The sequence below is a fragment of the Neofelis nebulosa genome, chromosome 13, assembly GCF_028018385.1.
Source record: "Neofelis nebulosa isolate mNeoNeb1 chromosome 13, mNeoNeb1.pri, whole genome shotgun sequence".
In the NCBI taxonomy this organism is placed as follows: Eukaryota; Metazoa; Chordata; class Mammalia; order Carnivora; family Felidae; genus Neofelis; species Neofelis nebulosa.
Window position 1 is genome coordinate 38,150,593 of NC_080794.1, and position 1,073,689 is coordinate 39,224,281.

The 1,073,689-nt window shown below is 39.8% G+C and overlaps 23 protein-coding genes, 4 long non-coding RNA genes, 1 other non-coding gene and 3 pseudogenes across 129 annotated transcripts in view; 14 read left to right on the plus strand and 17 right to left on the minus strand.

Moving 5' to 3' along the window:
• Window positions 1-47,381: 47,381 nt before the first annotated feature.
• P4HA1 (prolyl 4-hydroxylase subunit alpha 1) lies at window positions 47,382-136,613 on the minus strand. Of its 2 annotated transcripts, none has more exons than XM_058696662.1 (15): window positions 136,425-136,613; window positions 119,792-119,899; window positions 117,944-118,040; window positions 115,971-116,122; window positions 112,931-113,068; window positions 92,890-93,129; window positions 90,017-90,213; window positions 87,291-87,467; window positions 84,175-84,245; window positions 69,058-69,161; window positions 56,982-57,031; window positions 53,953-54,018; window positions 50,064-50,132; window positions 49,458-49,554; window positions 47,382-47,807 (listed from the first exon to the last, which is right to left on the minus strand). In XM_058696662.1, the coding sequence occupies exons 2-15, from the start codon at window positions 119,865-119,867 to the stop codon at window positions 47,737-47,739; spliced, it is 1,605 nt and encodes a 534-aa protein (XP_058552645.1). In that variant the 5' UTR covers window positions 119,868-119,899; window positions 136,425-136,613; the 3' UTR covers window positions 47,382-47,736. The 2 variants fall into 2 exon arrangements, with proteins under 2 accessions (XP_058552645.1, XP_058552646.1); XM_058696663.1 differs by lacking the exon at window positions 84,175-84,245 and adding an exon at window positions 85,274-85,344.
• Window positions 72,410-77,671, minus strand: LOC131492836 (enolase-phosphatase E1-like; annotated as a pseudogene).
• Window positions 136,614-145,875: 9,262 nt separating the features above from the next.
• On the minus strand, window positions 145,876-152,381 carry LOC131492848 (uncharacterized). Its single transcript, XR_009252311.1, has 3 exons — window positions 149,648-152,381; window positions 148,765-148,828; window positions 145,876-148,070 (listed from the first exon to the last, which is right to left on the minus strand). It is a non-coding gene; the product is annotated as an uncharacterized LOC131492848 (long non-coding RNA).
• Window positions 152,382-152,392: 11 nt separating this feature from the next.
• On the plus strand, window positions 152,393-169,676 carry NUDT13 (nudix hydrolase 13). Of its 5 annotated transcripts, none has more exons than XM_058696698.1 (9): window positions 152,393-152,504; window positions 157,719-157,810; window positions 161,074-161,213; window positions 162,963-163,097; window positions 163,915-164,021; window positions 166,029-166,154; window positions 166,319-166,430; window positions 167,496-167,650; window positions 168,617-169,676. In XM_058696698.1, exons 2-9 carry the CDS (start codon window positions 157,728-157,730, stop codon window positions 168,809-168,811), a joined length of 1,053 nt encoding a protein of 350 aa, XP_058552681.1. In that variant the 5' UTR covers window positions 152,393-152,504; window positions 157,719-157,727; the 3' UTR covers window positions 168,812-169,676. The 5 variants fall into 5 exon arrangements, with proteins under 5 accessions (XP_058552681.1, XP_058552685.1, XP_058552683.1 ...); XM_058696700.1 differs by lacking the exon at window positions 152,393-152,504 and adding an exon at window positions 155,494-155,609; XM_058696701.1 differs by lacking the exon at window positions 152,393-152,504 and adding an exon at window positions 155,520-155,614.
• Window positions 157,109-201,256, minus strand: ECD (ecdysoneless cell cycle regulator). Of its 6 annotated transcripts, none has more exons than XM_058696688.1 (15): window positions 201,073-201,256; window positions 199,708-199,922; window positions 196,567-196,684; window positions 194,135-194,222; window positions 193,852-194,030; window positions 192,715-192,907; window positions 191,802-191,930; window positions 189,581-189,709; window positions 187,348-187,433; window positions 177,611-177,717; window positions 177,293-177,476; window positions 175,406-175,473; window positions 173,700-173,914; window positions 171,018-171,228; window positions 164,605-164,873 (listed from the first exon to the last, which is right to left on the minus strand). In XM_058696688.1, the coding sequence occupies exons 2-15, from the start codon at window positions 199,910-199,912 to the stop codon at window positions 164,749-164,751; spliced, it is 2,037 nt and encodes a 678-aa protein (XP_058552671.1). In that variant the 5' UTR covers window positions 199,913-199,922; window positions 201,073-201,256; the 3' UTR covers window positions 164,605-164,748. The 6 variants fall into 6 exon arrangements, with proteins under 6 accessions (XP_058552669.1, XP_058552671.1, XP_058552670.1 ...); XM_058696687.1 differs by having other exon boundaries at window positions 201,012-201,211; XM_058696689.1 differs by lacking the exon at window positions 201,073-201,256 and adding an exon at window positions 200,595-200,612.
• A 14-nt stretch (window positions 201,257-201,270) lies between these two features.
• FAM149B1 (family with sequence similarity 149 member B1) lies at window positions 201,271-288,139 on the plus strand. 8 transcript variants are annotated; one of them, XM_058696691.1, is made up of 15 exons: window positions 201,274-201,489; window positions 207,657-207,761; window positions 209,687-209,816; window positions 235,963-236,105; window positions 237,172-237,288; window positions 239,891-240,055; window positions 243,009-243,196; window positions 276,423-276,547; window positions 278,137-278,243; window positions 281,700-281,924; window positions 282,677-282,739; window positions 283,229-283,352; window positions 283,599-283,724; window positions 286,271-286,346; window positions 287,447-288,139. In XM_058696691.1, exons 1-15 carry the CDS (start codon window positions 201,443-201,445, stop codon window positions 287,518-287,520), a joined length of 1,815 nt encoding a protein of 604 aa, XP_058552674.1. In that variant the 5' UTR covers window positions 201,274-201,442; the 3' UTR covers window positions 287,521-288,139. The 8 variants fall into 8 exon arrangements, with proteins under 8 accessions (XP_058552676.1, XP_058552673.1, XP_058552679.1 ...); XM_058696693.1 differs by lacking the exon at window positions 287,447-288,139 and having other exon boundaries at window positions 201,271-201,489; window positions 207,626-207,761; window positions 209,687-209,814; window positions 286,271-287,360; XM_058696690.1 differs by lacking the exon at window positions 287,447-288,139 and having other exon boundaries at window positions 201,273-201,489; window positions 276,423-276,523; window positions 286,271-287,359.
• A 124-nt stretch (window positions 288,140-288,263) lies between these two features.
• Window positions 288,264-288,991, plus strand: LOC131492846 (uncharacterized). Its single transcript, XR_009252310.1, has 2 exons — window positions 288,264-288,714; window positions 288,956-288,991. It is a non-coding gene; the product is annotated as an uncharacterized LOC131492846 (long non-coding RNA).
• Window positions 288,992-289,512: 521 nt separating this feature from the next.
• Window positions 289,513-296,215, minus strand: DNAJC9 (DnaJ heat shock protein family (Hsp40) member C9). 3 transcript variants are annotated; one of them, XM_058696705.1, is made up of 6 exons: window positions 294,935-296,215; window positions 293,734-293,790; window positions 293,421-293,561; window positions 292,639-292,893; window positions 290,646-290,732; window positions 289,513-290,274 (listed from the first exon to the last, which is right to left on the minus strand). In XM_058696705.1, the coding sequence occupies exons 1-6, from the start codon at window positions 295,010-295,012 to the stop codon at window positions 290,155-290,157; spliced, it is 738 nt and encodes a 245-aa protein (XP_058552688.1). In that variant the 5' UTR covers window positions 295,013-296,215; the 3' UTR covers window positions 289,513-290,154. The 3 variants fall into 3 exon arrangements, with proteins under 3 accessions (XP_058552688.1, XP_058552689.1, XP_058552687.1); XM_058696706.1 differs by having other exon boundaries at window positions 292,639-292,800; window positions 293,734-296,215; XM_058696704.1 differs by having other exon boundaries at window positions 293,734-296,215.
• Window positions 296,216-296,357: 142 nt separating this feature from the next.
• On the minus strand, window positions 296,358-297,697 carry MRPS16 (mitochondrial ribosomal protein S16). Its single transcript, XM_058696707.1, has 3 exons — window positions 297,547-297,697; window positions 296,808-297,068; window positions 296,358-296,607 (listed from the first exon to the last, which is right to left on the minus strand). The coding sequence occupies exons 1-3, from the start codon at window positions 297,557-297,559 to the stop codon at window positions 296,474-296,476; spliced, it is 408 nt and encodes a 135-aa protein (XP_058552690.1). The 5' UTR covers window positions 297,560-297,697; the 3' UTR covers window positions 296,358-296,473.
• A 1,165-nt stretch (window positions 297,698-298,862) lies between these two features.
• Window positions 298,863-404,299, minus strand: CFAP70 (cilia and flagella associated protein 70). Of its 7 annotated transcripts, none has more exons than XM_058696677.1 (28): window positions 403,535-404,299; window positions 401,815-401,917; window positions 400,641-400,827; window positions 381,315-381,413; window positions 381,075-381,154; window positions 377,109-377,288; window positions 373,969-374,151; window positions 370,896-370,990; window positions 366,724-366,823; window positions 363,808-363,942; window positions 354,823-354,993; window positions 354,562-354,642; window positions 352,890-352,981; window positions 347,746-347,810; window positions 347,239-347,429; window positions 345,622-345,753; window positions 340,008-340,133; window positions 333,996-334,129; window positions 333,761-333,876; window positions 333,335-333,562; window positions 325,601-325,759; window positions 324,735-324,856; window positions 318,788-318,940; window positions 318,101-318,262; window positions 316,353-316,442; window positions 312,253-312,354; window positions 300,879-300,926; window positions 298,863-299,175 (listed from the first exon to the last, which is right to left on the minus strand). In XM_058696677.1, exons 2-28 carry the CDS (start codon window positions 401,875-401,877, stop codon window positions 299,095-299,097), a joined length of 3,375 nt encoding a protein of 1,124 aa, XP_058552660.1. In that variant the 5' UTR covers window positions 401,878-401,917; window positions 403,535-404,299; the 3' UTR covers window positions 298,863-299,094. The 7 variants fall into 7 exon arrangements, with proteins under 7 accessions (XP_058552660.1, XP_058552661.1, XP_058552662.1 ...); XM_058696678.1 differs by lacking the exon at window positions 403,535-404,299 and adding an exon at window positions 403,380-403,492; XM_058696679.1 differs by lacking the exon at window positions 403,535-404,299 and having other exon boundaries at window positions 377,109-377,285; window positions 401,815-403,501.
• On the plus strand, window positions 378,128-378,229 carry LOC131493745 (U6 spliceosomal RNA). The gene has a single exon (XR_009252837.1). It is a non-coding gene; the product is annotated as a U6 spliceosomal RNA (small nuclear RNA).
• Window positions 404,300-410,338: 6,039 nt separating the features above from the next.
• On the minus strand, window positions 410,339-448,882 carry ANXA7 (annexin A7). 4 transcript variants are annotated; one of them, XM_058696740.1, is made up of 15 exons: window positions 441,717-441,778; window positions 436,397-436,425; window positions 430,848-430,902; window positions 428,891-429,095; window positions 428,125-428,238; window positions 426,822-426,886; window positions 426,345-426,410; window positions 420,727-420,829; window positions 420,173-420,267; window positions 416,432-416,545; window positions 416,031-416,201; window positions 413,761-413,931; window positions 413,606-413,681; window positions 412,457-412,569; window positions 410,339-410,768 (listed from the first exon to the last, which is right to left on the minus strand). In XM_058696740.1, the coding sequence occupies exons 3-15, from the start codon at window positions 430,899-430,901 to the stop codon at window positions 410,646-410,648; spliced, it is 1,470 nt and encodes a 489-aa protein (XP_058552723.1). In that variant the 5' UTR covers window position 430,902; window positions 436,397-436,425; window positions 441,717-441,778; the 3' UTR covers window positions 410,339-410,645. The 4 variants fall into 4 exon arrangements, with proteins under 4 accessions (XP_058552723.1, XP_058552724.1, XP_058552726.1 ...); XM_058696741.1 differs by lacking the exons at window positions 436,397-436,425; window positions 441,717-441,778 and adding an exon at window positions 448,788-448,882; XM_058696743.1 differs by lacking the exon at window positions 436,397-436,425 and having other exon boundaries at window positions 441,717-441,842.
• A 14-nt stretch (window positions 448,883-448,896) lies between these two features.
• MSS51 (MSS51 mitochondrial translational activator) lies at window positions 448,897-457,129 on the minus strand. Its single transcript, XM_058696744.1, has 7 exons — window positions 456,988-457,129; window positions 452,485-452,731; window positions 452,053-452,208; window positions 450,905-451,029; window positions 450,160-450,726; window positions 449,727-449,820; window positions 448,897-449,133 (listed from the first exon to the last, which is right to left on the minus strand). The coding sequence occupies exons 2-7, from the start codon at window positions 452,706-452,708 to the stop codon at window positions 448,914-448,916; spliced, it is 1,386 nt and encodes a 461-aa protein (XP_058552727.1). The 5' UTR covers window positions 452,709-452,731; window positions 456,988-457,129; the 3' UTR covers window positions 448,897-448,913.
• A 3,206-nt stretch (window positions 457,130-460,335) lies between these two features.
• PPP3CB (protein phosphatase 3 catalytic subunit beta) lies at window positions 460,336-518,820 on the minus strand. Of its 7 annotated transcripts, none has more exons than XM_058696733.1 (15): window positions 518,634-518,817; window positions 504,189-504,389; window positions 503,376-503,500; window positions 500,579-500,690; window positions 498,535-498,680; window positions 498,128-498,267; window positions 497,947-498,024; window positions 497,746-497,840; window positions 494,842-494,967; window positions 476,633-476,710; window positions 471,627-471,653; window positions 469,467-469,548; window positions 468,128-468,225; window positions 463,432-463,461; window positions 460,336-461,955 (listed from the first exon to the last, which is right to left on the minus strand). In XM_058696733.1, exons 1-15 carry the CDS (start codon window positions 518,716-518,718, stop codon window positions 461,777-461,779), a joined length of 1,602 nt encoding a protein of 533 aa, XP_058552716.1. In that variant the 5' UTR covers window positions 518,719-518,817; the 3' UTR covers window positions 460,336-461,776. The 7 variants fall into 7 exon arrangements, with proteins under 7 accessions (XP_058552716.1, XP_058552715.1, XP_058552720.1 ...); XM_058696732.1 differs by having other exon boundaries at window positions 469,467-469,551; XM_058696737.1 differs by lacking the exon at window positions 463,432-463,461 and having other exon boundaries at window positions 469,467-469,551; window positions 518,634-518,820.
• A 1,737-nt stretch (window positions 518,821-520,557) lies between these two features.
• Window positions 520,558-653,006, minus strand: USP54 (ubiquitin specific peptidase 54). 26 transcript variants are annotated; one of them, XM_058696716.1, is made up of 25 exons: window positions 608,048-608,130; window positions 607,420-607,457; window positions 591,421-591,495; window positions 584,359-584,931; window positions 580,674-580,766; window positions 561,619-561,753; window positions 559,912-560,025; window positions 559,694-559,776; window positions 559,147-559,252; window positions 558,889-559,035; window positions 557,420-557,569; window positions 555,435-555,603; window positions 553,909-554,079; window positions 550,208-550,339; window positions 549,655-550,035; window positions 549,196-549,427; window positions 546,876-547,009; window positions 543,876-544,043; window positions 541,304-541,438; window positions 540,185-540,383; window positions 536,766-538,159; window positions 527,436-527,554; window positions 526,978-527,118; window positions 523,514-523,700; window positions 520,558-521,884 (listed from the first exon to the last, which is right to left on the minus strand). In XM_058696716.1, exons 4-25 carry the CDS (start codon window positions 584,503-584,505, stop codon window positions 521,325-521,327), a joined length of 5,097 nt encoding a protein of 1,698 aa, XP_058552699.1. In that variant the 5' UTR covers window positions 584,506-584,931; window positions 591,421-591,495; window positions 607,420-607,457; window positions 608,048-608,130; the 3' UTR covers window positions 520,558-521,324. The 26 variants fall into 26 exon arrangements, 24 of the variants coding, with proteins under 24 accessions (XP_058552699.1, XP_058552698.1, XP_058552697.1 ...); XM_058696715.1 differs by lacking the exons at window positions 591,421-591,495; window positions 608,048-608,130 and adding an exon at window positions 652,619-653,006; XM_058696714.1 differs by lacking the exons at window positions 591,421-591,495; window positions 608,048-608,130 and adding an exon at window positions 652,302-652,444.
• On the plus strand, window positions 589,176-589,259 carry LOC131494203 (U5 spliceosomal RNA; annotated as a pseudogene).
• Window positions 621,252-621,525, plus strand: LOC131492423 (small ribosomal subunit protein eS27-like; annotated as a pseudogene).
• Window positions 653,007-656,673: 3,667 nt separating the features above from the next.
• On the minus strand, window positions 656,674-663,026 carry MYOZ1 (myozenin 1). The gene is made up of 6 exons (XM_058696747.1): window positions 662,920-663,026; window positions 661,540-661,630; window positions 660,439-660,617; window positions 658,599-658,842; window positions 658,075-658,240; window positions 656,674-657,169 (listed from the first exon to the last, which is right to left on the minus strand). The coding sequence occupies exons 2-6, from the start codon at window positions 661,610-661,612 to the stop codon at window positions 656,938-656,940; spliced, it is 894 nt and encodes a 297-aa protein (XP_058552730.1). The 5' UTR covers window positions 661,613-661,630; window positions 662,920-663,026; the 3' UTR covers window positions 656,674-656,937.
• Window positions 663,027-665,203: 2,177 nt separating this feature from the next.
• SYNPO2L (synaptopodin 2 like) lies at window positions 665,204-674,798 on the minus strand. 2 transcript variants are annotated; one of them, XM_058696745.1, is made up of 4 exons: window positions 674,552-674,798; window positions 673,206-673,357; window positions 672,224-672,738; window positions 665,204-668,981 (listed from the first exon to the last, which is right to left on the minus strand). In XM_058696745.1, the coding sequence occupies exons 1-4, from the start codon at window positions 674,654-674,656 to the stop codon at window positions 666,832-666,834; spliced, it is 2,922 nt and encodes a 973-aa protein (XP_058552728.1). In that variant the 5' UTR covers window positions 674,657-674,798; the 3' UTR covers window positions 665,204-666,831. The 2 variants fall into 2 exon arrangements, with proteins under 2 accessions (XP_058552728.1, XP_058552729.1); XM_058696746.1 differs by lacking the exons at window positions 672,224-672,738; window positions 673,206-673,357; window positions 674,552-674,798 and adding an exon at window positions 670,946-671,141.
• A 6,563-nt stretch (window positions 674,799-681,361) lies between these two features.
• On the plus strand, window positions 681,362-706,481 carry SEC24C (SEC24 homolog C, COPII coat complex component). Of its 6 annotated transcripts, XM_058696749.1 has the most exons (25): window positions 681,384-681,501; window positions 681,692-681,944; window positions 683,249-683,448; window positions 685,528-685,663; window positions 694,137-694,312; window positions 694,744-695,115; window positions 695,400-695,536; window positions 696,772-696,840; window positions 698,152-698,263; window positions 698,484-698,611; window positions 699,768-699,906; window positions 700,122-700,237; window positions 700,410-700,534; window positions 700,654-700,845; window positions 701,044-701,137; window positions 701,340-701,456; window positions 702,235-702,405; window positions 703,083-703,179; window positions 703,282-703,427; window positions 703,653-703,791; window positions 703,940-704,058; window positions 704,154-704,333; window positions 704,581-704,772; window positions 705,006-705,095; window positions 705,241-706,481. In XM_058696749.1, exons 3-25 carry the CDS (start codon window positions 683,277-683,279, stop codon window positions 705,379-705,381), a joined length of 3,360 nt encoding a protein of 1,119 aa, XP_058552732.1. In that variant the 5' UTR covers window positions 681,384-681,501; window positions 681,692-681,944; window positions 683,249-683,276; the 3' UTR covers window positions 705,382-706,481. The 6 variants fall into 6 exon arrangements, with proteins under 6 accessions (XP_058552731.1, XP_058552736.1, XP_058552735.1 ...); XM_058696748.1 differs by lacking the exon at window positions 681,692-681,944 and having other exon boundaries at window positions 681,362-681,501; XM_058696753.1 differs by lacking the exon at window positions 681,692-681,944 and having other exon boundaries at window positions 681,362-681,501; window positions 695,023-695,115.
• A 61-nt stretch (window positions 706,482-706,542) lies between these two features.
• Window positions 706,543-710,997, plus strand: FUT11 (fucosyltransferase 11). The gene is made up of 3 exons (XM_058696754.1): window positions 706,543-707,388; window positions 707,508-708,133; window positions 709,738-710,997. The coding sequence occupies exons 1-3, from the start codon at window positions 706,681-706,683 to the stop codon at window positions 709,883-709,885; spliced, it is 1,482 nt and encodes a 493-aa protein (XP_058552737.1). The 5' UTR covers window positions 706,543-706,680; the 3' UTR covers window positions 709,886-710,997.
• Window positions 710,998-714,937: 3,940 nt separating this feature from the next.
• CHCHD1 (coiled-coil-helix-coiled-coil-helix domain containing 1) lies at window positions 714,938-716,210 on the plus strand. Its single transcript, XM_058698397.1, has 3 exons — window positions 714,938-715,102; window positions 715,226-715,344; window positions 715,909-716,210. The coding sequence occupies exons 1-3, from the start codon at window positions 714,979-714,981 to the stop codon at window positions 716,020-716,022; spliced, it is 357 nt and encodes a 118-aa protein (XP_058554380.1). The 5' UTR covers window positions 714,938-714,978; the 3' UTR covers window positions 716,023-716,210.
• Window positions 716,211-718,342: 2,132 nt separating this feature from the next.
• On the plus strand, window positions 718,343-732,198 carry ZSWIM8 (zinc finger SWIM-type containing 8). Of its 5 annotated transcripts, none has more exons than XM_058698354.1 (26): window positions 718,343-718,566; window positions 720,908-721,061; window positions 721,298-721,392; window positions 721,569-721,741; window positions 721,917-722,024; window positions 722,140-722,221; window positions 722,358-722,478; window positions 722,718-722,919; window positions 723,066-723,241; window positions 723,614-724,607; window positions 725,369-725,500; window positions 725,637-725,816; window positions 725,917-726,100; window positions 726,310-726,408; window positions 726,965-727,089; window positions 727,516-727,756; window positions 727,856-728,014; window positions 728,112-728,340; window positions 728,510-728,799; window positions 728,949-729,172; window positions 729,695-730,183; window positions 730,414-730,597; window positions 730,702-730,878; window positions 731,047-731,166; window positions 731,490-731,600; window positions 731,721-732,198. In XM_058698354.1, exons 1-26 carry the CDS (start codon window positions 718,359-718,361, stop codon window positions 732,179-732,181), a joined length of 5,718 nt encoding a protein of 1,905 aa, XP_058554337.1. In that variant the 5' UTR covers window positions 718,343-718,358; the 3' UTR covers window positions 732,182-732,198. The 5 variants fall into 5 exon arrangements, with proteins under 5 accessions (XP_058554337.1, XP_058554338.1, XP_058554339.1 ...); XM_058698355.1 differs by having other exon boundaries at window positions 730,414-730,573; XM_058698356.1 differs by having other exon boundaries at window positions 731,422-731,600; window positions 731,721-731,925.
• A 122-nt stretch (window positions 732,199-732,320) lies between these two features.
• On the minus strand, window positions 732,321-740,706 carry NDST2 (N-deacetylase and N-sulfotransferase 2). 2 transcript variants are annotated; one of them, XM_058698361.1, is made up of 16 exons: window positions 740,354-740,703; window positions 739,438-739,683; window positions 738,139-738,182; window positions 736,714-738,054; window positions 736,435-736,522; window positions 735,965-736,119; window positions 735,594-735,779; window positions 735,202-735,330; window positions 734,888-735,070; window positions 734,699-734,795; window positions 734,217-734,340; window positions 733,904-734,078; window positions 733,543-733,713; window positions 733,326-733,435; window positions 733,053-733,155; window positions 732,321-732,955 (listed from the first exon to the last, which is right to left on the minus strand). In XM_058698361.1, the coding sequence occupies exons 4-16, from the start codon at window positions 737,716-737,718 to the stop codon at window positions 732,830-732,832; spliced, it is 2,652 nt and encodes an 883-aa protein (XP_058554344.1). In that variant the 5' UTR covers window positions 737,719-738,054; window positions 738,139-738,182; window positions 739,438-739,683; window positions 740,354-740,703; the 3' UTR covers window positions 732,321-732,829. The 2 variants fall into 2 exon arrangements, with proteins under 2 accessions (XP_058554344.1, XP_058554345.1); XM_058698362.1 differs by having other exon boundaries at window positions 733,363-733,435; window positions 736,714-739,683; window positions 740,354-740,706.
• Window positions 740,707-741,090: 384 nt separating this feature from the next.
• CAMK2G (calcium/calmodulin dependent protein kinase II gamma) lies at window positions 741,091-828,328 on the minus strand. 22 transcript variants are annotated; one of them, XM_058698375.1, is made up of 24 exons: window positions 828,217-828,328; window positions 796,797-796,928; window positions 795,368-795,462; window positions 783,859-783,918; window positions 776,680-776,734; window positions 775,738-775,803; window positions 772,681-772,753; window positions 772,435-772,537; window positions 771,920-772,003; window positions 771,379-771,473; window positions 770,651-770,773; window positions 766,977-767,060; window positions 766,686-766,728; window positions 764,078-764,140; window positions 762,027-762,070; window positions 754,609-754,641; window positions 752,328-752,396; window positions 751,143-751,187; window positions 749,249-749,297; window positions 747,919-748,032; window positions 745,807-745,882; window positions 745,341-745,435; window positions 743,567-743,811; window positions 741,091-743,115 (listed from the first exon to the last, which is right to left on the minus strand). In XM_058698375.1, exons 1-23 carry the CDS (start codon window positions 828,240-828,242, stop codon window positions 743,579-743,581), a joined length of 1,860 nt encoding a protein of 619 aa, XP_058554358.1. In that variant the 5' UTR covers window positions 828,243-828,328; the 3' UTR covers window positions 741,091-743,115; window positions 743,567-743,578. The 22 variants fall into 22 exon arrangements, with proteins under 22 accessions (XP_058554358.1, XP_058554347.1, XP_058554346.1 ...); XM_058698364.1 differs by lacking the exons at window positions 764,078-764,140; window positions 828,217-828,328 and having other exon boundaries at window positions 796,797-796,994; XM_058698363.1 differs by lacking the exons at window positions 754,609-754,641; window positions 828,217-828,328 and having other exon boundaries at window positions 796,797-796,994.
• PLAU (plasminogen activator, urokinase) lies at window positions 826,585-831,618 on the plus strand. 2 transcript variants are annotated; one of them, XM_058698385.1, is made up of 11 exons: window positions 826,585-826,713; window positions 827,026-827,112; window positions 827,565-827,598; window positions 827,751-827,858; window positions 828,176-828,350; window positions 828,539-828,630; window positions 828,814-829,081; window positions 829,298-829,446; window positions 830,037-830,177; window positions 830,527-830,675; window positions 831,350-831,618. In XM_058698385.1, the coding sequence occupies exons 2-11, from the start codon at window positions 827,056-827,058 to the stop codon at window positions 831,524-831,526; spliced, it is 1,350 nt and encodes a 449-aa protein (XP_058554368.1). In that variant the 5' UTR covers window positions 826,585-826,713; window positions 827,026-827,055; the 3' UTR covers window positions 831,527-831,618. The 2 variants fall into 2 exon arrangements, with proteins under 2 accessions (XP_058554368.1, XP_058554369.1); XM_058698386.1 differs by having other exon boundaries at window positions 828,838-829,081.
• A 44,584-nt stretch (window positions 831,619-876,202) lies between these two features.
• Window positions 876,203-941,702, minus strand: LOC131493716 (uncharacterized). Of its 2 annotated transcripts, XR_009252810.1 has the most exons (4): window positions 941,393-941,702; window positions 914,777-914,890; window positions 897,470-897,525; window positions 876,203-878,060 (listed from the first exon to the last, which is right to left on the minus strand). It is a non-coding gene; the product is annotated as an uncharacterized LOC131493716 (long non-coding RNA). The 2 variants fall into 2 exon arrangements; XR_009252809.1 differs by lacking the exon at window positions 876,203-878,060 and having other exon boundaries at window positions 890,103-897,525.
• Window positions 898,974-1,009,353, plus strand: VCL (vinculin). Of its 2 annotated transcripts, XM_058698359.1 has the most exons (22): window positions 898,974-899,250; window positions 934,747-934,817; window positions 962,372-962,522; window positions 962,706-962,814; window positions 964,842-964,964; window positions 966,565-966,725; window positions 974,822-974,912; window positions 976,199-976,346; window positions 980,165-980,318; window positions 981,749-981,924; window positions 985,400-985,590; window positions 987,470-987,669; window positions 989,029-989,157; window positions 992,807-992,956; window positions 994,690-994,798; window positions 995,923-996,225; window positions 997,452-997,576; window positions 998,885-999,070; window positions 1,002,095-1,002,298; window positions 1,004,324-1,004,527; window positions 1,004,907-1,005,011; window positions 1,007,246-1,009,353. In XM_058698359.1, the coding sequence occupies exons 1-22, from the start codon at window positions 899,083-899,085 to the stop codon at window positions 1,007,390-1,007,392; spliced, it is 3,405 nt and encodes a 1,134-aa protein (XP_058554342.1). In that variant the 5' UTR covers window positions 898,974-899,082; the 3' UTR covers window positions 1,007,393-1,009,353. The 2 variants fall into 2 exon arrangements, with proteins under 2 accessions (XP_058554342.1, XP_058554343.1); XM_058698360.1 differs by lacking the exon at window positions 1,002,095-1,002,298 and having other exon boundaries at window positions 898,975-899,250.
• Window positions 917,511-925,432, plus strand: LOC131493718 (uncharacterized). Its single transcript, XR_009252812.1, has 2 exons — window positions 917,511-921,969; window positions 922,191-925,432. It is a non-coding gene; the product is annotated as an uncharacterized LOC131493718 (long non-coding RNA).
• Window positions 1,009,354-1,009,440: 87 nt separating the features above from the next.
• AP3M1 (adaptor related protein complex 3 subunit mu 1) lies at window positions 1,009,441-1,033,305 on the minus strand. Of its 4 annotated transcripts, none has more exons than XM_058698387.1 (9): window positions 1,033,185-1,033,305; window positions 1,022,291-1,022,566; window positions 1,021,408-1,021,579; window positions 1,018,343-1,018,480; window positions 1,016,855-1,016,940; window positions 1,016,108-1,016,241; window positions 1,015,042-1,015,249; window positions 1,013,211-1,013,355; window positions 1,009,441-1,012,771 (listed from the first exon to the last, which is right to left on the minus strand). In XM_058698387.1, the coding sequence occupies exons 2-9, from the start codon at window positions 1,022,561-1,022,563 to the stop codon at window positions 1,012,671-1,012,673; spliced, it is 1,257 nt and encodes a 418-aa protein (XP_058554370.1). In that variant the 5' UTR covers window positions 1,022,564-1,022,566; window positions 1,033,185-1,033,305; the 3' UTR covers window positions 1,009,441-1,012,670. The 4 variants fall into 4 exon arrangements, with proteins under 4 accessions (XP_058554370.1, XP_058554371.1, XP_058554373.1 ...); XM_058698388.1 differs by lacking the exon at window positions 1,033,185-1,033,305 and adding an exon at window positions 1,032,909-1,033,156; XM_058698390.1 differs by lacking the exon at window positions 1,033,185-1,033,305 and adding an exon at window positions 1,032,747-1,032,864.
• Window positions 1,033,306-1,033,613: 308 nt separating this feature from the next.
• ADK (adenosine kinase) overlaps window positions 1,033,614-1,073,689 on the plus strand; it is a 521,335-nt gene continuing 481,259 nt past the window's right edge. For 2 of the 5 annotated variants that reach the window (XM_058698392.1, XM_058698395.1), the window contains exon 1: window positions 1,056,269-1,056,421. In XM_058698392.1, coding sequence (XP_058554375.1) covers window positions 1,056,408-1,056,421 — 14 coding nt within the window. In that variant the 5' untranslated portion in view covers window positions 1,056,269-1,056,407. Of the gene's footprint in view, window positions 1,033,721-1,056,268; window positions 1,056,422-1,073,689 lie in introns of those variants that run through there. The other 3 variants (XM_058698391.1, XM_058698396.1, XM_058698394.1) reach the window with 3 other exon arrangements.

Below are 1,073,689 nucleotides of genomic sequence, written 5' to 3' on the forward strand. Positions count from 1 at the left end.
GCTTTTATTTCCCTTGCCTCAGGAGACCTATTTAGAAAACTGTTGTTATGATCAATGTCGGAGAAATTATTGCCTGTGCTCTCTTCTAGGATTTTTGTGGTTTCAGGTCTCACATTTAGATCTATAATCCATTTTGAATTTATTTTTGTGTATGATGTAGAAAGTTGTTCAGTTATATTCTTTTGCATGTAGCTGTCCAGTTTCCTCAACACCATTTGTTGAAGAAACTTTTTCCCATTGCATATTCTATCCTGTTTTGTTGTAGATTAATTGACCATATAATGGTGGGTTTATCTCTGGGCTTTCTATTCTGTTCCATTGATCTATATGTCTATTTTTGTGCCAGAACCATGCAGTTTTGATTATTACAGCTTTATAATAAAATTTGAAATCTGGAACTGGGATGACTCCAACTTTGCTTTTTCAAGATTTCTTTGGCTATTCAGGGTCTTTTATGTTTCCATAGAAATTTAAGGATTGTTCTAGTTCTGCGAAAAATATTGTTGGTATTTTGATAGGGATTGCATTAAATCTGTAGATTGCTTTTGATAGTATGGACATTTTAATAATATTTGTTCTTTCAGTCCATAAGCATGGACTATCTTTCTATTTGTATAATCTTCAATTTCTCTCATCAATGTTTTATAGTTTTCTGAGTACAGGTATTTCACCTCCTTGGTTAAATTTATTTTTGGGTACTTTATTATTTTTGGTGCAATTTTAAATGGGGTTGTTTTCTTAATTTCTCTTCTTGCTGCTTCATTAAGGTGTATAGAAATGCACATGATTTCTTCACATTGATTTTTGTATCCTGTGACATTACTGAATTCATTAATCAGTTATACTAGTTATTTTTGGTGGAATGTTTAGAGTTTTCTATATATAGTATCATGTCATCTACAAATAATGAAAGTTTTACTTCTTACTAATAAAGGTCTTCTATTTCTTTTTTCTTGTCTGATTGCTGTGGCTAGGACTTCCAGTACCATGTTGAATAAAAGGGTGAGAGTAGATACTTTTGTTCCTGATGTTGGGGAACAGCTCTTGCCCCATTGATATGATGGTAGCTGTGGGCTTTTCATATGTAGCCTTTATTATGTTGAGATGTATTCCCTCTAAACCTACTCTGTGTTTATTTTAAGTAAGCTCTAAGCCCAATGTGGGGTTCAAACTCTTGACCCTGAGATCAAGAGTCACATGTTCCACCAACTGAGCCAGCCAGGTGCCCTGTTGATGGATTTTATCATGAATGTTGTTGTACTTTGTGAAATGCTTTTTCTGAATCCACTGAAATAATCATATAGTTTTTATCCTTTTTCTTATTGATGTGATGTATCATGTTGATTGATTTGCAAATATTGAACCACTCTTGCATCTGGAATAAATTGCACTTGCTTGTGATGAATGATTCTCTTAATGTATTGTTGGCTTCAGTTTGTTAGCATTTTGTTGAGGATTTCGCATCTATGTTCATTAGCAATATTGACCGGTAGTTCTCTCTCTCACTCTCTCTTTGTATTTTAGAGAGAGTGTAAAAGAGAAGGGGAAGAGGCAAAGAAAGAGAGAGAGAGAATCTTAGGCAGGCTGCATGCTCAGCACAGAGCCCAATGTGGGGTTCAGTCCCATGACCCTGGGATCATGACCTCAGCCAAAATCAAGAGTTGGATGTTCAACCAACTAAGCCACACAGCACCCCTGGCTGTCTTTTTTGGATAGTGTCTTTATCTGATTTTAGTATCAGGGTAATGCTAGCATCATAGAATGAGTTTGGTATACAACATCTTCTGCATGTAGTAGTCTATATTAAGCTGATGGTTGCTTAAGTTTGAGTCCATTTTTCACTCCTCTCCCCCACCCACATGTTGGTGTCATATTTTATGTCCTTTTATTTTGTGATATATGGTATCATGTTTTACATCCTTTCATTTTGTGAGTTGCTTGACTGATTTTTACAGATATACTTATTTTTACTGCTTTTATGCTCCCTAATTTACTTATTCTTACTTATGATCTTTCCTTTCCACTCAAAGAGTCCCCTTTAGCATTTCTTGTAGGGCTGCTTTAGTGGTGGTCATGAATTCATTTAACTTTTGTTTGTCTGGAAACTCTTTATTTGTTCTTCTGTTCTGAATGACAGAGTTGCTGGATAGAGTATTCTTGGCTGCAGATTTTTTCAATTCAGCACTTTGAGTATGTCGTGCCCCTTCTGACCTGCAAAAATTTCTGCTAAAAAAACCATCTGATAAACTTATGGAATTACCCTTGTATATAACTGTTTTCTTTTATCTTGCTGCTTTTAAAATTACTATCACTACTTTTTACAATTTTAATTACTATTTGTCTTAGTTCTTTCTCCTTTGGTTAATTTTGTTGGGGGATCCCTGCCTCCTGGATCTGAATTTCTGTTTTATTCCCCAGATTTGGGTAGTTTTCTGGTCCCTTTTTACTCTCTTCTCTTCCTGGGATCTGTATAATGCAAATGTTATTATGCTTGAGAGAGTCAGTGAGTTCCCTAAATCTATTCTATTTTGCATAATTTTTTGTTGTTGTTCACCTTGATTACTTTCCATTACTCTGTCCTCCAGGTTGCTGATCTGTTCTTCTGCTTCCTCTAGTCTACTATTTATTCCATCTAATTTCATTTATTGTGTTCTTCATCTCTGATTGATTCTTTTTCATCTCTTTGTTAAGGGTCTCACTGATGCCCTCCACTCTTTTTCAAGTCCTATGAGTATGATTATTACTTTTATTTATTTATTTTTTCCAATATATGAAATTGTCAAATTGGTTTCCATACAACACCCAGTGCTCATCCCAAAAGGTGCCCTCCTCAATACCCATCACCCACCCTCCCCTCCCTCCCACCCCCCATCAACCCTCAGTTTGTTCTCAGTTTTTAATAGTCTCTTATGCTTTGGCTCTCTCCCACTCTAACCTCTTTTTTTTTTTCCTTCCCCTCCCCCATGGGTTTCTGTTAAGTTTCTCAGGATCCACATAAGAGTGAAACCATATGGTATCTGTCTTTCTCTGTATGGCTTATTTCACTTAGCATCACACTCTCCAGTTCCATCCACGTTGCTACAAAGGGCCATATTTCATTCTTTCTCATTGCCACGTAGTACTCCATTGTGTATATAAACCACAATTTCTTTATCCATTCATCAGTTGATGGACATTTAGGCTCTTTCCATAATTTGGCTATTGTTGAGAGTGCTGCTATAAACATTGGGGTACAAGTGCCCCTATGCATCAGTACTCCTGTATCCCTTGGGTAAATTCCTAGCAGTGCTATTGCTGGGTCATAGGGTAGGTCTATTTTTAATTTTCTGAGGAACCTCCAGACTGCTTTCCAGAGCGGCTGCACCAATTTGCATTCCCACCAACAGTGCAAGAGGCTTCCCGTTTCTCCACATCCTCTCCAGCATCTATAGTCTCCTGATTTGTTCATTTTGGCCACTCTGACTGGCGTGAGGTGATATCTGAGTGTGGTTTTGATTTGTATTTCCCTGATAAGGAGCGAACATCTTTTCATGTGCCTGTTGGCCATCCGGATGTCTTCTTTAGAGAAGTGTCTATTCATGTTTTCTGCCCATTTCTTCACTGGGTTATTTGTTTTTTGGGTGTGGAGTTTGGTGAGCTCTTTATAGATTTTGGATACTAGCCCTTTGTCTGATATGTCATTTGCAAATATCTTTTCCCATTCCGTTGGTTGCCTTTTAGTTTTGTTGGTTGTTTCCTTTGCTGTGCAGAAGCTTTTTATCTTCATAAGGTCCCAGTAATTCCTTTTTGCTTTTAACTCCCTTGCCTTTGGGGATGTGTCGAGTAAGAGATTGCTATGGCTGAGGTCAGAGAGGTCTTTTCCTGCTTTCTCCTCTAGGGTTTTGATGGTTTCCTGTCTCACATTCAGGTCCTTTATCCATGTTGAGTTTATTTTTGTGAATGGTGTGAGAAAGTGGTCTAGTTTCAACCTTCTGCATGTTGCTGTCCAGTTCTCCCAACACCATGTGTTAAAGAGACTGTCCTTTTTCCATTGGATGTTCTTTCCTGCTTTGTCAAAGATGAGTTCGCCATACGTTTGTGGGTCTAGTTCTGGGGTTTCTATTCTATTCCATTGGTCTATGTGTCTGTTTTTGTGCCAATACCATGCTGTCTTGATGATGACAGCTTTGTAGTAGAGGCTAAAGTCTGGGATTGTGATGCCTCCTGCTTTGGTCTTCTTCAAAATTACTTTGGCTATTTGGGGCCTTTTGTGGTTCCATATGAATTTTAGGATTGCTTGTTCTAGTTTTGAGAAGAATGCTGGTGCAATTTTGATTGGGATTGCATTGAATGTGTAGATAGCTTTGGGTAGTATTGACATTTTGACAATATTTATTCTTCCAATCCATGAGCAGGGAATGTCTTTCCATTTCTTTATATCTTCTTCAATTACCTTCATAAGCTTTCTATAGTTTTCAGCATACAGATCTTGTACATCTTTGGTTAGATTTAATCCTAGGTATTTTATGCTTCTTGGTGCAATTGTGAATGGGATCAGTTTCTTTATTTGTCTTTCTGTTGCTTCATTGTTAGTGTATAAGAATGCAACTGATTTCTGTACATTGATTTTGTATCCTGCAACTTTGCTGAATTCATGTATCCGTTCTAGCAGACTTTTGGTGGAGTCTATCGGATTTTCCACGTATAATATCATGTCATCTGCAAAAAGCGAAAGCTTGACTTCATCTTTGCCAATTTTGATGCCTTTGATTTCCTTTTGTTGTCTGATTGCTGATGCTAGAACTTCCAACACTATGGTAAACAACAGCAGTGAGAGTGGACATCCCTGTCGTGTTCCTGATCTCAGGGGGAAAGCTCTCAGTTTTTCCCCATTGAGGGTGATATTAGCTGTGGGCTCTTCATAAATGGCTTTTATGATACTTAAGTATGTTCCTTCTATCCCGACTTTCTTGAGGGTTTTTATTCAGAAAGGATGCTGAATTTTGTCAAATGCTTTTTCTGCATCGATTGACAGGATCATATGGTTCCTATCTTTTCTTTTATTAATGTGATGTATCACGTTGATTGATTTGCGAATGTTGAACCAGCCCTGCATCCCAGGAATGAATCCCACTTGATCATGGTGAATAATTCTTTTTATAAGCTGTTGAATTCGATTTGCTAGTATCTTATTGAGAATTTTTGCATCCATATTCATCAGGGATATTGGCCTGTAGTTCTCTTTTTTTACTGGGTCTCTGTCTGGTTTAGGAATCAAAGTAATACTGGCTTCATAGAATGAGTCTGGAAGTTTTCCTTCCCTTTCTATTTCTTGGAATAGGTCGAGAAGGATAGGTATTATCTCTGCTTTAAACGTCTGGTAGAACTCCCCTGGGAAGCCATCTGGTGCTGGACTCTTATTTGTTGGGAGATTTTTGATAACCAAGTCAATTTCTTCGCTGGTTATGGGTCTGTTCAAGCTTTCTATTTCCTCCTGATTGAGTTTTGGAAGAGTGTGGGTGTTTAGGAATTTGTCCATTTCTTCCAAGTTGTCCAATTTGTTGGCATATAATTTTTGATAGTATTCCCTGATAATTGTTTGTATCTCTGAGGGATTGGTTGTAATAATTCCATTTTCATTCATGATTTTATCTATTTGGGTCATCTCCCTTTTCTTTTTGAGAAGCCTGGCTAGAGGTTTGTCAATTTTGTTTATTTTTTCAAAAAACCAACTCTTGGTTTCGTTGATCTGCTCTACAGTTTTTTTAGATTCTATATTGTTTATTTCTGCTCTGATCTTTTATTATTTCTCTTCTTCTGCTGGGTTTAGGCTGCCTTTGCTGTTCTGCTTCTATTTCCTTTAGGTGTGCTGTTAGATTTTGTATTTGGAATTTTTCTTGTTTCTTGAGATAGGCCTGGATTGCAATGTATTTTCCTCTCAGGACTGCCTTCACTGCGTCCCAAAGCGTTTGGATTGTTGTATTTTCATTTTCGTTTGTTTCCATATATTTTTTAATTTCTTCTCTAATTGCCTGGTTGACCCACTCATTCTTCAGTAGGGTGTTCTTTAACCTCCACGTTTTTGGAGGTTTTCCAGACTTTTTCCTGTGGTTGATTTCAAGTTTCATAGCATTGTGGTCTGAAAGTATGCATGGTATAATTTCAATTCTTGTAAACTTATGAAGGGCTGTTTTGTGACCCAGTATGTGATCTATCTTGGAGAATGTTCCATGTGCACTCAAGAAGAAAGTATATTCTGTTGCTTTGGGATGCAGAGTTCTAAATATATCTGTCAAGTCCATCTGATCCAATGTATCATTCAGGGCCCTTGTTTCTTTATTGACCGTGTGTCTAGATGATCTATCCATTTCTGTAAGTGGGGTGTTAAAGTCCCCTGCAATGACCACATTCTTATCAATAAGGTTGCTTATGTTTATGAGTAATTGTTTTATATATTTGGGGGCTCCCGTATTCGGCGCATAGACATTTATAATTGTTAGCTCTTCCTGATGGATAGACCCTGTAATTATTATATAATGCCCTTGTTCATCTCTTGTTACAGCCTTTAATTTAAGTCTAGTTTGTCTGATATAAGTATGGCTACTCCAGCTTTCTTTTGGCTTCCAGTAGCATAATAAATAGTTCTCCATCCCCTCACTCTCAATCTAAAGGTGTCCTCAGGTCTAAAATGAGTCTCTTGTAGACAGCAAATAGATGGGTCTTGTTTTTTTTTATCCATTCTGATACCCTATGTCTTTTGGTTGGCGCATTTAATACATTTACATCCAGTGTTATTATAGAAAGATACGGGTTTAGAGTCATTGTGATGTCTGTATGTTTTATGCTTGTAGTGATGTCTCTGGTACTTTGTCTCACAGGATCCCCCTTAGGATCTCTTGTAGGGCTGGTTTCGTGGTGACAAATTCCTTCAGTTTTTGTTTGTTTGGGAAGACCTTTATCTCTCCTTCTATTCTAAATGACAGACTTGCTGGATAAAGGATTCTCGGCTGCGTATTTTTTCTGTTTAGCACACTGAAGATATCGTGCCAGTCCTTTCTGGCCTGCCAAGTTTCAAAAGAGAGATCAGTCACGAGTCTTACAGGTCTCCCTTTATATGTGAGGGCACGTTTATCCCTTGCTGCTTTCAGAATTTTCTCTTTATCCTTGTATTTTGCCAGTTTCACTATGATATGTCGTGCAGAAGATCGATTCAAGTTACGTCTGAAGGGAGTTCTCTGTGCCTCTTGGATTTCAATGCCTTTTTCTTTCCCCAGTTCAGGGAAGTTCTCAGCTATAATTTCAAGTACCCCTTCAGCACCTTTCCCTCTCTCTTCCTCCTCTGGGATACCAATTATGCATATATTATTTCTTTTTAGTGTATCACTTAGTTCTCTAATTTTCCCCTCATACTCCTGGATTTTTTTTATCTCTCTTTTTCTCAGCTTCTTCATTTTCCATAACTTTATCTTCTAGTTCACCTATTCTCTCCTCTGCCTCTTCAAGCCGAGCCGTCGTGGTTTCCATTTTGTTTTGCATTTTGTTTAAAGCGTTTTTCAGCTCCTCGTGACTGTTCCTTAGTCCCTTGATCTCTGTAGGAAGAGATTCTCTGCTGTCCTCTATACTGTTTTCAAGCCCAGTGATTAATTTTATGACTATTATTCTAAATTCACTTTGTTATATTATTTAAATCCTTTTTGATCAGTTCATTAGCTGTTGTTATTTCCTGGAGATTCTTCTGAGGGGAATTCTTCCGTTTTGGTCATTTTGGATAGTCCCTGGAGTGGTGAGGACCCGCAGGGCACTTCCCCTGTGCTGTGGTATATAACTGGAGTTGGTGGGCGGGCCGCAGTCAGTCCTGATGTCTGCTCCCAGCCCACCGCTGGGGCCACAGTCAGACTGGCATGTGCCTTCTCTTCCCCTCTCCTAGGGGCGGGATTCACTGTGGGGTGGCGTGGCCCGTCTGGGCTACTTGCACACTGCCAGGCTTGTGGTGCTGGGGATCTGGTGTATTAGCTGGGGTGGGTAGGCAAGGTGCACGGGGGCAGGAGGGGCAGGCTTAGCTCACTTCTCCTTAGGTGATCCACTTCAGGAGGGGCCCTGTGGCAGCGGGAGGGAGTCAGATCCGCTGGCTGCCGGAGGTTTGGCTCCGCAGAAGTACAGAGTTGGGTGTTTGCGCGAAGCGAGCAAGTTCCCTGGCAGGAACTGGTTCTCTTTGGGATTTTGGCTGGGGGATGGGCGGGGGAGATGGCGCTGGCGAGCGCCTTTGTTCCCAGCCAAGCTGAGCTCTGCTGTCCGGGGGCTCAGCAGCTCTCCCTCCCTTTGTCCTCCAGCCTTCCCGCCTTCTGAGCAGAGCTGTTAACTTATGACCTCCCAGACGCTAAGTCGCGCTTGCTGTCGGACGCTAAGTCGCGCTTGCTGTCGGAACACAGTCCGTCCGGCCCCTCCGCTTTTGCCAGCCAGACTCGGGGCTCTGCTTGGCTGGCAGGCTGCCCCTCCACCCCGGCTCCCTCCCGCCAGTCCGTGGAGCGCGCACCGCCTCGCTGCCCTTCCTACCCTCTTCCGTGGGCCTCTCGTCTGCGCTTGACTCCGGAGACTCCATTCTGCTAATCCTCTGGTGGTTTTCTGGGTTATTTAGGCAGGTGTAGGTGGAATCTAAGTGATCAGCAGGAAGCGCGGTGAGCCTAGCGTCCTCCTATGCTGCCATCTTCCTATATCAGCTATGATTATTACTTTTAATTATCTGTCATGTATATTACTTATCTCTGTGTCAATTAAGTCTCTTGCTGTGGTTTTGTCCTGTTCTTTCATTTGGGATATATATTCCTCTCCTTATTTTATCTACCTCTCTGTTTCTGTATGTTACGTAAGTCACATATGTCTCCTGTTCTTGAAAGGTGTGGCCTTATAAGGAAGAGATCCTGTAGTGCTCTGCAGTACAGTGTTCCCTGTTTACCAGAACTGACATTTTAGAGGTGTCTCCTATGTGTTGTGTGGTGTCTAAATGGGTGTCTCTTGATTGGATAGGATCCCCCAAATGTGGGGTGATGATCAGGTGGAAGCCAGTGGTGTGGGAGGTAAAAGAATTCACCTGAGACAGAATAAAAGAGATAGAAGTTTACTGGATGCACCACAGTGTATTCACTGTGGGCAGGAGAGCAGAGGAGAAGGCTGTCTGTCAAGAGGCAGTGAGAGTGGAATGCACCTCAAGGAAGTGGCAGGCGGAACAGCAAAGAAGAGGCTATCTGCAACTAGGTAGTGGGAAGGGGCTGTTTTTAACGAGGGAAAAGTGAGGAGGTACGGAGACATATGGAATTTTCCTTTTTTTGGTAACTGTGCATACCTATTAGTCACAGTAGCCTATTGGTTAGTTAGGGCCTTATGGATATTTTGAGGTAGGTCACCTGATGGGCCTGTCTGTATTCAGCCAGGTGGTTGTTGTGGACCCTTTCTACATTCCATTGCTCAAGTCTGTTTGGCTAAAATCACCCTGTACATGTTGGGTGCACCCTGCTATTGTGACCAACCTGCTTTTTCCTTCAGTCATCTGCAGTGGCTCTCTTTGCCTGTTGTGGGCAGTGTTTGGTCCCTGTGGTGTTGGTGGATCAGTCTGTGGCTGTTTTGGGCTTGAGTTGAGTCAGACCAGGCATTTGCCAGAGATGCAATATCACCAAACTGTAGTTCTTTCCCTGTGTTGTGCCCTGAGAAGCTTTTGTTGGTGGGTGGGGCCTGCAGTCAGACCAGCTAGCTGTCTGCCCCCAGACTATTGCTGGGGCCACAGTTGATCTGGTGTGTATGGATATCTTTCCCTCTCTCCAGGGCAAGAGTCACTTTGAGTGGTAATTGTCCTGTCAGGGCTGCTTGCACACTGCTAGGCTTGTGGCCCTGATTTGAATGGGCTCTGGCCAAGAGTGTATTAGAAGGGGCAGATCCACAAAGTACATGGGGATGGAGCTTGCAGTTTTAGCAAGTTTGCTTACAGGTCCTCTGGGAAAAGGAACTTTGCTGCCACTGGGACTAAGGCCCCACAAAGCACATGAGTTGGGAGAGGTGGTTGAAGAGGTGGGTCTGCCAAAGCACAGGGGAGTTGGGGAGGCAGGGCATGGTATAAGCAAGTTAGGTAGTATATGTTTCCACAGGTGGCTGTGTGTTTATGCTTGGGAGCAGAGGGAGGGAAGTAGTGCCTGCCAGCTTCTTTGTTCCTGGAGGAGTTTCCCAACAATCTCTGTCCCTCCAGGCACACTCTAAGATGAGTAAATAACCCTCCCATATGCCCCAGGTGTTTTTCAAACTGCTGCATCTGTGCTGTATCTCTGCAGGCTCTTGTGTTCTCTCTAAGCAGACGGGGGGGGGGGGCTCAGTTTCCTCTTGTCCTCCCAGCTCTCCAAGAGCCAAGCTTGCTGATTTTTAATTCCAGATTTTAAGTTCTGTTGGTTGTAAGAACTTTTGAAATTCTGCCTCTCTGGTTTTCAAAGCCAAATGTTATGGGGATTCTTCTTCCTTGTGCAGGCTCCCTGGTGTGATAGTCTGTTTCTCTCCTTTCTTAGTGTCTCTGGGTCCCTCCTTCCCACACAGTCCTGAGATCTGTTCAATCCTCACCAGGTCGCTGCCCTTCCTATCCTCTTTGATGTGGCCTCTCCTCTACATTTAGTTGTGGAGTTTGTTCCACCAGTCTTCAGGTCATTTTCTGGGTTATTTACACTGATGTGAGTGTTACCTAGCTATTATCCATGGGACAAAGTAAGCTTAGGGTTCTCCTATTCTGCTATTTTCCCAGCAATACCTTGGGAACCATTTTGAATGGAAGAAGTGCTAGCAAGCATTTTGACCTTACTGATTGGTCAATTACAATTGTTCAGTTACAACCTATGACTATTTCAAGGTGGGTCACTTAATGAGTCTGTTTGTGTCAGCTGAACAGTCACTATGGACTCCTTTGCCTTGCTCAAGTTTCCATTGCTCAAGCCTGTTGCCTAAAAGCAGCTTTTACATTAACTTCTGGCATTAACTGGAATGCTTTAAAACTGCTTTCACAATCAAATGTGATATTTCCTGGAAGTTGGTAGTAGATACCCGTAATGAAATTAAGGAAGTTTCCCTCTACTTCCAGTGTTCAAAATTTTGATTGTTTTAAATCAGGAATGTATGTCAAACACGTTTCCCCAATGATTAATACTATATTTTTAAGACTGGATCTTATTAACACATGTTTAAAATATTGATCCTTGCATTCTTGGTATAGGTGATATTTGGTTAGGATGTATTATTTTTAATGTTTGTTTATTTTTGAGAGAGAGAGAGAGAGAGACAGAGCATGAGCAGGGGAGGGGCAGAGAGAGAGGGAGACACAGAATCTGAAGCAGGCTCCAGGCTCTGAGCTATCAGCACAGGGCCCGATGCGGGCCTCAAACTCATGAACTGTTAGATAATGACGTGAGCTGAAGTCAGACACTCAACCGACTAAGCCACCCAGGCACCCATGGGTGCCTTATTTATACTTTGCAGTGCCAAGTTATTTGATAATTTTTGAAAACCTATACTGTACTAAGGGATTGCTTACATAGAATAAAATGCACATCTTTTATTTAATTAAATTAATTAATTAATTAATTTTTGAGAAAGAGTGCAAATAGAGGAGGGGCAGAGAGAGAGAGAGAGACACAGAATCCTAAGGAGTCTCCGGGCTCTGAGCTGTCTCCAGGGTCTGAGCTGTCAGCACATAGCCTGATGCAGGACTCGAACTCATGAACCATGAGATCATAACCTGAGCCAAAGTCAGCGTTTAACTAACTGAGCCACCCAGGTGTCCCTAAAATGCCCATTTTAAACACACTGTATAAGAGTTTTGATAAAGGAATACACCTGAGTAAGCACCACCATGATAGAGAACAATTTCACCCTAAAATGTCCTTTGTGCCCTTCCTGGTCAATCCCTGCCCTGTATCACATATATCACTGATTTTTATTGCTGAGAAATATTCACTTAAATGGATATCCCACACTTTGTTTATCCGTTCTCCCGTGGGCATAAACTTTCCAGTTTTTAACTATCATGAATAATGCTATGAACATTCATATACAAGGAAGTTTTTACAGTCTTTTCAGTTCTCTTGGGTAAATACCAAGGAATGAAATTGATGAGTTATTTGGTAAGCATATGTTTACATTTATAGAAAACTATGAAACTTTTTTCCAAAGTATATGTACTATCTTGCATTTCCACCAGCAGTATATGAAAGTTCTAGTGGCTGTACATATTTACCAACACGTAGCATTGTCAGTTTTTAAAGTTTTCCTATGTTAGTAAGTATGTAATGGTATCTTATTGTGGCTTCAATTTGCATTTCTCTGATGACTAACGATCTTAAGTATCTTTTAATATGCTTTTTGGGCATTCATGCATCTTTGGCGAAGTTTCAAAGTGAAACTTTGCCCTTTTAAAAACTGGGCTATCTTCTTATCTTCTCATCACTGTAGATAGAAGCCCTTTTTCAGGTATATCTTGTGAATATTTACTTCCAGTCTGTAGCTTAACTTTTCATTTTCTTTTTTTTTTAAATTTTTTTTTTTCAACGTTTTTTATTTATTTTTGGGACAGAGAGAGACAGAGCATGAACGGGGGAGGGGCAGAGAGAGAGGGAGACACAGAATCGGAAACAGGCTCCAGGCTCCGAGCCATCAGCCCAGAGCCTGACGCGGGGCTCGAACTCACGGACCGCGAGATCGTGACCTGGTTGAAGTCGGACGCTTAACCGACTGCGCCACCCAGGCGCCCCTTAACTTTTCATTTTCTTAAGTATATTTCAAAGAACAGAAATTTTAAATATTGGTTAAGTCAAATTATTTTTTTTTTCCTGCGGTTAGTGTTTTTTGTGTTCTAAGAAAATTTTGCCAACATGAAGGCCACAAAGATTTTCTCCCGTGTTTTTTCTAAATTCTTACCATATTACCATTCACATTCAAGTATATTATCTATTTCAAGTTTTTCTGTGTGTATAGTGTGAAGTAAAGGTTGAGGCTTGATAAGTACATAGGTGGTAGGTAGATAGGTAAATAGGTGATAGGTAGGTAGATGGATAGATATCCAATTAGTCCAATAACATTTGTTGAAAAGGTTATCCATTTCCCTTTGAATTACTGACAAAAGGTTGCCAGGAATTAATTGATTAGGAGCCCCTGGGTGGCTCAGTCGGTTAAGCATCTGACTTTGGCTCAGGTCATGATCTAAGGGTCCATGAGTTCGAGCCCCACGTTGGGCTCTGTGCGACAGCTCAGAACCTGGAGCTTGCTTCAGATTCTGTGTCTCCCTCTCTCTGCCCACCCCCCAACTCGCACTCTGTCTCTCTATTTATTTTTGAGAGAGAGAGAGATAAACATTTAAAGAAAATTGACTATATTTGTATGTGTTTGTCTACTTCTGGACTTTGCATTCTGTTCCATATATATATATATATATATATATATATATATATATGTCTATTCTTATAACAATATATACTATCTCTACTACGGTTGCTTTTTAAAAAGTCTTTAAATCAGGTCATGTAAAATTTCCAACTTTGTTCATTTTTTTCCAATTTGTTTTCTTCTGCATTCTTTGTATTTCCACATAAAGTTTAGAATGAGCTTGTCAATTAGGGGAAAAAAATTGCCTGGATCTTGACTAGGATTATGTTGAATCTGTAGATTAATTTGGGGATAATAATATTGATTCATCTAATCCGTAAATATGATCTATATCTTCATTTATTTAGGGTCATTTAAAATATTGTTCAGTGATTTTTAAAAATATTTTTCAGTACAGAGTTAACACACATATTTTGTTAGATATAATTCTAAGTTTAACATTTTTTATCTTATATACACATTTTTAAAAATTCAATTTCAGGGGTGCCTGGGTGGCTCAGTTGGTTGGGCGTCCGACTTCGGCTCAGGTCATGATCTCATGGTCTGTGAGTTCAAGCCCCGCATCAGGCTCTGGGCTGACAGCTCAGAGCCTGGAGCCTGTTTCGGATTCTGTGCCTCCCTCTCTCTCTGACCCTCCCCTGCTCATGCTCTGTCTCTGTCTCAAAAATAAATAAATGTTAAAAAAAAAATTTTATTTAAAAATTCAATTTCAAATTGATTTTTGTATATAGATTTTGCATTGTTAATCTGTACCTTTTTTGTTATATATAAATATATATTTTAGTTATATATTATAAAATATAATATTTGTTAGTTTTATATATAATATAGTTTATTATATATTTTTACTTTATTATATATATAAATTAGTTTATTATATATGTATATAAATTAGTTTATTTTATATATATATATATATGGGAGGGGCAAAGAGAGGGGGAGACACAGAATCTGAAGCAGGCTCCAGGCTCTGAGCTAGCAGCGCAGAGCCCGATATGGGGCTCAAACTCACAAAGTGTGAGATCATAACCTAAGCCAAAGCCGGACGCTTAACCAACTGAGCCACCCAGGTGCCCCAGGTAATACTTATTTCTTAAATGAGTAAGAAAGTTTCATCCTCCTCTATTTTCTAAAAAAAAAAAAAAAAAAAAAAAAAAAAAAATTGTATAGGATTGGTATTCTCCTGTACATGTTTGATAGAACTTAGTACTGAATAAATCTAGACCTCAACTTTGCTTTATGGTAATATTTTTAATTATTAGTTCAATTTCTTACTTGATATGAGTCTATTCAGACTATTTCTTCTTAATTTGTCCTGTTAAAGAAATGTGTCCAATTCATATAAGCTGTCTAATTATTGATACAGATATTCATCATATTCTATTATACTTTTAATGCTTATAGAAACTATAGTAATGTCTCTTTTAAAGTTCCTAATGTTCGTAATTTGTTCCTTTTCTGTTTTTTATCAGTCTGGCTGGAGGTTTGTCAATTTTATCAATCTATTCAAAAAATTGGCTTTTGGTTTCATTGAATTTGTCTATAGTTGGTCTACTTTCTATCTCATTTATTCCTGCTCTTTAGTGTTAAGTTCCCTTCTGCTTACTTTTAATTTAATTTGTTCTTTTTCTAGTCTTAATAAAATATTTTTATTGAAATATAATTCACATACCATACAAGTCAACAACTTAAAACGTGCAATTTGATATCTTTTAGTATATTCATAGAATTGTGTATTCATCATCACAGTCAATTTTAGAACATTTTCATTACCCCCAAAAGAAATTCTATATACCTTAGCCCTCACTTCCTAATTACTCCATCCCCTAATTACCCCACCTGCTTTTGTTCTTTATAGAGTTCCCTATTCTGGACTTTTCATATATATGGACTCATATAATATGTTGTCCTTGGTGAGTGATTTTTCACTTACTATGTTTACAGAGTTCATCCATCTTGTAGCATGTATCAGTACTTTATTCCCTTTCATTGCTGAGTAATACTTCATTGTATGACTTTTCTAGCTTAAGGTAGAAACTTAGTTTATTAATTTTTGACCTTTTTTTCTAATATGGACACGAAGTGCTGTAAACTTTCATTTAAGCACTAATTATTTGCATCATACTAAGGGTTTTACTTATTCTTTCTCTAATTAAATATATTTATTTTGGTTTTGTTTTTGTTTTTATAATGCCCCTTAATATTTCAAGAAAAAAGTAATAGGATGAGGAACATGATATCTGATGTATATATCTATCAGGCTCAACTGCAATACTCCTTGAAGATTTTAAATGCAATTTCAAGAAAATACTGTACTTGATCACAATCAATACATTTCTATCAGCTGTTCTTGATCAAATTGCTGAGATCAAGGTTTCTCAACTTTGGCATAGTTGATATTTGGGCCTGATCATTCATTTCTATTCGTTTCTATTCGTTTCTATTCTCTTCTTTTTTCTCTTTTTTCTCTCTTCTCTTCTCTTTTTTTCTCTTTTTTCTCTTCTCCTTTCCTTCTTCTTTTAAAAAATGTTTATTTATTTATTTTGAGAGAGAGAGAGAGTGTGTGTGTGGGGGGGGGCGGGTAGAGGCAGAGAGAAAGAGAGAGAGAGAGAGAGGAAGAGAGAGAATTCCAAGCAGGTTCACATCAGCACAGAGCCTGATGCAGGGTTCAAGCGCACAAACCAGGAAATCATGACCTAAGCCAAAACCAAGAGTCAGACACTCAACCAACTGAGCCACCCAGGTGCCTTTTTCTTTCCTTTCCTTTCCTTTCTTTCCTTTCTTTCTGTTTCTGATATAACTGACATATAATATTATATTAGTTTCAGATGTATAATATAATGATTCAATATTTGTATATATTGTGAAATAATCACCAAATCATTAACATCCATCATCACACATAGTTACAATTTTTTCTTATGATGAGAACTTTTAAGATTTACTGTCTTAGCAACTTTCAAATACACAATACAGTATTATTAACTATAGTTATGATGCTACACATTATATCCCTAGGATTTATTTATTTTATAACTGGAAATTTGTACCTTTTGACTACTGTTCCCATTTCACCCACCCTTACCTCTGGCAACCATCAATCTGTTTTCTGAGTTCAGGGGCTTTTTTTGTTGTTTTGTTTTTGTAGAGTCCACTTATAAGCAATATCATACTATTTATCTTTGCATTATTTCTCTTAGTATAATGTTGCCAAAGTACATCCATGTTGTCACAAGTGGCAAAATTTTCTTTTTTTATAGGCTGAATAATATTCCATTGTACACACACACACACACACACGCGCGCGCACACACACACCACATTTTCTTTATCCATTCATCCATTGATGGACACCTAGGTTGTTTCCATGTCTTGCAGATTGTAAATAATTCTGCAGTGCTCATGGGGGTGCTTACATCTTTTCCAGTTAGTGCATTTGTTTCTTATAGATAAATACCCAGAAGTGAAATTACTACATCATATGGTAGTTCTAGTTTTAATTTTTTGAGGTATTTCCATACTGTTTTCCATAGTAGGTGCACTGTAAATACGTTAATTTTAAATCTGTTTTGGTATTTTACTATAAACATTAAAGGTTAATTTTCCTGTAAATGCTGCCGTATCCCATAGCTTTCATTGTCTTTCATATCTGACTATTTCATAACTTCCCTTCTGGTATCTGAAGCTCATTTTCCAGATTCCTTGGGAAGGGATCATAGGAACAAAGAAGTTCCTGCATGTTCATAGATTTGTCTGTGCCCTTCATACTTGAAGGTTAGTCATGCCAGATACAAAATTCTTTGTTCATGCTTTCTTTCCTTGACTATCTCAAACGTATTAATCAATGTTCTTCTGGGATAAAGTGTTGCTGTCAACATCTGATCATGATCTAATTATCTTTCCCTTATAAGTCATGTGGACTTTTGCCAAAATGCTCAAAGGAGTTTTCTCCCTCTCTAAAATCTGGTGGTTTTACAAATGTATTGGTGTTGGTCATTTTGGCTCATTGTTCACAGATACACAATGTTCTTTTTCAATATATAGTTTTAAATATTTTGAAGAAAGTGTTGTGTCAGTTTCAACCTATTGATAGTGATGCTGTCACCTAGGAATGCCTGGACCCCTTGCCTGGGTCCATATTACTTGTGACAAACCCCAATGGACATTTCCTAGACTGGAGCTGATGTTGGTGCTGGATGAGCCTTTGTCATTCTTATTATGATTGTAGGGCACACCTCAGCAAAACCATCAGAGACTTTGAAGAACAAAATTTATTACTCACAGATTCTGGAGGGTACAGGGCATGCCTGAGGGTTACATGGCAAGATCACAGGTAGAGAGAATGGGATGGGGGGAAGCACAGACCTGGGGCTCTGTCTTTATTAGGGTCAGAGGGTAGTGTGCCTAAGGTTCTATGGTTCATTCTTTATTGGCAAATTTCAAGCATAAGAGTTAGAAATTAGTGCATGGGAAGGGAAAGGCAGAGACACTCAAGTGGCCAGTTATCTAGGTTACCCAGGTATCTCTAAAAGAGGAACTTCATGGGTGGGGGCAGCCTGGTTCCTTATCCAGTTGTTTTGCTTATAGCTGCATCATAGAGTTGACAATACTTTTGTTGGTGATGGATGTCTTTGAAATGGATGCCTTGGCATCAAAGGCTTAATGTCAGGCAATAATATTACAGTCAAAAATTAAATGTCAGATACTTACAGTACCGAAAGTTTTCTTGAAAAAAAATTTTTAAGCATCATTCACTTCACTTTGTTATTTATTTTGGAATTCCTATTATCTCTCTGTTAGATCTTCTTTCCTTATTTTCAATGTCATTTTCTTTTTAATTCTTTTATTTCTTCTTCATTTAAAAATTGTCCTTTTGGGGCGCCTGGGTGGCGCAGTCGGTTAAGCGTCCGACTTCAGCCAGGTCATGATCATGCGGTCCGGTCCGTGAGTTCGAGCCCCGCGTCGGGCTCTGGGCTGATGGCTCGGAGCCTGAAGCCTGTTTCTGATTCTGTGTCTCCCTCTCTCTCTGTCCCTCCCCCGTTCATGCTCTGTCTCTCTCTGTCCCAAAAATAGATAAAAAACGTTGAAAAAAAATTAAAAATTGTCCTTTTTATTTTTATTTTTTTACCTTATTTATCCAGTCATCTGTCGATGCACTTGGATTACTTTCACCCTTTGGTTATTGTGAATAATACTGCTATGAACTTGGGTATACACATCTCTCTTTGATTCCCTGCTTTTGATTCTTTTTTTTTTTTTAATTTTTTTTTTTTAACATTTATTTATTTTTGAGACAGAGAGAGACAGAGCATGAACAGGGGAGGGTCAGAGAGAGAGGGAGTCACAGAATCTGAAACAGGCTCCAGGCTCTGAGCGGTCAGCACAGAGCCCGATGTGGGGCTCGAACTCACGGACTGTGAGATCGTGACCTGAGCTGAAGTTGGCCGCTTAACTGACTGAGCCACCCAGGCGCCCCTCCCTGCTTTTGATTCTTTTGGGTATATACCCAAAAAAGGAATTGCTGGATCATAGGGTAATTCCATTTTAGTTTATTTCAAACTTATTTTATTGTAATAAAATTTACAATTTTAACCATTTTAAGTGGGCATTAAGTACATTCATGTTGTTATGCAACCATCACCACCATCTGTCTCCAAAACTTTTTCATCTTCCCCAGTTGTAATTATATCCATTAAATAGTAACTCCCCATCAACCCCTGCAGCCCCTGGCAACCACTATTCTACTTCCTATATCTATGAATGATTATTCTAGATATGTTGTATAAGTGCAGTCATATGATATTTGTCATTTTGTGTCTGGCTTATTTCACTGAACATGTTTACCAGGTTCATCCATGTTGTAGCGTGGGTCGGAATATCCTTCCTTTTTAAGGCAAATAATATTCTATTATAGGTATATACCACATTTTGTTAATCCATTCCTCCATTGGTGGACACTTGGGTTGCCTCTATCTTTTGGTTGTGAACACTGCTGCTTTTATTACAATGAGTACAAATATCTCTTTGAGTCCCTGATTTCATTATTTCTGGATATGTACCCAGAAATAGAATTGCTAGATCATATGATAATGATTTAATTTTTTGAGAAATGACGATCTACCACTTGCTAGTGCCTCCTACCAGCAAAGCACAAGGATTCCAATTTCTGCATAGCTTCGCCAACACTTATTATTTTCTATTTTTTTTGTGATAATAATCACTTTAAAGGATGTGAGGTAGTATCTCATTGTGATTTTGAGTTGCATTTCCCTAGTGATTACTAATGTTGAACACCTTTTCATGTGTTTACTGACCATTTGCATATCTTTGAATAAATGTCAAGTCCTGAACTTGTCAAGTCCATTTAAAAAAGTCCTGTCAAGTCCATTAAAAAATTTTTTGTTGTTGTTGTTGAATTATGAGGATTTATTTCTGTGCTATCAATTCCATTCCAATGGTTTATATATCTGTTTGTATGCCAATACCACACTATTTTGATTTCTGTTGCTTTATAGTAAGCTTTGAAATCAAGAAGTCTGAGACCTCTATTGTTATTCAAGATCATTTTGGCTATTTAGGGTCCTTGAAATTCCATGTTAATTTTAGGATGGCTTTTTCTATTGCTGTAAAAAAAATCATTGGGATTGATAGGGAATATATATTTTTCCATCCTCTTACTTTCAACCTGTGCATGACTTTAGATGTAAAGTGAACCTCTTTTAGACAGCATATATTAGAGTCATGTATTTTATCCATTATGTCAATTTATGTCTTTTGATAGGGGAATTTAGTGCATTTACATTTAAAGGAATTACTGACAGGGATGGACTTACTCTTGCCATTTTGTTTTCTTTATGTCTTACAGCTTTTTGTCCCTCATTTCCTCTATTACTACCTTCCATTGTGTCTTGCTGGTTTTTTGTAATGATGTATTTTGATTCCTTTTCATTTCCTATTGTGTATGTTCTATAGTTTCTTTGTAGTTACTATGGAGATTACATATAATATCCTAAATTTATAACAATCTAATTTGAAATGATACCGACTTCAGTCACAAAATTCTACTCCTTTAAAAAAAAAAACAACTCCATTCCCCTTTGTTAGTGAAGTCACAAATTACATATTTATATGTTGTGTACCCATTAATACAGATTTATTTTTTAGGTATTTGTCTTTTAAATACTACAAAAAAAGTGGAGTTACAAATTAAAACTACAATATTGATTTGTCTATTGTCCATATGTTTATCTTTATTATAGATATTTATATTTTCATATGGCCTCAAGTCAACATCTGGTGTCCTTTCAACTTGAACCATCTCTTGTAGGACAGGTCTAGTAGTAATAAACTCCCTTAGTTTTTGTTTATCAGGGGATGTCTTAATTTTTTCCTATGTTTTTATAGGACAGATTTGCTAAATATAGAATTCTTGATTGACATTTTTTCTTTCATCACTTTTACATGTATTTTTCCACTGCCTTTTGGCCTCTTAGGTTTCTGCTGAAAAATCCACTGATAATCTTATTCACGTTTCCTTGTGTGGGGAATAAGCTTAGGAATCCCCTGGGCTTACACCAATGGGTTAACAAAGCATAAAGAAATACAAAGCCATAAATGCTCACACCCACGTTTGGGTAAACCAGATTGGCACCCCAAGAATATGGAGATACAAAGGAAACCCAGAATAAAGAGGGGGTGCAGAGCCCCCAGAATAGAGAGGGAGGGGCAAAGGCCCAAAAATAGGGGCACAAAGGTGCCCAATACATAGATATATGAAATAAGCAAGATTAGATATTCAGGGTGGAAGCACCCCCAATTTAGTACTATAGCAGAAAGCTGCTTTCACAGGAAGAAAAGACCAAGTTAGGTAAATAGGTAAATTGGGCTACAGACCCGCTGCGCTGCAGGTAAAGCAGCCCAGAGAGGAGAAGATTTACAAAAGAAAAGGTGCCTTGTTAACCCTGAGATTATTCCCCCATCTGTCTCATCCCCTAGGCTAGCTAAGTTAAACAGACACAGCACCTCCTGTCTGCCACTAACAACCATCTTCCCAGTGCCAGGATTTGGTTTTACACTGACCCAAACCCCAAACACCGTATATCTTCAAAACATCCCCAAGTTAATGTTTCCAGTTTCCTTTGTCTCTTTGTACATGCCCGTCACGTCTGTAAGCTTTCTGATCCAAATAAATACAGAGCAAGGACCCTCATTCGGGATCCTGACTTTTCCCGGATATTAGCCATCTCTTGCTTTTCATCATGTGTCCTGCTCTTTTGCTGGCCAAAAGAGAACTTTAGACTTAGAGCCTACAACATCCTTGTATATGACAAGTCAATTTTCTCTTGCTGCTTTCAATATTCTCACTTTGTCTTTGTCTTTCAAGAGTTTGTTTAAATGTCTCAGTGTCATTCTCTTTGAGTTTATCCTACTTGGAATTCTTAAATTTCTAGGATTTTTACACACATGACATCAAATTTGAAAATTATTGACAATTACTTTTTCAAAAGATCTCTCAGCAACTTTCTTCCAGGGACACATAATGTGTATACAGGTCTGCTTGATGTTGTCCTATGGTCCCTTTGGTTTTGTACAATTTTCTTCATTCTTTTCATTTTTGCTTCTCAGACTTGATCAATTCAAATGACCTATCTTCAATTTTGCTGATTTGTTCTTCTACCTATTCAAGTCTACAGTTGAACCCCTCTAGTGAATGTTTTCCATTCAGTTATTGCATTTTTCAGCTCCGGAATTTTTGCTTTGTTCTTTTTATAATTTTGAACCTTTTGTTCTCATTTTGCTTATATATTATTTTCCTAACATCCTTTAGTTCTTGGTCCCTGTTTTCCTTTAACTCTGAGCATATTTAAGACAGGTATTTTAAAGTCTTCATTTAATATATCAAGTATCTGTGTTTCTTCAGGAATGGTTTCTTCCATTTTATTTTTTCCCTTTGAATGGACCATGGTTTTCTGTTTTTTATATGTTTTGTGGTAATTTTTTTTACTGAAAATTAGATATTTGAAAAAACAGCCACCTCTCCCAGATTTATAGACTTTATCCATGCTGAGAAAGACCCTCAATAATTAGCAGGGCATGTTCTGATCCCTGGGATCAGTCTGGAGTGGTGACTTAAGGTCTTTGTTGGTCTTTCTTAAGGTGTTTCTTAAGGTCTTCCTGACTTGCCCTGACTGTGTGTGCTTTTTTTGTTCTCCCCTATACATGGCTGCTTTTAAATATCTTAATTTCCATAAAACTCTCATCCCAGCCTGCTTTAGGAAACTTCTATTGTGCTACATGTAGTCTCTTGCCTTAGGTATCTGCAGGTCTGTAGTCCCCATACAGCTGTAACAAACTGTCTGATGCTTCCCAGGGCTTTTTATAGTTATAAGCTTTTCTGTATAAGAGCTCTGAGTTAGGCGAAATAAATGAGTCCTTCAGGCAGCTTCCAAGCAGGTTAGAATGTTAATGTTTGGGGGCACCTGGGTGGCTCAGTCTGTTGAGCGTCCGACTTTGGCTCAGTCCATGATCTCACAGTTGGTGCATTCAAGCCCCATGTCAGGTTCTGTGCTGACACCTTCCCCTCTTGTGCTCTCTCTGTCTCTCGAAAAATAAATAAACATACCTCTGGGATGCAGCAAAGGTGGTCATAAGAGGAAAGTATATAGCAATCCAGGCCTTCCTAAAGAAGGAAGAAAGATCTCAGATAACAACCTAACCTTACACCTTAAGGAGCTGGAAAAAGAAGAGCAAATAAAACCCAAAACCAGCAGAAGACAGGAAATAATAAAGATTATAACAGAAATTAATGCTATCAAAACCAAAAACAAAAAACAGTAGAAAGAATCAATGAAACCAGAAGCTGGTTCTTTGAAAGAATTAACAAAATTGATACACCACTAGCCAGTTTGATCAAAAAGGAAAAGGAAAGGGCCCAAATAAATAAAATCAAGAATGAAAGAGAAGAGATCGCAACCAACACAACAGAAATAAAAACAATTAAAAGAGAATTTTTGAGCAATTATATGCCAATAAAATGGGTAATCTGGAAGAAATAGACAAATTCCTAGAAACATATATACTACCAAAACTGAAATAGGAAAAAATATAAAACTTGAACAGACCCATAACCAGTAAGGAAATCAAATTAGTAATCAAAAATCTGCCAAAAAACAAGAGTCCAGGACCAGATGGCTTTCCAGGAGAATTCTACCAAACATTTAAGGAAGAGTTAACACCTATTCTCTTGAAACTTTTCCAAAAAATAGAAATAGAAGGAAAACTTCCAAACTCTTTCTATGAAGCGAGCATTGCCTTGATTCCAAAACCAGACAGAGACCACACGAAAAAGGAGAACTACAGACCAATTTCCCTCATGAACATGGATGCAAAAATCCTCAACAAGATATTAACCAACCAGATCCAACAATACATTAAAAAAATTATTCACCACGACCAAGTGGGATTTATACCTGGGATGCAGGGCTGGTTCAATATCTGCAAAACGATTAATGTGATTCATCACATCAATAAAAAAAAAGGACAAGAACCATAGGATCCTCTCAATAGATGCAGAGAAAGCATTTGACAAAATACAGCATCCTTTCTTGATAAAAACCCTCAAGAAAGTAGGGATAGAAGGAGCATACCTTGAAATCATAAAAGCCATATATGAATGACCCAACGCTAATATCATCCTCAATGGGGAAAAACTGAGAGCTTTCCCCCTAAGGTCAGGAACAAGACAGGGATGTCCACTCTCGCCACTGTTATCCAACATGGTATTGGAAGTCTTAGCTTCTGCAGTCAGACAACACAAAGAAATAAAAGGCATCCGAATCGTCCAGAAGGAGGTCAAACTTTTACTCTTCGCAGATGACATGATACTCTATATGAAAAGCCCAAAAGATTCCACCAAAAAACGCTAGAATTGATTCATGAATTCAGCAAAGTTGCAGGATATAAAATTAACGCACAGATATCAGTTGCATTTCTATACATCAACAATGAAGCAACAGAGAAATCAAGGAATCGATCCCATTTACAGTTGCACAAAAAAACATAAAATACCTACAAATAAATCTAACCAAAGAAGTGAAAAATCCATACACTGAAAACTATAGAAAGCTTATGAAAGAAATTGAAGAAGACACAAAAAAATGGAAAAATTCCATACTCTTGGATAGGAAGAACAAATATTGTTAAGAGGTCTATACTATCCAAAACAATCTACATATTCAACGCAATCCCTATCAAAGTAACACCAGCATTCTTCACAGAGCTAGAACAAATAGTCTTAAAATTTGTACAGAATCAGAAAACACCCCGAATAGCCAAAGCAATCTTGAAAAAGAAAACCAAAGCAGGAGGCAGCATAATCCTGGACTTTAAGCTGTATTACAAAGCTGTAATCATCAAGACAGTATGGTACTGGCACAAGAACAGACACTCAGCTCAATGGAACAGAATAGAGAACTCAGAAATGGACCCAAAAACATGGCCAACTAATCTTTGACAAAGCAGGAAAGAATATTCAGTGGAATAAAGACAGTCTCTCCAGCAAGTGGTGCTGGGAAAACTGGACAGCGACATGCAGAAGAATGAACCTGGACCACTTTCTTACACCATACACAAAAATAAACTCAAACTGGATGAAAGACCTAAATGTAAGACAGGAAGCCATCAAAATCCCTGAGGAGAAAGCAGGAAAAAACCTCTTTGATCTTGGCTGCAGCAACTTCTTACTCAATATGTCTCTGGAGGCAAGGGAAACAAAAGCAAAAATTAACTACTGGGACTTCATCAACATAAAAAGCTTCTGCACAGCAAAGGAAACAGTCAGCAAAACTAAAAGGCAACCACAGAATGGGAGAGATATTTACAAATGATGTATCAGATAAAGTGTTGGTATCCAAAATCTATAAAGAACTTATCAAACTCAACACCCAAAAAACAAATAATCCAGTGAAGAAATGGGCAAAAGACATGAATAGACACTTCTCCAAAGAAGACATCCAGATGGCCAACTGACACATAAAAAAAATGTTCAACATCACTCATCATATACAAATCAAAACCACAATGAGATACCACCTTACACCTGTCAGAATGGCTAACATTAACAACTCATGCAGCAACAGATGTTGGCGAGGATGCGGAGAAAGAGGATCTCTTTTGCATTGTTGGTGGGAATGCAAGCTGGTGCAGCCACTCTGGAAAACAGTATGGAGGTTCCTCAAAAAAACTAAAACTAGAACTACCCTACGACCCAGCAATTGCACTACTAGGCATTTATCCACGGGATACAGGTGTGCTGTTTCGAAGGGACACATGCACCCCCATGTTTATAGCAGTACTATCAACAATAGCCAAAGTATGGAAAGAGCCCAAATATCCACTGATGGATGAATGGATAAAGATGATGTGGTATCTATATACAATGGAGTATTACTCAGCAATCAAAAAGAATGAAATCTTGCCATTTGCAACTATGTGGATGGAACTGGAGGGTATTATGCTAAGTGGAATTAGAGAAAGACAAAAATCATATGACTTCACTCATATGAGGACTTTAAGAGACAAAACAGATGAACATAAGGGAAGGGAAACAAAAATAATATAAAAACAGGGAGGGGGACAAAACAGAAGACACTCATAAATATGGAGAACAAACTGAGGGTTACTGGAGGGGTTATGGGAGGGGGGATGGGATAAATGGGCAAGGGGCACTAAGGAATCTACTCCTGAAATCATGTTGCACTATATGCTAACTAATTTGGATGTAAATTTAAAAAAATAAAAAATAAAATTTAAAATAAACATTAAAAAAAGTTTTTAAAAAAGATGTTAATGTTTATTTTTGAGAGAGAGACAGACAGAGTGTGAGCCGGGGAGGGGCAGAGAGAGAGGGAGACACAGAATCCGAAGCAGGCTCTAGGCTCTGAACCATCAGCACAGAGCCAAATGCGGGGCTTGATCTCATGAACCATGAGACCTTGACCTGAGCTGAAGTCAGATGCTTAACTGACTAAGCCACCCAGGCACCCTTCAAACAGGTTAGAATGTTAAAAACTAGGTTCAAGAGAGGAAACTGAAAATTGGGCAACTACTTCTTACCACCTACCCAGTACCAGTTTTAGGGTAGGGGAAGAGTAAGTAAACACACCACAAAATTTTTTGCCATTTTGAATATGGCTTTTTCTTGACTGAGCATTCAGTTGGTTACTGTAAACTTTTGACTGTTTTTCAAACTTCTATAAGGTTATTTTATCCAGATTCTAGCTGTTTATTTCATGTTTCTCAGGGAGAACAAGGGCTTAGAGCATCCTAGTCAGCTATCTTCCTCTAGAAGATACATTGATCTTGATACTCTTGATTCCTTGATACATTATTTGCAAAGCCAAATAATTATTCCAAAGTATTTTCCCATTATGCTAAGACATGCGGAATTTGCTTCCCCTATTGCAGCCAAGATGCAAACCACACATATTAAACTCTTAGTACTCTTAAAAATGCAGAATCAAACAATTTCCACTGCTTTAGAGCAATGTTGTTTAAAGCTAGTTCTCCCTGCGGTAACAAGCCTGTAACGTATGTAAATAACACTGCTTTCTTCATCTTGAAAATCTTGCTATGAAAAAAGTCAACTGTCAACTAATCTTTGACAAAACAGGAAACACTATCCAATGGAAAAAAGATAGTCTCTTCAAAAAATGGTGTTGGGAAAACTGGATCACTTTCTTACATCATACATGGAAATAAATTCAAAATGAATGAAACGCCTACATGTGAGACAGGAAGCCATCAAAATCCTAGAGAAGAACACAGGCAGTAATCTCTTTGTCCTTGGCCATAGCAACTTCTTACTAAACACATCTCCTGAGGCAAGGGAAACAAAAGTGAAAATGAGCTATTGGGATTTGATCAAGATAAAAAGCTTCTGCACAACAAAGGAAACAACGAAACTAAAATCAGCTTTCAGAGTGGGAGAAGATATTTGCAAAAGATATATTGGATAAAGGGTTATTATCCAAAATGTATAAAGAACTTATCAAACTCAACACCCCAAGAACAATCCAATTAAGAAATGAGCAGAAGACATGAATAGACATTTTTCCAAAGAAGACATCCAGATTCCTAAGAGACACATGAAAAGATGCTCAACATCACTCATCATTAGAGAAATACAAATAAAAATCATGATGAGATACCATCTCACACCTGCCCAAACAGCTAAAATTAACACAGGAAACAACAGATGTTGGGGAAGATATGGAGAAAGGGGAACCTTCTTATACTGTTGGTGGGGATGCAAACTGGTACAGCCACTCTGGAAAAAAAAAAAGGGGGAGGTCCCACAAAAAATTAAAAATAGAACTACCCTATGACCCAGCAATTGCACTATTAGATATTTACCCAAAGGATACAAAAATATTGATTGAAAGTGGTACATGCACCCCAATTTTTATAGCAACATTATCAACAATAGCAAAAGTATGGAAAGAGCCCAAGTGTCTGTTGATTGATGAATGGGTAAAGACGATGTGATAAATATACACAATGGAATATTACTCAGCCATCAAAAAGAATGAAATCTAGCCATTTGCAAAGATATAGATGGAACAAGAGTGTATTATGCTAATAAAATGTCAAAGACAAATACCATATGATTTTACTCACACATATAATTTAAGAAGCAAAACAGATAAACATGAGAAGGCAAAAAAAAAAAAAAAAAAAATGAGGGAAGCAAACCATAAGAGACTCTTAACGAATCACTGGGTTCTACTCCTGAAGCCAAGACTACACTGTTATGTTAACTAACTTGAGAATAAAAAATAAATTAAAATAAAACTGTCATCTTTATCACCAATTTATATAATGGGACTAAGCATTGTTAATATATAACTCTAGTTATTAAATTTGCATATCTAAGATTTTAATTGAATAATGCTGATATAATAAACCTACTATTTTCTAATGGTTCTGTTAACAATCTTTTCAACTCATAATAAAGGTCTGATGTGATATATTTTAAAATTCTACTAGAATTTATAGGTTATATTTAGCAGATAAATATTTATAGTTATAGGTTATATTTAGCAGATAAAGCTCCAAAAAAGTAAAAAAGGTGGGGGGAGCAAACCATAAGCAACTCTTAACTATAGAGAACAAACTGAGGGTTGCCCAAGGGAGGTGGGCAGGGATGGGCTAAATGGATGATGGGTAATAAGAAGGGCAGTTGTTATGATGAGCTCTGAGTGTTATATGTAAGTGATGAATCACTAAATTCTACTCCTGAAGCCAATATTATACTATATATTAACTAACTAGAATTGAGATAAAAATTTGAAAGAAAAAAGTCAGCTGAACAAAACCATATACTTATTGATGTAGTTTATTTACATTTTGATGTAATTTCCTTATCTTGTTGTGGACCAGTAACAAATACCATGCCAACTCTTCTGCAAACCACACTCTAAGTAGCACTGTTTCAGAGCATTTTTAATTATTACCTTAGTTTATCTTTCTATAGACTATTTTCCCATGGTTGCAGAAGTAAAAAGGGAATGTGGGACAGTTAACACTGATTATTTTTAATAAGGGCCACTTTTTCCTATCTCACAATAAAAGTCTGAAAAAATATTTCATGTCACAGAGCCTTAACTTTGTTCCTTTTTAAATGTAAAGTAAAAACTAGAACATACATAATTGAGCTATTATGCAAGTTATTTTATCTTCTAAGAGTTAACAACTATAATAAGTTTTCATACAGGTATCAAAGGATAAGATTAATATGTTATTAGAAGTTAACCATTATGTATGTATTTTACATAATATAATTTAGATCCTGATATATCAAACCCATATAAAGCCTACATTGCAGTGGAGTTTACATTTATGCCTTTAAAATAGATATTATAATAATAATTCTGGTTCTTTGTTGTACTTAAAATTAGTGAATGCATTTTCTAGAAACGATTGACTCAAGATACAATTCATCTCTATAAAATGCCCTGAAATATAAAAGTGCACATCACTCTGTGTTCCATGTGAAATATTCTTTTCTGAATTCTTTAAAGTGGTTAGCCTAAAACAGATTTGTGTTAGAAATAAGCCTACTGGGATATTGGAACACCCAAATAACAAAAATCTAAGGATTTTATATTTTTGGATTTTAAAGCCTATTTTATCTGTCATTATCTTTGTACAACTAATTTTAACAGAATAGTGCTGTAATGGAATTTCAACAATACTTCAAAAAGTGGAATAAGGACTTCCACTCCTTTTGGCTGTTCCTTTTATTAAAAATTTGCTTTTACATTTGATAAGACTGCCTTATTCCCAATGTTCTTTTTGTAGCTCATCAGTCTCACTGCATCAAAACATATATTTAATTGAATGCTACATTCACACAGAAAGTAAACTTAAAATCGTCAGATAAAAGTTAATAAAGCAGGCAGCTAAGAACATTACAGGTCTACTACTGTTAATTTTGCAAAACTCATCAGTATTGTGGGGTAATATCCAAAGACATTAGGAGAATAGGAATGTGAAATCTATTTTATTCTGATAAATCTGACAGTTTGACAAAGGGTACTCTCTAGTGTTGATAATTCATTCCTTTTTCTCAAAATTCCCAACATTGTGCCTTCTAAAACACCATCTTATACCGTAGTGAAATAAGTGTTGTCAAAAGAAATGATTGCTTTTTGTGTTACTGACTATTCAGATGAAGATGTCATTTCTCATACTGTTTTCTCCTAGCAATTTCTATTTTGTAATTCTGTTTGTTACTTCTCAAGTGATTTATAGCTATTTCACAATTGGATAATTGTTGTGTTTTGGTATTACTCTGTAAATTTCTTAATGTTAGCAATCTGGTCTTCAGTTGGTTAAGTGCATGGGTCCCTGCGCATATGTTGTTCATTTCTCAGCTCTCTGGACTTAGTGGCTATCTGATATGGAATTTACATATAACCAGTCAACACTTGGTTATGTAAAGATATTTAGATTCTTCTCAGCAACATCATACTTGTGTGTATGCATATGTGTTGGTTTACATATTTATGTGTGTGTATGTGTTTACTGCTTACAACAACTCTTGTCAATCCTTTCATACTGTAATAACCATTTTATCATATTTTCACCAAAGTAGATGGTTGATTGCTTTTTTAGTGTGTTTGTTTAGTTTTTATTTAAATTCCACTTAACAACAGTGTGATATTGGTTTCAGGTGTACAATTTAATCATTCAACACTTACATACAACACCCAGTACTTATCACAAGCACACCCCTTAATCCCCATCACCTGTTTAACCCATCTCCCCTCTGGTAACCATCGATTCTCTATAGTTAAGAGTCTGTTTCTTAGTTTTCCTCTCTTTTTCTCCCCCATGATCATTTGTTTTGCTTCTTAAATTCTACATATGAGTGGAATCATATGGAATTTGTCTTTCTGTGACTAACTTATTTTCCTTAGCTTAATACACTCTAGCTCCATCCATGTCATTGAAAATGGCAAGATTTCATTCTTTTCAATGGCTAATGTTCCACTGTATATTTTTAAATATAATTTATTGTCAAATTGGCTTACATACAACACCCAGTGCTCATTCCAACAAGTGCCCTCCTCGGTGCCCATCACCCACTTTCCCCTCTCCCCCCTCCCCCACCCCCATCAACCCTCAGTTTGTTCTCTGTATTTAAATCAAGAGTCTCTTATGGTTTGCTTCCCTTCCTCACTGTTTGTAACTATTTTTTTCCCCTTCCCTTCCCCCATGGTCTTCTGTTAAGTTTCTCAAGATCCACATATGAGTGAAAACATATGATATCTGTCTTTCTCTAACTTACTTCGCTTACCATAATACCCTCTGATTCCATCCACGTTGCTGCAAATGGCATCATTTTATTCTTTCTCATTGCCAAGTAGTATTCCATTGTATATATAAACCACATCTTCTTTATCCATTCATCAGATGATGGACATTTAGGCTCTTTCCATAATTTGGCTCTTGTTGAAAGTGCTGCTATAAACATAGGAGTACATGTATGCATGTACCTATGCATCAGCACTCCTGTATCCCTTGGGTAAATTCCTAGCAGTGCTATTGCTGGCTCACAGGGAAGATTTATTTTTAATTTTTTGAGGAACTTCCACATTGTTTTCCAGAGCAGCTGGACCAGTTTGTATTCCTACCAACAGTGCAAGAGGGTTCCCGTTTCTCCACATCCTCGCCAGCATCTATAGTTTCCTGATTTGTTCTTTTTAGCCACTCTGACCGGTGTGAGGTGGTATCTCAGTGTGGCTTTGATTGATTTGTATTTCCCTGATGATGAGTGATATTGAGCATCGTTTCATGTGTCTTTTGGCCATCTGGATGTCTTCCTTGGAAAAGTGTCTATTCATGTCTTCTGCCCATTTCTTCCCTGGATTATTTGTTTTTTGGGTGTGGAGTTTGGTGAGTTCTTCATAGATTTTGGATACTAGCACTTTATCTGATATATCGTTTGCAAATATCTTTTCCCATTCTATCGGTTGCCTTTTAGTTTCATTGATTGTTTCCTTTGCAGTGCAGAAGCTTTTTATCCTGATGAGGTCCCAATAGTTCATTTTTGCTTTTTAATTCCCATGTCTTTGGAAATGTGTCGAGTAATAAATTGCTGCAGCTGAGGTCAAAGCTGCAGCTTTCTCCTCGAGCATTTTGATGATTTCCTAACTCACATTTAGGTCTTTCATACATTTTGAGTTTATTTTTGTGTATGGTGTAAGAAAAAGTGATCTAGTCATTCTTCTACATGTTGCTGTCCAGTTCTCCCAGCACTATTTGCTAATGAAACTGTCTTTTTTCCGTTGGATACTTTTTCCTGCTTTATGAAAGATTAGTTGGCCATACATTTGTGGGTCCAATTCTGGGTTGTCTATTCTATTCCATTGGTCTATGTGTCTGTTTTTGTGCCAATGCCATACTGTTTTGATGAGTATGGCTTTGTAGTAGAGGCTAAAGTCTGGGATTGTGATGCCTCCCAGTTTGGTTTTCTTCTTCAGTATTACCTTGGTTATTTGGGGTCTTTTCTGGTTCTATACAAATTTTAGGATTGTTTGTTCTAGCTTTGAGAAGAATGCCAGTGCAGTTTTGATTGGGATTGCATTGAATGTGTAGATTGCTTTGGGTAGTATTAACATTTTAACAATATTTATTCTTCCAATCCATGAGCATAGAATGTTTTTCCATTTCTCTGTGTCGTCTTCAATTTCCTTCATAAGCTTTCTATAGTTTTCAGCATACAGATCTATTACATCTTTGGTTAGGCTTATTTCTAGGGATTTTATGGTTCTTGGTGCAATTGTAAATGGGATCAGTTTCTTTATTTCTCTTTCTGTTGCTTCATTATTGGTGTATAAAAATGCAACCTATTTCTGTACATTGATTTTATATCCTACAACTTTGCTGAATTCACCTATCAGTTCTAGCAGTCTTTTGGTGGAGTCTTTCAGGTTTTCCATCAGAGTATCATGTCATATATGAAAAGTGAAATTTTGACTTCTTTGCCAATTTGGGTGGCTTGTGTTTCATTTTGTTGTCTGATTACTGATGCTAGGACTTCCAACACTATGTTAAACAACAGTGGTGAGAGTGGACATCCCTGTCGAATTCCTGATCTCAGGGGGAAAGCTCTCAGTTTTTCCCCATTGAGGATATTAGCTGTGGGCTTTTCATATATGGCTTTTATGATGTTTAACTATGTTCCTTCTATCCTGACTTTCTTGAGGGTTTTTATTAAGAAAGGATGCTGATTTTTGTCAAATGCTTTTTCTGCATCTATTGACAGGATCATATGGTTCTTATCCTTTCTTTTTTTAATGCAATGTATCACATCGATTGATTTGTGAATATTGAACCAGCTCTGCAGACCAGGAATGAATCCCCCTTGATCATGGTGAATAATTCTTTTTATAAGTCATTGAATTCAATTTGCTAGTATCTTGTTGAGAATTTTTGCATTCATGTTCATCAGAGATATTGGCCTGTAGTTCTCCTTTTTTGAGGGGTCTCTGTCTGGTTTGGAAATCAAAGTAATGCTGGCTTCATAGAATGAGTCCAGAAGTTTTCTGTCCATTTCTATTTTTTTGGAACAGCTTGAGAAGGCTAGGTATTAACTCTGCTTTAAATGTCTGGTAGAATTCCCCAGGGAAGCCATCTGGTCCAGGACTATTATTTGTTGGGAGATTTTTGATAACTGATTCAATTTCTTTACTAGTTATGGGTCTGTTGAAATTTTCTATTTCTTTCTGTTTGAGTTTTGGTAGTGTGTGGGTGTTTAAGAATTTGTCCATTTCTTCCAGGTTGTCCAGTTTGTTGGCATATAATTTTTCATAGTATTCCCTGATAATTACTTGTATTTCTGAGGTATTGGCTGTAATAAATCCATTTTAATTCATGATTTTATCTACTTGGGTCCTCTCTCTTTTCTTTTTGAGAAGCCTGGCTAGAGATTTATCAATTTTCTTTATTTTTTCAAAAAACCAACTCTTAGTTTCATTGATCTGTTCTACTGGTTTTTTTGGATTCTATATTGTTTATTTCTGCTCTGATCTTTATTCTCTTCTGCTGGGTTTGGGGTTTCTTTGCTGTTCTGCTTCTAGTTCCTTTAGGTGTGCTGTTAGATTTTGTATTGGGGATTTTTCTTGTTTCCTGAGACAGGCCTGGATTGTATTGTATTTTCCTCTTAGGACTGCCTTTGCTGCATCCCAAAGGATTTGAATTGTTGTATTTTCATTTTTCTTTGTTTCCATATATTTCTTAATTTCTTCTTTAATTGCCTGGCTGACCAATTTGTTCATTAGTGGGATGTTCTTTAAGCTCCATGTATTTGGAGGTTTTCCAAAGTTTTTCCTGTGGTTGATTTCAAGTTTCTTAGCATTGTTATCTGAAAGTGTGCATGGTACGTTCTCAATTCTTTTATATTTATTGAGGGTTGTTTTGTGACCCAGTGCATGATCTATCTTGGAGAATGTTCCATGTGCACTCAAGAAGAATGTATATTCTGCTGCTTTAGGATGAGAAGTTCTAAATATATCTGTCAAGTCCAGCTGGTCCAGTGTATCATTCAGGGCCATTGTTTCTTTACTGATTTTCTGTCCAATAAGTGGAGTATTGTGTAAGTGGAGTATTAAAGTCTCCTGCAGGGGCACCTGGGTGGCTCAGTCGGTTGAGCATCCGACTTCAGCTCAGGTCATGATCTCACGGTCTGTGAGTTTGAGCCCTGCGTCGGGCTCTGTGCTGACAGCTCAGAGCCTGGAGCCTGCTTCAGATTCTTTGTCTCCCAATCTCTCTCTCTGTCCCTCCCCCACTCACTTTCTGTCTCTCTCTCTGTCAAAAATAAACATTAAAAAAAAAAAAGTCTCCTGCAATTACTACATTCTTATCAATAAGGTTGCTTATGTTTGTGATTGTTTTATATATTTGGGTGCTCCTGAATTCAGTGCATAGACATTTATAATTGTTAGCTCTTCTTGATGGATAGAGCCTGTAATTATTATATAATTCCCTTCTTCATCTCTTATTACAGCCCTTAGTTTAAAATCTAGTTTGTCTGATATAAATATAGCTACTCCAGCTTTCTTTTGACTTCCAGTAGCATGATAGATGGTTCTCCATCCCCTCACTTTCAATCTGAAGGTATCCTCAAGTCTAAAATTGGTCTCTTGTAGACAGTAAATATTGGGTCTTGTTTTTTATCCATGCTGATACCCTATGTCTTTTGATTGGATCATTTAGTCCATTTACATTCAGTGTTATTGTTGAAAGATAGGAGTTTAGAGTCATTGTGTTATCTGTAGGTTTCATGCTAATAGTGATGCCTCTTGTCCTTTGTGATCCTTGCAACATTTCATTCACAGAGTCCCCCTTAGGATCTCTTGTAGGGTAGGGCTGATTTATTGGTGATGAATTCCTTCAGTTTTTGTTTGTTCGGGAAAACCTTTATCTCTCCTTCTCTTCTGAATAACAGGCTTGCTGGATAAAGGATTCTTGACTGCATATTTTTCCTGTTCATCACATTGAAAATTTCCTGCCACTCCTTTCTGGCCTGCCAAGTTTCAGTAGACAGGTCTGCTACTACCCTTATGTGTCTACCCTTGTATGTTAAGGCCTGTTTATCCCTAGCTGCTTTCATAATTCTCTCTTTATCTTTGTATTTTCATTATGTTTCACTATGATATGTTGTGCAGATCGATTCCAGTTACATCGGAAGGCAATTCTCTGTGCCTCCTGGATTTCAATGTCTGTTTCTTTTCCCAGATTGGGAAAGTTCCCAGCTATAATTTGTTCAAGTACATCTTCAGCCTCTCTCTCTTCTTGTTCTGAAACTCCTATGATACAGATATTGTTCTGTTTAACTGAATCACTTAGCTAATTCTCCCTTCATGATCCAGAATTTTTTTCTCAGCTTCCTCTTTTTCCATAATTTTATCTTCTGATTCACCTATTTATCCCTCTGCCTCTTCAATCCTCACTGTGACCACCTCTATTTTATTTTGTACCTCAGTTTTTAATTCATCATTACTATTTTTTAGTTCCTTGATCTCTGTGGCAATAGATTCTCTGCTGTCTTCTATGCTTTTTTCAAGCCCAGCGATTAATTTTATGACTATTATACTAAATTCTTGCTCAGTTATATTGTTTATATCTGTTTTGATCAATTCTTTAGCTGTAATTTCTTCCTGTAATTTCTTTTGAGGAGAATTCTTCCATTTCATCATTTTGGCTAGTTTTCTGTCCCTTATGTGTTTTAAAAACTTGTTATGTGCCCTGTACCTGCAAGCACTATTATATTAAAGAGGGGTCATACAGGTCGTGGCCCTTCAGATGTTTTTTGGAGAGTGTTACTTGCTCTCTGTTGTTGTAACTTTGGTTGTTTTCTCTCCCTACTCATAGTGATGTTTTGGTGTGCTTTGATTTGTTCACTGGGTGTGCTTTGATTTGTTCATTGAAGTAGCCCTGGAAAGGAAAACAGACAGACAAACAAAAAACCAGAAAACAAAAACACACGAACACACACACAAACAAAAAACAAAACACCAGACATACCAGCTACAAGTAAACAACAGGGTGGAGATGGGTACTGATGAAAGAGGCCTTATTCCATACAAAGAGAGAAATGACAGGGGCAGTGAAAAAGAAAGAATAAAAATTGACCAGAGAAACTATACAGCTTAATAGAGAGAGAGAGAAAGGAAAATAAAGAAGGAGGCAGGGAAAAAGAAAAAGAAAATAAAGTTATCCAGACAGAGAAACTATACAGCTTAATCCAGAGAGAGAGAATGGAGAATAAAGAAGGTGTGGAACATGTATCAAGAGAATGGATTAAATGTGTCTGCTTAAACAAACTAACAACCAGAGTAACCAGACTAGAGGAGGGAAGAGAGAAGGAGAAAAGGAAGGAAGAATGTGTCTACAGGAGAGTTAAACCAGCCAATGCAGCAGCACAGGTCTGGAGGAGGGGCCATCTGCTCCCTCAGCTTCTATCTTGCTCCAGTAGATATGCAGTTACCCGGCTAGGAAGGGCGTGGTTTGGTGTAGGCGTCCAGCTGTTGGTCCCTGAGGTCCCACCGTGGTGGTTGTGAGGAGAAAAATGGTAACACCCCACCCACCACCCTCCCCCCACCCCCCCTGCCCCAGTCTCCTCCACAGACCTGGTGTTCCAAACTACTCTGCTCAAGCCATCCTCACTTTTGCCGTAGGTGCAAAACAAGGCAGTTTGTCTCGCTTCCCAGACTCTTGTGTCTGGCACTTGGCTGGGATTCAAACTCTCACTCCACACACCAGGGAACTGGGGAATCACCTCTCCATGCCACCCCATATGTGGTCCCTGGCTGGCGGGCACAGGCAGGCTTTGTCCTGTCCCACAGCCCTCCAGGGAGGGGATCGTTTTCTCCTACTGTGGACTGTGCCCCTGACCTAGCCACCAAGCCTGGGGCTGGCTCCTCTCCTCCCCAGGTGCGTGATCCCGGCAGCGGGCCCCAGTCCAGAGCAAGCCCCACAGTTACAGATTGGATCGTTCTCTGTCCCGGTCCGAGGTTTTTCTCTTGTCTGGATATAGTCCTATGCTTCCCCAGCTGCTCTTTCTCTTCCCTTTGTCACTCTGCAGAAGCAGATCCCTCCCTCCATTCGTTTTATCTCTCACAGTTTGCAATCACGCACCTATGGCCCATCAGGTTGTCTCAGTGGATCCCTGGAAGCACGACTGTCTCTTTTCCTCCCAGACTCTTGGGATTCAAAGTCCTTTGGCTTCAACACTTTTTTGTTTGGGAGAAGAGGGAAGTTCGGAAGATCTCCCTACTTCGCCATGTTGGCTCCCCCTCCCCACAATCTACCACATTTTCTTTATCCATTCATCAGTAGATAGACATTTGGGCTCTTTCTATAGTTTGGCTATTGTTTGGCTATATATAACATCCATCTATCTGACTACCTACCTATCTATCTATCTAACATCTTTATCCATTCATCTATTGATGGTTACTTGGGTTGCTTCCATATCTTGGTTATTATAAGTAATTCTGCAATACATATAGAGGTGCAATTATTTTTTTTTTGAATCGGATCATACGGTATTTCTATTTTTTCTTTTTTTTCATTTATTTATTTTTGAGAGACAGAGCACAAGTGGGTAGGGGCAGAGAGAAGGAGACAGAATCCAAAGCAGGCTCCAGACTCTGAGCTGTCAGCACAGAACCCGACACAGGGCTCAAACCCACAAACCATGAGATCATGACCTGAGCAGAAGTCGGACGCTTAACCGACTGATCCATCCAGGCGTCCGGGGTATTTCTATTTTTAACTTTTTGAGGAATCTCCATACTGTTTCCACAGTGGCTGTACCAGTTTGCATTCCCACCAATGGTGCATGATGGTTCTTTTTTCTCTACAACCTCAACAACACTTGTTATTTCTTGTGTTTTTGATTCTAGCCATTCTGACAGGTGTGAGTGATATATCATTGTGGGGTTTTTTAATTATTTAAAAAAATTTTTTTTAAGGTTTATTCATTTTTCAGAGACAGAGAGACAGAGCATGAGCTGGGGAGGGGCAATGAGAGAGGAAGACACAGAATCCAAAACAGGCTCCAGGCTCTGAGCTGTCAGCACAGAGCCCAACGCAGGGCCTGAACTCACGGATGGTGAGATCATGACCTGAGCTGAAGTCGGATGTTCAACCAACTGAGCCCCCAGGCACCCCTAAAATTTTTTTAATGTTTTCTTTCTGAGAGAGACAGGTCGTGAGTGGGGATGGGGCAGAGAGAGGGACACAGAATTCGAAGCAGGCTCCAGGCTCTAAGCTGGCAGTGCAGAGCCCAACATGGGGCTTAAACTCACAAACCATGAGATCATGACCTGAGCTGAAGTCGGATGCTTAACTGACTGAGCCAGCCAGGAGCCCCTATCATTGTGGTTTTAATTCATATTTCTCTGATGATGAGTGATGTTGAGCATCTCTTCATGTGTCTGTTGGCCATCTGTCTTCTTTGGAAACTTTTTTTTTTTTTTTTTTGGAAAACTGTCCCATTTTTAAATCACATCGTATTTTTGTTGTTGAGTTGTGTAAGTTCTTTATGTATTTTGAATGTTAACCCCTTAGCAGATATATCATTTACAAATATATTCTCCCATTCAGTAGGTTGCTTTTTCATTTTGATGATTTCCCTCACTGTACCTAAGCCTTTTTATTTTGGTATAGTTCCAGTAGTTTATATTTGCTTTTGTTTCCCTGGCCTGAAGAGACATAGCTAGAAAAACGTTGCTAAAGTCGATGTTTCTTATTAACTAAGTAATTACTGCCTATGTTTCTTTTAGGAGTTTTATACTTTTGTATTTCACATCTAAGTCTTTAATCCATTTTGAGTTCATTTCACATGTGTGTGTGATGTAAGAAAGTGGTCCAATTTCATTCTTTTGCATAAAGCTGTCCAGTTTTCCCAGCACCATTTATTGAAGAGACTTTCTTTTCCACATTATATATTCTTGCCATCTTTGCTGTTGATAAACCATATAAATACAGGTATATTTCTGGCCTCTCTATGCTGTTCCATTGATTTATGTTTCTGTTTTGTGCCAATACCATACTGTTTTGATGACTGTAGCTTTGTAGTATATCTTGAAATCTGAAATTGTGATGCCTCTAGTTTTATTCTTTCTTAAAATGGCTTCGACTATTGGGGGTATTTTGTGGTTCCATATAAGTTTTAGATTTATTCTCGTTCTGTTTAAAAATGCTATTGGTATTTTGATAGGGAGTGTATTCAATGTGTAGATTTCTTTGGGTAATATGGGCATTTTAACAATATTAATTCTTCCAATTCATGAACATGGAATATCTTTCTATTTGTTTCATTAATTTCTTTCATCAATGTTTTATAGCTTTCAGAGTAGAAGTCTTTTACCTCATTGGTTAGGTTTATTTTGTTTTTGTTTTTTTTTTTTTCAATATATGAAATTTATTGTCAAATTGGTTTCCATACAGGTTAAGTTTATTTTGAGGTATTTTATTCTTTTGGTGCAATTGTAAATAGAATTGTTTTCTTAATTTATCTCTGTAACTTCACTATTAGTGTATAGAAACACAACCAATTTCTATGTATAAATTCTGTATCCGTAAATTTACTGAATTTACTTATTCTAATAGTTTTTGGGTGGAGTCTTTAGGGTTTTCTATGTATAGTATCATGTTACCTACAAAGAGTGAGTTTACCTTCTTCCTTACCAACTAGAATGCCTGTTATTTTTCCTGTCTGATTGCTGTGGCTAGGACTCCCAATACTATGTTGAACAAAACCGGTAAGAATGGACATCCATGCCTTGTGTCTAATCTTACAGGAAAAGCTTTGATTTTCACCATTGAGTATGCTATTACCTGTGCATTTTTCATGTATGGCCTTTATAATGCTGGGGTACATTCACTCTAAACCCACTTTGTTGAGATTTTTGATCATGAATGGATGTTAGATTTTGTCAATGTTTTTCTGCATCTATTCAGATGACCATGATTTTTATTCTTTGCTTTGTTACTGTGGTGTGTCACATTGATTGATTTGCAAATAGTGAACTATCCTTTTATCCCTGGAATAAATCCCATTTGATCATGGTGAATGATCCTTTTAATGTATTGTTTACAATTGTGGTTTGCTAATATTTTGTTGAGGATGTTTGCATCTATGTTCATCAGGGATCTTGGCCTCTAGTTCTCTTTTTTCTTTCTTTTTTATTTTGTAGTGTCTTTGGTTTTGTTATCAGGGTAATGCTGGCCTTGTAGGATGTATTTGAAAGCTTTCCTTCCTCTATTTTTTTGGACTAGTTTGAGAATAGAGGTCAACTCTTCATTAATTTTTGGTAGAATTCACTTGCCAACCCATGTGGCCCTGGACTTTTGGTTGTTGAGAGCTTTTTTTTATTACTAATTCAATTTTCTTACTTGTAATTGGTCTGTTCAGAGTTTCTTTTTCTTCCTACTTCATTTTAGGAAAGTTATGTTTCTAGAAATTTATCCATTAAAAAAAATTTTTTTTTTAATATTTATTTTTGAGAGAGAGACAGAGCACAAGCAGGGGCGGGCCAGAGAGAGAGGGAGACACAGAATAGGAAGCAGGCTCCAGGCTCTGAGCTGTCAGCATAGAGCCCAATGACACGAACCACGAACCGTGAGAATATGACCTGAGCCAAAGTCAGATGCTTAACTGACTGAGCCACCCAGGCACCTCTAAATTTATCCATTTCTTTGACATTGTCCAATTTGTTGGCATATTTTTTGTAGTAGTCTCAAAATCATTTTTCCCCCCAGTGGCGTTGGTTGTTACTTCTCCTCTTTCATTTCTGATTTTATTTGTGTCATCTCTCTTTTTTTCTTGAGTCTGGCTAAAGTTTAATCGATTTTGTTTGTTTCAAAGAACCAGCTCTTGATTTCTTTGATCTTTTCCATTTTTTTTAGTCTCTATCTCATTTTTCCACTCTGATCTTTATTATTTCCTTCCTTCTACTAACTTTGGGCTTTGTTCTTTTTCTAGCCCCTTTAGGTGTAAGGTTAGATTGCATAGTTGAGATTTTTGTTTCTTGAGGTATGCCTGCATTGCTATACATTTCCTTTGTAGAAATGTTTTCACTGTGTCTCAAAGAATTTGGACCACTGTACTTTCATTTTCATTTGTCTCCATGTATTTTTTTTTATTTCCTCTTTGATTTCTTGGTTGATCATTCATTGTTGAGTAGCATGTTATTTAACCTTCATATACCTGTGTTTTCTAGATTTTTCTTATAATTGATTTCTAGTTTAATACCATTGTGGTCTGAAAAGATGCATATTTCATTCTTCTTAAATTTATTAAGATTTGTGACCCAACATGTGGTCTATCCTGGAAAATACTACATGTGCACTTGAAAAGAATGTGTATTCTGTTGTTTTTGGATGGAATGTTCTGTATATATGGGTAAACTCCATTTGGCCTAATGTGTCATTTGATGACACTTGTTTATTGTTGTCTGCCTGGATGATCTATCCATTGATATAAATGGGGTGTTAGGGGCGCCTGGGTGGCGCAGTCGGTTAAGCGTCCGACTTCAGCCAGGTCACGATCTCGCGGTCCGTGAGTTCGAGCCCCGCGTCGGGCTCTGGGCCGATGGCTCGGAGCCTGGAGCCTGTTTCCGATTCTGTGTCTCCCTCTCTCTGCACCTCCCCTGTTCATGCTCTGTCTCTCTCTGTCCCAAAAATAAAAAAAAAAAAAAAAAAAAAAAAAAACGTTGAAAAAAAAAAAAAATGGGGTGTTAAAGTCCCCTACTATTATCTTATTACTGTCAATTTTTCCCTTTATGTCTGTTAATATGTACTTGGGTGCTCCAATATTGGGTGCATAGATATTTACAATTGTTATATTCTCTTGTTAGATTCTCTTTATCATTATTAATGGTCTTGTCTTTTGTTATAGTCTTTGTTTCAAAGTCTATTTTGTCTGATAAAAGTATTGCTACCCTGGCTTTTTTCCCCCTTCTATTTGCATGCAGTACCTTTTTCTATCCTTTCGCTTTTAGTCTGTGTCTTTAGTCTTAAGCGTGGCTCTTGCAGGCAACATACAGATAGATCTTGGGTTTTTTTGTTTTGTTTCTTTGTTTTTTTTTTTTTAATCCATTCCACCACCCTATATGTTTTGATTAGACCATTTACATTTAAAGTGATTTTTGATAAGTATGTACTTATTGCCATTTTGTGAACTGTTTCCTGGTTGGTTTTATAGTTCTTGTTCCTTTCTTCTCTTGCTTTGTGATTGATGCCTTTCTTCGGTGTTGTTTGGCTTGCTTTCTCTGTATTTTTTGTGTATCTGTCACAGATTTGGGGTTTGTGGTTACCATGAGGTTCATATATAATATCGTAAGCATATGTATGGAGTTGATGGCTAAGTTTGAATACATTCTAAAAGAACTCTTTTTAATTATTTATTGCTTGTTTGTTTCTTTATTTACTTGTGAGGGGAGGGGCAGAGAGAGAGAGAGAGAGAGCAAATCCCAAGCAAGCCTCACTCTGTCAGCATGGAGCCCAATGTGGAGATCTCTGAACTGTGAGATCATGATCTGAGCCGAAACTAGAAGTTGGACACTTAACTGACTGGGCCACCCATGTGCCCCCTAAAAGAACTTTTTTATTCTTCCCATCATGTTTTCTGTGTGTGTTGTCATAGTTTACATCTTTTTATTCAGAAGCTTCTTCTAATTATGGCCTTTTCTTTCACATGTAAAGAAGTCCCTTCAACATTTCTTGTAAGGCCAGTTTAGCAGTGATAAACTTTTTAAAAAATTTTTTGACATTTTTTAATGTTTATTTTTGAGAGAGAGAGAGAGACAGCGTGAGTGGGGGAAGGCAGACAGAGAGGGAGATGGAATCCGAAGCAGGCTCCAGACTCTAAACTGTCAGCATAGAGCCCAATGTGGGGCTCAAACTCACAAGCGGTGAGATCATGACCTGAGCCCAAGTCAGATGCTTAACCAACTGAGCCACTCAGACGCCCCCCAAATTTATTTATTTTTGGGAGAGCATGACTGCAAGTTGGAGAGGGGCAGAGAGAGAGGGAGAGAATCCCAAGCAGACTCTGTGTTTAATCCCATGAACCATGAGATCATGATCTGATCCAAAACCAAGAGTCAGATGCTTAACTGAATTACCCAGGGCACCCCAGTAGTGATAAACCTTAAATTTTGTCTGGGAAACTTTTCTCCAATTCTGAATGATAGTCTAGTCTTGGTTGCAGGTTTTTTCCTTTCAGCACTCCCTTCTAGCCTACAAAGTTTCTGCTGAACTCTGCTTCCTGACCCTAGATGTGTTTCCTTCCTCAGGTTAGGGAAGTTTTCTGCACCTTATTCTCTCTTTTCTCCTGCTGGGATCCCTATAATGTATTTGCTTGATGTTGTCCAAGAGATCCCTTAACCTATCCTCATTTTTAAAAATTGTTTTCTCTTGGGGTGCCTGGATGGCTCACTTAAGTGTCCAAATCTTGATTTCGGCTCAGGTCATGATCTCACAATTTGAGAGTTCAAGCCCCACATCAGGCTCTGTGCTGACAGCGTGGAGCCTGCTTGGAATTTCTCTCTCTATTCCTCCCCCCGCTTTGCTCTCTCAAATAAACCTCAACATTTTTTCTTTCCTTTGCTCTTCACCTTGGTTGCTTTCCATTACCCTTTAAGATCACTGATCCAGGGGCACCTGGGTGGCTCAGTCGGTTGGGCATCCGACTTTGGCTTAGGTCATAATCTCAGTTTGTGAGTTTGAGCCCCATGTTGGGCTCTTTGCTGATAGCTCGGAGCCTGGTGCCTGCCTCAGATTTCTGTCTCCATCTCTCTGCCCCTTCCCTGCTCACGCTCTGCTGTCTCTCTCAAAAATAAGGCATAAAAAATAAAAAAGAGATCACTGATCCATTTTTCTGCATCTGCTAATCTGTTGATTCTTTTTAGTGTATTTTTTTCAGTTATTGTATTCAACTGATTGGTTCTTTTTATATTTTTCCTTGTTCACGTTCACACAGAGCTCTTCTGTTCTCTCTAGTGTAGTGAGCATCTTTATTATCATTAAACTGTTTATCAGGCATATTGGTTATCTCCATTTCATTTAGTTCTCTGAAGTTTTGTTCTTTTATTTGAAACACATTTCTCAGTCTCCCTATTTTGCTCAACTTACTGTGTATATTTCTATGAATTAGGTGGAATAGCTACTTCTCCTAAACTCAAATAATGGTCTTGTGTATGGTCATCCCATGTAGACTATGTGTACCTGGTGACTTTGGTTTTCTGGCTGAAGCAATGGCTGTCATAAGCTGGGGGTGCTAGGTCTGTCCTTATTGGATGGCCAGAGCTGAAATGGGCATAGTCTGGGGTGGTGCCTGGGGTCTCTGGGGAAAGGGTACATTGATGGGGCACAAATTGGGGAGTCTGTTGTGCTCTGTGCAGAGGGCACCCTGGTGGGGTAGCTAGAGCCAAGGTTGGGTGTGGGCTGGGGGTCCTGGGGGCACTCCACAGAGGGTGTGCCCTGGCAGGTGAGCTGTAGCTGAAGTGGGCATGGGCTGGCATGGTCCTGGGGCTCTTGGTGCAGAGGACACCCTGGCAGGACAGCTGAAACTGAGGTGGGTTCAGGCTGGGGTGCCCTGAGGTGCTCAGTACAGGGGGGTACCCTAGAGAGGCAGTTGTTGCTGAGGCAGGGTGTGGGCCTGGGGGTTCCAGGGCATTCCACATAAGGGTACCTTGAAGTGTTGGGGCCAAGGTGGGCACAGGCCAGGGGGTCCTGGAGTGCTGTGCCATGGGTGCCCTAGCAAGTCATCTGGAGCCAAAGTGGGCAGACTTGGAGTATTCGGGGGTTCTCTGGGCCTGTGTCACCTTGCTAAGATGGCTGGAGCTATAGTGAGCACTCACTAGGGGTTTCTTCGTGTGTGCCCAATCTTGGCTCCACCTGGGGCTGCCTTGGTGGGATATCTGGGGCTGGTGTGGGCTAGAGGCCTAGGTCTCACTAAGGTAGTAGGCCTGCTAGGGTGCCCAGACCCCACTCCCATCCATGCTATCAAAGTAGAGGGAGAACATAAACCATGGCACTTGCCAGTCCCTCTAATCCAGAGACCGTTCCAGCAGCTCTCCTACCCTTTGGCAGGGTCCTTTATATTCTAGTTGCTCTTTTAAATAATTACTTAGAGGAAGAGCATGTGTGGAAGCAGGGGAAGGGCAGAGAGAGAGAATCCCAAGCAGGCTCTGTGCTGTCAGTGCAGAGTCCGACATGGGGCTCAATCTCATGTACTGCGAGATTGTGACCTAAGCCACTCAAGTGCCCCTTTAGTTGCTTTTTTAAACCATGCCTTTTTTTTTTTTTTCGGTGTCCCAGGGCATCCAGGGTTGGTATGTAGCCCTCATTTATTTTAATGTTCACCATAAGAAAAAAAATTGCAATGACCACTGGACTCAAAGCTTTTTACTGGATTTTTTTTCCTCCTTTCCATTTGGAAAGAAAAATGGTAATGTTGGAAATGTGGGAGGGTTCTGTAAGATCTAATACTGAAAAGAGTTTACTGGTCCCCATAGAGAGTCTAGATTGAATGAGGAAATTTGTAAGAGTATGTCATTGCTTCTGAAATATATATTACTTTTATTCTATTTGCTAAAACACATAAGGTAAGAAAGGTTAGTTTCCATTCATTGAACCCCCATTTTATTTCTATCCTTTTGCATTTACATTGCTTCTAACAGGATTTTTTAAAATCATGTATAAAAAAATCTAAGTAAAGTACTAAAGGTCATTTCCAATATTTCTTACTAAAATAGCTGTGGTGAAACAAAGTATTTGGGAGAAAGGAATTTCACAGTTGATTTAATACCTTCTTACCCAAACAACCAAACTCTTCCTTAAATATTTAGTGCATAAAGGATAAAGAGCCCTTGTATGAATTAAGATTCACCATAAGAAATGTAAAAGGTTAGTTTTAAGGGTCAACTGATATACTTCTTTGGGTTCATGGCTTTATATTATACCACACTTTTGGATAAGAGAAAGTCTTAAGTACCATTATTATAGTAACCTTATAACCACAAGTTGTAGAGCTTCTTTTGAAGGAAACATATTCTGATTGATTGAATGGCTGAAAGTTCAGAGTTCTACCACAACAGTGTGACATGAAAGTGAATGAAAACCAAAGGGATAGATCTAAGTCCTCTGTATTAAAAAAAACAAAAACAAAAATAAAACACACACACACACACACAGAAATCACCTGTTGTCACTAGAGTATGCATTCACATTCAAATAAGAAAAATACCACACAGAAAACAGAAACATTTTTAAAAAAAGATTTAAGATCATAAATAGGTCATTGTTGTCACAACACATTTCAGAAGTGAAAAAAAACAGACATTTTGGCTTTTTTAGAAAAAAGATTCTTCTTTTTTTTTTTTATCAATTCCCTCATCATTAAAAGGACTTGTACATTTTAAAATTTCCAGTCTCCTAAGGCACAATATTTATTTTATCAGAACGCCAATATCATCACCCTGCTATAGCAGGAATAAGAGGCAAGGTACACCAGCAAATTTTATGGACAAAATCATTAGTCATTTAAGGGAGAAATAAACAGACTAATGATCATTTTAGTTAAGAAGGCCCACTGTTGTTATATAGGGCTTTGCAATAAAAAACATTTTTAATCAAATTATTTTAACTCAAGCAGATTTGATTCACCACAGAGGAGCTGTGAGAGAAGAATGGGATTGGTAAAATACAGTATACTTTCTTTAAATGAGAGGAAAAAAATCAACTTAGAATAGCATATGGAGGGGTAAACATCAAATGGAACCCAGATTAGAGGTCTAGTTTACTCCTAGTCTTTAGGCAGATCCAGAAAATAAGACTAGGTAAATGTAATACCTAGGTCCAAACTATAAGGCTTATAATCACATGGCCCATTCTAGCCTACCCCCTACCAACTGAGATGTAGTGAAATACTATAATCAGATGCATAAAGTGTTTTTTTTAAATCCAACCAAGAAGTTCTTTAAGATATAAATGTAAAAATTCCTTATTTTTTAACTCTACCTTGCTTTATCCTCTGTGATACCAACTGAACTTTAAAGGTTTATATGTACAATATGGTGATTTAGTGTTACTTTTAAAAGGAAAAAAACCCCACAAAGTTAGTGATTGTCCACAGATGAAACATGGGATGAGGTTCATGACTGAAACCAATCATGGAGTGTTAGTCAATTGTAAACTCTTGAAAGTTAAGACTGGGAAATGTGCATATCAGACACATTAGAGTATAGCAGGAGAGGAAGGGAAGCCTATTTGTCATTCCAATTCTGATAAGGTGCATGGTCTTCGAAATTCTTGTCCACGTTCATGGAGCCATTTATTAGATACTGTGAGAGAAAAAAATACATTAATATTCTCCACTATCTAAAGTTTAATTCACTTGTAAGAACTAGGCCTATAACAAAGTTTCTACATGAGCTAAAAGTTCAAGACCAAAATAAGATTAAGGCAGATGGTACCTAGGCACTCTATTTAAAAAAAAAACAAAAACACACACACACAAAACTCCGCTAAATGTTGGAAGCACATGAGAGTCTACGTATGTGCATTTCCTAACGTTTCTGATATTTAATGTAAATCTTGAAATGAAATGCAATTGGAATGAAGATGTAGGTAGAGACAGAACATTGTTTTACCTGTTTGCAAAAATACTATCTCTAATACAGGGACATTTTAGAGATGAACACAAAGCCTCCACCGTACAGGAACAATTCTACAATTAATCACTACTATTATGTGCTCATTAAATTTCCTTGATTCCAAGATACTGCTTTTTTTTTTTTTAATTTATTTTTGGGACAGAGAGAGACAGAGCATGAACGGGGGAGGGGCAGAGAGAGAGGGAGACACAGAATCGGAAACAGGCTCCAGGCTCCGAGCCATCAGCCCAGAGCCTGACGCGGGGCTCGAACTCACGGACCGCGAGATCGTGACCTGGCTGAAGTCGGACGCTTAACCGACTGCGCCACCCAGGCGCCCCAAGATACTGCTTTTTAATGTAACTCAAACAGAATTTTCTACTCCTTCTTTATCATAGAACCCAATCAATGGCTTCAACATGTACAAAGTAAACTAGGACCCATAATTACTCTTATCTTTCTCAACTCCTATATCCCATCTATCATTCATCAAAGCCTGCCACTTTTCCTTATATAGCTCTTCAGTCTCTTTACTCTCTAATCCTTTTGCTACTACCATAGTCCAGGTTTTCATCATCACCCACTTAGACAATGTAAAAGAGCCTTCTAAACTGATCTCTCCTCCACTAGCCTCATTCTAGTCCAGTGATTCTCAAACATTATAATCATCAAAGAAGATTTTTAAAATCCTAACAATCAGGTGTCACTCCTTAGTCCTGCTATGCCTGAGACAGTAGCCACTAGACACATGTGGCTACTAAGTACCTGAAATGTGGCTAGTGACACATATTGAAAAGGATTTATGGGGTTAAATAATATGTATAAAAATAAATTCACCTGCTTCTATTTCTTTAGGACTGGCCACATAAAAAACTAGCATGACCCTGACTGACCCTGAGTGCCTCTCTAGCCTCACACTAGTCCTGACCCTGGTCCCTGACATGCCTGGAAAACATACTGCTCTCTCTTCAAGACCAAATTTTAAAATTAAGCTTTGAAGAAGCCTCCCAACTATAAGGAGTCATCATCTTCTGTATACATCTCCGTATTAGTGTGTACTACACTATATTCTGATTTATCCATTAGTGTGTCTCAGACAACTGTACACTCCTTGAGGGAAAGACACTGTCTTATTCAACTTTGAGTCAAGAAGCGGGACTACTGTTAAAATCTGTCATCAGAATTCTGATCTATTGAAAGTAAATTTATATTAAAATCAGAAACTTGGTTGGTTGAATCCCTTTCAATGTTAGGAGTTTTGTTTTCTTTTTAAGATATAGACTACCCTAATTTCAAAATATGAGACAAAAGTCAAAAGAGAATATAGGAAATATTTACCCCATTTGTTTCCAACTAGCACTGGACAGGCCGCATGCCGTGTACTGTAATCTCCTTCTCCACTGGCAAACAGATTATACCAGAAAACAGCAGTTCCCTGTGGAGAATAATACAAAATTATCTCCAAATAAGATATAGGTTATCACTTTTTGTAGTAATTAAATTTTCCTCTGTTCCTGTGGAATTACTCCTCCATGGCAGCATTATATCTTCTCTAATAAAATTCTGAAAATATGACTAAATCATTTACAAAATTTTGGTGATCACATGAAAATGTCAATACCACAAAGCTGCCTGACAAAGGGGATTTGCCAAAACAAAGCTAACAAATCTTACAGTAGTAAGATGGAGGTTCCATCATATGGAACCCATTTCAGAAATGCAAACTTTTGAGTACTAATCCTTGGTTGTTCATTATTTCTAGGTAATCATTGTAAAGTGTACCATAAACATATTTAAAATTTTACCTAATATACTTAAGGACTACATTATCTCTATCTTTAAAAATGTTATTCATTAATTAGACCGTGAAACAAAGGTGCATCTCTTCCTCAGGGAAAAAAAAACAGACCCACAAAATTAAAATAACAAATGAACCAAGTTTACCTTTTTGGGCCAAACACTAGCTCCTACTTCAGGAAAAACAGTGGCTCCTCCTGCTGACACATCACTCATCTATAAGAATTGCAGACAGTATTATCAGAAGCACTGGTATAATAAAGTTAAATATGCCATTGTGAGGAAGGCATGATACAGCAGAGGATATGAGAACATCTGGACTTCTATTGAGACAATGTGAGTGAGGGAGCGGCAGAGAGAGAGAATCCCAAGCAGGCTCCATCCACACTGTCAGTGCTCAGCCCAATACAGTGCTCAAACCCACGAAACTGTGAGGTCATGACCTGAGTCGAAACCAAGAGTTGGACGCTCAACCAACTGAGCCACCCAGGTGCCCCCATGCTACTCAGTTTTTAAACAAACAAAGATGCTGTTCTATTCTAGGTTTATATACTTATATTTAAAAAAAATAAAAGTAAAAGAAATGATAAAGTCAGGAAGGGAGATAGGGATGTCTTTTATAGCTACTTCTTTTATAGCCAGAGGTAAAAAAAAAAAAAAAAAAAAAAAGAGGATTTAAAATCAAATCAAGTAATACAAGGGTATAATTATGTATTTATTGTACTAGAATATAATCTCCATGGGGGCAGGAATTTTCATCTATTTTGTTCATTGCTCAGCTTTAATGTCTACAGTATTTATAGCAGGTGCTCCTACTGGGTATTTACCCAAAGAAAATGAAAACACTAATTCAAAAGGATGTAGGCACCCTTATGTTTATCACAGCATTATTTATAACAGCCAAATTATGGAAACAGCTCAAGTGTCCACTGATGAAAGGATAAGGAAGATGTGGTCTATATATACAACGGAATATTATTCAGCCATACAAAATGAAAGCTTGCCATTTGCAACAACATGGATGGATCTAGAGAGTATTATGTTAAGCAAAATACGTCTGCCAGAGAAAGACAAATACTGTATGATTTCACTCATATGTGGAATTTAAGAAACGAAACAAAGGAACAAAAGAGACAAACCATGAAACAGACTTCTAACTGTAGAGAACAAACCGATGATTTACCCATCCATCCCCCTTCCACTCTTTAGTAAACAGGTAAAGGGGATTTGGGAGTGCACTTGTGATAAGCACCAGGTGTTGTATGTAAGTGTTGAATCACTAAATTGTAGAGCTGAAATTAATATCACACTGTACGTTAATTATACCAGAATTAAAATCTGGAATTTTTAAATGTAAAACACAAATCTTCCAAATTAAGGGATCACATGGACAAAATGAGACAGGAAACCAATCATGCAGTGAAGATTTTTTCACAAGCAACGTAAGTAGAACGTATATACAAAGACTGTATCACAAAGCAAAACCCAACTGTGCTATATCCAAGAGTCACATCTAAAACCAGAAGCCTTGAAACAAAAAGATTGCCAGGCAAATGCTATACCAAAGAAAATAGAATTTGATCTTAATATCGGACACAGTTTAAATAAAAATAAAAGCACTGAGATAAAGAAGGATATTGTACTATGATGAATACATCCACTGGAGCAAAGAGCTAACTTTGAAGAAATGAAAAAGTTGTGCTAAATGGACCATGCAGGACAATACTTAAACAATGGCAGGGGGTGGGGGGCAAAATTACTGATCTAATCAAAATGCTATATAATTAAGATAGAATATAATAATCAAACATAGAATCTAATGGTCAAATAATCTAATATTTATGGATATTGGACCAAATAATGTATAGCATCAATATTCATAAAAGCAAAAAAAAAATGTTTAATGTCTCAAACATCAGAAGAGATGACCAACCTCTCTAATAATACAAACTAAAACCACAATAACTGCCAATATAATAAGTGAAAGATGTACAGACCAAAAGGTTAACAAACATATCACACTTAAAGGCAGGATATAAATTGGTGCAATTATGGAGAATTCACTTCTAAAAAGTATACAAGATTTCACAGCATGAATTTTGTATAATGTATCATTGTCTCTCCTGGTTTTCCCTTTGTAATAATTCTCTCTCATCTTTAACATTATAGGTCTCAAATTCTTTTTTAATCCTAAATCCTTTTTATTACAGTGCTTAAATCCTTTTTTTATGGTATCTTAAATCTTTTTAGAAACAGATAAGGTTGTAAGAGGGAAGGAGGGTGATGAGGTAGGAAGGTGAAAAGGTGGGTTGCAAAGAGGGAAGGAGAGAGAGAAGAATGGAAGAAAAAAGTAAAAGACAAATAGGGAAGGTAGCAGGAAGCAATGAAGAAGGAAAATGAGACTGAGCAGAGATACACAAATTTTGGTAGGGAGTGAGATAAACAGCAAAAAGAGATGCCATTTTCATATCATTCAAATGGGTTAGGGGGTGGACAAAACAATGAAATAAGCAAAATTTATGTCTAGACTTAAAATTCATCTTTTGAAGTTAACAAAGGTTACAACATTGTAGAAGGTTATATTTTCCAAATATACTATTTCCCAGTATTCCCTGTCCTACATGTTCTGTTTACGTGACACAGACATTCTTATTGAGTGGTAGGGTCCATGTCTCCTCCCCTTGAAACTTGGCAGATCTTTGTAATTGCCTTGATTAATAAAAGCCAGGAGAAGTGACATTATTTGACTTCTGAAGGTAGGTAATAGAAATGCCATGCACTTCAGCCTTGCTTTTTGCAGAGGTACTTGCTCTTGCAATCTAGTCACCATGCTGGGAGGAAGCCCAGACCACATGCAGGTACTCTGGCCAAAGCCAGCCTCAACCTCAGCCTTCAAGATGACCCCAGTGCCAGTCATCAACTGACTACAGATGCATGAATGATCCACAGCAAGAACCAGGAGTGAAGCCCACCTTACAACCATGAGACATAAAAATAGTTATTTTAATCTATTCAGTTTTGGGGTGATTTGTTATGCAACAAAAGATAACTGGGGCAAATATTATGACCAAAGTTTAATTTTTTTTATATGTTTATTTCTTTTGGGAAAGAGAGAGCGTGCAGGTGCACGAGCAGGGGGCAGGCAGAGATTCCCAAGCAGGGAACTCACAATGAGGGACTTGAACTCACCAACTGTGAGCCCATGACCTGAGCAGAAATCAAGAGTCAGACTCTTAACCAACTGAGCCACCAGGTGCCCCGGTATATAAACAATTTTAAAAATAATGATCATACTGTTTTGAAATTTTACTAAACAATGTGAAAATGGTTACCCTTAATGGGGCTTCCAGGATGCTATAACGTGCTCTCTAGATTTAGCTGCTTACACCAGATGTATTCACTTTGTGAAAATTTCAGGTTATAGTACTTAGGATTTGTATACTTTTCTTATATGTATCAATAAAAAATTCAAAAGGAAAGTTTATTAAATGTGTGTGAATATATACAGAGATGCCTATATACACATATGAACAGTCCATACACCAAAATATCCACAATGATTGTCTCCAAATAGACTGTTAGTAATATTTATTTTTTTATATTTTTAAGTTTATTTATTTATTTATTTAAAGAGAGAGAGAAGAGCACAAATGGGGGAGAAACAGAGAGAGAGGGAGAGAGAATCCCAAGCAGGCTCTGCACTGTCAGCGCAGAGCCCAATATGGGGCTCAAACTCACAAAGCGTGAAATCATGACCTGAGCCAAAATCAAGAGTCAGATGCTCAACAGACTGAGCCACCCAGGTGCCCTGAGACTGTTAGTAATATTAAAACCTGAATAAAAAAGTTAAAATTACTATCTGAAAAAGTTACAAATGCAAAAAACCCTCCACTTACTCAGTTGTAAAAACTTTAAATTAGGATGTTAAATAAGAGCTAAGGAAAACAGACATCTGAACATCAAAATAAACATCATGTGATAAAAATCCCAACTTAAAAATTTTAGCAAAAAAAAATTTTTTTTAGCTATAACTTACATAAAACAGCCATGTAGCAATTCTATTTCCTGTCCCCAGCTCTTTGAAAGCATCTGGTTCATCTTTCTGTGAATAAAACACAACAAATTCAATGGTATAAAATTCAGGAATGCAAATTATCCAGTGGCACTAAATACCAGTAATATGCTTAAGGGTATGCCAAAAAAACCCAAAAGGTTCGTTTATAATGTCTAGTGCATGATATACAGCAAGCACTCAGATACTTGTTGGTTGTTGATTCAGATTGTACAGTGAATACTTTTGATAAGACCACTGGGGGTAGGGGGGACCTATATTTATTAGCCTAAATAACGAAAATCAGTATCTACTATCCACAGATTATTAATTAATGCCTATAGTTTTAGCTTCCAAAGGGGCAGGGGGGAAAGCCTCTTAGCTACATTCATGAACTCTATTCTCTGCAGGTAAAGAATTTACCTTGAGATTTAAATTGAACTCATGGTCCATTCAAATGTTTACTGCTACTATGCTTGTCATTCTTTTGGACAGTCAGCACTTTAATCTGGCTGGACGATTCACATCTAGCTATTTAAATCTAAATTAAAATACAATACAGTCTCTTGGCAGTTATCCCAGAAAAATGAAAATGTATTTTTCACACAGAAATTTATACACATCTTTATTGGTAACAGCCCCAAACTGGAAACCTTACTGTCCTTCAAAGGATGAACAATTAACCAACTGTGGTGTGTCTATACTGTGAACTCCTACTGAGCAATAAAAAAGAACACACTACTGACACATTCTTTAAGAACTCCACTAACCTCAGAGGAATTATGCTGCTGAGTGAAAAGAGATACATACTGCATATAACATCTATATAACATTTCTGAAATGATAATTACAAAGAACAGATTAGCAGCTACCAGCAGTTAAGGGATGGGAAGCAGAAGGGTATGTGCAGCTATAAGAGCAGGACTGTAAGGGAGTCTTGCAGTCATGGTGCAGTTATGCATCCTGATTGTGTGGTACTTTCACAAAGTTACACATGTAATAAAACTGCATAGATACACAATTAGTGCAGATAGAACTGGTGAAATATGAAATAGCTCCGTGTCTTGTGCCAATGCTTATTTCTTGGTTTTGATAGTCAACTACAGTAATGCAAGATGTTAACATGGGGGGAGGCTGAGGGAAGGGTTCATAGGACCTCCCTGTACATTTCCTTGCAACTTCCTAGGAATCTGTAATTATTTCAAAATAAAAAACTAAGAAAAAAATTTAGTTGCACTAATGTCAGAGCTTGAACTGTACTCTTTCACATCATTCAAGACTGTCAGACATTTTTCAATAATTGAAAAAAGAAGGGAAAGACTAAAAATATATTCCTTGCTGGCCTACATAGAAAAAGAGTACAATTCTGGGATTTAAGCTAGTCAAGGGCCATGACACAATATAGGCTGTTTTCCTTCAAAAAAATGTACTCTTATTTTTAAAATGACAGTAGATCAAGAAGTTTATTAAAATGCCCGAGACAGTTCTTAGAATTCATGTATTTATGATAAAGCTTAATGAGGACTTGTATACTTGTATAATGTATAATTTATAGCTTAATGTGAAAAAAGTAAGGTTAATATTTATTAATCTTAAGCAAGAGTAGTACTTGGTAAAGGACAGCTTTTTAGCAAACTGCTTTCATATTATATATTCTCCAGTGTCTCTCTACATCTGTTTTGTATTTTTTATCTTGTCTCTTAATGATTCTTATAATTTCTTCAGATTTACCAATTCATTCACTAATGCACTTCAACTGTCTCTGTTTTTTAAGTTTATTTATTTGAGAGAGAAAGCATGAGTGGGGGAGGGACACAGAGAGAGAGAGAGAAGGAGAGAGAGAGAGAGAGAGAGAGAGGAGAGACAGGATCCCAAGCAGGCTCTGCACTATCAGCACAGAGCCCAATGTGGGGCTTGAACCCAGGACCCATGAATTCATGACCTGAGCCGAAGTCGGATGCTCAACCAACTGAGCCACCCAGGCACCCCTCTCTAATCTGTTTTAATTTATCCATCAAACTTTAAATTTTCAACAATTACTTTTTTCTACCTAGAGCTTCTATTTGTTTTTCAAATATGTTAAATCATTTTGAAAGTTTATTAATTTTTATCCTTTTATTTTTAAAACTACTATACAGTTATTTTATATTCTCTGATTATTCAAGTACCTAACATCCTGGGGCTTCTAAATCTGTTGGTCGCTTTAGTCTCACCAATGGTGTCTTATTACCAGTTTTTTTTTTTTTAATGAGTTTGTATTTGGCTGACCTTAATCTTTAAAACTCTTGAGGTACTAGAATAAAGATGCCTGTCTTCAGGGAGGACATGAGTTTGTCTCTGCCAGGTACCAAGAAGCACTACCTAAATGAACAACTTTAATTTCTCCTCTTTCAGGGTAGTGAAATTCAAAATAAAAGGTTCACATGAGAGCAGGCCTAGGCTTTCAAACTCCCAGAAGAGGCTCTCATACACATTCCATGCCCACCTGGATGATGAGAGGCAACTCTCCTTAAGGCTCCTGACTCCAAGCAGATTCTTTTCAAGGCTATTCTTTCTTTCTCTGAGGGTATAATCCTTTTGGAGATTCAGGTTTTATGCATTGGTCTCAAGTTCAGTAGCCTGCACAGTGGCAGGTCCTCTCACACAGCCATTAATCCTCAAAGCTCTAGATTCCTGGAGACAAATGCTTTCAGCTTCAGCTTTTTTGGCCCAGCCCCCCTTTAACTCTAATTTTAGTTTCTAGGTTTTCTTTGTTCATTTTGGGAATTGGGAATTTCCTTTACTTTCTTCCAGTCTCAGCAATGCATTTAAAAGTATCCTAAATTTTTTTTAACATCTAGGGGTTTTGTTTTGTTTTGTTACTGCTAATAAGATTTTATAGAATGTCTATTCCACCATGCTTCCACAAATTGCAAACAGGCTATGAATTTTTACTACTAAAAGAACAGAATTAACATGTCATGCCTAAGCTTCAGTTAGAACTCCTACATTCTCTTTTTTTTTTTTAAACTTACCCGTGCAAAATCAAAATGGGGTTCATATTGTCCTCCAACTCCATAATTTGCTACCTGAAGAAGAGGAAGAAAGCATGCATTAAAAAAAAAAATCAAGATTACTATTCAAAAAATCTGTAAGTCCTATTTTTGCCTCTTACATGATATGGTTAGGTACTTCTAGAGAAATTAGAAGCAAAGCAGTTGAAATCAATGACAGTTCCTAAGGAACCAAGGATAAAAAACTAAGGATAGCTACTATATATTTAAGAACCTTAGTTAATATGCCTTCTTTTAGCAAATTCTGAGGTACATGTTTTCCTCTAATATATAACTTAAACTAAAATTTGAATCAGAATTTTTAAATGTTTAGAATTAAAATATTATAGAATTAGAGTTTTGAGATTTCTATTATTAATTTTTACTAAACACTTTTCTTTGGAATTTAAATCAAGACTCATGTTTTCCAAAGCCCCAAATTCTGGGAAACTCCCAATCAATTTTAATGAAATATCTTCCTACAATTTTAATCGGTAATGACAATGTCCCAGTGGGAAGCAGCAAAAGAGAGTAAAAAAGTGTCTGGTCTGAGTTTAAATTCTAGCTTTCTTAGTTACAATATATGTAATTCTGAATACAATCTCAGTTTTCTTATTTATAAATTAAGGAGAATGATGCCTTCCCTTAGCTCCCTCCTTGTATCCCAATATGACACAATAAAAGGAGAATGTAATTTAAAGAGCACTACCAATGAAATGAAAGAAAAACATAATTAAAAGAGTGTTGCCCACAACAAAGTCCAAGTCCTATGTGAATTATTATTACTCTGGATATTTTACTCCTTATATTGTAGACACATTGGGTTGAATCAACCTATTAAGTAAAACTGTATCACATAGCCTGAAAGATCCTGTGAGGGTTAGGCAGATGAGAATAAACACAGATCAGGAAAGAAAAAGCTACATACAAGACCTTTTAGTAATATAATGAATACCAAGGAAATTGTAGATTACCATGGAATAAATGGCAACTTAATTAAGCAATTTAAATATAGGCAATCCTGCTTTTGCACAGTTCCAAAAGGCACACATCTAATGGTTTAGCTACTCATTAACACCAGAGTTCCAACAACATAAATTTCAGTCACCAAAACATATTGACTATGAGTAATTGCATAAAGTACAAATGTTGCTGCTAGCACTTTAGTCCACAAATTACGATGTAAGTAACAATTGCACATCATGATGAATGACCAATCATATCACTTCTTTCAAAGTCTATCAGTGATTGGTCACTGCACATCTGTTAATTCATGCACAGACACCAAAGTATGTAGTTGTGTTGCCTCCTTATCTCCCAGTGAAAACTCATGTGATATTTTACAAAAATGAATAGCTGGAAGAGGCAAATGGCTAACAAAGACAATGTACAGCAGAAAAAGGGAAAGTAATAATGCTCTAAGTAAAATTCAAATCAAACTTAAATGGCGATATAGAAAAAAAAATGACAAGGGGAATGCTTCCACTTGTGCAGGTCAAGAAACTCTAGCTATGCAGCCAGAGGAATGTGGTGAGGCAAACTTACCGACATAAGGAAAGTGATTGTGATGGAAAGGATAAAGATGTCTTGGAGGAAGGAAGAAATGATATTGGAAAAAAAATCTTTCAACCCACTGCACTACCCAGGTGCCCCAAATTTCACAATAAGAAGGAATGTTTAAACTATCCTTGATAAGTGTTTACAAAGATATAAAGCACCTTAATTCTCAATATTCACAATAAAGATTACCCAGACAATTCAATAGGGAAGAGTAGTTTTTTTTGTTTTTGTTTTTTTTTTTTTTTAATTTTTTTTTCAACGTTTTTTATTTATTTTTGGGACAGAGAGAGACAGAGCATGAACGGGGGAGGGGCAGAGAGAGAGGGAGACACAGAATCGGAAACAGGCTCCAGGCTCCGAGCCATCAGCCCAGAGCCTGACGCGGGGCTCGAACTCACGGACTGCGAGATCGTGACCTGGCTGAAGTCGGACGCTTAACCGACTGCGCCACCCAGGCGCCCCGGGAAGAGTAGTTTTTAAACACATGATGCTGGTGGGGTGCCTGGGTGGCTCAGTCGGTTAAGCATCTGACTTCAGCTCAGGTCATGATCTCGCTGTCCTTGAGTTCGACCCCCGCGTCGGGCTCTGTGCTGACAGCTCAGAGCCTGGAGCCTGTTTCAGATTCTGTGTCTCCCTCTCTCTCTGACCCTCCCCCATTCATGCTCTGTCTCTCTCTGTCTCAAAAATAAATAAACGTTTAAATAATTTTTTCAAAAATAAATAAACGTTAAAAAAAAAAATTAAATACATGATGCTGGGACAACTGAATATCCACATGAAAAGAATGAAGTTGGACCTCTACCTCATATACAAAATTGACTCAAAATGGATCAAAGACCTGAACATAACAGATAAAACTATAAAACTGTTAGGAAAAAACACATGTATAAATCTTTGTGACCTTGCATTAGGCAATAGTTTCTTAGATAGCTAAAGCACAAGCAACCAGGGACTTCTGAGGAAGATGGCAGAATATGAGGATCCTAGGCTCACCTTGTCCCACGGGCACACCTAGATAATATCAAAATCAGTGTAAATAACCCAGAAAATGACCCAAGGACTTGCAGAACAGACTCTCCACTGCTAAATGTAGAGAAGGGGACACATGGAAGAGGGTAGGAAGGGCTGAGATGTGGTAGGGAGCCAAAAAGACTGTGAGACTGCCTGTGGGAGGGAGGGAAGCAGTGGAGTGGAGAGGGGAGAGGAGCAGACCTCCACACCAGGCACACCATGCATACGGGGCCTGTATGGGTGAGATGAATCCCTATAAACATCTGTCTTTGAAAACCAAAGGGGCATGGATTCTCATATTCTTATAATCAGTGGGCTTACCACCTGGAACTTTAAAAATCGGCAAGCTCAACTCTGGGAGAGTCTGAGGGCAGAAGGAAACTGAATCTCCGCCCTTAAAGAGACAGTGCACTGAAGAGCCCAGCTGACACACAGCATAGAAGAGGCAGTTTGAAAAATGCCACCTGAAAAAAAAAAAGAAAAAAAGAAAAAAAAGAATGCCACCTGGGGTGGGTGGCGTCTGGGTGGCTCAGTCAGTTACTTCGGCTCAGTTACTTCAGCTCAGGATCTGACAGTTTGTGGGTTCAAGCCCCGTGTCAGGCTCTGTGCTGACAGCTCAGAGCCTAGAGCCTACTTTGGATTCTGTGTCTCCCCCTCTCTCTGCCTATTCCCTGCTCATGCTCTTTCTCTCAAAACTAAATAAAAGTGTTTTAAAATTTTTAAAAAATGCCTGGGTATACAGGAAGGAGATTTTTTTTACTAATCTCAGTACATGAGCTGGAGGGGCAGGGATTTGAGGGGGACTTCTCTAAGAGCCATTTCCTTCCCCTGCCCCCTTCCCCAGCCTGGATTCACAGATACCTATGGGAACCAGGGCAGCAGAACACTCTCCTGCTAACAGTGAGAGCTCGGCCAGACATTCTTCTGCAGACATACCCCCTCCATCCCAAGCAGCCTCAGGTCCCCTCTCACAGCACACCTGCATGGACCTTATTAACAGTGCCCTCCGAACCCTCCCCCTGCTCACTGAGCTATTATATGGACCCACCCTTCCATTCCAGTCTGGGCAGTTTTCTCATGGTCTTCAAGCTCTCTCCCACAGCAAACCAGTGTAGATCTTGCAGGCACCATGAATCTCAGCCTGCTTTTTCTTGCGGACCTGCCCTTCCAATAGACCCTTGGCCAGAGTCCATCCAAAGCAGTGCCACAAGCCTGGAAGTGTGCAAGTAGCCCTGATGGGGGCCTCTACCACTACAAAGTGACTCCTGCCCCAGGGAGAGATGAAGATAAATACATGTACCAGTCCAACTATGGCCCAGCAGTGGGCTGGGGGCAGACATCGGTCTGACTACAGGCCCTACCCACCAGCAAAAGCTTCTCAGGGCACAACAGAGGGAAAGCACCCTGCAGTTCAGTGCTACTCCATCTCTGGCAAATGTCTGGTCTGACTCAACTCAAGCCCAAGGTGGCCCTAGACTAGGCCACTAACAACACAGAGACCAAAACCTGCCCACAAGAGGCAGAGAGTGCCATTGCAGACAACTGGACTAAAAGCAGTGTGGCTCAGCCACAACAGTAGGGCACATGCAACACACATAGAAAACATCCCTAAAGCACTGGGTTCTGATGAACAGGGGACAGTGCACTGCAGGGTGCTATAGGACCTCTTTTTCACAAAGCCACTGTTTTCCAGAGTGGGAGACATAGCTGACTTACCTAACACAAAGAAACAGACAGAGTTAGACAAAATAAGGAGACAGAGGAGTGTGTCCCAAATGAAAGAACAGGACAAAATCACAAGAGACCTATGCAAAACAGAGATAAATAATATCCCTGATAAAGAATTTAAAGTAATAGTCATAGGAGCACCTGGGTGGTTCGGTCGGTTAAGTGTCTGACTTTGGCTCAGGTCATGATTTCACAGTTCATGGGTGTCAGCCCTGCATCAGGCTCTCCACTGACAATGACAGCCTGCTTGGAATTCCCTCTCCCTCTCTCTCTGCCCTTCCCCACTTGCACGCTCTTTCTCAAAATAAATAAAGAAAAAAGGAATAATATTTAAAAATAAGTAAGTAAAGTAATAGTCATAAAGATACTCACTAGACTTGAGAACAAAGTGAAGGATCTTAGTGAGACCCTCAACAAAGAGATACAAAACATAAAAAAAAAAAAAAAGAACGAATCAGAGATGAACAACTCAATAAGTAAGGTTAAAAATATACTAGAGGGAAATAAATAGTAGACTAGGGGAAGCAGAACAGATCAGCAACTTGGAAGACACAGTAATGGAAAGCAACCAAGTTGAACAGGAAAAAGAAAAAAAAAATAAAAACAGACTAAGGGAACTCAGTAACACCATCAAACGTAGTAACATTTGCACTATATGAATTCCAGAAGGAAAAGAGAGAGAGAAGGAAGCAGAATATTTATTTGAAAAAATAATAGCTGAAAATTTCCCAGTTCTCAGGAAGGAAACAGAAATCCAGATCCAGGAAGCATAGAGAGCCCCCAACAAAATGAACAAGGAGGTCCACACTAAGACACGTAGTACTTAAAATGGAAAGCAGTAATAAACACAATTTTAAAAGCAGCAAGAGAAAACAGTTACATAAAAGGGAAATCTCTTAAGGCTATAAGCAGATTTTTCAGCAGAAACTTTGCAGGCAGGAGGGAATGGCAGGATGTATTCAAAGAGCTGGGAAAAACAAACAAACAAACAAACAAACAAACAAACAAACAAACAACCTGCAGCCAAGAATATACTATCCAGCAAGGCTATCATTCAGAATAGAAGAAGAGATAGTTTCCAGACAACAGAAGTTAAAGGAATTCATGATCACTAAAACAGCTCTATAAGAAATGTTAAAGGAGACTGTGGAAATGAAAGACCATAAGGAGAAGTATGAAGAGTAGGAAGCATAAAAGCAATAAAATTAAGCTTATCTATAAATATCAGTCAAGGGGCACCTGGGTGGCTCAGTCCGTTAAGTGTCCTACTTTGGCTCAGGTCATGATCTCATGGCTCGTGGGTTTGAGCCCCGCATCGGGCTCTGTGCTGACAGCTCCGAGCCTGGAGCCTGCTTCTGATTCTGTGTCTCCTTCTCTCTCTCTGCCCCTCCCCCACTCACCCTCTGTCTCTCTCTCAAAAATAAACATTAGAAGAAAAAATTTTTAAAAAATTAGTCGAGTTTCACAAAAGGATGTACAGTATCACACCATATATCTAAAATGTGGCAGGGGAGAGGAGTAAAAATTTAAAGCTTTTAGAATGTATTCAAACTTGGGGCACCCAGGTGGCTCAGTCCATTGAACATCCAACTCTTCATTTCAGCTCAAGTCATGGTCTCGTGGTTCGTGGGTTCGAGCCCCACATCAGGCTCTGCACTGACAGCATGAAGCCTGCTTCAGATTCTCTCTCCCTCTTTCTTTGCCCCTCCCCCACTCGCCCCCCCTTTTAAAAATAAATAAAAATTTAAAATTTTTTAAAAAATGTGTTTTAAAAAGAATGGATTCAAACTTCATAAACTTAAGTGGCCATCTACTTAATACAGACTGCTGTATGCATATGATGTTATATACAAACCTCATCGTAGCACAAATCAAAAACTGGTAATAGATACATGCAAAAAATAAAGAGAAAGGAATCCAAGTATATCACTGATGAAAGCCAGCTAACCGTGAGAGAAGAGAACAAGAAAGAAAGAACTACAATGGCAACCATAAAACAAGTAACAAAGTGCAATAAATACATACCTATCAATTATTTTGAATGTAAGTGGCCTTAACACTCCAATTAAAAAAAACACAAAAAACAGAGGATGACAGAATGGCTAAAAAAATCAAGACACATCTATATGCTGCCTATAAGAGACTCATTTCACACCTAAGAGACATGCAGATTGAAAGTGAAGGGGTAGAAAAGCATTTACAGTGCAAATGGAAGTGAAAAAAAGCTTAAGTAGCAATACTTACATTGGATAAGACAGATTTTAAAACAAAGACTGTAAGAAGAGACAAAGAGGGATACTATATGACCATAAAGGGGACAATCCAACAAGATATAGAAATTGTAAACATTTACGCACCCAACATAGAAGGACCCAAATACATAAAGCAGCTAACAAACATAAAGGAAATAATTGCTAATAATACAATACTAGGAGACTTTACACTCACTTATATCAATGGATAGATCATTTAAACAGAAAATCAACATAACAGTTGGTTTGGATGATACACTGGACCACACAGCTCTAACAGATCTATTCAGAACATTCCACCCTAAAATAGTAGAATATACATTCAAGGGCACATGGAACATTCTCCAGAATAGATCACTTATTAGGCCACAAAACAAGTCTCAACAAATTAAAAAGTTATACCAAACATCTTTTTTGACCACAACACTATGAAACTAGAAACTAATTACAAGGAAAACTCAGGAAAGAACAAATACACACAGGTTAAATAACATGCTACTAAACAATGAATGGGTTAACCAAGAAATCAGTAAAAAAAAAAAAAAAAAAAGTGGAAACAAATGAAAACAAAAACTGAGATGCAGCAAAAGCTGTCCTGAGAGGGAAATTTATATCAATAGAAACCTACTTCAAAAGCAAGAAAAATCTCAGATACACAACCTAACCTTACATCTAAAGGGGACTAGAAAAAGAAAAACCAACAAAACCCCAAACCAGCAGAAAGAAGAAAATAATAAAGATTAGAGCAGAAAGAAATGAAACAGAAATTACAAAAACAATGTAACAGATCAATGAAACCAGGAACTGACTCTTTGAAAAGTTCAACAAAATTGATAAACCTCTAGCCAGACTCATAAAAAAAAGAACTCAAATAAACAAAAACAGAAACGAAAGAGGAGAAATAACAATCAACACCACAGAAATACAAAGAACTGCAAAAGAATATTATGAAAAATTACATGTCAACAAATTGGACAACCTAGAAGAAATGGATAAATTTCAAGAAACATATTAACCTCCTAAAACTGAATCAGGAAGAAACAGAAAATTTAAACAGACTGAATCAGTAATCAAAAAACTCACAACTGACCTCAGTGGCTTGGTCAGTTAAGTGTCCGTCCACCTCTTGATTTTGGCTCAGGTTGTGATCTCATGGTTCATGAATTTGAGTCCTGCATTGAGCTTTGCACTGACAGCATGGAGCCTGCTTTGGATTCTCTCTCTCCCTCTCTCTCTGCCCCTCCCCGGCTCACTCACTCTCTCTCTCTCTCTCTAAATAAACAAATATAGGGGCGCCTGGGTGGCTTAGTCGGTTAGGCGTCCGACTTCAGCTCAGATCATGATATCACAGTCCGTGAGTTCTAGCCCCACATCTGAGCTGTCAGCTCAGAGCCTGCTTCAGATTCTGTGTCTCCCTCTCTGCCCCTCCCCTGCTCATGCTCTGTCTCAAAAATAAATAAAAACATTAAAAATAATAATAATGAATAAATAAATAAATAAATAAATAAATAAATATAAATAAACGTATAAAAAAAAAAAAACCTCCCAACAAACAAAAGTCCAGGACCAGATAGCTTCACAAGTGAATTCTATCAAATATTTCAAGAAGCGTTAATAACTATTCTTCTCAAAGTATTCTAAAAGTAGAAGAGGGAGAAAAGCTTCTATGAGGCCAACATTACCCTGACACCAAAACCAGATAAAGACACTATACAAAAAGAAAACTACAGGCCAACATCTCTGATGAACATCCAGAAAATATTAGCAAGCCAAATTCAACAGTACATTAAAAAACTCACTGACCAGGATCAAGCGGGATTTATTCCTGGTATGCAAGGGTGGTTCAATATTTGCAAAACAATCACTGTGATACATCACATCAGCAAGAGAAAGCATAATAACCACTTAATAATTTCAACAGATGCAGAAGAAACATTTCACAAAGTACAACATCCATTCATGATATAAACCCTCAACAAAGTAGGTTTAGAGGGAACATACCTCAACATAATGAAGGCTATATATGATAATCCCACAGCTATGATCACACTCAATGGTGAAAAACTGAAAGCTTTCTCCCTAACATCAGGAACAAGACAAAGATGTCCACTCTTACTACTTCTATTCAACATAGTACTGGGAGTCCTAGCCACAGCAATCAGACAAGAAAAAGAAATAGAAGGCATTCATATTGGTAAGGAAAAATGAAAACTTTCATTATTTACAGATGACATGATACTATACATAAAAAACCCTAAAGACTCCACCAAAAAACTACTTGACGTGATAAATGAATTCAATAAGGTCACAGGATACAAAATCAATATACACAAATCCACTGCATTTCTATACACTCATAATGAAGTAGCAGAAAGAAATGAAGAAAACAGTCCCATTTACTATTTAACCAAAAATAATAAAATACCTAGGAATAAACCCAACTAAGGAAGTGAAAGACCTGTACACAGAAAACTATAGAACACTGATGAAAGAAACTGAAGAGGACTATAAAACACTGATGAAAAAAACTGAAATGGAAAAATATTCCATGCTCATGAATTGGAAGAACAAATATTGTTGAAATATCCATACTACCAAAGCAATCTACAGATTTAATGCAATCCCTATCAAAATGCCAGCAGCATTATTTTACAGAACTAGAATAATACTAAAATTCGTATGGAACCACAAAAGACCTCCAATAGCCAAAGCAATCTTGAAAAAGAACAAAACTGGAGGTATCACAATCTCAGCTATCAAGATGTACTACAAAGCTATAATAATCAAAACGGTCTGGTATTGGTCAAAAAACATACACATAAATTAATAGAACAGAATAGAAAACACAGAAATAAACCCACAATTATGTGGTCAATTAATCTTCAACAAAGGAGGCAAGAATATGCAATAGGAAAGAGACGGTCTCTTCAATAAATGGTGCTGGGAAAACTAGACAGCTACATGCAAAAGAATCAAACTGAACCACTTTCTTGCAACATTCACAGACATAAACTGGAAATGGATTAAAGACCTAATGTGAAACCATGAAAATCCTAGCAGAGAGCACAGGCAATAATTTCTCTGACATCAGTTGCAGCAAAATTTTTCTAAACATGTCACCTGTGCAAGGGGAACAAAAGCAAAAATAAACTGTTGGGACTACATCAAAATAAAAAGCTTCTGCACAGCAAAGGGAACAATCAACAAAACTAAACAATAAGCTTCTGAATGGGAGAAAATATTTGCAAATGTCATATCTGACAAAGGGTTGTTAATATCCAAAATATAAAAGAATTTATGTAACTCAACACTCAAAACACAAATAATCCAATTAAAAAATGGGCATAAGACATGGACAGACATTTCTCCAAAGAAGACATACAGATGGCCAACAGACACATGAAAAGATGCTCAACATCACTCATCATCAGGGAAATGTAAATCAAAACCACAATGAGATATCACTTCACACCTGTCAGAATGGCTAAAATTAACAACTCAGGCAACAACAGATGTTGGCAAGGATGGGGAAAAAGAGAATCTCTTTTGCACTGCTGGTGGGAATGCAAACTGGTGTAGCCACTCTGGAAAACAGTATGGAGGTTACTCAAAAAATTAAAAATACAACTCCCCTATGACCCAGCAATTGCACTACTAGGTATTTACCCAAGAGATACAGGTATGCTGTTTCAAAGAGGCACATGCACCCCAATGTTTATAGCAGCACTATTAACAATAGCCAAAGCATGAAAAGAGCCCAAATGTCTGTCATCTGATGAATGGATAAAGAAGATGTGGTATATATATACAATGGAGTATTACTCGGCAATCAAAAAGAATGAAATCTTGCCATTTGCAACAATGTGGATGGAACTACAGTGTATAATGCTAAGCGAAATAAGTCAGTCAGACAAAGACAAGTATCATATGACTTCACTGATATGTGGGAGTTAAGATACAAAACAGATGAACATAAGGGAAGGGAAGCAAAAATAATATAAAAACAGGGAGGGGGGACAAAACATAAGAGACTCTTAAATACACAGAACAATCTGAGGGTTGCTGGAGTGGCTGTGGGGGGATGGGCTAAATGGGTAAGGGACATTAAGGAAGACACTTGTTGGGATGAGCACTTGGGTGTTATACAAAGGGGATGAATCACTGGAATCTACTCCTGAAATCATTATTGCACTTTATGCTAACTAACTTGGATGTAATTTAAAAACAAACAAAAAATGGACAAGAACAAATTATTTACAAGGATGTGAGGAAATTATAACTCTCATACATTGCAAATGGAATTGTAAAATGCATGGTCACTTTGGAAAACAGTTTGGCAATTCCTCAAATGTTAAACTAAAGTTATCACATGACTTAGTAATTCTATATGTAGAATATACCCAAGAGAAATTTAAATGTTGGTATAAAAACTTGTATACAAATGCTCATAGCAGCATTAGTCATTATAGCCAAAAAATACAAACAACCAAATATCCTTCAGCTGATAAATATATGAAGTGTGGTTATATCCAAACAATGGAATATTATTCGGGCATGAAAAAGAATAAAGTGCTGATACACTGAAAACATTATGTTAAGTCAAACAAGCCAGATACAAAAGGCCACATATTGTATTATCCAATTTATATAAAATATCTAGATATGAAATATCTAGGCAAATTCACACACAGAAAGTAGATTAGTGGTTGCCAGGGGCATTAGGGAAAGGGAATGAGGAGTGAATACTAAAACTTTTTGAAGTGATGAAAATGTTCTTGCAATTAGATAGTGGTGATGGTTGCATAACCATGTGCATATAATAAAACTAGGGTAAATTTTATGGTATGTGAATTATATCTCAATAGAAAAGAGAAAAAATACATTAAATAAAAAAAGAGGGGCGCCTGGGTGGCTCAGTCAGTTGAGTGTCTGACTTCAGCTCAGGTCCTGATCTCACCACTCGTGGGTTTGAGCCCCCATCAGGCTCTGTGCTGACAGCACAGAGCCTGGAGCCTGCTTTGGATTCTGTGTCTCCCTCTCTCTGCCCCTCCCCTGCTCGTGCTCTGTCTCTCAGAAATAAATCAATGTTAAAAAAATTTTTTTAAAAAGCCTGGTCACCTGACAGGCTTAGGAATGAAAAAAAACTTGTAGTGTGCTTAATAAATATTGTTACATATTGTTCATTCCCCTATAAAATTATACTTAACAATAAGAGTTTTTAATTTATTGTTGTTATACTTAATTTTATTGTTAAGTTATACTTAACAATAAGAGTTTTTAATTTAATTTTGTAAACAATTTTGGAAATCACAGATATTCATAATTTTTGCCATTGATTAAGACCACTTTGCATGATCTCAGCTTGCATATTCACTTTTTTGGTCCCAAATTATCCTGCAATACCTGTAGAGTGCCTGCACAGTGTTAGGAAATCTCATCTAAAGCATCGTTTGAAAAAGTGTAAAGAAATAATGTGATAGCATATACTTTAAGGATAATGTGATTACCTACCTGTAACTCCTCTGCTGTGGAAACATCTAGTCCTGTTAGATCTTGTATTCTCATATTAATCCGAGACACCACAGGGTTTTCATAGCCAGAGAGCCAGGCACTAACAAGAAGAAAATATTAGTTTTACTTATAATGTTTCAATAAGTAAAGACTAAGAGCCATCATTTTAAAAGCCATAATATATGGGATAATAAGCCTTTACCTATAGGCATTTAGTTGGCTTGTTTGATGTGATTTTTACTAAAGAATGTTGTAATTTTTTTTTTTTTAATCCTACATGTTAGGGGTGCCTGGGTGGCTCAGTCAGTGAAGCATCCGACTCTTGGTTTTGGCTCAGGTCATGGTCTCATGTTTGTGGGATCAAGCCCCATGTTGGGCTCTGCACTGACAGCACGGAGCCTGCTTGGGATTCTCTCTCTCCCACTCTCTTCCCCTCCCCCTGCCTCAAAATAAATAAATAAACCTTTAAAAATGCTATATTTCACAGTTAAAGGTTGGAAAAAAAAAACTAATCTCATTTATTATAGAGTTTTCTTTGAAAACAGTTGGATTAATGTAAGAAAACAGTTGGATTAATGTAATGTAAGCTGTCTACATTCAGAATTTTTAAAAATTCTGAAAAAATACATACCAAACTGAAAACAGTTTTTCTTCCCAGATAAGGTATAGGAACTGACTGAGGTGGAGGTCATAGGGTTTTTAGCCTGATATATATAATGTAAATGTTTTATGAGAAAAAAATTCATTTTTTTTAAAGTTTATTTTTGAGAGAGAGACACAGAGTTAGTAGGGGTGAGGCAGAGAGAGAGAGAGAGAAAGAGAGAGAGAGAGAAAGAGAGAGAGAGAGAGAGAGAGAGAGAGAGAGAGAGAGAGAGAGAGAGGATTGCAAGCAGGCTCCACATTGTCAGTGCAGAGCCCTACAAAGGGCTCAAACTCACGAACCAGGAGATCATGACCTGAGCTGAAATCAAGAGTCGGCCACTTAACTGATTGAGCCACCCAGGCGTCCCTCATTTTTTTAATTCATTATATTACTTCTTTATATTACTTGCATAAATAACAGTAAGTTTTGGGGTGCCTGGGTGGCTCAGTCAGTTAAGCCTCTGACTTCAGCTCAGGTCACAATCTCACAGCTCGTGGCTCAAGCCCCGCATTGGGCTCTGTGCTGACAGCTCAGAGCCTGGAGCCTGCTCTGGATTCTGTGCCTCCCTCTCTTTCTGCCCCTCCCTTGCTCACACTGTCTCTCTGAAAAATAAACATTAAAAAAATTAAAAATAAATAATAAGTTTTTTAAAGGTATCCAAACACACCCAGTAAGATGACTATAATAAAAACAGATAGATGGACAATAACAAGTGATGGTGAGAATGTAAAGAAATCAGAACCCTCATACATTGCTGGTAGGAATGTAAAATGGTACAACCACTTTGGAAAACAGTTTGGCAGTTCCTCAAATTGTTAAACATACAGTTACCACATGACCCAGCAATTCCACTCCCAGGTACATATCCAAGAGAAATTAAAACATATGTTCATACAAAAACTTGTACATGAAGATTCATAGCAGCATTATTAATAATGACCAAAATGGAAATAATCCAAATATTCATCAACTGATGAGTGGATACATAAATGTGATCTATCCATATGCTCAATTATTGTGCCATGAAAAGGAATGAAGGACTGGTAACATGCCACAACATGGTTGAACCTTGAAAACAGTATGTTAAGCAAGATACACAAGGCCACATATTATGATTCCATTTATATGAAATATCCGAATGAGCAAATCAACAGATACAGAAAGTAGATTAGTGGTTTTCCAGGGGAGGGAGGATGTTCCCATTCAGAGTGACTGTTAGTAAGTACAGGCTTTCTTTCTGAGGTGATGGAAATGTTTGGAAATTAGATAATGGTGATGGTTGCACAACTAAAAAGACTAAAAACCACTGAATTACACACTTATTTAAAGGAGTGAATTTTATGGTATGGGAACTATAGCTAAATAAAAAAAGGTACTCCCAAATTAAACTATCTCCTTTATATATAATTTTTCCTGGTCTATCAGCCTTTTTCCTTTACTTCTCTCATCAATCTCTCACTCCACATTTCATCAACATTGTTGCTAAATCCCTAAATTAAATTGGCAAAAATACTATCCTTAATGAAATTTTTTCTCTGAGCTTACGCCTGTGTCACCAAACCCTACTAAATAAAGTCATGAAATAGGGCAAATATGTATTCCCTGAACATTCATGAACACCAACTTCAAATGGGCCCTTACTCTTCCTCCTTTTTTCTACTCTGAATCCCAACCCACCCAATTTCCCCCTTCTCTCAGTACATATCTCCTACCTAAGAGAAAAAAGAAACCATACAATCTACATACATTTGCATCTATCTGTTCCTTTTAGTTCATCTAGTTCGTCCCTTCCAGTTCCAAAGAGATTTCTCTCCATTATAAGGTTAATTCCCTGTCTTAAATTCTATTATTTTCTGACATTTTAGGAAGCATAATTCATTGATTAGACCTTTTCTCTCTTAAATGATCAACTTTTTCTTCTCAATTCCTCCCACAGCTTTTAACTGGGCTTATGTCTTTTCCATAAATAAATAAAGTTCCTTCCTTTAACTCTCTGTCTTGCTCCAGCTACCAATCTCTTTCTCCTCCCTCTTTAAGTCCCCTTTTTCCACAGACTTTTTTTTTTTTTTTTTTTAAGATTCTACTTCGAAGTAATCTCTACACCCAATATGGGGGCTCAAGCTCACAACCCTTAGATAAAGAGCTGCATGCTCTACCACTGAGCCAGCCAAGCACCCAACTCTTCATTTCTTAATCCATTCCAACCTTGCCTCAGTCCCTATCACTCCACCAAAACTGCTCTGGCTAATATCACCCATAACTACTGTGCTACTAAATCTAACAAAATGTTTCCAATTTTCATCCTATTTGCCATTCTAGTAACAGCTGTATGTTCATCCTTGAAACTCTTCCTCACTCACTCATTCTTCAGGATTCCTTCAGTCTCTCTGGTTGCTCGGTCTTAGTCTCCCTTAGAACTTCTACTACTATATTCGGTCTCTCTTCAGGTACCCCAGCATCACTTCTTCAAGAACATGTTCCAGCAAGCCCCAAGGCTAGTGCACATGCTCTTCTCTCTGCCACAAATATTTTTCTTTTTCATTTTGTAAAGATAAGGCTTTGGATTATCAATTTAGTCATCTCTTCTTCAGAGAAGCTTTCCTTCACTCCTTCCTGTCAAACTGCTTATTTTTTATTTTAGTAAGAGGAATAGGACAAAAAAGGACAAAGAAGTTTTGTTTTGTTTTGTTTTTTTTACTAATCACAACATTAAATTGACATGACATGCTATACGAACTGAACCAGGATAAATAATACTGTTATAAAATTTACATTTCTCATACCCATTTCAAAAGAAAATATATAGAATTCTTCTTGATCTGACAGATTGATTTCAGTAAGTTCATTTTAAAGATAGTAAATAATAATAATATACTTTCTCAAACTGTGCTAAGATACTGTCAGAAAGGCAGCTATAAAATCTAGAATGATCACAATTGACAGGATTAGAACTGTTTTTTGAAACATTAAGAACCACATCTCTTTTTTAGCTATTACATTAATGCACCTTTTTCATTGATAATCATGAAATGAAATCCCACAATGGGATCCCCACAATGATTAGCTGTGGATCACTGTGGATCCCACAATGATTAGCAAGTTTCTTCTTAAGTAACATACACTCTCTTGTTTAAGACTAAAGTGAGTTTTCTAATTTTGCCCTCTAGTGGAGCACAGGCAACTATCTTTGTCTTTTGTATATAGGTAAGCACATATTGAGAAATGTAGCTGTTGTAATCTTCTAAATTTTATTCTCTCACAATTAAACACAGGCAAATTTTTATTTTTAAAAATAAGACTTTGAGGGTCCCCTGGGTGGCTCAGTTGGCTGAGCGTCCAACTTTGGCTCAGGTCATGATCTAGTGGTTCATGAGTTTGAGCCCCATGCCTGGCTCTGTGCTGACAGTTCAGAGCCTGGAGGCTGCTTTGGATTCTGTGTCTCCCTCTCTCTGCCCCTCTCTCGCTCACACTGTCTCTCTCTCTCTCTCTCTCTCTCTCTCTCAAAACTACATAAACATTAAAAAAAATTTTTTTTAAATATATGACTTTAAAACACTTTCAGATTTTAAAATAGCAAAGCTTCTAAAACATTGCTCAAAACTGGCTCTCCATTTTGGTATATGACCTGATACATGACACATTTGATCTGTTAGTTTTTTCTATTGACTATACTTTATCCTCAGTAGTGGTTAGTGTTAGAGTTTCAAGCAATTTTTACATATAATAGATTTTAAAACGTTTCATTTCACTGAATGGAGAGTTTTATCACTCATGTAACTGTAGAAGGTAATTTGAGCACATACATATTTGCACATGTGTATACATGTATTTTTAAAGTAAGCTACTTTTACCATTAAAATAAAATGAGACTACAGGGACAAACTATGAGAAACAGTTTGTCTTCCTTAGAAATCTTTTCCTAGATTGAAGAAGACAAACAATTTGCTGAATGATTTGATGAGGCTATAGGCTTTTCATCATTTCTTAACCCCACTTAGCCATGTCTCACCCCCACAGCTACATGCAAGTCTACTTCCTGAGCAGCACTAGCCTCCACAGTAATGTGTCAAAAACAGGTTGTTGTTGACTGAGCATTCAATGCTACTTGCAGTCTTTCAATAACTCTCACTCTCCACTTTCTGCCCAACCTTGGCATCAAAGTAACTATCAACAGGCTCAAGAATATCTTCCTCTGTAAAATGTACTAGTCATAATTTCTAGGTCTCTATGCTCTCTGAAGAATATACACCTTCATTCCAGCTTCTCTCCATTTCCTAACTGCTGGAACTACATCTTCAAAGAATGCTGCTTTCATTCAACCAGCTATAAAATGCTGCCTTCTACATGAAGACGTGCACTTGTCAGTACCATGGTCTTTCCATGCAGAGACGTCTGCCAGCACTCATTATCTGCCACAGCCTGGGTCATCTACTGCAGATCATCCACCCTATTCCCAGATGTTGCAGAGGTCAAAAACACCTCATCCTGATGGGAATCCTCTTCAGCCTGTTACCTCAAAAGACTGAGGTCCTCTGGCACTCTTCTTCTTTCCAAGAATGAATAAGTATTTTTGTCTGGAGGTAACTTAACATTTTCTTTGATGTAAGGAAATAATAAAATGCTCTTCACAAAAGCAATCAAGGTTGTGGTACTTTTGATATATAACAGGACCACACTGATTTTGGTGGGCACCTGCCAGATGCTACTATGGGAATCACCCTTGGTTGGGAGGGTGGAGGGTGGTGGCAGCTGTACCCCCCAAAATCATTAATCTCGGAGCTAGCAACTGCCTGCAGCTAAAGTACATCAGGGGGAGGCTACTTCCATGCACCTGGAAGTGGAGAAGGCAGCTGCTCCTAATGTTTTTATAGTACCATATATTCTTACTTTGTATAATTTATCATAGTAATTATATATTAATTTGTTGTTTAAGATGTCTTCTTTCAACTACTAGTCCTAAATACATATAAAGTCTGCCTGGTTTTGCTCCCTACTATATCTGCAGAACCTATTACAGTGTCTGGCACATAGCAGATCTCAATTTATTTCTGCTGAATGAATAAATGAATCCTGGAGACTTCTTAGAACTAATCCAAGACTGGCGCCTGGGTGGCTCAGTCGGTTGAGCGTCCAACTTCAGCTCAGGTCATGATCTCACAGTCCGTGAGTTCAAGCCCTGCATCAGGCTCTGTGCTAACAGTTCAGAGCCTGGAGCCTGCTTCAGATTCTGTGTCTCCCTCTCTCTCTGCCCCTCCCCTGCTCATGCTCTGTCTCTGTCTCAAAAATAAATAAAAACATTAAAAAAAAAAAAAAGAACTAATCCAAGATTTATTCAATTTTACCATAATTATTTGTCTCATGATCTCTTACAAATTTATAGGGACTGGCTGAGTAGAATTCCTCAGCAGAGCAGGAAAAGGAAGGATCCAAGAATTTTATTATTATAAAGGGTATAGCTGATACATATATTAAGAACTTATTTCTCCCAATTCTGATTGAATTGCTAGGAGAACCAGGAACTAATCTGGTATGTTGGTGTAGCTATCGTTTTGGCTGGCAACAATTTGACAGATTTTTGAACTTTATAAGCAACAAACTACTGACTTGATTTTTATAGCTAACTGCAACACAAGATTGGTAAATATTCTCTTAAAATTTTAAACTAGATGCATCCTGATAATTGTTCCTGTCCCATCCTATCACCCACAGAGAACCTGTCTCCTACTTCTATTACCTTCAACTTCCGTCCCTGCAACTACAAGCATCTATTCTTACCTTTTCTCTTATATTCTGGTAGAAGTATTGTCCTTCAGCCTTACAGAGGCTGGATCTTTTATCTATGTTTTTGAACCTACCCTTTCTAACTCCATAGGCCTCATTCTATCAATCACTGCCTCTTTATCGTCAATCTTTTCTTTGACAATGCTTACTCTTCAGCCTGAAGTCTCCTGCTACCAAGAACGCCTTCACTCTTGCTATTCTAGCAAATTACCATTCCAAACTTTCACTTTACACTTTTAAAATTATAAAAGCAAGAAATGGTTGTTATATTCAACAAATAGTCCAAGGACACTGGATAACCACATGTGAAAGAAAGAAATTGGACTCCCTACTTCCCTATGGGGTGTGTGTGTGTGTGTGTGTGTGTTTGTGTGTATTTAACTCCTCAAAAGGGATTAAAGACCTAAATGTAGAAGTAAAATTATAAAACTCTTAGAAAAAAAAATACAAGTGTAAATCTTTGTGACCTTGTATTAGACACTGGTTTAGCTATGACATCAGAAGAACAAGTAATAATAGGGGAGCCTGGGTGGCTCAATCAGTTAAGCATCCGACTCTTGATTTCAGCTCAGGTCATGATCTCACAGTCGTGAGATCAAGCCCCACACACTCTGTGCTGAATGTGGGGCCTCCCTGGGATTTTCTCTCTCCCTCTCTCTCAAAAAAGAACTATAAGCAACAACAAAACAATAGGTAAACTGGATAGCATCAAAATAAAAAAAATTTTTGTGCTTCATTGGACACCATCAATAAGGTGAAAAGACAACTCACAGAATGGAAGAAAATTTCTGCAAATCAAAAGTCTGATAAGGACTTGAGTCTATAATCTATAAAGAACTATTACCACTAAATAAAAGACAAATAACTCAATACCAAAATGTGCAATGGATCTGAATGGACAGTCTCCAAAGAAAATGTACAAATGGCCAATAAGCAGCCAATAAAGAGATGCTCAACATCATCAGCCACTGGGAAATCCAAATCAAAACCACAATGAGATAGCATATCACACCCACTAGGAGGGCCATAACCATCAAAAAGATAATAGCAAGCGTTGGTGAGGATGTGAAGAAACTGGAATGCCCCATACATTGCTGGTTGGATTGTAAAATGGTGCTGCCACTTTGGAAAAGTTTGGCAGTTCCTCAAATGGTTAAATATAGAGATACCATATGACCTAGCAATTTTACTCCTAAGTCTATACCCAAGAGAAATTTAAACTTACATTCACATAAAAACTTGTACATGAATTTTCAGAGCAGCAATATCCATATTAGCCAAAAAGTAGAAACAATGCCACTATCAATAGATGAATAAAATAGATAAAATGTGGTATATCCATACAATGGGATATTGCTCAGCCATGAAAAGGAATGAAATGCAGATACATACATCAACATGAATGAACCTTACAAACATGGTAAGTGAAAGAAGCCAGATACAAAAGGCCCCATATTATGATTTTATTCCAGAACAGGCAAATCCATAAAAACAGAAAGTAGATTAGTGGTCACCTAGGACTAGGCTTAGAGGGGGGTGAATTGATGATTGAGTAGTTACTGTTAAGGAGTACAGAATTTCTCTTTCAGGTAATGAAAATGTTCTAAAATTGATTATGGCAATGGAGGCACAACTCTCTGAATATACTAAAAGCCACTAAATTGTACACTTTCAATGGATGAACTGTATGGTATGTATATATCTCAATAAAGCTACTTAAAAAAAGAAATACTTGGGGCGCCTGGGTGGCTCAGTCAGTTGAATGTCCGACTTTGGTTCAGGACATGATCTCATGGCTTGTGAGTTCGAGCCCTGCGTCGGGCTCTATGCTGACAGCTCAGAACCTGGAGCCTGCTTCAGATTCTGTCTCCATCTCTCTCTCTCTGCCCCTCTCCTGTTCATGCACTGTCTGTCTGTCTCTCTCAAATATAAACAAACATAAAAAAAAAATACTTATAAAAATTTCAAACAATACAAAAGTATATGAAGTTCCTTTCCTAGTCCCATTCCTCACAGGTAAACACTACTAATAAATAGCTATATATCCTCAACATTTCCCCCTGTATATAAACAAATGTACAGAGAGAATTTTTTAAAAACTAGGAATCTACCAACCCTCCCATCTCCCGTATCAATATACGCATATACTTCCCCCTGCCACCGAAAATACTTCTGACATCTTTCCAAGTCAGTACATATAGCACAACCTCAGTTAAAAAAAAAAAAAAAAAAAAAAAAAAAAAAAAAATATATATATATATATATATATATATATATATATATATATATGGTGGTTTAAAAAATACATAAGATTTACCATTTTACCCATTTTTAAGTGTGTAATTCAGTGGTGTTAAATACATTCACAAAGTTGTGCAACCATCATCACTATTTCCAGAACTTTCTCATCATCCCAACTGAAACTCTGTACCCATTAAACAATAATTTGCCATTTCCCTCTCCTCCCAGGCCCTGGTAACCTCTAATCCACTTTCTGTCTGTATGAATTTTTCTATTCTAGGTACTTACTGTAAGTAAAATCACATAATATTTGTCCTTTTGTGTGTTATTTCACTTACTTGTTTTCATTTATTCATTCTCAAGATTCATCCATGTTGTTGCATGTATTGGAATTTCATTCTTTTTAAATAATATTCTATCATATGAATATATAACATTTATCTATTCATCCATGAATGAACACCTGGGTTGCTTACAACTTTTGGCTACTGTGAATAATGCTGTTATGAACACGGGTGTACAAGTATATGTTTGAGTCCCTCCTTTCAATTCTTTTGGGTATATACCTAGCAGTGGAATTTCTGGTTCATATAGTAATCCTATGTTTAACTTTTTGAGGAAATACCAGACTCTTCCATAGTAACTATATCATTTTACATTCCCATTCCACAGTGCTTTTAACTACTGCCTTTCTTTTTAAAATAAACCATCTTTACTTCCAAAATGACCATGAAGGTCTGTCAATAAAGCACTGGTTAAATAAGATTATTTCTACTTTTTCTCTATTACAAACAATACTATAATGAAAATTTTTGTATATCTTTGCATACTTGTGGGAATATCTCCGTAGTTTAAACTCCTAGATGTGGAACTGCTAGACGACTTTCACATTTTGATAAATGATGTCATATTGTTCTCCAAAAAAGTGATTTATACTCCTAACGTATGCTACGAGTGCCCATTTCAGAAAATCCTTGCCAGAATCAATCTTTTTAATTTTTGCTAATCCTAGAAGGAAAATATTTTAATTGTTTAGATTTTTAAAAAAATTTAAATTGCACTTGTTATACTATAAATGATATGAACAGAAGGTCTGAGGCTTAGCAGTTAAAGTCATTAAAGACTGATTACAGGTTAAAAAAAATAAACTGTTGGGGCACTTGGGTGGCTTGGTTGGTTATGTGTGCAACCTTTGCTTTCAGCTCAGGTCATGATCTCACAGTTCTTGAGTTTGAGCCCAGCGTCAGGCTCTGTGCTGGCAGTGTGGAGCCTACTTGGGATTCTTGCTCTCTCCCTCTCTCTCTGTCCCTCCTGCATGCTCTCTCAGATAAACATAAAAAAAATAAACTGTTATCTTAGTTGTGGTTCTCTTATAGTCACTAGAGTGGAAAATAAATTCTACTTATGCATGTTATTTCACTTAATTTGACTTTCATATGAAAACCTCTCCAAAATATAATAGGATTTTCTTTAGCTGGAGAACTCTATACATTTAAAACATCTTATTCATCTGGACCCCAACTGCTAATCTGTCTTCAGCAACATTATCATAGACCTATCATCTACTCTAAGAAATTAGCCCTGAATTTAGATTGTTGTAACACCGCCAAAAAATTCAGTGAAGACGATGATACTATATTATATATTAACTGTCTATTCCTTAGAATCTGGAAGTCATTCCTGGACTAAATGAGATCAAAAGAAATCAAGGCTCTCTCTTCTAAGTACTCCGTGTTTTTCAACAGAGTTAGAACATAAAGTTACAGTATTTGCTGTAACAGGATAAATCATTTGAAGAACATTTCTTTATTGTTTGTACAACTGTAATTGAAATTGTTGGGTGGCTCAGTCTGTTAAGTGTCCAACTCCAGCTCAGGTCATGATCTCCCCATTCATGGGTTCAAGCCTCACATTGAGCTCTCAGATCCACTGTCTCCCTCTCTCTCTGCCCTTCCCCTGCTTACATGCTCTCTCTCTCTCTCAAAAATAAACAAACATTAAAAAAAGAAGAAAAGAAAATTTCAACTAAGTTATACAGTGTTTTTTCCGTACAACACAATTTAGTGCCATGAGAAAACCCTATTTCTTTCTCCAGATAATTTTATATGTGTTTCTTTTTTCTGTTACTAATTAGATAACACAAACTATATTCCTTTTGGTCTTAATCACAGGAACCCAAGAGCTAAGGTGTATATTCAGAGTAATGTTTCAACATTTTTCCTTTCTAATGAATTTTTTTTATTAAGAAGTGTTTGTTATTCTTCTAATATATGCTATTTTACAATGTCACTGGAATGCTCTATTTGATTAAGGAACAACATTCTCATATGCATTACTATATTTCTAATACATTAATAAGGACCTCATGTTCAGTAAATAGAAAAATTCAGTTTGGAGGTTTTGGAGAATGTTACAAAGTTCCAAAGGAAAATGTGAGTGGTATAATTTGAATAGTATCATTACCTTCTTCTAACTCAACACATGTGAAAATTTACATTTTACAAATACCTAATATAAAACCACTATGTGATTTTTTTTGCAAAAACAAGAATTATTAAAAGTTTTGCTCGGGGCGCCTGGGTGGCGCAGTCGGTTAAGCGTCCGACTTCAGCCAGGTCACGATCTCGAGGTCCGTGAGTTCGAGCCCCGCGTCAGGCTCTGGGCCGATGGCTCGGAGCCTGGAGCCTGTTTCCGATTCTGTGTCTCCCTCTCTCTCTGCCCCTCCCCCGTTCATGCTCTGTCTCTCTCTGTCCCAAAAATAAATAAAAAACGTTGAAAAAAAAAAAAAAAAAAAAGTTTTGCTCTTGGGGCACCTGGGTGGCTTTGTCAGTTAAGCAGCTGACTTTGGCTCAGGTCATGATCCCCCAGGTCGTGAGTTCCACCCCTGGTTCAGATCCTCTCTCCCCCTCTTGCTGGCCCCTCCCCCACTGGCTGTCTCTCAAAAATAAACACTAAAAAAAAAAAAAATACTTGTCTTTAAAAAAAAAAAAAAGTTTTGCTCTCTGTAAGCGCTTGATGGTTAACAAAGAAATGCTGATCACCTAGAATGGAAATTTATCCCAGCCCTTTGGTTTTTAGTGGGACAATTATGAAATAACACCATAGATCTGTGCATTTCAGTTATTTTAATCTGAGCTGAGAACCACTGTTCAACCCAAAAGAGAGTAATGTCATTGTTAAAAGGGACTCTGGGGCGCCTGGGTGGCTCAGTGGGTTAAATGTCTGACTTCAGCTTAGGTCATGATCTCGCGGTCCGTGAGTTCGAGCCCCGCGTCCGGCTCTGGGCTGATGGCTCAAAGCCTGGAGCCTGCTTCGGATTCTGTTGTCTCCCTCTCTCTCTGCCCCTCCCCCATTCATGCTCTGTCTCTCTCTGTCTCAAAAATAAATAAACGTTAAAAAAAAAAAATTAAAAAAAAAAAGGGACTCCAATTTTAAAAATATCTGAAATTATTCAAATATATTTGTATTTGCTTCTATAGTATATTAATATGCTTTTATATTGTATTTGTTCCTTATTTACATTAAATCTCAAGCATAAGAAAATGTCATTATTGTAGGAAATCTGTACTTGAGAGTAAGAAAATGAAAACCACTTCCAAAAATAACCCACCAGAATCAAAGAAGCTTTTTCTACTACACTAAGTGGATTGTTTATTTGCAAATCTCTTTATATTATTTTAACTGGACTTAATGAACTCACATAACTAAACTGCCTTTTCAGTAACTCAATGTTTACCTTTTCAAAACTAAAATTCCATTTCTCTGATTCAGCCAAAATTATTAGCATTTCCATTAATAAGCTGTAGTAAATTTTTAGTTTGGGATTTTTTTTTTTTAAATATCGGAAAGGCTTATATAGGAAAGGACAGAGATGCCTTACCCAAAGTTCAGAAAGTCAATAAAATAAATAAACAGTAATGGATTTCCACAGATACTTTACCCAAATAAAATTCTATTTGCTAGGATGCTGGAACAGATTTTCCTTCCTCAGAAGATGATGTAATCACTGAGAAATTTCTCAAAATACAGATATTTGAAATTCCTTTCTGACCCATTCAAAATACAGATGTTCCCACAGCAAAAGGAACCACATTAACTGACATCAGTACACATAAATACTTCTTTGCATTTGAGATGCCTTTTTCAGAGGTATAATGTATGAAGGAAACATAAAACATTTATTTCACTTGTAGGCATCTTCAAAATTCAGATTTTTACATTGATGGGTAGAAAACGTCTCAGCATAGCTAATGAATTCCTAAAATAACAAAAACTTTTTATTTGTTAAATATGAAATGTATAGGATACTTTATGGAGCCAATTCTTTAACAGTTACAGCCTCTCTCAACATATATATTTTATTTTTAAAAGATTTGCTGAACAATTTTCCTTGGGTAAATATAAATATCACTATGCTGTGGAATTCTATTGTTACTAGGTAATTTTGAACACAAACACACTCTCTGCACACTTTGTTGCGATTAGGTGAATTTATTCTGGTACTAGTCTTCTAAAACTTCTAATGCTGCTGGCTAAATGACTTCTATTGCCTTATATAATATAAAGTATGGTTGTGTCTTTCTAAAAAAAATCCAATAAAATTCTTCTCAGAGCTATAAAATTAAAATACTAAAAAAATAAGCTCAAAATGTTTAGAAATATTTAGTTCTTAAGGAAAAAAAAGTTTCCAAGAATAATTTATTTTGCCTTATTGGTAAGGGTCCAATGACTCTGTGGGCTGGCTATTTCTTCAAAAGGTCCATTGTATATATAAAAAATTTCCAAAAAGGACTTCCAAAGAACTAAGTTCACGAAAATTTATTTTATGTGCTTCCTAAAAGCATCCAAATCTGGAGAAGTTAGATACAAGCCTTATGACAGTAAAAATGCCTAAAACCATATAAAAAAATAATCTTTGATAAAATATTATTTTTAATGGGTTAATTTTTTTCGTTTACCCCCACAAATAAAGGGTTTATTTTTCAACACATGCATAATATTCTGTAATAGAATGGAAAAATAGCTGAAGTTTAACTTGAAATTTAGAGTTAATTACAATGCACAGAAGCATTATAAATCATGTATCAAAACATTATCCAAATTAGTTTCTGCAAATCCTTACCATTTATTCATCTCCCTGACATATCACAGAGATTAAATTTTCTCCATGACTTCTACCTGGGGCAGGGGGGGCAGGTAGTATAGGGCAGACAGTTAGGAAACCAGGAAATGTGTGTGAGGATGTTGAAGGTTATTACCATATAAAAGACATAGAGCTTTGCCCAAAAAAGAGTAGGAAAGCAATGCATTCTGACAGCCTTCATAGTACTTTTGCTATGACTTACAGCAATAATATTCAAAAATTTTTTTTCCTCTTGAACTGCATTTTCATTCCATTTTTGAATAGTGGCTTTCAACATGTGTGGAGAGGTGAAGTCTTTGGGGTGGGAGATGGATTTTGCCTACCAAGGGATATTTGGCAATGTCTGGAGACATTTTTGACTGTCACAACTGGGATGAAGGGTGTTACTGGCATCTAGTGGATGCCAGAGATGTAGCTAAGCTTGTACAAAGCTTAGGGCAACCACCACCAACAAAGAATTATCTGATCTGAAACATCAATAATGCTGAGGTTGAGAAGCCTTGTCCTAGAGATATACATTTCTATTCCTAGAAGTCTTTTATTACATTATACTTCTCTACAACAAAAATACTTTTATAAATTGATACAATGAGATGGAAGGAGCTTATTTCGTTATTTTCAATTAGGTATTGTAACCGTGGATAAATATTACTTATTTCTAGAATGAGACCAAACTTAATATATTTCTATTTTCATTTTCATGAGAGCTGAGAAAACTCCTTTGTAATAAGTAGATGGAAAAGGAATTCTGTTGGAATAATGTCACTTATTCTGCAGATTCCTTCTAAGTTATATACATTAGTTACACAGTAATCTATTCTTAAAATTATTTCAGTGGTCTATCAGCTAATAACTTAAGTAAATTCTCTTTAAACATTGGTAAAAGCAAAGAATTTGAAACCAACTGACTTAAAAAGATTTGTTATGGAATCCTTCAAGGCATGCCCTTTCTTAATACCTATAGCTATTCTGGTGACTTAGAGATTTTTAAACTTTTGCTTTTACTGCAGAAGCCAAATTAGGCCTTGTTTCTATGATGGTTCTTTGGGAACTTCTCTTACTCAATTTCAGGGGGAGTTTGGGGAGTCTCAGCAGGCATTTTGAAATCTAGTAAGTTAGTTCTAGAAAATCTCTGTTAACTGTCCCATAACCATGTCTGTTTATTAGTCTATCATGAAAATCCAGGCATAGTTGTCATGCTTAAAGCCTAGGTCTTAGAAACCATATCATGAGTTTTATTAAAATAGATTCTCAAGAAAGAAAATAGTCCAAATAAGACTAAAATTCTCTCCATTACTCCCTTACCTCTTAGATACTCTGTACTGTGCTGTGGTCAATTTTCCAGTCTCAGGGTCATGTACTGTAGCTCGGCTCAGCTACAAAAAAAGAGAAAGGACAAGGACTTACTAACGTAGCAGGCAATTTGGGGCTTTTGTTTGTTTTGTTTTGCCAAGCCACAGGTGATTGGAAGAGTTCAGATTGGTCTGGATGGTAGGTAATGGTTTCAAATCAGCAAAAACATTTAGAAAGGTGGCAATAAATGAAAAGCCACTTCCAAATCAAGAGAAAATGGGTTGACATATTTTTGTTGTAGATTTATTGTCCTTTCACTTTTTTTTTTTAAAAAATCATTTGAAGCTGTATGTAAATGATTTATAGCACTGGGTTTCACAGGAGCTTTCTCAGATCTAGAAGTTTAATGTCCTTTAAGTATTGTGACAAAAGAATAGTTAATAGTCTCTTTAAACTTATTTTTTAAAACTCTCACTGAGATAAAACTGTAGTTAAGTCTCTCTGGAGAAGTAAAAGGCAACTAAGTTCATGAATAATAGTAGTTGGAAGACTGAGATCAGAAGCATAACTCTGTTCTTTCCATTGCCAACTTTCAAGTCAGCAAGTTTTTTAAAATAACTCCAACAGGAGGAATACAGATTACTTCAAAATGACAATGGTATTTCACAAGATGAATGAACAAATGCCAGTACAATCACCATGAAGGATGATGTGAATTCACTGTAGCATTTATGAATGTGAGAGAACTATACAAACAAAGGCTACTCCCAGATTAATCCAGGCTGCTTCTTTTTCTTTTTTTCCCCTTTGGCAAGAAAAAGGAAACAGAAAACAAGTATCAAGCCATTTCCTGGAGGTTGGATTCCTGACCTGAAGAGAAATGCAAAGCATATTAATTCCCTAAAAATAACACACCAATTAGAGATTAAAGAGAACTTCTAGTTAAAGGGAAAGACCTGTGAAACACAAAGCATTTTACCCATGCGTATATAAATAGGCAGTGACTTGAGCTGGAGACTGAAAATGACCTACTTCTCTTAAATGAATAACTCCTGTAGGATGTACAAAACACTCGTTAGAGGGCAAAATATGCAACATACACATCTCTTACCTTTTGCTAATTCTGTAATGTACCGTCTCCAAGTCTCCTGTTATTGGGTTTGAAATGGTGGCTCGCCTCAGCTGTGAAGCCAACCATCAAAATAGTCGCATTACAAAACAAAAAAAAAAGGAATCACATTTATCCAACCGGTCAGAATTCTGGGATTTTTACAAAGGAAAATGAAAAGAGAAAATAACTCCATAGACTTCCAGTCATCTTGTGTTAAGCCTTGAGACTTGGAAGTTTTTTAGTTTTTGGATTTTTTTTTGTTATTTTAAAAATTTTGTTTTTGCTTTGCATGAATGGAGGATACACAAAAGAGATTAGAAATTAAATTTCTTTCAATGGTTGGATGATGGGACTGTGAGGAAAGAAAAATTTCTAAAATGTGAAGTCTAATTTATAGTTACAAGAATGGCTATTTGCAGTTAATGATCCATTTCAAACCTCTTATTTTAATTTTTTTAGTGATGCAACTGTCTGCAAAGGTTAATGTTGTTCAAAATTTGTTTCAAAATCTATCTTTCCTTCCTTCAATATATATGTTCATATATTTCACATATACAGTGAAATAATCTTGGGACCTAACAGAAAGGTAGATGAAAAGAACTCATAAATGTACAAAAACAGTAAGAAATTGATGACAGCCAAGATAATGATTTTAAACTTTAAAAAAAAATGGAGGGTGATTTGGAGGTTAACAAAAGAGAATAAAATTTTTATTGCCTTTGAATTTTTTTTATTAAAACAATCCAACTGAGGCATCCCCTTTGAAGACTGAGGTCTCCAAACCCAGAGATATATGACTTGATCCCCAAGCTGAAATGCATTCTTAATCAATATTCTACCAAGATGTTTTGGTTTACTTGGTTTATAGACCACAAAGAATGGACGAAAATAGGAATTCAGACAATACTGGCACAATATGATGAAAGAGTGATAAGAATTCCCTTGGATATATATATATATATATATTAGACCAGTCTTTCCCATTAAAATGTAATCTTTGATAAAAAAACAAAAAGTACCAATTTGGAATCATAAAATTTGACAACAAAAATTCTGACTTTAGGTTTATTTTGCAGTACAGAAATCCAGATAATTAAATCTTTTAATATAACAAGGATCTGCAAACTATGGACTGCCACCTGCTTTTGGAAACAAAGTTTTATTGAAATATAGCCACACTCATTTATATATTTTCTATGGCTGCTTTCACACTACAGTGGCAAACTTGAGTAGTTGTGACAGATGGTATGGCCAGCAAAGCCTAAAATATATTTATTATCTGCACGTTTATAGAAAAAATTTGCCAACTCCTGTGTAACAGTCTCTTTATAAAAGTGAGGGCAGTTTGTATTTTACTATCAATGATATAAAATGGAGATCTTGTTCAATGAGAACAAGCTGGTGGGGAAAAAGGCAAGACCATAAAGGGTAGTGTTTCTCCCATTCTCGTAAAAGAAGAATTTCTATGCTAAACAATAAGTTTATGGGACTGTATTTACATTAAATTGTTTTTCTTAAGATAAATTATGTGAGTTAAATTCAGAAAACTATGATGTCCTTATTTCAAATTAGCATGATGACTGTGCCCAATTATATCTTTCTAGTAATAATGTGCCAGAAGGGAAATAAAAATACTTCAAGTATTCTTTCAGATAAAAATATAGAAGATAGGAGAAAGTTGGTCTTTGATTAGTCTATGAGACTAAAGTTCCGAAAATACATACAAAACTTTTTCAGGAAGATACTGAAACACAAATTTAAGTGTCAATAAAAATCTCATCTATGATTTTCATAATTAAGTGCTTAAAACCCAGATGCAGGGTTTGCTACTTGTGTTAATAACTAAGGAAAAATTGGCATAGAGCTTAGTTAACAACTCCATTATGTTATGACAACAATATCTAAAACCATCTGTGGGATTATTGCCATATCAATTATCATATTTGTAACTTGCAAAGGCAAAACTGATACATGGGTAAAGTAAACTGAGAAGGAGAAAAGATAAAAAATTACTTACCCTTGGTTTTGCTAGATCTTTGACAATTTCAATTTCTGCATCAGAGATAATATCATGGAAGCGAATAATACGAGGCTTGTCCCACTCATCCTCCTGTTTAGCTGGGGCCAGAATGAATTTAGGATTCCGGTTTCCATCATGATAACGGCAAAAGAGTTTTTTCTGTCTCCGAGGAGTCTAAACATAAAGTTACAAAAATGATAAATATATTAGAGTGATAATATTTTTAATGCTTGCTCCTATGCAGGAAAGAAACAATAATCATGCTTGTGTATAAATAGAGCATTTATGGTAGACTATACAAAAGAAACAGTACTCTGCAAGTATTTTGCTTCAAATGGGACAGTCAGGACTTTACAAGGTTTATTAATGATTATTTTCTGGGAGAGGTGTTAGGCCCTATATAAGAAAAAAGGTAGGGTTTCTCTTCCAACCCTTGTCTCATTAAAATAAAGTTGAGATATTTAAATATGAAAGAAATAATGACATATTTATGAAAATATGAAATGAATGACCAGCATTGCTCCAAACTTCACAAACTAACTGGGAAGCACCCAGAAAAAAAATTTCTAAAAGGAGAAATAAAACAAAACAAAACCTCATCAGGTTTATCTAAATACCTCCCAGTTAAATGCTTGTAGCATAAATAAATAGATTTAGTTAGGTAGTTTTAAAAAGCAAAGATGAAAATGAGTAACTCTGAAAAAGAAAAAATAAGTTATTAAAGAAGGCAGGTGCTTTTATTGATAGATATTAAAAATTGAGTGATCGACAAAACAAATGTTCCTTTCAACCTATATTAACTAAATAAGTGATTCCATTGCTGAATCTTCTCTTGATTGAATAAGTGTATCATATATGAAGTAGGAATAATATTAGTTTTTGTTTTAAATATTAGGTTAACCTACTAAGACAAGTAAATAATGATTCATGTTTATTCTCCATGTACTTTATTTACCTAGAGTCAAATCTAAAGATTTATTGGGCAACTGAGTGACTCAGTCAGTTAAGCATCCCACTCTTGGTTTTGGCTCAGGTCATGATCTCACAGTTTATGAGTTTGAGCCCCACATCAGGCCCTGCACTGACAGCTCGGAGCCTGCTTGGGATTCTCTCTCTCTCTCTCTCTCTCTCTCTCTCTCTCTCTCTCTCTGCCCCTCCCCCACTCGTGCATGCAGTTTCTCTCTCAAAACAAATAAACTTAAAAAAAAATCTAAATATGTATTTATATAAGTCTTTGATATAACCATGAGGTGAATTTAACTATTCTGAGGATAAAGACGATCCTTTGATTTTGGGCAGAGTTACTGTGTGTGTGTCATATCAACAAACTGGCAAATTAAGCAGACTTCTATTTTATACCTATGTCTTTATTTTGATTTGTTCTTTAAGAGTTATTAAGGGCAATAAAAAATATTTGCTTACTATTGGAAATTTGAACACTCACTAGATGTTTCATGATATTATGGAAATATTATGAATTTTTTTAGGTATGATAATGGTTTTTTGATCTTTATCTTCAATAGATACATAATAAAATATTTAGATGTGAAATTAAAAAAATGTTTCATGAGTCTATCAGAGTGTTATTACCCTTATATTTACTCCTTAGCACCAAAGCAAAAGTAAGCATATTCTTCCAGGTCTCCATGAACTTAGCTATCAAAAGTGTCAACATAGATATGATCTACACATTTGCTGTTAGAGATTAGGCTGTCAATGATAAGTCCTCAAATGTCAAAAAGTCATCAATATCAAAATGTAAAGTCCAGCTTGAGTTTATCAATAGCAGAGAAAACCTTACAACGCTATTCAAATGTTTACAACTTAAAAGTACTTACTTCAAAAATTCACTAACTCCTTCTACATATGCCCACATTCAGCTGAACACTAGTACCCCATGATATTCCTAAAAAAAGGGTTCCATGATCTATTAATGTTGGGAAACAATGTATAGCATATCCGTGATGTACATTATCATAAAAGGACTCTGAAAAGTCCTGAGGCTGAACAAAAACCTATGTTCTCCAGACTTAAACTTGTTTGTGGTCTTTTATCTATTAACACCCTGAAGCACTGGTACTCTGAGTTATAAATACATAAATATAGATATACAATAAAGGAAGGGATATTTATAGGCACATTTGAGTCTTTAAAAAAAATAAATGTTAAAGCTAAAATCTTTTGAAATCCTTTCTGCGTTTTAAATATTTCTTAAATAGACTAACATGTTTCACTAAGCAATCTTGTCAAGGTCAGCTAGGAGCAAAACCACAAAAGATTATTGTATAGATGAATTCTTTGTTTTATACAATGGGTTAGGATGATATATTATTTCTATTAAGATTGCAGAAATCTCTTTTGCATTAAGATATAAGATAAAGCTTAAATGATCTTATCCCTTAAATTATCTCATCCCTCATCTTATAAAAATAAGCCTCTTTTGGCCTATGCAAAGAGTTATATTACCAAAAATAAACAAAATGCAATAATGATTCTTTATTCTAAAGCTTTATTCTAAAACTATTTTACTAACAGCTGGAGCATATTAAGTGTGACACCCACAATAAGGTGATGTGGTATACTGTAATACTTTAAGCAGTTAATTCTAATATTTATCACATAGGCTTAAATATAAAAGAACTCTGATTCTCTCTAGAACTATGTACAAACACACACACACACACACACATTCATACACACACACAATTGCTTTTCCACTTTACCATTTTGATACCCTCCCCACGGCACAGCATTTCGTACTTCTGTCTCTCTGGCAGGTAATCCACAGCAACCCCTTTTTTCTTCAGTGTGGTTTTCCGATCAGATTGGTCATCTGAAGCAGACTTATTAGCATCTTTTTCTTTAGCCATTATATATTCAAAATATTTTAAGTTACCATTAGCTCTCTGGTGTTCAGGATCTATTGGAGAGAAAGGAAGCATGTCCATGACTAAGTTTATAGTTGTTCAAGCATCAGAATATAGGAATATAAAAATGCAGGATCATTTAATTTACCTTTCAAACCGGGACACTTATGAGAGTAAAAGGAGGCACTAATAAAAATCATTACACCAAAACAACAGGTATAAACCAGTACTGGCTGAAGTAAATCACCTACTGTCACCCTATATACAAAGAGTTCCGGAGAAGGAATCAGCCATTTATGTCAAAGAAGTAAATATTCTACTTTGAGAACTTACTGAAAAGTTCTCAAAGAAAAGTCTCAGTGAAATAATTATGATCAGTTTGATGTCAAATGAATTCTAAAATATCACTCATTCTACTTATTTTAAGCAATAGAAAAGATTTTTCTGAGACTGAATGTAATCATCATGAGAAAGACAGTGTATATACAGTTCAAAAGCAACATTCACCACAGATACATTATAAATGCAGAACACAGCCTACTTCTGAGTGAATTTCAGTCCCCAAATTCTAAGTGAGATGGAAAAAGAGAAACTAAAGATATAATTTTCAAATAAAGCAGAATCCACTAACTGCCTCTGAATTGCTAGTCATCATTTTTAGCTATCTTTTAGTAGGGGAAATGAGGACTAGACTACTCCACCCTTCCTAGAGGAAAAAAAAAATCCAAACCACCACACATACACACAAAAATAAAAAAGAACAATACACAGAAACCTCATTTGTGATATTTTTTTTTTTAATTTTTTTTTTTTTCAACGTTTATTTATTTTTTTGGGACAGAGAGAGACAGAGCATGAACGGGGGAGGGACAGAGAGAGAGGGAGACACAGAATCAGAAACAGGCTCCAGGCTCTGAGCCATCAGCCCAGAGCCTGACGCGGGGCTCAAACTTCACAGACCGTGAGATCGTGACCTGGCTGAAGTCGGAAGCTTAACCGACTGCGCCACCCAGGCGCCCCTCATTTGTGATATTAAATGAAGTGTTTAGGAAATCTAGCCTTACATTTGTAAGATTTTGTCTTTGAGAAACTGCTCACAATATATGTTGTGATATACAATATAATCTTAATTTTGTAAAAGAATGGGATAAGTATGTATGTGCAGGAAAGAGGGTATATACTATAATGAAACAAAAAAATTTGTGATTGTGAAAACCTTTCAGTGATAGACTTATGGATGACTCTTCCATATCTTCTTATTTTTAAAAATTTTCTATAAGGAGTAAAATATTCTTTAAGTGAGGAGAAAAAAATCATGAAAAAATACTGAAAAAAAGGTACTTGAACTAATATCTCAATTTATTAACTCACTCAACCAAGAAATAACCTAATTATCAGAAGTTCATTTTCAGATGGCCAATTCTTTTAAACTGTTTGACTTTTCTAAAATACACATATTAACCTATTCATAAAAATAATTAATTTTTGAAAAGTTTTAAAGCTTCATTATATACCAGAGGTCACCTGAATTTATTAGCATACAATTCAATGTCCACAGATTCTGATTTAGTAACTCTGGGGTGGAAATCAAGAAATTTTTCATTTCTAATATGTATCCAAGTAATTCCAAAGCACATGGTCCCTGGATCATACTTAGAGAAACAAGTTCAAAACACTAGTGATAAAATCCTCAAAGGATATCACATTATCTAATATTTGAATATGACAAATTACATTTTCAGTCTATTTATTTTAAATCACAAGATCATTTTTAAACATGAAATGTAAGAACACAAAACATTTCAAAGGAAAGTGGGTAATATTTAATATAACAACATGTTAAATAAACATTTTTTACTGAGTTAGCTAGGTTAAGTCCACTTTTGAAATTCCTGAAGAGTATACAGCAGAGTAGCACAGCCACTGTTGTAATACCATTAACTGAGGAAAATCAGTTGCCGCTTATTTAGTGTATAAACAGGGAGAGGATAAAATTTGTCTAACAGATAGATTCTTGACTTATAACAAATAAAAAGTACCAAATGGAATAAATATTACTCAGCCATAGAAAAGAATGAAATTTTGCCATTTGCAACGACATGTATGGAACTAGAGAGTACAATCTTCAGCAAAATATGTCAGAGAAAGGCAAATACCGTATGATTTCGCTCATATGTGGAATTTAAGAAGCAAAACAAATGAACATGGAGGGGGGTGTTGGAAAGGCAAACCAAGATATAGACTCTTAACTATAGAGAACAAACTGAGTATTGATGAAGGGGAGGTAGGTGGGGGTATAGGTTAGATAGGTGATGGGAATTAAGGAGGGCATTTGTTGTACTGAACACAGGTGTTGTATATAGGTTATGAATCACTAAATTCTACCCGAGACTAATACTGCACTGTATGCTAACTAGAATTTAAATAAAAACCTGAAAAAAGAAAAAAAAATGTACCAAAGCTATATAACAAATTACACTTATCAGAATTACACATATATCAGAATTATATATATTTATCATTATATACATATATATGTAAGACAAGATATGTAGTCATATATCAGAATTATACATATACATTTATGTTGTCATATAGGTTGGCACTTTTTATATACAATAATTATATATAATTTATATATACACATATATGTATGTGTGTGTGTGTGTGTGTGTGTGCACGCGCATGTGTGTATATATATAATCTTAAATTAGGCCAATTTAACATACCTAGTTCAAGAAGCTTCTTTGTGAGCAAAAGTGCCTTATCCAGGTCTCCCTGCTGGTATACCGCATAGCTCAAATAATCTAGAACAGAGACTTTATCAATGGTAGAAACCTCGCCTTCATCCAGCTGCCTTAGTGCTTGTTCCATCCACAGTTCTGTATGGTAATAATCTGCTTCTGTGTAGGCCACTTTGCCCAACTCAAAACAGTCCTCAACTGTTAGAAAAGATTTGTGTTTTACTCCTATGGAAAGAAAATACAGAGAACTTTAGAAATCTTAATACTACTCTCTATTTATTTAGGACTATACAGCTTTCAAAGTGCTATCTCACTTTCATTTGAACTTAACAACCTCCTGAGGTAGGAAAAACAAGAATTATCCTAAGTTTATGAACAAAGGAACAATCTACAAGGTAATGAAACATGCTGAGAATCACACTAATAAGGGTCATGGACCTAGAAAACCCAAGACTTCAATTATCAGCCATCATCCTAAAATAAAACATCAATTAAGTTGAAGCATGCAATTTTCTAGCACAACAGGAATTACCATATGACATACATCTTACTCCTAACCAACAATCTGTGCAAGAAATGAATGGACAGGAAGAGAGGCAAACCTGTAAATTGGTTCCTTTCCTTTTTCCTTCCCCTTTATTCCAACAGCATTAATGACATGTAATTTACATTCCATAAGGTTCATCCATTTAAAGAATACAATAGTTTTTAGTATATTCAGAGTTGTGCAACCAACACCAAATCTAATTTTAGAACATTTTCACCACCCCAAAAAGAAACCCTGTAACCATTAGCAGTCACTACCCATTATCTCCCCTTCCCTGCCCCAGCCCTATTTAACCACTCATCTACTTTCTGAATCTACAGATTTGTCTATTCTGCTTATTTCATATAAGTGGAATTACACAACACAGGGTCTTTTGTAACTGGTTTCTTTCACCTCAGCATAAAGTTTTCAAGGTTCATTCATGTTGTGGCATCCTTTTTATTGCCAAGCAATAGTCCATTGTATGAAAAGACTACATTTTGTTTATCAATTTATGGACATTTGAGTTGTTTCCAGTTTTTTGGCTTTTATGAACAATGCTACTACATACATGCATGCACAAGTTTCTGTGTGGACATTTATTATCATTACCCTTATATGCAGCAGTGGAACTGCTGGGTCCCACAGCAACTCTATGCTTCACATTTTCAGGAACTGCCAAACTGTTCTCCAAAGTGCCTACACCATTTTACAATCCCACCAGCAATGTATGAAGGTTCCAATTTCTCCACATTCTCACTAATACTTGTTGTTGTCCATTTGTTTTTATTATAGACATTTAGCTGGGTATAAAGTAGTATTTCATTATGTTGATTTGTATTTCCCTTAATGATGATACGAAGTATCTTTTCATATGCTTATTGTCCATTTGTATATCATCTTTGGGAAAATATCTATTCAAATCCTTTGTCTGTTTAAAAATTTGAATCTTTTCACTATTTTTAGAGTTCTTTATATATTCTGGATACAAGTCCCTGATCATAAATACGATTTTCACATATTCTTTCCCATTGTATGGGTTGTCTTTTCACTTTCTTGATGGTGTACTTTGAAGTATAGAAGTTTTAATTTTGGTGAAGTCTAACATCAATCTTTAATCAGTTGTGCTTTTGGTGTTGGTATGTCAACTGGTTTGTGAAGTAAAACTTCTATCTTAAGAAAAGAAGATGGGGCACCTGACTGGCTCAGTCAGTAGATCATAAAACTCTTGATCTCGGGGTTGTGAGTTCAAGCCCCACATTCGGTGTGGAACCTACTTAAAAAACAAACAAAACAACAACAACAAAAAACCTAGTTTGAAAAAAGGATATTTGAGGCGCCTGGGTGGCTCAGTCAGTTAAGTGTCTGACTTTGGCTCAGGTCATGATTTCACAGTTCGTGGGTTCAAGCCCCATGTCGGGCTCTGTGCTAACAGCTCAGAGCCTGGAGCCTGCTTTGGATTCTGTGTCTCCCTCTCTCTCTGCCCCTCACCCACTTGTGCTCTATCTCACTTTGTCTCTCAAAAATAAATACATGTAAAAAAAAATTTTTTTTAGAAGGATATTTGACAGTTCACATGAAATAAAATGTAAATAGGAAACCACAATGCTTGAAGAAAAAAATCTCACTAATCATTAAAGAAATATGAGATTAAATTTTTTAAATTTTCTTATGTTTATTTATTTCTGAGACAGAGAGAGACAGACCATGAGTGGGGGAGGGGCAGAGAGAGAGGGAGACATGAATCAGAAGCAGGCTCCAGGCTCTGAGCTGTCAGCACAGAGCCCGACGCGGGGCTTGAACTCACAAACCGTGAGATCATGACCTGAGCCAAAGTCAGTCGCTCAACTGACTGAGCCACCCAGGTGCCCCAAGATATATGAAATTAAAACAATGCTGAAGAAAAAAAAATTTTTAACTTTATTATTATTATTTTTATTTTACAGAGAGAGGGAGAGAGGGAGAGAGAGTACAAGCAGGGGAGGGGGCAGAGGGGCAGAGAGAGAGAGAATTGCGAGCAAGTTCCACACTGAGCATAGAGCCCGATGTGGGACTTGATCCCATGACCCTGGAATCATATGACCTGAGCCAAAATCAAGAGTTGGCCACTCAACTGACTGAACTACTACCCAGGTGCCCCAGAAAAATATTTTTAAACAACAGCCTACATACATTTACTGAGATCTTACTATGTGCCAGGCATTTGTCACTCATTTAATTCTCAAAGCAATCCAGATAAGGAACTACAGTAGAAAGAGTTTAAATATTATGCTCAAGGTCACACAGCAAAGAGCCAGAATTGGAATCTGTACACTATGACTCCAGAAGTTTGTGTGAAATTATACCATAAAATGGCAAAATTTACTAGGGGAGGGAGTAGTAAAGTGGTAACTTTACTGTTAAGACATTTGGCAATATGAAACAAGAGTAGTAATTTTATGCCTATGAATTGATACTACTTTTCAATTATTTTCTTGAGTTTAATACTAAGGGTTGAGGAAAAAACACCTTCTTATATAAATAATTTTTTTATAGCTGAACCAAATATTATAGCTAAAAACTGTAATAAACTAAGAGCAAGACAGATATGTCAATATAATGGAACAGTATTTTTCATTCAGAAAGATAATTTCAAATGCTATATAGGAAAGCCAGAAAAATCGAGACAGAAATATATCAAAATGCTAAACTGATACCCTGGGGGATGGATTACAAGTTGTTTCCTAAATCTTTATACCTCTCTACCTTTTCAAATACTGTACAATTACCATTACTTCCTAAGAACCAAAAAAAAAAAAAGAAGCTATAGAAAGAAATAAATGGGGGTGCCTAGGAGGCTCAGTCAGTTAAGCATCCAACTTCAGCTCAGGTCATGATCTCACAGTTAGTGGGTTCGGGCCCCACGATGAGCTCTGCATTGACAGCTCAGAGCCTAGAGCCTGCATTGGATTGTGTCTCTTTTTGTCTCTCTGGCCCTCCGCTACTTGTGCACTCTTTCTCTCTCTCGCTCTCTCTTAAAAATAAATTAATAGGGGTGCCTGGGTGGCACAGTTGGTTAAATGTTGGACTCTTGATCTCGGGTGAGGTCATGATCTCATAGTTCATGAGTTCGAGCCCCACATTGGGCTGTGCACTGATGGAGCAGCACCTGCTTGAGATTCCGTCTCTCTTTCTCTCTGCCCCTCCCCCACTTGTGCTCTCACATGTGCACATACATGCACTCTCTCAAAATAAACTTTCAAATAAATATTTAAAAATAAAAAATAATAAAGAAATAAAAAGTATAACTCTGAATGATATGAATAGAATCTTCATATAACATTCCATCTTTAAACAGTGAATCAGATGAGATACTTGGAGATTTTAATTGGAATTAACAACATGAACTCACATATTTCCTATATCTGTCGATTGAAAAGATCTAGAATGAATGACAAACTCAATAGCAATTGACATCCTTAAAACCTAGCTATATTCCACTTCCTAAATGTCATTCCCCATTAAAAAAAATCAAGGCCTGGGGTGACAAGGTGGCTCTGTCAGTTAAGTGCCTGACTCTAGATTTCAGCTCAGGTCATGATCTTGATCTCATGAACCAATGACTGGGATACTCTCTCTCCCTCTCTCTCTGCCCCTCTCCCACTCATGTGATTATACTCTCTCTCAAAAGAAACACTTAAAAAAAAAGAATCAAGGCCTGATTCTTCCTGCTTTGGGGTAGAAATGTGTAAGTTTGGAAAAAACTGTGCAAAAAATGAAATTTCCTTGCTAGCAAAGAAAAATAGGGTCATTTCAAAAAGACAAATTACCCAATCTAAAGATGATCCCACTGGTCTCAAATAGGATATCTGGACATCAAATGAATAATTAATATAATGGATTGAAATATAAAAATACATAAAAATCCATGAGTTTATAATGATACTTCAGATTAAAAAAATCAGTGATCACTACTAGAAGTTATTATGACATCAACTCATTACTCTGAATGTTGTTGATACAAGAAAAACAATCAGGGATTTATCTTGCCCTTCATATATAAACTCTAGTTCAGGGTAACCAAATGGTTCCAGAAAGTTCTTACTGATAGAATTCTGGCTAATAAAAGTAGAAAGAATGATGGGATAAAAAATTCAAAATTTGGGGCGCCTGGGTGGTTCAGTCGGTTGGATGTCTGACTTTGGCTCAGGTCATGATCTCGTGGTCCATGGGTTGGTGCCCCGCATCAGGCTCTGTGCTGACAGCTCAGAGCCTGGAGCCTGCTTCTGATTCTGTCTCTCTCTCTGCCCCTCCCCTTCTCGTGCTCTGTCTCTATCTCTCAAGAATAAATAAACATTAATTAAAAAAAAAAATCAGGTGGGGCGCCTGGGTGGCTCAGTCGGTTAAGTGTCCGATTTCAGCTCAGGTCATGATATCACGGTCCGTGAGTTCGAGCCCCGCATCAGGCTCTGTGCTGACCGCTCAGAGCCTGGAGCTTGTTTCGGATTCTGTGTCTCCCTCTCTCTCTGACCCTCTGCCGTTCATGCTCTGTCTCTCTCTGTCTCAAAAATAAATAAACGTTTAAAAAAAAATTTTTTTTTAATCAAAATTTTAGAACCCCTAATGAAATAGTTCTAGGCAATTATCATCCAAGGCTGCCAAAACAATTAGATGAAACTCATGGAAAACTTCATTTGGACGTATCAGTCTTCCACCAGTGACGCTACCCATCAATCACTAGCACAAAAGGTATGATGAGATGTTAAGCGTCTGGTCATAAAATTCAATAGGAAGTTCAGAGCACCACCTATGGAGTTAATTTTAAAACTTAACTGGAATCTAATGGAGTCTCAAGCTCTAACCAGTTTGTAGGAAACACAGGAGTTAGAGGAACAAATTCACACAAAGGAAGAAATCAGGCAACTCCAAAATGTACATTCCACAAGACCTATAACCAGGTTTTTCCAAATATTCAGTGGAATGGGAGGGAAAGAAGGAGGGGAAAAGAGAAGAACAAAATAGCTTTAAGAGGTAAAACCAAAATGTGCAACTGTAAAAAGATACCTTTGAGATCAACAGAGAAACTAAGTATTGACTGGGTATTAAGTTATACAAAGGAAATACTGCCACTTTATTAGGTTGGATAACAGTGATTATGTCATTTAAAAAGGAAAAGACCTGACTGATCAGTTAGATATGCATATTTAATTATTTATGAATAAAATGACATTATGTCTAGGATTTGCATATTTTAAATGCAAATAGTCCAGTAAGGGGTGCCTGGGTGGCTCAGTTGGTTAAACATCTGGCTCTTGATTTCAGCTCTGGTCATGATCCCAGGGTCGTGGGATCAAGCCCCACACTGGGCTCTGTGCTGAGCATGGAGCCTGCTTAAGGTTTTCTCTCTCTCTCTCTCTCTCTCTCTCTCTCTCTCTCTCTCAACAAAAGCAGATCCACACCAAGACATGTTGTAATTAAAGTGGCAAAATATAGGAGTGCCTGAGTGGCTCAGGGGGTTAAGTGTCCAACTTTAGCTCAGGTCACGATCTCATTCATGGTTTGTGAGTTCAAGCCCCACATCAGGCTTGCTGTTGTCAGCTCAACAGCCAGTTCCTCTGGCCCCTCTCTCTCTTCCCCTCTCCCCAACTCAAACATTTTCTCTCTCTCTCTCTAATAAATAAATAAATAAATAAATAAATAAATAAAAATTTAATGGCAAAATACAGCGATAAAGAAAAAATATTAAAAGCAGCAAGACAAAAGAAAACAGTTACATACAAAGGAAACCCCACAAGGCTATGAGCAGATTTTTCAGCAGGAATTTTCCAAGCCAGAAAGGAGTGGCACGGTTTATTCAAAGCGCTGAATGGGAAAAACCTGCAGCCAAGAATACTCAATTCAGCAAGGCTGTCATTCAGGATAGAAGGGGAGATAAAAAACAAAAAATAAAGGAGTTCATGACCACTAAACCAGCCCTGAAGAAATATTAAAGGGGACTCTTTGATTGGAAAGGAGACACTAAAAGCAACTATATAAAGGCAGGAAACACATAAGCAATAACAATGAATTTTTCTGTAAAAAGTCAGCCAAGAAATTCACAAAATAAAAGGATGTAAAATATGACACCATATTCTAAAACATAGGGAAGAAAGGAGTAAAGAGGTTCAAACTTAAATGACCATCAGCGTAATATAGACTGCTATATGCATAAGAGGTTATATGCAAACCTAAAACCACTAATAAACATGCAAAGAATAAAGAGAAAGAAATCCAGATATATCACTAAAGGAAACCAACAAACCATGAAAGAGAGAAAGACAAGAAAGGATCAGGGAAAATCTTCAGAAACAATCATAAAACAAGTAATAAAATGGCCATAAATACATATCTATTAATAATTACTTTGAATGTAAATGGACTAAATATTCCAATCGAAAAACACAAGGTGACAGAATAGATTTAGAAGACAGGACCCATCTATATGCTGTCTACAAGAAACTCATGTTATTTATTTTTATTTTATTAAGAGAGTCAATTTAGATCTGATACCTCCAGATTGAAATTAAGGTGATGGAGAAATATTTATTGTGCAAACGGATGTCAAAATAAAGCCAAGGTAGCAATACTGATATCAAACAAACTAGACTTTAAAACAAGGACTTTAAATAAAGGGGACAATCCAACAAGATCTAAAATTATAAATATTTATGTGTCCAACATGGAAGCACTCAAATACATAAAACAGTTAACAATAAACATAAAGGAACTATTCAATAATAATACAATAACAGGGGACTTTAACACTCCATTTACATTGATGGACAGATCATCTAAACAGAAAAATCAACAAAGAAACAATGGCTTTGAATGACACACTGGACTAGCTGGATTTAACAGATGTAATCAGAACATTCCACCGTAAAACAGCAGAATACACATTCTTTTCAAGTACACATGGAATGTTCTCCAGAATAGATCACATATTAGGCTACAAAACAAGCCTCAACAAATTCAAAAAGATAAAAGTCACAGCATACATAATTTTTTACCACAACACCATGAAACTAGAAGTTAACCACAAAAAAGAAAAGAAAAGAAAAGAAAAGAAAAGAAAAGAGAAAGAAAGAAAGAAAGAAAGAAAGAAAAGAAAAGAAAAGAAAAGAAAAGAAAAGAAAAGAAAAGAAAAGAAAAGAAAAGAAAAGAAAGAAAAAGAAATCTGGAAAGACCACAAATACATGAAGGTTAAATAACATGCTACTAATGGAATAAAGACAGTCTCTTCAGCAAATGGTGTTGCGAAAACTGAACAGCAACATGCAGAAAAATGAACCTGGACTAATTTCTTACACCATACACAAAAATAAACTCAAAATGGATGAAAGACCTAAACATGAGACAGGAAGCCATCAAAATCCTCAAGGAGAAAGCAGGCAAAAACCTCTTTGACCTCAGCCACAGCAACTTCTCAACACGTCTCTGGAGTCAAGGGAAACAAAAGCAAAAATGAACTACTGGGACCTCATCAAGATAAAATGCTTCTGCACAGTAAAGGAAACAATGAACAAAACTAAAAGGCAACTGATGGAATGGGATAAGATATTTGCAAATGACCTATCAGATAAAGGGTTAGTATCATAAATCTATAAAGAACTTATCAAACTCAACACCCAAAAAACAAATAATCCAGTGAAGAAATGGGCAAGAGACATGAATAGACACTTTTCCCAAGACATCCAAATGACTAACAGACACATGAAAAAATCCTCAACATCACTCATCATCAGGGAAATACAAATCAAAACCACAATGAGATACCACCTCACACCTGTCAGAATGGCTAAAATTAACAATTCAGGCAACAACACATGTTGGTGAGAACACAGAGAAAGAGGATCTCTTTTGCACTGCTGGTGGGAATGCAAACTGGTGCAGCCACTCTGGAAAACAGTATGGAGATTCCTCAGAAAATTAAAAATAGTAACTACCCTATGGCCCAGCAATTGCCCTACTGGGTATATATCCAAGGGACATGGGTGTGCTGTTTCAAAGGGGCACATGCACCCCAACATTTATAGCACTGTTACTGACAACAGCCAAAGTATGGAAGGAACACAAATGTCCATCATCTAATGAATGGATAAAGAAGATGTGGTATATATAAACAATGGAGTATTACTCAGCAATAAAAAAGAATGAAATTTGCAACAATGTGGATAGAACTAGAGTGTATTATGCTAAGCGAAATAAGTCAGTCAGACAAAGACAAATATCATATGACTTCACCCATATGTGGAATTTAAGATACAAAAGAGATGAACATAGAGGAAGGGAAGCAAAAATATATAAAAATAGGAAGTGGGACAAAACATAAAAGACTCTTCAATATAGAGAACAAACTGAGGGTTGCTGGAGGGGCTGCGGGTGAGGGGATGGGCTAAATGGGTAAGGGGCATTAAGGAAGACACTTGTTGATGAGCACCGGGTGTTACACATAGGGGATGAATCACTGGAATCTATTCCTGAAAATATTATTGCACTATATGCTAACTTGGATATAAATTTTAAAAAACAAATAAATAAATAACATGCTACTAAACTATGAATGGGTCAACCAGGAAATAAAAAAAAGAAATAAAAAAGTAAAAGGAAACAAATGAAATGAAAACACAATGGTTCAAACCTTTGGAACACCACAAAAGTGGTTCTAGGAGGGAAGTTTATAGTAATACAGGTCTACCTCAAAAGGCAAAAATATCCAAATAGGGGCACCTGGCTAGGGTCAGTCAGTTAAGTGTCTGACTCTGGCTCAGGTCATGATCTCACGGTTTGTGGATTCAAGCCCCACATCAGGCTCTGTGCTAAAAATCATTAAAAAAAAAAAAAAAAGGAAAAAAAAATCTCAAAGAAACAACCTGGCGTTAGGTCCTAAAGAACCTAGAAAAAGAACAAACATATTATCAGGAGAAGGAAGGAAATAAAGATTAGAGCAGAAATAAATGATATAGAAACTAAATACACAATAGAAGAGATCAATGAAAGTGGAGCTGGTTCTTTGAAAAAAAAAATCAATAAAACTGATACCTCTAGCCAGACTTCTGAACATATAGGTCTCATAATAAATAAATATTGTATAAAAGCCATACTTCCAGAATAGTAAAGTTTTTAAAATAAACTATTGGTCAAAAGCAGACTAACCTAGTATTTCTTCAATAAAACAGATATAATCTTACACATTTAAGTGTCTGATAATAGTGCAAAAGAAACTGGTAGAAAAAGGAACACAATGGTGTTTTCCCTAGTAAATGACTAAATGAATACACTTCAAGGAGTCACTCAATTGGCTAGAATCAGACTTAGTTATACCTATCCAATGATGTCAACATGTTTATTTTTTTTTTAATGTTTATTTATTTTTGACAGAGAGAGAAAGACAGAGCATGAGCGGGGGAGGGGCAGAGAGAGAGAGAGAGAGAGGGAGACACAGAATCCGAAGCAGGCTCCAGGCTCTGAGCTGTCAGCACAGAGCCCGATGCGGGGCTCGAACCCACAGACTGCGAGAGAGATCATGACCTGAGCCGATGTCGGACGCTCAACCGACTGAGTCACCCAGGCGCCCGTTTGTTTTTAAATGCTAGCTAGCAGAAAAGGAGTTTGTGAGAAATAAACTAAGAGAACGTAAAGGCATGGGCATGTTTTACTAGTGCAGGGGAAAGACATGAGATTCCACTACCAAGCAGAAGGCTAGCATGGAGGTGTTATGTACTACTGGAGGATTACACAGACCAATACAACCTAATATTTGATACATACAACTACCTCCATTCATTTTTTTTCCTATTAGTCACTTACGGATAGTGACTGATTATCTGTGTACTCCTAAAATGAAGATGAAGATACATATTTGACACTTGTCCCTTAACTACCTATTATTCCACCCTAGGAAAGGATACCAAGAAACTAACTTATTAATAGCTTAACATGATGCAATTCCTGAAATCAAAAAAACATTTAAACTTTGATTTTCAGGGCACCCAGGCAGCTCAGTCGGTTAAGTGTCCGACTTTGGCTCAGGTCATGATCTTGAGGTCCGTGAGTTTGAGCTCCACGTTGGGCTCTGTGCTGACAGCTCGGAACCTGAAGTCGGCTTCAGATTCTGTGTCTCCCTCTCTCTCTGCCCCTCCCCATTCATGCTCTGTCTCTGTCTCTCAAAAATAAATAAAACATTAAAACTTTTAAAAAAGAATTGTTTTATTCCCCTACTATTTTTCAGTTATGAAAACTGGTGTACAGATTTAAGCTTATAATGAAGCAATTAAGAGTAGTTTTCTCATGACATGCAAAAGACAAAATGACAGTCCACCATTACTACATGTAGGTAGCCCCAGTGATATTTTTTATATGACCTGATATTCTGGCAATGCTACTTGAAAGTCTGATAAAACAGTAGAAGATCTTTAGCTCTTCTGTTTTGGTAGTTAAAGAGGCTCCGCTTATTTTACCTATTGACCCATTCACAATTATTAGAGGCAGAATACCTGGGAATCACATTCTTAAAAGAAGAAAATGAAAAAGAAATGATGCAGCAATTGAAAGGGAAGGCTGTTTCCAAAATAGAGAACCTGAGAAAAAGTAAATGGGCAAAAAATTGGCAAAGAAAATGAAATTTAAAAAGTGATGTTGTCAGAAAAAGATGGCAGAAAGCTTTCATATAAAGGGCAAATGGTTAAAATTTGATGAGGAGAAAAGAATGTTGTGAATTAGTTAAGAGTCCTTTTATTTCTTATCACAATATAAACTAGAATACTATATGACAGTAGAGGAAAACTTCGCTTAAAAACACAATTTTGTGGCTCATCCATAACCTGGGTCATTTACTTTAAACAGCATGAACATTCAACTTCTACCTGTATAAAATTTTATACATTAGACATTCTCCATACCAGAAAAAAAAAAAAAATCACAGCTTAAAAAAAAGCATGTATCTTTGGAAGATATGGATCTATTCAACAAATCAGGGTTAGGAACAACCTGAAGCCAAAGGACTAGTCTATGAACTATAAAGACACCAGCTGCCAAAATGCATAGAACTTATTAGATTTTATATTAAAAATATCAACAAAGTGGGTTATCTGGGTGGCTCAGTTGGTCAAGCATCTGATTCGTGATTTCAGCTTAGGTCATGATTTCATGGTTCATGGGACTGAGTCCCACATCGGGCTGTGCACTAACAAAACACAGCCTGTTTGGGATTCTCTGTCTCCCCCATCTCTCTCTGCCCCTCCCCCACTCACACTCTGTCTCTCTCTCAAAATAAATAAACATTTAAAGACTGTATTGGGGCGCCTGGGTGGCTGAGTTGGTTAAGCATCTAATACAGCTCAGGTCATGATCTTGCAGTTTGTGAGTTTGAGTCCCACATCAGGCTCTGTACGGGACGCTCAGAGCCTGGCCTGCCTCAGGTTATGTGTCTCCTCTCTCTGTCCCTCCCCGCTTGTGCTCTGTCTCTCTCTCTCAAAAATGAATAAACATTAAAAAAAATTAAAAATAGATCAACAAAGCATTTCAAAAGACAGACCCAAAAAAGGGGAAGGAGACAAAAAAAAAATATCATGGAGTAACTTGGCATCAGTAATCATCCACTGAAATAAGCATTTCTCTGATTTTTTTGTTTTGAGACAATTGAAAACACAAATATCCTTCCTCTACTCTCACCCTGATTGTTTCACAACTAAACTGTTACAATTTTAAGTCTGACAAAACCAAGGATTGGCAAGTATATGAAGAAATGGGAACTCTTACATGCTGCTACTGATAGTACAAACTGGTGCATCTGCTCTGGAGAACAATCTGGCCATATTTGGTAAAGCTGAAAAAGCATATACCCTGACTTCTTTAAAGAAACATTTGCAGGTGTGCAAAAGGATACATACACAAGAATGTTTACTGAAACCTTGTTTGACATAGTAAAACATTGGAAATAACCAAAATGTCCATCCATGCACAGGAGAATGAATAAATAAATTCTGTCATATACTACCATATAGCAGTTAGAGGAGTTTATTTATTTTTTCAATATACGAAATGTATTGTCAAATTGGTTTCCATACAACACCCAGTGCTCATCCCAACAGGTGCCCTCCTCAATACCCATCACCTACCCTCCCCTCCCTCCCACCCCCCATCAACCCTCAGTTTGTTCTCAGTTTTTAACAGTCTCTTATGCTTTGGCTCTCTCCCACTCTAACCTCTTTTTTTTTTTTTTCCTTCCCCTCCCCATGGGTTTCTGTTAAGTTTCTCAGGATCCACATAAGAGTGAAAACATATGGTATCTGTCTTTCTCTGTATGACTTATTTCACTTAGCATCACACTCTCCAGTTCCATCCACGTTGCTACAAAGGGCCATATTTCATTCTTTCTCATTGCCACGTAGTAGTCCATTGTGTATATAAACCACAATGTCTTTATCCATTCATCAGTTGATGGACATTTAGGCTCTTTCCGTAATTTGGCTATTGTTGAGAGTGCTGCTATAAACATTGGGGTACAAGTGCCCCTATGCATCAGTACTCCTGTATCCCTTGGGTAAATTCCTAACAGTGCTATTGCTGGGTCATAGGGTAGGTCTATGAGGACCTACCGTCCATTTTTTGAGGAACCTCCACACTGTTTTTGGAGGAGTTTAATCAATGTGGATGAATTTACTAAAAAAATTGAGTGAAAAAGGTTACAGAAAGATAAACAGAATATATCATTTACATTTTTAAAACACAACAATATATGCAGTAAAGTATAAGAAAATGGACAAACACCACCAAGTTCAGAATAGACAGTACCTTGAGAAAAGAAGGAAAAGTGCAGAAGGGGTCTTCAAACACATTTGTGATCTTTTAATGTGATCTTTGCGAACAAGAAAAGCCTAAAAACTGTTTATTATTTCACTCTAGTGTTATTTTTACCACTTATAGGACATATTATGCTTAGAAAATTTCAGGGACTCTACTTATAAGGAATTTGCATGAGAGAAAAATTCAATAAAAACTGAACCCAAAACAGTGAGTTGAAGAAGAAGAAATGTCAATAAAGAGATACAAAATACACAAGAAAGGATAAATATTGTTCCAATGAAAAATAACTGCGCATATTCTCAGGGTGTCTTATTTTCCCATATAGTTGTTCAAGCCAAAAACCCATATCAAGTCCACCATCAAATTTCACCATTACACTTCCTAAACAGCTTGATAACTTGTCCTCTTCTCTCCATACCTACTAGCTACCACTATCATCTCTTAAATTTTTACAACAGCCTCCTCCCTGAATTCTTTGTACCTACCCCCATGTCCCAATCCAATCTCCATTCTGCAGTCACAATGATACTCCTAAAATGAAAATGACATTAACTTCTCTAAAACTTTTCAGTGGTTCCTCATTGCACTCAGAGAATTTCAAACATCTCCACGTGGCTTACAAAGCCCTTCAAGAGATAGCTTCTGCTTAACTTATCTAGCCTCTCTCTCACTACTCTCATAAAACCAAACTCCCATCCCTACACTGCATACACTCACCTCTTGAACAAACTACTTGTTAATATAACTGATATAATACACTCTCTCCTCTCTGGCCTTTATACACATTCTCCCTGTTTGGAATACTTTTCTCATGCCTACACTTTTCCTCAATTTCCTGGTTAATCCCTTGTCTATTATATCCTAATTTTTAATGTGTCTTCCAGGAAGCCTTCCTTCATGCCTCTTCTCAAGTGCAGAATTAGGTTTCCTTCTATGTGCTCCCATGGTATCCTAAATTATCCTCACTCAGGCATTCATCATACTATATCATAAGAATGTAAATATCCTAAGGGCAAGGAGCTGTATTGGTCTTATTCATTATTGTATCCCTAGAACCGAACAGAATGGTTGGTACATACTATATAGTTAATATCTATTAAACAAATTGATATCTTATACCAAAAGCCAATGTTTGTTGTTGTTTTTTTTTTTTAATATTTATTTTTGGTAGACAGACAGAGTGCAAGCAGGGGAGGGGCAGAGAGAGAGGGAAGGAGACACAGGATCCGAAGCAGGCTTCAGGCTCCAAGCTGTCAGCACAGAGCCCGAAACAGGGCTTGAACCCACAAAGCACGAAATCATGACCTGGGCCAAAGTTGGACACCTAACAGACTGAGCCACCCACATGCCCCAAGCCAATTTTAAAAAATAGTTATGATCTTATCAGAAGTGTTAACAATGTATAATATTGGTAGGAATAGGAAATAATGGAACTATGTTCCAGCTTAATGGAGATTTTATCTAATATTGTTGTACTATATTCCCACTTGATATTCACCCCAAATAAAGAGAGATGAGCAAGAAAACATCTTAACAAGTAACTCTTCCCACTGTATATTCTCACCATGAAAATGAATTTCAATATGAAGACAGAAGTAATTTATTTCTCCAGCTGATAATGACAAGGAGATAGTAATGGTAGTAAGCCATATACTCCTAGAAAAAGTGAGAGACAGCATACATAAAATATTATGTGAAGTTAGGTTTCAGTAACACAAGTAAAACTAGCAAATTTTTTAATTTGTGGAAATGAAACAACACATTCTTAAACAATCAATGGAACAAAAAAGAAATCAGAGAAAATTAGAAACTACTTAAAAACAAATGAAAACAAACACACAACATACCAAAACTTACATGACACAGTGAAAGCAGTGTAAAAGGATGTAATGTAAATGCTTACATTAAAAAGCTAGAAAGATCCCAAATCAATAACCTAACTTTACAACTTAAGATCTCAAATCAATAACCTAACTTGTACAACTTTACAACTAAGAAACGAGAAAAACAAGAAAAAACTAAACCCAAAGCTAGCAGAAGGAAGTATTAGAGGTAAATTAAATAGACTATAAAAAAAAAAAAATAGAGAAAATTAATGAAACCAGGGTGCCTGGGTGGCTCAGTCAATTAAGCATCTGACTTCGGCTCAGGTCATAATATTACAGTTCATGAGTTCAAGCCCTGCATGAGGCTCTCTACTGTCAGTGCAGAGCCCTCTTCAGATCCTGTCTCCCTCTCTCCACCCCTCTCCTGCTCACATGTAGACATGTGCACATTCTCTCTCAAAAATAAACATTAAAGAGAAAGAATGAAATCTAGCCATTTGTAGCAACGTGGATGGAACTGGAGAGTGTTATGCTAAGTGAAATAAGTCATACAGAGAAAGACAGATACCATATGTTTTCACTCTTATGTGGATCCTGAGAAACTTAACAGAAGATCATGGGGGAGGGGAAGAAAAAAAAAAAAAAAGAGAGGGAGGGAGCGAAACCATAAGAGACTCTTAAAAAACTGAGAATAAACTGAGGGTTGATGAGGGGTGGGAGAGAGGGGAGGGCGGGTGGTAAGCACTGAGGAGGGCACCTGTTGGGATGAGCACTGGATGTTGTATGGAAAACAATTTGACATAAATTTCATATAAATAAATAAATAAACATTAAAAAAAAAAAAAAGAAAATTAATGAAACCAAAAGTTGGTCCTTAGAAAAGATCAACAAAACTGATAATCCTTTACCTAAATGAACTAAGAAAAAAAGTGAATATTCAAATTACTAAAATAAAAAATGAGGGATGCCTTGGGGCGCCTGGGAGGCTCAGTTGGTTAAGTGTCTGACTTCAGCTCAGGTCGTGATCTCACAGTCCGTGAGTTTGATCCCCGCGTCAGGCTCCATGCTGACAGCTCAGAGCCTGGAGCCTGCTTCAGATTCTGTGTCTCCCTCTGTCTCTGGCCCTCCCCTGCTCATGCTCTGTCTCTCTCTCTCTCTCTCTGTCTCAAAAATAAATTAAAAAAAAAAAAAAAAAAAAGGAGGGATGCCTGGATGGCTCAGTCGGTTGAGCATCCAAACCTTGATCTCATCTCAGGTCATGATCCCAAGGTCATGGGATTAAGCCCCAAGTCAGGCTTCATGCTGAGTGTGGAGCCTGCTTAATATTCTCTCCCTCCTTCTCTGCCCCTCCTTCCCCCCTGAAAAAATGAAAGAAGGAACACTACTACTGATTCTACAGAAACACAAAGATTATAAGAGAGTAGTATGAAAAATGTATATCAACAAACTGAATAACCTAGATGAAATGGATAAATTCCTAGAAACAAAAAGCCTACCAAGACTAAGAAAGAAATAGAGAATCTAAATAGACTGGTAACTAGTAAGGAGACTAATTCAGTAATCAAAAGTCTCCTGACATAGGAAAGTCCTGGACCTGATGGCTTCAATGGAGAATTCTCCCAAACATTTAAAGAACTAACACTAATCCTTCTCAAACTTTTCCAGAAAATTGAAGGGGAGAGAATGCTTCCCATTTCATTCTATGAGGCCAGCATCACCCTTACACCAAAACCAAAGACTGTACAAGAAAACTACAGACCAATATCCCTTACAAACATTGATGAAAAATCCTCAATGAAGTACTGGCAAACAGAATATTAAAAGGATAACACACCATAACCAGGGGAATTTATTCCTGGAAAGCAAGGATGTCTCAATATATGAAAACAGATCAATGTAAAACACATTACAGAATAAAGGGAAGAAAAACACATGAGCATCTCAACTGATGCAGAAAAAACACTCAACAAACTAGAACTAAAAAGAAACTACCTAAACATAAAAAAGACATACTTGAAAAATCTACAGCAAACATATGCAATGGTGAAGGACTGAGAGCTTTTCCTTTAAAATGAAGAACATAAACAAGGATGCCCATTTTCACTCCTATTCAATTTAGTATGGAAGCTCTAGCCAGATAAATTAGGCAATAAAAAGTGATATAAAGCAGCCAAATTGGAAAAGAAGAAGTAAAATAGTCTCTCTTTGCAGGTGATATTATCTTCTATGCAGAAAACCCTAAAGACTACACACACACACACAAACACACACACACACACACACACACACACAGAGCTAATAAATAAATTCAGCAAAGTAGCAGAATATAAAGTCAACACACAAAACTCAGTTGCATTTTTACATATTAACAATGAATAATCTGAAAAGAAAACCACTAAAATAATTCTAAGAATAAAATAGTTAGGAATTAACCAAAGAGGTGAAAGACATGTACAATGAAAACCACAAAATGTTGCTGAAATAAATTAAACATAAATAAATGGAGATACATCCTATGTTCATGGATGGAAAACTTAATACTATTAAAATGCCAATAGTACCCAAACTGATATACAGATTCAATACCATCTCTACCAACATCCCAATGATATTTTTTGCAGAAATAGAAAAACCCATCCTAAAATTCATATGTAATCTCATGGGATACTCAAAACAATCTTGAAAAAGAATAGTCAAAACAATCTTGAAAAAGAACAAAACTGGAGAACTCAAACTTCCAGATTTTAAAACTCACAACAAAATTACAATCATTGAAACAGTGTGGTATTAATATGGTGTAAAGACAGGCATACAGACCAATGAAATAGAACAGGAAGCCCAGAAATAAACTCTCACATATATGGTCATAAACTTTTTGACAAAGGTGCCAAGACTAATCAGTGGGGAAAGGACAGTCTTTTTAACAAATGGTGCTGGAAAAACTGGATACTCACATGCAAAAAAAAATGAAGTTGGATGCTTACCCTAACACCATTTGTAAAAAATTATCTCAAAATGGATAATGGACCTAAATGTAAGACTAAAACAATAAAACTTAGAAGAAAACATAGGAGAAAAGCTTCATGACATTGGATGAGGCAATAATTTCTTATATATAACCAACCCCAAAGGCATAGGCAACAAAAGAAAAAATAAATTGGACTTCACAAAAATTTAAAAATTTTATGCATCAAAAGACAGTATCAACCAACTAAAAAGGCAACCCACAGAATGGGTGAAAATATTTGTAAATCATAAATCTCATAAGGGATTAACATCTAGAATATATAGACAACTCCTAAAATAACAAAAAAACAATTAAAAATGGCAAAAGGCTTCAATAGACATTTCTCCAATAAAGACATACAGATGGCTACTAAGCACATGAAAACATATTCAACATCACTGATAATGAGGGAATGCAAAACTACAATGAGATATCACCTCACACCCATTAGGATAGCCACTATCAAAAAAGGAGATAATAACAAGTGTTGGAGAGTAGGTAGAGAAATTGGAACCCTTATACATGTTGGTGGAAATATATAATGGTCTATCTACTATGGAAAATAGTATGGCAGTTCCCCAAAACACTAAAACAGAATTTGACCCATAGGATCCAGCAATTATGCTTCTGGGTATATATACCTAAAGAATGAGAGGCAGGGTCTCAAAGAGATATTTGCACACCCATGTTCACAGTAGCATTAGTCACAATAGCTAACACATGGAAGCAACCAAAGTGTCCTACTGATGCATAAAGGATAAGCAAAATGTGATTGTGTGTGTGCGTGTGTGTTTACACGACATACATGTTGCATTATTATTCAGCCTTAAAAAGTAAGGAAATTCTGACATTTGGTACGACATGGATGACCCTTGAGGGCATTATGCTAAGTGAAATAAGCCACTCACGAAAAGACAAATACTGTATGATTCCAATTATATGAGGTACTTAGAATAGTCAAAATCATAGAAACATAAAGTAGAATGATAAGGGGCACCTGGGTGGCTCAGTCAGTTGAGCGTCCAATTCTTGATTTCAGCTCAGGGCACAATCTCACAGTTCCTGGGTTGGGGCCCACAATGGGCTCTGTGCTGACAGCTCGGAGCCTGCTTGGGATTCTCTCTCTGCCCGCTCTTCTATGCCCCTCCCCTGTCTGCTCGCATACTCTCTCTCAACAATAAATAAACTTAAAAAATAGAATGATAGGGCTGGGGAAAATAGGAGATAGGGAGTTATTATTTAATGAGTACAGAGTTTTAGTTTTACCAGATGAAAGAACTATGGAGATGGATGCTGGTGATGGTTGCATAACAGTGTGAATGTACTTAACTCCACTAAACCACACATTTAAAAGTGACTAAGATGATAAATTTGTCATTTAACTTCTGCACAACAAAAATTTTAAAGCAAATTTGAATGAAATCAGCTGTAACCTAAAAAAAAAAAAAAAAAAAAAAAAAGGCTGTGCCAAAAATGGGAAAAAGCAGGATGTTCCATATTACAGAACCCTTTAAAAATCTGTATACACCAAATATGTCTTGGTTTTTAAATTAATGAACATATAAACTTTGACTATCAATTGCCTTATAACCACATATAAACATTGGATGTTCTAAAGAAAAACATGACTACATAAGTTTAGTTCCTGTAACATTAAGCTTTCACAAGCTAGAAACTTACAACTCTTAAGTCCTAGAGAAACAGAGGGTTATTTGGCATAAAAGACTGAAATAAACTAAAGTTAAAAATCTTAAAATACAAAAGATTTTTTAGATTAATGTCCTAATGGACTGAATGGAGCAGCCAGGTGATAAGTGTTTTATAGACTAAAAGAATTCTTACCTGGAAGATTACCCTTTGAGATGGTGTCTGTATCCAAATTGTAGGTGTCCTGGAGACGCAACAGAGCTTTGGCTGCCCCAACCTGATCTTCATCATTAGGGAAGTACTGTCTCTGAATGGTTAGGTTAGAGATAAAGCCTTGAAATTAAAAAAAAAAAAAGAAAAAAAAAAAAAGGAAAACAAAACAAATACAAAAAGAAAAAAAAAATGACTAGAACCTCACAGACTTCCAATCTGCAATATACAGTGTTTATAAGGATTTTTCAAAATTCATTTTATTATAGTTTTCTACCATAACAAGTTCCACATGCTCAACAGGGAAAAAAAACAAAACAAAAACAAATACACTAAGATTTGAAATACCTCTAACTTACTCAATCTTCCCAAACCCTAATGTTGCTTAAGTAATCTGAAGTCATTGCATAAATCCTATCTGTATTAGGTAAAGATCAACATGATAACTGAGTTTTTAGTTACACAACATAGCTGCCACTAAGCTTGAAAAATGGGACTCACAGATTTGAAAATGACATCCACTGGCAACCAATTATACTTTAAAAAAAAATTTTTTTTAATGTTTATTTATTTTAGAGAGAGAGAGAAAGAGCACAAGCGGGTGAGGCACAGAGAGAGAGGAAGACAAAAAATCAGAAGCAAGCTCCAGGCCCGGAGCTGTCAGCACAGAGCCCAACGCAGGGCTTGAACTCACAAATCATGAGATCATGACCCTGAGCTGAAGTCAGATGCTCAACCAACTGAGCCACCCAGGCACCCCAACCAATTATACTTTCAAATAACAGATTGTAAGTAAAATATATGTGCTTAAAGAAAGTTCTATTTTGGGGGCACCTGGGTGGTTCAGTTGGTTAAGTGTCTGACTTTGGCATAGGTCATGATCTCACGGTTTGTGAGTTCGAGCCCCATGCCGGGCTCTGCGCTGACAGCTCAGAGCCTGGAACCTGCTTCCGATTCTGTGTCTCCCTCTCTCTACCCCTCCCCTGTTGATGCTCTCTCTCTAAGAATAAACATCAAAAAAAAAATTTTTTTTAAATAGACTTAAAAAAAAGTTGTATTTTCTTCTTCCATGTGCCACACACTATATAAATATGTAAATATGTAAAGTTTGGTGGAATTCCCTGAGGAAGAAAGAGATTTTTAATAATATATTTAAGATCAAGTGAACTAGTTTATTAAAATATATTCAGATCTGTTAAATTATTGAGTATAGTGATCAACCAAGATTTGCTCTATATAGAATCTGATCTTAATATTAAAAGGTTTTATATAAAATATAACAAAATCAAACTAACAAACTAATTACTGATAACTATATAATGCCTAAGGAGAATGGGTGCTAAATACTCCTTAAGGTTAAACCAAAACCAAAACCAAAACAAAAACAAAAAATTGATTTAAAATTTTAATATGTGTCAGCATTTGCAAATAAAAGTTGGGTATGGGGGCACGTGGGTGGCTCAGTTGGTTAAGTGTCCGACTTCAGCTCAGGTCATGATCTCACAGTTCATGAGTTCAAGCCCCACATCAGGCTCTGTGCTGACAACACAGAGCCTGGAGCCTACTTCGAGTTCTGTGTCTTGCCCTCTCTCTCTGCCCCTCCCCTGCCCCTGTTCATACTCTGTCTCACTCTATCTCTGTCTGTCTCTCAAAAATAAACATTAAAAAAATAAATAAATAAAAGCTAGGTATGAAACTTCCCTTCCCTCTCATTTACTTATAATCAACTATGTGTACTTTGATCAGCAAAAGGCCAAGAATTTGTGCAAATGAACAACTGGCTAGGAGAGGGCTAAAGTTCTCATCAAGCATATTTTTTATTTTTAAAACCAACTCAGTCACAATGTCCACACGGGATTTTACAAATTTTACAATTTTCTATGACCCAAAACAAAATCCAAGAAGTTACTTAAATCCTTTCCAATAAAAAAGAGAAAAAATATACGCATTATAGAATTAAGGGATGACTACTACAGATTAAAATGTCAGTCTCAAGGTCTACCTTATAAAATAACTTAAGTCATAAAGGTCACTACTTGAGAATTTTTTTTAATTAAGCGTGTGTGTGTGTATACACATACGTACATGACTTTAAAAATATTCTCATGGTGCTATGTAAGAGAGCAACTAACCACCAGTATTTCCCTCTTACCATGAAGAAATTTTCACAAGTGCTTGCCTTAACTTTTCTTTCCAAGGTTTTCTGTCCTACGCATAATGGTTTATTGCTCACAAACACTTGTAAGCACCCTTAGAGTATTTTCATTTGCATAGCTAGCTCAGTTTTCATCCTCTTTCTCCCTTTTTTTTCATTCCACCTTTAGTCACTGAACAAATATTTGAGCCCCTACTCTAAGCATATTCCCTCCAGTTCTTAAACTCCAGACTTAGTTTTCTGTGTCTGTTACTAAAATATCTAAAATACCTCAATACTCCAACTACAATTTTATTGTTCAATTAGAAAGACCTTCATTGTTACTGTTCGCAGCCTTCGTTTTTAAATTTACTGTTCAGGTAAAACAATTCTAAACTTCAAAATACTATGTGGAAAATAACTAACACTTTTCCTTATAGTACCACTCCCAATATATTAAAAATTGATTAGAAGATAGAGATTTACCCATAAATTTTTAAAGTCTGAAGCTAAACCTTTTCATTTTAGGAATTATTTCATTTAATTAATTATTATTAATTTAATAATTATTTCATTACCTTCAGTAATGAAGCTATATGCCAAATAATTCATTTTTATAAACTTCAAAGTAAAAAGCACCAATAACACAAATTACTTTTTTTAGCCTGAAGTTTTTTTTTTATTTGTTTTTATTCCCTTTTTTTTTTAAATCAAGGAATTCAGGATCTAGACTAACTTTAATTAAATCAGACACACCCTGCAACACTTCAATGACAACACTGAACACTTGATGTTCTGGGAACTGAATTCATCACTATTGGCATTTCCACAGGTGGCACCAATATTATCTTACTTTTTTTTTTGGCTCATTATTCTTACCATCAGACTTACCATCTGACGTATCCTTAAGGACCAGATTCTCCAACTCACTCCATTCAGTGTTCAGACGTTTCATTAATTTGAATGCATTTACAGGATGCCCAACAAATCCTTCTGGATCTTTTGTCGCTGTGCTAGTTAGTCGATCTAATTTCTCTGCCCATCTGGAAATGTAAGACATATAAATGGAGCATACATACACTTAATAAGGAAGAACACAATTTAGTAAATCACTCAGAAAAAGAAAAAAGATGAGATTAGAGGCTTTTGAGTTAAAACTATATTTAAAAAATTCTTTTTAGGGGCACCTGGGTGGCTCAGTTGGTTGAGCATCAGACTCCTGATTTTGGCTCAGGTCATGATCCCAGGATCTTGGGATCGAGCCCCATGTTGGACTCCATGCAGAGCATGGAGCATGCTTAAGATTCCTTCTCTCTCCCACTCTCTGCCCTTCCTGAACAGTGCACACATGCACTCACGTGCACTCTCCCTTAAAAAAAGAATTATTTTTAAAACAAAATTAAAGGTTTTTTAAAAAGCAAGGCTAGGGGCGCCTGGGTGGCGCAGTCGGTTAAGCATCCGACTTCAGCCAGGTCACGATCTCGCGGTCCGTGAGTTCGAGCCCCGCGTCAGGCTCTGGGCTGATGGCTCGGAGCCTGGGGCCTGTTTCCGATTCTGTGTCTCCCTCTCTCTCTGCCCCTCCCCCGTTCATGCTCTGTCTCTCTCTGTCCCAAAAATAAATTAAAAACTTTGGGAAAAAAAAAAAAAAAAAAAGCAAGGCTGTTATGGATAAAATCTAGCATGGTAGAATCAATATAAGGCCTTTCTTGTAGTTTTGCTTCTCTCAAATGGTTACAGTAAATGGAACTTATCTTTAAGTGACTGGAGGGGCACCTGGGTGGCTCAGTCGGTTGGGCGTCTGACTTTGGCTCAGGTCATGATCCCACAGTTCATGAGTTCGAGCCCCGCGTCGGGCTCTGTGCTGACAGCTCAGAGCCTGGAGCCTGTTTTGGATTCTGTGTCTCCCTCTCTCTCTGTCCTTCCCCCATTCACACTGTCTGTTTCTCAAAAAAGGAATAAATGTCAAAAAAAAATTTTTTTTTTAAGTTACGACTGGATCTCTCTAGCAAGAGTCTAAAAATACGTCTCCCCACAAGTCCTTAAATCCGAATAACTGATTATTATTATTATTATTATTATAAATTCTGTTACATGTTCATTTAAATCAAACTTGTACAAAAATTCTACATTCAGTATCTAAAAACTATATTTTATCTTATTTGTTTAATTTTAAAAGAGAGAGAGAGAGCGCACACACCAAGCACAAGTGGGTTAGAATGACAAAGGAAGATAGAGAATCCCAAGCAGGTTCCACACGCAGTGCGGAGCTACATGCAGGGCTCAATCCGCATGACCCTGGGATCATGACCTGAGCCAAAATCAAGAGTCAGACACACTCAACCAACTGAGCCACCCAGGCACCCCAGTACCTAAAAACTATACTTTAAAACGAACAAAAACTGAATAGTCAGTTACTCACTAAACAAAAGGCAGGAATTCTCAGGATTAACTATAACCTGAGTCAATTAAAAATAAATTAGCATTTAAGGAAAAACCGTATCAATTAATACTAACAATACTTATCACTATAATCTCTAGAATGGAGCCATAGCAATGAAGAATAGAATTGGAAAACTGTTCCAGAAGATGACTTGATTAGGGAGATTAGAGGAAGACAGAAGAAATTAGCAACCATTTTTAGAAATTGTCAGTCAACCCATAGCCATTTATATCCTTATCTCAATCCACGATCCCCTACCTGAACTCTTGTCCCAGGCCTAACTCTTATTTTTTGCACTCCTATGTTAGTCATTTCAGCTGGCTTTTTAAGACAAATGGCTTCCACTTCCACTCAAAGAATGTTTTAGCTCTAGAGGGAAAACATCCAGGTAGAGTCAGAATCGTAAGTAGAACACTTTGCTTACTTTTTTATTTGTTCTAATTTATCCTCTTCTGCCTTAATATAGTCTTTCAGGGAAGTCACCAGATCTTTCTCTGTATGGATCAAATCAGTCATCTGACCTAAAAGGAGGAGAAGGAAAGGTCATCAAATACCTGCATTGATCAGCACAAGTATTTTAGAATAATTTAAAAATGATCAAGAATGCTTCATTCTTTGAGAAGATTCAACTAGCATTAAACACAGATATATTGGAGAAAATATGTTTTTTCCTCTTTTTTTTAACCAGATAAAGACAAAAACTTTCTTTTTTCTTTTTTTTTTTTTTATTAAAAAAAATTTTTTTTTAAGTTTATTTATTTTTGAAACAGACAGAGACAGAGCATGAACGGGGGTGGGTCAGAGAGAGAGGGAGACACAGAATCGGAAGCAGGCTCCAGGCTCTGAGCTGTTAGCACAGAGCCCGACGCGGGGCTCGAACTCATGGACCGTGAGATTGTGACCTGAGCTGAAGTCGGACGCTTAACCGACTGAGCTACCCAGGCGCCCCTCTTTTTTCTTTTTTTAATGTTTATTTTTGAGAGCGAGAAAGAGAGAGGGACAGAGCACAAATGAGGGAGGGGCAGAGAGAGAAAGGGAGACACAGACTCAAAACAGGCTCCAGGCTCTGAGCTGTCAGCACAGAGCCTGACATGGGGTTCGAACCCACGACTGTGAGATCATGACCTGAGTTGAAATTGGACACTTAACTGACTGAGCCACCCAGGTGCTCCAAAGACAAAAACTTTCTAATCATATGTTCCAATTCTAGTTTTCAAGCTACTTCATTTTGCAAATTGGACCATACTGGCAAATTGTTTCTTCGTCTAAAATTTTATTTTTAAATTACAAAATAACACTACTTTTTTCTTCTTCCCTACCTCTGCTCTCACTCTTTGTTCTTGAGAGTAATTAGAATTAATTTTTTATTCAACAAAAAGTATACAGGGGGCGCCTGGGTGGCTCAGTCGGTTAAGCGTCTGACTTCGGCTCAGGTCATGATCTCACAGTTTGTGAGTTTGAGCCCCGCGTCAGGCTCTGTGCTGACAGCTCAGAGCCTAGAGCCTGCTTCGGATTCTGTGTCCCCTCGTCTCTCTGCCCCCTCCCCTGCTCACACTCTGTGTCTCTCTGTCTCTCAATAATAAATAAACGTTAAAAAAAAATTTTTTTTAAGTATGCATAAGTATACTTCACAAACGAAATTCAAATTATCTGTGTTTAGTTATTTATAATGGGATAAGAAGACTCATTATTTTATATCCCGAAATTAGGTGTCATAAATATAACGCTTTTGTTTTAGTTAGCACTACAATCACATAAGTGTAGAACTGGTCAACAGGATGAAAGAAAACATCTCACTAAGGCAGATGAAGTATGCATATAGGAAAACATAAAAGGATACATATTAAACATGAAAAATATTTCTGGGGGAAAGACATGTGGAGTTCATCATACATTCTATGTACTTTTGTCTGTTTCTCCTTTAACCAGTATGTTATTTTTGCAATACTTTTGTAATACTGTGTGTTAAAAAAAAGACTAAGTATGTATATTAAGTTATTTGTTGAGTGGACTCACTAACAAAGAATTTTCTTGGTATTCTTTTCTAAATTTTCATAAGTTTCTAACCTGAAAATATATTGCTTTTGTAATCAGAAAAAAATGTAAAGAAAAAGTTAAATTTTAAAAAAGAGAGACTTGGAAAAGGGAAGGGACTGAGGCATACTTCAGTCTCTAAGAATACACTGTATTTGTTTTTACTGATCTAAAAACACTAAAAAATGGAAAAATTTACATGCAAAAATAATACAAGCCAAAAAATAGTAAGACTTACCAATTGAAGTAAAAAAGCCTGGATGGGCCAAAGATTGGGGAAGTAGAATCCCTACAATTAAAATATACCAGATCATCTTGGAAGACTTAATTTTTCAGGTTCACACACCTACAAGAGAAAATATGGCCATTACAAAAAAAAAAAAAAAAAAAATAGGGTAGGAAAAGTTCTCAATCTATTTTTCCTATGAACAAATTGTAAGTCAGACCCTAAGGTTGCCCTAGATTGTTATTAACTCTTATAAATTGATTTAACAATTTAATAAAAGCAACTATCATTTTTCTTTTTTTTTTTAATTTATTTTTATTTATTTTTGAGAGAGAGATAGCAAGCAGGGGAGGGACAAAGAAAGCAGGAGACAGAATCCCAAGCAGGCTCTGCACTCTCAGCACAGAGCCATATGCGGGCTTGAACTCCCAAACTGTGAGATCATGACCTGAGCCAAAGTCAAGAGTCCGATGCTTATCCAACTGAGCCACCCAGCTGCCCCTATTTTGCATATAACTAGAGTACTAACTTTATATTTCATGTTAAAGAAAAATATAAATGACAATTTATGCTTAAAAATTCAACCCGAGTTTGTTTTCTCCTTAGTTACTACTATAATTAGAGTAATTAGATAATAGCACCTCTTTCAGATAGCCTGAAAAATAAGTGTTCTCTGTGATCTACATCTAAACCATGAATTTCCCATAAAATATACAACTTCATTAAAGTAACTTAATTTAAATATTACTAAAATACTTTCTAAAATGTTAGAATACGTTTTAAAGGGGAAAAGAAGGTTTCAGAGCCACTGATTAATCCTTCAAATTACTAACTTGTTTCATCTTTTTCCCACATGCCTTTAAATTTTAAAATAAATTTAATTAAAAGTTATAGATTTGGGGGCACCTGGGTGGCTCAGTAGAATAGGTGTTAGCTCTTGACTTCGGCTCAGGTCATGATCTCATGGTTTGTGGGTTCGAGCCCCACGTTGGGTTCTGAGCTGGCAGTGCAGAGACTGCTTGGGATTCTTTTTCTCTCGGCCCCTCCCCCATTTGCATGCTCTGTCTCTCTCTCTCTCTCAAAATAAACTTAAAAAAAAAAAAAAAGTCTGGGGCACCTGGGTGGCTCGTCGGTTAAGCGTCCGACTTCGGCTCAGGTCATGATCTCACGGTCCGTGAGTTCGAGCCCCGCATCAGGCTCTGTGCTGACAGCTCAGAGCCTGGAGCCTGTTTCAGATTCTGTGTCTCCCTCTCTCTCTGCTCCTCTCCTGTTCATGCTCTGTCTCTCTCTGTCTCAAAAATAAAAATAAAACGTTAAAAAAATTTAAAAAAAAAAAAAAAAAAAAAAAAAAAGTCAAAAAAAAGTTGTAGATTTTAGGGTGATGAAAACGTTCTAAAATTAACTGGTGATTGATAGTTGAAGAACACTGTAAAAGTACTAAAAACCACTGAATCATGACCATTAAATGGGTGAATTGTATGGTATATGAATTATATCTCAATAAAGCTGTTATTTTTAAAAAGTTGTACAGAATCCAAAAAGAATAAACAGACCTGTAGATTTAAGCTAGTAATTTCTCTCAAAGGACCTTGTGTTGAGGTTTTTCTATCTACTGTGTTCTATGTAAAAATTCTTAGCCTAGTACATAGCTGTGGATTTTTTTTTTTTTTTTAACTTGGCAGCAAACCCTTTCTTTCTTTTTCCTTTGTCACTGGTAGCACTGACTACTAGAATGGATTCTTCATGGCAGGTGCAAGTACCAACTATTCAGCAGAAAGATTTACCCTTCTTTCCCAAATGTCCTGATAGCACTCTTTTCTTGCTCCCCCACCATCACATACATGGACTTTTAAGTCCTCCTTATTACCTTAGAAAAGAATCAGTTACTATAACAGTACTTTTTGCCTCAGTAACAGGCTCACATTTGTTACTCTTCTTGTCACCCTATTCTTCTGAGCAGGCACCTCTGACTCTTTCCAAGTGACTTCACCTAAACCAACAGGTTGAAGTTCACATTGGAAAGCTCCCTATTCAGCCAAAAAAAAAAAAAAAAAAAAAAAGGTAAACGAAAAAACAAACCTACTTTTTCCTTCTTGAAACTCAATAAAAAATAGATCACCACAAAAACTGACATTCTGGAAGTACTCCTAAGTCTCCTCCCTTAAGTTTGCCACAAACTTCCAGAACCACACAGTAGTTGGCTACTTTATAGTAACTCTCTTGGCTCTCTTGGCTACTTTATAGTAACTCTTTGGGAAGGCTTCTAGAATGCAGCAGATGCAGACACTTCCTCCCCTGGGCTCCTGCCAAAGCACAAGGCTTTTTCAAACTACTGGGCTGTCTGATGAGTCTAGAATCTTCTCACTGTTTACACAGATTTCAGCCATAATTTTCTCCGTGAATAAATGTTATTTAGAAAATACAAATGCTTTTGCTGTACTAATAGAAGGCTAATCAGAAATGTTGTCTAAACGTTTAACTCTGATAGGGAAGTTTAGATTTGTCGGGTAAGAGGTTATGATTTTTTCATAGCTAAAATATATTTTGTCACTAAAATTTTTTGTCATCTTTCACTGTCCTTAAACCTCTCAATGAATCAAGAACTATTCGTCTACAGATATCACCAAAGTTTGAAAACTACATTTTAAGAATGATAGAGCTTACATAAAAATTCAAATCATTAATCAAATGAAGAATAAATTATACCTTTACCTTACATCATGCTGCAAATAAATTCTAGATGGATTAAAGAGCTATAATCAACAAAAAACAACAAAAAGAAAAGTTACTGGATCTCTAAAAAGAGAATTTCTGAACTTTAAAAATGATACAAACAACTTATCAAAAGACAGATGGAATTTAAATATGCAAAATAATCTAGGCTCATATACATTTTAAAAACCTATAAACTACAAACTAGGAAAATAAAGAAAATAGAGCTCATACAAATCAATAAGACCACTAAGATATTAATAGAAAAGTGGATTAAGAACACAGAAAGTCACAAAAGAAAAACTAAAAATAGTTAAACAAAAAGTTCACTGAGTAATCAAGGACTTTTTTTTTGTCCTTCAAATGAATAATTAAACAAATTTAACAAATTCACAATTAAAAATATTGATGGTGCTATATATATGTCAAGGAACTTAAAATGAGTATGTCCTTTAACTTGTGAATTTAAATAAAAACACAAATTTTAAAAATTAACAAACTCACAGTCATTGCTGGTGAGAATGCAAAATGGTACAGCCATCTTGGAAGACAGTTTAGCAGTTTCTTAAAAAATCAGACATACTCTTACCACACAAAACCTGCACATGGATATTTACAGATTTCTTCATAACGGCCAAAACTTGGAAGTAACCAAAATGTCCTTTAGTAGGTAAATAGATAAACGTGGTATACCCAGACAATGGAATATTATTCAGTGTTAAAAGGAAATGAGCTATCAAGCCATGAAGAGACATGAAGCAATCTTAAATGCATATTACTAAGTAAAAAAAAGCCAATCTGAAAAAGTTATGTACTGTATTAGTCCAATTATATGACATTCTGGAAAAGGCAAAACTATGAAAACAATAAAAAGATCAGTGATTGGGAGATGGGAGGATGAACAGATACAGCACAGAGGATTTATAGGCAGTGAAAATACTCTGTATGATATCATAATGATAAACACATCATTTATTTTTGGACATACATTGTCCAAACTCACAGAACATATAATACCAAGAGTGAATGGGTAATATAAACTATGTATGGACGTTAGGCTATTATGATATGTCAATGTAGATTCATTAACTATAACAAATGTACCATTCTGGTGGGGGATGTTGAGGCTACACATGTGTGGGGGTAGGGAGTATATGGGAAATTTCTGTACAGGTTCTTTGCTATGAACCTAAATTGCTTTTAAAAAATAAAGACTTAAAATAAATTAACATCATACAACTCTAACCCTGGTGGAATCTGTATTGAATGAGATTAAGTTTCCACTACTCTGACAGAAAATCATAAATAAATACTGATCAAAACAAAGAAAAAACTTACTATAATATGATCATAACTACGCATGAAAATATGCAGAGGAAATTCACCAAAATGTAGTTGTCTCTGGAAAGAACATTAGGTCATTTTTTTTCTATTTCTCTGTATTTTTCAGATGTCCCAGGGTATATTTACTTTCATAGTGACAATATATACAAAATAATAAACCTAAAACATCAACTCCCATACTATGTAGGTCACCCTAAGCTTTTAATGAAGTGGTTAACTACTCTCTAATACAAAAAAGTAGCTAACAAATACTATCCACATTACAGCATGTTCCATATTCTAACTCTATATGCCTCCAGATTTCTCTCTCTGCTACAAAGATAGTAAGCTTATATAAAAGCAACCCAGATATCTAGCCATGAACTACAATGTCAGAGTAGTATACTTTTCTATTATCCTTCCTCCTAACAGACATATGATGCAGGCTAAGTCAGTCGTTGACACTTATTCCCACGAACATAACGTCTCAGAGGTGGACTTGTGAAATGGTAAAAAGCAGCTCCTTCTGGAGTTGCTAAGCTCATAGGATGCAAATTGGGAGCAACACATTATGATCTTTCCCACTTGTCAAAGACACCTAGGAACCCAATCTATAAACAGAACAAAGTCATGCAGAGATAATTCCAAGCTCCATAGCCCTGATTCTTCCAATTATTGCTTTGAATCTGTGAGCTACCCCAATAACGTTCCAATCCAGCAAGGGAGCCTCTAAATTCCCTTTTTAAGGAATTTAAGTTAGTTCAAGTTGAATTTCTGTCACTTACAATGGAAAGTTCAGACCCACACAGCATTACCAAACTACCACGCCAACTTAAACTAGTTAATAAAAAGGAAGATAGCCCTATACAACAGTAGTTCTCAAACTTTAGCTATATCAAAATCACCTAAAGGTCTGAGGTACTTAAATAATTTATACAAGTTCAGGTGATGGTGATATTGATGGTCTGGGGATCACACTTTGAAAACCACCAGATACAAACAAATCACACAAAAGGTGCTCTCCACCTTTAAGACAGTACAATTTTACTTCAACTTATTTTTTGAAAAATATAATTGAATTTCTAATTACTCTAGTGAATAGTCCTCTAATCTCTTTTAATACTATGTCCCATCCCCATTTTTTCAGAAACCTTAAGGGGTGCCTGGATGGCTCAGTTGGTTAAGCATCAGACTTCAGCTCGTCATGATCTCACAGCTCGGGAGTTCAAGCCCCATGTCAGGCTCTGTGTTGACAGCTCAGAGCCTGGACCCTGCTCCAGATTCTGTGTCTATGTCTCTCTGTCCCTCCCCCGCTCATGCCCATGCACCAGCACTCGCTCTCTCTCTCTCAAAAATAAATAAACAATAAAATTTTAAAAAAAAGGAACCTTAAGTGACATGTTAATAAGCAAGCATATCTTTATCAATCACAGGTTTTTAAAACAATGGTTTCCTTACTTCTGATGTCTCATTTCCATTTACTTCCATCTCCATTCAGTTAACAGCTTGCAATGCAAATCATTATAAGCATCTAAGAGTCAAACATCCTAAAAGACATTAGGGTTTTATCAAAAATAGCAAGCTCAGTGGGTAAAACATGTGACTCTTGATCTTGGGGTTGTGAGTTTGAGCCCTATGATGGGTGTAAAGATTACTTTAAAAAAAAATCTTAAGAAAAAAATAGAAAGATACAAAAGTCTCCTGTTCTAAGTCCTAAAACAAGTTTGAAGTAGAATTTAAATGGGTTAAAGAGGATGCAAGGAAGGTAAATCTCAGCTGTCTAAAAAGACTAGACTCAAAAAAAAAAAAAAAAGAAAAGAAAAGAAAAGAGCAGGACCTGGGTGGCTCATTCAGTTAGGTTTCCAACTCTTGATCTTGGCTCAGGTCATAATCTCACAAGGCTCCGCGCTGACAGCACAGACCTGCTTGGGATTCTCAGTCTCCCTCTCTCTGACCCTCCCTGCTCATGCTCACTTTCTCTCTCTCTCAAAATAAATAAATAAACTGAGAGAGAGAGAGAGAGAGAGAGAGAGAGAGAGAGAGAGAGAGAGAGAGAAAGAAAGGAAAAGAAAGGAAAGGAAAAGAAAGGGAGGGGAGAAAGCCAAAGAGGAGTCAAAGATACAAAGATAAGTTTATATGGCCATAAAATTTAGTGCTGAAACACTACAGAAAAATTACAGATAATATTTTGGACTTGGTTAGATGGTAGGTTCATCAGTGTTTATTATCTAATTTGTATAACATACATGTACATAACACATAATGTTTAATATGTACGAATATTGTATTTTAGAAACTATGAGGACAGATTTCTCCCATACTGTTTTCTAAAACAGTTTTCTAAACTGTATGGAAGAAATCTTTCTGGAAAACATATTCTCAGGTAAGCCAGGATAAAAACAAATAGCAAAGTGTAATATTTATCCAAAACTTTCCTACAGTCCTTCTCCCAGGAAAGTCCAATCCCATATAGTCACAGGTCAATCAAACCTGGGAACAGATTTTAAAGCAGTTCTACTACATTGTAAATATTTACAACTTTGAGTTATCAGGATTCATTGAATTGTACGTACAAGTTATTCAATGAGTTACTAGGAACAGGGTACCTGGCAAATAATTCTATTAGCCTTTCATTCTAACATTTTTCTTCCAAGAAAAAAAATTGCAACATTTTAAAAGGTTGGTCTTTCCCAGACAAATCATCAAAAATTAATAAGGCTGACTAAAGAATGCTTGATATTCTAATCTAAACTTTCTCTGACACTAAAAATTTTCCACGGGTCTCCTTGCATCAGTCTCTCCATACCTTCCATAACTACTCCAAATCTTCTTTTAGAGGGCTCCAACTTAAGTTTACTTAACCTCATACAAATCCCACATTCAACTGTTGGTCTTCCTGACATCTGTTAGACTTTAATTTTTTTGACAGTTTTTATAGTCAAAAATTAGGTCTTCTTTTTTTATATAATTTTTTTAATGTTTATTTTTGAGAGAAAGACAGAGACAGAGCATGAGGGGTAGGGAGGACAGGGGGCATGCAGAGACTGGGAGACACAGAATCCAAACCAGGCTTCAGGCTCTGAATTGTCAGCACAGAGCCCAATGTGGGGCTAGAACTCATGAACTGTGGGATCTTGACTGGAGCCGAAGTCAGACCCTCAACCAACTGAGCCACCCAGGTGCCCCCAAATTCAGCCTTCTAATTTAGGCTATTACAATGTGGTATATATCAAGACTTGGCATGTCTCTTCCATATAAGCAAGATGGATTTTCTAAAACAACTAAGAGTACTTAACTAACAGAACTAAGTTACATTTCTGTTCTTCCCTATAATCCCTCTGGCAAATTGCCATTTGTTTTAACTTAACACCATGAATTCCAGTCATACTTCTCCCAAAGAGAGTGAGCTACAGCTCTAGTAAATACAAGCTGACAGACAAGTGCTTTTATGGTTATGACCAACTTTTCTATCAAAAACTCAGAAATCATGTTAGCCTCTTTCCCACAGCTTTCTGTACTTGAGCAGTGAACCCAGTCATTGGCTTAATTCCAAATGAACAGCATTTTGAAATTTGATTGGAAAGAAGCTCTAAGTCAAGATCACCCTTAACTGAAAGTACTACACAGTCTGTCTTTTGGAGGTTCCTGCAAAATTCAAAGTCTTTCCAGTCAGAAAGAACCTGAGTATATCATTTCAAAAACACACACCTATTTTTGTCTGTGTGGTACTTCTACCGCGACTACTTTCTTCTGGAAACTGTCCCTTCTACCTTTTTTTTTACTGCCCAATCTACCTTTAATTCATCTCCATAGTTTTATCAATCATGTTAAACAGCATGATACTTCTCCCTCACCAAGTGGCCAAAGTTCTTTCCTGGAAATTTTGAAAATAAAATTGAGAAAAAAAAGGGCAGGCACTCTTTGAATGCCCGAATTATATAAAGCTCAAAAGTAACAGACCAAGTTTTGACATATGGGCCAAAAAGTAAATGAAATTTATCTAGAAAGAATAAAAAATGAAGCAGATATACAGAGAGAAAGATGGACGAGAGACAGAAGAAAACATTCTGATGTTCCAGATACTCTTGAAGTCTAATCACATTCCTAACCTCAATTGTTAAGACAACTCCCTTTCCTCACAATACTTACATGAATTCTACTGTGTGCTAGTATAAGTTGGGTTTCTGTTCAACCCAGAGTCCTAATTAATAGTTTCTCTCATTAACCCTACAGTTAATATTCTTATAGGCAAAATAAATAATACAGTAATTTTTTTTGGCCTGTTAGAAATCCAATAAGTGCCACTTCTGTATCAGAGATACAGAGTTTAGAATATTACTTTAATCCATTTTTTAAAAAATATTTAAATTGGAATTTGGATTCAAAATTGAATTTAAACTTGCTTTGTTTTCCTTTACCAGTATTCTGCCTCACATTTGTTTCTGTGATGGTTATATTATTACCTAGCAAGCACACCTGTGGTTGTGAAAATAGTACACCAAAAAAGAAAATCCTCAGTTACTAATGTACTAGATTTGCATAGGTCTTTTAAACAGTTCTAGTTTCCACCTTACACAAAATAACTAGGAAACATATAAATTTCAAAAGTGAGGGGCGCCTGGGTGGCGCAGTCGGTTAAGCGTCCGACTTCAGCCAGGTCACGATCTCGCGGTCCGTGAGTTCGAGCCCCGCGTCAGGCTCTGGGCTGATGGCTCGGAGCCTGGAGCCTGTTTCCGATTCTGTGTCTCCCTCTCTCTCTGCCCCTCCCCCATTCATGCTCTGTCTCTCTCTGTCCCAAAAATAAATAAAAAACGTTGAAAAAAAAAATTAAAAAAAAAAAATTTCAAAAGTGAAATATGTATTTCACTTACACACCATGGAATATTACTTGGCGATCAAAAAGAATGAAACCTTGCCATTTCCAATAACGTGGATGGAACTAGAGTGTACTATGCTAAGCGAAGTCAGTCAGAGAAAGACAAATACCATATGATCTCACTCCTATGTGGAATTTAAGAAAGACACAGATGAACACAGGGGAAAGGAAGGAAAAACAAGATAAAAATGGAGAGAGAGGCAACTGTGAGAGACTCTTAAAAACAGAACAAACTGAGGGTTGCTGGAGGGGAGGTGGGTGGGAGGATGGGCTAAATGGGAGGGATGGGCATTAAGGAGGACACTTGTTGGATGAGCACTGGGTATTATATGTAAGTGTTGAATCACTGGGTTCTACTCCTAAAACCAATACTACACTGTATGTTAACTAACCTAAATTTAAATAAATAAATTTAAAATAAAAGTGAATAAAATATATTATCAGTTTAAAAAAACTGAACTTAAACTCAATGTTTAAAGTTTCTGTTGCAACAACAAAAGTCAAGTTCTCCTAAACCAGAAACATTTTACAAATAAATATAGGCCGATGGAGAAAGTTTGAGAAAGAAATCAATCTTATTATTTATTATTAAAATGGTGCTATTCTTCAATGACTTTTAAACTGTATAATATACCCAACTATTTCAAACACTTCAGTTAAAAATGCATAAATTTCCCAATGTAGGAAAAAAGGTCAGGATTCTTGTGTCCAGAATACAGAATATAAAAAATTTACCATATGTGATATTAAAAGCCCCCGAATTAGTAAGATTCATCAATAATGTCCACCTTTATTTGGTGGTCCCCTTAACAGGAAGCCAAATAAGGAGAAAAGGTATCAAAATATGAGGTCAAATTTGACCATCAGCCAGTAATTTAAAAAAACACAAGTAATTTAGATGGAAGGGTCTAAGAGGATACTTGACACATAGAAGACACTTAAGAAATGATACTTTTGGATGTGAGGCAAGAATTTAAGAATAGATGGACTTGTTGCCAAAGATGTCTCAAGGGATGTAGAAAAAGAAAAGACTTGGTGAATGGTGGGAAGCCCAGGAAACCTCAATCCTGGGCTAAGACAGTGAGAAGGAACAAGTAGCCTAGTCTACTAGCAGACAGATGCAGACTTTCATAATTTAAGAATTTGAGTAGGAAAAGTGAACAGAGGCAGTGGAAGGGAAAAAGGAAAAGAAGCAACCATTAAATTATGCATGTTTTATTTGTGGCTTATAAATGCTGGTATTTCCAAATATTAACATAGTCTATATATTCTAACTTTAAGAAAGACCTTGCAGCATCTTCTCTTGGCTATATTAACTGGTTTATATTAATGAAACTGAGTATTTAATAACATAAATGTCAATAAATATTGATTAAATTAAAAAACCAGCAGTAATATAAAAAGCAGCAATCCTTTAGCGATTCAAACTCTTAAAACTAGGTTTGTTTTCTACTTTGAAGATTGGGGAAATATATATGTGGGGAAGTTTTAAAGTCTAATCTCTAAGTTTAAAGATTTTGTATACACACACACACACACACACACACACACACACACAATTAAAACTTCACACAGTAATGGGGCGCCTGGGTGGCTCAGTCAGTTGAGCCTCCGACTGAGGCTCAGGTCATGATCTCACGGCTTGTGGGTTCGAGCCCCGCGTCAGGCTCCATGCTGACAGCTCAGAGCCTGGAGCCTACTTCCAATTCTGGGTCTGCCTCTCTCTCTCTCTCTCTCTCTCTCTCTCTCTCTCTCTCTCTCTCTCTCTGCCTTCTCCCACTCATGCTATCTTTCTCAAAAATAAACATTAAAAAAAAAAAAAAAACCAAAAACTTCACACAGTAATTAACTACAAAAATGTTACCTGAGAAGTGGAATCACAATTATCTTCACTCAACCTCTGCATTTTAATAAACATTTAATAGAACATTTCTATTTCTGTAAGTAAATAAGTGAGCTAAAAAACAAAGTCAAAGTAGCACAAATTCAAATCATGGACAGAGTTAGCAAAATCCAAATATTCAACTCCCCAGCTCTACTAGTTGACACAATACCACTATCAATCCCTTTTGCTCCAAAACAAATTTCATTTATTTTTTATTTACCTAGGAAGTCCTGACAAGACAATGTTAGTGTCTTCACCGCTCTAAGGATATAAGTGAAAAAGTAAAATTTAGATATTTACATTTTAGAATTTTTAAGCTTAAATAAGGAACATGAGGTGATGACAAAATATTCCAAAAGCAGAATTTTCAATGAAATATGTAGATCAGTAGAACAAAATAGAGAATCCAGATACAGAAAATGGATCTGTTTGGGGCGCCTGGGTGGCTCAGTCGGTTAAGCAGCCAACTTCGGCTCAGGTCATGATTTCGCGGTCCGTGGGTTCGAGCCCCGCGTCAGGCTCTGTGCTAACAGCTCAGAGCCTGGAGCCTATTTCAGATTCTGTGTCTCCCTCTCTCTGATCCTCCCCCATTCATGCTCTGTCTCTGTCTCAAAAATACATAAACGTTAAAAAAAATTTTTTTTTAAAAAGAAAATGAATCTGTTTGACAAAGGTATAAAGGCAACTCAATAAAGCAAAAATAGTCTAGAGTAGTAGTTAGATATTCATATGCAAAAAAAATTTTTTGTTTGAGCACCTCGTATTTCCTAATGGACAATGGGTAGCTCCCTGCCCAGGAATTTATATACATTTTAGGACAAATTCCATTTTTCTTTCCCTCTACTCATTCTAGCCTTCAATTCCCTCCTTTTTTTCTAATGCCAGATCCAAAGCTGTCAAGTTCAGAAAAATATATATGGAATAAAATCACATACACTGGAATAGGGAGAGATAAATTCATGATTGCAGAAATGTGAATCTAGATACGAGTTTCCATTCAACACATACTCAGATTTAATATCAACTAAAATGTTGGTACTGTGCTTGTATAAGCATGTAACTTTCCTGTCTTATTTCTCCTACAAAACATTTCTCATCACTCTTTGGATTTTCCCTAGGCTACCAGGCACATTATAAATGCTTTTAAAATTAAGTTGAGTGGGGGCACCTGAGTGGCTCAGTTGGTTAAGCTTCTGACTTCAGCTCAGGTCCTGATCTTGTGGTCCGTGAGTTCAAGCCCTGAGTGGGGCTCTGTGCTGACAGCTCAGAGCCTGGAGCCTGCTTCAGATTCCCTGTCTCCCTCTCTCTCTGCCCCTCCCCTGCTCATGCTGTCTCTCTCTCTCTCTCAAAAATAAATAAACATAAAAACAAATTAAAAAAAATTTTTTTAAATGCTCCCATGGTTAAAAAACTAAATAAATTAAACAAGTTAAATTAAATTCAATTAAGAGGAATGATTAAGTTAGTTACTACTAACCAGGAACCCTACCTTATTTCAACATTTATAATACATTGGTAATACAGTAAATTGATTTTTTACCCATTCTATTTCCTCAAACTCAATCTGATCAATTATCGGGAATGAAATAATGTGAATCAGAAAACAGACAACCTGGGTCCAAGTTCTAGTGCTGACAGTTACTGTATTCTTGGGCAAATTACTTGACTTCTCTAACTCTCAGTTTCCTCATCTGCAAAATGGGGGTGATATAAAACTACCTCACAGAATTATTTTAAGGATCAAATTATATATGAAACAACACTTTAAAAAATATAAAGTACTTTCATTATTATCAAGTAGATTTAAAAAATCTCTTTTTAGAGCCTAGTCCAATGCCCCTAGAAAATTCTTTCAGGGGTAAGAAAAATTACTGATACAAGGTTTCTTGTCAAGTGTTTCTTTTCCTAAGGAAAAAAAAAAATGCAGATAGAAAACTGGTTAAAGTTTATTGTAGCTATACAGGTGTATAAAATAAACCACTAATTTATAGCCTTCTCTTTGCACTACTTATAATGGAGAAACAGTTCAAATGCCCAACAAGAAAGAAAGGATGAGTACATTAATTTAACATATTATAACATTACTATTTAAATGAAAAATAGGTAAACCACCAAAACATGGACATATTTATATGAAACACTAAGCAAGAAGAGGAAGAAGTCTAAGATAGTATGCATTCACAGATGACACTATGTAAGAAGCATGAATCCTGTACTGTATTTTTGCCAATGTCCAACCAAATATACTAATAGTCAAACTTACCATCCAAATCAACATCAGGAAAAGGAATGTTTTTCATTATACCAAGTTCAAAAATTACTGGAGTAATCTTTTTTTTTTTAAGTTTATTTATATATTTTGAGAGAGAGATAGCATGAGTTGGGAAGGGACAGAGAGGGAGAGAGAGAAAGAAAGAGAGAGAGAGAATCCCAAGCAGGCTCCACACTGTCAGCACAGAGCCAAATGCAGGGCTCGAACTTATGAACCGTGAGATCATGACCTGAGCTGAAATCAAGGGCCTGACTGTTAACCAACTCAGCCACCGGGGCACCCCATTGCTAGAGTAATTTTAATGAAGACTTTTGAATTTCTAGTTTTTATTAAGGCACAATATTTGGCCAGAAAAAAACTAATGAGAAGATAGCTTCAATTTATACAAATAAATTTCATTGAGTAGAAACATGAATGAAGTTTTAACTAGTTTCACAAATACACATGCACACTTTATTTGGCTTGTCTCTTACATATTCATATATTGTACACACACCATTATGATTTAATTATAAGATTTAAGTTCTCACTGTAAGAAGAGGACTGGTTTAATGCCAAAGGCCTATGCAATTTATTTTTGTTTACATTCAAGCATTTCCCACTTTCAGAATAGAACCAGAGATATTACAACAGAGATATTACAACAGACAGAAGGGGCAGCCAGAAGGGGGAGCAATGTAATATACGATTGCCTAGGCAATTTAGCAACTTAATAATTCTTTAACTTCTGTTAAAACTCTTTCAGCAAAAGTTTATTGTTGTCATCTATATACTCAAGTCCAATCAGACTTAGAAGCTCAGTTCCATTTTCATAAATATTCAAGAAATACTGCATCAAGATACCTAGATGTACTTAAAGATTAACTTTTTTTATCCTTATAATTTACAGATGTGTGGGGTTGGGGGAGGGGAGTATCTATAAACGGTATATAATATTCCATGCAGATGTTTGCACTTGCATTTTCTTTTTTTTTTTTTTAATTTTTTTTTCAACGTTTTTTATTTATTTTTGGGACAGAGAGAGACAGAGCATGAACGGGGGAGGGGCAGAGAGAGAGGGAGACACAGAATCAGAAACAGGCTCCAGGCTCCGAGCCATCAGCCCAGAGCCCGGCGCGGGGCTCGAACTCACGGACCGCGAGATCGTGACCTGGCTGAAGTCGGACGCTTAACCGACTGCGCCACGCAGGCGCCCCTGCACTTGCATTTTCTGACCCAGGATCCATACCTCTGTCAGATTCTCAATGCATTTCATGACCTTAAAATAAGTTGAGAACTGTTACTATGTATCTCACAGGGCACACTTTTCAAACCTAAGAGCAGTAATTATATCCCAGTTGATAATTAATTGCTAAATAAATTAAGGCATTCCTTCCACAGAAAAGAAGGCTTGCAGCTTTACCACTGGGTCCCCAGAATAACTCTTGCTGCATCCCTGGAATAAAAGCAGGAGTTTGAACTTAATCACCTTATGAAAGACACTGCTTGTCAGTATACAACCCGCTCTGCAGTATTAGAAAAGGTTAACTAACATCTCTTTATCAAAAAGCCAAGATTCACCTGCAACAACCTGGACCACCTAGGTGACAGAAAAGCTTTCTTTTTTCAATAGTCTTTTGCACTGTCTAAATTGTTCTATGGTAATTAAAAGTTATATATATTTATTTTATCTGTTTTACTACCTTAGTTACCAAGACACAAAATGTCAAATGTAATTATCTGCTTACCAAAGTCCTGGCTTTTAGTACTTCAAAATAAAACTCATTTTACGATCTCAAAGGAAACAGCATAATCCATCTAAAAGGAAACAAAGTAGTCCTCTTCCTAGTTAGTCTATGTTAAATCTATAAAAAGCACTTGCCATCAGCTATCTAAAATACTGGCAGGACTTAAGGCATAATGTTTCAAAACCAAAACTGACATGGCTTTTAAAGGTAAGTGATAAAACCTACACTTCCCACAAAAAGGAAAAGGTAAAATTCAAGGTTCTTAAAATTCTGAAATTATACTCACAGGCCAAAAAGCCAGAGTTAAAGAAAAAAAAACACATAATGTCTATTTAAACTTCAAATGGAGGCAAAACATGTTAACGGTTGTTCACTTTCAGCTTATTGAATATTTTCTTAAGGTATGTATCCTTAAGGTATGTATCCATTTGCTCCATAGAAACTCGACCAGAAAATCCTTTCAGAAGGTTTTATAAATTAAATTCCAATGTTCCTGCTATTTCATCTGATTATTTCAGAAGACTAGCCTCATTCATAAGGCTATTCACACATCTAAACCTAAAAGTGGAAACACGTTTCTTCCCAGAAACTTTTTTTTAATGAGCAAAAACTATGAAAGAACACTGCTGCCACGTCTTTTCCCCTCCCCCCCTCACGTAGTGGCTGTTTCATCCCTTTGGAGTGCATTCCAAGGGAAAGTCCGGGAGCCACAGCTCTCGGAGAAACCAGAAACAGTTAAATTGAAATTGGCAAGCCTCTGTGGCCTTTCAGATCAATTCCTAAAAGGAGAGCTAGCTTCTTCATCATCCCTTTCTTAAAGCAAACAGCGCAAAATTCCAAGAGTCTTCACTCCCCGGAACGCATGTTTGTGTCTAAAAACTGAACTGTATTTAATACATTCGATTATTTAGGAGAAATAGTCCCCTAGAAATAGGCGAGATGGTACCATTCATCCTCCCCCTTTAAAACATGCATCTGGAGGGCCATTCGTGCAATCCAACTCAAAATTCTCACACAACCATGGAACTCGTTTTAATGATGTGGACTTTTAGAAGCAGCAAACTCTCTGCTGAGAGAAAGAAAGTGGGGGGGGGGGGGTGCGTAGCTCTTGTGCCTTTAAAAAAAAATCGTGGAGGAAGAGGGAAGGAAGAGCAGCTTTCCCGACGACGGGGTGATCTGACAGCCGCCTTCCTCAACCGAGCAGCCCGAAACTCGGCGCCCCGGGCTGCATCTAACTGCTCCATCAGCACCGCTGCGCGCAACAGATGAGTCGAGCCTGAACTTCTCCAGCTGGGTCCGCTTCCCAGACCCGACGACTTTTCGACAGGGTAGAAACGCCTCGAGTGCTTCAGCTCCTGCTCTAAGCTTTAAAACCCGCTCTTTACCCGGCCACATGCTAACCATCTGCGGCGGTGGAGGCCAGAAACCCACGCCCCGCCCTCGCGTTCCCCCCAGCTTTTGGAGGGAGGACCAGGTATGAGGAGAGCTCGGAAAAATCAACAGGGTGAGCCCTCCCCGGGAAGGAAGGAATATTCAAGAAAGTCCTGGTCCCCAGGGCGGAGACAGAGACTGCCGCAGCCCCAACGGTCGGGGGCGCCGACCAGGCAGGAGACGGGAAGGGGAGCACGGAGAAGGGCAGTAGGGCCTCTGGGGCAGCCAAGGGGCGCGGGGCGCGAGGCCGAGTCTCCAGAAATGAAGGTATTAAGGCCACTGTGGTAAACTGGAGAACCCTCCGCTCCCAAGCCATCCCACCAGAGAAGGGAGGGACCGGACCGCCACAGCCGTCCGAGAAGGGCCACAGCGGTCCTAGGGCCGAAGCTACAGTCCCCAGGGTCGGGGAAGCGTCTCACCTGGGAAGTGGGGCGGGAGGGGCGGCGCGTTCTTCAGTCCCCTGTAGCCTGCTCTTGGGCCCGATACCTGCTCCTTCCCCTCAGCCCGCTGGCGGCGCGACTGGGCAGCAGAGGGAGCCAGTTAGCCCTTTTATAACCTCTAGGCTGCGACGGCAGCGCTAGGGAGGAGGCGACTGCAGCCCTCGCTACGTGAGCTCGATCACACCAGCGCCCCGGAGACTGCGCAGGCGCCCAGACCGCACCTCCCTCCGGTCCGCGCCCGCGGCCCACACCCGTACTCCCACCAGCCCCAGAGTCCTAGGCAGGAGGGGGACAGCGGGCGGGCCTGGGGTTGTGATGCGCCTGCGCAGGCTTCTCGCCACGCCACCGTCACCTACGTTACCTCGGATTTGCTTCGCTGCTGTTCATCAGGTTGTTTAACGCCTTAATTTCTTTTTTTTTTTTTTTTTTTTTTTTTTCTTTTTCAACGTTTTTTTATTTATTTTTGGGACAGAGAGAGACAGAGCATGAACGGGGGAGGGGCAGAGAGAGAGGGAGACACAGAATCGGAAACAGGCTCCAGGCTCCGAGCCATCAGCCCAGAGCCTGACGCGGGGCTCGAACTCACGGACCGCGAGATCGTGACCTGGCTGAAGTCGGACGCTTAACCGACTGCGCCACCCAGGCGCCCCTAACGCCTTAATTTCAAGATCAGCCTAGGCCTGGGCGTCGAAACCACCAGCAATGAGATAACTTAAATATGAGAAGAGGAACATGGGAGCGTAGAAAATGAAGCTAAAAAGAAGCCTCGGGTGGAAAATAATACAATGCATTCCCTGTTAGTTTGTCTGCTATCTTGGCCCTGAGGCTTTTTGCTTTATCCCCTTTTTCACCTCTTATGTCATTTTATACGAATCTCACTCTATCTGCCACCTTTATACTTTATCAGTAGATAATGGACTGTGGGCTCTGGAGACAGATTGTTGGGGTTCAGTTCCCAGCTGAGCTGGGCATGAACCTGTCTTTATCTCAGTTTCCTGGTCTGTAAAACGGGAAAGATGGTAGGTATCCCATAGGATTGCTGTGAGAATTAAATGAGATAATGTATGCAAAGCTCTTCGTGCATTCCTAGCACGCAGAAAGGACTGAGTAAATACTAGATGGTGTCGTTATACCCTATAAGGCATCCAATCTTGTGTCTGGTCTTATTCTAACATTTGCCTTGGCCATTATATTCCTAAAAGAAGAAAGCCTTGCTATCAGGGAGCAGATAATGAAGGAGATACTTTGACCCTTGTCAGTAAAAGAGAAGAATGACTTCTCTAAGATTTGTGATTCATTAAAAATTGTTTCTAAAGTTTTCCATGTATGCCAAAAAGCATAGCAAAAATTAACATTTGACTCTTATCTAGGAGGCAGAGTTGATTAAATAGATACAGAGAGCGGGTACTTTGGAAGCTCTAGGCATCCAGAAAGTACATATGATGATGTCTAACTCAGAGGTTCTCAAAGTGTAGTTGGGGGTCCACATTATTTCAAAATTATTTCATACTAAGACTGGGCTTTTCCAGAGTCTACATGTTAGGTGATATTGCAACAGATTCAATGCAGAAGCAGATATGAGAATTCTATTAAGCTAGATATGGAGATTTGCAGAAATGTAAAATAATGCGACTCTTCTCACTAAATGCTTTTTGTTTTGAAAGAATAGTTATATTTCATTAAAATTTGTTATTTATGCTAACATGTAACAGCTTTATTGTTTTTTATTTTTAAATGAATCAATAAAGATTTTATATGTTTATTTTAACTCCTAATACCATTAATGTTGATAGATACCCTCAAAAAGCTTTTTGGAGTCCTCAGTACTTTTTAGGAGTGAGATGGTCATGAGATCAAAGAGTTTGAAAACTTCTAGTCTAAACAAAAAACAGAGCCCTTTGACACAAGAGGCAAGTCTTACCTCAAATGGAGGTGTAATCAACATATCCACTGACCCTGTCTGAGCTGACTGAAAATTGACAATCCACCCTATAAATAAAATGGCCCCAGACCCTGAGGCAGATTTACTGTGAAGCTAAGAAAACTTTAACTTGGGGGGTGGGGGGGGGGCAGGAACTTCATTGGCATTCACCTTTTACAAGGCTCTGGAAGGGGCCCTAGCAGTATATGCACACAGTTCACAAAAATTTTAACTGCAATCTTTAGACTGCAAACTCTTTCTTCACTGATTTCTCCTCTGTCACACTTCCCCTTGTCCAGTGGTGTAGGAGTGGCTAGCAGGCATTTTTTAAATTTAGCTCCAGGAAGTTGAGTTAGAATACATTTGGTTTGAGTTTAGCGGGATATATTTTTGTAACTCACAGTTACTTCTATGCATAGTTAAAATATTGCCAGCTGTCCCAGTGTAGGAATGGCATCCAAGAATACTACCACCCATTGTGCCAACCCACCCATCATTGTAAAACAAAGGTGCAGGGCCAGACATTTTATAGCTATTTGAATGTATCCTATGTTTTACCATCAAAAAATACGTATAGTGGAGCAGAAACAAAGCTGAAACTTAGGGAGCCTGAAGATAATCTGCGGGAGATTCTTCTAATTACTTGGGTCCATAAAAATGTTTTAAAAGTAGCCTCTACCCCCAATGTGGGGCTCCAAGTCACAACCCCAAGATCAAGAGTCACATGCTCTACCAACTAACCCAGCCGGGTGCTCCTGGATTTGTAAAATATTTCTTTTTTAACATTTTTATTCATTTTTTGAGAGACAGAGAGAAACAGCATGAATGGGAGAGGGGCAGAGAGAGACAGAGACACAGAATCTGGAGCAGGCTCTAAACTGTCAGCACAGAGCCCAACACAGGGCTCAAACACACAAACCATGAGATCATGACCTGAGCCGAAGTCAGATGCTTAACCGACTGAGCCACCCAGGTGCCCCTTGTTTTTGTTTTTGTTTTTGTTTTTGTTTTTGTTTTTGTTTTTGTTTTTGTTTTAGAGAGAAAGAGCATATGAGCAGGGGAGAGGGGCAGAGAGAGAGGAAGAGAGCCTGACACAGGGCCAATTCCACGACCCTGAGATCATAACCCAAGCCAAAATCAAGAATCACTCAACGAACCTAGGTGCTTTGTCAAAGGCAGTTTTAATCAAACTGCATTCACATATAAGAAACAATTAGAAATCATTTGAGAGAGTGGATAAGTTTTGAGTTGTGAGAATTATAAAATACTACATACTTTACTTGAGAGGAGAAATAATAAAGTTGAATTTGATAAAATAGGTAAGTGTGGATAGGTTTTCCAGCAGGGGATTAAGATGATGGAAGCAATATTTTAGAATATTATGCTATGTGAATTAGAAAAGAAAGAACATGGAATCTAGATTAGTCGTCCAAGATTCATTGAATAAATATTTATGGAACGCCTACCAACTGTCTCTAAGACATTGCCTACTGAGCTGTGGAAGATCAAACTTTAATTAGACAGTTTCTTAAAGAGTTTATAAATTTATTGGACAGAGCGATATATGATTCCAGCTGTCATATAACTTGGAGTCCTTTGAAGAAAACTTACAATACAGTAAATAAGTACATATATAGATACATATTAATTATAATAAAAGAAACTAAGGTGCTATGGAAAAAGAATAACAGTAGGGACATAATTTAGATAACTAACACAGGGAAAGTATCGCTGAAGAAGTGACACATAAACTGAGACCTGAGTTGGCCAGATGAAGTGTGTGAACAAGAGCATTCTAAAGAGAGAATAGTAAGTGTGAGGAGCGTGTGACAGGAAAAAACTTGATGCATTTGAGAAGCTGAAAGAAATTCAGTGTGCTTGTGGTTCCATAAGCAAGGGAGAAACGAGGGTGACTGGTATGCAAAGGCTAGATTATGAAGGGCCTATTTAGTACTGAAACAAGTACAATGGAAAGGCACTGAAATATTTTATTTTTTAAATTTTATTTATTTTTTTATTTTGAGAGAGAGGGCATGAGCAGGGAAGGGGCAGAGAGAGAAAGAGGGAGAGAGAGAATCCCAAGCAGGCTTCACACTCAACAGCTACCATGATGTGGGGCTCAATCTCACAACCATGAGATCATGACCTGAGCCAAAATCCAGAGTCAGATGCTTAGCCAACTAAGCCACCCAGACGTCCCTGAGGTATTTTAAATAGTGTGGTAATATTATGTTATTTACTTTCACAAAGGAAAAATGCAATGTAAGAATATGAGTTTTCCATGTCACTGGACATGGGGATGGGCCTTGGGACAAGGAGCAACAAGGACTTTCTGTTTAATCATGAGTAGGAACATGAAAGTCAAGGGATGAATGCAGCTGAAACTGGAAACCATTCCAGTCACTAACATCCTGTCAGTGTGGCATTGAGGAAAGTGGCTGCAACCAGGTAGCTAGACCAACTGTATCCTGTGGCCTCGATAGGTATGCTCACTGTGGCAGGCAGAATAATGGCCCCTCAAAGATGTCCACATCCTACTCCCTTACACCTGTGACTATGTTACTTTACGTGGCAAAAGGACTTTGCAGATGTAATTAAATTAAGAACCTTTATGTGGTGAGAGTAGTCTGTATTATCCATGTGGGCCATATTCAATTAAATGATTCATTAAAGCCGAGAATCTTTCCCAGCTGTGATCAGAGAAAGAGCTGTGAGGATGGAAGCAAAGTGAGATATTTGTTACACTGCTGATTGGAAGATGGAGAGAGGGGGCTATGAATCAAGGACTGTGGGAAGCCTCTAGAAACCAGCAAAGGCAAGAAAACAGATTCTTCCCTATAGCCTCCAGAAGGAACATAGCCCTGCCAATACTTTTGATTTTAACCCAGTGAGACCTATGGAAAACTTCTGACCTACAGAACTGTAAGATAATAAATTTGTATTATTTAAGCTGTTAAGTTGGTGGTAATTTATCACAGGAGCATTAAGAAACTAATACATTCACTTATATGACTATGACTGAAACAATAGCTGAAGACAATGACATTTCTCAAGGGTCTGAGTAAATTTCCTAATGTTCTGGCCTAGAAATGAATGTAGTAAATTAGGACTGACCCCTTACACAGGATAAGCATTCCTGAAATCATGGGAATTATCTGAGGAAGAGGAAGCTAGAGAGAAAAAGTCCTCTCAGTAAGCAAGACAGAAGCATTAAGACCTTCAATCATACTGGTAAAAGGCATATGACTTCATATTGTACCCTCAAGCTGGCACAGCAGGGGATATTAGTTACACAGAAAATGTGCCATGGTCTCTACTTTGGAAAGCTGGCAGAATAATGGTATCAACAACCAAAATAAGGAAGTTGGGAAAGTGACGTGAATTTGCAGAGCAGTTGAAGAGTTTGATTTTGAATCTTGATTGGATTTGAAATGACAGGGGCCATGACAGTAAGTTTCAAACTTACTGTGCCCATTAATACTTTGTCAATATTAAGCAGACTTCCATGTCACAATAAAAACTTAAATAAAAATTAAACTTCTATCTTCTTGCAGTTCTAATTTAAAATTAATCTGTGATTTCTTCAGATTTAATTCTGCTAAACTTGAGTCAACTGCACATTAACTGCACATATCTTTCTACTGTTGGTTGGCAAGGCAAGGCTACCTTCCTATGGTATTCATTAGTACTGTTCACCAAATATTTCTAGGACTTTTACCAGACAGAAAGGTCTGCCCTTCTTCACCTTCTTTAAAGTTATTGGCCAATTTGCTTTGGCCAAAGAAAGTGACATGTTACCATGGAAGTATTGCAGTTACCATGGAAACCCATATCAAGAAGAAGCCTTTATCTGCCCAGGTCTCTGAGTTCCTACAATGAACAAAGCCTCAAACTCTCCACTTGACAATCTCCATTGGATATGTAGCTTGAATGAAAAACAAACTTCTGTTATGTTAACTCACTAAAACTTAGTTATTTATAACTTCAGCATTACTCAGTCTATCTTAACCTATCTACTGCCTAAACAAAGTCAAACTTTTCCTTTACAAAACGTATTACCAGAATGATGTTTATTGATTATATTTGTACCTGAAATGGATACTGTGTGCTGCCTACCTGGAATTCATCCCCTGCTTTGCCAACCTTATTAAGACTTTCCAAATTGCCCAGCATTTCAGTTTAGGTGTGACTTCTACCTAGGATGTAAACAAGTGCAAAGACTTTTGCTCCCACTTTTACAATGACCAAAAAAAAAAAAAAAAAAAGCCAGATAATCTGCAAAATCATACATTTTCTTGGGCATGCCGAACAGCTGAGGTTGCAAGGCAACCAAGTAACTTGAGTTCCAGGGATAAATGGTCCACACAGTTTAGGCCTTTGTCAGGGTAAGAAATAACTCAACAAAAATTTTAACAAATTGTTAAACGTCATGTGTAGGCTAGTATGTAACTTGGGAGCTTCAGACACAAAGGGAGATTGCACTTGCAAGTTTTTCCCACAAGCTTAGTGGTGCTCAGATGAACAATTAGGGTCAGGACAGGAGATCATAGAGAACCCCAAATGTTGCAGACATAAAGGAGGTATTCGGCAGCTGCTAGGAATTGGACATAAAGCCTCTCAGACCCTTTTTCCTCAGACTCTTCTATAATACGAAGCAAAAACCATAAGCCCCTGGATAAGGGGTAGCAAACTCTTTGGCCCCCAGGGCACAAAGATCCTTTGTGGATAAGGGAAGTATAGAAGGAAAGCCCTTTATCTTTGGGGGGGTGGTGGTGGTAGGAAACTCTCTTAGACCCTGGATCCTACACTGTTAACAAGCTGAGGTCCACTATTGCTAAGGAAGGAGCAGGAAACTCTTGCCCAAGACCAACCATAGATAAAAGGCTGCGTTGGCTGCCACAGAGAGGAAACTGAAGAAGTCCCACCCCACGAGGCCCAAGCACACAGAACTTCCCTAAAACTGAGGCTAAACTAGGACACAGGAAAATCTCCATCACGAACCCAGGCTAATGATGAGTGTGGAGAGAGAGAGCCCCTCTGTGGCATAAGAATGCAGGGTCAACTGAAAGCCCAGGGAGAAGCAGAAACGCTGAGAAAAACTCTCTGGCACACCAGCCCCCATGCTAAGCCCAAGGAAACAGCACCTTTGTGTTAAATGAATTTGAAGTCTGTGCTGTATGAAGCCCCAGTCCAGCTCAACTCCTAACTAGACTGACGGAACCCCCTCCATTAACAACCTGACAGAAGAAGAAGTGTGTTTTTTGTCAGGTGTGGACACTACCTACTGGAAAATAATACTGTTCCACACACAATGTCCAGCATTCATTAGAAAAGCATGAGAGACACGAACAAAAATCTCATTGTCAAGAAATAAAGTAGTCAACAGAAAGGGACTCAGAGATGAACCAGGGGTTGGAACTATCAGATAAAGACTTCAAACTAACTAGTGAAAAAAAGTGGACAACATGCATGAACAAATGGGGAATTTCAGAAGATAGATGAAAATTACAAGAGTCAAAGGAAGGTTCTAGGGGGGAAAATCCCATAATATTCAGAGATGAATAATTCTTTTGTTGGACTTATCAGTGTAGTCAACACAGCTGAGAAAAGATCAAGTCATCCAAACCAATACCAGTTTCACCGCCATCTGAAGAAAATACGGCATTTCTATGAAACCTTCCCTAAGCTGAAATGCCATAAAGTGAAGAAGCAATCACTATTAATTTATATGGAAATTTTTTTAGCATTCCCAGACCCCAAAAATAACCTCTTTTAGGCTTTTCTGATATTTGAGGACACATCTTGCTAACAGTTACACAAAATAAACCAAGATAAAGAACAGATGCTCACAGACACAGTGCAAAGGTATGGTGGCTTGATGCTGGATGCTGAGTGTAATTCCTGGGGAAGAAGCTTGGTAGTGCCACTCTCTCTGTTAGAAGTGCATACTGCCTCATAATAGTTCACTGCAAAACAAACATTGAACACTGTTTTTGCTTTTTGTCTTTTTTGGTAAAAGCAAAAATCCTCTTCTGATTTCTTTCAGTTAGCAAAAACGGGTACTGATGTAGGTCTTTCATAAATGCAAAGTGGTGTTACGCAGACTTTTGAAAAGTAGGGGATGCCAGTATACAAAGAGAAAAAAAGTAAAAAACAAGTAGAATAACAAAATTCGCTGTGGGACAGTTTCAAAAATCCTACGTATTTTAGCTGGAGTTCCAGAAGGGGAAGAGAAAGAAAAATGAACCTTTAGAAATATCTGCAAAAATAATGACAAAGTATATTCCAAAAATAATAAAATCAAACTGCATATCCAAGAAACTCATCTACTCCAAAATTAGAGGAGGCCCCTTATCCTGATAAGCCTGACTCACATTAGTAAAGTGACCATCTGTCTTGCCACAGTAATTAGGGATGGGCGCTTAATCCAGGTCCCAAACAGTTCATGACATTCTTTTGATCTCAGGAATTGTCTGGTTAAAGGTTCAGAAAATGGAGATTGTAGCCTAAATTGATCCAAACAGAGTGAAGACCAATACTTTTGTTTCATGGCTGAGGGTAGACATATTTTCTGGATAGTAACAAAAAAGTAAATAGCCCTAAGGTCTTCTGGAAGCCCTTCTCCTACCATGATGAAAGCCAACTTGAGAACAAAGCCAACATATGAAATAGGTCAGAGCTGAGATGGAGTAAAAGTATCTGAGGCCTAAACTACAGTTGGATATGTTAGCTATGCAAATTGATAAATTCCCTTATTGTTTAAGTAAATTAAATTTAAATTTTACCAAATCTCAATCACAAGTAACCAAACACATCTTAACTGATGTAATGCCCTAGCACTAGTATTAAGAGTCATTTTAGAGAAGGCTCCAATTCAACTCTCAGCTGTTTTCTTGTTTTGAACCAAAGTTCTAATTCCCAAAGGAGGTATACTTGTTTTCCAAAAGGAAAACAGTGGTATCAGGGGAATACAGAACAACTTTTGTTTTCACTCTATTCGGATCAATTTGTTCTAGTAAGAAAGTCTGTTTTAGTTACTCACTTATTCATTCATTCATTCACACATATTTATTGAACACTTACTATTCCAGGTATTATACCCAGCATTGTAAATACATTAGTGAATACGGCACACTTATTTATTAATTTTGGTTGTGAACAATTTATGAATAGCATGACAGCTGCATCAGACTCCTCCTTTCCCATTTTCTGATATTTTTTCCTTAGCAATGTTTCACTCTTTGAATATAAATAACTTGAGTCCTAAATATTACATATTTTCAAGTGCTATAGCTTGCAGGGGAATGTCCAACAGCTATTCTGTCAAACAGGAAATGTTTACAAATTAAAAAAATATTTTATTGAAAACAAGATAGATTTCAGAAGAATGCTTCTGTTTAGACACAAAACATCTGACTTAGCTGTCTGAAAGATTTGTAGAGGTTGGCCAGTCCATGCATTCTTCCACCCAAATGAACTTGTCAAGAACTCAAACAAACCAGGCAAGAATGCCAGAAATCTCAACTTTATTTGGTGAGTTTGGAATTCATTCAGTCACAGAATTCTAGTATTTGGTAGGAAGAAAAAAATCTGGTCTAGAAGGAGCACAGGTAATATCAATGAGCTCAGGTTCTAGTCATCATTAACAGTATAGCAGGGTGTCCTAAGTGAATTGTTTTAACTTTTATGCTTCATCCACCAAATGACCATAATAATATTTGCTCCATCAACCACACAAAAACATTATGAGAGTCAATTAAGGTAGTTGTTTGAAAATTCTTGGAAAAGCATGAAATATTGTATTAGCTTGTTAGCAAATGAGAGACACGTGGAGCAGAGCCACCATACCCACATTGTCCTAGCCAAGACCATTTTAGATTATTAGTGTACCACCCCTAAATAGGTAAATGAGCCTAACCAAGATCAGCACAATCACCTAACCAACCACTCCAGGTATGTGAGTAAAAACTTGTAAGCTTCTGTGATTTTATGATTTTTTTTTTTTCAACGTTTATTTATTTTTGGGACAGAGAGAGACAGAGCATGAACGGGGGAGGGACAGAGAGAGAGGGAGACACAGAATCGGAAGCAGGCTCCAGGCTCTGAGCCATCAGCCCAGAGCCTGACGCGGGGCTCGAACTCACAGACCGTGAGATCGTGACCTGGCTGAAGTCGGATGCTTAACCGACTGCGCCACCCAGGCGCCCCTTTATGATTTTTTTTTAATGAAGCATTATTATTATAGCAGATAACTGATAAAACTACCTCCCAAGCTTCCATTGTAATGTAGGAATAAAGAGAGTAAATCAGGGGGAAATCTCTAAATTCTTTTCATCCAACACTGAAAACATAATATGTATCTGGATAATATTTATGTTATAAAATGTTAGAGATTTAGGGATATCTCCAACTGAGGCCTTGAAAAGTAAAATAATCACCAAATTAAGTAACAGAAAAAATTACATTTGCTTTGGTAATATAATCACACACAATATCACTTTGTCTAATACTTAGAACCTCTCTAGATATTGGGGTAAAGATGAAACTACACAAGACACTAGAGAAGTGAAAGTTATCCAATGATAGTTGTAACTCATTACTGAAAGCCTTTTGCTAGATCTTTTACCTGATAATGAAACTGGTAATTTTTTATTAATTTCTGCCAATTTTTTAAAAAATATGATTTATTGTCAAGTTGGCTAACATACAGTGTATACAGTGTGCTCTTGGTTTTGGGGGTAGATTCCCATGATTCATCGTTTATATATAACATCCAGTGCTCATCCCAACAAGTGCCCTCCTCAATGCCCATCCCCCATTTTCCCCTCTCCCCCACAACCCCCCATCAACCCTCAATTTGTTCTCTGTATTTAAGAGTTTCTTATGGTTTGCCTCCTCCCTCTCTGTTTGTAAATATTTTTTCCCCTTCCCTTCCTTCATGGTCTTCTGTTAAGTTTCTCAAGTTCCACATATTAGTGAAAACACATGATATCTGTCTTTCTCTGCCTGACTTATATCACTTAGCATAATACCCTCCAGTTCCACCCACGTTGCTGCAAATGGCATAATTTCATTCTTTCTCATTGCCAAGTAGTATTCCATTGTATACATAAACCCATCTTCTTTATCCATTCATCAGCTGATGGATATTTAGGCTCTTTTCATAATTTGGCTATTGTTGAAAGTGCTGCTATAAACACTGAGGTACATGTGCCCCTATGAATCACCACTCCTGTATCCTTTGGATAAATTCCTAGTAGTGCTATTGCTGGGTCATAGGGTAGTTCTATTTTTAATATTTTGAGGAACCTCCACACTGTTTTCCAGAGTGGCTGCACCAGTTTGCATTCCCACCAAAAGTGCAAGAGGGTTCCCATTTCTCCACATCCTTGCCAGCATCTGTTGTTTCCTGAAAGTTGTTAATTTTAGCCACCCTGACTGGTGTGAGGTGGTTTCTCAGTGTGGTTTTGATTTGTATTTCCTTGATGATGAGTGATGTTGAGCATCTTTTCATGTGTCTGTTGGCCATCTGGACGTCTTCCTTAGAAAAGTGTCTATTCATGTCTTCTGCCCATCTCTTCACTGGATTATTTGTTTTTTGGGTGTGGAGTTTGATAAGTTCTTTATAGATTTTGGATACTAACCCTTTATCCGATATGTCATTTAGTTCTGCCAATTTTCTTTTTGTTGTTGTTGTTGTTTATCTATTATTGAGAGACAGAGAGAGACAAAGCATGAGCATGGGAGGGGCAGATAAAGGAGGAGACACGGAATCTGAAGCAGGCTGCAGGCTCTGAGCTGTCAGCACAGAGCCCGACGCAGAGCTTGAACTCACAAACCGCAAGATCATGACCTGAGTCCAAGTTGGACACTTAACCAAATGAGCCACCCAGGCGCCTCTAGTTCTGCCAATTTTCTGATGGAACTGTTAGTGACTACAGTGAAATGATCCACAGGTAGTCATTTGAAAAGGCAGTTGGAGAGCAAAAGCAAAGAGAGTTAAGAGTTCAATTAACAGGAAATAGAAACCCAGTCAAATGACTGCATTATGCTAACAAAATCATGTATTCAAATTAATTGTTAACTTGGTATGCCCTAATTGTTCTGTTTTATCTTGTCTTCCAGCTGAGTATGGTCTTGGTTCCATTCACTGCTGTGTGTTAAGTATCATTCCATATTTGGGAGATAGAGGAGAAGAAAACCTATTGCATTTTGCTCTTGAAGAGAAGCACAAGGACTTCCCGCTGCTTATGGCACCATGAGCTATGCAGATAGGACTTTTTGAAAGTGGTTTATTATTTAAAGGACCCTGATGTAAACCCCTTTCCCACCCATTTGCTGAGATCTTTTTCTTGTCCCATGTGAAATGATACACTATCCAACCATAAACCTACTTACAGAATGAAGTTGTAATTTCTCTCCCAAGTTTGCTCAGGTACACCTTACATCCCATTGTCCATTCCTATAAGTGGCCAAAGACTGAGTAAATGGGCTGTTGTCTCACATGCTTGCATGCTCACCCACTTTCTCTCTCTCTCTCTCTCTCTCTCTCTCTCTCTCTCTCTCTCTCTCTCACACACACACACACATATACATGAATAATTAATTTTTGATGGCAGAGACAGTATGTTATTCACCACTGTAACCTCAATTCTAGTATGATGCTTAGCATATGACAGGTTTTCCATAAATAACTGTTCAATGAATTAATACTTATCTTTAAATACATTGTTACTTTCATCACCAAAAGCTAGACTGGGATTCAACCACTTGAGGCTCAGTTTTTGCTCTTAAAACAGTATTAATTTATTACATGGTTAAACATTGCCATTGATTTAAACTAAAGCATGTCAGGGGTGTCTGGGTGGGTCAGTTGGTTAAGCATCCAACTTCGGCTCAGGTCATGATCTTACGGTACATGGGTCCGTGGGTTCAAGCCCCACATCTGGCTCTGTGCTGACAGCTGGGAGCCTGGAACCTGCAGCCTGCTTCGGATTCTGTCTCCCTCTCTTTCTGCCCCACCCTTGCTTGTGCTCTCTCTCTCAAAAATGCATATACGTTAAAAAAATTAAAATAAAATAAAATAAACTTAAGCATGTCTGAGGAAAGATAATTTTTACCTTATCATCATGACCTAACAACATTCTAAGGATTATAGTTATTTATAGCATACTTGCTGTATTTACTAACCATGCACTGTGATTGTTTAACACAATTAATGATTTGATTGAATATTTTTAACAGCTTTATTGAGCTATAATTCAAATAACATGTAACTTACTCATTTAAAGTGATCTTTAGGGGTGCCTGGGTAGCTCAGTTGGTTAAGCGTCCGACGTCAGCTCAGGTCATGATCTCACAGTTCATGGGGTTGAGCGCCGCATTGGGCTCTGTGCTGACAGCTCAGAGCCTGGAGCCTGCTTCACATTCTGTATCCCTCTCTCTCTGCCCCTCCACCACTTGTGCACTGTCTCTGTCTCAAAAATAAATAAACTTTTAAAAATTAAAATAAATGAATAAATGAATGAATGAATGAATGAAGTGATCTTTAGTTCTTAGGTTCACAGAATTGTGCAACCATCACCACAATCAATTTTACATTTTTATCACTCCAAAGCAACTCCAAACCTCTGTTCCCACTAGCAGTCACTCTTCATTCTCTTTTTCTGACTTTTTGAATCCTGTTTTATTGTCTGTAATGTGCAAATAATAATAATACATATCTCATAGACTGTGAGGATTAATGATAATATATGAAACACTTTACATGGTACCTGGAACACAGTAAATGCCCAGTTAATCTTGACTATGTGTCTTAGTCCATTTGGTCTGCTACAACAAAATTCCACAGACTGGGTAGCTTATAAACAACAGAAATTTATTTCCCACAATTCTGGAACTTGGAAGTCCAAGATCAGGGTGCCAGCATGGTTGGGCTCTGGTGAAGGCCCTCCTCTAAGTTGCAGACTGCTGACTTCTCACATGGTGGAAGGAGCAAGGGAGTGCTCTTGGGCCTCTTTTATAAGGGCATTAATCCCATTCATGAAAGCTCCACTCTCATGACCCAATCATCATCTCCCAAAGATCTCACCTTGTAATAGTATTACATTGGGTATTATTATTTCAACATGAATTTTGAGGGAACACATTCAGACCATAGCACTATTTTTCTTATGTAGCACTTAACACTTAATTGCTCAAAAATATAGTTATTTTGATTTTTAAAAAATTATTAGAGGGGCTCACTCAGTTAAGCAATGGACTCTTGATTTCAGCTCAGGTCATGATCTCACTTGTTAGATCAAGCCCCCTGTTGGGCTCCTTGCTGACAGCATGGAGCCGGCTTGGGATTCTCTCTCTGCCCCCACCTCTCTCTGCCCCTTCCCATCTCACATGCTCACATACTCACACATGTGCACTCACACTCTCAAAATAAATAAACTTTACAAAATAAAAAATTATTAGATCCCTAAGTTTCCCTAAGCGTGCTTCCCCATCTCTTTGGAACTTATTGACTTTATAATCTTATATCCTTCAAATTTTCTGTGCCTTCCTTAAGGACAATGAATCAGCCTGATAAAAACCTTGCGTTCATGTATTAATGAAAAGGTCCAAAAGAAACGGCTGGTCAACCAGTTACCATTCTTGCTTCCCATGTAACTGAGTTACACATTAACAATGACATTCAGGATTTAATAACTCTTATCCCCTACAGTCTAATCTCCACACACAGAGTAATTCCTTTAAAATGTAAGTCAGATCATCTCACTCAATTGAGATCTTGCTCAAATTTTTCTGTAACATCCCATCCAACCCAGAGTAAAAACTGAAAGCATTACAATGGCTCTACAAAAATTGTTAAGACTTGTGAAGCCCTACGTGATTTGGTACTTGGCTACTCTTTGACCTCATCTCTGACCATCATGCTTTGTCTTGGGCTTTCCTTGGATCTGCCAGTTACACTTCCTCCCCAGGATCTTTGCATCTGCTGATTTTTTCTATCCACAGATCTCTTCTCACAGATTTCCACCTGGCTTCCTTCCTCAACTCCTTCACTATCTTTGCTCAAATGAGGCTCGCCACCGCCATCGCCATCCTATAAAAAATAGCAAAATCCTCCCTCCTCTTATCTTGCTTTATTTTTCTCCTTAGCGCTTATAACCACCTGACACATTGTATATATACTTGTTTGTTTCTTCCTTTAGAATGTAAGTTCCAGGAGGACAGAAGTTTTCATGTCTTTTTCCCCTGCTGTATCTGATCCTAATAATAGTCCTAGGTACATTTGGTATTCATTAAATACATTGTAAATGAAGGGACTTCAAAACTGTCATCTATAAGCAAGGAACTTTAGTAGTAAGTAGAGAAAAGAGCAGAACCAAAGTAGTTCTGCTGGAGGACTGCTTTCGGACAGATGGAATCCTACCTTGGTTGATCAAGGGATGCATTTTAACATAAGCTGCCACACATCTAGACACAGTCAGGTCCTTTTAAATTGCAGAATTTCATGAAATGTTACAGCTAGTTCTAAAGTGGGTAGACAGAGACAGAAATAAAGATACAGAAAGGTTGAAAGTTATCTGATTTCCTGCCTCAACACTCCTTCCCTCCCCCACAACAAATATGCTGTGTATTAGGATGGGTTTGACTATCTTTTTGTTATTCAAAATTGAATCTAATGCTAGTTTATAGTCTCCAAAGACACAGTTTTCCAGATAATGAATTTTGAAGATCTTAGATCATGCTTTTGACAATCATGGTTAACTTTGCAGTTGGAGTGGGTAGCAGGCACAATTGTGGATTAAGCAATTCCCAGAGTGCATCTCTAGGTGGATTCTGAGGAGTGACGCAAAAGCATGCTTACAACTAGTTAGCATGAAGATAGAACTACGTTTCCCAGAGTGCATCTCTAGGTGGATTCTGGGGAGTGAGGCAAAATCATGTTTACAATTACAGCTAGCATGAAAACAGAACTACATTTCCCAGAGTGCATCTCTAGGGGATTCTGGGAAGTGTGGCAGAGGCAGCCATGGTCCCTGTGGGGAAGGGAAGCCCTGCTTCCCAGGAACATTAGAAGTTTCCTGGTTTCTGCTGATTCTTGAGGCCTAGGAAGGTGCCCTCCCCCAACAGAATTCAGAGTGAGTACAGTAGAACAGAAAACTGTTGAGATTCCAAGTGCAGGAGGGATTTTATGGGGAGACATAATCAAAACTTGAAAAAAGCTCTCGGTCACAGCATTTTGTAATTTTAGCTTAGTCTCCCTTACTTCTTGAAGAAACCAGGGAATGACCACAGTTTTACCTGGTAACTGAAGCTAATATTTTTCTGATACTTTCTTGGAGAGTCATTTAAAAATGGAATTTGCTAACTTCTTTGCATTGTGCCTGGATTATATTTGAATTAAGGGAGGAAACAATGTTTAAAAAGCAAACCATAAAGCTACTTAGTGAGACCTTGAAATCTGTATCCTCAGTTTTGCATATTTCCTCATTCCATTGAGGTCCACAGTAATGAATAGACAGACTGTCTGAAAAGGGCTCTCTCAAACACTACCAAACTTCCTTGTAGATGTACCACAGAGATTCGAGATGGGCTTTTTCTTCATGTTGTAGTGCTTTATAAAGTAATCTTTCTTCAGTTAAGATGAACAGGATGAGAAATGTGGGAATTATTTATTACAGGAGGTTGGGAGAAATTGTTAATCTTAACAGTCTTACCTCCTCATTGAATAGTTTTTGGTAAAAAATAATATTCTTTCATCTGTATTAGTCTTTGTACTTTTTAAAAACATGAATGTTAAAAATGAATGTTAAAAAGTGCTTTCCCATGTATTTTGCATCAAAACATGGGTTTCGGAGACATGTAGCCCTGGGTTTGAAATTACCGCTTTCTAAACTGTGATTTCAGATTGGTTAAACCTTTATCTTCCTCACTTGTAAAATAGGATAAATTCATTCATTCATTCATTCATTCACATGTATTGTGTTTTACACTGTGGTAGGACAGTGCTAGATGCTATAGATAGGGAAAGATACAATCCCAACCCTTAAGGATTTTGCAGTCTAACGGACCTGAGAATTAGTATGTGAAAACTTGATGGTTGTAATACACTTTAGATCCATTTTCTCTCCTTCCTTCCATTATGAGAAGTGAGACAGACACCAAGCTTGGACAAGCTAGGTAACAGCCCCAGGTCACAAATTCAGTTAGTTGGGTGCCTGGAATAAAAGTCCAGAGTCTCTTCAGTGCTGACTTCCCTGTTCCTTCCTCAGTCTGGAGATACGCACAGGCACCGTAAACAAAATGAAAGGCAGGCCTCAGTTTATCATCTAAGGCAAAATAACAGTGCTAGTATTTTCTTCCAAAACTCATTTAGTGAATAGTGAGCTTTTATCCCTAGCTTGCCATCAGGAATAAAATATGATAGTAATTGCCAATTCAAAGAAAAACAGCTATTCTCTTTGTAATGTGGCATTTGAGTGGCTGGATGTGAGGATCGTAGCAGGTTTACCAGTTGTTTTCCACCGTGTTTACTAAAGGTGAGCCCTTGAGCCAACACACATTGAATAAAACATCATACCTTAAGATCCCTAAAAGAGTGAACAAATCACAAACCATTTAGAAAAAAAAGCAACAAAGTTTCCCTGCATTAGATTTCTAAATAGTATGGAGCTATGAGAAATTACATTTTCATCCTAAAAGTAATTCATATATCCTCCTTATGGTTAAAAGAACCTCTTTTTTTCTACAGAGGTTCAGTCTTAATGACTGAGCCCACAGAGAAGAGCAGTACATATAGCAGTTGGTTCCTATAGTGTGTTCCTGTGATCACATTATGGAAAATGCTATCAATGTACCATAAATATTCTAAAAACTAGAATGGTTGAAATGCTAGTGTAAAACCACAGTAAATAAATGAGCATGGGACATCAAACAATTTGAAAAGGGAAACCGGAACTATTAAATCTCAAAACACTCCCAAACTCTATAGTTAATCAAAGAGATATAACATGAAAGTCCCCCCACCCTCAGTTTTTTTTTTTTAAAGTAAATACTACTGAATCTTGTAAGTGTGGCAATGTGTAGAAAGAGCCATAGGATTTTAAACTAAATTTTGTCCCAGTAATTCTACTTTGGGAAACTTAAAAGAAGTAACCTGAAGATATGCACGCAAGTATTTAGTGGTATCTTATTTCTGGTAATTTAAAATAAAAAATCAGGGGAATGTTTAGCAAAATAAGGATGAGTCTACCTGAATGTAGTATTATGTAGTTGAAAAATTATATAGCTTATACGAAAACATAGAAAATTCCTTATGACATGTTTTATGAAGGCAAGTAGAAAACATGTCCTCAGATTACAAATATGTAGACATTATATGTGTAAAAAGATTAGAAAATGCATATTAAATTATAAGTTATATTTATGTGGTGATACTATGGATGCTCTCACAATTCTGTTTTCTAGATGTCCTATAATGTAGTTATGTTAACTTTATAATTTATTTATTTATTTATTTTTAATTTTTTTTTCAATGTTTTTTATTTATTTTTGGGACAGAGAGAGACAGAGCATGAATGGGGGAGGGGCAGAGAGAGAGGGAGACACAGAATCGGAAACAGGCTCCAGGCTCCGAGCCATCAGCCCAGAGCCTGACGCGAGGCTCGAACTCACGGACCGCGAGATCGTGACCTGGCTGAAGTCGGACGCTTAACCGACTGCGCCACCCAGGCGCCCCGTTAACTTTATAATTTAAATGAGCTATTTAAAAGAGAAATAGAGCTGATTTTTAAGGAAATCATTTTTTCTTCTTTGACTTTTAAATAATCTCTTACTGCTCTCTATACTGCTTTTATATAAGACATGTATAAAAAATATACAAGGGACCGTTAAGAAAAGGAATTAGACTTAATCTTTATCTATTAGATTTATGGCTTCACCAATGAAGGTACAATTCTCAGTTAAAATAAGTCTGGTTTTCCTCTTGATTGTTAGTATGTTTTCAAACCTACATTAAGAAATTGACTATGTTTTTTACAAGCTCTGTGACCATCATCCCGTGAGTCAGCTGACCACAATAATCTACAACTAGCTAAAGTTAATTTAGTAACAAAAACTAGGCAAAACATCAGGAAGCCAGTGGGCCACACAGATTAGTTGGTATAGCTACAACCAAACAGCTCTTGGCTCTCAGGATTCAAGGAATTCACCAGAGGAAATCCTTTTGGTTCCCAGGGAATGTGGTGAGGTACTCCTAAGAACACTGGCTTGGAACTAGCCTCAGTATGCAGTGAGTCTCAGGAACAACTACTTATTACCTTTATTTTATTGTAAAGGAGTATGTACAAATGGTTAGAATTTTTTTTTTTTTTAAGTACAGCAGTGTATAAGTAAATGTCAAAATTATAAGTACCCTTTTCAGTCCTTCTCTCCATCCCATTCTTCCAAATTAGTCACCTGTTAGCAATAGCGATTTGGTATGTTCACTTCTAGTCACCTTAAGATATGTTTACTGGTATGTATATGTCCTTTTCTTTATAAATTAGATCATGGTACACCAACCAAATATTATCTGCTTTTTTTACTTAATCATATGTTCTGAATATCTTTCCCTGTTACTATATATGTACATTTCCACTGTTATTTTCTATTTATTTTTAAGAGCTGTATATTATTCCCTTTTAGCACACTTTTCAGTTAACATTCCAGTACATATCCTTTCCTTCTTAGGATAAATTTCTAGAAGTAAAAATTGCTAGGTAAAAGGGATGCTTATTTAGCATTTTGATAGATATTCCCAAATTGCCCCCCCCCAAATATTTACATTCTCAGAGTTTGTACATGAGACATACATATATGTATGACATGTACATATATGAGAAATGTAAATACATTTCTTCTAGCATATCACACAAGTCTTTGGGTTATTAAAATAGGGATTATGTTTTTAATACTCTCCCAGAATGCTTTGTAACCCATATATCACATGTTGTTTTCTGGGAAAGCTGTGTTTGTTTTCTCTCTCCTGCTAGAGTCCCTTGACAGCAGGTTTTTCATCTGGTACATTTCTGTGTTCCTTAAAGGATCTTGCCTAAAGTCAGCTTTCAATAAACACTCTTTGTTGAATGTCGTTTGCTAAATATATTTTACCCTTGGCTAGGACATAGATTTAGCCAAAACTGTCCAAGGATTAGTCATCAGTGATTCACAATTATGCAACCAAGAAGTAAGCCTAAACTCAGCGATTTGTTTAGTGTTAAAGCTTGCTTCCCTTGGGCACAGTTAAAAGGGTGGTTGGTTATTTAACTGTACTGATTTTCTCATTTCAGTGGAACTCCTTGACTTTTATTGCCAATGTGAAATGTACTTTTCATGGGGAATAAAATACTTATTGATAAACAATTTAAAAGGAATCACCTTCTGCAGAATGGATTCATAAGATACAGAATTTTTTTTTCTCTCACAGTGAGATTCAAAAAATAGAAAATGTCTTGAATTCATGTAGATTTGCATAGCTGCCTTTTGAAATATTTTCCTAATGGCCATGATTTTATATTTTTCTTATCTATAGGATTCCTCTTACTTCATTCTTGGAGGGACTGGTTTTCATATATCCTGAGAAACTTTAGCTCCATTACTCTGGAGACACTCCCAGGCTTACCTGTGTATTAGAGTAATGCTAGCTGCTGTAACAAACTTCAAAAATTCAGTAGCTTAATATGGTAGAAGTTTATTTCTCCCTCACAAATAGTCCAGAGTGGTGTGGTGGAGGGGGGTTTGTGGTTGGCAGGTGGCTTTTCTCTGTGTTGTGATTCAAGGATACAGCTTCTCCATCTAATGACTGCCATTCTGGAGTCTTCTAAGTAGGAAGAAAGAGGATGGAGAAGGCATACCCACGTCTTAACTGCTTCAGCCTAGAAAAGATATACATCACTTCCACTCACATTCCATGTTAAGACCTACTTTTGGCCCTGCTTAGATACAGGAGAGGAGAGAAACATAGATCTTGGCCTAGCAACTATGTTCTAACAACAAATCCGCAATCTGGAAGGAGGAGCATATATTTTTTTATGGATAGTTAGTGGATTCTCACAATAACCTATTAGGTAGGCAGAACAGGTTTCAATTTTGTGGATTAGAAGAGGTACTGAAAAGTTGAAATCCCACAGCTAGTTAGTGGTAGAAATGCAATTTAGAAAAGCCAGATCATCTGACTCCTATTCAGTTTCTCTTTCCTTAATATTAAAAAGTAATCCTATCCTGGCTTAAAGTGTAACCCTCTTGGTGATTCATTACTTTAAATTGCATACTATGACTTTTTTTTTTTTTTTTTAACTCCTCTTTTCTCTAAGGACCTGACAATGTCCCTGTATTGTGGAATTGCTTGCAGGAGAAAATCTTTTTGGTCCTATAGGCTGCTGTCAACTTATGTCACTAAGAGCCGGTGAGTTGTGACCAACCTGAGCTCTGATTATTCTCTTTGGCCCATTACATTATAAAATATAAATATCTCAAAATCCTATATTGAGAATTAAGGATGCATGATTAAGATTTACATATGGGGTTCCTGGGTGGCTCAGTTGGCTAAGCGTCCCAGTCTTGATTTTGGCTCAGGTCATGATCTCATAGTTGGTAAGATTGAGAGGCTTTGGGCTCTGTGTTGACAGCACAGAGCCTGCTTGGGATTCTCTCTGTCCCTCTCGTGCACACGTGTTCTCTCTCTCTCTCTCTCTCAAAATAAATAAACAAATAAAAAGATTTACATATAAGGATGTTCATTGCAAATTATTTATAATTGGAAACATTCTAAATAAACTAAATTTCCAATAATATCTAAAATATCTGACATACTTAAATATTTAGTTCTATTAAGATAAGAACTTTGTCTTTCCTGCTATGGTACCCCTAGTGCATAAAACAATACCTGGTACAGAGTAGGCACCGAAGGATTGCTGAATGGATGAATGAACAGTAAGGGACAAATTAATTGAATTATGGTATGCCCATATGATAGAATGAAAAACTATACTGAGTGATAGTTCATGAAGTTTCCTGAAAATAAGGTGATAACTCTAATCCCCTCACCCCCTAAGAAAGAACTAAACTACCAGTGAAAGATAGACCAGGAAAAAAAAAAAAAAAAAAAACAACCTATACCAGTATAGGTAGATGGCAAAGGACTTTTTTTGTCACGGCTTGGGCAAATTTGAAATCCATGAATCTGAAATCACTATCCTGCTCTCATAGTTTTGGGGTTTAAATTTGCACCATCTGTGTGGTATGGATCCCAAACCCAACCTAAAAAAAGAATGTAAGTAGTAGTCCTAGACTTATAATACCCCTGGGCACCTTGCAGAAGCAAATATAAAATTCCTCTGAAGAGATACAGTCCTAACCAAGGCTTCCTACATAGAAAGCTCTGTCAGACAGGAATGCCCAGTCCAAAATTTAAAGACCCCTAAGCATACAGTCTGACATAAGCAGGAGAAAACAAAATTGCAGCCCTTATTTTAGATACTGTTGGGCATTTAGGTTATTTGCAGTTCTCAGGCTGAGACTTTGAGAACAATAATTGAATTATTGAACAATTATTGAGTAGTCTAAAAAATGACTGTGCTAAAGTGACTTAAAAATGAGTAAAAAATCCTGAATGAAATTCTTTCAATAAGGAACATGGTGTGAAAAAATGTTAAAGAAAAAAAAGCTACAAATTAGTAGGTATGGTTCTGAATACACCTACATTCATATAGATACATAATAAATAGTTCGAAGAATTCCCAGGTGTAAAGAGCGATCATCTCTGAATGGTGAGATTCTTGATGATTTCCCTTTTTTGAACAAATTGTTAACTATATTTACTGATTTTTACTGATGACTTTTTATTTTTATAAATAGGAAAAAAAAACAGTTTAAGTCTGATAACCTTAGTGTTGTTTCCATGCTATTATAACTAAGGGAGGAAAATGAATTTTTAAAATTAGTGTTCCTGATCAAGAAGAAAAATGTAAGGATCTTTTTGGATCTCAGTTCCAGTTCCAGTGAGGCCTCGAGTTTAAGAACTTAACCTGGGTGTTTTTGTAGGTGTTTTGTTTTATAGGGTCATTAGGGCAAAGCACAGGTTGTACCACTGTTACTGTTCTCTTAGGAAGGCAGCAGTGTTTGTTCTATTGTTTATATTTGGTAACTTCTGAGTGGCACATGTCTCTCCTTTGACATGCATTAAGTCTTTGCCCCAGGAAGCCGCAGTCACTTTCAAAAGGTTTAAAAATACCATGAGGATTAAGATCTCAGGTTTCTTTGGTCTTGTGTTTATAAAGAGCTCATTGTAACTCCCTTTATCATACAGTCAAAAATAGGTTCTGGGGCGCCTAGGTGGCTCAGTGGGTTGAGCATCAGACTTCCACCCAGGTCATGATCCCTTCGTTTCTGAGTTCGAGCCCCACGTTGGGCTCTGTGCTGACAGCTCAGAGCCTGGAGCCTGCATTGGATTCTGTGTGTACTCTCTCTGCCCCTCCCCTGCTCACACTCCCTCTCTCAAAAATAAATAAACATTTTTTAAAAATTAAAAAAAAAAAGTTTCCTAAAGAGACCACTGGGGCACATTTATCATTTTGCTTTGCAGTTCCATGTTGAGCTAACACTATTGATGTTACAAAAGCTCCCAGATCCTACAGAAAATAACCATAAACTGTGTTGCCCACTTAAGTGACAAAATCTGCCATAAGTCTGAGTCTCTTTGGGGGCTTTTAACAGGCAAGAATGGTTATCCCTAAGGCTCTAGAAGGAGAATCCCACATTCAGTACCCCTTGAGTCATGTGGACCCTGACCTGATTTCCAAGGCTCTTGACTTAGGTCATCTTTAATGAAGGTGCTTAGAAAGCCTAGAACTGGATCAAATACTATTTCTTTTAGAGAAACTAATGATAGGATGTTGTCTTTTCTGTATTTGTATTTTGGCTATTGAAAATGTTACACTTATTAAGTTAAGTGTAGGTCAAGCATGGGCATCACTTTCCCATTAGTGGTCTCTTCCATAGAAATAAGGAGCTAATGGTGTCCACGGGGGTGGTGGGGTGGGTGGGGACTAGATGTTTGAAGCTACAATGGATTGAAGATAAAATCTGGTCTTTATCATCCCTAGACTGAATGAGAGTTACTTAAGTTATACTGTTTGCTCTTTGTCTGCAATAATACAGTCTGCTCCCATCTCTAGGTATTCTGTGGTTGATGTTTTATCACCGTACTTGTTTTTCTTTCACTCCACTGCATGTAAATTCTTGCCTCACAGCGTAATATTGGCAAAGTACCTTGAGGTTCAATTCAGTAAATATTTATTACCCTTGAAGTTCAATTCAATAAATATTTATTGAATTGAGCCATTCAATATGCTAATTGCTGGAGATACAGAACTAAGGCTGACCCTGTCCTGAAGGAGATCATAGTTTTTCAGGGGAGACAGACAAATTAACAAATGGTATAACAGAAGTGCAACCACAGAAGTATGGGCAAATGTGTATAGTAGCACAAAGGAAGGAATGAAATGATTGCCTGCAGCCAACTAAAACCCTTTTCAGAGCAATTTAGGATATAATATAAATAAAAGGAAATAACTATGGTAGGAGAGGGATGCAGGGACAGAGTTCTAAAAGGTGAATGTTGTATAAGTAGGTGTGGATTGTAATGCTTTGATTATTTCCAAAATACAGGTATTTATTTGAACTGAAGGAAGATGATGATGCATGTAAAAAAGCCCAGCAGACAGGAGCATTTTACCTCTTTCATAGCCTGGCTCCTTTGCTTCAGAAATCAGAACATCAATACCAGGCCCCCCAGCATAGCCTACTAGGTAAGCCCAAAGAGGACCTGTAGAATAGACCAGCCTGTGGCCATTAAGCAGAATTCCATCCATATCAAATCCCTGAGAAAGGATCTTTTGACCTGAGAGTCCAGATTTTTCAAACTGTTTCTGCCAGTTAGTAGTGTACAAACCTGAGTTGTCCAGATATTATATGGTGATGGTGTGAACCAGTACTGCCTTAAACGAGGGGTTAGCGAGACTGCTGTCCAAATTGGAACCCACCGCTTGTTTTGTAATGTAAATATTTATTGGAACACAGTCACGCTCATTCATTTACATGTTGTCTGTGGCTGTTTTGGCACTACAATGGCAGAGCAGTTGTGACAGGGACCACATGGCTCGCAAAGCCTAAAATATTTTGCCAAACCCTGCCTTAGGCCAGTGATTTCCAGCCTCCATGGAGTTGCACACTGTTCTACTGTTTAAGATCTGCGTCAGGACTTCATTTCTTCTAGAAGGGTCAAAATAAGGGGTGCCTCAGTGGCACAGTCAGTTAACTGTTCAACTCTTGCTTTTGGCTCAGGTCATGATCTCACAGTTCGTGAGTTCAAGCCCCACATTGGGCTCTGTGCTGACAGTGCAGAACCTGCTTAGGATTGTCTGTTTCTCTCTGTTTCTGCCCCTCCTCGACTCTTCTCTGTCAAAATAAATACATTTTATTTTTAAAAAAAGGTTTTTTTTTAACGTTTATTTATTTTTTGGGACACAGAGAGACAGAGCATGAACGGGGGAGGGGCAGAGAGAGAGGGAGACACAGAATCGGAAGCAGGCTCCAGGTTCTGAGCCATCAGCCCAGAGCCTGACGCGGCGCTCGAACTCACAGACTGCGAGATCGTGACCTGAGCTGAAGTCGGAAGCTTAACCGACTGAGCCACCCAGGCGCCCCACAAAATAAATAAATTTTAAAAAATTTTAGAAGGGTCTACGGCCATACCACCCTGAACGTGCCCGATCTCGTCTAAAAAATTTTAGAAGGGTCAAAATGAAAAGTGATTTAAAATTAGTTTGTTTTGAGAACTCTTTTAGGGTATATAACTAGGCATACCTAAGCCATTGGGATTTTGCATTCAAGGTACTCTCAGTTTTACATGATATCACTATATACTAACTTCTAAATACAAACAAAGCCAGTGAATTTCCTCCATGGGTCAGATATTGGAGTATTTGGCTAGTTTCTAGCAGTGCGCAAGAGTATAAGGATGCCATCAGAAGGCAATGTTATGTTGTATTATGAACAAATATAAGTCCTTCATGCAGAGGAGGACAGGTTTTCTCTCTAGGCATCATTTGTCTTATACAGACTGGGATCTCAGATGAATCGTCTACCCTAGTCCATACAAGCAGCATAATCTGGAGACTAAATCATATTTAACTGATTTGTTCTCTTCCATTTTAAGCATGACACATTTTTTTTCCCAGTGTCATACTACATTAACTATTGTGTATTTTTTTAACTAGGGGATATGCTCCTTTCATGATACATTCATGAGAGTCCAGTGTTACACAGTAAGAATTCCTTCTTTAGTCTAAACACTTTAGGTGGCTGATGAGAAGGTGGAGGCCTAGAGAGGTTAAGTGATTAGACCAAGATGACATTGCTAATTAGCTGCAGGGCAGTGACTAGAAGCAGGTATATCTACTTCAAACTGAAGTAGAGGATTTCCTATGAGTCTAATATGGCTGTGGTGATTTAATTAAAACCTTTGTTTTTCTCCCTTCTCCCTTTCTGTTTCTTAGAGTTGGAAAGGCTCCTAGCTAAGTTTGGACAGGACACACAAAGAATAGAAGATTCTGTGCTGATTGGATGCTCTGAACAGCATGAAGCATGGTTTGCTCTGGATCTAGGTCTAAATAGCTCCTCTTCCATAAATGGTATAGAACATTCTTCCTAATGGGCACTTCCCAGTGGTGCTCAGACTTTGGGGTTTCAACATAATAGCAAAATTTCAGAGAAAATTTTGAGAACACCAAAAGGTTATTAACTTTGTATTTTTTTTTAAGTTAGGATATAAAAAATCCTACCATCTACTATCATTATCATTTAAAGAAAGTAAAGAACATTTTAATACCTTCTCAGGTGGTAGGTACACCGATGTTTATTGTATTATTCTCAGTACCTTGATACATTTTATATTTCTTAACTATTTCATAAGCAATGTTTTAAAATTAATGACATTGTTCTTATCTCAAGTGGGAAGAAATATGTTACCACGCAGTAGCTCAGGGTCTTCAGACCTACATTTGGGAACCAGGTTGGTATAGGTTCATGGCTCCTATTAGGCTTTCCTTCTCTCTTTCAGGGTCTAGGTGTAAATGTAATGATGCTGGAATGAGGTGCAGATAGAAGCCTAGACATTCCATTTTACCTCTTTTTCAGGGATAGCATGTGGCTAGTGCAAGTATTTTACTCTGAAGAGGATCTTGAGAAATACTATGCTCTAATTTTTCTCAAATTTGCATGAACATAAGAATCACCTAATGCTGATAAAAAATACAGATTTCTGGCCCTCACTCCCTTGCTGTTCAGAATCTCCAGGTAGAGACTTGAGAACCTATACATTTTTTATTTTCCCTAGTTAAGTCTTATTAGGTGAGTTTGGGAAACACTGTTCTAACAGGTATCCTTGAGAGGGGCCCCAAGGCAAAGTTTGGCATTTGTTTCATTTCATTCTCATTTCTCCTTTTCTAGCTTCCTTACAGAAACCAGAAATGGAGACAGAGCTCAAGGGGTCTTTCATGGAGCTGAGGAAGGCTCTCTTTCAGCTGAATACAAAGGATGCCTCCTTGCTGTCCACGGTAGATTCTGACTTCTCAGTTCTGTAGGAAATTTAGTAAAGCAGTGTTGATGGGTGAATACATGCATGCATATGCAAGGCTAGAATGACATTTGACTTTCTCCTGTGCAGAGAGATCATAGTCCTTCCTACAAACCTTGGCTGGACAATGTGCTGTAGGAAGATTGCTTATCCTTCTTCCTTTTGTTCTTACTTTTGGCGGGACCATTTTCTCCTATAGCAGTCTGATTATCAGCCTCATGATATTTTTAATGACCCACAGCATAATATATACATCATCATGTTACTCCTGTGAGAAATTACTTTGTATTGCTTTAATGACATCCTCACAGCTTTGGATTTCACTTGCTGAAGTACTTTTGGTTTTTCATTTAATTTTTTTTTCTGCAAATATATATTTTTTAATGTTTATTTTTTGAGAGAGAGAGAGAGTGAGCAGGGGGAGGGACAGAGAGAGAAGGGGACAGAGGATCCAAAGCGGGCCCTGCACTGACAGCAGCAAGCCTGTTGCGGGGCTTAAACTCATGAATTGTGAGATCATGACCTGAGCCAAAGTCCAACTTTCAACCAAGTGAGCCACCCAGACACCCCTGCAAATATGTTTAATGCACTTAGATTACACAGAGGAAGAGGAGCAAGAAAGAAACAACATCTAGGTGAGTCACCCAAAAATTCTTACAGATGTCCCAGGCTGGCTGCAGCCCCCAAGAACCAAGTCACTATTGACATTAGAAATTAATATGAAATTTTACGGAAGTCTGCTCATTGCAGCATTCAGGTACTTGTACAAAGGGAGGGCTCTCTCTACAGGGCTTGTAACAGGAACCCAGGTACCTCACCTGGCATGGAGAACCTAGAAGCCAGAGAGAAAAGACAACTGGATTAAAAAAAGAAAAAAAAATACGGTCAAGAGAGTTCTCTACTGGTCTGCTCCATAGAGTACCAACCTTCAGGTTTTTTCTGTGCTCTCAACTCCAAAACTCAGTCCCAAGGCTCTTGTGTTTACTTTTAAAAATGCTCAAGCCCTTTAGTCTCTTCCCCAAGGCTTCCTAGTCCCTTCCCTAAAGCCTTGCCTTTGGAACAGGAAGAGAAGGGCAAGAAATTGTTCATTTAATTTAAAAAGACACCTCTAAACATTTTTATTTGCAAACAAATTCCACTTTTATTGGGAGGAGTACATGTTGAGGTAATGTCTTATTTTAAGTTGGGTCATAAGTGCATGGGGCACTCATTACAATACTTTATATATTATATGTACTTTAAATAATTCATAATACATTTAAAATATACTTTCTTTTATTCATATTAGATGCTAGAGGAATATGTTCAGACAGTTTTCCTTGTTTTTAAAGTTTAAATGGTTGGGTGCCTGGGTGGCACAGTTAAGCATCTGACTTCAGCTCAGTTCATGATCTCATGGTTTGTGAGTTCGAGTCCTGCCTTTAGGTGAGCATGAGCCCCAGTTCCGGCGAGCTCAAGCCCCATATTGGGTGAGCCCCGCTTCTCTCTCCCTCTCTCTCTCTCTGCCCCTCGTGGGATTCTCTTTCTCCCTCTCTTTCTCTTGTTCTTCGCTTGCTTATACCCTCTCTCTCTCTCTCAAAAAAAAAAAAAAAAGAAAAAAAGAAACCAAACAAAAAAAGTAAGTTTAAACAGTTAATAACCATTTAAAGTAGGTGAGCTGGAGGTGCCTGGGTGGCTGAGTCGGTTAAGTGTCTGACTCCTGATTTTGGCTTAGGTCACGATCTCACAATTTGCGATTCGTAAGACTGAGCCCCAAGTGGGGCTCTGTGCTGACAGCGTGGAGCCTGCTTGGGATTCTCTCTCCCTCTCTGCCCTTCCCCTGCTCGCACTCTCTCTCTCTCTCAAAATAAATAAACATTACAAAAATAATAAAGTAGGTGAGCTGGAAATTTTCCCTTTGACTTGCTCTAAATACTAGGCCCAGGACTATTATAGGTGAGCTCCATATTCTCTCCAAATGAAACCAAGCCCATCTTTGTATTCCTAGGCTCAGGCTCTTCTCCGTTGGCATGACGGTCATCAGTTCTGTAGCAGAAGTGGGCAGCCCACCAAGAAGAATATGGCTGGCAGCAAGCGTGTATGCCCTTCCAATAAGATTATCTATTATCCACAGGTAAGCACTACTTTAAAAGGACAGTAATCCAAGAAGGCTATGCACTACTCTGTCCTGGGGACAAAAGCCTGTACAATTCAAAGGCTCTCCTTAGTTATCCAATCCTTCATCCCATTAATAGGCTCCAAAGCCCTAATGTCGAAGTTTCTATCCCCTTTTCCTAGATGGCTCCTGTGGTGATCACTCTGGTGTCAGATGGGACTCGATGCCTGCTTGCCCGCCAGAGTTCCTTTCCCAAGGGAATGTATTCTGCCTTGGCAGGTTTTTGTGATATAGGTAAGGAGTTTAGGGCATATACAGATGATTGGAGGACACAAAAGCTTAATAATAGTAGGTATTTCTTTGCCTTGTTGCCACAGTGCTTGGAGTATTAAGCACCCTCTTCCCTATGATGTCAAGAAAACTGCCTTCTTTGGCACCTGTGTGGTTCAGTTGGCTGAGCATCTGACTCTTGATTTCAGCTCAGGTCATGGTCCTAAGGCCAATGAGATGTCAGGCTCTGTGCTGAGCATGGAGCCTGCTTAAGATTCTTTCTCTCTGGAGTGCCTGGGTGCTCAGTTCAGTGTCTAACTCTCAATTTCGGCTCAGGTCACAATTTCACCGTTTGTGAGTCTGAGCTCTGTGTCGCGCTCTGGATTGACAGTGCAGAGCCTGCTTGGGATTATTTCTCTCCCTCTCTCTCTGTGTCTCCCCTTCTCATGCTCTCTCTCTTCCTCTCTCTCAAAAATAAACAAATATTAAAAAAAAAAAATAACTTCCTTCTGGCGTTATAATTTTTCAGTATTAGGCAAATTTTCAAGTATACAGCATGGCTGAAAGAATTCTACAGTTAACACTTATCCATACATTTACCACCTAAATCCCACAATTTTTTTCTTCATTTACTTTATCACATATCTATCTATTCTATCCATCCATCAATCCGCTTTATTCTTTGATGCATAGTTTGCAGACATTAGTATACTTCTCCCTAAATATTTCAGCATGCATTGTATTAACTAGAATTCAGCATTTACAGGTTGTTTTTTCTCAGTCTGTTGGGGTAAAATTTGCAAATGGTGAAAGGTGGCATTACAATTTTATTAAGGCTGAGGTCAGCAGTAGCTTCTCCCACTGCTACTCTTATTTTGCATTACAACTAACCAAATGACTAGTGTAAGTATTGCAGTTCAGCCTCCAGCCCCAGACTTGATTCCCGCTGTTACAAAGACTCGGGATTTAGGGCTTTCCCAAGAATACTTCATTGAAACTTTGGAGCCAGTTTCCGCTCCTTTCACAAATGGGCATCTGTATCACCCTTCCCGCTGCAGGGCTGTCCTGAATTAATCTGAGTGCTTATAGGTGAAAGCCTGGAAGAGGCTGTCCGGAGAGAAGTTGCAGAAGAGGTGGGATTGGAGGTGGAAAGACTACAGTACTCTGCATCCCAGCACTGGCCCTTTCCTAATAGCTCACTCATGATTGCTTGTCATGCAACTGTGAAATCAGGGCAGACAGAGGTAAGTTCTGATGCTTCCCTTCTGCTGTTTATTCCCTTCTGCTGTTATGATCCTTTGCTTCACTCAAGTTGGTTAGTAGGCATGTGTGTTATCCAGCACTGTCTACATTATACAAAGGATGTGTAACATATGATTTGGTCCCTTGAAGAATTTACAATCTTATAAAGGAAACAATCTCCATGAAAATTCAGAGCACCAACATAATCACCATTTTTCCGTATTTGTATCTCAGTCATGAGACGGTTTTTCATCATCAGGACTTAACAGAGCATCTTGCACAGAGAAGGCACACAGTAAATATATCAATCAAATTGAATGATGGATTTCAGGATGGGTCTTACTGTTCAAGTCTGTTAGGATGTTGGGGACTAATTATATAAAATCCTGGGAACTTCTGGTAGAAAGGGATTTAGATGTTGCCTTACCCGGCCTCATCTTGCTTTTCGGTAGCATCCTTGACAGATGGCATTGTGGGCACAGGTTCCTACCTGTGTGTTTCAGTTTGCATAGAATTCGTAATATCTCATCTGTCTCAGCTTCCTGTGGGGGGGAATTTGCGTTGCAAAGAAGATACTACGCTTGTGATTATCACTATCCTTTATCCCTTATCCTTTAAAGAAGAGTAATTTTATGTTTTTAAATAGAAAGTTATATAATCAATAGGGGCACAAAGAAAAACAAACATTATTTATATACTACACCTCACTGTTAACCACTCTTCAGTATTTCAGTATTTGCGCTTCCACGATTTTTAAGATGAACTTTTTTCTTTTTCACTATTTACAAAAATATATTTAACTCTCACCTTTTAATTATGCCTCTCTTGCTTCTGTGCAATATCTAAAACTCCCAGCCTATAGATCCCAGGTATTGCTCAGTTCTGGAAACATTTTCTCACGTTTGGCTAGAGTATTCTAAATTTTATAGCTCCTAACCTTACATCCTGTTTTTCTTTATGTCTTTTAGATCCAGGTGAACTTGAGAGAACTAGAGGCAGCTGGCTGGTTCAGTCATGATGAGGTGGCCACAGCCCTGAGGAGAAATAATCCATACACTCAGCAACAGAATGGGACATTCTGGTTGCCCCCCAAGTTAGCCATTGCCCACCAACTGATTAAGGAGTGGGTAGAAAAGCCAAACTGTTCTACCCTGCCTGCTTAACTCAGGTTGAGACATCTAGATCCTTTCTCAGTATCTTGGAGGGGCATAAGAGAGATCAGTTGATAAAGGGGAGGTGATAAAAGGCCATCTCCAGGACAACTTCATAATAAGGCAGAGTAGAAGGTAATCCTACAGTGGGCTGCCTCTAACAGCAGTGTTAAGGAAGTTCTTCTTCAAAGGCAATCAAAAATGCCAAACTGATATGATGACGATTGTCAAAATCAGAGGGAAAGTTGAAGCATTAGTTTGGATATAGGCCTTTGTTCAGCAATTTTCACTGAGGCCTTGGAAGCAAACGTCTCTTCAGCAGGTATCTTGTTAATGCTGGATTTATACTAACTGCCAAAATGTGCCTGATAGAATTTTATCTTACTATTGAAAGTATACAGCAAACCTCAACCCACTCCTGACTTTTAATCCTCACAGAATTAAGAAAAATAGCACAACCCGGTATTTAAATAAAAGCCATATTTAAGTCATCTGAAGGGATGAGGAAAGTGGGAGCCAAGGTCTTCCTCAGGGTACTCTGTAATAAATCAGATGCAGTGATGTTTTGCTGAGGTAACTGCACCCCAGTGGGGTTTATGATAGTTAAGTCTTTTGCAGTTAACTTGCTCAACTTGTGACCCAAGGAAAAGATGATCACTTTGCCATGTCTGACTTCCTAAATGCACAACAGTCACTGCCATTTGCATACCCAGTTAAGTGTTGTAACTTCACTTAAGGGATTAGTGAGGATGAACCATTTCTTGAGCTTTATCAGATAAACTAATGTAGGATTTCTCATCATTCATGTGTCATTCTACACCTCATCATAGAAGAGAAGAATTTATCTGGAGGAAATAAAGTAAATTTCCACACCTTTGTTCAGATGCATTTTTCTGTCTTACGAAGTGAGGAAATTGTAGAAAGTGAGAATTTGGGACGGGATAGGGAGGGAGAAAAGCAATCTGTTAGTGTGATAAACATTTAAGTCCAGGTTCCAAATGTGGAAGAAATGAAGCGATGTGCAGAAGAAATGCAGTTAGAGGTCTGTTTGAAAAGAGGAATGGCCGGGAAAGAGTTGTATCTTGGGATGATTTTAGGTACTAATTTATGATAAAAGACACAAGTGCCAGAGACCCTAACATTATTCACACATCAAAGTCTACAGGACTAAGCAAAAGAGATTCTAGAATTAGACAAGATGAAGCACTAAATTTCCCTCTGATCCCAAAAGGTCATTGCTTTCGCCATTGCCCGCAAATCATCAGTGCTTTGGGGAAATCAAAGTGCCTTCATCAGGAAACGTTGAGGGATAGTATGTGATGGGTCTTGATTGTCCTGTTAGGTTGGCAGCTTGCCCTGACCTGAACTGAACCCAGCATGTAGAAGGGAAAAGCACTCTCGAAAGAGAGGTCCTGAGATTTCTTCATATCTTGCAGTTAGAAGAAAACAGTTCAGGGTCCATGTGTATTACCATCTCCCAATGTTTTCGGTCTCTATGTGGGTGTGTTTGTGAGCACATGTGTACACATCCCCCAATCTGAAAATACTGACAGAAAGGGGAGTGTGCAGGATTCCTGGTTATGAGTTTCTCAAACTTACCATGGAGTAACTGTTTGCTTTTGGATTAATGTGTTGTTTTAGAAAAGAAAAGATGTGAGAGGCTAATAGAGGAGCTGCAACGTTGAACTTTGTTTCCTGGCAGTGAGTGGGGAGAGGGCTTTGCTTCTTAGAACTCCAAGGATATCTGAAAAGTGAGGCAAAACAGGGCAGGGTTCGGGAACTAAAAATGGCAGATAAATAAAACGAACTTTGGTACAGGGCCTACCTGGATAGACAATATTCATGTGGCAATGGGCTATGAAGGTGCTAACAATAAAAAGAGCCCACTCAGTTCATGAAGCAGAATAGGAAAAACAGGTAAAACATAAAAACAAATGTATCTGTTACCAGAGTGAGCCTGGTAATTGGAATAAAAAAGCAACTCATTCATTCCTTATTTTTGCCTTTAACCCTTAATAAAGATAAACTTAATGTTCTAAACATGGAGTGTGTAAATCAGGGGCTATCCAGGAACTTGATATTCTCTCTCCTGCTGACCTCAAAACCTTTTATGTTACCTCATAGTCATCCACACTACAAATGAGCACAATCAGACTCAATATTTATTTAAGAAGAAAAAAAAAGGTGAGACGCGCTGGTTAATCTTGCATCGGCTTACTTGTGGGTAAGTGATCGGTGTTATCAGGCAGCTGTACTCCCATGCTTTGTAAAAGGTTGGACGCAGGTCCTGCCAGGCCAGCTTGGGAACTATAGGATTCCAGTATGTTGGAAACCAGGTTCAGGTCTACGTCCACTGGTGTCATAACAGATCCTCCTGCACCAGAATCTTCCTCATCTGAATTATTACTGGTAATCTGGGAGAGAGGTTCCTTATTGATAGAAAAGAAAATCATGAGATAATAGGCCATTAGGTTGGATGGTAGTTACAATAAAAACTAAACAATGTAAAATTGAATTCTAAATTAAAAAGGAAATTTCTTATCCTTAATGACAAAGTAAAAATGAAATCTAATAAACCTTACAATTTAACACACACAATAGAATGTGGTTCTAAAGATTAAAACACACTTCTTTCTAGGAAAAGTTTTTATAAATTGGACTTCTTCCCCATTCTGAAATAGCCCAAGGGAGATAACCAGGGTTAAGGAGACATATTTATAACTTACCTAAGAGTTGTAAAACAAATAAAAATGAACATTTTATATATATATATATAAGAACCTATTTTTTTTTCTGAATGAAAGAAACTAGATTTCTTTTTTTTTCCCTCAATGAAAAAACTTTAAGTAAAAACCTGAAGTTCTGCAGAATTCAACCACAAAGATTCTGAGTTATTACCTGAGCCTCTGGTTTCACAGGATGGGGAAAGGATTTGAAAGACTGTAGCGTGATCTATAGACTACCTTTGCTATTCAAAGTGCAGTTCAAGTGTCAGTAGCACGTGCACTGCTTTGATACTTGTTAGAAATGTAAAATCTCAGGCTTCACCCCAGACCTTACTTAACTAGAATTTTGTTTATTTTCTATGTTTTACTTTTATTTTACTTAGATCTTTAGATGGTTCATATACATATTAAAATCTAAGATACACTACTTTAGATAAATCTAACAATACGGTTTCTTGGTTTTTATGAGGTCTGGGCAATAATGGAAATGATTCTAGTTTAAATGTAGTTTAGATGATGAAAGCAAAGTGAGTAACATTCATTAAGGGCCTTATTGTGGGTTTTACTGTTGTCTCATTTGGTTCTCATGTTAATCCTACAACATAGGTATTATTGGTTAATGGATATATATTCACAGTGGGTGGCTCAACTGGATTTCAAACCCTAATCCAGAAGTTCCACTCTCCTTCATAATGTCTTTGAGGTATAGGTTAGACACTGATGGTATAAAAACTAGGATAAAAAAGACTGTAAGATGAAGTCTTAATATGGTTCTAAATTAAAAAAAAAAAAACAGGGGCGCCTCGGTGGCGCAGTCGGTTAAGCGTCCGACTTCAGCCAGGTCACGATCTCGCGGTCCGTGAGTTCGGGCCCCGCGTCAGGCTCTGGGCTGATGGCTCGGAGCCTGGAGCCTGTTTCCGATTCTGTGTCTCCCTCTCTCTCTGCCCCTCCCCCGTTCATGCTCTGTCTCTCTGTCCCAAAAATAAATAAAAAACGTTGAACAAAAAAAAAAACCAACAGTATTAAGACTTGAAAATTATTTAGATATTTAAGATCCTTTCTCTTTTTTTAAAGTCAGTGTAAGCTGCGAGTAGTAGAATGCAACTGCATAATCTGACCACATCGCATGACTTTTTAAATCCTGATAACAGAAGAACTAATATAATTAAACTTAAGGGGCATCTCAGTGGCTCAGTTGGTTAAGCGTCCAACTTTGACTCAGGTCATGATCTCGCAGTTTGTGAGTTTGAGCCCCCCATCAGGATCTCTGTCAGCCTGGAGCCCGCTTCGGTTCCTCTGTCCCCCTCTATTTGCCCCTCCCCAACTTGTGTTCACGCTCTCTCTCTCAAAAATAAATAAACATTAAAAATTTTTTATTAAAAAAAAAAATTTTTTTTTTAACGTTTATTTATTTTTGAGACAGAGAGAGACAGAGCACGAACGGGGGAGGGTCAGAGAGAGGGAGACACAGAATCTGAAACAGGCTCCAAGCTCTGAGCTGTCAGCACAGAGCCTGACACGGGGCTCAAACTCACGGACCGCGAGATCATGACCTGAGCCGAAGTCGGCCGCTTAAGCGACTGAGCCACCCAGGCGCCCGAACATTAAAAATTTTTTTAAAAACTTAAAAAATAAAGGGGCGCCTGAGTGGCTCAGTTGGTTGAGCAGCTTCGGCTCAGGTCATGATCTCACAGTTTGTGAGTTCGAGCCCCGTGTTGGGCTCTGTGTTGATAGCTCAGAGCCTGGAGCCTGTTTTGGATTCCGTGTCTCCCTCTCTCTCTCTGCTCCTCCCCTGCTTGTGCTCTGTCTCTCTCTCTCTTTCTCAAAAATAAACATTAAAGAAAAAAAAATTCTAATAAAAATTAAAAATTAATTTTAATAATACATTTATAATTTTAATACATTTATAAGTAATAAATATAATACATCAAAAATAAAAAAATAAATTATATTTAGGAGAGTAGAGTTAATAATCTTTCATCCTAATAGTTAGGGAAACATTAGCAATCTTACATTCTTATTTATTTCAAATAAAAAAATCAAATTTATCACCAAAAAATGATCACAAATCAAAAAAAGGAAAGAAAAAGAGAAACTAAGATAAAATATAGTTTTAGCTTTCCTTCATAATATTAAGATATTCAGACATGGGAAAAGGTTAAACACACACGTACCATTTGCTTCTGGGTGGTGAAACTTTTGCCAATGCTGGTATTTGCCAATTCCTGGTCCATCTGGGTCATGTATGACTTGAGATCATTAAGAGTTCCTTTTAAAGATGCTTCTTCCCCAGTCCCCTGTGTTTTAAGATCCAAGTCATCATCACTGTCTAAACATTCAAAGTCTTCATCATCCAGATCATCAGAATCTGATTCATGAGGTCTTGGCCCTACACAGACCCCAACACAGAAAGAGCCACATGGTAATTTCTTCTTGAGTAATTATACCTTTCAAAAGAGTTAAATATTATCTTCATAAAAGGACCAATATACACAAATTAACTTCATAAAAACCCCTTCCAGAAAATGGTACTGCTGGCAGATATTTTCAGAAAAGTACATAGGCTGAACTGAAAAAAAAAAATTTTTTTTAAATGAGAATTCAATTACTAAAATTTTTTTAAAAATTTAAAAACTACATGAATATATTTTGATACAAATATTCAAGCCATACAGAGTTATTACTGTCTCACATCTCACTCTCTTCCCAGAGTTAAACATCTCTTAACAGTTTGGTGGGCATCCAGGCCTTTTTGTAGTCCTACACATATGTATATAAACATAAGGTTCTTTTTTTTTTTTTTCCACATACATACATATTGAACTATGGTTTGCTTTTCCACTTATTTATGTGTCTTGGAAGTCCTTCTTTGTGAAAACATAGATGGACCTTATTCTTTCTTAAGAATGCACAATGTTTGGGGCACCTGGGTGGCTCAGACGGTTAAGCGTCCGACTTTGGCTCAGGTCGTAATCTTGCGGTTCGTAGGTTCAAGCCCCACGTCAGGCTCTGTGCTGACAGCTCAGAGCCTGGAGCCTGTTTTGGGTTCTGTGTCTCCCTCTCTCTCTGACCCTCCCCCGTTCATGCTCTGTCTCTTTCTGTCTCAAAAATAAATGTTAAAAAAAATTTTTTTTAAAATGCACAATGTTTCATAACACAAACGTACTACAATTTTTTTAACCATTTCCTTCTCCATGGACATTTGGGATATTCTAATTTTTTGCTATTAGCAATGTTGCAATCACCATCTTAGCACATTATGTCTTTTTCATAGTGAAAATTCCTGGCAATAAATTACTAAGTCAAAGGTTATAAATTTTCTAGGATACCAAACCACCGTGAGAAAGACAACTTACAGTTCCACATTCACGGTTTGACAGTGCCCATTTCTTCAGCTCTTGAGAAAACTGGGTATTGCCAATCTTTAAAATCTTTGCCAATATGATCGGCAAAAAAATAAGTTCTTATTTTGTATTGTGTATTCACTTACTAGAAACAGTTAAGTCTTTTCAAATATTTGTCTATATTTCTTCTTCAAGGCACTGCCTATTTAAATCCTTTGTTGACTTTTAAATTTGGGCTATTTGTGTTTTTATTATTAGTGTTAAGTACAGTAAGTCTAAAAGAGAATAAACAGTATTAACATGGAAACCATATCTGGCCACATAGCATTCACTCATTCAAATAATGAACGAGCAACAACTATGTCAGGCACTAAGCTAAGCATTCTCTGCAAAATCATTCAACTGGGCAGAAGTTCATGGTTGAAAGCAACTTAAAATCATGAAGAAAAAGCAAATACTTTGACTTCCAATGCTCCAGTGCTCTAGCCACAGCCTTGTAGTTTCAAAATGAAAATAAATATCGCACTGTAACTTACCTAAAATCTTGTCAAAATAATTAAGAAAAGAATCTGCATCAAAAGTGATTGGAGCCTCAGAAGGTTCTCTGCAAGGTTAAAGGAAAAAGACCATTTATCCTAAACATAACTCTTTGGAACTTTTTTTAAAGCAGTGCCATTCTTAGGAACACTACCAGATATAGGATCTCAAGAGGTACACCAAGAAAAACTATAGTTTAAATGGTCTTGAGGGCAAAAGAAATGGGAAAGACTGATGTAAGAAAAGTAAAAATTGCACTTTGTTTATGCACATTTAACTTATGCCAATTTAGGGACCTACCCACCATCCACCTCCCACAAGATATATATAGCATTAGCAGAAGAAATCACTTATCTGAGTTAATTTACATAAAGTCTATTTCTTTAAGAACTAAACCTTTAAAAGTAAATAAGAATATACCTTTCTTTATCTCTGCTTTCTTAGAGAATACTGAACATAAATTTTAATCTTATGAGGCTTAAGAGCATCAACATGAATAAAGATATATTTGCTATACAAGTAACAATTCCATCTATCTTATTTTCTTACATTTATTTGCCAAATGTAACTTCCCATTTCTCCTGTTATTATTTCTTTCTCTGACGAAATCTTTTATTCCCCTCTTTTGAGTGTGAAGCTTACAATCTGCTTGTTGGGTAGCAGATCTGAAGTGTGAGTTTGCTGAGAGCTAGATGTTAAGAGTCCATAAGGTTCTGAGTAAAAGTTTAAAGAGTAAAATGCAGTTTCCTTGCACAGCTCTGGGATGGAAGCTTTTAGATCTGTTGAGCAGTCTCTCTGACTTACTTTAAGAATTGCTGGGAATGCAAGCTGGTGCAGCCACTCTGGAAAACAGTTGGGGGTTCCTCAAAAAAAGCTAAAAATAGAACTACTCTACGACCCAGCAATTGCACTACTAGGTATTTATCCAAGGGATACAGGTGTGCTGTTTCGAAGGGACACATGCACCCCCATGTTTATAGCAGCACTATCAACAACAGCCGAAGTATGGAAAGAGTCCAAATGTCCATCGATGGATGAATGGATAAAGAAGATGTGGTATATATATATAATGGAGTATTACTCGGCAATCAAAAAGAATGAAATCTTGCCATTTGCAACTATGTGGATGGAACTGGAGGGTATTATGCTAAGTGAAATTAGTCAATCAGAGAAAGACAAAAATCGTATGACTTCACTCATATGAGAACTTTAAGAGACAAAACAGATGAACATAAGGAAAGGGAAACAAAAATCATATAAAACCAGGGAGGGGGACAAAACAGAAGAGACTCATAAATATGGAGAACAAACTGAGGGTTACGGGAGGGGCTATGGGAGGGGGATTGGGCTAAATGGGTAAGGGGCACTAAGGAATCTACTCCTATAATCATTGTTGCACTATATGCCAACTAATTTGGCTATAAATTAAAAAAAAATAAAACAAGTTAAAAAAAAAAAAAAAAGAATTGCAAAGGATCAGGCTATTAAAAATATGACTCCAAAAGTCATCAGGGTACTAGGCACCAAAAGAGGGAAACATAGGGGCGCCTGGGTGGCGCAGTCGGTTAAGCGTCCGACTTCAGCCAGGTCACGATCTCGCGGTCCGTGAGTTCGAGCCCCGCGTCAGGCTCTGGGCTGATGGCTCGGAGCCTGGAGCCTGTTTCCGATTCTGTGTCTCCATCTCTCTCTGTCCCTCCCCCGTTCATGCTCTGTCTCTCTCTGTCCCAAAAATAAATAAATAAACGTTGAAAAAAAAAAAAAAAAAAAAAAAAGAGGGAAACATAGCAGTACAAAAAAAAAAAAAAAAGAGTGGAAATGGCAATGACTAGATGACTTTAACATCTGGGTTTTAACTACTTATATATTTATACTTTAACACAAATTACCGAGGCAGCTCTGCTCCTTTGTGGGTTGAGACTTTAGATATGAAAGCTTTCATGCTCTCTGAGACTTGAGTCAAGTCATAGTTCTGTTCCTCCTTCTTGGTAATGGGCTCTGCTTCTCTTTTGCCAGCAGCTTCCTGCAGTAGCTGGTCCAGCTGGTCTGGTGAGAGATCTAACCACTGGTCATCTGAAAAAGAAGAAAACATGATACTGCCATACTATACTCACATGGCAGGTACTCTCAGAGAAGGGGCCTATGAGACCTAGTGGAATATTTTAATTTTTCCTCACCCTTCTGCTCTCTCTTGGCCCATGACTTACCATCTTCTGGGGGAAGATTAGCTTCTTCCTTCTTAAGCTCTTCTATATCAAATGGTGTGGTCTGTAATAAGGTTAAGATTTCTTCACCTGGGCTCAGAGCAAGAGAGCTATAAAAAATAAAAGACATGGGGATTTTTTTATAAGACAGCTCAGAATAATAATCACAAAAAAATATTTTAAAGCTGGAGGCAATTATCTAATCTAATTTGTTTTTAAGCAATTGTTTTAAGTTATAGACCCCTTTTTCTCAAATAAAATCTTACCAGTAACTCTAAAATATAAAAGAGCTCAAAGAAAAAATGCTTTGTACATCAAAGGAAACCATCTACAAACTGAAAAGGCAACCTACTGAATGGAAGAAAATATTTACAAAAACATATATCTGATAAAGGGTTAACATCCAAAATATATAAAGGACTCATGCAACTTGATAGGAAAAAACAAATGTGATTTAAAAACGGGCTGAGGACCTGAATAAACATTTTTCTAAAGAAGGTGTACAAATGGCCAACAGGTACATGAAAAGGCACTCAACATCACTAATCATCAGGAAATGCAAATCAAAATGAAAATGAGATATCACTTCACACCAGTCAGAATGGCTACCACCAAAGAGACAAGAGAGAATAAGCATTGGTAAGGATGTGGAGAGAAGGGAACCCTTGGGCACCGTTGGTGAGAATGTAAATTGGTGTAACCACTATGGAAAAAAGTATGGAGGTTCCTCAAAAAATTAAAAATAGAACTACCATATGATCCAACAATTCTACTTCTGGGTATATATGTAAAGAATATTGAAGAGATACCTGCATTCCCATGTTCACTGCAGCATTACTCACAATAGCTAAGATATAGAAACAACCTAAGTGTCCCACCAATGGATGAATACAGATGTGCTATATCAATGCAATGGAATATTATTCAGAGAAATATATATGAGAAAGAAGGAAATCCTATTATTTGTGAAATGGATTGACCTTGAGGGTATTATGCTAATTGAATAAACCAGACAGAGAAAAACAAATACTGCATGGTATCACATATATGTGGAATCTAAAAAAAAGTAAAGCTCATAGGAACAGAATAGATCAGTAGTTGCCAGGGAGTAGGAGGTGAGAGAAATAAGGAGAGGTTGGTAAAAGGGTATATAGTTTCTGAATACAGTCTGAGGATCTAATGTAAAACATGGTACCCATAGTTGATAACACTGTATTATACAATTGAAATCTGTTAAGAGAGTAGAACTTAAATGTTCTCACTGCTCCCCCAAAAAGATAAATATATGAGGTGATGGAATTGTCAATTAACTAGTTAGTGATAATCCCTTCACATGCACATATCTCAAATCACCATGAAAAAAAAAATCACCATGATATACATTTTAAATATCTTTAGATTTTGTTTCTCAATTATATCTCAATAAAGCTAAAAAAAAAAAAACTGCTTTGATTAAAATGGAGTCTGGAGGCTCAGAGATATATCTACTTCACCTTTGCCTTTCACTCTGCAGCAGGCTGCACGGAACACCATCTTGAAGCTGCTGACTTAGTGCAACTCTTTTAATTTACATATAGCATATATATATATATATATAAGGAAAAGAAAACCCTGAGGAAAATACGAACTAAAATGAATCTTGTATGTATAATATGCTAGGCTAGCACTTCAAATACATTTTCTTATTGGGGCGCCTAAGTGGCTCAGTCGGTTAAGTGTCCAACTTCAGCTCAGGTCATGATCTCACGGTTCATGAGTTCGAGCCCTGAGTTGAGCTCTGTGCTGACAGCTCAGAGGCTCCAGGCTCTTTCTCTCTCTCTCTTCTTTCTCTCTCAAAAATAAACATTCAAAAAATTTTTTACAAAAATCCTCAACAAGATATTAGCCAACCAGATCCAACAATACATTAAAAAAATTATTCACCATGACCAAGTGGGATTTATACCTGGGATGCAGGGCTGGTTCAATATCCACAAAACAATCAATGTGATTCATCACATCAATAAAAGAAAGGACAAGAACCATATGATCCTCTCAATAGATGCAGAGAAAGCGTCTGACAAAATACAACATCTTTTCTTGATAAAAACCCTCAAGAAAGTAGGGATAGAAGGATCATACTTAAACATCATAAAAGCCATATACGAAAGACCCAACACTAATATGATATTCAATGGGGAAACACTGAGAGCTTTCCCCCTAAGGTCAGGAACAAGACAGGGATGTCTACTCTGGCCACTGTTATTCAACACAGTATTAGAAGTCTTAGCCTCAGCAGACAACACAAATCAATAAAAGGCATCCAAATTGGCCAGGAGGTGGTCAAACTTTCACTCTTCACAGATGACATGGTACTCTACATGGAAAACCCAAAAGTTTCCACCAAAAAACTGTTAGAACTGATTCATGAATTCAGCAAAGTTGCAGGATATAAAATCAATGCACAGAAATTGGTTGCATTCCTACGTACTAACAATGAAACAACAGAAAGAGAAATCAAAGAATTGATCCTATTTACAACTGCACCAAAAACCATAAAATACCTAGGAATAAATCTAACCAAAGAGGTGAAAAATCTATACACTGAAAATATAGAAAGCTTATGAAAGAAATTGAAGAAGACACACAAAAAAATGGCAAAATATTCCATGCTCCTGGATAGGAAGAACAAATATTGTTAAAATGTCAATACTACCCAAAGCAATCTACATATGCAATGCAATCCCTATCAAAATAACACCGGCATTCCTCACAGAGCTAAAATAAACAATCCTAAAATTTGTATGGAACCAGAAAAGACCCCGAATAGCCAAAGCAATCTTGAAAAAGAAAACCAAAGCAGGAGGCATCACAATCCCAGACTGCAAGCTGTATTACAAAGCTGTAATCATCAAGACAGTATGGTACCGGCACAAGAACAGACACTCAGATCGATGGAACAGAATAGAGAACTCAGAAATGGACCCAAAAACATGGCCAACTAATCTTTGACAAAGCAGGAAAGAATATTCAGTGGAATAAAGACAGTCTCTCCAGCAAGTGGTGCTGGGAAAACTGGACAGCGACATGCAGAAGAATGAACCTGGACCACTTTCTTACACCATACACAAAAATAAACTCAAACTGGATGAAAGACCTAAACGTAAGACAGGAAGCCATCAAAATCCCCGAGGAGAAAGCAGGTAAAAACCTCTTTGATCTTGGCTGCAGCAACTTCTTACTCAATATGTCTCTGGAGGCAAGGGAAACAAAAGCAAAAATTAACTACTGGGACCTCATCAACATAAAAAGCTTCTGCACAGCAAAGGAAACAGTCAGCAAAACTAAAAGGCAACCAACAGAATGGGAGAGATATTTACAAATGACATATCAGATAAAGTGTTGGTATCCAAAATCTATAAAGAACTTATCAAACTCAACACCCAAAAAACAAATAATCCAGTGAAGAAATGGGCAAAAGACATGAATAGACACTTCTCCAAAGAAGACATCCAGATGGCCAACCGACACATGAAAAAAAATGTTCAACATCACTCATCATCAGGGAAATACAAATCAAAACCACAATGAGATACCACCTCACACCTGTCAGAATGGCTAACATTAACAACTCATGCAGCAACAGATGTTGGCGAGGATGCGGAGAAAGAGGATCTCTTTTGCATTGTTGGTGGGAATGCAAGCTGGTGCAGCCACTCTGGAAAACAGTATGGAGGTTCCTCAAAAAAACTAAAACTAGAACTACCCTACGACCCAGCAATTGCACTACTAGGCATTTATCCACGGGATACAGGTGTGCTGTTTCGAAGGGACACATGCACCCCCATGTTTATAGCAGTACTATCAACAATAGCCAAAGTATGGAAAGAGCCCAAATATCCATTGATGGATGAATGGATAAAGATGATGTGGTATCTATATACAATGGAGTATTACTCAGCAATCAAAAAGAATGAAATCTTGCCATTTGCAACTATGTGGATAGAACTAGAGGGTATTATGCTAAGTGGAATTAGAGAAAGACAAATATCATATGACTTCACTCATATGAGGACTTTAAGACACAGAACACATGAACATAAGGGAAGGGAAACAAAAATCATATAAAAAGAGGGAGGGGGACAAAACATAAGAGACTCTTAAATATGGAGAACAAACAGAGGATTACTGGAGGGGGTGTGGGAGGGGGATGGGCTAAACGGGTAAGGGGAATTAAGGAATCTACTCCTGAAATCATTGTTGCACTATATGCTAACTAACTTGGATGTAAATTAAAAAAAATTTTTTTTAAATACATTTTCTTATTTAGTCCTCTAATTACTATTATAAGTGATAATCCTGTTTTATAGAGGAGAAAACCAGAGCTCTGTGATATTCTATAACTTTTACAAGGTCATTGAGTTGGACAGCAAAAGCTTGAAATCAAGTCTTCTGATACTATTTTATGATCTTCCTACAATAAACTAACGAGGAAATATGCACAGAAATTATCTATATAATGAGCATACTATTTTATGATGGCAATGTAACCTGTTTTTTTTTTTTTTTTAATGTTTACTTATTTTTGAGAGAGAGACAGAGTGTGAGCGGGGGAGGGGCAGAGAGCAAGGGAGACAAAAAATCTGAAGCAGGCTCCAGGCTCTGAGCTGTCAGCTCAGAACACGACGTGGAGCTCTCATGACCTGAGCTGAAGTCAGACGCTTAATGGACTGCGCCACCCAGGCACCCCAATATGACCTATTACATAAATTAATGGAAACCTGAACCCTGTCTGAGCTATTTAAAAAAATTTTTTTAATATTTATTTTTGAGTGAGAAAGAGCACGAGTAGGCAAGGGGCAGAAAAAGAGGAAGACACAGAATCCAAAGCAGGCTCCAGGCTCTGAGCTGTCAGCACAGAGCCCAACACAGGGCTGGAACTCACGAACCACTAGATCATGACCTGAGCCAAAGTCAGAGGCTTAACCAACTAAGTCACCCATGCTTCCCTGACCTATTTAGAATGGAGCAAATCAAGTTATAGAATGGACTTACATTTATTTAATAAAGATCTGCATACCTTGCTAAATCATGTGGTGACAGGAAATTATCCCTACTCCATATTATGAAAATATTATTAGGAGAGAGAAAAGAAATACACAAATAATCATAACAAGTTACAAAATATAAAATCATATAGGAATACCAATGCTATGTAGAGTCACAGGAGATGATTACATTAACTACAAGAAAATCAAAAAGGAAAAGAGATAATGGACATAGTTGAGTTAGGACTTAAAGAATGGGTAAGATTTTGACAAGGAAGATAGGGTAGAGAAACTTCAGGCAAGAGGGGAAATGAACATTTGTATAGAGGCAGAGAACTGAGGAACATGTTCACAAAGCAAATGGTGTTCAGTGTGGCTTAAGTGGGGCAGACAGGGCTGAACAGATGGACTGAAATGAGAGCACAGTGAGCCTGAAATGGCTAAGTTTGGACTCAATGAAATAAGCAGCAGGTGATCACTGACGGCTTCTTTTTTATTTTTAATTTTTGTTTTAAGAGATTTAAATAGTGCAGACAAGTCTAAAAGATGACCAAAAAAAAAAAAAAAAAGATGATATAGCATATCTTTACCCACCTAGAATTATAACATTGTTATACTTCTAATCTAAAGGTATGATTATACTTTGACACTTAACATAAAAATTAAACAAGTAACATATACATTTCCTTAAAAATTATACATAAAGCTAATATTTTTCCTTTGATGACCAACACTATCAGTTCCAATCCATCTTGTTGCTACCCAGAAATGATTGCTCTCACAAATGCCCTTCTGGTCCACTGAGTGTGTATATGTGTGAATGTCTGTGTGTGCGCACACACGCATGTGTACGTATCTATGTTGTAACTGCTGTTTGTTCTCTTTCCCTGGAATTTTATCCCCCCAAATACCTATATGCCTCATTCCCTAACTTCACTTATGTGTCTTCTCAAACTAAACCTCCTTGGAAAGTCTTCCTTGACCAAACTATCTAGAAGAGCAGCCTAGACCTCTCTGTCCCCACACCCTGTTTTTTTTTCTTTAAAGCACTGATCACCATCTAACAGCATATAGTGATTTATTGTCTTTCTCCTACATTAGCACGTAAACTCCATAGGGCAGGGAGACTTTGGATTCGCTTACTGTCTCCCTAGTGCCTGGAAATAATAAATATTGGTTGAATGAATGAATATATACATGTCTATAAGTAATATATAGTATTTTATGTATTAAAATTTTTTTATATGTAATAGCATCCATACTGTACACATTTACAATATCCTTTTTTCATTCAACATCATGTTTTCAAGATGTATTTATTTAGATCAGTGGTTTTTAACTGGGGACAATTTGCCCCCAGAGGACATTTGCAATGTCTGATGATATTTTTGGTTGTCAAAATTGGGGGCAGGGTGGACAGCTATTGGCATTTACTAGGTAGAAGCCAGAGATGCTGCTAAACATCCTTTAATGCACACAACAGTACCCCACAACAAGGAATTATCTTGTACAAAATGTCAACAATGCCAAGGTTTAGAAACCTTGGATTTGGTTTACATATATTTAGCTAATCTCTGGTTAAGTAATGGATAGTAGTCTATCCTACAAACACACTGCAATCCATTTATCTACTATTGATGGATACTTACACTGTTCAATTTTTCACTATTACAATCTCTAATAATTTTTAGGAGAGGGGGTAATATGATTAAAGATATATTTCAAGCATATTCTCTGGCTCTAATGGTTGCATTGGAAGTGGAGAATCACTAGAGGTTGGGAAGCAAGTTTAGGTATCGTTTTAGTTCAAGAAATAAGTGTTAAAATATATATATACATATTAGAGTAGGTAGGCAGCAAAAAAGAAAAATGTAAGACACAAGATAACAATAAAAAGGATTCAGCCTGGGTGGCTCAGTGAGTTAAGCATCTGACTCTTGATTTTGGCTCAGGTCATTATCTCATGTTTCATGCGATGGAGCCCCATGTCAGGCTCTGCATTGACACAGGGCCTGCTTGAGATTCTCTCTCTCCCCCTCTCTCTGCCCCTCCCCTGCTAATGCACATGCACTCTCTTTCCTTCTCTCTCAAAATAAATTAAAAAAAAAAAAAAAAAAAAAAAAAGATCTAGGGACTGGATCAAACGAGAGCCAGGAGGTCTAGGTGATAAGAAGGATGGTAGTCTATTAAAAAAGAGAGTGGGAAACAGTCTCTGACATTAATCTAAGTATTAAAAAAAAAAAAAAAACCCAAAAAACTGGGAATTCAAGAACAGGTCTGGAGGGAGATGTGAGTTTGGTTTTAAATTGTTTAGAAGTTATCCTGGTTTGGGGAACAGGAGTCTCTTCTGCAGCACTATTTACAATGTTGGATATTTAAGCTACTTATAATTCTTTCTCCAATAGTAAAGGTGTGTTGAGTAAGTCATGGTACATCCATTTGCTGAAATTTTGTGCAGCTCTTTAAAATTACACTTATAGAGGCGCCTGGGTGGCTCAATCGGTTAAGCATCTAACTTCACCTCAGGTCACTATCTCATAATTTGTGGGTTCGAGCCCTGTGTCGGACTCTGCACTGACAGCAGGGAGCCTGCTTGGGATTCTCTCTCTCCTCCCTCTCTGCCTATCCCCCACTCATGTTCTCTCCCTCAAAATAAATATGTAAACTTTAAGAAAAAATAAAATAAAATTACACTTATAAATACTTTTTAATGTCATTGGAAAATGTAAGATGGTAATAAGTAAAATTATGGGCAGGATACAAAATTTTTATATAGTACAATTTAAAAAAAATCAACTAGATGGATATGGGGAAAAAAAATCCTGGAATGCAGTAGATCAAAATGATAATAGTAGTTGACTCTCTGATATATATTTTTTCCTTATTATATCTTTATTTGCTATAATGAGTGAATACATTACTTTTGTAACAACAACAAACTTCATTATCTATCTATTTAATATTTATTTATTTTGAAAGAGAAAGAGATAGCACGTGCAAGCAGGGGAGGGGCAGAGACAGAGGGCCAGAGAATCCCAAGCAGTCTCTTCACTGTCAGTGCAGAGCCCGATGCAGGGCTCAAACTCACAAAACTTGAGATCATGACCTGAGCCAAAATCAAGAGCCAGATGCTTAAATGACTGAGCCCCCAGGTGCCCTAACAAACTTCCATTATTTAAAAATAACTACCTAACCACCAATCTATCTTATTTTGTGTGAGGAGCCCTGATTCTCCTACACATGAGTCTAATTTTCTAACATCTCTTTAACCCAAGTCTGTAAGGTGATGTGTCTTCACAGAGTGGCCCACAGAGGTGGATGGGAATCATCTGGGGCAGATTCTCCTAAACATGAGGCCACCTCTTTTCCTCTTCTGACTCTCTTTCTCAAGTTTTCTGAAATGATTCCCTAAGAAGGCATCCTCTTTTTACCATCAATTACTGCCATAAAACTGATGGGAGCAGGACAAAGACACACGCAGACACTTCTGAAAGAGTAAAGACTGCTGTAAAGTCATTATTATCTCACAGACACTGAGGTTAGAGTTCTCTCAGCATCAACTTTGCTTCACCAGTCCTCAAAGAACATTCTATTACACAAATAAGTGATGTTTGAGATGTAAGCAAAATGAATGAAGTTCAAAACCAATTAAGTTTCCTCCAGGGAAAAAAGAAAAAAAAGTCCAACAAATGAAAAACACATACAACTTGGGACGTTTTAACCATGATATATACAAAAGCTATTGCTTTTATATTATTTAATAGCTTTGAGTATCTCAAATTCAATTTTACAAACATAAATTTTTTCCAATACTCAAAATCTGACCTTTGATTCCTGAGCTCAATAAGACCAAAGTTTTCTGCTTGAGCTCTATTTTCCTTGGTGCTGCACTGACTAGGAAGTGACCTCAGGTGACAACTCAGATAATGAGGACCTCATCTATTGTGATTTTCTTCTTTCAAAGGGTTCTATTTCCTTCAATTTTGGCCCAATTTTGTTGTTCTACTGTGTCTTCAAGTAACTGTTTCTTAAATTCCATCCAGAGTTTATAATTACACTTGGCAGGGGGTTAGTTGGATATGTTACTCCACCATTATGAGAACTTGACTTTATAAAATTTTAAAGGGGTGCCATTTCCTGCCAACCCTGTGTTCATTTCTTTCTTTTTCTAGGAAATGTATGGCAGGTTAGAATGAGATGTGATTTGAAAGCTGACTGCCTGCTTTATCCTATGTTTCAGCCTCTCCTAAATGTAGCTAAACACAGTCAAGGGCTCCTACAGGAATTAAGCACATGCTCGATATCAGACTGCCTGAGTTCAAACCCTAGATCTGTCACTAATTAGCTGTGTGACCTTTGGCAAACTACTTAATCTCTCTTGGCCTTAGCTGTAACTAGGGAATGATAATAATCATACTTATTTCACAGGACTATAAGAGAGATCAAACAAATTTTTAAGTACCAATACACTTTGTAAGTACCAATAAACATTAGCCGTTAGGTGATGATGATGATGACGGGTGCCAGATCCAGTGATCTTCTGTAGCAACACCTCCTCTCTCCCAGTTCATCCCCTTCAGCAGTCATGATCCTTGCCGTTAACTCTTTAAATACAGCAATTCCAATTTCTGCAACTATCTCAAGAGTGAGTAACTCCTTAACATCTGGCAGGTTACCACTCTTGCTGCCATGGTTAGGTAGTGATAAACTCACCTTTCTGGCCGGTTTACTGAGAGTTGGAAGTAGTTCTTTGCCATTTCTAGCCTTGCCTGGTACTGAGCAGAACCTTCTATCAGACCCTGAAAGAAAAAAATCATAACATTATTTACATGGTATCACTGAAATTACCCACTCACCAGCAATTTTCAGGGAGGCAGTGTATGATATGTTGTTCAGGAATCACGAGGCCTGAGTCCTAGTCCCTGTTTTGTCATTGATGTACCTGTTTGGGCTCCATTTTCTCCAAACAAGGGGACTAGGCTCTATGTAGTGGTTCCTAATCCTTTTCACCATTAAAGACCTCTTTCCAATTTGGAAGATTTTCTACCATTTTCTAGTACTTTATTGGTTATTAAGAAATAATTGATTTGTAATTAATTTATAAAACAAAGTACAAATAGAACCAAAAAATAGCATAATCTCATTTTCACTGCCATTTCTGCTTTTCACATGCATGTTTATTTTGGCATTTGTACTTAATATTTTACACTCTTTCAAAAATATACTATGATATCATAAGCACTTTTCTATATTGCTACAGTCTTTATATGATATTTAAAAAATTTTTAAATTCCAGTATAATTAACATACAGTATTATATTAGTTTCAGGTATATAACATAATAATTCTATACATTACTCAGTGCTCATCACAAGAATTGTACTCTTAATCCTCTTCACCTACTTCACCCATCCTCCCACCTGCCCTCTGATAACCATAGCTAAGAGTTTGGTTTTTTGTTTGTTTAGTTTGTTTGTTGAATTCCACATGAGTGAAAGCATATGGTATTTGTCTTTCTCTGATTGACTTATTTCACTTGGCATTCTACCCTCTAGAACCATCCATTTTGTTGCAAACGGCAAGATTTCATTCTTTTTACGGCTGAGTAATGTTCCATCGCATATGTGTGCGTGTGCCTGTGTATACACATACCATACCTTCTTTTTTTTTTTTTTAATTTTTTTTTTTTCAACTTTTTTTTTTTTATTTATTTTTGGGACAGAGAGAGACAGAGCATGAACGGGGGAGGGGCAGAGAGAGAGGGAGACACAGAATCAGAAACAGGCTCCAGGCTCCGAGCCATCAGCCCAGAGCCTGACGCGGGGCTCGAACTCACGGACCGCGAGATCGTGACCTGGCTGAAGTCGGACGCTTAACCGACTGCGCCACCCAGGCGCCCCTACCATACCTTCTTTATCTATTTATCTAGTGATGGACACTTGGGTTGCTTCCCTTGGCTATAAATAGTCTTGGCTCTAAATAATGCTGCAAAAAACAGAGCAATACATGTATCCCTTTGAATTCGTGTTTTCATTTTTGGGGGGTAAATACCAGTAGTGAAATTACTGGATCATATGATAATTCTATTTTTAATTTCTTGAGAAACCTCCATACAGTTTTCCACAGTGGCTGTACCAGTTTGCATTCTCATCCATGGTGCGTGAGGGTTCCTTTTCTCCACATCCACACCAACACCTGTGGTTTCTTGTGTTTTAGATTTTAGCCATTCTGATTTAGCCTCACCATCTCTGAGGGTTAGTGATGTTGAGCATCTTTTCATTTATCTGTTGGCCATCTGTATGTCTTTAGAGAAATATCTGTTCATATACCATCATATTCTTAATGGACTTTTCTACTTCTTGGATGTTTCCTTAAAATAGATTATTCAAAGTAAAGGTTCTGAGTTTGAACCTTTCTATAGCTCCTGGAACACACTAGCAAATTACTTTCCAGTTAAAGTTCTATCAATATGCAATGTTACCAGCAATGTATAGGGAGTATTAATTTGTACTTTCAATAGCATTAAGCCTCATTCAGATCCTTTTTCACATATGTGAAAAACTATTATTCTGTTGATACATATATCTTTACTACTTGTGAGAGTAAATATTTTACAAGAAATTTATTAGTTGTCTTTTTGTAATTTTTTTAATCCGTGTCTTTGCTCATTTTCTATTTGGTGTCTTCATATTTGTCTTATGATTTGCATAAATTGCTCTTCAGATACAAATGATAACTATCATAATTTTATATAAACATTATTAACTTTTCTAAAATATTGGAAAAAGTTCATAGTCACTCCCTCATTAACACTGAACTAGAATGGTCCCTTTTAACTCTAGTTTCTCTAATAATGTTATACATTAAATATGGACCATAGATCTCTAATTCACTAGCTTGATTTCCCCTGGACTGTACAGTTTTACAAATGCATTGCAAGTCCTACCTTAAAGTAATCATTCTTTTTCAGACTTTCAAGGAAGCCTGCCCAGAGTGGTGAGGTAGTCATGACGGATTTCTTGGAGTCAGAAAAATGTGGGCTACATTTGGAGCATAAGATTTCAAATCCATGAGCCTAGATAGAATAGACAGAATTTTCATCATTAAGTTATTTTCTCTCCATTTAGTCACACTTAAGAACTAGGTGATTTGACATATGGACATTTGTAACACTTTGAATTTTATGAAAAATGTGATTATTTCTAATTTTCTTTTTTTTCTTTTTTTTTTTTTTAATTTTTTTTTTAACATTTATTTATTTTTGAGACAGAGAGAGACAGAGCATGAACGGGGGAGGGTCAGAGAGAGGGGGAGACACAGAATCAGAAGCAGGCTCCAGGCTCTGAGCTGTCAGCACAGAGCCCGACGCAGGGCTCGAACCCACAGACTGTGAGTTCATGACCTGAGCCGAAGTCAGCCGCTTAACCGACTGAGCCACCCAGGTGCCCCTATAATTTTTCCATTTAAAAAAAAGTTTATTTGTTTATTTATTTACTTAGAGAGAGAGAGAGAGAGAGAGAGATAATGAGCAGGGAGGGGCAGGGAGGGGCAGAGAGGGAGAGAGAGGGAATCCCAAGCAGTGGGGCTCAAACTCATGAACTGTGAGATCATGACTTGAGCCAAAATCAAGAGTCAGATGCATAACTGATTGAGCCACCCAGGTGCCCCTCCAATTTTTCAATTTCTATATAGAGATTACTAAAAATTATAAAGGGAAAGCAAATAATGCAAAACAAAGATTCTTATTCTCTTCAAAGAGATTTCTTGCTGATCACAAAACCAGAAATTTAAACTTATTTGTTGTTTGCTTAAAAAAAGGCTTAGAAAAGGCTTCTCATCTAACAGAAAATATAAATGAATTCACCATGGTCTTAGATATAGTAAAGGGAAGGAATCATATCATTTTAAGGGTACTTTGATTAAAAAATATAATGAATGCACATAAAATAAATTAGATAGGGAGATTTCCTGATCACTCTAGAGGAAACTATAATTACCAATTTCTTGCGTATCTTTTCAGAAGTAATGTATGCACTCAAGCAGATATGTATCTGTGTCTGTATATCCTATTCCATCACTAAATGGCAGCATATACACACCGTTCTAAACCTTGCTTTTTCACTAAGTCATATGCCTTGGAGATCATTTTATATGATCACACAAATTTATCCAATTCACTTCATGGGCAGGTCGTAATTTATCTAACTATTCCCCTACTAATAGATATTTGGTAATTTCCAATCTTTTGCTACCAGAAGTAATACTGTCATGAGTATCATCAGATCTATGTACACATGTAAAATATATGGAGGATAAATGTTTAGAAGTGAAAATGCTGAGCAGAAGAGTTGTGTACTTTATAAATTGATGGATATTGACAAACTGTTCTAAGAGACTGAATCAATTTATATTCCCATCAATGATGTTTGAGAGTATCTCAAATATGTATTTCCACCAATCTAGTATATACTATCAAACTTTTTGATACTTGCCAAATGTAAAAAACACTATTTTGTAGCTTTAAGTTGCAGTTCTTTTATTATGAGCAAGGGCCAACATTTTTATGTTTAAATTAAAAATCATCTGTATTTCCTTTTCTGTGGACTGTCAGTTCATGGTTTCTGAACATTTTAAATTAATTAATTAGTATTTCTTTTCATACCGACTTGTAGGAACTCTCTATATATTATAGAAATTAGCTCTTTTTTAAACTGCAAATATAATGCTTTCTTCAGGTTTACTATCTCTGACATTAGCTATGGGATTTTTCTTTCCAACACACAAATGCTTAATTTTTAATAATTAAAGTTACCAGTCTTTTTTTTTTTTTATAGCTTCTGATTTCAAATCCTGTTTAAAAAGGCCTTTTCTACTCAAATCATCAAAAATTCTTCTGTGTTTTCAGGTATTATGGTTTCAATGTTCTCATTTAAATATTTCATCCACCTGGAATTTATTTTGGTATAGGTGTGAGGGAATGAACTTTAACTTTTTGGACAGCTTCTCAGTTGTTCTATTATCATTTCCTGAATAATACATTTTCCTTCTTGTTTGAGAGCCACATTCTCATGTAAATAAGGTATATTTCTAGACTTTCTATGCTGTGCCATTATTTATTAAGAGCCCTTTTACCTAAAGGAAGAATATAAAATTTTATGGTTCATTACCAACTTCATGCCCAATTCATGGGCTCGGTATTGGGGATGAGATGGAGGAGGCATCTTGTATCCACTCCGCCGGTCTGGCACAAACCTTTGTTGCACCAACTGTGCATACAGACATTTAGTGAAAGTGACCTGGACATTGGGACACAAAACACATTGAGTCTTCCTGAAAGTAAAAATTCAGTATCATTTCACAGTTCTTCTTATGAGCTTCATATTCATATGAAATGCAAAGAAGATCCAACCTATTTACTGCCTACATTTTTTAGTAACAGCTTTATTGGGATACAATAATTCACATACCATAAAATTAACTGCATGATCTATTTTTAGTTATCACTAATGGAATTCTTATCAGTTACATTATATGGCAGTTTAGGTGGGTAGAAGATAAAGAATAATTCTTAATTCTCTGGAAGAAATGAAATGTTTTCTTTTTTTTTTTTTAATTTTTTTTCAATGTTTTTAATTTATTTTTGGGACAGAGAGAGACAGAGCATGAATGGGGGAGGGGCAGAGAGAGAGGGAGACACAGAATCAGAAACAGGCTCCAGGCTCTGAGCCATCAGCCCAGAGCCTGACGCGGGGCTCGAACTCACGGACCGCGAGATCGTGACCTGGCTGAAGTCGGACGCTTAACCGACTGCGCCACCCAGGCGCCCGAAATGTTTTATTCTTAAGAAGAAAACAAAATAGGAAAAATGTGGCCAGAAGATATCTAGGAAACATTTAGATACAAACTAGGGAGTGAAATCTCTTGAAATCTTCCTCCACTAGAATGGGAGAAAAGAAAAAAAAAAGTGTATTAACTTGAGATGAGGAAGCAGAATATTTCCAGTTTTTTCTAGTGCACAATTAAAATGATGTTCAACTCTCTTGCCAGTGAGGAAACAAATAACCGGGAGAGCTATCTTACCGATGCCATTATTCGTGTTTCAGGCAAGAAAGTCTTGAAAATACGACAGGCTCGCAGGTCAATAGGGTCCCGTAGGTAAAATGCTTGGACTCCTGCAGCCACCAATCTGGGGCGCTGCTTTAACACCGCTACAATACCAGCTGGAAGGAAGCAGTGTGCTCGATGAAGGGAGGCTTGAATTTTTTCTGGGTATCTGTGACAGGTAACATAATTATTTTTATTTTATGATATGTAAATATCTAGCGTTCTTATAGCATTTAGTTCCCCTTGTCTTGGTTCATCAAGAGATGTTGAATGACAAGGAAAGTGAAGATAAAGCTACCATATACACTAAAACTGCAGAAAAGAAGAGAGAGAAAGAGAAAAGGTAGGAAGAAATGGAAAATAAAGAAAAGGGACTAATGTAGTTCAATAAAAACAAAATGAAAACTCTACTATTTTTTGGAACAAGAATAAAATCAGAGTTTATTCTTTTAAAACAATGGTACAAAGTATGCTGAAACAAAGTTAAGAGAGATTTTTATATTGTTAAAACTTGAATGGTAGTAAACATTGCCTAGGTACTCAAATGTGAAAGGTTGAACTAATATGTTAGGTAAAGACTGTCTTTTCGGCCTAGAGCCTAAAGTGTTCCACACAGACCAAAGAATACTATACAGAGTCCCACAAAGCACACTATGCTCCCTTAGGTTTTCATTCCTAAAGGTCTCAAAAAATATTGAAGTAGGATCCACGTGCAGTGCAGAGACCAACAAGGGGCTTAAACTCATGACCCTGCGATCAAGACCTGAGTTGAAATCAGAGTTGGATGCTTAACCAACTGGGCCACCCAGGCACCCCAAGGTCTCAAAATTTTTACCTATGGATATAGATAGAACTTAGCCACAATATCTAAGTAAATAAATGCAAAAATATTGGGACTGCAATATAACATCTATGATTGGGAATTAAAAGATACATCTGTTCCTTAATTTTAAAACATGTAAATTTAATCTGTTGTTAGTCACTTTCATGAAGGATGATGACAGAATGAAAATGAGCATTAATCTAGGTGAAAGAAATTCTACATTCAGTGGAAGACTTGAACCGCATTAAATCAAAAGGCTCTTTGACTAGCACTGAAAATATTTTTCTTACCCTCTAATGCGCCTATTCACAGCAGCTTGTATAGAATCTGAAGCCAAAATTTTTTCTGGGTGTGTTGAGATTATATTCAAAGCTTGTGGGATTGTAGGGGGTGTGGAGGGTAACCAGGATACTGCTCCAGGTTTCCTTGGTGCAGGAATAATGCACAGCTCTCCCTGGTGGAAAAATACCTGCAAAATGATACATTTTAATTTTCATTCTGGGCACTGACAAACTCTAGGTACTAGTAACATGATTTCATCTCTGTAAATTTTCCAAACTTGGATACACTTACTCTATTGGCACTATTATCAGGATCCAACCATTTAGGGAGAAAGTCAGCAGCTTCTATTAACAAGAATTCACCATCATTGTCTTCAATCCTTTTGCAAAAGAAATTCCAATTATGCATTCAAAAAGCACATATATGCTACGAATCAAAACACATTTATTCTAATATGTTCTCTTTCATTTTAGTTAATGTATGAGTACATGCTATGTACAGATCGTTATAATAAAGCAAAATATTTCAGACACCATGAATCTCTCAGGGAGATTGTAAGATTGAAAGAGGAGTTGGAGGGAGATGATAAGGAGAACAAATTAAGTACATAAGTAAATAATAACAGACACAAATATGAAAAACATACAATTAGGTGTCAAAAGAAGAAAAAAACCCACATAGAGCCAAGATAAGGAAAGCCTTTATGGAAGAGTTACTTGGACCCTGAAAGATAATTTTGTTTTGCCTTATTTGTATTATTTTTTAAATTTAAAATTTTGAATAGGTAAGACAGTCACATGGCTAAACTTTTAAAAAGTACATAAAAAGTTCTGCAATGGAACAGTTTCCTTCCTACTTTTGTCCCTATATGCCCCATTCCTACCCTCCAACCATTGTTATTTTTTGTTTATCCTTCTAGGTTCACTTAAGCATAATCTAGTTAATAGGAATATAAACTCTTATTTTCTCCTCTTGTCACACAAAAGGTAGATTTTTTCTAGATTCTAGATTTTTTCACTTTTTATGGGTGGAGATATACGGAGAAAAGTTGAGATGTTCTTGGGAGAGGGATTAGCAATGACAAAATCATGGAGGTGTCTATTTAAGGTAGATATTTGGAGAATGGCACTAGTAAAGAACAAGACTAGAAAAGCACAGTTATATCATTTTGGGAAGAGCTTTAAATGTCGGCAGAGTCAATGAGAATGAGCTTGGTTTTATTCTATTCTATTTTTTTTTTTTTTTTTTTTTTTTAAGGAATGAATGGTTTTAAAGCAGTGTAGAAAAATGGTTAGGGCTCTACCTTAGGAAGATTAATCTGGCAGAGACATAGAGGAAGTTCTTTCTTTTTCTAATTAAAAACAAGGGGCACCTGAGTGGTTTAGTTGGTTGAGTGTCCGACTTTAGCTCAGGTCATGATCTCAGTTGGTGAGCTTGAGCCCTGTGTCGGGCTCTGTGCTGACAGCTCAGAGCCTGGAGCCTGCTTCAGATTCTGTGTCTCCCTCTCTCTCTGTGACTCCCCTGCTCACACTCTCTTTCTTTATCTCAAAAATAAACAAACTTAAAAAAAAATTTAAAAACCAAATCCCCAACAAGACAGTAGATGCCTATTAGTCAAAGAGCTTTATAGGCCTGGTGTGTAGGTATGCGCCATCATTATATAAAGATCAGAATCCATACACAAAAGGCATTGTCCTCCCCTATTACCATTGTAAAGATAGAAACATCTATCTTGGAGTTTGTTCATATAAAATTCTATCATTTATGAAGAAATTACTGACAATTATTTTTAGGTGTGATAACAGTAGCGTCTAAAATAAGAATTCTTATCTATTCTATTTACATCTTAAAAGTATTTAAAGATAAAATGGCATAGTATTGGAGATCTGCTTTAAAATAATCTTGCTATGTAAAAGGAGTAGGGGAAAGGAGGAGGGGAAAGCTATGGGTAAAGGAACATGAATTGGTAATTATTGGAGCTGAGTGAGGAGTACACGTGGGTTCATTCTCTCTACTTTCATGTTTGAAATTTTGAAATAATAATACATTTTCAGAGTTGTTTTTCTTTTTGTTCAGCTGGGGAAGAGGTTGGGGGAATGGATTAGAATTTGGGGGCTAACAGGAAAACTAGAATAACATGCGGCAAATGGGTGAAACGCCCTCTGCTGACACAACTTGGTAATTACAGAGAACTATCAGTTTCCATTTTAAACAGTGTTACCTACTTTGCTTTCAATACTGTTCACTAATTTTTCTTTAAATTTTTCTGTATGTGATTTCTCAACATATATGCGGGGGGGGTATGCGCTATGGTAAAATAGAGGAAGACATAGTAAAGAAATCTGTAATGTATATGTATATGTATACATGAATGGAATTTTTTCTATGATTTTGTTTTTAAAGAGCAGTACACCCTTTGGTATTGTTTGAACTTTGTTTACCATCTGTATTTGGTCTTTCACAATGAGAATAATTTTTAAAAAGCTAAAATAGGCAGATTTCGTTTAAAAATTTAGAAGTTAAATTCTCCAATGTACTTTAATTTTTCCTCAAAGAAAAGGAAGTCACAAGAAAAAAGGAAGAAAACACACAAGTCACTTTCAAAATCTATGTCTCAAATTTGTTCAATCTCTACCAGACTACCAAAAAATTTTTACTAAGTGGATAAAAATGTGGTCAGTCTCAACAAGAGAATTCCTTTAGATTATTAAAATAACTAATACCTTGCTACTAACTCTGGAAATTCCTTTGTAATTTGCTTTACTACATAAACAATAAACCATTCATCCTCAATGTTATCCCCAAACTTTGTCATGCCAAACATATGAGCAGGAACATCTCCTAAAAACAAGAGAAAAGCAATCATATAACCAAATAAACTTGTCTGTACACATAAACATACAAGTAATCATTCAATTAAACGAACATTCATTGACTGACTATACTGTAGGTATCACAGCTGGGAGCTGGGGTTGCAACTCTGAACAGGATATAAAAAGCCCACCCTTGAGGACCCATAGACAACCGGAGACAAGACAACCACACCATCTCAAAACAAGATAATGAAACAACAACAACAACAACAAGATAATGAATGGACATATGCACTGAGGGCTCTGTGACCATAAAGAATATCTGAGCTATGTTCATGTGGAAGAATGACCAGAAGTAGGCTTTCCAGAAAAAGAGAATAGCATGTGCAAAGGCACATAAGCATGACAGACAATAAAGTGTTCTAGGAATATCAGGAAGCTAGATTTAGATGGAGCAGGAATTTTTTAAACAAGTGCATTATTCAAAAATATGTAGAACTTAATACACTTTTAAACAGGTCAATAGGTCAAAGAAGAAATCACAAAGGAAGTTAGAAAATACAAGGAGACAAATGAAAACAAAGATGTAACATACTAAAAGCAGTGCTAAGAGGAAGTTTATAGTTATAAAAGATCTCAGATCAACAACCTAACTTTACACCTTAAGGAACTAGAAAAAGAAAAAGCTAACCTAAAGCTAGCAGAAAGAAGAACATAATGAAGATTAGAACAGAGATAAAAGAAATAGAGAACAGAAAAAAATGAACTAAGGTGAGCTGGTTTGTTGAAAGATCACAAAATTTACAAAATCTTAAATTAGTAAGAAAAAAAAGGAGACACAAGTAACTAAAATCAGAAATGAAACAGGCAATATAACAACTTATACTACAGAAATAAAAAGGACTATAAGGAAACATATGATATGAACAATTGTACACCAACCAATTGGATAACCTAGAAGAAATAAGTTCATTCTTAGAAACACACAACATATCAAGACTGGATCACTAGAAGGAGACTGAATTACTTCTGGTTACTAGAAAGAGACTGAATCAGTAATCAAAAAACTTCCCAACAGAGAAAGGCTCACTGGAGAATTTTAGCAACATTTTTTTTAAACTTTTTTTTTAATGTTTATTTATTTTTGAGAGAGAGACAGAGTATGAGCAAGGGAGGGGCAGAGAAAGAGTGAGACACAGAATCTGAAGAAGGCTCCAGGCTCTGGGCTGTCAGCACAGAGCCCGACACAGAGCTTGAACCCAGGGACTGTAAGATCATGACCTGAGCTGAAGTCGGATGCTTAACTGACAGCCACCCAAGCACCCCAGAATTTTACCAACATTTAAAGAAGAATTAACATCAATCCTCCTCAAACTCTTACAAACAACTGAAGAGGAGGGAACACTGCCAAACTCATTTTATGAGGCCAGCATTACCCTCATAATAAAGCCAAACAAAGACAATATAGGAAAACCATGACCAATTTCCGTGGAACACTAATGCAGAAATCCTCAAGAAAATACTAGCAAACTAAATTCAACACATGAAAAGGATTGTACACCATGACCAAGTAGAATATATTCCTGGAATGGAATGGAATGTGTATGAAAATCAAGAAATGTAATCTACCACATTAACAGACTAAGGGTCAAACAAGCACATTATAGAGTGTTTTTAGAGCTGCCATGGCAAAAAAAAACAAAAAAAAAAAAAAACAAAAACAAAAAAAAAAAACAGGTGGGAAGAACATCCCAACTAACTCTTCACCTCACCCCAGGTCTCTCAAATTTCTTCAACTAGAGAAGCTCCAATTAAAGTGTCTATTTTTATCTACCTTATATATTAAACTTCAATTTTAACTTCATCCAGAAGCAATGGGGAACTGGTGAAGGATGTTAGGCAGAAGAGTAACATGATCAAATTTGTGTTTTACAAGGGTAGCTGGCAACAATGTGAAGAACTGGAGATATGGGAACCAGAGAGGTTACTTAGGTGGTTACTGTAGTCTTCCAGATGAAGAGATTAAGAGGGTCTAGATTGTAGCCAAGGAAATGTAGAGAAAGGGTCATATTTTAGGAGTAACCACAGTAGGATTTAGTGCTGTGAAGTGAATATGCTGCAGTGAAGAGCTGAATACAATTCTGAATTACTAACAAGCTTGAATAACTAGGTGGATAGCAAAGCCATTAAGGAAAACAAGAAAACATTGGGTAAAAATGATTTTCTAGGAAACAGATAAGGAGTTGGTCTTGGATGTGCTGTGCCACTGTGAGAGTGTTCTTGCCAATAAATATTACATGTGTTTCAGTGAACAGGGGTTCTATAAAATGAACACAAGGGAAGACATGTGGCAACTGCTAACCAAAAGATAACAGATAAACACGAAATCAAGACCTAGACTGACAGTATCAAAAGATGCTAGACTCCTGAAATAAGACCCTGGAGCAGAGCCTTGGTCACCTATTCAGGAGTCATTTTACTAAAGCTATATGAAATGATAAGAAAAAGTGCCATACTTGGCCAGAGGTCAGATCTTAAGCACCAACAACACAAGGAAGCATGAAAGAACCTCAAAATACTTCTTAGAGGCAAATAATGGTCATTAAGCCCAATGATTGCTCTTTATAAGTCAGGTAGAGCCAACTGTGTGAAAAAAGGCAGCCTACGAAACCCATGATCAAGAGTGAGGAATACAGAGTAACCACTAAAGGAAGCTATGGTTAAGGAAGCAGATGCCTGACCTGTTTAGTACAGGTACCCAGATACATTCTAGCATAGAAAAGTAAAGTTCCAAAGAATAGCCACGGTTCAGTCATTTTGAGTATGTATTAGGTTCCTAAGGTAATTACTATTAGAAAGCTTTCATCAAATGAATTAAAAAAAATTTTTTTTGGTTAGTTTAAGGGCTTAACCAAATATAAGCAAGCATCACTAATCTAAAAAGTTCAGGTTATAAATCTCCTGACAACACTGAATGAACTATGGACTATTACACATCACTGTTGTCAGAATTAAAATTCACATGTATCAAATCAAGTAAAAGAGCCATACCTTTTCCAGGTTTGTATTTGAGATTGAAAGGCTGATTCTGCCAGATATAGGGGACCAGCATAGGTGCAAAGTGGGTCATTATCCTCTCAATATACTTTTGAAGAATCTCTTTGTGTTTTTCTGGGTCTCTTGGTTCACCTGGTATCAGGAATAGGTGATACTCCACAGTGTCTTCCACTGTAGCAAGCTTCATATTTTCTTCCATTCTTTGAAAACTACATTTAAAGTTTCAATAACATAAACCACATAGAATAATGCAGAATATCCAAATTCTCAAACTATTCTAGATGATTCCATTGTTTTCCAAAATTCAGTTCCCCACATACTATCATTGAAATTTTTTGACTTTATCAAGCATTAATAGTAACACCTATTTAATATACTTTTAATGAGGTTTTTATGCTGAAAATTATGTTCTTCACACTTGAAATTATATTAAAAGAACTTTTGATATAATACAGTAAATGGGAATCCAGTGTCACATTCCCAAATTAATAGGCGTGTAAGAATTAAAAAAAAAAATGTTTGCCCTTGTACTAGCAGCAGTGTGTGTAGCACACTTTGAGAAACATTACAATAACATTTTATGTTTCAATACTATCAAAAGTCCCAGGTCCGCCACTAATTAGTTGTCACTTTCGGCACTTCACTTTCTCTTTCTGGGGCCTTTTCCTCTTCTTATGAATATTGTATGGCATAGGGGAATACAAAACATTCATGTCCTATCATCTCACCCCAAAATAATTTGCCCACGGTTCTTGATCCTACAGCTGTCCTAAAACTGCTCCCTTTTCAGGTCTCAGGGGGTACAGCTCCAGTATATTAAGAGCAGGTAGATAGATATCTATTTTCTAAGGGTTTTCCTTAAAACAAAAGTGCTAGCTCACTATTGCTGCCAGATGAGGCTTGGTAAAGGCAGGCACTGTACTGGATGGTCCACTGTAAGGCACAATTCGATTTTTATCCTTACTCGGTTTTCTAATGGGCTAATAAAACGAAGTCGAGAGGAACCTGCATCCAGTCACCGCAGTCTGTCCAAATCATTTGGCTTCTCAAGCCAGAGCGACAGATAATTCTGTCGACCCGCCCCATAATGCCAAGCACACATTTTTATGAAGAATTTAGTGTCAGAACTGGAAGGAGCTTCGAGACCACTCAGCCTAATTCCTTGCTGTACAGGTGAGAAAACCAGAGCACAGAAAGAGAAGAGACCAAGCTGTAGAGGGCTGAGCTGGAGTCTAGCGCTCTTGACTCAGACTACGCTTTCTCCCTCCATCCGACAAACTGAAGCCAATTCCGCTTACGATCCTCGGGCCTGCCCCACGCGTCTCGGCTGCGGCACCTTTCCTCGACCGCCCCTCCTACCGCGTCAGTAGCAGTCCAAGTCCGGCCCAAGGTCAGGCCAGACGCTTCTCGGGCGCTTGAGGTTAGCCGACACCCCTGAAACACCCGCTCGCCCCGGAACTCCCAGCAACGTCACTGCTGCGCGTCCGCGGGAACATTAGGTGGGTGCTCAGGTGCGTTCGTCACTTCCGCTCCCGCGGGGAAGCAGGCAGGGCGGAGGGCTAGAGGGGTAGGGACCCTGGAGAGGTGGCGGTCCGGAGTCTAGGCGACGGGGCGTGACGGGGCCGGAAGGTGGCGGGAGGGGGCCGGGCCGGAGCCGGCGGGAGGGCCAGGTCCCGAGGCCCCGACCCTGGCGTGCCCGCCCCCTCCGCGGCAGAGGAGGAAGAGGAGGATGATCTCCAGATACACCCGGAAGGCGGTGCCACAGAGCTTGGAGTTGTAAGTGGACTGCTCAGCCATCCTAACCGGGGCCGTGGGAGGCTGAGGCTGGCAGCGGGCGCTCTGGGGACCCCTTCCAAGCAGCGCTTCCCACCTTTCCTTTCTCAGGGCAGGGGAAGGAACTGTTTCCTCCCAGCCTTGTTGGACGCTCTCCTTCCACCTCCAGCTAAGGGCATGTCTCCTGTGCTGTCCTAGGGCTTGGCCCTCTTGGGCTGCACTTCCTGAACTCAGGGACTGGGTCTTTGGCATTTGTAGCTTACTCAGTGTTTCATGCCTCACTGACAATGGCCATTGACGAATCGAGAAGTTACTAATAGCTGAGTGCTACAAAAAAGTTGAATACATCTAGTGCCAGGCACCGTGCAAAGCTGCTTACATGCATTAGCTCACTTAATCCTATTAGGAAGGATACCAGAATAGAGAATATTATTTTGCACATTCTACAGATAACGATCCCAGATTTTTATTTTTATTTTTAAATTTTTTTTCAACGTTTTTAATTTATTTTTGGGACAGAGAGAGACAGAGCATGAACGGGGGAGGGGCAGAGAGAGAGGGAGACACAGAATCGGAAACAGGCTCCAGGCTCCGAGCCATCAGCCCAGAGCCTGACGCGGGGCTTGAACTCACAGACCGCGAGATCGTGACCTGGCTGAAGTCGGACGCTTAACCGACTGCGCCACCCAGGCGCCCCTCAGATTTTTAAAGATTGTAGCAAGCCAAAGATTACACAGCCAGGAAGTGGTGGACCAGCACACAAACCTGGTGTCAATCTGATCCTGAAGCCTTGGTCATAATCATTATACATTCTGTTTCCCCATTTTTGTAATTAAACATCAGAATCCTTAAGGATAAGTTTTGCTTTAGAGAGCATATATTGCAGCTGAAATACACCCCTCCCACCCTTGGTGAGGTGTTGTAATTTAGCAAGTAATGATAATGTCCTGCATTTATTAATGCTTTACACTTTCAAAAAGACTTTCACATTTTGATCCCTTGCAACAATTCTGTAAGATGGGTATGATTAGCTTTCAGTTTTTCAGAAGCTGAAACATCAGAAAGTTTACACATCCTAAGATTATAAAACCAATAGGTTTTGAGCTTGGCCTTTTAATCCTCAAATCCCAACTTTTTTCTCCATTGAGCTATGTAATTTTAGCAATTATACATTTATTAATTAAGTATTAAGTATAGGGGCGCCTGGGTGGCTCAGTTGGTTAGGTATCTGACTTCAGCTCTGGTCATAGTATTGTGCTTTTTAAGTTCGAGGGTCGCATCAGGCTCTGTGCTGAGGGCTCAGAGCCTGCCTGCTTCAGACTCTGTCTCCCCCTCCCTGTGCCCCTCCCCCACTCACACTCTGTGTGTGTGTGTGTGTGTGTGTGTGTGTGTGTGTGTGTGTTTCTCAAAAATAAACATTAAAAAATTAAAAAAATATGCTAAGTATATATGATAATAACAAGCGTGGAATTTTCAGTCACTCTGGGTTGCTGGCTAAGCTCTTCTCTAGCCATGTGTCTTTTAAACAAATTACTAAATATTTGAGCATTCATTTCTGTACTATAGGACTAACACCTTATCTAAAAGCATATCTAAAATGATGGCACAAGGGCGCCTAGGTGGCTCAGTCAGTTAAGCATCTGACTTCGTCTTAGGTCATGATCTCACGGTTCATGGGTTGCTGACAGCTCAGAGCCTGGAGCCAGCTTCGGATTCTGTGTCTCCCTCTCTCTTTTTGCCCCACCCCTGCTGGAGCTCTGTCTCTTTCTCCCTCTCAAAAATGAAAGCATTAAGAAATAATAAAATAAAATAAAATAAAATAAAATAAAATAAAATAAAATAAAATAAAATAAAATAAAAAAGATGAAATAAAATAATGGCACAGGGTAGATCCTTAGTATTTGGCAATTTTCTTGCCCCTTCCCATCTTTACTTGCTACAATAGCCATACAAAGAAAATCTGTGATCTCTTCTTGCCTTACAGAAGCTTATTATCTACTAAGTAATAGGATATCTACACAGTAGCAATTCAGATAATAAGCTTTTTAGGAAGTAGGAAGAAGAAAGTCATTTTCCAAACAAAGGGAACAGGTCTTAGGTAAAAGTCTGCTTTTATAATTAGTTCTGACCATTCTGAAAGTAGCAAAAAAAAATCTTTTGTGAAAAAAATTGCTGGTAGGCACTTAGTGGGCCAGAATTACTGATCCAGTATAGTTCTGTTACTTGTTCTCTATTGTTGACTTGATACTCCTTAAAGACCACTCTCTCCAAAGGTGATTCTCTAGGAGAATATGATGTGAATAATGAAGATAATGAAGATTATATGTATCTAAATGATAGTAAAATAAAAGCAATTTTTATTTTTGGCATTATGATAATTTGCTTTGAAGAAGTAACTTTCCTTTTCTCCCTAATAGTTCCAAATTATAGATATTGAAAAGAGCTTGAAATAAAAAGTTTTCAACATACAGCTTTAATACTTAAAAAGTGATGTTTCACTCATATGAAGACTTTAAGAAACAAAACAGATGAAAATAAGGGAAGGGAAACAAAAATAATATAAAAACAGGGAGGGGGACAAAACAGAAGAGACTCAAGAACAACTGGAGAACAAACTGAGGGTTGCTGGAGGGGTTATGGGAGGGGGGGATGGGCTAAATGGGTAAGGGGCATTAAGGAATCTACTCCTAAAATCATTGTTTCACTTTATGCTAATTTGGATGTAAATTTTAAAAAATAAAAATAAAATTTTAAAAAGTGATGTTTCAAATATAAATGTATAGTGAATAATATATTGAACCACCTATCCCCCAAATTCAGTAACAATCAAAAATTGATATATTTGCTTCATCTATATTCTTTATCTCTTTTCAGCCTCTCTGTCCATCATCTGTAAATAAGGAAGCAAAACCCCAGACACTATCATTTCACCCCTGTATACTGCAGTATGCATCTCTAAATATGCATTTTCTTATGTAAAAACAATGCTATTACATTTAATATTTCTTTGGTATTATCTGTTATTTAAAAAAATTTTTAATGCTTGTTTATTTTTGACAGGAAGAGAGAGAGAGAGAGACAGAGCATGAGTAGGGGAGGGGCAGAGAGAGAGGGAGACACAGAATCTGAAGCAGGCTCCAGGCTCTGAGCTGTCAGCACAGAAGCGGACGCGGGGCTCGAACTAACAAACCTCGAGATCATGACCTGAGCCGAAGTTGGATACTTAACCGACTGAGCCACCCAGGCGCCCCTAACAGTCATTTTATAGAGATTTCTTTGACAGACTAAAAAATGTCTTAAATTTCTGTCTTGTAGCTGGAATCCACATTTCTGTTTACTGCCACTGTCTCAAAGACAACTTTTGGTTGGAGGATTGTTGAATAAGAGGAGTAAAAAATAGCTCTCCACAAATCCATCCCTACCATTTTTTTTTAAGTAAATTTATTTAAATTCAAGTTAGTTAACATACCGTGTAGTATTGGTTTCAGGAGTAGAACCCAGTGATTCATCACTTACATGTAATACCCAGCTCTCATCCCAACAAATGCCCTCCTTAATGCCCATCACCCATTTAGTCCATCTCCCCACCCAACACCCCTCCAGCAACCCTCAGTTTGTTCTCTGTATATGAGTCTTATGGTTTGCTTTCCTCTCTCTTTTTATCTTATTTTTCCTTCCCTTCTCCTATGTTCATCTGTTTTGTTTCTTAAATTCCACGAGTGAAATCATATGGTATTTGTCTTTCTCTGACTTATTTCACTTAGCGTAATACACTCTAGTTCCATCCACATTGTTGCAAATGGTGATTTCATTCTTTTTTGATCGCTGAGTAGTATTCCATTGTGTATATATATCACATTTTCTTTATCCATTCAACAGATGATGGACATTTAAGCTTTTTCCATAATTTGGCTGTTGTTGATAGTGCTGCTATAAACATTGCATTTTTGTATCTTTTGGATAAATACTTAGTAGTGCAATTGCTGGGTTGTAGGGTAGCTCTATTTTTAATTTTTTGAGGAACCTCCATACTGTTTTCCAGAGTAGCTGTACCAGTTTGCATTCCAACCAACAGTGCAAAATTGTTCCCCTATCTCCTCATCCTTGCCAACATCTGTTGTTGCGTAAGTTCTTAATTTTAGCCATTCTGACAGGTGTGAGGTGGTATCTCATTGTGGTTTTGGTTTGTATTTCTCTGATGATGAGTGATGTTGAGCATCTTTTCATCTGTCTCTTAATCATCTGTCCATCCCTATCATTTGAGAAATAATTTAAAGTAAAAGCTCTGCTGCTGGGTCCCTTAGCTTTATCTTTATATATGAAAGATATAGCTTTCTATTAGTGAAAATAGTGAAATAGAAATAGATATAGCTTTCTATTTCTTTAGTGAATTAAACTCTCAAATTATTCATTTGCTCTGAGAAGCCTCAGAGCCAGAGTACTTGGATTTGAATCCTGGCTCCATCACTTCCTAGACATATGACCTTAAGCAGGTTACTTAGTCTCTCTGTGCTTCACTTTCCTTTCTGTGAAATAAGAATATTAGAGATTTATAATATACATTGGCATATTAAAGACCCTGAGAAGACCTTTTATAAAGAAGCCTGTGTACTTTGTTTAGACTATCATGTTTCCTAAACTTAATTTATTACAGAATTTTGTGGGGGAGGAAAGCCTACTATGGATGATTAAGACTTGAACATAAAATAATTAACCCCTTAGTTTATTCTAATGTACATGTTGAATTCCCTAGAGCAGCACTGTCCAATAGAAATATAATATAAGCCACATATATAATTTTTAATTTTCAGGTAGTCACATTAAAAGAATAGAAAGTGATAAAATTAATTTTTTGCCTTTTTATTTTCAACTAATTATAGACTCACTGTTAGTTACAAAAATAGTACATAGAGTCCCATGAACCCTTCACCCAGTTTCCCCCAAAGATGACAACTTATGTAGCTAGTATAGTGTCAAAGCCAAGAAACTGATATTGGTACAATACTGTTAAATCAGTTTTTATATCAGTTTTTATATCCACTGTTTTGTGTATGTGTATATAGACTTCTGTGCAGTTTGGTCTCATTTATAGAACTGTGTAACCACCAGTACAATCAAGATGGCTTTTTTATCACCACCAAGGAATGTCCTTGTGTACCCCTTTATAGTCACTTCCACTCCCTTCTCCATCCTCTGGTAACCACTAATATTTTCTCTACCTCTATAGTTTTGTCATTTGTAAACATTATATCAATAGAATCATATAGTATGTAACCTTTTGAGATTGCTTTTTTCACCTTGAAATCCATCCAAGTTGTTCCATGTATCAATAGTTCACTCCTTTTTATTGCTCAATCTTATTCATCATGTGGATATATCAGAGTTTAACCATTCACCCATCAAAGGACATTTCAGTTTCCATTTTTTTTCAATTATAAATAAAACTGCTGCAAACATTTGTGTACAGATTTTTGTGTGAACGTAAGTTTTCATTTCTCTGAGATCAGTTCTCAAGAGTGAATGGCTAGGTCTTATGGTAAATGCATGTGTTTAGTTTTATTAGAAGCTGTGAGACTATTCCAGAGTGGCTGTACCAATTTATATTTCCACCAGGAGAGCATGAGATATCTGGTTTCACATCCTCGCCTGCATTTGGTGTTACTACCATATTTTGTTTTAGCTATTCTAATAGGTATCTGATTATAACTTATTATATTTTAAATTTGAAGTGAAATTAATTTTAAGAATATATTTTTTTAATCTAGTATATCCAAAATATTATCATTTTAATATGTAATCAAGATAAAATTATCAATGATCCATTACACGTTTTTGTCATACTAAGCCTTCAAAATCCTGTGTGTTATAAACTTAAAGCACATCCCATTTTTGACTAACCAAATTTTAAAGTTTTTGTGTGAATTCCAGTTAACATACAGTCTGATACTAGTTTCAGGTGCCCAGTATAGTGACTCAGTACTTCCATACAACATCCAATGATGCTCATCACACCAATTAACCACACTTTAACTGCTAATTGCTAGTGGCTTCTGTATTGGACAGAACAGTCCCAGAGCAGCAGGAAGTAGGTGATTAGCTTGTAGGTTAAGCTGCTGAAAGTATGTTTTTTTCTTTACAGGAAATATAACTTTTTAAAAAATCTTTCACAGGAAAGGAATAACAAAACATGCTATTAATCATCATCCCCTTCCAGAGCAGCTGGATGAAATTTCTTCTACCAATGACAGCCATGAAAAAGATACGAGTTCCCAAAGGTAACAACACAAATTGTACTTGTTTGCTTATTACACTGCATAATGGCACAAGTGTTTTGTGTGTGTGTGTGTGTGTGTGTGTGTGTGTGTGTGTGTGTGTGTGTTTTGGCTTGGGCTTGATATCTAATCTTGAACTAATGAAACAAAACAAGGACTTTTATCGCATTTTCAGTACCATTCAACTTTTATTCTGGAACAGCTAATGAAAACATCATACTTATAACCCTTAAAGTAGTATTATTACATAGTTAAAAGACAAGACTCAGGAGGAGTCTAACAGATCTGATTTTTAATCCTGGTTCTGCCACTTACTAGCTGAGTAACACTAGGCAACTTACCAGATAATAGTATCTCTTAAAGAGTGTTGTAAATATAAATGAGATAAAATATGTAAAACTTGGCACAATAATTGGCATATGGTGAGTATTAGCTGCAGTTATCATTCTGTAACTTCAAAGAGGGTTCTGAGAAGCAATGTGGTATCATAGAAAAATTATAATCATAAAAACTAATTTCAAAACCTAGAACTCAATAGATTGTCTTTAAAATGGGGTTGACTTCTACATCACCAAGTTGTTGGGAGGAATAAATGGGATTATATCTATAAAAGTGCTTGGTAAACTGTAAAAGTGCCACACAAGTCCAGATATTACTTTCATACTTCTGAAATGTTTTTAGTTTTCAAAGGTAGATGTTATAAGTAGAATGTTAAAGTATTTGTTGTAATCAAAGCCACACTGAGATACCACCTCACACTGGTCAGAGTGGCTAAAATGAACAAATCAGGAAACTACAGATGCTGGCAAGGATGTGGAGAAATGGGAACCCTCTTGCACTGTTGGTGGGAATGCAAACTGGCGCAGCCACTCTGGAAAACAGTGTGGAGGTTCCTCAAGAAATTAAAAATAGAACTACCCTACGACCCAGCAATAGCACTGCTAGGAATTTACTCAAGGGATACAGGAGTGCTGATGCATAGGGGCACATGTCCCCTATGTTTATAGCAATGCTTTCAACAATAGCCAAATTATGGAAAGAGCCTAAATGTCCATCAATTGATGAATGTATAAAGAATATGTGGTTTGGGGTGCCTGGGTGGCTCAGTCAGTTGAGCGTCTGACTTTGGCTCAGGTCATGATCTCGCGGTCTGTGAGTCCGAGCCCCCCGTCGGGCTCTGTGCTGACAGCTCAGAGCCTGGAGCCTGCTTCGGATTCTGTGTCTCCCTCTCTCTCTGCCCCTCCCCTACTCATGCTCTGTCTCTCTGTCAAAAATAAATAAAACATTAAAAAAAATCTTTTAATAAAAAAAGGAATATGTGGTTTATATATGCAATAGAATACTACTTGGAAGTGAGAAAGAATAAAATCATGCCATTTGCAGCAACGTGGATGGAACTGGAGGATGTTATGCTGAGTGAAATAAGTCTGTCAGAGAAAGACAGATACCATGTTTTCACTCATATGTAGATCTTGAGAAACTTAACAGAAGACCATAGGGGAAGGGAAGGGGAAAAAAATAGTTACGAACAGAGAGGGAGGGAGGCAAACTATAAGAGACTCTTAAATATAGAGAACAAACTGAGGGTTGATGGGAGTGGGGAAAGAGGGGAAAGAGGAGGGCACCTGTTGGGATGAGCACTGGGTGTTGTATATAAGCCAATTTGACAATAGATTATATTAAAAAATATTTATTGTAAACCACCACTAGAATTATTTAGAATCACTGTCATCAATTCTGCAGGAATTAGGTAGGATTTTTCCATGATGCTTAATTGATAAGTTCTTCATTTATTTTTCTCCTGTGGATAGATATATTTGTGTATATGCTTGTCATCTAGTAAATTGCTGAATAGTTAATGCTACAGAAACTTGAGGAAATATAAGAATTTCTCTTTTTTCTCTCTTCCTTCCAAATTGGGCATTTAGTGAGTCTGACATCACACAAGAATCACCTTTTACATCAGCTGACACTGGGAATTCAAGATCTGCTTTTCCAAGTTATACAGGCACAGGGATCTCCACTGAAGGCAGCTCGGACTTCTCCTGGGGATATGGTGTGAGTTGTTGGTTATTGGTCTGATGGAGTTCTTGGCAGACTATTCTGGGAGTTAGGATTTATCAGTTTTGTCAGTATATTTCATTCCTTTACTTTCCTTCATCGTTTCTTTATATTTTAATATTTCTCATCAGTTTTTACCCTCTTTCAGTATTTGCTTTGCTTTTATGGATATAGTAGTTAATCCTTTTAGGTACTTAGTGTTTGACTTAAACAGTTGCATATTAATATGGATCTGGGCCCTGGATCTACTCCTTTTGCTGTGTGCAGTACACTAATGTGTCTCTCCACCACTAATGTTACCTTGTTGTTTAAATTGTTCTTAGAGGTTGATTATTAAGCTATTATAGACTGGGAAAATGATTATGATATATTGTTAAATGAAAAAAGCAGATTAAAAATAGTATGTATAGTGTGGTTCTAATTTGAGTTTACATATATTTTTGTTTATACATATATTAGAAAAAAGGACTAAAGATATCTACCCAAAGTGTTATTCAGTCATTATTTAATGGGTGTTGAGATGAGATTGACTTATTTCTAATCCATAATATCTGGTAGGGAATTCTTACGGCATTGTTCACAATTCTCTTGGCCAATCCTTTACATATATGTTAGAATCTGTTTGTTAAATTGCATGGGTCAGCTTGGGGAGGATTGCTATCTTAATGATATTGAGTTCTTCTATTCATGAATTTGATATATAAATCTTTGCATTTTTTAAAGCTTATTTATTTAAGTAATCTCTACACCCAACACAGGGCTTGAACTCACAACCCCCAAATCAAGAGTCTTATACTCTAATGACTGAGTCAGCCAGGTACCCCATAAATCTTTTCATTTAATATTAATTTTTAAAATATATCTTAATAAATTATTATAATTGTATCCATAAAGTTCCACTTGTTGAATATTTATTTCTAGGTACCTTGTATGGTATAATATAAAAGTTACATTAAAAAATTTTTTTTAACATTTATTTATCTTAGAGACAGCACAAGCAGGGGAGAGAAGAGAGAGGGAGACACAGAATCTGAAGCAGGCTCCAGGCTCTGAGCTGTCAGCACAGGGCCTGATGTGGGGCTCGAACCCACAAACTGTGAGATCATGACTTCACCCAAAGTTGGATGCTTAAACGACTGAGCCACCCAGGCGCCCCTAAAAATTACATTTTTAATCTATTTATTGCTGGTGTGTAAAGGTACAGTCCCTGTTTTTTAAGGGAACTGAGTTGTAGGATAATGTTGGCTTCTGGCAAAAATTTATATTCTTTGTCATGTTTTTAAAACTTCTAACATGTTATTATATGTTTTAATAGATTTCTCATTTATTTAATACTAGGTTAAACTTTCACTGGATTTGTTATTTTTAACTGTGATATTCACATAACATAGAATTCACTTTTTTTAAAAAAATATTTTATTTATTTTTAAGGCAGAGAGAGACAGAGCATGAGTGGGGATGGTGCAGAGAGAGAGAGGGAGACACAGAATTGGAAGCAGGCTCCAGGCTCTGAGCTGTGAGCACAGAGCCCAACGCGGGGCTCGAACTCACAAACTGTGAGATCATGACCTGAGCCGAAGTCAGACGCTCAACCAACTGAGCCACCCAGGCACCCCAGAATTCACTTTTTTAAAGTGAACAGTTAAGTGGTTTTAGTATATTCACAAAGTTGTGCAACCATCACTATGTCTAATTTCGGGACATTTTTATCACCCCCAAAAGATGTCCCATATGCATTAGCTGTCCCTTTCCAACCCTCCAGTCCCCCAACCCGCTGTGGACCACCAATCTGCTTTCTGTCTGTATGGATTGCCTATTCTGACATTTCATATAAATGAATCATACAGTATGTGACCTTTTGTGTCTGGCTTATTTCACTTCATATATTTTCAAGATTTATCCATGTTTTAGCATGTGTCAGTACTTCTTTTTTGTTGATGAATATTATTCCAAAAAATTCCAAAATTTTGTTCATCTGTTCATCAGTTGATGGACATTTAGGTTATTTTGGTTTTTTGGCTATTTTGAATAATGCTACTATGAATATTTGTGTGAACGTTTTTCTGTAGACATATGTTTTTGAATATTCTTAGGTATATACCTAGGAGTTGAATTAAAACCATTTTAATTTTTTGAAGAATACATTTATCATTGACATTTATTGTTATGATCATGCTTTTTCAAGGTTTCTAGTTAGGATATAAATAATGTTGATATTTTCCTTATATTACACAAACATTTCATTGCAGGTATCACATGTATGTCAGAGTAGGTAATTTACTTGATAAATCCTCCTGAATGTAACCAGTTTCCTATTAATTTTACTGCCTCCTAACCTCTGCAAATACCCTTCTTACTTCACAGATGTTTCAACAACCTATACTGGGTCACTACCCCCTGCATCCTTTTACCCATTTGGTGCTCTTTTCACCCTGCTCAGAGTCAGACACCCAGTGTAGTCCTGACTTCTATACAGACACCTTCTTCATCCTGCTTGGACTGTCACCCTGTGTGAGGCTGCCTGCTCCCAACATAGTAGCTTTCTTCTCTCCATTCTGGTTCCAACATTACAAGCTCGCTACTCCCCACATGGACATCCTCTTCATCTTACTTGTGCTCCAACACCCAGAAACAACCTGCTCCCCCGCCTGAAAACACCCACTGTGGCACTGTAGTTTCAAAAGAAATGCCAGTATATATCCCATCTCACATGATGCTCTTCTTACAAGATATTGATACTCCTCCATTGAGAGATAGGATATATGTTCTTTCCTCTTGAATCTGAATGGATCATTTGCCTCAGTCATTAGCATGCAGTGAATGTGATGCTGTATGATTTTCTAGGTTAGAAAGTAACACAGCTTCTGCCTGCCTCTTTTTCTCTCTCTCTGGATACTTGACCTTGGATTGCAGCCACTGTGTTGTGATGAAGTTCAGACCACATGGAAAAACCCATGTGGAAATGAACTGAAGCCCCCAGCTGAAAGCCAGCATCAACTCTCAGAGATTTGAGTGAATGACCATTCAAATGAATTCAGGTCCAAGCCTTCATGTTTTTCAAGATGTTTTTAAGAGCTTTATCTCAGATGTTGTGGAGAAGAGATAAGCTATTCCTGCTGTGATTAAAAATTCCTAACCTATATAAACCGGGAGAGATAATACATGATTGTTGCTGTTTTAAGTCAGTAAGTTTGGGAGTACTTGTTATACTGCCAAAATAACTAGAAAACCCTATTGCACTGCCCAGGGTCAGGAATATTGCTTAGATGTTCTCTTCACCCCTCTTGGTCTCCTTCCATACAACAGACCATCTTCCTACACAGACGCCCTCATTACTCTGCGTGGGTTCCAATTTCATATACCAGGCTGCTCTCCCAGGTTGATGCTTTCCTTATTCTGTTCTGACTTTGAAACTCCATGCTGGGTGTCTCTAAGGCACTGAATAACAGGCAATATATATTTACAGTCCCTGAGAAAGGAAACTCATAAGGTGAGCCCCTGTTTACCCTGGTTCTTGACTGGGGATAACTTTCTGACTGTGGATTTGTGAGCCAGAGTCCAAACGAGGCATGGTGGTCCTATTGTGCTGAGGAACAGAGATCAGAGTTCATGGAAGATGAAGTAGCTGGAATATGCAGGTCAGGGGGAGATAAAGAGCACCAGAAATTATAAATAAGCGGGTAAATACAAAAGTCTGTATTTTTTGGTGATTTCTTCTTTATGCAAGATTGAGTTTATACCTATAGAAGTGAAAGATGAGACAAATACAATTCAAAGGATGGGTGGTTGTAAATGGAATTATTCTGTTATAAGGCTGTTATATTTGTGAAGTGTCAGGTATCAAGAGAGAAATGGGAAGTGTGAAGAAGAAGGTATGAAGTGGTAAAATACTGACTCTAACTAGACTTCAATATGTTATGAATGCATGATATTAGCTCTAGAGCAGGCATTAAAAAATTATAAGAATAAGTTATGCCAATTGGGAAATAAAATGGAAAACTAAGAAATACTTGATTTGTTGATCAAATAAGTCAGGGAAAAAAAAAAAAAAGAAAGGAACAAGAGAGGACCAAAAAACAGAAGGGACAAATGGAAAAGAAGTAGCAAGATGGTACATTTAACCCAGTTTTGTCAACAATTAAAACAAATGTAAATGGATTAAACACTCCAATTAAAATGCAGAGATTGTCAGAATGGATAAAAAGCAAAACTCAACTGTATACTATATGGAAGAAATGCACTGTAAATATAAAGGCACATTAGGTTGAAATTTAAAGAACAGAGAAGGATATACCATGAACACAGTAGGCTGACATGGTTATAATATGAGACAAACTAAACTTGAAAACACTGAGTTTGCCCTATGAAAGAGGACTATTCCCTAGCAATAAAAGAGGCAGTTTGTCTTAGCCCAGGCTGCCATAACAAGACACCACAGACTATGTGGCTTAAGCGACAGATATTTATTTTCTCACAGTTCTGGAGGCTGGAAGTCTAAAAGCAAGGTGCCGTCTGAGTTGGTTTCTGGCGAGGCTTCTCTTTCTAGCATCCTGTGTCCTCATATGGCCTTTCTTCTGGGCATGCTCACAGATGGAGAGACCTCTGGCATGTCTTCTTACAAGAACATCAGTCCTGGGGCACCTGGGTGGCTCAGTCAGTTGAGCATCTGACTTTGGCTCAGGTCATGATCTCACAGTCCATGAGTTCGAGCCCCGCATTGGGCTCTGTGCTGACAGCTCAGAGCCTGGACCCTGCTTCAGATTTTGTGTCTCCCTGTCTCTCTCTGCCCCTTCCCTGCTCACACTCTGTCTCTCTCTCTCTCAAAAACAAACATTAAAAAAAATTTTTTTAGGGGGGCCTGGGTGGCTCAGTCAGTTGAGCATCCAACTTTGGCTGAAGTCATGATCTCACTGCTCATGACTTCAAGCCCCGTGTTGGTCTCAGAGCCTGGAGCCTGCTTCAGATTCTGTGTCTCCCTCTCTCTGCCCTTCTTTCACTCATGCTCGCTCTTGCTCTCTCTAAGATAAAATAATAAAAGACATTAAAAAATTTAAAATTTCCTATTTTAGAAAAGAATACAGCTTTGAAATGAATAATTGAAGTTTCTAGCTTAAAATGGTAGGAAAGAAGAATGAAAGAAATAATGAAGAGCAAAAATCAGTGAAAAGGAAAACAGATAAATAAAAGAGAAAATGAACAAGTCCAAGAGTTGATCCTTTGAAAAGGATCCTTTGAAAAGATTAATAATAAGCCCTCTGGTGATACTAGTCAAGAAAAAGCAAGGAAACACAGATTACAAATATCATGAATGAAAGAGTAAACATCAACCCTACAGATGTTAAAAGAATAGGAACAGCTTTATGCCAATAAATTCTGCAACTTATATAAAATGGACAAATTCCTCAAAACTGAATACTTGTAAAATTCTTAAAGAAACTGAATCAAACAACTCTCTTAGAGAAAGCTTTACGCCTACATGGTTTCACTACTGAATCTATCATACATTTTTTTGTGGAAGAAATAAAAGTCACACAGCTTTTTCCAAAAAACAGGAGCATTTTTAATGCACTTTATGAAGCCATCATAATATATTGATGCCCAAACCTGAGAAAAACATATCATAAAAGAAAATTATGAGTTGGGACTTCTAGTATTGCAGAGTGAATACCTTGACAAGTCTTTTTCCCCAAAAGCAACAATAAAAAGTCACAAGCAACCATTTCAGAGCCCTGAAATTGACCAAATTCTCTGTTAATTGAACTTAACAGAGAAGCAGTTATTCATGAAAATCATTAGAACCATGAGTTAAGAACAGTGAGAATGTGTTCTACTACAAAGAGGCAAGCTGTGACAACTAGCAGCTTCACCACCAGAGGGCTCAGTAGTTTGGAGTGGAACCTGGACACAAACTGATACCCCAATGGCATCATCAGTAACAGTAGCAAACTCAGTGGCATACAAACAAGGCAAATAGTGGCTCAGATAGTCTGTGGATTTAGTACTGGTTAGGGCAAAAAAGTAGATTATCCAGAAATTTATCAAGGAAACCCGGGAAATAAGATACTCATAGGCACTGATAAACTCTCCACATATCCATGCAGCATGCAAATGCAGAGGAAATAATGAAAGGGCACAGAAATTAAAAGTCAAGGCAGACAGGGGCGCCTGGGTGGCTCAGTCGGTTAAGCATCCGACTTCAGCTCAGGTCACGACCTTGCGGTCCATGAGTTCGAGCCCCGCGTCGGGCTCTGGGCTGATGGTTCAGAGCCTGGAGCCTGCTTCCGATTCTGTGTCTCCCACTCTCTCTGCCCCTCCCCCATTCATGTTCTGTCTCTCTCTGTCTCAAAAATAAATAAACGTTAAAAAAAACTAAAAAAAAAAGTCAAGGCAGACAAAATAAAGACAATACTACTAGAAACAAAGAGACATTTCATAATGATAAAAGACCAATTCGAGGCACCTGGCTCAGTCAGTTAAGCATCTGACTCTTGATTTCAGCTCAGGTCATGATCTCTTGGTTCATGAGATCTGCCCTCCCCCTGCTCTTCCCCTGCTTATACTCACTCTGTCTCAAATAAACATTAAAAAAAAAAAAAAAAAGCCAGGGGCACCTGGGTGGCTCAGTTAGTTGAGTGTCTGACTTCGGCTCAGGTCATGATCTCACTGTTTGTGAGTTCGAGCTCCGCATTGGGCTCTGTGCTAACAGCTCAGAGCCTGGAGCCTATTTCGGATTCTGTGTATCCCTCTATCTCTACGCCTCCCCACTCATGCTCTGTCTCTCTCGAAAATAAAAACAAACATTAAAAAAAAAAAAAAAAGCTTGTACAAATATATACACATCTAAGTACAAGCCTTTAAAGCACCTTAAAGTACATGAAGTAAAATTTGACAGAAGTGAAGGAGAAACAGACAACACAAAAATTATACCCAGAGACTTCAATACCCCACTCCCAATACTTGATAGAACAACTAGACAAAGGGGTGCCTGAGTGGCTCAGTCGGTTAAGCGTCCAGCTTTGGCTCAGGTCATGATCTCATGGTTCGTGAGTTCAAGCCCCACGTTGGGCTCTGTGCTGACAGCTCAGAGCATGGAGCCTGCTCTGGATTCTGTGTGTCCCTCACTCTCTGCCCCTCCCCCACTCATGCTCTGTCTCTCTCTCTCAAAAATAAACATGAAAAAAAATTAAAAAGAGAACAAGTGGACAGGAAATCAGCAAACCTATTGAAGAGTTGAATAACACTATTAACCAACTTGACCTAACATTCCACACGACAGCAGAATATATATTCTTTTTTATCTAAAACAAGGACTAATACAAGGACTGAAACTATACAAGGTTTGTTCTCCAACCACGCTGGAATTAAGTAGAAATTTGGGATATCCCCAAAGATTTGGAAATTAAACAGTTTTCTTTTAATTAACTGATGGGTCGAAGAAGAAATCTACAAGGGAAATTAGGAAATATTTTGAATTGAATGAAAAGGGAAAAGCAAAATATCAAAATTTGTAGAACATAGCTCAAGTGGTGTTTAGAGGAAAATTAATAGCTTTAAATACTGTAGGGGAAAAAATCAAACTCAGACACAGAGAACAGATTGGTGGTTGCCAGAGGTGGGAGTTGGGGGGTAGGTAAAGTGGGTAAAGGGAGTCAAAAATTCAAAACTTCCAGTTATGTACATGTAATGTACAGCATGGTGACTATAGTTAATAATACTGTGTTGCATATTTGAAACTTGCTAAGAGAGGAGATCTTAAAAGTTCAAGAAAAAAAATTCTGTAACTATGTATGGTGACATATATTAACTAGACTTACTGCAATCATTTCACATATATACATTTCACAATATATCATTTCACAATATAAATATTGAATCATTACACCTGAAACTAATATAATGCATAATATAATTTTAAAAATAGAAAAAGTCTACAGAAAAAAAAAGAGGGTCTCAAATCCATAACATAAGCTTCTACCTTTAGAAATTAAAAAAGAGTAAATTAAATCAAAAGCAAGCAGAAGGAAAGAAATAATACAGATGAGAGTAGAAATTAATGAAATAGAAAACAAAAACAATAGAGACAAATAAATAAAGTCAAAGGTTGGTTCTTTAAAAAAATTCAACAAAATTGACAAGTCTTTAGTCTTCCCAAGAAAAAAGACACAATTAACAAGATTAGAAATGAATGAGGGGGTCATAATTATTGATCCTTCAGAAACTAAAAGGTTAAGGGAATGTAATAAGCAACTTCATGCCAAGAAGTTAGATAATTTAGATATAATTGACAAATTTCTAAAAAGACACAATTGCCAAATGGATTTTTTAAAAAATCACGTAGATCTATGATAATTAAATTAGTAAAATATCTTCCTACAAAGAAAAAAAAACAGGCAAAAATGGCTTCATTGGCAAATTCTACCAAATATTTAGAAGAATAAATAACTATCATAAACTCTTTAGAAAACAGAGGAACACTTCCTAACTCATCCCATGAAGCCATTTTTACCCTGCTACCAAAGCCAAAGTTATCATAAGAAAAGAATTTTGTATGCAAAAAATTCTATAGAATCTGCAAAACAAACAAACAAAAACCCTATTAGAACTAATACAGTTTAGGGGCACCTGGGTGGCTTAATCAGTTGAGCATCTGACTCTTGATTTCGGTTCAGGTCATGATCCTAGGGCCATGGGATCGAGCCCCACATTAGGCTCCACATTGAGCATGGAGCCTGCTTAAGATTCTCTCTCTCTCTCTCTCTCTCTCTCCCTCTCTCTCTCTCTCTCTCTCTCTCTCTCTCTCTCTCTCTCTCCTTCTCCCTCTCCCTCTCCCTCTCCCTCTCCCTCTCCCTCTCCCTCTCCCTCTCTGTCTGTCTGTCTGTCTGTCTCTTTGCCCCTCTCCCCTGCTGTGCCCTCTCTCTGTTTCTCTAAAATAAACAACAAAAAAAATTAATAGAGTTTAACAAGGCCACAAGATATAAGATCAATATAAAAAATCAGTTGTATTTCTATATACACTTAAATATTTAAAGAAGAAATAATACCAATCTTTCAGAAAAGAGAGAACAGTTCCTAATTCATTCTATGAGGCCATTATTACCCTGATACTAAAATCAGACAAAGACATCACAAGAAGAGAAAACTACAAATTAATATCCTTCTTAAAATTAGACACAAGAACTTTAAATAATTAGCAAACCAACTCTAGCACCATAAAGGGATTATTTGCCCTAAGTGGGATTTATTCCAGGAATGCACAGTTTGTTAAACATTAGAAAATTAATACATCATAGTAATGGAATAAAGGACAGAAATGACATTATATCAGTAGGCACAGAAATAGCATTTGACAAAATCCAAAATCCATTCATGATAAAAGCTCCCAACAAACTAGAAATGAAAAGGAACTTCATCAACCTGACAAAGGGCATCTAAAAAAAACTTAACAGCTGACATTGTATGTTTTGGGAAAAGACTGAATATTTTCCTCTTAAGATTAGGAACAAGGTAAGGACATTCATATACCACTTTTTAACTTAATTTTTATTTTAATTTCAGTATAGTTAACATACAGTGTTATATTAGTTTCAGGTGTAAATATAGTGATTCAACAATTCTGTACATTATTCAGTGCTCATCATAAGTGCACTCTTTTTATTTATTTATTTTTGATGTTTGTTTATTTTTGAGAGAGAGAGTGTGTGAGTGCAAGTGGGGGAAGGGCAGAGAGGGAGACACAGAATCTGAAGCAGATTTCAGGCTCGGAGATGTCAGCACAGAGCCCAGCGTGGGGCTTGAACTCACAGACTGCGAGATCATGACCGGAGCTGAAGTCGGACACTCAACCAACTGAGCCACCCAGGTGCCACAACATAAGTGTACTCTTAATCTCCTTCACCTATTTCATCCACCTTCCTGCCCACCTCCCCTCTGGAAACCATCAGTTTGTTTAAGAGTCTGTTTCTTGGTTTGTCTCTTTTTTTCCTTGTTCATTTGTTTAAATTCCACATATGAGTGAAATCATGGTATTTGTCTTTCTCTGACTTATTTCACTTAGCATTATACTCTCTAGATCCATCCATATTCTTGAAAATGGCAAGATTTCATTCTCTTTTATGGCTAAGTAATATTTCATTGTGTATGTGTTGGATATATATATGTGTGTGTACATATATATATACATATGTACATGTATATGTATATGTACACACACAAACATCTTTATCCATTCATCTATCAGTGGCCACACGGATTGCTTTGATGTCTTGGCTATTGTAATTAATGCTGCAGTAAACATAAGGGTGCATATTATCTTTTTGAATTAGTGTTTTCATATTCTTTGGGTAATACTCAGTTCCACTTGCCACTTTTATTCAGCATTGTCTGGAAGTTTATCAGTGCAGTAAGACAATACAAAGAAATGAAAGGCATCCATATCGGAAAGGACTAAATAAAACTATCTCCATTCGCAGATGACATGTAGAAAATCCTAGAGTTCACACTCCCTCTGGCCCCCCTCCCAAGTCTGCTAGAACAAAGAAATAAGTTCAGAAAGGTCACAGTATATGAGGTCAGTTTATAAAAATCAATTATAAATGTGGTATATTTCCGTAATAGAATATTATCCAGCCATAGAAAGGAAAGAAGTACTAATACATGCTACACTGTGGATGAACCTTAAAAACAGGCTCAGTGAAAGAAGCCAGACACAAAAGGCTACATATTATATGATTCCACTTATATGAAAGGTCCAGAAGATCAAATCCAGAGACAGAGAAAGTAGGTTAGTTGTGGCCATGGACTGGGTGGAGAGAGAAATGGAGAGTGATTGCTAATGGAGGCAGGATTTGTTTTTGGGTTAATGAAATGTTCTAAGATAAGGTTGCACAACTGTGGATATACCACAGACCATTGGAAGTATACCCCAAACTACTGACTTGCACACTTTGAAAGGCTGAATTCAATTGTGTATGAATTGTATCTAAATTTAAAAATCTGTATTTCTACACATTTGCACATGGACAATCTGAAAATGAAGGTAAAAAATGAATTCAATTCACATTAGAGCAAAAAGGATAAACTTAACAAAAGAAACACAAAACTTGTACACTGAAAATTGCAAAACGTTGCTGAGAAAATGACACATACATACATACATACATACATAAAATTCAGGTACATGGATTGGAACACTGAATATTAAGACCACATTCTCTCCAAATTGACATATATGATGTATACATACAGTGCATTCCCTATCAAAATCCCTATGAGTTTTTGTAGAAACTGATTAAACTGGTACTAAGATTGACATGGAATTGTAAAGGAGCCAGATTAGTCTAAACAATTTTGAAACAGAAGAAGGAAGTTAGAGGACTTACACTGTCATATTTCAAAACTTAATAAAATGGTGCTATAATCAAAGTAGTGTGGTACTGACATAAGGATAGGCATAATGATCAGTAGGACAGAACTGATAATCCAGAAATAAACCCTTACATGTAGAGTCCATTGATTTTTGACAAAGGTGCCACAGCAATTTAATAGGAAAAGAGTATTTTTTCCCTATAAAAGTTGCTGAGACAATTGGCTATCCATATGCAAAAAAGATGAAGTTAAACTCAATTCACATCATATAGAAATTTTACTCAAAATTAACTATAAATTTAAATGTAAGAGCAAAAACTGTCAATTTTTTAGGAAAAAATGTGAGAAAACCTGCAAGATAATACGCAGATATGACATACCAGAAGCATAAACCTAAAAAAATGGATAAATTTGATTCCATTAAACTTAAAAATCTTTTGAACTTCCAAATATACCATCAAGAAAATGAAAGGACAATCACAGACAGGGAGAAAATATTTGCACCACTACATATATCTGACAAAGGACTTGTATCCGAAACTTAAAATTACATATTAAGAAGACAAACCAGTTTTTAAAAATGGGCAAAAGACTTGAACACTCCATGAAAGAAGATATATGTCCAAGTAGCATATAGAAAGATGTTTAATACTAATCATCAGAGAAATTCCAATTTAAACTGTCATGATACACCATGTCACACTCACTAAAACTGCTAAAACTAAAACTAAATACCTAGTTTTAGCCAGGACGTGGAGCGAAATTTAATGCTCACACATTTTCGGTGGCAGTGCTAAATTGTATGTATGTATGTATATGTATGTGCATATATATGTATGTGTGTGTATGTTGTGTGTATACATACACACATACACTCTGCAAAATAGCTTAACATTAAACGTTATACTCCTTTTAAGATCCAGCAATTCTACTGCAATGTATTTATCTGAAAGAAATAAAAATATATGTCCAGAAAAAGACATACATAAATGTTCATATCAGATTTACTCATAATAAATAATGCAAATGTTCCTCAAAAGGAGAATGGATAAATTGCAGCATATTCTTACAATGAAATTCTTCTCAGCAATATAATGTAATGAACACTAACACATACAACAACATAGATGAACCTCAAAAAAATTCTGCTGAGTGAAGGAAGCTAAACGCAGAAAAGTACACCCTGCATGATCCTATTTATACAAAGTTCTAGGGGCACCACGGTGGCTCAGTTGATTAAGCATCTGACTCTTGGTTTCAGCTCAGGTCATGATCTCATGGTATGTGAGTTGAAGCCCTGTGTTGGGCTCTGTGCTGCCAGTGCAGAGCCTGCTTGGAATTCTCTCTCCCTCCCTCTCTCTCTCTGCCCCTCCCCCACTCACACTGCCTCTGTCTCTCTCAAAATAAATAAATAAACTTTAATTTAAAAAAACCTAATTTGTAGTGATAGAAATCAGATCAGTGGTGTCCTGGCATGGGGAACGGGAGACTCCCAACTGTAAAGTGGAATGAGGGTATATTGTGACAGAGTGACAGAAATGTTATAAATCTGGAAGGGAATGGTGGTTAGTATGATTAATACATTTCTCAGATCTCCTTGTGCTGTATATACTTGAAATGTTATCGTACATACTCCTCAATAAGCTTATTAAGCTTATTAAATACTCAAAGAATTAAGTGATAAGATAGCATCCATTAAAATTATTGGGTTTTAAATCAAGGCAGGTACAGATTTTAAGAACAGACAGATATGAAGATCCAGTTTAAAATCTTGGAAATGAATAGCACTTGAAATATGTCAATAGATACAGTAAACTGCACACAGAGTGAAACAGAACTGTAGTGAACAGAATGATAGAGCTAAGAAAATCACCTCAAATTAGAGAGATAAATTTAGGCATTGAAAATTTGAAGAGTAGTTACGAACACGAAAGCTGGATTAAGATGCTACAGTATATGTCTAATGGAAGTTTTAGAAAGAGAATGGAAAGAGGTAGTATTGAAAGTAATTACTGAATTTTTTTAAGAATTGAAGAAAGATAACAGTCTGCATGTTGAAAAGTATATCAACTGAGGGACAAAACAAAAACAAAAAACCTCTTCAGAGAAACTGCTGATAATCAAAGATAAAAAGAGAAACATTAAAAACTATTAGGAAAGACATTCCACATGTTATGGAGTAAAAATCAGACTTACAACAGATAGTTCACAATTAACGAATGCTAGATGATAATGATATTATATCTTTAAAGTACTACGGAAAACAAGAGATATATTCAGTGCATGTCAAGTATATATACATGAACGATATATCTCTTCTAGATGATAAATAAGAAGATATACAAATATATGAAATAAATATATGAAGGCAAAATTGGGGTGTCTGGGTGGCTCAGTCAGTTAAGCGTCCAACTTCGGCTCAGGTTATGATCCCACCGTTCATGAGTTCTAGCCCCACATCGGGCTCTTTGCTGACTGCTTCAAGCCTGGAGCCTGCTTCGGATTCTGTGTCTCCCCCTCTCTCAGCCCCTCTCCTGCTCGCACTCTGCCTCTCTCTCTCTCAAAAATAAATAAACATTAAAAAATTTTTTTAAATAGTGAAGGCAAAATAAAGACATTTTAAACATCTATAGAATAAGAGTTTCCCATCCATATATACACACTGAGGGAACCGTTAAAGGATAGATTATACCAAGAAGAAAAAGCCAGAAGAAAGGAATGCAATACATGAAGCAACAGAAAGCAAAGTAATTGGCAAAGCATACTGGCAAAATAAAACAAATGACAACATTTTATGTGTTAAAAATAACACAATACTAAAATTCAAAATAAAAACATGAAAAATACTTAGAGGGAAGTTAAATCATATCAAAGTCCTTTTTAGAAAAATGTGTTTTACATAATTGGATTGTCATTCATTGTCAAAGTGATGAAAGATGCCTGAAGCCCCTATGTCCCTTTCTGTTCCAGTTAATACTCTAATCCTATAAACTGGAGTAGGGACAGTTTACACTAGAAAGATGGCTTACTGGGCCCTGTCTAGATAGGTGGCATCAAACTTAAAATTGCAACTCACACTAAGACACGTAGTTAACATTATGACTCATGGTGTGTACATAAAACAGAAGACAAAGTTCTATAAAGTAATAACCTGTATATGAGTGATACTATGATATTTTACATTCTATCTACTTTATTCTATTTTAGTTTTTTGGGTATTATTTAATAACATTTTATATTGATTTCATGATCCACATGGTCCTAAAGCTTGAGAAAGCACTGGTAAGAATGTTTCCTGAGAAGTCCTAAGTGTTTACCTTTCCTACTTTAAAGATATCTGACACTAAGTCTGAAATTAGGTCAAAATAAAAAGTTAAACCAAAAACGATATGGTACAGATTCATTACTTAGTATAAAGACTATTGATATCTTCTCAGTTAAGGATATCTTATTTGATGAATGTTCACTATTATCACTAGTATCATCCTTTCTATCACCCAGAATAGAGGCTTAGATTCATCTTCATTAACCATCTCTCTCATCAAATCCATCATCAAATTCCGTGGATTCTATCCTCACACAACATGTCTCCTATCTTTGTTCCCCTATTTAAAAAAAATTTTTTTTAAAGTTTATTTATTTTTGAGAGAGAGAGAGAGAGGGAGCTCATGCACAAGTGGGGGAGGGGCAGAGAGAGAGGGAAACACAGAAACCAAAGCAGGTTCCAGGCTCTGAGCTGTCAGCACAGAGCCCGATGCAGGGCTCGAACCCACGAACTGTGAGATCATGACCTGAGCCTAAGTCTGGCGCTTAACTGACTGAGCCACTCAGGCATCCCTTTGTTCCCCTATTTTTAAAAATGGACACATAACTTATTAGTTTTAGCTATATAGTATAATGATTTGATATATGTATATATATGGCAAAATGATCAAAGTTCTTGCTTTGTTTCAGTGGAGGCCAGAAATGCTAAAAACAAACTAACTAACTTTCTAACTTTGTTAGAAAAATAAAGGACTATGGGGCAGAGTTAAGATGGAAGAGGTGCTGGGGTGCCTGGGTGGCTCAGTTGGTTGAGCAACCGACTACGGCTCAGGTTGTGATCTCGCGGTACATGGGTTTGAGCCCTGTATCAGGCTCTGTGCTGACAGCTCAGAGCCTGGAACCTGATTCGGATTCTGTGTTCCCTCTCTCTCTGCCCCTCCCCCACTCATGCTCTGTCTCTCTCTGTCTCAGAAATAAATAAACATTAAAAAAAATTTTTTTTAAAGATGGAAGAGGTGTAGGGGGACTGGGATTTTCCCTGTCCCTCAAACACAGCTGTATTGAGGTCAGATCACTTGGAACACCCAGGAAATCAATCTGTGGAGTGGCAGAAGGGTCCCTACAGTTGGAGGGAGACAGCTTGGCAGGATTGAGGTACATGTATATGATTAGGGGGAGATAAAATGGCAAAGGCACGGAGGGGAGGGAACCCTTTCAGTGCAGAGACAAAAAGAGACAGGTCTTCAAAAAGTATCAAGTTAGCACATGAGAAAAACCTCTCCAGACCATGGACTCTCGACCATGGACGAGAAATGGGGAGATTGCCAGTTTGTATTTTGCAAACAGCCTTAGGAGCTGAAATGTGAAGGTTTCAAATGTGCGTGACTTTCTCCAGAGGAAAGCCACGGTGCATGCTACTGGGGAGAAGGCAGTCGGGCCCCAGCACTGTAGCAATCTCAGGGGTGCACTGGGAGAGAACAGTCCCCTTCCTGGAGTACTTTGGGAAGAGGGTTTATTGTCTCCCCAAAGACAAAAGACCCTGCAGGTGCCAGCCAGAGGCCTTTTATCCGCAGGGTGGAGTGGCACTACTCCAGAACAGGATCCACAGGATGCGAGGTCCTTTAAGACATTGGGTTTTGAATCTAGCCGAGCAGCTAGAAGCCTTGAGAGAACTGTGGAGCAGGGCAAGCTGACCACCTGTGCTATTGGATGAGGGCTGCCTGACAGAAAACTCTGTTCAGGGAGGGAAAGGAGGAGAGATTGGGTGTTGCCATTTTTTCTCCCCAACACCACATGGCAGGACTTCAGAGAGCAGCACAGCTGCCCCCATTGGAGGTGGGACCCATTTACACCAAACTGCTCCCCTCTGTGCCTGGCAACTGCTTATCTACTGGAGCAAGGCTGACTCTGAGCCAATGCAGGCGGCCTCTCCTCTAGACCAGTACAGCCACCAGTCCCAGGCACCAACAGATGACTGTTTTTTTAACTCATTTCCTCCCTTCCTCTCCCCTCCTTTCCTTTCCTTTCCTTTCCTTTTCTTTCCTTTCCTTTCCTTTCCTTTCCTTTCCTTTCCTTTCCTTTCCTTTCCTTTCCTTTCCTTTCCTCTTTCTACCCTCTTCTTTTGGAATCAGGCTCATAGTTTCTGATTTGTCTTTGGTCATTTATATATATACATATATTTTTTCAATTAGGCATTTTTATTCTATTCATTTTACACCTTTTCTATTTCTCTTCTTCTTTATTTTCCTTTCTCTTTCTCTGAATTTAGCCTGATAGTTTTTTGATTCCCTGTTTGGTCTTCATTTCTCACTTTCATTTTTTTTCTTTTTATGGGATCAGGCTTCCTCCCCACTCCTTTCCCTTTTTCCCAGGGTTACTTCAACAAACAAATCAAAGCACACCTTGGCTGAAGGTCCAAACACTCCACCACTAAAAGTAAGGAGGAGCTTTGCAGAGGACTGACCAGTGGGATAGAGCAGCTAAAACACAACAGAGTGCATATAATGTATACCAAAAACAATTCCTAAAGTGCCAACCCTGGACAGTGTATGACCCCTTTTTAATATAGAAGTACTCACAGATGCAGTAATAACAAGCTATTAAAACCCACAAAAAGCAGAAACTAGCCAAAATGAGAAAACAGAGGAATTCTCCCAAAAAAGAAAACTCAGGAAGAAATCACAGCCAGAGAATTGCTCAAAACAGTTATAAACAATATATCTGAACAAGAATTTAGAATAACAGTCATAAGACTAATAACTGGGCTTGAAAAAAGCATAGAAGACACTAGAGAATCTCTTTGTACAGAGATCACAGGCCTAGGAACTCGTCCTGATGAATTAAAAAATGCTACAACTGAGATGCAAAATAAACTAGATACAGTGACAGTGAGGATGGAAGAAGCAGAGGAGAGAATAGGTGAAATAGAAGATAAAATGGGAAAATAATGAAGCTGAAAAAAAGAAGGAAAGGAAATTACCAGATCATGAGGGGAGAATTAGAGAACTAAGTGATTCCATGAAACAAAACAATATCCACATCATAGGAGTTCCAGAAGAAGAAGAGAGAGAAAGGGGAAGAAGTTTTATCTGAATAAATTATAGCTGAGAACTTCTCTAATCTGGGGAAGGAAACAGGCATCCAAGTCTGAGAGGCACAGAGAACTCCTTCAAAATCAATAAAAACAGGTCAACACCATGACATATCATAGTGAAACTGGCAAAACACAAACATAAAGAGAATTCTGAAAGCAGCTAGGGACAAATTGGCCTTAAGTTACGGGCATAGGCACATAAGGTTAGTAGCAGACCTATCCACTGAAACTTGGCAGGCCAGAAGCGAGTGGCAGGAAATATTCAATGTGATGAACAGGAAAACTATGCAGCCAAGAATCTTTTATCCAGCAAGGCTGTCTTCAGAATAGGAGAGATAAAGACTTTCCCAGACAAACAAAAACCAAAAGAGTTCATGACCATTAAACCAGCCCTGCAAGAGATTATAGGGGTACTCTGTGAGTGGAAAGCAGCAAAGACTACAAAGGACCAAAGACATCACAACAAACATGAAATCTACAGATAATACCATGGCATTAAATTCATACCTTTCAATAATCACTCTGAATGTAAATGGACTAAATGCCCCAATCAAAAGACACAGAGTATCAGAAGGGATAAATAATAAGATCCATCTATATTCTGCCTACAAGAGACTCATTTTAAACCAGAAGACACCTTCACATTGTAAGTGAGGGGATGGAGAACCATCTATCATGCTAACGATGTCAAAAGAAAGCTGGAGTAGCCATACTTACATCAGACAAACTACATTTTAAGACAAAGACTGTACCAAGAGATGAAGAAGGGCATTATATCATAATTAAGGGGTCTATCCATCAAGAAGAGCTAACAATTGTAAATATTTATGCCTCCAACGTGGAAGAACTCAAATATATAAATCAATTAATCACAAATATAAGCAAACTTTTGGATAATAATGCCATAATTATAGGGGACTTTAATACTCCACTTACAACAATGGACAGATAACCTAGGCAGAAAATCAATCAAGGAAACAATGGCTCTGAATGACACATTGGACCAGATAGACTGAACACATATATTCAGAACGTTTCATCCTACAGCAGCAGAATACATAGTCTTCTTGAGCGCACATGGAACATTATCCAAAATAGATCACATACTGGTCACAAAATAGCCCTCAACACGTACAAAAAGATTGAGATCATACCATGCATATTTTCAGATCACAATGCTATGAAACTTGAAATCAACCACAAGTAAAAATTTGGAAAACCCCAAATACATTGAGGGTAAACAGTATCCCACCAAAGAACCAATGGGTCAACCAGGAAATTAAATAAGAAATTTAAAAATATATGGAAGCAAATGAAAATGAAACATGATCGTCCAATCATTTGGGATGCAGCAAAGGCAGTCCTAAGAGGAAGATACATTGCAATTCGGGCCTATCTCAAGAAGTAAGAAAGGCCCCAAATATACAACCTAACCTTACACCTAAAGGAGCTAGAAAAGGAGCAGCAAATGTAGCCCAAAGCCAGCAGAAGAAGGGAAATAAAAGATTAGAGCAGAAATAAATGATACAGAACAGTAGAACAGATCAGTGAAACTAAGAGCTGATTTTTTGAAAGAATAAACAAAACTGATAAGCCCCTAGCCAGACTACTCAAAAAGAAAAGAGAGGACCCAAATAGATAAAGTCACAAATGAAAGAGGAGAGATCACAACCAATACCAGAGACATACAAACAATTCTAAGAGAATACTATGAAAAATTATATGCCAACATACTAGGCAATCTGAAAGAAATGGACAAATTCCTAGACACTCACACACTACCAAAACTCAAATGGGAAGAAATAGAAAATTTGAATAAACCTATAACCAGCAAAGAAATCTCAGTTATCAAAAGTCTCCCAACAAATAAGAGCCCTGGAATTCTACCAAAAATTTAAAGCAGAGTTAATACCTGTTCTTCTCAAAATGTTCCAAAAAATAGAAATGGAAGGAAAGCTTCCAAACTCATTCTATGAAGCCAGCATTACCTTGATTCCAAAACCAGACAAAGACTTCACTAAAAAGGAGAATTACAGGCCAATATACCTGATGAACCTAGATGCAAAAATCCTCAATAAGATACTAGCAAATCGAAGTCAACAATACATTAAAAGCATTATTCACCATGATCAAGTGGGATTCATTCCTGGGCTGCAGGGCTGTTTCAGTATCAATGTGTTACACCACAAATCAATCAATGTGATACACCACATTAATAGAGGAAAGGATAAGAACCATATGATACTGTCAATAGATGCAAAAAAGCATTGGACAAAGTACAGCATCCTTTCTTGATAAAAACCCTCAAGAAAGTCGGAATGGAAGAAACATATCTTAACATCATAAAAGCCATATATGAAAGGCCCATAGGTAATATAATCTACAATGGGGTAAAACTGAGAGCTTTCCCCCTAAGATCAGGAACATGACAGAGATGTCCATTCTCACCACTGTTGTTCAACATAGTGTTGGAAGCCCTAGCCTCAGCAATCAGACAACAAAACAAAATTAAATGCATCCAAATTGGCAAAGAAGAAGTCAAACTTTCACTCTTTGCAGATGACATGATATTCTACATGGAAGACCCAAAAGACTCCACCAAAAAACTGCTAGAGCTGATACATGAATTCAGTAAAGCCACAGGATATAAAATCAATGTACAGAAATTGGTTGCATTTCTATACACCAATAATGAAGCAACAGAAAGAGATATCAAGGAATTGGTCCCATTTACACCAAAAACCATAAGATACTTAGGAATAAACCTAACCAAAGAGGTAAGATATCTGTACACTGAAAACTATAGAAAGCTTATGAAACAAATTGAAAAAGACACAAACAAATGGAAAAACATTCCATGCTCATGGATTGGAAGAACAAATATTGTTAAAATATTGATACTACTGAAAGCAATCTACACATTCAATGCAAACCTTATCAAAATAACACAGCATTCTTCACAGAGCTAGAACAAACAATTCTAAAATTTGTATGGTACCACAAAAGAACCTGAATAGCCAAAGTAATGTTGAAAAAGAAAACCAAAGCTGGAGGTATCACAATCCTGGACTTTAACCTGTATTACAAACTTGTAATCATCAAGACAGTATGGTACTGACACAAAAACAGACACATAGATCAAAGGAACAGAATAGAGAACATAGAAATGGACCCACAAATATATGGCCAACTAATCTTTGACAAAGCAGTAAAGAGTATCCAATGGGAAAAGACAGTCTCTTTAGCAAATGGTGATGGGAGAACTGGATAGCAACATGCAGAAGAATGAACCTGGACCACTTTCTTACACCATACACAAAAATAAACTCAAAATGGGTAAAAGACCTAAATTTGAGACAGAAAACCATCAAAATCCTACAGGAGAAAACAGGCAGCAACCTCTCTGACCTAGGCCACAACAACTTCATACTTGACATGTCTCCAGAGGCAAGGGAAATAAAAGCAAAAATGAATTATTTGGACCTCCTTAAGATAAAAAGCTTCTACACAGCAAGGGAGACAATTAACAAAACTAAAAGGCAACCAATATAATGGGAGAATATATTTGCAAATGACATATCAGATAAAGGGTTAGTATCCCAAATATATAAAGAACTTATTGGGGCGCCTGGGTGGCGCAGTCGGTTAAGCGTCCGACTTCAGCCAGGTCACGATCTCACGGTCCGTGAGTTCGAGCCCCGCGTCAGGCTCTGGGCTGATGGCTCAGAGCCTGGAGCCTGTTTCCGATTCTGTGTCTCCCTCTCTCTCTGTCCCTCCCCCGTTCATGCTCTGTCTCTCTCTGTCCCAAAAATAAATAAACGTTGAAAAAAAAAAAAAAAGAAACTTATCAAACTCAACACCCCAAAACCAAATAATCCAGTGAAGAAATGGGCAGAAGACATGAATAGACATTTCTCCAAAGAAGATATCCAGACGGCAAACAGACACATGAAAAGATGTTCAACATCACTCGTCATCAGGGAATTACAAATCAAAACCACAACGAGATACCACCTCACACCTGTCAGAATGGCTAAAATTAACAACTCAGGCAACAACAGACGTTGGCAAGGTAGTGGAGAAAGAGGAACTCTTTTGCTCTGCTGGTGGGAATGCAAAGTGGTGTAGGCACTCTGGAAAACAGTATGGGGGCTCCTCAAAAAATTAAAAATAGAATTACCTAATGACCCAGCAATTGCACTACTAGGAATTTAACCAAAGGATACAAAAATGCTGAATCGAAGGGGCACATGCACCCCAGTGTTTATAGCAGTGCTATCAACAATGGCCAAAGTATGGAAAGAGCCCAAATGTCCATTGATGGATGAATGGATAAAGAAGATATAGTATGTGTACACAATGGAATAATGCTGGGCAATGAAAAAGAATGAAATCTTGCCATTTGCAACAATGTGGGTGAAACTGGAGGATATTATGCTAAACGAAATAAGTCAGTCAGAGAAAGATATCATATGATTTCACTCATATATGGAATTTGAGAAACTCAACAGATGAACATAGGGGAAAGGAAAGAAAAATAAGATAAAAACAGAGAGGAAGGCAAAGCATAGAGAGTCTTGAATACAGAGGACAAACTGAGGGTTGCTGGAGAGGGGTTGGAGGGTTGGGTTAAATGGGTGATGGGCATTAAGGAGGGCACTTTTCAGGATGAGCAATGGGTGTCATATGTAAGAGATGAATCACTGGGTTCTACTTCTGAAGCCAAGAATATACTGTATGTTAAATAACTTGAAAATAAATTAATAAAAATTTAAAAAAATAAAAAAATGAAGTATGGATGCTAAAATTTTAACTACTAGTAGAATATAAACATAATGAATAACTTCCAAATTAATAGAGGAAACAAGAAAAAATGTAACAGAAGAAAAAGAAAATAAAAAACACAAGAAAAAGGTTAAATACAAACACAAAACAAATGGTAGCTATAAGTCTAAATATTGCACATTATAATAATTATAAGTGGATACAATTTACCTATTAAGAAAAGACAGAGACTCTGAAATTGGATTTTAAAATTCTAGCTACATGCTATTTAAATAAACATTTCAAAAACAGAATGACACCCAGATATTAAGGGATGGGAAAAGTTATAATAGGCAAATACTAACAACAAGAAGAGTTGACATAATAGCATTTAAGCAGATAAATATTTAATAGAAAAAAATTTGCCAAGAAATAGCCTCTTTTAAAAAACTGTTTATTTTTGAGAGAGAGCACACGTGAGCATGTGAGTGGGGGAGGGGCAGAGAGAGAGGGAGACAGAGAATCTGTCAGTGCAGAGCCCGACGTGGGGCTCAAACTCATGAACTATGAGATCATGACCTGAGCTGAAGTTGGAGGCTTAACCAAGTGAGCTACCCAGGTGCCCCAAGAAACAGGCTCTTAACTATTGAGAACAAACTGATGGTTACCAGAGGGGATGTGGGTGGGGGGTAGGTGAAATCGGTAATGTAATACAGATCAAGGACTGCACTTGTCATAATGAGCACAGTGATGTATGGTGATGTTTGGAATTGTTGAATCACTGTATTGTACACCTAAAACTAATATAGTACTGTATGTTTTTTTTTAATATATGAAATTTATTGTCAAATTGGTTTCCATACAACACCCAGTGCTCATCCCAAAAGGTGCCCTCCTCAATACCCATCACCCACCCTCCCCTCCCTCCCACCCCCCATCAACCCTCAATAGTACTGTATGTTAACTATACTGGAATTAAATTTTAAAAAAATGCTTGCAATGCAAAAACAAAACAAAACAAAACAAAAGACAGCCAGCTTGCTAGGAGATTGTGCTAGTCACTTCTTTCTCAACATTATCCCATTCTCATCTCTAATAAAGAACTTTGATGCTTCATGAAAAAAATAAATAAGAAATTTCACTAAGACTAGAAAAGTCCCACCTCAGCCCCCAGAAGCTTGAAAACAGTAAAAGAATTTTTAGAAATATTACTTATGTTGACTCTTGTGAAAATAAATAAAAGAAATATCATTAAACCTGGAGTTGGGAAGCCCTAAAGAGCAATCTCTCACACACTACCATCCCTCCATAAGAAACCATAGCTTGCATTCCCCAACAGAAAGAAACTTACTTTATATACCCCAGCAGGAGGAAGAATTTCTTCCTGCCCATCCACAGCCCAACCAGTGAGAAACCACCACACTCATCCAATGAGAAGCCATAACAGCCCCTTCTAGCTTCCTCCTTTTGCCTATAAAAGCAAGCCTCTCCTCTGTTCTGGACTTGCCTATGCTTTGCCATAAGTTTGCTTGTCCCCATTTGCAATTCTCTGCTATTCCTGAAGCTATATTTTGCTTTTAAAAAGCTGACACTTTTTTTTTTTGTATTTTTTTTAAGGTCAACAGTCTTTAAAATTAGCCTTCATATCTATCTAGCAAGTCTTTTTTAATTGGGTAGAAACTGATTTTCATTCGTGGAGTGAAAATACAGATTTATTATCTTATACTTTTTCTTCCACCAGAATAAAAAAGGGTGCATAAATATAAAGTAGAAAAGCAAGGAAGCAAATAACATGATCAGATTTATATTTTATAGCCATCTCTATTGCTGCTACTAAAGGATTACAGAGGGCAGGGAGATAACCTAAACTCTCAGTTGAAAAATACAGACTACAGGGGCACCTGGGTGGCTCAATTGGCTGAGTGTCCGACTTCAGCTCAGGTCATGGTCTCACAGTTCATGAGTTCAAGCCCCTTGTCGGCTCTGTGCTGACAGCTCAGAGCCTGGAGCCTGCTTTGGATTCTATGTCTCCCGCTCTCTCTGAACCAACCCCACTTGTGCTCTCTCTCTCTAAAATAAATAATACACATTAAAAAGAATTAAAAGTAAAATAAAAATACAGACTACAAAATGATACATATGCAGTTAGCCCTTCACCAACACAAGTTTGAACTGTGTGGGTCCACTTATATGTGGACTTTTTTTCAAAACAGTACAGGACTGTAAATGTATTTTCTCTTATGATTGTCTGTTTTTTTAATGTTTATTTATTTATTTTTGAGAGAGAGAGGAGAGGTGGAGAGAGAGGCAGAGAGAGAATCCCAAACAGGCTCCACACCATCAGTGTAGAGGTGGACGTGGGGTTTGAACTCATGAACAGTGAGATAAAAACCCTGAGCCAAAATCAAGAGTCAGACGTTTAACTGACTGAGCCACCCAGGCTCCCCTCTTAGGATTTTTTTTTTAATTTTAATGTTTATTTATTTTTTAGAGAGAGAGAGAAAGAGAGAAGCCGATGTGGAGTTTGAACTCAGGAACTGAGAGATCATGACCTGAGCCAAAGTCGGACCCTTAGCCGACTGAGCCACCCAGGCACCCCTATTTTGTTTTTTAAGTTTATTTATTTATTTTGAGAGAGACAGAGCACGAGTGGAAAAGGGGCAGACAGGGAGAGAGAGAATCCCAATCAGGCTCCAGGCTGCCAGCGAAGAGCCTGATGTGGGGCTTGAGCTCACGAAACTGCGAGATCATGACTTGAGCCAAAACCAGGAGTCAGACGCTTAACTGACTGAGCCACCCAGGCACACCATGATTTTCTTTTCTTTTTTTAAAAAAAAGAAAATTTTTTTTAAATGTTTATTTATTTTTTGGGAGAGACAGAGACATAATGCGAGTGGGTTAGGGGTAGAGAGAGAGGGAGACACAGAATCCGAAGCAGGTTCCAGGCTCTGAACTGTCAGCACAGAGCCGACGTGGGGGTCAAACTCACGAGCTGTGAGATCATGACCTGAGCCGAAGTCAGACGCTCAACTGACAGCCACCCAGGCACCCCCACCATGATTTTCTTAATAACCTTTTCTTTAGCTTTATTGTAAGAATACAGTATGCAATACATATATAAAATATGGGTTATTGTTAAAGCTTCCAGTCAGTTGTAAGCTATTAGTACTTAGGTTTTTGGAGAGCCAAATGTTATATATGGATTTTTGACTGTGTGTGGCGGGGGGGAAAGGGGGCACATGGGGGCGGAGGGTCAGCATCCCTAAGGCCGCATGTATAGGATTAACTGTCTATCTTCAGGTCTAAAAAAATACTGGAACCAAGCAACTATACTAAAATTAGCAATCATTATATTAGGTAGAATTACCGGTAATTTTAATTTATTCTTCATGTTTTTCTGGATCTTTCAAAATGATTACAATAAACATAGTATTTTTATAATGAAGAAAATGTTACTTTAAAAAAGTAGGTATTTCTATAAATTTTCTTTACATAGGAATAGGAAGGAAATCTGAATATTATAAGATGAAAATTCACTAAATTTTTTAATGGAAATTCAACAGTATTTCAAATGGACTAAATTTTAAATTTGATTGCTTTCAACCTTTAGGACTTTAAAAGCTCACCTAAATATTTAGGGGTGATATTTTCTTCCAGGAGCTTGATCAAAATGCCACTGAAAAGGTCCAGGCAATGTTCACAGCCATTGACGAGCTCTTGTATGAGCAGAAGTTGAGTGTGCATACTAAGAGTCTACAGGAAGAGTGCCAACAATGGACATGCAGCTTTCCTCACCTCAGGTATTAAAGCCCTAGATCTGGCTTGTATTCATGACTAATACTAAAATTTGAAAAGCAAATATCTAGGGGCGCCTGGATTGCTCAGTTGGCTGTGTCCGATTCTTGATTTCGGCTCAGATCATGATCTCAGGTTGGGGGATCGAGCTCCACGTCAGGCTCCACACTGAGCATAGAGTCTCCTTAAGATTTTCTCCCTCTGCCCCTCTTCCTCACTGTCTTCTCTGTCTCTCTAAAATAAAAAAAAAATTAAAAAATAATTTTAAAAAAGCAGATATCCAAAAAAAGCTTGTATTCTGAAATCTTTATGGACTTGGTTTTAATGAATGTAAATAAGGCCATATGGTATAAAGACTGCACTGAGAGAAAACTGAAGCTGATGGAAGTTTCTTAGAGTGTTCATAACTACCACCATGTTGTCCTAATTGAGAAAAACAGTCCCTTTACCTGCAGCTGAGATCTATGCATCGTGGCTGTCCAAAGAGCTCTTCTTTGGAGCAAGAGGGTCAGAAAATGTATTTGTTTACACTGTTGTCTACAAGAAAATTCTTACACAAATTTAAAAGCAGACATAAGCTGTTAGGAAGCTTCCCTCACTTACTTCCCTTACTTCCCTTACTTATATAGTAAGTATAGTAACTATAGTAAGTTACTATACTTACTACTTAAAATTTATACCTAAAATTTATATAGCATCATGTTCTTAAGAATATAATTTATAGTTTTCACTAATTTGGCCTGGCTTTCATCCATTTTAGCAGATTTAATGAAGATTATTGTAGAGGATGGAGGGAAAATTACAAATTTTTGCTCAGTTTCCTTGGATTTTTTCAGCAGTGTGAGGCTATAGCTTTATCTTTTCCATCTCTATTCTGTGGAAGAAAGCTATAACCTGTAATAAGATTCTGGATTCACATTTTTCTCTTAAGAATCATTCTTAATCAGTAGCGTACTAAGTATGCACTGGACTTTTATAGAGAGCCATCATATTTGTTCCAAGAATATCTACATTTTGTATGTATGCCAGGTGAACGTGCTTGATTATCTCTTTACGTTGTTCATTTTGAAGGATCCTGGGTAGGCAGATAATCACTCCAAGCGAAGGATATGGACTGTATCCTAGATCCCCTTCTGTTGTTTCAGTTTCACATGAGACAACACTTTCTCAAGAAAGAGATTCTACTATGTAAGTATTTCTAATATGTAAGTATTTATGTATCCAAAGTGTTATATTCTGCCAGTTATAGTAGGGGATTAAAAAACTTATGTTTTACTTGATGGTATTTAATAAAGCACAGAAAATGCTGTTAAGATTGACCACAGTTTTTATGCATAGAGAATTTTATTATATAATTTTTTTGTTCAAAAAGTAAGTCATTCCCTAGGGTTTAAGGATACTTTTGTTATTCAGATATATCTCTATCTCTATCTCTATCTCTATCTCTGTCTATGTCTCTATCTCTATGTCTCTATCTCTATCTCTATATATTTATAGATACAGGCATTTCCTTCTTGAAATAAAGTGTAGATAGACTGGTTTCAGGAGATTTAGGAGTTTGAGAAACACACTTTAAAGATTTTTTGAAAAAATACTGAAAAAGTAATTTTTCTTAAACATATAATATTAATTACAACTTAATTTCTTTACAGAAGTTAAACTGCTATTAGTTTATTAACTTAAAATGGGTAATTAGTATATTTAAAATAGCTAAATTCTTTTGAACACCTCAAACTCTTTAAACAACAGCAAAACAAACCAAAATAGGATTGTTCCACTCTCTTACATCATACACAAAAATACATTCAAAATGGATGAAAGACCTGTGAGACTTGAAACCATAAAAATCCTAGAGAACACAGGCAGTAACCTCTTTGACATTGGCTGTAGCAACTTCTTTCTAGATACATCTCCTGAGGCAAAGAAAACAAAAGCAAAAATAAACTATTTTATCTTTATTTTTTTTATTTATTTATTTTTGGGACAGAGAGAGACAGAGCATGAACGGGGGAGGGGCAGAGAGAGAGGGAGACACAGAATCGGAAACAGGCTCCAGGCTCCGAGCCATCAGCCCAGAGCCTGACGCGGGGCTCGAACTCACGGACCGCGAGATCGTGACCTGGCTGAAGTCGGACGCTTAACCGACTGCGCCACCCAGGCGCCCCAAAAATAAACTATTTTATTTCATCAAAATAGAAAGTTTCCGCACAGTGAAGGAAACAAATCAACAAAACTAAAAGGCAACCTATGGAATGGGAGAAATTTGGAAATATTTCCAAATATTTTAAATATTCTTCTTAAATATTTGCACATATTTCCAAAATGTGTTCAAGTCAGATTTTCCCACTAGCCTTGCTGAAAAGTGCCACAGGTGTATTCTTTTTTTTTTTTTTCATTAAAAAATACTTAAGGTACAAAAGTATAAAGAATATCACAAAATATACATTGGTTATATTTAATATTTCGTTAAACAGAGCCATTTAAAAAAACTGTACTGCTCAGATTTGACTGGTTTTCTCCAAAGTAAAGATTCTGAACTGAATGAGTCATCATATATTCATTGAATACCTGGGTAGGAAGAGAAATTTAAATATAAATAAGAGAAGATCCCTGCCCTTAAGGCATATGCATTTTGAACTATGATGGAGTTACTGAAATAAGCATATTATCTCCTGAGGTACATGAAAGTTGTAATTATTAATATTCTTAATTTTTTCATCAATTTTTTTATTGAAAGAGACTTAAATATAAAATACTGGTATCAGGTGTACATCATAGTGATTCAGCAATTATATAAATTACAAAATGCTTACCACAATAAGTATAGTTACTATCTGCCACCAAAGTTATTACAATATTATTGATTATATTTCCTATGCCATACTTCTCATACCTGTGACTTATTTATTTTATAACTGGCAGTCTGTACCTCTTAATACCCTTCACCTATTTTGCCAACCCTCCAATCCCTATTCCCTTTAGCAATCACCAGTTTGTCCTCTGTATTTATGAATCTATTTGTTTTGTTTTGTTTATTCCTTTTTCTTGGTTTTTAGATTCCATGTTTAAGGTAAATCATATGGTATTTGTCTTTTCCTGTCTTATTTCACTTAGCGTTATATGCCCTATGTCCATCCATGTTGTAGCAAATGTCAAGTTCCAACCTTTTTCATGGCTGAGTAATACTCCATTGTATATACATACCACATCTTCTTTATCCATGAAATCTATCTGTGGACACTTAAGTTGCTTTCATATCTTAGCTACTGTAAATAATGCTGCAATAAACATAGGAGTGCATGTATCTTTTCAAATTAATGTTTTTATTTTCTTCAGGTGGAATTCAGTGGTGGAATTACTGGGTCATATAGTATTTCTATTTTTAATTTTTGAGGAACCTTAGTGGCTGCACCAATTTACATTCCCACCAATAGTGCATGAGGGTTCCCTTTTCTCCATATCCTTGCCCATACTTGTTATTTCTTGTCTTTTTGATACTAGCCATTCTGACTGGTTATTCTTAAATATTTTTAAACTTATCTCATAGCCTTAGCTGTTGCATCTGAAAAGACAGCAAATAGTATTTGATACTGCACAGTACACCTAGGCAGAGTAGGTCTATGGCTAGTGTTTATTCTTTCTGTTCTGAGAAACAATAGGTATTAAGACTATGAATAGTCTGGGGAGATGTCAGCAGGGCAAGGGATTTTGAGCTGAAACTCGTATGACTGAATTGCTGTAGGAACTGTTTATGTTATATACAATTAATAATTGCTTTTTCCTCTCCCAGATTTGGTATTAGGGGAAAGAAGTTACATTTTTCATCTTCTTATGCTCACAAAGCATCTCCCATTGCCAAATCCCCTAGTGTGTATTCTATGGAAAGAGAGGAGGAAGACTGTATAATCTCTGAAGGAATAATAGAGGAATACCTAGCATTCGACCACACTGATATGTGAGTGTTAAGTATTTTAAGCTTTTTACTCCCCTCCTATTTTGTGTATTAATATCTGTTTTTTTCTAATGTTTATTTTTGAGAGAGCATGAATGGGGGAGGGTCAGAGAGAGAGGGAGACAGAGAATCGGAAGCAGGCTCCAGGCTCTGAGCTGTCAGCACAGAGCCTGACAAAGGTCTCAAACTCACAAGCTGTGAGGTCATGACCTGAGCCAAAGTCGGATGCTTAACTGACTGAGCCACCCAGGCACCCCTCTATTTTTTCTAAAGTATACTACTCAGGGACACCTTGTGACTCAGTCCATTGAGTGTCTGACTCTTGATTTTGGCTCAGGTCATGATCCCAGGGTTGTGGGATTGAGCCCTGCATTGGGTTCTGTGTTGAGTGTGGAGCCTGCTTGAGGTTCTCTTTCTCTTTCTCTCTTTCTCTCTCTCTCTCTCTCTCCCTCCCTCTGCTCCTCCTCTCCCCCACTCATGCTTGCTCTCTCGCTAAAAATGGATTGAAAAAATAATAAAATCTACTACTCAGAACCGCCCCCCCGCAAAGACAGAAAAAAAACACAACCAAACAAAATATAAAGTACACAACCAATATTACATATAATTAGATTGATGTCACTTGGTTATTTATTTCCTATTACTTCTGAGGTACCTAGAGTTCATGTGCTTAGTTGATATAAATTCCTATTGCTTCCACATACCAGACTCGCTTGTGTATTTTCTTCCTGAATGTGTTATTTGCCTCTTCCTGAGATTAAACGTTTTTAAATGAGTTAATTTCTTTCTTCACATAATTTGATTTTACCTTTTGTAAATCATCACCAGTTAATTCATGGAAATCTGAAACTTTTCAAAGGAGCAGTTGAAGAGGTGTGAACTTTGTTTACGTAAATCCTTTTTGAAAAGGTATACACAGTTTATATAAAACCTTATACTTAGCACAGACTTTACAATTAATAATGCTTGTTTATATCCATTCTTATTGTATTCTGACAATAGTCCTGTGACACAGATATTATTTACCATCTCTATAGGATAGGTGAGAATCAGAGTGGTTAAATGATTTGTCTGAGGTAAAGCTAAGACCTAAAACCTTATTCATCTTACTCTAAATCCAGTGCTCTCTTCACTATCCTATGCTACCCTTCTGAAACATTAACCTCTTAAGCTATTCCTCCAAGCCTTTAAAAGTTCCAGAGCGCAACAAGTGGGAGAGAGGCAAAGAAGGAGGGAGAGAGAGAGAAATCCCAAGCAGGTTCCACACTGTCCACTCAAAGTCTGATGTGGGGCTCAAATTCATGAACCGTGAGATCATGACCTGAGACCAAGTCGGACACTTAACCAACTGAGCCACCCAGACGCCCCAAAAGAAAATGGATTTTAAATAAAGGAAATAAAATTCAATCTCATTCACAATTAGCAGTGCAAATTAAAACTATAACAAGGTACTATTTTATCTGTCAGACTGGCAGAGAAAACAAAGAAGTTTGATAATTCCTTGAATGGAAAAAAGGCACATTTTTTCAACACTGAAGATTATCTCTCTTTAGAGGAAAGTGGGCAATATCTTTCCATTTTAAATGTATATACCATTTCACTCCATAATTCTATTTATAGGAATTTATCCTACAGATATAATACCCATGTAGCCAAAGAACTACATACAAGAATATTAAGTGTCCTACTGACTATAAGAACAAAAGCCTGGTTGATCAATAACTGGATAGTTAGATATACTATGGTACGTCCAGTAGAATTCTCTGCAGCTATTTTTTCAGAGGCGTATTCATATGTATTAATAGAGATGGAGGGCCAGATACATTTTTAAATAAAAGGCCACAATGCAGTGCAGTGTATAACGTAACTATTTCCCTGGACCAATGTATGATGTTTGCTTCTGGGAATGGTGCCTGGGAGACAGAAATGTAAACTTATTTTTCACTACATAAATACATTTCCTTCTGTAGAATGTGAATTTTTTTTCATCATATGAAAGTGTTATCTCCTATAAAAAGAAATATAAATTTAAATACAATTAATACTAAATCAGCCTTCTCCCCAACTTAATGCCATGCCAGCTCTTCCTTGGGAAAGAAGTAAAGAGTCTTTAGCTGCCCTGCATAAACCTCTTAGCATCCTTCTTTCCTAGTTAGAGTTTCTTATTTAATTCTTGACACCTCTGCTACCCCAGGGATAATTTTCCCGGGAGAGGCCGTAAGATATTTCTTCATAGCCCAAGTGTTTCAGAATTTGCTTTGTGTTAATTTATAATACATCTATCATAGGTAAGCATATCTGTCAGCTAGATCTTTGCCCCCCAAATACTGGGGCTATTGGTACCCCCTTCCAGAGAAGAGACAGACTTGGCTGAGTTTCTGGACTACAGATAGCTACATGGTCTCCAAAAAGGCCTCACAGTAGCTTCTTGTGCTGGTGGGCTCCCCTCCTTTCCCTTTCCAGCCAAATGCCAATTGTTTGTTTGGATTAATAAAAGTACACTATTTCTCTAATGAATCACTGCCTCAAATAACTATGTGACACAGTCACATGCCCATCATTAAATGGTACATGAATAGTAATCTAAATGTTATCCAGTCACAACAAAAAGATTATTTCTGTATGCTTGTCATAGCTTATTGCTCAACTGACAATGTTCACTGTTCAAAGCTAAAAAATACACAATGAGACCTCAGTCTTCTTTTTCTTATTCTTTTTTTTTTTTTTTTTTTTGGCAGAGTAGTGGGGTGGGGTGGGAGTAAAAAGGGAAATTCAGTCTGTTTGAGAACTCCCTTAGGTCACAAGACAGTTTAACACATATGCTACATACATATACTGAGCTACATACATATACATGTGGGGAGGGGACACAAATCACGCTCCTGGAGAAGCACAAAACACAGTGGTGAACACTCAGTAAAGAATAACTAGGAAGTCTTATTTGCTTCTGTTACAGGGAAGAGGGGTTTCAAGGAAAGAAATTACACGCATCTCCAGAGAAACAGAAATTAGGGTACCCTCCCATTGCTCCATTTTACTGCATGAAAGAGGACGTCCTTGCTTATGTGTTTGACGACGTGTGGAGCAAAGTTCTGAGCTGTATGGAGCAGCTGACACGTAGTCATTGGGAGGGATTTGCTTCTGGTAAGGATCTTTGTGAAAACAACATAAAAAAATAATTATTTATGATTTCCAAACCCTGACTAGTCTTTCAGATTATATGTTTCATTACTGCAAAAGACTCACATTTGTATTTTCCACAGACATTAACAGATATTTAGACAATATTTGAAAATGAGTGGATGAGTAACAAGGCTATTCTATGATGACTATACTGTGTTTTATTTGAATATAATTATTTGTGAGAAAAAAGATGTGCAAGTGGCAAATACATTTTTTAAACTGCTCTACTTAAGAATAAGCGATTATACAATAAACCATTCATATTTAAAGTGTAAATTGGTCAATTGACCTATGTATACATGAAACCACAAAACAGTCAATATAATATATATAATACCTTTGTAATCCCTTCTGCCCCTGCCTGACCCCCAATCGCCACGTGCTTTTTCACTATAGTTTAGTTTTTATTTTGTAGAGTTTCATATAAATGGAATCAGGGTATTTCCTTTTTGTAAGCTTCCTTCATTCAGCATGATCATTTTGAAATTCATCTATGTAAATGTGTGCGTCAGCAGTTTATTCCCAAGAAGTGTTCCACTGTTGCACAATTTGTTTATCCATTTACCTGTTCATGGACATTTGGGTTCTTTCCAATTCGGGACTATAATATGCAAAGCTATTATGCACATTACTATGCAAGAATTTTTTGCACATACATTTCCTTTTCTCTTAGGTAAATTTCTAGGAGTGGAATGGTTTGATTATATGGTTAAATGTATATTTAGCTTTTTAAGAATTATTTTGTTTTTCTGTATTGCACAAAAAACTATCACAAACTTATCAGTTTCAAACAACATACATTTTTTATCTCACAGATTTGTGGGTCAGAAGACCAGGAATGGCTTAGCTAGTTCTCTACTTAGGATCTCACAAAGCTGTGATCAAGGTGTTGGCCACAGCTAGGCTCTCATGTAGAGGCTCACTTAGGAACAGAAACACTTCCCCTTTTGTGTGTTCTTAGAAGTATCGAGTTTCTTGTAACTGTAGGAGTCACAGCAGCTTTCTTCTTCAAAGCCAGCAAGAAAGGCTGAGAGCTAGTCAGCAAAACAGAAGCTTATATAATGTAACATATTCATGGAAGTGACATCTCATCACTTTTACCATCTTCTGTTGGTCTGGAGTAAGTCACACTCAAAGGGAGATTCTACAAAGATGTGAACACCGGGGTGCCTGGGTGGTTCAGTAGGTTAAGCTTCTGACTTTGGCTCAGGTCATGATCTTGCGGTCTGTGGGTTCGAGCCCCACATCAGGCTCTATGCTGACAGCTCAGAGCTTGGAGCCTGCTTCGGTTTCTGTGTCTCCCTCTCTCTCTCTGCCCCTCCCCCTCTCATGTTCTGACTCTCTCTGTCTCAAAAATACATAAAAACTAAAAAAAAAAAAAAAAAAAAAAAAATGTGAACACCAAGAGGTAAGAGTTTGTCCATTACAAAGAGTTTGTCCATTACAATTCTCCCACTTGCTCCTAATGATTCCTGTGCTCCCACATGCAAAATACACTAAATTCCCAAGAGACTTATTATAGCATAGCTCAGAAGTTCAAAATACTATCATCTAAATTAGGTCTTGGTATGAATAAACTTCCCATGAATGGATATAATACATTAAGTAAAGTTACTGGGGCCCAATTCTCTTCCATCTATATATCTGTGAAACTAAAGACTATATACATAGGAATATAAACATCTAACTATATAATCCAACCAACAATTCCTGTCATAGAGAAAAGTCGCCTTACCCCAACACACCCATCATACAATAGTGGGCCAGGGAAAGGATAACAGACATTCTAGATAAGGGAGGGGGGTGGGCAGAAATGAAAGGTTAAGTGGCACCTGGGTGGCTCAATCACTTAAGTGTCTGACTCTTGATTTCGGCTCAGGTCATGATCTCATGGTTCATGAGATCGAGCCCAATGTCGAGCTCTGTGCTGACAGTGCAGATCCTGCTTGGGATTCTCCCTCTCTCTCCCTCTGCTCCCTACCCTACTCACAGTCTCTCTCTCTCTCAAAATAAATAAACACTAAAAAAAAAGAATGGAAGGTTAAAAAAAAAAAAAGGTTTATAGTAATTCTGAAGTCCAGTTGGGAAAATACTGGGAGTTCTAGTCCTAGAAATAGCTCTCTGTTCCAACCTCTGGGCTCTTGGTTTTGCCCTCTGAATCATCCTTCCTTTTTCACATGTGTGAAAGCTAAGTAGTTTTATTAGACTGCTCCCTGGTAGTAGAATTTTGAGGGTCTGACAGCCTTCTTTCATTTAAACTCTTTCACCGTCTAGAGATACAAACTTTTCAAAGTTATAAAGTCCTGGTTTCTTTACATTTAATATTTTTTTCCATCAGTTTCTCTTTCTCATCTCATGTTTTATTGTATAAGTAGCAGGAAAAAAATCAGGCCTCACTTTCAATAACTTTGATTGGAACTCTTCTTAGCTATACATCCAGAACCATCACTTTAAGTCCTGCCTTCCACATGACCACAGGAGACCATTACACTAAACATTCTTCCACTAAATAACAAGCACCTCCTTCTTCCAGTTTTTAATAACATGTTCCTCATTTCCTTCTGAACCCTCCAATAGAGCATCCTCCAAATCCAATTTCTACTAAGTCTGTTCAAGGCAATTTATGTTTTCTCTATCATGTTTCTCAAAATTCTTCTATCAATGAACAATCAAAAATGAAATTAAGAAAACAGTTCATTTATAATAGCATCAAAGAGAATAAAATACTTAGAAATAAACTTAACCAAGAAAGTGTGAGACTTTTACACTGAAAACTACAAAACATTATTGTAAGAAAATAGGGAAGACCTAAAGAATTGGAAAGTCTGCCTGTGTTTTTTATGGATTAGAAGACTTAATATTGTTAAGTGGCAATACTCCCCAAACAGATTTGAATGAATGTCCAAAATAATATTAAAAAAGAACAAAGTATGAGGCTTCACATTTCCTGATTTTAAAACTTAGTACAAAGGTACATTAACCAAAACAGTGTGGTACTGACATAAGAATCGACATATAGATCAACAGAATAGCATCAAGAGTCTAGAAATAAACCCTCACATATACAGCCAATTGATTTTCAACAAGGGTGCCAAGACCATTCAATGGGAGAATAGTCTCTTCAACAAATGGTGCTAAAACTGGATAACCACATGAAAAAGAATGAATTTGGACCCTTCTTTCACACTACATACAAAGTATCAACTCAAAATGGATCACAAGCATACATTTAAGAACTAAAACTATAAAACTCTTAGAAGAAAACATAAGAGTAAATCTTAATGAGGTTGGATTTAGCAATGGATTCTCAGATATGACACCAAGACCACAAGCAACAAAAAAATCAATAGACTGGATTTTATCCTAAAAAAAAAAAAATCTATGTATCAAAGGATATTATCAAGAAAGTGAAAAGACAACCTACAGAATGGAAGAATATATATGCAAATCATACACCTGATAAGATTCTAGCATCCACAATATGTAAAGTACAATTCAACAACAAAGGGACAAACAACTCAACTTAAAAACGGGCAAACAACTTGAATAGGTATTTATCCAAAGAAGATACACACATGGCCAGTAAGCATATGAAAAGATGTTCAACATCCTTATTCATTAGGGAAATACAAACCAACACCAAAATCACAATGAAATGCTACTTCTACCCACTATGATGGCTACATTAAAAAAAAAAAGAAGAAGAAGACAATAACAAGTATTGGTGAGTATGTGGAGAAACTGAAACACTCATACATTGCTGTGGTAAGGTAGAAGGGTGTGGCTACCATGTAAACAGTTTGGTAGTTCCTCAAAAACTTAAACATAAGATTGCCGTATGACCAGCAATTCCACTCAAAGTATATAACCAAGAGAACTGAAACCTTATCTGCAAAAAAGCCTGTGTATGATTGTTCATAGCAGCATTTTCATAATAGTCAAAAAGTTAGAATTGACGCAAATGTTCATCAGCTATGAATGGAGAAACAAAATTTGGTATATACATATGTTATGGACTGAATTGTGTCCTCCTCAAAATTTATATGTTGAAGACCTAATCCCCAGTGTGAATGTTTGGAGGTGGGGCTTTTAGGAAGGTAATTAAGGTTAAATGAAGTCATAAGCATGGGGACCTAATCCTATAGAGTTGGTATCCTTATAAGAAGAGGAAGAGACCAAAGCCCCCTTTCTGTGCATGCACGGAAAAGTGGTAATGCAAGGACACAGCTGCCTACAAGCCAGACAGCACCTTGATCTTGAACTTCTGACCTCCAGAACTTTAAGAAAATAAATTTCTGTGATTTAAGCCATTCAGTCTGTGGTATATTGTTATAGCAGGATAAGTAACTAATGTACTATGCAATGTAATATTATTAGTTCATAAACTAAAATTAAGTAATCATGCATGTTACAACATGGATAAACCTTGAAAATATTATGCTAAGGGTAAGAAGCCAAACACAAAAGGCCACATATTGTATGATTTTATTCAGTTGAAATGTCCAGAACAGGCATATGCATAGAGACACAAAGTAGTTTAGTGGTTGCCAAGGGATATAGGGAGAAAGGAATTGGGAGGTATGTGGTATCTCTTTGCAGTGATAGATATTTTCTGAAATTAGATAGTGGTGCTGACTGCACAACATTGTGAATATACTAAAAACCAATTGTGTACTGTAAAATGGTTAAAAATGGTGAATTTTATGTTATATGAATTTTATTTCATTAAACATTTTAAAATATTTTAAACCTGTATGTAAATGTGAGTCTGTTGGTGATTCATTCTTTTATAGATATGAAAAAAATTTTTTAATTTATTCATTCTAAAAACAAAAGCAAAAAGTGTTCATCCATTTGTCCAACTCCCTATGCCCTGCCTCTAGCAACTACCAATCTCTTCTCTATATCTATGAGCTTGGTTTTATTTATTTATTTATTTATTTATTTATTTATTTATTTTTAGATTCCATCTATAAGAAAGATCATATGTTATTTGTCTTTCTCTAACTTCATTTAGCATACTGCCCTCGAGGTCCGTTCATGTTGTCACATAAAGAAAGATTTCATTCTTTTTTAGGGCTGAAGTGTATTTCCTTGTATATATACACCGCAGTTGCTTTTTTTTTAATCCTTTCATCTACTGATGGACACTTCGGTTGTTTCCATATCTTGGCTACTGTAAATAATGCTGCAATGAACATGGAGGTACATCTATCTTTTTAAGTTGGTATTTTCCTTTTCTTTGGATAAATACCCAGAAGTGGAATAGCTGGATCATATGGTAGCTCTACTTTTAATTTTTGTGAGGAAAATCCATACTGGTTCCTATAGTGGGTATACCAATTTACATTCCCACAAGCAGTGCACAAGGGTTACCTTTTTACAGCTCCTTGCCAACCCTTGTTATTTCTAGACTTTTTGATAATAGCCATTCTGACTAGTGAAACTGCATTTTAATTTTCATCTGCATTTTCCTGATGATGAGTAATGTAGAGCATCTTTTCATGTACCTTTTGGCCATCTGTATTTCTTCTTTGGAAAAATGTCTATTCAGATCTTCTGTCCATTTTTAAATTGGATTTTTTTGGCTATGTATATATTTTCATAAATTCTGGAAATTAGCCCCTTATCAGATAGATGATTTGCAAGTATTTTCTCCCATTCAATAGACTGCTTTTCCATTTTGTTGACTTTTCCTTTTGCTGTGCAGAAGCTTTTTAATTTGATGGTGTTTTTTGTTTTGTTTTTTTGGGTTTTTTTGCTTTCCTTGGTTTTGCTTTTGGCATCAGATTCAAAAAATCATGGCCAAGACCCATGTCAAGAAGCTTACCTCATGTTTTTTTCTAGGAGTTTTGTGGCTTCAGGTCTTATCTTCAAGTCTTTATTTTAAACTGACTTTTGTACATGGTGTAAGATACTGGTCCTACTTTCCAAAAAACATTTATTGAAGAGACTGTCTTTTACTCCTTTTATATTCTTATCTCCTTTGTTGTAAATTACTTGACCATATATGTGTGGGTTTATTTCTGAGTTTTCTATTCTATTGTATTGATCTATGTGTCTGTTTTTATGCCAGCACCTTACTGTTTTAATTGCTATAGCTATGTAATATAGCTTGAAAACAGGGAGCAAGATGCTTCCAGCTTTGTTCTTTCTCAAGATTGCTTTGGCTATTTGGGGTCTTTATGGTTCCATACACATTTTAGGATTATTTGGTTCTATTTCTGTGAAAAAAGCTATTCAAATTTTGATAGGAATCACATTGAATCTGTGCATTTTGCGGGGGGGGGGTGTTTTGGACATTTTAAAAATGTTAATTTTTCTAATCTGTGAGCACAGAATATCTTTCCATTTATTTGTGCCTTCTTCAGTTTCTTTCATTAATGTTTTGTAGTTCTCGGTATACAGGTCTTTTACCTCCTTGGTTAAATATATTCGTAGGTATTTTATTCTTTTTGATGCAAGTGGGATTGTTTTCTTAATTTTGTCTTTATCATAGTCTATTATTAGTGTATAGAAATGCAGTACGTTCTTGTGTATTGATTTTGTATCCTACAACTTCACTGAATTCATTTATTAGTTCTAACAGTTTCTGATAGAATTTCTAGGGCTTTCTATATAATATATCATCTGCAAATAGTGAGAGATTTATTTCTTCCTTCCCAATTTGAATAGCTTTTGTTTCTTTTTCTTGCCTAACTGCTCTGGCTAGGACTTCCAATACTATGTTGAATAAAAGTGGTGAGAGTGCATATCCTTGTCTTATTTCTGATCTTAGAAGAAACTTTCAGCTTTTCACTGTTGAGTATAATGTTAGCTGTGGGTTTGTCATATATGTCCTTTATTATGTTGAAGTACATTCCCTTTGTACTCACTTTGTTGAGAGTTTTTGAATTTTGTTAAATGTTTTTTCTGCATCTATTGAGATTATCACATATGATATTAATTTTTATTAATGTAGTGTATCACATTGACTGATTTGCAGATGTTGAACCATCCTTGCATCCCTGGATTAATCTCACTTAATCACGATATATTATCCTTTCAATGTATTGTGGAATTTGGTGTGATAATTTTTTCTTGAGGGTTTCTGCATCTATGTTCATCAGGGATATTGGCCTGTACTCTCTTGTGGCATCCTTGGTTTTGGTACTAAGTAATGCCAATCTTGTTTAAAAAAAAAGGTTAGAAGAGTTCTTTCCTCTTCTGTTCTTTGGAAGAGTATAAGAAAGATTGGTATTAATTCTTCTTTGAATGTTTGTTGGAATTCACCAGTGAAGCCATATGGTCCCAAATTTTTGTTTGTTGCCAAGTTTTTTCTTGCTCATTCAATCTCCTTACTAGTAACTGGTGTGTTCACATTTTCCATTTCATCATGATTCAGTCTTGATAGGTTGTATGTTCTTAGAAAATTATCCATTTATTTTAGGTTGTCCAATTTGTTGGTATAGAAATGTTCATAATCCCTTATGATCCTTTATTTCTTTGGAATCAGTTATTACATTTCCTTTTTCATTTCTGATTTCACTTGAATCCTCTTTTTTATGGATTGTATGGATATTTTAACAATATTTGTTATTTTGTTGAGGATTTTTGCATCTGTGTTCATCAGAGATATTGGCCTATGCTTCTCTTTTTTTTATGGTGTCTTTATCTGGTTTTGGTGAGTAATACTGGCCTCATAAAATGAATTTGGAAGTTTTCCTTCCATTTCCACTTTTTGAAATAGTTTGAGAATGGATATTAACTATTCTTTATTTTTTTTCAATATATGAAATTTATTGTCAAATTGGTTTCCATACAACACCCAGTGCTCATCCCAAAAGGTGCCCTCCTCAATACCCATCACCCACCCTCCCCTCCCTCCCACCCCCCATCAACCCTCAGTTTGTTCTCAGTTTTTAAGAGTCTCTTATGCTTTGGCTCTCTCCCACTCTAACCTCTAAACTATTCTTTGAAAGTTTGGTAGAATTTGTCTGTGAAGCCATCTGGTCCTAGACTTTTGTTCGTCTGGGAGTTGTTTTTTTGTTTTTTTTTTTTTTTGTTTTTTGTTGTTTTTTTTTTTTACTGATTCCATTTGTTTGCTGCTTAAAGGTTTAAGTTTTCTATTTCTTTCTGTTTCAGTTTTTGGTAATCTATGTTTTTAGGAATTATCCATTTCTTTCAGGTTGTCCAATTTGTTGGCATACTTATAATATTCTAATTGTTTGTATTTCTATGGTGTAGGTTGTTATTTCTCCTTTCTCATTTGTGATTTTATTTGGGTCCTTTCTCTTTTCTTTTGGATAAGTCTGGCTATAGTTTATCAAATTTATTAATTTTTGCAAAGAACCAGCTCCGGTTTCATTGTTCTATTCTATTGGTTTTTTTTTAATTCAGGTTATTTAAAATAGATATAGTATTGGTTTCAGTAGTAGAATTTAATGATTCATCACTTCATATAACACCCAGTGCTCATCCCAACAAGTGCCCTCCTTAATGGCTATCACCCATTTAGACCACCTCCTCTCCAGCAACCCTCAGTTTGTTCGCTGTTATTTAAAGTCTCTTATGGTTTGCCTCTCTCTCTCTTTTCTTATTTTTCTTCCCCTTTCCCAGTGTCCATCTGTTTTTTTCTTAATTCCACATATGAGTGAAATCATAATATTTGTCTTTCTCTGACTTATTTCACTTAGCATAATATGCTCTAGTTCCATCCACATTGTTGCAAATGGCAAGGTTTTGCTCTTTTATTAAGTTTTTTTCTTTATGTTTATTTTTGAGAGACAGAGAGAGAAAGAGAGAGAGAGAGAGAGAGTGTGTGTGTGTGTGTGTGTGTGCGAGCAGGGGAGGGGCAGAGGATCTGGAGCAGGCTCTGTGCTGACAGCAAAGAGCCCAATGTGGGGCTCAAACTCACAAACTGTGACCTGAGCCGAGGTCGGATGCCTAACTGACTGAGCCACCAAGGTGCCCCGGTTTCATTCTTTTTGACTACCAAGTAATATTCCATTGTATGTAAAGCCTTGGATTGTGAGTAACTCGTTCTGCAAATGTTCCACAAGACAAACATTTCTAATAAATTTTAACTTGATAAACGAGCAATGTTTTGCAACGTAAGTAGTATGTCACACCAAATGCCACATGATCACAACTGAGCCAATGTTTTTTCCCCCTCCCCCTCTCTCTCTCTCTTGCTGTGGGACTGTGGGTGAAGTTATCTTGATGAGGTCCCAATAGTTCCTTTTTGTTTTTGTTTCCCTTGGCTCAGAAGACATGTCCAGTAAGAAGTTGCTGTGGCCAAGGTCAAAGAGGTTGCTGCCTATTTTCTCCTGTAGGATTTTGATGGCTTCCTGTCTTGCATTTTGGACTCTCATCCATTTTGAATTTATTTTTGTGTATGAGTTAAGAAAGTGATACAGTTTCATTCTTCTGCATGTCGCTGTCCAGTTCTCCCAGCACTATTTCCCGAAGAGACAGTCTTTTCCCCCCGCATTGGATATTCTTTCCTGCTTTGTTGAAGATTAGTTGGCCATACGTTAGTGGGTCTGTTTCTGAATTCTCTGTTCTGTTCCACTGATCTGTTTTTTACCAGTACCATACTGTCTTGATTACAGCTTTGTAATATAGCTTGAAGTCTGAAATTGTGATGCCTCCAACTTTGGTATTCTTTTTCAACATTACTTTGGCTATTCAGGGTCTTTTGTGGTTCCATACAAATTTTAAAATTGTTTGTTCTAGTTCATGAAGAATGCTGTATTATTTTGATAGGGATTGCATTGAATATGTAGATTGCTTTCGGTAGTGTCAACATTTTAATAATACTTGTTCTTCCAATCCATGAACATGAAATGTTTGTCCATTTCTCTGTGTCTTCTTCAATTTCTCTCATAAGCTTTCTATAGTTTTCAGTGTACAGATTTTTTACCTTTTTGGTTAGGTTTATTCTGAGGTATCTTATGGTTTTTGTTGCACCAAAAATTGTAAATGAGATCAATTCCCAGATTTCTCTTTCTGCTGCTTCATTATTGGTTATAGATATGCAGCCAATTTCTGTACATCGATTTTATATCCTGTGACTTTGCCAAATTCATGTATCAGTTCTAGCAGTCTTTTGGTGGAGTCTTTCAGGTTGTCCACTTAGAGTATCATGTCATCTTTGAAGAGTTAAAGTTCGACTTCTTCCTTGCCAATTTGTATGCCTTTTATTTCTTTTTGTTGTCTGATTACTGAGGCTAGGACTTCCAGTATTATGTTAAACAACAGTGTTGAGAGTGGACATTCTGTTGTGTTCCTGACCTTAGGGGGAAAGCTCTGTTTTTCTCCATTGGGGATGATATTGGCTGTGGGTCTTTCATATATGCCCTTTATGACACCAAGGTATGTTCCTTCTATCCCTACTTTCTTAAGGGTTTTTATAAAGAAAGGATTCTGCATTTTGTAAAATTATTTTTCTGCATCTATTGAGAGGATCATATGGGTCTTTTTTTGTTTTTACTGTTTGTTTATTTATTTTTGAGAGAGGGAGGGACACAGCATGAGTGGGGGAGGGACAGAAAGAAAGGGAGACACAGTATCTGAAGAAGGCTCCAGGCTCCGAGCTGTCAGCACAGCTGACGAAGCGCGAGATCATGACCTGACCTGAAGTCAGGCACTTAACCAACTGAGCCACCCAGGTGCCCCGAGGACCATACAGTTCTTATCCTTTTCTTTTATTAATGTGGTGTATCATGTTGATTGATTCACAAATATTGAACCAGCTGTGCAGCCCAGGGATAAATCTCACTTGGTCATAGTGAATAATTTTTTTAATGTACTGTTCAATTTGATTTGCTAGTATCTGGTTGAGAATTTTTGCATCCAGACTCATCTGGGATATTGGCCAGTAATTCTCCTTTTTGGTGGGATTTTTGTCTGGTTTTGGAATCAAGGTAATGCTGGCTTCATGGAATGAGTTTGGAAGCTTTCTTTTTATTTCTGTTTTTTTGAAACAGTTTGAGAAGAATAGGTATTAACTCTTCTTTAAATATCTAGTAGAATTCCCTCGGGAAGCCGTCTGTCCCAAAACTCTTGTTTATTGAAAGATTTTTGATTACTGATTAAATTTCTTTGCTCCTTATGGGTCTGTTCAAATTTTCTCTTTCTTTTCAATTTTGGTAGTGTGTATGTTTCTAGGAATTTGTCCATTTCTTCCAGATTGCCTAGTTTGTTGGCATATAATTTGTTACAGTATTATAATTGTTTGTGTTTCTGTGGTGTTGGTTGTGATCTCTCCTCTGTTATTCATGATTTTATCAACTTAGGTCCTTTTGTTGTTGTTTTGTTGTTGTTGGTGGTGGTGGTGGTGAGCCTGGCTAGGGACTTATCAATTTTGTTAATTCTTTCAAAGAAGCAGCTCTTAGTTTTGTTGATATGTTGTACTGTTTTGTTGTTGTTGTCATTTCTATATCAGTTATTTCTGCTCTAATATTTATTATTTCTCTTCTTCTGCTGACTTTAGGCTTTATTTGCTATTCCTGTTCAAGATCCCTTAGGTGTAAGGTTAGATTGAGTATTTGGGACCTTTCTTGCTTCTTGAGATAGGCCTTTCCTCTTAGGACTGCCTTTGCTGCATCCCAAAGAGTTTGGACTGTCATGTTTTATTTTCATTTGCTTCCATATTTTTTTACATTTATTCTTTCATTTTCTAGTTAAACCATTCATTCTTTAGTAGGATGTTCTTTAACCTCAATGTATTTTAAGGCTTTCCAATTTTTTTCTTGTGGCTGACCAAGTTTCATAGCATTGTGATCTGAAAATATGCATGATATGATCATAATCTTTTTGTACCTGTTGAGGACTGATTTGTGACCCAGTATGTGATTTATTCTGGAGAATGTTCCATGTGCACTTGAGAAGAATGTATATTCTGCTGTTTTAAGGTGAGATGTTCTGAATATATGTTAGGTCCATCCGGTTCAGTGTGTCAGTCAAAGCCATTGTTTCCTTGTTGATTTTCTTCTTAGATGATCTGTCAATTGTTGTAAGTGAGGTATTAAAGGCCCCTACATTACTGTATTATTATCAATGAGTTTTTTCATGTTTGTGATTAATTCATTTATATACTTGGGTGCTTCCATGTTGTGGGCATATTTACAATTGTTAGATATTCTTGATGGATAGATCCTTTAATTATTATGTAATGCCCTTCTTCATCTCTTGTTATAGTCTTTGCTTTAAAGTCTAGTTTGTCTGATATAAATATGGCTACTTTGGCTTTCTTTGACCTCATAGCCTAATAGCATAATAGATCGTTCTCCATCCCCTCACTTTCAATCTGCAAGTGTCTTTACATCTAAAATGAGTCTCTTGTAGGCAACATATTAGATGGATCTTGTTTTTTTAATCCATTCTGACACACTGTGTCTTTTTATTTGAGCATTTAGTCCATTTACATTCAGAGTGATTACTGAAAGATATGAATTTAGTGCTATTGTGTTACTTGTAGAGTTGGTATGATTAGTGATGTTCTCTGATCCACTGTAGTTTTTGTTGCTTTGGTCTTTTTTTTTGTCTCCACTTACACAGTCCACCTTAAAATTTCTTGCAAGGTCAGTTTAGTGGCCTTTAGTTTTCGTTTGTCTGGGAAACTCCTTTAGTTTTCGTTTGTCTGGGAAACTCTTTATCTCTCCCACTACTGTGAGTGACAACGTTGCTGGATGCAAAATCTTTGGCTACATATTTTTCGAATTCAGCACATTGAATAGTTCCTGCCACTCCCTTTGGGCCTGCCAAATTTCAGTGGATAGGTCTGCTACTAACCTTATGTGTCTACCCTTATAGATTAATGACCTTTTGTTCCTAGCTGCTTTCAGAATTCTCTCTATATTTTGCAAGTTTCACTGTGATATGTTGTGGTGTTGACCAGTTTTTATTGACTTTGAGGGGAGTTCTCTGTGCCTCTTGGACATGAATGCCTGTTTCCTTCCCCAAATTAGGGAAGTTCTCATCTATAATTTGTTCAAATAAGCCTTCTGCCCCTTTTCCCTGCTCTTCTTCTGAGACTCCTATGATACGGATATTGTTTCATTTTACGGAATCACTAAGTTCTCTAAGTCTCCTCTCAATATCTAAGATTTTCCTTTTCCTCTTCTTTTCAGCTTTATTAGTTTCCATAATTTTATCTTTCATATCACCTATTCTCTCCTCTCTTCCCTTCACTCCTCACTATGACTGTATCCAATTGGTTTTGTATCTCAGTTATAGCGTTTTTTATTTCAGCCTGACTAGTTTTTAGGTCTTTGATCTCTGCAGCAAGTATTTCTCTGGTGTCCCCTATGCTTTTTTCAAGCTGAGCTATTAGCCTTATGCGTGGTATTTTAAATTATTGTTCAGATATATTGCTTAAATCTGTTTTAAGCAATTCCTTAGCTGTGATTTCTTCCTGAATTTTGTTTTGGGGAGAAGTTTTCCATCTTGTCATTTTGGCTAAGATTCTCTTTGTGTGTTTTAAAAGCTTGGTACATTTCCTGCACCTGAGAGTAATGCTACATTAAAAAGGGGTCATACACTGTCCAGGGCCTGGCATTTCCAGAAGCATTTCCGGTGTGCACTGTGTGCACTCTGCTGTTGTGTTTTGGCTGCTCTTTCCCACTGGTCAGTCCTCTGCAGAGCTCCTCCTTGCTTGTGGTGGGGAGTGTCTAGACCTTTAACTAGGTGTGCTTTGATTTGTTTGTTAAAATAAGCCTAAGGAGGAGGAAAAAAAAAAAAAAACAACTGATCTCAAAAAAAGAGAAAAGGAAAGGGAACCAAAAAAACCCCCAACAGTGAATCAAAAAAACAAGGGTAATTCCAAGGGAAAATTAAGGAAAAAGAAAGAAAAGCAAAAAAGAAGCCTGAGGGGTACGGGGAGGAAATGAGAACTATGAGTCTGATTCCAAAAGAAAAGTAAGCCTGGTCCTATTTCTACCAGAATTGCTGTTGTCATTTTGAAGCGCTTGTTTTTCAGTACACTTGGCACACACAGGGTACTGGCTGTGCTGGTCTTCTGGAGGAGAGTCCTGCTGCATTGTCTCAGTCAGTCTTGCCCCAGTAAATAAGCAGTTGCCAGGCATAGGGGAGAGGGGTTTGGTGTAAGTGGCTCTTGCCTCCACTGGGGGCCATTATGTTGCTCTCTCAAGTCCCACTGTTTTGGTGTATGTCGGGGGGCAGGAAATGGCACCTCCTCAATCTCTCCTCCCTGAACAGGGGATCTCACAACCCCTGCTGTTCAGGCAGCCCTCACAGAATAGCGAGGGAAGTCAGTTTACAGTGTGCCACAAGTTTACTGCATTTTTTCTTTGGCACACGGCTGTGATTCAAAACTCAAAGTCTTGAAGGACCTAGCATTGTGTGGACCCACCCCATCCTCCAGATTAGAGCTTTCTACACTGTGTCTGAAGTCATTTCACCCTGAAAAACAGTCCCACATCTGAGCTGTGTGTGGAATATATGGTATAGCACCACTAAAAGCAGCAAAGGTTATGTTCCCTCTGAATGCACCTCTGTCCCCTGCTGATGAAAGTGTTTTGCTGGCATTTGCAGAATCTTTTGCTCTTGGGGAGGCAATATACCCTCTTTCAAAAGTACTCCAGTTAGGGGAATAATCTCTTTCAATGTGCCCTGGAGATCTCTACACCATGCTATGCACTCCAAAGTCAGCTCCCTGTTCACCAGGGGTGTACTCCACGGCTCTGCTCCAGAGAAAGTTGCACACTTCCAAAACTTGAGTTTGAGCTCCAAACTCTGCTTGGAAAAAACAAGCAAGCAAGCAAACAAACAAACAAACAAAACCTGCAACACTCAGTACTTCCCGGTCCCCAGTCCATGGTCCAGAGAGGTTTTCCTCTTGTGCAAAACCAACGCTGCACTCTCTGAACCCCTTTTTCTTTCTCTCCCTTTTGTCTCTCCATAGAAAGGTCCCTTCCCCTCCATGGCACTGCCATTCTCTCCCCAAATTCACTTCCATGCACCTCACACCTGCCACACTGTCTCCCTCTAACTGCAGAGATCCTTCTGCCAGTCCACAGGTCGATTTCCTGGGTGTTCCAAGTGATCTGACCTCAATACAGCTGTTTGAGGGACTAGGAAAGCCCAAGGTCCCCCTACTTCTCTGCCATCTAACTCCTCCTCTCTATTGTTCTGTTTTTTAGTTTTTATGTGACTTATCACTGCTCTCATCTTCATTATTTCCTTCCTTCTGTTGGCTTTACACTTTGTTTATTGTTCTTTTTCTATCTCCTTTAGGTGTAAGATTAGATAGTTTATTTGAGATTTTTCTTGCTTCTTAAGGTAGGCCTGTATTGGTATATACTTCCCCCTTAGGACAGCTTTTGCTGCATCCCAAAGGTTTTAGACTATTATATTTTCATTTGTTTCCATGTATTTTTTAAAATTTCTTATTTTATTTCCTATTTGACTCACTCATTGTTTAGTAGCATGGTATTTAACCTCCATGTATTTGTGGTCTTTCCAGATTTTTTTTTTGTGTGTGTCGTTGACTTCTGGTTTCATAATGTTGTTATCAGAAAAGGTACATTGTGGGGCGCCTGGGTGGCTCAGTCGGTTAAGCGTCCGACTTCGGCTCAGGTCATGATCTCACGGTCTGTGAGTTCGAGCCCCACATCAGGCTCTGTGCTGATGGCTCAGAGCCTGGAGCCTGTTTCAGATTCTGTGTCTCCCTCTCTCTCTGACCCTCCCCCGTTCATGCTCTGTCTCTCTCTGTCTCAAAAATAAATAAACGTTAAAAAAAAAATTAAAAAAGAAAAAAAAGAAAAGGTACATTGTATGATTTCAATACTGTATTTGTTGAGGCTTATTTGTGGCCTAAATATGTGATCTACTCTAGAGAATGTTCGGTGTGCATTTGAAAAGAATGTGTATTCTGCTGTTTTAGGATGGAATGTTCTGAATATATCTATTAGGTCCATCCAGTCCAGTGTGTCATTCAAAGCCATTATTTCCTTGTTAATTTTCTGCTTAGATGATATGTTCACCAATGTAAGTGGGATGTTAAAGTCTCCTGTTATTGTATTATTATCAGTTCCTTTATGTTTGTTACTGTTTTATGTATTTGGGTGCTTCCATGTTAGATGCATAAATATTTACAGTTGTTAGATCTTCTTGGATTGTTCCCTTTATTATTAATATAGCACCACTTTTTTTCTTGTTACCAAGTTTTTGTTTTAAAGTCTAGTTTGATACAAGTATTGCTATTCTGCCTTTATTTTGACATCCAGTTGTGTGATAAATGTTTCTCCATCCTCTCACTTTCAATATGTAGGTATCTTTATGGTCTAAAATGAGTCTCTTGTAGGCAGGATATATAGATGGGTGCTGTTTTTTAATCTATTCTGACACATTATGTCTTTTGATTGGAGTATTTAGTTTGTTTACATTCAAAGTAATTATTAATTTTTATGTATTTATTGCCATTTAATTACTTGTGATTATTCCTGGAATTTTCTGATCCCTTCTTGTCTTCTCTTTTTTGTGTTTTGATATTTTCTTTAGTGACATATTTGGATTTCCTTCTTTTACTATTTGCATGCTAGTAGTTTTTTTATATATGGTTACCATCAGGTTTGTATATAACCTCTTCTGCATATAGCAGTCTATATTAAGTTGATGGTTGTTTAAGTTTGAACCCATTCTTTTTTTCCTTGCCTCCCCACAGTTTAGGTATATATTATATTTTATATTCTTGTTTGTGAGTTTCTTGACTAATTTTTTTTTTACAGAAATGCTCATTTTTACTGATTTTGTTTTTCCTGCCTTTATACTGTCCACTTTTAGTCAATTCTTTCCACTCAGAGAATCCCCTTTAGTATTTCTTGCAGGGGTGTTTTAGTGGTCACAAACTCCATTAGTTTTTGTTTGTCTGAGAAACTATTTATCTCCTTCTATTATTTTTTTAATGTTTATTTATTTTTGAGAGAGAGCATGAGCAGGGGAGAGACAGAGAGAGAGGGAGACAGAGGATCCAAAGTGGGCTCTGCACTGAGAGCAGCAAGCCCGATGCGGGGCTTGAACTCATGAACCATGAGATCATGGCCTAAACTGAAGTTGGACGCTCAACCAACTGAGCCATGCAGGCTTCCCACTCTCCTTCTATTTTGAATGATAGCCTTGCTGAAAGAGTATTCCTGGCTGCAGATTTTTCCTATTCAGCACTCTGAATATTTCATGCCACTCCCTACTGGCTTACCAAGTTTCTGTTAACAAATCTCCTGCTAGCCTTATGGGTTTTTCTTCGTAAGTTAGTGACTTCTTTTGTCTTGCTGCTTTTAAGATTTTTTCTTTATCACTGTATTTTGCAAATTTAATTACAATATGTCTTGGTATGGTCTGCTTTTGTTGACTTTGTTTGGAATTCTCCATGCCTCTTGGATCTGGATATGTTTCCTTCCTCAGATTAGGGAAGTTTTCAGCTATTATTTCTTCAAATAAATTTTATGCCCCCTTTACTCTCTCTTCTTCTGGGACTCCTATAATACAAACATAATGTTTGATACAGTCAATGAGATCTTTAAGTCTATGTTCAATTTGCGGTATTCTTTCCCTTTTGTTCAACCTCATTGCTTTCTATTATTTTGTCTTCTAGGTCATGAATTTGTTCTTCTGATTCTTTCAACCTGCTATTCTTTGCATCATGCGTTTCTAATCCCGTTTATTGTACTTTTCATTTTTTGGTTCTTTTTTAACTCTTTTATCTCTGTGGTAAGGGTCTCACTGGTGTCTTCCATTCTTTTCTCAAGTGTAGTGAGTACCCTCATGATTGTTTATATCTGTTTCACTTACATCTCTGGCAGTGACTTTATTTTGGTTTTTCATTTAGGATAAATTTCTCTGTCTTCTCATTTTGTCTAAGCCTCTGACTGCTTCTCTATTCTAGAGAAGCCAGTTGTATCCCTTATTCCTGAGAGTAATGGCTTTATGAGGAAGAGGTCATATAGTGGCCAGGGCCTGGCACTTCATGCCATGTGTGTGCTGCATATGCTCTGCTGTTGTGTTCTGGATGCTCTGTCCTTCAGGTCAGTCATCTGCAGAGGCTTGCCTTGCCTGCAGTGGGCAAGTGTGTGGTCCCAAACCTCAATGTGGTGAGTTAAAACTAGGTATGCTCTTGTGTGCTTGTGAAATGAGACCTGTCACACCTCCACTGGAACTGAAGCCCTGTAAAACTCTCTGGTTGAGAGATGTGGTATAGGCAGGGTTTGTGCTGGTCTTCTGGGGGAGGTCCTGCCACACTGGGACAAAGTTAGCATGACTGAGGAGGGCAATTCATTGGAGTGCAGGGTGTGGGGCTTAGTGTAGGCAGCTGGTGTGTGCACTGTACTGATTCCCACAGGTGGCTGTGTTTATGCTGAGGGGTGGGGGAGGAAAATGGCACTAGCCAGCTCTTTTGTTCTTGGAGTGGTGTCTCTTGTGAATGCTCTCAGGAACACTTGGCTCTATCCTAGCCAAGCCTGCTGACTTTTACAATTCCAGGCTTTAAGCCCCGCTGGTTGCAAGAACTCATGAAATTCTGCCCTTCTCACTTTCTAAGCCAGTGACTATGGGGAAACGTTCTCCTTGTGTATTCCCCTGTATGCTCCTCTCGCTCTCACCCTTCTCTGCATTCATTGCTCCCACCCCTCCACATCAGCCAAGATCCATTTCCGCCCTAAACCACATCTCTGCACTTCCTACCTTCTTCGATATGGCCTCTTCTCTCTTTAGTTGTGGAGTTGTTCTGTCAGTCTTCAGGTTGATTTCTCAGATATTTGATACTTATCTAGTTGTATTCGTGGGACAAAGAGAGTCTAGGTACCTTCCATCATCTTCCTGGCTATTTCTTGACTAATTTTAGGACATATGCCAGAGAAAAAGTGATGTGTGGCAACTTTCTCTAGGAAGAGAAGTACTTGCAGACACCATTATCCTTTCCCTAACTCAGAAAAGACACTTGTGGGAGCCAGTTCTGACACCTCCATCTATCTTGTTGGCATTACTTGCTCTGCTCCAGCATTTCCCTGTGATCTCACCCCACCCAACCCAACCAACTTGGCAGTTGCCTCCAAAAGTGGCTCCCACCCTGCCACACCTGGCAGTCAGCCTTGGCCAAGAGCAGCTCATCTACAAAGTGATGCCTGCCCTGGGAAGTGGGGAAGCTAACCTAACATACCAGCATGTCAATAGTAAGTGCTGCTGAGTCTCTCAGCTAGCCACACCAGGGGCAAGACCTGCCAAATACTGCACCTGCAGCAGTCACAGTGGGTCACTGCAACGGCTAGGCTGAGGACTAGTCCTGCTCACCACTGAGCCTACAGCAGCTTCAGCCAGGCTTCTCAGTGAGGTGCTCAAGAGGCAAACACTCCCACAAGAGCTCCCACAGTAGTCTTGGGTCAAGAACAACAGAGGGTGCAGGTAGCCCACACAGGGGATAGCCCTGGTTCTGGTGACCAGGGTGGAATGCACTATAACACACCACAGGATACCTTCTACATAAGGCAACCACTTTCAGAATCAGGCCTAATACACAGAAGCAAAGAATCAGAAAAAATCAGGAGACCAAGGAATAGGTTGAAATGAAAGAACAAGACAGAACAATAGAAAAACATCTAAATGCAATAGAGATAAGCAATCTACCTACTGAAGAGTTCAAAGATACTCACTGGACTTGAGAGAACAGTAGAAGATAGAAAGGTATAGAAAATATGAAAGAAACAGATTGAAAAATGCAGTAACTGAAGTGAAAAATACACCAGAGGGAATCAACAGCAGATTAGAGGATGCAGGAGAATGGTTCAGTGATCTGGAAGACAGGGTAATGGAAAGTAACCAAACTGAACAGAAAAAGAAAAAAGAATTTTAAAAAGAGACTAGGTTAAGAAACCTCCATGATAATACTAAGTGTAATGACATTCACATTGCAGGGGTCACAGAAGGAGAGAGAGAGATAGAGAGAGAACAAGAGAGAGAAGACAGTAGAAAACTTATTTGAAGAAATAATAGCCAAAACGTCCCTAATCTTGGGAAGGAAACAGAGATCCAGGCCCAGGAATTGCAGAAAAACTCAAATATGATGAACTTAAGGAAGTCCACACCAAGACACATAATTAAAATGGCAAAAATTAAAGACAAAGAATCTTAAAAGCAGCAAGAGGAAAGGTAACAGTTACATACAAGAGAAACCTCATAAGGCTATCAGCTGATTTTTGAGTAGGAACTCTGCAAACCAGAAGGGTGTGGCATAATATATTCAAAGTGCTGAAATGAATAACCTACAATCAAGAATATACTACCTGGCAGGGTTATCATTCAGAAAGAGTTTCCCAGACAAACAAAAGTTAGAGTTCATCACTACTAAACCAGCCTTACAAAGAATGTTAAAGGCACTTTAAGTGGAAATGAAAAGGCCATAAGTAGAAGAAAATTTCGAAAGGAAAAATATTTTACTGTTAAAAGCAAACATATAGTAATGGTAGTAATCAATCACTTATAAAGCTAGTATAAGTAGTAACTTGTATTATACCTATAAAAGTTGGTCAAGATACACCAAATAAAAAGATCTAAAATATGATATCATATACATAAAACATGAAGGAATAAAAATCTACTGCTTTTAGAATGTATTCAAAGTTAAGGAACCATCAACTTAATATAGACTACTATATATAAATAGGATGTTACAGATGTCACACTGACAACCTATGACAGATACACACACGCAAAACAGAAAGGAATCCAAAAATAACAATAATGGAAGTCATCAAACCACAAGGGAAGAGAGCAAAAAAAGAAGAAAAGAACAGGGAAGAATGCAAAAATAACAAGAATACAATTAACAAAATGGCCATAAGTATATACCTACCAATAATTACTTTAAGTAAATGGACTAAATGCTCCAATCAAAAGAAATTTGGTGACTAGGGGTGCCTAGTGGCTCAGTTGGTTGAGCATCCAACTTCAGCTCAGGTCATGATCTCACAGTTCATGAGTTTGAGCCTGGCATCAGGCTCACTGCTGTCAGCACAGCACCCGTTTGGGATCCTCTATCCCCCTGTCTCTCTGCCCCTCCCCCACTCAGGCTCTCTCTCAAAAATAAAATTTGGTAACTGGATAAAAAAAACAAGACGCATATGTATGCTGCCTAAAAGAAACTCATTTTAGATTTAAGGACACACAGAGATTAAAAATGAAGGGATAGACAAAGATATTTCATGCAAATGGAAACCACAAGAAACTTGGAGTAGCTATACTTACATCAGACAAAAGAGACTTTAAAACAAAGAATATAGGGGCGCCTGGGTGGCTCAGTCTGTTGGGCGACAGAGTTTGGCTGAGGTCACGATCTCACAGTTTCTGGTTTTGAGCCCTGCATCAGGGTCTGTGCTGACAGCTCAGAGCCTGGAGACTGCTTTGGATCTGTGTCTCCCTCTCTCTCTGTCCCTCCCCCGCTCACAGTCTCTGTTTCTCAAAAAGTGAATAAAAACGTTAAAAAAAATTTAAAACAAAGAGGAGCATTACATAATAATGAAGGGATCAATCCAACAAGAGAATATAACAATTGTAAATATCTACACATCCAATATAGGAGTACCTAAATATATGAAGCAAATATTAACAAACACAAAGGTAGAAATGTACAGTATAATACAATAATATGAGGGGACTTCAACATCCCATATCTATTTATGTATATATCATTTAGATAGCAGATCAATAAGGAAACAGTGGCTTTGGATGATACATCACACATGGTAGAGTTAACAGATATATACAGAAGATTCCATCCTAAAACAGAATACACATGAAACAAGTATACATGGAACATTCTCAAGGATAGATCATGTTAGTCCACAAAATCAGTCTCAATAAATTTAACATTTAAATAATATCAAGTATCTTTTCCAATCACAATGGTATGAAATGAGAAATCAATTACAAGAAAAAAACAGGAAGAAATACAAACACGTGGAGGCTAAACAACATATTACTAAATAGCCCAAATGGGTCAATGAAAAAAATTGAAGAGGAAATAAAAAAATACCTGGATACAAATGAAAATGGAAACATGATGGTTCAAAATCTTTGGGACACAGCAAAAGCGCTTCCAAGAGGGAAGGTTATAGCAATACAGGGCTATCTGAAAAACCAAGAAAAGTCTCAAACTTTCAAATTTTACACATAAAGGAACTAGAAAAAGTAGAACAAAGCCCAGAGTTAGCAGAAGGAAGAAAATAATCATGCTCAAAGTAGAAACAAATGAATTAGAGACTACAAATCATTAGAAAAGATCACTGAAACTAAGGGCTGTTTCTTTGAAAATTAAAATTGATAAACCTTTAGTACCACACTCACCAATAAAAAAAGAGGGCTCAAATAAATCAGAAATGAAAGAGAAGGTACAAACTAATCCATAGAAATGCAAGGATAATAAGATACTACATCAAAAATCATATACCAACAAATTAGATAATCTAGAAGAAATGGATAAATTAATGGAAACATACAATTCTCTAAGACTAAATGAGAAAGAACCAGAAAATCTGAACAGATCAATTATTAGTAACAGAATTTTGAATTTGTAATAAAAAAATTTCTAAGAAAAGTCTGGGACATGATGCTTTACAGGTGAATTCTAGCAAACATTTTAAGACAAATTAATAACTACCCCTCTCAAACTATTCCAAAAAACAGAAGAGGAAGGAATGCTTCCAAGTTCATTCTATAAGATCAGAATTATCCTGATACAAAAGAAGACAAATACAAAAACATAAAATTACAGACCAATATCCCTGATGAACACACATACAAAAATCTTCAACAAAATATTAGCAAACTGTATTTTAAAATACGTTAAAAGAGGATTTCGGGAAGATGGTGGGGTAGGAGGACACTGGGCTCACCGTGTCCTGCTGATCGATTAGATTCCACCCACCTCTGCCTAAATAACCCAGAAAACCACCAGAAGACTAGCAGAATGGACTCTCCGGAGCCAAGCATAGACAAGAGGTGCATGGAAGAGGGTAGGAAGGGTGGAGAGGTGGTGCGTGCTACACGGACTGGCGGGAGGGAGCCAGGGCAGTGGAGGGGCAGCCACCCAGCAAGGCAGAGCCCCCAAGTCTGGCTTGCAAAAGCGGAGGGGCCAGACTGCATGAGTTCTGACAGCCAGCAGGACTTACATCTGGAATATTAAAAGTCAATAGCTCTGTTCTCAGAGAGCAGGGAGGGCGAGAGGACACCAGGAGGGAGAGTTGCTGAACCCTAGAAGACAGCGCTCAGCTTGGCGGGGAACAAAGGCGCTGGCCAGCGCCATCTCCCTCTCCCATCCCCCAGCCGAATTTCCAAAAGGAACCAGTTCCCATCACCAAACTTGCTTGCACCACACAAACACCCAACTGTGTGCTTCTGTGGATCCATCCCTCCACCGGGTCTGCCTCCCTCCTGGTGCTGATAGGCCCCTCCTGCACCACCAAAGGCAAAGTGAGCTGAGCTTGCTCCTCCTGCCCCTTGGCACCTTGCGGATCCACCCCAGCTAATACTCCAGATCCCATAGAAGCAGCACCACAATCCTGGCAGTGTGCAAGTAGCCCAGACGGGAGTCACACTACTCCACAGTGAGTCCTTCCCCTGGGAGAGGAGAAGATAAGGTACACACCAGTCTGATTGTGGCCCCAGCAGTGGGCTCGGAGCAGACATTGGGTCTGACTGAGGCCCTGCCCACTGTACTCTGGACAGTACAGGGGAAGTGCCCTGCAGTTTGGAGCTACCCCAGGGACTACCCAAAGTGATGAAACGGAAGAATTCTCCTCAAAAGAAACTCCAGGAAGTAGCGACAGCTAACAAATTCATCAAAAACGATTTAAGCAATATAATGGAACAAGAATTTAGAATAATAGTCATAAAATTAAATGCTGGGCTTGAAAAAAGTATAGAGGACAGCAGAGAATCTATTGCTACAGAGATCAAGGACTAAGAAATAGTCATGAGGAGCTAAAAAAAATAGTATAAATGATGTGCAAAATAAAATGGAGGCGACCACAGCTTGGATTGAGGAGGCAGAGGAGAGATTGGTGACTTAGAAGATAAAATTATGGAAAAAGAGGAAGCTGAGAAAAAGAGAGATAAAAAAAAATCCAGGAGTATGAGAGGAGAATTAGAGAACTAAGTGATGCAATCAAACGGAACAATATCTGGATAATAGGAATTCCAGAAGAGGAAGAGAGAGAGAAAGGGGCTGAAAGTGTACCTGAACAAATCATAGCTGAGACTTCCCTGATGTGGGGAAGGAAAAAGGCATTGAAATCCAAAAGGCACAGAGAACTCCCTTCAGACATAACTTGAATCGATCTTCTGCATGACATATCATAGTGAAACTGGCAAAACACAAGGATAAAGAGAAAATTCTGAAAGCAGCTAGGGATAAACAGGCTCTAACCTACAAAGGGAGACCCATAAGACTAGTGGCAGACCTATCTACTGAAACTTGGCAGGCCAGAAAGGAATGGCAGGAAATCTTCAAGGCAATGAACAGAAAAAAAATATGCAGCCGAGAATCCTCTACCCAGCAAATCTGTCATTTAGAATAGAAGGAGAGATAAAGGTCTTCCCAAACAAACAAAAACTGAAGGAATTCATCACCACTAAACCAGCCCTACAAGAGATCCTAAGGGGGATTCTGTGAGTGAAATGTTACAAGGACCACAAAATACCAGAGACATCACTACAAGCATGAAATCTACAGACATCACAATGACTCTAAACCCATATCTTTCAATAATAACACTGAATGTAAGTGGACTAAACGCTCCAACCAAAAGACATACGGTATCAGTATGGATAAAAAAAACAAGACCCATCTATTTGCTGTCTATAAGAGACTCATTTTAGACCTGAGGACACCTTCAGATTGAAAGTGAGGGGGTGGAGAACTATCTATCATGCTACTGGAAGTCAAAAGAAAGCTGGAGTAGCCATACCTATATCTGATAAACTAGACTTTAAATTAAAGGCTGTAACAAGAGATGAAGAAGGGCATTATATAATAAGTACAGGGACTATCCATCAGGAAGAGCTAACAATTATAAATGTCTATGCACCAAATACGGGAGCCCCCAAATATATAAAACAATCACAAACAGAAGCAACCTTATTGATAAGAATGTGGTAATATCAGGGGGCTTTAATACTCCACTTAAAACAATGGATAGATCATCTTGACACAGGATCAATAAAGAAACAAGAGCCCTGACTGATACATTGGATCAGATGGACTTGACAGATATATTTAGAACTCTGCATCCCAAAGCAACAGAATATACTTTCTTCTTGAGTGCACATGGAACATTCTCCAAGATAGATCACATACTGGGTCACAAAACAGCCCTTCATAAGTATACAAGAATTGAGATCATACCATGCATACTTTCGGACCACAATGCTATGAAACTTGAAATCAACCACAGGAAAAAGTTTGGAAAACCTCCAAAAGCATGGAGGTTAAAGAACACCCTACTAAAGAATGAATGGGTCAACCAGGCAATTAGAGAAGAAATTAAAAAATGGAAACAAACGAAAATGAAAATACAACAATCCAAACGCTTTGGGATGCAGTGAAGGCAGTCCTGAGAGGAAAATACATTGCAATCCAGGCCTATCTCAAGAAACAAGAAAAATTCCAAATACAAAATCTAACAGCACACCTAAAGGAAACAGAAGCAGAGCAGCAAAGGCACCCCAAACCCAGCAGAAGAAGAGAAATAATAAAGATCAGAGCAGAAATAAACAATATAGAATCTAAAAAACCTGTAGAGCATATCAATGAAACCAAGAGTTGGTTTTTTGAAAAAATAAACAAAATTGATAAACCTCTAGCCAGCCTTCTCAAAAAGAAAAGGGAGATGACCCAAATAGATAAAATCATGAATGAAAATGGAATTATTACAACCAATCCCTCAGAAATACAAGCAATTATCAGGGAATACTATAAAAAATTATATGCCAACAAACTGGACAACCTGGAAGAAATGGACAAATTCCTAAGCACCCACACATTTCCAAAACTCAAACAGGAGGAAATGGAAAGCTTGAACAGACCCATAACCAGCGAAGAAATTGAATCAGTTATCAAAAATCTCCCAACAAATGAGAGTCCAGGACCAGATGGCTTCCCTGGGGAATTCTACCAGACATTTAAAGCAGAGATAATACCTATCCTTCTCAAGCTGTTCCAAAAAATAGAAAGGGAAGGAAAACTTCCAGACTCATTCTATGAAGCCAGTATTACTTTGATTCCTAAACCAGACAGAGACCCAGTAACAAAAGAGAACTATAGGCCAATATCCCTGATGAATATGGATGCAAAAATTCTCAATAAGATACTAGCAAATCGAATTCAACAGCTTATAAAAAGAATTATTCACCATGATCAAGTGGGATTCATTCCTGGGATGCAGGGCTGGTTCAACATTCGCAAATCAATCAACGTGATACATCACATTAATAAAAGAAAAGATAAGAACCATATGATCCTGTCAATTGATGCAGAAAAAGCATTTGACAAAATTCAGCATCCTTTCTGAATAAAAACCCTCAAGAAAGTCGGGATAGAAGGAACATACTTAAGTATCATAAAAGCCATTTATGAAGAGCCCACAGCTAATATCACCCTCAATGGGGAAAAACTGAGAGCTTTCCCCCTGAGATCAGGAACACGACAGGGATGTCCACTCTCACTGCTGTTGTTTACCATAGTGTTGGAAGCGCTAGCATCAGCAATCAGACAACAAAAGGAAATCAAAGGCATCAAAACTGGCAAAGATGAAGTCAAGCTTTCACTTTTTGCAGATGACATGATATTATACGTGGAAAACCAGATAGACTCCACCAAAAGTCTACTAGAATGGATACATGAATTCAGCAAAGTTGCAGGATACAAAATCAGTGTACAGAAATCAGTTGCATTCTTATACACTAATAATGAAGCAACAGAAAGACAAATAAAGAAACTGATCCCATTCACAATTGCACCAAGAAGCATAAAATACCTAGGAATAAATCTAACCAAAGATGTACAAGATCTGTATGCTGAAAACTATAGAAAGCTTATGAAGGAAACTGAAGAAGATATAAAGAAATGGAAAAATATTCCGTGCTCATGGGTTGGAAGAATAAATATTGTTAAAATGTTAATACTACCCAAAGCTATCTACACATTCAATGCAATCCCAATCAAAATTGCACCAGCATTCTTCTCGAAACTAGAACAAGCAATCCTAAAATTCATATGGAACCACAAAAGGCCCCGGGTAGCCAAAGTAATTTTGAAGAAGAAGACCAAAGCAGGAGGCATCACAATCCCAGACTTTAGCCTCTACTACAAAGCTGTCATCATCAAGACAGCATGGTATTGGCACAAAAACAGACACATAGACCAATGGAATAGAATAGGAACCCCAGAACTAGACCCACAAAAGTATGGCCAACTAATCTTTGACAAAGCAGGAAAGAATATCCAATGGAAAAAAGACAGTCTCTTTAACAAATGGTGCTGGAAGAACTGGACAGCAACATGCAGAAGGTTGAAACTAGACCACTTTCTCACACCATTCACAAAAATAAACTCAAAATGGATAAAGGACCTGAATGTGAGACAGGAAACCATCAAAACCCTAGAGGAGAAAGCAGGAAAAGACCTCTCTGACCTCAGCCGTAGCAATTTCTTACTCGACACATCCCCAAAGGCAAGGGAATTAAAAGCAAAAATGAACTATTGGGACCTCATGAAGATAAAAAGCTTCTGCACAGCAAAGGAAACAATCAACAAAACTAAAAGGCAATCAACGGAATGGGAAAAGATATTTGCAAATGACATATCGGACAAAGGGCCAGTATCCAGAATCTATAAAGAGCTCACCAAACGCCACACCCAAAAAACAAATAATCCAGTGAAGAAATGGGCAGAAAACATGAATAGACACTTCTCTAAAGAAGACATCTGGATGGCCAACAGGCACATGAAAAGATGCTCAACGTCGCTCCTTATCAGGGAAATACAAATCAAAACCACACTCAGATATCACCTCACACCAGTTAGAGTGGCTAAAACGAACAAACCAGGAGACTATAGATGCTGGAGAGGATGTGGAGAAACGAGAGTCTTCCTGCACTGTTGGTGGGAATGCAAACGGGTGCTGCCACTCTGGAAAACAGTGTGGAGGTTCCTCAAAAAATTAAAAACAGACCTACCCTATGACCCAGCAATAGCACTGCTAGGAATTTACCCAAGGGATACAGGAGTACTGATGCATAGGGGCACTTGTACCCCAATGTTTATAGCAGCACTCTCAACAATAGCCAAATTGTGGAAAGAGCCTAAATGTCCATCAACTGATGAATGGATAAAGAAATTGTGGTTTATATACACAATGAAGTACTATGTGGCAATGAGAAAGAATGAAATATGGCCCTTTGTAGCATCGTGGATCAAACTGGAGAGTGTGATGCTAAGTGAAATAAGCCATACAGAGAAAGACAGATACCATATGTTTCACTCTTACGTGGATCCTGAGAAACTTAACAGGAACCCATGGGGGAGGGGAAGAAAAAAAAAAAAAAGGTTAGAGTGGGAGAGAGCCAAAGCATAAGAGACTCTTAAAAACTGAGAACAAACTGAGGGCTGATGGGGGGTGGGAGAGAGGGGAGGGTGGGTGATGGGTATTGAGGAGGGCACCTTTTGGGATGAGCATTGGGTGTTCTATGGAAACCAATTTGAAAATAAACTTCATATATTGAAAAAAAATAAAAATAAAAAAAATAAATAACCATTGAAAAAAAAGAAAGAAATCTTGCCATTCCCAACAACATGGATGGTCCTAAAAAGTATTATGCTAAGTTAAATAAGATAGAAAAACACAAATACCATGATTTAACTTCTAAGTGTAATGTAAAAAACGAAATAGGGGTGCCCGTGTGGCTCAGTCAGTTAAGTGTCTGACACTTGATTTCAGCTTAGGTCATAATATCACGGTTTGTGAGTTCAAGCCCTGTGTCAGGCTCTGCACTGATAGCGCAGAGCCTGCTTGGGATTATCTCTCTCCGCCTCTTTCTCTGCTCTTACCCCACTCTTGCTCTTTCTCTCTCAAAATAAATATTAAAAAAAATAAGTGGGAAAGGGAAACAAAAGGGGAAAAGTAAGGGAAATAAAAACAGACTCACAGAGAACAAACTAGTGGTTGCCAGAGGGAAGGGTGGTGGGGGGATAAATGAAATAGGTGAGGAAGATTAAGAGGTACAAACTGCCAGTTATACAATAAGTCACTGGGATAAAGTACAGTATAGGGAATATATTCAAAATATAGTAACAATTTTGGTAAGAGATGGTAACTATGCATCAGTAGCAAGAATTCTGAAGTGTACATAATTGTCAAATCATTGTGTTGTACACCTGAAACTCATGTGTCAACTATACTTCAAGTAAAAAAAAAAAAATGAATCCACATATATGACCAGTGCCCAGACCAAGAATAAAATGTTACCAACACTTCACAAACCCCTCTCGTGCTTTCTCTCAGTCACTTACTAAACTTCTACATCCCAAAGAGTAACCCTATCCTATTAGGATTAATTTTGTCTGTTTTATAACTTTATAAGAATGGATTGCTATAGTATATACTATTCTGCATCTGTCTTTTTAAACTCAACATTGCTAAATTCAACTGTTTTTGCTTGTAGTAATATTTTCATTGGTTTTTTTTAAACATTTTTTTAATCTTTATTTTTTTAATTTTGGCGGTAATTTTTATTTTTTTATTTTTCTATTTTATTTTTTTGATGGAGAAATAGTTTTATTTATTTTTTTGTTTTTCCTCTTTTTTCCTTTTTTTTTAATATGAAATTTATTGTCAAATTGGCTTCCATACAACACCCAGTGCTCATCCCAACAGGTGCCCTCCTCAATACCCATCATCCCACTCTCTCCTCCCTCCTACCTGCCAGAGAGAGAGAGACAGAGCATGAGCAGGGGAGGTACAGAGAGGGAGGGACACACAGAATCCGAAGCAGGCTCCAGGCTCTGACCTGTTAACACAGAGCCTGACATGGGGCTTGAACCCATGAACCATGAGATCATGACCTGAGCCAAAGTCAGATGCTCAATCAACTGAGCCACCCAGGTGCCCCAATATTTTCATTGTTATATTCTATTGTATGACTGTATCACATTTTACTGTTGATGGGCATTTGAGTAGTTTGCAGTTTACCAGCATATAGTGTTGGCAGGAATGTTTTTGTATGTGTCTTTTATGCATGTAATACATGACTAAAAGTAGCACAAACGGGTCATAAAACATGCTATTCCAACTTCAGTGGCTACTGTCAAAAAATTTTCCAAAGTGGTTGCATCTATTTACACTCTTCAGTACTGTATGAGAGTTCCAGTTGCTCCATGTTTGCTATATTTGATACTGTGTGGGTTCTTTTTTAAGCCACTCTGTTGTATGCTTGTCAAGTTCTCTTTTAAAGCTAGTATTAGAGTTTAGAACCAACACCCTTTAAAAACTAACTAGTTAAGGGGAACCTCGTGGCTCAGTTGGTTAAGCATCCGACTCTTGATATTTGGCTCAGGGCATAATCTCAGGGTGGTGAGATTGAGCCCCATGTTGGGCTCCGTGCTGGGTATGGAGCTGCTTGAGACTCTCTCTCCCTCTCTCTGCACTTCCCCCACTGTCTCTAAAAACAAAACAAAACAAAATAAAAAAACTAACTGGTTTATGAGTTTAAGGTTTTGATAATATGAGATAAATTATAAAGTCCACAGTCATATCCAAACTGCAATAATAATAAATACTTTTTTTCTTAAATTTTAAGTAGGCTTCATGACCAATGTGGGGCTTGACCTCACGATCTGAGATCAAGAGTGGCATGCTGTACTGACTGAACCAGCCAGGCAACTCAATAATAAACACTGGCGATAAATAAAGAGACTCTTTCAATTTTTCAGTATCAAGCACTGAGATATCAGAAAAAACTTTCATTTCACCTTTCACAATTTACCAAGGTTGGGCTGTTGCAATTACTCAGCTCTGCCCTTGAATGCAGCCATAAACCATATGTAAATGTGTGGATGTGGCTATGTATACTTCTACAGACTCTGTATATATGTGATTAAATTTCTTTATATTAGTATGATACTAATTCTCATAGGGTTCTGTAAGGAATAAATGAGTTACATTAGAGGATATAAAATAGTTACTGGAATATGTAAGAGTGTAATAAACGTTAGATATTATCATTACTTTTTAAAAGTAACATCTTGAAGTATGGAAATAACTCTTGCATTTTTGGATTTGGTGTGGACCAGTTGGTTAGTTGATATCAGAGCCAATCTACAGGTGCTGGTACAAACCTATCCCTACTACTAAAGCAACTTTTTCTACCCCTCCATGAGGAACAAAGCCAAACTGCATAGGACCATTTGACAACTTGTGGTATTTTAAGGTTTGTCAACTGTAACCCAAAAGTATGTAAAACCTTGAGGAAATGTAAACATTTATTTTTATAACTTGTTGTTTTCACAGTCATTTAAACTTCTTTTTAAGTTTGCTTATTTTGAGAGGGGGGAGGGACAGGGAGAGAGAGAGAGAATCCCAAGCAGACTCCACACTGTCTGTGCAGAGCCCAACACAAGACTCAAACTCACAAACCAGGAGATTGTAACATGAGTCGAAATCAAGAGTCAGATGCTTAACGGACTGAGTTAAGGTGCCCCTAGCCACTCTAGTCATTTAACTTTTAATCAGGCCATTTTAAAAATCCAAATTATGAAAGAATATTTTATTTTTTTAATATTTATTTATTTATTTTGAGAGGGGGTTAGGGGAAGGGAGAGAGAGAATGAGAATGAATCCCAAGGAGGCTCCACATGGTCAGCACAGAGCCTGATGTGGGGCTTGATCCCATGAAACACAAGATCATGATCTGAGCTGAAATCAAGAGTCAGATGCTTAACCAACTGAACCAACCAGGCACCCCCCTTTTTTTGAAAGAGTATTTTAAAACCAAACCTAATAATTAAAATGAATAATTATTGTTACTATTAACCCTAATTTGCTAATGCAGAAACAAGCTTCGCTGGACATTTTTGCCAAGAAAAGATATACTTTCTCTGAATTAAACCAGAGCAGGAAACCAAATGATGATAATGGAAGTGATTTAGAAACAATGAAGACCCAAAGTGCATGTCAATTCTACTCAGAAACATGATTCCTCATCTTGAATTGAGCTTTGGAGCTATAACTGATGATGAGAAGTGCTAAAATCCCCAAACCCAGTGTTTTGAAATTATGATCAATGATGCTATAAACAATCTTGAACACTTCTCCTAGTACACATGTGTAAGATTTCCTCTAGGGTATATACCAAGGAATACAGTTTTCTGGGTCATAGAGAATATGCATCATCAATTTACTAGATAACATCAAATTATCCAAAGTGATTGTACCAGTTCTGTATGCCCATTAACAAGTACACAAGTTCCTGTGTGCAGTCTCATCAGTACTTACTAATCAATGTTTAATTTTTTGACAACACTTAAAAGGAAGTTTCATTGTAGTTTTCTTTATCCATTTTAAAAATTAAGTTATAATTTACATACAGTAAAATTATCTTTTTAGTGTGTAGTTCATATTTTTCATTTTTCCTCTGTGCTTAATTCAGAATTATTTCTTCACATTTTTCTTCTAGTTCACTAATTCTGTCTTCAGCAGGATCTAATCTATTAATTCTGTTTTTAATTTTAGCATTTCTAGTTCTCTTCTGTAGTTTTTTTCTTTTCCAAATCTACTTGGTTATAACACTAGCCAGATTTAAGGGCTTTAGAGCCACATGTGGCTGGAGGCCATTATATTGGACAGTGCATATGTAGAGTATTTCCATCAACTCCAAATATTCTATTGGACAGCTTTGCTCTAGAGTTGTTTTTCCTTCTGCCAGGTACAAGTAGGTATCACCAGCCTTGGAAACCACTTAACTTAATTTGAGGGTTGTTTTTTGTTTTTGTTTTGTTTTTTGAACCATGCAGGTGGTATTAAGTTGGGCTGCAAAAATGCATGAAGCTTATCTTGAGATTATGAATTCTCAGGGAAGATTATTTTTCGGTTTTGTTGTGGGTCTGAAGATATCCATGGGTAACAGATTCTATTCCTTTGTTCAGATGATGAGAGTAATGTTGCAAACACCAGACCAGTTTCAGAAAGCCCCTGTGTGCTGAGTGAACCACAACCCTTGGTTTTACCTCGAGTGCCACAGTCGAAGGTGCTGTCCATCACCTCAAATACAGTAAGCCCCACACGGGAATGTACTGGAGAACCTATGACTGTTCTTGCCAGAAGTTTGCTCAGAGTTATTTGCCTTAATTTTATTATTTATGACTTAACTTTTTTTCAGTAATGTGTTTATCACAATAATCCAGTGACTCTGCACTTATAAGTTTAATTTCAGTTTAAAAAATTAATAGCTAATTAGGGTTAATAGCTTTTTTAAAAAGTCACCCATAAGTTACACAACGTAGAATCAGCTATATGGTTAGCCTAAGTCTGTTTGGGAGAAGAATAAAGGATATGACGAAAAGGGTAACATCATATGCTTTGAATTTCTCCATTTTGACTCCTTTTTCTCTTCTCTCAGCCTACCTGATTTTTATTTTTGACATTTGAATCTGTTGACTTTTTTGCCTTTTGGATGTTTAGTACTCATTAATAACTGAGGCATAAAAAGCAAACCAAAGTAAGGAAAAAGTAGTCCCAATTAAATCTGTGGACAGACATAAGGACAGCCATTTCTTGCAGAAGGCTGATGAACCTGGTCTCACATCGCCTCATCTAGTCCCAATTCCTACATGGTAGTTTCAGTGTTAACTTGTGGCCAACAAAAAAGGGGTGGGGGGATTCTAATCCTTGAGCCATGCTCATCAACCCTGAGTTTTACAACCAGATCTAGTATTTGCTTTGTTGGCATACTGGCTGATATTGTCCTGCTGGATTTACATATGTGTTACATAAAAATAAAATCAGGAAGGCCCATCCATATCTTATCACATTGGTGGCTTAACCAGGTAAACTAATGTTCTTGGTGGTAATAAAATACTTCTAACATGCTTAAGTAAGTGGTCTGACTATGGGTTAGGTACCCTAAGTTATGAATAGTTAACTTAAATGTTTCTGGCTGCTAGTGACCAAAGGAAAGAGAAGCGTTAGTTCAAAGATTCCTGAGAGAAAGTAGGAGGAAAATGCATGCTACAGCAGAAAAGGAGATAGCCAGAAAGGGCACTGAACTGATGATCTGACAGAGAAAATCAACAGCACTTCAAGGTGGCAATGTCAGTCCAAGGAAGATTAAACCCTGGTAACACTAGAACAAGTAAGATTAACTCTTTCTAATAAAAGTCTTCAGATTTTAGGTAATGACAGTAGCTGACTGCTCCAGGGTAGTGAAAGAGAAAGTATGTTTGTGCAGAGTAGAAGATTGTTTGATGGTGAAAGAGATTACATCAGAGTTTACTTTTTTTTTTTCTATTTTTGTTTCATATTTTGTTTTCTTTTTGGTTTTCTTTTCTAATGTAAATAATGATAGTAATGAAGTTCTCTATCCCTTATCAGAGTGGCTGTCAACAGCTTTCATCTCAGTTGATCAGGCTTCCCTTGCCTGCTGTCATTTAAAAATGAAGAGAAAAGGACTCTGACTTGTGATTTTAACAGTGGACTTGGGGACCCAGCTAGGCTACTGGAGAAAGATATTACAAAAGTTAAGGCATAGGAGAAAAATGTACAGATCTCCTAATTTGTAAATATTGTCTTTCGGCAAAGTTGGGAAACCAAGCAAGTATCTTCACCAACCAATAACAAGTAACATTTTCTCTTGACATGTAGATGAATCTCTGTCAAGCAGCAAGTGGTCATCAGCCAAATGTGAATGGTCTCTTGGTCCATGGGATGCCTCTACAACCAAGAAATCTCTCCCTAATGGACAAGCTACTGTAAGAAGTATAAAATTTTAATAGACTCTAGAATTTAGATAGATCACTGAGAAATAAAAGGAAAGCTAAATCAGTTGATCAATATGCATATTGAGTACCTACCAAGCAACCAGAGAAATTTGTGAAGTAAAAACATCTAAGGAAATGGTTTCCATCCTAAAGGAGCAGATAATGTAACTGGAAAGAGAAGACACACATGGGTAAAAAGAGACCCATATAGGGCATCTTTGTGACTGAATGTCAAGTGTGTGGTACCCAGAATGAATGCATGGTGATCCCAAAGAAGGAAGGCATTTTGGTGGGTAACTGTAGGTTTGAACTTTTCCTTCAAAGATGGGAGTTTGGATAAGCAGAGAAGAGCAACAATGCTATTGTAGGTAGGAGGAATGGTGTGGGGAAAGGTTTGGAAACAAGAAAATAAGAACTGTTTAGAAGAGAAAGCAGACCAGTTTTGCTATAATGAGAAAAGGAAGAGGTAGGTCACAATTTTAATGCTTCTGACCTAAGACCACTGACAATCTTTCAGAGTTAAAACAGATATATCATGGTGTAATTAGTGGTTAAAAAGGCTATGAAATTGATGAAGGCTGGGACCAGACTGGGGGTTTTGAATGCCATGTTTTTGAGATCCATTTATGTTGTTGCACATGATCTTCTCTTTTATTGCCAAGTAAGATTCTACTGTAAGAATACATCACAATTCATTTTCCATTCTCCTGTTAGTGAACACCTGGGGTGTTTCCAGATCGGGGCTGTTATGCTTAAAGGCACTATAAACATTCTTGCACAGGTCTTTTTTTTGTAGACCTATGGCCTCATTTTTCTTGGGTCAGTATGTAGACAGTGTCATAGGACAAGTATATGTTTAATTTTATAAGAAACTGCCATAGTTTGCCAAAGCTAATTACACCATTTGACACTTCTGCCAGCAATGTATGATTCAGTTGGGAGCACATATATTTAAATCAGGAATCTGAAAGATAGATTTCACAGCAGAACACAGATTGAAGCAGGAGGAACTGAAGGTAAAGAGTCTAATTAACATAGGGATTCAAGAGGCACCTGAGTAGCTCAGTGAGAAGAGCATGCAACTCTTTATCTTGGGATTGTGAGTTCGAGCCCCATGCTGGGGTGGAGAGATTACTTAAAAAAAGGGGGGGGGAGGCGTCTGGGTGGTTCAGTCGGTTAAGCGTCCAACTTTGGCTCAGGTCATGATCTCACATCTTGTGGATTCGAGCCCCACATTGGGCTCTGTGCTGACGGCTCAGAGCCTGGAGCCTGCTTCAGATTCTGTGTCTCCCTCTCTCTCTGCCCCTCTCCTACTTGCACTCTATCGCTCTCAAAAATAATAAAAAACATTAAAAAACTAAAAGAAAGGGGCGCCTGGGTGGCTCAGTCGGTTAAGCGTCCAACTTCAGCTCAGGTCACAATCTTGCGGTCTGTGAGTTCGAGCCCGGCGTCAGGCTCTGGGCTGATGGCTCAGAGCCTGGAGCCTGCTTCGGGTTCTTTGTCTCCCTCTCTCTATGCCCCTCCCCTGTTCATGCTCTGTCTCTCTCTGTCTCAAAAATAAATAAACGTTAAAAAAAAAAAAAGCTAAAAAAAATAAGAATTATATATGTGTGTGTCTATATATATATGTGTGTGTGTGTGCATGTATGTGTATGTGTATGTGTGTGTGTGTGTGTGTGTGTGTGTGTTCAAGCATGAGCTACTAAAAGTCTGTACTCAAGTTGTAGCAAAAGATAAGAAAGGAATGGAATATTTTAGGAGCTACTGTAAAAGAAATCAGATTCTATAAAAATAGAAGAACCAAAGTCAACTCTGAGAAGGGAAACTTGTTTCAAGGGAAACTTGTTGTGGGATAAAGATGAATTTGGTTTGGGGTGTGTTGAGTTTATAATGCCAGGCCATCTCACTGGCAACATCAAAGAGGTCACCTTTGGAAGGTGATCTAGAAGTCACTTGGCTAGAGGTGATACTGAATCCAGAATTATAAAATAAAGATAAGCATAGAGCACTTAAGGCCTAAAGCTTCTGTAATGGAAAGGAGTTTGGGTGTGGAAAGGCTAATAAGTGAATGGTTAGGGAGGCAGGAAGACCAGCAAGATCTCTTGTGAGTAATGCTCAAGGTTTAGTCCATTCCTTGATAGGTATTTCCCCTTCACAGTCCTCCAAACACTGAGGTATAGTTTGCACAACAAGACATCAAAGGGCCTGAAAGTTTGAGAAACTTGTTGAAAGCCAAAAGAGCATGTGGTAGAGCTTAATTCTTTCACTTTCCCTCCATTTCCTTGTCCAAATGCTCTCCTAGGTGTCTTATAGCACAAATGTCTCTCCTATGTTTTAAAAAAACAAAATAAAAACCCCCAAGTCTGTAGGGCAAAGTTTAAACTACTGAACTGTTTCGGCATGATATTTTACTTATCCGAGTACCTACAGAAAAGTGTTATTTCAGTTGCTTATGCAAATAGAGATCTTCTGTAGTCCTAGTGCCCTGGGCAGCAGGAGGCTCTGGACCTTTTACCTGCTTCCAGCTTTCCAAGGAACCCAAACCCCTACCCCCGCAGGCTCCAACAAGCGTGGCATTTTTTTTTTTTTAATTTTTAAATTTATTTTGAGAGAGCAGAAGTGGGAGAGGAAGAGAGAGGGAGACACAGAATCCAAAGCAAGCTCCAGGCTCTGAGCTGTCAGCACAGAGCCCGATGCAGGGCTCGAACCACGAACTGAGAGATTATGACCTGAGCCAAAGTAGGACATTTAACGGCCTGAGCCACCTAGGCGCCCCACGAGCTCAGCATTTTAATCTTTGAGTGGGAGCCACACCGGTGCCACGTTGCTTCCAAGCAGCAATATTTGCCTTTCAACTCTTTCCTTTGGCACAAAGAATGCCTCAAATATGGTGGGGATCTCATTCCCTGAGGTAAACTTTCGGGAAGCACTCTAGTGTAGGTACTCCTCAGGTTGGCCTTCACTGTAACTGAAGAAGTCATGGTCTTGGCAGGTGAATAATGGATTTGCTTTCCCAAATCTCCATTCTATTAAATTACTTGTATGACTAAAATGATGTCCTTTTAAGAACACATTCTCAGAGTGCCTGGGTGGCTCAGTAGGTTAAGCATCCGACTCTTGGTTTTGGCTCAGGTCATGATCTCACGGTTCGTGAGTTCAAGCCCCACATCAGGCTCCGCACTGACAATGTAGAGCCAGCGTGGGATTCTCCCTTTCCTCCCCTCTGTCTACTCCTCCCCTGCTTGCTCTCTCTCAAAATAAATAAACTTAAAAAAAAAAACAAAACAGAACACATTCTTATGCCTGAACTAGATTATGTAGTTTGTATAAACTAGATTCCTTTGCCTTTTTCTCCCTTGAATGTATTTTACACTCTAAGCTTTTGAGTCCTGTTTCTCTATACATAGCAATTCTGATTTCATTGTGGGTTTCTGATTTGGCCACTAGAGATCTTGATGACAAGCTACTTATGAGACCTGGATCCAGTACCATCCTTTCAACCCGAAATTGGCCGAATCGAGCCCTGGAGCTTAGTACATCAGCTCTGTCATACACAGTGCAGTCCGCCAGGAGACGCAATCCCCCACCACGTACGCTTCATCCCATCAGCACAAGCCATTCACGCGCTGGAACGCCAAGGCCCGTGGAAGAAATCCTCAGAGGATCCCGAGTGTAGGTTTCAAAGCAGAATTTTTGGAAACTGTGATAAAACTAATGAAGACTTTTATGAACAGAATGAATTTAAATGTAGCATTTAAATATATGCTTAGAAATTAATCATTACATATTCTCATGATTGTTTAAATTCAATATAGAAAAGATGTGGTTACATTTGAATATAATACGGTTATTGGATCTTTCTGTTAGTCTAGCTTAAGATTTATATTTCTACAAATGAATGGCTAGAATACTTCAGTGACACTTATCTAAGGAATAAAACATATGTATCTTATTAAACATCTTCCTTAGTGGGTATATGTTCAGTGAAATTCATCCCAAAATAATAGATCCTCTGAATATTTTTCTGTACCATTGGGATCTGCTTATTCTACTGACAATGATAACATTTTAACCTCAGATAAGTACTTGCCTACATACCAGGAAAAATAAACCTTAGCACTTCTTAGGAAATAACACTAAACATATTCTCTTCCCTTTTCCTACCCTTACTTCACTTTGAGCCTCATAATGCAAAAAATATTTAGAAGCCAATTTTTTAAATAAAATTCTCTCATTAGTTGTTGATTCATAAAACATATTAGGATGTTTGATTCTAAGACTATGATCAAGGGTATGAGGTAATATGGCTATAACTGTGTTTTGAATTCAGCTTCTAAATTAAGCGTATGTCACTATGCTTCTCTCCCAACATGTCATTTGTGGACTTTGATTTTTCAATTTCTTGTTTTAATTTGTCCCCATAGATTCAGTAAGAGATGTCTATACCGACCACAAATCTTTCATGACACCAGGGTTCTTCTCACCTGGTGAGAACTATTTTATTATGTTGATGTTGATACTGATACAGCTATAGATTAAATTTATTGAGGATGAGTGTGGATAAGGGAGGACTACTGTTATTAGTGAAAAGGACAATCAAAAGGCCCAGAACTGTGGAGAATTCCATCAGATACGAAATTACAAATCCATAACAGGTTAACACCATGCAGTGTTAACACCAGACAGGGAAAAGTTCACAAAGAGCTCAACTTATGCTGTGTGCCCAGGATAAAGTTTCAACAAAAATCAGAAAATACTATGAAAAATACTATGAAAATACTATGAAAAAAAAAAAACCAAACTCTGATTTTCCAAAATCCTTTCACTGAGATTTCTTTACATAAAAACATAAACAGCTTAAAGCATCTGTGCATGACATTAACTCATCTCCTTCATTTCTTTGGTTCTAATTAGTTCTCTTGTATTGTTGTAACTTTATGCTTTCCTATCTTGGTGTTTGCTGGTGGGATCTGCAGTCCAGGAGCGGCGGACTCACTCTCCTCTCCCTCACCAATGCCCCTGAGTCGAAACAATCTCCTGCCACCTATTGGCACAGCTGAAGTGGAACACTTAAGCACTGTGGGGTCACAAAGGCAAACGGTAGGTCTTTCTCCTATTGCCTTTTCCATGTGCTTATGAGACCTCAGGGCCAGCAACTGTGCAGGATCCATGTTCTGGTCTTGATTTATACTGCATTTTGTCAAAAGTACAAACTGAATCCTAATTTATGACAATGGAATTGGAGCTGCTTGGCCTGCAGTTATCATACCTACCTGGGGTGATGTAGGCCATGTACAGCTCTCACTACAAATTAACTGTTTCTTGTAATTTTTGTCTCCTCTGCAGAAAACCCATGGTGACTCCAATCGAGCTCGAAGCGCAGTGGTGGATGAGCCTAACCATCAGCAGCCCCAGGAGAGGCTCCTTTTACCTGACTTTTTCTCCAGGCCCAACACTACTCAGTCATTTTTGGTAAAGCGACATACTTCTATGGTCCTGACAGTTGGGGAAAGAAAATTAAAAAAACTAGTCTGGCAGACTTAAGATTTAATGTAGTAGCTTAATCAACTCCAAGAATAAAAGCTGAGGTTCTTAATAATAAAAATAGCATTAGTAGTACATTTTTTTGAAATTCTAACTGGTCTCTGCCACTTATTCAACTCATAAAAAGAATAAGTTAAAATGCCTTATACATGAGTCACAAATTCTAAACAATTTAAATTGTTAAATATTAAATATTTCTGAGAATAAACCAACAAAAAAAATGTTAAACTCCAGTGCATATCAGATCAGCATAACTCATTCTCTAACACTGCCCTTACTGAGTTACACCAGAACTGGTATCAGATTATGATGTGGACTGATGGATAGGTAACTCACCTAAAAAAAATAGAAGTCAACTCTTTGATGTTTGAGATGCTTACATTACCATTTAATGGGCATTTACTAGCCTTTTAAGCAAATAATAGGAAAACTGAGTTGGGAGTGGAGGCCATGCACTGACCTTGCCCAACTGTAGGCCAGGAGCTCAGCCCCACCTGATCTTTGTGGCAAGAGGGCTTGAAGAGCCTCGGGAAGTGAATGGGGCCACACTCAGTGCCCAGGAGCCAGGGGCCTCACATCTTATACCAGTTTTCAGGACGGTGCTATTTGAAGCCCACTTATTCTAACTCATAAGCTTTGAACTATATCAGCCTAAAGCAATATACAATCCTCCACTGAAAGAGTGGTGAGAACAATAAGTTACTGGGATGTTGTATTAGTTTCCTAGGGCTACCGTAACAAATTACCATAGACTGGGTGGCTTAAAACAACAGAAATTTATTCTATCAGTTCCAGAGCCTAGAAGTTCAAAATCAAGGTGTCAGCAGAACAATGCTCCCACTACAGGATCTATGGATGAGGATCTTCTCATCTCTTCTTGGCTTCTGGTGGACTCTAGCAGTCCCTGGCTGTCCTTGCCTTGCAGCTGCATCACTCCAGTTTTCACCTATGCCTTCACACAGCCTTCCTCCCTGTGTCTTTGTCCAGATTTCCGTCTTATGAAGATACCAATCGTTGAATTTATGGCTGACCCTAGTCCAATATGACCTCACCTAATCTTGATGACATCTGCAGAAATTCTATCTCCAAATAGTCATATCCACAGGTTCCAGGTGGACATAAATTTTGGCAGCAGCTGCAGGAAGGGACACTTGAACTCAACAGACCTTAGGAGACTTTATTTAGGGGGAGATTCACCAAAACATGACCTAAAGGGAAATGTGAGCATTTCGGATTCTTACTCAATGTGAACTCTAGAAAAGTTTGAGAACCTCTATTAAATCTGTCCTCTCATAATTTGATTCAGGGCACTTGTTAAAGCAGTGTTCCATGATTATATTCTACAGCTAGATTCTCTATAAAACATTTATATACAATTTTCAGTTTCTTCTTTTTCTGATGTTTATAACAATAAAAGTAAGAATTTCTTACCTTAGCTGTGTCTTTCCCAGTTTGCTGTCATGCAAAGGGAGATCAGCTAGTTGCTCGATGTAACTGAGAGCATTATAACTGAGTCCCTGGCTTGGCACTTCCAGACTAGCACTCTGCTCCTACAGGTGAACAAACTATTTTTATGGACCACTTAGCTCACCACAAAAGTTAGTCTGCTTTTTAAATAAAGTTATTACAGGAGAGCTACCATACTCATTCACTCATGTACCGTCTACGACTGCTTTCCCACTCTAACAGCAGAGTTGAGCAGTTTCTAGCAGTACGTACCACAAAGCCTAAAATATCTACTTTCCGGCCCTCTGAAGAAAGGAAGTTTGGTGACCCCAGTAAAAAAAAAAAATGGGGCTTCACCAAAAAAAGGTTCCTGAAATGTCTTGATTCCAGTGCTCTGACAGGGAACTGAGAGGGATGTTTTTTATTCCAGAAGCCCCAGCAGGATGGCATTGATAGGTTTTTTTTGTTGTTTTTTGGTTTTTTTTTTTTGATATTTACATTTCAGGGTTTTAATCATATCTTAAAATTTTTAAATTATCAGAGGTGATTTTGAAATGTTTCAACTTCATACTGAGAGTCACATTTCAAGTATGGAGGTAGTCATGGGTGTTTTAATGTTGCTGAAAAGGCTCTGTTCTGTTGTTTTAAACTTTAGTCAGCAGGCAGTCTAAATTAGATAAAATTCCCTTGACAGCCATTATAAATACTGAGAAATATTAAACCATATGGATTACTTATAAGTACTAAAATTATCTTAAAGGTATATTAATAAAATTTTAGAACTTAAGAAATTTTTAAAAGAAGAACTTAAAAATTCTTACAAGTTAACAAAATGGCTTTGTAGGTCCCCGGCTTGGGATTCTTTACTTGAAATACAAGAGTGCACTCAACCAACTTGTCCCTCAGCTGGCAGACAATGCCATTTACATTGCTGTCTGATTTCAAAGTATTCCTTTGTAAACCTACTAACATACATCCTTTGGGGGAAGTCCCATTGTAAGAAGTGTCTCATCTTTTCTGTTTTGCAGCCAGATACACAATATCATTCGTGTGTTGCTGAGTATCCTCATCAGGCCCCACCTGGTAGGGGATCTGCAGTGACAGGTGGGACCATTGCTCTTATTTTACTATGTGGCTATGTTAAGACCCTGTCTTTGTCTGTTTTCTATGTTTATTTTCCCTTCCTCCAGATTTTATTATATTTTGTTTTCCTACATCTGTAAATCATCTCAAATTCCTTTGGAAATGGCATATAATAAAGATCAAGGAGACCTCTATTGCCCAGAGCCAAGTTCCAGATTCGTTTTCTCATATGTAAATTAACTTCTCACCACTCTGGCAAAATAGATAGTACTTTCTTTTCTTCAATCTAAAAAACTTAAGTGAAATAAGTCATTTTTATAACATTCAAACACTGCATGGGTTTTATTATGTAGATCCATATTTCTGTAGAATAAACTTGCTATGGTCAGTTAACCTGCTAGGCCAAGGTAAGAAAAGAAATTTAAAAATGACAAGACATGCAGAGTCTTAGTCTATCCCATTAACTTTTATTTCTAAGTCATATTCTATAGACTGTACTTTCATAGGAAAGGAGAAATTTTAAGGATATCTTAACTTAAAAGTTATCTTCCTATAATGGTCTTCTCACCACATCAGGGTCATTCTCATTATGCTGTAGGTGAAATACGGAAGTACTAAGCAGTTGAAATGTTTCCTGTTAATAAGATTAAAAAATAATCTGCCTCAAATTATCTCTGTCATCCAAGTAAATTCTCTTGTTCAGTTCCTATTTGCATTTTTTGGCAGTCTCTGAATGCTTTCAGTGGATTCTTTTCTTGGGTTAGTAGTTCTCAAAGAGACACAGTGCTGCCTCTGAGCTATAGTTACTCCATTTAGCCATGTTGATGGCCAGTTATAACATTTAGATAAGTGAAACAGACATATTAGTCTGTTTTACTTGGTGGGTTCTTCTCTAGAACTAGGTTTCATATCTTAATACAGACTTGTAGGTTTTACACGATAAAATAATGTAAATGTGGTTCTTACTGCCTTGGTAAATATATACTTTATTACTTAGTACCAGTCTCCAAATTTCAGTCCAACTGATAATTGGAGCAAAAAAGCCCTTAGATATAAATTTGAGATTACCAAATCTAAAATGTCTACTAATGTTACTTTATGATGTCATCTTTGTCTGACAGGTCCTCAGTTACATGGGTCTACAAAATCCCAAAACAGAGGTGGACCAGTCTCTAGAACCAAGCAGGGACCATAGGGCAAATAGAAGAACCTGCTTCAGGCTGCAGGGAACACGTGAGAGAATTTCATGAATCAGTGTCCAGTCATCTTGTGATGCGAAGCTTGTATACAAAAGAACTTAAAACCATCTTCATGAAGTGTTAATCTGGTGTAACTGACTGAGGAAAAAAAAAAGAATATCCACCAAAGATTACATGGGTACTGTTTTTCCAGTTACCATCTTCTTTCAGCATTAAGTTAACCTACTCCACTGGACAGAATTTGTATCCAAAAATGTAACAAATGAATAATTATCCCCAAATCACTGCTCATGTTGTCTGTTAATGATGATCAGTTCAATTATAGGATTCTGTAAGAGTCTATGAAGACTATACATACACAAAAAGCAGCAAATGATTGTTTGATAACATGAAGCTCTATCACTGGCTTCAGAACACTTCCACTTGTATGAATTTCTGGAGAGTTGTACTCATTTTTAAGGCATTTTTAGGAGACAGTTCTGTCAAAACTCTGAGCTACTCATCAAACAGATGTTATTCCTAAAGCTTTCTCTTTAGATGTCCAATCTTCTAGGCAAAGAGGTATGGAAGGGGTGAGTAATAAAGACATAAATGTTGAACACTGGTTTAAAGTAACTTATTTAATAAGTCATAATGTATATATATTTTCAGACAGGACAGCTCAACCTCACAATGCCTGCTTGATATCAGATTATGCTTCTTTTCTTCTTAAAGGACTCTAGTGGTTATATATATTTTTTTAAACTATTAAATTCACCTTATCAGATTTTCTTCTTAAGTTCTAAGTCAACTTGAAAATTTATAGAATCTGCTGGTAAGCCAGCAATGCCTTAAAATTTCAGAAACTCTGGTAATTGGTCTAGTATAAACATATCCTAAGAGCAGAAGTAGAGAACTTCAACATTCTTCTGATTTCACCATGGACTTTTTTTTGGAGGACATTCATAAATGCAGCATAATGCAGGTTTTAACTATGGCTTAAATTTATTTTATTTAAATTTCATTGAACTTTAATTTTGATGACCCTATAAGTTTTAAATCTTATTGTTAATCTTCAGAGTGGATAAATTCAAGTGACCATAAATAGGGGTATTTTTTTTATTATATCAAGGTGTACTAATGCTATCATATAAAGAAGACAGATGCTTTGAACAACCTGCCTTAAATTATATTTCCAACACAATTAAAGAGTATTTTTTTTTTTTTAATTTTTTTTTTTTCACCGTTTTTTATTTATTTTTGGGACAGAGAGAGACAGAGCATGAATGGGGGAGGGGCAGAGAGAGAGGGAGACACAGAATGGGAAACAGGCTCCAGGCTCCGAGCCATCAGCCCAGGGCCTGACGCGGGGCTCGAACTCACAGACCGCGAGATCGTGACCTGGCTGAAGTCGGACGCTCAACCGACTGCGCCACCCAGGCGCCCCTAAAGAGTATTTTTTTACCTGTGTGTAATCACAAACTGAAAGTGTTTCATGTGCTTACCTCAGTTATCATACATAAAGCTCAGTAACAGAAGGGCTGTGTTATGCATATGGTATTGGATACGTAAGTCTACAAATCAGAGATATTAAGTTTAACAATTGCTAAAAAAATTTCCATATATTCCAATGACTATATACCGGTCTGACTAAATTAGTAAAAACCTGTACTTTTCTCACAAATCAATACCATGAGTGCATAGTAACAAACCACGGGATCAAGATGGTCTGCCTTTCAAATGTAGAGAGTCAGAAGACACCTCTGAAGAAGTCACTTAGCCCAATTCCCTCACCCTTTTATAGATGAGGAAACAAACAACCTAAGAACACTCAACAGTTACAGGTAGGACAACTTCTGTTTATGATACTTAAACCAGACTACCTACTATAAATAAGCTGACTAGGATTATTTTTCTTCCCTCTTCTCTACGCACCTTCCATAGTTTCTCTAGATCACAGATTTTTAAATGATCACATAGATCATTTAAAAGGCCCCACAACTTAATAGTCCTTTTTAACCTGTTTATTTCATCAGGTATTAAGTCTTACAAAGATGCCTGAGGTAATCTGAACATGTTTCTCCTACACTTCAAGCAGAGTACAAAAGCTGGCTGAGTAAAAAAAAAGGAAAGGGGATCTATTCAAGAATATTAAGCCCGAAAGTAAACTCGCAAATATGTGAAAGACAGATGTCCAGCAAGTGTTTTGAAGGCTTTCTAGCCAGGTAGAGTTACTGTTCTAATAAACACACACATCACTTCGAATACTCTGCAGCTGTGTGCACACTCTTGTGTGCCAAAATGACAACTGCTAAAGGCTATATGGGACAGACCCACATTCCAGATAAGAGTTTCTTGCACAGAAGACCCATAGAAGCAAGTGCTGTCAGGAATACACCACTCACCCCCATTCCCTCAAAAATCACCACTAAACTCCTTCATACAGGACCTCAAAGAATGTCAGGGGATTTCTAGGGTTCCTAAAATCAGGTTGAGAGATTCTGTGTGGTTTACAGAATTGATCTGAATAATCTAGGCTGGAAGGACAATTTTTCTCAAGGGCAGGGTTGACTTTTGTCTTCAAATCTTGACTGTACCTTGCCTGTAAGGGCACCAATTAACACTTAAAGACTTTTGAAGAGAAAATTCCATTATTTCTTTTCTTTCTTGAGAGGCGTTTTTTTCCCTCCTCGTTTAGAAGGTTTGCAGTACTTTGCTTCCATCTGAGCCAGAAAAGTGTCCATTTCCTTTTGCCGATCCTTTTGTCTGCTCTGTTTAAGAAGTTAAAACACAAGCTTTCAAAACACAAGGCTATCCAGAGACAAAAGTACTCAGTGGTTGCCAAGGGCTGGTGGAAGGGAGAATGGGTGAATGACTGCTAATGAGCAAGGGATTTCTTTTTAAGGCGATGAGAATGTTCTGGAATTAGTGCTGACAGTTATACAACTTGATGAATATACTAAAAGCCACTGCATTGTGCACTTTAAAAAAATGAAAACATGGTATGCATGGTATGCAAATTATGTCTTAAAAGAAAACAAAATATCCACAACATCATATATACACTATAATGAAAATATTAGCAGAAGGAATCAGAACACGAAAGTGGTGACAACCTTTAAAGACAACCTGTCAAGTTTACCTGAATGACTGCTTTCAAATTATCTACTCCTTCATCAAGGCCCAACTCCTTCCTGCTCATTTCTGCTTCTTTAGCCTCTTCCTGAGCCTAAAACAGAAACTCACATGAGACTCCATGGAAACTTAGCATATACTAAAAACATACCCTCTTTCCCAACACCAAATCTATTAATAACCTTTCAATTTGAGGATTATACAGGTTAAAGGGACACAATTACATAAATATGTCATTCATTAAAAGACAAAACAGCTGACAGCATGCAGTAGATCCTCTGATTCCAATAAGCATTTCTGAGTTTCCCTCATTTCTACTAGCTAGGGGTAGCAAGTAGTTTGGTATTCATAAGCCACAAGGTGGTAAGAATGAAAACAAAACACTAGAACTAGGAAAGGTCATTTAACCAAGAATGCCCTCAAAAATGTTGTCAAGATACAGGCATCTCAGATTCCTCTCCTCTGGAAACCCACTTTTTACATGTGACTTGTGGCAGCCTTGAGAGTAACCCTGGCTTAAAATTCCCAAGTAGTCAGAACAAATACTAACAAACTCAGTTTTAACCTTTCTTTACCTGATTTCAAAGCCACCTTCTGCCAAATTTTCCTAGGGCACTGATTCCAAAATACAACAAGAATATCTTGAGAAAGGTTAATGAGTTTGTTCTTTATTTCAGGGCAACAACTAACACTATAATAGGTCCCAAACCCCGGCAAATTTTCTAAATAACAATGAACACCATTAATACTGGGAATGATGATACATTAGGATTTTGTTATTCCAATAAAAAGAGTTTCCATGCTCTACTTTCAGTCCTTGTATTCTATTTCTGTCTTTTAATACTGTGTACCCACTCCCCAGGTTTGGTGGAGTCTCTCTCAAAACTATACCATCCCCCATCCCCCAATTCTAGGGAAGTTTCTCAAGCCAATATCCTATTACTGGATACAGCTGTGCTCAATTTCACCAGAGAAAATTATTACCAACTTAAACGGTCAACTTGAGCCTAAACAGATATAGCCTATGAGCCCAAATGATTAATACTATTACTTTTTAAAGTAGGCTCCATGCCAAACATGAGGCTTAAACTCATGACCCTGAGATTAAGAGTAGCATGCTCTACTGACTAAGCAAGGCAGGCACCCCCAAAATGATAACCTTGATACACATTCCACCTTGCTCAACAAATATGTACACACACACACACACACACACACACACACACGAGCTCACCCCTGGTATGTATCTTGTATCAAAGCTGCAGACCTACTTCCACCTCCAAATCTTACACTGTCTACTTTCCACAGAGCTCCCATTAGGAAATCCAGGTTGAGGCAATGGTTACTACCCCAGAAGACCAGACACACAGATGTTTGCTACCTTGAATCCACTCCCTTCCAGAATCTCAGCTGTTCCTAAATTACTTTCCCCTGCCATCAACCCTCCCTTTACCAATGCCACAGTATAGTAAGGTACAGAGGCCACAATCCTGGGTTCCCCACAATAGTGTTTCTCTCAAAGTGTGTTTGGGAATACAGTTGCATCAAAATAAACTGAATCGTTTGTATAGAAATATATATTCTAGGCCTAACTCAAGAATCAGTCTGGGCAAGGGCAAAAGAAAATCTGTATTAACAAGACACAGTGCTCCTCCCCAAAAGTTTCTGTCATCCTCTCCCCATCCCTTAACTGAGTGAGAACCACCATCTAACCTATGTATCTGGACTCCATTAATTTATCTCTTGAGGAATAAAGAATATTTGTGTTAAGATGATATTAGTTTAAAAGAAAAGATATTAGTTAAACCATACACATAGTAAAATCCTGTTGACCACAACATACTAGGGAAAAAAAGTTTCTCTTGATGAGCTGGCATGCTCATTAATAAGTTAACCCTGACTCGCATTTCAGTAATCTATATATTTGTTATTGTAAATACTCTCATATTCTCTTCGGAAGCAATCAGGATATAAATAATAAATTGCGTTCAAAACCTTACCCTCCTTTTTCTTGCATTCATCTTTTGCTTCGATTCTTTGACAAAGGCATTATAGGATGGGATCTCGCCAGCATCAATGGCTTGCTGAATAATGTTCCTTATCCTGGGTTCCTCTGTGTACTGCACACACAGCACAGACTCCATGATCTGATCCATGTCACCCTTGAAATCCAAATAGGCCTGTTTAATATCTGCCAGCTCTTCTTCAGAACCTTTGTATGTCTTTTCAAAAGCTTGAATGTCTTCTAGAGATATCTGAACAGAGACATATACTTTAGCTTTAACTGACAATTTTATTTTAAATAAATAAAAAGCATACTAGTAAAACTAGATTTAGGTGTTGAAATATTTCCCCCCAAGTACAACAGTTGCTTGAGTTGAAATTGTTGCAAGGAACCACGTTTTCTATGCCAAAGCTTTTCCAGAGTTCTCCCTGCTCCAACCTTCACAACTACTAAATTACAGACCAGGAAATTTTAAGTGAAGTCTCCCGGGAAAACTCGAGATTTACATGTGGATATGTACAATGAAGCACTATCTCGTAAATATTAAACTACCTTTTTCACTACAATCGCTCCACATCAACAGTAAAGGCTCATTTAAATAGATTTATTCTTTGTATCTCCTGAGGAATGCTTGCTTGTATGTGTGTATATATCTGTATTTTGAGATGAGACAAATTCCTCATTCCTATACAACACAAAATGCAATGCCTTAAAGGCATTCAATAAACGTTTGTCGAATGAATGAACAGTCACAGAGAAATCTCCAGAGTCCTCTACCTTTTTAAAAAGTAATCTCCAATACGTCTCCCAGTCCCGATCTTGGTTGAGCACATCAGAATCTTCGTCCACTGTTCCCTGCTCATTGTACAGTGCTCTCTGCTCTTTGTCGCTCAGAACAGAATAGACTTTCCCGAGGATCTGTGGGGAAAGAGCATCCAAAAGTCACCCTCTGCATTCCTCACTGAAACCGCGCTTGAGAACTAAAGATTAGAAAAAGCCAGACCCGGCTGGGCGCACTCCGCTGGGGCGGGGCCAGAGGCCAAAAGACCAAGAGAAACCCAGGAGGCCAGTGGAGCGGGGACTCACGTACCTGGAAACGGTGGGTGGCGTCTTCTTTGTCGTCCTCGCCGACCCGGTCCGGGTGCACCTGCAGAGACACCTTGTGGTAGCCGCGCCGGACCTCGCTGTCCGAGGCCTCGCGCCGCACGCCCAGCACTCGATAAAGGTCGGCAGTACCGAACACTTCCTCGCACAGCTCCAGCAGCCCCATGGCCAGTAAGGGCAGGGAGCGAGCTGCAAACTCCGCAAAAACTGCCGGTTCCGGCCACACTGCCTAGCGCTCCGAACTGCCTCCTTTTCCCGCGCAAAAATACCCAGGGCGACTGCGTCACAAGAAGCGCCGGAGAGGTGTGGCCAGGACGCCGCACTTTACGGCGGCTGCAACACGAGGGCGTGGCCAGTCTAGAGGGAGCTGCTGTGGGAACCCCCTTCCGCGTGGTTAGCCTTTATCGCCCAGTGCCAGGATGCCCTCCTCCCCTTACTCAGGAAATCTGGCGCCTATCTTCTCCCCAGTGTCCCAACGCATAAGCTTATTTAATATATGGCAGGTCCATACTACTCGAATCTATATATTGCTGTTTTGTTTGCCTTTTTAATGTAAAAAACTGCATTAGCATTGACATTTGGCAATTTGACATGGTTCAACGATCCAGACAGGAGTACACAGAACGCGCAGACCCAATAATTTTGCAACCTACAGGCTGGGACTGCTGGGTAAGGGCTTTCCCTCGGTTCCTGCAAGAAAAAAAACCCTAAACCAAAAGCACAAAATACCGGTCTTTTAACTCTAACGTTTATTACAGAATCATTCCCATTTACCTTTCACTTTGGTGAAGGTAACGTGACCCAAACCCTCATCTTAGTAAAAATAAAGATGCTGAAGAAAAAGCTTTTTTTTTTTTTTTTTTTAATGCTTTCTAAAGTGCAAAGCTGGGTTTGAGCATGTTGAATTTGATGCAATCAACTAGAAGATGGTAAGAAACTGTGTCAGGAGATCCAAAACAAGGCTAGAGCTTGAGATAACCTTGGAAATCAGGGACAGGATGAGCTCACACAGGAAGTGTGTGTATACAGATCTTAGGCAAAGGATAAACCAAAGCACAAAGTGAATACTTGAGTTGGCAGAAACTCAGTAGCTCAAAATAATACCTTAGCTTAACTCATTTCCCAGCAGTTCCCCTTGCTGGTCAATACTTTTCAGAATCACTCTCTGATCTACAATTACAGTTTACCCAAAGATCTTGAACTCTCCAAAGTGGATTATTATCTTTAACTTCCAGAGTTCCCATGGTTTTCATAGCATTTCTCATTCCCAGATTCCAGATCAAATCCAGGTAGTCAGTTCTTCTTGGCCTTCTCTGCCTTCAAAGTTCCCTCAAAGCAAGGGAGGCCAACCAGTGACACCCCTGGGACAGACTTGATGATGCCATAATGAGATGGCTGGTAACTGTTCTCAGAATACAAAACCCAGAGAATAAAATAAATTGGTACATTGATAGCCCTTTAGTATCTCCTCTATAAATCTCCCCACCCTGGTCTCATGCCAGAATTTGAAATCTGTACTATCCAGGGTGTGCGCTAAAATTCTCCAATCCATGTCCATGGTTGTCCTGCAAAATGGTGGACCAGATAATGTGACATCTTGGGTTTTGGGCACAGCCCATCATTTATATTGCCAAATTCATGATACCTAAACCTCATCCTATCACTGGCTTTTTCAGTGGACTTTTGAAAAGCCCCTCATCTTTGCTCATCTCACACCCACCCTGCTCCAGACACTCTAATATGCTGTAAAGGGCTCTCCAGGTATGCATAGTGGGCTCTGAATCCTAGCTCTGCCCAAATGAAAATAGGTGGCCTTGGTCAAGTTTCCACCTCTGAACCTTAGCCTCCCATCAATAAAACAGAGACAATCCTACTCACTTTCATGATACCTAATAATCCTCACAAATAACCCTACTTGTAAAGAGCTGAGAATGTACGTAGGTACTTTTCAATATTACCTTTCTTCCATTTTCTTATTCTTAAAATAGGCTCTTACAGCCTAAAAGCTCATTAAAAACTCTACCTTTGTAGGGCGGCTGGGTGGCTCAGTCGGTTAAATGTCCGACTTCAGCTCAGGTCATGATCTCATAGTTCTTGAGTTCGAGCCCCGCGTCAGGCTGTGTGCTGAGAGTTCGGAGCCTGGAGCCTGCTTCGGATTCTGTGTCTTCCTCTCTCTCTGCCCCTCCCCAACTCATGCTCTATCTCTCTCAACAATAAATAAACACTACAAAATTAAAAAAAAATCTGCCTTTGTAAATTTGAGATTATGTGCCAAACAAGACAATATAAATTTATAATTACAAAAAAATAATAATAAGCAAAGTAATTGTGTCTTTGAGCTAGTGGGATGACCATAAGTGATTAAGGAAGGAATTGCTCTGATGGACCATGGACAGGCTGGCTGGGGGCTGTCAAACAGGGGTCTTGGAAGGCAACAGATTGTAAAGTTGCCCAAGAGATCCAGGGCCCAACCCAAGTCCAACACACCCCATAGTCACGGTCTTTCTCCCAGATGAAGGCTGAAAAATCGAATTAGTACCTAGACCCAGCTTTATGTCAGAAAGAACAAATCTCTCCCTGAGCCCTGCTCAGGCCAGGCCAGAACATGGGTGACTTAGAAAACTCCATTTATTGACCTCCAAATCTAATAAAACTAAGTGCTCTGCACAGGTGTTTTAAGAGAACTTTGACCTTATTCCCAATGCTCTGCTCAAGCTCAGCTGAAGTCAGCTCGTTTGTGTTTCTGTAGCTTCTGTGTCTGTTTTCTGAGATGCTAAGAGGACTTCACGTGCCCGTTTCCTTCGCAGCCTCTCAGCATTTGTGATCATCATGGGATGCAGAGGGAAGAAGCCAGAGAGACCTACAAGCAACAGGATTTTCACTCATTATAACATAGAAAAAGGAGTCTCCACATTCAAAATGACAATTAGAACACAACTTCAGCTCTCACTCCAGTCCTGATCCGCCTGAGGTAATGAAAGTCATTCTTGAACTACTATCATCCTGAAACTGACTTCAATTTAAAATCCCCTCAATGAAGTAAGTCTAGAGCTAAGTTACCCAGAAGCTTCTCCACAGGCTTAGAGAGATGAGCCCCACAGCCGATCCAATGCCGGATCCGGTCCAGGTTGAGAGCAACGATTTTCTCTCCATGACTGTTGGGCAATGGATCATAGGAGCCCAGCTGCTCCACGAAACGGCCATCCCTAGGGCACTTGTTGTGAGCAGCCACAATGCGGTAGAAAGGCCGGTTGGTACAGCCACTCAAGGCAAGGCGGATGGTTAAGTGGCCTCCATGGTAGGCCTTGCAGAGGACAGTAGCTATAGAGAAATAAACGGTTAAGACACAAGAACTGAGTACACAAAATGGACAAAATGAGTTAGATAAACAAGCCCCTTCTTCAACTGTGGTATCTTTACATCCAATCAGTTATTGTCAATCTGGTTTAAATATTATATTCTTTGTGAAACTCCTCTCGTGCTCTTCAACGAGAAGTGACTACCTCCTCATCCCTCAATCCACTCAACACCAGCCTGCCATTTAATAGCTCTGCAACCACAACGGAGCCTCAGCTACCTCATCTATAAACAGAATGCCATTTGTCTCATAGGTTTTCAGCAAAGATTAAGGAAGAAAAAACTGAGGAGAGAGCTAAACGTAAGGCTGTTTCAGGTTGGGGTGGCCTCCAACTCGCCCTGGAGAAAGCTGTTTCATTCATCTGGTCCCATACGCCACCCCCCCCCCCCCCCCCCCCCGCCTCCCCATACGCCGACGAGCTCCGCCCGGAAGCTCACTCACTGAGCTGGACCATGGTGCAGCCGCCGTGCGCCGCGACTTAGGGCGCCAGGTGCCGCGCCTCGCAGCGCCCCGCTGTGCGCACTGATCAACGCTACGGCTTTGGAGGGGCGAAGGACGAACACCGAAGTCCACACTGCCGAACCTGGGGCGTGACCTGTCCGTGACCCAAGCCCTAGCGCCCTGGTGGCGGAAGCAGAGTCCACTCGCCCCGCCTCTTCCGCTTTTCGCTCCTACCCTTCCCATAAGGCAACGTTGCGAACCCTAACGTACCTTAAACTGCTGCAAAAAAGGCGCGTTGCAATTGCGTGTAGCGCGGGTGGTAGTGCGAGCCGAGCTGAGTGGGCGCTCTCGGTCTTCATTGGACAGTGGGTTCCTGCTAGAGTGAGGAATATTGGGAGAATCCAGGGGAGCGGCCAGGAGAATTGCTAAAGTGCTCTTAAATCCATCCTTCCAGGGAACGTGTTTTGGGCACCTTTTTAGAGCCTAAGCCACTGCTGAGAAGGCCTAGCTGAAAGGGCGCTGTCCCTGCCCCTAGGAAGCTCATAGTCACGTGGGGGAGACGTTGAACCCCACACCAGAGTTGCTAAAGGTGGTCAGTATACAGTCCTGGGGCAGCGGAGAAGGCAAACCCGATACTTCCTTGGTGCCTCAGGAAGACTTCATAAAGGAAGTAGCGTTAGAGTCGAGGCTGTAGAAGAACAATAAATGAATGTGGAGTTTATTTTATCCTTCTATGTTTATTAATATGCCTTTCACTTTCCCTCCTATTCCTCCACCTCCCTCCTCTGCACCTTCTTTAAAAAAAATAAGAAAAAGGAGTCTTTATTTCTGGTTTTGCTATGCAGTGATCTAGAAGAAAAGGAGTGAAGGATGGTTCCTTTGTCATCTCTAGCCCTAGAATAATGTCCTCAGTTGTGAGTTTTCCATCCATTATAGAGTAATGGACTCTCCTTGGAGCCCTTGTGATTTAGATCCATGAAGATACCCGGGATTAGAGGCAATGAGCAAAGACCTCTCTGTTCAGTTCTGTTCACCATTGAATCCAAAGGGTCTGGTCACAACTAATGTGTTTGTCCTAATACAGTGACCTAGCATAGCATTCTTACTTTAGGCCCACTTTAGAAATTGATACCTTAATTCTCAAGTTCCAGGAAGTGAACCAGGCCAGAGACTTTAGCAGTTGACGTCCTAAAGGAGTGATCTGATAAGCTTTTACCAGAAACCTTAATAACGAACCCACTATACCTTAATTATAGAAATAATTATGTTCTTACATATACTTCAGTATACCGTAATTAACTCCAGAACCACACTGATGAATTTTTAATCTCTTCCATTTTTTATTGTCATCTAGTTTACAGTAGTCATTTGTAAAACATCCCAGGAAGGGCTATCCAGTAAGATAGCCCATGGAAATAAATGAACGAGTTTCTGTTCATGGTGTTGTCCATTCCCAGGCCTCATGTGATGAAATATCCAGGGTTTAATTTCTCTGGCAAGGAAAGAAGTTCAGAGTCCCATACAGAATAGTCTTCAGATGGAAGGATGTCAGAAAGATGGATTTCCAAAGCCAACTGCCTCCTGTACCATGTGGACCTCTGCAAGTAGAGTCTCATCTTTCAATTTCAGCTGCATAAGAAGATGGAAGGGGAGGAGACATGTCATACCTGATATATCTTTGTGGAAACCCCTCATTTACAGGGCCACAGTTAAAGAATATAGTTCCTTGGCATGAAATTGGCTCTTCCCATATTCCCTATTTCATGGTAGCTCCATTAAAAGACCTCAGAACATTGTGCTTACATGGACACATTCACTTTATGAAAATTCAAGTAGTATAAACATTTGCAATTTGTGTATTTTTTTGTAAAATAACTTTAATAAAGTTTACTTTTAAAAGAGTTCACATCATCACCCAATCTATCTTGACTATAATATTCCAATTTGGCAAGTGACAGGAATCAAAGATACTAGATTTAATTTTAGACTCTAGATGTGTAGTAGAGATGTTCTAGTGGCCACTAAATACCCACTCTCCTTTCTTACTAACAAAATCTTCACTTATTTTCAGGGCAAGAATGCAGCTAGCTAAAAATCTCCATTCCCTTCTTCCCTTAGATCTAGGGGTAGTCTTACGACGAATTGTGGTTAATGAAATGTCAGCTAAAGTCACTGCTGCTTTTTCCCCCCCAAAAGTAGATACTTTTCTCTGGAAATGATTTTCTTTACCATCAAATTCTATGTACTTGTGAAACATCTTTATTTTTTTTAATCTGAGTGTAGTTGACATACAATGTTACATTAGTTTCAGGTGTAGAACACAGTGATTCTACAAGTCTATACATTACACTAATAAGTATAGCTAATAAGTATAGCTACCATCTGTCCCACACACTATTACAATACCATTGACCATATTCCCTATGCTATATCTTTTATCCCCATAAAGTCATTGCTTCATAATGGAGGTGAAATAGCTAGCATGTTTTCTTTGTTCTTTCCTCCCTTTTGTTCTTTATTGTGCCTGAAACATGTATGTGGTGGCCTGAGCTACAGTGGCTGCCTTGCAACAATGAAGGATGGGAACTGCATGCTGTGACTGAAGCAAAGAGATAGAGTTTCGGTCTTTGATGACATTGTGGAGCTGGGATCCCAGCCCTGGGCTTTTCATTAGATAAGAAAAATAAAACTCCCAATTTTTTTAAGCCACTATCTTTCAAGTCAAATTATCTGTAATTCATAATTAATAGAATACAATGGAGGTTGGCAAACTACTGTTCATGAGCCAAATCCGGCTGGCTGCCTGTTTTTGTAAGTAAAACTTTTATCTGAAACACAACCATGCTCATTTGTTAATGTATTGTCTATGGCTCCTTTTGCGCTACAAGGGAAGAGTAGTAGATGCAATAGAGACAGTTTGGCCCACAAAGCCTAAAATATAAATAATCTTGCCCTTTACAGAAAGTGTGCTGATCTGTGGATTAGACCAACACCTTCAGTCTACACACGAGGAAAATGAGGCCCAGAGAGGTTAACACAGTAAAGTTAGTGGCAAAACTAGGACCATAACTCAGGTCTCCTGACTTCCAGGCCATCTGTCTTTCCATTAAACCAAATTCTATAAAGAGGTAGAAAAAAGGTCCCCCAGAGTAATATATGGGTTATTCCAATATATGGGTTATTCCAAACCCAGCAGCAAATGGCAAAGATAGTAAGAAGAGCCTCTAGAAAAATATTCACATCATGAAATGTTGTAAAGTCTTGAATTAAGGCAGCATCTTCCTCCCAGTTTTCCAACCTCAGTACAAGCAGCAGAGGCACCTGCATCATACCTTCATTGTGTACTTGTAGGCCTGCTCAGCTTCCAGTTCCCGTCCAGCCTGAAAAAGAGAGCAGCAGCTGGTGATGATGACATATCATAAACATTACGGTAAGAAAGTACAGTGCCACAAACATTTCTACCAAAACAGGATTACCCTCTGGATTCAAAGGGGGAACAAAAATGAAAGGTGATATCAAAAAGCAGATATCCTTGTGTATATATGTGTTGCAAATGTATACACACATGCACGCACGCGCACACACACACACACACACACAAGAGATATATGAATATTCTTTCTTCATTTTAAAAATCTTTTTTTTTTTTTAATTTTTTTTTTCAACGTTTTTTATTTATTTTTGGGACAGAGAGAGACAGAGCATGAACGGGGGAGGGGCAGAGAAAGAGGGAGACACAGAATCAGAAACAGGCTCCAGGCTCCGAGCCATCAGCCCAGAGCCTGACGCGGGGCTCGAACTCACGGACCGCGAGATCGTGACCTGGCTGAAGTCGGACGCTTAACCGACTGCGCCACCCAGGCGCCCCCATTTTAAAAATCTTAAAGATAACTTGGCCTCTCATTTTTTTCCCCCTGAAAACACCATGAGTCATTTGTTTCTCTCAGGATTGAAGCCATTCTGTTAACAATAGCTAAAACTTACATAATGCTTACTTTGTGATTTATACTGTTTTAATTGTCTATATTGTTTTAAGTGCTTTACACACTTTCATTCCTAGTCCTCAAAGTAATTCTAGGAAAAAAACTGCTATTATTTATAATTCCATGTTCACAGATAGAAATACCTAGGCATAGAGAGGATAAATAAATGCCCAGGGTTACAAAGCTAGTAAGTGGAGGATCCAGGTTTTAAAACAATGCAGTTTGGCTCCAGAGTCCCAAGGTTTTAACTATTGCACTTTATCCTGTCTCTATGCATTAGAAAAAAGCAAATACTGGAATTGCTTCCATGCATATCTGCATATGAGATGAGGACACCTAACTATTCCTCCCAGTTATTTTTTGCATGAAGCACATCTAGGTATTAAATGAGAATAATATGAATTCACTATTATACTTAACAAGTTTGTGCATAACAAATTAGAGTATACAATGTCACTTGGGAAATACATAAATATGAAATACATGCATAATACCTAATATTAAATAAATATGAAAACTACAGAATGTTCAGGCTAGAAGGAAACTTAGAAAATATCTAGTCCAAATTCCTGATCAGTGCCAGTTCATGATAAATTTTTACTAGTTCACAAAACTTTCACTATTTAAGAGACTTTCCTAGGGGTGTCTGGGTGGCTTGGTCGGTTGAACACCTGACTTCAGCTCAGGTCATGATCTCATGGTTCGTGGGTTCAAGCCCCACCTCAGGCTCTGTGCTGACAGCTCAGAGCCTGGAGCCTGCTTCAGATTTGGTGTCTCACTCTTTCTCTGCCCCTCCCCTACTCATGCTCTGTCTCTCTCTGTCTCTCAAAAATACATAAACGGGGGCGCCTGGGTGGCTCAGTCGGTTAAGCGTCCGACTTCGGCTCAGGTCATGATCTCACGGTTCGTGGGTTCGAGCCCCGCGTCGGGCTTTGTGCTGACAGCTCAGAGCCTGGAGCCTGTTTCGGATTCTGTGTCTCCTTCTCTCTGTGACCCTCCCCCGTTCATACTCTGTCTCTCTCTGTCTCAAAAATAAACGTTAAAAAATTTTAAAAAAATACATAAACGTTAAAATTTTTTTAATTATTAAAAAAATAAAAATAAAGGACTTTCCTATAATATATACACTTCAAAGATATCCCCACCTGAAGTTCACTGAATTCCAGGGGAATTTTCTAGCACATCTTCCTTTCCTGTCACTACTACCTTTGTTTCATTTCTGCTGGGGTCCAAATGATGTGAGGATCTAGAACAGCCAAAACAATTTTGAAAAGAGTGACATTTTTTGTTTGTTTGCTATTATGGAAAATGCTGTAATAAACATCCTTGTACATGTCTTCTGGTATTTTTCTTAGGAATATCTAGATATAAAATTGCTAAGTTATAGGTAAGAATTTGGGTAAATAATGCCATATTGCACTTCAAAATAGTTATCAATTTATATCAACAATTCTGAAAATCCTTATCAATGTTGATATCAGACTAATTTTCCCCTGTTTAATGGGTGTGAATTTCTGTCACAATGTCATTTTAAATTGCATTTTCATGATTACAAGTGAGGCAAACTTCTTATCATAAATTTATTGACTTTTACAATTTCCACTTCAGCAAATTGTATATTCCTATCCTGTGACCATTTTTCAATCAGATTATTTGTATGTTTTTTTCTTATTGTAGGGCATATTATATATTTATATAATAGCTATATTATATAATTACATAAACTGTAATAAGTTATAAATTCTGCAAGTATTAAAGTCCTTAAGCTTTATTTTTGTGTCTTTTGTTATGCATGAGTTTCTATTTTAAAATTGTTAATTTAGGGGTGCCGGGGGAGCTCAGTCGGTTAAGGACTGACTCTTGGTTTCAGCTCAGGACATGATCTCCCCGTTTCATGAGTTCATGGTTGCAATTGTGCAACCATCACCACCACAATCCAGTTTTAGATGATTTCTATCACTCCCAAAAAGCTTACTAACCTGAGTCCAATATTTGTATAGAGGGTTTTTTTTTCCTTTTTAGTCTGAGAGTATATATTTCAAATAATTTTTCAAAAGTATCTTTAAAAATTTTTTTTAAATATTTTAATTTATTTTTGTGAGATAGAGAGACAGAGCATGAGCAGGGGACGGGTAGAGAGAGAGGGAGACACCAAATCTGAAGCAGGTTCCAGGCTCTGAGCTGTCAGCACTGAGCCCGACGTGGGGCTCGAACCCATGAACTGTGAGATCATGACCTGAGCCAACGTCAGACACTTAACTGACTGGGCCATCCAGGTGTCCCCCAAAGTATCTTGAGTTAGTTTTCTTTTTCCCACCTTCAGTGCTGTTATTCATGGGAAGTAGTTTTGTTGTTATTGTTATGATATGAATTATACAATCTCCCTGTTTCTTGTTGAATTTCTTAAAAAAAAAAAAATGAAACGCTAACATGGTTCCAAAAGTCAGATATGTACAAAAAGTATAATCAGAGTGTCACCCACTCATTGCCTCCCTTCTACTCTATGTCTGCCCATGTCCTAAAGGACCCACTCTCATTAATCTGGTTTTTCCTTCCTGAGCTTTTTTTGCACAAATGAGCCAACCTGTGAATGAATTCTTCTTTTTCCCTCCTTTTTATACAAAAGATGGTATAAAATCTTGCACTTTAGTTTTTTCACTAAACAATATATCATGGAAATCACTCCACATCAGTTCATAGACATCTTCTCCATTATTTTTTTCAGTAGCTTAGTACTCCATTATGTGGATATACCATAGTTTATTCAAATATTCTCCTATGTATGTTGTTTCCAATATTTTGCAATTGCAATAATACTGTAATAAACATCTTGTGCTTGTGTAGTTTTTAGTTGTTGGAGGAAGAGTTTCAGGGAAAATTCCTAGGAAACCCCATTATTTTTAAAAACCATCTAATTAAAACCTAAGTTTCCACATATATGTGGGTCTACTTCTGTCTAGCAGTTATGTTCCACTTACCTATTCCTACCCTAATATCACTCAGTTTTAATTATCAGAGCTTCACAATAAGTCTTAATATTTGGCACAAAAGTCTTCACCTCTTATTATCCTGTCCATATTGTCACTATGATTTTTTTGGCCTTTATTGGGCAAGTGAATTTTAGGGTTACTTGATCAAGTTCTTAAAAAAAACACCTGTTATTATTTTTATTGGAATTGCATTAAAATTAGACATGTGGGAATATTTTCAACTTTGTGTTCTTGAAACCTCCTGTCCATGAACATAGATAGTATCCTTATTATATCTTCTGTTATGTCCTTCAGTAAAGTTTTACACTTTCATCCATAAGATCTTGAGTGAGATTTTTAAAGTTAGACTTTCAAATTGATTGTTGCTAATGATCTTTGATTTTGATGATATTGATTTTTATATTAATATTTTTTCCAGCAACTTTGCAAATCTACTTCTTTGTGTTAATCTTTATTGAACAGATAATACATATACATAAGTAAAAATCAAAAGGATATGATAAGATATATAGTAAAAGGTCTTGCTTCCACCCTGACCCTATCCACTCTGTTCCCAACTCCTTCCCCCAGCAATAACCACCATTCTTTGTTTTTTGTCTACTCTTTCAGTAGTGAAACTTTTTATTCATCTTTCAGTTTGTAGATTCCCTTTTAATCCTTTTCCCCCAATGTCTTTTATGAGTATGTGTGTTGTTGGCATGGTGGAACTTCCAGTACACAAAGATATCTCAGAGATATCGCAGGTTTTGTTCCAGACAAGTGCAATAAAGTGAATACCACAATAAAACGATGTCCCCTAGTACATATACAAGTTATGCTTACACTATACTGTAGTCTATTAAGTGAGAAATAATAGCATCATGTTTTTAAAAACAATGTACATACCTTAATTAAAAAATATTTTATGGCTGGGGTGCCTGGGTGGCTCAGTCAGTTAAGCCGTCTGACCCTTAATTTTGGCTCAGGCCAAATCTCACAGTTCATGAGCTTGAGCCCTGCATCAGGCTGTATGCTGACAGTGCTGAGCCTGCTTGGGATTCTTTTTCTCTTCCTCTCTCTCTGTCCCTCCCCTGTGCACTCTTTTTGTCTCAAAAACAAAAGATAAACATATAAAAAATGCTTTATTGCTAAAAAATGTTAACCATCATCTGAGCTTTCAGTGAGTCGTAATCTTTTTGCTGGTAGGGGTCTTGCCTTGATATTGAAGGGTTCTAATGGATCAAGGTGAAGGTTAATGAAGGTAGGGGTAGCTGTGGCAATTTCTTTAAGACAACGATGAAGTTTGCCACATCAATTGACTCTTCTTTCCATGAATGATTTCTCTGTAGTATGCAATTCTGTTTGACAGCATTTTACCCACAGTACAACTTCTTCCAACATTGGAATCAATCCTCTCAAACCCTGCCACTGCTTTATCAGCTAACTTTATGTAATATTCTAAACCTCTGTCAACCACTTTCACAACATCTACACCAGGAAGTTTCCATCTTAAGAAATCATTTCCTTTGCTCATTTATAAGAAGCAACTCCTCATCTGTGAAAGTTTTTTTCACGAGATTACAACAATGCAATCGCATCTTCAGGTGCCACTTCTAATTCTAGTTCTCTTGCTATTTCTACCATATCTGCATTTACTTCCTCCAAAGTAGACTTGAACCCCTCAAAATCATCCATGAGGCCCGTGGTCAACTTCCAAATTCCTGTAAATGTTGATATTTTGGCTTCTTCACATGAATCACTAATGTTCTTAATGAAATCTAGAATGATGAATCCTGGATTCCAGATGGTTTTCAATTTACTTTGCCCAGATCCATCAGAGGATCTGATTCTTATCTGGAGTCTATTTCCAAACACATACAGGTTACTGGCAGAATTCAGTTCTTTGTACTTGTAGGATGGAGGTCCCCATTTCCTTGCTGGCTGTGAGCAGTTGGCATTTTAGCTTCTAGAGGCCATCCACATTCCTTGATATGTGGTCCCTCTCTATTTTCAAGCCAGCAATTGTGCATTGAATCTTTCTTGTGCTTTGAATTCCTCTGACTTCCCTATTTGTCCCCAGCCAGAAAATAACTCCCTGCTTTTAAAAGATTCACCTGAATGGTACAGGTCCACCTGGATAATCTCTATACATATCTGCAAAATCCCTTGGGGGTTGGTAGTAGCTTTCCTGCTGGTTTTGTCCTGAATTTCTCTTCTAGCACTTTCCTTTGCCCCAAATCTCCAGTCAGGCCTCATCTTGAGTCTCTTCAACTAGAACTTCACTAAGGAGACCTTTAAACCTGACAAACCATTGTTTCAATGAACAAATCAAAGCACACCTGGTAGAAGGTCCAAACACTCCACCACTAAAATCAAGGAGGAGCTTTGCAGAGGACTGACGAGTGGGATAGAGCAACCAAAATGCAACAACAGAGTGCACACAACACACTCCAAAAACACTTCCTAAAATTCCAGTCCCTGGACAGTGTTTGAGCCCTTTTTAATACAGTAGTACTTGCACATGCAGAACACATAAGAAGCTACTAAAACATGTAGAAGACAAAAGCCTACCAAAATGATGAAACAGAAGAATTCTCCTCAAAAGAAAATCCAGAAAGAAATGACAGCCAGGGAATTGCTCAAAACAGATATAAACAATATATCTGAACAAGAATTTAGAATAACAGTCATAAGACTAATATCTGGGCTTGAAAAAAGTATAGAAGACAGCAATCTAGTGCTGTAGAGATCAAAGACCTAAGAAATAGTCACAATGAATTAAGAAATGCTATAAATCAGATGCAATATAAGCTAGACACAGTGACGGCAAGGATGGAAGAAGCAGAGGAGAAAATAGGTGAAATAGAAGATAAAATTATGGAAAATGATGAAGCTGAAAATAAGAGGGAAAGGAAATTACTAGATCATGAGGGGAGAATTAGAGAGCTAAGTGATTCCATGAAATGAAATAATATCCGTATCATAGGAGTTCCATAAGAAGAGGAGCAAGAGGAAAGGGAAGAAGGTTTATGTGCACAAATTATAGCTGAGAAGTTCCCCAAGAAACAGGCATCCAACTCCAAAAGGCACAGAGAACTCCCTTCAAAATCAACAAAAATAGGTCAACACCATGACATATCATAGTGAAACTGGCAAAATACAAAGATACGGAGAGAATTCTGAAAGCAGCTAGGGACAAATGGGCCTTAACCTACAAGGGTAGACTCATAAGGGTAGTAGCAGGCCTGTCCACTGAAACTTGGCAGGCCAGAAGCGAGTGGCAGGAAATGTTCAATGTGCTGAATAGGTATACTATGCAGCCAAGAATCCTTTTCCAGCAAGGCTGTCTTCAGAATAGAAGAGATAAAGACTTTCCCAGACAAAAAAAACTAAACGAGCTCATGACCATAAGCCAGCCCTGCAAGAGATTCTAAGGGGTACTCTGAGTGGAAAGTAGCAAAGACTACAAAGGACCAGAGACATCACCACAAACATGAAACCTACAGATAACACAATGGCACTAAATCCATATCTTTCATTAATCCCTCTGAATGTACATGGACTAAGTGCCCCAATCAAAAGACATAGGTGTGGGGAATAAGTTTAAGAATTCTCTGAGCTTTCACCAAGGAGTTATCAAGGCTTAGGATGAAAAGCCGCCTCAGGGTGAAAATGCTCAGTGTAGAACAAAGCATCAAGCAGAAAGTTGCTTCCACAGGATGAAAGTGAGAACAGGTAGAGGCTGAAAGCCCCTGAAGCAGGGTGACCCAGAGCTAATTAGCAAGAAAAATGCCTTGTTAACCCTGAGGTAGCATGCTCTATCTGTCTTAGCCCCTAGAAAAGTTAAGATACATAGACACGGAGCTTGTTGCCTGCAGTAAACGGCCATCTGCTCGGCGCCAGGATTTTGATTTGTCTTGATCCTAACCCTTAACACCGCATACCTTCTAACCCCCTTTCTCTCACACACGAGTTAATGATCACTGTTTTATTGTCTCTTTCTGCATGTCCATCACGTATGTAAGCCTTCTGATCCTAGTAAATATGGAGAAAGGACCCTTATTCAGGGCTCTCGTTTCCTCCTGGACATTAGCCTCTCTTGTATAAAATTCTACATCCATCCTCTTGCTGGACAAGAGAGAACACCAGACTCAAAGTCTGCAACAATAGGATATCAGACTGGATAAAAAAACCTAGATCCATCTATATGCTGTCTACAAGAGACTCATTTTAGAGCTGAGGACACCTGCACATTGAAAGTGAGGGGATGGAGAACCATCTATCATGCTAATGGATGTCAAAAGAAAGGCAGAGTAGCCATACTTATATCAGACAAACTAGATTTTAAAATAAAGACTGTAACAAGAGATGAAGAAGGGAATTATGTAATAATTAAGGCTCTACCCATCAAGAAGAGCTAACAATTGTAAATGTTCATGTCCCCAATGTGAAAGTATCCAAATATGTAAATCAATTAATCACAAGCATAAACAAATGTATAGATAATAATACCATAATTGTAGGGGACTTTAATACTCAGAGCAATGGACAGATAATTTAGGCAGAAAATCAATAAGGAAAGAAAGGCTCTGACTGACACACTGGACCAGGTGGACTTAACAGATATATTCAGAACATTTTATTCAAAAGCAGCAGCATACACATTCTTCTCAAGTGCACATGGAACATTCTCCAAAATAGATCACATACTGGATCACAAAAGAGCCCTCAACAAGTATAAAAGATTGAGATCATACCATGAATATTTTCAGATCACAACACTATGAAACTTGTAATCAACCACAAGAAAAAATCTGGAAAGCCCCCAAATACATGGAGGTTAAAGAACATCATACTAAAGAACAAATGCGTCAACCAGGAAATTAAAGAAGAAATTAAAAAATATATGGAAACAAATGAAAATGAAAACACAGCAGTCCAAACCCTTTGGGACACAGCAAAAGCAGTCTTAAGAGGAAAATACGTCGCAATTCAGGACTATTTCAAGAAGCAAGAAAGGTCCCAAATATACAACCTAACCTTCCACCTAAAGGAGCTAGAAAGGCAGCAGCAAAGAAAGCACATCTGCAAAATCCCTTGACAGCAGTACCTATATTAGTATTTGATGGAATAATCTTGTGGGAAGGGTCATCTTTAGAACTCTACCCACCACAAGAAATTGTCATGTGATTTTCTCTTTGACCTATGAATTAATTACATGTATGAATTTAAGTTTAAATGTATCTATGTCTTCTGGCATAAGTTTTAATTGTTTACATATAATTTCACTAGTAGTGTGATCTATATGCATTTGTTGAATCTCCCTTTGTGGTCTAGCATATGGTCAACTTTTAAGAAACAACTCATCTGTACTTGCAAAGAATATGTATTCTCTAACTATTAAGCACAGAGTTCTATATTGGTGTTTGAGGTCAACCTTTTTTTTTTTTAAATTCAAATCTTACATATCCTCAATTTTTTTCCTATTTGACCTAGCAGTTTCTACAAGATGTGTATTGAAATTTTCCATTTTGGCCCTTTTAGTTTAAAGATAAAGAAATTGAGGTCCAGCAACTTTTTTAAAATTTAAATTTGTTTAATGTTTATTTATTTTTTGAGAGAGAGAGAGAGAGAGAGAGACAGAGCACAAGCAGTGTAGGGGAAGAGAGAGAAGGAGATACAGAATCCCAAGCAGGCTCCAAGCTCTGAGCTGTCAGCACAGAGCCTGACATGGGGCTTGAACTCATGAGCTGCAAGATCATGACCTGAGCCGAAGTTGGTCACTTAACTGACTGAGCCACCCAGGTGCCCCGAAGTCCAGCAACTTTAAGTGACTTGCCCAGGTTCCCATGGTTAGTTGTGGCAGAGTTGGGGAAGAACTCAGGTATCTCCCATATTGACATTCAAGACATTTATTCCAAAAAGAAAAACCAGTAATTTTAATTTTGTTTATTTCTCTTATAATCACAATACTCCCTGTCAGTTTGAGGTCATACTGGCCATTGGAAACAAAGAGCCATTGTTACTATTCCCCATTTGATCTTAGACTGCTGAGCAAATTATTTAATTATAGGAGAGTTATTTTCTATAGGTAAAGTAGCTATCACAACTCCCATAATATGCCCTTCCTAATCTCCCATATATGTCAAGGATAAGCACCTTCAGCCAGAAGTTTAACAGGAAGGCATGTTTTAGAAAGTCTAGTAGAGCATCTCCTTCACTGGCCTTTGGCCTTGTTTACATTCTGATACAAGAGCACTCCCATTTTAAAAATGTGTTTATTTATTTTTAAAAAAATTTTTAATGTTTACTTTTTAGAGAGAGAGAGAGAGAGACAGAGTGCAAGCAGGGAAGAAGAGAGAGAGGGAGACACAGAATCTGAAGCAGGCTCCAGGCTCTGAGCTGTCAGCACAGAGCCCAATGTGGGGCTTGAAGTCACGAACCACAAGATCGTGACCTGAGCCAAAATTGGCCACTTAACTGATTGAGCCACCCAGGCACCCCTAAATGTATTTATTCTTTTGAAAAGCAAACTACTTTGATGAAAAGCAAACTCAAGAGTGAAGTCGTTAAATATAACTAAACACCTTTTAAATATAAATAACATATATTTACTGATTAGTATCAGGTAAATGTCTAGACTATCCCAAATTCTTATCTCAGAGAAAAAAAAATCAGAGACAACTGCAAAGAAGACGCTTTGTAGTTACCAGACAATGGACTCTCTGGGAAAAATTGCTCTAGTGTGTCAGAGATTTCTGTTGAATAATCTATTTATGTTTTTTGGTAATGCATTTGTGTTTGCACATTTATCATCAGCCTTTATTTTTTTTAATGTTTATTTATTTATTTATTTTGAGAGAGAGAGTGAGCAGGGTATGGGCAGAGAGAGAGGGAGAGAGAGAATCCTAAGCAGGCTCTTTGCTGTCAGTGCAGAGCCCAACATGGGGCTCCGTCTCACAAACCATGAGATCATGACCTGAGCAGAAATCAAGAGGTGGACACTTAACCAACTAAGCCACCCGGGCATCCTCATCAGCCTTTGTTTTTATCAGTAGATTCTTATATAGCTTTTCTGGGTCATACACAACTAACAAAGGGGGAGATGAGAGAGGATATGGAGGAATTTTTTTATAGATTCATAGTTTGAATGACTATACAAGGAATGCATACCAATGTCCCAGGCTTGAGAGCTCAGGCAGGCCAAGAGGCATCCAGGAGGGCAGCAGGAGAATGGCTACCACCCCCTAGTATCATCTGCCATCCCACTGTACCATCAGTCACTGCCCTCAAACAGCTCCCCATTCAGCATTCCTAATCCCAACCCTAGGCCAGACTCTGATCACTATATCCTTCATCTTGAGGAAAGGGATGCACAGAGCTGGGCTGGTTAGCACACCCTGCCCAGGGACTGCAGAGAAGCTTAAAAGTAACACAGAGAGACCACCCAACCCAGAACACTGGATGACAATCAGTCCTGGCCCACCCCACTCCTGCTCACCTATGACCAACAAGCCCAAGTGACTTGCTCTCAGTTTCCATACAAACACACCTGAGTATATGATTTTTAAGCACATTCCAAGTAGCAGCTTCTCAGACTTGGCCTCTCCTTTCTCATAAGTATAATAACCAAATCAGAAACTCACTAAATCTCAACTATCATGCATTAATGGCCACCTACCTATCTCTTGCTTTACTTACTTCCTCACCTCATTGCCCTAAAAGGGCACTGTGTAAGGCTAAAAAACACTCACTTTTAGGCTGACCAGAGCCAAATATGCCCATACTTCAGCATTGTGGTTGTTCAATGCATTGGCCTCAGAGAGAGCATCTTCAGCTTCCGTGAGCTCCTCCAGCTTGACAGAAAAAAGAAAAGTATGAGTTAAGTCAAAGAAGTTTTCCCTTAAGCCAGCTGGAGTTAGTATAGTTGAAAACATTATGTTCAAATAACATTGGTGTGTGTGACCTATACAAACAGTTTTCAATTTTTTAATTTTTAGCAGAACTCTTTCTTCAAACAAAATCTTATGTGGTAGCCCAACCTGTTAAAAGCAGAACTGCTCTGATTAAAAATCCAGGTAGAGCAAACTGGAGTCCTGCCTGCTAGGCTCTCAACTTACACCCCTCTCTTCCTCCTTTCCTCTACAGCAGTCCCATCAGGGCCTCCATGAACCATGGAGCTTCAGGTGCCAAGATTGGAAAACCAGAAGTATTCACTATTGTGTGTGCATCATTCAGTGATTTTCCAATACACAGTAGGCTGTCAGATACATTTGTGGTTTCTTCCTTTACATCATGCACCCCTTTCTTAAGGTTAAAGTCCCATTAGCCTGCCAAAATACTATTGCTCAGACAGCTTCCTTTCCCCTAATATTAGTTATTGACAGCACAATCTTGAGGAATCAATACAATATACAGACTCTAAAATTCTCCCTGAGCTCTGGACACATGGATATCATTGCTGCTTCCTAAAAGTAAATTTGCTTTGTAAAATCTTCCAAAAGGTCACCTAAGGAAGAAATAAGTCACTCTTCTCCCCAGTAAAATAGCTCTTCTTTTTTTCTGTTTTAGAAAAGAAAAGTATGGATTTCCAGGCCCAAGACAATATGAAGAATGACTTTTTTAAAAATTTTTTTTAACGTTTTATTTATTTTTGAGACAGGGAGAGACAGAGCATGAACAGGGGAGGGTCAGAGAGAGGGAGACACAGAATCTGAAACAGGCTACAGGCTCCGAGCTGTCAGCACAGAGCCCGACGCGGGGCTCGAACTCAAAGACCGCAAGATCATGACCTGAGCCGAAGTCGGCCGCTTAACCAACTGAGCCACCCAGGTGCCCCATATGAAGAATGACTTTTAAGCAATGCCCAGACTTTGGTCCACACCTTAAATGTCTCTAAAATATTGAATCAATATTCAATCAATGTATTGATTCATTATTCGACCAACATTATTCAATCAATTATACTTGCTAATGATTTATTCAGTATACCAGGTACTGTGAATAAAAAGATAACATACAACCTTTACCCTCAAAGGGTTCACTGACAGATATGTAAAGAAATAAATAAAACAAAATGAAAACCCAAACACATAAATAGTTCCAATACAGAATAAACATTTCTGTAATAAAAGCATATATATGATCTAGTGGAGGGAAATAGGAAAATGGGAATATTTCTGCACTGAAATTAAAGGGCAGCTCTAAAGTGAATCTTGAAGAATAAAAAGGAGTTTGTTAGCTGTACAAGGTGAAGAAAGGCATTCCAGGTGAAAGCAATATCATATGCAAAGGCATGGAGGCACAAGAGAGTGTGGTGTGGTCAGGAAACTCTTAAGTATTCTTGTGTGTCTGGAGAAAAGAGAGAGATTAGGGAAAAGACAGTAAGCAGATGAAACTAAAGTGTTAGGTGAGACCAGATCATATGTATTCATTCAAAGGAATGTAAATTTTATTCTGAAATAAGGATAGCCATTGAATGGTTTAAGTAGGGGAGTAACATAGTATTTCCAGATTTTAAAGACCACTTTGATAACAATGTGGGAGATGAATTGAAGGAAGACAGATTACCCTAGAAGATGAGGGATGAGGCTTGAATTAGAGCTGTAAAAATAGGGATGAGAGGAGACAACAGACTTAAGAGACATTTAGGAGATAAAATCAATAGGATATTTGGTGCCTAGTTAAAAGTAATAGGAGAAGTAGACTAGGACAGCTTTTAAGTTTCTGGCTTGGTTGATTGGGTTCATTACAGTCCCATTCATGAAGACATGGAATACAGGAGAAGGGGTAGGCTTTCAGAATATGAGAATCCTTCAGAGGTAGGTTATATTTCAGTTATGCACATTTTGAGGTGTATGTTACACTGTTTAAGGGTCAGAACTTGAAAAGTGTTATGCATTAAAGGTTTATAATTCATTGGGGCACAAGTGGTAGTTAAGGCCACTGGGATAGATGTTATTTCTTAGGGTGAATAAATATGGTGACAGGAAAAGAGGGCTGACTATAGAACTCCGAGTGGGGGTGGGGGGACCCAACAATTATGGTGGCTAAAAAAACTAGGAGCTGGCAAAAAAAAAAAAAAAAAAAAAAAAAAAAAAAAAAAAAAAGGCTGAGAAAGAGATACCAGAGAGGAAGGCATGGAACTGGAAGGATGTAAATGAAGTATTATGGAAACCTAGGGAGGAGAGGGCTTCAGGAAGAAGGCACTCAATGGAGTTAAGCTTCAGAGAGACTTAACCTAAGTGTCTGTGGCATCTGGCAATTAGGATGTTATCAGGAACTTCTGTCAGAAGGGTCAGTAAGTTGGTAAAGGTAAAGTGGTAAAGTGGTAAGCCTAATTGCAATGAAGTGAAATGTAAATGGGACCTGGGATATGAACAGATAATTCACAAGTAAAACAAATACACACATCACATGATTTCAACCTCATTCATGATGCAAATGCAAATGAAGATATCTATCAAATTGGCAAATGATATTACCCACTTTCAATGAGGTAACAGTGAAATGTACTCTCATACCTTCTGGCAGAGTATAAATCAGTACATACCCTTTCTAGGGGCACATTGATACTGTAATTTAAAGACTTTTAAAATCTTCTACATTCTTTAAGGATGGATCTTAAGGAAATAATCAGAATTAAGCATAGAGATTTATGCCCAAGAACGTTTATCTCAGCTTCATTTATAATAGTATAATTGTAGAAACTAACATGTCCAATAATGAGTGATCAGATAAATTACAGTATGTCCACACATAGGTATAGTATGACGAAAACGCTGGTAGGGAGTAGGGATTACTTAAACATCTTAGTGGCATGGCTTAATCCAATGTGTTTTCTTTAGTTTCTGGTCAGTAAGACAAATTACATGGTCACTTCATTTATGCATCCAAACAAGGGTACACCAAGAAGTCATCAGAAATCGTGTTATAGACTCTTTGGTGATGTGAGAAGATATCAATGCTATATTGTTTAAGTAGAAAAAAAGATTACAAAGCAGTAAATATATTATTTACAATTTTATACATTAAAATTACTTTCATATATGTATAAAAAAGACTGCAGTAAAATGCATTCAAATGTTGACAGTGCTTATCACTGAATAGTTGGATTACGGATGCTTTTATGTTTTCTTCACATTTTGTATCTTCTAAATGTTCCATAATGAATATATATTACCTTCATGCTTAAAAAAACAGCAATAAGGAAGAGGAGACAGGAAACACAGACAATTCATTTAGTTGTTATCACTGTGGTTAAATAAGAAGGGGGAAAGTATGGGGAAAGAGTTGAGAAGGGAAGGATAAAATAAAAAGAAAAAATAAGAGAGTAAGTTATTAGGAGAAAATGAGAGGGTTAGAATCAAGAATACATTGAAGAAATTAGACATGAATAGCAGGATGCATGCCTCTTTCAAAGATTGTAAGAAAAAAAAAGGAAAGGGTGACTGGAGAGTTTTTAGGGGTCGTGGAGTAAAAAATCTACCAGAAGCTGTAGCATCTCCTCCTGAATACAGAAGGGCCATAGAGCTTAATAAGAATCAATCAATTTCTTTAATTTAATTGAGTAGATTCTTCATTTATCATATCACTTTCCCCTTACAGATAACATCATAAAATTAAGAGTTTCTGTACCAAATAACATGAAATTTTTTATTATATAACTTCCTCGTTCCGGTTTTTGTGCGAGTTTTTAAAGAATTTTTTTCTTATAGTACAGATTGACTGTTTAGTTTACTGAACACCTTTGAAAAGTAAATCTTCCCACCATCATTACAAACATCCAGGGTGCTTAGAAGACCAAGGAATCAAGGTCAGCTGTATTCACAGTCTTGAGTCTTCACCCTCTTACCCGATAACAGGTGATTCCCAGTCCTAGCCAGGTAAGGCACGAAGGTGATCTCTTACAGGCTTGCAGGTAGGTTTTCTTTGCCTTTTCATACTGTAAAAAGAAAGCGCCCCTAAGCTATTGTTCTGGAAGTTTCAAATGTTGTATTGCTAAGTTAGTCATGGGGCATCTGTAGTTGTATCAAAGACCAATCTAAGTTAAAGGAACCCTTAAATTGTTTTTGTTTGTTTGTTTGTTTGTTTGTTTAGAGCAGTTTTAGGTTCACAGCAAAATTGAGAGGAAGGTACAGAGATTTCTCATATACATCCTGCTGCTGCATATGCATAGCCTCTCCCATTATCAACATGCCCCATCAGAGTGGTACCTTTGTTACAACTGATGAAACTATGCTAATACATCTTCATCACCTAAAGTCCATGGTTTACCTTAAGGTTTGCATTTGATGTTACACATTCCATAGGTTTGGACAAATGTATAATGACATGTATCCATTATTAGAGTATTTTCACTGTCCTAAAAATCCTCTGTGCTCCATCTATTCATCACTTCCCTTCCCCAACCCAACCACTGATTTCTTTACTATCTCCATAGTTTTGTCTTTTCCAGAATGTCATACAGTTGGAATCATACAATATGTACCCTTCTCAGATTGGCTTCTTTCACTTAGTAATATCTATTTAAGCTTCCTTTATGTTTCTTCATGGTTTGCTAGCTTATCTCTTTTTAGCACTGAGTGATACAGGAAACATTAAGAAAAACTAAAAAAAATTTTTTTCAAAAGAAGTAGATTACTTCTTGTCTTGTATCTCCAATGTGAGAGATGCAACTATAGGTAAGCCTTAGCAAATAGCCTAAGAATTGCTTGCCTAGGGAAATTGCTTGCCTTGACTACACAAGTCAGAAGCTCTATTCAGATGCAGCTTGCAATGATGTCAGAAAGGAAACTTTCAGGGAAGTACACTGCAATGGGATAGTGATTTTTCTCTCTCAAGCCTATGTGAGCCATCATACTTACATTATAATGCTTTGTAATTTCTTGTTGCTCTTGTTTTATTTTATATAGAAAGAAAATTGGGTGTTCTGGAGGGAGAAATGGAATGAAGTCAAAACAAAAACAGAATCAAAAGGACTTTGGCAAAATATTGATAATTGTTAACATGGGATGATTAGCCCATGTTGGTTCATTCTACTATTCTATTTTATATGTATTTGAAATTTTCCATAACAGAAAGTTTCTTTTAGAAGGTCTTGGGGTGGTTCCTAAAATATGGACAGTAATTACTAAAGAGTCAGGTCAGAGTGTCCTATGAAATGGGGCTAGCTACCCTCAGCCAAATAAACTATAAACCTCTGTGCTGAGGAAGAAGTTTGGAGAATGTCTTTTGATATTTTCCATTAATAAAGTCAAGCTAAGAATGTTTTTACTACTGCTAATAAAAGGAAGTTTGCTTAAATAGTAACTACAATAACATTTATTGTATAAATGTATACACTTATGATACAGCTTTTTAGTATCATAGTGGTTAAAACCACAAACTGTAGTATTAGACTGCCTGGGTTTGAATCCTGATTCTATTAATTACTAGTTTATCTAATGTTGGTCAAGTCACTTTACTTTTGGATGTAAAAGTATCATTATTATATGAGTATGTGTAGTCCACACAGATGAATGCTAATGCTTGAACTGTAGTCAGGTCTCAGACCGTAACCTGATTTATTTACATGGTTACTCCCCATCCTGTATTCCTCACCTCTTTCTCTTCCAGATAGATGTGTCCCAGTCGCAGGAAGATGAAGTGCATCTCAGAAGCATCCACTACAAAACTAATGGTTCGCTCATAGCATGCCTTGGCCTCAGCATGATTTCCACTTAGAAAATAGAGATGGCCCTTCATGCCCCAGACATTAGGGTTCTGAGAAAGTAAAGAACAAGTGGTACCTGGGATGAGGTGGTATTTATAAATACATTAATGATCTTTGTTTAACATTTAAAATTAGATTAAGTCCTTTTTTCCTTTTCCTAATAGCATTCAATTAGAAAGAGGGCCATTCAGTTGCACTGGGAGATATTTTTCTAGGTCTGCCCTCTCATTTCTTTCTTGCATTCTTCAAAACCATTTTGTCTTTGGGGTAAATATTAAGAAAAACATTGAAATATAACCAAGACAATGTTCACAATGAGAAAACAGAAGAAGTCCAGAAGACTTGAAATAGATCAACTATCTGCTAAAGAGCTATCCTTACCCTTTTCTCTGCTTTTTGCAAAACTCATAACTGCTTGAGAAAAACAATGGAAGGAAATACATGAGTTTACTGACAGTTGATGACCTCTAACTCTGGTAACTAAATCTACCCATGACTTGGCATCACCACCTCTAAGAAAGGCTGCTTGCCCCTCTTCTAAACTAAACTCAAGAGATTCTAGCAAAAGCTATTACCAGGTAGTCCATCTGGGCTGCTTGTTGAAGGTATTCCTCTGCCTTGGCAAAGTCCTTCTTGAGAAGGTGTGTCCGGGCCAGCACCAAGTAATACTCACAGCTGGGGCCTCCTTGAGGGCATAACAGCTCATGTGCAAGCACTCTGTGCACATACTACAAGGAAAAATCAGATTGTAAGGAATATGTAAATGGCTGCATTGTTCAGTTCCATAGCTCTTGCAGTTGAATATTATGTCCCTGAAAACAACTAATAAGAAACATATTATAGAATGAAATGATTATCAACTTCAAAAATTAGAGGTGAATTATAAAGATTCAGCACATCATGGTTCCATTACCAGCTACTCACATAGTCACAAAATATTGACATTCTGGTCTTGCTGGTCATTGAACTATATAAGTTTTAGCCTGTATTTGTTATCTTGCAGACAAAAGCACTTCATCAATCACTTCATTTATACATGAGGTAACATTTTCAGGCAGCTGTAATTACTAAGGAAACTTATGGTAAAGCAAAACCCCTCTTCTAAAGTTCTAGACTTGGGATCTTGGAAAAGTAAATGTCTGTTTCTGACAAACTCTCATTTATGTTTGCCAGTTTTATACTTTGGGCTTTTCTTCGTTTTTAATACTATACGAAGCTTGCAAATTTGACAAAGTCAGATGTACCTGCTCAGCAGAGGGGAAGCCCTTCTTTTCTTCTCCCTCTGTTCTCATCTTAGCCTATAATATAGAAACTTCCACTAACACTTATACCTTCTTAGGAAAATAGTGGGAGGAGGCTCTGTAGCTGTTCCCTCTACCTGCATTTCTGGCTCTTTGCCATGGGGTGATAGTGACTTATTTAATCCGAGAGACAGAAAGTCTGTTTCTCTACTAGGAAAGGTTAATGTGTTAAAAGTTCTTGTTTGACGTGGCCCACTCCAAGCCAGGTCATAATTCTTTCCCTTTCTTGAGCTTGCTCATCCTCAAGTGGAACATGCACTCTGCAGGATCAGAGCCACTCTCCTGGCTCCCGGATCTTTCTCTCTGACTCCTTGCTTCAAGGATATATTTCTTGTTTCCCATGTGGTAAGAAGACCTCACAGAATGTTCTTCTCTGGGAGAAGGGGGTAATTCTCCAGTAATTCTACCTGTCAGGTAAGTCAAATCTGAGACCAGTCACATCTCCAGCCCATTTTTTTTCAATATATGAAATTTATTGTCAAAATGGTTTCCATACAACACCCAGTACTCATCCCAAAAGGTGCCCTCCCCAATACCCATCACCCACCCTCCCCTCCCTCCCACCCCCCATCAACCCTCAGTTTGTTCTCAGTTTTTAAGAGTCTCTCATGCTTTGGCTCTCTCCCACTCTAACCTCTTTTTTTTTTTTCCTTCCCCTCCTCCATGGGTTTCTGTTACGTTTCTCAGGATCCACATAAGAGTGAAAGCATATGGTATCTGTCTTTCTCTGTATGGCTTATTTCACTTAGCATCACACTCTCCAGTTCCATCCACGTTGCTGCAAAGGGCCATATTTCGTTCTTTCTCATTGCCCTGTAGTACTCCATTGTGTATATAAACCACAATTTCTTTATCCATTCATCAGTTGAAGGACATTTAGGCTCTTTCCATAATTTGGCTATTGTTGACAGTGCTGCTATAAACATTGGGGTATAAATGCCCCTATGCATCAGTACTCCTGTATCCCTTGGGTAAATTCCTAGCAGTGCTATTTTTGGGTCATAGGGTAGGTTTGTTTTTAATTTTCTGAGGAACCTCCACACTGTTTTCCAGAGTGGCTGCACCAATTTGCATTCCCACCAACAGTGCAAGAGGGTTTCCTTTTCTCCACATCCTCTCCAGCATCTATAGTCTCCTGATTTGTTCATTTTGGCCACTCTGACTGGTGTGAGGTGATATCTGAGTGTGGTTTTGATTTGTATTTCCCTGATAAGGAGCGACGTTGAGCATCTTTTCATGTGCCTGTTGGCCATCCAGATGTCTTCTTTAGAGAAGTGTCTATTCATATTTTCTGCCCATTTCTTCACTTGGTTGTTTTTCGGGTGTGGAGTTTGGTGAGCTCTTTATAGATTTTGGATACTAGCCCTTTGTCCGATATGTCATTTGCAAATATCTTTTCCCATTCCGTTGGTTGCCTTTTAGTTTTGTTGGTTGTTTCCTTTGCTGTGCAAAAGATTTTTATCTTCATAAGGTCCCAGTAATTCATTTTTGCTTTTAATTCCCTTGCCTTTGGGAATGTGTCGATTAAGAGATTGCTACGGCTGAGGTCAGAGAGGTCTTTTCCTGCTTTCTCCTCTAGGGTTTTGATGGTTTCCTGTCTCACATTCAGGTCCTTTATCCATTTTGAGTTTATTTTTGTGAATGGTGTGAGAAAGTGGTCTAGTTTCAACCTTCTGCATGTTGCTGTCCAGTTCTCCCAGCACCATTTGTTAAAGAGACTGTCTTTTTTCCATTGGATGTTCTTTCCTGCTTTATCAAAGATTAGTTGGCCATACGTTTGTGGGTCTAGTTCTGGGGTTTCTATTCTATTCCATTGGTCTATGTGTCTGTTTTTGTGCCAATACCATGCTGTCTTGATGATGACAGCTTTGTAGTAGAGGCTAAAGTCTGGGATTGTGATGCCTCCTGCTTTGGTCTTCTTCTTCAAAAATACTTTGGCTACCCGGGGCCTTTTGTGGTTCCATATGAATTTTAGGATTGCTTGTTCTAGTTTCGAGAAGAATGCTGGTGCAATTTTGATTGGGATTGCATTGAATGTGTAGATAGCTTTGGGTAGTATTAACATTTTAACAATATTTATTCTTCCAATCCATGAGCAGGGAATGTCTTTCCATTTCTTTATATCTTCTTCAATTACCTTCATAAGCTTTCTATAGTTTTCAGCATACAGATCTTGTACATCTTTGGTTAGATTTATTCCTAGGTATTTTATGCTTCTTGGTGCAATTGTGAATGGGATCAGTTTCTTTATTTGTCTTTCTGTTGCTTCATTATTAGTGTATAAGAATGCAACTGATTTCTGTACATTGATTTTGTATCCTGCAACTTTGCTGAATTCATGTATCCGTTCTAGCAGACTTTTGGTGGAGTCTATCGGATTTTCCATGTATAGTATCATGTCATCTGCAAAAAGTGAAAGCTTGACTTCATCTTTGCCAATTCTGATGCCTTTGATTTCCTTTTGTTGTCTGATTGCTGATGCTAGCACTTCCAACACTATGGTAAACAACAGCAGTGAGAGTGGACATCCCTGTCGTGTTCCTGATCTCAGGGGGAAAGCTCTCAGTTTTTCCCCATTGAGGGTGATATTAGCTGTGGGCTCTTCATAAATGGCTTTTATGATGCTTAAGTATGTTCCTTCTATCCCGACTTTCTTGAGGGTTTTTATTCAGAAAGGATGCTGAATTTTGTCAAATGCTTTTTCTGCATCGATTGACAGGATCATATGGTTCTTATCTTTTCTTTTATTAATGTGATGTATCACGTTGATTGATTTGCGAATATTGAACCAGCCCTGCATCCCAGGAATGAATGCCACTTGATCATGGTGAATGATTCTTTTTATAAGCTGTTGAATTCAATTTGCTAGTATCTTATTGAAAATTTTTGCATCCATATTCATCAGGGATATTGGCCTATAGTTCTCTTTTGTTACTGGTTTAGGAATCAAAGTAATACTGGCTTCATAGAATGAGTCTGGAAGTTTTCCTTCCCTTTGTATTTCTTGGAATAGCTTGAGAAGGATAGGTATTATCTCTGCTTTAAATGTCTGGTAGAATTTCCCATGGAAGCCATCTGGTCCTGGACTCTTATTTGTTGGGAGATTTTTGATAACTGATTCAATTTCTTCATTGGTTATGGGTCTGTTCAAGCTTTCCATTTCCTGCTGTTTGAGTTTTGGAAAAGTGTGGGTGCTTAGGAATTTATCCATTTCTCCCAGGTTGTCCAGTTTGTTGGCATATAATTTTTTATAGTATTCCCTGATAATTGCTGGTATTTCTGAGGGATTGGTTGTAATAATTCCATTTTCATTCATGATTTTATCTATTTGGGTCATCTCCCTTTTCTTTTTGAGAAGCCTGGCTAGAGGTTTATCAATTTTGTTTATTTTTTCAAAAAACCAACTCTTGGTTTCATTGATGTGCTCTACAGGTTTTTTAGATTCTATATTGTTTATTTCTGCTCTGATCTTTATTATTTCTCTTCTTCTGCTGGGTTTGGGGTGTCTTTGCTGCTCTGCTTCTATTTCCTTTAGGTGTGCTGTTAGATTTTGTATTTGGAATTTTTCTTGTTTCTGCAGATAGGCCTGGATTGCAATGTATTTTCCTCTCAGGACTGCCTTCGCTGCATCCCGAAGTGTTTGGATTGTTGTATTTTCATTTTCATTTGTTTCCATATATTTTTAAATTTCTTCTCCAATTGCCTGGTTGACCAATTCATTCTTTAGTAGGGCGTTCTTTAACCTCCATGCTTTTGGAGGTTTTCCAAACTTTTTCCTGTGGTTGATTTCAAATTTCATAGCATTGTGGTCCGAAAGTATGCATGGTACGATCTCAATTCTTGTATACTTATGAAGGGCTGTTTTGTGACCCAGTATGTGATCCATCTTGGAGAATGTTCCATGTGCAGTCGAGAAGAAAGTATATTCTGTTGCTTTAGGATGCAGAGTTCTAAATATATCTGTCAAGTCCATCTGATCCAATGTATCATTCAGGGCCCTTGTTTCTTTATGGACCATGTGTCTAGATGATCTATCCATTGTTGTAAGTGGGGTATTAAAGTCCCCTGCAATTACCACATTCTTGTCAATAAGGTTGCTTATGTTTGTGAGTAATTGTTTTATATATTTGGGGGCTCCCGTATTCGGCGCATAGACATTTATAATTGTTAGTTCTTCCTGATGGATAGACCCTGTACTTATTGTATAATGCCCCTCATCTCTTGTTACAGCCTTTAATTTAAAGTCTAGTTTATCTGATATAAGTATGGCTACTCCAGCTTTTTTGACTTCCAGTAGCATAATAAATAGTTCTCCATTCCCTCACTTTCAATCTGAACGTGTCCTCAGGTCTAAAATGCGTCTTTTGTAGACAGCAAATAGATGGGTCTTGTTTTTTTATCCATTCTGATACCCTATGTCTTTTGGTTGGCGCATTTAGTTATGGGTTTAGAGTCATTGTGATGTCTGTAGGTTTCATGCTTGTAGCTATGTCTCTGGTACTTTGTCTCACAGGATCCCCCTTAGGATCTCTTGTAGGGCTTCTCCAGCCCATTTTTTAAAAAGATTTTATTTATTTATTTTGAGAGAGAGAAACTGTATTCACACGTGGGGCAAGGGCAGAGGGAGCGGGAGAGAGAGCATCTTAAGCAGGCTCCATGCTCAGCATGGAGCCCAACGTGGAGATCCATCCCATGATTGTGAGATCATGACCTGAGCCGAAATCAAGAGTCAAGGCGCCCCTGCAGCCCAGTTTTACAAGTAATAACTAATATTTTTATTCCCCACATAGCACTGTGTATCTGCTTCCAATTGTTTACAACCTAGAGAGGAATGAGGGTATAATTAGCCTTCTGTCAACCCCCAACACTCATATAATATGAATTCCGATAATAAAGTGATATTAGGCTACATATGCCTTTAGAGCCTGATTTTGGTCTGCTAGTATTCTTCAGGGAGCAGATATATAGTGAGGTACATTTCACTGCTACTTCACTGAAAGTGGGTAATATTATTTGCCAATTTGATACTATCTCAATTTGCATTTTCATCATGAATGATGAGAGTGGTTCACATTTGGATATTCACACCATTGGGCCTACAGTGTGCCCTCAAAAGCATATTTGATTTTTGTATCATAATATTAAAGCTTGGAAAGATACCACTGAATAATCATTTCGCTAAAATCTTTCTATCTACTTGCCCTTTTCCAAATATTCTGACCTGCACAGCATTGACCTTCATCAAGAAGCGTATGGTCTCCATGAAGATGGTGGCAGGAGTTTGGGAAACACCATAAGGGCTGGGATGCAAAAAGGTTGATGAATCTTGACATTTTGATGTTTCTGAAATTATTATATTAAAAGAATAGATGATTAGACGTAAAGGAAAAGAATATTGGAAGCTCAGACATACAAATGTAGCAAGGAGACTATTCTAATCTATGAGACAGGTTATAACCTGAAAAGCAATAAATTCCTCTATAGCAATGGTCCCTAAAGATCTCAAAAGTTCTCAAGGTTAGTCTACTGGTGGTTCCAAATGCAAGTCACAACAAATGAAATGGTTTTTTAACGTATGCAGATCATCCTGAATGTGATGTAGATATTCTAAAATGATCATTGTTTGAAAATCTTAAGTTTGGGGGCACCTGGGTGGCTCAGTTGGTTAAGAATCTGACTCTTGATTTCAGTTTATGTCATGATTTCATGGTTTGTGGGTTTGAGCTCCACAGAGTGACATGTCCACACTTTCAGTGCGGAGCCTATTTGGAATTCCTTCTCTACCTCTCTCTCTGCTTCTCTCTCTCTTTTTCTCTCTCTCTCAAAATGAATAAACTTGAAGAAAAAAGAAAATCATAAGCCTGTAGTTAGCTACTTCTCTGAGATAATATAAAACCTTGCTTATGGAAAGAGCTACACTACTGAATTTGGATTATCAGAGTTTAGCCTCATATGAAGGAACTTAGGTGATATGACTAATCAACTTCACACAAGTTAAGATCACCATTTTGGTAATCATAAGTGTTTTCATCATTGTCTAGTTTGTTTACGCCCTTCTTTCAAGTGGAAATCTTTATTCCTAAGTACCTTTCTTTGCTGGTATGTCTTTGACAAGTATATTGGATGGTTTTTGGCTGATAGTTGGATCTTGATATTGTAGGGACAAAATGTTTTCTCGTGAATCAGACTGCAGTTTGGAGGATTCTTCAAGAAAATCATCTAGAATGTATGATGGATCTCTTGGTCCTAAATAGATTAAACTTTAATGAGAAAAAAACCCCACCTTCCTACATTGGATATTAAAAGGTTATTACAGGAGATAAAATATAATTATTTTCAAAGCATAAGAAACATATTACCTAAATATTGCAAGGACAGACTTCTTTTGCAGCCTTTAATATTTCTTTTTTTAAAAAAAGATTTTATTTTTAAGTAATCTCTAGATCCAACAAGGCTCGAGCTTACAACCTTGAGATCTAGTGTCCCATGTTCCACTGACTAAGCCAGCCAGGTGCCCCAAACTTTTTATATTTCTGAATAATTTGAAGAGTACAAGCTAAACTGATAGCACAGCTTTCTATAACTAGGACCCCTAGTCCAACCCTGCTGCTAGCCTAAGTCATGAAAATGTCAAACAAATACCTATCATAAAAGTTATTTGCTAAACCCAGCATGTCAAGAAAGTTAATATATTTTTAGATTAAATTAAAACTCTTGAAGGACAGGAATTCTACTCATTTTATCTCAGTGTTCAAAAATCACCATCATCATCATCATCATAAGTAGCTATATTTGAGCATGACTGTATGCCAGGAATTGTACTAAAAACGTTATTGTATAATCTAATTTATTTTTCACAACATTCATTATGCTCCTTTGAAGAAAGTGAATCACAGAGAAGTTAAATAACTGGCTGAAGCTCCAGAACATGTCTTGCTGCCTCTCAAATAAATAAATGTTCGACAAATTTTTAAAAAAGCAGTGCCAGGCAGGAAATGATCAGTACCAACTGACTCCCAATTAGAAGAAGTCACCCTTCTTCTAAAAGATATGTCTTTGAAAAACAGGTAGAAGTTGGATAGGTAGAGGGGGAGGGGTATTTAAGGCTGAGAGCATGCCATTGGCAAAAGCATGGAAGTAGTGAACTAGTTTTTAATGTTTATTTTTGAGAGAGGAGGAGAGAGAAACAGAGCATGAGTGGGAGAGGGGCAGAGAAGGAAGGAGACACAGAATCCAAAGTAGGCTCCAGGCTCTGAGCTGTCAGCACAGAGCCCAACACGGGGCTCAACCCACAAATCTCGAGATCATGACCTGAGCTGAACTCGCTTGCTCAGCTGACTGAGCCACCAAGGAGCCCCAAAAACTAATTTTTTAAGTTTATTTATTTATTTATTTTGAGAGGGGAGGAAGAGGGGCAGAGAGAGAGTCCCAAGCAGGCTCCGCTCAGCAAGGAGCCCAATGAAGGGCTCGAACTCACGAACCATGAGATGACCTGAGCTGAAATCAAGAGTCAGATGCATTAGTGAGCTAATTATTTTAAAGAGTATTGAGGATTACATAAATAAAATGAAGGGGAAGACAGGTTGGAGCTAGACTGTACTGATATTTTAATGCTAGGATTTTTCTTCTGTAGACAAAAGGAGAACACAATGAAAAGTTTTGAACAGAAAAATTATTAGATGAAAGCAGTATTTTATGAAGATTACTCTAGCAGTGCTACATAGCAAGAAGAAAAAAATGCAGACAGAGACAAAGAGGTTTGTAATAAGGCTGTTACAACAATCTTGGTATTTGGTAATAAGGAGTCATGTAAATTTAAAGGGAAGATGCAAGGAGCATTTTGAAAGAGAACCAGCTGGTCTTGAGAATTAATCTGATAGAAGGATGCCATGAGTTCAATACAGAAAGTAAGAGGATGCAGGGATGACTCAGATCATGAACTTGAGTGCCTAATATAGTGAATGATGTAGAGTCAATTTGAGAGATGAAGAGTTAAGTTTACTAGCAGAGAAATCCAGCTCCTAGGTTCTGGAGGGATGTCAGGGCTAAATACAGAAATTTGAGAGTCATCAGTAGTAAAAGGAAAACTGTGAGTGCAGGTGAGCTCTTAGAAAGTATGACTATATTATTGGGAAATGAGTACATCTAATGAGTGTAATAATAAAGAGAAGCTTACAAAGGAAACCCAAACTGTTGGGAGATGTAGAAGGCAATCGAACATGTATTTCAGGAAGGAGAGAGTAGTTAAATACCTCAGACTAATGATTGAGGAGTAAGCTATGATCTTAGTGAAAAATATTAATATCCAACTTTTCTGAGGTATAATTTACATATAATAAAGTGCTCCCTTTTGAGTATATACTTCAGTGCATTTTAACAAATGTATACACTTATGTACTCACTGTCACAATCAGGATAAAAAGATTTCTACCCCAGAAAGCTCCCTTGTGTTCTTTGAAGGTCATCCTCAACTCCCATCCAAAGGCAACCATTAATCTGCCTTTTTGTCAATACAGATTAGTTTCGCCTTTTCTAGAATTTCATTTAAATGGAATATATAGTATCTATTCTTTTGCATCTGGCTTATTCACTTAGCATAATGTTTCTGAGATTCATCCATGTGTGTGTATCAGTAATTTGTTTCTTTTTATTGTTGAGTGGTTTTTGATTGTGCACATAAGAAAAAATTTATTATCCATTCATCTACTGATAAGCAGTTGGATTGTTTCCAGTTTTTGCCTGTTATAAATATATCTGTTATGAACATTTGTGTACAAATTGCAATGTTTCCATTTCTCTTGGGTAAATACCTAGGAGTGAAATTGCTGGCACATGTATAACTATTTTTAAACTGCCAGTTTTTCCAAGTGGCTATTAGCATTTGGCATTCCCACCAAAAGTTTGAGAGTTCCAGCTATTCTACATCCTTGCCATAGCTTAGTATTATCATTTTTAAAAATTTTAACTATTCTAGTGGTAAATTGCATCAATTTTCAAATGTAAGACCAAACTTACTTTGATTGGATATATTACCTTTTATATATATTGCTGAAATTCATGGACTAATATTTGTTAAGAATTTTTGTGTCTAGGTTCATGAAGGCTATTGGTGTGTACATTTCTTGGGATGGGTTTGTCTAACTTTGAATATCACAGTAATAACTATGGTTAAACTGTGGGAAGTATTCCCTCTTCTATTTTCTGAGTCTATGGAAGGAATGGGGTAGCCTGAAGTTTTGTCTTTTCTTTTCTTTTTTTTTTTAAGTTTATTTATTTATTTTAAGAAAGAGAAAGAGAGAGGGAGGAGAGAGAGAAAATCCCAAGTGCAGAGCCCGATGTGGGGCTCAAACTCATAAACTGTGAGATCATGACCTGAGCCAAAATCAAGAGTCGGACACTCAACCAACTAAGCCACTCAGGTTCCCCTGTCTTTTCTTTTTCTTTTTTAAAATTTTTTTAATGTTTATTTACTTTTGAGAGAGAGAGAGAGAGAGCAGGGAGGGGCAGAGAGAGGGGGAGACACAGAATCTGAAGCAGGTTCCAGGCTCTGACCTGTCAGCACAGAGCCCGATGCAGGGCTCAAACCCATGAAACAGGAGATCACAACCTGTGCTGAAGTCCGCTTAACCGACTGAGCCACCAAGGCACACCTCTTATTTTTTTAATAGAAGTATTTAAAGCTATAAATTTCCCTCTGGGAACTAACTTAGTTCATCTTACCAATTTTGGTTTGTTGTGTGATTCATTACATTCAGTTCGAACTATTTTGTGATTTCTTCTTTGACATATGGGTTATTTAGAAATGTATTGTTTAGGGGCACCTGGGTGGCCCAGTCGGTTGAGCGTCCAACTTCAGCTTAGGTCATGATCTCACAGTTTGTGAGTTGGAGCCCCGCATGGGACTCTGCTGATAGCTCGGAGCCTGGAGTCTGCTTCAGATTCTGTGTCTCCCTCTCTCTCTGTCCCTCCTCCGCTTGTTCTCTGTCTCTCGAAAATGAATAAATGTAAAAAAAAAAAAAAAAAATTTAGAAGTGTATTGTTTAAATTACAAATACTTGAAATTTTCCTATATATCGAGTCATGAGCTGGTAAATGTTCAACAATTGGCTTTTGGCTATGTGAGAAGGCTGATTTGTAGTGTTTACTGATTTCTATGATATAAATTCCCCAGTCATGGCTGATTTCAAGAAACCAATGTTACATCACTGAATGAAGAGTTAGGAAGAAATGCACAATAGCATACCATTATATAATATTTCTACATATGAATACAATTAGATATAAATAACTTCAACAGTGTAGATGATAGTAAAATAATGAAGAAGTAATAAGTTTTGAATATTAGCTTTTTTGGGTAGTTTTTGTTGTTGTCTTCATTTTACATGGAGCTTTATATTTTAAGACTTCACGTAAGTGCTCACAATTGCTACTTGTAAGGATTTTTTAACTCTTCATTTTGAAATAATTATAGATGCAAAGGAAGTTGCAAATACAGAGCATGTAGTTCCAATGTACCCTTACCAGCCTCTCTTCAATGGTGACATCTTATACAACTATAGTATGGTATAATATCAAAACCAGGAAATTGATACTAGTACAAAACTCTTTAGTGCACTAAAGACCTCATCTATTTTTGCCAGTTTTCATATACATTTGTGTGTGTATGTGTGTGTCTATGTGTGTGTATATGTGTATGTAGTTCTAAGCATTTTTATCCCATTTTATAGATTCTTTTAACCACTACCATAATCAAGATACACACTGTTAGGCAACAAAAGTAAAAATCAACAACTGGAGCTCTATGAAACTAAAAAGCTTCTGTACAACAAATGAAAACTTGTAAAAAAATGAAAAGGCAACCTACTGAATGGGAGAAAATATTTGCAAATCATACATCTGATAAAGCGTTAATGTTTAAATGTTTATTTATTTTTGAGACAGAGAGAGACAGAGCATGAACGGGGGAGGGTCAGAGAGAGAGAGAGACACAGAATCTGAAACAGGCTCCAGGCTCTGAGCAGTCAGCACAGAGCCTGATGCGGGGCTCGAACTCACATACCGCGAGATCGTGACCTGAGCCGAAGTCAGACGTTTAACCGACTGAGCCACCCAGGCGCCCCAAGCGTTAATGTTTAAAAAATATAAAGAACTCCTACAACTCAATAGCAAAGAAAACAACAATTTTATTTTTAAAATGAGCAGAGGATCTGAATAGACATTTTTCCAAAGAAGACGTATTAGCTGGTCAACAGACACATGATAAGATGCTCAACATCACTAATCATCAGGGAAATGCCAATCATAACCACAATGAGATATCACCTCACATGTGCTAGAATGGCTATTATCAAAAAGACAAGAAATAATGAGTGTTGGTGAGGATATGAAGATAAGGGAACCCTTGTGCACGGTGGTTTGGAATGTAAATTGATGCAGCCACTATGGAAAACAGTATGGAGTTTCCTCAAAAAATTAAAACTAGAAATACCCATATGATCCAACAATTCCACTTCTGGCTTATCCATAGGAATGAAAATAAGAACTTGAAGGGATATATATACCTTCTCATGTTCATTGAAGAATTATTTATAGTAGTCAAGACATGAAAGCCACCTAAGTATCCATCAATGGATGAATGGACAAAGAAAATGTGGTATACAATGGAATATTATTCAGCCATCAAAAAGAATGAACTATTGCCATTTGTAACAACACGGATGCATCATGAGGATATTATTATATAATATTAGCATAATGTTGTTATGCTATAATATCCTATATTATATATAGGTATGATATGATATAGAGAAAGACAAACCCAATATGATCTCAATTACATGTAGAATATTAAATAAAAAAAAACAAGAACACAAAAAAGAGCCTTGAAATCATAAAGAATAGATTAGTGGTTGCTAGATACAGGGTATAAGAGGTAGGTGAATTGGGTGAAGGTAGTCAAAGGGTACAAACTTCCAATTAGAAAATAAACAAGTCAGGTAATGTACAGCATGGTGACTATAGTTAATAATACTCTATTGTATATTTGAAAGTTGCTGAGAGAGTAGATCTTAAAAGTTCTTATCACAAGAAAAAAATATTGTAACTGTGTGTGATGATGGATGCTGAGTAAACTTACTGTAGTGATCCTTTTGCAATACATACAAATATTGAATCATTCTGTTGTATACCTGAAACTAAATAATGTTATATATCAATTCTACTTTAAATTAAAAATACACAAAGAACTCTTAAAACTCAACAATAAGAAAACAAAGCCTGATTTAAAACTGGCCAAAGGGGTGCCTAGGTGGCTCAGTAGGTTGAGTGTCCGACTCTTGATTTCCGCTCAGGTCACGATTCCAGGATCGTGGGATCAAGTCCCGCATCAGGCTCCATGCTGAATGTGGAGCCTGCTTAAGATCCTCTCTCTTGTGCTCTCTCTCTGCCCCTCTCCCCTGATCTCATTCTCTCTCTCTAAAATCAAAAAGTAAAAACAAAAAAAATGGCCAAAGACCTTAATATGCACCTCACCAAAGAAGATATACAAATGGCACATAAGCATATGATAAGATACTCCTCCATCAAATGTCATTAAGAATGTTAATAAAAAGAGAGACTACACATGGGTAGGGGAAAGGAGTATATGAAAAATCTCTAACCCTTCCTTTCAACTTTGTTATGAACCTAAAACTCCTCTAAAAAATAAGTCTATTAAAAAATAATTGATTAATATAAAAAAATTAAATAAAATTTAAAAACCTAGATGAATTCCTAGAAAGTATAAAATACCATGAATAACACAATAAGAAATACAGAACACAAATACATTAAATATTAAGAAAATGAAATGGTAGACACCTCCTGCAAAAAACAAACAAAAAAAACCACCCAGGCTCTTGTTGTTTTATGGTTGAGTTCTGTCAAACTTTCAAGTCAAAATCAATTCCAATCATGTATAAGTTGATAAATAATATATATGTTGGTAAAGAATAAATCAGAAAATTCTAGAAATTTCCTAGAATTCTAAAATTTTAGACATGCAAAGTCACTGATGGTGACAGAGAGATGCTTGGTGGTTGTTTGGAAATGGGTGCAAGAGAAAGAGATTCAAATGGGCACAAGGAGAGTTTTGGAGATTTGGGATATGTTCATTACGTTGATTGTGGTGATGTTTTCATGGGTGTGTTCATATGTCAAACATATCAAATTGTATGTGTTAAATATGTGCAGTTTATGAATGTCCATTACATCTCAGACAAACTGTTAAAAATACATGCACACAAAATAATAATACGCAACAACATATAAACAAAATACCATATGCAAGAAACACATAAACAAAACCCCACATATTAAGTTAAACACATTAGAATGATTGATTCTCTAAAATGGAGGAAAGGAGAATGGCAATGAAGGACAGGGAAAAAAGGGTGTGTGTGTGTGTGTGTGTGTGTGTGTGTAAATAAATAAATAAACTTAAGAACCACAAGAGAGGGATTGAGAGTGTTGGAAAAGAAAGTGATGGGATAATGAAAGAAATTTACTCTGCTACAATGATACCTTTTTTATGCATACACAGAGACAGTAAATTCTCTAAGATTCAAAAACCTGAATAGCAACAGTGAAAACTTCACACTTGCAAACATATGAATGAGGAAATATTTAGAAGGAGTCTTTCTTGGTGTACCTGGGACAACTCAAAACTCCATCTACTAACTCATTTAACAAATATTTGCCAAGTACCTACAATTTGCCAGCTCCTATTCATAAGGCCACTAATTTTCCTAATAGCCACTCATCGTCTCCGTTTCCTGGTCCTACCTGCTGCCGCTTCCGCTTCCACCGTCATTGCTGTTGCAGAACCATTAGTGATTCCCCAAGGGCCTAAACTGGATTCTACTTTCCCTCCTTCTTCAATGTACTCTACAGTACCAGTGCCCCTCTGCTTCGTTACTTGTGCCTGAAGCATTCGTGCCTGAAGTTGTTTGAAGGCTTCATGAAATGCCATTTCCATTCGAATATCATTGTTTTGAATTTCATAGTACAAACCTGAAGAAAGAAAAATGCTAAAATAAATGTGACTGGTTTTCTACCACCATATACTAAAGAATTGCAACATTTCACTTGCCTTTCCAAATTTTTTACCAAAGTTTAAGAACTACATGATGAGTTATTAGAGAATGAAAAGAGAAAGGGAGAATCTTATAATGGAAAAAAACACATTCATATCACAGGAAAATACCATACCAAGTAAAGTCCAGGCTACAACATTAGTTGGTTCCAAGCAAGTAGCATCCTCAAAGAAAATTTCTGCCTGCTCATAGTTCTCCATCAAGACAGCCAGGACACCACACAGCAACAGGCTGAGAAGAGACCAGCAATGTGATTAACAACATGGTCCCATGTCAGTCATGGAACCAAGAAAATTTCATACAGAAGCTTATCTGCTCCTACTCATTCTTCACGTATCTTCCACCCATACCTGTGGATATGATTCTGGTTGAGGGAAAGGGCTCTCCGAAAACACTCCTGTGCTTTGATGTTGTCCTCAGTTAGGAGGCAGAAGGCACCGTAGTCCAGCCAGTGTTCCAAGTTCTGGGGCTCACGGACCAACCTCTATCACATGAAGCATTAGGAGGACCAAGATTATTGCACAGTATGTCATATTTTTATGCACATAAAACCACAAATACCATAAGTTTTATGAAAGCAGAAACTATGTCATTTTTTGTTTACCACTGATTTCTGAATGTCTAGCACAGTCACCATTCTGGCTTATAATATGTGGTGAATAAATATTGGAATGATTTAAAAATTAAATTTTCAACTCATTCCTTCCTAGTGTCAATGTTCTGGTTACCATAAGCTTATCCAATTACTTGGAAACCTAGATTCATTTTACAGTTCATTTTAAAGATTCATCTATAATCATTTTTGTCATAGTCTTGAGATGGCAAATATAAATTTAAGTACACATATGAAAAAGAAACATCTCATAATAAGTGAAAACTACAAAATACTGTTGAAACAATTAAAGGTGACATAAATAAATAGAAACACATCCAATATCCATAGATTGAAAGACTTAATATTATTAAGATGTCAATACTGTCCAAAGAAATTTACAGATTCAATATAATCTCCATCAAAATCCCAATGATATTTTTTGCAGTAATGGAAAAACCCATCCTAAAATTTACATGGAATCTCTAGGAACCCTGAATAATTAAAACAAACTTGAAAAAGAACAAAACTGGAGGACTCATACTTCCTAATTTCAAAACTTACAAAACTATATAATCTGTGTGGTACTGGTATCAAGACAAATATATAGAACAATGGGATAGAATAGAGAACTCAGAAATAAATCCTCACATTTATGGTTAAATGATTTTTGACAAAGGGGCCGAGACCATCCAATAGGTAAGGACAGGCTTTTTTTAAAAATATAATTTATTGACAAATTGGTTTCCATACAACACCCAGTGCTCATCTCAACAAGTGCCCTCCTCAATGCCCATCACCCACTTTCCCCTCTCCCCCACCCCCAACAACCCTCAGTTTGTTCTTAGTATCCGAGAGTCTCCTATGGTTTGCCTCCCTCCCTCTCTGTAACTTTTTCCCCCCATCTCCCTCCCCCATTGACTTCTATTAAGTTTCTCAGGATCACCTATGAGTGAAAACATATGGAATCTTTCTCTGACTAACTTATTTCACTTAGCATAATACCTTGCAGTTCCATCCATGTTGCTGAAAATAGCCAGATTTCATTCTTTCTCATTGCCATGTAGTATTCCGTTGTATATATAAACCACATCTTCTTTATCCATTCATCAGTTGATGGACATTTAGGCTCTTTCCATAATTTGGCTATTGTTGAAAGTGCTACTATAAACATTGGGGTACATGTGCCCCTATGCATCAGCACTCCTGTATCCCTTGGATAAATTCCTAGCAGTGCTATTGCTGGGTCATAGGGTAGTTCTTTTTTTAATTTTTGAGGAACCTCCACACTGTTTTCCAGAGCAGCTGCAAGGGACAGACTTTTCAACAAACAGTGCTAGGAAAACTGGATATCTGCATCTCCATGCAAAAGAATGAACTTGGACCCTTACTTAACACCATATATAAAAATTAATTCAAAATGGATCAAAGACCTAAATATTAATGCCTAAAACTATAACAACTATAACACTTTGAGAAGAAAATATGTCACAATAGTTTCATGATTCTGGACTTGGCAATGATTTCTTAGATATGACACCAAAGGCACAGGAAACAAAAGAAAAAACAGACAAATTGAACTTCATCAAAAACTTTTAAAAAACTTTTGTACATCAGGGCACCTGGGTGGCTCAGTCAGTTAAGCATCTGAATTGGGCTCAGATCATGATCTCATGGTTTGTGGGTTCAAGCTCCCCATTGGGCTCTGTGCTAAAAGCTCAGAGCCTGGATCCTATTTCAGCTTCTGTCTGTCTCTCTCTCTCTCTCTCTCTCTCTCTCTCTCTCTCTCTCTCTCTGCCCCTCCCTGCTCATGCTCTGTCTTCTCTCTCAAAAATAAACATTAAAATTTTTTTTAATTAAAAAAAACCTTTTGTACATCAAAAGAAACTATCAACAGAGTAAAGAAGTAACTCATAGCATGGAAGAAAATATTTGCAAATCATATATCTGGTAAGGGGTTAATATTCAGGATATATAAAGAACTACTAAAACTCAACACCAAAAAGTTAAACAACCTGACTCAATAATTAGCAAAGGACTTGAATAGACATTTCTCTGAAGATCTACATATGGCCAAAATACATAGAAGATGCTCAACATTACTAATCATTAGGGAATCAAACCACAATGAAATGCCACCTCATACCCATTAAGAGAGCCAGGGTCAAGAAAACAGAAAATAACAATTGTTGAGGATGCAGAGAAATTAGAACTCTTGTAAACAGCGGGAATGTAAAAATGGTGCAGCCACTTTGTAAGACAGATGGTTGTTCCTCAAAAAATTAAAAATAGAATTACCATGTGATACAGCAATCCCACTTCTGTATATATACCCACAAGAATTGAAAGCAGAGTTTCAAAGAGATATTTGTACATCCATGTTCAAAGCAGCAATATTCATAATAGCTAAAAAGTATAAGCAACCCAAGTGCCCACTGACAGATGAATGGATAAGCAAACTATGGTATATACATACAATGGAATATTAGCTAGCTTTAAAAAGGAAGAAAATGCTGACAGATGTTACAACATGGATGAACTTTGAGAACATATGCAAAGTGAAATAAGGACATAAAGACATAACATATGATTTATATAGATTGATGTTTTGAAGTTGTTATAGTCTGAATATTCCTCTGTCAATTAATTTAGAACATTAATTCCAAAAAAATCTGGAACATATTTTCCTACTAAAAAATTATAAATGTGAAAAGATGTTCAAAATAACTTGATATTTGAGAAATGCAAAATAAAACCACAATGAAATACCACTTCACACCCATTAGAATGGCTATCATTGTTTAAAAGATGTATAATAATAAGAATTAGTGAGAATATGAAAAAAATGGAACCCTCATCTATTGCTAGTGGGAATATAAAAGAGTACAACCTTTTGGAAAACAGTTTGGCATTTCCTCAAAAAGTTAAGCATAGAGTTACCATATGACCTAGCAATTCCACTCCTAGGTATACACCCAAGAGAACTAAAAACATATGTCCATATTAAACTTAAACAATAAATGAATGTTTATAGCAGCATTATCCATAATAGTCAAAAAGTGGATATTAGTCAAATACCCATCACCTAATGGACAAATAAACAAAATGTGCTCTATCTATACAATGGAATGTTACTGAGCCATAAAAAGGAATAAAATACTAATACATACTATGACATGAATGACCTTTAAAGACATGCTATTTTATAACTGGCAGTTTGTACCTATTGATCCCCTTCACCTGTTTTGCCCATCCCCCCACCCCCACACAACTGAACACCAAAAAAACAAATAATATGATTAAAAATGGACAGAGGACCTAAATAGACATCTTTTGAAAGAAGATGTACAGATGTCCAGCAGATGCTTGAAAAGATGCTCAACATCACTCATCTTCGGGGAAATGAAAATAGAATAGCTAGCGTCAAAAAGACAAAAAATAACAAGTATTGGCAAGGATGTAGAGAAAAAGGAACCCTTGTGCACTGTTAATGGGAATGTAGATTGGCGTAGCCACTATGGAAAACAGCAGGGAGTTCCTCAGAAGATTAAAAATAAAAATATCATAGAACCCAGTAATTACACTTCTGGGTATTCACCCAAAGAAAACCAAAACACTAATTCGAAAACATATGCACCCCTATGTTTATTGCAACATTATTTACAATACCCAAGATATGGAAGCAACCTAAGTGTCTATCAATAGCTGAATGGATAAAGAAAATGTGGTGTGTGTGTGTGTGTGTGTGTGCGTGTGTGTGTGTGTGTGTGTGTGTGTGTGTGATGGAATATTATTCAGCCATAAAAAAGAATGAAATCTTGTCATTTGCAACAACATGGATGGGCCTAGAAGGCACTACGCTAAGACAAATAAATCAGACAGAAAAAGACAAATTCCATATGATTTCATTTATATGTAGAATCTAAAAACAAAGCAAAACAAACAGCAACAAAAAACCAGAAACAGATTCATAAATATAGAAAATTGGTAGTTGTCAGAGGAGGAGTGGGAGGATGGGTGAAATAGGTGAAGGGGATTAAGACATACAGACTGCAGGTCTGTGCTCTATGCTTAACTTTTTGAGGAAAGTTAAGCATAGAGTTAACTCTATGCTTAACTTTTTGAGGAAATGCCAAACTGTTTTCCAAAAGGTTGTACTCTTTTATATTCCCACTAAGTCATGGGAATGAGAAGTACAGCACAGGGAATGTAGGCAATAATGTCATAATAACTTGTATGGTGACCAATGGTAGCTATGCTTATTGTGGTAAGCATCTTGTAATATATATAATTGTCAAATCGCTATATTGTACACCTGAAAGTGTTGAATACAAAATTGTATTCAACTATACTTCAATTTTAAAAAAGAATATCATATAAATGACACCATACAGTATGTAACCTTTTGACAGTGTCTTCTTTCACTCAGTATAATGCCTTTGAAATTCATGTAAGTTGTTGTATTAGTAATACATTTCTTTTATTGCTGAATAGATTATATGGATAAGCCATAGTTTATTTAGTCACACTTTAAAGAACATTTGGGTTGCTTCTGTTTGAGCAATTATGAATAAAGTTTCTGTAAGCATTCATGTACATAAGATTTTACTTCTTTAAGGTAAATATCCAGGAGTAGGTCATATGGTGAATGTATAAGACACTGCCAAACTATTTTCCAGAATGACGTTATCATTGTGCATTTCCTCTGACAAAGTATGATGGTTCCAGTTGCTTTGTATCCTCATTAGCACCTTGTATTGTCAGCATTTTCTTTTTTTTTTTTAAATTTTTTTTTCAACGTTTTTTATTTATTTTTGGGACAGAGAGAGACAGAGCATGAACGGGGGAGGGGCAGAGAGAGAGGGAGACACAGAATCGGAAACAGGCTCCAGGCTCCGAGCCATCAGCCCAGAGCCTGACGCGGGGCTCGAACTCACGGACCGCGAGATCGTGACCTGGCTGAAGTCGGACGCTTAACCGACTGCGCCACCCAGGCGCCCCGTATTGTCAGCATTTTCATTGTAGTTACTCTAATAAGTTGTAGTGGCATCTTATTGTGGTTTTAATTTGCATTCCACAATAGCTAATTATGTTGAATATCTTTTCATGTTCTTATTTATCATATTTAGTGAAATATCTGTTCAAATCTCTTGCCCATTTTTATTTAGTTGTTTTTCTATTGTTGAATTTTAAGATTTCTTAATATTCTGGATACAAATAAATCCTTTGTCAGATATATGTCTTGCAGATATTTTCTCCTTTTCTTTCTCTTAATAGTGTCTTTTACAGACCACACATTTTTAATTTTGATGAAGTTCCATTTATCATATTTTTCTTTTATGTATCATGCTTTGGTGTCATGTCCAAGAACTCTTTACCTAACTCCAGATCATGAAGACCTTCTCCTTTGTTTTCTTCTAAAATATTTATCGTTTTATGGTTTAGATTCAGATGTGTGGTCCATTTTAAGTTGATTTTTTACAATGTTTGAGGTTTAAGTCAAAGTTCATTTTATGCATATGGATAACCAATGATTCTAAAGCCATTTCTTTGAAAAGATTGTCATTTCTCCATTGAATTTCTTTTACATCTATGTCAAAAATGTAGTGGCCTTATTTGTGTGGACATATTTATAGACTCTATTTTATTGATTTATGTGTCTGTCCTCTCATCATTCCTGATGGGTTTTAAATAATTAAAAACTACTATTTGCTATACCCATATTACACAAATAATAGTAATAACAACTACTGGAAAGACCTTTAATTACCTCTTCATAATACACTGCTGCCATTTCAAAGTTCTCATTGACTTCTGCTTCAAATGCAAAGAGTCGAAGCTGTTCATTGCTTGTATAAATGGTTGAAACAGCGTGTTGGACATCATCTGGCATGGTCTGTCAACATCAAGATGTTAGTTAGACAGGGGCGCCTGGGTGGCTCAGTCGGTTAAGCGTCCGGCTTCAGCTCAGGTCACGATCTCACGGTCCGTGAGTTCGAGCCCCGCGTCAGGCTCTGGGCTGATGGCTCAGAGCCTGGAGCCTGCTTCCAATTCTGTGTCTCCCTCTCTCTCTGTCCCTCCCCCGTTCATGCTCTGTCTCTCTCGGTCTCAAAAATAAATAAACGTTAAAAAAAAAAATTAAAAAAAAAGGATGTTAGTTAGACAAAACAAAGCAATTACAAGTAGAGAGTCTTATAAGAATAAACTAGATGGGAGACCTCAGTCACGAGGTTGAAAATGACATTGGAGTTTCTTATAGTTCAATATAGTAAGAGAGTAAGAGTGAACCAAGAGAGACATATCAAGGATGAAAGAGAAAGTCAGGTATATGAATACCAACAATCTAAGCTCATGGAAGTGAGTAAAAATTAATTAGAACAGAACTCTCCTCCTCAACACTTAGGGCGGTCAAAATCCTTAAGTAAGCCTCCTTTGACCTCAAACAGCTTCCTTAATTTTCTCTTGTGTATGGGATGAATATTATCATTTTTAGGTGCCATGACATGAAAAAGGTTGGTAAGCACTAGCTAGAATCTTCAAACATCAAAAAAATAGGAGACTAAGGATAAAGCTTTGGAAGTTACCTTTGTACCTTCAGTGGGATATATAAATATATCCCCAAAAGGAAACATTTTAGAAATAGTCAGAAAGGTAGGGAAAAACCCAGAAAAATATTATGTCCTATATGCCATCCAGGAAAGCAGTTATAGTATAATAAGTAATCTCCAGGATCAGAAGCTACTGACAAGGAAGACCTCCAATTCTTTAGAATTTAGAAGTAAAAAAATTATCAGTGACATTAACAAGTAGAGTTGCTAAGGGACGTAGAGAGTAAAGCTTAATTTGAGATGGGCCAAAGAAAGCTCCTGGTTAGAGATTATGTCTCTGTTCTTTGTTCTTTTTGATTTTGATGATCTTGACCTCCAAATTCCTCCAGCAACATACTACAGTGCCTAAACCAGAAATACTCTACCTCTAATATCCTGTTCCAAGAACCTATGTTATAAGCCTTCAATCTTTTTGTGACTTAATCCCCTTAAAACTACTCTCTGACTTTATTTCCCTCATTTCTAATATACCTGTCTTTTCCCAACTGTGTAATACCCGACCTCATGGTCATCCACTCATACTACTCTCACCAGCAAACTCAGGTCCCAGGCACCTTGTCCTTTGCCTGCGCTTGGCCTGAAAATTCCCAAATTAAAACAGTCCTACAGGAGCTGCTAATTGGTCCAGAAGAAGACTGCATACACACAGAAATATCTGAGCTGCCACAGATTCTTTGGCATTCAGTCTTAGCTAAAGGCCTTTCATACTCAGTAATCTATGTATTTGTCCTTGTTTAGTAACACATTCCATAATACTATGATGCAGTGTCTAAATTTTCTTTCTTCAAGCTTTTCATTCAACCCTTACTCCCTTCATTGTCCAGTAAACACATTACTTCGCAGAGGAAATGGAAATCATCGGGCCAGGGATACCTCAGCTTTTGAACACCATACTGATATAGTTTATTTCTGTATCCACTGTATCTCTTTACTTTCAGTCTGAAGAAGCATCATCCTTCTCTGTTGCAAGACTAATCTTTCCATCTAACTTCTTGATTCTTTCCCATTTGTATATACCCTGGGTTTGCCATCAATTATTCTCTCTTTCCTTCTATTTTTAATTTCTCCCAGTCTGCTGACTCCTTCTCCCAAACCGATGGACACGCTAAAGGCATTTCTAGCTTAAAATGAAAACCTTGATAATTTCTGGCTACTATTTTCCTACTTCTTCCTTTTATCTTCCAACTTCTTTTTCCAGTTTATTTATTTATTTTCAGAGAGAGAGAGAGAGAGAGAGAGAGAGAGAGAGTGCACAATCAGGAGAGGGGAAGAAAATAGAAGGAGAGAGAGAGAGAATCTTAAGCAGAGAGAGATCTGACATGGGGCTTGATCTCAGGAACCTTGAGATCATGACCTGAGCTGAAATCAGGAGTCGGACACTCACCCAAGTGAGCCACCCAGGCGTCCCCCAGCTTCCTGAATTTATATTTATCTGTTTCCTAAGCACTCATTTACTCCACAATTCATTATAATTTGAATCCTCTCCATTAGTCCAATGATACTGCTATGTAAAAGTTAATAACCTCCTTATTTTCAGATCCAATGAAAACTTTTCAAATTTTGTTTTTCTTTTTCTCCAGTTTTATTCAGATATAACTGTTGTGCATCACTGTGTAAGTTTAAGGCACATAGCTTAATGGTATGACTGACATATATTGTAAAATAATTACCATAGTAAGTTTAGTTAGCATCTATCATCTCACATGGACACAATAAAAAGAAAAAAATTTCTTGTGGTAAGAACTCTTAGGATTTACTCTCCTAACAAGTTACAAATATATCAAACAACAGTGTTAGCTATAGTCCTCATGCTGTACATCATATCCCTGGTGCTTGTTTATCTTGTAACTTGAAGTTTGTATCTTTTGACCGCCTTGTTCCAATTTCCCCTTCCCCTTCCCATTCCCCAGCTTTTGTTTTTCATAACTCCTAGGAATATTTGACAATGTTGACTACTTTTTCTTCTTAAAATTCTCTTCCCTTAGCTTTTGTGACACCACTGTCTTCTGGTTCTTTTGCTCTTTTAACAATTCACTTATCTCCTTAATTAATTCTTTTATTCATCCATCCCTTAAATGTTGGTATTTCTATAGTGTTCTACCACCAGCTTGCTTCTCTCTCTACTTATGTTTTCCTCAGCAGCTCCATCTATAACCATAGTTTAACTAGCATCTACAAGTATATCTTGTTTTATTGAGCTTCAAAGATATTGCTTTTTTTATTTTTATTTTTTTTACAAATTGAAGGTTCATGGCAACTCTGTGTCAAACAGGTCTGTTGGTACCATTTTCCAATAGCATTTGCTTACTTGTCTCTGTGTCACATTTTGGTACTTCTCACAATATTTTAAGCTTTTTTATTGTTAATTATATTTGTTACGGTGATCTGTAATCAGTGACTAGGACTCAGTGAAAGCTCAGATGATGGTTAGCATTTTTTAGCAATAAAGTTTTTAGGTTTTGTTTTTGTTTTTGTTTCTGTTTTAGAGAGAGAGTGTGTGTGAGCTGGGGAGAGGGCCAGAAGGAGAGAGAGAATCTTAAGCAGGCTCCACACTCAGTGTAGAGTCTGACACAGGGCTCAATCCCATGACCCTGGGATCATGACCTGAGCAGAAATCAAGAGTTGGACACTCAACTGATTGAGCCACCCAAACACCCAGCAATAAACTTTTTTTTTAATTTTTTTAATGTTTATTTATTTTTGAGAGAGAGTGAGACAGAGTGTGAGTGGGGGAGGGCCAGAGAGAGGGAGACACAAAATCAGAAGCAGGCTCCAGGCCCTGAGCTGTCAGCACAGAGCCCGACGTGGGGCTCGAACTCATGGACTGCGAGATCATGACCTGGGCTGAAGTTGGACGCCCAACCGACTGAGCCACCCAGGCGCCCCTAAACTATTTTTTAATTAAGGTATGTACATTGTTTTTCTAGACATAATGCTATTATTGCACATGTAATAGAGTATAGTGTAAATGTAACTTGTATATGCACTAAGAAACCACAAAATTAATTTGACTCACTTTATTTTGATATTTGCTTTATTACGGTGGTCTAGAATCAAATCTTCAGTATCTCCAAGGTATGCCTATATGCACTTATGGCTCCCCAAATCTCATCTCCAGCTCACATCTCACTCTTGAGAAAAATCCCACAAGAGCTAACATTCAAAAGTAATTTCAATATCACCTACCTCCCAGTAAATCTGCTTGTGTTGTATTTCTTGTCCCACTTCCTGGTACTACCTGCTACCCAGTCATTGAGCCTTAAACTTAATCTTTGCCCCCTTTTCCTACTTACTATGTAATAACCAGTTAACATCACCAGTTTCACTGCATCTAACCCAACTGACACACTGTTATCAGTGTTTTTCATAAAATGTAGATTTGATCATACTATTCCCCAGTGTAAAATAATTAAATTTATTGCTTCCAAAATGCTAATAATAGAAAAGGCAAAACTTCTTTCTGTGGCATACAAGGTCTCCATCCATATTCCCAACTCCCCTACTAGGAACTTACTGATCCCTGGCTTCACCTCCTGCTTCTCTGTTCCTTAACCAGTTTAGCATCCGTTCCTGAACTATATGCAGTTTCTGTGTATCCCATATGCTTCCAAGCTTCCAAGCTTTTGTGATGTTACCTATGACTCAAATACTCTGAATCCTCCACTTTGAGAATTTTTTAGCCTTCAAGCTCAAGCCACAGCTATTCTGTGAATCCTTTCCTGACAGGTCTCAGGGCAAAGTTGATTACTTTTTATTTAGGCATCTCCTAACCTGCTTTACCATGGACACACCCCTTCACAGCATTGACCTCACTCTGCTACATTTATTTGTATTTTATGTCTCTCTCGTCTACTAGACAGGGATTCCTTGGAGGCATAAGGCAACAGTAATTACCACCTAATGTTCAATTTTCAAAGCAATTCATCCAAGTCATCTGTGCCCAAGGCAGGATTGTTCTCTTAATGCTAGCTAGGATACTGGACATTCCTCACCCTCCTCTTCCAGAAAGGCTAGACAAGTTGAAAGAAAAAATGATGGTGACAGAGAAGATAATCAAGTGAAGGAAAGAACAAATAGAATAGAGGGTTTGAGGAAGCATACCTGCTTAGCGACTACCAATAGGACAAAAAGACTTTGGTTTTTGTCATAGTTTTCAAATAAACCACAACTGTATACATTTAAAAATGAGCAAATGAAGGCAATATGCAAGCTGTGCAAATACAGATATAAACAGATAAATGGGAGGAGGGGGGCACCTGGGTGGCTCAGTCAGTTAAACGGTCAACTCTTGATTTTGGTTCAGGTCATGATTGCACGGTTGTGGGATCAAGTCCTGTGTTGGACTCCCCGCTGAGCGTGAAGCCTGCTTGGAATTCTCTCTCTCCCTCTCTCTGCCCATCCTCCCCACAAAATAAATAGATAAACTTAAAAAAAAAAAAAAACAGACAAATGGGAGAAGAACAGGCTACCCGGCCAATGAAAAGGCATGTGTGAAGCATCATTGTCATATAGGTCCAATATCTGAAATCTCATAATGTTTCTTGGTTTTGATTGCCAATATCAGAGAACAAACTGAGAATTACACACATTCACAGAATAAATAAAATGATGATTTTTGTTTTACAATTTACATTAGCTGATTTTATTTATTGTTTTAATCGATCACATTTCTGTTTGCTGAATTAAGGAAGAAAGGAATCAAGGAAGGAGGGAATCGTTCAGAGACTTTGATGCCTTAAAGAGAAAAGGAAGGGCTCTCAGTTATTGATCACCTACCTGGTTTAAGGCCACATGCATCTGATCCACCAAGAACACATAGAGCTCACTAATAAATGTCTGAAGTTCCTCCTGGCTTTCAAATGATGTTGTCTTCAAATACTTCTCTCTCACAATCTTTACTACAGCATGCTGTAAGAGGTATAGATCACCTATTTGATAACAGAGTCCAGTACCATGCTGACAACACAGGCCTCCCTTGAGCATCTGGTCTAAGGCTCATCAGAACTTCAGAAGATGATTGGTTTCTCCCTTGGTGACTGATAAGAGTGTCAGCTCTCTGATTTTCCTCTGATTTTCGACATACTCTGCATGACTTCTTTTCTTAACGTCATCACTAATATAGTCAATGCAGAACTCATATCATGTGAAGAGAGTTATAAAGCTAAAGAAGACCTCAGCATTAGGTTTATGTATTACATCTCTCATCATGGCCACATGATACAAGAGAAAAAGGCCTGATTTGACAGTCTAGAGAATGGAATTCTGGTTCTAATCCTGCCACTGTACAACCTTAAAAATTACAGTTAGTACCTCATTTTCCTCATTTGTTATATGGATGTGCGTTTCTGGTATTATTATCTTACTTCAGAAGATGATTGAGAAGCCAAAGAAAGATAACAGGTAGGTGGTGAAGCTTAAAATGCTGTACAAATAACATATTGCTATAGCCATGACAGCGTTTATTCCCCTTAAGTTAATGTTATTGTCAGGTTTTGTACTAAGCAGTTTCCATGCATTATATTATTTAATTCTCATAATGAACCCATGTGATAATATTAGTATTATCCCTTATTGTTAGGCAAAGAAATTGAAGCTCAAAGAGATAAAGTCACCATCCAGCTAGTAATGGCAGAACCAGGAATTAAACTAAGTTGTAATCACGCCATCTACTGAGAAGAGTGTTTTGCCTCCATCAGCATCAGTGTTTTTCACTTTATTACTTCCATGTGCTTTCTTTTTATCTGTTTAGTACAGGACAGGACACACAGTAAATGTGCTCAGAGAGGCAATCCAGTGTAGCAGTTAAGAATATGAGTTCTGGAGCAAGATTGCCTAAATTTAAGCCCCATCTTTAACCTTTACTATCTCTGTGATCTTAAGGAAATTACTTAACCAATTAATATTGCATTTCTCCATCTGTAAAATGAGGAATATCTACCTCATAGGGTTGTTGTGAGGATTAAATTAGTAAAATTTGAAGCATTTAAAAATTTGTCTGGTGTAAGCAAACACTCAATAAATGTTAGCCATTATTATTTGGGAAATTATTATTAAGTAAATATTTCTCAAATCTTAGTGATTGTGTGGACTATGGAAAGGTTGGCAATGGGAGACAGAGTAGTCATGGAATCAGTAACATGTACAGAGTTTCATCCCTGCAACATGAAACCTGTCTCAAAACTTGGCCCCCTCAAGTAAAGACTTAGTTTCTTAAAAGCTCACACTTGGAATGGATACTGAACCATTCCAAGGCTTTGCACAAGTAGAGTTTGTGGCATTCTATCATAAGGCACATTACCAGCAAGAATGTGGAAGCATAGCTGGACAACTATAATTAAGAATGTAGGGAAGATGCTTCATAAAAATCCATGGAATAACTAAATGAATATTTACCTTGAGTTGTTCTTTGAAAGCAAAGTATTTTCCCGAGCAGTTAAGTTCATAGTTGAGCTGGCACTTCTGTTCCTCTAGAGTTTCACTATCCATATCACTCCCTAGTTTGGCCACCTGTTTTCCAAACATCCGGTGATACTCATCCAGAATGGCTCTAGAAATATTTTTGATCTGCATGTGGTAGTCACTCACTGCCTAGGAAAATACAAAATGTCTGGAAAGAGGCCTCAGAGAGATCAAGATGTGTAATGGAAGTCCGAAACTGGATTGGGTTTTACATTCAATACTGCTTTAGGTACAAATTGCCCTTTTCAGCTCAGAGACCAGCCAAAGACTAAACACTATACACTATTCACTGTCTGCCACTGGTCACAAACAAAACCAGGAAGGGAAATATATGCAGCTAAAATTTCTCACGCCTTCTGGAAAACGTACTGAAGAGTCCATGCCTTATTTTCAAATGGGTATACTCAACATGTTATTATAGTTTCACCTTAGCTTTGGCACTTGCCTTTTGAGCTCCTCCTGTCCGACGGGTAAGAGGCGGCCTTGGCGGAATCATATCCTTGACCCTGTACCAGGAAAAAAAACCAACAAAAAATAAACAATTATCCGCAGATTTATGTTCTCTTATTCATACCTCCAAAGAGCCTATACGAGGGAGATCTAAGGTCTGTTCCCACATCACACTTGAGCACTGTGCATTTCTCTCATATAAAAGCCTAGATATGAACCATAGAACAGTATATGGCTGTGAACTAGATAGGGAAGAAGCCAGGAAGCAGCTACTCAGAAACTAACTAAGTTGTACTTTTTTTGGCTAATTTGAGCCCTGGCTTTACTCTCACACATTTTTTAAAACTGCTATTGCACTCAAGAGACTGTTCGACTCAGGAGTTGGAAAGATATGGGTGTTATGATTTTAGGTGCACTCAGAAGAGTCTCTGATAGCATGAAGTTTTGGAAATCCAAATGGTACAAGGCAAGTGAAAACTTTTCTTTCCTGTCCATCGAGGATAAAAAGTGTACTCTTGGTCATAATTTATGCCTGCATTCAATTACAATAATGATACCAGACTTTGTGGTGAGTAAGAAAGTATATTTTGTCACTGTCAACCTACTTATGCTAAACTTTCTACCTTCCATTTTCAGGAGACCTTACAAAAACTAGAGGAAATTAAGTTCTAGTTCTTCCTCCTTGTAGCTTCAGATTCCTGCTGAAGTATATCGTACTGCCTTAAAGTTTATAATCAAATTCACAAATTCAATTTTTCTTTAATAGGTCATATGTAATTGTATATCTCTGCTCTTGATTTCTAATTTTAATTTTATTTATTTTAATAGGTAATACATTCATGATTCAGAACTTAAGAGGCATGAAACAACATATACTAAATTGTCTCCTTGTTATTAGCCTTGTTGACAACCTTGTCTTCCAGCCATCCAATTTCCTCTCCAGAGACAACGTTATCTATTCACTCATTCAAAATATATACTGACTGCCTATTATCCATCAGTCATTTTTCTAGATGCTGGGGATAGAGCATAAAACAAAGTAGATAAAAATTCTTGCCCTCATGAAGCTTGAATTCTAGCAGGGAAAGAAAGACAATAATTAAGATAAATATGTTAGTGATATGTGCTGTGAAGAAAAACAATGCAGGAAGGCAAATAGACTACGTTGGGAGCTAGGGTGGTGAAGTAGGGAAGCACATTTCATCAAGACACTTTACTGAGATGCTAATATTTGAGGAAAGACCTCAGGGAAGTGAGGAAGCAAGTTGTGTAGATATCTGGGATAAGAAAAGTACAGGCAAAGAGAACAGAAAGTGTAAAGGCTTTGCTGCAACAATGTGCTTGGCATGTGTGAGGAATAGCAGGAAGCAAGTATGGCTGGACTGAAAAAGTGAGAGCAAAGTACAGACAGAATATGTAAGCAGTTGTAGGCCATTGCAAGGACTTTGACTTTTACTCAGAGTGTGCCAGGGAGTCACTGGTGGTTTCTGAGCAGAGGAGTTACATCAGTTGACCTCCATTTTAACACAATCATTATCGAATGTTGTATTAAGAATTGTCCAAAAGTCCATCGACTAAAGAATGGGAAAAAATGTGGTACATCCATATAGTGAAATCTAATTTAATAACAAAGAAATGAAGTACTGATACATGTTACAGTATGGATGAACCTTGACAGCATTACGTTAAACATGAAAGTTGCACACATCCTAGGATAGGATACATGCTCAGAAAAGACCAGAGAAGACCCCAAGCTTCCACCACTGACTGACCTATAGGCCCAGTGCAAGCAGGAAGTGAAGGTTGAGGCAGAAATGTAAACAGCCTTGTTAAGTGTTAAAAGAATGCTCCAGCATGGAATCATTTGCAGACAAAACAAATATTTTTTGTTTTATTTTTATTTGTTTGATTATCTTAAGATCTTGGCATTTAAGGAAATCTCAGTCAAAACATTGGCTGACAAAACAAACAAACAAAATAAACCAACCCACACTGGCTAAACACAATCTACAACTTCAACAATTAAGAACAGCAAACCCTGGGGAAGGGGAAAATCGGATTTCCAAAGTTTGTATAATATCCAAATGTCCAATTTTCAACAACAAAAAATCACAAAATATACAAAAAACATTAAAGTGTGCCTCTTTCAAAGGAAAAAAAAAATCTATAGAAACTGTTCCTGAAGAAGTCCACACATCAGACTTGCTACAAAAAGATGTGAAATAAAGCAATTTACTCATGCTCAAGAGCTAAAGGAAACCACAAACAAGGAAAGAGAAATCAGGAAAATGATGTATAAACAGAAAGAAAATAGAATATCAGTAAAGAGACAGAAATTTTTAAAAGAACCAAACAGAAAGTCTGTAGTTGAAAAGTACAATAACAAAAGGGATAAATTTACTAGAAGGTTCAACAGATTTGGTCAGGCAGAAGAAAGAATGAGCAAATTTGAAGAGAGGATAATTGGAATTACACAATCTGAGGAACAGAAAGAAAAACAAATAAAAAAAAGTAAAGAGAGCCTAAAATCTGTGGTACACCATCAACATACACAATGTGTGTGACCAACATATACCCTATGAGAATCCCAGAAGGAGAAGAGAGAGAGAAAGGGGCAGAAAGAATTATGAAGAAATAATGGCCCCAAACTCCCAAAATATGGAGAAAGACATGAATCTATATATCCAAGAAGCATAACAACTTCCAAGCAGAATAATCTTGAAGAGATCTACATTAAGATAAATTGTAGTCAAATTGTCAGAAGCCAGAGACAAGAGAAAAACTCAAAAAGCAATGAGAGGAGTGACTTGTCACAAAAGATAAACAGATAATTTCAATAATGTCAAAAAGAATAACACAAGCCATGGAGGCCAGAGGTACTAGAGTAACATATTTAAAGTTTTGAAAGAAAAAAGAATGCCTGCCAAAAATTCTATATACAGCAAATCATCCTTCAAGCATGAAGAAGAAATTAACAAAATAAACAAAAACTAAGAGTCTATCTTAAATACAGAGAACAAACTGAGGGTGGATGGAGGGGTGGGGAGAGGGGAAAATGGGTGATGGGCATTGAGGAGGGCACTTGTTGGGATGAGCACAGGGTGTTGTATGTAAGCCAATTTGACAATAAATTATATTTAAAAAAACTAAGAGTCTATTAGTAAGACCTAATTTATAAGAAATGCTAAAGGGAGGGGTGCCTCAGTGACTCAGTCAGTTGAGCATTCGACTTCGGCTCAGGTCATGATCTCAAAGCATGAGTTCAAGCCCTGCATCGGGCTCAGTGCTATCAGCATGGGGCCCACTTCAGTTCCTCTGTCCCCCTCTCTCTCTTTCTTAAAAATAAATACACTTAAAAAAAAAAAAAAGAATGCTACAGGGAGCCCTTCAGGCTGAAACGAAAGAACAACTAGTCAGTAACTGTAAGGTAACTGAAGAAATAAGGAACACTGGTAAAGGTAAACATGAAAGCCAGTATTATTGTACTTCTGGTTTTAAACTCCTCTTTACTTGTTTGGGGAGCGTGGGTGGTTCAGGTCATGATCTCACGGTTCGTGGGTTCGAGCCCCATATCGGGCTCTGTACTGACAGCTTGGAGACTGGAACCTGCTTCAGATTCTGTGTCTCCTTCTTTCTGTATCCCTCTCCTGCTCACCCTCTGTTTCTCTCTCTCAAAAATAAACAAACAGTAAAAAAATTTTTTAAATAAAAATAACCCCCTCTTTACTTGTTTGTAGAAGGCAAATGCATAAATTGTAATTAGAAATATTTGCTAATAGGCACACAATGTATAAAAATATCTGTGACAATAATAATATAAAAAGGGAAAGATGGAGATATAGAGGAGCAGGGTGAATAGTATTGAAGCTTAGTTGGTATTATTCCAATTAGATTGTTAAAGGTTTAAGATGGTCATTATAGGGGCACCTAGGTGGCTTAGCCAACTAAGCATCCAACTCTGGGTTTCTCCTCAAGTCATGATGTCATGAGTTCAAGCCCTGCATAGGTCTCTGCACTGTTAGTGCTTGGGATTCTCTCTCTCCCTCTCTCACTGCCCCTACACTGCTCTTTCTCTCAAATAAATAAACAAACTTAAAAAAAAAAAAAGATGGTCATTATTATTTCCAAGGTAACCACTAAGAAAAAAGAATGAAGATTCAAATTACTAAAATCAGAAATAAATATGGGGACAGTACTCCCCATTTTTATACAGGTAAAAAGAGTTATAAGAGAATACCATGAACAGTTGTACATCAACAAACTGGACAACCTAGATGAAATGGACAACTTCCTAGAAACACAATCAAAGCACTATGGTACAATATAAAAAAAGTTTTTTAAAAATTGCACTTATTTATATGTGACATGGGTGTGTATGTGTGTATTTTAGGAATTTTAACTCCAGAAGGATAAATACCAATTTTTTAAAAGTGGTTATCACTGGGCACCTGGATGGCTCAGTTGGTTAAGCATCTGACTCTTGATTTTGGCTCAGGTCATGATCTCATGGCTTATGGGATCGAGCCCTGCATCAGGCTTTGAGCTGACAATGCAGAGCCTGCTTGGGATTCTCTCTCTCTCTCTCTCTCTCTCTCTCTCTCTCTCTCAAAATAAATAAATAAACATTTTAAAAAGCTTTTTTAAGTGGTTATCACTGGGTGAGTAGAAATCTGAGTATTTTTATATGCTTGCTGATCTCAATTTTCTCAAAATCTTGACTTTTTTTAAGTTGATGTATTTATTTTTGAGAGAGAGTTGGGGAGGGGCAGAGAAAGAGGGGAAGAGAGAATCCCAAGCAGGCTCCACACTGTCAGCACAGAGCCTGATTTGGGGCTTGAACTCACGAACCATGAGATCATGACCTAAGCCAAAATTAAGAATCGGGTGTTTAACCAGCTGAACCACCCAGGTATCCCTTGATTTTTTTTTTTTTTTTTATGCTGAGCATATACTGCTTTTGTAATAAGAAGACAACTATAACAAAAGAAACTTAATCTGGGCTAAAAAACCAGAAAACTGTCTGCTGCTTAGTCTAGGGAAATTATATTTACGGAGACAATATGAATTCCTTTTATTTATATCTAAAATGTTTTTGCAAAAATATATATATAAATATAAGAACCATTGCTACACACCTTCTGGCTAGCTCCTCTGGCATTCGCTTTGGAACCAAGGCTTTGTCCAGCTGAATCTCCATCACAATGTATGTGCCTGCTTCTACATATTGCTGTAAAGATATTTTTCTCTCATTTATTCTTTCCATTAAAAACAGATATTTATGAACAAATTTTAGTAACATAGGATAACATATACAATATAAGAAAATTGCATATACAACTATACGTATATAGTATGATCTTGACTGTCAAAATATTCTTAATATAGAAAAAAAACTGGAAAGAAAAATAGTTACAGTGGTTATCTCTTGCATAAAAGGATTTTCAATTTTATTATTGGAAACTTCTACCTCAGCTGAAGCACTGTTTAACTTGTTCAATACTTTTCTTGTAACTGTTTTAAGTGAATGCTATTCTTTCTGCCACCAAATCTTCCAAGTCCAGTATTTCCAATCAGAAATATTCTGACATTCCCATTCACAGAATCCACATCACCATCTACCAACTGCAGTTTGATGGACATTTCTATCCAAATTTTTTTCCAGCACCCTAAATACAGCATGTCCAAAATTTATCATTTCCCTTACTTATATTGATCTCTCTTTGACTTACGATTTTGTAATCCTTCTCGAAAGTGAGGCTTGAAACCTGCGTTATCTTTAGCTTTTCTTCCTCAGCACCCTTAAAGCTCCCCAATTCCAAATCTTGCCTCTTCAAGTTTCTGATTTTCCTTACTACAATCTCTTCCCTAAATCAAACTATCATCACACACTCACCTGTACAATTAGAAAAACCTATAAACCAATATTTGAAGCCCCTACCCCAACTTCATTTTCTCGGTTTCACTTCCTTGCAAGAGTTCTACCCTGAAATACATAGGAGGTCTTATTTCTACATGACTTAAAAACCATTAATAGGAGTCTCCAAGATGAAGCTCAAGAGTTCCTTATCAGCTACATAATGAAGTCCAAACTTGTTAGCAAATCTTTCAGTCTTTCTACAACTCAACACGGCCTCTCTCTCCTTTTTCACCTCTATCTAGAAATTCTCCTTTCTTTTCATCTGTATTCCATACACTAAATTAACTGATACTCTCTAAATTCTGCTACCTTCTTTGTGTCCTGACTTGGGCTGTTCCCTTGCCCTGAAATGCCTACCCTCTCATCTTCATCCGGCAAACTATTCTCTTCATCTTTCACTACTTAGCTCAAATGCCAGCTCTTCCATGAAGCCTTCTGAGACTGCTTTATCCTAGGAACGATTCATCTGTATTATGTGAGCCCAAACAGCACTTTCATTTGTACCTCCATTATAATATTCATCAAAATTCTGTGTTATGGTTAGTTATGTACCAATCTGTTTCACCCACCAGACTGTTGAGTGTCTTGAGGGCAGAGGAGTAAATGCTACAGATGATGCATCTCTGCATGATTTCTAATATATAATACAGTAGAATTACAAAAACACATAATTTTTTAATGTTAGAAAGGACCTAAGGTTAATTTGGTACTACCTGCTCATTTAGAGAGTCTCAACAAGACAAAGAAATTTACCCAAAGTTATAAACTAGTCATGGCAAATATGGGATGGTAATTGAGATAATGAGAACTTTTCACAATACCATACTATCTTGCTCAGTAAAAAACTGATGAATTTAAACTTAATTTTCCAACTCTTTATGCATAGTTACCTGTCCTTCTGGATTGTGGCTTAGAGAGGGTTCAACTTCCAAAGGAGTATCTGAGCTCTGAGATTTTATACTAGGTGCTTGCTGAAAGAAAATGAACATGCCTCAAAAACGGAATTCTTACATGGTCTTCCCAATGGCAGGAACAATGATCATTAAGTTGCAACAAAAGGCAAACTAAATTGATGCAATTCACCCTATAATCAGTACAAGCCTGTGAAATGTAACAAAACTAGCAAAATCATCACCTTCTCAACAACCTACCATATCCCCAGGCCTAGGCCTTCCTTCTATATCCTTTTCTTTGACTGCTTTATCTTCTTTCAGGTTCTTTGAAACAACTAGTTTAGACAATGGAGAATTAATTCCTCCTATTTTATTATTCTGAATCAAATGATGGCCAGTATCCCGGAACAAGCTAAATAAACATTTGGTCTGAAAAGAAACAAAAAAAAAAAAAAAAAAATGCAGTGAATCACAGGCGAATGAGACAAATTTGAAAGAAACTCACATTATTCTTTAACAACATTTAGTTTTCTAGATAATTTCAACATTGTAGAATCAGAGGGAAATAGGGGAAAGAAAAACTTCACTGAATCGCCATACTTGTTGAACAGGTAAAGCCCTCAGAGAAAATTAGCTATCTATCCTATTATTTAAATTATTACAATGAGATTGTTCAACATCGCTTGGTTTTGGTGTTTCTTAACTCTTGTTCCTAGAAAACTTTTAATTTTTGATACATAATTTCAGATTAACTTTAAATGGTAGATATGGGAAATAGGTTCAAGAATTCCTCACATTTACACAAATGGGTTAAAAAGGCTTAGGGCCCAGAGCTGCTGCAGGGTGAAAGCCCCCAAGGTTAGCTAGCTAGACTAGCTAACTAGTAACTTGTTATCTTTAAAATTGCATGCTCCATCAATCTGAAACTTTAAAGAAGACAGCTAATTCGCTGTATCACCTACAGGAAACTACTTACCATCTGGCACCAATATATTACTGTGCTTTGACCACAACTTTAAATGCTACTTTCCTCCCAGACCCTTTGCTTCTTACACATATGAGTTAATGATTCCTATCTGTTTCCTTCTGCACACTCACCACGTATGTAAAATCTTGAGAGCTCAATAAATATGGAGACGAAATCCCTGTTTAGGGCTCTTGTCTCCTCCCAGACATTAGCCTCTCTCATTTTCATTTCTGTGTCAGTGTCTGCTCTCTTGCAGGACAAGAGAGAATTTAGGATTCCTGATCTGTAACAGGTAGAATTTATTTCTGCATAAGAAATATCTAATTACTACTTGCTTATCAGCTATAATTGGAAAAATAGGGCAAGTTTAAAATTCAAACTAAAAATTTTGTATGGGAAAATCAAACTATAGATAAATGAAGAAGAATCATAACATTTTTTTAAATAATTTTTTTATAGTTATTTATTTTTGAGAGAGAGAGAGAGAGAGGGAGACAGAGCGTGAGCGGGGGAGGGGCAGAGAGAGACAGTGGGACACACAGATTTTGAAGCAAGCTCTAGGCTCTGAGTTCTCAGCACAGAACCCCACGCAGAGCTCAAACTCACGAACCATGAGATCATGACCTGAGCTGAAGTCAGATGCTTAACCGACTGAGCCACCCAGGTCCCCCAGAATCATAACATTTTTTAAATTAAACAACATGGTTGAAGTCTAAATAGAATTTATGCTGAGTGGAAGAAGCCAGACTAAAAAACAAAGAGGGGAAGACTGGTCAGAGGTATGAGAGGATAAGAACAGACACAAGAAAGTTTGGGGGGGCAGGAAATGGATATTTGCCTTATCTTGATTGTGGTGATAGTTTCACTGATGTGCTATAAATATTCATATACATGTCTTTGTGTAAATGCAGGTTTTCAGTTCTCTTGAGTAGTTCTTAAAAATGATCTTGTTGGGGCGCCTGGGTGGCGCAGTCGGTTAAGCGTCCGACTTCAGCCAGGTCACGATCTCGCGGTCTGTGAGTTCGAGCCCCGCGTCGGGCTCTGGGCTGATGGCTCGGAGCCTGGAGCCTGTTTCCGATTCTGTGTCTCCCTCTCTCTCTGCCCCTCCCCCGTTCATGCTCTGTCTCTCTCTGTCCCAAAAATAAATTTAAAAAGTTGAAAAAAAAAAATGATCTTGTTGAGGGGAGCACTTGGGTGGCTCAGTCTGTTGAGTGTACAACTTCGGCTTAGGTGCTGATCTCATGGTTCATTAGTTCAAGCCCCGTATTGGGCTTGCTGCTGTCAGCACAGAGCCCACTTCAGATCCCCTGTTCCCCTCTCCCTCTGTCCCTCCCTCGCTTGTGAGAGCCTCTCTCTCTCTCTCTCTCTCTCTCAAAAATAAGTAAACATTTTAAACAATGATTTTGTGGGTTGTACGCTGTTAATGTTTAATATAGATTTTCTATGTAGTTTTTCTACCAAGTATTAAGATTGAAATATTGAAATTTCTAAATGTCAGATTATCTCTCTTTCAATTCTGTTAGTTTTTGCTTTAAGTATTATGAGTTTCTATTGTTAGGTGTGTATACATTTATAATTTATATATTTATTTTACACAATACTTTGTAAATTCTTTCTGATTAATTGACCCTTTAATCATTATGACATGCCACTCTATGTTGTTAGTAATACTTCCTGTATTGAAGTCTATTTTGTCTGATATAAATATAGCCACTCAGCTCTGTTATGTTTTCTATTTGCATAGCATATCTTTTCCAACCATTTGCTACAATCTCCATGTATCTGAATCTAAGTGTGTCTGTTTTTAAATAGCATATTATTGAATCTTGATTAAAAAAAATTTTTTTTAATTCATTCATTATTCATTTTTGAGAGAGAGAGACACAGAGTGTGAGTGGGGGAGGGGCAGAGAGAGAGGGAGACACAGAATCCGAAGCAGGTTCCAGCCTCCAAGCTGTCAGCACACAGCCCGATGTGGGGCTCAAACCCATGAACCACAAGATCATGACATGAGCCAAAGTTGGATGCTCAACCAACTGAGCCACCCAGGCCCCCTGAATCTTGATTTTTTTTTTTAAATGTGGTCTTATAATCTCTGTCCTTTCATTGGGGTATTTAACACTACTTACATATAAAGGTATCGTTGAAATATTTACATTTATGTCTGCCATTTTACTATTTGTTTTCTATATATCTTCTGTCTTTTTTGTTCCTCTGTTCCTCCTTTAAATGCCTTCTATTATGTTAAATATGTATATGTACACACACACACACACATACACACACACACACACACACAAATTCTGTTAGCCTTCCTAACTAATCACAATGTATATCACACTGATATTAACTTAATTCTGGTATAATGTAGAAATTTTAGTACACTGTAGTTCCATTCTATCCTCCCTCCTTTATGTTACTATTATCATACAAATTAAATCTATACATGTTACAACCCAAAAATATAATTAATGCTTTATATAATGTCTTTCAAAGAAATTAAGAGTAAAAATTAAAAAAATACATACTGTATTTCTGAAATCTTTTATATTAACTTAAATTTAGCCATTTCTAGTGCTCCTTGTTTCTTCCTGTGGATTCAAGTCAGCAATCAATGCCATATCCTTTCAAGCAGAAGAACTTCCTTTAGTGTTTCTTACAAGACAAATTTGTTAGCAACAAATTCTTTCAATATTTGTTTATCTTTGGATGTCTTTATTTTACCTTCCTTTTTGATTGCTAGCTTTTTCATTGAGCACTTTGAATATGTTATTCTACTGCCTTCTGGATCCATTGTTTCAGAAGAAAAATCAGCTGTTAAATACATTGCAACCATAAGCAATGAGTTGTTTTTCTCCTGTTGAATTCGTGATTTTCTCTTTGTCTTTCAGCAGTAAACTCTAATGTCTATGTTGTAGATGCTTGTATACTTATCCAACCTGAGATTCTCTGAACTTCTTGGATATGTAGATTAATGTTTTCATCAAACATGAGACATTTCTAGACATTATTTTGCCGTGTATCTTTTCTGCCCCTTACTCTCTTTCCTGGGACTCTCATTTCAGTTATGTTGGTTGCTCTCCACAAATTTCAACCAACAGCATTGCTGGGCATAGGTCTTTCATCCACTGCTCCAAATTGTGTGAGTCTTTTTCTATGGCAGCAAAGTTGCTGGTCCTCACAGCCTATCCTGCCCTAGGATAATCACTGCACTGGTTAAGCTAAAGAAGTGGAGTAGGGAACAACTTAGGGAAGTTTTAGAAGCAGCCCTAACCAAGAAAGCCTCAAACTCCATAGTTTTTCATGCATTAATGCTTCTCAGTTTGTTGATGCCTTTGGTCAATTTCCAGAGTGCTGAATGGTTTTTTTGTCAATCTGTCCAATTACAGCTGCTTTTGGTGGTGGTGGGGAGAATATTTGACAACCTTTTCACTCAGACATAGCCAGAAAGATTTCATCTCCAATATTATATGTATATATATACATATATACATATATATATATTTAATTATGATTATATATTTTTTAAAAGTTGTGGTCATATTGAATGTAGTTTTATATCCTGATTTTTCATTTAAAAGATTATCACATGTATCCTTTCATGTTTTAAAATTTTTCATAAGGTAATTTTTAATGTATATACAATAGTCTCCAATCACCCCTACTACACCCCTAGTACTACACTCCTAGTACCTTACATATTTTATCTCATTTAATATGTAAAACAATTCTAGGAAAAAAGCACTGTCTTCATTTATAATAAATTTATTTATAATAAATCAATTAATTAATTAAAGTTGAGAGAAACTTAGTCACTTGCCTGAAGTTACCCAGCTGGTTAATTCCGGAATTGAAACTAGAGGCTGAACAGGCACATGAAAAGATGTTCAACGTCGCTCCTTATCAGGGAAATACAAATCAAAACCACACTCAGATACCACCTCACGCCAGTCAGAGTGGCCAAAATGAAGAAATCAGGAGACTATAGATGCTGGAGAGGATGTGGAGAAACAGGAACCCTCTTGCACTGTTGGTGGGAATGCAAATTGGTGCAGCCACTCTGGAAAGCAGTGTGGAGGTTCCTCAGAAAATTAAAAATAGACCTACCCTATGACCCAGCAATAGCACTGCTAGGAATTTACCCAAGGGATACAGGAGTACTGATGCATAGGGGCACTTGTACCCCAATGTTTATAGCAGCACTCTCAACAATAGCCAAATTATGGAAAGAGCCTAAATGTCCATCAATTGATGAATGGATAAAGAAATTGTGCTTTATATACACAATGGAATACTACGTGGCAATGAGAAAGAATGAAATATGGCCTTTTGTAGCAACGTGGATGGAACTGGAGAGTGTGATGCTAAGTGAAATAAGCCATACAGAGAAAGACAGATACCATATGGTTTCACTCTTATGTGGATCCTGAGAAACATAACAGAAACCCATGGGGGAGGGGAAGGAAAAAAAAAAAAAAAAAAAAGAGGTTAGAGTGGGAGAGAGCCAAAGCATAAGAGACTGTTAAAAACTGAGAACAAACTGAGGGTTGATGGGGGGTGGGAGGGAGGGCAGGGTGGGTGATGGGTATTGAGGAGGGCACCTTTTGGGATGAGCACTGGGTGTTGTATGGAAACCAATTTGACAGTAAATTTCATATATTAAAAAAATTAAAAATTAAAAAAAAAAAAGAAAAAAAAAGAAACTAGAGGCTGACTGACATCAAGGCCTATAACCTTTCAATTATAATATACTACTTCCCTCAGATATATCTTCATTTAGTAAAATTTGGATACAATTCTACTTATTCCTTTAAAATAGATTCCTGGAAGTAGGAATGCTACAGGAAAAAATATAAGTATTCTAAGCTTCTTAATACTTACTGACAAAAATTTTTTCATGGTTTGTACTAATTTACACTTCTAGCAGTGAATGAGAGTTGCTTTATCACACCTTTCCCAACAATGGGCATTACCATGTTTTAAAGAATTGACTAATTCTACAGGTAAAATGGTATTTTATTATTATTTTAATTTGCAGTTCTTTGATTCTAAATAAGGCCAAATGTTTCTTCTTCTTTTATTTATTGACCATTGGCATTTCTTTTTTTGTCTAGTACTGTTTCATGTACTTTGCCCTTTAAAACAAAATTAGTGTGTTTTTCTTATCAATTTGATAAAGTGCTTTATATTTTAGGAATAGTAACCGTGTTTCCTACATATATTCAAATATTCTCCCGTTTTTCAGTTACATTGTAATTTTGTTTATGATGGTTTCTCCTATACATAAAAGCTATTCATTTTTTGTTAATCTAAATCTTTTATATCTTTCATTGCTCTCAAGCCTAGGAAAGTCTTTCCTGAATTCATATTTTTTAATTAATAGCCACTTCTACTTTTATATTTTTCACATTTAACAATGTTAATAAACTCATTTGCAACTTATTTTCATCTATGCTATATGTAACATTTTGGCATTCTTTTTTTCCATTTAACTATTTACACAGCATTAACAATTATCTTTCTTAATAGATGCATATTGAATCATTTTATTTACAATCATTTGCTAAGCTTTTCTCTATTATAGACATTTTAAACTCATTTTTTAATTTTTTTTAATGTTTATTCATTTTTGAGAGACAGAGAGAGAGCATGAGCAGGGGAGGAGCAGAGAGAGAGGGAGACACAGAATCCGAAGCAGGCTCCAGGTTCTGAACTGTCCGTCCCCCCCCCCCCCCCCCATGGGGGACTCAAACCCATGGACCACGAGATCATGACCTGAGCTGAAGTCAGAGGCTCAACCGACTGATCAACCCAGGCGCCCCTTAAACTTATTTTTAGGGGTGCCTGGGTGGCTCAATTGGTTGAGTGTCCGACTTCAGCTCGGGTCAAAATCTCAGGGTTGGTGGGTTCGAGCCCCACGTGGGGCTCTGTCCTGGCAGCTCAGAGCCCCGAGTCTGCTTCGGATTCTGTGTCTCTCTGTGTCTCTGCCTCTCTGCTGCTTGCACTCCATCTCTCTCTGTCTCTCAAAAATAAATAAATGTTAAAAAATTTTTTAAAAAACACAAAAATTATTTTTAATTTTTGCTATCCTAGATCCCAAAAAGTTTTTCTGAATACGGAGTTGGGTTTTTTTTATGTCATTAGGAATTTTAATTTACACACTGCAACATTCATCACTGCTAGCTCTTTTTCTAATTTCATTTGCTTTTCCACTCTGCCAAACCTAACCCAGATACTTTTGCATACGCCATGTTTTCAAAGAAAAACAAATAGTGTAAGTAAAACAGATGGACATTTCTGTCACTAACAGTTAAGATTTATAGTATTTGTAGACAGATGACAAACTGAAATCTTATGATGTTTCCCCTCTTTGTATTCTACAAAACATTTTTAACACTCTTTACAGTAATTGCAATAATTGGAAACACTACATATAGATTTTTATTTGTACTCATAGTCCATGCACATCTTTTTCTTTGTAATGCCTCACACACTTTCAGAAAGGAAGGCAAACCATTCATATTGCCAAATCTATTCTAATGCTAAAAATTGTATTACAGAACATGAGAAAGTTCTAGAGACTAAAACTGAAGGGTGAACATGGAGTTTTTGATTCTATTAAATTATTTCCTTCAGATACATCCCTATAAGTGTGATTTCGGAGTCAAAGGATTTCTGGGGCGCCTGGTGGCTCAGTCGGTTAAGCGTCCGACTTCGGCTCAGGTCATAATCTCACGGTTTGTGGGTTCAAGCCCACGGTTTGTGGGGTCAAGCTCTGTGCTGACAGCTCAGAGCCTGGAGACTGCTTCGGATTCTGTGTCTCCCTGTCTCTCTGCCCCTCCCCCCTCATGCTCTGACTCTCTCTCTCTCTTTCTCTCTCTCTCTCAAAAATAAGTAATATATAGAAAGAGTTTACTACTCATTTGGTTTGCAAATAGATGATAGGTCTTTCATGACTCCATTATTGAAAAATAGCTGTCCTAATAATAATGAAATAGTAATACATTTTTGTTATTATTTTTGTTGTGTTTTACGAAGACTCAATTTCTCCTAAGAAAAAATATGGTAAAACTGATTTTTTGTTTGGGGAAAAATACACATATATATATATTCTATATTTATATGTAGACATATAGATAGATAAAAAGATAGATGATTTTAACACCTAAAAATCACTAATCAGCTCATGGATTTAAGTTTTGTATACTTAACACAATAGACTTCTTTCATTATTTTAAAGATTATGTATCTGACTGTATTGAGTAAAATTGAAATATGACAAACTACATATTTCAAGTACACAATTTGATTAATTTTGACATGACATATGTATACACATGTGAAACTATCACCACAATCAAGATAACCAGCATTTCCATCATCCCTAACACTTTCTTCACATTCTTTTGTAATCCATCCTTCTCTCTATTCCTGTTCCTAAGCAACCACTGGTCAGCTTTAGGTCACCACAGACTATTTTCTTAGAATTCTATTTAGATGGGGGCGCCTGGGTGGCGCAGTCGGTTAAGCGTCCGACTTCAGCCAGGTCACGATCTCACGGTCCGTGAGTTCGAGCCCCGCGTCAGGCTCTGGGCTGATGGCTCAGAGCCTGGAGCCTGTTTCCAATTCTGTGTCTCCCTCTCTCTCTGTCCCTCCCCCGTTCATGCTCTGTCTCTCTCTGTCCCAAAAAATAAAATAAACGTTGAAAAAAAAAAAATTAAAAAAAAAAAAAAAAAAAAAAAAAAAAAAGAATTCTATTTAGATGAAATCATACACTATGTACTTTCTTTTATCAGGCTTCTTTCATTTAACATAATGCATTTGAGATTCATCCATGCTGCACATATCAATAGTTCATTCCTTTTTATCACTGAGTAGGCTTTCACTACATAAATATACCACAAAATTTGTTTTTCTGTTCACCTGTTCATGGAGGTTTAGGTTGTTTCCAGTTTTTGGCTTTTCATTATCCTAAATTTTTTTAATGTTTTTTTTATTTTTGAGAGAGAAAATGATGTGGGGCTCAAACCCACAAATTTTGAGACCATGACCTAAGCCGAAATTGGATGCCCAACCGACTGAGCCACCGGGGTGCTCCTCATTATCCTAAAGTTTTTAAGGTTCAATGACAGAATGACTGCAAGGTGCTATATTTACCATCCCAGTATACCAACGGTTCCAAACTTCAAGTGCAAAGATATGTATGCTAAAGATGTAAGTAAACACATACATAAAGGATAAGTTAGGATAATACCTTCTGTACAATTTTTTCTTACCTTTTCATAGACTGTACTGTCTAGGTAAGGGTAAACATGAAAAGCTCCCCGAATCCTCTTCACACCTGGATACAGCAATGGGACCATATTCACATAAGCCACACCATGAAATGAAAGCTGACTTTCATCATCAGTCTAAAGGAATAAAACCGGAGAGCTGTTGGTGCTGTAGAGCAATGTCGCAGAAGGTATGGAGCTCTGACTTAGTTTTTCAAAGACCTGGCTTTAGGAACTAGCTATGCTCCTTAACTATTTGACTTGGCCAGTTACATAGATATTTTGGATCTACATTTCTTTATCTTCAAAATGGGTTTAATAATACCACAATCACTGAAATAATGCATATCAACGGTGTTAATGAATAGTAAAGGCAGTAGTCGGATAACACATGCTCAAATTAATTGATTATATATATATTCAACTAAAAAAGTCAATTTAACAATATTGCTTCTTAGGAAAAAATGAAGCTTTGTAAAATAATTACAACAACGAAAAGAAATCAGAAGATGTGGCTTTTAGCTTTAGTTCACAGATTTTTATGAATGAAAGGGATCTTACAAATCATCATATTAAATAGACTTTAATATGCCTAAATTCTAAACAATCGGTGGAGTTGTTTCAGAGTACTGTATTGAGAAAGATTCTATACCCTTATCTGGGCTCAGAAAGAAACAATGTTTTGATTAATCAGTAATATCTGCCATGGATGAAGGAGGATGAATGATAGTCTGCCACTCTGTATTTGCCATCGCTAACTTTACCTAATTTTTTTTTTAATGTTTATTTTTTTTTTTTTCAACGTTTTTTTTTTTTTTTTTTTTTTTTTTTTTTTTAATTTATTTTTGGGACAGAGAGAGACAGAGCATGAACGGGGGAGGGGCAGAGAGAGAGGGAGACACAGAATCTGAAACAGGCTCCAGGCTCCGAGCCATCGGCCCAGAGCCTGATGCGGGGCTCGAACTCACAGACCGCGAGATCGTGACCTGGCTGAAGTCGGACGCTTAACCGACTGCGCCACCCAGGCGCCCCTGTTTATTTATTTTTGAGACAGAGAGAGACAGAGCATGAGCAGGGCAGGGGCAGAGAGAGAGGGAGACAGAATCTGAAGCAGGCTCCAGGCTCTGAGCTGTCAGCACAGAGCCCCATGCAGGGCTCAAACTTGTCAACTACGAGATCATGACCTGAGCCGAAGTCAGACGCTCAACTGACTGAGCCACCCAGGTGCCCCCCTAATTTTATCTAAACCCCCATCACAAAGATGAATAACATGTTAATAAATATAACAACATAATTTTTAATGGTTTGCCATAGAAAACTTTCATAGGGAAAAAATTTACTGAAAGAAAACACATTTAATTCCCACAAGATTAAAAGTAATCTCTTTGATTTCACATATTACAATAAGTAGAATTTAGATTTGGGGCGCCTGGGTGGCTCAGTCGGTTTAGCATCCGACTTTGGCTCAAGTCATGATTTTGCAGTTTGCAGTTCATGAGTTTGAGCCCCATGTGGGACTCTGTGCTGACAGCTCAGAGCCAGGAGCCTGCTTCAGATTTTGTGTCTCCCTCTGTCTCTGCCCCACCCCGGCTCAGGCTTTTCTCTCTCTCAAAAATAAATAAACATTAAAAAAGAAAAATTAAAAAAAAAAAAAAGTAGATTTAAAAGTCTTACATATATATAATAACATTGTGTTGCTAAGGAAAGTTAGCAATGTATATTTTATATTACAAAGGGAGACGTGGTTACTGGCAGTAGTATTTTTATTATGTAAAAATGTCTATTTTAAAAATCAAAAGGGGGCGCCTGGGTGGCTGTCGGTTAAGCTTCCGACTTCGGCTCAGGTCATGATCTCTAGGTTTATGAGTCCGAGCCCTGCGTCGGACTCTGTGCTGACAGCTCAGAGCCTGGAGCCTGCTTCAGATTCTGTGTCTCCCCATCTCTCAGCCACTTCCATGCTCATGCTCTGCCTCTCTCTGTCTCTCAATAATAAATAAACATTAGAAAAAAATTTGTTTAAGATAAAAAAAATAAAAATCAAAAGAATTTAGGTACTTGTTAATTGTCTGCTGTATACCATGAATCATGCTAGGTACTATAGAGGATACAAAGTAGTCTATGACTACCCTAAGGGAGTTTATGTACAAACAGAAAAGACCAGACATACACAAATAAAACAACAGAGAACATGTTCTAGGCTCACAAAGCTAGATCTTTTCAGAATAATGTACATCGATGAACCCTATTACTCTAATTAGTAGGCTAAAACATTTTAAGTAGGTATGTCGAAAAGAAATTCAGGAAGATGTATTAGGTTGAGCCATATTCCCAATATTTAACTACTTTGACCTATAAAAATGGCTATTTTGTGTGGTTTTACCTATAGTAAAACCATTTTAAAGAGCTAAAGGGAAATAGGATGTCTAGGAATAAAGCCTAAACAGTTTTTAGTGGACAAGAGGGAGCTAGGGTGACCAGTCATCCTGATTTGCCAGGGACAGGAGATCTTCCCGGGACATGTGATTTTCAGCACTAAAACCAGGAAACTACTTGACAAATCAGGTTAAGTTAGTCACCCTAGAGAGCACCCACATCAGTTCACACGTTCCTTCTGTATCAGAACTAGAAGCAGAATAACAAGCACCTGGGTGGCTCAGTTGGTTAAATATCTGACTTGGGCTCAGGTCATCATCCTGCAGTTCGTGGATTCAAGCCCCGTGTTGGGCTCTATGCTGACAGCTCAGAGCCTGGAGCCTGCTTTAGATTCTGCGTCTCCCTCCTCCTCCCCTGCCTGTGCTCAGTTTCTCTCTCTCAAAAATAAATAACCATTTAAAAAATTTAAAAAATAAAGAAGCAGAATAGTAGGTTGGGTCTGACCAGGCATTTCTTATATAGCTATCATTAAGGGAACAAATTTACCTTATCAAATTTTGCAGCTTTCCCTTTGGGTACAGTAGTCAGAGGAACTCTTGTGATCTCTACAGGCCAAAAGCGGCAATCAACAATTCGCTTCTGAAAACTGCAAATTAAAAATCAGCCCATTAGAATTGTATGAAAAAATCAAGTTAGTATAATTTAAAGGGAAGACTCTTTTTAAAAGTAATGGAATACACAAACATATATAAACATTTTTATTAGGTAGGTGGGTTGTTTTAAGCTTCCTAAATTTATAAAATTCCAAAAATAATTCTACTGTACTGCTAGCAGAAGCAAACTATACATTGTTGAGAGCAATCTGTAAATGTGAATCAAAAGCCTTAAAATGGTCATAATCTTTGAGCCAGAAATTTCACTTCTAGTAATTTATTCTAAAGAAATAATCAGACAAGTATGCAAATCATATAAAATATGTTTATACTGTGAAAATAGAGTAGCACTTACAGTGTCAGCTCTGACATGTAAGGAGCTTAGAAGTTGTTGCTCCTGTCCTCATAACAACACTAAGAAGCAGGTCAAGCTGAAAAATCAATGACCTTTCTTAGATCCATCTAAGAATTAAGTTCATGGGGCAAATCACCACCATAAAATTTGGAGGAGAGGCAAGTACAGAGAATCACAGCTGACGTCAGTGTACAGGTCGGAGAAAGCAATGGAGTCAATAAGTTGTGGAAACACTTTAATGGTAATTTTGACAAATTGCTGGAGGCTGGATTAGCCAGAGTTATAGACGCCACACTTTTTTGGCTTTAAAACAAGGAGTCACTTCAGATATTCATGGTGAAGATATGAGAAAAATCCTCTTAAGTAGGAAGAAGGGAACAGTAAGCATTTTGAAATATGCCTGGAGTGTTACCCATAACAAATGCTTACCCTTTAGGGGAAACTATTTTACCAGAGTCTTATCTGATGCAGGAGAAGGGCAATTAGACAATTCTAGTTCTGTCTAGCCTTCCTGTTTCACATAAGAAGTAAAAAATACTATTAAACACTTCTGATTGCCACAGGCCAGGAAGTCAAACCCATTAAAATACTAAGTTTAATTACAGTATTTTAAAATACTTCCCCTTCCAAACACCTTATCACCACACCAACAGGGTTTTGGTATATGAACAGTGGATTTGAGAGGCTGCAAAACACAGACCCTCTTTTAGGCAAACTCAAAGACAACAGGGGAGGAACAAAAAAGGAAACTGAAGCCTCTAGCACATACAGTTACAGCAAACATTAAACACAGCCCAGCTCCAAGCCACATTAACAGAAAACTTCACACTAAAAACCCTAATTACCTCATTTCTTATCACCCAATATATAATGTCCAGGTTCCAATAAAAAATTACAAAGAATACTAAAAGGCAAGAAAAAATACTGAAGAGACACAACATAAGAACTAGACTCAGATATGACACAAAATTTTGAATGATTATATAGGGAATATTTTAATGTTTTTTAAATTTATTTTTGAAAGAGAGAGTGAGAGAGCGAGTGAGCACGAGTGGGGGAGGGACAGAAAGAGAGGGGGACAGAGGATCCGAAGCGGATCTGCACTGACAGCAGTGAGCCAGATGCAGGACTCAAACTCACGAACCTCGAGATCATGACCTGAGCTGAAGTCCAATGTTCAACTGCCTGAGCCACCCAGATGCCCCAATCATGTAGGGAATTTAAAATAACTATAATTAATATGTTAAGAGCACTAATGGAAAAAATAGACAAACTACAAATAATGTAATAGGGAGATGGAAATGTAAGCAGAGAGACGGAAACCCAAGAAAGAATAAAAAAGAAGTGCTAGAAACAAGAAACACTGAAACAAAAATGAAGAATTCATTTGATGGACTTAGTAGATTGAACAATGCTGAGGAAATCATCAGTGAATTTGAAGATATGTCAATAAAAAATGCCCAAACTAAAATGGAAAGGAGAAAAAAATGAAAAAAAAAAATTAGAATATCCAAGAACTGTGGAACAATTATAGAAGATATAACAGGAATACCAGAGGAAAAAACAGAAAAAAGAACCAAAGAAATATGTGAAATCATAATGACTGAGAATTTTACTAAATTAATGACAGATACCAAACCACAGATACTGAAAGCTCAGAGAAGAGTAAGCATCATAAATACCAAAACAAAACAGAAAACAAACAAAAAACCCCTATGTCCAGGTATATCATATTCAAACTGCAGAAAACCACAGAAAAAGAGAAAATCTTTAAAGAAGACAGAGGGGAGAGAAACCACAAACACCTTACCTATAGAGGAACAAGAATGAGAGTTACATTGGATTTCTCTTCAGAAACCATGCAAGCAATAAGAGATGGAGTGAAATATTCAAAGTTTCTGGAAAAAAACACACCACCAACTTGGATTTCTGTATCCAGAGAATTATCCTTCAGAAGTGAAGGAGAGGGTGCCTGAGTGGCTCAACTGGTTAAGCGTCTGCTCTTGATTTCTGCTAAGGTCATGATTTCACGGTTTGTGAGATCAAGTCCTGTGTTGGACTCTGTGCTGATGGTGCAGAGCCTGCTTGGGATTCTCTCTCCCTCTTTCTATGCCCCTCCCCAGCTTGTGCCCTCTCTCTCACACTCTCAAAATAAATAAACTAAAAAAAAAAAAAAAAAAATCATAAAAAAAAGGAAGGAGAAATAAAGACTTTCTCAACAAAAATGGAGAGAATTTGTGGCCAGTAGGCCTGCCTTGCAAGAAATGCTAAAAGTTTTCAGAGAAAAGGAAAATGATATGGGTCAGAAACTTGGATCTACATTAAGAAAAGAAGAGAATCAGAGGACAAAATTAAGGTAAAATAAATTTTCAAATTTTTCTTATTTTTAATTGATCAAATAGGTAACTACTCAAAGTAATAAAAGCAACAATGTATCCTTAACAGAATATAAGCAAGTCAACCCCAACAATGTACATTTATATTTTTAATGTTTATTTATTTTTGAGAGAGAGAGCAAGAGAGAGCAAGGTAGGGGCAGAGAGAAGGAGACAGAGGATCCAAAGCAAGCTCTGCACTGACAGCAGAGAGCCCAATGCGGGGCTCAAAGCATGAACCATAATATCATGACCTGAGCTGAAGTCAGACACTTAACCGACTGAGCCACCCAGGCACCCCAACAATGTATATTTATACTATACACCACAGTCAAGTGGAGAACCAGAGGTATATAGGAATTCTGGGAAATGTCTGCTCAATTTTTCAGCAATTCTAACACTCTTCTTAAAAACAGCCTATGAATTGAAAAAGAAAACCAGAGTTGCTCATTCTAATTATACGTATTTTGATAGTCCCTTATTTATCATCTCTCCCTAACTGCCAGGTAACTGTGACAGAGACTGGTAGTTACCCACACAATATCAAGTGTCCTGTTCTTCTTTAGTATCTAACTCGTGATTTATATATTTTTTAATGTTTATTTACTTTTGAGAGACAGAAACAGAGACAGAGCATGAGTAGGGGAGGGGCAGAGAGAGAGGGAGACACAGAATCCAAAGCAGGCTCCAGTCTCTGAGCTGTCAGCACAGAGCTCGACATGGGGCTTGAACCCATGAACCACAAGATCATGACCTGATCCCAAAACAGATGCTCAACCAACTGAGCTATGCAAGCATACCTCTAACCCCTGATTTAGTCTGAATGACAATGTGTATAACAAAAACATAATTCCTAGCCTCTTTTGCATCTAGAGATGGCCATTGAGATATAAAACTGAAATTGTAAGTTTCTAGAAAGGCTCTATAAGAGGGTCTAAGATACCCAGCATGTATCCTTTTTTATCCATAAACACTCGTCCTTTCCAGCTTTCTGTGAGGAATGTGAATATGCAGGATAGAGCTCCAATGGCCATTTTGGACCATGAAACAACCTTGTGGATGGAAAGCACATGTTAAAGAAGGTAGAGCAAAAATAAAGATGGAGCCTGTATACCTGATGGAGCTACACTGTGGAGCTACCATACATATCAGCTCTGGACTTGTTTTATATGAAAAAGGAATCAGAACCACGATCACTAAAAGCCTCTGTTATTAGCAGATTTGGTGGAAGGGATTCTCAGATCACCTTAACTCAAATATAGATAAAGTTAACAAAAGTAACATTTCTTCCCACCTCTAGCTGTTGCTTAGACATAATCCCCTTCCTCTTCCTACCTGACTACTGCAGGAGGATCAAGGTAGCAGCGACTTTCCAGGTCCCAAGTAATCCTTTTCTTTATGCACTCTGCTTGGTTCCTAAATTCCCTGTCCTGTAAAATAATGAGACTTTTGTTCTCTCAGTGTGCCAAGGTTTCATCCTGCTAAATCTGTAAGTCATTCTTTTAAGGGATTTGATCACAACACTATTACTATTACTATTACTATTACTATTACTATTACTATTACTACTATTACTATTACTATTACTAGTATAACTACAACTACTACTGTAACTACTACCACATCTTAAATTTTAGGGTACTTTACTATTACTAAAGTACATAAGATAATTTGTATTACCTTCACATTAATTTAGTACTAAGTACCAAAAATTCACTCATATAATCTCAATCACTGATTCTCAACCTTGAGTGCATATTAGAATTATCTGGGAGCTTTTAAAAAAATCAACACCTGGGCAGTGGTAATATGTTTTTTTAATATTTATTTATTTTTGAGAGAGAGAGAGAGAGAGAGAGAGAGAGAGAGAGAGTGAAAGTGGGGGAGGGGCAGAGAGAGACAGAGGCACAGAATCTGAAGCAGGTTCCAGGCTCTAAGCTGTCAGCACAGAGCCCACAAGGGGCTCAAACCCACCAGACATGAGGTCATGACCTGAGCCAATATCAGTCACTTAACCAACTGAGCCACCCAGGAACCCCAGTGTAATATTTTGAAAGTAAATTCTTATGTAATTGATCTCAGTTAGGGCTTGGCCATTGCTATTGTTTTTTTTTTAATTTGTTTTTTTAAATGTTTATTTCTTTTTGAGAGACAGAGTGTGAGTGGGGGAGGGGAAGAGAGGGAGGGAGGCATGGAATCTGAAGCAGGCTCCAGGCTCTGAGCTGTCAGCACAGAGCCTGACGTGGGGCTCGGACTCACAAACCACAATATCATGACCAAGTTGGATGTAAAACAGACTGAGACATCCAGGTGCCCCATTGCTATTGTCTTAAAAGCTTTCCAGATGATTCAAGCGAGCAACCAGGCTTGAGAGCTAATGATCTAAAGTAATATATATAGTAAATATATATATATATATATATATATATATATAATTATATATATATATATATAATTATATATATATATATATAATGGGTTATTACTCAGCCAGCAAAACAAATGAAATTTTCCATTTCATGGAGATAAACTGTATTTTGCTAAGTGAAATAAGTCAGTCAGAGAAAGACAAATACCATATGATTTCACTTATATGTGGAATTTAAGAAACAAAACAGAAGAACATAGGGGAAGGAAGGAAAAAAAGAAAGAGGGAGGAAAACCATAAGAAACTATTAACTGTAGAAACAAGCTAAGGGTTGCTGGAGGGGAGGTAGGTGAGGGAAGGGTTAAATGGGTGATGGGTAGTAAGGAGGGCACTGGTGATGAGCACTAGGTGTTACATGTAAGTGACGAATCACTAAATTCTACTCCTGAAACCAATATTACACTATACGTTAACTGGAATTTAAATAAAAACTTGAAACAAACAAAATTTAAAAATAAACTAAAATATAAGATCTAAATACGTAAAATAAAGTATCTGATCTAAATGAAAGTATAAATCTAGAAACAGTATGAATATTCACTAATCACAATGATGAGAGAAGATACTGCACAATGTTTTTCAAATATTGCCAGATTTATTTCAACTATTTAAAATATTTAGTCAGATACTTAAAATAATTCAACCATCCTCATTTTACAAATAATTTTATTGAATTTTTCCACTAATGATTATTAGCTCATTCAAGAAACATTTGCCAGTATGTTTGCAGCATTTTCTATGCTCTTGACAAGTAAAAGTTGCAGTAAAATAGAAAGAAACAGGGAAACAAAGAAAGAAAATAAAAAGAGAAAGAAGGAGGGAAAGAGAAGGATGGAAGGAGGAAAGGAAGGAGGAATAAAAAGAAAAGAATAATTTCAACAACCTAAATGCTCACCAATAGCAGACTGGTTAAGTGAATTTAAGTGTGTCTATATAATGTCATGTCATACAGCAAGTACAAATAAAGAAAGAAAAAGAATGATGGGCCGCCTGGGTCATTCAGTCAGTTAAGCGGCCAACTCTTAATTTCAGCTCAGATCATGATCTCATGGTGGTGAGATGGAACCCCACATTGGGCTCTGAGCTGGGCATGGAGCCTGCATGAGATTCTCCCTCTCTTCCTCTGCCCTTTACCCACTTGCACTCTAGCTCTCTCTCAAAAAAAAAAAAAAAAAAAAAAAAAAAAAGGAAAAAAGAAAAAGATAAAAGAAAAAGAATGAGAATGCTCTTTAAGTAGTGATGTGGAACTCACCAAGATCTACTAAAAAGCAAGTTGCAAAACAGTATGAGTATGCCACCAATAAGGAAAGAATACATGTATGTACTGTATGTACATATGTGTGTATATAAATCAAAACTGACATTTTCCCTGCTTTTAATATGATTAAGCACTCTATATACTCAGTTAAAAATAAACCTTTAAGAAAAATATAAATAAATAAATAAATAAATAAATAAGTTAATTAGTTTATACCCTCAGAGAAAATAAAAATAGCAGTGTCTTCCTGACAGGTTCTAGTTCTGAAAATAACAATATTTTGAATACTTTCTATAAATCTGGACTTCCTAAAGAAAAACAATTTTATCCCTGACTTTTACTATGCTGATGTCTGAGTCGGTCTTTCTGAAATCTATTCCTTTTTGCATTCTTTGCAAGGAAACTTTGCTCTTCTAAATATTTTTGTTTGTGAGTCTTTCTTTCTTCCTTTGAGTATATATATTTGCTTTTATATGCAGGACTATGATTATATTATTGCGTTCGCAAAAGTTCATAAATTCAAAATAAAATAAAGAGTAAATTTGAATTTAATAAACTATTTTGTTTGTTGAACTTAAGTTAGGAGACATTTTCATCAGAATTAGACAATTGTTTTATTTTAACAAGTAACAGATTTATATAAATTAGAGTGATTCAAAAAATGTCTTACCATCTGTCTATGCACTTAGTTTGTCTCAAAAAAAAGTACATAATTCTCTCACCTCAGGGTGATTGAGTTCTCCTTCTTCTTCCTCATAGGGCCCACCAATAATGAAAGCATTAGGAATGTCATTAGCTCCTGGAGCCAGAATGTTGGCAATTGGCCATTTTTTAGGCCGGGGAACAGGTTCTCTTTCCCCTCCAATCTTCAGAGTTCCATTCTTGAACAAAATGGGATAGTCTTTCTACAGAATAAATTATCATACATCAGGAAGTTTTGTAAAAGAGTTCAAAATGAACAAAAAAGTTTATTGAAGTATATTTTCAGTGTAAGGTTGGGTATTATCTAACAGACCCTTCCTTTTGTGATTATCTGATTCTGGATTTGTGCTGTTTTATAATTCTTTAATTTATAAAAAAAAAAAATAGTAACAATGCAAGTTATTCTTGTCCATAGATATGCAAACATATTTTGTCCAGTGGAGATATAATCAATTATTGACCTGTGGCTGATGATGAGTTTAGAATTATTAGGAAATTCATCTCAACATTCCTGATTGCTTATATATGGGTGTTTTTTTCTCCAATTCTCCTTTGAACTGGTTTAAAACCCTTTTGTCATTTTATATTTATATGAGAGTTATGATATACCTTTTTAAAAATTACCTTTTTAAAAACAAACAAATCTGACAAGGGTTAACAATATAGGCACTTTCCTATCTATAATTTATCTAATATATACTTGTAAAAGAAAATTAACAAAGATGTAAATAGGCAATTTGTAGAAAGGGAAATTAGAAAATCCAATGTTTATATAAAAACATGCTAGATAATCTTAATAATTGAGATGCACATTAAAACTATGAGATATCATTTTAAAACACAGATTGGTTGGGGCGCCTGGGTGGTGCAGTCGGTTAAGCGTCCGACTTCAGCCAGGTCACGATCTCGCGGTCCTGAGTTCGAGCCCCGCGTCAGGCTCTGGGCTGACGGCTCAGAGCCTGGAGCCTGTTTCCGATTCTGTGTCTCCCTCTCTCTCTGCCCCTCCCCCGTTCATGCTCTGTCTCTCTCTGTCCCAAAAATAAATTAAAAAAAAAAAAAAAAAAAAAAACGTTGAAAAAAAAAGAAAAAAAAACCCACACAGATTGGCAAAATCAGTCTGAAAATATCAAGCACTGGCAATATTGTAAAGGGTATGGTATTCTTATACATAGTTGATGGAAGTATAAATTGGTATAACTGTGAAAAGCAATATTGCAGGCTCCAGTAAATTTAAAATTGTCATACCCTATAACTCAACAATTCTAGTTCTTTGGGAAGAACTTTTGTGACAGAAAGGCATTTCTGGAATGGCAGAGTAAGGACCTCTGAAAATTTGCTCCTCCACAGAAATGAGAATGCTGGCAAAAACTTCAAAATTAACGGGGCGCCTGGGTGGCTCAGTCGGTTAAGCGTCCGACTTCAGCTCAGGTCACGATCTCACAATCCGGGAGTTCGAGCCCCGCGTCGGGCTCTGGACTGATGGGTCAGAGCCTGGAGCCTGCTTCCGATTCTGTGTCTCCCTCTCTCTCTGCCCCTCCCCCATTCATGCTCTGTCTCTCCCTGTCTCAAAAATAAATAAACGTTAAAAAAAAAAATTTTTTTTAAAAAAAACAAAACTTCAAAATTAAGCATACCATGACCATTCAATGGAGAAAAGACAGTCTTTTCAATAAATGGTGCTGAAAAACTTCAAAATTAAGCATACCATGACCATTCAATGGAGAAAGGACAGTCTTTTCAATAAATGGTGCTGAGAAAACTAATTATCCACATGCAAAAATATCAAGTTATATCCTTACCTTAAACCACATACAAAAATTAACTCATAATGGTTCAAAGGCCTAAATCTAAGAGCTAAAACTATAAAACGTTTAGAAGAAAACACAGGGGGGAAAACCTCTTGACATTGGATTAAGCAATGATTTCTTGGTTATGGCACCAAAGGCAGAGAAAATAAAAGAAAAAAATAGATAAATTGGACTTCATCAAAATTAGGAATTTTGTGCAGCAAAATATACTAACAACAAAGTAAAGAATGGGAGAAAATATTTACAAGTCACATACCTGATAAGGGATTAATAGGTAGGATATATAAAGTACTTTTAAAACTCAACAACAAAAAACAACCAGATTCAAAAATGGGCAGAACACTTGAATAAACATTTTCCCCCAAAAAGATATACAAATGGCAATGTAAGGAGGGGAAAAGATGCTCAACATCATCAGTCCTTAGGGAAATGCAAATCTAAAACACAAGGAAATGCCACTTCATATCTGTAAGGATAAGTATTATCAAAAAAACAAACAACGACAACAAAAAAACCCCCAGAAAATACTAGATATTGATGAGGATATGGAGAAATTGGAACCCTTTACACTGCTGCTGGGAATGTGAATAGTGAAGAGGAATTGGAGGGTTCTATGCTGAAATGTAAATTGCAATAGAACATCTGAGAGTATTAACTAATTATACCTTTTAGCAAGCAACTTTGAAATATCTATCAAGAGCCTCAAAAAATCCATATATAATTACTCTATAGAAATTTGGACTAAGAAAATAACCTGAAATTAAGAGAAAGTTTTATATAAGTAAGTACATTGTATAAAATCCACAAAATATATGCATAAAAGTAATGTGTAGCAATATATTAAAATTATCAATTTTAAAATGTTTTACATATTTTCCACCATAAATATGTATTTATTTTTTATTAAAATTTTTTTTTTTCAACGTTTTTTTTATTTTTATTTTTGGGACAGAGAGAGAGACAGAGCATGAACGGGGGAGGGGCAGAGAGAGAGGGAGACACAGAATCGGAAACAGGCTCCAGGCTCCGAGCCATCAGCCCAGAGCCTGACGTGGGGCTCGAACTCACGGACCGCGAGATCGTGACCTGGCTGAAGTCGGACGCTTAACCGACTGCGCCACCCAGGCGCCCCTAAATATGTATTTATTGATACAAATTATATGCAATGTATATTACATATAACATGTAAACTATAGATATCTATATATAAAACATTAGAAAACTATTTTTTTAAGCCTAAAATAAATTTCCTCAATTAATAGAGCTTGCTTTGAATGAAATCTTAGCAGGTAAGGAAGAGATGACCATATGAGTGTTTAAATCTATCTAAATATCTGGCTGTAGGGCTTTACCTCTCCAACTGATGGAACTTGCAGACCAACCATGTAGTTCTGCAGAGGCCCTACTGGAATGAAAGATTCAGGCACAGAGTAGGCAGCCTCCAATGTGACCTTCAGTAGATTGCCTCCTAAAATCTGTGCTGTGGTCAATAAGGGCTCTGCCACAAATACTTTAACTTCAAGACTGCACTGCTGGAAAAGAATAAAATTATGCAGCATTTTGCAAATGCAAGAGGCCTCCCCACTCTTTTTTTTCATTATCTCATTTGAATCCCATATCACTATTCAAGGTAAGAAGGTCAAGTTTAATTATTTCCATATAGAGGCTTCAAATAACTTTCTCTAGGTCCCATAAGTTAGAACTATAGCCTAGATGAGAATCTTATTCCTAAGCTAGAGGCCTTTCCCCTCTACCATACTCTGGTCACACATGTATACAAATACACATAGAAGAGGAATCAGAAGGCTCTATAATGAAATGTTAATAGTAGTTTCACATGAGTGAGATTGAGCTGCTTTTTTTTGCTAGTTTATATTCTGTGACTATTTTTGTAACTTAAATGTAGTACTTTTTTAAAATTTTAGGTTTTTTACTAAGTATTTGAAAATCATATTCTTTACTATATTTCTATTTTTCACAGATGAGAAAGTATTTCTTGGTCCCATGAACGAGCTCAAAAATGAATTTTTCAGAAGAGCTGCCAAGGATTTGATGTTAGTGATATATCCAAACAGGGCTGTCATGACTTTTTCAACTAGAGAGGAGAAAGATAACTTGTTCATTTTTTTAATTTTATTTCTTAGGAATCAACATTAATAAGAATAATTGATATTATTGTTAAAGAATTTTGTATTCCACTAATGAGAAATTTCCAAGTTATATCTCCAGTATAAATTCTGATTTGGCAACGTGCTTTTTAACAAGAAAACTGTTTTTTCAAATATATATGTATATACCCATGTAGATAGATAGATATAGATACAGATATAGATACATATGTATATATCTGACATTTTCACACAGGATACCATAAAAAGTAGCTTTAAAATGTGTATTGGCTGGAACAATACAGAGATTAGCATGTCCCCTCCACAAGGATGACATGCAAATTCATGAAGCATTCCATATAAAAATAAAATAAAGTAAAATAAAATAAAATGTGTATTGGTTGCTAATTATATGCCAGGCACTTTACCACAGCATTAGGAATATAAAGATGGGGCACCTGTGAGGCTCAGTCATTCAGCGTTCAAGTCTAGATTTCGGCTCAAGTCATGATCTCATGGTTCGTGGGATCAAACCCCACGTGGGTTCTGTGCTGACAACATGGAGCCTGCTTGGGATTCTTCCTTTCCTTCTCTCTCTGCCCCTCCTCACACACACACGTGCATGTTCTCTCTCTCTCAAATAAGTAAATAAACTTAAAAAAAAAAGGAATATAAAGATAAAGGAGATGTGGCTCTTTTTATTATGGGATTCATATTATAATTCCATGATTTATGGTAAATGCTATAAAAGAGACCTGTATAAAATGCCCTAGTCCCTAGTCAAGGAGCACCAAGGAGGAAGTGAATAATTAATTATTGGGGTGGGGAGAAGTGAGAAATGGTGACGTCTGAAGTGACTTACAAAATGAGTAAGAGTTTGCAATTTAGATAAGCAGGAAAAGGAAAGAAAATAATTCTGAACAAAAAGAAGAGTTTATGTAAAAGAGGATTGAAATAGCATGGTATATTCAGTTCAGATGTAAGTAGTTCAGGATTTTATAATATAAAACATAATGAGGGGAGTCTGAGAGATGTGACTGAACAAGTGTCAGACTCCTATTATAAAAGCTGTTGCATGACTGCTAGGGAATCTAGACCTTAACATGTAAGCAGTGGGGGAATCCATGAACTACATAGTACTGAGCAGGGGATGAGATGTGACCATATTCCCTTGTAAGCCACCCTGCAAACACCCTTCCACCCATGGGAAGGCAAAACTGGGGGAGGCAAGGGTAGTTACAAGGCTACTTGTAATGTCCCAATGAGAGATTATAAGGCAATAAAGAGTGGGGATAAAGCTAAGGAGAGTCCAGAGGACTTAGAAGATATAAAAGGCTAGATTTGCTAAAAGGCAGATTTGGGGATTGGTTGTATTTAGGGTCCAAGGGAATTTTTTTTAAGTTTATTTATTTACCTTTTGAGAGAAAGAGAGCACATGTCCGAGAGAGAGAGAGAGAGAGAGAGAGAGAGAGAGAGAGAGAGAAGAAGAAGAAGAAGAAGAAGAAGAAGAAGAAGAAGAAGAAGAAGAAGAAGAAGAAGGGAGAGGGAGAGGGAGAGGGAGAGGGAGAGGGAGAGGGAGAGGGAGAGGGAGAGGGAGAGGGAGAGGGAGAGAGAGAATCCCAAGCAGGCTCCATACTGTCAGTGCAGAGCCCAACAAGGGGCTTGATTTCACGAACGGCAAGATCATGACCTAAAGCAAGAGTCAGCCACTTAACCAGCTGAGCCACCTAGGCACCCCAAAGGAAAACAGATTTTAAGAAAGAGAGGCATTGAAGAATGTCATATCTCTGATCAATCAATATGTCTCTGGAAGGATAAGTAAAATGTCCCTAAGCTTTCTAATTTGTATCACTCAATCAATCAAGACAAGGAATACTTGAAGATGAATTGGAACTTCTTTTCCAAGAACAGGTTTATATCATTTTACTCTTTGAGTCTTGAGAATAATCAGTGTAATGCTTAAATATAAAATTAGTGTGAATTCTGGGGGCGCCTGGCTGGCTCAGTCAGAAGAGTATGCAACTCTTGATCTCAGGGTCATGAGTTTGAACCCCAAGTTCAGTATACAGATTACTTAAATAAATAAAACTTAATAAATAAAATAAAATGAGAATTCTCAAACAAATAGAAATTGTCATATTTTTTCACTGAGTGTGTAAAACAAGTGAGCACAGGAATACTATGAGCAAATATCCTAAGGACTAATAATCCATTTGACTAACTTTTCTTCTAAAGATATGTAAGGAAAATCAACAGTACATAGGCAGGGACATGGAACCAAGAAAGGCAGACTGAGCTCAAATATATACCTCTTTCTAGCATAAATCACATGAAATGACAGAAAAATACTAAATTATATCTTTAGAGCCAGTAAAAGGATAATGCTATAATATCCTTGGAAAATAAGAAATCCCATCACTAGACTACATAGTTTTAGTAATCTTAGAAAGACAGAGAGCAAATTAAATCAGATATTAAACAAAACCAAAAACAAACAAACAAAAACTGAGAAGAAACCAACCACAGCCTAAATAAGAGGGAAAGAACCACAGGAGATGCAGGAGTGGATTATGGCAGCTCCAAGGTCAGAATCAACAAGAAGCAGGGAGGACCTACAGTAATGGTTAATTAGGGAACTGCATTTGAAATAGTTGGGTCATTTGAGCCTTCCTCTCTCTTTTACTTGTGCAAAACAGAAGGCACCTGGGTATTTGCTGAAAGTGAGTGCACTTGCACCAGAGTGGCAAAAGTAATGCCCCAAGAAGCTACCAATCCCCAGGAAGAATGGAAAACAAAGCCCAAAAGACACCAGTGACACACACTACCAATTCAGGCTCACTATGCCAGAAAGTGTTTTAGGTGCATTCATATATTATTCAATTTAATCCATCAGGACATAGCTCAAGAGGCATTTCCATGGTTAAGCCTTCCTTACATGTACCCCTGGGCAAAATAACCAATAACTATTCTGTGCCCACATGCCCCATTCCACCATCTAATCACACTGATTATAATCCATGGTGTGTAGATTATGGACTCCTAAAGTAGGACTCTGCCTTATTTATCTTTGTTTCCCAGAACTTAACGCTATGTGTGCCTGTGAAAAGAAGACACCTGATGAACTGGACTCAAATAAATTGAACCTTTATAGCAAATAGACTTGGTAGACTAAACGGCTAGCTGAAAGTTGAGATTTAAAACTCTGATTACCTTAGCACCTGATCGAAGAGATTCTAAAGGCGAGCCTGGCACAGGGTGCAAGGGGATTATTGTTTCAAATGAACTTTCTCCTGCAAGAAGAAGGCAAAGTCAAGTCATAGAAGGAAAGGTTAGGCAGAGATAAATGTGCTCATCTTTTTATTAAGTCCCTCAAATTCACTGAGGGACTTCACTGGAGCTAAATTTTATGAGCTTTGCTATATCTGCTATTGAGCAAATCACACATCTGACCTTCCAGTAAAGGAAGAAGGTCCACCACAGCTTGACCAAGAATTAAGGTCTTCTCATCTTTCTGTTTCTTTTCCTTTGGTAAAACTTCAGTCATAGTTACTAGAAAAATCAAAACAAAGAAAATGAGAACACGTCTGGGTGATCCATCAGATAACCCTGGTGCAGCTAACAAAGCATTGTCAAAGAAATTTAAGAGAAATTAACTTGAAACTTGAGAAGGCACCATTATTAGTGACTTCTGGTGGAAAATATTGAACCACCCGAGCGACCTATTAAACTTTTTGCATACAAGTTATAGTAAACAATGGACTTTACATCATAATCAGTACACAGATATAAAAGTAACTGATACATACGATTAAAACAAAGTTCCATGTAATATTCATCCTTTTTTTAAATTCTTTTTTCAACGTTTTTTATTTATTTTTGGGACAGAGAGAGACAGAGCATGAACGGGGGAGGGGCAGAGAGAGAGGGAGACACAGAATCGGAAACAGGCTCCAGGCTCCGAGCCATCAGCCCAGAGCCTGACGCGGGGCTCGAACTCACAGACCGCGAGATCGTGACCTGGCTGAAGTCGGACGCTTAACCGACTGTGCCACCCAGGCGCCCCGATATTCATCCTTAATAACTGAAAACCCTTAGATATTTTCTATTCTATTTCATGTGTAAGAAATTACTGGTCATGGGGCGTCTGAGTGGCTATGTCATTTAAGGGTCCAACTCTTGGTTTTGGTTCAGGCCATGATCTCACAGTTTGTGTGTGCGAGGCCTGCATCGGGCTCCATGCTGACAGTGTGGAGCCTGCTTGGGATTCTCCCTCTCTCTCTGCCCCTCCCCTGCTCACGTGCTCTGTCTCTCTCTCTCTCAAAATAAATAAACTTAAAAAAAATACTGGTCACAATCCCCTTCAATTGATTTTAGGAATGACTACACAGTCGCAATCTGCAATTTGAACAATACTGTTCTAGATCTTTTGCCTAGCATATGGCTTAGCAGACCTTAGAGTGATTGATAGAGCCCCAAGGTATGTACCAGGTTTTTCACTGCAGCATTACTCTGTGTATGTGCTTAATATTTGCTATGAAAAATTTGAAATACATAAAAAGTTATGGAGATTAGTATACTGAATGAATACTACATAGTCATCACCTATATTTAACAATAGTTAAATATTGTCATATTTGTTTCATCTATTCTCGTTTGCTGAAATACTTTCAAGTAAATTACAAACATCATGATATTTTACCCCTAAAGTATACAAATTCAAAACATGGCATTTTCCTACATAATCACAATAACTTTATCAATCTAGCAAGTGTATAATAAATTAAATGTAATCCCTTAATTCATCTAATGTCCAGTCTACATTTAATATTTCTCAATTATTCCAAAATTTATTTTGTAGCTGTTTTGTTCAAACTAGGATCCAATCAAAGACCACATGTTGCATTTGGTTCTCATGTTTCTTATATTTCTTTTCATTTAGAACAGTTTTCCTCCCACATACTTTTTTTCTATGACACTGATTTGTTGAAGACTTCAGGCCAATTATTTTATAGAATGTCTCATTTTCTGGATTTGTCTCCCCTTTTCCATGGTGTTTAATTCGTTTCTCAGTTCTTGTTTCATGTAGACTTAGGTTCATCTTCAGTATTTTTGGCAATTTTTGGCAAAGATAATACAATTTGATAACATACATGCCTATGTAGTATGTTATCAAACTCTGTGATCTTTGTTTTCAAAAGATGAAAATATTTCAAATGGCAAAATATTCTTTTTTTAATGTCTGTATTTTATTGTGGTAACAACACATTACATAAAATTTACCATCTACCCATAGGTGTACAGTCAATGGCATTATACACACTCACACTTGATTATTGTTATTTATAATCTTAATGTGTTTTTTAATGTTTATTTATTTTTGAGAGAGAGAACATTAGTAGGGGAGGGGCAGAGAGCTTGGGAGACAGAGGATCCCAAGCGAACTCCACTCTGACAGCAGACAGACTGATGTGGGGCTCGAACTCACAAAATATGAGATCATGACCTGAGCTGAAGTCGAGTGCTCAACTGACTGAGCCACCCAGGTACCTCTATTACTATTTGTTTTCAGTGTTTATATATCTTGAGAGAGAGAGGGTGTGTGCACATGCACAGAGAAGTGGCAGAGAGAGAGAGAGAGAGAGAGAGAGAGAGGGAGAATCCTAAGCAGGCTCCATGCTGTCAGCACAGAGTCCCACTTGGGGATCGATCCCACAAACCACAAGATCATAACCTGAGCTGAAATCAAGAACTGGACGCTCAACTGACTGAACCCCCCAAGTGCCCCAAACACATTTACACTTTTGTGCAACCATCACCACTCTCCATCTCCATAACTCTTCTCATCTTCTAAAATTGGAACTCTATATCTATTAATTATTCCCATTCTCCCCCTCCTACTGGACAGAGGATCCTTCCTATCCCTATGTATTTGATTACTCTAGGTACCTCATACAGCATTGGTCTTTTTGTGACTGGCTTCTTTCAGTTAGCAAAATGTCCTCAAATTTCATCCATGTTGTAGCATATGTCAGACTTTCTTCCCTTTTTAAGGCTGAATAATATTCAGTTGTATACATGTCACATTTTGCTTATCCATTCTGTCAATAGACATGTAGATTACTTACACATTTTACCTTTTGTGAATAATGCTGCTATGAACATCAGTGTACAAATATTTCTTTGAGACCCTGCTTTCAAATCTTTTGGATATATTCTCAGAGGTAAAATTGCTGGATCATATGATAATTATATTTTTAATTTTTGAGGAACTAGCAGTTTCCACAGTGACTGTTCTATTTTACATTCCCACCAAATACAGATTCCAATTTGTCCACATCCTTGTCAACACTTGTTTTCTGTTTGTTTGTTTTTTTATAGAAACCATCCTAATATGTAAGAGGTGATATCTCATTGTAGTTTCGGTTTGCATTTCTATAATGATTAGTGATGTTGCACATTTTTCATGTGGTCATTACCCATTTGTAGATCTTTGGAGAAAGTTCTATTCAAGTCCTTTGTCCATTTTTGAATCAGGTTGGTTTTTGTTGTTATATTCTGAATATTAATTTCTTATCAGATACATGATTTGTAAATATTTTTCTCCCATTCTGTGGGCTGCCTTTTTACTCTGTAGGTAGTGTCTTTTAAGGCACAAGATATTTAAATTTTCGTAAAGTCCAATTTCTTCCTTCCTTCCTTCCTTCTTTTCTTTTGTTCTTTCTTTCTTTCGTTCTTTCTTTCTTTCTTTCTTTCTTTCTTTCTTTCTTTCTTTCTTTCTTTCTTTCTTCCATCTGTCTTTCTGTCTTTCTGTCTTTCTCTTTTTTTCTTTTGTTACCTGTGCCTTTAGTATCCTATCCAATAAATCATTACCAAATCTAACATCATGAAGCTTTGTCCTTTATATTCTTCGAAGCGTTTTGTTGTTTCAAGTCTTGCATTTAGGTTCTTTATCCATCCTGAATTAATTTTACACATAGTGTTAGGTCCAACTTCTTTCTTCTGTATGTGGATATCTAGTTTTCCTAGCACCTGTTGTTGAAAAGACTGCCTTTTCCTTATTAAATGGTCTTGGCACCCTTGTCAAAAATCATTTGACCATATGTGTGAGGGTTTATTTCTGGGCTCTCTATTCTATTCCATTGTTCTATATGTCTCTCTTTCTGCCAACATACTTTTTTGATTACTCTAGTTTCGTAGTAAGTTTTGAAAACAGTAAATAAGAGACCTCAAACTTTGCTCTTTTTCAAGATTTTTTGGCTATTTGGGGTGTCTTGGATTACATATGAATTCTAGGATGGGTTTTTCTATTTCTGCAAAAACAAAAATTGGTATTTTGATAGTGATAGAATTGAATCTGTAGATCACTTTGGGTAGTATTGGCATTTTAACAATATTAACTTTTCCAATTTATGAATATGGGATGTGTTTCAATTCATTTGTGTCATCTTTAATTTCTTTCAGCAATGTTTTGTAGTTTTCATTATACAAGTCTTTCATCTTCTTGGTTAAGTTTTTTTTTTTCTTTTTTCTTTTCAAAAAAAAAATTTTAATGTTTATGTATTTCTGAGACAGAGAGAGACAGAGCATGAGCAGGGAAGGGACAGAGAGAGAGGGAGACACAGAATCAGAAGCAGGCTCCAGGCTCCGAGCTGTCAGCACAGATCCTGACGCAGGGCTGGAACTCACAAACCATGAGATCATGACCTGAGCTGAAGTCGGTCACTCAACCAACTGAGCCACCCAGGCACCACACTTCTTGGTAAAGTTAATTCTTAGATATTTTACTCCTTTTGATGGAATTCATTTATAACTCACTTTTCATGTTGCTCATTGTTAGCATATAGAAATGCAACTGCTATTTGTATGCTGAATTTGTATCCTGGTGCTTTACCAAAGTCATTTATTCCAACAATTGTGTGTGTATGTGTGTGTGTGTGATCTTTGTTTTCTACATATATGATCATATAATCTGCAACAGAGATCATTTTACTTGTTCCTTTCCAATTAGGATGCCTTTTATTTCTTTTTTCTTGCCTAACTGCTCTGGCTAGAACTTTTATTATTATTTTGAAAAGAAGTGGTGAAAGCAGGAATCTTTGCTTTGTACTTGATCTTAGAGGAAATGCTTTCAGTCTTTCACCATTAAGTATAATGTTCACTGAGAAATTTTTATATATGGCTTTTATCATTTTGAGGTAGTTTCGCTCTATTTCTACTTTGCTAAGTGTTTATTTCATGAAAGTTCTTGAATTTTGTCAAATGCTTTTTCTGTATCAAGTGAGATGATTATGTGGGTTTTTTCTTCATTCTGTTGATTTGATTTATTATATTGACAGAGTTGTATGTTGAGCCATCTTGCATTCCAAGAAAAAGTACCACTTGGTCATAGTGTATAATCCTTTTAATATGCTGCACAATTTGGTTTGCTAGTATTTTGTTGAGCATTTGTGCATCAATATTCATAAGAGACATTGGTTTGTAGTTTTCTTATAGCAACCTTGTCTGGCTTTAGTGTCAGGATTATGCTGGCCTCACTGAATGAGTTAGGACATGTTCTCTCCTCTTCAATTTTTTTGGGAAGTTTCAGTAGTATTGGTATTAGTTCTTAAAGTATTTGGTAGAATTCACCAGTGAAGCCATCAGGCCCAGAACTTTCCTTTGTTGGGAGGTTTTTTTTTTTTTATCACTGATTTACTCTCTCCTCATTAGTTAAAGTTCTATTGAGATTTTCTTTCTTTGCGATTTAGTCTGGTAGTTTTGAATCCCTGTGAATTTTTTCATTTCATTTAGATTGTCTAATTTGTTGGTGAACAATTTTTCATAGTACCCTCTTATATTTCTAATTTGTTATAATTGGTAGTAATAGCCCCATTTTAATTTCTAACTTTAGTTATATGCATCTTCTCTCTTTTTTCTTAGTCCATCTAGCTAAAAGTTTGTGAATTTCATTGATTTTTTTAAAAACGACTTTTGGTTTCACTGATTTTCATTGTTTTCTTATTCTGTATTTTGCTTACCTCTCCTTTTGTTTTTATTATTTCCTTTCTTCTGTGAGTTTTGGAATTTTGTTCTTCTTTTTCTAGTTCCTTAAGTTGTATAGCTATATTGTTGATTTGAGATGTTCCTTGTTTTTTAAATTTATTTACTTACTTTTAATTCCAGTACAATTAATGTACAGTGTTATATTAGTGTCAGATGTACAATATAGTGGTACAGCCACCTAGGTGGCTCAGTCAATTAAGCATCTGCCTCCTGATTTCGGCTCCAGTCATGATTTCAGGGTCATGAGATTGAGCCCTGCTGTGAACACAGAGCCTGCTTGGGATTCTCTCTCTCCCTCTCTCTCTGTCTCACTCTCCCCACCCCAAATGAACAAATATTTAACAAAACAAAACAAAACAAAACAAAACACCAGTATAGTGGTACAAGAATTCTATATATTACTCAGTGCTCATCATAAGTGTACTCTTAATCCCCTTCACCTATTTCACCCATCACCCCACCCACCTCCCTCTGGTAACCACTAGTTTGTTTGGGTTAAAAGTCTGTTTTTTGGTTTGTCTCTTTTTTTGTTTCTTTGTTTTGTTTCTTAAATTCCACATGAGTGAGGTCATATAGTACTTGTATTTCTCTGACTTATTTCACTTAGCATTATATCCTCTAGATCCATCTATGTTGTTGCAAATGGCAAAATTCCATTCTTTTTTATGGCTGAGTAATATTCCATTGTATATATTTATCACATCTTCTTTATCCGTTCATCTATCAATGGACACTTGGGTTACTTCCATATTTTGGCTATTATAAATAATGCTGCAATAAACATAGGGGTGCATATACCTTTTCAAATTAGTGTTTTCATATTCTTTGAGTAAATGCCCAATAGTGGAATTACGGGATCGTGTACTAATTCTATTTTTAATTTTTTTTTTTTTTTAATTTTTTTTTTTCAACATTTTTTATTTTTATTTTTGGGACAGAGAGAGACAGAGCATGTACGGGGGAGGGGCAGAGAGAGAGGGAGACACAGAATCAGAAACAGGCTCCAGGCTCCGAGCCATCAGCCCAGAGCCTGACGCGGGGCTCGAACTCACGGACCGCGAGATCGTGACCTGGCTGAAGTCGGACGCTTAACCGACTGTGCCACCCAGGCGCCCCTATTTTTAATTTTTTGAGGAATCTCCATACTGTTTTCCACAGTGGCTGCACCAATATGTATTCCCACTAACAGTGCATGCGAGTTTCTTCTACACATCTTCACCAACCCTGTTGTTTCTTGTGATTTTTTTTTCATTTAAATGGGCTATACTTTCATGTTTCTTTATACACCTTATTTTGTTGTTGTTGTTGTTGTTGTTGAACATTGATATCTGAATCTAATAATGGGATAACTCTGGAAATTAGATTCTCCCCTTCCCAGGGTATACTGTTTTTTTTTGTTATTGTTTTTGTTTATTTTTGTCATTGTTGTAGGCTGTCTCTGTGCTGAAGGTCAGGCTGAGGTGTAAAATTAAGGTCTTTTCAGGTCTTTTCTGAGCCTTTCCCTGGACATGCATGGTCACATTCAACTTTATCCCTTATTTACAGTTGTTTTTAAGTGCCCTAGGAAAGAGGGGAAAATAATACTGCCCTTTAAATCTCCGGTAGTTTCTTCAACCAGAGAGGAAGGGCCTTACAACAGTGTAATGGAGAGAGGAGGCTCTTTATCTGCACCTCTGTGATCAGAAGCAACAATCGGCAAACAGAGCACAGATCCACTATATTTGAAGGACATGGTCCTTTTAGCTCACCCTGGCTCCAGCAAGCTACTAGAGGAACACATACATGACTCCCTGACACAAGCCTAGAGGGATGGGGGATGAGCAGCTGCTACTGTGTTAAGATCTGAAATTAACCAAACTTAATCTTAATTTGCAATCCAAATCTTCTCCTGGAAGTTGCAAGCCTTCCATAGACTCCAGAGTTTCAAAGCAGTTATATCAGATAAAATGTGGCAGTGCAAGTGTTGTCCTGAGGAGGAGACAGATTCCTGGTGCTTCTTACTCTCCTGTCTTCCCAGAATCTTCAAAAGTATTCTTTGTATAATTTTCAAAAATATACTCTATCTGTAGTAAAGCCCCATTTTCTTCCTAACACTGTATTCTTGGGTTTGTTTTGTTTTGGCTCACTTGTGCCAGAAGTTTGTCTAGTTTGTTAGTCTTTTAAATAAGCAGGCAGATTTTTTTTTTTGTAGCTCTTTTCTAATGCTTATTTTTCAATTTATTAATTTTCGTTCTTAATTCTGTCTTTTTATAGTCTTTGGGGTTCTCTGTTGTTTAAGTAGCTTCTTAAGTATTTAATTCATTTACTTTAATCTTTTTTATGTTCATTAAGAGAACCATTTTATTAAAGATAGACCTTAACACATACCATAATTAAACAATTTTTTACCCTTTGGGCATGTGTGCATTTTTTAATACACTCAAAGCTTCAAAAATGAAATGGTCAAAGCCCTCTTTCATCTTCTTAGGAGACTTATACACTGTTAACAAACTCCCACTAGCAAGAGGAAACTTTCTTTTATACAGCTTAACTCTAGATGAATTGGATAGAAGAGGTTCTCTGCATGAAGTAATCTCAAGAAGAATCAGGGGAAGATGACAGACACTATACTGCAAAGGGTACTCATGGTCTCCAGAAAGAATTTTTTTTTCTGTTTTCACAGCTACCTTCACAGTTTCAGTCTAATTTGTGGGCTCTGTGCAGAGGACTCATTAATTGGTGTCCTTTCTTTCACTCTTGAGCAGACAGTAATGCTTTATCCAGTGGTGTTGAGTTTCATGACTCTTCTTACTACCAAAGATGCTTATTCCCCTTTAAGAATAGAATATATCAAATTAAACTTTTTATTCTGAGATAATTTCAGATTCACATGTAATTGTGCAAAATAATAAAGAAAGCTATCTTGTACTCATTTTTTCCCAGTGGTAACATCTTGCATAATTACAGTAAAATATCACAACCAGGAAATTGACATTGATACTGTCAAGATACAGATCATTTCATCACCAGAAGGATCATGGTTATTCTTTTAACCCATGTTACCCTTTTAGAGTCACCTCCACCATCCTCCTTCTTAACACCAGACAACCACTAATCTGTTCTCCATTTCTATGGTCATTTCAAAAGTCTTCTATAAATGTAATTGTGCAGTATATACCTTTTAAGATTGGCCTCATCATTCAGCACAGTTCTCTGGAGAACCACTGAGATTGTTTCGTGTACCAGTAGTTTGTACGTAGTATTTCATGGTTTGGCTGTACATTTATTTAACCCATGGAAGGACATCTGGGTTGTTTCCAGTTTTTGTCTATAAAGGTGTATAAACTATATAGTGGTTTTTGAGTGAATATAGTCTTCATTTTTCTGGGATAAAGGCCCAGGAGTGCAATTTCTGGATCACATGGTGCTTTGCATGTTTTATTTTTAAAGAGATTGCCACACTGCTTTCTAGACTGACATCTGACATTCTCACCAGAAGTTCTAACATTTGACATTTCCAGAAGGAATGTATCAACGATCCAGGTTTTTTGCAACCTTGTTGGAATTTGGTGTTTTCACTATTTTTAATTTAGCCATTCTGATATGTGGGTAATGATAGGTGTGTGGTGATATCTCATTGTGGTTTTGATTTGCACTTCTCTAAAGGCCAATGATGTTGAACACTTTTCCATATCTTTATATGCCATCTGTGTATTTTCTTTGGTAAAATGTCTCTTCATGTCTTTTGCCTATTTTCTAACTGTATTGTTTGAAGTATTTTTTACGGTTAAGTTTTGAAAGTTTTTTATATATTTTAGATACTATTGCTTTGTCAGATTGTGATTTGCAAATATTTTCTCTCACTATGTAGCTGGTCTTTTCATCCTCTTAACAGGGTTTTTCATAGAGCAAGAGTTTTTAATTTTGATTATGTCCAATTCGTCAAGTTTATTTTCTTTTATGGCTTATGCTTTTTGTGTTCAAAGCTCTTTACCCAACTTTAGATTCCTGAAGATTTTCTCATTTTTTCCTTAATGTTTTGTAGTTTCACATTTTACATTTAAATCTGTGATCCATTTTGAGTTAATTTTTGTATAAGTTATGAGATTATTATGTATAAGATATGACTAAATTTTTGTATAAGATATGTATAAAGTTCTCTTTTTTTGCCTGCAGATATTCAATTGCTCTAACATCATTTGTTGAAAAGGCTACCTCTCCCACCATAAACTTATTTTTTACTTTTATAAAAAGTCATTAGGCAGTGGTGCCTGACTGGTTTTGTCTGTGGAGCGTGAAACTCTTGATCTCAGGGTTGTATGAGCCCCACATTGGATATTAAGAATGTAAAGTTCTTATTGGATGTAAAGATTACTTAAAAACAAAATCTTATAAAAAATCATTAGGCACATTTGGATGGGTCTATTCCATTCCATTGATCTATGTGTCTATCCTTCCACCAACACCACACAATTTTAACTAATGTAGCTATATAATAAATCTTGAAATTAACCATATTGATTCTTCCCATTTTATTCCTTCCCAAAATTGTTTTAGCTTTTCTAGTTCATTTGCATTTCTATATACATTTTAGAATAGTCTTGGGGCACCTGGGTGGCTCAGTTGGTTAAGTGTCTAATTCTTGGCTTTGGCTCAGGTCATGATCTCACAGTTTGTGAGTTTGAGCCCTGCACTGTCAGTGAAGAGGCTGCTTGGGCTTCTCTCTCTCTCTCTCTCTCTCTCTCTCTCTCTCTCTCTCTTTGCCCCAAGATAAATAAATAAATAATCTTAAAAAAATAGAATAGTCTTGTCCATATGTACAAAAAAATCTTTCTGGGGCGCCTGGGTGGCGCAGTCGGTTAAGCGTCCGACTTCAGCCAGGTCACGATCTCACGGTCTGTGAGTTCGAGCCCCGCGTCAGGCTCTGGGCTGATGGCTCAGAGCCTGGAGCCTGTTTCCGATTCTGTGTCTCCCTCTCTCTCTGTCCCTCCCCCGTTCATGCTCTGTCTCTCTCTGTCCCAAAAAATAAAATAAACGTTGAAAAAAAAAAAAGAAAAAAAAAATCTTTCTGGGATTTTGATAAGAATTACATTCAATCTTTGTATCAATCTGGGGAGAAATGATATCTTAACTATGTTGAATCTCCCAGTCCATGAATACAGAATGTCTCTCCATGTACAAAGACTTAAAACTTTCATTCAACAGTGTATAGTTTTCAGCACATAAGTGATAAAAAAAAGTTTTGTTAAATATACACTATTTCATTTAAAAAATCACTTGTAAATGATGTATTGTATTTTTAGTATCAATGTCCATGTATCTATCACTAGTATATAGAAGTATAATTGATTTTGTCGATTACCTTTCATCCTATGATCTCACTTTTTCTTTCTATAAGTTTTGCATATTCCTTGATATTTTCTACAATCGTGTCATCTGCAAATAGGGGCAGATTTATTTCTTCTGTTCAGATCTATATGCCTTTTATTTCCTTTTCTTACTTTATTGCACTTTCTAGAACTTCCAGCTCTATGTTTATAAGAGTGGCGAGAGAACACCTCATTCATTTGTTCTCAACCTTAGGGGTACAGCATTCCATCTTTCACCGTTAAGTATGTTAGCCTTTATCAGGGTGCAGTTCCCTCTATTTGTATTTTTCTGAGTTTCTATCATGAATTGGTGTTAAATTTTGTCAAATACTTTTGTTGTTTTGTTGTCATGCTTTTTCTTCTTTTGACTATGAACGTAGTAGAATACATTGATTAATTTTCAAATACTGGAATCAATCCCATTTCATGATGTTGTATAATTCTTTTTATGTATTACTGAATTCTATTTGCTAGTATTTTGTTAGGACTTTTGTGTCTATATTCATGACAAACATTGGCCTTAAGTTTTCTATTTTTGTACTGTCTTTGACTGGTTTAGGTATCAGTGTAACACTAGCGCCATAAGATGAATTGAAGTATTTCCTCCTCTTCCATTTTCTGGAAGATTGTGTAGAATTAGCGTTAGTTATTATTTTAACTTTTGGTAGAATTCTTCAATGAAACTATCTGGAGATAGTTTCAACTGTCTTTGAAATCCTGGAGATTTCAAATTATGAATTCAATTTCCTTGATAGTTACAGGGCAACGTTATTTATAGGATGAATTGTGGTTTGTGTCTTTCAAAAAACTGGTCCATTTTGTTGTCAATTTTATGTATGTAGAGTTGCTCATAATATCTATTATTCTTTTAATATCTGTACCATCTGTGATGTTATCCCATTTCATTTCTAATATTGATAATATGCGGTGCCTCTTCTCTTCCCCCACCACCGGCCTCTGGTCAGTCTTACTAGAGGTTTGTTGGTTTTCCAAATAACCAGCTATGTTACTTGTTTCACTGATTGTTTTCCCTTTTGTTTCTGTTTTTCATTTCATTACTTTATACTTTTATCTTTATTATTTTCTTCCTTCTGTTTGATTTGGGTTATTTTTGCTCTTCTTTTCCTAAATCCTTAAAGTGGCATTTAGGATTACTGATTTGAGACTTTTCCTCTTTTTTAATGTATGCATTTAGTGTGATAAATTTTCTTGGCAGTGCTTTAGCTACGTCCCACAAACTTTGTTACCTTGTGTTTTTATTTCCATTCAGTTCAATGTATTATTTTGTATGTCCCTTGAGACTTCCTCTTTGACCCATGGATTATTTTGAAGTGTGTCTTGGGGTGCCTGGGTGGCTCAGTCGGTTAAGCGTCTGACTTTGGCTCAGGTCATGATCTCATAGTTCGTGGGTTCGAGCCCCACATTGGGCTCTGGACAGCTCAGAGCCTGGAGCCGGCTTTAGATTCTGTGTCTCCCTCTCTCTCTGCCCCACCCCTGCTCACACTCTTTCCCTCTCAAAAATAAATAAAACATTAAAGAAAAAAAATGTGTGTCTTTTTGTTTTCAAGTGTTTGGAGTGTTTCCTGTTCTGTATTATTGATTTCTAGCTTGATACTATTATTGTCACAGAACACATTATTTTAGTTCATTTAAATTTGTTGAGGTTAAGTTTATGACCCAGAATATGATTTTAGTATGTGGTCTGTGGGTTTTTGAAAATAATGTATATTCTGCTATTGTTGGGTGTTCAATAAATATTGATTAGATCTTGTAGGCAGATGGTGCTGTTGAGTTTTCCTATATACCTGTTGATTTTCTTCCTTTTTTTTTTTTAATATTTATTTATTTTTGAAGGAGAAAGAGACAGACTGCAAGTGGGAGAGGGGCAAAGAGAAAGAGAGAGAGACACAGAATCTGAACAGGCTCCAGGCTCTGAGCTGTCAGCACAGAGCCCAACACGGGTCTCAAACCCATGAACCGTGAGATCATGACCTAAGCCAAAGTCAGATGCTTAACCAACTGGGCCACCATACCAGGTGCCCCATACCTGTTGATTTTCTATCTTACCTGTTATTCTATAAATTGAGAGACAGGAATTTATGTCCCCAACTATAATTGAGTGAACATGTCTACTCCCCCTTTCAGTTTTATCAGTTTTTGCGTCACATATTTTGCAGCTCTGCTGTTTGGTGCATACATATTTAGGATTGCTAGGTCTTCTTGGTGGGTTGACTCTTTTATCATCATATACTGAACTTCTCTGTCTCTGGTTATTTACTTTGTTAAGTCCACTTTATATGATGCTAATATAATCACTTCCACTTTTTGATGAATATGTGCATAATACATCTTTCTCTATCCTTTTACATCTTACCTGACTATATAGTTATATTTTGAGTTTCCTGTAGACAGTATATAGTTAGGTCATGTTTTTTTAAATCCACTCTGCAATCTGTCTCTTGATATGTTTAATGTAATTATTAATATATTAGGGCTTAAGTCTCCTAGGGGTTGCCTGTCCTCTCTTTTTCATTTGTTTTCTTTTTTCTGCTTTCCTATAGATTGCATGAACATTCTTTAGAATTCCATTTTATGTATAATACATTTAAGTGTATCTATTTGTATAGATTTTTTTAGTGATTGCTCTAGGCAATACATTATACATACATTACTTCTTACTGATATCATCATTATATTTGTTTGAGTGAAGTATAGAAATCTTATCTCCCTTTCTGTCCCTTTGCCTTCCCTGTTTAAAACTGCCTAAAATATTTTCTCAATATACCTTTAGAACTGCATCAGTGTTACACTTTGTTTCAAGTGTCAAACACAATTTAGAAAACTCAAAGAGAAGGAAAGCTTACTTTATTTATCCAAATTTTTGCTTACCATATTATTTCTTCCTTCCTGGTGTTCCTAGGTTCTTTCTTTTATCACTTTCAGTTCTCTTTAGAGAACTTCCTTCAGTCATCTTTCAACTGAGGTCTTGATTTCCCCTTCATATCTTTTCTCTGGGTATTGGATTCTGGGTGACAATTCTTTTATCACTTTAAAAATATTATGCCATTCCTTTGGGGCCTCCATGGTTTCTGATGATAAATTGATGTCACTCTAATTGTTTTCCCCTGGTTTCAGATTTTGTTCTGTGTCTTTAGTTTTCAGAAGTTTAATTATGTTTCTTAATATGGATTTCTTTGGTTTTATCCTACTGGGAGTTTGATTAGCTTCTTGAATGTGTAGGTTTATGTCTCTCACAAATTTGGGGAACTTTCGAGCTTTACTTCTTTGAATACTTTTTCAGCCCCATCCTCTTTCTCTCCTTCTGAGACTCTGATGACACTGTTAGATCTTTGTCATAGTCCAACAAGCTTCTGAGGCTCTGTTCATATCTTTTTTTTTTTTTTTAATGTTTATTTATTTTTGAGAGATAGAGACAGAGCACAAGTCGGGGAGGGGCAGAGAGACAGAGAGGGCGACACAGAATCTCCAACAGGCTCCAGGCTCTGAGCTGTCAGCACACAGCTGACACAGGGCTCAAACTCGGGAACGCCAAGATCATGAAGGCTGAAGTCAGAGGCTTAACCGACTGAGCCACCCAGGCGCCCCTCTGTTCCTATCTTTTTAGTCTAGTTCCTCTATATTAGTTTGGATATTTCTATTGTTCTATCTTCCAATTCATTGATTCTTTCCTCTGTCTCCTCCATTCTGCTGTTGAGCCCATTCATTGAGCTTTTCATAACACTCGTTGTATTTTTCTGATCTAAAATTTGTTTTTAAAGTATATTTATTTTGAGAGAGAAAGCGCATGTGCATGAGTGGAGGAGGGTCAGAGAGAGAGGAGGAGAGAATCCCAAGCTGGTTTTGTGCTGTCAGCACAGAACCCAACATGGAGCTTGATCTCACAAACCATGAGATCATGACCTGAACTGAAGAGTTGGACACTGAACAAAATGAGCCACCCGGGCACCTCTGATCTAAAATTTCTATTAGGTTCTTCTTTATAACTTCTATTTCTTTCTAAGACCTTCTATTTCTCTGCTGAGTCCTTCTATTTTTTCATTGTTTGCAATCGCTCACTAAAACCATTTTTCTCATGGCTTTAAAAAATTTTTTTTAATGTTTATTTATTTTTGAGAGACAGAGACAGAGCATGAGCAGAAGAGGAACAGAGAGAGGGAGACACAGAATCAGAAGCAGGCTCCAGGCTCTGAGCTGTCAGCACAGGGCCCAACACGGGGCTCAAACTCATGAGCTGTGAGATCCCGACCTGAGATTAAGTTGGACAATTAACCAACTGAGCCACCCAGGCACCCCAATCTCATGGCTTTTTTAAATCTTAGTCTAATAATTCTAATATATCTGTCATTCTGTCATCTTGGTGTTAGCATCTACTGATTTGCTTTTTTAATTCGGTTTCCTTAGGTTCTTGGTATGATGGGTGATTTTCATGCAGTCTTGGACTTTTTGTATGTTATGAAACTCTGAACCTTAAATCATCTGTTTTAGCTGTTGTTGTTGTTGTTTACACTGCTACAATAGAGGAAGGGGAGGGGCATTGCCCCATTATTGCCAAGTGGAGATAGAAGCATATCTCCACTCAGCCTCTATTGATACTTCAGGGGGACAGCTCCTCATTACTCTTGAGAAGGGGTGGGAGTTCTGGTTCCTTACTTCTTTTCCACTGATACCACAGTGGGTGTAGTCTCATTACGAAGACGAGATGGTGAGTCTCGACCCTACACTAGGCCTCATACTACCACAGTGGGAAGTAAAATGGTTATCTTGATACTTGTTAGATTGGGGCAGAAGTCTAGGCTCCCTGTGTGGTCTCCATTAAAAACCACATGGTGAGAGAGAGGTCATGGCTAGATAGCACAAAGGTCCTGGTTTCCTATTTCGTATGCTCTAAAACCACCAGCTGGGGCACCTAATTTCAGCTTTGTGAGAATCCAACTCTACATCCCCTACCCAGCTTGGGTGTGAGTGGGTCCACATTTTTTTGTGTGTAGTTAGTGTTTGGCTGGAGCAGAGAAGTTACTGTCTAAAAGTTTTGTGTCTTGCTAGGCTGCGCTTTTCCCGGTCTTTTGATTAGAGAAAGCAGACTTCTGTTTTTTATTTGGTCTGCACTCATTCATTCATGTTTCTAGGCTGCTGGCTTCTTCAGCATGAAGTCTGGAATATATAAGGCAAAAAGAAAACCCAAGGAACTCACCACTGCGTCATACCTTATGTCTCAGGTTTCCTTCTTCTTTAAAAAAAATTTTTTTTTAACATTTATTTATTTTTGAGAGAACAAGAGCAGGAGAGGGGCAGAGAGAGAGGGAGACACAGAATCCAAAGCAGGATCCAGGCTCTGAGCTGTCAGCACAGAGCCCAATGCAAGGCTCGAACCCACTAACCATGAGATCATGACCTGAGCTGAAGTCAGATGCTTAACTGACTGAACCACCTAGACGCCCCTCAAGTTTCCTTCTTCTCTCTTCATTGCAGAGTCTCTTATGTTTGTTTTTACATATGAAGTCCAGGGTTTGCACCTGTCCTTGGTGAGAGGAATAGGGGAAAGTATATATACTCCACAGGTTCTGTTTTAAATCCTTACTTATTGCTAATGACTGCACTTGAAAGCATAAATTTATCTTAAGTATTACTTTAGCTATATCCCACAAGTTTTTGATATTTGGTGTTTTACTGTTGATTGACTCTAAATGCTTTACAATTTTTCTTATGATTTCTCCTTTGTCCCATGAATTATACTTAACTACGTCTTAAAATTTCCAAATGGATTCTTTTTTTCTGTTTTTGTTATAGATTTCTAATTTTGTTGACTGTTGTATTTTACTCAGAAAACTTAGTCTGTATGCCATTGATTCTTTGGTATATGGTAGGATTTGCTTTATTGCCCACTGTTTGGCCACTTTTTTATTGTATAAATGTTCCTTGTGTGTTTTAAGAAAACATGTTATTTAATGATTGGCATAATCCTATGATTACTACTTATTAGGAAAGACTTTTTTCATCTATCCAATGGCTAGACACATATGATGGGGAATGGACTTTTTTTTCTTTTTCAGAGTCTAGGCTGTGGTAAAGGGGGTAGTCTCAGTCTCAACTCCCAACTACCGCAGCCCAAGGTCTTTGTTTGTCTAAGAGCATTAAAACCTAAGCCCCTAGGGGCGCCTGGGTGGCGCAGTCGGTTAAGCGTCCGACTTCAGCCAGGTCACGATCTCGCGGTCCGTGAGTTCGAGCCCCGCGTCAGGCTCTGGGCCGATGGCTCGGAGCCTGGAGCCTGTTTCCGATTCTGTGTCTCCCTCTCTCTCTCTGCCCCTCCCCCGTTCATGCTCTGTCTCTCTCTGTCCCAAAAAAATAAAAATAAATTTAAAAAACCTATTAAAAAAACCTAAGCCCCTAGGGGCGCCTGGGTGGCTTAGTCAGTTAAGCGTCCGACTTTGGCTCAGGTCATGATCTCAGGTCTGTGAGTTCGAGCCCCGTGTCGGGCTCTGTGCTGACAGCTCGGAGCCTGGAGCCTGCTTCGGATTCTGTGTCTCCCTCTCTCTCTGACCCTCCCCCGTTCATGCTCTGTCTCTCTCTGTCTCAAAAAATAAATAAACATTAAAAATAAATAAATAAATAAAACCTAAGCCCCTAGATTTTGCAGTACTACCCTCTCCCCCAACACCACCACACACCAATAGCAGCTGTTCAAGAGTTCCAGGTTCAGTTCCTGCTTTGCTTCTAGAACAAAGGGCTTGCCCTTTCTTTCTCATGAGTTCAGTGACACATTTAAAACAATGTTCCAGTTCTACTTTTCCCATTTAACATGACAAGGAGGGAGGCAATTAGGAGACTTGACACTCTCTTATTTGAGGTTGGGATTAACAGAGAAGCACAGAGCAAAGAAGAAAGAAGTAGAAAAAAGTGGTCAGAGAGCGTGGATCAGATGGATGCCTCCATGGGTAACTGATTTCCAGTTAGGCAAGAGCTAGGAATCACTTTTCTGGAGCAATGCTTCCCAGGAGTCACCTGAGACTTTTGTTCCTACATGCAGCTTCCTAGGCTCCTCTCCTGGCAATCATGAATTTAGTGTTCTAGGGTGGGACTTTGAAAACTATTTTCTCCCAGAGCCTCAGGTGACTCTTATGGAAAAAAAAAAAAGGTTTAGAAAGTAACGTTCTAGAGTATTGTATGATTCCCAGGTCTTCCTTCCCTAGGTCTGAGATCTTGGAATCTGTGGTTTGGGCAGGAACCATAGGAGATGTTGCCACTAAAAAAATAACTAAACAAAAATTAAGAGTACAGGTAAAAAAAAAAAAAAAAAGCCAAGGGGCACCTGGGTGGCTCAGTCGGTTAAGTGACCGACTTCGGCTCAGGTCATGATCTCACAGTTCATGGGTTCAAGCCCCACGTCAGGCTCTGTGCTGACAGCTCAGAGCCTGGAGCCTGCTTTGGATCCTGTGTCTGCCTCTCTCTCTGCCCCTCCCCTGCTCGTGCTCTGTTTCTCTCTGTCTCTCAAAAAATAAATAAATGTTAAAAAAAAAAATTAAAAAAAAAAAGCCATAAGACTAGTACACAGACATAAGAACAAAGCAGTCAGAGATAATACTGTGTACTCAGAACCTGTAAAAATGTGGATACAGAAATCATATATTCATTAATTCATTCAACAAACACTTTTTGAGCCCACTTATGTCCTTTTATGTCTAGGAGCTAGAAATTCTGAAATAAATAAGATACAAACCTGAATTTCAAAAAAAGTGTACAGAAGTACTGTATACAGAAGTACAGACAAGATTGCCAGGTAAAATACAAAACCCCAATTATTTTTTTTTAAGTTTATTTATTTATTTTGAGAGAGAGCTCATGCACAAGTGGGGGAGGGACAGAGAGAGAGGGAGAATCCCAATTAGGCTTCTTGCTGTCAGCATGAAGCCCAACATGGGGCGCAATATCATGAACCATGAGATCATGGCCTGTGCTGAAATCAAGAGTTGGACGCTTAACCCATTGAGCTGTCCAGGTGCCCCACAAGCTGCCCAATTAAATTTGAATTTCAGATAACCAATGGATAACTTTTTAATATAAGTATGTCCCAAATTTTGTTTTTCAGGGTTTTTTTTTTTTTTCCTAAATCTGTCAACCCTAAATATAGGAATATTTAGGAAAAGCTCTCAACCCAACTCCGGAGGCAAGGGCTGCAAAGTTCAGCCAATTAGAATTAGCAGGCCATGGAGATTGCTGCCAAAAGCAGCTAGGTTTCAAAGTATACCACATTATTCCTAGGTTAAGAAGGTAAGGTGTGTTCATTTTCCCCCCAAACAACTACTAAATACCTCAGAGTCTCCTTATAACATAATCACATAATTAACATTTTTAGTACCACAGGACTTACAGAACACAGGTTTGTGGGCGAGGTCATCCAAAGTAATTCCTCCTTCAGGATTGAACTCAAAGCTGCTAGTGAAGTTGTATTTTGCAGTTCCTTCTGGAGAAACCGTAACTTTTGCAGAGTCTCCCAGAACCACTTGACTGAATTCTGCACGAATAAAAGTAACTGGAGTATCTCCTTTAAAACCTTTCTGTTGACAGAAGGATACACTTTACAATTTTACTCAAATAGAGAATTTTCCTATACATCTGGAAACTCATTTTGACTTGACCTAAATAGCATTTTCCGTGTTTTCCTAACAAACTATACCACATATACAAAAAGGTTAGGTAGGTAGAAAGTCATTTAAAAAGTCTAGTTGTAACTAACTGCAACATTCTATTTAAATGCCATTATGTTGGAGTTTTAAAAATAACTTTTCTTGTGTTTACATGATTATAAAAGTATATTGTGAAACATTTGAAAAAGTGAGAAAAGCACATGGAAAACAAATCACCTGTAATTTCACTCTAATATGTAAACACTATTAACATTTTAGAATATATTTTTTAGTGCTTTCCAGTGAATATATATGCATGTATATGTAAATATATATACAAATATGTACACACATTTATACACACCTTTTATACACCTTTTAAAACAAAGCAAAATATCATTCATTACATCCTGTTTTGCAATGAGCTTTTGACTTCATAATAGTGAATGAATATCTGCCATTTCATTATTTTGTAATTTTTATAGTTAACTCATATTGTAGTTTTTATTTAAATTCATCAAATGAAATTAATCACAAGAGAAACTCTGGAAGAATTCAGATATTTTTCAGGAGAAAAGACCTGCGGTCTATGAAAACAAAAATCACTTCTTGTTTCACCAGTAAAATTTAGTATTCAAGTTGCCAGGTATTTTACACACATAGTGATTTGACCCGCTGATTATATAGTCGAACAAAAAGGAAAACTGAGAAAGTAGTACCCAGGGCAATGTTAAGTAAGACCAGCAGGTCAGGTGTTATAGGAGGGTGCAAAACCATTTCTCCTGCTGCTGTTTCCAATACATCTTCCCCCAACCTGCAGGTAGATGTTTGACAGGGAAACCTGAACTCAAAGACAAATGTACTTTCAAGAAGAATGAATAAACTAAGGCCTTCTCAGATTTCCAAAGATAACATTACCAAGTCATATCCATCTGTCACAGTGATCTGCACAGGTCTGCCTGTTGATGACACCTGCTCCATATCAGCACTTGGGCAAAGTCCCTCTGGTCTTCTCTGGTCTCTGTAAATATAATGAATCCACCTTTCCCCTCCAGTGCCATAGCTGTAGAAGTACCCATATTATATCATAACCAATACTAGGGGATAACCTAGGAAAATGCCATAGTCCCATCAATGTTTTGTGCCCTTTTCAACCTTTGCAGCTAGACAGGCAGTATTTTACAGAGTTGTTCACAAGGAGGATTACATCAGTTAGTACTAAAATGATCCTTATATGTGTAACTAACCCATAAGCACAATCATCACAAGACATAGAGGGTAGGAGTGCCATCTCCCTTACTCCCTGCTGCCCCCCACATCTTCCATAGTGTTCTTTGGTAGACTTTTTTTTTTTTTTTTTTTGATGTGCAAAGTTCCCCTCAATGGTTCCTTAATCTCTCACTTTTACAAAACTATACTTTGAGCACAGGAAGGAAACAGCCATACGGAATAATGGCTAGTCCATTGGCAAAAGTCCTGACATACGTCTTATTTAGTCAATGATATTTTTAAATTATTTTACAACATTAAGGACACAATTTCAAAAATTAACTGGATATGTTTAAGAAAGATTTTCTGACTCAATTCAAAGTGGAACTTAAGGCAATTCAAATGTTTACTGAGGGCATACTATGCTGTGTCTAGGAGTGGTGGTACAAAAAAGGAGCTATCTAGTGTCCCCAGGCTATATAATTATTCTGCCTCTTCTCAGCTACTCCCTCAACCTTTAGTCATCTAAAACAGGTCACTTGTTTAACACCATGTCTTCAGGCTCAATCACAGCCTAAGTGACCCTGACAATTTTCTTATCAAGTTCACATTTGAAAATGACCTTTTACATCAGTTTTCTTCTTTCCTTTTCAATAGTATCACGGGAATTAGACCTTCACTAGCCTGATCTTGGACAAAAGCCTAATTTCTCTGAGCCTCAGTTTCACCTTCTGTAAAATATATAATTTAACTTCTGATGTTTCACATTTGTTGTGAATATCCACTAAAACTGCTTAACCTATGAAGCACCGCACAAGTGGTATTATTAATACGCACTGCTTTTCCTGAATGCTCAAATACTCCCTTACATACAAGGAATCTCTCTCGTATTTACAGTCTCTGAGTGTCCGGCACTTTGCCTTGTCTTAGCGGTGTATTTACTGAATAATGAATGCAAGAAATCTGGCTAGTTACAAGTGATGGTCAGGGCAGTCAGTGGGGGTCGGGGAGGGGCGCTCCTGTTGCCCCCAGCAGACCTGCACTTCTTGTCATATCGCTCCTAAGAAAATGTAAGGTAACAGTCAAATCAGAAAAGGTTTGATGAAGGAAACCATGTGAAGGGGTGTGGTCTGGGGACACAGGCTTAGCGCCCGCTTACTGCCGGAGACCTCGGCGCAGAGCCAGAAAGTGGTCTAAGTCTGGATTCAGGTGGGAGGTCCGGGGTTAGCGGTAGCTCCTGCGCCTAGCAGGGTCGGTGGCATTTAAGTCCGTACCCGAGTGCACTGCGTTGGGATGCGGTCCCAGCGTTTCACTCTGGCTGTAGCTGAAGAGAAGCTGTTAACGGGGTGTGGTCGCAGGTCCACGAAGGAGAGATTGGGGGGGGGGGGGGGTGTGCAGAGGGTTTTCGGAGGAATTACAGCCGTCTTACCTGAGGCAGCCACAATTGCGTTACCCGCAACTATAGCAACTAACTACCTCTCGCGAGAACTTAGTTCTGGCATTCTTTACAAGTTTATCCCTAAGACTCGCGATAATGGTTTCTGGTGGGGGGAAACAGCTGTCTGCGCCTGCGCTCCAGGAACTAGGCGCTTGAGTGGCAGTTTCTGTTGCCATGTTCGCGGGTGCAACTTTGCTTTAGCTTAACTGCAACGTTTTCTAACTTTGGATTTTGTTTTCTCGACCTTTTCCTTTCAATATCCCTACATAAATAGTTGGAAAACCAAGAGGAAATTTACTTAAAAATAAAATAAAAGCCTTTATTACACGGCTTTGAAAACCGGTCATTTAAATCTTTCTCCATGAAAAATGCAGATGAGTTATTTTAAAAGTGAGCCTCTCACACACTGTTGGTGAGAGTGCAAAACAGTCCTACTTCTGGTGCTCGATACTTATACAATAAATAGACTTGAAGTATATAATACTAATCCAAAGTTTTAATACATTTGAAAACACCAAGAGTTTTGGAATAATAAAATAGCAAAAACGTGGAAACAACCCAAGTGCCCGTCAGTGGATGAGTGGATGACCAAATTGATTATATAGTCACAAAATAGCATATTACAAAGCAGTCTAAATGAATTAACTGCAACTACACGTGGATGGGTCTTAGCAACATACATACTTTCAAATGTTGCAATATTAAGAGCCATTTTGAAGGGGCTCCCACTGGTTAAATTTGGGCGTCAAAATAAACAATGATAGGGGCGCCTGGGTGGCGCAGTCGGTTAAGCGTCCGACTTCAGCCAGGTCACGATCTCGCGGTCCGTGAGTTCGAGCCCCGCGTCAGGCTCTGGGCTGATGGCTCGGAGCCTGGAGCCTGTTTCCGATTCTGTGTCTCCCTCTCTCTCTGCCCCTCCCCCGTTCATGCTGTGTCTCTCTCTGTCCAAAAATAAATAAAAAACGTTGAAAAAAAAAATTAAAAAAAAAAAAAAAAAAAAACAATGATAATAATGATTACAGTCCATTGAGTAAAATAGGGATACACAAGTTCACATGAATATAAATAAATGGAGAGAAAGGAAAAGAAAGCTCCTAACAGAATGCCAACCCAATAAGAAAGAGGAAATGATGGAAACAGAATTACCATTTGGCACACACTATATAAGTGGATGCTAAAGTTGGTGAGAGGAGGTTTGATGAGAAGAGAATATTGGCATGATTTTGGAATACCAATCAATTACAAAGGGGAAATTGTGAAATGAAACCAACAATACCATGTGGTTGAGGTTAACATCACCAGGATTGGGAGGAGTCTACATTGCATGCCTCCTGATGAGACTCACTGGGAAAAAGAAAGCATCATTTTGTGCTATTCCTGCCATCAGAGAGACTCAGGTTTTAGGCCACCCCCTTGAAAGTAAGTGCTGTACTCTTTAAAACTGTCAAAGACATGAAAGACTGGGAACTGTTCCAAAGGAGTCTGAAGATATATGCCAGCTACATGCAATATGTATTCCTGTATAGTATTTTGGACCAGAAAAGAGACATTGTTGTGACAGTGGGCAAAATTTGAATGGGCTTAATGGATTGGATGGTAGTGTACCAAAACTGATTCCCTGATATGGAAGTTTGTTTGCTTTTACATAGGACACTATTTAGAGGAAAATACACAACAGGGTGTTTAGGAGTGTTGGAACATCAAGTCTGTAGTTTGCTTTGTCCACCCTCAAAATGTCCAGAAAAGGACTCATAGTAAGGAATATATGCATATGCACATATACATGTAAATAAAGTGATCAATGAAGCAATAAGGTGTTAACTATATGAGAATCTGGGTGAAAGAGATGTGGAAATTCTTCGCTCTGTTTTGGCAACTTTTCTGTACATTTAAAATTATTTCAAAAATTATTAAACTATACACACACACACACACTACTCCCATTGGAAATGTCGTAGGATACAAAACTACCACAGCCAAATTTTAAAAATAAATTTTATTTCTGTTATAAACATATTAAAATTATAAAAATTAAGAAAAAAAAATCTTTTAAATGTTGCAGTGTTATTAGTAATTAAAACAAATAGACCTATGGAACTACTGAGTAATTTCTCTCTGGATTTTTTCCCCAGGTGAGGGCTCTGAGTGAATTAGTACTGAGAGAGCCATCCTACCTTTCCCACGAAATACTTTTTTTACATAATAAGCAAGGGTTACGGCCAAGTCTTTGTTAGGGAACTGTTCTAGATCACTCATGATGCCAAGGCAAGAAAGGATAAGTAACAGGTGTCACTTCCTTAAACATAATTAACCCTTTATCATTAGATTGTGGAATGCCTGAGGGTAAAACCTTGTGTTATATAGTTCTTTTATTCTCCTGGAATGCATAGCAGTGACCACTCTGAATTTCTTATAATCCTTACAAGGAAAGGCATTCAAATGTTTTTTGACAGATTTAAAACATCAACTTTGCAAGAAAACAAGGAAAAGGCCCTTTTTAGTGCCACAGAAAATACAACAGTACCGAAAATCAGAATTAAGTCATCTACATATACAAACCAATTTGGGGGACAAAAAAAGTTCTATCATCTAATAAAATTCAAACTCTTTAGTTTGGGTTTCAGAAACCTCCACTAAATGACTCACTATCCCAACAAACTCCTTTCACATTACTCCAAAAAAATTGTTTCTAATTAGCTAATCTGTTATTTCCAGTCAATTTATTTCTGACAACATTCATTAATACAATCAAATGTATTGCTCATCCTCAAATTGATTTAGAAAGTCAAAGTAATCACTATCAACATCCCTGATGGATATTTTGCAGAAATGGACAAGCTGATTCTAATATTCATATGAAGGGGTGCCTGGGTGGCTCAGTTGGTTGAGCGTCCGACTTCAGCTCAGGTCATGATCTCACAATTCGTGGGTTCGAGCCCTGCGTCGGGCTATTTGCTGACAGCTCAGAGCCTGAAGCCTGCTTCAGATTCTGTGTCTCCCTCTCTGTCTGCCCCTCCCCTGCTTACACTGTCTCTGTCTCTCAAAAATAAACAAACATTAAAAAAAATTAAAAAATAAAATTCGTATGGAAATGCAAGAGACAGAATAGCAAATGCAATGTTGAAAAAGAACATAGTTGGAAGACTCACACTTCCCAATTTATAACTTATTACAAAACTACATTTATCAAGTATTAAGTGTAGCTTAATCAAGGCATAAGGATAAACATATAGACAAATGGAATACAGTTGAGAGTTCAGAAATAAAGTAAGAGTGCCATGACAATTCAGTGGGAAAAGAATAGTCTTTCCAACAAATGATGGTGGGACAACCATATATCAAAATGCGAAACAAATAAGTTGAACACCTTCACACCATTTATAAAAATGAACTAAGACCTAAATGTAAAAGCTAAAAACATTAGAATATTAGAAGAGAACATAGGGGTAAATCATGTTAACCTTGCATTAGACGATTGTTTCTTAGACATGACACTGAAAGTACAAGCAACCAAAGAATAGAAAAACTGGAATCAGAATTTTAAAGTTTTGTGCTTTAAAATCAAAGAACACCAGCAGAAAAGTAAAAAAGGGGCACCTGGCTGGTTCAGTCCATAGGGCATGCAACTCTTGATGTGGGGTCATGAATTTGAACCCCATGTTGGGTATAGAGATTACTTTAAAAAAAAAAAAAAAACTTAAAAAAAAAAGGAAAAAGGCAGTCCACAGGAGAAAATCTTTGTAAATATATATTGTGTGGGTATATAATTTTTTGTGTATTATATTTTCTATCTTAAAAAACTTTTCTGACTGGGGAGTGACTGCCTTCTCCCTGGTTAGCCCATTCAGAGACAGCAAAGGCCCCCAACTAGGAGCATGCCTTTGATATGCAAACTAACCAATCCAGAGCCTTACCTCTTACGTTTGGCCCTGCACCCGAGGAGGCAATATTTCTCTACTTTAATTATCCTAGAGCCAGGTAAGAGGACACTAGAGACCACCCATATAGCTCAAAAATTACCAAAATTATTCAAACTAGCCAATACTGAATTATTTATCCTATCCAACTTTGCTTCTCCCTCAGAAACCCCAATAAAGGTCATGGCCTAAGCATTCCCCCCTGGCCCTCCTCCTGACCACCCTGGTGTCTTTCCCATATGGCCCTGTGTGTGCAGTGCCTCTGTTCTCTAGAAAGTTTGAATATAATAATGTTCTTGAGCCTCTCTTGTGTCTCCTCTTATGGCTGAACCTAAACTGACTTCATAAAAACACACAGAAGCATACAAAATAAAATAATATCTGATAAGGGTCTACTACACAGAATATATAAATAACCCTTACAACAATAAAGAGACAAATAACCCAATTTTAAAATGGAAAAAGTATTAGAAAACATTTTTCCAAAGAAGATATGCAAATGGCCAATAAGCACAAGAAAGGGAAATACAAATCAAAGCCACAATGAGAGGTCATTTCACATCCACTTGGCTATAATCAAAGAGACAGATGATAGTGTTGGTGAGGATGAAGAGAAATTTAGTAAAAAAAAAAAAAAAAATTTTGGAAACTGGGATCACTGCTGGTAGGATTGTAAAATGGTGCAGCTGTTGGAAAACAGTCTGGCAGATCCTCAGAAAGCTAAATATAAAGATAATATATCATTCGGCAATTCCACTCATAGTTCCATGGCCAAGAGAACCGAAAACACGTGTCCACATAAAAACTTGTACATAAATGTTCACAGCAACATTATTCATAATAGTTAAAAGGTAAAAACAACCCAAATGTCCATCTGTTGATGAATGGACAAAAAAAAAAAAAAATGTGTGTCCTTGTTACAGTGGATTATTTAGCCTTAAAACAGAATGAAGACTGATTCATACCACAACACAGATGGACCTGAAAAAACAGTATGCTAATTGAAAGAAGCCAGACACAAAGGGTCACATATTTAATGATTCCATTCATATGAAAAGTCCAAAATTGGCAAGTCCATAGAAACACAAAGTAGATTAGTGATTGCCACGGGCTAGACAGGAGGAGGGGGAATGAGGAGTGACTACTGATAGGTATAAAGTTTCTTTTTGGGTGATAAGAATGTTCAAAATTGATTATGGTGATGATTGCACAGATTTGTGAATATGCTAAAAACCACCGAGTTGTACACTTTAAAAAGGTGAACGGTATATGAATTATATCTAATTTTCAAAAGGTTTAAAAAATATATTTTATTGATCATATCTTTTCTTTCCTTAATACCTTACCCCCATTTCTCATCTTTACCAAATCCCATCACTGTTACTTTTGTAAAACCTACATCCAAACTAACTTTTTCAGTGATACTTTTAAAATATATGTTTATATATTTTTGAGAGGGAGATAGTGCAAGTAGGGGAGAGGTGGTGAGAATCCCAAGCAGGCTCCTCACTATCAGCGCAGGGCTCCATGTGGGGCTCGATCCCACAAACCGTGAGATCATGGCCTGAGTCGAAATCAAGAGTCGGACGTTTAACCAACTGAGCCACCCAGGCAACCCTCAATGATACTTTTTTTTTTTTTTTTTTAATTTTTTTTTTTCCACGTTTTTATTTATTTTTGGGACAGAGAGAGAGCATGAACGGGGGAGGGACAGAGAGAGAGGGAGACACAGAATCGGAAACAGGCTCCAGGCTCCGAGCCATCAGCCCAGAGCCTGACGCGGGGCTCGAACTCACGGACCGTGAGATCGTGACCTGGTTGAAGTCGGACGCTTAACCGACTGCGCCACCCAGGCGCCCCCACTTTTTTTTAAAAAAGTAATTAACATCCATCTTAACCCATTATCCTTCTACCCATGTATCTTACCTTATGCTACAATTGTACATAGGTCTATCTAAGAGTAAGGTTGTATCTTATGCCAACTTATATGCCCCTTGGTATTTACACAAAACTGTTCATTGAATTATAATTCATATTTACTATTCTTCTCCTCAGTTCTTAGTACAATCATTCATAAAATCTATTAAATTTCTGCTTTGTGCCAGGGAGCTTCACACAAAGAACTATGGTTCTCATCTCAGCAGAATTTATAATCTAACATTTACCACTTTTTTTTGGTGCTTTTTATTTAGAACCCCCAATATATTATAAATTTCCTTCCTTCATATTTCTCCTGGCTACCCACTATAATGCTCAATATACTCAATAAGTAATTGCTCAGTACTGGGGGTAAACCAATGGGTGTTGCAGTCATCCTCCTATACTACTAACTGAACTCCTGAACACTTCTCCAAAGAGCTAGCACTCAATCTTCCCAGTGATGCTTTAAGCTTCGTTCACTCATTAACTGAACACCTCCTACATGTGAAGCTTCACTTTCTTGAATCATGATTAAATTACAACTAATTCTTAAAGTCATAATTTTTTTTTTTTTACACTTGATCTTAGCCAAAAGGCTGAGAAGCTATTTCATAATTTTTTTTTTAAAGCCAAGGGCCAATAAAGATCTTTAGAGAATTTTAGTAGACAAAAAAAAAAGTAGGCTATATATTTTATGCACATAAACATATAATCCCTTTTTAAAAAGTTGTTACAGGCAATACTCATCTATTCACTATGTGGAAAGTTTAGTGTTTATAAATATAAAATACCAATTTATGTAAAATAAGATGCAAATTACTCTTCTATGTCAAAGAGCTGAATTTTTTAAAAATATAGTTTTGATATACTACCAACTATAACTGTCCAATGGACCTATGGGGCTTTGGAAGGCAGAGTTTCAGCAACTTTTTTTTTTATTCATCATTATTACACAGAATTAGAGATTGCTGTGATTTTTATTCAATTTGGGACCCTGATTAGAGTAAGAACAGTGAGAATTATGCCTTACAAATATCGCGTTAATACTACATCATCGTGATATGGCTTCACGTTGATTGTATATAGAGAAAAAAATAACATTGGAATTAAGGCAATAACCACATGTGCAAACCAAGCACAATACCCTGACACAATCCTTAGTAAAAAGCTCTTTTGGTTTGGTGATGGTTGATATTGCTGCATGCAGGTCAGCCACTGCTTTGAAGGATATGCTGTGAAGAGCTTCATTTATTTAAAAATCCCTCCTACTGGCCCACAATGGCCAGCAGAAGCCTTCGGTAATCTCCACTTGTGTCACTTACAATCATTGTGCTCAGGGTCTTCTGATACATCTGTTTGAACATCTGTTTTATTTGTACAAGATCAATCTGCATGCAAGAGATGATATTTTTGATGTTAGAAAAAAGCTGTTAAGAGAAAACTGGTATTATTAGAATTATTCTTTAATAGTGAAAAGAATATAATTATAATCAAAGCAGAGAGGGAAAAAAAACACACCAAGTGACTGACATTTAATAGCTAGCATTTATACCACTGCTAGCATCATCCAGTGAAAGGCTAATTTACTGTTCTGTAAAAATATTGAATAGGGGTGGTACTAGTCTCATCTATTATTCCAAAAAATACTGGTGATTTAAAAACCATTTAAAAAATAATAAAACCATTTGATAGAATGGTTATTATCAAAAACAGAAAATAACAAGTGTTAGCAGGATGTAGAGAAATTGGAACCCTTGTGCACTGCTGGTAGGAATGTAAAACAGTATAGCTGCTGTAGAAGAAGATATGGTGATCCCTCAAAAAAAATAAAATAGAACTACCATACAATACAGCAGTTCCACTTTCAGGTATGTACACAAAAGTGAAAGCAAAGACTCAAGCAAGTATTTGTACACCAGTGTTCATACTAGCCAAAGGTGAAAGCAACCTGTCAATTGACAGATGAATAAAAAGAAGGTATTGTATACATACAATGGAATACTAGTCAGCCTTAAAAAGGAAAGAAATTCTGACACATGCTACAACATGGATGAACCTTGAAAATGTTATGCTAAGAAAGAAGCCAGTCACAAATGGATAAATACTGTATGATTCCACTTATACAAGGTACCTAGGGTAGTCAAATTCATAGGAAGAGAAAATAGAATGGTGGCTGGTGGTTGCCAGGGGCTGGGGAGAAAGGAGAATGGTAAATTATTGTTTAATAGGCATATAGATTTTTAGTTTTGCAAGGTGAAAAAGTTGTGGTGGTATGGTTGTACAACGTGAATGTACGTAATGCTACTGGAATGCATACTTTAAAACGATTAAAATGTTAAGTTTTATGTTGTATATATTTTATTACAATTTAAAGAAAAGATCGTGCTTAGAAAATTTAGGTCTAAGTACAAATACACAACTTTTTAAAAAACATCATATGATGGTTGTCTTTTTAAAAATGATTTACCTTCTCTAGTATAATTTAGTGGCATAGGTTTTCTATTAAGAAAGAACTCTAATAAATATACAAAGTCAAAGAAAGGAAAATATTTGAGGTATATTCAGATAAAGAGATAAAGATAAATTTTTAAAAATTATTTTATAATTAAAAGCTATGCTAAATGTTGAGTATTTTATTATCCAATAGGATTAATCTTTCACAAAATTTTTTACATTAGCAAAATGAAAATGAAAAGATAAATATTTTCCAACTTGATATAACCCAGTATTCTCTGCAGACCTCCTCAAGTAGGAAAAATTCTTGGCACTGGCTACACTGAGACACAGTCGTCTGTTGCACTAACTTAAGCCTCTCTCACAGCATGAGGAGAATGAACACTGTACTTCACACAGCCTCCGCCAGTAGTGACAAAGGAACTCTTACTTACTTATTTATTTAGTACATGAAATTTATTGTCAAACTGGTTTCCATACAACACCCAGTGCACATCCCAACAGGTGCCCTCCCCAATGCCCTTTCTTAACATCATTCCGAGGGACTGACAACCTGCTGAGGAACTTTCAGGAAATTAACATTCAAAATCAAGTAAGATCAGACAAAAAAAGAAAGCCTCACCTCACTTCGAGTGACCACAATCCTGACCAGGGTGGAGTCATCTGTGCCGGCACCTTTCATAGAATAGTAGAGCCTCTCAGCAAAGAAGGCAGGGCGGTTCAGGGCACACTGCACTGCAAGTTAGAGATACTTCACACATGATGCCTTGACAAAGGTATCTATGCTCCAGCTTCATTTATCACTTCTAGCCTGCCTTTGATCATTTTCTATAGAATTATCTGAGAAATTTGAGGTGATGTTCTCCCTCTTGATTTTTTTTCTCAGAATCCATCTTTCTAGCCACATTAGATAGGCTACCCTCAATTCTAGAGGATTCCCTCTAGCTAATAAATCCCATTTTCTTTCCATAGATGCAATAGCTTACACTCTTTACATTTTTTCCCTTCAAGTGAGAAAATCTATAGCAACTGTGGCCAATAATATCTTACTTAAAAAGGAATAATGACTGAAATCTGAATTCTACAAGTCTGAGAGAAGGACAGGAGATACATTCCAGTATGAAAACGAAAACAGATTTGAGCCAAGATTTGAGAATGATAATAAATCTGACACATTTTCTCTTAGGAAAATTAACAGCAAAGTCTTTTCCTGCAAATGGTAGAGGTATACTAACTGTACATTATTACTTTAGTTATAATTACTATAGTAATATTTGTAAGACACTCAATTGCTAATACCACATGTGTTCCTAATACTCTCTTTAGTCATATATTCTCCAGGAGAATTAAATTTCCATTTCATCGGACATCTCAAAGAACACCAGAAACTGGGTTTTTGATTTCAAAAGGGAAAAGGGTCTCTTGGATTGAGTATTTGAAAGATGTTTTTGGGAGCTCAAAATGACACTTTGTGTGATGTCACTTATAGTTCCTTAGGGCTTTCCTATTCACTTTAATGGAACTGCTACATCTACTGTATATTCTTGTTTAATCCTCATGAAGGGCATACAGAATAAAGACCAATTCCAAAACAACACTATTCGATCACACCACCACCATTCATAAGGAATTGTATTTAAAACATGGGATTAGCTCAGCCTCTAAGTAGATTCCCAGAAGGCTATATTAGGCATCATCACTTAATGGGAACAACTAGTCAAAGCCTCATTCATTTACAAACAAAACAAAGCAAAACATAAAAGTATCTTACAGATGGTCTTCAAACCACTTTCAACATTTCCGGAAAATTCACGGGCAACACTACTTAGTAAATCTCGATTAGCCACCTTCAAACAAAAAACACAAGGGTTAAAATATTTTCACAACTTAAAACAGAAGCCAGATCTTCAAAAGAAAAGCTCATACCCTGGAATAAGCCTCCATGGTAGCTTTCAGCTGAGGAAAGCTTCTTGTGGCAAGAATCATGTTAAAGCAAGATTCATCTGTCCCTAGTCTCCCCTCACCAGCTTGATAGAGACGTTGAGCATCTTCCTGAGCCAGCTGGTGGTTAACATTCTGATTCTCATCACGATTTCCCTGCAAAAGAGGAAGGCAAGACTTGGAAGATGTGACATAAGTTCTATTAAAATCCTCCACCAAAAAAAAAAAAAAAAAAGCCAAAAAGAAAAACATCTTTTCTAGGATATATAAACTACCACTCAAATGAAGAAATTATAATTCTCCTTAGCTGGGATTTAAGATCAATATGCATTATACTGAGTTCCACTTTGTATTCATTTATGCAGCTAAAATGTATGGAGCACTTGTTTTGTGTGAGGCTGTATTAGGTTCTCCAGAGAAAGAGTACCTATAGGATGTGCAAGGTGGTAGGGACACAAGAAAGACAAGGTCCCTGCCCTCAAAGAATTTAAGTCAAGGGAGGGAGTCTATAATATGGACTTGTAGGAAGAAGCTACAAATAACTCAAGTTCTGCCAGACTGTGCCAATTTGTATACCAAATTTTCACTGGGATGGGAGGGAAAGAAGGAGAGAGCGAGAGAGAAAGCCCTGGGCCTGAACAAGAGCAAAGCCTAGATGGGCATTTGGTTTCTCTCAAAAACACAAACCCAAATGAAGGAAAAGCTGCCCTCTAAAGTCTTGGTGTCAGTCTGAGGAACACAATAGACAAGTGTTCCTTAAAGGTGAGAAACTGTATTCTGAACACAATGGAGAGGTGTTCCTTACAGGTGAGAAACTATTTTGAAGAGCAGTGGGCACAAGAAATAAGCAGAAGCATATTCTAAATGAGAAACTAAAGATAGCACACAGGAAAAGATGCTCAGGAAAAACTTCCCAGATGATTGCCTTTGGATTCAAACACACAAAAACCAGTCTCATTTTCCTGAGAAGCCATTCTTCTGCTCACTCCCTTTAAGAGGTCTCTTTACTTTGTAAAATAGCTGGGCCTTGAACTCTGCATAAAGAGACTTGGCACATCATGTAGTCTTTTTTTTTTTTTTTTTTTAAAGTAGGCTCCATGCCCAACGTGGGGCTTAAACTCACAACCCTGAGATCAAGAATCACATGCTCTACCAACTAAGCCAGCCAGGTGCCCTTCATGTAAAAAATAATCATTTTTTAGCATTAAATCCCTGTTCCTGTTTTGTCTTCTTGCTGTTGTTTTTCTTCTTGTTTTTCAATGCTAATCTATTCCCCTACTCTGTTATTCCATTGTAGGTAAATTCAATTTCTTCCCACCCATTTGCTTTCTCATTTCCACATTCGCTCACTTTGGCACACTGTGTTTTCTGCAACTATCTTCCTTTTGCTCTGAAGAGCCTGACCTCTGCTTTCCTATCCCTCAAGACTGCCCAGCTTTGTATACTAGCAGGATAGCCAATAACTCCTGACACTGAATCAGTGTGCTTGCCTTTTCAAGTAGACCCTCATCATGTCATTCTAAGTATGCTTATAATATCATTCCAAATATCGTACCTGGATAATTTTCCATCACTTCTCCAGCACATCTGGGGAATCAGAATAAGGAAGGTGCTAATCACATTACTGTGAACTCTGAGAAAAGTTTCTGCATCTCTGGCTCTCCTCACAGTTTTCACCTCTTACAGCACTTCCATGGAAGTCCTGCATATCGTCAGTTGATGGCCCAATTTAACTGGCAGTACAATGCTAAACTTGCAAGTATGAGATTCAGGGACACCTGGGTGGTTCAGTCAGTTAAGTATCTGACTTCGGCTCAGGTCATGATCTCACAGCTCATGAGTTCAAGCCCTACATCAGGCTCTCTGCTCTCAGTGCAGAGCCTGCTTCGGATCCTCTGTTCCCACCCCCCACCCCACCCCCGCTCCGCTGCCATCTCTCTCTGCCTCTCTTTCTCTCAAAAATAAACTTAAAAAAAAAAAAAAAAAGTATGAGATTCATCCTAAGACAAAGAGCCAACCTGATTTCTGATTCCATATAACGTTAAAGAGGTTAATTTCTAATCTCTTACAAACCTAGATCTGTGGAAATAAACTCAATAGTGACTACAAAGAAATTTGAACATTGGATTCTGTGCTACCCCTCTTAAAGATGTCAAGATTCAAAGGGCTAAATATTAAAAGGAATAAAGAATGCTCCCTGATAATACAAAGTGAAGAATGTTCCCTCCATCAATATATATTCATACTATACTCACTTGGCACATGGATACAAGTAAACGTTCAAAATGTCCTGATGTATCTGATCTAACGTCCTTTTCAAGGTCTCGTCCAAATTCTGATTGATAACATCTGACAATTTCTCGGATTTCCTGATTTGTTCTTGTGCACAAAATTTCAATCAATACACGTTCCTGAGTTCCTGCTCCCTATGTGAAATGAAGAAAGTGAGACTTATACAAAAGAAAAACAAAATAACAGAAAATAATTAAATCTTACTAGTTCATCAAATACTTCTTTGGCCTCCAGACCTAAAAAGCTCTATTTATTCAGATGATATGATACAACATACTGATTTAGCTATCACTGTAAACTGCCATAATTGGTGGGGTTTTACATTTAAAATAGGATAAAATATACAAAGTAAATGACACAGTACCTTCATTGCATTCCGTAAACTCCAGGCATCATAATATGTAGGTGGCATGAATAGGGCAAGGATCAGTTCTTCCATATTTCCACTTAACTCTGATTTGAGGTCTTTGATTAAATCCTATTTAATTACAAATACAAACTAATTATGTGTGCTCTCCAAATTTTGCTGCTTAAATTTTTTAAATATGGAAAAGTGGAATTGAACTGCTTTATGAAAACCTAAATTTCAAATTTGAGTAGCATATACTAAGAAACAAGTAAATATATACATTTCAAGCTTGTATTTTAAAGCAGATGTATTTTATTCACTCTACCAATAAACAATAACAAATTCCTACTATAGTTCCACCACTATACCAGGTACAAAGACAGAGATATGAAATAAAAAAATCATTCAAATGAACAAAATGATAAGCAGGTATTTACTTAGTATAAGAAACTGTTCTTGTTCTGTGTGGAAGCAGGAATCATCATTGTGTTCTTCTGTGGAAAGATAAGGTAAACCCCTAAAAAGAGATAGTATAAGGCAGCCTGTACTTAAGTAGCACATAAATAAACAGCAGAAAAAGCTCAAACAAGAGAAGTTAAAGTGGGCTAGAAAGCCCAAAGAAAGCTTCTAGTCCAGATCTTGAAGAGTATGTAAAATTAGCAAGCAAAGAGGAAGGAGAAAGACATTTCAGGCAAGAAGAAGAACACAAATGAGAAACACCAACATGGTTCCCAGGCTTGACCATGCACTCAAATCATCCGTGGAATTATTTGAGAAGAGAAGAGAAGAGAAGAGAAGACAAGAGAAGAGAAGGGAAAAAAGAAAAAAGAGGAAAAAAAAAGAAAAAGGAAAAGAAAAAGAAAAGAAAAGAAAAGAAAAGAAAAGAAAAGAAAAGAAAAGAAAAACACACTGATGTTGAGGACAAATACTCAGAGGTTCTGCAAGTGTTTTTGAGTCTGAAATGAAATTATGATGCTCAGCTAAGGTTGGGAGTCACTAGTATGAAACAAGAACAAGCAAAGCCTTTTTTTTTTTTTTCAACGTTTTTTATTTATTTTTGGGACAGAGAGAGACAGAGCATGAACAGGGGAGGGGCAGAGAGAGAGGGAGACACAGAATCGGAAACAGGCTCCAGGCTCCGAGCCATCAGCCCAGAGCCTGACGCGGGGCTCGAACTCACGGACCGCGAGATCGTGACCTGGCTGAAGTTGGACGCTTAACCGACTGCGCCATCCAGGCGCCCCAAGCAAAGCCTTTTTAATGAACCGGTAAGACAACCAATTTTGTTAGAGGGGAATGTTCTCACAGATTAGTGAGACAGAGTTGTAACCATATGCTTGGGTCATCACCTTGAACACAAGCTAAAGAATGTGCATTGGATTCTTCATGCTGGGAGAAGCCACAGGAAATTTTTATGCAAGAAAATGGCATTGAAATGGCAACCATAGGCAGTATGGACTACGATGACAAAGAGGTTTATAGATAAGAACATTTAGGCTACTAGAACATTTAGGTAAGAATTCATTCAGGCTTGGACTTGAGTAGTGGATTTGAGATAGAAGCACATTTTTAAAAAGACCTTTTACATATTAGATCAACAAGATAGAGTTAATAACCAGATGCTAGGACAAAGCAGTGCCTGGCATATAGTAGGCACTGAATAGGTACCCAAAGACTGATAAAGAAGAATGTGGAATCAAGGACAACTCCACAGCAGGCTCGAAGAATGACTTAAAAAATTTTTTTTAATATTTATTTATTTAAAAAAAAAAAAAAAAAATTTTTTTATTTTTTTATTTAATCTTTATTTTTGAGAGAGTGAGAGACAGAGTGAGAGCAGGGGACGCACAGAGAGAGAGGGAGACACAGAATCCGAAGCAGGCTCCAGGCTCTGAGCCGTCAGCACAGAGCCCGATGTGGGGCTCGAACCCACGAACTGTGAGATCATGACCTGAGCTGAAGTCGGACACTTAACCGACTGAGCCACCCAGGCACCCCTAATATTTATTTTTGAGGGAGGGAGGGAGGGAGGGAGGGAGGGAGGGAGGGAGAGAGAGAGAGAGCGCTCACGTGCGCATGAGCAAGTGGGGGAGGGGCAGAGAGGGAGGGAGACACAGAATCAGATGCAGGCTCTAAGCTCTTAGCCATCAGCACAGACCCCAACGCAGGGCTCGAACCCACAAACTGCAAGATCACGACCTGAGCCAAAGGTGGATGCTTAACCAACTGAGCCACTCAGAGGCCCCTAGAAGAATGATATTTTTATTAATTAATAGGAAGCCAAAGAAAAGATGGCTGGGAATAAAAAAACATATGTTGTGAGTTTAAATTCTAAACTGATATATAAGAAAATTCAGGACAGCTCGGCACAGGCTATATACAAACTAAAGAAATTCATAATATGGAAAATACTTTTGTTAGAGAAGCAAGTATGAGGTTGAACCCTAAGGAAATCTAGAGTTTGTGTTGCTTAATCAGCTTTAAAATTGAAGAAGTGGAGGGGTTCCTAGATGGTTTAGTCACTTAACTGTCTGACTTCGGCTCAGGTCATGATCTCACACTTTGTGAGTTCAAGCCCCGCATCGGGTTCTGGGCTGACAGCTTGGAGCCTGGAGTGTGCTTTGGATTCTGTATCTCCCTCTCTCTCTGCCCCTTACCCACTCACACTCTGTCTCTCTCAAAAAATAAATAAACGTTTAAAAAAAAAAAAAAAAAAAAAAAAAAGACTGAAGAAGTGGACCTGGGCCAAGGAGGGAGGGTAAGGCAGAGTAAAATAGGTCAAGTGGGACCAACTGATGAACCTCTGCCCCCATTCTAAGAAAAGTAAACTAGATCCAGAGAATGTTAGAAAGTTTTAGGATTCCTATCTAAATGGCAAACCAATGGTACCCAGTTTTCCCCTTTATATCTAAGAAGCAGTAGTACTTTTTAGCCATAGAATCTTGCTATATTTTGTTACTGATCATCCATTCAGCAAATATTTATCAAGTGGCTATTTATTATCATTCCTGTACTTGGTGCTAAAAATGCACAAATGAGTAGGACATGGTTAGCCTGAGAGGAGCTCACTGTTTTGGGGAGTGGGCAGTGAGATCAGTTAGAGCAGAAGTTTTACAAAATGCTATCAGACCACAGTGAGAGAAGGAGCTAAATTCTGCCTAGAGCAATGAGAGAAATTTCACAGAGAAGCTGATTTAACCCAAATCCTGAAGTTGTTTGCCATGAAGAAAAAGAAGAAAAGGTCTTCTAGGCCAAGAGTACAACATATACCAAGCATAGAGTTATAAAAGATCATGATGTACACAGGGAATGGCAAGAAGTTCCACATGGGCATAATACAGGATACAATTAGAGGGAGAGAATGGAGTGGAAGATGGTGCCAAACACCAAGAACAAACAGGAGCTATGTGATAAGTCATTGAATCCCACTGTAAAGAGAAGACTGAGAACCAAACTATTATACTGTTTATCTATTTTATATATAAAGTTATCTACTATCAGTTACACTGTTGTAGCCATAATCTGTTTTCTACTGAGCATCTATCAGACATAGTATGAGGTATGGTTATGAGATGAAGGATTACTCCAAAATTAGACTTTTAAGAGAAATACATAGCAAACACACCACTCTGGGGTCTCTGGAGTCTGTCTCTACTTTGTACCACCAGTACTAATAAAAACATAGTATCCAACCTCGCATAAAGGCAGAGTCTACAGGCCATTGTTTGTGGCCAGAAAAGAAAAAAATATAAATACCTTGCCATACATGGTCTTAAAAGCTGCTTTAATTTTTTGCCTCTGATCATTGGAACGGTTGGCCACAATATTCACAATTGCCTGCTCGTCTGTCCCTGGAAGAACCATACATGTTTAAGTAAGGATGAAGTCGGTGCTGGCTACTCCTTGAGGACATCTCTTGGTTGCTTTACAAGGTGACTGGTGCCAGATTAAATTGAGGTATGTGCACAGGTGGACACATAAACTTGATTTATTTTTACTTTAGATTTAGTTTATTTTTACTTTAGATTCAATTATAAGTAAGATAAAAACCTGTTTTCTTTTTTCTATTTAAAAAAAAATTTTTTTTTTAACGTTTATTTATTTTTGAGACAGAGAGAGAGAGAGAGAGCATGAATGGGGGAGGGTCAGAGAGAGAGACACAGAATCTGAAACAGGCTCCAGGCTCTGAGCAGTCAGCACAGAACCCGACGCGGGGCTCGAACTCACGGACCGCGAGATCATGACCTGAGCCAAAGTCAGACGCTTAACCGACTGAGCCACCCAGGCGCCCCAAAAACCTGTTTTCTTACCAAAACCCTTCATCGCTTTCCGAAGAACTTCTGCATCTCTCATGGCATCAAAGTTGGCAGCTGGTCGGATTGTTCCTTGAACTCCCTGAGTCATTGCGGCAGGCTGAAATGAGAAGCAAAAATTCCAAGTCAGTTACTGTGGTAATCCTTCCATAACATAAAAACACATCAAATTATCATGTTGTACACATAAAACTAATACAATGTTATATGTCACTTATATCTCAATAAAACTGGGAGGCAGGGGATGTAAAAATGTTCAACTTCTTTAGTGGAAGAAACAAATTTTTTTAAAAGCCCGGATTCTCTGCTGACAAGAAGACAACTTAAGACTTCCCCAGTTATCACTCTTAGGCAAGGAGGCCATGTTTAACTTTTAGGACAAAGCATATGAGCATTTTATTTTCAGGGCTCATTCTGGAACAGGCAAGAAAGACCTATCCCCTTCCTGCCAAAAGACAGCTAACCTCCAAACTTTCAGGAGACAAAAAAGTCAAGCTTGTGAAATCAGTCACAATCTTCCTATGCCTCGATTTCCTTCTTGGTAGAATGCAAGGGAAAAAAAGAGACTGATTCCTGGATAGTGTTGAGCAGCAGTGTCTAATTTAAAGACAATAATATAGGGGTGCCTGGGTGGCTCAGTCAGTTGGGCATCTGACTTCGGCTCAGGTCATGATCTCACAGTTTGTGAGTTCAAGCCCCGCATCAGGCTCTGTGCTGACAGCTTGGAGCCTGAAGCCTGTTTCAGATTCTGTGTCTCCTTCCCTCTCTCTAACCCTCCCCTGCTTACACTCTGTCTCTCTCTCTCTCTCTCTCAAATAAGTAATAAGCATTAAAAAAAATTTTTTTAAAGAGCTTCTGCACAATAACTATAGCTAACATCACACTTCACAGAGAAAGACTGGATGGCTTCTCTCTGAGATTGGTAACAAGGGAAAAATTCTGTTCTCACCACTCATTCAAAATAGATAGATAGATAGATAGATAGATAGATAGATAGATAGATAGATAAATACAATAAGATAATGAGGGCTTTAGTTAGGCAGACCTTGAATTGCTCAATGAGGTTTCAAATAAGCAATAAAATTTTGGCAATATCTTTCCATTTCCTCTATAGGCCCTCATTATCAAACATGAAATAGAGGCACCTGGATGGCTCAGTCAATTAAGCATCCAACTTCAGCTCAGGTCATGATCTCACAGTTCATGAGTTCAAGCCCCACATAGGGCTCTCTACAGTCAGCAGAGAGCCCTCTTTGGATCCTCTGTCCACCCTCGTCTCTGCCCCTCTCCTGCTCATGGTCTCTCAAAAATAAACATTAAAAAACATGAAATAAAACATTTTGTAGTAAGAAAAGCACAAAATGAAAGCAAGCAATGATTAGAGATTCTGGGAGGTAGAATATTCTTCATAGATTATATAAGAAATAAACCAGAAGGCAAAACAGGGACTATACTTTAAAAATACAAATTGGGGCACCTGGGTGGCCTAGTCAGTTGAGTGTCTGACTCTTGATTTTGGCTCAGGTCACGATCTAATGGTTTCGTGGGTTTGAGCCCTGTGTCGAGCTCTGTACTGATGGCACGGAGACTGCTTAGGATTCTCTCTCTCCCTCTCTCTGCCCCTCCCCTGCTCATGTTCTCTCTCTAAATAAATAAATAAACTTAAAAAAAATTAAATAAAACATAAAAATACAAATCTATGGGGAAACTTAAAAATCACTATGACATATCCCACAGTAATAACTGTTTCCAGAGAGAATCATCAATGGATGCTAAAATTAGTGAGTAAAAGTGAGATGAGAACCAAGATATTTACATAGTTTGCACCTGGCAAACACAAGTGATCAAAATTAATCATTGCCAATAACAGAATAAGTCAACAATAAGTGCCTCCTGATACAATAATGCACTGGAGATCCAAGACCATTTCTGTGGTACTCCTGTCAAAATGGCCAAACCTGAATTTAATCATGAGGAAGTATCAGACAAACCCAAACTAAGGAATTTTCTCAAAATAACTGGTAGTACTCTTCAAAAGTGTCAAGGTCATAAACAAAAAAGACTGAAGAATTGTGTCAAGTTAAAGGAAACTTAAGAGAGGTGCCTGACTGGCTCAGTCGGTAGAGCATGTGATTCTTGATCTCAGGGTTGTGAGTTCGAGCACCACACTGGGCATAGAGATTACTAAAACAAATGAAATGAAATCAAAATTAATATTAAAAAAACAAGTAAACTTAAGAGACATAACAAATGCAATGTTTCATCCTGGATTTGATCCTGAACCAGAAAAGGACATTAAGGGGATAATTGGTAACACCTGAATAAGATCTATAGTTTGGGTAATAGTATTACATCAATGTTATTTCTTGATTTTGATAATTTTATTGTGTTTATATAAGAAGTTAACACTGGAGGATCTGGGTAAAGGATATTCAGGAATTCTATAATTTTTATAACTTTTTTGTAAGTCCAAAATTATTTCAAAATTTAAAAAAAATTTTAAATATACAGCTAGGAAACAATAGTTTTCTTTTTTCTTTTAATGTTTATTTGAGAGAGAGAGAGAGAAGCAGTGTGTGTGTGAGTGTGAGGGAGACAGAGAGAGAGAGAGAGAGAGAGAGAGAGAGAGAGAGAGAGAGAATCCCAAGCAGGTTCTGTGCTGTCAACGCAGAGCCTGATGGGAGACTCAGTATCACAAATCATGACATCATGACCTGAGCCGCAATCAAGAGTCAGACACTTAACCAAATGAGCCACCCAGGTACCCCTTCAATAGTTTTCTTAAACTATTCAAATCAGGGCTTAAGAGAGATGGGATGAAGTGAGATGATATCCCACTACATTCTTTTAACTGAATTTTAATAATATATTTATTTAACCCATTATCTCTAAAATATCATTTAAAGATGCATTCAGGGGCGCCTGGGTGGCTCAGTCGGTTAGGTGTCCGACTTTAGCTCGGGTCATGATCTCACAGTTTGTGGGTTCGGGCCCCGCATCAGGCTCTGTGCTGACAGAGCCTGAAGCCTGCTTTGTATTCTGTGTCTCCCTCTCTCTCTGCTTCTCCCCCACTCGTGCTCTCTCTCTCTCTCAAAAATAAATAAACATTAAAAAAAAACTTTTTTTTTAATAAAAAAATAAAAAAAAATAAAGATGCATTCAACACCACTCCAAAATGTAAAATGATTCAATTGCTTTTTAGGCAACTGAAACTGCATTTAATGTTATTTATACCCATTGAATATAGCAATATGCCAGCAACTGCAGGGCAAAGTAAACGGGGAGAAGAGAACCAGACCATCTTTTAGGCCTAAACATTTTTAGGGTCAATAATTTCTCCCACTTACCAATACTCTCACACCAATGTTTTCTTCTAACAACCATCCTGCACTATGAAGCTTCCTTCTAAGCCAAGAATGTAAGCAGAGAACTAACAAATGACAAATATTTGTATAGTGGTTTAAAAAAAAAAATTCTACTTGTAGCTTTACATGAGCTTTATGGTACCGAGAAACTAAGGTTTCCTTCATTAAAATCCTAAGTAGGGCAAAAGCCTTTGTTTACAATACACTGGACTAGACAGCAAGGGAAACTAATCCTCAAAATCTATGATTTGATGATCCTCATCTTCTGACATCCTCTTCTTTTTTGATTTTTTAAATGTTTATTCATTTTTGAGAGACAGAGAACAGAGAATGAGTTGGGGAAAGGCAGAGAGAGAGAGAGAGAGAGAGAGACAGACAGACAGACAGACAGACAGACAGACAGAATCCAAAGCAGGCTCCAGGCTCTGAGCTGTCAGCACAGAGCCCGATGCCGGGCTCGAACTCACTGACGGTGAGATCATGACCTGAGCTGAAGTTGGACACTCAACCAACTGAGCCACCCAGGCGTCCCATCTCTTCTTTCTTAAAAAACAAACAAAAACTACTCATTTTTCATCTTTAGGAAAAAATGGATTTGTTTCATTCTTTGTTGAAAGTCTAAGTTTGCAATGAATCTTTATCAAAAATACTGTCATCTTCCAGGCACTATATTGAATTAAAAGATATCAGGGTCCATGTTCCAGAGGTCAAAACTCAAACTAGGGAAGATTTCTCAGCACAACAAAGCCCACACTGCAATCAAAAGTTCTACCCTTTGACACCCATTTGATACCAACCTTCCTACTGAAAAACAAAATTGAGTCAATCAGGGAAGTCACCTGTCCCAAATGCCCAACCAAGACAAAAATTTTCATCTTCCTACACACATTATATACTCACACACCACCATCCACCAGAGGACTTTCAGTGATAGGAAGCTTTCTCCTCTCAAGGGAGCCTGTTCCATTTCCATCTAAAAGATCTTCCAAAATTTACCACTCTGTTAAGTTCCACTTATTGGTTTTAGTTCTATCTTAAGGTAGTAATTGTTACACATGAGTTGCATGTGTATGTATATTTCATTTTTAGTGTTTTAGGTTTGAAAATTTTTTAATTTTTTTTTTTTTTTTTTTTTTTTAACTTTACAGCCAAGTTAGTTAGCATACAGTGCAACCATCTCAGGAGTAGATTCCTTAATGCCCTCTACCCATTTAGCCCATTCCCCTCCCACAACTCCTCCAGCAATCCTCTGTTCCCTATATTTAAGTCTCTTGTTTTTGTCCCTCTCCCTGTTATTATATTATTTTTGCTTCCTTTCCTTATGTTCATCTGTTTTGTATCTTAAAGTCCTCATATGAGTGAAGTCATATGATATTTGTCTTTCTCTGACTAATTTCACTTAGCACAATACCCTCTAGTTCCATCCATGTAGTTGCAAATGACATGAAAATCTTTTTTTATACTTAGTCATAAAATCCATGTCTCTCAAACTATGTGCATGCTTAAGCTAAAATAAAATCAAAATTCTCATACATGATTAAAATAACTATAGATATATAATATGATTAACAATCAACTTCAACAATAAAAAAAAAAAAAGATTGAAGGCAATTCCCTATGTGCTTTGGAGGAATATCATTTATAGTACCAGCAAAGCAGCATTATGTAACAGGGAGACCATTGGTCTGGGAGTCAGAAGAACTAGAGCTAGTCTCAGCTTAGTCTTTTACTAGGTGTGTGGTCTTGGACAAATTTCTTAATCTGGAACTCAAATTCCTCAAATCAAGAAAGTAAGCCAGAAAATAGCTAAAGTGTTTCTCTTTCAATATTTTAATCCCTCTCCCAGCTCAGCTTTAAAAAAGCTTGGTAATGCTAGATCTTTATGATTAAAGAGGATGGAAATAAATAAGAAAATCAAGCTAAAGATAAGCATAAAAGCATACTGCTTGTGTTCCTTGTAACTTGCATAAGATATAAAATTAAACTTAATATTAAAATAAGGGGCTATACAGAGATGAGACAAACATTTGATACATAGGAGACCTAGGGCTATTGAGAAATCAATTCAACAAATATTAATTGACTACTATGGTTAAAGCCCTACCAAGCACTACAGAGACATAATGGTAAGACAGATACAGTGGAATCCTTGAGGAAGGTGTGAGAGACCAATACACGAGAAATCAGAAAGTAAAGAAGGTACATACAGGCACATACAGTAATTAGTAAACACTAGAAAACCTTACTCACTTCAGTGTTATAATCCAAAGAAACAGGAGAGAAAACAGGATAGGAAGGAAAAGATTCTGTATTGATCTGAAAAAAGAGTGGAAAGTTATAAACGTAAAAATAGAAAACAAAACCACACTTTATCAAAAACTGCCCAAAACAGCCATTACTTAGTCACTCAAGTTCATATTTGTTAACTACAAGTGAGGGAAGAACTAAAACCAATGCCAAGAACCCAAGTGAATCTCTGTGAAAAAGTTAGGAGTATCATCACCTGTGAGAAGAGACCTATGCTTGTCTTATTAAAGTCATCAGGACACCACTTAAAGCAGATGGACCAAAGACAGCATCAAGTCTACCAGACGCAAAGAGCAGAATCTTAAGTGACTATAACGGACCATATCCTCTGCTTCAGGGAAATGTCAGCAAAGCAGTGGTGCCCTTCTTTGGCGTTATCCAATTAAATTGGACTAAGTTTAAAAACAGGAGTAGAAATACCTGACTTGGGTAAGGACCTTGTCCTCCAGGATATTGAGAAGGCACCTGTCCTCCAGGAAAGCCACCTACATGTTAAAAAAAAAAAAAAAAAAAAAAAGTAAACAGATCTCATAGGATTTAACTTTTCAAAACAGCATTGACTATTACGAATATAGAAACATGAAAACATTCACACCATGTTATTCAGTAGGGTAATTTTTTAAGATTATAATTCACTAAACCTAAAACCAACTTTGGTCACAGGAACCTTTTAAAATATTCCACGTCCTACACAGTTTCCTAACAAATAATACCTTTTTTTTTTTTTTTTAAATACTTGAACCAAACTAAATTTTGATTCTATCTAGAAAGGATGCCAGGGCATAGTTCTGAGGGTTTAGGAGTGGTATAGGTGTGAGCTGGGAAGCTCCTGAAGGTTTTGGTTTTTGCCTTTGGGACAGATTTTTTGTAACTCAAAAAGTGAGTCCTTATTTCCATCTTACTGATTAAACTTTTCCACCAAATTAATGCATTTCATGAAATCATGCATTTCATTTTATTTTTTACCATTTTATTTAATTTAGTTTTTAAATTTACATCCAAGTTAGTTAGCATATAGTGCACAATTTCAGGAGTAAATTCCTTAATTCCCCTTACTCATTTAGCCCAACCCCCCCTCCCACAACCCCTCCAGCAACCCTCTGTTTGTTCTCCATATTTAAGAGTCTCTCATGTTTTGTCCCCCTCCCTGTTTTTATAATATTTTTGCTTCCCTTCCCTTATGTTCATCTGTTTTGTATCTTAAAGTCTTCATATGAGTGAAGTCATATATTTGTCTTTCTCTAATTTGGCTTAGCATAATACCCTCTAGTTTCAGCCACGTAGTTGCAAATGAAACCATGTATTTTAAATTATTTCTCTCTTGGGGCGCCTGGGTGGCGCAGTCGGTTAAGCGTCCGACTTCAGCCAGGTCACGATCTCGCGGTCCGTGAGTTCGAGCCCCGCGTCAGGCTCTGGGCTGATGGCTCGGAGCCTGGAGCCTGTTTCCGATTCTGTGTCTCCCTCTCTCTCTGCCCCTCCCCCGTTCATGCTCTGTCTCTCTCTGTCCCAAAAATAAATAAAAAACGTTGAAAAAAAAAAAAAAATTATTTCTTTCTCTCTCTGCCCCATTCCCCCACTCATGAATGCTAAAATTAAAAAAAAAAAAAAATTATAAAAGTACTTAGTATAAAGTTTACTAAAGACTATCCCAAACATAACTAAGTTCTCTCAGTGGCAACTGAAAATTTTAAGTAGCACACTATTGTTTTTCTCTGGTACCTACCAGGTAGTGGGACCTGTGGTAGACCACTACCGTAAGACTGTGAGGGTGGCTGTGGATAGCTGGAAAAGCCTGCTCCACCTGGTGGGGGGGCTCCAAACCCTTGGCCTGGAGGAACTAGAATAAAAGAATAAATACAGTGACAGTTCTCATGATTGAAGAGTAAACTTTAGGAAAATATCTACTAATATCCACTAAGAAAAGTGGAAAAAATATGCAATTAATGCTATAACAGCAGTCTCTTTTGGTCTAAATTCAACTTATCAACTCTTTTCCGTTATGAAACAAATTAAAAAATTTTTACTTCATTCACCTGCCTAACTAACTTATAGTAACAAAAATGCTAAGCTTTTTGGCCTTCACACAAAGCTGTCCTAAAGGTCACAATTATGCTAAGTGAAATATCATAATCAATTCTTAAGATTACAAATAATCAAATAAACTGCTATATATTGGTCCTTTATTACCATGAGATTTATTCTAATTCTTTTCACAACAGAATTTTTGAGAATGTTTCCAGCTTTCATGCCCCGAAGAACCTTTATCTTGCCAGCTAGGTTTATGGTCTTTGGTAGAGAGTAGGCTAAGAGCATCTCTGACCTCATATAAAACAAGCAAGAATGAAATGGATGAGAGAGAGAGAGAGAGAGAGGTAGAGAGAGAGAGGTAGAGAGAGAGAGGTAGAGAGAGAGAGAGGTAGAGAGAGAGAGAGAAGGAAAAATGATACAGCAATCCCAAATCATCACTAATGCCACAACCCACTACTCACCTCCAGGATAGGATGGAGCTCCCCCTGGTGGTGGGGCACCAGGATAGCCTCCAGCGGTTGGATAGCCTGCAGTGGCAGGGTAGCCTCCAGCTCCTGGGTAGCCACTACTTGGGGCTGGTGGGTAGGCACCTCCTCCCACTGGAGGAAAGCCAGTAGGATAAGGATACTGACCCGGAGGGGGAAAAGTTGACTCCTGACCTGCAGGCTGACAAACCAGAAAACTTTTCATATGAATGTGACCAAAACAAACAAACAAACAAACAAACAAACTGAAATAACTGTTAAGGTCTAAATTTTCTTTTACATAGTAAAAGTCACATTAAAAGTCTTGGTATCTTGTACTAGTTTACCTGTATGCTAGTTTGTCAAAACACTTGCTTTTCAGAACTCAGTTACATTCAATTCTACCTGTGTTGGGCAAGACGGATCTGTTTCTCTATTTGGGAGTAAGAACGAGACTCTTCAGAAACCTCAAGGCTTCAGGAAAAACTATCAAAGCTCATTAGTTCCTTCATTTTCCTAATACCTGGAAATATTAGAAAGACGTATAGCTCTCTGCCCTAAAGAGAATTCCTGGCTCTTTTGTGACACACCTGGACCTGTTACATAGTAGGAACAAAAAAGTGACCTGAGTTACCATGGGGTGTGACATTTGGAGCCCAGTTCAGACTAGAAAATGTCTAAGAGTGGCAGAGATTGTTACACGTTCACTAAACTTTCTCGCCTAGCCACAAAGCTAGACTACCTTTCCCAGACCCCTTTGCAGTTAAAGTAGGACCATATGACTGAATACTGGTGAATGAACAGAGACAGAAGTGATGTACACCACTTCCAATCTGGCCCCTAAAAACCTCCTGCCCAATCCTACACACTCTCTCTTCCTCTTTCCCTTTATCTGCCAGCTGGAAGCAGAGAATCCAGTGGAGGAATCCAAGACACTAGAGGATGATAAAGCCAACATGTGGAAGGAGCCTAGTAACCTGAAAGACTACATGGAATAAAGCCTCCTTGATACCCCACCCCACCACCCACCTGCCACTGACTTCTAGGAGACTAAAGAAAACAAGTTTTTATTGTGTTAAGTCACTTGGATGTTGGGGTTGTCTGTTTCAGAAATTAGTCTATAATAACTGAAATGGTAACCAGAGTCCAGTTGAGTATATAGGGAGCTAGGAACATATTCATAATTCTCTTCTCTCCTATGATAAATTCAGGAGAGCTATATATTCATTTTACGTAAGGATACTTACATTAACATTAATCTGCATAGACCTCTCTTTCTATTCTCCCATTGTTAGAAAGAAGCCCTATACACTTATGAATATAAAACTGAAATGCATAATTCTTACATAAATGCCTCAGCTAGGAGTTTAGTCCTCATAGTATAGACGTCAACAAGGCAGAACTTAGTAGCACATTTAAAAAATGTACTCCAAATACTAAAAGTGTCAGAACTGCAAATACAGGGACCTCTAATCCACTGCAATTTGTTATCTCTGAGTCAAGCCCTTAATTATTTTAAACCTTCTAATACAAAGGTTAAAAACCAGTGACTCACGGAATGGATTTAGCTTACATACATATTTTATTGGCCATACAACATTTAACATTAAAAAAAATTAATTTCCCATTTTAAAAAATTGGGGCAATTTCACATCAAATCCATATTTCTGGCTTTACTTGAAGAAATGGAATATCTAGCAACATTGAGTCTGCATTGCAGCATGGCGACATTGGGCTGAAGCTGAGTAGCTGCTGGCTTTCCATAAATGAGGCAAGTACACTCTCGTTCCCTCCCACCTCCTGCCTTCACACACTTATTCTACTCAGTAGCTCTGGGCAACTGAGTTTATGACCCCTGTTCTAGCATATGTGTAAGATCCGTCATGGGCTAGTCCTATACAACACCTGTTCCAAGTACATGAGCTATTTTACTATTATAAGTGGCAATACTTACAGGATATCCAGGGAAAGGTGGGTAGCCTGTTGGGGGATAGCCTGGGTATGACATTCTGTAACAATAAAAAATGTCCTCTGTAATTTTTTATAAGGGTTAAGTCCTTAGAAGATACATATCATCAAGGGTTTTATACAAAATCTATCTTCTTTCAAGAGTCTGTCAGGCATTCAACATGTGAATATTAGAGGTATAAGCAAAGTTTATAAAATACTTTTTCATCTCCCCATTCATACCAATGGAGTCAGCATAGCATAGTAAATGTTCCAACTTCATCCTCCCCATACAATTTTTGTCATATCTTAATACTAACAGCACTATTATTTATGGAATATTTATGGAATATCTATAAGCCAATTAATTTTTCACTTAAATCTATCTTATATCACTTCCATATGTGGAAAACTTGCAATAGTTTCTGGCCACAAAGAGAAGGTAACATTAAAATGTAAAGATTAAAATAAATGCTTTCCAAATGCCATAGAAATCCCTTTATTTGGTGATATAACATTATGGGAAACAATGGTTAAGAGTTAACATTCATATCCACACACACCTTTTTTATAAACTTTTGATTAAGTTTCAAACTTAAAAGTAAAGAGTATAAGAAACCCCAAAGACTCAACACTCAGCTCTAGTAATTACGAATTCACGGCCAATTTTGTTTTTTCAATACACTCATTCATTCCCCATCACTCCACTGGATTATTTTGAAGCAAATCCCAGACATTCTACCATTTTAGCCTATACATACTTCAGTATATATCTCTAAAAACATTTTTTCTTAACAGGACTATTTTAAAAATATAACCATAATATCAATGTGTCAGTGTTCAAATTTCCAATTATCTTTTAAATATTTATTGCTTTTTATTTTGTACTTGTTTATTATAAAAAACCCAAAAGATTTTAGAGAGAACAGTGTTAGATTGAACTATGTGGCATTAATGAAATTCAACTGTTTTAACATACAAATTTCTTGTGGCTCAACCTAACATAATGTTCACATAACTTCATGTTCAGTTTCAACAACTGTCAAGTCACAGGTAATCCTAGTTCATTTGTACCCCAACCACTATCCTTCCTAGATCATTTAAAGCAAATCCCCAAACATATCCCTTTACTCACAAGTATGTCAATATACTATCTGTAAAGAGAAGGACTCTTTTAAACCATAGTCATTTACCAATATTTTATCTTAAACGTTTAATAATTTTCTAATATCATCAAGTATCCAGTGTTCAAATTTGCCCAAATATCTCAAAATATTTTTTACAATTTGGCTGTTCAAATCAGTATACAACTATGGTCCATATATTCTAGTGACTTGGTGTGTCTCTTAAATGTCTCTAGTCTATAAGCCTCCTCATTTTTTTCAGTGCAGTTTATTTGTTGAAGGAACCAGAGAATTTGTCCTGAAATATCCCTCTATCTGGATTTGCCAACTGATTCTCCATAATAATCTTTAAAAGTTATTTCCTAAAAATTTATAGTCAGATCTAGAAGCTTGATCAGATTCAGATTCCTTTTTTGGCACAAATACTCAAAAATACTGTTTTGTTTCTGTCAGGAAACACCTAACGATCAGATGTCCCTCTTTTTTGTGGCTGATAATCAATGTGTGGATCTAATTCTATCATTTTTTCTTCATTAATTATCTGGAATCCTTAAGAAATTTCCCTTCAGCAACTGTATGGTTTTCCTGAAATAGTTATATAGACTGTACTTTTTCTCTTCATTTACCAGTTTTCAAAATGAATTGGTTCCATAGCATAACAAGATGACTAATAAATTTTGAAGTATCAATATGAATTCAAGAACATAAACATATCTGATATATTTCAATCCATTGCAGTTATTATTCTTATTAATGTTCAATTTCTCCCATCTTTGGCCAAGAAGAGCTTTTTTTTTTTTTTTTTTTCAAGTAGGCACCACACCCAGCACAGATCCCAACATGGGACTTGAACTCATGACCCTGAGATCAAAACCTGAGCTGAGATCAAGAGTCAGATGCTTGGGGCGCCTGGGTGGCGCAGTCGGTTAAGCGTCCGACTTCAGCCAGGTCACGATCTCGCGGTCCGTGAGTTCGAGCCCCGCGTCGGGCTCTGGGCTGACGGCTCGGAGCCTGGAGCCCGTTTCCGATTCTGTGTCTCCCTCTCTCTCTGCTCCTCCCCCGTTCATGCTCTGTCTCTCTCTGTCCCAAAAATAAATAAAAAACGTTGGAAAAAAAAAAAAATTAAAAAAAAAAAAAAAAAAAAGAGTCAGATGCTTAACTGACTGAGGCACCCAAGCCCCTAAGGGAAGCCTTTAATATTGCCTGACACATTGTTTTGACACAATCTCCCAGACATTTTGGGTAACTTCCTTGCCATTTTATATCACATGATATTCCAGGCTCATTTTGTATTTTTCTTGCCTCAGACCTAATCTACTCTCCAAGGAGCCCTGATCAGTTTTCATGGTAAATGACTGATGTTTAGAAATTACAACCGGAGTACTAGCAATGTTTACTGCTAGTAGTTGATCATTGTTTCTCTACGCCTTTTCAGTATGGGACAGGGTAATATTTTAAAAAAACAAAACATTCATATTGATATTTCCAGTTCAATTTTAGAATTATAGGGTTTTTAATTTAACATTTTATATTTATATATATTTTCCCTTACACTGAACTTCTTAGTTCCTAATGACATTAACATACTACCTACTTTATCCTACTGTATAAATTCTATATAAACTCATAAGAGTTTCAGAATAATAATAACTATAGTATGCTGAATAGCTGCTTTCCAATAGATATTCCCGGATTTTGAGTATCACCTTATCTTGCAAAAATGATGTGATTAAATTACAGACCTTGGGGGAGATTATCTAGAGTATCTAGGTGGGCCCTAAATGTAATAATATGTATCCTTGTAAAAAGGAGGTAGAGGGAATTGAGCAGAAGGGAAGGCAATGTGACTATGGAGGCAGATACTAGAAAACACTGGCAGCCATCAGAAACTGGAAGAGGCAAGGAATAGATTCTTCCCTAGAGCCTCCTGGAGAGTGCAACCTTACTAACACCTCGACTTCAGCCCAGAGACACTGATTTAGGACTTTTGGCTTTCAGCAGCCACAGGAAATTAATACAAATACCCATATTGCTACAACATGATTGCTAAAAACAATTAAAAATTCTTTTTTGCAGGGCACCTGGGTGGTACAGTCGGTTAAGTGCCTGACTCCTGATCTCAGGTCAGGTCATGATCTCACAGTTCACTGAGTTCGAGCCCTGCATAGGGCTCTGCACTGATGGCATGGAGCCTGCTTGCGATTCTGTTTCTGCTTCTCTCTGCCCCCCACATCCCCGCTTGTGCACACGTCTTTCTCCCTCTCTCAAAATAAAGTTAAAAAATTTTTTTTTGCAATTTGGGGTGGGGGTGTCTCTGGGTGTCTTAGTCCATATGGGCTGCTATAACAAAACACCTGAAATTTTATTGCTTACGTTCCAGGGGCTGGAAGTCAAAGATCAAACTGCCAACATGATCAAATTCTCTGGTGAGGGCCCTCTTCCTGGTTCATAGCTGGTGCTTTCTCCCTATGTCCTGACGTGGCAGAAGGGGAAGGGATCCTTCTGGAGCCTCATTTATAAGGCATTAATCCCATTCATAAGGGCTCTGCCTTCATTACATTAGCACTTCCCAAAGGCCTCACCTCCAAATACTGTCATCTTTAGGGGAAACACATTCAGAGCATTACACTGGGATACACCCCACTATGAATGCACGGTCAAATTACTGTGTTTTAAAGATAGTTAAAATGATTCCTATAGAGTTAGGCTACCAATGTGATACCTATTTGGTCCACCTGTTTCACTGTGCTTTTAATTTTTAAAGATTACTTTGGGGGCACCTGGCTGGTTCAGTCAGTAGAGCATGCCACTCTTGACCTCAGGGCCGATCATTCAAGCCCCACAGTGGGTATGGAGCCTATCCAAAAAAAAAAAATTTGTTTAAGTTTCATTTTATAATTGCATAAAATATTTTCTTGGTCCCAAGTCAAATCAATAAAACAAGATATATTCAGAAAGATATTAGCTTCTATCCCTGCTCATTCCCTCTTCCTATATGTAATCATTATTTTTATGGCTTATACATCTATTGTGTTTTTTTAAATACATAAGCTGATATGTATATATTTATATCCCCACTCCTTTCTTAGATAAAATTTAGCCAATACATATACTGTTTCTTCACTTGGCTTTTTTCTTTTATTAGAGACCACTCATAGCAGTATATAGATAGTCTTCATTCCTTTTTACAACTACATAGTATTCCACTTTGTGGACTTTCCATAGTTTACTTAATAGCAAACATCTGAGTTGTTTCTAGTCTTTTACAAACAGTGCTACAACGAATAGCCTTGTGTAAGTATCTGTCTACATATTTTGCCAATATTTGCCAATATATTTATTTATCCAATTTTATTAGACTAATTTTATCTTTTAACGGTTTATTTATTTTTGAGAGAGAGAAAGAGACAAGAGTGGGAGAGGGGCAGAGACAGAGGGGGACAGAGAATCTGAAGCTGGCTCTGAGCTGATAGCGGACAGTCCAATGTGGGGCTCAAACTAATAAACCATGAGATCATGACCTGAGTCAAAGTCGGATGCTTAACCAACTGAGCCACCCGGGCACCCAAGACTTAGACTAATTTTAAAATTAGTATACATTCTCTAATTGGGGGAAAAGAAAATAAGGTGGGGTGGCAGAATGCAGCCAATCTGGGATTAAAGAGGCAATCATACATTATGTATTCTCTGATAATATATGGTAATCAAGATTTGATAGTATTCTGATCAGCAAACATGACGGGGGAAATATCTTTTGCAAACTGCAGTCTGCACCAGAGAGTTTGAAAGTTATTTTCTTCAAAAGGAACTCATTTCTATTTGGAAATGCAAACAATAACTTGAACATCTGATGATGTTAAGAAATTATTACATCTTTAGGTCTGATAATGGTATTATGATTTTTGTAAAGCATCTGCTTTTTTTAGAGATATACACTGAATATTTATAGACAAAATATGTCTAGGAATCACTTCAAAATCATATAAAAGGGTTATGCAGGAGTATAGATGAAACTAGATGAGTTGATTATTTATACAAGTATGTGGGTATTCAATACACTCTTCTGTCCAGTTGTGCATTCAAAATTTTTCCATAATAAAGTTTTTGGTTTTTTTTTTAGAAGACCGTTCATGTAGGGGTACCTGGGTGGCTCAGTCAGTTAAGCCTCCAACTTCGGCTCAGGTCATGATCTCATGGTTCGTGAGTTCAAGCCCCACGTCAGGCTATGCTGACAGCTCAGAGCCTGGAGCCTGCTTCAGATTCTGTGTCTCCCTCTCTCTCTGTCCCTCCTCCACTAGCGCGCTCTCTCTCTCTCTCTCAAAAATAAATAAACATTAAAAAAAATTTTTAAAGACCACTCATGTAAAACAAATGCAGCCAACGTGAACCCAAAAACCACAAATATATACGTATATATGTATAGTGTAAGTACCTTTTGCAATTGAAGAAAACACTACCAACCTAAAAGAAATGCAAATAAATAGAGGGAAAAACAAATATTCAAAACAATACCATTTCATAGCCTGATCATATCTAAAACACTGGGGCACATGGGTGACTTAACCATAAGCATCTGACCCTTGCTTTCAGCTCAGGTCATGATCCCACAGTGTGTGGGATTAAACCCCATGTCGGGCTCTGCACTGACAATGAGGAAGGTGCTTGGGATTCTCTGTCTCCCTCTCCCTCTGCCACTCCCCCACTCATGTGCATGCATAAGCTTTCTTTCTCTCTCTAAATAAATAAATAATCTTAAAAAAAAAAGATTCATTCATGTTGTCACAAATAGCAAGATTTCCTTCTTAAAAAAATACCTAGGGGTGCCTGGATGGCTCAGTCAGTTAAGCATCTGACTCTTGGTTTCAGTTCAGGTCATGATCTCAGAGTTCTTGAGCTCGAGCCCCACATCGGGCTCTGTGTTGACAGCTCAAAACCTGCTTGGGATTTTCTGTCTCTCTCTCTCTCTGCCCCTCCCCCACTTGTGCTCCCCCCCCCAAAAAATAAATAAATAAATATTTATTTATATCTAAAAAACTATTGGTCAAATATAATAATATACCTGGCAAATATATTTATATAAAATCATTTAGCATCTACCATAAAACACTGTACTAAGATTGGAGACTAACAGAATTACCAAAGGTTTAAACTAAGTTTTAAATGGTGATGGATAGGGGCACCTGGGTGGCACAGTCGGTTAAGCATCCAACTCTTGCTTTGGGCTAAGGTCATGATCTTATAGTTTGTGAGTTTGAGCCTTGCATCGGGCTCTGCTCTGACAGCATGGAGCCTGCCTGGGATTCTCTCTCTTCCCCTATCTCTGCCCCTCCTTGCTCTCAAAATAAATAAACTTTAAATAAATAAATAAATAAATAAATAAATAAATAAATAAATAAAATGGTGATACATTGGTAGGGAAGCTGAACAGCAATGTCATATGCAAGGCAAAAGATAGTATATAATTTAAGATAGACAATCATCAAAACACAATGAAACATAGACAAAGAGGCCAGTTAAGAGGCCTTCGGTATTGGTCTGGAATTAAATATTCATCATTCTCCACCAGATCAATCCTAATATCCCATACCTAACCAAGAAAATATCTTAACTATAGAGAACAAACTGATGGTTACTGGAGGGGAGTTGAGTGGACGGATGGGTTAAATAGGTGATGGGTATTGCGGAGGGCACTTGTGATGAGCACCAGGTACTGTGATGAATCTCTAAATTCTACACCTGAAACTAATATTGCACTATACGTTGATTAGCTAGAATTTAAATAAAAACTTGGAAAAAGAAAAATAAATAAATAAATAAAAACTTGGGGAAAAAATCCTGTATCTGTCACTAGTACCACTACTTAAATTACCTATTACTAAGTACAGTAAGTAACCCAACACTTTTCTTTTTTTCCTTTGCAATGCTTCTCCTATTCTACCCATCATTTCTATTCTCATGGCCATATCCTTAGACCAGGTTTTCATCATGCCTATTTTAGTAAAATTACTTTTCTATTTATCTTGCATATACTCTCACAGTTATAATTTCCTGGGCACCATCACTAGATGAATTTTCCTAAAATGCTCCTCTTTCAGCATATCACTCTTCAGGTCAAACCTCCTCAAAGACTACTGCTAGAGTATCACACGAAAATGTATAGGCCTGAAATTCAGTTCTCCTTAGTACTGGCTCTAATTTATCTATTCATTTTATCTCTTGACAATACCTAACCTCCAATGAGACATCTCTACCACTTAAACCATTCCCAATGTGCCTTTGGTTAAGCCACTGTTATTAAATGACTTGGCCCTCATGCCTGGGTTCACTCACCTTTCCTGACTTATCCAGCTCAAATCTTCTGTCCCTTTTTTTAATGTGTATTTATTTTTGAGACAGAGTGCAAGTAAGGGAGGGGTACAGAGGGAGACACAGAATCTGAAGGCGGCTCCAGGCGCTGAGCTGCCAGCACACAGCCTGATGTGGGGCTCAAACTCAAGAGCCATGAGATCATGACCTGAGCCAAAGTCAGACACTCAACCAACTGAGCCACCCAGGTGCCTCTAATCTCTCCCTTCTTTGAACAATGTACAAGATAAAGTAGTACTTCTTAAACTTCATTATGTATGTAAATGACCTGAGGATCTTGTTAAAATGCAGACTCTGTTTCAGTAGTTCTGAGATGGGGCATGAGATTCTTTTTTTTTTTTTTTAATTTTTTTTTAACGTTTTTATTTATTTTTGAGACAGAGAGACAGAGTATGAACGGGGGAGGGTCAGAGAGAGAGAGGGAGACACAGAATCTGAAACAGGCTCCAGGCTCTGAGCTGTCAGCACAGAGCCTGACGCGGGGCCTGAACTCACGAACCGCGAGATCATGACCTGAGCCGAAGTCGGACGCTTAACTGACTGAGCCACCCAGGCGCCCCAAGATTCTGCATTTCTAACTAGGCTTTTCAGGTGATACTGATGCTGCTGGTCTCTAAATCATATTTTGGTACCAGAATATTTTGGTATTTCTGGATCTACCAAATAATTTGCACACTTTTCAATGTGTTTTGGCTCTTCTCCCCATTATGGCTGTAAACGATTATCCATTTCTTTTACATCAAGACCCTAAACAAATCCAATTCAACATAATGAAATCCCATTATGTAATAAGTACTGTCCTAGGTGCTGATAGAAAGATGAGGGAGAAAAGTATCCTGCCTTTTGAGTACACAGTATATTGGGGCACCTGAGTGGCTCAGCGGGTTGAGCAGCCGACTTTGGGTCAGGTTATGATCTCACAGTTCATGAGTTCAAGCCCCAAATTGGGCTCACTGCTCTCAGCTCAGAGCCTGCTTCAGATCCTCTTCACTTCCCCCCTCTGCCCCTCCCCTGCTCGTGTGCTCTAAAATGAACAAACATTAAAAATAAAGTGAATACACAGTACAGGAAAATGAGATAATAAATTTAAGTTATTGTAGTGTTCTTTATAACATAAGCACAAGAAGCTAAAAACACCAAATTGAGAATGAATAGGCATATATTGAGTCAAAGTTACAATAATAAAGATAATAAGAAGACTGATCCAGTCAGTTCTAAAATAATCATTTGGAATCCAAAGACCCAGTTGTAAAAACAGGAACAGGAGTATGGTTGGTATAAGGAGTAAAAGAGGGACAACAGCATCTTACAAATAATCAGATGGACCAAGGGCAAAAGAGGTCAGTGTCAAAAGAAAGGGGGAAAAATCTGATAATAGTTTATGAGAAAATTAATAATTTTAAAGGCAACAAGAAGTTACAGTAACAAAGACTACATAAGTAACTTAAATTTCTAAATCTCAAGAACTGTCCCAGTGACAAAATCCCAGTTCTACATTATTTTTCTTTTTTAGTACTTATTTTGCGAGAGCGTGCACGAAAGCAGGGGAAGGGCAGAGAGAGAGAATCCCAAGAGAACCTGACTCGGAGCTCGAACTCACGAACCTTCAGATGAGAACCTGACTCGGAGCTCGAACTCACGAACCTTCAGATGACGGCCTAAGCCGAAATCAAGAGTCAGACAGGAGCACCTGGGTGGCTCAGTTGGTTGGGTGTCTGACTTTAGCTCAGGCCAGGATCTCATGGTTTAGGAGTCTGAGCCCTGTGTCAGGCTCTGTGCTGACAGCTCAGAGCCTGGAGCCTGCTTCAGATTCTGTCTCCTTTTTTCTCTCTCTCTCTCTCTCTCTCTCTCTCTCTCTCTCTCTCTCTCTGCCCCTCCCCCACTCGCACTCTGGGTCTCTCTCTCAAAATAAATACACATTTAAAAAAAAAAAAAGTCAGGCACTTAACTGACTGAGCCACCTAGGCGCCCCATGGAAACTTAATTTTCAACGTATCTTTACCCCTTTTGGAGTCGCGCATGTATCATCTATTCAAAAGCTAGATTTAAAAAGCTTTTGTAAAAACTTAAACCCTATGGTGACTCAACAAATTACTCATTTTGCCCAAGGAATGGTAAACAAGAGTTCTTACTTCCTTTTTATCATTCTCCATCAGCAACTACTTTTAAAAGACTAGAAATCATTCTTGGTTCTCCAGACCATCTCCACCCAGTGAGTCAGCTACTAAAAGGGGTGGGTCTCACTACAGGAGTCTCAAGATGGCATCAAGCCCAGGAACACAAGAGGCAGCTGTTGCAGATTTGTGAAACAAATACAGAACAGGAAGGGCAAATGAAGATGGCCAACAGGAGATACTACAATTTTCCAAAACCTGCCTTTTGGTAGGGAAGGACTAATTAAATCAGTCAGCAAGGGCCACTGGATATAGAACGAACTAGAGTCATGGCCAACCATGACTTCCTGGACAAGGTAGGCAGCCATCACCAGTGAGGAATAAAAAGCAGCTTAAGTTTGAAGTGGCTAAAATTCTCTCTTCTACCGATCTAGTGCTTGAGACTCCTTACCTGCCTGAAAGGTGACTCATTAAGCTCTAATTAGGACAGATTACTTTATCAGATCAGCTCCCCACCTGATAGAAGATACTAGCGAGTTTAAAGGTTGGACGACTTTTCGTTTGTTACTTTATGGTGGACATCAGCCATCTCCCTATGATAGGAAGTGTTGGCTCAGGACGGGCTATTAATCAGCATACTTGATGCTGTTCAGGGAATAGAAATCAAATCTGGAAAGCTATTTCCTAGAATAGTTTCCAAGAATTATAAAGCCGAGCCAATGTACAATTTTAGGCGTAGCCCCTGTCCTACGGTTCACTAAGCACAGTACAAATTTCCCAAGTTTCCCTAAATTTGCTGTGTCACCTCAAAGTCTAGTCACTAGCCAGACAGCTTTCGGTATTTCTCGCTGGCTTTCCTACTCAGCCTTCCTTGAGGTGGCTTCAGCAGGGTCATCCTCTGGCTTCCCTCCCTCCACCTGTAGTCACCTGCCTGCGTGCAGGGTGTCACTAGTCCCTCTAATCTCGGGACAGCCGAGTGGCACAGAGGACGGTGAAAGGTCCTCCCGTCTTCCCGCCAGGCTGGCTGGCTGGCCGCCTAGCCTATCCCACCCCAAAGCGCCTCCGCCCGAACACCCCACCGGGCAGCCCAGGCCCGGAGACACAGACGCCAAGACGCCCGCCACCCGGGAGGCCCACAGGCACCCCCACCGAGCCCTACCGCGGGGATACACGCGGGACCCCGCCACCTCCCGCACGGCAAGCCCCAGAGCGGGCCTGACCGACGTGACCCGGGGGACAGGGGCAGGAAGGGTAGGGGGCGCCATCGCTCACCTGACCCGGGGGAGCAGCGTTACAGCCCAACACTGGTCGCCAGCAAGATGGAGCCGGGGGCGGGGCCAGGAAGGCGGAGCGCAGCGGCCACCGCCCCAGCCCGTTACGGGAGCCGCGGCGGCCGGGAACGCCCCCGGAGCAGGAGGGGCGGTGCCTCGGTTCAGCCTGGCTCGCGCAATCGCTTAGTCCGCGCCTCCCAGCTCCACCTGCGGGAAGAAACGCTCCCTTAAGGTGGACCAGCCGGTTTATCACTTTTCTCGGTCCCAAGGACCATCCCCAATCCCATTGGCGCTTTCTCAAATCACAGCACTTTTGAGGAATCCCGGAGCCTTTTCAGTGACGGGCGGCTGAGAAGGGCCGCGAATGGGAGGCCAGGTGCAGCCTCTCCGCTTCTGATATACCGTCCTCCCTGGGACCTTCTAAGGATAAAGACCGTGTCTTTTATTAGATCCCTATGAAATCAATTAATATTTATTGGGGATTCTGTCTAGATAGAACTCGAGATATATTAATCAAAACAACTCCAGATGGGTTGTTAGGTGATTCTAGACTACCCTCACACTAGAGCCCTAACATCTAACACAAATAACTCGCATTAAACATTTGAGGTGATTTCAAGGGCTCAGACCAATATCTTAAACTCATTAAGAAAGTTTATTCCCGATGCAAAACCAGTCAGTTACCTTTCACAGTGGTTCGCAAAGTATGGTCCCCTACACCAGTAGCAGTAAACTTCTTATAAATGCAGATTTGGGGCTCCACCTTAGATCTACTGAGTCAGACTCTTAAGAGCAGAGCCCAGCAATTTGTTTAACAAGCCCTCCAGGTGGGCACCCTTAAGTTTGAGCACCATCAACTTACTACTCTTCGGGCTTTTCTACCCAAAAGCTTCCTCATAAGGGTGGGATAGGGTGAATTAAATTCTAAGTGGGAACAGCAAAATATACTTAGCCCCAAAACATCAGTGAAGTGAGGTCCTTGAGGAAGGTCACTGCCAAATTTAAACAAAACTGCACAACACTCTGGGTATCCAGCATTCATTCCCCAGTTCCTATCAGTCTCCCTACTTGACAAATAATGGGCCTCTCTGTCCAATCTGCCCACATAGACATCCGGATTTTAAGTGTTCCCTAAGAAGACGGTCCTTGCTTTTTTTTTTTTTTTTCTTAATATTTATTTTGAGAGCGAGAGAGAGCACACAAACAGGGAAGGAGCAGAGAGAGAATCCCAAAGAGACTCTATGTTACCAGTGCAGAGCCTGATACAGGGCTCCAACCCATGAACTGTGAGATCATGACCTGAGCCAAAACTAAGAGTTGGGCACTTATACCGACTGAGCCACCCAGGTGCCCCAGACTGTCTGTACTCTTCTTTGTCCCACACTATTCCCATGATGATTTCATCCCCACCTCTCCTTCTGCCTTAACTATCACCCTAAGAGGATATTTTTCAAATCTACTTCCAGCCCATTTTCCTGAGCTATAAGCCCAAATATCCAATAGCCTGTTCAGACCCTACCACATTTCCCACTTCATCCTTTCAACTTGTCCTTCCTTCCTGACACACAGTACCTCTAGGATCAAAGAGCTCTTCCACATACTTCCTCTGCCTAGAAAGTACTACCTGTCTTTTAACAATTATTAATCTATTAAGATTCAATTCAAAGATCGCATGCCTCCTTCCTGCTTCAAGAAACTTCCTGACCTCATCCTTTTCCTTACTTTCCCTTAGGTAAGCAATTACTCCCTTTTTTGTGCCCAAATAGACCTTATCTAGATGTCCACTGTGGTATACTGAACAGCGGAGTCACAGCATGAGCATGTAATTTACTTGCATTCAACTGCATAAACTTAACAAAAACAAGTGCCCCTATCTGGCTCAGTTGGAAGAGCAAGTGACTCTTGATCTTGGGGTTTAAGTTCAAAACCTGTTGGGTGTAGAGATTACCTAAAAATATAATCTTAAAAAAAAAAAATTAGCAGCAACGAAACAACTCTGAAGGTCATTATAGGGACCAGAGTTCATGTGAAATAGGGGCCAGTATGTTTCCCCTAATGTGAATATTCCACTGTGTAGAGTCTAATATTTAAATAAATTTTTTGTACAGTTAAAGCAGTAATTTTTGTCTCCCAGGAGACATTTGGCAATGTCTGGATACGTTTTTGATTGTCACAACCAGAGGAGGCAAGGTGTTACCAATATCTAATGGGTAGAGATCAGGGATACTACTAAACATTCTACAATGCACTAGGCAGCCCCCTTCAACAAAGGATTATTCCATCCCAAAAGTCAATAGTGCTGAGATTAAGAAACTCTTGAACTAAAATGTTTTTTCTAAAGAATAAATTGGGTCATGTCATTCCCTTGATTATAAAACCCAAACTCTTGGCCATGGTCCGAAACGCCCTATATAGTCTGGCTCCTGCCTACCTCTCTGATCTCATTCGTCTTCAACTTCTTTCTCAATCATTAAACTCTGGTCAAAGTGGCCTTATGTCCAGGAAAACATACCAGGTTTGTGCACAAACACATCAGAGATTCTTACGATCTTCACACTTATTGCTTCTACTAGGAATGTTCTCCACTGCATCATCTCAAATGTCATCCATCTCCTCAGAGAGATGGGTATTGCCTGAACGTTGTGGCATTAGTAGTCACCATTGCCACCAACACCACCATCAGTTACACACTATTATATTTTCTTTGTATCACTTAAAAGAATCTGAAATTTTGTATGTCTATCGTTTGCCCTCCCTACTAGAATGTAAGCTCATTGAGAATAGGAATATCTCTAGAGTCTAGTAATAAATGTTCAATAAGTATTTGACTACAACAGGGCTCTCCAAACCCAAGCCAACATTTGATCTGGTGATCAAATAAGCAGAGATTAATGTCCAATACTAGAGGCAAAAATGGCTCTGATAGACCTGCTGAGATGAGGATGTGGCAGAATCCAATGTATTGCTATTCTAAGGGATTTTCAATACAATTTTAAAAATGCAAATTTGGGAGGCTCCTGGGAGGCTCAGTTGGTTGAGCGTCCAAATTTTTTTTTTTTTCAACGTTTTTTTTATTTATTTTTGGGACAGAGAGAGACAGAGCATGAACGGGGGAGGGGCAGAGAGAGAGGGACACACAGAATTGGAAACAGGCTCCAGGCTCCGAGCCATCAGCCGAGAGTTTGACGCGGGGCTCGAACTCACAGAACGCGAGATTGTGACCTGGCTGAAGTCGGACGCTTAACCGACTGCGCCACCCAGGCGCCCTGAGCGTCCAACTCTTGATTTCAGCTCAGGTCATGCCAGGCTCACTCTGACCAGCATGGAGTCTGCTGAATTCTCTCTCTCTCTAGAATTCTCTCTCTCTCTCCCTTGCTCTCTGTCCCTCCCCTGCTAGCATGCACACTTGCTTGCTCACTTTCTCAAAGTAAATAAACTTTTAAAAATGCAATTTTTTTTCATTTCATTTGCTGAGTTAGAAAATACAACTCTATTATATTGCTCTTGTTTATGTCAGTCTTCTATTAAACTGTAAACACTCTAAGGGCAGAAGCCATTTTAGATTTCTCAGCATTTAGCATGAAGCTAGGCATTTAGACTTTTATGCACTATCACCCCAGCTAGTAAGTTGGAAATTTTTGTCTCATTTATTACTGTGTGGTTTCTGTCTCCTGAGGTGATTCTGATAGATATAACACACTTCATCCATCACCATCAGTAACCAAACCCTATAGATTTTACTTTCATGCTTTATCTATAAAATGTCACTATTTACTTGTTAGAAATTACCTCTTCCTTTCCATGCCTACTATCACCTCAGTGGCACCTGCATTATCTCCTCTCATGATGTATCCAACTGGTTTTTCCTTGTCAAATCAGTACTCATACAGTATTGCTAACTCAATCTGTTTGTTACTGTGTAAAATTAAAGTGGTATGGATTCAACAATGGCTACCATTTATTAAGTATGAACCATGTGCTAGGGCATTGTGTTAAGCACTTAGCAAATTTTTTATATTCTCTAAGATTAAAAAAAATGCTTTTGGTAACAGCTTTATGGAGATATAATTCGCTCATGTAAAGTGTCCAATTCAATGGTTTCTAATATATTCGCAGAGCTGTACCATCACCACAATCAATTTTATAACATTTATATCACCCGCAAAATAAAATCCATACCTTTTAGCCATTACCCCGATACCCTCATCCTGCTCATCTGTATGCTGCCACTAATCTACTTTGTCTCATAGATTTGACTACTCTAGACATTTCTTATAAATGCACTCATATACCATATGGTCTTTGTGACTTTCACTTAACATGAACATCAATGAACATGTTTTCAAGGTTCATCTACATTGTAGCATGAATAAGTACTTCATTCCTTTCTAAGCCCAAACATTTCATTACATGGACACACATTTTATTTACCCATTCATAAATTGATGGACATTTGGATTTTTATCTTTTGGCTATTATGAATAATGCTGCTATGGCAGTTTGTATACATGGTTTCATTTCTCATGGGTACATACCAAGGAGCAGAATTACAGGATCAAATGGTAACTCAAAATTTAACTTCTTGGGAAGTTACTGCCAGACTGTTTTCCAAAATAGCTGCACCATTTTGTATCCCCACCATAAGTGTATAAGGGTTACAATTTCTCTACATCACAACACTTGTTATTTTTCTTTTTTATTACTGCCATTCTAGTGGATGAAGTGCCATTTCATTATGGTTTTGACTTGTATTTCCTGATAACTAAAGATGTTAAGCATATTTTCATGTGTTTACAGATCATTTGTATATATTCTTTGGAGAAATATTTATTTGGATCATTTGTCCATTTTTTTTTTTAAATTTTTGAGGGAGGGGGAGAGAGAGAGAGAGAGAAAGAGAGAGAGGCAGGGGAGGGGCAGAAAGAGAGGGAGACTGAGGACCCAAAGCAGGCTCCACGCTGATAGCAGAGAGCCCAAAGCAGGGCTCAAACTCATGAACGGTGAGATCATGACCTGAGCCAAAGTCAGACACTTAACCCACTGAGCCACCTAGGTGCCCCTGCCCATTTTTTAATTGGGTTATTTGTTCTTTTATTGAGTTGTAACCTTTATATATATTCTGGATATTAGTCCATTATCAGATATATGATTTATGAATATTTTCTCCCATTCTTTACACTTTTTTGATGGTGCCTTTTTCACTAGTTTTTAATTTTAATAAAGTCCAATTTATCTATTTTTATTTTGGTCGGTTATACGTTTGGTGTCATATTTAAGAAACCATTGCCCAATCCAACTTCATTAAGATTTACCCCTATGTTTTTTTCTAAGAATTGTACAGTTTTAGTGATTTATATCTTCGATACAATTTGAGTTAATTTTTTTATGTTGTGTGTGTGTGGAGGGGGCGTCCAACTTCATTCTTCTGCATGTGGAATCCAGTTGTTCCAGCACTGTCTGTTAAAAAGTCTGTTCTTTTCCCATTGGATTGTTTTGTCACTCTTGTCAAAAATCAACTGATCATAAATGTTAAGAATTTCTTGCTTCTCAATTCTATTTCATTGATCCATATATCTATCCTAGGCTAGTACTACACTGTCTTGATTACTATTGCTTTGTAGAATTTTGCAATTGGAATGTGTGAGTCTTCCAATTTTGTAAACATTTTCATTTAACTCTTAATGTAACTTAATACTAGGCATCATCCCAATTTTACAGATGAGGAAATTAAGGAAACTTAGAGAAGTTTAGCTTTCCCACAGACACAAACATATTTGGTAGTTGCTCCAGGATTCGTACTCAGATCTATGTAAATCTAAAACTGACCAGTAAGCTATGCTCCTTCTATAATCTGGTCTCAATATACCTTCCAGACTAAATTTATACTAATCCCCCAATGTACCCTAAAATATCTCCTATTCTTTTCTGCTTAACTCTTATTCCTGTTGTTCCTTCCATCTGAAATGACCTGCCCTCCATTTGTTTAATAAAATTCTACTTCACAAGAGCTTCACTATTCACTTAGTGATCTCTCTTTTCACTCTATTACCTTAGGAGTACAGGCCTCTCTCATGGTTCTTATTCCATATCACATCTTATAATAGAGATTATCTATGTATATGTATTACTTCCCTTCCTAGGTTAAAAATAAGGTCCATCTCTCATTCACCTTTGTAACTCTCCAAAGCTGTAATGCAGTACCTTTCACACGGTAGGTACTAACTTCATACTGTGAATGAATATGTGAATTCTAATATTACCCCTCGCAGAGTGGGCAATAAAAATGTATATGCATGTGTTAGGGCTGGGGGTGGGAGGCTGAGGTCATGGCAAGGTTGTAGGAATGAATATTTAAGGAAAATCCTCATCTTGAGAATGATAAGAGAAGGATGGCATGAGATGGGAAGTGGCAGAGTAGCAGGCCCAGAGAGCTGGTGCTAACAACTCTTTTCGCAAAAGAGAAACCTCAAGTCTTGAGGTATTGTGAGTAGACAAGTAATACTTGCCAGTGAATAGGAAAAAGGATACAACAAGAAGCCCCAAACTGAGTTTATTATGGTATAGACTAGGTAATAACAAATAACTCCAGTACATTCAACTAAAGCCTGATATACCCTGGGATATTTAAATATAACACCAAGCAAAAAGCTACTCTAGGGTGAGAAGAGCCCAATAGAAAAGAAGAAAATAAGATATTTATCTAGAAAAAGCCAGGAAATAGAACAACATACCAATCCTCACAACTTCTCCCACGTTCCCAACCGCTTCTCTGACTTGCCCATTCATGTACCCCTTCAAGTCGTTAACACCTCTCCGTTTTTTAGCCAAGATTTCTGGATAACAAGAAAGTCTTTTCCAAAAGAATAAGGTGCCATTCTTCTCCTTTACACCATCTGATTCAAGGTAAAACTTTCTCACAAAGGAAACTATTAGGAATTCTAGGCTGGAAAGACATACCAGGGCCTCTTGCCATGTATTAAATCTAGAATCCTGTCTCTAGAAGCTATTTATGGCTAACCTCTTAGAAATGAGTCACATCACACAGAACTCCCATTCAGCTGAGAATCTTTACCTGGACAAGTGAATGAGGTTTAGGACATAGTGGATTTCAAAGTCAGCAACAACCTGACATCAGCAGAGTAATTTCATTACAACCTCCCCATTTTCTAGAAATCCAGTCAGGATCTGGGTCAGCTATTTAAACTCCACCATCTACTTTTTCTTCCAGTTGCCTCCTATCCAACTGGCAGGAACTTCCAAGAAAGATGATATAATAGGCATTGCAGTATACTGGCTGCTTGTTGGGGTTGGAATAGGCCTGTTCAGGTTTGAGGGATGCAAAAGGGTTAGCTCCATAGGCGGTGATGTTTGTATCCAAGTCCACCAGAATCTGTAATGAGGCTGCCAATTCCTGATGGCTATGGGAGACAGATAAAAAAAAATAAATAAATAAAATGCTGTGCTAATTATGAGAAACATAGGAGAGAAATTTCTCAGAACTTGATGCTTCTGTACTCATTAATCCCCAAAATTACCTAAGGCTGGTTTAGGCGAGGGGATATCCCTTCCTACCAAATGTCTCACTAATCACCTGATTAACTAGCATAGGACTTGGTTCTAAGGGGATTAGAAAGCCAAGTGTGGAAAGGAAGAAAATCCTCACCAGAAGATAGAAGATGAGCAAAGGGGAGAGAAATGAGCTCATCTTTATAAAGAGAGGTGTTGAGGGGCGCCTGGGTGGCTCAGTCAGTTAAGCATCTGACTTTCGCTCAGGTCATGATCTCACGGTTCGTGAATTCAAGCCCCACATCGGGCTCTGTGCTGACAGCTCAGAGCTCAGAGCCTGGAGCCTGCTTCGGACTCTGTGTCTCCCTCTCTCTCTCCGCCCGCCCCCCCCCCCCACGCTCTGTCTCTCTCTCTGTGTCAAAAATGAATAATAAACATTAACAAAAATTTAAAGAGAGGTGTTGAGTGAGTCAGGGATATATCAAAAATAGGAGGAAGTTGAAACCTGTAAACAGTGATTAATGTAGGGATCTCATAATCACGAAGTAGCAAGAGGGTGGGCAGCCAGGCCTCCATTAAGTCTGGGGAAGCATGGAAACCTATGGAAAAAACAACAAAAATAGAAATGGATATAGAGAGGGGAAAGGCTGAAGTAGGGCCTAAGCAAGAGACTTTTTTTTTTTTTTTTTTTAAATTGTGTTCACCCTTCTCCTCACCTTGCTCACCTCCAATGCTCATTTACCATCATCATCTACCCCAGGTTCTTCAGTGGAAAATTCTGAACCCGGGCATAGCACAAATGGCTAATGATCAACCAAAGTTGTCATCATATTGTGTTTAACCTGACCAAATGAATGGGATTCCAAATATAGAAAATACAAGAGTCAGGATAGAAATTCCCAGAAAAGCCACCCAGTATTCCCCTAAATGATTCTTACCTGGATGGAATGTCACCACCAAATCTGGATGGGCTATCCGCCCAGTCTCTACCTCCTCCTCCCAGAAGTCATGATAGAGGCCTCTATGGCCACTGAGCTGAACTGTGCCAGGTTCCAGGATGGGAGTTGAGGGGTTCTGTGTAAAGCCAGCAGATACGTCTATACCCACCATGATCACACGGAGGCCAAGGTGTCCAGGAAACATGTAGCCAAGCTCATCATAGTCCTCAGGGCGAGTGAGGAATGTCTCCACGTGGGAAGCACCAACCACATGCACTGTGCTTCCCCCAATCTTCCCAACATTTATCCCCAAGGCCCGAAGCCCAAGGCCCAGTGTCAAGGGTCGTGAGAGGGCATCTGTCAGCAGCCGCTTCAAAGAGCCCTGCAAGACATCTGGGTCTGGCCTTGGCCGTCCTACGCTGGCCCACAGGGTGGTCATGGCATGACTACCTAGCACAGCATCCAGTGTAGCATCTAGCTGTAAATGCCGCATAGAAAACCAGGTATCCCAGCTCTGTACAGTTTCAGCCAGGCATGGCCAAGGCCCTGAAGGTAGGACAAAAGCACCTGTAGGAAAGAAGAAATAAGAATGACATAATCCTTTCCTGGCTTCAATATTCTTTCCAAGTGTACTCTCCCAACTTGTGACCAGGAGTGCCCCACTCAGTTTCTCATTTTTTCCTTCTAACAACATGCTTTCATCTCTCTCTCCAAGTACAACCAATTATGACCACTATCACTTCACCTGTGACTAGGAGCCATTCCATGAAACGGTCCACAGCTACAAGACGCAGCTCTTGACAAACCTTCCTGTGTGCTGGCCAGTCTGACCTCTGGCACTCTGGACCACAGTAATAGACATTTCTGCACCTGAAAGAATGAGCCCCAGAAACAGATGTTCCTATACCTCAAAGGTATGTCAGGGGAAGGGAACTGATATTCCTGCACCTAGGAAGAAAGATCACTGGATAAGGAAGGTAAGGAGAGGAGTGACAACTGATGCACTAAATTTGGAGATTATATTTGGGAGGGGAGGCATGAGAGGCTAGGAATGTAATTATTCTCTTGGGTTAGAGTGATACCTCAGTCTATATCTGGAACAACTCACTTTTTACATCACTTACAGAAAAAATAAATAACAGGAGTTTGCAGCTGCCCTATTATCACAGGTATGGCTCAACTCCCCAGAAGAGATAATGATCTTATACCTTGAGTACTGAAGAGGAGGGAGGTAAAGAAGATTATACAGTCGTCCCCCCTTATCCAAAGGGAATATGTTCCAAGATCCCCAATGGATACCGAACTCACGGATGACCTAAACCCTGTATATACTGTTTCCTCCTATACATACATACATACATATGTATCTATGATAAAATTTATAAATTAGGCACAGTAAGAGATTAACAATAAGACAATTATAATATACTATAATGTTATATGAAAGTGGTCTCTCTCTCAAAAGATCTTACTGTATTGTACTCACCCTTCTTCTTGTGATAATGTGAGATGATAAAATGCCTACATGATGAGATGAAGTGAGATGAATGACATAAGCACTGCAACACAGCATTACACTACTATAGACTTTTTGACAATAGTCAGAGGAGGATCATCTGCTCCCAGACCATGGTTGACCATGGATAAGTGAAACCACAGAAAGCAAACTGCAGGTGGGGGGGAGGGGACTATTGTACCATAATCTGTCTGACCTCCCCATAATACCCAAAATAAGAAGGAGCCCAATCCTTTTCTAATCTTTCTGTGGCCTGGATCACACAAAATGAGTGGGCCTTAAGTTATTTTGAAAACTCTTAGACTTTTCCTCCTGCAAGGAAGTCTTAGAATAGGATCATTTCTGGATGACTCCCCATTTAGCCCCCAACGAGTCACCTTTTGCACTGCCGCAAGACCTTGGAGTCTGAAAGACCACTAGGGAGAGCTCTACAGTGAGCACAGAATCGGAATGTGTCCTCCATCTTCTGGAACATTTCTTGAGGGCATCGAAATCCAAAGCCTGATACAGAAGCACCCCCATCTAGCACCAACCTGCAGAAATGGCACGGTGAATAAGTGGCAATAGGAAAAAGAGTTATCTCCAAAACCTTTCATGACCTATACCTTGCCTCCAATATATTTCCATCTACTCCCACTATTTCTCACATAAGCAAATTATATTTCTTCTATAGTAATAAAACTTACAAAAGTCAGGATGAGAGACTCCCTCATTGTAAATGCCCCATATTCTCCAAGCTATACTCCCTCTTTGCCTTCTAAAATCACTTCTACTAGAGATATTATTCTTCCATAGAGCGAGTCACTCACTTGTATTCTTCATAGCTTTTCATGCTTAGCTTTTGAAGGATTAGCTGAGATAGGCCAGGAACATTATTTTCCAAGGAGAAGAAGCCAAGCGCATCAATGCTAGGGTCAGGTTTTGAGAGGGTCAGAGGCACAGGGGTCACAACTGTGGATGGGGTCACAACCATGGGAGCCACTGATGAAGGGGGTTTCTTGTGCCTTCTTCGCTGCCGAGATCTTGGAGCCATGGCTGTCCACTGATACCTGGGGACTATACACAGAATAGATATGGAATGAAACTTTGCAAGTTGGTCACATATGATGTGTTTTCATATGTTTGACCTTTCACTTCTCATTCTAGTCTCTCAGACCTAGGTATCCGTAAGACTTATTTGGTATCTACTGATTATTGATCACCATAGGCGATTATAAAAAAACAGCAGGGAAATAATTATATATGAACATAATTATACATATATGTGTTACATATTAAGTTTTACATAAAATTTAAATACATATGTAAGGAAATGCACAGGAAAAGGTCTGGCAGGTCTCATGTAAAACCAATAACAGTGATTAACACTGAGGACAGAAAGAAGTAATGGGACAGGAACTGGGTTAATCAAAAGGAACTTTAGATCTATCTGTGATATTTGACTCTTGAATAGTTAGAATATATTTATATATTATTCATATAATCCTTTTAAAAAATCAAAAATCCTTTTAAAGTGAGCAATTATATGGCATGTCCTACATTCACATGGTTGTGCAACCACCACCTCTATCTAGTTCCAAAACATTTTCATCATCCCAAAAGAAAACCTCATAACCAGAGGTGCCTGGTGGCTCAGATGGGTAAGTGTCTGACTCTTGATTTCAAAAAGAGAGAAAAAAAAATCAAAAGAGAGAAAAAAGCAAACAAAAGTTTTGGTTGTCCAAAACTACCAGCTAATTGGAGAATTAGTCAATTTCACTTAGTTAGGGAAATAAAACATTCATTTTAGAAAACCTATCATCACAGTTGTAAGCAATAGACCCAGAGGAAGAAATTAAACGCAACACAAAATCAGCATCACAATGCTAAGAGTTATATAGTCAAAGCAAGTTATAAAAAATTATGAAGAAAATTTCCTAAAGAGGCGAGTTTTGAAGTAGAACTGATCCCGCACCCACCCACTACCTAGCAGGAACTCTGTGATATTCTCCTTTCTTGGCTTGTCTTCTCCCATTCCTTCTACAATTGTTGAGTAAACAAAAGGAACTATATTGGGAAAAATAAAAACATGCATTCACTCAACAAATATTTATTGCTAAACATATATAATCACTCATAAAATAATGGAAACAAATATGAAAAATATACTCAACATCTAGATGTCCTGTAGAGGGATCAAATGTAAATCATAACATAAGGCAGTATATAAATACTGTAAGTGAAACTAAAGCACTAGTGGGAAATCAGAAGAGTCTCTTTAGTTGGTTAGCTGTAGGAAGACTTTGTAAAGCAGGTAGCAGTCAAAATAGACCATGAACGATGGTAATTCTTTGAATACATGAGATAAAAAAAGGAATTCTTAGCACAGAGAAGAGCATGAGCATAGAAATGTAGATGGGGGGGTGCCTAGGTGGCTCAGTCGGTTAAGCGTCCGACTTCGGCTCAGGTCACGATCTCGCGGTCCGTGAGTTCGAGCCCCACGTCGGGCTCTGGGCAGATGGCTCAGAGCCTGGAGCCTGTTTCCGATTCTGTGTCTCCCTCTCTCTCTGCCCCTCCCCCGTTCATGCTCTGTCTCTCTCTGTCTCAAAAATAAATAAACGTTAAAAAAAAAAAAATTAAAAAAAAAAAAGAAATGTAGATGGGAACACTCTAGAAATTAATGAAATAGAATGATTTGAGTTTGACTATAACAACATAAACATTACGAACTAAAACTATAAAGTCTTAGAAGAACACAAAGGGAAAAGGTCATAATATGGATTTGGCAATTTCTTAGATATGACACCATAAAAAGAAATGAAGTACTGATAATATGCTACAATGTGGATGAACCTCAAAAGCATTATGCTAACTGAAAGAAGTCAAAAGGTCACGTTATATGATTTCATTTATATGAAATATCGAGGAAAGGTAAACCCACAGACAGAAATCAACTCCTGGTTGCCAGGGACTGGGTGGAAGAGGAATGGGGAGTAACTGCTAAATGGTTATGGGGTTTCCTTTTTTTTTTTTTTTAAGTTTATTTATTTTGAAAAAGAGAGAGAGCATAAGAGAGCATAAGAGAGCATGCACTCAAGTAGGGGAGGGACAGAGAGAGGGAGAGAGAGAATCCCAAGCAGGCTCTGTCAGTGCAGAGCCCAACTTGGGGTTCGAACCCATGGAACTGTAAGGTCACGACCTGAGCCAAAATCAAGAGTCAGACACTTACCCAACTGAGCCACCAGGCACCTCTGGTTATGAGGTTTTCTTTTGGGAAGATGAAAATGTTTTGGAACCAGATAGAGGTGGTGGTTGCACAACCATGTGAATGTAGGACATGCCATTTAATTGCTCACTTTAAAAGGATTAATTTATGTTGTGAATTTCATCTCAATTAAAAAATAAAAAAGAAAGGTACCTGTAGAGGTTGAGAATCTAAATATTAACTTTCCAATTAACTGCCTCCAGGGACAGGGAAATGGCAGAGGATAAAAAGGCTGACAGTGGTTGGTTTTACTATGAATAAGGTAACTTTTAAAGTTCAAATCAGGGATCATGTTTTGTTACAAAAATAGTCTGACATTTAATCCTTCTGGACCAGATTTGTTAGGAAAAAAACTCTAGAATCATCATTCAGATGAAGTGTAGGTGGCAGAACAAACAAAAACCTCCCAGAATCATCCACTAAAATCTATTATCTGTACACCTGAAACTAACATAACATTGTAACTAACTGGAATTAAAATTGAAACTTAAAAAAAAGAAAAGCTATTACCTTATGACATGGCTTTTTGCAAACTGCTGTCCTCAGTTAATGAGGGAACTAATTTGTATTTTCTTTTGTACTTTCTTTCCCCTCCTTTCATTCCACCTGTGTAATCTCTCCCCTCATACCACAGATAAATGGATGTTTTCAGAGTCCAAAGAACAGAGATAGCTAAGCTCATCTGCATTCTACATTCTCACTAATACAGAAGAAATTAGACCTGAAGGTGGTAGATTATTTTAAGATTTAAGGGTCCCTTTACTAAAGGATGCCTTCACACCTGAGTACCCCATTTCCAACAAGTGACCTGAATCTTCCCTCCACTTTTAATCACCACACATTCTCATCACATTTCCAGAATCATTGCAACTTTAGAAGCATTCATCTGCTCTACCTACCCAGCCTCCTCAGGCAAGAAAACACCTTCTTGAACCTTGAAAGAATGGATTCCTCTTTTCTTTACAGGTATGGAGAAAAATTATCTTTGTTCTGATATAAGTCAAGGGTCTTAAATCCCAGGATTAATAAATATATATTCCTGATGTTCAACTAAAAGTCTTCTGCAATGGAAGCCAATTAAGACAAGAAATGTATTGCCTCACTTATCTGCCTTTCCAAAGAGGTCCTTCTTGAAAGGAAGACTAACTCTTGGCTCTCTAGAAGTTGGCTGAACTCACTGGGAAGTGAAGGAATCACAGTTTGAGGAGGAGTGGAGCGATGAAATCCCTGAGAGTTTCCTCTGTCTAGAATGGGCTCATGATACAAACTAACTAAATTTCTGGCAGGAAGGTAAGAAGGTGGGAATGAGAAGCCAGGTCCTTGCATTTGCATCTACATGAAGCTCATGTCTGAGTTTGTGTACCCCAGGCCCAGACACAGCTTCCTTGGTTCTAACTTTTCTGCACAGAGTCCCAGGATCCTCCAAGTTTGAGGGGAGGGACGGGACTGAGAGAAACAAAGGCAAAAAAACATAGAGGACAAGGGAGAAGTTGGAAAGAATTACATATAATGAGCTTTCAGAATTTTCTAGAGATCAGAGTCTATGTCACCTAGCAAGGAATCACCTTTTTTCTAGCTGCCCCCAGTGGCTTGGGCTCTAATTTATTCTCCATATATAAAAGAGAAAACACCAACACCAAGGACTAAAAAGGAGACGTGAACTGGACGGTATAGAAAAACTATTATCCTTCATCTCCAAATTCCCTAAATATTAGCCTATTCCCAGACCAGGTCTCCCATCCTTCTCCCTCACCACCAAAAGCCTCAAGTTTCACCTACCACAGTATCTTCTCGCTATCTCCAGACCAGGAAGACCTATGTAATTTTCTGTAATTCACCAGCAAACACAAAACATCTTTGGGGAGGCAGGGAAAGGGGAGAGTGATGCTAGTCATTGGGGATCCTCAAAAGGAGTTAGGAAAGAGAAAGCGAAAAGGAGGAATCCATTAGGAACACTATTATTAAGCACATTCAGATGCTTAATCAGTGCTAACACTCCTTGGGGTGATAAATGTTTTACTCAACTATAAACTAAGCAAGCAGATGATTTGAAGGGAAAGGAACTTACCCTGCTAAGCCCTAGGCTTCCTTCCTTCTCTCTTTCTTCCAAGTGAAGCGAATGCTTGATCTCCTCAGATCTAAGCTGTGGCTGACTTGCAGCTGTCCCTTCGTATCACTTTCCTTTGCAAACTGCTGAAATGCTGTGTCTCTGTGATTAGGTATACCCCGCCAACCAGACAGACAACACTGAATTCTCCCTAACGAGGCAAGGAGGGACCTGGCCCCCTGCCCATGGACTTCTCTCTTTCTGACCTTCCTTGTCTGCCAAGATGGTTCAGTATTTATTCTGTCAACACACCCAAACTCACCAAAGGCCAGTCAGGCTAAGGAAAGATGAAACCTACTGCTTCTTTAACCTCTCTTACTAAGGCAGCATTTATGCTCTTAGTCCACAGTGGCAGAAAAACAAACAAACAATAACAAACAAAAAACACCTAGGATTAGTTCAGAAGTCATTAGTTGGTTGGAAAGGGAGGCACTAGCTCAGAGCAGTGGGAACTCCTAGAGTTCTGGATGTTAATCCAGACCCAGGAAGAGTTACCCCAAGCCCAAAGTCCCTTTTAGCCTAACAACACTGCTCAAACACAATGATTAATATACTTAATTTGTATATTAAGTACAAATGTAATACCCAAGAAAGAAGAACAGAAATGGTCATTTAATGGTATAGAAGAAAATCAATTGTAGGGGAAACAAAATTAATTTGTAAAATTCACTTTCTCTGAAAGGAAAGCAAGGTACTTTCTGAGTGAATGTCATATCAGGCACACTCCATTTATTTCAAAAGAGTGAATAAGAAGAGGAATAAAATAAGCAAAATCAAAATATTACTAAAAATGCATTCTACTTCTAGGAACAGAAAATATAAAAGAATCAATTCAAACATCTTCTCATTCCTTCCTATAATGAATACTGATCCAAGGGATTTAATTATGCATTCCTAGCTCCTTTTCACTTACCAAGCTCCAGAGTCTATCGTAAGTTATTAGGACAATGGTCCTATATGACTGCAAGACCTAACTTTCTGCTTATATCTGGCCCCAGCTATATGTCACTTACCTGCCTCTGTGATCATCAAACTGGGGAACAGAACAACTTGCAGGGAGGTCCTGGAATGTGGTAAATCAAAAATCTATACACGAACAGATGCAGAGAATGGATTCCTTAAAAAAAAATTTTTTTAAGTTTATTTTTGAGAGACAGACAGCACAAGTAGGGGAAGGGCAGAGACAGACCAGGGAGACAGAATCTGAAGCAGGCTCCAGGCTCTGAACTGTTAGCACAGAGCCCGATGTGGGGCTTGAACCCACGAACCATGAGATCATGACCAGAGCCAAGCTGGACGCTCAACCGACTGAGCCACCCAGACACCCTGAAAATGGATTATTAAGGAACTCAGACTATAGGAAGCAAACTAAAAGCAGGTAAGGTGGAAGAAAAGTGTTAAGGATGCAATTACATGACATTATTCAGAACAGCCGTGGACAAAAGAAAATCAGTTGCAATAGGCAAGAATCCTGAGTAAAATGGGAGTAATTCATTTTAAGCAAATGTTTCAGGTCTATTTCAAATCAACTGGCAGAACATTTAAAGGTTATGAGTTCTGTTAATATTAGCTGAACAACAGAAGGCACGAGAAGTGAGAGGTGGTCTTTTCTTTTAATTTTTTTAATGTTTATTTATTTTTGAGAGAGAGAGAGAGAGAGAGACAGAGAGAGAGACAGAGACAGAGTGTGAGCAGAGAGAGAGGGAGATACAGAATCCGAGGCAGGTTCCAGGCTCTGAGCTGTCAGCAACAGAGTCCCACGTGGGGCTCGAACTCACAAAACATGAGATCATGACCTGAGCCAAAGTTGGACGCTTAACCAAGCCACCCAGGCACCCTGAGAGATGGTCTTTTCTAACTCAGGAGTGTCATCTTTGACTATAAAGGAATATAAAATAAAGAAAAAACTGATATTGAATATTAATTTATATTTTACCATCATAGCTACTAGCTCTGGCAGACATTTAAATTTACAATTTAGAAAGATCTGAACTTTTCAGTTTGCTTTCATCATGAATTACATTTATTTTTTTATTTATTTTTATTTTATGATAGAAAGTGGAGGGAAAGGCAGAGACGGAGGGAAGGAGAGAGAATCACAAGCAGGCTCCACACTGTCAGCACAGAGCCCAATGCGTAGCTCAAATTCACAAACCATGACATCATGATCTGAGCCAAAGTTGGAGGCTTAACTGACTGAGATACCCAGTGCCCCATGAGTTACATTTTTTAAAAAGCCTTAAAAATGCTTTCATGGTTCACTGTGAAACCTTAAAAAATACTTCTATGGTTCATAGTTCTGAAGAAAGACTAGAAAGAGGTTCCTATTCAACAGGTACAAAGTGGTAGGTGAGGCACTGGGTGATTTTTCTACCACTCTTAACATATACCACTTTTTCTGAATTTTGTTCCTTTCTCTTACTTTCTTCCTCTTTTTAATTTTTACTATCAACCCATAATTCTAGTTTGCTAATGATGTTTTACGTTTACCCATGATTCCCCCCAGTGATGAATCTAAGGGCAGAGTTCCTGGTACCTGATATTCTAGTTAAGCTCTTAATTTAGAGATGCACAGTTTTCATAAAAACAGTAACATCAAGAAGAACCTTTAAGGTATGCAGTGCATAGCAACTTTAAGGGTAGCTCATGGACTGGTATGTGTGTTAAGTTGATAATACAGCAACTAGAAGCTGTAATAATCATCAATTTGAGTTTTGTTTGTTACCTGAAATTAGGCAAGTATACACACTTCAATTTAAATTAATGCTTTCTAATGTGTATCATATTTATTGTTGAAAACTGTAATAAGGTTACCATACGATTACATTATAAAATGTTGAGCAATATCCTAATTTCCCTCAATTTGCAAAATTCCATACTATTTTGATTATGGCAAAGAAGGAATATGATGGCAAGAAAATGCAGTATCATGAATATCCTTTTTCTTACTGTTAAAACACCCAATAAGTTCCCAATACAACTGTAACAAAATTCTAGATAATAACATTTTCTTTCAATGAAAAGTCAAGTGAAATAGTGATCTTAAATATTAGATTTAGAAGGCCTATAATAGGCACCCAAAGTCCTCTAGTGCTCAATTACTAATGCTCATGTAAGACAAATGTAACCAAAGTTAAAAAAAAAAAAAAGCAAAATTTATGAAGATAAGAATTTAATTCATCAAATTATCATGAACTATCCACGAGATAATCTTCTCTGAAGGCTATATACCAGTTCTGTTAACAGAATTTTCTGATTTGCACGAGGTCAAATCAGACTACATCTTCCAAATAAAACCCAACACAGAGATAGGAGCAGCGGCCCATGCATGGAATTTATTGTGTGCTACTGTTTATAAAATACTCGAATAGTCCTGCACATGCATAATATTTCCAACTTAGACAGGAGACCATACAGGGTGCACTTTCTGGCAAACAAAACAATAGATGGTTCCGCTGCCTGGAGCTCTGAGTTGTATTCCAGGGCATGAGGGAAGCAGGCCACCAAAGTAAAGGGAAATATCAAACTACAGTGGCAATCAATACAGGTCAATAATTGTGAAAAATTAGCACATGGTTCCATTTAGTTTAACCAAGCAGTTCTGTAACTATCAAAGGAAAATGTTCAACATGCAATCTTGACTTTTATGCTTCCACTAACATCTGAATGATTGAACAGAACCATTGCTTCTATGCTGCATTGCTTAATCAAAAACACTTCCAGAACATTTTTAAAATTTCCTTTGCATCAAAACATAAAAATGATAGAAAGCCAGCAGCAAATCACCCTGGTGGCTATTTAAGCAACTTGAGTACTCACAATAAACTAAAATTTCTCATAACATCTAGGTAACCTATACATGTCGTACCTGTACATCATAGGTCTATATATTAAATATTTGCAAAATGAAAACATGCATACACAAAATACGTCAAGTTTTACAGACATGATTTGAAGTAAAATTTACGTTGACAATGTACAAACTTCTTTTAAAGTACCTTAAATGAGTAATTCTGTAATTCTTCATAATTTTGAAATTTAGAGGTTTTCTTCTTAAATCTCTGGGGTGTAAATTTCAAAAGATCTGGGCAAAAAAGATTCTAAATTAGTTTTTGGATTTGTGTTCAAGTAAGAGAGTCTGCCTAGAAATAGGTTATGCATTCATAATTGAAAAATACCAAGACTATATTACAGAATTAGCCACATTTAAGAACTATAGACCTGAGGTCAGCATTTTGTTTAAATGCCAACTGGGTTTCTCAGCATTTTGCCCATAATTCAAAATACAGCTTAGCAACCTCAGAAATGTATTTTAAGACCATGCTAATTCATCCTTTAAAGACATTTCATGAGAAAAAAAAGTCCACATTAGCTCTTAGGATTGCATTTGAAGTCATGGTTAAAAAACAAAATCTAATTCTACTGAGGGGAAAAAGAAATCTCATTTGTAAACTTAAATGTGTGAACCACAAGCATAAATGGAGGTGTAGTTGCCCTCCACTGGAAATTGCCCCAAGCCCCTTGCTCACTGCTCTCCACCTTGGCAGCGATGACCCAATCTTATCAGATAGTACAGCATGTCCCAGGGCCCTCAAGCCTCCATCCAGGAAGGGGGCTGGGGTCTCAAAAGCACAATGGTTTCTCCAGAGGGACTGTGACATTTACAGTCAGCTTGGCCGACCCCTCCAGATCCTGGGGGTGATCTGTCCATTTGGGGCCCGAGATGTGAGAGTCCCTGGGAAGCCGTGGGTCACTGGGCACTATGGTTGCCAGTCCCGTGGTTCTCAGTGGCATGTGCGGTGTTCAGAGAATTGAAACCATCTTGCTGTACAGCATCTTTCCGGGGTGGCATTCTCTCATTGATCCTATCCAAACCCTTTGCCTCTTCAAAACTGCAGATTCTATGTGGTGGAGAGAATCCTCGTATTGCTTAACAAAATGCAAATTTGATAAGTCAGTAATTGAAAAACATTTCTGAGATTTCAAAAACATAATTAATGATTTTTAAGAAGAAAGAAATTAGCTGTATGTAGCAACATTTAAGTCTTACTTTAACTGAATCTTATCCCCATTCTAGACTTCCCCTTAAAATGTGAAATGTTTAAACCTGAATATTAACATGATCGCTTCATAGTGTTAGCATAGCCTTTATAAAAGAACGCACAAAAGTAACTCTCCTCTGACCCCAAAATTAACAAACAGGCAATGGTCTCAGGGTCTCAGTCTGACTTCTATTATACCAATTATCTCCTACCTCAGACCCTAAAATCACCAGTGACTATCACAGTAAGGCAGCAACAAGAGTAGGGGCAAGTGAGGAGGCTAAACAAGGTTATCCTTGACATACAAATCTGTACCAAGAGCTTGGGAGGAGAAAGAGGTAAGTAAAGTTAAGTTAAAATTTAGCAGATCAGAACTATCTTGGAGGTCAAGGTATCATCACCCCATCACCACCAGAATGAAATGAAAAAGGTGGGAAATGCCTCCAGGAGTTAGGTCTGTGTTTGGCTGATAGCAAAAAGTATTCATAGTTTCAGATTTCAGGAAATGTTTTCCTTAATTCAATAGCCATTCACTGCATGTTCTTTGCAAACCCAAATCAAAATAAATAGCAATCCTCCTCCAATTGTTGTAATTTCTCATTTACTTCATCTGGAATGATGCATTTTCCACTATTAAAATGTGCATACAAAAGATTTCCATACCACTGGTTATAATCTGGTTGTTTTAACATGTGCAATCTTTGGAATTCTGAGTCTGTGCAAGTGAACCAAATAAATGGTTGGGCAGTAAAGCATTAAATAATGTGCAACATCAAACCAACATATGATGTACATGAGTATAATATTATCAGCAAACACTAGGCCAAACAGCAAAAAGTAAACAAACAAATAAATAAATAAATAAATAAATAAATAAAATAAAATAAAATAAAGATCATAGTGACAGCTCCTGCAGTCTCAGGTAAATTACTGAAAATGAGTAAAAACTAACTCAAACCTATACCTAGAGGGGGTTTCACTTAGGAAAAAAATGATCTGAATAGCACAGAATCATGCAAAATGTGGAACAGAGCTTTCTTTGCAACCTCAAATGCTACAATATTATAGCATAACATGCTGCACTCTAAAGAATTCAGGAACAAGTCAATGCTGGTTGCACAATATACTAGAAAAGGGAAAAACCAGATTGTCACTGTGGAAATTGGTCCTTGTGATTTAAAAAAAAACACACACAAAGAAAAGAAAAAAAAAAAAGAGGAATGTGACTATCAAACTCAATGAGTCAGTGAGTCTGATTCACCTTGGGCTGTGCAAACTAGGAGTAAAACACACCCACAGGACATTCTCTGATGCCCACCCACACACCACAGATCTCTGCCCAGCGCAAGGACTCTGATCGTACCTTTTTCAGCCTCAATAGCCTCAACTGTGGCTGTACAGAAGTGAGCAGAGGCATGCAAAATGAATGAGAGAGATGAGAAGGGTCATATTGTACAGCAGAAAAGGCAATGATCACTTAAAATATCACAGTATCCCATACTACATCATCATTTACAATTTAACATAAATAGTATCCACATTAGAGAGCCCATCCAATCCCCCAATTCCTGACACAGCACAGTTTACACACAGCACTATGACAACATCGCTCAGAGCACAGAACACATAGACCTAATGCAAACACAGACACCTCAGCACCCATGCAGATGCACTCCAGTATTAATTACCTATCATGAATTCAGTATTTTGATAGCCTTAGAATTTTTCAACATGTTTATTATATCACATCCATCACAATCACAAGGAAATTCTCTTAAGGTGAAATTATGATGGTAGAATTGTAGCAGAAGAGCAAAGAGAAGATTCCTTTTTTTCATCTAACTGAAATATACTCATTATCTGTTATTCCATAAGATATAAACTAGAAGGGGTCAGTAATGCTTTTCCTGTTGCTTCTAATTCATAAGGCATTGCAAAAGTCAGTATGGATACAATGAAACTTAAGGGAAGTAAACTTGGTGAATTGCTCTTGGTAGACTAGTTCTGTAGCTCTGTTGTTTGTGGGTAACCTAAAAGGACCCCTCTTATCTACTAGGAACTTCCTTTCTATTCTAACATTGATTAGTGTCCCAAACATCCACAGATACTAACGTCTACAGCCTTTACAAAAAAAAAAAAAAAAAAAAAAAAAACTTATGTTCAGTTTGTCATGAACTCAAATTTGCCTTTGGTACTAACAGCACGCATTTGCAAATGAAGATGGAAAGGCCAACAAACATCTTTTCAAGCCCATCTACCAACTAGAGATGACTCAAGATAGAACTGAGGTCTTTCAGGCAGTAAGTCCTGTATGATATGGACATACACATAGGTCATATAAATGAGAAATGCATTCTTAGTATAGCTGGTCTCTAGCCCATTTAGAGAATTTCAATATTATTTAGTCACACATTTTGTAGTCAAACATTCTTTTGGCTCATCTCTGGGTTCAAAGTGTATAGAACATTCACATTGAGGACCAGGATCAAAGACTGCAGAGGACAATACTGACTGACAACATTGCAAATTCTCCACTTCACTCAAAGTGCACACACTCAGAATATTTATAACAATAATACCCCATCCTTTCTATTTTGCTTCTTCTACAACAAGGCCAATTTGATTTAGAAATACTAAACGTTGTCCAAAGCAGTTATTAATGTGAAAGAAAACTGATGAATCTAAGGAATTAAAGTAGACTAAATTAGGAAACTTTGTTGATCTTAACAAGATAGTAAAGTGAACTGGCGGGGGGGGGGGGGACCCAAAAGAAGTAGGTTGCACACTGAATTAAAAAAAAATTTAATTTTCCTTAACTGTTAAACTATATTACAAATCCAAGCAGACAAACTTATTGTATACCAACTATACAAATAACCACTTAAAAAATCTAGCTCTGTACATTTGGTGTATACTCTTGGAATTCTCCCAGACAGAAAACTGGGATAAATGACCCACCTCTATTTGATCAGCCCTGCAACTTCTATTCTTCAAAATATGGACTATTTTCTTTATAATTTAGGCATTGAATGAGAAAAAAATAAAATGCCTATCAGAATATGTGTTATATATGGTAACAAATTAAAAATAAAACCTGATATCACTGTAAGAATTAGTATCTAATTGAGCATATCAGTAGTCCAAAAGTCGATTAATAAATTTTTCAAATTATGAAATGTAACAACATACTTCTGAAATCATTCTATAGGCTTTAATTTTATATATAAAAGCATGTTCTAGGTCAAATTATATTTTCTGCTCTTTCTAGAAGCTCCTAAATGCTCCTAATCCTTTTCAAGATACAAAACATATATCACACTCAAAACTGCTTGAATGTTTAGAACTGAAAAAAAGCCACTTGAAGCTTAATAATCAAGCTGGAAAGAAAGAGATCTGATAATTGCAAAATTCTATCTGAATGGCACAATTTTTCCTCTATTTGTTTTCAGTTTTATAAGGCCTCTTGACATGACCTTAGTAGGTTTGAGGATAGTGCTGTCACAAACTGTGTTCCTCAATACTACACAGGATAAATAATTAAGAGGACTTTGGCATTACTAAAATAGAGATGGTTACATATTTTCCCATATAGGTCGTGGTGAAGACAGCATTATAGGGCTAGCTCCCAATCAAATTTCCATGAAGAAAACAGACATAAAATATACCAATTCCTACTCCAAAAGAGTTGTGTAGTTTGTAAAAACACTCAAATATCATAAAGTTACTGAGAAGGCAATAGGACTTATTCCCTGACAACAGGACTGAGGTATTAGAATTTTAAAACTTTTTGTTTGCAATACTTAACTTTCAGTTATTCATATCAGGGAACATGTCTACTAAAATATCAGGAAAAAATTTTAAATCACACAGATGCAGCTTCTGTATGAGTTTTATTATGTACTTAAAAATGGGTTAATATTATTATAGTAGGGAAATCACCCCACACTATCAAGAGCCATCACTGGTACAGCTGGGGAGCTATCTAGTTTCCCAAATTAGACCCCTTAAACTCAGCATTGTCTTGTAACTCACTCTCCACTGGGAATACAGTCCCTTCGGTAAAGCTGTCTTTCAAACCTTCCCTGAAGTTGGGGTGAGTTCAAAGTTGGAAGACTGAGCTTCAGGCTGCATGCAAATTAAAAATGCATAGAAATGCTGAGCTGCCAACAAAGCAAGTACTAATTGTGAAATCGGAAAGGTTTGCTATAAATACAATGCAAAAGTAATAATATATCCAAGGATAATGGAGAGATGACTGTAGTGTAGATTTATTAAAGTATGAAGCCTTTCAGTTTTCCTTTTATGAACAAAAAGGAGAAAAGGTATACCATTTTTCAAGCCATTAAAGTTTATCCCCTTCTATTAACACTTTTCCTAGTTTTATTGAATGTTTAAGATCTTAGTTTTAGTGAAATTCTTTTTAGCTCATGTTGCTAATGTCTACAATATAGTAAGAGTGGAGTAAGGAATATAAAGAAAATCAAAGCAGTTTTTCTTTTAATAAAAAAGGAAACCTCATTCAGAATGTAAATTTGAAACTATAATTTTAAAACCTAGCTGTACTTCTCACATATACCAGTGGTGGTAGCAGACAACACAATAACATATAAAATAGAACATGTAATAGGCTACAAGTAGGAATTATTTGTCTACAGGAAAATTTATTTATTTGGCACTTATTATGAGACTGAGTGAAATGAAACTGTGAAAAGTCAACCTAACTTAAATTTATTCAAAAATTTGAATTATTTTATTTATTTTGTTTGTTTGTTAAAAAAACTCACTAATTACGACACCAGAAAGAAAGTTATCCGTGACTAAGGAAAACATCAGATCTGTTGCTGCCTGTTTGAATAGAGCAATGTCCCTTGGAGGGCTGTCAAAAGTGGCTACAATAAAACATAAATTAAGACTTTCCATATCACATTTTTTGCCTTCCAACCACAAGGGAAAGAAATCTAGACTTTGAGTTATTGTGTATACGCTAAAACATTCACATCACTCTCTTCTATTTAATATGTAACGGGCTTTCAAAAAGTTAACCCAGTATTTACACAAATATTTACGCCAAAAAAAGTAAGTTTTTTTTAAATATAAAATATTCAATGAGCCAGATTACAGGAATGCTTTACGTATAATTCTTTTTATTTTCATGCAAAATAAAGGCACACTTAATAACACCCTTTCAATTTTGACTTACAGGATTTAAATTCAACCCCTTATAACAATGACTTAATATCTAATGTTACATTCATGTTCAGAATGCACAAAGTACAGCAACAAATGCAGCAAACCTCAAAACAAGGTGCTACAGAGTTGCTTCTACATCAAAAGACAGACAAGCGTCTGATAGAGTAATTTAATTTAACATACTTTTACAGACATACAGCTAACCTAAAGAAAGACAGACAGATTTAGGAAAGCAGCTACATCTGCAGAGGAAGAAAACAGCATGTTACAGACAGTCAATTATACATAGAACATTTGACAAACACCACAGAAAACAAACTTTGGCATTATTCACCAGGGTACAAAACCTTGCACAAATCTTTTGGCAAGTGAAGTGCATAAGTAATGTTCTGGGGCCCAAGCAGACTGTTAATTCTAAAATTAAGTATCTGAAAATATAAGCATAGTCTAATACAATTACATAAATTAAAAAAATAAAAAATAAGAAACTTGGAATTACATTTCCATTTTAGTAATATGGATATCTTTGATTCACATTCAGAAACTGGGGCTCTTAAAAGAGTGCATTAGACAAATAAAAATAAAGATTTTAACCATTATGATATGAGCTGCTCCCATATCATTTCATTAAAAGCTGAGAGACTGACCATTATTTTCAATTGAAAGGAATACCCATTCTATCAATGTTCTGCCTTGGTCAGGTTATTAACCAGACACTACCTATCATATAGTATTCTGCCTGTGTCAGCTGCTGAGACAGGAACTAAAAAGCAGAAGGAATTCCCTGCATGCATTATGTGTATTGTTAGCAAAAGAGTGAGGTGTGCCCCAGTCCATCTGAGGCACAGCAAGTTGCATAACATCATTACCACTTTGCAGGGTCTGTCGTCCTCCAGCCAACACTCCACTAGGCAACATCCCTGTGGGAGTCAGGCCCTTGAGTGTCAGCACGCTTTCACTCTCCTCCCTATTGCAAAGAGATATAACAAACATCAGAGACTTCCAACAAGTACTTAGTTCAGAAGATGAGATGGGGCCCAGAGGTAGGCCATGTATGTAATTTATGACATTCATTGTTGTTACCATATTTTCCTCAATTCCAAGATAAGACATTTTTCTATATTTTAAATGTATGCCTTACAACTGACACATACATTGTTTTTCCTGAAAAGCCTTATTAAATATATAATGAGATTAATCATCAATGAGAATCAAGCAATTGAGAAAATATGGTATTTCATATGCTGTAAAGTTCAAATGTCAGATATAACGAGTTTTGCAAACAAATTTTTAAGGACTGACCCATTATGTGTACCCTTAAACCTGAATTAACCCTAGGAAAACAGCTTGTGGCTCCAGCAAAGGGGACTTCCTGTATGGATAAGCAAGTTCATCAGGAATACTCTAAAAAGTACCCCCTCCTGGGGCACCTGGGTGGCTCAGTTGATTAAGTGTCCAACTTCAGTTCAGGTCATGATCTCGCTGCTCGTGGTTCGAGCCCCGCGTCAAGCTCTGTGCTGACATATCAGAGCCTGGAGCCTGCTTCAGATTCTGTGCCTCTGTCTCTCTCTCTGCCCCTCCTCCGCTTGCGCTGTCTCTCTCTCTCTCTCAAAATAAATAAACATTAAAAAAAAAATTTTTTTTTAATAAAAAGTACCCCCTCCTTCTTATCCTGCTCTAATTTTTAAGGTGTAGAACCAGTACTTTCATCACAGAAGGGCAACACATACCATAAGTGAGCAAAAATAATCACAAGGGTCAAAACCCCTAGTTTCAAAAGGACTTGTGTTCCCTTCTTCACTATGTAAATGTACAACTAACTTCTTTTTTTTTTTTTTTTTTTTTAATTTTTTTTTTTTTAAATTTTTTTTTTTCAACGTTTTTTATTTATTTTTGGGACAGAGAGAGACATAGCATGAACGGGGGAGGGGCAGAGAGAGAGGGAGACACAGAACCGGAAACAGGCTCCAGGCTCCGAGCCATCAGCCCAGAGCCTGACGCGGGGCTCGAACTCACGGACCGCGAGATCGTGACCTGGCTGAAGTCGGACGCTTAACCGACTGCGCCACCCAGGCGCCCCGACAACTAACTTCTTTATAGGAAGAATGTTACTATGTTGCTTTTAGGTGTCAAACAGGACACTGCTTACAGCAAAGTACAATAAAAGGAATTTCTGTAAAACAAATAATCAGGAAAATGTATCATTACCTGAGAACAGAGAAGACCCTTGCCATCTTGCCAATTGCTCGAATTTTGTTTCTTATGATTTCTTTCCGGGCTGCAGCTGAACCTACTTTCAATGGAATAAATAGAAAAAATGACTCAAGTTTAGGGCATCCACACTTGCACCATTCTATCACTACCCTATACCAGGCTCATCTTAACCAACACCAAACCCTCTGCCCACCAGCTCACATGAAGGAGACTTAATGAACTCATGCCAAAAAGCTTCTTACTCCTTCACTGTTTAGCTCAGCACTGGTCTAAGACTGGGGTTTGATACAGATACAAATAAAAAGTAATCCACAAACATTATGACTCTCACACTACTGCTAATCAGTAAAACAGCAATGGGAAAGAAACTAGAACCCAACCTGTATCACAAACCAGAGAACAAAAATAATGCTAACAATCCTATCGTCTTTAATTCTCATGAGAGCCTATGGCATGCAGACTAACAGACATGAGTTGGTAATAACTCTGTATAGTCTTCTACTTAATTATTATAAAAGCCTCTGACATGCAGGCAGGAAATATCCCATCTTACTATGATAAAGTAAGTTCCTTGCTCTAAGTGGTTTAAAAACAATGGTATACAATAACTACTGTGCAGATGGCACTGAACTAAGGTTCATACTAATATTTCAACAATAATGCACATCTTAACCTCATGGACTAGACGTCCTCAAAGTCATGCAAATATATACAAGCTCTTATATCCCTAGGTGAGTATGACACAAGGAGAGTGAACAAGAAAAGATTCCCTAAAAAACATGGCTAAAGGATCACTAATGTTACCTCTATAAAGGGTTGGCTGTACTGCCTATCACTGGTACAGAAGAGAATATACCAAAATAACTTGATCTTTGGCTGAAGAAAAACTCAAAATTGTATCTTCCTTCCCTCGGCCTCCAGAAAGAACAACAATCTCAGTTCTGTTATCTCATATATAGCAACTAGAATCACTCTGGACCCAAGAGTGTGGTTCCTTAGAGCTGTGCTTCAACATGATGAAAACACACATATGGAAGCACCATGGTTGAGGAGAAAGTTAAGGAAAGGCTAAAGAGACTAGACTAAAAGGGGCCATAGGTACACAGAGGTCTGAACAACCATAAGTCTTCTGGGCTAGAGCATCTCATTTAAAATTCAAGCAGCCCACAAATACCATATAATTAAAAACTAAGATGATGACTGGACCCTACCACAAGGAAACAGAAAAGAAATCTAATTTCAAAGACGAAAACAAAAGACATATTTTAAAGAAAACAGGCTCCATGACCATGTTTATGATGCTCTAAAGGGTAATATTATGAGCAATGAAGCTACAGTTTTTACAAATACAAAACTGTGTAGGTACCATGGTATTACACAGTGTTTTTAAGATGCCAAAATACTACTAAAAATCTCAGAATCATAGAACATTAGAATTTCAAGAGACATTAGGGATATATTGCAAAGTTTAATCTCATTTTCTAGACAAAGAAACTAAATTTATTAAATGTCTTGTCCAAGGACATAAGGGAAGTCTGATCTCTTTGAATGAATTAACACAAACATTTTGTTTTAAAATGGACAGAATTTTAAAAACAGCTAGACTGGGGGAGAGGAGTATGAGGATGGGAGAGGATGGCTGCAATGAGGCACATTCATATTTTCAGCCTTAATTTATATACATATAAAACTGAATGATATGTAAACTATACTGATTTCAAATTTTAAAAAGTCACTGGAATATAAAAAAACACTATACAAGTCAGGATTTAAAATCAGTCTACAAACACATCATGCATAATATTAAAGTAAATGTCCACAGTAAAATTACTCTGGGGAATAAGACAGACAATCAAACACCCCTAATCATGCAGGGAAAAGTACAAAACATTACAAATAAGCAAAAGAATGAAATTTTAAAACAAGAGGAATGAAAAAGAGGGAAAAATATTTCCATGCACAGAAAGACAGATATCTTGGAATATGACTTCTAAAAACATCAAATTCTAACTCATATAAAACTTAAACTAAATTTGCAAAAGGCCCAAGAGGACTCTGCATCAATAGTATTCAATGAATGTGCTAACTTACATGGATATGAGGATAACTTATGAAGTCATATTTCAAAACAATGTTACTCTGTCTGGTCTGTACCTTTTTTATTGCCATATATGAGCCGTTCTTCAGATGGAGAGTCCAGAAAAAAGGAAGTGAATGATGGAGAAAAGGTGGTTGAGACAAATAAAAAGATAGAGATTTAACTTGGCAGTGGTACTGAAGAATGAATGTAGAAAGAAAGGGAGAAAAATGAAGGCCCTCATATTCAAAATTTGAAAAATGTAGTATTGTAGGATCTAGTGAATAAAAGAGGGATGCCACTGGCTAGAACTCTAAAGGAAAGATTTCTTAAAAGATATGTGTTCAGAAGAAATTATGGACAGAATGACTATAATATTTGATGAAAGTAGACAAATTAGGGACAGAAAAAAAACACGTGAAAACACATAAGACTGATAAGAGACTGTGCAAACAACAATCGCCCATTTATATTGATACCCCTAAGGAAATGTGTCACCCATGGGAATATGTTAAGTGAAAGGTAATGACACAAATGATATACAAACTCATGTGGTTCTTCAAGGACACCAACATCTGCAAAATCTATAGCATACACAGAGAAATGTGGGTAACTTCATAAACTACCTCAGTGGAAAATCTTACCCACTCCCAATAATGAAAAGGCTAAGCCTCCCACACTCCATAATAACAAGAGCACACAATTTCTTGAATCTGAATTGTAGAACTTTTGCACATACTCAACATCAATAGTATGTGCTTTCTGTTCCCAATCCAATCTGGGAGCTTGCGGGACATCTTTTTGCAGAAATAGCAACAGACTGTTTCAAGCAAGTAATATCTCTAAGAGAAGGCAGTAGAGATGTTTCATTTGAGCTTTCCATATCTTCCATTCTAATGCAGAGATATATGATTCCATTACAGGAAATGCAAAGTTTTAGTTTAGTAAAACTACTACAACACATGTGGGTTACGTATTTCCTTTACCAAACTCAAGACAAAAGATAAATATATGAAAGAAATAGTATGCATTCTAAAAATCACAGACATCAGTGTTCAGAAATTCTTTTTAATGATTAAATAATACCTCTAAAAAGAATGTGCATTTATACATGCAATATGTTTATGCAAATTTTTGCCTTTAAAAATAAATCCACATATACATTAAACAATACAGAATACCAAAGATCATCACTTAAGAGGCTTATTCCTTTACCCAATCTCAGGCTTACATATGCAAAAACTATTCTTTCTTTCCTGTCACTGGGAAATCTCCATTCCTGCTCTCTCCCTTTCCCCACAGAAAAGCTAAACCTTCCTCAGCAATCTGCCCCCGCCGCCCCACCAAGTTTTCTTTCTAAGTCAGATTTCTCCCCATGCCCAGCTCATAGGATGGTTCCACTGCTGAGTAGGAAAAGGGAAAGGAGAGGACAAAAGACATGCTATTATGGTGAAAGGAAAGGAGAACAATGTACAGAATTAAGGGGAAGAAATACAGGAATATGACTAAGAAAAGGAAATAAACCTAGTTCCAGTAGCTCTTTTCGCTATCCCACCCTAGTACCTATCCTAATGTCCTCCCCTTTCCTCCATTCCTCAAGGGTCTCCCCCAAACCATTCTTAGTCCTCCATACAAACTCCTAGATTCATACTCTTAAATTTTTCTTGGAGTCTCTACTCCCAATACTTAGTATGGAAGGGTGAAGAAATGAGTAATTACACCTGCTATGTTGGCAGTGAAGGGAGATCTATTTCTATATTCAAAGCTGGAACTCAACGTATTTTCCCACAGAAACACTGTCATAAATGACAGCTTAGCAATTTAAAATTATTTCCTTTCTATTCCTTCAATCTATGGATGAGAAGATCCTGGGAAGTGAGGTGACTTCTCCAAGATTACACAGCTAGCATAATGGTAGCACCAAGATACCTAAACCATCGATCCTTTTCACTAAACTACACCACCTCTTTAATGATCCAACTTAACTCATCCCTGAAGTGCAAGAATAATATAACAAGCGGATAAATAAGCATAATTTATCTTTGATAGGAAAATGTTGATTAGATACATAAAATCTCATTAGAAGGAATATAATAAAATTTTGTATGTATTCCTGGTTGAATCCCAAAAATGATTCAGTGTCTATCTTCATATAAATCATAAATATCTAAGCCAAGTACTGTAGTAGACTTAACAAAGAATTTTTTTTCCTTTTTTTTATAGGAAGAGGACTAAAGCATTACCTATCACTACTCCTATTTAAAATATTTTTAAAAACCACTATTAATAATATTGATACAAATTTGTTAAAAATAAAAATAAAGGCAAAATGTAGAACATAAGTGCCTTATGTAAATAACAGATTTTTAAAAGGTAAGGAAAACAAAATAAAAATTACCACACGAAATAATATTGCTGATCCAGGTTCTCAAACATAAGATAAACCCACAAATACATAATGTACACCTTATACACAGAAAATACATTAAGAGATACCAGTTGTAATAGTATGAGAATATAAAATGCTAAAATGTTAATTTAACTTGATGATAACAGATTTTTTCAAAGAAAAATTATATAATTTTAAATGGAATAACTGTACGTTAAATACATTAAATGAAATAGTTAAATGAACTATTATATAAAGCAAGAGATCTTGATCTTAGTTTATTTAGAAAACTAAATTATTAAAAAAAAAACCTTCCTAGATGAAGATAGATTTAATGATATACTGATTAAAACTACTACTAGAGATTTCACAGAATTTAACAAATAATAGAAAACTTTACCTGAAAAAACTAGTGAGCTATGAACCAAAAATTATTGCGGTCATTATATCAATACCTGTAAGATTATGAAGTAGGTACTATTACTTTCATTTTGAAGATAAAATAACTGAGGCTCAGAAAGGCTAAGTAATTTGCCTGGGGTCATATAGTCATTATGAGAAACGAGAATCTAAACCCAGACCTAGTCTAACAAGAGAAAAGGGTTAAGGTGACAGAACATGGAGAAAAAATATTTAATTAAAACTATTTAGGGGGCGCCTGGGTGGCTCAGTCTGTAAACCATCCGACTTTAGCTCAGGGCATGATCTGACAATTCATGAGTACAAGGCCCACATTAGGCTCTCTGCTGTCAGCGCAAAGCCTACTTCAGATCCTCTGTTCCCCTTCTCTGTCCCTCTCTCAATCACGTGCTCTCTCTCAAAAATAAACATTAAAAAAAAAAAAGGAAGAAAAAACTACTTAAAATTTTATGGAAAAGACAGATACAAGAAAGTATGTTAGAGCTAAAAACTTCTACACAAACATCAAAAGGAGAATTAAAATAAGAAAAAATAGTACTCATTAAAGTTTATTATCCAAACTAAAAAAATGGATATAAATAATTTATTTCAATTAATGAAACTACAAACCAGAGTAAAAGCACATCTCTGTTTGCCACCAACAGATGGCAATAGCAGACACTTGTATACAGTTACTCTGTACTTTTAACAAATGGGCTTACAACAGTGTGTAAGAATTAAACCTGTTCGTAAGCAGAGAAATTTCTAAATAGTTTTTACTCAGGTTGTACTTTAATAAGTGGTCAATTAAAATATACAGTTTATACAGTTGAAAAAGTAGGCAGTTTTTTTAATTAACAATCATTAGAAAATCAAAGAAATATAAATAAATTACACCAACTATAATTCACTACTAGGTAGCCACCAAGCAAAATAAATAAAAATGACAAAAACCAATGAGGTGGGCCTGTGGAGAAAAGCATGGCAAAAAGCACTTCATATTGCTCCAATTATTCTGCAAAGTAATCTGGCAGTTCATAGCTAAAATAATGAAGCTAAAACACATATTTAATTCTCTAATTCTCTTCAAGAAATTCACTCCAAGAGAAAAAAAATATTGTATAAGCATATTTATTGCATGCTATTCATAATAAGGATAACTGAAAGCAACCCAAATGCCAAACAATATGAGATTAACTGAAAATTATGGTATATTAATAACCTAGAAATATGTAGCTATTAAGTTTTAACAATACATAGACCATGTTTAACACATGGAAACAATTATATACTGATTGCAATTATGAAAAGAATGCTACAACAAAGATGTGAGGGGCATATGGAAGGAAATAAAGAGTTTCAGCTTTAAGTTGTTTACATTTTTGTTTCTCAGTGACTTTAAATTTTAAAAAATATTTATACTTAAAAAGTTTCAAGTAAAAATTTCAAGGGGTGCCTGGGTGGCTCAGTCGGTTGAGCGTCCGACTTTGGCTTAGGTCATGATTTCACGGCTTGTGAGTTTGAGCCCCGCATCGGGCTCTGTGCTGACAGCTCAGAGCCTGGATTCTGCTTCAGATTCTGTGTCTCCCTCTCTCTCTACCCCTCCCCAGCTCATGCTCTGTCTCTGTCTCTCTCTCTCTCTCAAGAATAAATCAAACATTTGAAAAAAATTTTAAATAAAAAAATTTTTTTCAAGACATAAAAATAAAAGGAATTTTGTTTCTATAGTATTAATTTACACTATAAATGCACATCAGTACACATCCTGGTGGGCTTGCTTAAGAACAAACAGCCATGTCTAACCTTCAGAAACCATTTCTGAAAATCAAACTAAACCTAACAAATGGTCTCTTAGAACACAACCACTCATCAGTTGGGAATAGTCTACTTTAGTTTCGGGGGAAAAAAAATGACAACAACATTGGGGGTTCAGGTATGTTTCTGATGCACTAAGAATACTGTACCAATGAAACAAAAAGCATTTTTATATCATCCCTGTAAGTGGTGCCCATATTCATGAAGAACCACATTCTTTAGTACCTTTCAATTTTCCTTTCCTTCTGTTCTTCCAAATTTCCCCTTTCCCAAAATTCATCTTTTTCCCCATACCAACATAAAAAAAGTGGTATTACTAAAATGATTTTAACATCTTAATATCTGAAAAATTGTCTTGATACTTATCAAATGACATAGCCATTTGAGAACAATGACTACATTTTGCAAGACTATGTAGTGAAGCTGGGCAGTTCAAAAATACCATTTCATAATAAAAAATAGTAAAATGAATAATCATACCATCAAATTGGTCTTCACCTTCAGTCATCAGTTCATCATCAGAGCAAATACTCAGAACATTTACCAACATTTCTGTCACTATTCAAAAAAACAAAAAAAAAAAACCAAAAAAAGTTATATGTTAGCTGACCAAATGCAAATGTCTATATGCACACACAGCAATTATTCACATAATAGTCAAATGATTTTTAACCCAATTGAAGAATGAAGAAACTAAAAGAAAATACCAAAGTTTTCAAAATGAAAGAAGTTCAATGGATAACAAGTCTAAGAGCGATTCTGCACAGAGTAAGTTTTCAGGGGTCTCAGAAAAAAAATGAAGCCCCATAGAGATAAATAACATCTAAATGTATACATTTAAATTCTCCATTTATGGATATAGCATGTCCTTACAGAGTAAGAAAAAACTTACAGCACAGTTTCACTGTTTCAAAAAAGTCCCAGGATTCAATTTTTTTAGAAAACGGACTCTAACAAATCCCTTGAAACTTAATTCTTTTTTTTTTTATGTTTATTTATTTATTTAGACAGAGAAGAGCATGAGCAGGGGAAGGGAAGAGAGAAAATCACAAACAAGTTCCATGCCATCAGCACAGAGCCTGCATGACATGGGGCTCAATCCCACAAACCATGTGATCATAACCTGAGCCAAAATCAAGAGTCAGATGCTCAACCAACTGAGCCATCCAGGTGCCCCAAAACTTAATTTTTTTTTTTTTTTTAACGTTTATTTATTTTTGAGACAGAGAGAGACAGAGCATGAACGGGGGAGGGTCTGAGAGAGAGGGAGACACAGAATCGGAAACAGGCTCCAGGCTCCGAGCCATCAGCCCAGAGCCTGACGCGGGGCTCGAACTCACGGACCGCGAGATCGCAACCTGGCTGAAGTCGGACGCTTAACCGACTGCGCCACCCAGGCGCCCCCCCAAAACTTAATTCTTAAGATTACAAATGACTAACAACCTGAACCTATGGTTCTTTCTTAGTCTTACTCCTCCTTTACCATTCTACATATTTTTCTCTTCTCTTTTCCCTTAGTTTCCAAGATTCTACTCCTTTGGTTTTCCTACATTTCAGACTATTTCCCCCCTAAATCTGGTATTTTCAAGACTCTCTCAGCACAATCTCCTGGTGATTTTATATGCTCAATCTCTTGGCAATTCCATCTATAACTACAGAGTTTCAAGTATCACCTTTCTGAAGATTATCCCACAGTCTGTATCACCAGTCTTGACCTCACCTTCAGTCTCGGGATTTCCTTGCTGGTATTATTGCCAACTATCTTAAACAATTTTATATTGTCTGTTTCTCCTACTAGAATGAAAGCTTCATGAGTGGAGGGTGATGTTTTGTTTACCACTGTACCTCAGAGTCTAGTACAATGCCTGGTAGAAGACAGGCATCCAATATTTGACAAATGAGTAATTTAAAAAAGAAAAGTGTAAGCAAGTTTCAATTAATAAATAAAAATGTCTATTGACTATAACCCTCTCAATGTCCTAATGGCACTTAGAAATGAACACATCCAAAACAAAATTCAATACTGCTCCTATTATTCCTCCTATAAATATATTAATAGCACACCACATGCCAGGGACTGTGCTAAAGCTCTGGGAATCAAATATAAAAAGTCCAGTCTCTACTCACCAGAAGCTTCCTAAATACTAAAGAATACATATATAGATATAGATGTATAGACATAGATATATAGATACACACACACACACCCCACAGAAGAGTGATGAGCCCCATGCTTTAAGTATGCAGAGGTATACAAAAGACCTGCAGGGAAAAGGAAGGCTTCTGGTAGAGGAATCATGCAGTAGGAGTTTGTCATGTAGAGAGGGCACATAAGGCATTCTAATCATAAGTTAGAAAAAGTATGAAGTAGTCATATAGATGAATGGAATAGAACAAAGAGTCCAGAAATAAAACCTCACTTTAAAATTAATTTTTTTAAAATTTACATTCAAGTTAGCTAACATATAGTGTAATAATGATTCAGGAGTAGAATTTAGTGATTTATCACTTACATATAACATCTAGTACTCAACCCGACAAGTGTTCCCCTTAATGCCCCTTGCCCATTTATCCCATCCTCCCACCCCAAGCCCCTCCAGCAACCCTCAGTTTGTTCTCTGTATTTAAGAGTCTCTTATGGATTGTCCCCCTCCCTGTTTTTATATTATTTTTGCTTCCCTTCCCTTATGTTTATCTGTTTTGTATCCTAAATTCCCCATATGAGTGAAGTCATATGATATTCGTCTTTCTCTAACGTCGCTTAGCATAATAACGTCTAGTTCCATCTATGTTGTTGCAAATAAAACCTCACATTTAAGGTCAACTGATTTTCAACGAGGGTGCCAAAACAATTCAGTGGGGAAAAGAACAGTCTTTTCAACAAATGGTGCTGGGACAACTGAATGTCCCCATGCAAAAGAATTAAACTGGACCCCCACTACACATCATATATAAAACTTAACTTAAAATGGATCAAAGATTTAAGTATAAGAGCTAAAACTATAACACTTCTAGAAGATATCATAGAGGTAAATCTTCATTAGTTTAGATCAGGCAATAGTTTCTTAAACATGACACCAAAAACAAAAGCAACAAGAGAAAAAATAAATAGAGGACTTCACCAAAATTTAAAACTCTTTGCTTCAAAGGACACCGTCAAGAAAGTGGAAAGACAACCCACAGTACAGGCAAAAATACTTACAAATGATGTATCTCACAAGGAACTTGCAACTAGAATATATAAGGAACTCTTACAACTCAGTAATAAAAAGAAAACCCATTTAAAAATGAACACAATATTTAAATAAATGTTTCTTCAAAGAAGACAAGCAAATGGCCAATATACTACAAGGCTATAGTAATCAAAACAGTATGGTACTGGCACAAAAAAAGACACACACCAATGAAAGAGAATAGAAGTCCAGAAATAAACTCATGCTTATACTGCCAAAGGATCTATAACAAAGGAAACAAGAATATATAACAAAGAAGACTATCTCTTCAATAAATAATGTCTGAAAAACTGGACAGCTACATGCAAAAAAATGAAACTAGACCTCTTTCTTACACCATACACAAAAATAAATTCAAAATGGATTAAGACCTAAAAGTAAAACCTGAAACCATAAAACTCAAAGAAAACAGGCAGCAAACTCTTAGACATTGGCCTTAGCAATATCTTTCTGGATCTCTCCTCAGGCAAGGGAAACAAAAGCAAAAATAAATAATTGGGATGTATCAAACTAAACAGCTTTTACACAGTGAAGGAAACCATCAACAAAATGAAAAGGCACTCTACTGAATGGGAGAAAATATTTACAAATGACATATGCAACAAGGGGTTATTACCCAAATATATAAAGAACTCATAGAACTCAACACCAAAACAACAACAACAACAACAACAAAACACCAAACAATTCCATTAAGAAATGGGCTGAGGACTTTAATAAACATTTTTCCAAAGAAGACATACAGGTGGGCCAACAGACACATGAAAAATGTTCAACATCACTTATCATCAGGGAAATGCAAATCAAAACCACAATGAAATATTACCTTACACTAGTCAGAACGGCTTGTATCAAAAAGATAACAAGTATTGGCAAAAATGTGGAGAAAAGGGAACTCTCAGGCACTGTTGGTAGGAATGCAAACTGGTGCAGCAACTACAGAAAACTGTATGGAGGTTCCTCAAAAAATTAACAACAGAAATACTATATGATCCAGTAATTTTACTTCGAAGCACCTACCTGAAGAAAACAAAAACACTAATTCAAAAAGATATGTACTCCTATGTTTATTGCAGCATTACTTAAAATAGCCAAGATATGGAAGCAACCTAAGTATCCACTGATAGATGAATGGATAAAGAAGATGTGGTATATATACACAGTGAAATATTACTCAGCCATAAAAAAAAGTATGAAATCTTGCCCTGTGCAACAACATGGATACACCTAGGGGGTATTATGCTAAGTGAAGTAAGTCAGACAGAAAAAGACAAATACCATGTTATTTCACTTATATGTAGAATCTAAAAAAACAAAAAACAGAAATAGACTCATAAATACAGAGAACAAACTGGTGGTTGTCAGAGAGAGGGCAGGGGGATGGACAAAATAGGCAAAAGGGATGAGGAGGTACAAAGTGCCAGTTATAAAAGAAAATAAGTCACAAGATTGAAAAGTACGGCATAGGGAATATAATCAATAATATTGTAATAACTTTGTATAGTGAAAGATGGTTAACTATACTTAAGGTAAGCATTTAGTAATGTATATAACTGTCAAATCACTATGTTGTACACCTGAAACTAGTATAATATTGTATGTCAATTACAATTCAATTAAAAAATTTTTTTCGGCTTCGGGGAAGATGATGGCGTAGGAGGATGCTGGGCTCACCGTGTCCTGCGGCATACTTAAATTCCACCCACACCTGCCTAAATAACCCAGAAAACCGCCAGAAGACTAGCAGAACGGATTCTCCGGAGCCAAGCATAGACGAGAGGCCCATGAAAGAGGGTAGGAAGGGCGGAGTGGCGGTGCGCGCTACACGGACTGGCGGGAGGGAGCCAGGGCGGAGGGGCAGCCTGCCCGCAAAGCAGAGCCCCCGAGTCTGGCTTGCAAACGCAGAGGGGCCGGACAGAGTGTGTTCGGACAGCAAGTGGGACTTAATATCCGGAAGGTTATAAGTTAACAGATCTGCTCGGAGAGCGGGAGGGCTAGAGGACAACAGGAGGGAGAGTTGTTGAGCCCCGGACAACAGAGCGCAGCTTGGCGGGGAACAAAGGCGCTCACCAGCACCATCTCCCTCGCCCATCCCCTAGCCAAAATCCCAAAGGGAACCAGTTCCTGTGAGGGAACTTGCTTGTACCACACAAACATCTAACGCTGTGCTTCTGCGGATCCATCCCTCCGGCGGGTCTGACTCCCTCCCCGAGCTGCAGGGCCCCTCCTGAAGCGGATCAACGAAGGATAAGTGAGCTGAGCCTGCCCCTCCCACCCCGGTGCACCTTGCCAAGCCACCCCAGCTAATACGCCAAATCCCCAGCACCACAAGCCTGGCAGTGTGCAAGTAGCCCAGACGGGCCATGCCACTAGGAGAGGGGAAGAGAAGGTACACACCAGTCTGACTGTGGCCCCAGAGGTAGGCTGGGGGCAGATATCAGGTCTGACTGCGGCCCCGCCCACCAACGCAAGTTAATTAAGACAGCACAGGGGAAGTGCCCTGCAGTTCCCCACCACTCCAGGGACTATCCAAAATGACCAAACGGAAGCATTCCTCTCAAAAAAACCTCCAGGAAATAACGACAGCTAACGAACTGATCAAAAACGATTTAAACAATATAACAGAAAGTGAATTTAGAATAATAGTCATAAAATTAATCGCTGGGCTTGAAAACAGTATAAAGGACAGCAGAGAATCCATTGCTACAGAGATCAAGGGACTAAGGAACAGCCAGGAGGAGCTAAAAAATGCTATTAATGAGCTGCAAAATAAAATGGACATGACCACAGCTCGGATTGAAGAGGCAGAGGAGAGAATAGGTGAACTAGAAGATAAAATTATGGAAAATGAAGAAGCTGAGAAAAAGAGAGATAAAAAAATCCAGGAATATGAGGGGAAAATTAGAGAACTAAGTGATGCACTAAAGAGAAATAATCTACACATAATTGGTATTCCAGAGGAGGAAGAGAGAGGGAAAGGTGCTGAAGGTGTACTTGAAGAAATAATAGCTGAGAACTTCCCTGATCTGGGGAAGGAAAAGGCATTGAAATCCAAGAGGCACAGAGAACTCCCTTCAGACGTAACTTGAATTGATGTTCTGCCCGACATATCATAGTGAAACTGGCAAAATACAAGGATAAAGAGAAAATTCTGAAAGCAGCTAGGGATAAACATGCTCTAACATATAAAGGGAGACTGATAAGACTAGTGACAGATCTCTCTACTGAAACTTGGCAGGCCAGAAAGGAATGGCAGGAGATCTTCAATGTGATGAACAGAAAAAATATGCAGCCGAGAATCCTCTATCCAGCAAATCTGTCATTTAGAATAGAAGGAGAGATAAAGGTCTTTCCAAACAAACAAAAACTGAAGGAATTCATTACCACTAAACCAGCCCTACAAGAGATCCTAAGGGGGATCCTGTGAGACAAAGTACCAGAGACATCGCTACAAGCATGAAACCTACAGACATCACAATGACTCTAAACCCGTATCTTTCTATAATAACACTGAATGTAAATGGACTAAATGCGCCAACCAAAAGACATAGGGTATCAGAATGGATAACAAAACAAGACCCATCTATTTGCTGCCTATAAGAGACTCATTTTAGACCTGAGGACACTTTCAGATTGAAAGTGAGGGGATGGAGAACTATTTATCATGCTACTGGAAGTCAAAAGAAAGCTGGAGTAGCCATACTTATATCAGACAAACTAGACTTTAAATTAAAGGCTGTAACAAGAGATAAAAAAGGGCATTATATAATAATTAGGGTCTATCCATCAAGAAGAATTAACAATTATAAATGTCTATGCGCCGAATACGGGAGCCCCCAAATATATAAAACAATTACTCACAAACATAAGCAACCTTATTGACAAGAATGTGGTAACTGCAGGGGACTTTAATACCCCACTTACAACAATGGATAGATCATCTAGACACATGGTCAATAAAGAAACAAGAGCCCTGAATGATACATTGGATCAGATGGACCAGACAGATACATTTAGAACTCTGCATCCTGAAGCAACAGAATATACTTTCTTCTCGAGTGCACATGGAACATTCTCCAAGATAGATCACATACTAGGTCACAAAACAGCCCTTCATAAGTATACAAGAATTGAGATCGTACCATGCATACTTTCAGACCACAATGCTATGAAACTTGAAATCAACCACAGGAAAAAGTTTGGAAAACCTCCAAAAGCATGGAGGTTAAAGAACGCCCTACTAAAGAATGAATTGGTCAACCAGGCAATTGGAGAAGAAATTTAAAAATATATGGAAACAAATGAAAATGAAAATACAACAATCCAAACACTTTGGGATGCAGCGAAGGCAGTCCTGAGAGGAAAATACATTGCAATCCAGGCCTATCTGCAGAAACAAGAAAAATTCCAAATACAAAATCTAACAGCACACCTAAAGGAAATAGAAGCAGAGCAGCAAAGACACCCCAAACCCAGCAGAAGAAGAGAAATAATAAAGATCAGAGCAGAAATAAACAATATAGAATCTAAAAAACCTGTAGAGCACATCAATGAAACCAAGAGTTGGTTTTTTGAAAAAATAAACAAAATTGATAAACCTCTAGCCAGGCTTCTCAAAAAGAAAAGGGAGATGACCCAAATAGATAAAATCATGAATGAAAATGGAATTATTACAACCAATCCCTCAGAAATACCAGCAATTATCAGGGAATACTATAAAAAATTATATGCCAACAAACTGGACAACCTGGGAGAAATGGATAAATTCCTAAGCACCCACACTTTTCCAAAACTCAAACAGCAGGAAATGGAAAGCTTGAACAGACCCATAACCAATGAAGAAATTGAATCAGTTATCAAAAATCTCCCAACAAATAAGAGTCCAGGACCAGATGGCTTCCATGGGAAATTCTACCAGACATTTAAAGCAGAGATAATACCTATCCTTCTCAAGCTATTCCAAGAAATACAAAGGGAAGGAAAACTTCCAGACTCATTCTATGAAGCCAGTATTACTTTGATTCCTAAACCAGTAACAAAAGAGAACTATAGGCCAATATCCCTGATGAATATGGATGCAAAAATTTTCAATAAGATACTAGCAAATTGAATTCAACAGCTTATAAAAAGAATCATTCACCATGATCAAGTGGCATTCATTCCTGGGATGCAGGGCTGGTTCAATATTCGCAAATCAATCAACGTGATACATCACATTAATAAAAGAAAAGATAAGAACCATATGATCCTGTCAATCGATGCAGAAAGAGCATTTGACAAAATTCAGCATCCTTTCTGAATAAAAACCCTCAAGAAAGTCGGGATAGAAGGAACATACTTAAGCATCATAAAAGCCATTTATGAAGAGCCCACAGCTAATATCACCCTCAATGGGGAAAAACTGAGAGCTTTCCCCCTGAGATCAGGAACACGACAGGGATGTCCACTCTCACTGCTGTTGTTTACCATAGTGTTGGAAGTGCTAGCATCAGCAATCAGACAACAAAAGGATATCAAAGGCATCAGAATTGGCAAAGATGAAGTCAAGCTTTCACTTTTTGCAGATGACATGATACTATACATGGAAAATCCGATAGACTCCACCAAAAGTCTGCTAGAACGGATACATGAATTCAGCAAAGTTGCAGGATACAAAATCAATGTACAGAAATGAGTTGCATTCTTATATACTTATAATGAAGCAACAGAAAGACAAATAAAGAAACCGATCCCATTCACGATTGCACCAAGAAGCATAAAATACCTAGGAATAAATCTAACCAAAGATGTACAAGAGCTGTATGCTGAAAACTATAGAAAGCTTATGAAGGAAATTGAAGAAGATATAAAGAAATGGAAAAACATTCCGTGCTCATGGGTTGGAAGAATAAATATTGTTAAAATGTCAATACTACCCAAAGCTATCTATACATTCAATGCAATCCCAATCAAAATTGCACCAGCATTCTTCTCGAAGCTAGAACAAGCAATCCTAAAATTCATATGGAACCACAAAAGGCCTCAGATAGCCAAAGTAATTTTGAAGAAGAAGACCAAAGCAGGAGGCATCACAATCCCAGACTTTAGCCTCTACTACAAAGCTGTCATCATCAAGACAGCATGGTATTGGCACAAAAACAGACACATAGACCAATGGAATAGAATAGGAACCCCAGAACTAGACCCACAAAAGTATGGCCAAGTAATCTTTGACAAAGCAGGAAAGAATATCCAATGGAAAAAAGACAGTCTCTTTAACAAATGGTGCTGGGAGAACTGGACAGCAACATGCAGAAGAATGAAACTAGACCACTTTCTTACACCATTCACAAAAATAAACTCAAAATGGATAAAGGACCTGAATGTGAGACAGGAAACCATCAAAACCCTAGAGGAGAAAGCAGGAAAAGACCTCTCTGACCTCAGCCGCAGCAATTTCTTACTTGACACATCTCCAAAGGCAAGGGAATTAAAAGCAAAAATGAACTATTGGGACCTCATGAAGATAAAAAGCTTCTGCACAGCAAAGGAAACAATCAACAAAACTAAAAGACAACCAACGGAATGGGAAAAGATATTTGTAAATGACATATCGGACAAAGGGCCAGTATCCAAAATCTATAAAGAGCTCACCAAACGCCACACCCAAAAAACAAATAATCCAGTGAAGAAATGGGCAGAAAACATGAATAGACACTTCTCTAAAGAAGACATCTGGATGGCCAACAGGCACATGAAAAGATGTTCAATGTCGCTCCTCATCAGGGAAATACAAATCAAAACCACACTCAGATACCACCTCATGCCAGTCACAGTGGCCAAAATGAACAAATCAGGAGACTACAGATGCTGGAGAGGATGTGGAGAAACGGGAACCCTCTTGCACTGTTGGTGGGAATGCAAACAGGTGCTGCCACTCTGGAAAACAGTGTGGAGGTTCCTCAGAAAATTAAAAATAGACCTACCCTATGACCCAGCAGTAGCACTGCTAGGAATTTACCCAAGGGATACAGGAGTACTGATGCATAGGGGCACTTGTACCCCAATGTTTATAGCAGCACTCTCAACCATAGCCAAATTATGGAAAGAGCCTAAATGTCCATCAACTGATGAATGGATAAAGAAATTGTGGTTTATATACACAATGGAGTACTACGTGGCAATGAGAAAGAATGAAATATGGCCCTTTGTAGCAACGTGGATGGAACTGGAGAGTGTGATGCTAAGTGAAATAAGCCATACAGAGAAAGACAGATACCATATGTTTTCACTCTTATGTGGATCCTGAGAAACTTAACAGAAACCCATGGAGGAGGGGAAGGAAAAAAAAAAAGAGGTTAGAGTGGGAGAGAGCCAAAGCATAAGAGACTTAAAAACTGAGAACAAACTGAGGGTTGATGTGGGGTGGGAGAGAGGGGAGGGTGGGTGATGGGCATTGAGGAGGGCATCTTTTGGGATGAGAACTGGGTGTTGTATGGAAACCAATTTGACAATAAATTTCATATATTAAAAATAAATAAATAAAAATAAGAGACATGAAAGGAAAAAAAACTAAAAATAATAAATAAATAAATAAATAAATAAATAAATAAATAAATATATAAATATATATATATATATCCAGGGAAACTGTATTGGTTAAACTAATGGAAAGTGTACAAACACCTCGTTCTCTGGAAAACTTAGCTTTCCAGGATGATGAGAGATACAACAGAGGAGCACTATATAATCAAGATCCTTATAGTTTTCCCAACCTGATATTAACATTAGCGCAATATTATAATTTTCATGTCTGTATGTCTTATAGATGATCTTTTATGGTTATCTCAGTGGACAATTTGAAGAAAATCCAATTCAGGAAGGATTTTGTCATAGTAATCATGAGAACTGTACACTTATCAGCTGGGGCATGTGTTGTCCTGCCTTTGTGGCAATGAATGTATTGAACCACCATTTGGTAGAGTTTGTACAAACACATAAATATAATTTATGAATTATTGTTAATAAAAGCACATTTTTGTGAGTGATAAAAAAAATTTTTTTTCAGGGTGCCTGGGTGGGTCAGTTGGTTACGCATCCAACTTTTGGTTTCAGCTCAGGTCATGATCTCATGGTTCATGAGTTCAAGCCACACATCAGGCTCTCTCCTGTCAGTGTAGAGCCGACTTCAGATCCTCTGTTCCCTCTCTCTCTCTGTCCCTCCCCCACCCACACAGGCTCTCTGTCTCTCTCTCTCTCAAAAATAAGTAACAACAAAAAAGATCTCTCTCTTTTTCCCTCTGCCCCTCTCCCCCACTTGTGTGCTCTCTCTCTAAAAAAAAAAAAAAAATTCTAATGAACACAGGATTTAAATAAACATATCTCAGGGCACCTGGGTGGCTCAGTCAGTTAAGCGCCTGACTTTGGCTCAGGTCATGATCTCAGGGTTCATGAGTTCAAGCACTGTGTCAGGTTTTGTGCTTAACAGCTCAGAGCCTAGAGCCTGGAGCCTGTTTTGGATTCTGTGTCTCCCTCTCTCTCTGCCCCTCCTCCGCTGCACTTTCTGTGTGTGCGTGTGTGCATGTGTGTGTATGTGTGAGTGTCTCTCTCTCTCTCTCAAAAATAAATAAACATTAAAAAAATTTTTTAAATAAGTATTTCTTCAAAGAAGATAAACAAATGGTCAATAAGTACATGAAAATATACTCAACACCATTATTCACTAGGGAAATGCAAATCAAAACCATAATGAGACACAACTTCATATGATGATGGCTATAATAAGAAATACATAGGGGCACCTGGGTGGCTCAGTCAGTTAAGCCTCTGACTTTGCCTCAGATCATGATCTCACGGTTCATGGGTTCGAGCCCCACGTCAGGCTCTGTGCTGACAGCTCAGAGCCTGGAGCCTGCTGTCTCCCTCTCTCTCTGCCCCTCTCCCATTCATGTGCGCTCTCTCTCTCTCTCTCTCTCAAAAATAAACATTAAAAAAAAAAGAAATACATAATATAAAGTGTTGGCAAGCATATGGAAAAAATGGAACCATTCACTGTCGATGGGACTATACAGCTGCTTTGGAAAGAAGTTTGGCAGATTCTCAAAAGGTTAAACATAAGAGTTACGATATGACCCACTAATTCTACTCCCAGTTCTATACCTAATAAATACATGTCCATACAAAAACCTGTACATGAATGTTCACTGCAGCAGCATTATTAATAGTTAAAAAGTGAAAACAATCAAATGTCTTGCAACTAATGAAGGGATAAACAAAATTTGGTATTCCACATCACTCATCCTCAGGGAAATGTAAATCAAAACTACAATGAGCTATTACCTCACAACTGTCAGAACAGCTAAAACCAAAAATACAAGAAACAGGCGCCTGGGTGGCTCAGTCAGTTGACAGTTCTATTCTTAATTTCAGCTCAGGTCATGATCTCAGGGTTATGGGATCAAGCCCCGCATTGGGCTCCATACTGTGTGTGGAGCCTGCTTAAGATTCTGTCTCTCCCTCTGTCCCTCTCCCCAGTTTGCGTGTTCTATCTCTCTAAAGTAAATAAAAAATTTAAAAAAACAAAAACAAAAAAACAAGAAACAACATGTGTCTGTGAGGCTGTGGAGAAAAAAGAACCCTCTTGCACTGTTGCATTGTTGGTAGGAATGCCAACTGGTGTAGAAACTATGGAAGACAGTATGGAGGTTTCTCAAAAAGTTAAAAATAGAACTACCCTATGATCCAGTAATCATACTACTGAATATTTACCAAAAAAGACAAAAACAACTAATTCAAAGGGATACATGCACCTCTAGGTTCATAGCAACATTATTTACAACAGCTAAATTATGGAAGCAGCCCAAGTGTCCATCAACAGATGAATGGATAAAGAAAAAGTCATATATATATGTAGAGATATATATACACATGCATACACATACAACGGAATATCATTTAGCCATAAAAAAGAATGACATCTTGCCATTGCAACAACATGGATGAATCTATAAACTATAATGGTAAGCAAAATATGCCAATCATAGAAAAACAAATACTATATGATCTCACCCATACATGGAGTTTAAGCAAATGAACAAAGGAACAAAAAAAGAAAAAGAAAAAAAAAACAAAAAACAGATTCTTCAACAAACTAATGATTATCAGATAGGAGATGGCTGGGAGATGGGTAAAACAGATGAAGGGAATTAAGAGTTCACTTATCCTGATGAGCACCGAGTTGGAATTGTTGAATCACTATATTGTACAACTGAAACTAATGTAGCACTACATTATGTTAACTACACTGCAATTAAAATAAACTTCTTTACCCACCCTCCCCAAATAAAATTGTTTTTAATGTTTATTTTTGAGAGAGAGAGAGAGAGAGAGAGAGAGAGAGGGAGGGAGAGAGTGCACAAGCAGAGAGAAAGGAGGACAGAGGATCTGAAGTGGGCTCCTTGCTGACAGCAGAAAGCCTGAGGTGGGGCTTGAACTTGCAAACTACAGGATCATGACCTGAGCCAAAGTCTGACACTTAATTTCCTGAGCCACCCAGGAGACCCCAAAATATTTTTTTTTTTTTAAAGTGGTGTATCCATATAATAGAAGATTACTTGGTCACAAAAAGGAATGAAGTACTGATTCATGCCACAACATGGATAAACCTGAAAACATTAGAGAAAGATACTAGTCACAAAAGATCACAAATTGTATGATTCTATTTATATGAAATGTCCAGAACAGGCAAACCTATGGAGTTAGAAAGTAGCTTAATGCTTGCTGAGAGCCAGCAATGAGAGGCAGGAGGAAATGGGGTGTGACTACTAATGGATACAGGGTTTCTTTGGGAAGATGATTAAAACGTTTCAAAAATGTGGTGATTACTGTACAACTCCACAAATATACTAAAAACCACTGGACTGTAGGATTTAAATAGGTTAATTGTATGGGATGTGAATTATATCTCATTAAAACTGTTATGAAAAAATAAACCAAAATATGAAAACATGAAACCTAATGAGCATCATATGCAGGTAATTGGCAATGCTGTGTTATGGCTAGAACATAGAGAATAAGATGAGAAGGAAAGAAATGAGGCTAAAAAGGTAAAGAGGTCCAAAGACCTTGTGTAACAGATTAAGATTTACCTTGAAAGCTACGAGATATCATTTATGACTAACAAATAGTAGCTTTTAAGTATATAGTACTTTTCATCCAGAAGCTTAACTGTGAAAGAAAGGCATGGTAGTTGCCAAAGAAAGATACCAAATAGGGGAAATGTTATTTAATCTTTAAAATAAAGATCAGATAGATTTCAGCAATTTATAAAAGAACTTAATACAGAGTCTGAAAATACAGAAGATCTAACAGATCTAAGAGATGAAGCAAGTTTCCTGAAAAAATAGAAACATAATGGAATCCTAGAGTCAGGTTAGAAGGGCTAACCCTAGATGGAAAGGGTCACCTCTTCAACAAGGTAATACTTCAACAAGGTAAGACTTCAAAGGTTTATAAGAAGGGAAACAATAAGTAGAGAAAGCTCCCACTAGTGATATATGTTTTCTTTGAGAATGAGGGAAGTGGCTACAAAAAAAAGTGTTTAAGAGAAAAAAAAAATTAAATTGATAATATTTCCTAACGGAAAAGGGAAAGGAAGCAGATTAGTGACACAAAAAATATTTAGGTACTATCGAGAACCCAACCAATACCTAGCAATCAAAGAGTGGTACCACTTCATAAGGCTGTGTAAATATCTCCAGCAGTGTTCCATACCCTGGCTATAAGAATGGAGAAAATGGATGGTTGGATTTACTGGGGCTAAGATTTGCAAGATAAATGAATAGCAAAAAGAGAGAGAAAGGAGTATGAAGGTGCATTAAGAAGGAAGAGAGGCAAGGAGTGATCTAACTTATAAGAAAATGACACAGTCAAAGGCCTAGCAATCCCAATGAAGATCAAGAGTAGCTGTAACTAGAGTGAGGGGTTGCTAAAATAACAGGTTTTCATCACAGAGTGTTAATGGTAATATCATTACCAGATCAAACATCTAAGTCATCTTCAACCATTCCCTCGCCTGCAACATGCAATCTTGTTAAGTCTTAACTCATCGTACTTCTATAATTCTTGCAGTTCTCCCCTGCTCTCTATTCCTAATGCTACCAGGGCTTTATTATAGTTCCACTTGACTCTTGATGGAGCTTCATAAAACAGGTCTCCCAACTTCTAGTCTTCCAGGCCATTTCACCAATTTTTCTAAATGACTATCATGGTCAATACTCTGTTTCAGCTGCTGCCCACCATTTATCAAAGTTCCAAATTCTCTGTGTGGTGATCAAAATCCTCATCATCTAGCCCTAACTTAACTTCTCATTCTTTTTCTACTACTACTGACCTTCATACATCTTAACTGCAAATCAGCCTGAACCCCTCAACATTTGTCAGTGGCCTTATGCTCTCTTGCTTTCTGACTCAGGTAAATTCTGTTACCTAGAATTCTCCTGCCCATATCTACAATTCCAATTCCACCATTCTACAAGCCCTGGTTCAAATGCTACTTTAACCCCTCTAACAAATATAATCTACCCCCTCCTCTTAATTCCTATAAAACTAGACTTCTCTAGGAACACTTACATTTTGTTATCATTATTCATGTATCTTAAATTCTCTGTTTATCTGCAAAGGCCTATGTCTTACTTGTATTTTTGTATCCTTAGTAATGGAAATAAAACAGACTTTCCAAAAAAATCTAGTAAATGAATAAATATTACATGTATGACCTTCTATGGGAGATTGCACTTTATTGGACCCTCTAGAACAGAGGTTCTTAAATTGGGGGCAGTAAACCTGAAAGGAGTTACCAATTTACTTCAGATATAGAAGCATCCTGAAAATGTTATGTTTATGTACAAACGTACATATATTTTTCTGAGGCAAAGTCCATAAATTTCATCAGATTCTCAAAAGGGTTTAAGAAATTAATAAATGTGTTTGTGTAGTTACTTTAATAATAAGCAAGAGTCCTTATCTTTTACAGATTCATTCTAAAATATTTATAGCTATAAAAAAATGGCTGACATATGATCCAAAATAATTAATGTATTGGGTGGGGAGTAGTGGATGGGTATATAAATGATACAACATTGGCCATGGTTTGATAACTGGATCAAATTATTGAAGCTGAGCAATTGGTACATAGCAACTCATCATATTATTCATTTTACCTTTGTATATGTTGGAAACTTTCCAACATAGGATTTTTCTTTTTAAGAAATAAAAAGCCCCAAAAGGTTAAAAACACAGATTTCATCTAACTTTAGGATTCAATCAGCCTCCAAGGAAGCCTCTGGCTTAGGTTAGTTGCTTCTCAGAGATTACATCAGAGTCAAATTGGCTTTTTCAAAGTGGAACAAGTGAGCCACCATTTGCTGTTATTTACAACAAAAGAAAATTTTCATTAGAATCAAATAGGCTATCTAAATAGCTAACATGTATTAAATGGAAAAATAGGGGCGCCTGGGTGGCTCAGTCGGTTAAGCGTCTGACTTCAGCTCAGGTCATGATCTCGCAGTCCGTGAGTTCGAGCCCCACGTTGGGCTCTGGGCTGATGCTCAGAGCCTGGAGCCTGCTTCCGATTCTGTGTCTCCCTCTCCCTGCCCCTCCCCCATTCATGCTCTGTCTCTCTCTGTCTCAAAAATAAATAAACGTTAAAAAAAAAAATTTTTTTTAAAAAAGGAAAAATATGCAAAGAGTTTGAAAAAATCTTACTGTGCTCAACATTAGCTAGGATTCTATTTGCATATAATGTTCAAATCTAAGCTTCACATTTTTAGAAAGATATGAATAATTTGGAGAAGATTCACGGGGGGGGGGGAGAATGGTCAAAAGGTTTGAATACTTCCTTATCTTTATAAGATGATTTAAAGTGGCAAAAAAAGAACAAAAGATTACTTAGTAGCAAACTTCAAATGTAGTAACACTGATAGAAACCTGATTCTCCATTTTTACTTATGACAGATCCCCAGAAACTAGATTAAATTTTCTCATCTCTCAAAAGGAATTAGACTACATGATTATGAAGTTAACTATTAGTTTTAAAATTCTCTGATGCCCTGGTTTTTGATAGGTGCATTAGTTGAGAAAAGCGATTATCCCTATTTCTTTTCTCAAAACACAAATATTTAGACTAGATATAATGAAGTACCGTATTTCCTTATTGCAGAGGCATTAGAGAATCAAATCAGAATCCATGAAATGTCTATTTTCCTCCTACCTTATCCTTCCCTTTCTTTCCAGCCCCCCAACCCCACTCATATTACATTAAAATAGTTGAGTTGAAGTCTAGCCTAAGGGCAGGAGAATGAGCAATATGAATTCTTAAATTCCCTTTAGCCTGATGATGCTATGATTGAACTATTTCTCATCCACCAAAGATAGAAGGTTATAAGTGTAATGCATCCCTTGCACCTAAGCCTTTTACTGGCCCCCTTCTCAAATGCTAAAGTGGGTAATTCTATCTCCATATTAACTTGTTGACCTACTGAGTAACTGATGAAGACTGAAGGCAATCTTCAAAAAGTCTGTTTAACGTACACAGTTTAAGTATTAACTCTGTATTTTAGAACCCAAAATTGCGTTGGCAGAAATATCATATGTCAAACAGAAAGGAACATTTTGTAACATGGAAGAGGTGAGAAAAAATAGACAGGGATATAGAACAAAATGTTTTACAATCATATCTGTACTCTCATACTCTTATTTTCCACTTATGGTAACTGAGGCATTGCCTTGTGGAAAAATTAACACTAAATAGAAAAGAATGTGATAAAGTAAGGAAATCCTAAGAATTCTATACAACTAGGAAAAAAAAAAACAGAAAAAAAAATCTTAAATAGCATTATGTTCTCTTAAAAAGCCTAATAAGCATAAACTAATATATTATTAATGGAAATTATCAGAAAGCATCACGACTAAATTTGTATACATATTTTTATACAGGAAAACAAATATTAGGTTTGAACCTGAATTTCTCTTTATCATTCTTCTCAGGGTATACAGAACTGCTAACATATAACTAACATTGCCCAAAACTAGGGCTCTTAAATTCTCCCATAAAATACTCTGACATCCCCCAAAAGTGGTGTTAAAATATGCAAAAGTGTCCATTCCAAAGCAAAGCTATCCCTCCATTCCTTATAAAAGATTTAAGCTAAAGAAAAGCAGAAAGTAAAACCCAACAGCTGAAGACAACATCAGGCTATTTATAAGTCTTCTCCTAGTCCCCCAGACACCCTCACACGGGGGCTATAAACAGCTAACCAAAATATCTTTGAGGCTCTCATATCCACACCCACTGACACAAGTAGAGCTGAACCCACAGTGAAACTAGACTTCAGTTTCCTTTAGTAAGTATGTGCCTGCAATAGTAAACTGGAGTAAATGTAACAGTAATAAAACATTAAAAAAAAACAAGAATCATACCTTTTTCTCCAACAAATGGTAAAGACCATGTGAAGACATCCATAAAATTGGGCAACCAGTAAGGATGTGGAGAACAGTTAAATTGTCGAATATTCATCACATTATTTTCATACTTTAATACAGCAGCTGAAAGAGAAGTTTGAATGTGAATGTAACAATTTGTCTTTAGCTCCAAAAGTCTAAAACACATAAAAGCAAAAAAATATTGTTTTAAGTGGGTAGGGAATAAAGGGGTGAGTTGAATAAGGACTAGTAGAGGGAGATAGGAACTAATTTTTTAGTAATAACACACTTTTGTTTTTAACACACTTTTATATAAAGCATAGTCAGATCTACAGTTATTTTTAATGAAATTCCCAGATTTCTAGAATGTTTGTTTCACTTTATAATTTAATGAAGAACATGCACTTTAAATCCAAAATTGTGAAAACTCAATTTTTAGAGGAAACACAGAACGGCAATGAGCAATTTTCTAGGTTTAAAAGTTCGTATAAGTTGAAGGAATTTTAAGAGGATCTTTTTAGTTGCAGGCAACCTGAAAAAGATAGCTAAATGGTAATAAAGCAAAAAACAAAACAAAACAAAAGCCAGAAAAAAAGCAGTTTTTATGATTATATAAATGTATTTATTTCATTTATATGGGAAATCAAGTGAAACTACCACAAAGAAATATTTTACTTCATTTAGAAAAAATTCCATTAAAAATATTATAACCAAATAACCCAAAAGTAACATACTCATCTCAATTTAAGGTATCTAATGTTTCAATATGTTAAAAGAAATAATACCTTAAATTAACTACATAGATTTCAGACACTGGTTATATTATTTTATGGAACACTGGGTTATATGGGCTAGATTCTAATCTAAGCTATAGCACATACTATCTTCGTAATGCTTGGTAAATTATTTAACTACCCTATTTCTCATTCATAAAATAGGACTATTATGTCCACCCTGCCTATCTCAGAAGTTGATTTTACGATCAGAGAATGTATTTCACATGAAAGTATATAAAAGTATAAAATGTGTTGTAGATATAATAATTATGTGATTACTTTTTTTCCATTTTAATGAAAAGCATGAAAATGCAAATGTTAAATTCCAAGATGTGGGATTCTGGCTAATACAAAGTCACAAGTAATGTGTTTGTTTCCCTTAGGAAATAAAAGTATTTAAAATTTAGCCTCAGAAATTAGGGGCCGATACCAAGTTTTCAGCTTTAAAACAAAACAAGAGAGTGAGAGAGAAAGAGAGAGCAAGAATCTAGAAAATTGCCTTATAGATGGAATGAAACATTACAAACATACCCATACCATGTAAGCACTCAAATCATTAACACTATGTACAGACTAATCACTACTAAGAGACATCTGATTTTGACAAGACAGATTCAATGGTTTGAGTTTCTTTTCTGAATACTCAGAAAAGTAATCCCTTTACCCCCTAAGTCAAACTGACAGAGGACAACCAATAAGACAGTAATCAACTGAGCACTGAACATTAGGTCTTATAATGCTAATAAGGGGAGGTCACAGTTGAGGTAGCAGAGCGCCGGTACAAAGTTAAACGTAGCACTCTATTCTGTTCTTGAGAACTGAGTCAAAACTCAGATACCATTTTCTTCAAAAGTGAAGCCACACATCATTAGATAACTTCTTCAGAAATTCTGAAGTTTGTAAACTAAACTACAATTTAAAAGGCCATTTTAGCACTGGCATACTCCTTAGAGACTACACAGATACCAACTTCTGAAGATTAGCAACTCAGTCCATGGCATGGTTGTTTTGGTAATTAATATAGTATTAAGTTTTTGTAGCATATTCTGTATCAAACTTATAGCATGCTACCATTTGATCTCAGGCAAATGTTTTAATCTTTTAACCATCATCTCCAATAACAAACAAACAAACAAACAAACAAAAATCCTCTTATTCTAGTCCTCTATGACCCATATTTAGCAATGACCTCATTACGTCTCTAATACTTTCAAAAAAGTCTTTAACCTTCTGTTCTTTCCTCCTGGCACATCTGTTCCAGTGACCCTAGAAACTATGGCATAGTCAACTGAATTCCAGACATATCAAGACAGAATAGAAGCTGGCTTCTTAACTTCCTCTTCTGAAAATGTGAACTACATAAACATACCCAAGCTCATCTTTAACGTCTTTGGCACACACTTAACTAGATTAAGATCCTAAGTATTATCTGTCAATAAGCTATGTTCAAAGTTAAATGAAACCCAATTATTATAGACAGATCAAATATGGACAGAAGGAGAAGGAATGCAAACTAGTAGAACAGAAGATAAAGAAAAAAGACGAAAAAAAGGAAAAAATAGTTAAAAGAAAGGAAGAATATGTCTCTGAAATGGAGGTCAGAACGAATTAATCAAAGAAGGTTCAACTACAAATCTTCATGGGGCAATGATAAGACTGTAGATAGAGGTAAAAGCAGGGAGGAAGAAAGACAAACAGAACCTAGATCAGTGAAATAAAACAAGAAACATGATAAACTAAATTAACTATATAGTGCAAATACATGAAATGGTCAAAGCAGCAGAAGGAGCTTTATGCAAACAAGAAAACATTCTCTTGATTATAAGGGGAAAGATTTAAGAAAGGGGAGTTTGAGAAAATCATGTTTGATTTTTTGACTTAATTCAGAGCATTCTTTGATAAGATAGCTTTTATGACTGACAAGTTGTGGAATGATTACAGATGGTAAGTTTCACATTTTGGATTTTTATTTCTTATTCTCTCCCCTCCCTTATATCTTATACTTTTTTATGATGAGATTTGGATAGTTACAGTTTCAAACAATGCCTCTTTTCCATTATTTTCAAAAAATAAGTCAATAAAAAAGCTAAGTTGCTTAACAATTTTTTTATCAACAACATCTTACCTTTATTATTGTAGACATCTAAGTAATTAGGTGCCGAAAAAATTGTTATTAATGAAGGGAACCCTGTAGTTTGACTTTTTCTGTACATTCTATAGCTGTAAAACAAATAGCTTAATATGCATCGTAAAGCATCAATTATGAGTTACTAAGTTTGATTTGTACATAAGGTGTTAATTTGGGTCAGGGAAACAGAATTCTTACCCTGCATCTTGAGCTTCATGAGCTCTAATAATCGATAACAAATTATTGTTTTGCAAAAATTCACACACTGCTGGATAGCTGTGGGGGAAAAAAGTAAATTAAGTAAAATAATGGTTTTCTATATGAAATATATGCTATTTTAACAACTCAAATGTGTTTAATCTTGGATATTTTTCCTTACTTATAAAAATAAGAACATCCTCGAACTGTATTGTGACTAAAATGTTCCTGTGATTTTTCATTTCCAAAATCTTCAGAAGGATCGGACCATAGTAAGTCACACATTGGTCCAAATGCAGGTGGCTCTTTGAATCTATCTAACTGTGAAAGAAAGAAAAGAAAGAAACAAAGAAAAGAATAACTTGTCAAAAGTGAGAATAGAATGGACACAGTAAAGTGGTACCAACTTTGAATACTGTCCATACTACATCGTTCTGAAATGGTTAGAGAATATTTCCTTAAAATATCAGTATGATAATTTTTACCATTACCTAATCTTGACAGTGAAGAGAAGTTTAAAATTTCTACTCTCTACCCAACAAAGTACTATCAATAGGAACCAACCTTGGAACTACAATATGTACTCACTCTCCTAATATCATCCAGTGTGTGTATTTCTGGTGAAAGTCCACCATGAACACAAAGAAATTGTTGATTTAAAAGTGCAGCAAGAGGCAGGCTATCAAAAGCTTCCATACAAGCTTCATAGACTCTTTCTGAATATTTAATTTTACCTAGAAGAAAAAATAATTGAAAATTACAATACTAGTTGATCATTTTGAAGATTAATCTATCGATCAATCGACCGACCTACCTACCTACCTATCTATAATTGACTATTGAAACCAAGGCAAGAAAATTATAGACACAGATAACAGCTAAGTGGCCACCAGTGAGTAAAGAGGTAACTATAAAAAGACAGCAAAAAGGAATTTATGGGATGATGAAATTTTTCTTTATCATGACTATGGTGGTAGGCAGTTCTATGCAGTTGTCAAAACTCAGAACTAAACACTACAAAGAGTGAATTTTACTGTATACAATTTTTTCTAAAAAGGAAAGCATCTTGCTGTATGAGGATCAATAAAATAAGCAGTGGTATTGGTCTTATGAAGACAAAATATTTGCAGTCTCTAAATTTACTTTGGGTATGCAGATCACCATAAAATATTACTTAAAATAAATAAGTCAAATTTCTAAAAACAGCCCAACCTTTTACCTATTTTATAGGCCAGGTAAAGCTAAATTAGACTTATACTTAAAGCTAAAATAGTTTTAATACTTTATTTTATTGTAAGAGTCAGTGACTACTTTGTTGTTACAGGGAAGATGACTACATCATCACAACAAAACTCAAGGTCCATCCAATTCAAAAAAAAAAAAAAAAAAAGAAAAGATAACTTATTCATATATTGGAGAAACAGAGGGGCTCCTCTAGTCTACAATGGTTAAAATGGGCAGTGAAGCATGAAGCCAAAATAACACAAGAGAAAAAAACTCCACCAAATCCAACTGTTAATTTAGTTTTACAGAGATCCCTTTGCTCCTTTATATATTTAAATTCTTGGATATTTTACATTTTTGCTGGAGTTTCGGTGGGTGGTTTGTTGATTATCTAAAGGAAAAAAAGAACTTAATTCTTTTTTCCATTTTTAACACTGTAACATTCAAATATGAGAAAATTTATATCCAGCAACCATCTAAACTGGTAGGTTGCTAACAGATCTGTTTTCCAGCACTGTGGTTCAATAAAATTTTTAAACTGATTGCTTTTGGTCAATGCACTTTCCAGGTCTCATCTTTATTCATTTATTTATTATTATTTCATTATTTATTTGCATTATTTTATTATTTTTATTATGTTATTATTCATAACCTATTCATTTAGGTTACCTACCTGATCTTTGAAGTTATCTGACTTTGCCCCCTCTGCCATTACTTACCACTATATTTTTCTTCTTTTACTGAAAGTCTCTAGTAATATGATCTTTACTGGATCATGAGTCTCCATAATTCTGAAATTACTTCTACTCTTAGAACTTAACTCTAAGACTTACTATAGTCATGAATATTAACTTAATAAGCACCCAGTTAAGAGATGTGAAAAAAGGTCAAATACTGCCCTATATCATATTGTTACTTCTGGCTATTATAGACTGCTATTGCCACAATAATTTAAGAGAGAAATGGGGTAAACATTGTAGGTTAAGAATTTCAATTCATTAACAGTGTGTTTGAAACAATCTGCAATGATGACAGCATGAATAATTTAAGAAGCTTCATGAGAGAGCTTCAATATTGGGGGACAAAAGTCTCTAATGCAAAAACAATTTTTTTCCTTTTAGTTTTAGTCTTCCTGTTAAAAAAAATCACTTAAACATTAAAACTATGTACAAAACTCAAAACTGTTTCATATATCTATAAAGGCAAACTTAACAGGAAATACTGAAACGAAAATGTCTGAATGAAACACCATTAACCACTAGAGAGCTCCTGACAATCATCCTTAAAGCTTTATGTGTTGGGACACAAAATCTGTTCTTAATGTTGCACTGTAAATTTTCCAAACTCCTACTACCTCACTCCAAAAGATTACTGAGGAAGTGAAAGTATTTCTCATGGCAATACTCACATTCCTGCTTAAAGGTAAAATATTCAGTAAGGTGTCTGCATTCATGATTGCCTCTCAGAAGAAATAATGTGCTTGGGTAAAGAATCTTCAGGACCCATAAATATAAGACACACTGCAAAAGAAAATGTTTTAAGTGAATTTAACTTATCTTTTTGTTTAAGTTGTTTGATCTTTGTTCCTTTTCCTCTAACCCTATTGTCCTTACAATCTCTGTTATTCTTTACTATCTTTTCCTCTTCGTCCTTTACTAAAATACAAGCTCTATGAAATCAGGAACTTTGTCATCTTATTCACACTCATCCTCCACTCCTAGAAAAGTACCTACCAAACAGCAAAAGAATAATAAATATCTGTTGAATGAATGAGTCAATCTAATTACTTTAGATTTATAAACTATTTGTTGTAAAAACAATCAGCAGATTGGTTTCCTTCTTAGGTATATCAATAAATAAAATAATAACAGTGTCAAAAATAACAGCATCTACCATTTATTGAGTACTTACAATGTATCAAGCACAATATATTTAATACCCCTCATTTGTTCCTCAAACAACTCTATGAAGTAAATAATATTATCTCTATTTTATAAATGAGGAGACTGAAGCAAAGAGCTCAAGTAACTTGTCTGAAATTACAAAAACTTTTAAGAGATAGGAATCTGATCTTCTGATCTTAATCATTATGCCATGCTGTCTTACGAAGGCAATACCCATTTTTTATGTTTATTTTGTTGGTTATACTTGTTGCCTTACATAAGGTAGGGGCTTATTATCTAAACTGATTCAAAGAAAGTATAATTTAAAAAAGAAGAATATTAAAATAAGCAGTAAAGCAGATGCTTTTCTCTAAGTAGATTTATTTATTTATTTAGGTTTTATTTTTAAGCAATATCTATACCCAACGTGAGGTCTCTTATCACAACCCTGTGATCAAGAGTCGCATGCTCTACTGACTGAACCAGCCAGGCACCCCTCTAAATATATTTAACACAAGAGACTCACATTTTATTTATTTGGTTAAAAAAAAAAAAAGGAAAGACATTTCATATGGAAATATAATTATACACAAGAAGAAAAACAAACTTTATTTTTAACAAGTTAAGGTATAAAATCTGTAACTATTCACACCTTTTTATTCACAAGGAAAAAACAAATTAAGCCAGGGAAATACTTATTAAACTCTGTCTTTTTTGCTTTCTTTATTATTTTCCTTTTGTAACAGTAAAATATGTTAAAAGAGTCAGCTACAAAACATTCTAATACAAGGACATACACACCAATATGCTTAGTTCCCAATAAGCTTCCTAAAATTGTTCATTTTGTTTTTCCAAAGCCCCCAGTCTTTTTGTTAAGAAGGGCCATTTTCTGATTTCCTTGCAACTGTGGGGGAAGTTTAAGGCGACTGATGAAGAAACTATGAATAAAGGAAGAACAACTCAGGGGGGAGTAACAAAATTCCTTAGGGAATTTGGGTGGCCAGGGCCCTGAACTCCTTCCTCACTATGAATCCTAGCATACCTCAGAAAGGAGGTTAAAAATACTGGAGAAGGGGATATAAACAACAGGAACCAGCATGGAAATGCACTAGGTAAAGCTTTAATTGTCTACTGGGAGAGGTGGTTAAGAAAGAGTACAGGCTTGGAATAAGGCTGGCTGTACTGCTTACTAACAATGTGTCCTTGGGCACGGCCTCAGGTTCCTCATCCATAAAATGGATAAAGTAACACTACTTATTTCATATTGTTGTTGTGAGGATTCAATTAATCAGTGTGTGTTATGTGCTTACAATATGCTTGGAACATAGTAAATGCTCAACATAAGTATATATTAGTAGAGCTTTTATCCAACAATTTTACCTCCAAGAATCTGCCCCACAGAAATAATTTAGCAAGTGTGCAAAGATATATATATATACATATATATAAAACCTGGTTCACTGAGGTATCATTTGTAGTGACAAAAAACTGAGAACACCGTAAGTGTCTAACAATAAGAAATCGATGAAATTAATTGTGGTTTGTTTATTCAACAGAATATAATGCAGCTATTAAAAATATTATAAATTTATATATACTGACCTGGAAAGACATCACAGTATAGAGATATATGAAAAAAGCAAGTTACAGAACAACATTATAATATGGCCACATTTTCAATTAAAAAAGAAGAGAGATGCATATATTAGAAACAGCAGATTGTTCTATATTTACCTTATTTTATTTATATAATTAGAGAAATAAAAGGAGCAAAAAGAACCATGTACTGTTAAGTAATGATCAATAGGTCATTTTAATGCCTCTTAAGTTTTTTAAAAGAAATGAATACTTTCAGAATACACAAAAGACTTGGGTCTTAATAGCTATAGAAGGTGGGATAGAAGCACTATGGTTTAAGCAATAAAAGCATTATAGTATGTTTTATTTAATCAGAGAAAATTCAATTAATCCTTTTTCACATGGGGTAATTAATGCCTTTAGGGGCAAAAGAGATAAATAGCACTAGCTCCTTAGGGCCACTAGACAGATAACAGAACAATAAAGAACCCTCAGTTTGCACATAATTTCCACTGGGAAAAACGGCAATTATAATTTCATAAACATAGTAATACAAAGAAAACAGAATAGTTTGAAAGGTGGAAGAGAATAAATAGTAGTTTCACCTAAAAACTTCAGAATATGCAGAGGTATTAAAAAGAACCCAATATAGGTACTTTAAGGAACTTATTTTACTAGGAATTAATGGAAATCATCTATGGTAACACTTAAAAGCAAATCAAATGACAGTATTATGATTATTACCTCTATACTAAAATAACCTCTGTCCACATAATCACCAAGAAAAAGGTATCGTGTATTAGCAGGTGATCCTCCTACTTCAAAAAGTTTCATCAGATCAAAAAATTGGCCATGGATGTCACCACACACTGAAACAAGAAGATTATTAGATATGAAAAAAAACTCTGAAATAACAAATTTTACTTAAATTCTAATTTCTTTCACATAAGAGATAATGTAAATTCTATCAAGAAATGTCTCAGAAGGAAGTCAGAGTCTATGAAGAGTCCTAATAGGGATGATGTACCCAAGTGTTCATGTGCTCAAGATCTAGAACAAGAGTTAACAAAAATAATGAAATTTGTAGTTAGTGACAAAATTTTCACCTAAATTTATAAAGTTCCTCTTCAGGAAGCCAAGCTTATGTTTTAAGATTACAAAATTATAATGGTGGCAGTTAAAATCTCCAATCTCCATTCTAACGCAACACTTTCTATTAACTGCTATGTTGACACTGAGGTATTTTCCCCTAATAATTGAAAGCAAAGTAAATAAGAATTTGTTGAATCAAATTGGATTATGGCCAACACAACTGATGAAACCTTCACAAAAACATATTAGACCAACTTCTGCACTCAGGTTACTTAGGATCATGCTTATTCACTAAAAACAGGCAAAAATAAAAAAAAATTACAAAAAATAATTTGGAAATTCAAGATAATGTCCATGTAATATTAATTTAGTATACCATACGCTGAAGAATAAGCAGCCCTATATCCAAGCAACCAAATAATGGTATAATCAAAAAAACAATATCCAAAACATAAATAAGTATACCTGTAATTGGAGCCTCTACTTCTATCATGGTTTTCTCTCTCCGAAGGATGGCAGCACCCTCATTGATAATTCTAAGTGCAATTTCTTCATCTACCCGACCTTCTTTTACTAAGTGATTCTTCAGAACATCAACCCTGGGTATCCCATCCATATCAAATACTTCTTCAGATGTCAAGCGATGTGTTGGGGGAAAAGGTACAGCTGCAATTTTTTTTAATTAATAAAAAATAAATCACCATTAATATATTAACATAAATACTAATTAATGGATCTAGATAAACAAAAGTAAAACTTGAAAAGCTAGAGTGTTTATTGGATAGAGGTGTTAATTTTTTAAAAGGTTTTTTAAAAAAGTAATCAAATTATACTTTTTATTAATCTATATATAATAGCATGTTCTTTGTTGAGACTTATTAGAGAAATGAACTGCCTCAAAATTAAAAGTTCTTTCAGGATAACTAAAGTTTTCTTTAAGCCATAACAATTTTTGGCAGGATTCTCAAAACATACACTCTTCACCTTAAGGAAGCACAATAAATGTAACTTAAACCTGAATAGAAAGAAATCCCAAATATAAAGTAACATACCATGTTTATAATAAGGAAGTTAAAAACAATGTTTTCTGCCCAACTTGAAAAGAAACTCTCCAGGGACACCTGGGTGCTCAGTTGGTTGAGCATTCAACTCTTAATTCTGGCTCAGGTCATGATCTCACGGTTCACCCACGTCGGGCTCTGTGCTGGCTGCATGGAGCCTGTCTGGGATTCTCTCTCTTCCCCGCTCTCTCTGCCTCTCTCTCTTTCTCAAAAATAAACATTAAAAAAAAAAAAAAAGAGCTAGGGTCACCTGGGTAGCTCAGTCAGTTAAACATCCAACTCTTGATTTCAGCTCAGGTCTTGATCTCACAGTCGTAAGATTGAACCCCACGACAGGCTCTGCACTGACAGCGAGGAACGTACTTGGGATTCTCTCTCTCCCTCCCTCTGCCCTTCCTCCACTTGCTCTCTTTCTCTCTCTCTCTCAAACATTTAAAAAAAAACAGCTAGTTCCTCTTAAAAAACAAACAAATAAACAAAAAAAAACCAAAAAACCTTAGGGGCGCCTGGGTGGCTTTAGTTGGTTGGGCATCCAACTTCAGCTCAGGTCATGTTCATGAGTTAGAGCCCCACGTCAGGTTCTGTGGTGACAGCTCAGAGCCTGGAGCCTGCTTCAGATTCTGTGGTTCCCTCTTTCTCTGCCCCTCCCCCCCCTTGCACACACTCTCTCTCTCTCTCTGTGTCTCTCAAAAATAAATAAACATTAAAAAAAAATTTCTTAAAGAAACTTTTAGAGATATAGATAAAACAAATATTTATAAAATTTAAATTCATTTAGATGCAAATATAGATTTTTTCCCCTAGTGTTTATTTATTTTTGAGAGGGGGGAGAGGGGCAGAGGAAGAAGGAGAGAAAGAAATCCAAGCAGGTTCTGTGCTGACAGCACCGATGATGCAGGGCTCAATCTCACGAACCATGAGATCATGACCTGAGCCCAAATCAAGAGTTGGACGTTTAACCGACTCAGCCAACCAGGCACGCTGCACACATAGATTTAAAACAGTATTAATAAATGGTAATTTTGAAATACTGCTTTTTCTCCTACCTATGTTTTACAAAACATCTTCATTCAAAATCTTTATGCGCATCTTTGACATCAAATGTATGTAATGCATTCCTTATCACTGGAGGCATTTTTAAGTCATCTAACACTTTTTTCAAAGGCTAATCTTCACTTTCATTTAAGTTGTTTGATATATCACTTATTGAATACACATAAAATGTTATCACTGCAAATTAATCCTAAGCCACAGTTCCCATATATATTACCAACTGTACTCTAAAACTGCTATTGGGAAACAGAATGGGAAACTAAAAGGTCTATTTTCAACAGTATCTAGCACAATTTTGAGGTTCTATACTTTGGAAAAATTACTACATATCTGCTAAATTTATTTGATCCCTTTTCACTGACTCCAACAAGTGGCCTCATTAAACATTCAAAATCAGCTTGAAGTAGTTTTATACTCTTTACCAAATAGTACTTTGTTTCTCAAAACAAAGCAAGAGAATTTATAGTAAGAGTCTGTATATAGTCTCAAATGTAAGGCAGCTCCCTCTTTTCTGAAATAAAAATTGTTTTAGAAAAAACTCACTTTATATTTGGGCATACACCATATAGTATTTTCTTGATGTTTCAGAGTCATCACTGTAATTATCAATTATTATACACAAGCCTGGAAATGTATAGGACCAATTGCTTCTTTACATTTCAACTTAAACAAAAAAAACTAAAAACAGGAGCCTGGGTTAGAATTATATCAATTACCTGAGAAAGAATAATTAGTAACCATGTTCTATCTTACTGGGAAAAAAAAACCAAAACAAAACAGGACTAACTCAATACTCTGGAAGTGAGAAAAGAACTAGGCAGAGGGATGTCAACCAATTCTAAAAGACTTTGAAATCACCAATCCCTCTTGCTTTCTTTGATACTTAGTAAAACAAAATTGGAACTTCTTTACTTGCTCTTCATTAGAACACATTTATTCCCATTACTTTTTACCACATTTAGAACAAAGCATTAAAACACATTTTGTTCCCTCAAATATAGTATGTCCAGAGTCTAATAAAATAAAAATCTCTGTTAAAGTATGTTTTTCTCTAGCCATAGACTAAACAGACCAAACTTGCCCCTAATCAGTAAACTAATTGTTTAAGAACTGCAGGTTTTAATAACTGATTGCTAAATAAATCACAAGGTGCTCTGGGACATTACAAAAAGGAAAAGCTTAAATATCTCAAACACAAATTTCTGAGATCAAGATGGGATCACATTTTTCTCATCAGGCCAAGAAAAATTCTTTATCACTCTATTCAGGAAAACAGTCTTTAAGATGTTGCATTCTAGATTATATATACTTTCTAATAATCAACAACGAAGTTCCACTCCTGGCTGAATTCTATTCAAACTGCAGAACTTCCTAAAAACCCAACTGGAAGACCAGCCCCATCCCCCCAATTCAACCAGTCACCAGTGTTACTATGTATTTTCATGCACACTGTGAATGCTCCACTGCAATTCACACTGAAGTATTACCCCCAAGAGCCAAAGTGCCTTTATTTATCTAAAAAACTGCTCATGGGTAAGTCATCTATAGACCTATGCTCTTCAACTTTTTCAACTCAAGGCATACTTTTACATGTCAAGACGAGCTGGGATACATTCTAAGGAATGTACAGGTTCAAAGATAAAGAAATGCAATCACAGGGGCGCCTGGGTGGCTCAGTCGGTTGAGCGTCCGACTTCGGCTCAGGTCACGATCTCGCGGTCCGTGAGTTCGAGCCCCGCGTCAGGCTCTGGGCTGATGGCTCAGAGCCTGGAGCCTGCTTCCGATTCTGTGTCTCCCTCTCTCTCTGCCCCTCCCCCGTTCATGCTCTGTCTCTCTCTGTCTCAAAAATAAATAAATGTTAAAAAAAAATTTTTTAAAAAGAAACGCCATCACAGATAAAAGCAGATGAAAACTTTAGATCAGTGTTGTTCTAACAACACAATGCTGAAATTAGAAAATGAAGTTTCAAAAGAATATATTTTAATATATCAGTAAATAAGGAAAGGCATGTAGAAAGGCATAAGAGGAAAAAGGCATGTGCTCTTTGTAGAAGGAGAGAGGAGTTGTAGCAGGTGATCTGACCAGGCAAAAGAAAGCCAACCAAATAGAATTTGGCCTAACAGGGGGTTAATTATTGACCCTACTGGTCAAAGAGTTAAAAAAATTTTTTGTCATCAAAAATTAATATTCTTGGGGCTCCTGGGTGGCTCAGTCCGATGAATACCTGACTCTTGATTTCGATGCAGGTCAAGATCCCAGGGTTATGGGATAAAGCCCCACATCAGGTTCTGCCCTGAGCATGGAGCCTGTTTAAGATTCTCTGTCTCTCTGCCCCTCTCCACTTGCACACACCCTCTAATAAAAAATATATATATATTTTTTTTCTCAACTACTTTAATTCCTAAGTCATTTTACAGCATTCCCATCTATTTTCAGGCTTTTAAATTTTTTTCTTTTGGGGAGCCCGGATGGCTCAATTAAGCATCTGACCTGATCTCATCTCAGGTCATGATCTCACCATTCTGTTTGGGAGATTGAGCGCAAGCAAAGTCTGCTCACTTGCTCTCTGCCCCTCCCCCACTCATGCATGTGTACTTCTCTCAAAATAAATAAACAAAAAAAAGTTTTTCTTTTTATTTCTAATTCATCTTTAGCCAATTATTCCTGCTTTTCTAGGATATTCTTCTAATATATTTTTCCTCCTTATTTTCAGACTATTTTTCCTACTCTCCAATATTTATGATAGGAAAAAAGCAGAATATAAATATATGCAAATGTAATGTGAATGGTCAATAACTGAGATGGCTAAAAATGAGGATTAGCTAGAATAAAGAGCTACAAAATAATCTCAAATCACCAAGTTTCCAACACTAGGAAACTTGAATTGGTAATATTCATTTGACCAACTATTCTGTTGAAACATTTCCTTTAACCCAAATTTTGGCATGAGGCACACACATCTATATAGTAATCAATAACATTCACAAGTTATTTTCATTCAGATTTAATGTATGGCAACTAAAAAAATGTATAAAGCAAGTTTTAATTTAGGAAGTTGGAAAAACAAACCAGGAATAGTATTGACCAGGGATAGGGGAAGAACAGATACACTTTTTCTACTACTGGGTAAGGAATCCTAGAAATCAACTAACTCCTATTCCCCAACTCTAAGCAAAGGCTACAAAAGTATTAGCTAGCCCTACAAGGCCGCCAACACTAACTGGGGTACATGCAGCCTATGCCAACTGAACAACTTTACTACAAAGAATCATTCAGAGGCCTGTGCTTCTGATCATTGCCATTATTGGCAACTATCCAAATAAAGTCTCTCCTGTCATCTACATTTCTGACTTTTTCTCAATATTTCTCTTACACCATGCTATCTCTGGCTGTTCTCCTCCTTCTCAATCCTTTTCATTTAAGCCTCCAGAAATCCCATCATTTTAAAAAAATATTTATTTTTGAGAGAGAGAGAGAGAGAATGGGGGAGGGGCAAAAGGAGAGGGGGACAGAAGATCCAAAGCAGGCTCTGGACTGACAGCAGAGACCCTGATGTGGGGCTCAAACCACAAACCACCAGATCATGAACTGGGCCGAAGTTGGTCACTTAACTGACTGAGCCACCCAGGTACCTCATTATTTTTTTAACTCATCCCTCTTCCCCCAACACACACACACACACACACACACACACACACACACACACACACACACACTTTAGATCTTCACAGTAATGCTGTCTTCATCTCTTTATCTTAATTAAATCTTAGTTATCCTGAAGGATAATACTTTTCAAACCCTTTTTTCAAAATAGATGCTGTGCATTTTTCCACACACCACTACTCTTAGCAGAGAAGGCTTTAGTCTTAAGTGTTGCTTTGCATTACCATTTCCAATTTCATCACTCCACTAAAGAAAAAAATACCTTCTCCTTTGAGGCTCATGCCTTCTAGATAGTTTATCCTTGTCCCTGCCATCTTCTAAACTTCTAGTCGTTTCTCACATGCAACTCCAGCTCCTGGCTTGCAGGCCTTCTCCATGCTAAATCTCACCATCAATGTCCATGCAGAATGATCTACCTAAAACATAAGAACTGAGAAGTTTGAGTTCCACTCCACTTCAACTCCTCAGCCTTGACCATAATTACTGCTCCACCTCTGAAATCCTGAACTCCAATCTCTCACTCAATGATTAAAACCTCCTAACCTTTCAGTTCCACTCCCATTACTCCATCTATTCTTCAACTGTATTAAAAACCTAGACAACCCCTCCTTATCAACTCCCTTCCGGATACCTTTGCTTCTTATACTTTTAAAGTATTCCATCATTCACCCACTTTCTAAACAACATTCTAAATTGTTTTGCCCTTTTGTCTTATTCTACCTATAAGGGAAAACTGCAATTCTTGGATGAATTAGCTTCTAAACTTGGGTGCTAAGTATAAAATCATCAAAATGGCTCTGTGCTACTACAAATTCATGGTCCCCAATGTAGTTGGTCATTGGCGCTTCTCAGCAATCTTATTAAACATTCTGTCTCCCATGCTTCTCAGTAGAAATTTCAAATGGTCCCCTTTCTTGAACCGTCACTCACTTTATCTCTTACTCAGTAAATCAACTTTGTGTCCAATTTCAGAGAAAATGGAGGCCTTCAGACCAAACTTCACTTCCCTGCTCCTCTCCATCCACACGTCTACACCAGTATGCATCTTTAAATTTCTCCCCATCTGAGGAAGAGATACTCCTATCCTTTACTAAACACTATTTGTATCCTGAATCCCACTCCCCCAACCTCTTAACTGCAGTCATCCCCTCCACCCCTCCTATGATTCTATTGTTTCCTCTGCCTCTGCTTCTCCACTGGGTCTTTCCTTTGAGCAATTAAACATGCTTAAATCTTTATGATCTTAAAAATTCAGGGGGAACCTGGGTGGCTCAGTCAGTTAAGCATCCAACTTTGGCTCAGGTCATGATCTTGCAGTTCGCGGGTTTGAGCCCTGCGTCAGACTCTGTGCTGAGAGCTCAGAGCCTGGAGCCTGCTTCAGATTCTATGTCTCCCTCCCTCTCTGGCTCTCCCCTGCTTGTGCTCTGTCCCTCAACAATAAATGTTAAAAAATTTTTTAAAAATTCAAACAAGTAACTCTCTTTTACTCCTCATCCCTGTTTCTGCCATATATCCTTTATTTTGAGAACTGAGCTTTTTGAAAGGGTATTAAGATCTGCAATGGGTATCTTCCTTTTCTTTTTGTCTATTTTCCTTAATCCATATTTATCTGGTTTCTGCTCTATTCCTCCACCTTATAACTCTCTCCTCTCTTGGTTTCTTGAAAGCATTCACCTGGTTTTTCTTCTACTTCTCTGGTCACAACTGATTGGTCTATTTCATGGACTTCTAGTCTTTCTCCCGATCCTTAAATGTCAAGTGTGTGTCCTATGATTCTGTCCTTGGCTCTCCTATCATACTGCTCTGAATTAGTGATCTCATTCATAACTACAGTTTCAACTAAAATCTACATTTTGAGGACCCTCAAATAATAGAGTGCTCAGTCGAAAGCCCTCCCCTAAACTCCAGATTCCCAGTAAACTATCAAATATCTCCACTGGGATTTTCCATACATATCTCAAATTGAGTATGTCCAAAATTTAGTGTGTGATTTTCCCCCTTAAACCATTATCCATAGTTCCCATCAAGGAATTGTCCTAGAATTCTCTTTATTTCTCACCCTCCATGGCCAATAGGTCCTAAATAATTACCTGAACTGTTTCTGCTCATTTGGTTCTGAGACACTGAATAAGGGCTTCTATTCTAGAATTACTACAATCTTTCCAATTTTGTCTACTCTACAACACTCAGAATATGCTTTCTAAAATTCAAATCTCAACCTTCTCTTGATTCAAGACTGGCTTTATTATACAAAATCCAAGTTCTTTATCTTCACATGGCATGCGAGATCCCTTGTGATCTGAACCTTGCCTACATTTCCAACCGTCATCTTTTGTCACTACCTCACATTCCAGATACATTCTACACTCCAGATACTTATTTTCATTTTTAAAATTACATCATTTATTTTTAATCTCCATACTTTCAAACACCCTATTGTTTGGGGGTACACTGTTCCCATCTTTTACCTAACCTCTCCTTGTCTTTAAATGTCACTTCAGTGTTCCAATTCTTGAAAATTCTTCATGTTCCCAGACTAGGTTAATGGTGTCCCTTCCTTTGTGGTCCTATAGCATAGCATATAATGAAGACCTATATCATGGCACTTAACAATTACACTGTAAATATGTCTCCCCTACATGCTTATAAACTCTTTGGAAGGGAGGGGGCTATGTCTTTCATAACTACACAGTGATTAGAACACTATTACCATTGAATGTCTACTAAATTAATGATATAGTTTCTAAAATACTTGTATATCTTGACACTATATAGCAATGACAGTATATTTATACTGCTTTGTTTACAAAGTACTTTCACATACATAATCCTACATGATTTTCAGAGGCATCTTGGGGGTTTAGTAGGGCAGGTTTTATCCCTATTTCACAAAAGGGAAAACAGGTTCAGAGAAGTTAAATGGCTCTCTCAAGTGTTTCAACTAGTAAGGGGCAGAATCATGGCTGAAACTGAGGTCAGAATGCTACTCCAGTACAATCTGTCCTATACCAACAAAATGACAATGCTCTTCTGACAAAAAGTCTTCTCATCATGAAAAAGGGCATAACCCACCCAGGTGCTAGAGACAGAAGCATGCACTGGCCACATCCTCTAAGAACAGATTCAATAAAACCTATAGCACAGTCTTCAAAATTTCAAGGTATTCCTTGGATTCCTTTTAGTCTGTGGTGGTGATTTGAATATAGTACCTTTCCCTCAAAATTGGTTATCCTTCCTATCTTACTTTTGTCATGGTTATCATCATTCTCTGTCACTGGGACTTAAAATTTTGGTGTCATTGTTCTCTTTCAGGACTCCAAGTCCTATTGATTCTTCAAATTCTCTTCATTTTCTTGTATCTCCATCGCTGCAATACTAGTTCAATTCTTATCATTTTGTGTACTAAAAAAATCTAACTCAGCTCTACTTTCCCTTCCCCTTGATTAACTTACTGCTAGATTAACTTACTCAAAAATTTTGTGTAGTTTCTTAAGAACTAAAGAATAAAGGGGGGGGGGGGGAATAAGGAGGAATAAAAAGCCTGAAACTTATTTCTAAGATCCTTCTCTACTTGACCTTCCCAGTCTTTTACATGCCATTCCAATCTTTGCCTCCAACTACAATTGTTCAATTTAATCCCTAAAGCAAAATTAGTCTGATCATTGTCTACTTAAAAAGTTTTGCTCTTTTCTTCCCATACCCAATCACTGATCCAATAGGAACTACCTTCTAATATTATTCAAAATTTGTATCATATCTGGTATCTCATTCCCTTAATTTATGCTTTGGTCATTTTGTCCTTGGACTACTTTGCTCCTGAGATGCTGAAGAAAGAGTTTTTATTCCCCTAGAATTGCTACAATCTTCTTTTTTTAAGGTTTTTTTTTTTTTTTTTTTTTTTTAATGTTTATTTGTTTTTGAGAGAGAGAGAAAGCAGAGGAGGGGCAGAGAAAGGGGAACAGAGGATTCAAAGCAGCCTCTGCAGTGAGAGCAGCAAGCCCAATGCAGGGCTGAAACTCACAAACCATGAGATCATGACCTGAGCCAAAGTTGGATGTTTAACCAACTGAGCCACTCAAGTGCACCCTACAATCTTTTCAATTTTGTCCACTCTACAAACTTGGAATACTCTACCTAAAATTCAATAATTAGGAGCACCGAGGTGGCTCAGTCGATTGGGCATCTGACTTCAGGTCAGGTCATGATCTCATGGTTCGTGAGTTTGAGCTCCACGTTGGGGTCTGAGCTGACAGCTCAGAGCCTGGAGACTGCTTCAGATTCTCTCTCTCCCTCTGCCCCTCCCTTGGTTTCTCTCGCTCTCTCTCTCTTGAAAATAAAAACATTAAAATTAAAGAAAATTAAAATTCAATAATTAATCTTCTGATACTCTAAAAAAATTTTTTTAACACTTATTCATTTTTTGAGAGAGAGAGACAGAGCATGAGCAGGGAAGGGACAGAGAAAGAGGGAGACACAGAATCCAAAGCAGGCTCCAGGCTCTGAGCTGTCAGCAAAGAGCCTGATGCCAGGCTCGAACTCACAAACTGTGTTATCAGGATTTGAGCCAAAGTCAGATGCTTTATCAACTGGGCCACCCAGATGCCCCAATCTTCTGATACTCCAAGCATCTTCCCTGCTATTATTTTGTTCTACACAATACTATATTACCTTTCAAAAACCAAGATACTGGATCACTCTTCTATTTTAAAACGTTCAATAATAATAATGGCTACCGTTCGTTGAATATTTATCATGTGCCAGCCCATGTACTTTATTTGGTCCATCTCCAATTAATCCTTCAAAAACCCCATAATAATACTTTATTAACTCTGTTTTACAGATGAGAACATTGAAGCTTGGTGACATTAAGTATCTTGTCTACAGTGGAGAGGTTATTAAGGCTGAACTAGGATTCAAACCCAGGCAATTGGATTCCAGAGCCTGTGTTCTTAATCATCCAGAGACTATACTGATTATTAGCTTAAGTTTCAGCTCCTCAACTTAGTGTACAAAAGACTGTTTCCAACTTCATCTCCTGCCACTCCCAGCCAGGTACTTTACATACTACTGTCACAAATTTTCAAGCTTCCCACCCCCCACCCCTCTCCCAACTCCATGCCTTTCTGCTATTTTCCCTACTCCAGTCCTACCTCCTTTCTGGAAAAATTCTTCTCATCCTTCAAGGCTCACCTCAAAATATAATCCTCTCACTGATGCTTTTTCTCCAAATAAGGGAGTCAACTCCTTCTTTATAGCTCCAATAGCACTTTGTACAAAATTTGTTATATTATTTATTTGCAATGATATCTCCCTCACTGGAGTGCCAGCACTCCAAGAGAATCTATCTTACTTAAATTGTATCTAATCCAAGCCTGTATCCTCAATGCCTAATAATTATGCTTTGGTACTCAATAAATGTTGCACAAATAAGTGGTTCCAATCCTCTGCCTATTTATATCCTACCCTTCCTTCAAGGTCCCTTTCTTCCTATACAAACCCTTGTTAGACCATTCAAGAGAATGGTCAACAAGAAAATGTTAGACTCATTTTCAAGAGTTATCTTTTTACGGGCGCCTGGGTGGCTCAATCAGTTGAACATCTGACTTCAGCTCAGGTCATGATCTCGAGGTTTGTGAGTTAGAGCTCCGCACTGGGCTCTCTGCTGTCAGCACAGAGCCTACTTTGGATCCTCTGTCCCCCTCCCTTTCTGCCCCTCCCCTGCTGGTTCTCTCTTTCACACAAAATAAATAAACGAACTTTAAAAAAAAAAGTTATCTTTTTGGATAGGTAAGTCTGCAAAATAAATTTTGTAAACAAAAATTAAAATTCAAGTTGCTTTAAAATATGATGAAATAGAACTAGCAAGAAACACTGAAGTAGCCATGTGACCCAACATATGTGGGTCATCTAAAAATCTGTAATGAAAATAAGCAATCCTAATAAAACTAAGGTACTAGACAATTCTTGAGCCAAGTGACCTAAGATTTATAAGCAGGACAGCTGGCAATAGAACCTAAATGAATGGTAAGTCTGCCCAACAGAAATGTATCAGCTTAAAAAACAACACACACACATACTTCAGCATTTTGGTTCAATCTGAAAGTCTGATCACCTAAGACATAAGATTAATATAACCTAGGAAATAAGGAAAAAATATTGAATGCAAAAGAAAGTGAGTCACATTGTACATACTAAATGAACATATACACAATATAGACAATGCACTCTAAGTGATAACGGTGAATTTTTTATATCAAGACTAACAGATCTAATAATCTCAAGAGACAATCAAGTTTTACAAATCTGGGACCTCATTTATATGGCAAAAAGCACTTAAAAGAAGTATTTTAAAATATCTGGAAATAAAAGGTAGCATCTGGACAATTCAGGTCAAGTAAATTGGCAGGGGAGGGAGAGGAGGGAGAGCAATATACATAAATTCAGGGTTTTATGCTTCAATTACAATACCAATTTTGCTGATGTGGCAGTAAGGCACTTAGGCAGATACAATTAGCCATTTTTGCTAGTTTGTTTCTATTTTATTTCCAACTTCTTATTTTAGCTGAAGAACAGAAAAATGCTTAACAGAAAATAGCTAAGAGGGCATATTATCTCACCTAAACCATTGGGCTACTGCAACTTTCAAACAGAATTTGACCTGAGCCAGCAGCAGCTGGAGTAGGCTCAGAAATGAATTTGCCTGAACTAACCAGGAAACCTAATCATCCATAATCAGCGATATAATAATTTCACTAAAAGGCTAATTACGTTAATACATGAATCACCTACAGTATTTCCAGATCTCAAACTTCACATGAAAGTGAACTTCAGGCACATGATCTTTAACACAGAAAGATCTATATCCCCTTCAAAACCGGCCTCCTAACTAGAAGTGTAAGAGCATAAAATTTAGAGACAAGAAGGAAAAGTTTCAGAAAGTAAAAGACTACCTGTATTCAATGCCAATGATGGTGTCCATAATATTATTACTATGAGATGGTATAGATCCAAAACTAGCACATACTAGACTTATAAGAAATCTGGATTTTAACAAGTTGAACCAGCACCGTGGTCATGTATTTTCTGGCAAGGGTGTTCTCTCTCATCAAGTAAAACATTATGGTACAATTACTGAAAGAAGGCAAGCAAGAAAGAAGCCTGAAGATGAAATCTAAAAATGGTTTCTGTATGAAAGGTGAATTTCCCAGTATTTCTGAGGAAGCCAGAGCTGAGATGAGCAGGGCAAACTAGTCTGTTTCCACCATTTCTAAACATGTGATCCTTATCAGCCTTTCCAATTGCTAATGAATTCCATAACGAAATCAAAATTGTCCTGGTGAAGAATATACTACCAAGCACATGAGATCTTATATCCATGAGCTCTGTTTATAATTCTATAAATGTATAATTTTCCACACCAACAAGTTCTTTTCCTATTTACCTAAATCAAATGACTTTTATTCCACACCAATAACCTATAAATATGACTGTTGTGGATTCACAACTTACCCCTAAGGAATATACCTTATGTTTGCAATCTTATTTTTACCGTATTAAAGCAGTACAGGGAAAACATTACCATATATATGACAAAAACCAAGAAGACTCACAAGCATAAGGATAGCAAAAACTCATTGTTCGGGAATGTGACTAGTCCTAATAGTAGGGTGAAAAGTGCCCAGAAAAATGAACATACAACTCATATACCTACTCAGAAAAAGAAGAGTCAGCCCATGTCTCTGTTCCCAACCCCCGCAAAACTTAGGATAAATGCCTGAACTACCAATCTTTTTTTCTCTTCTTCTCTTTTTATACAGATTTCTCAGGATTCCATAAACTCTTTAATCAGCTCATTCCAATGACTGGCCCAACTGGATATACCACTAACTTTTAAAAATTGTCTACATAAGCCTGGATACAAATCAGTGTTATCATTAAAGGAGGCTCAAATTGAAAAATTAAAATTAAAAAAACACAAAGGAAAAAGGTTTTCTTGTTCTTAAATATTTTAATGGAAACATTTCTGGTCAAATTGCAAAAAGTGGACTAACAGTGTTTAAACATTGTACCAGTATATTTGAGAAGCTGAATGAAAATGAACAAACGAAAGAAGTATCTACCTTTCCAAAATAAATGTAATACGATAAAGAAAACTTTATTCTAAAATGATGTCAATGTATTGACCAAGCTGCATGGTAAATAAAAATCATTTCAAATTCTGTTTTTCACCTCCACAGCAGTGTATGAAGTTGATGGGCTCTCCTAGAGAGCATGGAAATCTGAAGCAACAGTCAATTTGCCCTCAATTTCTCTATTTAAAATTTTTCTGCTGACCTGTTGTCGGTAAACATACATGTATTCTGCCCACCTGGAAATATTTAATTTTTTTCTATGGGTATGTGTTCACAAGGTGAGGGGTAACCCTTTTTGGCCTTTGACCAGTGTTGACGGTTTTCTAAGTAAATGCTTTTTCCTATCGATCAGGTTTTTTTTTTTTCTTTATGCTGCCTTTTCTCCATCTTCTCTGCACTTAAAGCCAGGACCCCAAATCCTGCCTCGTCTCTTCACCCTTGTCCAATCCCACATGGTTCCCCCAGTTTCCGCGTAGAGTGACACCTGAGGGCCAAGCGCGAACCCCTGCGGCTGGCGCTAACTAGGCGCGAATCGGGCGGACGGCTGTCACTGGGGAGCAGGCGTGGGCCAAAGCCGAGGTGATTTCTGACTGCTCATCGCCCGGCCCCGCGTGGCTGAAGGTCTCCGAGCCCCTCGGTCCGCCCAGGCAAGCCAGGCGTGCAGCTGTCGCGGAGCAGGAAGCTAATCGCGGCCTCTGGGCCGCTTTGACAGGCCCAGGAGGAAAAGAAAGGGGCTCACTGCAGATCGGAGACTCACCCCCACAACTAGAAGACCTCGAGAGCGAAACCCCCGCCTCGGGCCTGAAGGCATGCGGGAGACCGCGGAGCCGCCGCTACCGACTCAGCCCAGCCCAGCAGGGGCCCGCCCAGGGGCCACTCCCCAAGGGAGGCAGCCAGTCACTCGCCCGCCCTTCCGGGCCCGCTCCGGAGGGGACGGTCTCCCGCCCGCCCTTACACACAGCTCCTCAGGCCAGGCCCCCAGGGCTTCGTCCACCTCTCACCTTTGACGACGCGGTCAGCCCCGGGAGGGGGCGGCGGGGGCGGGGGTGGGGGCGGTGCAGCCCGGGCCGGCTCCGGGGCGGCCATGCTGGGCCCGGGGCTCGGCTAGGCGCTGGGCCGGGCGGGGTTGGGGGCGGGGGCGGCGGCTACCAGAGCCAAGCGGCGGCGCCGCCGGGGAACATGGCGGACCCTCTTTCCCTACAGAGGGGCTAAGACCGGCATGCACCGCGCTTGCGGGGGCGGGGGCGGGGCAGACTCTAGGGACCTGGGCAAAATTACTGAGGCTGGAAGAGAAACAGGACGAGGCCAAGGGATCAGGTTAAAATTCTGGGCAGGCAGAAACAATAGACCCTGAAGAGGGAGGGCTATCTATTGCTAGTAGCTGCAGTGAATGAGCGCTAGGAAACATGACATTGGCTCTCATGGAGCTCCTAGTAAGATGATGAGACTTATTCAAACCTCAGAATCTCCTACTAATAGAGAAACAAATGTATAACAATTTGACTACCAAATCCGAGTACTTTGGTTGGTAAGGGACAGGAAAATAGAGGAGGCACTGTAGGTTCTGGAGGGAAGTGACCGTTCAAAATGGAGTTTGAGAATCTATCTGACCCTTATGTTTAGAGCCTGGAATTGTCAAGAGTCTGAAGGCACAGGGTGAGAATATAGATAGAGCAGAATAGGCTCCAAGGGTTAAGAATCAAAATAGGTAAGGGGAAAGGGATGACAACCAAGGGTTGTAAAGTGACAAAGTATACACCTGAAAAGGACACAGCCCCCCTCTTGATCCATTAGGAAAATAGAGATTTGGAAGGCAGAGGGATACATAGAGAAATTAGTTCCTCATAAAAAATATTTCATATGGTACTTCTGTGCACATACAGAATCTGAGCCCTGATGACTTACGGAAACTTTATAGGGATGGACCTTCATGGGGAAGGGAGTAGTGGGACAAGAACTGATTGTTCAATCAATAGTTACTAGAAGGTATGTGTATGACAGTAGGAGATGTACTGAATCACAGGGCAGAGATCAGCATAGCCACTAAGATCTATATATCTTGATGGCATACAATCCAAGTGGCATGAGAAATTCCTGCTATCCTCCTGAACATTAAATTCTCATAATCTGTTCATAATGGATGGTGTTAATTAGGTAAGCAGTGGCCCAAAGGTCTCAAAGAACACCTTTCTACTTCTTCTTTCTGTCAATTTCAGTGATCTTGAGACGTGGGATAAAAGAGGCGGGGAAGTGTCCAAAGGGTATTCTTTGCAAAGGGAGCCCACAAAATATCCTTTAGAGGGAGAATTTGGGAGTGAGGCAGAGGTGAAAATGGCTGTTTCTGTGCAATAATTGTTCCTCTTCACCATCAGTAGCTCTACCTGCTTCAATGATTTGAGGACAACCAGAGGAAGTACAGAAATTCCACAGGGAAGGCAAGGGTAGCGGCAGCCACGGGAAGAGAGCAAGGAAGGGATAGGAGGCACAAACTTGTAGAAGGAGGGCACCAAGAATACATAGATCAGCAGTGGGTTTCTAAGAGGTGTCTGAATCCCCAAAAAATCTCCCTAAGGAGGGAAGGATAAAGCATGTAATGTTGTGTTTTTTAGCAGGAAAGGAATAGGAAATACACTAACAACAGTAATAACAAGGAAAGCCATTCTACTTTAGGGGCCCATTAATTCCTACCTTTAGTATATATCCAACTATTTGGCTCCTCACCTTCACTCAGTCAAAAGACATACACACACACACACACACACACACACACACACACACACACGTTTGTGCCATGGTCCTCTCTTTGGGAGCCCCAGGCCCCTGGGAATTGATATTTCTTGCTTATTCAGGCCTTCCCCTCCATCCCCGACATAAAAGAGCAAGAGCATACAAAAGGCATTAAATAGACAATTAAATCACAAGGAATTAAATACAACTATCTTAAAGATTTATTAATGAAAAATACTTTACAAAAACAGTATGTTTGGCCCTAAAATAGTTTAGCTGACTCTGAGGGTTTACAATGGTGACTGTGCAAGTGGCAGTAATGGCTCTGCTGCTGAGGACAGGAAGGTGTGTTAGTGTGCCTGACTCCATCTGTTCAGAAGGGCAAATGTTACGTTGGCAGCTCTGCATTCTAGGCCTAAGGTGTCGGGGCACAGGGAAGGCTGACCGTTCATAATTACGGGGCAAACAGGCTGCCCTGAATGATGTGGTCAGGACCATGACCACACAGCTACATGTCCCTCTGAGAATGAGATATGGGGAGACAGAAGGTCAGGTAATAAGGATAGGTAAGTAAAACAAAGAATAGAAGTTGGCAGTATACTAGGGAACATAGGATAAAGGCTCAGGTGCAGGTGGGGGCATAAAGGATCCAGGAATAAAATGGTGACCCTAAGATCCTAAGAAATGACTAGTGTCTGGGGTAATATGGATTCATCTGTAAAGTGGCTCAAATAGAGCCCAAACCGCAGTTGCTTCCTTTTGCTAGGTGAAAGGAAATTGGAATTTCAAATATTCCCTCTCAAAGAGCCAGGTCTTGTTAGGGGTTCCTGGTACCCCTAGGACACTGCCAACTCTTACATTGAGATGAGACTAGCACAACCCTAGCAGGGATGCAGGGTGCCAGCTCCTCCACAGTACAGTTTAACAGAGAAGGCTGTGGTTCCAGGAAAGGGAAGGGGTGACCCTTACCACCTATTGTGCTGCAGGGCCCTTGCCCTTATCTGCTCTCTTCCAGGAGCATCTGCTAGAACAAATAGAAACTCCTCTCCCCCTGTTCTCCTGTGCCCAGATTGTGGGGCATAACTGCTTTGCCTCCAGTCATCATCAGGGGGCATATCTACTCTTCGAGGACCAGGGGCTCGAGACCCAGGAGTAGGACCCAAATTCCAAGCTGACCTCAGGGGTTCATGAAGATTGCTTGATGGTGGAGACACAGGGTGAACAATGGGAGGGTGGGAGAATGAATGGAAAAGATCCCCCCAGGACTGAGCATGAGGAACCTGAAGGCCCTGGCGCCTTTCTGGTAGTGTGGCAGTGTGTGGCAGTTGAGGCGTGCACCCTGGAGTACTCAGGAATCTGGCCCCAATATGCTGGTTGGTCTCTGACCATGGTCCCCAAGAGGCATCTATTCTGGAACGATGGGGGAGACTCTGGTAGTTCAGAGTCCTTCCTGTGTGCTTGACCCCCTGGCAAGTTTCACCCCTGTCACACATAGCCAGAAACTGCTGGACACTCCTCGAAGTTCCTGAAAAGAGAAAAAGAAACCCAAATATTAAGCATCTTCAGTAAACCATTCTCCTTCCCAGAGGATCATTCCTGGCTGTACCTCTCAACTCCCCACACCTCCAAGAGCATACACCTCAGGGGAAGAAGACTAGCTTTGCTTTTAATTTCATTTTTAAGAATTCTTAATATACATCAAAATCAAGTCTCTTCCCTCCTACCTGGGTAAATGTTGCCATACTTCCACTTTACTCCACTATAATTCTTCCTCCACTCCCTCCCCAGGAATGGCTCCCTAATATTGCAAATGTATACTCAGTGTAACAACTCTACTCTTAGAGCCACCACTCCAAAACATCACTCTGCTTTTTTAATTTGGTACCTTCACTCTAGTTAATCTGTTTCTGCTTGCATTCTTGCTTAGTCTCTGAGATCTCTGTTTTTGTTCACACACTCCTACCACATATATAGTGTAGAATGTCTTTTCTACACATTAATTCCCCTTTACTTAAAAAAACAAAACAAAACAAAATACATAATTTTTAAAAATCACTTCTAAAAAATACTTTCCATTCTTTATTTTTATAGCCCATCAACATCTGCAATATATTCTTATATGCATGCACATTCTGATTATTTCAGCTTTGAGCTCTTTAAGAACAGAGAGCTACCTTCTTTCTCCCCTATATTCACTATAATATTTAGTGCAGAACAGGCTGCACTAAAATACTGCCTGATGGATCAGATGCCCCTAACAACTGTCAAAGGGGCTGGCTACCTGGCTGTTCCACTGAGTGATAGAAAGTTCATCTACCCAGAAGGCCTGCTTATCCAAACCTCCCTAAAATTTGGACACATATCAGCAATACTACTCTTCTGTTCTAGAACCACAACCACTCCCTGCCCCAAGGCATTTATATCTGTAAGCCAGGGTTTCTCAATCTCAACACTACTGATATTTTGAGCTGATACTATCTGTTGGGGGTTGGGGGTGGGTGTAGGTAAACTGCCCTGTGCTTTGTAGGATGTTTAGCAGCATCCTGGCTTCCACTTAATTGATGCCAGTAGTACCTCCCATTTCCCATTGAGAATCATTGCCTTAAGCTATAGATTCAGCCTCTTCATGTGGAAGAAAAGTAGCAAATCTTACTATAGAGGGTCAAAGAAAGCCAAAAGGATGCTACCCACCTTCCCTAGGATTGTCTGGGTCTGTATATATGGCACAGGTATTCCATACATAGGGTCTGTCCAGGTTTCCCATTCATTCCTTGTCCTCCTGACTATACCTCAGCTGAGATTCAGGGGATAGTAGGAGAGAAACTAGCTATAGATGACACTTTTTGTTTTGGGAGGATCCTAAAGACTGAATATTAACTCCCCTTGGTCACTTATAAGCTTATCATGATAGAGCCAGTTCAGTTTCTAAAGATCTAGACCAGAGCCCCCAAAATCAAAGAACCATGTTGCCCAAGTAATAATTCAATCACAATTCACCTAAACCAATGATTGATCTTAAAGTGCTAATTCATATCCCTTTACCACCCACCTTGGGACTCCCCCACCCCCAGTAGGTATACTGATTTGATCTTTCTAGGTCATCCCTGAAAAGTACCACATTCTGGCACATAATATTAGATTTGGGGAGAGTTACCTGGGGGTCTATGGGGCTCCCCTGTCATGCTGGGCATCAAGACATCTGGGGACAGGAACTGTGGTTGGGATGGGTAGAGTTGGGGACCAAGGAGAAACACAGGAGGGTCATGGATGACAGGGAGGGAAGAGGAGCTGGAACAACGGTGCCCGGTTTCCAAAGGCTTTTTCCTCGCATTTGATGAATCCTTATAGTGAGACAAGACAAAAAAACATAAAGATGAGGATTAACACACAGCAGGATATGGTTGGGTAAACACAGTGAGGCAAGCAGGGGGAGATGGAGGGGATTAGAGTACCAATATGCCTAGCTCTGGAGAGCGACCCAATTGACTCACTCTTCCCATGAGCTCCTCTAGGGACATCCAGACCACTATGAAATGGAGACACAGAACTGCAGATCCTCTTCCTTTAACCTTTCTCATAGCCCTCACTTTCCCATTCTTTAATGCTAACAGTAGAGTCAGACTGAGATAGAAATTTAAAAAGAGAAAAAATAGGAAAGAGAAAAAAAATCAGAAAGACTGCGAGACTGAAAAAGAAAATTCTATACTCTAAATATTGGGAACTAAAAATGTATCTCCTTAAATATACAATCAAGAATTCTGCTACTCCACCTTCTCCCTCGTCACTGCTATAGTGCAGTCTCCTCTTTTGCCAGTCAAGTTTGTAACCACTGATGCTGTGTCAACGACTATACTCCACTAGTCATTCACTTTTGTGGCAAAGTCTCAGAAATAGCCCCTTTAACATTTGAAACACTAATATGTCCAAAATCAAACCAACATCATTCCAAACTCCACCTCCTGGTACCACATTTTCCTAAGTCACCTAGATTCATTCAAATGCTGACATTGCCCTTGATTTCGCACTTCTCATTCACGATTCCTTTAGTTGCCTTTGTCAAGAACACTCATTTCTACCTATAGGTTTTATATTTAAACTCAACTGGACCACTCCCAACAGCCTCCAATCTGATCTTCCTATCCAAGCCTGCTACTTCCTCACTGTGGCCTATTAAGTTCCTATGTGTAGCAATGGTGATGATCTTTCTCACTTTATCTCTACCATTCCTGTGCCTTTTTCACTGTAACTTTCTTAACTTTCCCCAACACACCAACCTCATTCCAACTCAGAGCCTTTTCACTTTCTGTTTCTGTTACCTGGAATAGTCTTCCCATGGCTCACACTATCATATCACTGACGTCACTGATCAAATGTTACTTCCTTAGAGCTGATTTGCCTCACTACTGTATCAAAAGTAGCCCTGAAAATAACCACTATTACCTCTCTATTCCTTATCCCCTTGCTTTGTTCTATTCTTCTTGATCATACATTGTCTGGGGTTTACTTGTTTATTGTCTTTCTCTCCTGGTAGAATACATTTCTTTTTACTCCAGTATTCCCAGCACCCTGAATAGCACCTGGAACAGGCACCTAATAAATAATATATTAAATAAAACAATCTATATACCAGTGTATCTTATTTCCTAACCAAGTTGTAAGCTATTCAAGAGCAAAATTTGTGTTATTTCATCAGTGTATGCTCATAGCAACTACCACAGCATGGAACATAGGAAGCATTTACCATATGGCCTAAGGACCAAGTACCAGTCCTCTCAGCATGTGACATAGCCAACTATTCCTTTATTCTGCACAGAAGAAGTGATGCCACGCTGGTTTCCCTTTTACCTCTCTGGTCCTCACTCCTTTTAGGGTTCTTCAGATAAACCATTTAAATATGATATTCATCAGAGATATATCCTTCTTATAATATTCTTTCCTTCTCCTTACAATATTCTTTCCCTCTTTTCAAAGGTTATGATTCTTGAATCTTGGTTTCAAGCTTTTATGTGTCACATCCAAAGGCCTACCAGATATCTCCACTCAAATATAGTATATCCAAAATTATACATATCTCTTCCCTCAAGTACATCATTGTCAACCAATAATTCCAGGTTATCATCCTTGATTCTCCTCTCCCCATATGAATCAGACACCAAGTCCCAATGATTTTTACTTCCTCTTTGGCTCTCCAACATGTCCACTTCTCTCTATGCTCCCAAACTTCGTACTGTGGTTCATGATATGACTCTTAGTTATATTCTTTCCAGTCTCATTTGTTAATTCTGTCCAACAGAGTCCTCGCCAGACTCTACTCCTGCCATACCAAATAAACTTTTAATTCAATGAATATCTGCTTGAAGTCCCTTTACAGACTATATTCATTTTACTTCCTTCAGGAAGCTTTCCCTGATCCCTCAAGTCTGGTTTAGATGTCCCTTCTATTATGCTTCCATAGCGTTAAATCCTATCATATTATAATTCTTTTATTTATCTGTCTCCCCAGGTAGACTGTAAGGGCCATGACAGCAGGGACTACATCTAGCTCACTCACCACTATATCCCCAGCACCAGGCACAATACCTGGAACATATGCTCAATAAGCATTTGTTTAAAAGAATGAGTCAGTGAATAAATAAATGGTATAGGAATCAGGAGAAAGAAAGCCAGCTCCCTAGAAGAGTAACAATTTGCTATTAAATTCACTAACAGTACATGAGAACAAATGTGAGGCAGAAAAGACCACCTTCCCCAACAAGAATGACAAGATGTTCACAGTTGTTTAGGAACTTATGAACAATAACTTGGAAAAAATGACTGCTGTTTGGGAGGGAAAGTGGATCTGAAGGACTAGTGGAACAGAGACTTGGTTTTCTCTCTGTACCCTTTTGTACCTTTTTATTTTTATATCATGTATCTAAAAAAAATTTTTCTTAAATCTTTATCAAACTGACCTGGTGAACAAGCTTTAATGCACTAGAGCTTTGCATCCTAACCTCCATTGTAATGAAAACTCAATTTGCTTGGGCAAGTATGTGAAATTCTCAAAAGCATAATTTATAAACCCAGCCACTGAAACTATCTGACTGTGTTGATCTCTGTTGACTTGGTTGTCCCTTTCACCTACAGATCACTGCATTAATTCCATATGAAAAGCCTCAAGGAGGAAGATTTTAAATCACTTTCCTTTTCTTGCCAAGCACATGCTTTATTTTAGCATGAAAGCATACTAGATCCCATTCAATCATATACTGGAGTGGGGAGGAAAAGGCAAAAAAAATATCTCATCCCATCTCTTCCCTTCCTTTGATTAGTACAATGGGTTTTGATCCAATCAGCAGCCATTGATTCTCAGACTTCTCTCAAGGCTAGTAGGACTCTTCTCACCCTAGGGAATCCTTTAAAATGCCTTCCAGAACTGCTCTAGGGAAGGGACATCCCTCTGGGCTCTAACAAAATGTATGTCAATAAAGTAATGACTATGTGTCATCATTTTTGCTGAGTGCACATGGCTTTCCCCCAAATTACAGCTTTTAATTTCCCCTGCCCCTTCACATATAGTGTATTTTTACCTAGCAAAAGAAATACAGTGCTCTGAATAGAGACCCTGATTCTACTTACAAAACTGTGGGAAGAGACTGGAGCCTCGTCCCTCTCTGAGACAACTGTGCCACTGAGACTGCGTGAGATGCGGTGAAAGTTCTCTGCACCGTACTGATCATCCTCCCCATACTCCCTGCTGGGGCCTCGGCAAGGTGCAGCCTTCAAACACACAGACATACACAGGCAGACACAAAACACCAGACCTATGGTTTTCCCACAGACCCTGTCCCCAGGGATATGGGAGAAAATAGGGTAAGACTCACTACTAAAGACCTGAATTAATGTATTTGAAAGGTAGTGGCCATATGACAATCTTTTCTCATTCAAAAGAAGCCCCATCATTAACCTTGTTCTCTTCTAACAGCCCCACATTACCATATTCCTGCTTTACCACCAACCCTACCAGTTATATCTTTCCACACTTCCTGTCCCAATGCACCACCCCATGCCAGCACTTTAGGACCTGAGGCTGCTACCTGAGAAGCAGGCACTGTGCTGGCTTCATGGAGACTGTGCTCCATTTCTGCTGTTGGGGTCCTTGAGAGACCAAGGCCAGGGGCTGAGTGCAACCTCCTCCCCACACCATCTGCAGAGCCTGAGGAGGAAAACATAAATACAGGTTGAAGCCATCTCTTCTCCCGAAGCCTAACTTCAGCATGAGAGCAAGAAACTCAGTTCTTTTTTCATGGAATAACAAATAAGCATCCTTAAATCCAGTGAAGGATGTACTCCTGAGATGTAGAAACAGGAGTTTCAGAATACGGATAGTTTCCTATAGGCCACAAGAGTCTCAGAACACAGGCTTTAAAGAACATTGTTATAGAAGGGGCTCTGTGGACAGACAACTGAATGTCCCCATCTTGCCTCGTTTCATTTATGTAAGCACAATCAGCTTTACTTCTCTCAGACTTACGCCCAAGACTTAAAATATATACAGAGGAAATTGTCCGACAAAGTTGTTCTCTAGAGCATCTGTGATGACAAAGGGAACATTATCTTCTGTCCAGTTAGAAATTGAAATGAACATAGTAATCATCTATCAAACCTCCTCATATTATATAACAGGAAAATGAGTTCCAGGGTCTGAAAGGTAGTAAGTAGATTAACCAGAATTAAAATTCAAGTCTCTTGATTTTCACTTCCTATTACTATGAGTAGGAGCTCTTCAACAATATTTTATATGTGTAATGCTCTTTTATTTCCCCATTGGCTTCTCTCAATCACTAAATGCTTAAATTCTGAACCATTACTAAATGCTTATCTCTTCCTCAACATCTTGCTAGATTATTAAGAGCTGCTCCAAACTGGATATGTGACTCCCAAGGGGCTCGCCCCAATACAACTAATTAAGTCTTCCATTCTGAAAATGCACATGCCCTTGACCTACATTTGATGTATATGTCTATCACCAATTCATGTCTTGATTTGATATTTTGATTCTAATATATGTATCTGGCTAAAGGAGGATATTCCTGATACTAATCTAAAAGATCAAGCTAAATATTACTTTTAGTATTTCCTGGTACTTAAATGCAGAGGTTCCAATACCACCTGAGATTCATCTAGGAGCTTTTAAAAATACAGATTCCTGTATCTCTCCACAGCCCTGCTGAATCAGAATCTTTGTGGTGTGGAGTCTGGGAATATTTCTTTTTAAAAGGTTCCCCAAGGGGCACCTGGCTGGCTCAGTCAGTGGAGCATATGACTCTGGATCTCAACATTGTGAGTTGGGAGTAGAGATTACTTAAAAGTAAAATCTTTAAAAATCAATAAATAAAATAAAATAAAACAAAACAAAAGGATTTCCTGAAAAGCATAGGAGAATATCCTCAAACATTGTTGAAGAAAATTTGAAATGTTATAGTCTTCTTAAAAAGCTGTTTAGAAATATCCATTAAAAATGAAAATATATTTACCCTTTTATCCAACAATCCTACTCCTGGGAATAAGAAGCAAAAATACCAGTTTACTGAGGCATTATTTAAAGTGGCCAAAAAACTAGAAATAAAGTAACACCCATTTATAGCAGGATGGCTAAATACACTATGGTATCTTCAATAACAAATATTGCCCAGGGGCACCCGGGTGGCTCAGGTGATTAAGCTTCTGACTTCGCCTCAGGCCATGATCTCACAGTTCCAGAGTTTGGCCCCACACACTTTGGGCTCTGTGCTGACAGCTTAGAGCCTGCTTCAGATTCTGTGTCTCCCTCTCTCTCTGCCCCTCCCCCTCTTGCGCTCTGTCTCTGTCTCTCTCTCAAAAATAAATAAACATTAAAAAAAATTAAAAATATTGCCCAGCCACTAAAAATAATGAGTTGATGGGGCGCCTGGGTGGCTCAGTCGGTTAAGCGTCCGACTACAGCTCAGGTCACGATCTCGCAGTCTGTGAGTTCGAGCCCCACGTCGGACTCTGGGCTGATGGCTCAGAGCCTGGAGCCTGTTTCAAATTCTGTGTCTCCCTCTCTCTCTGCCCCTCCCCTGTTCATGCTCTGTCTCTCTCTGTCCCAAAAATAAATAAACGTTAAAAAAAAAAAAATTAAAAAAAAAAATAAATAAAAATAATGAATTGAGTTAAACTAGATGACTTAGAGGGATTTTCATAAAGTATTGTTAAGTTAAAAGGGAAAAAATTGGGGCGTCTGGGTGGCTCAGTTGGCTAAGCACCTGACTTTTTTTTTTTTTTAATTTTTTTTTCAACGTTTTTTATTTATTTTTGGGACAGAGAGAGACAGAGCATGAACGGGGGAGGGGCAGAGAGAGAGGGAGACACAGAATCGGAAACAGGCTCCAGGCTCCGAGCCATCAGCCCAGAGCCTGATGCGGGGCTCGAACTCACGGAGCGCGAGATCGTAACCTGGCTGAAGTCGGACGCTCAACCGACTGCGCCACCCAGGCGCCCCAAAGCACCTGACTCTTGATTTTGGCTCAGGGCATGATCTTCTGCTCATGAGATCGAACCCTCTGTTGGGCTCTGCACTGTGCACAGCCTCCTTGAGATTCTCTCTCTATCCCTCTCCTGCTCATGTGTGTGCTCTCTCTCTCTCAAAATAAATAAATAAACTTAAAAAAGGTGGGGGAGGAATCTGTAATACTAACCTTAGGCCAAAAAAACAAACAAAACAAAACAAAAAAAACCGTATATTTAGGTCTACATAGGATTATACCAACAGAAAAATACAGAAATATGCACATTAGATTACTACCTGGGAAGGTGGAGGATAAAAGGCAGGGACTCATGCAAGGGGATCAGAGATAAACAGGAAAATGTCTGTAATAAAAACAACATGTGTGCTGTCATCCCATTTATATAAAATTATTTCTGTGTTTTTTAAAAAAACACTCCTCAGCTGACTCTGATGGGCAGCCAGATCTAAAAATTGTAGCTGTAATGGTTAGAATTTGGTGCTCTTCAAGTAAAGTCAAGTGTGATTCCTAGACAAGGTGGTAGCCACTGGAACCTTCTGAAGGGAATAGACTTTTTTTTTTTTTTCATTTTTTAAAGTTTATTTACTTATTTTGAGAGACAGAGACAGCAGAGTTGGGGAGGCGCAGAAAGAGAGGGAGAGAGAATCTCAAGCAGGCTCTGCACTGCCAGCACAGAGCCCAACGTGGGGCTTGAACTCATGAAACCGCGAGATCATGACCTGAGCTGAAACCAAGAGTTGGACATTTAACTGACTGAGGCACCCATGTGCCCCTGGGAATAGACTAATTCTTTTAAAGATATTTCAGCAGAGGTGAAGGTGGCCACCTATAAGGAGCTGAGGGGATTTATGGATTTGACAGAAGGTAGGGTTAAGATGTACTGCTCAATAGTAACAAGAAGAAAGCCTACCAGACATCATGCACTTCCTGATATAGAAATACAAAGTACCATCTCTGAAATCTTATTTAAAAATATTGGTGGGGCGCCTGGGTGGCTCAGTCGGTTGAGTGACGGACTTCGGCTTAGGTCGTGATCTCGCAGTCTGTGAGTTCGAGCCCCACATCAGGCTCTGTGCTGACAGCTCAGAGACTGGAGCCTGCTTCAGATTCTGTGTCTCCCTCTCTCTCTGCCCCTCCCCCACTCATGCTCTGTCTCTCTCTCTCTCTGTCAAAAATAAACATTAAAATAAATAAATAAATAAATAAATAAATAAATAAATAAATAAATATTTTGGGGGTGACTGGCTGGCTCAGCCAGTAGAGCACATGACTCTTGATCTTGGGGTCATGAGTTCAAGCCCCACTTTGGGTGTAAAAATTACTTAAAAAAATACAATCTTTTTTTTTTTTTTTTTTTTTTTAACATTTATTTATTTTTGAGACAGAGAGAGACAGAGCATGAACGGGGGAGGGTCAGAGAGAGGGAGACACAGAATCTGAAACAGGCTCCAGGCTCTGAGCTGTCAGCACAGATCCCGACGCGGGGCTCGAACTCACGAACTGTGAGATCGTGACCTGAGCCGAAGTCGGACGCTTAACCGACTGAGCCACCCAGGCACCCCCCAAAAATAAAATCTTAAAAAAAATTGAACCTGATTTTAATTAAGCCTCTATCCCTAATTACCAGATCACAGAAAAACAGGGGCTAGAAGAACATGTTTAAAAAAAAAAAAAAAACTACCAGAATATAATCAGTAAAATCTAGAATGTGGATTTGACAAATGACCAAATCTTCCATAAATAAATTACCAGACAAAAATTTTATAGTCTAAAAAAAGCCTTGAGACATATCAACCGAATGCAATGTGTAGATCTTGTTTGAATACTAATTTGAAATAAACCAACTGTGAAAAGACATATATGGCACAATTGAGAAAACGTGAATACTGGCTAGTTACTATATTACATTAAGAAATTATTGTTAATTTTTTAGATATAATAAAATTATAGTTTTGCATTTAAAAAGAGTCACTATTGGGGCGCCTGGGTGGCGCAGTCGGTTAAGCGTCCGACTTCAGCCAGGTCACGATCTCGCGGTCCGTGAGTTCGAGCCCCGCGTCGGGCTCTGGGCTGACGGCTCGGAGCCTGGAGCCTGTTTCCGATTCTGTGTCTCCCTCTCTCTCTGCCCCTCCCCCGTTCATGCTGTGTCTCTCTCTGTCCCAAAAATAAATAAAAAACGTTGAAAAAAAAAAAAATTTAAAAAGAGTCACTATTTCTTAGAGATACATTCCATATTATGTATGGATGAAATGATATAATGTCTGGAATTTGCTTTAAAATAATCCAGTAGAGGAGTGCCTGGCTGGCTTAGTCAGTACAGCATGCAATTCTTAATCTCAGGGTCATGAATTCAGGCCCCACACTGGGTGTAGAGATTACTCAAGGAAATAAAAATAAAATAAAATAAAATGTGTAAATAAGTAAATAGATAGATATTAAAATAATCCAGTAGGTAGAAGCTATAGGTAAACCAGAATTGGCCATATGTTGATAACTGGCCAGGATAATCACTATGGAAGCTAGTCATAAGTAGCTAGTCATAAGTACTAGCTTATTGGACAGCTATTGTAACATTTACTCTTACTCATTACTTTTGAATATATTTGAAATTTTCCCTAACAAAAAGTTATTTTTTATTTTTAAGATAATGTCTGCCTAACTTCAAAATTCTATGAAATTTAGAATAGAGGTCAAGGACAATGTTTATATACAACTCTTTAGGAACTATAATCATGTCAAAATTAATCTGGTCACAAAACACCATATACTATACGATTCCATTATATCATATGTCCAAAATAAGCAAATATATAGCCAAAAACTAGATTAGAGGTTGCCTGAGGCTGGAGGAGAGAGGGGTAGGGGGGATAGGGAGTGACTACTAAGGGGTATAGGGCTTCTTTTTGGGGTGATTAAAACACTTTAAAACTGATTGTGGTGGGGCACTTGTGTGGCTCAGTTGGTTAAGCATCTGGCTCTTGATTTTGGTTCAGGTCATGATCTCATGGTTTGTGAAATTGAGCCCTGTGTCGGGCTCTGCATTGACATCGTGGAGCCTGCTTTGGATTCTCTATCTCCCTTTCCCTCTGCCCCTCCCCTGCTCACATTCTCTCTCTCAAAATAAATAAACTTAAAAAAAAAAAAACAACTGATTGTGGTGATAGATGGACATATATATATGTGAATATACTTAAAAAACACTGAATTATACATATTAAGTAGGTGATTTGTATGATATGTAAATTATATATCAATAAGGCTTTTATATTTTTTTAAGTCATAAGTCAGATAGAGAAAAACAAATACTATATGACCTCACTTTGTGGAGTCTAAAAAAAGCTAAATTCATTGAAATATAGAATGGTAGTTAAGGGGCACCTAGGTGGTTTAGTCAGTTGAGCATCCAACTCTTGATCTCAGCTTGGGTCTTGATCTCAGGGTTGTGAGTTTAAGCCCCGTCTGGGGCTCCATGCTGGACTTGAAGCCTACTTAAAAAAACAAAACAAAACAAAAGAATGGTAGTTGACATGGAGTGTGGGGGAAATGGGGAGATGTTGGTCAAAGGATATAATCTAATTAGAAGATGAATACATTCTGGGGATCTAATGTACAGGATCATGACTATAGTTAACAATACTGTATTATTTACCTGAAAGGTGCTAATAGAATAGATCTTAAATGTTCTTACAAAGAAATTGCAATTATGCGTGGAGATGGTTGGGTTAACCAACCTTACTGTCATTATCATTTCACATTATATATATGTCAAACCATCACATTGTACACCTTAACCTTACATGTTATTTGTAAATTATATGAATAAAGCGGGGGCGGGGGGAGAGATGCTTTGTAATTTGCTTTAGTAATTTGATGCTTAAAAAATGCTTCACAATAGGGGAGCCTGGGTCACTCAGTCAGTTGAGCATACGACTCTTGGTTTGGCTCAGATCATGATCTCACCATTTGTGAGATCAAGCCCCAAGTGGGGCTCTATGCTGGCAGCCCAGAGCCTGCTTGGGATTTTCTCCGTACTCTTTCTCTGCCCCTCCCCCCGCCCTGAATAAATAAATATATTTTTAAAAATCTAAAAAAGAAAAAAATGCTTCACAGTAAGATAAAGAAGTACTCCCCTAAAGATATAGTCTATCATATACAGATCCTAATTGGCACTTTACTTCATTACCTACTTCCTGATTTATTCCACCTGATCCCTTCTTTATGTTAATAAAGGCTAGTCTGGTTTGACAAGGATTTTAAGAACTGACTCATCAGATGGATATTTTAAATTAGTTTTTGTTCACTATTAAGCAAAAAAGTACTGTTTGGTACGTACTCTTTGAAATTGTTTACAGAAGTATAATCTTCCTGAAGGCTAATTTACCAGTCCATATCAAGAGATTTTTAAAAGTATTTAACCTTCAACTAGCTATTATCCTTGTAAAAGTTTATTTGGAAGAGCTCATCAGAAATGTGCCCAAATATAAAGATATTCATCATCAGTTTATCTAAAAATTGGAAGAATTCTAAGCAAAGTATATAAAGTATCATAAAATTGTTGAATATATGATACATTCATATGCAGCATATTGTAGTCCTTAAAAGTGTTTCAAAAGAAAAATACTAATGGATATAATGTAAGAATATCATGGGAATAAACTATATACATATATTGTAATAATTTGCTTTTTATAAAAACAAAACAATATAAATATAAATACTAAATATAAATATATAGTATATATGCATAAAAAACAAAGCCAGAAGTAAACTCATGAAATTAATAGTGGGATTATCAATGATTTTTGTTAGTTTATATATTTTCAAAACTATCCACAATGAAAAATGTTCCTATTTTGAGTAACATAAGAATTTTTTTTATTTGTGTTTTTTTGGTAATATAATACTTGACAGTTTAATTTTAATTGAAATATATTCTTTTATATGTGTTTATTATTAAAACACTTGACATTTGTATTTTCTTTCTCCCTTAGACAGGAAGCTAATTGAGGAAGACACCAGCTTTTCCTCATTCTTTAGAATCTTCCCATCCTGCCCTGTCCCGTGTACCTAAGGAGAATTTTAATAAACATTATTGCAAAGTCTACACTGTGATGCATATCCTAAAAAACATATCTTAATATCAAATCTTATATTTATGTGACACCCTCCCTCCCCAATAGCTTCTGGGAATAGCTTCTAGGTACTCAGTAAATACCTGTATGGCTGTATTTAAACATCAACTGGCAGTATAACCTGTACTGTTATGGAAACTGAGCTAAAGATAAAGTTCTCTGAGTTCAATTTCACAGAATCATACATATCATTTCAAGAGTTGGAGGGCATCTTGGGACACCTGGGCGGCTCAGTCAGTTGAGTGTTGGACTTCAGCTCAGGTCATAATCTTGAGGTTTGTGGGATCAAGCCTTGCATCAGGCTCTGTGCTGACAGCTCAGAGCCTGGAGCCTGATTTGGATTCTGTCTCTCTCTCTCTCTCTCTCTCTCTCTCTCTCTCTCTCTGCCCCTCCCCCACTCATGCTCGCTCTCTCTCTCTCTCTCTCAAAAATAAATAAACATTTATTAAAAAAAAAAAAAAAAGAGGGGTGCCTGGGTGGCTCAGTCAGTTAAGCGGCCGACTTCGGCTCAGGTCATGATCTCACGGTCTGTGAGTTCGAGCCCCGCGTCCGGCTCTGTGCTGACAGCTCAGAGCCTGGAGCCTGTTTCAGATTCTGTGTCTCCCTCTCTCTGACCCTCCCCCGTTCATGCTCTGTCTCTCTCTGTCTCAAAAATAAATAAACGTTAAAAAAAAAAAAAAAGAGTTGGAGGGCTTCTTTAAAAAGAAAATCATTGAACCAATTCTCTAATTTTGCAGGTAAAAACTCAGTCATGGAATATCAAGTGACTTGTCCAAATTTATACTGACAGTTAATGATGGAACCAGAATAGTTCAGGCTTTGGAGTTCTTAAGTATATCAATCTAAGTTATAAATATTCTTCATGTCTACAATTTCCAGAACAAGTCTGTGAAGTACATTTAAGGTACAGACTTCATTCTTCACACAATATAATCTAATGGATAGCCAATGAATGGGTACCCTACAAACATACAACCTTGAATATTTTTTTTTTTTTTTTTTTTTTTTTTTTTTTTTTTTTTTTTTTTTTTTTTTTTTTGGGACAGACAGAGAGCATGAACGGGGGAGGGGCAGAGAGAGAGGGAGACACAGAATCGGAAACAGGCTCCAAGCTCCGAGCCATCAGCCCAGAGCCCGACGCGGGGCTCGAACTCACGGACTGCGAGATCGTGACCTGGCTGAAGTCGGACGCTTAACCGACTGCGCCACCCAGGCGCCCCACAACCTTGAATATTTTAAAGCTGGTAGTTGCTGAAGGGATCAGGGAAGCTCTTGATATTTCTGAATCAGTATGATATAGAAATGCCACTTTACAGATCTGGCTCAATATGGACATCCTCATTGCAAGTTGGATCTGGAAGCTAGATCACGGATTAGTTCAGTTCCCTCCTGAGCCATAAAAGGATGACTTTTTTTTCAGCCTCCCCTACTTCAGGCTGAGTCTCTCTCAAAGACCTATGAACCATTCCTTAGCACAGAATGCCCAGAAAGCACAACAGCCCTGGCATATACTCATTGGTTTCTTCCTTTAGAAGGAGGGAATTGGACCATTAATGATTATTCTCTCCCCATTCTCCACTATAGCTAGAAAACGGTCTAGCTCTTGTCCTCAAGTCTTCATAAATAAAGTCAGAAGATCTACCACCTCTTACCTAGGATGTTATTTGGACAGAACACCACCCCTCTTCTGTTCTGCTTTCGGCTTTTATATGTCTCCCACTCCCCCTGCCCATGGTTACATTCTTACCTGTTTGGTTAAATGAATGCCAGGCCACATCTTGCTGCCCCCATCCAGAACAGCCAGCTTGAGAAGCCTGAAGACTGGCTTGGTAGAGAGACTCCAATTCTGAGGTCTCCTGCTCTGTGTCTTGGTTCCAATGTGGATGCAAAAGGATGTGGTTTCTTTCTGGATAGGCTACACAGGTATGGGAATCGTGGGGGGGGGACTTCATTCCTGGCCCAGGGACCCCATGTTTAAGCTGAGAATCACAGAGCCTTGTGACATTCACCCAGGAGTCCAAAGGCAAGGAAGTCCCCAAGTCGACACTGCTGCCCAGTTCCTTAGGCCTAGCATCTCTAACTTGAGATGGCTTTCCTTGATACATGCTTGGATCTGCCAACCTGGGCTGTCTTCCCCTAGAAGTTTCACTATTAAGCAGCCCAGAGTTCATGGCAAGACAAGGATAATCAGCAGGTTCTTCCCAGGAAGGTAGTCTGTCCCTCCCATCCAAAGAAGGCTGTTGTTTTGCCCAAGGCCAATGGCCTTTCCCTCGACCCTGTGGGAAAGGAAGCTTAGAGTCAGAAGGGGAAGAGTTCTTTCTTAGACTGGTTGGCAAACTTCTATCCTGGGAACCTGTGCCATCCCTTGTGGAGGCACCTTGCATCCTCTGGAATTGCTCTGCTAGAGAACGGACAAGCCCCTTTGTGCTTGGAAACTCTGGCCTATAGGGATCCTCGCTGCCAGCATCCACTTTTGAAGTCAACAAAGTTTTGAGGCTTTTGGCTTGGAGGCATTCGTTAGTCTTCTGCACAGTATCAGGAGAGTGAAGCATAGGTGAGGAAGCAGCAGGCATTACAGTGTGGCAGGCCCTATACAGGGGAAGGCTGGACTGAGCTGATGAACTTGAAGGACTACAGCCTAGTCTGTGTGCATCTCCTCTCTCAGAGGTGTCTGTTCCAGTTGAGTGTGACCAAGGCATCACCTGGGATGAGACAACAGGGTCCCTCTTTTCTTGGAATGGCTGTTCTTGATCAATACCTCTTCCTTCTTGTGGGAGGAACCTGGTACAGCTGCTGTTGTCACCCTTGTAGCCTTGCAGCTTACTCTCTGGTACATCCAATGGTTCCCAACCATAATGAGCATTCTTCTCAGTCCTCCCTGGTGTTTTAGGTAAGGCCTCCCTGTGGAGCGTAGAGGGGTCAATGCTATCCTCAACTGAAGTCAGAAGGTTCGAGGCAGACCTACTGGGGGAATTGTGCTGTGGGGCAGACAGGGCAGATGACTCTGGGAAGAGTGATGAGTGTGACTCATGGCAGGAAGCAGGTGAGTGGATGAAAGAACTGGCCCCAAACTCTGTATTCGTGCAGGATTCTAATTGAGCCTCCCGGCTTAACAATACTTGGAGCGGGATAGGCTGTTCACTGAAATAAATGGAGAGAGCCAGTCATAAGCTGCCTTAAATGACAAGATCACTTACAAAAAGACCTGTTCATCTGATTCCCATTTCTAGCCATTCACAGAGGGAATGGTAAAAATAAATAGAAAGACAAGCACAAGTACAGTCAATGGTTCAGAGGTTCAAAAGAGAAGGCAGGCACATGGTCAGCTCACACCCAAGCAATAGGTAATATTAATTCTCTTTATTAAATACCCTCACCAAAGCTGCACACAGTAATATTAAATGAAGTCCTTGTCAATATTCTTCACTACCTGTAAAATCCCATTCCAATCATATTCTTCTTGCAAATTAAAAAAACAAAAATGGCTAGTCCCACATGCAGATGACATGAAGGTGAGCAAAGCCTAGAAGTTACTCATACCTAGGGTCCTGAGAGGCAGACCAGCCCAAAGAACCAAAAGCCACATTTACAGAGTACAAGGTGATTTTGGTTCTTGGGATTACACAGAATTCAACTACTTCAAGTGTGTTTTCATAATCTGGATTTGGTTGTATTATTCACTGAGATATTTTCCCAAAGTAATACACTGTGACTCTCCAAAGATTTGGGAGTGAGACTAGGAATTAACTGCATTTACTCAGTTTCTTACTAATAGTTTTATATTTCTGACCTAAAAAACTCAGTGTTAGAAGCACTTAAATAAAACCTCAATTACTTACATCAAGTGGCATAAGTTTTCTAGAGAGAGTTTAGTTGCCTAAATTGCTTATATTCAAAACATATCTCTAATCAGATTTGCAGATCATCATTCAACTACTAGAGTACACAGTAGGAGAAAAGAAGAAGGAAGATCTCAGCTATTAGCATTAAATTTGAAAGAATACACTCTCAACTTCTGTGGGTAGAACCACCCAGTCACCCTTACAACATTATGAAGACTACGTCCTTCTACTTCCATAGGGGACCTAATGGAGTGAAACAGACCTGGATTTGAAGTCCATCCCTCTACCACTTACTAGCTGAGTAACGATGGGTACCTTATGTATTTTATCCTCCCTGAGCTTGAGTTTCCTTATCTATAAAATATCACTAAATAATAGACTAATAGTCCCTATCTCCTAAGGTTATTGTGAGAATTAAAGTGTTTAGCTTAGTACCTGGACATAGGCAAATGTTCAGAAAATGTTAGCTGCTTTTATAATATTTATATTCTGAAAACTACTCAGGCTTATTAAAAGCCAAAATTAATTTTAACTTAAACCTACATATTGTAAGTAAGAGCCAAATTCAAAGCTAAAGTGTGAAAGCTATACCAGTGGCCCTGGGGAAGTGCTGCCCATAGGAAAGCAAAACAAGGGGAATCTTTGTGTCTCTTCTCTATGGTTCAATTAGAGCAAAGAACACTGCTTTCTCTGCTTCCATGAGGGACAGAAAGCACTGAAATCTCAAAACAAATCACATGGTTTTTACTGCAACATGGAACAGTTCAGATTGCCATGTCTGAGAACATAATATGTACATATTTATTTATTATTTTTTTTTCAACGTTTTTTATTTATTTTTGGGACAGAGAGAGACAGAGCATGAACGGGGGAGGGGCAGAGAGAGAGGGAGACACAGAATCGGAAACAGGCTCCAGGCTCCGAGCCATCAGCCCAGAGCCTGACGCGGGGCTCGAACTCACTGACCGTGAGATCATGACCTGGCTGAAGTCGGACGCTTAACCGACTGCGCCACCCAGGCGCCCAATATGTACATATTTAATAATCACGTTATTACACCAGTCCAAGGACAAAGTCACCCACAGGAAATATGGACAAATGGTCTATTTATTATGCTATACTTTCTGTATCTTTCTAGGAGCTATTAAGAAAACGACTGGCAGTGGGATGAGTTTTCTGTGTGTCTAATCTGAGAAGAAAATATTTTCAGAGGACTCTTCTCTCTCATCTGTAGTCACCAAGACTAGGAGAGTTCTGACTATGGAGCACCCATGGTCATGTCCTCCCTTGGTGTCCATAAACTACAGTGGATCCCAGGCACTACCTTGTTGGCTGAGGGAGGGCCGCCCCCTGTGAAGGGGGGCAGGCTGAGAGCTGCGACGGCTGCGGCGATGATGATTGCTGCTGCTGCATGCGATCCTGCAGGCTCCGTGCTTTTCGAATACTGATTTGCAACTTCTTATCGACTAGGGCTCTGCTGTGCGTGCTAGAGCTGGCACCATGCAGGGCAAGTCTTAGTTTAGCTAAAATGCAAAAGAAAATACAGCAGAAACAGAACACAAAATACAAACAAAAATAAAAATAAAATTGAACCAAAAATGAGCAAAGATATGCAGTAAAACTCAAAATGTGCAGCAGGAATGCAAGGCATGGACCATGCACATACTGTCCAGGGTACAGAGCTGGCTCTGGCTATAAGGAACATTCATGGAAGCCATGGAGGCCAAACAGATTAATCCAAATTTAAAACAAACAAACAAATAAAAAGCTAAACTAAAATGAGTTAAGAAGATAAACTGGTGCTTCCATCTTAGAGACTGCCACTCTCATCCTTTGCAACTGACCTGTCCGACTCTGGTCTCCACACTTTGCTCCCAACTTCCCCTTCCCGACAGTCAACAGCAGAAATAAGATCCAAATCTGCATCTGTCTTTACAGAACACAGCTTCTTGTGGGTCACATTTAAGAACCAGATATAAATGCTAAGCCTTAGTCCTTCACTGTAACCTTATGGTGCAGCATACCAGGAAAGCAAGGGAAGAACATGAATCATATATGCAGTGCAAAGTCACAGGCCTGGGAAATCACAGCCAATATATTCATTTCTTCTTGCCATAAGCTCCACCTAACTAGTCAGTGACTAGAGAAAGAACAGACTAACCTCAAATCTGACGTCTAACTTGGGATAAGAAGGTAGGCATGGCTGGATAGTTCATCTACAGACTCCTGATGAGGTCATTCCAGTAAATATCCATAGGCCACATGACAGCACAGGGCACACTTAAAAATCTGAAGGGCAACGATAGCTAAAGGGTCTCAGTTTGGGAGACTGACAGTGAGGAGACATAAAAGCTGTTTTCATCCCAACTGAGCGATGACACTAATAATACCTATCTCAAAGTTAGTCAAAATTGCCATAGCTGTAGCAGTTAGAGTTACTTACAGATAGCTTCGTTACAGAGAGCCAAAGCTGCAGCACAGTCTCCCTTCTGTTCCAGATGCAGCGACTCTTCAAACACTGAATCTGCCTCTCGCAAGGACCTCTCAAAGCCGTCACTCCTCCCTGAAAGGGCCAGTACTTTTCATTTTCATTACAATTTGTTCCACCTTTTTCTATGTAGTATTGTTTCCTTTAAGGGCACATAGATCCTTGCGGCTGAGCCTTTGATCTACCCTTATTCTAACTCTCCATTGCTATGAAGAAGTCTCTGAAACACGTAGGACATCCATTTTTGCCTTAACCAACACATTGCCAAGGCCATGAAAAAGGAGTATGTCATTGTCCACCACATATTCCAACTCCAAGAGCTCTTAAGGGGGTCCCTCCAGAAAAGAACACAGTATTGTCTACAGCAGAAGGGTGGATTCTTATGCCTGGAACTGACCTGTTTCCACAGTGCAACAAGATACATCTTGCCAACCAGTGTCAGAATGCCCCAGATCTCTACAGAGACCTCTACTGCTGTGTTAAGGCAAAAGTGGCTTCACTACTCTGTGGAAAGCCATCTGTAAAATTTCTTTCCTACATCAATTCACAGTCCTCTCTGTACCACCCTCAACTGGAAAATTAGTACACCTCTTGGGCACAGGTGCTTTACAGTTCCTAACCTCAATATATCCACCAGGGCAGTTGAACAGCCTTTGTTGTTGGTTTGCAACCACATTCCTTTCATCAGCACTCCTAAGTATTTTCTTTTATCATGCTCTTGCTTGCCAAACCTACTGCAAAAGTCACTTTCCCATAGAGGGAGCATGAAATATTCCTTCCTCCCCTGAAAGCAAATGTGTACCAAAGCGGGTGCAAAAGAGTTCAAGTACAGTGCCAGATGAAAAAGCAAGTACTGCAAGGTCAACTTTTGTAAAAGAACGCTCAAGTTTATATGTCCCCTTGGCTCTTACTCACTCATAAACTGGTAGTAAGCTGTATTGTAAATTCACTCACAATGGTGAATTTTGGTGAGTTTTCACATGCTCACAAGAAAAAAAATATCAAAATGTCAGTCATTTCTCCCATAATCTCCCCATCTTCCACTTACCTCCAGCTTGACATGGTAAGAAAGGCTCTTCCATACCCCTAACATTAATTTCCTAATTCACTGTGGCCTTTGGAGAGCAATGGGAGGGCAGTGAAGTAGTAAGTTGGTTCTGAAGAACTTGGCATTCAGGTTCTATCCCACATCAAGAGATCTGATACCTACCCTCCAGGCCTAAGGTCTTCTCATAATATTTGACAATTGGATCTATATAATCTTTATGATGAGAGATGGTAGTGAGAGCCATCAAAACAAAAAAGTTTCTCTATAGATATACAGGCACACTACAATTGATCACTGTACTAGATTTTAATTCTAATCCTCTAGAATCTTAGCACTCCATTCCTTGCTCTTCCAGGAGATTCTGAATCAAAGTGTATGAAGAATTAACAATGAAATGTGGCCAGGATTCCCTCTCAACTTTCATGTACTGCCCAACTAACAAAGGAAGGAAAAAAGGTAAGGGAAGGAGATGAGTATAGAAGCATAATAACCCCAAGACCCCAGTGTAATATAGCTTGAGGACAAAAAGGGAGAGAAGACTATCCAAATGTAGGGACAGCTAAGGAACTAGGAATTTAAAACTAATTTGGAAACAGATACAATGCCTCGGGAAATATAAGGCAACAATTACCTCAAATCAAAAGACAATAGGATTAGAGGAGAAGAATGGCCCCAAATAGACCCCCAAATTAGCCCAGTGGGAAGTGGGAAGTGGTCAACAAGAAAGCAGCCACCCAAAATAGCACAGACTCCTATTCTTTGCACTATTTTAGCATAATGTTACATCTGGGGATTCTGAATAATAAGAATAATAAATTCATTTTATAGAAAGATACAAGTTCCAGGAGCCTATTTAAGGTATAACTCCTACTTTTCCTATTTTAAACTCTTATTTTGAAGACTAATCTCTTTTGGTACAAAAGGACATCCTAAAGCAGTGAAAGGAAAAAAAAGTAACTAGTGTGGGGCAGTTGGAGAAGCATCATAAAGTCCACAAAAATTGTATGAGATTGGGAAATGAATCATCAGAGGATCAAAAGGCAATCAAGCTCTGTGTTATTAGAACCTTTTTGGTAGACCCACTTGAAGCTCCAGGTGGGAAATTTCAAGAGTGTATTTCCGCTGAGCAAGTAGAATTTCCCTTATCAGTGTGGCTTACTCACTGCCCTGTTCTGCTATTCCTGAATTGTGATTAGCTTTATTTACACCTTCTACAGTAGAGATGTTCATGGGAAATATTTTTATGAATAATACTATCTCTCATCTATAGACTTTTAATAGATGAGCCCCAAATCAGTGCCTGTCTTCCAATCAACAGGCTTGTCACCTCCTACTTCAGCTAGTTCTCACTAAAATGAGTGAATTATGATAAAATACAACTTAGCTAAACAGAAGACAGGAATTTATAAGCCTGAATATTTTTTTCTTTCCTCTCTTCTCTGTCCCCATCACCCATAACCTAAAGTTCAGAACAATTACCCTGATTCTGCAGTTCATCCAAGTCCATGAAGCGACTGGGATGAGGGTTAAATCCTTTAGCTGCCTCTAATTCCTTTTCCCGTTTCCTGCGAAGTTCCTGTTCCTGGGCCCTCCTGGCCACTTCCTCCTGCAATTCATCCAGCTCGCTTTTGGAAGAGAGCTCCCCACCTGGAATACAAGCAAGGGAGAAGAGAAATTGCCACATTTCCATAACTAATATGAAGCACCTGCTGCATTTATGGCCACTGCATTGCCTTTCCTTTAGAAGTCTTTATTCATTTTGGAATTCATGTTTTGGATAGTGATTTCCATATCAGATTCAGGGTGAGACCTGGGTTATGAATTATAATGATAATGATGATAATGATAAAATATTTATTGAGTGGCTTTATAACAACAATAACAATATAACATTTGTTGAGCATTTACTATATGATGAGCACAGTTTTAAGCAATTTTACATTCATTATTTAATTATCATGACAACCTATGAAGTAGATACTATTATTGCCTACATTTTAGGAAAGAAGAAACAGACACACAAAGAATAAATAATTTGCCATGACAACGATAATAAATGATGGAGCTGAATAAAGTCAAATAGGTTGGGGCGCCTGGGTGGCTCAGTCGGTTAAGCGTCCGACTTCAGCTCAGGTCATGATCTCGCAGTTTGTGGGTTCGAGCCCCGCATCAGGCTCTGTGATGACAGCTCAGAGCCTGGAGCCTGTTTCATATTCTGTGTCTCCCTCTCTCTCTCTGACCCACCCCTGTTCATGCTCTGTCTCTCTCTGTCTCAAAAATCAATTAAAAAAATAAATAAAATAAATAAATAAATAAAGTCAAATAGGTTAAATTCATAATCCATGCTCTTAACTATTAGAGAGCATTCTCAACCATGTGCTGCCACTGATTCATTGGGAAACTTCAAGCAAGTCAACTTCTCACCCTTAATTTCTACTATCTCTTTTAAAGAGTTTATAAAATATCCAGTATAAATTCAATTTTATAAATGTTCATAGATGGAACCAAATAGATCCCAAAGGACATCCACGATATATTAAGTGAAAATTCAAGTGACAGAATAATATATATGGCTTCATTTTATTTTTTTTAACGGTAGTAATAAACTTATCCACATACTTACATAGGCATACAAAAAATGTAGAAAAACATATACCATGATGGAAACACCGGTTCCTTCAATTTGAAGAGGGAGAGGGTGGGTTACTAAATTGTTGGACTTATTTTTACTTCTGTAACTTTTTAAAAGAGTGATCAAAGTTACCAGGCAAAAATTTTTGTTCTGTGCCAAAATAAAATGATAGGATCATTGTGAGCCACAAGTATTCATGCCTTTGTATACTAAGGGTCTCCTATACAAAGAGGACAGTATGGTGTGTGAGGAATTTGTTGTAACTCCTTGCAAAATATCTTTTACCAGTGGAGGAATAATATTGGTGGATTCTATCCAAAGTAGTCCAGAATTAGGGCTATTAGAGATGTCATGAGACTCGGTCTTTAGTGACCTGAAAAGGTACTGGCTATCTAAAGAAAAGAGAAGGGGGAATAGGCTCATGCATGACCACAAGCTTCTCAAAGCAATGTTAGTCAACGTGAAATAAATTAAAATGTAGTAAGTAAAGCAAATGTATAATTTCATTAAGAAGCATGAATTTCTTCCATGGGTTTCAAATTACAACCTACTCCAGCCCAGGATTTCAGAGATACCTGCTTCTATTGGCATTGTTCTGCTCTGCCAGATGTTAGCAACCTACTGGCACTCACACCTAAAAGAATTCATGCCTTGTCATTACTGCTGCATACTTCCCTTCCAGCCACCTCTAAGAACTTTTGGTGGCTATCAAGAGAATTGGCAGTCATACCATTAAGACTGGTCTTACCTCTACAGGCTGGTACACAGTATTCTACCCACTTCTTCCTGGTAAGCTGACCACAGAACTACATCCAGAAGCTCATTAAATCAGACCATAGTTAAGGTTTCTACCCACATACTCTACTCCCAATTGATCTAACAAACCAAAAAAAGGAGGGGGGGGAGGGGATGAAGGTTGATCTATAAGTTAGACAAGTAGCTCCCAGAACTCCCTAGTTAGACACTCACCACCTTCCCTTAGCCATTGCAAAAAGTCTCTATCTGGGGAGATTGCCTATGTATCACCTCAAATTTCAGCTTTAAGTAAGTAAAGGATTTATTTTAAACCATTTAGACTGGGTCTCTACTTAAGTGGAATATGTACTGTAAGTATATATGTGTATTGTGAGAGGAATGTAAAAGGGAACTAAAACCTCTAACTACCTCAAATCTCTACCCTCAGTGTCTCACACCTGAAATTCCAGTATTCTTTTACTTTAGGCTTTGACTTTAATTTTAAAATGCTAGTTTCTCTTAGAAAAAGCATGCTTTAAACTATTTCCAGTCATTTACATTTAGTATGAAGGAGTCAGATCATCCCTTGAGAGCTCATTTTAAGAAGGAGTATGAGGACGCAAGACACACTCAAGAAGGGAAAATAGGGATACTGGACAGGATACAGAGGCAGGGATAAGGATAGGTTTAGGTTTGCTTATTCCCCAGTTTTGCCTATAGCCTTCACATCCCCCTTTGTCATCTCAACTCATAGAACTAAACACTAAGAAATCCATTCCCATGAGGCTTCCTCTACACCAAAGGCAAAAACTGGCGAACTTATTCCCGTGAGGAATGCAGGTGCTACTGACACAGTTCACCATATTTCTGTTCCTTCTTGTTCCAACAAGGGCTCTTGCCAAGGTCGAAAGAACAATCAGGAAAGCCATGATGGAGAACAAAAAGTAGATAAATCCAAAGATGGGACAGCTCAAATGCCTCCGTATTTACATAGTGATGGAAAACTTAAAGTACAACCATCCTCCAATTTCAAATGTGCTCAGGTAAGGATATTTCCCAAATAGATTTGGCAGTCAAATCCAGTCCTCCAAGTCCAGTGTCTTTCTGCTTACCCGAGAGGTGCTGATTTTTTGCCCAGCTACTCCTGGATGCTGTGGAGTCCGCCTCCAGTATGCTACTGCTGTGAGACTTTGGGATGTGACGCCAGGAAGGTGCCAACCCAGCTGATCTCTTAGCACTTGGATCCCTTCAAAAGACAAACCAGAGTCTAGTGAAAACATCAAAAGGGTGTTAACTTGCAACATTCCTAGGACTAAATTCCCTCAAAAACCAATAAAACATCAAACTAATATAAAATTGAAGTATCTGCTAAACTACCTCTGAAAGTAGTTCCCCCATCTTATCTCATCTCATTCACATTTTGTGCATCTAGCACAGTGTCTGGCAAAAAAAACCATATTCAATGAATCAATAAATATAAGCTCTCACATGGGTTGCCTTCCTCTTTCTTACACCTTTGTGGCCATCTTCTCATGTGTAAAACTCAACAGGGTCCTATGTCAAGGGATGAGCAATGGGAAAATATGAGGGTGTGATTATCACCTTTGTAGAAGACAAAATCACTCTTTTCAAAGCAGCAACACTGTTAGGAAACTTGCCTCTGTGGCAACTTAGTAGAAACAATGTATGAAGATCTAAAATTTATGGGGCTCCTGGGTGTCTCATTCTGTTGAGCATCCAACTCTTGATTTCTGCTCCGGTCACGATCCCAGGGTCATGGGATTGAGTACGCTATCAGGCTTCGTGCTGAGTGTGGAGCCTGCTTAAGATACTCTCTCTTTATCTCTTTCTCTCTCTCTCTCCCTCCCTCCTTCCTCTCTCCCTTTGCCTCTCTCCCCTCCTCGTACTCTGTCTCAAAACATAAAATAAAATAAAATTTACAAAGCAAACTGGGCCCTATGGACAAGGCACAATGAGCACTATTAAACCATCAATGTTATCTTAGAGAATTATGAATATCATTGGCTTCATAAAACACAGAATCCCTGTGACCCTTAAAAAAAATAACCTACCCTAAATGAAAGGCAAGAATAGATAACAATTGTATTTACTCTCTGATGATAGGACTACATGTTTTGATTCACTAATTCTTCCATTTTAAGTTATTTACTAAACTATTTTACATGTAATAAAGTTATCCTTCTCAAATGCCTTTGCTCCTTCTCCCAGCAGAGGGTGCTGTTGCTATAGAAAGTTGACAGAGCACCCCTATGTTTATTGCAGCATTATTTACAACAGCCAAGATAGGAAAGCAATGAATGAATAAAGAAGATGATATATATTCATATATATATATATAATGGAATATTACTCAGCCATAAAAAAGAATAAAATTTTGCCATTTGTGACAACATGGATGGACCCAGAGGGTATTATTATGCTAAGTGAAGTAAGTTAGATAAAAACAAATATAATTTCACTTACATGTGGGATCTAAAATATAAAACAAATGAACAAATAAACAAAAACAGAAACAAAAATCACAAATACAAAGAACAAACTGGTAGTTGCCAGAGGAAAGGGGGCTGGGGGAAGGGTGAAATAACCGAGGGGGGTTAAGAAGTATAAATTCCCAGGGGCGCCTGGGTGGCTCAGTCGGTTAAGCGTCTGACTTCAGCTCAGGTCACGATCTCGCGGTCCGTGAGTTCAAGCCCCGCGTCAGGCTCTGGGCTGATGGCTCAGAGCCTGGAGCCTGCTTCCGATTCTGTGTCTCCCTCTCTCTCTGCCCCTCCCCCGTTCATGCTCTGTCTCTCTCTGTCTCAAAAATAAATAAACGTTAAAAAAAAATTAAAAAAAAAAAGAAGTATAAATTCCCAGTTATAAAATAAATAAGTCACAGAGATAAAAAGTAAAGCATAGAGAATACAGTCAATAATATTGTAATAATATTCTATGGTGACAGATGGTAACTACATTTATTGTGGTGAGCATAGTGTAATATACAGAACTGTCCAATCACTATGTTGTATACCTGAAACTAATATAACATGGTACACCAACTTTATTTCAATTTTGTTTTATTTTTTTTAGGTTTTTAGTGTGGTTGTTTTTTTTAAATTTTGTTTAAATCCAAATTAGTTAATATATAGTGTGATTATGGTTTCAGGAGTAGAATTCAGTGATTCATCACTTACATATAACACCCAGTGCTCATCCCAACAAGTGCCCTTCATTAATTAATGCCCTTCACCCATTTAACCCATCCCCCCCATTTCAATTTAAAAAAAAGAAAGAAAGAAAGTTGATAAAGCACAATACTTTGCCTGCAAGATGGTAATATAGTCCTTTTCTCCATTTATTTGACTTGAAAAGCCTCTTGGTGACTCACATTGCTGCAAGGGACAATGAGGCAATTCAAAGGCCAAACAATACCTGCAGACACTGGAGCTTTCAGGCAGGGCTGCATCCAGGCTGATGGGGCTGCTGCTGTTCCTCTCACTGCTCTCATAGCCAGATTCCATTCGCTGTATTAGGCGAGGGTGCTGTTCTAAAAGGTGAGAGCCTGGCCGTGCTGGGCCCCAGGGCTTGTACTGGGGGCTTGGTCCACCAGTTTTAATGTCGTAAGCAGGTGGCTTGCTTAGTTCATCTGGCATAAATTCTTTAGCTATCCCGATCAAAGGACAAGTATGGAAAAGGAGGTAGATTTAGCATCTGCCTCAAATTAAACATAACCAACCCTCCCTCCAGCTACTCATTCACTGAACTCCTATCTCCAAAAGGCTCAACATCAGCATATAAAAATGCACCTTACTGACTCTACCAGAAAATCCAGGTTTTTTAAATACATAAGTCAACTTTATTCAAAAGCCCAATTCTTCTCTATCTCCTCACCTGAATCCTCAGAAAAGGGGCTAAGCTGGGTATAGCCACAGTGCTTCCTTTTGTCCTTACTGAAGATACTGTCAATATTCAGAGACTCCCGTTTGGGTCTCCACGTTGGACGATACTTGCTAGAAGAACTGGATTTTGACTCACTGCTGGTACTCTCTACTTCCCAGTCACGAGAATGTAAAGGCAGATTTCTAGGAGGCTTTTTGTCAGTCTGGTCTCCTCCCTTCCCCACGCAGGGAGATCCTAGGTTGGTCTGAGAAGCTAGTGATGGTCTGTTGTGAATCATATTGCTGACTGTCTCTTTAAAATCCCTTAGTCTATTGGTGCTGCTAGATGGTTTAGAGGCATTCCTAGGAGCCTGCTTCTCTTTCAGTGTTTCTCCTAAAAACACAAAGAATGAAACAAATATAAATGTTTAAAGTGATCACAGATACCTAGACCACAAAGTGTAAAAGCAAGGAAAGCCCTTTGAGCAGAATAGAAAAGCCAGTATGGACTATGACAAAGGCTGCTAGAGTGAATGAAAAAAGACAAAGAGTGCAGAGCGGCTTGCCTTCACTGTGGTACCCTGAGGCCTGTGGCTCATCGCCTTTCCTCCTAACCCGGCCAGAGTTCCTCTTGCGTTCTATCAGTGACCCTTTCTTAGATGTGAGTTTCTGATTACATTCACTATCAGTCAGGTGTCCTGAAAGAACAAGGAAATGGGGGTAAGCTGGTATCTGAAACTTACCTCCATCCTCTTGAGAACCTAGCTTCCCTTTGGGATTCACAGCAGTGCCACAAATTTGGTATACCCATGAATCAGAAGCTGTAGGGGCTAAGGCTATCTGATTTAAGTGTAGCAGGAATCTCTCAATAGATAAATGCAGAGAAGCTCAAGTATTTAATGGGAGCTTCCAAATTTATAATGTCTCCTGAACAATTACCAGTCTTGATCCTGCCCGTAGTCTCTCCCAGTGACCCAGAAGGACACATTGCTTGCTAATTTTCAAAACGTGACAGTTTTAAAGATTGTATAAAAATGTCATGTACCAATATGTTTTCATTCTCATAAATAGAAGATAGAGCTTTCCTTTTATTTAGCAACACATCAAGTAAAGCCTAATTTTTATTATACCTAGTATTATCCAAGTTGCCCCAGCCTTTGCCCACAAGAGGTCTGATTGTGGGTGGCTCCCTCTCCCCACCTCCCACTCAGTTCTAAACCTTCCTTAAATGTTAATCATTTAAAATTAGGACATTTGAACTCTGCATAATTCTCATTCCCATCCACAGTGAGTGCTTTACCAAACTTGGCTTCACCCAACGTGGCTTCACCCAGATATTACACTTCAAAATTCCTCAGTATTGATTTCTGGGAAGCCTAGAAAATACATAACTTGCCCTGCTTCACGTCCATAGGATGTAAATGTAGGAGTCTGATTTGATAACAGCAAAGGTCAGATTCTAAAGGATATAATCACCTGAACTGCTGGAAGCCAAAAGTGAATTAAGCAATTGAATTAAATTGGAAGGCAGGTTTAGAGACAATCCTCTAGGTTTTCAAATGAACCATGAACTGTTTTCATACATTAGTATATGAAAATTCTTGTACATATTCAGGTATCAGCACTGTAGTGACATGCCCATCTCTTTTCAATCAATCCCCAACGTAATCTTTTATTGCTTTATATCTGATCCTTTGCTACCTCTGGGCCCAAAAAAAAAAAGATTTAAGAAAGGAGAAAATCACTTGGAGCAACTAAATCTGCAAATGTTAAACCAATGCAAGTATGCTCCCCTACCCCAGCCATTCACAAACCTTTAACATAAACCTGACTCTGCTGGAAAATATGCCTTGTTTATCGCGTTATTTGGCTTCTCCCTGACTCACAGTTTCAGAAATATGGTCTTAAAAAAATCATACTTTGCAGTAGTCATCTACACAATAGTCATCAAAAGAAACCCAACATGAGTCTGACCAAAGCTCTAGGTCCAACTGCCAATTTATAAGAAATACAGAGAACAGAGAAACATGCTAAAGTTTAACATAGGAATACAATCAGCAAATTTTAGAACGTGGGGAATCTATAGGACAAAGTACCTAGTTGTTCAACAATAAACTGCAAGGAAAAAATGGAGGAGAAACCTATACTTTAAAAGAAACATAGGGGCGCCTGGGTGGCTCAGTCGGTTAAGCGTCCGACTTCAGCTCACGTCACGATCTCGCGGTCCGTGAGTTCGAGCCCCGCGTCGGGCTCTGGGCTGATGGCTCAGAGCCTGGAGCCTGCTTCCGATTCTGTGTCTCCCTCTCTCTCTGCCCCTCCCCCGTTCATGCTCTGTCTCAAAAATAAATAAACGTTAAAAAAAATTTTTTTTAATTAAAAAAAATAAAAAAAAGAAACATAAAAAACTTATCAATTCATCTCACTGCATAGACCTCACTTGGATCCTGAATCAAGCACACAAACCATTAAAAAATAACAACATTTATATTTGGATATTTGAACACTCAGTGGTTTTTAGGAATTATTGTTAATATTTTTTAAGTGTGATATTGATATGTTTAAAAATGATTTCTCATGTTTCAGATACACTAAATATTTAGACACATTAAAATATTTATGGAAAAAGTGATAATATCTGGAATTTTCTTCAAAATAATCCAGGAGTAGTGAGAGTAGATAGAAATACAGACAAAACTAGACTGGCCATGAGTTACAATTTTTAATTTTTTTTAATTTTATTTTACAGAGACAGTGTGTGTGAGCAGAGAAGAGGGGCAGAGAAGGAGAGAATCTTAAGCAGGCTCCACACTCAGCACTGAGTCCAATGTGGGGCTTGATCCCACAACCCTGGGATCGTACCTGAGCCAAAATCAAGAGTCGGATGCTCAACCGACTGAGCCACCCGGGCACTCCAAGCATGAGTTATAATTACTGATACTAGTCAATGAGTCCATGGAAGGGTAGTATACTATTCTGATACTTTTGAAAATGTTTAAAATTCTCTATTTAAAAAAAAAAAGGTATTTACCCAAAGAATACAAAAGTACTAATTCAAAGGGATACATGTACTCCTGCTGTTTATAGCAGCATTATCTACAATAGCCAAATTATGGAAATGGCCCAAGTGTCCATCAGCTGATGAATGGATAAAGAAGACACAGTATATATATACAATGGAATATTAGTAAGCCATAAAAAAATTGAAATCTGGCCATTTGCAATGACATGGATAGAGTTAGAGAATATTACACTAAGAGAAATAAGTCAGAGAAAGACAAATACCATATGATTTCACTCATATGTGGAATTTAAGAAACAAAACAAATGAACAAAGGGAAAAAAGAGAGAGAGAGAGAGGCAAACTATGAAACAGACTCTTAACTATAGAGAACAAACTGATGGTTACCAGAGGGGAGGTGGACGGAGGGATGGTTAAACAGGTTAATGGGGATTAAGAAGTGCACTTGTGATGGGCACCAGGTATTGTACAACAAGTGCTGAATCACTATATTGTACACCTGGAACTAATAATACACCATATGTTAACAACTGGAATTTAAATAAAAACTTAAAAAGGACCACCAATCTGAAGCCATGAACTCACTAATTCCCAAGTCTCTAGAGTATGGGCACTGTTCTGTGTATTAGGTGATAAATTTTTCATCTCATCAATCAGTCACTCACTGTTCTTTGTATGCCCTGTATTGATTTCTTCCACCAACAACAGGTACACTCTTCAATAGAAGAACAGAAAAATTCGAGAATGTTCTCCACATAGAACTCACAATAACAAACAAGCTAGCTTTCTTTCTTTGGCCTTTCTACCCTTCAGGAAGCAAGGTGATGAGCACACATCCATGCCCATAAATATGCCCCTGCTCTCAAAGCCCTTCACTTAAGATAAAGCCTGGCATGAGAACATGATGAGGTGCAAAACCATAAGGGTTTATTGGGACACTATGAGAAGCACAGGGATCAAGAATACAGCAAGGAAAAAAAAAAAAAAAAAGGCAGATTTTGGAATAAACAATCACATTAATAATCACATTACAATCATCCTTATTGATATGTTACTGTTGATAGGAAAATGTGCAATGGCACATCATCATTCGGTCAGAGTTGTATTGCTTCTTTTCATCCCACCCAATTACCCAAGTTCTCCCTTTGCATGACAAACATTTCTGACTTGCCCCAGTTTCTTTTTCTTGGGAGAATCTCTGTGCAGGAACTGAATCAGGCAAGCAGGGTCCACTGTAATACTCCCTACCTGTGTCCCGACTGCTCTGAGACGTGGAATCATTCTCCACATTATAGATGACTGTCCCCTGAGATTCAGAAGAGAAGTGACTGACCACAGACTCATGGTGGGAGTGTTTGTAGGGATAGCTCTCCGTTGAAGAATCTGTTCGAGTATCACTTGAGATGGAGGGCTCCCTCCCTGAGGGAAGGAGGAGACACATATGCCAAAGTAAGGAAAGAGAGAAGGACAGTGACAGAGAGAAGGCAAACAGCTGGATGGAAACAAAGGTCCATAAGGCAAGAACTTCCTAGAAGGAAGGGTGAGAAGGATATACCAGAGCCATTCTTCCCAACACCCAACTTCCATATTGCCCAGACACACAAAGAATTCCTCCCACTCCTGTCCCTACCTTGCTGAAGCCCTCACTTTGCCTGCCACTGTGAAAAACTGTGGGGCTTTTAGAAAACCTATGGGAAAAGTGGAAGAAAGGAAAAAGTTGTGAAAAGTAAGATCTATTTAGATGGAGAGTCCCAGGCCGACCTGACAATAACTAGTTGTTCCCCATCCCGTAATTTTTTTCCTATACTGCCAGAAATGTCACTTTGATTTTAATTGATATTGTAAACATTTTAATATATCTGAGAAATTATGTGGCTGTTACTTATACTTTAGAGTAAATGAGTTCAATCAGACTACTTTCCTCTGAACAACTCACTGAGATGAGCACAACAGTAGAAATGGGTGTTTGACGAAAGGGAGAAAAAGTAGAGCAGGCCTGAGTTGGGTACGAGGCTGGGAAGAACACCAGGTACCAAGCAGGAAGGAGGTACAAAAGGGAGGGGAAAAATTCCAAAGACAAATGTGTTCTCTTTCAAAATTATACTCAAGGACAATCCTAGATCTAGAAGACAAAAAGAATATTTCTTTTTTCTCCTTTTCAGAAATCAAGCCAAAACCATTAGGGCTATATTTCTAATATATTATAAGCCTCTATGGGCTAGGCTGAGACTTTAGCCATCAAGCTGCAAATTGTTGCTACAGGGGAACAATTTAGGCTGCAACCAACTGAATTAGAAGCAAACTGATTCACAGGCTGAGGAATACTGCTACTACACTTGACATCTTAAAACAAAAATCTCTTATCCCAAATAAAATGATTAGCTTTGTAGTAACTCATATAATTTTTTCTTGGTCTTCACAACTCAGTGAAGTCACTGTTAAGTTGCTAGTAAGAATCAGTCATCTTTACTAATACTGGAAGGTTAAACACTGAGTTTCCCTTACAAACTTATTATTTCAGTCTAAATCAACCTAATTTCCTTCTCACTTTTGAATCAGGGCCAGGTGACTTAGGCAACACATTCTTGAAGGCTGAAAGAAACAAAGCCTGGCACACTTTGGGCTTCAGCACGAGTTGGCACTTCTTTCTATCTCTAATGGATCCCCTTTCTATAAGCTAGTTATGTGCTAGGCTCATGATTAAGTATGAGTTCTAACTGTCCAGTGATCACATTGGAAGGGAGAAGGAAGAGGTAAAGAGCTAGGCTGCTCACCTGAATCTTCACTATCGTAGCAGGTCTTGCTGTATGACTGGAACTCAAGTTGGGGAGGCAGGTCCTGAGTAGACACTGGGGTACCCTGCGGGTCTGCATAAAGCAGTAGCAAAGGCTGATAATGCCCCTTGATGCATTTGGTCACCACATCCTTCCATTTCGGCCCAATCTGAACCAGAAACAATCAGAAAAATATGAGTTATACTTCATATCCACAATTCAAAACATATCTTCCTATTCTGTTTTTCTAAAGAAAATAAAAGAAATAAAAAGACAAGAATTGGGTAAAGAGACCACAAAAGAGACCTTAGACCTAAATTTCATGAGTTTTTTGTTAAGTCTGTTTTTGTTAAATCTTTTTAGAAAGCAATCAAACCTTACAAGAGATAGGAATGATGAATAAAATTACTTTCATTCCTGTGAAACAACAATTCAGTTGTGAAATATAAATAAAAGTTCTCCAAGGTGAACATGCTATGTGAGGGGACTTCAGCTGCCTTGGTGACCAATTTCTTTCACATATTAAAGCCCTGGCTTGAAATTTACAATTCTATAAATTATATAATTTTCTCCTAAATATTAAAATCACTTTTATGAATCTAAAGAGCAGGCAGAAACTCTCTCACAGACTGCTTTAGAATGAATGACATTCCATTTCAGAGTTCACACGTGACAAGACATAAATGTCAAACTGCTTAGAATAGACAGATGAACCTCAGTCTTAGCTTTGAACTGGATTCAGCACTGCCAAAGCAGTGGAAAAGAGTGACAGAAGACCATGGAAACAACAATCCAATCAAATCTCTAAACTCACCCTCTCTTAAACTTGAACCAGTCACATTCTGAGATGGTGTGCTCTGAAGAGTTGAAATAAGCATAGTGCTTATTTCATAATAGATGTTCATTAAATTTTTAACTCAGTTATTATTTTAACTAAAAAAAATATGCTTTTTTAAAAGTTTATTTATTTATTTTAGGAGAGAGAGAGCACAAATGGGGGAGGGCCAGAGAGAGAAGGAGAAAGAGAATCCCAAGCAGACTCCATGCTCAGCACAGAGCCTGACATGAATCTTGATCCCACAAACCATAAGATTATGACCTAGGCCGAAATCAAGAGTTGGATGCTTAACTGACCGAGCCACCCAGGCACCCCAACAAACATGCTTTTTATATACAAATCTTATTTAATTTCTTATAAGGCATGTATTATTTTTCAAATAAAAAGGCTAAAGCTCAAGGAATTCATATAAATCAGCCAAAATTACAACAGCAAAAAGAGATAGAGAATCAGGAAATTTGACAGAGTTTACCATTTGTGAAAGACAGGGCTAAAGGTCCACAGATTGGTGTAAATTATAGTTAGGAGTCTCCTAGCCACCAGCCTTTATCAAGAAGCTTCCTAACTCATGCAGATCCTTTAACGACTTCAGTCACAGATTCTGTGATTTAGATAGTACCAAGTTTCCAGCTTTAAATATCCTCATAGCCCTATTTTTTTCTACATGATCCCCAAAACATGTTAATCTATGATAAGGTACTTCAGGTAAGTACCAATCAGAAAACAATTTATAGCAGCCCTAACACAAAGTATTACAAGGTATTACCTAAGACACAGTATTACCATTGATAATTCAAAGTTTGAAATTCTGAAGTTCATGCTAACCTTCTAACCTAATTTGAAGCATTAAACTGTTGTCACTCAAATCAACCACTTAATAAAAAAAAAAAAAAAAAAAAAAAACCTGTCAACTATAAACATAACTGTGCTGACTGCATGGCGAGAGGATTCAGAGAAAATAACAGGAAATATATCGATCTCTGAGGAACTTGTCATCTACTGGAGAAGACTGATACTCTCATAAATTCAATAGATAGGTAAGTAAACAGACATCAAAATTATGAAAATAAACACCAAATACAAGTAATTATCCTTAGTTTTTTGTTACTGTTATCAAACACTTCAAGAAGGGCTTGAATATTCCTACCTCCTTGACATGAGCATCATCAAAATACATCCATTTGCGGATCTTTGTTTGGAAAAAGAATGTAGAATAATGTTTGCCATAGTAACAGATCATTCCTACTAAGTACAGTTCAGACTGCTTGGCCCGATCATCCGTCACTCTGAAAAACAGCTGTGGGGAAAGAAGAGAATGAAAAAAACAGTCAAATACTCAGCCCTCTCACATCAATCAATCTCTTAGCACACTCCATCATTTCTTATTAACGTACTGACTTGTTTCTCCATGCTTCATTCTAAGATTTTTCCTAGTCCATATTAATCATCAGAAATGAACCTAAAAAGACAAAATGTAGGGAAAAGCAAGACGGATAGTGGCCAGTAAACCGGTAAGGTGGTGATGTTTCTTCATAACTTACAATATTTTATTGCTGGTGCCTATTGTAAGAGGATCCAAGGAAGTAGAAAAACACAAAATAAAACAAAAACAAACACTGACGTTTCAAAAGTTACTTACCAGCTGGCACCACAAATATAAATTTCCTGCTGAGACCCTAAGGGGTAAAGAGTCCCTTAGGAAGAGCAATACCACCATGCTGATTACCAGCATTTCACTGCTGTATGTTCTAACAGATATACAAAAAATTTTTGAAGAAAAGAATGCTGCCTTGAGAAACTTATTTGAATGAGAAAATCATCATAGAAATAAAACAAAACTAGAACAGCACAGAATATGTAGACTACAGGAATTTAGAAAAAAGAGATTTAATTGTGTATAACCTACTCATGTCAGAGATTCCTTGGGCAGGAGACCTAAAATAAGATTCCAGACAGTGCATTCATTCTCAGTTGTAACTTAGTGATATTAAAGAATGACAAGGAATCTCCTTACTCACAGGACTATAAGAGAAAGAAACCAGTGAAAGGAAACCACAGAGTTTCTGGCTCTTCTCTTAAACTGAAGGAAAACCCTGCCTATACTAGGGCACGGAGCTGATAAGGTAAAAGATCCCAGGTCTGAAGTCGTTTTCCCTATTTTCTTGAATAGATGCACAGAAAACTGCTAACCTACTGAATTCTTTTCCAAGCTACTCCATTACCTTTGCAACAGACATTGGTTCCTCACTGTGAATTTTGTATTCTAAAACTCAGGTCACCAACTTTTACCCCTTCACCTCCCATAGCAGCTCTAGTCAAGACTGCTCACTTCTTTGACCTTATTACCACCTGTGGTAGACTACACCTCCCAACTCTACTTTGTATACACAAGCAATGAGTAGAGTACACAATAACTCTATAAATTGCTTGATTTTTATCAGTAGCTAAGCTCTGTCCATCCTGTCTTTCAAGACCAATTTTATCCCATTTTTTCTAAAAAGTCTACACCACCTACACCTATAAGTACATACTTATACTAGGATATAAGTATTCACTGCCCTTAAGCAATACTAAGACACAAGAACTAAGTCAGAGATAAAGGTAATTAATACTCACATCACCCAGCTTCAGGCAGGTACCCAGGCTGTGAATGACATCCTCTGCCAAGTCTGAGTGGTCCGAGTCCCATACCAGCCCAATTGTAATAATCTGTGGAGCATTCATCAACACACGGCGAATCCGAATCCTTTCTCCACAGTTACTCTGAAATACATATATAAGGTTGGTTTGAGATGTTTCCCACTGGCTCTGCCTCAGTTCCCTAATCCGAGGGCTCCCCTCTCCACTCTGAACCCCACCTCTGACTTAACTCACCGGACAGTTCCGCAGATCCCCCATGGTGCTGGCATTTTGCAGCAGCTCACCAAACATGCTTGGTGAGGGTTTTTCACGTCTTTCCAGCATACAAATAGCCTGATTGCTTCAAGGTGGGGGAATGGAAGGGTATGATGGTAGGAATTACACAGAGTTATAACTAAATCAAATAGATTACTCATGCAAACTCCTAACTCACATGTTTGATTTTCTTCCTCTGCCCACTATACCAAAGCCCCTTGTCCTGACCAGTCTCAGTGTCCCAAACACAATGAGCACCTTTGCCCATCCCCAGATCCAAAGCTCATAGAATCCCCATTTCTCCTCCCACCTTGCTGACCAGAGCTGAACCTAAGAAAGGGGGGTGGGGTGGGAGGACTGGGAAGGAAGGAAGAAGAACAAAAATTATTTTAAAATTATTGTTCTGAGTTCCTACAATATAACACCATCTTAACAATAAGGATATAAGCTATTTGGATGCTGTCAGTTGAAACTTATCACTTGAAGGAATACCTAAGGGTACAAATAGAGAACCTTTAAGACTCACCAAAGGGAAGTGGTGGAGATGTAATGTACCATCTGGATGAAAGGCAGCGGATCAGAAGTGGCACCACAGCTGGTACATACACACTGGGACCGGGGTAAAAAAGCAAAACCAAGTAACCACAGTCATTAATTGTTTTGAGACCCATCTGATAACCCACATCCCTGGATGCAGTGTTCTTGAAGAAGAAAAGAAGTGATGAAGATAGAAATAATGTTCACCTGTTCAAACAACGTCATTGCAAATTTCTGGTGGGAGATGCAGTGTTGGGCAGTACATATATCTTCTTTGGTTTCATCAGCAATGTGGAAGTGAATTCTCATCAAGAGATTTTCCTAATAAGGAAAGAATAAAAGCAGCATATCAATGATATTTAATAGAAAAATGCACAAATTTGTAGGCAGTTTACTCAGAGAAACAGTAATCCTCTTGGAAGGTAGGAATACCTCTGATTTTTTTAAAAAAAAACTGTTTAATTTGAAATAATTATAAATTCATAGGAAGTTTCAAAAAAAGTATATAAGAGGTCCATGTACCCTTCACCCAGTTTCCTCCAATGGTAACATCTTGCATAACTATAGTACACTATAAACCAAGAAATGGACATCAACACAGTCTACAGAGTTTATTTAGATTTCACCAGTTTTACATATACTTATTTGTGTGTGTAACTCTATGCAATTTTATCAGATGTATAGTCATATAACAACCACCACAATCAAGAAAGAAAATTGTTCCATCACAAGGTTCCCTTATATTATTCCTTCATAGCCTTTTCCACCCAATTCCAACCCGAACACCTAGCAACCACTAATCTGTTTTTCTATCTCTATAATTTTATTATTTTAAGAATGTTATATAAATGGGAGCATATGGTTTATAACCTTTTGATACTGTGTTTTTTTTTCTCAGCATAGTTCCCTTTAGATCCATTGAAGTTGATGTGTAAATCAGTAATTCCTTTTTATTACTGAATAGTATTCCATGGTATGGAAGTACCAAATCTTGTTTCACTATTTACCATCAAAGGCATTTGGGTTGTTTCCAGTTTGGGGCTATTATAAATAAAGATTCTATGAACATTCATGTACAGGTTTTTTATAAACATAAGTTTTAGTTTCTCTGGGATACATGTCCAAGAACACAACTACTGAACCTTATGATAATTTGCAAGTACAGTTTTTTAAAAAACTGCCAAACTGTTTTCCAGGGTGGCTATATCATTTTACATTTCCACCAGCAATATATAAGTAATCCAGTTTGTCAGGAGTACCTCTGACTTTGGTGACATTTTGCCCTGTAATAGAATATATATCACTCTTGAACTTTTTTTTAACAACAGGCAGAAACAGTCTAAAGACAGAGAGTCTTTTGAAGGTTGACTGAGAGAACCCAGAGTTCAGAAGAGTCCTCTACTAAAAGTCACTGCGAGCAATCTAGCTATCTAAATAGCACATCACGCCTGTGCTAGGGACTCAGTTATTCTGTTTAATTATCTTTAGTAAAGTAGGAGTTCACAAAGTGTGATGGTCTCCAGACCAGCAGCATCTGTATTAGCATCACCTGGAAACTTGTTAGAGCTAGATATTCTTGGGCTCTAATCTAGACCTACTGAATCAGAAATTCAATGGAGTGTGACACAGCAATTTGTATTTTAATGAGTCCTGTCTCCTTTGAAGGTGAGACCAATGTTTTATGCCATGGCAAGCACAAAACTACTGTTAAGCCCAAAGGAGAAAGAATAAACCTATTCTACAATTCCTACTGTATTAGCAGAGTCACCCTAGAGCTTTGAGAAACTAGGGAAATTCCTAGCTCTAATTGAGAGACCAGGGACAGAGTAAATACTACAGTAAAGTATCTAGTCCCTGATGGAGACCATCAACAGTCTCACCCCATATCAGAGAGGGCCAGAGGCCAACACTTACAAAGCACTCTGCAGCATCATCCATAATTCCCAGCTGGAAACGCTGTTCATCCTGGAAGGTCTTTGCCAGAGCACTGCGGAGAGTGTCAGATGGAAGCACTTTTTCACTACTACACTGAAACTGGTTAAAGATTCCCTGTAGGAAAGAGGTTAGACAAGGGAAAAAGCACAATGATGTTATTAAGCTTCTATACATCCCAATCTGTCAAGCTAGCATCTCCATGATTGTAACATTGGAACCAAACGTATTTTCCATGAGTTGATCTGCTTGCAGCTAGTACTAAAAAAGTAAAAAATCAAGTGTCAGAATAAAGGGTATAATCTGTGCTAGTAAGGATCCTTGCTCTTCCATCTGTCATAGACCACTGTCATGAGTTAATGTAATTGGGTACCTCATTTCCTCTGACACAGATAGAGGTAGATGATTCACAGTAAATAAGGGCAAATTATATATAAATGGTTTGGTAAATTATTCTCTGGGGGCTCATCCTATTAAACTTAGCCCCTTCTTTTAATTTAAAATTACTCAAGGGGCGCCTGGGTGGCTCAGTCGGTTAATCATCCGACTTTGGCTCAGGTCATGATCTCATGATTTGTGAGTTCAAGCCTCACATTGGGTTCTTTGCTGACAGCTCAGAGCCTGGAGCTTGCTTCAGATTCTGTGTCTCCCTCTCCTCTGTCTCTGCCCCTCCCCCGCTAGCACTCTATCTCTCTCTCAAAAATAAACATTAAAAAAAATTTTTAATTACTCAAATAAAAATAAAAAAATAAAATTACTGAAAGTACAAAGAATAATATAACAAATATCTACTTGTCCAATATCCAGAAATAAACATTCCATTATGTTTAATCCCAATCTACATATAAAGCTAATGTCCTGGGCACCTGGGTGGCTCAGTCGTTAAGCATTTGACTTAGTCTCAGGTCATGATCTCACGATTCGTGAGTTTGAGTCCCACATCAGGTAAGCTTGAGCCCTGCTTTGGGTGAGCCCCGCTTCTCTCTTTCTATCTCTCTCTCTCTCTCTCCTTCTGCCCTCCTGTGATTCTCTCTCTCTCTCTCTGCCCCTCCCTTACTTGTGTCCCCCGCCCCAAGCTCTCTCTCTTTCAAAAAAAAAAAAAAAAGATAAAGTCCCTTTTAAGACCACCCACTCTCTACCAGCCACTCACTATCATGAGTTTGTTGCACAATTTTCTGTTTTTAATACTTCTGTATACATATGTGTAAGTACATGTGTAAGTGTGTTTATATGTGTGTGTATGTGTCTACATATGTGTGTGTATGTACGTATTCTTATATAATACATAGTGCACTTTTATGTGCATTTTTTGTTTGTATACAAAGTATCACACTGACTTACTTTTTTAAATTCAGCATTATTTTTGAGATCTATCCATAATTTACACACACACACACACACACACACACACACACACACACACACATGGTTCATCCCTTTTTGCTGCTGTATTGTGTTTTACCAGGTCTATACAACGTATATTTATCCATTTCTTTATTGAAATTTAGGCAGTCTCAAATTTTTGCTATTATAAAATTTTTGCTCCACCTTTATGTGGAGCAGTTTTTAAATTTTAATGTGATCAAATTACCCATCTTCAGCATCTTTACCTGATCTGAACCAATGATGAATGTGATGTTCAGAGAACAGAAACACAGAGTGGCAACAAGTGGCACCTGGTTTGATGAGTACTTCTCAAGTGGTATTGGACCTTCCCAACATAAATTAGAATATGCTCCTTTGACATCACATGGCCCAGATCCTCACTAAACCACCCAGATAAGCAACAAATTCAATGGTGAGTTACATATCAACATACCAAAGAATGTCACTCACTTGAAATTCTTACCAGTAATTTCTTCATAAAAAAAAAAAAAAAAAGCCATGGTTATTTTTCAGACTTACTAATGAGACCAGAAATGAGACCATTTTATAAACCTACCTACGTGATCTAAGAATAGGAGGCCCCACCAATTTAGAATGGTCAAATCTTGTTCCTCATCTTACTTGAACTATCAGCAGCTCAGTCATTCACTCTCTCCAAATTTTTATTCAATTACCCTCTCAATATAGTATTTCCTGATCACTCTTTTTAAAATTTCAAGCTCCACCCCCACTTCCCCAAACCTCCTACCCTTACCTGTTTTATTTTTCTCTGTAGCACTTATTATCATCTATAACACCACGTATTTTACTTATTTATTGTCTGACTACACTCTCTAAGTCTGAGTACAAAAAAGTTTTGCCCTTTAATTCTCTACTCTACTACTCACTCTCAACACCTTAGAAGGGTACTGGCATATAGAGGGCAACCAATAACTAGTTTTGAATGGATGGATGAATGGATGAATGAATGATGTAATATGGGTAGATCTTACTAAGGAAAAATATTATCAAGTCCCCTCTTTTTTAAAGCAGATAAAGAACCACCTAGAAAAGTTGAAAAATTTTCCTAAGGAAATATAATTTTCCTAAGGTAATATAACTGGTTAAAACAAAATGGGATTGAACTTCATTCTGCTAATTAAAAGTTGGAACTGTTTTTCCCTCATTCTACTTTCTTTTTTTTTATTTTTAATGTTTATTTATTTTTGAGAGAGGGAGAGAGACAGAGCCTGAACAGAAGAGGGGCAGAGAGAGAGGGAGACACAGAATCTGAAGCAGGCTTCAGGCTCCAAGCTGTCAGCACAGGACCCAATGCAGGGCTAGAACTCACAAAACCACAAGATCATGACATGAGCCAAAGTCGAATGTTCAACCGACTGAGCCATCCAGGTGCCCCTCCTCATTCTACTTTCTTACTAGCATTGTTCCTCCTCTTACACATTGAGCATCTATCCCAACAGCAGCTCAAGAACAATTTGCTACGTAACCTGCTATTATTTCCCTACAAATGATTCCATATGATGTGGAGATGACAGTATTAGTAATACATATTTAGTATTATTTAATAAGCTAGGAGCTGGGGGAAAATCTATTATAATTGCTTCAAATTACTTTGGATTAACCTAGACATTTTTCACAAATCTATTTTAAAATCAAGTAAAGGCAAGACAGGACCTTCCATAATTTGTTACTAGAAATAGAAGAATGTCTATTAGTGACCATTAAACTACACCAAAAGGAAAGGTCTAGGTCCACAGTTAAACATTCTCAGAGGACAACTGATATATCTATACCAAGTGATTTTGAAACAGAGGAAGAGAGAAACAAAGGAAAAGGTAGGAAAAGAAGCAGTGGCCACTATCATATCCCAACCTGCTGCTCTTCTCAATTGTTAATACTAAGATATTACTAAGATATTAGTGCTGACAAAGGCTCTATCTCTAGAGCAAGAGATGGATGAGGTTTGGTCCTTTGTCCAGAGTCCAAAACTGCTTCCAAAACAAACCAGTGGGAAATGACTTCCAGGATAGTTCTGTACAAATGTGATATTTGCAAACTACAGCCCCTTTAGTCTTTCTCAACTGAGTTCCCTCAAGAATTAAGCCCTAATACTCTAAGGCATCAACAATTACTAATGAACTAACTTCTCTCCTATGTATAACAGTTGTTATGTTATCATCCAGAGAGAATTAAAAGAACAGTCACTCAAGGCACTTACTGTGTTCTGTGGTTCAGATGACCCTGCTTGAGAAAGGACAGGGCTCCACTGAGAGATGGCATAGAGTAATAATTAAGAGCATGGACTACGGAACCAAACTATCTGGATCCCAAACCCCAGTCCAAAATTTACCATTTCTATGACCTTAGAAAAGTTACTTAACTTCCCTAGTCTTCAGTTTCCTTTTTTTTTTTTTTAAGATTTTATTTTTAAGTAATCTCTATGCCTAACATGGGGCTCAAACTCATGACCCATAGATCAAGAGTCACATACTCTACTGACAGCTAGCCAGGCACCCCCAGTTTCTTTCTTTCTTTTCTTTCTTTCTTTCTTTCTTTCAATTTATTTTGACAGATAGAGAGTGAGAGTGGGAGGGGCAAAGAGAGAGGGAGAGAGAGAATCCCAAGCAGGCTCCACGCTGTCAGTGCAGAGCCGTATGTGAGGCTCAATCCCATGAACCATGAGATCATGACCTAAGCCAAGATCAAGAGCTGGACACTTAACTGACTGAGCCACCCAGGTACCTCTAAAAGAGGATTACCGAGTGGGGTTGCCTGGGTGGCTCGGTTAACCATCCTACTTTGGCTTAGGTCATGATCTCGCGGTTCATGAGTTTGAGCCCCGTGTCGGGCTCTGTGTGACAGCTCAGAGCCTGGAGCCTACTTAAGATTCTGTGTCACCCTCTCTCTGCCCTCCTCTGCTTGTGCTCGTTCTCTCTCTCTCTCTCTCAAAGAATAAACAAACAAAACAAAACAAAATTTTAAAAGAGGATTAGTGGGTGGGGGTGCCTGGGTGGCTCAGTTGGTTAAGCGTCTGACTCTTGTTTTTGGCTCAGGTTATGATCATGGTTTCATTAGTTCCAGTCACGTGTCGGGCTGTGCACTGACAGTGCAGAGCCTGCTTGGAATTCTCTCTCTCTCTTCCTCTCTCTCTACCCCCTTCCCTGCTCACGCTATCTCTCTCTCAAAATAAATAGAATTTGAACATTTTAAATAATAAATAAATAAATAAATAACGATCAGTAATAGTAGTTATCTCCTAGGGTTATTTACAGATTAAATAAATTATCTTTTTCTCTATCTACCTGTCTATCTATATCTTAGACTAATGCCTGGCTATATAAGTGCTTATCTAAGTATTAGCTGTCATCATCATTATCATTATCATCAACATCATTATCATTATTATTATATTTTAGGTTACTAAGGAGCCTGTCTGCTACTGACCGTGCGTCAGAAATGCCATCTACCTTGAACGACCTCCCTAGTCTCTGAAATCTGGGTAAGAAAGACAAACCACTTCTCCTTCTGTTGCTCTTACTCAAGAGAGGCAGATTTCCCATGATTAGATAAGAAGGGTTTCAACACAGAAAGGAAAAGACATAGTCAGAGCTCTGCTTATATCCACACTCGATATGCAACAACAGATCTGACTCTTGTGTTCAGTGGCATCAACATCTCCAAACTATATTCTTTTCTCATCTCTTAATTACAGGCAACTTTCTCCATACACACTGAGTATCTGAATGTACTCAGAATGCCTGCATCTTCTTTATTTTATTGTAATTATTGTTATCAGTCTTGCTCTGCTATTGTTAGGAAAAAGCAAGTGTATCAGGAATAAAGCAGCCTGAGTGCTCCCAGCATGCATCTGTGGAGCTGTAGCTCTGGAAGAAGCTGTAGTACAAAGCCCCTCTGTTAGGGCAGCACACTAACCCCTGTGTGTCCCTCTCACATGAGCACAGGGCTGGAACGGGCCTCCTCCTGCTCCCTTTTTCACCCTCCTGCCACCTTTCCCAGAGGGAGATCCTGTTCACACCAAAGAAAGCCAAGAACATTTAGTTCAGAAGTAAGAACAGGTGGTAGGACCAATAAGGAACAAAAACTGGTATTCTTCCAATTGCTGAGTTCTGCGGCAGGGAGTGAGAAAGGGCAGGAAGAACCAAAACCCAGGAATCATTTTTCCCTATGGGGTCCTGATGGTTTCATTTCAATTAACAGAGAAAACCCACCTTTGACGTTTCTCTCTGCTCTTCTTCACAGAGTGAAACCAAAGAGGTCTTCCTTTTCATTCTCAGGAAAAGGCAAATTACTTTTTGTCTGTTAACTATTTTTTTGGATGCAGTGCAAAAGCAACAAGACTTTAATGACTAAAAGCAGGTGCTTCCCCACCCATTTCTCTTGGATCATGTAGCAAACAATTCTACCCACAGGAGCTCATAATTATCTGGATTAGTAAAAACCATGTAAATAAGATAAAAGTGCCATAGAGACAGAAACTCTTTGTGCTTTGGCATCTACAAATGCAGCTGTTGCTTCAGTTTTTTTCCCCCCTAAAACACAGACTTTTGTCTTTAGGCAGGAACAGCTGTTTATTTCTCTCTCAGGATTTCTTAGCCTAGCCTTAGTCTTCTAAAAAAAAGTCATGAGTAGAGAAAATGGGAGTCAAGAAGAAGGGCTACAGCTAAATGTGATGCGTTCTGGGCCCTAGGTCTTTGGAAAGTTAGCAGTCCAACTCATTCCTGGAGGGTGTCCAACAATAACTTCTGCAAAGACACAATACATTTTATGCACTGCTACTAACTCAGTTCTTAGGGTTTCTCTTCTTGACCCGGGCTTTCCAAACCTCTCATCATTTTGGCTCTCATAATCACTCCTTTTCTCCACACCTCCTAGAAATCATAGACTTAAATAAATTGTAAGCCTCAATGTGACCAATCAAGCCTGTTTGTAAAAACAACCCTCTGAAAAAAAGATAAAGGAGCTACTACTCCTTGAGTACTACTAGAAAAGAGAATTTTCACTAGTTTTATGTGTTCAAAAGAATCTCAAACATTCTCTTTCAAGAGGGGAAAAGAACATGTAAATGTTTACCATTTTGGCATCCAAACTAGTAACATTGGATTTTTAATGTTTTATTGCAGAAAATCTCAAACATACAAGGGTAGACAAAATAACACAACAAACTCCTATGTACCTATTATCTATCTTTAACAACTGTGGCCAATCTCATTTCATATATACAACCCACCCACTCATCCCATTCCCAGATCATTCTCAATCAAATACTAGACATTATTCATCTATAAATATTTTGGATATGCCTCTAAAACATAAGAAATCTTTGTTTAAAATTTAATCATACTATAATTACCACACTAAAAAAAGGTAATAATAATTCCTTAATATCATCAAATATCCAGTCAGTTTAATAGAAATTCTTGCTCCAACATTGGGGAAGACAGAGAACAGCTGGCTAGTTTCTCCCTTGGGATTCTTTAACCTTATGTCTAAAAATACCTACCTTCTGGATTTCCGGATTATAAAATTATCTGCATATCCTGTATCAGTCCCTTTAAGTAAATCCAATTGTCGATACCATATCTCCCCATGAGTTTTGGATTTTTTTACACTCAATTCATAACCCAATACTTTGGACTTGCAGTGGTGAAGTTAAAGATGATCATAAACTACCTATCACACTCATTTGTGCTACCTCTGCAAAAGAGACACACCCACATACACACAAAGACAGACACAGAAAGAAACACCAAGACTTCAAGACACGAGACAGAGAGCCAAAGAGCAGAGACAGGCCAAATTCACCAGAGGATGGTATTGCTTTTAGTAGGAAATCATAAACTAATGTTGAAATTTTACAAAATATAATAGTCAATTTGCTAATTTTTGTCAAGATCAAAAATGCAGGACCTTAGAGATTATCAACAGTATTTAAATCAAATTTTGACAATCAATACCATAACCACTTACCCCACAGGGGAAATGAAAAGGGGGACCCTTCTGGACATGCACAAAGATTTTGAGATTGTATAAGTTTCAGGCTCTGCCATAAATTCTGGAAAGGAAAGAATCATGATGATCTACTATGTTTTTCCTTGCAGTCATAACCCTCTATTTGAATATCATGTAAAATTCTAAACTCCAAATTTTAAAAAGGATGAAAGACTCAACTTTATACTTTCCAAGTTATATCAATGGTTAAATTAGTTGAGAATATTTAGGTACAGCCTAACAGGCCTTTAAGACTAAGAAAGATTAACCAAAAGACCACACAAATATACTCATACCCCAGAGATAAGCAAAACAAAGAAGTTCAACTCAAGTAAATGATATTTGCATTAGACAGGGATATACCTTCCTCATGAGAGGTCTGTTGATTACTAGCTAAAATCTCCAGATAACCTATTAGAAATCTAATTTTCTGGTTTAAATAGTCCAACATAATGGATTTACTCTTCTCTGATATTGGCCATGACCACAGGACAATGAAGAACCTTCTGTTCCAATAATCTACCAAAAAAAGGACTGGACTGATAATGCACAATGAGTAATTTCTTATACCACTTTACTCCCTGTGCTTATGCTTTCCAGTAGAGGAACAGCTACATGGTACACACAAAATATATTGAGGTATTTATTCTCTGAACTCTCAAATTTCCCTCCAATTAACTGATGGGCTATCAGCAGAACACAGACTTTCCTGCCCCTTTTGAACAGTCTTACTGCTGTACAGATACAAACTTACATTACAGGACACCTTATACACAAAAACCTATTTCCTCCTCACCTACCCCTCACCATCACCACCATTCTCTGGCTTTGATGCCTTGTACTAACATTCTTAAAAGAAAAATCACTAATTGAGGAGATTTGTTGAATTTAATCAATCAATGAAGCATTCTTCTTTGCCTATAACAAAAAACACTCTGTCCTACATCTTGGCACACTGCAAAGCCTCTAGTACAATCCCTGGAAGGAGAACAAAATCATCGTGGCATACTAAGTACAGAGGACGGATTTCCTTCCCTGGACAGAGATAAATAAATAAGCCAACACCAAAGTCATACCCTGGGGGCTGGGGACATAAGGGCAGATTCAATATGAATAATAAATAAGAGTTCTGGGCTATAGGCATGACAACAGTTCAGGTCAGGAAATACCTTTTAGTAACACTAGATGGGAATAAATTTGGAGATTCAGAAGGGACAGAGTAATTAGCCCACAAATCTTTTTGTTAAGTCAGAGTTGAAACGCATTGTGGCTCAAAATAAGAAGAAAGACACACTGACAAATTATTTTTAATGAAAGCGATCATTAATAATTTGCATGCAAAATTTTGAGGCTGAAATTAGGTTAGGAACTTAGTATCAAGTAATGCAGAAAAATAACCCAATATATTTTTACAGGACCAAATGGATTATCCTAAATATTACGTATAAACCTCCAAAAAGCAATTATAAGCTCTAGATACAACATACACTATGGTACCTGGTGAAGGTCACAAGGCACAAGAACATTGACAAACATTCAGAGAGCAGAAGAGAAAGTAAAAACATTAAACAAAAGGTGTTCACATAAGACCAACAGTAAAAGCATTTTAAAGATTGGTGCAAGGTAAAGTAAAAAGTGGAGAAAAAAAAAACAGGGATACACATCTTCCAGCCAGACTTAGAAGGGCAAATCCTTCATCCAAAACATTAGATTAAGGGAAAGTTGGCTAGCTTTTGATTCATCTAGGAACATGTGTGTGTCTCTTTTTTGTTCTTAACATTGAGTTCTAGAGCTAAACAATTATGTTCCAACGTAAAAGAATTCTGACTTTATAGAATGAGCAAGTGCTGATAGAGTACCTCAAATGCAGGAATTTTGGAGTTTTGTGTTTTGAAAAATATCTATGAAATAAGAATTTTACATTTGAAACTTAGCATTAAAGAATGCAAACAGGTCACCAAGTACCAGCAAAAAGGAATTCTTACTTGCTTCACCAAACATTCATCTAATTTTTAAACAGGAGGCAGAGAAAAAATGGGATTTAAATATACTGAATTACACCCACGATGGGACACCACAAAGTTAACATGTAACTTAATTGTAGGATACCAGATAACTGCTCTGCTTGACAGAACTCCAGGCTTTGACTCTTCAGCAGATCTTCCCATCATCAACTCCTCCCAACCCCCACCACACACATACACCTCACCCTTCCTTAACTAAATTTGGCATAAAGCAGCCTATATTAAGTAGACCTACTAAAAAAAGTGTAAACCCAAAAGTCACGATGAAAATCTCAAGTAGAACAAGAGAGCACAAAAGACAAAAAGAAAAAAGTGAAGAAAAAGGCAAGTACACAAAACTCTATAACTAAAATCCAAGGACTACTAAAAGAATATATGAACCCAGAAAAGTTACGTATTTATATTATGGTGCAAGCACTATAAGGAATACCAACGGGGAAGAAAAGCTGAGCCACCTTTCCAAAAACTCATTCAGCCATGCTAAATACTGTTAAGTAAAACAATCATGGTTCTAGATAGAGGTAACATTTTTAAAACTTCATTAAGAAGATATGTTTCTGAAATGGAATTCTGAAAGGACTAGATGTGGTTTTATTTTAAAGGGATGTGTTTTTTGTTTATTGTTATGTTATTGATTTGGGTGCTAAGGGATCCAGGAAAAGTGAATAACATCTGCAATGTAGTCATAGGAAGTACACCATCTGCTGTCATAGCTGAAATGGAGAGTGCCTCAGGAAGGAAAGGAAGGGGTAAAAAAGTATGAAACTAGTTTTTTAAATGCCTATAAGCATACATTTTTAAGTGATTTAAGAAATAATTGGGAGCCACTTCAAGGTTATAAGAAAGGAGTAACTTCAAGATAGCACTCCAGCACATTCTTAGGTTAAAACAAATGAAATAGGATGATACTAGAGATAGAGAGGCAACTTAGGGGTCTGGAAAAAAAATATTCTTTTTACTATATGTGAACAGAAAGACTTATTACTAGAAATATCATTGACCAAAGAGGAGGCATAAAGAGAAATGACAACCTCTGTGATGCAATTTCCAATTTTTCTCTTTACAATTCAATGTGCTTTTCTAAAATGACTGTAGTACTTTCCTATACTTATAATAAAAATCCTCCTTTAGGGGCACCTGGGTGGCTCAGTCGGTTGAGTGCCAACTTCGCTCAGGTCATGATCTCACAGTTCGTGGGTTGGAGCCCCATGTTGGGCTCTGGGCTGACGACAGCTCAGAACCTGGAGCCTGCTTCCGATTCTGTCTCCCTCTCTCTGCCCCTCCCCCGTTCATGCTCTGTGTGTGTGTCTCTCTCTCAAAACTAAATACACATTAAAAAAAAAAAAAATCATCTTTAAATAAAAAACAAGTCGGGATGCCTGGGTGGCTCAATCGGTCCAGCATTGACTTCGGCTCAGGTCATGATCTCATGATTTGTGGGTTCAAGCCCCACGTCAGGTTTGTGCTGAGAGCTCAGAGCCTGGAGCCTGTTTCAGATTCTGTGTCTCATTCTCTCTCCACCCCTCCTCCACTTGTGTTCTCTCTCTGTCTCTCAAAAATAAATAAATGTAAAAAAAAATTTTTTTTAATAAAAAACAAGCATGATGTATATATTTAGCCAAAGAATAAAAAGAAATGCCCATGTGTCCAACAACCAATTTAAGAAATGAAAAACTTAATGAGTGCGAAACTCCCCAGTTGATTATAATCTCCTTCCCTCCAGGGATAACCACTGTCCTGAATTTTATGAAAATCATTCCCTCTTTCTCACATATATGTATCCCTGAACAACATGTTGTTTAGTGCTGCCCATTTTTACTTTGTATATAAATGGAATCATAGTTTATATAATCTTCTGTGACTTGCTTCACTGTAATGTTTTTGTGATTAATCCAAGCTGATATATGTAGCTACAGGTTATTCATGTTCACTACTACAGTGTTTTACTTTAGGAATAAACCATAATTTTTAAACCTATTCTATTATATTCTATTATAGTTGGAATGGGTTGTTTCCATTTTTCTATAATCACAAAAATACTACTTTGGACATTCTCAAATATATCTTCTGATATGTATATACAAGGAAGTTTTCTACAATATTTATCTAGGAGTAGAATTACTGAATGGTAGGGTATATGCTACTTCAATTTTACCTGAAAAATGTAATGACAAAATATTTCCCTAAGTAGTGGTATCAATTTATATTCCAACCAGCAAGTGTATATGTTATTATTTCACCTTTCGGGTAACAATTTTATCCAATTTTAAATTTTCTATTAATCTAAAGGAAAGGGTATTGATTTACTTTAATTCCTTTTTTTCTCTTTTTTTAAAAAGTCATCTATTTATTCTGAGAGAAAGAGAGAGAGAGAGAGAGAACGCATGCACACGTGTGCACACAAGTGGGGGAGGAGCACAAAGAGAGAGAGAGAGAGAGAGAGAGAGAATCTCAAACAGGCTCACACTGTCAGCACTGAGCCCAACAAGGGGCTTGAACCCACAAGCCGTGAGACCATGACCTGAGCTGAAAATCAAGAGACAGATGCTTTACCGACTGAGCCACCAGGCATCCTTGGTTGACATTTCTTAGATTACTTGGGAGGATAAGAATCTTTCATATTCTTAAAGATCTTTTGAGTTTCTTGTACTGAGAAATGCCTGTTTATGTGTTTTTCCCATTTTCCCACTGACTCCATTATCTTTTACTTATTCTTTATAGGAGTTCTCTGGGGAGTTCTATGCTGCATACCAATCCTTTGTGGGATATATAATTTATTGCCGATATTTCCTCCTGGCATGTAGCCTTGGGTCTTACCCTCTACTAGAGTCTTCTGATGAACAGAAGTTCTTGAATTTTCTGTAGTAAAATGTTATCAATTCTTTTTAGTATTTTTTATGTCTTATTTAATAAATCCTGTCTATCCCTGAGGCCATGCTATTCTTTCATATTTTCTTCTAAAACTTAAAGTTTTCCTTCCAGGTGCCTAGGTGGCTTAATTGGTTAAGTGTCCAACTCTTGATTTTGGCTCAGGTCATGATAACGGTTAGTGAGTTCAAGCCCCTCATTGGGCTCTGCGCTGACAGTATGGAGCCTGCTTGGGATTTCTCTCTCTCTCTCTCTCTCTCTCTCTGCAACCCCCCCCCCCCACAATCTCCACAATCTCTCTCTCTAAAAATAAACAAATAAACTTTTAAAAAAGTTTTCTTTCACATTTTAGTTCTTAGCTCAGTTGAAATTCATACTTTTGGTAATAATATGACATAGGGATCTAATTTACTTTTCTTTTTTCTATTCAGATAACCAATTACCTAATCATCATTTGTTAAAAAGTCCACTTTCTCCTTTGATTCACAGGGCAAGTAGCTAGTTTCCAAATATGTATTTCTGAACTTTTGATTTTGTTCCACTGATTTATTAGTCATACTGTGTTGACAGCACATTGTCTTAATTAATATAGTTTTATAAGCCTTGATATCTGATAAAGTAGGGTAGTCATTAGTACTTTTGCCAAATATTTCTGGTTCTTCCCTCTCCCCAGGATTCTGATAGGATCACACTTCCTGGCCCTTTTAGGATTCACTGGAGCCATATGATTAGTTCGAGTCTGTGATCTCTGAGCAGAAGAGATATGCTGAACATTCAACTGCCTGTGCAAAAACCTCCAGAGCTCTTTTTCCCTCTGCCTTGGCCAATAGTCAACTTGTCACCTGCATTCCTGAGTGACTATAATCAGTAGGGTTTCCTACTAAACTGCAGTGGACAAGTAATGGGAATGGAAAATAAATCTTTTGTATATTTATCACTGAGATTTTAGTTTGCTACCAAAACATAACTTAGTCTACTCTGATACACAAGGCAAGTCATTCATTTTGTTATTATCCTTCAAGAATGTTCTGTCTTGGGGGCACCTGGATGGCTCAGCTGGTTCAGCATCCGACTCGGTTTCAGCTCAGGTCATGATCTCAGGATCGTGAGATCAAGCCCCATGTGGGGCTCTGCACTGAGCATGGAGACTGCTTAAGATTCTCTCTCTCTCTCTCTCTCTCTCTCTCTCTCTGTCTCTCAAATTAAAAAAAGAATGTCATATCTATTCTTCCCTGTTTGTCATAAGAATTTCAGAATCAAATTTTCTCAACTTCCAGGACAAACTTGCTGGTCAGAATATACATTAGTATCACCACATTGGAAAACATACGGAAATACTGGAAAACAGTTGGTATTATAAAATTAAAAAAAAATTGAAGATATACATATCCTATGATTCTAGTAATTTCATTCCTGGGCAAATATGCAAGAGAAATATGTATGCATATGTAAATATAAATAAGAATGTTCTTGGCAATATTGTTCATTAAAAATTAAAAACTGTAAATAATCCAAATGACTACCAGCTATAGAATAGATAAACAAACTGGCTTATTTACACAATGAAATACCATATGATAATGAAGATGAACAAAGTCAACCTGCACATAACAATATGATGATCTTATTAACATACTGCTGCACTAAAGAAGACATACACGCACACACACCCACACCCACACAGATTCATTTAGAATGATTCCAATTACAATAAATTTCAAAACAGGTAATTTTTAAATTCAATTGTTTAAGAATAGATACATAGGCAGTAAACTACCAGGTAAAACAAGAAAGTGATTATCACAAACATTAGAAAACTGGCTACCCCTGGGAGAAAGGAGGAGACGTGATTGAGAAAGAAGGGAGGATTCAAATGTCTATAGTACAGGCAGTATTCTATTTTCACCTAAAGAGTTGTTAAAGGATGTTCACTTTGTGATTATTCATTATACTGGGTCTTTGTGAGGATTTTATATAAATGTCATATATTTTTTGTTAGATTTATTCATATCACTTTATATACTGTATTACTATTTAAAAGTTTCTTTTAAATTGCATTTTCTATTAGTTGCTCGTATATTAAAATGCAATTGAATGTCATACCTTGATCTTACAGGCAACAACCTGCTAAATTCTTATTGGTTCTATAGATATCTCAGTAGATGCTTTGGGATTTTTTTTAACAGCCAATCATATCATCTGCAAATAATGATAACTTTGTTTCTTCCTTCCTAATCTTTATCTTTCCTTTTGTCTTATTATGCTGACTAGAACTAGTTCAATGATGAATCAAATTACTTCATATTGTATACAAATATTTTTAAAGTAGCGAACAAAAAAGAGACATTCCAGGTGCTGATGATCCATCCCAGATTTACTCTTCCACTCAGCATCCCTTCTCTTCTCTTGGAAAATAAAGCCCTCTGGCACAAAAACAGACACATAGACCAATGGAATAGAATAGAAACCCCAGAACTAGACCCACAAACGTATGGCCAACTAATCTTTGACAAAGCAGGAAAGAACATCCAATGGAAAAAAGACAGTCTCTTTAACAAATGGTGCTGGGAGAACTGGACAGCAACATGCAGAAGGTTGAAACTAGACCACTTTCTCACACCATTCACAAAAATAAACTCAACATGGATAAAGGACCTGAATGTGAGACAGGAAACCATCCAAACCCTAGAGGAGAAAGCAGGAAAAGACCTCTCTGACCTCAGCCGTAGCAATCTCTTACTCGACACATCCCCAAAGGCAAGGGAATTAAAAGCAAAAATGAATTACTGGGACCTTATGAAGATAAAAAGCTTCTGCATGGCAAAGGAAACAACCAACAAAACTAAAAGGCAACCAACAGAATGGGAAAAGATATTTGCAAATGACATATCGGACAAAGGGCCAGTATCCAAAATCTATAAAGAGCTCACCAAACTTCACACCCAAAAAACAAATAACCCAGTGAAGAAATGGGCAGAAAACATGAATAGACACTTCTCTAAAGAAGACATCCAGATGGCCAACGGCACACGAAAAGATGCTCAACGTCGCTCCTTACCAGGGAAATACAAATCAAAACCACACTCAGATATCACCTCACACCAGTCAGAGTGGCCAAAACGAACAAATCAGGAGACTATAGATGCTGGAGAGGATGTGGAGAAACAGGAACCCTCTTGCACTGTTGGTGGGAATGCAAATTGGTGCAGCCACTCTGGAAAACAGTGTGGAGGTTCCTCAGAAAATTAAAAATAGACCTACCCTATGACCCAGCAATAGCACTGCTAGGAATTTACCCAAGGGATACAGGAGTACTGATGCATAGGGACACTTGTACCCCAATGTTTATAGCAGCACTCTCAACAATAGCCAAGTGATGGAAAGAGCCTAAATGTCCATCAACTGTTGAATGGATAAAGAAATTGTGGTTTATATACACAATGGAGTACTACGTGGCAATGAGAAAGAACAAAATATGGCCCTTTGTAGCAACGTGGATGGAACTGGAGAGTGTGATGCTAAGTGAAATAAGCCATACAGAGAAAGACAGATACTATATGTTTTCACTCTTATGTGGATCCTGAGAAACTGAACAGAAACTCATGGGGGAGGGGAAGGAAAAAAAAGAGGTTAGAGTGGGAGAGAGCCAAAGCATAAGAGGCTGTTAAAAACTGAGAACAGGGGCGCCTGGGTGGCGCAGTCGGTTAAGCGTCCGACTTCAGCCAGGTCACGATCTCGCGGTCCGTGAGTTCGAGCCCCGCGTCAGGCTCTGGGCTGATGGCTCGGAGCCTGGAGCCTGTTTCCGATTCTGTGTCTCCCTCTCTCTCTGCCCCTCCCCCGTTCATGCTCTGTCTCTCTCTGTCCCAAAAATAAATAAAAAAACGTTGAAAAAAAAAAATTTAAAAAAAAACTGAGAACAAACTGAGGGTTGATGGGGGGGTGGGACGGAGGGGAGGGTGGGTGATGGGTATTGAGGAGGGCACCTTTTGGGATGAGAACTGGGTGTTGTATGGAAACCAATTTGACAATAAATTTCATATATTGGAAAAAAAAAACTGAGAACAAACTGAGGGTTGATGTGGGGTAGGAGGGAGGGGAGGGTGGGTGATGGGTATTGAGAAGGACACCTTTTGGGATGAGCACTGGGTGTTGTATGGAAACCAATTTGACAATAAATTTCATATATTGGAAAAAAAAAAAAGAAAAGAAAGCCCTCCAGGCTGGACGAAGAAATATGGTTATTCTAACAATTTAAATTTCTCAGCTATTAGAATGAAGTTCAGCTCATCCATATTGTCAAATTAATCCATCTCACTATAAGTCTATTTATAATAAGTTTCAAATGAAGTGTACAATAATTAAAAGAATGCAAACTAGAGCTTCATTATTTAATACTTATATAGCACTGAGGGAATGAAAAGCACTTTGGGGAAAAACATCAAATTTTTAATATACTCCCAAATATAACAAAAGAAGCAGTGAAGAAAAATAAACCTAATGGATAGATGAGACAATGATGTGACGAGGAAAGTAGTAGAACTCCTTGGAGTTACGAAGATCCAAAATAGAGCCTTTGATTCCCTAAGCCCATTTACCTATCTGCCATAAGCAATTGCTTCTCTGAAAGAGTCCCAAGGTACATTCTCAGCCCTCATAAGTTAAAAAATATCTTCCTTTCTGTACTTGGGTATCCAGAAGGTGTCCCATAAAGTCTCTGGTTTTCTCCATCTTTTTTGGCTTATATAGTGATTCTAATTTATATTATAGTACCAATTTGTGCTTCTGGAAACTGTCACAAGACTGTGACAATCAGTTCATTAGAGCCCCCTCTGGGTCAATGAAGAAGATGGTACAGTTCTAAACAAAGGCATGTGAGGGGGTCTATCATCCCTTCCTGGTACAGATGAGTGTTTCCAGTTTCAGGAGATTCTTCTACCAGGGATTTCTCCAGGATTCAAATTTCTCTAGCAAGTATCTTACTTTGGCTTTTTAGTTTTTAAATGTCATGAACCAGACTTCTCTTCGATTTGCTAGCCAAAGGGCTATATATTTCTGGTTTATTTAAAATTAGAGACTGGGGGGGGCGCCTGGGTGGCTCAGTCAGTTAAGCGTCCAACTCCAGCCCAGGTCATGATCTTGCAGTCTGTGAGTTCGAGCCCCGTGTCAGGCTCTGTGCTGACAGCTCAGAGCCTTGGAGCCTGTTTCAGATTCTGTGTCTCCCTCTCTCTCTGACCCTCCCCCGTTCATGCTCTGTCTCTCTCTGTCTCAAAAATAAATAAACGTTAAAAAAAAAATTTTTTTTTAAATAAAATAAAATAAAATTAGAGACTGGGGCACCTGGGTGGCTCAGTCGGTTAAGCATCCGACTTTTGATGTCGGCTTAGGTCATGATCTCATGGTTGTGAGATCAAGCCCCACGTCAGGCTCTGCACCAGGTGTGGAACCTACTTAAGATTCTCTCTCTCCCTCTGCCCCTCCTCCACCCCTGCTCACACTCTGTCTTAAAAATAAATAAATAAAAATAATAAAAATTTTAAAAATAAAATTAGATACTTAATGTCAGTATACCCTTCAGAAAATCAAGCCAAATTTCCTTGTGGATGGACTTCTGTCTGAATGGGCATAGTCAGAAATGTTACAACTTGTAAAAGATTTGCTTTTATTAAAATTCATATTTAAACTCCCCAATTAATCAATAATACATATTTTGCTAAAAGTTCCAATGCTTCCAAGGGGAAGAGAAAAAAGATGTTTGTGACCCAAGTGGTAAAACGTTCAGAAGACTCAGTCATCTCTTTCTAAAGATATGTGCCCATCATGGACTTAAAATTCCAAAGTGATGCTGCTCAAAAAACGTCTTAAATCAGTTGTTGCAAATAACCAATACAACTGGGAAATTCTCCTGGATATTTTGTTACAGTTCTTACTCCAAGATGTAAAAGCAACTAAAACATATGACCACATCCAAGCATCCCTGTGACAAACCAAGAACTCAGACTTCTTGAAACTGAAAAATGACTCTGGATGTTTATCAGAACTCACACAGACTTACCTAGCCATAAATAATCCATTGTACATACAAACCAAGAAAACACAGAGAAGCTACATATTGGAAAAGCAGATAAAGTATAGAAAATGGACCTTTTATACAACCTAGTTCTTCCTCTATAGTAGCATACCTAAAATCTCTGAGTCAGAAATCTCTCACTTTCTGCTATTTTCTTTGTCTCTAAATGAATCCTCAGGTTTCATTTTATTCAGAAATGAAAAACTTGGGAGTCAGATCATGGGGTCAAGAACAGGTATAAGGAATCTATTAAATGTGGTAATGGGAAACATTTAGGGAACAGGAAAATTTTAGTACTGGCTTTTCTCAATAGGAAGAGTTTGTTGTTAAATTTAGCTTTAACAAACAATAGCTAATTCCACTAAAAACACTTGGTTTTTTATTCTTTCAAAATAAAAATTTAGAATTAGCTCTTCAGGTAAATACTCCAAGTCTAAGCACATCTCAATAGTATCCTATCGCATTAAATAGAGCTGTATGGGCAAGAAAGTTCAGAAAAACAGACTACCTAAGCCAAGTAACAATTCTCTGAAGCAAGCAAAACTGATCACATCATCTTTCGCACTAAGCCACAAGCAAATAATTCAGTAAGAAATTCTTTAGCATCCCCTGATTAAACTACCTCAATATTGATCATCTGGCAGCCTAATGGTAGTGAGAAGAAACAGATTTGAAGAACTTACCTTCAGAGCACAAAAGATGCAGGAATCTCCCATGCACTTGTGAGTTGTAAGCTGCCTAAAGCTACGTCGGAAGATGTCCAAGTGCCATAAAACCTGGCAATAAAAAAGGGGAAATACTTCAGTACTTTGTAAGAAGACTCCATTTGATCTTAAATTCAAGAATTCAAGCAAACATAGGTAATGACTTCTGAATATATCTTTATTCCCAAGAGAAAACTCATTCTAGTATATTAAAACAAATGCCAAAAAGGGTGAGTTAGCTAACACAAGGGACAGAAGACTATATTCTGAAAAATACATTACTTTGAAAATGAAGGTCACACAGACAAAATAATGTATAACATACATCAAATGTGATCTTGAAGGGGAAATTTATGGGCTAAAAGCTGCAGAATAAGGGTTTACTTTAATTGGCCACACAAGAAACAATTTTTTTTTTTTTTTTGGAACAAACTTGTTTTTTGAAGTATAGTTGATACATGTACATTAGTTTCAGGGATACAACATAGTAATTCCACAAGTTTATACGTTATGCTGTGCTCACCAACACAAGTGTAGCTGACATCTGTCATTATATAACACTATCACAATACCACTGACTATATTCCCTATATTGTGCCTTTTATTCCCAAGATCTTTTTTTTTTTTTTAAGATTTTTTAAAAAGGAATCTCCACACCCAAGGTGGGGCTGAAACTTACAATCCCAAGATCAAGAGTCACATGATCTACAGCCAGCCAGCCAGGTGTCCCTCCCCATGACTTTTTCATTCCATAACTAGAAGCCTGTATCTCCCACTCCCCTTCACCCATTTGCCCATCCCCCTCATCACCCTCCCCTCTGACAACCACCAGTTTGTTCTCTATATTTATAGGTCTGATTCTGCTTTTTGTTTGTTTATTCATTTGTTTTGTTTTTTAGATCCCACATATAAGTGAAATCATATGGTATTTGAAACCTTATTTAGAAGCTTGAATTATAGTGTGGAATTTTGTCTTTGTTGGATTTCTCAATTTTTGGACCTTTCTGAGAGATGTGTGTTCCTCATGTCAACAGATTAAAAAAATGGTAATATCAACAGTGATAAATCATGTTCATAGTATGTAACCTAAATATGATATGATGAGAATGGCACTTTATTTTTATGGTCTTCTTCTCAAAAACCTATAACCCCAGTCTCACAATGAGAAAAATATCAAACAAATCCCAATAGTGGGACATCCAACAAAATACTTGATTAGTACTACTCCTCAAAACTATCAAGATCATCAAAAACAAGGAAATTTTGTGAAAGAGAGCCAAGAAAAGCCTAAGGAGACATGACAAGCAAATGTAACTGTGGTATCCTGGATGGGATCCTGGAACAGAAGAAGATGCTAAGCAAAAACTAAGGAAATTTGAATAAACTATGGACTTTAATTAAAAGATAAATGATGTAATATATAGCCTAATGCCTTAGGATGTTCCTCTTGCTTGGGTAACATTTTTTAATTAAGTTTATTTATTTATTTTAGAGAGCATGCACACAAACAGATGAGGAACAGAGAGGAGAGACAGAATCCCAAGCAGGCTCTGCACCATCAGTGCACAGCCCAATGTGGGGCTCGAATACACGAACCATGAGATAATGGATCAGAGCCGAGATCAAGAGTCTGACACTTAACCGACTGCGCCACCCAGGCACCTCTTGCTTGGGAAACATTTAAATGGCATCATATATGAAAAGGCACTATGCCTCCGGAGCCCCATACAAAGCACAGCTCTGGAGCTTCTTCTTACTTATGTGTCTTCAAGGTACATATTCCAAAAGTTCTTGGAAATGCACTATACTCCCAAATAAGTAACACCTTTTTATAATAAACACAGTGGGTTCAACACATCTGTGGCCAACATAGCATTCATATCAAAAGTCAGAATATTAGTTCATAGAAACAATTATTTTCAACTTGTAACGTGATTATAACAGGCACTCCAAAACCATCAATGACACAATCTTTAAGTACATAGAAGTGTGTGTGAGTGTGTGTGTGTGTGTGTGTGTGTGTGCCAGTATGTGTCCATATGGCGCTGGGAATTAGAACAGAAAGCCATAAATATTATTGTTTTAATACAGATAGAACATACAGAAAGAAACAGAATTATAAAAACAGGACTATGGCCAGAAAGGAGGTAAACACACACACACACACACACACACACACACACACACACACCTGTATCAATACCTTTTTTTGCCTGCTTCTAAATTTAAAAAGTATTATTAGTTTATGCACTGTCACTCAAAAACCCATATGCATCATCTGGGGAAAAAAAACCCGAACCAACCCTACCCAACTGCATGAAATTTACAGTAGTAATTAGGGAATATAGTTAAACTCTTTCTCTAGGCTTGACAGCATAGAATTTTTTAATGTTTTCAAATAAAAATTTGAAAACAGAGAGAGAATATGAAACTTTATTACATAAATAAGCTTAGCAAAATTCTTATATTATAAACGAGTAAACTGAAATACTATTACCTGTACAAGGTCACAGAGCTAGTCTACAGACAAACTAAAACTAGAATCCAAGTTTCCTAATTCATAAGTCTAGTACTTTTTATTTTTGTTTTTTTAAGTATTTATTTACTTTTGAGAGAGAGTGTGTGAGTGGAGGGTTGGGGGGGGACAGAGGATCCTAACCAGGCTCTGCACTGACAGCAGCAGGCCCAATGTGTGGCTCGAACTCATGAACTGTGAGATCATGACCTGAGCCAAAGTCAGATGCTCAACTGATTGAGCCACCCAGGCACCCAGTCCAGTACTTTTCATACCAAATACATTGCCTTGGTTTTTCTTCTATCATAGCAAGATATTTTCTCATTATGTCTGAAGCATAAAACTAATATTTTACCAAGTTAATTATCTTGGATGGCAAATTCAATTTACTTTTACTCTGAGCAGCAGAAAAGAAGGGAAAGTAATTACTTGAAAGTTAGGCCAAAAGGAATGAACTTAACATTCTATGGGCCTGACAAGGCAAAGCAGACAGACAGGAAGCTCTGGGATTCTGAGATCACTAATATGGTAAGCAACACCAAAAGGGAAAATCTGCAGTAGATAATCACACCTTAGGGGAATTTACTTTCCACTAGTTCTGTTTAAGCATATCTGTCCATACACCAATCATGAGCTACTACAAAAGAGCTCAGGGGAAGGGGATGAAGAAATGGACAAAGACTGGACTCCATTCAGTGTATGCTAAGAGCCTATATATTATAAGACAAAAGTAATGTACCTGAAAGGTCTTTGACTTGTGGAAAGAACTTTGCTTTCTTTTCTAGAGAAAAGCAAGTACGGTGATAAGACATCTTTGTCTCAAAAGAAAAAAAAAAACAAGAAAAAATCAATAATCACGTATTAAGATCATTTAGTTCACGTACTTTCTTTCTCCTTCAGGCAGGTAAGTAGTAGTAGTTACACTTATTATTTCTATTATCATTATTAATCTCTTTTTCATATAAATGAGGTAATTGAGGTTCAGAGATAAGTGACTTGCCTAAAATCACACAGATAAACTTAGAAATGATCTCAGGCTGTTGACCTCAAACAAAGACCATCAAGGATTATATTTAGAAGAGCTATTGGAAGCACAACATTTGCAACTAAAAAGTCAAAGTTCACCAAAAAGAAAGAAATTACCCTTACCTGCAGGGCACTGTTGAGGAAGCAGCTGTTTTGTCCTGGCTCGTTGCTGAGACCTTTGCTGGGGGCTATGGAGGTTGAGCTTCGAGGTGTAAACATGCCTTGGACACTACCACGGCCCCCTGAAAAATAATTTCTTTTCCAAGACATTATTGTTCACAATTAGCTTGAAAACTTAGAGAAGATTTTGTATTTTGGGGGAAAGAGTTTCTGTCTGCTGAAGTCCTGATTTGTGAAAGATAATCCAGAATTCAATGAATCTGTGTTGAAATATTTGGAGTTTACAACCTTCCAAACATCATCTATGTAGCTCAAGGAACTCAGGTATCCTCTTAGATCCACATGACAGAGCCGTCCCCCATTTGCTCCAAACAATGCCCAAAATTTAACATGGCACAGTACAAACACAAACAGAGAAATCCTTAGGTATTGCGTCCTTCTATTTCTCTTGAATTGCCTCCATAAAATCGTGGTGAAGTGCCTGCAGTCCTCAACTCCAACAGGATCCAGGATCAGGGTAGGATGTATTCTTAGGCTTGTTGATGATGCTTCTTGTGGACCGAAGATTCTTTCCAACTGGAAGGAGAAGCAGACAGATAAGCAAGAATCCAGTGCAACCCTCCTCGCCTTCTATTGCCTTTTCCCATCATTGTCTGAAGTAAAAACTCAAGTTCTAAACAACTGACATAGATTCCACAAAGGTAAGAAATTTTGCTTGAATTATATGGAGTTTTTGTTCTTATTGCTGCTGCTCTTTTTTTAATATGCCCCAAACAGCTTCCATCGTTCCATTCAGAACTTCAGAAAGTCTCTTCTCTTCCTCTGTGACTAGAATAGCCAGCTGTGCCAGAGAGCTTTAACAAAAAGAAAAAAAAAAAAAAAAAAACTAAAAGCTTGCGTCACTTAATGACTCTCCTGGCTTTGTGCTATTCTGCCAAGATCAACGTTGCCTCACCTCTCACTATAAACTTGAAACCTTGGCAAACAATGACAAAAACAAACCAAAAATGAAAAAAAAAAAAAAAAACCTTAACAACAATAAAAAGGAGAAACGCTCAAACCAAAGAGGAAAAAAAAAAAGGTGTGAGTAGTTTTTCTTTCAGAGGAAATTTCTCTGAAATTTTCTAGAAGACAGTTGATCAGGACAAAACGAACACCAAATACAGTTTCCAAAATCAAGCTAACAAAAATATTACCAAGTAAACATACACCAAATTAAGAATTGGAACAGTTTCTGTTAGATATTGTGAGTAAAGAAATTTTTAGAGGTGTTTTACATGTTCATGGCTATGAAAGCCTATTTAAAGATGGGAAGGCCAAGTTATCACTCTGGGCTCTGTTCTGAGGAAATGTCCCATCTCAGAGAAATATTCATGGCAAGTAAACCATATGCCCTTAATATCATGTCCAGGAGAACTAAATCTTCTCCTGCCCTGTTTGTTTGTATGTTTCATTTTTGCCAGAGGATCAGAGAGATAATTTGGGTTACAAATAACTTAATCCTCAGATTATATCTGAGGCACTCACAATCACAGGCAATCCACTGACCAACATTACTTTTCAACTAATTAAAATTCCAGTGAGGCAACAGGGGAGAAATACCAAAGCAAACACCTTTACTAGAAGGAAATCTTCTAATCTCCAGCTTTAAGCTTTCATATAAGGCTGCCATGTCCACATAAGTAAAAAATTAAGAATGTTGAGTGTTAAATTTGGTTTCTAACAGTTCCCCAAGCTTCTCCCTTCCTTACTTCCTATCATCATACGGATCACCTAAAAAAGCAAAAATGCTAAAACATCTTAATCATTCTCTAAGAAATCATCTACCATTATCCACAGTGTGTCCAGTGGAAAAACTGAGGCACAGGAACATTAAATGGTTGCATAAGACTGTTCTTTCCTTTCTCTAAATTCCCAGACTATTTATAATCTACATGTCACAATTAAAGTATTTGACTATACACTGTAGAGTCATATTATCCTCTATTTGTTTTTGTTACTCTCTATTTGTTTTATATGGTATCAGTCATATATCCTGAATGACTGTATGAAATGAAATACTAACTAGTGTCAGACAACTGCTAAACACTACACTTACATTCTTTATTTATTCTTTACCTATTATGTAGGTGTTAATACTTCCCACTTTACAGAAGAGTAGAGTGAGACTTAAAGACATTAACTTGCTCAAATCAAACTGGTAAGTGGCAGAACTAGAATTTTTTGACTATTAAACTGTGACTTAATTATGTATTTTATCATACTATTCCAAAAGTTCCTATCACAGTGCTGGTCATAAGGAGGAACTCAATAAATACTCCCTGATGACTAGCATGGCACCAAGAAGGATTCCATGTCTCCCACACAGACTAAAAGACCCTCAACTCTCTATACACACCCTCATACACACCCCATTCGAAGCTACTAAGCAACTTCCAACAAGACATGCAGCATTCCTTCAGCTCAACTGCTGCAAAGGAATGACATACCAAGCCTCCACTTTGCTCACAGCCAAAAGGACTTGGCAGACAGGTGGGGTTTCCACTATCCGCATTAGACACTTACTGAAACTCAGCCTGCCCTATGATACACACCCTTGAGTTCAGGCAGCAAAGAGGAAAAAAAAAGCAGTCACAGAAAAAAAGATTCTCAGGCTCTGAATGGCAGCATTATGTAGGGTAAGGCAATAAGCCCTCACACTTGCGTTAGGTGTGTCAGAAACTAGAGGTGAGAGCCAGAAAGAATAAGGTCAAAGGAGGCAGTAACAAATGATCCAAAGAAATACTGATGACAAAATATTTCACTTAAATTGTAGGTCCCGCACCAAACCACACACACTTTCTACTATACCATCTACTATAGATATATAAGAAAGTCAATTAAGAGTTATACCCACATCTAACAACCTATTTTTATTTTTTTAATGTTTGTTTATTTATTTTGAGAGACACAGAGACAGCTCACATGCACGAGCGAGGAAAGGACAAAGAAAGAGGGAGAGAGAATCCCAAGCAGGCTCTGCCCTGTCAGTGCAGAGCCCTACGCTGGGCTTGATCTCAGGAACCACAAGGTAATGATCTGAGCCAACCAAAAGCAAGAGCTGGAGGCTTAATGATTGTGACACCCAGGCACCCCAAACAACCTATTTTTAAAAAGAACAGAACTTTAAGGCACCTGGTGGTTCAGTCAGTTAAGCACCCGACTTTAGCTCAGGTCACGATCTTGCAGTTCGTGAGTTTGAGCCCCGCATCAGGCTCTCTGGTATCAGCATGGATCCCACTTCAGATCCTCTGTTCCCCTCTCTCTCTGCCTCTCCTGCACTTACTCTCTCACTCTCTCTCAAAAAATAAAATAAACCTTTAAAAATAAATAAATAAATAAATAAATAAATAAAAGAACATCTTAGGTAATAAATATTCAAGTATTTAGAGGTAAAAGATCATAATATCTGCAACGTACTCTGAAATGGTTCAGAAGGGAAAAATATACGTGTGTGTGTATTTTATATATATATACGTGTGTGTGTATATGTGTATACAAAGAGAAAGGGAAAATGGTACAATAAATATAGCAATAATGTTAACAACCGATAAATGTGACTGAAAGGGATATGGGGATTCTTTGTACCATTTCTTATAACTCCTCTATAAGTTTCAAATCATTTTTTTTAAGTTTTTATTTATTTTTGAGACAGAGAGAGACAGAGCATGAATGGGGGAGGGGCAGAGAGAGAGGAAGACACAGAATCAGAAGCAGGCTCCAGGTTCTGAGCCATCAGCCCAGAGCCCGACGTGGGGCTCGAACTCACAGACCGCGAAATCGTGACCTGAGCTGAAGTCGGACGCTTAACCAACTGAGCCACCCAAGCACCCCTCAAATCATTTTTTTTAAGTTGAAAGAGAATTAATATCAGCAAAAAAAAAAAAGAATTTAAAATTACGTAGAAATTACCTTGTAATGTATGCAGTATTCATGATTCAATGAAAAAATGACTAAAATCATTAAGCTAGTAGATAATAACCATGCCAGGTGATATTAAGCAATCCCAAACTAAAATTTAAAAAAAGAAAAAGGAGAAGAGAAAGATAAATGCAAAAAAGCCTGATATGATGATAAAATAAAAGTATTAGATATGAGGATAAAATAGAATAAAGTTTCAATACTACATCTATGAAAAGGAAAACTCAACATACAGTACAATGCCTAGTTATTATAAGAGCAAGCGATGTAATTATGATATACAAACAGGAGCAGAACCAGACTTGGAGTTAGAGGACATGGGTTCGACTTCCATATTTTTACTATTTTGGGTAATCCTGAACTATTTAAGTGTCCTGAACTTTGTTTTCTGGGTCTGTTAAAATGATGGCAGAATACCTATTTTACACAGTGGTTGAGATTTAATGTAATAGGCATGCCAAAGTACTAACAAGTTTTCAAAACAAAGAATGAATAATGAGTTCCACTAAAATGAGTGAACTGCGATGTCTGAAAGTGTAAGTGTAAATTTTGGTTTGGGGACTTCAGGATACTAGAAAGCTGTAAGCCACCAGGAATAAGTCTTCTAATTGTATAAAAAGAACAATAACCCTCATACAGGACAAATGATATGTTAGCACAATTTAACTATGTGCTTGGAGAAACAGTTGAATTTTACAATTACTTTTAAAATACAAAGTTTAACTTTCTATTTGTAAAAAGCCAAACAGTTGAGCCTATTACAAGGAACAGAGTAACATTTTAGAAGGTCTACAAAGAATGAACATGTCCAACTGATCAATGATTCAAAATGGAAAAACCATGAAGAGTATCTCAGTTTCATACTCTGGTTTCTCTTCAGATCGAATAAATCTTTCGCCTTTTACTAAAGATTTCCGTGGAGAGTATCTCAGTTTCTAATGAAGGAAGAGTAGCCCCATTACAAGTGATTAGTCCAAAAATAACCCAAATATTAGGAAGTCAAACTGCACTACAATGAGATATCCAAAGAGTTAACCAGGAAAGTTGCTCCCATTTCTAGTTTCTATTACTCTATACAGCAGTTTACTTGTAATTTACTTAAGAAAACTATATTTGCACTGATAAATCAACAAGAAATTACCTCAATCCCTCGGTATGCTCCATATGTCTATAATTCTCAACTATATAGTACCTTGCTAGTTATTATAAGAATTAAAACTAGTTAATTCAGGGGCGCCTGCATGACTCAGCCGGTTAAGCATCCAACTTTGGCTCAGGTCATGATCTCATGGTTCATGGGTTTGAGCCCCACACCAGGCTTGCTGCTGTCAGCACTGAGTCTACTTCAGATCCTCTGTCCACCCCCCTCCACCCTTCCTCCCATGAAAAAATAAATAAACATTTTAAAAAAATTAGTTAATTCATGCAAACTGCTAATTCAATGTCCGGCATATAGTAATTACTGTATAAATGATTGTTATTATTACTATTACCTTTCAAACATTTCCTCCTTGTAAGTTCTTTTCCCTTTAAAGATAACCTCATACAGATATCCTATATTCTTTAAAAAGAAAAATAAAAACAGCAACAACAAAATTATTATTATTATTATTATTTTTAAATGTTTATTTTTATTTTTGAGAGAGAGAGAGAGAGAGAGAAGGTGGGGGTGGGCAGCAGAGAGAGGGAGACACAGAATCGGAAACAGGCTCCAGGCTCCGAGCCATCAGCCCAGAGCCTGACGCGGGGCTCGAACTCACGGACCGGACCGCGAGATCGTGACCTGGCTGAAGTCGGACGCTTAACCGACTGCGCCACCCAGGCGCCCCAACAACAAAATTATTAACTCCTATGCCTACTGTCCTAAATTTTTTTGTACCTTCCACTACTAAATGTCTCCACAATTAATAACTTACAACTGCTACCTCTTCATGCTCACTATCAACCTCTTCAGGACACGGTGCTAATCTTGACTCCACCACCACAACTTTCCTTCATGGAACATCGCTATCTAAAGAAGTCTCCTAACTGCAAAACCTACTGGCTTTTTCCACAGGCCTCATTCTTCTTTTTTGCAGCACCTAACACTGGCTGCCTTGAGGCTACATAATCCTGGATTCAGTGGGTGAATTAATAAGAAAATGAGAGAATGAATAAAATGGAATAACAAACCAGAACACTGGTTCCTCCTCCTGACAGTTCACTTTTCCTCTCCTTTGTTACATTCTTAAAAGAATACATTCCTTAAAGTTTAAATCACAAGTTCTTGCTCATCTCTACAATTCCACCCATGGTATTCTCATCCTCCTCTGTCAGAACTTCAACCATCACTTCTGGTCTGACAAATCACAAATCGCATGAACTCTAAAACCAAATCACCAAATACTTGCACATTGTCACACTTTTGTAAGTTCAATATGTCCAAATCAGAAACCACCTCCTGAGGTGCCTGGGTGGTTCAGCTGGCTAAGTGTTCACCTTCGGATCAGGTCATGATATTGTGGTCAGTGGGTTTGAGCCCCGCATCGGGCTCTGTGCTGACAGCTCAGAGTCTGGAGCCTGCTTTGGATTCTGTGTCTTCCTCTCTCTGCTCCTCCCCCACTTGTGCTCTGTCTCTCTTGCTCTCAAAAATAAACATAAAAAAATTTAAAAAAGAAAAAGAAACCACCTCCTTTGCCCCCAAATATAGTGCCTCCTCTCTGATTATCTTTTTTTTTTTTTTTTTAACTAATGGTATTTCCAATTACCCAGGCTGAAAACCTCTGTAGTTTTGGACTCCTTCCTATCCATCCCCTCCTTCCTTACCCATGTCACAAAGTCTTATCAATTCTCCCCTCAAAAATCTCTTTATTGATTCTTCTTTTTCACTTCCACTGTCATCACCCTAGTTTATACCACAATTACTTCCCATTTAGATTATTATAATAGATTACCTCTTGCTGGCCTCCTATCTCTTGCCATTCCAATTCACTTATATAATTACTTTTTTGAAAAATTAATATTTCTCTTTAATATGCCTCATTACTTCTTTTTGTGCATTTTACACAAAAAGGTAAACAGCTTGAATTATGCCTTAGCAGAAGAGCGAGGTAGGATCACTCTCACCTTTTTCAAGTCCCAAGCAAGGCAAAGATGTCTACTCTTACCACTCCTATTCAACATCATACTGGAGGTCACAGCCTATGCAACAAGGCAAGAAAAAGAAATAAAAAATAGAGAGATTGGGATGGAAGAAATAAAACTGTCCTTATTCACAAACAACATGATGTTCTTTTACATTTAAAAGTCCCAAGGAATCTAAAAAAAAAAAAAAAAAACAAAATTCTGAGAACTAATATGTGGGGTAAGTCATAGAACACAAAGTCAGTACAAAAAAACCGCTGATTAACTATACTTCTATATACTAGCAGTAAACAACTAAAATTGAAAATTTTTACAGTGCCATTTATAATAACACCACAAGGGGCGCCTGGGTGGCGCAGTCGGTTAAGCGTCCGACTTCAGCCAGGTCGCGATCTCGCGGTCTGTGAGTTCGAGCCCCGCGTCAGGCTCTGGGCTGATGGCTCGGAGCCTGGAGCCTGTTTCCGATTCTGTGTCTCCCTCTCTCTCTGCCTCTCCCCCGTTCATGCTCTGTCTCTCTCTGTCCCAAAAATAAATAAAAAACGTTGAAAAAAAAAAAATCTAAAAAAGGGGGCGCCTGGGTGGCGCAGTCGGTTAAGCGTCCGACTTCAGCCAGGTCGCGATCTCGCGGTCTGTGAGTTCAAGCCCCGCGTCAGGCTCTGGGCTGATGGCTCGGAGCCTGGAGCCTGTTTCCGATTCTGTGTCTCCCTCTCTCTCTGCCTCTCCCCCGTTCATGCTCTGTCTCTCTCTGTCCCAAAAATAAATAAAAAACGTTGAAAAAAAAAATCTATAATAACACCACAAAATATAAAATAATTAGGCAAAAATATAACAAAACATATGTAAGACCTATGTAGTGAAAACTATGAAACACTGGTGAAAGAAATCAAAGATGATCTAAACGTAGAAAGGTATCCCATGTTCATAAATTGAACAATTTTAAGATGTCAGTTCACTCCAAATTGATCCATAGATTCAATGTAATGTCAAATAAAAATCTTAGCAGGATTTCTTTTTGTAGAAATTGACTAGCTGATTGTAAAAGTTATATGAAAAGGTAAAGGAATTAGAATAGCCAAATTAATTTTGAAACAGAAGAACAAAGTTGTAGAGCTCAATAGTCAACACCATACAATACTGGTGAAAGAATAGACAGATCAATGGAACAGAACAGTGGCCAAAACAGGCCTACATATACGTGGTCAACTAATTTTTAATAAAAGTGGAAAGGCAACTCAATGAAGAAAGGATAGTCTTTTCAACAAATGATACTGGAATAACTGAACAACATGCAAAAAAGTGAACCTTAACCCACACTTTATATCTTACACAAAAATAACTCAAATTGGATCATAGTTCTAAATGGAAAACTTAAAACTATAAAAATTCTAGAAGACAAAATTTTGTGACCTTTGGTTAAGCAAAGATTCCTTAGATATAACAAAAAAGCACAGTCCATTAGAAAAAAAAATTAAAGAATTGAACTTTATCATAATTAAGAACTTTTATTCTTTAAAAGACACTGTTAAGAGAATAAAAAGGCAAGGCAAAGATTGGAAGAAAATATTTTCAAATCACATAATGGATAAGTGACTTGTATCTAAAATATATACAGAATCCTCTAAACTCATTGATAAGAAAAATTACCCAATTTTCTTAAATGGGCAAAAGATTTTAACAGATCCTTCACTAAAGGAGATACACAGATAGCAAACATATAAAAAGATATTAAATATAATTAGTAATTAGGAAATGGAAATTAAAACCACACTATGTGCTTATTAAAATAGCTAAAAACAAAATCATAAATATTTAAACCGTGCTAAAAAATATTTAAAACTGGATGATAACAAGTGCTCATGAGGGAACGCCTGGGTGACCCAGTCGGTTAAGCACTCAACTCTTGGCTTCAGCTCAGGTCATGATCTCACAGTTTCGCGAGTTTGAGCCCTGTGTCGGGTTCTGCACTGGCAGCATGGAGCCCTCTTGGGATTTTCTCTCTCCCTCTCTCTCTGCCCCTGCCACTTGTGCTGTCTCTGTCTCTCTCAAAATAAATAAATAAACTTAAAAAAAAAAAAAAAGTACTAATGAGGAAGAATAGAGCAACTGGAACTCTCCAAAATTGCTGATGAAAATGAAACATGACACAGTTAGCAATTATAAGTAAAGTTAAATATACTTTTACCATATGACCTAGCAATCCCATTCCTAGGTATTTTACCCAAAAGAAATGAAAGCTTATGCTCACATAAAAACCTGCATACAAGTATTTATAGTGGCTTTACACATAATCATGAAAAATTGGAAACAACCCAAAACTTCTTCAACTGGTAAACGGTACATCCATACAATAGACTCAAAAATAAAATGTAAAGAACACTGTCATACACAAAAGCACTGATGAATTTCAAATGTACTATGCTAAGTGAAAGAAGTCAGACTCAAAAGCTATATACTACATGATTTCACTTATATGACATTCTAGAAATGTCAAAATTAAAAGTCAGAATAGATCAGTGGTTGCTAGGAGTTGGGAGTAAGGGTAGAGGTTGATTACAAAGAAGCAGTACCAGGGTGATGAAACTGTTCTGTATCTTGATTGTGGTGGCATCTCTATAATGCATTTAGCAAAATTCAGAACTCTATACCAAAAAGATTTTGGTATTTTTATGTAAATTTTGGTAATTTAATGTAAATTACCAAAGATTTTTAAATTGCTTTTAAAAAGCATATTCTGAAGTGTAAATTAAAAAAAGTTTCCCAAAAAAATCCCTCTTGCAAAATAATATGCAAATTTTTTAGCTTGTTTCCTAATAACACAATCTGACTTTAATTTACCTTTTATATTTATCTCCTTTTATTTCCCTATATGAAACCTTCTTCCCAAAGTGTTCTTCCATTTCTGTGACCTTAACTCTGTTTTACCTACTTGGGATATTAAATATCCTTCTTCCCCTCTTTACGTAGTCCAACCTCTTTGTAAAAACCATAGAAAACCTTCCTTGGCCACCTCAAGCCTGAAGAGATCACCCCCATTTCTTAATTCCTAAATAAGTTTTCTATAATTTTAAGAACAATTAATGTTTCTATTATACCAATGTTTCTAGGGTCCCCTGTTACCCTCCATCTCTAAAGGATGAGCTTTATCCCACCCCATTTGAGAATGGGGAATGGATGGAGGTCAGAAGCCAACTGTGTTATATCTATATATCTGTTATTGTGGGTTACATTATCACAAAATTTTACCAAAGCTTCTTTTACTTGTCATATAATCCATCTTTCTGTTTATAAATTGTGACTCTACCTATACATACAGAAAAAGTATGAACTACATATATATATATAAACTTGCCATATAATTCTTTCATCTTATCAAGCAAGATATTTTTTTAGTGTTTACTTATTTGTTTTGAGAGAGAGAGAGGGAGGGGAGAGAGAGAGAGAGAGAGAGAGAGAGAGAGAGAGAGAGAATCCCAAGCAGATTCCAAAAAGAAAAAAACTTGGTGAGCATGTAATATACATTACAAGTGAGCATGACACTTAAGTGTCAGTCTATTCCAAAGAAGGTGTCCACATACAGTTTCAATAGAGAATCTTGTTTAGTTTTTATGCCATTATATGATGATTAAAAATAGCCACCACCTAGAGTCGATGGGGAGGGCAGGGGCGGGTGGGAAATGGGTGATGGGTATTGAGGAGGGCACTTGTTGGGATGAGCACTGGGTGTTGTATGTAAGTGATGTATCATGGGAATCTACTCCCAAAGCTAAGAGCATACTGTATACTCTGTATGTTAGCTAACTTGACAATAAATTATATTTTAAAAATAAATAAATAAAATAACCACCACCTGGATAATGGCAACTAAGCTGTATGTACAAATTTATTCAAATTTAAATTTAAAATGCTCCCATAGCCTATTACCAAGTACTCCTCTCTGATTGATTTTGCCCCTCACAGTAGCAACCAATGGACTCTCAGCATTCTGCAGAGAACAGTCCTAGACTACAACAAACTGAGAGATAGCAGGCTACCTGGCAGCTATTTATTCCCAAACTCTACAGAAAATATATCATCATCTTTAGCCACATTTACTAGTTTCCAGCCAAGTCTTAAAACTATGAAGTAATCAATCAAAGGTGGAAAGAGGAGAAAGAGCATCTAAGAAATTACTGTATTGCTCTCAACTCTGAATAAGTTATAGTGACCTGTATTATACTATTGCTGAATAGACTCTGAAGAGCCCTAAATAAGTTCTGTTCATAATTTTTTTCCACTTAAGGTATAATTGACAAATAAAATTATAATGTAGTATATAATAGAGTAGAAAATGTGATGATGTGCTATATGTATACACTGTGAAAGGACTCCCATAATCAAGTTAATTTAACACATACTAGAAAGAGAATAGAAAAGATAAAATGAAGAGCTGGATTTTTGAAAAGATAAATAAAACTGACAAATCTTTAGCTACACTAAGAGAGAAGACTCATAAATATACTCAGAAATGAAAGAGGGGCACTTGGGTGGCTCACTAAGCATATGACTCTTGATTTCAGCTCAGGTCATGATCTCAGGGTTCATGGGATTGAGCTCCACCTAGACCTCTGTGCTGACAGGCTGACAGCATGATCCTGCTTGGAATTTTCTCTCTCCCTTTCTGCCCCTCCCCCACTGGCATACATGCACATACTCTCTCTCTCAAATACATAAACTACCAACAAAAAAAAAAGAAGAAGTGAAAGAGGAGCCATTTACAATAACTGAAATCATGAGAATCATAAGAAACTACTGTAAAGACTCTTAATTATAGAGAACTGAGGGTAGGAGGAAAGGTGGGTGGGAATGGGTTAAACAGGTGAGGGGTATTAAGAAGGGCACTTGTGATGAGCACTGGATGTCCCAGGAAACCAATATTACACTGCATGTTAACTAACTGCAATTTAAATAAAACTTCGGAGAAAAAAAACAAAAAAGTTTTTTGTTTTTGTTTTTGTTCTTTTTTGAGAGAGAGAAAAAGGGCAAAAGTGAGTGAGGGGCAGAGGCAGGCAGAGAGAGAGAGAGAGAGAGAGAGAGAGAGAGAGAATCCCAGGAGGGACAAGAGAGAGAAAGAGAGCAGGGCTCACCTGAAGTGAGGCTCATGTATTTTAGTATCCAAAAACTATCAAGAACTGATCGAACTCAACACCCAAAACACAAATAATCCAGTGAAGAAATGGGCAAAAGACATGAATAGATAGATACTTCTCCATAGAAAACATCCAGAGGGCCAACCAACACATGAAAAAATGCTCAACTTCGCTCATCATCAGGGAAACACAAATCAAAACCACAATGAGATACCACCTCACACCTGTCAGAATGGCTAAAATTAAGAACTCAGGCAACAACAGATGTTGGTGAGGATGCGGAGAAAGAAGATCTCTGATGGGGTGCCTGGGTGGCTCAGTTGGTTAAGCGTCTGACTTCAGCTCACATCATGATCTCATAGTTCGTGAGTTCCAGCCCGCATCAGGCTCTGTGCTGACAGCTCAGAGCCTGGAGACTACTTTGGATTCGGTGTCTCCCTCTCTCTCTGCCCTTCCCCTGCTCACACTCTGTCTCTCTCTCTCTCTCAAAAATAATAAACAAACATTAAAAAGAAAGATCTCCTTTGCACTGTCGGTGGGAATCCGAACTGGTACAGCCACTCTGGAAAACTGTAGGGAAGTTCCTCAAAAAATTAAAAATAGAACTACCCTATGACACAGCAATTATACTACTAGGTATTTATCCAAGGGATACAGGTGTGCTGTTTTGAAGGGGCACATGCACCCCAATGTTTATAGCAGCACTATCAACAACAGTCAAATTATGGAAAGAGCCCAAATGTCCATTGACAGACAAATGGATAAAGAAGATGTGGTATATATATATATATACAATGGAGTATTACTCGGCAATCAAAAAGAATGAAATCTTGCCATTTGCAACTACATGGATGGAACTAGAGGGTATTATGCTAAGCGAAATTAGTTAGAGAAAGACAAATATATGACTTCACTCATATGAGGACTTTAAGATACAAAACAGATGAACATAAGGGAAGGGAAGCAAAAATAACATAAAAACAGGGAAGGGGAGAAAACATAAGAGACTCTTAAATACAGAGAACAAACAAGGGTTGCTGGAGAGTTTGTGGCGGGGGGGGGGGGGGTGCTAAATGGGTAAGGGGAATTAAGGAATCTACTCCTGAAATCATTATTCCACTATATGCTAACTTAGATGTAAATTTAAAAATAATTAATTTTTAAAAAGAAAAAAGTAGACCTTACCAAAATTAAAATATTTTGTTAATTGTTGATTTGCTAATAAAACAAAAGTATTTTACTTTAATATTTATTAGAACATTACAACTCAAAAAAATAAAATTTAAAAAAAAAAGCAGGACCCCTGTATTATATGAGCTTCAGGGTCCATAGAATCTGAATCCTATTACAGAAAATGGGCCCCTATAGTATATGTTACTTGAGAAAAAACATAATTCAAAAGCTACTTTAAATTCAGTAATACTGGGGTACCTGGGTGGCTCAGTCAGTTAAGCATCCAACTCTTGATATTGGCTTAGGTCGTGATCTCCCAGTCATGAGATCAAGCTCCATGCTGGGCTCCTTGCTGGTGTGGAGACTGCTTGGGATTCTCTGTCTCTCTCTCTGCCCCTCCCCAAGTTCATGCACACATGCATGTGCTCTTTCTCAAAATAAACATTTAAAAAATAATAAATTCAGTAATACCAATAAATTTGTATTTTACTAATCAAAGCAACATCTAGTATGTTAGTCATTGTATTTAGTTTATTAGCACTAAATAGGTAAATTATACTGTTGATGTACATTTGGATTTTGGATTCTTGAACCTATTGTGATAATTCCACCGAGGATCCACAGCTGACAAAATAAAAATGACAGGGCTTGGGGCACCTGGGTGATTCAGTCAGTCAAGCCTCCAATTTCAGCTCAGGTCATGATCTTGCAGTTTGCGAGTTCGAGCCTTGCATCGGGCTCTGTGCTGACAGCTCAGAGCCTGAAGCCTGCTTCAGATTCTGTGTCTCCCTCTTTCTCTCTTCCCCTGCTCGCTCACACACTCTCTCACTCACTCTCTCTCCCTCTCTCTCTCTCTCAAAAATAAACAAACATTAAAAAAAATTTTTTTAGTGACAGGGCTTATTACATTTTATTTTATCTTTAACTTTTTAAAATGTTTGTTTATTTTTGAGAGACAGAGTGCACACGAGCGGGGGAGAGACAGATAGAGAGGGAGACACACAATCTGAAGCAGGCTCCAGGCTCTGAGCTGTCAGCACAGAGCCGAACGCCAGGCTTGAACTCACCAACCGTGAGATCATGACCTCAGCTGAAGTTGGATATTAACCAACTAAGCCACCCAGGCACCCCAACAGGGCTAATTTAAAAGATCATAGCTCAGGGCACCTGGGTGGCTTAGTTGGTTGAGTGTCAGACTCTTGATTTCAGCTCAGGTCATGAACTTGCAGTTTGTAGGATCAAGCCCAGTGTTGGGCTCTGCGCTGACAGTGCAGAGACTACTTGGAATTCTCTCTCTCCCTCTCTGCCCCTCCCCTGCTCTCTCTCTCTCTCTCTCAAAAACAAAACAAAAAAAAACCCCAAAAAACTTAAAAGATCATAGCTCAAGACTGCCAGCCTTAAAAGTAATGTTCTAGAAGCTAATTTAGGGAAAAAATTTTTATTTCTCTGTATTAATGAAATACAAAGAATAATTACTTCACAAGTATATCCAGTACCTCAAAATGTACTGCCATTTTTCTGAGGCCAAAGTAATAAACCAGACTATAGCAGAAGCTACTCTAATTATCCCCTACTGTATTCCTCATCAACAAAGTCAGCCTCTCTTAGCCGATGTTTCTAAAAAACACAAAAATAGTCATTCAAATGTTTGCTGAAATGAAACTGGCTTGTGCGTAAGAGAGATGAGGCCTAGAGGAGCACTTGGCCAGGAAGAAAGAGCCGGTCACCCTAAGAGATAGTGGGGTAAATGAGGTTCATACATCTACAGGTTATTAGCATTGGAGACTTCATTATAAATGGGACATGAAATTGGCTAAATCAAAGAAGTGTAGAAATTATTTGTTGCTACAAATCCTGGGGACCCTTTGATGAGACCAGGTAAAAGGTGTAGAAAGCTTAGAAGGGATTAGGTCTTTTAAGGAAATTTATTTCATAATAAAAAAAGCTCGTTGAAGTCTCTAAGTAAACATTACTAATTTCACGTGTGGAGAATATGACATTTATATAAAATGACAGCATCAAAGTATCTCCATGAAAATATTTATTAACTGCAAGGTAAAAGATACTATTAACTTTACTGTGGAGCAACCTGGCAGAAACCACCTTAATCAACAATCAAGGTCAACCTCACCTGCAATAATACATACTAACATCATGAATCCTATTGTAATAATACACTGAGAAGGACACAACATTTGCAGTATTCTTGCCTAAATCATATGACCTCAGTCCAATCATGAGAAAACATCAGAAAAGTCCAAATCAAAAAACATTTGATAAAATAACTGATCAATATTCTCCAAAAATGTCAAAGTTACAAAAGACAAAGACTGAGGAATTTTTACAGAATGCAGGAGACTAAAGAAGAAAAGCACCTAAAATGCAATGTGAGAACCTAGATAGGCTCCTGGAACAAAAAGAACACTGGCAGACAAACTTGTGAAATTTGAAAAATGTCTTTAGTTATTAGTAGTATTGTACCAATACTAATTTCCTGGTTTTGATCATTGTACTATGGTTATATAAGATGATAACACTAGAGGAAGCTGGCTGAACTATTTTTGCAACTTTTCTGTAAGTCCAAAATTGGTTCAAAATTTAAACAAAACTTTAAACTGTATAAATAATTCATTGAAGGAGATGGAACCTTGAACCCAACAGGGAACAGAGAGGCATTTGGAAGAATAAGATCTATATGCATAAAGGTAAGTGGACTAAGATTTACAGGAAAAGAGGAGACATTGACATAGTTTGTGATCCTGGTAAACTGGAGTCCAGTGAAGCCTTCATGTGAAATCTCTGGGTTTATTATGTTTAACATCACCGTATAGCAGTTAATGGGTTCTTCTATCAGTTCAGGAACCTGTTTCTCAGAACTTGATTTACCCAGAATGAACTAGTAGAAAACGTTTTAAATCCACAAGAATAAGTAAATGTAAAAAAAAGGGGGGGGGGTATTATGGTGATGGAATTATGGATTTTTTATACCCTTTTCTCTATTTTCTAAATTATCCATAATTCATGGATATATTATCTATAATTCATTATTTTCTTAAGTAAAACTATAATTGGGATTTAAACTCATTTTCCCTAAAAATACAATGAAAGGATGCTGGACCAGAGGTAACCAATCATTGAAGACACCTAATATACTAAGAATATGAAAGCTGTTTAATAACTAGTAACTATTTCTTTTTAGAAACAGGGGGCTAGATTTGGATGTCTATTTCCTTTCATTCTATTCTCATTGTAACTGCTGCTAAGGTTCAGACCCTCACCACCTCTGGATCAAAGCACCACCTTACTGACTCATTGCCAAGCTTCCAATCCTACATGTAACTACAAGAGGACTCCTAAAATACCACATTACTCTCTTTCTCAAAAATCTTTAATGGCTCCCAGAAGGGACATTCTTTTGGCTAGAGAAAAATGGTACTTTTCTAATTCATAAAAGGGAAAATTAATGGATGGATTTTTTTACAAGTTTCTGTCCCATAATTTTTTGTCTTCCTATTCTAGTACTAATAGGGCAAAAACATGAACAAATAGCAAACTTAAAGAAAAAAAAAGCAGTTAACCAGACCTATTTTGACAGCTTTTTTTTTTCTTTTTTTTTTTTTTATATATTTTTTAAACGTTTATTTATTTTTGAGACAGAGAGAGACAGAGCATGAACAGGGGAGGTGCAGAGAGAGAGGGAGACACAGAATCCGAAACAGGCTCCAGGCTCTGAGCTGTCAGCACAGAGCCCGACAAGGGACTCGAACTCACGAACCGTGAGATCATGACCTGAGCTGAAGTTGGATGCTTAACCGACCAAGCCACCCAGGGGCCCCTGACAGCTTTTTTTTCTTATTGACTCATTTTCATGATTGTGATTTTTATACTACATATTTTTATATACACATATTCTTCCAGTAAAATTAACTATTAATTTATAAAATGAATTCAATATGCCTGGCGCCTGCACGAAGTTTGAAAATTATTAGATCTTACCACTATTTCCAGCTACAACTTCTATTCTCTCATTCATTGATCAGAAATTTCACTGAGCACCTATTATGTGCCCCTCACTCATCCTCCACTCTAGGTAAGCTAGACTCTTTCTGTATAATGAATATGCTCTGTACTCTACTCCCTCAGCACCTTGGCTCTAATATTACCTCCACCAGGAGTGCCTTTCCTTTCTATTTCTTCTTGTTAAAAATCATAAGTATCCTGCAATCAAAAGCTGCATCAAAAGCGTTCCCAGGGGCGCCTGAGTGGCTCAGTGAGTTAGATGATCTTAGATGACTCTTGATTTGGGCTCAGGTCATGACATCACCATTTGGGAAACTGAGCTCTCCCACCCTTCCCAGGACAACACAGAGCCTGGTTGGGATTTTCAATTTTTCTCTCTCTCTCTCTCTCTCTCTCTCTCTCTCTCTCTCTCTCTCTCTCTCTCTCCCCCTCCCCTGCTCATGCTATCTCTCTCTCCCTCCCTCTCTCTCTCTCTCAAAATGAATAAACTTTAAAATTTTTCTGGGGGAGCCTGGATGTCTCAGTTGGTTAAGCGTGGGACTTTGGCTCAGGTCATGATTCTCACGGCTTGTGTTCAAGCCCTGCCTTGGGCACTGTGTGGAAAGCTCGGAGACTGGAGCCTGGTCAGATTCTGAGTCTCAGTCTCTCTCTGTCCCTCCCCCGCTAGCTCTCACTCACTCTCTCTCTCAAAAATAAACATCAAAAAAATTTTAATTTCTTAAAAAATAAATAAATAAAAAGCATTCCCAGATTCCTTCTCTCTTTCACCTTTCCATTTTCACTTATTTCATCCTCTTCTGTGGTCTCAGAACATGTGGAACATTCCCTCATGTTACAGTTATTTGTGTACATGGACTATAGCATATATTCCTTAAGGGCATCTTTTTATTCCACACAAAGGTTGAATATATAGGCAGTGAATCGCTGAAAGTTTAATTGAAAGATAACACTTTTTGTTTGAAGGGATAAGTACCTAGAACAACCAATTCCAACACCCTGATAAATTCTGACTTTCCTTAAATAAAAGAGCCCCCCAAATGCCCATATCTAGCTTGCGATACCGTAGGTTTTTTCTAATGGAGACTCTAACAATTGAATCAATATTTGCTTCTGATTCAAGCTTGAAAATAAAGAGATAAGCAACTACAACCATAAAAAAAGGCTAAGCTATTTGTTGATTTATGGGCTAGTTATCTCAAACTCCCCAGTGAATACAGTTACTCAACTCAAACAATTTCCTGAGGGTTGGACTTTGGCAGCTTCAAATTATTACATCATGTACAACAACAAGAACTGTACGCTGATAAAAAATAGAAAGCCTTATTTTTCCTTTTATAAGAACTTAGAAAACTGTCATGTAAACAAATTTTCCAAAACCAATTAGAAAGAAAATACAAAGCCAAGAAGACATGTTTCACTTTGTTGTAACTGACAAACTCAGAAATGGCAGTTGCAGGCTACTTAGCCCATCCTTATAAGGATCCAGAGTTGTAAAGATAATTTACTGACTTCTGAGGGAAGCAGCATGATAGTAGAGAGAACACAGTGGTTAAAAGTGCAGGCTCTGCAGGGCCAACTACATTGCATAACCTCAGGAAACACCATACTCACAGTGGAGATCCAAGGGGTACCATTCCCAGAGAACACAATGTGAATTATACAACTTAGGGTTCAGAGTTAGCAAAGTAGAACAGATCTGGACTCCACCACCTAACAACTAACAATTGTATCATCTTAACCAAGTTACTGAAGTCTCAGGCGCCTCATCAGTAAAATGGGATTAATAAATAACATCTAAATCATGGGATTGTTGTGGAGATTAAATGCAATAATGTATACATGTTTAATTAGCCTAGTACCTGGTATTAGTAAGTGAGGCATAAATGCTTTGATGATGATGATAAAGAATAAGATGAATCTACATTCCAATCCTGCTCTATGACTTTCAGGTCATTTACTACCTATAATATATATGATCTGCTGAGAGTATTCAACAAAATTATATATGCAAAATATTTAGGGCCAGGTACAAAATAGGAGCTCTGATTATGATTCCTAGGGGATTTGGGGGGGCACCTGGCTGGCTCAGTTAGTAGAGCATGCAAACTCTCTAAAAAAAATTTTTTTTAATGTTTTATTTATTTTTGAGAGAGAGAGAGAGAGAGAGAATGAACAGGGGAGAGGCAGAGAGAGAGAGAGAGAGAGAGAGACAGAATCTGAAGCAGGCTCCAGGCTCTGAGCTGACAGCACAGAGCCTGACACGGGGCTTGAACTCATGAACCGCGAGATCATGACCCAAGCATAAATCAGAAGCTTAACCAACTGAGCCACACAGGCACCCCTAGAGCATTCAACTCTTGATCTCAGGGTCGTGAGTTTGAGTCCCACATTGGGCATAGAGTTTCCTTTAAAAAAAAAAAAGTGATTGGGGCGCCTGGGTGGCGCAGTCGGTTAAGCGTCCGACTTCAGCCAGGTCACGATCTCGCGGTCCGTGAGTTCGAGCCCCGCGTCCGGCTCTGGGCTGATGGCTCGGAGCCTGGAGCCTGTTTCCGATTCTGTGTCTCCCTCTCTCTCTGCCCCTCCCCCGTTCATGCTCTGTCTCTCTCTGTCCCAAAAATAAATAAAAAACGTTGAAAAAAAAATTTAAAAAAAAAAAAAAAAAAAAAAAAAAAAGTGATCATGATGATTGGCCATCCCCTATACGTCTCTTCTTCCCTCTCCCTTTCTCTCTTACAGTACAAATACACATACATAAACTTAATGTAAAGTTGTATGACATTAAACTATAATTGTTAGCATAAACCCAAAGCCATATCAAAATGAAGGCAAATGTATTCTAAAAATAATGCATTCTGAATACAATTCACCGAGACTACTATAGTAACTTCCAAACCATTTTTCCCTTTCTAATCCCATCTATAAAATATTGCCAAAAGCAAACTCTAATCAATCACTATTTATGTAGCTTAGAAAACTTCAGTGACAAAATACAGTCAAAACTCCTTAGCCTTAAATGACCTTCTATAATCTTAACCCATGCATGTTTCCAACCTCATTTACCACTAATCCCCTTAAAACATACACACACACAAAAAGTTTTCTGTGTATACTCAATAAGGAATATTACTTCCTTTCCCACTCCCATCTTCTCAGTCCTAATACAAGTAATCCTCTCCACTCAGCAAACCTGTTTGAAGAAGCCATTCTGCTGGCAATTTATAGCAATAGAGATTAATGATAGTCACACCCTATCAGGAAGGAGTAGTCATTTATATTAACTCATTTTCCAAAGGATTGTCTAAATATGGCTCCTTACCAATTGGGACATATTCCCTCCCTCCCTCCCAGGAACTTCATTCATCAGTACTTAACCAATATACCTGTACTTTATTAGAATACAATATAGGAAGTTACACTTCCTTACACCCAACAGATGCTCAATACTTACTAAGTTAAAGAATGAATGAAGAGCTAAGCTTTGTAAAACACATTTTTCAGTTTAGGGATTAATTCACTTGTAAGTATACCAAGTCATCTCTCTGTCTCTTCCCTGAATGTACTGCCTACATCATATCATACCTAAATCACACCTTCTGTTTCCAAAAGGTCTATGGAAGAAAGATACTCTATGGCCAGAAGGACTAACACAATATTCTTTCTCAAACACACTGCTAATAGCACCAAACTAGTTAACAGCAGGGGTTAAAGGGAAGAGAATCCATAGCAATTGTATTAGGCTCCAACATGGCAAAATGATAACTATGAGTTGCATGAAGTTGCCCTATATTATCCTCTGGCTCGACAACTTAGAACTAGAGATTTTTTTCCCCTAATTTTTTAAACCCCTAAAGCTTCTTAATTTAAATGCTTGATTGCAATGATGCTCTATTTATGAATCATTATAAACACACCACTACCCCAATTCTTTCAGCACAAACAATAATAAAAGCATGATGGCTCTATCAACAAGAGGAAAATAGGGATGCCACTGACTATACTGGCTTGACTCATTTCTGCTGGGAGAACACTGGTACTGAATGGCACAAGCAACTCCAGTGACAGAGGCCAAGCACATGACTGGGAAAGTGACAGAGGATAGCAAGAAAAGAAGGGCATCTATAAAGAACCCCTCCTCAGGGTGCCTGGGTGGCTCAGTTGGTTAAGCATTTGACTCTTGATTTTGACTCGGGTCATGATCTCATAGTTCATGAGTTAGAGCCCCACACCAGGCTCTGTGCTGACAGTGCAGAGCCCACTTGGGATTCTCTGTCACCCTCTCTCTCAAAACCTAATAAATAAACTTTAAAAAAAAAAGAAAAAAAGCACCCTCCTCTATGGGAGCAGGAGGTGGAGGAATGGGCAGGGATCCACTGAAATCTACTCCAAAAACCTTCACAATACTCAAAAACATGCTACCAGACTCCAGGTTTTGAGCCAGTTAAAATCCTAGGTCTAACACAACTAAGAGACTTGCAGCAAAATATAGCTATAAAATTAGAATAGCAGTCACCACTTAATGAGCACCAACTCTGAGTTAGGCACCAGACGTCTGATATGCCCTTTAATTCCCGCAACGAATCTGCCAAATAGGGATTATTCTCATTTTGCAGGAAAAAAAAAAAAAAAGAAAACCATGTTCCTTCTACCCATGTATGACTGCTGCTGACCAGAGGGATATTACTATTTACATGGCAGAATTGTACTGGTAATAAGAAGGAAATGCAAAGTACTTAGCATAGGAACTAGCACCTGCCACATTGTAAAAACTCAGGAAATCATTACTGTACAAGTGCAACTATCACTTGAATAAATGACTCAATTGAACAGCAATAACATCCCATGAACAAGTTTTCCCTCACACTGTCTACCATAAATATTACTTTAATTAGCAATACTTTTGGAGAACTAAAGGTGTGCACATGTACAGCTTCTTAGCTGAGGATCAATACAATCCAAAGAAATAAAAAGCCCTTTATGAAAGTGATATCTGACTCAATGTGAACACTAAATATTAAATATTTTACTTTCAAAAGGATTATAGATCTCACACCTCAAGTGAGCAGCAGCTAACGAACAAATCTAACTTTCCAAAAAAATAATTCCCAGAAGCATCTGTTATCCTGAAGTACTCAGCAAACCATTTCCCAGAATTAATAACATATTACTATAATCTATAGTGAATTTTGCCAAAAACATTCTGCTGAGAGGAAAAAAGAATTACTCTGCTTCTGGAAGCAAATACTACTTTCCAGCTTATCCACAAAACAGATCTTTTCTTTGTTATTACTTTTATCAATATATTAATACTGAAAATGTTTTAAAAATCACAAATAACCTTCTATTTGAAGGGAATTTAAAATACTAAACCTGTAACACTTGCTTTAATCTTAATGAGCTCAAGAAAATCTATGAGAATTTTTTTTAACCAGTAATAAACATCAAATTTCCAAAGCTTTAATTGAAACAGAGAGAAGAGTAAAAAAACAAAACAAAACAAAACAAACAAACAATCCAGAAGCCCTTCTAAAAGTAAAGAGAGTTCAACACCCTCAATTTCAAAGTTTAAACCTTTGCTATTCAGAGCAACACTTCACAAAGACTGACCAGACACAAAGACTGTATCCCTCCATCCACTCAGTTTTGCCACAAGCACAATACTCACCAGACAGCACGCTCAACCTCCAGCAATTCCAAGGGCGTCTGTGGGGTAAAGGATGGAGAAATGAGGAAGGTCAAGGAAAGAGCTAGAGGTGTGGGGAGGGAAGGGTATGGGAGGGAGGAGACAACTGCAGCTAGCAACAATGGGAAACTGTGAATCTAAACCACAAAGGCTTCCTGCAGAACAGGATAACAGGGGAAGGGCAATTCTTTTTACCACCTACCAGGAGCTCAGAACTGACAATTCATGATAAAGCTAAAAAGATGGAGCCTCCAATTAAATGTAAACAAGGTAAACTTAAGAAAGTAACCACAAATAACTTGAAAGGACATATCTCAAACTTCATAGAGGCTTAAGAAAAACAATTAGGAGACTGTTTTCTCTAGGGGCATTCCTGACGACAAAGGTCAGCAGTGTAACAATAAGGTTTGCAGGATAGCAGCTGCTTCCAAACGGAGGGCCAGCCCTAAAAAACATTCCTTTGCAGTACAGTCAAAAGGAGCACTAGAAGAAGACACATTTGTATTACCAAAACAATGTTACTGTTTAAATCCTTAATTCAGAATTCCAAGACCTGCAAAACTCCTCCTTAAACAAGACACTCTTAAAGAAAGTTATTGTGTGAACTGACCAGTTAGTTGAATTCCAGAATCAATTTTAAAATCCTTGGGATCTCAAAGGTTCCCAAAACCAAAGGCAAAGACAGTGAAAGATCTCCACCCCTCTCAGGGAAGAGGCCAAGTTATGTCACCAAGAACAAACAGCAGGCAGAGTCCTGCCCCTAAGCATGTGATCAGTCAGCCCAGAACTTACATTTGCAGGCAGGGCACAAAGGCCCCAGAGGACCAACACACACCCTTCTATGTATTACTCCCAGTTATAAAACAGCTTTATTGAAAGTTGTTGTTTTATAAGCATACTGATTAAAAAAAAATTCATCAGCAGAATCCCTGCCATATATGAAGGTCTGCTGTATTTCTTCTATAATTTGCAAGAAAATATATGAGTTGACTTATAAAAAGATTTAAGATTTATTAGTAAAATTAAACATATTCAGGCACTGCCCAAAACTAATTAAGCTCTTACATTTTAACAATACACTAAAGCATTCCTTTCACAGCAGGAAGAGTACCCAAATTTAAAAAAAAAAAAAAAAGATACTGCTGTTCTTTTGCTAACCATTAGTATTCTAACAGGTCTCCTATTGGTAGGTGGGGGTGGAGATGTCATTTCAAAGTGTGAAACATAGGCTTTCTACTAATCAGTGCTAACTGCAAAGAAAGAATGTACAAATAACAATGTCAAGCTCTCTAATCAAGTCATTCAGTGATGGTTATACATTTGTTGTGGGACTAATCAAATAAACTATAGTACTGGGGCAGAGTTAACAAATCTTCAACCCTGGTTACAATTTAACCAGATAAATAACTTTACATATATTAGCCAGGCAAGGGAGGTGATCCACAGGAAAATCTCACCCTAACAGATTACAATCTCTTTTGAAACCACTCAGAAAATAATTCACATAAAACTCTCCTATATAATTATACTCCACCTTGTCTAAGTTATTTTTTGACATTTCTTAATTCCTTTTCAAGACAGCACAAGAGGTTCTGTCTCACATAACAGAGACAACTCTCCACCAACCACTGGGCCTCTCCACCTAAAATAAATTGAGTAACTACAGGTTTCTGCTATTTAAGTGCCAGACTGCCTGTAGGAAAGTTTTTGTGAGCATGATTGCTAGGTCAAGAGGGAGAGTGATATATATGGTTTCAGATGTCATGTTTAAATGTCCAGGGATCCTAAAGCTGGATGATTTTTGCTACAATAGTACTTTGTAAAACTGTACCTCAACAAAACTTGTCATATTGTTCAAGTACTATGTAAGGAGTGTTACACATAATACCCTACCTTTGACCATAATAAGCAAACACCTCAGGAAAAAAACATAAATATCATGAGCAGGGAGGAACTACCTCTAAGATGTGGACAAAGCAATCAAGAGAAATGGGGGGCAGGAGTCAATGGAAGAACACAGGCTAAAAAGTCCCTCTTGGTCTGATCTCACAACTTTTCATAGTCGGTCTCCACTAGCAGGCAGGATAGGGTACAGCAGAATGTTCAATTTAATGAAAGAACATTTTGCTTCTCTTAAAGTCATAAAAGAAACAATTGCTCTAAGAAAAACCAAGGTGACTGCTCCTGAAGTAACCCCAAAGCAAAACCATTTTTGTTGGTTTTTATTCCTGAGATGCTAATGATAATGCTGATGTTGGCAGTAAAGGCAAGAGCTGAGTGGCTCCAGAGAAGCCAAACTGGAAAATAAAAGCCTCTTGATTCTAGCACTCCAGAGGGTAGTGAGGAAGTCTGTGAACTTTTAAATAAACTATGGAGGATTGACATGGGAAGCAGCAGGGTAGAGACTGCTTTATATCAAGTGGAAGCCCATAAAAACAGTAGCATTTGATCCCTGGGCTATATGCTGACAGGAAAAGAAAAAAAAAACAGCTTAATACAAAGCTGTTAAACTGGAGTTATGGAAAATGAAACTAAGAAATGGACTTGATCTTGGTTAACAAGGAACACAAGAAAAAATATTCTAGCTTTTTGACTCTATGTTGTATGGAAGAATATACTGGAAAATCAATGGAAAACAAGAGAATCTATACATTTGATTTGTATCTAGTGGTTTTTTTTTTTTAGTTTATTTATTTATTTTTTATTTATTTTGAGAGAGAGAGCACGTGCATGGGTGCACGAGTGGGGGAGAGGCAGAGACAGAGAGAGAGAGAGAGAGAGAGAGAGAGAGAGAATTCCAAGCAGGCTTGGCACTGTCAGCCCAGTGCCCAACAAAGGGCTCAAACCCATAAACAGTGAAATCATGCCCTGAGCCAAAGTGAAGAGTCGGACACACAACTGACTGAGCCACCCATGTGTCCCTCTAGTTTTATTCTGAGATTTATTCACATCGTTGGTAAGTAGTGTGTATACCTTCAATATCTGGTTATTTCACTCAGGTACACATTATTGAGAAGAGGTATTACTGCAGACAAGAAAGAGATAAAAAAAAAAAACAAAACTAATCCTAAGGACACATTTGAGAGAAACTCTGGCTGTTAAGCATAGTCCTAAGCAGTAAAACCATCCAAGAAAACTTCTGTGTATTTTTAACACAAATGGACTCTAAAAAAAGAGGAAAGTCAGTCAGGGACCCATTATTTGGGTCTCTGTTGTTATAATATCATCATTATTTAAATTCATATATTAGGGCAGGGCGGAAAAAAATAAATTCATATATTAAATTATATCTTGCATCTTTCTAAAAATTACCTCAAATAGCATTGTCATTATGAATATTAGCCAATATATCTCTAGAACAAGGACTTAAATTTTCTCAAAATAGACTGAAAGCTCCTAGAGAGCAGGAAGAATGTGAAATATCTTTCAAGTGCACTATAGGCATCACCTAATTCTAGTCTCACAGCAAACAGTAAAAAATAAGAATCTGTCATTCTCTTTTAAACCTTAAACCTGCAAGTTTAAGGTATAATCAAAAAAGAAGAAAATGATGATGGGGAAGAAAGTTGACTAAATATTGAATGCCAGTAAAAGTTATGTTGGTAGCCTATTCCTGTTCCAGAGAAGATAAATTCAGGTGATCTTATCAGACCACACAGATTTTGAACTTACTACTTCTGCAAATAGAGGAAGCCACTCAGGTCTAGTTATGATGCTTCTATACTAAGACTTGCCCTCCAATTTTCTCAAACCATATCTGATCCCTAATCCTGTATTTTTCTCATGTTCACCTGCTATATTCTTATTCTAAACCTCTTCAAATCCTTAGACAACACAATCACTTCTAGAGCTCTTTCTTCTAGTGTTCTTACTCCAAATCTGTGAAGATTTGGGGCAGACACACAAGAGGAGTAAGGGACAAGTGGTGACAGTGTCAAAAGTCCAGGATGTCACAAACTAAAATGGGGAACTGGGGTGCCTGGGTGGCTCAGTCGGTTGAGTGTCCAATTTTGCCTCAGGTCATGATCTCGTGGTTTGTGGGTTCAAGCCCCGCATTGGGCTCTGTGCTGACAGCTCAGAGCCTGGAGTCTGCTTCAGGCTCTGTGTGTGTACGTGTCTCTCTCTGTCCCTCCTTTGCTCACACTGTCTTCTCTCAAAATAGATAAACAATTAAAAAAAAAACTAAAATGGGGAATAAACTGAAGAGCAATTTGCTCCTGGTTCTGATAACACCTCCCTTTGTCTCTGAAATGACTGTGTGCTGAAATAGAAGGTATCTCCTTAAAAGCCTTTAAGAAACAAATTGAACCATTATTTTCCAATAATTTCACTATTGGGCATTTACCCAAAGAAAACAAAAAGACTAATTTGAAAAGATACATGCAACCCCATGTTTACTGCAGCATTATTTACAATAGCCAAGATATAGAAGCAACCTGTGTCCATCAACAGGTAAATGGATAAGGAAAATGTGGTGTATACACACACACACACACACACACACACACACACACACACACACACACTGGAATATTACATGACCATAAAAAAGATGAGGTTGTGCCATCTGAGACAAAATGGATGGACCTAGAGGGTATTATGCTAAATGAAATACAACTGAGAAAGACAAATACCATATGATTCCACTAATAAGTGGAATCTTTAAAAAAATGAATTAACAAAAAGCAGAACCAGACCTATAAATACAGAGAACAAACTAATGGTTGCTGGGAAGGGAAGCAAAATGTGTGAAGGGAAGAGGGAGACTTTCAGTAATGGAATGAATAAGTCACGGCAATAAAAGGCACAGCATAAGGAATATAGTCAATGATACTGTAATAGCAATGTAATGGGACAAACGGTAGCTACACTTGTGGTGAAAACTTGTTAAATCACTAAGTTATACACCTGAAACTAATGTAACATTATATATCAACTATACTCAAATAAAAGGAAAAGAGAGGCACCTGAGTGGCTCAGTTGGTTGAGCCTCCGACTTGGGCCCAGGTCATGATCTCACAGTTCACTAGTTTGAGCAGCCTGGAACCTGCTTCAGATTCTGTGTCTCCCACTCTCTCTCTCTGCCCCTCCCTGCCCACACTCTGGCTGTGTTTAATAAACATTAAAAATATTGTTTAAAGGAAACAACAACAAAAGAACCAAATTGAGTTTACAGTTATGGTAAACTGTCAGCAGCATAATTTCTATTTTTTGCAATATTGTTTCCTGAATGGTTTTTTGTCTTCCCTAACAGTATTGAAAGCCTCTGAGATTTCCACCATACTTCAGCAAACTTAAACTGATTTGGGGTGGAGTTACAAAAAATGTGTTAGGATGTACATGGTAAAATTTTCCCTATGTCCAACTGAACCTTAAATATCACAAAATTGTGCCAGGACAATTCAATGAGGAAAGAATAGTCTCATTAAAAAATGGCATTGAGGGATGCTTGAGTGGCTGAGTCAGTTGAGCATCCAACTCTCAATTTTGTCTCAAGTCATGATCCCAGGGTCGTGGGATGGAGCCCCACATTAGGCTCCATGTTGAGCACAGAGCCTACTTAAGATTCTTTCTTTCTCTCCCTCTGACCGCCTCTGCTGCTCACTCTCTCTCTATATATAAATTTTTAAATTTTTTTTTAATTTTAAATGTTTATTTATTTTTGAGAGAGAGAACACAGCGGGAGAGGGGCAGAGAGAGGGAAACACAGCATCTGAAGCAGGCTCCAAGCTCTGAGCTGTAAGCATAACACAGCCCAACGTGAGGCTCAAACCCATGAACCATGAGATCATGACCTAAGCCAAAGTCAGATGCTTAACCAACTGAGCCACCCAGGCACCCCAATAAAAAAAATATTTGATGGCCCTGAGGGGCACCTGGGTGGCTTAGTCGGTTAAGCATCTGACTCAATGTCAGCTCAGGTCTTGATCTCAGTCAGGGTCATGAGTTCAAGCCTTGTATTGGGCTCTAAGCTGGCTGTGAAGCCTACTTAAAAAAAAAAAAAAAGGCATTGGGGCACCTGGGTGGCTCAGTCGATTAAGCGTCCGACTTAGGCTCAGGTCATGATCTTACAGTTCGTGGGTTCGAGCCCTGCATCAGGCTCTGTGCTGACAGCTCAGAGCCTGGAGCCTGCTTTGGATTCTATGTCTCCCTCTCTCTGCCCCTTCCCCATTCACACTCTGTCTCTCTCTCAAAAATAAATAAACATTAAAAAAAAAAAAAAAGGCATTGAGGCAACTGGATATCCATATGCAAGAGAATGAACTTGGACTCCTATCACACACCACATGTAAAAATTAACTTAAAATGGGATCAGAGCACCTGGGTGGCTCAGTCAGTTGAGCATCTGACTCCTGATTTTGGCTCAGGTCATGATCCCAGGGTGGTGGGATCAAGTCCAGCACCAGGCTCTGTGCTGACAGAGCAGAGCCTGCTTGGGATTCTCTTTCTCCGATTCTCTCTCTGCCCTTTCCCTGCTTGCGTGTGTGTTCTCTCACTCTCTTTAAAATATTAAAAAAGCAGGGGCACCTGGGTGGCTCAGTCAGTTAAGCGTCTGACTCTTGATCTCAGCTTGGGTCATGATCTCATGTTTCATGAGATTGGGCCCCATGTCAGGCTTTGTGCTGACAGCACAGAGCCTACCTGGGATTCTCTTTCTTTCTCTTTCTCTCTCTCTCTCTCTCTCTCTCTCTCTCTCAAGATAAAATAAAGTTAAAAAAATAAAATACTAAAAAAACAAACATGGCACATTCAAAATGGGGTCAAGTATCTGGGGCACCTGGGTGGTTCAGTCCATTGAGCGTCTGACTCTTGATTTCATTCAGTTCAGGTCATGATCTCACAGTTCATGAGACTGAGCCCACAATGGACTCTGTGCTGACAGCATGGAGCCTGCTTAGGATTCTCTCTCCCTCTCTTTCTCTCTGCCCCTCCCTCTCTCAAAATAAATAAACTTTTTATAAAATGGGGTCGGGGTACCTGGGTGGTTCAGTCAGTTGAGCATCCAACTCTTGATTTCAGTTCAGGTTATGGTCTCACAGTTGGTGAGTTCAAACCCCACATCAGCCCTACTGACAGTGCAGAACCTGCTTGGGATTCTTCCTCTGTCCCTCTCTCTTTGCCCCTCACATGCTCTCTCTCAAAATATATAAAAAAAAGGAAATTCAAAATTCAAAAATGTGGTCAAATATCTAAATGAATGAGCTAAAACTGTAAAACTTTTAGAAGGGGAGCCTGGGTGGCTCAGTCAGTTACGTGTCAACTCTTGATTTTGGCTCAGGTCTCACAGTGGTAGGATTAAGCCCCAAGTCAGGCTCCGCACTGGGCATGGTGTCTGCTTGAGATTCTCTCTCTCCCCCTCCCTCTGCCCCTACCCTGCTCACGCAGGCATGCACTCGCATACACACATGCACATGCTCTCTCTCTCTCTCAAAAAATAAAAAACCCATACACGAATGTTCATAGTAGCATTATTCATAATAGCCAAAAAGTAGAAACAATCCAAATATACACCATCTAATGAATGGATAAATTGTGGTATATTCATACAATGGTACAGTATTCAACCAACCATTATTAGAATGAAGTACTGGACACCTGGGTGGCTCAGTTGGTTAAGCGTCCGATTTCGGCTCAGGTCATGGTCTCACAGTTCTTGAGTTCAAGCCCCACGTCAGGCTCTGTGCTGACAGCTCAGAGCCTGGAGCCTGCTTCAGATTCTGTGTCTTCCTCTCTCTCTGCCCCTCCCCTGCTTGTGTTCTGTCTCTCTCTCTCTCAAGAATAAATAAAACACTAGAAAAAAAATTTTTTAAAGAATGAAGTACTAATATATGCTACAATCATATATGAACATTGAAAGCATGCTAAGTGAAAGAAGCCAATCACAAAAGACCACTTATCTCATGATTCTAATTATATGAAATGTTCAGAATAGGCAAATTATAGAGACAGAAAGCAGCTGCATAGGGCTGAGAGGAGGTGTGAAGGAAATGGAAAGTGACTATAATAAGTATAGCATTTCTTCTAGGGGTGATAAAAATGTTCTAAAATTGATGTGGTGATGGTTGTTCCATGCTGCAAATATATTAAAAACCATTGGGGGCGCCTGGGTGGCTCCATGAGTTAAGTGTCCAACTCGGTTTCAGCTCAAGTCATGATCTCGCAGTTCCTGGGATTGAGCTCTACCTCAGGCTCTGCGCTGAGAGTGCAGAATTTGCTTGGGATCCTCTGTCTCTCCTCTCTCTCTGCCCTACTTCCCCCCAAAATAAATAAATAGACTTAAAAAAAAAAACCACTGAATTGTACACTTTAAATGGGTGACTTGTCTCGTATGTGAATTGTATCTCCGTAAAGATGTTTTTCAAGAAATCGTACTTTCTCTTTTTAAAAACAAGGACACTATTTCATGTCTGTGGTTTAAATTAGGTCCCAACAAACAGCAGCAGCTGCCACCTGGTAAAACAAGATGGCTTCAAATGCTTGGCAAACAATTTCTATGTGTATGAGATTTTGAACAGCTGTTTTTAAAGAATACATAAGCAAAGAAAATCAGTCTGTCGTACATTCTTACATTCTGACATTGTCATTTAATTCAGGACAGAATGCAATTACTATTTTCCCTACATCAAGAAACCAACAGTAATACTATTGATTACACATATGTCCAAAATCGATGGAGACAGATAATTCACTTTGACAAAAATAAGGCTGAAAATGCCATCAAAATGGCAAGCAGCAAAAGTCAGAGTACATATCTTCTATTCATGTGGAAAGACTGAACAGATGAACAAAGCAGGCTGAAGTGATACTTGCTGGGCATACTTATTGCTAAACAATTACAAACATTCCCCCATCTGTCTATAGAAATCCTTCCTGATGCTTCTTGGGCATATTTCCCTAGAGTACTCCCTCAGAAGCTGATTTAAAACCATCTGTTTGATAAACAATTTGACTATTTCTAGGATGCACAGAAAACAGAGAGCTACCTTTGGTGGGTGAAAAAAGGGCAGAAGGAAAAAAAAGAAGGGCAGATATTTACCTTCATTAAAGAGACATAAGTACTACTGGGAATGCCACTCTGGAAAACAGCATGGAGGTTCCTCAAAAAACTAAAAATAGAACTACCCTATGATCCAGCAATTGCACTACTAGGCATTTATCCACGGGATACAGGTGTACTGTTTCGAAGGGACACATGCACCCCCATGTTTATAGCAGCACTATCAACAATAGCCAAAGTATGGAAAGAGCCCAAATGTCCATTGATAGATGACTAGATAAAGAAGATGTGGTATATATACACAATGGAGTATTACTCAGCAATCAAAAAAAAAAATGAAATCTTGCCATTTGCAACTACGTAGATGGAACTGGAGGGTATTATGCTAATTGAAATTAGTCAGAGAAAGACAAAAATCGTATGACTTCACTCATAGGAGGACTTTAAGAGACAAAACAGATGAACATAAGGAAAGGGCGACAAAAATAATATAAAAACAGGGAAGAAGACAAAACAGAAGAGACCCATAAATATGGAGAATAAACTGAGGGTTACTGGAGGGGTTGTGGGAGGAGGGGATAAATGGATAAGAGGCACTAAGGAATCTACTCCTGAAATCATTGTTGCACTATATGCTAACTAATTTGGATGTAAATTTAAAAAAATAATAAAATGATAAAATTTAAAAAAATAAAAGAGAGACATAAGTACTACTCCTGAGTTGGTGATACAAACTGGAAACAGGGGAAAAGGGAGACATGGCAGCACATGATGGTTTGGGAAAGGAAATCACACCTTTGTGACAATTTATTTCCTTTCCTTTTTTTTTTTTTTTTTTTTTTAAGTAGGCTCTATGCCCAACGTGGGGCTCAAACTCATGAACCCAAGACCAAGAGCCAGATGCTCCACTGACTGAGCCAGCCAGGCTTCCCAATTTATTTCCTTTTCTTAAACAAGCAAAGACTTTAAATGTGCAGTTCACAGAAGGAAAAAAAAAGATGACAACAAAGACAGGAAAAATGTCCTATCCAATTTTTAAAATGCAAAACAAAAATGGGCACCTTAGTGGCTCGGTCAGTTAAGCAACTGACTCTTGATTTCAGCTTAGGTCATGATCTCACAGCTCATGGGATTGAGCCCCGTGTCAGGCTCTGCGCTAACAATATGAGGCCTACTCAGGATTCTCTTTCTCTCTTTCTCTGCCCCTCCCCTGCTCATACTGTCTCTGTCTCTTTCTCTCTCTCACTCTCAAAATAAATTTTAAGAAATCATTTTTTAAAAAAGAAAGATACATATCATTTTTCAGATCTCATATTGCCAAATGTTTAAAAGTTGGATAAAATCAGTGTAGGTGAGGATGCAGAGAAGGATACATTTTCATTTAGTCTTGACAGGAATAAAAAAATTTTGGCAGTATTTCTCAATTTTAAATGCTTATATATTTGTTTCAGCAATTCAACTTCTAGAAATTTACCCTGCAGTCAATGGATAACGTAAATGGATAAATGTAAGTGGATATTTATAGTTCTACTGTTTGTAATAAAAACTAAGTATCTTTCAATAGGGACTGGTTAAATTATGGTAAGTCTTATTTGGGAATATTTACAGAGGAAATAATATGTACAGGATTTACTTCAAAATAATCACATGTTGACTAGTAAAGAGGGAGTATAGATAAAATACAATTGACCATGAAGTCAGTAATTTTCATTTCAGAAATTCAATAATTTTCATGAAGTTGGTGATGGATACATGGAGGCTCACTATACTCTCCTTATTTTTGTGTATGTTCAAAATTTTCCATAATAAATCTTATTTTATTTATTTGAGAGAGAGCATGTGCACGAACGAGCATGGGAGGGGCAGAGAGAGAAAGTGAGAGAGAATCCCAAGCAGGTGCTGTGCTGTCAGTGGAGAGCCCCATGTGGGGCCTGATCCTACAAACCATGAGATCATGACCTAGCCAAGATCAAGAGTCAGTCGCTTAGCCAACTGAGCCACCCAGGTACCCCAAAATTTTCCATAATAAAAATATACAAACTAGGGCACCTGGGTGGCTCAGTTGGCTAGGCATATGGTTCTTGGTTTCAGCTTGGGTCATGATCTCATGGTTGGTGGGTTCAAACCCTGCATTGGGCTCTGTGCTGGCACCTCGGAGCCTGCTTGGGATCCTCTCTCTCTCTCCCTCTTTCTGCCCCTCCCCTGCTCACTTGCACATGCTCTCTTTTTCTTTCTCAAAATAAATAAATAAACTTTAAAAAATATATACATAAACCTATGAAACAACCTCACCGAAGATACTGAATAAAGGTACTGATGTAAAAAACTTTGGAAATTACTGGAGTCCGTAAAACTAAAAGCCCACGGAACTGCACATTAGCATCGTACCCTTGCTAATGAAGCTGTTTCCCTCAGGTGTACAGGTTAACAATTCTGAAACCATTACACATGTTTACTGGACCTGAACAATTAGGTAAATGAATGACGGATAGTAGAAGGTTTCTCACTTTTGGAATGGGAAATTACAGATAAGCAGGAAGAAAAGGATAAAATGTTCCATTCGGTAATGAATTAGAGTTAGAATATTAACTTGTGTTTAACTTAATAAAAATACAGATGGTTACACCTACAAATATTTTTATGTATGCATATACACATACATTTACTTACTTTGTCAGCTGAGAGTGCTTAGAATCAGTGACACCCCAGTTGTAAAAACCACACCTGAAGCCAAGAATCTTAGTTTTTAATACCACTCTCCAATAAAACAAACCAAGGTTCTGTGAAGAAATGGCTAATTCCAGGACTGGGACAGGAAATATACAAGATGAGCCTGAGCATCTTATAATGTCAGAAGGTAAGGAAATGCTAAAAACAAAACAAGAATCCTAAAGTGACAGAAGTATATTAAAGGGACACAGGAGACAAACCAAATGAACTACCAAAAGCCAAATCTGATTTTAGCCTAAAGTACAAAATAAATATCTATGAGTCCACACTGATATAAGGAAATGATTAAATAAACAAAAGGAGAACAAATCTCCCTTGCATAAGAATTCCAAATAATTTATATAAATATTCCAACTGCAAGCATGGGGACCATAAATCCCACTCCTTAAGTGTATGGAGATCTCCCTCCAAAAAGTACAGCATGAAAGAAGGGAAGACAGTACCTTTAGTGGAGAAACCTGACAACCTCAGCCAGGTGATTAAGGTCATTATCAACAATGATACATCATGTCAATAATGTATACCCTTGAAATGATGTGATGAGAATATCTCTGTATCTCTGGGATCCTCCACCCGTGAAAATTAATAAAGGGACACCTCAATAAGTGCACTCTGGATGCTAGAAGAGTAGGCTGTAAGGGAGAGTTGCACCACTCAATGTCAATTACAGTAAGAATTGTCCATTACAGACCCAACAAGAGAATCATCATAAGGAAAAAATCCTTAATTATAGTTCCTAACAGAGAAAGATGTACATTGTATCTCCTACAAAAAATCTACTAACTCTGCAATTCAGCCAATGGAAAATCCTCCTAAACTCTAGTTTTCCAATGGACTTTCATTCCAAACCACCTCTCACAACTTCCTCTTTCTCCATAAAATAATGTTCCTCTCCTTTGTTTGTGGGATTTGCCTATGGCTTTACCATAGCTTGCATGGCCTGAATTGCAATTCTCTGTTATTCCAAAATAAATCCATTTTTGCTGGTAAAATAAACTCTTTCATTTTTAAGGTTAACACACTTAAAAACCCATAACCTCAATCTAATTATAAGAACAGCATCAGCCAAATTCCAACAGAGAAGCACCCTAATACTCCTCAAAACTGTCAAGGTCAAGGGGGACCTTGGTGACTCAGTCAGTTAAGTGTCCACTTCTTGATTTTGGCTCAGGTCATGATCTCACAGTTTCTGGGATGAGCCCCACATCGGGCTCAATGCTGACAGTGCAGAGCCTGCTTGGGATTCTTTCTCCCTCTCTTTCTGTCCCTCCCTGACGTGTATGCAATCACACTCTCAAAATAAACATTAAAAAAAAAATGTTATGGTCATCAAAAATAAGGAAAGTGTGAGAAGCTGTGACAGCCAAAAAGAGCCTAAGGAGACATGACTGGTAAATGTAATGTGGTATCCTGGATGGGCCCCTGGGACAAAGAAAAGACATTAGATAAAAGGTGAGGAAATTTTAAATGGTTAGTAATAATGTATCAATATTGTTTCGTTAACTGTAATAAATCTACTCTAAGCTGTTAATAATAATGAATACTGGATGAAGAAGTATATGGAACCCTCTACCATCATTTCAATTTTCTGTAAATCTAAAACTGTTCTAAAAACAGAACCTGTTTTAAAGTTTATGAAAAAGGATAGGAAGTTATTAAAAATCAGTAGTATATTTTTTAAAAATCTCATGCAAATGAAAAATTACATAACAGAAAAAAAATAAATCTCACGCAAATAATTTCTACTGTATACACTACTCCAAAAATGATATATCCCAGTGAAATACTATCTCATGGGAACTAGCCCAGATAAAGATTATAAAGATATTAAGAGTATGTTTTTGGGGGGTGCCTGGGTGGCATCTGACTTCAGCTCAGGTCATGATCTCGCAGTTCATGAGTTCAAGCCCCATGTCAGGCTCTGTGCTGTCAGCTCAGAGCCTGGAGCCTGCTTCAGATTCTGTGTCTCCCTCTCTCTCTGCCCCTCCTCTGCTTGCGCTCTGTCTCTGTCTCTCAAAAATAAATAAATTTAAAAAAAAGGGAATATGTTTTTTGGCTTTCTGGAGGTAATGACCTTCCCATGAGAACATGCCCTTCATGAAGTACATCTTCCACCAGTCCCCAGAAGAGGAGAAGAGGAAACACAAGAAGTGCCTACTGCAGAGCCTCAACTCCCGCTTCATGGATGTGAGGTGCCCACAGTGCTACAACATTACCACCATCTTTAGCCATGCACCAACAGTAGTTTGGGTGTTGGCTGCTCCACTGTCTTCTGCCAGCCTACAGGAAGAAAAGCAAGGCTTACAGAAGGATGCTCCTTCAGACAGAAGCAGCACAAAAAGCACCCTGAATCAAGATGAGTGGGAAACTATCTCAAATAACACATTTTAGATTTTTTAAAAAGAATATTTTGGGGGCGCCTGGGTGGCTCAGTCAGTTAAGCGGCCGACTTCGGCTCAGGTCATGATCTCGCGGTCCGTGAGTTCGAGCTCCGTGTCGGGCTCTGTGCTGACAGCTCAGAGCCTGGAGCCTGTTTCAGATTCTGTGTCTCCCTCTCTCTGACCCTCCCCCGTTCATGCTCTGTCTCTCTCTGTCTCAAAAATAAATAGACGTTAAAAAAAAAAATTTTTTTTTAAAAGAATATTTTTTAATTATAAAACAGAGTCTGGTTTAGGGAATATTATTACATTTTTACTAAGTGCTCTATGCACAGACAGGACAAATTAGAGGACATTAGAATTTATTCCCCCTTATGATTAGAAGGAAACAAAGATTCTCTGATGTTCAGCATGATTATACTTACATTATATGATAATGTAGTCCCCACAAATAATGTAAATGAAAATTTGGTATATTTTAAATGCAATAAAAAAGGTTGCTCTTTAAAGACCGTTGATGAATTATTTTAATGTTTATTTATTTTTGAGAGAGAAACAGAGAGAGAGAAAGCATGCACCTGAGAAAGCAGGGAGGGGCAGAGACAGAGCCGGGAAAGAGGATCTGAAAGCGGGCTCTGTGCTGACAGCAGACAATCCAATGCAGGGCCTGAACTCACAAACCACGAGATCATGACCTCAGCCGAAGTCTGATGCTTAACCAACTGAGCCACCCAGGTGCCCTGATGAATTATTTTAAAAAGCAAAATCTCCTGGGGCGCCTGGGTGGCGCAGTCGGTTAAGCGTCCGACTTCAGCCAGGTCACGATCTCGCGGTCCGTGGGTTCGAGCCCCGCGTCGGGCTCTGGGCTGATGGCTCGGAGCCTGGAGCCTGTTTCCGATTCTGTGTCTTCCTCTCTCTCTGCCCCTCCCACGTTCATGCTCTGTCTCTCTCTGTCCCAAAAATAAAAAATAAAAAATGTTGAAAAAAAAATTAAAAAAAAAAAAAAAGCAAAATCTCCTTTTTATTTCTTTTGTAAATTTGATATCCACATAAAAAAGGTATATAAATATTTAAAGAAGAGCAAATGATGAATAGAATAAGAAGGAATGAAGTAAGGCTATTCATTTCATTTGATCTTTAACAATTCTATACTGAACTTCTCATCTCCTCATAAGCTATATCTTAAATACTTCAGCTCATTACTTACTGAGCCTACTTACTACTGTAAGCCAGATATAGTGCTAATATTAGAGAGGCAAAGATGATGAAAATCAGGGGAACTTCAAAGTGTTCACTGTCTAAATAAGGGAAAAAGAAAAACTATAACAGTGAACATGTCCCTTGGAAAGTCTGTAAAGGCTTTCTAGAGGAAGTTATTAATAGTAGAATTGGGTTTTAACATTATTGTATAATAAAGAATTTGGCTGGTCTTTGTGCCTGGTTCCTGGGAGGTAAGCCTCTAAACCTTTGGGGCCGCCTGGGTGGCTCAGTCCATTAAGCATCTGACTCTTAATTTCGGCTCAGGTCATGATCTGGTGATTTGGTGAGTTCAAGCCACAGAGCCCCACATTGGGCTTCTGCACTGGCAGCGCAGAGCCTGCTTGGGATTCTCTACCTCTCTCTGCCCCTTCCCCATTCGCACACTCTCTGTCTCTCTCAACTAAAATAAAACTTAAAAAATAACATCTATTTATTTTTGAGAGACAGAGCGTGAGCAGGGAAGAGAGAGAGACACACACAGAATCTGAAGCAGGCTCCAGGCTCTGAACTGTCAGCACAGAGCCCAAGATGGGACTCGAAACCATGGACCACAAGATCATGACCTGAGCCAAAACCAAGAGTCAGATGCTTAACCAACTGAGCCACCCAGATGCCCCCCTAATTCTTATTTTAAAATGTTAGAAGTGACTCAATTTTTTCTTCTAACAAAAAATATTTTTATTGTAAAAAAAAAATGGAATATACAAATAAGGAAAAATTAAGAAGTAAATACCCTAGAATATTCCTTCCCAAAGATTATGTTAACTAGATTCACATCATGGTATAATGCCATATAATCTCTCTGACCTTTTAAATCTTTTTAAGTTTTGGGGCACCTGGGTGGCTCAGTTGGTTAAGCATCTGACTTCAGCTCAGGTCATGATCTCATGGTTCATGAGTTCAATCCCCACATCAGGCTCTGTGCTGACAGCTCAGAGCCTGGAGCGCACTTCAGATTCTGTATCTCCCTCTCTCTCTGCCCGCCCCCCCCCCCCCATAAACATTAAAGAAAAATTTCTTTAATTTTTTAAAGTTTATTTATTTTTGAGACAGATTTTACTTTTTTATTTTTTAATTTTCAAGTTAGTTAACATACAGTGTAGTCTTGGCTTCAGACTAGAACCCAGTGATTCATCATTTACATATAACACCCAGTGAGATTTTACTGTTTTTAAGTAATGTCTACGCCCAACGTGGGGCTTGAATTCACAACCCTGAGAGCAAGAGTCACATGTTCTACCAACTGAGCCAGCCAGGCACCCCCATATAGGTAAATTTTTTTTTATTCATGCATTCATTCATTTACTCATTCACTTATTTTTTTTTTTATTTGTTTCTTTATTTATTTTTGAGAGACAGAGAGAGAACAAATAGGGGAGGGGCAGGGAGAGAGAATCCCAAGCAGGCTACACACTGCCAAGGCAGAGTCTGATTCACAGCTGAAACCTAGGAACCATGAGATCATGACCTAAGCTGAAATCAAGAGTTGATGTTTGGGGTGCCTGGGTGGCTTAGTCGGTTGAGCATTCCACTTCAGCTCTTGGTCATGATTTCACGGTTTCCGAGTTTGAGCTCTGCGTTAGGCTCTGTGCTGACAGATTAGAGCCTGGAGCCTGTTTCAAATTCTGTGGCTCCCTCTCTGTCCCTGCCCCTCCCCCACTCATGTTCTGTCTATCTCCTTCTCTCTCTCTCAAAAATAAACATTAAAAAAAAAAGAGCTGACGTTTAACCAATTGAGCCACCCAGGCACCCTTTTAATTATTTAAGATTTTATTTCTACTTTTTATTATATTTATTACTTAAAAATAAATCATCTCTATACCCAACATGGGGCTTGACCCAAGATCAAGAGTTACATGCTGCATGCTCTCCTGACTGAGCCAGCCAGGTGCCCCTATATGTAAAATTTTCAAACACACAGAACACTACTATATATTAGTTGTGGATACATTTTATATGTATACAAATTATAAAAAATGGAAATATGTGAATTAAACCCATTTACCTCTACTCCCTCCTAAATTAAGTCTTCACTATAAATAAGAGTAAAGTAATACAAAAGGTAAAAATCCACAAGGACAAAGAAACTGGGAACGTAAATGACTGAAGGAGTAGAATTTAAACAAAATATTAGAAGCTGGAAAGCAGATAAATGTGTGGTAATTGATTAACATACCAGTGTAAGAACCAGAGGGTAAATGTTGGCAAACAGAAGTATACATACTCCTACTACATAACCCAGGAAATGCTCAGGAATTGGATCTTTGCAGGAGGGAATGTGGGGTGGAACTTAAAAATGGAAAAGCAATTTTAAAATGTGTTTAAGAAGCAGTTAGATGCTTCAAATTCTGTCTTTCAACCCAATACAGCCAGGCAAATGCTCTGAAGACTTTAGGTTTACTTTCTGAAGTATAAACCAGAGAGGGTGTGATTGTGGGACATTAGACACAGCTAACCTGCGTGAGATGCCTTATTAAAACTAGGGAAATTTTTAATTTAATAAAAAGCTAAATCTTTAAAAACACTGAGAAGATTAAGTGAAGTCTATATACTAAATGGAGAGATCCCCAGCCCCCTTCTGCCTCTCAGCACCAAAGCACTGGTAGTCAGACTTCAAACTCCTCAGGCAGGAAACTGGAGGACTTCCATCTGGGAAAACTGACCAGCCCCGAAGAATGCCTATAAATACAAACATCTGATGGTACCTCAAAGCGGGAGGGGGGGGGGGGGGGCGGCATGGGGTAGCTTAAAGGAAGTAGATAATCTAGGGAATACAAGAAAATTTAAAAACCTAAAATGTATTTCTCAGAGAGTTATGATTTTGCATCTCTAAAACAAGAAATATAAAGTTCAATGAAAGATTTGAAAGACAAATTTAAGGAAATCTCCCAAAAAATAAAATACAAATACAGAGAAATAGAAAAGATAATAGAATAAAAATCAGAGAATCAATTCAGGCTTTCTAGAAAAAGAGAAAAATATCCAAGAAAAAGTACAAAAAAATAGCCAGATTTTAAGATAAGTTAAAGCCCCTAGCACAATGAAGTTAAAAATCCACACTAAAGGCACTAAATTGTAAAACACTAGGAATAAAGAGAAAATTCTGTAAGTTTCTCGAGAGTAAGAAAAAAAAAGGTAACATACAAAGGAATGAAATCAGAATGGCATCAGGTTGCACAGCAATGTAAATGTACTTAATGCCACAGAACTATACACTTAAAAATTATTAAAATGAGGGGTGCCTGGGTGGCTCAGTCAGTTAAGTATCTGACTTCGGCTCAGGTCATGATCTCACGGCTTGTGGGTTCCAGCCCTGAGTCTCAGAACCTGGAGCCTGTGCAGATTCTGTGTCTCCCTCTTGCTCTGCCCCTCCCCCTCTCACACTCTGTCTCTCTTTCAAAAAAAAAAAATTTTTTTTTAAACATGGTTAAAATGATAAGCTTTATGCTATGTATATTTAGCAACAACAACAACAAAAAGGTGTTTTTTTTTTTTTTAGGTTTATTTATTTTTGAGAGAGAAAGCATGAGGGGGAGAGGGGCAGACAGAGAGGGAGACAGAGAATCCCAATCAGGCTCTGCACTGTCAGCACAGAGCTGGACGTGGGGTCTGAACACATGAACCGTGAGATCATGACCTGAGCCAAAGCCAAACCTTTAACCAACTGAGCCATACAGGCACCCCCCAAAACGGTTTTCTTTAAAAAGAATGATGGAACACTTCAGTGGTCAGATCCCAATTCCTTGATAAGAATTAGGGCATATAAAAACACTACATTTTGGGGGGCACCTGGGTGGCTCAGTCGGTTGGTTAAGCATCTGACTTCAGCTCAGGTCATGATCTCACTGCTCACGGGTTTGAGTGTCGTGTCAGGCTCTGTGCTGACAGCTCAGAGCTTTGGATTCTGTGTCTCCCTCTCTGTCTCTCCCCTCCCCCACTCACTCTTTCTCTCTCAAAAATAGATATCAAAAAAAATTTTTTAACACATTTTCTATTCTGAAGTAAATGTATTATGTGTTGCAAATGCCCAATCTGTTTTACTAAAAATCATACACTTTTATTTATTTGCTAATAAACTACCATTTATATAAAAATAAAATAAAAAGAATATTAGACTGTTCACAGGCAACAAAGGAATAGCAATACCTTTAAAATAATGAGAAAATGGGGGAGCCTGGATGGCTCAGTCAGTTAAGCGTCCAACTTCGGCTCAGGTCATGATCTCGCATTTCGTGATTTTTAGCCCCCTGTCGGGCTCTGGACTGACAGCTCAGAAGCTGGAGCCTGCTTTGGATTCTGTGTCTCCTTCTGTCTGCCTCTCTCCTGCTCACACTCTCTCTCTCTCAAAAATAAATAAACATTAAAAAAAATTTTAATAATACAATAAAATGAGAAAATAATTTCCTACAGAAAATTCTATTCCCAAATAGAGTATTATTTAATACTGAGGGTAAAATAAAAATATTCTCATATATGCAAGTTTTCAAACAATTTAATTCCTGTGAATGTTAACTCTCAGAAAGCTTCTAGAGGATGTGTTACACCAAAATGAGGGAGTAAACCAAGAAAGAAAATGACATGTAATTCAGGAAACAGAATTCCCAGGATGACTGTGAAAGGAAATCTCAGGGTGAGAATTGTAAAGCAGGCCTACCTAACAACTAACCCATGCTGGAGTGGAATATAGAATATACAGAATATACAAAGTAGGCCTCTAAGAGTTAAAAAAAAAAATTGATAAATTATCTATTGGATTTTAATCAATGGGGCAGAGTTTTATGGTCCTGGCTGAGAATCTGGGAATGATATAGTAATCTGAATTTTAAAAACTGAGCAATTAAAACAAGACAATTATTATGCCTATGGAAAGTCAAAAGTTGTATAAGATGATTATAATCATTGTACATTATATAGCTCAAGTTCAATATTTGTGTAAGATAAAAAATAATTACTTAACCCCCCCCAAATTACATAACCATATTGAGAATATAAGGGAAAAGACATATATGCATTTAAAACAATCAAAACCTCATCTTCTATAGCACTTCACTTCATATATATTAAATATTTTTTAAAATTTTTTTAATGTTTTTATTGATTTTTGAGACAGAGAAAGACAGAGCATGAGCAGGGGAGGAGCAGAGAGAGAGGGAGACACAGAATCTGAAGTAGGATCCAGGCTCTGCGCTGTCAGCACAGAGCCCGATGTGGGGCTCGAACTCACAGACTGTGAGATCATGACCTAAGCTGAAGTCGGACACTTAACCAACTGAGCCACCCAGGCGCCCTATTAAATATTTTTTAAAAGCAAGTGATATAACTTTACTATTAGAAATATTTAAGACAGGGGTGCCTGAGTGGCTCATTTGGTTAAGCTCAGGTCTTGATCTCAGGGTCATGAGTTGAAGCACCGCATTGGGCTCCATGCTGTGTGTGGAGCCTACTTAAAAATATATAGATATATGTTAAGACATAAAAGTATAGTTTCCTCTAGGGGTGGGATAACTGCTTTATTTCCTTCTAAGCATATAATACTATCTGAACTTTTGAAACTATGCACATGTATTACCTTGATAAAAATAAGATAGAGTTCCTTGTAGGGAGGAGAAGGAAAGGAGCTTTGGCTTTATCTGAAATGTTTTTTTTAATTTTTTTTTTTTTTAACGTTTATTTATTTGTGAGACAGAGAGAGACAGAGCATGAACAGGGGAGGGTCAGAGAGGGAGACACAGAATCGGAAATAGGCTCCAGGCTCTGAGCTGTCAGCACAGAGCCCGATGTAGGGCTCGAACTCACAGACTGTGAGATCATGACCTGAGTCGAAGTCAGACGCTTAACCAACTGAGCCACCCAGGCGCCCCTGAAATGTTTTATTTCTAAGAGAGAGGGTTAATAGTGGTTAATTCTGAGTGGTAAGAATATGGGTGTTTTATTATTTTTTGCAGTTTTAAAACTTATCAACACTTCCATCCCCAAGTCCCAACAGTTTCCTATACCATTTATGGTTCTGTCTGCCTTCCTTGGAATACTTTTTGTCAGTGTCTACTTAAATAAATATACAAATAGCAGAAAAATATATTAGAACCAATACTTTTGTGTCCTAGATAAGCTTCTGGTAAAACAGTTGGAGGTGTTTTTAGCAGTGACATTGCATAGTCAGTTCCTGTTATATTATTGATTAACCAAAATTCCCAGATATCTTCCATATTAACTACTACAATCAGCTCTTCCTTATCCTGTTCTTGTGCATTTGAGGTTTTGAATTTAAACATAGGGATTATCTCTGTTAAATTTAACTTCAGTTTGGGCCCATGATTTCATCCTATAGATATAATTTTTAAGGTTTTATTCATCATCTGTCATATTAACCGTAGCTTTGCAATACTTACATATCTGATTAACATGTTTGTTTTTTGTTTGTTTTAATTTTTACTCTATCCAAGGCCCAAAGATAATCCACCAGAGACTTTCCTGGTGAAGCCAAGAATCTAAATGGGTACAGTTATTCAATCTTCTACACATTTAATTAATCAACCAAACCATATTTTACCACATATCAGTATCGAATATATCATGAAAAACTGTGAAACTGTGTGTCAAATGCTTAAGTGACTGAGGTACCCAGGCACTCCCCTTTTTTTTAATAATTTTATTTGAGGGGCACCTGAGTGGCTTAGTCAGTTAAGCGTCCGACTTCAGCTCAGGTCATGATTTCATAGTTCATGAGTTCAAGCCCTGCATCAGGCTCAGAGCCTGGAGCTTGCCTTGGATTCTATGTCTCCTTCTCTCTCTCTCTGCCCCTCCCCAGCTCGTGCTCTGTCTCTCTCTCTCTCTCAAAAATAAATAAACATTGAAAAAAAAATTTTAATAAAAATAAAGTTTATTTTAATTTTGAGAGATTTTTGTTTAATACCCCATATCATCTGTTTAATCATTTATAATTGAATTTTTCCAGGATTTCACATCCATTTTACAGCTTTCCAACTACCTTCCTCTTTTTGGATATCAGAACATAGGTCTCTCTTTGGTTTTTATGATTTCTTAAAATTAACAACAGTGGCTCTGACATCATCAGTCAATTTCAGCACTCTGAAATTCGATTGAGCCAGAAGATTTAAATTCATTTTAAGATGTTCACTCTTGGGGCACCTGGGTGGCCCAGTCTGTTAAGTGCAGTACTTCTTGATTTCAGCTCAGGTCATGATCTCACAGTTCGTGAGTTTGAGCCCCACATGGGGCTCCGTACTAGCCTGTTTGGGATTTTCTCTCTCCCTCCCTCTCTCTGCCCCTCCCCCTGCTCTCTCTCTTTCTCTCTCAAAATAATTTTTTTAATTAAAAAAATAAATAAAATGTTCACTCTCAATATCCTGGGCTTCAGTTTCTAGTTGACAACTTGCTTCATATTTTCTAGTTTGAAAACTATCATCCTCATTACCTATATTAATCTATATAGAACTTATTTTTTGAAAGAACTTTACAATATCTCAAAATCCTATAAATAGGTTAGATAGAAATTAATATGCTATTCTCCTGTTTTATGCATAAGGAAACTGAAGCACAGAGAAATTATTTGCCCAAGGTCAAAGAGCTACTACAATGAACCAAAACCTCCTATCACAGTACAGGGCTCTTTTCATTAAGGCTATGTGGATTTCTAATAAACTACTTAAGATTCACATAAAATTTCTTGCTTAAAAATTGATTTTTTGATTAGGGTTTGACAGGGGTTAAAGAAGGGGTGGTGCAAAAGAAGTGGATGCAGCTATGAAAAGGGCAACATGCTGGATACTGTGGTGATTGTATCAATGTCAATATCCTGGTTGTGATTATTGCACTATAATTTTGCGAGATGTTGCCATTCCAGGAAACTGGCTAAAGAGTATATCAGATCTCTCAATTCCACATGACCTAGAATTATCTCAAAATTAAAAATTTAATAAAAAGTAATAAAAAATGGATCTTTCTTTTTAAAACCAATTTCATTTTAAAGAGACTTAAAGTGAATAGTTTTGATAAATTAAAACAGAATAGAATCATGCATAGGTCTCTGAAAGCCAGCACAATAGATTTCAAAAGTAGGGTAAGTTCCATCAACTAAAGCTTAAAAAAATCTGTAAAGATTCCTGGAAATTAAAAAGGGAGCCCCCAGAAGTCTTAAGTCCCAGAGCAACAAAATCAAACAAGACAGATAAAAAACAAATTATTAAGTCACGTCAAAAAGAATCCTTAAAGTTAGCACCACCAAATCTTTCGGCAACCCACCACACACTTTACTGCAATCCTCAACTTAGAGAAAGACTGAGTGTCCATGTGTGTCACCTTCAACCTGATATTCACAGCCACATGTTTCAGAAGACTCCCAAATCACTTCTATTTTTTTGCTACTCACAAAGTGCCTGAAGCTTCAACCATTTCCTGCTTCTGGCAGCTGCAGGACTTGCAATTAGGAAAACATTCACTCAGCGTCTAGAGCAGGTCTGGTTAGAAGGATGAGCTCATCCCTTGATGCGCACCTGATCCTCAGGAAGCCGCTCCTCCTCCAGCAAACAGGTCTTTGTATGTTTAAAGTGACACCCACAACCTGTGCAACCACTGGGCCAGAGTCAGAACAAGTCCTTCCTTATACACGCCTGGTGCCATGGAAGCATTTCCTGCTCTAGCCACTTCACACAGCCACAAAGTTCAGGCAGCAGTGGCAGCAGCAGCTACTACTTGCTGTTCCTATTATGGCCTCACCAGAGAAGTATTTCATTTTCAGCTACAGTGGAGGTCAGGTCCTTCACTGTTACCCTGTGAGTATTGAGCTGTTTGTTTCAACAGGTCCTTGCCCAGAATCAGACCTTAACAGAATTACCTGGGGGTTGGTTGGTTGGTTGGTTGGTTTTTCAGAATTTACAACTCATTTTCCAGAACCAGGAATTGTAATGCTTCTACACCTCTCTTATTGTTTGTCCTGTCTACAAGTCTCAATTAACCAAAGCAGCTAAATGCACTATATGCAATTAGAGTTAAATGCTGGAAGTCTGCTAGTTTCACTACTTTTAAGAAAACATTTACTCTGCCATAGCTGTCTATTTATTGGTAAAGTGCATAACAATCCTAACCCAAAAGATATGTAGACATCATTTCAAAATAATATGTTGGTACTAAATGTCTTTAGTCAGAAGTGCCTGGGTACCATACAGTCACTCAACAAATTATTTCTGTGCACTTTTATGTACAACTATCTCTAATGGGTGCTGAACTGGGCTTTCAACTTAAAAAAAATCTAAAAAATATCCTTTCCCACCTTAGCCTTCCACAGGACTTCTACAGTATTTTTACTTCTTCCATGATAAGCTTCTAATACTAATAGGCTGACCAACGGGTTTAAACTACTTAGAGAAATATCAAATTAATTAGTGGTTACCTTTGAGAGATGGCAAGGGACTTGCAATCAAGAAGGGGAAAGCCAACGGGCTTAAAATAATTTAGCAATGTTTAATTTGCTGGATGGTGGATACAACGATACTTATTGTATTATTCTTCTAAAATATCTTAAATAGGGGCAGCTGGGTGACTCAGTCAGTTAAGTGTCAGACTCTCGATTTCAGCTCAGGTCATGATCTCACAGGTCATGGGTTCAAGCCCCACGTCAGGCTCTGGAGCCTGCTTGGGATTCTTTCTCCCTCTCTCTCTCTGAACCTCCCCACTGCTATAAATGAATGAATGAATGAATGAATGAATGAATGAATATTTTAAAATAATAAAGAAATAAAAATAAATATATTAAATAAAATTTTAAAACAAAAAGAGGACTTCTACTCATCAAATGACACAATGAACAAAGTGAAAAGGCAAACCACAAATGGGAGAAAGTATTTGCAAATAATTCATCTGATAAGGCATTAATATCCAGAATTAACAAAGAACTCCTACAACTTTACAAAAACGGATTTAAAAGTGAACAAAGGACAGGAACAGAATTTCTCCAAGAAGATATACAAAAGGTCAATAAGCCCTTGAAAAGATGCTCAATGTCAGGGGTCATTAAGGAAATGCAAATCAAAACCACAATGAGATTCTATCTCACACCCATTAGGACGGCAACTATCAAAATACAGAAAGAAAAACAATGATGGTGTGGAGAAATTGGAACTCTTGTGCCCTGCTGGTGGGAATATAAAATGGTGCAATCACTATAGAAAATGGTATGGCAATTCCTCAAAAAAATTAAAAACAGAATTATATGATCCAGCAATTCCATTTCTGGATATATATCCAAAAGAACTGAAAACGGAGTCTCAAAGAGATCATTATACACCCATGTTCATAGCAGCATTATTCATAATAGCCAAAAGATGGAAACAACCCAAGAGAATGGATAAGCAAAATGTAGTATATGCACATACAATGTAATTTATTTACCTTTAAAAAGGAAGGAAACTCTGACACATAGATGAACCTTGAGGACATTATGCTACGTGAAATAAGGCATGCACAAAAGGACAAATACTTCATGATTCCATTTATAGGAGGTAGCTAGAATAGTAAAATTCAGAGACAGAAAGTAGAATGGTGATTGCCAAGGACTGAAGGGAGGGAGAAGTGGGGGGATGGGGAGTTGTTTAATAGGTACAGAGTTTTAATTTTGCAAGATGAAGAGTTCTAGAAATTGGTTGCACAAAAATGAATGTATTTAAAAATAACAAATTGTATAATTAAAAATGGTTAAGGTGGTAGGGGCGCCTGGGTGATTCAAGTGGATTAAGCATTCAACTCTTGATTGCAGCTCAGGTCATGATTCCAGGGTCGGAGGATCAAGCAAGCCTTTATAGGGATTGGGATTCTGCTTGGGGTTCTCTCTCCTGATCACTCTGCCCCTCCCCCACTTGTGCTTGCTCTTTCTCAAAATAAATAAACATTGAAAAAAAAAAGATCTGGGGTGCCTGGGTGGCTCAGTCGGTTAAGTGTCCGACTTCGGCTCAGGTTATGATCTCGCAGTCCGCGGGTTCGAGCCCCGCGTCGGGCTCTGGGCTGACAGCTCGGAGCCCGGAGCCTGCTTCGAATTCTGTGTCTCCCTCTCTCTCTGCTCCTCCCCTGCTCATACTCTGTCTCTCAAAAATAAATAAATGTTAAAAAAAATTAAAAAAAAAAAAAAAAGAAAAAGAAAAAAAAAGATCTTATCCTGAACAATATAAAGTACTGAGTGAGAAAAAATCTAAGTACAAATTCAAACAGTCTGCTGCTTTTCTCCTCTTTGAAAAATTGATTCAAGCTTTTTTAGTGATATTTGTTGAAAAAACTAATGTGCCATAGGCAATAGACAAATTAATTACTCTGGTTTTATATAACTGAAAAACCTAATATATTTGGGGCACTAATATATTCCTAGAGATGGAAGTAGAAAGTAAATATCACTAAGTTTGCTGAAAAAAAGAACACATGGCCTAAAGAACACAGTCTCCAAACACTAAGGATGGTAGCTTAGAAATAAAATAGTTATTATTTGTCATATTCTAGATGTAGTTTGAAATCTGCATTAAATTGTATTAGCTCCATTCCTGGGGCTTATTTACAATGGATGGGGAGAAGAAAACTATAGTTAAAAAACTAAGATATAATTCTTCATAGGAAGAAATGTGCTTTATGGGGTTGTTATCAGGATTAAATGGGTTATAGCATGTAAAGTGTTGAGCATAGTGGTTGGCACATGGTATTGCTCAACCAAAGTTATTCAAACTTTCTCTATTTTCTCATGTCCCTATTTTTTCCCCTTAAACCAACATAATCAAAATTAGTTTGACTGTCTTTAACACAAACATGAACAATATCTGTAATAACTTTTTACAGTTCACAAAGTATTTTTATAATCAGTATCATTAAATACGTAAAACAGTTCAAGGAAGAAAGAAATGAAAATCTGAGTGCCTACAACATGATAGGTACTGTGCTAAGAATCAACATCTATTATCTCAATTTGTTCAGGTAGGTTATTGTTATCCTAATTTCACAGATAAGGAAACTGAAATTTAGAAAAATTTAGCAATTTGCCTCAAATTCCTAGAGTAGTATTAAATAGAAGGGCTGAGATTTGAAATCTTTCTGGCTCCAAAGCTCATACTCCTACCAACTAAAAAGATCTTAAGCCCAATGAGAGGTAATTTATTCTTCTCTTGTTCAATTATTCATTCATTTATTCATTATTCACTCATTATTCCTTTCTTCAATAAAAACAATTCAGTGGTGCCACGCACACTGTACTAAGCTCGGGATATAAAGATGAATAAAACAGCCTATGCCCTCATAGCCTAGAGGGTGTATGTGTCTGAGGACAGGGAAGGATAAATGAAAACAAATCAACCACAATACAAATGACTAAAGATCAATTACAGTAGTATAAGCTGAATGCAATTGAAACATGGAGGGTAAATGCCAGCTTTGGGAATGTGGAAAAGCAATGCAAAAGAAATACCATTTCAATTGAAATTTTTAAAATATGTAGCTACAACCTGATACAACATCTACACAAAAACCTTACAGCTAAGTGGGGCACCTGGGTGGCTCAGTCAGTTGAGTGTCCAACTCTTGATTTCAGCTCAGGTCATGATCGTAGTGTGCTTGGATCAAGCCCCATTGTTGGGTTCTGCACTGAGCATGAAGCCTGTTTGGGATTATCCCTCTCTCTCCTTCTGCCCCTCTCCCCTGCTTGTGCTCTCTCTCTCTCTAAAATAAAACAAAATTAAAAAAAAAAAAAAACCCACCTTATAGCTAACATCACACTTAAAAGTGAAATACTAAATACTTTACCCCTAAGATTGGGAACTAATAAGTAAGGGTGTTTGCTCTCATTACACTTATTTAACACCATATTGGAAATTCTAGGCACTACAATAAGGCAAGAGAAATAAAATACATACAGATTGGAAAGGGAGAAATAAAACTATCTCTATTTGCAAATGACATGACTGTCTATGTGAAAAATCCCAAGGAATCTACAAAAAAATTCCTAAAAGTAATAACAAGGTTGCAGGATATAAGATCAACACACAAAACTCAATCACATTTCTATATATTAACAATAAACACCCAGAAACCAAAATTAAAAACACACTACCAGGGTGCCTGGGTGGCTAAGTCGGTTAAGCATCCAACTTCAGCTCAGGTCATGATCTCATGGTTTGTTAATTCAAGCCCTGCATCCAGCTCTGTGCTGACAGCTCAGAGCCTGGAGCCTGCTTAGGATTCTGTGTCTCCTTCTGTCTCTGCCCTTCCCCCACTTGTGCTCTGTCTCTCTCAGAAATAAATAAATGTAAAAAAAACAAAAACAAAAAAAACCTCACTACCATTTATAATCATGCCAAAGAAAACTAAATACCTAAGTGTACATTTATCAAAACATGTACAGAGTCTATATGCCGAAAATTATAAAATGCTGATGAAAACTATCAAAGAAGACCTAAAACAGAGAGGATTGTTTATGGATTGGAAAACTCAATATCATAAAAATGTCAATTCTCCCCCAATTAATCTGTAAGTTTTTTTTTTTTCAACGTTTTTTATATATTTTTGGGACAGAGAGAGACAGAGCATGAACGGGGGAGGGGCAGAGAGAGAGGGAGACACAGAATCGGAAACAGGCTCCAGGCTCCGAGCCATCAGCCCAGAGCCGAGGCGGGGCTCGAACTCACAGACCGCGAGATCGTGACCTGGCTGAAGTCGGATGCTTAACCGACTGCGCCACCCAGGCGCCCCTTAAATTTCTTTTTTTCAACGTTTTTTATTTATTTTTGGGACAGTATAAGTTTAATGCAGTTCCTATCAAACTCCCAGCAAAGCTTTTTGTAGACATAGACAAGCTTATTCTAAACTTTACATGAAGAGGTGCAGACTCTAGAACTGCTAAAATAATCTTGACAAAGAGTAAGTAGAAGGAATTACTCTACCCAAATATTAAGGCTTACTACATAGCTACAATAATAAAAGCAGTATGATATTGGCATAAGGATAAACACATACATTAATGGAACATATAGAAAACCCAAATCAGATCTACATAAATATTCTTAACTGATTTTTGACAAAACTGCACAAAGCAATGTAATGGAGAAAGGAAACCCTTTTCAACAGTGCTAGAGCAACTGGGTATCCACAGGCAAAGAAATGGACTCAACCTAAACTTCACACATTATATTAAAAAAAATTTTTTTTATTGTTTTTTAAAGTAGGCTCCATGCCCAGTGTGGGGCTTGAACCCATGACTCTGAGATCAAGAGTCACATCAAGAGTCTACCAACTGTGCCAGCCAGGTGCCCCTTTTCTTTTCTTTTTTTTTCTTTTTTTTACCTTGTATAAAAATTAAGCCAAATGATCATGGACTTAAATATAAAATACAAAACTATAAAACTTTTAAGAAAAAAGTACAAAAAAATCTTTGTTATCTAGAGTTAGGCCAAGTTCTTAGGCTTGACACCAAAAGCACGAGTCACAAGGAAAAAAACTGATAAATTAGATCTCACCAAAATTAAAAAGTTTTGTTCTATAAAAGCCTAGGTGAAAGGATGAAAAAACAAGCTACAAACTAGAAGAAAACATTTGCAAACCACGTATTCAACAAACGACTAGTATCTAAGCTATACAAAGGTCTTTCAGAACTCAACAGTAAAATATCAAACAAGCCAGTTAGAAAATGGGCACAAGATACGAAGAGACATTTCGACAAAAAGGATATACAAATAGCAAATAAGCACATGAGAAGATGTTCAATATTATAAGCCATTAGGGAAATGCAAATCAAAACCACAATGCAGTATTATGGCACATTTCTCAGAATGGCTAATATAAAAAGTAGTGACAACACCAAATGCTGGTGAGGGTGCATAGAAAATGGATTACTGATACATCGCTGATGGGAATGTAAAATTTACTTTAGTGCTAGTCTGGAAAACAGTTTGACGGGTTCTTTAAAAACTACATATGCAACTACCATACAATCCAGCAATTATATTCCTGAACATTCCTGAGAAATGAAAATGTATATTCATATAAAATTTGTACACAAACGTTCATAGCAGCTTTATTTGTTTTCGTTGTTGATGATGTTGTTTTCATAGCAGCTTTATTTGTAATAGCCCAAAACTAGAATCAGCCCAGATGTCCTTCAACAGGTGAAAGTTTAAACAAATGATGGTATAAATATCCATATCATGGAATTGTACTCAGCAATAAAAAGGAACAAACTACTGATACATGCAACAACTTGAGTGAATCTCCAGGAAATCATGCTTAGTGAAAAAAAGGAAAAAAAGAAAAAGAAAATCCCAAAAGGTTACATATCGTATGATTCCATTTACATAACATTTTTGAAGTAAGAGAATTTTAGAAAGGAAGAACAGATTAGTGGTTGCCAGGGATGGGGTGGGGTTGCCTATAGAGCAACACTAGAGATCCTTGTGGTTTTAAAACTGTTGAGTATGTTGACTACAGTAATGGATACATGAACCTGCACATCTAAAAAAATTACACAGAATACACACACAAACACACACACACACACACACACACACACACAATGAGTAAAACTGTAAAACTACAGAAATCTGAATTAGATCAGTGGTGCTTATCAATATCAATACCCTGGTTGCAACTTTATACTGTACTTCTGCTAAACTTATGTTCCTATTTGGGGAAACTGAGAAAAATATACAGAGATCTCTCTGTATTATTTCTTGCAACTGCAAGTGAATCTACAATTATCTCAATAAAAAATCAATTAAACAATATGTGGGTGGGGCACTTGGTTGGTTCAGTCAGTAGAGCATGTGGCTCTTGATCTCGGGGTTATGAATTCGAGCCCTAGTTGGGTGTAAAGATTATAAATAAAATAAAGTAAAATTAAAAAAATAAAAAATAAAATAAAATAAAATAAAATAAAATAAAATAAAATAAAATAAAATAAAATAAAATAAAATGTGAGTATAAGTAACTTACCTAGGATCATACAGAAAGTGAGCTGACATTCAAACCTAGTCTTGGGGTGCCTGGGTGGCTCAGTTGGTTAAGCATATGACATGTGATTTGGGCTCAGGTCATGATCTCAGGGTGGTGAAATCAGCTCAGAGCTGCACATGGAGGCTGTTTACGATTCTTTCTCCCTCTTCCTCTGCCCTTCCCCTGCTTGCACGAGCTCACTTGGGTGAGCTCGCGCTCTGTCTCTCGCTCTCTCTCGCTCTCTCTCAAAAAACAACAAACAATAAAAACCTAGTTTTGACACTTAGCTTTGTATCTTCACTCAGGAAAATAGTAACAAATAACTTTAGGTAAATTACTCCCCCCCCCAAAAAAAAAAAATAAACAAAAAAGCAATTACTGGGGCACCTTGATGGCTCAGCTGAGTGTCCAACTCTTGATTTTGGCTCAGGTCATGAACTCATGGTTGTGAGATCAAGCCTCAGGTCAGTACAACCTGCTTGGGATTCTCTCTCCTCCTCCCCCACTCATGCATGCTCGCTCACTCTCAAAATAAATAAACTTAAAAAAAAAGAGCAATTACTATTGCTTAAAATATTCTTACTTTATGTAAGAAAGGAACTGTATTATTATATGGCTTAGCTGTGAACAATATTTATAAAGCCATAATGTAAACAATGAATATTGACGTATTAGTTTTCTATTCTGTGGTAAAAACAACACAAACATTTTATCTTAGACTTCTGTAGATTAAGTCTCATATACTTTCACTGGACTAAAATCACAGTGGTGCTAAGGCTGGGCTCCCTTCTAGAGGTTCTAGGGGAGAATCTTTTTCCTTGTCTTTTCTAGCTTCTAAAGGATGCCTGCATGCCTCTGCTCACGGTTTTCTTTCCTCCATCTGCAAACCAGCAAGAGAGACTGAGTCCTTCTCATATAGCACCTATTCTGTCTTTCTCATCCACTTTTAACAATCCTATTAATTACACTGAGTATCCTTATTTTGTGGGCAAAGTACCACATTCGCCTCAACTATAATAGCCAAAAAGTGGAAACAACCCCAAATGTCTATCAGCTGGTGAACAGATAAATAAAATGTGTTATACTCATACAGTAGAATAAGGAATATTTTTCAGCCACAAAAAGGAATGAAATACTGATACATGCCACAACATGGATAAACCTTGAAAATATGCGGAGTGAAAAAAGCTAGTCACAGAAGATCCCATAATGATAACTTATGATTCCATTTGTATGTAATGTTCAGAATGGGTAAATCTATAGGGACAGAAGTAAATTAGTAAGAGTTGCCAAGGGCTGGGGTTGTAGGTAGAAATGAGGAGTGATTGCTAATGGATATAGTTTCTTTTGGGGATGATAAAAATGTAATAAAACTGATTACACTGACAGTTGTACAACTATAAATATACTAAAAACTTTTAAATTACACGTTAAATGGGTGAATTATATACTTTGTGAATTATATCTCAATAAAACTGTTATTTTATTTTATTTTTTAAAGTTAATTTATTTATTTTGAGAGAGAGAGAGCAAGCGCAAGCAGGGGAGGGGCAAAGAGAGAGGGAGGGAGAGCAAATCCCAAGCAGGCTCTACACTGTCAGCACAGAGCTCAATTCGGGGCTCGAACTCACAAATGATGAGATCATGACCTGAGCCAAAATCAAGAGTCAGACACAACCAACTGAGCCACCCAGGTGCCCCTAAAACTGTTATTTTAAAAACAGGCATTTAGGTAACTATTGAAAGAAGAAATAAAAAAGATGAGAGTCACCATGAAGTAAGAACTTCAAATTGAATTTTAAAAACAAGTTATGTCTTTTCATGAATTTGTAGAATAGGCATAGGAAAGGCAACTGTAAATCAGACTTCTATAGATTGCCCAGTTAAAATAATGGCCAGAATTTCATTGAGATTTCCTACTCAAAATAACTTGTGATGTGGCAATTTGTGGTTTAAACATTGGTTAAAACATGAATAATATAAATGTGTATTTTCAATATCAGTAAATACTCTAAAAGTCAGAGGTGTCTAGAACTTACTTTTGTAATTACAAAGTTTCTTATTTCAATTCTGTGAAATAACTAGAGGTTTCCTTAGACCTGGTAGGCCCCAACTAAAATAACACTTCTTTGGGGTGCCTGAGTGGCTTAGTCGGTTGAGCATCCAACTTCAGCTCCGGTCATGATCTCACAGTCCGTGGGTTCAAGCCCCGCGTCAGGCTCTGTGCTGTCAGTTAGGAGCCTGGAGCCTGCTTCGAATTCTGTGTGTCTCTCTCTCTGCCCCTCCCCCACTCATGCTCTGTTTCTATCAAAAAATTAATAAACGTTGAAAAATGTTTAAATAAATAAACAGACAGACAGACAGACAGACAGACAGACACTGCTTTGGGGCACCTGGGTGGCTCAGTTGGTTAAGTATCCCACTCTTAATTTTGGCTCAGGTCACAATCTCATGGTAGTGAGATCGAACCCCATGTAGGTTCCACACTGAACATGGGACCTGCTTGGAATTCTCTCTCTCCCTCTGTTCTGTCCCTCCTCAGCTTGTTCTCTCTCTCTCTCTCTCTCTCTCTCTCTCTCTGTCTCTCTCTCTCTCTCAAAATAATGAAAGAAGGAAAGAAAGAAAGAAAGAAAGAAAGAAAGAAAGAAAGAAAGAAAGAAAGAAAGAAAGAAAGAAAGAAAGAAAGATAGATAGATAGATTCTGCCTCTCTCTGGGGTTTCCCAACACTGAAAGAACACATGGGAATTTCCAATTGTCCACAAACTCTTTTCTTGTCTTCACTGACCACGAGTAAAGATAAATAAAGGCTGAAAGAAACAGCAAAAAAAGATCAAGAAACTTATTTTCTTCTGGCACCATACAGCTTTGACTGGGGTCAACATTCAGGACAGGATGCACCACCAAAGGAAGTGGATCTGCACAGAAACAACAGCTGAGCCCAGGTCAGAAATGAGACAATGGCACACAAACAAAGAGAAAGTTCTGTTTCTATAGATAATGGATTTTTCTACAAGCCTGACTATGAAACTACTGTACTGTCTAAAAGATATCTATTTAGAAATTTCTTCTCACAAGAAAAAACTTTTTCTTCTGGGAATTTCAAATAAGTCATTGAATTCCTGCTGGCTTTATATTAAAAACCTACCTTTCATGTCACAAGAAAAAATGAACCTACATACCAGGTCAAAATACGACCAACAAAAATATTCCACAAGAGTCCAATATAGTCTTATCCTCAGGTTCTGTTTTCATTTCAAAACCCAAATGCTATTTGAAAAATATGCTTTGTAGAAAATGCTTCTTGCTTTCAACATGGTACAGGAAGGTACTTTGCTAAGAGAAAGTGCTTAAATACTGAAATATGGATTTCAGAAAAGTTCATTCATTGCACACCAACAACAGGGTTATATTTCCTATTTGCAAAAAGCTAAGTAATGAATATAATACCTTTTTTCTCAAAAGCCACTTGCCTATAGAGCACATTTTTACAGCCAAACAGAAAGAAATAAGAAAAACTCTAAAACAGTAACAGAAGATTAAAAACATTGTTGTATATCCTACAATCATATAAATATTGATGTTTGTGTCTGATATAAATGAGAGAGAGAGAGAGAAAAAGTTCACAAATTTAGTATATGGCACTGTCCCCAAAACAAAAATAAAGAATTTGGATAGCCTTTTCTACAGATGTACTCCCTAGAAGAAAAAGGACTAAAAAGTGAACCTCAGAGGTGCTAGGTGCCTCAGTCAGTTAAACATCTGACTCTTGATTTCCACTCAGGTCACGATCTCACAGTTCGTGAGATTGAGTTCTACATGGTGCTCTGTGAGGACAGTGTGGGGCTTGCTTGGGATTCTCTCCCCCCCGCCCCGCCCCTCCCCTGCTCACTCTGTCTCTCTCAAAAAAAAAAACATTTTAAAAAAAGTAAACCTCAAGGTGAATTCTACTTTCCCACTAATTCTCATTAAACATAAAAAATGTGTCCATATTTTTAATATCAATAGACAAACCTATAATTTTAGTGAAGATGTGATCAAGCTGGTGATTGGCTCAACATTAACCTGAACATTAGAATTTATCTTCAATATTATTTCTTCTGGGAACAATATTGTTTTTCTACAAGCTAAATGTTCCTTTTAGCACTTCATGTTATTTTCCCAGCTCCATACCCATACCATTCCTACTCATCCCAATGCTCAGCAATCTCTTCTATGTCTGGAAAATCCCTTAATACTCACAGCTCCCAGAATGTTATCCTTGTCAGCCTCTGCCTTCCCTTGCCTTTTCAATGATGCCTTTCACTTATAGGCACATCCAAACCTCAATAGGACAGTGAATTTATCAGCAGCTATCAACAATGGAAAGGGTCTGGAATGGGGTGGGGAGTTTCATGCGTGACCAGCAGTTCATGGATTCCCTACCTGCTATACTTAGCCATTTTGACATAACCTTTAAGGCAGACACCCTATCTTGGTATTCTTTTCAGTGCTATCCATTGGCATTTTATACACCGATGGAAATGTTCCATATCTGCACTGTCCAATATAATAGCCACATGTGACTATATGGCTCGTACAACTGAAGAGACGAATTTTTACCCTTATTTAATTTTTTAAATATTTTTTAGTGGCACCTGAGTGGCTCAGTCAGTTGAACGTCTGACTTCGGCTCAGGTCATGATTTCACAGCTCATGAGTTGGAGCCCTGCATCGGGCTCTGTGCTGACAGCTCAGAGCCTGGAGCCTGCTTCAGATTCTGTGTCTCCCTCTCTCTCTCTACCCCTCCCCCACTCATGCTCTGTCTCTCTCTCTCTGTCTCTCTCTCTCTCTCTCTCTCTCAAAAATAAATAAACATTCCAAAAAAATTTTTTTTAATATTTTTTAAATGTTTATTTAAAAACACTCAATAATCACTCTGAAAGTAAACGGACAAAATGCTCCAAACAAAAGACATAGGGTAAGGCACCTGGGTGGCTCAGTCATTAAGCATCTGACTATGGCTCAGGTCATGATCTCACAGTTCATGAGTTCAAGTCCCACATCAGGTGAGCTCGAGCTCCACTTCGGGTGAGCACAAGCCCCACTTTGGCTGAGCTCGAGACTTCTTCTGGTGAGCTGAAGCCCTGCTTCAGGTGAACAAAAACCCTGTTTCAGGTGAACAGGAGCCCCACTTTGGGTGAGCCCCCCTTTCTCTTTCTCTCTCTCTACACCTCCTGGGATTCTCCTTTCTCTCTGCCCCTTGCTCACTTGTGCCCTTTCTCTCTCAAAAAAAACACACACACACACACACACACACACACACACACACACACACATAGGGTATGTCAGAATGGATGGAAAAACAAGATCCATCTATACGCTGCCTACCAGAGACTAATTTTAGACCTAAAGACACCTACAGATTAAAAGTGAAAGGATGGAGAACTGTCTATCACACTATGCTAACAGAGGTCAAAAGAAAGCCAAAGTAGCCATACTTGTATCAGACAAACTAGATTTTAAAACAAAGACTGTAAATGAGATGAAGAAGGGCATTATATCATAATTAAGGGATCTACCCATCAAGAAGATCTAACAATTATAGGGGTGCCTGGGTGGCTCAGTTGGCTAAGCATCCAACTTCGCCTCAGGTCATGATCTCACAGTGAAAGACTCACCCTCAATGGGGAAAAACTGAGAGCTTTCCCTCTAAGGTCAGGAACATGACAGGGATGTCCACTCTCACCATTGCTGTTCAACATAGTACTGGAAGTCCCAGCCTCAGCAATCAGACAACAAAACAAAATAAAAGGCATCCAAATTGCCAAAGGAGAAGACAAACTTAAACTCTTCGCAAATGACATAATACTCTACGTCAATAACCTGAAAGACTCCACCAAAAAATTGAACTATCAGCTAGAACTGATACGAGAATTCAGCAGTCACAAAATATAAAATCAATGTACAGAAATCAGTTGCATTTTTAAACACCAATATTGAAGCAGCAGAAAGAGAAATCAAGGAATTTATCCCATTTACAATTGCACCAAAAACCATAAGATACCTAGGAATAAACCTAACTAAAGAGGCAAAAGATCTGTACACTGAAAATGATAGAAAGCTTATGAAAGAAATTGAAGAAGACAGAAAGATATGGAAAAACATTCCATGCTCTTGGATTGGAAGAAGAAATACTGTTAAAATTTTGATACTACCCAAAAGCAATCTCTACATTCAATGCAATCCCTATCAAAATACCAGCATCCTTCACAGAGCTAGAACAAACAATCCTAAAATTTGTATGGAACCAGAAAAAGACCCCAGATAGCCAAAGTCATGTTCAAAAAGAAAATCAAAGCTGGAGGCATCACAATTCAGGACTTCAAGCTGTATTACAAAGCTGTAATCACCAAGACAGTATGGCACTAGGCACTAAAACAGAAACATAGATCAATGGAACAGAATAGAGAAGCCAGAAATGGACCAACAAACGTATGGCCAACTAATCTTTGAAAAAGCAAGAAAGAGTATCTAAGGGAAAAAAGACAATCTCTTCAGCAAATGGTGCTGGGAAAACTGGACCGCAACATGCAGAAGAATGACCCTAGACCACTTTCTTACACCATACACAAAAATAAATTCAAAATGGATGAAAGACCTAAATGTAAGACAGGAACCATCAAAATCCTACAGGAGAAAACAGGCAGCAACCTTTTGACCTTGGCTACAGCAACTTCTTCCTAGTTATGTCTCCAGAGGCAAGGGAAATAAAAACAAAAATGAACAATTGGGACCTCATGAAGATAAAAAGCTTCTGCACAAAAAGGAAATAATCAACAAAACTAAAGGCAACCAATGGAGTAGGAGAAGATATTTGCAAATGACGTATTGGATAAAGGTTAGTATCCAAAATCTATAAAGAACTTCTCAAATTCAACATCCAAAAAACAAATAATCCAGGGAAGAAATGGGCAGAAGACATAAATAGACACTTTTCCAAAGAAGACATCCACATGGCTGACAGACACATGAAAAGATGCTCCCTATCACTCATCATCAGAAAAACACAAATCAAAACTATGATGAAATACCACCTCACACTGTCAGAATGGCTAAAATTAACAACTCAGCGAACAACAGATGTTGGTGAGGATGTGGAGAAACAGGAACCCTTTTGCACTGTTGGTGGGAATGCAAACTGGTGCAGCCACTCTGGAAAATAGTATGGAGGTTGCTCAAAAAATGAAAAATAGAATTACCCTACAACCCACCAATAGCACTATTAGGTATTTATCCAAAGAATACAAAAATGCTGATTCAAAGGGGCACATGTACCCCAATGTTTACAGCAGCGCTATCAACAATAGCCAAATTATGGAAATAGCACAAAGGTCCATTGACTAATAAGTGGATACAGAAGATATGTAGTATGGGGCGCCTGAGTGGCTCAGTCAGGGGCGCCTGGGTGGCTCGGTCATCTGAGCATCTGATTCTCGATTTTGGCTCAGGTCACCATCTCACAATTCAAGTTCCGCATCAGCCTCTACACTGGCAGCACAGAGCCTGCTTGGAATTCTTTCTCTCTCTCCCTCTCTCTCTCTGTCTCTCTCTCTCTCTGTCTGCCTCTCCCCTGCTTGCACTCTCTATAAACAAACAAACACACATTTAAAAAAAAGATGAGATACACACACACACACACACACAACGGAATACTACTTGACTTGGCAATCAAAAAGAATGAAATCTTGCCATTTGCAACAATGTGGATGGAACCAGAGTATATTACGCTAAGAGAAATAAGTCAAAGAAAGACAAATATCGTATGCTTTCATTCATATGTAGAATTTAAGAAAACACAAAAGATGAACATAGGGGAAGAGAAGGAAAAATAAGATAAAAAGAGGGAGGGAGGCAAACCATAAGAGACTTTTAAAGACAGAACAAACTGAGGATTGCTGGAAGGGAGGTGAGTGAGAGGATGAGCTAATGATTGATGGGCATTAAGGAGGGCACTTGTTGGGATGAGCACTGGGTAAGTGATGAATCATTGGGTTTTACTCCTGAAACCAATAGTACACAGTATGTTAACTAACTTGAATTTAAATAAAGAAATATTTTTAAAATTAAAAAAAAATCTTTTTTAAAAAAGAAAAAGACAGATAGCCACCCAAACACCCTGTGAGCATAAAGATTTTAGTATATCAGGGAGCCTGGGTGGCTCAGTCAGTTAAGTATCCAACTCTTGATCTCTGTTGGGGTAATGATCTCACAGTTCATGAGATCAAGTCCTGTGTCAGGCTCTGCGCTGACAGCATGAAGCCTGCTTGGGATTTTCTCTCTATCTCTACCCTTACCCGCCTTTGCACACATGCACACTGTCTCCCTCTCAAAAATAAATAAATAGGGGCACCTGGGTGGCTCAGTCAGTTAAGCCTCCAACTTTAGCTCAGGTTGTGATCTTGCAGTTTGTGAGTTCGAGCCCTGCACTGGGTTCTGTGCTGACAGCTCAGAGCCTGGAGCCTGCTTCAGATTCTGTGTCTCCCTCTCTCTCTGCCCCTCTCCTGCTCACAATTTGTGTGTGTGTGTCTTTCTCTCTCAAAAATAAATAAATGGTAAATAAATAAACAAACATTAAAAAACATTTTATTATATCAATCGATACCATAGACAACGCAACACATTAGAGAAAATATGTGCTCTCTCTATATATAAATGTAAATATAAATGACTTTTTTTAAAAAAGTGTATGCTTCCACATACATATAAAGAGTTCTTGTTAATCAAAAGGTAAAAGAAAAAGTTTTAAAAAAAAGTCAGGGGTGCCTGGGTGGTTCCAGTGGGTTAAGCCTCAGTCAATTTTGGCTCTGTTCATGATCTCACAGTTCATGGGATCATGGCCTGCATCAGGCTCTGCACGGACAGCATGGAGCCTACTTAGGCTTCTCTCTCTCCCTCTCTCTATGCCCCCACCCCACTCACACTCTGTCTCTCAAAATAAATAAATAAACTTAAAAAAAAATAACAAAATTTAAAAAGTCACAGGATAGAATAAACAGTTTCACAGAAAGAAATAGTCAATAAAGAAATTAAAATATGCTCAAACTCACAAGTAACCTGAAAACTGCAAATTTTCTACCCATCATATTAGTAAAAATGTACAAGATTGATAATACCAAGTGTTGGCAAGTATGTAAGGATATAGGCACTTTCATAATCTGCTAGTGGAATGCATAATAGTACACAGACTCTATGAAAGGCAGATTGGCAGTATCTTTGAAAATATACATACCTTTCAAGCAATAATTATAGCCACTACTCTACAGGTATTCTAGAACATCAATCCAAGAGAAAGAATAAGGGATGTTCATTTTGGTTGGTAAATGCAAAAATCTTGGACAACTTAAATGTCCATCAATAAAAAAAAAAAGTTAAGTAAGTTACAAAAAATCAAAGGGAAATACAATCAGCTGTTAAAAAGTGTATATTGACAGAATGAGATCTTATAGGCACATAGCTAAGTTTTAAAAAAGAGAAAGAGCTGCAAGGGTACCTGGGTGGCTCAGTCAGTTAACCATCTGACTTTTGGTTTCAGCTCAAGTCATAATCTCAGAGTTCAGGAAAGTGAGCCTTGTGTCAGGCTCTGTACTGACAGCAAGGACCCTGCTTGGGATTCTCCTCACCCTCTCTGCCCGTCCCTTACTCCCACTCACTCTCTCTCATAATAAACTTTTAAAAAAGTGTTTTTAATTTAAAAATAAATAGGGGCACCTGGGTGGTTCAATCGCTTAAGCGTCCAACTTCGGCTCAGGTCATGATCTCATAGTTTGTGAGTTGGACAAAGTCAGCTCTGTGCTGATAGCTCACAGTCTGAAGCCTGCTTCAGATTCTGTGTCTCTGTCTCTTTCTGCCCCCCCCCCCCCGCCGTCTTTCTCTCTCAAAAATAAACATTTAAAAAAAATTGGGGGTGGGGGAATGCAAGCTGGTGCAGCCACTCTAGAAAACAGTATGGAGGGACTGCTGCAGAAAGTCAACTCAATGAAAAATCTGACCTGACTCACCTTCAAATGTGTATGTATTTCTTAATAATATTAGGTATTACAACATAGTTGTATCCCTCCACTTTTTTCTTAATGTTTATTTATTTTTGAGAGAGAGGGAACATGCAAGCACTAGTTGGGGAGGGGCAGAGAGAGGGAGCCAGAGGATCCAAAGCAGGCTCACTGACAGAGAGCCCAATGCGGTGCTCATCCTCACAAGCCCTGAGATCATGATGTGAGCCAAACTCAGATGCTTAACCAGCTGAGCCACCGAGCCCCCTCCACTTTTTTTTAAGGCATATAAACATTTATTAAAATGGGTCAATAATGCAGCTAGACACAGAAAAATGAAACAGTAATATAATAAACCAAATGTAAGAAGCCTCTGAATGAATTATGCATTTATCCTAAGTATCAGTAGGAAGTGTAAGTACAGTAGAAGGGAAACAAGTCATCAGTTTGTACTCTCATCTATCAATAGCCTCCTGACAACTCTGGTTTCCTGAAATTAGCTGAGAGCATCTATAACTCAATGCATAGTGATTATTAAATATAATTTGGCAACGTGGTACAGTAGAAGAAACACTTAATTAGAAATCAGGACACCTGGGACATTGCAGCCGTGTGACTTTGGAAAGTCACTTAAAAGTTCCTGTTGCCTTGGGGCATCTGGGTGGCTCCATGGGTTGAGCATTTGACTCTTGATTTCAGATTTCAGCTCAAGTCATAATATCGCAATTTGTGAGATCGAGCCCTGTGTCAGGCTTTGCACTGACAGTGTGGATCCTGCTTGGAAATCTCTCTCTCTCCCCCCCTCTCTCTCTGCCCCTTCCCCACTCTGTCGTGTGTGCATGCATGCACTCTCTCAAAATAAATATACTTAAAAAAAAGTCTGAATGCAAATATATAAATACATGTGACATGTATATATTTTTCTTAATACAAAAAAAAAGCAGTATAAAATGTTTAAATCTCTTAAAGTCTGTTGTAATAACATTTGCTCTATACTGCATATGAATATAATCATTTCCATTATTAAAATGATCACTTTCTAGAAGATTGCAAATGTTAACAATTGCTTGTTATGACTATTTTCCCAAGCATAGCTCCCTATACAATTATATACAACATGAATATGGCAATTTACTCAATTCTCTGTTCAACAACATAAACTCATACTTAGCATCATGTTAATATTCAAATTAGTTCCCATATGTAGTGTAAACATTTGAGGGAGAAAAAATATATGAACAAAGACACAGAGGTTGAATTCTGATCTTCTGGCCAATTCTACCTTCAATCTCTGCCCCACCCCAATCTCAAGGTACTCTCTCTGAAAAAGAAAGGAATCTTGCTTAGGTTTTTCCAATCACATATATTTCCAACTCCAATCCCTAATCTGACATTTACTAGCTCTATGATCTTTAGCAACTTCCTTAATTTTTTGTTTAAAATTGAAGCACTAGGACCAGCTGAAGAGCAGAATGTTATGAAGATAAAATGAGATAATGTGCCTGGCACATTAATAATCAGTCAAAAATTTTAGTTATTATGCTTATTATTGACTTAAGAACATACAGTGATATTTAAGAGTACCAAAAAAAGACTTAAATCACAAGCTGACTTGTGAATTTTGTCATTATAACTTTTATCTCTTCTGAGAAACATAATATGTATTCTATTAATGCAGCATAGTTTAGAATTTGTTTAGTATTTTGTAATTTTTAAAATTATTTCTTCCTTTATAATCTTGTCAACCAGGAAAACTCCTGAGGGCCAGAATCTTGTTTCATGAGCTTGTGTGCACATACTGTTTTTTTTGTTTTGTTTTGTTTTGTTTTTTTTGAGAGAGAGAGAGCGCACATATAATTGGGGGGGGGGGGGGCGGCACGCAGGGCAGAGAAAGAGAATGAATCTCATGAATCTCAAGCAGGCTCCAAGCTCAGAGCCTGCCATGGGGTCCATCCCATGATCCTGGGATCATGACTTGAGCCAAATCAAGAGTCAGACACTCAACGACTAAACCACCCACCTGCCCCTATATTGTGCTTATTACATTGTAATTATTTGTTTCTCTGTCACTCTACCTAGGTTCTGAGCATTGCAAGGCAGAGAGCAAAGCTTACCCCTATTTGTATCCTAAAAGCTTAGTAATGATACAAAATAGGTCTCAGTAAATGTTTGTTGAATGGATAAATGAATGACTCTCACCCCTCCCCTCAATGTCTTACACAGTACTCCACACATAATAGGAACTCAGTAAAGCTCTTTAATGGATCCATGCAGAAATCATTTGGACCCAACCACATAAAGCTGTATCTTGCCTCAGAAAGGCTTTAAAGTGTAGCTACTAATATTACAAATTAAAACTTTTAGTCTAACACATATCAAATAAATAGGTTCAATGACTAACCACATCAAGGGTAGTGCCAGAAGGATTTAAAAGCCATTATTCTAATTAATGAATTTGTGAACCTCAAATGGAAAAATCCAGTTACATAATCAAAAGAGGTTATCCCCTACAAATTTATACCTACAAAAGACAGTAAGAAAAATTATCAGATAGTTTGTAATTGTTTTTATGCCTGAATTGAAGCCATTGTTTTCAGTAGAAATAAGAGTTCAGGAGCAAAGTGGTCCAACCTCATCTCCACAAAACAGTTCTGAAACTGAGAAACTAAATATTTTGCCCTCTCCTTGATTTTAACTCCTGGGAGACTCACTTTATTCCCAGATTAGCAGATATTCAAAACTTGTTCTATCTCCTAAAATAAAACTTCATCCATTTCTTAAAAGGCAAATAACCTGAATATGCGCACTTTGGGAACACTAGGTTTTATATTCAAGTTAACTAAAACTATCCCTAGTGTTCAGCCTTCTGCTGCAGCAATAGAAACACTTTCCTTACTTTTTAAATTACATTCGTGGAAGGCTTAAGTGTCGTGCTGCACATTCTTTCACTGTATCAGCTAAACTGGTTTTACACTGCATATATAATTTCAAAAGTACACCGTAAAGGAATTCTATACTTGAATGAATCTGGGAAGAAACGTGATCTCAGCACACACACACCCCTTCTTTCAACTCAATACGCTCCAGAGGAAGTACATCTTAGGGGTTTTTTTCCTAAAGAATTTCTCTCCCGTCCCCACCCCACACTTTATTTTACAGCAGCAATCATTCATTATCCCACTCAACAGTCTCTCCGCAAAGAACCTTTCCAACTAATCCTAGTTCACCAGGACCCTACTTCTACATCTTACAGTCCGTGGGGGATTTCTTTGGAAGGGACAAGTGGTGGTGGAGGTCCGGGACGCCACCATTCCCGCCACGCCATTTAGGACCCAGGTCCTGGCGCGCAGTCCTATTCCAGCTTTCGGCGGACCCCGTGAGCCGCGAAGGGTCCGACACAGTCCCCCAGTCCTCACCAGCGCAAAGCAAACCGGGCCCAACCTCTGTGCTCCCATTCAATATACCCTCCACCTCGCGGTACCCCATTTCTTCCCACTTACTCCTCGATGTAGTCCGGTCCCTTTATCCAGTTCTGAGTCCGCGTAACCCTCTTCCTTCCAACGCACACCCTTCCACACTCCGGCCCCTGCCCCTTGAACCCTACTACACCGCCGTCCCTCCCACTGGACCTCACGGCAGCTCTAGCCCTCCGAGTGCCCTAGTGCAGACCTGCGCCAGGTCCCTTTACCCACTGGACCTGGGTCCTCTCCAACACGTCACACTTGGGCCCGTTATTCCCGACCTACCCCCACCACCAGGGCTACCCCCTGCACCCCCGTTACCTCCGACCCCGCCCCCCTGAGGGTGTCGCACTCACAGTTCCTGCCGCCGCATCCTTAACCGCCGCGGCTGCTATAGCTACGGGGAGCCAAGGCAACCAGCTCTCGCGACACTTTCCTCAGCTAACGGCGAGAACAGCCGAGAAGAACCTCTAGCAAGAAAGTAAACGAGTCGGGCTTGAGAAGGCTAAGTATATCTCGCGATAGTAGTGTGTAAAATGGCGGCCGCCAGGTGTTAGGGGCGGCCTGGAAAAGTCTGGTAGTGGGTGAGGGCAAAGAAGAATGTGTATCGAAGGAGTCGGAAAACTATTGCAGGGGGGAACGGGTTGACCTGGGGGAAGTTAGTATGGCGATTCCCTACTGGAATAGCTTTAGGGATGTGGCCTTGTTTGCTCCAAGTGCCTCAAAGTTAGAGCAGTGACGCCTTTAGTTCCGTTTTCCTGGCATTTTCCTTATGCATGAGGAGTTAGAGATGGAGCGAGCAAGCCAGATGTTGATCTTACCGTCTCCTCGTAACCTTCCTTCAGGAAATTTTCATCCGTTCTTCTCACACTGGTTTGCACACGGTATTTGGTTTCACAGAAATAATTTGTTTATTCACGAGTTCCCCACCCCTATCAGTTCGCCAGACCAAAATAGGAAATGAAAGGTTTTTTGTGTGTTTTGTTTTGTATTTTTAATTGAACATAAGCACAGGTGTTTGGCCTTGGATGCGGAAGGGGACCGCATTGGTGTATGACTTAACTTTGCACTTGTTGCTTGCAGCTCTGTGGACACATCCTTAATTCCTGACTCACAAAACTTAGTTGTAGGGCTTTCTCAAGCTCTCAGACAACTGTAAATGCAGACTGAGAAGCATCTGGAACAGAAGATGGATTTAAAGAACGTAGTGGAGGTTGGTTGGAAAGTAGTGAGTTATTTTAATTGGTTATTCACAGTCAGTTACAGATCGAACTTACTCTCTTTTCCTCCTTCTCACTACTGCACTGGACTTAAAAACAGAACAACAACAACAACAACAAAAGTTGGCGAACAAGGAAGAGTAAAACAGGAAGTAATATTTTGGAATTGTTTCCCCCAACTTTAAGGGTAGGCGCTTAATAATTATTTTATGGTTAACTGAAATCTCTATGTCTCATGAAGGTTGTTATGTGTCTTTGTACAGCTGATGTCTCACACAATACCTGGTATACAGTAGGCACTCAATAAACATTTGTTAAAGGAATATAGTCCTTAACTTTGGTGAAGGACTCACAGAGTTTTAAGCATGAAAATCTGATGGAAATTGTGAACCCATATCCAGATCTTGTCTGTGCTCTACCCATATTTCCTCAGCCCACCCCAGAGCTTACTACAGCCTTGATAGATAGTGCAGGTCCATACCTTCCTACCTCAAACACCTGTGTATTTCTTTGACTGGAAGTGCCAGCAGAGTTAAAATTCCCAGTAGCAATCTGCAACCAAAGAAGGATGGCATTTGGTGGCTAAATACTACAGTTCCTCATCCCCTCAGTGGGGCAATTCTGAGTTCACTGTAGTGTTTCCCAAAACTTCCTAACGTACAAATCATCTGAAGAGATGAGTAAGACACAGATTCTTGAGTTTGCATTTTTAACCAATCTCCCAGGAAACAGTGATGCTGCCAGTCCAAGGACCACACTTTGAATAGCATTTTTCTCAGTAACAAATGGGACTCAACTCCAGTTGCCCAAAACACCTTTATTGGCTTTCTTCTCACTCCCTTACACTGTTTGGATTTCTGGAATCACCTTCCAACCGTCTGGGTCCACATCTTTGTCTCAGGATGTACCTGCATCCACATCTTTGTCTCAGGATCTATTTGGGGGGGAAATCCAACTTATGGCAACACTGTCCTTAGAAGAATACACACAGGGGATGCCTTAGTGGCTCAGTCGGTTAAGCGTCTGACTTTTAATTTTGGCTCAGGTCGTGGTCTCACGATTTGTGAAATCGAGCCCCGCATCAGGCTGCACGCTGACAGCATGGAGCCTACTTGGGATTCTCTCCCTCTCTCTCTCTCTGCCCCTCCCCTGCTCACTTTCTCTCTCTCTCTCTCAAAAATAAATAAAAACATTAATAATAATGATAATAAGTATTTGAAAAAAAATACAAACAGAAAAATCTTTGGAAAATAAAAGGGGGTACCTGGCAGGCTCAGTTGGTGGAGCATACGACTCTTGATCTCAGGGTTGCAAGTTCGAGCCCCACATTGGGTGTAAATATGACTTAAAAATAAAATCTTTAAAAAAAGAAAAAGTAGAATACAGAAATAGAGTTTTGTGTATGAGTTTAAAGGAAGTATGAGTCCTCTGGAATTTGTTTAGGTTGTAAAGGGAAATGATCAAGGTAAATGTTATGTGACCCAAGGTCCGTGAAAATTAGATTAGTCTATGCAAAGTTTAGCAACTTAATAAAATCATTAATGGCTCATGGAGTTGGCTGAATTCAGCCAGCTCTCCTCAGAAGTTATTTTCCCAGATCCTATTAAGCCATCTTCTTATTCTTCCTGGTCCTCATCTCTTATTTTGTGGAACACAGAGGTAACTAAGTCTGGGAATCTAAAGAAACCACATGCTTGAAATAAAAATTAAAAATTTTTAGGGGCGCCTGGGTGGCGCAGTCGGTTAAGCGTCCGACTTCAGCCAGGTCACGATCTCGCGGTCCGTGAGTTCGAGCCCCGCGTCAGGCTCTGGGCTGATGGCTCGGAGCCTGGAGCCTGTTTCCAATTCTGTGTCTCCCTCTCTCTCTGCCCCTCCCCCGTTCATGCTTTGTCTCTCTCTGTCCCAAAATAAATAAAAAATGTTGAAAAAAAAAAATTTAAAAATTTTTAAAAATAGGGGCACCTGGGTGGCTCAGTCGGTTAAGCACCGACTTCAGCTCAGGTCATGATCTCACAGCTCATGAGTTCAAGCCCCGCATTGGGCTCTCACAGCTGAGAGCCTGGAGCCTGCTTTGGATTCTGTGTCTCCCTCTTCCTCTCTGCACCTCCCCCACTCACACTCTGTCTTAAGAGAGTCTCTCAAAAATAAACATTTAAAAAATTTAGGGGGGTGGGGGAGAGGGAAAATGGGCGATGGGCACTGAGGAGGGCACTTGTTGGGATGAACACTGGGTGTTCTATGTAAGGCAATTTGACAATAAATTATATTCATAAAAAATAAAAATTAAAAAAAAATGTTTTAAATAAAATATTGTTGCTCATTCCTATTGGGCTGTCACAGTTTTTTCCCCTAGTTACAGTGCTTTCTGAATACCACTGAAGTGCCCTCGTGAACCTTAGATCTTTTCTGACTATGCTCACACAGAACCAGCCATACTATAACTGCACCTTGTTTCTCCCACTTTCTTCTGGATTCTAACTTGGTATGCCATCCTTTCAGGAATCTGTAACCTTTGATTTATATATTCCTCAGCCCTGGGGCGCCTGGGTGGCGCAGTCGGTTAAGCGTCCGACTTCAGCCAGGTCACGATCTCGCGGTCCGTGAGTTCGAGCCCCGCATCAGGCTCTGGGCTGACGGCTCGGAGCCTGGAGCCTGCTTCCGATTCTGTGTCTCCCTCTCTCTCTGCCCCTCCCCCGTTCATGCTCTGTCTCTCTCTGTCCCAAAAATAAATAAAAAAAAAACGTTGGAGAAAAAAAAAAAAAAATTTATATATTCCTCAGCCCATTCTGGTGTCATCTGGAAACTTTATGGCATGTTCTACTTTTGTGATAATTGGATAATCCTGATCATCCCAATCTCTAATCAGCTACACAAAGAGAACTAACACTAAGGTCACCAACACCTACTTCCTAACCACTGCACACAATAGCTTCTTAGTTTTGCCCACATATGGACCAACACATGTGTTTGTGCATGATTGTCTTATGTACCATTGAATAAGTATGTCTTTGTATACACCTATGAATATGGTATTGTGGGTGTGGACATGGGTGTGGTAGTATGTAAGCAACCAGAGCTCAGGTCTGGTCTTGAAGTCTGAATAATGAACGTTTAGTACTTGACTTTAATTAGTCTCTGTGCATTGTTAGCCTTAGTTTTTATCTGCCCTCAAGTATCAGAGGAAGAATGAGTTCATTTCTTCAAAGTTTATTGACTGTTACCAGTGGCAGAGCAAATTCCATAAAAGAGAAGGTTCCATACAGAGCAAGTTGGAGAGAAAGGATGCTTGGAGTGGGGACTTGGAGTGAAGACTGGAAAGGCAGATCTCTCCCTCCTTTTCCCCCTCCATTCTCACAAGGATACTGGATTTACAGTGAGGGCATCCTGCTTAACATTCTCTCTCCAAATTAGAACCTGAGAAGAGAAATTTAATTCAAAGTAGAGGAGGAAACACCTCACAGCTCCTCTGTTTCTCCATCCAAGGGGATGCCAATATCCACATTGTAGTCTACTGGCTCCCCAGAGCTCAGCCAGGGAATAGGGGTTCGATTAAAAGAAGGCCTGTTGGAGAGATTCTGGTTGTAAAGGACCAGGGGTTCACTCAGTAGGGGCCCCAGGTCAAACTTGGGCATCTGGAAGGTCATGCGTTTGGAGGCCTTCTCATATCCACCATAAGGCATTGCCGTCCTGAAAAGAGAAGACATTATTTGATTAAAAACCAGAACAAAAGGAACAGCTTTATCAGTGAGATGTTACCCTTTTTTGAGGATTGGGAAGTCTGTGAATTTTAATTTAGGTTGCTTCTGCACTCCTTTTTCTCCCTTAGTGCTCCATTCCCCATTCCTGGTTTGCTTTTTCTCCAGAGCTAATGAAGAGAAAAGGAGTCTAGTGGGGTACTAGATAAAGAGGTTCATGGATGTTGTGACTTAGAAACTATAGACCCAAGGGTCTGAGACTACCTTAAAATACAATGTACACCCCCCCCCCCCCACATACACACACACAACTCCTACCCCACCTCCAGTGGATAGCACATGGCTTGGTGAGAGGAATTAACATTGCCTGGAGAATTCAGGCTTCTTAGGACCAAATGCAAAACAATGGTGCTTCCCCATTCTGCTTTCACACAGATCTCCTGTTCACAGTCTAGAGAAGCCCAATTCCAAAAGAATAGATACTTAAGCCTTACTAGAGAATAAGGAAATAGAATCCTCCTACAGGGACAGTAATGAAATCCTAACCTTGAATGAAGGGAACTTCAAGAGTCCTTTAAACATGTAATATATTATTCCCATTTTAGAGCAAGGCAACCAAGGCTCAGAAGTAGGGTGACTGTCCCATGCCCACTCTGCTAATAAGTGGTGAAGTGAACTAAAATTCAAATCTTGCCTCACAGCAAATGTTTCCTCCATCATACTGCACTATTTCTCTGAGTTAGAGTGAAAAAAGCAAAGGCTTTCAATTTGGGTCCCCATATTCCTTCCTTCCCTCCTCAGCCTCCTTCTGAAACATTTGAACCAAAGTCTCCATTCCAACCAAGCACATTGTGCCACACACTGGAATGCATCTGGTTGCTTCCTCATACCCCCTACCTGTTGAAGGACTTATATTTGGGAAGCTCAGCTTTGGCCCCATAGGCCAGCAGGTCGATGCCAAGTTCCACTTTTTGCTGAGGGTCAACCCCCATAGCTCGCTCCCATGGGGAAATATAGGTCTTGAACACAGTGATATGTTTTCCTTCTCCACCTGTCTGGTCTCCTGGCAGCCATGGGAGAGAAAATTGAGTCAATAATAGCAGTTAGCAGCCAGTGGAAGTTAGTCTTACACCTCTGTACTAGGGAAGTTGCTGGGGCCAATCTTGGTAATTGTGCTAGTTTTGTGGAATTCTGACAGCCCAAGGGCAGATCTGTGACTGAAACTGAAAAGCCAGAAAGGTGACAGAAAGATCAAGCTCCTGGGTGAAATAGACACATTTTGGCATTCTCCTGGGGTAAGAGAGTCCATCTAGGTACCTCAGCAGGCCTCCCTTGCTCCCTAAACCCAGTCTAGGCCTCATTCCTGGGGATATCTCTACTCTAAGAACCAGATAACATTACTCTTGCATAAGGATACTTGCCTGTTCCTGTCTCGCCAACCCCTGCTGTTCCAGCAGTTCTTCCTTTGCCATTCTGGCCCCCAGGACCACTTGTACCCCCAGATCCAGACCCAGAGTCCTGATGGTGCTGCTGGTCAGAGCCATACTGTCTGGCAGAGCCACTTCCCCCTGCCTGGCCTCCACTGCTGCCTTTGCTGTAGGAGAATCCCTGACCAGCTGTGCCCAGCTGTCCCCCAACTGTGGGAAGGAACTTTTGGAAGTGATCCTGGAAAGAAAGAACAAAGTAAGGGGAAAGTTATGCAATGGGTATGGGAAATATACAAAGACAAAGGTGGTGTGCATAGCAAGGAGGAGATGATCAGAGAAAATGGCCAACCAGAAGACATTGAACCCTCTGAGATCTCCCCTCCAATAGGTGGATAGTGATAGTGGATAGCCTGACAGACAGGAACTGAACTCTCCTAATGGATAGGACCCCCCCTTGGCTCAGTTCCTCCAGTTACACCTTAAGGTAGGGACAATTCATTCTCCACACTTTCCTTTCCCAACCTTACCAAGGCAAAGAGGACCAAGACTTGCACCCCACTATAATTTGAAAGGATGGGGTTGGGACAGAGAACCCAGGCTTAATTTGAAAAGCTAGAGAGATGTCTGCCTCTTCTTTTTCTTTATCTTGTCTAACAGACAGAACTCTCTTCTTTGTCTTTCTCTTCCTCTCCCTCTCTGCTCTTGGTGCCTGTTGAACCAGGACTTCCTGACCGTGAAACTGTAGCAGGTAGGGGGAAGGGTGACCAAAAGGGCAACCCTGGATTCAGCCCCAAAGCCTAAAAATAACCCCACCAACTCCTTCAGGAGGCTCTCCTAGCCACCCCACCATACACACCCCTATGCTCCAACCAGTGTAACCAGACCCAGCCAGGGAGGAGGGCTTTTGGCCTCCTAAAGTTAGATATGACCGGCTCAGCATTTTTGCTCTGCTCCTACATAAGGGCCAATGACAGAAAGTCCTGCCTCTGGCCCCATGTAGGCATCTATTTCCACTTTCCCCTGGCTGCCCAGTGAAGGTAGAGGGGGAGGAAAGGTAATGGAGAAGATCCCCTCCTTCTCGGCTATAACATCTTGTGCCTGGCACCCTTCCAATCCCTCCTTCTCTTTGGAGAATGATTCTCACCAGAGAATTCTCACTATCTTAGAAGACAGTTTCAATTCCCACATCCAGAGTCCTTAGATCCTATAGACAAAAGAATGGCTCAAGAAGGAGATGTTTATAAAAATTCACTTAACTCATTGTAGGGTTACCAGATTCATCAAATAAAATAGGACATTCAGTTAAATTTGAATCTTAGAGACACAACGAATACTTTTTTACTATAAATACACTTCAAATATTGCATAGGACATATTTACATACAAGAGAGTATTCGTCACATATCTGAAATTAAAATTTAACTGGTATCTTGTATTTTTTAAATTGAACTAAATTAAATTTTTATGTCCCAAATACTTCATGGGACATACTTTACTAAAAAATTATTCATGCATATCTCAACTTTAAAATACAGGACTGGGTGTCCTGTCTTATCTGGCAGCCCTATCTTTAACACTTAGCCATACTGGGAAGGAATTTTACCCCTGAGGGTGTGTACTCTTCACCCCCACCTCCCCTTCACTGGCTCTAAGATAGAGACTGAGTTTCAGAAGTGGGCTGTAACTCACCCTGGATGTTTAATATATCTGGGGACTTAATAAGCTTATAAATTTGCAGAGAGGGGAAGTTGGTGGTATTTTGGAGATTCAGGGCCCACCAAAAAACTGTCAGAAGAGGCACTAGGCTGTGAGAGTTATAAAGTTCCGAACTCACCATTGAGCTGTCAGAGAAGACATCAGGGTGGTTCTCATAAATAAATTTCTCTACCCTCATCTGCCGCAGTTTGAACATCTTGGAGCCCCTATTAGTGAGCAGCGACAGCTCTTCCAACATCACATCCCTTGGGACACTGATCTTCTTGCCCAGGTTCAGGCCTGAGCTCTCCTGTCGACCTTCCAGGGAGGTGGGGAGGAAGAGACAAGGAGAAAAGTAAGGTTTTCTAGGTTCAGAATACAGATGCCAACCACAACTAAGTGTGTGTGTCTCCTGCAGAGATCCCAGAGGTGAGCAGATACTGTCTGATGAAGCTCTATGTTGTTTGTGAGAAATTTTTATTTCCTGGGTTTGGAGTTGGAGACAATGCACAGGAACTGGGGTGCAAAGTGGAATCAGTATACCAGAGTGGAGAGAGTGAATAAGGCAGAAGGGGCAGAGGCATGAGGTGCAGGGCAAAAAGACTAAAGGAACATCATAGATGGAGACCATTGGGGAGACTGTAGCCTGGGGGAAAGCCCAAAGGCCAACACTGTGTGGAGTTGACCACATCTAAATACAGATTTCTGTCTTAACTACTTTCCTTTCTCTTCCCCTCAGTGAACCCTGGCTGCAGACAGACTTTGGGCATTGGGAGAGCTCTTCATATGCATATACTCCTACCACCCCCCAGGAAAAAAAAAAAGTCTAAGTATTTTTCCATTTTATGTGTTTCCACAGGTTCCCTAGCACTGGAGGGGTGGAGGGAGGGGAAGTAAGGAAATTAACCATTTACTGAGACTTTACTCTGTGCCAGTCTCCATCATATATATTTTTTTCCTCAAACATACCTCACTGACCTGTGAGTCCTGTTGTCCTGGACCTGCATTGGGTGATATGGCAAGGATATTATTGTCTCAGATTACAAGGTGAAAAGGGTGGAAGGGTGTGTGATCAGTGTTGAATCCTTTCTCCACCTTTCTCCCTGCCCCCCCCCCCGAATTTCTCTTGTCTCTTCATATCTCTTCACGTTATTTAACTTTATGATTTTTCTGGGACTTCTGAGGCTGAGATGCTCTTAACAAGAAGTCCCTACACTAGGTAGGTGCAAATATGCCATACCTCCAGTTAGTTCCATGATCAGCTTACTGGATTTCCTCTTCTTGTTTGGGGCTGGGGTTCCTGAGAGTGGCATTGTGGAGGCAGATTCAGCCTGAATAGGGTGAGAAGGGGGAGTTGGAGCATGGACAGGGACTGGAAGGTATCTGCAGTAAGGTAGTACTTCTTAACTTGGGGTTAAGGGCTTCAGGTTAAGGGTGTGTGTGTGTGTGTGTGTGTGTGTGTGTGTGTGTGTGTGTATATATATATATATATATATATATATATATATATATATATATATATATATATAATAAACGTATATTTTTCCCTAAAAAGGGGGAAAAAACAATGGGTGAAAACCCATTGTTCTAGGGCTTCTCCTTTCTTGGAGGTGAGGCAGAAAGTATAGATGCACCCTCTGCCCCTACCTTCTATAAACCTCCTTTCTACTGTTAAAATAGAGCTGGTGCAGGGATTAGGAACACGGTATGTGTTGGGGGCAGTGAGTAAAACAAACAAATAACACACAGGCTGGGTGCTGCACCCAGGTTTCATTGGCTTGGCATGACTTCAAGTTTTTATTTTCATGGGGATCTCAGATTGGGGCTGTCATTCCCAACTCTGGGTCTTTCCTCAGTCTTCCTCAAGCCCTGGCAGGGGCGCAGAGGGCAGTGGCACAGAAAAATATTCTGCCAGGGTCAAGGAGATTCGGCCCAAAATATTCTCCATAAGAAGGAGAGGTTGTTGCTCCTCTATTGGGCCAGCTGGAGTGTGGCCTGGGAGGTCACAGCAGTGATCCTTGCTCCCTTTCAGTAGCTCCCGCTCCAGACCCCAGAGCTGGGGTGGAGAGGAAGGCCGGGGGCATTTGAACCTTGATGCACATCAATTCAGCAATATCATAGCGGTAGGGAATTGAGGGGGGATAGGAACATAATAATAGAATCTGGCAGTGGAGGGGGACAAGCTGGGAAAAGATGCAGACTCCAGCCCTTCCTTAACAGAAGTTGGCACTCAGCAAAACACTGTCTTTCTGCTGAGTCCTATTTCACAACACATCTGCATTTCTACTAACTTAATGGGGTATGCTGAGACAAGACCCCTGGAACTGATAAATGGGCATTTACTATACTTTTCTCAGCCCTAACTAGGTTCTTTTTCCCATCCAGCCTCTCAGATCCCCTTCTTATTACTCCAGTGCCTCCTTCAACATCTCCATTTCCCCCACCCTCCTAAGCCCCTCTTCTTCCAACTCTGTGGCTCCCCTGAACTGGACAGCTGAGAGCAGAGCATAGATAGGGGAGGGAGACAAGTCTCCCAGGATCAAGGGTCACTCTTGCAGACACAGACACAGCAGTCAACAGAGTGGGCTCCAGCCCCTCTGGCGATAGAGCTGGAACTTACCGGCTGCAGAGGTGGTGGTCAGCTCTCCTGGGGGTCCAGCAGCTTTGGAGGACTGGCTGCTGTGACTGGAGAGCCCGAGCTGGGCAGGCGTGGGGGCAGCACTGGCAGTGGGGGAGGGAGGGTAGTTATTAATAGAGATGATGAGTACAAGCAGCTCAAATGGCACTGGGGGTACTGAGACCCTGGAACCGAGATCCCGCCCTCCTTGCCCAGAGGCTCAGGAAGGAGAGGAAAAGCCTTTGGGATTCTCCCACTAAGCTGTCTGAGCCAGGGATCAGTCTGCCCAGACTCCCCTTTCTTGGCATCTAGAGTCTGAGATCCAAAGAAGCATTCAGGGAAAAATTGAAAACTGTGAGGGAAAGAGGAAGCAAACAGAAAACAGTGGACAAGAATTTGGAGAGCAAGAATTTGGAGAACATGTCTGGAGAGTCACTCAGAACCAATCCAGGCTGGAGCTGGAGGGACTATATGGGTACATTTTGGGAGTGGGAGGGCTTAAGGGGCTATGTTTGGGGAAAGGAAATCTGTTCAGAATGTTTTAAAAGTTCCTCGATGAGTTGATCTTTCCTCTGGGAAAGCTAGATCTTGGCAGGACAAGGGACCAAATTAACCAAATCCAGTGCTTCCTATGCTGTCAGAGATGAGGTGGGGAAGACTTGACCAATTTCTCCCTTTTCGTCCCCATTTGCTGTTGGGGTGCTCAGTTCAGCCTGTTTTGCAGGATAAATGTTGGTGTCTGAGATGTACAGGTAGGCTTCTAACCTGCCAGGTCCTTACTCTCTAGGGTTTCCACTTGGGATTTTCCTCAAAAGGAGCACACACCCAATAGGATCTAGATTGTCCCATTCATACTATTCCAGAGGAGCCCTTGGGCAAGGGTATAAGTTTGAGAGCTTCCTTAAAAGAATCCTGTCGGGGCGCCTGGGTGGCTCAGTCGGTTGAGCGTCCGACTTCGGCTCAGGTCACGATCTGGCGGTCTGTGAGTTCGAGCCCCGCGTCAGGCTCTGGGCTGATGGCTCAGAGCCTGGAGCCTGCTTCCGATTCTGTGTCTCCCTCTCTCTCTGCCCCTCCCCCGTTCATGCTCTGTCTCTCTCTGTCTCAAAAATAAATAAATGTTAAAAAAAAAATTTTTTTTTAAATAAATAAAATAAAAAAAAAGAATCCTGTCATTTGCCCAGTCCCTTCTTCAGTAGCTGCATGAACATCCTACATCCTCTTCCACCTCCTGCTCAGATTCTGGAACCAGCTGCTGCTGCACGCTGCACCTCTGTTGCAGCCACCACCATCCTATTGTGGCTGCTTTAGTAAGTGACTTTGCAGCTTCTGGAATGCCCTTCTGTCACTCTGTGAGCTCTCCACTCTTCCTGATCTTGTCTTTTCCCGTCCTGAACATTTCAGGCTCAGCCTAGGGGCTGAAAGATCATCCTACTCCCCTCTAGTTGGCCTCTGCCCAGACCAGTTTAACATCCAGATCTCTCTCATCTTTTGTCCTCCTTCTCCATGCCCTCCCAACCCAAAGAAGCAATTAGAAGAAAAAACATGAACGGCAAACTTGTGATTTTGTCATCACCACCATCCTACTCTCAAAAACAAACAAACAACAACAACAACAAAAAAAACCCCAAAATTTTTGTCTGCTATGATTGAGTACCTAGAACTACCAGGTGGATGAAGACAAAATTCAACCTATGCTCACTGGGCCCTTCCTTTGGAATTCTAAGACTGTACTTGGGAGCATCAGGGTCCTGGGCCTGGTTATTTGCACAAATATGCCCCCTGCTGGAGTAATGGCACTTACCTTCTCAGAAGTCCTTAATTTCTAGCCTACCTCTAGTGCCTTCTGCTATATATGAAACTCAATCCACACTGATCCACCCTCTCTTCTTCCTTTTCCCATCCCATCTTCACCTCCAGGCATTGCTTTCCCATGGAAATATCATCGTTTCCTCCAGAGAGGTAGGACATGATGGCAAAAGCTCAGAGGGACTTTCCACTCCTCTTGGTTCTGAAATTGTGGCCTTGATTGGGAAGTATGGAGCAGGAGATGGAAAAGGGGAGTATCTGGATGGAGAATGCAGGCAGTGAGAACCAAGGGGAATGGTGGAGGTGGCTAAATTGGAGTGGGACAGAACTGGTTAAAGAAGAGCAAAAGACTAGGGGGTGAAGGGTAAAGGATGAAAAATAGGGCAGGAATGGAGAAAGATCAGGAATCAGGAGATCAGGGTTAGAAAAGATGGAAGAGAATTAGGATTTAGGAATAAAACTAGAAGAGATGACAGCAACAGAAGATTTGGAGCTTAAGTTTATTCTTGTGCACAAACCAAAGTACTGTGACTCACACCCAATATGCAAAGGAAGCGATCAATCCAGATCAAGCAGCAAACATGATTGACTGGTGGTGGTCGTGGTGAAAAGGGAGTCCATACCCATCTAGGATCAGAGATCAGGACCAGAAGCTGGAAAGGAACAAAAGCTAGGGTTCGGGGGATGGGGTAGGACTGAAAAGAGGTTTTGGCTCTGGGTATTTCCTTGCCCTTTCCCAGGTCATCATGACAAGTTGCAGAAGGCAGAAGGCCAGACTCAAAGGAAGTAGCACAGACACCACGTATTCCTCCAACACTCAGTACACACTCTCACATCCCCCTACCATCATCCATCTTCACTCTGACAAATGCATTCTTCTCTCTCAAATTTTTCCCCAATCCCCCTCTTGTACACAGTGAGTTTCTTGAAACCCACCTCTACTGTCTCTCTTTCCCTCCCCATGCTCCTCTCTGTGGCTCAATTAATTTCATTCATTCTGCTCTGCTCCTGGTTTCTGCGTCACTTCTCACACCATGGCACTTTTCTCCCTCCTTTCTGTCTTAGGTGCATGAGGCAATGAAGCCAATGATTTTTTTTCATTCTCAGAAGAAATTCTTTGTCTTTCTTTTCCACTTCCTGGATCCTTATAGCTTAGCATGGGTCTCTTAAGTTGCTCTTAAATCCTGATGAATAGAATTTGGTTTTTTTTTCAAGTTTTTTATTTATTTAAGTAATCTCTACAACCAATGTGGGGCTCAAACTCGTGACTCTGAGATCAAGAGTTGCTTGCTACTCCAACTGAGCCAGCCAGGCACCCCCTGATGAATAGAATTCTTAATTCTATTCCTGGTCTAGCTGGTATAACTCAGCCCTTACAAACTGCTCTGGCCCTTCAAGTCTTCTCATAATCTGTGAGTTTCACAAGATGCTGTACCCCTGCTACAGACACTGATCTTTGAGTCCAGTCCATCTTTCTCCCCACTATCTGGCTATCTGACCATTCTTTCATCAATACAGGGGGAAGACCCAGATTTGGTCTTTATTTAGACCTCTTCTCTTACTCTTGCCTCAGACATAAGAACACATCTGTGCTCACACACATTTGCACATACACAAATGTACACATACATGCCTAGATATATGCCAGCCAAGCTTGGAAAATGAGAGGGAGGAGTAGAGAGCGATTTAGTGCAGGGATCAATTTAGTCCTTTTGAAGCCTGCCTGATGGTAAGCTTGCTTGAGGTCTCACTGGTAACTTCTCTGTGTGCTTCTCATTGAATGTTAAAATGAGGCTCACAGAGAAAAGCACAAATGTAGAGAAAGAGAGACCAGTGGAGGAGTGTGGGTCGAGAGACTGAGATAAAGACAAAGACCCACAAAAGGAGCTACAGAGACAAAGGGAAGCACAGATAACAAAGCAGAGATAGTAGGTTGGAAAGCAGCAGGGAGGTTGGGAGCCAGGAGGATGGGATACCAACTCCAAAACTATCTCTGGCAGGAGGGAATTTAGCCTCCGGATGCCTGAGAGAGGGCATGGGATAGGTTGGAGAAGCAACTTTATGAACAGGATGTTCCACCTCTCCTTGGTCCTGGGAGCTGTACCCCACTCAGTGGTGGCCTGCCCCTGGCCTCCACACATGAGCCTGTAATCCAGTTCTGGTGGCTGAGAACCGAGGCCTGGCTACCTGGAAGCCACAGGAGCTAGGGGAAGTTCCAAGACCCCTGGGAGACTCTGGAGGAGGGCCTGGGCTAAGAACAGGGGCTGAGGCCAGCTCTGACCTCCAGATGGGCTCATCCAATGTAGTGGCTGCTCGTGGGGCAAGAACAGTGGGGGCCAGGGGTTCTGCAGTGGGCTGGGGTGCTGGAGTGGAAAATCGGCGGATCTCCTGGACTCGGGCAGTTTTGGGGGGCCCTGAAGAGGCGGGGCCAGGAGTCTGGGGAACCTCATCAAAACAGAACATGGCAGTTTTAAGTTGGTAGGGCTGGTGCCGCATGAAATCCAGAGCCTTGATACCCTGCTTAGGGGTTGCCCGAGGACCCTGGGATTGGGCCTTATTAGGGAGAGTTCGAGCACCCTGGGGGAAAAAGGGTGATAGCAGTGGGTTGTAAGCAATAGGAGGTGGGGCACGGATGTTGGGTGAATATTTCCAGGAAGAGGGCAGTGATGGTGTAGGGGAAGGGCTTCTGGGCCTAGGGCCAGGGCTAAAGCCAGGACTAGGTGTAGCTTCTACCACATACCTGTCTGCTCGGCTCTGCCGCTTGGCAAACAGCTCCCCACCCCTGCCCTGAAGCCTTGCTGGTTCAGAGATTCCAGCCGAATGGGCTGACCCATTCACTAGCCCATCAAGGAACCCACGAGAAGGGGGCTTAGGAGCCACTGGGGGTGGAGTCTTAGGAGTCATTGGGGGCGGTGTCTTGGCAGCCATTGGAGGAGCGGTTTTAGGCGTCACGTGAGACAGAGCCTTGTAACTCCTGCCCCCTGGTGGCTGCATGAAATTGCAGGCTTCAGCTCCAAGGCTCAGAGCATCTTCCTCTGGACCAGATTCCGCTCCCCCGGCTCGGGGTTTTTCATCCAGGTTCTGCACTAACGACAAGAGCTCGGGGTTGGGCGAGTTCTTCGTCTCCTCGTTTCCCGACCGGAACATCTGCTTCCGGGTCCCCCGTCGCCGGGCCTCCTGGAGGATGCCAGTGCGGGCAGCTGGCACGGAAATGCGCTGCTCCCGAGCGCTGGGTGGCTCAGGCGCCCCGGGGCCTGGGGCGGGAGCCTCTGGACGCGCAGCTGGTCTCAGAGGTCCCGATAGGAAGATAGAAGCGGTGGAGGTCATGGCAGCGGCAGTAGGCGGAGCGGGGGGCTCCGAGGCTCCTCCTGGCGTTACGGGACGGTTGGGGGCTGGGATGTACAGGGAACTTGTAGCTGTCACGGGGCCTGAGGTGCGTGGAGTGCTGGGGGAACCGGAGGCCGGCACGTGGCTGGGCAGAGGGGTGGGCCCCTGAGAGGACAGGAAGGGCGGTGCGACGGGGCTGAGACCTCCCAGGCTTTCATTCACCCTCTTGGGGGCTAGGGGTCGAAAAATAACCGAGGTGGTACCTGGCCGCTGCCCTTGTAAGCCTGGAGTAAAGGGCCTAGCTGACCGGTTAAAGATGTTTGGAGCCGGGGTTGGAGCTCCACTGCCTGGGAAGAAAGGGGTGGGGCTGGCTACAGGGGCTGGGGAAGGACTGGATGCGAGTATAGCTGCTTCCGGAGGAGCACTCTGGGCCCGAGGTGGTGATTGCAGGCCCTGCCCATTGAGCACGGCTGCTGGACCATCCCGTGCCAGCTCCTGGGTGCTGGAGGCTGTGCGCTGGCGCTGCTGTTCAAAGAGCTGGACCCCTCTGCCGGAGGCCTCACTCAGCTGCCCTCCCAGTCCCCGGCCCTGGCCCTCTCCTGCAGCTGAGCCTGGCCTGGCCAGCTCCATGTCCAGATAGGGGCTGTCCCAGTCGCACTGGTTGGTGAGGCTGCGGGCGTCGGAGAAGGCCTCTTCGTCCAGCTCCGACTCGCTGGTTGGAGGAACCCCGTCTTCTTCCTCAGCACCTGTCCCAGCCGCAGCCCCAAAGCTCACTAGGGTGTACTTCTTGGCTCTCTGCCGTCGTTTCTTAAACATAAGCACCCCCTTGGAGTGGGGGTTGGGGGCTGCAGTTAGAAGGGATGCGATCGTGCGGCATTTGGTCTTAGCCTCCTTCACACTCTTCTCTTGGAGGCTCTCTGCCCGTTGCAGTTCTGAGGAAGCCAGGAGGGAAAATGGTCAGTGAACGTCTTCTAGTCCTATTCCCCACATCCCAGCCAGTTTCCTCAGCCCTCCCACCTACTCTCTTTTCACTGGCCTGATCTACAATGTCTTTTGCCTGTGGCAAAGTCCTCTGACTTGGGGGCAGAGTGGTAGGTGAAAGGTGAAACCAAGGACAGTTGAAGGGAAGGCAGATTCTGGTTGGCTGTCCTCACACCGCTCTGACCACATCTCTCCTATCCTCTCTCCCCTCTACTCTGCTTCTGTTTTCCTGGAGATGAGCTCTTACCCACCCCCCACACATTCTTCCCCTGCCTCCCACCATTCCTGGCTGGCAATGGAGGTGAGGGACAGTCACTTCCCATGGCAGCCAGGGAGATGAGGCAGGTCCCAGGAAGAGACAACATGAGAAGGGACACTTCCTTCTACTACAGAGACCATGTTAGGGGGCTTCTCAGAAACTTAGGGACTTATCTCCTCTTCTTACCCCTACCCCTATGGTAGGGACACAAAGGGCCCTTAGGAACAAGGATCTTCATTCACATTTCCACCTCCATTATGTAGTCCACATCATACACATTCATAGAAATAACCACCACACATTTCAGCAAGAATGTGGGTCTAGTGAAGGCCAGCTATGGGCATATTTTCTCATATGTACTCTTCTCTCTCATTCGTATATACCCCAGCTTATGTACACCCTAGTTCACATAAACATATGTAAATACACATGAACCCACACAAAAGCACAGTCGCTCAAATACATTCACACGCATGCATATTCCTTCTTCACAGAGCTCCCCCTGCAGAGACCCTGTTACTAGTAGTTTGGACAAAATTTTAGAGCTGATATTGGCCTTCCAACCACCAGAGCACTATTCTGTGCCTCACACCCCTGATACTCACAGCCAGGGATAGCCTCACATCTGAGATGCAGGAAAAGCCAGAGTGCTGCTCACCAAGGCAACCCTCCAAATCTTTAGGATACCTCGAGGTCATCCGCTAAATATATCCTCCCCCCACCACCACCACCCAACTGTGGTGGGAGTGGGGTGGGCTTCTTTGGGGGTCAGCCTTGTAGGTAGAGAGCTCAGGCAGTCACTAAGAGGCAGGCACACAAGGACTATGTACTAAGGGCAACCTGGGCAGGGCTTCCTATGCCATGTGGGGCCCAGGAGGTGGGGCCAGGAAATGGGAGAGGATGCCCTGCTGCTACGACCCTGCCTTGGACACAGATACACTCTGATCCATGATCCCCAGTTCCTCCTGAAAAATTCTTGAAATTCCATCTGCTTTCCACTCAAGATACCAAGCTCCTTTCTAATTAGGGCTTCCATTCCACCCATCCCAACGTCTATACCACAGAATAGCACTGTGCATGAGAGATAGGCACTGGAACCAGAGTTCAGTTCAGGTTTTTGGTTCTTGGGAGAGTTACTTCATTTCACTGAAGTTCAGTTTCCTCATCTGTAAATGAGCATGATAATGGCTATCTCATAGGATTGCTATGAGGATTAAGTGAGATAGTGTAGGTAAATTTAGCATTTAATGGCAGCCCTAAGGCCCACTGTGAGTAACCATTACTATTAAAGCCTTCTTGACACCAGCTACACATGTATACAGACACTTTCGTGTTCACACATATATCCTCCCATGGACTCCCATATACATGCCTTCATGTATTTATAGATTACTCATACTTCTTTCTTTCACACACATTCCCTCCCCATGAGTTTTCCAAAGCTCATGTGGTCACAAACCCCTTTGACATGTAGCCATAGCATCAGCCCATTCTGAGAAAGGGGCAGTGAAACTCTCCTGAGAAGAGAAGAAAGAAGTCAAAAAGGAGGAAGGAATAAGGAATAAGACCTTTCCCAAAGACACCCCTTCCTAAGCTGTTGATGTATTCCCTTCCAGTCTAGATCCCAGAACTCTCTTGGCTATGGGAGGGTAGTACCTGCGTAGAATGGGTCCTGGAGCTCAGGAGTTGGGTCTGGGGCTTTGTTGTAGCTGGCTTGGCTGAAGGGCTCTTGGCTGATGGGCTCAAAGTTCTCCATGCTGAGAAATGCAGTGTTGGCTGGAGCAGGACCAGCTTGAGCCACCCCCCACGCCTTTTAAAGCCCCTTTGTCTTGTCCCTAGAGCTGGCAGCTGAATGAGCTCACTGTGCTATTTTTTGAGCCTGGCCCCCTCCCTCCCTTCTCTCTGCTGCCCCACAAGCCCCGGTGTGATGGACATGGACACCTGCCTACCCTTCCCCCAACTCCACCCCACTGGACAATGAGGTCTGCTTGGCTAAAAATATCTTGAGCCACTAACTGCAGTCTAACCCAGCATGATAGGAAGGGAGGGGTGCTAAAATGAGAATTGGGGATAAGCATGGGATCCTGGGCATGCATCTGGAATTTCTTTGTGGGATATTGGACATTCTCAGGGATGTCAGTCTCTATTTTATCAATGTCCTTAGCCTCTGTCCCAGACTGAGGCACATAAAGTTCTATGGACCAGGAATCAGAACGGTAGAGGGAAGAAATGAGAGATGAGAACTAGAGGGGTAATCCTAGATTTTCAAGGTGACAACAAAGGTCTCTGGGGTAGAGGCACGGGACAGGGAAAAAGCTCACCCTTAGACCTTGTTCTGTAGCTCACATCAAAAATAGCAAAGAGCTTGAGATAAGTGGAACAGGCTTTTTCTGCCCAGGCCCACATTCTTGCCTGAGATAAGGAGTCGAAGATCCCTCCCTCTGCCACTTCCTAGGGATCTCATGACTATCCCATAGTCTCCCAGTCCCAGGAATCCTAACTGAATTTACAAATGTCAAAGGTGGCTCTGATGTTATGCCTGGAGTTAACACTGAAAAGCTCCTGCCCTGCTTCCAGATACTCCCCTGCATCATGTCTTCACTCTGCCCTCACCCTGTCTGCCTGACACTTAGCAAAATCATAGCAACAACAACAACAACAACAAGCAAACCCTTTGTTGATTTCATGTCCCTTTCCAGCTTCCCTACTTTGTTCCTGGGTTGGGTTGAACCACCTGCACATTTTGCCACACTGGTTCGAACAGTAAAAATAATGGGGACTGTGAGAATAATTATTTTTCTCTCCTACTCATCACTCTTCTCCACTTGTCCCCAAGCCTATATCCAAAAGAAGCATAAAGCATGGTTACGGAGGGGTAGATTTAGGGTTCAGATTGAAGGATTCTGGCTAGGGAAAAAGGGTTCAGGCACTCACTGGCTTGCTTGGCCTTCTGGGTGTAGGTGGTAGTGAGGTCTTCTGCCACTGGGTGGGGAACAGGCCCCACCATAGGGATAAGATGAGGGCCAGGCCTGAGGGGGCCGTGGGGCAACAGCAGGGCCTCAGCTGGGGGTGGCTGAAGGGCTGCCCCATCCTCCCAAGATGGGGAGCTCACACGGCTGTCACCATGACTGGGAGGGCCAGCTACGGCAGGCGCTGGCTCTGCAGGGCTGTCAGATAGGTAGACCTCATCAGGTAGGGCTCCTGGAGGGGAGGGCCTTGTGGGGCCTCTGCGGCGGGGTCGGCGGGGTTTCTCCTGGGTGGCAGGTCCATCAGCATCACTGTCTGTCTCTCCGTAGTAAGCCTCACTGTCAGGGGGTGAGAGGAGGCTCCCAGGTTGAAGAGGCTGGGGAACTGGAGCGCCAGGAGGCTCAGGACTCAGTGGAGATAAGGGTGACAACACTTGAAGCTCACCAGGGGATGGAGACCGCACAGGCCCCTCATCCTCTACCCTGGATGGAAAGAGGACAGTACTTAAGAACTGGGCTGGATAACTGACAGTTAGAGAGATCTAGAGGGGATGGGAGAAGGAAGGAAAGGAGGAGAGAGGTGACTGGCCTATAGGTTGAACGAGTGGGCTGGGAAGAGTGGGGATATGAAGACAAACTGGGAGGCATATGTGCTTGAAGGGCTGTAAGTGGACAGGGGCTTAGAGGGAGATGTGATGACGAGGAGACAGGCAAGGGGTTGAAGTAGGCCTACACACTCAAATACCTGCTCGACACCCCCATCCCTTAATTGCAGATACACTGAAGCCCTCTGGGAGGCATGTACAAACATTTATACTCCAGCCCAGACTTACAAGAAGTGGGTACTTAATAGTAGCTGAAGCCAGGGCAGTGAGACACAAAGCTGGGATAGACATTGGAAACCCTGGACTAGGGGGATGAGGGTGGGCTGAGGTGAGAGGGTTCCATACCGCCGCACAGTGAGAACAAGCTGATTCCCTGAGGCATCAATGAGGCTCATGGCACTGGCATGAGAGAGGCTGGTACAGGAGACCCCATTGATGGCCAAAAGCTGGTCCCTCTCTCGGAGTCCTGCTCTGCCAGCCTGGCTCCGTCTTCGGATCTGAGAAGGTGTTGGGAGGAGAGATAGCAGATGAGGGAGGGCTCCAAGTGGGAATAGAATGAAAGGAATCAGGATAGGAAGGACCTATGTGTGGAGGGGATATATTTTGCAGGGTAAGAAATGGGAGGGGTATGGAGCTATAGTTGAGGAAGCCTATCAAGAGGGAAGAAGGTGCAGACTGGAGGGAGTAATACATCATATTACCCCATCAAAGAGGCTGGGGGCAAACTACAGAGGGGAGGTACTGGGAATGGCAGTTGTATCACCTAAAGATTTCCCTCCAAGGGCAATATCTTTACTAGCCAGTAGTTCTCTTCTAGGCCTTGGAATCTCAGGGGCCATTGCCTACACGGTCAGGATTTTAGAACGGTGTTCCAGATTGGAGGGAGTCCAGCAGATTCTGGGAGAATGTGGTTGTGTATATGTGTGCCATGCGTGCACACACATGTACATATGTGAAAATAATAATATTAGTAATAATGGCTATCATTTATTGAGTGCTTACTAAATGTTAGGTATGGTGCCAAGCACTCCACATGTGTTATTGCATTTAATCCTTAGAATGAAGTAGGTACCGCTATTACCCACATTTTATGGTTGAGAAAACTAAGCCTGTGAGGTGAAACCAAACAGATAACAGCTTCATCTGACAGGCCAGATCATGCCATAATCCTCCTAGCACCTAAAAAGTCTTGCATAGGGAGAGAAAGGGTCTGGTGAAGGGAAAGAGGGGCAGTGAGGGCCTGGGCAGGGCAGGGTAGGGCAGGGCAGGGCAGGGTAGGGTAGGGCTGGGTAAGACAGCCTCAGCTCGTCACATATCAATTTAAAGAAAAATTAGAACCTTCCCTATATTCCTGGAATTTGGAGCAGAGGCACAGACTCAGGAGAGCAAAGACTGGATGGTCAGAACAGGACCTCTGCTACTATGGTGCCTCAGGAACTTTCTTTTTTTCTGCTCCCAGAAACCAGGAATTCTTTTCTAGTAGCCCCCTACAAGAAGCTTGTGCTCAGACACTACTCCTCCCACCAGATGAGCATGCTTCCCTGCCCACCTGCCCACCTGCCCACCTGCCCACCCCCACTCCTCTTCTTCACAGCCTCCCACTTCTCCCCTAAAGGCCACCACATGACTCTTCCCACATTCCCCTGGGTTCCCCTTTCCCTGAAACCTCAATAATAGGGGCTCTCCCTTACCTTGGACACCTGTAAAGGTTTCCTCTGCTCGGCCCCCCCCTGAAGTCGGAAGCCCCAGGGGGCTCCCCCTGACAATGTGACCAGCACCTCCTCCTCAGCACCCATCGCTCAGCTTGGCCTATGGCCCTCGGAGTTTGGACAGTGTCCCAGGGAGAGAAGTCGAGGCGCTGGTACCCCGTCCGGCCTGTCTGTATGGCTGTCCTGCTCCTGCTGCCCCAGGCCTTCCCCCCCACACCACACACCACAGGCAGGCAACTTGGCCCTGGGATCAGTACAGTCCAGCACACGTGTCCTGTCAATCGGAGCTGTGCTCAAAATAGTTGCCGGCTGTACTCCCGTCCCTCCCCCAGCTGTATTACTCCCAAAGCTAATTATAGTCAAAACTTATGCCCTCACCTTTCCCCAGTTCTCCTGCATGAGCCTTTTACTCAGGACTCAGAGTACTAGCTCTAACTAATATATACACTTTCAGGGACTATGCCTTCCCTAATAGGATCACGGACTAATCCCAACTGCTTTCCTCCAAAGCTCATTTTCAAGTGGCAGCAGCAGCGTGGGCTTCAGTTCCATGGCAAGAAATGGCTGGGCTTGTTCCACAATTTCACAAGATACCCAGAAGAGCGCCTCCTTCATCTTGCTGTATGAATTTACCTGTTAATCAAAATGGAGATCCATATCCCGTTGCAGTGCTGAGGGCAATGTAGCTTTTTAAAACTAAAACTACTGGTTTCCTAAAATAACAGGCAGCATATAGGATTAGATGATTGTATAATGAAATAATCTATTAACGTATATATATATATATAATGATTCCCAGGCCTCAGCTTTAGGAATTCAGATTTTATTGGTCTGGTACCTAGTATTGTCATTTTATTTTTTTCCCCACTTTCAGCAATGGTTGCAATTGTCCATTTTGTGATTCCCTGTTCATTTAGCCCCTGAATTTTTGGGACTTGCCAAAACTTAGAAATAACTGTCTTGTCTAGTGTAAGCCAAAATATACTTAAAAAAATTTTTTTAATGTTTATTTTTGACAGAGAGAGAGAGAAAGAGAGACAGAGCATGAGTGGGGGAGGGGCAGAGAGAGGGAGACACAGAATCCGAAGCAGGCTCCAGGATCTGAGCTGTCAGCACAGAGTCTGATGCGGCGCTCGAACCTACCGACCATGAGATCATGACCTGAGCCGAAGTCAGATGCTCAACCGACGGAGCCACCCAGGCGCCCCTAAATATACTGTTTAAATAAACAATCAGGCAAGAATGTTTAGACAGCAAGAGTTTTACAGAACAAAATACAATGCTTATGCCATACCTTTATTTTATGTAAACCAGTACTACAAAACACTAAGATGGTCTAATAATGGGTTCTGAATGCTCTATGTCTATGCTTTTCCATTTTTCTTTTCTTTTTTTCTTTTTTCTTTTCTTTTCTTTTCTTTTCTTTTCTCTTCTCTTCTTTTCTTTTCTTTTCTTCCCTCTCTCCTTCCCTCTCTTTCTTCTTTTTTTCCTTTGGTGTAGCCAAGCAGATCCAGACTCTGACTAATGTCTGGGAGGCAGACACAGAGGCTTTGCCAACCTTCCTACTCCAGGCTCATGCTTCCGGGGTATCTGGTTCTTTTTATAATCCCTCTTGGGGAGGAACGATTGGTAGTGTAATACTGAGTCATAACTCCAATGCCTCACTCAGGGCAGGCTCTCTATTCTTTAATAGCAATGTTAAACAGGTATACTTTGGGAACACAATTAAAAAAATTTTTTTAATGTTTATTTATTTTTGAGAGAGAGAGAGAGACAGAGTGTGAGCGGGGGAGGGTCAGAGAGAGACGGAGATACAGAATCCAAAGCAGGCTCCAGGCTCCGAGCTGTCAGCACAGAACCTGACACGGGGACGTAAGTCACAAAGCACAATATCACGACCTAACCCGAAGTCGGCTGCCCAACTGACTGAGCCACTCAGGTACCCCTGGGGATACATTTTTTTTTTTTTTTACAGCATCTTTGCAAGGATAAATGTTCCATTTTTGCAATATTATTAAATATATCTTGGGACTGAAAGAATCTTATTGGCATTTTTATTGGTATTGTGAACTTTACAGATTAACATAGGGAGAATTGACATATTTTTGATGCTAGGTTTTGCTACCCACTGGAATATTAGTTCCTAACTGGCAAGGATTTCTCTGTTGTGTTCAATTTTGTATCTCCAAAACCTGGAACAATGCCTGGCATATAGTAAGTGCTTGGTTTTTATTGAATGAATGAATGGAATGCCTTTAGACTTGTTTTGATCTTATATTCCTCAGAAGTGTTTTAAAGTTTCTTTGTATAAATTCTATACATTTTTCTCTTTTTTAAAAAATGTTTAATTTATTTTTTTGGTTTATTTTTATTCTAGTATAGTTAACATACAGTTTTATAATAATTTCAGGTGTACAATATAGTGATTCAGCAATTCTATACATTACTCAGTGCTCATCATTTCATCTATTTCACCTATTCCTCCACCCACCTCCTTTCTGACAACAATCATTTTATTCTCTATATTTATTTTTGAGAGAGGGAGAGACAGAGCACGAGCAGGGGAGGGGGCAGAGAGCGAGGGGGAGATACAGAATCTGAAGCAGGCTCCAGGCTCTGAGCTGTCAGCACAGAGCCCGACGCGGGGCTGAACTCACGAACCATGAGATCATGACCTGAGCCAAAGTCCGACGATGGTCAACCGACTGAGCCATCCAGGCGCCCCCAGTTTGTTCTCTATATTTAAGAGTCTGTGTTCTTGTTTGACTTTTTGTTCTGTTCATTTATTTTGCTTCTTTTTTTTTTAAGTTTTTATTTATTTATTTTGAAAAGAGCAGGGGAAGAGCAGAGAGAGTGAGGCTCTCTCACTCTCTGCTCACAAGCAGGCTCTGTGCTATTAGTGCTGAGCCCATTGTGTGGCTCAGTCTCACAAACTGTGAGAGCATGACCTGAGCTAAAATCAAGAGTCAGACTCTGAACCCACTGAGCCACCCAGACGCCCCTGTTTCACTTCTTAAATTCCACATATGAGTAAGATCATATGGTATTTGTCCTTCCCTGATTGACTTATTTCATTTAGCATTATACCCTCTAGATCCATCCATGTTGTTGCATCTAGTATTGCCATTTTATTTTTTATTTTACTTTTAATGTTTATTTATTTTTGAGAGAGAGAGCATGCGAGTAGAGGGGCAGAGAGAGAGGTGGACAGAGGATCCGAAATGGGCTCTGCACTGAGATTAGGGAGCCCAGTGTGGGACCCCAACTCACAAACTGTTGAGATCATGACCTGAGCTGAAGTTGGATGCTCAACCAACTGAGCCACCCGAGTGCCCCTAGTATTGCCATTTTAAAAAGCACCACAGATGATTCTTAATGTGCAGTGCTGGGCAACGTAGAGGAATTCTAATTTCTGCCCATCTCCCCACTTCCTTCATATAGAATTAATCCTTCCTTCCTTTGGCAACATATGTACCTTGTTCATATATTTTTTTAACTGCATTCCTCAGCCAATATTGTAGTTTGTTTATATGCCTGTCTTCCTCATAGACTGTGAGAAATTTGAAAGGACTATGTGCAACAGTCCGTCAACAGTCCAGAGAGCAATGCCTGATGTGAAGGGTGCTCAATGAATGTTGGCTAAATTAAATAACGTCTTACAGTGCACAGGTGGTCATGGACAGATGGACAGATAGTGTGCATAAACATGCCAACACATGTTAATAATAAAATCTCTACTTATTTTTAGGTTTCCATCGTATGAATGTACTCTAAGAGATCTTTTTGTTATAAATCATAACATTACGGTGGTGTAAGAATAGTTATCAAAGGCTACAGAGTTTCCTGGAATAGCTGTTCTACTCATGTGCTAAATGCGGTTTGCCCTGGTGTATGATGTAGTCATAGAAAACACTGGGATTTAGTGTCTAAAATGGACTTGGAATCTTGTTTCACCATTTATTAGTTGTGTGATCTCAGGCAGATACTTGACCTCATCAGTAAAAAGAGTATCTAAAATATCCTTTCACTCACTATTCAAATACACTTATTGAGTGCTAGCTACAAATCAGCCATTGTGCTATACCAGTGGCTTTCAATTAACCTTGAGTGCACATTAGAATCATCTGGAAAAAAATTTTTTTAAAGATTTTATGTTTAAGTAATCTCTACACCCAATGTGGGGCTTGAATTTACAATCCCAAGATGAAGACTTGCATGCTTTACCGACTGAGCTAGCCAGGTGCCCCTCACCTGGAAAAAATTTAAAGCTACTGGTTCCCTAAAATAAGACAGTAGGATTAATGATTGTATATGAAATGACCTACATTTATTTATTTACTTATTTATTTATGATCTATATATAGTAATTCCCAGGCCTCAGCCTTAGGGATTATGATTTTATTGCTTTGACACCTAGTATTGACATTTTATTTATTTATTTAAAAAAAATTTTTTTTAACGTTTATTTTTGAGACAGAGACAGAGCACGAACGGGGGAGGGTCAGAGAGAGAGGGAGACACAGAATCTGAAACAGGCTCCAGGCTCTGAGCAGTCAGCACAGAGCCCGACGCGGGGCTCAAACTCACATACCGTGAGATCGTGACCTGAGCCGAAGTCAGACGCTTAACCGACTGAGCCACCCAGGCGCCCCAGTATTGGCATTTTAAAAAGCCCCAGATGATTCTAATGTGCAGCCAATTGAGAAACAAGAGTGGGGACACAGAAACCAGTATAATGCAACACATCAGCCTCTATCCTCAAGAAACTATGGATTTAGACTTTACCACATACTAGGAGTGCAACCTTTTTTTTTTAAGTTTAATTATTTTGAGAGAAAGAGAGAGAGAGAGCGTCAACAGGGGAGGTGCAGAGAGAAAGAGAATGCCAAGTAGGCTCTGCACTGTCAGCACAGAGCCCCATGTGGGGCTCAAACTCACGAATCATGAGATCATGACCTGAGCCAAAATCAAGAGTCAGATGCTTAGCCAACTGAGACACCCTGGTGCCCCTGGGAGTGCAACTTTAAGCAAGACAGAAGATACCTCCTTTCCTATGTTGATATGAGAGTTGGTGTCAGAGGATAAATTTTGTGAAAACACTTAGTAGAGGGCACAGCCTAAGACAAGGTGCTCAACACATGTTAACAGAATTTGGCAAATGACTAATCTAGATTAGTAAATCTCAATCTTCAGTGTGCTATGGAGTCATTTGGAGGGCCTATTAAGCCATGGCTCACTGGGTCTCACCTCCAAAATTTGATTCTGTATGTCTAAGGCAAGTCTGATATTTGTGTTTCTAACAGGTTTCCAAGTGATACTGATACTGTTGATCTCAGGATCACACTTGGAGAACCACTGACCTCAACTTCTGAGGACAAAAACAACCTTCCTGTTTATTAAAGCATGCTCAATGCCTAATATAGCTTCCAGCACAGACTATAAGTGCATTTTTTTTTCAATGAATGAACCACTCCCTGCTTCAGAATAGCTGTTATTTACTGTCAACAAGAGAGCAAGAACTTTTGTTCACTATGTAGTCCCAGAACCAAGAACATGGCTTAGTACACAGCAGTGCTCAAAAAAAAAAAAAAAAAAAAAAATTAAATGAACTATTATTGAAAGGATTAAGTGAGGCCACGTATATTTTTAAAAACCCTACAAGTAGGGATGCTTGGGTGACTCTTGATATAGGCTCAGGTCATGATCTCGCCTTCATGAGTTTGAGCCCTGCTTCCGGCTCTGTGCTGACAGTGTGGAGCCTGCTTGTGATTCTCTCTCCCTCTGCCCCTCTCCCACTCTCTCTCTCTCTCAAAATAAATAAACGTAAAAAAAAAAAAAAAAAAAAAGTTAACTGGGGCACCCGGGTAGCTCAGTCAATTGGGTGTGGGACTCAAACATTTTTTTTTAATTTTATTTATTTTTGAGAGAGAGAGCGCGAGCAGGGGAGGAACAGAAAGAGAAGGAGACACAGCATCCAAACCAGCCTCCAGGCTCTGAGCTGTCAGCACAGAGCCCGACGCAGGGACGCAAGGCTTGAAGCCACGAACTGCGAGATCATGACCTGAGCCAAAGTCGGACGCTTAACCCACTAAGCCACCCAGGCGCCCCAGATGTGGGACTCTTGATTTCAGCTCAGGTCACGGTCTCACCATTGGTTAAGTTTGAGCCCTACATGGGGCTTTCTGCTGTCAGCACGGAGCCTGCTTCAGATCTCTGTTCTCCCACCCTGCCACTCCCCCCTCATGCTCTCTCAAAATAAATAAACATTAAAAAAGTTAACTAGTAATATCTGACATTTACTGAGTGATTGCTATGGTGCCAAGCAACCTGTGTGACGTGTCTAATTACATTCTCTCAAGAAGCTATTAATATAAGGGCATTCAGTATTCTCTCATTTAAAAAATGAAAGAAACTAAGGCAGAGATAGTTGCCTAAGCTGGTCAGCAGCTAAGCCAGAACACGAACACATGAAGCCTGAAAGCCGAGTTAGAACTCTTTACCATAATAGTTCCGCACATCTTATGACCAGCGAAAGTCGTAAGAGCAACTTCATAGACGGAAATCAATGGGGCCAGGGGTCAGCAGGAAGTGACTGCAGGATCTAGATTAGAGGTCACTAATGCGTCACTCTCAATCGCATCTCAGCTAGTGGAACCATAACGTGATCAGAACGGGGAGCGGGGTAAAAAGGCAGAAATGCACTAGAACCTGCGGAGGCTCTCAGGCTGCAGCCACGACGGGAGAGGCCGTGGCGCATGCGCGGCATCCGGGTTCTTGCGCGCGCATCTACTGCAGACGTGGCAGAAGGAGTGTCCGGCCCTGGAGCGTGGGGGAGGAGCTTCCGGGGGCGACGCTCAGGCCCCCTCGGAACCGGAAGTTGGGCCTGGGATCCTTGACGTTAGGAACGAAGTCGAACCTGGATCTGGAGCCGGGTGAGGAGTGGCATCGGGAGGTTGGTGGGTAGGACAGCAGGGGAGAAGCCGGGGTATCACTGGCCTCATCGGGGTCCCGTCCGAGAAGGAAGGGAGGAGCCTGGGGGCGGGGCACGGAGAGAGACCCTCACCTCACGCATCCACAATCCTGAATCAGTCCTAGACCCTCCCTTCTCTCCTCCTGGCCCAGATTCCGGCTCCCGCTTCCTGCCCCAAGCCTGTTGAAGGGCGCGAGACGCTCGATCTCCATGCTTAATGGACCAGCCCTCTCGTCGTGGCCCGAGAAGCTAGCTTGACTTCTTGGTCTTGATTCCTGGCGCTCCCAGCCTCCACAGCTCGACTACCTTCAGAGTTCTAGGAAGCTTGCCCCGCCCCCTGGGTTGTCACCCTCGGCTGTCTACCCAGAATGAAGTCCAGACTTGAGCCTTACTCCAAACTCTTGGGTGTGAGATTATTTCCTGGCGAAGAAGCTCCTTTCCTCCGTTCCCCGCCCCCACACTGATTTAGGAAGATACAGGGGCAGGGGACATCTGTCAAGCTTAGTGTTTGTGACCTGTGCAAGGTTTAGGATTTGGAGGAACAGCTCCTGAGATGGGTTTAAGATTAAACAATTCTAGCCCAGGAGCAGCTCAGCTTTTCTATTATCAAGATGACCCTCTTTAGCAAATGGGAGAGGCCCATTGTTCCACTACAGCATCTGTGAACTCTCCTGCTTTCTGTGCCCCATCTGTGTATAGGGTAGTTGAATGATAAGGCGTTCAGATGTGATCAGATAGTCTTGTTCTTGGAAGGACCCCGGAAAGACTCTCACATTCATTCCTCTGTTGCTGGGTGAGATTGTCATAATTTTAGTGGTGGCCTATATTCATGACAAACATAAGGAGAGCAGAAACGGGATAGTTGGGAGAAGTGATGGGATTTGGAATACTCCAAATCTGCTTGAAGTCCCTCTGCTTGAAGGATAGGTGAATGGTCTTTTTACATGAAATCTTTGTCATTGATCCTTGAACTGTTTTCCTAGGTTATTGTGAGAAGTTTTTGTTCCTGGCCTGCATTTACTGGTGTCTGTTACCTTGCTAGAGTTTTGGGTGTCCTTTGCATTTAATGATTTTAATGCTTTAGTTTTCAAATCCATACATTCTTTTGGTGGAAAGACTGGGGATGGAGTAGCATTTGAATTATTGCAGTTCAGCCAAAGAATTTATTTCTCTGATCAGTTACTCTAGAATTTGTCTTTTGAGAAGGAGGGAATTTAACTGATCTGTTTTGTATGTGTAGCCTGAGTGATGGAAAATGACTAGCACTTTAGAGGGTATTCAGTGTTTGTTGAATGAATGGATGCTAGGGTGAATGAATGGAAAGTGGGAACATTGTTTCATTTACTTATAATATCACAGTAGTTCATCAGTGGCAGGACTCCTTGTGTGACTAGACACTAGAAATCATACCACTGGGGAATGGAGGCTATTCCCCATTCCAATGGGGCCTATCTGAAGTTGAAATTTATACCCTCCTGGCAGTGACAAAGCATGGGGTTCACAGTAACAAATCCTTACTTTGAGGAGGTAATGTGGCTACTGGCTGGGGCAGAAAATTACAAAGATCTTGTGGTAGTATGGGAACAATTAGGCTGATAACTGCCTGATAAGGTCAGTCCTTTTTTTATCTATACTTTCTACCCTGAATAGTTGTTCTCTCTTTAGGAAGTTGATTTTGACTAATATCTCTCTTCTCTCTCATCTATTAGGTGAGACCAAGTTGGGGATGCACTCATAATGAACGTCAACCAGTCAGCTCCACCTGTGCCGCCATTTGGGCAGCCCCAGCCTGTCTACCCAGGGTATCATCAGTCTAGCTATGGTGGGCAACCAGGGTCCACAGCACCCCCAACTTCCTATGGAGCCTACAATGGCCCAGTACCAGGCTATCAGCAAACACCTCCCCCAGGTATGTTTCCAAGTTTCCTTTGAGCTTAGGAGGGGAATCAGTAGTGTTCAAGCTGTGTCGTATTGCCTTATGGAAGCTGCCTAGAGAGTTGGGATGACTGGGATTGAGGAACATGCCTCTGGCTCTCAGTTACGAGAACTCTGTGGGCAGTCTTCCCTTCCCTGTTTTTACATAAGTTCTGCCTTAAGACATCTAATGGAAGCACATCTTCCAGGTTCAGTGGCAGTTCATTTCATGTGAGTGTCATCCTGTATGTATAGCCTCAACTGGCTGCTTTGTTCACAGCTGGATGGAAAGGTTGTGGTCACAGCTCTTTCAGAGCCTGTGACCAGGATTGAATATTTCCTGTTGACCTAAAGTCTCCCTGAAATCACTTGTTCTTCATGTATGTTGGTAATACCTGTCATTGGATTAATGGTTCTATTTATAAATGACTCTGGGACATGGGAAACTAATTCGTGGATAAAAAGTGTGGTGTTTGTGTGTCTAAATTTTGGCGCTTCTCATATCTTTCTGTTGATACCATTTTTTGCCTTTGCTTGAGTTTCCTCTGCTTCTTAGATGCTCTGTAATATCAGGACAATAAGAGAAGACTAATCTGCTGCCTTAGGATCAGTGTTTGCCTTTTACATTGCTTTTTCAAGAAGAGCAGCTGGTACTCTACAGACTGTCCATAAGGCTTTTTGGGAAATGGTTAACAGCAGATCTTTGGTTAGGCTAGCTGAAGAGTTAATGCCAAATGCTTTATGCATAACTTTTTAAGATAGTAAATTCCATACAAGGATATGGGAAAAAGAAGGCACCAAGAAAGCATAGGTAAGATTTGGGAAATGAATGAAGTATTACCGCTTTAATTATGATTTTGAGAAAAAAAAATTGTCAAGTGGTGAGATTAGGTCTCAGGTCTTTGGAAGAGCCTTATTCTGGGTTGAGACTTTGGCTGGACAGAGTCCACCTCTGATCTGTCATGTCCTGGCTTATCAGGATGGAGTTTGGCATTGCCTCAATGGGAAGTTTTATTATTGAAAGGAAAACCTATCTGGTTCTGGGATGGCTAGTGAACGGGTTCAGATTAATTAACCTGTAGGCAGGTTCTAAACTGTCTAATTGTCTAATCTCTATTGAGTAACAGAGCAAAAGAAAAACAATTGTTTAAACAGGGGTCAGCAACATTTCCAAAGTGATGTGCCGAGTAACTAATTCCCTGCATTTCATGTGGGAAGGATGGTTGGGGATAGTATTCAGAAAGGATGGTCGGGGGTAGTAGAAATAGCTTTGATAGAAGCTCTGAGGAGCAAAAGGGCTGGGGTACAGCTTTTGTGAAGACAAAGGTGGCAGCACTAGTGAGATGGCAAGTCAGCTGTCCTGACTGAACCACTGGGCAGAGTCTCCAACCTGAGATTACTTTCCTGAGCCATGTGATATTGGGAATGTCAACACTTAGAAGTGGATGGTTAGGATAAGTAGAATATATGAAAAAGAGGTTGGCAGAATAGTCTCCCCAACAGGAGCCTGTCTTTACAAATTAGTTCAGTTTATTACTTGATCACCTTCGGTACTACCTTTCTCATATGTTCAAAGTTTCTGAGTTCTGGAGTAGGATCTTTTCCTTAAAAGAGTTGACTTTTTGGGGCACCTGGCTGACTCAGTCAGTGGAGCATGTGACTCTTGATCTTGAGGTTGTGACTTTGAGCCCCATGTTGGGTGTAGAGATTACTTAAAAATAAAATCTTTTTTTTTTTTTAAAGAGTTGACTTTTTGTCTAGGGTAAGAACATTAGACTGTCCTGGATTGTATGAAAGTGTATGGTGATTGCAGGAAGCCCTTATGTTCTTGTGGCTCTAGTTACAGCTTCACGTGTAGTATATCTGTCTAGAAGAATGGAGACTCTCTGACTGGGCGTCCATGTTCAGAATCTGCTGTAGCTGGAGTTGCATGTTCATGGTATCCTTTTGATATCAAAGCTGTGGCACTGGGCCAGTGAAGCTCTGAGCTTATTAATTCTTGCTTTATATTCCTTGCTCAGGGTGGAGAAGAAAGTTATTTCCCAATTGCTTAGTTTCTGTCCTTTACCCTCAGGTGTGTCAAGAGCCCCACCTTCTTCAGAGGCACCTCCAGCCTCAACAGCACAGGCCCCTTGTGGCCAGGCTGCTTATGGCCAGTTTGGCCAAGGAGATGTACAGAATGGGCCGAGCTCCACTGTTCAGATGCAGAGGTATGTATTTGGGTCAACCTAAAATTGGTCTGATGAAATTAGAAGGATTAGGAATGGATGAGGGCCTGTTTCTTTTTTCTTGACTTTCTCTTAGATCCTTTTTTCTCTTCCCTCTACTTTTTTGTATTTTGTTTTCATTTTTCCAGATTATGGGTGCTGCTGTTGTCTACTCCATAGATCATTAACCCATCTTCGTACCTGAGTTCTTTTGTATATTCTTTCTGTGAACTTGAGTTTTTTTCTTGACTAGACATATATCTTCAATAATTGTTGCAATCATACTGAGCCTGCCCTCAGGGAGAAACAGGAAGAAAGGATCTCAGAATTATTTATGTCTCTTCTGACTTCTCCCTTTCCTCTAGATCAGGCAATTAGTAGGACTTACTGGATAAGTTTGGGTGTGACCAGTTTTGAAAAGAAAGATACTCAAAGAAAAACCACATAAATGATAAAAACTTTGGTGGTACATGATCCAATAAACACCTGTCTTTGTATGGAAGTCCATTAAGGGAAGGCAAGTCGTCTCTGTTGGACTATTGTTTGTTTCTTGGTAAACAAAGGATAAAGTATAACTGCGAGTAGGGTGTGTGGTAATGGAAGTCACTTTCTGACATTTTTATTGGGTGTCCAGAATATACATTTTTAGCATCAGATGTTAGCATCAGAAAGACCCTGGGAAGTGCTCCCTAATCTTGTGTGTTAGAAAACACTGAGAAGCGGGGCGCCTGGGTGGCTCAGTCGGTTGAGTGTCCGACTTCGGCTCAGGTCATGATCTCACAGTCTGTGAGTTCGAGCCCCGCGTCGGGCTCTGTGCTGACAGCTCAGAGCCTGGAGCCTGCTTCAGATTCTGTGTCTCCCTCTCTCTCTCCCCCTCCCCTGCTCATGCTCCATCTCTCTCTGTCTCAAAAATAAATAAAAACATTAAAATTTAAAAAAAAAACAAAAAAAACAAAAAAAAAACCACTGAGAAGCAGTATAAGAAATTCATTCATTCATTCAGCCACTCAAAAATATTTATTTTGTATTATTATGTGTTGGGTGTTGTTCTACAGGTTGGAGATTAAGCAGCAAACAAAACAGACTGAATCTCTGCCCTGGTGGAATTTATAGTCTAGTGGAGTACACAGAAGATAACAAGTAGACAAATATAAATAAGAAATAAAACAGAGTAAGGATATACAGAATGTCTGGTGAGGAGGTAGGGAGCTGTTTTAAATACATTGGTCAAGGAAAGCCTCTCTGAAGTGATGTTTGAAACTTCTGTGAAATGACTCAGGGAGCTATCCAAAGATCTGGAAGAAGAATGTCTTGGATAGAGGAAACAAGTGTAAAGGCTCTGATGGAGAAATTAATTTAGTGGCTGTGAGAAAGAGCAAGAATGCCACCGTGACTAGAGCAGAATGGAGTGTGGAGGAGATAAGGTAGAAATATAGTCAAGAGCCATATCATGTAGTGCTTTGTAAGTCATAGTAGGAAGTATAAATTCGATTTTAGTTGGAGTGAGAAGCCATTGGAAAGTTTTAAGCTGGGGAGTAACACATTTACATTTATTTGTTTGTTTATGCAATAGGTCTTTTCATTATAATATAAAACACATACAGAAAAATCCATACAGAACAAATGTATGGCTTAGGAAATTATTGTAAAGTGAATACCCTTGTAACTACAACCCAGATGAAGAAATAGAAAGAACTCTTCCACACGCCCCAAAAGCCCCTTCTACATGCCTCAATTCAGTCATAAGTCTCTCCTTATCCTCATGAGTAGTGATTATCCTCTTATAGTAACCACTTTGTTATGTTTTTAAAAATAGTTTACACCCAACTGTACATCCCTAGATACCACAGTTTAGTTTTGCCTGTTTAAAAAACCAAAAAAACAATTTGATGTGTCTTTAAGTTGATAGGTTCTCTTTCTTTCTTTCTTTCTTTCTTTCTTTCTTTCTTTCTTTCTTTCTTTCTTCCTTTCTTTCTCTTTCTTTCTTTCTTTCTTTCTTTCTTTCTTTCTTTCTTTCTTTCTTTCTTTCTTTCTTTCTTATTTAGAGAAAGAGCAAGCGAGGGAGGGGCAGAGAGAGAGGGAGATAGAGAATCCCAAGACTTGGGGCTCAATCTCACAAACCATGAGATCATGATCAAAGCCGAGATCAAGAGTCAGATGCTTAACTGTCTGAGCCACCCAGGCACCCGCCATCCTCCGTCTCTTTCTTTTCTTTCTATTTATCTGTTGAAGAACTGAAGCCAATTGACCTGAAGAGTTTCCCACAGTCTTGATTCTTCTGGTTCCAAATTCATATTACAGTTCAACATGTTCCTCTTTTCTCTGTATTCTCTGCAAATTGGCAGCTGGATCCAGAGACTTGCTTTCTTAATATCTTGTCTTTTTTTTGTAATGTTAGCAGTTGTTGGAGCTTAATACATATGTATATTAATTCATTGGGTTTTCAAAATGGTGATACTTTTGAATTCTTTTGTTTTTCATTTAATTGTTTGAATACTGTTACAGTTTTCCTCTTGTGTTGTCTGGTTACTTGTGCAGCTCATATAGGTTAAATGCTTGCTTCTTTACCTTTATTTCCAAGTTTATAAGGGAATGAATTGGTCCTTTGTTACCTAGTGAAGGTGACCTCTTCTTTTTTAATGTTATTTCGAATTTACAAATTTAAACATACATATTTTTATTTATTTAAAATGTTTATTCATTTTTGAGAGAGAGAGAGAGAGAGAGTAGGGGAGGGGCAGAGAGAAGGGGGGACCAAGGATCTGAAGCAGGCTCTGTGCTTACAGCAGCCCTGTGCGAGCTCTATGCTGGGCTCGAACTCCTGAACCATGAGATCGTGACCTGAGCCAAAGTTGGACGCTTAACCAACTGAGCCACCTAGATGCTCCTAAACATATATATTTTTTAAAGTTTTTATTTATTTATTTTGAGGGAGAGAGTGAGGAAGAGAAAGAATCCCAAGCAGGCTCCATGCTGTCAGCCAGAGCTGAACACGGGGCTCTATCACACAAAACATGACATCATACCTGAGCCGAAATCAAGAGTGAGGTGTTTAACCAACCGAGCCACCCAGGCACCCTGAATTTAAACAAATTTGATGGGTTTTGGGGCACTTGGGTGGTTCAGTCGGTTAAGCATCTCGACTTCAGCTGAGGTCATGATCTTGCATTCATGAGTTCTGCACTGGTGGCACAGAGCCTGCTTGGGATTCTCTCTCTCTCTCTCTCTCTCTGCCACTCCCCACTCAGGTTCTTTCTCTCTCTGTTTTTCTCAAAATAAACTTTAAAAAAAACATATTTGATGGGTTTCAACCCACTGCAATTATCATCATTATTGAAGTTTAGAGTGTTCCATCTTTGACCAATGGGAGCTTCTTCAAGTTGACTCCTGATTACTTCTGACATGGCCCTAGTAGTCTTTGGGAATGATAAGATGTCTTAGGATTGTCTTACACATTTTAAGCCCCAGACCAGGAATTAGGCATTTTTCCAAGAAATCCTTTATTTTGGTGGTGATAAATGACATTTTGTGGCTGTAATCTGGGCACTAGGCATGTTCACTGATTGGTCACTCCTGGGCCTTTAGAGTAAGCATAGCTAGGAAACACATATCTACATATCTATAGATATCTACATATACATGTTTAAATTTGTACTTCCAATTCAAGACTACAGAGCCTTTACTTAACCTATTATACCTGTATCTCTTCTTTTTCTTAAGGCTATGGGGATGATGGAATTAGAATACTGAAATATGCCATAATTTCTCATTTACTTTATCCCTTATTGTACACAGCAGTCTCAGTACAACAATACTAACACTATCACAAATGTGATTACTAAAAACAGTATCTTTTTAAAATTTTGCATATACTCTCCTCATTCTGTAATAATTTAAAAACATATACTATAGATATCTATACTAGATATATATATATATATATATATGTCTTTCTTTCAAAAATAAAAATAAACATCAAAAAAAATTTTTTTAATTGGATTCTGGTGATGGTTGCACAGCTCTAAATTTACTAAAAATCGTTGAATTGTACACTTAAAAGGAATGAATTTGATGGTATACAAATTGTGTTTCAAAGCTTTTTTATTTTTATTATCATTATTTTTTTAATGTTTATTTATTTTTGAGAGAGAGAGAGAGAGAGAGCATGAGAGGGGGAGGGGCAGAGAGAGAGGGAGACACAGAATCTGAAGCGGGCTCCAGGCTCTGAGCTGTCAGCACAGAGCCCGATGGGGGGCTCACACTCACGAATCATGAGATCATGACCTGAGGTGAAGTTGGACGCTCAACCTAATGAGCCACCCAGGTGCCCCATGTCAAAGTTTTTTTATTTTATTTTATTAAAAAAAATTTTTTTTAATGTTTATTTTTGAGAGAGACAGAGACAGAATGCAAGTGGGTTGGGGCAGAGAGAGAGGGGGGCACAGAATCTGAAGCAGGCTCCAGGCTCCGTGCTGTCAGCACAGAGCCTGACGCGGGGCTCTAACTCACAAGCTGTGAGATCATGACCTGAGCTGAAGTCGGACGCTCAACCGACTGAGCCACCCAGGTACCCCTTTCAAAGCTTTTTTTTTTTAATTTTTTTTTTTTAATGTTTATTTATTTTTGAGACAGAGAGAGACAGAGCATGAACGAGGGAGGGTCAGAGAGAGAGGGAGACACAGAATCTGAAGCAGGCTCCAGGCTCTGAGCTGTCAGCACAGAGCCTGACTCGGGGCTCGAACTCACGGACTGTGAGATCATGACCTGAGCCGGAGTTGGCCGCTTAACCAACTGAGCCACTCAGGTGCCCCTCAAAGCTTTTTTAAAAAATGTCATCTTGGGTGGTGATATCATTGGAGTATCTTCCAGAAGCAAATGTAAAACAACCACACTCCCTCAACCCAGGCTGTAAAGGATTCTCAGAGAGAAAAAAAAAAAAAATTGATTAGACTAAATAGAGAATATTAAAAGAGAGCAGATAGTAGACTAGTGCCTTGAAAGGACTAAGGGAATGTAATTGTCAATGTAGAATTATGTACCTGGCTAAGAGAGAGTACAAATACAGACATTTACAAACTGACTGAGAGTTTACCATGTATCGACCTTGGATGAGAAAATTATCAAGGGATAGACTAAGAAAAGAAAGGAAAATTAACCCAGAAAGAAGAATCTTTAAAGAGAAAGGGAATAGGAACTAAAGACATGGAGATAGAATATAGACCAATTCTTTTGTAATGCTTGGCTAAAGAAGGAGCAAAAGCTTGAGGGAGGTCTGAGGTTTTAGTGCAATTTTATTTGATTGCATTTTTGAAAACAATTGAGATATAATTCACATATCATGTAGTTCATCCATTTAAAGTGTACAATTCAGAGGCATCTGGGTGGCTCAGTCAGTTGAGCGTCTGACTCTTGATTTCAGCTGAGGTCATGATCTCACAGTTTGTGAGTTTGAATCCCCACATCAGGCTACGCTCACAGCGTGGAGCCTGCTTGGGATTTTCTGACTCCCTCTCTCTCTGCCCCTCCCCGCTTGTGCTCTCTCTCTCTCAAAAATAAATAAACTTAAAAAAAAAATAAAGTGTACAGTTGAATGGCTTTTAATATATTCGCAGATAATGTGCAACCATTACAATTTAGAATATTTTCATCACCTCAAGAAAAAACACCATATCCTTTAGCTCAGTAGCTACCATTATTTAGCTATTTCTTCAGTCCCCCACTCTCTCAACCTTAAGCAACCATTACAGTAGTCTCCCTTTTTGCAGTCCAGAAGCAGATGATCCTCTTTCTGACATACTGTCAGAGGGTCAATAGTAGCTCAATACTTCTTCACAATGCCTACATCATTCACTTCACTTCATCTCATCGCATAGGGACTTCATCATCTCACATCATCACAAGTAGCATGACTACAATATAAGATATTTTGAAAAAGAGAGGAAACATATTAAAAAGCTATCCAACCTCATAAATAATGAGAAAAGTACAAATCAAAAGCCGTAACAAGATTCTATTCTATTATGTATCCATCAAAGTGGCAAAATTAAAAAGTCTGAGAGTCCCAAATATTGCTGGACTATCAGAATAACAGGAACTCTTTATCCACCGGTGATCAGATGCAAATTAGAACAACTACTTTGGGAAAATAGCTTGGAATTATTTGTTAAAATTAAAGATAACAGGGGTACCTGGGTGGCTCAGTTGGTTGAGTGACTTCAGCCCAGGTCATGATCTCACAGTGTGTGAGTTTGAGCCCTGCATTGGGCTTTCTGCTATCAGAATGGAGCCCACTTGGGATCCTCTGTCCCCCTTTCTCTCTGTACCTCCCCCACTTGTGCTCGCTTGCTCTCTCTCTGTCTCTCAAAAATAAACATTAAAAAAAAATAAAGATATACATACCTTATGACCCAGCAACTCATTCATAGATACGTGCCTTAGAAAAATTCATATATATATATATATATATATATATATATATATATGAAAAATTCATGTATATAAACAGGTATATGAGTGTTCATAGCAACATTGTTTGTAATATTAAAAAATTAGAAAAACCTAGATATCTACATTAAAATACTTAAGTAAATCATGGCATATTTATTTAGCGGACTAACATTTAGTGATGAAAGGAAATGCTACATGCAACAGCATAGATGAATTTCATAATCATGGTTGAACAAAAGGAGCAAAACTCAAGGAGTATATGTGAAGTGATTCCGTTTACAAAAGTGTAAAAAAGTGACAGAACTGGTACCTGGGTGGCTCAGTTGGTTGAGCGTCCGACTCTTGATTTTGGCTCAGGTCATGATCTTGCTGTTTGTGAGATTGAGCCCCATATTGGGCTCTGTGCTGACAGTGTGGAGCCTACTTGGGATTCTCTCTCTCTCCCTCTCTCCCCACCACCCCCACCCCCCACTCGTGCTCCATCTCAAAATAAATAAAATAAATATTTTTTTAAAAAGTGACAGAACTGAACTATGTTGTTTTAAAGACAAGGGAATGATTATTAGGAAGTTAGGAAAGTGGTTACCTCTGGGAGAAGAGAGAGGGCTGTGATGGAGGGGAGGAGCACTGGGCCTTTGGGTGCTAATGTATTCTATTTCTTGACCTGGTTTTTAGTTACATTGGTATTTGTATTATAATTATTTAACAGTAAATACTTGTTTTATGTTTTTTTTTTTTCCTATTTATGTTACACTTCATAATTAAACAGTAAAGTACATTGAACTAAGATCAGGTCTGGGCTCTAGTTCTAGCCTAGTTTGCCACTTATACTCTTCATGTCTTACTTTTCTATCTGCTGTGTCCTCATTTTGCTGTGAGGATTACATTAAATAAAGCACTTAGAGATACTTTATAAGTTGTAACGCTACTTAGAGATAAGGTGGTATTTTATTATTACTCAGGCATGTGATGGAATAACATTGGGTAGTTGATAGTATTATCCATATTAATGGAGTAGTAACCATGAAATATAATTATTCTGACAAGGATTTATGGGCTTAGGCTATGGAGCTAACAGTATGTTTGGTGCTATAGAAGACAAAAAGTGCAGAGCCCAACAAAGGACAACAAATGCAGAGCTCCTCTCTCAGGGAGATAAGGTTCACTAGCATAACACTCAGAAAATAGTAGTTGAATGAATGAATGAAAGAAAAGTGTTAAACTACAAGACTAATATAATAAATATGTTATATTTATTATACAAAATATAATAAAGTACAAGTTGTTTAGTAGAGACAAAATAAGCAGGAAGAATAAATCAGAATTTAAGTGTAACTGATTATTGTTGTGAAGAGTTTGATTCACTCTTGAAATCTCATATGGAGCTTTTATGTATAATCTATGTTGTAGATTTCTGCAGTAATATCAACATAAAACACCACTTTAGTTACTAGTTGATATGCAATGCTACGGGAATGATTTTGTATTTATATTTTAATGTGCCATCTGATACCATGGGAATGTCCAGTGTCGCTATCCAAGTAATGAGGCTTTGCTAGATAAACCTGGCTAGAAGGCTCTCTGGTTTGTGTCCTGTTTTCCTAGTCCCTTTCTGGTAGAGCTGGCATCATCTTTCTGATTAGTACAGAATGTCAAACTCAGATGACTTACTCTGCTCTTAACACCTTTAGCCAGGATAAAGTAATAAGTACTTTGATTGTTTAACTCTGTTGAGTCAGAGGAGGTGATAATCTAACTAGTAGAATAAATAATACCTGATCTGAGGGTGCTTGGCATATGTTTGTGGAGTGAACCTAATGGAAAACAAGATTTTCCATGAATAATCATAGTGTGGATCATCAGGAATGTAATACATCTACAAATATACAAAAACATGAAGACATAAAAGAGCCCAGGATGACAGGAAGATGCTGTAGAACAGTATAGTTTCCTGTATGATGTGGAGCTCCTGCCAACTTTGAAGGGTCTCCCGGCCTACTTGTTACCTCTGCCTTCCTTGTATTTACAGGTTCCCTGGGTCTCAGCCATTTGGGTCAGTCCCATTGGCCCCTGTGGTCAGCCAGCCAGCTGTGCTTCAGCCCTTTGGCCCTCCCCCGACAAGTGCACAGGTGACTGGTCAGCTGGCAGGAATGCAGATCAGTGGTGCTGTGGCTCCAGCCCTTCCCCCTGTGGGGCTGGGCTATGGTGAGTACTGATGACCCCAGGATTGTTATTTTCCCCTTCTTTTTAAATATATATATATTTTTAATGTTTATTTATTTTTGAGAGAGAGAGACAGACAGAGTGTGAGTGGGGAGGGGCAGACAGAGAGGGAGACACAGAGTCCAAAGCAGGCTCCAGGTCCCGAGCTGTCAGCACAGCCTGATTTGGGGCTTGAACTCACAAACCGTGAGATCATGACCTGAGCCAAAGTTGGACACTTAACCGACAGCCACTCAGGTACCCCTACTTTCCCCTTCTTTTTAAAAGCATCAGACTCTGGTGTATACCCGAATCCCTTTTATTTCTTGTGCTTCTGAGGGCCAGCTGATAGGAGTAGTCATTCCTGCCCCTCTCATGTGGAAAGGGGAAGGCAAAATGACTAGGGTTCTGACTGTATCTCTTCTACTTCTCAGGCCCACCAACATCGCTGGCCTCAGCCTCAGGAAGTTTCCCCAACTCTGGTCTGTATGGCTCCTATCCTCAGGGCCAGGCTCCTCCCCTTAGCCAGGGCCAGGGTCATCTTGGGGCCCAGCCTCCCCAGCGATCTGCCCCACCACAGGCCTCCAGCTTCACATCCCCAGCTTCAGGGGGTCCTCGGATGCCTTCGATGACTGGTCCACTCCTGCCTGGACAGGGTTTTGGGGGGCCCTCTGTGAGCCAGCCCAACCATGTGTCCTCACCTCCTCCTCAAGCTCTGCCTCCTGGCAGCCAGATGACTGGGCCCCCAGGACCACCACCACCTATGCACTCCTCCCAGCAGCCAGGCTATCAGCTGCAACAAAATGGTAAGTTTTTCCCAAGGTCTGTCTAGAAGCCAAAGGCTTCAACTATTCAGGTGTTTTTGTTTGTTTAATATTGCTTGCTAAGCGGTGAACTAGATGGGTAGCTTCAGGGTATTATTACTAGGATGCAGGATTTATAAGACATTCTTTTTTCTTTTAGTTCAGATAGTGTGGTCTTTCTCTGAATGGTCATTACCTCTATACTTATAGGAGTCTAGTCATTTCCCTGAGGCCTTAAGAAGAGATCGGGGATTTTGAATTTATCAACCTGTGCCCTTGTCTTTCAGGTTCCTTTGGACCAGCCAGGGGCCCTCAGCCCAATTATGGAAGTCCCTACCCAGGAGCATCCACTTTTGGCAGTCAGCCTGGGCCTCCTCAACCACTGCCTCCTAAGCGCCTGGATCCTGATGCCATCCCAAGCCCTGTAAGTAGATACTTATGTGGTCCTAGGGAAGGAGTTTGTGGCTGCCAGATAAGTGAGTCAACCTAGATGAGGTGTTTGCCTAGCGTTTTCTGATTATTTTCCCTTTTCATTTATCTTCTGTTAGGTATAGAACCTAGATGTAATTTTTGATTCTTTGAACTGGAACTTGAGGCCCCAGAAATCTTTTGGGGGCACTTCTACTCTATAGCTGGGCAGGGAAGAAAGCAAAGCTAAGAGTGATCAGTAGTGTCAGTAGACAGCTGGGTTGAGTACTGCCTTCTGTCACTATTGGACATAGCATGGTAACCTCTACCCTTCTGTGGAGTAGTAGCTGGGTCCAGGTCTTGTCCTTTTAGATTTAGTAGGATAGCAGTCTTCTTAATGGGTAGATCTGGTAGGAATTCTCTGATGGTAGGTGTTAAGAGAAGGAAAGCCTCATTGGTTTCTCTGTGCCCCTAGTTGGACAGTGTTTTAGGAAGAAACCTCCAGTACTTTTGTTGGCTAGAATCCTGCTGTGTGGATGGGGGAAAAGTGATCTACAGTTTATAAGGGCAATGTGGGGAAGCTGCTTCTCCCAGGAGGGGGGTGAATTTCACTCTTAGAGCCATCATCAGAATCCTTAGGGCTTCCTTATCCTACTTGGAATAGAGGCTGGGACTGTACTCCCAAGTGGGGGCTATTTTATAGTTCTGTCTGCAACATTTGCTATGTCAGTTACCTCACCATGCTTAGCCATTGTCATATTCCATTCTGTTCTCTTTCCTCTTCCTTTGGGGAATTACCATGGTGAAGGACCCTTTTGGCTAAGAGCGACCCTAGAGGATTAAGCAGCCCCTCCTTTTCGTCTCCTTCAGGGAGAAGTAGAATCTGGGTTGGATGTGAGGAAAGGCTTCTTTAAGCATAAGCACGGTCCTTAGATGGGAGTTTGGCCTTTTGGGGGGAACATCCCTCTTCTTCCTTCTTAAGATTTCTCCCATTCAGCCCCTCTCTCTAAAACTTGCTTCCTATTTGCCACTTTATCTTTCTACATCATAGTCTGAGCCATTAAAGCCTCTGTGTTGGGCCAGAGAGCCCTGGAATTTCTGACCTAGAGGGGGCCTGATTTCAGCAGTATGAGCTGGGCTCCAGCTATTCATGTCTAATTCATCTGGGTCAAGAGAAGTAACATCTGCTTCTTGTTCTTTTGTCTCCCTCCCTGTATTCCCCTGCTGCCTTTATTATTAAAACACTAAAAGCAACTCAATGAGCTGCCTCCTCAGCAGAAAACCAGGCACAGAATAGACCCTGATGCCATTCCTAGTCCAGTAAGTGCAGGGGGTGGTGTGTGTGTGCGTGTCATCCCTGTGTTAATGCCACCCATGCATGCCTGTGACCTCATCTTCACCTCATCCACCATGTCCATCCCTCTCCACCCTCTTCCTTTAGTCCTTCTAGACCCTCGCTTTTACAAACCAGAAGGATGTGCATGTCTCAAGTCACCATGTAATGAAATAACAAGCTGTTTGGCAGTGCCTTGAGTATGGGGTAGTAGAAGACCAGGCTGTAAGGTGGCATGTTAAGCTTTGATTTTAGTTCTGCTGGGTCCTCCAGGAGCCTGCATGTGACATTTGAAGGAACAGGACAAAGTTGAGTAGTAGGTCCTTCCCCTTTGGGACTGATATGTTTACAGCTTGTGGAAAAACTTTGGGTAGGTGACTACTAATGTACAAGTTTGGGATACTGGTATTTCTCACAGGGGAAGAGACTACTGGTTTGGGAAAGTGTGGGCCACTTTCTCATATGGAGAGTCTATTTGATTCTGATATATTTCTAAGCTTCAACTCTTTCTCCTATGTAATATGGAGTCTTATTCTCCCTTTACTTTTACTGGTTTTACAAACCATCTTGAAGTACTGACCAAAGGTCATCAGCCTACACAAAGATCTGATTACCAGCTTTGCAAAATCTTTTTTTTTTTTCCTTTCCTTTGCTGGATCTGTCAAAATGTGGGGGACTGAGGATTGGGCTTGTAAGGATTGGGTACTTAATCCTCTTCTCCCATATTTACACACGGATGCTTACCTGAAAATAAGGCAGCATCTGCTTCCTCACCTTACCTGTTCATTTCTGTTTAATCCTCTCCTCACCCTGTCCCTTCTACTTTCATTGAGTGTAGAGTCATTCCAGGTAGATTTCATTTTTACATGGTTATCGTTGTCTGTTTTCCTGCTCTGACTCAGAATGTGTCTTGGTGAGAGGAGTGGGTGGGGGGGGGCATGTAATGTGGGAGGGAAGTGAAATCTGATATATTTGAAGGTTTGTGATGAGAGCTGGAACTTTCCTGGAGTGGGGGGAATAATGGGGTGGTCACCACTGATTGGGGGTCAGGGCAATTCATAAAGAAGCCCTTTCTCAGTGTTGACTGTACAGCATCTTGCTACTAATTATAGAGCGGAAGATTGGCATTGTAGCATTTTATGTGATCTCCAGAACGAGAGCAGGCCTGGTGCATGAGGTGTTCTTAGCAAATTACTAGTTTCTGTGCAGTAGCTCTAGCCTTTCTTTCTCCTGGTTTTCTAGGACCTGGTACTTCCCTCTCTTGTGTCACTCTCACTCATTTCATTTCTTCCCTACAGATTCAGGTTATTGAGGATGACAGGAACAACCGGGGTTCAGAGCCATTTGTTACTGGAGTACGGGGCCAGGTGCCACCCTTAGTCACCACCAACTTCCTGGTGAAAGACCAAGGTAAGAAGGGTATTAATTCCTTCCTGTGAGGGCCTTTTCTCCAAGATTATCAGCTTATGGATAGGGCTTCTCTTAGTCTTTAATCAGAGAACAGTCCCTCTAGGGGAAAAGCCGCCATCAGCTCTAGCATATGTCGGGGTGATGAGGTGGATCAGCAATGGAGAGCTGGTGTCTAGAGGGATTCTGTGATCTGACTTAGGTTTTCTACCTCCTACTTCAGGGAATGCAAGTCCCCGATACATCCGATGCACATCCTATAATATCCCTTGCACATCTGACATGGCTAAACAGGCCCAGGTGCCTCTAGCAGCTGTCATCAAGCCACTGGCAAGGCTGCCACCAGAGGAGGTGAGTCAGGGAAGGGACTGGAGTATAATGAAAGGGAGGAAGAGAGGGGGGAGGAAAAGAGGGGGCATAAGACTTCTTCCTGAAAGTGATTCTAGCAGTCACAATGAAAGAAGTCCTGGTTGGGCAGGAAGGGAGAGTATCTCAATAGCTTTCTACCCAAGGGCCCATGCCTGATGGGTGTGGTTGTGATGAGAGTAAAAGCCCAAGAAGTTGTTGGGTGGGAGCATGGTCCATATGGGAAACAAACTGAAAAGAGGCAGGGCCAACTTGTAGGGGAGGAGACAGCTGAATGCAGAAGCCTTACGGTCATCTCCAGATGATTACAGGTACATTATTCTATTTTTATTCTATACTGTCCTAACATCCCTGGTGAGTTAGGGAATGTTAGGAAATCATATAAGGGAAAAAGGTAGATCAGGGTCCAATAGTCCTTCTCTTATCTGGCTTGGGCCCTGATTTTTCACCTCAATACCTGAAATCAGCAAGAAAAGAGAGAGAGAGAACTTGTCAGCTGCTCTGCCAGGCTTTGGCAGGAAAGTCTGTTTATGCCTGGCTTAATGAATTTAGAGTGGATTTCTCTATAACTGGCTCACTTTACATCTTGCTTCTCTGTCTTGCTCTGTGTTCTCTCTCTCTGGATCTCAGTGGGGATGGTTAGACATTTAGCTGCTGGTCTCTTATCTGTAGCATGGCATCTAGTTGAGACACTGGTAGATGTCACAGATATCCAGGGATGGGGAGGATCAGTGTCATAAATACCTGGTTGGGGAAGGAAGCAGAGTTAAGATCCCTAGGGCAAGAGTGAAGAGAATTGAAGATAGGGCCTGAAACGAGAATCCTAGGGAATCTTTGGCTTTCTCCTTATATGCTTATAGCAGCCCCTGATTTGTTAGGCCACTTTCACAGTTCTCTTTCAAGAAGGGGAGTTGTGGAGATGAGGAGGAGATGAGGGGACTATAGAATTTGAACTCTTAGGGACATTCCTCTGCCTGGTACCCTCATCGTTTGTCTTCATTCCCTTTCACTGTATTCCCTCCTCAGGCAAGGTATCTCAACCATGCCCTTCTCCTCTCCAGTTGTTCTTCTTCATCTACTGCCACATGTCTCAACCCGCTGTAGCTTTCCTTTGTCTGAGCCCCTTCCCTTTGCTCCTTAGGCTTCACCGTATGTCGTGGACCATGGGGAATCTGGCCCTTTGCGCTGCAATCGCTGCAAAGCATATATGTGCCCCTTCATGCAATTCATTGAGGGAGGGAGGCGCTTCCAGTGCTGCTTTTGCAGTTGTATCAATGATGGTATGTTCACAGAGGCTGGGATTGGGGGGGGGGGTGTGTTATGAATTGCATCTTCATTATTTTCTTTCTAGTTAGATAGGTAAGGTTCCCTTATTCAGGAACTGTGGAAGTAGGGCACATATGGGGATGTGGGGTGGTAGAGTGAGCTTAGCCAGTGCAAGACTACTAAGATTGAGAGTGGACATTTGAGTAATATTCTGACGTACTCCCCACAGTTCCCCCCCAGTATTTTCAACATTTGGATCATACCGGCAAACGTGTGGATGCTTATGACCGTCCTGAGCTATCGTTGGGCTCTTATGAATTCTTGGCCACTGTAGATTACTGCAAGGTAAGAGAAAGTAGCATGGGGAGGAGAAGTGGGTGGAAGACAGTGAGACAGCTGAGAATTGCTGTGTTCATTTTCCTCACCCTTTCATTGTCCCCTCTGATATTGACTTCTCTGTAGTCAACTAGCCTGCTTACCAATGCCCTTCTCTCCCCAACATTTCCTTCCTTTGCAGAACAATAAGTTTCCCAGCCCTCCTGCCTTTATCTTCATGATTGATGTCTCCTACAATGCCATCAGAAGTGGTCTTGTTAGGCTCCTCTGTGAGGAGCTCAAGTCACTGTTAGATTTTCTACCTAGGTGAGACTTATGGAGCCAGGGTTCTTTTTTTGGATAATCACTGGGGTGGGGGTGGGTTCTGGTTGACTCAGTAGGTGGAGAAGGTGGCCAAGTGTGGGTAATAATGTTACCTTCTACAGGGAGGGTGGAGCAGAAGAGTCAGCAATCCGTGTTGGCTTTGTCACCTATAATAAGGTGCTCCACTTCTACAATGTGAAAAGCTCACTGGCCCAGCCACAGATGATGGTTGTATCGGATGTGGCTGACATGTTTGTGCCACTGCTGGATGGCTTCCTGGTCAATGTCAGTGAGTCTCGGGCAGTCATCACCAGGTAAGATTGTGGGGATAAAGTGGGAATGGGGTAGAGACAATCAGAGAAAGTCAGTCGAGCAGAGGGGTCTGCAGATGGACAGGGACTGTGCCTCAGGAGTTTTCAGTCTGGGGTAGGGGGAACATGATTCTTCAGTGAATTGAGGGCTAAGGCATTGAATCTGGATAGCAATTTTGATTGCCTCCCATCATCTTTCAGCTTATTGGACCAGATTCCTGAAATGTTTGCAGACACAAGAGAGACAGAGACAGTATTTGCTCCAGTTATCCAGGCTGGGATGGAGGCTCTAAAGGTAAGGCTAGAACCCTGGCAACTTCTCTGCCTCACGTTCTTCTGACCATCTTACTCCCTGGGATATAATTTTCTTTAGTGATTGATGACTGCCCAATGAGTCAGCGTATCTGACATAATTGGCACCAAATAAATGATGAGGGAAGGGATGAATGAATAGCTGAATAAAGGAAAGAATGAACAAGTAGTCCTCTCTTTCCTAGGCTGCTGAGTGTGCAGGGAAGCTGTTTCTGTTCCACACCTCCCTGCCCATTGCAGAGGCCCCAGGGAAACTGAAGAACAGAGACGACAGGAAGTTGATCAACACAGACAAGGAGAAGGTGTGGGATTGGGAGATGGGGGGAGAACTTTCTATTACAGAGGAAGGTGGTGACTCTTCATAATGTAGTACTTTTTTTTTTTTTTTTTATGTGTATTTATTTTTGAGAGAGAGAGTGTGAGCATGAAAGGGGGAGGGGCAGAGAGAGGGAGACACAGGATCCGAAGATGGCTCTGCGATGACAGCAGAGAGCTCTACATGGGGCTGACGCTCACAAACCATGAGACCATGACCTGAGCTGAAGTCGGACACTCAGGGGCCCCCACAATGCAATACTCTCAACTTTCTTGAGGGGGACTGGGATGAGACACTCTCCCCTTTCACATGTCAGGTCCATGACTGCCAACCTTCTCCAGTGCTCCACACCTCTCTACCCCATCTCATCCCAAAGCGCTCGATAGATTCTTCTTCTTTTTTTAATGTTTATTTATTTTTGAGAGAAAGAGGGAGACAGAGTGTGAGTGGGGGAGGGGCAGAGAGAGAGACACAGAATTTGAAGCAGGCTCCAGCTCTGAGCTGTAAGCACAGAGCCTGATGTGGGGTGCAAACTCATGAACCATGAGATCATGACCTGAGCCAAAGTCGGATGCTCAACTGATTGAGCCACCCAGGTGCCCCTTGATAGATTCTTCTTTTTAAGAGAATGTTCTACTACTACTGCAAATGCTTATGAGGTAGATCTGAAGTCTTACATATATTTGAATATCCCATATTAAATATACAGTTTTCAAATAGGGTAGAGCTGAGATATTCGAATGTTTTCTCCTGTTCCTCCCCAGACTCTGTTCCAGCCTCAGACAGGTGCCTATCAGACCCTGGCCAAAGAGTGTGTGGCCCAAGGCTGCTGTGTAGACCTCTTCCTCTTCCCTAACCAGTATGTGGATGTGGCCACGCTCTCTGTTGTACCCCAGCTCACTGGTGGCTCTGTCTACAAATATGCTTGCTTTCAGGTAGGGCATGGGACTCTGGGTGGCAGGTGGAAGCTGGACAGACAATGTCTGCCTACGTGTGGAGCAGCTCTTTAGCTGCTGACTCATTAATAGGAATACTGTTGGAGGAGAAGACCCCATAATGTAAAGAAGAGAGTAACAAGGGTAGTGGTTAGGAGCATGGGGTTGGAATCAGTCTTCAGTTGTTATTCTGGCCCTCCCAGAATACTCACTATATAACCTAGTAGAAATTACTTATTTTTTGTTTGTTTCTTCATCTGTGAAATGGGATTTCTACCCAGCCCCCCATTTTTCTGAGCGATAGGCAAATGGAGAGGGAGAGAGAGAATCCCAAGCAGGTTCCATGTCCAGCGTGGAGCCTGATGCAGGGCTCAATCCCATGACCGTGAGGTCACACCCAAGCCAAAATCAAGAGTCGAGCCCTCAACCAACTGAGCCACCCAGGTGCCCCTATAAAATGGGATTTTAATACTTAAGATTTATTATCAGGAATAAGTAGTTATATGTAAAATACTTAATGTAGTACTGGGCTTGTAGCAAATGCTTAAAAGCTATCATTATTATCATTGTCACTGTTACTATGATTCAGCAGCTTGTAGAGTGGAGGGGATGCAGGGAGATAATCTGCAGGGTGTTATGTAGTCAGTGATGTGACTCTGGGCCTGGGGGGGCTGCAGGTGGAGAATGACCAGGAACGGTTCCTGAGTGACCTGCGTCGGGACGTACAGAAGGTTGTTGGCTTTGATGCTGTGATGCGTGTTCGGACAAGCACTGGTCAGTCCTGGTTGGAGAAGAGCAGATTGGGGGCTAAATCTGGAAGGGAGGCAAGTGGCACCTGTCGTATTTGTAGCCCTGACTCTATCCATGTGGCTTCAGGTATCCGTGCTGTAGATTTCTTTGGGGCTTTCTACATGAGCAACACAACAGATGTGGAGCTGGCTGGGCTGGACGGGGACAAGACGGTGACTGTGGAGTTCAAGCATGATGATCGGCTCAATGAAGAGAGTGGAGCCCTCCTGCAGGTAGCAGGCAGGAGGCAGGGGTTGGGGAGGAACTGTCAAGTTCATTGTACTGGATATAAATAGGCTGCAGGGAAGAGGATAAGAGGTGGGTGGAGAGGACTAGAAGAGGCTGGGGAAGGGATGGCTCATGTCTTTCCTCTATCTTACTAATATAGCAAAGGAGCAGTTTTTCAGAGGGCTTTGGTGAGGGAGGGGTATGAATTCTCCTTTTCTCCCTTCTCCTAGTGTGCTCTGCTCTACACCAGCTGTGCAGGGCAGCGACGGCTCCGCATCCACAACCTGGCCCTGAACTGCTGCACCCAGCTGGCTGATCTGTATCGAAACTGTGAGACTGACACACTCATCAACTACATGGCCAAGTTTGGTGAGGGTAGAGGCAGGGCGAGGGGGGATTGGGGCTGAGAGAAAGGTGGTTGTTGGTGATTCAGCATTCCCGGGTAGGTGTGATGGTGGGAAAGCACATGTGATGGGGTGGCTAGCCAGTGACTGTGCTGTCTCCCTTTCACATCCAGCGTACCGGGGGGTCCTAAATAGCCCTGTGAAGACTGTTCGTGACACTCTCATCACTCAGTGTGCCCAGATCCTGGCCTGTTACAGAAAGAATTGTGCCAGCCCCTCCTCTGCAGGACAGGTGGGACAAGCATGTTGCAGGAATTGTTAGGACAAATTTTTGCATTTGGGAGAGATTTCTCATGATTATTAACTTTACTTTGATAACCCCTGCAGTTGATCCTTCCTGAGTGCATGAAGCTACTCCCAGTTTACCTGAACTGTGTGTTGAAGAGTGATGTCCTGCAGCCTGGAGCTGAAGTCACTACTGATGACCGTGCCTACGTCCGACAGCTGGTTACCTCCATGGATGTGGCTGAGACCAATGTCTTCTTTTATCCTCGGCTCCTACCATTGGTGCGACTAAGGGCTGGGGTGTGAGACGTTGCACTGAGAAAGGGGCATCATAGAAGGAGGAAGGGAAAGGTTAATATTATCTGTGGTTGACTCTAGTGAATTTGTTTCTAACCTACATTATCTGATGTAATTTTCACACTGAAAGAGTTACTGATTTAGCTTTCTGAAATTTCATGTGTGTGTGGTGAGGGGCAAACTTGTCTTATGGCCCTTGGTAAATAACCTCTTGCCCCTTCCTTTTGTCTAGACAAAGTCTCCCATTGAGAGTGCCACTGAACCACCAGCAGTTCGAGCATCTGAAGAGCGTCTGAGCAATGGGGATATATACTTGCTGGAGAATGGGCTCAACCTCTTCCTGTGGGTGGGAGCAAGTGTCCAACAGGGTGTTGTCCAGAGCCTCTTCAGTGTCTCCTCCTTCAGTCAGATCACCAGTGGCTTGGTGAGGGCAGGAAGTCAAGGGGAATATGGGTGTGGAAAAGCATTTTGTGATATAAGTGGGAGTCAGTAAAGTTTGTATGCTAGTCCCCTTTAATAGCAGGGAATCCTTGGAGGGGATGGGGGATGCTGTCATTATTCCGAGGCTTGTTTCAGATAATGCATAAATCTTTGCTGCCCCATTTTGCCTTGACTCAGAGAATTTTACCATAAGGATAAATGAATTTTGTATTGCAGAGTGTTCTGCCAGTTCTGGATAATCCACTGTCCAAGAAGGTGCGAGGCCTCATTGATAGCTTAAGGGCACAGAGGTCACGGTACATGAAGGTAACACTGATCTAAACTCTGCATTTCTTACCTTGTTAAGTCCTCCCCTGGAATGGGGGGTGGGAGTAAGTGATGGGATAATAGGATTTTAGGGCATGTTTAATTCCTTTTGGCCCTGCCTCATGATCCTGTCTTCTGGCCATAGCTTATCGTGGTGAAACAGGAGGACAAGCTGGAGATGCTGTTCAAGCACTTCCTGGTGGAAGACAAGAGCTTGAGCGGGGGAGCATCCTATGTGGACTTTCTCTGTCATATGCACAAGGAAATTCGGCAGCTACTGAGCTAGAGCAAGTGGGTAAATGGCATAGGGTCCCAGGCCAGCTTCCAGAAAGTACACCAGGATGGCAGAGAAATTGGAACAGTTCCATTATCTTATAAGTCATGTAAGCTGACCTCAATCTCTCTGGGGGGAGGGGGAGGTATAAGGAGACACCTTTCTGGAATCAAGTATCCTACCACTCTGTCATGTCCTGCTGATGGAAGGTGCCCCTATCCCCTCACTTTACCCTCCTTTTCCTGCTAATCCTGTCGTAATGAATGTAGTTTCTCAGTTCACTGTATATGATTCGGTATTGGGGGATTTGGAGGCACCCAGACTCTGGCAATATTATGTGTCCCCTTAGACCAGCCTCCAAGAAGAGAGGGGCAGGCAGGAAGGAGTGGGAATCCCAGGGGTACTATGCGGGGGTGGGTAGGGGCTAATTCAGCTCAGTGTCATCAAAAACTTCCTATATTAGGGACGAAACATTCAGGTGCACAAGAGCTGGGGTATAGACCATAGATGGTGGAGAGAAAAGTGGTTGGTCAGTCCTTTTTGGGCCTGGAAGTCAGCAGCCAAGTCAAAGTTGGAGAGTGGTTGATTAGCTCTTCTGTCTCCTGCAATGATTGGTGATCACTAAGTGGATAGAGGCACATTGTCAGAGATGAATGAGCCTGGGAAGTGAGTTGCAAAGAATATTAAGACCTGGGAGAGGTAACAGCCTCTTTCCCAGCTGGAAAGGCTCCAACACTGGATGGTTCTGTTGGGAGCCTGGTCATCAATTTGCAATACCTCACAGAGCCAGCCCCATCCCACTCTGAGCTCCCACTGGAAACACTGCTTCTCCAAGCTGGGAGTTGTTGAGAGGGGAGAGGCAGAGGTGGCTGGAGCTCTGTTCTCTCCTGCCGGGACACCACTCAAGCTCTGGTATTGACAGAGTGGCCGACCGTTATCTTCCAACCTGAACTGGCTGGGGCAGGACAAGGGCTAGGCTTGATGGTGGCCAGGCTTGCCTGCTCCCAGCCTGGGATGCCCCTGCTCCGGACCTCTCATTTCTCTTCATTGGTTTATTTTTCAATGCATCTTTAATTTGTAAAGAAATAAAATAAATTAAGATGTAACAATTAGCCTCATTTTTACTTGTGACTTACCATTTTCCGTCCCATTTGTTGCTGCTAGGCCTAGCACTTCCCAGGAAGTGGTGGGCTGAGCAGAACTACGCATGCGCCACACGCACCATGGGCGTAGGACTTCGTCAGGTCGCTACTCCCTGCGGGGCGGAGGCCTGATGCTGCCGGGAGGGGAGCGGGGCAACTGCCAGTGGACATGGCGGCGTGCAGCAGCGGGGCTGTGCTCGCTGCCCTGGGAGTGCTTAGCATTTGTGCGGTCAGTGGCTCTGGGCCCATGGCTCAGGGGGAGACCGGCGGAGAGGCGGGCTGGGCAGAGCCGTGGGATGGTGCAGTTTTCCGGCCGCCCTCGGCGCTGGGCGCGGTGGGGGTGGCGCGCAGTCCCGGGCCCTCGCAGCCAGGGAGGGAGGAGGCCGTGGACTTGCCGGTGCTGCTGTGGTGGAGCCCAGGGCTATTTCCCCACTTCCCGGGCGACTCAGAGCGCATCGAGTGCGCGCGCGGCGCGTGCGTGGCGTCCCGGGACCGACGGGTGCGAGGGCACTCGCGGACGCGCGCGCTGCTCTTCTACGGCACTGACTTTCGAGCCTCCGAGGCGCCGCTGCCGCGCCTGGCGCATCAGAATTGGGCGCTCCTGCACGAGGAGTCGCCCCTCAACAACTTCCTGCTGAGCCACGGGCCGGGCATCCGCCTCTTCAATCTTACTGCCACGTTCAGCCGCCATTCGGACTACCCGTTGCCGCTTCAGTGGCTGCCCGGGACCGCTTATCTGCGCCGCGCGGCGCCTCCGCTACAGGAGCGCGCTGAGTGGCGCCGACGCGGCTACGCGCCGCTGCTCTATCTGCAGTCCCACTGCGACGTGCCTGCGGACCGGGACCGCTACGTGCGCGAGCTGATGCGTTACATCCCGGTGGGTGGGGCCGGGGCGGGCCTGGGGGTTGAGCGGGGCGCGCGGGGCGGAGGCCAGGACCCCGGGTGTCCAGGTCGGCTCGCCGCACCCACTTCACGGCGGTATTCTACCCTGAACAGGTGGACTCCTACGGGAAATGCCTACAAAATCGGGAGCTGCCCACTCCGCGGTTACAGGACACAGCCACAGCCACCACCGAGGATCCAGAGCTCTTGGCCTTCTTGTCTCGCTATAAGTTCCACTTGGCCCTTGAAAATGCCATCTGTGACGACTACATGACAGAGAAGCTGTGGCGCCCCATGCATCTTGGTGCTGTGCCTGTGTATCGCGGCTCTCCCTCTGTGAGGGACTGGATGCCCAACAATCACTCCATCATCCTCATTGATGACTTTGAGTCACCTCAAAAGCTGGCAGAATTTATTGATTTTCTGGACAGGAACGATGAGGAATATATGAAATATCTGGCGTACAAACAACCTGGGGGCATCACCAACCAGTTCCTTCTGGATAGTCTGAAGTATCGTGAGTGGGGAGTGAATGATCCTTTGCTGCCTAACTACCTCAATGGCTTTGAGTGTTTTGTCTGTGACCATGAACTGGCTCGGCTGGAGGCCGAGAAAGCACACGCAGCCTCTCCTGGGGACATCCCTGTCCCTGAGCCTCACATTGCCCAGCCCTCACACATGGACTGCCCAGTGCCCACACCTGGATTTGGCAGTGTGGAAGAGATTCCTGAGAATGACAGGTAAGGATAGCTGGGTCCCTGTGGCCATCAAATCAAGCGATTTACTTACTTGCTCACTGTGGTCAGTGAACTAGCAGTAGGTGCTGAGGGGATTGTTGTATAGGGAAGTTATGACATGGGCTTACTCTGCCTTTAAAGTGTCAAGAGTCTAATTGGGAGAGTCTAATTCCTGAAAAAGCTCAGGAAAAGATGCAAAGTGGAATTCAGGGCAACAACCTATGAAAATCAGCTTATGTGAGCAATGTTTGCAATAGTGATTCAAAAAAGGCTTCAACCAGAGCAGAGGGGGCCTGTTTAGGGAAGTGATGAGGGAGAGACAAAGTTGGGCAGATAAACTCGGGCCAGGCTATACATAGCCTGAATACCAGGCTTAGGAGTTGGACTGTCTCGAAAACCAACTCAGCTGTTTATTTAGCACCTTTGAAATGTTGGGGTTGGGGATGAGCAATACATGGATGGGTATTTTGAGAGAGGTTTGTCTGCAGTAGGGTTTGTATCTATTAACCTGGCACAATTATTAATAGTACCTCCTTTCACTCTTTAATTTTTTTTTAATGTTTATTTATTCTTGAGGGAGAGAGACACAGAGTGTGAGTGAGGGAGGTCCAGAGAAAGGATCCAAAGCAGGCTCCAGGCTCTGAGCTGTCAGCACAAGAGTCCGACGCAGGGCTTGAACTCATGAGCCATGAGCCGTGAGATCATGACCTGAGCTGAAGTCAGACACTTAACTGACTGAGTCATCCAGGCGCCCCATATAGTACCTCCTTTCACTCTTAGAAGTACCCTGATTTGGGTGATAAATTATATGTTCACCCCAAACAGAATGGAAGGAGTGTTTTCAATAGATAGAATAAACACTGCTGGGCAGTGTGGATTGGAAGAGAAGTGAGGAAGCTACTGCAGTAGGTGGCAGAAAGTGGTGCATTGGGAAACAAGGTCAGCACCAGAGGTGGGGTGGGAAAATGCTGAAGCCACTTGCAGCAAACCACACCTGTTTGGGGAGAGGTGATAAAAGATTATTCAGCTTAATAAAGCGAGACTGCTAGAATGGCCTGCAGAGACTAACTTGCACAGTGGATGGCAGCAGAGGGCTGTTTATATATACTGCTGGCACAGTTTGATTCTGGGAATGGAGTCTTCCATCAAATAATTTGTTTCTAGTTTATGCTGAACATATTATGATTTACTAGGAAAAAAAGTGTAAAACGTTAAAAAAAATGTGTTTTATCTAGACTTTGGATAGCACTGCACCTTCATTTTGATTATTGAAATTGCAGCTTATAAGGTAACCATCTAAATATTAGACTACTTGGTTCCATAGTCTGCCCCACTGCCCTGCCTTCTTCTAAACTCCCACCACATTTGGGAACCAGGAGCGGGCAAGTCAGGAAGTTTAACTCATTGGGGGTGGGATGTGTGATAGATTTGTGTTTGCAGCTGTCACCTGTACTATTACTAGACTACTAGATTTACTTCACATTCCCTTTCCTTCAAAGCAGAGCCCTGTCTTAGCCAGAGACTGCTATATCTGCTTAAAATTTCAGAAGGCAGGACTTGTAGCTGTGCAGAGGTTCCATAATCCAACTCCCATTTTGATGTTTCAGCTGGAAGGAGATGTGGCTGCAAGATTATTGGCAAGGTCTGGACCAGGGGGAAGCTCTCACTGCCATGATCCACAACAATGAGACAAAGCAGAGGAAATTTTGGGACTACCTACATGAGATCTTCATGAAAAGGAACCAAAATCTCTAATTATCTTTGCAAGAGCCTTTAAATTGGTAGAGTTAAGGAGATGGAAGTCCTTATTCTACCAAGGGACATGAGGGGCATCTGCTGCATATCCCTTAACGAACACTGTCTTATTATGAGTTCAAGGAATTCCAGTTATATCCACTGATATTTTACCCTAATGATGTGTATCCAGTGTCTCAGTTTGTATTATTAGGGCCTCTCCTCAATGAGAGATGGAGGCCTCTAGTTCTTGGATTAATGGAAAACAGAAGCCTGAAACACCCACTTGTTTTAAAGTGCTGATCCAACAGAATCTTTAAAGAATTGCATCTTTCTCTAGCCATTTCATCCTCTTAACTGTGATTGGAACAACACCTTGGTACTTGGCTTAAGAATGAGGTAAAATGGACCACGTTTAGTAGGGTCTTAAAATTTCTGTGCTCTTCTTTAAACTCTTTATTATTCAGTACCTTTCCTTTATTTTTTTTACATTTAAAAAAAAAAATTTACTTTGAGAGAGAAAGCACAAGTCAGGGAGGGGCAGAGAGAGAGGAGAGAGAGAGAGAATCCTAAGCAGGCTCTGCATCGTCAGTGCAGAGCCCAAAGTAGGGCTCGAAGCCATGAACTGCAAGATCACCACCAGAGCCGAAGTCAGACACTCAACTGACTGAGCCACCCAGGTGCACCTATTAATACCTTTCCTAATCTCTTTTCATCTCCTGCTTTATAAATGGTTACATTGGTGGTGAAGCAAAACTCCTGGTGGGTTGTGTTATGGTTCTTTGGAATTGTATTTTTTATATCATTTACTTGCTCTTGAAGTCAAACTTTTTAACTTTTTTTTTTTTCAGGTGCCTGGGTGGTTCAGGTCATGATCTTGTAGTTCATGAGTTTGAGCCCCATGTCAGGCTTTGTGCTGACAGCTTGGAGCCTGAAGCCTGTATCAGTTTCTGTGTCTTCCTTTCTCTCTGCCCCTCCCTGCTAACGCTCTGTCTCTCTCTTTCTCAAAAGTAAACATTAAAAAAAATTGTTTTAATGGTTTTTTCTTTCCTGGTTTTCCGTAATCTGACAAAGATGCCACCATCCCCCACATTCATTCTCCTCTACATTAAACTGGCTGTAGATTTTTGACAGCTTTGCTTCCTGCTGGTTTGCTTCTTTTTTAGGGAATAGCTGTAATTCTTTCTCATCTCATGAACAGAAAGATCCGATGGTTAATATATATCATGTCAATTTAATGAATTGTCCTGCTCTATTTTAGGTTAGAGATAGAGACTATGGCTGGAAATGATGGCAGAAAAACAAATTTAATATTTAAATGATTTTTTTAATGTTTTTATTTATTTTTGAGACAGAGCATGAGCAGGGGAGGGGCAGAGAGAGAGGGAGACACAGAATCCGAACCGGGCTCTAGGCTCTGAGCTGTCAGACTTCGGCTCTGGTGGTGATCTTGCAGTTCATGGCTTCGAAAAGTGCTGTCAGGCACTTTTACAGAGCCTGATGTAGGGCTTGAACTCACCAACTGTGAGATCGTGACCTGAGCTGAAGTCGGTCGCTTAACCGACTGAGCCACCCAGGCGCCCCTAAATGATTTTTAAATGTTAAAATAGACCAGGGTGAATCAAACTGCAGGTTTTTATAGGTCTTTGGTCTTTTCTGTCTGCCTAATGAACTCTTCTCTATATTTTATTATTAAAAAAAATTTTTTTTTAACGTTTATTCATTTTTGAGAGGCAGAGACAGAGTGCAAGTGGGGGAGGGGCAGAGAGAGGGAGACACAGAATCCCAAGCGGGCTCCAGGCTCTGAGCTGTCAGCACAGAGTCCGATATGGGGCTCGAACCCACAGACCAAGAGATCATGACCTGAGCTGGAGTCGGCTACTTAACCGACTGAGCCACCCAGGTGCCCCTATATTTTATTATTTTTAAATGCTACAAAAGTCCCATTTCCTCCATAGAGTCATGAAAATTATGTTGGAAAAAACAGCCCAGCAATAGTTGTAATAATTACTTCATACTATGGAACACTTTTCAGTTCCTGTGGGATGAATATTCCAACTTGACTCATTCTATTACTGATATCCTTCTGTTCAACTTTATAGTACTGAGACTACATTTTGATGGAACATACCTAAACTCAAGGGGCTGAGAGGTGAGGCAAGACTTATGTTGGTGGTGAAGCAAAACTCCTGGTGGGTTGTATTATGGTTCTTTGGAATTGTATTTTTTATAACATTTACTTGCCCTTGATGTCAAGGGGCTGAGAGGTGAGGCAAGAGTTAGCCACCACAAGTGGCTGGTTCAGTAAAAAGCTGTTAGGCAGATTTGGGGATATAGCCAAACCTTTATATTGCTGTGGCTTGAAAATAAAGCTTAAAGGGCAGGGAGACCATTAGCTTTTTCAGGGCCAGTGGAACAAGAAATACCTTGGACCTTAGAGCTACTCTGGTTGTAATGTGTAGTATTAATGAATTATCACTAAAGAAGTTCTATAGCTTATCAGTGTATCTATAAATTAATATGTAGATGTACTTATATATATACACATACATACACTAATTTACAACCAGATGTGTGTGTGTGTGTTTATGTATGTAAGGTGCTTCAACAACTAGGGTCCCACACTTAATATTGTGACATCTAAGGATGTGGCCAAGGAGAGCTCTAATTTAGACTGGATTTCACGGTCATAATGGTTCTATTTTCATTTTATATTTTAGTAAAAAATACCCTCACAACAGCATGGAAAGTTTGCTTAACCTGTTTGGGCTTTTGCAGAAAAGCACAAGAGGGGAAGATAGACCTTCAAATATACTATTAAAATTGGGTATAATGTAGACCCACAAAAAGAAGTCAAATTCAGGACTCTGATTTCTAAACTTGAAATCTATTTTTTTTTTGGAGTAGTTTTTTTTTTTTTTTTTTTAACGTTTATTCATTTTTAAGAGACAGACAGAGTGTGAGTTGGGGAAGGGCAGAGAGAGAGAGGAAGACAGAATATGAAGCAGGCTCCAGGCTCTGAGGTGTCAGCACAGAGTCTGATGTGGGGCTCAAACCAATGAGTCGTGAGATCATGACCTGCACTGAAGTCGGGCACTCAACCGACTGAGCCACCCAGGTGCCCCTAAACTTCCAATCTACTTAAATGCAGGTGCTGATTTATAGTGCAAAATACACATTACTCAAATGCAAACTAAGGTTAGGACTCAAGTTTATGTGCAATAAAAAGGGTAAGTGATGGTTATGCAAAATGTAGAATCATCCTTACTTCTCCTAATTACACCAGTTCAGATTGGCATTCCTTTAGCACTTTTATGTACAAAATGGGCCAATTGTTTGTGAATGGTTGTGGCTGGAGACTCAGGCCTGCTTTGTGGACAGGGCTTTTTAGACGTTCTCCTTTAATCCTATTACCATAAAAGTATTCGTAAAAGAGCAAGATAAGCCAGGTGCTACATTTCCACAAGAGCAAGCAGAACCAATATGAAGAGAAAGCAAACAATGTGAATTTTCTCTGGTTTGGGGCTCAGTTTGCTCTGTCAACAGCAGCAGGCTTGGGGTTATTGGTGGTAGAAGTGCTTGATTAGGAATCTGTTTTATTGGACTGGGGGTGGAGCATGGGGCTGATGCCTTTATTACTCCATGTGTTGCAATATCCTATAATCTCAGGTTTCATTTTGTATAATAAATGGCTTCTTTTTAAACAGTGTCTGCTGCTTGATTATATTTCTGGGCTGAGAAATATATGATACACTTGGAGACTTGGAAAAATATGTGAAACACTTGTTCACTTAACAAGTATTTATTATCACTATTCTAGGTACTAGGAATTCAGTAAGACAAGGTCCTGTCTCTCATGGCACTTACATTTTAAATGGGTGTCGGTGGTAAGTGAGGCCATAAACACACATTAAATGAACAAGTTAATTCAGACTGTGATATGTGCTATGAGGAAAATAAAACAGCTTGATAATGGAGAGATATGGGAAGTCAGGGAAGGCCTCTCTGACAGGAACTGAGAACAGAAGAAGAACCAGTCATGCAGAGATCAATGGGAAGATTAAACGTCTGTGATAAATGATTTTAGCACACTAAATTTTACACAACCAAATACATATTGCTCCTCCAAAGTAGTCATCTTATGAACTAAAAGCTTGCTCAAGTTATGCTTCCGTTACCAGAAACATTTCTTGAAGTTGTTATAAATGCCTTGAGAATCCTTGGCACATCTTTGAACTGAGTTGTTTCTTTTTGAATGTTTCATTTATTTTTGAGAGAGGGAGACAGAATTTGAAGCAGGCTCCAGCCCAATACGGGGCTGGAACCCACCAGCCATGAGATCATGACCTGAGATCATGAAGTCAGAGGGTTAACCAACTGGGCCACCCAGGTGCCCCTAAAGTGCCTTTTGTAAACACCTAAAAGTCACTTAGAGCCAAGTCTGATGAACCTAGGCATCACAACTGAAGAGCCAAGTCTAATAATAGGAATGATACCACCAAGTATCTTCACAGGATTGGAAAGAGTCTTAAATTAGACAATGAACGCCAAAGCGCTTAAACTTCACCCTACCCAGTGACATCATTACAAAGAAGAAACGATATATAAGTGGTCGCTACTGTTTATATGAGCATAATTTTTCTTTATGGCTTCGGGGTGGTTTTAAAGGTAGTAAAATCCAACAGTTCTTGAAGACTTATTAAAAACATAATAATAGTCTGTCCCAGCCTAACATCTTAAGGTCTCATATTTTGATTCGGTCCCATCCTCTAACCTTGCTTTTGTCAATCACCCTCGAGTTCGGCCAGCTACCACGATAAATGAGTGTACATTTATCGGGCCCTTTCTTGGATGTTTCCGGCCTAAGACCGCCCTCAGACTTCAGGGCCCGGAGCGGCCTAGGTCAGCACACGAGCCCCAGACTCTCCTCCCAACCTGCACACAGGTCTTGAACGACCGGTGCCCGAACCCAGCAGCCGGGTTACGAGGCGAAGAAAAGCAAGCACGCAGGCAGCCGAGCTTTCGGCAGGCTGCGCGCCAAGCCTCGTCGAGCTCTTAGGGGTCACGCAGGGTCACGCACGGTGACGCAGAGCCTGCCGGGAGCTCGGTGCGTAATGGCGACGCCCAGCCTGCGGGGTCGGCTAGCGCGGCTGGGAAACCCACGGAAACCTATACTGAAGCCCAACAAGCCGCTCATCCTAGCTAATCGTGTCGGAGAACGACGCCGGGAGAGAGGCGGTGAGCAGCTGGAGCCAAGGAGGCTCCCAGAGCAGAAGTCCGAGGGATGAACGGGGCGGCTGGGTGGGAGGGCTACAAGATAAGGTAAGGGTGACTGAGGGTCTTCCCGTTCTGCTCCTCCAGAGGCGACTTGTATCACAGAAATGTCGGTGATGATGGCATGTTGGAAGCAGAATGAATTCCGCGACGAAGCGTGCAGAAAAGAGATCAAGGAATTCTTCGATTGTGCTTCGAGGGCCGAGGTGACAGAAGGCTCTTAGGGTGTCATCTTGGGAGAGAATGGGGGTGGGGGGATACAAGCAATTATACAAGGCAAGGAAAGTTGTGGGAGCGATTTCACTAACGCCCAAGTGGAAAAGGCTATGGTTTTGAAGGCATTGTGATCTTGAGCGATTTGTTTCACTGCTCTAGGCTTTAGCTATACCAGTTGTAAAATAAGGTTAATATTAATACCTTACAGAATTTTGTATTACATAAAGGGAAATTACATGGGAAAAAATCACTTGGTAAAATTTAACGTGCTGCTCAAATAGGTATTATTGTCTGAAATAGAACTAAAGATAGATAGTGAAAGGCAGGTTGTTTGGATTTTAACCTAGAATTAATTGCTAGCTGGCATGGTAGCTTCAGGTCATACAGTCATCTGTAGATATCAAGTCCCTTTGTTGAAAGGGGACTGGGAAGATGACACAGCTATTTTCAGGCTGGTTAATGTATTAGTGTGCTTTGTGGTATTGTGAGAACTGTTGGCCTAGGTCAGGACAAACTTAAGAGCTGTCATTTTTGTTTTTGTTCTGTCTTTTCAGGCAGCGCGAAAGATGAGATCAATCCATGACACGTTGGGAGAATCTGGGGGTTTATCCCCCAAGAAACTGAATAAATTGTTACAGAGGTTTCCTAACAAATCTCATGTCAGTTGAAAATGAAGAAGCATTTTCTATGACTGGACTGTTAGCTACTGAGAACTATGTGTAGGTGTTTTGGAAACGTTTGCACTGCCATGCACTATTTGCAGGGTGAAAGGAGGCAAGACACTTTTTCATCCTTTGGAATCATTGTCATGGTGGAAGTTATGCTTTATTTTGAAATAAAATCCTCTGAAGATAAATTGGCCTTTGTTGTAGATTAGGTTCTCCCTCCATACTTGAACTCTGTATCCTTCCCTAGATTCTGGAAGTTCTTTGCTTCTTGATTTGCCTGAGGAGCAGGATAAAAACTTTCATCTTGTTCTGCCTTTGAAGTCCTTACACCATTTAGTGCCCTTGCCTTTGGATGCAATAAGGATGTTCAAGTCTGCCTATATGCAGAGTTTTTCGGTATCATCTGTATTTAGTGACTACCCATTTTGTGCAAAATAGTCCCTGCAAAATGCTCACAGAATAATCAGAAGTTCACAAACTGATGAACTGCAGATGTATTTTATTTAGCCAACACAATTGGAAATTCGTTTTTAAATTAAATGATCACCTTCAAAAATATGAAAAATGTCATTTAAAAAAATCCACTTTTTAGCTTTCAATTAAAAAAATAAAAGGATCTGTAAACACCAGTTTCTTATCCCTGCATGGCAATAACCAAGTAGAGCTGATTATTTTTTGTCTCCATTCTCTAGGGACCTGGCCATTGGCCTCTTCCACATGGTGAAACTGAAACTTATTTGGCAGTTATCTTCTTTGTGTATCACCTGTTCACTTCTCTCATTAAGTTATCCACCTAGTTGCTGAAGGCATTAACTTTTGTGACCCTTTGATATTAGAAACAGTTGTATGGCATTTTATATATACTCTGCCCTTCCAGGTTTAATTCACTTAACCTTTTCTATATACCTTGCAGCATTAGATAGACAAAGATCAGTGGGGTTTCTAAGGCTCCAGTGGGATAATTATTAAGATAAAGAAGTGGTCTTGCCTCCCTGACCCACACAGCTACTTCTTCCAATAGTCCTCAGACCTCATGGGTAGAGCACTGGGCAGTTGCCTTGTTCTGAAAGCTGAGGCTGTTAGTTACAGGAAGAAGCTCAATACCTAGGCACTTTGGACTGGACTTAGGAGTTCTTAACCTAGGGTCAATAGATTCTCAGTAGGAGGTCTGTGGACGTGGATGGGAAAAATTTTTTATCTTTAACCACAACTGAAATTTAGCATTTCAGTTAGGACCATGGAAAACAAACCACAGTATCAATTAGCAATACCTATATGAGATTATAATATTTTCATATAGTAGGTTGCAGGTACCTCAATATCCTTTATACCCATCACTAGCTTCAAAATTATGGTAGTTACCCTTGCTGCTGGACTTTACTTAATGTGTAAATAAAGCAGTATTACTACGTTACAAATTTGTTAATATTTTGATAATCGTATTTCAATATAATTCATTTCCTTTGTAAGTTATATATTTTGTGCATTTATAAACAATCTGAGAAGGAGGTCCAGGGACTTCACCAGGCTGCCAAGGTGTCCGTACCACAAAAAAAGGCTAAGAACTCCTGGATTCAAAGGACCCACTGACAAAACAGTACAACCATTTCCCGAAATCAAATGCATTCTTTTCAGGGTGCTTTCCTGATCAGATCTTAGAAAAAATCAAATGGAATGCAGGCTTCTGGACTACAACTCCCAGAAGGTGATGTGGCCCCAGGGCCTATCCGGAGTTGAGACAATGACTCCACCCAGTTGTCCTGTGTACCGCTTGACAGCCTACGATTCCCGGCATTCATGGCGGCTGTTTATTCCTTGGGGACATTATGGACGCCGAGTTATTGCTGGGATTTGTAGTCATTTCATGTATCGCTGGTAGTCAGTTCCCTCTTACAGTATCTGAGGGTGGCTTCGAGAAAAAAGAGGCAGGAAATGTAGCAATTAAACAAACGGGTCCTCTACATCTGCCGGTACCGGGTCTGGTTCCCAAGCGCGTGAGGCGGAAGTGGTGGTGGCCGGCGCGGCCGGAAGTTCAGATCAGCTGATGGGGGAGGCGGTGCCGCAGCCGCGGAGAGGCCCCGGCTGCCGAGCGCTTCGTCCGGGCCCAGAGTCTCGGATACTGGCCACGATCCCCGTTCGCACCTCGCAGTTGGGCGAGGCCCGGTCCCATATCCCTTCCAGGCTTGAGATCCTCGTCCGGCACGGCCGCCCTGAGCGCCCCGGCCACCCCCAGCCCCGGCTCGCCCCTCAGGCCCCGGGCCTCCCCTCAGTCCCCGGCCGGCGGCCCAGGCCCCGGATCCGCGGGGGGGGACCCGGCCCCGGGGGGTGCAGGCCCCATGGAGCTGATGTTCGCGGAGTGGGAGGACGGAGAGCGCTTTTCATTCGAAGATTCGGACCGCTTTGAGGAGGATTCGCTCTGTTCCTTCATCTCCGAGGCCGAGAGTCTCTGCCAGAACTGGCGGGGATGGCGCAAACAGTCAGCGGGGCCCAATTCCCCCACTGGCGGCGGTGGCGGAGGTGGCAGTGGCGGTACCAGAATGCGAGGTAAGGGTGAGCTGGGGGGAAGGGAACGGGCTGGCTCTGCTCAGGCCTTGCTGGGGAGCTGTCCCCGCTCGGGAGCTGTCCCGGACCGCGAGCTGTCCCGAGCAGCTTGGAACGGACTTCTGGACTCGCTTTTCCAGTCTTCCTGGGGTTGGCTTCTCCACATCAGCGTGTGTGTGTGTGTGTGTGTGTGTGTGTGTGTGTGTGTGTGTGTGTTGGAGTGATGGCTGGGAAATTCTGGGTTGGATACGATTAGCGACAGAAAGTAGATTTTTTTTTGTGGTTCATTTGCCTTAGTAATGGAATAGAAGAAAAAACTCCTCTGACTTGGGAATACTTACCTAGTTAAGCCCGCGGCAAGCCAGAAAATAGAAGAGAAGGAGGGTAGGGAGTGGATTGTGAAGAAGGGACCACTTGAGGCGTGTCACCCCCATTGCAAAGTGTATTGGGAGCTTCTTGTTAGGGGTAATGATGATCTCTGATTCTGGCTACACCAAGAAGGGATTCCACTCATAGGAAAGTGGAGGTGAACCGGAGATTCCATAGTCACATAGGTTCAAATCAGAGGCTTGTTTCTTGTCCATATTGAACAGCTGTCAGAAGCTGGGACCACTGGATTAGAGCCTTAGATTTCTATCATCTGGGGCCTGGGGAAGAGTGTAGGAAACTGTCTCTAGAGTCTCCTTATGAAATGCTCTTCCTGCTTTGTGCTGTGAGTTTCTTTCATCCTGGGGTCTTTCAGTGAATTAACTGATTAGTGCTGTGAATAATTTTGCTTTTATTAAAGGGGATTGAGGGAAGAGTGATGATAAGTGAAGCTCCACAGGCTCAAGACTTACCACATCCTTTCACTGCCTTCCTCATGGCACAGTTTTTGTTCTGGGCCTCAATGCAAGCTGACTTTTTTCAACAGTTGGGATTGTGATTGTACTCCGGCCATTCCAAACTCCCGTTTTCCAAACTTCCCTGCAGAGATTTCTAGCACCCTTTTGGGACAAAGAAAAGTGTACATATGTCACTTGTTAGGAGTGGTACTGTTCAACTTCAGTTGGAGAGGTAGCATATGTTCTGTGCACATACACCCACACATGCACAAAGATCATAGGCAGTTTCACTGTGGGTCTTCTGTGGTCTCTTTGCTTTTTCACATTTGCATGTGTGGGTAGCCTTGGGGCTTAGAGCTCCTTCACTTTGAGGGAAGTAACTGAAGTAATGTCGGTGAAAATTTTCAACATACTCGTATCTTCCTGAATAGGTTAAAATCTAGAAAAGCATGTCATTCCCCAAACCCGCTGCCATCCCGGGGTACTCTCAGTCTCTCACTTGTAAAATAAGGAGATTAACTTTTTTTTTAAAAAAAGAGGTTTCTTTCAGCTCCATGATTTTCTGATCTGTCTTCTAATTTGACTAGCAATTTGGTGAGATATGTATGCAGTCTGTCGCGTTTCACCTTTTAAAAAATTTATTTATTTTTGAGAGAGAGAGAGAGAGCAAGCAGGGAAGGGGTGGAGAGAGGAGAGAGAGAATCCCAAGCAGGCATCATGCTGTCAGTGCAGAGCCTATGTGGGGCTCGAACTCACGAACCACGAAAATCTTGACCTGAGCTGAAACTAAGAGTTAGACGTGTAACCGACTAAGCCACCTGGGCGCCCCTCACCATTTATTGATTAAAACAGTGTGGGAAACCTTGAGTGGTAACTCCATCCTACTCCAGGTGTTTTCAGGAGCAGCAGCTAGGTTCCCTTGGGATAACCCATCTTCCTCCCCATCCCCCTTCCCAGGCTTCCAATTGTAGGAAGCCAAGGATCAGGTGTGCCAAGGGACATGCAGCCTCTCTTGCTACTGGAGGTCCCTCTCTTAACTCCTTTGGGCTCTGGCCTGTCTCCTCTCCTTAGTTAGAGGCCTAGAATAATCTAGAGAAAAAGGGATAGTAAAAAGCAGTTGGAGAAGAGAATGTCAGGGGAGAGACATTAACAATGTAATATAAATCTAAAGTGCTAGGTGTAAGGGAAATTAGATGCCAAGCCATGTGAGAGGGTTGCTTGCTAGGATCCTGGAACACACCTGTTTGGCCAGGAGTTTCTGGGATATCTGTGGTATCTTCTGTTCTAGACCTTAGGTAGCAAGTTATGGGCTGCAGTTGGTTAGCTCCCCTCCCCCAGATGAAATCTTAAGAGTTAATGTATCCTAACAGGAGGATCCCTTGGTTTTTCATCCAGATCTCCCTTTTCTTTCATAGTGAAGGTGGGGCCCAAGATGTTAGGCGCTGGCATTGGTGCCAGGTAATCATGACCCTTTTCATTTCCCCTTCTCTTTACCCTCACCTAAACCTTTGTTTCCAAAGATGGACTTGTGATCCCATTGGTGGAGCTCTCAGCAAAGCAGGTGGCATTTCATATCCCATTTGAAGTGGTGGAGAAAGTTTATCCCCCAGTGCCTGAGCAGCTACAGCTCCGAATTGCTTTTTGGAGCTTCCCTGAGAATGAAGAGGATATCCGGTGAGGCTAAAGGACTGATGGTGGGGAGTGGGTCCTGATATTCCACACTGTGTGCTGGGTTTCCTCCAGAACAAAGGAGATACTGTGTTTGGGGTTGTGGTAAGAAGAAGACAAGGGGAGGAGTGCCTGGGATTTTCCCCAAGAGGGAGTGACACTGGGGAGAGTGTGTCCAGGGCATTATGGTCTCTGACAGGTTATTTGCTGAGTTGTGGCTGTGTCCTCTTCTTCACTCCCAGGCTGTATTCGTGCCTGGCCAATGGCAGTGCTGATGAGTTCCAGAGAGGGGACCAGCTGTTCCGCATGAGGGCTGTGAAAGACCCACTGCAGATAGGTAAGGGTCCCATCATGCCCTGTGGCACCCCCTGCTCTGCCCATCCCCTGTGTTATGAATTAAGGACCTACTGCAAGAAGCTGGAGCAGGTTGTCGGAATAACTGCAGGGCCAGGGTTGAGGGCAGAGAATTATGTCTCGATGGCTCTCCCTGACCATACCCATGTTTCTCCCCAGGGTTCCACCTGAGTGCTACAGTGGTGCCACCTCAGATGGTCCCCCCCAAAGGGGCCTACAACGTGGCTGTGATGTTTGACCGCTGCCGGGTCACTTCCTGCAGCTGCACCTGTGGGGCTGGGGCCAAATGGTGCACTCACGTCGTGGCACTCTGTCTCTTCCGCATCCACAACGTGAGGCCCTCCCAATTTATCCTGGCCCTATCCTACGCTCCATCCCCCCCTTCTCTGCTGCATGCCTGGCCACAATGTGAGCCTCCTCGCCTCCCTTAATCTTCCTGTCTTTCCCTTGCTCCAGTGTCAGCAAACCTTTTCCAGCTTGTTCTGTTTCTCTCTGTTTCTCCTTCAGGCTTCTGCAGTCTGCTTGCGTGCCCCAGTCTCAGAGTCCCTGTCTCGGCTGCAGAGGGACCAGCTGCAGAAGTTTGCTCAGTACCTCATCAGTGAGCTCCCTCAGCAGGTGAGTGAGGTTGGGACACCCTTCTCCAACTCTAAGCTCCAGGACTGCATATTAGTCTTCATGTTAGTCCAAGGCCAACTTGGGTCACTTATGCCTTTGTCCCTTTCCCCCTCAGATCCTCCCCACGGCCCAGCGTCTTCTGGATGAACTCCTCTCTTCCCAGTCAACAGCCATCAATACAGTGTGTGGAGCCCCGGGTGAGTGTGGAGAGAAGGAAGGGCAGTCGGAAGGAAGAAAGCTGGTGGTGCAGAGCACCACTTACTAAAAAAGCTTGCTGTTGTCAGGTGAATCCAGGCCCCTATCTCTATGTAACTGACTACCTATCATCCCCAGACCCCACAGCAGGGCCCTCTGCCTCTGACCAGAGTACATGGTATTTGGATGAGTCAACACTCACTGATAACATCAAGAAGACACTACACAAGTTCTGTGGACCTTCGCCTGTGGTCTTCAGGTAAATTGGATCTCTCTATGTCTGTGTCTGTGGTGGAAGGGAACAACCCTCAGGCTGTTAATCGATCCTTTGCTCTGTTAATACCTGTGCCTCAAAAATTTTTGTCTCAGACATCTTTTGTCTCCTACACTCTGTATTTTGGGTCAGGGCCTCTTTTGTGTCAAAGCCCTGGTGCACTTTCACCTGTCGTATGCAGCCCCATCTCAGAGTAATCATTTTCCACTCCATTACCTTCACAGTGATGTGAATTCCATGTATCTGTCTTCCACGGAGCCTCCAGCTGCTGCTGAATGGGCATGTCTGCTGCGCCCTCTGAGGGGCCGCGAGCCAGAGGGTGTCTGGAACCTACTTAGCATTGTGCGGGAGATGTTCAAACGGAGAGACAGCAATGCTGCCCCTTTGTTGGAAATCCTCACTGACCAGTGCCTCACCTATGAACAGGTAACCCTCCAGAGTTGGGTAGCCCCACTGTGGTTCATTTTCTCCTTCCCTTAACTTCATTTACCTCTTGCTGACAGGGACACTGGGGAGGGCTGCTCTTCCTTTCTCCAAACTATTAGGTGCATCTCAGAGCTCTCTGTTTCCAGATAACAGGTTGGTGGTACAGCGTGCGCACCTCAGCCTCACACAGCAGCGCCAGCGGACACACGGGCCGTAGCAATGGGCAGTCAGAGGTAGCGGCCCATGCATGTGCCAGCATGTGTGATGAGATGGTCACACTGTGGAGGCTAGCTGTTTTGGACCCTGCACTCAGCCCCCAGCGGTGAGTCTCCCCCTAGGCTCATCACAGCACGGATATTGGGCCAGCCCAGGACAGTCCAAGGCCTCATATCATGTGCACATAGAAACGTACTATTCTTCTAGTCCTAGGGAAATGGGAGGTACTGAGCGTTAAGGTTACCAGTGATTTAGGCGTCCTTTTTCTGAGAAGCTCTCTTCCTTTCCTCCCTTAAATAGCTCCCACTTTCCCAAATACCTGAGTATTGGAGTGATGTGTATGAGCTGGCTCAAGAAGTTCTTCCCTGGGTCCCTTCCTGTACCCTCCTTCTGGGGGTTATGCCTGCTCTATCTCCTTCCATCCCTTCTCAGAGCAGAATGTAGCCCCCCAGCAACCTCCCCAACTTTGTTCCCACAGCCGCCGGGAATTGTGTGCCCAGCTACGCCAGTGGCAACTGAAGGTGATTGAGAATGTGAAGCGGGGACAGCACAAAAAGACCCTGGAGCGGCTCTTCCCTGGCTTCCGGCCAGCGGTGGAGGCCTGCTACTTCAACTGGGAAGAGGCCTATCCACTCCCTGGTGTTACCTACAGTGGCACCGACCGGAAGTTGGCACTGTGCTGGGCCCGAGCCCTGCCCCCTCGGCCAGGTGCCTCCCGATCTGGGGGCCTGGAGGAATCCCGGGAGCGGCCCCGATCTCTTCCTTCTGAGCCAGCTGTGCGGCCCAAGGAGCCTGGGGCCAAGCGCAAGGGATTGGGTGAGGGGGTCCCCTCATCGCAGCGGGGTCCCCGCCGCCTCTCTGCTGAGGGGGGAGATAAGTCTCTGCATAAGATGGGTCCAGGTGGGGGCAAAGCCAAGGCACTGGGTGGGGCTGGCAGTGGGGGCAAGGGATCAGCAGGCGGTGGGAGCAAGCGACGGCTGAGCAGCGAAGACAGCTCCCTGGAGCCAGATCTGGCTGAGATGAGCCTGGATGACAGCAGCCTGGCCCTCGGTGCAGAGGCCAGCACCTTTGGTGGATTCCCTGAGAGCCCGCCACCCTGCCCTCCTCCTGGTAGCTCCCGTGGTCCTTCCACCTTCCTTCCTGAACCCCCAGATACTTATGAAGAAGATGGTGGTGTGTACTTCTCAGAAGGGCCTGAGCCTCCCACAGCCTCTGCTGGCCCCCATGGCCTACTGCCTGGGGAGGTCTGTACCCGGGATGACCTCCCTTCCACAGATGAGAGTGGCAATGGGCTCCCCAAAACCAAAGAGGCAGCCACTGCAGTTGGAGAGGAGGATGATGACTACCAGGCATATTATCTGAATGCCCAGGATGGGGCTGGAGGCGAGGAAGAGAAGGCTGAGGGCGGGGCTGGGGAGGAGCACGACCTGTTTGCTGGGCTGAAGCCACTGGAACAGGAGAGCCGCATGGAGGTGAGGGGACTCTGAGGGGACACTGAGGGTGCTCTTTCGCTACAGCTGGGAGAGGGGCCATCTAGCTCTAATTGGGAATGTCAGGACTGTAGTGAGGCTGTTGGAAGCCTTTAGCGGCTCCTGTCTGGCCTCCCTGCCTACAGTCCATTCTTTTCACTGCTTCCATATTGATATTCCTGAAATGTCTGATTGTGTCCCTCTGCTGCTTAAAAGTCTTCAGTGGTTTCCCACTGCCCTTGGCATGACCTGTGAGGCCTTACTTGGTCTGATCTTTGTATGCTTTTTCAGCCTCATCTAGGCATTCTGCCCTTTCTACTACAGTCAGTCGAACCATTCCTCTAGCTTGCCATGCTCTCTCTCTCGCATCCTTACATTTGCACAGATTGGCCTGTCTGCCTAGAATCTTCTTCCCTCACCTTTCCTGGCTAGCTTCTGTTCTTTCTGCAGGTCTCAGGTATCTTAGAGATCACTTCCTCTAGGAAGTCTTCCCTGAGCTTGCCCCTTTGCCCCAGGTCCCAGTGAAGTATCTTACTCACTTATGCCCCTCTTGGTCTTTCCCAGTGGTAGCTGGCTTCACGCTGGTTTGTGTGTTTGTGTGTCTGTTTCTCTAATCAGACAATGAGTTCCTGTGGTATACCCAGGACCAGCATAGGGCCTAGCATATAGCAGGTACTCATGGGATGTTTGCTGCTTGAGTATGAATATGGTGTCCTGCCCCTGGAAGTTGGGGCTTCAACCTGTGTGGTGCCCGTCCTCTCCAGATATTGTTTGCCTGTGCTGAGGCCCTGCATGCGCACGGCTACAGCAGTGAGGCCTCCCGCCTCACTGTGGAGCTTGCCCAGGACCTGCTAGCCAACCCACCTGACCTCAAGGTAGAGCCGCCCCCTGCCAAGGTGAGAGACTCCCCATTCCCCTCTCCCCCCATTTATTGCTAACCCTCTTCTATGCCCCACCCCAAGTGAGAGCCTCCTCACTCCACCAAGATGAGTCAGACTCATATGTCTGCTTCCTTGTACTTCCCCTCTTTAGGGCAAGAAGAACAAGGTATCTACGAGCCGTCAGACCTGGGTGGCTACCAACACCCTGACGAAGGCAGCCTTCCTGTTGACAGTGCTAAGTGAACGCCCAGAGCACCACAACCTGGCCTTCCGAGTTGGCATGTTTGCCTTGGAGCTACAGCGGCCCCCAGCTTCTACCAAGGCCTTGGAGGTTGGAGGTTCCATCAGCCTTGTACTGCAGTCTCCTCAGAGACTTACAGCTTGATCTCTACTGAATTGTTAGGGGTCTGAGCTTCTTCCTGTATTCTTAGGTGAAGCTGGCATACCAGGAGTCTGAGGTGGCTGCCCTGCTCAAGAAGATTCCTCTGGGTCCAAGTGAGATGAGTACCATGCGGTGCCGGGCAGAGGAGCTTCGGGAGGGGACGCTCTGTGACTATCGGCCCGTTTTGCCTCTCATGCTGGCCAGTTTCATCTTTGACGTTCTCTGTGCTCCAGGTATGGTGCATGACTCTACTCGAGTGGGGATCCTGGGTAGGAGTAGTTTTCTCTAAGGAGAAACCAAGAGGCCCAAGGCTCTGAATTATCCTTAGGACCCATCAGGCAACTTCATGAGTGGTCTGGAATGATGAGGGTCTTGGGTTGCCTACATTTCATTCTTTCCAGTGACACTTCTTTCTGCCTGACTTATTCCACCTTTCATCCAGTGGTTTCTCCTACGGGTTCCCGGCCACCAAGTCGTAACTGGAACAACGAGATGCCTGGGGATGAGGAGCTGGGATTTGAAGCAGCAGTTGCTGCCTTAGGTGAGTCTGGAGTATCTTGAGCACTTCTGTGAGCTAGTTGGCCCAGGCCTTGAAGGGCATGAGACATGGTCCCTGTTTGAAGGGGTGGTATGGTAGTGGGACAGCCAGAATGTGACATGTTTGAACCAGGTAGTACAGTTAAGAATTTAGGGACAAAAGGTGTGCTATGGCACACAAAATGTAAGAAAAGGATTCAGGAAAGGTATAGAATACGGAATGTAGGTCAAAAGATTAGTTAAGTTTTTGGTAAGGGGACAAAACACCATGAATAAAGACAGGGACCAGCAAGTCTTAATGAGGGCAAGGAGTCAAACTTCCTTGAAGTGATGGGTATGCCATGAAGGTAGAGTGGGCCAATTATGAAGGTCTTAAAAAGCAGATCAGAGCTAAGGCCGGATGTAATAGGCAATTGGGACCTTCCACGGGGGATGTGGGTTGGACCAGGAGAACTCTTTATCTCACATATGCTGGTGGCTGGGCAGCCCTGGCCTGTTCACTTTTGCTGTCTTGGGAGTTATGGCCATTCTCAGTCCCTATGAGACCCTTCTTCTCACAGGTATGAAGACAACAGTGAGCGAGGCAGAGCATCCCCTCCTGTGTGAAGGCACACGTCGGGAGAAGGGTGACCTGGCACTGGCACTAATGATCACTTACAAGGATGATCAAGCCAAGCTCAAAAAGGTAGGGACTGAAGTACTAGGATTTTGACAGGCAGAGAGCAAAATTTTACCCTTTCTCAGAGGATTACAGTCCAATGAGGAAAGGGCTATACTGCCCATAGGGGATAAGTGGAAAATCTTGGGGACACTTGATAAAGAATAAGACCAATGGTGCTCGTAGGAGTGCTTGGGCAGGGGATGAAAGAAAAGAAGCAGTTACTCATTTATTTCAATATTTACTGAATACCAATTTAGTCAGTCCTGTGTTAAGTGTTAGGATATCAAGATATGTAAGCCGGTGCCTATCATCCAGGAGGTTCTCCTATGGTTGTGACTGGGGAAGGCTTCCCGAAGAGGTAGTATTAAGCTGTTTCAAAGAGAAAGTAAGGTAATAGAAATAGAAGTCAGGATATAAAGGGCATCCTGTCACTGCTTCTCTCTTCTTCAGATCTTAGACAAACTCTTGGACCGAGAGAGCCAGACGCATAAGCCCCAGACACTGAGTTCATTCTACTCATCCAGCCGCCCAGCCACAGCCAGCCAGAGGTCTCCTTCAAAGCATGGGGGCCCATCTGCCCCTGGGGCCCTGCAACCCCTGACCTCGGGCTCTGCAGGGCCTCCTCAGCCAGGGAATGTGGCAGGGGCTGGGCCAGGCCCCACTGAGGGCTTCACAGAGAAGAATGTGCCTGGTGAGGTGGGGGCACTGGGCAGGGGGGGATGAATGGTATGGATTCATGTTGGGGTCCCCTTTCCTTGGCTTATCCCAATGTCCTATTTTCCCCACCTAGAAAGTTCCCCACATTCTCCCTGTGAGGGCCTCCCATCTGAGGCAGCTTTGACCCCAAGGGCGGAAGGGAAGGTTCCCAGCCGCCTGGCACTTGGCAGTCGTGGAGGCTACAATGGACGGGGTTGGGGCTCCCCAGGGCGGCCTAAGAAGAAACACACAGGTATGACAGCCTGTGGGATGACATGGAGGGAGGGATTTCCTGAAGTGTGAATTCTGTAACTTCTAGCTTCTGAGACTGATTTGTCTTGGGGAGTTAGGCATGGCCAGCATTGACAGCAGTGCCCCTGAAACAACATCGGATAGTTCTCCCACCTTAAGCCGGAGGCCACTTCGAGGGGGCTGGGCCCCCACCTCCTGGGGCCGAGGACAGGACAGTGACAGCATTAGCAGCTCTTCCTCGGACTCTCTGGGCTCCTCATCCTCCAGTGGAAGTCGCCGGGCCAGTGCCAGTGGAGGGGCCCGGGCAAAGACCGTTGAAGTTGGCAGGTCAGTGGAAGAAATACTCCTCTCATCTGGCCCACCCTCAGAGTCACATCCCTGGTGTAATCCAACTATTGTTCCCCCAGCGACACCACTTATCCTGCTCTTTCCTGCCTACCTGGACACCCATTTCAGAGAAACCCCAATCCCCGTCCCTACCCCATTGCCCCCTCAGGTACAAGGGCCGCCGTCCCGAGAGTCATGCCCCTCATGTACCCAATCAGCCATCAGAGGCAGCTGCACACTTCTACTTCGAACTGGCGAAGACGGTGCTGATCAAGGCAGGGGGCAACAGCAGCACTTCCATTTTCACACATCCATCTTCCTCAGGGGGCCATCAGGGTCCTCACCGCAACCTGCACCTTTGCGCCTTCGAGATTGGGCTTTATGCCCTTGGCCTGCACAACTTTGTTTCTCCCAACTGGCTCTCACGTACTTATTCTTCGCACGTTTCCTGGATTACAGGTAAACCCAGTATCTTGATTTGGGAATGGGTTGGGGATTAATTGATAGAAATGAGAGTCTTATCCTTGTGGAGTTACTGATCTGACAGAAGACACCATACTAACCACCCCCCCCCCTTTCTTTTTTTTTCTTTGCTCCTTTCCTTGAAGGTCAGGCAATGGAGATTGGTAGTGCAGCCCTGACTATACTGGTAGAATGCTGGGATGGACACCTGACGCCCCCTGAAGTTGCATCCCTGGCTGACAGGGCATCACGGGCACGAGACTCCAATATGGTGAGGGCAGCAGCGGAGTTAGCCCTAAGCTGCCTGCCTCATGCCCATGCATTGAACCCCAATGAGATCCAGCGGGCCCTGGTGCAGTGCAAGGAGCAGGTATTTCTACAGGCAATCTGGGGACTTGCTTTCAGGTATCTAGGAAGGGACATGGGGAAAACTAACAGCCCAGCTCGATTTCCAAATCTTAAAGTTCACAAATTTTCTAGTTTGTGCTATTATGGTGACACTTGACATATTCATGCACTTTCACATCCATTACTTCTTTTGCCTTACGACTCTGAGGTTAGGATTATTCCTGTTTTATAGATAAGAAAATGGAGATCTATAGGTTAGGGACCAAGGTGGTCACCAGGTTGGAATACTTGGGGAAGGCCTTGGGGAGATAGTGGGAACTGGATGGGAGGGAGTGGCTAGGTTAGTTTGGAACTGGGACTGTAAGTAGTTTGGAACTGGTCACCAAGTGTTTGTTCAGTGTCTGTGTGAGGCATTCATTGCTCTGACTCTGACCTCTGATGCCTCCCTGGGAACCAGCCAACTCAGAGGGAGATGTTGGAATGTCATTTACAACCATGCTTGAGTAAAGCCCCTCCCCTTAACTTCTGTGCCCCTTCCTTCCAGGATAACCTGATGTTGGAGAAGGCCTGCATGGCAGTGGAAGAAGCCGCTAAGGGTGGGGGTGTATACCCTGAAGTGTTGTTTGAGGTTGCTCACCAGTGGTTCTGGCTATATGAGCAAACAGCAGGTGGCTCATCCACAGCCCGTGAAGGGGCTACAAGCTGTAGTGCCAGTGGGATCAGGGCAGCTGGGGAGGCTGGGCGGGGGCTGCCTGAGGGCAGGGGGGGCCCAGGCACTGAGCCGGTTACAGTGGCAGCAGCAGCAGTGACAGCAGCAGCCACAGTGGTGCCAGTCATCTCAGTGGGGTCCAGTTTATATCCAGGTCCAGGACTGGGGCATGGTCATTCCCCTGGCCTGCACCCCTACACTGCTCTACAGCCCCACCTGCCCTGCAGCCCTCAATACCTCACCCACCCAGCTCACCCTGCCCACCCAATGCCTCATATGCCCCGGCCTGCTGTCTTCCCTGTGCCCAGCTCTGCATACCCACAGGTGAGACCAGTGTTTTGTTGGGGGGTTGGGCACGTGGGAGAACATTAGGAGTTCATGTGGGGTTGGAGTGTGGGGTACTCTGGGAGAATAATAGGACTGTCTTGGTGAGGTGGTGGGGGTCTGGGGGGACTCAGGCCAACCAAGATAAGAAATGTAGGGATACCCACTTGTGGGATGAAGGGGGAGAACCACATCTTAATATAATTTCCTACTCTTTTCCCTGTCTCTAGGGTGTGCATCCTGCCTTCTTGGGGGCTCAGTACCCTTACTCAGTGACTCCCCCCTCACTTGCTGCCACTGCTGTGTCTTTCCCCGTCCCTTCCATGGCACCCATCACAGTACATCCCTACCACACAGAGCCAGGGCTCCCACTGCCCACCAGTGTGGCCTGTGAGTTGTGGGGACAGGGAACAGGTGAATGGAGGGGAGGTACACTGGGCAGGAGAGATGGGGGGAGGAACCCTCTCCACCCCTCTTTGGGCTGTGAATTCCTCATATAGCTTTCATCCCACCCTCAGTGAGCAGTGTCCATCCAGCATCCACGTTTCCAGCCATCCAGGGTGCCTCGTTGCCTGCTCTGACTACACAGCCCAGTCCTCTGGTGAGCGGAGGGTTTCCACCACCCGAGGAGGAGACCCACAGTCAGCCTGTCAACCCACACAGCCTACACCACCTGCACGCTGCCTACCGTGTTGGTGAGAGGTCTTTTTTTTGTGCCCCCACCTGCAGTTGTGCCAGAGGCTCTTTAGTGATGCCTCCCTCCCCACGGCTCTTACTTTGTTTGTTGTGGGGTCCGATGTACCAGATTGAGGTGCAGGGTGAAAAGGATGTACCTTCACTATGTGCCCACCCTTTTCTCCCAGGAATGCTGGCACTGGAGATGCTGGGTCGCCGGGCACACAATGATCACCCCAACAACTTCTCCCGCTCCCCCCCCTACACTGATGATGTCAAATGGTTGCTGGGGCTGGCAGCAAAGCTGGGTAACACCTCCCCTCCCCAGGACCATTGTCCGCCCCCACCCACTTTCCCCACCTTCCTGTCCCAGACCTCCTTCCTAGCTCTTGCTCAGAGTTGAGGCCTTGGTCGGGTATGTGTGCGTGCGCGGGGGGTGGGGGGTTACCTCAGCTCCTGGGGTGGAGGGAGGCTCTCTGCCAGGCCAGAGCTGAGAGATAAAAGTTGGGTCCCTAGGGCAGAGGTGGCCACCCCCGTCTCATGCCCCTCCCCCTGCCCCCCAGGAGTGAACTACGTGCACCAGTTCTGTGTGGGGGCAGCCAAGGGGGTGCTGAGCCCGTTTGTGCTGCAGGAGATCGTCATGGAGACGCTGCAGCGGCTGAGCCCTGCTCATGCCCACAACCACCTGCGTGCCCCGGCCTTCCACCAACTGGTGCAGCGCTGCCAGCAGGCATACATGCAGGTGACAACCCTGGAAGTATGGAGTAGGGTGGAGCACCTCCTGGGCAGGCATGGAACCGATTACCCCGCATGCTAGGGAGGACGGGCCTGGTTCTGTGCTTAGTGGCTCATCCTCTTCCAGTACATTCACCACCGTTTGATTCACCTGACCCCTGCCGACTACGACGACTTTGTGAATGCGATCCGCAGTGCCCGCAGCGCCTTCTGTCTGACACCCATGGGCATGATGCAGTTCAACGACATCCTGCAGAACCTCAAGCGCAGCAAACAGACCAAGGAGCTGTGGCAGCGGGTCTCACTCGAGATGACCACCTTCTCCCCATGAGTCTGGCCCCTCTAGGGTCCTATACAGGGATACAGGCCTGTGGCTATGGGGGCCCCTCACACAGAGGGAGTGAATCTTGGCTGGACAGATCATCCCCACTCAGTTCTCTGGTAGCCCAGACTGGCAGCTGCTCTTGGGCTGTAGCTTGGGGCCAAGATGTCTCAAACCCTAGAAGCCTAGGGTTGGGGGAGACAGCCCTATCTGGGAGGGGGCATTGGGTGGCTTCTGGTATTTATTTGGCATTTATAAATATATAAACTCCTTTTTTACTCTAGTCTGCCTGGGCCTTTGCCTTCTTTCCCTCCATGTGCAGATGAACTTTGAACCGGGGTGGGGGGAAAGACTGATACTTCCTTTATTCTAAGTTTCTCCCACTCCAGTGAGGCAGACAAAACAGAAAAATAAGGATGTTTATTAAGGACATTTCTAGCCCACAGCTAGGGCTCATACTCAGCTCTATGAGCCACTGTCCGGCCTCATCCCCATTCAATGTGAATGACATTAGGGAGGCCGGGCCACAGGTAGATCCCATTGATCCCACAGTAGGGGGGGGGGTCCCTCCCATAGCCAGGTATAGATAGATATACTGCTGAGAATGAAGAGGGAAATCACTGGATTAATAAGTTCCTCTACACCTTGCCTGGACCCTTTCATTCTCACCCACCTTCAAAGACCATGGGTTGAAGGTGCCTAGTACCATGATGTGGGGTATCAAGGGAAGCCCCTTTATAAGACCTTAGAGGTATGGGAAAGGACTGCCCTTTCCTTCTCAGCCATCCCAGGCCTGGGGGCCACTGAGGTAGAAGGGGCAGGGGCTGGGCCACTCTAATACCCCTTGTGGGCCCTGCTCTGGGCTTGCCCTTTAGGGTAGTGGGGCGCTTTTGCTGGTACAGGAGGCCTGGACATCAGCCCAGACTGGAATGTTGCAGTTCTTCCCGAAGCCATGAGGGCACTGGCTGTCCAAGCCGGCTTAGCAGCTTCGACAGATCCAAATTGTGGTTCCGGAAAAAATCCATAAGAAAAAGGCGGGACTGAGAGGAGAAAAATGGAGGCAGAAGTGGTAAGGAGTGGGACGTAGGATGAGACCTCAGAGGTAGAGAGGGATACCTTGTCTGAGGCTTTACTCACCTCAGTGTCCATATCCGGATACCTCCGGCCTTTGCTTTTGCCCAGACAACGAGTCTTCCCACCTTCAAGTCCCTGGCACCAGAATCCCTTATCTTCATCAAACCTGCTCAATAGCAAAAGGGCATTAATTGGTAGGGAGAAAAGAAAATTCAAGCCCCATAAATGTATATTACCTCTCCCAGCTCACAGGGACACATGTCTCTTCCAAACAGACATGGTCAACCTGTTTCCCCATTTCCCCGATTCCTCCTCCCCTGGGTCATGCTCTCCCACCTGAGGGTCCGTGTGTAGTTCAGAAAGGGTGTGATACCCAGGAACTTCTGGATGCTCTCCATTGAGGCAGCTGGGTTGGTACGCAGCTCTTGCCCATCCACAATCAGCAACTAAAGGGACAGAGATGTAGTTCCCTCTGTATTCCTTAGAAGCCTCTAGGCTGAAGGGACAAAGAAGGGAAGGGGGACCCCAACAAAGGCTACTGGGGGGCATGTACCTGTCCAGAGGGGTAGTAAGTCAGCCAGCGCTGCAGATGGGTGGAATAGTAGCCAGGGACAAGACAGCGGTTCTGCAGGGAGCGAAGTGCCAGAGGGGCCTGAGAGGAGGCTGAAATCACCTGGTAGAAAGTATAATTCAGAGCAGCTGGGTCTCCATGTGCTCGCTGGTGCTGAAGGACAAGGAATAGGAAAGGATGGGTGAATTGATAGAATTATTCTGCCCTACTCTTGATCTGATGAATACACAGCATAGGAATCCCACACCAAAGCAATTTAGTTTCCCTACCCTCTTCCTTTCTGTCTCTAGCAGTCACCACCTCCCTCACTTAAGCCCTAATGTATCCCTAGCTTCAGGCTCACCTGATACCAGGAGTAGGCCCTGTCAGCAGGGTTGGTGAGCACAGTGATGATCTTGGCTCGTGGCAGAAGGGCAGCCCCCCGACGTGGTACAACCTCTGAGTCAAAGTAGGTGGCACTTTTTTCAAAGAGAAAGTCAGTGCTGGCATTGGAAGGGACAGGGAAGAAGTCCATGTACCTAGGAAGTAGCACAGAGGAGAGGCAGAGAATTTGCAGCATGAAGGGGCCAGATACCTGCACTGGTGGAAGCTGGAATGAGGATTTGGAGGGAAGGGAATGTTCCTCTGAGAAGCATTACAAAGGGTCCCAGTCTCACCAATCAATACCCTTGTGGTAATTAGGGCCGTTGAAGAACTGAATCTCCTCAAAGGTGCTGGGGCTAGGGAAGCTGCTAGTCACAGCTGGGTGCAGGCTCAGGAAGAAGTGAATAGCTGTGGTGCCTAAATGGGAGAGAAGGTCGAGGCTATTTTGGGAAAGAAGCCAGATCAACAATATGAATTTTAAGGAGGTGAGAAAATAACCACTCTGAGTAGTAATATCCCCTTTGGACAAACTAGAGTGAGAGAAGGAAAAGACAGTGAGACCCAGGGAAGTTAAAATAGTTCTCAGCCTTGACTGCATCAGAATCACTTGTGGATCTTTAAAAAAAACAAACCACAGATGATTCTGATTCAGGATTAAGAATCACTGTCTCAAGAGACTGGATTAAGGAGAGGTGGGTATGAGAAGGGAATTCCTTGGCCAAAGAATCCTTTGGGCTTAAGGCAGGGCAAGAGAAGTTGGCTAAGGACGATTCACCTGTTTTCTGGGGTCCCACAATCAAGAACTTGGGTAGCCGATCACAGGTTTTCTCCTTGGACCAGATATCTTTGTGCCTCTTGTCATCACAGGGATTCTGAAGGTGAGGCCAAGAATCAGATGTTTCATCTTTTCTTCAACTCTCTCCACCCCCATCACGTCTCTGGTCAGCCTGAGCTCCAACCATACCTGCCAAAGGGGGCTTCGCTCTTGAGGGAACAGTTCAAAGTACTTTCGTGCAAGAGGGACAGGAGGAAGGGTCTGTAGGCGCAGCCGTGTCCAGCATTGAAGGAAACGCACCAGGCTCTCAAAGGTATACAGGCCCAGCCGATCATTTCCATAATTTGACAGATGGGTCATAAAAATGCTGATCTGCAAGAGGGAGCCTGCGTGTCAGAATTAGAGAGCCTACCCCACCTCAGAATCAGGCTTGGTGAGCAAAGTTCCCAGCCTACATACACTTCAGCTCTCCAATCTTCTAGCCCTTCCTCTCAGCACCTTACCGGATTAAGCAGCACTGTCAGAAAGAGCTCTCCACCTCGGATGCTCCGGTCTAGTTCACGAGAGCCTCCAGGATATTCATTATAGAAGATTGTGTGAGTGAAGAGTCCACACGTCTGCCGTGGTAATACCTAGAAGAAGGAAAAAACTAACATGAGATTTGAAAGGCAGAATGAAAAATAAGGGACAAAAGACCTAAGGCATTAGGATTCCCTGGGTTTGTAAAGTACTGAGTTACACCAATAAAACTCTTACTATGTGCATTATGACTTTTCACCCCTTTACCCCCTATTATGTGAACTTGGACTGGCAGTTGAGAGGACACAGGTCAGTGCAGGTTGGTGGCTGTCTAAATGTAGGAGTTTGATTCAGGTTTGTATCAGGGGTCCCTCACCATAATGCCATTGTGAATGAAGCCACGGCGGTAGCGGGCAGGGCGGAGATGGGGATATTCCTCAGTGCTGGTCACCTGGATGCCCCACACAGATTTCCAGGCCTCATAGAGTTGCGTGTGGATGGGGTATACACCCGAGTGGTGGGGGGCCACAGCATACCCCAGATCCGTGGGAATCCCATGTTCCTGGGAATGGCATAGATTCTCACCAGGACCTGGTGAGGTTCAGGGAGTAGAGGGTAAAGAGGGTGGGGATACCTCCACAGAAAGAAAAATGGAAAGGGTAGGGAAAGGGCAGCCCATTAGGGGAAGGTTGAAAAGGAATCATTATCTCTGGGAAAAAGTATGGGGAACAGATCCAAGGGTCTCACCAGAGCAAACTGTTTGTTGAGCCTCATCTGGTCAGCCAGCACGGAGCGATTGTGGAACAGGTGTGGCTGCATGTGGCTCCACATGTGGGGGAACCACCAGAACTCTTTGCGGTGCTTCAGCAGCATGTCGTCCCCTGCATCCTCCTCCTCTGTCCCTATGACCACACACTGACCACTGACCACAGCCAGTCAGGCCCTGTGCCCTCCTCTGTTCTGTAACAACACTGACCATCTTCCATTCTTGGGATAAGATTGCTGACCTCTGCCCACCTGAGACTATTTTGCCCCACTGCTGACTTGCTCTTCAGCCACCCATGCTAACCTAAGTTCATATCCACCGCTAGCTCCTCACCATATTTTGACCCCAAACCTTGCCCCTTTTCTCCAACTTGCCTGCCCAGGAAGATGAACAGTGAAGGGACAGTCCAAACTAAGACAGATATGCTGAAGGAACAGGGGAATACACTCACCAGTATGATAGAACTTGCCCGAGAAGCCCAAGTTGAAAGTGAAGTTGGGGACTAAGGTCCTGAGTTTGTTCTGGGTGGTCAACAGAGCCTGGGAAGAGTAGCAGGAACACAAGAAATCATGAGAGCAGACTGATCAGGAGAAAAATGAAAAGTAATGTTCTTCCTGCCTGAAAAGGGCAGGGAGTATACCTATAACAAGCTCAGAATCAAGGGAGTCTGATAGCACAGAGCTTGAAACAGCTTCTAAGGAAAGAAATTTGAGTCAGGAAAAAGACTGACCTCAACATCAGCCACCTTCATGCGGGTACCTTCCTTGCCCACAAAGATGTCATCAATGTCTACCAAGATGTAGCGGTCAAGGTCTAGGCAGAGGCGCTTGCCAGTGAGGTATGCAACAGCATCAACAAAAACAAGTTTGTGGAGCCAGAAGGAAAGGCCATGGCCAAAGAGCACCCGCTGGATGCCATCATGAAGCCCCAGGTCTTGTACGACAGTGGGAAGCCGGGTCCGGCGAGGCACTGGTCCTGGCACAGGGGATTCAGCTGGCCGAAGGCTGGCAAGAAGCACTGGTTCATATGTGCTATGATTGGATTGGAAGATGGTCCAGTCATCACCAGGCAGCGGCCCAGGTTCCAGGCGGCTGGGGCGTGTGAGATGCAGTAAGGGGGCAGAAGGATTCACTTGGTAGTCCCGGAGCCCCAAGTTTGAGTGTAGGAAAAGGGGAAAACCCTTGAGCTGGGCACTCAGTAGGCTATGTTCATGGGCTCGGAAAAAGCCAATGATGCCCACACCGTACTCCACACAGTACCGGTCTAACAGTTCCCGACTCCAGGCATCCAGGTTGACATACTTGAGCAGGTTTTCATAAATGACCAAGACATAGCGGCCACGGGTATGATCAGTCAGTGTGGGCATGTCCCCTCGGCCGGGTGCTAGCTCAGTGCTATAACGAAAACGACTAGACTCCAAGATGGCCACAATCTCCTGCCCCAGCTGTGAGTATGCACTCTCCACAAACACAAGGACCACAGGTTCAGTTCGAGCTGTCTCTGGTGGCCTGGGGGGCCGTGGTGGGACTGGTGGACGTACAGGGCCAGGGCCAGCTGCTCCACCACTGCTGCAGTCTCCCAAGGGCAGGGGCAAGGGTTCCTTGGCCTTGGGGCTGGTGGATACGTAGTAAGCCAGGAAGCCCATGGAGCCCAGACTGAAAGCGATCAGCAGCAGTATGAGGCGGTGCAGTTCCAGCTGCCGAGCTGGGCGTACCACCTTCCACAGCTTGAGCATGGCGGGGAAGGGGAGGCAGGGATGGGGTCTACCTCAGGGGATGGGAGGTAGGAGTTCTATAGGCTGGGCTCTCTTAAGAGGGTAGGATAGGAAAGTAAGGGAAAATGATTTCCTCAGGGTCAGTTCCCTGAAAAGTTGGAGCCAACTCCCCTTACTTTAGGGTAGGGGAGTTAGAAGGGGCAACGAGGGGCAACTGGACACAGTCCACTGGTCTCAAGTCACCATGGCCCCCTGGCCCATGGCTTCAGGATGCAAATCTAGCCAGGCTCCACTCTTGGTCCTGCTGAGCTCCTCACATTAGAGGTCAACAAAGTTCATAATCCCTGCCCTCACTATCTGTAACACAGAAAAATCAATGGGTTACTTCTCCACCTGAAAGTGTATCATTAACCCATTCCCCTCTTCACCCATCTCTCTTACCTCCTGCTCACAGGATGATTTGTTCTCCAAAAAAAAAAAAACTCCTGTAGAAGAACAACACAATCTGAGTCTCATATCTTCACTTCATAGCTTGTTGCCTTTCTTAGAATATAAATTCTCCTTCCTGAGCTAAGCTCAGAGCTAGAGCAGTATATTCAAGGGCTGGAAGGGAACAAATCTCCCATCAAAAGGAGACCAAACAGCTTAGGAGGGTGAAAATGAACCTGCTCTGGAAGAAGTTCCCAGCCCACGACTAAGCAGTTGGCCAGCCAGCAGGAGCTCTGGTTGTTCTGTGAGGAAGGGACAGAAAGCCCCACAAGTCCCGTGCTCCAATGAAATATCAGATAAGAGGAAACTCATGAGTCTGTTAATCTTCCTCATCAGTCAAACCCAACATCACAAGCTAGAAGCACTAATGAACTTGTAGTGAGGAGAACACTATGGTGGGGGGTGGGGAGATTCGAAAGGTAAAAGAAATGGTGCTACCTAATCATTCGATTCACTTCCAAACCCAGAAACTCTCTTTTCTATTACTTGTGAAAAATTACTCATCCCCTGTCCTTCATCTCACCTGCACGAGTGTCAGAGAGTGATAAAAATGTAGCCCCAGGGCAGACCACATCACTGGGGCCTGAGAGAAGCCAGAGGGCTGAGTCCAGTCTGTCTTCCTATCACTTCAGTTCACCTTCCTAACTTAGCCTAGGTGATACTATATCCTCATCACTGAACAGCTCAGAAGGGTCCTGAGCTAGCCTATGGAGACATGAGGGATTGAATCCTGTTACAAAAAGATAGCAAACTTAGTGGGGCTGGATGAGAGCTACAACAGCTTAAGTCATACCCAACCAGTAAGAAAGGGGTAAGGACAGTGTGATCAGAAAACAGTTTCAGGGAGAGCTAATTTTGGAGACTGTTTTCTTAAATATATAGACTGCTTCTAGAAGCTTTATTGTTGTTCTCTCCAGCTTAGCCATTCCTAGTAAGGCCAGGGACTGGCAATCCTTCTCTGCTACCCACTCCCAGGCATATACATCTCAGGGGTGAGATCAGGCAGAGACAGGGTTCCTCAGAATTGAGAGAGATGATTTAAGAACAGTTCAGCTTTGGCCTGGGTAAAATTGACATGAAAAGAAAGCTGGGGAGAGGACTGAAATAGTGATGGGAAGGGGTGAATCCTAAGAATTAAAGGAAACTCTTTAGGGAAAACACAGTAGTGAGAAGTCCTCACTGACACGAAGTGGACACTCAGGGTGTCTCCCCCATTACTGTTAAGAATAATTGTAAATAATGAGAGCTTACTCTTTGTCAGACATTCTTCCAAGAGCTTTCCATATATTTAATGCTCACATCAGCCCTGGAAGGTAGGTAAGAGGCAGACACTATTATTATCCCCATTTTACATGTGAGTAATTTGAGGTCCAGAGAAGCTTAGTCACTTGCCCAGGATCACACAGCTCAGTCAGTCAGTGGAGGAACTGGGATTCAAAGTCAGGCCTGTCGAGCTCCACAGCCCGGGTTCTTAACCACTGCATGTTGGCTTCACACCTAGAAGAAGCAGCAATATTTAGGGAAGGGGTGCTGAGGGAGCTATTGGGGTCGAGTGTGGGATGGGATGACAGATGCCGAAGTAGAAACGCGGGGAAAGGGTTGCTGTACGTGTGAGCAGCAGCGGGAGGTTTCTGAGGCAGAAACCAAAGGGGTCCCCCAGGCCTGGGCTGGGCGACAGCACTAGTGAGAGGAACCAGGGAAGGCGGGGAGACAAGTGGTGCAGATGCCGCGGGAGGGGGGGGGGGGTGGCTACCGAGGAGCGAGCGACGTGGGAATGCGGGGCTGCCATACCAGGAGTCACGGGTAGAGGGTCCCTGCTGAGGGGGACATGGGGTCACAGGTGGATATGAAGGGAGCGCCAGATGGGGACCGGGCAAGGGACACGCCGAGGAGAGCTTGGGGTGACATCGAGGCAGGCATTGGGCTGGGAGAGCCCCGAGGGGAGGAGGAGCCCCCTACTGAGGGAAATGAAGCAACTACGAGGGAGGCTAGTGGAGGGGACGCAGGAGAGGGGAGCGCTGGGCCGCGCTGAGGGCCGCCCGGGACAACCCCGCGGGTGGTTATGGTGGCAACACTGAGGGGAAGTCTGTGAGGGGAGGGACTGCGGGCGACCGTGGGTGGGGGCCACCCTCTGAGTGGGGGGTGGTTACCCTCAAGGGCGGCTCACCCGGCGGACTAGGCGGCGTCCCCGCTGTCCCCGGGCTCCGCCGCGTCCCGGGGCTGCCCGGCTTCCCAGCTCTCGGGGCCTTGGGCCGCGTCGCGGCGGCTCCGCCATCTCCGAGAGAACGCTCTGCCGCAGCCGGGCCCAACCACCGCTCCCACCCGGGGTGGGGGGAGGCGGCTCGCTGCCGCTCGTGACGCCCCTCAGGTCCCCGCAGAGTCCGGGCCTGGCAGCTGCACTGCCGAGGTGCTGGGCGGCCGAACAGTCCTCCGTAGCGCTCGGTCGAGCCTCGGCCTCCGAGACGGCGGGCTGCGCGCCCCGCCCTCAGAGGCGCACCCCCTCCTCCCCGCCCGGTGGCACAGTCTGGCGAGCGTCGGGCGCCGCGGCTCCCGGGGCAGGGGCGGGCCCAGGGTTCGGGCTCGTCCACTCAGCCCTGCGAAGGGGGAGCCGAGTCGGGCCACTGAGGAGCGAAGGGGGCGGGGCAGCCCGTGACGCGGGCGGGGCCCGGGGGCGGGGCGAGACCCCTAGCCCGCCAGCCAAGGGTCCACATCTTTTCTCTCCACCCCAAACTCGCCTCAGCAGCCCAGTGGACCAGTTGGAGGTTGATGAGTTTATGAGGAAGTTTTATTTTAAAGTGGGCCCAAAGGGAGTGGGAGAAGCTACATCTCCTCATCTGAAGGCTTGTAACCCAGGCTGCTCAAATCAGCCTTTGGCCATAAGCTTCCAACAGCAGTAACACAATGGACTGTTTAAAGGTTATTTTATTAAATATCTTCAGTTCAAGGTTTCATTGTAACAAAGCTATGAAGGGTCTACCAACATTCAGAACAAACACTAACTATTTTTAAATTATTTCTATGTCATCATGCAAAAATTCTGCATCAAATGCCTTCCATTTCCTGTTTAAAAGGTGATTTTTTTTTTTTTTTTTTATAGTCTATTGTCTATAGATGCTGACATTAGCCCCAGAAGAGGAATAAGAATGCTAAGAAGTGGGGCTGGAGCAGCCATATGAAGCTATGGGTCTTAATGAACTCTAAGACCATTTGTCTTCAAGCCAGCAAAACCAAACCCTGTGGTGAAGGCGTCTGCGTGCTGGTACTGCAGGCTGCAGGGCAAGAAAGGGCTGGGGCCCAGGGGCTGAGGCATGCATGAGGTGCTCAGAGGAGCCTGGCTAAACCCAAGCACCAGCACCTGTGAGTCTGCTCTCTTCTCAGCTGGCTCCAAGGTAAACCTGTAGCTCTGCCTCTTCTCCCAGCTCCTGTGCCTCCTGAAGATAGTTCAGGAAGCTGGGATTTACCCACCTTTCCCCCAATAGTGCAGATATTTGTGCAGATAAGTCTGCATAGTTGTTCTGGGGGAAACCAAGGCCATGACCAGTTGCTCCTCCATTATCTTCTCTGCTATCTGCTTAGGGTATAGATCTTTCCTTCCTGGAATGGAACTCCTTGAGCACAGAGAGGGACAATGAATGTAGGAGCCTTGGCTCTGGACACCTCTTTTGGGTACATGCAGGTGAGGGGGGGTGATGCCCATGCAGATTGTCCAGCAGTAAGTCATATACTTCAGTTGGTCAGTAGAGAGGCCTCTTTAAAGAGAACATCTCTTCTTGCCAGAGCAGTCAGGTCAATCTCAAAGACAGGTAAAGAGATGGGCGTGCAGCAAGGGAAGAGTAAGAAGGGAGGCAGTCCTGAGGGCAGCCTGAATGCATAGAAACAACCATCAACTCAATCCCGCTGCCTCACTCCTCCCATCCCACAGGGGCACTTGGCAGAGGGCCCAGGCCCAGATGAGGGTCAGCACGGGGACCACCACAATGAAAAGTCAAGACAAAGATGGTCCAAATCAGCACAGAAACAGAACTGCCAAAGGCAGCAAGGGGAGCCCTGACCAGGGCCTGGCTCTCTCCTTGCTAAGTTATAAGAAAACAAACACAAAGCAAAGCAGCAACTCCTCCCCTTTCCCAGCTGCAGGTATTGGGCCTCAGTATCAGGGCCCACGTGCATTGTGCATCCTATAGAAATGGATGAGTAAGTGAGTACATGTCAGACTAACACGAGGTTTCTCAACAGCTTTGTGGCGGACACACTTCTGCAGCACCAATTCTCTTCCTTTCTACACTAAATGGAACAGTACAGCAACGTCCAGGCCCTCAGTCCCGAGGCCACTGCTTCTCAGCTGCCTCCACAGCAGGCTGGGAGCTCTGTGTTCTCTCACAAGTAGGTCTGATGGCCACGATGTTCTCATCAGCCTCATTCTAGGCGCTATGCAAGTTCAGAAGAAGTCCATTCCTAGACCTGGGGCAGGCAGGCCACCTCAGGGGCTGCAATCACATCACAGCCCCTAAAGCTCTGTCAGAGTTCTTGCCTGGTCCCCTGAGTCCACGGAGGCCAGAGGCCGAGCTCACCTCTTCAGGGCTGGTGGGTGAGCCGGCTGCTCATGCCAGGACGGGTGTCACACAAACTCCTGCCTTCTTGCCAGCCCAAGGGCTATCGGTGGTTTTAAAACGCATCATGGTATGGATTCCATTTTTTTTTTAAACAATCTTTTTTTCTTTTTTTTTCTTAAATGTAAAAAACACCTCGGTACAGCAGAGACAGACACGAAGGGCGGGCGGGAGGGCTGCATGCAGGGGCGTGCATTGGCTGCTGCCGCTTTGTAATTTAATTGTTTTAAACCTCAAACGAACAGGACTGCCGCTGTCACTCAGGCCCTCCAGAGCCACTGGCTGCGAAGGTTTGACCTCCGGCTGGGATCTCCTAATGCCCCTGTCAAAGAGGACAGACGTGGTAACAGAACAAAGGACAATAAGCACACAGATGAGTTCCAGGGACTTAAACACGCTAGACACGTGGCCAAGTCTGCCTGAAAAGGTGGAGGATGGGGGAGAAGCTAGCATTTAAATATAACATTGCTTCACATTTGCTAAGCAAATGCTTTACTTCTGAGTATCTTATTTAATGCTTACAACTCAATGAAGTAGGTACCACTCTTTCTCTCTTTTTTGACAGCTAAGGAAACAGGCTTAGGGTAGGGAAGTAACCTGTCCAAAGTCACCCAACTTAGAGTCCTAGGGCCAGACACAAGTCTGTCTGACAGCCTTTGCCACTCCCCTGGGATGATCCATATCTCTTCCCCTAGTGCCACTTCTCAACCTCCTCTTCCTCCTCTGATCCCATCTGTCCCCCTCCTCACCCCCCCCCCCCCCACCAGGTGCACCTGTGGCTGAGCTCACTGCAGCGGTGCAGCAGGGGCTCCTGAGCAGTGATAGTGGACATTGAGCCACTTGCCATCCCGGCGGTGCCAGACCCGGGTCTCCTCCGACTGGCTGGTGCGAGGCCGACCCTGCCCATCGATGTACTGGGTGAGGCGGATGTAGGCGATGCAAGCTGCGTCCTCCCCAATCACGTGGACGTGCGGGTTCAGGATGGTGGTGTGGATGGGCTTGCTGTTCTTGGATAGAACTGCAGGGGGCAAGGCAGAGTGCAGTAGGTAGGAGGGCATCAGGCCTGGGCACTGACATTTTCCTCCCAGCCTGCTCTTCCAGGTCTCACCCTCTTTTCCAGCAACCGTTCTGGGAGTCCCTAAGTCCCCCATACACCAAAGGCCAGGAAACCCCATAACAGTAGTCTCAGTTATCCAAATGGAAGAAAGAGGTGGAGAACAATGATAATAGCAACTACTACTTTAATCAGACATTGCACTAGGGGTTTTACATACATAAACTATTATTTCTTGGTCAATATTATTTTCTTTATTATGAAATAATGAAGCAGGCTCAAGGAGGTTAAGTAATTTTCCCAAATCACACAACATTTGAACTCAGGACCATCTGACTCCTAACTAAAGCCTATGATCTTTCCATTCTTCCAGGCCGATGTTTAGATTTCATAAGGGTTGGCTTGTCCCTAACTGGCTGCAGAGCAAAATCAAGAGCTTAAGATTTCAAAATTGATTTGTGATTTGGAAAAAAAAAAAATGTCCAAAGTTAAAATAGAATCACCAAAGCACCAAGCTCAGGATATTCCTAGGGTTCCCAGATTCTGCTGCGGGAAGGCCAAAAGAAGTTGGATTGCCATTATCAGCGAACACTGTGAACTGTGTTGCTTTTAATGAGATTCACATTTTAATTCATTTCAAATGTTAGACAGGGTCTACCTGAGACCCTCCCTAGGGCTTCTATAATCTCTGAAACTGCTCTGGCTAACAGAATTACTTAGATAGCCAAGGGTTTACATTTGCAGCCGACATGGAGAGGATGGTAGTTAGTAGAAAAAAACTGTGACAAAAAAAAAGCCACAAAAAACCAAAAAAAACAAAAAAACAAAAAAACAAAACCTCACCTCGGGGGAAGGCCCGGGATAAAATGGGAAAGAAAAGAAGAAAAGAAAAAAAAAAAAAATAGGGAGGAGGAGGGTGCTAGAAAGTGGAGAGAAAGACTGGAGGAGGTGGTGATTCATCTTCTTATTCCCTGGAACTTCCACGAACTGTCCAGAGTCCAGAGTGTACAGCCCCTCAGCCAGGACTACTTCCTTCCATATTCAGGAGGCCCCTAGCCACAACTTCTGATCTCACAAATCACCCACAGTGCCCTGCTACTTGCTTGTACATTCTTATCCTGGTTTTAATTTCCTCTACTGTGAAATCTATACATACAGAGCTTCATTACTACTTGCTGACGTCATCTCAACCTAATCTCAGTGGTTTCCAGTCATTGTGGAAAGAGGTGAGGCTTAAAGAAATCGTGACCCTGATTGTGCCACAAAGCAGCTGCAGAATGACGGGGCACGTGGGGCTCTGAAGCAAGTCCTTCAAAGGTGTCCGTTTAAGACCGTCCTCAGGGCACAAGGAAGCAAACACATAGAACAAGGTGCAGCCAAGCAGGTCAAATAAGGGAAAAGCAGGCAACTGGGAAGAGGAGATGGTGAGCAGGACAGAGGCAAAGGGGGTAAAGGGTCAGGCAGGAGTATATCAGCAGCACGAACCCACTCACGATTCTCAAAGTAAAACTTATGGAAATCCATCCCCTCCACGAGGTTACCAAGGGCCTCGGGTTCAAAGGAAGTGAGGCCTGGATCGCAAATCTTCCTGCAGAAAAAAAAAAAATAGCCTGTCAGTCTCCTATAGGATTACTTGTCTTTCTTCCTTGTCAGTGATGTCTGTCCTGCAGCATGTTAGCTGCGGGCTAGGTCTGACAAGATGGCTAAGATCTTAGGGTCTTACCCTCTCAGCCCACCACCAAGACACCATGGCAGGGGTGGGGAATGGGGGTGGGTGGGGGTGGGGTATTATCATAGGGTATCTATCTGGGAGGGATTCCAGCCCAAGGGCCTGGTATTTAATTCAAGCATTGTGCCCAAGGCCCAGCCTTCCCTTTTCTCAGGGTCCAAGCTGATTTTGGGGAAGAGGGAAGGCTTCTAGAGTTGACTTGGGTCTCAAGGAAATGGGTCTCTACTCACGTGTAGGCTTCAAAGTCCCCATTGTTGATGGCCTCAATCAGTTGTTCTGTGATCTTAATGATCTCCTGTTTCCGCACTGCGGGGGGGGAAAATCCAGAAATTTACCTGCACGGGATTGAGGAGCTCCCAAGTGACAGAGAACCCTCCCCAATCCTTCAGAGAATCCCCTGTGATCTCTGTGACAAAGACATCCCTCTTCTCGGTCTTTAACATTAAGGCCCTCTGCAGAAGAGTGAGCCCACTTTTCTCTTCATTCCTTCTCTGTTGTCTGTAGAGCTAATGGCCCCCTCCTCCTGAAGCCCACCCACTGGTTACGGCTCCCTGGCCTTTGTCTCCCTCTCCATCAACAACCAGGATGCAAAAAACACTCTTGTCTTTTACAGTTGAGGAGCCTAGCCATCATGAATACTCTGACCAGACTCTCTACCCCATCCCCAGCACATTCAGCCTAAGAAGCATCTCCTGATATGGCTGTTTCCACCACCCACTTACTTCTCTCACCTAAAGGGGCTCAGTCAGGTCTCGATTACCACCACCACTACACCACCCCAGCCCTCATTCAGTGGTCCAGAACCTAGTCCTGGGCAACAGCCAGCCTGAGAGCAGAACCTAGCCAAGGATGAGGGCTCCACAAGGATGAACAGAGCCCTGGGACAGATGCTTAATTCTCTTTACCATGCTCATCTCCTCCACAGGGCTTTTCTGGGATAAAGGATCTTGGAACTATAAACACTCTTTTTAAACAGAGCCTCTCACCAGAGAGATGGCTCCATTTACCCTGGACGAGCCTTAGAATAGCTCTAAATCTCGTACCAGCTCTCATGCCAGGATGCGTCCCCCAAGAAAACTGAGACAAGGTTCAGAATGACAGCAGGCAGAACTGGTGCCCAAAGAGCCCCCCACCTCCACCCTATCCAAAGTCAAGGGACTTTTGGTGGCATCCTACACTCACAGGCAGCTCACTGACAGGGAGCGCCACTATCAGCAGAGGCCACCAGGGTAAGAGAGGGCTCAGGCTGAGCTCAGGCCAACCCTGACCAGAGCCCCGGGCTGGCCCAGGCCACAAGCCTTTCCTCACAGGAGCGAGAGGCTGCAAGACAAATGCGAGCATTAGAACAGCACAGCCAAGAGGCACAGCTGGGAGAGGGCAGTGCAGCCAAAGATACAGCCAGGTGGTGGCCCCATAGCCACCAGTACTGTCACGGAGGCAGCTCCAGGTGAGTAAGCAGCATCTTAGGGGAACAAACGAGCTGTATCCACTTTCTAGAGGCAAGCAGGTATGTGAACACACACACACACACACACACACACACACACACACACACACTCACTCACTCATACACACCCCCTCTCCAACCCACCAAACCCATTTGCAGGACCTGACTGGGGCCCTAAGGGTGAAGAGGATTGTGTTTAGAAATTTTAAAAGGACAGATAATAGAAGGAAAAGAAGCAGACAAAGGCATCCTCTACACAGACACAACTTAAAATAAAAATATGAGCTACCATTAATCCAGCAAGGCATCATATCAAGACATTCTACTATCTCATTTATTTTCATAACAGTACTATCAGGTAGGTGCTATTTTATTCCCATTATACAGATAAAGAAGCTGAGGCTCTGGGAGGTTTAAGCTACTTCACACATTTTGAAGCTGGGATTTAAACTCAGTCTGTCTCACTCCAAGCCTCATGCTCTTAATATGATGTGCTGAGCCTCAGGAAATACCAAATCCCAACACGGTTCTTGGCTTATGGCAATTTCACCATCATCCCCGCTCCCACCACCTTTGACCTGATTTCTGACTCAGCCTTTCTTCCTGGCTCGTTGCTGAGGCAAGGCCCACTGAATATCCCAGTGGCTTTCTATTCCTTCCCACAATGCCATGTTCTTCCACCCACTCTTCTTTATGTCTTTGGGCCCTGGTCCCAGGGGCCCCTGCCTGGTATTAACAGCACCTCCAATCAGCTCCCCCACCCAGCAGAGGCCGAGCTCCCCAAGCTTACTAAGACAGATAGCTGGGCTGGGCTGACAGCTCTGGGGGGTATCCCTGAGGGGCTTCAGGACGAGCCAGGGAGACAGAAGCCAGATTGTGCCTCCCTCACACTTACTGGCTGAGGAGCAGAGAGAAGGCTGGGGCTGCATGCCTGCAGAGGGGGCTGTTCTGTCCCGGGAGCTCCGTCCTTCAGGCACCGAGCTGCCATTCCCAGTGCGGAGCGGGGCAGCTAGCCAGCCAGGGCAGGGCAGGGCAAGGCAGAGCAGCCAAAACAAACAGAACAAGGCAGGTGAGCGAGCAAGCCAGACAGGACCCAAGCCCGTGGCACTGCAGAGCCGGGGCAAGGCAACGCCTCGGGCTGCTGTGGACACTGGACCACATCCCACGCTGCCGCCTCTGCCAGAGAGGCCTCCCAGCTGAGAGCCCCGGGAAGGTGCACAGACTTGGGCTTGTGGCTTACAGAGGAGCCTTCAAACAGACTGTACAAGGACCCCTGCTCCCAGGGAAGATGTTCTAGGGCGCTAGGCTACAAGGTCAAGAGCCCAGCAGTGAAGGAGCCACACTGACTCCACCAGCATCACCAGAACTGAATTGCTCTGGCCTTAATCCCAACAGCCCTAGAGGTACTGTTGTTTATTGCTTTATACATTTATGCTCTCTATTTTTTTTTTCGTTCCCAAAGGTTTATTGCCCCCTTACAGCTCCTGTGTGTGTTCTCTTAGCTCTGTCCTGCAGCATTTCTCCATCTTTTCTGAGAGCCTGGTCTCAGGCCACTTACTGTGGCAAAGGGAACAATTCCAGGAGGCCAAACCAAAGAGCAGGGCAGAGATTCCCAGGGGTCTGGCCTGCCACGCCCTCCCACACCCCCTGGCCCTCCTGGCCAGGCCCAAGCTTAGGGTGGTGGTCCTCACAGGACCACCTGGATATGGCCAAATGTGGTTCTGGCTCCATCATTCATGTCAAGACTTTGTGATGAGAGTGACTGATCCCAATGTGCCCAGGACCGTTCTAGTTTTAAAACTGAAAGTTCCACATTCTGGGAATCACCTCAGTCCTAGGGAAATTGGGACCATTGGTCACCCTACTAATGACTCACTATATTTAAGGGCTACTTCTGCAGGGGCTCAGGATGTCCCTGTACAGCGATGTCACATCATTATCAGCAACAGGAACAGTTCTCTGAGCCCTGGCCCTGGAAAGGCTTAGGAAAACCTCTAGGTTAGCTATTCCAGACCTGGGGTCAAAAAAGAGAAGCCTCTTGCCTAGCCCAGCCAGGCCAGACAGGGACCTCACAACCCACAGAGAGTAGCTTTTATTCCAAGCCCTCTCCTAGAGTCTAAGGAGTCACCATTCTCAGTTCTGGGGACAGACAAGACAGGTGCCCCACTGGAGCCAAGGTACCAGGGACACTGCTAGGGTCCCTTCCCAACCCTGCCAGCACCTACCTTTGAGGTCTTCATCTTCTGTGGTGGTGTTGCAGCTCTCTGTGGAGCCCTGTAGGCCAAAAAGAACATGTTTCTATAACACTCAGGCCCTTGGAAACCAGAGAAACTGAGCAAAACAGAAGCAGAGTATGTGCTCCTACAGGAGGTGCAAGGAAGAATCATAGGAAGTTCTATTTTCACCCTTGCCATCTGACTTTTATAACACCCTGGGTTCCCAGATCCCCTCCCAAGTCTTCCCCAACTCAGTAAATGACAATATCTATCTTGTTGTTAAAACCTACAGTCACCTTCTAGGTTTGATTCTAGGTTGAATCTTTGCTTTCTATTTTTTTAAAATGTTTATTCATTTATTTTGAGAGAGAGAGAGAGAGAGAGAGGAGAGAGAGAGCGCACAAGTAGAGAGGGGTGGTGAGAGAGGAGAGAGAGAATCCCAAGCAGGCTCTGAGCTGTCAGCACAGGGCCCGATGCGGGGCTCGACCTCACAACCCCTGAGATTGTGACCTGAGCTGAAATCAAGTAGGAAGCTTAACCAACTGAGCCACCCAGGCACCCCTCTTTCTCTTATATCTTAATTATCCAATCTAAATTCAAATCTCTTAGTTCTACCTCCAAAGTAAGTCCTGTCTCTTAACTCTTCATTTTTTTAAAAAAAGATTTTATGTTTAAGTAACTCTACACCCAATATGGGACTCAAACTCACTACCCCAAGATCAAGAGTCACATGCTCCACCAACTGAGCCAGCCAGCCTGGCACCTCTACCCCTTCTCTTTAAATGCACAGCTACTATTTGATTCCAAGTTACCAACATCTGGGACCTGAACTACAATAGCTTCCTGGGCCCCCTGCATCCATACTTGCCTACCTCCTTAAAGCTCTTGCCCATAACACAGCCAGAGGGGCTTTTCAAAGTGTAAATTAGACTATATGACTCTCCTGCTAAGAACCTCCAATAGCTTCTCCTGACTGCTGGAATAAAATGCAAACTACTATGAAGTCCTACGAAGCAGGCCTGCCTGCTTCTCCAACATCATCACCCTGCCCCCCTTCCCCCTGCCCCCGCCACTCCCTTCCCTCTTCCCTGTGCCACCCGCATTTTCCCCCCCCCGCCCCCTCCCCCCTCCCCCCCATGCCACTCTCCCCTGGCTCCATGCTCTAGGCTCTGCTTCATTTCCTCTGTTCTGTATACATGCTAAGCTCCTACACTTGCAGCCTGCCTGTCTGCGGCATTCTGCTCCAGAGTCAGCCCAGCTGTCTCCTTCCTATTGTTTAGTTTTTAGCTCAAAAATCACCTCTTGAGGGAAGTTCTTCCCTGACCACTTAATTAAAGGCCTTGTTCACCCCCCCTTTTTTTACTTTGTATCATTTTCTTCATAGCATTTACCACTACTGGATTTTATCTTACTTATTTGGTTTTTGGTTTATTATCTGCCTCCCCCACACCTGTGGAGAGAGATTTTTATCTTGTCATGAGTAGTGAAAATAAGACAAAGTTACTGAGGGCATAGTGGGGGAGGCAATGGAGGATGTTCTAAGGGTCTGGTTATACTCTAGTCTGTTTTTCTAGCTAACTGCTGCCATTTAAGCCTCACAAGTCATGGAGTAAGATTTAATTATTATTATCCTCAATTTACAGAGAAGCAAATTGAAGTGCAGAGCACCAGAGTGACAGTGGCCCCAGATTCAAACCCAGGCCTGCCTGACTATAGAGCTTGAAGTATACTGCTGTCCAGGAAACAAACAGATGCACGGTATTCCCAGCCTGGACTCCACACATACTGTGGCCTCGAGGTGTGGCCTGTCATCTGCCATCTGCAGGACCCATAGACCCTGTGATCCAGCCCACCTGTTTCCTGCTGATCCATAAAGCAGGAGACCAGCTCAGGAGCCACTCACCTTGATCCCATCTGTAGCATTGTGCACCACGGTGGTTTGTGGCTCCTGTGAGAGAAGATGAAAATTACCCTCTTGACCTCAGGACAGACCTAGAGCTTTTCCCTGAGGGACCCTATCCTTATCCCATCACAGACCCTATGATGACCACTGAGGCCTGCCCACCAGCCATTCCCACAAGACAAAATATCCTGGCTCAACTGGGTCCCAGACAGCTGGGAAACCCCAGATTTAGGGGACAGCACTGGCTGAGAAAGAAGGAGAGGCCTGGCACTTAACAAAAGCAGGTACCAGGGAAGCTGAGAGGTCAAGGGCCTCTGTCCCTGATTCCTTGATTCCTGCTAGATCTGAGTGTTCTTTCCCATGGGACAGGTACACTGGAGGAGCTGTGGGGCTGAGGGTCCAGGCCAGGCACTGCCAACAGCACTCATCAAGGAGTATGTAGGAGGAAGGGACACAGGGAGAGTAGACTAAGGTCTCCCAGAAAGACCCAGGATGGCCCCTCAGCAAGCTGAGCCCAGAGAGCTGCTTGCTTTACCACCTTTCCCCAGAGTTCCTGTCCCTGTTGTGCCATAAGGCAGCACGAGGGTCCGGGTCTGCAGGCACAATTATCCCTCCTTCTCTCCCAGTCACCCCCCATGCTAACTCTCTAGTCAGCCACCACTAGCAGAAGGTGCTCTGGGAGCACACAGTGCCCCCAGCATGGGGCTCTCCAGGAACTCAGAGACCTCAGCACCATCCAGAGGTAAGGGACCCCAGCCCTCCTTCTTGTTCAAGGCTTTGCAAAGGAGAAGCCGAGGCAGATTTTACAAGGAGCCTCTAAGAACCGAAGTGCAGGTCCGAAGAAAGCTCCTACCCTCTTCTTTTATAAGCCACTCACCTTCCCGGCTCCCACAGCAGACCCATGGGGGCCCAGCCTGGGGCTGAGAGGTTTAGCTGAGAGCCCTGACCACTCTTCCCCCCCAAAAGCGAAAGGAGCAGGAGCAGCAGTTGTGCAGTGCAGGAAGGAGCATGGCCACATGGGACAATGAGGGGAAGGGGCCCACAGGGCAGTACACAAAGCAGCCTGCTCTATAGGGACCAGAAGGAAAGGGCCAAGGAGGCCTGGGAGGGAGGGCAAGAAGAGGAAGGGAGAAGGAGCGGGAGGCAGCCAGGGGCAGGGGCGGAGAAGCCGTAGTCAGGAGGTACCATGGCCGTCTGCAAGGGCGCGGGCTCTTGGGCTGGGCTTACGAGACTGTTTTTGTTGTTGCTCTGTGGCTGAGACAAGAAAACAGATGGTTTAGTTCCTCTAGAGTTACCAAAGCTGCTCAGGTTCGACTCCCAGACCTCCCTTGCCCCCCGGCCTGGCCCGGAGGAGCTAGGCCTGAGGTGGCCTCCATAATACTATGTGGATGGGAGCAATGGTCGGAGAGATGATCAATCCGAGGAGGGGAGTATTGGGAGAGGCCCAGAGACCTAGCTCTGGAAGCATCCTTAAGGTGGGATTAGCCCAGAGGCTTGTTTTAAAGCATCTCTCCAGAAATCTCTGCTTATGTCAGATGCCACGTCACTGCACAATCATACTTCGCTCAAAGAAATTCAGGATCTTCTTATTTTACAGGGAAAAAGAAGGGTGGTTTATAAGAAAGCAGAACAAAATTCAGAAACTCTGGGTCCCCTATCTGTGGGCAGTCTCCTGCTGCCCTTTCAACCTGCCACCTGCATTTCCTTTCCCTTAAAACATCAGCTCGGAGCCTGATCTGAAAAGAGGAGGAACATGAAGAGAAAAAAAAAAAACCTCGCCTAGAAGATGGTGGCGAGATTTCCTCGCCTAGAGGAAAGGGGGGGAATGTGACTTTGGATACAGAATGCACCCACTGCCCCCAGGGAGCAGAGACAAGGCTATGCAGTTGGCACAGATATATTTTCTGCCTGATAAATCTTGGATTTGCTCAACTGGGAGTGAGAGCAGAACTCCAAGGCAGGGCAGGTGAATCCAGGGTGGGTGGCTGTGGCTATGGTCCCAGAACCCAGCCCCCGGGAGAGTAGGCTGCCTAGCGGGCCAACATTCCTAACAGCAGCAGACCACTGGGATATCTCCTTGCCTTTTGAAATGTTATACTGAATGGCACAGCAAGGAAGGTGGGGGAGGATGGTGAGGAAGGAAGGAGGCTGATCTCTGGGGTGGGGGAGCCATATCTATAAGAGGCTCTTTTGCCTCTTACAATCCCCTCTGCTTCTTATGATACCCTCACCAATGTACTCAGTTATCACTGGGAGTCCCAGTGGAGCCAGTGGCCACCAAAGAGCAGCCTGATGCCTGCATGTTCTTCAAAAGACAAAGAGACAAACATGTAGCTACCATCTCTGTGCAGGGCACAAACGAGGACACATTGGCAGTTAGGATGTGCTTCTTCCTTCCTAGGACACACACAGAAAGCTAGCAAGACTGTCCTACTTCTTCTTGACTGGAGGCTTCTTTTATGGCTCCTTAGACCAGACCTGAAGGCATCCAACCCTAGCTTGCTGTCAATGGCTGACATGTCCCCAAACCCAGTGCTAGGCATGGAACCTTAAGCCAGGTACCAAGTACTACCAGACTCCACTGAACTCTGCAGGCTGGAAGAGAGGGGTCCCAGGAATAGTCAGGACGTGGGTCTAAACTCACATAAACTCTGCTCTCTTCTATTCCCCACCCCCCTAGCTCAGCTACTAAGTCTGACCTGGACTCATTGGATAAGGCTGCCCTCCCTGCAAAGCCTAGCTGAGACAGAGATCTTGGCAGGGAGCAAGAACTCCAGGGTGCCCTTAAGCCTGCCATATCTGCAGAAGGCTGAGATGTCACCCAGGTGGACCGACCTCTGGCTTTAATGGATGGTTTCATAACAATTCAGGCTGCTGTGCTCCCTCCCCTTGGTGGTCTGTGTCCCATGAGAAAGAAAGGTACGCTGTCTGGATTCTTTCAGCTGCTCCTCCTGAGGGGTGGGTGGGGAAGGATGAAATGTTGGGCACAGCCTGTTAATGGGCACTTGCATAGGGGAAAAGGCCGAGAGTAAGGCTCAGGGCTGTGAGCCTACAACCAGGTCCTCTGCCCACCACACAGATGCCCACCAGCTGCCAGTCTGTAGCAGGAGGCCCCAGTGAGCAGGGCCTCTCCTCCTGAGCAATAGCGAGTGAGGGTCTCTCCCTGTGACTGCCACCTGGCTCCGAGTCCCTCCTAGCTTCACTTCCTGCCCTGGGCTGCTGGAGGCAGTCCAAGCTCTGCAGCAGGGGGTGCCATACCATACATTCCGATGCCCGTTTTTTAGGTCACCGGGAAACCTTGGGCAATGGCCCCTGCTTGGCAGGACAGGCCACACTTGCCCACACAGCACAGACATGCAGTGAGGATGAGTGAAGCACACGCACATGGCAGAATGGGTTTGCGTGGCTGGCAGGCGGGCACGCAGGCAGCATGGAGGAGGCAGATGGGTGGGCAGGCAAGGCTCACCATTAGGTGCACGCTGGAACTCGACTTCCTTTTCTGGACACACCACAGCGAAAGGGAAAGAGAAGGGGAAAGAGGAGGTAAGAAGAGAAGCACAGAGACGCCGCAGGTTAGTGCAGCAGCGCGGGCTCTGCCTCAGGAGGAAAGAGTGGAAGAAGGAGACCTGGAGCCCAGCACCAGAAGGATTAAAACAGCACCTAGACCACCAGGCACACAAATCCCTCCAGACCCTGGGAGAAGACCTCCTTTGCTGTCAGGTTCACAAACACAGATTTAGTATATTCTAAAATGTCTCAGCATTGCTCAAAGCTTTGTGAAGAGATTGACTCACAAGTTTATGAAGGTAACATTTTGCTGCAAATTGATAGGTTTGGGCTTACAAGGCTGGCTCTCCTATAAGGTTATTTATTTTCTCTCATTACTAGGTCTGCCCAAAATTTGGGCAAGCAGCTACCAGGTAAATAGCAAAAGCCACTCGGGGCCATCCTCAGCTTTAGAGACATTATACTTCTGAACCTAGTTTTTTTGTTTGTTTGTTTTTTGCCGCACCCCTATACTGCTTTTCAGATAAAAATGTTGAGCTTCTGAAAATCATCTGGTAAACAGTGAATTGGTAGCATCCCTTTCTTTGTCAGTGTGGCCATGCTCATTTATAAGACTACAGTATCTCACTACATTTTGGAATTAGTGGGAAATGGGAAAATAGGAGTGCTGGTGATTAAAAGTGCGGTGATGACAAAGACATCAAGATGTGAACCAGGGGGAATGTTGAAAGCAGTGATTCTTTAGCCCTCAGCCAGATGCTCATGGACTTTATGCTCAGATGTGAAACAAGAGCATAAACATAAAGACCACATGGAACACTGAAAGTACATCTCAGAAGGCTGTGTCTAAAAGGTGAAAGCACTTTATAATTAGCTTGCTGGGAGACAGAAGTACCCTTGGAACATGTCCTATCTGTTGTCTGACTACTATTCTAGGCACAGTGAACATGTCAGATAAATGCTCCTTTCCTCAAAAGCCTGCATTCTACTTTAGAAGACATCTTCAGGACGGTATTAAATTGAAAAGAAAGGGACTACAAATATTGAAAAGAATTGAAAATTACATCTAAAGGAAAAGAAAGCCTAAATATAATTGGGCTGCTTCTGCTTCTTTTTAAAATTTATTTTAAATTAAAAAAATTTTTTTTAATTTTATTTATTTATTTTTGAGAGAGAGACAGAGTGAGTGAGTGGGGGAGGGGCAGAGGGAAAGGGAGAGAGAGAATCCCAAGCAGGCTCTGTGCTGTCAGCACGGAGCCTGACGCAGGCCTCGAACTCACACACCGTGAGATCATGACCTGAGCCGAAACCAAGAGTTGGACTGTTAACTGACTGAGCCACCCAGGGGCCCCTCTTCTTCTTTTTTTAAAAAAATCATCTCTGTGCCCAATGTGGGGCTAAACTCACAATCCTCAGATCAAGAGTTGCATGCTCTACTGACTGAGCCAGTCAGAAACCCCTAATTGGACTTCTTTTGCATTAGTCTTTCATTTATGCCCAAAAATGAGATTTTACTTCCAAAATTATTCCTCAAAAAGAGGAAGGTGCGCTACATCCATACTTATCCTTTTATCCAACTAGAGTGTTTACAATGTGAGGGAAGGTCCATCTTTTTAAACTCCTCTGCGCCTAGCAAAATGCCTTAAAGTTAGCATATGATCAACAAACTTTTGCTGAGTTGAACTGGGTTTGTGGACACTGGTTTCTCCCCAGGCTAAAGCAGAGCACAGGTTTCTAACTTGCCCAGCATCACTGGAGTGAAAACTGCAGGAACACTGACCAGGCCTAATCTTGGTTCTTGTGATTTTCAGGAACATGCTGTCAAGCTTTCACCTGGACTTCACCTTAGGTAGAGCACTTTCTATTGTCTGCTTCACCTAATGGGGAGTAAGTTCTCAATTCCAGCTGCCTCTCTTTTTCCTAAACTGTCCTGCAGGAAAACCTAAGATAATCCTCTTCTACCCAAGGGCTAGTTTCTACTGGGTTAGTAGACTTCTTTCAGTTCCTCTCTCCATCCTTTCAGGGCTTTGCCCTCAACCATGTATAGTTGAGCTCCTCTCAACCAGCACACTGCAGCACTGTTTCAATACCAGATCATTTTTAAAGAATCACATCTCACTTTTATTTAAAAATTAAATATTTATTTAAAATTTGAAATCAGAAAAGGGTTCAAACCTACTTTCCATACTTAAACAAATATTCAAATAGTACTTAAGGAAATGGCTATATCCCTTGTTTTTTTCTTTTCTTCCTTTATTTTTTTAAAAACTGGATGGCCATTCTGGCCTTGGGGCTAGTCCTCAACTAGAGGCCTCTCAGGATCTGAGAGTTTGTGCCCTCCCCCACCCCAGAGTCTTGTCCTCACAAGTGGCTGTCATTCTTCTACAGACCCTGGGTCCCTATACCACTATTAAATAAGTCTAACCAGAACCTGGGGTCCCTAAATTCAAGAAGAGTCGATGCTCAAACCAATGCTAATAGCTCAGCATCTTGTGAAAACTTCTGGACAGTGAGAAACAAACCTCTCTACAGACCTTAAACACCAGGAATTGGGAAGGGGAAGCTGGGAAAGAAAGGTGGGTCTATAAGAGCCCAGGATGCTCACAGGTCAGCATCTTTTGAGCAACTTCATAGGCCTCCCTCATATACACATGTGGTGACCTTGACCTTCAATAGAGTCCAGAAAAGTTGAACCCCGCACATCTTGCGTTGCCCTCCCCTCTGCCTTTGCCAGTACTTCCATCCAGCCATGCCATTCATTGTTATATACATGTTCCTGATTCTAAAAGGTCTGTAGCCACATTATAAGCAACTTGGAAAACAAAGAAGGAAAAAAACCCACCTAATCCTATTTGTCTTGCTAGTCTTTTTTCTTACACAATTTAAAAAAAACATCATTATAAGCTACATACAAGTTGATGCCTTACTTTTTGAAACAAACAGTATTTTGATTTTTACTCTGATTATCAAAGTAATGCACGGTCTAGGTAAAACAGGTAGAAAACACAGAAAAATATATAAAATAAAAGTTTCCCAAATTCCCATCATCCAGTAAAGTTACAATTAATACTTCATGGGGTTTCTTCCAGTTCTTTTTCTATCCACATGATATATACCAAATATAATCAAAAACATATCATTTTTTCAAACAAAATTTAGATGATAGTGTATGAATTGCTTTATATCCCACTTTTTTTCACTTAATATAAAACATTATATAGTCATGAAAATTAATAACTTTGTAAAGTCTAGTAAATGGATTTCTTGTAATTATTTGGTCATTATCTTATTGACTTTTGAAATTGTCTCCAATTTTTTCAATTACAAATGTCATGTTGAACACCCTTCCACTTTCAGTTTTTTTATTTTGAATTATTTTTTTTTCTAAAGTTTATTTTTTTTAGTCATCTCTCCACCCAGCATGGGGCTCAAACTCACAACCCTGAGATCAAGAGTCACACGCTCTACTGCTCAACCAACTGAGCCAGCCAGGCGCTCCTTGAATTATTTCTTTAGGACAAATTCCCAGAAGTAAAATTAAAGGGTAAAAACAGCAGGAACATTTTTATGGCTTTTGACATGCAGGCTGTTTCAGAAAGGGCCACTGTTATTTATGCTACTATCACAACCTTAAGAGTCAAAAAATGGCACCTCATTTCAACCTGCATTTCTTTGTTACTAGCAAGGCTAAACATCCACATTTATTAACCAGTTCTACCTCCTCTTTATGGGGTTATCAGTGCATCTTCTCTGACCACTTATTTACTGGATTTTAGGGGGGATTCTTATTTGTTAGAGAAAGCTTTTTTGTATAAAAATAATATTAACCCTTCCCATCATACCTGCTGTGAATATTTTCCTCAACTTGTTGCTGGCCATTTAATTTTGGATGATTATTCCCTTCTTAAACATTTGCATCTTTGCCTCTGATCCAGCTACTATATTCAAAGTCTTCTCTCAAGCACAAAACTCATGTACTGAGCACATAGCAGGATCAGGCACTGGGTTCCCCACATACGTTCTCATTTAAAGCAATTTATTTAACGATTTTTTTTTTTGCCTAGCCCTCCTCCTTCTCAGTGCTCTGTAAGGTCAGACATTGTTGTACACATCTGTTCTTCTCCCACCTCTTCTGTGTTTTCTGTTTCCTTTGATGATTCCTCTTCTTCCAGCCTCTCAATGACAGATAGCCCTGAAAATCTGCATTTACTGAACTTTTAAACCTTCATGCGCTTTAGATTCATATGGGAGAAGGGGAGTATTATTAAATTCAGATTCCACCTCCCACCCAAAGCTTCCTGAATCTGAATTCCAGGGTGGATCCTGGAATCTATATCTTTTTAATTAGCTCCTTAAACTAATATTACAAGGCTATGCCTAACACGCATCCTTGGAGGCAGCCATCTAGAAAGTTCCATCAGAAACCTGTCCTTCAATGTCTCCTTTATCCATCTTTTCACTATCACCTCGGCTGTTACTGCTTTATTTCAGGTCCTACGTCATGCAATCACTTTTTCCTTCAGGCTTTCAGAGCTACTGAAGTTCCCAGAATCACCATACTGTTTCAAACCTATACATCTTGTGCTATTTCCTCTGCCTGGAATATCCCCCCCATCTCCTGCCCACTTCAACCTAGCAAGATCAAAGGAGTTCTTCAAACTCAGGTCATGGGCCGTCTCCTTCAGGAAGATTTCCTGTTTTGGCTCAGATGCCGGCCTCTGCTCCCACAGCACCTGCCCTATATACACCTCCCTCATAGACCTTACCAGACTATGGGCACTGCTGGTTTCTCTGTCTCTCTCCAACTCTGAACACCTTACAGGGTGGACTATGGTGTTATCTTCCCAGTTCCTGAAGCACGGAATTTGGCTGAATGAGTGAACTCCTGTGATTCACTCATATGAGCCCTATCTGCAGGTCCAGTACTGACCTCTTCCCTGGGCTACCCCAGGTACTTCCCAGCACCTTAAAAGTCCTCTCCACCCAGATCTTCACCTGTCTCTCAATCTCAGGGTGGTCAAAATAAAACTCTGGCCATCAAAATGGGCATTCCTTCACAATTACTCCCATTTTTAGCAGAGTTACTACCAATTCTTCCAATCTTCAAGGAACTGTGACATTATCTTTGATGGGTCCTTTTTAACATATTCAGTGTCAACTTCCTTTGAAGTTGGGGCAGCCAACCTCTAATCACAGCCTCCCATTCTTGGATACAGCTGGACCAATTATCTACAGGCACTGCCTATTCTTAATATTTGTTTATTTTTGAGAGAGAAACAGAGTGTGAGTGGGGGAGGGGCAGAGAGAGAGGGAGACACAGAGTCCGAAGCAGGCTCCAGGCTCTGAGCTGTCAGCACAGAGCCCGATTCAGGTGTCGAACTTGTGTACGGCAAGATCATGACCTGAGCCAAAGTCAGATGCTTTACCAACTAAGCCACCCAGGTGCCCCTAGGCAGTGCCTATTCTGATTAGTTGGTGCCTGTGCTCTTCTGGTAGTTAAGTATTTTCAATATTAGCTCTTTCTATTTCTAATCACCTTTTCTTCACTCTATGCCCAGATCATTCTAATTGATACCTCTGTGTCTAGTTCCCACCCTCTTCTATTCATCCTTATACCCTTAGCCAAATCTTTTGAAAGCATAGCTCTTGCTGTAGCTTCCCTGCTCAGTGGCCTATATTTCCTGTGGTCTGACACACAAACCTCTAATCCCTCTGCCCAACCAGACCAGTCCAGCTGTATTTTAGATATCCTTCTACCACAAACCCCATGTTCCAGTTGAGCAGAGAACATCAATATGCATGACAGAACCCATACAATTACTTTGTTGTTTTTAAGTTATAGAAGGAATGCCTTTTCATTTTAAGGAAAAATACACGTGTACAAACTAAAAATGAAAGATATGTCTTTCCACTCTGTCCTCACCACCAATCCCATTCACTAGAGGCAATCAGTGACTGGGTTCCAGTCTTCCTACATCCTTTAAGCTTTCTCCAATAAGCTTTTGCCCAGAAGCTTCTTGGACTGAACCATGCAATGCAGGGTCCAGAATCAATACCATTCAGTGCCTAGCTGATTTCAGGTATGTCCATTTTCCTATTCTATTAACTTTGCAACTTCTCAAAGCTAGATGAAAACTACATCACCCCTTCTATCTCTTGTGTGCCCCTAGAATTGAGTACAGCACTGGGCCTCTGATAGGTCCTTATTAAATACTTTGCAAAGAACAATTGATTCTAGCTTCTTTCCCAGATAGAAATATGCAAACTTTCTCTCCAACTAAACCTTCCACCTTTTCCTAACTTGGCTCCACCCATCCAGTTCATGTCCCTATAACTGGGGGACTGCTGGTCACCCCCAACTCTATGTCAGCAGGTGTGTGTGGAGCCCAAGATCCCCTCCTTGGGGCAGAAGTACACAGAAGCAGGCATGCAGAGAATGAAAAAGAAGAAGGGGAGGGGGAGGGAAACGGGGCACACATATATATCTCAGCGGGGACATAAGATCCAGGGGAAAGGCCCAATTTAAACTTTTGTTGGAATTTAAAAGTTTGGATAAATTCATAGTTTGAAATACCCTATGGTGTAAATTGGTAGGCTTCAGGATAGTATGAACTCCTGCCCCAGCCCCAGGACCTGTTCTGCCCCCAAGCATTTACAGAACACTCTGGGACCTGTGAAGACCTCTAGCCACCTCTCTTCCACCTTTCCCAAGCAGCCACTCCCACTAGGGCTTTCTGCTGGTCCCTGTGGCCCCCTGTTCTTTTGCCACAATCCCGTAGGGAAAGCTCCCTAAATGGGAACAAGCTGTGATACACCATGTCCTTCATCTGTTTCTGAGGAGGCTATGCCTCAAGAGAGTACAAGACACTTTCACTTAGCGGTATTTGAGCTGGGTTCTGGAAGTGCTTTGGAGATAAGGACAAAAAACTAAAAGGATAGTGGCTTCCAGTTCCAAGCCCTGGTACCCTGAGTTAACCAGGCAAACTTTGCTTTCATTTGTTAAAAAGGATCTGCACTCTAAAAAGAAAAAGAAAATGAGAAGACTGACCCAAATGACCTGAAAAAAAACCCTGAGAGTCAAGCCATGGAGATGAGGCATGTGTCTGTAGTCAGGTTCAGGATTCAGCTTTAGTAAACTATAATTTAGATCACTTCCTCTGAGTCTTCATGATCAAACTAGGGTCAAAAGAAACACATCTTCCTCCTGCCCTCTCAGGCCAATGGAACCTGCTGTTCTGAGCACAAAGGTTTCCGGTTTTAAAGCAGAAAAGCAAGGATAGGAGGGTTTCTGGGAAAGGAGGAACAAAGTGCCAAGAACCCCCCATAGAGACATTGGGAGAGAGACCAGTCTCAGGCCAGAGGGGTGGAGACACCTACCTTGACACCACCGTCCGACTTCTTGTTCAGTAGGCTTTTGGCAGCTGTGAAAACAAAAAGGAAAATCAAGTCTCCTGCATTGTACTCTCTCCCTAACCTGAAGTCTGGCAGCCGGATCCGCAAGAGTCCGCTGTGTTTGACAAGGGGGCCAGGAGTCTCCTGAAGCCCCTGGAAAAGGGCCCTCCTGGTAGCCTCAAAGCAAGAAGGGCATCTCAAGCTGCGTCAGACCCTCAGGGTGGCACCCTGGGATCTCTTCTGCCACGGAAGTGGGCTCAGCAGAAACAGGGACACACTGCACTTAGGAGGAGAAACCACATTCAATACTGGAGCTGCCTGGGGTACTAGGAACTCTGCCTTCAACAACTTCACCCAGGTCTGGAAGCAGAGTGCCAGGGTGAAAGGTGAGGGCTCTGTCCCTGGATGCCATGAAATTCCTCAGAACGGCCAAGCTGGAAGGATGCAAGACATCTCCTGAGAGCTCTTAAGAAACAAGAGTGTCACAGTTCACAAAGGAGACCAGACGTGAGGACAGACAGACACAGACACAGAGACCAGGACCACCTACAGGAGGGTTTTGCCAGGGGGTTGAAGCCTTGACTGGGCAGGTCCTTACCAGGCTTACTGGGTCCTATCTGCCCCTCTTTCCTCAGTCTACTCTCTGGACCCACTGAGCAGGAAGGAGTGGGCAGAATAATGAGGTATTAAACAGATTCTAGCCAGGCACAGGATGAGGCTCAAGGCTGATGAGCTTCGTGTAGGAAGGCTGGTGATGCCTGCTGGTCACCAAGGCCACAGGAAGGTAGCAGACAGTGGATGGCAGAGTCTGGGAGGCACAGGGGGATGGAATCAGCTGTCTGATCCACCATGACAACTGGCTCTCCCGGTTGCTACCTGTATGACCTTGAGTGAGTTAACCTCCCTGAACTTCAGTTTCTTCATCTATAAAATGGGATAAAATTGGGCCTAGGTCACAGGACAGTGGTGAGGATCTAATGGGACCATGCATGAAAAGCACTAAGCAGAGTCCTTGACACATAGCAAGTACTCACTAAGTGTAAACCATTGTCACTGTTACTGCTGCCATTCTTCCCTTCAGGTGGCCATTCCTACCCTAGTTGGGTCCCATCTAAGACTAGGGATCTCTCCATCACAAGAATTCTGACGTCCCAGAAGTGGCCTATGGTCCTATCTCCATGCTGGGGCGACTTAAAATTTATTTATTTTTCATGTGTTTACTACTATGCCCGACCACCTACTGTGTTAAGTGCTTTATATACACCAGAGTTTTCAACCCTGGCTGCCCATTAGAATCACTTGGGGAGCTTAAAAAAATCATTATGCCTATCCCCTGCCTAGGATTCTGATTTTATTTGTCTGGGGGGGGGTGTAGGCATCAGGGTGTTTTACAAGCTGTCCTATATAGGCAGGGTTGAAAGCCTTCAACATACATGATCGGAATCATCGCCACGTGATTTATTATCCCCACCGGAGAAATGAGGAAACTAAGGCTGGGAGGGCTGACATGACTTGTTCAGGATGTGGCAGGGCTATCATCCAAAACCAGGGATGGCTCTCTCTACGGCTTCTGCACTCTACAGCCTTTCAGACCTGGAGGCCTGCAAATGCCAGACTTCACAATTTTGAGAGGCATGGCTTCCTCTGTGGGGTCTGCCAACAGTGCTGACAAAGCCTAGTTCTAGCATTGGGCAGCTCCAGCCATGCCCGGGACTATCTCTGGGGGCTCCCGCTGGCCTTCGCCCTCAGGCAGGCCAGGCTCTCAGCCGTCTGGAGGAAAGCCTCCTGCTGCCCAGCTCCACGTCCCCAGGCTATTGCCTCCTGAGAGTTGGCAAGCGCCCAGCATGCACGGCTGGTTAGGGGGCTCTGTGACACCAATGCGCTCGCAGATGCCAAGTTAGGTGGTCCGTCCGGCATGCCCATCTCAGCCCGCAAGCATGGGACTCGCCTCCCTGGTGAGTGGGCCTGGCATGCTGGCCCTCCTGGTGGGGTGGCAGGGAGCCGAGGCAGGCGGTCGGGGGACTCATGCCACGTACCTTGCCCGGCCAGGCCGGCGGCGCTCGCGGCAGGCGAGGCGGGGGCGGAGCTCTGCCTGCCAACTGAGGGGATACAATCTCTCAGTGCACAGAGCTGCCGCAAAGCCACAGGGGCCAGTCAGCAGCGAGCATGCCCCAGCACGAGGCGCGGGAACCGCTGGCCGCCCACGCACAGCAAGGCCCAGGCGGCGTGGCCAAGCCAGCCGAGCTGGGGGAGCGAAGGCGCCAGGGGCAGGCTGATGAGCAGGTGCAGCCAGCCCTGCAGCAGTCTGGGGATCTGAGAGGACTGGGTTCGGTCAGGGTGTGGGGATTACCACAGCTCCAGCACCTGTCCCATAAGCACCTCAGGCGAGGGTCTAAAGCCTGAATTGGTGAGAGATGGTGTCCTTTCTGAGGCAGCCGGGCCCTCGCTTGAGGCTGTTGAGGAAACTGAGCCTCACCTTCAGACCTTCCCTCCTTAGGGGACTTACATGAGGATATTATCAGAGAGCCTTTTTCCTCTGGCCATATTCCAAACAGGAGGGACACTGGCACTCGGGGCCAGGGGTGGGTGCATGGCCCTTGTGCAGCTCGGTTCACTGATGGGCCCTAGCTGCCTATCCCTCTCTTATTCCTCTAGCTCCTTAGAGACACATGTTGCTTGCCCTCTTCAAGGGAGGTAGCCAGCTTTTCTCAGCCTGTATTTCAGTATTCTGAGGGTGAAGATGCCCAAGAAATGAGCCTCAAGAAAGAAAACAAAGGCTGCTGAAGCAATACATTCTAGAAGCCCTGATTCCACTATTAGCTAACCTGCTAGAGTCTAGGGCTAAGCTGCACCCTCTATTTGGGGTAAATTCAGAAAATGGCCTAGTTCATGCCCAAAAAAACACACAGGTGCCCTTCCTTCTTGATTATACCTGGTGACACCATTTTCTGCAGCAGCTTTTAGAGACAGGCTCTATCCCCAGATGTCCCAGAGTCATACTAGAGTGCTTGCAGCACTTTTTTGGGTCTCCTCTGACCCAGGGCAAAGTGAGCTCAAAGGCTGACAAGGTCTGGGCAGCAAGGACAGGAGGCTCTTTAGGGATGAGTGAAAGTGCTCTGTCCTAACAGAGAGACCAATTTCCTGAAACCAGGATACCAATTTTCTGAAATGGGATGGGGGAGGGAGGTTGATGTGGAGGCCTTGGGACAGGGCACATGCTACTGATTTCCTGGTCTAGAAGAAACGCAGTGGCCTGTCTTCACATTTCTTCTACTCGGAGAGACAACAGATCACCAGTCTAGGTCAGCACAGAAATGCCCTTGACCGTCCTCCAGAAAGCTCTCACACTGAGAAAGTAGAAGCTTCAAGTAATTGGAAGACAAGAAGCCTGATGTGGAACTACAGGTCCATCTCTGTTGGAGGCAGCCAAGCTGTGCTGTCCTGCTCTCATTTGTGAGAGTTGAATCCAGAACCAAAGTCTTCCCTTTATGGATATCTACATAAGAATGAGTCCCAAACCAGCAACACAGGGGATGGGCCTGAGGTGGGACACTTCCCTGGTTCACTTTCCAGTCCTGACCCCCCCAGGGCCCTATGGCTCTCACTTGGGTAGAGCTCATGAAGACCCAGGACTTCCCACCTGCAGTATCCTCAGACTCAGGGCCCTTAGGTTATCCTGAATCAGCACAGACAAGCCCCTCCTGATCAAGGGGGCAACCCTGGCCCAGAGTGGCTGTCTACAGGAGTGCTGCCACACAACTCTGTCTCCACGTCAGCACAGGAAAGCAAGGGAAGGAATCTTGCTATGAGAACAAGAGAAAGGGTCTTCAGCCAAAACAGTGGGGCTGGGGGTTGCGAGGCTGTGGAGGCCGGAGGGGAAAAGGCAAGCTGGGAAGAGACCTTCTTTCTTCAGTTAAGTTCTGACATTAACCTTTTCCTCACAGAAAGCCACTGGGCTTCCCCACTGAGGGCAAACAATGATGGGGTTGGGTTGGGGTGGGGTGGAGTGTCTTGCATCTTAAAAAGACATGCCAAGTGTGATTTACAAATTACTGGTCCCAACTATCCCAATTTCTCAGGCAAATTTAAGCAAGTTGCTTTCCCTTCATCCTGCTGGTCTCTATTTCTTTACTTTTACACAACTAGTATCACAGAGCATATTTTAAGCACAGTCTCTACAAAATGTTTAAGCATCTGGAAAAATTTCTATTAGTCATCCCTATTTAGACACAATAAAGTAGAGATGGTCCCAGTAGGCAAATTAATGGTGGTGATTGAGAAGATTCACTACATCTCATCTCTTTCTTTTCCCCAGCACATTGTCCAATACCCTAGTGACTGGCTAAAAGCTTAAAGTGCTAAGAGTCTTTAGAGAACTAAATAAGAATCCCCAGGGACAAGGTAAATGGGAGGCTGGGCAGTTTACTCTTTGGGAGGGTTTAGGGAATAGAATTCGTAAATGTGAACCCAAGAGAAGTCCCCCAGAATCTCATGTAATAGGACCCAGCAGCAGCAGCCCCTCAAAACAGGGTCATCTTCATATTGGTCAAGGTATTGCCTCAGACACCCACCACTGGGATGACAACACCCTGTTCTGACCCACTCACCTCAGTGGAATTAAAGTGCACGGCTGGGAAAACATACCTGAGAAGTTTCTGGAGACAAGCATGGTCGTGAGGATGGCACCCTGGGGAAAGAAGAAGGGCCTGTCAATTCAGCTGGAACTCTCGAAAAGCATAGCCTGGTCTCAGGCAGAGGGCAGCTGCTGTCCAGAGCCTCAAGGCCTCAGGTCTTTGGGGCTTCCCAACATGTACAACTTTCACAGCTCAGCTCCAGCCAGAAGGGGAGCTTCCTTTTTGATGGGGTAGGACAGGCTTTTGTCCTGTCAAAAGCCATGATTCCAGGATGCTGGCAGCCTGGAAAGGCAAGACTCACCTTCAGTTTTCTCCGTGCATTGAACTTGCGCAAGCACTCCACAGTCTCTTGACGATGCATCATGGACGCCACCGTGGATCGTTGCTGGAACCCAAACAGACAGGCCTGTGAGCCCTCCTGCCAGGTCCTCTGCCCCTCACCCTAGTCCTAGCACTGTTGGCTCTGTGCTCAGCCACCCCTGAGTTGATCTGAAGATAAAATGAGGTCATAGATGTGAAATGCTTTTACAACAAAAGCACTATCCCGAACTCAAGGTTATATAAGGACAAAAATCCGAACATGAAAACATCACTGATAACTGATGCTAGATTAGGAGGGTGCATGAGACAGCACTCTCCCCTTCCTTGGGAAATGGGAGGCTATGGAATGGAAGAGAGTATCCTGTGTGTTGTGATCCTCATGCAGTAACTCCTTCAGCAACTGCTGGCTGAGCACGTACTGCACTCCTGAGCAGTGAGAGAACAGGCAGTGTTCCTGCTCTCTACAGAGAATGTTCATCCCTTCCAAGAGCCCCTCTCATCACACCCCCACAAGGACCTGAAAGCTGATCTGAGAAGCTAAGGGTCTTCACCTTGAAGTATCAATTCTTTTCATCATTTTGGATGGTAATTTCTCTTCAGTGTATCACTGCTAACTTCCTTCCTCCTTAAAGAGTCCACTGGAAATGATTTACAATTATGATGATTTACAATGATTTCCTTGATGACTCAGGGTCATCAATACAAGCATCAATTATTATGTAATATTTTAATAGAGTGATGTCCTCAGGAGCTACTGAGTTATATAGGATGGTGGAGGGTGGGGCCTATGAGAATGACTCCCAGGACATAGTATAATCCCCAGTTCTTGAGTATCTGTTTTAAGTTGCTCACTGCCCCCCTCCTCCCTTTGCTGTTGCTGTCTTGGCTAGTCTGCTAGAAAAATAAATCCCACAACATGCAGCCTGGTGCCCCTCCATGGGGCTGCCCCATAATCCTTCCCCTCATCCCTGGCCCACTCCTTTTCCTGGTTCCCAAAGCAAGTCTGCCAACCTCCTCTTCCCTTTCCTGAGTCTTATAACTTCACTTCCTCCTCCACAGCATAAATTGTTCCACAAAGAGAAATGAGAGATCATCACACAAGAACTCCTTCAACTTCAGACCCCCATCCACAAAGTGATTTTCATCTGATATCAACCTCTTTTTACTAGCCCCACATTTGCTTCTTCAATTAGTCAATATTTTTAATCCTTTATTCTAGACTATATTCTTCTCTATACATTATACTCAAGCCTCTCCTTAAACAAAAATATAAAACTCCCCTGACTCATCATCTTCTGTATACAGTACCATTTCTTTCTCTCCTCACCCTCATTCCCTCTTCCCTCACTGAAGAAAGGGTTCAGTTCCTCACTCCACTGCCTCTGTCAGTGAAATAATGAAACAATGGCTTCTGATTGGTCAGAGTATATGGATTCTTCTCCATCTTTATCATGGACTCTCTGTGGCAGACCATCCCTTATTGAGACCTCGTTTCTTAGGATCTCCTGCTCCTGAACCTCCTTCGGCCACAGAAGTTCTCATTCCCAGCCCTCTTTGCTGGCTCCTCTAACTGTGTCTTTACTTGCTGGTGTTCAGTGGCCATCTCTTTTCTTATCGAAGCAAATACAAGCCATAATGGGAATTCGATCAGCATAGAAACAATCCCATTTATTTCAACACCACCCACACAGAAATGACTGCAACCCACATTTCCAATTTTTAACTTCTTTTCTAAGCTTTGGAACCACATTTCTAACTACCCATCTGATGTCTCCAGCTAGAGGTCCCCAGACACCACACTCGATATGTATAAAACTAACATCATCATCTTTTCTCACAAACTGGCTCTTCCTCTGGGTTTCCTCTGAATCAGTGAATGGTACAACCCTCTGCTTATTACCAACTCAAAATCTGGCAGTCCCCATAGATACCTCTCTCCTTCACTCCCTAAATCCAACTGCTCACTAAATCCTTTTGATTCTGTCTACCAAATATCTCCCAAATCTGTGCACTCTTTGCCACACCACTCAGTCTCCTATCATTACCCTTAGCTAAGACCTCATCTGGTCTTGCTTAGACAATTACGACAGCTTCCTGAGCTCTCTGCCCCAGCCTCCTTTCTTCTTCAATTTCATTTTCTACAAAGCTTCCAAAGTGACCTTTATTAACTGTGTACTTCATTGCCTCTTTATTTTTTTGTAATTTATTGTCTTCAGATTTTATTTTTTTCTAAGCAATCTCTACACCCAACATAGATCTTGAACTTACAGCCCTGATATCAAGAGTCACATGCTCCACTGACCAAGCCAGCCAGACGCCCCTTCATTCCCTCTTTAAATCCCTTAAATGGTTCCCTGTGCTCTCAGAATAAAATCCAAACTCATTAGGCAGAGACTTGTATGTCATGGAATCTTTTTGGCCTTGTTCTCTTGCATTTTTGTAGGCATATCTTCATCTACAACCAAACTACTTAACATTCCTTAAACTTGCCACAATTTCCCATGGCCTTTCACCCTGGCCCATGCTAACCTCTGTCTTCAGGTTGTTATCCTGAGGAACTCCCAGCCAGCTGTCAAGAACCAGGACAGAGGTCACCTCCTCCATGCAGCCTTCAGTAACCTCACTACTCACCAGACAACAAGAGTTCCTGTGCACTCATTAGATTTTTTTATGTACTTATCACATTGCAGAATGGCTGCTGTTTGAGTGCCTACGTCCCCAGATAATTTTTAAGATCTCTGGGGGGAAGGGACCATGCTTTAGTCATCTTTTTATCTTCAGTACCCACACAGTGACTGGCACTGAAGAGGCACTCAGTAAACACAGGAAAAGCAAATACATAAATGCACCATGGTTGTCAGGAGGCCTAACTGTACCAGATCCTCTTCTTTGTTTGAAAACAGATTTCAGGGGTGCCTGAGTGGCTCAATCAGTTGAGCATCCAACTTGGGCTCAGGTCATGATCTCACGGCTTGTGGGTTCAAGCCCCGCATTGGGCTCTGTACTGACAGCTCAGAGCCTGGAGCCTTCTTTGGATTCTGTGTATCCCTCTCTCTCCTCCCCTCCCCCGCTTTCACTTGCACTCTCTCTCTCTCAAAAGTAAATAAAAATAAAAAAATATTAAAAAAAAGAAAACAGATTTCAGCTTTATAGAAGTGTTCATGGAAAAAGAATATGTTGATCCACATTGACAGCCTGGAGGCTCTCCTAGCTTTATGACTGAACTTCAAGATGCTCTTTTTAACTGCCCAGAGGCCCCTTTTGTTTATTTGTTGAGTCTTGGTCACATTTCCATTAGAGTTGTGTGACAGCTGAGAGCTGAATATGCACCCTAAGCTTGGTAATTCACTTTGGGTTGTGCCAGCTGCTTTCTACCATCAACTCTCTAGAGTCTGCAAGGGTCAACCTAAGCGTTCATTCAAGATCAGAAATCACACCTGACAAGTAAGTGGGGGAGAGACAGGTTGAAGCCAATTAGGCCACTGCCTCCTTGAATCCCTCCTGGGCCCCATCCAGTCCCCCTCCCTCTCTGCTGGGTCTTTGCTCAGGGCCCAGAATTATTCTCTGTTCATAAAAAGGAGGGTGAGGAGAGTACTAAGGGCACACTGAGGGCTGACATCTCTGAGCTCCTCCACCCCAGGCGAAGACACTTACGCAGACCCATGGATGCTTGAGAGCCTGGTCAGCTGTGATGCGCTTCGCAGGGTTTATGGTCAGCATCTGGTTGATTAAGTTCTTGGCTTCAGGAGTCACCGTGTCCCACTCTGGTGATGGGAACTAAGCAGGAAGAGGGAAAGGAGACATATGAAATCTGTGAGCCCCACACTCTGAAAGGGAGGCTCTGTGTTCGTTCCAACTCCTATAAATGGGATATTCTGTGCTATCTAAACCTCCCTGGCAGAGAGATGGAGAAGCCCTGGGGCATCCCAGCACCTGTGTCAAAACTTAAACACTAGGAGAGGAAGATAGAATCATGGTTAGAATGCCAGGATATCAGATCAGAGTGGGAAGGGGATTCCAGCATTCCCATCTCCTGGTTCAACCCCATCTCCTTACTAGAAAGAAACAGTGGCTCAACAATGTGCCCAAGGCTGCACTGCAGTGGACACTTCTTGTCCCTATGTTATGTACCACATCACACCTCTCAGGCCATTCTCTGCAAATAACGGATCAAAGAGCTTCCATGCGCTCCTCAATTTTATAACTACCAAGAAAGGCTGTGCAAAAAAGTTGTTCCTGGGATAGGGTGTGGCAGGAATTGAGACCTGTATGCCCATCCTTGGGTCCTCAAAGTCCCCAGACACTCCCCATATCCCATGACATACTAAACATGTCCCCTCCTGTGGACAGAGCCCGAGGGTCATGAACAAACCAGTCCTTACATCATAGGCCCCAGCCTTGATCTGCTGATACAACTTGTGCTGATCCTCATCCCAGAAGGGAGGGTATCCCACCAGGAGGATATACAGGATGACCCCTACGAGACAGAACACAGGTCATCGGGGTCACTCACCTACTTCACTGAGGAACCAAGAAAAGCCACACAGGGCTCAGCCACGCAGAAAGTCAAGGTTATATCAGAGGTGGAAGTGGATGGCAGGCGATAATGCTGTGCCACTAGCCCCCTCCTGCTATCCTTCGCTCCCAGTGTCACCGCCCACATCAGGGATTTCTTTAGGCATAAGCCATCCTCTAAGGCGTGGGTAAATCCCTCTTCAGGAAGGATGCAGTATAATCCAGGAAGTACTTGGGGAGGAGCGAGTGATGAGAACAGCCATCCCAGGGGCACTAGAGCAAACACCGTGATTTCACACACACCAGACACTTGTGGGGCCCACGAGGAATAGCGATGCCTCTTTCTCACCATCACTGGAAGTTGAGGGCCCTTAACATCAAAAAGCTGAGAGTGTGGAATGGGCTTACCGCAGGCCCAGATATCCACAGGTTTTCCATAGGGATCTTTCCTCAAGACCTCAGGGGACAAGTAACCCGGGGTGCCAGCAAAACCTGTAGCAGAAGAGAGGGCAGAGGCACACTGAACCCACTTTCTCTCTCATTAAAACCACATCAGCAATTTCCCCCAAGTCCCTTCTCATTCCTGCTGCTTTTGCTACATAAGCTCTCAGCACGTGGGCAGCAAGAGATGGCAGGCTGGGTTTCTTGTAGTGCCCAGAATAAAAATCAGAGGGCAACTCCGTGTGCCTACCAGGAGCTCCCATTCCTCCCCAGAGGCAGCAAGAATGCTGTGCTGACAACAGCTAGACTCACTGTACTGAGTCACGTAGGGCCAGGGGGACGCTCTGTACACTCCCCCTTCTCCAGTCTCTGAGGAGACCAGGACCATTAAGGGTCTGGCTTCTAGTTCTGAAAGAGGAAAGCAGATCAGGAAGAGGAGGAAGGGCGGGGGCCACATTCCAGGAAGACAGGGTCACTCTTACCAAACCAAGCCTGCTGCTCTCCCTGTACTTCAATGGCTAGGCCAAAATCAGCCAGCTTGACGGCGGCACCCTTGCATTTACTCGCCAGCAGCAGGTTTTCAGGCTGTATAAGGGAAAAAAACCTTATGAGGCACCCACCCTCTGGCCCTGAGGAAGCCCTGTTTGGGTCCTCGCAGTACCATACCCTGGCACCAGGTGGCGCCTATGCTTCACAAGCAGAAGGCAAAGGGGGAGCCTGGGTAGTACCTTCAGGTCCCGGTGGACGATGTCATGCTGGTGGATGTGGTTAACACTCTCCAGGATCTGATGTATACAGTGGCTGTAAAAGCACAAGGAAAAGAAATGTCAGTGCAGGGTTAAACTACTCATCCACAACCACACACTACAGATTAAAGCATGTAAGTCTGGGTTACAGATTCACAGGGAATCACTGAACAATAGCTAAAACCTTGGACTCTGGACATCATCTAGTTCAACCTATTTTACAGAAGAAACTGAGGTCCAGGCATATTAACAGGTTTGTCCAGGGATTCCCACTAGATAATGGCAGAGGACAGACCAGAACAGAGTCCACCAGGCCTCCCTAGACTGCAAAGGCCCAATACAACCAGTCCATTTCCAGGAAATTGGGGACACTCCTGAGAAAGAGAGACCATCCAATCCCTTCCTTCTTTTTTCCCCCTATAGAAACTCTGTTCTTGGAGAAGAGACTTGTGGTGGCATCTTAGGAAAGCTAGTACAACTATACCTAAGTTGTTTTGTTGGAGGTACACTCACTCATTTAAACATTTATTGACAACCTACAGGCACTGTGCTTGGTAGCACACAGACTATAAAGATAAAACCCAGGACGCAGACACCTTTAAGAAATGATGTGCTTAACTACTGGGCATTTATCCAAGGGATACAGGTATGCTGTTTCGAAGGGACACTTGCACCCCAATGTTTATAGCAGCACTATCAACAATACCTAAAGTATGAAAAGAGCTCAAATGTCCATTGATGGATGAATGGATAAAGAAGATGTGGTATACATATACAATGGAGTATTATTCAGCAATCAAAAAGAATGAAATCTTGCCATTTGCAACCACGTGGATGGAACTAGCGGGCATTATGCTAAGTGAAATTAGTCACAGAAAGACAAATATCATATGACTTCACTCATATGAGGACTTTAAGACACAAAACAGATGAACATAAGGGAAGGGAAGCAAAAATAATATAAAAACAGGGAGGGGGACAAAACAGAAGAGACTCTTAAATATAGAGAACAAATAGAGGGTTACTGGAGGGGTTGTGGGAGGGGGGATGGGCTAAATGGGTAAGGGGCATTAAGGAATCTACTTATGAAATCATCGTTGCACTATATGCTAACAAATTTGGATGTAAATGAAAAAAGTAAAATTAAAAAAAAAAACAAAAACGATGTGCTTAAGAAGGTTCCAAACAGGGCAACTGAGGAACATTTCTGGTGATGATTTTCCACAGAAAAAAAACAAACTAACCCAGAGTCACCTTCACCTACTATTTCTTTTCTTTCTTTTCTTTTTTTTTTAAATAAGGTCCACGCCCAACATGGCTTACTCAACGTGGGGCTTGAATACATGACCCTGAGACCTCAAGAGTCTCATGCTTTATCACTGGAGCCAGCCAGGCACTGCAACTGCTATTTCTTGAATCAGGCTGTCCACCTTCCAAAATATCCTGCCACACTTGCAGTCAAACTCCTGACAGAGAGCATTGGTGATCTAGAGCAATGGTGAAAAGTGGGGGATGATTTTGCCCACAGGGGACATCTGGTAATGTCTGGAGACATTGCTGGTTTTCACAAGCCATCCTCTAAGGTGTGGGTAAATCCCTTTTCAGCGGGGGGAGATGCTACTGGCATCTAGTGGGTAGAGCCCAGGGATACTTCTAAAATGCTATAATGCACAGGAGAGGCCCTCACAACAAAAAATTATCTGGTCCCAAACATCAGTAGTGTTGAAGTTGAGGATCACTGGCCTAGAGAATGAGACCCCCAGCTAGCCGGGAGATACTACCAGGTATGCAGAGCAGGCTTGCAGAGTGTCGGGGGGTGCTGGTCTGATGTCCTGGACTTCTTATTCCTTCCTCTAAAATCTGATTCTGGGGCTTCCACAAGAGCCAAGGGGTCTTACCAGGCTCCTGGAGGCTGAGGCTCAGGCCTCCCTTCAGGACACAGCCCATGAGTAGGCCAAAGAGACTTCAAGACTGAGCTGAAGAGGCGAGTCTCCACAGAAATGTATAATTAGAACAGAGCCAGGCTAGCAGGGAGAGCCTTCTGGCCAAAAATGGCAAAAGTGCGAAGTGTCCCAGCAGAGCCAGGCCAAGCCCACTGGTACAGTCACACACAACCCCTCCCCTCCCCCTAGCCAGCTCTCCCTCCTCCCTGCCAGGCTCCCAGAGCTATCACCGCCTCCTCCTGCCCCAGAGTCTGGTCCTCCCCTGCTGGCACTGGAATTCATCTCCCCACTTGAGAATTTTTCCCGGAGGCCGAAGCATCTGAAATTGATCAGCAAACGCTGGCCTCTCAGGGTTGAGAAATTTGTGAGGAAGCTGCATTCCCCCACTCTCCAGAGGCAGCCAGAGCTGCCACAAATGCCAGATAAACTGTAGGCAGGAAGATCAAAACCAGGTTGTATGGACATCACCCTCAGAGAAATCTCAGGGCTGGGGGAGGAGCCAAGGCAGGAAATACAGGTCACACAAGCACCTAAGAGCTTTGTGGGCTTCCGTGGGGGGGCAGGTGAAGGCTGAGGGATATGACCAAGGAACAGTCCTCCAGCCTGAGGAGCCCCACATCAGGGCTGGTCATGGTGGTCAAGAGACTAAGTGATCCAGGATGGAATCTCTGCCAAGAAGGTTCCTGGTTGGATTATTAGCCCAGATGTTTACACTCCTTCAGAACACAAGCCATGTTCTGCCATCTCTGGATCATTCCCAGGATGCCTGGCACACAGTAAAATTCGTCAAAGGAAAGAAGCAGGGTAGGGAGGGCCCTTGGGCAGACTTGCAAGTACACAGTAGTGCAAAGAAAAGGTATTTCCAGAGTGAAAGGATAAAGGAGACTTGCAAATGCTTCGCAAAAACACAGATCTGGGAGTATTGAACTTTTAACTTCTAACATCACCTATCAAATGCAACCCAGGTCCAGCTTACAGAATCTCTGTCCAGATAAGAGCTCTTCTGATCTTCCCCAAAGACTATTCAAATAGGCAAAATGCCTGCTCCCCCTAACGTGGCCAAGGCTCACACTGAACTCTAGGGCGCCCATCTCACCTGGCATCAGCTTCACTGTAGTACTCTCTGGCCACGATGTCTTCAAACAGCTCCCCGCCGGTAACACTGCAACCAACAGACAGAGAGAGTCAAAGGGGGTAGGTCAGTTGGCCAATACCAGCATCCAACAGGTAACAGGTCACACACCAAGGAACAGCTTTTAAAGAAATCCAAACTCTACATGCATTTCATCTGAGAGCTCAGAACATGCTCGATCCTTCAATGACATGGGGCTTCACCTTGGGGTAATGTGGGCCCTCCTTTTCTCCAGCACATTTGTTTCTATAACCTACAGATTAGTTAACACTCAGGCAAAGAAGAATATACAGAGATCTAAGAGAAAATAATCAATCTACTCAGAAAGTCATAGCTTTGAGACCAATATGAATACTAAGATACACAGCTACCCAAGAAGGACAGACCTATTCTTAAAGTTGAAGAATAATGAGACCAAGGACACAGAGACCCAATCCTGAAAATACCAGAGAGGCATTTCCAGGAGGTAAAGAGCCACTTTTAAGATATTAAACCACAACCAAAGTGGAGGAGAGACCAATTGGAGTCCAGTTTATGACTAATAAAAGCCACCTTCAATTTCCCAGAATTTTTAAGGTCATGTGAAGAGCTGTATTCTATTTCTCCACTAAGGACAACACACCAAGAAACAAGAAAAAAGCATTTGCACAAGGTGTGCTGCTGAACAGAAATGCAAGAGTAATGCCATCCGGGGGTTCAGAGCCCTGGGGAGATACTGAGTGAGCAATGAGGTCCCCTGAGCAACCTGCCCATTACTAGAGGAAGTTCAAACTCAAACCCTTTCTTTTGGCTAAAGGAGAGGGACTCTCAGCAGAGGCTGAAGACCCAGTTTAGGTCTTTTTCCAAGCCTTCATCTTGAGCCAGCTGGAGGGAAAGGCCCCCACACCCTCAGAAAGTGGAACTTACAGGTCAAACACGAGGTAGTGAAACCCTTCTTCAGAAATACTGTCATGGAGGCGCACTGCAAGAGAGGAGATGGGGACAGAGATTAACAGAGAGAAACCTTGGAAACCTACTCCTCTCCTCCTCAGCAATCCCACCCCTGTCCCAGCCTGTCAGCCTCACTGGACAGTCTTCTGAAGGAGTGGAAGTAAGAAGTGGTGACATGCCCATCACCCCCCAAGACCAGGTGACACAGCCATAGAACAGAGAAACAACCAGACCTCAGGTCCAGTGCTCTGGCTGCCATCTCATACTGCCTCAAACATAGGCAAGAGATAGAAGCTTTGTGGCTAAGAAATAAGACAGAAAAGCAGGAACCTTCCCAGAGGTGCTAGTCCCAGAGGAGGTGGTCCTGGGATATGATGCGTGACAGTGTAACATAGAGCAAGAGCAAGGACCACCTGGGGATGCTGACCGCAGAGGAACAAAGAATGACAAGATGGACGAGCCCGAGAGCTCTTTTACGGGATTAGATGGGAAAAGGGGAATTAAAGGCAAGGGGAAAAGCTGGAAAGGTAGAGCCCAGCAGGAAGGCACGTGGAGGAGGCTAATGGATGGTAAGCATGGGAGGCAACATGCAAACTCAGGCAATGACAATAATAATTGTTTATTAAAGTGCTTATTACATGCCAGGCCTTGGGTTAGGCTCTTTGCATACATTATGTATTTCTACAAGCATTTATTGAGTGCCTACTATGTGTCAGATTCTGTGCTGGATGGTGGAATTTAGGGACATAGCAGCTGCCTCCGAGGAGTTTATTCTTCTGGACAACCACTCCCATTCTACAGATGAGGACTCTGGAGGCTCAGAGATGTTGTATCTTACCAAAGGCCAAAGATATAATAGGTCAAGATGTAAATCCAGCTCTTTCTGAGTCCAAAGACTAGTCTACACCACTGCTTCCTATAAGAGATGCAGTGTAGCCCACACAGCCAGGCAATAGAGCAATGGAGACTGTGAGAGAGACTACTCACGAACGCACTTATGACAGCAGCATAGACGGGTCCAGGAGGCCACTGCAATGAGCAGACTAGGGCAACTCACCCGCTGCAGGAAAAGGCTGGCAAGCAGAATCCCTTCCCACTTCCCGCCTCCAGAGCTGTGGCCTAAATGCCAACCCCTGAGCACCATTCTAATGCAAACACAAGGAGATGCTTTGGCTGAATGTCCCAGCTGCTCCCGCCCCTTCCCTCACCTGATCTCTCCTGATGGGGAACCTCTGTCTGACCCTTGCCAATCCTCGGGGGTTTCAGGAGCAACTCACAGAGCAGGTTAGGAATGGCCTGACACCAAACCAGCCAGTGAAGATCTTGGATACACAGAAGTCATTGTGTCTCTTCCTTGGTAGCTCCATGTTGCCAACCACCCCAAATGACAGATTCCACTTCCAGTATCAGACTGTTTCCTCAGGGCCAAGGGGCTTCCCTACATCCTCTCCCACCACAGCAAGATCAGCCAGAACATAAAATATAGGCACTTAGCCGTTACTACAGCTCTGTGGTTCTTCTCAGTTGACAAATGAGGACACAGACCTGCCAGAGCCAGATCCAGGGCCCAACAACTGTCATATCGCCTACTTTATTTGATCTGATCCGGTTACCCAAAGTTCTACCCCAAACTCAGTATCTCTGTGATTTACCAATGGGATCAAAGGCAGGTGGTACTACCAGGATCCCTCCTCCTCCAACTGTTCCCTCCTGTACTTGGGCAAACAAGCTCATACTTCTCTAGGCCCCCAGATGACAGAAGGAAGGAGCTACAGCCAGACCCTTTCTTCCCTCCCATGCTATTCAACCCAGGCGTGCTCAAGTGAGCGCCCCCAAAGCCCGGCCAGCCCCCTCCTCACTTGTGCTTCTCTGGTCTAAGTTGGGGCTGCACACAAAGTCCTGCTGCAGCTGCTGCTCCCTTGCTTCCAAAAGGACTTTCCATTTTAATTAAAAATTCACTATTAAAAAGCATTAAAGTGTGTAATACAAATAATCCCCTGGAAATCAGCTGTCCCAGAAGCTAAAGACCAGCTTCATTAGGGAGGTGACTGACAGTAGCAGGACTGTAAGCTAATAGTACAGCAGGTACGATGTTAACAACCACTCCCAGGGGAATCCTGCCACCCGGCCCTGCCTCTCCCAGCCCCTGGCCCCTGTGCCTGCCTCTTAGACTAGCACAGCAGGGCTGAGAATGGGGCAGAAAGTACAGGCACCCATGCCCATGCTGAGATATGGAGGCACTGGTGCTTGCTCTTCTCCAGGAAGGCCACACACAGAGCCCAGGTGGGAGGAAGCAGGGGAGGGGAATCAGAAGAGAAGAGCAGTAATGGAAAATTAATCCAGCCCAGAGAATGGCTTTGATGTGTGCCCCAGAGCAAGGTACCACTGAGACAAGAAGGGACAGGTGCACAAGTCCCCATACCTGAACGAGATACTTTTTTTTCTCTTGCAAAGAAAATTAGGAGAACTGAGAACGAGGGAAAAACTTGACTGCACAACTCTAAGTGCCTCCCTAGCAGAATCTTGATAATAACGATCCAAGTTATAACAGCTAATATTTAGTTGGGCTGTTTCTATGTGTTAGACATTGTGCCAAGTGCTTCACATATGTTATGTTATTGAACTCTAAGAAAGGTACTTTTACTACCCCTATTTGACAGGCGAGAAGACTGAGGTTCCGAAAGGAACTCATCCAAGCTCATACTAAGTGGCAGAACTGAGACTTGAAGCCAAAACAAACTGACATCAAGATTCTTGACATTGTAGAATTGCCTGCAAGAGAGTCACTTTTTCTGTCCTCTTAGGCTAAGGAGCTCCAACCTGTCCCCACTAACTCCAGCCATTCCGACCTGCTCCCCTGAAACGGGCATGGCTGAACAGGCCATGGATATGGCTGTGAGGAAGAGAAACCCAGCCATGCTGCTGCAGAGCTTCCAGGCCAGTGGGGAAGACGGGTGTTAAACCAGCACTTACACAAATATGTAACTAAGCACTACTGTGTTAAGGGCTATGAAATAGAAGTAAAGGACGCTACAGAATAAAATAATCATCTAGCCCGTTCCACAGTAATTAGATGGTCGAAGGCCAAGGAGGGCTAGACTAAGTCCACAGACGGGAAGACCTGGAAAAGGACTATAAAGCATTTACTGCATTTCAGTGATATAAACCTAATTACTGCTTTTTAAAAACTGCGGAAAGAAAAAACAGCCCAAACACCTAAATACCTTTACTTGATGTTTCGTACCTCCAAGCACTCACAAAGCCATAACCCAAGTGCTGTGGCTATTTCCAATTCCTTAAAAACCACCCCAAAACATGCCATATTTTAACTAGCAAATCTTGGCTTAGATAAAGCGTCACTGTTAAAAGTGTCTGCAGCAACAGCAGAGTGGGAAGGAGGTCCTGCTTCCCGGGGGACTGATGGGAGACTCTGGCTGCCCTCCCCATCTAGGAGCAGGTGGGCAAGAACCCCCTTGGAGCAGAGATTTAGGAGCTGCTTGGTCATGATGCAATGTTTTCTTCTTTTTCTTTGCACCTGTTTTTGCCACACTTCCTGTTAGCTAAATGGCCCTGGGTCCAAGGTAAATGGCAGCCTGGCTTAAATAATCAGCAAACTGAACTGGGGCTGAGGATTTAGGGAAGATCACTTCTGGGGGCTAGAATCCCCATTTTCATCACTTCCATTTATTTCCTAGGCCTCCTTTGCTCACGGAGCCCTCTCACAACTCCACGAAGAGGCACAGATAACAAAATGGAGGTGCAGGCAGGCTAAATAATTTGCTGCAGGTCACAGCTACAGACCAACACATCCCAGATTCAAACCTGGAAGACATGATACCAAAGCCACACACTTTGCTTCTCCATATATGGTTCACAGGCCAGCAGTGTGGGCATACCCTGGAGACTACACACACGAGGAAGCTCAGGTCCACCCCAGACCTCCTGAATCAGAATCTGAATTTAACACGATCCCTCGATGATTCATGAGCACATGAAAGTTTGAGTAGTGCTGCTTTAAACCATAATCCTAGACTGTGATTGAACCTCCCAGGGCAGCTCAGCACGAAGGAAGACAGAGTCTATTCATTAGAGGAATTTAGAGCAGGGAGCAAGCAGATCACAGGTAGCACACATTCCACTCAGACTAGACAGTACTGCTGCCGGCTCCTCCTCTCAACTCCACACCTCTGGCCACTCTCCCAAAGATGTTTTAGGTTCTGCAGTTAATGCCTCATAACCAACAGGCTTTTTTTTTCATCAATAAACTTTATTGTTTTGAGCAGTTTAGGGTTCACAGCACAACTGGGTAGGAAGTACAGAGAGCATCCACATACCAACTGCCCTACACACTCATGGCCTCCCCTACTGTCAATATCTCCCACCAGCACGGCACATTTGTTATCATCGATGAGCCTATACTGACACATCATCGTCTCCCAGACTCCACAGTTTACAGTAGGGTTCATTCTTCCAGCAGGCTTTTAACCTCTGGGATAGAATATCTATTAGGGAGGAAAACTGGGGATGCCTGGCTCCTTGCACCAAATATCCTTCTGAATTCAAGGGTCTCCGACTCTGACAGCAACCAGAGGGTGATCATGTGCTCTCTGTTCTCAGCATCCTCAACTCTGCACCACTCTCGGGCTGGTCCACTTGTATCCCTGCGGGATGGAGTTAAAGAGGCTGGAGCCAAAAGGGCCAAAGCTCTGAAGGAGGGGGCAGCGAAGAGAGGAGAAGAATAGTGAATTAGGGCACAAAACTGCCTCCTCTCCCGCCACAAGCCAGATCAGGATCCATGGCAACCCCCGCCTCCTGGATCCACAGTTCCACCACATCTCTAGCAGCCCTGGTTCCCACCGGAAGCCAGAGAGCCTGGCCAGCCAGCTCTCCCAGGACACCGTCCTGACTCACCCTTCCCTCTCCCTGCTCTTGACCCCAGAATAAGGCCTCAGACCAACATCCCTCAGGATCTGGGAACATTCATGACACGAAGCACAATTCTAGGCAATCAGATGCTGATGAAGTGAGGATGCCTTTCCTGGGTTGGGTCTCGCTGGCCCCCTAACAGAGCAGATGGCTGAGGCAGACGGTCTCCAGGTAGAGCTGGGGGCAGGTAGATAACAAGGAAAGAGCTACCAAACCAAAGTAAGGTCTAAAAGGTCAAAAGTATACATTTCATTTCTAGAAATGCATAAAAAGAAGGGTATGACTGTTTTCAGCTAGAATCCCATTTTTGTCCTTCCTGGTCATTTCTCAATTGTCTTCATCTTACCTCAACCCTTCTAGGGTCAACCAGGTCAACCAGGAGGTGGTTCCGCCTCCTGCCTCATTTATCCCACCCTATATTCTCCTCCCTACATGAGAACAGTTCATCATTACTCTATGAGTTGGTCACAAGTAGCATAAGGAAAGGGAGTGGCTGTCCTCAGACCCTGAGACCTGGGACTGGAACATCAAAATGCTTCTGTGTTTGTGGATGGCTTTAGCTACCAACACACTTTTTCTTCCTGTTCTGGAACTTCTAGGTTAGAGGTCACAAGCTCAAAAGCCTATGGCAGTCAGTGCAAACATGAGGTACCAGAGAGTGGCAAACGACGGTGACCAGCAGGCTCAAGGGACAGCCGCTGCCCAGCCCGAGCAGATGGAGGCTCAGGAGAGCCACAATGTCTGATTCGAAAGACTGGGAAACAGAATTTTTTTTTTCTTCAAAATGTAAAATCTCGTTTTTAAATATTGGCAAATAATAAAATATTTTTAGACCACTGAGCTGGCCAAACAAAACACGCCTGAATTTGCGACTGCTGTTCTAGTTATTCCTCTCATTGTCTCTTCTCTCCTACCCAAGGTGATACATTGGTCCCAACTGTGCTGTTTTCAGGTGAGGGTCTAACTTGAGAGCTCACCCAGGGAGCTCCAGTAGTTCCAAGCCCAGGACCCATGAGCTGAGAGGTGTTGGCTCGATGGAGCACACTGCACCAGCAGAGTTGAGCACCGGCTCTGCCAATCTGCTTCAGGTGTAATCCAAGCTGCCGATTGCGATCTGTAAAGCCCTGCATGGTTGGAGTTCTGGTTACCTCAGAGCTGCTCCTCTCCCCCTTGGGCAGGAGTACGACCTCGGCTCTCCCATGTAAGGGCTCACGTTAAGCATTCCAGCCTGAGGTCTGGGAAACCAGAGGCTGGGTAGCTCCGGAGGAAGCATCCAGCTTCGGCATGTCACCTCACAGCCCTGGCCGCCAACAGAGCAGAGGGGGAGGCCTCCGGGGCACTGTGGGAGCCCCGATATTTAGGCCATGCCTGAGGAGCAGGGAACACGTGTTGTTCTTTGTGATGACTCAGGGCTTTCAGGGAAAACCTAGGAGATGCTCCCTGCTCTGCCTCAAGTCAAGACTGGGGTTTCTGCTCAGATGCTGCAGCCAGCCCAATTTCTGTCCCCTCTGCAAGAAGCACCAAATCAGGGCCAACGCTTTTGGCAAAGGCTATTTCAGCTGAACAATATAAAACTGAGCCGGAGTGGGTTGTGGCAGGCAAACCTCCTCAGGCTTTAGAACAACCAACAATGTGCTCTTGTCCCCCAAGTTGGGGTGGGAGCAGGGAGAAATCCTCTTAATTTTTTCTCCTTCCCCATGAGAGTGGCCCCTGCCATCCCTTCTCCAGAGAAGCCAGGCGGGTGGGCAGCTTGCTTTCCTGGCTCTGGGGAATACAAACGGGAGCACCATGGAAACCCCCAGAGTGTGCATGACACCGTTAACAGGAACAAAACTCTTTCAAGTCCAGGAACAAAATCCGGACCCTTTTATGATGGCTGTGGAAGGCCCCTGGTGAGGGATGCTGGCAGGCTACTAGCCCAGTGCCTCACACGCTGAGGATCCTGGACCTCAGCCCAAAGACGGAAGGAGAAAGGGAAGAAAGGGAGTCCAAAACCTGTTCCAATCCTCACATCCTAGCCCTGAAATAACACTGCAGGGATGGAGACCCTCAGGTCTCTAAACTAGAACGCCCCAGAATTCTTAGCAAGACACAGTTGCTATCCCACTTGGACAAAAAAATTACACCAGGCAAAGGCCCAGGGGCAGAAGTGGTTTCATACACAAAAGCAGTGCACCTCTGTTCTCCCTGCCTTCTACAACATGCCCAATAAATACCCTAAGCACTTACCAATGTTTGGATGTTTCAAAAGTCGGCATATCCGGGCCTCACGTTCTAGTTTTTGGTGATCTAAAAGCAGAAGAGAGGAAACAAAAACCATCAACCATCCATTCTCTTTGTGGCCACCTTGCTATTCACACTCTTCCAACTATGCACTTTTTACAATTTGCTGAATTAATGCAGCAAGTCACAGCAATCCCAGGGATAGGTATTATGACCACTTTTTCCAAATGAAGTAATGCTCTAGGAAAGCACCTTAAGTTAGTGAGAGGTGGAGTTGGGATTTGAATCCAGGTCTTCAACTAAAACTCTGGTACCCTTTTCACTATAGCAGGGATTTCACTGGGCCAGGGTGTCCAGAATTTCTTTCTTGATAGAAATACTAATAATAGCTAAGTTTTATTGAACACCTACTCTATGACCAGGCACTGTGCTAGGAGTTTTACATATATTCTCTAATTGAATCTTCATAGCATCCCTGAAACATAATGCTGCTGACAACCAAGATGATGATGAAGATGATAATGATTTGATAAAATAATCATAGCTAACATTTCTTGAGAGTTTACTTCTACACCAGGCAGAAACAGCTTTTAATTGATTCTCGTAACAACTCCATGAGGCTGGCACTATTATGAGGCCCATATTACGGTAATCCTGCTTCTCCCCAGGATCTGCTTGGCCATACACTGCTATGAGCTCTCACCTCTTCACACTCAGGCACTGGGGTTACTCTGCTTTGGTGAAATGACCAGAGTCTAGATCTCAGATGCAAGCAAGCAACATTGGTCAATTCCTTCCATAGGAAGGCAGAGCTCCAGGAAGTAGAAAGAGAGGATGTTACTATGCAAAGCAAGGTGGCCTAGAAGCCCTCTCCACCCCACCTGCTGGAATTCTGCCAGACAGTCCCCTCCTACACAAAGTCTCCCCTGTTCCTCTCAGTAGATGGGACTTCTCCTCCCCCTGACCATCCCCCCACCTTCCACTGCACTTCTTATAATGTTCACATCATACATTATGTCCACCATCTTTTGGTCACAAGCTCTTTAAAGGGTGGGATCTTTTTGAGTGATGCTTCCTAGAGTTCCTTCCATAACAGAGGCTTCATAAGGGTTTATCAATAGCATCAATAGTAGTAACAACCATTATTTACTAAGGATTTACTATTTGCCAGGCAGAGGCATAGATTATCTTATGTCATCCCCACCAAACCCCTATGAAGTAAAGGATCTGATTAACTCTGTTACATTACAAGTGAAGAAATGAGGAAACTGAGGCTTAAAAAGTTGAGGGAACCTGCTCAAGGTCGCAGGCCGTGGATGCAGGTGGTCTGAGCCTAGAGCCCTTTCTCCAGCATGATGCTATGATGACAGGATAAAGAAAAGTAAGAGCAACCCGTAAAAACTCCAGGCTTTGTGGGGGCATAGCTCAGTTCACCTCGACTTCTCCAGGCCCAGGCAGGTGACTTCACATCTCCATCTGCCAAACAATTCCTGCCTCCCTTGGTAAGGGCTTCTCCCCACCCTACCTCTACCTTAATAGCAAAGAGCCTCTGTAGAGCTTGCCATGACTCCCACAACCATCCTACCAGGTAGGTGCTATGACGGTCACCATTTCACAGAAAATGACACTGAAGCCCAGAGAAGTTAAATAACTTGCCCGAGATCACACATCTGGAAAGGGAGGAACTAGGATTCAGACCCAGGCCTGCCAAGATAATGTAGTCTGTGATAATGCAGGGATTATAGACTAAAAGGAATTCCTAATTGTTGTTTCACCAATCACCCCTAGTTTTGTCCTAAACTTTCCCTCTAGCAACAGCTCTGCTTTGTGGAAAAAGGAGGTGGGGACAGGCAGAGATTAGTTCCTGCTGCCCAGGCTAATCCATCCCAGCTGCCCAAAGATCTGGGTCAGGCCCTCCTTCCTATCCTCAGGTTTGGCATTACCTCTAACCGGGATGCAGCCAGAAAACCACAGGTAACCCCACACTCCCACATCACCTGGGACCCATCAGTCCCAGGGACTTTCAGACCCTAGAGGTAGTTGAGAAAGTAGTGCTAGCCCAGTCCAGTTGGCAGGGGGCTTGCTTTTTCCAGATATGGCTGGAAGGATGTCAGGGCTACCCCACCTTCCTCTCAGCCCCTGAAATTGGGATGGGAGTACCCAGCTAGCCAGCCCCAAAGCTTCCCTCTCTCTGACCACTTACCTCACCACCCTCCAACCCACAACCCTTGGGCATGGCTGCCCAGGCAGGTGCAGAGGAACAGCATCTTGCAATGCGGAGGTGGCTGCTAAGGGGAAGGCCTGTAAGATTAATGTTTATCTCCTCCCATAAGTCTCTTACTGGCTAATGGTTCCAGTCCCACAAGAGCAACAGCACTAAAAATAAGGGTGCTCTGGCTTTACCAGTGACTCAGAAGGAGGAGAGACACAGATTCATCCTTCCAGCTCCTTGAAGGAGCTTCCCAGCGTCCAGAGGGTCCTTGTTAGCCACTTAATTCAGCCCTGTCTCCAAGAAGCTGAGTCCCCATGTCTTCTCTGAACCCCAGGCTGCTCCTTCGTCTTTGCTCTGATCCTTAGCCATGCAGTCCATCCATGAACACAACAGTTCTGGAGCCAGACAGCCCCGGGTTGAGTCCAAGCCCTGCTATATCAGGTAAGCTATTAAACTCATCTGAGCCTCATTCATGCATTCAAAAAAATATTTACTGAGGCCTTCTATGTGACATGCACTGTTCTAAATGCTGTAGATACAGCAGTGAACAAAACAGGACAAACATCCCTGCCTTGATAGAGGTGATATTCTAGTGGGGCTGGGTTGGGGGAGGGACAGACAATAAGAACTAGATGGCACATTAAATGTCTTGGCAAGTGCAATGTAGAAAAATAAAGCAGGGAAGGGGAATAGTACATATCTAAATAGGATGATCACGGAAAGCCTCAGCAAGGAAATGACATTTGATTAGGACCTAATGGAGGTGATAAAAGGAGCCAGATAGATACCTTGGGAAAGAGTGTCCTCACTTCTAAAACAGAGGCAGTCAGGGGCGCCTGGGTGGCTCAGACAGTTAAGTGTCGGAGTCTAGATGTCGGCTCAGGTCATGATCTCGCGGTTTGTGAATTCCAGCTCTGCATCCACACACTGCCAGTGTGGAGCCTGCTTGGGATTCTTTCTCTCCCTCTCTCTCTGCCCCTTCCCAGCTCACACTCTCTCTCTCAAAACAGTAGATGAATAAACTTAAAACAAAGAAAGAAAGAAAACAGAGGCAGTGATATCTGCAGATTAAATGAGGTAATCAGGTAAATGCTCGGCACGGTGCCTGGCACATGGAGAACCTCAGCCGTGGCTATCACCAGAGACACTGAGAGAGTTGGACCCATTCTCTCTCAGCTCGGGCACCCAGAGAGTCCACAACACACCAGCGGAGCCCTCTGACTCAGCTCTGTTGCAGCCCCCCTGGGCATCGAGGTATTCCCTCCTGTTTTGGTGGGGCCCGCCTGTGTCTACAGCCTGCAGGTGAAAGGTTAGCAACAGGGGCTTCTCAGAGAGAGGAAAGCCTAAGGAAGTGCCACTGCCTGCAGGATCCCTCCTCTTCCTCAGCCTCACCTTTGTTGGCTGTGGCGTCCTGCCATGCAGAAGCTCTGCTCAATGAACCATGTGGTTTTTGCCAACCATTCTCTCTCTGCCTCCTCACACCATACACAGCCAGCCGGTACCCCGGCCTCTCTGCTATTGTCTCCTGTCTCTTTCCTCCACACACCTCCCGGCCTGTAGTCCCCTCCAGGACTGGTCTACGCCTGGGGAAAAAGCAGAGGGCTCCACCCTAGCAGAGGCTGTGGTATTTCAGGAACAAATATGGTTTGTAGAGCATCTTTCCCAATTGCAAGGGCTGTCCTGGCTAACGCACAGTATCACAACCCCAAAGGAGGTGAGGCCACTGAACTGACTTGGTCCACAGTGGCAGGTCAAGGGCCTGGCTGGGCATCCTAAGGTGACAACACACCAGCTGGTGCTCTTGTCACAAAGGTGGCCTTCTCCCTTGATACACCCCTCCTCCCACTGACCATGGAGCTCACCGTTCCTAGGCCTTCCAAGGCTGACCCTCTTCCCACCCACCTTTCAAGCGGGCTATTCCCCGCCCCCTCACGTGGCCCAGCCCCCCCTTCCTGTTTGACAACAGCCACTTCCCGCTTTTGCACAGGGCCACTTCCTGCCTGCCTGTGTGCTGCTGCCATGGAGAGACCCACCCCTGCCGACCTTCAGCCCAGCTCCAACCACATCTCTCTGCAAAGTTCTCCCCCTCAATAGCAGAGGTAGCAACAGGAGCAGAAAGCAGAAGTGGCTGTTATCAGGGATCTGCTTGGGCCTTCCCCAACAGCCCCTCCAGACAGAGCCAGGCCCGAGAAACAGGCATCCCTGGAGGCTCTGCCTCTCCTGACTTTTGCCCAAGTATGTCCAGACCTGGTCCCGGCCAAGTACCCATCACAGGAAGAGCAGCAAGGAGTGACCAGAGGGTCAGTGCCAAGCGAGACAGAAAAGAGGAAGCAGTGAGGAGACAGCATACGGCAAAGGGGAGGCAGAGTTCTAGAACCACCTCTCCCCTAAACCCAAAAGAGAAGCCTACTCCAAATGCACTTTCCTTCCATCACAGGATCAGGGGCCAGGGAAGGCTGGCCATTGATCCTCCATGGCCCTGTAGGGATATGACTGATTTAGCGACTTTTCTCTATAACCACAAGTGCCAGCACTAATTTAAAAAAAGATTTTTTTTAACGTTTATTTATTTTTGAGAGAGGCAAAGACAGAGTGTGAGCTGGGGAGGGGCAGAGAGAGAGGGAGACACAGAATCCAAAGTAGACTCCAGGCTCTGAGCTGTCAGCACAGGGCCTGATGTGGGGCTCGAACTCACGAACGGTGTGAGATCATGACCTGAGCCAAAGTGGGAAGTTTAACCGACTGAGCCAACCAGGCACCCCGCTGGCACTAGTTTCACATAAGATCCTATTGCCACCTAAATACACAACCCTCTATCATGGAAAGGACACAGAGCCCTACTCTGGCTATGAGAACACTCTCCAAGTTCCAATCCCAATGACATCCTTTACTTTTCAAAGGGTATTTCAAGGGTCTGTGCCTATGATCCCAACATGAACGATGAGAAGATTCCTACAGTTTCCTAAAGCCCAATTTCAGATGCTTCAAGTGGAATGTCTCCTCTTGCTGCCCTCCTGAGTGCCCTCCTCTTCCTTACTAAGCAGCAGAGACCTCCGTCTGGCCTCTGGGGCATCACCTGGAGGAGAAGAAACAAGGGCACCAGAGGGATCTGGTGTCATTATCCGCATTTCCAGCTGCTTATTAACAGTCCCTGGCCTTGGGCACTGACCAGTGGGAATCCCAAGTCACAATCCCATTGACCTCATCCTGACACTGTGATGCCACATCCCTTCCTGTTTGAATCTCACTCTAAAGGTGCAAAGAGTCTCCAATTAAGAGCAAAGTCCATCCACCATGTAAGAGCAGGGGTCATGGCTTCCAATTCCTTCACACTCACACACCCGGGACCAGCTGAGGGCTATGAGTACAGTGGGATAGGCCCTGAAATGTGCTCATGTGAACCTCCAAGGTTCTGTCCCTTAATCTGGTATTCTCCCTTTCTCTTCAGTCCTAACTCTAGCAGGTTTAACCAGGTGACACAAAAAGCCAAGCCCTACTTTGCCCTTTGTGTCGTAAGATAAGAGAAGCTTTAAGGAGGAAAAGGAGAGAGGAACCAAGAAGTTGTTCCATAGCAAAGGTCTCCCAAACCAGCTTGGGTGGAGAAAATCCCCATGGGGTCACTAGCAAGGTCCAAGAAGGCAGGGCTCTGCCTCTGGACACTCTGGATGCTCTCAGGGCCAGAACAGGGTCAGCCGCTGAGTTCTCCATGCCCCCGGCACGGCTCTGGGTGCCTGCAGCCTTTGCCCACTGTTTTGGTGACATTTCCTTCATGGTAACCAGCCCCAAGTAAAACATCCCAGGAAGCAGCCCCTAAAAATAGCTCCTCCCAGGGCAGCAGCAAGCGGGGGGGGGGGGGGGGGGGGGGGGGGGGAGGGGAAGAGAGAGAGGAGAAAAGAGGGGAGCAGATGGGAAGCTGTTGCTGCTGCTGATAGGACCCAGGAAGCAGAGACGGTGTTGGTGGGGAGTGGCTGGAAATGTCCCCACCACAAAGGGTCTGTACCCAGAGAGGGGGGGGGTACAGATGAGAGCGAGGCCTCAGCCAGCAGAACGGAGGGATTTGCTCCACTGGGCTTAGAGCTCTGGGCCTAGATGGAGGTGTGGGGATGATATATCAACATTCATCACAGGAACAAAATGCCCAGAATCTGATTTAAAGGGAGGAGCCAAGTGAAGACCACACTGCTTGAGGATGCTGGGGTCTGAGCACTAGCAAAATCACGGCATACCTACAGCTCAAAAGAAACAAACCAACCTTCTGTGCCTTGGTTTCCCCACTGGCCCTGGGGCAGATCTTTTTGGCCCTGGGAAGATGACAAAGGCCTCTGCTGAGAGGCACTCAAGAGGTGCAAAGTGCCCATCTCTTCCTGTCATCACCCTTTTGGCACCCATGGGATCAGGCCCTTGTTGGCCTGCCAAGGCTGTCCAGAGAGCGAGCACAGAGATGGGGACGGGAGCCCGTCATACCCACGCCTCCCCTTCCCTGCCTGTAGCCTCACCAGAGAATGGGGTCAGCCACTCACCTCTAGGGTTTCAGCATAGCCTCGAAGCTTGGAACACAGCTTCTGACAAGAGACCAGCGCAAGCAGCAGGAAGAGATCAAGGATGGGGCCACCTTCCAACCTCCATCCCCACCCCATGAGGCCAGCACCCGAAGTCACTCTGGGAAGGTGGACAGGATGGCAGGGTGACAGGCCAGTGTTGTATGAACTAAGCCACATAGCTCACAGCGTGACTGTATGACAAAACCGGCCCAGCATAAGCCTTGGCACAGAGAAGGGACCTCCAGGCTGTTTTCTCATCCACTTAGGGGGACGAGTCAGTGGAGCTCAGTCACTTATATACAGGATGCCCATCTCTCTGTCAACAGAAACTGGCCTATTATCCTCAGGAGGAAAACACAGTTCTGCATACAACCTCCTTAAATGCTTCCTCAAGTCGCAGAGTCCTGGCATTCCAGTGCTGCATAGATCTCTCTTCCTTCTACCCCTCTCCTGCACTGCTGCTTCACCCTCCTCTCTCTGCCTCCCCTCACTTCACCCAGATCCTTAACAGGAAAGTCTCATTTGGAGATACCACAGGGGACACAAATGTCATGGGGGCTACTCAGGCCAACACTAAGGGGGTGGGGACTTACAGCTGGCACCACCCAGGGGGATCCTATTTCAGTCCCCAGGGCCAGCTGGACCCAGAAAGGGACAGCCTTTGCCCTTCTGGTGGCCAACATGCCACAATCTCAGCCACTCAGCTTGCCACAGGCTTGGACACAGACTGACACCTCAATCTGGGGGCTCAGAAGGAGGCCCCTAATCACAGAAAAGCCCATGTGCACAGATGGCCACATACGGGCAGAGATGCCACCTAGAAAAGGCTGGGCCAAAGTTTGTCTGGTAATCTCGGAGAATGTGGCAAGAGTGATTGTTGATGCTGTTACTGATTTTAGATGGCATTTCTTAAAGCATGGCTGAGGGACCACCTGCATGAAATTCACTAGGGCACCTGTGTAAAATTTAGATTCTGGGACCCAACCCCAGACCTTCTGTGGATGGAGACTAGGAATCTGTATTTTTTAACCAGTACTCAGGTGACCCTTACACATACTAAAATTGAAAATTGTGGCTGAGAGGAAGTCCCAACATTGCCCTATAAGATCATTTCTGAAGGGAAGAAAGAATCATAAGCTACACTATCTTCCTACATCGCCCACCTACCATACATGCCCCAAGCACGGTCTATAACTTCATGTGTCCTCTCCAACAGTCATGTCAGGCTTACAGCCTGGCTCCATGGATTCACAAAGGGGGAACCCAAGCCAGCCACAAGGTACGAGGGTTCCTACAACTTGGCTCCGAGTTTCCTGACAGCCAAAGCCAAGAAGCAACCATGACCGGTTATGTGGTCCTTTGAATCCATTCATTCAACATGTATAGGCTAGGTATGTGTCAGGCACTTTGTTGGGCCCTGCCTGCACAGAAGTGAAGAAATAGATATGGTTCCTACCCTCACTTCACAGGTCCTCAGGAAGAGGAAAGCTTGCTTACATTTAGCCTCAATAGAAATTTCTTCACGGGGGTAGGGGGTATACAGACTAAATAAATAGACATAGCAAGTGCTATAACAGATTTCAAAATACTGTTTCTGGTAGCATCTCTTAGTAAGGCCAAGTATCCACTGTAGTAAAAGCAACTGGAATCCAGATAAATGGTCCAAATACAGAGATTTCTTATAATGCTAACTGTTCCAAGGATAAATCCTAAACTACGGAAGAAGAAAGGACCATTTGCCCTTCAACTATAGCAATATGGGGAAACGCTTTGGATGTAAGCAAGAGAGCAGGATATAAAATGTTAGGCTCCACGAGGTGAAAATCTATATGCATATGAATAAAGATAAGAAGGGAATATGAAGATTTAAAAATAAAAAAAGACATAAGGGCTCAGGCTCCTTGGGGGGTGCTCTTAAATCTTAAAATAACGACTTATCATTGCCATCACCTGGCCCACTAGCTCCTGCATCCAAGCCTATTTTAAATGCCTCCTTCAGCCTAGTGGAGAGCTAAGCTTGGAACCACAGGCTCCCTTCAGAGCCCCAACTCCACACCTATCACTGTTCCAAGCAAAGGGAGTGACGTTATGTGACTTCCAGTGACTTTATGTAGACAGGCCAGCAGACAAAGATGGTGCTCAATGCACAGGCACACGCACGCCCTACCTTGTAACACAGCTATGAACATGGGCCTCTGAAGCCGCAATGACAAGAAACAACAGAGCAAAAGAAGGATTCCCATCCAGATAAGATCCCCCATACGACCAGGTGATCTCTCCCCATGCCTCCTGAACACTTCACCATGGATGCCAAGGAGAAGCAGCTTGATACCCTTTTCTTTCCTTTCGACTTACAGCACAGAAAATCACAAACAAGAAAGGAAAAGGCAGAGAGACTCAGCAAACAGAGCAAGCCCCTTCGGACCCTCATGGATGACTCCAGTGGGCCCACCACATTCCCAGACACAGAAATCCAACACCTGCGGAGCCCTAGACAGACAGACAGTGACGAGTGAAACCCAGCCCCAGCTGCTGCACCTTTATAAAATATACAGCGTAAACTGAGAGGCTGCAGGGAAGCCATGGCCTTCACTCCCTAACCCCATGGGCACCAGCCTAGTGGGCACCCTGGCCCAACTCTCCACAAGCTCACATCCCCTGTGCCCACACCTATAGCACAGCCCCCAGCTTGGTCCCTCCATCTCCAAGACAACACCCTCCCACCCTCCCACCTCCAAACGGTACTGGCACCGACAGATTCCTGACCCGTCTTTTTGGCACCTGTGCCTATCAGCCAGGACCAGGCCTCTGTCCCTAAGTTAACCTGGCACGCATGCCATACAACAGAGCCCCAGTCTTGGCATAACCATCTCGAGAGAGGGGGAGTTGATGTCTGAAGCATATGATCTTACACAAGAATCCTTTTCTTGAGGAAAAAAAAAAATCAAAGAGAAACCAAACCTCATCCAGTTTGGGCAGGGAAAGAAAGATGTCAGTCAGAAAACCAAGACAAGGTTGAAAGGAGGTGAGGAAGGGAATAGAACATGATGACACAGGTCAGGAAAGTTCAGGTGGGTAGGAAAGGAGAAGGAAATGACAACCAAAGGCAGGCAGCTCCACAAAGTCACCACAACAGCTATCTTCACATCCTAGAGTTTGGTTCCTAGAGTCCCTCCCTCCCTTACCCCTGGGTCGGAGGACACTGGTGAGATGAGGAATGCTAAGCATTGCATCACTAACTGGAGACACCAGACACCAGCCCCATTTCTGATGCACCAGGGCTATGCTGCGTGGGCACAGGGAGGTATCCACTCTAGAACTGTCATCTCTGCCTGCACCCTGCACCCTTGGCCAGAGGATGTCTGCCAAAGAGCCCAGCCCACTGTGTCATCCCCTACCCCAGGGGAGGAGGGCATCTGACTGCCCACATATCTCTATGGCAACCATCGCCTCCGACTCAAGGTACCCAGAGAGAAAGAAAACAAACAAATAAGTCAACTTCATAGCCAATTAGAGGAATGGCAAGAAGTGGAAGCTGGGAAGGAGACAGCAAGACAAGCTCTGTTTTGGGGGATAAAGAGAAGCCCTCCCAGCCAGGAGGCAGACACAGCCTTGGTAAACAGGTCCCAGAACAACTGTACACATAACAGAAGCCCACTGTCATCTCTGTGGAATTTAACAGCTTCTCTGATGCTGAGGGACATTTACTGTATCTCTTACCCAGAGACACCTGGGTCACTATTAACCACAGTCCTCACCTTCCCCAGGGTGTTTGTCCTGGCTCCTAATATATTTGTGGCATCCCATTGCCCCATACTAATTCCTTTCTCTGAGTCTAATAACCTTTGTCACCCTCGATGACAATCCATCCACATTACCTCTGTACTCACTAGACCTGTTCACATAGCACTTCACACATTGCTGGGTCTATACCTATCAGATGAGGTGAGTTTGGCAAGCACCCAATACAAGGTTCAGGGAGTGTAGGTTCGAGGTGTGAAAGACAGGGCCTCACCCTCCTGGCCTCAGGTACTTGGGAGGATCTCACAAAGCAGGCTCCAAGGCCTGGGCCTTCACAATCCTCAGATCTGGATGCAATGCTGCTCCCACCCGGGCCAGGCAATTGAGATTTCCAGACCATGAGGCATCACCCTCTCCCCAGGACAGGCTGCATCTGCTGCTGCACCACCAACTTTGTAATTTGATCAAAAAAGCAATCAAGTTCATCTGGCAGGATTTGTTCCCGAGAAGCCCTCGCCAGTAGCAGCCTCCCCTGATGTTTACAGATTCCCTTCCCTTGGGAGTCTGTTCTGCCGCCTGGTGGGCAGGGGGAGGCTGGATTTGTCAGAGCTGTTCACTTACTGCATTTCCATCCTAAGTCACCACTGGGGCACAGAGAATAGGACAGGCCTGGGGTGGCTACCACTACCCCCAACACAGAGACTCCAAATTTAGAGCTCCCCATTCCATGCTACCACCACTCCCCACATCTCCTCCTCCCTTAAAAACCAAACTCCCTTGAGCCTTCAGGGTCCATTCCTTCTCATAGCTATCTCCATGTCTTACATCTTTCTCATTCTTTTCTACCTGAGCACTTCTGGTTCCCCATGCAACTCCTTGCCTGGCTTCCAAGTCAACCAACCCTGAAATCTCAATTCTTCTGCAGAGGCTAAAATGCACAACTCCTAATTCCTGGAACATCTTCAGAAGCTATAGCCCTTCAAAGCAGTCTAATGAGAGGCCAAGATGGGGGAACACTCACCCCGGGCAGATAACTTCTTGGTATTGATGATTTTTGCTGCATACTCTTGCGTGGAGGTTTTCTTCACACACCTGCGGACCACAGAGAAAGCACCCCTGGAGGGAGAAGGGGGAAAGAACTGGGACACGGAGCAGAGCAGAGTGACACAGACACGCTTCGGGTCTGAGAACAGCGATGATCGCATTACCACCCCTTTAGTCAAAATCACACACACCAGCATAGTGACCATCACCATCCAACGTGGGGCAGAAGGATGAGGCCACTGCATGACACTGAACAGATGTGACGGAGGACCACCACATCCCACTCCCACATCTAGTCACTGGACAAAGCAACACCCCAACCTCAGGCTGTACATCAGGAGCTGGTGGGCAATGCTTAAAACACACACCTGCTGCATCTCACAGACAGCTCTGCAGTCCCAACCAGGAGAACTAGGAGAAGGGACAGAGACCCTGCCCTTCTCTCAGCGGGAATAGTTGAGGGTAGGGGAAGGGAAGATTAGACAGAAGGTATAATCCGGAGAGGGAAATCTCCCTCAATCATAGGGGAAGATGAGGAAAGTGAGCCCCCACAACTGGCTTCATCCCACTGCATCCCGGCTCAACTGACAGCACGGAAAGAGAGGATCTCAGACTTCAATAGCTCCCCAACCCTATGATATTTTCCACTACTTTCCCCCCAAATGGGAACTCGCACTCTCTAGCTCTGGAAACGTCTAGGGGGGCGGGCAGGGCGGGGGCTGCAGTGGCCGGGCTCGGCGCCGCGGGTGGGGGTGGGGGGGCCGGGGCTGCTGCAGCGGCCAGCTCAGTGCAGAGGGGAGGGGGATGCTGCGGGCTGCGGCGCGCGGCTCCCGGGACCACTGCAGGGATAGGGGGAGGGGATAAGGGGGTGCTGCAGCACTGCCCAGAAGCGGGGCTGGGATCCTGGAAGCATCACTAGCGGGGGGCGGGGCCGGGCACCAAACATCCCCCCCACACTCGGGCACCGCAGCGGGGTTGGAGCCGCAGGGCCAGGGAGGGTCCTGAGTGCCAGGCGCGTGGGACCTGAGACAGGGTGCTGAGTGAGCTCTTGAGTAGGGTGAGGAGGGGGCGCGGCGAGCAGGCGGGGTCAGAATGGGGGGCGCCTGATGGATGAGGGAGGGGCGGGGCTGGAGGGCTCCGAGGAGCGGTCCGGGGGCTGCAGTCCCCGCGACAGCGCGGTGTGCAGCAGCCTGGGCAGCTGCTGCAGGGCGCGGAGGGGGCTGCGGGGCAGAGAGCTGGGGACGAGGGGGCCCCGGAGGCGGCAGGCGGGAAAGGCTGGGGGTGGGGCGGGCCGAGGGGGCGCTGCAGCGGCCGGTGCAGGGCCGGGGGGCGGGGCGAGGAGCCGCATAGCGCCCGGGCGGCGGGGACAGGGTGGGGGGCCGCGGCGGGCGGCGTGAGGGCCGTACTTGCCGAGCTCCTCGAAGAGCTGGTAGTCGTCGGTGAAGCGGGTGCAGGTGGCTGTGGTGGCCATGCTGGCGGGCGGGCGGACGCGGCGGTGCAGCCCGCGCCGACGTCGGTGCACAGTCACCGCCGCCCGGCTGAGGGAGCAAGAGGAGGAGACGGGGCTGAGCCCGGCAGCACCGCGAGACTTTACCGGGGAGAGCGAGGGAGGGAGGGACACCCCCGCGCCCGCCCGCCTGCCCCGCCCCCAGTCCCGCCGGCCCCCCGCCCGGCCCCCAGACCGCCTCCGGGGAGGGGCCTCCTGCCGCCGGCTCCGCCCCGCCCCGGGAGCCGCCCGGGTCTGGCCGCGCATTCAGGGGAGCAGAGGGGAGCAGAGAGGAGCGGGGGTCCCAGCCCCAGGCCACCTCGAGAGAGCCGAAAGCCTCGCGACCTGTGGGTTTGTCCCAGGGCAGACCCTGCAAGGGCTCGGAATGTGCGTGCTATGTGTGTGTTTTGGGAATATGTACCGGTCTGGACCACCGAGTTTTCTAGCAGTCTTTAGCCCCCAGACCGGCTCATACGACGTGGAGAAGAGGCCAAGGTCAAAAAGTCGGCGTCAGACTGCACACGCGGGCGGCGCCCCCAGCCTGTGCAGAGCCAGTGCTCTCAGCAGCCTTCCCTCTGGAAGCTGATAGTCTAGACTTGCGTAAGCATCAGGGCCATTATTAGATAAAACCCTTCAGGCACGGTTTGTTCAGGGAGACCAGGCCAGAGCCAAGGATGCAGGTGGAACTTTGCCTTCCTGCACTCCAACCTTGGAGATAAGACAATGTTCTCTCTCAGGCTAGTAACGGCAGGGATGAAGTGGGAATGATTAGAAACGTTTTGTGCGGTTGTGGGCTGGAAGAGCAAGTGGAAGGAAGGAGAAAATATCCCCATTTTCTTTCAGCACACCCTGTATTTTTATTTTATGGCATCCATCACAATTTGTAATGATATATTTACTGCTATGAGAGGCAGTAGAGCTAGAATGTGGTTGTCTAAAGAGTGAATTCTGATGTCAGACCGCCTGCTTGGATTTATGGGCAATTCATTGACCAGCTGTGTGATGTTGGGCAAGTCACTTAATCTTTCTGTGCTTCAGTACCTTATCTGAAAACTGAGAAGAATAATATTATCTACCTCGCAGGGTGGTGAGTATTAAATGGGCTAAATCACATAAAGTACTTTGAAGAGCTCCTGGCACCTAATTAGAACAGAGGTAGCTATTATTATTTAATATTTGTCTTCCCACTAAATTGTAGGCTCCAATAGGGCAGGGCCCCTGCCTCCTCTGTTCATCATTGTGTACTTAGCCCCAGACCCTCAGGAAATCTTTGTGGAATGAAGGAACTACTTAGGGCTGTGGTAGGGGGAGGGAGCTACCATTCCTTCCTCTGTCCCCACTGTCAGAGGAATGGTAGGACTGAGGCACATAACTGTCTCAGTGGAGGAGAAACACACTGGGCAGGTTCCCGACCTGCCCTCCCTGGGCAAGTGTACCCCAAGTCCTGGGCCAGCCCCAACTGGGCAGGATGGAGTTGGGCCAACTGCTGCAGCTCAGTCTTGATTACAGCAGGACGCCCACTGGGAGTCAGGCCTCCATTGTCAGCAGGCTGGCTCACAGAGAAGGCAGCTGAGAGGCTGAGAGGCTTTCCAGTCTCCCTGGCTGCCTCCCTGAGGGGTGGGTGGAGCAAATCTCCCAGGGAGGGCTCCCCTCCTCTCCTTAAGCAACAGCCCTGGGAGCTGAGGAGAGCCAGACTGCCCAGTGGGGGCGATTTAAGGAATAGGAGAGGAAAAGCATTAACAGATTGTCTAGGAAGGGGTCAGAGAGGGCCAGAGGAAAGGGCTGAGGTGACAGTACACCATGCTCCACCCCTCCCCAGGGCAACAGGAAGTAAGGCGCTGGGGAGTAAGGCCACTTCCTATCTCAAAGCACTGGGGTGAAAGCCAGGTTCCAAGTCCCGGCGTGGGACTTGGGCAGGGCAATGCAATGAGATTATATATGGGGATGACAATCAGTCCTGAGTTTCTGTCATCTACCTTAAATGCAGAAGTGACAGCTAGTCTGCACTCCAGAAATAGGGGCTGCATATTAATCATCAATATGCCCTTCCCGAGCCCTCAGGACAACTTGGTTCCTGACCTCCTCATGTTGAAACTTAATATTCATTAATATAAGGTGGAGTGAGAAGATGCAGGGAGATCTGAACAAGCACAGACTAGGGCTACTGGAAAGTCCCCTAGGGTATCCCAGGAAAAAATGTTAAAACAGCACTACAACTGCCAGGTACCTACTGTGAGAGGGGGGGCTATCTTCTCCACTGAGCATGAGGGTTCTACCCTGGATATTTGAGGGTAACCATATAAAGCACTTTGCAATGAGCCTCTGGGTAAAAGGAAGAGTGATGAAAAAAATAGTGGGGGGAAGCCTTGGGGATGACTCACAGTACTGTGTAAGGGGAACTAGCTAACTTTCAACAAATGTTTATCAACTGCCTACTATGTGCTTGGCACTGCTTCTCATTTTGAGAAACATCCAAATAAAGTGGAAAATTAGACTTCACAATCAAAACAAAACTCAAATCATTCTCTCCTTTTTCCTTTCTATGTTTCTCTCTCTCTCCTCCTTCTCTCACTACTTCTGTCAACAAGTCAGACTCTGACATGGCCAGAGTGGCAATTCGGAGCCTATAGACACCTTTGTGTGCACACACAAATACACACCCTCATACACACCCTCCCGATTCCCATTGCTGTAGTACCTACGCAACCTCCAGCTACCCCACAGAAATTAGGAGGAAGATACATATAAATAATAACGAGTTCACCAGCTCCCTGCGCATCAGTATCTATGGCAACCTCATGGGGTCCTCGAGCTGTGCTGTTCTGGTTGCAGCAAGTCCCCTGGGCAGCACCAGCACTCAGGCTGTGCCCACAGCACGGGGAACAGGGAATTACACAGGAAATTGATGCCCTGATAATCACCAGAGGGGTTCCACTGGGTGGGACCCTCTGTCATTCCTCTGCTCTTTCTCTTTCGAGGCTCCAAAAATTGCACCATGGGACTTGCTCCCTGAATGAGAGAAGCCTCCCTTCCTAATTTTGGAATGCAATTCTTCAGACCTGAGGAAAATGGGGCAGTTGAAAGTGAGGTGTTTAAATGCAAGGGGGATGACACTTTTGGAAACAAACAATAGTTACCTACTTGTTGGGGGATGTTGTAAAATAAATTTGGAGAGAATTTAGCCTTGTGCCCATGAGGAGTTTTCAATCCATATTCCACAGAAATGTACAGGTTACATGGTCATGCCACAGCAGCTACTCAACATATGTATTGAGGTTCAATGTAAGGTTTTGTTGAAGAAGAGTCCCTGGCTTAAAGACGTCCCTGAAAGAAGTTTGAAACTCACTGGACCAGTGGCTTCCGAAGTCCCCTCTAACTCTAAGATTCTATGGCTAGTTTTGGAGAATTAGGGGTGATGAGGTCATGGTCTCTCTCCAAGGACTCTAAGAAAATTATTAGTGGTGAGGTATTTGAACCAGTGACAACATATGAAAATGGGGATAAGAAAGAGGGAGAAAGACAAATGAAAACATTTAAATAAACAGTTCCTAAGCTAGGGGGCCTGGTGAGGGTTGCCCCTCTCTCCTCTGGAAGACACATCAAATCACAACAATGCACAGAGTAGTTGCAACCAACCTCAGTAACTACTCCTGATAGCAATCGTCCTTAGTAGGAGTGTTTTCCCATCCCTGCTGTGTCTAAGAACTGAAAAAAGGGTTAGGAACCACAGATTTAACCAATGACTACAGTATTTCTTAACAGAGGATCTGAGGAATGTAAGGTGAGGGGCTGAGCTCTGAAGGATTGGCCACAGGGGATGAGATTTTGGAGGGGATGTGATATATATAATGTGAGGAGCTGTAGTATTTGGAGTGAGGGGCTGAGGGACTGGCAGGAAGGAACTCCCTTCCATTTCCCAGCTAGAGGGCTGATTCCAAAGGACAATCTGATTTCCTTCTGCCTTCCCACCCCCAGTCCAGGTCAGGGCTCTCTCTCACCCCTCCACCATCCTCCTAGAGACTATGCATTCCTTGAAGATAGAGGGTACCTGATCTTTCTCCTCGTATCCTTAACACAGAGCACAAAGCCTGGCATATAGTAGGTACTCAGTAACTATTTGTAGAATGAATGGAGTATTGGGGGCAGGAAACTGAGACATTTAGGATGAAGAGGGAGCACAAGAGGAGAGGTGACAAAGCTGTTATCAGAGACGGAAGGGAGATACTGAGGTAAGGGGCCGGCTGCCTGCACCATTGGGGATGGATGGTCAGGGCTGGAAGAGTGGCATGTGGGGCCCCCTGGTGGGCAGACCTGAGGCACACAGGATGCTAGAGGGAGGGGATGGAGAGCTAGAGGCCTATGAATGAGAAAGAGAGGTGTGGTGACAATAATAAAACCATAACTGTAGTTAACCTTTAGGGAGAGCTTGCTACCAGAAAGTCATAGGCACTAGGTACTCTAACCTATGCTATTCCATGTAACCCTCACCACCACACTGTGAGTGTAGGGGCCGGGCCATCAGCCCCATTTTATAGAAGAGGAAACTGGAGTTTAGAAAAGCAAAGTAGGGGCACCTGGCCGGCTCAGTTGGTAGAGCATCTGACTCTTGATCTTGGGGTCTTGAGTTCAAGCCCCATGTTGGGTGTAGACATTACTTAGAAAGAAAACAAGGAAGGAAGGAGAGAGGGAGGGAAGAAGGAAGGGAGGAAGAGAGGGAGAAAGAAAAGGAAAGTAGCTTGCCTAGGAGCAAACAACTAATATGTTGTAGGGGATGATGTGACTGAAGAGAAGTGAAAAAAAAGTGGGTATTGAGGTGGAAGAGAAGTAAATGGCATGCAGGGTTCAATATAGATATGATCATACTAGCAATGGGATCCAGATTGGAATCTTAAACCCAAGGTGGATTTATCCCAATCTAATCCTAGTCCTGAATCCAGATACTTACTCAGAGGAGATACTCATTCATTCATTCATTCATTCATTTCTTTAATCTTGTTGCTCACTATTCTGTTCCAGTCACTTGGGAACCTAAGAGAACAATCTGACAAAATTCTTGCCCTCATGGTACTTACATTGGACTGTAATGTAGTCCTGTATGGACTGTAATGCAGTCTGTACTGTTGGCAAGCAATTAGCCTAGAAAGTGGTCCCTTTAGACTGGAGTAAGTTCCACAGAGAAAATAAAATAAAGCAATGGGATAGAGTGAGGGAGGAATGGAGAATTTCTTTAACTGAGGTACTCAAACATGGATACTCTTGGAAAGGGACTTTTAAGGGAGATCTAAAGGATAAAGAGGCAGTCATTTGAAGACGTGGGGCAAGAGCATACCTGGTGGAAGGAACTGCAGCAAAAGGCTGAAACAAAATTGGTCACGGTATATTGGAGGAGTGGAAAGAAGGACTGTGTGGCAGGAACAAAAGGGCAAGTGGGAAGCAGTAGGTTAACAGGACCTGGTGACCCCAGTAAACCCCACTGTCCTGGTACAACTACCCTGGTGCTCCTTCCAAGCTGTGGGTCACAGGTAGTCCTCAGGGGCAGGCTGCCTTCATGCTCACAAAGGCATGAGACCTGAAACCCCAGCTCAATGCCAGAAGATACCTTCATCAAGAGTGGACATAAAAATGGGCCTGAAGCTGGAGATGATGCTGTTCCTTATTTACCACAATAGAGGGCGGTGAAGGGGGGCTCAGGGTGACCTCTTAGTGCCCCTGAGGTTTTGGGGATGTTGTGCTGACGGGTTCAGGGACAGCCAATATCCCCTCAGTCCATTTAGACAATATCTTACAGCCCTAGGTAGGCGTCAGTCCTAACTCTTATAGGGGACAAAAAGATGGGCCAGAAATAGGCCCTGCCTCGAAGGAGCTTTACTCACTGGAGGCAAGAAGATAAGCACGATAATAAAACAATGATACAACAAAAGATAAGTACCATAGTACAAATGGCTACCTGCATCACATTTCCCTTCCCTTGCCTAACCTCCAGTTCTCTGTTCAGGTGCCACTTTCTCCGAGTAGCTTTCCCTGGCCTTTTGACTACATCAGATCCCTGAATGGCAGCCTCAAAGTTCCATCCACCACTTCTTCAAAGCGCTTGTCCCAAGTGTAATCTTACATGTGTTTGTGTGACTACAGACTTCATGAGGGTAGGGTCTGTGTCTGTTTATGTTTATCCTGTATCCTCTAAAGTGCCTGGGGCATCGTAGTTACTCAATAAAAAATGCATGGGGGATAAAAAGCAAAGTACTATGGGATTTTAATGGGGGAGCAATCAGATCAGTTGGAACAATTGGAAAAGCTGGATGAGCTAAAAGGAAAGGAAGGATGTTGGCAGATGGAGTTGTAGGTGAGGGGTCATTGCTAGTAAAAAAGAGAGTGTGAATCAGACCCTGAGATATTGAGTGCTTGGAAGGTGTTTGGGAAACTGGGTGGTCAGGTGAGCTGGAGGGGAGGGTGGAGTGGAGGAAAAGAACATAAATCTGGGGACCAGCAAGATGTAAATAGTATCTGGCTCTGGGCCAGGCAGGCTAGGCCTCAGGAAGGACCAATGTCCAACTGTCTGACCAGACCAACTCCAGAGGGTCTTAGATCCCAGATCTGGGCTAGAGATGATTACTTACCAGATAATTCCGCTTGAATGTCTTGCTGTCCCCTCAAATTTAACATGATCCATAGCCAAATTAATCAGATTGAGAGAGAGTATAACATAGTGGTTAAGAACAATAAAGTCAAATAAATCCTGGCTCCTCCTCTTACTAACTATGGGAGTCTGTGCATTTTGTGACTTCTCTCTGCCTCAGTTTTCTCATCTGCAAAATAGGGATGATGATAGAACTCACCTCACAGGGTTTTATGAGGAGTACATTATTTGTACATGAGAAAAGTAAAACAGTGCCTTTCATATTAAGGGCTCAGTAAATATTAATTATTATAATTACTTCTCTTGCCTTGACCAGTTTTTCTCTCCAGTTCCTTTGGCTGTGACAGTGACATGACTATCCTGCCAATGACCTATGTTCAGAATCTTGGAGTCAACTTTGACTCATCCCTTATCTCACTTAGAGGCAGATGTGGGTGTGGATTCTGCCACTTACTAGTTGTGTGACCTTGGGCAAGTTTCTCAAAGTCCCTGAGCTTCATGCTCCTTCCTGGTAAAATAAAGACGTCATAATTTTCACTATAGGGTCCTTATAACAATTTAATGATAATATTTGTAGGTTAATGGCTCAATTCCTGATGCTAAATAAATGGTAGTTATTATTATTTTCATCCTGTGTGTCATCAGGAACCAGCACCAGTATATTTCACCCTTTAAATGTCTTTGTGTCTATTCCTTCTTCTGCATTTCCCTCCCACCACCCTAGACTTGGCTTACCTCACCCTCCAGAGTTACTTCAGTAGCTCTCCTACCTTTGTCAACTTCATTTTATATTTCACTTTTCTTTCTTTCTCTTTCTTTCTTTTCTCTTCCTTTCTTTTCCCAGTGCTGGGGGTAGAGCAGTGAACACAATAGAGGCTATCCTTGCCCTCAGGAAGCCTACCTTCTTGTGAGAGGGACAACCTATAAACAAATAAATAATATGTCAGGTGGCGATAAATACTACAAAGGAAATCAAAGTAGGGGAAGGGGATGGAGGTGCTGTTTAATGTAGGGTAATGAAGTAATGTCCCTCTGATAAGATGAACATATGTGCAGAAATCTGCAGGGAATAATATCGCTTTCAGTAGGTCACATCTTGGCTGAAATGCTGTTTCCTTCAGAATTATGTATGAATGCTTATGTATAACTTCTTAGCCAATTCTAGCCAATCTTGTGATTTCATACCACTCACAGAATGCCCCTGTTTCTGTAGACATGCTTAACACATTAAGAATGTATATCATTGGATTAATAGTACTCTGATCATGATATCAGTGTGAACATTTTACTCTTCCTTAAATGTGCTAAGTTTTTTATGATGAACGTAGATTACTTGAATAAGAGCAAGAACAATAACACCATATTTTCTTCTCATCATCTTATTATAAACTTCATGTAACTCTGCAAGGTAAATTTTATATCCCTGTTTTACAGATGGGAAAACTGAGGCACAGAGAGGTTAAGCTAAATCTCTGAATTCAGCTCTTGAAATGTTTGGCACCTGATTACAGGCTTGCTGTTTGCTTACTTTAAATTTTAGTTTTGCCTTCTTAGAGCATAGGTTTCTTAAGGGCAGAGTCCTTGCTTATTCCTGTATCTCCTTCTTCCCCCTCCTCATGCTTTTATGTACTGTACATAATGGGTGCTTTTTTTTTTTAATGTTTTTATTTATTTTTGAGACAGAGAGAGACAGAGCATGAACGGGGGAGGGGCAGAGAGAGAGGGAGACACAGAATCGGAAGCAGGCTCCAGGCTCCGAGCCATCAGCCCAGAGCCTGACGCGGGACTCGAACTCACGGACTGTGAGATCGTGACCTGAGCTGAAGTCGGACGCCCAACCGACTGAACCACCCAGGCGCCCCTAATGGGTGCTTTTTAATGGATTGGCGTGTTTGATGTCTCTTGTCTATTGCTGTGATATGGTTCATTATCTTGCTGATGGTGCCATGGTGTATACTCTTGACCCTGGGTCCAAGGATGGAGAACATGAAGCTCCTGGTTTCAAAGATGTGAGGGAGCTGGACCTCCACCCCAAAAGGGTAGTGATTCTGCTTGTCCACTAGGGGCCGCAGTAGGCCTGGGTTTAGAGAGACATCAGGGCTGTGGATTACTCAGCAGACCCCACCCCAGGAGTCATTTCCAACAGCAAGTCTGTCCTAGAGCCCAAAGCCCCAGAGACAGCCTATCAGTGTACCTGGCTTCAGTTTCTTCCAATAGACCATCAGATTCCAGGACCTGGAATGAGTTAGCTCCAGAATAAAAGCTGCTGATGGCAGCTAGATAGCAGGAGTATGCTGGCAGTTTCCAGATGCCCCTCAATTAGCCAAATCAAGAAACATGCATGGAGCACACTACTGAGCGCCTGCTGTGTACCACGTAGCATGCTAGACCCTGGACTAGCTTGGTCAACAAAACACACTCTTATGATCCCAGCTCTTATGATCTAAGGAGGTACGCAGACAAGCCTAAAAATATTGTATTGTGTGATAAGCTGCTAACATGATTTCTGTTCCAGGGTTAGTTAGCTCTCCTTGGGTCTCATTTCAAAGTAGGTTATCCCATGGGATATCTACCTGCTTTAGAGAAATGAAATAAATAAAGATGAGAGACAGAGACAAGAACCTTTGTCCACATTTGGAGAATCACTGTGGAGTCCCCTCCTCTCTCAAGGTGGAATGGTTCCCAGTGGCTCCTGGGAGATCTGAGGGTGTCTGGGGTTGGGGTGGGTGCTGGGGGAAAGGAAGTGCCAAGCCACCTCTCCACAGCTTTTTTGCTCTCCTTTCTCCAAGTGGCCTGGGAGCTTTGCTTAGGAAGGAAAGATTCCCCAGATTTTGAGGTGTGACCCAGACTGCTGGTTTTCTCACTGATTTCTCTTTGCCTCTTTCTTTCCTTTGCTCCTTTTTCTCAGATGATTTGTCAATCAATGTATTTATCAAATGAATGTTCTGTTTAGGGTACTCCTTTTTATCCAGAAACATTAGGTCAAGGAAATTACAACAGTTAGAGAAAGAATATAACTAGAGAGGTAAAGACAGACACCCATGCAATGCAGCATTTTGACAAGTGCAAATTGGTAGCCACAGACACTCATCCCTGGGGGCTATCCCTGGGGCTGATGTGGTCTTGAGGAGACTTCCTTCCTGGACAAGGTGACCAAGACCTTCCAGGATGAGCCTTCAATCTATTCCAGTGGGGTTTCTCTGGGAGAGATATCCTCAGAGAACAGAGGGGAGGGTAAAACATCCCCCACACCCCAGCTGTTCCTTGTTCATTCCCTTGTGCCTGGACAAGGGGCTCAGAGGCCCATGTGCTCAACATTCCTGAGAAGCAGCTTCTGAGTCAGAGCCCCAGAAACAGCTGAGGCAGCTTCAGGCTGGAGTCTTGGCTCTCTTTTCCCCTTTTCTGTCCAAAAGCAACTCCCTCCCTAGCTATTTGGATGTGACCAGAAACCCAAGCAGGGCTGTGGGGTAGTAGCCTGGCTCAGCCAGTCTATAAAATTTATTTGGTCCCTGAATCCCCTTTGAGACTGTGGCCCTTAGGTAAAGGTGTATGCCCAATGCCACCTATGCCAGGAAGTCCAAGGGGTGAGGAAGACTCACCCATGCCTACAAGTCAAAGCTCCCCATGTGGCCATTGTTGGGCTGCCTCTGGGAAGGGGTCGTAACTAGGACTTGGCTTGAGTTAAGACAGCAGCATTCCCCAGGCAGTGTGCCAGCACCTCCTTACTGCCTGGGCGTGGGGCCCAGGACATGCCAGGGCAATGCCAGAGAGCTGACTCAGGGGGCGGCATAAGGGGAACAGAAAAACCTTCGCACCCACCAGCTAGGAGAGGAGAGGAAGCTGCCCTGAGGCCTGCTGTGATTGCCCTATAGTGTAGACCACCAACAGGTTGTGTGGGTGGGTCTGTTTCTCAGCCACTGATCCATGAAGTGCCACATTTCCTGGGGCCACCAGCAGAAGGCCAAGGCTCTCCCACTTTCCCTGAGTTCCTCTCTTCCTACGAAGACCTCTAGATGTGCAAATCTAGGTTCCCAAACCCCTTTCTGCGATTGATTCAGGCCCCACCATTGTCACTTTCTTAAGACTGTGATCTTGGGCAGGTCACTTACTTTGACTTTTGTGAGTCTCAGATTCCTTCTATTTAAGGTGGGATGGGTAAGACCTGCTTGTCCATAGGACTGCAGTAAGGATCAAATAAGATCACATCTATGAAGGTAATGTATATACTCTAAAGTACATTTATAAGCAGGTATTATTAATTGTCATGGTTATTCCCAAGATGGGAATGATAGCTGCTAGCCCTTGAAACTCAAGGTCCTCCTCTTTGCCTATTTCGTCAGACAAGTAGCTCTGAAGCCAGTGCTGGAATCCTAACCCAGTCCTGGGCCTCAGAAGAAGCTTTTCTGCCTGGTGCTATGGTGCCAACTCAGGGAAGCAACCTCCACCAGCCCAGCTCTGTTAAACCGGTTCTTTCTCTTCTAATCAGACTCCTCCAGTCCAGTTTGCCTGCAGTGATGACAAAGGAACCTAAAATAGCACAGGCTCTGCAAACACCGCTGGAGATGGCTTGGGGCATAAGGTGTTGCCTGTCACCCGTGGGCCTGTCTGGGCATCCCAGCCAGGTGTAGCCCTCTACCCTCCAGGGCCTGGTGTGTCTTCCTCTATGCAGCAGAGGATGACAGTGCCTCCTGTCAGCACTTTAGGTGGCTGAATTGGATGACTACTAGAAAGTTGGCTTGGCTAGAGGTGCCAGTGTGGGGAGGGGGACTCACAGCTCTCCCCATCCCCCACTGACTCCTCGAACACATACTCTGGGGGCCCCTCCTTGCACCAAGAGGCCAGGTGAACTGGGCTCAGATCATGCAGAATAGCAGCTGTCTTGCAGTTTTCGGAAGGGTTGCTGACTGGGAACCAAGAGAGTCTCACTCTGAGGACCCTGCAGCTGCAGGCCCTGGCTTGCCACTCTTGCTGCAGAACCAGTTTGGTACAGGCAGCTGCTGGGTCTGCCTCTGCTCTGAGACTTCGCATAGGACGTTTGTGTAACTCAGGTGGGAGCCATAGCTGCTAGCTGCGAGGGGGCTTGCAGCAGGGAACCATGGGCAGGAGCTGCCAACCTTGCAGTAGCATTCATTATTGCTGAGGCCTCTCTAATTCCCCATATTTTAAGCAGTCATTTTCCCACAGCACTAGTCTCACTCTTAGAATTTTCTCATCAGACTCTTCCTTAAGCACTTTTTCTTGACATGTGTATTCCTTTCCTGGGTGATTGCTATAAGAAAGATGAAGTCTTAGTTAATGTCAGGAATCCTAAACTTATGTCTGTTGGCCAAATCCAGCCCTTAAACCTGTTTTTTTTTGTTGACTTGCATAATTTCAATTGGGAAGTTTTAACATTAAAAAAATCCAGATTTCAGACATTTCTTAACATTTTGTGTCCTATGTAGGTTTCTCCCAGAACAAGTCTTCAGTTGCAAGTAGTTTATTTGGAAGGTGATCCTAGGAAACTCTAGTTAGGGAGTGAGGGAGTCAGACAGGGAAGGGATGGTAGAAGGGCAAGGTTACCCAGGAAGTTACCATATGGGCATCTGGAGCTTACTTATGCTGGGACATTCGGGGAACCAGTGTAGAACACGCGTCTCACAGTTGTCTCACCTGAGAGGCAAAGGCATTAGCATATTTATCCACCAAAACCAGCAGTTATTGGCTGGGAGCTGCTACAGTGTGGGGGAGAAGGGACAATGGTGGTGTTAATGCATAAGGAACATCCAGCCTGTTGTACAGCAGAGAAGAGTGGGCTCCAAAAGCCAGAAGACACTGGAACTGACAGCATCTGCCACAATATGGAAGATTTAGCAAAACTGCTCCTCAGTTCTCACTTGGCAACAATTGGCAGGAGCTCGATGGCAGGTGCCCCTTTAAACAAGATAAGAGCTCTCCTTTCTGCCATAGTCGTTCCACTCCCTTCCCCACGTTGTCCTACACTCAGCCTGCTTTACTCTTTATGTTACCTACTTAGCCTCTGGGGTGTTGGCATTTGTGACCTCTGGTGTATGTCTAGTTATAGCTGTGAGTCCCACTGACTCTGTTTCCAATAACTTCTTAGTCTTCTTTGCATCTCACAGGGCAGCTAGCCCAGTGATTCCAAAAGATGTTGACTGATTACTTCTGTTTCTCTAGCCCTGTACTCTGAATTATTTAATTCTCTGAATTTCAGACCATCTTCCTTCTCTGCTTCCGAGTGTGTAGAGTAGGTCTTCACTTTGTGGACTGGCTTGGGGAGGCCCTTTCTTATCTTTTTAACATCAACCTAATTGGCTTTCAGTTTCTAAGACGCATGAAGCTCCTTCCTGCCTCATGTCAATATCCCTGCCTGAAAAGTTCTTTTTTTTCCTTTATGACAGGCTAACTCATATTCATCCTCTAGGACTAAGTGTCACCTCCTCAGTGGAACCTTCCATATCATTCAGTCCCTTACGAGGGTTATGTCCCTCTACTATACATTGTCACAGTGCACTGTATTCCTCCTTAACATATTTATAATAATAATTACATATATATTGGTATAATTTGTATTTACACTGGAGTTCCCTCATTAATGCAGTTATCTTATGCAAACCCGACTATACACACTCAACTGAAAGAGAAAGAAACAAAGAAATTCCTTTATTTAAAGCATGCTCTTCCCTCAAAGCCAGATCTGGACATCTACTGTCTCAGGTGATACCTGAAATGCTAAGAGAAATAGCTGTTATTTCTTGGTTTTTGTGCTTCTAAATGACAAAGTCCTGGTGACTTAACATATTTTCAGGAGTAATTTTGCAATCTTTGGGGCGTCTAGGTGGCTCAGTCAGTTAAGTGTCCAACTCTTGATTTCGAGTCAGGTCATGAACTCACGGTTTGTGAGTTCGAGCCCCCTGTCCGGCTTTGAGCTAACAGTGAAGAGCCTGCTTGGGATTCTCTCTCTCCCTCTCTTTCTCTGCCCCTCTCCTGCTCGTGCTTGCTCACTCTCTTGCTCTCTCTCTCAAAATAAATAAATAAACTCAAAAAAAGAATAATTTTGCAATCTTTGCCTTTGAACTGATTTTAGAAACTGCCTCCACTCACTAACACACACAAATATAGAAGATTGAAATTTCAACTGCATTATCTGCCTCTCCGTCTAGACTGAAGCTCCATGAGGACAGACAACATTCTTGCCTCCATCATTCTTGCATCCTCAGGATCTGGCAAAGTGCTGGACACATAGTGAGTATCCAATAAATCTTTGTTGAATGGATGATGATGGGTAGGTAGGTGGTGGATGATGGAAGATGTGGAGGGATGATGAGAGCCGTGAGGACCAGCGCTGTGCAGGACACGCCTGGAGAAGGGATGGTACTTAATATGACAGCTCATTAGGGGGAGAAGGATGAAGGAGATGAGGTCACTGAACTACTGCAGTTGACTATCTGCCTAAAGGCCTACTCTTCTATAAGTCTCTCGGGATTTGTTAAGTCCTGCATTCTACTTTCCCCCAAACCAAATTCTCTGGATTAGTGCCTTATCCCAGGTAGTGCAGCCGCCTCTGAGTCACTGCACAGAACTGCTGTATCCCTCAGGGCTCAGACAGAGTGCACCATCCGGCCTGAATTCCTAGCCCAAACTAAAAACTCCACCCAACTCCCTACTGTGATCCTGCTCATGACTCCCTCCCTATTTTAGCCCAAAAGTTTATTTTGACCCCTAAGGCCAACACTCATCTTGATCAGTTTGTTTTTATTTTAAGTTTCTTTATCTATTTTGAGGATGGGGGAGAAGGGGCAGAGAGAAAGGGAGAGAGAGAGTCTCAAGCAGACTCCGTGCTGCTGATGCAGAGCCTACTTGAGGCTCTGGCTCACAAACCGTGAAATCATGACCTGAGCTAAAATCAAGAGTCAGCCGCCACCCAGGTGCCCTTATCATAATTGTTTTTTATAGCCCTCATGCCAATCCCATCCTTGATTCCCATCTTGACCCTAACCTTGGCCCTGAAATAGGCTTGCTTCTGATTCTGAGTACATTACATACATCCATGCTTTTTGGTTGTTGTTGTTATTTTAAAGCCTTTACAGATAGTATTTGATTTGAAATTTACAACTCTATGTAATCATCCCCATCTTATAAATGAGGAAACCAAGAGTATGGAAAATGCCCAAGGTCACACAGTTAATAAATTGAGGATCCCAGATCAGATTCAGGTCTTCCTGCTCTAAATCCAGGGTTACAGGCGTCTGGATTACTGAAGTTCCAGAATAAGGTTCCATTGCCCTTGGGGCAAAACAATCCTAGATAATCAAAGACCTCAGGGTACTAATAGTAGTGATAATAATAATAACCTTAACTCACTGAGCAATTTCTTTGTGACAAGCAAAGTGCTGAGAAGCTCTTTATACATGAGCTCATCTAATCCCCCCACCAAGGCTACAGAGCTCCATAGTTGCATTTGACAAGTGAAGAAACCATGGCTTTCAGAGGTTTAAGTAATTTGCCCAAGGACACATAGCTAGTAAGGGGCAAGACAGAATTCAGACTCAAGTCTCTCTGATTTTAAATGTAGCTCACTTCAATCTTTACAAAGAAATGGAATAGCAACAGGAAGCAGCTTGGAGCCTGGATCTTGCAACCATATACCCACCATACCTTTTGAGCCATGGTGCCAAATTCTAGAGTATTGTGTTTGATTACTAAAATTGGGTCAAAAATGAGTCAGGTCTTGGTAGGACTGACTCACTGTGGTGTCTGTCAGCTCTAAAAGGAGACAGGAAGCCTCAGAGGGCAACAGCCAGCAGACCACTGCAGAGTGGATGAAGGTCCCAGAAGCATCTACCACAAGCCCTGCAGTGGTTAAACATGGAAATCCACGTGCCTGCCAAAGAAAAGACCCAGACTTAAGACTCATTTTGAAAATTAAACCTGCCAAACCCCATTTCTTTCTCCATACTCAGCCCTATTCCCTAATAGGGCTCCATTTTGGTCAACTTCTCTGTCTTTCATCTCTGACTCTCACACTTTATCCTTCTCCTTCATGGGCAGGGCTCTTTGTCTCCCTCCAAGTCCCCATCCCCTCTCAGCTCATGACTCTGAATATCATTGCTGCCACCTTCCCATGTCCCATTTCTCTGAATCTTACTCTCAGTGCCTGGTAGATCCCCGTGTTATGGGATCCCCCCTCTTTTTTAGTAGAATATACATAACATAAAATGTACCATTTTAATTTCATTTATTCTTATTATGGTAAAATATGCATAATATTTACTTTTTTAACCATTTTAAGTGTACAGTTCAGTGGCATCAAGTACATTTACTTTGCTGTATGACCATCATCACTATTCATTTTCAGAACTTTTTCAACATTACAAACAGAAACTCTGTTCCCATTAACCAATAACTCTCCATCCCCTCTCTCCTCAACCCTGGTAACCTCTATTCTTAACTTCCTGTCTGTATGAATTTGCCTATTTTAAATACCTCACAGAGGTGGAATCATACAATCTGTGTCTGGCTTATTTCACTAAACATAAAATTTTCAGAGTTCCTTCATGTTGTAGTGTGTATCAGAATCTGATTCCTTTTTAAGGCCGAATAATATTCCGTTGTATGTATATGCCACATTTTGTTTTCCCATTTATCTGTTGGTGGACGGTTGGGTTGCTTCACCTTTTGACTTCACCTATTGTGAATAATGCTGCTGTGAACATGGTGTACAAGTCTCTTTTTGAGTCCCTGATTTCAATTCTTTTGGGTATATACCTAGGAATGGAATTGCTCAATCATATGGTAATTCTATGTTTAACTTTTTGAGGACCTGCCAAACTACTTTTCATAGTGGCTGCACCATTTTATATTCCAACCAGCAATGCACAAGGGTTTTAATCTCTCCACATCTTTGCCAACACTTATTATTTTCCACTTTTTTGATAACAGCCAAACAAATGGATATGAAGGGGTGTGTGAAATCTCTTTTGAATACAGTGTTCCAAGCATTCCTGATTCCCAGGGTCTGCTCCTCCCTCTGGACTCCCCATGCACCTCTCCTGACTGTGAGGGTTGGCATTTCCCTGTGGCAGAGAAACCATCATCACTGATGAGCAGTCACCACCCTTTTTTCTCCCTGTACTTTCTGGTCTTTCTTCCAAGTTCTGGCAAGCTGCTGCCCATCTCTCTGCCTTTTGCTTACGGAGAGTTGGACTGAGAAATAATACAGGCTTTGGGAAGAATACAAATTCAATATCATCAGGCCCACAATCTTCTGAGCTCTTTTATTCATATCGTCTTCCAGACCAGAGACCATAGGACTCCACGGGGACCAATTTTATGGCTTTGACCTGCCACTGACCTCAGAACTAGAACAGCATCCAGATCCTTAGGCAAAATTGTTTCTTGGTCTCATCGGAACCCAAGGGAACAGCTTATATTCTAGTTACAACGCCCGATCTATTTGCATCAAGTCCTTTCCTTTGCTGAGGCTCATATTTGGTGGTTTAGGTCTCCAAGACAGATCCTGGGTGTGGTGATTCACCTCCTGCATGAGCCTCATGACTCCTTCAGGGGAACTTGGAGACCTGGAATTTTGGTTGGGATTCCCAGTTCATGTTCCCAGAATCTAGACCCTCTGGGGCAACATTTGTTTGTACTGTTTAGTACTTACGTCCTCTCCATGGACTTCTGATGTCAAGAGTAAAGTGTGTCAAAACCGGCCCCCACGTTGTCATACGTTCTGGGCTTTGCTTCAGCCCAGTCCTTACCTGTTTGCTTAAATTAGGTGCCTGATGCAAATTTCTTTTTCTTCTTGTCTTTTCTGTCTTCCGTGAAAGCAGGTGGAAAAAAAACGTCCTGCATTTCACAAAAGAGGAGAGAACTATGGAGGGAAGTGATTCACCCTGGTGCACAGATGGACTCAGCAATGAAGCTGGGAATGGAACTCCATTCTCTGACTCTGAAACCACAGCCCTCACCATGGGCAGTCACCCTCTTCTTCAAGAAAAAGCTCTTGGCTTATGCTCCAAGATATGGCCTTTGTACTTGACAGGTGCCACTGGGATTGGATAGTGGGGCTCTCTACCCTCACTATTCCCACTCCAACCCATGAGACTATTGTATTGACCTTCAAATATGGATTTCGTGGTATAACCCTTGAAAGGAAATTTCTAAGGCTCTTTTTTTTTTAAGTTTATTTTTGAGAGAGAGAGAGAGAGAGAGAGAGAGTGAGAGCAGAGGTGGGGCAGAGAGAGAGGGAGAATCTTTTTTTTTTTCAATATATGAAATTTATCGTCAAATTGGTTTCCATACAATACCCAGTGCTCATCCCAAAAGGTGCCCTCCTCAATACCCATCACCGACCCTCCCCTCCCTCCCACCCCCCATCAACCCTCAGTTTGTTCTCAGTTTTTAAGAGTCTCTTATGCTTTGGCAAGACAGGGAGAATCTTGAGCAGGCCCCGTGCTGTCAGTGCAGAGCCCTATGTGGGACTCGAACTCACAAACTGTGAGATCATGACCTTTGCTGAAATCAGGAGTTGGACGCTTACCCGACTGAGCCACCCAGGCGCCCCCTTTCTAAGGCTCCTTCTAAAGCAAAACATATGACCTCGCAATTTTGGAAAAACAAAAGCTCCCGAAGAATAAGAATGGAGGCAGCTGTAGGGGCTCTCCTCTATTCCCTTGAATTGTCACTTCCCCTCTGGTGTCCTCTCATTTCATTTCTCCCTTCCGCTACTGCACCCAGCTCTGGGGGGTATCCTTCCCTCATTCCCTCCAGCCCAGGCCCATACACAATCTAGGTCACTCTCTTTTGCTTCTCTTGTTTCAATTGAGATTAGTAGGAACTTTCAGCTTTACTAAAAACCTTATATACATCCTTGTTTAAGAACTTATAGTGCCTTTCTGGAGTCTATGGTATCATGTGGTTTTTAAGAACTTTTACAACCAGAACTCATCCTACTTAGCTCTACTTTGTTCTCACTACTCGTCAGTGTAAACTCTTCTTAACTGCACCAGATTTCTCACTCTTGTATACACGTGTACACATGTATACACACAACCACACACATGCATACACACACCACAGTTAAGGACATATAAAATTTACTCTCTCTAAGATATACAATGTTTATTCCAGCTTCTGTCTTTTTCCAGGACTCTTGTTTGGAACTTCTTTTTTTCTCTGCTCTTACCAATCCATCATGACCCATCCCTTAAGATTTGTTCAGGCCTAGGAAATCTCTAACTTCAGTGTGCCTGTTCTCTACTTTTACTGTAGTTTTGGTCAGTGGTCAGACTGATGTTAACTTTTTTTTTTAAGCATTTTGACTTTAAATTTTTTTAGCTTGTTTATTCATTTTGAGAGAGAAAGAGAGCATGAGCAGAGGAAGGGGAGAGAGAGAGGGAGGGAAAGAGAAACCAAGGAGGCTCCCCACTGTCAGCACGTTGCCCAACGTGGGGCTTGAACTTACAAACTACAAGACCATGACCTGAGCTGAAACCAAGAGTCGGATGCTTAATCAACTGAGCCATCTATGCGTCCCGACCATTTTTTTTAATGATAGTAAAAACACATATAAAACTTACCATTTAACAATTTTTAAATGTACATTTCAGTACTATTAAGTATATTCCCTTTGTTGTGCAATAGATCTCCAGAACGTCATCTTGCAAAACTGAAGCTCTATACCTATTAAACAATAACTCCCCCATTCCCCCTTCCTCCTAACCCCTGGTAATTCGCATTCTCCATTTCTATGAATTTGACTACTTTGGATACCTCTGTATCTAAAGATATATGTAGAATCACGCAGTATTTGCCTTTTTTGTTCGTTTGTTTTTGGACTGGCTTATTTCATTTGGCATAATGTTCCCAAGATTCATCCATGTTGTAGCATGTGATAAGATTTCCTTCCTTTTTAAGACTGACTAATTTCCATTATATGTATATACCACATTTTGCTTATCCATTCATGTCAGTGGACATTTAGGTTGCTTCTACCTCTTGGCTATTGTGAATAGTACTGCTATGACGTGAATGTACAAATATCCCTTTGAGACCCTGCTTTCAATTCTTTTGTATGTATACCCCGAACTGGTATTGCTGGATCATATGGTTGTTCTATGTTTAATTTTTTGAGGAACTGCCATACTGTTTTCCATGGTGGCTGCACCATTTTACAATCTCACTAGCAGTGGAAAAGTGTTCCCATTTTTCTACATCTTGCCAATGCTTGTTCTTTTCTTTTTTCTTTTCCTTTTTTTTTTTTTTACAGTAACCATCTTGTTTAATAGCATTTTAATTGTTTCATATATATGCATTTTGTCTTCCTTACCAGATTTAAACTTCTTCAGGACACAGATCACGTATGTTCTGTGTGCTCTTAGGGTCTAGCCCAGCACTAGGTACACATTAGGTATTTGAAAGTAATTTTTGGTTGATTGTATGAAATTAACAGCTTGAGTTGAACTTAATTCTTTTATTTTTGAACTTGGGCTGGAATTTGCTTTCGAAATAGAATAAGCTGACTGCCATGACATAGACTGAATAAATCCTAGGACACTATGCCATGGAGCAGAGAGTCTGTTCAGGGAGAATGTCACTGTTATTTCCTTGTTGACCAAAAATGCAAACTTTGTGGTTATCCCACAAGCTGCTGGGCCCACTGTTTCTGAGGGTGGTTCCTACCCTCCCTGCAGAGGGAGAATGCTCTGGAAACCCAGTTTTACTTAGAAGATCCTAGGGGGAAAAATTAAAAAGCTCAGAAGGGTGCCAGCACAAGAACTGTGAGGAACTATCACAGATGGAAAGTAAGTACAGATATTCTCAATTCTGCTATCTTCTCACCTCTACCCAGTTTCTCCCAATTTTCCTGAACCTTAGGGAACCAAATTCTCATCCACTGCTGTGACTTTCAGGGTTACTCTCATTCCCCAAATTCTTTCAATTTCTGTACAGAAAAGTCCCTCCATTAGCCAAACATCTGACATTTTTAAAATGGAATTATCACTAAGATCTAAAAAAAGAACAAGTACAAAAGTGCCGAAGCAATTAGCTTTTTTGAGAACAGATTCTTCAGGAAAGTCGCCTCAGGGTAGCTGGGTTTGCACAAGACTCTCAGGTGTACATTCCCTTCTTGATTCATCCCTGTCTGAGAAATTCTACGCAAAAGTTGGCCTTCCAGCCCTGGATCTTTCCCACTTCTATACTGGTCCTTATTTCAAAGGAAAGGGTTGGAGTAGAAGACATAGGAAATAGAAAGTTTGTGACTTAACTGGGTATTCCCACATAAAAAAGTAAACCAACAGTCCCAATTATGCATTAACTGACATTTTCCCCAAATTGTTTAATGGTAAGAATCTTCTAAGATGCATATTAGGATTCAGATTCCTAGGCCCCATCCTGGACCCAATGAATTAGAATTTCCCCAGAAGTAACCTGACATTCTGTATTGTTTAAACCTTTAAGTCAGGTGATTCTTATCATCAGACAAGGTTAGATAACATAACAGGGAATATTTTTTTTTAGTTTTTTATTTTAGAGAAAGAGAAAGAGAGCACAAGTGGGGAAAACAGACAGAAAGAGAAAGAGAATCCCATGGGGCTTGAGCCCATGACTCTGGAATCATGACCTGAGCCAAAATCAAAAGTCAGACACTCAGCCAACTGAGCCACCTAGACGTCCCAGTGAATGTTTATTATTACAATCTCCTGGGCACCTATTCAACAGGGTGCATTGTTTCCCTTGGGAAGGGTAAAGCAACAACACTATCGTAGTGATAATCAGCACAAGTTTTGGAGTGAGAAACTGAGGTTTGACTTGCCAGGTATCAGCTTAGCTTTGTAACTTTAACTTCTCAGAGCCTTGGTTTCCTTATCCATAATTGCATCTCCCTCATTGAGGATTAAATAGGATAGTGCACATGAAGCTGTTACCCAATGCTTGCTAAATAAAATGCACACTCAGTAAATAGAAGCTATTGTTATTTCCCTACAGAAGAACTCTTGGGCATCCCCATTACTTAATATGGTTGAATAATGGTTGCAAAAAGGGAAGACTGGCCATAGATGGTTCCAGAGATCCACTTAGATATAATAAACATAGCCAGAAGACCCAGTGATCACTTCTTTGACTAGACCCAGTTGTGGCTGGTTATATTAAATAAGAGGAAGAACATTTTTATTAAAGTCTGGCTGAAGCTAGGTAGTCAGGAACCAATGCAGACAAGACTTGGACAGCTGGGGCTACCCCAGGATAGCATCCGTAGTTAGAAGTGGGAAGATTCCCAGAAAAAAGGACAAGCACCCCCAAAACCCTCACCTTCTTGACAGAATGCATTACTGCCTCAGAGATAGTTCTCCACATTCTGGAATCAACCAGATGTGAGTATAAATCCCAAGTCTACCATTTACCTACCTATAGCGTGACCTTGGGTAAGCTGCTTCAACTCCATGAGCTTCAGTTTTCTCCTTCATAATGGTGAAAATAATAGTACCTTCTTTCTCATCAAAATAAAAAGCTTCAGGGGCACCTAGGTGGCTCAGTCAGTTGAGCGTCCGACTTCAGCTCAGGTCATGATCTCACAGTCTGTGGGTTCGAGCCCCGTGTTGGGCTCTGTACTGACAGCTCAGAGCCTGGAGCTTGCTTCGGATTCTGTGACTCCTTCTCTCTCTGCCCCTCCGCCTCTCACGCTCTGTTGCTCTTTGTCTCTCTCTCAAAAATAAATGAACATTAAAAAAACATTAAAAAATAAAAATAAAAAGCTTCTGCACAGCGAAGGAAACAATCAACAAAATTAAAAGGCAACTGACCAGATGGGAGAAGATATTTGCAAATGACATATCAGATAAAGGGTTAATATCTAAAATCTATAAAGAAATTATCAAACTCAATACCCCAAAAACAAATAATCCAGTGAAGAAATGGGCAAAAGACATGAATAGACACTTCTCCAAAGAAGACATTCAGATGGCCAATCGACACATGAAAAAAATGCTTAACGTCACTCATCATCAGAGAAATACAGATCAAAACCACAATGAGATACCACCTCACACCTATCAGAATGGCTAACATTAACAACTAAGGCAACAACAGATGTTGGCGAGGATGCAGAGAAAGAGATCGCTTTTGCACTGCGGGTGGGAATGCAAACTGGTACAGCCACTCTGAAAACAGTATGGAGGTTCCTCAAAAAATTAAAAGTAGAACTACCCTATGACCCAGCAATTGCACTACTAGGTATTTATTCAAGGGATATAGGTGTGCTGTTTCAAAGGGACACTTGCACCCCAATGTTTATAGCAGCACTATCAACAATAGCCAAAGTATGGAAAGAGCCCAAATGTCCATCGATGGATGAATGGATAAAGAAGATGTGGTGTGTATATATACAAAGGAGTATTACTCAGCAATCAAAAAGAATAAAATCTTGCCATTTACGACTATGTGGATAGAACTAGAGGGTATTATGCTAAAGGAAACTAGTCAGTCAGAGAAAGACAAATATCATATGACTTCACTACAGATGAACATAAGGGAAGGGAAGCAAAAATCATATAAAAACAGGGAGGGGGACAAAACATAAGAGACTCTTAAATATGGAGAACAAACAGAGGGTTACTGGAGGGATTATGGGAGGGGGGATAGGCTAAATGGGTAAGGGGCATTAAGGAATCTACTCATGAAATCATTGTTGCACTATATGCTAACTAACTTGGATGTAAATTAAAAAAAAAAAAGTACCTTCCTTAAAAGTTGTTAAGAATTTTAAGCAAATAAAAATTGGTTCCTATCATCTATTTTTAACAAAGGATAGATTATAACATCTCCTTGGGGGGAACAGCCTTCCTCTTCCTTTTTTTTTTTAATGACTTTTTTTTTTAAGTGTCTTTCTTTCTTTCTTTCTTTCTTTCTTTCTTTCTTTTTTTCTTTCTTTCTTTTTTTCTTTCTTTCTTTCTTTCTTTCTTCCTTTCTTTTAATAATCTCTACACCCAATGTAGGGCTTGAACTCATGACCTCAAGATCAAGAGTTGAATGCTCTTCCAACTTAGCCAGCTAGGCACCTCCAGCTCCACTTCCCACCATCCACTGCTTTAATTCTAGCTGCTGTCTTTAACTGCTGTCTTCTTTAACTGCTGTCACACTTCCCACCATCCACTGCTTTCAGAGTAAAGAGAAGCCTCCTGGTTAGACTACCTGCATGCTGTTTTTCCACTCACTCTGCAAACACACATATCTCAGGGGCTCCCTGCTGGGTCCCTGCTCCCTCCTCTCACAGACTTCCATACATTTCGTCCTGTGTGCCCTCTGAAAGGAAACTGACCTCCCCCCAGGGCTTGGCTGCCTCATCACACTAGTATCAATCACTGTTTGGAGAAAAGAAGCACCTTCAGAAGACAAAGAGACTGAGGGTGGGGATTGAGGGTGGTCAGGAAGGGAGGCGGTGAGGATTCAGAATAGGAGGGGAGAGGGTGGAAATGTGTCATGAGTTTCCTCAAAATCGGTGAATTCTGAATCTCATCATTTTCAGTGAATGAACTCAGATGATTCACTTCCCTTCATTAGCCCTCTATTTTCCTCTCTGTGTAATGGAAAGGGAAGTGCTTGCACTTGCTTTACAGAGAAGCATATAGAAATCATCTCGGGAGAGCCATGAGCACATGATATTATACATCGTATGGGCTATGGATGCTATGTTGGTTTTCTTCTGAGCAATGTTTTTTTAATATACTAGCTCCTGGCTTAATGTATTTCCTTAAACATCATCGACTTCTTGGTAGTACCCACCAGTTTCCAGTTTCCCTTTCCAGTCCTTTCTTCCCAGGTATCCCCTTACCTTCCAGTTAAGGAGCCATTGCCATCCAGCACAGTAACTTAAGCAGAATTTCTAGGATCTAGCTTTAGTTCTTGGAGGTGACTCAGAATCTACGTCTAGAAAGCCGTGACCAACACTCCTTTAAGGTCACAAGTTCCTGATTTAGGAAGTTAAAGACAGATTTGGGTTAAAGATGAAGAAAAATTTGGCCAAGGCTCAAAATATTCACGCAGAGATCTGAGCTAATTGACTTCAGCGGGGTAGGAATTGGAACAGAAATTGTGAGGCGTAAAGGGTGAGAAAGAGTAGGGGTCAGAGTCTGAACTGGAGGGACCAACGTGGCCTCTCTGTTCAGGGCATTACTGACGACAGACTATAACCTCAGGATGCAGCCCCTGGGCTCTTTGCTTTCCATGAGTAAGGAAGCAAGTATGTGGCTTCCTCTGCCCCACTCTTTCCACAGGCTGCTGGGGGCCTAGCGGTTCCAGAAGCTCCCCTATCATGTTTCAGTGCATACTGTGACAACAGCGTCTTTTCCCTTAGCTCTAAACACACGTGGGAGTCCTCAGACCCAGGGAAGCTATGTGACTGGCATTCAGTGCCTCCTTCCCAGAACTGCAGAGGAATCTGTCTGCCCTGGGTGTAGGGGAAAAAGAGAGGAGCTTCAGGCCACAGACAGCAGAGAAGTGGGGGAGGGAATGGGAGTCAGGGCTATAGAGGGTGAATAGCACATGCAGCTGGCCAGCTGCTGGGAACTATTGGCTAAGGACACGGTATCCCCACTTAACTGGAATCCTGGGACAGACTCCAGAGAATTGCTGGTCTTCTGGCCCAGTACAGCCATAGTCAGGAAGGCAAGGCAAGCACTCAGGGTAGGAATTGTAGTTTACAAAGTTCATCCCTCTATCTCTAGTATCCAGAACTGTCCTTGGCATTGGGTCCATAAATAAAGGAATGAACAAACACTTCCACACACACAAGCATGATCTCATTCAATCTGCAAAGTGAGGAACAGGCAGAGCAGGCATTGCCTCATTTTGCAGCTAGGAACTGAGATGAAGAGAGTTAAGTGTCTTGTCTGAAGTTATTCAGCCTGGATGTGGCAGACCTGAGGCTAGACGCTACTCTCTATGTAGTACCATGCTGAACATTCTTTTTTTATTATTATTATTTTCATTTTATTTATTTGAGAGAGAAGTGCAGAGGGAGAGAGAGGGGGAACCCCAAGCAGGCTCCACGCCCAGCTCAGAGCCCAACGCAGGCCGTGACCTGAGCCAAAACCAAGAGTCGGATGCTCAACTGACTGAGCCACCCAGTCACCGCCATGTTGAACATTTTTGGTACAGCAGACCAGGAATACATCCTGTGCCTTGATGTGAGCTTCCCTTTGGTTCCTGCTGGTCAGAAAATAGCCTTTTCAGGGGCCCAGTTTCCTGGACATAGTCTCAAGGCCAAGTTTGGACATCCTGGTTCTTCTTGCGCACCTGGCATCTGCCTGCTCTTTTATAAGAAGCTTTGGGAAAGGGGACCCCTTCATTAGTCTTTGTTGCCACATCTGACTTTGAAGTTTGGTCTTCTGAAACACAGAGGCGGGGGCAGGTGGTGTGACTCTGGGAGTCAGGAACAGAATGAAACCATATACATTATGCTCCTTATTCTCTTACCCTCGATAGAAACTTCAGATAGCCTAGACCACCAAGTTAGTTCTTAGAACTCGGGCAAGCAACGAACCCATACTACAGTGCAGACTTTCCAAGAACTAGGGGCCCATAGCCCAAGGAGAATTCTGGAAGGTGGTCCCAAAACCAGCAAGAGGGCTCCCCTGAGCTGGAACATTGTACATCATCTGACGCTCATCTTTGCAGCATTCTGTCTTATTCCCTTCTCCATGGAGGCAGTGAGGTATAGAACATGGGAATAAGGATCAGAAAACCTGGGTCCTAGTGCTGGCTTTGCCACTCATCAAGTGTGTATCTTTTCTCCACCTCATTTTCCTCATCTGCAAAATGGACACGATTTCCAGCTATGTCATAAGGCTGTTAAGAGTTTAGAGAGGAATAGTTTGGGGGCAACTAGGTGGTCAGTTGGTTAAATGTCTGACTCTTGATTTTGGCTCAGGTCATGATCTCATGGTTGTGAGGTCAAGCCCCATGCACCAGGCTCCGCACTAGGGGTGGAGCCTGCTTAAGATTCTTCCCCTCCCTCTATCCATCCTCTGCTCGCAGACACAGGCGTGCGCTCTCTTTCTCTCTCTCTCTCTCTCTCTCAAAAAAAAATTGTTTAAAACAAAAGAGGAATAGTTTGTGTCAAATTGCTTTTTAGCACAAGACAGAAACAATACCAGTACTATTTTTCACTGCAAGAAAGAGAGTAGGAAAACTTTCAGGGTGCCCCAAAGCTTTCTATTGCCACTTGTTTACTGATCCATTCCTCATAAAACACCTACATGAACAGGGCATGTACCCAGGGTTGAGGGAGAGACAAAGATGTTTAAGATGTGGTCTCTGCCCTTGAAGAATTGAAAAGACTAGCACAGGCTGTGCATCAAAAGACGGACACAGAGATTTCAGGGAGCATCAAAGATCATACAGTGGAAAGATAGTAAAGAGTTGGAGGCTCCAGGATTGTTCAACCAGGTGAAGGCACTGCAGGGGGAAGAAAAGGGAAGAAGTGTCACGCTGCATAACGGTCTCCAAGCCTCTTTGTCCAGGAGGAAATGAGGTCATCCTGCTCTCAAGAATCAGCATGACAGCCTCCAGCCAAGTAATCTGGAGTCATGAGAGCTGCTGGGGGTGCTCTGTGAATCATGACAGTGTGCTGGGAATTTCCTGATACCTAACCTAGTAGTTTCGGGGTAAGTCCTCAGGCTGCAACATCTCTGTTTACATTTTGATCACGTTTATTTGCAATTAATGGGTTCTAAATCCAAACAAAACATATTTCAGTTTTCTAGAGGAAGTAGCCAGGCCAGCTCTGAAGCCTCTAGCACCTGTGACTCAGTCCATTCCCTGAGAGCTGGCAGCTCAGCCGGACACAGAAAAACTCTCTCCAGAGGATGATGGGTCACCTTCCTCAGAAAGCTGAATGGTTAACTTGAACTTCCCCCAAGCAGAGGTTGGCATCTTGAGACCTCTGGCTGGAGCAGAGCAAAGAAGCTTTCCTCCTTCCTACTGGCATTCTCCCTGCCTTCCTCCTTCCCTTCTCAAGTGGATCCAGACCCAAGGTTCAGGTTTGCCAGGCAGCAAAATGTTGTAGGCCTAGGCAGAAAGAGGGACCAAGCCTGGGGCTTGGCTTTAGGATGCTAATGAGTTACAGGGACACAGCCCTCTTTCTTCCCATTAAGGGGACAGTCCCACTGGATAGAAGGAAGTCACCTCAAGCCATTCCTTCACGAAGGTGTTGGTTCCCAACACCAGGGGAAAGGGAAAGTGTTGACTGAACCTCAGAGTCCCTGCTGTGCTCCTTCAGCTATGCCTGAGAGATATGTGAATGTGCATGGCTATACAACTATGTATGCTTGCCTTCGGGCAGGTAAAGCGGGTGGAGTCCTTTACACGTGGCCTGTCTTTCTGGAGGCCAACCTTGTTTGATAAGCAATTATTTTATCTCATTAGAAACAAGGCTTTATGGTGAAGTCTAGAATACTAAATACATGTGCATTTTTTTAAAAGTTTATTTATTTTGAGAGAAAGAGAGTATGAGAGCAAGTGGGTGAGGGGCAGAGAGACAGGGAGAAAGAGAATCCCAAGCAGGCTCCACAATGTCAGGGTACAGCCTGATACGGGGCTCACCAACCGTCACCTCATGACCTGAGCCAACTGAGCATATGCATTTTTTAAAGTTTATTTATTTATTTTGAGAGACATAGGGGTGGGGGGAGGAGGAGGGGGAAGAGAGAATTTCAAGCAGGCTCCAAGCCCAGTGCAGAGCCCTATGAGGGGCTGGGACCCACCAACCGTGAGATCATGACCTGAGCCGAAGTGGGATGCTTAACCGACTGAGCCACCCAGGCACCCCAATACATATGTTTGTTTGTTTGTTTTAAATCTATGATTATGGGGCACCTGGGTGGCTCAGTCGGTTAAGTGTCCCACTCTTAGTTTCTTCGGCTCAGGTCATGATCTCACAGTTTTGTGATTCAAGCCCTATGTTGGGCTCTGTGCTGGAAGCAAGGAGCTTGCTTGGAATTCTCTGTCTCCTCTCTTTGGCCCTCCCCCCCCCCCCCCACTCATGCTGTCTCTCTCAAAATAAATTTTAAAAACTTAAAAAACACCTGTAATTATATTTTTGGAATGGGTGATATAAAGGTATGTTTTCAAAAGTTGAAACAGTACAAAAAGGCATAGAGTGAAAAACAAATCTCATTCTTGTCCTCCAGTTCCCCAGTTTCTCTCCTCAGATGTGAAAACAGAACTTCCTGCCCCTCCACAGCTTAGTGTCTACCTTAATAAGGCTTTACATTCTATTGTCTTTATTAACTGACTATACTCTGGCCCAGGCAAATAAAGGGATTGTTTGTTACAGGAAATTTTTGAAAGAATTATCAATACTTTAATAGAAAGCATCAACAGTTTGTGCCCTTAGACTTTGTTCTCACAACCCTATAATAATACATCGTGTGTGATCCTTATGCAATCCTTACCAAGCCCTCACTTTGAAAGGCTACCCTTAAGTTAAACCAAACTCTAAATTCTCAGTAAAATCCGATCTTGCCTACCCGCTGCTCCTGCCCTTAGGACGGTAAGCAATAAACTCAACTTTGTCTTATCCACTGGTTGTGTTGATGAATTTCGGGGAGCTGCTATTCAACAGCTCCTGTTAGCAGGAGTAAGCAAGCATGTGTCACGTGCATTTTCACGTTGAGAAACAGACTTAGCTCTCTGAGCTGCGGACTATGACCCCACACCCAGTAGTCCGAATCATTCTCCCAGGCGTTTGGGGCCCAAAGGTGTAAAGGCTGGAGAAGAGCTGTTTAGGGGATCTGGGGAGAGACATCAGAGCTGGACGGAGAGTCTCCCAAGAGCAATTCGGAGGCCCCATGCACTGGGATGGGGCCCAGGACAGGTGAATGGGAGGAGAGGGCGAGGAATTTAGATGCCTCTGTGTCTCTGTTTTCAGACCTCGCACGTCCCCTCCCCTGGGGACCGCGCAGCCCTCACTCTCAGACAAGGTTGAGGAAACACACTTCCCCAGGGAAGCGGAGAGAAGGGAGGGGTTGGGGAGATCCCAGGCTGGGGCGGGGCCAGGGCTGGGGCGGGTCCTGATATAGAGCCCGGCGGCGGGCTAGCAGCACAGCGCAACTGCTGGAGCCCCAGAGCCCCTCGGATTTCAGTGTCAACCTGTCCCTGCCGTCCCGGCGCCGAGTCCCTCCTGCCGCAGCCGCCGGTGAGTGCAGGCCACCCTAATTGCGCAGGGCTGCTCCTGCGGGTTTCCCTTCCCCCTACCCCGGCTGCCCCAGCGGCCCGGCTCCGCAGCAGCAGAGTCCGAGTCACCGCTCCCGTTGCCTGTGCATCCCCTTCGGGTGCCGGAACCCCTGAGCCTCCAGCGAGGAGAGGCGGCGGGGCCTGGGAAGCCTGGTCACCGCAGGCGCGCCTCTGGGGAGACCTTGGGATTTCTGTTCTGAACTGCGGTAACCCACCCGGCACGCCTTCTCTCTCCTCTGCTCCTTCCTCAAGTTGACTTCTCCCTCCTTTGTAGAGTGCTGTCTAGAGCCCCAGCCTGGCCACCATGAGAGTCCTGATGACATGCCTGCTCCTCTGTGTCCTGGTGGTGAGCGACTCCGAAGTAAGTGGCTTCCCCGCTTTGACTTATGGCGGCGGGAGGGGGCTTGGCAGGACTCCTGAACAGCGTCAGGGGAAGGAAGGAGAGCTGTACATAGGGAGCTGGGGTCCTCTGGATTCCATCCATCTACGGGGGGCTAGCCTCTCAGGAAAATAGGACAGGTGTGGCTGTGGGGGCCCTGAGAACCAAGGGAGTTCACACCTTCAGCCAAGGGAAGAAGAAACTGCAGAGACTGGCCTAGCTCTCTTGCACCCTAGCTTGCTTGGATCAATCCATTTCTCCCTGCTTGAAACCTATGATCTTCCATTTGAGGGCTAGTTAGATATGAACAAGGTGAGGAGAGAGGGAGCTGGAGGAAAAGGTGAGATTTGGCAGGAGGCCAGTTTATCTTTCCCCTTGGGTCCCAGGAGCATGGGACCTTTGATGAACTTTCCCCTCCCTCTCATCGTTTCCAGGGCAGCCATGAACTTCATCCAGTGTCTGATGCATGTGAGTATCCACCCCTTGCATAATATCTGGCCGTACAGACATCTTGGAAAAGCCTCAGGGGGCAGCCCCTCCCTGACCCTGTTGCAGGGCTGGCTCCCCCCTTGCCTCCTCCCCACACTCCTTGCTTACCCCTCCACCTCTGTGCTCTCCAGCAAACTGCGGCTGCCTGAATGGAGGAACATGTGTGTCCTACAAGTACTTCTCCAACATTCAGCGATGCAGCTGTCCAAAGGAATTCCAAGGAGAACACTGTGAGATAGGTATGGATATCCTGACTCTAACTGGGGAGTAGGGGATACCAGAGATTTGGGGACAGGGTGAGATGGGTGGGATGTCAGAGCAGGCAGGAGTTAAGGACTGGAGGTAGAGTGGAGGACATCTTGATCCCCATGTGATGTACACAGACACACTGTCTCATGAATCTGTGGCTGCACAAATGTGGGGTGGGGACGGAAGGAGATCCTTTCTAGTGTTTTCTGCCAGGTCTGAAATCATGCAAGGCCTGACAGGATCTCTAAAATGCCTGTCTGAATTTCTTCCTCTTTCTAATATCTCTCATCCTCACATTCTTCCTTAGATACATTGAAAACCTGCTATCAGGGGAATGGTCACTCTTACCGAGGGAAGGCCAACACCGACATCATGGGCCGGCCCTGCCTGGCCTGGAACTCTGCTGCCGTTCTTCTGAAACAGTACCATGCCCTCCGATCTGATGCCCTTCAGCTGGGCCTGGGGAAACACAATTATTGCAGGTGAGGTGGGGCAACAAAGACCCTCCCGTAGCCACACAGGAACCTTTGGTACCATCCTGTGTTTCAAGAGTACTGATCATAGTATGAGAAAAGCAAGGCCTCTGGCTGAGTTTTCCCTGGAGGGGGAGGAAATGTATTCTGGGTTGGAATGACACCCCCCCCCCCCATCTTCCCCTCTGTGTTACCAGGAACCCGGACAACCAGAGAAAGCCGTGGTGCTATGTGCAGGTTGGCTTAAACCAGCTTGTCCAACAGTGCATGGTGCACGACTGCTCTTTTGGTGAGTGTCACTGACCTATTTATGACAGTAGGGTGGAAGGGGACAGTCTCATACATCGCCTTATTCCATCAGGAGAGTTGAGGAGGGAGGTCTGCCCGACTTTGAAAAACTGGGAGGTCAAAGGACAAGAGAGGGACACTATCCTACTTGCCTCCCCAAGATATCCCTCTCTTTCTCCTCCAGGAAAACGTCCCCTGTCTCCTCCAGGAAAACGTCCCCTGTCTCCTCCAGGAAAAAGTCCCCTGTCTCCTCCAAAAACAGCAGAGTTTCAGTGTGGCCAGAAGGCTCTGAGGCCTCGCTTTAAGATTATTGGGGGAGAATTCACCACCATCGAGAACCAGCCTTGGTTTGCAGCCATCTATAGGAGGCACCGTGGAGGCTCTGTCACCTACTTGTGCGGAGGCAGCCTCATCAGTCCTTGCTGGGTGGTCAGCGCCACACATTGCTTCATGTACGTCCCTCTGTCTCTTCTCCCTGACCCTCCTACCTTACCCCAGACACATCCCATTCTCCTTCCCAGCAAAGGATTCCGCTTAAATTCTACCCCCTTAGCCCCTCTCCATGTGGCCCATGGCCTTGGGGACAAGTCATGCTCTGAGCTTGCTGTGGAGGGGAAGTGACAAGATCTCATGAGATCAGACTATCTAACAGGTCTCCCCTCCCACAGTAATAACCCGAAGAAGGAGGACTACATTGTCTACCTGGGTCGGTCAAAGCTTAACTCCGATACACTTGGGCAGATGAAGTTTGAAGTGGAAAATCTCATCTTGCATGAGGACTATAGTGCTGACACTCTTGCTCACCACAATGATATCGGTGAGTAGAAAACCCTTATCTGCCATAATGATGATGGTTGGAGGAAGAGGGGTCCAAAAAGAGAACCAAGTGGGAGGTTGAGGTTGTAGGGGAACTGAAAAGCCTACTTTATATAACAAAAGGACATATGTGAAGGGCCTGCTGCTCCTCTGCAGAGTCTTTAAATTTTCTAACATTTAGCCTCCTATGGATGGCAGTGACCCTGTGGGCATATGGCTTGGGCTGGGAGGCCCCTTCTTTTGTTGGATACAACCTCTGCCTGTCCCAGGATCTGCAACTTAGAGCATTGGGCTGAATTCAGCTCATCTACATCAACCAGAGCTGTTCACAGAAAACAACCATATGGCTGTATACAGCGGCTCTGGCTGGCCAAGCTCTTGTCGGCAGCTGTAACAAAGCCCTTGAGACATGGGACAGGGGAGACTTGTTTCAGGTAATAAGCTACAGGCAGACTTTCCAGGATGATCTCTGACCCTAACCGATTTAGGGATAGACAGCCAGTCCTTCAGCATTTGGAGGCGAAACATGGTGACCAACTAACCAGGTGGAGATCTTTCCCCCTGACCTCTCCTGCTTCCCTCCTCCCCCAGCCTTGCTGAAGATCAGATCCAACACAGGCCAGTGTGCACAGCCATCCAGGTCCATACAAACCATCTGTTTGCCCCCATCGTATGGTGATGCTCATTTTGGCACAAGCTGTGAGATCACTGGCTTTGGAAAAGAGAATACCAGTAAGTGACATTTGGGGCTGGCTGAGAGGGTTCTGAGGGAGTGTTGTAACCTGGAAGTGAACTCAACTTGATCAAGAGAGGACCGTAGAGATAGAGATGGGAGCATTGTGGAGGTAGCAGATGGGTCCAGGGATGGAGTAGGGAGCACTGTTTAGGGAGTAATCGGCCATAAAGGTAAATAGATGGGGGGGTGAGGGGCTATACATGGAGTAAAGGCTCAGATTTGGGTGGAAATGAATAAAGGTTTTCCCTGGTGAGGACACTTTTTGGTCCTCACTCCAGCAGAGAGTCCCAGTGGAAAGACTAGACATATACAGCTTAATGTAAACTTCTTGTTTCCTCCCTCCAGCTGACTATCTCTATCCAGAGCAGCTGAAAATGACTTCTGTGAAGCTGATTTCCTACCAGGAGTGTCAGCAGCCCCACTACTATGGCTCTGAAATCACCACCAAAATGCTGTGTGCTGCTGACCCACAATGGGAAACAGATTCCTGCCAGGTGAGAGTTCTAGCTTCTCTCCCTGTCACCCCCAAACCTCCCCAGGGCTCCTGGGCCTGTACCTGCCAGCTTTGGGGAGCCTCTGTGCAACCAAAGCCCCAAGAAGCCAGTATTAGGAGCTTAGGTCTTAGACAGTTTAAACTAACCCTTATATGTTTCCCAAACATTTGCTGTGAGCCTGGCTCTGTGCTAGACACTTTGCACTGGGGAGGGAAAGAAATAAGACCACAAGAAAGAGGAAAACAATAGAAAACAATACAACTCAGTGCTCAGGGTGTAGTATGAATTGTAAATGATTAGATGTTTGGGAGCAGAAGGTGAGTGCCAACTGGAGGGAAGGCTTTAAAGAGAATGTGACTCTGCAGGGATTTGAGGAGGTCTAGGGAAGAAAGGAAAATGTTCCAGTTGAAAGATACAAAAATGGGTGAACATGGCATAGTCCAGGATGGGGAGGAAAAGGATCTGAGAATGTAGATGGAATTGTGGCAGATAGCAGGGCTTTGAAAAACAAGCAGAGCATTTTAAACTTTATGTGGTAGAAAGTGGGGAGTCACTAAGGATTTTGACTCTAAGAAACTCCCTTCTCTCTCTCTTGCGTATGATTGGGTGATTGAATCAGATGGCCTCCTCCTCACTTCTCCCTGGGCTCACCTTTTGTGTCTTTGGCTTAACAGGGAGACTCTGGGGGCCCTCTGGTCTGCTCTATCCACGGCCGCCTGACTCTGACTGGGATTGTGAGCTGGGGCAGCGGATGTGCCATGAAGGACAAGCCGGGAGTCTACACAAGAGTCTCAGGCTTCCTGCCTTGGATCCAAAGGCACACTGGGGAGCAGAATGGCCTAGACCTCTGAGGCTCCCCAGGGAGCCAAGGGAAGAGAAGGGTACCACCCACTCCCATGCTGTCGTTTTTGCAGTAGAACCATCTGCATCAGCTATATATAAGGAAGAAACTGAGGAAGATAGGCTCTGCAGAGATGGTTTTGCATGTGCCGCCCGCCAGGGTGAGCAACAATAGCTTTATCCTTAGATACAGGCCTGGGTGCTGAGTGCCCAGATCCCCTGTGGCCAGGATGGAGGGCTGGTTCTGACCCAGGATGGTATTGACCAGTAGTTTGTCTTTTTCGGAACTAAAGCCTCCTGGAGTTAAAAATGCCATTTCCTGTGCACAGCTAGAAGGAGAGCCAGCTCCCCCAACAGTGGGCATTCATGAGGCCCACTGTTGGGGAAAGGAACAATTTCTCAATTAGGAAGTAAAACAGAACTGAGGTCTTTTGAGTGAGCTCGGCCACTGTGGAACAGTGGTTTGGGGAGTGGAGACACTAATGACTTAGGGAAGGGCTCTGACATTCCATGAATGTATCAGGAAATATTATATATGTGTATGTATGTTTGCATACCCGTGCACAGGCTGTGTCAGTGTGAATGAGTAACAGCTGGTATTCCTGTGTCTGACTGCAAGTCTAGATATTTCCCTAAACTGAATGGACTATGATGCCACATAGAATGGTCTGTCTGGAGAGGTCATGGACTCCTATGTCCTTTTGGTTCTCTCATGTGATGCCTATGAATGTATCATTCTGGGGCATGGCCCGTGACCAGCACTAAATTTTCACTTTCACTTTTACATAGATGTTCTTTCTTGGCCAGTTATTCCTTCTGACCTTTCAGCTGAGTCTATCCAATCCTCACTGGGTGAAGTGAGGACCACTCCTATACACTGAATATTTAATAATTATATTCTGCTATTTTTATTTATATCTATTTTTGTAATTTTGAATAAATATGATCAAAAAATGTGATTTTTCTGAAGACTTTGGTTCTTTCTTGGTACTTGTTTGGGAGGAAGTTGGGGAGCATAAAAAGTGGAAAATGATGATGGCGGCATATACCCCAGAGTTCCTTGGGGGCTGAATCTCCGGACTTAATGGCACTTTGAGAAGTAGAGGCTAGAAGAGTTGTAGAATAGGTCCTGCATAGCATGTAAGGTACAGCCTAGTGTGCAGATTGGATGTCTGCCCTCAATTCCCTCCTTAGCCTGATGCCTTTGTACAACGCACATCTTGTACGGGTGTACACAGTGATCCTCTAGGATAAGTCCCACCACATTCTCTTTACTCTGCCCATAACAATCCTGGGGTTGACCTCAACCTAGGAGAACACTGGCATGAGTGAAAACTGCTGATTCAAAACCCAGTCTGGCTTGGGTCTGTGTCATTCAGGGAATAGAAAACAATTTCCCATCATCTGTGCGAGGGGCTGGTGCTGAGTTTTCTCAGTGTGTTAATGAAGCTCATGACCAGTCACTGCTATCCCTAGTATCAGAGGACTCAGAATCTAAACCTAGGTGGTATCCTAATAGAGGTGACCACATATTTTGAACCAAACATCAGTTTCTGAAGAAGTGGGGAGATATAGTTGGATGCTAAAGTGTTGGGATTTCCAACCTATGTAAATGGTTTTTAGCAGTGTTTCTTAACCAAGTCACATGAAAACCTTTTGAAAAATACATACATGACCATGCGCCCCCCCCCCCCCCCCCCCAGAGATTGTGATTCAGGTCAGGACTGGTGCCAGGGGTTGTGATGTTAGAAAAGTTTCCCAGGTGTTTCTTATAAGAACTCCTGATGGAAATCCTTTGGGGACAACTGGCCAGATTATGTGAAGGGCTCAGTAAATTCAAGATTTGTCAGCATGCATTCTCTGCATGAGCAATCAGTTTTCTGAGTGGGGTTTGGGGGTGCAAGGTCTCCTGGGCTTCCTATTCAGAGGTTCCCTAGATCATGGGCCTCTGGAGGTCAGGGACCCAGAGTATTTCATTTTTAGTCCCTCTAATCTGGCATGTTGTTATATTATTATGATCCAGTGGTTCAGAGCATGGATTACAGAGTCAAGTGGTCTGGACTAGAACCCTGGCTCTGACACTAGCTGTGTGACAAGGGAAAGACTCTTAACCTCTCTGTGCCCCAGTTTCCCCATCTGAAAAAAAGAGATCGTAATATCTACCTCCCAGGAATGTTATAAGGATTCGTGAGTTCACAAATTTCTTAGTATAATCCTGGCACCTAATAAAGGCACAAAAATGATGGCTTATACCATAAAACTATAGATTGAGTGGGAGCCCCCTCTCTTCCACCCCAGGATTGCATTTGTGGGTTTTGTGGGAGCTGAAACTTGCCAGGAAAGAAAAGGCATGATGTGAAGCTAAGGGACCCAGCCCAGGCTGAGTTGCTTCTCAGCCTCTGCATTTCCCCTGAGGGGCCAAGAAAGATCTTGTTCCAACAAGAGCAGCTACAGCATCTGGGCTCACAGACACTGAAAACAGGAAGTGTGAGCCCCACTGGTGGGATTGAGCAATGACACTGCTCTTTTCAGACCATTTCCCAGCCACCACCCTGACCTGACTCCCCCCTTCCCCTGCCAGCTACTATCTCTTCCCTAATCTCTCTCTCAAGACTATCAGGAACAGCCACTTCTCCAGGAACCAGTTTCAGGGTTCACAGGTTCCTAACCTGTCACTCACCTTAGGGACTGCCTTCTTCTAGTCCTCACTATGTATTAGACACTGTTTTGTTTTTTAATTTTTTAATGTTTACTTTTGAGAGAGAGACACACACAGAGTGTGAGCAGGGTAGGGGCAGAGAGAGAGGGAGACACAGAATCTGAAGCAGGCTCCAGGCTCTGAGCTGTCAGCACAGACCCCGATGCTGGGCTTGAGCTCACAGACTGCGAGATCATGACCTGAGCCCAAGTCGGACGCTTAACCGACTGAGCCACCCAGGCGCCCCTTGTTTTGTTTTTTAAAGTAAGTTCTATGGCCAACATGGGGCTTGAACTCATGCCCCGAGATCAAGAGTCACATGCTCTACTGACTGAGCCACCCAAGCACCCCTGTATTGGACACTGTGTCTGGTTTAATCCTTACAACAGTCCTATGAGGAAGGTGCTATCATTGGCCCTATTTTACAGTAGAGAAAGTGGAAACACAGAGGGAGACTTGCCGGAGGCATCACAGCTGGTAAGTGGCAAAGACAGGGTTCAGCTGGCTTCCTATGACCTCCTGGCAGGGCCCAACCTGGGAAAAGGAGAGCAGCCCCCTTTCAAGCTCCCTACTTCGGAGATGCTGGGGTTTCCAGGCTAAGTGTATTAGTATTTCCACCCCTGCCTATATTATAACTCTTTTCTCTTAAAAGATTCCCAGGTCAAATGAGGAGACCACACTCAGCCACTAGTTTCAAAGTAAAATTTCACTCTTCTCAGCTAACCTCATCCTTCTTTTTTCTGAAACCTGATTTCATTGAAGTGGTTTCCGTTTACACCAGAAGCCCTCCTTCTGAAATATTCTGTGGCCTGTTCTATTAGGAGGACTCAGCTTGATTTCCACTTATGCTCTGCCCTTCCCAAGCCAACCCCCTACACCACACCCTTCATCTGCCCCTCCACACTCACCCCCAGTGTGTCCATCTTCCTCCCCACAGCAAACATTTGAACCTTCCCTTTCAATCAGATACAGTGGGAGAAGTTGCTGAGGTGCTTTTTAAATAACAATACTATAGAGGCACCTGTTAAGCGTCTGACTCTTGATTAGGCTCAGGTCATGATCTCATGGTCATGATCTCACAGTTGTGAGATCAAGCTGAGCCCCCTGTGGGGCTCCCCATCCCCCACCCCAGAACTGGATGTGGAGCCTGCATAACATTCTCTTTCTTTCTCCCTATCCCTCTGCCCCTCCCTAGCTTGCACAGCTCAGGTGCTCATGCATGCTCTCTCTTAAAAAACAAAAAACAAAAAACAAAAAAACCTCAAACAAGCAAAACCAAACAAAAGCCACAAATAAAATAATGAAAAATAAATAATAGTACTATTTCATTTTTTTTTAACATTTACTAATTTTTCAGAGACAGAGCGCGAGCAGAGAAGGGGAGAGAGAGGGAGACACAGCATCTGAAGCAGGCTACAGGCTCTGGGTTGTCAGCACAGAGCCCAATGCGGGCTCAAACTCACAAACTGGTGAGATCATGACCTGAGCCAAAGTGGGATGCTTAACTGATTGAGCCACTCAGGCACCCCAAAATGTGTTTTTAAATTTATTTTTGAGAGAGAGAGAGAGAGAGAGCGAGCTGGGGAGGTGCAGAGAGAGAGGGAGACACAGAATCTGAAGCAGGCTCCAGACTCTGAGCTGTCAGCACAGAGTCCGGTGCAGGGCTTGAACTCACTAGCCGAGAGATCGTGACTTGAGCTGAAGTCAGATGCTTAACTGGCTGAGCCACCCAGGTGCCCCATAACAGTAGTATTGAGATATAATTCACATACTATACAATTCACCCTCTTAAAATGTACAACTTAATGATTTTTATATTCAGAGCTGTGCAACCATCACCATAATCAATTCTAGAACATTTTTATCACCTCAAAAAGAAGCCCCATGCTCGTTAGCAGTCACTCCCTTTTTCTCTCCATCTTCTCAATCCCCTAATCTACCTCTGTCTCTGTGGGTTTGCCTATGCTGGGCATTTCATATATATAGAATCATATAATATGTGGTCTTTTGTGAGAGACTTTTTTCCCCCAGATTTTTGTTTTTAAGTAATCTCTACACCCAAAGTGGGGCTTGAACTCACAACCCCGAGATCAAGAGTCACATGCTCTACTGACTGAGCCAGCCAGGCACCCCTTTTGTGACTGATTTCTTTTGCTTGCCATAATGTTTTCCACTTCCATCAATGTTGTAGCATGTATCAGGACTGTTGCTGAGCTTTAATTTTTTTAATGTTTGTTTATTTTTTTTGAGAGAGAGAGAGTGAGCACGAGCGGGGGAGGGTTAGAGAGAGGGAGACAGAGAATCCAAAGCAGGCTCTAGGCTCTGAGCTGTCAGCACAGAGCCTGACGTGGGGCTTGAACTCATGAACTGGGAGATCATGACTTGAGCCGAAGTCGGACACTTAACCCACTGAGCCATCCAGGTGCCCTGTTGCTGAGTTTTAAATAGAAAATTGGGAGAAAAGATAGTCTAGGGCCCCCTGACCTTGCAGTCCCATTGGCAGTCATTCAACAACCTTTAAAAAAAAGTTAGTACCTAGACACCAGACATTGTTTTAGATGCTGGAGATACAAGAATGAGTGGGACATAGTCTTAGTCCTCAAGGAGCTCACAGCTTTGTGAAAGAGACAGAACCAAGACTGCAGTTCAACGTGATAAATGCTATAATAAAAGTATGTAGAAAGTATATGGAACAATGATAAGGAAACAATTCTGCCTCGGGAAGTCAAGGAAGACTTTATAGAGGAGGTGGTATTTTACCTGGGCCTATAAAAATGCAAAGAAGTTTGCCAAACAAGGAGGAGAAAGGCATTCTATGTATAGGGAAAATCGTGAAGACATGAAAAGGCAAGGCATTCTCAAGAAATGAATAGGGGCACCTGGTTGGCTTAGTTGGTGGAGCATGTGACTCTTGATCTTGGGGTCATGAGTTCAAGCCCCATGTTTGGTATAGAGATTACTTTAAAAAAGGGAAGAAATGATAAATAAATCACTGCAGTAGACAGAAGAGTTTGAGGGTTGGCAATGAGCAGGCAGAGGGCTGGTGGGGGCATGGGGGGAAGGAGCTAGTTGGATCCAGTTGGTGAGGACCCTTAAGCAGGGTTGATAATCAGAAATAGCTGTTTGAAGACTGCTTCCATGTGGCCTCCTGCTACCCAGCCTCTTTCCACTTCATGATCCAGCAACCATAGGGCATAGGGCCTCTGACACCCCTCCCTCCTTTAGCTACCATCCATGTGTTGGGGTTCTGAAGTCCTACTAGTTAAATATTTTGAACATCACCTCTTGCCCTCAAATACTATTTTTCAAAAATCTAAAAAGTTAATTAAGGTCAAGGAGCCATAAGAAGTTTTTTTTCCCCTTAACTAAAATTTTCTACCCAATTATAAAAGTAACTATAAAAGTAAAATGCTTCCATAGCATTCCATAGTTGCTGTTAACGTCTCTGGTTTCTTGGGTTTCCTTTGCAATCAACCTCCTCTACTTGGCCCTGAATATTGGGTTCCCTAAGTTCTCATTCTAGACTTTCTCCTGTTCCCAACTTTCTCTCACACAGTTTCATTCACACACAGGCTTAAATTACCACCAATAAACAGTTGACTTATAAATGCTTATACCCAGCCAGACCTACCCTCATTTTCTGCTACTTTACACCCCCTTTTGGTTGTCACACATAGGGCACCTCAAACAACCTGCCCCAAATGGGTCCTGTCTTCAGGCCCCAACCTGATGAACTTCTTCCATCACCCTCTGTCTCAAGGGATGGCACCACCTCGATTCACATCCAGAAACCTAGGAGCCATCTCAATGCTTTTCTCCTCTTGCTCCCCTCATCCCATCCTGGCAATTTGCTTCATAGCCCTTGAAGTCACTCATTTCTCTCCATTTGCAGCACCACCATTTCTTGAGCCTAAGTCACCATCAGCTCCTGCAAGGACTGCCACAATAGCTTCCCAACTGGCCTCCCCCATTGACTCTATTTCCCCCTCCACTCTCTCCCACACCCCACCCATTCATTCTGGAGAAATCTTTTGAAAATGCAAGTGTGCCTACTGACTCCCATTGTTCCTGGCTGGCTGGTTTGGGCAGTGTCTGGCCCCTACTTCCTCTCTAGCTCCACCTGGCACCACCCTCTCCCGGTCTTGCTCTACTCAACCATTCTCTTACTCATCAGTCTCTCTCTTACCACAGGGCCCTTGTTCATGATGTTTCTTCTGCCTCGGACTTTCTTTGACTAGTCAAATTCTTCCTTGTGCTTCAGAGATCATTTCTTCAAGGAAGTCTTTCCTGGACTGCCTATAACTGTATAAGATCCCTCTGTTTTGTCTATAATCTCATGGTAACAAGTACCACCTCTTTGACGCACTTGTAACTGCTGCAATTTTACCTTTACTGCATCATTCGTTATTTGATTAATGTTTGCTTTTCCCCACCAAATTGTAACTTCCATGAGAGGCGATATGTTTTTGATCACTACTATATCCCCAGCACTTAGCACAATGTCTAGAATATAGCAGATATTTAATAAATATTTATCGAATGAATGCATTCTGATGTATTTATTTCCTTTTTAAAATATTTGCTTCTTTTTCACATAGTTTTGTTCACATTCTATGCATAATTTTGTATCTTGCTCTTTTCTTTTGACTACTTTGTCATAAGCCTTTTCTTGGGATGTTACAAATTTCTCTAAGTGTTGTATGTACCATGTAGTTAATAGCACTCATCCAACCTACCTTTCTGGTTTCAGGCATCATAGATAAAGCATGTGAAAGTTCTTTGTAAACGGCACGTACATATGAGGCAGTATTATTTGCATTTAAAAGGAAATGTGGGTAAAGTTTGTTTTGTCTCTGGTGCCCTCTCTACCCTTGCCTTTATACCTCCTTTCCTTGGGCACCCATGCGTGTGTGTGTGTGTGTGTGTGTGTGTGTGCCCTTGTTCTGCCTGATCACCTAGTTAATCTAAAATAACTCATTAACTTTAATATGCTACCAGCCCAAGGATGTTTGCATTTTTTAAAAGGACTTTTAGGGGCGCCTGGGTGGCGCAGTCGGTTAAGCGTCCGACTTCAGCCAGGTCACGATCTCGCGGTCCGTGAGTTTGAGCCCCGCGTCAGGCTTTGGGCTGATGGCTCGGAGCCTGGAGCCTGTTTCTGATTCTGTGTCTCCCTCTCTCTGCCCCTCCCCCGTTCATGTTCTGTCTGTCTCTCTCTGTCCCAAAAATAAATAAAAACCGTTGGGAAAAAAAAAAAAATTTAAAAGGACTTTTAAAGAAGGACACTCAGGGCAAGTTGATGAAGTTTGGGGCCTGGGCAAGGACTCAACATATTCATTGATTCATTGATTTATTTTTCATTCATTTATTTAACAAACATTTACTGAGAGTTGGTTGTAGGCCTGGCACTGTACTGTGTACTGGGTATGGAGGTAAAAGACCCAGTCTCAGCTTCAGTGGAATAAAAGTCAGGTGGAAAAACAGATACGCAGATGAATGGGGTACAGTGAGAGTGAAACTATGAGTCAGATGTGCAAATGGGCATGGATGGCTAAGAGTGGAGTCTTGGAGGGCAAATACAGAAGGGAGAAATGACAATCTGAGCAGAGGAAGCAGCATGTGCAAAGGTAAAGAGGAAGGAGAAAGCAAGGAGCACTCAAAGAACTGCAGGTGGTTCAAGTGGATGGGGTATAAAGCCAATTCTGTAGAGGTGATTTGTCTGCTGGGATTGGTGAGAGCTGGCACCTAAGGTCCTAGGCGACCATGCCTGCTACAGAAAGGACTTTGGACTTCATAATGATGGAGAATCATTAAAAAGTTTGGGGCGTGTGGCAACAGTGTTAAAGATTAATTAAAAGAAGATTCTTGGGCCTAGATGATATTACGAGCAGGGAAAACCAGTTCAGAGACCACTAAACTGAGCTTGGTGGGAACTGAAAAAGGTCTGAACCAGGGCAGTGGCAGTGGGGTGTGAGGACAGGGTGCAGATATGGGAGATTTTGTGAAGATAGGATTGACTTGGTGCCTGGGTCGGGGGTGAAAGAAGGTATCATTTGGCTTAGCCTCCTGCCTTTAGACAGATAAGATACTGTATACTTTTACAGCTGACGTTCTACCATAAGTGATTTCCCTAAAGCCATATCTACCAGGCACATGAACAAACTAGAGTTATTTCTGGTGGAATTTGGGGGATCAGTATCTACAGGGCAAGCTAGACCTGCTGATGGCCTCTGTGACTCTGTCCAAACCTGCAGGGGTAAATACCCCAAATCTGTTTAGCCTTGTGACTGTGGTTCTGACTCTAGAAACTTCTCCCAAACCTTCCAGTCCTGTGATTTACTGTCAGTGAGTTAGTAGATGGGCCTATACTACGTATAAAGGGATCAGCAGACTGGATCTAGCTATTTGCCTTCTGGCTTCCTAAAACTGAGACGTGACTTCTGGTGTTTGAGCAGGTCATGTGAACTTAGCACATAACCAAATTCTGCATGCAGAGTGTGAAAATAAAGTGGATTTTGTAAGAACTTTGGCTGGTTGGGTTCTCAGCCCTTACATCCCCTTGCCAGTTATGGCCTGTCAGTTGCCCTTAATTTTTCACTCTCTCTTAATAAAAGGACAGGGAATGACTTTCCTCTCTCACCTGGCTCTTCTCATCTTTGCTCTTTTGGTTTCTTTAGCTCTCCTCTCCAGAGCATGTGTATAAGCTGAGGTCAATACCACTGATGAACAAGACTCTATAGCTTCAGCTTGGCTTTCCCCCTAATTACTTTGGTGACAAGGGTGACCTCAGATTTTCTCTTATTACTCACTATACCTGCATAGCTTTTACTATCACAGGCTGTGAGGCTCTGCCAGGGAAGCTCTAAGCCCTCGAGTCCCAGTGGGGCTGGATGTATATGTGGAGTTAACAGCTATTGATCATATCATTTTTATTTTCCACTGGAATTTGGCCACCATGGAGACTGGCCATGAAGAGCTCTTAGATTTATCCCAGGATGCCCCTGTGGTGAGCTTACCAGAAGTCCTTCCCTAACAGCCCCTCTGTAGCCCCCTCAAGTCAAGAGTCTCTTGGCCACTTGCCTTAGCCCTTTCTTTCTCCTTGGCTAGACTCTTTCATGGCTGAGAGAATCAGGAGAAAGGATGGATAGAGACACATGGTGAGATCAACACTTTGCTTAAAACGTCAATCTGAGGGGCGCCTGGGTGGCGCAGTCGGTTAAGCGTCCGACTTCAGCCAGGTCACGATCTCGCGGTCCCTGAGTTCGAGCCCCGCGTCAGGCTCTGGGCTGATGGCTCAGAGCCTGGAGCCTGTTTCCGATTCTGTGTCTCCCTCTCTCTCTGCCCCTCCCCCGTTCATGCTCTGTCTCTCTCTGTCCCAAAAATAAATAAAAAAACATTAAAAAAAGATTAAAAAAAAAAAAAAAAAAACGTCAATCTGAAGTGATGGTTCTCCAGGGTACCTGGCTGGCTCAGTCAGTGGAGCATGAGACTCTTGATCTCTGGGTCATAAGTTTAAGTTCAAGCCCCCAAGTTGGGCATAGAGCTTACAACAAACAAACAAACAAACAAATAAATAAAATAAAGTGGTGGCCCTCCAAGTGTTCTCAAATCAGCAACTTGAGTATCACCTGGCACTTGTTAGAAATGCAAATTATCAGGCTCTACCCCAGACCAACTGATTCAGAAATTCTATAAGTGCAACCAAACAATCTGTTTTAAGAAGCCCTGCAGGTGATTCTTTTACATACTCAAGTACCAGAATCACTGATTTAAGGCATTGATTCTCAGACTTCAGCATGAACCAAAACCTCCTGGGGAGCTTGTTAACCATAATCTGGTTAAACAAGACTGGATTGGTGTCTGAGAAACTATTTTTAGCAAGGTCCCTAGGTGATTCTGATATTCATCAAAGATTGAGAATCATTGATCTAAGGAATTCATCTTATCAATTAGCTGAGTCTTTTGGGGAAGGAGCAGACAGAAGGCTGTGGAAATGTCTCTCCAAGTTCCAAATGCCATCTGCATCTGACCCTCTGAGGAGCTTGTTAGAAGAGTGGATATAAGTATCTAATGTATTGAACCAGACTCTCTAGGCCTTAGCCCGTGGCGTTTACATTCAGAGTTCTCTAGGTAGCTCTTATGCATGTGAAAGTTTGATAACCCTGGAGCAACATGTAAACAGGTGTTCTCAATGACAGTATGCACAGTAGAATCACTTGGGGGAACTTTAATAATGACATACCTGAGAGCCTGCTTTAATAGGTATGGGCTGGGGCTTCAACATTTTTTATGAGTCTTCCCCCTCCCCCACTCCCATCCTCACGCCACCTACCACACACAAGTGATTTTAATGTATAGTTAGGGTTAAACCAAAGGCTAATGCAGACCTGGGAAGGGTCAGGAAACAGGAGAAAGCGATGGAATGCCAAGGAAACAGTTGGTGGAAGCCTGTGGGGGGAATTAGTTATAAATGTCAAGTTGGAAATCTACAGGAGATAGAAAGGTGGAAGCAGCCTCAGGTGGAAGATTGAGTAGGTTGGCTTGAGTGGTATGGAGCTTGGTGAATGAAAAGGGTTAGCTTATGAGTTTCCTATTGCTGCTGCAACAAATCACCACAATTTAGTGATTTAAAATACCACAAGGGCACCTGGGTAGCTCACTTGGTTAAGTGTCCAACTCTTGATTTCAGCTCAGGTCATGATCTCAGTTCGTGTGGGGCTCTGTGCTGACAGTGAGGAGCCCGCTTAGGATTCTCTCTCTCCCTGTCTCTCTGCCCTTCCCCTGCTTGTGTGCACACACTTGTGCTCTCTCTTTATCTCTCAAAATAAATAAACATTAACAAACATAAAATAACACAAATGTATTATTTTTATAGCTCTTGAGGTCAGAAATCCAAAATGGATCAGCAGGGCTGCATTCCTTCTGGAGGCTCTGGGGAATAGAATCCACTTCTTTGCCTTATCTAGCTTCTAGAGGCTGCCTACATTCCCTGGCTCATGAATCCACATCATCACATCTCCTTTAAGTCTGACCCTCCTGTTTCCCTCTTATAAGGATCCCCTTGTAAGAGATCCAGATCTCTTAAAAATCTAGAATAATCTCTCCATCTCAAAATCCTTAACTTAATCACATCTGTGAAGTTCCTTTTTCCGTGTAATTAACATATTCACAGATTCCAGGGATTAAGATATGGATATATTTTTTAAAATGTTTATTTATTTATTTTGAGAGAGGGGGGTACAGACAGAGAGGGAGAGAGAGAGAATCCAAAGCCAGAACCAAGGTCAGCACAGAGCCTGATGTGGGACTCGATCTCATGTACCATGAGATCATGACCTGAGCTGAAATCAAGAGTCAGATGCTTAACCAACTGAGCTACCCAGACCCCTCAAGAGGTGGATACTCTTGAGGGTCATTATTCAGCCTACTACAGTCTGCCCTCCAGACCCCAAAGATTCACATTTATCTCATATACAAAATATACTCACATACCTATTCCAACATCCCTCAAAATCTCAACCCATTAGAGCATCGACTCAGTCTAAAATATCATCTAAATCTCATCAGCCCAAAATCCTCAAATCTCATCATCTAAATATTCTAAATAAGACATGGGTGAGACATTGGATACAATCCATCCTGAGGACAATTTTCTCTCCATCTGTGAACCTACGAAATTCAAGAAACAAGTTATCTGCTTCCCAGGATGGGCACTGAATACTAGTTATAGATATTCTCACTCCAAAAAAAAAAAAAAAAAAAAAAAAAAAAAAGGGAGAAAATGGAATAAAAAGGAAGTCACTGGTCCTAAGAAATTTCAAAATGTAGCTGGGCAAACTCCTTTAGGTTTCAAGGCCTGAGAATAATCCTGTGGCTTGAGACTCTGACATCTGGGCTTGCCCCTCCTCTCTCAGTTGTTCTTCCTTTTTCTTGAATAATTTTATTTTATCATCTTGTTTCTTGCCTGTAGAATGTTGAGAGTCTGGCAACCTTCTTTCATTTTGTTTTTCTCTATCCCTTTTAATCCAAGTTGACAGTGTTTCTGCCAGTATAAAATTCACAAGAAACTTGTGGGTCTCCCATACATGTCATAGGCATTCACTCCATTAGACAAAAGTCTCCTCCATAGATTTTTTCCTAGATGACCCAACCTCTATTTCTGGATTCTTTTTTTTTAATGTTTGTTTATTATTTTGAGAGAGACAGAGCATGAGTGGAGGAGAGGCAGAAGAGAGGGAGACACAGAATCCAAAGCAGGCTCCAGGCTCTGAGCTGTCAGCACAGAGCCTGATGCAGGGCTAAAACTCACGGACTGCAAGATCATGACCTGAGCCAAAATCGGATGCTTAAATGACTGAGCCACATAGGCAACCCTATTTCTGGATTCTGCTGAGATGGTTGTGGGGATACATGAGTCACATGCCTAATATTTTCTAAGAATCCACTGAGAAAATGAATACTCTGACCTTTTGATCTTTCCAAGGCATTAACAAAAGGTTATCTAGTCACACCTTTGGCTTTCTTTCCAGAGAATTCTTTCCTGACAGTGAATCTCCTAATTTTAGCATCCTTTCCAATCTGGATAGGCTGAGAATTTCCCAAATCATTACTCCTGCTTCTTTTCTTTTTCTTTCATTTTTATTTATTGGGGGGTGGGGAGAGGAGCAGAGTTGAGAGAGAGAGAGAGAGAGAGAGAGAGAGAGAATATTCCAAGCAGGCTCCACATTAAGTGTGGAGCCTGACATGGGGCTTGATCCCACAACCCTAGGATCATGACCTGAGCTGAAATCAAGAGTCAGGCACTCAACTGACTGAGCCACCCAGGCACCTCCCTTTTTGTTTATAGTGCTTCTCTCAACTTATCTCCTTCCTCTCACATGTTACTATAAAGACAAAAATAAGCCAGGTTGCACCTTCGATACTTTGCTTGGAAATATCCTAAGCTAAATATCCAAGTTCACTCCTCACAAGTTCTGCTTTCTATATAACTAAAGGATGCAATTCGGGTAAGTTTTCCATCACTATATAACAAAGACCCCTCCCCTCCTTCCTCCAGTTTTCAATAAAATATTACTACCTTCTAACCCCTACCAGCATCACCTTTAATGTCCATATTATTACTAATATTCTGTTTATGATGATTTAGATATTCTCTAAAACTATATAGGTTTTCTCTATTGTGCTCCTCACTTAATTCTCATTCCTCATTAGCAGAATTTTCACCTTCTATAGTTCTACTAACAAGTCTGTTCAAGGGAACCTAGATTTTTTTCTATCACACTTAAAATTCTTCCATCCACTGCCTACCGCTCAATTCCAAAAGCCATTTGGCTTTTAAGGTATTTGTTACATCAGCACCCTTCTCCTAGTATCAGAATCTGTATTAGTTTCCTACTGTTGCTGTAACAGAGGACCACCAACTTAATGGCTTAAAAGAAAACAGATGTATTATTTTATTGTTCTAGAGGTCAAAAGTCCAAAATGAGCCAGCAAGACTGGAGGTTGTGGGCAGAATCTGTTTCCTTGCCTTTTCCAGCTTCTGAGGCTGACTATATTCCTTGGCTCATGGTCCCATATCACTCTGACCTCTCTTTCCATCAAGACCTCCCCCCTTTTCACTCTGGTTCCTCATTTCCCTTTTGTAAGGACCTTTGTGATGACACTGGGCCCACCTGAATAATCTAGGATAATCTCCCCATCTCAAGATCCTTAACTCAATCACATCTGCAAAGTCTCCTTTGCTATGTAAGGTAGAATTATAAGTCCTAGGGATTAGGATGTGGACATCTTTGGGAAGCCATTATTTAGCCTACTACAGTTAGTGCAGCTTAATAGGAGTGGAAATAGTTGTCAAGGCACAGTGAAAGTCATGCCAAGGTGAAGATTTCCAGTATAGAGTCCAGCTTCTCCCAGGGTTTGGTTGGTCACCTCTGGCTAGCTCCAGGAGGCCCCTGGCATGGTTGAAATGTTGGTCAGGCACTGAGGCTACTTGTTGGGATCAGTATGCTCATTGGTGCTCCTCATGTCCTGGACTTTCTCCTCAACTCAGAGAGGAGAAGGGAAATAACATTTTTGAAGGCCCATAACATGCCTGGGACTTACCTCTGTCCTCTCAGGGAGGTTGTGGCTTTGCCTACTAAGGTACTAGGAGTTGAAGGCCAGGTTGGCTAACCAGCCATGGGTTCCCCATGGGTGGAGGGGAATGAGAGGGAGAAAGGAAAAGGTGTTAGATAAGGAAAGGAGCCTTAATTCTCTACCCTAAGTTCGTGCCCTTGGCCTGGAACTCCAAAGTCCTTCACAGAATAGTATGGGTTCTTAGCATCTAGGGTCAGATTGGTCCCCACAACCCCCAGTAGCTAATGTCCTTCCTGGGCAAGCAGATGTGTCATATCGGACAGCACCTCCCCCTTGCTGGCACCTGTATGGTGACTCAGACCCCCAGGTAAAGCCCTACCCCATGGGAAATGACTAAGCATTGAAGTTTGCTTCCTCTTAATGGGGAGGGAGGAGGAAGCTGGAAGCTGGGCCTGACCCTCCCCCTCCCTCAGATTTCTCAAGGTAGCAAGAAAGGGGGTGGGGCTTTGCAGGCGACAGTGCTCCTGGGGATGTCCACTAGAGCGTCCAACTTCTGCTTTTATTCTGGGTATGTGTACGTATGTGCGTGCGTGTGTAGACAGTTTAGGAGACATGGAGGTGGTGACCATGCTGGGATCTACCAGATTTCTCCCTTGCTGTCATCTGCCATCTCCTGTCTTGCTGCCTTTGAAGAGGGTCAAAAGTTTGTTTCCTGTCCCATTGCATCCATTTTCTTGAATATGGAAAGTAGGATTTGCGGAATGGGGAAGACTCATGCTGGTTGCCTGGACTGGAGTCCTAACAGTGGGATAGCACTTAAGAAAGCCCAGTACTAGATTACAAAGGCTCCATTTAAAGTGCATAGTTGGACATCAATGAAAGGCTGCATGGTACTATAGTGGCCTCTAGGAAGGAAGGCTAGGTAGCTGGAGGATGGGAAAGGAAGACTTACTCTTCTCCATATCTATATATATATCTATATATCTACATCTATATCTATCTATCTTTTTATTTTTTTTTTTTTTTTCATCATATTGATGTTTTTTTTTTTTTATTTATTTATTTATTTTTTAATATATGAAATTTACTCTATCTATCTTTTTAAAAAATAGGTAATACCTTTATTTTTTTTTAAAGTAAGCTCTATACCCAATGTGGAACTTGAACTCATGACCCAGAGATTAAGAGCTGTATGCTGTACTGACTGGGTCAGCCAGGTGCCCCATTCTCCATATACCTTTTGATAACTCAAATTTTGTTCCATTTTCAAATATTACCTATTCAAATGAAAAGAATAGTACATGGTTATCTGGAAAGGAGGAGAAAAAGAGAGGGTTTTTTTTTTTTTTTTTTTCCATATTAGTGCTGAAGCAGTTCATAAAGTTAGTTATTGATTGCGCAAACATTACAAAGTCCCTTTTGGACGTCAGGCACTGAGCTAGGTTCTGGATACTCTGCATAGGGCAACATACTATCCCTTGCCTCATAGATATCTGAGTCAGGGGAGCAATTCAGATATCCAGCCAATGATCATGCAAGTGTCAGAAGCATGATGACAGGTAAGTAGAGAAACCAGGGAGTGCAAAGGAAGCTCTTCTGCCCTGACTTGGGAGGTGAAGCCTTCCTGGGCTTGGGGCTGCCCACATGGAGATTTGAAGTGTATGTAGCAAGTTAGCCAGGGGAAAGGAAGAGGGTACCAGGCAAAAGGAACAACATATGTGCACAAAGACCACAGGGGCCATAAAAATCTTGGCTGCTTACCTGGAATTGCAAGGAGTCAGTAGGTCTGGAGTGTTGAGTTTGGGGTGATGTTGAAGAAATGAAGTTTGAGAGGGAAGGTCAAACATCAAGATGTTTTATAAGGTGGTTTAAGGTCAGTTAGCAGTCACTTTGAAACAGGTATAGAGCCCTGAGGGACAGGGGTAAATAATAACCCACAGGTATTGGAATGTTCTTTTGTGCCAAGCACTGTGATCTTTTTACATAAATTATCTCATTTAATCCTCCCAGCAAGCCTGTGAACTATGTATTATCATTTTTCTCTATTTTATGAGGAAATTGAGGATCAGAGAGGTTAAATTCAGCCAGAAATATTATAGGGTCCTATCGGAAATAACATAGATTCTAGGCATCCAGCTAGCCTAGGGCAGAACTGGAGTCTAACCCAGACATTCAGTTTGCCATGCTACCTCCTCATTCATATAGAGAAGTGGTTCTCAACAGAGGGAGGTGATTTTGCCCCTCTGGAAAAATTTGGCAGTTTTTTTTTTTTTAATGTTTTTTATTTATTTTTGGGACAGACAGAGACAGAGCATGAACGGGGGAGGGGCAGAGAGAGAGGGAGACACAGAATCGGAAACAGGCTCCAGGCTCCGAGCCATCAGCCCAGAGCCCGACGCGGGGCTCGAACTCACGGACCGCGAGATCGTGACCTGGCTGAAGTCGGACGCCTAACCGACTGCGCCACCCAGGCGCCCCAAAATTTGGCAGTTTTGATTGTCACAACTGGGGGGATGCTACTGGCATCTAGTAGGTAACTAACATCTTTCAATGCATAGGACAGGTACACCCAGCAAAGAATTATCCGGCCCCAAATGTCAATAGTGCCAGGATCAAGAAATCCTGAGATTGAGAATAATCCATAGAGGGCAGGCACAGGGAGGTAGCCAGAAGTTGAGTGTGAGACTTTTGGAAGAGACATTTTTAAAAAGGCCTTGAACATACTGCACTCACAGCAGCAAGAGGCAGGGGTCAGCCACAACAAAGCTTGCAATGGATTTGGCACATCCTTTTCCCAGTGTGCTCCTGCTTACTCCCAAGCACCAGCCTTAAAGCTCAGAGAAAGCCATTAATGAGTTATCCTAGAGTTACTCACTAACTCTGAAGAGTTTCCTGACACCTAACAGACCCAGGACTGCTAAGAGGTACTAGCCAAGATGGCCATTCCTCGCTAGCATATTGTGACAGGCCAGAGTCCTAGCTCTGGCCCTATTGACACGTGGTACCTGAGCCCAATGTTTTTTACCAATGTGTAATTTCAACGAATGATAACATTCAGCAGCCAGAGACCGGAGATACAAGAAGTATATTGGAAGTCCTTACTGCCTGAATCTGCTATTCTTATAAACCCCTTAGTATCCCTTCCACCTGGGTCAAGAGAGGACATTAGGTGGGTTAACTGCCTATTCACTGATTTAACACACCAGCCAGGAGTTTCACTTATCTTTATACCTTTATACTTTTATACCTTTATACTTTATACTCTAGAATGGGTGAATCTTTATAGGAGGCATATAAAAACTCATAGGATGAGGCAAAAGTTGCCTTAGTTTCCAGGATGTGTGTGTGTGTGTGTGTGTGTGTGTACTTGGATTCCTGAGTGCTTTAAATTTTGCATGTGTCTTGATATCTGATCTCTAGCTGAACTTTTACCTGTTTCCCTCCTGGTTCTTGTCTGGTTCTCTGGTTTGACTCTTAACATAGGTGTTTCTCCTAATTGGGTTTTCTAGCAGGCCCTGTCCCTGTCCCAGGCCCACATGAGTCATCAGAGTCTTGCCTCAGTCTTCCTTATTCTAGTTTTTTGTCTTGCCCATAGTGTTATCCCTGAGAATAAGGAAAAACTATCCCTAGGACCTAGGCTCTAAAAGCTTTCAGGAAGATCCACCTTTTCCTATGTCTGAGAATCCACTGTTAGAGAGTTAAATTCTTATGAATATCCCATGTTTCCTAGTGTCCACATGGAAATTCTTTGAGGTATTAATAGATATCAAGTGGAACAAAGAGTTTTGTAGCCAAATACGTTTTGGGAGTACTCTTTATGGTTCGTTTCTTGTCTACAATCTTTCCAGAGCCTTGAAATGCTATAGATAGGATAAATTAGGGGATTTATACAGTTCACAATCCAGGACCCAAAACCCTTGGGGCCAGATGTATTCAGAATTCAGAATTGTGCATATTTTAATAAGATATTATAATGAATGTACTACTTATTCCATAGCATCCCCAGCAGAGTGGATCACATACTTATCACCTGTAATCACATATTTCTGCAGACAGTCACACTAAGTAGGTTAAATAAAGAATCTGAAAAGAATCAGGACTTTGTTTTTACTTTAACATTGTGGATAAAGGATTGTAGATCTGTATATGATGTCCCCTAAACATATTTGACCACGAACCCCATTTTCCTGGAGCATCCAACAGAACTAGTGTTGCAGAGGCTCTTTAGGATACCCCGAGCTATTAGTCTATAATATAACCTTCTCAGGAGAGGGAGCAAACTGGGGGCCTTGCCGGTCATTCACATTTGCCTTATCATCTCCCATGACAACCAGAGAAGATGGGGATTCTGACAGCTGAACAAGGAGGAAGAGGTTGAAAATGTTGAGCACCAGAGCAGAAACCACAGATCTTGGGGAGATGGGGAGGGGGGGTCCATGGTGCTCAGCCTCCAGGTCCCAAGTGAGAAAAGAGACATGAAGACAAGCAGCATTGTGGAAATATGGGTTGTTATTTTCTCTTCATTGGCAAGAAGTTGTTGTTCTGACTGTTGCTGAGGAGAAGGTGCCCAGGGCACTCGGAGGGCAAGTGCTAGGTCCCTGGGAAGATAATTTCCTGTTGTTTGGGCTTCTTGGCCCAGCCCAGAGAGGAGGTGGGGTGGGCGGGGTGGGCTGCACGCCTGAGGCTAGTGTCCCCTGGGTAAGGAGGAGGATGTTGGATTCCTGGAGAATTTCCAGGAAGATTTCCTGCTCTGAGAAAAACAGCACAACCACAGGAAAAGGCTCTGGGACCTATGGGGTGGGAGTAATGGCCCAGAGTGGAGGTTTTGGGGGGTAGAGACTTGTACAGAAAACAGCTGGGAGCAGAGAAGCTTCACTCTTGCCATCCATCTATGTTTCTCAAGCCTGCTGGGTGCATTTTTCCACCTAAGGGTGACGGATTGGGAGCTGGAAGAGGGGGACCAGTAACTTTCACAGCTCCCTCTTCTCCATTCTGTACTTAGTGTAATATTTCACTGTGGCCTGGTCCATGGAGGGTAGGGATGGATAGTAGGCAGTGGACTAGAAGGGCCATTTGGCTAGGGTCTCACATTTATGATGGGCCTTAAGTACGGATCTGAAATGTGGGGGTTATGTACGCATCACAGAGCTGCACTCAGTCTCACTCACTGGATGCAGAAAACATGCATCCCAAACCTGTCCCATTACCAGATCATGCCAACTGTAGTGTGCTATAAAGTATTTTCATACAGCTTGTGAATTGTACTATTATGTTGCAGTGTGTATGGGTGGGGGAGGATATCATGAAGTTTAATTTTCTAAGTATAAACTTTTTTAATAAACCACAATTTTAGTAATTTTGGGGGGCATTAAAAATATATCAGGAGCCATAAAAATGGAAATACTAAACATATTTCTTAAAATAATAAAATGGAAGTACTCTGGCCCTGTCTTCATTTCTGAGAGGGATGAAGGGAGCTCTGAGCAGGAGGCTCAGAGTGCCTGTCCCAGCTAGGTGCTTGGACTGAGAGCTGAAGTATAGGCTATTATGCCAGCCCCTGGGCCCTGTTGGCAGCCCTTCTTTTACCATTCCCGCCAACTCTGGCTCCATCTGCATTACTCTAGCGGCCTCTGCTGGGCTGGGGGTGAAAGCGACCAAGGATGGGGAGGCGCCCAGAACTCTGGCTGTGAAGAAAGGCTGGGAGGGATGGTCTGACGGGCAGCGTGTGGACCTTGCTGTCAAAGGAGGCTCAGAGAAAATAAACTCTGACTACCTCAAGGTTGTTTATGCCATGCTCTGGGTTTTAGAAATTGTTCTGATATTGGGGCTGAGGAAAGAGGCAAGTCTAGGTCTGAGGGCAAGATGGCTTAGCCCAGGGAGACAAATGGTCTGTTGCTGCATGGGGATTAATGACTCCATTTTTTTCTCTTCCGATTCCTGCCTCCATATGGACCATAAAGGGCCTGGCCTCTCTGAGAAGGGCAGACATCCTCTGTGCAGCTGGTTGGGTCATGAACTCTCTGAATCAGACAAAGGGAACAGAAAGGCTTGCTGAGGCCTTTTGGTTACAGCTGAGTTCTCTGACCCAGCTTTTACTAAAGAACCTTGTTCCAAGGGCATGCAGAAGCCTTACCCAGCCAGTTACTAAAAATGCTTCTTCTTGCCATGGGGCATTCATCCCTGTGAGGTAGATGGAAGCATTCAGGCTCCCAAACACTTCTGTGCACATACTGGTGACCAAGTGGGTACTAGTGAGTATTTGGGTTAAAAATAACACATGGGAGCCCACAGCTTAGTGCAGCTGCTGTGGCGTGTGACAGAAGCTGGTATCAAGTTATTGAGAAAATAGACCCTTTTAGGTTTAGCAAAGGTTCACTTCAAACAGACAGAGTTTTAGTCATCATGAATAAAGCAGTTTATACCACCACAGCTTGCTTTCCCCCCTTCACCCTGTTTCTCATCCAATATTGCAGATGGAAACTTTAAAGAAAAAATAGCTTAGTTTCATATGGATTAAGAACACTTATGTGTGAAGTTTGGGGCCATTAGGTTGCTAGTGGTAGAAGCCTCCCCCAATTCTGTCCTCCTTCTCATTTTGTGTATATTTTTAAAGTTTTTTTAATATCCATTTTTGAAAGAGAAAGAGTGCAAGTAAGGGAGGTGCAGAGAGAGAGGGGGACAGAAGATCTGAAGCAGTCTGACTTCAGGAATCAAGTTTGCTCAGACTCAGGATTAGTATCTGGAATATGCAGAAAACTCCTGCAGATAAACACGAAAAAGACCAGAAACCCAATGGAAAAGTGAACGATAGATAGATCAGGAAATCACAGAAGGGAAATCAGAATGGCTTGCCAGTGTGTGAAGAGATGCTCAACCTTAGAAGCATTCTAAGCAATGCAAATTAAAACTTGTTATCACTTTGTGTTAATTAGACTGGCAAAAGTTACACAAGTCATCTATTACCTAACAAGTGTTGGCAAGGATGTGGGAAAGAGGGAACCATGGGTAGAAGTATAAACTTATAGAACCATTCTAGAAGCCATCTGACTCTATTTCACGAATTTAAATATACTCTACCCAAAGAGCCAGCAACCCCACATCTGGGTATACTGCCCTGGAAAAAACTCAAACAGGTCCCTAATGGAACATGAACAAGCATATTTGTCAGAAGATTGTGTGCAGAGGTAACTTAGGTGTTCATCACTAGAGAAATGATGAAGTGAAATGTGTGGATGCATGCTTTGCAGTACTGTGCAGAAGTCAGACGCAATGAACCAGATGTACCTAGAGCCACACAACAATATTAAATTATATGTCATGTAAGGAAGAAATACACTAAAAGTTTTGGTATAATACCATTGATGGAGGTTAACATCACATTCTTCCACAAAAGAACACTATGTATACCGAAGAATATGTATTAAATGCATTATAGAGATTGCCCCTTATGAGGTGGGAAGAAAGATGAATGAGTAGGGAGATGAAGCGGGGGGGGGGGGCGGATAAAAGAAGGCACCTACCTATTGATGATGAAATAATGTACCATGAACTGAAGAGATTTGTCCAACTTTCTGTACCAGAGACAAAAAAAAAAAAAAAAAAAGCTACCACCCCAAAGTTGGTCAACAACAAGGGCATCTGGAGCTTAATGATTAGAATAGTTGGTGGCTATATAAAATTTAGATAGACATTTTAAAGGAAGACCCATTACATAACAAAATGTTTCAGGCATCTTGGAGGCATTTTAAAGTGACATAGGGATTGTACGAGTGAGAAAGCAGGTAAAGGCTTAGGCTCCCAGGTGACATACTCAGGGAAGTCATGGGGTGGGAATTACAATGGAAGGCATAGGGAAGATGCACACTGACAGAAGCCAGAACACAGTGGATCCAGGCCAGTCCTGGGTGAGATGCCTCCTAACAGGCAAACCTCCTGGCTGGACTTACCCTACTCAGAGAAAAGGCAGTGAGCAGGATTTGTCTGACCAAAGGAGTCTTCAGAGAGACCTTATAACTATGGGGTCCTCCAAAGGCAGTCTATGGAGAAGCACATGAGAAAAGTAAATGACCTGAAAGCAAGGAGATAAAAAAAATGAAGGAAGGCACTCTGACCCGATGTTAGTACTACATGTAGTAGTAAAAGAAGAGGAGTAATTTAAGAAGCAGGTGGAATTTATGAAAACTTATTTGTCTCAATGCATTGTGGTATCCTGGAACACAAAAAGGACATAAGTGGAAAAACTGGTAAAATCTGAACAATGTCTAAATTTAGGTTAATAGTACTATACTGGCATTAATTTCTTAGTTTTGACCATGGACCACCTTTATTTTTTTTTTTTTATGTTTTTATTTATTTATTTATTTATTTATTTATTTTTGAGAGAGAGAGAGAGACAAAGCATGAGCTGGGAAGGGTCAGAGAGAGAAGGAGACACAAAATCCGAAGCAAGCTGTAGGCTCTGAAATGTCAGCACAGAGCCTGACATGGGGCTCAAACCCACAAACAATGAGATCACAACCTGAGCCAAAGTCGGACACTTAACTGACTGAGCCACCCAGGCACCCCGACCGTGGACCACCTTTAGGTGTATGTAAGGTGTTAATATTAGGGCAAGCTGGGTGAAGGTTATACAGGAATTCTCTGACTCTCTTTGCAACTTTTCTGTAAATCTAAAATTATTCCAGGGGCACCTAGAGGGCTCAGTCAGTTAAGCATCTGACTCTTGACTTTGGTTCAGGTCATGACCTCACAGTTTGTGAGTTCAAGCCCCACATCAGGCTCTGTGCTGACAGTGTAGAGAATGCTTGGGATTCTCTCTCTCTCTTCTGTCTCTCTCTCTCTGCTCCTCCCCACTCTCAAAATAAATAAATAAACTTAAAAAAAATTATTCCAAAATGAAATGTTTCTTTGAAAAAATGAAAGTCAGTTCCAGTCCAAAGGCATATAAAAAGAAACAAAAATAGGTAAATATATCAATCAAATATGTATTGTATATATTTGCATACATATGTGTTTATAGATGTGCAAATTATAAAGTTTAGAAAAATGTATACCAGAATGTTCTTATCTCTATACCATATTATTACAAAGATGTGAGCTATAGGTTATTGGTTCATTTCTTTGTACTTTTTTGTATTGTCTAAATTTTACAATAAAAATATGTAAGTGTTATAATTATGAGAAAAAAAACCTTGTTTGGGCCTCCCTAAGAGAACAGGGTGCCAGGCTCACAGGACACCCTCCCTGGATGTCTTACACAGATTCCAACCTTCACTGGGTCCCAGGTTCATCCTCTCCCAGGGTCAGGTTTGAGTAAATCTCCTAGAGATGAACAGCTTTCTTCTCCCTCTGCAAGGTCCACCCTGAATGAAAATGTGTGGCCCTGTGGATGTTCAGGAGAAAGCGTGGATACTATTATTGGTGGTTAGAGAGCTCCGAGCATGTTTGCATGCCTGGTTGTTACTGTGCATGTATGCAATTGCACAATATGGACTGTATATATAGACTGACAGTATTTATTCTTCCTTTCTTTTTTATCTTTAGTATTTCTCAATTACCAAGATGGTTAATATATATGTGCAGTGTAAAAAATTTGGAAAACATAAATGTGTAAATAAAAAGTTAGAAATCCTCCATATATGGCTCAAGGACGTTTTTTAAAATAGGCTTTTAAAAAGAATATTTTTAAGCTCACAGCAAAACTGAATGGAAGGTACAAAGATTTCCCATATACTCCCTACACCCATCCATATACAGCCTCCCCCACTATTAACATGCCCCCGCCAGAGTGGTATATTTGTTACAATTAATGAATCTACATTGATACACCATTGTCACCTAAAGCCCATAGTTTATGTTAAGGTTGACTCTTGGTGTTGTACATTTTATGGGTTTCAAAAAATATGTAATGGCATGTGTCCATCATTTTTGTGTCATATAGAGTAATTTCATTGCCCTAAAAATCCTTTGTGCTTCATTTAGTCATCCCTCCCTTTACAATTTTCATATCAGTAATAGATACATATTTGTCATTCCTTTGAATGGTTACATAATATTCCATTGAATGATGTACCACATCAGGCATTTTCTAAACCTCTGCAATACAAATGATGCATCCACAGACACACTTTGCACCTATGTCTTAGTGCAGTTTTGCTATTTCTGTAGGATAGACTCTTTCAGTAGGATGGCTGAGTCACACAGTATCACATTTACAATTTTTATAGAGACTCTAAAAGCATTCACTTATTCAACACATATATATATATTGGGTGCAATTTTGTGTCAGACATTTATGAGACCCTAGGAACTCGGTTATGAACAAAATGACACAGATTCATCCTATGTCACTGAATGGACATTATCACTAAACAAATAATTACATGAATTAATATATTACTGCGATTAGGGTTACTTCTTTGAAGAAAAAGAACAGGGTTGTCAGAGAATGTAGACAGGGGAACCTAATTTATACTAGGGGTTTAGAGACAGCCTCCCTGAAACTGAGAATTAACAGATGAATAGGAAGATTAGAGAGACTGAGGGTCGGGAGAATGCCTGGGGAAGAAGGATCTTTCCAGACAAGGTAGACCTGTGTAGAGGTCCTCAGGTGGACAGTAGGCTGAGCTGGAGGAATACCAGGGCCAGTGTCAGGGAGAAAATCTGGAGTTGAGGCTAAAGAGGAAGGCTGGGCCAGGCCACACTTGGCCCTCTAGGCTGCCTGATTTACAGTCTCCCCAGCAGAGCATGAAGGGTTCCATTTCCTGCACCTCTGATACCAGCAATACTTTGAAGTGTTCTCCTCCCTCCATTCTATTACTGTATGAACATTCCCTGATTGCTGTCCTTGCTTGATTTTCAGTAAAAGTCTTTTTGAGAAGTGAGGAACAGCTCACGTTGAGATTGTCAGATTCAAAATGCACATCAAATTTACTTCACAATGTTAACCAAGTTCCCTAATTCCCTGTGCATCCCAGCATATTTCTTCTATTTTAGGACTTGAAGTATGAGAGAAATTTCCTGTGTCTGCAAAATCAATTTGCTCATCTAACGCAAACTCTGCTTGCTCTATTCAGCTCATGTTCTGGAAGCTCCCTCTGGGGGTCCTGGATCCTGCCTTGTTCTAGCCAATGAGATGCAAGGCCTGGGTGGGAGGGAGAGTGCTGGGAAGCTGAGCTTTTAGATTCATACTTGCTAGTAAATCCTTGATGCTACTAGGTGCAGTCAAATACGTGCCTCCCAGCCTATGCATCTCCTCTAGGCTCTCGCAGCATCCTGGGATAAACCTGCCATTGTGAGCTCAACACTGCTATTTATTTTTTCCTATTAGTGCTCAGTAAGTATTTTTTCAATGGATATATTGTATCAATAAAGGGTTAGGAAACATCTAAATCATGGCACACCATTCAATGGAATACTATGCAAGCATAAAAAGAATGAGGTTGGGGCTCCTGGGTGGCTCAGTGAGTTAAGGGGCCGACTTCAGTTCAGGTCATGATCTCACAGTCTGTGAGTTCGAGCCCCGCATCGGGCTCTGTGTTGACAGCTCAGAGCCTGGACCCTGCTTTGGATTCTGTGTCTCCCTCTCTCTCTCTGCCCCTCCCCCACTCACACTCTGTCTCTCTCAAAAATTAATAAACATTCAAAAAGAATGAGGTTGATATATACTTATTGATCAAGTTGTCCATGAGCTACTAAGTGAAAAAACCAACCCTTTTTTGTGTAGCTATGGATGTACAGTACAGTCTTCTTTTTCTTCCTAAAAATTGTGAATACACATACACACATACATATGTGGAAGATATCTACCTATTTGTTTATACATTTCTGTATTGTATGAATTTGTTACAGTGCACATGTGTTACTTTTGTAATTAAAAGAACACAGGAATGAATGAATAAAGGACTTTTTAGGTTTCCCAGAAGGGTGGATGGAGAAGGAAACTCTGTCCTTAAGTTTCTATCCCTGACCTATTTACTGAGTCTGAGACTTGTGCTTCCAACTTATATTTCAATAATAATGGGAAAAAAGAGACATTTCTAAAGGGTGTTCACGATGTAATAAATAAAAAACAGGTTCTGAACTACATGACCCCATTTTTGGGAAAAGAAATTGTATACATATAGAAAAAGGTCTGAAAGCAAATTGCTGATAGGGCTGTCCCTGGGTGTGTCATAGACTGGGGGAAACTTCTGCGTCTGTTGCTTGAGTAGTTCATCATATGCATGTATTTCTTTAACTAATGGAGACAGTGCTGAAGGTTTGCTTTCTTTTTTGTTTTTTACTATTAACATATTTCCTTTTCTTTCAACATTTATTTATTAATTCAGTATATGTTTATTGAGCAACTGCTATCCCATGACTGCCTGACACAGTGCTAAGAGGTTTTCTCCTTAAGGAACCCACAGTCTGATGGGGAAGACTCACAAGAAAACAATGTGATGTGAGTGGATGTATAACACCAAGTGTTATGAGGCCATCCATCTGGCTAGGAGAGTCAAGGAATGATCAGGGAAGACTTCACAAAGGAGGTGTTGCTCATGCTGAGTGTCAGAGAATGAAGAGAAGTTTGCTAGTTGGACTAGGTGAGAAAGGGTATTCCAGAGAAAAGGAATACCTACATAAAAGCACCTTGTATAAAAATGTGGAGGAGTAAAGAAGACATCCTGCTCATGAACTTCAAATAGGTCAGTGTGGTGGAAGCATAGGGGTCATGGGGGAAAGATGAGCTGGAAAAAGAGACACTCTAAGAACAGTAGGAAGCCTTTGAAGAACCCTGTGCAAGATAGAGTGCAGGCATTGCTGCCCCGTTAAATAGTTTACAAGACTGAGTCACAGAAGGTTAAATAACCTGCTCAAAGGCCACATTAGGGGATGAAGTCAAACTACAAAATAGTTCTAAGATTTTTATGCTTCGGGCTACAGTGCTTCCTGGGCCAGGACATCCTTGAGAGCCTTCTGATGTTCTGGCTTGAACCACTCCAAGTTGTTAGCAGCAATGAACAGGCCCAGCCTCACAGTAGGCTCTGACCACATTGGCCACACACTTGGCACACCCTTGTACCAGAAGCCACAGGAGAGCTTTCTCTAAAGGAGCTTTTCCTAGAAAATGGCATGTGCACACTCAATCTTGACTTTGATGGGCACACCTCAGAAATGATGGAGGAGGCAGATGTCCTGGCACGTAGCTGTCCTGGAAAGCCACTTTCCATTCTTGCTGCCAGCATGTAAGTGGTACTTAAGTGGCTTTTTCCTACCCAAGACCGAGAGCTATGGATGTAGCAGGAGCTCTATGATACTGCATAGGCTTTGGGATGGGAAGGGGCTGATTCTCACACTCATTTTAATGGCTAAAATGAAGACCAACAATTCCATGTATTAGCAAGGATGTGGAACAACTCAACTGTTTGGAAGTATTTAATACTGTATTAAACATTGGCAGTATTTAATAAAGTTAAACTCACTACTACCTAAGAAAAATGTTCATGGCAGTGTTATTAGAAAGGGCCTAAAACTGGAAACGACCTAAATATTCAGCAACAAGAGGATAGATAAAAGTAAATTGGGTGGTATATTCATAAAATCAAATACTGTTCAGCAGTAAGGAAAGGAAAAAACTGCTGATACATACAACAAGGTAGACAAATCCTGGACACACTCTACTGGGCAAAAGAAGCCAGATATGAATATGATTTCATTCATATGAAGTTCAAATGAATCTATGAGGATAGAAGTCAGAACATTGGTTACCTTGGAAGTTAGGGGGAATGGGCATGGGGGAACTTTTACGAGTTATGTAAATGTTCTAATTTTGATCTGAGTGGTGGCCACATGGCTATATACATATTAAGTGTATGTAAGTGATAGTTCAATAAAGTACTGAGAGAGAGAGAGAGAGAGAGAGAGAGAGAGAGAAGCATGTCTTGATTCTAATTTCCCTGGGCAAATTAACATTTATGATCCCCTTACCTCATCTATAAAATGGGGATAATAATAGTACTGTTCTCAAAGGGTGGTTTTTATTTTTTTATTAAAAGTTTTTTTTAATGTTTATTTTTGAGAGAGACAGAGCGTGAACGGGGGAGGAGCAGAGAGAGTGGGAGACACAGAATCTGAAGCAGGCTCCAGGCTCTGAGCTGTCAGCACAGAGCCCAAAGCCGGCTCAAACCCGCTGACCCCAGGATCATGACCTGAGTTGAAGTCAGATGCTTAACCAATTGAGCCACCCTGGTGCCCCTCAAAGTGTGGTTTTTAAATTTTTTATTTTATTTTATTTTTGAGACAGAGAGAGACAGAGCATGAGCAGGGGAGGGGCAGAGAGAGAGGGAGACACAGAATCTGAAGTAGGCTCCAGGCTCTGAGCTGTCAGCACAAAGCCCGATGCGGGGCTTGAACTCAGAGCGTGAGATCATGACCTGAGCTGAAGTTGGATGCTCATCCAACTGAGCCACCCAGGCACCCCTAAAGTGTGGTTTTTAAATTAAATTTGTATTTTTGTTTTACTGTAGTAATAACACTTAACATGATATCTATTCTTAACAGATTAAATAATTTTTTAATGTTTATTTTTGAAGGAGAGAGACAGAGACAGAGACAGAGCATGAGCGGGGGAGGGGCAGAGAGAGAGGGAGACACAGAATCCAAAGCAGGCTCCAGGTTCCATGCTGTCAGCACAGAGCCCAATGTGGGGCTCAAACTCATGAACCATGAGATCATGACCTGAACCGAAATCAGACACTTAACCGACTGAGCTACCCAAGCGTCCCTAAAAAATTTTTTAACGTTTATTTATTTTTTGAGAGACAGAGTGAAGCAGGGGAGGGGCAGAGAGAGGGAGACACAGAATCGAAAGCAGGCTCCAGGGTCTAAGCTGTCAGCACAGAGTGCGACGTGGGGCTTGAACCCACAAACCATGAGATCATGACCTGAGCTGAAATCGGATGCTTAACCGACTGAGTCACCCAGGTGCCCCTGTACTTAACAGATTTCTGTGTACAGCACAGTATTGTAAGTTATAGACACAATGTTGTACAGCAGATCTCTAGAACTTATTCCTTTTGCATGACTGAAACTTTAAACCTATTGATTAGCAACTCCCCAGGCTTCTCCTGGCAACCACTATTCTATTTTCTGCTTCTATGAGTTTGACTGTTTTTGATACCCCATATAAGTACAATCATATAGTATTTGTCCTGTGACTGGCTTCTTTCACTTAGCATAATGTCCTAATGTCCTCAAGACTCAATCATGCTGTCACATATTTTTAAGGTTTCCTTCTTTTTAAAGGCTGAATAATATTTCATTGTATGTATCTATACATTTTCTTTATCCATTCATCCTTCAATTGACATTTAGGTTGTTTTTACATCTTGACTATTGTGAAACGTGTTGCAGTAGACATAGAAGTTCCAGTATTGATTTGTGATCCTGACTTCAATTATTTTGGATCAATACCCAGAAGTGGGTTTGCTCGATGACACAACACTTCTTTTTTCAATTATTAAAAATTTTTTATATAAATTCCAGGGGTGCCTGGGTGGCTCAGTCAGTTAAGTGTCTGACTTTGGCTCAGGTCATGATCTCACAGTTCGTGGGTTTGAGCTCTGCATGAGGGTCTGTGCTGACAGCTCAGAGCCTGGAGCCTGCTTTGGTTTCTGTGTCTCCCTGTCTCTCAACCCCTCTCTGACTTGCACTGTCTCTGTCTCTCAAAAAATAAAAAAACTAAAATAAATAAATAAATAAATTCCAGTTAGTTAACATACAGTGTAATGCTAGTTTCAGGTGTACAGTATAGTTATTCAACACTTCCATACAACACCTGGTGTGGTCACAACAAGCACACTCCTCAGTCTCCATCACCTATGTGACCCATCTTCCCACGCCTTCTCCTCTGCTAACCATCAGTTGTTCTCTATAGTTAAGAGTCTGTTTCTTGGTTTCTCTCTCTTTTCCCCCTTTGTTTGTTTCATTCTTAAATTCTACATATGAGTGGAATCATATGGTGTTTGTCTTTCTCTGGCTGATTTATTTTGGTTAGTATAATTCTCTCTAGCTTCGTGGCCAAAATGAACAAATCAGGAGACTATAGATGCTGGAGAGGATGTGGAGAAAAGGGAACCCTCTTGCACTGTTGGTGGGAATGCAAACTGGTGCAGCCACTCTGGAAAACAGTGTGGAGGTTCCTCAAAAAATTAAAAATAGACCTACCCTATGACCCAGCAATAGCACTGCTAGGAATTTACCCAAGGGATACAGGAGTACTTATGCATAGGGGCACTTGTACCCCAATGTTTATAGCAGCACTCTCAACAATAGCCAAATTATGGAAAGAGCCTAAATGTCCATCAACTGATGAATGGATAAAGAAATTGTGGTTTATATACACAATGGAGTACTACAGGGCAATGAGAAAGAACGAAATATGGCCCTTTGTAGCAACGTGGATGGAACTGGAGAGTGTGATGCTAAGTGAAATAAGCCATACAGAGAAAGACAGATGCCATATGGTTTCACTCTTATGTGGATCCTGAGAAACTTAACAGAAACCCATGGGGGAGGGGAAGGGAAAAAAAAAAGAGGTTAGAGTGGGAGTGAGTCAAAGCATAAGAGACTCTTAAAAACTGAGAACAAACTGAGGGTTGATGGGGGGTGGGAGGGAGGGGAGGGTGGGTGATGGGTATTGAGGAGGGCACCTGTTGGGATGAGCACTGGGTGTTGTATGGAAACCAGTTTGACAATAAATTTCATATATTGAAAAAATAAATAAATAAATAAACAAACAAATAAATAAATAAATAAATAAATTCTCTCTAGCTTCATTCACATCATTGTAAATGGCAAGATTTTTCTTTTTTATCGCTGAGTAATATTCCATTATATATATATATATATATGCACATACATATACATATAATATATACATACCATGTCTTCTTTATCCATTCGTCAGTTGATGGACACTTTTCTGCATTCCCACCAACAGTGTACAAGGGTTCCAGTTTCTCCACATCCTCACTATCACTTGTCTTTTGCATAGCACTTGTTTTAAGAGTCAAATAAGATAATGCACAAAAATCGTAGTCTAAAAGCCTGAAAAATACCAAGAGTCTGGCAAAAATTATTCTCACTCATGGTTCCTCACTCACCACCTACGAGGAACAGGCCCCTGAAGACTCACCCCCCGCCTCCCAAAAAACAGTTCCACCTCTGGTTAGCAGCACTTCCAAGCCCCACATCACAAAATGCTGTCATGCTTGCAGAATCCATGAGGCTCCAGTGACTAGAAAGAAGTTGCATTGAATTCTGAACAGGAAGTAGCAATGGCAGCTGATAATCTGTGACCTGAACATAGCTATCCATTATCTCACTGTGGTTTCTTGTTTCTCTGACAGAGGAAACACCCACGACTTTCTTGAAGTTATTCTAAACACTCAGTTCCTTGTTTAGCTCTGGCAGGATAATGTTACCCCTGGGCACTCCTGTGCTTTGGGCTGTGGCCTCCCTGCCAGCCTGCGGCTCCCAGCTCAGCAACCAACCTGTAGAGTAACTATCCCCTCTACTTGGGGGGCAGTGATAGGAACAAACCAGGAATGAGGCCAACAGTATCTATAGCTGTTGGAAGGGGAAAACAAACAAAGCAAGAAACCTTAACTACACCATCCACTTTTTTTCTTTTTCAAGAAGCCAGTTAGGCATAACTGACATGCTGGAAGAGTATGTGTTACCAGCTTCTTCTCATCATCACTAGTTTCTAGAGCAGATTTTTTTTTTTTTATCTTTTAATGTATTTTGCTTTTTAAATGTATGTTAAGTAGGCTCCATGCCCTACTTGGACTTGGGGTTTGAACTCATGACTGTGAGATTGAGAGTCACGTGCTCTACTGACTGAGCCAGCCAGGCACTCCAAAGGTCATTAGTTTCTAAATTGCTCTCCATCTCTGGATGCTTCTCTCTGGTTCTGTTCTCAGGGAAGCAAATCTGTCCTAGAGGGTCCACCCTCTAGGCGAGGAGCAGAGTTCAAGCCCAAGTCTCAGGTTTGAGCAGAAAAGTGTTGTTGACTCTTGGTTTTATAAAACTCAAAGTCCTGGAGACTCTTGGCCAAATCGTGTAGTAGGGAGTTTGTCTTTGACTTCACCTCCTGCTGTCTCCTGTCCAGCCTGCTCTCTTACCAAAGCTTTTGTCACTTACTACTACATCTGAGAAATCATTCATTCTGAAGGATTATGTCATGTGTTGCCTCTCTCAAGAGTACTTCTATTTTAAAAAAGAACTCTCAAGACAGTAATGCTTAAATCAAAGTACTTCATCTCTAGACTTCAGGGGAGCAGTGTTTGGCAGGGCAGGGAAGGCCTTAGGACTCTCTTTGGCCCCCTGGTGGCCATCACTTCTTAGTCAGTTCTCCGGATGTAGATGACACAGCATGACTCTCATTTTAAAAGACTTTTCTTTTTCTGAAGAGGAACAGAAAGGTGGAACTCCTGTAATTTGGTCAGAACAGAATGGGGAAGCTGTAAAAGCAGGTGGCCGAAAAGCCCAGGAAAATGTGTTCAAAAGCTGTTCTCACAGGCCCAGAGCTCATGCTCAGAGTTGGAGGGCCCCCGGAAAGCTAGAGGAGTAAAGGGTCACTCAGGGATTCTGAGACACAGTGGAAGCAACACCACACTGGCGTGAATGAAACCAGATTTCTGACGGCTGGGCTCTGCCACCTACCAGCTGAGCCCTGAGCAGTCCTTAACCTCTCCAGAACTCATTCTCTTCAATGAAAATACTCCAGGCAGGAAAAATACAGACTGAGATGTTGACAGTGGTCCACTTGGGGTGTGGGATTACAGGTGAAGTCTGTTTCTTCTTATTGCCTGTATCAGAGTTTAATTAGAGATGCATAACTACTAAGAATGACCTAGAATCAGTGGTTTATTATAAGGGATTTGAAGTTATGTAATTGTGGGCGCTGGTTAAATAGCTTATGTGCACTTGCTGCTTATGTTTCTCGCACTGGGCCTGAAGTCAGGAGGGTAGCAGCTAGGAAGAATGAAGAGACATGAAGTATGGGAGAATGAGGGCAAACTGGAACTTGCAAGAAAAATGTGGCACCCTGAAGGGTGAAGTGGAACCTGCATCTGTCTCCCACTGCCTCCACAACCTCCAACCTCAGTGATGTCAGTGACCTGCAAAAGGAGCTGGGACCTTTGGCATGGAGCTAAACACACATTTGGACCAGGAGTTGAACAAGTTGAAGGACAAGATGTGGTGGGAGCTATGAGTCCAGTCGCCTTCCCATGCCAACAGGTAAACCAGCAGATCTGAGACATGTATGAGTTGCAATGGTGCCTGCCTTTATGCAGACCTTCTGAACATAAACATGGCTGCTTCACTTCTGCAAGTCTTATGCAAACTTAGTTTTTTTTGAAGTTTACTTATTTATTTTGAGAGAGAAAGAGAGAAAAGAGAGAGACAGCATGAGTGGGGGAGGGTCAGAGAAAGAGGGAGATAGAGACTCTCAAGCAGGCTCTGCACTGTCAGCACAGTGGGGCTCCAACTCATGAAACCACTAGATCATGACCTGAGCCCAAACCAAGAGTCAGTCGCTTAATGGACTCAGCCACCCAAGCACCCTTTATGCAAATTTTCTTGTAGCTAAATCTAGCCTGGAATCAGATAGGGAAAAAAAATTCTGAAAAACGTAGTTCCAATTTAACTAAATTGATGTGTACAAAGCCACCACGATTCCTTTCTGTATTTGACATACCTTCTTCAATTAGCATGTATTACTTGAATAACCAGGAAAGCAAAACCTTAAAAAATTCCTAGAATATCCAAATGGCTAATAAATATATGAAAAATACTCCATTCACTAATCAACAGGAAAATGCAAATTAAGAGCACAACAGGATATCTGTTTACATCACACCAGAATGGCTAAAATAAAGAAGACAGACAACACCAAGTGTTGGTGAGGATATGGAGCAAACAGAACTCTCACACATTGCTTGTGGGAGTGTAAATTGGTTACAACCACCTTGGAAAAATGTCTGACAATATCTATCCAAGCTGAACATGTGCATACCCTATGACAGCAATTGCATTTCTAGAAAAACATGTTCACTAAAACATAATACAAGATTGCTCATAGTGACACTATTTGTAATAGCTAAAAACCAGAAACAATTCAAATGTCCACCAACAATAGAATGGATAAATAAATCATGGTGAATTCATATAAAGGAGTATTAGATAACAATGGGAATAAATAGTCTATAACTCTATACAATAGTAAAGATGAATATCATAAATATAATGTTAAGTGGAAGAAGCAAGACAAAAAAAGAATATATACTTACAATTCCATTTATGTCAAGTTCAAAAACAGGAGAAGTTAATATATGTTTTTAATTTATGAATAGGAATTACCCTTGAGAAACAAGTGACTGGAAGGTGTGCTAGTGACATTCTGTTTCTTCATTTAGGTTTTGGTTATATGAAGGTGTTTGCCATTTGAAAATTTATAGAACTGTATATTTATGATTTGTGCACTTTTCAGTGTATATGTTATACTTCCACAAAAAGCAGAAAGAAAAAGAAAAAATTAGTAATCCCTCATTTAGGAAACTCACAAATTATATCACAAATTGAGGTGATTCAAATGCAATAATGTGGATTACAGTGCTTGGATTACAGTTCTGAGGAATACATAGACACAGGAATAAGGACAGAGAATAGAATATTTAACCTAGGTTGGCTAAATATGATTCTTTTTAATCATAGTAAAATACGTATAACATAAAATTTACCCCTTTATGGCTTGGGGTATTTTTTAAGAGAATATGTGTGGTTGTATGTGTGGCAGGGGGAGGTAGTGGTTAGTGAGAAGTAAGAAGGAAAGACGGGTTTCCTGAGTCCCTGATTAGCTTCTGTCATACTTGCCTCAATTTGTTCTGCTTGCTCAGCTGAGGTCTCATGACCAAGCAGGGTAATTCACCGCCCCTTGAAGTCAGTCCCTTCATTGGCTGTGGGGGATTCTCCAGCCCCCTGAAGTCAGGCTAGAACTGATGACAGGAGCTCCTATGAACTCCAGAAGAGCCATTGAATCCCACTCTGTTCTCCTCACTACCCCCAACACACACATTTCACCTCACCTGTGACTATCTCTACCCCTGAAGCTCTTCTCTTCATCAGCAGTCATGAGAAAGACCAGGAGTACAAATTCAGCAAAGGTTTTAAAGGGCAGTCCCAGAACAGTAGTCATGGTGTCAATTTTGCTCTCCAGAGAGATGACATGTATGTATTTCCAGGCTCACTTGGGCAGTTGGTTCTTTATCTGGCTCCAGCACCAGCACCAGCACCATCTAGAGAGGGAAGGAATTCACAGCTATTTTTTTTTTTAAGAGGTGGGGAGGGTCAGAGAGAGAGAAGAAGAGAGAGAATCCCAAGCAATCTCTGCACTGTCGTCGCAGAGCCCAAAGTGGGGCTTGATCTCATGAATTGCAAGATCATGACCTGAGCTGAAATCAAGTGCCAGATGCTTAACTAACCAAGCCATCCAGGTGCCCTGAAACTCACAGCTCTAAAATACTTACATTGGAGTAGAGGCCAAGAATAACAGAAAATCCTGTTCCTGATAATACCACTGGAGAGAAACAACTGAGTGCCTGCTGTGTGCTTGGCATGATGCTTCCAGCAAGATACCCATGCCTCTTGGAAACCAGCAGAGGGCTCAGGACTCATCCAAGTGCTGGTTGTTTGAGCTAGAGCTTTTTAAGGGGAAGAGAAATCTGGATAAATTACAGTGGGTGACTCATTCTCCCTCTTCCTGGAAGCCCAATCAACCCAGATTTTATTCTACTAAAATCAGATTAAAATAAACACCACACACACTTATGTAAAGAGAGGTCTGGAAAGATAACACAGTAGTTACCTTTGAGTGGTGGACGAGGGTTGATATTTCCCTCTTCCTTGTACTTTTAAGGAAGCCTGTGCAATATTTAAGCACATGGCCTTAGGACAGAAAGCACTTGGGTTCAAATCTCAGCCATGTGACTTTGGGCAAGTTACTTCACCTGTATGAACTTTAATCTTATTATCTGTAAATGGGGATGATAATAAACCTACCTGAATAAAATGATGCACATTAAGTGTTTTCGTATAGTGTCTTACACAAAGAAAACACTCCATAAATGGGAGCTGTTATTGTCATATTTCCATATTTTTTGACATTTTTTTATCAAACACATTTTAAAAATTAAAAAAATAAAGATTTTTTTTTTTTTTTTTTTAAAGAAGAACAAGGACAGTCCTGAAAAGGAAGAGAGTTTGTAAGAAGACATGTGGAGACTTAGGAGGTGTGGGCAAAAGGAGGGAGTGGCTCAGCCATGGAGTGGGGGGTAGGGGTTGAATTGGACTATGAGCCTTTCTTTTTTGGCTTCCAGCTGAGGATCTATGTCTTTCTGCCCTGGGTTACTGCTCCCTGCACCCTAAGCTCAGACACAAGAGCAATTGCCCCAGTTAGCTCTACTCTGGAAACATCTCTGATACTAGAGAATCCTGGGGCACACTGGCTACTAGAGAGTTTCTTGCCATGATCTGGATACAGAGTGACCTGACCAGCTCAGCACAAGGCTCCTATCATTTCATTTCTTGTTCTCACATGCTGTGTCTGTGAGTACTGCTTTAAAAACCTCTAAAGGTTAGCCCTTTGAAATCACACCTCTTAGTCCCTGAGGCTGGCAAGGATTTTACTGGTTTTTAAGTGCTTATTTATTTATTTTGAGAGAGAAAGAGAGAGAGTGAGTGCGACAGCACAGGTGAGTGCACGAGAAGGGAGGAGGGGAGGGGAGAGAGAGAGAGAGGAGAGAGACAATCACAAGCAGACTCCTCAAGGTCAGCGTGGGCTCAAACTCACAAACTGTGAGATAATGACCTGAGCTGAAATCAAGAGTTGGACACATAACTGACTGAGCCACCTAGGCACTCCTACTTTACTTTTAATAAGACATTCACTGCTATGACATCATCAAAATAACTCTAGGAAAGGGACACAGTCCTTAGAGGAGGCATCCTCCCACCACTTTTCTGGGGTTGTTCCTTTTCCTTTAAGTGAATACTTGCTCTGCCTCTCCACGCCTGGCCTGGCATTCAGCACACACTGTGGGTTTTGCCTTTTGTCACACTGAGCACGCCTCCTGCAACCGTGGCTGGGGCACACATTCTCCCATATTTGGGAGTAAGCTGGAGACTTGGCGGCATGTGGGTTTCTGTTTAAAATTCCAAAGCCAGCGGGGCGTATATTATCCATTTCCTCAAATCCAACATGCTGTAAAGCATGAGTCAGAGTCGGATAAGCTTCTTCCCAGGGGAAGTTGTGTCAGTTGGTTAGTGAATGTAATTAAACAAGGATAATGTTCACTGGCATTAGCTGCAGATTAATGCAGAGAAAAACAAAATCTCCATCTTGAGTTTACAATCTTCCTGCCAAGATAGGACAACTTCCCCAAGTGTCACTGATCAGGGAAGGCAATCCAATCTTAATGTAATTTCAGGGGCATAGGAAGACCCCTCCATCAATTGTCTCCTTCCACATAAATAAATAATGTAGATATTAGGAACTTTTGGGCACTTGGGTGGCTCAGTCGGGTGAGCGTCTGACTCTTGATTTTGGCTCAGGTCATGGTCTCATGGTCATGGGATCAGGCCCACTTGGGGCACTGCAATAACATCGCAGAGGCTGCTTGGGATTCTCTCTCTCTCTCTCTCTCTCTCTCTCTCTCTTCCTTCCCCTGCTTGTGCGCTTGCATGTGCATGTGCACGCTCTCTCTCTCCCTTTCTCTCTCAAATTAAATAAACTAAAAAAAAGATATGAGGAACTTTGGAAGAGGGATGTATATTCGGATTATTTTTAAGTTATTTTGTGAGGAGGGTTACATGTTAGGAAATCTCAGTGAGGGTTATTTTATCTGATTTAATCCATCATCACGCAGGGCCAGGTGGTTGAAAGCAGACTCTGAGAGAATGGAATATAGGACAGATAAAATTTGATAAGCACTGGGAATGATATTCAGCTTATTGTGCTTTGCATACTAATGGGTCTTCTGGGAGGTCCCTCCAGGAAGCCAGGAAGCAACACCAAGGCCCTGGGCTCCAGAAGGGCTGAGGGTTTAAAGGTACCAGGAGGGAAGTTAGGGAACGAGGGGTGTGTCTAGAGGTCATTGGAAACCCATGGTTTCTGTTGCACGCTTTAGCCTAGACAAGCCCTTTCCACAATCATGGAAATCACAAAACAGAAAGTCAATTCTGGAAAGGTTATTGGAGGTCATTTAGTCCAACTCCTCTTCAAAGAAGAGCAAAATGAGGTCCACCCAGAGAGGTTAAGTAATTTGCCCAAGTTCACCCAGCAGCAGGGTTGAGACTTAGTCTCCTCTTTTCATCTTTCTACCAAGCTGCTCCAGGAACAGCAAGAGCTAACACTCAGGCCGACCTCATTGGCCCATCCCGAAAATATCCACTTAGTCCCACCTTTTCAAATATAACCTCTGCGTAGGAGAGAAGCAATGCTAAACCCCATCTGAGAAACTATAGTCTCCTGCCATTCAGCTCCCTCCTGGCTTCAACAGCAGTTTCAAAATGTATTTTTTCTTCATTCCAGTAAAAAGTGTGCTAAATTTCATATAACTGAGATACAAAGCTTATTGCTAACTAGAAGAGCTTCTGGGGTTAAAGCAAAAGGGTTTTGTGAATGTTCTTTCTTTTAACTATCTGATGAAGCATTCCCCACCCCATCCACATTCCCCCACCTTCCACTTGAGCAAAGTATTTAGAAATATACTTGATCTTTTTGTCATTTCTCTGTGTTTTAGTGTTTTCAAGTGCCCCTTCTGATGTAGGTCAAAGCATTTTGTTTTTTTTTAAATGTGAGATTGTATTCTTTCTGCCCAGATAGGATGGAAAGGACTTTTCCAAATAAGGAAGTTTTGCTGGAGTGTGTGGCTCAGGCAGCAGCAGTTGTTACCATCCTAACTTAGTCAGATACAGTAGGTCCTCTAAGCCAGGAAGACGAAGCATTTAAGGACTCATTAGCATTTTTGCACCATTGGGGGTCAGGGGGTGCTGCCAGCAGGTGGTTGTGGCAACCAGGGACGTGAAAAAAATTTGTAGAGAAGGCAAAGTTTGGTTTCGGCACACCTCTACTCTCCACATTCCCTACTTCCCAGCCCCAGAGTTCTGCAAGTATTTGTTCTCTCTTCAGGACAGAGAGTGGATGCTCTGGTTTTTTGGAATCAGATAGATATGAGTTAAAGTTCTCACATATAATTTGTGTGATTTTCAGTAAGTTACTTAACTTTTTTTTTTTTTTAGCCCTTTTCCTTTCTTTTAAAGTAAAAATGGGGGCAACTGGGTAGCTCAGTCAGTTAACCGTCTGACTTCGGCTCAGGTCATGATCTCCTGGTTCCTGAGTTCGAGCCCTGTGTCGGTCTCTGTGCTGATGGCTTGGAGTCTGGAGCCTGTTTGGGATTTTGTGTCTCCCTCTCTCTCTGCCCTTCTCCCACTCATGCTCTTACTCTCTCTCTCTCTCAAAAGTAAATAAACATTAAAAATTTTTAAAGGAAAATGATAGTACTTATCTCATGGCATTTTTATGAGCAGTAAATAACCTACTAAATGTAATATATGTAGTGTGTCCCAATTCCCCTTTTTAGGCTCTAAAATTACTTGTTTTCTACCTTTTTTAAAGTACCTCCTCTACTACCAGAACATCTTAGTCTGTACTTAACCAGGGGTTAAGAGGAAAGTGTGATTATTAAAGTAATTTGTGCTAAGGTGTGAGTGACTACAATAAAAAATTTATTAGCCCATATGAATTTCTGACTTCTGAAACAAGATATGTTGTTGTAAGCAAAATGAAGAATTTCCTTGCAATAATGAAGACATATTTTCTTTTGTAATGCTCCTTAATTTATGCAACTATGCCTTGCTCCACGTGCCCCTAAAGTCTACTCAGCCTTTTAGGGTGAGAAGAGTCAAGTGCTCCTTAAGAGTCTATATGGTTCTGGAAACTTGATAAACAGGATCTTTTTTTTCCCTAGAGAGAAGAATGCTAATCATCGTATTTTCAAAAATGTTGAAAAGCACATACTTTTTTAGATTGTTAAGTTCAGATCATAATGTAGTGAAAGTCTTTGACAGAAGTTTCTTATCTGAACAGCAAGGGCCTGTTTCCAGGACCATACCCAAATGGAACAACAATTAACCCAAGACCAAGTAGATCTTAAGAGAGCCTTGATGTAAATCTGGCAGTTTCTCAAAAGGTTAAACACATGGACCAGTAATTCCACTCTTACGCATACACCCAAGAGAAATGAAGACATATGTTTACACTAAAACTTGCACATGAATGTGCATAGCAACATTATTCATGATAGCTAAGAAGTAGAAACAACTCAAATGCTCATTAATTAATGAATGGATAAAGAAAATGTGGCACATCCATACAATGGAGTATTATTCAGCCATTAAAAGAAAGGAAGTACTGATACACACTGCAACATGAACTTTGAAAACATTATGATAAATGAAAAAGTCTGACACAAAAGGCCACATATTATATGCTGCCATTTAAGTGAAATTTCCAGAATAGGCAAATTCAAGGCGACAGAAAATAGATTAGTAGTTGCCTAGGGCTGGGGTGAATAGGGGAATGTTTGTTTGTTTGTTTGTTTGTTTGTTTTGTTTCTGTGATTCTTTTAATTATTTTAACAGTTTTAATGTTTATTTATTTTTGAGAGAGACCTAGAGACAGAGCATTAGCAGGGGAAGCAGAGCGGTAGAGAGAGAGGAAGACAGAGAATCCAAAGCAGGCTCCAGGCTCTGAGCTGTCAACACAGAGCCCAACGCAGGGCTTGAACTCATGAACCACGAGATCATGACCTGAGCTGAAGTAGATGCCTAACCGACTGAGCCACCCAGGCACCCCAATTTTCACGATTTTAGATGCTGGAAAATTCTATATCTTCTCAATTTCAATCCTTTTTGTTATAAAATATAAATTTCCCAAATTAAAAAATAGGAGTCCTTAAAAATATTCTTTGCACAATTTGAGATAGGACAAAACACAATTATAGAATTTAAAAATTAGAACACTATGCACAGTTTGAGCTTTCCTTTTAATCTGTCCTTTTTGCTTTAGTAGGATAAATTTAAATACTTTTTTTGGTGAGCTTTGTTGTCACTATGTGGAAAGGGGAGTTTTGTTACTGGGCATGGGGTTTATATTTGGGGTGATGAAAATGTTCTAAAATTCATTTTGGTGATAATTGCACAACTCTGTGAATATATTAAAAATCAATGAGGGGCGCTGGGTGGCTCAGTTGGTTAAGCATTGACTCTTGATTTCGGGTCAGGTCATGATCTCAGGGTCATGAGATCGAGCCCCACGTTGGGCTCTGCACTGGGTGTGGAGTCTGCTTAAGATTCTCTCTGTTCCTTTCCCTCTCACAAGCCCCTCCCCAGCTTATGCACACACACACACACACACTCAAAAAACCCAAAACAAACCAATAAGTTTTACACTTTAAATGGGTAAATTGTGTAGTATATAAACTATACCTCAATAAAGCTGTTACACACACACACACACACACACACACACACACACACACAGAAAGATAGCCTTGAGAAAAGTACTTGTTACCTTGTAGGTACTTACAGCTTGGCTGGTGAAAGGCTATAGGACTCCTGAGGTCTGGAAAATGGCTCTGGTATCCATTTGGATATGCTAGTGAGTGGCCACTTGTTTGAATCCAAGCATGGGTGGGAGGAGCCAGGGTGAGAACCTCATAAGCTCCTCATTCTGCATTCCAGTTCTTCTGACCAGAAACACAAATAAAGCAATAAAAAACAGGACAGAAAATGGCTTCTAGAATACATTTTAACAGTTATTTGTAGTATTGCTGCTGTTTTCTCTTAAAAATCAAATTTCTCTTTAAGGCCTATAAATAGAACAAAGCTTATTAAAGGGATATCATTATTTAAGATTGGAGTCGCAAGAGAAATCATATAATTACTAATTCCACAGGCAATGAATTAAAATGGAATGCTCCAATCTACCAAAGGGAGACGAGACAGGATCTTGGAAAAGATGCTAGATTATTAACAGAGTTCTTTCACTCTAAAACAAAAAGCCTTAGGGGTCAACATGAAATTTAGTTGGAATTGCTTTGCTTCAAAGATCCGAATGACCAGTAGAATACTAAGGAACTCCTTGTAGATTAGGAAATTCAATGTCATTAGTAGTTGTTTTAGGAACAATTTTGGTAAAAAAGGTACCACAACTTCATGAATTTTTGTGCCCGGGAGAGTGCCCCTCCTTGATTTATAGAATGGAAAAGAATAACTAAAGCACAATTCAGACCTTAAGTGAGCAGTCTCCGTTTCCTCTGAAACACCAAGAAAGCAGGGCAAAATTCCTATTTTGCAGCTTAACGCATGACTTGATAATTTAAGAATGCATTTGTATTAGTAAACGCTCAAAATTAAGGTTGACTTCACACATTTAAAAATTGTTTTTACAATTTCAAAAATGGGGTGCCTGGGTTGTTCTGTTGGTTAAGTGTCTGACTTCAGCTCAGGTCATGATCTCACGGTTCGTGAATTTGAGCCCCACGTTGGGCTTTGCGCTGACAGCTCAGAGCCTAGAGCCTGCTTCGGATTCTGGGTCTCCTCTCTCTGCCCCTCCCCTGTTCCTTCATGCTGTCTCTCTCTCTCAAAAATAAATAAATATTTTAAGAAGTTAAAAAAAAATAAATAAAAAATTTCAAAAGCAATGCATTTTCACTATAAAAATGTAACTATGCAGGGTTGCCTGGGTGGCTCAGTTGGTTAAGCATCCCACTTTTGGTTTCAGCTCAGGTCATGACTTATTGGTTGGTGGGTTGGAGCCCTGTGTCTGATGCCACAGCACAGAACCTGCTTGGGATTCTCCCTCCCTCTCTCTGCCCCTCTGTTGCTTGCCCACACACCTGTGCACATACACACACACAAGCACACGGGTGCTCTCTCTCTCTCTCTCTCTGTCTCAAAATAAATAAATAAATAATTTTTAAAGGCAATAATGTAGCAGTATATAAATTATTATTAATAATTACTAACAATTAATACATATTTACAAAGTGCCTAGCATTAGGTTTGGAGGCATCTGATTTAACCATCACAATCATCTAATAAGATAGTTATTATTATATTTTCCTCCACTTTGCAGATAAAAAAGCTGAAGCTCACAGAAGTTAAGTAACTTGCCTAAGGTCATACATCTTGTGAATGGTAGAATCAGGATTTTAAACAACGCAGTTACGTTTCAACATCTAAGCTCTTAAATGGGTGGCTCAGTTGGTTGAGCATCTGACTCTTTTTTTTTTTTTTCCTTAACGTTTATTTATTTTTGAGACAGAGAGAGACAGAGCATGAACGGAGGAGGGTCAGAGAGAGAGGGAGATACAGAATCTGAAACAGGCTCCAGGCTCTGAGCTGTCAGTGCAGAGCCCGACACGGGGCTCGAACTCACAGACTGCGAGATCATGACCGAGCTAAAGTAGGACTCCCAACCGACTGAGCCACCTAGGTGCCCCGAGCATCTGACTTGATTTGGGCTCAGGTCATGATCCCAGGATTGTGGGATGTGTTACATGCTCAGTGTGGAGCTTGTTGAAGATTTTCCTTTTCCCTCTGCCACTCTCCCCCACTGGTGCACACAAGTGCTCTCTCTTGCTCGCTCTCTCTCTCTCAAAAACAAACAGAAAAATCAAATTCATTTACCCTTTTTTATTTCTAAAATAGTTTTTTATTTATTTTATTTTTTAAATTTAAGTTAATATTTATTTATTTACTTATTTTCATATTTAATTAATTAATTAATTAATTTACATCCAAGTTAGTTAGCATATAGTGCAACAATGATTTCAGGAGTAGATTCCTTAATGTCCCTTACCCATTTAGCCCATCTCCCCTCCCACAACCCCTCCAGCAACCCTCAGTTTATTCTCCATGTTTAAGAGTCTCATATTTTGTCCCCCTTCTTGTTTTGTATTATTTTTGCTTCTCTTCCCTTGTGTTCATCTGTTTTGTCTCTTAAAGTCCTCATATGAGTGAAGTCATATGATTTTTGTCTTTCTCTGACTCATTAATTTCACTTAGTATAACACTCTCCAGTTCCATCCACGTAGTTGCAAATGGCAAGATTTCATTCTTTTTGATTGCTGAGTAATACTCCATTGTATATACATACCACATCTTCTTTATCCATTCATCCATTGGTGGACATTTGGGCTCTTTCCATACTTTGGCTATTGTGGATAGTGCTGCCATAAACATGGTGGTGCATGTGTCCCTTCGAAACCGCACACCTGTATCCCTTGTATAAATACCTAGTAGTGCAATTGCTGGGTCGTAAGGTAGTTCTATTTTTAGTTTTTTGAGGAACCTCCATACTGTTTTCCAGAGTGGCTGCACCAGTTTGCATTCCCACAAGCAGCGCAAAAGGGTTCCTCTTTTTCCGCATCCTCACCAACATCTGTTGTTGCCTTAGTTGTTAATGTTAGCCATTCTGACATGTGTGAGGTGGTATCTCATTGTGGTTTTGATTTGTATTTCCCTGATAATGAGTGATGTTGAGCATTTTTTCATGTGTTGGTTGGCCATCTGGATGTCTTCTTTGGAGGGGTGTCTATTCATGTCTTTTGCCCATTTCTTCACTGGATTGTTTTTTGGGTGTTGTGTTTGCTAAGTTCCTCATAGATTTTGGATACTAACCCTTTATCTGATATGTTGTTTGCAAATATCTTCTCCCATTCCATCAGTTGGCTTTTAGTTTTACTGATTGTTTCCTTCACTCTGCAGAAGATTTTTATTTTGTTGAGGTCCCAATAGTTCATTTTTGCTTTTGTTTCCCTTGCCTCCAGGGATGTGTTGAGTAAGAAGTTACTTAGGCCGAGGTCAGAGAGGTTTTTGTCTGCTTTCTCCTTGAGGATTTTGATGGCTTCCTGTCTTATGTTTAGGTCTTTCATCCATTTTGAGTTTTTTTTTTATTTAAAAAAATTTTTTTAAACGTTTTATTTATTTTTGAGACAGGGAGAGACAGAGCATGAACAGGGGAGGATCAGAGAGAGGGAGACACAGAATCTGAAACAGGCTCCAGGCTCTGAGCTGTCAGCACAGAGCCCGACGTGGGGCTCAAACTCACAGACTGAGAGATCATGACCTGAGCTGAAGTTGGCCGCTTAACCAGCTGAGCCACCCAGGCGCCCCATTTTGAGTTTATCTTTGTGCATGGTGTGAGAAAGTGGTCCAGGTTCATTTTTCTGCATGTCTCTGTCCAGTTTTCCCAACAGCATTTGCTGAAGAGACTGTCTTTGTTTCATTGGATATTCTTTCCTGCTTTGTCAAAGATTAGTTGGCCATTATGTTTGTAGGTCCATTTCAGGGTTTTCTATTCTGTTCCATTGATCTATGTGTCTGTTTTTGTGCCAGTACCATACTGCCTAGATGATTACAGCTTTGTAATACATCTTGAAGTCCAGAATTGTGATGCTTCCATATTTGGTTTTCTTTTTCAAGATTTCTTTGACTATTTGGGGGTCTTTTGGTCCATAAAAATTTTAGGATTGTTTGTTCTAGCTCTCTGAAGAATGCTGGTGATATTTTGACAGGGATTGCAAATTCCTTTACCCTTAAAGTAAAGGTCCCATCAACTTCTCTAATCATCTTCTTCCAAATTAACTATTATTTACTGTTAACTGGGGATTAGAAAGATAAAGTTTAATAACTGGAAAATAACCTTTAGCTTTCTCATAAAAATATCAATGAATCAGATATATTATAGAATACATAAAATTAATTAAATGTAGAAATGTAATTAAATATAATTAATTATACAAAATTAATAAATATATAGAATTAATATATTATAAAATATATTTAAATATTCATGGACCAGATATCAACCCAAGAGAAATGAATACTCATGTCCATATAAAAGCATGTATTTGAAGGGCGCTTGCCACTTTTAGTCAACTAACTTGAACAATGGAAACCTGAGTATGGTAGAAGGGCCCACAGAGACTCCCTACTGAATACAAACAGGCCCATTAGGCCACCCACCTCACAATATCCATAAGGCCTAGCTGACCAATGAGTTACTTATACCTGGACATAGGTTCCAAAAAAGGAAAATTCCCATACCTTCTCACCTTCCCCCTTAAATACAGCTTCCCCGCCCCCCACCTGCTGCCTCCTGGCAGGCATCTCTCCTTTGCTGTCCTGCCCATTGCTCCCTTGTGGTATAGTCAATAAACTTCTCTCTCTTTTGTTCTGCATTGGGGGAATTCTTTCACCAGCCTCTGATCAGGTCATCCCACAGAGATCATATGGAGAAGTGACTTAGAGACCAGGTAGAAAGGGAGAAACCCTGAGACTGCATGGGCAAAGAGGCCCCAGCCATCTCAGTGGCCTATTTCAGCCCTCTCCCTCTTCTAATCAACCTCAGCAAAGTTCCAAACATGTGAGTGTGCCATCTTGGATGTTCAGCCTAGGGGACACCCAAATGACTGCAGCTTCATCTGCCATCACAAGGAGCAGAACTCCCAACTGAGGCCAATCAATCCACAGAATCACGACAGATAATACAATAAAGCCACTGAATTTTGGAGTGGTTTTATTATGCAGCCATAAATAATTGAAATGAAACATTTTGTTTTCTATTCCTCCAATCTTTTGGAGGTGTTGATGGGCTTTGCTATTCTTAGAGTTATTTGGGGGAAGAAAATGCCATTGTCTGTTTTTCTTTCTTTCTTTCTTTCTTTCTTTCTTTCTTTCTTTCTTTCTTTCTTTCTTTCTTTCGAAGCATGCATGCAAGTGGAGGGGGGCAGAGAGAGAGAGAGAATCCCAAGCAGGCTCTGCACTGTCACCACGGAGCCTGATGTGGGGCCTGAACTCACGAACCTTGAGGTCATGACCCGAGCCGAAATCAAGAGTTGGGTGCTTAACCAACTGAGTCACCCAGGTGTCCCTATTGTTTTTCATTTTTAATTTTTTTAAGTTTATCTATTTATTTTGAGAGAGAGAGAGAGAGAGAGCAGGGAGGGGCAGAGAGAGAGAGAGAGAGAGAGAGAGAGAGAATCCCAAGCAGACTCTGCACCATCACCACAGAGCCTGATGTGGGGCTTGAACTCATGAACCTTCAGGTCATGACCTGAGCTGAAATCAAGAGTCGGACGCTTAACCAACTGAGCCACCCAGGTGCCCTTTGTTTTTAATTTTTAAAACTTTATTTGGCAATAATTTCAAATCTACAAAAAAAGTTGCAAAGTAGTACACAGAGCTTCCGTATACCTTCCATCTTGATCCTCTACTTATTTCTCAATTATTTGAGAGTAAGTTGTAGACACAATGCCCCATTACCTTTAATATTCTAATTTGTATTTCTTGAGTGCAAGGATTCAGTATAACAATCAAAATCAGGAAATTAATGTTGATCCAATAATATCCAATCTATATACCCTACTCAAATCTTATGGTCTCAATAATGTCCCTTTTAGGTTCAGGATTCAGTTTACAATCATATATTGCGTTTAGTTGTGTCTCTTTAGTCTTCTTCAGTCTGGAACAGTTTCTCAATGTTTAATGATCTTTCATGATCTTGATAGTTTTGGAGAGCCCAAACCAATTGCTTTTGAGAATGTTTCTCAATTATGGGGAGTTGTCTGATGTTTCTTTATAATTTATGCATTTTGGCAGGAATCTTACAGAAGTGATGCTGTGCTAGTCTCCAGGAATCATACGAGGAGGCACATGATGTCAATTTGTTCCATTAATGATGATGTCAACTTTTATTACTTAGTTAAGATTGTGTCTGCCAAGTTCTCTATTATAACATAATAAATTATTATTTTATAGCAAGACTCTTTGAGATCATTTGACTATCTTGTTTCTTAGCAAATTTTCACCAGTTTACCATCAGTTAATGATTCTAGCCTGAATAAATTATTATTCTGATGATTATGAAATGGGAATTTTCTAATCTTGTCATTCATTCTAGATTAGGTAGCATAGAGCTTTCCTTTCTCTCCAATTAATTAATCAATTAATTAATGTCAGTATGAACTTAGGATTTGTCTTTTACTCACAGGGTTACAATCTGTTATTATTATTTATTTTGATACTCAATTTGTCCCAGACTTACCAGCGGAAGCCACCTCAAGCTGGTTACTGTGTATTATACACATGCCCCCATAATTTTTCAAGCATTTGTTTTTAACCTTCTGGTGTCATAAAATGTTCCAAATACATACATCTTACATTTTCCTTGCTCTAGTCCTAGAGTCATATTGTGGCAAGGAGACCTGGTTCTTTTTAGCAGATAATGTTATCTAGAAAAAAAAAGATCTAAATCGGTTCATTGTTATCAGAATGCCATTGCTTCTAGACCCTCTTAGTGAACAGAGCTAGAACACACACACACACACACACACACACACGCTTATATTTGTCTATCTAATCAGGCCATAAGACTGATATCTCCAGTTCCTTTGCAACACTCCAGGATATATTCTGGACTTCCTAATTTCCATAGTTGTAACTCCTTTCTCTGATAGTGAGAAATCTGTATTTATTTATTTGTCTAACCCTGGACATGCCAACTTCCATCCTTTACTGGGTACCAGTGGAAAGCTCAGCCCTAATGAAGGGAAAGAGGAAGAGAAAAGAAAAGTCCTTTTTTTTTTTTCTATGTGTCAGAAACTTGAGCAACATATAGCAGACATTTATGTATATTTAACTTTTGACCAAGCAGTACACAGACCATTCACGTTTTTAAATAACACAAAGGACAAGCAGGTTTGCTTAAAGATCCATATATTATCATTAGCAAAGGTTTTGGCAAACTAGATTTTCAGTGGCATCTCAAAAAGCAACAAAAGATACTAGATTGTGAACCAGAAGGAACTTGGTTTAATTTCTGTCTATAAGAGTCAGTGAAGCAACCGTTGGTAAATTTCTTAATTTCTCTGAAATGCAGTTTCCTCTTCTTAAAATGGAGATAAATGAAAGACATTATTCTGTTTAGGATAAATGAGATAAAATATATGCAGTGGCTTGCCTTGGTAGAAACTGGATCTTGAGCTTTTTTTTTTTAAGCCAAATAAAAACTGTTACTTAAAAATTATAAGCAGTTCCTTCTTGCTAACAAGTGAAGATTTGGATACATATTGAAAGTTGGCCCCCCCTCTGTTCTGGAAAAGCCGTGACTGTTTTAAAATTATGCAAACAAGTACACAGTATCCACCCTTTGTTCTTAGGAGAATATTGAATAAAATGTAGTGGTTTTCAATCAGGAAGTTATGTGTTTGATCATGTAAATTGGGTGTATCTTTAGTGTCCTTGAAGGGGAAACTGTTCTTTCTTCCATGAATCTAGGCTGCCCTATGCCTATAATTGTTACTCATTCTTGGGTAATAGTGTAAAATTTTTTATTTGTTTGTTTGTTTTTTAGGAAGGAACGCTGAGGACTGCAGGAGAGACCACAGACATGAACTTCACCTCACGTTGGAGGAATGACTGTACACAATGATAGCTCTGGGCTATTATTGCCCTTCACATTATAATTTTTAAGACTGAATAAACCAGAATATATTGATACTGATCTGTTAGTTCAGGTCCATTGAAAAGCAAATCAAGATGCTATTAAATGTGCAACAAATTTATTAGGGAAAATGCTTGTGAGACAAATGGAGAGACAACAAAGAGAGTTTGGACAGTTATTTTCCAGACTATGGATGAAAAAGTAAAGTAATTCAGACTACAGAGGGTGGAGAATGAAGCAGGTGCCCAGGAGAACAAGGGGCTCCAGAAGAAGGCACAGAGAAGATACCTGCTATTGTACTTGACTACTCCTGGATCCCTTTTGTTCTGTGTCTTATGAGGCTGGGCTGCACATCTTATCCTTGGATTGTGTCAGATACTCTACTATCTATGCAAAACATGGCTTTTTTGTTCAAGTCTTTTAAAAATATTTTTAAAGTTTATTTATTTTGAGAGAGGGAGAGAGCACAAGTGGGGGGGGGTAGAGAGATTAGAGAGAGAGAATCACAAGCAGGATTCACACTGTCAGCATAGAGCTCGGCACAGGGCTTGAATTCACGACCATGAGATCATGACCTGAGACGAAATGAGGAGTCAGCCACTTAACCGACTGAGCCACCCAGGCATCCCTGTTCAAGTTTTGATTCACATTGACCTGCCTGTACTCCTAGCAAAACTTTTCCAACTCTGGGACACTATGGACTCTGGGTTCCTCCTCCCTGGCAATGAGCCAGAGCAATTGTAAAGCTCCCACTTCTTGTTTCTCTTCTTTTAGGTGTTACTACCATGCACTGCCTATTGGCTAATGTTTGAAAATGATTGTTTCAAATGTTTTGTGTGGTTTTTCTTTAGTTTTTAGGTAAGAGGGTAAATCTGGTCCCTGTTACTCTGTCTTGGCCAAACTTGGAAGTTAACTTCCTATTTGCTTATGCCAGTCTTAGGGTTCTATTATTTGTAGCTAAAAGCATTCTTAATGGATACATGCCTCGTTGAAATCTTTCAGGTGACTAATTTATATTCTGACTAAAATATAATCTTTACTGTATATCAAACAAAGAGTAAAATGATATTAAGTGGTGACATACTAAGGTAATTATCATTAAAAAAGAGATGACTATCAACATCACTAAATTGATATATTGAAGGTTGTAGCTAATGCAATAAGATAAGAAAATAAGATGGAAATGCAAGCTGGTGCAGCCGCTCTGGAAAACAGTATGGAGGTTCCTCAAAAAACTAAAAATAGAACTACCTTACGACCCAGCAATTGCACTACTAGGTATTTATCCAAGGGATACGGGTGTGCTGTTTCGAAGGGACACTTTCACCCCCATGTTTATGGCAGCACTATCAACAATAGCCAAAGTATGGAAAGAGCCCAAATGTCCATCGATGGATGAATGGATAAAGAAGATGTGGTGTGTATATATACAATGAAGTATTACTTGGCAATCAAAAAGAATGAAATCTTGCCATTTGCACCTATGTGGATAGAACTAGAGGGTATTATGCTAAGTGATATTAGCCAGTCAGAGATAGACAAATAGCATATGACTTCACTCATATGAGGAATTTAAGAGACAAAACAGATGAACATAAGGGAAGGGAAGCAAAAATCATATAAAAACAAGGATGGGGACAAAACATAAGAGACTCATAAATATGGAGAACAAACAGAGGGTTACTGGAGGGGGTGTGGAAGGGGGTATGGGCTAAATGGGTAAGGGGCGTTAAGGAATATACTCCTGAAATCATTGTTGCACTATATGCTAACTAATTCGGATGTAAATTTAAAAAAACATAAAATTTTTAAAAAGATAAGAAAATAAGATATACAGGAATAAATATTGCAAATAAAGTGGCAACATGAATTTGATTTTTCAGATGATATGATTACATAACAGGAAAACCCAAGAGACTATCAAAAATACATCTTATTCACAGCCAATAAGAGACTTTATCTTATGGTAAATTTAAAAATAGCCTTTCTTTAAATTATAAATAATTTCCTAGAAAGGGTAATTTCAAAAGTTATTCCAGTTATCAACAAACTATGAATACCTAGAAATAAATTTAGTAAGATAATACCTCTCTGTGTGAAAAAAGCAATACATTTTATTGAAGGAATACAACACAAAACTTTCATAATTATCATATACAAAATCCTTATTTGCAAATACCATTTCCAAACATTTCTGAGGGTGGGGACTTGAAGATTTTCTCTCAAAGTCTTCCCTACCATTTTAGATCAGCTAAAGTTTGATAATGATCAAATAATTAGAAACTTCTGCCTGAGTTTCCTAGATTTTGCTTTGGTGCCCAGCCTAATGGTGTTCAAGCTGCTGTCCTTATTAGTGGCTTTTTGCACATTTGAATGATGTCTGTTATTGATTGGCAAAATGCTGAATTGCCAAATACTGTACAGTGTTATATATTATGTGTGTATGTTAATACATACAGTTAACAGCTTAGTTGGCGAAGATGTGGATAAGATAGAAATTTGAAGAAGATAGCAAAGAACTCTTAAACGGTCTTAGCTGAAAGGGGATGGGAAGTGCATGGGTGCCATGCTTTGTGTGAATATTTTACCTAATTTATAAATTCCAGGATTTCTCTTAAGTGAATTTCTGAAAATCATGGCATTCCTGTACTAGCCAAAGAAGTTTTATTTATAGAAGCATAGAAATCCATACTGTATATTGTTCTTACAGATGGAATCGATAGTTTTCTAGATTAGTGTTTATCAAATGCCAGATCTTGTACTGATTGTGTCAGAATCACCAAGGGACCTTACTAATAATACATATTCTTTGGCTCCATCAACTGAGTCAGAGTATTTTGGGCAGGGTCTAGAAGTTTGTATTTTGAAAAAGCTCCCTTAGTTGATTCTGAGGTGTACCCACATTTTAGAAATAAATATCTGGAAGACTCCATACCACCTAAATGTTTTGCCTGTTGTCCTAGCACAATGTCTGAAATTCTCATGTTATATTTAAATGTTGAAGGCTGTGATTGATGCATAAATGTTATCAATGTGTATTAAGCAGTGTTCCTTCACTTGTCAGGGACAAAGACCGAACTTTAGCAAACTGGCTAACACAACTGAGAAGAGGGAGGAGAGATTTTTTCAGTCCTGGCTTGCTCCAATAATTCAAATGATGTCATCAGGGATTGGGGCTTTTCATTTCTTAGAAGGCTGCCTCCACTTAATGGGGAAGAAAGTTGTTTTTAGGCTTTCCTAAAATATGATTTGCAACCTGGAGGTAGAGAGGGAAGACAGGGAGTGAGTGACAGAAAGAGAGAGACAGGGAGAGAGAGAGAGAGAGGGAGAGAAATAATTTTCTAATCGCTCAGCATGAGAGTTCCCAAGAAGCTCTAGGCAATCATGCATCACATGCATTTCACTGGGTGAGAAAGGGATGTGGTCAACTTCATCTCAACCATCTTGAATAGGTTCTCTTTAGGAAATAAGGGTTTTGTCACCAAATAAAGATGAATGTGATGTTGAGAAGTCAAAATAAAAGATGGTTTATACAAAGTGATAAGATAGGGGCAAAGAATGCATCAGCACAGACCAGTGGTTCTCGTAGCATAGTCCAGGGACTGCTTTGAGTGTCTGAGATACTTTCAGGAGGTCCACATTATTTTTCATAAAAATATATTATTCTGGGGTGCCTGGGTGGCTTAGTTGGTTGAGTGACTGACTCTTGATTTTGGCTCAGGTCATGATCCTAGGGTCATGGAATCAAGCCCCACATTGGGCTCCATGCTGAGTATGGAAACTGCCTGGGGTTCTTTCACTCCCTCTGTCCCTTTTACCCTGCTTGCAGCTCTCTCTCTCTGTCTCTAAAATAAAAACAATTAAAATATGTTATTTATGTTAATTCATGATGGGTTTATCATTATTTTAAAAAATTAATTAATAAATATATAAAAGTTTTATCAATTTCTTTAAAGCAGTAAATACTGTTAAGTATAATCACATAAACAAAAGATCTTTGGGGTCCTCAATAATTTTTAGAAATATACAGAGGTCCTAGAGATGCCTGGAAGGCTCAGTCGGTTAAGCATCCAACTTCAGCTCAGGTCATGATCTTGTGGTCGGTGAGTCTGAGCCCCGCGACGGGCTCTGTGCTGACAGCTCGGAGCCTGAAGCCTGCCTCAGATTCTGTGTCTCCCTCTCTCTCTGCTCCTCCTCTGCTCGTGCTCTATCTCTCTCTGTCTCTCAAGAATAAATAAACAACAACAACAAAAAGAAATATACAGAGGTCCTAAAAAAGAAAAAAGTATATGGAGATCCTGAGACCAAAAAGTTTGAGAATTGCTGGCATATGCAAAAATTAGCCATTCATCAATTTTGTTATGTAGTAGTTTTACTCACAGCACAATTCTTGGATCTGCAAAAATATTGTTGAAGGAAGTTCTCTGTACATAAGAATCTAGGAGGACTGAAAGTTCTTTTTTGATGGATTACAAAAACCCATGGGAATGAGGGAGATAGGAAGAACCCATTCTCCACACAGCTAAGAAAACAATGTCCTCTGATTATTCCTTTGCCATTATAAGTAGTTAAAATTTACAAATTAAATGTTGTTTGGAGGGGCATCTGGATGGCTCAGTTGATTGAACATCTGACTCTTGGTTTCAGCTCAGGTCATGATCTCAAGGTTCATGGATTTAGGCCCCATGTTGGGCTCTGCACTGATAGCATGGAGCCTGCTTGGGATTCTCTCTTTCTGCCCCTCCTGTGCTTGTGTGCACACGTGTGCTCTTTCTCTCTCTCTCAAAATAAATAAATAAACTTAAAAAAAAAAAAGATTGTTTGGAAATGTTTAAAAGATAAGGTTGAGTTTTCAGTCATTTTCAAAAGAACAGCAGGAGAGGCTAATAAGTAAAATATCAGAGTAAGCAGTAGTACAGGAAAGTTGGAAGCAAGAAATATTACTTGAAAAATTTTTTTAAAACATTTATTTATTTTTGAAAGAGACACACACACACACACACACACACACACACACACAGAGTGAGTGGGGGAGGGGCAGAGAGAGAGGGAGACACACAATCTGAAGCAGGCTCCAGGCTCTGAGCTGTCAGCACAGAGTCCAATATGGGGCTCTTGGATGCTTAACCGACTGAGCCACCCAGGCATCCCAGAAATGTTACATTTTAAAAATGGCTTCCACGGGGCACCTGGGTAGCTAAGTGGGTTAAGCATCCAACTTTGACTCAGGTCATGATCTCATGGTTCCTGAGTTCGAGCCCCACATGGGGTTCTCGGCTGTTACCACAGAGCTTGCTCCAGATCCTCTGTTCCCCCCTCTCTCTCTGCCCCTCCCTCACTTGCATGTGCTGGCGCTTTCTTTCTCTCTCAAAAATAAACATTAAAACAGTTTTTCAAGTGGCTTTCAAGAAAAATGAGTATATATGTGTCCAACCAAAAGACATATATGATTGTTCATAGAAGTTTTATTTATATAGTCAAAATGTGGGAAAAAATTAAATTTCCACCAACAGTAGAAAAGATATATTTTGGTATATTTATGAAACAAAATACTATACAACAATAACAAAGAACAGACTATTTCTAGATGTAAGCATATGGTGAATCTCACAGATATAACAGTGAGTGGAAGAAGCCAGGAACAAATGAGTGTATCCTGTATGAATTCAATTACATAAATTTCAAGAACAGGTAAAGCTAACTTATGATGATGATAAAGGTCAGATTAGTGGATATGTTTGTGGAAGGGGCCTATTACACATCTATTCCTGTGTAAAAAAATACCTGAAATCTTAATGCTGTGAAACAACAAAAATGGTTACTATATCAGATAAATATCTGTGGGTCAAGGACTTAGGAGTAGCTTATCAGGGTAGTTCTGGTTCAGGGTCTCTCTTCTTATGAGGTTATAGTCAAGATGTCAACCAACTTGGCAGTCATCTGAATGTTATCTTTTAATACCATTTTTACAAAAAAACACAACGGTTTGGAGGCACTTGGCTGGGTTAGTCGGTGGAATGTGTGACTCTTGATCTCAGGGTTGTGTGAGTTTGAGCCCCACTTTTGGCATAAAGATTACTTAAAGAAATTAAAAAAAAGCAGTGGTCTTCCTACATATGTTGCTGGACTGGAAGGTCTGTCTTGCTGTTTTGGTGCACTTGGCACAGTCTGGCACAGAGTAGATTCCCTATATCAATGTAGCCTTTTTGGTTGCAAGTGAAAGAAAACCCAAATCAAACTGTTTTAAACCACAAGAGGGATTAATTTGCTCAGTGTGCTGGTTAAATTGGTGTCAACTAGCCTGGGCCATGGGGTGCCTGGATATTTGGTCAAATGTTATTCGGAGTGTTTCTGTGAGAGTGTTCTTGGATGAAACTAACATTTAAATTGGTAGACTCAGTAAAGCAGATTGCCCTCTAATGTGAGTGGGCCTCATCCAATCAATTGAAGGCCTGAATGAAGCAAAAAGAGTGGCCCTCCCCCAAGTAAGAGAGAATTCTTTCTTTCCTCACTAATTCCAACAGGGACATTAGCTTGTTTCCTGCCTTTGGACTAAAAGTGAAACAAGTTTTTTTTTTTTTTTTTTCTGGGCCTTGAGCCTGTCACCCTTTGACAGGAATTACACCATCAACTCTCCTGGTTCTCAGGCCTTCAGACTTAGACTAGAACTAAAACATTCCTCTCCTGGGTCTCCAGATTGCCAATCATCCTGCAGATCTTAGGACTTGTCTTCCTCTATAATGGCATGAGCCAATTCCTTATAATAAATCTCTTTGGTTCCTACTTGCTCTGTTTCCCAAGAGAACCCTGACCAATATATTCAGTAAATGAAAAATCCTGAGGTCAGTCTGGCTTTAGGTGAGGATTGAGTCCAAAATAAAAATTTCACTGAAGACAAATTTCTCTGTCTCTCTCTCACTTCTTGGTGTTGCCTTCAAATTCAAGCTCCTGTGGTGTTCCCCAGAGCTCCAAACTTTTTCCTAATGAAATAAAAATGACTGCAGATGCTTCCTGCTTTCATATCATGCCTTGAAGGAAAAAGAAAGCACGTCTTTGGTAGCTCCTACACCTGAGACCTGAGAGTCACTCTTTCTCATGCTGGGCCAAATTGAGTCAAATACTTATTCCTGAACCAAACACTACGAGCAGGTGGATAGACAGTATTAATTGGCCCATGCCTGTCAAGAACTATCCCTGGAGCTATGTTCTTGTGTATCAGAAAGGGGCAAGGACTTACATTAGGAAAATGAAAGCTTTACTAGATCTCTTAGCTTCATTTCATTAAGGCAGAATTTATCACTTGGCTATCCTAGCTGCAGGAAAGCTTGGGTAATTTAGTATGTTTAGCTGGGTTCTGATAGGAGGAAGGATAAATACATTTTAGGTGGACAGCTAGCAGTGTCTTTTATACTAACAATAAAGAGTGGGATTACCATAATTGGTTAGACAAAGCATAGTTCATCCCTTAGGTTTGGGTAGGGTTCCACCTTCTCTGAGCATTTTTGCTTTTCTGGCAGGTTAGATTTTCCAAATGTCTCCTTAAATGTGACTGATACTTTTACATCAAGGAAGAAATGAGGTCCATGTTCCCTTTCTGAAATCTGGGTGGGCCTATCTATGTATGATTCAGGTGGGAGATGATATTTGTGATTTGCACGACTAAGTTAGAAAAGGTGATACAGCTTCTGCCTAGCTCTTGATCTCTTGAGAGATGTGCTTTTTGAAGTACTGAGTCCTATATAAGAAGTCTGGCTACCCTGAAGTAAGCGTGTTTGAGAGATAATGGTGAGGGGACCACATAGATATAGAAAGAGATTCTCTCTCTTTTCTTTCTTTCTTTCTTTCTTTCTTTCTTTCTTTCTTTCTTTCTTTCTTTCTTTCTTTCTTTCTTTCTTTTTTTAATTTAATTTTGTCTTAAATTTATTTTTGAAGGAGAGAGAAAGACAGAGCATGAGCGGGGGAGGAGCAGAGAGAGAGGGAGACACAGAATTCGAAGCAGGCTCCAGGCTCTAAGCTGTCAGCACAGAGCCTGTTGCAGGGCTCGACCTCACAAACTGTGAGATCATGACCTGAGCCGAAGTCGGAAGTCGGACGCTCAACTGACTGAGCCACCCAGGCACCCCTCTTTTTTTTTTTTTTTTTCTTTCTTTCTTTCTTTTTTTTTTTTTTTTTTGAGAGAGAAGATAGAGCATGAGTGGGAGATGGGTCTAGGGAGGCAGAGAGAGAGAATCTTAAGCAGGCTCTACACCCAGCACAGAGCTTGATGCGGGGCTTGATCTCATGATGAGATCATGACCTGAGCCAAAATGAAGAATCCTATGCTTAACCAACTAAGCCACCCAGGTGCCTCGAAATAGAAAGGGATTTTTGAAAGGCTCTACCATGTAAGACCCCAGTTTTTCTAATCTTCCCAGTCCAGGCATCAAACATGTGACTGAAGGAGCTTGGAGATGACCCCAGCTGACTGCAACATTATGAGAGACTCTAAGCTAGAACTTCCCAGCCAAGCCACTTCCAAATTCCTGAGCCATAGAAAACATGAGAGAGAATAAAGGATTATTTTGGAGTAATTTATAATGTTTATTTCTTTTTGAAGGAGAGAAAGACAGAGCATGACTGGGGGAGGGGCAGAGAGAGAGGGAGACACCGAATCTGAAATAGGCTTCAGGCTCTCAGCTGTCAGCACAGAGCCCAACATGGGACTGGAACTCATGAGCCATGAGATCATGACTTGAGCCAAAGCCCGACTCTTAACTGACTGAGCCACCCAGGTGCTCCTGTTTCAGAGTAGTTTATAGACAGCAATAGATAACTAATACACCTCTCCAAACTATGAGATTCTACAAACTAAGGATGAAGGAGAGAATGTCTATTGGGTAGGCAAACAGTAGCATTTGCCCCTCTCATAAGTAAAAATGTGTTAAAACAATAATTCTATGTCTATAAAAATAAAAATACAAGACTATTTTTCAAAGCATTATTTACAATAATGAAAAGTTGGAGACAACTTAAATGTCCAATAAGAAGATGTTTAAATAAATTATGATTCTTGCATACTTTAAAATGGCTATAAACTCTAAAAAATAAAGTTTTGGAGAATATTCAATGTCATGAGCACATGTTCTTGATATAATAATGTTGAGGTGAAAATAGCAGGAATAAAAATTGAACACTATACTTTAAAAGGGTAAATTTTATGGTGTGTAAATTATCTCAGTAAAAAATTTGTGTGAGAAAAAAATGAACACACACATAAAAATATATATGGGCAGAGAAAAGCCTGAAAGGTAATATATTAAAATGTTATTAGTAGGTATCTCTGGGAGCTGAAATTTTACGTAATTTTTAATAACCTTCTTTGTAGCTTTCTCACAGAGTAGAAGGTTGAAGTGCAATAAAAAAGTGAGAACACTGGAAAAATGTGAAGCTGCAAATGATTTAAATCCATACTGAATTTTTAAAAAATTGGTGAATAAAGGAAAAGATCAGGATAAGATAGTTCTATTTTTTATTTTTTGAAGAGCCTCCCTCCTGTTTTCCATAATGCCTGTACCAATTTACATTTCCAACAGGGAATAAAGATTCACTTTTCTCCACATCCTTGCCAACACTTACTATTTTTTGGCTTTTTGATAATAACCATCCTAACAGATGTGAAGTGATATTTCAACGTGGTTTTGATTTGCATTTCCCTGATGATTAGTGATGTTGAGTGCCTTTCCATATACCTGTTGTCTGCTTAGATATCTTCTTTGGATAATGCAATCCCACTTCTGGTTATAAATCCAAAAGACATGAAATCTACATCTTGAAGAGATATTTGTACTCCAATTTTTTAAAAAAGTAAAAAAAAAAAAAAGAAAAAGAAAAGAAAGAAGCGTGATTACCAGGGGGTGGGGGGTAGTGGGAGAAATGGGGAGATGTTTGTCAAGGGTACAAACTTCCAGTTATAAAATGAATAAGTTTTAGAGATCTAACATACAGCATGATAACTATAGTTAATAATAATGTATTGTATATTTATAAAGGGTAGATTTTAAGTATTCTCACAAGAAAAAATGTTAACTATGTGAATGTGTGAAATAGCTTGATTGTAGTAATCATTTCACAGTATGAATATATATCAAAACACTACATTGTATAGCATATGTGTGTGTGTGTGTGTGTGTGTGTGTGTGTGTGTGTGTGTTTTGTTAATTATACCTCAATAAAGTTAAGGGTAACAAAGAAGAAAAGAGAAGAGCCCTGCTGTTTTCAAAGTGATGGGGGAAGTGGTTGTGGTTTTGGGTGGGGGTGGAGGGAGGAGTGTGGTGTACATGTAGCATTTGGGGAAGAAAGGAAGAACTACTGATTGAGCCACTGTGTGGTTCTGATGTGGGGACAGTGTGGGGAAGAGGTTGGTGAGATGGTATAAACAGAGAAGGTACATCTGTGTGAGTTGGGGGATGCAGTGTGTGCGTGTAAATTGTAGATTTACCAAAGTGGGCGTGAAGTATACTAGAGAGTATTGAGAAGGTATAAGCCAATCCTCAGGCCCATAACTGACATAGAGCAGTCCGAAAACTAATTAGGAGAGCATAGAAACTAAACTAAACAACTAAATACAGAAGACTTAGATTTTATACCCAGCTCTCTCCCTGATTAAAATTTCCACATATTGTATTCATACTGACAGTTGCTACTATGTCTCAATTTCCCAGTCTGTGTAATAAAAGAGAGCTGTACTTCCTGTTTTTCACGTAACCTGGAGAACTGCTACGGACTTAGAAGAATTTAAAGCTTCCCATGCTATGGGGTACTGTGTGAAATAATTGCCATCATCAAAAACTCTTCCTCTGGGGCACCAGGATGGCTCAGTTAAGCGTCCGAGTCTTGATTTTGGCTCAGGTCATGATCTCACAATTCGTGAGTTCAAGGCTCGTGTCCAGCTCTGCACTGACAGTGTGAAGCCTGCTTATGATTCTCTGTCACCCTGTCTCTGCCTCTCCCCCACCCTCTCTTTCAAGATAAATAAATAAACATTAAAAATAAAACTCTTCCTCAATTATTTTTTACCGAGAAATGCTAAATTTTTACATATCTCACAATGTACCCTGTCATTAGTGGCCTTCAGACTAATTATATGGCAGAGCGATGTTGAGCCAGCTGCAACCACGAGCAAATGTTACACAGTCCTTAACCTCTGCAGGTTATAATCTTGTGGAAATTTATCTTTTCATTCTTATCTTTGAGCCATGTGAACATTCACTTTAGTCTGATGACACTAGTCCCCCTCATCCAAAGCTTCAACTTGGGGGCTTTCAGTGACCTACAGTCCACCGTGGCCCCAAAGCAGCTGCTCTTCCTTCTGACAGACATCAGAAGGGCAATAGCAGCCTACACTTCATCACAGCGCCTATGTCCTTCACCTCATTTGTCCCATCATGCAGGCATTTTATCATCTTAGAGCATCACAAGAAGAAAGGTGAATATCGCATGGCAAGATATTTTGAGAGAAAGACCATAGTCACCAACTTTTATTATAGTATATTGTTGTAATTGTCCTCTTTTATTATTAGTTATTGTTGTTAATCTCGTACTGTGCTTAATTTATAAATCAAACTTTATCATAGGAAGAAAACCAGTGTATATAGGGTTCGATACCATCTGCAGTTTCAGATATCCACTGAGGGTCTTAGAATGTACTCTCCTGTGCATAAGGGTAGACTACTATAATTTAATCATGTCCCAGAACATGCTGCCACCTCTAGGTGCCTTCCTAACCAAACATTCTTCCTTTGCAGCTACATTGATTTCACTGTCCCATCAACTCTTTTTTATCCTTAGGTCCTTATCGTGATCTCTTCCTGCTTGGTACATGACAACATGGTCTTCACCACATTATTTGTGACTTAGTTTCTTAGTCTAGTGTAGGCTGTGAATTGATCTTTGTTAATGTTTTCCTCGTGCTGACTTTGCGCTAAGCCCTTTCCATTAAAAAAGGTCCAAAAGATTACTATCCCTATTTTAGAGATGAGAAAACCAAAGCTTTGTAACTTGCCATGTGTCAAATTGGAACAGTGTGGCTAAGTGCCCAGCTATAAATCTGGGGTTCTATTACTGTGGAGAAAGAGCAGAACAAGTATGGGGGACATTTAGCAGTCTCTGTAATAGGAGAGAAATGTAAAGTGGTCATGTAATAAAAGGGCAATTGTGATAAGTTTTAGGAAGGAAAAAGGGTTTGTATAAATAGTTCATGCCAGGGTTTTGTGGTGGGAAGTCATATAGAAAGGACTAGTAGACCTTGGGGGCGCCTGGGTGGCTCAGTTGGTTGAGTGTCCTACTTTGGCTCAGGTCATGATCTCACAGTTCATGGGTTCGAGCCCTGTGTTGGGCTCTGTGCTGACAGTTCAGAGCCTGGAGCCTGCTTCAGATTCTGTGTCTCCCTCTCTCTCAGCCCCTCCCCTGCTCACATTCTGTCTCTCTCTCTCTCTCAAAAATAAACATTAAAAAAAAAAAAAAAAGAAGTAGACCTTGAAGGTAGGTGCATTAGTATTCTATTGCTGTGTAACAAGTTACCTCACAACACTCATGTTCATCTCACAGTTGTAAAGGTCAGATGTTTGTCCTTCATGGTGTGGCTGGGTTCAGTGTTCATTATCACATTCTGAAATCAAGGTATCCAATGGACTGAGTTCTCATCTGGGGGCTCTGTGGGAAAATCTGTTTCCGAGATCATTCTTCTCCTTCTTCTCCTCCTCCTCCTCCTCCTCCTCCTCCTCCTCCTCCTCCTCCTCCTTCTCCTTCTCCAGAGAGAGAAAGAGCATGAGCACGTGAACAGGGCAGGGGCAGAGAGAGAGAGAGAGAGAGAGAGAGAATCTTAATCTTAAACAGGCCCCACACTGGGTGTGGAGGAGGGGCTCAATCCCATGAGCCTGGGATCACGACCTGAGCTGAAGTCAACACTTGGATGCTCAACCAGCTGAGCCACCCAGGCACTCCCCCAAGATCATTCTACCTGTCAGAATTTAGTTCCTTGTAGCTGTGGGAATGAGGTTTACATTTCCCTGTTGTCAGCCAGGGTCTACTTGCAGTTCCTAGAGGCAGCCTGCATTCCTTGACATGTGACTTCCTGCATCTTTAATCTATCGACAGCTTGTTAAATCCTTCCTGTGGTTCTAATCTTTAACTACCTCATGACCAGCTGAAGAAAACTCTTTGCTTTAAAGAGGCTAATATGGGCACCTGGGAGGATCAGTTGGTTAAGCGTCCAACTCTTTTTTTTTTTTTAATGTTTATTTATTTTTGAGACAGAGAGAGACAGAGCATGAACGGGGGAGGAGCAGAGAGAGAGGGAGACACAGAATCGGAAGCAGGCTCCAGGCTCTGAGCTGTCAGCACAGAGCCCGACACGGAGCTCGAACTCACGGACCGAGAGATCATGACCTGAGCTGAAGTTGGACGCTTAACTGACTGAGCCACCCAGGCGCCCCAAGCGTCCAACTCTTGATTTCAGCTCAGATCATGATCATGGTTCGTGGGATCAAGCCCCAAATCGGGCTCTGCACTGACAGAGCAGAACCTGCTTGGCATTCTCTCTCTTTCCCTCTCTCTCAGCCCCTCCACTTCTCGTGTTCTCTCTCTCTCTCAAAATAAATAAATAAACTTAGAAAAAAAGGACTGATGTGATTAGGCCAGACTTGCCTGGATAATCTCCTTATTTTAAGGTCAACTGTGCTATATAACATCACCATGTGTAGATAAAGTCCATTACATTTGCAGTTCTGAGGTTTATACCAGGGATAGGAAATCTAGGCAGACATCTTAGAATTTTACCTACCACAGTAGGTAAGACTTAGACAACCAGAGAGAGGTTTTAGTTGGAAAAGAAATATAGGCAAAAGCTGAAAAGAAAAATTCCACCAGCAATTTTGTGACTGTTGTGACTGCTGTAATCATAGTAACAGTTCCCTTTTCCTGAGGGTCTCCTAGGTGCTTTACACAAATTCATTTAACAATCCTTACATCAGCTCTATAAGGGTGGTATCATTCTACTTTTACAAACACAGAAATTCAGGGAGAGAGAAGAAAAGCTACTTGTCAGAGTTCTATCCCAATCGAATTGTGAAGCTGGGATTATGGCTTGAACTCTAGATGACTCCAGCTCTTTGCACTATTTAACCCACCTTTCTGTGGGTCTGGATGAGGAAGGAGAAGGCAAGGAGGTTGGTCTGAACACAGACTGTGGAGGACGTTGATGTTAACATAGGTTAAAAGTTGCCATGGAAGATTTTGGATGGTGTGCATGAGTGTGGGGGAGGAGGTGGACAGACGTGGACACGGATGTGGATGGAGGGGAGCATGTGGCTTGGACATCCCATGTGGTATTTTAGGGAGGTTAATATGGTTAGTCTGGAGTAGCCTGGAGTATAAAATTGGAGGCAGGGATGATATATTACAGTTAGAAGTCTATTGCATGATTAAGTCTCTGAGTCCTGCTGCTGATTTGCAGGAAATACATGGGCCAGAAGAAAGTGTTAAACTACACTTAAGTATATAATTATTAAAGTGGGGGCAGAGTAAGGATTACAGAAAAAAGATCATATGTAATTCCATTGCCTATATATTACTATTACTACGTGAGATAATAAGCAGAGAAAACAGCTTTGGTAGCTGTGGTAGACTAGACAAAAATGTTATTAGTTTTGAAGAGAGGATCCATCAGGCAAGGGAGTTCCTGCGAGCTGTTTAGTAATCAAGAGTTAGTCATGGTCAGACTAACATGGTTACTAGCTGTGTAACTAGGGTGAGGTTCACAGGCCGGGGTGGTTGCACAGGGCCCTGCACTCATAAGAGCTTCACATTTGAGGTGTAATGCTCGTGGGTTATTGTCTTAGTTTTTATAGTTTTATCTTTGAGGGGCCTCTGGGTGGCTCAGTCAGTTAAGAGTCTGACTTCGGCTCAGGTCATGATCTCATGGTTCGTGAATTCAAGCCCCATATCGGTTGTCAGCGCAGAGCCCGCTTCTGATCCTCTTTCCCCTTCTTTCTCTGCCCCTCCCCCACTCGTTCTCTCTTTCTCTCTCTTTCTCAAAAAAAATAAAAAATTAAAAAAAACCCCAACTTTATCTTTGAGTTTGTATTTTAGAAGTCCAATGAGACAATGGAGCACACATTGGGGGTTTGGAATCTCCACTTTTGCACGGTCCTGTCTCTCACCACCTCCTGTGGATGGGCAGCCTGCTCCTCCAGCCTCTTGGTTCCCTGCCCCCACTAACCTTTTCTTCCCCACTCCTGTCCAGTGACCACAGCTGGTTTCTGTTCTGCCTTCTGCCTTAGGCAGGATTCCGTGTGGGCTCCTCATAGCATCTAGGGGTGAGGGATTATGGTGGCCATTCCCAACTCAAGCTATCAGGGCCACAGCATGTTTGAGAGCTGTTAGGTGGCCATGGGTCTCTTTCCATCCCTTGATCCAGTTACTTAGTGAGTCTCAGTGTTGAGGTAAGCATGTCTTTTGAGGTCACCCATCTGCTGAGGGTTGTGGAGGAAGGCCTATTGGAAGGGAAGATGCCTGGCTTGGTTTCCTTACCTTTAGCTGGTCCTAGGTGAAACTTTAGATGAATGACAGAGCTTCAGTTTCTTTACCTGTAAAATGGGGGAGAATAAAGTAGTATAAACTGCATATACCTCAGTTTGAATAAGGGTTTACACAGTGCCTAGAACTTATAAAGTATAAATAAATGTTAGCTTAAAATAGATATAGAATTCTGTTACCTATAAGGATATGGAAGTAGTAGCCAAACAGTGATGATATTATGAGAAGAAAAAAATGCAGGATTTGGCAACATGCAGAGTAGAAATAGGGGATATATATTACCAGACAAAAATAGCTTCAAAAATTTCACAGGAAAACACACATAGTTTAGCCTCTTGGAAAATGTGGGACCTTGAGAAATAGTTTCATTTGACTTGAGGAATGTCAGCTTGGTGGTATTAGTGAAAGTGTTACCTTGGAATGGGAAAGTTTGGGTGAAAGAGAATCAGAGATATATTCACAAGATGTCTTTAATATAAAGTGTGCTGTGAGAGGAATAGGTAATTTGGTTGTATCAAAATGTAAAACTTTTGATAAAACTTTTTCATTTTTACTTCCTTTCTAGGTTTCTGTCCTAGATATTTACACACGTGCAGCACAACACAATGCTGGTCATGCAGAATTGTTTTTTGATACTGACAAACAGAATTTAATCTAAATGTCCACTAGTAGGAAATTGGTTATATAAATTGTTTGATTTAATGCAATGGAATACCATGCAGCCATTAAAAAAGAATGAAGTTAGACCTATATTTATCAATGATGAAAGATAACCAGGTGGTTTTAATTAAGGGGAAAAATATCAAATTCCAGGAAAATGTTTAATCCCACTTACTTAGAAAATATACATGTACAAGAAAATGAATACCCAAAAGTCTAGAAGGCTACACATTAAACTATTAACAGTGAAAATCTCTGAGGACGGGAGTGGGTGGAGTGTGTGTGTGTGTGTGTGAATGAATGGGACACTCATGTTACATGTGCATTCCTGTTATATGAATGTTTTACCAAAAATATTTCCACGTATTACTGAGAGGAAATGGAAAGAGTATTTTGAGGGAATTGTGCGAAGGGAAAAGTTGAGGAGGGGGCGAGGAGACCCTGATCTCTTGAGACTCCAGAGCCGCGGGAGGTGAGGAGACCCCGCCCCGCTGAGGTGATTCTGCAGAGGGGCGGAGCTCTGCAGAGCCCTGGCGGGAGGTGGCTCCTGGGGGCGGGGCTGCTGATTCCAGCCGCACGCTCCGCTCCCACCATGCCCTTATAAGGAGCGCCCGCGTTAGGTCTCCGGAATCCGGTCGCAATCCCTGCGGCGCAGCCCCAATCCCAGGCCCCTCCCTTGGGAATGGGGGCGGGGCGGGTTCTTGGCGGCGCGGTAGCGGGGGCGGAGCATCTTGAAGTGGGACCAATAGGAGTGGCGGACCCGGTCTGAATGGTGCTGCCATTGGGCGCGGCTACATGAGAGGGCGGGGCGCCCGCGGGGCTGGTTACGCCGAGGGAAGCCCCGACTCCGTAGTTGCTGCTCGCAGTCGGTCTCTTTGCCGGTTCCCGGCCCAGCCGTTCCCAATTCTCTGTAGCCAGCGGTTCGCCGCCTCCTGCTTGCCGCCGCGATGCCGGTGTTTCATACGCGCACGATCGAGAGCATTTTGGAGCCGGTGGCGCAGCAAATCTCCCACCTGGTGATCATGCACGAGGAAGGCGAGGTGGACGGCAAAGCCATCCCTGACCTCACCGCGCCGGTGGCCGCTGTGCAGGCGGCAGTCAGCAACCTTGTCCGGGTGAGCGCGCTAGGCCTGGAGTGGGGAGCGGGGTGAGGAGACATTCCAATGGCTCCCCTTTGCCGGCTTGCTGCCTGTGGCTTTGCGCGTGGGTTCTGCAGCCAGATGGCCGTGGGTTCGAATCCCAATTCCCCCCCACTCTGTGACCTTGAGCGAGCCCCTATGCTTCTCTGGGCCTCAGTTTCTTCATCCATAAAATGGGGGCAATCATAATAATGCCTGCCTTGCGGGTTTGTTGTGAAGATTCAGCGAGGTGGTATTTGTAAAGTGCCTAGCGCAGCTTGTGACCCACAGTAGGCGCTCAGTAAAGGATAGTTGTTAGGGTGTCTGATGGCCCCTTTCACTCAGCAGGCTGTCGCCCCTCGCGTTGACAGTCTTGCTCTCAGTTCCTTCTTAGGCCTCCCCAGTCTGGCCTATGTGCGGGCGCGCTCCCCTGCCTTTCCTTCGAGGGATTCTTATTTGAGCGGCCTTGTTCACCTTTCTAATACTTTTGCCCCTCACCCGGAGACCTCCCTCACCCACCACCCTTCCCCCCCGCGCTCCCCGAGTCGGGCTCTTTTGTCTACTTGTCTTACTTGCCACTCGTCTCTCGGTCTCCTCCTTCCTTCCTAGGCATTTCTACTTCTGCTCACACCTCTGGCACTCTCAAACACCGGGTAATTTCCTTATATTTCTTTATGAAATAATTCATGACCCCGAGTCCCTTTTCCACTTTTGCTTCACCCTGCGGCCTTTCATTTTATTCCCTCCCGTGGAGATTTCCACCTGGCTTTACCTGCTGTCAAACGGGTTCCTCCTTCTGGGGCCTTTCTAGACTTGGTGGCCCTCCTCCTCCGCCCCTCCTCCGGGCAGGAAGCAAGATGGAGTGTTGGGAGAGGCCTGTGGAATCTGGGATCTGCGGCCCCTGCCGGAGAGAGGCCCCTGCCGGAGAGGAGAACGGGGCGTCTCCTCCCCAGCCCACAACTTTGCTGGGTGGCTGTGTGGCCCTGCAGACCTCTGTAGCCCACAGCTGTGACTAATAACAGAGGTGGTTCTTAGGGGAGGCGGAGCTCACTTCTGAAATGGGAAAAGAGGTGCTGTGACCAGTCTCCTAACACTTCCCTGACTAATATCACACTTCTTTCCCACCCTGGGTGGGTGACTCACTCAGACCCCTGCTGCCTCTAAGGGACAACTTTGGAAAAAGTTCATACTGTTCCCCCACTGAGCTGTGTAAATAGTGTATGTCAGGGTAGTTGGCAGCTTGGGAGGCAACTGTGGGTCTGGGTGGGGCTTGGTTTACTTGTCTGATTAGAGCACTGTAATGCACTAGTGGCACTTTAGCAGCTGAAAGTCTACCTCAGTCTTTAGGGGTCCTTCTCAGCCAGTTCAAGAGACTGATAATTAGGAAGGGGGGGGAGACCCCACCGACTAAATTCCTCAATTTCGTTCTGTATAGATTTAGTAAGAATCTATTCAGTAAGAATGCAGTATTCATTCAGAATATCTAGTTCTATATTGTTCTTGTTCTTTTTGTAACTAATTTTAATCTAAGACTCCAGAGTACATTCTTAAGTAGTGTTGTCTAACATGGCTGCATTCCAGACCTCCATTTTTCAACAAATAGGAAACAATGTAAAGAGACAGAGTAATAGTGTCCCCCCATGGAATACTTCAGGAAATGAAATCTTAAAACCACATGTTGCACTTGGAACAGAGCTAGTTTAGTCTAGGGGTTGATATCTGGTTAGGCTATTTAGAGAAAAGTTATTTATGAGCTTCATTGCATGAATTAATAAGAAGTGAATGCTGCCTAGGGAGCATTGTAATAAATCAGTGGTTCTCAGGTTGGTGTGCATCAGAATCACCAGAGGGGTTTTTAGGAATAAAGTTGTCCAGCTCCCATCTCAGACTTAACTGAGGAGCCTTTCATGGGGTAGTCTCAAGGCCTTTGTATTTTTCAGAAGCTTCATAGGTGGTTGTGATACACCCTTAGTTAGGAAACACTGCAAAGGTATCGTGAGACAAATACAAAAGAAATAAGGCCAGTCATGAGCTGAAAAAAAAAAAAAAAAACAAAACCATATAGTTGCATCCCAATACATACAAAGAAAGGGACTTGAGGTTGGTGGTACATCTGAATTAGCAAAGAGAAAGTTGGGAGGATTGTGCTGATAGTTAAAATGAACAAAGGTACTGGTAAGTCATTTCCAGGTTACAACAAGTATATTGTCTGGACTAGCTCAGGAAGTAAGTTGGAGAGAAATTAGAGACGAAGTCAGTGTATGACATATGGCAGTTAAACAGAAGGCCTTATCCAATCATCTTATCCAAGATGAACAAAGACAGTGGGAGGGAGGAGTGGATGAGAATAGTTTTTGAGGGAGACTGTATAGGTTGTGTTCTCTGGAGGCCAGGGGACCTACCCATTGCGTGGAATTCTCAATGCCAACTGTGGCCCTTATATATATGCTACTGGGTGTTGTGATGAATTGTGTACATGTGTCAAGTTCTCAACTAGGTTGTGTCTGGAGAATAGGCCTCACAGGATGGCCCAATAAGTATTGCTGAAGGAAAGAAGGAACTGTAGGAGAGGAGATAAATTAGGAGAACTTTTAAGTTGGCTGGTCATGAAAAAATTGAGGACCTGGACTTTGAGTGTGGCAGCGAAAATGGAGAAGGAGTTAACTAGAAATACAGTAGAGGAAGAATTAGTGGAACTTGATACTAGTGCCCTCAGGTTTTGCTAGGAAAAAACGTTGTGTTATTATAAAATAATGAAACTGATTTTTGAACAAATATTCTGGAATCGATATAATTCAGGCTTCTTTCAGTTACCTTGGGAAGTTATATCTTTATTCCAGTGCTTCTGTTTGAGAATTTCTCTCAGATTATTTACATATATGTGTCAAATTAGTCCAGAAAATTTTATCTGCGGTGGGCATTCCTTAGCCCTACTATTTTATGTGTCGTTCTTGAGTCCAAGTGCCTTTTGGACATTTCCACAATGAAAGTTTACCAGATGAAGATGAACTTCTTGATTGTTAAGCATAGTCACTCACTTATCAAACAGGTGTTTATGGAGACTCCCTTTTAATGTCAAAGCAGCAAGTATGATTCTGGGGAGAATAAGTATAATACTAGATTGAAAGTCCCAAGTGACACTAAGGAAGTGAAGTACTGTGGAAGTTCAGAGGAAGGTGAGGTTACTTTAGGTGGGAGTATCGGAAAGGCTTCAAGGAGGATGTAGCATTTGAGACAGCTGGAATTTGAACATTTAAACATGTGGTAAGAAAGCATCCTAAGTGGAAAGAATGACCCAAACAGAGGCATAGAATTATTGAGAATCTGAGGACCAAGTTTAGACTTAGGGCATCATTAAGGTGACTACTTTTGGAGGGGTAAGACTCATTTGGAGTTGTAATTTCAAGTATATTTGTTAAACAGAAGTAGTCCGGTCACTTTTTATACATATCTTATTGCAACTGAGTTATCATTTTTACTCCAAACTTAGGGAGGGGTAAGATGGGAGTATTTATTTGCATGTCCTTTTTTTCAGGATCCTGAGGAGGACCATGTTTTAAAAACAGTTTTGTTGAGATGTAATTCACATACCATACAATTCCCCCATTTAAAGTGTACAATGAGGTGTTTTTTAAATATATTGACAGAGTTGTGTAACCATCACTGCAATCTAATTTTATCCCGTCAAAAAGAAACCTCGTACCCATCAGCAGTCACTCATTCTCTCGATCCCCCACTTTCTCAGGCCTAGACAACCACCAGTCTACTTTCTGTCTCTGTGGATTTGCCTATTTGGACATTTTGTGTTAACGGAATCATAAAATATATGGTCTTTTGTCTCTGACTTCTTTGACTTTGCATAATGTTTTCAAGGTTCATCCACAGTGTAGCATAGTATGTATCAGAACTTCATTCCTTTTTGCTGCTGAATAATATTCCATTGTATAGAATAAGGCCATTTTAAACATAGAGAGTGATTCTAATGTAATAAACAAAACAAGGAAGAGGTGCTGAGACAAAGAAGGGTGGGAAACGAAAAACAGAGGAGGGGTAAGAATTTCCAAGGGTGGGATTCAATGCACAGTGTGAAAAAGTCAGAAGTCTTAGACTGCCTGTTTTGTAGCATGGCATATAAATTTTTCTTTTTTTCCCACTGAAGTGGCCCATAGAAATCTGTCAGTCTTTGTGATCGTATGGTCATGGTAGTTTTATTAATGGGACTTCAGACACTTTGCCTTCTCCATTGCATCTGAGGGCATGTGTTGTAACTCCTCCTTGGGCTCATGAAATATTTATTTTGGGAGTTTTTGTGGCCTTGACTTTTATGAGCCTCACCCATATATTATACCCTGTTGAGACCAGCTGTGGTACAAATAGCAGGATTGTCTTTACTTTAAACTGATACATGGGAAAGGCCGTTCTGCTCTTAAAAAAAGATCAGCAATTAATTTTGTCATTTGTAAATTATCATTAACATCCGAAATTATTTTTGCTCTAATTTTTTTTTGGTTGATGTTAGATTTATTTCAGTTAAGATAAATAACGGGGGTGCCTAGCTGGCTCAGTTGGAAGAACATGCAACTCTTGATCTCAAGGTTGTGAGTTTGAGCCCCACATTAGGTGTAGAGATTACTTGAAAAAAACAAAATCTTAAAAAACAACAACAACAATGGTGATAGGCCTGTGGGTGATTTTTTTCTTCTTCATATTTTCCTGTATTTTCCAATTTTTAAAATGAGCATATAATTCCTATATTAAGGAAAAAATAAAGTGAATAATAACATTTGTGTAATCCTTCATAGTTAATAAAATACTTTTTTTTTTAATGTTTATTTTTAAAAATTTTTTTTAACGTTTATCTATTTCTGAGACAGAGAGAGACAGAGCATGAACAGGGGAGGGGCAGAGAGAGAGGGAGACACAGAATCTGAAACAGGCTCCAGGCTCTGAGCTGTCAGCACAGAGCCCGATGCAGGGCTCAAACTCACGGACCGTGAGATCATGACCTGAGCCGAAGTCAGAAGCTCAACCCACCAAGCCACCCAGGCGCCCCTTAATGTTTATTTTTGAGAGAGAGTGAGTGGGGGAGTGGCAGAGAGAGGGGGAGACAGAGGCTCTGAAGTGGGCTCCGCGCTGACAACAGAGAGCCTGATGTGGCCGTGGCGCTCGAACTTACAAACTGCAAGATCATGACCTGAGCTGAAGATGGACGCTTAACCGACTGAGCCACTCAGGTGCCCCAATAAAATACTTTCATATGCAGTATCATAGTAAATCCATTAAGGTAGGTATTGTGATGGTCCTGGTTTTATAGATGAGGATACTATATAGATCAGAGAAATTAAGTAACCTGCCCACAGTGGCACAGCTAGTTAGTGGTATAGCTTGAACCCAAACTCTATTTTTCTTCCTCTGTATCCTTTGCTTTCTCTACTCCACTATTCTGTGTCCACTTAGAGCAAAGTTGTTAAATATCAGTGGAAGTTTTCCACCTAGAGTCTGAAACAACGAGAATGCTGTTAGTCATAGAGTTTCCGTTTGTCCTGGGCCTGGCAAGGTTATCTGTTTAAAACCTTTCTTTGGCATGGCCTGCATGACGGGCCTATGTGGAAAGAATGATGTGAAGGTATGGTTCTGTTTCACAGTAACATTTGATTTTGCAGCATTTCTTTAAAAAAAAAAAAAAAAGAGTAGATATAGATCAGCACAGAAGTATTTATGCCTGCAAAACAGATAAAGGCTTTTTATAGTATATATGCCTGCTCAGATTGAAAGCCTATTACAACTAATAGTATTTAAAGTAGTTTTGTAGGATTTCTGTATTTAAATAGTATTTGAAGTAGTTTGTGGACTCTTTGGGGAATCATGAACTTTCATTTGAAAAATGAAGGGGTGTCTGGGTGACCTAGTCAGTTAAGCGACTGACTCTTGATTTTGGCTCAGATCATGATGTCACAGTTCATGAGTCTGCACTGGGCATGGAGCCTGCTTAAGATTCTCTTTCCCTCTATTGCTCATACTTTCTCTCTCTCTTTCTGGAAAAAAAAAAAAAAAAGAAAAATGAAAAACTATGGATCAAAAGAGATAAATGGATGGGACAGGTTGTGAACTTTGTTCCAATAATACTTAACATTTACTCGTGATTGAGAGAACTGGAGAGTTTTGAAGATTATAACGTTTCTACAACTATGGTTTTAATTTTAATAGGGCCCGAATTTAAATATTTGTGTATCTATGTAGTAGAAAGTTGGGCCTTTTTTTTTTTTTTTTAAAGTTTATTTGTTTATTTTGAGGGAAAGAGAGAACATGAGCAGGGGAGGGGCAGAGAGAAAGAGAGAGAGAGAGAGAGAGAGGGAGAGAATCCCAAGCAGGCTCCACTGTCAGCGCAGAGCCCCTTGCAGGCTCCATCTCACAAACCACGAGATCATGACCTGAGGCAAAATCAAGAGTCTGCCGCTTAACCGATTGAGCCACCCAGGTGCCCTGAAAGTTGGATTTTTCTAAAGCTTTTGTATAAATAGCACTGGTATAACTCTAAGTGGACAGAATAAAGGTTAGAGTAAAAGTCCTATGGTATTAACCACAGTGTCTTAAGTTGGCTTCTTCTGTTACAGACCAGGAATAAGGGCAGCATTAAGGCAACTACTTTAATGGGGATGGGACTTATTTGCACTTTAATATTTCTTGTATATTTGTTAAAAAAGTGGTTTCATCATTTTATATACTTATTTAATTATTAGCCACTTATACACATATAAAATGCTTATGCTTCATATGTATCAAAACTGAGAAGGTCATTTTTATTCCTGGTCTTCTCCAGTTCAGCATGGCATGTGTATACTCTCCTGTGACATTCATCATACTTAGTCAGTGTTTGTTTTCTCCACTAGATTATAGGTTCTCAAATGGCAGGGACCATGTCTGTTGTGTTCATTACTTTATTTCTAGTGTCAAGCTGTGACATAGGTGTGCAATATAATTTTCTTTTAACTAAGTGAACATGTACATAGCATTTCTTTTTTATGTGAAAAATATTGTAATAAAAATTTTGTGCAATGTATATTTTTCATCCCCAGCTTTGCAGCATCTGATGTAGCCAAATTTGAACAGTTGCAGTGAATTTATAGTGGGCTTTGTCTGAAACAAGTAGAATATGTATAAGAGGAAGGAACGAATGGCTAGCTGCCCATTGGTTGAGATAACAAAAGTGTTCAGGCTATTTTGGGTTGTGGTTCTCTGTTTCAGAGTCATTTCAAGTACGCAGGCCACTTATTAAATTCATAATGTGAGAACATGTTCCTAACTGAAAATGGCATTGGGATCTTGCATTCTTTTTAAACTGCAATGTCTTTTTAAAATTTAACAATTTAGACCAGGTATTGATATATTATTTGGAGGCCTGCAGGTTACAGCATAGTATCATACTATGAGTCATGAATTCCTCTGTCTTTTCTCTCTACTTCAAACCAATTTGTGTTTCCCTGGATATAAATACAAATTAAACTATATATAGATGCACCAGTTCTTATTGTTTTTCACCATTAAAAAACAAACAAACAAACAATACCTCAACTCCTTTAATTCACTTTCCTGTTTAAGAATTTGCAAGGAAAGGGGTGCCTGGGTGGCTCAGTCGGTTAAGCGTCCACCTTTGGCTCAGGTCATGATCTCACAGTTCATGGGTTCCAGCCTTGCATTGGGCTCTGTGCTGACAGCTTAGAGCCTGGAGCCTACTTCAGATTCTATGTCTTCCTCTCTCTGCCCATTTCCCGCTCATGATCTATTTCTCAAAAATAAATAAATGTTTAAAAAAAATTTGCAAAGAAAAGTGAGGAGACCTAGTCTGTTACAATATCCCAAGACTTTGTCATGTACCATTGAAGAGCCATGATGTACTTTACTGCTTGTTTCAGTAAGTGTGGAATGAGATGACTTTAAAATAATGGGCTAGATCCTGAAAGAACTAATCTTGACATACTATTTAAAGATATGGGGGCTTTAGTCTGATTAAGTCTATTTAGGTATGAGCAATATGTGCAGACAAAGAGATAGGTAGGGTATGAGAGAGTAATGGATAAAAGGGAACTTGTATAATTAGACATAGGAAATTGGGGATTTGTTGCTTTCTTTCCAGTCGCTTGGTAGATTTTGTGTCCTTGTATATTGGGTCATCAGTCTGATGATTGATTTGTGGTTTTTCTTATCCCTCCCACCTGCCCCGCCCCCTCCCTTAGGGTATTTCCTTTAGATTGTTGGTTTCTGGAGGGCAAGAATGGGGCTATATTCTTGGTATTTCTGGTGCTGTTCTTATCCTAGTCCCTTGCTCATGGCATTCCTTCCACAAGTGTGTTGTGCTTTGATAGTTGCTATCCCAGCTAGTCATTCTAATGAGGATAGCTCACTATCTTTTGCCTCCCTTGGAAGGCATGGTGATTCTCTTTTCTTGCCTTCAAATGTTGCTGTATACAAATGGCTATGTAATCAAAGAGAAAAACAAAGATTCATAAATGATATTATATTCTGTTGTTACGTATTTGGACTTTTAGATTTCAAAAAATTTTGTTACTTCTACTAGAAGTCAGCTTATTGGATTGGTATGAGTGTGGGATTTTTATGTGTATAGAGGATGAGACGTAGTGAATCTTAGAACTAAAAATGTTTTACAAATATTGTCAAGTTGCAGAAAATAGAATCTTTGGCCCCTAGAGAATTTCCCACCGATAAGATTTCCAGTCAAATGACTTTTAAGAGGAGAGTGGCTGAATTTCATTGCAGCTGGCCACAATCCAAGTAAAAGTCATTCCTTCTTTTGAAATAAGTTTACCTTATTCCCACAAGTAAGCTTTCTGTGAAGAAAGAGAAATAGCACATTTGTTCTTAGAGTTGAGAGGTGAGGGACCTCTATTACCTAGCTCCCTATATTTTAAGCCCTCTTTCTTTGTTCAGTGCATCTCTGAAGAATTGGTTTTATCTGTAAGGTAGACAACCTGTTTTTATTCATACAGTTAAAGTGGATAAGGATATATGAATGGCGGCATAATTCTTACACAGAAAAAAATCAAGACTACTATCACTTAAATATCTTATCTTTGCTCTTCTCCCCAAAGAGCAAAATTATTTATCAGACCCTTGCTATGCACCTTGCTAGGTGTTCTGAGTGATAGTAGGATATGTAAGATATGGTCTCTGGCTTCAAGTTGTTGAAATACAGATGAAATTTATAATCTTAGAAAATATTTATCTTATCCATGTCCTCTCCACCAGTGAAATTGTTTGCAGAATTTAAGTTACCCATTTTAAGGGGTTGTGCGCTAGTACTGTAAATGCTTTATTTCTTGGAGCCACGGAGAAAATATGAGTGGACCAGCAGCAGAGTGAGCAGGTGGTGGGCCTCATAGTGAGGAAAAGACCTTTGAGCATTGGCCTCAGCTGTTGTCTTCTTGTGGTACTCCGGACACACTGGGTTTTCATTTCCTCCAAAGCACAGTGCTGTTCCTCTGCTTGAACTACTTTTCAGTGCTTCTTTATTTGGGCAATTTCTACCAATCCTCAACTTCTATATTAAATGTCAGTGTTTTAGGGACACCCTCCCTGACTTTATCTCCAGAACTAAGTTAGGTCTGTCTATCATATGATTTCTATACTTTTTTCCTTATTTTGCTTATCACAATTGTAAGTAATTATCTGTGTGATGCTTAACATCTTTTTCCCCACTAGAGCCTTAAGGAGCAAATACTGGTTCTACTGTGTTTGCCCCAGAATTTTCAGCACCCATCATAGTGCTTGCACATAGTAGAGTCTTGAAGAATAATTGTGGAATGAACAAATGGGAAGACCATGTGCTGCTTCCCTACCAAAACTGTTTTATGTTTTTTTGGAAAAATATATATCATGCTGTGGGTGAATCTTGGTGAGGTTTAGCTGCCAATTAGGAAAGTAGCTGTAAATTTTTGCTTACCACATGGCATTGCATGTAGTAGGACCATCTAATTCCTGTTTCCTGAATGAATCAATTCCAGGCATAAAGTCCTGGGGTGAGGTGGGAATAATCCTGTCCAACATAGGAAGATGCAGAATTTGTTAAGTGTAAATAAAACTATAACATGGATTTGAAATTCTCTATTAGTTTTGATGCTTTGCAAATAAACAGAATAGACAAGTTTGGCAAAATGCATCTAGTATGAGTTAGCAAATACCAAAGTCAGACTTTAGATAAAGATACAAGGTAAATCAGGATACAAACTTGACAAGAATCTTGGAAAGCAGTAGGGTATAATGATTAAGAGTAAAGACTCCAGAGCTAAACTCCTTGGTTCAAATCCCACTATTGATCGATACCTCTGAGGTATGTAAATTGGGGAAATTATTTAATCTCTATTTCTCATGGTCCTCCTCTGTAAAATAAAGCTAATCATAATACTACCTGACTCATCATGTGTTATTATGAGGATTAATGAATTCATAAAAATGTTTAGAACTATGCCTGTCATATAGTTAAGAGCTCAATGAGTGTTAGATATATTAAGATATTTTCCATAATTTTTAAGTCATATTTTAAAATGTTAGTCTAATGAAAAGGCAGTGTTGATTCTTTTTTTTTAATGTCTAAGCATAACTTCTAACTTTTGCTTAACAAGGCAAAGTGCCAGTGAAAGCTTTCAGTAGAATTCCATATGTTGTGGAATATACAGTTTTACCAACTGTGGGGAAAATATCACTCACAGTTTAGGTGCCTGAGCTTTGATTGCCATTTCCTCATGATTGAATCAAACATCTAAATTTTTGATTGATAACTCCTTTGGAGCAATAGCGAAGGGAAAAGTTAAGTATCCCCCCCTCTATATTTGTCCCCCCAATTTAGAATCAAGAAATGGAGCTTAGGATTTGGGATTTTATCCCAAGCATTCATTGTCCCATTTTCTAAAAAAGAAAAAAGATGAAGGGATAGTCAGGCCACTCACTAAAATAAGTAAGATGGGATCAGCCTTCCAGGTAGAGTTGAGAAGTGTAATGCATTTGTAAAATAGAATTCATTTTATTCTGGAACAGCCAAATTAATGTAACAAATATATAATGACTACATACTATGGTAGGTACTGGGTGGGCTTAGTATCTCTTATCTGAAAGGAGGGCTAGAATCTCTTTCAGATGTCCTATCAACATGGGGGTAATAGAGTCAAAGAATATGATGGCCACACTACTAGTTTAGAAGGTATACTGTTATTTCTAGTCTTATGGTGGTTTTCTGGAAATTTTTTTAACATGTGTATTTAATGTCAATGTCTTAAATTAGATAGCATTTTTACTATCTTCCTGAGTAATATAAAGATTGTAAAATACTTCTAGTTCCGTGATCCCTTTACTTATGGTTGTGTAAAATTTTGTTTCTGTCTTCTTTTTTCACCCCATAAGTTAGATAGTATTGTTGTCTTATACTGTTGCTTTTTTCCCCATTTACCCACATTTATTATTTTTTTGAGATGTAAGAGAAGTGATGAACAGACCTTCCTTCTAGGTATATTTCTCTACTTCCTGAAGTACACCCTACACTAGTATCTTTTTTTTTAAATGTTTATTTTTATTTTTGACAGAGAGAGAGAGAAAACACACACACGTGGGGGAGAGGCAGAGAGCGAGAGGGAGAGCCACAATCTGAAACAGGCTCCAGACTCAGCTGTCAGCACAGAGCCCAACGTAGGGCTCAAACTCACGAACTGTGAAATCATGACTTGAGCTGAAGTCAGACGCTCAACCAACTGAGCTACCCAGGGGCCCCTATGCTAGTATTATCTTTAATGGGGTCTTTGGGCAGTATACATTCTAAGTTTTTATTTGGCTGAAAATGTCTTTCTTTTGTCTTCTTTTTTGGAAGATAATTTCATTAGATATGCTAATCAGGGCTGATAGTAATTTTTTTCCAGCACTTTGAAAATATTATTCCAGTGTTTCTGTATTCACATCAGCCAGTTGTTGTTTTGCTGCAGGTTACGACTTTTCTCCCAGGGGTTTTTAAGACCTTATGTATCTTTCTTGAGATTTTTTTGGGCTCCCTGATTTTTGAGGATTGATTTCTTTTATCAATCCTAGATAATTCTTAGCCATTATCTTTTTGAATTTTTACCTCTTTCCTCATTTTATTTTCTCCCTTGGGAACTCTAATTAGAAAAATGTACTTTATCACTCTGTGCTTCATATTTCTTAGTAGTTTGTGTTTTACCTTTAGTAATTTCTTCATTTCTTCCAGTTTGCTAATTCTCATGCAGCTGTGTCTGTCATTTAGTTCATCTACTGAGTTTTTAATTTAAATGACAGTATTTTTTACTTCTAGAATTCTGTTTGTATCTTTTTCAAAATCTGCCTGTCAGTTTTAATAGTCTCTTGTTCTTTCATCAGACCTTTTAAAAAAGATTATATTCTCTCTCCCTTTCTTTTTTTTTTTTTTTTTGGTTTGATAAAAAACATCTTGGAGTGTAGAAACTATAAGAGCTTAATACCAGGATGAGAATAGAAAGGTACTTTTGAAATCTGAAGGAATTCTAGGATAATATTACTGTCATGAGACTGTGGAAGTCTCTGATTCTTTTCTTTCTTTCTTTAAAAAAAAATTTTTTTTATTATTGCAGGAAGATACATGTAACATAAAAGCTACCATTGTAGAGGCCCCTGGGTGGCTCAGCTGAGCGTCTGACTCTTGATTTCGGTTCAGGTCATGATCCCAGGATTGTGGGATTGAGCCCTGTGAAGGGCTCTGTGCTGAGTGTGGAGCCTACTTGGGATTCTCTCTCTCCCTTTGTCCTTTAAAAATTTTTTTTTTTTAACGTTTATTTATTTTTGAGACAGAGAGAGACAGAGCATGAACAGGGGAGGGTCAGAGAGAGAGGGAGACACAGAATCGGAAGCAGGCTCCAGGCTCTGAGCCATCAGCCCAGAGCCCGACGCGGGGCTCGAACTCACGGACTGCGAGATCGTGACCTGAGCCGAAGTCGGACGCTTAACCGAGTGAGCCACCCAGGCGCCCCAATTTTAACTATTTTTAAGTGTACAATTCTGTGACAATAAGTACATTCACATTGTTGTGTTACCATGATCACCTTCTACCTCTAGAACCTTTTCATTGCCCCTAGCTGAAACTCTGTACCCATTACACACAACTTCCCATTTCTTATTCCACTGAGTTCCTGACAGCTATAATTCTACTTTCTGTCTCTTTGAGTTTGACTTCTCTAGGCAACTCATATAAAGTAGAATCATATAGTATTTTTCCTTTGGTGACTGGCTTATTTTACATAACATAATGTCTTCAAGGTTCATCCATGTATCTTATGTCAGAATTTCCTTCCTTTTTAAGGCTAATAATAATACTCCATTGCAAGTATGTACTGCATTTTGTTTATTCATCTATTGATAGCCACTTAGGTTCCTTCCTTTTGGCTCGTGTGAATAGTGCTGCTGTGTCATCACTCTTTTTATTGCCTTCTGAGGTCTGGACTTTGCATCTGAGGGGTAGAAGCTTCTGATGGATTCAGGTAGGACTGTGAACCCAGCCATGTTTGCCAGGGATCAAACATGTAATCAAATTAGGCCAAAGGCCCTTTTGCAGAATATGGCAGGAAGACAGGAGGGGAAGTTCATTCCATCCCAGGGAGCCAGTATTTGAAGCACAAGCAAGTTTGTCAGCCAGAGAAAAATGGAAAAGCCTTCTGTGCAAATGCAAAGATACAAGAGTGTAAATGTGCAGTTAGGGAGTAGGGAAGCTTTAGTAATGAGACTACCAAGGTAGATTGTGCTAGTTTGGGAAGGGACTTATATGCCATATTAACCAATCAAAAAAACCCAACCAAAAAATATTATATGCCATATTAACCAATCAAAAAATCCTTTAATTTTTGAATAAGTAAAAAATTCACCTGGTTTGAAATTTGAAAGGTTTGGGATTTAGTAAACAGTCTCAATCCCACCCTTGAACATCAGTCACAGTTTCAATAGGAAACCAATAGGGTTCCTCCTCATAGGAAACCAATGGACACAGGAAACCCAATGTCTTGGGTATGCTTCTAGAGATAGTTTATGCATATTCAGGCAATATATGTTCGCCTTTTATATAAGTGGTTACCTATCATTACTGTCCTGTTCCTCGATTTTTTTCCCTTGAAATATTTTGAGAACATTTCTTAATACATATTGAACCTTTTGACAGTTACATAGTAATCCATTGATGACTGTAACATAGTTTAGGTAACTAGGCCCTTATGGAGGGACCTCAGGTTATTTGTGATCTTTTGCTATTTCAGACTGTGGCAATGAATGACACAGTTAAGTCATTTTATGCCTGTGCAAGTACATTTATAGGATAATTTCTAGAAGGGGACCATTCTAAGCACTGGATGTGAGGCAGTGGAAGGATTTTAAACTGAGGTATAACATGGACAGTTTTGGGTTTGGGTAGGATAACCCTGGTAGTGGTGAGGAACATAGACTGGAGAGTGAGACACACATTGTTGGAAAGCCATCCATCCAAGAGACAGGGAAGGCTGCCTTCAAGCACTAGGGGAGTGCAGATAGAGAAAGATGGGGCAAATTCTAGAGAGTTCTTTATTACTTCATTTACATTTGGAGTCACAGTATTCTCAATTTCAGAAATGCACCAGTGAAACAAAGTGGTTTTAAAAATTACTAATTATTTTATTTATCCTTAGGGCAACACTATGTGGTTGTTACTCCTATTTTATAGATGAGGAAACTAAGGCTCATAGAGCCCGGGGCTAATAAGTGGCAGGGCCAGAACTTCAGTATTTTATTTATGCAAATGAGCTCACTTTGAAATGCAGGACCAAAAACCTAAAAGGTGTCAACAATGGCTATATTGAAGTTGTAAAATAAGTCATACCATACATACCTTTTTGATTTCATGTGGAAAAAAGAAAAATTAAATACAGTGGCTAGTAGCATGGATCTACCTATAGAGATCTTGGAAGGAAAGAGAAAAGAACAAGTTGAAGTGGGAGCTCTAAGGAAAAAGCTATACTTGGCCTTCAAGTCAGGTAGGCCTGTGGTTTTTAATCACTCCAGTAAGATGTTATGCAAAAACCAGTAGGGAGATATGTTTAGAATGATCCCGTTTTATATTATCCTATATGTGGAAGAGCATATACTAAAATGTGGTGGGATTGAGTGGTGGGATTTCAGGTTAAACTTTTTTTTTCTTACCAAAATTCATGTTTTTCCCCTAAAAATGAAAATGTACCACTTTCGAAAATGTACTTTTTCGAAGTAAAAAAGATACATCCAGTATTTTCTCATATATTTTTCTTGTTATTGTTTGTGCTATTTTCAATGGTTGGAATCCCCCTTCCAAGAGTTAAAATGGGCCCGATGTTGATGTCACTTTCTCCCTGAAGCTTCTTTCCAGGCGGCTCAGTTGAAATTAATCTTTCCATAAGGCTTGCCTATGTTTCTTACAAGATACTGTCATGAATTAGAGCTACTTGAGTATGTTTGTACTCTGTCCTCTGACCTCACCCACCTTACAAGTTTGAGTTCTGGAAGGCTTGTAGTGCTCTCGTAGAGTGGGATTGCTTGCACTTGGTAGATACTGTAATGCTGAATCAGTTGTATTTGCAGCACTGCAGTTTTCTCTCTGTCAGAGGAAGAAGAAATAGAGATAAATTCCAAGTCACAGTCAGCAGAGTGATTTTAAAATTCTAAGCGCAATGATATTATCTGTGTACACCAGATGAATACTCTTTCCTAATTTGCAAAGGCTGCTGAAAAGTCCCTGGAGAAAAAGGAGCCGTAAATAAATAAACATCATCTCTAAAACTGCCATATCTATTGCGTCTCTAACACCTAAACATGAATGCTACATTTTACCTAATATACCAGGAAACTATTATCTTTGAACTGGAAGCTCCAAATTGGCTGCTTGTTCTAGAGTTTCCAGAAACAGGCAAATTCCTCAGTCTCCTGTAGTCGTATACTGATGGCACTGAGGAATGGGAATGCAGAATCCCCTTCTTCCCCCTTCTTGTCCAGAAATTGACCCCTTTTATTATGTTTGCCAGATAAACCTTTTCCTCTTCTTTTTTTTAAGTAGTGTTCTGTTGATCTTTCCTTCCATATCTTTTTTCTTCTTCTCCTTCTTCAAAGCTACCAGTCTAGATTAGACTTTAATAATGTCCCTCCTTGGGGCGCCTGGGTGGCTCAGTCGGTTAAGTGTCCATCTTGGCTCTAGTCATGAACTCACCATTGGTGCGTTGAGCCCCACATCGGGCTCTATGCTGGCAGCTTGGAGCATGGAGCCTGCTTTGGATTCTGTGTCTCCCTCTCTGCCCCTCCCCTGCTCACACTCTGGCTCTCAAAAATGAATAAACATTAAAAAAATTAAAAAAAAAAGAATAATGTCCCTCCTTGATAGTTACCTATTAGCCTCTCACTCCCATCCATTACTGCCAATTTACTTATTAGTAAATCTAAGTACAGTTCTGATCTCAACACTTGTCTTGCTCAGAAGTCTGTACCTCCTCCTATTGTTTTTTAAATTAATCTAAACTCCTTATTTTAGCTCTTGAGGGCTATTACACTTCACGCCTCCCCCCCCCCCTTTGTTTTTATTTCTCTATGGAGTGGAGAAGTCAGCAAACTATATATATAGCCTGTGGGCCAAAATTTATACTGCCCAGGAGCTGAAATAGTGTTTATATTTTTAAATGTTTGAAAAAAAAAATCAAAAGAAGATTCCATGGTGCATGAAGTTATATAAAATTGAAGTTTCAATATCCATAAATACAGCTTTCTTGGAACAGCCCTGCCCACTCATTAACATATTTTCTATGACTGCTTTCAGCTTACAACAGTGTTGAGAAGTTGTGACAGAGGCTATATGGTCCATAAAGCCTAAAATATTTACTATCTGGCCCTTTATAGAAAAAGTTTGCCAATCCCTGACCCAGAGTCTTAAGATTTATAAAGTTGGGAATAGACCTCAGAGATGTTCTTTTTTTTTTTTTTTTTTTTTTTTTTAAATTTTTTTTCAACGTTTTTTATTTATTTTTGGGACAGAGAGAGACAGAGCATGAACAGGGGAGGTGCAGAGAGAGGGAGACACAGAATCGGAAACAGGCTCCAGGCTCCGAGCCATCAGCCCAGAGCCTGACGCGGGGCTCAAACTCACGGACCGCGAGATCGTGACCTGGCTGAAGTCGGACGCTTAACCGACTGCGCCACCCAGGCGCCCCAAGACCTCAGAGATGTTCTAATCCAACTCTCATTTTTTTTTTTTTTTTTTTTTTTTTTGAGTAAGCTGTATGCCCAATGTAGGGCTCAAACTCACAACCCCAAGATCAAGAGTCGCATGCTTTACTGACTGAGCCAGCCAGATGGCCCCAACTCTCTCATTTTAAAATTGAGAAAGTGGGGGCACCTGGGTGGCTCGGTTGAGGGTCCTACTCTTGATTTGGCTCAGGTCATGATCTCATAGTTTGCAGGATCAAGCCCTGCGCTATCAGCACAGAGCCTGCTTGGGATCTCTCCTCTCTGCCCCTTCCCTGCTTGCATGTGCTCTCTCTCAAAATAAATAAACTTAAAAAATAAATACATAAAAATGAGAAAATGTATTCTCAGACATGATCAATAGAGTCTCTGAGGCAGGTACCTTTGACAGTGGAAAAGCCAAAATCAGAATCTACTGCTGGTCCTACCCCAGAGTAGGGCCCCTCCCTCAAAGCCTGCACTTAGACCCCATGAGACTGCTTGGCATTTCATGAACACATTCCAGTCCTTCTCAGTTCTGTTTCTTTGCATATGCTGTATTTCCTTCCATCTAAGATACCTTCTTCCCTCCAGAAATTATATCCATGCTTTAAGGCTTAGCTCAAATACTGAAGACTGTCTTAATCTCAACAGCTGGTTGCACTCTGTGTCCACCTACCCCCAGTAGTGCTAAGTCCTACTTCTCTGTTGGCCTATACACAGCAGGCATTTATGTAGTTCTGATCTTTTCCAAGCCTAACTAACTATAAACTGCCTAATTGCATCTTTGTATCACTTGCACATTGCCTTACAAATGGAATTCCTAGGACATAATTTAAAGAATAAATTAACTAAAAACATCAGGATACAAAAGATGCCTTCAACATCTCTAGTTTATGTCTTATTAAAAAAAGGGGGTGCCTGGGTGGCTCAATCAGTTAAGTGTCCAACTCTTGATTTGGCTCAGGTCATGAGCTCACCATTGTGAGATTGAGCCCGTGTCGGGCGCCTGTGTTGGGCGGGCAGGCTCTACTCCCAGCGTCAAGATTCTCTCTCACCCTTTCCCTCTGCTCCTCCCCCACTTGTGCTCGTACTCTCTCTCTCTCTCTCAAAAAAAAAAAAAAAAAGACAGAAAGAAAGAAAGAAAGAAAAAAGAAAATACAACACCACTGAATAATATTTTTGATGGTATTAGCTATATAGAAGAATCTACCTCACAGTCGATGAAGTATGTATACCCTAGGGAGAACTTGGATATGTTCCAAGGAGGAACATCTAATTATGTGATTATTATTTAAGACTTGAGTATATTTATTGATTACTAGGCTTACAGAAACTTCCCTGCTAAGGTAGGAATTCACACTCTAAATTCAAATTCAACAGTGATAATCTTATACATTCTCTATCTACAGGGATTCTCTGTTGTTATATCTTCCATGTAAATTCAATTCGGGAAGGTTTCCATTTATGAACCAAATACAGACTTGTGTTGTTCTGTAATGAATCATTAGGAGTGAACTTGATATTTAGGGATGACTGAAGATAAAAGGATTGTAGTTTAGTGTATAGGTGCTTTGCCAGCATTGACTTTTGATACTTTGCTTGAAACAACATCAACAATAAAAAACAAAAAACAAAACTAGATAGATGAATAGACCCTCACGATAATGTAATCCTCTCAGTTCTAATTCTCTTTCTTTTCCCCAACTGGGAATAAGTTATGTAAGATGGTAGAGCCAGAACTTAACTGATGGGTTTGGTTATCTGTGGCAGCTCTTCAACATCTAGGCTTGTGGTACTTTGTAGTAGTAAGCAGGTGAAACAAAAGGAAATAATGTCCCTGTGAAAGTCTTCTAATTAAACCAAGGTTGTGTCTGATCTATTAATGTTACATGAAGAGCAGTGATGAAATATAATCGGCAAAAGGCACAAACACAAATAGTATAGCTGGGGATGGTTGACAACAGCTTTTTTTCTGTCTGTACATCTCGGCCAGTTTGGTCTGGATGTGCTGCAGCTGTTCTCTTATTTCACTTTTCAGCAAGTTTAGAATTGAGTCTTGCTTAACCCATGTGTAGTCGCACTAAATATGTTTGTAGTCATTAAGAAGAAAAGGTAAAAACGTTAAAAACAAAAGCCTAAAGGTAAAACTTGGGGGTTTTATTTAGTTTAGGTACCATTAAATCTTTTTTATGGGCATTTGAAGTGAGCAGCCTTAACCATTTGTCATATTAGTATTCCCAAACATTGGATTTCTGGTTCTGGCTGTTTATAAGAAATGTGTTTGTAGCTTGAGCTGAAATAGAGTAATTCTGCTTCTGGCCCTAATTTAATGGGTCAGAGTGTCTGTTACAGCCTGGAGCCAAATTTAATTACTAAACTGTAAAAGTGACTCTGAATGATCTCCAGTTAGCAAGCAGGATGGTTCCCAACATTAGTAAAGACACTCAAAGACATTTGTCTTTGGGTTACTATTTCAAATTTTGACCACACCTGTAATTAAAAAAAAAAAAAAAAAGTAAAAGGCTACATTATTGGTCAATCCTGGTTCAATTTTAAAAGCTAATTGAGGCCAGGTTGACTCAGCTGATCATTCCTAAGCAAGTAACAGTTATAGAGCTGAAGCAGCTTTATCCCTAGTGAGCCTGACCTGTCCTGGCTGTGGAAACCTTCCAGCTTCTGGGAAGGAAAATCAGAACAATTGGATATGAGTTGATTAGACTGCAGCCTGGTGGTTTATATATACCCATTGTGGGCTTGAAGTCTTTCTTATCCTTGCCGTCTGATAGCTCCATAGAATTATAGAATCATGTGATGTAACAGCAGGAAACAATCCATATCATTGAATCCTTTTCCCTCATTACACACACACATACACGCATGCACACACACACCCACACACACATACACACACAAACACAGTAGAGTGGCTTGTTTTATTTGTATTTTTTAAGATTTTGTTTTTAGGCAATCTCTACACCCAACATGGAGGTTCAAACTTACAACCCCTAAGTCAAGAGTCACATTCTCTACTGACTGAGCCAGCCAGGCACCCCTGGGAGTGGTTTAGAATTAGAGCATGGGTGTGCTGAAGTCAACACCAGTATCTGAGTAATTTTAGGCAGATCAAGGAACCTATCTTTGCCTCTGTCATCTGTAAAATGAGATTGTAATGGTACCTACCTCATAGGTATATTGTTATAAAGATTTAATGAAGTAATAAAGAGCTCCTGATTTACAGCATGTGCGCAGTTAACAAAAAAAAAAACTTTTTTAAAAGGAGAAAACAGAAGTCACAGATGAATACCACAATGGCAGAGGGAAAGAAAAAAGGACTAATGTTTATTTAGCACCTGTTATCTTCCAGGCCCTGGAAGACACAGATGTATTAGGTGATTTACATATGTATTACATTCTTTAGCCTTGAGAAAGATTTTACTTTTCCCATTTTGCTGGTTAGAAGAGTGAGAAAGAGATTAAGTTACTTGCCCAAGGACACGGCATTAATAACAGCAGAGTGGGAGGAGAGATTCATTCCAAAGCCCCAGTTCTTTTCCACTACCCTGTTACCTTCCATGACGTCCCCAGTTTTCCCCACATAAAAATGGGTTGCATTTCAAAAATTCATTTACAAATTCATTTGAAGTTATTTTTCCATAAGGACAAAGTTACAAATGGTGGTTATAGACCCAGACTTATCTGCAAGAGCTGCATTGTTACTGAAATTATGCACATTTGTGAACTAAAACTGTCAGGAAAAAAATTCATTTGCAATTTTGGCTATTAAACAGAAAAAGTATATTTTAAATTCTGTGGAATAATAGTTCTTTGAGAAAAGCAGATTGGTTAGAGAACAGTAAGAAGATGGAGACTGTTTTGATGCTGGTGGGGCCTTTGGAATACTTTAAGGGACTTAACATTTATAGCACGGAAACAGTCTATGTTTGATGACACTTTGATGATGTACAAAGCACATTCTTATTCATTACAATCATGTATGAGACACGTAGGATAGGTAGTAGAGTTGACCTAATTTTCCTTGGCAATAGTTAGCTCTTTTTCCCCCCATCATTTCATCCATGATTTTTGTTTTTTAAAGGAGCCCAGCTAGTCACTTTAATACTCAAAGGATTAGTTTATAGGTATATTGAAGAATGAATGAAAATAAAAGAATGAAGGTCTTTGATGTAGAAATGTTGGGGCTTGGAGCAAGCGGTCAAGAAAGAATTCTTGAGGCCTCTTTGGTGCAAAAAGGTGGCTTTATTAAAGCATGAAGACTGGACCCATGGTCAGAAAGGGCTGCACTGGGATTGTGAGAACAATTGATTACATACTTTCAAGTTGGGAGGGGTTAGGGATAGTATAAGTCTCTAAGGAATTTGGAAGCAAAGTTTCCAGGACCTTGAGGGGCTAGCTGTTGTTAGGATAGGTCATTTACTACTGTCTAGTAAAACCTTAGTCATAAGACCCTTCAGATGTATATCAGTGGGCCATATGCTTGGAGGATGATTGCTAAGATATATGTTGGGGGGTGGGGTGGGTAGAGATAAAGGAAGTTTCCAAAGGAATTTTTATATGTTAATGGAGACTTAACAGGGCCCTGGAGGTTGGGATGTTAAGCCCTTAGCAAAGTATTAACATCCAGGCAGTTGAATTCCTAGAGGAAGGTCACTCTGCCTGTTTCAAGGACTTGTCACTGGGCTCTAAGTTGTAAGGAAATTTAATTTTTTTCTGTTGCTTTTGTTCCCCATGTCAGTCTTCCTGAGTTAATTGTGCCGAAATAGAAGGAATTAGAATGGAGTAAAGGGTATATGTGGGCAGATAAGAAAATGGTAGAATTAAATGTTAACTTTTTTTTTTTTACTGTCTTTAATATTTTCTTATTTTAGTTGGCACTGTTTTCTGAGCACATTATCAGTCATTGTGTGTCAGACCTGACCCCAGTGGAATCTGTTCTTTACTTGAAGCATCTGCTAAAGATTATATTCAGATCATGCAATGATCTTTTCCTCCCCACCAGTATTTATGAATATGCGTTAGTTATTTAATTATAAGACTAGTGGGACTAGTACGGAGTTCCTGTTTAAGTAATCTTTTTAATAACTAAAAAAAATTAGAAAAACTAAAGCAGATTGAATGAAAAACCATCCTTTTATTTTCCTGTAATTATTGCTTGTTCTCCTCTTACTAAAGGCAGGACTAAAGGGTGAGAATTGGGGTAACTTTATGTGATGTAGTATTTGCTTATGCATGTTTCAAAACAAAAGGGAAATCCCTTTAAGTAGGATTGATATGCTGTAAACGAGTGTAGGAATATTTGTCACTTAATGTCTTGCTTGCAAGTTAGGAAGTATACCTGAAAACACAGGAAATGGAGCCAAGATGCTTGGATTTACATTCATGTTCTGCAACTTCTTTAGAGAAATTACCTCCCTGACCCTCCTTTTTAAAGTGATGCGGGGCGCCTGGGTGGCGCAGTCGGTTAAGCGTCCGACTTCAGCCAGGTCACGATCTCGCGGTCCGTGAGTTCGAGTCCCGCGTCAGGCTCTGGGCTGATGGCTCGGAGCCTGGAGCCTGTTTCCGATTCTGTGTCTCCCTCTCTCTCTGCCCCTCCCCCGTTCATGCTCTGCCTCTCTCTGTCCCAAAAATAAATAAAAAAAAAAAAATTTAAAGTGATGCATTTAGGGTAGATTGCCAAATTCTTTTTTACTCTGAAATTCTCTGTGAAATGGAAGGAGCATATTTTGTGTTTATTTGAGATGGCTGGGAGAAAGTGGGTGGTGGCGAGAAGTTCACTGTGCTGGAGACCTGCTTTGTTGTTAAATTAGTGGCCATCCAGAGCGCAAGTGTAAGTATTTGTGACGTGTGCAGAAGAGTACTGAGTTGAGGGAGAGAATCTAGTATTTGCCAATTGGAAGCCTGCTCACAGCATCTTCATAAATATGAATCTGGTGAGCAGGCTGCTCTGTTAACATTTATCTAACCTTAACCGATACAGTCAATCTTAAATTGGGTTAGAATAAAAGGCTGCTGCCGAGGCAGCTTAACACTAGTTCTAAGGAACGTATGTTGCATCAAATAAGCCTGCTTGATGTTAGAACTTGCCACTGACATGGTTCATCTACTATTTATCCCATGTGATTGTGTTATCATTGGTGTACATTTAAATTCAATTTTTGGCAGTTGGTCAAAATATGAACCTTTTAGGCACTGGTGGTTTCTTATTACTTTATGGATTATTACTTGCCAGGAATATTTTTTTAAATTTTATTTATTTATTTTTAGAGAGAGAGTGTGCGGGCAGGGGAAGAATAGAGAAAGAGAGAGAGAGAGAATCACAACCAGGCTCCACAATGTCAGCACAGAGCCTGATGCAGGGCTCCAACTCACAAATGGCGAGGTTATGACCTGAGCCAAAATCTAGACATGGATGCTTAACTGACTGAGCCACCCAGGCGCCCCCTTACCAAGAATATTGTTGACACTTTTCATTTTATTTTTAAATGTTTTATTTATTTTTGAGAGAGAGAGTGCAAGCGGGGGAGGGGAAGAGAGAGAGGGGGACAGAGGATCCGAAGTGGGCTCTGCACTGACAGCAGTTAGCCCAATGGGTGCTTGAACTCATGAACTGTGAGATCATGACCTGAGCTGCAGGTGGATGCTCAACTAACTGAGCCACCCAGGTGCCCCTGTTGACACATTTTAGAAATTTAGTTTGTTTTTCTGATTATAGAGGTAATGCATAGTCATTTTTTAAAAACCTGGAAAGTACAGGAAAAGATTAAGAAGAAAAGAGAAATCACCTGAAATTCTACTTTCCATGCTGTTTCCTTCTAGTCATTTTTTTCTTTTTTTTTGAGGTAGCTATGTGTTTGGGGGAGAGGGGGATATTTCCTTAGTGAAACAGCTGAGGCATAAGTAGAATTTCCCATGACACTCATGATGTTGGGAATCTTGCCTTGTGTACTGTGCTAATTAAGAACTGAATGATTTTGTCTGGGGCACCTGGGTGGCTCGGTCGGTTGAGCATCCTGACTTTGGCTGTGGTCATAATCTCACAGTTTGTGAGTTCAAGCCCTCTCCTGTCAGCGCAGATCCTGCTTCAGATCCTCTGTCCCCCCCGCCCCACCCCCATCCCTCCCTCACCAATACTTTCTCTCAAAAATAAATAAATACTAAAAAAATATAAGAACTGAATGATTTTTTTAAACCAGGTGGCACAAACTCAGATGCCTGCACAACCAAATGTGTAAATGTGTGAATCAGACCAGTTAGAGGACACTGGGGAGTGGTAGGGACTGTGGTAAATTGAAAAATGTAGGACCTGATTGAAGAAGACTGCTACTATCTCCAGCTTATTGTTGCCATATGGAAACAGAGTCTTGTGTTACCAGATCTTCCTGATATCCAATAAAATCTGGACATCTGTATTTCTTTTTAATGTGAAGTTTTCCGTTTTAAAAAAATACCGTGCCTGTCAAATAGGTCTGTAGATTACACCCGGCCCATACACTGCTGTTTTGTCATTCCTGACATAAATACTTCCCTCAGTCTTTCTCACAGCTCTCATAAGAAGAGCACTTTTATAACAAAATATTTAGAGGGGACTTGGATAAGGAATTTCTAAGAGTGGCTTCAGGAATTTTCACTCTGTGTAGACACTGAGAGGGTTGCCTAATGTGGGAATGATAAACCTAGATATCCACAGAGACCAGGAACTGACATAAATGAGTGAAATGGCCTGGATATTAAGATTATAGGGAATGGTACAGAGAGTATATTCCCTATACAGGATATTTGGGTTCTAGCAAATTGTTTCTTTGCTGAAATGCAGATCTGATGTGGCCAATCTTCTAGTATGTCAAGAGTTTCATAAATTTGTATCTTTATGAAATTTCTTGACTTAAAAACAATGTGGATGAAACATAAATTACCGTTGGTCCAAATCTGCACAAAGGCCACTAATTTGTAACTCGTGGCCTAGATGACTGTTTTCCTAAGTATATCCTACAAATCCCAATTCCATCATAGTTTGGTAGGTATTAAGAAATTGGAAAGTGGTGGATTAAATTAAATTAAACAGATTTCCTGACTGAAAGTTATCTTAGATCCTTAAATAAACTGTTTGTAAATTCCTAAGAAGATATAGGTCATAGGCCCCACAGTTACAGTTAATGTCTCTGTCTTCACTCACCATCCGTCTTGTCTCTGAGGAAGAGATGATTTCCTCCTGGTAAATGTTAGTGTCTCTACCTGTTCTCCAGATTCTGTCCCTGCCTCTTTAGAGACCTTGCTTTATAATCAACGTCTTGTTTCCTGCCTCCTTTCCTTCAGCCTATCAACATGCTTGGTTTCTTTAAAGAAAATAATAACCATTTTCTTAGCATACACAAAAATTAACTTCAAATGGATTGTGGACCTAAAATGTAAGAGCTAAAACTATAAAATTCTGAGAATAAAACATAGGAATAAATCCTCATGACCTTGGTCATGCAAAGCCTTCTTAGATACTATACTAAAAGCACAAGCCACAAAAGAAAACAAATAGATAACTTGAATTTCATCAGAATTAAAAACTTTTGTGCTACAAAGGACACCATCAAAAAAGTAAAAACAAGTCACAGACTGGGAGAAAATATGTGGTATAACCATATAATGGAATATTATTTGACAATAAAAAGCAATGAAATACCGCTATATGCTCCAACAGGAAAGAAGCCAGTCACTAAAGGTTGTATCCTGGGGCACCTGGGTGGCTCAGTCAGTTAAGTATCCGACTTCGGCTCAGGTCATGATCTCACGGTTCGTGGATTCGAGCCCTGCATCGGGCTCTGTGCTGACAGCTCAGAGCCTGGAGCCTGCTTCAGATTCTGTGTCTCCCTCTCTCTCTGCCCCTCCCCCACTCGTGCTCTGTCTCCCTCTGTCTCAAAAATAAATAAACATTAAAAAAATTTTTTTAAATGTTGTACACTGTGTGATTCCATTTGTATCAAATATAGGCAAATCTGTAGAGACAGGAAGTAAATTACTGATTGCCTATGGCTGGATGGGGTGGAGAAGGTTTGGGGATAAATACAAGGAGTGACTGTAGATGGTTTCTGTATGGGATGATGATGTTCGGAAAATGATTATGGTGATGGTTGCACAACTCTCTGAATATACTGAAACCATTAACTATGGCAGTAGACACTATTGACTCTTCTTTCACATTCTTGGAACTCTGTTATTTCTTTAGCTTTCATGGCATAGTTCTACCATTCCACACATCCTGTTTTCAGACATTTCCTTCTCAGCTCTTTTCACCAGCTTGCTTTTCTACCAGCTCTGCTCTGTTTCTTCAGCCTAGGCATGTAAACTGAGGAACCATCTCTTCAGTTGCTTATTGAGCAAGTGCTTATCTCCATCTCAACATCCCATAGGTAGTCATGATTTTCTTTCTCAGATCTGGTTTTCTCTTCCTATATTACCTATACTACCAAGTCCATTTGAGTCAGGAGCCTGAGAGTCATTCCAGACTTCTCCCTTACCCTCCACATGGAATGTCACATAGATGCACCTCTTAAATCTGCCTTCATATCCATATCCATACTGCTGCTGCTTTTAGTTTATCTTTACTTTCACTAAGACTCTAAGCTCTGTGTGATTAGGGGCCACATGTGTTTTCTTCATTACTGTCTATAATACCTGGCACATGGTATGTTATATAAATATTTGATTGAATAAATGAACTAACAAATGAACTGATCATCCTAGTTGTTTTGTTTTGTTTTGTTTTATTTATTTATTTTTTTACCTTTGTTTTATTTTTGCTGCTGAATTTTTCTTACTGAAATGCAAACCTAATAATGTCTTTTGCTTAGGACCATTAAATAATTTCCCATTGGTTAGAGAATAAAGTCTAAGTCCACTGCACACAAGGCCCTCCCTAATGTGGTCCCTTTCTGCTTCTCCAATTTCCTATCTTCTTTATATCTCCTCCTTGTGGACCTTGAACTGGCCATACCTTCACATAGCTGCTCCACTGCTGGAAAGCTCTTTCTTCCCCAAATCCCATTACTCCTGGAGAAGAGCTCTTATCAGCCTTTCTAGAGTTTCTTTTCCTCTGTGAAACCTCTCCTACATCACTGATGCAGAGCTGAAGCTTGGATGTGACTCCGTTAGAGCATGCATTACACTGTGTAACAATGATTAGTTTAAGCATTTGTCTTGTCTTTCTGTGAAGGGCAAGGACTGAATCCCACTTATTTTTATATTGCCATCACACACAATGTTGTGCACAGTGCCTACCACATAGGAAGTACTCAATGAGTGGTTGATTAAATGAGTGAGTTGGAAATCAGAGTAGGTTAGAGAGTCCTTGTTTTTCTGGATATATGCCTTTTTAAACACCTGACTGTAGTATATCATCTGTGAATAATGCAAAAGGTACAGTGAGGGGTGGGTGGATCATAAATCCATCACCACTGCAGGAAAATAAGCAAAAGTGTTGCTGATGGTGGGCATATACATTATTATTGTTTTATGACATAGACATGGTACTGGATACAGCTGCATATCAGAATGGCCCTTCAGTATAATGGATTGATCAGCCTAATAGCTATACTACAGAAACAGAGATTTGAGCCAAACTAAGTGCAGGCAGAATCGGGCACATTCCCTTGTCTGGTCACAATCAGTTGGTTTCCATCAGTTGGCTCCATGGCTGGCCTACTGTAACTTTAAGTGTACATTTGGCTTACATTTTCATTGCATTTTCTTGTCTAAATACATTAGGGGAGCATCTGGGTAGCTCAGTCGGTGAAGCATCTGACACGATTTCAGCTCAGGTCATGGGTCTCACGGTTTGTGGGTTTGAGCCCCAATCCAGCTCTGCGCTAACAAGGTGGAGCCTGCTTGGGATTCTCTCTCCCTGTCTCTCTCTGCCCCTCCCTCTTAGCTCTCTCTCAAATAAAAAAAATAAATAAAATAAAAATAAAAATAAAATACATTAAGGACTTCTGTTGATTACCATCTCCCTGCACCCTTTAAATCTGATGTTCTATGGCTACCACTTATACTGTGTAAATCTCTAACACAAATTCTCTTATGTGTTTTGTCTTTCTGTTTTCTTATATGTAGGCTAGCTAAGGGAGACCTCTACATTAACATACTTTTAGTCTGGGTAATGACTTGAACCAGCCAAGTTGTTTCTTTCTTTCTTTCTTTCTTTCTTTCTTTCTTTCTTTCTTTCTTTCTTTCTTTCTTTCTTTCTTTCGCTGGAAAGAAACCAAATCTCTGTACATTACTGAACCAAATTGAGTGGGTCGTGATGAAAGGAGTAATAATAACAGCAGAAGACAAAAGGCCTCTCACATAGAATTTTGAACTAAAGTCACATATTGAACAAAAGATATTTAAATTAACTACTGAACAAAGTAAGAGCTCTTCAAAAGAAACAGGGCTTCCCGCCAAGCCCCCTGAAAATGCCCCCAGGCCTCTTACTCATTCACTACCCTTATTTCATTTTATCTAAGGATGCTTTATTTCTTATCTTATTCTCTTCCTACCACCTAGCGGACACATAGTTGGCACTTACTGCCTGTTTATTGAATTGAGGGAATTGGGCCTCAAGAGTTAGAGGCAATTCTCTGAAGAAGAAAATAAAAGAGAAATAGTTTTAGCAGTGAATAGAACCAACAAGTCTGAATTTCAGCAATGGAACAAAGCTTGGAAGTAATAAAATGTATTTACTATAAAGTTAGATTACTTTGAAAGGGTTGTTTTTCAATGCTCACCTGGAAAACCTCAGAACTTATAATTAAGACCTATTTGGCATTCTGGCATTCTTTTCTCTGCTTTTTTTTTTTTTTTTAAGTACCCTTCATGCCCAGCATGAGGCCTGAACTCACGGCCCTGAGATCAAGACCCAAGATGAGATCAAGAGTCCGATGCTCAACTGACTGAGCATCCAGGTGCCCGTCCCCCGCTTTGTACCCTTTAACTATGGGCATTTATTTTTCAGAGGGAATATGATTTATTTTAAGGTTAAAAAATCAGACATCAACTTTAACCTCACAATCATAAAATGTATAGATAAAATATACAGGAAGTGAGAGCTTTTAATTTTGCATTTATTAATCATTTCATACCTTGCCTTGTTCCTAAAAAGAATTTGAAGTGGTAAATGAAGACTGAAGGTAGAAAAGATAAACTTAAAGGTAAATTTCCTTTATCAGAGAGCTAAAAGGTAATTGGGTCAACCTACAGTAGACAAGGAAGGAAAGAGATCACATAGTTGAGAAGAAATATTTGAGTAATTATATGATTCATTTCAGGTCACATACATGACCATATATTTATTTATTTGTTTATTTTTAATGTTTATTTTTGAGAGAGAGAGACAGAGTACAAGCAGGGGAGGGGCAGAGAGAGAGGGAGACAGAATCCAAAGCAGGCTCCAGGCTCCAAGCTGTCAGCATGGAGCCCAACGCGGGTCTTGAAGTCACGAACCCTGAGATGACCCGAGCTGAAGTCAACCCTTAACAGACTGAGCCACCCAGGTGCCCCCATACATGACTATTTATTAGCTAAGCTGTAACTAGAAACCAAGTCACTAAATTCCTGTGCATGTGCTCTTAACATGTATGTAGTAAAAACATTTGGCTTAACTCCCCAAGTAGTTAAGTGTTTTGATGACTGGTGCTGCACAGGTTCGAGAAGCATTTGTCCAAATTATTACTGACCTGCTTGTTTGTAAAGTGTAGCTTGTATTAGGAATCATGTGCTTCCCCACAGTAAGGCTGAGGCCTCCAGGAGAAATGTTTTCCACAAGCCATGAAGATTCCTGCTAGTTAACAAAGAGCATTTTGTGAATTAATCCCTTTCTTAATTGTTCTACTCTTTTTGTTTGGAAAAGATGGATGCTAAAAAAGCTGTTTTGTTTTGATAGTGTGGGGAAAGAGAAGGAAAGTACATTTCCTGGTTGATGGCCTAAAAAATGTGAAGCTTTATCTTGGCTCTCCTAGATAGACTTTGCCAGCTGTTCACAAATAGAAGATGCTTTTCTGATCCTGCATATCTTTAGAAACTGGCTTCTTTGGAACTTCTTGACTTGATACTTCAGTGATACAACACTGAATTGGAAAGATCTAGAACAGAGGATGACAACCTTTGAATAAATGGGCAAGTTAAGTTACATAATCTTCTCTGTCTTTGCTTGGCATACAAAGCCCTTCCCAAGGTGACTGGAGCTTCCCTTTCTAGCCTCATTTCTTTTGCTGAGGCCACACCAACCTGTTTTTCTTGTCTACTCAACCATATGCTCAAACACATCGGAGCCTTTGCCTGTTCTCTCCTTTCTGCTTGGACTGTCTGATCCTTCTCTTCTCCATCTAGCAACTCTGTCTTTGCAGACCCAGCTCCTTTGTTTTGTGAAGAGACCATGCAGCAAAGGCAAAAATGAAGGTTAATCTAGCAGCTGTGTGAAGAGTGAATTAGAAGATGGAAGTCTAGAGTCAGGAAGACCAGTTTTAGGAGACAGTGAAAGTCCCATAGACCTGAGCTGTGCAATATAGTAGCCACTAGCCACATGTGGCAATTACAATTAAAATTAATTGAAAAAAGCCAATCGATAAAGGTTACATACAGGATGATTCTATACGACATTTTAGAAAAGGTAAAACTATGGAGACAGTGACATGATTAGTGGTTGCCAGGAGTGAGTTGTCATGTCGACTATGAGTTTTGGGTGATTATGATGTAGTCAATGGTAGGTTTATGGGTAGTAACAAATGTACTCTCTGGTGTGGGTTGTTGATAATGGGGGAGGCTGTTGTATGGAGCGGGGAGTGTATGGGAAATCTCTGTTATCTTCCCCTTAGTTTTGCTGTGAACTTAAAATGCTATAAATGAAAAATAAAATCTTAATTAAAAAAATTAAGATTAATTAAAATTAAATAAAAAGTAATAATTTACTTCTTCAGTTGCACAAGCCATACTGCTCAATAGGCATATGTGGCTCTTGGCTACTGTATTGGGTAGGACAGTTCAAAAAGAACATTTCTATCATAACAGAAAGTTCTATTGGACAGCATTGCTAAAAATCAATTCCTCAAGTGAAAATGACATTTATTCTACACAGTCATGCTTTATGTGTTTTGCCTTAAAAACGGGAGCATTTATTTATTGTACCTAATTTAATTCTGGATTGAGTATATTGAAGATTGGAGTGACTGTGGATACTGTCACAAGTATGAATGCAGCTTAGAATAGTAAATTAAGGGGTGCTTGGGTGACTCAGTCAGTTGAGTATCTGACTATTTCAGCTCAGGTAATGATCTCAGGGTGGTGGGATTGAGCCCCGCATTGGACTCTGTGCTGGGTGTGGAGCCTGCTTAAGATTCTCTCTCTCCCTCTGCCCTTCCACGCCATCTCCCTGCCACCAAAAAAGAAGAGCACAGGCTCTGGAACCACATGCCTTTTTTTAAAAAAAAAAATAGCTTCTGGATAAGTAGCCTTTGAGTATATTTTTATTATCTACTTTTCTTTCCCCACTTACCCCTACCCTTAGAAAAGAGAAATAAAATATTTAAGTAAAATTCATTCATTCTTTAGTAACTACCTTCACCAGGGTCAGATTATTGGCTATTCGTAAAACTGTTTTAATGGTTTTGCTGGGTGTACTCATGATTGCTTTATTTTTAATTTTAATTTTTATTTATTTTTTTAAAAACAGATTATCTTAATTTTTAAATTTAATTTTTTTTGAAAGAGACAGAGAAAGCGTGAGTGGGGGAGGGGCAGAGAGAGAGAGGGAGAGAGAGGATCCCAAGCAGGCTCCCTGCTGCGTGGGGCTCAAACTCCCGAAACTGTGAGATCATGACCTGAGCCAGAACCAAGAGTTGGACAATTAACCGACTGAGCCATCTGGGTGCCCCATGATTGTTTTATTTTTTGAGGGTAAATCTTTGCCATATATCAGCCTTCCAGCATTGCTGCCTTCAAAGACCTCTCACCTAATTGATCAGAAGTCATTTCTGATTTTTCCCCCCCTCGGTCTACTCCCCATCCCCCACTCCTTGCAGTCCAAGAGCAAGTCCTATTAGTTCTTCCTCCAAAAGAGCTAATTCTCCATTTCCACTTTCATGTCTTATTTTAAGTTACTGTCATCTCTCTCTGCTGGATGACTGCAGTAGCTTCCTAACTGGTCAGCCTGCTTCCCCTTACCCACTAAGATCACTTGGCCACATCACAGACAAAAATGTCTTTTTAAAAAGAAAATCAGGTCATTTCAATCCCCTGTTTAGCAGTCCTTCTTCTTACTGTATTTAGAAAAGATTCCACACATCTTAACCTAGCCTAAAAGGCTCTTTGCCATCTGGCCCTTGCCTTCTTATCCAGCCCTGTCACCACCACACCTTCTCCCCTTGCTGAACTTCAGCCACTCTGGCCTCCGTAAGCTTCCTTGGATATACTCAAATTTTCCTGCCATAGGGTCTTTGTCTTGTTTCTCCCTATGGAGTGTTCTTTCCCAGTTCTTCCATGAGGCTTCCTTCTCAGCTTCAGAGTCTCAACTCCAGTGTTACTTCCTCAGGGAAGTCTTCTTTATCCACTCTTTAAAGTAGGAACCCTCTACTCCCACCCTATAGTCTATATAGCATCATCCTTACCATTATCTGGGGTGATTTTGTTTGTGTATTTATGTACTTGTGCACTTTCGGTCTACTCCTACTAGAATATAAGTTCCATGAGGGCAGGAGGCTTATTTTTACTCTCTGCTCTAGCCCCAATACCTAGAACAGTGCCTGGCTTATGTAGTTGTACTCAATAAATGTTTCATAATGCTGAATAACAGCTGAATAACTGAATGTTTTCTAAAGGAGATATAAGAGGAACTCACTCCTCTTCCCTTGCTGTGTCTCTGTGTGTGTAAAATAAAAGAAATCTCCATGTGTCTAAATATGAATATCCTTCTAGGCCCTTATACTCAGTATGAACTAGTGACTTTGTTGCTGAACTTCATTTTTTATTTCATGAAATCATGGCCCACAGCTTTTTGAATGGTTGATTTTAGTTGGAAAATATAGTGAACAATACATCTGGAAATATTCTGTCATGTTTTGATCTGAGAAACTCTAGAGAACCAGCTGCTGATTTGAAAGGCTTTTATTATGATACAGGCAGTCTATTGTCTACAAAAGCACTGGCTATTACACAGTGGTATATGTGTTTTTGCTTTTTTCTGAGCTATTAACTTGAGAGAAAAAACTTGTATTCATTAACTTATGCATGACTTGTATTCCCTGAGAATAGTTTATTGTATTATTTTCTTTAGCTGATTTACTGTGCACTAAGGGATTTTTCTTACTTGTTTTTTTTCTTTAAACTCAATCAAAAGTTAAACAGTTAAATGGTAGGATTGAAATACTTTCCATTCTGGATTTAAAAAAAAATTACAGATTTCTGCATTAAACTGTGGTTTATATTTATGATTTAGCACTTTTATGTAGCTTTATATTGGTAAAATGGGTGGATTTCACCATTTACTATATTCAAGTTTACCTTTCTTTAGAGTACTTTAGAGTATGTGATATAGCTGTAGTGAAAGAAAAATTGACATCCAAGCCCTACAGAGGAATAATTTTGAAGAAAGTGAGTATGTGTACCATTTGTGATATAATAAATATGTGTGCACATAATCTGGTTAGTGTGGCTTTTAATATTTTGATATATTTTGATATTTTTAGATATTATTTGGAAGATTTATATGAAAGGACATAATTACTACAGTTATTAGGTAGGAAATAATTGCATCTAAATAACCCAGAATAACATTTTAATATTACTTTTTAAATTATAAAAATTGTATATTCACATTTCAGAAGATTAGAAAAGAGGAAATACAGATACAGAATTTCCTAAGCATCATTATAATCGCTGTTAACATTTTGTTTTGTATTCTTTCAGTGTTTTGCTTCATACATATGGATTTTTCTGGTTTGTTGTAATCATAGTGTATTTATTATTTTTATTCTTCCTTTTAAATGAAATATAATGTCAGAAAAATTTTTATGTAGTGCCGAGTCTTTATAACCATTGTTTTAATGGCTCTGTAGTACTCTATCTTTATCCTAATTTACTTAGCTGTTCCTTGTTGTTGGATAAGTTATTTAAAAAATGTTTTGGCTTTTATAACTACCATGATAGTGAATATTTTTGTGAATCTTGTTATTACCACATTTGGTATTATTGCTTATAGTGTATATTCTCTTTAAGTGGAATTCCTAGATATGACTTTTCATATCTCTTAACACATACTAGTAAATGCTTTTCCAAATGGAGTATGCCAGTTTACATTGCCATTAGAAGGGTATAAAACTATTCTATTGTAGCATTAAGCATTATATATTATTTTTTAAAAAGTTGATCTATAATTAGGGGAAAAATCGTGTTGCTTTAGTTTGAATTTATTTATTTATTTTTAATTAAAAAAATTTTTTTTTTAGTTTAGAGAGAGCATGAGCAAGGGAGAGGGGCAGGCTCCATGCCCAATGCAGAGCCCGAGATGGTGCTTGATCCCAGGACGCTGGGATCGTGACCTGAGTGAGCTGACATCAAGAGTCAGATGCTCAACTGACTAAGCCACCCAGGCACCCCTGGTGTGAATTTATTTGATTAATGGTGAAGTTGTGTATTTTCATATGTTTGTTTTCTAGTTTCAGCATCATAATTGCTTTATACTTTTTTTCAGTTCCAGTAATATGTTTTTTTCCCCCCTGTATAGACATTTAGCTTACTTATCTTGATTCATTGTACTTCATGTACTGTATTAGAGATATAGGGGTACCTGACTTGCTCCGTTGGTGGAGCATGTGACTCTTGATCTTGGGGCTGTGGGTTTGAGCTCCACATTGGGTATAGAGATTACTTAAATATAAAATCTTAAAAAAAAAGATATAAAGTAGTTTGTCAATTAAACATATATACATATATCTCAGAGATGAGTTTATCTCTTTTTTTTACTGTGCTCCACGGTGCCTTCAAATGAATTACTCTGAACAAGGGGTGGTACATTGTTTGTATCCCATATTGTTATTGAAGTATATTGTGGAAGGATATATGGGAACTGTCTTGATAATTTCAAAAATCCAGAAATTTTCTTTGAATCCAGAAACATCAATGATAAAGTATGTGTTTCAATATGTTTAAGTATAAGTTTTTAAAAGTCTGAGAATTTATTATTGAATTGTGAATCTTTTTCTCCTGTAGGTTGGAAAAGAGACTGTTCAAACCACTGAAGATCAGATTTTGAAGAGAGATATGCCACCAGCATTTATTAAGTGAGTAAAACATTCTTCTCTTGCTAAGCAGAATAATCCTCTTGGTAGGAAAGAAAATTAACTGATTCCAGGAGCAACTTTTTTTTTTTTTTTTTAATATAAAAGTGTTTACAATTGAGATTTTGACTTTTCATCTTACAACACTGTAGTTCCTACTGTTGATTGTATTCATTGCTATTAGGCATTTTTGACATAGTGATTTTTAATGAAAGTTTGACTTCTGAGTTTCATTATTTGGTATGGAAAAGATTCAGAAACATTCTGACCTTAGCAGGCATGAATCTGAGTTATATGCTAAACACCTTTGCTTGGAGATGAGGGAATAACAGTAGATACAAACTTAAAAATTTATTGCAGTGTTATTTCAGTAACATTTTAAATTTAAGTTATATTTACTTATCACCCAAATTCCTACAAATAATTTGCAGGTGTTTTGGCCTATCCTGAGTAAAAGCGGAGATATTAACTTTTGATTAGTTAAAACTTTGTCAACTTTGTCTTTGCTCAGTGATTTTGTTCTATGGCAGTCAAGACCTAAGTAAATGTAAAGGTTGGTGCATAGGACAGAAAAAAAGTGGAATCTTTACTTTTCAAAAGTCAAAAGTAAGGTAAGGCTATTCAGTTACAAAAAAAAAGTGGCAAAGGATTTGAATAGTCACCTCAAAAGAGGAAATCTAAATGGCCAATAAATTATGAACAGGTACTCTATCTCATTACTCATCAGAGCTGTGCAAATTACTCCATTATAAACCCTAAATTAAGAAGTGTGATAATATTAGTTGTTGATAAAGATGTGGAGCAATTGGAACTCTCATACACTCCTACTGGGAATGTAAATTGGTGCGGCCACTTTGGAAAACAGTTTGGTGTTAGTAAAGTAGAGGACAGACAATTCTCAGAGAAACTTATGCCCATGTACACTAGGATCCATATATGAAAACATTGATATCAACATTGTTCATGATGACTCCACTGGTCTGTTTATTGTAGAATGGATAAAAACAATTATGGTATAGTCATAAATTGGAATACCAATCAATAATGAAAGAGAATTTTTCACTTCAAAATGGTTGATTTTATATTATGTGAATTTTACTTCAATTAAAAAAATGAATGAATCTCAAAAATAAATGAGAGAAATGAATGATAGATACATAGGTAGTCTCCATTTATTTAAACTTCAGAAACATGTAGAAGTAAACTGCCTTAAAAAGATGAAGATAAGTAAGGAAATAATGATTACAAAAGTCAGGGTAATGGTACCTCTGGGAGGAAGGAAGAGGGTTATACTCAGGGTGAGGCCACACAGGGGCTTCTGAAATGGTAATAATATCAAAATAAACAAATAAACGGTAATGTATTTCTTGATGTAAGTGTTGAGTTATATGGGTGATTGTTTTATAACTATTCATTATATGTATGTTTTATACAAATTTCTCTATGTATGTTATATATCACAATTTTAAATAAAGTGAGAAGTATTCTTTTATTTTTAACCTCCTTATGTTCTATTTTCATTGAACAGATGCAAAATTTCACCCATGTTGATGTCTTTTTATTTCTAACTTACTTGAGTGGGTGCTTCTACATAATGGTGTTTCTGTTAATTCTGCAAAATGTTCATGTGTCAGGAAGTAAGGGGCCAGAAGCATCTGTTTTTTGTAGAGCCTGTTTTGTGGGAGTATCTTTTCTGATTTGCCTCACTGGACTTGATAACCTCCAAGGTTTCTTCCAGCTCTAACCAATATGAGCCTACTTTGTTTATGTGCCATTTCATCAGCATGGTAATATTAAGAGGAGTCCTATGCTGTCAGTTAAACATTATAATTAAACTTATATTTACCTTACATTAAAAACACAGATCTTGGGAATGCAAGCTGGTGCAGCCACTCTGGAAAACAGTATGGAGATTCCTCAAAAAACTAAAAATAGAACTACCCTACGACCCAGCAATTGCACTACTAGGCATTTATCCACGGTGTGCTGTTTCGAAGGGACACGTGCACCCCCATGTTTATAGCAGCACTATCCACAATAGCCAAAGTATGGAAAGAGCCCAAATGTCCATCGATGGATGAATGGATAAAGAAGATGTGGTGTGTATATACAATGGAGTATTACTCGGCAATCAAAAAGAATGAAATCTTGCCATTTGCAACTACGTGGATGGAACTGGAGGATGTTATGCTAAGTGAAATTAGTCAGAGAAAGACAAAAATCATATGACTTCACTCATATGAGGACTTTAAGAGACAAAACAGATGAACATAAGGGAAGGGAAACAAAAATAATATAAAAACAGGGAGGGGGACAAAACATAAGAGACTCAAATATGGAGAACAAACTGAAGGTTACGGGAAGGGGTGTGTGGGGGGGATGGGCTAAATGGGTAAGGGGCACTAAGGAATCTACTCCTGAAATCATTGTTGGACTATATGCTAACCAATTTGGATGTAAATTAAAAAAAATAAAAAATAAAACAAGTTAATACAAAAAGACATTAAAAAATCATTTATAGATTCACAAAACAGATTGGTAGTTGCTAGAGATGAGGCAGAGTGGAGTGGGGGGCCAAAATGGTGTAGTGGGTCAAACGTACAAGCTTCAGTTACAAAATAAATGAGTCTTGGGGGTTTAATATAAAATTGTTAAGAACATGAATTTTAAAAGTTATCATATGAAAAAATTAAAACTATGGATGGCAACTAGTCTTAATTTGGTGGTTCTTTCACAATATATACACATTTAAAATCATTTATACATCTGAAACTAATATAATGTTATATGTCCATTATACCTCAATAAAAAATAAAAAGAGAAAAAAAACCACATAGATCTAGCTCATACCTGTTTGCCCCTCACTCTCTGGAAAGTATAGAGCATGGTGAGATAATGCACAAGGGGTTTTCAACATCAGGTGGGTATTTGAACTAGGTGACCCTACAGAAATTTCCTTTCAACCCTGACATTCAAGTCAATGAAGATCATTTGACTGATTAATGATTTTTTTTTCAGGAAACTAATTTCTGCTCATCCCCAGAAATATATCCTTGAAGTATGCTATGTGCTCTCACGGGCTTCCTTGGGGACTTAGACAAATTAAGGAGTGTGTCCTAGTGATATTTTCCAAAAAAATAGGTAACTTTAAACCAAAACAAAACTTTAGGGGCACCTGTGTGGCTCAGTGGATTAAGCATCTGACTCTTGATTTCAGCTCAGGTCATGATCTCACTTTTGTGAGTCTGAGCCCTGCGTTGGGCTCCATTGGGCTTCTTCTCCCTGACAGTGTGGAGCCTGCTTGGAATTCTCTCTCTTCTTCTTTCTCTGACCCTCCCCTGCATGCTTATATGCTCTCTCACTCAAAATAAATAAAATAAACCTTAAAAAAAAAACACCAAAACAAAACTTCATTGATTATCCTTAGTGGTAAGTAGTACACCAGTTCCCTACTCTAGTAGGTTATTTATTTGTTTATTTATTTATTGGTAATTGGCGATTTAAAGAAAAAAATTAAGATTTACCTTGCCTTTCCAGAGGTTCTTCAAAAAAATTAAAAGTAGAACTACCATATGATCCACAGTTCCACTTCTGGGTATTTATACAAAGGAAACAAAATCACTACCTCAGAAAGGTATCTGCACACCCATATTCTCTGCAACCTTACTTACAAAAGCCAAGACACGGAAACAACCTAAGTGTCCATCAGAGAATGAATGGATAAAGAAAATGTGGTCTGTTTGTATGTGTGTATGTATACAGACACACACACACTGGAATATGGGGGAAATGAGTGAAGGTGGTTGAAAGGTACAAACTTTCAGTTATAAGATATATAAGTCCTAGAGATGTAATGTACAGCATGGTGGCTATAGTTAACAATATTGTATATTTGAAAATTGCTAAGAGAATAGATCTTAAATGTTGTCTTCACCCACACATAAAAAATTGTAACTATCTTGCCTTCCCTGTACAGACTTTATCTCAGAGTAACCGAATAGTCCTAGTTGATGAGGGGAATTTTAGCCAACAAATGTGAAATTAATGACAGAATTAGGAAGTCGTAATTATGCAATTTTAATTAGGAAGCAATTGATTTAGGTAAAGATCATTAATGGATTTAGGTAAACCATTCATAGGTTTTAACCTTTATTGCATCATGGGGAAAAATCCTGGTCTCCATGGGGAATAAAGGAAAAACACTACGTTATGATCAACTGAAAAACTTACTGAACAGTGTTTTTTTTTTCTTAATGTTTGTTAATTTTTGAGAGAGCGAGCAAGCGCATGAGTGCGGGAGGGGCAGAGAGAGGGAGACACAGAATCTGAAGCAGGCTCCAGGTTCTGAGCTGTCAGCACAGAGCCTGACCCGGGGCTCGAACTCACAAACTGTGAGATCATGACCTGATCTCAAGATCAGGAGTCAGTCACTTAGCCAATTGAGCCACCCAGGTGCCCCTGGGTGGCAGTTTTTTATTGGGACATTGTTTAGGCCAGTAGCCAGGCTTACCAGAAGTGTGACAAGCTCTTGGAGGGGGCTTGGAGAATGTTTAGGTTGAGCCAGCAGGGTAAGACTGAATAGCTCCAGTAAGGGCAGTAGCCTAGTAAGCATGAGATCGTTTTTGATCTCTTTGTCTCGTTTCCTCTTTGATTCCTCCTGTCTGTTGTTAAAGACCCTGAAGGCCAGGTCCAGTAGTTCATATTGAGGGGTTTGAGGGCCTTTATCCAACTTTTGAGGTTTCTTTTTAATGTCTGAGGCTGACTGGGAGATGAAATGCATAGATAGGCAGGATCGATTTTCCTTTGTGAAAGAGAGAGAGAGGGTGCAAGTAAGTGAGGGGCAGAGAGAGAGAGAGAGAGAGAGAGAGAGAGAATCCCAGGGAGGCAGAGAGAGACAGAGACAGGGAAGCAGAGCTCACCTGATGTGGGGCTCGAGGTCATGAGTTTGTGAATTTTTAAAGAGCTTCAGTGAGGTGGGTGAGAAAAAGGGCAGAGTTTTCATCTGATCTGTGGGTGCTTTTTCTTAACCTTTCATAATTGACCTGTGTAGAAGCTGCCCGCTACATGCCTCTTATGAAGCCGGTGGTCCTGTGGTTGCATTTGGCTTTGTCTCCAGAGGAGGGCTGGTAATTCCAATTGGGCTCAGCTAAGGGAACTGCTGCATTGCTGGGAGCATGTTGTACAGGCTCTCTGCAGTTTAGATCATCGGCATATTCAGTAGCCTTGGACCAAATTCTGTTTTTCTCTTCTGGGGTGGTACAGGTGGAGAGAATAACATATAGGTCCCTCCACAATAAATCACAGGAAAGAGTGAGATATTCAAATTCTTTAGTGAACCTAGAGGAATCAGTTGAGAAAGAGCTAAGCTTAAATTCCATATGAGAAAGATCTGGCATGAAGGTAACGTGGACCCAAACAATGCTCCCTGCTGTAGCCACTTTGCGAAGAGGGAGTTGGGTGGTGAGAGCACCAGGAGGTTGGTAAGAGTGATCAGAGGGAGTGTGGGCAGGAGAAGGATTGAGAAGTGGAGGCAAGGGCTTAAGGCGGGAAGGAGGGTGCTGAAGGGCCTTGAGGGGAAGGAGGGTACTGGGGTGTGTGTGGAGGTGCCAGAGGATCAACTATGGGTAAGTGGAAAGGTGGAGGTTGGTCAGCAGGGTCAAATCCAAGTTGGTAGAACTGGGGAGATAGAAGGAGCATACGACAGGCAGTGCGAAGGTCAGGATGACGAGCGAGTTCAAAGAAAGCTTGGACATAAGGAACCTCATCTCATTTACCCAGGCCATGACAGTATAAACTCAATTGGAGAAGAGAATTGTGGTTAAGAGAGCTGTTCTCTGGCCAGCCCTTCTGGTCATCTAATTAATATTGGGGCCAGGCTGCATTACAGTAGAAAATTAAGACGTTTGGGCCAAATACCTTGTTTCAATTGGAGGTTTTTGAGATTTTTGTAAAAATGGTTTTTATCCTTTTATTTTGAGAGAGAGAAAGAGCACGTGAGCAGGGGAGGGGTGGAGAGAGAGGAAGAGAGAGTCCCCAGCAGGCTGCAGAGCCAGACATAGGGCTTGATCTCACGAATGGAACTGTGAGATCATGACTTGAGCCGAGATCAAGAGTCATATGCTTAACTGACTGAGCCACCCATGCACCTGGAGGTTTTTGATATTTTTTTAAGGAGGCATCCCAGAGGGGAGTCCTTGGGAGGGGTGGACAAGGTATTGCCCATCTGGAAATCTAGGAGGAGAAAGGAGATTTTGAAGACCAGGAACAAAGGGAAAAACTGTGAAGGGAGACATCTTGACTCAGCGTTCCAGGAAGATGAAACCCTGACCAGTGTGGAGCCTGAGAAAGGGGCATCCCCCCAGACTCAAGGGTCTGTGTGAAGGGAAGGGATTGAGGATCCCAAGACTGCAGAAAGACCCAGAGGAGGTGTCGCTCCAGTGGTGAACTGTTGATTGTTGACTGAGCCCAGTACTGGGGCTTGAACCTTGCCGTGGGGGAATTGGCCAACACCTGGTGGGTGATTGCTGTCAGTGCTCAAGATCTCAAAGCGCCCTCCTGAAAATGAAAATTTGACTCACCTGAGATAAGTTGAGAAGGCGATCTGGTTGAGATGGATTCCGGTCAGTAGGTAATGGCCAGTCTTCTTACGGGCCACCAAAGCTGTTAGGGAATTGCACAAAGCATGTCCAGATAAGCAGGACAGAGTTTATTCACTCTCTAAGGGAGGAGAGGGGCCAGACATCAAGAGAGATGTCGGCCACAAGTTTCTGTCGGGCTGAGCCTTGTAAGGAGTTTTAAAGGATGTTGAGAGGGGACACAGTGTGTGGAGAGAGGGTCGACTCTCGGCCAGGTAGAGTAGAAGATGGCGTGTTTTTCAAGCTGCTCTGTCTGGGGCTCCTCCAGGATGTGGGTTGTGGTCCGACTAGAGAAGAGTATGTTCTGTAGTTGGGGTCTGTTTTCTGAGAATATAGGCCCTGTGACCTAAAAAAGCAGAGTTAGGACCAAGTGCAGACACCTGTGAGTTTTACCTGTAAGCTTGGCTGGGAGGTTGGGGGGACTTTGAATAGATTCCTTTCAATTAACTTAATATGTTACTTGAAAATAGCACAGGGTACAAACAACAATATGGCTGTGGCTGTCAAACAGATTTGGGGGGCAAATATTCCACGGTTTAAAACATTATAGCTCTTTATGCTTTTCTTACTTTTCTTTAGAATGCAAATGCAAAATGAAGCAGAAAATTTTTGTAGATGCCTTGACTTGAAGGGGGAGGGGACAGAGAGAAGCAGATGGAAGCAATTAATGACATCCTTGGAACTGTTGAGTAGGACATTCTTTTGGGCTGTTTGGTTGATGTTTGGAGGTTTCCAGGGCATGACAGAGCTTCCTCTGTCATCTACTTTTACAAGCACTTCTAATAGTGTCTGCTTAGGCAACACTAAAGAATAAAAGTTTCAAAAATTTATTCTTGGATCTATTTCTACTCCTAGAATGGTAGAATGTCAGTACTAGAGAAAACAGAATGCTCTTGGTCTGTAGATAGATTTATATCTAAGCAGTCTGAAATATGTTTAGAGATTTTTTTTGGGGCAAGATACGATATTTTCAGGATTTTTGGCATTTTTAGGATTTGGGGGTGTCAAAATCAAATCATGGTCTTATTTGTGTGACTGGCAATTAAGAGCATGTTGACATGTTGGAGAAAACATTTCATATCAGTTAAAATTATATATCTGAGTTATAATTCTCAGTGAGGGACTTCCAATGCTTGAGCAATTCCTTACTGTAAAAGCAAGAACATTTTAATACGGAGCAAGATTTGCATTGTTACAGGAAGTCTTTCTCTTGGGTGGAGTAAGAGTTATCTGATCTCTAACTGCACTAGCAGAGTTTACAGTTTACTAATTTTACCCAAGACTGAAGTAATAACCACACTGTTGCACAGGACGTGTGGGATTGCACGAGGATTGCCATAGAAACTGTCTCAATCTTCATAAACTTCAGGGGTATAATGTCCCTGCTGTACTGTTACAATATTGGTTAGATTTGCCCTGTAAGAAGTCATGTGTTCCTGTAGAGACTGTCAGGAGAAGAGTATTTTGCATCATCGTCAATCATCATCCTTATCAGGCAGCAGCAGCAGTAATATTTATGTGTAATTGATTGATTAATGGGCTGGACACACTAATTGGTTAATTAAGTATTTATTGATCACCTTCTATTATGTGTAGCACACTAATCACTTGTATGATGTATTGTAAGTTATTTCTTAGTAGTAATAAAATAGCCACATTTGTAAATGCTTTACTTGGGGGTATGTCATACATGTGGGTTTTATTCTTCTGTGTTATCATGGAGGAACAAAGGTGGAAAGCTGTTGCAGAGAAATTTTTAAAAAATGCTTTAAGAAGGGGGCACCTGGCTGGCTCAATTTGTGGAGCATGTGACTCTTGATCTTGGGGTTGTGAGTTTAAGCCCCATGCTGGGTGTAGAGATTGCTTGAAAACAATCTTAAAAAAAAAAAGAAGTAAAAAGATGCTTTAAAAAGTTTGAAATTAAAGAGCTGTAATGCAGACTGACTTTCACTATATAATAGGAATTCAGAGAAAGTGCTATTGTTATAAGTAGGAATAGTAGAAAGAAGCTTCCTGTGGGAAATGGAACTTGGGAAGATGGATGTGGGGAAAAGGAAAATACTCTGGGTGGAATGAATTGCATGAGCAAGTCATGGGGCCTGTGAGGAGAGGGACAGTCATATTGGGAGAAGTAGGGGCTGAGCTAAGTTCTGCCAGGTGATAAAGGCCCTTGAAAGCCAGGCAGAGGAACTTGGAATTGAGTAGCAGAGAAGCTTTCCAGTTCTTGAGCAGTAAGATTACAAGCTGGAAGTGGTTTTCCAGAGTTCATAGCCAAATACTGGATGAATAATAGGTGCTAGTGGAGGAAAGAAAGTAAGCTATGTGAACCTATGAGATTCATTTTCTGTCAGTGTGGATTTACTTCAGATGGATTCCTTATAGGTAAATGTTTATGGCAAACTATTTTATTTGCCTTGGAAAAATTGCTGTTGTAGTGTGCATGGAATTTCATTCTTATTTCTGTAATGGAACAGAAATGAAAAGGAGGGGCGCCTGGGTGGCTTAGTCGGTTAAGCGTCCGACTTCGGCTCAGGTCATGAACTCGCAGTTTGTGAGTTCAAGCCCTGCATCAGGCTCTGTGCTGACAGCTCAGAGCCTGGAGCCTACTTTGGATTCTGTGTCTCCCTGTCTGTCTGCCCCTCCTCTGCTCGTGCTCTATCTCTCTGTGTGTCTCAATAATAAATAAATGTTAAAAAAAAAATAAATAAATGAAAAGGAAGGCAGTTTATGGACCCTGTATAAGAGTGTTCAGTATCTGAATGTATCAAAATGTGTCACTTGTGAGGTGGTCTAGTGCTATGAACTCCTTAAAAAGGGCATCAGTGGCTTTGTTTGTTGGCAGGCAAATGATAGTTTCATGTAGAACTGTAAAGTGTTGCCAGTTTCTGTCTCAATGCTGCTCTGAACAGTCTGCTTGAAATCATTCACCAGCTTGGATTATTTTTGAAACATATTGTGATGTCTAGGCCTATTGAATAAAAGAATGTTTCTAAAATACTGTGTGAAAGGGCTTATGTACTGTTGACAATCTGCATGATTAGCATTAATCATATTTCCTAGAAAATTACCTTGTTTTAACTCTTAAAAACTTTATTAGTTAAGCACAATTTTACCTTGGTTGATACTCATGTCCTACAAAGAAGACGTTTGAAAAGGATTGAAACATGCTTACATTTAATTTAGATCTCTTTGACCTAAAGTAGTAGTGTCATATTTTTAGATCACCAGCCTGTATATTTAGCTTTTTCTTTGCTTATGATCTTGAACACTCAAAATAATCTGTGATGAAATTTGTATTTTTAAACGTTCTTCTCAATGAACGTGCCCAGAATATCTCTTTTTAGAATTAATTCTTTGATTATACCACTCAATGCACTTTGCTTATCTGGGCCTAATGTGCGATTCTAAGGCTTTATTTTTTTAACTTGAGTTTTGTGTGTGTGTGTGTGTGTGTGTGTGTGTGTGTGTGTGTGTGTGATTATTTCCATTGCTATTTAAGAGAAGATTTGTGTCTCAACATAGATGACCAAAGTTCTGTGAGACTATTCACATCTGCCAGCTGACTTGCTTCATTTTTGACCTAGAGCAAACACCCAAACTTTAAATAGTTCACCTTTGAACTTGCTATATTAAACATATTTGGGTACTACTGTTTTTCAGGGACTTTTTAAAAAAAAAAGTTTTTTAATGTTTATTTATTTTTGAGACAGAGAGAGACAGAGAATGAACAGGGGAGGGGCAGAGAGAGAAGGAGACATAGAATCTGAAGCAGGCTCCAGGCTCTGAGCTGTCAGCACGGAGCCTGACGTGGGGCTCGAACTCATCAACTGATGAGATCATGACCTGAGCCGAAGTCAGATGCTCAACTGACTGAGCCCACCCAGGTGCCCCTTCAGGGACCTTCTTAAACAAAAATGGTTTAACTTTTGAGTCTTGTCAATGATGAACTCTGAGTCAGTATTATTGGTTTGCAGAAGAGTTCTAAACAGTTTGGCAAAGATTTGATCCTTGGTTTACTTTGTATACCCTTTATGATTAAGAAATCATACACAATTTTAATGTGTAATTCTTTGGCTTCGATTTCTAGAGAGTAATCAAAATCATATGATTGAAAGGAACTCAAGGGACCAAGGGAACTCACCTTTTTGAAAAGCATATTATTGGGCCAGGTACTTATGTATTTTCATTTTCTTATGTAATTCTGAGAACATCAACTTCAGGATATTAATAAAATAATTCTACAGGTAAAAAACTGAGGCTTGACGAACTTTAACTCACCCAAGGTTGGCTCAGCTTGTATGTGGCAGGACATGTTTCCTATTGGTGGTTTCATGGCTTCTTCTGAATCCACGGTCTTTCCACAATCTGACCTTCCATGAGGGTCGTGTAGTCCATCGTCCTCTCCAAGGCAGTGCTACTTTTATGCCACTCTTAGAAGATAACAGTTTACACTTTTCCTAAGTATTTCCAGAGAAGGAATATTACACGTGTAATTTGTGATGTATTGTGATGTCTTGCAACTCTTAAGCTATAAAGAAGCTAAATTCATAACATTTTAAAGTTAAAAGGAATCCTAGAGATTATTTAATCCAGCTGCTTTATTTTATAGATGAATTGAGGTCATTGTCTATGTCAGCCCTACTGCCCCAAGGCAAACAAACACTATAAATAATTAGACACAGGTATTCCCTTAATTATTACCTTGACTGTCCATATATAGGTCAAGTCCCAAATCAAGAAGTTCTCAAGATTGAAAATTTTTTTCCCACATCTGTTTAAAATCTTTATTGCTCTTTCCTTAGTACAGCAAAAGAACCTTATAAAAATAGCTCCATTTCTTGAGCACCTTTTGTGAACTGGGTATTTTAAGTTGTACTATTATGATTTTTTAATGTTTATTTTTGAGAGAGAGAGAGTGAGGGAGAGAGTGCATGTTCATGTGGAAGGGGAGGGGGGAACAGCAGAGAGAGGGAGAGAGAGAATCCCAAGCAGGCTGCAGAGCTTGACCTGAGCTGAAATCAAGAGTCAGATGCTTACTGACTGAGCCATCTAGGTGGCCCTAAGTTGTATTATTTAATTCATCTCATCTTGCAGTTGAGGAAGCTACGACTCGGAGAAGCTCAGTAACTTGTTGCAAAGTCACCCAATACATCAATGTCAGAGGTAGGATTCAAACCCTGGACTGACTCCCAGGCTGTGCTCATTCCGATATGCTAAGACTCTTTTTCTGTCTTTATTATAAGAACTTCTTATAACATAATTACTGTGATGCTTAAATGTATGAGATAATGAATGTGAAAATACCTGGGGGAGGGGGGAAAGACATTGATGATTATTACCCTCCTTCCTTGGCTTCTCAATCTTTTTTTCTTACTCATTTTCTTCAAATAAAGTTAGTTGCTTTTTAAACTTTACTCAGAAAAATTTCCCCTCATTTATTGTTGCCTGTAGTAAGGTCTTTTAAAAAAAACCCAAAAAACTAAAAACATGATTGCTTGTTTTTATTTAAAGTTCTTTCTGTATCTATTGAGATGATAATGCAGTTTTTATCCATTACTTGATAAGATAGTCTCTGGTCTACTACATGAATATCAATTTTCTGCGATAAACTCTGCTTGGTTGTGATTTAAAAAAGAAAATGCAGTGCTAAATTCAATTTGCTAATATTTTTGAAAGATATTGCTTCTTTGTTCATGGGGTGTCTTGATCTATAATTTTCTTGTTCTGTTCTTATCTGGTTCTGGTGTCAAGGTTATTTTAACTTCATGATATAAGAGCTTTTTCTAGTCTTTGAAACAGTTTACAGAAAATAAAGGTTATCTGTTTTTTGAAAGTTTGGCCAAACTTACATGCAAAACTCTGGGTCTAGTGTCTTTGAGAGAAAGAAACTTGATTATTCATTGTCTTTTTTTTTTTTTTTTTTTTTTTTTTTTTTGTAACTCAGGTTTTAAATTCATTTTGAGTCAACTTTGGGCTTTTTTTTGTTTTGAGTCAACTTTGATAATCTGATACTTTTCTAAGAAATTATCCATTCACCTAAGCTCACAAGTTTATTAGTATGAAGTTCATAATAACCTATTATTATTTTTCATCTGAGTTACGTCTCTAGTTATATCACTTTTTTTGTTCAGTATTATTTAGTTCTGCCTTTTTTCTTTATCACTCATTTAGAAATTTATGTTTTATTATATCCCCCCAGAATTCTTCTTTCATGTTTATTATTTACTTTAAGCTTATTATTTATTTTTTATTTAATTGAAGTATAGTTGACATATGATGTTATATTAGTTTCAGGTGTACAACATAGAGATTTGACAAGTTTATCCTTTGTGCTTGCTCATAAGTGTAGGTGCCATTTGTCACCATACAACACCATTGACTTTATTTCTTATACTATAACTTTTATTCCTGTGACTTATTCATTCCATATTGTTTATTATTTAAATGCCTTATTTTCAATATTTCAGTCTTTATGTTCAGTCTTCTTGTTTTTAAATAAATATAGTTTAGATTCTTAATTTTGTTCTAAGTTCTACTACAAGTTTGGAAGCAGCTATAGGTACTTTTTGTTATTCAATGTATTTAAACTAAAGAAAAAGATAAAAGCAGTTCACCCATTTCTCTCGCTCCCAAACCCTGCCTCTGGCAACCACCAATCTCTTCTCTGTATCTATGAGCTTGGCCTGTCAGTCGGTCGGTTGGTTGGTTGGTTGGTTGGTTGGTTATTCCTCCGTCCATCCATCCGTCCATCCATCTGTCCATCCATTTGATTTATTGCTTTCACACGTAAGAGAGGTGATGTGGTATTTGTCTTTGTCTGACTTATTTCACTTACCATAGTTCTCTCAAGGTCCATCCATGTTGTTGCAAATAGCAAGATTTCACTCTTCATGTATATTTCATTTCATATCTATATTTCACTCACACACACACCACAGTTTCTTTATCCATTCATCCATCAATGGATACTTAAGTTGTTTCCATATCTTGGCTATTGTAATAAGTAATACTGCAGTGAACATGGTGCATATATCTTTTCAAGTTAGTGTTTTCATTTTCTTTGGGTAAATACCCAGAAGAAGAGTTGCTGGATCATATGATAGTTATATTTTTAATTTTTTGAGAAACCTCCATAATGTTTTCCAGAGTGGCTGCACCTGTTTACATTCCCACCAACAATGTACAAGAGTTCCCTTTTCTTTACATCTTTGCCAGCATTTGTTATTTCTAGTTTTTTTGATAATAGCCGTTCTGTCTAGGTGAGGTGATCTCTCCTTGTGGTTTTGATTTGCATTTTCTTAATGATCATTGATACAGAGCATCCTTTCATGTGCCTGTTCGCCATTTGTATGTCTTCTTTGGAAAAATGTCCATTCATATTTTCTGCCCATTTTTATTTGATTTTATTTTTTATTTTTTTCTTCAGCCCATTAAAAATTTTTTTTTAATGTTTATTTATTTTTGAGAGAGATAGCACGCATGGGGGAGGGGCAGAGAGAGAGACACACAGAATCTGCAGCAGGCTCCAGGCTCTGAGCTGTCAGCACAGAGCCCGATGCAGGGCTTGAACCTCACAGGCTGTGAGATTATGACCTGAGCCAAAGTTGAACACTTAAACAACTGAGCCACTCAGGTGCTCCTCTTCTGCCCATTTTTAAATTGGATTGTTCGTTTTTTTGTTCTTGAATTGTAGGAGTTCTTCATGTATTTTGGATATTAGCCCCTTATCAGATATATGATTTGCAGATATTTTCTCCTGCTCAGTAGGTTGCCTTTTCATTTGGCTGATGGCTTCCTTTGCTGTGCAGATTTTTAGTATGATGTAGTTCCACTTATTTTTGGTTTTGTTGCTTTTGCTTTTGTTGTTCAGATTAGAAAAATCATTGCCAAGACCAGTGTCAAGGAGCTTTACCACTTATGTTATCTGCTAGGAGTTTCATGGTTTCAGGTTTTATATACAAGTCTTTGATCCATTTTGAGTTAATTTTTGTGAGTGATAGAAGATAGAGGTCCAGTTTTATTCTTTGGCCTGTGGCTGTCCAATTTTACCAACACCATTTATTGAAGAGACTGTCCTTTCACCACTGTATATTCTTTACTTCTTTGTCATATTGACCATATATGTGTGGGTTTATTCTGGGCTCTCCTGTTGCATTGATCTGTGTGTGTGTTTTTATGCCAGTACCATACTGTTTTAATTACTGTAGCTTTGTAACATAGTTTGAAACCAGGGAGCGTGATGCCTCCAGCATTGTTCTTCTTTCTCAAGATAGCTTTGTGTACTTGGGGTCTTTTATGGTTCCATACAAAGTTTAGGATTGTTTGTTCTATTTCTGTGAAAAATGCCACTGGAATTTTGAGAGGGATTGCATTGAATCTGTAATTGGTTTGGGTAGGATGGACATTTTAACAATAATAGTTCTTTTAATCCATGAGCATGGAACACCTTTCTGTTTGTGTCTTCTGTTTATTTCACTGATGTCTTGTTTTCAATATATAGGTCGTTCACCTCCTTGGTTAACTTAATTACTAGGTATGTTATTCTTTTTGATGCATTTGTAAATGGGATTGTGAATTTTCCAGCTATAGACATTTAATAGTTGTAATTTTGGTTGTGAATTCATCCTTCATAATATGCTTTATTCAGGAGTATATTTAAAAAATTTCAAAAATCTTTTTACTATCTTTTTATTGTTCTATTTCTAATTTAAATTGCATTTGCCCAAAACATGAATGATATAATATCAATTCTTGGAAATTCTCTTGTGATATAATATGCGGTCAGTTTTGTGTGCTATGTGTGCTTGAAAAGAAAGTATATTCTCAGGGAGCCTGGGTGGCTCAGTCGGTTAAGCATCCGGCTTTGACTCAGGTCAATATCTCACAGTTTGTGCATTCAACTCCCATGTCCAGTGTTGTGCTGGCAGCTCAGAGCCTGGAGTCTGCTTCAGATTCTATATCTCCGTCGCGCTGTCTCTCTCTCTCTCTCTCTCAAAAATAAACAAACATTAAAAATTTTTAAAAAAGAAAGTATATTCTCTTTTGCTTGGGTTAGGGTTTTCTTTATATCAGTTAGGTCAGTGTATAAAATATTATTATTATTTTAAGGTTTTATTTTTAAGTAATCACTACACCCGAAGTGGGGTTTGAACCCACAACCCTGAGATCAAGAGTCGTGTGCTCTACTGACTGAGCCAGCCAGTCACCCCTAAATATTATTGATCAAACTGTTTATAGCCTTACTATTTTGTTTGTCTGAATTATCAGCTTATGATGATGTATCTTGAAATCTATAGTAATTGTGGGTTTGTCAGTTTTTCTCATAATTGTCAGTTTTAGCTTTATATATTTCAAAGCAATAGAAGTAAGTGGTTATAAGGTTATGATTAGTAAGTGGTTATAGGTTATAAGGTTATATGTAGTAAGTGGTTATAAGGTTATGATTCTCCTGGGTCCTAAATTCTGTCAATTATTTTGTTATTTATAGTCCTTTTTTGAGAATGACTTTTGGCTGATGTTAGTCTACTGTTGACTTGTTATCTCAAGATTTTTAAAGACCATATCTTAGTATTCGGCAGTTTTTTTCATAAGTAAAAATATTCTCTTATTGTGTCTATTCCACCTCATTTTGTGTTTAGGCATTTATACCTCTAACTCATTCATTACATTGTGCTGTAGAACAGTGACTGTCAACTTTTTTAGTGTAAGGACCATCAAATAATAATAGACTTTTGTTATTATTTGATAAGGAGTGAATAAGAACAAAAGGTGAAGTGATTTTATAATGTTTTCTGTATTTATTTTCCCCCAAACTCCAGCTGTTTAATAACAAATGCTTCCCCACCCTCACCCCATCACAGCAGCAGGAAAATCACCCATCCAGTTGTGGGGGGGAGGGGTACACTGCAGAAAGCAGGGAACAGGGAGCAGCTGGTGAAGGGCTGGTCAGGCTCCTGCCCCCCATGTCACTGACTCTTGGGAGCATCAAGTTGGGCTGGCACAGAAGCCTTTCCTCTGCCCAGCCACCAGCAGGGAGCTCCATCTAAGGGAGGCTGGGTCTCCAGCCAGAGAGCTTGAGAGGAAGCCAGGGCCGGCAGCGGGAGCAAGGGGATGAAAAGGGAAGAGACTCTGGTCTGCCACCAAGTCTGGGTCTTCTGGCTTGCCTGTGCCAAGTCCAGCTGCCAGGGGCAGGCCTTGCCCATCAAGAGGCTGCTGCCACTCACATGGACCTGGCCTCCCTGGCCTTCCTCTGAGACCTCACAGCCTCGTTGTGGGCTTTATGCTTCTCTGCCAATTTGGTGTCCTCTTGGATTTTGTGCCTCTTGCCAAATATGATCTTGTTATAAAGGTAGTTCTCCTGCTTCATCATCCTGATGGCCAGGCACTTGGCTTAATTCTCCTCCTCTTGGGCCAGCCGCTGCCTGTCCTCCAGCTTCACAGTGCGTGCCATCACTCTGGGCTTCTTCCCCTCCATCCTCTGCTCCTCCAGGGCTATCAGTCAGGCCTCTAATGTTTTAAAATAAAGTTTTGTTTTAGTCATCACAACAGCCTTAAGATACATTAAAAATCTACTGGTATCTGTAAGACACGCTTACTTCTATGTTCATCTGTTTCTGCTGTAATCCTAACATGAGAGAGAGGAAGAGCCATAGGAGCCAAAGGACCTACAGGTAGCAGATTTCTTGCCTGAACTTTGCAGGCTTGGAATCTCCTCTCCCTTATCAGATGTCAGATTTGAACAGGGGGTGAAGGCAGTGGGGAGAAAGACTATGACTAGTCATTTAGGCTTTAAAGGATTCAGAGGGTATGACTCATACTCTACCTTTCAAATAAGTGGCCTACCAAAACTTGAAGAGCATGTGGCTTGGACGGAGGTGACACTTCTCATCTGCCTTGCCCACGTGCCACTTCCTTTTCAGTTATCTGTTGGCTCTGGCAGAATCTGTTTTGTTTGAAGGCGAAGTGAAAACTGGTCGCACACTCTCCTACTCTCATCTGAAATAAAAGAATTTAGTGAACCTGTGGTGTTGGTATCTCAATGTACATATTCTAGCAAAAAGAGGTTGGTGTGGCCCTTGAAAGGCTTTGAATGTTTTAAGTATGATTCACTGTGGTTTTTAATTTTAGTTTTGGGTGTATACATGCAGTGTCCTGTGCTATCAGTGAGTTAGGAAAGGGATAGGAATAATTTGTGGATGAGGCCTGTAGGATCTTTAAATCTGGGAGCACAGGGTTGGAACAGCCTGTTTTAGTGTTGTCACACAGTGTACACGTGGGTGAGTGGCTGCTGTGTACTTGCTACATGAACTAGATTAAAGTTTGTCATTGTACTCTGTGTTCCTGACTCCCTCCTAAAAACTGTAACTATTCTTGTGGCCTTCACTCAGGTTTCTAGATGACTAATGGCTGAGGATCCTTGACCTTTCTCAAAATGGTAACACTGGGACCAAAGCATATTGGCTAGTCCTAGCTCTGGGATGCCACAGGATGAATCTACTTTTGCTATTTCAAAGTAAAATTTATGCCATATGGCCAGTATATAAAATAAAAGTTTATTTTCACACAACTCCCTGAGTCTTTTGTGATCTTCACATTATTTTTATTATTACTTTTTAATCCTATGTATATAAGATCTGAGGATGAAATGAATGGATTATAGAGGCAGTACTTCCTATTGGAGGGATACTAGAAAGGCTGAACTGCCAGTTGCTGATGGCTGGAATTTCACTGGAGCTTGTTCCTCAGGTTAACAATTTAAACGCTTAAATGCCTGGTGAAGGGAGAATTTTTGCTGCCTCAGCAGTCATTTTCACTCATCATACTTGTGGCTGAGACTAGGCTCTAACTATGGGAAAGCAGAGAGAGTTTGAGAGCCTGACCCTTACCCTACCCCCTGGCATCTCTCTCAGGCCTGGACTTTAATATTCCTTTCAAATGAGACCATATATATAGTCATAGAGAAAAAGGAGCCTTAAAAGGTGTTTTTCATGCAATTAAAATTATTAAATGTAAACACTTAAGTCTATGCCAACCATTTTTATGACCCTGTTTTGGCATTTCTTCATTTTTAAATATGATGGACTTCTCAAACTTGGAAGTGATCTGGGCCTTTCTTGACCTCTGAGAGACACTACCTAGATGGCAAGGAAAGGAAAGTCTCAACAGGGATTAAGATGAGAGAAGGAATAGTCTTGACAGGCCGTTTTGCCTGCCAAATACTTATGTCAAGGCTAACCTGGTTGGTAATGGCAGTGATGGAGGTGCTGGGTGCAGTGGCCACAGTAGGGAAAGCGTCACTGACCAGTTGATTGTGTTTTCTTTCTTTTGTCTGTTACCTTCCCATTTTCCAAATGTTGTTTTGTGTGATTGGACATGCTTGTGGCCTAACCATCTCTCTCTCTTGAAAGGACAAGACCCAAAATGTATGCTTCTTTGGGTGTGCTCCAGGGTAATCCGACTTCCATGAAATCAAATTTTCAGGTGTTCTTCTCCATAGCACTTCAGTCTTTGGCAAACAGAATGCATTTGTGTGTGTGTGTATGTGTGTGTGTGTGATAGTATGTATAACCTAAATGGCTGTACTTACTAAGTTCATATTAAAAAATTTCATTTTAAATATTTATTTATTTTTGGGGGGGGGCGGACAGAGAGAGAGGGAGACACAGAATTCGAAGCAAGCTCCAAGCTCTGAGCTGTCAGCACAGAGCCCGATGCGGGGCTCAAAGTCATGGACCGCAAGATTATGACCTGAGCTGTAGTTGGACACCTAACCCACTGAGACACCCAGGCACCCCAGTTCAGATTTTATCAGTGAATTTGATATAGGATTGTTCCCCCCCCCCACACCTGACCACCCCAACATATTTTTTTGAGGTGAGGTATAGTTTCACTTGTTGAATGTTCCAGAGAGGTTTTCAGTTAAAAAAAATTTTTTTTAATGTTTATTTATTTTTGAAGGAGAGAGAGAGAGAGAGACAGTGTGAATGGGGGCGGGGCAGAGCGAGAGGGAGACACAGAATCCAAAGCAGGCTCCAGGCTCCGAGCTGTCAACACAGAGCCCAATGCAGGGCTTGAACTCATGAGCTGTGAGATCATGACCTGAGCCAAAGACGGACACCCAACCAACTGAGCCACCCAGGCACCCCATTTAGTTTTATATTATGGAGCGGTATATGTCTAAATAGGCCTATCAGACTGTCTCCCTGACATTATTTTGTTCCAGGGCACTCTCTTTTTCCCTCTGCTGAATCAGTGAGCTGGGATTTGATGGTTGATTTTTTTTTTTTACAGAAGCAGATGGGAGATTGTTTGGTTTCAGAGTGAATGAGTTACCTGTACTTAGTGATAGTAGGCTGCCCTCTCTGGTCAAACCACACCTATGGCAAATGCATGGTATTTTTCATAGAAAGAACTCTGTGTGTGTGTGTGTGTGTGTGTGTGTGTGTGTGTGTGTGTGAGAGAGAGAGAGAGAGAGAGAGAGCGAGAGAGAGAGAGAGAGGAAGGGAGGGTAAGAGAGAGAGGGAATATTATCCCATTGGAAAAACAACTCCCAGGATGCTGTGAAGAGGATCATCTTTATAAGTAGTGCTGAGCTTCTGAGGCAGGAGCAATGTTGTCTCCACCTTCTCTATCACCACTTTCCTAATTTCCCAAGTAAAAAGGACTACTTCTACTTTTATGTCCCCTTATCCTCTGCTGGAGGTACTTCTAAATACTAATTTATATTTGTTTGTTTGCATGTATGTCTCCTCCTACCAAAGTTGTAACCCCTTAAAAGTAGGGACTTAAAAATACTTTCTTTTTTTAAAAAAAATTTTTTTTAACATTTATTTTTGAGAAGAGAGAGAGCATGAGTTGGGGAAGAGAGAGAAGAAAGAGGGAGACACAGAGTCTGAAACTGGCTCCAGGCTCTGAGCTGTCAGCACAGAGCCCGACGCGGGGCTCGAACTAACGGACTGCAAGATCATGACCTGAGTTGAAGTTGGACGCTCAACCGACTGAGCCACCCAGACACCCCTTAAAAATACTTTCTATTCCTGGGTATCTTATAGCATGTAGTAGGTCCTCAATATGTTAGATGAACAGATGGATGAAGAATTAAATTCAAGTAATTTAAGAGTGGATGCATTCTGGTAGAAGCTTTAAAAATGACTTAAGGTAATCTTTATAATTTCTGGATGTGTTTTTCTCTTATATTTCTTAAATTAAAAATTCAGCATAAACTTAAGCTTGATAAAGTGATCACTGAAATCACATGGAACTGAGTAGTTTGGGATCTTTATATATCTTAAATTGTATCAAGTTATATCATGTGTAATTCTGGAGAGAATGGATTTAGTAGGTTATGAGTGAACATATTTTGGGTCCTGTGAGGCTGTCATTAGTCCATTGATCTAAAGCATAAGAATTTTCTATTAATTTATGTTGAAGACTCAAAGGCAGAGAGAAGTTTTAACTTGTGATACACTTGATTGATTTAAAGTATCTAAATCAATATTATTAGGATAGAGTCAAGATATATAATTATTTAGGAAACAGACCTTTTTCCTATTGTCATTCTCTGAAATGCTTTTTAAAAATTTTGGATTTGTGTTAAAAAGGAGATTGGGGCACCTGGGTGGCTCAGTCGGTTGAGCATCCGACTTCAGCTCAGGTCATGATCTTGTGTTTTGTGAGGTCAAGCTCTACGTGGAGTTTTGTGCTGACTGCTTTGGAGCCTGAAGCCTTCTTCCTAATTCTGTGTCTCCCTCTTTCTTGGTCCCTCCCCCACTTGTTCTCTGTCTCTCTGTCTCTCAAAAATAAAGAAACATTTTTTAAAAATTAAAAAAAAAAGTAGGAGATAACTTTAAGAAGTGAGGCAGCTTGAATGTTTAAAATCTCATTTTCCGCAGATGAAACAGACTTCTGTCTGTTTCTGACTACTGGTTAGTCATGGTGGGATTTGTTTGGCTTTTATGAATGCCATTAAATTTTAATGTACAGATCAGATGTCTTATTGTAGAAAAATGGTACAGTGTCTGTTTTAGACCTATCAGTTTACCACACAAGGGAACCATTAGTGGAGAATCAAATTGATTCCTGCAAAGCCTTTTGATTTCATCATCTTTTTTCTGTTTCTTTTCTCCATGATGGTTATTCCTTTCATTTATTTATTTTTCTTTTATTTTTTTCCAAATTTGAAACACTTAGGCAGTAATCGAATCCTTGCAAGTAGGCGTAGTACAACAGTTGCATTCTGTGATTCTTGTTTGTTTGCTTTAATTTCATCAGGGTTCATGTCACCTGGGAACAAAACCAAGTTTTGTGACTTTTTAAAGTTAATGATCTCTATGGGTGAAAATTCCTGACTGCCTATACTGGGTGAAAATTCATTTATTTACTCATTCAGCAAATATTTACTGAACATTTGTTATGTGTTGGGCATTCTCTGAAGACATTAATGAACAAGATAGACAAGGTTCTTAGCCTTGTTGAACTTAAAGTCTTGTGGGAAATAGAGAAAACTAAACTGAGAGGGTGTGAGCAGTCTCATGGGAGCACATAGGAGGTGTACTTGTAGATTTGGGATGGTTTCCTGATAGAAGAGTCATTTAAAGGCAGGGTCTAAGAGAGTAAGTAGTGGTTAGGGGGGATAGAGGGGGGAGAGAGAGGTGTTTGAATTCGAGGGAATGGATATGAAATATCTTGAAGCAAGATGCCAGTGCTCTTTAACGAAATGTCTTCAGTGAGTGGTTGGCTGTCCCTAAAGGTCTTTTGAAATATTTCTCTTGAATATTTTAAAGTTTTCATTGAAACATTTTTATTTATTTTAATTCCAGTGTAAACATACAGTGCTATGTTAGTTTCAGGTGTGCAATGTAATAATTCAACACTTCCATACATTACCCAGCGCTCCTCATCACAAGTGCACTCCTTAATCCCCATCACTTATTTCACCCATCCCCCAACCCACTTCCCCTCTGGTAATCATCAGTTTGTACTTAACAGTTAAGAGTCTGTTTCTTGGCTTCTCTCTCTCACTCTTTTTCCCCTTGCTCGTTAGTTTTGTTTCTTAAATTCCAGAAACATTTAAAAATAAGTGTAACTAGTTTTACAGCATGTATTTTCTGCCATATTGTGTATTATATACCTGTCTTAAATGTTTCCATGTAATTTGGCTCATTTGATTTATGGAAAGCATCTGCCGTTAATCATTGGCAAAGCCAGTTCTCACTGTCTATCTAGCCAGCTGGATCAAATTTACTTTTTTCAACTTCACTTTTAAAATAGTTCTTGCTTTAGTCAATTGTCTTTTAAACATATTTAAATAATACAATTTTTAATATTTACTCAGTACTTAACATTTTGTTATTTATAACCTCTTGTCTTTTGTTAGTTGTCATTTTTTTCTGTGAGTCCAAATTTCCATCTGGTATAATTTTCCTTCTTCCTGAAGGATTTCCTTTAACATATCCTATAGTTCAGGTTTGCTGATGATGAATTCTTTCAGCTTTTATATACCTGAAAAAATCTTTATTTCACCTTAATTTTTGAAATGTGTTTTTTTTGGGGTGTAGATTTTTAGATTGATGGTTTTTTTTTTCTTTCAGTACTTTGCTTCACTGTCTTATGGCTTGCATTGTTTCTAGCAAGAAGTCTGTTGTTATTCTTTGTCTTTTTGTATATAAAGTGTCATTTTTCTCTGACTACTTTAAATATTTTCTTTTCAACCTTGGTTTTGAGCAATTTCCTTATGATGTGTGTAGTTCTCTTCATGCTTTTTGTGTTTGGCCTTTATTGAGCTTCTTGGACCTGCAGCTTTATAGTGTTCATTAAAAAAATTTTTTTTATGTCATCCTCTCTTCAAATACTGTTTTCTCTTTCCCCCTTTTCTCTCCTTTGGAGACTCAAATTGCACATGTATTAGGCTGCTTTGAGTTGTACCACATCTCACTGATGATCTGTTAATTTTTTCAAGTCTTTTTTTTCTGTTTAATTTTGGGTAATTTTACTTGCTATGACTTGAATTTCACTGATCTTTTTTTCATGCAATATCTTATCTGTTAGTAATTTATAAAGTCTGTTTTTGTATCTGAGACACATCTCTAGTTATTGAGTCTTGTTCTTATATCTTTTATTTATCTATTTAATGTACTCAATCTTTCCTTTAGCTTTTGAGCATATGGAATACTGTTATAATAATGGTTTTAACGTTCTTGTCTATTAATTTTGTCATATGTGTCATTTCTGGGTTGTTTTTGAATGATTTCTTTTCATTGTGGGTGGTGTTTTCATGCCTATTTGTATGCCTGGTAAATTTCAGTTGGAGGACAGTGTCATATTACTGTTGTAACAGACACAACATTATCTTCCAGTTCTGGAGGTCAGAAGTCCAAAATGGGTTAATAGAGTTGTGTTTCTTCTGAAGATTCTAGGAAATAATCCATTTCTTTGCCTTTTCCAGCTTCTGGAAGCTGCCCCAATTTTTTGGCTTATAGCCCTGCATCTCTCTTACTTCTTCTGTCATTATATCTTTCTGCTTCTGCTGTTACATCATTGTGAAATAATACCTTCAATGTGCGATAAAATAGCTGTCAACCTAGAAATCTGTACTACAGAAATAGTCTTTGAAGTAGGAGGACAAAATAGATATTTTCAAACAAACAAAAATGGATACATATTGTTATCAGCATTCTCTTAGTAGAGAAAATTCTAAAGAATGCAATTCAGACAAAGTCAGATGATTCTAGATGTAAGGCCTGAGATATAAGAGGGAATGATTAACCAAAATATGGGACAATTTGTTGGTAAATATAAACAAACTTTGACTTACATAGTATAACAATGTAATATCTAATGAGATATAAAGGTTAAGATGAAAGATAGGACATATTATACATGAAAACAACATAAACATAAAACAAAACTTGGAAACAGCATAAAGGTCAGAAAGGGATGATTGGGAATTAAACATGCTAAGATCATTCTTTGGGAAGGAGGTAGAAATATTGACTCATTTTAGATTTTCACGAGACTGATGCACTGCCAACTGTGCTAAGAGGACAGCTTTTATTTTAGATTAAAAAAAAATATTTTGGGGGGGCACCTGGGTGGCTCAGTCAGTTGAGCGTCCAACTTTGGCTCAGGTCATGATCTCACGGTCTGTGAGTTTGAGCCCCGCGTCGGGCTATGTGTTGACAGCTTGGAGCCTGGAGCCTGTTTCGGATTCTGTGTCTCCCTCTCTCTCTGACCCACCCCCGTTCATGCTCTGTCTCTGTCTCGAAAAAATAAATAAACATTAAAAAAAAAATTAAAAAAAAATTTTTTTAACGTTTATTTTTTGAGAGACAGAGTGTGAGTGGGAAAGGGACAGAGAGAGAGAGAGAGAGAGAGTCACAGATTCTGAAGCAAGCTCCAGGCTCTGAGCTGTCAGCACAGAGCCCGAGGCAGGGCTTGAACTCATTAACCGCGAGATCATGACCTGAGCCGAAGTTGGATGCTTAACCAAACTGAGCCACCCAGGCACCCCTGTTTTAGATTTTTAATGTGCCAAGTATGCATGCTAAAATATTTAAGGTGACCACAAAAAGGACAGAGTATATAACCTTTAAGGGAATAAGAAAAAGATAGAAATAGCTAGCAACCCCCCCACCCCCGCCAACAAAAGATAAAATAAGGAAAAAAGAAAAAAAATGAATTAAAATTACAGGCCATATAGAAAATAAGTAATAAGATATGAAAATAATCCTAAGTATATCAGTTATATTAATGAATTTAAGTGGGCTGAATTACTAAGTTAAAAGTTCCTAGCTGGATAAAAAATCTGTAGCTGTATGATATTTATAAAAGACATCTAAAACATAATGACAGTGAGGCGCCTGTGTGGCTCAGCTGGTTGAGTGTCCGACTCTTGATTTTGGCTCAGGTCATGATCCCAGGGTCATGGGATCGAGCCCTGAGTGGGGCTCCATGTTGGGCATGGAGCCTGCTTGTGATTCTTTCTCTCTTTCCCTCTGCCCCTGCCCCGCTTGCACTCCTTTTCTCAAAAAAAGAAAAAAAAGAAAAAAGAAATTTGTACATGAATGTTAGCATTATTCATAATTCCCAAAAGATGGAAACAACCCAGATGTCCATCAACACATGGATGGATAATCAGATTTTCAAAGCTGAATAAAATAGTATTCAGCTATGAAAAAGAGCAAACTAGTAACACATATACTATGACCTGGATGAACTTTGAAAACATTTATGCTAAGTGAAAGAAGCCAGACACAGAAGGTCGCATAGTACATGATTCTTTTTATATATCCAGAATAGGTAAATTCATGGAGATAGAAGGCAGATTAGGGGTTACCAGGGGATGGGGAAAGAGGGAAATGGGGCGTGATTACATAATGAGTTCAGGCTGCATTTCTGAGGTGATAAAAGTTTTGACCCAAGAGAGGGGTGGTAGTTGCTCGGCATTGTGAATATACTAAATGCCATTGAATGGTACTGTTTAGAGTGACTGATTGTATGTTATGTGACTTTCACCTTAATAAAAAACTATGTTGTGATCTAATTTTGGTCTTTCATATTGATGAAGATAAACTTAAGTTTGATTATATACCAAGTTGTTGAGACTGTGAGGAAATAGTACTCTCATCTATTGTGTTAGGAATGTAAGTAACTTCTGTGATTGGCAATATGGCAACATTTGTCAAAATTTTAAGTGTCTGTACCTTTGACTCAGCAATCCCATTTCTGGATTGTGTCTTACAGATACATACATTTTAAAATGATATTTTTCAAGGTGATTTATTGTAGCAGGCTAATGAATTATGGACTAGTTGTATAGTTATATTAAAGAATGAGGAGGCTCTTTATGTACTTTTATTAGAACATTTCTCAGGTAAATTAGGTGGAAAAAGCAGAATGCAGAGAGTATGAATAGTATGATCCTATTTGTATAAAAAAGTAGAAGCCTGTCTTTGTTTCTAGATGCATAAATGTTTTATTTTAAAGAATACAGAGGAAACTTGTAACATTAATTGCAAGTAGATGGAATTTGAATGTCTGGAAGATAGTGGAAAGAAGGTGATTTTTCACTGTCTTTCATATATAGGACTATACATATTCTATATAACTTAAAGTTAAATTAAAGATTTAATTTAAAAGTTAAAAAGGAACAGTAAACAACCAGGCCTCTAAGAGTGATCCAAAGCCACATCAATGAGGATCTGTTCTTCATTGATTTCATTCATTCATTCATTCATTCATTTTTTCTGTATGATCAGGTTGTCTATGTTATTGAACTGTATTAATATTAAACTATCAATAAATGGTTCGGTTATTAATGCTAGTGGCCTTTTAATTAACAACATAATGTTAGAGGGCTCTTTTCAAACAGTCCAGTGGATTTGTCAAATCCTTTTAGCTAGATGAATGAGAATTTATGCATTACTTCATACTTTTTGTTTCCTCCTAATCCTTTGTGTTATCTGATTATTAAATTTCATTTAACACAGTGCTTTGGCATTTTAATTTACTTTCAGATATTAAATCTGAAACTGTTGTTAAGGATTTTCGTTCTTTGTGTGGTGTCTTTTAACGGCTGTGTCTATGGGGCGAGGAAGAAGGAAACAAAGGAGTTGCAGAGATATATAGCAACTAAACTGAAAGGTCTAAAACATTTTGTCATCATTTTTTGTTGCCAGGAAATAACAAAGAACAAGGGCTTAGTGAAGTGAATGAGTGAATGTGTGAATGAATGAATGGATGGATGGATGTACCCCCTTAATTGTAGATTTTAAAAGTTAAAATCTTAAAATCCTATTGTAAATTGGTCTTGGCAATTTTCCATGCAGTAAAAAAATGTGGATATGTCCCTTCATTCTTTGCATTCCACGTGATATTCTTCTGTTTGGTTCTGCCAGTGAATTAACTCCAAGTTCCTCCCCGCAGGGTGGAGAATGCTTGTACCAAGCTTGTTCAGGCAGCCCAGATGCTTCAATCAGATCCTTACTCGGTGCCTGCTCGAGATTATCTTATCGATGGGTCAAGGGGCATCCTTTCAGGCACATCAGACCTGCTCCTCACCTTCGATGAGGCTGAGGTAGGCAATCTGAGGCCCATGCAGACCTCTTCCAGGCAAAAGTCTTAAAGATAGTCTTAAAGGTAATAATGGAGGATTGATGATTGTTGAGGATGGGAAGATGTTGAAGAGCTGCACATCTGAATTAGCATGTTTTCTACTTATTGTTCACTCATTTGACTAAAATATGAAATCTATTTTCAGGTTCGTAAAATTATTAGAGTTTGCAAAGGAATTTTGGAATATCTTACAGTGGCAGAGGTGGTGGAAACTATGGAAGATTTGGTCACTTACACAAAGAATCTTGGACCAGGTTAGTCATGTCCAGTTTTTATAATAAAGAGTTTTTAGAGATTGTCCAGTTTGATCAAGGTGAAAGGAGTACTCCCTCCTGCTTTTTGCCCAAGATTAGTCATGACACGTTGGGTTTTGAGGTGTCTGTACTCTGCTGATGGAGCTGACACTGTGTTTCTAGTGAGGAGATATCATTGTCTCTGAAAGCTGAATCTGCTTTCTACAAATCCTGGCCCTGCCTAATGAATTAAACTAGACATTGTAAATGTTGCTGGAGAATATAGGAAATACTTTTCTATTACTGTAATGCTTAAGGCCACCCTGAATTCTGACCCCTCCATTCCATATTATACAGCATTCCTTCACTGTCTGCCAGCTGGCCTGTAGCTCTTAATGACCTCGTATCTTGTTAATTAGCCTGCCTACTATTATGGATTCATGCCCTAGCCCGAGGCTGCATAATATAATCAGACCTGGAAGAAGAGAAGAGCTACTGTGACTAAGTCTCATTTTGAAATGATTGTTTAGTCACCTGAGAATTGAATATTCAAAATACATGAACAGATACCAGCTTTTTCTGTTATAGGCATATAACATGAACTTGAGGGTCCTTAAAGTATGATTGAGACCAATGACAGGACAACCTCAGATGTTCAACTTATCAGTAGTAAAGATCACATACCACCTCATAAGAGTCTTTTGCCTTAGGTGAAATGATTTTTAATTCACAGTGTGTTCATGAGGTTCCAATATAGTCATTTTGTAAACTTATGGCAGTTAAGACTTTCTCTGAGCCATCTTTGAAGATCACCAGGAAATGCCTTTAGAGCAGTATTCTTTAAACTTTCCCATAGCACTGGGAAAATAAAGTTTATTTCTTCAAATAAAATCTTACACGGAATCCCAACATATAAAAGACAAAAATGGAACTATTCTGAATGAGGCAGGGGCAACCCCTCCTTTCCTACCCCTCTTTGGTATCCTTTGATGATCTGTGAAACTACTTAAGAAATCTTAAGAGCAGTTTGAAAACCAAAGCTTGAGAGAATCACATAGCACCTTTGAATAATAACCAAAGTAAACAAAAATTGCTAGCAGGCCGGTTCCAAAACACCAGATGCTTTGATTGCTGTCCTTAGTATAATTATTTTTATAATATTTCTATTTGTTTCTAATTATAAAAATAGTACATGCTTATTTTGGACAAATCGGAAAGTACAGAAAATATAAAGATGAAAACAAAACACATTATTGTAATTCTTAAGATTTTTTCAGCCACTAGATTCTCAGTACGAAGCTCGCATGAGATTTTTTTTTTTTTTTTACTATTTTTTTTTTTTTTTTTAATGTTTTTACTTTTGAGAGAGAGAGAGAGAGAGAGAGAGAGCATGAGCAGGGGAGGGGCAGAGAGAGGGAGAATCCAGAAGCAGGCTCCAGACCTTGAGCTGTCAGCACAGAGCCTGATGTGGGGCTCGAACTCACTAACTGCGGGGTCATGACCTGAGCCAAAGTCATACGCTCAGCTGACTGAGCCACCCAGGTGCCTCAGCTTGCATGACATTCTTACATACGTGCAGTGGCCAGATACATTATGTGAACCTGGTATGTGTAGTAACCAGGCAAAATATTTTTATTCATTTTTTGCAAATACATATTTGTTTTTCACAAATACGTTTTTATATTTTATATACATATAATATATTATTTATGTTATAATTATACATTATATATTATTTATATTATAATATATATTTATATTATTTATAATATATAGATATATTTTATATGTCAACCATGTGAAAATTATGTCATAGTTTGGATTTACATTTAACAAATTACTTTTAATGAAACGAATAAAGTTGCATTGTTACAGCTGCCCTGAAAAATTTTTATCAAAAATGCTACAGTTCAGTGACAGTATCTGTTGTTTAAATAAGCTGACAATCAGTTTGGACTTTTGTAGTCATTCGTAATGGATCTAGGCTCAGAAAGTGAATCTGGATCGTTTCACGAGTCACCCTGCACAATTTATTCCTTATGCCCCAGGAATGACAAAGATGGCCAAGATGATTGATGAAAGGCAGCAGGAACTGACTCACCAGGAGCACCGAGTGATGTTGGTGAACTCCATGAACACTGTGAAAGAGTTGCTGCCAGTTCTCATTTCAGGTATTTTCTGCCTGTACATTATCTTACAGGAAAAAAAAAGTCACTATATTCTAAACTCCTGAAGCTCATTTTCTTTTGCTGCTCGGTTGCATGTCCTTCAGGCTGGGTAAAAATGAGACCTGATAGATTGGGTGTTACTTGATGGCTGTAGCTGATTGGCTAAGAACCAGTATTCATCTTCTGTAATGTCCTCCTTCTCCTGCTCTTTGTTTGAAGCTGCCTTTCCTGTTGCCCAGCTCTGTTCTCATAGTTCTACTAGGCTCCTTTTCTAGGAGGTAGAATGTCTAGAAACTTTAATTATGGGCATATGAATATTGACACTTTTATTTGTGTTATGAAAAAAGAATTAGCTGGAATGGATATTATGGAGTACTATATGACAAAGAAGTGACCCCAAAGTCCACAGTTTTTCCTAAAATAAATTGAACTGTACAGAGCTAGTGTACCAGATGGGACTTCTTTTCCACTGGGTAGAGCCCAGAAATGCAAACATGGTGGCTGCTGTCTCAGCTAGCAAGAGGGAGCTACACTCATTGGGTGTGTAGTATGTACCAGATACCTCATGGTTCACATAAGTTATCTTAGTCAAGTTAAGGGTTAGTTTAACTGTCAGAGGGCAGCTCTATAGTCTGTCTTTTTTTTTTTTTTTTTTTTTTTGTTTCCTATTTTCAAAATCTTGTAGGGCATGTCCTGGTACCCCCAGATCCTACCTTCCTGCTTTGGCATTTCAGGTAGTAGCTAAAAAAGGAGAGGTGAATGTAAGAGCTCAGAAAGCCCTTATATGAACCAGAAAACAAAACATTTGTGAGTAGAGTCTTACTATCTCCATGGGAAATGTTTTTGAGGCCAGCTGTTCCATGTGATAGAAGAGTTTTGGGAGCAAGATTTCTTTCTGATCTGGGTAACTCAATAAAGTGTTGGTTAGTCTTTGTCTTCACAATTTTAATTATTTTATGGGAAGATATTCTCTCTCTCTAGTGCTTCAAATTGTCAGTATTTTCTTGTACTTTCGGGGGTTAAAAAGTTCCTACTACATGTTGAGAGAAATTCTGAAAGATAAACTCAGTATTTTGGGATCTTCATTAGGATTTGGGTGCAGGAGCATACTGCAGTTATAGTTTTACTGACTATTTTTGTCTTGTCCTATTGGGTGTGCATTAGATGGGGCACAGTGTTAGGGCTGGGATGATAACTGATTTAGAAGGATATTGGACATTTTGGGATTATAGGTCATCTATATATGCATGTCAGATTAGCTCCCTGATCATTTGTAGTGATGTCTTGTACCTTAAGGTTGCTGATATTGGAACTTCATTGGCAGCCTTCAGTGTTTTGTTTGTTTGTTTGTTTTGTTTTGTTTTTAATATATTCTTTTTTTTAAGATTTTATTTTTTTAAGGTATCTCTACACCTAATGTAAGCCTCAAACACACAACCCGAGATCAAGAGTCTCACGTTCCATCAACTGAGCCAAACTAATATATTCTTTTTAAGATCTTAGAAACCCAAAACATGTACTAAAATATGGAATATCTTGTGTGAATGTTGTCATACAGCAAGATTAAATTCTAAGCTTAGTTTCTGATCATTTATTTTTACAGCTATGAAGATTTTTGTAACAACTAAAAATTCAAAAAACCAAGGAATAGAAGAAGCTTTGAAAAATCGCAATTTTACTGTAGAAAAGATGAGTGCTGAAATTAATGAGATCATCCGTGTATTACAACTCACTTCTTGGGATGAAGATGCCTGGGCCAGCAAGGTGTGTGTTTTCAGAGGGGAAATAAGAAAACTCCTGAATTCTCCCCTCACATTTTATCTTGTAATTGTGGGTAGCGTAAGAGTACTCAGATTTTATGAAATAATTTCTACTTCACTCTTCATGGGTTTCATGGGTTACTTGCTGCTTTTGCAAATTTACTTTGCCCCAGACTAGAACAAAGAAATGGGTATGTGGGGTGAATGGCCAGTTGAAGGCTCAGATGTGTAGCTTTTTCTTTAAGCTGGACCCTCGCTGGTCTGGTGGAGGAATTCTGATGTGGTGTCTACTCCCCTGGGTGGGAACCCTCCCTTTTTATGTGGGTGGTTGTTGCTAGGTGACTAAGTAAGATACAGAATATGCCTGTGACTGAATTTTATGGAAACTTTTCCTTAACCAACCTTTGAACTAAGAAATCTACAGAGGAAACTGTTGGCATTTCTAGGTGTGTCCCTTCAGCATACCATTTTCCTTAAGGAAAGCTTAATTAAAATATTAGTTTGCACATTCGTGAAAACCTCGTTTGAGGGTCCTATTCACCCTTTATCTAGAATTTCTTCGTGGACTCCAAAAGAGTTGGTGGATTTCTTCTAGAGCCTAGTCGCGGTGGTCTTGTGTTGCTGCTACTGTGGTCTGCTTCTCCCTGTCTAGTGACTCTCTGGGAGAATAGGGGCACTTGGGTTTACGCTTTCCTGGGTAGAGCCCGAGATACAAGCAGTGGAGGAAACACACTCCAGGATCCAGTTTCCCCACATGTGACTCAGATGGTGTTTCCAGAGCCCCCAGCAGGCTAGTAGCAAAGAGGGGATTTGTAATATGACTTCCACTGGGTGTGCAGTAGGGCTGTGTTTATCCTCCAGGACACCTATAAGGTAAGGTCAAAGCTGTGGTCTTAAAATCACCAGCTTTGTTGCTCTCTCTCTTGTTGCCCAGAAAGTGAATCTAAATATGCAGAAGGAAATTAGCTTATCTTAACTATGGATTTGTTTACAGAGGCACAAAGCTCTTGAACAAGTTCTAAGACTGTATTTTAAATCTATATGGTGAAATCATTTTAAGTCTTTGGTATTTTACTTAATTTTGCTTTTGCATATTTGACAACTTTCACTTCCCTGTTATGACTTCTTTATGCATCTTTTTTTTGTTCTCTTGTTTGTTTTATTCTTTTTCTCACATTTAGAAGGTAAGCTTTCTCTTGCCCTCTAGTTTCTTTTTCGCTTAAAAAGAGAAAAAGCATGTCTGTGAGGTTTTCTTGTGCTGTGTGCCGTGCCTTATTCCGTGTGCCGGTGTATAACACTGTGTCCGAATGTGCGTCAGAATGTGGTTTAATCTGGGACTTGGGGCTGTGTCTGGCAGACTGGCTCTGGCTCGTATTGAGCTATTTCTTTGGGGAAAGCAAAAGAAAATACATTACTATGGGATATCAGACTTTCTGTGTTTGGTGGGTGCTTTCATCTTTTTGAACAGGCTCCTGAGAACTGTTTTGGCCTGGTCATTCCTACTGACTTCATTTGAGGGGCAAGTTTCTCCAAGTAGCCGGGTCACCTCCAAGTTACCTGTGGACCCTGCTCTTAGGAAAGGAAACTTCTAGCAGATGCCATCACTGTATTTGCATTTGCTACCAGTCTTCTTTGCAGGCTCCGGAATTTTGCTTTAGGAGATGTGTCGCTGAGGTTTTAACCATAATGGAAATGGGTAGGCTAAGGAGTTTAGATGGGGCACCTGCCCTTCACAATAATCCTAGCCTTCAAAATCTAAAGGGAAAAAGTTAAGTGTATCTAAAGTTTTTCCTAACTTCAGTTCGTGGTTCACTGCATGTCCTGCTAAGCTGTGAATCAGCCATAGTTCTCCATCACCTCATGGTCCCCTAATCTAATCTCTTTCCTTATTCTCTCTCCTTTGCTTCTAGCAGATGAGAAATAGCAAAAAAGAGGAGCAGGCATTACGACTTTAATGGTTTTCTATTTTTGGAAGGGAAAAGTTATCCATCATTTAGTTAATAAGTGTTATTAAGCTTTATTTTGTGCAAGTTCCATTGAGAGATGCTTCTTTTTTTTTTTTAAATATGGTCAGTGGAGTTTTTCAGGACAAGGATTAGGCACTTGGGGAAATATACAAGGGAAACAGACCTGGTCCCCACTGTGTACATTCTTGTAGATGTTTTAGTCTTATGCTGATCTGGAAGGAACCAGACTGTTAGGGTACTATACAACTATCAGAATGAAAGAAAGTAAATAAAATTAGTTCACCTGAAAGAAGCTCAAGTATATAATCACATCAGAATGAACAAGAAATGTTTATTTTTAAATCTCATTTTGCTTTTGTTATACATTTACCTGGTTCAAAAATCAAAATGCTATAAAAAGATGTACATGACAAATCTTACTTCCAACCCCATCCCCATTCACTCTACTTCGCCCTACCCCTTAAGTTTGATTGTTTCTATTAGTTGCAAGAACGCTTAGAAAAAAAAATTTCACCTTGAGAATGGAAATTGGTAACTAGGATTTTGGTTATTTTTTTGGTTTGGTAGCATTATGCATCTTTCATTGCTCAGCTGTAAGCAGTGAGTTAATCAGACCTTATGTCTGTCTTTGACCACTGGCTCCTCATTCTATTTACATATATCTTTTACCTCCTCTTGACCCTGCCAATAAAGAATTAACTTTGTCTTACCATACTTGTTTCATGCTTCCCCATTGGTGCAGTTTTCTCCTGGAAAGTGATGGTTCCTCTAGAAAAGTGGGGGAAGAAAGTAAGTGGAAAAAATTCTTGGTAAAAGTGCGTCTTGCCAAATAAGTTTTTAAAGAGGCAATGTGATAGCTAATTATTTTACCTTTTATACCTACCTTCAAATTACAGATTTACAAATTTAAAAGTACTTTCACTTTAAACACTTTATTTTATTTTGAAAGTAAAAATTTTCCCCTCCTGAAATCAACAGTCATAGTGATCATTAAAAATTAATTTAGTGTACATTGTGAAGCAAAAGAATTTGTGAATTAAACACAATCATAATCCTACCCTTTGTAAATTTAGCAGTTTATACCTAATCTCTTTTTTTTTTGTATTTATGGTATTGTTTGTTGATGCATGCTGAGAATCAAGAGGAAGTGAGAAAAATTTTAAAAGCTAAGAGTTTTTGAGCCCTACATAGGCGCTCCCACAACTGCTCCTTGAGTCATTAGATGCTATTATTCAGAACTAGTTCTTGCAGTGGATCTCCTTCTGTGGGCCTAGGCTGGTCGTGAGTAAATGTAGTGACTGACTCAGATGTCTTACACCGAAGATTACTTTACCCTACCAAAGAAGGAAATAGTGGTTAGAACATGTGATCCTATAATACTTGCTGTTAAATACAGACCATTGAGATTTAAGGGTTGATTTTTATATCATTTTTGAAAAAATAAGGTTGTATGTGAGGATTTTTTATATTATTATTAGAATGTCTACTATGAAAATGAAACATGATTTAAGATTGAATCAGTTAATTAAAATGATTCCATTATAGGTGTTTTATTTTTATTACTGAGATATAGTTGACATATAATGGTATATTAGTTTCAGGTGTACAACATGATGGAGCTTCTTAAGGAGTCTTAGAGTGTTTTATGTTAGCAGAAAATACAATAAAAGACTTATCTCTTGGAGTTTGAGATAAATAGTTAATTAGGCATTTATGATATTTTAGCCCGTCCCCTCTAAAAGGAGAAAAGCCCAAAATGTTAAAGCAATTGAGATTTCCCTTCTGATCCAAGTGATCTTGTAGTTGCTACCTCTGATTGTGTGCACATAGGGTGGCATAGAATTTTAGAGCTGGGAAGCTATTCTTTTTTATTTTGGTGATAGGGAGGTATTCTCAAAGATGGGGAACTGAAGTCTGGGAGAGTAACTTCTCTGAAATTTCAGGGGTAGACAACTTTCTCCCACCACTTAAATGTAGTTTGTAAAATTTTGTTCTGCTCAGTCTATGCTTTCCAGAAACATCTTTGTTTAAAACACTAATTTAAAGGTGGGGGAGGGGAATGTCACCAGGAATGGAACAGAGTGGGAAGGGAAAGGTGGGGAGGGGAAGTGTCAGTGGGAAAAGGGAGAGTAGGTTGGGCAGTGAACAAGAGGGGGTCCTTAGTCCCATACTGCAAATTTTCTGGAACATGGCATTGTAGGACCTCCCTTTTTCTACTACAGTTCCTCTTGATTATTTGTAGGAGGAGCTCTGGTTCTCAGTTCTAGTCAGTGTTCTTTAGATCTCACTATGTATTACATTTCAGGAGCGTTTCAGTTCCTGGGAGGGTGTACAGAAAGGAGTTCTTTTAAGGTTGTCCCTCTGCTTTCTGGTGTGTGACAGTGCCCAGCCACCGTGGTTTTTTCATTTAAAAGTTGAACTCAGAAGAGTTTTACTGTAGAAGGGACCATAGCGGGAGGTGACATGCCAGCTGTCCCCAGAGCTGCACACTTAGATCTGGTCTTTTTAAAAAACAGTCACTCTTTAAAAAAAGAGAGAGAGAGAGAGAACAGGGGACCTGCGTGGATCAGTTAGTTGAGCTTCTGACTTTGGCTCAGGTCATGATCTTAACAGCCCAATGTCATGATCTTGCAGTTCGTGAGTTTGAGCCCCACGTTAGGCTTTGTGCTGACAGCTCAGAGCCTGGAGCCTGGTTTGGATTCTGTGTTTTCCTCTCTCTTTGCCCCTCCTGCTCACGCTCTGTCTCTCTCTCTCTCTCTCTCAAAAATAAACAAACATTAAAAAAAAAAGAACAACAAAAAAAACCAGAGAAGAAATTGGTGGAGACTTCTCTCTTTCCCAAATTTGAGATTTTGCAGAGAAAATATTCAAATGAGGTGTGTTTTTTTTGTTTGTTTTTGTTTTCCCTTCTATTTAATATCCAGATTGTACTTGGTATTTAGGCTTCACATGGCTTAATGAAAACTTTGTGGTACATAGTACGGTTGACCACAGGGTTATGGTTATTTTCCCCCTTTATAAATATATCTCAAAATTGACTTCTGGTCCTAGTTGTTCAGTCACTTGGTTTATATCATATTTGATATAAATATACTTCTTATGTTGCTTATGACAATTCTTTTAATTCCATAATAAATACTGCCCTTCAAAAGAAATATATATGGGTTTCTTAGAAGACCAAAATATTTGTTCCCATGGACATTTTTTATTTTAATAGATATGACATTAAAATGTAATATGTTTAAATGTTTATTCAAAACTTGCTCTGTTCCAGAAAGAATTTAAAGTGGTCCTTTCAGTTATTGTCTTAAACACCAAAATTATCTAAAATTCAGGCTATTAAAAACTTTGGTAACTAATTGAAATTCCCAGTTTAAAATTGCAGCTTCATTTCAACTTTGCTGTAGATGCTTTTTAGGGGAAAACCAGCACCTCTGAATTTTAATTTATTGATGCCACATCATCTTCCACTCAGGAGTCAATTACTCACTTCCTGAGAATTAGATTCTCTCCTTCAAGAGTGGTGGTCATTGATGCTTTATTAGGGAGGAAAAAAACAATTAGTTTTGAGGGTACTGAGTAGAGCAAAGCCACTTTTTTGTCATTATGTTTCATATCTTTTTTGGGCAATGGAGAATAAAATAACTCCTTTAGGTTAGTGAGGATTATGATTTTGATTTCTAGAGCTTATTTTCTGGACACTATTAACCCAAGCCAACATCAACAAGGCAAGGACCTGCATAACATAAGGTTAGTAGAATCTTTGGCAGCTCTTTCTGGTAAAAGGAAAAAGTTCATGGGTTTGATGTCAGCAAACCTGAGATCAGTTGGGTTTGTAGGACTGAGCCCTTGTTTCTTAATTTGTAAAATTAAATTATATTTATTTATTTTTTAAATGTTTATTTATTTTTGACAGAAAGACACACACAGAGTGCGAGTGGGGGAGGGTCAGAAAGCGAGGGAGACACAGAATCTGAAGCAGGCTTCAGGCTCTGAGCTGTCAGCACAGAGTCTGACACGAGGCTTGAACCTACCAGTGGTGAGATCAGACCTGAGCCAAAGTTGGACGCTTAACTGCCTGAGCCACACAGGCGCCTCATGTAAAATTAAATTATATTTAAATTTGAGGTTCAATAAAGAAATGAAGGGAAGAAATACCTAAAACAACTTGACTTGCAAGAAATCCTCAAAGTTAGTTTCCAAATTAATCTTTTTAATCTTTTTTTAAGTAGTCTTCATACCCAACGTGGGCTCAAACTCACAACCCTGAGATCAAGAGTTGCATGCTCTACTGACTGAGCCAGCCAGGGAGCCCCAAACTAGTAGCCATTAATGCTAGAGTAGACACACACAAAATGTGATCTTGTTCCTGTGAATTTAGGTTTTTGAAATGCAATAAATCTCTGATTTTATTTCACTAAAAACATAGTGTGTTAGGGAAATGGTTATGAAGTATTTTTACGTGGATATGATTTCTCTTCAGAGTGTGTGCATATTGCCTCGGTCAGAGATCGTGATTTTTTTTTTCTGTATCCAGATGAAGTCCTATAACTTATATTAGACACTAACGGCTATCTAATTCTCTGAGGTTGGGAGTTGCCCGAGCCTCTCTAAACAGGTATTGATTTGGGCCTTGCTAATTTGGAATCATGCTAATGCTGACTTTTAAAGGCAGGCTTTGCCGTAGAACAAGATGGAGGAGGAGCAGATATTTAAGCCATTGAGAACGAAAGCACTTAAAAAATGCCATTTGTCTGCTTGTACTAATTACAAATGGATATAGAAATACTGTCATGACACTCTCTGCCTTCTGTTGATAGATAGCCCCATAATTCCAAATAACTTAGAAATAGAAAATATTTTCTTTACATTTTTTCAGTAATTTAGTTCACTTCTCATTCATTGCTGTGGCTGAGAATTTGCTATTCAGAGTCTTTGATAGCCAGGGTTAAAACGGAGAGCAGTCATTATCTGTTTAAATGGGGAAGGAAGAAATCCTAAAGCCGAGAGTCCTTATAATGTGAGTAGGTACTTTGGAAAAACTGTGGTCAGGCTGCTGATCTTAGGCCTGTGAGCGTTGTCAGCACTTACTCTGTATTAGTATACTGTACTAATTCTTTGAATTAAAAGTTGGGGGGGGGGGCGGGGGAATGCTCCTTGTGCCCCCGTGTGGAAACATAGTGATACAACACTTTTAGGAACCCCAGTTTTGCAGGATTGGAAAGTGAAAAAAAGTTAAGGATTCAGGGCATTGCCCAGAGCTTCAGAGGTTAAATCCATGCTTTGATGGATGAACTCTCTAAGAGCCAGTTCCCTAGAGCAAAACTTTGATGAAATTTTAAAAACTTCATCAAACTATAGGTATAGTTTTAGTCTGTTTCAGCTTCTCATGCCATATCCTGGGAGATTTTATGGTAGTTTCATGCTAGCCATTTTGAATCCTGATTGTAAGCAATAAATTGAGACACGCTTTATTTTATTCTGCCTCTCCTTCCAGGTTAGTATGGTAAAGGAACGAAGAATGAGGAGGGTGAGGAGGATGGCAGGGAAGGCCAGAAAAACAGTTTTTTCTTACATTACATTCAGTGGTTTATTTGTGGAATTAAAACTAAATTGCTAGATTAAAATTTTCAGTTTTTTTCCAACCAGTAATTCCAAGTTTTTCAGATTAATTAAGTATAGTGAAGCATCATCCAGTGTTTGTGTATTTCAAAACAAGATGTAAAAGAACTGTGATTTGTGGCGCTACATGCTAATGAGGCTTCCCTGATGCAGGGAGGGCTTTGCCAGGGTTGCGCTAGATGAGTGGAAAGGCTGATAATGAGGCATGTGACAACAGGGCTTTTTCCTGCTGCAGACATTAAGCATCTTTTGGCTTGAGTGATTTTACCAGTTTTCACAGTCTAGCAATAGAGAAACCAGAAAACAAAATAGAATTAACTGAAGATTTGCATGCACAATGCTGCATTTTGACAGAAATAAGCACTCTGGTGTGATGAGAGTATTTTTAAGGCTGTTTTAGGACTACATTAGCTATTGTATGTTAAGTGCTGTAACTTTTTCTCTGTCTTACTTTGTATCATAGTATCTCAGTTTTTGAAAAGAAAATAATTGTGGTGTTTCTCTTCAAAAGGACACTGAAGCCATGAAGAGAGCATTGGCCTCCATAGACTCCAAACTGAACCAGGCCAAGGGTTGGCTCCGTGATCCCAGTGCCTCTCCAGGTAACCCACTGGTTCTACTTTTCTGACAGATACAGTAAAAAGCGAAAAGTCAAGCAAACAAACAAATAAAGAAAGAGGGTCTTTCCATAATCTCATAATTCTGAGATAACTACTGCAACATTTAGGGGCATACTCCATTCTCTGATAGTTTTGACTAATTGAAGCATTACTGGTCCTTAAAAAGATGAACGGCATAGACTAATCACCTCTCATCATGGAGGAATAAACCAAACTGAAGTGGGCATTCTCTGCCAGAATATTGGCTCACTTCTTCCCTGAATCAGAAAGGTAATTATTCTGAATAAAAACTCTTGTCTTGGGGCATCTGGGTAGCTCAGTTGGTTAAGTGCCCAAATCTTGGTCTCAGCTCAGGTCATGATCTCATGGCTCATGAGATTGAGCCCCAGATTGGGCTCTGTGCTGACAGTGCAGAGTGTGCTTGGGATTCTCTCTCTCCTTCTCTCTCTGCCCCTCCCCCATTTGCTTTGTCTTTCTCAAAATAAATAAACTTAAAAAAATTATTTAAAAAAAAACACCTGTTATCTTTAGGGGAGTCTGGGTAGCTCAGTCGGTTAAGCACCCAACTACAGCTTGGGTCAGGATCTCGTGGTCCGTGAGTTCAAACCCCACGTCAGGCTCTGTGCTGACAGCTCAGAGCCTGGAGCCTGCTTCGATTTGGTGTCTCCCTCTCTCTCTGCCCCTCCCCCACTCATGCTTGCTCTCTGTCTCTCAAAAATGAATAAATATTAAGAAAAAAAAAACCCAAACTCTTCTCTTTCTAGTTCCCATTGGGCAGATTTCCATTTATGTCAAAAAATTATTTAATTAAGCAGATTAAATGATGCCAATAAGAATTGGAAAGAAAATTTGACTTACGTAAAGACCCAAATGGGTTATTGAGCTGGGTTTTATGGATTTTCTAATCTAATATTCAGTTTTAGATTAATATTTGAATGAATGTGAAAAGCCTAATGGAGGTTAGAGGTGCTAAGTAGTATTAAATTAGTAGAGCTTATTTTCATCATCTGTATTCTTACCACAAGCTGCTTATCATCTCCAGATGGATATGGTTCCAAGTATTTTTTTTTTTAGAAGTATCTGTGGTTAAAACCTCACCCTCTGCTTATAAGGGCACTGCTTGGCTGTTAGCTATTGGATGTATTGCCTTCTATTCACTTGTCTTCAAAAAATCACCCATTCCTTCATGACTGAAATGACTTGTAAAGTATCCTTTCTAAATAATTAATATGTCAACAGTGAGGATATTGAGTATCTCTTTATTTTAGGGGATGCTGGTGAGCAGGCCATCAGACAGATCTTAGATGAAGCTGGAAAAGTTGGTGAACTCTGTGCAGGCAAAGAACGCAGAGAGATCCTGGGAACCTGTAAAATGCTGGGGCAGATGACTGATCAAGTGGCTGAACTCCGAGCCCGGTAAAATTGCTCTACTCTTACCCAAGTTAGGTAACAGATCGTATCTCACTCCTGACAAAGTAATTCAGAGACCAAGTCTCTGCTAATTTCCCTGTGTTATTTTTGACTAATGGACAACACAGATTTTATACTCTATTAATTCTTTCAAGATTGAAGTGAACTTCTCCTTTGATAAACTTTCAAAGTAGCAGATGCTTTGTAGCAAGGTTGAAATAGAAATAGAAATATGGTATCTTAGTTTCTAGCCATAGGCTTAGAAAGAATAAGGGACAGTGGTGAAGTCTGGCATGGGTAGCCATATCTTTTATGAAGGATGGGTAAAAAGAAACAAAGAGTGAAAACACTAGAATTATTTCATGTTATTCTAAAATCCAGTTAAATAGGTTATCCTGTAAGTTGGTTATTTCTAGACTTTTGAGTCTCTATTTCGTCATTATTCATTTGGTTTCATAATTCTTTTACTTCCTTTAAGACTTGACTGTTAGAACTTTTCCCCCTGTAAACTAAATCTATATAGTTTACTGTTAAGAAAACTCAGTATAATATAGGCTTCTTGGAAACTCAGCCATAGAGTTAATGCAGCTCTAAAAGATTATCCTCATTTTTATGGACTTTTATAATATCAGCATTGAGGAAAAATTGAAATATGAAATACTAGTGTAGATGAAGTTTAATTTGGCTTCAAGAAAGTCATGAAACATCTTGAGATAATTGGAATATATAGGGTCTCCATACAAACAGGCCTCAGAAATAACCCCTTGACATGTTGTACACCATTACACTTGGTTTCAAATGTATTAACAGAATAAACTTAAGAATACAGTTTTTTGGGGGTGCCTGTGTGGCTCAGTAGGTTAAGCAGCCGATTTCGGCCCAGGTCATGATCTCACTGTAAATTCAAGCCCCACGTCGGGCTCTGTGCTGACAGCTCAGGGCCTAGAGCCTGTCTTGGATTCTGTGTCTCCCTCTCTCTCTGCCACTCCCTCACTCATGCTCTGTCTCTGTCTGCCTCTCAAAAATAAACATTAAAAAAAATTTTTAAAAAAAGAATACAGTTTTTTTAAAGTTTATTTATTTTTTGTAATCTCTGCACGCAACATGAGACTTGAACCTATGACCCTGAGTTGAAGAGTCACACCCTTTTCCGACTGAGCTAGCCAGGTGCCCCAAGAATACAGCTCTTAAAGGAGTGCTTCTTAACCTTTTTTGGATCAAAATAATTTTTATAATCTCATGAGAGTCATTAATCTTTATGTAAAAAGTTGCACATAAACTTGCCCCTATAGTATTACGTATAATTTCCCGAGAATCGTGGATTCACTGCAGTCCTGGGAACTCCAGAGGTTTCAGGTTTAGGATCTCTACCTTGTAGGGGAGAAGGAACTGCATAAATAAATGTGATCTCATTGAACCCAGTGAGCCTTTTTCTCCTACTGTGGAGCAGTCTCCCCTGTCATGAGCATGACAGGAACTTTACAGAAAGGACAAAAAGAAGTTCTGTTCCCATTCGGAGAAATGCCAATGCAGTTTGACAAGATTCTTGGCTCTTCTAATTTCTCACTGCTGGCTCTTTTGTCTGCAGCCTTTTCACAGTGTGGTAGACAGTTTTCACTTGGAATTCTCAAATACACAGTTGTATGTGTTCAGAGAAAGATGAATTTGAGCAAGAGAACAAGGTGGCTGCTGTATGGGATCGGCCATAAATCTGTAAAGAGAAAAGGCTAGAACAGGGAAGGGAGCTCTGGGCCTTCTTCACACTGGAGCCTGCAATATCCTTTCCTGATGAAAGATTAGAAAGCTATCCCCCTGTTAGCTTTTCTTAAATATGCCTAGCTATTTAACATTTTAGTGGCTGAAACTCAGTAACAATTTCCTCATTGATACTCTTCTTTTCACCTAGGGTTTCTAGGTTGTAAGGATATATTTTTCCTCTCATGGGGCTCAGTAAACTTTTTATTTTGAATGAAAAATTATGTAGCCCATCAATATTTTTACATTTTCACAATTGGACTTTTATACTAACATGGTTTCTCATCATGAATTACTAGATATGAAGGAAAAAAGCAAATTAAATCCCCAAAGTCTTCCACTCCTCTGCACATAAAAGGGAAGCCTCAAGTACAAATAAAAGGTATATATATCTTTTATATACCTGGCAATAAATAGTATTTGAGTTCATTACTTCACATATTGGTTTAGATGAAAAATAAGGATGAATTTATTTTTTTAAGTTTATTTTATTTATTTTGAGAGAGAGTGTGTGTGAGTGGGGTGGGGCAGAGGGAGAGAGAGAGAGAGAGAGAGAGAGAGAGAGAGAGAGAATCCCAAGCGGGCTTTGCACTATCAGTGGGGCTTGATTTCACGAATCATAAGAACATGACCTGAGCCGAAATCAAGAGTTGGGCACTTAACTGACTGAGCCACCCAGGTGCCCCAATAAGGATGAATTTGAAAAGATAGATAAATGAGTGACAGATCCATGCTGCTATAAAGGGGAGCAAAGATGTTTTGGAGTTCATCCTAAAATCAGAAGCTCAGGTTAAGAGGATAAGCCATGCCATTATACCAACTGATAAAGTTGCCACCCCATCATTGAGTTTACCAGACCGAGTGGATTAAAAATACCTGAGGGGCGACTGGGTGGCTCAGTCGGTTAAGTGCCCAACTCTTGATTTTGGCTCAGGTCATGATCTCACGGTTTGTGGGTTCGAGCCCTGTGTTGGGCTCTGTGCTGACAGACAGAGCCTGCTTTGGATTCTGTGTCTCCCTCTCTCTCTCTCTCTGCCCCTCCCTTGCTTGGGCTCTCTCTCTCTCTCTCTCAAAACTAAAAAAACATTAAAAAATTTAAAAAATATATGAGCTTATAAAAATGTGGCAAATCGTATTTTGTTATGACTTGGAAAGTCTCTTACAAAGAGAAAACAAGTTTCTAATAATGCTCATCATTTTTAGAAGTGTATCACTTTTGGGAGAGGAAAATAGTAAAATTAGTTCTTTAAGAATGTGATGGAAAACAACAGTTTCTTGTCACCTCAGTGACAACTGGTTTTGATATTTATAGATTGCATAGGAGTAGAAGGTAGACTTGAAGATTATTATTAGGTTCATTTTAATAATCATGACAATTTAATAACAGTAGTAATTATATGTTCGTACTTTATTGACATAGTGTTTTCAAGTTTTTTTTTTTTGTTTTTTTTTTTTGCTTGAAGCCACTCTGTTAGGTAAGCAGGGCAAGTATTGTTACCTGCACACCCCTCATTTTATAAGTTACAAAGCTGAAGCCCATTGTAAACAAGGTTCACAGGTCCCAGGAGCCAGGATTTGAACACAGATCTACTTGGTCCTAGTGTCATGTGCTTTCAGTAATACTGTGCTTGCTGCTTCCTGAAACATTTTCAATGTATACTTGCCCATAAATAAGACAATCTAATGGGATTTTTTTTTTCTAAAGCACACATTACTATGGTAACAAAACCCTTGTAGCAAGAAGATCACAAGCACATTTTCCCCCTGAAGTTCAGACTTGATTATGTAATCACCATCAAAAGGAGAATCATTATTATTGAAATTTGCAGGCTGGTCTCTAAAGTGGTTATGCTGTTCCAGGAAGCTAATGCATATTTTTAAAAGCCAAAGGAGAAAGTGGATGGTTTGGGTGTTTTGCTTTATCTCTTCTGTTTTCTTGTGCTATCCCAGATGTAGTAGGGGAAAGGAAAAAGACAAGCATGTTAACAAAAATGACATATTAGTGCTTCTCATGATATTTTGCCAGTAAGTATTTGAGAGAGTACAATGACAACATCTGTTTTGAGCAGAGGACAAGGAGCCTCGCCAGTGGCCATGCAGAAGGCCCAGCAGGTATCTCAGGGTCTGGATGTGCTAACAGCCAAAGTGGAAAATGCAGCTCGCAAGCTGGAAGCTATGACCAACTCAAAGCAGAGCATTGCCAAGAAGATCGATGCTGCTCAGGTAGTAATGATGGTTTTAAGGAGGGATGGGAAATAAAAGAGAAATGTTCCATAATTATCCTGCATCTCTCTCCCCCCCCCCATATATATAGATGGGTAGATAATGGGTGTTTCTAAGTGATGACTGATTCCCAGCAATTACCAATGTTAACACTTCCTCTACTACCACAGGTTTAGACTCATGTTAACTCTATTTTGAAATAGAGATCTTAATTTTGAATACTTTGATTAAAGGAAGTACTCTGGGAGGACCTGGGGGGCTCAGTCGGTTGAGTGTCTGACTCTTGATTTTGGCTCAGGTGATGATCCCAGGGGTGTGGGATTGAGCCCTGCATTGGGCTCTGCACTGAGTGTGGAGCCCGCGTTTCTTTCTCTCTCTCTCTTCCTCCCTCTGCCCCTGTACCCTGCTTGTGCATGTGTGCTCTCTCTCTCTCTAAAATGAAAGAATTAAAAAAAAAAAAAAAAAAAGAAAGTACTCTGAGCACTAAGAAAATTCTAGTTCCTGGTATATATCACAGTATATAAAAGCTTTTCTTCATCTTAGAATTCACAACTGTATTTGGTCATAGCAATGTTAAAGGGTTAAAGTTTTCTTTTTTTTTTTTTTTTTTTTTTTTTTTAATTTTTTTTTTAACGTTTATTTATTTTTGAGACAGAGAGAGACAGAGCATGAATGGGGGAGGGTCAGAGAGAGAGGGAGACACAGAATCAGAAACAGGCTCCAGGCTCTGAGCGGTCAGCAGAGCCCGACGCGGGGCTCGAACTCACGGACCGTGAGATCATGACCTGAGCCGAAGTCAGCCGCTCAACCGACTGAGCCACCCAGGCGCCCCAAGGGTTAAAGTTTTCTGATGCCACTCTCCTGTAAAATGATTTTCAAGCAGTTCACAGAGAAACAAATGTTTGAGAAATTGAAGAATTAGTAAGGTGTGATTAAAGCAAAGATACGCTTGTGAAGATTCTCTTTTTTAAAATTTATTTTTATTAAAAATTTTAACGTTTATTTTTGAGAGACAGAGACAGAGTGAGAGAGAGGGAGGGGCAGAGAGAGAGAGGGAGACACAGAATCTGAAGCAGGTTCCAGGCCCTGAGCTTTCAGCACAGGGCCCGATGTGGGGCTCAAACCCATGAACCATGAGATCATGACCTGAGCCAAAGTTGGACGCTTAACTGACTGAGCCACCCAGTCGCCGCTGAAGATACTTATTCTGATGGGGAAGGAAAAAAATCACTTTTAAGAAGATGGAGGATTGATTTGATTTTGCCCGAGCTAAGAACCTGTTTAAAACAGTAAGAATCAACATTGTAAAAGTGATCACTGGTGTGCCTTGTGATTACTTTTGAAATATTTCTGATGGCCTTGTCAGTTGAATGAAATGTGGTTTATGAGGAGATCACAGTGTGCTTTTTTTTCCATTTTTATGTGTTTAGAATTGGCTTGCAGATCCAAATGGTGGACCAGAAGGAGAAGAACAGATTCGAGGGGCTTTGGCTGAAGCTCGGAAAATAGCAGAATTATGTGATGATCCTAAAGAGAGAGATGACATTCTACGTTCTCTTGGGGAAATATCTGCTCTGACTTCTAAATTAGCAGATCTACGAAGACAGTATGTATTTAACTTCTGACATTGCCTTTTATTTATTTATTTTTAAAAAATTTTTTTTCAACGTTTTTTATTTATTTTTGGGACAGAGAGAGACAGAGCATGAACGGGGGAGGGGCAGAGAGAGAGGGAGACACAGAATCGGAAACAGGGTCCAGGCTCCGAGCCATCAGCCCAGAGCCTGACGCGGGGCTCGAACTCACGGACCGCGAGATCGTGACCTGGCTGAAGTCGGACGCTTAACCGACTGCGCCACCCAGGCGCCCCCTGACATTGCCTTTTAATCTCTCTCTTTTTTCCCCCAAGTGCATATATAGTTGAATGCTATAGGTTAAATGCACATGTGATGCTCTTTCACTGTATTCTTGTTGATTCTGTGTGACATGGCTAGGTCAGGTATTACTTCTGTTTTTTTTTTTTTTTTCTGTATGAATAGTTTTATTGAAAAAATATGTAGACAAGCCATTAATTATACACAAAGACTTGGAACAAATTCTTATAGGAAGCATAGCATGCCTTCCATTAACTGTACACATTTTATACAAAGTTACTGAAAGTCTTCCTGAGGTTAAACAATAAATCTTAGAAATTTAATCACTCTGCTCCCCAAAAGGTACTTCTGTTTTATTATTTACATAACTGATGTTTAATGATTTATTGCTGATCGCATGGTTTTAAATTAATGTATTTAGGATGCTAAGAACTCCTTTTTTGAGATCCACTTTTTATTTCTAAGCTAGGACTTTTCCTGCTATATCATGTTTGTGGCATAACTGTTTCCCAGGCACAAGAGGGAAATATTTGTGGCTATCTAAGAAAAGATACTGTGGACTGTGGACAGGGGGGAGGGGGAGGAGGCATAAGAAGATGCTTTCTTCTCTCCCCAGCAATGTTATTTCTTATGTAACAGTTATAAAAACATCCTTAAATACAATGTCCTCACCACAGCTACTGCTTTTAAAGGCTTTCATGGCTTCTACTTTGATTATATAAAGAGGTGTTGCTTTGTTCCTTTGATCAGTATTTTTCTCTCTTAAACTGCTAAAAGAACATTAAAAAAGAGGACAACAGTCGCTTCTTCTCCACCTCAGGCCTCCAGCCACTTCTTCAGGGATAACCATAGTCAAGTATCTTGTGAGATTTGGCTTTTCATTTAACTTGCATGTTTCATTTCCTGTTCTTCCGTGGGAGAGTACCTAACCTTGTCTCAGTGACTTGTACTTTAGAATTCTTTCAAGTCTTGTATTGACCAAGAGGACAATACTGGCTAAGAAAGCACACTCCTGCCTACCATGAACAGGAGATGGGTGGGAGCAGGGTAAACATACTTTAGGCAGGAGGTTGTGATAGAGACCAACTTAGCAGCTCAAGTTTGATTATATATCAAGGTTGATCATTTGGGAATCACTGTTTTATACCCCAAATCTTGAGTTGTTTAGGTAGAGAAAATAATTTGATCATTGTAAAATATAATGTCTATACAGTTAGGTCTATGTTTGTTAATATTAACCCATTAATATAATCTGTTTACATTATCACTAGTTTAAAATACTCAAAGGAGAAACTGTTTTAAGGACCAGAACATGATTCCATATACATATCAGGCACTCATCAATGTTTCTTAATGATGAAGAGAGAATTGATGCTAATGGTGAGAACAGCAAACCTTCCTGTGTGGTCATATGCCATCATTACTTATTAGTATAACATATACATATCCATAGCTTCCTGACAGTGGGAGTAGCCACGATCAGAACCAAAGTAAATACCTTCTTTGTCCAGCTTTATAATGGAGAAGGTACTGAAATTTAAAATCACAAAGAAGTTCTTTAGAGAATATCTAAATTAGTTGTTCTGGCTGGTAGGCTAACATTTTCATTTTTACAGGTGAGGCAGATAAGATTAACCTGAAGTTTTCTCTAGGTGGACTTGAGAAATAAAATGTGTCATATTTTTTATATGTTCATAATGGTTAGAATCTGAAGTCTTTGGAGTAGGGTTTTGGGGGCAGAAATCTCCCTTTGTGATACATAATTGTGATTCTCTTTTTATTTCTGTATTTGGTTACAAGAAACTCAAGAAAAAGTGGAGGTCAGAAATGTGTAGTGGCATCTAATGTCTAATGGAACTTAATAGTTTGAAGTATGGCCAGGTCTGGTGGCAACTGGAAACTACTCCCTCTGTTTATTAGTAGCTGTATGGCATGCTGTCTGCTTCAGTCTGTGTGTTGATTTTGTTTATTTGGGTTCTTTGTCTAGCTTTGCCCTACCATGTCCCAGGCTTTCTAGTTCCAGACCCACCACTAGTTGACTATGCAGTGTTCTTGAAGCATGGGCCAAGGACAACATACCTCAGAACCACCTGGGAATCTTGTGAAAAATGTATAGCCTGGACCCCACTGTGTTTGCAGTGGGGTGTACTTAATCATAATCTCTTCTGGTGGTGCATTTAAAACTAAGATCCCAGATGACTTTTATGCACACTGGAATTAGGTTCCTTGCTTGACTGTGTTCATGTTGTCTTTGAGTTAGATAACCAGTTCAATCGGTTATGGCAAGAATTGGAGAATTATTTTGATACCAATGTAAGTAGCTAAGAGTGAGGACTCTGAAGTCATAGTGCCTGGGTTTGAATCCCTAGTCCACCAAAGTAAGTGATAGGATCTTGGGTAAGTTATCCAACCTTTTGGTACCTCACTTTTGCTTTTTGAATAATGGGGATAATACTGGTATCTACCTCTTAGGTTTGTCATGAGGATTAAATAACATAAGAGTGTTATTTACTATCAGAGTTGGGACTCAAAAAATTGTACTACTTACTACTAGTTCTATAACTAGTACTGTAACTGCTTCAACTCCTGCTATACAACATACATGGCTACTTGGGCCCACCTAATCCCTGAGGGAACTAGTGTTTTCCTTGATGGTCAACTGAGGGGTCAGCCAATGTAGTGATTTTTTTTTTTTTTAATGTTTATTTTTGAGAGAGAGAACGAGCGTGTGCGCATGCGTGAGCACGAGTGGGGGAGGGGCAGAGGGAGAGAGAGACACACAGAATTCAAAGCAGGCTCCAGGCTCTGAGCTGTCAGCACAGAGCCTGACACAGGGCTTGAACTCACAGACCATAAGATCATGACCCGAGCCGAAGTCGGATCCTCAACCTACTGAGCCATCCAGGCGCCCCCCCCCCCCCCCCAAACTTAGTGATGTTTGATTGAGCTCAGCTAACCAAATGGTTGAGCTTGATTGAGGTAGATTGACTCAAACTCATATTTAATGTTTTAACTGGGATAATGCAATCTGAATTTAAATGATCAATTTCTTACTTTAGTGCCAAATAAATAAACCACTCTCCTTCCAAACTAAGCTAATAATAATCATTAGCAATTTGGCATCTCATTAGCATTTGTGTAGCAATTAAAATCCTCTCACTGTAAATAGTGTCTATGACAGGATGGCTTTTTTTTTTTCCTTTTCAGGGGGAAAGGAGATTCCCCAGAGGCTCGAGCATTGGCCAAACAGGTGGCCACGGCCCTACAGAACTTACAGACCAAAACCAATAGGGCTGTGGCCAACAGCAGACCCGCCAAGGCAGCTGTCCACCTGGAGGGCAAGATTGAACAAGCACAGCGGTGGATTGATAATCCCACAGTGGATGACCGGGGCGTTGGTAAGGCCATGAGTGCACTTAACCCTCCATAAACTGGTCTTAGTGAAAATAAGCAAGTTGTTGATAGAGATCCTGTTCATCTGAAATTAGGTGCAGAAGGGGTTCTTCAGCTACTGGTGAGTAAATCATCCTACAGTGTGACTCCATTTCCAAATATAGCCCATAAATGATACCTGTGGCTTATTCAAAAAGAATTTGTGAGTAAATGATTTTGCTGTGGGCAAATAGAAAGGTCCTCAGGTTGGAATCGAAACTTTGAACTAATTATTTCCAGTCTATGTGTACTTCCATTCTGTTGTATTTCTATTACACTCATTGGAAAATACCCAGCTAAATGTAGTTTTTGAAAATAAGTAAGAAGCACTTAGCTACCAAGGTTATTTTCATTTTTGAGGGCTCCTGCATTACACAGTCACCAGTAGAACTGAAAACCTAAAATTTTGATTTTGGGGAGTTTTTAGGGATGAATCTATAAGAATTTAGGTCATATTATGATAGCAAATCTGCTGAAGCTGAAAGATCTGTTTACTTCATTTACTATTTTTGTTGAATAAAAAGATTAATTTTTAAATTGGTGATTCCCAGTTTTGGGGAGTCAGACAGATGTATAATTTACTGCAGGAGGAATAAACTGGTATAAATGTTCTGAATGGCAATTGAATATTACATATTAAAAGCTTTAAAAAAGTTCATACTCATTGACTTAGCAATTTGATTTAGAGGAATTTATTATAAGAAATAATTAGACATGTTTCTATACAGAGTTACATATGAGAATGTATATAAACAGTATAAATATTTAATAATAAATGATCAATAATTATGGTTAATATGATAAAATATTACATAGATGTGTAGATCATGATTTTTTAAGAATACTCAGTGATGCGGAAAAATGCTCCCATTAAATAAAAAGAGGCAAGGAATAAAAGTTAATGTAAAGTACGATTTCAGTTTTGTAAAAGAGAAATGTGTATTTGTATAGGGACATGTAGTGCATTAAAAAAACACTGAAAGATTTGCAATAACATGGATGGATCTAGAGCATATAATGCTAAGCAAAATATGTCAGTCAGAGAAAGAGAAATTCATATTTAGAATTTAAGAAATAAAACAAATGGGCAAAGAAAATAAGACAAAACAAAAAAATAGAGAACTTAGAGAACAAATTATGGTTGCCAGAGGGGAGAGGGGTGGGAGATGGCTGAAACAGGTGAAGGGGATTAAGAGTACACTTATGGTGATGAGCACTGAGTAATGTATAGAACTATGGAATCACTACATTGTACACCTGAAGCTAATATAACACTGTAAACTATACTGGAACTAAAAATAAATAAATAAATAAATAAATAAATAAATAAATATTAGTAGAATAATTTTTAAAAAGACTGGTAGGAAATGTTCAACTGTATCAGTCTCTGAGGATTATGGGTGGATTATCTATTCTTATTTATACTTTCCTGTATTTCCTAATTTTTTTTCTATTGTTAGGGGAAAAAACCCCACTAAATGTTTTTATTTAAAAAAAATAACAGGGATACCTGGGTGGCTCAGTCACTTAAGTGTCAGACTCTTGGTTTCAGCTTGGGTCGTGATCCCAGGGTCAATGGGATCGAGCCCCGAGTTGGGGCTGACTTGTACGGAGCCTGCTTGGGATTCTCTCTCTCTCTCTCTCTCTCTCTCTCTCTCTCTCTCTCTTTCTCTGTCTCTCTGCTTCTCCCCTATGCATGCGCACACATGTCTCTCTCTCTCTTTCAAAAATAAGTAAACTTTAAAATAAAACAAACAACAACAACAACCCAATAGTTTACCACAATGGTACTGCAGTTGCCTTCTCTGGGTCTCTGTAAGTTACAGTGCTTTCCTCTTGATCCAGGTCAGGCTGCCATCCGGGGTCTTGTGGCCGAAGGGCATCGTCTGGCTAATGTCATGATGGGGCCGTATCGCCAAGATCTTCTTGCAAAGTGTGACCGTGTGGACCAGCTGACAGCCCAGCTGGCTGACCTTGCTGCCAGAGGGGAAGGAGAGAGTCCTCAGGCGAGAGCACTTGCATCTCAGCTCCAAGACTCCTTAAAGGTAGAACTTTGGAGCACACATTATTACATTTCTATGCTTACTATTATTGAAAAATGGGAGGGGAGAGATTTTTAAAATATACAATTTCTTGAATCTAGGGAAAATGAAGAGTGCGATCAAGGAGCATATAATGAAGTCTAGAACTTACTAGGAAAAAGCTCACCTGTGTTTGACTGCAGCTGAAGTTGTTTTCCAAGTCTCAGTCAAGCAAGACCTCTTTTGTGATATTTGTTCTACCATATGTCCTCTGTGTTTATTTATTTGGTCAATATTTTTCTTAAAATGGACTCCCTTTTTAAATTTAGGTGGATTCATTTAAAAGACAACTTTATAATAATCATGAAAACATGAGCTTGATGTGCTAGTTACATTTTTCCTAATATTCTTTAGAAGAAAACACATAATTATCAAAATGAAAACACTGTTCTATCTAACACCTAACATTCAGGTATCGTGAGTGTCACCCACTTTGAGAAGCAGTGGGAGTGACTGAGACTTCTTTCTATAAATCCAGAAAACTTAGATTGGACTAAGTGTGATAACTATGAAAAGGAACCTTTTCCGTGACTTATAAGAATCGTTTAGATTATGTTAAGAAATGGGTACAGGGGCGCCTGGGTGGCTTGGTCGGTTAAGCGTCCGACTTCAGCTCAGGTCATGATCTCACGGCCCGTGAGTTCGAGCCCCGCGTCGGGCTCTGTGCTGACCGCTCAGAGCCCGGAGCCTGTTTCAGATTCTGTGTCTCCCTCTCTCTCTGACCCTCCCCCATTCATGCTCTGTCTCTCTCTGTCTCAAAAATAAATAAAAACGTTAAAAAAAAGAAATGGGTACATATATTGGTTATCAAGTTTTTCTAGAAACTTAACTGAAAAAACATGTGTCAGAAAAATTTCCCGTTCTTAATTTCTTTACTCTTAATGTAAGAAAATGCTTAGAAATATGGCACTGCATCTGCCAAACAATCCTTACAGCTCTGTGGCCATGATTAGGCTCCTCCAACATTGGGAGTGGCGAGGAACTCTGTTTACATTTCAGGGTCTTCTTTTCTACCCCATGAACCTCAGTACCATTTCTTAGAAGCCACCAAGAAAGGAAGTAAGATTTCTTGTTTGGGTGGAGAATGTGGGTGCTGTCTTACCTCTCCTACTAGACATGAATCTCTTAGAGGGTAGGATTCATATCTTAGACTTGTTCCATGCTGGTTCAGTGCTTTGTACATAGTTATAGTAAATACTCACTGAATGAAAGATTAAATGAATGAATGAATGAATGAATGAATGTGTCACTAAAGTAAGGATATTGGCAGATGTACCTTTTGGACATTTTTGGTAATTTTTATTTGTGAACAATGTTTTTAAGGATCTGAAAGCCCGGATGCAGGAGGCGATGACTCAGGAGGTATCAGATGTTTTCAGCGACACCACAACTCCCATCAAGCTGTTGGCGGTGGCGGCCACTGCACCTCCTGATGCTCCCAGTAGGGAAGAAGTGGGTATCTGGAGTCTTCCTTTTCTTCTGTTGGCCAGCCACACACACACACACACACACACACACACACACACGCACGCATGCATATTTATATATATTTGGATATTTGTAAAGGTAAAATTTGATTTCAGTGTGCATCAGAGGCATTGGTTGGGAAATTGTGGGTGAAGGGTGGAAGGGCAGAAGAGGAAAGGCCTTGCTAACTCTTCTTTTAGTTATCAGGTGTGTCAGTTAGTAACGTCTTTAGGACATTTCTTGAGTTGTAAGCTGTAGAAGACCTGACTATCAGAGAAGAAAACAAATGGGTTTTGTTTTTATGGTGTAACAAGAAACACGGACATAGGTAGCCCTGGCATTGGTTCAGCAGCTTGACACTGTGACAGCTGGCATTTCTGTGATTTTTTTTTGGTCTTTTCCTAATGGTGTGAGATGGCTCTTGTAACCCTATGCATCATGTTCAAGGCAGGAAGAAATGAGGGAAAGGGCACTCCAGTCACAACTGTCCCTTTTATTAGGGCATTTTATTCTCAACGCAAAAGTCAAGGTAGTCCTTTTAAATGATTTGGTGTCATTCTTCTACTCACCCCCTTCCGATGACTCCCTCCTGTCCCAGAGGGAAGCCAGGATCCTTACAATAACAGTAAGACCAGTGATGTGCTGGTAGACTGGCACTCTAGGAAAGAAAGCCTAAAAACCAAAAAGCCCTGATTTGTAATGTTTGTTTGTTTCCATGATGTAAATATTCCCGTTGTGGCTGTTTTGGTGTGGAGTCACTGAAAGCGGTTGGGAAGAAATGGGTGCATTTGCCTCTTATGAGCTGGTGTGAGTGGTTACGGTGACTTCACACCACTGCATCTGGTTCCCCTCTACCTCTCTGACATCATGTTGTACCACTCTTACCCTGCAGGCTGCTCTGTCTACACTGACTTCCTTGTGTTGTGTTCCCAGCATGCCATGTTTATATTTTCCATGTTTGAACCTTGGGGCTGTTGCACTTGTTCTCTCTGTTCCTCCCATAGATAATTACATGTATTATTTATTCTCTTCCTTGAGCTTCTACTGAAATACCACTTTTGGGTCACTGCCCAAGATAGCATCCCTACCCCGCCCCCAGTGATTTCCTAATCTCCATATCCTATTTTTCTCCTCAGCATTTATCAACATTTGACATGTTTGCTTCATTTTTTGTTTGTCTGTCTCTCTCACATTAGTATGAAAGGCCGTGTAGGCAAGGAATTTGTTTTGTCATACTTTATTCCCAGTTCTTAAAACAATGCCTGGGACATTGTTGGTATTGAATGAATGAAAGTAAAGGTTTTCCCAAAAATCCTCCAGGTGGCTTGCTTATGTTTCATTGACTCCATCATGTGGCTGCTCCAGCTGTAGAGGCATCTAGGAAAGCAAATATTGGCAGCAAAGAAGAAGGGGTTATTGGGTCAGGCACCCAAGACCAGGTAGCATTGGTGGGTTGGAGGTGTGTGTTATTCTTACTTGCTGATGACCCCCATTTTCTTTCTCTGGCCTGGGCGTAGTTCAGTTCATGGTCCCCTTAGGCTAAGATGATTTGCTATGTTTTTCAGTCCAGACTTCTCTGAGTTTTGACGAGTAGATCAAGTCTCTCCTGGTTATCCCCAATTTGATGCTTCGTTGGGACATCAGCATGTGTTGTCCTTTTCCTATTCTCTCTCTCTTGGAAATTTGGGAGTTGCCATTGACTCTTCTCATACCAATAAATAACTTAAGGCAAGCTAATGTCATCTCACAAATATTTCTTGAATCCTTTATGTTTTCCATTCACACATTGCTGCAGCTCTAGCTCTGATCCTTGTCCCCTGCTGCCTAAATGACTGCACAGCTGTGACTCGTCTTCTTTGAACCTGTCACCAGGCCACCAATAAAATAAAAACAGAGATTTGACCTTCTTATCCTACCCCTTTAGTGAGTCTTTCCTTTCACATAGGATAAAGTAGCACTGGGATCTACTTCTAATACTCTCTCTAAACCTGTTTCCCACAAACCTCTGCCTCTCAGTTCATGCCCCAGCAGTACTTAATTTCTTATGGTTTTCGGCATACTCTCCCCGTTCTCCCTTCTATGTCTTTGTTCTTTTTGTCTCTGCCTAATTATCTTCCCCTTTTTCTTTTTTGGCTAATTCCTATATATCTTTTATCCTTTAATCTTTTACTTCCTGGATAAGGTTAAGTGCCTTTCCTTTTGCTTGCATGGTATCTGCTTAGTTTTATGATTGTACATAGCACACTCTATATAAGTATCTGTTTATGGGCCCTTTTTACATCTGAAGGATTTGAGCTTCTGAGATGCAGAAATTGTGTCTTAATCATTTTTGTATCTTTAGCACCTATTCCAGGGTCTGGCACATAGTAGGTGCTTAGTAAATTTTGATTGAGTGATACAAAAAGCAGGCTAAGTGGCCAGTTAAGTCAGAGGGAGCAGCAGACAAGGCTGGAATTGAAATGACTGACTAGGGTAAGCAAAAGCCCTGTAGATCCAGATTATGGGAGACCAGCCAAGATAAAAGGACTGAGGCCAGGAGAAGGGAACTAGGAAATCAGAGATTTAGACAAAGATTCTGAGCATTAAATGGCAAGAACCAGGTGGCTGAACCCACAAGAGGCCATTATGGGGAAGAGACTTGTGTGGGTCAAGACAGCACCCTGGCAAGGAGACTGGAGTCTGCTGTTGAACCAGGAGGGCTTGAGGGCTTTATAGGTGGTCTGCCCTGGTCCCTGTGTATGGGCAAGTAGACCCTCAGGAGGAGGCAAAGGAGAGGATGGATTCTGTCAGGCAGTTTCTGATATGCTCTGTGTGGAGTGTAAACCTGACCCAGCACTGCTTGGTATGCCTTGCTTCTTCTCAAAGCATTGTTATCTAAGCAAGTGACAGAAGAGCTTTTGTTATTTTATCTAAGTTAAATAGTCTACTTCATTGTATGCAAGTTTGCATAATATCCATGTCAACAGAAAAGCTAACTTTTTTCAAATTTGAGAGCTGAATGGACAATTCAGTAGATAGGTTTTTTATTTGGGATAATAAAAATCAACCTTCCCTGCCCTAGTGTTAGGCCCCATTGTGAGCACCAGCTATCATTTTTCTCATGGAGGTCAGGGGCAGAGTTTTTACAACATTAATGGTAATGGATATGTGAGCGAATCTGCCTTGAGGAGGCTGGAGTTCGGGTTAGGACTGTGGATATTCTTGGCTCTTAATGCACCCAGCCACCTGCACTGGAGCCTTGAGTGGGTTTGTCTCTCTTCTTCAAACTCCAGGATAAGACTTTTGGGAACAGGGATTTTTGGTCTTCACCTTCTGTGAAGTCCTTGTTGTAGACTTCACAGTGCTGTGTGTTCTGTCTGCACTTGGTAAGCATTGGTTGAGCTGAAATTCAAGGGTGTGTGGGTGTGCGGGTGTGCGCATGCACGCACATGATGCCTGTGGCCAAACCTCTGAGGAGATAGAGCAAGGCCAAGACCTGGCGATTGATTGTTGTCTTATTAACTAGGGTTTGATGTCATCTGTGAAGTCTTTGCTTGAGTGGTTGCTGCCTCTGCTTAAAGTGAGAATTTTTCTTAGGCTTCCTGACCCATTTGATTGAAATAAAGTTTCCTAATGTTTTTGTTTTTTTCTCAAGGTATTTGATGAGAGGGCGGCAAACTTTGAGCACCATTCGGGAAGGCTTGGTGCCACGGCGGAGAAGGCGGCTGCTGTTGGAACTGCTAATAAATCCACAGTGGAAGGCATTCAGGCATCAGTAAAGACAGCTCGAGAACTCACACCCCAGGTTAAATTATGTTTGCTTTTTATTGTTTCAATATTCACCCTACAGTGTTCAGTAAAGGTCAATTATAGAACAGTTTCTATACATTTTTGAACACTTATTGTAAATTGTCGTGAAAGAAACACACTCATAGTCTCAAAATCATTTTTATATTGTTGTAGTTTTCTGTAATGATCATAGATTACTTCTGAAAGTAGAAAACTAGTAAAGTGACCCCTCACCCACACTCATAATTAGGGAAATATTTGGATAATCTTCAGAGGTTAGTCTTTGAATTTTAGAGCTTTTGCCTTTCCCTGCATCTCTTTGAGGATATTTTTAAAAAATTCGGTTGTGTTCATAACTTGTTTTCTTTTTTCTACTTCATTATATAACCAAGTTATAGCCAGTATGCTGTGAATAATATAGTAATCAAATTATAGGAAACTCATCTTTTTAAAATTGATTTATTCAGCAGATATTTATTGTGTACCTGTAGTATATTAGGAACCGTGCTAGGCTTTACATGTCTGTGATACTGGCTTTGATGGGAACATGCAGGGAGAGATTTAAAAAAAAAAAGCACACCTTTATATTGTTTATCTTTTGCCCACATGGCATGTTAACAAGTTAGATTCTCTTGAAAAATCATATATGTCCAACTTCTAAAAAACACTTCCATAAAATATGAACATGAGTAACTTTCTTTAAAAACTTCCATAAAACATGGAACATAAAACAGGATTTCTGCATAAAAGGGAGATTCCTAAAAAAGAGAAACAGAAAACTAAAGATACCAATGATGGAAAGAGTAAGGATTTTGGAGACAGATCTGGACTTGAATCCTCTGTGACCTTGAGTTTCCTCATCTGTAAAATGGGGAGAATTCCTTGCTAGTGGATCATTTGGAGGATTAAAAGGATATGTGTACAGTCTGTAACTAACCAAATACTCAGGAAATGTTAGTTCCTTCCCCAACTGCTATACCTGATTAACTGGGAGCTCTTGAGCAAGTCATTTACATTTTGCATCTGTAAAGTGGAGAAATTACCTGACCTGTCTCATAGGGTTGTTGTGAGGATTCAGTAAGATAATAGATGTGAAAGTACTTCTTTAACTGTATATAGTTACTTTTAAAAAAAAAAAAATTTTTTTTTTTACGTTTTTTTTTAAATTTATTTTTGAGACAGAGAGAGACAGAGCATGAACGGGGGAGGGTCAGAGAGAGGGAGACACAGAATCTGAAACAGGCTCCAGGCTCTGAGCTGTCAGCACAGAGCCCGACGCAGGGCTCGAACTCAAGGACGGCGAGATCATGACCTGAGCCGAAGTCGGCGGCTAAACCGACTGAGCCACCCGGGCGCCCCTATAGTTACTTTTTTAGAAATAAATATTCATAATCAGTTTTAAGTAATTTTTAGTATCTTTCTTGGTGATGATTTTTAAGGTGGAAGAGTCTTCCCAAGGGCTTAAACATAGGTCAGTTTGGTGTATGTTTGGAAGTACCAAGTGAATGCTGTTTACTTTGTCATTTTATTACCTTCCCCACATCAGGCTGTGACTGTAAAATCTTCTGCAGGGGCCCATTTGGGTGAGATGTTTATGAGACCAAATCTAATGTGTTCAGCCTGAAAAGAGACTTACCCATTTTTGGCTTTCTAGCGCCATCTGTAGGTAGAGAGGGGAAAGCTTTGCTGAAAGTTTGTATTCCAGCGGGAGGGTGCCCTGAGGTTTAAAGGTTGTTTTGTCATTGACAGGTCGTCTCAGCTGCTCGCATCTTACTTAGAAATCCTGGAAATCAAGCTGCTTATGAACATTTTGAGACCATGAAGAACCAGTGGATTGATAATGTAGAAAAAATGACAGGTAGAGCTGTGTGCAGAGTTCTTACTGTCTAATCCTTGAGGAATGAGTTCTGAGAAACTCGAGTAGGACTGGTTATATTACTTAGCTGTAATTGGATGAAGGGACGGTCATGTGCCCGACAGTGTACTTGGCCCTGATTAAGGCTGCTGAGCAGCGGCGGCTTCTCATTCAAGCCTTGCAATTTTGTTTGAAGAGAGGCTCTTTGAGTCTCTTTTATTTTAATGCTGCCCTCCCTGTGTGATGTTTATTGTTACAGCTCCTATCTTCTCTTTGAATAGTGCCTTTGCTCAGTCTGAACCAGAGTTTGGTTTCAGAGGCTGGGAGGCAGTGTTTGTGGATACAGTAAGTGTCCCTGTCATTTTCAGTGGGTTCACATTTCAAGGAACCACAATAGCTACCATTTAATTCAACTTGTCTCAGAGTTTCCTCCAACTTATCAAGTACGTAGTTTTAAAAAAAGGAGAAACCAACCGCCAACAAACCTGTGTCTGTGCAATTGAAGTGGCACCTCTGAATCTTCATTCTCTGTGGAGGGAGGGATGGGAGAGGAGGGAAGAAATGAGGAAGGCAGGCTCTTCGGCTTCCCTGCAGAACTTGCTGGGACAGGGTCCGTAGCAGCCAGAGATGAAAGTGGAGCTCCTGAGGTATCGTAAGAGAGGCAACGGAAACAAGAAACAGGTGGTTAAGGTTATTAGACTCCTCTGAGTGGCTCATCTTGGGCACTACAAGCTGCCAACAAGCAACAGATGGCTGGGGAGTGAGGCAGAAAGGGAGAAATGTTATTAACACAACGTGGAGATGCGGTAAAGGCTTGGGAAACAAGCCTCCTTGTTTCCTCCTGATGTCGTTGCAATTCTGGTTGTCTGTTGTAGCCACAGGAAGGCCAGTGACCACGGTGGTACGAATGCTATGACTCTATGGCCCTCCTGGTCTCCATCTTCACTTTTTTTTTTTGAACTAAGGTATTCACCTGGAAGCTTCTGATTGTAGAGGAAGGGCTTAGAGCTGAAGGAGAGAATTCTGGGTGTTAGACTTTCACGTGAGAAACTTGAGTGGACAACAGGGTTTTTGAGTCTCTCTTCTTCTAAAATAGAAACTAAATTACATTCCTTTTCTCCTGACAGGGCTGGTGGACGAAGCTATTGATACCAAATCTCTGTTGGATGCTTCTGAAGAAGCAATTAAAAAAGATCTGGACAAGTGTAAAGTGGCCATGGCCAATATTCAGCCACAGATGTTGGTCGCTGGGGCAACCAGCATTGCTCGCCGGGCCAACCGTATCCTGCTGGTGGCTAAGAGGGAGGTGGAGAACTCTGAGGATCCCAAGTTCCGTGAGGCTGTGAAAGCCGCCTCTGATGAATTGAGCAAAACCATCTCTCCAATGGTGATGGATGCAAAGGCTGTGGCCGGAAACATTTCTGACCCTGGTAAGCAATTCATGGTGTGGTTCACCTCACTTGAGAGGTTAACTCAGGAAGCCGACAGAGTGGTAAGACGATATGCACCCACCCGCAACCACCGCATACAATATCTGGGAGCCGAAACTACAGATACATAGTTTGAGAGTGCTAGATTAATCTTTTCATGTCCAAAAAAAAAATATTGCACAGACTAATTTCTGCAATATTGCAGGTTTGTTGCAAGTTAGTTTCTCTGGACCAACTTTTCTGTGCTTGTCTGATTAGATACCCCCTGGTCCTGTTTACTTGTTGTTTTGGAAATTGCCCAAAAGATGCATGATAACCAATGCATAACTTCTTTTCTGCTTTTCTTAAAATGCTTTTACTCTGTTAAACATTTTCTGTTTCTGTCAAATTGGGAGGGCTTAAGTTGACGTGTAGATCTCCTAGGTGAGTGTCCTCATCCTCTACTAAAGAGTCTGGACTTTCTTTAGCTGAACTTTGAGCACGTTTTCAGTATTACTGAAGATGTTACCACTCCTTTGGTTAGAAACATCTGAATTCCTTCCTGTTCTGAGCATCCAGTGTGTCTAGCCTTGTCTGTGAGTAGAATGCAGTCAGTGTAAGGGAGTGGGTAGGAAGGGCTGCCCTATTCATCCCTAGCCCAGGCAGGATCTTTCTGGTATCTCGAACCCACCATCACTAAGGACACGCTCAGGTTCCTAATTGGAGTTTCTAGTAGTTTGAGGAGAATTCTTGAATTCCCGGTGACTGGACACTGTAGCAGCAGCAGCTCAACAGAGAGGGTTAATACACTTAATGCCAAGGTGAGCAAAGGAGTAGTGAGAAAGATGAGACAGACTCCAGGGAATGTATGCCCAATCTGAAACTGACATCTCCCCTGTTCTGAGTTAGGCAGGCATATCTCTTGACTGGTTCATCATAAAAGAGGTGATGAGCACCACCTGAGCCCAAAGTGTTCACGCCCAGGAGTGTCTTGAGTACTTGTTAATTGTACAGGCAAGAAGGCACCCTGCACCACTGGGAATAGCTGGCTGTGACCCTTCTGACTCTTTGTATGCCTCGCGGCTTCTGCCCTGCCCTTACCTCCTTTCCCCTTCAATCACTGCCTGTGATGCTTCCTGGCAGCTTCACATCCAGCTTTTGTTAATAGAAACCAGTTCTTCTGCTGGACAGACAGTGCTCCAGGGTGCTGACCTGCCCAGCTGAAAGTGAGGGCTTCTTATGTTTAGGCCTGCAAAAGAGCTTCCTGGACTCAGGATATCGGATCCTGGGAGCTGTGGCCAAGGTCAGAGAAGCCTTCCAACCTCAGGAGCCTGACTTCCCGCCTCCTCCGCCAGACCTTGAACAGCTCCGTGTAAGTAAATTCAGAGTGATGGGGAGAATTGAGCAGAGGGTGTTGGGACTCTAACAAGGGGGAGGTTGGCTGTGCTCTGGAGCCTCAGTTGCCAGGGGTCTTTTTTTAACTTCTGCTCAAAGCCTAGTTGGATGCACAAGTTGACTTTCATCTTTCATTCTGAAATTAGTGGAGTCCTAACCCCATGGTTCTGCATGGGGCGTGCTGGGTAGGTGGGGGTCTGTGGGGTTGGCCTGCTGTGTTGGGAACTGATTGGAGCAGAGGAACTGGCTTTGGTAAGTGCATGTGATGAGTGATGAGGTAGTAGTAAGTTAATGAAGAGTGGGAAAATAATCTTGCGGTGAGATTTTCTTGTGTTCCCAGTTGACAATGGCAAACTGAAGTGGGTACACTCTTGTGTGCATTCTTTGTTCCTTTACTTGACTTTTTTTTTTTAGTAACAAAGTAATACAGTCTCTTTGTTTTCAAGTTTATTTTCCCCCCAACTATCATGTAAACTCTTTTGACGCACCCCAAAGTACCATAAATTTATTCTTCCATAAATCAGTGGTTTAGAAAGAGGCTTAGCTGGGCAATATCTTATAGATACAAATCCTAGAATAGGAAATAGTGATTATTCTAACCAAGTATTAGAAATAGCTGGACTTTGGGAATAGTTTATCAAGGCAATACTTTGATTTACTCTCCTTGACTTACTTTGCCATGTTTAATGTCGATAAAAGATGTAAATTTCTAAGTTGTTTGAGGAGACAACTGGGTCATTTTGCCCAAACTAAGACACAGTGCTTCCCTAGCCTCCAGTGCCTCAGCCTCATTTGATTCTTTATAGCTGGACTGTTGGTGGGTTGTTAGGGCCAGGGTGGGTGGGGGCTATTCTGGCAAATGGCTTTTTATGGGATCAACAGATTTATGACACGCAGAATCAAGATCTTCGAGGCTTGTCTAGCTACCCCTTATTGACAGAGGAGGAACCTGAGGCCCAGGGGAGAAATTATTTGCCTGTGCACCTTCCCTTCAACATAGTCAGGGCCACAAATTAGATCTTCTTTGGGAATCCTTGGTCCAGTAGTGCGTGCATGCCTCCCTGGAATATGTCCAAAACTGTAGCTGCTGGCTTTTTGTGGAGAACAAGGAAGAAAATATGCATCTGTTGAGATTGAAGCAGGTGGTCCTTGCGCTCAGTGTGGGTGGTCTTATATGGAATGAATGTGGGTGGCTTTTCTGGGGATGCTTTTTAGAGGAAAGGAAAGAATTCTAGAGGGGAGTAGTTCCTAGGGTTTTACTTACAACCCAGTAATTCTTTCTTAGCTGACAGATGAGCTTGCTCCTCCCAAACCACCGCTGCCTGAGGGTGAGGTACCTCCACCCAGGCCCCCACCACCAGAGGAGAAGGATGAAGAGTTCCCTGAGCAGAAAGCCGGGGAGGTGATTAACCAGCCAATGATGATGGCTGCCAGGCAGCTCCATGATGAAGCTCGCAAGTGGTCCAGCAAGGTAAGTAATGAAGCTTTTCTTGTGGAAAAAGGATGAAGAACTGTACACACAGCCCAGGAAGAAGAGTCTGTTTGGAAAGTTACCCTCTGTCTGCTTTGGTTCCTGTTGTTGTCAATAGCATGTTCCTCTTCTTACTTGTGGTTTAGTAAGATGCTTCTGGCGCCTGATGGCTTCTCCTTCTATTGTCATCTAGGCTGCCTGTGATTTAAGAGGAGGGTTCCTGTCCTCTGTCCATGCAAGGGTCAGCTGCTGTGACCCTGGACATTTGGGGTCTTTGAGAAACTGCTTCTCTTTCTTAAGATTGCTGAATGTTTTTAGATGCTTTCTTGCTAATTATCAGCACTCCAAACATGAAATAGTCTTCTGTGGGCTCTGCTAGAGCTAGGTGAAGTGTTTGCATTTTCCTTCTGTTTTGCATAAAGGCAGTTAGATTGGTGTCTTAAAAGCCATGTGCTTTGTCCTTTCCTTAGAATCATCTTACCCCTTGGTTCAAGACAGCTCCAGGCTAACTCCACCTCGACAAATCTGAAAGTGTAACTATTAGTGTGGTTGGTGAAAATTTAGATGCTGGCAGCAGTCATGCCCTGGGAATAACTTTTGCCTATTTTCCCCTAAATGATGGAAAGTGAGTAGAAGCTTTTCTAGATATAAGCTAAATGTTATTGTTAACCTTGCAATGAAATATAGTTCTAAACTGTTCGTGATATGACCCTTTCTTCTAGATCTTTATTCCCACCATTTATTTGCCTTTTTACACCCTCAACTGTCTCAAGCTCTTGTATTAAATGTAGTTCCCCAGGGACCTTCTGCACGCAGCTGATCTTGGGTTTTTCCAGCCTGGGAAATTGACCTTGGGTTTTTAATTCTGTATTTTTCTGTGCTGTTAGCTGTGAGCCTAGGTTCTAAGAAGGAATGAATAGTGTGACCTTGCTGGTGTTGGGCCTGACCATGGAATTATTTATAATTGTATCTTTCTAACTAGGGCATGCACACCTCCAGGACCTTAGCAGAGTCCCACTGCATGTGGAGAGTGGGATGGAGGTGACGATGAAGGTTGGTTTTACTTAAAGATTTTAAAGGAAATTTAAGCTTTATTACAGTGAACCCAGATATACTGTGCAGCAGGACACAAAACATACATGAATTATAAACAAACTTAAGGGGCAGAGAGCATCAGCCTACATATTTTTCCGACTCTGCCATTTGTGGCCAGAAGTCTTTAGGTCTGACTATCCCTGGAGATTTGGAACATTTAGGAGATTGCCAACTCTGAGCTGTGTGAAGTCAGGAGCTATTTGAACCGTGTGTATCTGGGGGATGGGTGTGTTATGTGTTTGTGTATCTGTCAGTCTGTTTTTGTACATTTTGAGACTCTGAACCCCAGTAGCAGTGAGCTGGCTTCTCTTCTAAGGAATGGGGATGAGTCCTACTTGAGACAGAGTTTAGGGAAAGAGTTTAGAATGTACCTGAACCCCTTGTTTTCCCTGAATTCTCCAACTCTGTCATCAAGGTTTGGAGACATGTTTCCTGTACAGGATAAGAATTTTAGGAGTGATAGCAACCTCAGTTAAACTTCCATGTAAACTCTTACTTCCTCTTGGTTAGCGATTTTTTTTTTTTTTTAAGTAGGCCCCATGACCAGTGTGGAGTCCAATGGAGCTTGAATTCATGACCCTGAGATCAAGACCTAAGCTGAGGTCAAGAGTCGGACACTTAACTGACTGAGCCACTCAGGTGCCCCACTGATGTTTGATATAAAAAAACCTGTGTTCAGGAGCACCTGGCTGGCTCAGTTGGTAGAGCATGTGACTCTGTATCTTGGGGTTGTGATTTCGAGCCCCACAAAATTCTTAAAAACAAAACAAAACAAAAAAACCTGTGTTCACCATTCTTCATATACATGGTTTGCCTTCCTTGAGGCAGTTCCTTTTATTTTCTTTCCCCTCAACCTATTTCAGCATCTGATCACACTGCTTCTTGCCCTGGCCTTTCAGAATCCCCATCCCTGTTATTAAATTCATTCTTTCCCCTCATGGGTCCTGTTCTCTCGTGGGCCCACATTTGGGCTTCTCTGAACCCAGCCTTGATCAGTTGCCACGTTCATGTGTTATCTGTGAAGTATGTAAATTAAGTTTGGGATGAGAACCCTAGTTTGCAATAGGAGAGATTTAGTTTGTACCCAAGGAACAGCTTTCTGAGTCAGTACTAGCAAGGGATGCAATATGAGATTGTAGAAGTGTTGGCCCTGAAGATCTTGAGAGAGAGAGAGAGAGATGGTCTGAAGTGTGGGTTTTCCCTAAGATGGGAAGCTGGATGAGGCATCTTCTGGAGACTTCTTTCAGCTGGGTGGTTGTGGGGTATTTGATAAGTCCTCTTCAATCACCATTGTGTTTGGTTTTTTTGCCTCTTTCCTGGTTTCATTATCAGTTGCCTCTGATGTATCATTTTAAACTCTGGGACTTTTTAATTCCTGAAGGAAATAATGATCTGTGTCTGGTTACTGCAGAGCTGACCCAACTCACTTCCTGTGTCCAGGAAGATATAGAATAGTGTCCTTATGAGCCAGCAGGGAGCACTCACTTTCTTCTGTTCAAAGCAAGTTATGTGGCTGAATTTACTTTTTCCCTCTGGATTCCTTTTAAAGGTAATCAGCTACTATTGTTTGGTTGTTTGGCTCCTCAAAACTATTCTGAGAATTACTCTTGGCAGGTTTACCTTTGGTGGTGAGTGTATGTAAAAGGAATTGCACTTGCTTCCTTGGTATGACTTTTTCTCTGGAAACCCTTCGCCACTGGAGTGAGGCTCTTTCTTTTACTCACTATGAACAGGGCGGCTGGGATTGGTGCTGGAGGCTGAGAATTCCCTTTCTGTGAGTTTGGTTCATCTGGCTTCTGGAGAGTCTGCCGTTTTCTTTCCCATCCTAGGCAAGCTTTGGTTACTAAACCAGCTGATGCTCAGCTTCCCCAGTCCTACTGCTCTTACTAACACTGTCCCTGTTTCTCATCCTTCCTGCCATCGACAAAGCGGGGTAACCCAGCCGCTGAGGTGGGTATAGGTGTTGTAGCTGAGGCAGATGCGGCCGATGCTGTTGGGTTCCCTGTCCCCCCTGACATGGAAGACGATTACGAACCTGAGCTGCTGTTAATGCCATCCAGTCAGCCGGTCAACCAGCCCATTCTGGCCGCGGCTCAGTCATTGCATCGGGAAGCTACCAAGTGGTCTAGTAAGGTACTGATTAGCACCCCCGGTTGGGGCTGCTCCATATGCATCCGGCCATGTGCAGCCTTGACACATTGCATCACTCATGATCTGTGCGAGTCCTGTGAGTCTGAGCAGGGCGGGCATCTGTCTGTCTGCACCTTGTTGTTAGGACTGGCTTCACAAGTTTGATAGGTCTGCTAATGCCAGATTAATTGGATTGCATTTATGTTTGGGGGTAGAGATGGGGTCACTTTTTGAAAGGATTTCTTTTCTTACCTCGGGGCCACAATTGGAACCTTAAAGCCCTTGGGAAGCCGTGGATATGTCTCTCAATGACTTGCAGGTCTGGAACCACTGTAGACCATTAAGAGGTCACCTGGCCTGACCATTGAGCTTTGCCTGCCACCCCCTTCTCTGCTGACCTGTCACTGATGGCTCAGGCAGAGTTGATCAGGGTGAGAAGCAGCTTTATACGGCAGGGTCTCTGGGGCGGACTGCTTGTGGCCCTGCACTTGGCTGCCTGGCAGATGCTGGCTTCAATGGGAACCCACAGGGAAGGGGGCTTTACTGACTGCTTGTCCAGGTATTTCAGTGGGAGGGGCTGGGAGTGGGGAACAGTGGGTGCTTCAAGGCTGTAGGACAGGCAGCCACAGAGCTTTGACCTTGGGACTGAACCAACGCTAGTTTGGGGAGTAGGGAAGAGGGTGATTATTCTTTTTTCCTTTTGAAGGTAGCATGTTGCAAGAAGAAAGGGTTTGAAGACTGATGGGTAATAACTAACCCTGGCACTACACTGTCTTCTAATCAAGGTCATAAAATCCTGGAATGATACCAGGTCTACACTGGAAGAGATGGGCCCAGACAGCCTTGTCTAACATGCCCCTATTCTCCTGACTACTTCCCATACCTGCATTCTCTCTGGCCTCAATTACTGCCTGAGATGTTCCACGCCTCCCCCCATAGTGATCGGCCACTTCGTGATGCCTGTGGGGGTGTCTCACATGGTGCCCTGCAGTGGCATGGTTTGTGTATGCTTCACTGCCTTGTATAGAAATTGAAAAGCATGAGGGGAAAAATGAGTAGGGCCTGACCTTTTAGGTAGTTTTGAACATTGCAGTTGTTATTTTTGGTTTTTATCAGTCAAAAGAGAAACCTTTTGAAGGCATAAATTACTTGTACATTTCTTTATTGTGACCCATGGGGTTTTAATGAACCCAGATGCCAAATCTCAGATAAACTGCTATTTGTTGGAGTGGGGGTTCCATTTATAGCTTTGACTCATGATTTTTATTTTTCTGGTGCCTCCGCGGCATCCTCTTAGCTGAAGGTTTCTTTAATTGAAGCCACTTAGCTGAGGGGACAGAAAAATTGATTCTTGGCCTTTTAAAAAGTGATAAATTAAAATACCGTGTTCCTTTAGGCTGACAGGACAAATAAGAGGCAGTAGAGGGAGGGCAGGAGCAGTCTAGGTGAGAAAATACATCTTGTCTCACCAATGCTGATAACAGTTACTTGGTTTAAATTCCAGTTCAGCAGCAATGGTCCTTGGCTGCTATTTGTAACAAGGGTTAGGATGAAGAGGATTTCAGCGTCTGGAAAGGCTCCTCTGTATTTTTCCCCTCAGGCCAGCTTACTGCTTTCCCCCTATAGAAAGGAAAATGCCTGTTTAACCAACTTCTTGACCTCATCCTCATTTTTATTGCCATGATTAACTTGGAGATGCTGAAGTGCTGTGTTCAGTGCTATGCCAGGGGTGCACATGTTGCCCTTCCAGACTAATATTTTACCTGGTCTTCCTTTTTTTCAGTTGGATAATCTCTTTCCCTCTCTGTCTCTCTCATTCAGTCCTGGGAGGAGTGCCTTGGATCACTCTTCTCTCTGTTCTCCTGTACCATCCATGTCACTCAAGAGTAGTTCTTTTATCTTCTTCCCACCCTTCCAGAGGGCCACTGGAGCAGCAGGCTCCCTCCTTTCTTCTCTGTGCTTCTCCTTCCTTCCCTAACTTGGCCAGAGTTGGGGCTGAGCTCACATTATGTCTTTGCTTCTCTCTAGGGCAATGACATCATTGCAGCAGCCAAGCGCATGGCCCTGCTGATGGCTGAGATGTCTCGGCTGGTAAGAGGGGGCAGTGGTACCAAGCGGGCACTGATTCAGTGTGCCAAGGACATTGCCAAGGCCTCAGATGAGGTAACGCGGTTGGCCAAGGAGGTTGCCAAGCAGTGCACCGATAAGCGGATCAGAACCAACCTCTTGCAGGTATTCAAGAAAAGTGTGCGTGTGTGTCGGAGTGGGGAGGATGGGAGGGAGAAAGCAAGAGAGAGAAAACTGGATGAGCAAGGAGGAGGAGGAGCTTTCGGAGTGGAAAGAAATGGCAGAAAGGGAAATACATATATGTACATTTGGGAAAGGCAGAGTCAGGAAAATTTATTCCCTGATCAAATGAAAAATGTTAATGCTTCCTTTCTGAACAAAGGGACTATATTGGTCCTAGGGAGAAAGCAAGTGGAATCCTGCTGGTAATTTATTGAATGCCTTCTGTATTCCAGCCCCTAGGAATACAGAGGTGGACAAGTCTTGCCCTCAAGGAACTCGTGGGTAAGAAAAACATTAGAAACATACTAAATTTTCTTTATAGGTATGTGAGCGAATCCCAACCATAAGCACCCAGCTCAAGATCCTGTCCACCGTGAAGGCTACCATGCTGGGTCGGACCAACATCAGTGATGAAGAATCTGAGCAGGTATGTGTCTGCTGCTTCTGATGTCGTGCCAGCAGCTTCTTTGCCAATTATAGCAACTTAATTCAGCTTTGGGTAAGTTTTACCCATGATTTGAGTATTCAGTATGTGGAATGGAGTTTCTCCGAAGGGCATCTGGTTGGAGAGATGCATCAAAAACTTCGAAGGGGAAGTAAAAGTCTTATGCAACTTTGGTCACTTTACAGATGGGAAGTTGAGGCCTAGGGTTAAGCGTTGGTAGCAGTTGGGACTCTGCTCAGTTCTTTTTCTCCATGGAATAGGTTTGGCGATCTTGAGGCCTCTAGTGTGTTCACTCCTGCCCATTTTGACCTTTTTGACTGGAGAGACTTTCTCCTTCCTAGCTCACTGGGTGATAAGTACCCTGGGGAGGTTGAATAATGTAGGCTTTTCAGGGGCGTGTGATGAGGCTGAAATGACAGCTCAAAGGAGGTGCTTCTCTCAGTTTCTTTGACAGCAATTGAAATAAGGATGATGGGAGGAGGGTTCTCTTAAGCGATGGCAACCACTTTTTGGAGTTTGTCCTCTTTCACTGCCTCCTGGAAATGTGGCCCACGACTATTCACAAAGTCTTCATCTGAGCACCTGTTTCTCTCCTTACCTCCTCTCTAGTAGGCCCTGCTGTAAGCCAGACTTCCAGTGTCATCTTACAGTAGGTAGCACAGCTTTTGTTGAACTGCTCAGACAGGCTCATCGTACATGGGCATGCATGTGGCACTCACTGTATTAGGCACTATGAAGGGGGTTTGAAAAAGTCAGACACAGTCCCTCTCCTTGGGGAACTCCGTCCTTGATCTCTGGGTCAGGAGACAGAGAACCTACTCCCCTAGTGCCAGTGGTGCTTTCACTACCATATTTCAATCCAACAGCTCTCACCCTGGCCTTCCTTGTGCACCAGAGGAATTGGATCTTCTCCCCTAACTTCCATGTAATCTAGGCAGGGTTTGGGCACTGGGTTGTTTCCTGTCATGTGATCTCATCTGCCCCCAAGAAAAGGAAGAAAACAGGGAAGGAAGAATAGGACTCATAGTTTCAGACCATATCATTTAACCAACAAAAACATATTCTGGGAATATCTACTATGTTCCACCTAATATCCCAAATAAAAAAGGTAGAAAGTGACAGGGTGGTAGAATGAAAAAAAACACAGGACTGCCAGGTCAGAAGTTTTGAGTCCTCATCCTGATTATTGTGTGAGTTTGGTTGGCAAATCTCTGAGCCTCTCTGGGCCTTGGCCTCTTTGTTGACAGGCATGAAAAGATCAGCTGACCAGGAATTTAAGCCCATAGTTCTGCCTCTCAGAGCCGATGAACCCTCAGAAATTGCATGCACAAATTTTATACACACGAGCATTTTTCGGGGAAGAATCTTTAGACTTCATGAACTCCTCAAAGGGTCTGTGGCTCAAAAATAGTTTTGTGGTTTTGTGTGTGTGTGTGTGTGTGTCTCAAACAACAATTAAGAAGTAAATTACTGAGCTAATAGATTGTTAGTTCTCTGAGTTTCTATGGTGGAGTACTAGTGTTATCCCAGTCCTGTAAGTTTGTGTTTAGATTTACTGATTTAGATTTTCATCGATTTATATGATGATGGGTTTGTTCATTTGGTTTTTTCACTCCTTATTAGAATTAAATATTTATGAAATATCTCTTGTGCCAGGCACTGTCCTGAGACATAGCAGTGAACAAAACTGAAAAATATCACGGTCCTTATGGAACTTAAATTTTAAATCAGGTAAAATATCAGATAAAATGAACAACTTAGGTAAAACATACAGTTTATCAGTTAGTAATGATGGGTTCTGTGGAGAAAAATGAAGAATTGGAGGATGAAATGCTGTCAGTGGGAAGGTCTTTGTGATTTAAAGTAAAGTGAGCAGGGAATGCCTTACCAAAGATCAGAGCAAAGATCTGGAGGTGAGGGGTGAGCCATGAGGGAAAAGCATTCCAGGTAGAGGGAACAGCAGGAGCATGAGGCAGGAGCTTGTTTGAAGACCAGGAAAAGAGTATGTGCTAGAATCTATCTGCTGGTATAGTACACAGTGATGGCCTTTTTTGGGTTGTTTTTGGTGATTCCCCTACACCACCAGTGATATGACAAGTGGGGGGACGCCAGCTGCAGGCGGGGTAAACTGCAGTCCACTCCTAGCTTAAGCCAGTCTTGGAGGTTGGACTGCGTCAGGGACTGTGAGTAATGGAGAGTTCTTGCTTTCCTTGCAGGCCACCGAGATGCTGGTTCACAATGCCCAGAACCTCATGCAGTCAGTGAAGGAGACTGTTAGAGAAGCTGAAGCTGCTTCAATCAAAATTCGAACAGATGCTGGATTTACATTGCGCTGGGTTAGAAAGACTCCCTGGTACCAGTAGGCACTTGGTCAAACTTGGCTGGCACAGAAACCCCTACTAAACAGAATGAAATGATTGGAGTCCCAGAAGATGATGAAAATTGCTTAGGGGTTAAAAGCCACATCCTGGCCTGATGTAACAGAAAGGAATGAGGCCTCTTCACTTTAGAAATCATTTATACTCTTGTCATGGACACTTTGGAATATGTCTCCGTATAAAGCCTGTATTCTCAAACACAGTTAATACTTGTGCACACTCTATCCCAATAGGAAGACTGGGTTTATAGCCCATGGACTTCACATAAGCTCAGAATCCAAGACTGAACACTAGCCAGACACCTGCTCTGCCCTCATTCCCTAGGGGACAGTTCCTTCTTTGCTTCATTCTCCTTGTTCCCCTACCCCCTTCTACCTGCTAGGCTCCCAAGACCCAGGGCCCAGACAGCTTAGTTAAGAAGGAAATCACTGTGCCTCCAAAATTTGTTTTGGGCTTTCTATATTGCTCCTGACCCTGGCTGTGTACTATCTGGGTCCTTTTCAGAGTGAGCTTCGCTGCTACAAGGGAAGATGGCCTCTGGGAAGCCCCAGTAGGTGGAGCCTGGATTTACTTCTTGCCCTTCCCCAATTTAATCCTTCTAATTTCCCACAGTACAAAACCAAATTTCACTCTCAGGAGGAAATCACAGAATCACATGATTCTGTCTTTACCTTGCCCCTGAGCAGTGTCTGTGCTAGGGAAAATTCCTGTCCCATATCCAGCCTCGGCCTGTCAAGGTAGCCACCCCACAAACACACTGTGTGTCCTGGTGCTTTCTGCTACTGGAGGAGCAGAGTAGCCGGGGTGTGGCCCTGCCCATCTTCCCAGCAGGGTCACTCCCAGGAGCTTCATGCTTTGTCACTGCCTGCAGAGGTCTGTGCTGAGGCCTTATCATTCATTCGTATCTCTTGTTCTGAGCTGAAATGCTGCATTTAATTTTTAACCAAATCATGTCTCCTGTCCTGGCTTTTGTATTCTACCCTCACCCCCTTCCTAAACAAGATTTTAAAGATATGTGTTTGTTCACTGTAATTTTGAAAGAGCCTTTTTATCCTTTTGAAATTGTCCTAAGAATTGGTGCTTGCCTCCCGGGATTGTTTAAGAGAAAGGCAGTCCTGTCTGAAGGGCACTTCCTAAGGGAGATTGGTACTTGCAGACTGGAATTCTGGCACTGTTGGGAATGAATCAATGAGAAATAGTCCTCAGTATGTTCCTACCTCCTGTAACCAAGACCCTGTATCCTCTCCTCCCTCCCAAGTATGAGTGTCCAAGAGAATAATGGGTATAATATTTAATTATCACCATAAATTTCCTATTAGCAAAGTGAGAGAAGAACTTTTCCTTTTTTGCACTTATCACTGCTGTCTAAGCATTGCCCAGCACATGAAATCTTATTTGTTCCCAAAGCCAGAACTGGATGAGTAAAGGAGTAAGAACCCTTGCCTGAATGTCCTTTCTTCTCACCTCCAATATATGTTAAATCTCAACATCGAATGTGTAAAACTTAAGTTGGTACTGTACACTCAGGCTTCCTCTATTTTCTTTTAACTGATGAATATTATTTTTAAGGCCCTCAGCATATTTGTAGTTGCTTACCTGATATAAATGCAATATTAATGCCTTTAAAGTATGAATCTATGCCAAAGATCACCTTTTGTTTTACGAAAGATTACTTAGAGGAAATAAGAAAAATTATGTTTGCTCTCCAAGTTCTTCCAGTGTTTTGAGACACTGGTTTACACTTTACGCCAATGTGCTTTTCTCTTAATATCAGCACTCAAGACACAGTGAAGCAAGTTAAAAAAAAAAAAAAAAAATCCCTGAAGACTGATTAGAGACATCACCACTAAAAAACTACATTTATAAGCTAGGATTTGTTATATGCAAATATTTTCTGCCTCTTCTTTTGTTCTGTTTAAAACAATAAAGTGCATTTGTATAAATAATGATTTAAATGATGGATATATTATTTTAGCAAAAACGTTTAGACCAGCTTTCTCCTTTGTTTTGAAAAATAGCCAATGAAACTAATCTTCAGGATTTGGCAACTAAAGACTTTTATTTAATCCAAATGTACTGGATGAACAACATACTACTGTATAGCAGTAGTATATTTACTTAACAAAGATCTGCATAATAAAGGGCAGGTTTGGGATTATACACTAGGAGGTGACGAAGGTTAACAATAGAAAGCAAGCAGCCAGTTGATGTGGATCATCCTGTAGTCTGTCTTCATCTAGCAAGCTGTGGAGACCATTGCCTCTAAGAAGCTGAAGCTGTTACATGTGCAGGAATATCACATGCCTATTTTTTGAATTTCAAAGCCCAATACAGAACAACAGGGCTGTCAGGGATCCACCAGGGCTATAAGGCAGATAGCTAGCTTTTGGGGACATTCTCCTTTTGTTTGAGGAAGCACTGACTAAAAGTAGGAACAGGTACTTGGGAGCAGAGTGGGCACATCACTGTTTTTGCCTGGTTTTCTAGATCTGAAAGGGGAGTGTGAAAGGGGGATAGTGCTGCAGACTACACCTATTGCCGATTTAGAAGTGTTTTTGACTAGGGAGGCAGATTCCAGACTCCTGGAGTTGAAGAGAAATATCCAAGGCTACAGAATTAGCTCAGCATCTGAAAACAGTATTCATGGTCTAATTTTTGTTACTCACCATATGTTCACTGGTGCTGCCTTCCTGCTGCATCATATTTTAGTTGTTTTCTCAAATCAGAGGACTCTAAGGACAGTAAGACCAGCATCTTCCAAAGGTTCTTCTGTAGCACCACTTTAGGAATGAACCCATCACATGAATACTCTTTGAATAAATGATAGTAACTTCCTTATACAGAGAATGAGCATCTAACTTCATTTGCTCTTAGGATGGCTCCTTTAAGAATTTATAAAATGGGGCAATTCTGGGATTAGCTGGATTTCTGTGTTTGAAAAATATTCCACTAAGTATTCATGGATCTTTGTTACTTATTAGTAGTTGGTGCTGGTGGTGGTGGTAGGAAGAGTAGCTTTGATCACTTACTGCTCAGTCTCTGGCCATAGGGTGATGCTTAGAGAAAGTACACACATGGCTGTTAACATACTGAGGTTAAGAGACGAGCACCTGGAAGTGCTCTGCAGCAACCCTTACACCTTATGTGATGATACAGAACAAAATCTGATCATGTTTAGCCTGCTCTGATACTGAGGCATGCCCATCTGAGAATGCTCAATCAACAGTCAAGTTAAAAAAAAAATCAATTTGTTGCTTCGTCTTTTTATTGACAGTAAAGCCAGGTTAGATAACGGACTTACTGGATTCAAATTAATAAATACAATAATTTAATTATAAAAGGAAACTGTCTACTTGGAAGTTTTAGCAGAAATTGCTAAAGACAAGGGACTCTTGGCATATAATCTGTTTATATATGAGAAGATAGCACAGAAAGAAAACTGGACATTCGCGATATGGATGGTTGAGATTAGGGATTCTGCAGAAAGAAAAGCCAAGGTACTGACTGCTCTTTTAAGATAGGGCATTAAAAGACATTAAAAATGAAAAGCAACTGAACTGGGTAATTAACCTCAGGCAAAGGGAATAAATATTTGGCAACGCCCTGATTTTAGCTGCCAAACTGATATCGGTTACCCAGGAAATTCCAAATTTGCAAAAAGTGCCATTTCCTATTAGATGAAAGGCAGGCTGGGTACCCTAGGCAGGCAAAGGTAAGAATGCTGCTGTATGGTGGGCTCTGTGTACCAGCATCAACCACTAGCCCTTGATAGCACAATGTGATGAATTTAAGGGTCATTAGCATGATACAGAAAAGGGAGTTATAAGCAGAGACGAATGAAGAGAATGGAGTCACAAGGAGAAGAAAACTAATACCATAAGCAAGAACATGTGGGAACCATGATGAACAAGCACTTACATCTTTCAGCCTATCTCCATTCTTCGTATCTCATGAGGCAAAACAACTGGGCAAGGACTTCAAAGCCAATGAAGTTGAGTGAAGTGATACAACTACAGACTGACTTGCCAACCATGAGGATCAATATGGTTTCATCAGTGTTGGTGAAGGTTTTGTTTCTGCCTCAATATAATGCACATCCAAGTATTTTGTCAGTACAGTAGACACATTCAAGTAATAATTCTGAACAGCTTCAGGAAGGAACCTACTACCATAACCTTGGGAAGTACACAATATGAAAAGGGGGTTCCCCTTGAAGACAAGGGATGCAGGTAAATTCAAGACCTTAAGAACAATAAAAAAGATAAAAGGTTTAAAAGACTGACGATAGTGAAGCAGGCACATTTTCTTCCTTTTGCTGAACTAGGGCTTGAGGCCTTTAGGCTAACTATGGTTTAAGTGGTGTTGACAAGTTTTATAGAACACGAAGGTGGCAAAGGTTCACTGAAGTTTCTCTTTTACTGCTTAAATTTGCTTCAAATCTCAAATGCTTGTGCTTGCAATAACTTCCTAAAAGCAGAAGTAGTGTTCCCTTTTATGACCTTAATAAAGCATTTGCCCCTTTGATACAAATCATTTTTACTATGCTATCTAAATGGCTGAACCAGTGGCACAAAACTGAGATGGTACATACTGCAGCAAGGTCCCTGTAAATCAAAATCTGAGCTTTACATAAAAATCTTATTTATAAAAAATACAATACCAAGTATAGTGAGAATGAAGCATGGAGCAGTAGTGCCCCCTGCCAGGGCCATGTGGAAGTGGCTTCTGCTACAGTGCTTGCTTAATGGCACAAGTGAAAAGCTGAATAAGGCAAACACTTGAAGAGGCAGTTTTCTGTAAACTTCTTGGGGGTGGGGAGATTTCCTCTGTTGGGACAGTTGCTGATTTGGGATGGCTAAAATCAGGTGTGACATTTGGCTGCACTTGATGCATCACATTACAGATTAAGACAGCTCCTGCTGGCTGAGACCAGTTCACTTGTTTTAGGAAACAGGTGATCACTGTAGACTTTTGCCTTTACTGTTACAACGTGCAGCCTCCAGCTGATGCCCCCCATGAAGGAAATCACCTCCAGAATCTTCCTAACTGAAACGATACAAAATAAGCTAAGTAATTCAAAGTTTCCTTAGCTTAAAGCTCCTTAAGAACCCTACATTGATTACTAAGCAACTTCGTTAGCGGTGTGTAGCTCAACAGGGATGCTTTAACTAGAATATGTATTCCCACCCACTTGGTACCTAACAGTAATAAACTATAATGACACTAGGAAAACAAACAGATCTTGAGGAATTTTGGCTTCTTCTCATGTCCTCACTTGGAACTTTCCAGCTTTCGTGACATATTTGACTCCTTTAAATGGCTTGTATTTCTCCCCATACATGTCCAAACGGTTTACTTTTAAGCCTGTGTCAAAAAGAATAGGTAAGGAAAGGAACAAATTATTATCCTGGTCACACCAACCAACAATATTTGTTTAGCAATGAATACTACACAGTAAATCTGACATTAACCAAGAGTCCCTTTTATCATTTGGAAGCAATCTCCTTTCTACTGCTCATAAATTATAGCACTGTGGAAGGATGGTTTTAGTTTAGATTCCCATGTGGGCAAGGGATGTCTTTTCAAGATGATTCTTTCTGTGAGTATGAATGACTCCTTCTTTTGTGCTGGGAAGGGGGTCTGGTGAAGGAAGTTAAAGTGCTCTCCAAAATCACTGTACCTGAGAGGAGGCCCCATAGCACAGTGTGAAAGGCAGGCTGGAGTTAGTTCTTTTTAAAGAGGGAATGTTAGTAGCCTTCTAAGCAAAATTCAGTTAACCCTTAAACACAAAACTTATCCTTACCAGAAATAGCAAGCTGCTGGATCTTGAATTGTATGTTGAGACTTGGATTCTCTTCCGGCTTGGGTGCTCCAGACTGTAAATTTACCAGTCCTTTAAGACTTGGGAGCTTTTGTGGAGTAATTTTTCCCACATCCCATGTTAGTACCTTAAAAGACATAACAACCAAATACAACCTGAACTATTTACTAAAGACAAGTGTTTAGAGACAAGGTTCAAAGACACCATAACTTTCTGTACAGAATGGAGCACAGTGTCTTGGAAACAAGAGACCTGGGATCTTCTGTGACTCTGAATGGTGAGCACAGAGAACCAACATTTGTAGACCATCTACTTTTGGATACAGTATTGTGCTTAGCACTATTCACACATTATCTCAAAGAAGCCTGGGGGCGCCTGGGTGGTTCAGGTGGTTAAGCATCCAACTTCAGCTCACGTCATGATCTCATGGTTTGTGGGTTTGAGCCTTGTGTAGGGCTCTGTGCTGACAGCTCAGAGCCTGGAGCCTACTTCCAATTCTGTGTCTCCCTCTCTCTCTATCCCTCCCCCACTGGCTCTTGCTCTCAAAAATAAATATTAAAAAAAAAAAAAGCCTGTGATGCAGATTTTATCTTCTTTTTATCAATAAGGAAACTGAGGCTCAGGGGTCAAATGACTTGCTCAGGGTCACATAGCTAGTTTAGAGGCAAAATTGGGATTTGAAGGGGCGCCTGGGTGGCTCAGTCGGTTGAGCGGCTGACTTTGGCTCAGGTCATGATATCGCGGTCCGTGAGTTCGAGCCCCGCGTCGGGCTCTGTGCTGACAGCTCAGAGCCTGGAGCCTGTTTCAGATTCTGTGTCTCCCTCCCTCTCTCTCTGACCCTCCCCCGTTCATGCTCTGTGTCTCTCTGTCTCAAAAATAAATGTTTAAAAAAAAAAATTGGGATTTGAACCTAAGACTGATTTCAAATGTTGTTTCTACTATATTGCCTTCACTGTGTCTCTGGGCCTCAGTTTACTCTTCTTGTAAAATGAGAAAATGGACCTAAACTGGTGTTTTTTAAACTTTTAGCTTTCTTTGTTCAAATGAAATCTTTAGTGTGGACGCTCAGTAACAGTCAAGAAAGTGACGCTGTTACGACTGAAGCCAAGGTGAAGGGCCAGGGATCTGGAGCTCCCCCTTCATTGCTCAGCCCTGTGTAGTATCCTGGGAGGTTCTTCAAATCCTTAGGACTGGATTGGATGATGATTTCATTCAAAAATATGCCTTTTCACTTATCAGGCAGTACAATAACTGCTACTGAAAAGAATCATATTTTTTACCCAAGAAGGAAGCTGACAGAAAATCATCTTTTATAGTTTCTCTGAAAACCCTCTGCTAGAGGCACATTTACGTATAGTGAGGAAGCAGCTTTCCTAGCCAGTACCCACTGTGGAAAAGTGTGAAACAGTGCTTTTAAATGAAAAAGAAAGGTCTTACTGATCAATTTCTACAGAAAATTTAACAATAGACTACAATACTATCTTCTTATATCCACGTAATGCTTCTCTCTTTTTAAAAAGCTTTTTATATCTTCTTCCTCATTAGCGAGTGGGTCTCTAGATGATCAGTGGATGAGAAAAAGACACACTCTGAGGGAGAACAGAATGAGTCTCAGTTTTCTGTTCATCTCCTCAGCAGCAGATGTGGGTTCCCTCCACAGCCAGGGGCAGGCGCATAGCACAGTATGCTCTCTAGGTTTTGTTAGGAACTTTAGTTTTAACCAAGACATTAAACCCTTCCTTCTGCCCTCCCTGCCATCACAAAATAAAGACTGCAGAAACACTTGCTTACTCTTGATGAGAGGTGGCCATACCTTGGTAACTGGATCAAATGTATAGCTGCCTTGTGTTGGTGTCAGGTTCATATTCAGTACAACTTTTGGCATGTGAACTGTTACTGTGATTCCTTCAATAGTTTTCCCCATATTCTGCTTTGGTCCAATTGTAATATCGAATCTTCCACAAGAACTGTTCTCCTTAAAGCTGATGCAATGTTTCACATACACTGGTATTGCCACTAGACTGAAAAGAGAAAGACAGACTCAACCACAAACATGATTAATAGTGTCAGACAGTTCTAGAGGTAGCCTGAAAACCTCAGTCCAGAGTGTCCTACCCTGCCTTTGACTCCACTATGGGACCATATACCCCCAGAAGTGGAGATTCAGCATCTGTACCAGGGGGTTTGAGCACATCAGGGTTCCAGCATCACTGCACTAAGACTCATACAATTTCTGAGCAATACATATACAAGTCAAGATAGTATAAACAATTGGGGCAAATAGCCCTAGTTTAAAGACATGAATTAAGATACCATAGAAAAGATAATTTAAAATTATACTAAATAAAATAGTCTCTATGTGGTAAGAGCCAAGAAACAACTCCTCTGCTTTTTAAGTCCCGTCTAATATTACCCGAATACCTTCTGATATTTTCCAGGGACAAACCAGGTACAACCCATAATGCTAATTCATTCATTTGAACCTCAGTACACAAAAGAGTGTCCTGAAGCCAGTTAGTTGGGAGATACCCTGGGAAGCTGGAGATATGTGTGTCCTTTAGTTATGAAGCCTAAAGACCACAGTAAAATTATGGCATGGATTCAAGGTTTTGCCCAGGTTACACAATTCCAAAATGCTTGTTCTCAGGTATATATCTTACTACTCTCATTTACTACTATTTTATACTCTCAGATTCAAGGTACACTGATTATATTAGATACATATTTTCACCAGTTCTTCCTGAGTCTCCTGCTGGGCCATGGCTAAAGGGAGCAGTGATGAATTCAAGTATTCAACTGTCAAAATGGAAAAGGTAAAGCGAATTCTACCCATCACACTGATCTATGATGGTAGATTTCTGGTTGATGCACCGACATACTTTTGTGAGCTGACACGATATGATATGAGTCGGAAATTTCCATCTGGAGGAATAAATGACAAAACTCTTTCAGATTCCCAACGCTTGAACCGGATGCAGGGGTGGAAGCTGACATCATCTAGAAGCCGTGGGTTCTGCCAGGAAAACAAGATAGCAATATTCATAGAGTGCAGTGAATATGGCAACTCTACTCAGATATGAGAAATTAATAAGACTCCCTAAAGATAAGAGAGTCATGTTAAGAGTTGGTTACTATGACCACATTAACACAATCTTAATGGATATTATTTTATTTGAATTTCAATAACTATTAAGTAGAAAATACAAGTAGTATCATGTCCATTTTATAAATGAAAAAACTGAGGTTTGAAGAAGTCAAGGTCAGGACAAGACAGCATCAGAACTCTGTTCTCTTGATTTTCTTAGTAGTGTATCATGCTGAGTCTAAAATGATGAAAAAGATCAATGCCCTTTCATCAGCAAAACAAATAATTCGGTTAAGTGAGACTACACATTTGCAGAAGGCAGCCAGCCACTTAAGCCACTTCTGGCAAACTCAGGAAAAGACCTCAGCCTTTTCATAAAGGCCATGCTCATCATGTAAAACACTGTCTTGGGAAGCTGTACTAAGAATATTACTGAGATAATCCTATAATCTAAGATACAAACGTTTCTCAGTATTTATCATTTCATTTAGTACTTCATATGTATTAGGCATGCAAAGAACTACAGGGCAGGAGAACTTACCATGAAAGAAAGAGAAAGGTCAGGCATTCCAGATAGCTTAATGCAAGCATCAATGACCCCCTGAATTTCTGCAAAGACTGTAGATCCTGAGGAAAGAAATAAAGTGATAACATCACTGGAATCTTAGTCTTTACTAGAGCTATCACTGTATCTGAAGTAATGGAGACACCTCCTGAGTGTCAGACATAATGAAACTTGCACATCTTCTAACAAGTTTAGTGGACAAAGGATCTATTACACCAGTTACAACAGCTTCTTCACTAAGTGCCATGGCCCACATCTAACTCTGGTAGGTAATTCTAAGGAATATCAAACCTGACTCTATCTTGATAGTGAACCTTGAAAGACTGCTGGATATGAAGTTAAAAATTAAAAAAAAATTTTTTTTCACATTTATTCATTTTTGAGAGACAGAGCATGAGTGGGGGAGGGGCAGAGAGAGAGAGGGAGACACAGGATCTGAAGCAGACTCTAGGCTCCGAGCTGTCAGCACAGAGCCCAATGTGGGGCTCGAATCAACGAACCGCGAGCCGAAGTCGGATGCTTAACCAACTAAGCCATTCAGGTGCCCCTGAAATTAAATATTTTTAATGGAATTTACAAATGAGGCAAGTTTCTCATGAAATGGACTGAACTGTTAACTTTAAGAAATAGGCATTATTCTGTAATAATACAGTTATTATTCTGTAGGATAGAATTTTATAATGAAAAAGAGCATTCACTAAAGAAAAGATATTGGTTGTAATTCGTAATAACTCATTTTCACACGGCAACTAGCTGTGTGACCTTAAGCAGATTACTAAGCTCTTCTGAGCCTCAGTTTCCTTATGTATAAAATGTGAGGGTTGGACTAGATGTTTTAAATAAAACTTTATGATTCTAAGACAGTACTGCTGTTTTTTGGGGGGGTTGTTATTAGAAGTACTGCATATAGGGGCAGCTGGGTGGCTTAGTCAGTTAAGTGTTTGCCTTTGGCCCAGGTCATGATCTCACGGCTCAAGAGTTCAAGCCCCGTGTTGGGCTCTGTGCTGACAGCTCAGAGCCTGAACCTGCTACGGATTCTGTGTCTCTCTTTCTCTCTGCCCCTCCCCGGCTGGTGCTCTGTTGCTCCCTCTCAAAAATGAATAAACATTAAAAAAAATTCTACATAAAAAAAAGAAGTACTGCATATTAAAGTGGTAGCAAAAGTATGATGTATGGTAGATATACAATAAATGTTTAAATGAATAAATGGCAAAAGGCAGAGGCATACAGGGTAATAACTGGCTTAACAAGGCAGCATGAGATCTGATTTATAAGGTTTGGCAGACCTAAACTAGTGGTTATGAAAATTATATGTAACCTCTGGGCAAAATAAACAGATTTTTAAGCTATTAGAAAGTGAATGCCTTTCCACTGAAGCCATACTGCCAAAGGGTTTCAATTTTCTGTTCAGCTTATGTCAGCTCAACTGTTTCTTCCCAAATAAGATTACATGCACACAATTACCTGATTTATCTATAATTGCATCTATTTCTTCAACGACATCAAAATAGGCTTCATTGTTTGTGTACTTTACCCCTGCCCGTCGCCATGGGATGTTGGACAGCTGCCCAGTGGGGAGTGTGTCCCCAACATTACTGCTGCCTAGAAACCGGAAAAGGAGAAAGCAAAGGTAATGCATTAAATAGTCATCAGAAAAGCTATTTACAAGGGCACCTGGCTGGCTCAGTTGGTAGAGTGTGCGACTCTTGACCTTGGGGTTGTGAGTTCAAGCTCCAAGTTGGGTGTACAGCTAACTTGAAAGGAAGGAAGAAAGAAAGAAAGAAAGGAGAGAAAGAAAGAAAAGAGAAAAAGAAAAAAGAAAGAGAAAGAAAAAGAGAAAGAAAGAAAGAGAGAAAGAAAGAAAGAAAGAAGAAACTATTAACCAACAAAACAAAACCAAAAAACAAAAGAATGCTTTATTTGCTTCTTTACTGTTTGGGTTTTACTTCACTGAAGTATTTGAAGAACCACTTGTGGATGGTTTCCAGAATTGTCGGAGATATATTCATACCAACATGATCAAATTTCTAGAAGACAGAAGTAGACCATGTGGTCCTCTATGTGCCAAACCAGGTTAAATTCACTTACTTATCTTTTGCTTTCTTCATGTTAACAGTAACCTAACCTGATTCCAGTGGCTCAACAACGGAATCTCATCCTGCTGCCACTGATGAAGAAAAGAGGCTAGTTGTTTTAAAACCTTCTGCTGATAAAATGTCTCCACGGAGAATACAAAGTGATTAGTAGGCCCTTTGGTATTCAGCTTAAATTCTACATGAGATGCTGCCAAGCAGGCCTCAGTGGAGTAACTGGATGAAGAACACACTCTAGCCTTCTCCCATTTTAAGGTCAGACACCCATATGGCTGCAATATCGCTCATGTTTAATGTTTGGCTTTTTTACTGATAAACTGACATATGTCTGAAGAAAGTCTGGTTGTCCAAAACATATCCTTGAGCTGTGACATATTTAACATTTTGGTTAATTTACATTTCCAACATACAAGTAGTACATGCTTAATAACAACAACAACACATGTGAAGTTCTGAAAAGTGGCTAAAAATATCTATCTTCCTTTTACCAAAATACAACTACCATTAACATTTTGGTATATTTCTTTAAACATTTCCCTCATAAGTAGGTTCCACTTATTATTATTATTTTTTTGTATTTTTATAATTTTGGTTTTTTTACATATAATTTTACAGTCTCATTTGATTGGTGTTAGTGTCTCCAACCTTTTGCCTTCCAAAATTTTTGAAAAACACTGCCTTAATCTTCCTGTTCAAAACTTTCAATGTTTCCACACTGGCTTTGTGGGGGGGAAAAAAAAAAAACAAAAAACCAAAAAACCCCCCAAAACAAATTTAGCCTAGCATTCAAGAATTTCCTCAACTTAACTCTTTAATTTTATCTCTCACTACTCAGCTAAAAAACAGCTCTGCTTCTGCTAAACAAATTAATACAATTCAAGGCTTTTCACTTTGTGTGTGTTTTCTCATATCATTGCATCTATAGAATGCTCTTATTCTTCCCTCTCTCTCTAAATTCTGTTGGTTCTCTAGGGCTCTGCCCTAGGGCCAACCAGTATAATTCAGGAGGAATTATTTCATCCACTGAACCACTCTCTTGAATTTTATAAAGGACTGCCTTAATAGCCTATATACTGTCATTCTATTATTTTAGTAATTATAAAATACATGTTCATTTTGGAAATTAGAAAGTGTAAGGCAAAAATAAGGATAGTATGTAGTTCCTTAGTTGGAGATGGTCATTGAAAACATTTTAGAGCTTTTTTGTCTGTATGAATGTTTATGTATAATTAAGATAATTAAATAATTTTTATGGTTTTGTGTTTTTTTTTTCCATTTAATATTATATCCTGTGTACCTTCCAGTGTCACTGCATTATCTATAAAGTATGGAATTGCCTTTTACAATCTTACTATTATTTATGTACTTTATTTTTTTTTTCCCAATCTCTCATCCAGAGTTTAAATTTTAGGCACACAGACACTCCATCTTATCTTTCCTTGAATTTCTCCTAACACTCAGCCTTGTATAGAGGATGAATAAAGCTTTCTTGCAAGCCTCCCTTGCCCCATTTTTTAGGTCAGTACATTTGGAGAGGGGTTTATAATGGTAGACATTATAGCTGGTGTGGCATGTAACATTTCACAGAAATCTTTCTCTAGAAGACTTCAATGCTCTCAAAAAAAAAAAAAAAAAAAAAAAAAAAGCCATCATCTGGATGTACCTAATTTCTAGCTACACTCAAGAAATAAACCAAAATTAGAAACTTACAAAACAAGTACAAGGCCCACATTGCATGAGATCTCACAAATAGACTAATTTCCTATCTTTTTGTTTTAATAAATCTTCTGCATGTATAAAACAAAGACTTGGAAGAGACAATATGTACTCTGTGGTGAGGATCTTAAATTTTCTATAGTCTAGTAATTTGGGTTTTATATATTTTATATATAACATAATGCCAGTTTTATAATGCTATTTTTGCCAGCTTTTATTGAGATACAATTAACATATAATATTGTGTTAAGTTTAAGTGTATAACATGGTTTGATATACTTATACACTACAAAATGACTATGAGTATAGTATCAGTTTATATATTCATCACATCACATAAAATAATGCTATTTTAAATACTACAATGCCAGTCTGTACATAGATTGAATGCTCTTCTATGTAGCCTTCCCTTTTCTATTGACTTCTTTAGGATTAACTGGGAAGTTATTCAGTCTTATTATTTAGTGTTAAGTAATAGTAATAATGTTATTGTGGTCTTACAGAAAAATCTATAATAAAAGAATAAAAACCAAAAGTTTTCTTTTTCATTTAAGACCTAGCCTCTTCCCATGAAAAGAAATACACATCCATTTTCGCAACAGCACTAACTTTAACTCTGGGCAAGCTGTACTACCTTTATAATCTGTCAGATCATAAACAAGATTATAAACAACTTGTTTATAAAGTTTTATTTGCTCAGTTCCTATGTTTTCACCTTACCTGTAATAGAGTTGACGACAGAACGTAGAATTGTTGGTGGTTTAATCAGTTCTTTCAAGATATTAGATTCAGTAGCCAGTGGAAATCCATTGTCTAACATTTCTTCCAAGAGCTCATATACAATGACCACATTATCCTTAATTGCAGCTTCCGAACACTCACCAAAGTAGTCCTTAACAAAATGTACATAATATTGCACAATGGAAGACATGAAGAAAGGCTTGCTAGATACTCTTTGTTCAGCAGGATAAACTTATAGTAGCATAATTCATTGTTTAATATGTTGAAAATACATAAATCAGAAGGAAAAAAACCCTTTGTAGTTCTCTACATTATTCTTGAATAATTTTCTTAATATTTTTAGATTGAACTGAATTCCTATTACATATTAAGCCAGAGAGTACACTGAAACATTAAACTAGAATGTGAACTATAAACTTCACTTGCCTACCTCCAAAACACAGGTAAGTTTTCAATTATTTGGTACATTTAGCAAGATAATAAAATGTAAATATTAGAAGACTGCATAACCAATAAAAATCCTGGGACCATTCAGAGAACTGTATGTAGAGGACATTACTGTTTCCTGATGACATAATTTGTAATACATATAAAAAAATAACCTTCTTAAGTGATATTGTTTTTTGGGGGTGCCTGGGTGGCTTCCATGACCATGAGATTACTGTGTTCTACTGAAACAATGAATACAACAGCCATGTATACTGCTACACACCCTACAAAAAAGGGTTTATGAATTTATTCTTAGTTGAAAAGGAGAGAGAGATAGAATACACATACAAAGCTGGATAATTAAAGAATATCATCATGTGTCCTACCCCTAACTTGAGTAATTTAAGTTCAAAAGATTTGATGAATAACCAACCTGAAAAGTGTCAGCAACTCGATGTAGAAACTCAATTACAAATAGAGGTGGCACTTCAGTCTGTATGACAGACACAAAGAAGAGCTTATCCCGGTAGATACTGATGAGGTAGTGATGAGGTGTTGAAATGACAGGTGGTACATTTTCAACATCAGCAGCTTTCTCTTGAGCTTCAAAGAAATAATCACAGACAGACTGGCTCACAACACTCTTCCAGTGCTTCTCTAGAAATATGTCACCGGAACAGTTTATGAGAAATAGACTGTGAATCATTTTCTGGAGGGAAAAAAGTTTAAACAATTTAGTGTACATCAAAAAGTACGCTTGTATTATCCTGACAAAACCAGACAAAGGCAATACAAGAAAATACAGACCAATATCACTTAAGAATAGATGTAAAAATCCTCAACAAAATGCTAGCAAATTGAATCTAGCAATATATACAGAAGATTATACACCTCAGCCAATAGGATTTATTCCAAGAATGGAAGATTGGTTCAACATATGAAAATCAATCAATGTAACACACAACATACATAAAATAAAAGACAATAAAACCATATAATCATTTCAAAACGTGCAGGAAAATAATTTGACAAAATCTAGCACCTGTTTATAATAAAAACACTTAAAATAGAAAAAGAAACTTCCTAACATTGATGGGGCATCTATGAAAATCCCATAGCTAACATTATATTTAATGATTACAGATTAAAACCTTTTTCCTTAATATCAAGAATAAATAATGATGTCCACTCTCACCATTTTTTTAAAATATATTTTTTAATGTTTTTATTTTTGAGACAGAGAGAGACAGAGCATGAGCAGGGGAGGGGCAGAGAGAGAGGGAGACACAGAATCCAAAGCAGGCTCCAGGCTCTGAGCTGTCAGCACAGAGCCCGACGCGGGGCTCGAACTCACGGACTGTGAGATCATGACCTGAGCTGAAGTCGGATGCTTAACTGACTGAGCCACCCAGGCGCCCCAACTCTCACCATTTTTATTCAGTATGTACTGGAGATTCTAGCCAGGGCAATTAGAAAAATGAAACCAAAGGCCTCCAAAGTGGAAAGGAAGAAAAAAACTACCTCTATTTGCAGATGACACAATTTTATATATGTAAAGTCCTAAGGAACACAGACGTACACACACACACAAAATCACAGTTAGTTCAGCAAGCTCGCAGAATACAAGATTAATATAAAAAATTATATTTCCTTTTTATTAAAAAATTTGTTTTAATGTTCATTTTTGAGAGAGACAGACAGAGTGCGAGCAGGGGAGGGGCAGAGAGAGAGCAAGACACAGAATCTGAAGCAGGCTCCAGGCTCTGAGTTGTCAGCACAGAGCCCAATGTGGGGCTCGAACTCACAAACCATGAGATCATGACCAGAGCCAAAGTCGGACGCTTTAACCAACTGAGCCACACAGGCACCCTTAGAAAACACTTCTATTTTTACACATTAGCATTGAATAACCTGAAAATGAAATTGAGAAAACAATCCATTTACAAGAGCATCAAGAAGATCAAAATACTTAGGACTAAATTTAACAAAAGTGCAAGACTTGTACATTGAATAGTACAGAACATCACTGAAAGAAATTAGAAATTAAAAATATCTAAAACTTGGAAAGGTATTTCATGTTCATGGATTAGAAAACTTAATATTGTTAAGATAGCAATACTTGCCAAATTGGCCTAAGATTCAAAGCAATCCCTACTATAATGCCAGCTGTCTTTTTTGTGGATACTGACAGGATCATCCTAAAATTCATACAGAAATGAAAGAGAGATAAGGATAGCCAAAACAATCTTGAAAAAGAAGAACAAATTTGGAGGACTCACACTTCCTGATTTTAAAAACCTACTACAAATGTACCATGTGGTACTGGCAAAGGGATAGACATATAGATCAATGGAATAGAACTGAGAGTTTTGAAATTAACCCTTACATATACAGTCAATTGATTTCTGATAAGAATGCCAAAACCATTCACTGGGAGAGAGAAGAGTCATTTCAACAAATGGTGCTGGGACAACTAGATTTCCACATGCAAAAGAATGAATATGGACCTCTACCTCATGTCATATACAAAAATCAACTCAAAATGTATCAAAGACCTAAATCTAAGAGCTAAAACTATTAAAAAACTCTTAGAAAAAACCATATATGCATTAAGTTGTCAGTACCCTGGGTTAGATAATTTTTTTAGATATGACACCAAAAGCACAAGCAACAAAAGAAAAAACATAATCTGGACTTATATCAGAATTAAAAATTTTTGTACTTTGAAGGACATTATCAAGAAAGTAAAAAGAGAACTCACAGAATGAGAGAATAATTGCAAACCATATATTTTATAAGGGACTACTATCCAGAATATATGAACACTTAGCAACTCAATAATAAAAGGACAACACAATAAAAAAAATGGGTAAAGAATTTGAAGACATTACTCCAAAGAAGACAGACATACAAATGGCAAATAAGCAGAGGTAAATGTGCTCAATGCCTTCTCAGAATGTAAATCAAAATCACAGTGATGTATTATTTCATATCCATTAGAGTAGATATAATCAAAATGCAGACAATAACAAGTATTGACAAGAAACTGGAGAAACTGGAACCCTCATCAATTGCTGATAGGGATTTAAAATGGTATAGCTGCTGTGGAAAACAGTGTGAATTCTTGCAAAAGTTAAAGACAGAGTTATCAAATGACTCAGAAATTCTACTCCTAGGTATACAACCAAGAAAACTAGGAATGGATGTCCATACAAAAATTTGCATACAAATGTTCCTAGCAGCATTATTCATAATATTCAAAAAGTGGAGACAACTCAAATGTCTATCAACTGATGAATGGGTAAATAACAAATTTTCAAACAATGGAATATTATTCAGCCATAAAAAGGAATGAAGTGATACATGCTATTAAATGGCTGACCATGAAAACATTATGCTTAGAAGCCAGACACAAAGGTCACATATTGTATGATTCCATTTGTATAAAATGTCCAGAATAGGCAAATCTACACAGACTGAAAATAGATTAGTGGTTGCCAGAGGCTGGGTGGAAGGGGAAGAATGTGGAGTTAGTGGTTATGGGCTTCTCATGTCTTAAGGTGACAAAAACCATCTGGGATTAGAGATAATGATTGTACAACTTTGTGAATATACTAAAACCTACTAACTTGTATACTTTAAAATGTGAATTTTATAGTATGTGAATTATATTTCATTTAAAAAATATTCTTAATAACTGTGACACACAAATCTCCTTCCAGGTGGATTAAAATGTGTACAAATGTGCACCCAAAATATGTATAAAAATATATTGTTATGGTGAAAGCCTGCAACAACTCAAATGTTTATTAATAGTGGAATGGAAAAATAAATTACACAATATTACTAAAATGAAAAATTGCACAGCAATGAAAATAAACTTGTTACACAAAGCAAAATCTTAAAATCTGTTTGTAAGATTTGTTTGTTTATTGAACAAAGCCAGAAGCAAAAGGATACATACAGTATGATTCTATTTATGTGAAGTTCTAGAACAGACCAAAATAATCTATGGTTTGATAAAAATTCTTTTATGGAGGAGAGTGAGGGTAGTGACTAAGAGGAGCATGGGGGTGGTTTAGGGTACTTGTAACATTTTATTTTTTGATATAGTTACAAGTTGTATTCATTTTGTGATAATTCATTGGGCTTTATGACATATAATTTTCTGAGTGTTAATTATGCTTCAAATAAAAACTGTATTATCCTTGCAAATGGGGGATGGTGGAAAAATATCTAATTACCTTAACATGTTCCCTTCTTTTATATGGATAACATCAGTTATCAGGTGTTTAGTCTGGTGGTCCATTAATTCAAAATTATACTACTGTAGAAGTGTAGCCCAACTGTAAAAAATTTAAAATGAATAGTTTTTCTGCATGAAGATAAATCCCAAAGAGGAAAGGAAAACTTTCCAGAATGGATGCATTCATTCAATTCTGTTGACACAGAAAACAATGACATAAACCTGAGCAGTTCTTTTAAGATTAAGTAATTAATTTTATGAAAGCATCTGACATTTAAGGACTAATTGGTGATGATTTCCCCTTCCCGTCTGGCACGTGTTTAGAAGTTGTTAAGTAAATTACTAATTACTAAGATGTGTTTTAATAATTACTGTATTAATTATTATGCATAAAATAAATGCTGTTAACAGTTCCTGTATTAGAAACAAATACGTTTCTTTGTTCAAAGCCATCTCTACTTAGCAAGCAACCAACAGGACAATAAACCCTGACACTTCAGGCATTGGACCTACTAAATTTTTCTAGATTAATACTGCAACCTGCTCATTTTTATACTTTATCTAATCAGATGCTTTAATAGGTTTCATGTCAGCTTTATATTTCTATATGGGTGTTAAATAGTGTCATTTAGGGGCACCTGGGTGGCTCAGTCGGTTAAGCATCTGACTTTTCATTTTGGCTCAGGTCATAATCTCATGGTTTGTGAGTTCGAGCCCCACGCTGGGCTCTGCACTGACTGTGAAGCCTGCTTGGGATTCTCTCTCTCTGCCCCTCACCTGTTCCCACTCTTTCACTCAAAACAAATAAACTTAAAAAAAAAAATTAGTATCATTGGAATACAGACTTGCTATATAGAACCTACTGACTTTTAACTATCATCTGGGCTAATACACTTAAAAAAAAACCAAACAAACAGGAATATCCAATGAGAAGATCTGCAACTAAACTTGTATTATGATACATTTCTTGGAATAAAATCTTCATCTGAAATATAAAATGTAGCTTAAAGGAGAACACTGTAATTCCCTCAATGAAGACTCCAATTTGAGCACTTCAACCGAGCCAACTTTGGAAAATGGTACCCTTTGCAAAACTAAATTTTCAGCTCCAATTTTTCAGCTCCATTTTTCAAATTTTATTTGAAAAAATAAATTTTCAAAGCGTTTTATTCATTAAGGGTAAATAAACTAATAATACCTAAAATGTATTCAGTTACTAACTGTGGGCCAGGCACTATACTAGGCACTTATCTACATTATCTCACTGAATCTTCACAACTCAATGTTATAAATATCGTGCTTATCCCTTTTTTACAGATAAGATGATAAAGTCTTAGAAATGTTAAGTCAGATCCTACAATAAGTATAAGAGCTAAGATTCAAACCCAGGTCCATGAATCTTGGGCTCCCTTTCTCACCTGGCTCCTAGAGACTAGTTATTAGGAACATTCTCTAAGGCAGCACTGTCCAATAGGATTTCTTGCAATGATGGACTAGTATCCATTGGTCACACGTGGCCATTGAGTACTTGAAATATGGCTAATGTAACTGATGTACTGAAGTTTTAATTTTAACTTAATTTAAATTCATATAACTACATGTAGTTAGTGGTTGCCATATTGGACTAGGCAGCAAATGGATAGCAAATGTGCTCTTTGAGCTTATAATTTAAGAAAAAGAACTGAAGGATGTGCTTCTTATTTAGAAGCCAAAATGTGTTTAATAAATTATTTTGAGCAAAAATTATATTTAAAAGGTCTGACAGTAAGTTATATTCTTAAACCAGTCACCCTATAGAAGGTATAGGTCTGTGGTACTTTGTTGTCACAGTACACCCCAGAAGAGCTGCTTGTTCTCAAAGCAAGTGACTTCATAGTTCCTTTATTTTAGAGGCCACATTCCTATTCATTCTCTTAAACTGGTGAAAAATTCTTTCCAGGAAAAGTTTCCACCAAAGTTGTTTTCACTGGCAATAGTTCAAATCTCTGGAGAATACTGTAAGTTAAACCAGCCATCTGGATTTATTATCTTTAATGCTGAGATGAAAGCATAACACTTGTGGCTCTCATCAGTGCTTAGCTTTAAAACCCACCTTACCCTTCTATTATAAAAGAAGAGAGCTTATTTCTTCTATTCATATTATGAACAAAAGCCTAATACATATAACAATTAAATAAATGCCACACATAGCAGTGTAAGTTGTCTCTTTAAAAAATTTTTTTAAATGTTTATTTTTGAGAGAGAGAGACAGAGACAGACAGAGAGAGAGAGAGAGAGAGAGAGAAACAGAGCATGAACCGGGGAGGGACAGAGAGAGAGAGCAGACACAGAATCCGAAGCAGGCTCCAGGCTGTCAGCACAGAGCCCGACATGGGGCTCGAACTCACGAACTGTGAGATCATGACCTGAGCTGAAGTGGGACCCTTAATGGACTGAGCCACCCAGGCGCCCCTAGCCTGTTTTTTTTTTTTTTTTAATTTTTTTTTTCAACGTTTTTTATTTATTTTTGGGACAGAGAGAGACAGAGCATGAATGGGGGAGGGGCAGAGAGAGAGGGAGACACAGAATCAGAAACAGGCTCCAGGCTCCGAGCCATCAGCCCAGAGCCTGACGCGGGGCTCAAACTCACGGACCGCGAGATCGTGACCTGGCTGAAGTCGGACGCTTAACCGACTGCGCCACCCAGGCGCCCCAACCCCTAGCCTGTTTCTTTAGCTACTTATTCTTTTAGCAGCTGCAGTTACTTCTTTCATCATTTTAACAAACTTTCTGGGAAATTTATACACGTACCGCAACCATAGCCATCTTTTTGTTATTAGTGACTTTTGAATCAGAAAACAGAATGCTACCAGCTTATTTTAAAGCCACATGAGAAACTGTTCAGAAACAGTTCTATCAGAGCTTTGACTGCAGCTTACATACTTCATAAATCCTCTTTACCAAATGAACACTCAACCTGATGAGTCACAAACAATGCAAATATAAAACACACAGTTCCTGACTTAGGATGGTTTGACTTAAGATTTTTCTAATTTACAATCATGCAAAAGTGATATGTATCCATTAGAATCTGTATTTTGAATTTTGATCTTTTTCCAGTAGAGTGATACCATACTCTTGTGGGATGCTGGCCAGAGGCAGTGAGCCACAGCTCCCAATCATCCACATGATCACCAAAGTAAACAAGAAATACACTTACAACTATTCTGTTCTTCACTTCAGTATTCAATAAATTACATGAGATAGTCAACACTTAATTATAAAATACGTTTTGTTTAGATAATTTTGCCTAACTGTGGGCTACTGTTGAGTGTTCTAAGCACATTTAAGGTTGGCTAGGCTAAGCTATGATGTTCAGTAAATTTAGGTATATTAAATGCATCTTTGACTTAAAATATTTTCAACTTACAATGGGTTTATCAGGACATAACCTCATCATAAATAAGTCAGATGTGGTGACTTAAATAAGTCATAAATAAGGAAGATGTGTAGCCAAATTTCTATTCTTGGAATAGTGTCTAAAAAAGAAAATGTATTCCTTCTACATATAACAGAATGGGGGCATAGAAGGGCCTATATGCAAGGTAAGAGAGTGAGATCAGAAAAGAATCTAGCTCCTCTGATTCTCAGACAATACTTAGACCATTTATTCATTCAACAGATAGTTCGGAATATGTTTTATATACAGCATGCAATGGAGATAAAAGGGTGAACTAAATAAGTCCTTGAACTTAAGAGTGTTTAGACTTCAGCAAAGAAGGCAAACAAAACAGTAAGATGTAATTTCTATGACAGAAGTCCTTCAGAATTTCACCAATCTTTAAGGTGACAGAGAACACAAGTAAAGAAAACCAGCACAAATTTAGCAACTTTAGGAGGTGAGGTGATGTGGTGAGATGTGACGGGGAAGGAGATAAGCAGAGACTGGTTCACTTAGTTTTTAGTGCAATGTAAAGTCATTTTTTATGGTTTTAAGCAGGGAATTCATGAAATCCAATTTATAGTTTTAAGAAAAACCGCACTGTGGAAACTTAGGCAACTGGATATTGTGACACCGGCTGAGAGATGAATTATGGTGGTGGCCTGGACTAACAGAGTTGACAGCAGGGACAGAGTATAATGAAAAGATAGGAGAAATGTTTAGGCTTGAGCAAAGATTAGGTGGATTTGGGGGGTGGAGATGAGAGGAAAAATGAGGCAGTTAGCCCTGGTCCTGTATACTGACCCAATTCTGGATATATGTGACCTAAATGGATATATTCACAAGACCACTGCGTGTGTAGGTTTGGTGCTTCAGAGAGAAGCTGAGTTGGAGACATGCTTATGAGTAAACACGACTTTTTGTTAATGGGGATTATAGCTATAAGGAGAAAAAAAAACAACAACAAAGAGAGAATGTGCATAGTAAGAAAGAACCTATGGAAAGAACTCCAACATCTGAGTAGGGCCAAGGAAATGGGCCTAAAAGAAGACTGAGAAGATGTGGCTGGAGAGCAGTGTAAAAAAAAAAAAAAAAAAAAAAAAAAGGTAGGAGAGAGGATAACAATTTTTAGTAAATAGAGTGTGTTAGTGTGTATCCAGAAGAATATATATAGTACAACTATATAAAGTATAATATATAAAGTATATATAAAGTATTATGGTTTTTTTGTCCCTATTGAGAATTTATGATTTAACACATAGAGGGCATTGGTGACTTTAGTAAAAGTAGTTTTTGTGGTAGTTCAGTGGAATGCTGGAAACAAGACAGGATGAAATAGGCTGAGAAATAGCTCAAAGTGGAAAAAACAGAGAAAGGAAAGTAGATGATATACTCAAGAACTCTAGCTGTGAGGATGAAAAGACACAATAATAAATGGGACTATATCAAAATACAGTTAAGGAAGAATATTTCTAAATGCTTAAGGGAAGGTATGAGTAGAAGGCAAAAGGCAGATGATGTAAGAGAGAGGAAATAACTGGGGGAAAAAAAAAAAAAAAAAAAAAGAGGATCCTGATTAGGGAGGAGAGGATGGTACTGGGAGACTTCAGAGATTTGTTTTCCTTAAGGGACACTTTTCCAAAAATCACATGACTTCACTCATATGAGGACTTTAAGAAACAAAACAGATGAACATGGGAAACAAAAATCATATAAAAACAGGGAGGGGAACAAAACGGAAGAGACTCATAAATATGGAGAACAAACTGAGGGTTGCTGGGGGGGTTGTGGGAGGGGGGGATGGGCTAAATGGGTAAGGGGCACTAAGGAATCTACTCCTGAAATCATTGTTGCACTATATGCTAATTTGGATGTAAATTTAAAAAAATAAAAAAAGAAAATAAAAAAAAAAAAGAAAAAAGAAGGGACACTTTGTCTCTTTAAACAAAAGGGAAGAAGGTTTGTACCTTTGGTTGTAGCAACATGATCGCTTCTGTTTTCTCTGTGTAACAGAAGAGATCATTTGTTGAGGGAGAGAGAATTCTTCTCTACAAATGTCATTTGCTACTCAAGCATTTACATATTACTGAGCTACTTAAACATATCTAATCTAGAGGGAACTCCAACAGTATAGTATGTTGAATGTTTAGAAATACCATAAAAATCCTAAGATTCAGGTAAGAAAAACTAACCTTACTGCAAAGAGAACTTTCCTACCAAAGATATGTAAATTTCAGGTAATTCCTCATTCAACTCATTCCCCCACTTTTCCTATATTCTTAAAGAGTCCTCCTTTCTCTCCATAACTGATCGTTCCATTTGTAATTTTGATCCCATTTCCTTCTCTCTTTTCTTAGATTTGTATCATACACATTGGTTACTTGCTTTCTGCCCCAAAATATGATGTGTCTTGTATTTTTTAAACCAAACCCCAGAGGCGCCTGGGTGGTTCAGTGGTTAAGCGACCAACTCTTGATTTTTGGCTCAGGCCATGATCTCACAGTTTTGTGAATTCCAGCCCCAGGTCGGGCTCTGTACAGAGCTTGCTTGGGATTCTCTCTCTCTCTCTCTCTCTCTCTCTCTCTCTGCCCCTCCCCTGCTCGCGCTCTGTCTCTCTCAAAATAAATAAACTTAAAAAAATTTTTTTTTAATAAAATAAAAATAAACCCCAATCCTTACAGGGACTGACACCCGCTCAATAAACTTTTGCTTCATGCTCCAAACGATGAAGGTTTGATTAGTCTACACTTGCAATCTCTCCTCAGTAATTGACTGTATTCAAGCAGATCTTTTAACTGGTCTAATGACTTCCTAATCATCAAATCCAGCTACCTAGTCTCAGACTTCAAATTCCTCCTTTGAACCTTGCAGCATTTCATGTCATTGATAACTTTCTCCAAACCAAAACAAAGACTTCTTATTACATGAAACTTCACCTGTTTGGTTATCACCTTGAAAGTTTCTTTTCGGCTTACTTCCCAGCCTTTTCTTTTTCCCCCTTTTAATCTTTCTACCATCCACACCTAAGCCCCTGTTTCAAACTCGGTATATCCCAAGCTCCACAAAATTCCTCCTCCTCACGTATGGGCTCCTAATTTTACGGGCACCACCTTCATAATCATACAGGTTATAAACTTTAGTTTTAGGTACAAGCCAAACCCAACAAATCCAACCAGCCACAGTGCTCATCACTTTTCCATACTCAGTTTAGAGTCCCGTCACCTCTCTCCTGAAGAACTGCAACACCTTCCTCACTGTATTCGCCACCCCAGGCTCATCCAGGCGCCACCCTCTAACAGGACGTCCGTTCAGGTTAGTCAGGGGGTTTGCCTTCCAAAGCAGAAGGCTACGGCTGAGGTCCGAGTTGTTGCTACTTCAGCTCACCGTGGGTGACAAAATCTTTTTCCCGCGCTGAAGCACGGAGAGGGACCCCAATGAGCCTGAACCTCTTGGGCGTGGGACCCGAGAAGGCCGGGCTGCAGGTGCACCTCTCCCTTCCGGCCCTGCCGGCAAGAAAGCCTGGAAGGCCGAGAGGGAGGCCTGGTCAGCATCAGAAATTCTCCCGAAGCCCAGGCTGGAGTCCGGACCCCCAGCTATTCAGCCTGCCCCCCAGTTTTCGAGCTGTTCCCTGTCCGCAGACTCCCCGCCCCTCACACTCACCCCGACACCTGGGCCAGCCAGTGATTCGGCGCCAGGTCCACTCCGGACCTAGGCTGTGGCAGCTGAGAAGGCCCCGAGGACCCCGCAGGTGGGGTGCCCAATAGATTGCCTGACTAACAGCTTCAAAGAAACCAACTGGGTCTACAGTATTGAGAAGATTAAATAAGAAGAAAGACGTTGAATGAGAAGAAGGACGTCTCTTGGGGTTTAGGATCTAAATCTTCTAGATCACCCAGAACCTAGAAGAAAGTGGGTTTCACACCATGTGGACTCAGGCGCTCATACGCAGCCCAACTCAGTCTGGGGTCCCCCTACAGCCGGGGGGCGGGACCAGAAGGGAGCTGAGCCAATGGCTGTGGAAGGAAGAGACACCGAGTGGAAAGAGTCAGGAGAGGCGGGGTTCGGGGAGAAAGGGGCGGTGATGAGATAAGGGAGGTGGGGCCAGAGAGCAGAAGGGGTGGGAGTTCGAAGATGGCTGCGACCGAGGAGGAGCCGAAGCCCAAAAAGCTGAAGGTGGAGGCGCCGCGAGCGCTGAGGTGAGCGCTCCTCGACATAGGGTGGAGGGTGACGGCGTCTGCAGCTAACCAGGGCCCACGTAGGGTTTCACGGCCCTGGAGCCGAATGGTGTCCTCGCTGTCGGCTTGGGGCCAAAGCACACGATCGGCAGTTTACGGAGCTGCCCGCCAGGCTGCGACCCTTTGCCCCGCGCCCGCCCAGTTTGGCCGAGTCGCCGCCTGCTCCGGAGCGGCTCCGGCTGCTCTTGGCCAATCAGGACACTGGCCGGGGAGAACCTATCTGGCTAGGTGCACGCTGCGGGCGCCACGTGGGAGCTCCCCCCGGCTGGGCTAGTGGGACTTTGGATGACCTGACTCGTCCAGAGCAGAGTCCAACCCTGCCACCTCCTATTTTCTGGGTGATAACGAGGAGGAGGTCCAGCGACTGCTCTACCCTTGGGCAAAGACAGAATTCTTAGGGATTTTTAGTAGTGTCGCGGAAGGGCGCCTTGACCTTTCTTTTTTGTGCGCACTCTGAAAGTTGACATCTTTGAAGACCTTTTGCAGGCTTGGCGGGACGGTATTGGGCTGAATAGATAGGAAATACTGATTTTTCTTTTTACTTTTTGGCAGCAGTGGAGATAGTTTTGCCCCTAACACCTGCCTCACATGATGTTGTAATTTACTTATAAAATGTTGTTTGTTAAAATATTCCTTCCTGATAAGTATAAAGTGTAACATGCACAGTCCTAGATGATTTTGAAATGTTAATGGAAGACATTGATTTTTATATGTAAGTATAGACAAATTGTTTTAAAACTATTGGGATATTCCTTGATTATACAAGACAAGTCTCATTTTTTTCCAAAATCATCCTTCACCTCCAAAAGAATGAAGCATTTGTAAATGAAAGGAGAAGGTCAGTTAGAGGCCTGATACTGTTTTCACGCTGTTTTGGATGGATGGTGGCCATATCTCTGCCAGTGCTTTAAAAAAAAATTTTTTTTAATGTTTATTTTTGAGACAGAGAGAGACAGAATGCGAGCAGGGGAGGGGCAGAGAGAGGGAGACACAGAATCTGAAACAGGCTCCAGGCTCTGAGCTGTCAGCCCAGAGCCGGACACCGCGGGGCTCGAACCCAAGAACAGCGAGATCATGACCTGAGTGGAAGTCTGATGTTTAACCCAGTGAGCTACCCAGGCATCCCTCTGCCAGTGCTTTTAATGTATTCCTACTACCCCCAAAGGATTAGTTTGCAAAGAAATAAACTTATTTTTTCTTTTGACAACTCAGGATGTTCTCAATTAAAAAAAAAAAAATGTTTATTTATTTTGAGAGAGAGAGAGTGAGAGACAATCCCAAGCAGGCTCTGCGCTAATAGCACAGAGCCTGACCCCTGAGTGATCCCACTAACAGTGAGATCATGATCTGAGTGGAAAGCAAGAGTCGGATGCCCAATTTACTAAGTTACCTAGGTGCCCCAGGATGTTCTCTTTTTATGTTAAGCTTTCAATCCATAGATTGAAAAAAGCATCGGCTTTTTGAATCAGATCTACCTGGCTGGGTTCAAGGGCATGTGCTTTCCCTACTCTGTCCATTACTAGAGTATTTTTTTAAAAGGTACCTCCTTCACAAAGTTTCCTCTACCAAATTGGAAGACAGATGCAACTTTTCCTTTCTATCCTACTAAACATATGGTCCTTAGATTTTTCTGTTATGCTGACACATTTTCAAGGCATTTGCCTATTTTGCAGGTGAGGAGATTGAAGCCCAAATGAAATAATTAGTTAAGGAACTGAAATATGAATCCAGAGTATCTGGATGCAAGTCCATTGTTTGATTCCATTGTCAACTTTTTTTTAAATTAATTTTTTAAAATATTTGAGAGAGAGAGAGAGAGAGCAAGAGTGAGTGGGGCAGGGGCAGAGAGAGAGGGTCACAGAATCTGAAGCAGGCTTCATGCTCTGAGCTGTCAGCACAGAGCTGATGTGGGGCTCGAACTTATAAACAGTGAGATCATGACATGAGCCAAAGTCAGATGCTTAACAGACTGAGCCACCCAGGCGCCCCCAGTGTCAACTTTTATATAGCCACCCAAGAAACACTACTGTCTGCTATGCAGCCTTAAAAACAATGATAAATAATAATATTTAACATTTAGTATATATGTATCAGGCACTGTTTCAGTAGTTTACCTGTTTTAACTCATTCAATCCCACAACAGCCTTACAGGGTAGATACTATAATTCCTTTACTAAGGAAGAAACAGGCATAGAGAAATTAAGTAAGTTGATCAAAGTCACCTATCTAATAAGAGATGGGGTTGGGATTTTAATCCAGGTAGTCTGATTCCAGGCTTGTGCTCTTAATTACCATGCTGTATACTTATAACTTCAAGCAATTATCCAAAAACCCTTGAGAACTGTTAACTCAGTTTTTGTTTCTCTATTTTTGCTTATTTTTTTTGTTAATGTACATAACTTTTTGTGTTGTTGCAATATATAGGTGTCTCCTACTTAATTCTTTTTTTTAAATTTTTTAAAAAAATTTTACATGCAAGTTAGTTAGCATATAGTGCAATAATGATTTCAGGAGTAGAATCCAGTGATTCATCCCCTACATATAACACCCAGTCCTCAACCCCACAAGTGTCTTCCTTAATGCCTCTTGCCCACTTAGCCCATCTCCCCCATCCTACTTAAATATATTGAATGTATCTTATATGTCATTGTGTTTATTTAAAACTTGTGAAAGTACTTGGGCTCCTAGCTGGCTTAGTTGGTACAGCATGTGACTTTTGATCTCAGCGTCATGAGTACAAACCCCATGTTGGGCATAGTGCTTACTTTAAAAAACAAACAAACAAAAAAACCCACCCCCAAATTGTACAAGTCCTTAGGCAACTAAAAACTCACTTTATATAATAACCTATTTAGTGCCACTTGTAGACATGAAGTTAAAAGATTAGACACTTGAGTACTTGGATAAATCTCTTAATTTTGTGTGAAGACCTTTGGGGATTGGCTATTCCTACTTATATTAATTTGGTTTTAAGGGTTGCAGTGTGATAATGCACTGATTGGTTGGATTGCATGCATTATCTATGATGACTAGTTTGACAGTTAAGAGGCTAGCTACCCATTTTGGTTAATTTTTCAGGAGAGTGGCTTATAAAGCCTAAGCACAATTTAATGTGTGGAATTAGACAGTGAGGAACGAATGTATGATGTATGTTTGTAGGTGTCAGGGAGAAGAGTTAGAACTTTGAGAATTTCAGTTAGCTCTGGGGTAGTAGTTCTCAACCAGGGGAAATTTTGCCTCTTAGGGACATTTGGCAATGTCTGGAAACATTTTTGGTATGGAGTGCTACTGACACCTAGTTAAGTAGAGTTCAAGGATGCTGCTAAACATCCTACAATGTATATGAAGCCCCCTACAACAAAAAAGAATTATCTAGATAACATTAACAATAGTGTTGAGACTGAAAAGACTACTCTAAGGGAGAGTATTTGACAAGTCTAGCTTCCCTTTTTCAAATATCCATTATTTTTCTAGGTTGGATTGCTTGTCCGGTTGTAGCAGTTAATAAAGCTGCAGAGAAATAAGCAGGCTTTAACATGTTTTCACGTGGGGTTGGGGAACAGAAGGGAATATTAATTGAGTGCCAGATATTATACTAGGTGCTTTATGTATGCTATCTCCTTTAATCTTCCCAGCAGCCTGTGAGGTAGGTAATACTCCTTGTGTCACCGATGAGGTATTTGGGGCTGAAGGAAGTTGAGAACCATTTTTGGGAACTGATCCCTAGTTGAATATATTCCACGATGAATACCTATATTTAGGACCACTCATTTTCTTTTCTCTCCTTTGGAAATCTCATCCAAGTTCATTTCTTTAGTGGTCATCTCTAAGAGGATCCTGTTATTTTGAAAGCTTATTGAACATGTGCCAAGTCTGTTTTTTTCCAATCAGTCTTTAAGTGGCTGCTATTTTAGGAATGGTACTAAATATTAGGTGCTAATATATAGAGAGGTAAGACCCAGGCACCATCCTCCTGGTGGGAAGTGAGTTAAGGGTTGGGAAAATGATACCTGAGCATTCTGAAAGATGACAAGGAGTTAACCAGGTATGAAGTAGGCTTGGCTTTATAGGAAGGTTTGTTTGGAGGTAGAGATGGGAGAGAGCTGCCTCTGTAGGGGAACTACAGATGGTTTGGTCTGACTGGAGCAGAAGGTAGAGGGCATCCATACTTTGTACTGGACATGTACTGGATCATATTGCTATTGCTAAGTCCTTAAGTTGTCAGACCCTAATTTTAACTATCTGCTGAATATCTCCTTCTGAGTGTCTTGCTGGCTCTTGAAAGTCATGTATATCAAGCTAAATCTGTGTCTTGTCCTAAATGTGCACCTTCTTAACATGGCTCCTACATCTGTTAATGGCATTACTAATTCTTTCTCCACAGTTTGGAACCTAGGTATTTGCTTCATTTTCCATCCACATATGATTATCAAAGTTGATCTTTTCTTCTTCAGTAATGTCTCATAAACACCTTTCCTTTTCCATTCCTGCTGCCACAGCTCAAGTGTAGACTTTATCTTGCTTACATTTGTTGGCTTCCTAACTAGTCTCTCCACCTCCGGTGTCAAGTTCTTCCTAATCTTCTTGAGACATAGCTGTACTTATTCATCATAGCAAATATTTGTAATTTCTGAAGTTGATGTTAGGAAGGGTTGAATCCTAAGAGCCAACATCATAACCCGCTGACATTAGCAATTAAAGATTGTTCCAGGTCATGACTTTTAGTAACATTAAAAAGAAAACAAACTGCAATTCTCCAATCAGCAAATATTGAGCTTTTCTCAAATTATTGCTTCCTAACCATTTCACTTCCATGGATTCCTTTTATTCTTTCCCTCTGTGTCCTGCCTTACTAAGGACCCTGTGTTTTAAAAATTGGATAGTAAATATAGGGAGAAAAGGCTAAGTATCTTAGGTGACCAAGTAATAGTTTTAATAACCCTTCTTCTAAAACACATTTTTTTCTCTTTCAGAAAATTCTCTGGAAGATTAGTTTACAAACTGAGCACACTGTTCTAGGAGCGTTCTGTTGGGAGGATTAAATGAAGAAAATATATGCAGACTGGCAAAGAGAAAGGGTGATTTGTACGTCCTTAGTGTGTTGCACAGTGCCTAGTCCTTAGGAGTGATTCAATTAATGTTTGTTGAATGAATTATTAGCACAGTATAGAGTGGCACTGATAACCTTCGCTTTTTTAGACTTTATATTTTTAATAATGCAGCCTAAAATTGAAGATGGCTCTTTTTTGGATTATACTGCATGCTGTTCACTTATATTCACAAATGTAATCCTTTAAGATTAAGGCTTTGGGCTATGAAGGAAAATGGAAAACAAAAGTCTTCTGAGGTACTTTGTATGAATGTCCTAATAAGGTGCTTTCCTGGGCATTATATACTAGGACAGAGTGAGGGAGGTGGAGAGAGAGCAGGGGCAAGCCTGCATGGATGGTCCTGGCTGTCTAGGGGCAGGCACATGGGAAATGCTTAGAGCTCAGGGAAAGTGGGAAGGGCTCTATGAAAAAAGATAGGCATTGAAAACCGTGTTTCTGATTTTAGGTATAGGCCTAGGCTGAATAACACTAAATAAAATATAAGGCTGATATACTACTTTCTACCTGGAATACAGCTCCACTTCCCTTCCGTCACTTAAGATGCTGCCTGTGTGCAAAATGTTCACAGTTAGGTGGAATGAGAGAGGGGGAGAGAGAGAGAGAAAGAGAGAATCAGAATTATAAAGTGCATTTTGATCGGGATGGAAGGCAGTATAGTGATTAAGAGCATGGTCTCTGGAATCTGATATCTGGTTTGACTCTTGGTCCTTATTAGCTGGTGATCTTGGAACAGTTGCTAACTGGCCTTGTGCCTGTTTTCTCACCTATGAAATGGGTATAATAATAGTACCTACTTCAAAACATTGTTAAGAGGATTATATGAGAAAATAAATATAAAATTGTCAGTCCATAAGTATACAATAAATGTTAGCTGTTATGGTATTGTTTATCCTACTGTTGACTCTCTGCTCCAAATGCAGCAATTACAAAATTTAAAAAGAAAACAGATACAGCTGTATTCAAGAGCAAGATAAACATATGCAGGGACTAAAACGGGAAGGAAGTATACAATTAGACTCTGGGTTCATGAGCTGATGGAAATAATTGTGTAGGGGAAGTGGTGTCATAAAGTGGATGAAACTGGGAGCTGGGCTGGGCCTGGACGAAAAGAAGGCTGAGTGCCTTTACTCCTCGCTGTTGCTTTAAAAAGCTGTGGACCTAAAGTGGCGGCACAGAGATGGCTGAGCTGCCAGATGGCTCAGAATTGGGAATTGTAATTTCCCCACTATCAAAAACATGTTATGAATCAAAAATTAATAGATATGAAATAAATAGCTATGTAAAAGAATAAATGGAGTTATTGAAGTTAAAACAAAAAATAGGTTGATCAAACTCTAGACCAAACATATTTGAAGGGAAAATTAGTGAATTGGAAGATAGTACTGAGTAATTCACTCAGATGTAAAATAGAGAAATAAAAAGGAATTAAGAGATACAAATATCAATTGAGAGGCAACAACTTAACATCTAACTGGGTTTTCCAGAAAGAGGAAATAGTGTGAATGGTGGAGAAGATATATTAGAAGAAATGATGGCTGACAATTTTCCAGACTTTAGGACCAGCATCCTCAGGTTGAAAGGGTATTCCAGGTCCATAGTAAGATAAAAACAAAAATCCACACTAAAATTATGGAGATTTGATCCTAATTATTAATGTGTATAGAAAGAATCAGACAATTTAGACAACATCCCCAATTTTTTTTAATGTTCATTTATTTTTGAGAGTGAGAGAGACAGAGCACGAGTGGGGGAGGGGCAGAGAGAGAGAGGGAGACACAGAATCTGAAGCAGGCTCCAGGCTCAGAGCTGTCAGCACAGAGCCCGAAATGGGGTTTGAACTCATGAACTGCAAGATCATGACCTGAGCTGAAGTTGGACACTCAACCGAACTGAGTCACCCAGGCACCCCAACAACATCCAAAATTTAATAGCTGTTATCTCTGTGGAAACATTGTGGGTTATTTTTGTGTATTTATTTATTTTTTTTGTATTTCCAACTTTTTTACACTGCACGTGTATATTAGGACTCTGCATTTTAAGCTGGAGAAACTTGATGTGCACTGAATACATATTTTGGGTGGGTGCTGAGTAGCTAGATATCCCCATTACAGAATGGAACTCTGAGATACTAAGTAAATCTGAAACTTTATAAAATAAGGAGTATAATGGTTTTATTACAGGTTGTAATCTTTTTGTCTATATTTCTGAAATCCCAAAAGCTCTGAAAACTGGAAGTTTTAACATTTTTTAAGAAGTTAATTTTTTTAAAAGTTAATTTGGCAGCACAACTTGATATGAGGCTCTCTGTAATATTTATCTGCCTTATACAACTGTATATGTTTTGTTGTAGAAATATTAAGTTTGTTAATGACATGCTTGATGAAACTGTGGGTGGTTTACAAAGTACATAGTACATACAGTATATTATCTTCCTAAAAGCCATAAAATTTAGAATCTCATAAAATTGTGGCCCCAAAACATATCTTGCCCAAAAAATTCAATAAAAGGATTGTGGACCTTTATTAAAATTTTAAATTGGTTTTAAAACTTTGCTATTGTGCAGAAACATGAATTTCTTATCAGTTGCTGCATTTTTCCTGAGGTTCCCATGCAACACATCTATGATTTTAAGTATTTCAAAGATCTCTTTTGTTTAGCCCTACCATAATACTGGTCATGTATGTCATGGGGCGCCTGGGTGGCTCAGTCGGTTGAGCGTCTGACTCCAGCTCAGGTCATGATCTTGCAGTTCGTGAGTTGGAGCCCGGCGTCGAGCTCTGTGCTGACTGCTCAGAGCCTGGAGCCTGCTTCGGATTCTGTGTCTCCCTCTCTCTCTGCCCCTTCCCTGCTCATGCTCTGTCTCTCAAAAATGAATAAACGTTATAAAAAAAAAAAATACTGGTCATGTCATTAAGTTATTAGTCTTTTCTTCCTGTAAAATACTGACTGAAGTAAAGATTTTTCTTCAACTTTTGGATCTCAAGATTTAGAAGGCTTATTTCACTGAAGTGGTCTTTACACACTGAAGTTTCACATGCCACTTGAAAAGATACTTTTTGAATATTTTCCAAAGCAGATTTAAAGTTGTTACTTTCGCTTACATGTTTTATTTCTGATGTTTTTGCTTGAATTGTTTGTACTTGTGGCCTCCTATGATTTGTGTTCATTTAGAAAGCAATGTAATTAGCTTTCAGCATAAGAACATCTGAACATGTGAGTTTCCATTTGCATTTTGGCTTTCATTGTGTGCATGCTGATTTCAGTGTCTTTTCTAGAATAGAATAAGAAAATATGTACAGCATTTGTCTATGGGGAAAATTCCTTCAGAAGTAAATATACTTCTATGTAAACATTTTATTAAGGCCCTGTGGTCAGTGTTTTCTTTTTTATTAAAAAAAAATTTTTTTTTTAAACGTTTATTCATTTTTGAGACAGAGAGAGACAGAGCATGAACAGGGGAGGAGCAGAGAGAGAGGGAGACACAGAATCTGAAACAGGCTCCAGGCTCTGAGCTGTCAGCACAGAGCCTGACGCGGGGCTCGGACTCACGGACCGTGAGATCATGACCTGAGCCGAAGTTGGACGCTTAACCGACCAAGCCACCCAGGCGCCCCCAGTGTTTTGTTTTTTAAATATAAAATTGCTTATTTGGTGGAGGAATACATTTTCTGAAAGAGTGCATTTACAAAAAAGATCTCAGTGACCTATCAGAATAATTAATCTTTTTCCTGTGGGTTAGCAAGTCCTTAATTAGTGACCCTATTTGCAATGTAATTAGAACTCTAAAAACGTTGAGGATTAGCAATACTGTTCTTAATTTTGTAGGGTACTGTGTAACATAATATGCTGTGTAACCAATGGATAATACGACAAAATGGTCTTTTAAAGGAATCTGTCTCTGTTGACTCATCCAAGAGGGGTCACTTGGAAACAAAATATAGCTGAAGAATCAAATTCAGATGTCTTGGTTTTCTCAAATTCCTTTAGGCTTGATATAGCAATAAACTGTTTTACTCTTTGAGCCCTAGAGCTGAAGTCTGAAAAACCATGTAAGTTTTTGAGTAAACAAGTTGAAATACAAGAAAATTATTTCCTTTAAAAATAAACAGTTCAAATGTGTTGTCTTTGAAGTTAATCACATGAGAAATTTGAACATTTTCTTGTTTTGTAGGCATGACTGAGGGTAGTCTTAGGTTCCTCCTAAAATAGAGTTTTTCAGAAATTGTTTTTCCTAAATGGAGATGAAACCATAGTTATCATTTTTAGTTTAGTTTTGTTGAAGATTAAAGCTGTTAAGCTGTAGAAGTGATGCAGGCTTACACCCTGGGTTATGTCTCTGTTCTTACACACTCAAGATGAAGTGACTCTAGTACAGATGGCTTGTTGATGCATATGAAAGTATACTGACAAAATTCTACTTGTTTGTTTTACTTAGCCGTTGCTTACCCAAATGTATAGAACTGGGTGGTTTAGATTTGAAATAGTACAATAAAACAATTACAATTACATTATTTAAAGTTTTTTAATTTTTTAATTTTTGTGTTTTGAGAGAGTGATCAGAGGAAGTGCGGAGAGAGAGGGGAGAGAGGGAGAATCCCAAGCAGGCTCTGCACTGTCAGCTCAGAGCCCAATATGGGTCTAGAACTCCAGAACTGCAAAATCATTATCTGAGCTGAAATCAAGAGTCTGATTGAGACTGACTGAGCCACCCAGCTGCCCCCATAGTTACATTATTTTATTCAGTAAGTAATATTCAATGTTTAGTATTAAAAATAGTATTTTAGTAAAAAAAGAAAGGAAAAGATTTGTCTTTTTTTGGGGTGGGGAATACAAACCTGTGTTTGAATGTTGTAAGGGTGCTGTATAGAGAAATACATACATTTCTAGACTTAAACTCACAGATCTTTAGTTATCTTGGTCTACCCTCCTCCATTAGGCAGCAATTCCTTCTTTAGCACCCATTTCCCCTGTGTGTGCACTATTCCTCCCCTAGGTTCAGCACAAATAAGGGAAGAGGAGTACATTTTTCTACTAATGGAAACACTCGCACACACACACACACACACACACACACACACACACAGACGAGACCTTTGACTTATGTGAAGCTTGAATAAACTACATTCCTGAGAAGATTTGTTAATATCCGGTAGATATCAAGTCCAAGCCAGAGCTCCTTAAATGATTTGTTGGCCTAGATGTTGAATCTTTACACTTATAAAACAGATCTGTATACTCATAAGCAAGCTGTCTAGCCATTCCTTTTGAGCAGTTTTTCCAAAGACTGCTGGGAAATGCTGGCGGGAGTGGGGGTAGGAACAGGGGTGGGAGGAGATGACTGGGTGCGAATTCTCTGGTGGGGTGGGACCTCACAGAGCTGAGGTTTTCTGCAAATTGTGGAGTTGGGGTGTGAAAACAATAGCATATTTCAGCCAAGTTGTGCCTTTGAAATTGTAATTTACAATTTCATGTGATTTTTAGAAACTTTTGAACATATTTTAGAACTGTTAGATTGTTAGTGCCTTAAAATCAGTCTAATATTTACATAGTAGAGGAGAGAATTGAAGCCCAAAGAGATTAAGTGGTATCAGTCAGGTAACACAGCTAGTTACTTAAAGCAATTAAGTATTTGAGTTGAGATTTGATCCCAAGTCCTATAACTTCCCATTGTATTTACCCTCCAGAACAAGAAACGAAGTGCCTGTTTTCTTTGAAGTTTGTTCCTTTTGAGATAAAATAACATATTTAAGGATTATATCATGTGCTCTCACTTGCCTTTTCTTACTGATCCTCACAGGAAGGGCACCAGATAATTGTCTTCAACTGAGGAAATAGACCCAGAGAGGTTAAGACTCCCTAATTAGTGAGCTCTCAGTTCACACCCAGGACCTACAACTCACATTTCCTGCTGTTTATATTACATTTATGAAGATACAAATTGAGAACTTGTCAAAGTGAATTCTGTGTGTCCTAGATAATCACACTATTTAAAGAAACTCGGTGGCACTGTGTTTAGTAATCTTGTTTAATTTTTGTCTTTCAAGTTCTCTTATTAACAAAACATATGTAGCCCTTCCCCCCAAACCCCAAGAGTAAATAATACTGTATTCCCTTGTGGAATATACTTCAGTTGGTTAACTCATTGAACTTGACTTTTGAGCAGATTTCCAATTAAAAAGCCTTGAGCAAACCCAATTTTGCTTATGTTTAAGAATTAAACTGTTCCAGTTAAGAGAACAATTTCTAATAAGTTTTAATTTACTTTGCAGATTTTAGACTTTCCCCTGATATTAATAATTTGAATCTTATGTCCCAAATGTTATTAATTATTATAATAATATGAAGTAACTTATTGTTTAGAAAGTGTAATATATGCCCAAGATTACACAGTGAGTGTCAGAGATAGGATTCAAACCTGAATCTGTCTTATTAAAGATTTTTAATAATTAGCTATAATATTCAGATACTATATAAACAACAACAGGAATCAACAGTGATTTGTATGACTAAAAAATTAAGCACACCCTTTGTTTCAAAAAGTATTCCTATATTATAAATGAAACAATTACTAGTAATCGTCTGAAAAGCTGTTAATCTTTTAATACTATTAGTAATTTCAAATCCTGTGAAAATGTTCTACCAGATCTGAGATGGCAATGATGAGAATTTTTTTTCATTAAATATCACCTATAGTCATAATTAGCCTTGGATCTCATACAAATAATAATAATAAAAAGCAACCTTTTAATAGAAATGATGAAACGTTCAGTTAACCTACTTTTAAGAATAGGACTACAACATTTCATTAAATTCATATAATATTTAAAACCTCAATTCCATAATGCTTGATAATCATAGAAAAAAGAAAGTGGGGGAGGGAAATATAGCTCTGTGAATAGGAAGGGGGAGGTAAGAGGAAGTGATAAAAAAGAGAAAGGCTCAATTCCTCTTAGCTATTTCTGATTTCTGTATAATCCCCAGCCTCAGACACCTCATCTTTTCAGCTTTTCACTCAGCCCTGAACTGTGTGAGTTTGTGAGAAACTTCTTGTTATGAACTGGGTCCTAATAAGGTTTTTGTTTAGCTTTGTGTATGTACCTGTGAAGTTAGTAGTATAAATTAAAAATGCTTTTCAAACTACATCATGAATCAATTTAGTTGTAGCATAACTGGTATTTTATAAAAGGAAAACAGAATAGAAAGTATCAGTGCATTGAATATGGTAAGTGTTAAGTATTGCTTTGTGAAACATTGTTCATTTAGGTATAAGTATAGTATATTAGGTTGCAATGCAAAATGTATTTTTCACAGTGAGTGTGGCTTTTTATCCCAAAATTTAGTGGCTTAAAATAACAACCATTTTATGAGTTCATGATTTTGTGGGTTGGGAATTCAGACATGGTTTGACTGGTTGACTCTTCTGCTCCATGTGGTACCGACTAGGATCACTTGGAGGGTATTTAGCTGACCACAGGTCTGGTCTGGAGTGTTCAGTTTGTCCTTACATGCTTGATGCTTCATTGAAGATGGCTGGAAAGCTTGGCTCAACCTGCTTCTCTACCTCTCTGTGTAGTTTGTGATCCTCTCCATGTGGTTTCTTCAACCTCTTTGTTGGGCTTCTTACCTGGCAGTTCAGGGCTTTAAGAGACCAAGACAGGAACTGGCAGTCCTCTTAAGGCTAGTCTGGAATCTGTTATAGCATCACTTCATATACCCTATTGGTCAAAAAGTTCTAGGGTAAAATTCAAGGGGAGGGGGCATAGACTTTTGTCTCCAAGAAATTGAGGCCATTTTTAATCTGCCACAATTATGGTAAAGTAATTTTGAAAAACATGACTGAATTATATTTCCAAGCTTTTAATCTGTTATTGCCCTTTGAAAGATGATTACTCTAATAGTCTTCTCCTCCCCATTGGGAAATATTATGTCTATTTTTGTTTCAAAGTTCAGAATTTATGTATATTATTTTTCCACGGAATACTGATTATTTTAGGTTTTTGGAGAAATGATTTAGGGGCGCCTGGGTGGCTCAGTCGGTTAAGTGTCCGACTTTGACTCAGGTCGTGATCTCATGGTTTGTGAGTTCGAGTCCCGCATTGGGCTCTGTGCTGACAGCTCGGAGCCTGGAGCCTGGAGCCTGCTTCAGATTCTGTGTCTCCTCCTCCCTCTGCCCCTCCCCTGCTCACTCGCTCTCTCTGTCTCTCAATAATAAATAAACATTAAAAAAATTAAAAAAAAAAAGAAATGATTCAAGGTTCAAAAATTTCTGTGAAGTCTTAATTTTGCTACCTAATACTTCCTAAAATGTCTGTTTGGCATGCAAAAGGAGCTGCCTTCTTACAATGCCTAAAGATTACATTTGGATTTAATAACTCCCTTCACATACAGGCAGTTTGAGGTTCTTATGTTTTTGTTGAAACCAGAATGAGTGAGAAATCTGCTTCTGTTTGCCACCCCCCTTCAGTAAAGAAAACAAAAACATTGAATAAAAGAAAAGGTTAGAGGGGCACCTGGGTGACTCAGTTAAGCGTTAGACTTCAACTCAAGTCATGATCTCACGCTTAGTGAGTTCGAGTCCCACGCTGGGCTCTGTGCTGACAGCTCAGAGCCTGGAGCCTGCTTCAGATTCTGTGTCTCCCTTTCTCTCTGCCCCTCCCATGCTCACGTTCTCTCTCTCTCTCTCTCTCTCTCTCTCTCTCAAAACTAAATAAACACTAAAAAAAAAAACTTAAAAAGAAAACATTACAAACTCGTTCCATTATTTATAAAACAACCAAATAGAAATGATTATTTCTTAGGACATTTTTCAGATAAAACTGCATATTCAGTTTGAGACTACATTTATTTTTACTGTTGTAAAGAAAATGGTAGGGACTAGGACTTAGAAAAAGAATGTACTAAGGGCTATCTAAGTTAATTTATTTTTACATTGGAACCTTTTGTGAACATTTGTGTTTTCAACTTCTGAGTCTTGAAAGATTTTGATAAGCAAGGCCTCAATAAGGCCTAAATTAGATTCATACAGCTGAATGTCTAGGATGGGGGATTTACTTAGCTTGGTAGTAAATTTAGCCACTTGCTACTCCTTGTGTACCCCTAAGTTCTTGCAGAGTGGTTAAAAATGTTTTTGTCAAAAACCATTCTTGTGATTTTGACAGAAATGAAATTTTGAAAAATGAAGAGGTCTAAGAAATGATTCTTGGCTTTAATTAGTGTTGGTTAAATTAAAGATTAAAATGGCAATTCATTGGCTGCTCAATCTATTTAAGCATATATAGGAACAAAGGAAGCAATTTCTGAAAATATTTCATATGGTGCTCTAGCTAATCAGAAAACTCACTGAATCACTGCATCTTGTGGGTGAAATCACGGTGTGGTGTTCTAAAATTTGGATATTTATAAAAGTCTCAGACTTTTGGGTTTACTCTAGTGACACTGTGTATAGTGGTAATGAGCCCCAGTTCTGCAGTCAAACTACTAGAGTTTTGATTTCTGTTTTGTAACGTGTGACTTTGGGCAAGTTATTTAACTCTTTGAGCTTCAATTTCTTATCTGTAAAATGACAATAATAAAATATCTCCTGATATTTGAGAGGTAAAATGGGATAGTACTTGAAAGATAGATAGCATGGTGTCTGCCACAAACTATGCACTCAGGAAGTTTTACTTCTTATTCTACTTATGTGTATACCTATGGCTGCTAGCATTTGACTCCAAGGATGGTTTCTTGTGGTGGTGTTCAAATGAAACTGCATATACAATTCTGGACATTTATTTTTAGTCTATCAATAGAAAACCGTAGGCACCATGGAGTAAGAAAGACTAGAAGGAAAAATATGTTTCACAAGTCTCTATCTCCAACCCTGACTTCTCCAAGAGCTCCAGTCTTCTGAGCTTATCTTGTGCTTTCTCCATTTATCTCAATAAACAGCACCATTTACCCAGTTTAGTCCAAATTTGCCCAGTGTGATCTAAAATCTAGGAGTTGCTCTAGATTCTTTCTTTTTCCTTAGTCTCTCATGTCTAGTCCACCAGCAAGCCCTGTCATTCTGTCTTGAAAATGCCCATCTTCTTTTATGTCCACCACTATTGTTTGTCATCTATATTACTATAATAGGCTTCTAATTTGGTCTTTCTGCTTTCATGTAATCCATTCTCTACACAATAACCAAGGGTGATTTTTGAAAACAAAATCAGATCATGTTATTCATCTATTTAAAACTTAATTACTCCTCCTGTAGTCCATTCTCTACACAATAACCAAGGGTGATTTTTGAAAACAAAATCAGATCATGTTACTCATCTATTTAAAACTTAATTATAGTGGTTTCCTGTCATGCTTATAACAAAATCAAAACTTCTTAGGCTCATAAAAGCTAAGATGATCTGCTTCTTGCTCTGACCACAAACATTTCTTCTCTCCCTTGCCTTTTTTCACGCTGGTCTAGGGATCATTTTACTGCTATCAGTAATGGCCTGCCTCCACCTGTCTTTGTCTTGTCATTCATTTCTCTCCTGCTGGAAGCTTTCCCTGACCATCTAAAGGAGCCTCTCTCTACATTGATCTGCTGGTTTTAATTCTCTGCATAGCACTTATGATCATTTGATTTCTTGTTTGATTATTCATCCATATCCCCTCACTGGAATATAAGGGCAGTTCACGTTCTTAATTGTGGCTGAATTTCTAGTGTCTTGAGCAGTTGAGTAGGTACTCAGTAGATAATTGTTGAGTTAATGATGAATAATTCCGAGGCACTTGGCTGGCTCAGTCAGTGGAGCATAGGACTCTTGGTCTCAGGGTTGTGAGTTCAAGCCCTATGTTGTGCAGAGAGATTACTTAAAAATAAGATCTTTTTATTTTTTTCAACTTTTTTTTAATTTACTTTTGGGACAGAGAGAGACAGAGCATGAACGGGGGAGGGGCAGAGAGAGAGGGAGACACAGAATCGGAAACAGGCTCCAGGCTCCGAGCCATCAGCCCAGAGCCTGACGCGGGGCTCGAACTCACAGACCGCGAGATCGTGACCTGGCTGAAGTCGGACGCTTAACCGACTGCGCCACCCAGGCGCCCCAAAAATAAGATCTTTTTAAAAAAATGTTTATTTATTTTTGAGAGAGACTGAGGGACAGAGAGAGGGAGACACAGAATCAGAAGCAGACTCCAGGCTTAGACTCCAGGCTCTGAGTGCTCAGCACAGAGCCCGATGTGGGGCTTGAACTCATGAACCGTGAGATCTGACCCGAGCTAAAGTTGGACGCTTAACTGACTGAGCCACTCAAGCGCCCCAAAAGTAAAATCTTAAAAAAAAAAAAAAAAAAAGCTTGTTTGTAAGTACCGTATACCAGATCTATAGTGAAAGAAAAATGAGAAAAATTTGGTGTTTTTTGTTTTTTTGTTTTTTTGAGAAATAGAGCACGAATGGGGAGGGGCAGGGGGGAGAGTGAGAGAGAGAATCTTAAGCAGGTTCCACACTCAGCGCAGATCCAGACAGACAGACTTGGGGCTGTGTCTCACAACCCTGAGATCATGACCTGAGCTGAAACCAAGAGTCAGTTTCTTAACTGCCTGAGCCACCCAGGTGTCTGAGACTAATCTATTCTATAGAAACTATACTTTATAAGATTCTAACAGTACTTTGGGAAGAGCTGTTCTTTATTTTGTGATGTGTTTCATACATTTTTATGTTAAGATGCCCTTTCTTTAATGAAATGGTAGTGATATTCAATTGCATAATTTAAAAATGTGTTCTTGTCAGCATAAATAATTGGGTAGCACTGTTGCCCTCTACCTTTAGATTGGAAGTTTTCTTTGAGTTTCAGAGATTTGTAGTTCACTGGAAATAAAGAAGCACTGTGTAGGTGTTCCTGGGAGGGAGGTTTGCTAAGAATTCTTACTAAATAAAGTTCAGTCAATCAAATGTTATTATATTCTTCAAATTCTCCTGGGAAATAAATCATCAGGTTCCACTTAAAGATTATATTGTTTGAATATGTAATGTTAAAGTGAAATGTGACATGATCTACAGATAGTCATTAAAAGAAAATAAAAATAATAGGCCTTTTTTATATAATGTCTTTTGGGGAAAAGAGTAAATACATTTAGCAGTGTTTCTGGGAATAATCTTGTCCATAATGAAAGATGACTAAAATTGCCTTAAATTGATCAACTCTTTAAAAAACAACCGAAGTTGTATTGAGACACAAGTGAACTTTTTTTGTTTGTTGGTCAATAAAAACTGAAAGGGATTTGAGATGTCACCTATAACAACCTCCCTTGTGTTTCAGGTAAGAAAACTGATAGGGTTATACTGTTTTTTGTTAGGTCCAGGATTAGAATTCCCATCTCTTTTTTCCCAGGCTCCTGAAACTTAGGCTATAGCATACTACTTATTTTTAGGAGAAAGTCTTTGGAGTAGGATATAGATAGTTTTAGAAATATTACTTTATTAGCATTTTCATTTATATTAAATGAAGAGATGTGTTTTTAAGTAATATGCAGGGAAGGCATTCCACATTCAGTGTTGTGATAGCTGGCCTCATAAGGGCTATGTAGAACTCTAAAAGTGATATTAATGCTTTTAACTTTTGTCAAGGTAAGATTTAAAATTAGCCAAGAAAATCATACAGACATTTTTGTTATTCCTGTTTTAAAGAATAAAAATGAGAATAAAATAAGCCCAGTTCCTCTAAAAATAAGGGTATTTTTGATGAGTTGTGATTTAAAAAATACATTTTAAAAAATGGAAAGAATAAGTTGTGAATTTTTAAACCATTTCAGAAAGATAATTAAAATTTAATAATAATTACAAAAATTTTACTTTAGTAAAACCAATATATAATAGAAAGTTTATAATCAGATCAGTATGAAAAAGAAAGATTACACATAATCCCACTCTCCAGAGAAACCCATAATGACATATTGGTATATTTGTTTCCAATCTTTTTTCTTTGCATAATGGCATGTATTTTTTTTTTTTTAAACATGGTCAAGATCACACTTGACATTCCTTTTTTTATTTTGCTTTTTCATTTAATATATGATAAATATTTTCGTACATCCTTAAAAAGCCTGTGAGGGGCGCCTTGGTGGCTCATTCGGTTGTGTCTGACTCTTTTTTTTTTTTTTTTTTTTTTTTTTTTTTTAAACGTTTTTTATTTATTTTTGGGACAGAGAGAGACAGAGCATGAACGGGGGAGGGGCAGAGAGAGAGGGAGACACAGAATCGGAAACAGGCTCCAGGCTCCAGGCCATCAGCCCAGAGCCTGACGCGGGGCTCGAACTCACGGACCGCGAGATCGTGACCTGGCTGAAGTCGGACGTTTAACCGACTGCGCCACCCAGGCGCCCCATGTGTCTGACTCTTGATTTTAGCTCAGGTCACGATCTCCATGGTTTGTGAGTTCGAGCCCCACGTCAGGCTCTGTACTCATAGCACGGAGCCTGCTTGGGATTCTCTTCCTCTCTCTCTGCTCCTGTTTCGCTTAAGGGTGTGCACACACAGATTCTTTTTGTCTCTCAAATAAATTTTAAAAGTGTCTGAAAACATTTTGCAATAGCTCTATAACATTCTTCTGTAATTTATTTAACCATTACCCTATTTTTTGTTATTTAGAATATCATAAATTTTTTTCTATTAATGCTGAAATGAATAACTGGGTGTACAAATCTTTGTTCACATTGTTCTATTTTATTTATGATAGTTGCCTAAAAAAGGAATTGGTGACACATACTGCCAAAAAGCTTTCTAGAAATGTATTAATTTGTACTCCCACTAACAATGTATGAAAGTGCTTGTTTTATTGCACTCTCAACAACAAACTGGTTGTGTTTGACGAGAACTTTGCTATTATTTTGAGGTTTGAAGCATTTGTTGAAAAAATTTCGGAGGGTGGGTCTACATACTGTATTTGTTTTTACAGTGGCTGACTAACCACATGGTTAAATAAAATAGAGTATTTACTTACCTATCTTTCCAAAAGCAAACTATTCTGACCCACTTATCTTGATGCAACTATTTATTTATTGATGCAACAATTTAAATTGTAAGGTTAGTGAAGGTTAGAAATTTCAGTTGGCCATTTTTTCCCCTAAAGTGAAAAGAATACAGTTGAAATAAGTTACTTAAAAAATTGATCAGGGGGCACCTGGGTGGCTCAGTCAGCTAAGTATCTGACTCTTGATCTCATCTAGGGTCTCCATCTCAGGGTTGTGAGTTCAAGCCCTGCATTGGGCTGCATGCTGGGCTTGAAGCCTACTTAAAAAAAAAATTAATCAAAGAAGTTTAAATAATAGTTACTCAGTAGCTGCATGTGAAGTGTGTGTGTGTGTGTGTGTGTGGGTGCTGGGGGGTGTGGGGAGATGGGGGGAGAGATGGGGGCGGGGGAGATCGGAAAGGTTGGGTGGAAGGGAGGGTAGGGAAAGATTAGAAAAAGAGTGAAAGAAAGGCCTAGGAGAGAAAGAATAAAGAGAACTTCTGCTTTTGCCTGGAAAAACTTGTCTTTACTTTTGTCCCTACCTTATTGACTCAACCACACAGGAGCCCTTTTGCTCTAATAACATTTTTATGCCTATACCTGCTGAAATGAACTGGTACCTAAATATGTTTTAAAAGAAATTTTTTGAAAGTTGTGTAGACTGATTATGAGTAAAAAACATTTAAAGTTTTGATTGTTAGATGAGAATGTGATGTAGCTTTATTTTGGTGAAAGATTTGGATAGCACAGACCCTTATCTTTCCTTAATGGCACAGAATTTAGTATATTTTTGTTAAGTAAAATTTCGAATCTAGAAGCTTAAGAAAATTAATATTTTAAAAAACTTTATTGTTAAAAATCAAGAGCAGGAATCACTGAGTATTTTAGGCATGAGGAAAAGTGCATTTTGTTTTTCACAGGGCTACGTTCATGTTAGCTTTCATATAATGCTTCCCAGAGATGTAATTTTAACCAGTGTGATTATAACAAAGTAGTACTTACCCATGTACCAAGGACTCTAATAGATACTTTACTAGAATTAAGTTTTAATTTTCACAATGCCCTGAAAAACATGAGTGGGTAAACTGAGGGACCGATAGGTTAAAAACCAGTCCAAGGTCATGCAGCTAGTAGGGAGTCAAGCAGGGGCTCCAAATCTTGCCTGTCTTGCTACCTTTACAACCTTACTACTTAACATGGCCCACAGACCACAAGCACTTGATGAAATCTGAATGCATAAAGAACTGGCAAAATGTTGGCCACAAGACCTATTGAGTCAAACTCTTTATTTTAATAAGATCTGTCAAGTGATGTGTATGCATAATAAAGTAGCACTATACTACATCCCATATAAAAATTACATTGAGGTTTTGAAATCCTTTCTAAGGATTATTCCTGATTTAACTTTAGTTCATGTGGGCTGTCAACATTTTCCACTTCAAATTGCTATTCTGTTGCCTCTTTGATTCAGATCTTGTTTAATCCAGAGGAACAATTGATTTGTTCTGCTTGTGGACATTTGGTCAAAGTCTGAATCAGCCAAGCATAGTTCTGGTTTTAACAGCCTTTAGTCCTGGACTGAACGCACCAGATTTATAGTCCATGGGTTCATTCTGGATATGCATTTCCCAAATTAAAGAGAACAATGCTTTAAAAAAGCATTTTAGAATGAACCTTGAAGTCTTTTGAAATATTTGATGTTTTAGATGGTTACCAAGGAACCACAGATCTGAATAAACTGGTCTGCCTACTAATTTCATTTTGTGAACATAATTATTCTGTCAGAGGGGCAATGATAGGTAAGAGAAGAAGGAAGCCTAACTTAGAATATCAACGTCCAGTAGAAATATAATGCAAGACGCATATAATTTTAAGTTTTCTAGTTGCCACGTTAAGAACGTGAAAAGAAACAGCTGGTATTAATCTTAATATATTTTAGCTCAGTAAAGCAAAATATTAATGCAACATGCAATGAGTATAAAAATTATTACTGAAATATTTAATATATTTCTTTGTACCAAGTCTTGAAAAATTTGGTATGTATTTTATATTTACAGTGTCGCGATTTGGGTGCTAAATTTTCAACAGTTAAAAGTGAAATGTAGTCCAATGAAAACAAAATTGTGTTTAATGGAAAATATTTTACATCGCTCTGCTTTTAAAATTTAAACTAATTAAAATTAAATAAAATTAAAAATTCAGTTCTTTCGGATACATTAGGCACATTTCAGTATCACATGTTGGGTTGTGTTTCTAATATAACTAATTTCAGACCTATGGCATTGATCACACCCTGTATGGTCAGTAGTGAATGCCACACTGGAGGCTGTAGTGAGTTAATATAAATATTACTTTGCAGAGAATAAAGAGGGAATAAAGAAATGCTGTTTAGGTCATAAAGCCTGTATTGATATTACTCCCTCCGATCCTTACCGCAGTTGAAATTTACCTTTTATTAGTGGTTCAGAATCAGTTTCTTAACCCTTTAGCCCCACTAAATTGTAAGGTTAGGGCCCTGAGTTAGTGTCCTTCCAATTCCCGCCCCCCCCCACCCCCCCCACCCCCCCGCCTCGTGGCATTAGTTGCTTGCTTCAGAGCTCTGCATACTTTTCAGAAAATTGTGGTAATCCGACAGTTAAGTGTGGCAAGCAGTATAGTATGAGTAGGTTAATTTGACCAGAGGCTTTATAACTATATATGTACCTGGATTACCTGCGACTTGCTAAAAATACTAGTATCTGGACTCCACCCTTCTAGATTCTGATGCACAAAGTTTAAAGTGGGCCCTGGAAACTTCTTTATTAAATAAGTTGTTCTAAGTGTTTCTGAAGTCCGAGAACGTTTGGGGACTGCTGGACTCAGCAAATGATTCTTAAAGGCTGCGAGTTCGAATTTAACACATCATGCTGCTGTTGCCACACATTCGAGTTGCCACGCATTCGATTTTCCCCGGGCTGAGGTTTCCCAGGAGATTGCTGCTTTTCTTCTGCACATGGGTTTTCCAGGCTGTTAAATCCCATCCCCGAAGATTGCCCTGACAGCGTCCCTGTCCCAAGTCCTGTTAAAGCGACCTGAGCTTGTAGAGGTAGACCGGGGCCATGTGACTGACAAACCAGTTGCCAGTTTCGGGCGGCCATTTTTGAGGCGGGCACCCAACCTCATGCCCCATAAACCGGGTATAGGGGGAACGCTGTTACCAAGACTCAAGATGGCCACCGCTCCCACTAGCCACTCGGCTAGCCAGTGGGCCAGGCAGCCGGCACGAGACGGCGCGGGCGGCTCGCCTTGGCCGGAGGCGCCCCCGGCTCATCTCCGGCCACCGGCCGTGGGCGGAGTGCCCGCCTCCTCCCGGCGCGGCCAATCAGCGCGTGGGGCCGTCTCGGCTGGGGCCGCCGGCGTGCGGGGTGTGTGAGGACGCGCTCCCGGTCGCCGAGTGCCTGAGCAGAGGAGCAGTTGCCGTGGTACCTGCTGCTGCTGCTGCTGCTGCCGCCGCCGCTGCTGCCGCCGGTGCGGACACAGAGCTTCGGACGCGAGCGCTGGTGCGTGGGGCAGGAAGGTGAAGCCATGACGTCCGTCAGGTAATGAAAGAGGGCGGCAGTCTAAAGTGCTCGCCTGCTGGGCATTAGCCTCCCGACTGCCGAGAAGTGTCTCCCCTTCTCTTGAGTGGTCTGGAGCCTCCCCGTGGCACGGGTCTCCCACACGTTGCAGCTTCTCTGCACTTTTCAATTTGGTCATTTCTGCTCTCAGAAGTTTTTGGGTTTTTGGCACATGGAGGAGCCCTGTAACTAGCCGCACCGCTGAGGTGACCCTCGTCCAGATGCCGGGGTCTGAAGCTTGCTTATGTGTGTAGGGTTTCTCATGAAAAAAATGTAGCTATCTTTCCCCCCTAGGGGTGACCCAGCGCCTGAGGAAGTGTGACGTGCACGGTGTGTAGCTATGCCTGCATGTCATGCGTTCTGACAACTTCGTTTGTGGCCATGAGCAGACCTGTATATTTGGCCCTTCTCTGATGCAATTAGATCGCCTCCCGGGCTGTGAAATTGTGTGCCCCTAAAATGTTTGCTTATGACTGGAATTAGTACTCTGGCCAGGTACCATATGTTTACTTACTTTTTTCTGAAATTCACAAGTGAAATGACTTTTGTGAGATAGTAGATATATAATGAGAGCGCTGAACAGATTAACCCCCAGTTGCTCTTCCAAAGTTGTGATGGTTTCTTGCTTTCCCTTCTCCTCCTCCTCCTCCTCCTCCTCCTCCTCCTCCTCCTCCTCCTCCTTCTTCTTCTTCTTCTTTTTTTGGTTAATGGTGACGGATTAATGGGCCACTCCACTTTCTGCAAGTAGCATTCTCTGAATGTTTAACTATGCTAATGTGACTACTTATAAAAAGAGATAAATTGCCGTATTTACCCAGTGTTCTGAACTGCCTCTTTTAAAGTAGACCTTGGCAAAAAAAACCAAAAAACATCAAAAAAACAATAAACAAAAAACCTTGGCGATCGTTGTCCCAGAGAAAGGGAGGCCCTAGCACAAATATGAAGAGAATAAAATAAATTAATGTTTGGTCTTTGAGCTTCCGGCAGCCTAAGCCCTGGTGATTTAACGGTTTCTCAGTGATAATTTTGAACTACACAATATTTAAGAGATGACTTGAGAACCTCCTTCAGGTAAGATAAGGTAAGATGCAACTGTGCTGAACTCGGATACAGTTTCTTTAATTGTATAATTTTATACCAACATAGACAAAGAGGAATTACCTCATTACGCAGAAGAGGAAATTCAGGTGCTAAAACTTGGAGACCCACATGGGAAGGTTTCACAGTAAGTTATACTGTGACATGAGAATCTAGCTTTTAATGTTAGTATTTTAGGATGTATTAACATTATGCTGTCAAACCAAGTTAGTCCCCCCCTCACCCACTTCCATTCCCATCCTGGCAGCCTGCTGCTAATTAGGAGTGTGGGTCAGATACTTTTATGTTAAGCATCAGTTCTTATGTGGACTTAATTTTAATTGACCGTTGTCTTCTGGCTACTCTTGAGTGGAGAAACACAAATCTAAAGCTTCTGTTGGCAAGTGACAACAGGATGCATGTTTTAATGTAGAGGTTGAAAGGTTGTTCTGTTCACAAGACTGAATTAAAGGTTGACATCAGCCTTATTTGACTTATGGAAGGATTGATAACTGCTAATAGTTAAATTTATGCTTGTTTCTTCAGATGTTAGTTACATTTTATATAGCCTTGAATTATAGTGGTGACGCAAAAAAAATTTTTTTAGGTGTTATCTAAACCAGATACCACATTTACACCTGAGGAAACAGACCAAGAAAAGTCGAGTGCCTTGTACCAAATCATTTAGTGGCAGTTAGGAATTGAATCCAGACATCCATGATCTAGTGCACTGCGTGATGCTTTTATAGGAACAATATACTACTTAAATTTCCTGAAAAAGCTGCTTCTGTGAACAAAAATTGTCAAGTATTATGAGAGACAATTATAGCAACTCTTGCTTTGCTCTAGTCCTTTGAGGAACTTGATGACTTAGAATGTAGGTTTAGAAGTAGGCAGGGAGCCTACTGAAGTTGAAGCAAGTCTGTGTAAGTGATGGCAGTTTTACATGAGTTGGTAATCCTACAGATGCCAGGCACTTTCCACTGAGGACTGCATTCAGTGCCATTTTGTCAGCCTTAGTTTTCACAAACATGGTATTAGGCTTGTTCCCATTTTGTGCCTAGTCTAACAGTAGCCCAAAAGATAGGTGTTACTGACTGGCTTTTACTGGTGAGGAGAGTGATTGAGATCACAAATTATCTAAATCTGCGTTTATGTCCAATGTTGTTTTTTATACCACACTTAAAATAATCAATGCTAAATGTAGTAATATGTAGCATTTTGCAATGACAGAATATAAGATTAGAAACCAATGAGGACCAATGATCAACACACCTGGGTTCCGGGAGTCATTTTTTTTTTTTTTAGTTAACTGATTTCCCTCTTTTCTTCTCTGAATGTTTGTTTAATAAAATACTCAGTGACGACGATACTAATAGGTATCCCACAGTGTTGTTGGGTAGGTATGAAAGTGCTTTTAAATTTTATGGCATTTTATAAATGCAGTGTTCTCTCATTAAAGCAATTTGAACCCCCTAGAGAATAGTGTTATCTGAGAATAATTGTTTAAACTTTAAAAATTTTAAATAGAAAGCAAACTAACCTATTTAATTCCCTCATTTTACATTTCAAGAAATGAAAGCTAAGAGATGTTGGGATTTGTGTAAACTCACACAAATAGTTGCAGATCTTGAACTAGAATCCAGATCTCTAGACACTTGGTTCAATGCCCTTTATAGTGTAGCATTCAACTATTAGGAATTCATAAACAGTGATTTAAATTAAAAAAAAATTATTTATGAGAGAGAGACAGAGTGCGAGTAGGGGAGGGGCAGAGAGAGAGGAAGGCACAGAATCTGAAGCAGGTTCCAGGCTCTGAACTCTCAGCACGGGGCCTGATGAGGGGCTCGAACTCATGAACTGCGAAATCATGACCTGAGGTGAAGTTGGACACTCAACTGACTGAGTTGGCAAGTGACAACAGGATGCACGCCAACAATGATTTAAATTAAAAGCATTTTTAAAGTTTATTTATTTTGAGAGAGAAAGACAATGCGAGTGGGGGTTGGGCAGAGAGAGAGGGAGATAGAGAATCCCAAGCAGGCTCCGTGAGGTCAGCATGGAGCCCGATGTGGGGCTTGATCCCATAAACCGTGAGATTATGACCTGAGCTGAAATCAAGAGTCAGTCGCTCAACTTACTGAGCAACCCAGGAACCCCATATTAAAAGCATTTAAAAAAAAAACCTTAGATCTTTGAATGAATTTGGTGGAGATACTGTTTCTTTGGCTTACCATTTGCATTCTGCTCTGCTACATCATTACTGATGAAGAGTCTAAATTTATAGCCTCTAAAACCAGTTATCCTTGAAGAATAATGTTTGTCTTTTGTTATATGTATCAGATTCCAGCTGGGCTTTATTTGGAAAATGATAGAACATATCTGATAAATTGATGCTTTTGTCATTTTTAATTGGCCCAATAGGAAAGTTGATGCTTGAGTTAAATTCAGGAGACAGGAAAATGTGCAGTGTCAGGACTAGATGAGAATCTTAGAGGGCATTTTACCTTTTCCTTTCTCTATACTGGACCTTGAGGCCCAAAGTGAAGGGTATGTCCTATTTAGACAGTGGTAGAGCTTAGGATCGAACTTAGGTTTTCTGACTCCCACTTTATGTACTTTTCACTGAGCAATACTGTTTCGAAATACTGCTGTGAATATTGCTTTGTTTTCCTAACATCAGTGTCTAGTCTGGTTTTGGGCATTGCTTAGAGCTGGATTTTGTCCCAGGGAAGACTAGGAAATGAGGTAGGGAGATAGGGAGAGTGTTTGCTGTAGAGCTGAGGAACCCTATTCTTTGGCCTGCCCAGACAGGTCAGATTTGGTCTATTCTGGGACTTGACATGACTGTGCCCTACATGATGATTATGGAACCACTTTTGTGGGTTAGGCCTACATTGGAAAATTTATGTGGGCTGTGGGTTGGGTCCTATGGTGTTTTTCTCCTAACACTCAAGTCTTTTGAGATGCGTCCAGTAATATCTGCCAAGCCACTCAGATGGTGAACATTCATTTGGAGACTAAAATCTGGCTAAGAATGAAACTGCCTTACTTTGTTGAGTTGGTTTCTTTGGAGCCTTTAAATAGAATTTTCAAACTCATTGCAGGACTTGTGTCTTTTATAAGAATTATAAATTTCAGATTTACATAAACTTTTTTATGCTATGGGACTTCTTAGTGAGACAAGTGAGCTTTTAAATTAAAATGAAATTGTTTCATTTATGAAATATTCTGAAGAACTAAAACAGAAACCCTTCTGTTACAGAACTGTGCAGTGTTGTCAGTTGTTAATGCTCATATTTGTAAATAGGTCATCTTTCCTTGAAAAAGCATACAAGGTTTTCTAACTACAAATCTTTCCAGCCACAGTATTGCTACATTAAGAAATGTCAAAGATAAAAGGGAACCAAAATGATTGCCTAGACTGTTTGAATGTTAACCCTTTCCTGTAACATTGTTAACATTCATATTTCTTTATCTCTTCATACCTACTCAGTTTTAAGTTATTTCAAAAACGTTATAATAAAACATAAGTATGGATTTTTATTTTCAAAAAGCAAAGCTAACTTATAAATAGGGTGACCATATGTTCCAGTTTGCCCAGGACATTCCTGGATCATACAGTTATCCTGGCATAATTATTAATAGCTCTTCCTTTATTCTCAAAGGTGTCCTGTTTGGGTGATAAATTATCTGGTCACCTACTTATACACTGTAATAATTTTGTTGTAGTAGATTTTGGTCATTGAAATGTTACTTGAAATAGGACCATACAAGAATGGAATATTAGCCTTTTGGGGGGGGGTGTATTTGGATGTTTTTCATTGGTCAGGTATTTTTATTGTACTGAGAGTTCTGGATGTCTAAATCTAGTATTTTAAACATGAAAGCATATGATTTGAAGTTGGGAATCATTTATTTGTTGTCTGACTTTTGGCAGGTTTTAAAACGTTTTAAACCTCGTGTTCTTGTTAAACAGAGGTAATTGCAATACCTGTCCTATGGGGTTATTGTGAAGATTTAAAGACAGTAACATAAAAAAATAAAGACAACATATAAAAATGCTTAAGCTCTAAATAACTGTGTTAGCCTTGTCACATATGTGCTTCTGAAAACTGAATTTTTTTTTTTTTAATTTTTTTTTCAATGTTTTTTATTTATTTTTGGGACAGAGAGACACAGAGCATGAACGGGGGAGGGGCAGAGAGAGAGGGAGACACAGAATTGGAAACAGGCTCCAGGCTCCGAGCCGTCAGCACAGAGCCCGACGCGGGGCTCGAACTCACAGACGCGAGATCGTGACCTGGCTGAAGTCGGCCACCTAACCGACTGCGCCACCCAGGCGCCCCTGAAAACTGAATTTAAAACGAACAATTTTGGGGTGCCTGGCTGCCTTACTTGGAAGAGCATGCCGCTCTTGATCTTGCGGTTGTGAGTTCAAGACTCACGTTAGGTGTAGAGATTACTAAAAAAATAAATAAAATGAACAATTTTATCTAGATTAAGGGAATTTACTATTTAATAGAGCACTTCTGTAGAAGTGTTTTACTGTAACAGGAACAGGGACTTAATAGCAGTTGAAGATATATGTGTGGGTTTTTTGGAAGGAAAGGGCTGAAATTTCAACATATTTGTATGCTGAAAAGAATGATGCCATAGGAAGCAAAAACACAGATGATGCTGGAAAGAGGGAATAGATCATTTCTTTTTTTTTTTTTTTTTTTTGTCAAAAAGAGATTTATGAAATAAGTGTATCATTAGGGAAGTCTATAAACTTTATTTTTTATTTTTTTTGTCAAAAAAGAAGAGCTTTATTAAATAAGTTACTGTATCAGAGATCATTTTCTTGAGAATGCAAGGAGGTGTATTCAAAATACAAATGCAAGGATTGGCCTTACAGAGCCCAAGGGACATAAATATTTCCCTAGTCTATTCACTTGGCTAGTGAAAAAAAAAATGCCAACAAAATAATTTATATATAGTAAAATCAATGATCATAAGTTCACTGAATTTTGAATATGAATGTCTATATTCATATTCATATTCATATAAATACAACTCAGGTCAATATATAAAACATCTTCATCTCCCCTGCCTCTTTTCAGTCAATCCTGTTATTTCCTGTTGCATCCAGGCAACCATTTTCTATCAGTAGTTACTGGTTTGCCTGTTGTAGAACTTCATATAAATGGAATTATACAGTAAGTACTATTTGTGTCTCTTTACTTTTATCTGTTTACTTTTGTTCAATAATAATTTTGAGATTTATCCATTTTGATGTGTATATCAGTAGTTTGTTCCTTTTCATTGCTGAGTAATATTCCATTATATGGAACTGTTGGTGGACTTTGGGTTGTTTCTAGTTTTTGATTACTCTAAATAAAGTTGCTGTGAACATTTTTGTTTAAGCCTTTGTCTAGACTTGTGTAAATACTTGGGTGTGGAATTGCTGTGTCCTAGGATAAATGTCTATTTAACTTCAGAAACCACCAAACCACTTTTAAACCACTTTTTTAAAATGGAAAGCTAAACACATTTGACATTCCCACCAGTGGTGTTATAAGACTTCCAGTTATTCTATATTCTTAACAATGTTTGGCATTTTTTATTTTAGTCATTCTGGTGGGTGTGTAGTTACATTTCATTGTGGTTTTAGTTTGCAGTTCCTTGATGGCTAATGGTGTTGTGATTATACACTGTTTGCTTATCTTTTCTTTTGAACTGCCAGTCATTTCAAGTCTTTTACCTATATTTTGACTCAGTTGTCTTTTTATTGCTGATTTGTAGTTTTTATATTCTGGATACAAGTTATTTGTCAGATTATATATACACACACTCTTAAACACACTTTGATATGTAGCAGATGTTTTCTCCCCATTTTGAGCCATGCCTTTCCATCTTTTGGGAGCAGAAGTTTTAAATTTTGATGAAGTCAAATTAATTGATTTGATTTATTTGTTAGTTATTACCTATTGTGTTCTTAGAAATCTTTCCTTATCCCTGTCACAAAATTGTGAAACTATTCTGTTATGTTTTCTTCTAGAAGCTTTATAGTTTTAGTTTTCACATTTAGGTCTATGATCCATCTAAAACTAAATTCTTGCTATGGTGTAAGAGTTTCTCAAAAAAGTCCTCAGTCAATTGATTAAATTGGTGTATGTTTTTCCTAGGACTTACTATTTTGATCCATTGAACTATTTGTATATTGCTCTGCTGGTGCCCCCTGTCTTAATTATTGTAATTTTGTAAGATTGATATGGTTTCTTTAAATTTTTTTATTGAATTCAGTAATGAAGCTATCTGGGTCTGAAATATTTTTTTGGGTAAAACAGAAAATTTTAAATTACAAATTCACTTTCTTTAACTGATACATAATTAGTCAGATTTTCAATTTTTTCCTGTGTCAGTTTTGGAAAGTTGCATTTTTAAGGAAATCTGTTCTAATTTATTGAGTTATTACACAGTTGCTCATAATATTTCCCTAGTATTCTTTTTTTTTTTTTAAATGTTTTATTTATTTTTGAGACAGAGAGAGACAGAGCATGAGCAGGGGAGGGGCAGAGAGAGAGGGAGACACAGATTCTGAAGCAGGCTTCAGGCTATGAGCTGTCAGCACAGAGCCCAATGTGGGGCTTGAACCCACAAACCGTGAGATCATGACCTGAGCTGAAGTTGGACGCTTAACCACCTGAGCCACCCAGGCACCCCCCTAGTATTCTATTATTGCGTGTAGGGGGGGAGATCAGTCTTACAAGGGTTTACCAAATATATTAATCTTTTTAAAGACCCAGATTTTGGTTTTGTTAAATTTAAATTTCTGTTTTGGTAATATGCTTTCTATTTCATTTATCTTTGGTCTCATCTTTTCCCTTCTACTCTTTTGGAGTTAATTTGCTCTTTTGCTAGGTTTTTTTTTGTTTTGTTTTGAGTCAGAAGTTTAGATTATTGATTTTAAACCTTTCTTGTTTTCTAATATATGTACTTCATATATGAAATTTCTCCCACTAAGTACTTCTTTGATTACATCATACAAAAAAAATTTTTTTTTTTTTAACATTTATTTATTTTTGAGACAGAGAGAGACAGAGCATGAACGGGGGAGGGGCAGAGAGAGAGGGAGACACAGAATCTGAAACCAGCTCCAGGCTCTGAGCCATCAGCCCAGAGCCCGACGCGGGGCTCGAACTCACGGATCGTGAGATCGTGACCTGAGCTGAAGTCGGACGCTTAACCGACTGAGCAACCCAGGCGCCACAACATCATACAAATTTTTATATGTGTGTTCAATTCAAATTATTTTCTAATTTTTGTTGAGATTTCTTGAATCCACGGGTCATTTAGAAGTTATTTTCATGGCCTAGCTTATAGTCTGTTTTGCTGAATGTTACATGTGTTTTCAGTCTTTAATTTCAGTCAGCAGTATTTTGAGGTTTTCAGTGTAGATGTTGTGCACATTTTTCATTAAGTAAATAAACATTATGGTAACTGGGTATAGTGTCCTATAAATACCAGTTAGGTCAAGTTTAATTCGTTTACTTAATTGTTATTAGCTGTCATTTAATTGAGATATAATTCACATACCATAAAATCTACCATTTTAAACTAACTGTACAGCTCTTCGGGGTACCTGGGTGGCTCAGTTGGTTGAGAGTTTGACTTCAGCTCAGGTCATGATCTCACAGTTTGTGGGTTCGAGCCCTGCATCAGGCTCTGTGCTGACTGCTTGCTCACAGCTTGGAGCCTGCTTCAGATTCTGTGTCTCCTTGTCTCTCTGCCCCTCCCACCTCACGCTTTGTCTCACTCTGTTTCTCAAAAATAAATAAATGTAAACTGTACAGCTCAGTGTTTTTTAATATATTTACAAGGTTGTACGACTATTACCACTATCTAATTCCAGAACATTGTCATCACCCCAAAACTAAACCTCATACTTGTTAGCAGTCACTCACCATTTTTTCTGTCCATCCCCTGGCAATTCACTAATCTACTTTGTCTTTGTGGTTTGCCATATTCTGGACATTTCATAAGTGAAATCATAATATTTGGCCTTTTGTGTCTGGCTTCTTTCATTGAGTATAATGTTTTCAAAGTTCATTTATGTTGTTGCATGTATCAGTATTTCATTCCTTCTTATGGCTGAGTAATCGATAGTATGTATATCCTATATTTTATCCATCTTTTGATGGATATTTGTATTTCCACTTGAGTATTATGAATAACGTTGCTATAACCATTCATGTATAAGTTTTTGTATTGTCACATGTTTTTATTTCCCATACTTAGAAGTGGAATTGCTGGGTCATATGCTAAGTTAATGTTTACTTTTTCAAGAAACTGTCCAACTCTTTTTCAAGCTAGCTGCTCATTTCCAACAACAATGCACGAGGATTCCGCTTTCTCCACTTGTTGCCAATACTTGTTACTGTCTCCCAATCTTTGCTGAGAGGCTCTGTGTGCTTGTTGAGGCATACCTTTTAACATTCAGGCAGGCTTACAACTCTGCCATAATCTTTATTTCCTGCTTGTGCAGAGACTCATGGCTCAGAGATGATTGCTTAGGACCTTTTCAGGTCTTGAGCACGCCACAGCTCTGGGCACATGTGCATAGCTTTTTAGGTCCTCAGGAATATTCAGAACTTTTCAGAGCCTTTTGTGGATGTCTCCTGCCTCCATTTTTCCTTTTAAGTTTTTTGGTTAGCTTCTTGTGTGTGCCAACTGCTTCAGACAGCTGGGAGGTTAAACAATTGCAGCTGATTGTTTTTGACAAATGCTCCTGGGGAAAAGGGTGTTAGAGCTGGGCAAGCTCGGAGTCAGGTCAAATAATGAGAAGCCTCAGGAGTGGGGTTTTTCAGGGAACTGCCAGTAAGCTTAAATAATAGCAGTTCTCTGAAGATAGGGCTTTGAAAGAGCTCCAGTCCTGTTTGGACCTGTCTAGCAGCTGCTAGGCTCCTGGTTTTCACTGTGTGTGTGGGCTTTTGCTTTTTAAGGCTACCATGGAGCTGGGAAGAGGGGAATGGGAATAGGGCAAGTTAAAATGGCACAAAACTTACTGTTTAAAAAAATTTTTTTTTTAATGTTTTCTTTATTCTTGAGAGAGAGAGAGACAGACAGACAGAGACAGAGCATGAGTGGGGTGAAGCAGAGCAAGAAAGGGACACAGAATCTGAAGCAGGCTCCAGGCTCCGAGCTGTCAGCACAGAGCCCGACGCAAGGCTAAAACTCACAAGCCGTGAGATCATGACCTGAGCTGAAGTCAGATGCTCAACTGACTGAGCCACCCAGGCGCCCCCAAAACTTGCTGTTTTAAATGAGATTTGGCCTTTTTTAGAAAATGCCCCCCAGATTATTGTAAGCCTTTGGTTAGTATTTAAGATTCTGAAAAAGTTGATTTTGACATTTTTTTTGCCAGTGTTCTTGTTGCTTTTATGGAGAGACAATTTTTGGAGGCTCTTATTTTGCTATTCCTCATGATGTCATAATGAGGACATTTTAAGCTTTTTTGTTATTGTAACTTTTTAAATATACTTTTCCTTTTATTTTAAACTTTTTAAATATACTTTTTCTTTCTTTTGAAATACTTTAAAACTCACAAGAAGTTGCAAAAATAGTACAGAGAGATCCTGTGCACTCTTCACCCAACTTCCCTTAATGATACAGGATAAGTTGGCCACAGATATTACTAGAATGTTACCAGTTTTCACACATACTGTTTTTTTATTGGTGTGGTGGTGGTGGTGTATAGATCTGTGAAGTTTTATCATGTCCAGATTAGTGTAACCATTAACATAGTTAAGGTACTAAACTGTTGTATCATCACAAAAAACCTGTTTTGTGTTATCCCTTTATGGTCACCCCCCCCAACCTTAGCCCCGGCAGCTACGAATCTATTCTTTAACAATGTAATTTTTCTCACTTTGAGAGTGTTATATAAATGGAATCATACAGTATGTAACACATAAATAAGGCTTTTATATTCACTCAGCATATGTCTTCGAAATCCATCCAAATTGTATCCTAGTTCATTTCTTTTTATTACTGAGTGTTAGTCCATTGTATGGGTGTACCACAGTTTACCTACTCACTTGTTGAAGGACATTTGGTTGTTTCTAATTTTTTTTTTACTATTACAGATAAAGCTGTTATGAACATTCATGTACAGGTTTCTGTGTGAACTAAGTTCTCATTTTTCTAGGATAAATATCTCATAGTGTGATTCCTTTCTTATTTTTGTGTTTTACCAATTACTGAAAGAGGGGTGTTAAGATTGTGTATTTATCTAATTTGTTTCTGTCAAGTTCCCCCCCCCCCCAAGTATTTGAAGCCATTTCTTTTCTTGATGAAATGACTTATTTATTTGAAATCCTTTTTATATGGTGATACTCCTTGTTTTAAAGTCTACCTAGTCTATACAGCATAGGGAGTAAAGTTAATGGTATTGTAGTAGCAATGTATGTAGACAGATGGTAGCTACACTTGTGAGCATAACGTACAAAGTTGTCAAATCATTATGTTGTACACCGGAAACTAATGTAATGTTGCATGTCTACTATACTTTAATAAAAAAATAAAATCTACCTTGGCTGATATTAATATAGCCACTGAAGTTTTCTTATAGTGTTTGCATAGTATATCTTTCTATTCACTCTTTTATTTTCAAACTCTCTGTGCCTTTATATTTAAAGTGTATCTCTATCAAATAACATTTAATTTGCTTTTAATCCAGTGTGATTATCTTTTAGTTGGAGTATTTGATCCATTGACATTTAATATAATTACTAATATGGTTGGTATTAATAATGTTTTCCAATTATCCTTTATGTTGTTTTGTCTTTCATGCCTTTTTTTTCTAAGTTGAGTATTTTATAGTTTTTCATTTTATATCCTCTATTGGATTTTGTTGTATTATCATTTAGCGATTGCTCTAGGGAACACAACATTCCTTTTTAACTTATTAAACCTATCTTGAATTAATGATCTGTCATTTCAGCTTTAAAATCTAATTTTACTCTAGACTCAGTCTTGATCTTTGGGAGCCTGAGAAAAGCAGCAGTCTATTGATAGAAAAGGTCAGAACGTAGAATTGCAAAATTGCTCAAAGCCCTTGTGATTATCATACGCTAGCCGTTGAGAAGACAAATATAATTAAGATTTAAAAAATTATTTCACCTTTTATGTCTCGCTGATTGAGATCAATTAAGATAAAATACAAAGTAACCCCTAAAATCAGTTAAAAGTTTATCAAAGAACTTATAGAACCTAGGGGGAGAGAACGAATAAAACTTTGGGAGGAAGGGCAGCAGTACTTAACACAGAACTCCAGAAGCTCTCATCCATACTGTGAACATCAACTTGTGCAGCTTTACATGAGAACCTTTTGGTAGGAGTTAGGTAGAGAAGATTTTCTAAAAGGTTGCATATGAGAAAATTTTAAAAAGATGAATGGGAATTTGCTAGGCAAAAGAAGTAGGGCAAGGACTTTTAGTCTTTCTTGGGAACAAGTGAAGTGTTATGATCAGCAAATAGATTGTGTGTATTAGAATGGTAAGTGATAAAGTGAAAGACGCACTGTATTTCAGTGCTTTTTTTTAAATTAAAAAAATTTTTTTTTTTTATTAGAGAACACAAGTGAGCAGGGAAGGGACAGAGGGAGAGGAAGAGAGAGAATCCCAAGTAGGCTCCATACTGAGACAATGTGGGGCTCCATCCTGTGACCCTGGGATCACAACCTGAGCCGAAACCAGAAGTTGTGTTTCTATTTAAGAAACTAGCCATTTTAAAGAATTAGTGTTTTCAGCAAAGTTTTAATTTGTCATATTGGAATGAAGTCATATTAGTTATATGATGATGGAGAGTAGTTTAAATTATTTGCTTTTGGAAATAACTGTATAATTTTTGTTAAGTAATCTCTATTCCAAACATGGGGCTCAGACTTACAACCCAAGATCAACAGTTGCATGCCTTGCTGACTTGAGCCAGACCAGGTGCCCCAAGAAATAATTGTTTAATTTTAACTTACTCTATGAAGACTTCTCTTTTTTTTTTTTTTTTTTGAGGGTTTTCTAGCTCTTATGAAGACTTCTCTTATGTACTATTTTAAATTTTGTTGCTACCTCTTACACTAGCCACTGTTGCAGCAACAGATTCCACGTGGGTTTCGGACAATTACAACCTAATAGCATTTCTCATCAGGGCCATGCTGCATACTTTTTTTAAGGGGAGATAGTAGTCACCATATAAATTCTCTCTCTTTTGTCCTTTAGACAGGGATCTCTGAGTCACATTTCAACTTTTCCTGAAAAGTTTGAGCCACAATCATCTATAGTGATGGGATTGAGTGATATCATCTGTAATCATGGCCAGCTCAGTAACACATCTTCATAGGCTTTTCCTCCTTTCCTGTTTCAGTCTCTCATCTCTTGCCTCTGCTTCCTGGAATCACTTTTCAAATAAGTACCCTGTTTATAAGTCTTTGTTTCAGACTTGCTTTTGGGAGAACCTATCCCAAGACACCATCTTTTTTTTTTTTTTTTTTTTTTTTAATGTTTGCCTATTTATTGTATTTTTAATGTTTACCTGTGAATGTATACTTGTTTATTGTTACCTGTTTATCATAAAGCATACAGACAAATGGAAAAGATGCATAGGGCAAGTGCTATGTGTGGGTTTTCCAACACCACCAAGCAATTAACTCAATTCTGACACTATCTACATGGAGATAGTGTTAGATGCCACAAGTTAAGAGCTCAGTTCCACAAGATTGTCCCTTCCCACACTTCAGATTCTGGATTCCATCTGTACTTTTTTTGTTTTTTTTTAATGTTTATTTATTTTTGAGAGACAGACACAGCATGAGTGGGGGAGGAGCAGAGAGTGAAGGAGACAGAATCCAAAGCAGGCTCCAGGCTCTGAGCTGACAGCACAGAGCCCGATGTGGGGCTCGAACCCATGAATCGTGAGATCATGACCTGAGCCAAAGTCGGATGCTTAACTGACTGAGCCACCCAGGTGCCCCTCCACCTGTACTTCTGACCAACCAGTTCGAGATCAGAGATTCCCATGACCCCCTACTTGGGTTCATTTAATTTGTTGGAGTGGTTCATAGAACTCAGAGAAGCATTTTACTTACTAGATTATGGTTTATAATTGTCAGATGACAAAACAAACAATTTAGTGATGAGTTTCATGTCCTTTATTCAAGGGAAAAACTGCGTGGATTTGGGGTGTACAGTGCCTTAGAAGCAGTGGAATACTCCTCCCAAGGGATTTTGGGCAAGCATGTATTTTGTAGAGTGTTAGAAGGGGCAACGTGGAAATGGCATGATTGGCTAGGATTGCATATCTGACTTTATTTAGAGACATCAAGGAACAAGCAAATAAGTATAGAGTTGTCTGGTGTTAGGGGAGTAACTGACTGGATATACCACATTTCTGGTCAATCTGACCATTTACAGGAACACAAAAGTTAAAAAAAATTTTTTTTTAATGTTTATTTATTTTTGAGACAGAGACAGAGCATGAAAGGGGGAGGGTCAGAGAGAGAGGGAGACACAGAATCCGAAGCAGACTCCAGGCTCTCAACTGTCAGCACAGAGCCTGATGTGGGGCTTGACTCACGACTTGACTCACGACTCATGGACTGTGAGATCATGACCTGAGCGGAAGTTGGATGCTTAACCGACTGGGCCACCCAGACGCCCCGGAACACAAAAGTTTAGTTTGCTGATGACGCACCCTGGGCTGGAGATGGCTCCATCTTAGGCTTAGAAATTTATTTTAACGTTATAAAAGGATATAACTGAGGAACAGCTGGAAGGAAGAGATGCATAAGCCAAGGTATGTGAGAAAGGACAGGAACTTCATGCTCTGTGAGCCCCTTTCCCCAAATCTCCAGATATGTTCACCAGTCTGGAAGCTCTCTGAAACTCATCCTTTTGGATTTATATGGAGGCTTCATTACATAGGCATAGTTGATTAAATCACTCCCTGGAGGTGAGGGGGACTACTAATCCTCTAGTCCCCCGAGGTTCCCCTTGGAATCACCCCCATCCTTAGGTTACCTACGAGTTTTCCAAAAGTAACCTCATTAATATAACAAAAGATACCTTTATCCCACTCCTCAGAAATGCCAAGGTTTTTAGGAGCTCTTTGCCAGGGACCCAGAAGAAGGCCAAACGTGCATTTCTTATTCTAAATCACAATATCACAGAAAGGTATGGGAGTGGGGGGATTGAACTTCTGTGCACTCTGGGCGGTACCACCTTCCCAGCAGTTGTGTTCACCAACCCAGAAGCTTCTACACCATCTTAATTTATTATGTTTTTAAGATTTATGTTAAAATTTTGATTGGTATCTGCTAGTATATTTATTGAGTTACTCTTGGGGAGGTAGTTTAGGTGTATAGTTCGAGAATTAGAAATAACTTTATAAGACACAAGGCAGCCTATATATGTGAATAAGTGGAATTTGTTTAAATGCATAAATCTATTACCGTCTGTTGGAGATATACAAAGAAAATCTCAAATCTTGGTTGAACATATTTTTTCAAGCTCCATGTTTCTGTGACAGTAAAAGTAAACTCCATATAACCTGTCTCACAAAGGGAAGGGAAAGAAATCCAAGAGATCTGCCTGAGAATTAATTAAGACTTTAGCCTCAGAGGAACTAAAATTAATGAACATGGATTCATAATGCCAATACTAACAATCTTGTCTTTATTACAGCTTTATAATAAAAATGAATTATAAAATATAACAAGTTTACAAAATGAAATATGACAATTTATGTCTATTAGTAACAGAAAATGAGTCTGAAATTGTAATCAACAAAATAATTAACTTACATGTAATCAAAAGTCCAAAGAGGATATAGGTTTCAAGCGAAGCTTAATAGGTCCAACAATTTCATCAAATGACCCAGTTTCTCTGTGTCATGACTTAGTTTCCATTCTGCCCTCTGTGATGTCAGATTTACCTCAAGGCAGCCACCTGGGAACCTTGAGGTACTTAAATCTTCCAACACCTTCTGCATTTATACTCTGGAGGAAGATGTTTTATATATGAGCATTCCTAGAAAGGAAACCTTGGCGTCCTTTTTGATTTGACTGGTTTAGGTTACATGCCTATCTCTGAACTGATAAGTATGGGTAGAGAAATGCATTGTGCTGATTGGTTTAGACTTTGCTGTTCCTCCAGGTTAAGCCAGTCAGACTCACTCTCTCCATGAACTGGAGTAGGTCAGTTCCACCCAGATCTCCTTAGCATGTACCTTTGGAGTGAAAGTAGGAGGATGACAAGCACACAATTCTGGTTTGTTAGAGAATGTCTTCAAATGACCGTAACTGAATTGTAATATTATTTGGCAATAACAAGGCAAATATTATGGTTATCTAGTTTATTAACAATAAATAATAAAAGAAAAAATTTCCAGTTAAATTTTTTCCTGATCACATTTCCCCTCCTCCTCCTCCTCCTTCTTCTTCTTTTTAAATTTTATAGAGAAGAGAGAGAGCAAGAGTGCAAGTGGGGGAAGAGGACAGAGAGAGGGAGGGAGGGAGAGAGAGAGAGAGAGAGAGAGAGAGAGAGAGAGAGAATCTTAAGCAGGCTCCATGCTCAGCATGGATTCCAACTTGGGGCTCGATCCCACGACACTGGAATCATGACCTGAGCCATAATCAAAGTCAGATGCTAAACCAACTGAGCCACCCAGGCGCCCCAACAATCATCATTAATGATATATAAAAAATTTCTTCCAGTATTACATTTGACCAATTCAGTTCCAGTATATTCTTGCTCTGTGTGTAAATGTATTCGTGTCCATTTGCATTCAGGAAAAAAAAGTCTTGCTAGACAGATAAGTTTAGGAATATAAGTTTAAACAGGGTTCTGTGATTCATTCTGCTCATCTTTTTCCCCATATTTCTTAGAGTATAGAAACCTTAGGCCCAGAGAGGGTGCATTGGTTTATTAATACTATACTAAGTTTTCAAATGGAGTGCAATGAACTGTTTTGGGAATGCATGAGATGTTCAAAGCTTTGGCTTCTGAAAAAGAAATATCACAATTATTGTCCTAAAACTAAGAGGGGACAAGTTGGGGTGGAGCAATTGATACGAGGGTAGCAGAATATTTTGTGGTGTTAGAAATGTTACATATTTTGATTCTGGTGGTGGATTCA

Bases quoted from the DNA above. Each gene is read 5' to 3' on its own strand.
- MRPS16 (XM_058696707.1), bottom strand. The intron at 296,608-296,807 runs GTAACTTAGCTC...TGTTGCTTGTAG, and splicing joins GCCTGTGGAGAAGCTTCTGG to GTCTCTCTGGCTTCTTCCCT.
- PLAU (XM_058698385.1), top strand. From the start codon at position 827,056: ATGAGAGTCCTGATGACATGCCTGCTCCTCTGTGTCCTGGTGGTGAGC. The intron at 827,113-827,564 runs GTAAGTGGCTTC...CATCGTTTCCAG, and splicing joins TGGTGGTGAGCGACTCCGAA to GGCAGCCATGAACTTCATCC. The intron at 829,082-829,297 runs GTACGTCCCTCT...CCCCTCCCACAG, and splicing joins AGCGCCACACATTGCTTCAT to TAATAACCCGAAGAAGGAGG.
- P4HA1 (XM_058696662.1), bottom strand. From the start codon at position 119,867: ATGATCTGGTATATTTTAATTGTAGGGATTCTACTTCCCCAATCTTTG. The intron at 116,123-117,943 runs GTAAGCAAAGTG...TTACATTTCCAG, and splicing joins AAATTAGAACAAATAAAAAA to ATGGGCAGAGAAATTAGATC. The intron at 84,246-87,290 runs GTAAGTAATTTT...CTTTTTTTGTAG, and splicing joins AAGATCTAGCAAAACCAAGG to CTGAGCCGAGCTACAGTACA.
- CHCHD1 (XM_058698397.1), top strand. From the start codon at position 714,979: ATGGCGACGCCCAGCCTGCGGGGTCGGCTAGCGCGGCTGGGAAACCCA. The intron at 715,103-715,225 runs GTGAGCAGCTGG...CTGCTCCTCCAG, and splicing joins ACGACGCCGGGAGAGAGGCG to AGGCGACTTGTATCACAGAA. The intron at 715,345-715,908 runs GTGACAGAAGGC...CTGTCTTTTCAG, and splicing joins ATTGTGCTTCGAGGGCCGAG to GCAGCGCGAAAGATGAGATC.
- AP3M1 (XM_058698387.1), bottom strand. From the start codon at position 1,022,563: ATGATTCACAGTCTATTTCTCATAAACTGTTCCGGTGACATATTTCTA. The intron at 1,021,580-1,022,290 runs GTTGGTTATTCA...CATTTTGTTAAG, and splicing joins GAGTTGCTGACACTTTTCAG to GACTACTTTGGTGAGTGTTC. The intron at 1,016,941-1,018,342 runs GTAATTGTGTGC...TTCTTTCCTCAG, and splicing joins TGCAATTATAGATAAATCAG to GATCTACAGTCTTTGCAGAA.
- PPP3CB (XM_058696732.1), bottom strand. From the start codon at position 518,718: ATGGCCGCCCCGGAGCCGGCCCGGGCTGCACCGCCCCCACCCCCGCCC. The intron at 498,025-498,127 runs GTAAGGAAAAAT...TTTCCCCCACAG, and splicing joins GGATGTTCTTATTTTTATAA to CTATCCAGCAGTGTGTGAAT. The intron at 461,956-463,431 runs GTACGATCAGAG...CATTTTGTTAAG, and splicing joins GGCTATTGAGGCTGAAAAAG to CAATACGAGGATTCTCTCCA.
- NUDT13 (XM_058696698.1), top strand. From the start codon at position 157,728: ATGTCCCTGTATTGTGGAATTGCTTGCAGGAGAAAATCTTTTTGGTCC. The intron at 157,811-161,073 runs GTGAGTTGTGAC...TCCAAAATACAG, and splicing joins ACTTATGTCACTAAGAGCCG to GTATTTATTTGAACTGAAGG. The intron at 167,651-168,616 runs GTAAGTTCTGAT...TATGTCTTTTAG, and splicing joins TGAAATCAGGGCAGACAGAG to ATCCAGGTGAACTTGAGAGA.
- MSS51 (XM_058696744.1), bottom strand. From the start codon at position 452,708: ATGGCTCCAAGATCTCGGCAGCGAAGAAGGCACAAGAAACCCCCTTCA. The intron at 452,209-452,484 runs GTGAGTGACTCG...CCATTTCTGCAG, and splicing joins AAAAGCTATGAAGAATACAA to GTTGGTGCTAGATGGGGGTG. The intron at 450,727-450,904 runs GTGAAGTGATAG...TCTTTCCTACAG, and splicing joins GGAATGGCTCCTAGTCACAG to GTGCTTTTGTCCTACCTTCA.
- FAM149B1 (XM_058696697.1), top strand. From the start codon at position 201,443: ATGATCTCCAGATACACCCGGAAGGCGGTGCCACAGAGCTTGGAGTT. The intron at 278,244-281,699 runs GTAAGAAGTATA...TTTGGCCACTAG, and splicing joins TCCCTAATGGACAAGCTACT to AGATCTTGATGACAAGCTAC. The intron at 282,740-283,228 runs GTGAGAACTATT...TGGGATCTGCAG, and splicing joins ACCAGGGTTCTTCTCACCTG to TCCAGGAGCGGCGGACTCAC.
- ZSWIM8 (XM_058698354.1), top strand. From the start codon at position 718,359: ATGGAGCTGATGTTCGCGGAGTGGGAGGACGGAGAGCGCTTTTCATTC. The intron at 721,062-721,297 runs GTGAGGCTAAAG...CTTCACTCCCAG, and splicing joins GAGAATGAAGAGGATATCCG to GCTGTATTCGTGCCTGGCCA. The intron at 721,742-721,916 runs GTGAGGCCCTCC...TTTCTCCTTCAG, and splicing joins GTCTCTTCCGCATCCACAAC to GCTTCTGCAGTCTGCTTGCG.
- ANXA7 (XM_058696741.1), bottom strand. From the start codon at position 430,901: ATGTCATACCCAGGCTATCCCCCAACAGGCTACCCACCTTTCCCTGGA. The intron at 426,887-428,124 runs GTAGGTACCAGA...TTTAACATGTAG, and splicing joins ACCACAGGTCCCACTACCTG to GTGGCTTTCCTGGAGGACAG. The intron at 412,570-413,605 runs GTAAGATACTTT...TCTAACTTGCAG, and splicing joins AAGTGGTTTGAAGACCATCT to TGCAGTGTGCCCTGAACCGC.
- NDST2 (XM_058698361.1), bottom strand. From the start codon at position 737,718: ATGCTCAAGCTGTGGAAGGTGGTACGCCCAGCTCGGCAGCTGGAACTG. The intron at 735,780-735,964 runs GTGAGACCCTTG...TGCCATTCCCAG, and splicing joins TCAACAAACAGTTTGCTCTG to GAACATGGGATTCCCACGGA. The intron at 734,079-734,216 runs GTGAGACTGGGA...GCTACTTCCTAG, and splicing joins TACCACAAGGGTATTGATTG to GTACATGGACTTCTTCCCTG.
- USP54 (XM_058696712.1), bottom strand. From the start codon at position 584,505: ATGTCTTGGAAAAGAAATTATTTTTCAGGGGGCCGTGGTAGTGTCCAA. The intron at 559,777-559,911 runs GTGAACATTATT...CCCCGGTCCCAG, and splicing joins CAATGACGTTGTTTGAACAG to TGTGTATGTACCAGCTGTGG. The intron at 540,384-541,303 runs GTAAGTAACTCT...TTTGCATTTTAG, and splicing joins TCTCTGTAACGAAGCTATCT to CTAAACTAAGACTTGCCCTG.
- SEC24C (XM_058696748.1), top strand. From the start codon at position 683,277: ATGAACGTCAACCAGTCAGCTCCACCTGTGCCGCCATTTGGGCAGCCC. The intron at 701,138-701,339 runs GTAAGGCTAGAA...TCTCTTTCCTAG, and splicing joins CTGGGATGGAGGCTCTAAAG to GCTGCTGAGTGTGCAGGGAA. The intron at 704,334-704,580 runs GTGCGACTAAGG...CCTTTTGTCTAG, and splicing joins ATCCTCGGCTCCTACCATTG to ACAAAGTCTCCCATTGAGAG.
- CAMK2G (XM_058698375.1), bottom strand. From the start codon at position 828,242: ATGATGTCGGTGTTGGCCTTCCCTCG. The intron at 795,463-796,796 runs GTACGGCCCTCA...TTCTCCCTCCAG, and splicing joins CTCTTCGAGGAGCTCGGCAA to GGGTGCTTTCTCTGTGGTCC. The intron at 764,141-766,685 runs GTATGTTTTCCC...GTATCCCCTCAG, and splicing joins TGTCTCCAGAAACTTCTCAG to TTGGCAGGCAGAGCTCCGCC.
- CFAP70 (XM_058696677.1), bottom strand. From the start codon at position 401,877: ATGGAGCAGGTGTCATCAACAGGCAGACCTGTGCAGATCACTGTGACA. The intron at 334,130-340,007 runs GTAATTAAAGGT...TTCATGTGATAG, and splicing joins CAGCAGTGTATTATGAAGAG to AGGTTGGTCCGTGAGCCCCA. The intron at 300,927-312,252 runs GTGAGTGTTTTT...TCTCTTTTTCAG, and splicing joins TGGCTCTGGTCAGCCTAAAA to GCTGGACGGGAACTGGAAGC.
- FUT11 (XM_058696754.1), top strand. From the start codon at position 706,681: ATGGCGGCGTGCAGCAGCGGGGCTGTGCTCGCTGCCCTGGGAGTGCTT. The intron at 707,389-707,507 runs GTGGGTGGGGCC...TACCCTGAACAG, and splicing joins AGCTGATGCGTTACATCCCG to GTGGACTCCTACGGGAAATG. The intron at 708,134-709,737 runs GTAAGGATAGCT...TTGATGTTTCAG, and splicing joins GAGATTCCTGAGAATGACAG to CTGGAAGGAGATGTGGCTGC.
- ECD (XM_058696688.1), bottom strand. From the start codon at position 199,912: ATGGAAGAAAATATGAAGCTTGCTACAGTGGAAGACACTGTGGAGTAT. The intron at 196,685-199,707 runs GTATGGCTCTTT...TCTTGTTTTTAG, and splicing joins CAAATACAAACCTGGAAAAG to GAGATGTTCCTGCTCATATG. The intron at 187,434-189,580 runs GTAGGACTTGCA...TTTTTCTTTCAG, and splicing joins AAAAGAATGATTACTTTAAG to GGTCTGATAGAAGGTTCTGC.
- SYNPO2L (XM_058696745.1), bottom strand. From the start codon at position 674,656: ATGGGTGCTGAGGAGGAGGTGCTGGTCACATTGTCAGGGGGAGCCCCC. The intron at 673,358-674,551 runs GTAAGGGAGAGC...ACACCTTCTCAG, and splicing joins AACCTTTACAGGTGTCCAAG to ATCCGAAGACGGAGCCAGGC. The intron at 668,982-672,223 runs GTGAGTGCCTGA...TGGCTTCCTCAG, and splicing joins CCAGAAGGCCAAGCAAGCCA to AACTGCAACGGGCAGAGAGC.
- MYOZ1 (XM_058696747.1), bottom strand. From the start codon at position 661,612: ATGCCACTCTCAGGAACCCCAGCCCCAAACAAGAAGAGGAAATCCAGT. The intron at 658,843-660,438 runs GTGAGTTCGGAA...CTTTCTTTCCAG, and splicing joins TCTTCTCTGACAGCTCAATG to GATCACTTCCAAAAGTTCCT. The intron at 658,241-658,598 runs GCAAGTATCCTT...CATGGCTGCCAG, and splicing joins GGTTGGCGAGACAGGAACAG to GAGACCAGACAGGTGGAGAA.
- VCL (XM_058698359.1), top strand. From the start codon at position 899,083: ATGCCGGTGTTTCATACGCGCACGATCGAGAGCATTTTGGAGCCGGTG. The intron at 966,726-974,821 runs GTGTGTGTTTTC...TCTCTTCAAAAG, and splicing joins AAGATGCCTGGGCCAGCAAG to GACACTGAAGCCATGAAGAG. The intron at 981,925-985,399 runs GTATGTATTTAA...TTTCCTTTTCAG, and splicing joins TTAGCAGATCTACGAAGACA to GGGGAAAGGAGATTCCCCAG.
- DNAJC9 (XM_058696704.1), bottom strand. From the start codon at position 293,913: ATGGGGCTGCTGGAGCTGTGCGAGGAAGTGTTCGGTACTGCCGACCTT. The intron at 293,562-293,733 runs GTACGTGAGTCC...CTTTCCCCACAG, and splicing joins ACGCCACCCACCGTTTCCAG to ATCCTCGGGAAAGTCTATTC. The intron at 290,275-290,645 runs GTAAACTTGACA...CTTCTTAAACAG, and splicing joins ATTTGAAAGCAGTCATTCAG to AGCAGACAAAAGGATCGGCA.